The sequence below is a fragment of the Lepisosteus platostomus genome, chromosome 9, assembly GCF_059453375.1.
Source record: "Lepisosteus platostomus isolate fLepPlt1 chromosome 9, fLepPlt1.hap1, whole genome shotgun sequence".
Classification (NCBI taxonomy): Eukaryota; Metazoa; Chordata; class Actinopteri; order Semionotiformes; family Lepisosteidae; genus Lepisosteus; species Lepisosteus platostomus.
The window spans coordinates 18000200-19153632 of record NC_142619.1 but is presented as its reverse complement, the minus strand read 5'-3'; the positions used below and the strand labels follow the sequence as shown (position 1 = coordinate 19153632).

The 1153433-nt window shown below is 37.0% G+C and overlaps 15 protein-coding genes and 1 long non-coding RNA gene across 35 annotated transcripts in view; 9 read left to right on the top strand and 7 right to left on the bottom strand.

Moving 5' to 3' along the window:
- Positions 1-922, top strand: part of LOC148654604 (uncharacterized) — a 7041-nt gene extending 6119 nt beyond the window's left edge. For both annotated transcript variants that reach the window (XM_088647110.1, XM_088647111.1), the window contains one exon: positions 59-922. In XM_088647110.1, the coding sequence (XP_088503236.1) occupies positions 59-196 (138 nt within the window). In that variant the 3' untranslated portion in view covers positions 197-922. The remainder of the gene's footprint in view (positions 1-58) is intronic.
- A 2172-nt stretch (positions 923-3094) lies between these two features.
- Positions 3095-72228, top strand: mapk8ip2 (mitogen-activated protein kinase 8 interacting protein 2). Of its 4 annotated transcripts, none has more exons than XM_088647099.1 (13): positions 3182-4030; positions 32398-32503; positions 49380-49613; positions 50587-50665; positions 55383-55577; positions 55704-58130; positions 60634-60709; positions 65042-65214; positions 66398-66507; positions 67207-67326; positions 68118-68188; positions 69729-69827; positions 70559-72228. In XM_088647099.1, exons 1-13 carry the CDS (start codon positions 3966-3968, stop codon positions 70629-70631), a joined length of 3828 nt encoding a protein of 1275 aa, XP_088503225.1. In that variant the 5' UTR covers positions 3182-3965; the 3' UTR covers positions 70632-72228. The 4 variants fall into 4 exon arrangements, with proteins under 4 accessions (XP_088503223.1, XP_088503225.1, XP_088503226.1 ...); XM_088647100.1 differs by having other exon boundaries at positions 3462-4030; positions 55383-55475; XM_088647097.1 differs by having other exon boundaries at positions 3095-4030; positions 55383-58130.
- Positions 72229-82338: 10110 nt separating this feature from the next.
- arsa (arylsulfatase A) lies at positions 82339-92323 on the bottom strand. The gene is made up of 8 exons (XM_088647090.1): positions 91705-92323; positions 90764-91004; positions 90142-90360; positions 89326-89495; positions 88543-88667; positions 88074-88201; positions 85220-85322; positions 82339-83269 (listed from the first exon to the last, which is right to left on the bottom strand). Exons 1-8 carry the CDS (start codon positions 91935-91937, stop codon positions 82974-82976), a joined length of 1515 nt encoding a protein of 504 aa, XP_088503216.1. The 5' UTR covers positions 91938-92323; the 3' UTR covers positions 82339-82973.
- Positions 92324-237350: 145027 nt separating this feature from the next.
- Positions 237351-903765, top strand: shank3a (SH3 and multiple ankyrin repeat domains 3a). Of its 5 annotated transcripts, XM_088647091.1 has the most exons (27): positions 237351-237511; positions 288688-288819; positions 317258-317342; positions 335023-335075; positions 410656-410939; positions 469370-469573; positions 486780-486851; positions 545857-545965; positions 562426-562577; positions 564618-564785; positions 568965-569081; positions 599725-599802; positions 623346-623412; positions 636478-636802; positions 681905-682083; positions 683115-683135; positions 763909-764022; positions 828160-828235; positions 847886-847968; positions 859047-859171; positions 864836-864971; positions 871876-871956; positions 874860-874883; positions 875186-875313; positions 877448-877553; positions 879383-881762; positions 895077-903765. In XM_088647091.1, the coding sequence occupies exons 5-27, from the start codon at positions 410709-410711 to the stop codon at positions 895636-895638; spliced, it is 5538 nt and encodes a 1845-aa protein (XP_088503217.1). In that variant the 5' UTR covers positions 237351-237511; positions 288688-288819; positions 317258-317342; positions 335023-335075; positions 410656-410708; the 3' UTR covers positions 895639-903765. The 5 variants fall into 5 exon arrangements, with proteins under 5 accessions (XP_088503217.1, XP_088503219.1, XP_088503220.1 ...); XM_088647093.1 differs by lacking the exon at positions 683115-683135; XM_088647094.1 differs by lacking the exons at positions 683115-683135; positions 874860-874883.
- Positions 680382-681322, bottom strand: LOC148654601 (uncharacterized). The gene is made up of 2 exons (XR_015941498.1): positions 681093-681322; positions 680382-680879 (listed from the first exon to the last, which is right to left on the bottom strand). It is a non-coding gene; the product is annotated as an uncharacterized LOC148654601 (long non-coding RNA).
- A 529-nt stretch (positions 903766-904294) lies between the features above and the next one.
- rabl2 (RAB, member of RAS oncogene family-like 2) lies at positions 904295-913662 on the bottom strand. 2 transcript variants are annotated; one of them, XM_088647109.1, is made up of 8 exons: positions 913587-913662; positions 912427-912456; positions 911313-911392; positions 909404-909483; positions 908721-908832; positions 907689-907786; positions 906575-906658; positions 904295-906147 (listed from the first exon to the last, which is right to left on the bottom strand). In XM_088647109.1, exons 2-8 carry the CDS (start codon positions 912450-912452, stop codon positions 906070-906072), a joined length of 558 nt encoding a protein of 185 aa, XP_088503235.1. In that variant the 5' UTR covers positions 912453-912456; positions 913587-913662; the 3' UTR covers positions 904295-906069. The 2 variants fall into 2 exon arrangements, with proteins under 2 accessions (XP_088503235.1, XP_088503234.1); XM_088647108.1 differs by having other exon boundaries at positions 913229-913655.
- Positions 913663-923716: 10054 nt separating this feature from the next.
- On the bottom strand, positions 923717-931377 carry cimap1b (ciliary microtubule associated protein 1B). Its single transcript, XM_088647089.1, has 7 exons — positions 931264-931377; positions 929427-929554; positions 928571-928774; positions 927909-928010; positions 925974-926095; positions 924773-924913; positions 923717-923952 (listed from the first exon to the last, which is right to left on the bottom strand). Exons 2-7 carry the CDS (start codon positions 929533-929535, stop codon positions 923860-923862), a joined length of 771 nt encoding a protein of 256 aa, XP_088503215.1. The 5' UTR covers positions 929536-929554; positions 931264-931377; the 3' UTR covers positions 923717-923859.
- Positions 931378-932790: 1413 nt separating this feature from the next.
- On the top strand, positions 932791-955393 carry tymp (thymidine phosphorylase). 3 transcript variants are annotated; one of them, XM_088647085.1, is made up of 10 exons: positions 932791-932928; positions 933302-933447; positions 942523-942725; positions 943943-944041; positions 945483-945612; positions 947668-947786; positions 947939-948101; positions 949196-949423; positions 951998-952138; positions 952838-955393. In XM_088647085.1, the coding sequence occupies exons 2-10, from the start codon at positions 933324-933326 to the stop codon at positions 952978-952980; spliced, it is 1350 nt and encodes a 449-aa protein (XP_088503211.1). In that variant the 5' UTR covers positions 932791-932928; positions 933302-933323; the 3' UTR covers positions 952981-955393. The 3 variants fall into 3 exon arrangements, with proteins under 3 accessions (XP_088503211.1, XP_088503212.1, XP_088503214.1); XM_088647086.1 differs by having other exon boundaries at positions 932852-932932; XM_088647088.1 differs by lacking the exon at positions 932791-932928 and having other exon boundaries at positions 933031-933447; positions 952838-953026; positions 953627-955393.
- Positions 955394-956155: 762 nt separating this feature from the next.
- Positions 956156-967549, bottom strand: LOC148654596 (protein tyrosine phosphatase domain-containing protein 1). 2 transcript variants are annotated; one of them, XM_088647083.1, is made up of 12 exons: positions 967392-967549; positions 966841-967101; positions 966252-966332; positions 965666-965784; positions 964944-965081; positions 963485-964074; positions 962881-963153; positions 961985-962101; positions 961755-961856; positions 960908-960988; positions 958830-958940; positions 956156-958176 (listed from the first exon to the last, which is right to left on the bottom strand). In XM_088647083.1, the coding sequence occupies exons 2-12, from the start codon at positions 967017-967019 to the stop codon at positions 958063-958065; spliced, it is 1905 nt and encodes a 634-aa protein (XP_088503209.1). In that variant the 5' UTR covers positions 967020-967101; positions 967392-967549; the 3' UTR covers positions 956156-958062. The 2 variants fall into 2 exon arrangements, with proteins under 2 accessions (XP_088503209.1, XP_088503210.1); XM_088647084.1 differs by having other exon boundaries at positions 964944-965054.
- A 2988-nt stretch (positions 967550-970537) lies between these two features.
- lamtor4 (late endosomal/lysosomal adaptor, MAPK and MTOR activator 4) lies at positions 970538-974686 on the top strand. Its single transcript, XM_088647081.1, has 4 exons — positions 970538-970694; positions 971942-972022; positions 972902-973019; positions 973420-974686. Exons 1-4 carry the CDS (start codon positions 970692-970694, stop codon positions 973515-973517), a joined length of 300 nt encoding a protein of 99 aa, XP_088503207.1. The 5' UTR covers positions 970538-970691; the 3' UTR covers positions 973518-974686.
- Positions 974687-979784: 5098 nt separating this feature from the next.
- On the bottom strand, positions 979785-1001109 carry LOC148654594 (ADP-ribosylation factor 4-like). The gene is made up of 8 exons (XM_088647080.1): positions 1000901-1001109; positions 996530-996610; positions 994534-994643; positions 987486-987557; positions 986984-987109; positions 981347-986118; positions 980816-980870; positions 979785-980168 (listed from the first exon to the last, which is right to left on the bottom strand). The coding sequence occupies exons 1-6, from the start codon at positions 1000965-1000967 to the stop codon at positions 986032-986034; spliced, it is 543 nt and encodes a 180-aa protein (XP_088503206.1). The 5' UTR covers positions 1000968-1001109; the 3' UTR covers positions 979785-980168; positions 980816-980870; positions 981347-986031.
- Positions 1001110-1001905: 796 nt separating this feature from the next.
- On the top strand, positions 1001906-1011632 carry gcc1 (GRIP and coiled-coil domain containing 1). The gene is made up of 3 exons (XM_088647079.1): positions 1001906-1002041; positions 1002670-1003778; positions 1006437-1011632. Exons 2-3 carry the CDS (start codon positions 1002717-1002719, stop codon positions 1007748-1007750), a joined length of 2376 nt encoding a protein of 791 aa, XP_088503205.1. The 5' UTR covers positions 1001906-1002041; positions 1002670-1002716; the 3' UTR covers positions 1007751-1011632.
- A 4176-nt stretch (positions 1011633-1015808) lies between these two features.
- On the top strand, positions 1015809-1038162 carry LOC148654592 (uncharacterized). Of its 2 annotated transcripts, XM_088647076.1 has the most exons (13): positions 1016075-1016291; positions 1017672-1017715; positions 1020678-1020741; positions 1023969-1024130; positions 1025234-1025326; positions 1027777-1027835; positions 1028306-1028449; positions 1029309-1029351; positions 1029560-1029631; positions 1031202-1031355; positions 1031459-1031529; positions 1032396-1035345; positions 1036977-1038162. In XM_088647076.1, the coding sequence occupies exons 1-12, from the start codon at positions 1016238-1016240 to the stop codon at positions 1032543-1032545; spliced, it is 1110 nt and encodes a 369-aa protein (XP_088503202.1). In that variant the 5' UTR covers positions 1016075-1016237; the 3' UTR covers positions 1032546-1035345; positions 1036977-1038162. The 2 variants fall into 2 exon arrangements, with proteins under 2 accessions (XP_088503203.1, XP_088503202.1); XM_088647077.1 differs by lacking the exons at positions 1016075-1016291; positions 1036977-1038162 and adding an exon at positions 1015809-1016040 and having other exon boundaries at positions 1032396-1033615.
- Positions 1037132-1057995, bottom strand: dennd6b (DENN/MADD domain containing 6B). Of its 4 annotated transcripts, XM_088647073.1 has the most exons (21): positions 1057285-1057993; positions 1056967-1057188; positions 1056194-1056232; positions 1055447-1055489; positions 1054390-1054502; positions 1053719-1053799; positions 1053315-1053420; positions 1051488-1051567; positions 1051257-1051319; positions 1050860-1050915; positions 1050251-1050373; positions 1049558-1049653; positions 1048387-1048481; positions 1047871-1047936; positions 1046980-1047044; positions 1045411-1045500; positions 1044039-1044092; positions 1043792-1043901; positions 1043244-1043346; positions 1042914-1042988; positions 1037132-1041429 (listed from the first exon to the last, which is right to left on the bottom strand). In XM_088647073.1, exons 2-21 carry the CDS (start codon positions 1057120-1057122, stop codon positions 1041307-1041309), a joined length of 1737 nt encoding a protein of 578 aa, XP_088503199.1. In that variant the 5' UTR covers positions 1057123-1057188; positions 1057285-1057993; the 3' UTR covers positions 1037132-1041306. The 4 variants fall into 4 exon arrangements, with proteins under 4 accessions (XP_088503199.1, XP_088503198.1, XP_088503200.1 ...); XM_088647072.1 differs by having other exon boundaries at positions 1056967-1057993; XM_088647075.1 differs by lacking the exon at positions 1037132-1041429 and adding an exon at positions 1041440-1042362 and having other exon boundaries at positions 1056967-1057995.
- A 63-nt stretch (positions 1057996-1058058) lies between these two features.
- Positions 1058059-1123554, top strand: ppp6r2a (protein phosphatase 6, regulatory subunit 2a). Of its 4 annotated transcripts, XM_088647067.1 has the most exons (26): positions 1058059-1058307; positions 1075146-1075214; positions 1083496-1083654; positions 1087186-1087431; positions 1092333-1092519; positions 1093610-1093747; positions 1099108-1099173; positions 1099474-1099586; positions 1100596-1100709; positions 1100840-1100966; positions 1101524-1101676; positions 1101893-1102084; positions 1102832-1102896; positions 1104475-1104590; positions 1105569-1105654; positions 1105742-1105822; positions 1106676-1106773; positions 1107446-1107503; positions 1108024-1108151; positions 1109946-1110127; positions 1112225-1112396; positions 1113023-1113111; positions 1114000-1114207; positions 1117364-1117387; positions 1119456-1119605; positions 1121227-1123554. In XM_088647067.1, exons 4-26 carry the CDS (start codon positions 1087205-1087207, stop codon positions 1121273-1121275), a joined length of 2823 nt encoding a protein of 940 aa, XP_088503193.1. In that variant the 5' UTR covers positions 1058059-1058307; positions 1075146-1075214; positions 1083496-1083654; positions 1087186-1087204; the 3' UTR covers positions 1121276-1123554. The 4 variants fall into 4 exon arrangements, with proteins under 4 accessions (XP_088503193.1, XP_088503194.1, XP_088503196.1 ...); XM_088647068.1 differs by lacking the exon at positions 1075146-1075214; XM_088647070.1 differs by lacking the exon at positions 1083496-1083654.
- Positions 1123555-1137333: 13779 nt separating this feature from the next.
- Positions 1137334-1146838, top strand: LOC148654589 (MOB kinase activator 2). The gene is made up of 5 exons (XM_088647078.1): positions 1137334-1137941; positions 1142816-1142967; positions 1144189-1144285; positions 1145759-1145883; positions 1146032-1146838. The coding sequence occupies exons 1-5, from the start codon at positions 1137856-1137858 to the stop codon at positions 1146274-1146276; spliced, it is 705 nt and encodes a 234-aa protein (XP_088503204.1). The 5' UTR covers positions 1137334-1137855; the 3' UTR covers positions 1146277-1146838.
- Positions 1146839-1153433: the final 6595 nt, after the last annotated feature.

Genomic DNA, 1153433 nt, shown 5'->3' with positions numbered 1-1153433 from the left:
AGAGATTTAAGTTCTTAAACATAATTTCCGGTATTATGGATTTATGTATCAACCACAGGTGGTGCTGAATGATGGACAAACTGAAGAAGAAGGAGAAGCTATTGCCCACAAGCTTATGGATGAGCTGGGAGTTAAAAAGGAGGACCTCATTGTTGGAGCATACATGGATCTTTTATTAGCCGATAAGAAGTGTTAAATATGAAAATTAGTAAGGCATAAATAAATGCAGTTCATTTTGTAATGCTTTTACAAGCATAATAAATAGATGAAAATACATCTATCTAGCACTTTTTTGTTATAGTGGCTGACTACTGTCGTTATTAATACATCTGTTGAACCATAGGTTTGGCAATATCAGGCTTTATTTACTTCTGACTCAAGCATAAGCCAGTACCAAGTTTAGTAATTCATAGAGAACTGATTTCCACTAAAACCACAGTGGCTGACTGAAACAACCAAAAGGTTACAAAGTTTCAGGCTGCTTGCACACCCACAGTTAAGACATTTCACCTTCATCAACAAGAAGCTCCTTACAAAGGATGACTGAAAGGCAAAACTACTTTTTTAATCAAATCAAAGCATAGAATAATATTGCTCCACTGCATTTTATATCTTCACTACCTTCACCAAAAATGTGCTTGACTTCTATTCACCCTAACCCTGCAGTTAAATATTCCTTAGTTCAGTACAGTGCATATTATTTTTAATCAACACGATGTTGTGCCTATAATTGGGTGTTGGGAAATGTATTGGAGATGTTTATATATTTCAAGTGTAACATCAGAGTTTTAGTACTCTGTAACGTTTATTTTTGCATTCTATCATTTCATTCTGTGCTGTAATATTTATGTTCTAGATGTTTGTTAAGCCTGATGATAGGATTAGTGAAATACTTTCAAGAAATAAATAACTTTGAACGGAATGAGCACATTTCAGTGTACACTTTACTTCTTATAAGAAATATCTCTGATTGGCTTGCCAGTCCTGGTATGAGATGAGTTATGAATGATTCAATCTCATGAAAACATGAGATAAACACACCTGTTCTGCAATAGGTTAATACAATTATGTGACTTTTCTTTAGGATATCCAAAAGATACAGCTCAAACTTTGAATAAGTGTTTAGTAATGAGTGATCTGAGCCTCATTTTGTTACGTGAAAGTCCTGAAAATAATTACAAGTGCTGTGTTAGTGTATATCATACCACACCTTCAAATGCATCTTGGTGTTCTATAAAAAGAAAGCTGTTGAAAATAGATTGCTGAATTTATAATCTACACTGTACTGTCAAAGGATAAATTTGACATTTTAAATCTCAAATCTATTTGGTGAAAATTGTCTATAAAACCACCTTTGAAATAAAAACTTAAGTTACTTACAGTGATTTGATTATATTTTGTTCACAGGAATGGGTCTTTTTATCCTAATTATTCAAATTTCATCTAGCGTCACACTAAAGGATAAATTAATGCTCTTATTATTTTTTGCTTTGTTTCCTAGTACATATTATCTGCTTTATTGCTTCTAAAATAGCTTTTAAAGAAGCAAGATCTTTGTGTTTGTATAGTATACTGTATATAAACTATCCCATTCTGTATTCTTACAAGCATCTCTTTTAATTGGAAAGTAGAACTGCTAATTTCTTATTATTCTATGTGTATTTTAATGTAAAGATCCACAACAATGAAGTCTCAAATAATGTTTGAATAATTGCATATTTTTATTTCTAAAGATTATAGATCGAAGACATTATGAGGAAGACATTGAACTTGAGTAAAAGATCTTTGTGTGGAATACTTTTAGTTGTTTTTTTTATAGGAGTGACAGCACTATGCCTTGTGCAGAAGTTACATTACGTGAATAAGAGTCTCTAAACTGACAGTGTGTACGCAGTAATGGACAGGTTCTCTTTTCTAGGGTGTAATAACCTACCTATCCGTCTTATGGTCCTGACATGCTCTGGGTCACCGTGACACTAGAAATAAGCCGCCATTCGGTAATGGATGGATGGAGTTTGAATTGAGGTAGTACACAATTAAGATAATAGTTAAGTGTTGTAATACCTTATTTCTCCATAGGTGGCTCTCAAATTCCTACACAATTTCAGCACCAAGGGCGATAGAACAGCTCTATGCTTCGACGCATACAACAGATTTTAAAAGTAGGTACTGCGTAGGCTGCAAAGGAACAAGTAAAGGTTTATTCCATGCAAAAAAGGTAAGAAAAGAATCAGCTTTTCGGAGCCTCCACATCCGAAACGATATGTTTCTTTTCTGCGTGGAATAAACCTTTACTTGTTCTTTACAACAGGTTTTGTGCCACTGCGCAGTAGTTTTAGTATGCTTATTTAAAATGCATCTTTTTGAATTCATTGATGTGTATGCCCTTCCTTTGGACTTTGGTGTTCTGTAAAGGAGTGGTTGATTATTGAAAACGCATGCTTGGATGTATCTTTGTAAACTTGTTAGTGTTAGTCAAGACTCGTCACCGGGGTGCGCTTGTTAACGCTTTCATTTAAGGTCAGTATGGTTTATATTCCTACAAGAAATAGTGCTGGCCTCACTAAATCAAGATTGCGGACCATGTTCCCACATTAAGACTGTAAATACTCTTCTGTATTCAAATACAAAATACTGAGAAACTAAAATAAACTCGAGTATTACCTCCATGCTTTTGAAGTCGGTTATTTCCATGGTTTTTAAGTGTTTGGCAATTCTTCAATGCTGCCAAGTGCTAATCTGCCATGACCACATGTCAAGTACTGTTTTAACACTTTACTTCAAATACTATCATAACGAATGCTTAAGGATGTAGTGCTTTTTCTAAAATGTCTGGGATTTCTAAAAAAACGTACATGTCTACATACTGTAATACAACGCGCGCTTAATTAACTCACAAGCTGCTTCTTGAAAGGATAGAAGTTGTTACAGACTCCAACAACTCCCGTTTTCAGTTTAAATGCGCTCCAAAGGAGTGTTTACTTATGTCCTCTGATTTGTGATTCATTGTTGAGTCTGACCAATCGTTTAATTTTCTTTCCACTCCTATAAATGTAGACATACAATATCAACAGAATCGTACACGATGGTTACTGTATCTGGTATAACTTTGACAGAATCCTCAGTTCAGGAGTAAAATGTTACTCCAGGATATATCTGTGGTGCTGCGTCAGTGGTTTTTAGACCAATTGAAGAAGAAAGACATGCATTTATGCTCTGAATAATTGTGAAATGTTTGTCAGCGCATTCCAGTATTACTGTACGTGATGTCCATGTAACACAAAATCTTCTCCACCCACAAACAAATCAATCGCAGTCATAATATTCACAAGCCATCAGCAAAATGCAACCTATTGTACGTTTTTTCGAAATATAGAAAAATGCTATTAAACGCGCATAATCATAACAGAATATGATAATGCTGGATGATACATCTTGGTTTAAATGTGGTCTGTAGTCTTTAGTACGACCATCCGCAGTGCTGTTTCCTGCTTTGCTAGTTCAGTACAGATTTTTACCTCTTGCTGTTTGATATACTGTACATAGTATTGGGGGAGCTTGGTGTGCGTCCTTTGGAAGGGATAGAGGCTGCGCTTGATTTTTTTTTTTACAAGAGCTTGCTGTTGCATTCCATAGCTCTGATTCTGTGAGTACTTAGCGCTAGATCTATGCAGGTGTATGGCAGTGTTTAATCCACGATTATTTAAAACAACCATTTTCCTAATCATCACGCTATTCCTTTCCTTTTTCCCCAAGAGGATTATCTGGATTTTCTGATCGTAGATAAATGTATCCGTGGTACAATTAGTTCATGTTAGTGACATCTGCAGTGTTGCCACAGAAGGGGGCGAAAATTCTTCGCTGATCATCATCCCTTGATCCGGTTTGCCTGCACCCTCTCTGGCTGTGAATGGGCTGTGCTTTGTGATTATCTGCAGTCACTTTTGAGTCATTTCTGGAAGAAGATGGCGGACAGGGCTGAGATGTTTTCTCTCTCCACCTTCCATTCCCTCTCTCCTCCAGGTTGCAGGTAAGACTGCTTCAGCAGCAACATTTTCATTTGCGATAAATCAAGGACAGAACGAAAACTCCCGGGCGCTTTGCTGCAGAGGCCAAGGCTGTCGCGGGAGGAGCAGTAGGAATGTCACTGGGTGATGCTCTCAAGTACCGCTACGACAGGTCTGTTGATACTGGCGCATGGGAGGGTTGGATGGGGGAAAGCCGTACATTAAAATATTAGATTTGTACTTTTGCTTTTATTATTGTTTCGATATTATTGCTTTCTTTCATAACTGTATTTACAGTATATATATCGTAGCGTTGCAAGTTGTTTTATTTACCAATTGCTTCTGTAAAATAACACCACTATTAACATTATATTTAAAAGGAGAGAAATAACCTGAAAGGTTATCAAACGGTTGATTCTTTGTAATTCTTTGCTTTACACACGGTTATTAATTGTATTTATCAGACGTTCGAGGAGTTGCTTCTCAAGAGGCCCACGCCCTACTAGATGCATAGAAGCCTCCATAGTGATGTATTTATTTACAATTATAATTGAAAGAAGGACCCCACCGCTGACATAAACCGATCACTATGTCTGGACTGCTTAATTCTTTTTTCGTCGATTTTAAAAGAGGACTTTGACCCGTGATGTTTATGATTGCTAAAGCTACCTATCCGTAACGTTTGACTTAATGCATATTCACTAGAACGATATCAAACTTTGTTGACAGCGCACCTATACCGCAGAACACAAAAGAGTGAAATGTATAAAGTTGTACATAAAACTAATAAACCATTTCAGCACCTATCTTTCTATATTCTCTCTTACTTGTTATCATGGGATTTAAAAAGACTAGAAGTGGGGTATTGAAGTTGAAATGGGTTGTATGAATGAATGTGAATTACAGTATATATCATTAAAAAAATGCTCATGCTGTTCTGAAAATAACCCTAATAAAATAGTTTAGCATGAACAGTAATTATATTAAAATGTAATTGTTTTTGCTTTTGTAAGGAAAGCATCTTTTGTAGTCATTTGTACTGAGCCATTCCAATTAGGGGTTGTATTCTAACTATTTTGATGAACACAAAAGTCCAGCAAGCTGCGGGATAATCATATTTTTGCACATTGCTCCAACAAATAATTTGTTTTCACCCTACTAGGTAAGCATGTCCTCTTAATATGTATTTATAAACAACTATTTGTATTCATAAATATTGACGCAGGGCAACGATTCTGAAGGATTTACTACTGAAAGCCATCTCTCATTATTTGAGGCATGCTTCTGTGTGTGTGTTTGCACAATCCACATGCCACTCGGTGTCAGGCAGCGAGTGAAATCTCCCTGGCCCTTGGGGTATTGCAGAAAAAATAAGCTTTGGCCACTTCACAGTCTGAAGCAGTATAGTATTACTTTTCCCCCACCTTAACATCAGAAAATCAGTTCTATTGTAATCTTCAGTGAAGGTGTACCTCTAGGATCCATATTCTTAAAAGGCCCACCATTTTGATTTAAACAACGTTGACACTTCCCTTAGGGCCATCAAAAAGCAGCCCATTAAGGAAAGGCTGAAAGGAATGCCTGTAGAATTGGAGCATGATGTTTAGGTGGTGAGGAGGAAGAAAAACAGGATACATAAAATTGGAAGGACAAAAATAAATGCAATAAAGACAGTAAACAATAAATTACCTTCTCTATGCTCTACAGTTTTCATAGAAGAAAATATATATTGTAAGTTCAGATATTACTCTAGCAGGGTTTTTTTTGCTAAAAATAAAAATGAGAATAGATTTTATTGATCCCAAAGGGAAATTGAGGTGTTACAGCAGCCCACCCCAATACAAGCAAAGACAGACATCATAATAGACGAAAAATTAAAATAAGTATAGCCATACAAAATAAATATATAGAGTTAGGTGTGTGCAAAATATGCTCATAGTCTCTGTAAAACAGTAAAATATGTGCAAAATGCACATAGGTACTGTATATACAGATTGAGTGTCCAAAAAGTACAATAGTGCAACATTCTGTCCATAGATGAGCAGATGAAGGGCAACAGTCCTAGCCTAGGGCAGTGTTACACACCCTGACAGCCGCTGAGAGGAAGGACCTGCGGAACCGTTAATATGAGAATATGAGTAGGAGAAGTGTGGTGGGGATTCTTTGATGTTTCTGAAACACTCACTGTTCAATAGAGCCATCACATCTTTTATTTTATAAGATCAACTGCAGTGAAACTGAACAACAACCCAGTCTCAAGTTACATGCTTTCCTCTTACGCACGGGTATCACATATTCGTTTTTGAAACTAAATGAAAAATAAAGTGGTATTTTCAGTTTATCTTACACTTCTGTTTCAGTAGAATATTGGTCAGATTTCAGCAGGTTTTCACAAAATATTGGTCTGTGCAGAGCCACATCAGTGAGACTTTCCAAGCACAACGGTGCAGTCATTCCCAATTATATTTCCCTGTCATTCTGTATTTGTGTTCATGTCATGTCATAGGGAAAACAACCCAATCGGATATAGGTCTGTTTCATGCCAGACAAAAAAAAGCGTTTCTGTAGAAAGAGCAAGGTAACACAATAAACCTTGGCCATGGTAAGTCAAAATAATCAATTAAACCCATGTTTTATGTGTTTGCTTTAGATTGCTAGTTGGTGCAAAGTGAAAGCAAAATGCTACAACTTTTTGCTTCTTGCCCTAACCTCAGTTACAGTACATCAGTGTCTCCTTCCCGTGCAGAAACATTATGACATCATTATAATCGGGGCTTATAGTCACTGAATTAGAAACTCGATAATTATTTGTCTTTCTGTACAGTTCCCACCCAAGCACAGCAGCACAGTTAATGGGCACGACTTTCACTGGGGTGGGGGCAGTGACTCGGTGGTTAGTCTTGCTGCTTCACAGCTCGTGGGTTTTGGGTTTCGTCCTAGACTGGGGTGCTTTGTGTGTGATTTCTATTTTCTCCCTTTGTCTGCATGTTATTTTTCTGGGTGGGTTAGGTTAATTCGTGTCTCTAAAGTGTTCTTGTGCGTGTGCACTATTGCCTTTCAATGGGCAAGTCCTTTCTAGGGTAGTTCCACCTTGTAGTGGGGTAGTGGAGGTAGTTCCACCTTGTACCCTGTGTTTCTGGGTTGTTATATACTGTACCTCACTGGGATTAAGTGACTTTCTAATAATGGTTGGCTGAATAAATCCTACAGTTGCTTATCTCATTATAGTACACTTAGGAAAGTGCACAACATAAGAAGAAACACATATTTCTAATATTATTTTAATTTAAAATAATTAAAAGCCAATTGACCAGTTTTTGCAGATACAGTATTTTTGCCACTCAACTCTAGCTCCTGTTACTTATCTTTTAAAAATGTAACAATTTGGCCTGCAAGCCTCATTCCCAATGCACTATACCTGTACACACAAAAAACAATAACATTTGTTATACTGTATATCATTGTGAAGTGTTATGTGATAACAAATGCAAAGTACTTCACATATGTATAGTTTGTAAAGTCTACTGAATTGTATTACAAAATAAACTGTAGCGGTAAAACCTCTTCTATACAGCTGCACTGACCCATCCATCCCTTTTTGTTTTTTTAACAGGTGAGAATAAAGCTGAGTCTGTTCTCTTAGTTTGGTACTGATTTACATGGATTGATTATATTGATGTGCTGAATATGGTATTTGATGCACTGAGGACAATAAAAAGCGTCTCGGGGCACATATCGTCTAACAAAGCACAGCAGTATCTGGCACTCAGAATAAATACTGAAATTTGCTGAGTAATCTACCTTGAAGTGAACGTGTGAATGTCTGAAAGTAGGTCTTTTCGGAGCATTTATTATTTTGCTTAAAAAGGGTTGGTAAATAAAAAACAATACGGTAGCAACTGTGAGGTGAAGGTGAGCAAGATGTTTTGCACATGGAGTATGTGCAGAATACTAGTATTAAGAAGCAACAGATACATAACAATAGTCCATTAACAAGTTATATATCCAGAATTTTTATTACTGAAATTTTTAACTGGGATAAGCTACAACAAATAACAGAACAGCTCTTTGTTATAGGACTTTGCAACCAAACGATAAGCCATGAAATTTCCCAAATAAATGACAGAACGGCAATTAAAAGAAAAACTATAGTATTTTTTCACCACTATTTTAGAATACTTCTAGTGTTGTGAAATTGATGCCCTGCCGGAAAATAGGAAAGTTAGATGCCTCAATAGCTAAATTCTCAGAAGCAACAGTAATTTAGACCAATTAAGTCAACAGTCAAATCGATTACATTACTAAGAGCTCAAGTGGAATGAAGATCAGAGGCCCCTGTGGTTCTTTTGGATTAGGAGGGGATATCATTAAAATTTGCAGGTGTAATGAAATAAAAAAGCATTAAATACTTGCTTTTGTGCCCTAAGCAGTTAGTTTGAATATTTGCATTCCGTTTCAGGCAAATATGATGCATAAAGAAAGAGACAGCAAACATGCTGTGTTTGATTTTGAGGAGATTGATCTTAATGTTCAAGCTTTGTCCCTGTACACACTGCAAAATACTGCTGATGTGAATCTGCAATGAACTACTTATTTGTCTTCCCTATGAACGCCTCTTGCTTGTGCACAGCTATGGTATATGTTACTGATGGTAACAAAATGTGTTCAAATGAAATAGCAGATGTGTTCAAACAAAATATACATAAAAAGCATAACACAAGATACTCCACCTCCCTCTCTCCCTTAGGAGTAAACTAGCCTGTGTCGCCATGGCATCTTTCCCAACAGGCTGCAGAGAGCCATGGAAACTCACCCACAGAGAACATTCATTGGCTGTTTTGAAGAACAGATTTCAGAGTCCTGCAAAATTTAGTGTTATACAGTATATTCCCTATGTTTTTGTGACTTCTGTGACTTAATTTGGCAATCATTTTATTGTTCATGTTAACTTGTATGTTTAAAGTGTACTGCACTCAATTTGAAGATGTCAAAGTTCAGTGAAAGGTTGTGAATCTGCTGTCTGCTGATGTACAGTATACAGTACTGCTGGTGGAATCCCATGAGCTGTGCACACTACAATCCACTATTGCTCACCCTTTGTTCCAGGGTTTATAGAAGAACAAACATTTTATGTAGCACCTATGAATAGAACACACCCCTGTAAAAAACCTGTAACTCCTTGTGAGCTCATATCTTAAACATCGATGTGTCAGACTTTTAAATTAATGAGTTTAGGACATTTTCAGAATTGATCACAGAGTTGTGATCTTCAACGGACGACTGCATGTTCTAACAATCTGTTGCAACACATATATCGTAGGAAGAAACACAAACCTATTGATATTCTACAAATCCAAGCATCTTTATTTTTCTTTATATCTAATTAAAAGTGTTCATGATAAGATCATTTATAACAGCTATTTTTGTCAAGGTAGCCTGATGAATTGGACTACAGTATATGCTTTGAAAATGAAACCATCTGATTTTAAAATATTACTAGTGGCTTTGCAGAGAGTGCCTCATACATAATGTTAATACGTAGTGAGGGGCTGATGACTCCCTGCAGTCTGCTAGCTGGGCAATCTTTTAATATTAATGGAGCTGCTTAAATTCTATCCTTTGAAGCCAGCTGCCACCTTGAATGTGGGAGTCAGTAATAAGAAGCTTAAATAAAACACAGAATAAAAAGCTTTAAGTAAAATTATGAGTGGTTTATCTTTAGTACATGAAATTACTTGGAATCATTTGACAAATGATTGGTAGGCTTTGCTAAACCTGATACGTTCTGACGACATCAGGTGGTGCCGATAATCTTTTTGTTTATGTTTACTAAGGGAGTTTGGTTAGTATGCCAACCAAATCTGATGCTCAGGTGCACTGACTGTACTAAAGTAAACACAATAAATCATATCAGGTGCATATCTCTATATTCATCGAATTAAATCCCAGAATGTATCATTCAGAATGAAACAGTAAAGACAGACTGGGCTAGGCTTAGGCTAGGGTCTTATTTTCATTTTCACTCTCAGTACAAGAGGTCATTGTACATATGTGAGAATGGTGAATGGATCAAGAAATGTCATTCCTGTAACAATACTTACAGATTATTATAGGAAAAAACATAGATATCAGATAGTGTTTTATAAAAATAGTCTTTTATTAAGTTTATCTAAAAAAACGTTCTCTATTAAAACATTTAGGTAATTTTTAAAGGCCATTATTATTATTATTTTTATTAACTAGCCTTAATTCTTTGTATTATAGGCATAGAAAATACTGTTTATCCTGAGCACATTTTTCATTTTCTTGTGAATAAATAGCTCTTCGCAATTTGACGTGACTTTTCCAGATTTCTCGGTAAAACAACCCATTTCTGTTGTCCCTGGTGCACACAATGGCCGTGTCTGGCCAGGCTCCGACAGTGGAGTGCCTGATGAATGACTGCATGATGTGAAAGGTAATTTATGGTAGAATCATCATTATTAACCAACAATGGAAGAACCGAGTCTGTATCTTAGACCAGACAGTCTCTGATTATAAAATTACCCTTGACAAAAACTTTAAAAAATCATCAGAGCCTGGCAGTGACATGATAATTAAAATGCGAATAAATATGCAAGTAGACAGGTGCAGTTCCACTTTAAAACTAAAGCATGTGGATAGCAATCACAAAATGAAGTATAGGTTATTATCAATGAATGTTATTATCATTGATTACCAATTGAGAATATGTTATTTTTTTCATTCTTTTAAAAATGGACTTTTAGCAGGGCTCCATCACTGAGATCCTAATTTAAATTTGGTAGCATGGCAGATGGATGAAGTACACAGACAATATAATTACAATGTTAAAATCAACTGTTAAAAGACTGGGTGCAAGATCTTTTTTTTTTCCTGAAAAAGAAAATTACAGTGAATTAATTGATGTTAATCTCAAAAATGCAAATTAGGTCACTTTACATTTTATACTTTCCAGGTTATTGTGTGTGTCTGATGCCATAATAGCACATTTTTTGTACGTTAACTGCCTTGGGTTTCTTAGCTAATACATTTCTTCACAATGCTCTAAAGTTTGAAATAGACTACACTACAGTATAGTGTAAATGGCACAGCATTATATTTTACATACGTAATGTATATATTTAGCAAGTGCAAAGTTACAGAGCCAAGCATTGTGCTTGTCGGTGGCTTAGCCCACCCTGAAGTGTGTCATGGTTTGAACTGCACTGCAGCTCCACCTTGGATGGTTTTGGCAATCACACTGATTGTGAGTGGCTGACTTTAGCCACTCTGGAAGATATTGAAAAGGGCCCACTGTTCAGGTAGAAGATAGAAGTTGTGTGTGCAAGAAGTGGGGTCTGTGGTAAAGAAGTGATTTTCTGGTGGATGTTTTCTCCTGCTGGCCCTACTCCCATAGACCAGAGCTGTTTAGTTATAGTACTGTATATAGTTACTCATTGGAATAGCGGTATTAACCATATGGAATGGTTTGATTGAAGGTAGGCTGATGGTGGATTGTGGAGGGTGTGGGTCATGGGTATGGGCAGGTGTGGATTAGAGCTGATCATCTCCAGGAGCTTTCCTGGTTCTCTAATGTAGGAGGGAGCCATGTTGCTCAAGACTGGGACCCAAATGAGGCAAGCTGAGTAGAACAAAGAGTACTTGTCCTGCTTATTGTGGAGTTTCACATCTGTACGTTTAGTATGAATTGATTGGTGCCATTCTGGGGCACAATTTATTAATTATTAGTCAATTAGTCATAAGTTAATGAGTCAGTTGGCAATGTAGTTTTTTTCAGTGACAATTTGACTTGAAGGCTTATGACGTTGTTGCATGAGCAGCGAGAGAAAGAGAAGAACAATTACAAAGTTAATAAGGTAACAGGACATGGCAGTGTTAAAAAGTCCAGTGTCAGGCAGAAAGAATTTATTGAGTCAAACAAACGAAAACACCCTCAGATAAGAATGTGGGTGGCTTTAGGCTTACTCTGCAGATTTTGCCAGTCTTTGGCAGAGGCAAAGAGAAATGTGCCTAAAGTTGAACGTTATTTGCTAGTTAGTTGATAGGATGGTATGGAAAACTGCAATAAACTATTAACATGTGACATATTAACATTTTAACAAAACATATTTATGTTGTATGCAGAGAGGGTGGATCAGTGAGAAAATAAAGATCACAATATTGAATGTATTGAATGTAGAAATAGGTGGCACCAGTGATAAATCTTTTGGCAGATGACAAGAGGTTCTTAGTTTCTTGGTACCTGCTCCGTGTGAGGATCCAATTTGTTGAGGAAATTCTGGCTAGTTTTAATTTTTTCTGCAGTCTTAATCAGTTCTTTGTATTTGACCATTCTGTCAAGGGTGACATCTGCTGTAAGTAAGAGTGTGAATTGTACTTTAGCCATCACTTTGTGATAATATTTGTATTTGCATGGTGGAGGTTAGATGTACATTTTTGCTGTTTGTTTCTTTGTAACTCCTATCTTTGCTTTCTGTGGTCATATTTGTAACATTGTCAAATAGTGAATCTTATAGCTCAGAGGAAATATGTCTCTTTGTCACAGCAGATGTTGTCTTCATAGATAAACTTCAAGGTGTATATTGGGGACAGTTTGTTAAGGAGCAAAGTGAATAGTTTTGGGGATAAGATGGATCCACCCGGGTAGTTTATTCGTCAGCTTCCCTCAGGCCCTGACCTTGCCACTAACAGGCATCCTGAGCCATTAGTCTCAGACTAGCAGTTCAATGGTGTCAGTAACCTTTGGGGGGAGGACTCTTGCTATGTTGACATGAAGACCTGTGAGCCATACTATGCCATATACTTCAGTAAGATCAAATTAAAAAATTTCTTTGAAAACAATCTGATAAAAGGGGTTAATGCCAGAACATGATCACACATGCATTCTATTTGTTGAAAGCTTGCTGTTTTGATATTCAGGAAGTTTTCCATTTCTGATTTTTGTAATTGTTTGATGGTAGGTTTGAAACTTTGCCTGGTTTTTCGGAGGCTGGTGACCTTGGACATTTTTCAGAATTTTGTTTTCCTTCTCAGATGCCCCTTGTTAAAATATGATCCGGCCTGGAGTGGGCACATGGACCAAGCTGTTTTAGGAACTTTGTTAGGAAGTTCTCATAGCTAGCTGCAATTCCTGGCTGGAAGGTTCATTGTACTTTGTGCAGTTACAGGGCAGTGAAGGGCTTATGCTAATTATGGAATTTTTCTGCCTTTGGAAAACTCTGCACAGACTCTGTATTGCTTTCCATTCCATTTTTGAGCATCATATGAAGGAGATGGCTGAAATCTGATTGATATTTGCAGATTGTCAGCAAGGTTGCTGCAAAGTAGTGTAGGAGTCCATCGTGTTTGAAGTTACTCACTTAAGTGAGTGAAGTTTAGGTTCTTTATTGTCTCTTCTGATCTGGTTTGCTGAGCACAGTCCAGAGATTCAATCATATTTTGTTCTAATTCTGCTTATTTACTGTAGTAGCTTATTTACCTTTATCCAGTTAACTTTTGTTGTTGAAATTCGCAGACAGACTCCTTCTCCAGGCAAAGTATATGTACAGGGCTGTAGCTGTGTGGGAGATCTGGTGGCTGATCCGTAGATGGCTCTACACAGATTAATGTGTGCATGATCTATTGGGATAATGCAATCTGATATTGTTATAATACTTTGTTCCATTACCTCAATGTATTTTTTCCAGTTCTGCAGGTTTCACCACATTTTCCTTATCTTATGATGATTGGTAGTTGAAGGCCAATATGGGTTAGAAATGATCTGTACTGGCTGTGTTGCAAATTGTGCAGGAGTGTGTTTTTTTGCAGTGAGTAATGTATAGCTTCATTCTATTTATTCCTGAAGAAGGAGCTGCAGTCTTCTGGTTTAGGATCTTGTGCTTTTTCTAAACTGGATGGCATTAAACTGGCATCTTTTTATCTATCAGAAAGCAACATTTTTATATTCTTTTAAAAAAAACTTTGCCAGTGTTCTGCTAAAAAGGATTAGATATTGGATTTGGAGCTGTTTTAAAACAGTTAAATACTGTGTAACTAGAGTTTGTACATACTCTGATATTGATTATTACACTTCTCTGGTAATTTTTTTTGTAATAGGTGGACATTTAACTTAACAAACAGGAAGCAAACAAAAACTTTGGAAAACTTCAAGACATACTGTAAAGTGAAACAGATTCTGCATGAAATCTACTATAGCTAAATACTCTTGGTCTTTAAGTGATGACTGTGGCCCAGCCTCTTTGGCTTTGCTTCATTTACAAAGTAAAATTCAGTTTTGCTTTAGGACCATAACTCAAGGAAGAAATCGAAGTCTTACTTGGAAATTAAGGTTTCCTTCCAGAATTTCAGATTTAATTGCGACTGGATGCTGTTATTGTCTTTCTCAAGTAAAATTGTTCATGCTGCATCGCCATTCTTAGAAGACCATTCCCATTTAAAAGTTGTCTAACCCAACAAATGGCCACGTGTTTAATGCTTAAGAATACCAAAGCAAAGGAGAACGGACAGGGTTAATGAAGAAGAGGAGAATGTGACCAGTGATCTGAAGTGAAGACTGTGCAGCCTAGACAAGTTTTTTATGAACTGTCTGTCCCATATTGCTGCAAATTTACATTTATCTTTTGAAATCATATAGGGTACACATTTCCTAATTCCTCTGTTCTGTACTTTGTTTACCTACAATATATACAGTACTGTATATGAATTTTTGGAATTGGGGTTGTTAATCTATAGATACTTGATTTATTGTTATGTAAATACTGCTGCAACATCAGAAAAGGACTGTAGAATTTTTGGAAATCAAATTAATCAAACTAACTTGACAAAAGGGATGGTTTTAAATCAAAGTATTTTAATAACTTGGGTTTTTTTTGTTATTATAACTGACACTTTCATATGTTCAAAGAGAAATCTACTGTATCTAGCTACAGTATCTACTATTTACTTGCACAGTTATGAATAGTTAGTATGTCTTTTGCAAATAAGGTTTTATAATGGTTATAATTATAATTAGGCATTGTTAGAAATAGAAAAGCAACAGATTTCAAGATTGCAATTTACAAGCTTGCTTGGTGCTTAACATTGTGAAGTTACAGGATCATGTGTAACTTATAGTAATTAAAAAAACAGCATTATAAACTCTGTTAACTGGAAATATAGACAATAGATGATAATCAGGGTAGATTGATTAAAATAAAAAATATAAGACATCAAAATCACATGCTCTAGTATAACATAATTCTAAGAATGTGAGTGTAAGGGATGGCCAAATATTTGTATGTTAAAATTTAATGTACGGTACAGTGAGCTCAGGATCTCCTTTGTTGAAAGATAAAAGTCATTCAGCTGCTGACCTAGGGATACATAATTGACCTTTCTTTCTGCTATATACAGTTTACAGTAACAAATAAATTGGAGTCCCAGTGTATTCCTTTATTAGAAATACTGGTATGATTAATAATGTATTGGACTTTAACTTACACTGAAAATAGTTCATTAGGATTGTTTTACAGGAAGTCAGGAAGGATTGTCTTATTTTCTCTTGAGGATATAGTATAATTATCATCTGTGTCCTAAGACAAAGCTAATTGTGGCCTTGGAAATTGGTTAATGCTCTTTAAAACCTCCTTTGTTTGTTTGATCCTGGGCTCTGTATTGAACGTGTTTCTGTTGTTCAAGCAGGATTTCTGAGGACAAGGTCAAATTAGGACCAAGACACAAAGTTTTTATTTTGTTGGCAATTGTCCTGAACAGACGCAATCAGAATTTTTAAAGTCACCCTAAGTTATCAGTTTCTGAAGACTTAAAACACATGTACGTTTGTTTAAGAAAAATAGTAATATGGCCAGTCGTGGCCCTTGGGGGTTTCTGGGGGTCAGTCCAAATGACCTCCATTAAGTAATTGTGCACATTGTCTGACTGATCAGCCTGCTGGTGTTCCAAGCCTTTTGAAATCAATCATTTAAGGTGACCTGTGAAGGACTGTTGTTCTCCAGGATCAGGGCTGGTCATCACTGCTCTTTAAAGGTCTGCATAACCTTCCAATGAAAACTGACAGAAATTGATTTTTCTGCTTTACAGTCAAGCATTGTTTGTTTGTGATTATGAGTTTAAAATGAATGATATGTTCACATACATACAGACTTCATCATATTAGAGCAAAAACATACTTTGGGTTCAACCCAGTAATTTCAAGCATCTATACTGTAAGTATAGGGACACAGTCACCTTATGTAATTTTCGGACAGTAAATTATCAGTACAGAAGGTTCCTGATATACGCTGGGGTTAGGGACCAGAGAGACATGGCTTATAATGAAATGACTTACATACATGGGGTGTAAATATAAGGTGAGTCTATATGAGCATAAACTTGCCCATGTAATTTTAACTGGGGAGGAAGAGTTAGGGATGTATATTAAATTAAATGTGTGTTTCACACATACAATCACAACGTTATTTTAAGCAAAATTTTATATAGATTAACCAAACACCCTTTTATATGATCTTACCTTAAAACAATTGGCAAGTTTTGCTGGATCATTAATGCTAATGTTCTTCTTCTTACATTCTCCACCAGCTACACAACATGCAACACTTTTTCTAGATGAAGGCCACATAGTCAAAACCTAATTTTTTAATGTCTCATCACCAATAGCTTAGACATTAGTGCAGGAAAACAAATATCAGAGTGATTTACAGTTTAATGGGGACCCCTTGTGTTTGGTTGCCTTTTGATGCATTACTGTAAGTGCATGAAGGTATAACAGCAGTGTCTAAGAAGGGACTTGAACCTATAACCACCACTTTGAATTCAAAGACTTATCCGCCACACCATAATACTCCCTTGAACTGAATTGACAGTAGTAAAATAATATACATGGGGGCTATACTTATTAGTTATTTTTTTTCATGAGATGATTATTGGAGTTGATAGTGAAAATACTAGTTTAGTCTTCACTGTCCCAATACTTTTGGAAGACACTGTAGCTATTATCTCTATACAATATTCCATAGGAATTTATAGGAGGCTATATCACTTGTAGAATGGCAGTTAGCAATCTAAATTTCTCTTTGCTGTTTTATTGAAGCTTTTCCAGTTGAAGAGGTTGTGTGATTCCTTTTAAGTTAACACAAGTCACTCTTCCACGTTCCATGTCAGATGATCTCTAAATGTGTGTGTGTTATGATTTGTCTTTCCTTTCATTAGATAGAGCAGTCTAGACACAATGCTTTTTAGATGGGATTGACAATGTAAATATGTGCCTCTTTATTTTGCAATTATTTAGTTACGTTTTAAAAGTGCAAATAAATACTGTTTTGACCTCTTCATATTTTTGTTACTGTTAAAAATAGCTGCTGTCTTGCCCAGCAATACATCTGGAATTAAATCACTTAAGGTTTTTATTACATTTTTGGCAGGATCAGCTATTTCAGAGTTGACAGGGAAGGCTGGGTATAGTCCTACCAGCTGTTCTACAGCTGCAATACAGGGTCACATTTTTGTGAATGTGAGTATAATCAGAAACGGCAGTCACTAACATTTTTACTCAGTCAGAAAGGGCCAAGTTTTATCTGTTGGTTATCTTTTTAAAGAAGCCAATATCTTATGTTGCGGTATGAAGTACATACAGCTAATGGATATAGGAACAAAAAAAAGGCATTTACCAACTGTCTTCATATGTCACGGACTCTCAGAAAATAGATATTCATTTGAGGCAAACTCAAATAAATTAATTTATTCATATTCAAAATTTTATCAACTTGTTCAAATTCACTGACTGTCTCCAGTTAGCTGAAAATATAGTCAGACTGACAGAAAAAAATCCTAATAGTTTTAATCAGTAGTCCAGTAACAAGCCAAATAATTTCTTCTTATTTGTGCCTCAAATGAATCAATTTAAAAATATTGACCATGCTCAGTAACAGTAAAAATGACTTAAATCTCAATGTAGTCCTTAGACATTTTCAGAATTTGGTGAAACAATAAAAACCTGTTCTTTTTAAAGAACAGCGGATCTGCTACAAGCCTACGCACACTGTGCTGTGTCAATAAAATCAGTAAATGCATTACAGTATGTGAAGGGTGGGAAAAAGAGCATTCCAGATACCCTCTGCCACTGCCTGCTGTACATCAGTAAATGCTTCCAGCTTTTTTTCACGAGGAGTGCACATTAACACATACTGTACACAAGTGCTGAGGCCAGTGGAATCTTTGCATTGCTGCACTGGTTTTTGCACTTCATTTACAATACCAGGGTGGCATGGTGTCTAGTGATGCTCACAGCTTTTGGGCCTGGTTTTGATTTTGGGCTACGGTACCTTCTGCATGGAGATCATATGGCTTCTCTGTCTTTGTATGGGTTTTCTGACTTCCTGCCATCTCCATAATCATGTCAGTTCTAAATTGTCCCTTTTACTGTGGTCCTGCGATGGACTCACATCCCGATGAAGGGCAGGAGCAGTCGTCAGCTTTCATTCAACCCTTGCCCTTTCCCTGTGGCGCTGTGCTTCTGAGATATGCTCTGTGTTGTAATGGAGGGATTTACAGTAGCTGGAAAAGGAAGATACACTGAGATTGCTTGGTGTAATTGTGTCACACCAACAGATGCTCAAAGAAATCATGAGCTCTGTGGTCTTGGGTTTAGCAGCAGAAATATCTGCTGATTGGTTCCGCCGGGTTGGCTATCAAGACCTGGGCTTTTCATTCTGACAGGTGGTCAGATATTGTAAGGAACTTTGAGTACCCAGTCTTTGGTTTTAGACTTGCAAGTACTATAATGAAATGATAATATATCTGATGGAAATGATGATCCTAAAAGCTGAGCCTTCTCAAAAGTGTTCAAAACATAAGTTCAATGAAGTCGATGACCTAAGAACATGTCATGTTCTCCCAGGATAAACAGGCAGACAACTGAAGCCCTGTTTTCAAGTCTTTCAGAGTAGACGAGTTCAATCTGATAAACAAAAAAGGGCTGTATAACTGTGTGCGAGCAATTTTTAAGCTGAAGCTAAAAGCAAAAAGATTATTAAATTATTACATTTTAATACCCTTTATTTGGTTACATTGTTTATATGTTATTACTGTACAGTTTATGTAAAATGGACACATTCTACAGAGAACACTAGAAATTAGAAACTTAAGAAAATTTATAATGCTGCATTTTTCGAGGAAAATTCTAGGGAACTTAAGTACTTTTGTTTCAGCTGCTATCCCTGTAATCAAGTATGAAGTTATTTAAAAATATTATATGAAGTATTTTCTAGTCATCCTAATTTAATTTAGTTGTGCAGTAAGTAAGTATGTATACATGACTCCTATGGTAATTATTTTACAATTAATGTGGGGGAACACATGATGTATGCTGCACACTAGAAAGCAACAATATTCAGCACCCTGTACATGTGTAGTAGAGGTGCTGACTACTGTGCAGTGCTACAGGAGCAGCAGAGTAATTTAATCACTCACCTCAGCTCGCCTTACATAAAAGACACTGACAATGGCATGTAATTGCAAATCACAGGTTTGTAATTAAATGCACCTGCAGAAATCACCTTGATTCACAATTGCACTGGTTCCAAGAGGGTGATTCTGGAAATCCCTTTGTAGATAATTGCCTGATAATTAATTTGGCTTAGTGTTTTGTACACCAATCTATGCTTGGGACTTGGGTAATAATTACAGGTATTCTCTATTATTTAAACATCAGTATTATACTGGATGTGTTTTATATCTTTTGAACATTAATATTGTAATTGATGTACTACAACATTTTTATTTTCACTTAGATTTTGTTAATATACTTTTTCACATTATTCCTATAGTTGTGAGGATGAATTATTTTATTGGAAGCTGAAACTACCTTATGTATTTAATCAGTGTTCTAATTTATTAAGTAATTTATGTTTTATATATTCTGTGTAGATATGTGTAGAGCTCATTTACTATAACTATGATGAAGTGGCATTTTAAAATAGAATGCACAAGCATCTTTGTATCAGTGGCCTGTCATTAAATCAAAATAAGGTCTTATAAAAAAGTTCATATACCATATAAACCAAATTATGTTTTTTTTTTCAGTTTCAAAAGTAGTACTCACTCTTCATATTATTCAGTACTAGAACAATGATATAGGAACAGGGAAATAAGAAGTGTTTGATACTTAAAAATACTGAAACAATAATGCAACCACTGTATATTTTTCTGGTGCATCTCTGTTTTCATTTTTTAATGTATTTTTTTTTTATAGGAGTATCTATGGATTTGACCATTGTTTCCTGATAGGTCAGTGGGACCAGTGCTTCATGATGTGATGTGTTTGTTGTGATCACTCAGGTATATCGGTCACCTCTACAGAATACAAGGAAAGACTCTCACCACTGGCTGTACAGTATGTTGCATATTAACGAATACAAGACTTTTCTGACCCATATTACCTCTGGACTAATTGCTTGACATTTGGATCAGACACTGTATTTTCATCCAGTCTTGGGTTATTTGTCACTGTGTTTTTTATTTTGCTTGCATATTTGCATATTTGCAGTTTCACACCTTTTGCCTGATGAAATCTCCTTCTTTGTGAACACAGGTTTTTTTTTATCTTGAAATGCTAAAACTTTGCAGTTTGTGTTTCCCACATCTCGATGTCATGGTTCTACTTCAATTTCCTTCAATTTCCAAAAACAGAGAAGAAAGCTAATGTATATTTGTAAGTGTTGTGCTGCGGGTAGAATAATGTAGTGTGTTATAGACAAATGCCTTGTTAGAAATGTGCTGAGAGAACACGGAGCTACTGAGTGCTTGCTTTACGTTTCTCTTAATGCTTTCAGCTGTCATGGAAACAGGGATGCCAGCTGAGGTGATTTTCCGTCATGCTGCATAGATCCCTCCCCCCTCTCTGGTCTTCCTGAAATGTACATAATGGGATTTCTTTGCCTTCAGGTTGGAAATGGCATCTCCCAAGAGACAGACACAGTTAGATGAACTGCCTTTTATTGTGTATGGCGTTTGCTGAGGGTTACAAACCTATTGAAACCCTTACCACCCTTTTTTTTTGCAGAAAACCAAACATGTAAATCACAGTGATACAGTATATCTCGATAGTAACAGGTTATCTAGATTGACTTATAACATCTAGATGAATATTTTTCTTAATCATCAGTTATCTGTTGGTTTTAGTCACTCGAGATCCTGTTTATGTCAATGGACAAATGTGTGCATTAGCAAATGCATTATTCCTGTTTTTTATTTTTAAAAAACATTACAAATTCCCTTTGATTTATGGTATCTTTCTCTCTTTTGGAGGGACTCATTAGTGATTTCACTACAGTTGGATTCACTGTTTTGAAGTCACAAAGTATTGGAGCAAAAATGCAAAAAACATTTTATAATAGGGACAACCTAGCTTACTTTTTTCTGATTAAACTGTTGAAAGTGTTGAAGTTGTGTGTAGAATTATATTCCGATCTTTTTTAAACATTTGAAACATCTTTTGAAAGATACATATAATTCATATAGTGAAAAAATACTGCATTTGCTGCTGCATGTCTTGCCTTGAATTTCTTGCTAAACATTAAATAATTGAACATTGCTTACATTTATGAGACGTTTCACTGGAGGTGGAAAATCTAAGCTCAGTAAAACATAAGATGTGAGAATTATCCTTAGTCAGCACGATACATAGTACCACAATTACATGTACTATAAATGTAATCTTAGACAATGTGCTTCATTTTTTTCCCTGAAGTCATCATGTATTTTACTTTTTATTTTTCTGTTATTTTTATGACCTGACATCTGCCGATACAATTTCTCTTTTTTAGTACAATTGCCAATACTGACATTACATGGCTGTTACTTTACATTTGTCAACCTTTTGTTACTTTATTAAAGCCATGGGAGTGCATGGATGACAGTTACAACAACAACAGTAATAGTGGGACATGACAGTTCTTGGGTTTGATTCTGGCCTGGGGAGCCTTCTGTAGAGAGTCTGCATGCTGTTCAGGTAGCCAGCATGGGTTCCAGAGTCCCAAGACATAATGCCTACTGTAGGTTAATTTGCATCTCTAGATTCTTGGACTGATCATACACTGATCACCACTGAGAGCAGCAGCCTGATTTTATGTAGAGGTCTCCTGCACCAGTACTAACCAGGGTGGTAGCCTGATCAAAGTGGAAAAAAAGTTCATTCACTAGAAAGAATTTGGCATTTGGACATAAAAATGGGAGGTACCCTAAAGCATTTGGCTAGCAGTGTGGAGTGTTGTTTGGACTTTGGACTCGGGATAGTTGTGGGTTCAAATCCTAAGTAAGATACCTAGGGCAGTAATTTTCTCAAATTGCTCCAGTAAATGGCCAACCATCCATTTTCTAAACTGCTTTATCCAATACCTTGGATTGGAGGGGAACAGTAACATATCCCGGTAATCAACAGGTACAAGGCAGGGCCTGACCTGGACAGGGCACCAGTCAATCACAGGATATACACCAATACAAACACACACTCAGGGCCCATTTTCCCAGAATCTAATTAACTTGCCTGTTTGTTGTTGGACTGTGGGAGGAAACTGTAGCTCCAAGAAATGTCTTATGTAAACAGGTATTCCTCAACTCAAATTTATAAATAATTTGTTCTCAGTTGACTTATCATTATTATCATTATTATTATTATTATTATTATTATTATTATTATTATTATTATTATTTGGACATATGTAAAGCATATTATTGAACCAAAATGTATTTATTGAATTTCAGACATAAAATGCAATTTTACAGTACAGTATATATTATTTTTGTTTGAAAATAAAGGCATATATACATGCAAACACATATTTTCTGTTAGTATAAGAGTATGACTGATAAACTTATGTTTTAGGGCTGTATACAAAACAATGAAAGAAATATGCTTTTGCTTTTTCATCTAATCAACATACAGTACATTGAACTGAAAACATTAGGCCGTGGAGCCTTCTTCAGATGTGAGCAGTTTGGGGGATTACATGACTCACACCTGAAGAAGGCTCCAGGGCCAAAACGTGTTTTCTTTCTTCTGTTTTCAGCATGGAATAAACCTATTACTTGTTCCATTATATATGTTTACTTATATTACATATACACACATGTATGTGAAGAACTCACCGCTTCTTCTGCTGTGAAATTACATTCTCTGTTTTAGTTGTGTTATTCAAGTTACTAAAATGGAAGAAACTAACACAGTAATTTCCAACATGTACTGTACTTCTGCTACCACTGGTGAAACGGCTCCTATGACTTAAAGGAGACTAAATTGATCCTCCAGATTACAATACAGTGTCCTTTTCTGGATTCTATACAGTACATAGTTCTGCAGATTTGCATCTCATTTTGATTAATTTGTGGGGTAGCCAGCCCTTGACACACACAGAACAATCTTTCCACTTTAGTAATTTTACATTTAGACTGTCACTGTACGTAACAATCTTGTTATTTGACTGTAGATCAACGTTAAATATGTTAGCTTTGTAGATGTAAATATAATTGGGTATTTGTGTCATCACAAGAAAGATACAAACTTAAATTTGAAATTGTTATTAGAAACATTTATTTAGGTTATTGTGGCTCATTGTGGTACCATGAGGCAGACATGACAGTTATTCAGTTATTATTTATTCAGACATCACAGTATTTAAATACCATCACACTGATAGTTAGGGGGATTGCATGACTTTGGTTGGTTAATGCTGCAGTGAGTAGACCCTTGGCCAACACTGGGGTTACAGTACATTCCCCCAAAGTGGAATTTTAGGCAAATCCACATATTCACAAGAGGAGCTTAACACACAAATGAATGGCCCTACCTATAGGGAATAGTGTCAAATTAATAAAATCAAAAATTAAAAGCTATACTGGTCAATAAAATCACATTTACATTGACATTTACAAATGGCAAATGAAAAAATATGAAATGCTAACTTATCAATTATTTTGTTGCACTTGGAAGTTAAGTGCTTAATTGTTTGAGGCCATTTGACAGTGGTCAAAATTGGCATTCATGATGTCGCTGAAATACTCATGGTAACAGTGTAAACAAACAAAACTGAGAGAGGTTAGTGTATCATGGTGCAGGTGTTGTTGAATGGTGGTATATGAGAGATTACTGTACTTGACCTTGTACTGCACCTCACCATGGATGTTGGTGGACCTCTGATGACCCCCTACAGTCAGGTTTTGGCATTCAACATGTACAATGTTTGTTCCCATTGATATTTCAATCAAATCTACTTTAGACAAACTCCATGGCCTTGAACATGGCCTTTGCTGTATTGTAAGCACATCAGTAAAATACGAGATCTTAAAGCAAAAGACCGTTATGTAAAAGTAAACATTTCATTACAATTAAAAGAGAGCATAATAGTTAAACTATGTGTCACGTAGCCCTAGTATCTTGATAATATATCATCGGAAAACAATCAAAACACATTTATTTGAAACTGATTACCTGAGCTCATTAAAATTGTAATGTTATTAAATAAATACCCGTTACTTCAAGTGACCCCAGAGAAAGATATCTGGCAGACATGTTGTGGAAACTGAGCATTGAACTTTCATGCCAGATGTCAGCTTATAATATGGATGGTAAAAGACATTTCCTGTGTGTGTGGTTTTTTTTCCATATTGGGGTTATACTCAACACCAGTGATGAGGCGATGTTTTGTAGTCTCTGACCTATTGCTGAGTTATAGCACTGGGAGATGTGAAATGCTCAGATTTCCTGAGTGTTCCTTTTTTCCTGCCAAACTTTAAATTTTGAAAGGTTAATTCCACTGACTGGTTCACCATAGATCAGGGTTTCCCATAGATTTTGGGTTTTAAAATCCATCTATTCTACTGTATGTCTCCTTAAGTTATAAACAGTTCTTCTTGTGAGTGTGGTGTACTATTAATGCATTAAATATTTAATTAGGCAAGTGTATTCATGTATTCATTAGTCACTGCTGATTTGAAGATACAGTGAAAACATGATTTATTGTGGATGGAAATCTCTACCATCTATCTTATGTAACTCAGCCTCTGTCAGGATGTTAACTAATACAATCAGTTTCATTTCTTTCTTTCCCATACAGCAATTTGGCCTACTCTGAATTCTGAAGGAGTGCACACATGAAACACCAATGATGCCCAAAAACAATGCCCAAAACAGAGTGTCTTCCATAGAAGACTGCAGCCTTCTCCATGTATATTTGATTTATCTCAGGTCATTTTAAACTGATTAAATACAGTTGAAGGAATTATATCATATGTTATATAACAGTTATATATTATAAGTATTATAGAAAATGCATTTGCGTTCAGTCTATTCCTTTACATTTTACCTGATGGGAAAGAGTTCATATGCTGAATCCCAATGTAAAAAAGAATCAATAAATAAAAAAAAGCATCCTTTTCAGGAGGTTCAGAAATGTCGAGGCTACAATATATTACACCTTTGAACACTATTCAAAATGAATCTGATAAACTACCACACTGCTTGATATCTTATTATTTGGCATTATGCCTGTTTGTCACAGTGATAAAATAATCCACCATTTGTAAGAATTTGTAAAATGTTTGAGTGTTCAGTATTACCCGAGAGACATTTTAAGGCACTGGACTGGGACAGGAAATTATGTTTCCATTTAATGTGTTTCCAGGCTGGAATTTTGAATACTTTATCAGCCAGATGCATAGCTACAGTTCATGTGCCAGCATTGGAATAAAGGGAAATGGCATTCTTCCAGATTATCCACTGAGTCATCTCTCACTGACATCACTGCAAGGTCACATGTGTTCGGCAAATCCAGGGATTCCTACCCACCCATCTCAGCTGTGTACCACTGCTTGGGGAATAACTGGGGAATAGTTGATGAAGAACATACTGTAGCTTGAGCTTGAACCGGTGAAATCTGGACTTGCTGACTCATTTGGGGACCTGTTTTAAGGGAAGACTGAAACTCCTTTACTCCTTGGGAGTAAATGAATATTTAGTAAAACTGGATTCAGAACTGTTAGAATCGTTAAAATCGTTAAAACACTTAAGATGTAAAATTAGAATACCTGTGATTGTAGGACAATAGCCAGATGGGCCGATAAGCTTTTTCTTGTTGTGGATTTCTTATGTTTTTCCATAAGTTACAACCATCTGAGATCCTATGGGAGGAAAAGTGATATATAACAGATATTTATTATATTTATGTATTTATGTATTTATAAACCTTCATTAAACTGTTCCTTACAATTCTTTTACAATTCTTTTACAATTGTTTGTTACCATTTCTGTTTAATTACTTACTGTAAATGTATCTGCTGTGCTTCTTTGTGCTGTATTCAGGCACAGTGAATTATCTTAGCACATGGAAGACATTTCTACACTTGATCTTAGGCAAAAAGCTGAGAAGCAATAATAATTAAGTGATGATAAAATAAAGTGATCGTAAATAGCAGAAAATATTTCTAGCTGAAGTTGCTTTAGAAATAACACTGAAAACCTCTAACAAACACACCACTGTAGGAAAATGTATTTGTTGTCATATTTGGCAAATCTGTGCTTCAGGACATCATGGAAAAATCAAATATACAGTTGCCTGTCGAATAGGTTCATAAACACACCAAACAATATTTTAACCTTATGAAAAAATAATTATGTGTTTCCATGATGTGATTTTGAGATGTTGCACGATAACTGAGGTTTACATTAGCACAGAGTAAAATGTTTTAGAGTTGATATGTCACTATTATCATAATACTATTGTTATATTGCGTTTATTTTAAACACTAAACATCAGCTCAACTTATTTTAGGCACAATGGTGTATTTTGTTACTGTGTTAATTAGTGCCCACTTAAAAAGCAGTAAAAGTAGACCTGTAAACCTGTAACCCTTGGAAGGTAGTGGTTTCAAGCCCTTGTGCTGGGGAATTCTTGTGTCTGTTAATTTTGGTTCCAGCTGTGCTGGTACTCATTGATGCTAACTGATGCCTTTCATTGATCTATTTCACTATGTTTTTCTGCACACAATCTATGGTTCCAAAAATCTTTCAGTTGTTGGTTAATTGAATATTACACTTCAGTTGAAGTGTAATGTTCCAAAGACTCAGAACTTCATGCATTCTCTGGAACAAGGTCTTAATCAGAAGTCACAGGGGAACCCGTGTCTTACATGATGCAAGTATGAAAAAAATTGACTATAAATAAAGATGATTTTTCTTACGTTAATAGATAAGCACTCATAAAAGAAGAAGGACATTTATATATAGCACAGTCTAAATTGTGTAGCACCAAGTACTGTTAGAGCAGTATTCCTAATAGGTACTACATGTAAATAAATCTCAAGTAAACCACAGCTGTGGCTACCTGCCTGTGATTTTGCATTTGTAGGAGATTCTGCCTGGAGGTCTGTATTAATAGGACAGGAAGGTGGGTTGGTGGTAATAAACCAGCAGGATCATGGTAATTTCCAGGTCAGAGAACTAGGACAATAACTCTCAGGCTCAGGAATTAATAATAAAACATACAGTACATACAGTCTCTTTTTTCCTTGCTAAACATCTGGGATATTTAGCATAACCTATATAAGTTTTACACTTTTACACTTATATAGCAGTTTTTCTGGACACTCCACTTACTAAAAAGCACTTTACAGGTAATGGGGACTCCCCTCCACCACCACCAATGTATAGCATCCACCTGGATGATGCGACGGCTGCCATAGTGCTCCAGAACGCTCACCACACATCAGCTATCAGTGGGGAGGAGAGAAGAGTAATGTAGCCCATTCATAGAGGGGGATTATTAGGAGGCCGTGATTGGTAAGGGCCAATGGGAAATGTGGTTACACCCCTACTCTTTTCAAGAAATGCCCTGGGATTTTTAATGACCAAAGAGAGTCAAGACCTCGGTTTTACGTCTCATCCGAAGGACAGCGCCTGTTTACAGTATAGTGTCCCCGTTGCTATACTGGGGCATTAGGACCCACATAGACCGCAGAGTGAGCACCCCCTGCTGGCCCCACTAACAACTCTTCCAGCAGCAACCTTAGTTTTTCCCAGGAGGCTCACACCTGCTTAGCTTCAGTGGGCTGCCAGTTGTGAGTTGCAGGGTGATATAGCTGCTGGCAAATTGGTTTTATCTAAAACTAGAATAATTGATGTATTTTATGTGATGCAGTTAAGTTTTGATGGTGAAAGGAAAATAATATATCCCTTTCAGAGAATGAGACATTTTAATAATTGTTGCAGATATTTTTTAAATATGAATTGTCCACATTGAGCAATTGCCTCATTATAAACAGGAAAGCAGTCATTCCTTTGGGCAATTTAAGTTTTTACCAAAGCTCTTTATTTCTCTTCTCTTTCTGTTCTAGTAATGTTTTTGTAGGTCTTTAGGTTTTTGTAGAGTTAATAATAAAAATAAACAGAGCTATAGTAATTTGTCTCAGAGTCCAGAATCAGTTAATCTCTTATAACTGCTACTCTTTGTAGATAATTATAATTCATATCTTTACTTCTGATATGAATTTAAGGCACAGTTCTTTAAGAATAAAATCTGTGAGGGATTTGAAAAAACAAGTTTTTTTTCTTTTTTTTTTAGCTAAAGTGCTCCATATGTGAGCCACCTAGAAAGAAATTCACAGAAGTAGAGGCTCTGGAATAGGATATATCTCAATCATTTTGAAGTGGCTTTTATGACAAAATAACACGTTAGCAAATTTAACACTGGAAAATGGCCAGTGTGTTCTGATAACTGTCACATACAATGAACATAAGACATCTTAATCAACTTCCCTACCCAAGATAGTATTGTTTATAATAGGATTATATAAATGTGATTGTGTTCTGTCACCCAGGGTATTAAAATGGATTCTAGTGTTTAATTCCACCCGGTCGTAAAAGGGATTATTGACCAGTTACCACACTTATCCATCATCCATTCATGCTCTATGGTGGGGAATGTAAACAAGTGTCCAGATTAACAGAATGTCCATTTTCCCCAAGTCTTAGATGAATATTGTATCTCCATATGAGAGGCTGTCATACTTGCAATGTTCTTTCTATGTAGGTTATACTGAAAGTAAATTCCAGTATATAACACTGAAACAGGTTTCCCTTCCTACTGAAATATTGCTCCTCTGGTAAGAGATAAGGCCTGTAAATAGTACCTGTAATTATGCATTTTATAAGAAAGAGCAGAAAGAGAGATATACTTAAGAATTACTGTAATCCAAACAAATCTATTAGGAACTGAGAACAAGAGATTCAGTAAAATGTTTGTTCTGTCTTAATAATATTTTTTTCACTTACTGAAACTATTATAGTATTTTTTGTATAATTTGTATTATACAGCATGAAATGGATTTAAAAAACTTTAATTAAATTGCAAGTATTATTAACAGTAACTTATCAAACAAGAATTCAACATACTTTATATACAGTAGATGGAGCCATGAACAGCATTACTCTAGCCTGGCCAGGTCTTGACTGGTCCATCCCTTTATAGGCTTATACAGTATATGACGTGTAAGTTTAGGTTTATTACACCTTCATTTTCCTGCTTTTTTCTTGTTGTGTGCCTTGAAATGTGCTTTGTTCTGTTTGTTTTTATAGTTTGCATCTAATTTCAACTAAAGCAGGATAGGGTTCTGATTTAAGTGTGTAGCATCCTCAAAGGCATTGCACTGACAAAGCCAACCCAATGGTCTTCCTCAGACCAGAGTCCAGAAGGGGAAACCATGGGAGAGTGCTTTTAAAACTGCTGACAGGAAGACTTATGGCCATACTTTCATAGGTGATATCCTGGCTTCTTTCAAGAACGACTGGATGAGAGCCTTGGTTCTAGGAGCTTTTTTAAACCTTCCCTATGTTTTTATTAATGAAATTGCCGTCACACTCCACTCTCAGGTTTTGAGAAAATAATTGTTCCATTGAAATGGTCCTGTGAAATCTTTATCCAGAAGCATTTTGTGCTGGAATATCTCTAATAATATTACACGACCAATAAAAAGAAAAGTATTCACCAGAAGTAATTGTGATGCAGATCACTTATTTACACTAAGAGCAAATATGCCACCTTGTGTTAAACATGAATAAATTAATGTTAGAGGCTGAATTAAAAATAAAAACAATTCTATTGAACACTGTGTACAGACTGTTTAATTGGGATGTAAAACAAAGTCTGGTCTCAGACCAGCTGGAGTCCCCTGTATGGTAAATAAATTGATAAAATTCATCACTATTCTCCAGGATTTTAAATTGCACAGTCTAAGCAATATATTAGCCAGTTACACAGTGGAAATATATTAGCCAGTTACATTATGCAAATACATGCATGAATTATGAACCATAGTAATCATAAAGTCTGGAAAGGCATGTTTAGTTTAGCATGCAAGTCTATTTTAATGAAATGTGCCATTTAGCTTATAGTAGTATAGGCAAAAGGTTAATTAGAAAAGAGAATTTGTTCCATAAGGGATCGTGTTAAAGGGATGTGAAGGGATCGTGTTATAACTGTTACAAGGACTGAAACTTAATGAGCATTCATTATGTAAATCTACAAAGCTCTGTTACGATTCCTATACCATCCCCACGAGAATGCCAGAAACACGTTATATGGATTTACCCATCTAAAAAGGCTGTGAATAATGCTGGAATTTGTAGAATGCACTGTTTTGCCTAGATTAGGCGATGTTCCTGTTGACAAGAGCTGTTTTTTAAAAATGCCTTTCAGCTCTTCCAATGGCTCAAGTGGTGACAGTCCCACTGGGTCCAGTGTTTTAGAGACTGAACATTATACTATGAACTGTGTCACTAGCTGACTGTGACTGCTTTTCTGAAATGGAGGTGCACATTTACCTAAGTTATATGAGCATTCATTGTTTGTTTTTGGAAATAATTTACTACGCTGGTTCTCTCTGTGTTCCGATTGGTTTTCCTGAGGTGCTCCGGTTTCCTCCCGCAATTGGCTTTTTGGAAAATTGGTCCTGGTACGGGTGTGTACATGTTTGTGTCTGTGTCTGTGTCTGTGACATTCCGTCCAGGTTGTATTCTGCCTTTCGCCCGTTGCTTGCCAGGATAGGCTTCGGCTCCCCCTGTATTGGATAAAGGGGTTAGAAAATGGATGGATGGATGGGTTTGCAATTACATTTAAAAAATATTTATCCTGTGAATCTGTGTTATCCTGTGAAATCTGTTTGATGAAAAAGTAAATCAAAGGCTGCTTAATGAAAATCTAGTTGGGTAAACTAGTTTGACACTATATTTGCATGGAGTGCAACATGGAGACAAACAGAAACTGAACATGTAAACGTTATTAAAATCCCACTCTCCACAGGGACATTTCATTGTATGTGGGAATGAATTCTGGCTTGAATTCTTTACTCACTCTTCTTGAACACAGTAGTTGTTTTTTTACAGCTTAACATGGCTATTATATTAGAGTAAAGGTGAACTAAGATGTTTGTTTTAAAATACAATATACTAAACTTGAAATAACCAGATGTTATTGTTGCTCATTTGTATAATGTTTTCCAATGTCTTTAGCAAGCACATATCTTCTACAAATATTGAAAGATTTCCTTATTTCCAGAAAGAATGAGGTTCAGTTATGAGTGTGAGACTGACCTTCTCAAAACCTCAACTTGTATCATGTTTATTTAATTCTAAGTACTGGTTAAGCCTCTATTGTAAGCCTTTAGATAGCATACTGACACCCAACCCACTTTACAGTACACATATACTGTATAAACAGCTCTGTGTGAAATGCTATCCAGATCATAAGACCTGCAATGCAGTACTTACACTGTGAATCATAATACTAGTAATTCAGAGGTTATGATGTGTAATCCTGTGAAATCTGTTTTGATGAAAAAGTAAATCGAAGGCTGCTTAATGATACAGCATTGTTTTTTTAAAGAAAGACTTGATTGTATTGGACATGTACCTGATAAAAAATATAATGATGAACATATTTTGATTGTCTAAAATAGACACCATAACAATGTAATTAGCAGTGTTAAATAAAAATTTATTTGCAGAATAAACACTCATTTGCACAGGCTAAGATCTGGGTTCTTTATAGTGACTGACAGTGCGCTGGAGGTGATATCGCAGTTTATTGCTAATTTACTGATCCCAGTTCTATCTCTGTGAAAGTACTTAAATATGCGAACGAGTGTCTATTCATCATTTTTAAACTGGAGCAGACTATCATAGTAGGTGATATTTCAAAATTATTCTTTCAGCAGGCAATATTTCAGAAATCACATGCCAGAACTTTCTGATGCTGTGTGAGTACCAAAACAATTTCCTTTTGAAGAATAAAAATGGGATTATAAGTGTTAATGGCTCCTTTCTTTTCAGGCCGGCACATGATATCAGTCTGGAGGAATTCGATGATGAGGACTTATCAGAAATTACAGATGACTGTGGGATTGGACTGAACTACGACTCGGATCCATATGATAAGGTAAAACATGCTTCAAAACTGTTTATAAAAAGACAGTTGAAACTCCCCTATACAGTAAATCATGCCAAGAAGGTCACTGCTTTGGCTTGGTGGATGGGTATTTAAGCAAATAAATCTCTTTGTGAAGCCAACTTGTCCATATCCCTGTTATTATACCTTAGTGAGCAGATTCCTGGTGAAAATTAGGGTCTCTCTTTCTCCAGAAAGTTTAATTTTGGACCCATTAACATAGGGTTGTGAAATAAACCACCATAACTTTGTATAGAATTCAGGCTCCTGAGTTCATGTAAATGCTTTATTTTTCAGTGTATATGATATTAGTCTGAGGTTTTATTGAGATCTTATGCAAATCACAAATAAGTTTTAACTTTGAGTTCCTGAAGAATTCTCTTGATGGTGTCAGGTATTTCAAATATTCTTCTATCAATGAGGTGTGGGAAATCTTTTGTCCTTTTGTAAAACATCAGTATGCATACTGTATGTAGTTCTGTATTAAAATAGCTTTATACTATTTTGGTATTAGAATGTTCTGGATTGTCAGTGTCTTGATGTTAGAATGTTCTAGGAATTGAAGAATGTAACGTAATTTAGTGTCCATTAGTTTTTGGTTTCAGAACTTTCAAGATGCTATATAGATTCTAGGGGATTCCGGACGAGGTTCTAGACAAATATCTTGTATAATTCAATAAATCGTCTAATACATTTATTTGTGACTGAATAGATCACGGTTACATAAAGTCCTGGCTGCAATGAACAGTTAAAGAATGAAAAACTAAAAGATTCGGAGTCCATCACTCCTCAGTAGGGATAAGTATTAATTTGCTGGAATGATGTGTAGTGTAGATCCTAAGGCTTCACTAACACCTGACTCTCATCACAGATGGCCTCGTTTTCCAGCTGGTTCTTGGATGCTTGTGTGTGCTTGATTACGACAGTCCTTAAAGTGATTGAATATAAGCTACCCTAAAGGATCTTATAATGTTTAGTCATGCATTTCCCCAAATAGATGATTCAACAACCTTGCTATTAAGTAATCTCTCACAGAATTCAGGACTTAGCAAGTACAGTGCTTCTGTGTCCTTTAAGCTCATAGTGCTAACTGTTTATTCAGACCAAAGAACTGTCTGCATTTTCCCCTTCAGTCTTTGCAATGTAAATGTTTTATTACTATGGCATGGTGCCATGCCTGCAGTGGAAGATTTGTGACCCACAGGAGTTACTGCTATGCAGAGTTTAGGTTAGAAACCACAAGCATCTATATGCGAGAACATAACAGACGTATTTCATTGCATTCTGCTCGAAAGAATTGAGGGGTTATTTTTAGAACAGAGACTACATGCCAGCATCTACTGGCTGATTAAGTACTGTATATAAACATGGCTTCACTGTGCATTTTGAGACTATGTCTTAATCCTTAGGAGCTGTACATATTTTTATATAAAAAACCCAGGCTCAGATCTCAGTCAAGGGCACTCTGCGACAAGAGGAGAATCATAACCTGACTCATTGCAGCAAGGAAAATTGCAGTCTCTGTTGTCTTATGCAATCAGGAAGAGCAGAGAGAAAAAAATACATGCAAGCAAAATGCAAATTTCCTTTTCTTTTCACTTGAACATACAGTATCTTTAGGGTTTACAAAGGTTTACATTGTTAACTCTCAAGTAACAGATGACAGTAAACAGAAGACAGAAGAATCTCATTCAGCCCTTCTCACGGAAGAATGATTTTTAGAACTTAGAATCTGAATGATTTTCAGACTTCAGCATGAGACGAATGGGTGAACTGTACTAAGAAATAAAAAGGTGACATTCTGTACAGATGTTTCTCACTATATTGGGGGTGTTTCAGTTGAGTTATCTGCTTTCAGGAGATGGCTTTTCCTGGAAGCAATAATGAGTACAAACTGATCCAGATACAGGCGTTCCTCTATATTCTGGTTTGCAGGTTTAGATTTCACTGTTGTATTAATGCTGTGACTTGGAGTCTAGTCACTAAAGCTGTTATCCATGTTAAGAAATATGTGACTGCCAGCAGGCTCTTTTTACTATAAAATGAGTGGCCATGATCAAGTCCCAGCTGAGAGAGAGCTGGACTCGTCACATTGTTGTCATGACTCAGATTACTGACACTGACGTTTCTGTGGAGGAGAAAGATACATTTGAGGGTGTCACTATATACAGAGAAGACGCAGGATACTATGTTACTAGCACTTGCTTGTATGCATTTTGCAGGTGCAAGCTGTTAATTTAGGAGAATAGATGCCACACTTTACAATTGTTTAATCATGATCATGATGGAATGTGTGATGCTGACAGTGAGGAAATAATATTTAGCAAATAATACACAATATTGAGTTACTTTAGGAATACACTATTGCAAATGCTACAGATTTCAAATTAACAGTACATTATTTTTCTGTACTGTCGGCACTCCTGACATTGAAATACTGTATATACAGGGAGTGATATCTGATAAATCATGCAATTATTATTTTCTTAACACATCCGTTATTATATTGGATATAGCCTTGTCACTGGAGAAAAACACCATGAAATTCTTTAAAAAATACATGAAAACTTGGTAAAAAGCCATCAATATGTAGATTCAACCTCAATGTAATGCTTTGTGTCAGAAAGCATGATTTTAAAGACGTGGCAACATCTTTGAATCTCTGCCAGCAATGTTAAGTCTGACTCAGCCCAGAGATGTTTTTCCTTCCCTTGAGATTATCAGATAGAGACACTAAATAGAATGGATCCCTCTTTGTGTTGCTTGACTAAAAAATCATGTTGATCGTATGTGATGGACTAGCTGAACCATCTAAACATGGGCATATGTATTTGTACTGTGCCAGAAATAGTATTCTGCTTACCTTTTCCTGCTAAAGTATTCTAAAGCATGACATAAAGGAACATGTACTGTGAATGTGAATTGTAAAATGTATATGTTAGTGGTACAGCCAATTACAAAAACACCATATTTATCAACATGACACATTAAAGAATCTGATGTATTCTCAAATATGTAAGGGAAATCTGTCTTCTAATTTTCTGATTTACCCATATTCAGTACAGAATTAGTAGAATTTCATCATGTTAACAAGATGACAAAAAAGTACGACCTTTTTAAATCTCAGGATAAAGGTTAATTGCTGTGTAAGGTTTAACAATATGTTCACAGTGGTTTGAAAGCTGAACCTCTGGGTAATATAATGTGTTTGTTTCCCATTGTAGTGTTAGTATCACAAACCAATTTAAAGAAACCTACAGTAATGTGTGTTTCTATGTATTCACAAGTTTTAGCAAAATACCTTTGCAGTTCACAGCCTCTGCTACCAATTAATAATGCGGTTTAAAAAGAAGCCGGAATACAGTGCCATTTCTCATAATTTAAATTTAAGAATTTTATAATTGTTTGCATTGGGACTATGATGTGAAAATTAAAGTGTCCTACTTTCTGTTCTGCTTTAGGAAAGATGTTTATTCTGCGTGCTTGTTGTTACATTCATTTGTATTTGTCTCAAGCCGAGTTGAGTGTGTGCAGCGTCTAGGCCTGGGGTTAGAATCGTCCGCAAGGCTTGTTGAAAGTCTAAACCACATTGGTAAAAAATGCTTTTGCTTATTAAGGTGAAGGGAAAATAACTCTATCTATGGTATTCTATTGCCTGAGCGTCCATTGCCTGAATTAACGCCTATCTGTGCATTCTCTATCTAGAACCGTGCATCTTTGTTGTTTTTTTTGTTTGGGTTTGTCCATAAATCCAAACATTTGCAGCAAAGCTCACGTGCTGTTCTTCCTAGTCTTAAATCTAGAGTGCCCTCAAAGAAAGTGTTGATGAGCTTTATGTTATGTTATGTTTATGTTATCTTTGTGCATCATACAGGAACACATATAAAATGGCTTTGCATAAATTAGAAGTAGCTGGTGTATTGGATTTATTCCCATTAATGTGAAATCTCAGATTTGACCGAACAATTGAACTGTTTAACATCTATGCGAATTTTTACTCTGTCGTCATTTTCATTCCGGGAAAGATTTCTATGTACAGTAAAATCAGTGCTAAAGGCTGTTAGCCGATATTGATTTTTTCTTTGACTTATGTTTTGATCTAGATGGCACAGTTGCACATGGTTAGCATTGCTGCCTTGCAATGGACTTTGTATGTTCTCCCTGTGTTTGTGTGGGTTTTCTCCATGAGTACCATACTGGTACTGTATGTTAATTGGCTTCTGGGAAAATTTGCCCTGTTATGAGTGAGTGCATGTCTGTTGGTCTGCCCTTCCATGGACTGGCGTACCTTGTGCCTGTTGCTTTCCAGGATAATCTCTCGGTGTTCAGTGATCATGATTTCGATGAAGCAGTTAGAAAATGGATGTAAGGATGTTTTGATCTACTTTGGTGTTGTTTGGAACAGGAAGCTGTTGGGCATAATTCAATATATATAAAATATTCTCCTATTATTTATTGTTCAATATGTTATTATGTTTAACAGTGCCATGCAAAAGTGTTAACATGCTTCAGATGATTTCAAAATTTCAAAATGATCCATACACGTTTTAAACTTCAGAGCTTAGAATTTATGCAAAGGTGGAAGAGTTCTACAGGTAAGATAAGTTTTAATCAGCAAAATCCTAAGGTAAACTTAAATACGTTACTTAATATTCAGACTAGAGAACCCAATATTTCTTTAGTCAACATAGAAGCACCTTTGGCAGCAATTAGAGCCCATGTCTGTTGGAATAAATTTCTACCATATTCAATCATTGTGCAATGTCTTAATAAATTTGCAATGCATTGTATATCTTTTCCTTTTTTTGAAAGTTACTCATGAGTACAATAAATTACAAACCTGAACATATAGTAACACTATAACAAATGAATAGCAATGTTTCAGATTCCTTTAAATGTGGTGTTACATTTAAATGTGATACACTACTAAATATTTTCTCAATTCCACTTTCTTTATAAAAAGCGCCTTGAGTATTTTATATAGTTAACATGTTATTCTCACTATTATTTTGAAGCAGACAATCATACCAGCACTCTATAAAAACCATTTGTGTTTTTTAGCATTCTGTCATAATGGCTGCAGAACCAAGATCATGATACTGATAGCTAGAAAATGACTTTTTCAAAGTCATTGTGTCATTGAAAAGTCACTGTGTCACAGAAAGTGTCTGTGTCTTGGTGTCAGTTTTGCTGCCAACTCAATGGTGTCTCAAGGTCTTTTTTAGAGATGTACAAGTGTACTTCAGTGTGTAAAAATTTGCTCTCCAATGGGTATTAGAGAAAAAAACAGTCAGGTTGATTCCAAACTCTCAAGCTCTGTTATTAGCATATACTACATAGCAAATGTAACCCACAAGACAAACAAATACACCGTTTAAGATAGGCTTGACAATATGCCTTCATAATCGTAACATCATTGTAGTTTGTTGAGCAAAGGCTAAAGATCATAGAAAAACATACTGAATTTTGTATAAGATGTATGGTTTCATGTATGAAGGTCTCCATGTCCATGTCCCTCTATAATATGTATATTACAACTGTTTCCTCTGCTGAAGGTAGCAGACTGGAGTAATATTTTAACATCTGCAAGTTGTTCAGAGCCTCAGGTGTGGTCTGCTGTTTGAAGCCAGAAAAATCATGGGAAGTGTCATGTCATGTCATGGGAAGTACAGCAGTCCAATACAGACAAAAAAGCATAGGTGTGCTCCAGTAGTACTGGAAGACCTTTTCCCTTGTTTGGCCAATTTGGTATCTGCACGTAGACAAGACACAAATCAGTACTATGTAAATTAATTAATAACCAAATGTGAAAATGGGTAAAAATGCCTTTAGTACTTTATATTAACTTAAAATTGAATAAGTTCTTAGTCAGACTAAATCACCCACTCACCGAGCTGCTGTGCATAAGAAAGGCATTTATTTTGGCATTTTATGTTCAGCAAATTCCCCTGTGGCTAAGAAAGTCATGTTTTTGATATTCATATTTTTACCTGCATGTACACTGCATATTCTTGTTGTGTTTTTGATAACCAGGCCTGACAATAGTGTCCTACTCCTGAATAGGCAGGATCATGTTATATGTAGCTATTATTTCACACAGTAAAGCTTTATTGCTGTAAAACTAAGAAAAGTGATTCTGTCTTTGCTTCAGAATAAAATGTAAATAAGCATGCTTGTGGCTGCTGATTTTCAGGTTGCAGAAATATGTAAAATGCATTTATATTTATAGCCACAGATCCAGGGCTTTTCAGCACTGGATCTGTAAAATTCCCATTCGTCACATTCTTAATCTGCAGTGTTTATTTCTGCAACCTATCTTTGTCAAGCTGATTGTGTAGAGTTCACAGTTTAATGCCAGAATACAGAGCTCGGAACAAAAATGAAAATAAAAAGAACTTTGTGTTGGTTACTATTTTGTATTAAAAAAGAAATCATCCTATTTTTGTCTTTGTATTCTCTGCTGAGAACAGTGACCCTGTTTGGATGGGCCACTGGTCACATAAAGTCATGTAATTCCCCTCTAATAACCTACCTACGGTACCACCCAATACACCCCCAAACCTTCAAAAAATAACACACATACACAACTGTTTATCAGAATTGATTCTCATTTTCTGGTATTGTTTCTAAAAAATATTTAGGACATAAAATGCAAAGTATAAATCAATAAATGTTACAGACTATTAGTAAAACATAATCTAGAATAGCATATCCAAATTTGGTCTCTGCGTTCAGAAGAAATTGCTGCTCTAGAAGTCTGTTTAAAGAAGACAGACAGCAGGTTAATTACTGTAATTTAATCAAAGTCCTGCAACAGACAACAGGGTTAAAAGGAACTGAATCACGTAGTATTGAACAGAGAAGAGTATCGTCTCAATACAAGTATTTAAAATCTGAAAGTACTGACTAAGTCACACCGATTTTCTTCAGAGATGGCATGAGGCAAGCACCAGATAACACACATAGAAATGACACTTATTTAAACAAGAGAAAAGGGGAACTTTACACAAAGAGATGCAAGAGTAGGGAAAAAATCTTATCCTGCCCTGTTTTTGGAGCAGATCAGATCACCAATTAGCTACCAGCAACCAAGTGCACAAGATGTTCCCAGTGACTTCATATTGTGTGTAACCCTTCTTATGCTCTTACTGTGTATATAGCAGTGTAGTTACTACCTAGGCATTACATCCACCTTCTTGCTTATCTGACAAGATGTCATCACCTTTTAAATTCTGTCTAGATGCTCATAAATCCAGAATAAACTGTTTTCAGCTATTAACAATTTTTCAAAGTAGACAATAAGACTAAAGGGGGAACGTATAAGACTTTGTAATGTAGCCATTTGTATCCACAGAACAATTAATATGTTTTACGGTATATGTTCATTACACCACTGAGTGCAGTAAAGACGGAAACAAGGAAAGAGACTATTTGATCTCCTCTGTCAGAGGCTTGAGAATTCAGCATTGAGCAATGTGCTGCAGTCATGAATTATTTAACCAGAATGTCCTGCAATTAAAAAAAGAGTGTTGCAATGGTAGCACTTTTTACCCTTTTGACTTGCAGATAAATTAGATAGGAGGTGTGTCTGTATAAAATAGTGGCTATACGAAAAAAAACAGGAAAAGTTTGGAAAATATGTCTAAAACTGATTATATTGATGAATAAATTCATAATAATCCAATTAAAAGTTGGATTAAACAAGAAAAAATTCAAATAGAAATTCAGGGATTTGGCCATACTGAATATTCTTACATCTAGCCTTGAACGTTTTAGAAATAACTTTTTTCTGAATGTTTTGTCTTCTGTTCACTTTGTCTTCATATGCAATTTTTGAATTTTATTATTGATGTGATGTGCTTTATATGTATTGTAAAAACATTTGATATTATTGCCTTTGAAGGTGCTATATACATTTTATTATTAACCTTGGCTTTGCACAGAAAAATATTCATTAGCATCTTTCATCCATCCATTTTTAAACCACTTCATCCAATTCAAGGATATGGGGGAGCTGGAGCCTGGTAAAAAACTAAAAGTTCTATTTGTGACTTTTACCATATTTATACTATCTACTATAAATCAGGTTTCGTAGCCTGACATTTCATTCTGTGATGGTCAATCCTGGGATATGATTACAGCAAAACAACATTTGTACCATCATCTAGCCAACACCTATACACAGTAACATAATTTTTAAATATTCAAAGTATGCTTGTTGACAATTTTTTTGTTAGACCTTTGTAGAGTAGCTCATTTTCATATCTGTGAAATTGATCAATATTGCACTGTGAGCAAACTAGGAAACTGTGAGGTCAATAATATTTAGTTTAGGCATGAATCCTTAAAGAAAACTAACACAGTACGGGCCAGTTTTGGTTTGTCTCAGTCAGAGACACAGGTATATCTAGACATGGCTTTTAATACTTTTGTTTTTGTTTGACTGCTCTAAAACCCGTATAAAAAACAAAAGCTAATTGCAACTACTGTCCTAAAGCAGTGGGGCATATTACTGATCTTCTCTGAGTCTGTTAGTGTTTGTTCCAATTGGGTCCTTAATAACTGGTCCTCAATGGTGCCAGCCTGCTTGTTTAAACTTTTTTCTTCTGTATCCTGGGCTTTGATTCAAAAATTGCCTTAGCTAAGGAATATTTCGAACAGCTGCAGCATGCAGGACTTTATGTAGTCTCTCTTCAACTTACTAAGAATTGGCTCACTTATTTCTGACAAAAGCTTTTAAAAGGTGAATAATTAATGATAAATAGCCACAAGCTGGAATAACACTGTATCAGACACCACAGTTGAGATTTTTTTCTTCTGCTTATTTCCTATAGGTCATGTGTCAGCTACAGTAGCACTCCTGAATGGGTGCAGCTCTGAACAGTCATTGCCAAGAATCGGTTTGATTCCAAGTTACAAAACCCATTCATTTTTAAGAGCTGAAAGCAAAGTAAGCTCAAATGGAAAATTGATATCGATTAGCATTTGATTAAGGACTCAGCTAGAACACAATCCATAAGGCACTGAGGTGGCTCTGGACCAAGATTAAGAATCACTTCCCTGAAGTGCCTTTGGCTAAATTTCTAAGATTCTGCTCATTGTACCTGTTTGAGGACTTTCATATGTGAACAGAATATGTGAACTTCCATCCAGCCAGATCTGGATGGAAGACTAATATTCCAGTAGGTTTCCAGACTTTATTTGGGTGGAAAACAAAAATGTCTTTTGAAGAATAATGCCAAACGCTACAGACAGCACATACCACCTGCTCTCTAACATGCACTAAAAAAAGATCTTTATAATATATTTACACACATTGCTAAGAAACCCCTCTTTATAGAAAGCAAACCCTCAAGCACACCCCACTCTCCGTAATTAACAACCCATGAACTATTTACAACGGGTGAACTACAGACTAATCAGACTAGCTTCCACTTTAGTGAAATTGTGGCTGCTACATACAGTATGTATGAAATATGGAATTCCTGTAAAAAACATCGAATTCAGGATAAGAATTTTATTGCAGGTAGAACAATTGATTTCCTGTGGCAACCCTGGAGTTGGTTCAAAGATTCTGTCAGTCTCCTGAACTCTCAAGTGTTCAAGTGTGTCAAGAAGACAACTAGAATTTTACACATTCATGTACATCAAATACATAATATCGGGTTACATTCTTTAGTCTCACTGTCCTTCTAATGTCTTCATTATGTTTACATACTGTATATTATTTTACATACTTGATAATCTTTTCCTGTGTGAGCCAAGGGTCATCCAAAAATTGTGGTTTAATTCAATCACATGGTAAAATCTTGATTATATCCGTTTACATTTCTCCAAAGTCATTACCATGTAAAACAAGAACCACTGACAATTATTTTCGCCTTCCAGTTGCAAATGTTCACAATGTTCCTGACTTAAACTGCTAAAACAGCACACAGAAATTAAAAAAAAAACAAGAAAAAATCACAGGAACTTCAAAAATATGTATGCAGAATCAGAACAGCAGGATTTGCTAGAGCCTGTGTGATTCAATCTGAAAAACACCCCTAGGGCACAGAGTCAGTTCTGTTAAACCAGTCACCAGATGCACTTACAAATCACTGCCTGTCATTTTCTGCAATGGACCAGCTGATGCCTGCAAAAACCCAATCCACCGATCTCTGCATGTGTTCACTGGACTGTTCAAAAAAGACCTGATTCAATTAAGGCTTCTCATTCGTTTTGACTAATATCTACCTTTTATTCTCTTCTATAACACCTCATTGAAAAAAAAAAATGATAGGCACATTCTATGTGCGAACCTGACTAAATCAAATTTACTATTACGCGAGGACCAATATTATCTCTTGTATCTCTTTATTTTTGTCAGCAGGAGAGATACAGTATACTGTACTTACTTGGCCATGGTTTGAGCCAACAATAATTTCAAAGCTGTATTTAGGGGTGGATGCAGTCTTGAGTATAATAGACATTGAAGAGGTTTTTGGTGGTGTAGGAGACCCTGTTGAAAAAAGGTACAGCATTTTGTTTAGGTATGAGAATTAAAACACTGGTACGCTCTGAAGATAACACAGTTCTGCTCTTGGGCACGTGCTTTGTATTTTCCATTTTACTTTTGTAGAAATCTGATTTTTTTGGTACCATGAACAGCTTTGCATCCCCTAATACCAAATCTGCTTAGCAGTACAGAAATAGATTATAAGTGTATGCGCTCTAGTAAATATGGTTATTAGACAACATAGTTGTAATGATAAGACAATTTAAGATTACACTCCCTTGATATTTTTATTTCACGTTTTACATAGAATAACATTCAAACATCCGGAATCTATGGATTCAAAATCTGTTTCCAGAAAACATGGGTTTGTGGATTTTGTACAGAAATGAGTTGTTATGGTAATGTTGTAGGATTACATTTCCCAGTATGCAATTACATATCCTTGGTAATTCTGTGAATCTATGGTAATTAATCCCAGGCCAAATTTATAGCAGAAGATAACAAGGGCTTTTTTTTACTTAGTAAGCATGTGGAAGTTGTATATGACGTGATCCAATGTTAATGAATCCCTTGGCACCATTAAATTAACCAAGGAAACATACAGTACGGTAGATTTTCCTGTTCATCTTAAATGTCTTTTTTTGGCAAAGATAAATTTGCTGCCCCTGTAGCTTGCTACTACCGTTTACTAGTTTACTGTTTGAAAAATAGCATTGGAGAGTATGTATTCTAACTTCATGGTCTGGTGAATTGGAAGTGATCAACAAAAATCTGTAACAGCACAAATATTTTAAGATAACACTATTGACACTACCAGCACCATTTTGTGTTACTGTGCGAGTTGGGTTTGTATATTTTATGAATGTGCTTATTTCTTTCTACTCCAGTTTTTTCTAAAATAATTTGAATATGTTGGAAGATGACATGTTTTCACAACACAAAAGGAAACTATATATAACTATTTATAATATATATATCAAATAATCTCTTCTCTTGAGATTAGATACTGGATAGAGTACGATGTGCATGACTTTAAATAAGAATAAAATGTGAGTAAAGGCTCCAACAGGAACTTCTGAACATGAGCTACAGTATATTGCTGCATTGCAATCCCTTTATCCACACCTCAGCATTCATGTGTATTGTATTAATTGGATTTACATAGACTTTTAAGCAAACTGGCACCATAGGCTCAGTTGAAAGACAAATGCATTTGCAAAATTGGATACATACTGTAGGCCATTCTGGAACCATTATTTCCCAGTTGACCCTGAAAAGGCAAACCTTATGCACAAGGTTTTGAAAAAAAGTACAGATTTCTTCAGTTACAAGCTGCTATACTGTAAATTTGCCTTTTTTTCCTCTGTGAACAGTTTAGATGTACGTTTTGTCACTTTTTGACATCGATTTTGTGGTACATTAAAATGGTCATCTTTATTTGTTACCACATTGGCAAGTACACTTTGCAGCCATCTTTACTGGTGGATCTGTTAACTAAGTCCAAATTTGTATCTATTTTCTATATTGCATCCAAGACAATTTTGCCTAAAAATGTAAGTGTCACGATTGTAATCCCTTCCCCTTAAGGGCGTTCCGGCTCTTTCGCATGTTACCCGATCTCCTGCACCTGTCTCTCGTTCCAGTCTCCCCTTTAAAAGCCAGAAGCTCCCACTATTCCAGGCTCAGCTTTGGAATATGGACACCACAAGGCTTGCCTATTTTCCAGGTTGTCCCAAGGCAAGCCTTTTCCCCGGCGTCCTGACCATCTGGGTCCGGGGCTTGGAGCGCCTGGCCCCGTTACCCCTTTTTATTCCCCTGACCCTTCGCCGGATCTCACTCTGGCTTTTAACTTTGTTTGCCTTTGTCATGGATAGACCACACAGCTCAGGACATTTGCCTCCCTATGGATTTCTCTATGATCACCCTTCGGACTTCGGACAGAGCACCTTTGTCACGCCCCCCTGTTCATCTACCAGCCCAGTTTCTCGTCTCCTCCCCATGTCTGTTCACTCCCTTCCAGATTGTGCTGTCTGCATAGGGTCCTGAAAGACACTTCGTGACTGTAAGGTCTTTTTATGGACTTTCCTTAAGTTTTAACATTTGTCTTGGCTGTTTTCTGGTTAGTGTGCTCATTTATGACACGAAGTATAAACCTTCTTCAATCTGCACAGAAGTTAATCTTACTGGCCAAAACTTGCAATGTTTGTGACCCCTCTTCCACTTTCCAGTAATCCTGCAGAAACCCAAGATAATATACTGTAGAAACACAGGAACTCTAGAAACCCAAGACTCTCTATTGATTGTTTTTATTCTTTCTGATCTTGGAGTCCCTCTGACATGCCCTTTCTCATGCTGGAGTCCTTCCTGTGAAATATTAATGTGATGAGAGTGAATTTATCAACAAGGAGACAGGCGTTGCTCATCAATTACAAAGACACTGTTAGGTTTAGCAGGCAGGCAAAAAATGTATGCTCTCTTTTGTTTGCTGAGGCTCAAATCACTTTCTCAAGAAGGTTTTATTATATCCTACAGCCCATGTTTGCTTTTACTTACAATGAGTGATTTGCCTGGTACCTGTATAAATATGTACGGTATATGCTTTGTATCTTTTGTGTCACCGATCATATGATTATCAACAAGCGATGCTCTTTTGTGTTCCTTTTGTCTATCTTATACCAATCACCTTGTGTTTACCACATTTAATGGAGGAAATGTAACAGTTCCTCTTCACCTTCAGTTTTCTGTTTGTTTATTTAATTTGTTTTATGAACCTGGTAGTGTCCTCTTTGTTGTGCTGCTTTCACACAATTTGACGATAACTTCATTGCTGACTATCAGGACAGCAGGTTGTAATTGCAAATAGGGTTAATGGTTCAGTGCGGTAGTGCATGGATAGTTTCATACTGACAAAATCATGTGTATCTGTTTTTGTACCTTATCTGTTCTCATACTAGAAGTCATAACTTGTGGTTTAATGGGAAAATATTGAAAATTTAAAAAAACAACAATATATTTGTGTAATATTGTTCTGTTTATTTGTTACCTGGATTAATAATACCTGGATTTGTTTTGTGGATTAATAAGAATATGTGGAGTACTAGTCGCAGCTGTGACTACGACTTTACTACTATATGATGTTCAGACTTGGCTTCCTTTTCATCAGTTCCTTCGGAGATGTGTGATGTAATGGAAACACAGCAGGTCACTAATACATCTTTCTCTAATGAGGAGAAAAGTCTGAATCAGAGTCCCTAAACACTAAAAAGGCCACAATAACCAATTAAATTTACTGTTTGAAAACAGATTCTATATTAATCCCATTAGTTTGGAGACTAAGTAACCTTAAGTGTTTAAGATGTGGTATGCAGTTAAGAAATGCTGGTAGACAAGCATCAGACAGTCTAGTTTTATGCCTTGGTGGGCACTTCTTTAAAGACTCTAAATAGATTAAGCAAAACATCAAGCAAATGGAAATAAAGTGGGTTTTCCTAAGGCACAGCAGCCAATTGTGCCTGAAAACCTGTTTTTATAAATAGCCTACAGACAGCCACCTGAGCCTTACTGTCACACTTTGATGATGGGTAATCCACTTGTTTAAGAACCAGTGCTCAATCTTCAGCATATGTGCTGTAAATGCTTTCTGTGAAGAGGGATATAATGAATTGTGAGAGCAGCATTGCTTTTTATGTTAATGTGAATTTGAAGCTACCTGGGGAGTCTGTAACAGATTATTTTTAATTGTGTTACAAGTGGTGAAAAAGACAGAGAAAAGTGTCCTAGAGATTGCTTGTATCCTTGCCTGGATAATTGTCTATATACTTTCTCAGATGCTATGCAGGCAGAACGAAGATGTGCTTTATCTTGCTTTTGTTGAGAGGACTGGTGAATGCCACCTTGCTGCCAACACTTATACTAGTTTACAGCTTTTCTGTAAATAAAGATTTGAAAAGTTATAAATTCGATAAATAAACCTGCGCTATCAAATAACAGAAGCAATGCATTTTTGTATGACAGAAACCTATGTGATAATTTGTTAAATACACAATTTCATTGCATGTATAGTATATATAGTTATTACTAAGTGTCCTGTATATATTCACACGTGTGTATGTTAAACATGCACCCAAAGAAAACCTAACCATTCATTAAAAAGCTCAACCTTTTTAAAGTCAACTGGGAATTTCATGACATGGGCATTTTTTAAATAAGCCATGTTCTCAACTTCTATTTTGTAAATGTTGCAATGTTTTCCATAAAGGGAGTTCTTAAGGAACATAATCTAAGCAATTATCATGTGAATCACAAAAAAAAAGCATGACTTTAGCCAGATAATGCAAGAGGTTTGAAGGCTTCCAAGCAAGTTCCTATTGATTTACTCTTTACTATTGAGTGCATGTCAAGTAAACTTAAGGGAATCCATCCATTTTCTGCTTCATCCAATTTAGGGTTATGGGAGAGTAGCCTATTTCAGCAAGCATGAGGCACAAGGCAGGATGCATACTGGATGGGACACCAGTCCATCGCAGGGCAGACACAGATACAGACACGAACATACAGTACTCACACCAGGACCACTTTTCCCAGACACCAGTCAACCATCCAGTATGTCTTTGGATATAGAGGAAACTGGAGCACCTGGAAGAAATACATTTGAACAAAGGGAGAACATACAAACTCTACACAGACACCACCCCAGGTCCAGACTTGAACCCAGGGCCCCAGCAGTGTAAGACAGTAATGCTAACCACTCTCCACCATGCCACCCAACCCAATTTCTTTCAAAAATGTGTAGATGTCATTATGGGGCCAAAATACATTTGGAACAGAATGTCATAAATAGGATCAGTAATAGGTGAATTAAACACATAACTCAAAAGGCACACCAAAATAATCCTCAATGAGACTCTTTGACTCCTTCCAGTATATTTCTACCTATAATCAAGCAGATCCTAAGCTACTTACTGGGTCCAAACAAAATTCCTTTGAAAATGCAACAAAACTCTTCCAATCTTTTTCAAAAAGTCAGAAAACTCACAACCTCCACAGTGACATGTTCAGTCACTTCTTTGCCCCTAGAAGGCAGATAGACCAACCAGGAAAGCCTCAGCTACCTGGTTTTTTAACTGTCACCCAATTAATGGTCTTGCACCAGCTGGTCAGGTCAGTGAGGGCAGCAGCTCATTCCCCAAGGCATTCTGGGGAATATGGTTCAGAGAAATATCTCCAAATTGTGGACATAACATTGCTTCAGTCTGGGAGGTACAGGTCTAAAAAAGGCTCTAAATTTTGCAAAAATCTTTTAAGTTTAAAGTCAACCAGTGTAGCAGAGCTCCAGACAATGATCATTTGAATTTCGTGAACAAAACGGTAATCAGGCTGCCAATGTGTTTTATGCAGGCATACTATTTCTCATTTTGTTAAATGTACTGTCATTAGAAAGATATGTTTGACCATGTTTAAACTTCAATCACCAAACAGACCTTCAGCATGACATTGCGTAATAAGTCTCATTTCACCAAACAGTTGTTTTGACTGGCGTGATTGTGGGAAATATTTTGGAATGCCTTTCCATGGATGTTTGCAGATCAGAAGCAGATTTTGTTATTTATTAATTCTGCCACATTTTAGTTGGATTAGTTTTGCAATTCCCAAGACAAAGGCAGTTCAAGGTGTGAGAACAAAATGTTCTGTGATCATCTTGGTGTCTATGACAGTGTATTAGATTTTAATGGGATACTCACTCTAATGGCAGTTACTGTGTTTGGAGTTTGCAAACCTTCCTAATATGATAATCCTACAAAATGCATATCAATAATAAAAATTATTGCATTGAAACACTCATTCTAGGATATATCATCAGTTAATTAACCAAAATGGAGTTAATTGACCAAACTGGTTTTAACAGGGGGCAGCTGTCAGGACTGTCCATGTCTCTCAAAATGGATGTGTCAGGGTAAAATAAAAATGCTTAAGTTGTTGGTGAAATCTGCTAAATTTCAAATCAGTCAGTTTAGTATATCTTAAGGAAAACATTTTGAAAATGGTTTCATATAGGTGTGATAGGCCAACATTGTCTTTGATGCAGAACCCCAGTTTCTGTCACAAATGTAATATCCAATCTGTCCAAGTTCATTGGGTTAGTGTGAAGTTGCTCATCAGCAAAGTCTTTGAACATGAGCAGTTTTAAAACAAAGGAAGGGAAAAAAATCACCATAGTCTTTCACTACTTGAAAAGCATAATCTATTTGGTTAGCAACCTGTACTGGTGGATCTGTCAGTATAGACAGTCGGTCAGAAACAGGAGGCATTTTGGAGTTCTTCTACTCCAGCAGTATCATGTAACCAGATAAATGTGTTTCTTTGTTGTAGGATTGCCTCATCCTTGAGAAGAACGACCTCCATCATCCAGTGTGCTCCTTCCAGGATGACTTCCAGGAATTTGAAATGATTGATGACAATGATGAGGAGGATGATGATGAAGAGGAAGAGGCTGACCCTGAGGCACTGCCCTCCCCGTCTGCCTCTCCTCCTGCCTCTCCATCAATGGGCACCTTACAGAAGAACCGCCCAACGACACTAAACCTCACCCACACAGTGTCACAGGTAACAAGGAAAAGTCACAGTATTATACTATACAATATATTTAGCCAGTACATATCACTGTCCGTACTTTCTGACTTTCTTGTAAGAAACCCTGTGAGATATACAGCTCAGGCATAGCTGTTGTAAAAGAGATATCTAGAACTATAATGTTTAACTCATTCATGTCTTGTATGCCAGGATGACAACATCTATGTAACATCATTATAGGACCTGTGAATGAACATTAGTATGAATGCAGCCTGCTCCTTGGCATCACTAATATTCTCCAATTACAGCAGTCACAATTTTGTCTTCTGTAGAGTGATGGTCCTTATACAAATGCAGTAAGATGAAAAAAAATTACATCCGTAATGTTTTTTAATTAACTGTTTACTGTACTGAGCAAGATTTAGTTCCAATTTTCAATAAGAAAGCAAAAACATCTCAAGAATTCAAACATTAACAAAATATAAACATTTTAAAACTGTTGATAAGAGTTTAAAATAAGGCTTCTTTATATGCCTGATTGTGAAAAAAGCAGCTTAGATGATCACTTTCACATTTTTTGGTTTATTTCTTTAAAAGGATCAATTTTATCTGTTTTTGCATTACATTATAATGTAGGACCAGAAAATAAATGATCTAATGCAATTAAGCAATCGCTTCATGGCTAGCTAATTATACAAGGAATTAAATATATAATTACTTTTGATTTAATTGATTCTTTTGGTTTTTGTCTTTTGCTGTTTATTAATGTAACAGCGTTACAGTATAACGCATTATATATAGTAGAAAGCATTTTGGATCAGATTAGTGTCAGTCAGTATTGCTGCTGCTGCTTCAGATGGAATTCACTATACAGGCACAAATCTCAAACCTTCAATCCCTTCAAAATATTTCACTCCAAAATGCATAAGTTACAAAAAGAAAATCAGGAGTGGAGTGTGCTAGTAATATACAATGGTGTGACAAGGTAAACATTTTCTTTTCATAGGATTCCTTGAATAACAATGGGAGTTTTTCTCCACGCAAAGCCAGCTGGCAGGAATCTCTTCGTCACCCCTCTTCAAATGGTGAGCATAATTCCTGAAGTGACGGTAGTCACTGAGTACTTCCAGTGTTATGTAAGACAGGGATAAAAATGCAATTCAAAGATAAACACACGCCTCTTTGAGAAATCTACATATAAAGCATTCTGCATCTAATCTAATCTGCAAAAAAATCAAATTATATTTTTAAATAGTCATGTACCTAATTTAGTGGTGTCAATACACTAAACTAATTTCATTTGCGGGAGTATGTGCTTTCAACTACTGTTATTTCTCCAAGATCAAACTATGGTTTAGCAAAAGATTTTTTCTATCACTAATAGCCTTGCACTGTGAGGTTCCTAATGAGGGCATGTTTGAAATGGTTGAAACTCTTCAGTACTGCTTGATGGAGAATAATTCCTGGATACTGACTGGCCCCTGTCATTTAAATCTATGCTTTACTGTATATCTAGTTTAGATTGGCCAGTTTGCTGTTTGCCACGAATGCTTGTGAGAGTAAAGTAGATCAGGAAATACCTGCATAATTATGGGTCAGAGAATATCATGGATATAGCACTGGGCTGAATACTTTTTATGGTGGGAGGAGAGAAGAAACAGAAGCAAGAATGAAAGTACAGTAGCTGCAATGGGAATACAATGAATAGACAGGATGTGAATATACTGAGCTGAACTACAGAACTTAAATGCAATTAGAACAATAAAGAGATTGTATCTATGGCTTCAGTAAGGATCTGTTGTTTTACTGTCTACTTGAGGTTAAACTGTTTCTCTTTTAGTTCTATTCACTAAAGATGTCTCTCATTTTGTTATAGAAGGGAAATAGGTTCCCATTTGTTTAATTTCCATTTCAAAGAGAAATTTAATCCCAGGTAGGCTTTATTTGAATAAATCAGGGATTCACACTTTTTCCTTTGGTATTGGTAGCTCAGGTACTGGTAGCATTAGATAGTCTAATGTCTATAGAAGGCAGAGCATTGATTCTCACTGATCTGTACATAATGTTCTGAATGTTCAGAACTGTGATTATGATTGATTTGAAACTGATACTTAATTTCTGATTTTAATCCCCCTATTTTACATTACAAAAGACTAGACTCATTTGACACTATCACTCGCCCTCTAATCTAACCTTTATCTTAATTACTGTACATTTTCTCTGCATTCTTACACTTTTCCATATTCACGCTCTCTCATGTTCACTTACCACTACTCTTCCTTCTTGGCTGATACAATATCTCTCAGTCAGCTACTCTTCTTTTTTTGCTGGTCCTGCTTGGCTTTTCTATATCAAACCCTGGTGTTTGACTCTTTTAAGCTTTAAATCATCTATCTCCTTGCACCTGTTTAGCCACAGAATATTTTAATAATTTCCTCTGTGCTGTCTAGACGCCTTTACTCTCCTTTCTGTAATGAGAAGATGTACTGCTACCTTGCTAGGCAATGTTTCGGTGATGCTCCACATCCCTCCTCTAGAGGGCGCTCCTACCCCTTTCTGTTATGATTAGTTTTTATTATTTCCTGGTGCGTCTTGTCTGGTTAAAAGCCTTGTTTTGGTTAAAAGCCTAGCGTCTCTGCAGTTCTGGGTTCAGTACTGGAAGATGGACGCCAAAAGGTTTGCCTATTCCCCAGGCTTGCGGGTAGCCCGAAGGCAGGCCTTATTCCCCGGCGTCTGAGTCCGGGGTTCAGAGAGCCTGGTCCCCTTAGTTCCTGTTCCTGTTCCGGTTCCGACCCGGTTTCTGTTTTTAACTGTCTTGGATGGATCTCCCGGCCTTTGGACTACAGACTGCGCCCCTACTTCCCTTTTTGGACTTGGTTGTTTCCGCATTTCCCCCAAGCACTTGATCACTACAGTCACCGCCCCCTGTCTTGTCAACCCATCCTAACCACGTTGTACCTTCCTCAGTTGTCATTCTCCAGTAATATCCGGATTATACTGTCTAAATAGGGTCTTTAATAACACACTCCATGGGAGTCAGAACCGGCTCCCGTGACAGTATCAGGTTCTAACCTCCTGTTAACCCAAATCCAGCAAGCCATTCCCCTTCCTCAACATTTCTCACTGTTGGGCCTGGCATCCAGTCAACTCACACAACCTTCCCATCTAGGACCAGTGCTGCACCACAGTGCGGCCTTCACCGTATTTTCCACAGGCTTCCCTGTAACTCACCGAGTCCCACAGGTCCATTAACCAGATCAAGTCAGCTCTAGCCAGAACGTGTCAGTTTATTTGGACTAGAGGAAGCACACCTGTGACACTGTGGCTCAAGATTATCAAGTGTAGATTCGGGTTTCACCCATGGTAAATATATAATCTTGATAAACACTGGACATAAAAAAGACAAATTTGATGTGATTTCTAAATACTGTTGTATTATTGTGATCCTCCCTTTCCATTACGCTGTGTCAGTGAGTGTAGAAGGAGGGAGAGCAGGACAGCAGTGTTGCAAGCTCACAAGGGTTTAATGCCCTTAATTATTAACAGGTATATGTTGGTCACTGCGTGTGGTAGAGAGAGTGAATAAAGAATGCAGCATCCATTAGCAACCCATGAGGTATTGAGGGAGACAGAGGTATCTTTCCCCTCTTTTATGGGTGGGAGACGGAAAGAAAGAAAGCATGCATAATGTGGGGAAAGGGGAAAGGTCAGACTCAGTTCTGGTTGTGCATCACCGTGGCGGATTGCTACAGTACAAATATATTACTTTTCACCACCAATGGTGTGTGCTTACACAACCCATGGGAGGTGGGCTATGCTCTGGTAGAGCTTTTGTAGTTGTCTTTTCTTGTTAATTCCCGCTTAGGGCCCCTTCAGGTTGAAACTCTGGGAGGAGGTACTGTACCACTAATGATAGAGTGGTGGGCAAGAATGTTGTTGTGTTATACTATTTTGTCCTTGTCTTTTTCTGTTTTTGAAATTTTAAACTAATAAAAACTGATTCTGAAAAATACTCACTGCTTTTAATAATAATAATTGCTTACACTTATATAGTGCTTTTCTGGACATTCCACTCAAAGAGCTTTACAGGTAATGGGGACTCCCCTCCACCACCACCAGTGTGCAGCCCCACCTGGATGATGTGACGGCAGCCATAGTGCGCCAGAACGCTCACCACACATCAGCTATCAGTGGGGAGGAGAACAGAGTAATGAAACCAGTTCAGAGATGGGGATTATTAGGAAGCCTTGGTTAGTAAAGGCCAATGGGAAATTTGGCCAGAATGCTGGGGTTACACCCCTTATCTTTTTGAAAAACGCCCTGGGATTTTTAATGACCCCAGAGAGTCAGGACCTCAGTTTTATGTCTTATATGAAGGATGGTGCCTTTTAACAGTTTAGTGATCCTGTCACTATACTGAAGCATTAGTACCTTAGCAACCTTAGTTGTTCCCAGGAGGTCTCCCATCCAGGCACTGACCAGGCTCACAACTCCTGAGCTTGAGTGGGTTGCTAGCTGTGAGTTGCAGGGTGATATGGCTGCTGGCCATACCTACAGTACCTTTCTGTTGACCTGCAGATTTACAAGCAAAGCTTTTTGACTGTATCAGTGCAATTTCCTGTAGTTATTTCAAACCCATTAGGAAAGTTAAAGACAGAAATATCAGTGTACAACAGAAGCTCTTCTTTTCTTTGGCTTGTGTCAAACTGTGCTACTTTGTGAATTGTTGCATGTTAACCTGAGGGAAAGCTTTGTCTGTCTTGTGGTTGTCAAAGATTGTGTTGTTCTGTTTGGATTTTCTCTTTTAATACTTAAGGATGTAAAAATATACTTTATTTACTGATAAATGCAAAAGGTAGGTGCTATAATTAAGATATTTCTGGTTCAAAATAGATTTTTTGTCATTTGCAAACAAGATTGGAATCCCAATGACTGGAATTCCCCAAGTGGTAGCCCAGAGGTGTCCTGGACTGGGTTGGCTTATAACTGGCCAGGATATCCTCTGTTTGCTGTGTGACTATAACTTGTCGTTTGTCAATTTCTGTAACTCGTGAGTTGTTTTTGGATTGAAGCGAGTGGTCTAATTGTGTGTGTTTTGAAGGGTTCATGCGTGTTGCTGTCATCTGTCTTGTGCTGGAGCAAGAGTCATAACAGTGAGCCACGATGACTGACATTAAAACAAACAACATACAGTATAATCATATTGGAAGGAGATAATAGAAAAGTCAATATATCTAACGTACAAATACCCTAATTTATCATTTGAAACAGCTGTTCAACTTCTGCAGTAAAATGAGAATATAATTGGACTGACATTATGATTAGGCAGCTTTCTCATCAATTTGTGTTGTACAATACATAAGAGGAAGCTGAGTACTATCCAGTGCAACCATGATATTAGTGAAATCAAAGAATTGTACTAAAGAAGAAAGAAAAATGTTGTTGTGGTCTGCCAGGGTGTTGTTATTCCATATGCATTATAACCATTTAACAGCTAATGTTATTGAATTGCAGGGCTGTGCTGTAACACCAGATACTCTAATCACAATAGCCTCTCACATATATTATCCCAATGTAAGAGGTATAGAATCTGATGTCTGAAAGTTAATTCTGGATAATTCAATTATATTCAGTTAATTCAAATAGTGGCGGGAAGTGTGCTAAATATCATAACAGGTAATATAAATTAATAAAATTGTTTTTGTTTCTTAAAAATATTTGAATATGTTAGTTTCTTTTAGCACTGCTTATTCCATATAGTATTGCTCTATGTAACAGAAAGGGTTGTGTTCTTATTTTCAGGACGTTTATCTCCATCCCATTCTTGCCTTGAAGATGGTACACATGTGAATGGTCAGTGTGCAGCCGCACCAGGCGCTGGGTCTCAAAGCAAAGGTACAACTCCAAAACAGGCAGGGGACACTGAGCAAACACTGTCACCACTCAAGCCCCTCCTGTACGACTTTGAGGGCAACAGACGGGAAACGCTGGAATACGGTAAAAAAATGTCTGACCCTGCTATGGAAGATTATAATATGAACATGATCTCTTCACCACCATCTCCACTATATTCACCATTCCATGACAGCCGGATCTCTCCTAAACAGTATCTCTCTTCAACAGGGTCTTTTGGTCAACATAAAATGACCACAAGTTCAGATGCTGGAGCGGAGCCCAGTGCTGAGGTTACCAGACCGGGCACAAGCATACCCGTGATAGATGAAGTCTCACAGAGTTCTGATACTGAAGTTGACCATGATCTGGCTTGTGACTATGCCAAAAAGTGGGGGGGCCAATCTAGAAAAAGCAATGATACTTACACTGTCACCTCAGAGTCAGTAGTAGATCCAGAAATAGAAAATGACATAACTTTAGATGGCACCAGTAAATGCCTCTCTTCTACTGCACCAGTACCTAATGATGCTGAGACACCCATATCAGATGATGAGCTTGAAAAAGACTTTGACATTGAGTTTACATGCAAAGAAAGCTATGATTTGAACTTCAAAGAAGCTGGAAGCTCATCTTATGTCGAGTTTCCGCCCATTGAGCCAACTTCTTTCTCCAGTTACGTGTCCTCTGGTAGTCGATCAGATGCCGAACTAGAAGAATCCCATAACCATAATGGTGCGAGTGCACATGGTCATCCATCTTCTTCCTCTAATGATACCAACTCTCCATCTTCTGACCCAGGCATTGAAGCTGACCTCACCAGTAAAAGTTGTAAAAGGTATATACCATCCAGTCATAATATAGATGAACTTAGCTCTCCGGGTTCTGATTCCGACATTGAAGGAGAGTTAGAGGCTGCCTTTGCCTGTGGAGGCCCCTTGGTCAGCAACATGATCTCATCCATTTCGGAGACGGAGCTGGATCTCACTAGTGACAGCAGCAGTGGCCGGTCCTCACACCTCACCAACTCTATCGAAGAAGCAAGCTCTCCTACCTCTGACCAAGAGCTAGAGACTGAACTAGAGGCCGAAAGTGGGATCATAGGTATCAAGGCTTCCTTACTTCTTGGGCAGCCTGAGTCTGATAAAGTTATTTCGCCTACAATTGACATTAAGGCCCCAGTACAGTTTGATGATGGTCAGGCATTAATGGGACTGCAGAATGTTGATGAACTTGCTTGTGAACACACTGCGGATCCAGATGAAACCCTTCCTCCTGCTGACCAAAGTGAAGACAGTCTCTCAAGGCAGCTAGTTCTGAAGATTGAACCTGACCACAGCTTAGAGAGTTTCAAGAGGTCCTTTTACCTGCCCATAGGACCAAAACTCATGCCTGAGATGGATGATTATGAGGGTAACAGTGAGTATGACTCAGAATCAGAGTCAGAGGCAGACTTAAGTGAAGACTCTGATTCCCCCTGGCTTCTGAGTAACCTTGTCAATAAAATGATTTCAGAGGGTTCTTATCCCATCAGCTGCCCAGAGGACTGCTTCAAAAGGTCTGGCTCTATATCTGACACCATTTCACCCACGTCAGATTTGGAGACAGATGCTTTTAATGAGCCTTTAGACAGCCAATCCCAAAAGCTGGAATCAAATGGTGATATGCAGGTACAAAGTTCTGAAGAGAGTTATTTAAATAAAGAAATTAACAAAGAGATGGGTTCAAAGAGGGGTGCAGAGAGCACCGAGGACTCCAGATCTTGTGAACCTAGAAGTGAAGCCAAAGAAAAGAAGAAAAACATAGAATCTAAACTGGATTCAGCTCAGACTGAAGAAACTTCAGGCCTCTGTCTCTATATGAGTAATCCCACAAATGATACAATCTCTCCGGTCTTTGTTGACCGATATAATAGTACTGTCAAAGCACTCAACGCAGCAAGCCAAGTGTCCTATGTGCTGGAATTGGATAAAACCTATGTTTCTGATAATGCTTCTGTTGCAAATGTAACTAAAAACCTTAAAGAAGAAACGATTGAGCCCAATAATGATTTATCAATGGAACCAAATGAACCTGCATCTCCATGCCTTAGTGAGCAACTAGAAAGTGACAAAGATGCAGGCCGTGAGCTCAGTGATGACACGGGCACATTAGATCGCATTAAGGAGGCTAAAAGCAGCCTGACTCTAGATATTCCCACTGCTCAAACTAACAGGTGTTTCAATCTGACCTACTCCACTGACAATGATGAAGATTCTTTTCTTGAAGGCATAAAGAAATCTCCATATCGTGAAAATGTATTGGATTCCTCCTCTGCTGCTGAAGATAATACAGAAGACCTCCCACCCCTAAACTCTTTGACAACCAAGCAGGTTGATGAGTCCTTAGTTTATGACTCAATTAAATACACATTGGTGGTGGATGAAAACACAACCCTGGAGCTTGTCAGCTTAAAGAGATGCACGTCGATCTTGAGCGATGACAGCGAGATCTCTACACTCTGTGACAATTGTGACCTTGAGGTTAACAATGATTTTGAAGTTGATGGGATAGGTCCAGAAATCCTAAGTTCTTCTGAAGATTCATCCCCTGAAGCTGATGTGCAGTTCTCCAAGAAGTTCTTGAACGTCTTTGTGAACAGCACTTCACGGTCATCAAGTAAGTATAAATTGACCATAGCTGTGAAAAGAAAAAAAACATGTCATCAATGACATTGTCTCACAGGAATAATATGTATTGCTTTTTATTTATGGTGATATTTGTAACATAAATTTTATGTTATGGGTGATATAAGTGACTTACACAGGGAAGCTAAGGTAAAGTATAATTTATTATATTCAGAAATATTTTCAGAATACCACTTTCTGGATTTGAAAATTGGATGCAGTTTTGTTTCTATTTGTTTTACAATGTTATTGTATATATTATCTACAATAGGGTGTTTGTTGTTTCAACAATAGGGTGTTTGTTGTTTAATCTGGTACAGACATCCTTTTTGGATGTAATGTCCCACTTAACATACCAAAGAGAAAAGGAGAGGATAGATCTTATTTACATGTGAGAATTATGAAATACAGGGGGAATCCAATCTCATTTTCATATGAAAGCTACAGTATTTCAAGAATACAATGTTTTTAGCAAATTCTGCAAATCCTTTTGTCTTCACCAGTTTTTAACCATGGGGATCTGTAATGTTTTATTTATGTAATGTAATGTTTTAATTATATGACATCAGGTTACAGGTTTTTGATATTGTATTAAATAAATCCTGAAATGAATTAGCTGAAATAGTATTTACTACTAATAACATGCCGCACTGCCAATCGTGTTTGCAAAACATTTTGGGTAAGAGCAGTGAAGCAATATATAAAAAATGAACAGGCAGGAGGAATTCAAAGGGAGCCGTATAACATGAGTATAACATTATGCACTGAACTAAAATAAAGATGGCATTTGACAACTATGGAGGTACTGGTGAGATTCACTCATGCAAATATTCTTTGTGCAATAACTGAATTTTACTATTTGAAAACAATCCAGGAACCCTGTGCACAGTTCATTTGCAAGTCAGCCTTTTCTTTTCCCTGCATTTGCTTATTATTGGGTGAAACATGTCCAACATGTTAAAGGCAAGAATCAGAAGGAAACCCAAACTGATATACTGTAGGACTATTTTTCATTTGTCTCATGCTATACAATTAGTTACTCCTCCCTGTGACATGTACAGTAGCTATCAATACTAACAGAGTAGATCTTAAGCCACTGACTTGACATTACTGTGCATGTCCTGCTGTCTTTAGACTTTAAAAGTTCGTCTAAGTTCATTAAAAGTTAAGTCTTCGTTTCACAAGATTAAATTTAAAAATTTTCAACTAAGTATATTCATAAGCATCTTCATCCCTATTAAACCAGACCACTAACAATATTAAATTAAAATTAAAAATTAAAAAGTCATTTCCTGAAAATATTCTTGATAAGAAATAAAATGTCCTAATAAGATGGAACGTATTGCTAAATGTAAGGTTTGCTTTTAAATACGAATGCTGATTTAATAACCTTTTAAATCAGCACTAATTAAATAATAGATTAACAACTCAATCACACCTTGACGTCTCTGGAAGTGGGAGCTCACTTCGCCTGATCTACTTTGTAGCAGGACTGCTGGTGCAGAATGGCTGCAGTTTGACACCCAGCTGGGCACTGCACTTGTGTGTTGGATGAAGTGGGTCCTATGTGTAAAGTGGTATAAAGTGCTCAAGGATCCTTTGAAATTAAAACTATTGTACAGATTGATGTAATTATAACAATTTTGTATTTATGATAATTTTAAGAGGATTGAGTGATGCAGTGCCACAGTGGTTAGCATTGCTTCCCTTACAGGGCTCTGGGGCCTGGGTTCAATTCCAGGGGTGCTATCTGTGTGGAGCTTCTATGTTTACATGGGTTTCTTCTGGGTGCTCTTGATTCCTCCAACAGTCCAAAGGCATACTCGTAGGGTAATTACAGTAGCTTCCAGGAAAACTGGCCCTGGTTTGACTGTGTGCGAGTTTGTGTCTGTGTGCACCCTGTGATTGACTGACTTCCCTTCCAGGGTGTATCCTGTCTTGTACCCATTACTTGCTGGGATAGGCTCCAGCTTCCCCGGGACCCTGTATTTGATAAAGCTATTCAAAATGGGTGGATGGGTAAACAGAAGAATGCCATTGCACTTTGGATACAAATATTCTATTTTAGTAGCTTCAGGCCTTCAAACTATTGCATGGTGTCTTAAGGCATTTTTAAATTCTTCTTTAATTGTCAATTTTAAAAACAACAACTTATGTTCACATATTATTGATTTTCTTCTTCCCAAAAGGAATGGGAAGGTTTTAGTCAGCAAACCTACCCATTACATCAGAGCATTTTATCACTTTCACTAGGTTTAACATAAATTGGTCCTAGTCTTTATTTCCTTAAAATATTAAGGAAAATTGCTTTGTTGCCTTAATGCAACTTCTTTTTAATATGGATTTGACTAAACTTTCAAAGTTATGTACAATATCACCGTGTTACAGTACATCATAGTTATGGAAAAGCGGGATTTCATAACTGTACTGATTGTTTGTTGTTTATTTCTACTGTTACTTCACCTAACATAGCTTCATTTTTGGCTTTTGAACAGGTACAGAGTCCTTTGGCCTTTTCTCATGTACAATTAACGGAGAGGAAAGAGAACAGACACACAGAGCAGTATTCAGGTGAGCATAATAGTTGTTCATTCCATTTTTTAATTTGTTTCTGTGGTATTATTAATATTTTAAAATGAAAAAAGGGGAATTCACCTGTATTCTTTATTTTAAGACAGGTGTCAGAGACAGCGTATTCAGATTTCACATTAATTATGAACAATACAAGAGTGTTATCTAAAGACGTACAAGAGCATACTGAATGGTATTATTAGAATGTTATGTCGTGGCTGGCTGGAGTGCACTGCCATGGTCAGACTGATTGTGGAGATTTAAATGCAGATTTAATCTGTGGAGATTTAGATGCAGGACCAGATTGATGCAGGTGGACTGACTGGGAAATTGGGTGCAGTGAGGCTGCCTGGAAGCCAGGAGAATAAAGGCAGACAGAGGAGCCTGCTGTGGTGTGACTGACAGGACAGGGAAGCCACAAAATTCAGTGCTGACTGCGTGGAGTGTCTGGAAGTTGAATGAAAAGTGGTGTCTTGGAGAATCACAAAGACAGGTTCCTCAAACATGCAGGGAATTGCATGACCCCACGTACAGTAGCTCAATGTCAGAGCACTGAATCAGTGGGGTTTTGGTCTTTAATGAAGTGATTAATTAGATGGTTGATTGGAAGATTGGGTCGCTGATTGAAAGGGAGGGGAAAGCACAGACAGGCGGCTTGAACTGGTCCTCGTAGGCTGGGTTGGAATGTGAGTGCTTGTGGGAATGCTGTGGTTGCCCGTAGCAACCACAGGCAGTGAGCCACTCCCAGGCTGGGTGTGAAATAATACATTTAAAAAAAATACTTGTGCAGGAGGTGCTAAAGTATTTTAACCTTTTAGTCAGATTTATAGAAATTATGATTAAAAGAATGAAAAACCTTTGAAGTTTAACTATTGTTTATGATTATCACCATACATTTTATGGAATTTCAGTCAAGGAATTTTAAAGGGGTTCAAGGAATCAAGATGTGCATGCATGGCATAAAATAATTTGATGGCAAGTTTAATAGTATAGCAGGAATAAACCCAGTGGCCGTAATTGGATTAAGCTGTTTAAAACAAAAATGAAACATCTGTAGCAATCATTAAAATTTAGAATTGTATCCTTTCTAAAATTTTAAATTTCTGAGTATTGTTAGGAAAGCTTAACACGTGGTCAATAATAAGGAATGTTTAAATTAAATTAATGTACATCTTTTAGCAAATAAAAAATGTAATTAATGTACATGTTCTAGTTTCATTTACTTTATGGTTAAGAATTTGCGTTACATATGGATAAAATCTGTTCATGAAGATAATTTCCTCTAAAACACATAAACCAAAAGATTAAATTTTCCAATATTCTCTTGGGAATAGCTTAAATTGCTGTTTGGTGAACCAAAGAACTGAATTTCAATTTTCTTTTTCGGGCACATTTTGCTCAATCAGTGCTAATCAGTAAAGTACAAACATTTCTGCAGCCTTTACAGTTAATGAGGAAAAAAAACATTCTATAAAATAAGATAGACTCACACAGAATACTAATGGAGAAAGTTGTGAAATTAAAACTATCCAAATTGTTTGTACTTATTTTAATCAGCTCTGTGATTCTGAAGAGGGAAAAACCATATACAGCAAATTTATCATATCATCTTTGTAACTCTCAGAGTTGGTATTTAGTGTCTATCAGTTTACTTATAGAAAGGAAATTAATGTTTTTTTTAATTTAACAATTATACTAAAACCATTTTATGGGGGGGGATTTACTGTATGAATGTGACCAATAAGCTTGAAATAATCTGGACATACAAAATATAAATCAGTACTTTTATTTTGGCAGAAGACAAGTTTCTAAACACTGACTTGAAGTAACATCTTATACTGTATTTGACATTTAATCATTGTAGGCCTACTGTATAATGTCACTTGAATTTCACTGGGTTGAAGTCACAGGCTTCATTGAACAATTACAGATTTGCTACTCCTTCGTTAAAATTCTGATTGAGTAGAAATGGTTTTAATAATAATCAATGATCAGAATGATTTTTGATGGCAGGAATGTTAATTTGTGGCGGTATGCCAGACTGCAAACACATTTCCGTATTCTCTTGTTTAAAACTGGGGAATGTGAGTTTTTTCTTTGAAGCTAGTCAAATCAAATTAAGTATGCTTCATGTAGTAAGAAGCATTCTCATTGTTATTCGGTCACATTAATAAATGTAACTGTTTGAACCCATTGTAAAAAATACAAACAAATGTGAATGAAAAATATTCCCTTTCAAAGTGGGATCACTACAAATAGGGTTAAAATATTTTTAGAAATAAATCACTTAGAAATTGCTTATTTGTTTAGATATTTTAACTAACAGAAAAGGAGACTGTGATAAGTTTGATAGTCTTAAGTGAATGTATGTGATTATGTACAACATTTATACTGTTTGAAAAACCTGAATGTCTCTGGAACATGTTTCAAAACAGCCTGAACATGTTTCAGGATTGTAGTTTTGATGGGAAAAAAGTTAAAACTATTCATTATGTTCACTTAAAAAAAGACAAGAAACAAGAACATTTTATCTGTTGTGTACTTCAGCTCTAACATTAGCATGACTTCCATGACTGTAAAAGTGAAAACAATTATATAAAGAACTATAAAGAAATCTAATAAAAATAGACAACCATGGAGGAAGATGCAGAGAGGAAATGCAAAATAGAAGATGTCAGCAGGTTGCACCTGAAAGCTGAGGGAGAAACTAATAAGATGATAAGTTGTGTGTACCAGATGAGCAATTAAAATTTAATCCCACATCTCATAAATCACTTTCACAGGGTAACACAGGCTCAGAGCTCTGATAAGAATGTGCCAGTGAAACTGAATTTGGCTTGTAGTTTCAGTAATGTATAACCAATGTAGCAGAGAAATGCTATGCAAGTTTCCAATAAAAATAATAAACTGTGGATAATGCCACAAGCCTGCATCTTAAGTACAGTACCTCTGTAGAAGCATGCATGTTTTATTTCTTCAGACTTTTTAAAATGTACATAATATATTATATTTATATTTAAAACAAGTTTATACTTTTGATATTAATAAAATGCCTTTGAGCACCATAAAGCAAAATCAGTCTACATTATTTTTACAGTATATAGCTGGGAGAAGTAGCTTGTCTGTTGTGCTAGTTCAGTGTCTTATTTTTACACACAGTTTTTATGCACAGTGCAGTCCTACCATATGAAAACAGCTTTGGCTGATGCTTTTATGACAAAATGATCACATCTAAATTCTGTGCAGTCTTATAAGTACTGTCATATTCACAAAGTGCAAATAATAGTTTTATAAGTACAAAAAGAATTTCTTATGTACTTATTTGTTATATATGGGAGGCTCAGTGACGCAGTGGTTAGCATTGCTGCCTCGCAGCGCTGGGATCTTGGGTTCAGTTCCTGGGTTTACATGGGTTTCCTCCAGTTGTTTTGGTTTAAAGGTAGGCTAATCAGTTACTGGGGCCCCGACCAGCTCTGTTGGTGGAGCATGAGACTCATGATCTCAGGGTAGTGGGTTCGTATTCAACGTATTCATCGTATTCAACGTCGGGTGCAAGGTTCCCTTATAACCCATACTGGGCAGCAGCAGTATGTGGTGGTGTTGGTGCTGGAGGATCACCTTTCCGTGACAACGGCAACAACACTAGCACTATCTGTGTGGGAGAAATCTACTTCTGTATCTTGCCATGAAAACTCTATGGATAGTGAGCGGGGAACACTGATGGGTCTAAACTGACATGGCGGTAATCATCCGATCCCAACCCCAATCCGCTTTTGGGAAAATTGGCCCTGGTGTGAGTGTGTATTCGTGTGTATGCCCAGCAATGGATTAGTATGCAGGGTATATTTTGCCTAGTGACCGTTGCTAGCTGGGATAGATTAAGGCTCCCCTGTGATCTTGTGTTGGAAAGTTAGAAAATGGATGGATGTTGTACAGTACTGTATATGGTAAATACAAATACTCTTATTCTGACCATACAGAACCCCCCCCCCCCCAAGAAATTTAAACCTATTGTGATGAAACCTGTGAGGTGATCCTTTCTGGCATTTTGCAATTCCCCGTTCTTTCATTACACCATTATGGAAAATGAAGGGAAACTGTATATCAATCTTGATAAACAGAATTCAGATGGGTGAATATTTGGGTGCTGTTGTTCATATTGATTTGTTCTTTTATTTTCTAATACTTTTAAATCTGATTTAGTGTGTTATTAACTTACAGGACATTGGATAAAGTTATTGTTTCAAGTAAATAAATTGGATCTTAGAAGACCTCTTAAGCTTACAGGTTATTTCTGTATGTGTTAATTCCTGGTTTTTCTGTCTGTCTCAGATTCATTCCCAGACATGAGGATGAACTGGAGCTGGATGTTGATGATCCTTTGTTTGTAGAAGTGGAAGAAGATGACTACTGGTACAGAGGGTACAACATGCGCACAGGAGAAAGAGGCATTTTCCCTGCTTACTATGCCCATGAAGTAGTTGGGCAAGTCAAAGAGTTTATTGGTATGCCAATCAGACTGTAAATGTGCAGAGTTCATCCTTTGATATTTAGAGTTTTGTAAACACCAATACATTTTCATTATTTCTTCTAAGTTATCAACAGCCTGTTTTGTTGTGTTCCTTTTCACGTTCTGAACTACATATGAGATTAACTTGTTTTCTGAAGAAGACAACATGTACACCTCTTAGGAGATTCTACATAATCTGCAGCATGGGTCAGACTACAGCCTGTAGTCCACTGATTCTAGCAGATGATAAACTTTCTGAGACAAAGCCAGCTGGCTTCAGGTGTCTGAGAGCATCAGTGCTGCAAACCAAAAGTGGCTGTCTGTAACATAGTCTTGCTCATGGCTGAAGTCATTTTACAGAAGGTCCTTAAGCAACATTCATATTTTCATATTTACAGATCAAAACTGGTTTTCAGAATCTAAAAAAGTGCACATTAATGTAACATCCAGAAACCTACTAAAGAATCTGAAACTTTAATAGTGATTACAGTGTAAAATGTATTTATTTGGAAGCTATAGAGTGGTGTGGTGTCTAGTGTTGCTACAGTACTTCATAGCTCCTGGGTCTTGGTTTGATCCTGAAATAGGCGGCCTTTTGGCATCTTCTCCCTTTGTTTGTGTGTGTTTTTTTCCTGGGTGCTCCAGTTTCTGCCCACCTTCTAAAGACCTACTGGCGGGGTTAGTTGATGTGTCTAAGATTTCCCTGTGTGGTTGTGCTTGTGTGCCTTGTGATATACCTACTGTATATCCTGTTCTGTAGCTATGCCTTGCTTCCCTTACTTCTGGGATAGGCTCTGTACTGATATGACCCTTAACATCGTAGAGCCATGACACAAAGATGACAACATTTCAACAAAAATGAAGCAAAACAACAGATATAAATACTTTTGTATGTGGTCGCTTAGACTCGTACGTCTTGCTGGGTTTTATGTAGATTGTTATACAGAGGCCCTATGTTCAGGTATGAAAGATATGGAAGAATTGTGAGAAAATCTCACAATTGTACAGTAGCGTGTGTGCATGCACTCATTATAATTCTGCTCATTAAATAATCTGGTTGCTATTTTTTCCTTATTTGTGATTCATTTTATGTTGTTTTTAGAACTACAACATGCTTCATTGCATCTCATCTTTCTGTAGAAAACAGATTTTCAGATACTTGGAATTGTGTTTTTTAGGAGTGAAGAGGAACACTGCCTGGGTGGAGAGGTTCAATGTTCAGTTCTTGGGCTCCGTAGAAGTTCCATATCATCAGGGCAATGGAATCTTGTGTGCGGCGATGCAGAAAGTAATTCTTCCTTTGGAAGCATAGAATTAATCTCAAAATATTGTATATGAGCAACAGTGCAGTATCAGTACCCAGGATTAAGTATTACAACAGTACGGGCGAGAGTACAGCACACAGGTTTCAATATTACAACAGTACAGGCGAGAGTACAACACACATGGTTCAGTATCACAACAGTACAGGCAAATCCGCCTGTTAATTGTAAATTTCCCTTTTCAGTTTGTGAACGTACTATACAAAGGTCTAAAAGAGTGGAAACCACTGGCATTAGCTGCATTAGTACTGTGAATATGATCAATGAGATTGGAGTCTGTAAGTTTCTGTGTCATCAAAAGTCACACACAAAACTACATCATTGTGATGTTCCTTCTCAAATTTCTCGTGGGTTTTCAAACCCCACAGCTATGATCCTGTATTTAGGCTAATGGTTTGGTGTTTGCCTTTTACAGTACAGATTAGGTGCTTGGAATTATATCTGTGATAGAACTTGAAGTAGTAAAATCCTACAACAACATTTTCACTTTGTATGACAGAAATTTATTTGGCACATTCTTTATCTAGCGGGGATATAAGTTGAGGTTCTCCATAGAAAGGTTAAAAGACCCATTGCTTTACTGACATCAGTGTGGATGGATTTTGCTCCTTTGAAACACTTTGATGTTTAACAGAAACATAATATTGACATTTTTAATGTTCTAGATTGCAACAACAAGAAAGCAGACAGTCCATCTCAGACCTCCAGCTATTTGCGACCTGGAAATCAGCCTGCAGGGAGTCAAGCTGATCATGACTTTGGATGAATATGGGGGAAATGATGAGGTAAGCCCAGATAAAACATATTTAACTCCAATAGGACTGAAAGCAGTCAATTCCTTCACCAAGCCATATTTACATGCTGTATCACACTTTCAGATTATTGAGGGAGTTAAGAGCACCAGTCACAATGATTTATGGCTATGCATATTAAGTCATGTAATCTTCATTCACACAGAATGCTAAAGGATAGCCTTATCTTATTCTGCCTTTTCTGTCTGCCTTATTCATGTCTAGAGTATTTCCATTTTTTTCATCTGTTCTAATAGTCTGTATTTACTTCTTGTATTGTTTTAATTCATTATTAAAACCTATTAATTGTTAATGTGAGGAAATTCCAATTACTTTCCATTGACTGTTGCAAACTGTTGCATTATGGAAGTGATTTATCCAAACATTTCTCACCAGAGAGCTTTTATGTTGGTTTCATCTAACATGAGTACTTTGAAGCCACCAACAATGTTGGGTGTAGATCATAGAATCCCAATTCATTCCAAAACTGACACTTTGTTCCAGCCATGTTCCTTTTCATTAGCTCTTGGGCAGTTTATTTACTTTCTGCATTTTTTATTCAGTAAGTGCATGCAGTGCTTGGTTTTTGAAAGTCATTTCTTTTAGGAAAAACAAGAACATTATCTCTTTGAAGTACCGTTTGAGACATTGTAATCCACTTTGTTTCTTTTTTTTTCTTTAAAGCAGATACAGTGTTGTCATTTATCAAATGTATTGCTAAAAATGTTATTGTAGCCTATGGCTGATTACCACATGCAGGTAAATTTGACAATTTTTTCATTTAGTTTGACAGATGCAGTCACTTCTTCCAGATGAAGAATATTTCCTTCTGTGGTTGTCATCCTAAAAACAATTGGTATGTGTCACCTGGAAAAGGCAAACATTCAGAATGTCTCTTGTATTTAAATTAGTTTAAACATAAAAAATTATGTTCCACAAATAATTTTATTCTAAAGCTGTAGTAAGTCCATATTAAGATACAGTATATACTGTAGAAACCATTTATTTCTGACAGTTTTGTATCTGTTCAATAACACTGCAGCTATCACCTAAAGAAAAACAGTGCAAGATCAATATCATGTATTTAGTACAGTGTCATGCTGATCAAGCCTTTTGATTCCTTCATGTTTGAAATCTAAAAAAGAGCTGTGTATAACACATTTAATCAAATTGCCTGTACAGCTGAAGGCATGATTATTTGTTCTTAAATGCTTTTGCATTAGGAGGCATGGTAGTCTAGCATTTATGAAAACAGGGTTTATTAACAGGAGGCTCCAGGTACAAGCCTCAGTTCTGTGATTGACTTTCTCTTTTTACTTAATATTATATTCTGTCCTTCGGGTGATCTGCTTAACCAAGGCCCAGTTGTATGGTACCCTGCAGGTAGCAGTTATTCATGCATGGCTGAAGCTTTAGTCTCTTTGTAAGTAATGTTAGATAAAACCATGTAATGTGTGACACATTATTATGCAAAGATAGTGTGTAGATGCCTTTTTACAAGTAATAAAGAAACAATTTGCTAATTTTCCACAAATTATAAAAAAATTGTGAATTCTGTGTTTAAAATCTTCCAAAAAATAATTTTCTAGGATTTCTGTACATTGCTGAAAAAGGGTGGTGTGACTTGTTTCTGGAAGAGAAATTGATTCACTTCTAGTTGTGTGAATCTATTGGGCAGATTTCAGTTTTTAACCAAAAACTGGCAAGTGGAACACTGACACAGCAGTTAGGATGGCTGCTTTGTAGTGCTGGTGTCCTGGGTTTAATTCAGGGCCTGGAACGCTATCTGTCCACAACCCTGATTTGGGAGAGGTTGTTAAAAAAACTATGGATGGTCAAACAGCAATAGTTTTTAAAGTAAATCTATAAAATAAAGCAATCCACCAAAGAATTAATCATTTTAAGTGCTATATTGTTTTATGTTTTTATTGCAAATTCACCACTAGATGGTACCACAAGACTTTTATAATAGCTGACATTTAGACTATTTCTTTTGAATTGCAACATAATTTCAAAGTTGATTAGTATTAAGAAGAACTATAACAGAGCAACATGCAGTGATTGATGTGTGATTAATATCAGTAAAACAGAGCCATTCAATATTTATTTTTTGAATAAAATATAGAATGGTGTATTGTGTAAGAGTGTAATACATTTTAGTTTTAAAAACTCACACTTCATGGCGAAGATACAAAACTTATTAATAACGTGTGAACATAGAAAAGGCATGAACTCTTTAAGAATGATCCATCAGCAAATTTAAAAGTAGTAAAACGGCATTGCTTGTTGTAACCATGTAGTTATTTTTACATCATGAGAAGATTTGTCAAACAATTCCTTCAGGAAAACAAAATCTGTCAGTTCATGTAATGCCTGTTAAAAATGTGTTTGTCCAGCTACTTTGGATTCATCACGAAACACCCAGTACTGAACCGGTTCGCCTGCCACGTCTTTGTATCCCAAGAGTCCATGCGGCCTGTAGCAGAGTGTGTGGGGTACGTTAATCTTAATCACTGACCTGTTCTTTATTTATGAATGTCAGATATAAGGTTGGGTCTTAACTGGGAATCACTTGTGTGAAGTCTTTGATAGCCTTTGTTTAACTAATTATCTGCTCATTATTGAATTTGATTTTTTAATCTATAGAATTCCCAGTAAAAATTCTAACAATTTCAATCAATATTTTTGTAACAGGGAAGAACTAAGCACGGCTTAAGCTTTTACTCATCATCCCCAGTGGGGGTATTTCACATTAGCCCTGCATTACTTGTAAAATACACAGATATCAAGTTCAGTTAAACAAAGGACTTGATAAACACTTTGGGATTAAGCTCTAGCTCTCTCATCTTAAAGACCTTTCTGAAAATTGTTCTAGAAAGCAACTGTTATTAAAGGAGCATTCCGATTGTTATTTATAGGAAGCAAAAGCCTCCTGGGTTGGGATTAACATCATCTGTTAACCTTGCAGATAAGCGGCTCAGGCTAGGAAGTTTATCTACATACTGAATTATATAATCTTTCACTTTTTTTTGCATAGACCAAAGGTTTGAAGGCAGTTAATTGTACACTGTCTTAGTTGTCCTAGCACAACCACACTGTCCTATTTAGTTCATTTATATAACACTAAATCCAGGGTTTTGGTGCATATTATTTTCAACCAAACCTGTATAGTGTAAAGCCCTGGAAGCAACAGTTTAAATCATTTTCCTACAACGTCTTGTTTCAGACGTGCATTTCAGGAGTATTACCAAGAGCATCTGGAATATGCCTGCCCGACAGAAGATATCTACCTGGAGTAGCAAGGCCCAATGGACTCGTCCCCCTGACTCTGTATGTTCTTCAAGCTCTCCAGCAGGGAGCACTTAGTAGCTATTTTCTTTTGTAAAATACGTTCTTTTTGAACTGGGATGCTTCTCTTTTTCCTCTTCCTCTACCTTTCAGATACCCTCTGATGGAACTTCTATTTATTTGGATTGCTTTCTTTTTCTACAAGGTAGTGGTCCAGGGGGCTGAGGAACAGTGCTTTTGAAGATCTTTTTCTTTCTCTTCAGTTTCGAAACAAACAAAAAGGACATTTACTTCTGTACGTTTGAAAATCATGCATGGCTTTAAAGTGATGCACACACATATACACTAAAAAAATGAAGAATTGTCTGTTGACTTCAAATGTAATAATAATTCAGGGGATTGCATACCCTTGATAAAAAGCAGTAGATAAACATAGAACTTCACAGCTGGTTGAACTTGGAGCCTTGAGATGTAAATATAAATTAACTCAAAGCCAAACAAATATGCACTAGATTTCCACAGAGACAGACATTTGGGTGCGGTTGACTGTACAAGGGAGTACAAGCGGGAATATTAATTCCTTAATTACTGGAACCACTGGGGTGGAACCGTAAAAAGGACAGCCAGTGTTCCCAATAAAGCATAGTGTAAATATATGTATAGAGAGAGTAGAAATTAGGGACAGCTCATAAACTCATCATCTTGGTATAATTAGCTTTCACTCTTAACTATCACTAGGTTGTGAGGGTAGTCTGCTTGGTGTTGGTATCTTAATTAAATGGGACTGAATCTTAGTAACTAAATGTGCTGGTCCCAAAATGGAAAACAAGATAAACAGCAGGCGGATGATCGCTATAAATAGAGAATACCTTCTAGTGGTACAGTGTAAGACGTCTGCTAAGGCACATCACTTGTAAATATGACTTACATTCAATATTAGAAAGCACTGATGTTTACCTCCTCATGACGCCACTGAACAGAGACAATGTAAAAGAGCTGCTGATATAACCACAGTCAGGATGCACCAATCGGCAACAGTGATGGAGGTACAGCTCTAGACTACACCCAGGCACAGTGTGTTTGCTCTGTTAGCTGATTCTGCAGGGGTAGGGGGTGGGGGGTGGGGGTAGAATGTGTGTAAACTGATGTATTATTTTCTATCAGTGCTGTTTTCTTAATTGAGGAATACCAGTTAAGATCATGAAAGCAGGTTGTGGTTTTCTAGGCTCTGGTAAAAGGCTCAGGAAGTTTATCCACAGAACATCTTTATTCTGTTACCGGTTTCTCCCTGTCGTCTTGCTATATAAACCAAGTTTTCGTGTCTGTCTGTGCCTGCTACAGGATATACTGTTTTTTTTTTTGTTTTCGTGAGGGGGACTCAAAGGGATCTCTTTACTTTTGCACATCAGCTGGGATAAAAGCGATGATGTAAATGTAATTTGCCACTCTGATGTGTGCTTCTTTGGCCTCAGTGCAGATGCTGTGTGTTGTAGCTTAAAGACAACAGTGAGTGGGATGTGTTCAGATTTGATGAATACTTTTAAATATATTACGGAATTCAGCCTAGTCTTCTCTTGAGTAGCAGACGGAATAAATTAAGCAGGCTCCATTTCTGACCATGTCTCTTCTTTGCTAAAGTGGAAGTGGTTTAACTGACAAAATGCAAAACTGAAAGACGGAAGGGGAACTATTTTGTTATGCGGTATCACTTCATATATTGATGCTCCTTTAGAACTAGAATTACTGCTGCTCATTGCCCAGCGATTCCTGAGTTACGCAGACAGCAGCAAGCTTGTGAAAACAGCATCCAAGCATGACTTTTCCCAGTGAAAACTACTTATGGAATTAAATTTGGCTTTAGAAACTACAATATGCAATTGTTTGCTTTTATTAATTTGTCTGTGAATTTCTTGTTGTATGAACAATATTATCCTACTGTGTAAAACCATACTACACAACTGCATTTTTATAGTATGCTGTAATGGTCTCCGATATTAACATTATCTTTAAAATACTGAAGATTTTTTTTTAGTGTAGAGTTCTTGTAACAATGCTTCTCAACTGTTTCAGTCACTTCACAGATCAGATTTTAATCATAAAACACGACATACGGTATGCAAGGGCAGTCATATCAACTCTAGATAATGCTTACATGAAAAATGGGTATCCTTGCAAACAAAAAGACTTTGAATCTATAAAAGTGTGACCTTAGGCAATATTTAACAATATTACGTAACTGTTTTTTTTAGAACTGAAGAATACAGCCTCCATATTTGCCTTCCTACCATGTAAATGTAAATGAATCTGCTGAACTTCTAGGTCCACTGTGCAGACCTAACATGTAGCATATGAACATTTGCAAAGGGCAAATTTCCAAATTTGTTGCCATCATTGTTTTTGATTAATGGTGTTGTCGACCACCAGTACGGGTAGATGTCCCTGCACATAAAAAGATCCCTGGCTAGACACAGCTTCTTGACTCAACACCATCAGTCCTCTCAAGCAGTCGTTTGTCGGTTGTTTCCCAGTGCCATCCTGTCCTCAGCCAGGCAAGTTAAAGCCAGAGTAAGAAGCGTGCTTTTTTTTTGCTCGGCTCTAGTTTCGTCATTAGTAGAATTTGACCGAACAGCCAAATATGTGAAAAACGTCAACAGCTGAGCTACTGTAAGTTCCAAACTAACCTTCCCCGGTTTAGGATTTATTTTAGTCGGTCCTCCAGAAATTCTCATCTCCCTCTCTGTGGAAGCGTTTCCCACTGAAGCTCTGCTTTCTAGGGTTGGCTTCTGTTTTCTAAGAGAGGACCTCTGTGTGAAAGTCCATGTTTCAGCCTTTACTCTTGCAACAAAATAATTTGTACCAATACCTTCTTTATAGCTCATTTTTTTCATTATCACTTTAGTGAAAGCAGAAAAGGAGAAGAAGGGGTTTTGAAACTACACAGAATTTAATGGCAAAGTACAATAATGTTGTTATCAATAAGGCACATTTTGCTCTTTAAAAAACTTTAACTTTTTTTTTACATAATGATAACATACTTTAACTTACAGGCTTCTTATGTATTTCCTTATAGTTTTTTGTTATCACATATATAAAAATGAAGAAATAAAATAAGTTCTAGATAAAAACACACATCTTTCCTTCTAGCATAGGTCTCCTTGGGAACATTGGAATCAAAGCTAGTGCCCTAAGGATAACCAGGAATGAGTCTTTAATATTAAAAGTTGAATATCAACATCATTGTCATCATCATCACGTGACTTTCAGTAACTGCTTATCCAGTTCTGGTTCGTAGTGGCCTGCAGCTTATCCCAGAAAGCACTGAGGCCAAGGTGGGATACACCCTGGATGGGAAATCAGTCCATAAAAGGGCACACACAGACACCAACATGAACACACTCACACCATGGCCATGTTTTACTAAAGCCAATTAATCTGCCAGGTATGTTTTTGGACTGTGGGAGATAATCGACTCAACCGTGGGGAGAACATACTGTACAAACTCAAAGCAGTGAGCACAGCCATGACAATAAAACGCAACATAAGTTATCATTCTTTGTCAGAACAATAAGCACAACTGTGTTCTGTTTAAGAGCAACCCACCTTTTACCATTAAACTGAACTAATTAGTGCAGTTTTCTTTTCAAATTTACAGCAATTGTTTTCATTCCCACATATGATTTGCATAATATCATCAATGGGACAAGACTAGGTTTTCTGTTCTCCATCTCATAGGCGGGGAATATTTCATTGCAATTATTTGCAATAATTGAATTAATTAAACTATTAATGTTGTCCATACAGGACAAATTATTAATAAATAGTTAGCATCATAATTACATGGCCTGCATTTTTACTACAGTTATAGACCTATACATAGGGAATGTAACCATTCCAATGTGCACTATAGCACAAATAGACTGAAACATTGATAATTAAAATGGCTTTTTTCTTCAACCATGTTATTGAATAAGCTCTGTTAAAGGCAGTTAGTTTTCAAAGCATAAATACAGTAAATCATTCAGATGAAATAAAGAGTTTTCCTTTCAAAGAGAAATCAGATACAGCTATGACCGTTACAGCTCCTTCTTGTTGCTTGACCTCCTGTACATACAAGCATCGACTGCTCAGGTATTATCTCTCCATTGTATGGAGCTTTCATGTACTGTAAGTGATGACAGTACCAGAAGATCTGATGTGCACAGCCGAACATGTGGCATCCAGAATAGAGGGATTTAAAGACTTGAGTCTGTGCGGATTACCTTCAGCTCTGTGTACAGCTCTGATAATTGTAATGTGAGCAGTGTCATGACTCCTTCTGTGTTTTTTGACACACCTGCCCAGCCTTTTCTTGAACTTCGCATTACTATCATTACCACAATACATTGAAAATCAAGATTATATAGTAAGTTCTTTTCTGTTCCTTGTGATAAATCCTCTGGTTTTATACAGTGCCTTTTGTTTTAAGTTGTGTGTGCTCTTGAGTTATATTCCTCCACAGAGGACAATACAATCTGAGAGAATTATAGTACATATCAATCTAATTTTGGTCACTTGAACGTTGGGGCTGTATTGGAATGTACATGTTGGGTTTTTGTTATTAAAAAGCGCTACTGTTGTATGTATTCTTTATTTTTAAGGCTTCAGGCTACTGTCCAGACTAATAACATATTAGTTCGTTATTAATTTCGTTTCCATTTTTAGCAGCATCACCACACTGAATTTGCATTATACTGTATACAGTATATAAAACTATGCTTTCACTGTACTGACTAAATTAAGACAAAAAAATTTAAAATATATTTACCTTTCTAGCCGTTACTGCAGCAGTTAGGCCAAAGAGGAAACCAAACTAACTGTTTTACAGTGATTTTGATATGTAATTGGAGTTTCCATTTTTTTCTGAATTAGACCATGCAAGCACAAAGTTCATATGGTAAATATCTTATTCAATCTAAAATAATTCCAACTCTACGAATTATTGATTGGATTGGAACAGTTAATAAGGGTAACTGTTACATTCATATGTTGTAAAATAAAAATAAGTAAGATATAGTTTTGAGCACAGAATCCATATGAGTTCCCTCTGGTTTTAACTATACTTTCTATTTTACTACTTAATGTTGTCAGGAGGCAAGGTCTACAGTCAGTTTAATAACCACCTGGCTAGGAGTATCCTTACATTTCACTCAGATTTGATCATACACACGATGCCTTGCAAAGGCAAATAAAGGTTTAATTAAATCCCACAGCAAATATTTTTCTGTGTGGTTGCTGTAGATCACTGGAATGGTGTTCTGTGGACCAGTATGTGCCAAGGGGCACTGTGATGTGATGTGTTTCCAATTCAAAGCCAAGCAGTCAAAGCAAAGAATGAATAAGTAAAGATTATTATTTGAATTGACAGTGATCTTAAAGTGCTCTTGTTTGGCTTGTACCTTAAGCATTCGTCTGCAAGGAACTCAAGAGTCATGACAATAAACTGCACTATGTAATAAACTTGGCCATTTACGCACCATTTACAGTAGCCTTTAAAACATACACTGTATCAAGGGAAGCGTTTTCCAGCTGACAATGCAGAAAAAAGTGTCATACTTGAAACAGTATGTGAGCCAATGGCTAGTGAAAACACCTCTTGCCTATTGTGTTGGGAATCTTTTAATATCACTTTAGCATTGACAATGTGGGCTTTTGTTATCATTAAAGAAAACAATGGACCCCAAAGCCTTTTAATATTTTACAGCTTCACAGTATTTGTAGAAAAAGATTGTGAAATGTAAATACATACTTTTAAAAGTTAGGAACCTTTTAAACTGAAAAGTGATACAAGTCCCCCCTTTCCACTGCGTGTTCATGTTTAAGGGAGTTTCCATAGTAACTAATTGTAGACTTGTGGAAGCTAGCTGTGATTGGAATATTAATGGATAAAAAAGGTTAAAAGAATATCACTTGGTATTTGTTGTTAGCTAAATTATTGTAAATCTAGAGTAGAGTGTACATGCTCATGCTGTGTGGTTTGTGTTACTCAAATAAATATGTTATGTAAAAAAACACAAATCTTCACCTTTACAACTGTATCAAAATTGTGACAAGACATTAGGACACTGATATGTGTCCTTTTGAAGGAATATTTACTTATGTAACTGTTGCACACAGAATTTGCTGACTTAACATCAGTTGTCTTCTCGTCTCACCATGTGATGTGCAAGATTGATTTTGCACAGGCGCTCACATTTACTTTGTACGCAGCAGATTGTGGCAATGTGTCTCTTCCACACAATGATAGGATTGTGCAACAGGAGACATGAATGTACTATCTAAACCTAGCATTTGTGTGATCACAGATGTGAATTTGCTAGTTCCAGGGCAGTTGACATCTATTACAGAGCTGCAGAGAAACAACCTGTATCTAAATAAGAACTTGTACAGCATTTGCTATCTTAAAAAAGAACTATTGCATATTGCTAGTCTATTGCAGAAAATTAATCCCTTTCGCTTTATATTTTGTAACCTTGACCTTTCACTTATTTTGATTCAAGAGAGGTTTTCAGCATTTTAAAATCGAAGAGCTACTTCCTTTTGACCCTTCCTCTTTTGGTAGGCACACAAACTCCAGCAGATTCTTTTAGCCTGTATAATCCATAACAATGTAACTTTGAAACTTAAATGAGATTCTTCACTGTATAACTATAACACATCAGTATGTAATAAACAATATGTATCTTGTATCTTTAAAAATGAGGACTTGTAAAAAAAAAAAGGAAAAAAAAGTTAAATTTATTCACACTGCCTTGTCATGGATTTGGTCTTATGAATAAAATATATGCTTGATGTCAGAGAGTGTTTGTATGTTTCTGTGAGTGTGCTTGTGTTTACTCAGTTGTTTCAGTTGCTCCACAACTGGAAGCTATTGCCAGTAACCCGCTGCTTAAAAGCTTGGCAACCTGGTAAGTGAAGTCAGTGGTGTTTTGCAATATAAAAAAAGCATGAAATCTAGCTGCAAGTCCTGCAACAAAATTCAGACTAAAGCTAGGGGTGATTGAGGCCAAGATTCACATATGATTTAAATACATATTAAAATACAGATTGTAGTTTTGAACCTTTAGTTGCACCATTTAAAGTAGACCATGAGGGGATTTTACTGAAATATCATGCAATTATCTAAGGATGTCTCCTTCACTACAATAATATAATATTAACAAATCCTTAGCTTCCTGGTCGAGTCTCTGGTTTCTACAATTTAAAATTTCATCTTTAACAGAACCAGCTATATTGTAATTGCCTCCTTTTGATAATTTTCAGCTTGGAAACTACTGGAAATTCTAGTTTGCTTCATAACACCATGTGTAATTATAAATCCTATGGATTTTAGGAACTGAAAATAATGGGATTTCTAGTAGAGAACAAGCCCAGCCTTTCAAAATTCTACAAAAACTACAGGTACACAGTCTTCTAAATTTTACATTTCTAAGAAGTCTTCGAACATGATAAATAAATAATAAAAGGTAGAGTCTGTATCATGTTTGATATTTATCTTATTGACTTCCATAAATTACGAGGGGAATATGGTTGGATTGAAATTCCAAAATTTGAAAAAAGTCATTGACACTTTCAGGTGAGGGTTAGGGAAATAATCATTGTAATGTCATACAGTGTTGAGAAAAACTGTGAGTCCCAAAGATAAATATGGAAATTTCAAAGTTAAACATAAATATCCAAAAGTGTTTATAGAAGCCAATTACATCTTTTGAAATAAAATTATTTTATGATATGAATTTAATAACACTATGAGTAATTAAGGTACAGGGAACATGAAACTCCTAGTTTCACTAAATCAATTAAAGGGATAAATAGGAGGATCATTTGAAACAGGGGTTTTAAATAGATCTTGGGGGCTAGGTTGGAAGGCCGCCCCACCTTGTATAATGATCAGAAACAGTGTGAATTTTGTCTTCACCATACAGTGTGTGAAAACAAGTCATCCAAGGATTTGCAGACCACTCTCTCTTTGGCTACCATGGCTGTTCATGATATCGGAAAATGACTGAACATTTTAATGGGCCAAAATTCAAAAAAACTGATGTGAGATATTGATTGATGGTTACAGGGAACCTTTAGTCATTCCTGCTCAAATGGGTGGCACCAGTTACGGAATCTAAACATTTGCATATTGCACCATTTGAGGGTAAATAAATGTTGAAAGACTATCATGTTTTATGTCTTTAGTTTCATAACATTAGCTTTATCTGTTATTAGGACGTAAATTGATATCTATTAACATTTTAGGTTTCAATAAGTGTTTCACAAACCTTTTCTTGGCACTGTCAGTATTAGGATACTTATTTTCAGAATGTTAAAGTCAGTATTTTCATATCAATTTGAGTCAACAACTGCATGCAATCTGCAACCCATTGAGTATGTATGTACTGTTTAATATGTGATATTTTCCTGTAGCTACTTTGAGTTCCTGCATATTCTTCGCATGATTGAACTACAATTTTATTTCACCAGCTTGTAAAAAGCATTTGCATTTGGATTTGTTCTGTTCTGTTCCAAAATTATTAGAATTTCCTGGAATTTCCTCAGTGTGTTTCTGAGGTTGCACCCAAATCTGATGCATCTCCTGTTGAGTCTGTAAAGGATCTCTGAAGAAACCAGAACAGGTGCCGCAGTCCGAGTCAGGAGAAGGATACTGATGTAGAAGGAAACAAGTGCTGAGATAGGGAGAGCCAAAAGCAGTCACCCGTGTTGTTTGCAGCAGACCACAGGGATGCGGGTAAATAAGCAAGCAGGCAGAAATGCACAGAGCACTACAGGCAGACATGTACTGTATCTGCGCAGCCAGACCATCACATAGCAGTCGCAGAAATGCAGGCATACTGCTGAAGTGGAAACAAGATAAAGCAACAGGGGGATATCTGAAGGAGGAGTAAACAGGCAAACAGGTTGAAATATTGGATAGGGTTCATAGAGTTAGGCAATCCGGGTCATACAAGGAAAGACAAAAGTGGTGGTGGTTGAGTGCCGTCTAGTCAGTATTGACTCATGGGGACCCTATGGACACTTCCACTGTCACTATCCATAGAGTTTTCATGGCAAAAATACAGAAGTATCTTCTGTATCCCCCCCCACCCCCACCCCATACTGCTGGTTACAGAGCACATGAGTGACTGAGAACCGCTGGAAACAAGGTAAGAGCTGTTAATGATGTGGCGATGCTATAAACAGCCTGCCTGTGATGCCATGGAAACAGGCTGATAGGAAGTTTGATTCGGTGACTGACCACTGGCCATAATGGTGTGGGAGCTGGAAACACTCTGACCTATTTCAACATTGACCAACATTTTTGAGGAGAGGGTTAATGTTTTATATTGATTCTTTAAAAATGTATTAGATGTGAAAGCCTTGGGATCTAATTCAATACCGAAGAAAAAAATTAAGAATTAAGAATTAATTTTAAGAGATTCATTAAGGCAGATGGAGTTTATGAAGCTGTCTTCAGCTCTGCAGTTATCCCATTTGGCCCTCTTTTTCAGTCCTCCAGAAACACTCGCCATAGGTCAAGTTCATCCTCCATCCTCCTTGATTTTCTGGTACACAATTCATTAGCGTTCACAGGCAACTAGTCAACGGATGTGGGCACTTCAGCTGAGCGACCGGCTCTCCTCTTACACAATATTCAAAATTCAAAATCAGCCAGAGATTATTCATTAAAAGAAACTATGAAGAGACATTTCTGTCAAGCACATCCTGTTCTCTACCTCCCAGTTACACTCTCCCTTTCCCTCATAGGATTAATAAAGTATTGATCTAGTTCCTTTCTACCCTCAGTTTGCCATGTACTCCTGTTAACTTTTTCTTTCTTTGTTACTGTGCTTAGTAAAGTTGGACATGTATACATCTCACTTATCCAACATTGCAATATCACCACTTAAACACATTGTGAGAGGTGTTGCTGTGGTCTGTTAATTGAGCCTTCGACAAAAGTTACACTAAGATGCCATAAAGCTGACTTGCTTTAGCAGTCTCAGTGACTTAACGCTACATAATAAAACACAGGAACAACACCCACAAACAGGACAAAGCAGGCCAATGTCTGCTGCATATCAAGGACAGAACCTAGAGCAAGACAGAGTAGAACTAGAAGTAATTACATATCAAAGAACAGGACAAGCACTCAGATCATGAAATAAACTTTATTCTGACTGTATATAGGAGCTGGGAAACCCTTGCAGTTTGTCTGTTCTTTGGGACAGACCCAGTGTGCATTGTTGGACTTATTGAGCTCAATAAAACTGAATCTTTACAAGACTTTGTCCTGCTCCTCTGAAGAAGAATTTCCCACATTAGGTTATGTGATTCAAGGCCAAGTGCTCAGCCTGAACAGCCTGATCTTTTCAGCCTTTTCAGAATAACCAACCAGTGGGGGTAGGAGTCACTACACCATTCATACCATCCCCAAGCATCCGGGGTTGAGGACATGTCAAGGGTGGAAGCCCCTGCCCATCCCTCTCGAAGCACTGCCACACTGCCTGTGTTTGAGAGCTGGGTCTCCTCAATTCAATCAATTCAACTTTATTGTCATTAAACTTACACAGGTGCATAGTATAATGAAAAGTGTTTCTCATTAGTCACTTAGGTGCAGTATATAAATAGGACAGAAGATAAGACAATAGACAGTTACACAATAGCAATAACAGTAACATGTAATAACATAACATAAATAACATGTAATCAAGTAATCAAAACTGTGCAAAATTCCGCAAACAGAGAAAATATAACAGGACAAATACAGTGCAAGGTAATTCTTGGAACAGTGCAAAAATAGTGTGGTTAAAAATAGTATGGTTAATTAATAAATATTAAATATTATTACGACCAGTAAAGTTTTACTGGGCTATCGAGGGGACAGTACAATTTCGGCTTATATGTGTGTGTAGTGGTGTAGGAGTACAGCCATTGTGGGTACAGGAAGACGTTAGGAGAGATCATAATATGGTGGGAGGGAGTGGGGGCGTCACCAACTTGACAGCTCTGGGGAAGAAGCTATTTTGGAGTCTAGTTGTGAGCGACTGGAGTGGCCGGAACCTTCTGCCAGATGGTAGGGGAACAAACAAGTTATGACTGGGGTAAGTGGGGTCAGACATAATTTTGGTGGCTTTTTTCAGACTCCTGGTGTTGTATATTTCCTGGATGGATGGTAAGGCACTGCCGATGATGTGTTGGGCAGTTTTGACCACCCGCTGTAGTGCCTTACGGTCAGATGTGGTGCAGTTGCCGTACCAGACTGTGATGCAGCTGGTCAGTATGCTCTCCACCGTACATCTGTAGAAGTTGGTGAGGATCTGTGGATGTAGGTGTATTTTCTTCAGCCTTCTCAGGAAATACAGCCGCTGTTGTTCTTGATGAGACTGGAGGTGTTCAGTGTAAGGACCTTACCATGTAAGGTCCTTAGAGCTTAGAGCTTAGGTCCATAGAGCTCCTCACTCTTTAGGAGTCCTTTCTCTTCCCTGAAACCTGGCCAAGGATTGTGGAAAAGTCTCAGGTCTCATCTCAACTCCATCCATTGTCACAACTCTTCTGTTATGCAGTTTCTCAAAACAAATCTCTAGGGGAGCACCTCTGTGTTCATCTGACAGGGTTTGCGCCAATATGCAACAAACCCTACCCTAGCCCAGGGTGGTCCCAGGGATGTGCACACATAAGAATTCCACAGTCAAAGCAAGTGCAGGACACTTTATTGCAGGCTTTTTCAAATTTTACAACCAAGTTACAGAGTCTTCAAAGACCCAAAACCACCACTAGCATTGTGTATGTTCTTTATATATATATACACAAAAATATGAATGCCCTGGCTTCTTACAAGCCTTTCTTGTGTTTTAATTTACCCTTTTATTCATTTGGCTGATACATTGGCTAATTGATAATTAATCATTTGGATAATTTGGTTGTAATTCATTTTGAATTAAGCTTGTGCAACTGTGTTTTTTTATACTTTAGTTAGTATGACATTTACAGCATGTCCTGATCTGCTTTCAGCATCATTTATTGAAGCTAGATTATGACAGAAGATGAGAAATTCCTGGCACGACAATAATAGCAGTTAACAAAATCATGTTATTTTCAAATGTAATTCCTGCAGATTATATTTAAATTATTGTTTAATATTAAAGATAAAAAACAACCATTTTTTGTTTTGATTTAAACATTCATTAACTGGATTTTACGAAGACATACAGTATAAAAAGTGTTCCAGGTCAGCAGGTAAAGACAGAGAATTTTAATGATTCCAGTAAGCATATTCTGCTGGAGGCTGAAAAAACAGGAAGTGTCCACATTTGTAATTTCACTTGCTGCTAACTGCAAGCACAGCATGAAGGCTTTGGGATACACTGCGGGTTACAGCAGGGCTGCAGCTCAGGGTCAGACCCCATCCCTATCTGGCTTTCCCCAAACACCATTGTCTTCTCAAACTCCTCCTTTCTAGCTTGTATTTCCTGAAGGACATCTTTATAATCAGGATGGCTGGGCCCAAGGCTGTAGTTCTCAGATGGGTCTGACTCAAGGTCAAAGAGCAGTGGTGGATCATGACGTGTCAGAAACGCATTTAAATGGCAGGCCTGATCAGGAGTTGTATCACTGTGAGAAGCACCTGAAAGCATAATTTAGGGACAAAAAAAAGAAGCCTTCAAATTCAATGGCAAGTGTTAAATGTTGAAAAAACCTGAGAGACGACAAAGTTCAGGTATTTTCTGCAGTGGATCAACCATCAGGCACGATTCTTAATAATCAGAAGATGTTTTTTAATACTAGCAATCAACCACAAATTCAGCAATTCTGGTTTCTCTTCTACTTACCAGAATTGAGATTTCTAGGAAAGCTGACATTTTTTAAGTAACTTTAAACAATCACATACTAGAGAAAATGAACCCATAAAGATGATAAAAACTATGGAACAGGTTTCAATATTGATACCATTGTGGAAATTTCCATGTTCTCTTTTTCCCATTTTTGTTTTTGGGAAGTTACAGCTCTGATGAATTTAGGAATGTAAAAATATGTCTGAACAACTATATGCAAAAGCTGCTCTGCATCAGGAAACACTTAGCAACATATTTTCTGTGACTTGTTTGTCAGTGATGGATAATGACTGACAAATAGAAGTCTTGGAATCACACTCGCAGAGATTGTTCAAAAAAGCAGAAGGTACTATAACTACTGTAGGTAGTCTGGCTCTCTGTAGTGACTTAGTTTTTAGCAGAGTCTGAAATCTATCCAGACGTTACAAGTTCAAACCTTCTAAACTTCATTGACTCATCACTGAAAATACACAATTGGCAATTCTAAATCCTCAGTATAATAACAAAATACATAACTGGCAAATTCTAAATAAAAATGATCAAAAGATATAAAAAGTATTTTCTACCTTTATAAGGTCCCCTACTCTTGCATGTTACAGCTTCTATTAACCAAATCACAGCCCTTTCCTCGCAAAAAACTGACATATTGTTATGCAAAGTTTTGTGCAAGCTTAAAAACTGATCACATCAGTGTGAGGCAGCATCTGATAAAGCATTTTTCCTTAATAAAATGAATAAGTATTAAAAAGTAATAAATAAAATAAGTAAACATAAGAATATAATAATAATATAATAAGAGTTTGCAAAATATATGCTACTGAAAAAATGAGAAAACACCTCAGCAATTAAGAATCACCCAGCTTATTTTCATTTTTAACCAACTATACAACTATGATATGTGATCAGAATCTCGTGAAATAACATTTCTTAAGATCTAAACTTTTAAGATATAATAAAAGGGATTATCATTTACAAAAATAACCATTAAGACTGCCTGTCCTCTTATTGGACAATGATTTGCTTCAGTAAAGACACATCATTATTCTGTCCGTTGTATTTCAAGGTACTGTAAATACAATGAGGCTTGCTCTGTTTTATGTTCTAATTAATCATTTAATTTCAAGCTCCTTACCCTGTACGTGGAACAATATTGAGTTTTATGGACATATAGATTAAGTACATTGTCTACAAATCTAATTTCCATAATATCAAACTTTTTAAACAAACATATGGATGAACATTTTTCTGTACACAGAAGTAGTGAATTACAGATTTTTATAACTTCCCAATTTGGAACTCCCTACTTTTAATCAGCTTTCTGTTATGATCAAAGTACTGTATGAGAAGAATGAAGATCCACACACAGACACTTTGACACCCAGGGGTCAGAGACGTTTGTCATTTGACATGCTGCAGGCTCCACAGTGCCATGCTGGGCTGTTTGCAATGATTGGAAATGAGGCAGCACTGCTTGTCTTCTAGGCAGTCGAGCCCCAGGTGCTGGAGTTGCAATGTGAACCAAGGACACCCTGGTTCACTGAATCCAACCCCAGCATGGTGGAATTTAGCCATCTGCGTTTTGCTGCTGGGGAAATGTCCGTCAGTCGGCAAAGGACACAGTTTGGTGATGTCTGGATTATAGCTCTGAACCTAAGCTCACTACAAGGACATTTGCTGGGTAAGCAATTGCTGATGAGAATTTTTTCAGTTCGTAAAGCAGCTGGCCTTTTCCTCCTTCTTACCCCGTGTGTAGTAATGTGCCTTATACTTCCTAAGCCGCACAGCAAAAACGCCAAGATTCTCACTGGGATCTGTGGGGTAGTAAAACATGACTTCTCTCCTACTCTGAAAAGGAAAAAAAGATAACAAAGGCATTTAATGTAAAAATAAATGCTTTATACTGAGATAAGACAACGCAAACCCAAGCTGAATGTGCAACTAAGACCTAAGGGCAGGACATTACAATGCATTCAGTGTCAAGTTGGCTTTTTTATGAACCACTGCTTTCAAGATGCCTCCTTCTAGTATCCTCCCTGCAACTGCTCTAGGTCAGGCCATTTTAAGCACATCAAAAATAAGCTCAAAGGTTCTAAACAGAAAGGCAAGTCATTTCAGTGAGAACTGAAAGTTGAATTCCATGCCTGGGCCATTATATTACATTAAAGCTCAGAACATTTCCATAAGTGTGGTCTCTACTGCAAATATTGTCAAGCCACTACAGAAAAATGAAAAGAAGAGCAAACATTCACAATCCTTGTAATGGACAGAATAGATGCATTGAATAGATTCACCAGGAAAACAAAAAACAAATCCAGCTTGAAAGAGACATCAACACTTGCAAGCTTCTAACAATTATCTAACACATGAATCCAAGGAGAGAGCAACGTGTAACCCCTATAAAACTATCAATAAGATCATTAAAATATATCATTATTAGTTATAGAACCTTCCCTATAAATTCATCTTTGGTGTTGTATGATTCAAAATGCTTCTAGTAACCTGCGAATGAACTCCAAAATATTCTGGTGTGGAAATCCAAAACTGTGAGAAACCTCTCAAATAATGCAAATTAGGCAAGTAATCTCAAATATATAAAATGATAACAGAGAGACTTTAGCAAAGAGAATAAGGTGTAGGAGTTAATTACTTGGTCGAATCACTAGAAGTCATGCAGCAGCAAGAGGTCTGTTGTCATTCACTTGCTGGGCTGAGGCAGGGTCAGAAATGCCAACATTTTTTAATTTAGTGTTACACATGACTTTATTAATATACTGCATGTGAATATTGTCATGAGGCGTATGCATGAGTGAAATAGCAAATGGAGGAACAGAGCACTATGTCTTCCTACTATATTATTCTTTAACGCCAGACCTTCTCTCCCCGTTCTCCTGCATAACTTCTTAAATCAATATATGTATTGTCATTTATGATAGGCAAAGTACTCAGTCCAAATGTTCATCATATTATGGAGCAGGACATTACTACCACTCCACAGTAAACGTACCATTTTAACAATTCATGACAAATGTCTAATGTCTAAAACTTCAAGGGCACTATCAGCTTGTTTATGGCAAGGACTCAGCCTTGTCCTTCAGTAACACCACTCATGATGCATGTCATCATATTGTCGGTACAACTTGTCTGGAGTTGTCAATCACACAATTCTTATATCCTGTGTGTAGCTTCTGTAATACAAGGCTGTTTAGAATGTTAGCTAAGGATAAAGATTAAAGTGCTGAGCACAGCACCTTGATCATTATGTCACGTGACAAAAATTCTTGATATCAGCAAAGTGAATGTGTCTTCTCCAGTCTTCTGAGCATTTTATATTTCTTAATATAAGATCCAGAACTTGATGAACAGAGAGAAATACATTTACAGGATATACAGTAGTAATACTTACAGAGAAATGCAGAGGTTAGTGTCAAGATATATCATTAAGATGAGCTCTTTAAGGGAACTCATTATCTTTGGGAAATATTTACAAGTATCACAGTACACCACAAGTGCAGATTAGAAATGTAGAAAAAAATAACATACTGTAACACTCTTAGGATTCTTTTATTTATGTATGAACACCTTTGTCCACAATCAGCTTGCATGAGAGTGAGAAAATGAGGCCTCTATGCTACCTATCTTTTGTGAGTTATATGTATTTTGTACTTAAAGCAATGCGCTTCTCTTTCTCACCCAGCCTAAAGACATACTGTACTGTTAGGTTAATTGGCTTCTGGGAAAACTGGCCCTGGTGTGAGTGCATGCTTGTCTCTATTTGTCTGCCCTGTGATGTGCTGTGATATCCTGTTGCGTCCAGGATATACCGCGACCCTAATTTGGACAACCGGTTAGAAAATGGATGGATTAATGAAAACAAGTCAATTTTGAAGTGAAATCTAAAAACATCAGCAGAAGGTGTGTTTACTATGGTCAGTAAGAGTATTCCAAAGATGAGCCTCTGAGAAAGGCTTGGTCACCTAAGTACAGTGTGAATTCGATGTTGAGGAGCTCAGAGCCTACATTTTACTGAATATTCAAGGAGGTGCCATGTTGCTCACTGATTCTATTTTAATTACAGATACAGATATCTATTAACAGAAATCTGCCTATCGCACTGTACCCAGGAGCAAGCAACTCAGAGCCCACAGGGAAGAAGGTGGAACTACACCATAGACAGGATGCTTCTCTACAGCAAGATAAATACACAGTGACAGCTTAGTGATAACATTTAACCTAGCCAGCACATCTTTGGCATGTGTGAGGGTAGTGGATCACTGGCCACAGTCCACACAGACACAGCATGCACACTCAATATAGACCACCTTTTTCCAAAGTCACATGCCTTATTCAATTAATCAAACTCAGGGCCCAGAATCTGTTGGGCAGCAGTGCTAACTATGCCATTCTATTTTGATAAAAATATATAATTTTTTATTAAAAAAACTACAAAACCACAAGTTTTTATCTGCTTGATAAGTTATCTTGATCTACGGATAAGGTCACTCCCATGACTTTTTTTTGTGTAAATGGACAGCTTGCAAAAAAGGGTAAGTATAATTAATGATGTTCCTTCCATGGACAAACACTTGAAAGAATTACCTTTCTATGCTTGAAGAGGATGTCCCTCATGTCATATCCATCAAGCTGTACCTTTGGGAGCTTTGCCTGCACAAGGCCGGCGATGGTTGGGAGAAGGTCCAGAGTGCTTCCCAGCTCATGTGTCACTCCTACAGAGGGGGAATTCAGCAGTGCTTACAATACACATTCGATGGCCAAGAAATTGTCACAAGGACACTAACACAACGCATTCTTTCCCTTAAAAATGAAGAGGAAAAAGAACTTCAGTTAATTGGGAATTAGAGGAGAAAAGTAGAAATGTTGCCTTACATGTTTAACACTGTACATCTGTTCCATCACAGAGATTTGTCTTGCCTAACGATTTGAAACAACCGTGAAAAGTGTATCAACTGAGCTGGAAACGTCAATTTTTCTTCCAAATACAAAAGCCACGATTATTGCTGGTTTACAATGTGAAAACTCTGGATCTTTAACTGCCTTATTACATTACCAGCTTGGATCTTCCCAGGCCAGTGTGCAATAGCTGGCTCTCTCATTCCTCCCTCGTAGGTGGTCCCCTTCCCACACTTCAGGAGGCCTGAATTCCCACCACGGGACATTCGCATTAGCTCAGGCCTTGCAAGGAAACAAAGGGTAGAAAATGCTCATTTTCAGAAAACTGCGAGCATGAGAGGGTTGTGAGCGTAGGAAGTATGGAACAAGCTACCAAGTCCTATTGTTGATGCCTTTGCTTCTTACAACAAAATGGTGGGATAAGATCCTTGAATTAAATACAAACAGACTTGACTGGCCAAATGGCCTCCTCTCACTTGTAACCTTTTAATGTTCTAGGTTTTATACTATTAACAGTCTATTTAAAACTCCAGATTCTTAAGAACTAGGCTTTAACTGTCCAACTGAGTAAAACAATGATCTCAGTTAGGTAATTAAGGGCTCAGGTAGAAAGAAAAACAGAAACCTTTTGGCCATCCTTAGATGGAGTTTTCATCCCTGCACTTAGCAAATAGGGTTAGTCTGCTCTAAACCTATGTATAGTCATGCATCTTACTTGTGATTCGAAACTACATGATCAACATTTTGGCACGGTTCAATTAAAATTGCAATAATCTGTGAATTACATCTGTGAAAAACACAACCTATCTGCACTTAATTGGTTAAACTAAAGTGATAAATTAACATTTGAGATGAAAGAAAACCAGGAACCAGCCTAGCCCAAGCAGGCTCTCCATTTCAGATCCTGAAGGTGAGTTTATTTAAGGGCACCAACACCTACCCATTGTCACTGGTAAAGAACACAAAGGTGTTGTTCTGGGCACCATTGACCTCTAGAGCTGTCATGAGTGCTCCCACTGTTTGATCAAACTCCAGCAGAGCGTCTCCAAAGGGCCCTCGCAGGGACTTCCCTGTTGCACCCTCACCGGCAAACTGGGGATAGTGGGTGTGCTGTGAAGAGAAGAGACTTATTTCTCTGAGGCCCGGTGATGTATATTCTCTTCTGTTTTATTCATCTGGATCTCAGATGGACTGGCTCACTATAGGCCATTCAGTCCTACAGTATATTACACCCTAAGCATTTCTCCTCTGACAACATAAGAAACATGAGAATTACATTCAGAATGAAGAGTGAAACATGAACCAGAGGGCAAAGGTGTAAACTATGTGGACGTATATTAACAACTAAAAACATCTTTACCCAGAGGGTCATAGGAGTGTGAAACAAACTACCCAGCCATAAAACAACATCCAAACAACGTCTGGATAAGATCATTCGGTCAATGGTCATATTACTACTACCATGTGGGCTTGAAAGGCCCTCTCTCATTCTAACGTTACGTTCTTAAAGACAGAAAAATGTATCTCACTTAATGCACAAACATTTATCAATTGAGATATAAAATGTAGAGAAATTAGATAGAAATTAGTTATCTTGTGATTGACTAGTTATGCTTTTGCTTCGTTTAACTTTATCTTTGGTAAACCCAGACAGCACAGCTAAAAGTAGCAGCTATAAGTCACCCAATCCTAAAATAAACATTTAAAAAGGCAAAAGATCTTTTGAAATAGGTCTCTTGAAATAGTGAACACTTACATGAGAAGCATAATAAAGGAAGAATGGCTGCTCTCTTTTGAGTGAAGTCGAGATGAATTCCGTGGCAAATTTATTGTAAAATGCCACAAGATCGGGGAAGTGGACAGGCTGCTGCTTGATTGTGTCATTTAAAAACAGAGGCAGGTACACCACACCCTGGTCACACTTCCCATAACACTTGATGTCCGGAGGGAAGCAAGTCAGGTTCTGGCAAGGACCCTGTCAAAAAAAGAAGAGAAAATCCATAGATTTTAAGTTTTACTGGTACCTTAAAAAACACTTTGAGAATTTCTTAACCCTAACAAATAAGCCGCTAGTGCATCATCCACACCACTAAACACTGATTTCCTAGTCGGCTCCAATAGTCCACAAGAGTGCACCAAGAATGCCTGCTACATTTCAGATATGAACAGTACCAGCTTAAAGGCATTATCTCATTCTAAGACTTTAATTATGTGCATTAATTGTATAACCCGAAACCTACACCGCTAACAAATCCCATACATTTTATTGATGACAATTGTTTTGTATTGACACAAAAAAGTGTCACAATAGCAATTCTTACTAGTGCATGTCAGTCCCTAGGTAAAAAATACATATATTTCTGGGTTTGTCCAGCTACCTGGTCATGGGAGTAAGGCACACCCAAGAAATGGTCAAAGCCCTGGTGGATAGGCAGGTAGGTTCTATTGGGCCCTAAGCCCAGGTGCCACTTTCCAACTATGGCTGTAGTATATCCCAGAGGCTTCAGAACCTCTGCAATGGTGGTCTCATTCAGAGGAAGCCCTCCTTTTGACCCAGGATAAAAGACACCCGGATAGATTCCAGATCGCGTCTGGTACCGACCCGTCAAGAGGGATGCCCTGTGGGTAGAGACAGTTCCTGGAATGAGTTAACAAAACATACCATCAATGCAAAATTCACCATGGGAACAGCAGTGTTGGATGCTTGCGTGGGGACAACTACAGGACTATTCTGTATTATTTTAGTTTATTCAGAGTTATTGCTCTAGATCTTTAATTCCAGTTCTCAGTTATAGCTTTCTAGTTACATCCAAGAGGCGAAGGAAACAATATCTGAATTGAAATTTCCAAACAGGTGTAAAATGAGTCAACCTTTCAGAGAAAGAAAACTGGTCATAGATGGAAAAACGTATTTAAATGCTCTCTACAATTAGAAAACGTGCCGCTCATACAAATGTGTAACTGTCAGCGAAAAGTTAGGATTCCTTTTCTTATCCTTTGATGCCCCACAGTGGCTACGATTCCGCATTGCACCCGTGTCATGAATACTGAGATAATACTGAATACAGCTCAGGTTCGATCATTAAAATTACATTTTGTATGTTAACAAGCCATTTGATACCACCTGTTTCGTGATATTATATAACAGTATATAAGTATGTATATTTCAATCATGATTTAAAATGCCTACACTGATGAAAACATCATCACTGCAAAACAATAAAAACTCACACTGAACACCACTACCTAATAATTTGTAATCATTTAAACACGTGGCGTCATCAACACAACAACAGAAAGTATTAAAAAATAATAATACCTCGAAGGGCTACAGACTGGACTGGTGCTATAGAAGTCAGTGAATCGCAGACCGTGCGCTGCTAATTTATCCAAGTTCGGCGTCTTTGAACTTGGATGTCCATAGCAGCCTAAGTCACCAAAACCCAAATCATCAGCGAATAAAAGAATGATGTTTGGAAGAGAGGAGTTCGAACAGTTGTTAGGCAAAAGTCCCACGAATGCAAGTATAAAAAATAAATAACAATAATGCATTTTTGTCAAGAATAACTAAAGCTGCTGTAGTTTACAAAAACACGAGCAAGCGAATTGGGTTTTCTGAAGAATAATCTTTGTACCACCAACCTGCCAGGTGCATGCAGAAAGAAAGAAAAAGCTAGACCTAAAGAATTTATTTTACTTTTCCTTGCAAACTGTGATTTGAAAATGTAGCCTTATCTTTATTCTTTCATCGAATCAGCCATGCATTAAAATTTGACTCCTTGCTGACGTCGGAAAAAAATCTGATACATTTTTTATATAAATGGTTAAAATTATTTATTTTACTTTTTCGTTTTTAAAAATAAATTATTGTATTAAAGTACTGAACAAAAATATCAGAAAAAAATGGCAGTGAAATCATATGACTAATTGGATGTCAGCTGATCCTCTGTCACATGATCTTACATAAACGCTCTGAATGAATCCCGGGAAATGTAGTTGTGTTTTGTACGCCATGGGATTTAAGGACAACTTGCGCTTATTTTAACGTCTTAGTTACATTCGTCCCATATTAAAAAAAAAAAGAAAAATGAGAGTTTGAGGGCGATTCCTGGTGGCGCAGGACATAAGTACAGCACCTTGTATCGGGATACTAACAGTACTGTTAGTACAGTACCACTCAATACAGTAAAGGATTAATAAACTGTGTACTGTAGCATGTGGCTGGAATGACAACACGTTGTTTAAAATATTTCCTGATAAAGTCTTACTGGCATTTCCTTATAAAGAAATGTGTGTTGAGCATTAAACAACAGCCATGTACAGTTGCAAGAAATAGTTTGTGAAACCTTTGGAATTACCTGGATTTCTGCATTAATTACTCATAAAAATGTGGTCTGATCTTCAATTATGTCACAATAATAGACAAACACAACCTGCTTAAACTAATAACACATAAACAATTGTACTTCTTCTTGTCAATACTGAACACATCTAAACATTCACAGTCTAGGATGGGAAAAGTATGTGAACCTCTAGGCTAATGACTTCTCCAACAGCTAAGTGGAATCAGGTGTTCCAAACAATGAGATGATAATAATGTATATAATAATAAACTTTATTTTATATAGGGCCTTTAAAGGTGGCTTCTCAAAGCACTTTACAGGATGACAATAACAATAAATAAGAAGAGTATAACAATAAATAAGGAGAATACACAAGATAAGACACAATTACAATATATAGAGGAGACCGTGGATGGTGGTACTAAGAAGAGCAGGGGGGTGAAGAATGGAACCAGTTAAGAAAAGGCTTTTCTGAAGAAGAGGGTTTTGAATCTGGATTTGAAGGAGTTTAGAGAAGGTGACTCTCTGATATCCTTGGGCAAAGAGTTCCAGAGCTTGGGGGCATAACAGGAGAAGGCCCTGTCACCCATACAATATAGATGGGCTTGGGGGACAGTAAGGAGGGCAGAATTTGAAGAGTGGAGGTTGCGAGGTGGGGAGTAGGGCAATAATAGTATTGGTGATAATAGGGCGATAAATGTTTATTTGAGTGTCGTCAGCATAAAAATGAAAGCTGAGGCCATGTGATCTTAAAAGCTGACCAAGAGGGAACATGTAAATGCTGAAGAGCAAGGGGCCCAGTATTGAGCCCTGAGGGACACCAGACTTAAAAAGACCAATTTCAGACCTGTACCCATTTAGAGAGACAAAGTGACAGCGATCAGTGAGGTAAGATTTGAACCATTTGAGGGCAGTGTCAGAAACTCCAAACACAGTCTCAAGACGAGAGAGTAAGATGTTATGGTCAACAGTGTCAAAAGCAGCACTGAGATCAAGAAGGATGAGTATAGAAAGAGTACCAGAATCAGAAGCTATTAGAAGATCGTTGGTGACTTTGACCAGGGCCGTTTCTGTGCTGTGAAGTTGACGGAAGCCAGATTGGAGGGGTTCAAAAAGGTTGTTTGTCATGAGATGGTTATGTAACTGAAGTGTGACAGCACGTTCTAGAATTTTAGAAAGAAAGGGTAAGTTGGAGATGGGCGAAAATTGTTAAGATTGTCAAGAGCCATGTTGGGCTTTTTTGGCACGGGGGTAATGGCAGCAGTTTTGAGGACCGTTGGTACAATGCCAGTGCTCATGGATTCATGTAAAATATTGAGGACAATGGGACAGAGAGAAGAGAAACAGGACTGGAATAAAGTGGTGAGAATGGGATCTAAGATAGATGTGGTGGGTTTCATGAGTGTAATTAGTTTGTTGAGGGATGCTGAGTCAAGAAGAGAGAAGCTGGAGAGAAGGGAACCAGAGAATTTGGATGAGGAGGGAGGAGGTATGGAAATGATATGCGTAGTGGAGAGAATGTGATGCCGGATGTTGTCAATCTTAGAACTAAAGAAATCTATGAATGTGTTGCAAAGTTGTGATGAGGCAGTTAATGTGGTAGGGCAGTTTGGCTTGAGCAGTCTGTTGATGGTGGAGAAAAGATGTCTGGGGTTGTTTTGGTGATTTTCAATGATGTGAGAAAAGTAGGTGGATCTAGCAGACTCTATGGTAACCTTATAACCAGATAAGTAATCTCTCCAGGCCTGATAATGTACATTTAGGCCAGAAAGACGCCACCTACGCTCAAGTTTGCGAGAGGCTGCCTTCATGGATCGCAGATGGTCATTGTACCAGGGGGCAGGGCGAGAGAAAGAGATGGTTCGAGTTTTTAAAGGAGCAAAGGTGTCAAGGGTAGATAAAAGAGCACTGTCAAGTAACTGTATTTTGTCCACTAGAAGGTCAGAGGAAGATAAATTGATGACCTTGGGTGATCAATTGATCGCCAGTTGCGGAAATTTATGGAGGAGGTGTTAGAAACAGGTAATTCCAGATTGAAGAGAATGGCTAAGTGGTCAGAGAGGCCTAGATCAAGGGGAGAGCAGTGGGAGACAAAGGAGTCATGTGCAATAATTAGATCTAAGGTGTGTCCTTTGTTATGTGTAGGGGTACAAACAAACTGAGTAAGGTCAAAGCATCCCAAAAGAGAAAGGAAGTCTTTAGCCAGACTGGAAGAGGTTTAATCGATGTGTATATTAAAGTCCCCTAGAATAAGGATCCTTTTAAACTTAAGGCATAAGAATGAAAGAAAATCAGCAAACTCACCTAAGAAGGCTCCACTGGGTTTGGGTGGTCTATAAACTGTGGCAATAATAGTAGATTGGGGGATAGAAACATTTAAAACAAGACACTCAAAAGAAGAGGGAGGAGGTATAGTAATAGGACTTAGACTGTAAAAAACATTGTAAATAACAATAATGCCCCAGCCTCTGCCTGAAAGACGCTAAAGGTCAAGCAAACCATATCCAGGAGGAACTAGTTGGTTGAACAGGAGTCCATTGTTTTGTTTGTGCCAGGTTTCAGTTAAGCACAGAAGGTCAAGTTTTTTTTTTCTTTGATGATGTCACATAAGAGATGAGATTGGAGGTGTGGGTTGGAGGTGCCCTGCCCTATAAAAAAGGCACACAAAGGTTGGTTACTGACAGATTCTGCTCTTCTCAAGAAAGAGCTGTTCATGTGAACCATGCCCTGAAATATCAGAGGACCTTAGAATTGTAGTGATGCATTAAGCTGGAAAAGGCGACAAAAGCATTTCTAAAGGCCTGGGTATTCATCAGTCCACAGTAAGACAGATTGTCTACAAATGGGGGGAAATTCAGAACTGCTGTTACTTTCCCTAGGAGTGGGCGTCCTGCAAAGATCACAGCAAAAGTGCAGTGTGCAATACTGAAGGAGGTGAAAAAGAACCCTAGGGTAATGGCAAAGGACCTGCAGAAATCAAGAATGGTGTTAATGGAAGAACATCATGGAGGAAACCACAGCTCTCCAAAAAAAGTATCAAGTTTGCAAAAGACCACTTGGATGTTCCACGATGCTTCTGGGACAATGTTCTGGGGACAGATGAGACAAAAGTTGAACTCTTTAGCAGAAATGCAGAATGCTGTTTGGTGGGGAAAAAAAACACTGCACACCATCCCAACTATGTATGGTAAACAGAGCATCACGGCCTGGACAGCTTACTATCATAGAGTGAACAATGAATTCAACATTGTATCAGGAAATTTTACAGAAGAATGTCAGGGTAGTGGTCCGTGGTAGTGGACAATGACCTGAAACCCAAATCAACAACAGAATGGCTTAAATCTAAGAATTTGTTATGGAATGGCCAAGTCAGAGTCCAGACCTCAACCCCGTTGAGATGCAGTGGCATGATCTGAAGAGAGCTGTTCACACAAGGAATTCCAGAACTATCAATGAACTGAAACAGTTTTGTAAGGAGGAATGGTCTAAAATTTCTCCTAACTTTTGTGCAAGTCTCATCATCAGCTACTGGAAATGTCTAGTGGAGGTTATTGCTGCTAAAGGAGGTTCTACTACTTACTTAATACAAGGGTTTACATTCTTTTTTCCAGCCTGGAATGGTGAATTTTTAAATGTCTTCAATATTGACAAGAAGTACAATTGTTTGTGTGTTATTAGTTTAAGCAGGTTGTGTTTGTCTATTAGTGTGACTTAGTTGAAGGTCAGACCACATTTTCGAGTAATTAATGCAGAAATCCAGGTAATTCCAAAGGAATTCACAAAGTTTCTTGCAGCTGTATGACAATGATCTTATAAATGCTTATTGAAATATCCAATCTAGATGTGTATGGACATTTTTTACTATTCACTAGTACAGTCTATATAGTAGAGAGGCACTGGTTGTGGTGTGAGAGGGCATTGTATCATTTTAACACCCAATGCATGTAGAAGAATGACAACTGCGTGACTATGCCATTTAACCAAAGACAGCATGATTTTAATGGCAGATACCACAACTCGGGACGTGAGATGCGCACACTGACGCAGCAGTTGAGCTCTACAATGACTGAAAATTTCCCCTAGGAGGAGAAAAAAACACTTCACTAGTCAATGATTTTGTACCAGGAATGGTCTTTCATTCTGCTGACCAGAATCTCCCAGTCTTTCCACGCATATAAATGTTTTTACAATATAAAATATATTCATCTTCAGCCATTAGGAAAAATTAGGGAGATTCAGCATCCTTAACATGATTAGGTATTTTTTTCCCAGACACTTACTACACTCTTTATAAAGAGAATTTCCTAATATATTATCTCCTATTTCTGTCACAAATGGTCTCTTAATTTATGGTAGTGTCCCTGGTGTTTTGTGTCATTGTTGGTTTGGCTTTTTTTCTATCCATTGTGTGGATTTCACAGTTGTAAATCATATTGGATCATTTGTCCTTCGTGATAAGGAATCCTTATCACAATTCTGTAAACTTCTTCCATGGCAATGATATACTGTATGCAAACAATGTGTTGATCAAGATTATACAACACCACAAATTACTGCTAGAATTTATTAATCAGAAGTGATTTAGGATGATAACTAATGTAATTTACCTAATAAGTACTGTATATTAGTTTATTTTGACTTCTTAGAAACAAGTGATTCAAGAAAAAACATAATATTTTAATGTTATTTACATATTTTTAATTGTAAACTGTCAGAAAAAAAACCTGCTAACATATGGAGCCAAAAGGCCTTATATTCAAGTAAGGCACATGACAAGTTGCTGTATACTGTATGTCTAACCCTTATCAACAGAATGAAGACTGATGATCTGAGCTTTTCATTCCACTCTGATAATGGCCTGTAGTATGAGGGCAATGATGTAAAACTGAAGGATGAAAATGGAAAGGGAATTATAGCAGGGTTTCTTTAACATCTTAGTCTTAATATTGATTAGGTAAAGGATCACCTTGAAACAGAGATAACTGTGTGCTTTGGAAAGCCTTGAATGCTAAAACTGGATATGTATATTTAAAAAGTAAGCATCTGCATTCCAATGTCATCATGGACCTGGAGGCCATATTGAACACAATGTAGTTTACACAGACATTATTTACCTGAGATACCTCTAGTTGTACTCCAAATAATGTTTTAAGCACTACTATTTATAGGATGTAAAAAAACACTAACAAGACCTATTACCTGTCACAGTGTTGAATCTGAATGTTCTGTGCTACAGTATGTATTTAGACCTGACACAAAATAGATATGTAGTAAAATCCAATTTAGACCATTGCATTGGTCTAAACTGTAATTGGAATTCCCAAGCCCCAGTACAATTAATTAGTGGTTTGTATTGAATTTGTGTATAAAAAAGCTTTAAAAGTGGTTCTTTTTGTTATCCACTGTCACATTCAGCCTGTGCGACTATGTCCACACTTTGGTTACACAGTCCTGAATACTCAGCTTCAAGAGATCTTTTGATTTGAAATTAAAATAAATTTGAAAGATATGCATTTAAATATAGATATGCATTTAAATATAGTAATACAGTAGGTATTTTATAAAGTTGTTTTGACCAGAGCAATATCTAGTTCTGTCAATCAGTTTCAAGCACAGACCTACTGTAATCTGAACAATGTATGAAGAGACTGAAAAAAGCATAAGGCCTAAATCAGCAGCTGAGATGTGACAGCTCCGTTTCAGGACTCTGCTGGAGACTCCTCACAGAGCAGACTGGAGTGGGAGATAATCACAGAGAAATTATCTGAGGATGTCCTGTTCTACTGTCGTTGGAGACACATGTTTGCTTTTACAGAATACCAATCAGCCCAGGAGTCTAGGGGAGTTCTGCCTTTAATAGCTGATAAACCAAAGATGCAGAAACTTCCATGTCTTGATTGCAGAAAGGTGGATTAAAGAAAGCAGTATATACCTGCAACGGACATGCAATTCCAAAAAGAAGGGGAAAATGATTTTTATAAGAAGTGTGAATAAGTTAGTGACTTAATTAATTTAACCACTTGTGAAATTACACAGTGCACAGATGTAGCTCCGGCATTGAAGAGAATCTGAAATAAGTAGTCAGGTTAAAGTGCATTAAACCTCTGAATCTCATAAATGCTATCAAAGCCCTACATCTGTGATTAGGTATCTTTCCAAGGTGGATGGGTATCCCTGTATTGCTAAAATGTTCTCATCAGTAAAATTGTGGTAAATGGATGCCAGAAATGTAATATACATTACTTTTCTCTTCTTGCCCAAAAAGTATAATATATTTCTAGAAATCACTGTAACACAACAACAATAATAATAACAGCATGGACAGAAATAATATATGGCTTGTTCAAAATCAAACATTTTCGACAGCACTCAGACTAACCAATTGGATCCATTTCAGCTGTTGCAAGGTCAGGATTGGTATTTTCACTGTAATAATGCTTTTAGAGTTAGTGAATGCAATGCATTCTTATTTAGAACAGTGGACCCAAAGATCTCACATTTACATTGTCCCAGATAGTGTGTGTAAATTCAATTCAGATCCGTATTCCAAGTAATCATAGATCTAATGTCTTGCATGATATCTCCAACAGAAAAAAAGAGAAGGCCAGTTCTTATGTTTTGCTTCTGAAAACCAGCAAATTATACAGTTGATGTGTAGACAACCTTGCCCTCCAGGAAACACATACAGGTAGACAGTATATTGCAGAAAAAGAAGACAGCTAGCAAGCACATACTGAGATTCAAAGTCCTGAAACAAATAAAGACCGTCCTCATTAAACTTATCTGCTAGAACTTGAATACCGTTCTCATTCTAAAGCAAAACAGAAAAAAAAGGAAATTGCTTGTAAGTAGTTTATGGATAGAAACATGGACATGCTATGTCTTATGACATTTTACTAATCTTCCTACAACTTACTGTGCTGTAAATGCAGTACATATTTAATTATAGGCTGAAAGCACAAACAACAGGAACACAACCATAAATTAGATATGGATCTTCAAATGGAGAAGTTCTAAATTCTAAAGTTTGGCAGAGCTACAGTAACCCCACCCACACGTCTCCCACTCTAGAATGGAATTATTTGAGCTCACTTCCCTTTTCCTGTATTTCATCCTGTATTCAAAGATCAGATGCAAGATACCCTTTGATAAAATTTGATTGCTGTGCACTAATTTGGGCATACAGTAAGGTAATACAGCCAGTGTGATGGCAATTTAACAAACAGCTTGGTATTGGGAAAAAAATCGAACAGGCACTGCACAAAGTGTGAGATGTATGTCTTTTTCAGTAAAATGGCAGTATTTATTATTACTGTACCTGAAGCAAAAAGTCAAATAAAAAGTCAGCAGGGAGGACACTATTTCCAGGATATTTACCTTGCGTGTCTTAAACTGCCTCGTTTTTTAGCTCAGATTCAGATCTAGGCAGCTTCAGTACAGCTGTTTCTTCGGAAGAAAGACTACACACTTGAAACAACTGCAAAAGCCTTATACACTTTCCCCAATTAAACTGGATGTCTGAACTATATAATTTAGAACACAAGAGGCCAAATGCCCAGTTTAAGATCTGACAATAACACCTCACCTAATGATAGGAATATCTGCCAATTGTTCTTTGCTTTGAAGACCCAAAGCTAATAAGTGGATAGGTTGAGTGCCTTTGAAAGTAATCGTTCTGCCTGGATATATTCTGCACAAGTGGTAGATCTAATTCTGTTCTAACAAGGTTGATTTCTAGTGCAATATCATCAGAAACCTGAGCTGCTGAGTATGCTCTAAAAAATCCAACATGGTTTCCAATTTAGTAATTTTAGTAAGGAAAGTACAGTAATACAGTTTATAAGCAAATACAATATAATTAACTAGAATTAATACGGTAGAAGCAGCACATAATTATATACTATTGGATGTGGAGATTTTTCATGAAACCATGTTAAAAAGAACCCAGAAAGTGCACCAAAATGGAATTAATGTATTTCCTTTTGTGATAATGAAATGTTAATGATAATGAGAGGGAAAAATATGGAAATTTATTTGATGGTACAAATCTAAAGTTGGTACAAATTAATAATACAATCTGGTGCTGATATGTATGGAATAAAGTGGTTAGAAAATTTTAGAAAAGTGATTCCATTAACATGTTCCCACCATCTTTAATTTGCACGTTGATCATAAGCTGATCTGAATGCCATGATATATTTTTTTTCTAATGACTTAGAGAGAAACACACTCAGTTTTTTTTCTTGGCACCCTACACACACACACACATATTATTTGGCTGGTAAAATTGGTAACACTATGAATATAAAAAAATCTACAAAATCCAAATGTTTTGTAGAAAGGCCATAGCAGTTTTTCAGCCTGCCTTTCATTGAAAAAGTACATTGATGTGACAGATATATTGATTTACAAAAGTAAATGTCAAGCAGTCTTGGTGTTTTTTTTTAATTCTTTTTATGGAAGAACATTCGCGTTCTCATCAATTTTTAAAAGAATGTTATGAAGTGAAGGCTTCAAATTTGACACAAAAGACAGAAACTGTGCTGTTATCTCTTCTCACCCTAGATGATTATCTTTGAGAAAGATTAATCCAATGTTATGGGTGTTATTCCTGTATGGAATATTACATTAGAAGAATGAACCTTAAAGTGTGAATTAAAGCAGAAAGTGCAAATTCTCATCTTCTGATGTGCCGAGCTTAAACTCCTTTAGGAGCTGTGTAGCTCACTGTGATGCCCTGAATTTCCAGTGGTAGTGCTCTAACCTTGAATTCTGAATCCAGCATTGCTTGCTTTATATTTGTATTTTATTTAGAACTCTAACCTTTCTGAAGCGTGCTTTCTTCTAAATGTTTGAACAATGTCAGAAGGCCCATGCACTGTAATGATGGAACCTCTGTGCGTAGTGATGTTATCAGTTTGCCCTTGCTTCCTGTAGTGAAGGTTTAATTTGGTATTCAGTAAATTAAATAAACAGGAAACGAAAGAGAGAAGAGTGGCTGTTGCATACTAGGCACCACCTTGAGAAATAAATGTCAGAGTTAATTTAAGGAAAAAAAACAATTCTAGCCTGAGATTTTTTTTCCAGGTTTGCTGCAGCATTGGAGGAGATGTGTTGCATTGGAAATTAAGAGCCCGAGGAACACAGCCAACTTTCCTTTTGCTGCAATATTACATTGCTGAAATAACACTCACTAATACCTTACAAAATGGGAAGTTAATATCATTGCAGTGTTAAATCAAATTAGTTTCTGCTTTTAGGGATGATATTGGGATCAATTAACCCTTGATTGCAATCAACGGAATGGTGTATTAACCAGGCACATGTTTCTTTGACTCTTTCTTCAGATTATCTGAGACTTTTATTCTTTCTGTCTGAAATTGGATGGCATAGAGAATCAAATCAAAAGAAGTTCATTGTGTTGCTGGTCAGCTGTGATGAGTTTTATTAAAACAGAGTTGTGAACAGAGAGATTGAAAATGATAAAGTGAGGAGGGCAACAGTCCTAGCATTTTCTTAGGAGGAAAACAGTCAAAAAAGCAAATTTATTGAAAAGTGTTTTGAGTGTTCAAGCAGCTTCCTACTAGAAACAAATGGAGAATAACATTAAACAATTTAAAATAACCCTAATGACATGTAGCCAATAGTATTCTTTTGCTATTGTATCTTTAAAATGCATGGCAAAAGCTGCATTATTTCTTTAAAGTGTAATGATACGTACTTCAGAAATACAAAAAAAGTGTGTAACCTTTGGCTGAAGGAAACAGATATGGTCCTGTGTCAATCTCATTGACTCTGAAACCAGATGCGTGAAGTCTTGATGTGGCCTGTTTCCTAATGCATCCATTTTCAGGGACCTACTGTATATAACTGACATCAACATTATTTTAGCTCTCTTGTGCTGAAGGGCTGGTGGTATTGCATGACGCAGAACTGAATGTCACTGAGGATACAGCACTGAACTATGGAGCTGCTCATGGAATGTTTGAAAGTTTGTGGTTTAAAGTTAAGAAGTACATAAATCACAGGAAAAAATATCACCCTCCAAACAAATTTGTATAGAATTTTTTATTATGCAGCTTCAATGTTATATTGAGCGCTTGTGATCTAACTGATCTAATGAAAATCTCTAAGCATAAATAGATTGTTTGTACTAGAAATACAATTGTTTGTCATAGAAAAGTTTGTACTTTAATCTCTAATGGTTTGTAAGTACTGTCAATTGTTATGCACGAAAAAATGTGCTTTAATAAGTAATCTCTGGGTGTGTTAGTCTGAAAAACAAATACAACCATGAAATAACATTTTATGCAACATAAATATTTATTTTAATAAAATAACTTAAAACAGCACAACACTACTATCCTAACTGTAGATTGGAAGATTCTGTAATATTAGTAAATGTGGAAAGAACAATTTTATTGCAATTCTTTTTTTGAGAGCTGTTGTCTTAAAAGTACAAGGAGAAAGATTAATGCTATAATATGTTTTTATCTGATACTTTTAATCTTCTCGACAGTACAAATTATATGAACATTATTGATACTCTTTGTCTGTACTTCTTACGTGTACAGATAGCCCAGAGAGAGTAATAGCATGAGATGAACATACTGTATCTCATATATGGTCACTTCTGGAGATAAATGGTCATTTATAAGCCATTTGCTTGTTTTAAAAACCTTTATCCATCTAATGAATAATTGTAATTTTCTGTGCAAACACAGCCTCTAACCAACCACCTACTTTTCTTTTTTATTTTACCCACACAGAGATGTATAGTTAAAGCTTTCCACGAGCATTTTGCGCTAGAGGCTTTCATGTACCCACTGATAGATTGTTTTAATTTGCCATTCACTTCCACTGCTCTCTGTAGGGTTGACCTACATTTTTGTGATTTGGTAGTTTATGAGGGAGAAAGAGAGTAGGGGAGAGAGAAATAAAGATTGTCAAATTGAGAATCCTCTCTGACTTAGATGTACAGGGGCAAAACCCATTTTTATGTATTTGTTCTTATATAAACATAATTTCAACTAGAATTAAAAAGTAACTTAATAAATGCTGAAGAACAGCAAAGAGATTGTTATGAAGATCAGAGAGTAACATTACAAACCAGTGTAGTGTTGGTGTGGTAACAGGCAGTTAACTCTTGGTGAAAGTATAAGATGGATCTTGTTCCATTGGTGACTCTTAGTGCAGACATAAAAGATAAAAGATTTTAAGCAATGGTTCTGTAACAGTATAATGAACTGAAGACTGAAGGTGAAATCTTTTATATTGTAAGAAAACTATCATCAGAAAGATATTCAAAACTTCTGTTGTGTAGTATTATCTTTTTGTCTATAATTTACAGTGGTTTACCTTATTTATGAACTTCATTAATTTACATTTCCCTTGTAATCTGCCTAATATTTTAGAGAAAAAAGTAACATCTGGTTTCAGTTTTGAGGTGAATAACAATTGTGTGCAACTAAAATTATTTTTTTCCATCTGTGATGTGCTACACTGATTGATATCTAAAAATGAATGTTACAAATCAGTATTAAACTGTTTAGACAATTGTTTAGAAATTGGCTGATGATTGGTATAAATCTGAGGTATATACTGTACAGTAATGTACAATACAGTAACAGTGGGACTATTTTGTTCTTGTTGCTGTTTTTGTTCCACTTTTATAGTGCAGCGTCTTTTCCAAGGTATATCTGTCAAACTAAGATGAAAAAAACGTATTTATTGGTACAATATTGCTACCAATATAGTGTTTTAGCACCTGACTATCTTTTTTGAGCTGAGATGTGAGATAAGGATAAAACAGAAAAACAATGCAACAATTGTGACACCGCTTTTAAAGAATGCTGTTGTTTATTTGGAGCTTCTTAAGGACTGAGTGAAATTGTTTGCATGTGTTTCGTTATTCTCAAACTACAGTACTTGTTTCGATTGGAGCTTGTTGCATAAGATATGTGCCTGGAGTAAAAGGCTGTGAAGCAGAATATTGGTAACCACTCATCATTTCCCTAAGCCTCGTGTTAAGCTTGACAAGGTTCAGATGAATAATTTAGCAAGAATTGAAAAAGAGAGAGGGGTAGAACCCCCCCTCCCCTTTCTTGGATAGGGAATGAATGAATTATTTAGATATACTGTTGAGTCTACAGTCTGATATATCTGTGTGCTTTCTGTCCAGATCTGCACATTTAGCATTTTGGACCATAGCACTGGGCTGACTCATATCCAGAGTCAGAAAATGCGAGTATGAAATTACAAGAATCTCAGACCAAAGGATGAAACAAATACGAGGTCTATTTACTGTACCTACCAATTTACAATTTACAACCAATGTCCCCAGACATTTTGTTCTGTAAATCAACAGTAGGTGCACATACTCTCTACTTTTGTAAAAACTGATTTTATTGGATTTCTTTTAAAAAAATGTTTGTTTTTGTAGAATACGTTTTATCTATGAAGTTACAAAGGAAGAGGCGTAAGGAAGAGTGTAAACCCAGTCTTTCTGGATGACTTAACATCCATGAGGTGTTAAATGTATTGCAGTGAATCAGCTATTGCCAAAGATTAACATGGTTCTTTCAACCATAATCATATAAACCCCTAACCCATATTGTTGATAATTCAACAATATATGGTAAACTTGGTTTAACAGACTATTAAAGATCTCCAGTTCTGTCATCTGTTAAATCCAGATTCCCTGCCAGAAAACATAACTCCACCTATCCTTGACTCCTTAGTCCATCAAATACAGCTTTGTCATCATGCCAAATTTGACTAATAGATTCTTGCTGTTAGAAGCAATATTTCTGTTGTCTCTACCTGCACTGGTAGGCTGTATACAGTTAACATACTGCAAAAATCAAAACAGCAATATATCCTTATAACATTTTGCTCTGATTTATTACAGTAAAAGAGTAGAGTAATATGCAATAAAAGAGAGTGAAATCATAGTAAGTCCTAGTAAAACAAAGGGCTAGAATGCATGAGGTCTCACCTCTTCAAACCTGATGGAACCTAAATGTAGGGTTCAGAAATAAGCAAAGAAATGTGTTGCTGTAGTGGTTGTCTAGTTAAGCATCATTACTACTTCAGGAAGAAGTCGATACTTTTTAATGCATTGAAAATATTTTTTCCACTCAATTCATACCACATAAGCAACAATTTAAAGGGGCTAAAATATTTTTTTAAACAAAAATTTATGAGAACTTCAAAAAAGGGGAATATATTGTTTACTGAAATTCCCCTGAGTTAATTCTTACTCTGTAGAAACACCTTTTTACAGCAATTACAACTTGGAGTTTTCTTGGGAAGGTACTGTATGAATCCAGCTTAGTGCATCTGGATTTGGAGATTCTAACCCTTTCTTCCTTGCTCTATCAAATTGGAGGTTAGCATTGGTGAACCATAATCTTCAAGTCTTTCCACAGATTCTGAATGGGATTCAAGCCTTGGCTTTAGCTGGGTCACTCAATGACTTGCACCTTCTTGTTCTGAAGCCTCATGAGTTTGCTTTTTCCCAGTCTAAGGTCTTTTGGTGACTGAAGCAAATTCTCCTCAAGGTTTCGTCTGACCAGAGAATCTTGCCACATACAGTAGTCTCAGGGTCTGCCCCATGCCTTCTTGTAAACTCTGGGTATGCTATTAGCTTTGGTCTAGTCACTCTTCCATAGAAGCTGATTCTGTGGAATACTGCAGAGATTGTTGTCCTTGGACAAGTTCTCACAATTTAGGAATGGAAAGCTGAAGTTCTCTCGGGGAGGTCATTGGGTTCTTGATCACTTCTCTGGCCAAGGTCCTTCTTGCCCAGTTACTCTGGGGAGTTAGTTAGTCTGGGAAGATATCCTGGTTCTATATTTTTTCATTTTCCTAATGATAGATATGACTGTGTTTTTGTGAACACTCAACAGAGGCATTTTATACCCCTCTCCAGATCTATGCCTCCTCATAATTCTACAATGGAGTTGCATAGACAGCACCATAGTCCTTATGATAGAGTTTCTGCTCTGACATGCACTGTCAACTGAGGGACTTTATATAGACAGGTGTATGTTATTTCTTCAAAAAGCATGTTAACCAATTGAACTGACCATAGGTGGACTTCATTCAAGTTTTAGAGTGATCTCACGACAATTAGATGCACCTGGTCTCAATTCGGAGTCAGCAAAGTTAACATACTGTAGCAAGTGAATACTGTACCTTTCCTGTCAAGACATTTCAGTAACATATTAAAACATTCCAGAACTTTAATTCCTCTTTGACATTAAAGAGTAATTTGTGTGGATAAGTGACATAAAATACCATATAAAAGTATTTAAATTTGAGTTTTCAACATAACAAATTACAGAAATCATCCAAACGGAGTGAATTACTTTCTGAAGGCATTGTAGAAACCCTCTTAAGCAGAATGCACTGATTTAGTCATTTGGAAATGCAGATAAAGTTTCCATTAGTTTCAGTACCAAAATAAGGAAAGCAGTACCTCTTTATCTTACCATCATCAGCACCTCAATCATTTATGATTGAGAAAGAATTTACCTAAGAATGGCCTTGGCTGATCAGGACAACAACGACAATAATAGTTTTACAGTTACGGAGTGTCACGCCCTCTGCAGCCAGGGGCACTTCTACTCTGTCCTGTCCCTAGTTTCCTGTGCTTGCTGTCCTTCCGGTGTCTCTCTGTCTGGGGCTATATATTTCAGAGTCACTCATTCCCCTTCGCTCAGCATTGACGTTCGGATTTCCTGAGACCTGCATAGCACCAGGCCGCCGCTTCATCTGTGGCCTGAGGGCATAGGTTTCTATATGACAATTCCTGAACGCATAGGGTTTTTTTCTGTTCTTCTGCCATTCCACGGTCCGTCCCTTCCGACATCCGTGACACAAAGTGACAGACGTGGGTGTAGGGTAGGAGGTTTCAGGTACTATATTGAAGTATGCCTGGAATGACCAGTGTCTTTATCAGAGTTGTTGTGTTTTTGTTACTCCTTGTGTTGGCTTTCCCTTTTAACCAAGCCTTTCTGGTGTAAACAATGGGGCAGTTGGCAATCAACAAAGGGACATGATGTTTTCCCCGACAACACTCAATTACCATACAGTAAGCCTTGACACATGATGTGTGTTGGACCATGCACTGTTACACCTGCTCAGCAACATAAAATCAGTTCACAAAGTATCCCCCTATTTATGAGTTCTGCCTACGCCCACCCTGGGGAGAATGCTATTAGCCATCAAGGAAATATGTTCAGTTCCATCTCTTTTTTTAGTGCGGCAGTAGGAGATGCACCAGGTTACCAGACGGAGCTTATCTGTTAGAGTGGTGCTGTTGGGCTTTTTCTGGAGGGGAACTTTCAGTTTGGGTTACTGGGGACCATTAATATTTGATTTTGTGTGTGTGTCTCTAGTGGATACTTGTTCTGTATGAGGACCTTTTTTATGAGTAAATAATTATATGTTGCAACTGCTAGAGAAATAAAGAGGGTAATTATGAAGGATAAATGTTTTGTGCTGATTGTGGGTGCACAGGGTTTCTGGGAGACACAAAGAACTGGGAGAAAGGTCTAGGCACCCTAAAAATTGCTACAGTAGGTGGCGTAGTCAGCTACTAGTATCTGTAGATGTGGTGGTCACTATATTTGTGTCACCCCTGCTGTATATCTGATATTTAAAAGAGAACATTGGATTTAAAAAAGGATACGGACTAGGAGGGAAAATAACTTACCAAAGTAACAGGGCATACACTTTTGGAAAGTGCAAACCCAACCTCCTCAAAGATATTCTGGGTATTTAACCTTTCAGTCAGTGGCACTTACCACCCACTTTCATTCAGTGTTGGCCTAGTCTACTGCGGCAATAACTGTAAACCACATTTTCATCAGGTGGGGCTGTATCTACAGCTGTATCTCAGGTGTGGTGAGTTTCTTTGTTGGAATATGCATTATCACATTTTTAGATCTACAAAAATAAAGGTAAAGCAATGTTTTTTTTCTATAAAAAGGGTGATCCAGTAATTTTGTTGTCTTCTGAATGCATTTGCAATGCAAAATATAGCTTAATAGGATAACTAAGCTAACAAAATTAAAAAGGCCTTGACATTTGTTATAAGGTGTTAATGAATGCCAGCCATGATGTTTACAGATGATTAATTTAAGACTTAATTTGCCTAGAAATGATCTTAAACATATTGGTTTGTATACATTAAACTCTATGTATTACTGTGTCGATTTGAGAAAACACAGTGGATGTCTGTGGATAATCTTTATAATTAATGTTATACAGATTCAAATATATTGTTTTTAAGAAGTATTATAGACATGACACAGATCAAACACAATTAAAATGAATGAGATTATTACATTTTAAACTGGAATTAGACCAATGTACCAATTAATTAACTTGAAAAAATAATCAAAGTCATTAGCATGTATTTGCCAGGAGAGTATAGTACTTTTAACAGCATGACAGAGAAATTCTTTATTGGTTTCATGCCCTCTTAAAACATAGGATTTTTCCTTACAAATGTATTTGTGAGTTCATAGAGTTTTTCTATTCAGTGATGTACTTAACTGTGCAATGCGTATTGTACATACAAAATGCCTTTTAGTAACAGTATGATAGAGATAACAGAGAAGGCTTCAAAGAACATTATGCATTGATGTTAAACACTGAATTTTACACCACCTTGATGAGGCTGTGGCACTGGATGAAAGCTGGAAACAGGTGTTCACTCTTTAAGCCAACAGAGCAGAGACTTCTCAAGAGTCTCCAGCACATTTTGAGGCCTTCTGTGAAAGTCTGCCTTTTGTAATTGGTATTTCTTTTGAGGATGAGGCTGCATTTTCATCTCTCTCTATATTTGTTTTTTCTTTGCTTGCTGTCATCTATCTCAGACTACAGATGTGCTCTGGTTACTTATGATGCATGTGATATTTTCCCAGTCATACCACTGTATAAGTTTAATACATTTAATACATACAGAGAGATTTGTGTTGAGTTGTTCATTGTTCTAATTGTATTTGGAAAAATATGGAGAGTGAACTTGTTTGATATCAAATAATATCAAATCTACTCAACTCAAACATTCACACTACCACCTCCCAGGTTTTGACATTCTCTTACTTAATTTGTCCCTTCTTCTACCTTTTCAATTTATCCAGCCCCTATATACAGCTTATAAAGTTTAATATATCTAATAAAATATTATAATCAATGTATAAAATATTACAGTTATTATTGTCTATGCCAGGTGTTTTTGACAGTTGTCTCATCTTCCAAAAACATGAAGCTGCTGCTTTCTCCATGACACAATTGTGAACATTTTATCTTCTCTTTTGCTTGTTTTCCTCCCTCTTTGCTCCACTAAAAACGTTTTCTGTATCTCTAGATCATAGATGGAAACCATGATGACTTGTCTTAAAATGTCCTTCAATATTATTTGTTGTGCAGGATAATAATGTAATATATGATCCTTCTCAATAGTATATATATAATGTATATATACTGTATAAATTATTACCATCATATTTTAACTTCCAATTCACATCAGACTCATATTATATTCTGTACAATCAATTTGCATAATGGTGTGTACGATTTTCATGTTTTGATATGTTTTAACAGCTAGATTATTTTTTTTCTGCTGACATGTACACATTTCTTTGTGTACATATTAGTTTACCCAAGCACCGCTACCATGGGGAACACACACAAATGACTGCAGTTACCAGTCAAATATAATGGGAAGGTAAACGGTGACAGCCTTTAGCATGGGCATATTATTGAGACTCTCATAAGAGACATTTATCATGGCCAGATCTTGCAATGTCCTTATTATTTTACTTATTTATAATTAGTTTAAATTATATCTAAAGATTAAAAATGTGCTTACAGTGTAGAATATTCAGAAGAAACCCTCAAAGTTGCCTATGTTTCATCTTGGGAGTTTTTCCTACTCATACTGGACTCAGTCTGTCCAAAATAAATTCCAAACATCGATTGCCTATTGTATTTGTGGCAAGCTTGAATCACATTTTCAATAAGTTTGTTTCAATAGGTTCTGGAAGCTGTGTGCAGCCTTCTAAAATAGAGAAGAGAGGGGGTAATGAATGCGTGTATAGTACAATCTAATACAGTATGTCCCTGAAGAGCTTATATATTCTTCTAAACAACCAGTAGTCTGACCCAATCTCTTCGGCTGTTCTGAAAGTTCCTATTTGATCTCAAAACATTCTGAACTTTACTTGCATAAAAATGAAAACCTATGAAGTATTGGTGCTGATGAGTTTATTCTTGTTTACCAGATCAAATCCTTTTAAGTACAAAAACACTTTTAACTTACAGTAAATATTTTTACATATTGAAGGCATGACATTTCCAAACTATAGACATTTTTACATCAGCAAAACCACAGTCAGTGAGGAGGGTACTTGAGGGGCTCTGATGGACATTTCCGGAAGCTCTTGACATATGAATAGAAACCAAAAGCTCTAAGCTCAAAATCAGAAAAAAATGTTGACAGTCTTTTAAAAATGGTTTATTAAACATTAGCCTAATTTTCCTTTTGATCAATAACAACACACTCATTAGATTTGTGGGCTACAAGGGACGTGGCAAGAATTGAAGACACTGCATGTCCCTAGGCATTGAATGACAGACCAGTTCATGTTTATAGATGGAATCACTAATGAAAATCAAGCTTTGCATTTTTGTCAATACAATATTTTCCATCTCAGCCACCTACTTCCTCATCAGGAAGCTGATCCCTTTAGAGAGAACACATTCTATTTTTCATGCAAAGATGTATTTACCGAAGTAGTGTTTACTAAACCAAGGCTACATTCCACACTGGTTTATTCACATCACAGCCCAGTGATGCACAAAACTGGCTGACAAATGTACCCCCAGCAGGAACTGGACTGATGCACAGAAAGCAATCTGTTCACAAACCCAGAGTAAATGGTTCAAGTTTTATCCCTTACCTTCTAGCTACATGAAAGCAACAATAATAATTTTCCAGAAAGGAAGATGTTTTTACTTGATTCAAAGAATGATTTAGCACTATTGCTCTTTGACATGAATAAAAGTTGCTTTGAAAGACAAAGTAAGCCATTTATGTATATAATACAGTGAATTATATTTAAGTTATGAGTATAATGAACTGTGAATGTTTCATTACTGTCTTAAATTAGGCTTATCTAAATTACATTAATCAGTTATTATTGTTCAAAGTTTAGCTTTAAAACAAGTTATGGACAGCTTGGATATTCTTTGTTGTTATAAAGCTAGAATACACAAGGAAGATAAAATACAGATTTTACTGGAAAGTTGGTCCTTTATAACTACAGTAGATAGCAATAAAATCTACCCATTTACAGAGACTAATTCTCAAATATATACCAATTCCATTTAAAAGCACAATGGGAATTAAATATTAAGGTTAAACATTATGTGCCATGATACATTAAGAACTGGCAAATCACAATAGAAGCCCTGGAAAACCATGGTAAAGTTAACTATGTGTATTTATTTAAGAAAATGTCTAAGTATGAGAAAAACCTGGGACATCTCTGACCATGTAAAATTGAAGTGGTAAACTTCCATAAATGTCCAACATCATATAGCCACAGAGACCTTTGTTTGTGTAGCCCAATCTGGGAAAAAAAGGACTATCTTGCCGTCTGCTGTCCTCCTTTTTCCCTGTCTTGATCTAGTATCTGACCACAAGAGGGAGCACTGTGTCTAATTCAGAGGTTTTGCTTTTCACTAAGGCTCAAGCCACTCACCTGCCTGCAGTTCAGATGTGATTCAGTGCGGTACAGACCAGCAGGCATTACATTGATACAGTATACTAAGATATAGAGGAATTGTAATAGTTGTACTAGTTTGTTCAGTGGCAGCGTTTTAAATATACTGTACCCGATAAATTACATGAGCAATTTGTAAATCTGCAATCATATTTACAGTAATACACAATAATACACAATGCAATGTATTTTTCCAACCTGCTCCCTAAACCTCATGGTCATTAGGACTCCTTAGATGGAAACTTGAACCTTGATCAGAGTAATCCTGAAATATGCATTACTTTAATCAAGGACAAAAAAAATACACACATTAATATTTTAGATGATGTGGAATTTTTAACACAGTTTCAGTTCTCATCCAAAGGACTAATGCACGAGGTGATTAAGCATTGCTTAATGTGTCATGGGTATACACATGTACAGTATACTGTACTGGTATCGTACATGTACAATATACAGTATAAATAGGTAAATAATAAGGTATTTCCATTAACCTGTGGAGCACTTGTCCTCCACACAGATCAGATAACAGAGTAAGTTGACAAACATTTTCAGCGTGTTGGTGTTGTTCAGTGGTTAAACAACTATCTTGGCAAGTGGTGGGTGCAAGGCAGGGTACACCCTGGATGGGACGCGCGTTCATCGCAGCCTAAACATAACCATCCAATTTAATTTTCAAATTTCATTTGGAAATTTCAATTTCAAAATTCTCTGATTTGTGTTAAAAAAGCTCCCAGGACACATGAGCAGACTTTATAGCTGGCATGATCACCTAATTGTGTACATTGTCAAACATCGATCCTTATCACTGGCTGAAAACCAAATTGTGTTGGTACATGAGCTGAAATAGGTACATTACAACAGGGCTAATTGTTTATATTTTGTTTATATGTTTGTATTATAATACAAAGAAAACATATCTCAAGGTGAATTCAGAAATGTTCACAATGTTATCAGCAGTGACGTTTCTTCCAGTGAACATCCAATGAAGAACTGCTGTTGGATTTAATTCAAGGACTGTTATGCAGTATTTAGCTCTGTGTTTTTTTACATTGCAACGATTCTTTCTCTTTTGTACATCCTAGAAGCCTATTATTCATTTAATGTTGTAGAATAAAGGTACTGCATCATATACAGTATGTATAACAGCTATAGTTTTCTGAAGAGTTAGAGATGTTTTAATACATTAATTAATATGTCCTTGTCAATTTATTCGAATTTAATGAAGGGGATTTAGAAAAAGAAAAGAGCCCTATTGATTTTGTGTATAAAGCTTTTGTATGTTATGTCTTGTTATGACAGCTATTTGAATGCTGTAGATGTCCAATGAATCTACCTATTGGCAGAAGATTTTCAGACCAGAGAAATGTTAAAATAAAACCCATCAGTGCCTATCAATCACATTGTTCTTTAATTAGAGTACTCTCTGATCTAAAAAAAAAAATTACAGATGGGGTGCTCCAGAGAGAGTTTGTGCAGCTCACTCATTAACCAAGACATCTGACAAGCAGTTCCAGGTCCCTATCACACTCTTGCAGTGCCAGTCTTGGAAATCTCAATCATTTTTTCAATTGGCTTTTTTAATCTGTTTTTTTATCCCTATTATTCACTGCTGGTAAAATGGAGTTCCATAATAGGAGCACTGATGATGTCTGTGGAGGTTCAAGATATCCTTTAAAGCAGCCTCAGGTGCAAAGACTAACTTGTAACTGAATACACAACAATAACTTGCAATTCTTCAGTTATTCAAACTTCTTGTACCAAAGCAACACTAGGGTTGCCTCTTTGGACAACAAAACAACAAAGGATGCAACTCATACTTTCTGCTCCCCTCTCATCCTGTCCAATTATCAAAAACATAACATATTTCCATGCACAGGCATTCAATTTGCTAGTTCCTCCGTGCTCTATTTTTGATTGCATTATAACAGATTTTATTATTTAACTATGCCATTTCTAATTCATTCTAAACTATTTAGCATATAGTTCAGGTGGGTAGCTGCGTCAGCATGCGTAGTCTGCAAAGGAACAATAGGTTTATTCCATGCTGGAAAGAGAAGAGAGAAAACACAACGTTTTGTTGCATCACCTGCAAATACATATCTAACAATATGCTTATTCAGGGCCCCTCGGTTCAATTCCGGATCACACAGACGACATCCTGTACCTCCAGCAACCTCATTTACTGTATCTCCTGCAAAAAAAGCCCAGCTATCTATGTTGGGGAAACCGGAAGGGGACTAGGAGACCGCTTCAGAGAACATGTTAGGGCTATGAAGATTAAAGGTGTCTCCAAGCCCATAGCTTCTCATTTCACCTCAGACGGCCATGTCTCTCTGTCTCAAAGAAGGGTTTCTCAACTCCCATAGCAGAAAAACAACAGAAACGAAACTCAATGACCGACTTGTTTTCGTGTAATCTTTTCTATTCTCATGCAGGTATTGACTTCACACCTTTCTTCACCCTTCTGCACTTTGCACTTCCTGAGTGGCCTCTCTGCCTCTCTGCCCTTCCTGTCTCCTCCCCTCTCCCAGCTTTTGTTCTTCTGTGCTATTTAATTTTTGCTGTCTGCCCTGTCTTTCTCACACCTGAAGAAGGCTTCACAGCTGAAACATTGTGTTTTCTCTCTTCTCTTTTCTGCATGGAATAAACCTATTACTTGTTCCTATTTTAGTATATGTTTGGCAGGCAAGGAGATTTTAACTATATGTGTGGAAAGCACGAACAAACAAAAGAAAATATGTTGGTATAAATATGAATTTGATGGCCTGTTGGCATTTTCTGTGGTTTTCGTCTGCTATTGCTTAAACAGATATCCTTTTGTAGTCATTGTATGGTATCACATACTGTAAGTTAATAGTAGTCAAGCAAATAAATACAAATTTGGCAGAATTCTGTCAGGTGACCAATTTAATTAAATCATTTTTTTTTCTCTTTAACCACTCTCCCATACAAATAAAAGGAAACACACAAACTTATTTTGTGAACTAAAAACAATTCTATACGAAAATATAGTACATTTTAAATTTCCTTTCATTTTGTCATGTGCTGTCAATAACTGATTATGTCTTTATCCAATTTATATGGAAGTTTTTTTTCTGAAAAAGTAATGAGCTATTGTAGAGCCAAGCTTTAACAATAGAAAAGGAAAGCAATTTTAGTGCTGACATGAACTTCAAAAGGGAGAATAATTCACATACTGTAGCTTGAATACTCAATTATGAATATGAATTTAGATCTCATGCTTATTATGAATATTATAATTACTTTTGCTTCTTGTTAGCACTTTTACTGCCACCTAACTGCTACCTAAACATTTTGTCACATTTGAAAATGAAAACGACAAAATTCTGTATCTCCTGCATATCTGCTGTATCTATTGAGATGTTCCTAAGCGGCTCGCTGCAAAAACAATTCTTTCTAATCAAGTGCAGTTGTAGCTCATGCTAGTATAGCAGAATATTTTTACTATTACAATCTAAAAAAATATCTCAAGGCAAATAAAAAAAAAGTTCATTATGTTATCAGCAACAGCTTTTCTTCCAGGGAACATCCAGTCTCAAGAACAGAACTAACTGAAATTGGGCTGAATCTAATTCAGAAATTGTTCTGCAATATTAAACTCTGCAACCATGGCATTTTTTAAAAGAACTGTTAAAAAAAACCCAACAAGTTGGAATCCATAAAAATCCTGATATAATCTAAACTGTAGCGTAACCCAAATTTGATCAAAGTACTTCCCTATAGCTAAATGGCCAAACAGGAATCACTCTAACATATTTAACACGCCATTAGCCAAAAGGGATGAAGTAGCAAAACATGAGCAGTGTGGAGTAGCAGGCTTGTAATCAGAAGGTTATAGGCTCAAACCTTAAGAATTCAAACTTTACTTTTTTTAGCAGAGAGGCTACAGGGTTTCCTTTCATTTGCAAACTTTCTTATGTCCTTATGTAAAATAAACTAGTTATATGAAAGTGGGAAGATATGATACCAATGACCGATGTAATGGTGCTGCAGGGCTACTGTATCTTCTGGTCTTCATTTCATTTTAGACTCTGAATGGCTCGATTCTAATCTGCTGTTTATTTAATTTGTCTCTATTGCTATTTCAAAGTCTGTACTCATTACGGTTTATATGTTACTTTTCTACCAGAAAGGCTGTGGCCCTTTAGGGACAGGAATGACTATTACTGTGATCCAACTGTCACGGACGTCCAAAGGGACTAAACGTGGGGAGTAGGAGAGCGGAAAAAGACCCATATGCATAGCGGCGAGACGGGAAAAAGGCCCGGGCTCATTAGTGCAAAGAGTTCAGAAATACCGTATAGAAACCTATGCCCTCAGGGAGCAGACGTGGGGCGCCCTGGTGCTAGGCGGGTCTCAGGACATCCGAACGTCAATGCTGAGCGAGGACAGAGTGCAAGACCCGGAAATATATAGCCCAAGGGAAAGAGAGGGACCGGAAGGACAGCAGACCGGAAACAAGGGACAGGACAGAGAAGGCGCGCCCTCTGGCTGCAGAGGGCGTGACACCAACTTAAGGCAAGACAATTTGGGCAGCCGTGTTTCAATTCTGACAGATGACTCACTCCTTGGTGATGAGAAACTTCCCTTTAACAGGCAGCGCTGCCACCACCACGATAGGTTCAGAATAAGGACAGTGTCCTCTGGGTGCTGTACTATGTTGGATTTGTTGCAAAAGTAATGTTTTGCATTTAGGCCAAAAAGATCCATTTTAATTTTGTCAGACCACTAAACTTTTTACCACATTTTTGCATCACTTTGTTGTTGTTTTTCCAGTTATGGATTCTTTCTTGCCATCCTGCCATATAGGCTAGATTTGTGTAGTGCTTGGGATATTGTTGTCACGTGAAAACTTAAATTACCATCTGGGGATGAATAAAGTATTTTGAACTTTAACTCGTCTTGGCCTTAAAAGCTCGTGGCTCTTTCTAAACTTCCATTGGCATCTTGGTAACCTTTCTGATCAGTCCCCTTTGATTTTTTTTCCATCCTGATCTGTGCCTTTCAACATCTTTGTCCCGACTAAATGGTCTCCTCTCATTTGGCAGCTTTCTTCTGACCTTATGCACCTTTGAAAGCTCCTTGGTGCTCAGGGTTGAGTCTTTGCTTTTAAAACTACTACCAATGAGAGGGAAAGCACTGCTGAATTTATCCTGAAATCATATTTCTAAAATGATCATAAATCACTACAATATAACACAGGCTGATTAACTTGGTGTGTGATATTGAATGTAATTGGTTACATCTGAGCTAATTTAGGATTGCTATTACAATAGAGGTGGACACTTAACCAACCAATCTATTTCAGTCTTTTTTTTAAATTATGTTTTAAGAAAATGATATATATATAATTAATATTAATAAAATCTGTATTTTTTTCTGTTTTGGGGTAGGATGTGTAGATAAATGAATAAATCAACAAAAAGATACAATTTTGAAAGGGGGTAGTAGACTTTCTACAGGCACTGTACCAATAAAACAGAGAATAAGCAATTCCTCTCTGACATTCCTCACTGAAGAGTAGAACATAAAAAAATTATTTCACATACCGCACTTTATATTTTACTTTTTATGCATAGTGCACTTTATATTTTACTGTTTATGACTTTGAAAACTGTAAATAGGTCACTGAAAAACAGATTTCTTGTGGTGTTCTGGAAGGAACACACATTATGCTATTAGTATGGTCATTACTGATGCACCTTTGGTGGAATCAGGCATGAAACAAAGTGCCACTCAGCTCCAGATATTAAAGCCTTTTCTGTTTCTTAATACTTCTGAGTAACCGTGCAGATTTATTCTCCTTAGATATGTTTGTAAATACTCTTCTAGTTGCCTTTTCCCTTTCTGTGGGTAAAGAAGGCAATTGTGACTTAGTTCCAGATCTGCACAAGAATTCAGTCCGAGGCAGCAATAAGAACCTCCAGCAGCACACATTAGAAAACTAAGGCTGGAGCAGTCAACCGCATCTGGGCGAAGAGCTTAGGGAGTAGATTTAGCTTACAGTATCTACAGTACTAGTGCTCCTCACAAAAAGCTTCTGAATGTCTTACGTTTTTATAAGTATTGTATGTGAGAAGAAGAAGTCAGGACAATTACATCTGTCTTAACATTCCAAGAAGTGGAAAGTTATACCTGTTGTTTTTCCTACACTGATTAGCATGAGTAATGCAAAACATCACTTGTTGGGTTATTTAACCTGTGCTTAGGCACATTTCCTAATTCAGATATTTATACCTATTGACATACACTTTATAATCTACATTATTTGAACGTCAATTCTAACGTTTTACTTCCATTAAGTAAGATATTAAGTTATTTTGTATATGATGTAATAAATCAGTTAAAAAATATAACTGGAACTCTACAGTACTCAGAACAATGGAAGTGCTTTGTAACTACCTGTCTGGAGACAATATCATTACTAAGTTTGGATAATTCACATTGGCTTACCTACAGTAGTTAATCATACACTTACTATTTGCAATATTTAAACATGAAAGGACACATATTGTATGCTCACAGATACATTTGATTTTCTCAGCTTAATTGTAAAATGTAACTGATATCGTGTTATTATATACTGTATTTTTTTTTTAGAAATTAATCACCCCTTATCAATGCAAGCGGTGGCAAAAAGAAAGCCATGAATTGGTTATTGCTGTTCTTACAAATAAGCATTAATTTGAGTTACAAATTCAGCAGAGGAAGAGTTTATTGATACAGTTCTGTAATTTGCACTACTGAATACTGTTAGTAGTGTTACAGTATGTAACCTCAGTAACTTCAATGATTTTAGAAACAATGGGTTGTGCTCAATGTTGCCTCTAATTTTTAGTGGCTTGTGTGTGCAAAAATTTCAAGTTGTGTATATTTTTTCCCCAGCGACTAAAACTCCTGCACACTAAATTGAGTGTATGTAAAATTCTAAACCTGAAATTAGTTTTTGTTAATAGTCATTCTCATAGGAGCATAGAGATCCAAAAGACCGGGACAGTGATTCAACGAGCCCGGTCATAGAGACTGAGTGTCGAGCGAGCATTAGCAGTGAGGTACGAGACTACGAGAGCATAGATATCGATTATGAAGTAGCAATAATAATGCACATAGCCAAGTTGGGCCTCTCGCAGCCAGTCCCATGTGGTCAATTTATCATTTTTCAATTGATGACTGTGTTTGTTTTATTATTATCATACTTTTTTTTAAATTTATTTTTTGTGTGCAGTTCAATTTTCCATGTACGCTGATTTCATAACCTGTGTGTGCACGCATGCAGTTTATAGGGAATATTGTGCTTACTCAGAGACTGTAGGATCCCTTAAGGTAAGATGTATTGTTCCTCAGAAAAACGTTCCTTCACAGCCTTGTGAATTTCCTGCCAAGGTTTATATTTGTGCTGCAAGGGTGCGAGCTAAAGCTCTAAGACAAAGTGATTCACAGTTATAAACCAGAACATTGATTAAAGCTGTCATTTATAAATTATGGCCAAACTGGTTGTCTGCTCTATTGGATTTAAATAAGATTCTGAATGCTGTACTCTTTCACAGAGACAACAAGACCAAGTAAACAAAACACAGAAAAGGTCACTCTGGGTCCTTTTAATTATTGATCAATTTTCATTAAATGCCAGATCCCCAAAATACTGCAGCAAGAGACTGTGACATTTTTATTTTAAACAGAAGCAAAGATTTGGGCCCAACAAGAACTACAATATTTGTAAAAAAATACATGGACAAAGTGAAGGAAGTACCCTCTAAACATATTTATAAAAGGAAATACTTTTAAAGAATCTATTCATGTGAATACAATAAATAATAAATATTTACAACCTTATGTTAATGTAGCAGCATAATTTATGATGGGGTTGTACTGTATATACTTATTTATGGAAGGGCAAAGCACAATCGTTATATATTTGTTATTATAAAAATGTTTTTTTTCAACTATTTAAGCCTTTGGAACCTTTACATTACATTACATACAGTACATACATAATTTGATGGCTGACCATTCTTAAAGACTCAGCACAAGGACTAGGCAGTAGGGAGATAAAACACTAAAAGATAGGTTTTAAAGATACAGTACATGTATAATTAGATGTACAGTATAATTGTATAAATTAGATAAATTAGATATATGTATAATTCATTTCTAGTATTGTTTTGTGCCTGGGCAAGCCTGGTTTTGTCAAGCTCGTAAACTCCTCGTCTTAAGGACGCTCCAGCCCTTCCTTGTTTTATACTCATCTCCCGCACCTGCCTCCGGTTCCAGCCCCCCGTGCTATAAAAGCAAATCTGGGCTCAGCTTTGGAAGATGGACGCCCGGAAGCCCGCCTACCCACGAGTCCAGGAGCGACTCGACGGCACAGGCTTCATCATGGCTTCCTGACCTTCTGAGTCCAGGATTGGTCCCGTGACCCCCATTTTATTCCCTGTCCCTCTGCCGGATCCCGCTCCGGTTTTTAACTCAGTTTGTCTGTCAGGATGGATTACCCGGTCTTGGACTTTGCTATACTCATGGATTTGCCTCGGACTCCCTTGGACTGTTTGCCTCAGCCACACCTCCCCTGAACACCAGCGCACCATGGACACGCCCCCTGTTTTCCTTCCAGCCCCTTTGCATGCTTTTTTCCCCGTGTTTTCCTCACTCCTCCCCGGATTGTGTTGTCTGCATAGTGTCCTGAAAGAACGCTTCGTGACAGGTTTCCTCTGAAACCAGGCACATTTAGACAAAACTGCAAAGCAAAACTTGCTCAGACAGATTTTCTCATCCTCCTTTCTTCAACTAACAGGTGCCGATTCCATAAAGCCCATGACATTTACATCCTGATCTACCACTGATCTGTTGCTCTGTCATAAAACCTGCGTAATGCTCTCAGCATTGCTAAGCTGCATCTCACAAGGCCACTCAGCCTGAATTCTGAGCTTCTATGTCTGTCTCAAGCTCACTCTGCCTTTCGGTACCACTTGACCTGTGGCATGTTTCTGCACCTCCTGCCTTCTACCCTACAAGGTGGCATAGTCACACCACCTGGATCAGCCTAGTTAGCTGCACTCATCTCCTTTCACTGATCATTCCCATTCTGCCTCGGCTGTCTCTGTCAGCCTTCACTTTCTGTCCTGCTTTGACAATCCCCACCAGGTTTTGTCAGTCTCCAAGCCTTCATTGCGCTCTAGGTATTGGATTCATTAACCCATCACTGATACATAGCTTTCCTCATCTTCTTGCTGTGTCATAACAGTGTTTAGTAAGCATATGATTGTATTCTTTACCCAAATTGATTGTGCAGTATTTCAAACTGCAAATATGATGCTGCGAAGTAAGGATGGTATTGACACTGTGATGTGCTGTGTTGTTTGCACTATGCATTTTGCATTTGGACTGAACTGTTCCAGTTCTAGGTCTTAAAGGCGTTACGAATTCGGCCAAGAGAACCGAAACTAAGAAATGAACCAACTTGCTGGAGCTGAAAAATAACCCTGAAAAAGATATTTTCCGTAATACAAAAACCAAGTCATGAGGGGAAGCCAGTAATCCTCAATCCAGAGAGCACGAATGAGGAGTCAAAGCCGCAATACAAAAAACGTAGTTTAAGGGAAAAAGTAAGTAGTCCGAAACCAGGGAGAGAGTTTTCCGAAGCCAAGCCGTAATACAAAAGCCGTAGTTCAAAGGAAAAAGCCAAGAGTCCTAACCAGGGAGAGTATTTTCCAAAGCGAGGAGGTTAGGGAAAAACTGTGCTGAAGTATGAAATGGGATTGAGGTGTGGTGGTGAATATGTGATCTGATAGGTTGTCTAATTCAACGTGGACTACGCCTTTTTCTGCTAACCGAACTCCATTGCTGGGAAGCGGGGATTGTAACAAAAGAAAGGGTAAGTTCAGCACTATATATAATGTTATACATTGATACAAATTATAATCAACTTATAAAATTGAAATGAAATGTTAAATGTATCCACTCACAACACTAGCCCTAATTAATACTTCACTTTTCCAAATTGCTCATGTGGTAGACTTCCTTTCCCCAGACGTAAGAGAAGTAAATGCCATCAATCTAACAGAGAACCAAAATGATTAAGTATATAGAGCTGGGGTCAATTCCATTTTTTCTATTCAATTCCAACTCTACCCATAAACATTAAATTCCAATTCGAGAGAATTAAATTCCAGTGCATGACATTCTGAAATTGCACAGTTAGTCATAATATCTCACATTTGTTTGATTCATGCAGTAGTTTGTTCTTTTTTGACAACTCTTTATAACACAGAAATACCAACATTTCCATTGATGTCCTGATTATATAGCATGACAATTCAATGGGAGTGCCATAACAGGATCTATTAAATTGGCAGGTCCAGGACAACAGACACATCAAACAAATGCCAAAACAAAACATATGCTCCTGTGTGAGCTCCTGACTATCCTTCTTTATGAAAACCCTGACTATTTAATACCTGACCACTTTCAATAACTGCTTTTCCAATTAATGAGGATGGTGTCTCAGAGCCTACAGTATCTCAGAAAGCACTGGGTGCAAAGTGGGATACACCCTGGATGGGCCACAAGTCCATCACAGAGTGTACACACACACTCTCACCAGAGCCAATTTTCCCCAAAAGCCAATTAACCTACCAGTATGTGTTTGGAGGAAACTGGAGCACCTGGAGGAAACCCATGCGAACACATCTACTATATGTACAGTATGTAGCTAAGAGGCCCCTCTGATAAGTGACATCCTAAAGCTGCACAATCTAATGAAATACTGTATAGTACAGATGGACTCCAGTGAGTCTGTAGTATGTTTCTTCCCAAGACCATGGGTCCAAGGTCACTGTTCATTACCCAAAGGACAGTTGACCAATGTGGGACCTGCAGGGTGGGTATCAGGACTGTATCAGATAACATCCTCTACGAATCACCACCTGTGATGTCGCACTTTAAAATCTTTTTTTGATGGGCTAACTTACTGGTTACTCATCCCTCTCCGATTAAACTGGTAACTCTGACTTTTCTATCCACGTGACAGCAAACGGACCGAGTCAGGACTTAAAGTTTTCTGCCTAGAGAGTGAGTCAGTAAAAAGCAGAACAATTTTTTTGGAAAAGAAGAAATCTTGTGTTTGCAAACCCACTATTATATTCGCCTGATCTATGAAATAAGACAGACTTTTTTCTTTTTGTCAGTGACTTTCTCTCAGCAGTGCTAGGCAAAAGTCTCTCTCCTCTCTTCTGTCTGTCCCTGAGACAATCCCTGCACAGAGCAAACAGCTTCCATGTCTGACCATGGACCAATCCAGCTCCTTCTTCTCCATGGGAAGTTTAAACTCATTAAGAATGTCTGAACAATGAATCTTTGATGATAAATTCACATTATAATTCTTGAGAGTTTAACTATTATTATTATTCCAAATATGTCTGATAGTTAGTAAAGTAGTAAATCCAAATGTATTTGTAACTGAGAATATAAATGTAATGTAATTATATAAGACTGATAAAAACCCTAGAGTACTGTATAACATGTTTTAGTTAATGTATTTTAATTCTGAATTTATTAACTCTTTTTGTAATCCGTGAGTTAATGATCAGCTTTTCAAACGACAGCACATCATTTCACAAATATTGTATTCCATATGTTTGTTAGCCATGTTTTTGATAGTAGGTTCATAATTTGTTTACTGTGGATTTAGAATCCATTCCTAACAGTCTTCAAGAACTCAATTTACTGAAGTTCTAAGTTACTTCCCATTAAGGTCTCAACTTTTGGATGTTCCCAAGTTTGGATATGTTCTGCATGTTCCAGGAAAACTAACTTCATTGTGAAGCAGACCACAGAATTCTTTTTTTTTTGTTTGAGGAACTGTTGTCAACACAAGCTTAAGCTTTTTTATGTGCCCACTGAATATCCTATGTCCCAGAGCCAGGACATCTTCAGCACAAAGCTTGCAGGCTGGACTTGCAGCGAACTGCAGAGTTAAAAACTCTCATCAGAATGGTCTGGCCAAGCATTCTACTTTGGATGAATATACATTTAATGTTCAACTACAACCCTAAAGATGTAAGCTGTTGTTCTGTACATGCATTTGACACAGTTTAATTTGGAAAAAAAAGAATATTAGTTTGTCTGTCAAATGTATGAATGGCGAAGTAATTATACAACACTGATTTCAATTACAAGGTTTTCTACAATAATGATTATTATAATCATGGTATTTTAACCCTATTATTAAATTTTGTATTGTGAGTGATCAGCATTTTGTATCGTAGCAGATTAATTCACATATATTTTGACTCTATTTACTTTTCATTGTGTTTCATTGTTGTATTAATAACATTGGATATTATGTTCTTGAAATCCATGTATATATGTTGCCATTGTCCTGATTTAATAATTCCTGGTAACCGTTAAGCATTCCCCAGGTTTACTGTCCCAGTTTTGACTTGTTCCATCAAAACTCTTCAGAAGACTGGAGTGCTTTTCATGATTTTAAGGAGAAACTGCTTTTGTGCTACAAAAAGGAAATCTCCATTCATTGTGTGCTGCCCATGCTAAAATAATGGATGTGAAACACTGGTCGTCAATCCAAAAATCTATTGCTTTCAGTACAAATTCATTGTGTGCCTTTCATTAATTGCAGAAAGTGTTTGTACAATGTGTGAATAAAAACATTGATCATTCCGAATGTTTTATTAATCAAAATCATTCATACAGTTGTGTAACTGACCCCAGCATTATGTTGATATTTCATTTTCTATTCATCTGTTTAATTGAGAGACCTCAAAGCAGAATTCCTTTGTTTTGTTAAACAGACCTTTTCCTGTCTATGAAAAAATACTGCAATCAATCAAAATGTTTCATTCAAACTATAAAACATTAACATTGCTCTTTTTCTCTAACATCTTATTAAACAAATGACAATTACAGACTGTCAGGACATTAGATTTTGAAATGTTATTTGTTTCTAAAAGCCCAGATCCCATTAACATAATGTAATATGTTATAATTTCACATGATTAAGACATCTGAATAGAAAACAATTTGAAAACATCTAATTAAAAACAATTTTAAAAATGGAAGTTGACTATCAGAACAGTAAAGGAACAAGTAATAGGTTTATTCCATGCTGAAAAAAAGAAGAAAGAGAACACAATGTTTCGGCCGTGTCACACCTGAAGAAGGCTCCACGGCCGAAACGTTGTGTTCTCTTTCTTCTTTTTTTCAGCATGGAATAAACCTATTACTTGTTCCTTTGCAGCCTATGCATGCTGACGCAGCTCCCCACCTGAACTATCAGAACATTAGTCTAAACTATGCATTGAATCCAGGCTTGCCTCTTATTTGAAAAAGATTGAAAAAATTAGGTAAGACTGAAAAAATACTGTAGCATGCCCTTTTATTGTCTTGAAGACATCTAGTGATGAATGGACATTTTATTCACATTCACCAGTACAGTTTATTAGCCAGTATATCTACTAGTCTTTAAGACGGTGATCATTGTTTTCTACTTCAATTTGATTCAGTTTCTTTCAGCATTACATGCCTTTTTTCCAATTACTTCAGATGTGAAAATGTCTAACCTTATTTCACGTATTCAAGACTTTCTGCCCTACAGAAAAGCCCTTCTCAAAATAATCTTTTGAAAGAAAACCATGCTGCTTTGAAAATATTGACCTGTCTTCTGGGCTCAGCCCCTTCAATAGCGTATTTAAGGTATGAAAGTGCTTCACACTGTGCCAGTGACAAGTCACGGCAGCCACTGTTCAAAGGCTTGGATGTTTAATTTAGTTCTAATGCACAGCAAGAGTCAGACGTAGTTTATAGATCTCCAGGCATTTTTCTAATTAAAGAGCTAACAGCTAATGTTTAGTTTAAAGCATTTCATGACAATAATCTCATTACCAACTTTTTTGCTGTTTGTAAAAAACCACTATTTTTATGAGGAATGAAGTCTATAAAAATAAAAATCAATAAATAACAAAAAAATCAGGTAAATCAAATCTGACTCACTGCAACCTTGTATTGGGCTAAATAGTTATTGAAAATTCATAGACAGTTACTGTTATGCCCTGATGAGCTCCAGCACCGCCGCATTAGCTCCACCAATTACCAATGCGCATTCCACACATGCTGGAGACTCACTGGGGCCATCCTCTACAAGATCAGGCCGGGCCTATCAGGCCAATTACGGAACCTCGCACAATATTTAAGCCCTGAGGACTTATTCCTCAGGCCTCAGCCATTGAGTCACTAGCCCTGTCTCTGTCGCTGTTGCCACTGCTCTGCCTGCTTCAGCTATTTCCTCAGTCTCAGCTCTGTTTGTCCTCTTCAGTGCTGTCATTGAATACATTATTTTGATTGCTGCATATCTTGGCTCATTGACTTTTTAAAAATTTTTTTGCTATGCCCGTTACAACACCTTGTTGGGCCCGGAGTAACAGTTACAGCATCAATGGGTTTGTCCAGTTTTCTATGTTGGAATCTGGAGTGTAGAAGAGAATTATGAGCTGGAACTAAACCTTCTTGGAGGAAAACTGTAGAGCATGAAAGTGCATCATTTTTTTAAGAAGTGATAATTATGTGGTGTTGTACAGTAATTGAACTTATTTCACTGTAAGGGCTAGATACAGTATGTTGCAGCTACTATACACTGAAACATAATCTGAAATGGACAGTTTTTATATCTCCAAATAAAATTGGGTTCTAAATTGATATTTTCCTGACCTCTATAAAGAAAACAACACTACCTCAGGAATAGAGGACATTAGACCTTATGAGGATGCAGTGATGTGGTAGAACACACATACTATCAAGCAATCAAAACTCTGTAACAATTGAAGCGCACAAGAAACACATCTAAAAAACCTTGCAAGCACAAAGAATTTGAACTGATGCCAGATATTTTTGGATGATTAATAAAATAGTTCTACTTAAAATCAAGACATTTTAACAGATCGCTCTGTTGTCAGACAAATGAATTTACTTTGTTTTCATTATTATTTGAGTTTATTAAGTCATAGAATGGGTGGCAAGGTAGTGCAGTAGTTAGCAATACTGCCTTGAAGTAGTTGGGGACTGGGGTCAATTGAGGCACTGTCTATGTGGAGCTTGTATGTTCTCACCATTTTTGCATAGGCTTCCTCCAGCTGCTTTGGTTCCCCCCCCACAGTTCAAAGAGAAGCTGGTAAGTTAATTGTCTTCTGGGAAAATTGGCCCTGGTATGAGAGTGTGCATATGGGTGTATCCCCATATGAAAACATGAAAAGAAGACTCCTGTTGACCGATGTTAACCATCTACAAACTCGCTGCAGACAGGAACACCAAGCTCGAAAATAAGCCAAGACCCTGGAAATATATGATGAATATACAGTACTAGCTTCTATGCCACTATCTTTGCTGAAGTTTCACAAACGACTAAAATCCAATAACTCCAAAGACATCAAAGAAAAATGAGAATGCTATCTTTTGCACACATAGCTCTATTTATTTTTTCAGAATGCTGAAAGATACTCTGGAGATTCATATATTAACAAATAGGGTTATCAAATGGGGAGGCAGTGGAGTTCAATCAAACAAATCAAACAAGACAATTCAAAACAAAAACCAACACTAACAGAAAATTATGTTTTAATGACTTTATTGAGAAACACAAATCAGTAGATTCCCATTAATAACTGAGGCACATATAAAACAAACAGACAAAGAAACCCATAAATAGATAAGAGATGGCCAAGAATATTTATCTTTAATGTAGGGGTATGCCTTCTCCTATCAGTGTCAATCCACTTCAGGCTGAAAAGATAAAAGAAAATCCATTTTCATGAACAAGAGGTATTTATTTTGTGTTTTGAAAGATTAATAAAAAAGTTCATAAGCAGTTTTAAATGAACACTGGCAGGAAAATCAATTTAGTAAATGTTAGTGCTCAATTTACAAATTAATGAAGTTAAATTTCATGAAAACTTGAAAATGCTGTTCAGAAAGTGTGCAGGAATTGTGGCGGCAGAGATGTTCAGATCATTGTGAAAATGAGACACTCAGATCCCTGTTAAAAAGATCAGTATATATAAATAACACCATGAACTTAACAATAATACAAGGGAGTGTATAGGGTATTTGAAACTAAGAATAGATGACACTTTCGTGCAGGCAAATTGAACACCTTTATGGGTTAATGCCAACAAAAACTGCAAAGAAAAACTGAAAACTAAAATACGCTGTTAGCATGTACAGTACATTCACCCTCTTGATACATCAATCCTAAATCAGTACTGATGCATACAATTACATTGACAAATTACTCAATTAATTGAATGGCCCCTGTCTGCTTGCAATAATGCTTTACATGATTATAGAATAAATACATGTCTCAGTAGGGTCCCCCAGTCGGGTAGTGAGTTTGAAGCGAAGATTCAGCAATGAAGCCCAGGGAAATTTCAAAACAACTCAGGGATAACAGTAAAAAAGATACAGGATCAGGAAATCAGATCAGGAAAAGGGCATAAAAAGACACTGCATATCCTTCTGAGCACTGTGAACTTAATCATTTAGAACTCTAAGGCACCCACATGCTGCCTAGGTCTGACTGTCCCTGTAAACCTGGCAGCTGGGTATGCTGCCATGAGGCTATCAAGAACTTACAAAGAGCTACAGAGCTTTATGACTGAGATGGGAGAAAAATCCATCAGTCATCAATTTCTCAATCACTCCACAAACGTGACTTGTGTGGCCAAACACATCTCAAATTCCCACATGACGTATGAAACAAAGCATTTAAGTGATACTGCAAACACATGGCAATAGGTTTTGTGGTCACATGAGACAAAGTTGGAATTTTTTGATCAAAATGCAAAGCTTCTGGCATGAATCCAGCATAGTGCATCACCCAACACCATCTGTGACTTCTGTCAGGTATGCACAGCATTATGTTAAGAGGCTGCTTCATCAGCAGGGACTGGGAACCTTATCAAGAATGAGAAGGAGATGGATGGAATAAAATACAGACAAATCTTATAGGAAAACCTGCTTCATTCTCCTAAAGACCTAAAACTGGTATTAGAATTCACCTTTCAGTAGGTCAATGACCCAAAGCCCATGGCTAGAGCCACACTCAAGTGGATTAAGAATAACAAAGTGAAAGTCCTTGAGTGGCCCAGTCAAAGTCGTGACTTGAATCTGATAGAAAAACAGATTTAAAAATTGTTGTCCATCAACTATCTCCAGCTAGCTTGACAGAGCTGAATGCAGAAATTGGTATTAAGTGTACAATATCAGTGTGCATGATTTGTGGAGTGGTGTGGGTGGTCACTGTAGTAAACAATAAAAGGAGGTAACTCATAAAAAATCTTCAGTAGTAGAATGCATTATCAGGGCCAAAGAGATCTTCAAAGACTAGTTGATTAAGAAAAAGAAGGTAATTGCTTTGAGTGGCCCACTCAAAGTCCAACAAATTAATCAGAAACTAATCAGAAACATTGTGGCAAGACTTCATAATTGCTGCCCATCGAATATCTACAACCAACTGTAGCCAACTGTAGGCAACTGGTCAATATTCTCTATAATTTAGACATAAAATGATTTAAGAAATGCTGAAATAATTGCTTTCCATTAAAGTATCCACTATTACAAAAACTAAGGCTACTGGAATAATAATAATAATAATAATAATAATAATAATAATAATAATAATAATAATAATAATAATAATAATAATAATAATAATACATTTTAATTATTGTATCAAGCGCCTTTCCAAACCCAAGGATGCTGTACATCATGAATAAAAAAGATAATAATTTACACTAAAAGTAAATGAAGAAAAAAAAACAAGTGCATACAGATTTTTACAAATTGACTGCAGGCAATCAGACAGAGAAGGTTAGCTTTAAGTTTAGACTTCATGAGAGTTTAAAAACTTTTCTCTTGTAAACTCTGGGGGAAGATCAGTACACATCACTGGAGCAGCAACAGAGAAGGCTTGGTCATCAAATGTCCATGATTTAGTCCTGGGCACAGTGGGTAGGGGACTGGCCTCAACCGAATGGAGCCCACAGGGGGAGTGTGAACATGGAGGAGTTCAGAGATGTATGATGGAGCCAAATTATTTAGAGCCTTGAAAGATCTTGTATTAAAAATCTGACTTTATAGGCATTAAAGAGACTTTAAGAGTGATATGCTGCCAGGGTCTGCTGTGAGTAAGTAGTCTAGCTGCAGAGTTTGAATATATTGCAACTTGTTGAGAAGAGAGTTAGGGACACCATAGAGTAAAGAGTTGGAGAAATCAAGCCTCAATGTTACAAATTCATGGATCCGGAACTCAGAATCAGACATTGATAAACATGGCCTAACGCAAACAATATTTCTAAGATGAAAGAAAGACATTTTAATCAATAGTGGCGGTCATGTAAGGAAAAGGATGTACTGTAAGTCTATCTTTCCAAGACAGGCTATGAGAATAATGGATCGGGAAGTAACCATAAATTCAAAGGCAACAGTTGAAGATAAGGGGAATCATGAATTCCCACCTGTACCAGGACATTTTGACTAAATACATGGTGTCCCCCGTCAAGAACTTCAAGTTTGGCCAAAACTGACCATTCCAGCATGACAGCGATCAAAACATATGCATTCAAACCAAGAAAGAAAGGGTTAAATGCAAATTAAAAATGTAATTGGCTGCCAATTTCAATCTCCAGATCTCAATCCAAATGAACATCTGTGGTTCAAACACATGAAGTTCACAAATGGAAACCAACGGCCTTGAAGGACCTAGAGCAATTCTGCCTGGAGGAAGGTTCACATTTCCCCTCTAAAGTGCCAACACCTTACAGCACACCACAGAAGGCATCTTATCATGCCAGAAGAGCATTTACAAAAATATTAACTTTTGGGGTGTGAATAAATGTGACCCTAGTTGCTGTTTAGATAACTGTATAACAGTTTAACAGTCTTTAAAGCAAGATACAGTTTAGTGCTATTTTTAAATACCAGATAATAGTTTTGAAGTAAACCAATCAAACTTCTCTATAGTAGCTCAGTGCTACTAGTGACAGAACCTGACCACGAGCTTGAAATCCTTGTAATTTAGAGTAGAAGGTGACACTGATCTATACACCTGCTAAGAGCACAATCATATGGAAAACTAAAGCTGCACAATGAAAACCCATACCTATTCATTCACAGTCTCATCTCAACTCCATTGATCAGTTTCTTTGAAAGTGTACGGGTTATTAAGAAAAAAAAGGCTCTTGCAGTACCATTTGTTCTTTATTAACCTGAGGAAACTGGAACATATCCAGATTTCCAGATGGCGGTAGTGACAAATAATCCTTCTTCCATTTCCAAGCGTTGTGTGAATGGAGATCACCTTATTGATGGGGTACAGCCCTGCAGTCATCTGTGACCTCAATTAAACTTACCCTTGTGTTTTAATCTATGGCAAACCTGCTGTATGCTTTTTACAGAGGAAGACATCTTGCTTTCTTAAAATGGATTCCTTATACTTTAATGGTACAGAAGAGTAAGTAATAAAAAAAACAAAATTGCTTTTTGTTTCATGTTTTTTATCTTACATCCTACATAAGGGGAATGAAGAGTGGTTCAAGATGAATGTCAGTGTGTTACCTGTGACCAGTGAGATTAAGAAGAAATCTTTGGGATGAATAGTTTAAAAACTGAAAATGACTTTCAATGGAGATTTTTTTTTCTTTTCACTGACACGGATATCAATCAAATTCTTATGGGTAGAATAATGCCAGCTAACAAAGAACTAAATAAGGACTACCTTTGTCTTTGCAATGATACAGCTGTACAAGATGAGGTGCTTAGTGTATTATAATAGGGTGTTGTTTTCATGTGTTGCGAAGAGATGGTAGCCAGGAAGTGACAGAGCTTGGATTGACACCTGTGCTTCTGCATTAATAATCTCTAAATAAGTCAGTAATCAGTTAGTATTCAATTTTAGTTTGAATACAACAAACCCCAGCAATACTGTACATGTATACAGTGCAATTAATCCAAATCCTGGGATGTATCAGTGCTGAGCTAAAATACCAAAACTCAAAAGCACATGTACCATTTACAGTTGTAAACTAACAAGATCCCTTTCCCCTTTTATTCCTCTAGATTAAGACAGAACCCATGGAATGAGATGTCTTGCAAGAAGTATCAGGAAAGTGAAAATGATCCAGAAGTGGTGCCAAAAATCTAAATTTTAAACTTTTCCCGATTCTGTTAAAGATAAAGTGGAACTAGTCTATTTGGAGAAGTGGTCTGAGAGTCTAACATAGAGCCATAAGCTGTATGGATACGTGAGAACTACGAAGTCACCTGCTAATCAACCTGCAAAGACCAGCTCTTACCCCACCACCAGGATTAAGTATGTGTATACCATGCTTTCTGGTGGCCAAACATTTACAAACATTGGTTTCAGCAATGTTTATCTGTATGAGCTGCTGGATGATGCCTCCAAACCTTATTCCACAATCAGCAGACACAGGGCCTTGTTTCAATGCAATTCACTGGCACTTGGAAGAGAGGTGGTGCAGGACACATTCCAAAGACTAAATGTCACAAGGATCAATGATGAGGAACACCTTTTAAACAAATGTTTTATCTTGATGGTGAAAATTAGGTAAAAAGGACATACAGTATTCTGCAAAGGAACAAGTAATAGGTTTATTCCATGCTGAAAAAAAAAAAGAGAAAACACAACGTTTCAGCCGTGACACCTGATGAAGGCTCCACGGCCTAAACATTGTGTTTTCTCTCTTCTTTTTTTCAGCATGGAATAAACCTATTACTTGTTCCTTTGCAGCCTATGCATGCTGACGCAGTTACCCACCTGAACTCATACAGTATACTGTATGTTTTTCAAACCCTATCTATGTACAGTACTAAAAAGGACAAACAGTTGCTTTGGGCTTGAAAGGAGAGGGTTGTAAAAGAGTCCCAAACAACTAAAGAATATCTCTGACCTGACATCATTCATAGGTTAACTTATGTTTACTTAGGAGTTATAAACATTGTCACAACAAATTTCCTCAGACCTTGCAATAATTCACAATTTGCCGCAGAAACAAACCCAGTGACAGTGCTGCCGGTCAGAACAGAAAAAGGCATAGAAGCAAGGAAAATCGCTGTTATCATAATCAGAAATGCTTGTGCACCAATGTTTGGAAAGATTTTCATATTATATTGTGAGACACAGTATGGTACAGTAGCTGTCCTTGCACACTGGGTGCCGAATAGTTCAGAGGCACCAATAAGCTATTTGAAATGCTACTGTATGTGAATAGAGGAAGAAGTACTAACTTTTGTTATAGAGGTTCTTAAATTCCATTTTTACTTACAGTGCAGACATTTCACAATTCACTCAGATCACAGGTCCCTTCATAGTCTTCTAGATTAACGTAAACTAGTAGAGCCAATGGTTTCAGGTACAATCAAATGCTGGACTTTCATATGAACTGTTTATTATGACATTTTCTAGTAGCTAGAAAATGCCATTAGGGATGCAGATGCACTTAACAGATCAACTTTACAAATGTCCGCTTTTGGCTATGATGCCAATTGACACAATTCTTTTAACAGAATGGCCATTAACAGCAGCAGTGGATGCCACGAAAAATACAACTAATAAGGGCCCAGTTGGGCTACGCTGGACCCTTACTGGGCAAACTGATGTTAAGTAATAGTAATAGTCAATGCTCACTCCAAGTGGTTTGATGTACAGTATCTAATGACCTCCATGACAACTGAAGTGACTATGAATAAGACATATCTTAGACAAATGGAGATACTAAAGCTTTTGAGGAAGGCAAGACCCTATTTTCCAACTATCATACACTAAAACATTAAACATAAACACAGACAGACTTTACTCCTCTTTGATCACTGCTGAGTGGCACTCAACCATCCCCATTCATTCACCATTATTCATTAAACAAAGTGTCACCCCTTTGACCAACTGCATTAAAGCCAAAAACATTCTAGATGCATTTACTAACGCAGGAATTATCTGATGCAGAAAAACTGAATCAGTTGGACTTTAAATTAACTTTTAATTATGTTTGTTTAAATTACAAGTACACATCATTAAGCAACGACCTTGAGGATATTCTTGACACAAACAGCATGTCACTAATGGCACAAGAAGTTCACTTTTTGAAGTAATATGGGTAATTGAATAAAGTGAAGCATGTAAGCTTCAGCTTATCTAATGTGAAAAACCCAGGATGTGATGAAGACCTTCAGTAGAAGCTATAGTATATTGTCTATTTACTACCTCACAATTAAAAGAACATATTTTGATTTTAAGACTTAATACACTATCTCTGTGAGTTTTTATCCGTGTGCTTTTTTCCTGTACTGTGTATATCATTAATCATTAATAAAATTAAGCTCCTGGTTCTAAATATTTTGCATAACATTAACATTTAGAACAGGCAATAAAGCACGCAAGGTTACATTTACAGCTGCACAATTAATTCTTTGAAGTTCGTGTAAGTTATTCCTTAATGTAATGGGTTTGGTAAGCACATTTTCCACATTAAACAGACTAGTCCAGAGCTAAGATTAATTTTTATGTATACAAAAACATCACAATTTGTTACCAAAATGTATGTCTACAGAATTGTACAATATATAAATCTCTCTTAAGAATACACAAGCTTGCTGTAATAAATACAGGAATACAAGCTGGAGAACATTTTAAGGACTTTGGATCTCATGGGATGAAATGTGCAATATAAATGGAAGCAATTCTAATTATTTTAAAATGGCCAGCTCGCTTGTAGCTAGAAGCAGTAAGAAGCCCCAATTTGCTATCCAGGCGCTGCTTATTCCTGCTTATTAATGAAAGCACTGAATAACTTACATTTATAGTTTAACGGCAGATGCTGTAATCCAAAGTGACTTAAAATTACATCTGGTGAAGATGCTAAGGGTGCATCTTAAGTAACTTCACGACTTCACTTACTTTGTGTTGCTAGACAACCGGTGTTGAATTTACGCTAGACGTGCTGTGGCTGCGTCTCAGTAGCCTGTTCTGCTGTGGTGGTTTGGTAATGGAAACTCCACTGTAATTTACTGAGTCACTGCACTCTGGTTGCTCATTCAGCAAGCCACAAGAGATCCCTGACGATGCTGCTTAAACCAGTCTTCCATAAATCATCAACAGCCAAAATAATCTCAGGCTGCATGCCAAATGTTAGCTTCGATTACAAGGACTTACCTCACAGGAACATCTCTTACAGTCAAGAAAAGCTCTATAGATAAAATATTAATAAGGGCCAAAACTGACCTACTGTACCACTGAACAGAGCAAATTGTGTGTGCCAGCCTAATCATGATCTGTGTTTTGTTAACAACACTCATTGATCATGTCTCCTAGAAAGGTAAGAATACCGTAGTATTGTATATCTAAATATAATTATATGTGGGGAAAAAAGGCAAGCGTACAATCAGTGTGTAGCTCATTCATTGAGCTCAGTGTTTATATAAATATTGTTGTCAAACAATTCTTTATATTGTTCCTGTGAAACTGAGTAATGTATGATTCTTACCTTGGTTAACCATTTACTGTATATAGTACATATTTACCACTTCAAACATGAGTGAGAAAAGAGAGCACAAACTGTTCTCATGGTCTGCAAATGAGGTAAAAGGTACAGTAATGGTCTATGATATTCTAGCAATCTTGATTGACAATAATGCCCTTTCCCTATATTTCCCTTTTATTTCCCTAAAATGCCCCCAAGCAATTGTTTCTTGAAACAGCTTATTTGTTACTATGCTCTAAGCAATAATAAACTAAGGATTAAATTAATAACAATACTGAATTGCTTTGTACTGTAAGTAGTGGGACAGTGAAGAGACATTTGATATATTTCTCTCAACTAATGACATTGTTATAACATGTCTAAATGTATATTAAAAATAATACCCAGAAACAAAGCCTCAACTCTTTACAATTGCCTCACATTAATCTTTCGATCTAGAATATAAATTTCATTAGTGTGCAGGAAAAATGACAATCTTTTTTGCAAATGTAAGCATGCCTGCACTTACATTTGTCACCATATAATTTGTATGTATTAAGCTAATTTATATTTTTTATCAAATCTATTATCTCAACTTCTTTTGAAAAGTGAAACACTGCAAAATTCAGTCTAAAGAGCTGTATATGAATACTTCAAACCTTATGTTATAAAAGCCATATACAGTATACAGATACAGCCACCTGAAATGTGCAGGGTGTCAGTAGGTACACCACAATAGGCACAGTCGCAGAGTGCAGTGCATCATTAGTGTTACGGGCACAGCTGGACCTAATTAATTACCAATTAACATTCCGCACATGACCCTCTATGTAAACCCTCATCAACCCACACTTCACTGTATTGAACAGCCTGCTGTTTTCCTGAGCTCTCCTTCCTGAAGACTGTCAGTGAATAAGCCCTTCTTCTGCTCTGGATCCTGACACCTCTTTGGATTTGTTCGCCCTTGTCTGTGGAACTGACCTGTGCAGGGTTCTTCCTGGTGCTCTGTAACAATAACTTTTTTTGGGGGGATTTTTACATAATCTAATACAGGACTGCACTAATCTGTAGAATGTCCAGGTGGTGCAGTGGATCCTTAAAGTAATACAGCTGCATGTGGTTGTCAGACCATTAAATAGAGTATTAAATGTTCATTAACTGATAAGATCTATGGATGAATAGGTTCATATACAGTAGGTGAGAGCTCACGAGAATTAACCTCCTTTGTCAGTTTTCTTTTTTTTTGTGTTTAAAGTATGTGGATGTGTCTCAGTCTGTGACCCTGGTGTTCTTTTTGTACTAGAACATTGATTATGGAATACAACTGTTCCATTGCAGATGATGCTAATGTAGAGAAGGAATTTAGAGAAATTTGAGGATTGACATGTTGAATTTTTTTTTTTTACCCTCAGATACAATGTTAGGAGAGTGAACAATGAAACAAATTCTGTAAGTTTTTCGTAATACTGGTTATGTGGCGGAGCTAGTGTGGTGACGTCAATGCCCTCACTGCGCGTAGCGGGGTCCTCAGCTGCCTGGGCTGTGGGAGGTCTCCTTTAGCTCACGCGGTTGGTGCCCTGTTGCGTTATGCCGGAGACCTGGGTTCGTGCCCCAGGTGTGCGGGACGGAACGGGTGGCGGGGGGGGCATGACCCCGTGCGGAACCGTGACTATCACGGTTAGAAGTGTGATAGAAAAGGAAATTAGCCAGTGGGACAAAACCAAACTGAAAACTATTTTCCAAATCTGAGGTTTCTCTGGGTGATTGTGCAGAGATTATTCCGTTTGTTCTGGCTGTTCTCCCTCACACTCCCTGGCTCCGCAGTGTGTGTACTGTGCCTCAGATTCTGCTCATTCTGCCTCATTCTACTTTTTAATCCCAGTTTATTCCATGCAATGTATTGTAGATATCAGATGAATTTTAATTAAAGTTAGTTGCATACATCTTGTTTGATTATTGGTTGCAGCTAGTTGCAAGGACATTTCTTTCCTGAATTTCAGAAATTATGTTTCACACAGAGACAAACAACAAATGCTTACAATGTTTTGATATTTTGTAAGTGACCACCACACATTAAAGAATTCCATGAAGTAATACCCATACTGTATATCAACCATAATATTACTGCCATTCCTGCACATTTCTTTCATAGAACTTGAACTTTATTGCCATATGTAACTGGTACAATGGAATTCTTACTTCCAGAAAGTCTCTCGATTGTTAATGTTATGACCGTGTTTTTGCAGCGTCTCTTGGCTAGCAGACAGCCTGAGAAAACATCCCATTCTCAAGAGGGCTGACGGTTTCCCAGGGCATGCTGCACAAACCGGATCCCCTTCTGGTGATCTGCTTTCCATTAACAATTATCCAATTCATTACTTTCTCTATTTAATGCTGAGGTGCTGCTTCAACAGTGCTTCGTCATTGTGTATTTCACCCCATTCTGTTGCATGATTTCACCCCGTCCCCTCTACACCAGTATTTCTTGATTTTCTGTTCTCCAGTTCCCTGGGCAAATGCCTCAGGGACTTCTCTGGGTGGTCGTCTAATCCTGGCATCTAGAGCCCGTTTGCGCCCCTATTTGGTTCTTGACATATCCACAGTCAAATTCCTGTTCTCCCTCAGGGCATGGCAGTAGAATCCCATTCCGGGACTGAAATACCTGAGCATTCTTTTTTTTTCCTGGGAGACTGGCACGGGATTCTGCTCTGAAGCTGAGGCTGCCCAATTCCCATCAATGGGCTGATTCACCAGGGTTGAGATTCCTGGGCTGGAAGCTGATTACCCTCACTTTTCACTGCTGAAGCAGTCTTCTCTGACTCCATTCCAGTTTTGAACCACAGCTCCTGAACCTGACTGTATGGCAGGTCCTGGCCTACACCCTGGAATCCTGGCCTCCTTCTCTTGCTGTTCCAGGAGGCAGCTTCTGTCATCAGCCCCCTTTGCTCCTTACCCACAGCCCAGTTTACTTCTGTTGAGTCCTGCCCTCGCACTCACTCTTTCCTCTGTTCCCTTTTCGGCTACCCTTCTAGTTTGTCTTTGGGGTGGCTTCCTCTCTTGATTCGGGGCTCTTTGCTGTTCCTCACTCCTGTCTCTCGGGCTGTCTGGATACTTTTCTTTCTCTTTATTTTTTTCCCCAGTCTCCTTCTAGCATCCTAGCAGAGACTTCTGTTCTTTCCACGGGAGCACGGTATCCTGTTTCTGCTCTCTCTGGAGAGCATCTCTCTCTTAGCTTGAGCTCCCTGAGGATTCCTGAAAAAAAAGAGAAAGAAAAGTACCCAGCCAGCCCAGGCTCTGAGTGGGACTGCTCCCTGCTGACCCTGGGCTCTGAGTTTGGAGAGGGAACAGCGAACACATTCATTGCTTTCTGTCTGCCACAGATGTCTCCCCCAGTTGGTCCAGAGGGCACATGGGTATCTGATTCCGTTCATACCCGGGTACCTCCATGAGATAATGAAAATGGGAGTCCTAGTTGATGGTGTACGCCTGACCAGATCTCCGAGCAGACACCCCCCTCCCCTTAAGGGTGTGTGCTCCTGGGCCCTCTGACTGGACGACAGTGTCACCTCTCCAGTTTGGTGAGACCCCTCCTCCCAGTAAAGCCCCTGGGGCAAAGTTAATTAATTTAATTAGAAAAATGTAACTATATTAATTTAAATACAGTGCAGGCTTTTTTTGTTTATCTGCTTTTCAAGACTATATATTTTTAAAGCCATTATGTATAATAGATTTTTATAAGTAAAATAACTGTTTTCTAATTATTATTTATACACATTTGCTAAGAAATGCATACACTCCATGTAATTAATAATTACACACAGTGTATTATAATTCTATTAGTGTTATACAGTATTGTGACATATCTCATTTGGGGTTGTGGTACAGTAGCAGTGTGGTGCAACATCCTGTCTCAACAGTATAATCATTGTATTCAATGAAATTGTTCTTTTCTATGTGGCAAATGGTGACCAATGGGCCACAATAGACCACTCAGAACAAGCATATCACCAGACTAAGTGTGTGTATTTCGGCAGTCTGTCAATGTTATTGGCTTTTGGAACCCCTCCGGACTCCTGTTGGTACACTTACAAGAGAATCCTGCAGATTTGTCCATTTCTTAGAGGATCTCTTTGCACAGTCTTGTCAGTTTCTCTTCCTCACTTTTTGATTCTATCTTCAGTCTTCAGGTAAGCACCAGGAGGGCTGGAACAAGTGTGTATCCAATTAAAGGTTTGCAAAAACTCTACATTAAAAAAATAATTCACTTCATTATCCTGTCCTGAAAAACCCTGACGCATATAACCTGGTTTTACCCTTTTCAGTCAGGCTTCCCTTTCAACTGGAAGATTCATGATCCATGTCTCCTCAGATACCTTCTGGTGTGCATTAACTGGCTTAGACTTTTTCCACACAGATTCCACCAAAACTACACTAATCACATTTTCTTGGAGGTTCAGGAGCACCAATACTAATTTAAGGAATGTACAGGTAGAATCATTTATAATCCCCCCTGGATCTTTCTGTCACTAATAAAGCAAATCAAAAAAGAAAAACAAATCCTTGCAAGTCTTCCTTTATCCTTCTCAGTATTACAAACCATGACTGCTACTGAGACTGCTGGCTACTCTCCTCATGTAACGGCACAGAAGTCAAATAATTACTGTGATATCTAAACTCACTGCAGTTCTGCCACTACACTCTCTCCCTGAACTACAGGAGCTTAGACTTAGACTCATAACCTATGCACACTTGGCTACTATTATAATCTGACAGTAGGTCCTATGGAATTATCAACTGGACCTATTAAATTAGATCATTTCAGTCACACAGAACACTGAAGAGACAAGTACAGGTATGCCATGTTTTGGTCAAAGCTTAGGTTTGCATACTGTGTGATTAGCATAGGAAAGAACTAATGGGTTAAAAAGAGAATTAATATTTTTAATCTTCAAGAATATACTTCAGTTAAGCCTGAGCGATTCCAGTCATGTTACATAGTAAAGCTTCTATTCGCTAACACACTGTAAAAATTCCCTCCTAACACCAACATTGCAGTCCCCAATAAACACCCTTTCAAGGCAGTTGAAAGATCTCTCCACTCTGGCGTCCTTTTGGGAGCATGCACATTTAACAGTGGTGTGTTTTTTTCCCATAAAAGTGACATCTATCCTCAAAACCCATTGACACATGACTACCGTACTTCTCCACAGTATTTTTATTCTCTATCACTAGCAACCACTGTTGACCTACTGTATAGAGGCACTCCAAAATGACTGTTCACAACTGTTCCCAATCCTCATACAATGTTTCCAAAGGTAGACCACATTCTGGAAGAAACAGTACACCTGTATTCTAACCCTGCAGATATCCTAGTACTGTCTACATTTCGACATTCACAGTTATAACCAATAGTGCCATCCAAATTCCCAAGGCTCACTATACTGGAATTTCAAGACAAAAAACAAGAATCTGTATTAATCAGCTTCTGTCAAATTATTATTTTCTGATTCCCTGTGTTTGAGGATCAGAATTGATTTCAGGACTTAATTTTCTCTTCCCTTCTGCAAACCCACTTTTATTTGGCAGCATTCTCCACAGCCATGTCTTCCACAGTATAGGGGCTGTCTCCTACACTAGAAAGTTGACTCGTTACTAGGTCACTAATCCAATTAACCTTTTGTCTATAAAAATAAACCCACAAAATCTTCTCCTCCTCTGAGCTCTGTTTCATCTGTACTTGACTCAGATTCTTGCTCTGCCCCCTTCTATAGGGAAAAATACAGCTATTTCCTGAATCTCATTCACCTCCACCGGATCTTTTGCCACTTTTTCTTTCTCCATTTTTACCATAGTAGGACTCTTGATCTTTTGTTGCTTTTCACTTTGTTTTACTAATTTAACAAAAGACTGAGGGAAGTTCTTATACAATGTGAATCCTTGCCACAGAGGTTAAATGATCTTCCATTTGGGCATGATTAAAATTCATGCCCAACTTCCATGCACCTTCTAGAAACCACATTTTCTTATTCCTCCACAAAGGCTGTTAGATTGAATTACTGTATATGGCTCAATTTAAGAATGAGTCTTCTTCTACCCCCTCGTAATATGTGGGTAGATTATGTTTCACTCACCCATAGACCAAAGCACCTACTGTACAGTACATGCAATTTTACAAAATTTTACAATTTTAGCACCTTCATCAACTACTCTTACAGGAGTCCTTTTTGCAGAGTAAAACTATTTAGCCATGTAATTGTACTTTCCTTAGCTGTCATTTTGTTCTACAGCTTTCAAACATTTTTTGTCACATTCTCAGACTTGAAATTAGCTTCCATTCTTTCCCACCTGGCAAAAAAAAAATCAGAGAATGAACATCAACAACCTTCATTACATGTCCTTAGCCTTTTGGACTTCTAATGGTTTTGTACTATTCTTTCACATTCCTGTATTCCTGATTCTTCCTATTCTTTTATGAATATTCTGTATTGCTGATCATGAATATTTTCTTTGCTGTTACTTAGTTAGTGATTAGTTACTTGTGGGCTAAACAGAATATCTTTTCAGAATATCTACTCCTTTGAAGTGCATGAGATTATTTTCTTAAAATATTTAGTTTTCTTTTTTTGTGGATTGTTGTACTCTATAACTATATTTATTCCTTTTTCATTATCCATTTAATACCAGAGATCTCATAATCATCGTATTTCATTAAACTGGTGCTGTCACAAAAGAACATTTTAACTCCTGTAATTATTAATACAGGCTGTCATTTTAGAGACTGTAGAGAATTAATGACTGATTCCTAGACATTACATTTTTTTTTCCTGATTGTTAGGATTAGACCTTTCAGAATTCTTTAAATACTCTCGCCTTTGTCATCTTCCAGATTGTATTCAAAGTCTCAGTAGCTGATGCTTGTAATTACATGCATTGCTTTTTGCTTTAAATCCATACATTAATTTTCCATTAATCTGTAGTTTGAATATTTCCTTCATAGGGTAACAACCTTTTCATCTGAGCAATTTTTGCAGTAAAGAATAAATGCACAGAATAATAAAAAAATAACTATTCAAGCAGTGTAGTATTTATGCGGTGGCTCTGTGGCTAAGGAACTGCACCTGTGGCTGGAAGGTTGCTTGGTTCGTAATCCCATGGCCGGCAGAGGAATCCTACTCCGTTGGACACCTGAGCAAGGCCCTTAACCTCAACTGCTCCATGGGCACCGTATAAATGGCTGACCCTGCGCTCTGACCCCAAGCTTCTCTTCCTGTCTGTTTGTCTCATGGAGAGCAAGTTGGGGTATGCGAAAAAAGAAATTACAATAAATTGTATATGGCCAATAAAGTGATCTCTTTCACTCTCTCTCAAAGTCTGTGATAGTATTTCTTTTCAATGATATAATAATGATATAGATTTTATCGTTTTGTTTTACCTTTCATATATTAAACGTAAACAGTGCCTTGCAAAAAATACTCAGATCTTTTTTGGTTTCTCATCTTATGAAACTTACAAAATAATACATACAGTACCTTACTTTTTTATTCCTATTAATTTTTTTTACTGTAAACCGAATACAGTAAATGTAATCAAAAACTAAAGAAAAAAAAATATGTTGATTGCATTAAGAAATTAGTCCCATGTTCGTAACATTTGGTAAGATATAAGGTAAAACCCAGAGAGACAGAAGAGTTACAGTCTTTTGAATGGAAAATAAATAAATTCCTTATTCCAAGCTTCCCGAGGTTAAATTCCAAATTGTATATTAGACATTCCTAATCCAAAGATTTTTTTTCTAAGCTCCTCTGAGCTGCCTACTCCAGAGTCCTTGCAACTCTAGCTCTTAGTTTAACTAGTTTCTACTGACTAACTAGTTTCTACTGACCGTACTACCCTTCCCAAGCAGCCAATCTAGGGAATTGGGGCCATTTGTCTGCCTCGGATCAATTTTAGTCATTGACAACTCTAAGAACAAGAAGGGATATGGTATGTGATAAATAAACTGATGGAAAAAAGAAACGCAATAACTCCTCCTCCACACTCTGGTCCTCCCATCTTCTTGAAACAGGCTGAAGAGTGACTCATTTGTGAAGAGGTCCTGATGCCACTGCTGACGAGTCCATTGCAGCCTCTGTCTGGCCCAAGCCAGTCGGGTGTGATGTCAAGGAGGTGTGAGCAGAGGGCCTCAGAAGCCCAGCAGCATGGAGCCTCACTGTCCTGTCACTGATGCGGGCATTGTGTCTGCCGGCAGTTTCAGCAGCAGTACAGGTGGCAGTTCTGAAATGATCTCTCAGATGGACCAGTCTGATGTGTCAGTCCTTCTCTGGCGTGGTCACTCGAGGGCGACCAGATCTTGGATGGTCATCTGTCCTGCCAGTCTGCTGAAACCTTTTCTGCAGTCTGGACACAGTTGAGCAGCTTACTTCATAGTGTCTGGCAATGCTGGCACATGACATGCCTGCCTGCATCATGCCAATGGCCTCTCCCTTGCTTCTGGTGACATTCGAGGCATTATGGAATGCACAGAAAACTAAGTGTGCCTTTTTCTTGCAGTGACCTAAGCTTTTAATTAATGCCTTTTTAAAGGTGACCTGATCAGGTGTTGTTCCACCTGGACCTCGTTGGGTAAAAGTGCACCTAGCAAGCTTTCGTTTGATTGGCAAAGTTGCAATGCCTCACTGCACAAGCTGTATTGCTGGTCAGAGGGCTTAAAACAAATTGACAACTTTTTGTGAAAATACATAAGCTATAACTATAATATTCTCATTCCAGAAAATGTTGTGTTTCTTTTTTCCACCAGTATACAGTATATATATATATGAATTCAGTTTTGGACTGGAGATGTGCAGTAGCACAGATAGATAGGGAAGGATGATTTTAGAAATACAGGCAATGGAAATAATTTGGGCCTGAGTGAGGTTACACACGCTAATCGGGCATCTTTTAATGAGAGATACTGTATTTTTTGAGTCTAGCATAGTACCAGGTTAAACAGGTTTCAGATTGTATCTTTAATGGCTGTTGAACTCACGTGACACATTTTAGCATTATATTCTATATGCATTGTTTCCTCATTCAAAGTGCAGTTTAAGGAAATATAGCCCACCTTTCTACACTGGAAACACACAGATCTCCCTTCCATCATCAGCTCAGCCTCCATATTGATTAAAAATGACTGGCTTTATTTTAATTATTTCCTTATTATAATCAATGCAATTCTGGTGATAACAGTGTTCACATTATTTTCTCCTTTTAGTACTCTATATTTGTGACTTATCAGTGAAGGATGATCAACGGCGATTTCCAGTTTTACCAAATGTTCATTTAATTAACATCAAAAGTGCTTCACTACTTAATTATGTGCGATAGAAGAGGTGTGAGCACATGTGGTAAAAAAAGACAAAAACAGAAAAGTGAATATTTCAAAACTAATTTCATATGTGATAACAAGTATGAGAAATAATCTGCTAAGAAAACAAATAGTAGTATTTAACTGGAAAAGAAAAAACTTTAATCTTTATATATTTTATCTAATTGTCTTGGGATGGTGTTTCTTGTTTTATCTTTTATTCACTAGGCATCTCTATGACAGTTCATTAATGGCTGAATCCTTAGCTCATTAAGTGCACTGAAGCAGAAAGCCACTGCCTTTTGCTTGTGACCAGATATCACATTTACTGTAATTGTTGAGGACCATTAACCCTGACAGTACTTATAAAAAATTATAAGGTTTTTTCTATTAATGGCAACATCATCAAAAGTGTTTTGAACACTTAAATTCTATCATTAGTGAGAAATTTAAATTAGGGTTTTAGTTTCAGAATATAGCCACAGAGGTTAGCACTGCAGCATTGTAACTCTGGGGCTCTGTGTTCAACTCCTGGGATGCTAGCTACAGTATGTGGAGTTTGTTTGTTCTTCCTGAGTGAACATGGGTTTCCTTTGGATGGCCTGATTTCCTCCAAGTGTCCAAAGGAGGACATACTGGTAGGTTAATTGACTTCTGGGAAAACTGGCCCTGGCGTGAATGTGTGGACGTACATCCTGTCTTGTGTCTATTGCTTACCAGGATACGCTCTGGCAACTTTGTGATTTTGTATTGGATCATATACATGAACAATGTTTCTATCTTATCCTGGAACATATGTTGACTAACCTTAAGTAAATATGTTAACAGTGTAGATTTGCTGTGAAGAACAATAGCTATTGCTATGATTCAAGATCTTATTTGAAACATGTTGGTAGACTGTGTATGTTGGTATGTAACTGTAGAGAACAACACAAAAGGGGTATTAATTATATTGTGAAGGAATTTGAAATTTCAATATTGGAGTCAGTAAACTTGTAAATTACTAGTTTATTGCCTACTAAACCATTAATTTACTTATTTAATAAACTAGGCAATAAACCATTGAGAAATATATATTTTAAAATGAATACGTCACCAAAATAATTGCATTTATTCCAGTTTATGACCCTATGACATTTGAAAAAGATTTTCAAAACTTCTGTCCAAATCCCTGTTGGAACTCTATGACATATGAATGCTTCTTGAATGACATACTTGATAAACCAAAATTGGAAGAGACTCTGGGAGTTGTTGATATATAGTGTGTGTTAAATTCTTCAGACAAAGAATTCACCTTGTGAGCCAGATACAGTATAAATCATACTTAACTAAAAACTCTGCCGTCCAATCTTGGTTTTTGTATGGTACTCACAGCTAAGATCCTACCCATGTCACTATCAGATAACTACAGCTTTTGCAGATTTGTTTAAACTGAAAATTAGGAAGTTAAAAATACCCTTAAATATTTGCATCCTTTCACCAGGAATTTAATAGTTTATTACTGCTAAAAGAGACTGCATTTCTGCAGCAACTGAAGCAAGTAAAACTGGAGGAACTTCTGAATTGTATCCTTGGTTTGGTCAACAACTTCCACATTCTATGGGCAACATTAAAGATAATTCTAGTGGATTGGCCTCACAGTTGCATACTGTAAATCCCCTCTTAGGAAAATTACCGCATTGGAAGCTGAGTTGGCTTTTCCAGAGCACATTCAACAACTCATTTTGTTTCTAAGGTCACTTTAAAGGAAATTAGCCTTATTAGAGAATAATTAATTTCATTGCTTAGACATCTTGCCAAGGTTTTTTATATACAGTATGCATCTTGGCAAAATTACTTTAATGGCAATGGATCTAGCCATGTACAGTACTAACGTCATGACTGTACAGAAATTTGACAGGGTGAAATGCAAAAGATTTCTACAACCTCTTCATTTGTGTAGCTTTTCTCCTGCAGACGCAGCTGTAGTTGGAGTCACCTATACCTCTGTTTGAGCTAAAGGATGTGGTCTAGAACAGTAAAATAAAATAAAAAATCTCCAGGCATCCATGACATTCTTCCTGAATTCTATCTGTCTTACAGCCCCAATTACAGTACAGTATTTTCACTTTTGCTTGACATGATTCTGTACACATGGCAATTGTCTCCTGAAGTCCTAAGAGTGATCAGAGTTCCCCTGGGGTCTTCCACTCACACTTTTTATTTGTTGTTGGTGCTGCATGACCACCACGTGCCTACAGCTGTAGAACTCTTGCGTTAACAGAATGTAGTATGGACCACTGTACTGACCACAGAACAATATGACTTGGAGAACATACTGTATGCAGAACAGTGCAATAACCACTACTTAAAGTCTATTTTTATACTGTACCAACTTGATATTTGATACAATTAATAGTAATAATAATAATAATAATAATTGCTTACACTTATATAGCGCTTTTCTGGACACTCCACTCAAAGCGCTTTACAGGTAATGGGGTCTCCCCTCCACCACCACCAATGTGCAGCATCCACCTGGATGATGCGACGGCAGCCATAGTGCGCCAGAACGCTCACCACACATCAGCTATTAGTGGGGAGGAGAGCAGAGAGTAATGAAGCCAATTCATAGATGGGGATTATTAGGAGGCCATGATTGGTTAAGGCCAATGGGAAATTTGGCCAGGACACCGGGGTTACACCCCTACTCTTTTCGAGGAACGCCCTGGGATTTTTAACGACCACAGAGAGTCAGGACCTCGGTTTTACGTCTCATCCGAAGGACGGCACCTTTTTACAGTATAGTGTCCCCATCACTATACTGGGGCATTAGGACCCACGTGGACCACAGGGTGAGCGCCCCCTGCTGGCCCCACTAACACCTCTTCCAGCAGCAACCTTAGTTTTTCCCAGGAGGTCTCCCATCCAGGTACTGACCAGGCTCACACCTGCTTAGCTTCAGTGGGCTGCCAGTTGTGAGTTGCAGGGTGATATGGCTGCTGGCTATATATAGTAGTAGTAGTAATAGTAGTAATAATACTACTATTAATAAAGTAATAAATAGTAGTAATAAATAGTAGTAATAATACAGTTTTACTCATTTGTGCTTTTCATTCTGCCTTATGGTTTGATGACAAGTGTGTTGAATAAGGCATCAAGAAATCACTGCTACTGCTAGTCATAAAACAAAACAAAAATATACTTTTCAGAGAATTAGAGAATGGATTCTAGTTTGGTTACATAATACATTATATGATCTAAAGCATTGGTTCCTAATCTGGTTTTAGTGATTAGTGAACTCCATTTGACTTCTTAATTACAGACAAACTGATATTAACTACTGTAGCTGAGGTATGTTTTAAATGTACTTTCAGCTCTTAAAAGAGCTGAATGAGATTCTGAATTTGCATTACTCCTGTAGGTGTAAGGTAAGGTGCCCTTATTCCAAGGTTAATAACCAACTGGATCCCTTTAGAAGAGGAAAAAATCTTATACAGTATATGCCATTTGTACCCAATCTGTTTCTTTTCAGTATAAATCCCATTTTAAGATCTGTTTTGACAGAATAAATAAGAGAGACTGCATACATTCTGTAGTTGGAACAATACATGTGAAGAACATACAGTACACTGAAACAAAAAGTTTTAATGCCACACAGATTAAACAGGACTAAAGTCATTCTAGCTTTTTTACTTTGCAGTCTTTAGATTTTTGGCATGCTGCTCAGGTTCAAATGAACAAACTGGCATCACGCCTTTAGACTCCAGCCAGCAAGCACTTCTCAGCAGGTATCTGATTCTGACTGTGCAATCAATTCAGACATACACTCCTTATGCCACAGATATCAATTAGCTTCAAATAAAAACGGCCTCCTAATAAACTCAGGACTTAAAATTTGCTGGAACAATATGTACACTGAAACACATTCTTCATTACGTAAAGAGAACTGTTACCGAACAGGCATTTTAACAAGCTGTAAACAGTGCTCATGTTATCCAAAATGATAATGTCACAACCCACCCAAGAATCTGCAAGGACCTTTCGGCAAGCAACCACTTCTCTGCTTAAAAAACATCTTGCATAACTCAGCCTAATATATAACATTCATCTTCATTTTTCAGCCTCTAATCCTTGCTTCTTTCAAAAACCTCCTGTTTTTCCCTCTGCTGTGATTCCACAATTCCTAGTCACAATGCCATGGGACCCACCCATTGCTTCCCATCCATCCTTTGGATTCCTTTACAACATTAGATCAAACACTATTACAATACTTATGCTGTGATCTTGGGCCCAGCTTCTGCCCCTCCAACTCCTCTTAGCTTTGACATTCACAATTCACACGCAGGGTTCAGATGACAGATATTACATTATTTTGTGCTTCTGGCACACTGTCACCTCTTAGAACAGGAGTGTTCAGTTTTGTTTCTGATGGGCTGTTGTGTTTGCAAGTTTTCTCTGTGTTTTTAAAACAGCTGGACCTGAAAAGCTATTAAATGGGTCAAATTACACTTTGCAATTAATGTAGTCTACCTACTGGGCCTCCTATACTGGGATCTGCTGCTTAAGATCTGTTGTGGTTCACAAAAGTTTTGAAATTTCTCATCAGCCAAAACTATTCCTGTCAGATCCAGTTAGCCCACCACTTTGCTGAAACTCCAGTTTTGTACTAATCTCCTGTCCAAAGTATGCAAGGACCTGCAAGTAAGAGGTATTTTTCACTGCTCTCAGGAACCCAGACTAATTCAAAGTCCTTTCTTCTCTAGTCTTCCTTACTCTTTTCTTGCTCTGTGATAAGGATTCAGCCAATGAAACCGAAACCAAGTAATGAACCCACTTGCGGGAGCTGAAAAAGTTACCCTGAAGGAGATCTATACTGCGAAACAAAACCAAGTCCAAAGGGGAAGCCAGTAATAAAACCAGGGAGAGAGAGACCGAAGCCAAGCAGTAATCCAAAAAGCCGTAGTTGAAGGAGTAAACCAAGAGTCCAGGGGAAGCCATTGATACTAAATTAGGGAGAAAGTTACTGAAGCCAAGCTGTAATCCAAAAGCCGTAGCCAAAGGAGAAAACCAAGAGTCCGTAACCAAAAAGTAGCAACGAGGAATAAGACATAGCGCAACAAAGTATCTCAAACTGAAAACCAATACTGAGCGAGGAGGTAGGTGCTTAAGTACAAAGTAAAACTGTGCTTAAGTACAAGATGAGACGGAGGTGTGGTGGTAAATACGTGCTCCTATAGGTTGTCTAATTGAACTAGGACTATGCCTTCTTCTGCCTCTTCCGTTGCCGGGAAACAGGGATCGTAATACTCTGTCACTGCTGTTCCTTCAATACTCCCTGCTGCTGTGGATGCCATGTCAGCCCTTAGAACATTCATACTGCAGTAGGGGTGTCCAATCTTTACTTTCCTTTTGTTGTCACATTTATATTACATCATACTGCCTTCTGTTTTATCTCCTCTGTTGGCCCCTGGCGGGTGACACTGATGCCATGTGTTAAATCATGGTATCAACAGCAGGTCTCCAAACTTTTCATTACCCTACTACTTGCTTTAACAGAGACATCACACATGCTTAATTTTCCCTTTGCAAAGCATTCATCACAAATATGACAGGTCTATCTACTGTCAGTTCACTGCTCAAGAGTGAACTAAGGTCCATCCTTTTCTGGATAAGCAGATCTCTGTCCCTGCAATGACATACGTACAGATTGCAGCACTAAGACCTTTGCCCTCCAAGATTAAGTGCCTCTTGATTCTTGCATTTACTAAAGCTACAGTACATACATATGCTCAGCTCTCCCCCACTAAATATTTTAACTCTTACCTTTCTGATTTTCTGCTAATTTTCTTGCCTCATTTGCTGTAGCTTGTTTATTGTTTAAACTTGATTATTCTTATTTGGTTGAATCTTGATGGAAGACATTTTCCTTTTTTTTTTCTCCTTTTCCAGAGCAAATCTTTTCTTGTGGATATTCATTTGTCAGACCTCTATTTGACATACTGTAGCTCCTGCAAAGTAGCAATTCAAAACAATACTAAACCCTATGTCTGTCACTCCATTAAGACAAATGTAATTTCCTACCAAATTAGTGATGTTTGCTGTCTCACATGACCTGATCTGCACTCTCCCCCGTCACAAGCCAGATCTTCATAATCATAAATTATTAGATTTTATTAGATCATCTTAATGATTTATAGATATCTCTAAATCAATTTTAAAGAGAAATCTTCAAATTATTTAAATATATCTTTGAATACATGCAGAGATATCTCTAAATGATCATTTGGCTTGCCAGATACCCCTTTTGCCTATGGCTGAAGCTCCCTCTGCTGTCTCAACCCACTTCTACTTCTTTTCTTCTGATGGGTCCATTCACTGTCCAGTCAATTAGAGGTTCAGCAAAGCTGCCTTTCTGCAGCTCAAAACTGGCTATTTCTTGCATGATTCTATCTTCCCAGCCTCAGCTTCAGTCAAAAGCAACAGGAGCTGCATAAAATTTTCACCCATGGGAGGGAAACAGCTACTGTAGCGCTTCTCAATTGCCCCTGGGCATGGTGACATTTTCACGATGACCACATTCATCCCAGGGTTCTCAGGACACACTCGGGCCTTGTTTCCTCTCTCACTACCCTTCATCCCATCAATCTGTCAATCAATCCCTCAATTAAAGTCCATTAATATCCCCGAACCACCACTAGAATGGTGCTCTGACATTGAGCTCCTCCCAGCAGTACTTCAGCCTGAAACCTGGAAACTGAACCAGAAGTCTGAATGCTTAATCCTGATGCTCGAAACCTGGAATCAGACAACCTGCATCCTGACTATTCCCAGGTGCACCAAAGCTCAGAATAGCACAATCACACCATTGGCATCTGCTTCCACAACCTTCCGCCCTTCTGCAGTGACCACTTTCCACACAGCCCGATCCCTTTCCGCCATAACTCCACTTCATCTCCACTCATCCACGGCTGTTTCCGGCAAGTTCCCAGCACCTCCACACTAGGCTTTCTCCGCCAGCTTCCTAAGACTACAAAGTCTCTGAATTTTGATTTTGAATTTTGAACCATTTTCTATAATTATAAATGTAATGGTTTGCATGACTAAAAGAGGGGTGCTGTGGGGATGATATGTTTAATTATATAGGGTTCCAAGGGTCCTTCTAAAAGAAACTAGAGCTGGGTTATACTTTCGCCAGAGGGACACCGATGAGTTAGACAAGTGTATACGTGGAGCAGTTGAGAATTATGAAAATCAGGGAACTGGGGGAATGAAGCTCAAAACAGGTCATTCCTGGAGGAAATGCTCTGCTTGACACTAAAACAAATTTTAGATCAATAACACATCCATTTTTAAATGTGTATACCTTAACACTAAAAACCTGAGGAATAAAATGCATGAACTTGAAACTAATGCATGAACAGAAAACTATGACATTGAACAAATGGCTGAAACACAGTTATGGAAGGATGAATGTAAAATGGGTTTTTCATCATTTAGCAACACCAGCAGGATAAAAGGCAGAGTGGTCTGAGATTATATGTCAAACATAATCTGCAAGATGGAGAATTGAAGCAGGGTGTTTCTCTGGATTAGATTCTTCGGTGGCCTCATCAAGACTAGGTGGGGAAGCAATCAAAATCAAACAGAAAGGTATAATGCAGAAAATTAAATACAGGGAAGTTGTGTTCAAGCTTTACAGTGTACTTGTATAATATTCCTTAGAATACAGTATTGTGGTAAGCTTTTGTCAACATGCCGCAATAAGGATAGTACAGACTATTACAGACAAAGAAGTTAAAGAAGGGCAACAAGTATCTAATTAATATATAACTTTAAATATTCCATGTGGTTCTTCCTAATTACAGTTACATACAAACATTAAATTGTGTATCTCCTTGCATTACAGTTTATGGGCTTAAATGTATACCTTTCTATATGATCTCTCCAATAATTATTTCAAGTGCCAGTTACCAAGGTTACAGTTTCAGGTAAGTCCATACTATTTATACTGTATACTGTAAAAATATGGACCCTCTTAAATTTTACATCATAGACATGGAAGAGAAGATTTTTGCAACAATCAAAGTCATGTAGGTGTTAAATTGCCTCTATGGTAAAACATATAGTTACTGTATAGTTACATTTGTGTCTTATTAGTACAGTTTTAATATTTTAAGATATCTGAGACTGTTGACAAATATCCCAATACAGCCTGATGGTAAGAACAATTACCAGTACAGTATTACAAGCTGAATTCTGCAATGACCTGAGTGGGCTTGCTTAATACAGCTAATAGTAATGTATAGTGTGGTTATAATAGAGACTCAGCTGAATCCTATTTGAATATAATGTCAGAGTTGTAAATCTCCAAAAAAGTGCATTCCCTAGATTTGATTCATTAATCAATGAATAGACATTAAGGTATTGCCCTGATACAGACCACCTGTATTTTCTGAATACCCCTCGCTTCCTGTAATTGAAAGAAGTCCCAAAAGGTTAGTATTTCAAGTACACTGCTTGAGAGGATATCTTTTCATGATATTAGAATGATTCTTGACTTTAGAGGTTTGCCATATCTGGACAGATTTTGGGAGATAAATCTATTCAGTGTAGTATAAAGACGATTGAGTGAATAATTGATCCTCTTGTTTAAATTCCTCAGGAAGGAGTTAGCATGAGCTGGAAAGAAAAAATGGAACACAATTATTGATACAAAATGAACCTGTGATTATCAATAGGGACTTGCCCCGTGGATATTGTGTTTTGGAGGCGTTGGCTGTTTGTTTACATTTGTAGCCGGTAAGCAGCTTAGCTTCCTGTTTGGTTGTTTGTTAGGAATTTAAAACTGAGTCAGTGCTCTGAGGAATATGCAAGGCCTTTGTTTTGTTAGGTTTGGATTTCTACACCTCTGCGACCCTGTCAATTTAAAAGAGCCCCCGACAGTGTGCCACCTTGAGCGGTGTCACAATATATACAATATATACGTATAATATATTTTCTACAGGCACACAACACGTCATGGTGACTCTTTCTCAATGATTAAAAATTCATTTTCCATTTTTCATACTTACTGCCATAATCTAAAGCATCATAATGCAGGACCTAGGGATGTTGAATATTCTTCAAGGGAAATGCTAAACATTGATAAAGTCATGCATCAGTGTAATCCTTGTATTATAGCTTTGTTGATGCAGGGCCAATATTGTTTGTCCATTCACCAAGGTTAATATCCACACGTAAAACATAATGAAAAAAGCTAGCTTTAGTCCCAGCACAAGACAACATTTCCAATTTTAGAAGGGACAGCTGTGAAGCACAGATAGCACAGTTATTATAGTCTCAAACACAATAACAACCTCACACAAGTAAACAATGCTTCGGGAAGGCTATGAAAAAGTGAAACCATTAGCAACACCCAAATGTTTCATTCCATCAGAGAATAAGGACAGACAAGTCGTTTTATAACAGTGATCTCTATAGTTTACTAAAGTAATCTGTTTGCATTAGGATGCTGTCTTTATTGCTAGAAATAACATCAAGTGAATTTAAATGAAGCCAAAAGATCTCCCTCACCATTACAATTGTATTTAAACCATAAGGGTAGGCATCATTTTTAATATACCAGTGTGTTGTGTGTACCTTGCCTCCCTGAGCTTTTGGATGTTTAGAATCAATTACAAACCCAACATCCAGGGACCTCGCTGCTATCTCTATGTGTCTAGATCAATTAAACTAATTCCACCTTCCATTGTCTTCTTAAACTCTTCTTGTCTTTTTCCATTTACCAAGCTGCTCTGCATCCCAGCTCACAATGGATTGCACCAACTAGAGAGAAAGAAAAAAAATATGTCTAGAATCTGAACAAACAGTAGTGTCTAACAAATATAACTACAACATGTACTGTATTGTTTACAAATGCAAGTATTTCATACCTATAGGCATTGCGGTATAATACGGAGTGTGTTTGTCCAGGACACAGAGCTCTCATTAAGGAAGAGACCTCAGTGGCTGGAAGTCTGAGGACTGACTAGCAGTGAGTGGATAAGCCAGTATCTGTCATGAGAGAGTTACAGAAGTTACAGCGCGAGCAGGAGGCTCTGTGAGCTGAAGGAGCAGGAGGCTCAGAGAGAGAGATGTACAACAGAAGATGTAGGAAGCTCTATGTGTTTGGAGAGATTGAGATAGAGGCATCGAGGTGCAGAGAAAACTAGGAATGAGTAGCAGCCTCAGTCATTGCCATGTCAGCCTGCTGGCAAGGTAAAACAAAAACAAAAGAGTGGGTCCGGCTAAATGGGAAGGGTCTTCCACTGCTTCTCCCCAAAAGGGATGCAGAGAGAAGAGAACCAGAGGTGAGGTTCATTGAGCCCAGATATCCACAAGACAAGGGCTCAAAGATATAAATTAGCATTAAGATGATCTTTGAAGAGGTCATGAGGTCATGAAAGGTCTGAGGCCTTTATAGGTAACAGAATCTATGCCCGATAGTCCACTAGCCAAGGGTTAAGAGAAACGTAGCATTAATACACTTTTTTCCTGCTTGCGATGATCAGGTAGCTTCATACAAGGCACTATTCTTGGAGGAGAGTGTGTGTAAAGTGGGGAGGATCATGAACTGTTTCCCCAACAGGCTGTGATGAGCATGTCAGGCTCTATGACTTCTGACAGCATATAAATACAGGTTCCTTGATTTTAGGTTTTGTGCATGGTCTTGCTTTCAACAATGAACATTTTTTACAGACTTGAATTCTAATTCTATGAACTGATGTGATTTTGTTGTACACAGAAACTAGTAAATAAGCTACCACGCTTGCTCAGCAAACTACTGGTCATGCACTTCCAAATTAACATGCAACAGTTCCCTTCCTGGGATGGTGACCTTGTCATGATGGAGAGGCTTGGGTGCTTAGAGCTATGTTGTCAGGAGCTTTGCTGTCCTGATAGGGTTACCCTTGGCAAATTGATCTAACAAGAAAGGCCAGATAAAGAATGATCCAAACTGGTCTCCCATGATGGTTCCATTAAGAATTAAGAGAAATCTGCCCAGGTCAAGGACACCAGGAACCAACCTTGGAACCAGGTCTTAGGGTGGTGCTCGGTGCTGAGTGCCTAGTGACCAGACCTCTAAAATAGCCTGGCTAGGCCTAGTCCAAAATGGCTATGTGGAGCCGTTGTGTGGGCTTATCTCCCACAAGATGAATGATGGGAATAGAGTGCAATGTCAATTGGGTTACGTGCATGAATGAGAGTGATCTGATTGGACTAGACTTAGGGAATGGAAACTGACTCTTGGGATGTAGAAAATCACTTCATTGGTAGAGGTCAAAAAGTACCAAATATATGGATATAGATGGCCTTACCTCTATGCACAGCATTGTCTCTGGAGCTAGAGTTCTCAATCAGGGGTGGTCTCTCTCCTACACCGGAGTTCCTCTGAGTGAGAGGCCAAAGGTGGGTCTGGGGATGCAGTACAGTTGGAGTTTGTGTTGGTGACTACAAGTTGCAGCAAGAAATACATAGGAAGAGTTCAAAGCAGCCATGGATAATGACCATGAAATGACCTTGAATATGTTGTTCTGCCAAACCATTGTACTGTACTGTAGGGATTCAGGGGTGGATGAGTTCCAGCCAGATTGACATTGTTCGGGTGTTGTGGTTAAGACATCTCTTCAATGTTGTGTGGATGGTGGGAACAGCATCTCTGGATTGGCAGACTGGGATGGAGGGTGTTTTCCAACTATAAAGGTATCACACTCCCCAGCCTCCCTGAGAAAACCTATATAATTCACCGAGTGGGTGAACTTCGGATGCAGAAGAAATAACATGGATTCTGTCTTGGATGTTGAACAGTAGAAGAACTCTTTGTCCTTGCATGGATATATCATGGGGCATGGGAGTTTGCCACCCCTGTCTACGTTTGTTTTGTGGACTTGGTAAATTTACGACGTGTACCCTGGGGTATTTGGAGGGACGTGCTGTGGGATTATGGAGTGTCAGAGCTGCTGCTGAGTGCCCTCCTGTTCCTGGGAGTGCCTGGGAGTCCCCCAGGAAGAGCTGGAGAAAAAAGCTTCGGAAAAAGGAAATCTGGTCTTCCCTGTTCAGCTTGTTACCACTGCAACCCTTAGCAGGAGTAAGCAGTTAGAAAGTGGATTGATGGACAAGCAACAGTTCACAGAAGTTTGTGTATAGGTGTAACTATTTGGAACTCTTGAAGTGTGGCATAAATATAAGTGGCAAGTTTTTCATTTTTTTGGGATGTGTGTCTGTAAACTCAGGCGAACCCAAGCTCACAGCCCCTAGTCTCCATGGTGACTGGGCACATTCAAACATCTTAGTCCATCTTTCAAATTGAGCTGCATTACTCTGTCTAATCAACTACATTTATTGATTTTTCATGTTGTTCCTCTGTCAGATAGTGTCAGATAGTGTCTGTCGACAGGAATATATTGGATTTTTGTTTGTTGGTTTTGTGGACAATTTCTTTGTCATTTACCTTTTAAATAGGCTTTTACTTAGTAAAACATTTTAGTAGTGTAACAACAAGATGGGGGGGGGGGGGTGGTCAACATCTAGCTGTTGTCAACATTTGCATTTCTTGGGGTTTCAAAGCAAGATAGGAACTGAGGTGTTTACAGAGATGTTGGGGGTCTGAGACAAAGAAATCTGGTTGACTTTGGCTAATTCAGTTCTTGGTAAATCATTAAACGTTATCAACAATTCAGGAAACCAGAATAAAAAGTCAAAGAGAGAAGGAGACAGGAAGAGAAAAAGAGAAGCACTGGAGGGGAGAGGTCCTGGTTCAAATCAACCATAAAGACCACATTCAAGTTAAGTTGTTTTTGTTTTTAGGAAACTCTGATTTCCTGTATAAAGAATCCCTACCTTAAAAACAGTCTGCACAGTGAATGCATTTTTAGAATAGGCAGATAGTGTTCCATTTGCTTTGTAGCATCTGAAATTATATATTTAGAGAGATTTAACTCTAGGTCATATTCTGTTTTATTTAGAAGGCAAATTGATCTCTCTTATTGACTTGTTGACATGTACTGTAGGTGTTATTTAGGATTTTGAATACTTGGTAGCAGTCTGGGATGACTCTGATTAGGGCATTAGCTTCTGAGATGCCTTGTTTGTAAAAAGAGTTACTTGTATGTTGTATGCTGTGTTTAGTTTGTGTTTTGTCATTATTAATAAATAATAAATTTATCCCAGTTTGTCTACGATTTATTACTCTTTCACCAAAGCTGTGCCAGAAAAAAAGATCTCAAGTTCCTTTAATTAAATCATTATAATTATTTTTAATTTCTGATTATTCTGATTGGTAGTTTCTGGTAATTCTCTATTTTCTTAATCCTCTATTTGCAACAAAAGAAGATGTAAGGAAGATGTGCTTGACAGAGCTCAGAGAGCAGAGCTGGATCACTTCCTTTCTGAATGACATTCTTGTAACACTCTACTGCTCCTCTTTGTGCACTCATGCTGGAACACTGGAAGCCTGGGGCAGGCGGGGGCAAAACTCTTGCAGGCGGTACTAAGTGGGCAGCCAAAGTAACTCACTTGGGAGAGTGTTAACCTAAAGATCTAAAGGTTCCTGGTTCAATCCTGGATTTTGGCATTTTGTTTCATTGTGCCCATTGTTTCTCTCTCCAGAAAGTCATATAAGGAAACAACTAGTCTCCCCACAGAAAACTGATATTTCGGTCTAGCCTCCCCTTTATCAACGATCAGGTCAGGCAGCACTGCTCTGTGAAGCGCTGTTCATTCACATCACTTACAGTACATGGGGCAACACATTAACTGAATGAAACTTTGCAGTATGTGCATAGCATATTTTGCCTTAATTTCTGCAAGTAGTAAAAGTGAGCCAGATTCAAACCAGGGTTGTTGCAGCCACAGTGCAAAGTACTGACCACTATACAATCACGGCGAGCGACTGAGACACACCCAGCAGTCTGGAAATGGCTGTGATCTCATTGTGTGACAAGAATCGGAAAAGTCCTGACTGCATTTCAGTTGAGACCCAGTAAACAGACCCTCCAATGTTCTGAGTGCCAGCTAGCTCTGCACCAAACACACTATGAAGACAGGAATTACACTTTGCACTTATGCAGAGAATGGCATGGCCATGTGCTCCCATATGGTCTAGTGGTTAGGATTTCTGGTTTTCACCCAAGCGGCCTGGGTTTGACTACTGGTATGGGGATGTGTCTCTTTTGCCTTTTGGCTTCCAAAGGATCAGCACGGAGTAGGAAAGAGCATTAAAACACTAACGTGTGCAAAACATGTGAGAAGAGAGTTCACTTGTTTCTGCTTGATTGCAAGCCAAGGACGTTTTGTGTGCGAGGCAAACTGCTACATCCTGCAAGGTGTGTGTGTGAGGGGTGCCTCTGGTAGATAGTGTTGACCTTCTAGAATATGACTCATCTGAGTATTATATTTGCACATTTTGAAGAGGAGATTCTCTCCAGTTCTGTAGCCTGATTTCCTTGATTCCGAGGAGAGAGCTGTAAAATGCAGAGCCACTTTTCCAGCTCTATAGATGATAGGCGTGCTACTCTCAAATGAGGATGGTCATGAATGCACCCGAATAAAGACACTTGAAGCAGTTGAATAGAACTTATGATGCTCTGCATCATCATTTTTTATGCTCTACATAAAAAACGTTTATAGAGCAATAGCTTCTCCATACATTGTGTCTTCCCTTAAGACGGTACCTATCCAGTGGTGTCCAGGAAATTAGGAGAAAAAACAGAAAGAGGAAGAGACAGGAGGAACATACAAGAGAGAAAAAGAGAGACACTGTGGGCAAGAGGGGGCAGAAACACTTTTATCTTTTAGATGCACTGAAAAGAGGGATGGCAGATAACCAATCAGTGTAGGAACAGCACAAATCTTTTTTGTTGGAGAATAGTTTGTGTGCACTTACAATAAATAAGTTAATTATTTACTCAATACTGTCACACCCAGGCGGGCAGAAGCTTGCAGTCCTAGGTTGCCCCGGGACATGGTAACATTCAGACATGCTCACTTGTCAGTACACCCCACACCCTATCAATCTTCCAGTAAGTTAACTTCATTGTCCAATTGATCCCCACTATTTAATACCAGTTACAGCACTCGATCAGTTCTCTGACATTGTGAGTTTTTTAAGGAAGTGGAGTGTCTGTGAAAAGCATCAGACTAAAAGCTAGAAAAAACTCATAATTCTGAAACCTGACCCAGTAACCTGAGACCGGAGCCTGGTCTGTCTGAAGTCCTGCACCAATCCCGTGGTGTCTTCCCACAGCCACCTGCTTTCAGTTAAAAAAAATATTTTCCCTTTTCTCCCATATTCCAGTCACAACCCTGTTGCTGTTCGGCTGTGTCCGATAAGCTCTGAGCTCCTGTGCCTCGGCTTTCTCTGCCAGCTGCTGAGTCCCTGTTCTTGGATGTCTGTCATTCGAAGACTGCGACTGTCAGCATCACTTAGGTGCGGTACAACACATACACAATCTGATTGCAAATAAATGCTATACAAATTATTTTCACAAATTGTTCTAAATTATTTTAGTACTGACTTTGTTTTTAGTTAAAATGACTAACTGACCAATGTTTCCTTGTGCCGGATGGAAAATCTGACAGGCTGGCAATGTGAACAAAGTAAAAATATTCAGATTTGTACACATTCATTAATGTGTATTTAGCTGTAAAATATTCTTAAACCTTTTAAAATCAGCTTTTAAAGTTTTTAAACCTTAAAACTTTTTAAAGGTTCTCTGAAAGGATACAGATATTAAGGTAATTGGTTCATTTAAATCAGCAATGGTCAACTGTGCTCCGTGAGAGCTGCAAAATGTTATTGTGCTTATTTCAGATGATCTTTCAGCTCCTTAATGACACCTCAACTGCTTCAGTGGTAGTAAAAATTCTGATCCAAGTGTTTGCAAGCTGATAATTTAAGGGTTACATAAAGCCTGCTTGACTGTAGCTCTTCCAGAACCAGGTGTGCTCCCTCTGTCATAAGGTAGCACTCCAATGCTAAATTTGTACATCACAAGATACTGGTGCTCATTGAGAATGGGAGAGGGTGGATATACATGGGGTTACAGCGGTAGAGCTTAATTGTGGCATGACTTCAATGTAATACACTTTCAAGGTGTTTTCAAAGCACCACTGTTAATACCAACTGTACGACTGTACGAACATGTTTGAGTGATCTTTCTTCTAGGTATTTAGTATTGTATAATCAGCCTGGTGATAAACACAATTTAACTACTTATCAGTTATTTTTAAAATCAAAGAAAATAACATACAACAATATAGAAGGAATGTCTAATGTTTTACCCAACCTTGAAAGAAAAGCTGGCCAACAAATACCCTCAATTGCAAACACACATTTCATATAAAAAGTATAACCTACCACTAAGCATTTAACTCTTACTAAAATTCATTCCTGGTACATTATGCATTCTTTTAAAATATCATATCAGACTTTCTAGAGAAAACACAGCTGCAATCAATAAAAGTTTATTGTCATCTTTTTCCACAAAATCGCTACTAGTTTTTCAAATAAACAGCTCATTCCCCTTCCAAAAAACAAAAGGCAATATCCCAGTTTTACAAAAAGGAAATACTCAAGTCTGCATTTACAGTAGTACAACGTAAGTATTACCTTTTCATGTATTGGTAAAACAAACCACGTGGCTGGAATTGAATTTCCAAGAAACTACAAACACAGTACAATATTAAATCCTCTTATTTTTGTACAAAGTTTATAGCAGAGACATATCAGGGAGTTTACATACTGTAGCAGACCAACAGATTTATTTTAATAAGAATCTAAATAAGCAACCTTCTAGGAAGTCAGTTCACTCCCAATGTACTGTAGATCATGTACTGTATACAGCACTGATCTTTCTTCAGCATATAGCCTTGAAAACACATGGATCTAAGCAAGGGGTTCCCAATCTTTTCTTGTCAGCTGAACCCCTTCAACCTTAATTATTTGCCTCAAGTACCCCCTTGAGATTTGTTTAACTAAATCAAACCTTTAAATAGATGTAGGGCTAATTCTATCAGAAAATTCTGTTGTTGGTTCTTGCCTATAAAGTCATGGCAAAGGGTTACATTTAATTGTTTTAACGTAATATATTTTACTTTCAAAAATATCTATATATTTTTAAAATTTAATTTAATTTGCAATTGACGTTTCCATCACAATCTCACAAACCCCCTGCATTACCGTCACAACCCCTAGGGGTTCACGAATGCCGGATGGAAACCCTTGATCTTCTAAGCAATTAGAACTGCATTTTCTAAAACATGCTAATCAACGTAAAATCAACACAAATAGTTTGGAGAGAGATGTAGACGATCATTTTCACATTGTTTATTTCACATACTGTATAGCACATACAGGTTTAGTGACTCTGCTCAAGCTGACCAAAGGTGGAGTCACCTTGTTTCCCAGGAATAACAAAATATTTATTACAACAAAGCCCTTTTAAAACTCTGAATCACATTTTTTACCCCTACTTGTAAAAACACAATTGCATTCAATGCCTATACAAACACAAAGAGGGATACAGTACAACAGACAGGATAGCTATTTTCATTGTTTTTCTTTTTAACAAAAATTGGCTTTTAGATTTCGGTAGGATTTCCGATGTCAATTCTTCAGCCAGGGCCATGCTAATTTTAGCAGGAATCTGTGCATAGAAGAACCTATGGTGATGCAAAAAACAATTATGTGCTGTTAAATAGAAATAAAACATGCAATAATCAGGCATATATACTGTATATATCAAAATAATAATACCATGTAAGTGTCATCATGTTATGCTTTAATATTATGGTGCAAAAAATAATAAGCTCTCAGACTGTAATTACTTACTGTTCAATTACAGCTGACTACAACTGACCATTTGACCAGTGCACACTTTTATTAACAAAGCCTCCTGAAGGAAGGTTACAAGGAAGAGGCCATTCGACCTATCCTTGCATTAACAAAATGGAAGGCTACCAGTGAGCACTGATAGTTCTGTAGTCTGCTAAGATCCCTGGTATACAGATGCAGCCATTCAAAATGCGCAGGCGATACCGCATTATTTTCTGGTACGCTGTACGCAGTCTACCGCAAGCTACCGGTAAATACCGCAAGTTACCGGTAAATACCGCTAGTTACCGTAAATTCTCCTATAATACGACAAGCAAAATAATAGTATTACTATTTAATACTGCAACGCGTGTGAAGGCCATAAACGATATTAATTTTGGAACATAAACATACAGTATATGGCTGGTCACGAAACATGGTTTCATTATGACCAGAATCGGTCTTGAGATATTTTTAACTTGATTTACAGTATTTGAGAGGTATGTCTTAACACCGATACTACAGTGCGTAAATACTGCTCACGTATATGTTTCTAGGTTTATATTATGCATTTCATACGGTCAAATTACTTTTGAGCAACTAATAAGAAGCGCGAAACGGTATGCGTTTTAGTTTCGTTTTGTGCTGGGACTCTGCTTTTAACAATGTCGCCGTGGATTGATTAGAGATATCAAGTACATACAAGTCATTTTTTAAATGTAGTTTGTCTTGTAAAAATGTTACGAGTACATCATCTATCAACAATTACACAGGTTCTGTTTCCATATTGCGGATTTTGGTTACGTAATATTATTTTCTAGATTTCACGTTGTGAATATATGATTTGGTCAAACAGAGCCGCAAAGAAGTACATTATGGGTTGTTGTTTTGTTTTTTTTGCAGTTTTATCTAGAACAAGCGATGCTTAAACCTTTGTCTGATTCTTGTGAAACTATCCACACGACAGTTACAGTACCTACTGTAGGAGTTGACTTCAATGATGTCACTGATGGGATGTTTCTAAAAATCCATCCTCTGTAAAACGTCTTCTCTAGTTGTCCTGCATATGTATTCGCTAATGAAGCTGTGTGTTCTGAGCCTGGATCTCTACATTTCTGTATGAACCAGCTTAGAGGGCTAAAGACAGCTTGTGTTTAGATTGAGTTTAAGGTAATTTATGCTTCTAAAGTCATGGTCAGCATTTATTATTGTACTGTGCTGTAAACTTGTTCTGTGCCTAGTCACATTATTTTATATCGTTTTTATAGCGTTATCAAATCTGGTGGCGCTGTGTGTTAGTTTCCTGACTCCCATGTCACATGGTCTGTGATTGAATCCCATGGAACTATGACTTTATTTTTTAACAAACATTTCTTTGAAAAAATGAAACGTTTCTCTTGGTCAAAGATTAAATAAAACCTCACTCGCACCAAACAAATTTATATTTCTAAATATCACAACATGATCGAATATAAGTCTTTTTAATAACAATGAATAGTCACCTATGCGTTACAAAATAAACATTTATATTGATTTGAATCGCGTTTTGATTTAAATCATAAACGCGTGTTTAAATATATGTGTTTAAAGGCGATATACTGTATAAAAGCGCTGATTCTTATGGAGTGTGTTCCGCCGGGGATTCAAAAAAATTATTTTTTTTAATCGCGTATCTAAGGAAAATTGCAGTATAACTTTGTTCATGCACAAACAGTGGCATGTTACATTATAATTTGGGTGTCTCTAAATTGCATTTTGAGTGCGGTTTTTGACTTTTTCTAAATTGCAACCCATAAATAAAGCTGATAAAGCTTAGACTAACTGTATTCTAAACTGTATTACAACAGCACATTGGACAATGCAACGTAAATTGCAAAAATGCACTTGGAATCTGTCCAAGCCCTCCTACGAAAATTATTTAAACTGCGACACTGATCATTCATCTCTAAATAAACTTTGTTTTATATAGCGTTTTAAGCGAATAGGTAATTAGATTAATTAAACCTAATCGCTTTTTTTACATAAACACAGCGTGATTGCTCTCTGAAAATGCTTTTCCTTTATATTTAGGCTCAGATTTCAACTATAGATCGTATTATTATAAACTTTCTTGGAAAAATGTATTTTATGTAAACCATGTTTGCTATTAATTCATTTAGGGCTAAAATACGTTCATTGTCTTCCAATCGAGTCGAGTTGACATTGGAAGCTTGCCACTCCCGGACTGTTAAACCAACGCATTAGCATGTTAAAGCGATTCCATTGAGGAGCCCAGCTACCAGTTAACACTGTACTTCCTACTTTGAAAATACCTGTAAAACCGGTTTAATTAATCACAGCCAGCACTCCGGCAGAGAGGGGGTTGTACTCGTAAAGTAGAAGCAGGCGAGATTTCCAGCGAAAGACACCTCCCCCCCCCCTCAAAAACCCAGTAAGCAGTAATGCTTTATGTTGAAAATTGAGGTGGATTTTGAGGATGATAAAGAGGATAAACTGGGATGGGAGGAGGGTTTGGTTTTGCATAAGGGGCGGGATTATGATAATTGGAGGAATTTGCGAGAGTATAATGGTTTGATATATTTGATTTTGTATTGTGGTCGTTATCTATGTTTTTGGTTGGTATTATGTTTATATGGTTGTTTTTGTTGGTTGGTTGTTATTATGGTTATTAATAATACGATCTATAGTTGAAATCTGAGCCTAAATAAAAAGAAAAAGCAAGTGATTAGGTTTATGAGCAATCTAATTACTTATTCATTTAAAACACTATATAAAATAAAGTTTATTATTAATTTGCTAGACAGAGCGGTGAACATTATTATGCATAAGACAAAGATAACGAAATCTGTGTACGCTGTAAGGTTTTTACTTCTTAAACTTTTAAAATACACGTTTCGAATAGAAAGAAATCCTCTTCCTGGTACAGTACTGTATGTATAGCAAACCAGCACGTCTTTTTTCTCCTATCAGAGGGGTGTCAGAAGGTGTCAGCCAATCACCATTCTGAAGCCCTACCATAATCTCTGGTATGGGGAGACCCCAGAATTCTGTCCCATAGTTTAGACAGATGATAGATACTTTTATTGATCCCGTGAGGGAAATAAAGTAAATCATTTTCATTTTAGGAAATTATTAAACGCTCGGTTAAAAGCAAAGGAGATTGTCTGTTATAGTGGACATAAAAACAAGAGTTCGCTGGCATTATATCCTAGAAGACACAGACCGGCGCCAGACCGGTAAAATGCCTGATGAACTAGGGATTGGACAGTTTCCAAGTGCTTGTACAATCGATGGAAATGTTCAAATAAATGTGCAAAAGAAATAAACAAAATAATCATTTATTTCTTTATCATATTGGCTAGCTAATCTCTTTGCTAGTTAGTGGCTGTGTTTCTGCGTTGGGTAGCAACGGGTGACCGTTCTCAGGCGGAAGATGTAAACAGCTTAATTTTTGTGTTAAATAATTTTTAAAAATTAAAATTCATTCTATACAGCAATCACATATTTGGGTACCGTTTCATAAAACTTTCATGCTTAAAATGTTTAGGGAGAAATGGAAGACTGGTGTGTATTTTTTCTTTAAACTATCAAGACCAGCCATACACAGTACAGTTTATGTACATACAGTAATGTTTATGTTCCTAAATTAATATCGTTTATGACCTTCAGATGCGTTATGCTCCTCTTCTTTTTATGCTCAGCTACTAAAATTTCCCTTTATTCGTAAAATTCCATATAAATATTCAAAACTAAGCGGATTAAAATGTGCACAGTAAAGACATTAAATGATTAAATCTTTTCACTACCAACCAATGCACCACGAGTGCCCCTGTCGGTCATTTTGGCCAGCCAATCACTTACCGCGGTGCCCTCCGGTGCCCTGCGGGTAGGTTACTGTACCGCGGGTTTTTACCGCGCATTTTGAATGGCTGCATCTGTACATGAGAGAAAAACAAAAGTATTTGACTTTGTATCCTGTCAGTGTTGTATAACACAAAATTGCTTCAAATGAATACATCTGCATGCTGCAAAGTCTCAAAGCTTCTTTTTTCTTCTACAGTAAACCCATTGTTCTGGCATCTGGAGGTACGTTGCTTCTCTTCTTAGGGAGACTGATAACATAAATGTTTACATCTTAATAACATTACTAAATGCTCCCTTTAACCTCCTTTGAAATTTGAAAATTGCATAACAATGCAGCTCACATTGCAGCAGTTTTGAACACTTCCATTCTTTCGACTATCCAAGGAGGAATATAAATGATTGATTTTTTATGGAGGAAAACTGATGATTTTGCACAATTTCAGTCTGTCCTCAGACATTAAACACAGGGAGTTCACACCTGTCTTGCTTATTTCCTTAGACCAAAGATAATCTTAAATGATCGAATTAAGGACACAAAACATCTTATGTATTTTTGTGACCCATCTATTTTTGTGACCCAAACAAAATAAATCCACAAATCATACTGCAATACATCTACATCAGTTTATAAATTAAGAGGAATTAAACCTTAAAAAAATAACTTTGAAGTTTCCTGAATTTAGCTTCTTAAACGATAATTACCACCATTTGAGTTCTTGACACAGGTCTCCATTAGTTCCTTGTTTCGTATTTTATAGGTACTGTATTTGGACAGTCCAGATACACACAAGCAGTTTAAGTGGTTTCGTGCAAAGCAGAAAACCCCTTTCTGCAGCAAAAAGGAAATCCAGAACTCAGTGATTGCTTCAAACGTTATAAGATGCTTGCATCTCAGTTAGACTTAAACCCTTGGTTTTACTGTTTCTATACCATTTATTGTGGGGCTTACCTGCTTTAGCAATCCGCAAGCTTGCATTTTTCCACGTTTCCGTTTTTGTTTCAGTGTTTATTTTAAGTATTTATTTCATGCGCATGGGAGAGAAACACAGAGACGCTAGGTGTATTTTTATCAAATTAGAACAGTTCTTAAATATTTTTCTGTTATTTTTCACGCTTTCCTGTGCTCACAAGATTACCAGCATTCGTAGCACTCATTTCTATGCATTCCTGTGTTTGCAACGTTGGCATTGTTCCAAAATCACGCACATTCTCCTTTCTCCCTATTTGCTGGAGATACAGTAGCTTTTTTTAAATACAATTGGTCACTAGCACCCATTCCTATAGAGTGGTATAGAATTACAGAGTATCTCTTGTGTCCACTGAAGTATTAGCACGCACTGTATCGTAGTACGTAGGCTGCGTATTCGACACGTATAAAAATACAAAATATGAAAACCCGTCCCGATTTTTTCAGCGCACACAACACAGTTCCAGGGTCATTTGGCGTACCACCTGGCGGCACGCCACGTACCACTGCCGGTACGCGTACCACAGTTTGAGAACCACTGCTTTAGCAGATCTAGGTCTGGATTATGGAATATTCTTTTCAACAATGAGCAAGTGTATCACAATTATGATAAATAATGCTGAGCAGCACATCCCCAGTAGTACCCCAGTACAAGTACATTACAACTTGTGATGTGTTTGTTTTGTTGAGCTGACCAGAGACTGATAACAGTTTTTCCTTCAGTCATCATGACACCTTGGATTTCCAGGTCATCTGCTACAAGGCTGAATACACAACCCATACAGAGTTGGTTCCAATTTGAAAATAAAAAGTACAAAGCAGATCACTGTAAATATAAAGCATAGAACTTGCAATGCATTTAACAAGAAGGGTGAAAGTACAAGAAGTCTTTTAGTACAGAACACTCATTGCACTTGTCCTTGAAGACTTCAAACCTACCAGGTTATATGGCTTTTGAAATAAATATTTCATTACGTTCCATGAAACTTCAAAATGTGTTAGTAGATACAGTACCATGAAAACAGAAGCAACATTATGGCCATAAGGCATTGCTTTTAGAAATACCCCTTCTTGTCTCATAACAACATACTGTACATTCAGAAATTTAAAGTAGTGTGCAGTGGGTGTTTATCCAAGAGAAAATAAATTTAAGTAAATCTTACTAGTTTAATGTTTTGCAAATTATTTTTTATGTAAATTCCTTCCTCATACTTGTCAATGCACTTTGCATGTTCACTATAAAAATTTAATACTGAAGGACAGAATCTGAAATTTTTGGAAATAACAGTATTGCCTTTTAATAAACATCCAGTACTTATAATGCCCTTTATGACTGAATCTACAGTAGAATGTGACTACTGAAGCATCACAACATCACAGTAACAGAACAGAAATATTCACCGCCTTGTCAGTATGAAGATAAGAAACTAATGAAGTAAATAAAACCATTCACAGCCAAAGAATATTTAAATGTTAAATGTTATTAAAAATGTACATAATGTGACAGCAATTTGTGTATATTCATCTTTTAGTGGTGTATCGGCCAGCACTCTGTCCTTAGTGGTACTTGTATGTTGTTTGATATTGCAGTAATGTTTCAAATATCTCATTCTAAAGTACACTATGAGGTCCCAGTTCCATCTTCTGTGGACACAACAGGATTAATTTCACAGTGAACTTCACAAGAATCTTGTTTCTTGTGAACTATTCTGTATTGCTGTGGCAGCATACTTTGTATCACTGTCATGATGAAGAGGGAAGCCACAAGCTGTTAAAACCTTTCTATTGAAACTGTCTCCATTTCACCTCATTTTTGATGAATTTACCAATGTCCTTTGAATATACTGTATGTATCACCAAACATTTCAAGACCCTTAGCTGTTGTTCATTTTTAGATTTAAGTATGTTGTTGTTTCTCTTTTTAGTTTCTGTTCATTGAGCTCCAAACATTTTAAATTTAGTTTCATATCAAAAGAAGGCTTCCACTTGGTCATGAACTGTGGGATTTGGGTTATAAACTTATGTTCTACTGTCCATGTTCCTGAAAATATAAGAAATTTTAATCTGCCTACAATACACAAAAATGGGGTTTAAGTTTCAGTAATGTAGCCCAGCTTCTTTCAGTCTGTAAAATACTGCAACTGAAGATTCTTTGGTCATCTGAGTTTCATTTTTTCATAAAACTCTTCTGGTTCTCCTCCTAGTAACATTTCAGATATTGGTCTTATAATTTAATATCCTTCCTCAGTTATCAGTTTTGCTTTCTATTCTAAGATTTCAGGCTAATCCAAAGAACTTTAAGACATTTATTTTGGGACAGTTCATCTTACCATACAGGCTGTAGTTCTTTACTAAAACGCCAGTATTTTCACAGTTACTTGAATGCCACCAGATGCCAACACAGCATACTGTAATGGCTTGAAAATACTCAGAATTGTAACAAATTTGCCACTGTAATAATAATAATAATTTTCTATAATAATAATATATTTTAATTTAATAATTATAAAACTATTTAGATGTCACAGTGGCTTGGAAGGGAACAGAGCTTATTCCTATCCTGGAGACCCTTCTGTGTGGAGTATGTATGTTCTCTCATGTTCTCATCAATTTTGTTCTGGTGCTGTAGTTTCCTCACATCTTCAAGATGCCTCTGTATTATTTTGTAGTCTAAACTCTTTATAATTATTCTTGCCACGTTCTAATAGCTAGTTTAATTAATTAAACTAAGAACCATATACAGTACATTGTTTTGCAAAAGTATTAACTTTTCAAACTCATTGCATAGTTTTCACATTTTTTCTGGTTTAAATCTTACAGTCATGATACTTTGAAGTAGTAGTTAATATTTGTTCTATGCACAACCTACTCCATGCATTCAAAGAAAAAAAACAGATATTGAATTAAAATAAATTAAAATTAATAGAAATATTACGATTGAAGTATTCAAACCTATTCCTATGGCAAATCTAAAATGTATTTAAGTGCACAAAATTACCTTATTGAGCCACCTCATCAGCTGAGTAGCCTCTGTCTGTCTGAAATAATAGAGGTTCACATGATTTCAGAATACAGATGCAGCCATTCAAAATGGGTGAGGTATTTCGCGGCATACCCCGGTGGGCGTGTCACAGTATCACGCAGTATCACGCGGTGTCACGTGTGTCACGTGACTAACTATCCGGCGTCGCCTTGTAAAACCGCCAGGGGGAGCTTAACCTCTCATGTACAGCATTTGAGCCTTTAATTTTGAACAGTGTATTACAGCATGTTAATCATCAGTCATTAAAATGTTGGTATATATTATGAAAGCAAGATTGCTCAGTTGGACAGAAGTACACAACCTACCTTTATCAGAAATATTTATGCATCAAAGCCTTTACTGAAGATATTACTAATAGTATTGATAATGGATGACTTTGGACAAGCTGTATACTCAAAGTATAATTTCTTTAGCACATTTGTACAAGCACTTGGAATCTGTCCAAGCCATACTTTGTCAGGCATTTTGTTTTACTTCAACGGGGCATAAAAACTTCCTTGCTTTTAACAGGGCGTTTCATAATTTCTAGCTACGAAAATGATTTAAAATGCGACACCTATCATTCAACTAGAGCTTAAAATATCACAAGGAAAAATACACACCGGTATTCCATTTCTCCCTAAACATTGTAAGCTTCGAAGTCTTTAACTAACGTGATACCGGAGTCAACAAGCATACTTTTAGAATTTGATTAAAAGGGAATATAATATGGAATCGCGTATCTAAAGAATTTAATAACGGTATGATTATATCCGTGTACTGCGGCAGGACTGTGTAAGGCTGTTTCGCCTACCTGATCATGCGAGCTGTCTTGTAGCCTACTGGTCTAGGTGCGTGACTACCAGCTGGCAGGTTGTGTGTTCGAATCCAGCTGGTGTTGGACTTTTATTTTAACAAACATTTCTTCGAAAAACTAGGTAAGCGATATTATGGACAATCAATTGACTTTTATATTTCAAAATATCGCAACATGATCGATATTTGCGATATTTTGAATATATCTTCCCTTCTGACAGCGGTTCCTGCTTCTATTGTGTGTGTGTGTGCAACAGTAAATTTTTATAGAGAAATGGAGGCTGGACAGTATGCGTTACAATATAAACATTTATATTGATTTAAATCGTGTTCTGATTTAAATCGCAAACGCGTGTTTAATTATGTGTTTTTTAATCATGATCAGGCTAATGCATTTCTACATTTTCTGTATGAACCAGCTTAGAGGTTCATACAGAAAGACAGCTTGTGTTTAAATTGAGTGTAAGGTAATTTATGCTTCTAAAGTCATGGTCAGTATTGTTGTACTGTGCTGTACTGTGTCACATTATTTTATAGCGTTTTTATTGCGTTATTAAATCCGGTGGCGCTGTGTTAGTTTCCTGACTCACATTATTTAAACTGCGACACTGATCATTCATCTCTAAATAAACTTTATTTTATATAGCGTTTTAAGCAAATAGGTAATTAGATTGCTCATAAACCTAATCGCTTTCTACATAAACACAGCGTGACTGCTCTCTGAAAATGCTTTTCCTTTATTTTTAAAGTAGGCTCAGATTTCAACTATAGATCGTATTATTATAAACTTTCTTGGAAAAATGTATTTTATGTAAACCATGTTTGCTATTAATCCATTTAGGGCTAAAATACGTTCATTGTCTTCTAATCGAGTCGAGTTGACATTGGAAGCCTGCCACACCCGGACCGTTAAACCAACGCATTAGCACGTCAAAGCCCATTGAGCCAGTATTGGCTTTAGTATCCCCCCCTTCTCCCCTCAATTCAATTCAGTTCAAGGTGTTTTATTTGCATGACAGATGGGTACAAGCAGTGTTGGGTACTGTATGTATATTGTAACGCTTACGGCAGACAGGCACTGTGTAGGAGCCGACGCACCAGAGCAGCGCCTGCAATTTTTATATTTATAACTTAGTTTTTAAAATTAGTCAAGCAATACGAAGCATCTCCTTTTACTTAGTGCCTGAGCATACTGCAACGCGTGTGAAGCCCATAAACGATATTAATTTTGGAACTTAAACATACAGTATATGGCTGGTCTCGGTACTTTAAAGAAAACATACACACCAGTATTCCATTTCTCCCTAAACATTTTAAGCATCGAAGTCTTTAACTAACGCGATACCGGAGTCAACAAGCATACTTTTAGAATTTGATTAAAAGGGAATATAATATGGAATCACGTATCTAAAGAATTTAATAACGATATAATTATATTCATGTTGCAAAAGAACTGCAACGGACATAAAAACTCCCTTGCATGGTTTCATTACGACCAGAATCGGTCTTGAGATATTTTTAACTTGATTTACAGTATTTGAGAGGTATGTCTTAACACCGATACTACAGTGCTTAAGTACTGCTCACGTATATGTTTCTAGGTTTATATTGTGCATTTCATACGGTCAAATTACTTTTGAGCAATAAGAAGCGAGAAACGGTATGCGTTTTACTTTCGTTTTGTGCTGGGACCCGTGGATTGATTAGAGATATCAAGTACATACAAGTCATTTTTTAAATGTTGTAGTTCGTCTTGAAAAAATGTTACGAGTACATCATCTATCAACAATTACACAGGTTCTGTTTCCATATTGCGGATTTTGGTTACGTAATATTATTTTCTAGATTTCACGTTGTGAATATGATGGGATGTCTGATGGGATGTTCCTAAAAATCCATCCTCTGTAAAACGTCTTCTCTAGTTGTCCTGCATATGTATTCGCTAATGAAGCTGTGTGTTCTGAGCCTAGCCAGCTTAGAGGGCTAAAGACAGCTTGTGTTTAAATTGAGTGTAAGGCAATTTATGCTTCTAAAGTCATGGTCAGCATTTATCTTTGTACTGTGTTGTAAACTTGTTCTGTGCCAATCACAAACTCGTTTTCAATAAAATTATTTTATTAATTCAGCAGTTTGTGAGAGGGACATCCAGCAGGGAGACACACACACACCGGTTTTCATTGACAACATTGTTTTTTTTTCAATTCCTCTTGTCTAACAGGAATGTTTTGTTTGTGGACAGACTGTTAGACAAGAGGAAAAGACCGCCTCCTCCTACGAAGCATTTCGTTGATCCGATCACGAATTCTTTTCCAGTCGTACGCAGCAAGGGTTGAGAATCTCCGATTCACCATCGTACTAATGGTTTCCCGGAGATTGGGTTAAAAAAAAACAAAAATATATGATATATATGACTTATATGATAGTCAGACTTAATGTATATTTGAACAATGAAAATATATTTTTACAAGATTTTACATTAAGCACTTAAAATTAATATGGTTAATAATAGTAAACTGTAACATGCTGTAACAAGATCGGTTACAAGAAGAAAATGCTTTCAGAGAAAATGTTTCAACCAAACCTGTTCCCACACACCCCGCCCCCACTACCATTAGAATATACACAAACATTTTAGCGTTTCATTCTGAGCAGAAGACCCTCACACCTGAAGAGTGCTGGCTGTGACGAATCAAACCGGTTTTACAGGTTTCAATCACAGACCATGTGACATGGGACTCAGTAAACTACGGTAACACCGTATTTGATAACGCTTTAAAAACGCTATAAAATAATGTGACTTGGCACAGAACAAGTTTACAACACAGTACAAAGATAAATGCTGACCATGACTTTAGAAGCATAAATTGCCTTACACTCAATTTAAACACAAGCTGTCTTTAGCCCTCTAAGCTGGCTAGGCTCAGAACACACAGCTTCATTAGCGAATACATATGCAGGACAACTAGAGAAGACGTTTTACAGAGGATGGATTTTTAGGAACATCCCATCAGACATCCCATCATATTCACAACGTGAAATCTAGAAAATAATATTACGTAACCAAAATCCGCAATATGGAAACAGAACCTGTGTAATTGTTGATAGATGATGTACTCGTAACATTTTTTCAAGACGAACTACAACATTTAAAAAATGACTTGTATGTACTTGATATCTCTAATCAATCCACGGGTCCCAGCACAAAACGAAAGTAAAACGCATACCGTTTCTCGCTTCTTATTGCTCAAAAGTAATTTGACCGTATGAAATGCATAATATAAACCTAGAAACATATACGTGAGCAGTACTTAAGCACTGTAGTATCGGTGTTAAGACATACCTCTCAAATACTGTAAATCAAGTTAAAAATATCTCAAGACCGATTCTGGTCGTAATGAAACCATGCAAGGGAGTTTTTATGTCCGTTGCAGTTCTTTTGCAACATGAATATAATTATATCGTTATTAAATTCTTTAGATACGCGATTCCATATTATATTCCCTTTTAATCAAATTCTAAAAGTATGCTTGTTGACTCCAGTATCACGTTAGTTAAAGACTTCGAAGCTTACAATGTTTAGGGAGAAATGGAATACCGGTGTGTATTTTTTTCTTTAAAGTACCGAGACCAGCCATATACTGTATGTTTATGTTAAGATTTCCCTTCAGTGGTAAAATTAGATATGAATATTCAATACTTAAACGGGCACAGTTAAGACATTAAATATACATATACATATTGTATACAGTACAGTTTGCATACGGTAATATGTTTATGTTACGCGATTAAAAAATAAATAAATAAAACTGGAAGGTCCAGCACCACCATTATGTTTATATGGTTGTTTTTGTTGGTTGGTTGTTATTATGGTTATTAATAATATGATCTATAGTTGAAATCTGAGCCTAAATAAAAAGAAAAAGCAAGTGATTAGGTTTATGAGCAATCTAATTACTTATTCGTTTAAAACGCTATATAAAATAAAGTTTATTATTAATTTGCTGGACAGAGCGGTGAACATTATTATGCATAAGACAAAGATAACGATCCTGATCAGTTTAGAAATCTGTGTACGCTGTAAGGTTTTTACTTCTTAAACTTTTAAAATACACGTTTTGAATAGAAAGAATTCCTCTTCCTGGTAGTGTGTATAGCACGCCAGCACGTCTTTTTTCTCCAATCAGAGGGGTGTCAGATGGTGTCAGCCAATCACCATTCTGCGTTGGGTAGCAACGGGTGACTGTTCTCAGGCGGAAGATGTAAACAGCTTAATGTTCGTGTTAAATAATTTTTTTTAATTCAATTAAACGGGCACAGTTAAGACATCAAATATACATATACATATACATACTGTATACAGTACAGTTTGCATACGCTAATATGTTTATGTTACGCGATTAAAAAATAAATAAATAAAAATGAAAAGTCCAACACCAGCTGGATTCGAACACACAACCTGCCAGCTGGTAGTCACGCACCTAGACCAGTAGGCTACAAGACAGCTCGCATGATCAGGTAGGCAAAACAGCCTTACACAGTCCTGCCGCAGTACACGGATATAATCATACCGTTATTAAATTCTTTAGATACGCGATTCCATATTATATTCCCTTTTAATCAAATTCTAAAAGTATGCTTGTTGACTCCGGTATCACGTTAGTTAAAGACTTCGAAGCTTACAATGTTTAGGGAGAAATGGAATACTGGTGTGTATTTTTTTCTTTAAAGTACCAAGACCAGCCATATACTGTATGTTTACGTTCCAAAATTAATATCGTTTATGGCCTTCACACGCGTTACAGTATGCTCCTATTCTTTTTATGCTCAGCTACTAAGATTTCCCTTCAGTGGTAAAATTCAATATCTACAACGGGCACAGTAAAGGCGTTTACAGTAAGTCTTTCTACGACAGACCAACGGACCACGAGTGCCCCTGTCGGTCAACCAATCACGCACCGCGGTATCGCGTGTCATCTTACCTGCGGTATCTGTACTGCGGTGTCTGTACCGCGCACTTTGAATGGCTGCATCTGTACATGCACCTTTTCAAGAAAAGATTCAGCCATGAAGACCAAGATGCTATCAAAACACCTAAGTAGTCAAAGAGAGGGCATCCAGATACTACTTAGATCAGACTGTCCATTAATACTATGTCTATAGCATATGTTCCTTCTACCAGTGCGGATCTCTTTGCACTTATTATTGTTGATATTCATTTGCCAAATGTAAATAATTTTTGTGAGATCTTATCTGTTTTTTCTGTGGTAGCTACTCCCCCCATTTTAGTATCATCAGCAAATTAGTTAAATGACAATTATACCAGCAGGTAATTTAGAAATATATACAGTATATATATATTATATATACAGTACATTAGGTATGTGGAATTGGGTGCGATTGTGTTCTGACTTCCTCTCCAATTTTTGTTTAAAGCTCTTTATATTGCAATGACTTTAAAACACTTTAACATGCTTAATACCTGATGTATAAATGTACATTTCTCAGTTATGTTTTGATGGTGTCTAAATAATTAAACTTTGCAGCTTTATCTCTAGAACAAAATGGTGTTTTCAGCCTTTTGTACTGTGCATTAGGTCTTAATATGAATTCTGAACCAGAATTTCAATTACAGTCATCTAGGTTTAATACACTGTATCTAGAGGTCCAGTCTTGCACTTCAGTTATGAAATTCATTTTTTACTTTATCTCAGGATTTCAAGCACAGTGTATCTTTTCAGTCTGATTCAATAACACAGCGATAGCCCTTAACCGTTCTATGACAAGCAATGATAAGGTAAAAAAACTGAATTTAGTGAGATAAAGACACTTAATTATATATTAAAAGATTTTGAAAGTCACCTCAATATGTCACTAGCATTTCATAGTTTAAAGGGCGGTTTCTGTATATAATGTATTCCTCTAACCACACAAGATGCGAGATTCTGGCTATTTAATTAGACCAATGCTAAATTTAAGATTTAAAATTTATTACAATTTTATGTATGTTTTCTTAGCTTATTACTATTTAAAATAGCTTAATATTTGTTGAAAATAGCACACACAGTAAATGGTGACAGACAGGCAGATGGACACAATGAGTCAGTTTTTAGTACCTAATCAGTGACAGATGGACATGCATCTCAACTTGCATTGATTGACAGATAGGGAGAGAGTGAATGTCAGAAAGTGAAGTTTTATCAGGGAATGAACAGGAATGAGAGCTGAGACCACACTTGTGATGCAAAACCACTCAAGAGTAGCCAAGATGTCAACAAAAGAAGTATGAATCCCTGCACAACAGCAGACTGATTCCACTCTGGTGGGATGAGAATAAATTCAATATCTTTCAATTGTTTTTGTTATTTTATAATAACTCCTTGAACCCAAATGAGCCTGAATTAATACAAACTGTAGCAGAGCTACTGAGGTCAGGCTAAACAGTAAGGCACCTTAAAATATACTGGGGGAACAGGAAATTTATGTATGAGAAAGGTTGTTGAGAGGTATGTCCCAAGAGCTGGAACTGAAATGCACAATTTAAATCAAACTTTCCAGCTGGACATTGTAAATACAAGGGTGTTTCGAAATGTGATGGCAATTTGTAAATAAGTGGCCAGTTTAAGTTACCTTAAACTATTCTATGGTTTTGCAGCACGACTCAAATATTCCCCTGTCACTGTCATGTTAGAATGTTTTCTGGTGGCTGTGTGAGCCACAGTTGCATTGTCTTTTGAAAACTGGATGTTGGCAAACCTTCAACCTTGAAGACCATCCTTTAGTAATCCCAGAAATCCACATTGTGCAAACTGTAGTGGTAGACTTTCAAAGTACAGTCTGTCAAGCTTCTTTAATAACCATCTAATTATGGTTAATAAACCCTAATGCCTGGCTTCAGCTGGTCCACTAACTCAGTACTCTTGCTCTGCTGTTTGCTATGTGAGGCAAGCGAGGACCAGTTTCTGGGATTCCACTGGCACTTTGGACTTACAGCACCATCTATAATGAACATCACAAACTATTAACTTGCATGGCTGGTGGAAAATGTGTTCTACATTCTATGTTTTTTTAAACAAATAAAACCCCAAAGTCCACTGAATCTGGAAAGATTCTGTGAATATATAAACACATCAACGCACATCTCACATCAAATCTTAATTGTTCTCAGAAATTATGGTGGTTAGTAAATAACTAGTTAAATAAATAATGATATATATATACAGTATATGTGTATAAAAACATGATCATCATTTACAACTTTCCTCGTTTTTCTTTACACAAGTCCCTTCACTAATATGTTTTTGATTAGGCTTAGGCTGGGAACACTTTGCATTCATTAATTATTCTTAATATTGCTTCTTCTCACAGTCTGTTCTCTAGATGGTTGTTTTCTACCCATTTCTCAGAACAAATATTTTGTCATATTTTGTCAGCTGATAGATGAAACTCAGAAGTCATGTGGGCAAGATATACGATATATGCCATGTACAATACAGGTCACAACAAATCAAGCTGAATCTTGCTCCAAGCTACAGTGTGAAAAAAAAGTGTGAGTATGCTAGTGAAATATAAAGAGTGTCTATGAATGCCCTGCTCCTTTTCAAGACCTTTAAAGCAAATATGTTTAAAAGCAATGAAAGCAGGTCATTTTTAAAATGTTACATTAATATAGAGCAATCATTTTTGTTCTCACCATTTATTCTCCTGAGTTTTCTTTCCCATTTACTCACTCCCTTGCTTACAAGCAAGGATAAATACACAGTGTTCTAACAGCATTGTGAAGGGAAATCAGATAACCTGTCAGAGGAAAAGGATTCTGCCTGTGCATCTCTAGTTGCCATGGAGATGAATATAAAATATGACAACAGAGGGCGCTATTCTACTCAGGATTCTATAGTTCAGTAAAAAAAAAGATATGCTACAATTTTTTAGCAAGTACTTTTAAAATGGGATATCAACAACACAGCCATGATATCTGTGGTGTAATTTTAGTACTATAAATTTTAGCACATGACAGAATTTAAAACCAACAATGAAAAAGTGGACAAGCGATTATTTTACTGAAAAATGTGGAACATGATACAGCATCAGACGATAGCCGGTACTGACAGCATCAGTGTCTTTAAATGCAGCCTTAATCCTTAATCTTTTAATTTGCTCCTGATTTCAAATCAGTTATTATTCATTCTAAAATAGAAAGGATAGTACTTCATTTTAGTGCAGTCATTAATGGTTAAAATGGGGCAGGCGTTTGGAAAATGAAGGACTATTCGATGAACTTAATTATTCAATGTCCTGGGAACAAAATGACTCTGAAAATCCAGTTGTTTGCTTAATGAGACCTTATGCAAAAGGGGGCTAGTAACAGGTCAGGTTTCTTTGATTTACCACTGATTACAAGGGGTTCATAACAGAACAGGAGAACATTCACAGTTATCAGTCAGTTGTCAGTGAAATGTTGCACCAGTGCTTGCAAACATGCAACACTGTAAAGGTTGTCCATAGACTGGAACACTTTCTTGCTTTAAGTAGGCTTTTTATGCTACTACAGTACATGAATCGAACATACTCATCACTGTAAACTCTTTATCCAGCAGTGTAACTGAAAAAAATCTGACAAACAAGCTTGGAAGTAAAACAGATTTTAAAACAGTAAAACAGAAAGCAACCAAGTCCAGGGAAGTCCAAAACGGGAAGTCAGGGCACAGTCCATCATCCAGAGGCCGGGAGATCCATCCAAGACAAATACACTTTCCCTGGGAAGGGAAACCAAGACCGGGAACACAAAGAACTAAAAGCATAAAGGGGCCAGGCGCTCCGAGCCTCGGACCCAGACGGTCAGAACACTGGTGAATGAGGCCTGCCTTCGTGCTACCCGTGAGCACGGGGAATAGGCAAGCCTTGTGGGGTCCATCTTCCAATACTAAGCCAGGAACTGCAGAGACGCTAGGCTTTTAACCATAATACAAACAAGACGCACCAGGGAATAATAAAAACTAATAATAACAGAAAAGGGGTGGAGCGCCCTCTTAAGGAGGGATGTGGAACATAACACCCATCAAGGACTATGATGCTTGGCATCAATGATTTTTGCAGGAAAGCCAGCACTAGCCCAGATTAGGTGAATCATTATAAAATAATATTCAGGTTGGATTCTGAAGAATGGCAAGCATCCCTAGCTACCAACACCCTTACAATTTGACTTTTACATCTCACTTTCTAAGAAATGTCAAACTACTTTTTTAAGTCACAAGTAATAGGTTTATTCCATGCTGAAAAGAGAAGAAAGAAAACACAATGTTTTTGTTGTGTTTTCTTTAGGTGTGAAGTCTTCCCAGCTACCCACCTGAGCTCCTTTTTTAAGTCCTCCAGCTGAATAATGCAAACACAGCAATTGGAAGGGGGTACAAACGTACATCATCGAAACATCGTATTTTAAGATTCCTGGTGATTTTGGAAATCAGATGAGGATCCAGTGAAGCAAAAGGAATGTAGTGAACTGTAAACAAAGGTTAATAGAATGGCCAAGAGTGAATAAGAAAGCAATACTGCAAAGGAAGCTAAAAAATATTTTTCTAATATTGTGTAGTGTGCTCCCTGAAGGCACCAGTTCTGTAGGGTTTGGGCATTTACTGGGACAATTATTAATTGTAGCAGTAAATCACAAAATGATTCTTTTAATGGCCTTAGAATCCAACCATGCGATATAACTCAAACAACGCACACACACAGGTATTAATACACGAGGATACATTTATTAATACATAAAATATGCATGTAAACCTAACAGATCTTATCGAGAGGGTTATCAGAATACAAAATGTATATATTCAATCAGTTACGAAGAGTTACATATATCAAGAGGACATACGTTCAGTATATCATTCATTTAGACCATTTCGTAAATGAACTTGGTTATAACTTCTACATTAGATACTCAAAATAAGTACATAACTCTTAGGAATTAAATTGATATCAACTGGTTGGGATAACAATTGAATTCCCGAGCTGTAATGCAGTGAAGTTGAATACTCATCCAATCTCTGGGGATTCAGATCTCCTGCGGGCTCTCTGGCTCCGTGCCAGGCTGTGCTGTGCGGCTTGCGATGGTGCACTGCTGATGCTCACTGACCGGCTAGTTAGTGTTGGCTTTAACTAGCAAAGTTTGTGCACAGGAGAAAAGATGACTGTGGGTCCCAGCAGGTCAGGAAGAAGACCGGTTCGTTCCTGATGAAGCGCTAGCTCTGAATAGTGATTCAGCTGTCCACAGTTCCGACCTGTTCATGAGGCTTGCTGCTGATGCTAACCTCGGGTGGATCCTCTGGTTACTCTCTGGCAACCTCCGCTCTAGACTCTGGGCCATCCTGCCCTGGAATTGTCCTTTAGAATTCTCCTTAGAAAAGTCTTTAGAATTGTTCTCCTACTGGAATTAGTCCACCCCTCCTGGGAGCTCTGTGTTGCCTGTTTTTACCTTGAGGAACTTCAGCTCATTCATTGGCTGAAAGTTTAATGGGCATCAGAGACCCACGTGGGTTACTCGGCCCTACCAGTCCCTGATTGGTTGATCAAGGTGAGATATGAGTCACTTACTCCTGACACTTAGGAATGCAGTCCAGATGTCCATCTGATACTCCCTAGACAGATAGGCGCCAATGGATGACCATTGATCATGATAGCCAGGCTTAGCTAAGTGCATCCCCATTTGGGAGCTGACCCTTATCAAAAGAAAACATCTTTAAATCAGCCTGCCTGAATAGCTTCTCTGTGGCTGCACCACAGAGATGAAGAGGGAGATGGGGCCTCATCTGGGAAAGCACAGCAACACTTAATTCTGTCTTATTAACAAGCATTGCCGCTACAATTGTGACATCAAAAGAGTGGGAAAGTTTGAAGTCAAGTATCTCTGAGATAAAAATAGGAACCTTCCTAACCAGGCTGTAGTCCTGCCATGTGCCCTGAACATGTGACCCCAGGGGCTTTCTGAACAGGTTGTGGGTAGCTGATACCCTTCCCAGGAGTAACCAGTTTGTGTTAATGGATGAAAGGAAACTTTTCTTACAGTGTCTTTGTGTATACATTTACACACTGGTGTTTAGATCTGGTGTCTATCCTTTGCAGAAATCCAAACTCCGTTATCACTTGTCTGTCACTTGAAAGGGGAAGCTGCCAAACACCTTGATTTGAATGCATTTGTGTCTGAATCCTTGTGTTATTCAATTATCATTGCAATAATACAAATCATGCTATCAGGTCTTTAATCAACCTTTAAAAGCACAAACATACTGTACTGTAAATTTGAACAAAAGTCAGAAAGGATGGTAGGTAAGTTGAAAATATCTGTTAGCGACAGCATATAGAGAAGAAAAGGTACATGCGGAAGAGAAATACATGCACATTAAGAAATTTAACAGAGAAGTGGTTTATACAGTAATAAAAGTGATTGTGACAGCCAGGTCCCACATACTGTACCCCAGGTGGGTGCAATCCTGGATTTCTATATATCACGGTCATTGTATTTCTCCACTAAACTGAACGTCTTCTTTCTGCAGAGTCTGTGAGCCAGTAAGTGTCACGATTGTAATCCCTCCTCTTAAGGGCTCTCTGGCCCTTTTGTATTTTAGTTGGTTTCATGCACCTGCCCCCTGTTTTGTCCATCTTTATTTAAGGTCGGGTGCTCCCGCTATGCCTGGCTCTGCATTGGAAGACGGACGCCCGGAGGCCTGCCTAGCGTCAAGTCGCCCTATGTCTGCGGCTTGAGGGTTAGGCTTCAGATCAGCGTAATGACCTGCTGAGTCTGGGGCTCGAAGGTGCTTGGCCTTGTTACTGTTTTTATCCTCCTGGTTCCCTGTCCCTGTTCCTGTTCCGGATCCCGTTTCCGTTTTAATATTGTCTGTCTAGGATTGGATGTCCTGGCTACCTGGACTTTGGATTGCGCCCTGTTTTTCCCTTTTGGATTCCCATTGGACCTGTTTGCCCGCGCCATGCCCCCTGAGCACCATATCATAGCCGTCACACCCCCCTGTCTGTCATCCCGTCCTGCTTCTTCTGTGTTTTCCAGAAGTCTTTTTCCGGTGACTTCAGGATTATATTGTCTGCACAGGGTCCTATACTACATATCGTGACAGTTTCATGGCTGAGATGGGAATAACAGAGGACATCGATCTCTGCAGCACTACACGGATTTAGCTTCTAAAGGAGTGTAACGGAAGCTGGTCCAGGCTCCGGTGAAGCGAAGTGTAGGACTCTATGCAGACGGTATAATCTGGAAGTAAGTGGAGAAGGACAACAGAGAAAACACGATTAGGATCAGGACGAGATGACAGACAGGGGGTCATGACGACGGTGATCCGGTTCTTGGGGGGCGTGGCGCAGACAAACAAGTCCAAAGAGTCCAAGGGGAAAATCTGGGGCACAGTCCAGGGTCCAGGAATGGAGAATCATCCAAGACAAAGTAAAAATCTGGAATGGGATCCGGAACAGGAACAAGGAGTTAAAAACAGGGTAATGAGGCCAGGTGCTCCAAGATGGTCAGGACACCGTGATGAAGCCTATGCTGTCGGGTCTCTCTTGGACCTGCTGGTAGGTGTGTTTCTTGGCGTCCATCTCCCAGTGCTGAGCGAAGAATAGCGAGAGCGCCAGGCTTAAATAATAACAGGGGGCAGGTGCACATAATAAACGAAAACGTGACAGGGAGAGTGCCTAGCAAGAAAACACTCCAGAATAAAGACCATAGAATAACACTCTTTGCAAGAAGGCAAATGGCAGAGCCTGAGACCATGTACTGCAGCAAAAGATTCTGTGGGTTGATGAAACAACAATTTAATTATTTGGCCTGAATGCAAAGAGAAATGTCTGCATTGACAGTACGCTATCCGTGTAATACCATGCTTGCAATTTAACATGTTATAGTTTAACATAACAAAAAGCAGTTTTTCCCTTTTAAACCAGTGTGCTGTGAATGAAGGGAAAAAATATTTTGATGCATTACAAATTCTGATCATAACTATAATTACAATTGTTCAGAGGGGAGTGAATACTTTCTGAAGGCATTGTACATAGAATTGTGTATACTACAATTCATATTCTAACAGTACCACTGTTTTAGATTGCAGTTAGGTACTATGATGAATTCTTTGACTATATAAATGTGAGATGATGTGTAGACATTTGTGTTTAAGCTGTGTGTAAGAGAAAAAATATATTCCCAAGTGGTGCAAACATGTGAATAGTATAGTAGTGTATGACTTGCAAAAAAGTTTATTTTCCAAATACATTTCTTATCAACAGGGGGTTAAATCCTATTCTGAATAATACATGAGGGTTGAAACACATAGCAGATGTTGCCAAATAGAATGAATAATGAGCAGACTTTGGCAGAATACATGAATTTATGCTGATTAATTTATTATAGTCAATTAATCATTTCAAATTGTAATTAGACTACATGTAACTATACTTGAGACTTTGTGATCCTACTTTAAAAAAAAAACATACAATATTAGTCTTTAAGATAAAGATATATACATTTTATTTCCACCAAATTGTCATGAGCTCATACGTCTGTTAATTACTGTATGTGTGTATCGGATGCCATTGAGCAGAAGTCTTCTTTAGGGTTTTTTAGTATGGGCTCAGGATTCAGCTAGAATCTGATTCAGTCTGAGTCCTAACTTGATAAATCAACAGAGCTGATTCTCTGTTACTGCACTATGACAGGCCGTTTATGCCTGGATTGATAATAATCGATTTGATGGGTGAACTAAAGGCTGCACATACTCTAGTTGAGATGGGGAGAGGCCTCATATACACAAAGCATTTTCTTCAAAAACAGTCAAATTGCAATCAAGTGGTAGTAAACCCCCTTAGATAGTATCTCAGGCTTCCTGTGAAGTTATAATTAGGAATCAGCTTGCTAGCTTCCTTTCAAATTTAAAATCATGAAATGATGCATGCGCTAATCAAGAATTTTCAAAACAGCCTGACTCTTTATAAATGATTCACTTTCTATATATTGTATAGTAGAATGCTACAGGATTTCACATGCACAGATATTTTACAAAAAGAAATGAAAGGCATAGTAAATCATTTTGTTCTCTAGGTAATTGATGTGACCAGTATGGTGGCTGTGTGGTCAGCATTACTGCCTTGCAATACTAAGGCCTTGAGTTCAATTCCAAACCTGGGGTGCTATCTGTGCAGACTTTGAATCTGGAAAAAAAAAACAGTTCCAAAATGTTCCACAGGCAAATTACAAGAAACATAGATGGGATAATCTGCAAAATACAGTATAGAGAGAAAGTGATATGGGTCATAAAACTTATGTCTTCGTTTTGAAAACAAGCTATCTAGCTGCTTTAGTAATACATCTAAAAACATAACTTGTCAGTTCATATATAGTGCTCTTTCAGATGTTCATGTTGTTGCAATCCTAATAATTGAGCAAAGTGCAACAACACAACCACTGCTAAAGCAAACTGAAGAACTTCAAACTATAGGTGAGTTAACATTGAATCTGAACAGGTGCCAAGAGATGTTATTCAAATAGCAAATTAGCAAAATATTTGAGTTAAGCACAGTTCTTTATACACTATATTCTAATTCATAGTTTTAAACTCAGTAGGATTTCCCATTAATTTTGTCTCAGTCTAAGTGTTTTTACAAGATTCACAAGTGGTATACAAACATAAAAATATGACAGCACAGTAGTGCTTTCTTTTCTTTGTCAGACTGCAATGTTAAACTAGTCATTTTAGGAATATAGAAAACTAGAGTTTCATATTTAAACACATACTGTATGAAAGGTTACAAATGAGGGCATTTGAATCATCTAGCCCTTTTGGTAGTACAGTGATAGTGCAAGTAATTGATCCAAGGATCTCATCCAGCTGGTTCTTAATTGAAGCCAGGGCTTCAATGACATGACTGGACAGCTTATTTCACAGTCCCGCAACTCTCTGAGTTAAGAAGTACCCTTGTTTCTCCATGTATGGAACCAATTGTGGTTCATGTTTCGCTGTTTATTTGGCAAAGTGCATTTTGACTTACTTTTGAGGATTTTAAAAATTGTCGGTGGATGACATTCTCTTTAAACCCTGAGATGTGTCTGATTGCCTGTCTTGGGGCTAATTCCAAAACAGCAATATATATTGTATAAGGTGGTTACCAAAATTGTACATAACTCTCTAAACTTTTTAACATACCTGTAACATCCCTTGATTTAAATTTAAATAATACATGATCTGTTAATATAAACACCTAGGTTTTTTCGCTTCTTCTAGCTCAGCATTTCCCATTTTGTAATTATAGTTGTAATTTGTACTACATTAAATGTGTCTACATAAAATGTAATCTACCAGGTGTTTGATTTAATCTAAATTTAAAAAAAAAGGAAAAAAAATTTTGCTGCTTCTACAGTGTTAGGTTATTCTCCTAATTTGGTATCTTCTGCTAGTTTACTAACAATTTTGAAATCTAGTCATTGCTATAAATTAAGAGCAGAGGTCCTAGTAAAGATCCCTAGGTACCTTACTAATTACATCATTTCAATTTGAGTACTGATTCTTTATGTGTATCCTAATAACCTGTTCTCAATCTAAAAACTTGAATTTCCCCGAATGCCTACAGCCTCCAATTTGAGAATTGTTCATCAGCCACTTTACATGAAATAGAAGTCAGACATATTGATCTAAAATTACTTGTTTTAGTTTTATCACCCTTTTCATGGATGGGCAACATATTTAGCAATTCTCCAGTCCCTGGGTACCCCCCCTGTCTTAAACGACTGTGGAAAAGTTGCATCTATGACTTCTGCATAATGCCTCTTGTTTTTTGTGCAAAATTGGTAAGATACCATCGGGCCCCAGGGATGTATCAGTCTTGAATCTAATCCTTTTTTTCTGCTGCTTCAGATCATGACAAAAGCAATCTCTTTGTGATAAAGTTAAAATTACTTTAAAGTAAAATTTAAGTATCAAGATCAAAATACTAAGAAACTACAGATGGAAGCTACAACGACAGCTACATCAGGCCTTCACTCAGAACCAGAATTAGAAGGGCGAACCACCACTAGAAAACCCTCCAGAAACTATGGGGCTGACTTGTATGGAAGTGGAAATATAGTAATTTCATTGCCAGAAGGAAGTCCATTTACCATTGTCTCGTCAGCAGAAGAAGTCCTATCATTCCATAAAGACACAGGACTCACCAAGTTGGTGTTGGGAGGAGACCCAGTGGTGGATGCCGTCCATGATTTACAGTGGTGGGGGGCAAATGTAGCAGTCTGTGCTTGATGACCCACACAGACTTAAGTACTTACTGTAGATCAGCATTAATCAAATCAACTTAAGTTACTTCATATATATATCATTTTATCTGAGAATAATGACTTTATTCTAGTTATTGAAGGTTATGATCTGGAAACAATACATGAAAGAGACTGGGGACAATGCTATTACAATACTGGAACTATTTTCATTGCATTTTCTATAATGTATTTGCATCATTAAACTGCTGTCTCCTTTTCTAAAATGTGCTACAGACATTGATGAGGAATACAGTATGTAATTGTGACAGCAGCCAAATATTCCTTTTATTAGAAAAGCTGTGAAGCTGGAGGGTGTTGTATAATAAATCACATTGTTATATATTTGAATTACTGATTGAATGTTGAGAAACTTCCATTTCGAATGTCTAAAAAGTAATTAGATGAATGTGAGAATGTGCTCAGAGAACCTGAAGAATTTAAAATGCATGAGTTCTGAAACTGATGCATCAGGAAACGTCCTCCACCTGTACAGCTTTCCTTATAAAAACAAAACATAGAAGACTAACATCACATTTAAATATCAATGTCTGTAACATATTATAAAGACGGAGACCCTTATCTCTATAAATGCAAAGCTTTTAGCAAATCTTAGTGTTAAGATTTTTTCTCTCCATCTGTCTCTCTGTGCATGTGATTTCATTTTTTAGTAATGCAAGTAATGCTTGTAAATGTGATATTATTGGTTAGGATGAGTATTTTCCAAGGATTTGTATATGCTTAAATCAATTCAATAAGAGATTTAGTCATTTTTTAGTAAACAGCATTGGAAATAGGTTGCGACTGTGTGGAAAAGGGGAAATTTTTCAATTGGGGTGTTGTAATTTGTGGAGTACCACAGAGATCAGTGTTACAGTAGGAGAGCTGTTCTTCTTAATTTATATAATTAATAATATAAATGGCTTGTGCCCCTTTCAGCCTCAAGATAGATACTGCTTGAGGATAACAGCCCCAAATGGGAGAATCCTGCCTGTCCTCAGAGCCAGTCCCCTCAGATCTGCATTGTGCCCTGGAATGAAGCACAGCTCTAGACCCTAGTAGCTCTCCCTTTCTTACACTTGCTTCCCCTGCACATCTTGCCCGGCTACCAGTATCCCACTCCACTTGCCTGCATCCTGGGCAATTCCGGTGGGCTGTTCACTCCTCCGAACAGCCCTTTCTCTGGAAGCCCAACTGTAGGAATCTGGGACAAACCTGATGAGTTCTAAACCCCATGCGGCCCTTGCTCCTGGATCCTAGCTGCGTGGAATCTGGATGGTATCTGGATGGTATGCCAGCCTGTTTTCCTCACCGTAAGTGCAGTGAGCTGCCCACTCCCCCTCGACTGTAATGCCTTAGGTCTTGAGCCCATAACACCTACAGCACATGACCCTATGCTGAGGGTCAGAGCTGGTTGTGACCGACTCCCATCTGGGGCGGTCATCCTCAAGGCACGGGTGTGAACTTCATCCCCATTGAGCCTGGCAAGCAAGCCACCACACAGCCTGCCTGTACTGGACCTCTGACACCTCTCGGTACCATCGAAGCTCTAGGTTCTCAAGCATCCCTAGTTCATTGTGTCCCAAGAATGCTCCCTCTTTCCAGGCTGGAGCCCAGATACAGACTGAAACCCTTTTCTTCCCAGCTGGTCTTATAAACCTCCTCATTTTCCCAAAGGTGTGATTCATTCCATGCAGACCCTATCCCAACAGCTCCTTTCCCTTACATGGAATTTCTCTCACTCTGAATTCCTTTTAGCAGCTGTGCCTCATTCTACAGGTTATTCCAAATAACAGCCATCCATCTTGGCTCTAAGCCACATAACTGGGCCTGAGGTTTTTCCATCTTTCACTACCTAACAAATATATTTACTATATATTCAGTATATTAGCCTTGAACAGAGTATACTTTGATGGAAGTTCATTCAAATATCCAAATTGTCCAAAGCCACTAACAATGTCAACCCATTTGACTTTTTCAGAGTCAGCAGTTGAACACAAAGCAGAGGATACATGTAAAAAAAACATAGAACAGAATGCCTTTTTTACAGAAAGTGTTGTAGGGGTCTGTAGCAAGCTACCTACAGAACAGATGATATTCAAGTTGATATCCCGATTTCTTTCATAAAATGGCTGGATGAGATCCTCCCTTCCGATCAGTTACGTACTAACAACCAAATGTGTTAGATGTGATATATGGCCTCATCTAATCTGAAACCTTTTTTACACCCATCTGTTCTTACACATTTTGAGCCAAATGCATAAGTAACTATAAATGATTATTATAATGTTACTTTTTAAAAGTAACTGATCCAGCAATGTGTATAGATATGCAAGTTTGTTTATGAAGGGAGAGAAGAAAATGACTCAGCAGCCATATGCATAATTTTAGTCACTTGAAAAAGAATATTAAGAAATGAAACAGAACACCAAAGACACCCTTTGAACCAGACTCCCTTTTCTGCTTTTACCTACAAGATTAAACTATTTTTTAAATGCAGTAGTTGTGATATTGAAGCTCACACACCCTGAAGCAAGGCTCAGCTCATGCACATTCAGTGTGTGGGTGGAGATTTAGCAGTAGAAAGCACAGCCCAGATTTTGGAAGTTTTACTTTGATGCTCTAAGATGCAAAATTACAAACAAGGCCATGAAATGTGTGGAAAGGATTTTTAGCTTTAATTTTTATTTAAGACTTTTCTGGGAGAGAGTGGTATTCAGTTGACCTGCCTGATATTTCAGTCAACCAAGCGAAGCAGATCAGGTGAAATAAAAAGAGTATCTGTTCAATAACTGCTGTTATGGTTGCTAAATTTTTCTATTTTTATCTTAATTAAACCTTAGTAACTAATAATGTACACGTTTAATAACACTGGTAAGTCTTCAGTTTTAACCAGAAACCTTTTGTAAAGGGTACATTATGGCTATACTAACTGCAATGTGAAGTAGGTAGAGGGACGGAGTAGTCAGTTCTCCGATTCCAAACCATACCACAGCTTTAACCATAGAAATGTAAGGGAGAAACTGAAAGTTGCATCTTGGCACCTTAAAATCTTTAGGTGACTATGTCTCCTGATTGCAGTTTATTGGGTCCTATCACAAATGATGTCTTCAGTGACGGCTCTGTCTTTGCAGGGTCTGAACCCACACACTGGAAACCAGAAACAAGTGGAAATGAGAGACCCAGTGATACCAATGTTAAATGACAATATTTAATTATTTGATCTCAAAAGAAAAGAGGGATAAAAAAGAAGACCATCAGGGCAGCAAAATTCACAGAGTCATTTTAAAAAGACTATAATGCTGTATATTACATAACATACTATATACAGTAATAGCATAGTATTAATTTAACATTCCCAAAGTCCCATCGATTTGATACTCTGGATAGCTCTGGTCTGAAGGACATAAGGCTAAGAGTCAAGAAGGTTAATTTCATGTTCTACCTCAAATCACACATAGTGCTTACAGAGCAGATCTCTGCTCTCGACAGACCAATCCATCACAGTTCTTTGCTCACTTCCAGCTCAGCCTACTCTTCAGAGCACTGATAAATTAAATAATCTTGTCTTTCAAGAGCACAAAAGCAAACAGAATAGTTTTTTATAGGAAGCAAAAGATAAAACAGTCCTGTGGCAGGTCCTCCTTAACCAGTAGTGTAATGGAGAAGGATCTACACAAATTAATCACATTTTAGCTGGATCTTTACACTGTTTATGATTTGAAGCAGAATAAAAGTTACTCTCCCCACCTTCAAAACTCCTGATTTCTTCTTTCTTCTTTCTTCTTCTGACACTTAGAATCACATTATTGATTTTTATTTATTACAATATTTATGTCAAGGACGTCCCCTTCATGGGCGGCTCCTGACGCCCAAACAAATAAATGAGCTGCCCAGCACTGGGGGGAGGAAAAACCTCATTTAACTGAAAGGAAACCTCCGGGAGTCCACGGCTGAGAGCTACCCCCTCCTCCGGGGTATTAACCTTTATTGGGTGGAGGAAGGGGGGGTCGAGTAGAGCTCCGGAGACTTAAAACAAAAAAGTACACAAGCACAAACACAACTGGGCGGAGCGGTGGCTCTGTGGCTAAGGATCTGCGCCTGTGACTGGAAGGTTGCCGGTTCAAATCCCGCGGTCGGCAGAGGAATCCTACTCCGTTGGGCCCCTGAGCAAGGCCCTTAACCCTAACTGCTCCAGGGGCGCCGTACAATGGCAGACCCTGCGCTCTGACCCCAAGCTTCTCTCCCTGTCTCTGTGTCTGTGTCTCCATGGAGAAAAGCTGGGGTATGTGAAAAGACGCATTCCTAATGCAAGAAATTGTATAGGGCTAATAAAGAAACATTATTATTATTATTATTACAGACAAAAACCTGGGAAAGACCAGGGAGACAAACCACACAAAACAGATAGGAACCAAAAACAGGTAGGAAAGTTCTGAGACACAGGGAGCAGGGGGGACCAAAAAGGAGGGGAAACCAGGAAGAAAAAAATAAAAAAAAAAGGCAAAAAACCACAAAAACCCCGGGGAAAAATACAGCAGACTGGGCAATGGGCACGTTCACATTCTAATGCTGATATCAGAGTGGACAACCTGAGGAAAGCCAGACCGAAGTCCACTCACAGACACAGATGCCCGGAGTGATATCAAGCGAAAAGAATGGAGGAACGGCAGAACTCACCAAGCTGACGCTGATATCGGAGTGGACAACCCGAGGAAAGCCAGACCGCAGTCCGCTCACAGACGCGGATGCCCGGAGTGATATCCAGCAATCAGGATGGGAGAGCCAGCTCAACATTCAATCACTGATACTGGAGTGATCTACCCGAGGAAAGCCAGGCGCAGGACCCGCTCACAGGCACGGAAGATCGGAGTGATATCCAGCGATTAGAATAGAGGAACCGACTAATAATAATAAAAAAAATGGCCCAGAGCAAAAGAAAAAAAAACTGCTGCAAGACAAAAAGCGCCGCTCGCGGGGTCAGAAGGTGGCTCAGCATTCTGTCAAGGACGTCCAAAGGGACTAACCGTGAGGAGTAGGAGAGAATAAAAAGACCCATATGCGTAGCGGCGAGATGGGAAAAAGTCCCGGGCTCATTAGTGCAAAGAGTTCAGGAATGCTGTATAGAAACCTATGCCCTCAGGGAGCAGACGTGGGGCGCCCTGGTGCTAGGCGGGTCTCAGGACATCCGAACGTCAATGCTGAGCAAGGACAGAGTGCAAGACCCGGAAATATATAGCCCAAGGGAAAGAGAGGGACAGGAAGGACAGCAGACTGGAAACTAGGGACAGGACAGAGAAGGAGCGCCCTCTGGCTGCAGAGGGCGTGACAATTTATATACAATATTGAGGCAGTTAAACTATTGTTTCTTTTTAAATAAGGCGAAAGTATTTTAAACACCACTAAAATATTTTAATGGTGTTTAATACTAGGGGATTTTACATCTCAAAATAAAAGGATACCTTTTACGTGTACAATCTGGTAAAGCACTTGTTTTAAAAAAATATAAATGTAACATTTTCCTCAGATGACTATCAAGTCGTGACTCAAATGATTGAACTGAAGTGAATGTCAACAGATTATTTCATATCGAAATTATTTGCTGCCCAATAATTTAGTGTCATAGAGTGACAGAACATGGAATACGGCAGTGGCTTAGGGCTCAGTTTACTTGTGTTGTGCATATAATAGCCTGGTGCTTTTGCTGGGTTTGATGTGTGGATGTTTTTAGAGTACACTTCTCTCTGTTCCTGCTCCCCTAACGTAATCACAGAAGCAATTTTAAGGGATTAAGAGACAATCAGTCTTTATACTGTGTAGGCATCCTCTCACGAGGCACCAGTAAATGTAGGGGTTTGTGCATAACTGGGACAATTATTAATTGTAGCAGTAAGTCACAAAATAATTCTTTTGATGGTATTAGAATCTAACCTTGCAGGATAACTCAAACAACGCACACACACGTAGACTAATACACGAATATACATTTATTAATACATAAAATGTGCATATAAACATAACAGATCTTATCGTGAGGGTTAGCAGAATACAACAGGTATATATTCAATCACGAAGAGTTACAATTACCAAGAGGGACATATGTTCAGTATATCATTCATTTAGACCGTTTCCTAACTGAACTTGGTTACAACTTCTACACTAGATACTCAAAACAAGTACATCACTCATGGGAATTAAATTGATATCAACTGGTTGAGGTAACAATTGAATTCTCGAGCTGTAATGCAGAATGTTGAATACTCATCCAATCGGGGTGGATTCAGATCTCTTGCAGGCACAAAGATGCAGTGGCAAGCTTGTTGCTGTCCAATCGGCGCTCTCTGGATCTGTACCAGGCAGTGCAGTTGTGGCTTGCACTGCCTGTTTAGGAGTGAGGAGAGATCCCTGCTGCGATGCGCTGCTGATGCTCTCTGAAGACTGGCTAGTTAGTGTTGGCTGAAACTAGCAGAGTTTGTGCACAGGAGAAAAGTGACTGCAGGTCCCAGCAGGTCACGCTCTTTAGGCAGGAAGAAGAAGTTCATTCCTGATGAAGCGCTAGTCCTGAATCCTTAGCTTCAGATTGGGTTTACGAGGCTTGCTGCTGGCTAACCTAGGGTGGATCCTTTGATTACTCGCTGGCAACCTCCGTTCTCGACTCTTAGAACAAAGGAAAGTCCTGTTACTCAGACACACTGGCCGTAACGTGGTGGTCCAGGCTGAGTCTGAGGATGTTCAGGAGGAGCCCTGAGGCTGAATGTCCAACAGACGCGTTGCGAGAATGTCCTGCTCCTGGGAACTGTTCTACAGGCGCATTGTGTTGCCTGTTTTACCTGGAGGAAATGCAGGTCGTTCATTGGTTGAAAGTTTCATGGGCATCAGAGACCCACGTGGGGTTAACCTGCCCTACCAGTTCCTGATTGCCTGATGATGAGTAACCATGCCCTCTGACCTTAGACAACTTTGAATAAGACTCCCTTGGAATCTCCTAGACATTAAGGCACCAGAGATTCCATTTGTTAGGGTGGTTGATGTGTCCCAGCTTTGGAGTGTTGTTCCTTATCAGGACACCCTATCAGCTAGAAAAACACCTTAATTGTGAACCAAATGGAATGGCCTCTCTGTATCAGGCACCACTGAAATGAAGGAGAGAGGGACTGGCAAGGGAGCGGAAACCTCAATTCCTGTACTTTAATAAGCCTCGCCGCTACAACTGTTTGATGTTCATTTATTACCACACAATCAGAGGTGAAGCATAGGTCTGTTGGAATGCTTGCCATGTTTCTTGTAGCACAGGCCAGAGCAAGGGAGATTCTGGGGGACAAGGGAGGTTAAATAGAATATATTGCATCAGGAATATCAGGACAAACAAATGTGGTATCAAGATAATCTAGAGTTTTTTTCTTTTGTATGGCAGTAGGAAACATGCTGGGATGACTAGACTGAGCTAAGTTCTTATTGAGAATACAAAAGACAACAGTGTGAAAGAAAATCTTGGCACAGGTGTTAGAGAGGCAAATTTAGCTGTCTTCAGTGAAACCAACAGTGGTCCTCTTTGAAAGATTCAAGTTTTGTGTTTGTGGTGCTGCAAGGAAACAGAAAGACATGATTGTGCAGGGTGTTTTTTTAGTGCTTGTGGATGTGTCTGTTTTATTCCTTTTTCTAAAAAAGTGGATAGTGAGACCACCATTCTTTGCTTGAGGAATGAAATACAGTAGTAATTATAGCATCTATCACATATCTATGTACTGTAGCGTATCTGATACCTTGTGCATAGATACTCATAGAGAATTTTCAGTATTGTGACATAAACATTACAGGAAAAAAAAAGTGGAATCAACTGAACCTTATAGTGATGAGTTATATTATCTGTAAACCTGTAAAGTCACCAATTGTGTTTGCCTAAAAGTCACTGTTACAGAAAAGTCACTGTTGCTAATCATCTCTTATGTGAATGACTAAAATCAGACTTCCATGTTGAAGCCTTCCTGAACATGTGTCTTCATTTCTTTTATTTTTTTGCTTTTCAGTTTCTCACAGAAATTAAGAAGATATATCCAATGACAGTGTAGACTAGGTGGAGACCTTTGTGATCAAAAGTGTGTCACTTCCTATAGTCATAGCAACAAGAAATTAACAATGTAATTCTAACTGCCAAAAGAGGAGGGGGTTTTGGAGGAGGGAGCAGAGCACAAAGATTTCTGGAGGAGGGAGCATGGAGTTGTTTAGGAGTGAGGAGGATGTCCTTACAATCTTGATGTGAGGCTGGATGGGGTACTGGTGTAATGAATCACCTTCCATCCCTAATTTAGGACATTGCACACTTTACTCGCCAACATCCATATAACCTTGCAAATCACAACTGGCAACCCACTGAAGCTGAGCAGGTGTGAGCCTGGTCAGTACCTGGATGCGAGACCTGGGAAAAACTAAGGTTGCTGCTGGAAGAGGTGTTAGTGGGGCCAGCAGGAGGCGCTCACCCTGCGGTCCATGTGGGTCCTAATGCCCCAGTATAGTGACGGGGACACTATACTGTAAAAAAAAGGCATCATTGTCCTTTGAATGAGATCTAAAACTGAGGTCCTGACTGTCTTTGGTCATTAAAAATCCCAGGGCGTTTCTCGATAAGAGTAGGGGTGTTACTAATTTTCCATTAATCTTTACCAATCATCGCCACCTAATAATCCCCATCTATGAATTGGTTTCATCACTCTGTCCTTTTCTTCACTGATAGCTTGTGTGTGGTGAGAGTATTGGCACACTATGGCTGCTGTCGTATCATCCAGATCTATTCTGCACATTGGGTGTGGTGTAGGGCAATAAAGAAGTGATGCAAGGACTGCTTTTAAATATTCTGATTCTAATAAGGTATGAGATGTGATTAATTACAAAAAGGTGGTAACAATCTTCCACCTGGCCATGTAGGCACAGCAACCGGCTGATTGGCAGGTTGAGTAGATACTCTGCCTGTTGCCATGGTCTTTCTAGCACGTTCTTCAGAGGGGGGAAGTGTGATAAATAGAACATGGAAATAAACTGAGCAATTTTTTTAGAGATGTGTCCCCCTCTTCTGTACAGCACATTGTTTTTGTCCTTTGTTTTTATTTCATATTTTACATGGCAACATGGAAATTTAATCTGTCTTAATTATAAAATGCAAAGTCGCTGATATACAGTATTCATTCATTTTTTACCACCTCAATTTATACAGCTTTTACTAAAATATAATTTGGATGCACAACTCATCTTGTTACACACTATGTTGCTCATCTGAACGGAAAGAACCTCAATAGACTAATAACTTCATGTGTGACATTTTTCAGTTTATGACTCATGCCTAAGAGTCCTAGGGACTAAATGTGATACTTAATGGGTAAGATTCAGTGTCTGTGATGCCTTTTTTACCATACAGTACCTCCATTTATATTTAAATATGACTTGTTTCCCCATAAAACATTATAATAAATCTTTCAAATTTGAATTAAGGTGAGCTGCTTTTCACTTTAACACTAAGTGTTTTGATTCATCAGCCTGTCAAGCAGAGTTTAAGATTAATCCCATAGCCCATTTAACTTGCATTTCTGTCCTGTAGTTTCTCAAGTTAGCCTTAAGTAAAGTACATATACTGTATGTGCGTGTGCATATGTGTACATACTGTATAGAGTTTACATAAATCTTTGTGTATTTGTTTTCACAAATAGTTGAACAAGATGTCTTTTAAACAAAATTAGAGAAATGTAATATACAATAATCACAAATACATCCATAACCTCTTTATGCAGTACGGGCCAGAGACTATGGTATATTAATTTTTTTTCTTTGTCTGAAATCTAATGAAAATCAAGGACCACTGTGATTCTCATCTTTACTGCTACCTATCTGCCAGCATACTGTGCTGTTGAATTGAGGTGATGCTCTTCGAAACTACCTGCAATCCCCGATTTTTTTCAGTCTTCGTTTTGTCCATCCAGATTCCACCATAATGCTTTCACAGCTTTTGGTTGAGTTACCTGAGTGCAGTCAGCAGGTACCCAAGCCCCTCTGCTGGACCAGGAGCAGGGAAGGAAGGTGCCCTCACCCCACCAGTAGACATGCCTCAGCAAAAACTCTTAAAACAGCACAGACCTACCAAATCATCTGAGAACTCTTCGTCGCCTAACAAATGGGAGGGAATCTGCTCCCATTAGCATCAAATAAAAACCAAATCTGCTTTGCAAACTACTATTTTCATCCACTGACAATCCCCCACCCCCAGGAGAAGACAGTTTATATATTTTCGACCTGCTTGTGAGTTGTCAATTGATTATTCCATATCGATTTGTGAGTACAGTAGGTCTTTAAGAAATGCACTTCATGTTTTCAGATCAGAAATTTCATCAGGTTTATGTAAGATACAGGACTTCCAGTATCTTGTACTCTTAAACTCTTTTTTTTATTTTTAAACTTTTGTTTGTGCTAACTCTATCTCCTTTCCTTGCAAACTTTTTCCTGTGTAAAATAAAGGTTTTTTTTTATCCTGGCAAATAGTGGATTCATACAAATATTCACACAGCTAGCATCCCAGATCCAGTATTGAACCCAACTGAACAATCCTAGTGCTCTAAGACAGCAATGCTAACCACTTCATCACATGTAAAATACCTAACAACACTTTGGATCTATATTTTCTGCATTACTTTGACAAAAAATAACATTCCTAAACCCATCCATATATTATAAATATGAATCTTTAAGCCTATGTCAGACATGACAAGATACAAGGTGTGATTGTACAGTACATGTTCACACATACACCCACAGGAAAGATTTAGAACTTAGCCAATTAACCACTTAGCCAGCCCAGTCAGTTCTGAGTCCCCAGTCAGAATTAATCCTGGGACCAAAGAGCTGTGAGACAGCTGTATTAACTGCCATGCCACTTATATTTGAAAAAGTAATATAGAACATGTAAAAAGGCATAGCTTCCAGTATTTAGCATATTACATATTCAATCTTTTAGTGATACTTTACAGCCTAGTGTATAATTTGAAGTTTTAACATTCTGGGGTTCCTGAGACGCTCAACCAGTAAAAACACTCATTTCAATTACCCAGTCTGAAAAAGATTTTGCAAAATTGGGTATGTAGTAATGTGATTATTAATTATCATTTAAAATGAGTCATACAGCTGGAAAACAAACCCTGAAAATGTGGGTTATTTTGAAAAACATTGGGATGTTTTGTATGGAGAGCTGTATAATTAAGAGGATTAAAATTCGGCAATATACTTTGCTTATCACTTCATTTCCTTCATCACCAAATAGTCACATGCATTTAGTTCTAATTAGAAATTATTGAAACATTGATTGCTACTGTCTTAGAAGATGCTTCCCAATAATATTTGAATGATTTCTACTAACTTGCATTAATCTGTTAAAAAAGTCTATTTTTTGTTGTCTATTCCTAGAAGTTTTGCTTCCAATGTCTGATTTAGTTTTATTTATCACATTTTGCAGGCAGCCAAGATTCACTCCTGCCTTCCTCAGTCCATCTTTAATTTGTATTTAATGAAGATCCAGACACTAAACATTTATAAAAATTAAATCTAGTATGTGCAATTATAATCACCAGACAGTTTAAAATACAGATCAAACCAACTGCCTCAGGCACATCCAAACTGGTCCATTACTTTCAAAAAGCTACATGGTTTCTGTTACGCCCAGTACACCTAGAGGGTGCTCTACTTCTGTCCTGTTCCTAGTTCCCTGTGATTATTCATGTCTTTCTGGGGTGTCTTCTTGTGTAGCCTATTTACTTCCTGTGTCTGCCCTGCTCCTGGCTCAGCATTGAGGTTCAGATGTCCTGAGACCCGCCTAGCACCAGGTCGCTCTAATCCATGGCCTGAGGGCAGAGGTTTCTATACGGCATTTAATGAACAGCTGAGCCCGGGCTAACCCCCTTCTCGTCGCTACGCATAGGGTCTTTTTCTCTCTCCTGCCATTCCACGGTTCGTCCCTTCTGACATCTGTGACAGTTTCTTGTTTTGAATCTGTGTTCTCCTAGACTGCTTGTCAGAATGCACCAATCAGTTTTTTTTTATTTTCAACCAAATACAGACAGATTCCCCCCCCCCCCCAAAAAAAATAACCCTCTAACAACACATCCAAAATAATTCACAACATCTAGACAACATTCCCCTATTCCCATCCCAAACTGGATATAGGTCCCCAACATCGCCAATGGCCACCGTCCACAGTCCTGCCCACTATTATTATTACATTATTATAACAAGATCAGATGAACGACTCCGCCACGCGACCACCTAGAGTCAGGTGAATGGGAGGTGATCCCGAGCTCAGTGGTCCCGGTGGCCAACCAACATGGAGCCCACGGGCACCAGGTACAAGATGTGTCTGGCGGAGTGCGGCAGATAACTGCAGAGAGAAGGAACAAAGCCACACCGCCCCCGCAAAAGAGGGGTCATCAGAACAAAACGCATGGCCATTCCTACACTGGCAGAAAGCACCAGCACGAACCCACAGCCCAGCACAGGCGGGGACGGGATGGGCCAACAGTCCACCCCACCCAGCACATACTGGCACCGCTAACAGCTCTTCACCCAGGGGTCTCCACCGCTGCAGGTCAACAGGCTTCTCCAGTGCAGGGACCCGCCGCCAACCCTCCGGGCAGCAGAACAGATCTGCAGTGGGGCCCCCACAATCACACACCACCCTCAATCATTAAAACAGGGGTTGGTCATGAAGACAAATAAACAACTAAACCAAACATACAGGACACAGTGACTAGACAGGTGCCAGACAGGTGCCGGTATCTGTCTGGTGATACATTCTAAAGTAACAATTTAAAAGTTTAAAACAAGTGTGACATTATTTATTATGATCATCCCTTAAAGAATTCTCCTTTCTTTATAGCACTTTGTTGCAGTCTTGAAATAATTGCACTTAGAATCCACTGTCCACAATAATTTAATATATGCAAATACAGTACTGTACTTCTAATTCCGTACCCCATAAACAAACCATTTATTTTCTTGTTAATGTGCATATAGGACTAGTTTTAAGCTGTGGGGTAATTTTAAGGACTGACTTTTTCTCCCAATAGCGCTGAGACAAGGTAACTCAACAGAAAAGGATGTTGAGTGACCAAAAATGGTTTCTTAAGCTTTACAGTTTGTTAGATGCAATTTAAGCATAGCGGCATATCTACTATATTGTTTCCTTCAGCTATATTTAATCAATAACTTACAGCCACACAAGTGACAACTCCATCTGTCTCTGCATGTGCTTATTTCTAAAGGCACTTAAGCTGCCTCTCAGTTATTCATAGTCATCATGCTCAGATATCATCACATGCAATGTTTTTTCTACAATTTCATTCATTATAATGAAGTACTGCATTTACAGAAATCTGCAAATTTACCATATAAGTAAATTAACATTATATATTAGTCAACATGCAAAAACATAAATTACTGAAATTGGGAGGGAGCTTTTTGCAGACACATCTTTTGAGTATTATGTCTATATAATGTTCTTGTTAAATTTGGGATATGTTGCTGTTTTAAATTAGATATTTGACTTCTATTCTATTCATTATGCTTCTTACAGAGCAGCTTTAAACTACAGAAGCAATTGAACGCTTATTAACTGTGAATTTTTCAGGGCCAGAACTGGAGAAAAGATCAGAGTGCACTCAGTCACAAAGCAATCGTGTGCTTACTGGTTTGTGGTGCATAGCATTACAGTAATTATTTAATCCTAACAATGACTTCAATAATAAAATGGTCAGAGTAATTGAATATTGATTTTCAGTGGGTTAGAAACTGTTTTCATGCAGAGCCACATGCATAACATATCTTATAAATTATTAAGGAATATCTTACTTAAGGAAAATAAGTTGTCTTTTTTCCAAGCAGCTGTTTAAGGAACTGTAGGAATAGAAATTCCTTAGGCTAATCTATAAGGTAATAATGGGGATTTTTCTAAACGTTTTCTTTCAGAGTATACTGTGCTCTTAATATGCTGAGAATAACTATGAAAGTATCACCCTGGAGAAAAACAAGTGTTAATTTGTATGAAGAATTTCAGTACTTGAATCTGAGAAAGAAAAAAGTTGCACTAGGGTTGCACAAATGCACATTTGATGCATATAGTGTTATTTTAGTACTGTACATGTACTGTATATTTTTCTAACAGTATTTAGGAATTCCCCTGCATAGATTAAACAGGTGAGGGAGATTAAACCAAGACTGCTTACCAAAAACCAGTGGAGACAGTGTTTTATTGAGCAGGTCTAAATACATATAGTATGTATAGGTGCTAGTAGTGAAATAAACAAGTGCAATGAATTCACAATTACTGCTTCCACACCTAAAAAACAGCATCGGCTGAAGTGAAGCTTTAGAAATGATTGAAAAATGTTTGAAAACAGAATAAACATATTTTAGTATTGAAATAGATCAAGAGGCCTTAGCATTGTTTTTTAGCTGGAATGGGAGAAATGAATGCAAGCATATATTGTGCTGTTGTTGACTGTGCTTGACCTCTGCAATGTGCCCAGTTGATATTAAAGGTGTTTGTTTATAACTGCTATAGTGGAGAAACTAAGTCTGAGACTATAATCAGGATGGAAGCAACATCATTGCTTGAGCGACTAGCTTCTAGTACACCATGTTCCTGTTCAACATTTCATCACTAAGATGTTGACATTATAGTTGTTTACACATTTCTTTGTTTTCTTCTGAAAACTGCCTAAATAATACTATTTTTTTCTGATGTTTTGCCATGGATATAACCATTTTGGTTGTTAAACGAATTCCTAATAATGGAGATATTTGAATAATGGATAATTGAATAATGGAGAGGAGTGAAAGGTGTAGGTGTAAATTCTGCTCTTGTGATGCACATGCTGTCAGTAAAGGGCCTGATAAAACATCCAAGGATGGTGCAAGATCTCTGCCTGGTCAAAACAAATTAGTAAAAACAGACTTAGCAGATATTATCATAATATACAGGAATGTACCAAAAAAATGTAGAAATAAAAAAATAAATATGATGAAAGTAAAATGTAAAATTCATGATTGCATAACCATTGAAACCCTAATTAAATTCTGCTACTAAAATCAAGGAGCTTTCAAAACAACTCAGGGATAAAGTTGTATAAAGGCACAGATCAGGACAAGGGTAGGAAACATTCAAGAACCCATAATATCTGTTTGAGTATGTTGAAGTTGTTCTTTAAGAAGCAGGAAGCAAACTGAATGAGAAACAGGAATGCCACTGTGAGACCAACTGTGACTTTGAAAGAGAGTTCAGCTGCTGAAATGGGTGAAAAGTTCCACTGGCCAACAAAAATGTGGTCACTCCACAAAAGAGGCTTGTGTGGAACTGAAAAACACCCATCTCAAATCCCACATGTGATTTTCAATAAAGCACCTACAGTAGGTGATACCACTAATGTGTGGTAAAATGTTTTGTGGTCAGACAAGACAAATTTGAAACTGAAAAAGGAATCCAAGATGGCACCGGAGATAGGCGACTTCTTGTGTGCAGCTCATCACAGATTTTACTTTATGTTGTGTTATGTGTTGTAATTGTTAACTTTATAGGTACAGACTATCCCTGCAGTAATCTTGTACGACCGACATGCTCTTTTGAACAGTTTCAGACATACTGTAGGTTTTCGTTTTTCAGAGCTTGAACAGCTATCCAGACTACCTTCCTTTGTCTACAGCCCACCTGATTTACTTGACGCTTCAAGACAAAAGCACCGAAACGCGAAATGAATGACGTGGAAGGAGGAAGCGTGGCAGACGCGGAGGCCTCATAGTAAGACTGAATGACCTGCACTGCTTTCGACCTTCAGCCCCCAGCGTACTTCCAGCGAACGTCCAATCGCTGGATGAACTCAGAGTGAGGTTGTTCTATCAACAGGAGATGAGGGACTGCTGTGCGCTTTGTTTCACAGAGACATGGCTCACTGGATCCTGCCATCCACGGCTTTTCCATATATTGTATGGCAGGGGGAAAGGAAGTGGTGTATGCTTTCTGATAAATACTTCATGGTGTTCAGATGTGGTGATCTTCTCACTTCTGTTCCCCTGGAATACCTGATGATGAGATGCCGCAAAGAGGTGCTCCTTCTACCTACCAGGGAAGTTTTCTTCAGTCATCATGACTACATAACACCTCAAGAAGACACCCAACTTGCACTCAACAAACTATACAATGTAATTAACACAAAACTGCAAACCCTGATGCTATCTATATTCATCTTAGACAGGTCAACTTTAAGAAAATACATCACAAATACTACTCTCCTGCCCCACATTAAATGCTAACACTCTCAACCACTGTTACACTACCATCAAGGATGTCTATCCGTTGTAAGAGGACCAGAGGAAGGGTCATCCAGGACAGGTATTTTAGGAACGATCTGCTCACTATACTTGACTTAGACCTGACCAAGATGGCCGCTAAGAGAAACCAGCTGACCCGCAGATGAAAAGGGCTCAGTCTGAAAGACAACGAGACGCAGGTGGGTCTCATCAGGAAACAAAATATATATGCCCCGGAAACAGTGAACAGGTGCGGAAGCCAGTAGGTGAATGCGTTTTGGAGAAGATAGTGGAGTTTGGTTGGAGTGAATAAAGATTTAAGGACAACGGATTTTCGGAATAAATAAAGGATAACGGTATATGGCTTGTGATTTGGACTCAGCGCGGATTTGTTGGATTTTCCGAACTTTTGGAACACGGACTGAACAAGGACAGAGAAAACGGATTGCGGACTGGTTTGGAAGACGGACGAACAAAAGAAAAGGAAGAAACCTCACGAAAATAAAAGAAGAGTTTGTGGTGTGAATACTTTCGTACTTATTACATTTATCTATTCCCCCGGAGACACCACAATTGGTGGAGGATGCGGGCACCCAGTGATCATGACTAAGACTTGTGGAAATAAAAAGTTGACTTATTTTTTTTCTTTCCTTCTCTCGGTTTGGGTAAGAACTCTCGCTAACAACAATGGAACAATTGATACAACAATTTTCCCAGGCCACCCTAACTCAGTTCCAGGCTTTAAAGGCACAACAAGAAGCCATACAGGCACAGCAGGAGGCTAATAAGATTCAAATGGAGACAAATCAACGAATTATAGAAGAGCAGAATTTGGTGAGAGAGGAATTGCAAAGATTAGGAGAAGAAATTAGACGGTCCTCGGTAACAGGGAGAGAACCCCGTAAGATGGAAGAAATCGGGCTTCAAAAGATGTCGGAGCTCAATGAAGTAAGGAGCATATTTAACCACCTTTGAGAGAACAGCTGCCAGGAATGCCTGGCCCAGAGAGCAATGGGCAGGGAGAGTAGTGCCTTATTTAATTGGGGAAGCCCAGAAGGCTTATTACGATTTAAAAGAAGAGGATGCGGAGAACTATGAAACTCTAAAAAAGGAGATTTTGGCGAGATTAGGGGTAACCATGGCGATATGAGCAGTCCCGTTCCATAACTGGAAGTATCAAATGGACAAGCCCACCAGATCTCAGATGTTTGACCTGGTACATCTGGCGAAGAAATGGCTTCAGCCAGAAAAACTAAACTCGGGGCAAGTGGTAGAAAGAGTAGTATTGGACCACTTTGTGAGGAGTCTGCCTGTTCACTTGAAAAGAAAAGTGAGTGATGGGGATCCCCAGACCTTAGACCAGGCCGTTATTTAGTGGAGCGACAGCATGCCACAGAAGCCTTGATTAAGGAAGAGGAGAGGAGGAAACCTGAGAGTTCAGGGAATGGAACGAAGTCACTGAAGTACCGGGACCATCGAGATCCTCCTCAATTTACAACAACTTTTCAGGAAAGATCGGTTCAAAGGCCCTGACCATGGAAAGAGTCCCGTAGGTGTTTTAAGTGCCATGAAGAGGGACATTTGGCCAATAATTGTCCCAACTGGGGTGAACCTATGCAAGTGGACACCAGAGAGGAAGCCAAGTGCAACTACCTCACGGCGAGCGTCCCGTCTTGTGAGGCGCCCCACAACGCTAAAATCAAGATAGGGGAAAAGCCTGTCGAGGCCCTGTTAGACTCTGGAAGTATGGTGACCCTGGTGACCTCTACAGCCCTACCTGAAGGGACCAAGGTCAGACAAGCGGTGGGGATACCTATTACTTGCATTCATGGGGAAACTAAGGTGTATCCATCTGTGAAAGTTTCCATTACTACAGAAATGGGAATGTATAGTTCGACTGTAGGGGTGGTTGAACAATTGCCTTACCCTGTGGTGTTGGGACGTGACTGTCCCCACTTTCTTCAAATTTTGAATACTGTCCAGTTGGCTAGGCAAGAACCACTCCCCTGTCCAGGAGATTCAGATGATAACACAGATTCCCCTGGAGAGGCGGACCAACCAGGAGAAGGCTCGGAACTTGGAGATGAGTTCTTAAATATGGATTTACCAGACTGGGAGCCACCTGAACATCGAGGTAGGTTCGGAACGGCCCAGTTGGAAGATGGGAATTTAAGACATGCATGGGGACATGTGAGAAAAATTGAGGGGGAGTTATGTAATAATAATAGTCCCCTGAATTACCCTTATTTTATGGTAAAAAACAATCTCCTCTATCAGGTCCAGAAGAGAGGACAAGAAGAAGTGGAGCAACTTCTCATTCCCCGAGCCTACCAGTCGAAACTCCTCAGCTTGGCCCATAGCCACCTCTTGGGAGGACACCTGGGCGTGAAGAAAACGGCTGAAAGACTATTTTCTCGATTTTTCTGGCCCGGAATATACAAGGCCATCGAAAGATATTGTCGGGAATGCCCAGCCTGTCAGAAAACATCCCCACAACCTTATTATGAAAACCCTCTGATTCCCCTCCCAATAATAGATACTCCTTTTGAGCGGATTGGTATGGACTTAGTGGGACCCCTAATAAAACTACAAAGGGACATCAGTATATACTGGTGATAGTGGACTATGCCACGAGGTACCCCGAAGCCATTCCTCTGAGGGCAGCTACGGCCAAAAACATAGCTTGAGAGCTAGTGCACATTTTCTCTAGAGTGGAAATCCCTAAGGAAATCTTAACCAATCAAGGGACTCCTTTTATGTTAAAGGTCATGCAAGACCTAAGTAAGCTTTTGGGTATTCATCAAATCAGAACCTCAGTTTATCACCCGCAAACAGACGGACTAGTGGAGCGCTTCAATAAAACCCTGAAAAGCATGCTGAGGAAGGCCATGCAAAAGGATGGCAAAAATTGGGATCAATTGCTCCCTTATCTAATGTTTGCTATCCAAGAAGTACCGCAGGCCTCGACTGGGTTCTCTCCTTTTGAGTTATTATACGCTCGGAGACCACGGGGATTATTAGACCTGGTCAAAGAGTCCTGGGAGCATCAACCTTCACCATTACAGACTGTCATTGAACATGTGGAACAAATGAGGGAAAGAATAAACATTGTTGTTCCCATTGTGAGGGAAAATCTGGAGAAGGCCCAGGCGCAGAAACAGCAGATTTATGATAAGGGAGCTATAGTGCGAGAATTTCAGCCAGGGGACAAAGTATTGCTATTGGTCCCGACCCCGGAATGTAAATTCCTGGCCTGGCAGGGGCCTTATGAGGTGGTGGAAAAAATGGGTCCGGTCACTTATAAAGTTAAGCAACCTGACAAACGACGACAGCATCAAATCTACCATGTGAATTTACTAAAGAGATGGCATGGTGCAGAAGTTTTGCTCACCCACTTCTCCCCTGATCCTTTGGAAGAAGAAACAGGTGCCATCGCTGTGGGGGACCTGGCTCTGGCGCAGAAGCAAGAATTACAAGAGTTCCTGTCGCAAAACAAGGATGTTTTTTCCCAAAGTCCTGGTTGAACCCACCTCATTTAACATAAGATTATCACGGAACCAGGAAAAAGGGTAAGGTTGGCCCCCTATCGAGTACCTGAAGCAAAAAGGAAACTAATTAAGGAAGAAGTAGAAAAAATGTTAAGAATAGGGATAATAGAAGAATCCCATAGCGAGTGGGCTAGTCCCATAGTACTGATACCCAAGCCAGACGGAACTATTAGGTTCTGTAATAACTTCAAAAGATTAAATGAGATCTCGTTGTTTGACGCATACCCTATGCCTCGTATAGATGAGCTAATCGAGCGATTAGGTAACGCCCGATATATCAGTACGCTAGACCTTACGAAGGGATATTGGCAAGTACCCTTAGCTGAAGAAGCTAAAGCCAAGACCGCATTTGCCACCCCGGAGGGGCTATACCAGTATCGGGTCCTTCCGTTTGGTTTACACGGCGCTCCTGCTACGTTTTAGCGATTAATGGACCGAATACTCAGACCTCATCGAGATTTTGCGGCTGCCTACCTAGATGACGTCGTAATTCATAGCACGACTTGGGAACAACACCTACTACACTTGGGAGCAGTAACCGGAGCTTTACGGAAAGCAGGATTAACTGCTAATCCAAGAAAATGTTGTCTAGGGACCCAGGAAGCCAATTATCTCGGTTATACGATTGGGAGTGGAATGATCATGCCACAAGAACAGAAGGTACAATTGATTAGAAACTGGCCTAAACCTTCTACAAAGAAGCAAATAAGAACATTTTTGGGATTAGCAAACTACTATCGTCGATTCATTTCAGGATTTGCCTCCATTGCCGCCCCATTGCACTACTTAACAAAGACGAGTTGCCCTGAAAAAATAAAATGGACAGAAAGGGAAGAGAGGGCCTTTCAAGAACTAAAAATGACTTGGTCATCTCAGCGGGTCTTACAGGTACCTAATTTTAACAAAACATTCATGGTACAAACTGATGCATCGGACACTGGGATTGGAGCCATACTGTCGCAGGAACTTGAAGGATTGGAGCACCCCATTTTGTATATTAGCCGTAAATTAAGCCCTGCGTGAGAAACATTATTCCACAATCGAAAAGGAATGTCTTGCGATAAAATGGTCCCTGGATTATTTAAAATATTATTTATTGGGAAGACGATTCATCTTGTATACTGACCATGCGCCACTAACCTGGTTGTTAAAGAACATGGACAAAAATGATCGGATTACGCGATGGGGCCTTAGTCTCCAGAGGTTTCAGTTCCAAATGGTTTATAGACCAGGAAGAAAACAAGGTAATGTCGATGCCCTCTCCCGAATGCATTGCTTCTTTTCCAGACAGCCCGAGGACGGGGCTGATCTCAGGGGGAGGGTATGTAAGAGGACCAGAGGAAGGGTCATCCAGGACAGGTATTTTAGGAACGATCTGCTCACTATACCTGACTTAGACCTGACCAAGATGGCCGCTAAATGAAACCAGCTGACCCACAAATGGAAAGGGCTCAGTCTGAAAGACAACGAGACGCAGGTGGGTCTCATCAGGAAACAAAATATATATGCCCCGGAAACAGTGAACAGGTGCGGAAGCCAGTAGGTGAATGCGTTTTGGAGAAGATAGCGGAGTTTGGTTGGAGTGAATAAAGATTTAAGGACAACGGATTTTCAGAATAAATAAAGGATAACGGTATATGGCTTGTGATTTGGACTCAGCGCGGATTTGTTGGATTTTACGAACTTTTGGAACACGGACTGAACAAGGACAGAGAAAACGGATTGCTGACTGGTTTGGAAGACGGACGAACGAAAGAAAAGGAAGAAACGTCACGAAAATTAAAGAAGAGTTTGTGGTGTGAGTACTTTCGTACTTATTACATTTATCTATTCCCCCGGAGATACCACACCGCATTTCAGTCAATCAGATCACGTCTTTGCACCTGCTTCCTGTTTACAAGCAGAAACTGAAGTGTGAGAACTCGTTGGTAAGAACAGTGTAATGGTGATCCAAGAAGACAGAGGAAGTACTACAAGACTGCTTTGAGTCTGTGGACTGGACCATGTCCAAAGACAAATGATCCAGCCTGAATGAGTACACAACAGTTGTTACAGACTTTATCAAGAATTGTGTTCACAACTGTGTTCGAAAATAATCTAGGTTTTTCCAAATCAGAAACCATGAATTAACCGCGAAATTCATTGCATGCTACGGACCTGATCTTGGGTTTTTAAATCAGGTGACTTATACCAGGGAATTATACAAGAAAACCAGGTACCATCTCTGGTACCAACAGAAGCCAACAGAAGTGCTAAGAATTAATGAAAGAGCAAGATAGAACTGCAGTCTAACATTTCTAATGCTTTGCTTTCTGTTCACTCATGATTGTGTGGCTAAACACAGCATCAACTCCATCATATAGAATCACGAGAACTCACAAGTGCCTTTACTTCCTCAGGAGACTCAGGAGATTTGCTAAGTCTTCACAAACACTCATAGATTTCTACAGATGCACTGTAGAAAATATTCTCACTGGATGCATTACAGTTTGGTATGGTAATTGCTCAGCTCATGAACATTAAAAAAAACTACAGAAGGTGGTGGAGACAGCTGAGGCCATCACTAATACAGAACTCCATTCCATCCAGACCATCTTCATCACACACATCAGCCTCAGAACAGCAAATAATATAATCAACTTGAATCAAACTTGAACTTGTTAGTCTAAATGCAGAGCAATAATGTTTACCCAACATAGTGAATTGTTCAGTCAACATCAATCCTGTTGTTAAGCTTGGTGGTCACAGCATTATGTTAAAGTTGTGCTTCTTATCGTCTGGTACTGGAAAGACCGTTAGAATTGACTAAAAATGGATGGAGCAAAGTACAGGCAAATACTAGAGGAGAACCTGTTTAAGTCTGTGCAACCCTTATAATTGAGGTGAAAATTCAATTTGCATCAGGACAATAATCTATACCACAAGGCTGAAGCTACAGTGGAGTTGCTTAATAATAAGAACATGAATGCCCTTGAGCACTCCAGTCAAAGTCCTGACTTAAATCCTATTGATAATCTATGGTAAGACTTGACAACTGAAAAACGTTATCAATCCCTAAACAACAAGACAGAATTTAAGGAAATCTGACAAGAAGAATTGTCAGCAAGCTGCTGAGCAAAGTTAAGCTGGTGAGACATACCCAAACAGATTTGGAACTGTAATTCATTGGTTGGAGTTCATTTGAATATTTATGTGTGAGCATATTTAAGAGTTTGCTGACATAAATGTACCTCATCTTACCTTTGGTCATACTCAGTATGAGCTTTCAGGTTCTGAATGTAATTTTATGTTAAAAAATTTGAATGTGAATGCATCAGTTTGTACAGTAACTTCACAATATAGAACACAATAGGAAGCCATTTGCAAGGCAATGTTTGTGCTAAGCAAAGTCTTAACAATGGTGTACTTTTACTTTTTTATAGCAGTTGTTTATGTGGTAAAAATCAGGATCATATTGTATATAATAATCATGTGTACTGTTATGAACCAGTAACAGTGTAAGCATATTGTAATTTGCATATTCATTGCAACAATTTGCAAAGTATACATACTGCCATATGTGCAAAGAAAAAAAATGTTAATAGGAAGAGTTGCAATATGCTCATTTGGTGTCAAAATAGCAAGATCTCATTGATAGAGTCCTGAGGTGTTTTATATAATAAAGAGCTGGAGGCAGTGGTGTATTGTTGCCACTGTCCCCTGAAAGGACTGAGACATTCCAGGTCTTCTCTTCAATCGGAAAGGTGTTAGATGTATAGGGACTGTGCTCGTGCTTGCCTGGACAGTGCAGATACAAAACATGATTTATGTTAAGGATGTAAAGGAATTAGAACTGTAATACTTATGTTTATATACAGTATATATAAAAAATAAACCAATGAAATACAATCCTGATTTGAGGTTTGTTTCATTATCAAAATACATATTTGAAACTTTTTTGTATGTTATTTACAATTCTGTGTAAAAAGATACTGTGTAAAAAGAACAACAATAAAATACTAATACTAATTTCAAGCATTTTCTATCATTAAGTTTTCTGTTGTGCGGGTTAAGTACATTTTGCTTTACAGTATGTTATACTGTATAAGTATTTTTAGATTGAATTAATTGAATATATTGAATTCTGAATTCATAGGAAATTTACAAAATTACCTCCAGTACATTGTATCTCAAACTTTAAAGTAAACACTATTTTTTTCAGATACTTTTTGGACAGTTTTCAAATAACAAACAAGTGTTTATTCAGCACTACTATACCCTTATCAGCACAAGTTGAATGTAAGTTTATTTTTAAAATTCCAGTTAATTTTCCTTAAATCACTGATTTTTGGATTTACAGGTCACCAATGGGACCCAAGCAACAATCTCTACTGTTTGTGCTACTTGGGAGCCATTTCAGATTGTTCATTCATTGATTTTTCAGTTTATCAGAAGAAAAAAACATTTCAGCTGTAGAGCCTTATTCAGGTATGAGACTGCAGGTTTCACAGCTGAAAAGTATTTTTTCTTTTTATATTTCAGTGTTTAAGTTAAAGGCAAGCTCTACCCGTTGCTTATAATAATAAGGTTAAGCAACATATTAAAGCAGCCATCAATAATCTTGTATGACACTTTGAATTAATGTTGTTTCACCTGGTTGTGGTTTTTGGAAATTGTGCTTTACCTTGTAACTTAGATTTACAGATCTTATTCACAAATAAGAGGAAATTACCAAAATATGCACATTTGTTCTGTTTTTCAATATATTGTGATGGGAAGTGGTACAGATAACATTTTATCAACCTCTTTCAGTATAAATAATAAGATGCTATTATTTTTGGCTTCCAATTTCAAGAGGGAAACAAATATAAAATACTGTATGAAATGGAATTAAGTCAAGTGTTCCTTGTTTTAAACAGTGCTATGGAACCTGCTATGCAGATTTCTATATTTAACTACAGATTGCACAGCAATAATAAACCATCATATTATACAGATTTCTTTACTAAATGATTGTTTGCTCAATGATACTTTTAGAAGCAGCCAAAATCCCAGAAGACTTTTCATTATACAGCCTAAAGTGTTGGCCAAGATTTATGAAAAATCATATTAATAGAAAAAATGATGCAATGTTTACTTATATCTACTGTACTTACAGTATATGTATTTATTGTGGAGCTGACACACTTAATCCAACAGTGAAGTGCAGAAATTACATGATCAGGAAGATAAAAATTGATTCATTATTAAGGGGGGACTTCAAACTGGCAAGATTATGCATGGCCTGGGTGGAAATACTTACAAAGATTATTTCTGGGGAAAAAAAGTATTGGGCTACTTTGGATACTGAAAATGTATTAAAACATTTGTGAATGGGAGAAGATCAATTATTTGTTATTTGTTTTAGAACTGTAATGGGTATGTCATCCAAGTCCCCTCTCAGGTTAGTTGTTTTCTCTTAGCCAGCTGTGGATAGTCATTTAATTTTGTTTGGATTTTTAAAATATTTCGTAATACCTGCACATTGCTTCGGTTCATTCCCCATGAAATGAAAGAGTTTTCTCACCAGCTCATGGGTATGCTTGTCACCTCTGGCAACTGCAGCCTTGTCCTTTCGGTTAGATTACCATTCCCTCAACCAGATGAAATTAAGGGCTGTTTACTTTCTGATGTGTTGATCAGGAGACTCAAGATTTCCTGATTTAATCAGTGGAAACTACTGTACCTATTAAACATTGCAGCTCACAAATATCTTGTTCTTGGTGGAATGAAGACACTTGCTATTACAGTATGTTACCCACTATGAGTTAATTTGGGATTTATTTCTATAAAAAAGGTATTCATGGGTATTTCTATAATTAAACATACACTTATATAATTTATATACTGTATACTGATGGAAAAAAAGAAATGCAACACCTCCTGCTCTACACTGTGGCCCTCCCGTCTGTGTGGAACAGGCTGAAGAGTGACTTATCCGTGAAGAGGACCTGATGCCACTGCTGACGAGTCTATCGCAGCCTCTGTCTGGCCCAAGCCAGTCGGGTCTGATGTCTAGGAGGTGTGAGCAGAGGGCCTCTGAGATGTCACCTTGCTCTTAGACCAGCAGCATGGAGCCTCACTGTCCTGTCACTGCGGGCATTGTGTCTGCCGGCAGTTTCAGCAGCAGTACGGCTGGCAGATCTGAAACGATCTCTCAGATGGACCAGTCTGATATGTAAGTCCTGCTCTGGTGTGGTCACTTGAGGGCGACTGGATCTTGGACGGTCATCTGTCCTGCCGGTCTGCTGAAACCTTCTCTGCAGTCTGGACACAGTGGAATGGCTTACTCCATAGTGTTTGGCAACGCTGGCACATGGCATGCCTGCCTGCAGCATGCCAATAGCACTCTGTCTTGTTTCTGGTGACATTTGAGGCATTATGGAATGCACAGAAAACTGACTAAGTGTGGCCTTTTTCTTGTAGTGACCTAAGCTTTGAATTAAGACCTTTTCAAAGGTTACCTGATCAGCCGTTGTTCCACCTGGGCCTCGTTGGGTAAAAGTGCACCTAACGAGCTGTCATGTGATTAGCAAATTGCAATGCCTCACTGCACAAGCTGTATTGCTGCTCAGAGGGCTTAAAACAAATTGACAACTTTTTGTAAAATTACATAAGCTATAACTATAGTATTCTCATTCCAGAAAATGTTGTTTCTTTTTTCCATCAGTATATAATGTACAGTATTTATATAGAATTATACATATATTTTACTACATAGTAGTTCAGGTGGGTAGCTGCGTCAGCATACATAGGCTGTAAAGGAACAAGTAATAGGTTTATTCCATGCTGAAAAAAAGAAGAAAGAAAACACAACGTTTCGGCCGTGGAGCCTTCTTCACACCTGTAATGTTACATTTTGTATGTTTCAGTTTCTTTGTGTTTTAGAGACTTTTCTGTATGCGTATAACTACATACAACATTACCTAAACACATATACTGTAAACCATCTAATAATTTTAGACACTATAACGGGTGCCTGATATATAATCTAAGAATTATTTATAAAATACCATCCTTGCACTTACTTTGCTTAGTAACTAATGCTGTTTTCAAAACCATCATTGCTTGTATCATCCCCCAGCCCTGTGGCTTAAGTCTCTTTGGACCTGTGCCTGTATGCCTGAAATAGCTTTACTGTATGCATTCCAATATAAAACTGAAGACGCACATCTATGAAAAAATAATGATCAGCAAACGAAAAAGAGAGAAAACTCCAGAGATTAACACATTGTGCATTTTAGAGGACAGTCTTTCTTGCACTGAATCCCTTCAGTGGTCATGTACTGTGCACATTATTAATCATAGTTATATGTTATTATCAAGCTCAAATTGCTGCGGGATTATACAGTATGTAAAACATCCAGATGAGTGAATTTCAGATACTATCTCTACCAGTGAATGCTATATCTCATGTCAAATACACAAGTGCATAGAAGGGTATTCAAGTGTAGCCTTGTGAATGTAGCTGGAACCCACTGTGAGACTTTTTCCAAGTGGTAGTCACACTGTCAGTCATGGGAAAATAACAGAAATATAATGTCATGAACTGTAGGGAAGGGTGTGGCTTTTTTTTGCATTTATTCCACCTCAGGAAAAAATGAATTGACACGGAAAAATGGGAGTTTCCTGAGTCTAAAGTTCAAAAAGAGGGTAAAGAGGGTAAAGTTATTTTCAACTTTACCCTCTTCATAACAGAAAAGAAAATATTTTGGACAACATACACCAACGAATGAATCTCTAGTAGGACCATTTATTTCACAGCACCAAGCTCCATTTTGTATGCCTAGTGCCTCTTCTTAATTTCCACCCTGCACATCAAAACATAAAGGTGTTTTTGTTTTACATTTAAAAAAATGAAATGAACTAAAAACTAAAACTATTTCACACTTAGAGGTACACTTTTGTTAAGTAGATTAATTGAATACATGTTTCAGAACCATAAACAAATTAATTAAAAAGAGCAATGTGAAAGTGAGCCTGTCTCTAGATACATTAAATTGCCTCATTGCTTGGAGGAGATAACTTCCATAAAAATTTAACATCCCCCCTTAATCATTTCATTTTTCATTCTAACAGTGCTGTTCAGAATGGTATCCTGTTGAGTGATCAGCAGGAGGGATGCCCACAGGTATGTCTGCTACGATAAAGTGCACAGAAAAACAACACAGATGATACTAATTGGCTTTAACAATGGAGACATTTTATTTTAAAGTAATAAGGTAGTGCAACAGTGAGGACAAACAATTAAAACTTTCAATATTTTGTTACATATTAAGGGGAATGGGAAATAAAAGAATTGAAATAAATACATCAGAATATCCAAATTTAAAAAATAAATATTTGAGTAGTGAGTATAATTTGAGGCCTGTGAGTTTTTCTTATTCTGTGGCACAGCTTTGGCAAGAGCATAATAAAATCAGAGGCAAACATGAATGGACACAAATTTATTTATAAGACAATAACACAACTTCACAACATTGAACAACATGCAACATTCTACTGTCTATATATATATCACTATATACAAAATAAAGAATTTTAGAGGTCTATGTTCTGCAGACTGAGAAACCCAGAACCCAAAATTCTATACAATACTTTGATGGCCAACAAGATAAATAAAATGTGCATGCTCAATAAAAAAACACAACTCTGATCAGAGCAAAGTCCTCTCACAAGCTTAGAGGAAGAGGAGATTGATGGTGTTTCTTATCAGGCTTCTTTCTGTTTCCTTCCTTCATTCTGCATTATATTTAATTTCTTTCTCTCCTTTTCTTTGTCTTTTTATCCTGTACTCTGTTTGTTGAAGGCTATAGTGATTTACCATGAAGTTAAAATTAACCATAGTAAACCACCACCAGAAACTCAGTTTCAATCATCTGTATTTGCCTGTCCTGCAGTGGAGCAAAGACCTTAACCAAAAATCATTCAAATCATTTTTGATTTGAATAAAAAATGACTGTGTTTATATCGCATCTTCAACCTCAACACTCCATTGAAAATAAAAGGCTCTGAGCCCACCATGACATCTGGATTTTTTTCTTTATGGTCTTCTAATGTCAGCAAGCCTTCCTGAAACTGAGCAACTGCTGCCACTGTCCTCATGTCACCTTTGCCCCCACCCTTCCCTCTAATCTCTCCATTCTGGTCAAGTGTCCAACCCACTGTACCTATATCTGCAGTCTATATCCATTGTTTCATCTCTTCCCTTCACCCACATCCTTCTTTTTGCAGTCCACTACAGGAGGCACTAGTCACATACTCTCATTCTCCTGGGGATGTGAGTGCAAGGTTTCAGTCTGCACCACATCTGGGCTTCCCTGTTCAACCTCTCACTGTCCGTAGTGTGGGTCTAGATGGCTACAGTGATGGGTTGCTCCCTTATTAACCCTACCTTTTTTCAGGTGTCCAGCTGGTTAGTACTGACCCTCGGCTCTTTTAGATGTGGACAGGGGCACCTACTAGATAAAGTTCAAATGTTGACCAAGTTGGATCTCTTAAGGTACTTAGATTTCTTCCAACCAGAGGATGTCCATTTTAATTGGGATTTTTAAATTGTCCCCATATGTGTGTATGAATCCCATGTGTTGTCTTGTCTTGTTCCCTAAGCCTTCTGGGTTAAGGTATTGATCACCATGACTCTGTCTGGGTACAGTGGTCGTTGAAAATGGATGGAAGGATGAGTATTCTCTGAAATCCATGTATTTTCATCTGTGCATGCAACTAAAAGTTAATCATGACCAAAATATTGGTGTTATAGTCCAGGCAAAAAAACAAAAAATGCATAATGATAAAATATAAAAGGACATTAGGGTGAACTGGTCCACAAAACATAGACTTAAATACAAATATACATATTTTATATTTAATTTGGCTTATATCTTGATTCCAAGGTGTAAGATTTTAAAGGTTAGATAAAAAAATAGAGGAAGCTAAAAAAGTGCTGAATTGTTATGTACAGATGCAGCCATTCAAAGTGCGTGTACAGACACGTACCGGAGGTAATTGGCTACGGCGTCGCGCATCGTGACGCAAGATGATGCGGGGTACCGCGGTACGTGATTGGTTGACCAACAGGGGCACTCGTAGTCCGTTGGTCTGTCGTAGAAAGATTTACAGTAAACGTCTTTACTGTGCCCGTTGTAGTATTGAATATTCATATGGAATTTTACCACTGAAGGGAAATCTTAGTGCCTGAGCATAAAAAGAATAGGAGCATACTGCAACGCGTGTGAAGGCCATAAACGATATTAATTTTGGAACATAAACATACAGTATATGGCTGGTCTCGGTACTTTAAAGAAAACATACACGAAACATGGTTTCATTATGACCAGAATCGGTCTTGAGATATTTTTAACTTGATTTACAGTATTTGAGAGGTATGTCTTGACACCGATACTACATAAATACTGCTCACGTATATGTTTCTAGGTTTATATTATGCATTTCATACGGTCAAATTACTTTTGAGCAACTAATAAGAAGCGCGAAATGGTATGCCCAGGGCTTTTTAGTTTTCGTTTTGTTTTAATGCAGTGCAGTGGATTGATTAGAGATATCAAGTACATACAAGTCATTTTTTAAATGTTGTAGTTCGTCTTGTAAAAATGTTACAAGTACATCATCTGTCAACAATTACACAGGTTCTGTTTCCATATTGCAGATTTTGGTTACGTAATATTATTTTCTAATTTCACGTTGTGAATATATGATTTGGGCAAACAGAGCCGCAAAGAAGTACATGATGGGTTGTTGGTTTTTTTTGCAGTTTTATCTAGAACAAGCGATGCTAAAACCTTTGTCTGATTCTTGTGAAACTATCCACACGACAGTTACCTAGGAGTTGACTTCAGTAATGTCACTGATGGGATGTTTCTAAAAATCCATCCACTGTAAAACGTCTTCTCCAGTTGTCCTGCATATGTATTCGCTAATGAAGCTGTGTGTTCTGAGCCTGGTTCTCTACATTTCTGTACGAACCAGCTTAGAGGGCTAAAGACAGCTTGTGTTTAAATTGAGTGTAAGGTAATTTATGCTTCTAAAGTCATGGTCAGCATTTATTATTGTACTGTGCTGTAAACTTATTCTGTGCCTAATTACATTATTTTATAGCTTTATCAAATCTGTACATTGTCTGTCGATAATGTTTCTGTAGTGCTTTTTCAGCACTCAGCACGTGACCGCGCCGGTGGGGCTGTGGGTTAGGTTCCTGACTCCCATGTCACACGGTCTGTGTTTGAATCCCATGGAACTATGACTTTATTTTTTAACAAACATTTCTTTGAAAAAATGAAATGTTTCCCTTGGTCAGAGATTAAATAAAACCTCACTCGCACCAAACAAATTTATATTTCTAAATATCACAACATGATCGAATTTAAGTCTTTTTAATAACAATGAATAGTCACCTATGCGTTACAAAATAAACATTTATATTGATTTGAATCGCATTTTGATTTAAATCGTAAATGCGTGTTTAAATATATGTGTTTAAAGGCGATATACTGTATAAAAGCACTGATTCTTATGGAATGTGTTCCGCCGGGGATTCAAAAAAAATTTTTTTTTAATCGCGTATCTAAGGAAAATTGCAGTATAACTTTGTTCAAGCACAAACAGTGGCATGTTACATTATAATTTGGGTGTCTCCTCTTGCCAGAAAGCTCTAAATTGCATTTTCAGTGCGGTTTTTGACTTTTTCTAAATTGCAACCCATAAATAAAGCTGATACAGTTTAGACTTACTGTATTCTAAACTGTATAACAGCAGCACATTTGACAATGCAACGTAAATTGCAAAAATGCACTTGGAATCTGTCCAAGCCCTACTACGAAAATTATTAAGCTGCGACACTTATCATTCATCTTTAAATAAACTTTATTTTATATAGCGTTTTAAGCGAATAGGTAATTAGATTGCTCATAAACCTAATCGCTTTTTCTACATAAACACAGCGTGATTGCTCTCTGAAAATGCTTTTTCTTTATATTTAGCCTCAGATTTCAACTATAGATCGTATTATTATAAACTTTCTTGGAAAAATGTATTTTATGTAAACCATGTTTGCTATTAATTCATTTAGGGCTAGAATACGTTCATTGTCTTCCAATCGAGTCGAGTTGACATTGGAAGATTGCCACGCCCGGACTGTTACACCAACGCATTAGCATGTTAAAGCGATTTCATTGAGGAGCCTAGCTTTCTTAACTAGTTAACACTGTACTTCCTACTTTGAAAATACCTGTGAAACCGGTTTAATTCGTCACAGCCAGCACTCCCGGAGAGAGGGAGGTTGTACTCGTTAATGTCCGATGACATACAGTACAAGTGGAAAGATTACAGATTTTAATCGTCTTTTTTCTGAACCAGGGAAAATCTGATCATGTTTCTCTATAATAATAATAAAAAACTTTATTTTACATTATTTTACATATCCCGCTTACACATCACACAACTTTAATAAATCTATTCTTTATTAATACTAAATAAATAATACTAAAAATACTACAGCAAAGAGGTCACTTGATTTTTGGAATAATTCCAAATAGCACAATGATCCACTGGCATCCCTGAAGTCTGTTTAGTCCATAATCTTCCAAATACAATCACTAAGCAATTATAAGAATTATACCATCCTATTTCTTTGTGATGTCCTGTAAAAACTAAACCTATTTTTATAAGGCTTTTACTCAAAAGATTTCCAAACACACAAAGCATTTGTGAAGTACTATAGTATTTCTAAAGGTTACTGGTACAACATCAATCATTAAAGCTTAACAATAAAGTTTAGATTGCTGACTATGGACTAACTACATTAACTAACTGCAATGCAACAGTATACATTTTACAAGTAAGAATATCTGGTTGAATTCTTGCATTTGTAGCCAATTTAATGCGAGAGATTTTAAGTTTTAACAGGAAGAAAACTACGAATATGAAAACAGCCATAACAACAAAAATTACTGTGCAAATATCAAAAGGCTACTTCAGTAATGAAATAATAATCACAGTAGAAACCAGACACTGTTTACACCATATTGTTAAGAAAGACTCAAGACAGAAATGTTCATGTACAGCTGGAAAAAACAACTTCTAAAACAACAGTGAAGGCTGCAACATTACGCCCATGCTTTTTCATACTTGTTAGGATAACCTTAAAACTTAGGCTGTTGAGTCCAATCAATTAAAGCTGGAGTTCTGCAGGTTGTACAGGCTTAAAAGGTAGATCGGTAGTTTATCTGCAATATAGTCCAGTACTTTAGGTGTTTCTTGGTTTAATTTTCCTGCTTATTAATGCTTACTTTCCTACATTTCCAATGCAGTTCACTATCATTATACACAAAAGCCAAACCATAAACTTTGAAGCTAGCAGACATCAAGAAAACACCTGTTGGTGTTAAATGATGAGGTTTTATTATAATCTAAGGTATGAAAACAAACTAGCTACATTTTTAACACACTTTATAATACACCACTTTTTTTGTTGTATCCCAAGTGATTTGAAGCATTTCTGTTTTAATTGAACTTCTAGAGTTATTTCTCCAATGTTTAGGAGGATATTGCCATAATAAGGGCATGCTTGTCATATGCTAAAAGAATAGCTTATAACAGGAAAGGCAAAGTCTGTTTATTTTAAAAATCTCCTTTAAAGCCTGTGCCCCAGAAGGTCCATTTATGTTGAGATGTGAAAGTGCTTTACAGTAAAAATCTTGTGTAAATGGTTAAAAGCAATGATCCAGGGACCAAAGGTGATTCAGGAGCCTAGAACCAATATTTGTGTGCTCGGTGCAGTCGGATGTTGAAATTTGTTCCCTGTTTTTGAAAAAGTCCCACTGTATGCTGTTCCTTTTATTTACAATAAGAATCTAGGAACCTCTAGGAGACATCAACTGCAAAGTGACATGACTGAGAGCCTCTTGAGTCCTGCAGATACAGGGTACCTCATAATTTTAATGAAATCAAATGTGTACTGTACGTGTAAAACTGAAGCTGACCTAACAACCATCCCCTTTTCTGCAGAGCGTGTTTAATTGTACTGTTTCAGCACATCAGTATTTACTTTGTAACCTGTGGTTTACATCTACTGTATTGTTTTGAGATGCCACTTTTAAAGGTGATATGTAAAATAAAGTTTTTTATTATTGTTATAGAGAAACATGATCAGATTTTCCCTGGTTCAGAAAAAAGACGATTAAAATCTGTAATCTTTGCACTTGTATGTCATCGGAAAATACAATCAGTTTCTGCTTTGTGTAAGGATGGTGTCAAAACGTAATCTAAGTGGTGAGAAAGCTGTGCTCCTCAAAGCACTTTACAGGATAAAAACAATAACAACAATAGTGGCTGGGCAAACAATTTTTTTTAATAGAAATACAAAATGAGATACTGTATAATGATGTGCATGAACAAAGTTATACTGCAATTTTCCTTAGATACGCGATTAAAAAAAAATATTTTTTTTGAATCCCCGGCGGAACACATTCCATAAGAATCAGCGCTTTACTTCGCGCTTTACAACCCTTACTTCGTGCGACTGGAAAAGAATTCATGATCGGATCAATAAAATGCTTCGTAGAAGGAGGCGCTCTTTTCCTCTAGTCTAACAGTCTGTCCACAAACAAAACAGTTAGACAAGAGGAATTGAAAAAAAACAATTTTGTCAATGGAAACCGGTGTGTGTGTCTCTCTCTGCTGGATGTCCCTCTCACTCTCTGCTGAATGAATAAAAGCATTTTATTAAAAATGCGTTTGCGTTTGTCTGGTATTTACTTTGGTCCCTTTTAACTGTTTTTCGATCTACTGTATTGCTTTGAGATGCCACTTTTAAAGGTGATATATAAAATAAAGTTTTTTATTATTGTTATAGAGAAACATGATCAGATTTTCCCTGGTTCAGAAAAAAAGATCTAAAGTGCTACACCTAACTTTCTTAATTCGATGTATTTAAAGCAGTGAACTACTGTAGGTATAACATAACATTCAGAAATACATTCGAGAATAGTTTTGTGGTGTTTGTTTAGATGAAACGTTCCTAAAACGTATAACGTAACAAAATTAAAGACGATTAAAATCTGTAATCTTTCCACTTGTACTGTATGTCATCGGAAAGTTTCTGCTTTGTGTAAGGATGGTATCAAAAAGTAATCTTAAGTGGTGAGAAAGCTGTGCTCAATGTATTTAAGGGACTTAAAAGTAAAAGGAAATGCTTCATATTGCTTGACTAATTTTAAAAACTAAGTTATAAATGCAGACGCTCCCTCGGTGCCGCGCCGGGTGTAAATATCAAAATATACATTCGTCCCGGGCAGAGGCCGAAGAGTGCCCGGCTGGGGTGCGCGGGGAAGAGCAGGACAGGAATGAAAGGCGGGGTATAGGAAGGCGTACAGTCTGGGCAGGTATAGATTACACTTTTCTAAAACGTATTTGAAAAATAAAAACGATTACAATCTAATCCTTCCACGTTTGATCCCAAAATCCCAAGAAATATAAATCTAAACGGGTAGAAAGCTATGCTGAAAGTTTATTTAGATACTAAGAAGACAAAGATACTGTATCAATTTATGTTGCATTAGCCTGATTATGATTAAAAAAACACATATAATTAAACACGCGTTGGCGATTTAAATCAAAACACGATTTAAATCAATATTAATGTTTATATTGTAACGCATACTGTCCAGCCTCCATTTCTCTATAAAATTGTACTCTATTACACACACACACACACAATAGAAGCAGGAAGCAGAAGCAGGGACCGTTGTCAGAAGGGAAGAAGGTGACTTTTCATTGTTATAAAAAATGACTTAGAATCGATTATGTTGTGATATTTTGAAATATAAAAGTCAATTGATTGTCCATAATATTGCTATTCTATTTTTTCGAAGAAATGTTTGTTAAAAGAAAAGTCCAGCACCAGCTGGATTTGAACACACAACCCGTGAGCTGGTAATTGGGCACGTAGACCAGTAGGCTACAAGGGAAGTCGCATGAAGAGTGAGGCGAAACAGCCCTACACAGCCCTGTCGCAGTACACGAATTTAATCATATCGTTATTAAATTCTTTAGATACGCGATTCCATATTATATTAGCAGAAAAGCTTAAAACTACCACTTTTTCACACGCTATTTCACATGCTAGTTAAATACTTTGATGCTTAAAATCGTTAGGGAGAAATGGAATACCGGTGTGTATTTTTCCTTTAAAGTACCGATTCCTGGAATCTGAAGTGGTTCCATAAAATCTGGTATACGGAAAAGAAAGCATTGATAAAAAAGCCTGGATTCTCATGTATCTCATACAAGTATCTTTTAATACAGTCTTTGCTGTGCTCTTGAGGATCCTTGTGATATTTTGAGCTCTAGTTGAATGATAAGTGTCGCATTTTAAATCATTTTCGTAGTTAGAAATTATGAAACGCCCTGTTAAAAGCAAGGGAGTTTTTATGCCCGTTGAAGTAAAACAAAATGCCTGACAAAGTATGGCTTGGACAGATTCCAAGTGCTTGTACAAATGTGCTAAAGAAATTATACTTTGAGTATACAGCTTGTCCAAAGTCATTCATTATTAATACTATTAGTAATATCTTCGGTAAAGGCTTTGATGCATAAATATTTCTGATAAAGGTAGGTTGTGTACTTTTGTCCAACTGAGCAATCTTGCTTTCATAAAATATACCAACATTTTAATGACTGATGATTAACATGCTGTAATACACAGTTCAAAATTAAAAGCTCAAATGCTGTACATGAGAGGTTAAGCTCCCCCTGGCGGTTTTAAAAGGTAACGCTGGATAGTTTCCGGCATGACTTCAAATGACGCGATTAACCGCGTGATACCGCGACACGCCCACCGGGGTATGCCGCGAAATACCCCACCCATTTTGAATGGCTGCATCTGTAGTTCCATGGGATTCAATCACAGACCGTGTGACATGGGAGTCAGGAACCTAGCCCACAGCCCCACCGGCGCGGTCACGTGCTGAGTGCTGAAAAAGCACTACAGAAACATTATCGACAGACAATGTACAGATTTGATAAAGCTATAAAATAATATAATTAAGCACAGAACAAGTTTACAGCACAGTACAATAATAAATGCTGACCATGACTGGTTAAGCTTTTTTAACCGGTATTTACCGGTAACTCGCGGTATTTACAGGTAACTCGCGGTATTTACCGGTAACTCGCGGTAGATTGCGTACAGCGTACCGGAAAATAATGCGGTATCGCCCGCACATTTTGAATGGCTGCATCTGTATGGGGAGGTTCACAGGTTCTTGCTGCATAGAGAGCACCCAACACAGAATTCTGTTGCATATTAGCTCACTCTTAATGTGGCATCTTGGACAAAAGTTTACAGTAATCCCGAACTCAGAAACACAGTAGTTTCAGCCACAAGGTTTTTACGTTAGTTTGTCAAGCTTTGTTTGAGAGCGCAAAGACAATTGGAGCATGTTGTTTAGTACCTTAACACATTCATGGTGAGTGATTGGTTGTGATGTCATGAGGTGTAGTGTTTCTCCACACCCTGCAACTTCCCACTTAGGTGACTGACCAAAGCCTTTGACACATGGTAAAAGGACATTAGTAAAAAGAGTTGCATTTCACTGATACTGGACTGAGAGGACTCCTGTTAGACGATTCAGCATTAAGGGAGGTTGAGAATGGATCCAGTTCAGCAGTGTCCTGGTCTGTGTCACAGACTAAATATTTATAGAGAGACTCATCAGCTACATTATTGCTAGTGTGAATCAACTGTCTATTTTGTATAAGGCCACAGAGAATCCTTCCTAAAATTTGTACCCAACATGTAATTCTTTAGTTTAAACATTGTTGCCACAAGTTAAAATGTACTTTATGAATTTACTGTCCCAATTTCTAATTTCTAAAGTCATTTAAAATGACCAAATGCATTATGATAAGGTGAATGTGCCCATTCCCGAATGGTTTATCAAAGATCTTCATTTTTTCATCACTCCAAGGCTTTATTGCTCACAGCATCAGACAGTTGAGAAATTGCTTTAGAGAAGCTGAGTGAACTGATATGGTGATATGTAATTCGACATTTTGCAGAGGAGATTACATACAGCATTCATTTTTTAAAAGAAGCAATTTGCCCTTTAAGTACTGGATGGTATCAACACTTTGACACATACACAAAATTGCAAATTCCAAACCCAATGTTTAATAGCATTATTCAATTGGATAAATGCAAGAATCCAGTGTCAAACAGAAACCTGATGTCAAGAGAAAGGTTTGAAATATACAACTGACGAATGTGTCACATTTATGATTTAATCCAAACTCAAGCTTTTGAGGATGTCAACTCTTTTCATTTAAAGTTCTGAAAAATTCTGTCAGTTTATCAATGAGCAACTGGCTTTGAAGAGTAGCTCAGCAGAAGAAAAGAGATAATTTTATATAGAATTACTTTAGAATTCTAAAAGAGTTTAATGACATAATGACTTTATGCTTTAATGAACATTCACAATACTGAGAAATGTCCACTTATTATTTCTTTTGGGGAGTGTTAAAAGTAGGTTATTTAAATGCATTTCTGTGTAATCAATGTTTAGTTACCAAAAAGAGAAAAGGCGATTAACAGAAATGGATGATTCATATGAAATACAAAGGTTGCCTACTCAGAATCTACACCTACAATACTTTTAACCATCAATGAAGAATAGGAAATAAAAAAGGAGGAAAAAAATGGAAAGGGGAAAAAACATTCAAGTAGACAGCCTTGAAAAACCCATTTGTGTAAGACAGCTTGCTTCAATAACATCCTAATGAAGAGATTCATGGTGTGTTAAATAATCCGGGCCCCTTTTAGATGGCTGACCCAGGTGATACTGAAAAGGAGAGCTTTCAGGATAATGGTGTACAGTGACTGTATTCTTTTCTCTCTGGCCTCCTTGTATGACTGGGTATTGTTTCAGGTTGTGAAAGACAAGGATTGTTTTACAGGACTCAATTTGAAGTGAGGTAAGCCAGACATCAGGAGATTCCCTTTTTGATGGCAGCTCCAGCAGTTTCTGCCTGCCTGTGTGTTCCCCATGGACTTGGAATAGCTAGGATAGCACAATTTAACAAACTCATTCTGTGACAGAAGACCCAGCTTTCAGCCTTTTGGAATTATTATTTCCTACACATGCTTATGGAATGAACACAGCTGTTCTTCTTTACAACGTATTTACTTTAATTTGGGGATGTATATTATGGACTCTTTGAGCCCAGAAACAGAACAACCACTGTGTCTAACTGAAAAGGTAGGAAAAGATTTAATCTTTAACAAATCTTTGCTGTGTTTTGAGGTTTTATTATCAATCACAATGGCATATTTACTTTACGGTAGATCTTTTTCAAACTAAATCATATATTTTTTATTTCTCTTTTCCCAAGAAAAATCATTTCAGATGGAAGCATTTAAAAACCTTTAGACATTTGTTATTAATTATTCTTTAAATGTCAGAAGCAATACCTTTATTTAAATGTGCAATACTGGGAAATCTTTGTGCATTCTTTTCAGAAATTGATGATTGCAGATACTGTATGCAGCCAAATTATTTCCCAAATATTTCCAAATATACTCCATTTTGAAGTATGAGATTTCCAAAAGCATTCTCTTTTTAAAGTTGTTTTCAATTATATAATATTTAGAAAATAACATTTATAAAGGTAATTGTGCTTTAAATGTTCAAGCTGTGCTCAATTTGTAGTAAATCATGTGAATGCAATAAAACATTTTTTATCTTTATCTTTAGGCTTTATACTAAGATGGTCATAAATGTCTAAAGTGAGTGTTTTGTATGGAACAAAATCAAAACTTTTTGTATATGAACTTTACAAAACTGAAGTTTAGAACATACAAATTTATCATATGCTCATATTACGCTCCAAACATTACAGGAGTTCCACACGGGCAATCTTCAAAACCAGTCTTTTGCAGACTCCTGAGCCATGTGAAAATGCCAGTCACATGTACCAGCATCTGTACTGATGCCACTGGTGTATTAAAATTTCCTTGTGGAACAACCAGCAGTTTCATGAATCACTGGGCAGCAATATTCTGCATTATTTTTAAGGACAATTCCTTCATCTTTAATTGTTAAATAATGTTTATGTATCTTTTTTTGGGGGGAGGAGAGCAGGTATATAAATATGTGAAAAAAATAAGGCTTAATTATATCATTTTCAAACATTACAGAGTGAGTGGATGTGTTATAACAACATACCTTTAACATTATATCCCATTATACAGTTGTACAGTATACAGTAGGTGTAACTGTCATGCAAAAAAGGAAAATAAATAAATATAATCCCTTTCATACTTTGCATACTGAGCAATTGCTATTGTGATGTGTACTACACTGATGTGTCAATTTTGGAATCAAAACAAGTTTGATTTGATCCAGCTTGACATGTTAAAATTACATGAACCATTAATACTTTTATTATTGTCATTTACATTGACAGAGCAGAACAACTTCTAGATACTGTAGCTTGAAAGCTGATTTTAAAGATGAAAACAATATTTAAAATTTCTAAAAGGAGACAAGCTTTTCCACATATTCAAAACAACAGTTACAAACTTTGGTGTATTTAAACAGAAACACAAATATTTCCAAAAATACGAAAATTATTTGTGGTCTGTCTTTTAATCAAATGAACTTGTCTGGCCAGAACTGGTATCGTGAACTGTACAAGATCTGGCCCTTAGCTGTGAACAGATCTTATTCCCCTCTATTTAAGCAGAAAGCACTGTGTTTTCTGGACAAGGAACGTGGTAAAAATTAGCACGCTGCAGATAAACAGTATAACTTGCTTATAAAAATATTTTAACAAATATTTTGTCTGTGTAAATGGTTAGTTGCAGCTCTTCAAACTGAACTTAAAATACAACTCTCCACGTTGGAACCAAGAAATAAAAAATGCAGGCAAAATGGGTTGACTAGCCACTTCTCTTCTTAACCTTTACCATGCTCTAATGAGTATTTGAACTCTTGTGACACTCCCCCTCCATATGTTTATGTTTCTTTAATAGCGGATGCTTCCACTATCACCTTTTTGTACTTTTGGCTTTGATTCCACAGAATTATTGATTCATCTTCATTAGTACTGCTGGGTCTTCTGTCATTTGCACTTTTTTTTGTGGTGCAATTTTAATGCTTCCAACATTGAAACAAGTTGCTAGATGATATTTAGAAATTTATGACAATTTCTCCTCTTGCTTCTATTGATGTAAATTGAGCAAATTAACTGTTATAGCCCTTACAGATGAGGGCCCCTTCCAGGTTTTACGTTTGTGTGCACACATTCCACTTTCAGGTCATGATTGACATGCTGAAATATTGAAATGTTGAGCATCAGAAGAAACTTGTAACTGTACAAATTAACAAGCGTATTGACAGTAAAAAAATTTTAAAAGTTTTTTGTAGCAAGAGGACTAAAATGTAGTTGCTGATCACGTACCTTTACCCTTTATTACCTTTTCATCAACAGTACTGATCAACTGTGGAAGTCACAGCTTTGTTATTATGTTCTGCCACTGTTGGAAGAAATATAAGCTGCTCATTTGTGACATGTTGGCACCAAATTACAGATGCTGTAGTGCTGGGTTCTGTCCCATTTCGTTGTGGATCCTTTTAAGTATGTGCCTGTTTATTGATTTATAAACCACATGCTGTATGATCCCAGCTCATCCCATGAATGTTCAACAAGACTCAGGTTTGGTAAATAAGGCACCCAAAACATAGCTGTCATAACAGCATAAGATTCTTATCTTGTAACAAAGCCACTTTTATGTGAGCAGCACAAGAATGTTTGTTGATATACTGGAATACTGTAATATCATGGTTCAGCCCATGACCTGATCAATACAGTACCATGTAGTCAGGTCACCACTGATCAATTCATGTGAAATTCTGTATTGACTAGATACTTCTAGCCAGACCATCACACTACAACCTCACAAGTTGAGATGTCATGACACATGGCCCATATTGTGACAATCATTGACACACAATGAATGAGTCATAGTATTTTTCTGACAGCAAGTGATCGTGTATTGACTTACTTAACCTCCAAAACATCAATTGCAAAAAAAGTATTGGTCACATGATCAGCAAAGCATTTTGATTGCTTTCTATTTTTCTCTTTCTTGATTTTTACTAGGCTTTGCATTCATAAGATTTAATCCTTTCAACACAGGTGTCCAATCAACTCTCCTCCTAATAATTCGATTTAGTGTTTATGCAAGTTACAGACAGCCAGCCAATTAATCAAAATTACTCCAAAATGTTATGGATATGACGTACATGTGACTAAAGAGTTCTATTAAAAAATAGCAGCACTTGAAAGAATCCAGCATAATATAACAGGTAATTAAATTGACCCTCAAAGGCCCAATTCTCTACAGCATGTAAATTTAAGTGTGATTTTTGTGTGATTTTATATTCAGGCTTAATTACACTGCGTTAATTCCTATGGAAAAAAAAACATTTTTTTACAATGAGTTTGTACTGTATGTAGTTTTTATTACTGAAATCAATTAACTTATTAATTTTCTTAATTAGCCCACAGTGTTGTGCAGTATTTACATCTCACATAGTGAAGCAGTTGCTGATGTGGCATAATTATAATTATAAAAACAGCATATCTGAGAGAGTTGTTTTTACCATATTAGTTATGCCCATATTTCTTCTACAAGTAATACAGTAGGTGAGACATGTTATACTTGTAAGCTAAGATTGCAAACTGTACTGCAAATCAACATAAATCAATACATTAGAATGGAAATTTAGAAAGAACAACAAATATAAGGTTACAAAAATGGTAGGCAATTTAATTTAGGAAGAAAACAAATATTGAGGTTCATGTAATCTTTAACACCACTGTAATAGAGAGGCTTCTTATACCTACTGTAGGATAATTTTTATGTATTCTAATAATTACAGTGAGAATGTTAGTTTGCTAGTAGCATTAAGCAAAATGTTTGCTATAGATATGTTAGCATTAATTAAATATGATAAGATACTAGATTTAGAAGTATTTTGTTTGGGAAAATTTTAGGCTAGGTTTATTTAGCAAGTGTCACGCCCAGTACACCAAGAGGGTGCTCTACTTCTGTCCTGTTCCTAGTTCCCTGTGATTATTCATGTCTTTCTGGTGTGTCTTGTTGTGTAGCCTATTTACTTCCTGTGTCTGCTCTGTTCCTGGCTCGGCATTGAGGGTACAGAGGTCCTGAGACCCGCCTAACACCAGGTCGCTCCTGTCTGTGGCCTGAGGGCATATGTTTCTTACTGACATCTTCTGACCCCCCTGAGCCTGGGCTAACCCCCGTGTTGTCCATTTTACCGTTACACATAGGGTCTTCATTGCTCTTCTTGTCATTCCACAGCTTGCCCTTCCTCCCCCTGTACTTATCCCCAAATGGTGAATGTTTACCCAAATGGTAAATGTTTACACTAAACTCCTGATGACAAAGGAAGGTTTCTATTTCCTTTGGTTACATCAAAGACAGGAGGGGGAGGGAAACGTGTACAGTATATATAAGTTCTGTAGGACCATATCCACTTTGAGCTATGATAGGTACTATAACTATTAAGGTGCTTATTGTAGTTCCTTGTATGCATACAATAAAGCTTGGCTGGATGAACGAACACTTCAGGCTCGAATTTCTTGGTTTCTACAACCGGTAATTACAGAAGTTTAAAAAAACATACTTGCAAGATAAAAATATTTTCAGCTCTTGTGACTCTTAATACAATGGCAAATGTAATTGGAATTCTACTATTTATTGCAAAAGAATAAAGTGTTAGTAAATGTGGCTTTTTTCAAGTTCCTTAATTACAAAACCGCCACTTACTGTATAATGATTTCTCCCTATAACACACTCACACCGGGACCAATTTCCCAGAAACAATCTATAACCTCCCTGTACTGTATGTCTTTGGACTGTGCAGTACTTTTCATTATATCATACTGTGCAGTAATCAACTGCAGCATTATATAATTTATATATACAGTATACTGTATTTTCTTATTACTTTTTACTTAAATTAGCTTTAAGACAAAAATAGATTATTTTATTGTGGATGTACACCTGAAAAAATATTGTGTTCACATCAGCCTATAACAACAAATATATCCAGCTGAGTAATCTTGCTTTGTGAAACAGCTCTACTTTTATTTATAATATAAATTTAACATTTAACATACTTTGCTATATAAAATAAATACAATTGTTAATATAGTATATACTGTAAATTACATTTTACTATGGGACAAAGATTTTCCGTACTGGGCTTGGTATTGGCTAGGATTCAAATCCAGGCATTTAGCATGAAAGCCCAGAATTCATCCACAAGCTACGTTTCACTGCACCACCTGATGGTTTTATAAAGTAGTGCAGACCTGTTTAAGATTATTTGAAAAAATCAAAAGGTTTTGTGTTATAATGCAGTGTAATGAAGTATCTATGAGCAGTATGGCACATTCTGTACAGTCACCAGTTCAAATACAGTAGTTTGAAACTTTCATTTGTTGGGTAGCCAGCCAATAAGAGCTTAAGAGATTGTGGATGTAAAGTGCATGTGAAGTGAATATTTAACAGACTGATATATTAAATTATACCAAAAAATCTATTTTAATGCCTAAGTACAGTAAGCCTAAAAAAGCACATCATGTTCACAACAGGCCATAAAAATAAACATTTTTTTATATATCCCAGCGGAGTAATTTTGTTTTGTGAAACAGCACTACTTTTATACCATACAATGTTAATATGGTATACAAATTAAATGTAATTATTGGAGTAAGATTATTCCCAAAGGGGTCAGCAGTGGCCGGGAATCAAACCCAAGCATTTTGCATGACAGTCCAGAATTCTGCTATTAGACACGCAGCATGTTAAAAGATTCACTGCACTACCTGGCAGTCCTGCATCAGTTTAGTTGAAAAATTAATAAAATGTTGGGTGGTATCTTTCAAGGTACAGCTGCACAACCTTTGTGGCCTGCCACAAAACACCCAAAGATTTCTACGTGGCTGCATCTGTATAGAGATGTGAGCTGTCTATGCTCAATGCAACTAGTGCTAGAATGTGATTGCCTCAGCAATGTTTAAGAATTCAATGGTATTAATTAATTTTTTAATTAATTTTAAATAAAATATTACTGTTGAAAGCTATGTTGCTCTCATGTCAGCTGTTACCTTCCTGTCAAATACGTTGCTTATATGTATTTGTATAAAATAATTCATATTTTAATTACATCTATTTTGGTTTGCTTGTATGACACAAAAAGAGGAATAGTTGTTCAAATTAATGAAAAGTTTAATTTAAAATGTGACCTTTGTGAGAAAAAGGTAGTACCACAACGTTTTTTGTGATTTCAGTCAAACACTGAAGTGCTGTATATCCATGAATTGTTTTTAGTGATCCAAACACACTTCTAAATTATTTGCTGTACAGTATGTTTGTAACAGAGTTGGAAACACATTCTGTTCCTATTCATGATAATAGCAAATAACACAACTTGGATTTCCTGTTATGCTTTACCAAGTACTTTTTCTATAAGTTTGAAATATTTTAGAAAAAATAATGTCTTCTATTTGAACTTTTACATGTTACAAAATGTACTGCAACTGTAAAATCACCAGCAATTCAAGGAGACAGAATTTTCATTATTTACTAATCATTTCCCTGCCCCTACTCAAAGTGTTGTTGGCTATAAGCTGTTTGGCATTAAATTGCATGAGAGGTGTCTTTATCACGTGAACTGGCCCCAAAACTGGATATTCTATTGTCTCTTTCCCTGCCAGGGGAGTCTGATATTTGTATAATTTGCTATCAAGATTGATGTACTATGTTATTCTACCGGTTGTTTGTCAGTATTATACAGTATGGGCAGTGCATGAAATAAGTAACACTATAGTACTTATTTGTCAGTTAACCATACATAACCACAGTTTACTCTTAAGGCAACAATTTCCACCTTTTTCCAGTAGTTGCACACTGTGGCACACACATAAAAAATATTATTATTATTATAAATTATAAAAAAATATTGAAATAACAAAAATGTCCCAGCTGCCAAAAAGAAATATTAAACATTATAATCACTTCATTCATTATGTGATCAAAAAAGCCAATTGTAGTTTAGGACCCTGTGCAGACGGTACAATCCGGAAGTAACTGGAAAAGGGGCTATGGGAAAAACACGGTTAGGAGAGGAATGGAAGGGATGGCGAACAGGGAGAGATGCCGACAGGGAATCCACGTGCAAGGGGGGAATTCTGGCAAACAAGTCCAAGGCGGTCCAAAAGAAAAACCGGGGCCAGTCCATAATCCAAAGCTGGGAGGCCCATCTAAGACAAGGACGATTAAAATCCCTGGCAAGGGGGAACTGGAACAGGAAAATGGAGGTTAAAAATGGAGTGACGAGGCCAGGTGGACTGAGCTTGGTCAGGACACCGATCAGAAGCCTGTGCCTCCAAGTTGCGGACGTAGGGCAACTTGAAGCTAGGCAGGCCTCCAATGCAGGGCCCCGAGCTTTTAGAGCACGGGTTTAAATAAAGGACGGAACAGGTCCCTCTAGAGGAGGGATGAAGATCGTGACACCAATGTTCTAAACATCCTTTAGAGCTTGTGATTTAAATAACAAATTTTAGGATTTTTAAAGTGGTATTTATTAATTTTACAGGTTTAAAATAATTTATTTTATTTTTAAACAACTTTTACACTCACACTTAACTATGACTGACAGTACACTAGTGGTCAGGAAATTTAAGTCTTGGTTATATCACCTGGGAGTGTTACAGAATAGTGGAGTCCTTGGTAAATTCCACAATTGGAAATGTGCCACAGCAGCATGCCTATGGACACCTAGTGTTTTCTAGGATACATCTGTACACTGTAGTGGCTAAACATTTCAAAACTCCTTGAGTGGTCAGTTCAAAGTCCTGACTTGAATCCTATTGAGAATCTTTGGAAAGACCTGAAAACTGCTGTTTGTAAATGATCCCCAAGCAAATTAAGAGACATTTTGCACACCTAACAAGAATTATAAGCAAATATTGCACCAAGCTTGTATGCAATGTTGATAGAATTATACACTATAAAGAGCACTGATACCATCCATCCATTTTCTTCTTCCAATTCAGGGCTACAGGGGATCCAAAGCCTATTCTGGCAAGCAATGAGGAATGAATTGACCTTTACTAATGCATGCTAATTCACTGTAACGGAGCAGTAATACCTGGAGTGTAGATACAGGGTTAGGATACTAGAAAGTGGTGTAAATGCACTCTATAAACTAAAAGAGATAGTTACAGGTACGTCAGGGTTTACATTCCTCACAAGGAAACTAGAGAAATCAGTTTAATCTATCTACAAGGTAATTTCTCACTGTAATTGAGGATCACCTCACAAGGAAGGATGTTTCAGTTTAGCATAGGTCAAGACTGGTAAAGTCTAGGAGTGAGACGGAAATATATTTAAAACATTCATTTTCTAAAGTAAAACTTAGGTTGCTTTTAAGTCTAGAATATTAAATCATCCTATAACATACTTTACCTACATACTGTTGCTGCATCAGGGGCAAAAATATCTAAATACGAGAAAGGTTTAATATCTGTGCCTGGCCTGCTGCATTGACAAAAAGAAACAAATCACATTTAATGTTAAAATATATAATCTATTGTTAAATAACTTGTTTTGCTACGCATTTATAAACAAGCAGCTTCTAACGCTTTATTGTCTCTTCTGGTATTGATTAGTAACACCTGAGGATCAGTGTTGATGCACAATGTGGGATCTATTCAATTTCTTTAGGCCTTCTTTAGTGTAAACACTTTTTCCAATCACATGGAATGTGTAGCAAAGCAGCTTAGTTGGTTTGAGTGACATTTTATCGCACTCAAAGTGCACACCCAGTCTAATTGTATTATGCATGGTCTAATATCAAGTTTTGACTGGTTTTTCAATTTCAAATTCATGACCAATTTTTTAAAAAGGTACAGAAACACTTGGGAATGGATAACATATTATATTACAATAATAATATTTTAATAAATTATTTTCCTTTCTATGTTATGTCATTTCACTACGCTGAGACAGCACATACTGCACAACACCCAGTACATATCATGGTGCTTTTAGTAGACTCTGTAGGCTGCTGTGGTTATAGAAAGTAGGTTGCAATAACAGCCGCATGGACAGAAAGAGATTAGGCAGCTCAACAAGGACTATAATGCACTATAACTTCAATATACTGTTCTTCTGTCTTTTTATTCTAAAGGTTCTTAGGATATTCCTCACACCCTTAATTGAACTAGTAATTTGGTTCATTAAACCTATTAATTTTCTTTCAGCTCTTAAATGCTGGAGATTTCAGTATCTGCAAAAAAATAAAATAAACAGTACATTGAAAACTGCAACCACTTTTGAACTGGAAACAATTAGTTAAACAATGGAAAGCTCTTTTATGAATGAAAACCAAAATACATTTGTCATCCTAAGAAGGAAGAAGATTAGGAAGCTGAGTTCTTGGGTTGGCATGAATAAACATAATCCCAACATTTTATGCACAACACAATTTCCTTTTTTAAAGATAAAAAAGATTAATTGTACAGTTGTGAATTACATGGTCCTGAGGACAACTGCCTACTAATTTTATTTATACACCCACACAGTGTATTGGCATTCCCTCATTTTGTTGTGGCTAGAAGTTGTTATTGACGTGGTCGAAATAACAATAACAGACTCACAATGTTCAAAATGTAATTTCATTAAACTAAACCAAAATGTCTTCAAGATTGGAAAACACCTTCAGTGTCAGCGTAGGTATATCAAAGTGGAATATACTGTATAAATCTACCATTCCTTCCTTCATTACTGTCTGTTATTCTGCTTCTCTGCGAATTTAGTGTCAGCTAAAAATCTGTACATTTTTCTAAATTTGGGAGATATCTCTTTATGAAACAGGAACAAACAGAAGTTGCTGAAAAAAAGGAAATCAAAACACTGAATGGTATTGGACAGGAGTTTAGACCTGTACCCACACAGTGGTGGGATGAGCCTGCAAGCTGTACATGCTTAAGAATTAACCCGCTGTGCTAAATGAGTGGGTCTGGAGGAGGATTTTCAAGCCTGCACAGCGGAAAACTCTATCTGCCAAGAACTGCACACAGTACAGAGAGCAAGCAGTATGTCATTTGTGCCGGGTAAGTGTAGGCAGTGCATTCTTTAAATATCAGGACCTACGGACTGACTAGAAATAACAATACAGGCATTTTCTGATTGAATGGCAAACCTTGGCCTGGAAAAGGAAACTAAAATGGCATGGAATATTTATATCTGAGCTCATTTTTAATGGGGGTAAGTTCATTTTCTTTTTTTTTTAATGGTTTGCAACAATCTTACCTGTTGACAGTTGAGGCTCATAGAATGATATGTACAGTATAGACTATGCACTGGTCCCATGTCCTTGTGGTCTTGACCCTTTTTGGACAATCTCTTTAGTTTATAATTTATATTTCAACTGAAAAAATACTAATATTGCAGATATCCTGATATTCATGAGAGAATATTTCAATATCTTATAATAGTTTATATAAAGTAAAAAGTTAGAGACCGTCTCCAGATACATCCTTATACGTGATTTGAAATGTTTATGGGGGATTACAGAACATTACAGGACATAAAGATTTCATAACCTCTTAAATGTTGCTCCACTTGGACCTAGATGTAATGAATAAAAATATTTTTGTGATAAGGAAAACTAGCGGTTACAATATGATGACAGGTGCTCTAACCCTCAAGTTTATTGCTAACACTTCAGTTCAGTGGGGTAATTCTGTTGCTGTACAGAGGGACTCCAGTTAATGCAGTCAGCACTGGTGCAGAAAGACCTTAATTACTGAACTTCTTGGCTTCCCAGAGATATTTGGGCAATGACTGTGTGAGTTTGCCAAAATGATTACAGGCAATTTTCATAGTTTTTCATAGTATTTGCAGACATACTGTAGATAGACATTTCCCATTGTCTCTTATACTGTATACTCTTTCACTAATACATTTTAAATTATTTTAATTATTGAACTAAGAAAAGGATAAGCAAGGTATTACAGCAGCCAATTATTCAAGTTTAATAAAACCAAGAACTATAAAAAAGCTGAATACAGTATATCTATACTATTATGGCCACTGGAAATGTTTTTTTCATATATTTACTTACTTTTGTTTATTATCAAAGGCTTAAGAAAGGCTATTATAAAGGCTATAATATTAAAAGTCTTAACAAATGAATCAAAAAGCCGTATCCTTCCCTACAGCTGGCAACACCAAAATGCCAATGTAGTTTTTTTTGAGTATTCATTAAATTAAAATTAAAATAACTGAAGCTTATGATCCACTTCACAGAACACTTTGCATCAGACTATTTACAGTATATCATATTTTGCTTTATTAATCCAAATACTGTATATTGTCAAAATGTGTCTCTTTTGCTGCACAAAAATTACAGACTTTTATACAATGCATGAGGTTTCCAGTTCTTTTAAGTATATTTTAACAACTTGCTGAAATCTTCAGAAACTAAATAGTCACATCCAGCATCCAGCATAAATTCTAACAAATTAGTTTGCAATATTTTACACATGATTACCTCACTGCAAGACCCATGTAAAGGTTTTGTGTTGAACGTGCCTTATCAGAAAAATGTTGAATTCTTTGAATTTGTGAATTATTTAAAAGCTCCCATTTGTTCAAGAAAAGTCAGGTATAAGTCATACCAAACTGAGCCACGGGAAATTCTGAAACATTCGTTCCTCAGAGTGTGGGAAAATGTTGGCTAATATACAGTACGTTTGAATACTTTAAATTACGCGTTTTGGTGAAATTCTGTTTTTCTTTTAGTTTTGTGGTGCTTAAATATTGTAAGATATTATACAGATCAATTTATGTAATCTGAGTCAAACTGCAGGTTGTAATATTTCCATGTGACTAAAATTTGCTTCTTCCTCCTAAATAGGCATTATTCAAGTTTGCACAGTATGCAAAATTATTGCATCTGGTGTTAGCTAATAAATAATGCAGAAATGTTTACTAGTGATACATTTGTGTATACAGTATCTACTGTAAACATTCATAAATAAACAAAGTCTTTTAAAATAACTCAAATAAATTAAATGTTTTTAAGTCACAAATGTAAGAAATAACCCACCCACTTTTGAACAAGATTAAGGAACTATAAATGTAATCCCAAATACCTTGTTATCTTTAAAAACATTTGATTTTATTTCTGAACACTTGCTTTCATATGATTGATGCCTTGGTCTGATAAATGTTATTGTTTAAAGTGGTCAGCAGAGCTGTTCATGTCTCACCTCATTAATGGTACTGATAATTTTACCTGAACAAGCCAATCGTTTTTGCTACTGACATTTCTTTTTATTGTATTATTATAAGATTTACAATGACTATGGAACTGTTACGTTTTTTTTCTGATATTCTCATGAGGTATACATCAATGAACACAAGAATGGTTACATCATTGTGGCCATTTTTATTATATTGCATCTTATTGAATTGTAACCTAGTGAGCTGTGACTGAGACAGGCTGCTATTAAAGATGAAATATTGGAATGGTATGTGTATATGTTGATATTGTAGATACAAGACTAGGGTTTTTAACCATTGTAGCAAATCCTTATTTTTTTGGACTAGTTACAGCATTTGTGAGACAGTTATTTGTTGCAGGACATTAATGCTTTCTTTACTTCTTACCACTATGCAGTGAATGGAGTTTATAATGAAAGTTCGGGAGGGATGACAACAACCAAGTTCAATCAGATTTAGCTGTCAGTAATTAGCAATCGCTCTTGACAATCCATTCCTCTCCCTAAACGCTATAAATACCTACGAGATCCCTATCTCTCTCTCTTGCATCCCACCTCCACCCCATCTCCCCCTCTGCAGCTACACCTTGGTCACCTTGCGTGGGGGTCCTGGCCTCCTTGTCCTAAGGCCAGGAAGTCAGCCCTCATCCAAGCTGGTTAAGCCAAAATTTTGCTCAATAATCCTTTCATGATGCTTTAATCTTGGGTGTTGTCATTCCTGGTGAATCTATTTTCTTAACCATTTTGCACTTTACTGAGTCTTTGATTATTTCCTCTTGATGGCTGTGATTGGTTATTTGCTTCTGTTTGGTACCTTTGCATCAACATACAGTACCAAAGACATAATGATGAGCTGCAACTACTTAAACTACTTAAAATGATTCAGGCAAAACTGTCAGTTATTAATGCCATTACTGATCTAGGAATCAAGAGGAGATTTAATTTAGTGTGTGCAATAAATATGTGAGAGGTTCTAGATTCCTGTAACAGTCTATTATCCATTTTCGTAATACATGGATAAGCACTAACAAGCGAGTGAACCAGTATCTGACTGTTAACCCAGACTATCACAAAGACCCCACAAGTAGTCTGCTTATCTATACTAATGAGAGTATGTTAGGAATGCTGGAAAAAAAAAATTATGCTGATGTCTTAGGTATTTCATTTAAAGCAATGAAAAACTTCTTTATTTAAGAAATTTATATTTTTCTTAAAAAAGGTTAAAAACTTCTCTTAACTAAGTTTGAGTTTAAATCCGTATATTTAAACTGTTTGACATTCAGTGCTACTTTCAGGCTATTCAGATATCTGAAGCAATTACTGCTACCTCATTCTGTTAAGTAGGTGGTTGTTCTCAGATTTTAAATCTGCTTTCTTTTCCAAATGATTATCACTGCTCTTTATCTAAGGGTGAAAACCACAGGCATTTTATCTCTGCTTACAAAATAACAAATATGATACAATATATAACATAAATGTGTTGAAATTTAGAAACATTAGGTTTTAAGCCTGGTGATATTTAACCCTGCATTTCAGTTAAACAACTCTGTTGCAACAATGCAAAGATTCACTCTAACCTGGACTAGTAGATACATCACTTCATTGGCCAAGTAAGTTTTCACTTACAAGGAATTTGACTTGCTCATACACTATACACATACAAACATACCATATATACAAAGACATAAATCACAATAAAACACGATATACATTTCAGAAATTAAAGGAAAAAATATATTGTACTTCAAGAATGTGTGAGAACCCTACCAATGTGTGATAATCCATATGCAGATTATAATATTATTTAATGCCGTGGTTGTAAACTAAGTAATCAATATTCAATTTTGATAACACAATTTAAGTAATGTTCAATGATTAATAGGGGTGATTAATAAGAGGCAATGCCTGAGGAAAAAAGCTGTTTTTGTGTCTTGTGGTTCTGGTGCCAATTGACCTAAATCTTTTCCCTGATGGGAGACATTGAAAAATATGATGACCAGGGTGAGAGGAGTCAACAGTGATCCTGCCAGCACGATTCTTAATCCTGGAGATGTAAAGGTCTTGGAGGGTAGGCAGGTCAAAGGCTGTGATCCTCTCAGCTGTCCTAATAACATGTTGGAGTCTGTTTCTGTCCTGTGTGGTAGCAGATCCGATAAGTTCAGAAAAGGTAAGGATGGACTCAGTGATAGCGATATAGAACTGGATCATCCTTTCCTGTGACAGATCTTTTTTTTTAAATTGTCTCAGAAAGTAAATCCTTTGCTGAGCTTTTTTGGTGATGTTGCTAATGCTGACTTCCCATTTGAGATCGTGAGAAATTGTGGTACCCAGGAACCTAAAAGACAGAACCATATGCTCATTGGGAATACATCAAGCTGCACTGATAGAAACGTAAATATAAGGCTACTCTGAAATTCAATAGAACAGGCATTTTACAGTGGTTGGAAAATCATCTGGGAATTCAGACTCAATAGAGGGAAGTTATTAGTCATGCACCAATGATGTTTATTTAGGTACCATGTGAAAAACTTTTCATTTTTGTCATTTTGAATTTCTTCATTAATCCAGACCATTTAAGAATTTAATTAAAAAAAACACGGAAATAAGTAATTGACTGACCATGCATCTTGAATTTTCCATGCTTATTTAGTAAAAAATACATCTGTAGTTATGATATTTATAATTATACAATTTTTGAAAACACTGGAATTACTGTTTAGGAACATAAGAATATCAACTTTGTTTTAAACAGAACAGCAGTTAAATCCAGTAAAATCCAGCTTCAGTAAATACAAATTGGTGTGGAACTTTATATCAATAAACCATTCAGTTGAAGTCTTCGATATATTTATGGTAATTTTGACCTTAGCAATTGTGACAAGTACAGTATGTAAAATAGGGAAAAAGAATTTAAGTAGACTAAAAAGAAATTCAATTATTGTTTTTACTGGACAATTCTTGCAGTTTATTGAGAAAAAAAAATTAGTATTTTTACAAAATCTTGAAAAAACAAAAATAATTTTGTTTGTCAATATTTCTGACTTTCTTTGTCCCAAACTTCCTTTCCCATTGGTCTAGAAATGGGCTTCATGTAAAATAGTTATATATATATTTCTAAATGCAGTTACAATTTAGTAAGGCTTTGTCTGCACAGGAAGTGTGAGTGAGAACTTAAGTCACAATCCAAATAAGTGATTATTCAATATCAAATGGTAGTTATGTAACAAAGTGAGAGAATTGTGCTAAAATTATTCATGGATCTGAGCTCAAAACACTTGAAAGGAGTTTGCAAATGCCTTGTCACCATAAAACTCTTTGTTCTCAACACTTAATGTTACCAGAAATTTTGAGATGTGTACACAATGTTCTTTAGATGTTGAACAATAAACATTGTTTGCATTCCAGTTTGCAAACTAATATGGTAGTTTTAAATTACAGTTTCCAAGTATTTGAAACTGTTTAACTTTTAAGCTGAAACCTGACTTTGTTCCCCTTTAATTGATTTGTAACTTATAGTTAACTTCTATTAAATGGAAATACAAAAATACATTATTAATGCAGTTCATCACATTAATTTTGCAGGGCATATTCCCTGTCTTCTTATGCTTTTCTTAGAATTACAAAATGCATTTGCTTTGCTTTGCTATAATGTCCAATTCTGTTATGCCAGTTCATTACAGTACAGTATATGGTATTTATAATGCATTGGTTTGATTTCATTATAATTAAACATTATAATTAAATGTACACTTTTCAGAACTTTTTTTCATATTATACAATAAAGATAAAGAAAGAGTTGTTCCAGCTCTTTTTTATAACATTTTTAAAAGAGAAATCAGATTCATTTAATACATTTTTTTTGTTTTTTTTATGTTAAGGATGTTGAAGTGCAAGTGCTGTATGTACTGTACAGTACCTTGCAAATGTACTCAGATCTTTCCTATGGTATCACATTTTGTGAAATTACAAAATGATGCATACACATTTTAGTTATTTAAAATTGTATTCAAAGCTTGAATGTTCAAATTGACGTCTTCTACCAGTAAGAAAGTTACAACAAATATCTTCAAGAACTAAAGAGAAAAAAGGTTAATTAAATAAACATTTAGACCCATGAACTCAATATTTAGTGGGACCAATTTTGCATACCACCCTGGTCAAATATTTGCCCATTCATCTAGGCAGATTTCAAGGTGCTTAGGGATTGCTTATGAACAGTGGTTTTCAAGTCCTTCCACAGAATGCCAGTAGGATTCAAGTAAAGACATTTACTGGGCCACTAAAGGACATTCATACTGTATTATTTTTCTTAAGCCACTCCAGTGTAGCTTTGGGCTTCTACTTTGTGTCATTGTCATTTCTGTCATTTTCATTTTTAGGTATAAAGCAGGCTGTCCTCTAAAATATGCCAGTACTTTACTCCATATATGTTTCTTGACAAGCTTCCCAGTCTTGGCTGGTGAGAAGTAAAAGTATAAATTAATTTCCCAACAACATTGCCACCACCATTGCTGACAGTAGGCATGCTGTTAACTGCATGATCCACAATGTGGGGTTTGAGACAAATGTAAACCTTTGCATTTAGATCAGCAAGACCCAGTAGTGTATTGTATGTATGACATTTGATCACGTTTAAAGTATCACTTGAATGTTTTTGTTGCAAACCCCATGGAGGAATTGGGATGTTTTTTTTTCAGTTCCATTCAAGCTGGAGTGACTGGGATATTGTTGACTCATGGACATTTTTCCCATCTCAGTCACTGAGCTATGGAACTCTTTTAATGGAGTTGTTGACCTCACAGTGTCATCAGTAACCCCTTTTATCTTTGCCTCAGTCTGGAAGGACAGCCTGATCTATTTATTGTCTGGGTACCTTGGACTTCTTAATGATTGACTTCACCATGCCCAAAGAGATATTAAGAACCTTTGAAACGTTTTATACCCTTCTCCTGATCTTTGACTTTATACAATTTATGCCTTTTATGTCAAAGTTGTTTTAAATGCTCATTAGACTTCATGGTTGATTCTTTGCTTGATATTCAATACCTGACTTATAGACCACATAGAGATAGGTGATGCCTTCTGAAATCATGGGAACCGCTATTATTGCAAACAGACAGAAGCCACTCAACTAGTTGTGCGGTTTGTTGAGGTAATTTTGTGCAGGTTTGTCACAGCCAAAGGGTTTGCAATACTTGCAATACTTTTCTAATTTTCTTTCATACTAATTATGTATTTATTTTTGTTTCTTGCTTTGAATGTGTGGTATAGGCTTTGCATATAGCAGATTTTAATTACTACATCAAAGTTTTATGATAACAAGGTTTAAAGCAACAAAATGTGAAAATTGTGCAAGGGACAGAATACGTTTGCAAGGCACTTGTCTGTGTAGTCCATGTTACTATACTGACACAATTTAAAGTCAGTTCCCCAAATCAAACTAATGCTTCAGCAAAATGCACATTGGAAAAACATGCTGACAAAATACTGTTATTTCTTTTCTTCTCAAAGTGCATCATGATTTTATTTATTTACTAAGGCTCATATTAACAAGATAAATTCATTTAGAGAATTATTACATACATCAAAAAAGTCTAAGAACACTTACCAATCCCCTTGGGAGAACACTGACATAATTGATCCTAATTAAAAAACACATATTTAAGTCAGGGAATAAGCAGCAATTTAGAATACCATTTTTATTGTCTTATTTAAATCTTTCTGAACATAAAAAACCTTATTATTAAAAGTCTTTCTGAATATTTAATTCTAAGAAATTGACACTTTTTGCATGTGAATAATGAACAGATTGTGTTTTGATACATACATTAGTTGTTTTAATGGTATCATCTGGGGAATTTATTATCATATACAGAAATTAAAAAAGAATGTTTCTGCATCTTTGCCTCTTCTACATATTTATTTAAATATTTTGAAGAATAAACAGTTTCCTCTTAGATACAATTTCATGACTAATCATGAATCAGTAGTGGTGCTATAATTTCATGGTCTAAATTAAGCAAATTTTGCTCATGTTGTTAAGTATTTACTGTGTAAACAAGGTATATTACCCTTTTCTCACATCTTATAAACAGGGAAACTCAGATGGTTTATAGGTACAGTACTTAATTTATGTCTCACTTCTTTAAATTTAATCTTCTTAAAATTAAAGACATTTCAATAATATACAGTATATATGTCACACCCAGTACACCTAGAGGGCACTCTACTTCTCTCCTGTTCCTAGTTCCCTGTGATTATTCATGTATTTCAGGTGTGTCATGTTGTGTAGCCTATTTACTTCCTGCTTCTGCTCGGCTCCTTGCTCGGCATTGAGTTTCGGATGTCCTGAGACCCGCCTAGTACCAGGTCACTCCTGTCCATGGTCTGAGGGCATAGGTTTCTATAATAATAATAATAATAATAATAATAATAATAATAATAATAATAATAATAATAATAATAATAATAATTGCTTACACTTATATAGTGCTTTTCTGGACACTCCACTCAAAGCGTTTTACAGGTAATGGGGACTCCCCTCCACCACCACCACCAATGTGCAGCATCCACCTGGATGATGCGACAGCAGCCATAGTGCACCAGAACACTCACCACACATCAGCTATCAGTGGGGAGGAGAGCAGAGTAATGTAGCCAATTCATAGATGGGGATTATTAGGAGGCCATGATTGGTGAGGGCCAATGGGAAATTTGGCCAGGACGCTGGGGTTACACCACTACTCTTTTCGAGAAACGCCCTGGGATTTTTAATGACCACAGAGAGTCAGGACCTCGGTTTTACGTCTATACAGCATTTCCTGAACAGCTGAGCCTGGGCTAACTCCCGTCTCGCTGCTACACATAGGGTCTATTTTTGCTCTCTTGCCATTCCACAGTTCGTCCTTTCCGACATCCGTGACAATATATCTTTCATGATAAGATACTGTATAGTGCAATGAACTAGTGTCTGATCCAGGGTGTATCCTATTTGATGCTTGCTGGGATAGGTTGTGGCTCTACAACAATCTTGTATTGGATAAAGTGGTTACATAGATGGATGAAATATACAGTACCACATAATAGAATTAAATTAATAAGAGTATGGAAGAGATCAGAAATAAAACACAGAAATGTTCTTAAGATCCCTATGAAGGAATTAGGATGGGTGCACAATGCATCCATGTGCTGTGAAAGATGATCAGGTCCCATACAGTATGTTATCAGCACATGTGTGGTTGTTACCAAAATTAAAGATCCAAAGGTTAAATGGTGTTTGGTGCTCTTGCAACTAGTGTACGTTTTTGTCAAGAAGCATCTGTTTTCATTGAACTTTTGATTTTTGAAAAGCATGGCTAATATTTTTTTGTACACACTTTTATCTAGTGCCCAATCAATGTTAGTCAATGCTAATGGTACAACAATTAATCCTTGGAAACACTGGGCTAAGAACGACAGCTGGCTTCCTCTCATTTTCTCCATGGTTAGTACAGTAATTACATTTCAGAACCTAACACAGTGTCTCTTTTCATTTTCTCCATTTTTAATGAATGAAACATATTTCACACCCCTCATTGGCACATGATTTCTAAATACTGATTATGCTTATTATATCTTAAGGCTTCTAGTATTGTCAAAGATTAACTGTATTGAAAGGAAAGTGATACCAGTTCATAATGTAAAACATTGAAAAATTCAGTGAGGTTTATTTTTATTCTGGCTCAGTTATTTAAGCAAAATCAATAAATCCTATGGAATTACATTTGAAATGTCTGCTCCATACTGATACAGATAAAAGAGTATCATGTTATTCTCCTTGACATAAGAACAAGTAGATTCCAAGAAGCATCTCAATTCTTATTCAGATGTTTAGCTTATTATCGCCACAGGAACTTTAGGTTCCTTTGACTTGCATTTGAAATCTATTTATTTATAGTGGCAATAAGTTTCTATGCAATAATTATTGCCATGAGTCCTTTTTAATGAGCTGTTCCTTTTACAGAATTTGCCCAATAACAATGGACAAATAGCATCTTGAATAAATTAACAATTCATCAGTAGATTGTTTTAGCTTTCAAGTAAATTATTGCAAAGAGACAGCTCTCTTCCTTTGTAGAGAAAGGCATGATGGATGTTTTTAATATGTCACCACAGACTGTGCGTCTTTAATACTCTCTGCACATTATACTAAACAAATCTTAATAGCCTTAGGTATTATTTTTTTCTGTCCTGGGAAACAAAATGGTTTGGATCTGGTATATTGTTACTTTTATTTTCCTTTTAAATAAGAGGCTAGTCAGCATTTGTAAATATGTGAACTCAAATATAAATAGCATTCCACAGAGTCAGTATTCCAAAGGATTCAACATTTGCTAAAGCTTGATTTTCACTTTGTTTTAAAAAATATGTTTCCATAATAGCGTCAAAACATTTGTAATCAAATGCAAGTACTTATCTGGTTTAGATATCTTGTTTTATCAGGGTACAACTATGAAAAATGACACAATTTCTACCACTCTTGTGTTTAGATCGTATTTTATATAGGAATATTTTACTGTTATTTTATACTATATTTAGTCAAGAGATTTGTACTAACTTTTAATTTGATTGTCAAATGTGTGGCTAACTGACAATGTTAAGCCTTTAGAAAATACTTGGTCTCAAAAAAGGAACATTATAAATCATGCAGGATTTCATCACAGGTACTTTGCAAACAGTATACTGTAGATGGTATATCACATATACATTTACTACTGTTTCTGAAATGCCGACCATATATATTGAACTAATTTTGCATGAAACGGTCAAACAGATGAAAAACCCAATGGCTGAGCCAGCTGTTTTATGAATGTTTTTTCTTTATTCTCAAAAGGCCAAAAAAACCTGAAAGGAGGAATGAATGCTTAGCGAAGAATGAGAACTCTAAGTGTGCTACACATTCTAGTGCAAGGACATCAATGAATCAAAGAACATTAAGGTTGCACTGAAAAATTTATGAAGTATATTGTTTTCAGACTTCATTTTCAATGCATGATTCAACAAAAGCTTAAAGTGACAGCTTGACATTAAAGGACTTGTGTCTTCATTTATTATCCCCCCCAAAAAATACATCAGTATGAATTGATCAAATTTAAAATTACACCATACCTGCATTTTAAGACACAGTAAAAATACCTGCACTAATTACTCTGGTTTTAAAATACAAAGAAAATAATGACTTTGATGTATATCTGGCACAAGTTCCAGACCTGCTGGAAAGTGATTTGTGCCTCCTGGTGGTTTGTGGCTCCTGCCTTAAATCATTAGCATGACAAAGCATCCCAAATCAATTTGTTGGTTACTGTTTCCTTGGATGCAGGATTATTTGGAATTCCAAACCATTGGAGTTTGGAGATGCCAGAAGATGTACTGAAGATGCTAGAAGAGTTTCTAATACAGTTTGTTTCCTATTGGTCTTGCAAGGACCAATGTGTTAGCTTAAATAGAGAACATCACCATTGTCCCTTACTCTATATAAATCACAAGGGAGTGGTTTGGGTTCTTACTTTTTCACTCAGAAATGAGGACTCGGCCTCTAAGCTGAGAACTATGTCCTGTGCCTCAGGACAGTCCATCTAATTTCACAATACTGAATGGTTATGTACTTTATGCCATATTGCAACAATTCATCTGGCTTTTTGACACTTTTGGAGACAGAACCACTGGGTTCACCCTCTCTGACTGGGATCATGGATACAATCTGACTCGTGTCTGTGTGCATTAAACCACATCACCTTAGCTTCTAGTCGAAGAAGAGCAAATGTACTAACACTGCTAAGATTAGTGACGTAATTCTTCCCCTATTGCTACAGTATGTTACATGGGAACCAGGCTGTAAAATCAAGCTGATAAAGAGAATATATTGTTTGCATAGAACTAGTGGGAAATTGCAACCATAATACGTTAACTTTTGCTGTTGACTTAAATTGCTAAAGCTCTAGCCTTTGTGGTTGATTGTAAGGGAAAGTGGAAGAACTGCAAAAAGTGGCCTGGGAGCACATGGAGTCAAAGTCAATAGACGATAAATGGTTATACTTCAGGCTCAAAACAATTGAATGGCTAAAACAAGTAAATCAAAGTCCAGGAAAATATGGTCTATATGGTTTAAGGGATAAAATAAGAATAAAAGCAATAAAAGGAAGGGTTCACTCTACAGACTGTAAGCTGGGCAACAATTCAAATTTTAGACGAAGAAATTGCATATTAAGGTAAAGGCACAGATAAGAAAAGAATCACCAAGAGAGATATAGAAAATAATACTGCATTGGAGGCAAATAATGCAAAGCATCTTTTTCAGTACTACAGCAATAAAAAAACTGTAAAAGCTTGTTTGAATTATTTATGAGGTAATGGAGGATTAAGAATACAAAAAGAAAAAGAAAGAATAAACATGGTAATTTAATATTTCACTGGGATTTTTAAAATAAAAATATCAATACTGTGCTCTCTATGTTATAGAAGGAACTCCATTTATAATTGTTAATCAACTTTACAGTACAACAATTGATACTTACATTCCACAAGGAATTGCTTATACCAAGCAATTGCCAGGACCAGGCAGTATTTTTCCAATTGTACATACAGTAAGTAATGTTCTTCATAGATGCCTAGATAGGATACTTCAACTCTCATCTATGATAAGACACCCATAGATTGGAGTAAATGTAACAATTATTTATAATGTGGAAAAACAGAACCAGGAAACTATAGGCTAATCAGTTTCACATCTGTTGCTGGTAAAGTTATAGAAATAATACTTGGAGTCAATTTAGAGGAATGCTTACAGTATACTAACACTTTGAGAAAGTTAAAGATGTACACATCTCAAATAGGAACATTGATGAAAAAACAAGGAAAATTGATGTGCAATGTTAATGTTCAAGTTCATCTATCCATTTTCTAAGTACTTCTTCCAATTCAGGGTCACAGGGGAGTGAGAGTCTATCCTGGCAAGCAACGAGAGCAAAGAGGAGCAGATTTTAATTCCTGCTACAGTACCTGTGTGGAGTTCATAGGTTTGCGTGGGTTTCCTCCTGGTGCTCCGGTTAACCCCCACAGTCCAAAAACATACTGGTAGGTTAATTGGCTGCTGGGAAAATTGGCCCTGGTGTGAGTGTGTTCATCTCTGTGTTTTTATGTCTGAACTGTGATAGACTGGCATCCTGTCTAGGGTGTATGCTGCCTTGAGGCATAGGTTCCAATTCCCCTGCAACACTGTTTTGAATAAAGATTTTAGAAATCCGAAAGATGGTATTGTTAATATTGTAATGACCGCGAGCTTCGGTACAGAATGGAGCAGGCATGGGACTCAGGGAATGGGGTTGAACAACACATTTATTAACTTGAACTGTGGAAAGGTACACACACAGGCACAGGGGTTACAGCGCCGCACCTACACTAACACACACACATGAAGGGAAGAGACCATCTCCCAGCTTCCGTCCCACTATATACAGTCCAGTACTCCTGCCTCCAGGTGCTGTTCTCAGCCTGCCTTGTGTGGGCATGGCTAAAGCACCAATATATTAAGTAACATTTTTGGGTCAGACATATATTTTGAAATGAATTAGTTAAAAAAGTGCTTCACAAGAGATTACAGTAACAGTTGAAGTCCAGCTCTACAGCCTGTGGCATGCACAGCCCCGGTAGGAATCACTTTCCACAGAATCCTCTGGGGAATGAGCTGCTGCTCAGTCACCTGACCACTTACAGGAAGCCAATTGGTCAGGTGACTCTTTAAAAGACAGGAAGTAGAAGCTTCTGGGGGTGGGTTGTCTGTTGCTCAGTCACCTGACCACTTACAGGAAGCCAATTGGTCAGGTGACTCTTTAAAAGACAGGAAGTAGAAGCTTCTGGGGGTGGGTTGTCTGTTGCTGGAAGGGATCAGAAGGCAAACCCCCCCCCCCCCCCCCCCCCTCCCCCTCCCCCTCCTTTAATGTTTTAAACTTTAATGTTGAAAACAGAGGAAAGTCTGAGTGACTCTTGTTGGGCAAAGACTTTGTGGTTTGTTTTGTGGCTGGCAAGCAGTGTATCTGCCTGGCCAGTAGGGTAGGGATCTGAAAGGAGTTTAGGCAGGAGCTCAAAGAAGAGCTAGGTTTTTGTTTTGGGCATTGGATTTGGTGTTTTGTGTTCCCTGCAATGCAAATAAACTGCAATTGGGTATTGTTAAACCTTACAGCTGTGTTTTCCATGTGTTTGTTGATCCAGACCCATATGTGTGCTAAGGTCCTGTTACAATATGGCCAGGGGTATGTCAAAAGCCCTAGAACAAAATAATACAGAACCAGATATTAACCATTCAATGTTCTAGCTATGTTTCTTACATTGCTTTAAAAATCATTTATTGATTCAATACTCATATGTTAATGTGTTCTGTACAGTATATGGAAGTCATACTTTCAGGGAATTACCTGCAAAAACATACATTTGAACATACTGTATACATGGCTAATTAGAATTACTAGCCCCTCAGCTGTTCTCTTTATTTGCATGACTTCTTTAGAAAAGTCTTTCTTCAAAGAAATGAAAATCTCTCCAAAAAATCAAAACAAACACCCACTTATGCGATGGATGTTTTATCAGAGAAAGGAAAGCAAGACAGTGAAGAGAGACCAGATTTAGCAAACCTATTCTGACCAGTTAACTGCCAGTGCAAAAACTTGTAGAACATAAAGTTAAAGAGTGCAAAAAAGGGAATTCTAGATGAGAAAGAACAGTCAATTGACCAGAAAGACCTAGTTGAAGATAAGTGTAAAACAAGAGTCATTTACAATGACTAAGTCCAGAGTCCAACTTTCTCTGTAGTTGGATTGAGAACAAGTTGTGTGAGACCAAAACATTCCAACAAAACAAGACAATCATTAATGAAATTGGAATGCTGTGAATCAATGTGGATATTAAAATCACCCAGAGTAAGGATCTTATTAAATCTGAAACATAGCAGAGATTTTAAAACAGCAAGCTCACTTAAAAAAACAATTTTATGCTTGGGGGGCTTATAAACTGTAGCTGTGATTGTAGACTGAAGAACTGTAGACTGGAGAACAGAGACAAAACAAAACAAGAAATTGCAGAGTACAGATCAGTACAGGCCTGCATACTGTAGATTAATTTGTATTTTATGACAGGAGTTGAAACATTCATTTTCTGATTCATTCTTCAGTATCTGCCTGCTGGATCAACACATAACTCACAAAAGCTTCCATCATCTATATGTGTCAATGTAAAATCTGTAGAGACTGTCCTAAAACACTGTATTTTACATGACCTATTGTTGAAAATAATATGTAAAATTAAAGTCTAGATATTTCAGGGAGTGCAAAAAGTATTTTTGTCCTAATTTGTCACATGTCCATGTGAGTTGACTTGACTTGAACTTTATTGCCATATGTAACCGGTGCTGGTACAATGGAATTCTTACTTACAGAAAGTCTCTCGATTGTAAAACAAGTGTCAAAAAAACAAAACAAAGTGCAAACATTGCATCAAGACAATGTACAAACAAACAATAGACAATGTGCAAGTAAACATGCAGACAGTTTGAATGTAAACAATACAGACGTGTAAACAATGACTGGAGACGTACAATAAATAAATTACAATGAGGTAGATACAGTAGTGATGGTGTAGGTGTGGTCCGAGGGGGATGGCTAAATGTGTTCGCCAGTCTCACTGCTTGTGGATAGAAGCTATTGAAGAATCTAGTGGTAAGTGTCCGTATGCTCTTATATCTCTTGCCTGAGGGCAGTGGGGTGAAGAGCTCATGCCCGGGGTGGTGACTGTCCTCTGTGATGGCCAGAATTCTACCACGGCAGCGGTCCTCATAGAGCTGTTTAATCTCGGTGAGACCGCAGCCGATGATCTTCTGGGCCATATTGACCATTCTCTGCAGTGCCTTTCTTTCTCGCGAAGAGGTGTTGCCATACCACACGGTGATCCCGTTGGTGAGGACGCTCTCGATAGTGCAGCGGTAGAAGTTCACAGACACATGTATTGGCATCCCCCATCGCTTGAGGCACCTCAAGAAATAAAGGCGCTGCTGAGCCTTCTTCATGATAGAGTCAGTGTTCACAGTCCAGGTTAGATCTTTAGAGATGTGAATTCCCCAAAACCTAAAGCTGGTGACTGTTTCCACTTCCGTTCCATCAATACTGAGTGGGCTGTGAGTGTGTGGCCTGTGTCTCCGAAAGTCCACTATTAGCTCTTTCGTTTTCTTTATGTTCAAGTCCAGGTTATTGCTATGACACCACCTAAGCAGCTGTAAAACTTCATCCCTGTAAGTGGACTCGTCATCATCACTGATCAGTCCTATTATAGTGGTGTCATCGGCAAACTTAATGATGCGGTTGTTGCTGTGTCTTGCTGTGCAGTCGTGAGTAAATAGGGAGTACAACCTTGGACTCAGACAGCAGCCTTGTGGGGTTCCAGTGCTCAGGGTGAGTGGTGTTGATGTTTTATTGCCTATCCGCACCACCTGTGGTCTCTAGATAAGAAAGTCCAGCAGCCAGTTGCAGACAGAGTTGCACAGACCTAATCCCCTGAGCTTTGTCACCAGTTGACTGGGTATGATGGAATTGAATGCTGAACTGTAGTCCACAAACAGCACTCTCACATACGAGTTCTTAGTGTCCAGGTGTTCCAAGGCTGTATGCAGAGCCAGGGAGACAGCATCATCCACTGATCTGTTGCTCTGGTAGGCGAACTGCAGGGGGTCCAGGGACTCTGTGATGGAGGAGTTGATGTGTGACAACACCAGCTTCTCCAGGCATTTCATCACCACAGATGTTAATGCTACTGGGCGGTAATCATTCAGGCATGCCACTTTTGTCTTTTTGGGGGTTGGAACAATAGTGGTTTTTTTAAAGCAGGTGGGGACCATGGACCGTGACAGGGAGGAGTTAAAGATGTCTGTAAACACTGTGGTCAGCTGGGCTGCACATGTCCTCAGGACGCGAGGTGGTATCCCATCAGGCCCTGCAGCCTTACAGATTTTCACCCTGCTCAGAGTCTTCTGCACGTCCTGCTCTCAGAGTTTCAGAACAAACTCGCCCTGCACACTTGGGGTCTTCTCAGCATTGCCCGTGTTCAGAGCATCAAAGCGGGCATAGAAGTGGTTCAGCTCGTCAGGCAGGGATGCGTTGTTCGTGTCAATCTCCTGGCTGCAGCCCTTGTAGCCTCTGATTGACTGTAATCCCTGCCACAGCCTCCGGGTGTCAGCGCACTGCGTTTCAAGCCGCACTCTGTACCTCCGTTAGGCGCGTTTTATGGCTTCTTCTAATGCATACCGTGATTTCTTGTACAGCTCTTCGTCCCCCGATTTGAACGCGGTGGATCTATCTTTTATTTTATTGCGTATGTCGTGGTTGAACCACGGTTTCTGATTGGGAAATGACCTAATTTTCATTTCTGGTACACAAACGTCGGTGCAGTATTTAATATAGCTGGTGACCGCGTTGGTATACTCATTTAAATCTGTGTCGGGAGCTCTGAATGCGTCCCAGTCTGTACTATCAAAGCGGTCTATTAACCTGCTTTCCGCCTCCTCAGACCAACAACGCACTGACCTGTTCGCAATGGGGGAGGTCTTCAGGAAGCAACAGGAGAGCGATGTGGTCCGATTTACCGAAACTCGGTTTGGGAAGCGCTTTGTATGCTCCTTTTATTGTTGTGTAGCAGTGGTCTAAAATATTGCCTCCTCTTGTCTGTACAGTGACATGCTGAATGTATTTTTGCAGTTGTGGCTTTTGATGATGTACATACTGTGAAATGTATGAATAAAAAATTCCTTCAGTGGGATTTGGATAATATGTAGATAAACATGTGATAATCAACCATTAAAATTATTATCGTGTTACCTTAATTTTCCTTTAAACTAGAATTATTGTCAGTGGAGTGCAAAATGGACTCAGATGAATTTTAAAGTTTTCCTTGTAATTTAAAGTGTGTAAATAGCATGCAATTCTTATAAGTAGAGATACTGTAACTGGTTGCTTAATCGGTGAGTACAAATGTCACATAATTTACAAAACTTATATTTACACAAACATTCTCTATCGTGGCTGTACAGTAATATTGTATGTATGCACATTTGGAAGATGGAAGGGAATCACACCACCTACACCATAGAAAGTTTGCAATAGGAATTAGTCTTAAATATAATTTTATAGCCTGGTTTTGCATGGTTATTTTTCTCTTTCAAAGAACTGGTAAAAGAAAATGTATACTGTAGCTAATTTTCAGAAGATACTCTTATATTCAGGGGCATAGGGCATTAAATTACTTCCATGGTTTAATTGAAAGAGTAACAATTTTGTGCAGTGCAGTCCTTAAATCAACAAAGATATATGAAATTTCCCCATTAACTGATTTGTTTTAAAATATAGTCTAAAAAAGTGGTCACTGAAAACATTTAATTCAAAGTATTTTAAATACCAAAAACAAACATAGCTTGTTTGTCTGGGGCATTAACTGCTTTGAACATACAGTAGCAGTTAAAATGTCATTTAGGCTTTCAATGCACACTGCATGCATAATATTCAGGCCTCTATTATATATAATCGATATACTGATTAAGAACGTTTATACTTTCACTTTATTAAACATAAACTGTCGAATTTCTTGAATTAAGATGGTATTGTATAGGTAATTGTTATTGTATAAGTTAAAATAGTTTAATAACAGAGGGCAGAAATACTTAATATTTTTAAAGCTTTTTAATGTGTTTAAAGCTTGTGACCTGCTCTTCTGTCATCAGACTCTATTCTCAGTGTTTAAGTTTTTGTCCTTTTGACAAGTTCTAGAAGTCTGCTTTGAATTTGAATTTCCCACATTTGTTAAGTGTTAATTGTAAAATGCTGATCTTATCTAAATCCTCACAGAGTCAATTTGATTTAATCAAAAATGCAAGCTTCAGTGTTGAGAATATGCTAATCCAGCACATCATATAATGCAAAATTAGAGGAACTCAACGTATATCTAAAATCCAGTTTCAGAAAGTTAAAATCTCTTGCATCTGACATGGGCGATAAATAGCACTGCTCTTTGTGCTTATCTAATTCTGTCATGCTCACACACAGTGATAATACATAGTTGAGAAATACAGTACTGCATATGAAGGAACCAAAGTCAACCACTGAAGATTAAATTTCAAGTGATGCACTTGAAAGTACTCTGAACAGAATCCGGCCTTCTTTGAGATAATGTTTCTTTATGTTTACGGCATTTGGTACTTGAGACGCTGTCATCTTTTGGTCACTGTCTTTTTTTATTCATTGAAGTATGTAAAAAAGTGTTGTCTGTAGTCTCATTGTCTTTATAACAAATGGTTATGCAATCATATCTGAAAGCAGTTTTCACATCACTGCCTAGCAAACTCTATGCCAGGGATTTGTTTGTTTTTCTTCTCTGCATTGATACTTTCAAAAAACCTCACATTTTCTGATAAATGCCTTGTCACATGCATTGTTATGTTAGAAATGTATACTTGTAGCAATTTTTAATGGACTTATTCTGCCTATTTTGAAGAAATGAAGATATTTTTTTTTCAATTAAAGTGCATTCATAAAATTAATCACTGCATTACTTGCAGCAGATTTTTGTTTGTTTCATTTACATAACAGCACCCACGAGGATTGACTCATGTTATTTCTTAATGCAACTTCGATGACCCCTTTCCCCAAGGTTCAATTTTGTGTGTTTGAAATTTGAATCAACTTCAGTTAAAACCTTTTAGTGGAAGACAACATGGCCATTTGATGGGGGGGGGGGGGGGTCTGAGTCAACAACAGTAGTTGAAACATGGGTCTACAGCTTGAGGTTGACTGTGATCTACTGTAGATGAAAAGTAGAATGGAGTGAGGTTATAAAATAATATAGATATATTTTTAAAGCAAATAATACAAAAGATATTATTACAGTAATCATCTTTTAATTGAGTTTTTTTTTTTCAAAATTGGCCCACTTTTTTATTTTGATCTTGCTCTTTCCAGGCTTAAAAAAAAAACAAACACCAAATTGCAGCACTACGGCTTCACTGACACCTACTTTAAGAAAATTAAATCCTTTTTTTCTTCACCTGCACCATCTGTAATGATACCACGTTGACATGTAACTCCGTCGAGTTCCTCTCGAAAAATGTTCGTCTGTTTGGAATAACTGAAGTGTGAACACAGCCTTACACACTCCCTCCTACAGATTCTGTTTTTCTGCTTCTGACAACCATGAAAACTTAATATCCATTGCTAGCAAGCACAGTAATAGCAGATTCACAGCAAGACATTGATTGAAGAGATGCCATTTGCATGTTGCAGAGGTGGAAGATTATATTTTACCACATGCCTATAGTTTCCCATTTGGTGTTATAAATAGCTCCTTGTCCCAACTGTATGACAAAAAGGCAGTTCTTTGACAGATTGGAGGCACGTGAGCATAATAAGAATGCATTTTAGAGACATCTGGTTCTGTTGCCCTTATGTTTTAATTGTATGTTGTACTTTGTCAAAAACCTGTCTTAATTATTGGTAACTGCCACAGCAAAAATGGTTAAGTAGTCTGAAGAGACTGTAATCAAGAAGAAATGAATAAACAAACATTCGTACAGTAGATATGCAGGTGCAAATCCTTAAAAACAGACATTAACTAGATTCCTGGAAAATGATTAAAATGTAATTGGAGAAGCTTTACAAATGCATTGACAGTTTACATTATGAAATGTTCCATCAGCAGATTCAATTTAACAGCCTGGTAAAAATAGTCATACTTTATCTTTTCACAATTATGTAATAAAGGTTAATAAAAAAGCCCCATTCACAATAAAGTGCACCTTATTCTATGATAAGCATATGGATAAGGTGCATTTTATCATGTAAGAGACTCTTGAATGAGGCCTTGGAAGGGGTAAGGCTTTAAAGCATAACCTAAATAGGTTAATCCATGCAAGTCTTATATATATTAAAAAACAAGTTACTGTGTTCTAGGGCTTGCTTTGCAAAACATATCAGATGTTTTGCTTTAGTATGTTTTGTACCTTATGTCTGTAAAAAGCCCTATTGACTGAGTTGGTACCAGATGTCCTGACATTCTGCACCACAAATTCACACATTTTATGGACTACAACTGAGAAAGAAGATTGCACCCTTGGGAATAAGCATTTCCTGAGGTGTTTAGTTGCCTTTTCCCATGTGACCCCAATGATTTGCATAGCAAAGGGTAAACTTCAAAAATGAAACTGTTACAGGAAAAAAAATATTTCATGGTAGGATGCAAGATTGTGTTTTTGCTGTCCTTTAGTTTAAACCGAGTAAATAATATTTTTTATTTACCTGTATAAAGTGCCTTACCAATCCCAATGACACTATACAAAGTGAAAAGTATACAAGATACAATATTAAAGAAAAGTATACAAGATAGAATGTAGGACAGTCAGACATGGACCATAGAAAAGAGTTGTGTTTTAAGTGTAGATTTGAAGAGAGTCAATCGGTTGTCTGTAACAGAAAGCACGGCCACTGAAAGTCTGAGATTTATACTAGATACAGTGAGAAAAGGACCTATCTCAACTGATCAGAGCCTACAGGAGTGAGTGTAAACATGGAGGACTTCAGAGATGTATGATGGAGCCAGGTTATTCTCAGCCTTAAAAGTCGGTAACATGACCTTGTATTAAATAAGTGATTTTCTAGGTAACCAATGCAGAGATTGATGTACAGTAGGAGTGATATGCTGCTGTTAACTGGTGTGAGTTAGAAGTCCTAGCTACAGAGTTTTTGACATGTTGCAAATTACTAAGAAGAGTGTTAGGGAGCCCACAGAGTAAAGCCTTGATTTTATAAATCATTGAATTAGACACTCAGCATCAGACACTGATAGAAATTACCTAATGCGGGCAAGATTTCAAAGGTGAAAAAAAGCTGTGTTAATCAAATTTTTCAGTTGGGGCTCAAAGCACAGGAGAGGATCAAGTGTGACTCTTATAGACTCCTAACTACTGTATAGTACAGCTGAGGCATGAATGGGGAAGCCATCTACCATTATTCTTATAATTATGTTTATTAATTATAGTAAACTTTATTTTATACAGCATCTTTAAAGATGGCTTCTCAAATCACTTTACAGAATGACAAACAAATGAAAAAAATACATAAGATATACATAATGAGAGGAGACAGTATATGGGGTACTGAATACTGTAGTAGCAAAGGGGTATATAACAGAAACAGTTTAGTAAAGGCCCTTCTAAAGAAAAGGTTTTGAGTCTAGATTTAAAAGAGTTTAGGGAAGGTGACTCTCTGATATCCTTAGGGATAGAGTTCCAGATCTTTGAGGTATAACAGGAGAAGGCCCTGTCACCTTTAGAGTTTAGAAGGACAGATAGGAGACCAGAGTTAGAGTGAAGTTTGTGAGGTGGGGAGTAGGATGACACAAAATGTGATAGGAAGCCAGTGCAAGGACTCCAGGATTCCAGGTCAGGATTCTTGCTGCCAAATTTTGGACACACTGGAGTTTAGTCAGTGTGAATTTAGAAGCCCCAGTGAGAAGAGTTACAACAGTCAATTTGGGAGAAGACAAATGTGTTGGTCAGCTTTTCAGCAACAGTAAGCAGTAACATAAGACGTAGTCTGGTAATATTTCTGAGGTGAAATAATGATGTTTTGACTATGTTGCACATGTGGGTCAAAAGTCAAGCCTGAATCAAATATCGCCTCCAGGTACCATCCACAGATATGGTTACAGCATTGGCTTTACAAAGTTGAAGGGGGATGCAAATAAGCATGATATCAATGATCATTTTGGCCATGAGATCTTAATAGTTACCCTTTATTGTGAAGCTCTCCTTTTCCAACTGACATTTCCTGCCCAGTGAAATTTTAGTAAGATTTCTGTTTTGTAGCTATTTAGCTTCAGGGAATTTGATGTCAACTGGAGCTTGATGTTGCGCAGAGAGGTGAGGGATCAGAGAGGGAAGAAGTTTTAACATTAATTTGAGTATAATCTGAGTAACAATGAACACTGAAGAACATGTTTGCATATAATCTAACTGAGAGGAAGCATAAATATAATAAAAAGTAATGGTCCCAAGACTGCACCCTGTGGCACACTGTGAAGACCAGTAGATCAGCCCAGACTTCCCTGTCCCCAGCAACAGATTCCAGCTCCTCCTGGGGGATCCCCAGGCACTCCCAAGCCCGTTGAAAGATATACTGTAATCCATCCAGCGTGTTCTCGGTCTGCCACGGGGTCTCCGCCCAGTGGGACGTGCCCGGAACAGCTCCAGCGGAAGCCGACTGGGGGGCATCCTTATGAGGTCCCCAGACCACCTCAACTGGCTCCTCTCCCTCTGGAAATGAGGACCAATGGAAAAAAATGCTGCCTGTTTGTCAAATAAGATCAGAACCTGGTTTAAGTACCATTGATAGACAAGATTGCTTGCAAGCGATTGAGCTTGAAATGAATAATTTACTACATCAAAAGAAACCTTAAGATCAAGGATAAGGATACTTCTAGTCCCCGAGTCAGACATAATAAGTAAATCATTCCCAACCCTGACAAGAAAGTCTCAATGCTATGAGTAGAGTGAAAATTGGAATAGTTCAAACAAATCATTAACTATCATGTGAGCTGGTAATTGATGTCCAACCACACATTAGTGAAGTTCTTACTGTATTTGTAGCAGTATCTGCCTTTGAGTTATTATTTCCAGTTTAACGTTTTACATTTTGTTTTATCCAATGAAAATGCAGTAGTGCATTCAAATTCTAATATTGTTAAAACAAGTAGACATATCAAATAGTATACTTAATACCAGGTTTTAAGAATTCTGGCTGAAGATTTGAATGCTCTCACAACTAACAAAGAATAAACCAGTGAGGTAAACCAAGAGTGCAGCTGAGGTGAAGAGAGGGGGTTAGAGAAACTGCATGCAGAGTTGAGGGTAGCAAAGGAGTATTTATATGTAGGAGAGGTGAAGGGCGAGATTAGAATTTGAATTAAATAACACCACTTTTATCATATTGTTCTACATTCAGAAACAGTTCACCAAATGTTTTCTACTTTACAATTGCTCTTCAATTGTTCTCTAAGAATCAGATGTCAAAATATTTCAGTACAATAGTTGTCTCCTATTTAATAAAATAATGAAAATTAAAATCGCGTAGAAGCAAGAAGAAAACTCTTGTTGAAATTGGTTAAAATGTGTAAAAAATGTACAGAGATAAAAATGCATTAATCATTTTTGCAATTAAAACCTCCAATTGTTACATAAATATACTAATGTAGAGCAGCTCAAGGGGAAAATGTGTGATGTCCTCATAAATTTCAGTTTTATTCACATAACGAAAATATTTATACTTTATGTATGCATTCTTGACATCTATATTTTACCTGGAAATAATCATCTTCATGCAGTAGTAACTGTATAATAGTATCAATGTGTGTAAAATACTGTTTTCAGTGTTTATATCTGAAAACCCTCAGCCCATATAAGGTCTAAGCAGTTCAGGAAACTGCATGATTGAATTGTATGAACATATCTCTTTCAAAATGCTTCCTATGAGCAGTATGGGCTGGAATGTAAAGCAACTGATTGAAGGGAATACAGTAGTTATGCCTACATCTACACCTGTGAATACCAATGTTAGCTGTCACCAGGAATATTTCTTGATCTTAAATATGTGAGGATATATTGTATAGATATTAAATAAAATTCAATGTTATTCTTATACTCTGGAAATTTTCTTTGAAAACAAAGGAAACAGTGGGTGTGAGTGTGAATCAGAGATTTAACGGTCAAAGGGAATATACTGTACCTATTTTGAATAGACTTGAAGAATAGTTACATTAATTAGTGTATTTACACTTTAAATACCTTATACTTATGTGGACTTCAAATTTTAAAATTCAATTCAGTTAGGTTTGTAACGTTGCCATAGCCAAAATGTAATGTAGTGTGCTCTCTGAAGGCACCAGTTCTGTAGGGTTTGGGCATTTACTGGGACAATTATTAATTGTAGCAGTAAATCACAAAGTTGATTCTTTTGATGGCTTTAGAATCCAACCATGCGATTTAACTCAAACAACGCACACACACAGGTACTAATACACGAGGATACATTTATTAATACATAGAATATGCATATAAAACTAACAGATCTTATCGAGAGGGTTATCAGAATACAAAAGGTATATATTCAGTCAGTTACAGTGTTACACATATCAAGAGGACATACGTTCAGTATATCATTCATTTAGACCGTTTCATAAATGAACTTGGTTATAACTTCTACATTAGATACTCAAAACAAGTACATAACTCTTAGGAATTAAATTGATATCAACTGGTTGGGATAACAATTGAATTCTCGAGCTGTAATGCATTGAAGTTGAATACTCATCCAATCTCTGGGGATTCAGATCTCCTGCGGACTCAAAGAAACAGTTGCAGGCTGTTGCTGTCCAATCCGCGCTCTCTGGCTCGGTGCCAGGCTGTGCTGTGCGGCTTGCGACGGTGGTCCTCAGGAAGAGGACCAGTTCGTTCCTGATGAAGCGCTAGTTCTGAATAGTGATTCAGCTGTCCACAGTTCTGACCTGTTCACGAGGCCTGCTGCTGGTGCTAACCTCGGGTGGATCCTCTGGTTACTCTCTGGAAACCTCCGCTCTAGACTCTTAGAACAAAGGACAGTTCTGGCACTCGGACACACTGGCCGTTCCGTGGTTGTCCGGGCTGAGTCTCAGGATGGTCAGGAGGTGCGCTGCGAGAATGTCCTGCCCTTGGGAGCCTTCTGCTCCTGGGCCGTCCTGCCCTGGAATTCTCCTTTGAATTCCCTTTAGAAAAGTCCACAGAATTCTCCTGAATCTCCCAGGCTCTCTGTGTTGCCTGTTTTTACCTGGAGGAACTTCAGCTCATTCATTGGCTGAAAGTTCCATGCGCATCAGAGTCCCACGTGGGTTACTCGGCCCTACCAGTCCCTGATTGGTTGATCAAGGTGAGATATGAGTCACTTACTCCTGACACTTAGGAATGCAGTCCAGATGTCCATCTGGCACTCCCTAGACAGATAGGCGCCAATGGATGACCATTGATCATGATAGCCAGGCTTAGCTAAGTGCATCCCCCTTTGGGAGCTGTCCTAGGAAACCTTATCAAAGTAAACCTTAAATCAGCCTGCATGAATAGTTTCTCTGTGGCTGCACCACAGAGATGAACAGAGAAATGGGGCCTCATTTGGGAAGGCTCAGAACACTTAATTCTTTTTTATTAATAAGCCTTGCCGCTACAGGTTCAATACTTTATTGCAACATCAACAAGGTGGATTGGAATTTGCTCTGGTTCAGCCCTGATGAAAAACAACAAAAACATATTACACTTACACATGCAAGATACTGAGGTTCCCAGAGGCCTCTAGAGAGGTGCTATTTCGGAACCAAGCGATACCACATTTGCCTTTTATTGACCACACGTTTAATAAAACTTCTGTGCAAGTGTGTTATTGACACCAAACTTCCTCAACTATCATAGGAATTGCAGCCTTTGATGGGCTTTCTTCATGATGAGACCCATGTTAACTTCCACTTGAGGGGATTAACTTCCCACTTGAGCCAGCAGTCGTATCACTCTGTAACTCACAACTGGCAACCCACTGAAGCTAAGCAGGTGTGAGCCTGGTCAGTACCTGGATGGGAGACCTCCCGGGAAAAACTAAGGTTGTTGCTGGAAGAGGTGTTAGTGGGGCCAGCAGTGGGCACTCACCCTGCAGTCCACGTGGGTCCGAATGCCCCAGTATAGTGACAGCGACACTATACTGTAAACAGACACCGTCCTTCAGATGAGACATAAAACCGAGGTCCTGACATTAAAAATCCCAGGGCATTTCTCGAAAAGAGTAGGGGTGTAACCCTGGCGTCCTGGCCAAGTTTCCCATTGGCCCTTACCAATCAGGGCCTCCTAATAATCCCCATCTATGAATTGGCTTCATTACTCTGCTCTCCTCCCCACTGTTAGCTGATGTGTGGTGAGAGTTTTGGCGCACTATGGTTACCGTTGCATCATCCAGGTGGATGCTGCACATTGGTGGTGGAGGGTAATCCCCATTACCTGTAAAGTGGAATGTCCAGAAAAGCGCTATATAAGTGTATGCAACTATTATTATTGAGTGAGTGGTAGATGGACTTGAAGAAGCGTGAAGGGGTCCACTCTCTTAATGACAAGTGGTTGTAGATCACCTCCACCCCTATCGGACATCCACCACCAGTTCCTTGGTCTTACCAATGTTAAGCTCTAAATTATTTACATTAAACCACTTGGCCAGTTAACTGACCTCACTTTTATAAGTTGTTTTGTCATTGTTAGTGATTAAACCTACTAATGTGTCATCTGCAAATGTTATTATTTTCACAGAATCCAAAAAATAGACACAGGTGTGTAGGTACAGTAGTAAGGGCCTCATAGTGCTACAGGGTGGAATTAAAGCAAAGAGTAACAGCATCCTCTATGGACCTACAGTGATGTGAAAAAAAGAAAGTTCTTAAGATTTCATGGTTTTACTCATAAAGACACATGTGACCTTCACTTAGTCTTTAAATCCCAACAGCAGATACTGTAAATCTAATCTCATGTGAGAAATAACACACACAAATTTTAAGTTATCATTATGTATTAAACAAAGAGATCAGCTAACATTCAGAAGCCTTGTGTGAAAAAGTACAGTAGTGCACCCTTACTGCCTCCATATCAGTTAAAAAAGGTAATTAGAATCAAGTGCACATTATTACTTTCTCATCAAGAAGTGCTTCCATCCGTATATAAAATCAGAAACTTTGTCAGTTTGGTCTGGAGCATTCAGGTTTGTAGTAACACATCATGCCTAGGTCAAAAGATGTCTGTGATGCTCTCAGAGAAAGAATCATTGTTGCTTATCAGTCTGGGAAGGGTTTTAAAGTCATTTCCAAACAATATGAAGGTCATCTTTCCATAGTGAGAAAGCTAATTTACCTAATAATGTGTCATCAAATGGATAGAGTTCAAGATGGTTGCCAATCTACCCAGTTGTGGGCATCCCAGCAAGTTCACCTCAAAATCAGACCTAATGATGCTAAAAAAAACAACAACCCAAAGTTAGGATCTACAGTACAGACCCCTGTCAATAAATTAAATATTGCAGTTCATACTGTAATTCTACCACTAGGGAAGACAAGACAAGAATGGCTTTCAAGGTAGAGTAACCGGGAGAAAACCCCTTTTCTCCAAAAATAACATTGCTGCATGGCTTAGGTTTGCAAAACAGCACCTGAATGAACCACAAGACTTCTTTAACAATGTTTAATTATATTGTCCTCTGGACAGAAGAGACCAAAGTGAAGTTGTTTAGGCCGTACTGCAAAATGGCATGTTTGGAGAAAACCAAACATTGCGTATCACTCAAGGACCTCATACCAGCCATCTGGAATGGTAGTGAAGGGTAGATGACTTGGACCTGCTTTGCAGCTGCAGGACCTGAATGCCTCATGATCATTGAGTCCACCATGAATTCCTCTCTATACCACTGCATTCAAGAGAAAAATGCTAAACCATCTCTCCAAAACCTAAAGCTTAGCTCAGAGTAGATCATGCAACAGAACAGTGAACCAAAACACACCAGCAAACCTCCAGCTGAATGGTTGAAAAAGAAAAGAATCAGGCATTTTGAAATGGCCAAGTCAAAGTCCAGACCTCAATCCCACTGAGGTGCTGTGGTGGGACTTATAGAGACCTGTGCATGAAGGTGAGCTGAAGCTGACCTGAGCTGAAGCAGTTTTGTAGAATTCCTCCCAGGCTATATGAGAGACTAATAAATTCTTGCAGAAAACACTTATTTGAACTTATTGCCACTAAAGGGGGTTCCAGACATTACTGAATTTGTCAGCACACTTCATTTTTCACTAAAGGCTACTGAATGTTGTCTGATTTTTTTTTAATATAACAAAGTAGAAATTGTGTGTCACATGAGGTTAGATTTATCTGTTGTTAGGACTTGGTGAACACTAGGCAAAGGTCAGATATGTTAATATGCAAAATCATAGAATCGTAACGGGGTGTACTCTTTTTCACTTCACTATATTGGCCCTGTAGGTGAACTGGTAAGGGTCCAGTTCAACACTGGACAGATGGTTACAGACCAGTAGCTTAAAAACTTTCATCATAACCAAGGTCAGGGTCACAAGCATACAGTATAATCATTCAGGAGGTTTACACTGGCTTTCTTAGGCACTGGAATAATCACTGCAGACTTAAAATATGCAGGACATTTGCACTGCTCAAGAGACCTATTAAAAATGTCAGTAAAACAATGTCAAGCTGGTAGCCATAGCACAAATCATTAGTCAAATATTGTAACTGTGTAAGATAAAATGATTAGAAGATGGATGTGCAGTTTATGGTTTTGTTACCTGTATGTAACACTCATCACTTGTCTACTTTAAAAGTCATTTGCCAAGTACTGTACAGTATGTATCCCCTATTGAATTTTGTCTAAGTCATTTGTAATCTTACTATTTTTCTCGCAAAAATGTTCTCTTTAAATATGTCTTGCATCAAAACACGGTAATTCCATAATTCTTTCCACTGTAGCATACAGCATGCAGACAAAAAGCAGCTCACTGACTTCATACTGTAGTTTATGGCTTCATCAAGTTTATTTTTCTGTATTTCTGTGTGATTTCAGTTCAATAAGAATCTTACCAGTGCAATCATGTGATTGATCCTAACAATGCATTGTGTGGTGTATTTCGTATTTGTTTTGCTACATTTAACAGAAACAACATAACGTGCATAGTGCGGTGATTACATCCTCCCAAGCAAGAAACCAATGAAGTTCTTCTTTTTGAGAAATGGTGTGTGTTATGTTGCAGAAAGGTAGAGACAGTAGCAGACGCATTTGACACACATCTACCCTTTATTCACAATATCACAGATCTCCCACAAAATGGCCGTGAGCCATCAAGACTCACTAATGCCATAATGTGGTATCCAAAATATTAGCAAAACAATGTCATAACTACAAATTAAACACTGTGTACCAATATAACATCCACAAAACATATTATATTAACAAACACTGAAAATAATCGAATGGAAAGTACAATCTGTTAAAGGTCATCTACTGTAATTGTTTTTAAAATTGTAAGTTGTGTAAGGTCTGTGTATGTACAGATGTCAGTTTTTTACAGATGTCAGCACAATATGTTCTCATTGACCTGTTTTTATCTATCTGTCTGTCAAATTGTTTTGTATGATATTTCTCAATGGTAATAAATGGATGAGGAATCCCGCATTTAACTACATTAAAGGCACTTCTTCTCCTCTTTCTCTTTTTGAAGTTATTCATACTGTATGAGCTTTTGATATCATGTTCCTAAGCAGCTGTAAAAATCCCAAATTGGTTTAGGGAAGATGTTTCATTTATAGAAGTGTTACAATTGTTTTCTTAATCACTTACAATTCATTTGACATTGCGTTTATGAATGCATGTTATGTTTTAACACTAAAAGACCATGAGAAAGGTTATATATGAGAGGGGGGCATTTGGCTTATCTACCCTGTTTGTATTGCTTCATGAAATTTAAAATCACATTATTTTTCACATAAAGCTTATGGGGTGTTCACTCAATAGTAATTGTTACTACCACAAGATTACTGCAGTGTCAATATAAGAACACTCTTGCTTGTTTATGATAATTGATTCATTGAACTGGCAGTAGTGCAGCAGTTAACGGCAAGTGTTGCACCGTGCAGCTGAAGGAGGAGGAGTCCAACACATTCCAGATGTCACCCCTTGTATTTTTCAATCCTTTCTATTATATTAAAGTTCTACAATTAGGGGCAATGCTTTCTTTTGTCATTACTTTAGTAACACTGAAAACAACATTTTTTTTTTACATTCTGTTAAAAATGAGGAGGATTTGAATCCTCCTGTCACTGATCTGAAATCCTGCCTCCACTTATAAAAGGGTCATTTATTCGTTCTTACCAGCATTCTTAACTTTGCATCCCTCACCACTTCTGTCTCTACTCTCTACACTACTACACTACTCTAACTACTGGCTCCTTTGCTCATTCCAAATGGAGGGTTATCCTTACTGGAAGGATCATGGCGATCAATACTTGAGTCACCTTTGTGGTAACTATGGAAACATGAAATTGTGGATGTATTGCACATGTCTGCTACAAATTATCTGTTAGCACATCATTCTTAGCAAAAAGAAGAATATGTAAATGTATATTACTAATCAAAGGATGGTGATAAGAACAAAATAAGTTTTAATGTTTCACACAAAATCCGATACTTTTCAATGGAGTATGACACTTAGAAAATGCATGTAACTTTCATAATTTATGTTACATTTTGCAGATTAATTATTCCTTCACCAATCCCTTACGAAAAAGTCGCTTATTCCAGGTCAACCCATCCCAGAGGAGTAAGGATCCACACAGTACACACTGCATGGGGTGCCACTCCATCACAGGACATACAAGATTTGCAGACGCACAACTTAAGGACTCCAACTAACTTAGCTGTCCTATACTGGTGAAGTGTAAGGAACCTGGAGCACCCAGCCTAAATCCTTGCAAACACAAGGGTACGGTGCAGATTCCATACAGAAATCCAAAATCCAAGCCAGTACCCTTGAATTGTGAAACAGCAGCACTAATTACCATGCTACTACAATAGTTCATGTACATCTGCATGTTTTTTTTAGGCTTTACATAGGATGCTACTAAAGTAATTTGCAATTTGAGATTAGCTGTTCATACACTTTGAGAGTCTGAATCTGTGGGGTGTAATCTAAATGTTTTTTTTTTCAGCAACAGCTAAAAGTGATCACACATATGAAACTAAATGAAAGGTAAAATATACTGTACTTTTGAAGAGCATTTCAACAATCTAAAGTAAAGTTCCAAATGTCCCAGTAGAATTGAAGATGAATGTATCTGAAATCATTTGCAATAGTCATTTTGTGGCAAAGAAGCTAAAATAAGAGAACTGTTTAAAAACATAGAGAAATATGAAATATTTTACTTAATTGTTAAACCAATTTGGGTCAAATTATGACAATATATATTTTATTACCATACATTGGGCAGGTGTAGAACTATGACAATAACATGCACATGCTTTCGTTCTGACAATTTTGAGGAGAACAGTAGAGTCCACAAAGGAAATGGAAATGGTTTAAATTTTGATTCAAGTAGGGAGCTGCGTCAGCATGCATTGGCTGCAAAGGAAAAAGTAAAGGTTTATTTCATGCTGAAAAGAGAAGAAAAGAAACACAATGTTATAGCTGTGGAGTCTTTGTAAGGTGTAAAGACGGCTGAAGAAGACTCCACAGCCTGAAGAAGGCTCTACAGCTGAAAAGTTGTTTTTCTTTGCTTTCCAGCATGGAATAAACCTTTACTTGTTCCTTTTAAATTTTGATTTTCCACCTATTAAAAATCCTTTAACTGACTGCGACTGAGAGAATAATACTTACAAGTTATGTTCTGCCTTTTGACTTAAAAACACAATTAAATAAAAATGAATGTTACAATATATATATATATTTTTGGAAACATGATTAACACAATCCATGAAATGGAAACAAATAAAACATGATTGTTATATTCACAGGCTTCGTACTGTATATCTATCACTGGTTTCTTCAGTTGATAGTACTGTGATTAATTTATTTCCTTTTATTGGCCAGCTCCCAAAAACCACCTCTCATTTTTTACTGTTCTTTTTTTTAATGGACAAATTTTGTGATGTTTTTATAATAACACGAGGGAGTGTGCTAGCTAGAATGCTTATGTAGCACATTGTACATACATTATTAAGTCAATGCATAAATATGCATACTCTTAAACGTTGTGCCATATATTTACAAAATTTGTCACAAAATTTGTCACTAACCTACAGTAAGTGGCAAAGTTGCAGAATGGTAACTGTTACAGGTCTTGTAAAGAATTTTGAGTGTTTCACCAATGTCATTATTATTGGCAACCTTAAGTAAATTGTGATATGTTACAGCTCTTCAAAGACAGAGATGCAAATAAATTGCATCTTAATTGCACCATGAATATGTTGCACATAGTAAGCTGAATGACTTAGCAGTAATCTCGAACAGATGGAAGACATGCAGGACATCTTTGGTTTCAGTCAGTGAAAATCTAATAATTTAAATGAATCCATCGTCTTAATCATTACATTCTCAAAAGATGACTAAAATTTGGGCAAAACTGTATACAATGTATTTTTATTTCAAATTATTTTAATTTTTATACAGATACAGTCATCTAGATTGTGCATGAAGCAGAAAGCACATGGCAGTGTACTACAGTTTGGTCTGGCATGCTACTACATTCCTGTCTGGCATGCTGCTTTCAGTCCTTCGGTGCTCAAAACAGAGTGTTAAATATTACTGAAATGGTAGCTTCATTTAATCTGTTATTATTCTGAGTTTAATAGTCATATTTCTTGAAAATATAGAATATTTTATATAAGTAAATATATAAAATACAAAGCCTGGTTATCATTAACCGTATTACCTGTATGAATATTTCTGTCACAAAATCAAAAATAACATGCTGCACATGTGTGGTCTATAAATATTTTCTGCATCAAATGTTTTAACCAGGTCGCTTGTTGCTGTTATTTTTTAAAAATTGTATTACTTTTCATTTTAACTACATTTCCCATGAACACTTGCAAGGTGCAAACTAAAAAAAATTAATCAACATGTGATTGGACACACAAGTTATATAAGAAATTATAAACCACGCAGGACCTGCAGGACCCAAGGAAGCAGATCCACAGATGATTGGGAAGTGTAGTCTTTGTGGGTAGTTTAAAGACTGGGTCTTTTCGATTTATGTTTTATTGTTCATTTTTGGAAGCTTACAAGATGTAAAATACCATGGCAGGACTGTCTTGACAAACAGTTACAGTGGCATAGGACACAAGTAAAACTAGTGGGGAATCATATTATATATAAGTTGTATAAGTATTTTAATTCAGTATCTACTGACGTGAATGGAAACAGCAATATGTGAGTATAAACACCTGCTTGCTGATCCAACTTTTTTAGCCATTTCACAAAAGCTATCTAGCTAATTTGTGTATTGTGTGATAATTATGGCCATAGACATGTCTAGTTCACTGCTCATCAAGATATTTTTATTTAATATTTTATTTAACTTTAGGTTAAACTAATTGTATTTCCAGTTTCCTTAAGTAAGGTGAGTGAAGGAACTACTTTGAGTCATTGCAAGGTCGCCATTGGTTTCACTTCATCTTCAAGCAATTATAACATCAGTTGTCTTAATTATTTGTTGTTTATATGTCATGTTTATATATTTGCACTTCCTATCAAATAAAGTTCTTACTTTATTGGTTATTTTTTTATTCGTAGTTTCCAGCATTTCCTTTCAGCTTAATTCTGACGGTAAATGCTGTCATATGACTCTTATATGACTGTATTCCTGTAGTGTCCTGTCAAGTTCAAGTACTATGCAGTATGGAGGCTTTTTACCACAACTGGTTGCACCGTTAACACACTTTAAAACAATAATTTGACGAATGTAATGAAACACAGCCCAGATCAGTAAAAAATCACTTATTTTTCATTGAGAAAATTCAAAAACGATACCTGTTTAATAATACTGTACCCAACGGCATTGCTGGTATAACACAAATGTATGACTCACAATGTTAGGCGATAAGCAGTAGAATTGCAATTATATTTGCCATTGAATTAACAAATACAATTTATTTTGCCACTGAAATATAGATAATGTACAGTAATTACAACAAAACAAAATGACCATTTTTCCATGAATGGTGTTTGGATTTGTCACTGTTGTAGTGAAAAGAAAAATTAATGCAATTTACCTCTGTACACCAAGGTGCCTACCGCATCATGCCTATGGGCATCTTATGTATTCTAGATGGCTGCATCTGTGGTCAACAGATGTCTAATAATTTAAAATCACTAGTTATTAATCACTTTAGCAAATTGCTACAAAATGTATTGGATAAGGGGACAATGAGGACATTGGTGATTATTCTTTTGAGATGCCCCCACTTATAACCATTCATATGGTGTCACGCTGTAAGCTTCACATTTCATGTGGTGTTAAAGTAATTTGCTGTAGTGGGCCAGATATGTTTTAAATATTTCAGGTGAGCTGTACACTACATACTATAAACCATTGAAAAATTTGGCACAACCATTACAGTACCTTCTGATATCTTTAGCCATGACTATTTTAAAATATAATGGTTGTTACTATTCTAAACTCTGTACATCTTTTCTCTGTTGGAAAGAAAATTGTTGGAACATCTTGTTCTATAACTGGCAGAAATAAATGAGTAACTATGAGTAACCATGCCATACGTACATATATTTTGCTGCAATGAAGCGTGTTTTTAATACATGTTTTATTGCTGTACAAAGCTATTTCCGCTTCAGTGAAGGCAGTTCAGGTTCTAGCCATTTCCGTTGTGATTTTTGTGCTTTTTAATCGTTGAGAATTTCAGCAAAAATGCGGCATCATTGTGTCAGGTGTTACAAAAGCAAAGAAAATAAGGACAGCATTTCCCTTGGTGAGAAAACTCGAAGTGAAAGCAAGTTATACCATATTTGTATTGCTACAGTTTAGCTGCTCTATGCCTAGATTTAACAATTTCCAATTTTTACATATTTAATCTTGTTAACTATTGTAGTAAGTTAAATGGGCTAATTATCTTACAGTACAAGCAACAGTGTTCCTATTTTGACAAGTCAGTATTCTTAAAGTAATAATTAATCAAATTGAGCAATTTTCTAGACTTTGTGAAAAAGTTATGGGCTTTTATACTGTATATAAAATAATTGGATTTTTTTTTACAGTTATTAAGGAACAGGTTATAAGGAGGAAATTCTCTTTGGCAACTGAGAATTGTGTGTACACAGTATGCATGCCTTCTCTCCGAAATATTGTACATAGGACTTGACATGCCTAAAATACTAACATAGGTCTCAATATTTTGAAGTTACTGGACGTTTGTTACATACAGTACGTAAAGAGCAAATAGTATGGTAAATTCCTTCTGTGGATGAATAGCGCAAAGTAAAGATAATGTGGTCACAACTGTTTTTAAATTAAACTTTGTTTCACATGTGTGGCAACCCTTACATACAGTATCACCTCACACTTTCTCACTGTAAATAGAGAATAACTGTAATGGAACAAAGGGATCTGGAGTGTAGTTATTAGAAAAGGCATCAAGGGAGCACTCCGGAGACCGAGAAAGATAAATAAGTCAGGGTTCACATTCCTCACAAGAGCATTTGAGAAATTGACTTCAGCTATCAGTAAAATGATTTCTCACTATAAAAGAGACTGTATCAGAGAGTACATACTTAATCCAATAGCTGGGCTAGACTTGTAAAGTCACAGGGTGTGACCTCCAGCAGTGTTTTGCTGTATAGGTTCTGAGATGAAACTCTGAAATTTTGGTAAAAAAAACAAAAGTAAAACTGTCTGTAGGTTCTGAGGAGAAAACGTTATGTTTTTGGCAAAAGCTTAAATTGCCGTACTTTTTGTTCCTATGCGACTGCTGCTGTGTTAGGGGTAGAAGTATTACAGGATTAACACCTGTAATGTCAAATGGAACATAGCAAATAGGGTAATAGCAACAAGGAGAGTAGAAAGGTGTGGACTGAGGAATGAATTTTGGAAGGAAGGCTTGAAACAGCAGGGTTGGTCCAATCTCAGCTGAATACCTACTTTCCCGATTTAAGAAAATAAGGATTTATGAATATTGGTCCTCCAGAACACATTATCCCTGCATCTCAGTCTAAAATGAAGAATATGGAGGTGATATTTGATTCAGCCTTGATGTTTGACCCATACTGTGTGTACAAAATACTATAAAAACATCATACTCCATCTGAGGAAAAATATGACAGACTACGTCCTATATTGTGCCTGACCTTTGCTGAAAATCTAGCCAACACATTTGTGTCCTTCAGAATTGATTACTGCAACATTCTGCTCATTGGAGTATCTAAAACAGTGCTCAACAAATTCACAGCATGTCCAGAATTCATAGCCAGAATGCTGGCCGGGTCTCATGCAAGTGATCACATTACTCCTGTCCTGGAGTCCTTGCACTGGCTTCCTATCAGATTTTGTGTAGACTTCAAAATCCTCATGTTTACCTACAGTAAATGGCTTGGCATCTCAGTACCTGTCTGACTTACTATCGTCTTACTCCCCACCTCACAACCTTCATTTGTCTGATTCAAGTCTCCTGTTTGTCCCCTGAGTTTGTCTACATACTGTACTATGGGTGACAGGACCTTCTCTTTCTGTGACCCAAAGCTCTGTAATTCAATTCCCAAGGATATCAGACAGTCACCTTCCCTGAGTGTGCTTTCAAATCCAGACCCAATACCTTCTTCTTCAGAAAGCCTATAATTAAATTGGAAACCCTTGTTTTTAATTGTACTAATTCTGTTACCTCCTCTTCTTGTACGTTTTCTTACTTTAAAGTGCTTTAAAATCTGCTTTTAAAGGTGCTATATCAAATAAAGTTTATTATTACTCTGAATTTTTATTTGTATTTAATTGCTGATCGGCACAGTTTAGTGTGATTATTATAGAGGTTAATAACACAAGGAGCACTGTGTGAGATACTGTATGCAAGCTCAGATAATGCACAAATTAAGTTCTTGCCGATGGCTCTGACTGCAATTGCCTCACAGGCCTAACAAGTGGACTTAGTGAGCCAGACCCAGCCCACGGTCTGTATGTTGCCTGGCAAGTTCCAGGATTTGCTGGAGCCTGCAACTTAGGGAACACCTTGGTAACTCTTGATGCACAAATGAGAAAACAGTGTAGCAGTTTGCTATGTACGTGATTTGATTATGTTACCTACAGGGAGCTTGTAAGCATTGCTGGAGATGAGCTGAGGAGTTTACATCCCTAACCAGAAGGTTTACTCTTGATTTCCCTGCGAAGAGTCTGTAGAAGGCAGATCTGTTCGCTCACAGACAGACTACAATTAGGCCCTGAGCCAGAATGGCTGTGGTGGGCCTAGCAACTGGGACCAGGTGTGCATTGTTAAGCCAGGCACAGCTAGGTTTTGTAACTGCAGGGAAAGCAGGGCACTAAAGTCAAAGAAAACTGTGAAAAGATACTGTTAACCTGTTGAACTGAAAGATGTTTTGAGTTTCATGCAGTAAAAAGGTCTTCACACACTTCACACAAACTTTAATGGACTTTTTAGTAAGTCTCCAAAAAGGGTACAGGATTTGTTGTTGCAAATAATTGCAAAATTATTTTCTGTCAAGAAAGAGGTTGATATTTACATTGACTTCATGATCATATGACAATATACAACTACACAAAACAGTTCAATGTCTAACGCCATTGTAGTTATGGACTATTTATCCATTTTCCCATTTGAATATGTACATGAAATCAATTAAAGCTAAATAAACAGCAATAAATAAACAGCAATAGTATTATTAATAGATTTCACAGTATACCGTATATGTTTCAACACTCTAACTAATTAAAAGAACCCAATAGTTCTGAGAAATCTGAAAGCACAATTGTCCAGATTGTGTTTCCGGTATTAATTTCTTCATTAAGATTAACTCAATATGGATAAATAAAAGGTAACTGCCCAATTTCATTAAAGGAGTTAATTCCAGACTAATTGTAGTTTGCTTGAATATTGATTAATTGATATCCTTTCTTTAAACTGTGCCCTAAAAGTGGCATAATTAATTCATCCTTTTTAAATAAACTGAATTAAATTTCTGAGGAGAAATAGTCCCTGTTTTTTGCCAAATACTTCATCTCAGTTGTTTGCAGAGCTGTATGTGGATAAGGCTGCAGAGAAAGAAAAATGTATTGAGTGGTTTGCAAATATTAATTTTACATTCAACTGTTGTTAATGCTTCCCCTTCTGTAATTTATTAAAATAGCTGAATACTTATTAATTTTTCATGACTTGCTTGGGGCTTTCATTTAATCTTCAGAATTTTTTTCAATATCTGCTGCAGAAAAAAAAAGATTGAGATCCTTAAAATGTAAATAGTTTAAGTATTAGGAATCAATGCAATTAATCACAGGGATACCTTATTTTATGCCTTTTTATGCATTCATGTCAGATCAGTAAAAAAAATAAAGCTTTTAAAAATGTTTAAAATGTGAACTGCAAATATAGGTATAGTTGTACTATGTGTATTGTGCATTAATGCAGAATTTTATTAAAAATGGTTTGTGATCATTAATGTTTAAGTTATCTTGGAATAACACACCTGGATTAGAATGGAAGCTGTATCCTCAGCATGGGGGATCATATCTGTTGAATCAATCAATTCTGTCCTTCTTTTGCTACAGTACTTGTAAAGTTTTGAAAATGATAGAGCTGCAGTATACTGATAATTTAGTAATTATTGTATTTTAATCATATTGTGCTTTTCATCCTTAAGGATCCTGTCAAAGCACTTCATATATGGGGGACCCTCTTTATCAAATACTATAGGACAGCACCCACTATGAAGAGACACAAATGTCATAATTGAAATTGTTTCATCAATTGAATTAAAAGGAAACTTTAGGTAGGTCTGACTGTTAAAGCTGAGAGGGAAGTTTAGCCATTTTAAGTCTAAGTGTTCCAGGACTAGGTTTGATGTGTCATACTTATAACAACATTTGCTACAATACAGTGTACTCAGTCATCATGCTGATAGTATAGGTTTGGAAATTGTGGTCTGAAGGTAACAGTGGTACAGTGTACCTACTGGTGCTCCAGCACGGATTGCAATAGGATTCCATTATAGACCAAGCTTAGCCTTGCTTAGCTGTAGAAATCTGGCTAGAGCAACCAGCAACACATTAACACTGCAGACCGAAGTAGAAGAACTTTGATAAAATAATAACATTTTAAAATGCACTCAGTATGAAATTTAGTAAGAGGCCTCCAAAGTGAGCACCCATGCAAGGAGTGAACTGGTAAGAGTATGACATGGAGGCCAGCTGTAAATTTGGAAGAGCTGCAGAGTTGACTAGCTATATCCCAGTCACTCCACTAAAAGGTATTGTATGGAAATGAACAAAACGATAACACTTAATAAAAACAGAAAAAAACATCTGAAATCCATGTGTTTGCAACAAAGCGCATAATTAATGTTGCAAACTCGAGGCACAAGGTTTTGTTATACAACACAAAATTGATTTTTTTTTATCTAAATGCAATACGTTGCATTTGATGGAAACCCATCATGATGCATCAGTCAATCAACACTAACTCTGCTGTAAAGCATGATGGTGGCAGCATTATGTTGTCGATCTGCAGAAAAACTATTGTAAACCTAAAAACAAATCACCTTTCAGCAAAACCACAATAATAATAATAATAATAATAATAATAAACTTTATTTTATATAGCGCCTTTAAAGGTGGCTTCTCAAAGCGCTTTACAGGATGACAATAACAATAAATAAGAAGACTACAACAATAAATAAGAAAATTTCACAAGACAGGACACAATTATAATTACAACAATACAACAATAACAATAGAGGAGACCGTGGAAGATGGTATTAAGAAGAGCAGAGGGGTGAAGAATGGAACCAGTTAAGTAAAGGCTTTTCTGAAAAGGAGGGTTTTGAGTCTGGATTTGAAGGAGTTTAGAGAAGGTGACTCTCTAATATCCTTGGGCAAAGAGTTCCAGAGCTTGGGGGCATAGCAGGAGAAGGCCCTGTCGCCCATACAATGTAGACGGGCTTGGGGGACAGTAAGGAGGGCAGAATTTGAAGAGCGGAGGTTGCGAGGTGGGGAGTAGGGCGATAAAAGTTCAGACAGGTATTGAGGTGCCAAGCCATGTAAAGCCTTGTAGGTGAGCATGAGGATTTTAAAGTCTACGCGGAATTTGACCGGAAGCCAGTGCAGGGACTCCAGGATAGGAGTAATGTGAACACTTGCACTAGACCTGGTCAGGATTCTGGCTGCTGAATTTTGGACATACTGCAGCTTGTTCAGAGTAGGTTTAGATACCCCAGGGAGCAGAGCATTGCAGTAGTCAATTCGAGAGAATACAAATATGTTGATCAGCTTTTCAGCCACAGTTAATGATAGCATAGGGCGTAGTCTTGCGATATTTCTAAGGTGGAAAAAAGATGTTTTGACAGTATGCTGTACATGTGGGTCGAATGTTAAGCCAGAATCGAATATAACCCCAAGGTTTTTCAATTTTGATTGGAGCTCAAGTACAGAGCCATCTACAGACAGGGTTACAGGACTGGCTTTACGAAGTTGATGGGGGGTACCAATAAGCATGACTTCAGTCTTGTCACAGTTAAGATGAAGGAAGTTTTGAGTCATCCAAATTTTTATGTCAGAGATGCAATTAGATAGAATAGAGACAGCCACATCAGTGTTGGGTTTGGTATGGATGTATATTTGAGTATCGTCAGCGTAAAAATGAAAGCTGAGGCCATGTGATCTTAAAAGCTGACCAAGTGGGAACATGTAAATGCTGAAGAGCAAGGGGCCCAGTATTGAGCCCTGAGGGACACCAGACTTGACAAGACCAATTTCAGACCTGTACCCATTGAGAGAGACAAAGTGACAGCGATCAGTGAGGTAAGACTTAAACCATTTGAGGGCAGTGTCAGAGACTCCAAACACAGTCTCGAGACGAGAAAGCAAGATGTTATGGTCAACAATCATACATGGACACCAGAACCAAGCAACTATACAATGGAGCATCTTAAGAATAAAAAAAAGAAAAAAAATCCTATTGAGAATCTGTGGAAAGAGATGAAAACCGCTGTTTATGAGCAATCCAAGCAAGTTTAGAGAGCTGAGGCAAATCTGACAAGAAAAATGGCTAACATTGCACTATGCCAGTGTGCAAAGTTGGTAGAGATTTACCCAAAGAAGATGGCAGATGTAATGGATGTAAGTTCAAAGATCTGAATACTTATCATTATACTTATACAGTATTATCCTTAGAAGTCATTGATTTGTGTATTCAGGTGTTGAAATTATTAAATATTAAAATTTAAAATGGTGTTTTCTAATTTCACCAAAAGGGACACCGTAGTAAGGATCTAAATGCTTTTGTATGGCATTGTATAATAAATCGTAAGAGGTGTAGATACTGTAAGTTCAGTCTAATGGGCTGAAAAGATACAGGGTCACAGTTGAAGGCTGAAAGACAATTAATTGAGAACCGAGAGTATTTCTTTACACAGAGAACCCAGCCAGGCAGCTGAGGGTCAGACACGGAGCTCCTTAAAGAAATGGCTGAACAAAGTCATAAATTCTTGTAGCAACTAAACCACAAGGCAAGAAAGTCAGGGCAAATGTTTTCCTCTCATTTGCGGTCTTTAACATATTTCAGACCTAACAGGTGAGATGAAGCAGGCTGATTGTCCACAGGTCCTAGAGAACATTTTTTAGTTTGATAATGTATTTCCTTTGCCAAAACAATAAAGAGGGAGTGAATAAACTTTTTTTGTGACTAACCCAACAGGTGACTTGAATCTTTAAAATTTCAGCATGAAAAAGATAAATATTTTTCTGGTGCCTGTGTAAAACAATATTTAGGTACTGGATGTACTGTAATATTTATAATGTACAGTGAATATTTATACAATTCCTCTGAGTTGGCATGGCTCTAGAATTTTATTTGGTTGATTATATACAGTAAATGCAGAACAGTTCTGCATTTGTAGGTCTGATGAGGGAGCCGTTTTTCTCTCCAATTTTAAAGTTACATCCATCGCATCACAGTGTGTGCTCTTTTGAGGAGTGAATTCAATCCTCCACAGTAAGGGAAAACAATTGCAAATCTATCAAGAAGTGAAGAAGCAGTAGGAGAGGATGCAGCACTAATAAAAGAGATCAATTTCTAAGTACCTCTGAAACTGCAAGGAGATGGTGTCTCCATTATGCTCATACGGAAGAAAAAAAGAGCCCTTAAAGGAGACTACATACACAAGAATTCAATACAGTCTGAAAAGCAAGAATTAATTCAGATTCATGAAAGAAAAAAACACACCTCTCAACAGGGAGAGTGACTTTCATGATAAATATCAAAGGAAAATCTAATCTGTAGCTTGCATAACCTCATAAGCAAACAGGTCCACATTCTTTTTTAAAGCTGTCTTATTATTTTTTTTGGGGGGGGGTGAGGGGGGTGCTTTCCTTGCCCATATGTAATAATATTTAGCAGATGTGAGAGGATTTGACTAATTTTGTCTGTCTTTGTTTTTCAATTTACTAAAGAAGTGGGTAGACTATACTGTACTTGATGTTGATTTTGACAGATTGCCATGTGGACCCAGCTGGACCTCCTTGAACATGGCTGTAGGATAATCAATAAGTGGGACTGAGCACTTGTGCATGAAAGATTGTCTTAACCTAAGACACGGTAAAGTATAGCAATCTGTAATGCAGTCCAGCCCAGAATGGGTTACTCATCTGATACATTTCAGAGATGCTTTAAGGATTTATTGTCAGAAAATCAATAAATCATTTAACAAGTTTTGATTCCAAATTGAAATAGATTTTCCTACGCTACATTACAACCGTAATGAAAGGGGATCTAAGGTAAACAGTTTCGGACAAACACTAAGGGAAGGAGTGCTTCTTAAATCTCAGCACTACCAAAAAAAAAAGAAAAGAAAATTAAAAAGAAATCTACACATTCATCTTAAAAAGCTAAATAGCTATGAAAATAATGTTATGAAAATAATTATTTTTATTGTCTTGCATTGTGAATATCAAACAGAAATAGATTCAACTTTTCATATTATTATTATCATTATTGTCATCGTTTATTTCAAAAGGGGGATGTGTTTCACTGAATAATGGTAAAAACAAAACACACTGGGCACATAAAGAGAACTGAACAAAGAATCCAGGATTGGATTGTTGGTTAATGAAATAAGCAGAGCATCAAGAATGAATTTGGATTTGGTGACCGCAGAACAACCTTCAGCCAGTCATCATCATCTCATCTAATACCCTTATTCCAAGCAGTGTACCTATAAATTTACCTGAATTGCTTTGGCCCTCACTTCAAAATGATCTGTGAAAGCTTGGGCGATGAGTCAATATTTTTTTGAGGGCTAAAATCCTCCAGGAAGAAAATTCGACAGGAAGGAACACTGGTAGTAAATACTAAATCTTTCTTTATTCACAATCCGATAAATAAAAAGGCACTGAAAATTCAAATAAATGGCAAGTGAAGACATGAATAAAACTAACCAGTTTTAACAGCTGACGACTGTACACCTTGGATTTTTCCCCTAATAATAAATGTGAAATATAGAAATAGATTTTATGTGAAGCTGTTGTCTTATATAGAAAAAGAAATATATTAACCACAGTAAATGAAAAAATGCTGTACAGTATGTGAAGGTAAACCTGATCAATCACCAAACATAGGTGTAAAAAGGAGAAGCAGCAAAAATTGTGCTGTTTTGTTGTATCACACTGTGATGCTGATTTATCATACTCTCTATTATTGATCAACATAACAAAAAAGAGAACAATGTTGAAGTATAGGAAACGTAACAGAGATTTAATTTTACCATTTGTTACATTAGACTGTAAGGGGATTTTAAGACTAAGCTACTGTGCAGTACCCTTATAAGGTCAAATGGATAGAGATATTAACCACATACAATAAAACCCTTTCACAGTTAAACTGTTTTAAAGGCAAGTCAGTCTAAATCATGGGATGACTTTTTAGAAGCAAAGCAAAATAAAAAACCTGTTTGGATGGTTCTGTTTAAAGACATGTTATTTTAAAATAAGGAGTTATCACATCAGCCTCTATATTTTGAAAATTGTGCTACCAGTTATTTATAGATACCATTCTGTATGTTTTCCTACTGTATGTTGTTTGAATCAATGAATTGATTCGTGTGATCACTGTTTATTTTATGCACAGAAAACATAACACACTTTTTGTCATCATTTTGCTGGCTATTGTTATTGTGATGTGTCTGCTTCCCTGTCCTTATGAGGCAAAAGGTTTAGAAGACAACTGAGACCTCTATTGGCAGGAGGTGGTATGATAAAATTGCCACCCACCAAGGGATCCAGCCCTTTCAATAGGTTTACATGCTCACTGAAGACGTTGGCAACCCAGGTATTTATCCTTTGTACCCACCTAGAACTAGACGTTCTTATATTACGTGTTCTCACTTCTGTTGTGTTTTTAGTTGTGTTTTTAGTTTATTAACCTTTTGATAAAGGTGAATGTTGGGACACTACCTTGTTCTCCATACCAGAGCGGTGACTGTGTGGCTAAGGATCTGTGCCTGTAGCTGGAAGGTTGCTGGTTCAAATCCTGCAGCTGCCAGAGGAATCCTACTCTGGTGGGCTCCTGAGCAAGGCCAATAACCCCAACTCCTCCAGGGGTGCTGTACAATGGCAGACCCTGCGCTCTGACCCCAGGCTATCTCCCTGTCTGTGTGTCTCATGGAGAGCAAGCTGGGGTATGTGAAAAGATAACTCCTAATGTGAGAAAGTGTTAATAAAGTGATGTTATTCTAATTTTGTATTCATGATGCAAGTAGAAAATGCTAAATCTAATATTTGAAATGATTACACAAGGAATATTATTTTTGTATTACAAACATGCAGATTCCATAGCAAAATATATATCAAGAATATTCAGTATTCTGGATACTACAGTAGATAAATATTATTAGCTATATAAATGCACAGTTTCTGCTTAAGCCAAACTACTTCTTATTGAACTAAACAACTTCCACTTTTATGAAGTAAAATATTGAAGCAATAAGTATTGATCGTGGTAAAGACTGAAATTATGCAAGAGTGCTTCATCAAATTTTAATATTTACTGTAGCAACCAAATGGTTATGTAAGAAACATCTTAGCAGCTTAGAAATATGTGCAGAGTATTTTAAACAGCAGTGTTCAATTCAGTCATGTTTATTCTCTGAATGATTTACTCCATGAGAACTTTTAGCATTATCATGTTTTAAAGTGCTAAAGGAGATTTAAAATGGATGTATCTTTAACAAATAAATGTAAATATGAATGTAAACATACTATTACTCCCTTTCTGGTTTTCATTTCCTCACAAGTGTTCCATAGCTTTTTGACTGCTTCATTTTTACTGCGATTTAATCTGAGGGACGAATTCTACACATACTGTACAATAGCCATTATTAATCACCAAATATTATTGGTTCCGATATTAATTTGTTACATTTTTAATGTCACTGAGTATATTTGGCTATAATTATACGTTTGTTTTATATACAGTACACATGACCTGAAGAGATCAAAATACATTTTTATTTTATTTTATAGAAACAGGTTACCAATGACAAGAAACCCCTTAATACATGCTTGTTCTGTTGCTAGTAGCTAATCGATCCAGGATCTCTCACAGATCTCTTTATTGATAGAAGTCCAGGGAATCTGCTTCAACAGCAAGGTTATTGCCCATGGTGCTCTAATCTGCCACACACTTTTATATATTGACTTCCTCATAAAAACATACCCCATTTACCAATATATAAAGTATAACTTTGATAATTTATACTACTAAAGCTGACACCAGTCTCATGTCACTCAATTAATATTTTCCATACATAGAATTGTATTTTATAGGGATTAAATTATTTTAATATAACATTAATAAATAAAATAAAAAGTAATTCAGAGCAATAGAATTGGTTGGACATTCCTGTTTGATAAAGGTACCATGAATGGACAAAATTAATATGTTTAATAAACAATAATACATCTTGTCTTAGGTAGCCTGCTCCTCCCTCATATTACTGCAGTACTTAGATATTTTTATGATACGTGGTTATCTGTGTTTATGTGTTGAAAGAGTTATCAATTTCCATTAAAGCCTGCAGTCTTGGAATAACATGATATGTAATACTGGGAAAATATACAATATCTGAATATACCTATCACTTTATGTGGAAGTAAACTGTGAATCCATTCATTTATATAAGTAGTCTAATCTAGACTGCTTTACAAATTAGTACAAATTAATTAAGATTTCCAATTTAACTGTATGCTGTAAAGTGATATTGAAAGGTGAAATATTTGAATTAAAAAGTAATATTGAAACATGAAACATTTCTTGTCACAAGACAAGACATGCAGAAAGCTAAAAATACCTCAGCTAAAATTCTATTGTTATCTCAATTTTTAATGCATTTTGTTACATGAATCGGTAAAATAACATTTTATTGGCTATGTTACTATTGATCATAGTGAGGTTAATTAGGCTAAGACCAGCAAGGAAAAGGTTTGACTATCTCCAGTTGCCCTGCTTCCTGAAAAACATCCTGAGGTTTCAGCTTAATCCAATGCCTTACACAAGCAGGAAGTATGACGAAGTCCAGAAAACTATTTGAGTTCTGTTTTTAGAAAACAGGCATAATGGAAATCATTGAGGTTCCTTCAGTGAGGTTCCTAACACAGGAGTGAGGATGCCATAACATGGAAATGCTATTCTTTATATGCATTCTGTCAAATGACTGTGAAATATAATTGAATAATGCTGATAAGTAAAATTTCAATGTCCATCATCTCAATATTTGTGTTAGGCACTGATTGTCACAGATGTCTAATAGAAACAGCAGGGTGATAATCCTTTTTTTTAATGCAATTTTTGGATTTTATACAAAACATCACAATTATATTAGTTATACTAGGTTATTATGAAATTCTTAAATTGTGCATGCATGTTTTTAATTTGACACGAAGTTTAATGGTAATAAACAAGTGACTTTCTGGTGAATGGATTGATTGAACTATGCAATTCTAAATGGTTATTTTGAGTATATAGCATAATGGTGCAGTGGTTAGTATTGCTACTGTACGTCACAGTGTTGGGGTACTGGGCTCATTTGTGGACCTGGGGTGCTATCTGCGTGGACTTTGTATGTTCACCCCATGTTGGGTGGGTATTCAGTCCAAGTGCTTTGTTTTCCTACCACAGTGAAAAGACATAGTGGGAGGTTAATTGGTTTCTGGGAAAATTGGCCCAGGTTTGAATATAAGTGCGTTTGAGTGTGCCCTGCAATGGACTGGCCCACTGCTTTCCAGGAGAGGCTCCAGCTCCTCCATGACCCTGAATTGGATGAAGTTTAGAAAAAAGATAGATTTTAAATATAAGAAATGGTACATATATAACCCAGGGTTTTATTTTTCATTTCTTTTATGTAGACTAGGCAATCATTTATCCAACATTGTTTTTGAATTAAAATGATTTAAATTATATTTTGCAGAAAAGGTTGTATGTTTCCTCCAAAGTCACTATTGAATCAAGAAGATAATACATAATATGATTCCTATTTCATATCATACTTAGTCTATTCAATTACTTGAATATCTATATACCATTATCACCAATAGCTGGAACTATCCATCTGTTCATCTGAAAACTGATTAGTCCGATACAGGATGTAACACCAGTCCATCTCAGTCACACATAAAAAGACACATACATATGGGGATCACTTAAAGATTTAATACAGTCAGCCTTTGGACTGGAGGAAACTGGAGGTCCCACCAAAGAACCATGATGTCATGGTGAGCACATGAAAACTCCAAAAGGACAGTGTCCTAGACTATAACTGATACCACGACCCAGGAAGAAACAGCCTCATCACCTTAACACCCTTTAATTGTCAGAATCACTAAAAAAATCCTTTTTCAGCAGAAGAGAGACTTCTGAACTATCACTAGTCTTTGGGAATTTCAGGAACTGACAGTGAGCTTCAATTAATCATTTTCAAAATCAGCATTATTTTACCGTCAACTATCCTACACTTCTTGGATTTTGCTGAGGATTAGTCTTTGACAGTATATACCCCATGGGCTCTGAAAAGAAAAGAAAGACCTAGGGGCACAAATGAAAGTTTAAAGCAGGAGCATTTAGGACTGAGAACAGAAAGTAACTTCTAGTAAGTGTGGTGGGTGTCTGGAACAAGCTGTCCAACAGCTTTGTTGAAACATATTTTAATCATTGTATTTGGGTGACACTTTTATCCAAACAACATTTTACCTGTATAATGTATACATATATTTTACATACAGTAGCTGGGAATTTAACTAAATCAATCTACATTTACAGCAGAAGAGCACCACTCAGTATTTGAGCCCACAGTCTTCAAGTTACAAAGTAAGTCCATCCATATATTTTCTAACTACTTCATACAATTCAGAGTTGTGAGATAAAGCCAAATCCCAATTACTGCTGATACACAAGCTGATACTCTGGGACCAATTTAAAAAAATGACTGGATAAGATCCTTAAATCAATAAGATACAAACAAGCCTGATAATTATTAATATCTGCCTCCTGCCTTTGATTGACATTAATGCGCAATTTGAATATCACATGTTTTGCTGACTTCTTGTGTGATTAAGGGTACAAACTGCATTACCCATATTTACCTTTTAAAATTAGATTGACATATCCATGGGATCTGTAACACTTGCTTTATTAAAAACAAGGAAGAACTTGAGACAACGTAGATGGCCATGGCTCGCTGTCCAGCAGTTTGAGACTTTGTGGCATTGAGGTACTTGTAAATTTGTAGAAAAGTAACATGTATTTCTTCTGAGGCTGGGATTTGATCCATCAACTTCTTTCATCAGACTCCCTTCATCTACAACCACAAAAAGTTGAGTTTGCACACTTTTCAGCTCCAGAGAGTTCCATCATCATGATAAGCTCACACCGCGAGCATGATGCGAGTATGATTTAGAGCCAAATCTCTACACCATTCCAGGCTGACTTTGTTCCAGATGCTGTGGGGTTCATAATGTAAAAAAGGTACTTGGTCCTCATGTGTTGATATGAGCTTTATAATAAGTGACTCAGTGATTCTACCATGTGGGACTATGAAAAAAATGTGTTTTTGATAAATAAAGAAGAAATGTAAAGGGCTACTGGTATGCTCGAAACTCAATATCATGTTGCTTAGTTATTTAATGTATTCTGTACCATAGTCATCTATGTGTGTCTGACACATACAGTACCACTTGCAGAAGACAACAAGGTGATGCCAAAAATGTCCTAGACCTTTGGGAAGATCATTATATTCAAACTGGGAACAGGAGGCACTTCTTTACACAAGAGTAGTGGCTGCACAAACTGCCCACCCAAGAGATTGAAAGTGATTTCATGGGATCTTTCATGAAATGGCATAAAGAGATCCTTGGATCAATTAGCTGCAGTCAAACGAGTGCAAAAGATGTACTATATTGAATTGATTTATTTTGTTAGTAACTTTATGTCCTTACTGTATGTTATAATCCGAGCAATGTTAGTGTTGGGAAATTATCTTCAAACCCTATCACTGAGTAGGTGTTTTACACACATTAACAAGCGGCTACACAAGGATGGTATAAATTTCAGATTCCCATTCTTTTGCATCCAGCATATGAGACTTACAGACACTTTCAGAAACATTTGTGTTGCAAGACAGAGTACTTTCCTTCCCAAAGTCAAGCAATGACAGCATATTGCTTGCTTCTTCTTTACCAATTATAATTGTCTACCTAAAAACAAAATCCATCTATAAAGAACGAGACAAGGAAGAATAACATCACTTATTAGTTAGAAGAAGTGATAACAGCAAAGCTTAAAAATATTACAATTCTCCAATTCCCTTGTCTACAAAATCAGTCTAATCAAAATGAGTTTTCTTTCAAACCACAGTAATGTATTAATTATTCACTGAAATACAAATGTCAGAGGAGGTCTAAAATAGTTTCAAGAATTTAGTTTTTGTGTTCAAAATCAAATTAAAATCTAATTCAAATTCTGGTGAATTGAATCTGAAATGCCATTCATTTTGGCTTCTTGGCAGCATCTAGAAAGGCAGGCTGTAAATAACTGAACTATTTTTCTGAAGTCAGTCATGGAATAAGCATGAAAGATACAACACCTTTTTCTGTTGTGGAGACCAGCAGGCTTTGTTACTGAATGGGTTCGTAATGTGTTTCGAGTGCATTTCCTTTGGCAGTTTCCTCTTCTCTGGACTTCCAGTTATTAATATGCGTCTGGTGTTTTGCGACTGTTCCAGGCAGGATTCAGAGTTTCCTGGACCTTTTCAAGAGAGGTTCACAGATTGAAGATTGAGCAGTGAGAGAAAACAAGTTTTCCTAATCCACAGGAACAAAGTAACAAGTCTGGGAATGCCTCTTCTAAAAAACTGGTAAGTTAGCTAAATCATAGTTTTAATTCACTGTTACGTTTATGGTATAGTTAATGTAACTGCCGTTTTCAGATATGGAGTCAAATAACTTTAAGGTCCTTATCTTATCTTGTGAAAAAATGAAACCTGTTGAAAATGTTTACTTCCTAAAGAGTTTTTGCTTCAGAATTGTTCCTTAGTCATCTCTGAAACTTTGTCAAAGAGGTAAAAGGGGTTGCAGATTTATTGAAAAGGCAATGTTGATTGCTTTTATTTATTAGAAAGTTTTCTTTAAAAAAGCACACTTAGATCACCTAAATTAATCTGCACATTAAATACCCTGCTAGCATGTCTTTTCTGTGTTTGACTGATGGAGAACAATTTTACATCTCATTTCTTTTGTTGGGTACAGAATGTAACAATTGTTCTAAATGGTACAGACTAAGGCGTTAAAGCATAGCAAAAAGTCAAAGTTACTAAAAAGACCGTTAAATCACATGAGACATCTCACATAATTAAACAATGAGAATAACTACATTAAGGTAAAATAGTGAAGTGCAAATAGTGTGATTTTCCATTGTATTTCCACACTGTTAAAAAACTATACAATTACTAGTTATACTGTACAACTTAAGAGCCTTTTGTCAAAGATGAGATAAAATCTTATGGTTTGTCCTTCTTTTGTTCTAAAATAAACTTTTGATGGTTTCTTTAGGTTGTGTTTGCACTTCTTTCTTAATATTTAAATGGGAGTAAATTAATTCTGCATTCTAATCTTTTTTTATACCCTAACCTGGAGTTTTGATTTGATAACCTATGCCTTATCCTTTGAGTTGTGCTCTGTATCAAGTTTGCCCCTGAAGAAAATGTCAGGGATTTTTAAACTATTTGTTTACATTCAATAAAACAAGGTTGTGTTGTCCATGTGTGAAAAACTTAGTCTTGCTTTTAAGTCACATAGGAAGCAAGCCATAATGTTTGTTTAAATGAACTGCAGGATTAACTCATACATGTGCATACTGTATATTTTATCATCAATGCAGACATTTCAAATAGCTTAATTTATACTGAAAATAAAACTAAAACTAAAACCTGAATGAAAGGTAAATCTACTGCCCATTTCAATTTAAATAAGGAGGCTATGTCAATATCAGTCTGTAGTTAAAAAATTTAATTGTGTAAGAGTATTTCAGTCAGAATGTGTTAGATAAACAATTAATTATATATCCATTTATTCTACAGGATTATAGAATTATAGAAAGGACAGTTCCTTAAATTGTGAGACTATGGATCTTTTGTTCTCAAGGGGGCATGTAGTTTCTTAGCTTCCTGGAAGTGTTTTAAGTGACATCCTTCATGTAATACTACAACATATGTTCTAGTATTCCAACATGTTAGGCTTGTTTGTGAAATAAAAATGCTATCTACTGAGAAAGAATAAAAAAAGAAAGTTAAAGGTACAAAATGGGATTTTATGTTGGTGTTAAAATCAATGTTTCAAGGTAATTCCTAAAATCCAAAAGTAATGTGCTAGCGTGGGGAATTTACTCAGAACAAGTAGATGTGTTTCCTCTGAATGCTTGTTTTTGCGTTACAATCAGACATAAAGACAATACAAGGAATACAGTATCTTACACTTAATCTATCTTCTGTTTTATTGATGCAGAGGAATATAACAATATAACAATTGTATATAAGTGCGTGTTTAAGGCATTGCAATGGTTTTTGTGCATTTGTGTGTAATGCACATACTTCTCTTTTTCTCTTTCATGACTTTTTAACATCCCTGAGTATGAAGCAGCTCTTTAATTTTTCCAATAAAAATACCCTGAAACAATCATGACAAGACACAGGATGTCTTTTGCCATCCGTTTGAACCTGGACAGGGCTACAGGGGAAATGCTCCCATTTTGTGCTGGACAGGAAGAAGCATTTGCATCTTTGTAAAGCCAGGAACCAAAAAATATATATATATTTTTGCAAGACAAACAGGGGGTCCAAGGTGCTTTCTGATAGAAGGTACTAGGCAACACAGATTACAGGTTTGGACCATCTGGAAGCAAATAAGTCTTTTAGTCTGAGATGAAGAATTGAATCAGCTATTTTAGCAGCACCCACATTGTTTGTGAAAATACAGTAATTCTAGAAACCTATGCTACCATAATCTATTGTAAAGTACTTCTATTCTAGTTAATTACTCAAACCCACTACACTTTTAGTATAAGGCAAAAGTAAGCATCAAATATCAAAATGCATATATTTTTTTTTTAAATCATACATCACCAGATCTTTATTCAGTCATATTTTACTGATTAGTCTTACAACATAGTTCCTTGGATTTAAAAACCTTTTTGGGTGAAAGCTTTTCTGAAGCATTTAATATTGATTGTGTCTTGTAAATGAATAAGGCTGAAGGAAATAGCAAAACAACACCAAATATGTTAAATTATGCATGACAGTATATACTGTATTAATTACAAAAGTTAAGCATACATGTAGTTATAACTTAAAACACTCATACATAAAAATATAGGAATCTACCTCTGTACATCCACTGCTATTCTTTATTTGTTGTTAGTGTGACATTCACAATTTTCTATTGAATAAAAGCCTGAACCCAGACATTGATTTAAACAAATGCTTTCTTTTTTCTATTTTTAATTGTATTTATAGATGCACACCATACTGGGCTTAATGTGAACTTGTTTAATGTATTAAGACATTTACAAGCTTAAAAGTTATATTATTTAAGGATAACATTAGTGTTCTATCATTAAGAATTCTCTCATTTGAAGTTCCTATTTTTTCCATTATTTTGATTGCTAAGAAGGCAAAACAGAAGTAACTTTACTTAAAAGTCAACAAATCAGCACAATATATTCTTTATGGGAACAAAAAATATATTCTGGAAACTGAAAAACAGTTTAAAATACTGTGGTATTCTTAAAACTTAACATAAGACCCAGTATTTCACTGTTTAAGGAAAATAAAACATCTCTATATCCTTTCTAGCTCACATTGCTTGATAATATTATATACAATATAATGCTGGTAAAATAATGCAGTTTAAGAAAATGTATAAAATTTATACATTAATTAATCTTTATCTTTCCTTTGAATGTGTTTCCAAAAAGGATTTTGTATAATAGAAGAAACAACTTAATTGACTGTATAATGGACATACATATCTGAGACATGATTGACAAACGTCTCAATTTTTCACAAAAGTCTTTAAAACAGTTCAATCATTTACCCTATCTTACAAAATAAAACAAATCCCAACAGGACCACTTAGTTTAACAAAATTGAAATACTTTTCAGGATATCATATGAATGGGGACTGCAGCAAAAACATTAAGGCAAGCAGCAGGAAGTTTATTATGACCTTGTAAACTTTTTACTTAATAGGATCCCCTGAAACATTTAAAATGTATGCAAAAACGTTTTTGCTTCCATATTTTGTAAACAAATGATTCATCTTGTTAATGAATTTCAGCCCTAATGATAAAGCACATCTAGCTATAGGAAACCTGCTACAAAGTATGCCAGGAAAGGGACATGATATTGTTCCCAGTAGGTTTGACAATTTCCCAGATGCCCTAATACAAACCTGACTTAGTTTTGTAAATTGTCTTTCATTTCTAAATTGTGAGTGGTTTATCCCATAGTATTTACAATATATATATCTGCAAAGTATGGAAGTATGGAAAACTTAGAAATCCAGATAAATTCTTAAAGTTGGGTAGACTGAAAAAATTGGTACATTAAAAGTTCATAACAAAAATAAAACAGTAATATACTGTATACAATATACTAGAAATATACTGTACATTGATAAATTACACTGTACAATGAAATCTTAAAATCTTAAATTTTAAAAAGGAAAACCAGTTTATATGTGGAAAGATTTACATTTCTCTACAGTTTGATAATGGCAGATCCTCAGTTACCTGTGTTTGGATGTAACCACTTTCTGAAGCAGATTCTAACCTGGGATGAATTTGAAATGATTAACTGTGCTATAGCCTGGTGAAAGCACTATTCAGATCTTGATCTTGTCCTTTTGAAAAACTGAGTTATTTTGTATTCACTTTAGAGAAGGACAGGTTTTCTTTTGTCAACTTTTATTGACTGACAAAGTTACATTAACTGTTACTGAAAAGTGCTGCCTTCAGCTGAAAAAAGCTAAAGAATACGTTGTGCCTACTTATAAGCAATTACCTAAGGAATGTCTGGTCTACAGGGTGCAAGAAATGTAACACCTTTGTGTTTTTGCTTGGAGCTAGAGAAAGTTTGCAATGTTATCAAGGGACAAAATAAAGTGCAGTAGGCCTTGGGGACAAAAGTGAAACTGAGTATATTGATTAGTGGAAGTTACCTCAACTCTTTTTTTATATTGTATATTACAGACTAATATATAATGGATGACATATTTCATGCAGGTATAAACAACTGTTGTTCATGTTACAATTCAATATTATAATTTGCTGAATGTTGTGTTTTACTGAAAAAAAAGTGCTTTTTCATGTACTGTATGTGCTGTAATTTCACAAAGGAGAAATGCTATCTGTGGATTTTGTTACCAGAATATAGGCTTTTGTTATGTTAATTGTGATATTGAGGTCATACATTTCCCTTTATTCAATGGTGTCTTTATTGTACATTAGTAACTGTTTACTATTTTTGTAAAAAGGTTCTTCAAAAGAATTTTTTACCACAAAAGACTGAGTCAGCCTAGCAAAAAAGTGTTCCCTGAAATAACAGACAATAGTGGTGCACAAAATAATAATAAAAAAAAACTGTGGTGTAAATGATAGCATGCAATTTTAATTATTGTTTAAATAGGTCACTATCATCATTTACTGTAATGTGATCAGCACTGTGGTCTAGTGATGTGAAAAGCTCACCTTTCCAAAGTAAATTGGATCTATGCTCTTTTAAGTCAGACCGGAGGGCAAGCATAGTGCATAACTAGGACAATATATGGTAACAATGAGGGTGATTACTTTTTTACAGCAGTGCAGTATGTGTGTTTACCTTCCCTTAGGGTATTCCAAACACATAGACAACTAACTACATAATATCAGCAGGCTATGTAAAACAAAGCGTATGGCTTTTGTTTACAGTTAACAGTCTGTTAACAAACCCATGGCCCTGTACAATGGAAAAGTAGCTTACAAGAGACATGAATCTTGTTAAAGCTCTCTAGCAGAACATAGGAAAGGTTACAAATTAGATGAGACAATCTGGCCCATCTTCCGTAGCTTTTATGATTGCTAAAAGCTAAGTACAGTAGTATTTGTTGTTTTTCTGTATAATGTAAATAAGGTGGCACAGTGGATCAGTGTTTTTAGCTTTGCTGCCTTGCAGCGCTGAGGCTCTGGATTCAGTTCTGGACCTGGGGTGCTATCTGTGGGGAGTTAGTACAGTATGTTCTCCCCATGTTTATGTGGATTTCCTCCGGGTGCTCTGGTTTCCTCCCACAGTACACAGATATACTAACAGGTTTGTTGGCTTCTATAAAACTGGGCGCTGGTGCTAGCGTGTGCAAGTCTGTGTTTGTGTCTGTGTGTGCCCAGACATCCAGTCCAGGGTGTACCATTCCTTGCATCTGTTGATGACCAGGATAGGCTCCGGCACACCCGTGACCCTTAATTTGAAGAAGCCATTAGAAAATGGATGAAATATTTAAATATACATAAACATCTGATATATGTGTTATAAAATGCAGTTTACAGCAACGTTAAGAGTAATAGTGAGCTACCATGTCATGTTGTCAAAGCAGACACCCTGACTTCTTTCAAGAAATGGCTTGATGAGTTCTTTACATCACCTGGCTACTAGAAGAAAATGATGGGTAGAATTATGCCTTCCATAAACTTTTCTTTCTCTTATGTAAGATTGATCTTAAGCACCACAATGTGTAAGCATATAACAATAGTTAAGAGTACTTACCAAATAATCCAAAGCAAACTTTTTTTCCCCCTGGAGATAATCTCTCTTTAGTGTCCCTTCCCCCAAAATGAAAGATTGACACCGACATAACAGAAATACCCCCCAAATAAGGCAACAAAATGGAAAAGCACTGCAGAAAGTCTAGGTTAACATCTCAAAGAAACTGTTACAGTAGCATCCATAAGAATGTAAGTCCCTTACATTAATTGAACTATAGGCTTGTATGTATTGAGTTTTTCATTCAATTTGTCAAAACAAAAGTGTTTATAGTTTATGTGTGAAGTTTTACCATTAAGTCCAATCATAGTACTAATACTATAGTAAAGAGTCGACTATACAGTAAATGCTGCATATGGAATTTTGCTTTGCCCTGCAGAGATGGTTATCCAAAAGAGTGGAAAGGATAATCAAAATCAGTGCTTTTTTCACACTCTCATTCCTGCTGTCTTAGTATCATGGAATTGTAAAGAGGCATGCCTTACACAAGAAATTATATCCTAATACAGTCAAGTGCAGTATTATTTGAAATGGTTTAACTTCCTAATTAATTGCATGTTCAGAGAAAGCCAAATGTGCTCATTTTATATAAAAGTCAATTATATGCACACACAGAACAATTGCCTGGCTGATTGCCATCTTAGAGAACTCTGATTGCAGTGAAGAGAGATTCTGAATAAAATTAGAAAGTTATAGTCAAGGCTTCTCTGAGGTTGTAGTGCTGAAAATAGGTCTTTCACCTTCAGCTTTACCAACATATTGATTGTGGTTACAAATTATTTTGGCGTTTGCATTTTAATTCTGTAAATCTTAAAAAAAAAAAAAACATTTCTTCAACTGGCTTAATAATAATTATTTTACCAAGCCTACAGGTCTTTGGAAGGTGGGAGGAAACCAGAGCACCCAGATTAAATTCAACATGTAAACATCAGAACATCTAAATTAAACATAGATGGTTTCCCTCTAGTATATGGTAGTATTTGACCAAAACACTAGACAAGAAACTAGAAAACCAGATTTTATATCTCACTATATCACCTGTGTTGATCTGGAGAAAATCAAAACTGATGCACCATCTGAGCATCAATTCAAAAATAAATGGTTGATGGCACATTAACTGTATATTTGTCCGACTAACAAATAATCACCTAGACTGTTCAGCTCTTAGTGTTTAAAAGTATTTTTCCAGGAAATGGGAGATAACCCCTTATTTCATACCCTACATACCATTCTCTACATAGTAAATGTGTCTATAAGGTAAAAAGAAGAAAAGCAATATTTCAGCTGTGGAGCCTAATTCCACACGCCTGAATTAGGCTCCACAGTGAGAAAGTTGTATTTTTACTTTCAGCATGTTATTAACCTTTGTAAGGTGGTTAATTGACATTACATTTACTTGAAGGAGTGGAGGTGAAAGCTTTGCAGCTTGCACACTGACACAGCTCCTCACTTCAACCTCTTCTGTAACTTCTGCTTTCCTAAACATTTATGTTTAGAATGCTTTTGTTTGACATTTCCAGACACTACAAAAGCCTATTAGGGCATACTGAAAAAAAATATTTAGTTGACTTTCAAAAACTTACAGCACTTCAGGAATCAGTTTTGTATTTTTTAAAAGAAATGTTCTCTTTTCTCTAGATGCTGCAATATGTCGACATGATTCATATTGTATGGAAATAGACATAAAACCTTTTTGAAGTTTAGTTGTTGCTGATAATAAAATACTCCCGTTTCCTTATCTGTCTGTGGAGAGATTTTTGTTGTAGTTGAAGGTAATGTAATTAATGGTAATGAATACATGTGTATGTGTGGCAATATTAGACTAATAATGATAATAATATATAATAATAAACTTTATTTTATATAGCGCCTTTAAAGGTGGCTTCTCAAAGCGCTTTACAGGATGACAATAACAATAAATAAGAAGACTACAACAATAAATACACAAGATAAGACACAATTACAGTTACAACAATACAACAATAACAATAGAGGAGACCGTGGAAGGTGGTACTAAGAAGCCCAGAGGGGTGAAGAATGGAACCACTTAAGTAAAGGCTTTTCTGAAGAAGAAGAGCATAGTGTTAGTAGTGTTTAATGGATTTCAAGTAATCATCTTGCAGTATTTTGATTGCATTTCAACTTGATAGAAAGAAAAGTAATGGTGATATACAGTAAGTATAGATCATGTGTTTTCACACTTGGCTTATCAAAAGTTATTATACTGTAACATTTAGTTAGCTTCCTCATTTTGTACTGTTTTTAAAAAATGATACAGAAAAGAAAAAAAATGGAACTATCTTAGAGATGGAAATACTAAGATACTTTAATGCAGTGATTATCCACATTGGTGATCTGTAATTGGCTGCTTCAATGGTTATACAGATGGCAGCATATCAGTGACAGCAGCTTGTATTTCTGAATATTAATGAAGCTCTGGCTGCACTGCATAAAACAGTGACATTAAAGTGAGTGCTGTCTAGGAAATTATATTAATAGCAGATTTGGACTAATCCAGAACTCACAGTAACAAATCCCAACATACTGTACTTCAGAAAATAATTGGGATTAATAAAAAAAAATCTTACATTGCATTTTAATTGTTATCTTTTCAAATCCTTATGTTTTGTCTGAGTGAGCTGCCTTAAAAATATCTAGTCCTTTTCTTACTGCAGTTTTATTTTATCTTAAAACTCTTAAATTACAGTACAATTATAGTGTTAATTTTACATGCATTTGTTACATTGTGCAGTTGATCTTAGTGCTTCAATATGTTTTGCTGAAATTTCAAAACAGAAAGTAAAAGTGTGATTTTACTTATAGTAAAGTATAGTCCAGTATATCTTCCCCTTATTGTGCGATTATGACTGTAGAGATGTTAAGTATTGCCAGGGTTTTAACAATAAGCAATCCAACTGAAAACCAAATTCTTATTGAGACATGAGATTGCACTCTCAAAGGAATAAATGGCACCATCCAATTCTAAAGTAGACCATATGTCTATCTTGCAGCCACGTACAAACACTCACAGAGTAGGGTGAGTACCCTAGTACTTTCTCGCTCAACTCAAGACACAGAAAAGGGCAAATCACAAGATTGGGAGGCACAAACAGTGGATATAATTACACAAAGCAAAACAGCACACTCTTGCAGGATCAGTTATTACCAGCTGTTTAGGTCCTGATAAATTCAGTTTTATTCAATGTCATGTCATTGTCATGATCCTCCGTGATCTTTGTATTGTCAGGATCACTTCCCATGAGCAGTGGATCCTACTGAACAACAAAATATGCTGTGGTACTCCACTGCAGAGTATTCAGATATGTGGGAGACAAGAGCTGCTCCCATGCTGAGTTACCATGGGATTGCCAGTGGTACAATCCTACTTACATTATGACTTTATTAAATAACGAGTTCCTGTGCTTTAGAACAGAGCAGTATATACTCTAAACCTCCCAGTGAGACTTCCTCTGAGTGTTGTTATAAATGTTTTACAAGTAAATTGATTTTCCCACGAGACATACTCCTGCTGGTGCACTGAAAGCTTTCCAGATTGGTTACAGCAGTATTAGTAGATCAAAAGTGCCAATTTGTTTAAGCTGCAAAATAGCATTTCAGTTTTAAATAAGTATTAGACCTTATTTTCAGTGGTAATGGGAGAATGAAGTAAATGTACAGTGCCCGTTTATGAAGATATAGACTCCTCCATAGTTTTAATTTAAAATATATATATATAAAATAAAAGTCATAGGCAATTATTCCAAAAAACTTGGAGATTCTTAAGTCCACCCAGTTAAAACATATTACACAGGTTGGACACAGATGAGATATACATGTTGTTTGTTTTAACTGACTACTATAGGTTTGGGAATACCTTTGTTTCTTTTATTTTATCAAAGCTGTTTAAATATGACTTTGTACTTTAATTGTCATATAAGAGTAGGATATTTATGTCTTTTAGCTACTCACAATAGTTCTCTGCACTGAACTCTTGACAAATATTGAGGCCCTCCTCTTTTCATCCAATGAAGTGGAGGTTGACAAAAGTTAAAAATATTAGGAAACTACAATAATCAAATCAAAGTTTAACAAATGCACAACAATGCAGCATGGAGCAGTGGTTACTGGCAATGAAATGTCTTTTCTATGAGCTCACCGGGGGGCGGTTGGGTAAAAATCACAAAATTAAAGTTACAAAAGAAGATTACATAATAATACATAATAGTACAATAGAAATTGAATAAAATAAACTCAGACAATACTCAATATGAATAGAGCTGCTATGTGTCCATGTCGTATGCTATATATCATGTCCAAGTAGTGCAGTATGATGAATACAATGAAAACTGTATGTCCAGGTAGCCATTACAGGTGATTTGCTAAAGGAACTGCATGTTGGCTATTTAGAAGTCTTATTGCCTGGAGGTAGAAGCTGTAATCTGTTGGACTTTGACCGAAAGCTTTGGTACCGTTTACCGGATGGTAGGGGGGAAAACAGTTTGTAACTGGGATGACTGGGGTCCTTGAGAATGGACCTGGACTTCCTCAGATATCTAGCTGAGTAGATATCCTGGATGTTTGGTAGCTCACAGCCGGTAATGAGCTGCGCTGACTTCACCACCCTGCAGTACTTTGCAATCCCGGGCAGAGCAGTCCCATACCAGGCAGTGATGCAACCAGGCAGGATGCTCTCAGTAGTGCCCCTGTAGAAGTTGAGCTGGATATGTGATGGCATGCCAAACGTCTTTAGCCTGCAGAGAAAGAATAGATGCTGCCGTGCTGTTTTTACCATGATGTTGGTGTGGTGGGTCCAGGTTAAGTCCTCCGTGATGTTAACTCTCAGGAACTTAAAACTGCTGACCCTCTCCACTGCAGTCCCACTGATATAGATAGGTGTGTGATCTCCTCCCTGGTGTTTCCTATAGTTCACAATCATCTCCTTAGTCTTACTGATGTTCAGAGAGAGGTTGTTCTCTTGGCACCATGCTGCCAGGGTTTCAACCTCCTCCCTGTATGCAGACTCTTCACCATCTGTGATCAGGCCGATGACTGTTGTATCATCCGCAAACTTAATGATGGAGTTTGAGCTATGCCTGGTGACACAATAATGGGTAAATAAGGAGTAGAGGACAGGGGTAAGCACACATCCTTGGGGGGCTCCAGTGTTTAGAGTCAGGGTAGAGGATATGTTGGTGCCCACCCTCACCACCTGCGGACGTTCTGTCAAGGAAATTTCAAACTGTAAAAGGGTACAGTTTGAAATTTACTTTGAAACTATGATTTGAAAAGGCAAAGCTAAAGGAAAGCAGAATGGGACAGGATATACTGTATATGGCATAAGTGAAAAATAAAAGGCAAAAACTTACATAAAGCACATACATATTCATCAACAGATGTATTCTAAAGAAAAGCAATTGTTGAAATAATACTATGTTTTTCAGTATTACAACAGAAAAGGAAAAAGTGTACAGGTACTATAAGCACATAAGATAAATCTCCACTTTGTGATAATATAGTTGTACATATGAACATAATTAATTGCTTATTCATTTATCATTGATAAAGCTCATTCAGTTGTCTCCTGGGGCAGAGGTAGTACTCAGTCAGTGAAACATTTCAAATCCATCTGTAAAAATAGGGTGACAAAACAGAACAAAGTAATATTGGTCCAATAAAGCTTCTATGATGTGTTAAGTTATGAAAAAGAAAACTAAAACTAAAATCAGATGATCATTTATAAATGAAAAAAAAGTGTGAAAATGTGTGTCTTGTTTAACTAACATGCTAGAGTTATTTGAACAAGCAACAACTGTAATGGGTTCCAACAGAGCATATGATTAGGCAGATTTACATTTTCAGTGGGATGTTCATAAGATTGCTCATAAAAGATCCATTTTCTAGCCACTTACTCCTGATGACAGTGCTGATCGTAACAGGCAGGGCAGACAAAACGTCCTATTCCTCAACAACCCCTAGGTGCTCTCAGGCCAGCTGAAAGATACAAGTCCCAGTCCCAGTCCTGGGTCTTCCCCAAGGTCTCTTCAGGTAGTACCAGGTACACATTCAGTGCCCAGGGGGTGTCCTTACCAGATGCCCAAACCACCTCAACTGCTCCTCTCAATTCAGAGGAGCAGCTCCTTTACTCCAAGGTCCTCCTGAGCTCCTTGCCCTCTTAGAGAGTAAGCCCAGCCCAGCTCGCAGTCAGTTGAGGCGAAGGGGACAATATCGTTTGTAAACAGCAGAGAGGCAGCCCTCAGATCCTCAAACAGGATACACACCAAACCTTGGCTGCGGTTTGATATCCTGTCCATGAAGATCACAAACAGGGCAGGAGACAAGACACACCCTTGGTGGAGTCTGACACTCACCTTGAACGGTAAGTTCACTATGCTTAACTTAGCCTCATGCCAAGAATGAGGACACAAGTCTCGTTCTTCAAATACCTCCAACAAGATACTCCAGGTTACACGATCGTAAACCTTCTTCAGGTCCACAAAACAAGTGTAGACAGGGGTGGCAAACCCATGCCCCTCAAATGTCCTACAGTTGCACGGCCAGAACAGAATCTGAATTATTCCTCTTGTATCCCAGGCTCAACTATCGGACAGCGTTTCTTTTCCAGCACTGTAGGCTCCAAGGAAGGCCGAGGAGTGTGATCCATCTGTAGTCGGAACACACCCTCTGGTCCCCCCTTCATAAAATGTGGACAACAATCCCAGTCTGCCAATCCAGATGTACTACCCTCGTCTTTTATATGGGCAGCATTTCGGGCTGGATCTCATCTACCACTGCACCCCTACCACTATGGATCACCATAGTGACTGCAGCCAAAGAAAAGGACTCACCAAAGGCTTCTGGCACTGCCTCCCAAAAGAAGGGTGGGTCCACTGGATTAAAGAATTCCTCAAATTTCCTGAACAAGATTTATCTGGACTCAATGTTCCCAACTTCCGGAAGTGGAAGACATCGGCCAGGCATTCCCAGGACACCCTCACTTAATGTAATGTTCTAGACTGTCAAGCTAATTGAACGTGTATAGTCTTTAATGGAGAATATTATGAAGGAATCGAATGCAAGTATTCAACAACAACAAAAATTGACAACAATGATAAAGACCCAAGGGACTGCATCATACCAGAGGAAACAACTGGAAACTATAGGGAAGTGCATATAAAAGTATGGGCCAGGGCCAGGGCCAGGACATACTTTCTTTACAAAAAGATGATACCCTTTCAAGGAGCAAGAAATTTCAGAAGAAACACGTGTTTCAAATTGCTACTAAAATCCTAATAAGCTGTATGGGCTGAATGATCTCTTCTAGTTTGTAAGCTTATGTTCATAAAACTACAGTGGTGGTCATCGAGGGTTCCAGAGACCACACCGTAAACAAACTGACTTCCTTATTGAACCTAAATGGTCAACTTTTCCATTTGTAACAGATACTAAATTCTTAATTTAGTAATACACAATTTGCATAAACCTATTAAAGCTATTAAACCTATTCAAGACCAGCAAACATTTGGCAGCCACTGCATTGTGTGTATCATTGAAACCACATGTTAAAAAACTGGATTAAGAATGTATAGTAATTCTACAGATTAGAAGCAGTGTATTTGAAATTTTTACGACAGCATTTAATGATGAAAGAGATTGTCCATTATTGAAAACCTATTAAATACTTGTAAAACTGAATGTTATGATGATGTGATGGTTCCTGCAGCACTTTGAAGGTGTGGTGTAAGCAAAATAATAGTTTGTTGTACACATTAACACCTACAGTATGTCTGATGTGGGGATCTGGCTTTTGTAATTAGATGTGTAATCTAGACAAAGGTAGTGTATTGCATGCACATTGTAAAAATGTAAATTATAAATACAAATTTGGAACTGAGCTGGTAGAAACTACTTACGAATACAAGTTTAGTGTTTATGTTGATACATCATTTGCTATACATCTATAGACTAGGAGAATTTAAAATGCAAACAAAATCCAATCATGTATAGTTAAAAGCATGGAATTTAGATCAAGGGGTGTTAAACCTGTGTAACACACCAGTAAGGGTCATTTAGTATGCGGTATACACTTTGGGTCTCTACATTATGTTACAGACAAGAAATTGCTTTGGTATCAGTCCAGAGAAGAGCAATCATCTACATTTCAGGGCTTTAGGGACTGTCCTAAATGACAGGTTGAAAGAACTGAACTTTTTAAGTCTTGAACAGAGAACACTATGAGTGGACTTGATGCAACTATTCAACATCCTTGAAGGCATTGACAAGCTCAAAGTCATTCTTCAGAATGAGCAATGAAACACACTGCAGGGTGCCAGTGGAAACTGTGTGGAAGTGTATTTAGAACTGAGAAAAGGAGGCATTTCTTTAACCGTGAAACAGCTCCCCAACCATGTTGCTGAAGCTGACAACCTGGCTTTTTGCGTGTAAGGGCTGAGTAAGATCCTTGATCAATGAGTTACCATACAAGCTAAGTGGGCCAAATTGCCCACTCTCATTTTTACACTGACACCTAGTTCGTACAACAAAGTTTTAATGCTGCTGAAAGTCACCTTTCATAAATTAATAGGGAAATGTAATTAGGAATATACAGTATGTATTACATTTATATTTACTAATCATATTTGAATAGTGGGTTGGTAATCCCCCCCAAAAAAAGAAAATGAGAAAATGCTGTCAGTTCCAAAATTTTCTTGTTCATATACTGTATATAACTACATTGTAATAAAGAGAGGCAGAATAATGCATGGTTGTCGATTGACTAAAATGTTTCATGTTAATAAAGCAGCCAAAACAAACCCAACACAAACATTTTTGTCAGTAATACAGTATTTTTACATCTGCTTGTTTTAGGATCTATTCCTTTATACAATACCTGATATAAAATGCAGCTTTTTAAATTCTTAGCACTTTTTGCTTCAGTAACAATATTCTTAATCAGGGTTTCTTCCATTTCAGGAATATTCAGTGGTTAAGATATTGATCATTCAGACTAATCCTGTTTTAATTGGTAATTGCCTTGAAAGCAATGATCTGGTTCAGTAACTTAGGAAATCTGGACCTTTTCTATTTTTGAGTCCATATCTAATTTACTTACTTTTATTGATCTATAACACAAGAAGCATGTTGGACTATGCTTTTTGGTGAAGAAAACATAAACCCTAGGACTTTTAAATAATTTTGGGTCCAAATATAACTATGTAGTCATAGCAACCTGATAAAGAACTCATTTAAGTTGCCCAGGGCTGTCACTTAGTTGAACAGGGGTCTATGACGGGTAACCTTGGGGAAGAGCTTGTTTTTCTATGTGACAAGATCCTGAATTGACTTGAGTGGAAACATACTGTTTAGTGTTTGTGAGAGACAGACAAAGGACAATGCTGTTTGAGACTGCATATAATTGCTGAAGAAAAAAAAACTGAGCACTGTGCTCTTTAGAGACTTTCATAGTATCCCTCTCTCCTTGTTTTTTTCAGGCTTTTTTCTTTCAAATTCTTTTACCCTTTGGTGAAACGAATTCTTGGAAACATATAAAGAATATGGGGAATACTAATGCTTTTAACTATTTTTGTGCTAGTATACAAAAAAAGAGGAATCAGTAAAAGAAGAATCAGTGTACAGTACACTGTTGCATTCCTTGGTAGTCCCTTCAGTATTTCTTAAGCTATTCATTGCTCAATGAATTAGTGGATAGAACTAACAAACAGTATAGCATTACACAAATAATGTAATTGTATCATTATCAATATTGGAATTAAACAATACTGTAGGTTTCTGCTGCTGCATCTGTGTTCCAAATAATATTGAGTGTCTAACTTTATGGGTTGTTTCTTGGAAATGACTAGATTTTTTTCATAGCTAATGCAGTTGGCAAGTCAGGGGGAAATGTACCAAGAACCTGCATCACAGCTATACATTTGTGGAGTGCTAACAAGATAGTGCAGCATCATGATGATGATGAAGTAGCACTGCTCTGTATCAACAGACAGCGAATTAATGAGGTCTATGCAACCATATTATAATTAGAATGTGCCGCACAGAGTGAAAGTTTTTGACAATGCAGAGCACTGAGTGACCTTGTGCATTGCCAGTCCAAACTGGAGCCTAGCTTACCCACGAAATAATACTCATCCTGTTGTTTATTTCTTTCGCCACAATGCTGGCCTGTATAAACATTTTAAATATAAGATATAAAAAATATCAAAAATGTCTTTACACTATTTGCTTTTTAGCTGCAGGACTAAGTTGGTGCTCACACTCCATTACCCACTGTTATCACTGTTCCATATTGATGATAGAATGCACTTAGTTTATACAGAGTCTCCACTACTTAGTTAAACTAAGTAACTAAATTCTTCATTGCAACTAAAAACAAAACGTCAGTGCAGGATTGAAAGCTATTAATAATAATCATAATGTCTTGATTGTGACATCCAGTCCCTGTATTCATGAACCAGGAGCTACTGTATGTCCGCATTTTTGGCATTAAGTCGATCTCATTCAAGGTGGGCATTGAACTCCGCTGAGAGTGCATTTTGTCCTCTTTCCTGTTTATGATATTCATGGACAGGATATCAAGATGATGCTGAGGTTTGAACTCTATCGAGTTTGCAACCATCATCACTGCTGTCTGTGGACGATGTTGTCCTCTTTGCCTCATCTGACTGTGATCTCCGATGTGCACTGGAGTATGATGGGATAAGGGTCAGCACAACCAAATCTGAGGTCATGGTTCTATCCCGGGAAAAAAAGTAAATTGCTCTCTCAAGGTGAGGGGGGAAAGCTGCCCCAAGGAGTTTAAGTACCTTGGGGCCTTACCCACAAGTGAGGGTAGAGGGGATTGTGAGACCGACCTTCACATTGGAGCAGCGGCTGTAGTAGTCTCTGTATCGAACCATGGAGGTGAGGCGGGAGCTGAGTTTTCATAGGAAGCATTTGGTTTCAAATCAATTCACCTCCCTATCCTCATTTATGTGTAAGGGCTTTGAGTAGTGACTGAAAGAATGAGATTGTGGGTACAAAAGGTTGAAATGAGGTTTTTCTGTAGAGTTGCGGGACTTAATTTTCATGACACGGGGCGGAGCTCGGCAGTCAGGCAGGAGCTGAAACTTACAGATTAGAGTCACTACTGCTTCAGATCAAGAGGAGCCAGTTGAGGCGGTTCGGGCATCTGGTGAGGATGCCATGCTGGTGTCTCCTGCTGGAGGTGTATCAGGCACGACCCACTGGGAGGAGACCCCAGGGCAAACCTAGGACACGCTTGACGGATTACAGCTCTCAGGTGGCCTTGGAATGCCTGGTAGTCCGTCAGGAGGAGGTGGAGGCTATTGATGGGGAAAGGAAAGTTTGCTTTACTCTGCTTAACCTGTTACCACCATGCCCTTCATCAGGAGTCAGTAGTTCGAAAATGATGATGATGATTAAAATGATGAACAGAAGGCACTCTTTACCCAAAAGGTTGTGGGGGTATGTAACAAGCTACCAACCCAGGCTGTTGAAACTGATACCCTGGCTTCCTTTAAGAAATGGCTGGATTAAATACTTGAATCAATTAGTTACTTATTACCAAAAGGACTAGGTGGGAGAAATAACCACTTCTCATTTTTAATTTTTTAATTTTCTTATGCCTGTGACAAAAATAATTACTAAAAGTTTTGTACACCTCTCCATGGAAGCATTTTTTGTGCATTTTCCCTTTAAACATTTCACAATTTTATCACATCCCAGATAAAAATAAATAAATATATATATATACTGATTTGAATTGTGTGCAGCTCTGGAAAAATAAAATCAAGAGGCAGCAGATATGATGAAAGGTATTTATTTATAATTGGTGTGTTTGTGATTGTCAGTTGATTGCCAGTTACGGAACTGAATATCTTCCCTAAAGTCAGGTCATTAGTTGAATAATAAAATGCCCTGGGAAGCACCCCTCCAGTTCTTAAATAACTTGAAGTGTGCATATAAGAAATCCTCTTGACATTTGCAGCAGAAAAGCATGCATCAAAAAGTGAAATGGGTCAGTGATGAGTATTTTAAAACAATGAGGATGTTGAAATTCCCCTTCAGCTTTTCAAACAGCTAAATCCATAATTGTTCCATTTTGCCTCTCTCACAACTGCTATTAACACCACATTCCTTTAAATATAGGCTAATTCCTTAAGCATGCATGGTTGAGTAATATCAAGGAGACAGTCTGATAAAATGTACTTGGAGAATTAAAGCTGATAAGATTATCTGTCTCACTGACATCCTCTAGTGGGTTTTTCAAAGCATGGTATCTTTATTTGTAGTGCTGAACCAATGTGGATCAAAGTGTTTTCAGAGATTGCATCATTATCAATATGTACAGTAGCATGCTCCTTTCAGATACTCTGTAGCACAATTTATTGATAAAGATCTTGCTTTATCCAATCAAAATCATAACCCAGCTTAATTTTAAAAGAGTCGAAGAGTTTACGTATCTAATTCTAATTCATTCAGAACAGTGACTCAGTTCAATTATTCTAAATAGATTTTATCAGTATTTTAATGCAGGTGTTTCAAAACAGGATTTTCATTTTCAATGACAACATACTCCACCACATTCATCACTTCTGTGGGTTTTTATGTTGTCTCCATTCCAGAGATGCTTTTATATCCATTGACGCACAATGTGGCTTGCTATCAAAGTGAACAAGAAATGTTATTATTAGTCTGATGTGAGCAATAGAATGCAAATATTGATTTTTGTACATCTGTGTAATTATACAGTGTGAACAAAGGTGGTGATTAAGTTTAAAAGTGCAGTTTTTGCTTATGAAGAAATGCATCAACCATTACCATTTTCAAAAGGTGTGAACACTTTATGTCACTGTATTTCAATCAAAAGATGGATCCAAAATGAAAATGACTACAAAGCTTGCTGACTCACTGGTGCTTAACAAACACTCTGCAAAGTTCTACAGTAGAAGCAGGATATAAAAATAGTGGTTTGATAATACAGTACCTTTGATTTAGTCAAGTAGAAATTGGCCTCTGTATACGTACTGTATATGTTTTGTGTACTGTACATTCACAGTGATAACATAGTTATTGAAACATGATTAGATTACGGTGTGGAAATTCAACCTCATTGCTTGAGAAATTAAGCATTTACAGGTTGTGGAAACATTAAAGAAAGGTAGAAAGATCAGTTCTACATGGTTTACTAATAAGCATTTTTTAACACCTGTAAAATCACTATCCATCCATTTTCTAACTACTTTATCAAATGCAGGGGCATGGCGGAGCTGGCAACTATCCTGGCAAACAAAGGTTGCACAGCAGTACGCACTCTGTATGGGACGCCAGTCCATCACAGAGCACAAACACACTCACACCAGGGGCAGTTAACCTACCAGTAGGTCTTTGGACTGTGGGAGGAAACTGGAGCACCCAGAGAAAACCCATATGAACATTGGGAAGAACATACAATACAAACTGTGTGCAGATAGCACCCTGAGATATCCAGATAATCCAGAGCCTCAACATTGTGAGGCAGCAATGCTAACTACTGCACCATAGTGCCACCCTCAAATGAAATACACAATGTTAAATTAAATTTGGAAAGTGTCTGCCCAATCCATTTTTTGTTCTATTTTCTTTGGTAAATGCCTTGAAGCTGCCTCTGTGTTTTCCTCTTCCCCTGTACTTGTAGCATTTGCAAACTTAATTAGTAATATAACAGTATCTAAATCATAGAAATTGAACAGAATGAGTAATGAGCTTAAAATGGTTCCTTATGGTAGAACACTGCTTACACTGGCGTCATTACGTGTTGTTTTCCTTAAAATGACTCACTGCTAACTGTATGTTAACCGGTTCTGAATCCGTGAGCATAGATTACGTTGTTACCCTGGATTACTGTATCTTTTAATTTAAGGATTAATCTATTGTGAGGAATAAAAAGTTTTCTGAAAATTTGTTTCTTGGTATTAGCTGTCCTTGTTGCGTGATCAAAGTAAGATAGTCAATCAAAACCTTCCGTTATAAATCTATGAATGTTATCTCCTAAAATGCCACAATTTTATTTTTTCTAGTTTTGCACTAAACTTCATATCTTTACCTGTAACAATAGTAAGACTAATTAGTTTTTAGTTTACTGTATCAGTATTGTTCCCCTTTTAATGAAACAGTGTTACATCTGCAAATCTCATTTCCTTAAATGTGACTGAGGAAATGACATCAGTCCGTGGTAATTTAAAAGGTTTAAGATATCCAGGTCAAAGTAGTACCTTAATACGGGTGGGAATTAATCATAAAATAACCTCTCATGACAATTGTGACAATCTTAAAACTGAGACATTTAACACAAAAAAATAAATAAAACAGACTGGCAGCTGACTTGAAGTGAATGACAATCTACTGTATATTTCTACTTCTCAGAACACACACATCAGATCCCTAACTTTTCTGCTGTTTGACCAATAATGCATACCACAGCTACACTGAACAGCACAATTGCAAATGGATGTTGTACTCATCACCCTATACCTAAACATTGCCAACTTACTAAAGAATGAAATAAAACTTACAAATTTGTATTTTATAAAATAAATGTGATTAAAAATAAAAACAATCAGAATAAGCATTGACTTTCCGATGTTCTTTTTGAGATTCCGATCAACATATTCTGCCATAATGATATTTGGTTTCAGAAGGTTTCAGACTGAAATATGGAAGGTTTCACACTAATGATAAAATCTATAAAATCTATAATAATAGTTAGGTTTAAATTGTTTAAAAGGTTTAAAAGGTTTAAAAGTTTAGGTTTCAGATACAAATAGTTAAATTATGCAAAGTAGTTAAATTATTCATTCACCATCATAAATATATCAAAGAGAGTTGTCAGTAAATGGTAGATCTTATAAAAATGTAATTCTCTTGTGCTACAATCCTTTTATTGTGCACAATTAAAGGAGCACATCTTTTCATCCCTTCTTGGTATTCACTGACAAAATGAATTACTTTTTCACAGTCTTGATAGTATAATCCCTTGTCAAAATCTATAAACAGTAATGGAGTTCACTTTGAGAATGCCATGTCTTTCAAATCCCAAGAAAATTCACACTTCTAAATATCCTCTTTGATTCAACTATAATTCAGGTGGAGTATCAAATCTCAAATCTTCCATCATAACTTACTAGGTTTATAGTAACAGTGGGCCTACATGCCTTGTGGTGACTTGGCTCACTTTTGGCTCTTTAGAAAATTTCATTTGAAATTCTCCCAGGAAACCAAGCTGAAAAAAATTCTTTATTTCTTGAGAACAGAACTTTAATTTCTACCGTGTCCATCACACTGTCCCAATATTACTCTTGGCAACCTCTGTGCTTCTCCAGTGTTTCAGTGTTCTCAGGCTTTTGAATGGAAACAAATGTGTAACTATTCCAATCTAGCACCTTGTTAGTTCAATTAAGGCTTCAATTAGTTGATGAAGCTCAACTGGAATGAAAACCAGCAGGTGTGTGTTTCGCCAAGCCCAGGATGGGGATCCACTCTACTATAATATTTATTATAAAACAGGGTGTATACAGTATATACCAGACCTGTACCGAACTGCAATGGACCAAGTACAGTATACATGCACCATATGTTGACTAGTAGACAATGTACCCTACCATCTTTCCAGCTGGCTTTATTTCATGTAGTTCAGGTGGGTAGCTGCGTCAGCATGCGTAGGCTGCAAAGGAACAAGTAATAGGCTTATTCCATGCTGAAAAAAACAAGAAAGAGAACACAACGTTTCGGCTGTGGAGCCTTCTTCAGGTGGGGTTGACACCTGAAGAAGGCTCCACGGCCGAAACGTTGTGTTCTCTTTCTTGTTTTTTCCAGCATGGAATAAACCTATTACTTGTTCCTTTATTTCATGTATACATTTGTTTAGTATCTGATCATACATGTTTAATAAAGGCCAATGCAGTAGCTTCAGTGTGCATAGTGAATTGATCAAGGTATGAATTGGGACACGAGAGCTGAGCAAAACCAAAACAGTAGCTTTGAGATTTTCAGTATTATCCAACCACACAGAGCAGTTTCATTAGCACACTGATATCAGTTTAAAAGACGGTCAAATAAGTAATATTCTAGTCTTATTTTGCTTTTTATTTACAATACTTTTTAAAGGATTGACCTTTTTGCACCAAAGTCCGGCAGTGCCATTTCCACCCAGAATGATATCACTTCAAACATTTTTTAATATCTCTGGAAGTATAGACAGTAGAGGCCTGGTTTAAGGGTTAATGTTTTGCTGCACAACGCAATGCTGAGTGAGGAAAAAGGCAATTATTTTTCCCCTGCTTGTTCCACAGCATAGAGCAATCATCTAAAACATACGTCTCTTCCTCCGTTTTATCTCATCATTTTATTATTAACTTATGCTCTTCTTCTGAAACACCTAACATCCCAATTAAAATAATGTTGCAACACCTCTCATCTCAACAGGTTAATAGGATAAATCAATTTATGTTAGTGTTAGCAGCAGGCTACACTGTAGGTTCAACATACATTTGTTCTTTTCTATTATATAAAAAACATGTTCTCATATAAATCATTAATGGTACAGTATAGTGTGGGTCAGCAGCTTCAAGAAGATAAAAGCCTACCCCGAGAGGAATGCATTATTTCGCTTAATTAACTGACCATGATGCAAGGCTTTGCTGTATGAAACAAATTGTTCTCACCATTACACACATTCTGATGCAAAGATTCTCTCCAAATAATTTACAAGTGCCAAAATGTTTCTTTTTCATACAGAACCAGATTATTTGGGCATTAAAGTCCTAATATTAATGTAGAAATAAATGTTTCTTGAATGTGTATTAATAGAGCTGTTTGCTGAGTAGATAACAATTCAAGGAAATACCTGATTAAGAGATGGCAAGAAGGTTCAGGAGCAATGCATGGAAGCAGGTTTAGGATTGCAGAATTATTACTGTTACAAATAAAGGAGGTTAAGAAATTAGAAAATATTAAATGGGATAATCATAACTAAGGCTTCAATAAGTAATCAAGTATATACCTGAGCAGTTGGTATAGTTAGAGACACCTGTCTTGTTTGATTTCAGGCACAGTCCTGGTGAAAGAATAATAAATGAGAGGCAAGCTAGAGTAAACAATTATTTATTAATAATGACAATAACACAAACTTAACAACACACAACCCAAAATACAACATACAAGTGTGGCATAACGCGGGGACGTGCCCAGTGTAGAGGCGGAGCCCTGGAAGAAGGGTAACACCTGGCCTTTGTAGTCACAGCTGTTTCGGGTTCCTAGAAGATGAGCAACAGCTGGGCAGATCCTATAAAGGCACACTGCCCCCCCCCCCCCCCCACGAAGGGACGAGAAGGGCCACCCCCGGAAGGGGAGTATTATTTCACTGGCAGTCCGGGAGGGGAATGTACCTGCATAAGGCGTTATTTTCCTTTTTCTTTTCTTTTTTCTTTTTGTCTGTCCCGTCACTTATCTTCACCGGGGCAGGCACACCTTTTTCACACACTGAAGTTTAGTTTTGTGTTGGCCTTGCGCGCCCTGCTCTTCCTGCCTGGACCCCGCTAAATAGGGGTCAGTCCAGTCTGGTCACCGCTGTCCTTCTTTTTCCCAAGGTCTGGTGGTCGCGATGCACAGCGGTACACCTTTCTTTTTGCCTTTTTGTTTCATTTGTTTACCCCTTTTGTGGTATTTTTGGTCCCTGCTAACCTCACACTGGTGCTTCTGACCCTTAGTTAAGGACATAGATTTTTTAACGGTGCTCGTCGTGGCTCCTTTTGCTCCCACACTGTTACAACAAATTAATCTATTTACAGACAAGGCCTAGATCCTGAGGCCTACATCCCGATCAACCAGAAAACCTAGAGTGCCATCAAGGATTAAAAATCTTTTTCAAATGCCTTAACAGGCTCACAAAGGAGATACATTGGCATCACATCCTACATATAAAACAAATACTGCCCAGAATCTTCTTCTTCTAAATCTTTCTTTTTTGTAAATTTAGATGTTCCAAAGTGAATGGGACTCTATCTCCCTATTCTAAAATTGTGGCCACTGACCAGGAGAAAACCTGGGGATTCTTTATAAAAGAAATCAAGAGCTTAATAAAATAGCAGAATGGAAAATTCTCTTAAACATAAATCAAGCTAGAATCAGGAATCAACAAGCTAGATTCTGGATTTAAGTTTGATTTGAACAAGGTTCTCTTGACTGGCATGCTTCTTCCCTTCTCTCGTTGCCTACCTGTCTTTTATCCTGTGTTCCTGGACTGTTGATGACTCCTAACAATTTACCAGGAACATAATTAACGAAGGTAAACCAGATTATTCCTTTTGATCAAGGTGTCCCAGATCTCCTGCAGCTCAGCAAACTCATCATCTCCCATCCCCTATTTATATATGCTTTGAAACCAGTGAACTGCAAATGTTGAGCCTAGCAAGATGTCTATCTATCTATGTTAACCACCCCCTTCAATCTGCAACAGTATATTTAACAGTAGATAGATGGATTAGATACAGTATATACTGTACAGTAAGTAGGTATGGTTAAAGTTAAAGTTTGCAAATACAAAGGAAACAGGGAGTGCAGTTAACAAAATAAATAAAGCAAAATTTAAGGATAAATCTTAATGTACTGAGCCATTGTGGAAACTATAGTAAAAGTATTATATTTTACCATATATTTTACGTATTACTATAAGCAAAAAAGCAGACTGTGTATGATGTCAGACAGAAAACTGCTACTGTTCATACTACTATAGTTTATCCAGATAGCCCACTTCTTTTGAACGACAAACCTTTCCCCAAAAGTGTGAGAGTGGGAGAATTGAATGTACAGTGAAGCGACATGATTTTTAAATCCCCCCCATCCTGTCAGGCAGAATTTAACCCCTCCAGAAATCAATGTTTTCTAATTTGGGCTGTCTGGTTTAATTCAATATATTGATTAAAAACAGCAGTCATCTATTTTCCATTCAATTCAAACATTTCAGTATTTATGCCTATTCACATGGATCATTTATTTAGAGACAGGAGAAACATGTTTTGTTAAAAAAAAAATATGGAGATGATGTAAATCATTGTTTAAAGGGCCAGCATTTAAAGCAAAATATACTATTCAGCTTGAAACCTGGTGAGTGAATACCGATTTGTCCTTTCAAACAGTTTCCTATATATATTAATTTTGTCATTTAAAATGTATGACACATACAGCATCAATCTTGTCTATTATAATACATTAATTGTAAGATAAGATCTGTTGCTGTTTCAAGTAGTTTCAGTACATTTGTTTTCAATGATTAAATCATTGGAATCTGAAATTCAGAGTTAATCATTATCACATTTTGATCTTACCACGGTAATTCAAATGTATTTGATGATCTAGTCTGAATATGGAGAATGCCTATTTTACAATGAAGATTATTTACTTTATTCATATACACTGTATTCATTTTTTGTAAAGCCATAACAAACAATAAAAATACAAATATAGCAACTTACTGTATTTTAAACCATAGTTGTGGGAGTTATCACAGCTTATATTATGTTTTGTTTAAAAAGTGTTGCAAATCTAGCTATTGAAAAAAGTATAAAATGGGAAGAAACATGATTTAATTCAGGTTGTCAGAAGGCAGTTTACTGTTGATGGAGATTCTAAGTTGTGAATTGAACACAAGCCTAATTGAAAAAGCATTATATCTCCCAAAGCAATTAACTTTTTTATACATATGTGTCCATCTTAAGTGATGCCTGTCAGAGTCAAACAAAGAACAAATTTGGAAATAAGAGGATTAACTCAAAGATTTAAAGAGAAAGTAAAATGTTGTTAATACAAACCCTGCTTCTTAGTTAGAGTAATATTTGTTTTTGTAACCATCTATTGCAATAATCATGCAATCCTTTTCACTCCTGTTTCATCAAGGGTTTTGTTTTGTTTTGAGTAGGTACTCAGTAGTTCAGTAGGTGTTCCTATAAACACATATCCTTAAGAATATATACTGTACTGATAGAAAAAAGAAACGCAACCCCTCCTCCTCCACACTCTGGCATTCCCGTCTGCGTGGAACAGGCTGAAGAGTGACTCATCCGTGAAGAGGACCTGATGCCACTGCTGACGAGTCCATCGCAGCCTCTGTCTGGCCCAAGCCAGTCGGGTGTGACGTCTAGGAGGTGTGAGCAGAGGGCCTCTGACAGGTCGCCTTGCTCTAAGGCCAGCAGCATGGAGCCTCCCTGTCCTCTCACTGATGTGGGCATTGTGTCTGCCGGCAGTTTCAGCAGCAGTACGGGTGGCATTTCTGAAACGATCTCTCAGATGGACCAGTCTGATGTGTTGGTCCTGCTCTGGTGTGGTCACTCGAGGGCAATGATCCCATTCAGGATCACAGATGAGCCAGAGCCTATCCCAGTAATGGGCAATGGGCACAAGGCAGGATACATCAGTCCATCTGATGGTAAACACACAGAGACACGTTTACAGTACATCAGAGCAAATTTTCCCAGAAGCCAATTAACATACCAGTATGGCTTTTGGACTGTGGGAGGAAATTGGAGCACCTGGACGAAACCCACACAAACACAGGGAGAACATACAAACTCCACTCAGAGAGTGGGCCCAGGGCCGCAACGCTACAAGCAATTCTAACCACTGCACCACTGTGTCACTCACATACAGCCCATAGTAACGACAGATGTATTTCTACTATAGCCTCTATAATCACTATGCAAACAGTAAGATACTGTATATTAAGTATTTTTATCCCTTGCATTTTAGGATGGGTGCCATTTAATAAAATCTTCACTGTAATAAAAGTAGACTTGATGGATATAAAACATGATTCGTTCCTTTTAAATTGTCAATACGTGTTAAACCTAAATGTGTCAAATTTTGAATGATAAATCCCGAAGGACTGTACAAAAGGGGGAGTAATCAGTTAAATTGATTTTCCCTTTAACTTTTCATTTGTATCCAACACCATTCAATCTCAAGTGGACTTTTTTGTAAGACCATATCAAACTTGAATTTTTATTTAAAAATAAACACTAAATGAAATAAAAAAATAATAATTTTTCCACAGGAAAAAAAAACTGCACTACCTTGAGGCTTATGATCAAAGCTTGATCTCACTGCCAATGTTTTGATTGCAATGGAATTCTACAGTGAGATGCCTTAATGTATTGGTATCACTGTGTCTTCCTTGTTACATTTTCAGTACTTTGTAGGCCATACCCTTGGCAGGTTAGCCATGGCTGAAGTAAAACTTAAAATAAAATTACTCATGATAAATGGGGAAACTTGCAGAAATGTAGCTGGTTGTGCCAGCATTGTGGCCGAGCAGTTCTATTGTGGCAGATTTCTGTCAGTCTTAAACAAACATTGTTCTTATCTTGGAGAGCTGGGAGGTGTCTCCTCTACAGTAAGTGCTGGGGTTCCTGAGAGATGCCGTGGCTCCAGGTTACTGCTTTGTAAATAAGGGAAGCACATCCAGGCTTTACCAAGGTGTTTCCTGTCTGGCTCTGATAGCATAGACTTCCTTTTATTCTAAGCAGTTCCCATTGTACCCAGCAAAATTAGTTTTAGTGTAAAAATGTAATTTTTTAGCTGTAGAAACATTAATTTGATATTTATCATGAAGCATACTGTAAGTCACTGACCCAAGTAATGTTGTCATGGTGATTTGTCTGTCACAATAAAACCTGACTATGCTCTCAAAGAAACAGATTAAACAATTTAGCAATTTAAATTCCTTGAGGAATTTAAACATGTTGGAGTCAAGAGGCAGCTCTCTCATCTAGGAAAGGGGTCGGTTACAAAAGAAGTCAAGGTCACACTGTAAGATCTTTGGATATGAATCAGCATGGACATTACTGCAGATATCTTTAAATTTAATTTTGAAAATAGACATGTTTCTAAAAATTCTTATTACATATTAAAACTGTTATGCAATGCTCAAACAATTACATTATATATTAGCATCAGATACAAAAGCAAACACTTTGCAACAAAAATGCTCAAATCTGTAGAACTTAAAAATGTTTAAATAATTGCAAAGGAGAGTCATGGAAATATACTGCAATGCTACAAAAGATGGCATATTTTATGCACCAATCTGCAAAATACACGGAAGAAATACAATGAAGAAAATTGTTATATAAATCTTATCTCTTGCTTAAAATCCATTGTGTTTTCTGATCTTCTGTCCATCTCCTACTGTGAGGGACCAGGTCGTGCTATACAGATACAGTACCTTAGTCTTGCTGCATGTTTTGGATTGGATTTTAAACACTTGGCAGAGATCTGAGAGTGTGGGAGTTTCCCTGGTAGCTCCGTAGGTGCTAGGTTCCCTTTTTTTTCTAAATTCCGTTCTTCCCTCGTGGTTCTACATTATAGTTTCCATGGCAACTTCTCAAACTAACATTCTCCCCCTCAGGTTGCAGTGAGTGCTGTGTTAGTCACTTAAATGTATCATTCTTTTTGTACTCTACAGAAATGCACAGAGATAGCAACATTTCCATGGTTACAGCGAGGCCTTGCAATCCTTTATATTTTTAATACATGCATATTTCTATAAGGTAAGTGAAACTGACAGATTTTTTTATTTATTTAATGAAATATGATATTCAGCATGTTTGGGGTCCTCATTAAGTGAGTTTTTTTGTTATATGAAATTACTTTGCATTAAAATACAGGTAAAAGTGTTGCTGATATTTTATTTTAATTCAAAAACGCTGTAAAACTCTCTAACAGTAAGATATAGATAAGTCTAGAGATTACCTAATGCAAAGCGAACCATGAGCAGCACAGTGGTTTAATTGGGGGAAATGTCTGGTTTAAGGTTTAAATAGCTGCTTCAAATTCACTGACCTCTGAGATGCAACTGCAAAAGCTGATAATGAATCTGTACTTAAGTTGAGACAATCGGATGTGTTTACCATTCTGTTCCCTGTGGTGCTCAGTGTATATTTCAGTGACCAATCATGTAATGCATATTCTAAATATGACTGTACATATGCACGTGATACCCCACTCCTTTGAAGATAATAATAATTATATACTGAATGTATTAGAAGCTTGAAAATGTTCCAATTAATTGCTTTGTAGATGCTATATCATAAAAAAAATATCTATGTTTTTTCATATATATTTGAATCATTCATATCTGAGACTGTGCAACAGGAATTCAGGGAAATTTAACCTGAACCTTTACATTAAAGAAAACCTTTGCTGAAAAGTATTGTCTTATATGTATAAGAATAATTGTATTGAGCTGCATAACAGTTGCAGAGTCAGAAGGTATATATTCAAGCTGATTCAGGCATAGATTTGGCATTGGCACAGTTTGAACTGTGACAACACAACACACTTGGTCAAAGGTGGAGTACACAGCTGTTTTGGGTGATCACAGGATGGGTAATTCAAAGTTAAAGCTGTTGTGACATGGCAGCAGGTACCAAAAGGAAAAATAACAGATTTGCCAGCTTAGAAAATACAGCAGTGCTTTAGTGAATCCCCAAGAGTCTCATTTTGTAATATTTATAGTGTTGTCTCGCCAGAAATGCAAATTCTAAGGGTTTGTTATTCAGCATTTGAAAATAACCACTACAGAACTACAAGAATTTTCAAAAGCTTACATTTAAAAAAAATAGTGTTCTTTGGGATTTTTAGAACACAGTGAATGAGGGTACAAAGAGACCATTGGGTAGTACCCTGAGGACAGTTGAGTCAGCTATTCACCAATGAATGCAAACAAGGGTATGGCTTGCTTTTTCATTCTCTTCATAAAGCTTTTTTATCACAATGATCCTCAAGAATAAAATTGTCATTGCTCTGAAAAAAAAAAGATTTTTTGATACTTGTTGTTGAAAGACGAAAAGAGATCTTGAGGGATCCTCGGTAAAACTGCACAAAACTACAGGGTTCAGGGTTTATCACATCTTATAATTAAGTGCCTTCTGTTCTCCTTTCTGAATTTTCTAGTCCAACAATTTTCCATGTTGGTTCTGTGGTAATGCACTGTGAACAAATTAAACAAACACTATTAATCAATTTGTACAATTTACCTATATACTTGTTAACATTTTTTTTGCATCTTATGGCGCGTAATAGAACATGCAGTACCTTTTGAGATGCATTTTGCTTTTAGATTATTTTCAATATTGCACCATACTACATAAAATGCACTACTATGAATTTATTTACACATGTACAATAAATTAATCTTTACTTTAACCCTATGCAGTCTATTTTACACCAATTTCATTTTTATCCTCTTGTTATGCAAGATTCCTCTTCTAGTCAGTCCTGTCCATTACATAAAGACCACAAATGTAGTAAATCAAAACCTCCAATTTCACAATTTGAGGATGTCATTCAACTTCTGTTTTATTAACAAAATGTGTGATTATAGTCTGATTTACCTTTGCATGTATATTTCTATACACACAGTGCCTACAAAAAGTTAACACTCAATTGAACTTTTTTGCATTTTGTTGTGTCAGCACCTCAGAGCTTCATGCATTTCTATCATTATTTTTCCTCTATTATTTATTCATTTTATCTATCACACTTTAAAAAACATGATACAGTATATTAAAAATAGAAAATAGAAATATTATTATCTGGGAAAAAAACTATGCATCTCTGAGTAAATTACTTAGTGGTAGCAGATTTTGGCAATTTTGAGTCTGTTGGGATACTGTAGGTCTCCATGAACATTGAACATCTACTGTAGATTGTGCAATATTTGACAGGTCTTCTTTACAAAACTGTTCAAGCTATGTCTAGTTCCTTGAAGGATGTTGAAAGGCAACAATCTTCAAGTAAGCCACAAAGGTTTGATTGGATATAGGTTGGACCACTGACTAGGCCACTCAAGGACATTTATCTTTTTGATAGTTTTGGCTGTGTGCTTTGGTTCGTTGACATGCTGAAAGTTGAACATCAATTAAGTTTCAGCTTTCTTGCAGGGGGCAGCAAATTTTCCTCAAAGACTGTCCTGTACTACAGTATGCTCCACTCATTGTCCCTTCTATTCTGAAAAGTGCCAAGGCCCTGTCAATGAGACACATCTTTTTTTTCAGTTATGACTTTCTTCTTTCTATCTTGCCATATAAGCTAAATTTGTGTAGTCCTTGGGATACTGTTGTACCTTGCACAATTTGAGCAGTCTTACAAGTACAGTACGTAAAACCTCCTGGAAACATCCAGTCCATTAAATCTTAAAGGTCAGCTGTTTGTAAAAATATGGAAAATCTGTAAGTTATTTATGAATTAAGCAAGTAGAAACTGTTCAATTAAAAGAGCTGTGGACCCTGACAAATGAAGTGTACTCAGAGATCTGAACAGAGAACACAGAATTGAAGTGTACTCAGATCTTGGTCCCCTGGTGATTTTTAAATTGCTTAAACACATCACCTGCCTAATTGATCACAATGAGACTGTTTAATTCTTTTGAAAGTAGTGATTTAGTGTTGACCTAAAATTAAGTCCCTATAGGACTGTGATTTTGGACAACTACTATATCTTTGACTAGAGTAGAACCTGCAATTCTTTTCCAAGTCTGAAAAAGACCTGAGTTTTGGCAAACCCCTTTTAACTTATGTATGTTGGCAGAGAGTCTAAGTGTCAGACTTCCATTAGAAATTGTAACTTGGCTTTACATAAAGTGTTAGGCTCTTCTTTTTGGCTTGTCTAAATGAAAATCATATAATGATAGTTCTACAACCTTCTTTTATCCCCTGAAATTGTCCATATTCCATTGTGCTTCCCTTGGCTTTTATTTGGCACAGGTATAATGTGGAAGGTATCATAACTATTCTGCTCCTTTGTGTATGTACTTAAATTGTCATACAGAAGGGAGTTCTGCATCCTGTGACCCAGGCAGCAAAAATGCCCAATGCCAATCCGCATTGTTTATGCAATCTTTAGAAAGAGTTACCTATATCATCTATACCACCTATATCACCTATACCCATCCTTCGGATGAGACGTAAAACCGAGGTCCTGACTCTCTGTGGTCATTAAAAATCCCAGGGCGCTTCTCGAAAAGAGTAGAGGTGTAACCCCGGCATCCTGGCCAAATTTCCCATTGGCCCTTACCAATCATGGCCTCCTAATAATTCCCCTCTATGAACTGGCTACATTACTCTGCTCTCCTCCCCACTGATAGCTGATGTGTGGTGAGCGTTCTGGCGCACTATGGCTGCTGTCGCATCATCCAGGTGGATGCTGCACATTGGTTGGTGGTGGAGGGGAGTCCCCACTACCTGTAAAGCGCTTTGAGTGGAGTGTCCAGAAAAGCGCTATATAAGTGTAAGCAATTATTATTATTATTATTATTATTATTATTATTATTATCATGGACTAATGTTCTTAGCTGTAGTGGATTACCTTATGAAACATAATCTTACTTTCCTATATAAAGAGTTGTCTGCTTTTGAGTGCATTTAGAATTTGTCAATGTGAGTAATTGTGATTGATTGGATGTAGTTTTTTGGTCTGGCACTTTCTACAACTATACAGATTGTAACTTATTATTATGTTAGGGCAACATGATGGGACAGTGCTTAGCATTTCTGCCTAACAGTGTTGGGGGCCTGGATTCATTCTCAATTCATCCAATCTGCATGAAGCTTGTTTGCTTTCCTGTTTATGTGGGTTTTTGCTAGGTGCTCCAGTTGCCTTCCACTTTTCACAGTCATACTGGAAACTAATTAGCTCCTGGGAAAATTAAGCCTAGTTTGAGTTTGTGTGTGTCTGTGTGTGCCCTGCGATGGACCCTGTACCCTGGCTCCAGCTCCCCTGTGACCCAGGTTTGGATGGTTAGAAAATGGATGGATGGATTATGATGTAGATTTTTTTTATATATGTTTAGTAATTCCTCATTTTATTCAAATGTTGTCTATTTCTAAACCACCAAATTGTTCACAGGGAAATTTATGTTCTTTGACCTCATTCAGAATGATCAAACCTGTATACAGTAGGTGTTATGAACTTTTATAAATTTGTTTTACTCAAGATGGTGGGAAGAATATTTTAGATATTTTCTAATCTATGATTTCCCTGCAAGCATGCACATATCTAGTATAAAAGTCACAATTACACACGATACACATCCTAAAATTGACCATTCATATTTAGAACATTGTGATATAGAGGTTTTAGAAAGTAAGCAGAATAAGGGTAACAAACCCAAGACTTGGGTCTCTGGTTAGTAAAACTCTCAAATCTGCAAACTTTACAAATTTGAAAGTGTCTAATTTCAACAGTGTAAGCAATAAAAGACACCTTACAAACATCCTTGCAAACATTTGGAAAAAAATAGATGTGTTGTTTAATTACAAGATAAAGCACACTGGTAACAACAATATACATTTTAAATACTCAAATAAAAGATGGAATGCACTGTAGATACTGTATTTCAGTTGCTTTATTTTCAGACATACTGGCCTGATGGAAAAGTAATAAAGGCAAATTATACATTAGAGGTCATTTGGCACATCGAAAGTGCAGCCATATCACCCTGCAACTCACAGCTGGCAACCCACTGAAGCTAAGCAGGTGTTAGCCTGGTCAGTACCTGGATGAGAGACCTCCTGGGAAAAACTAAGGTTACTACCTGGAAGAGGTGTTAGTGGGGCCAGCAGGGGCCACTCACCCTGTGATCTATGTGGGTCCTAATGCCCCAGTATAGTGACGGGGACACTATACCGTAAACAAGCACCGTCCTGCGATGAGATGTAAAACCGAGGTCCTCGAAAAGAGTAAGGGTGTAACACTAGCGTCCTGGCCAAATATCCTATTGGCCCTTACTAATCATGGCCTCCTAATAATCTCCATCTATGAATTGGCTTCATTACTCAGCTCTCCTCCCCACTGATAGTGATACTGATGTGTGGTGAGCGTTCTGGCGCACTGTGGCTGCTGTCGCATCATCCAGGTGGATGCTGCACATTGGTGGTGGAGGGAAGTCCCCATTACCTGTAAAGCACTTTGAGTGGAGTTTCCAGAAAAGTGCTATATAACTTTAAGCAATTATTTATTATTAGTTAGTTTCTAATTGATACAAGGATCTCACCCAGCCATTTAAAGAAGTCAGAATATTGGCTTCAACAACATGGATAAAGTGTTCAATACTCACTCAACACTTTGCATAAAATGCCTGTTCTAGGTTTTAAATGTTGTTTTACATTTCTTACATTTCATTACATTTCTTTCTGTATCCTATGGTTCATGTTTAACTTGTTCTGAAAAGTCCACTTGTTTCTTTTGTCTAGGGCCTTGGGGATTTTATGTAGTTGAATCAGTGCCTCTCATAGTCCCTGTTCAGGACTAAAGAGATTGTTTTTTAAGATGTCACTGAAGAATATTGCATTTAAGTCTGGGGATTAACCTGGTTCTTCTTCTCTCTGCTGATTCCAGAGCACCAACACAATTCAAATTGTTTTGAATGGTGACCAAAAATGTGCTCTGTATTCTAAAAGATAAATAAACACCACAGAATGTATGATTAGTAAAATACAGAAATTAATAGAATCAATAGGACAATGCTCTGGTTAATTCTCATTTGGAATACAATTACTATGCCATAAGTGGAACACTGCTGCTCTTGACAATAAACTTCATATTGACCATGTACAGTATTGTAGGTATTTCCTGAATTTCTTGCATTTATTTCTTTAAAAATGATCAAGTCAGTTTATTTTCATAACATTCAGGACAAAACGTGGTAGACATTTTTTTTTTACATTAATTGCCGTGGAAGCCAGGGAAACATTCCATAGACACATCATTACACCCAGACTTAATGGATCCATCTGATGGTTCCCTGCCAAGATGGAAGCTTAATTTAAAATCTCCACACTTGAAACCTGCTTTTTTAATTAAGTTAAATTCTAGATCATGGCTATTTTCATGGCTACACCCATTTTTTCAGGCCCTTAACAAAAATAGCTTGTTTGCACTCCAGGCACTGTCTCCCCCAAAAGCAAGGGGAAGAAAAGCAGCCAGTTTGTTAACTCACACCCTACAACTGTGAACACTGCACTTTCCTTAAGGACCCACTGGGAGACCTACAGTACCTGATGCACAGTTCTGCTTTCTAAAGGAGTTTGATTATTCTGGAAGTCAAAAATTGATTTGATTCTACTGGCAGAATTTAAGAGGGTGGATATTATCAAGGTTGAACCACAGCATGAGTATGTCTGAAGAGGAGATATCCTATCTAGAGAAAGGATTGGAGGAGATAATCTGCCAAATTATCATCTGAATTGTTGACATCTCTCGGGAGACGTTCCAATTATCTTTTCAAACATTTCTTCAAACATTTCTCCCGAAATGTCTGCCCTTGCTGTCCACCACAGTCTCCACTGGGTCTGATTGTTCTGGAACATGGTGGGACAAGTATCATACAACCATCTTTCTCACTCATCAGCACCTTACTCTGCCATAGAATGGGATGCACCACCTCAACATGAGAGCTTTACTGCTATTCTTGTCTTATTTTACTTTTATAGCAAAAATGTTTTGCCCTGATACAGATAACCTTTCACCAGCTTGCAGTATGTAGTTTTATCTGATTGATATGATCATCCATGGTTGCCAAACCTGCATGCCAATACATGAAGGGGAATGATTCATCTCAGTGCTACAGAAAAGCAATGTCTAGTTTACTGTCTGATCCATTGCTTTATTATTAAATATTACAAGTTGGGTCTTTTTCTCTGACACTGTTATGTGTTTGATCCTTTTATAGTGTGTTTGGATTTTTTTTGCAAATTTGACCTGTGTAAGCAACAAATGAGTGGTCTGGTATTCTGGATGTGGGTGGGGTACTCTTATGTCCTACTTTATTGTAATTTTAGATGTTAGGTTTGTACTATACTGTATGTCATAACACCTTTGTTTCAGGATGGCCTGAAAAGTGCATTATTCTGGGATTATATAGGTTTTGTTTCTTGGCTTGTAACCACGCAAGCAATTTGTTTTCATTCAAGCAGTGAGGTTCATAGCAGAGTTGCAGTCTAGCACTTTTTTTTCAGCTAGTCAGCCTAACTGCTTTTTGGAATTATTTGTAATTAGGGTTTAATCAATTAGGAGACTTTTTTTCCCATTGTAGTATATGCTAGGGGTCTAACTGCAAAATAAGTTTATATTCCACAAATCCAGTTCCCTGTCTTCCCACTTTTATAATGGCTAAATCTAAATCATAGAACAATAAACCTACAATGTTCAAGATTAAATCAGTATATTATCCAGGTCACTTACTTAGCAATATTTGGGAAATTTCCTAGAGTCATGAATTTCGTCTGATAGATATTCTAAAAATATTTGATTAAAATAATAGATTGTATTTAAATTGTCAGTCTTTTAATACTACCTATTGAACAACTTTTTTCTTCATAAAGGTGAGGCTTTCTGTAAATCATTTAACTATGTTACAATTTGTTTACCTGAAATAAATCACAGTTCATCAGAGATTATTGCAGGTTCCAGTATTTTTGGTAATATAATTGAATGAGTACAGTCAGCAGTGTCTGAAAAATCACCAAGGGAAAATCAAAGACTGGGAGTTTTAGATTAGTCCATTTTGATTAGTTCTCTTTTGATTAGTCCCTCAATGGTTTTATTTGAAATGCCCGTATTTGTTCTATAATCCACACATTAGTGCAGAATGTGTACCAGAGAAAGGTTATGGGTTGAAACTGCGTCCGAAATGCAGGCCACATACTGTAGAAAGACATTTCTTTGGCATTCACTAAACCAGAGTTTTATTATTTATTTATATATATATTTCTTGAAAATGCAATCATAGTTCAAGGCTAACAATTGTAAGGCCTAAGGTTACACTTTATCTGACCTCTCATTTAAAACTTGAAATGCCAGTTTTGTCATCAGTTTTCAAAGTCATTAAAAAACATAAAAGCTTGTCAACAGAAAAATGTGCCAGGAACAACTATGATTAACATTATCAAAAGATCAGCTGAAATGTCTTAAAATCTTGAAGTGACAACCCAAGTGGCACAAGCAAACAAACTAATGTACTTTAGCACTCAGGTCCACTGTGCTCACAGTAGTTGCTCCTTTTAGGAAAAGAGTAAAACACTGGCCATAAAGCATTTATTTACAAACAGTGGTTCGTGTCTTTATTCCTTTAATAAGTAGGTGCCAAAATGTGGGCAAAACAGCTTTGTATCTATTTATTGCTCTTAAGTTGGTACTTTACATTCTGCTGTATTCTCAGCTAAGTGTTTATAATTTCTTTTGTGATTTCTGCCAGGCTGTACTTTACTGCATGTTCCTGCTGTAATTATCCCCTTTGCCTGTTTACCAGACTAGAACAAGTTATATACCATATTCCTGCCTGCTGTTTTCATCTTTCCATTGGGAATTTTGCCTTCTATAACATGAGGACGGCATTAATGCTGTCCTGTTTCATTGTATAGAAATCCTTGAATATTCACACATTAATTTGAGTGGATTTTTGCAATGACTGCTGTGACGTAAAATGAGTAATCCAATATTTTAGAAACCACAGAAAGCTATCTAATCAAATCTATCTAATGTTTTAATTGCACAAAAAATGTTCAAGTTCTTTGACTTTCATGTATGTTTGTTTTCATTACCATGTATCTATCTGGAAGGGTGCCGCTGTGAAATGTACAGTACAAAAAGCCAGAAACATTTCTTCCATTTCACAAAACACTGAAATCATGTGTTTTTATTATTAAAATTCCTGTGGCTGCCTACTAAGAAACTCAAACACCATTACTTACAGTATGTCTGTTTCATGTTTGGGTGTCATAATCCATGCCACATTATTTTATGTTTGTATAATATATTATATATATATACTGTATGTATAAAATATGTTTTGCTTATAATTTATGTTATATTTTAATCAATTGTACTACTTTATATATTCACTGCGAATTGGTTCACAATGTTAGCATTTTAATGTTAATGAAAGTCCAATGAATTCTTCCAAAAAGTTATTTGTTATATCAGATACCAATCCTGGCAGCGGGCTTTTTGAATGTGCACCTGAAGTACTGGGAGAAGTTCTTATGCTAAAATATTAAAATTAGAAGCAATTTTAGTATTTTAGCAGGTAATGGGGACTCCCCTTCACCACCAACAATGTATAGGACCACATGGATGATGAGAAGGCAGCCATTCTGCACTGGTACACTCGGTACCACACACTAGCTCTCAGTAAACGTAGAAGTGCTGAAGTAGTCCAGTTAAGCTAGTAACCAGCTGGTTAAGAGCATAAAGAGCTGGAAAGAGAACCTGCAGACACACTGGCCTCCCAGAACCAAGACTGGACATCATTCATTGTCTATATTTACTGGAAACCTTTTCTTTTATACTATATAGAGACAGAAACTGCAGAAGAGATGGTGATAGCGGCAATTGTGTTGAATGTGGTATTACTAATTCTAAATTGTGGAACTAGTTGTTAGTTACTAAGACTAGACATTATTTTACAGAATACCCTTTAGACATTTGAACCATACAAACAGATGTCCACATCACTATTCAAGGGATGAGCCTCAGTTGCACATCTTTTTCACTCACAAGCAGCATGATATCACACATTATTTACTGCCTTAAACTGCAGCAATTATTTTGGAATATTATAACAAATCAAAAACTATTGCTTTTAAGACACGTTTGTAGAAATTAATGAAATGATAAAGTACTATATCTAAACATGTTTTATTTTAATATGTTCAAATTCCATAAGCCTTATCTTAGACTAAAAAGACTTACCGATTTTGTCCTTTTGTGATGATATCAATTCCTTTCAACCCAGGCTATGATTAACAGAAGTGAATGATTCGGTAAATATTAGCATGGAGCCTGATTATTTTCTTAATTTTGATTAGCTCTGTACCTGTTCTTTGTTTCTCTGTCCTCTTGGATTTACATCAGCACTTCATGCTTGATTTTGGAAGATTGCCACCACAATTCACCTCCAAAATGTGCCTGAATCTATTTCAGGTCCCCACTCTGGTCTCAGGGCTTTAATTCCTTTGGATTTTATTTTTTGCTACTGTGCAGTATGTGGTGCCTGCAACTACGTCTGATTTAATTATACATTTTAATTTGTGATCGTTGCAAGTGCGACCTGCTCTTTGTGTCTTCTTGGAAGTTAACATCTATCACATGAATCACTCTAATGTGTTCTAAATGCACTTCAAAATGCACTTGTAGTTGCAACCTCTAAAGTGTTACTGTAATTATACATGTATATCATTCCTTACGTGAAAGAATTAATGAAATTTAATTCAAAACGCACTTATTCATAACTAAGAAACGTAAAGTTAGTACAGTAAATATAAAACTTAGAGTCCTGATCATTGGAATTAATAATAAATATCCACATAGGTTTTTAGGTATTTTCTAGGAAATATACTGTAGGTAATTTAGTTTGCAACTTTGGAGAAGTTCGGTGTCACAGGGGCCTATCCTGACAGCCTATCCTGACAAGCAAACAGTGCAAGGCAAGGTACACCCAGAATGGGAAGCTACTCCATCGCAAGGCACACACAGACATGCACATGCTCACACTAAGGCCAGTTATCCCAGAAGTCAAGTAACCTACCATGTATGTCTTTGGACAGGAAACACACAGAGGAAACCCATGTAAACACAAGGAGAACATGCAGACTCCTCACAGATAGCACCTCACTAACTGAACCCAGAGCTCCAGCACTGCAAGGCAGCAATGCAGCCACTGAACCTTGCACGTCATGTGCCACCTTTCACTTTGTCTTTACACAGAACAAAGAAGAAACCCTCAGTCAAACTACATTACAGATTAATGTGTGATGATACTGTACATGTGTGATTGGCTTGAGGAGCAGGAGAATTACCTTTCCCGATGGCAAAAAAAAACCAATTTCAGTCATAATTGCAACTGGTGAAACCAGCAGAATATGCAGATTAATCCAACACTACAAGGTAATCAAAAACTCATCTGAAATTGCTCTGGCCAAAACAGAATGGGGCTACTCATTTTTAAAAGCCGTGTGGGACACATGCTATGTTCTGTTCAGGCTATTTGTATTGCCAGCAGAGTATTGCTAAGCACATTATTCATTAATTAGATTCTCATGTTTTGGCAAGAAAGGGCATACTGTATCACCATGATGTACCAGAGCACTAGACCTTAATTTCTGGACAAGTGAAAATTGTGAAACAAAATATGCAGCACAGCTGTGATCATCTGCATCTCCCTGAAAGCACAATCTCTGACCTGTAACTTAAGTTCAAATTGGAGACAAATTGTTTGGTGTATATTAACTAAATAATTGACCCTGATACTATGTAAGTAAGTGACATACAGTACACCTTAAAAAAATTAACATGGGTGGCAAAGAGCTAATTAAGTAGACGGGAGGAACATCACAAGTACAGTATGTTGAAGAGTCAACAGCACTAGTCGATGCATTTGAATAATTCTGTTCACGTTCTTATTCATTGAGTTGTTCTTGTTTTTTTTTTATAAAAGCTGACTTTTGATTAATTAGCAATGCTGTACTGTATCTGCTTTCAGACTCTGTGGTGGTTTGAAGTATAGTATCCATGCTTTCTGCTGTGCTGTCTTTAACATTATAACTTGTGATGTCATACAGTAACTACAGTAGATGAGTAATATAAAAACTCAATAAATATGCTTTTCCCTTCAACAGATTATAAATCAAATAGGAACTGATGCTCTAAACAAGGATTGTGTTACAGTGTCAGGTTTTATGTTTTATAAAGCTTTATTCTTATATACAATAATGATATATTTTTAATTTTGTCTGAAGTCTAAGAAGATCTTGATAAAATAATCAATGAATATTTTGGTGGAATACCCATTGTCGTGAAGCATATTACCCTTTGTTGCAGAAGATCCTTTATTAAACTCCCCCCACTTCCTACAAATAAAGCTTAACAGGATTATGAAAATGGAAATGGAAAAATAGTGCTGTTTAAGCAAACTTGAAGCAGAGGTGGTGAGTTGACATGCTGTTTTGAATAGTGCCATGGTAAATAATCCATTAATGAGATTTAGACAGCTTAAAATTCCTAAGGAGGGCTTGCAGGCAATAGAATTTCACATTTGATGTTTGCAAATATTGTTTTTTATTGTCTATTTCAAACAGCACCCCAGTTAGACAGACTTCTTTTTCTTAAAAAAATGAGTTGAAACTCTTATAAGGGGAAAAGATGGATAAAATAATTATTTTGGCTGTTTCTTCAAGAATTTATGTTGAAATACAACTTCAAATTTAAAAACTGAAATCAAAACATAAAACATTATAGTTTCTTGTCAGCAACAACAAAAATAACTTGAAGAATTTCGACATGCTGTAAATTTGGCTTCATTATGAAATGGCACCCCTACACTTCTGGACTGACTGTTAATACATGATAACGAAGGTCAAATTTCTGTGGCTCTTAAACATCTGTCAATAACAGACCCTCAAAATAATACATTAAAATATATTTAACATGCTCATTTTTTTCTATGCAATCAACACGAGGCTGATCACTTACTGTAAGATAAATGTGATAGGTACATGAGTTGCTATTTTTAATATTTTGTAAATAGATTGAAGGCCAAATGTTCCCTCTTCCGTTAATTTGTAACATACAGTAGGATATGGAAATCAGTCAGAGAAACAGGAGGCCTAAATGTATTTGTTTTTTATTTCAAATTAGTATATACTAATAGTGTAAAAAAAGCCAAACTTTTTTAGTCTTGAACAGAGAAGCTCACTTGTATCATGGAATCTGAAATACAGATGCAGCCATTCAAAGTGCGCGGTACAGACACGTACCGGAGGTAATTGGCTACGGTGTCCCGCATCGTGACGCAAGATGACGCGGGGTACCGCGGTACGTGATTGGTTGACTGACAGGGGCACTCGTGGTCCGTTGGTCTGTCGTAGAAAGACTTACAGTAAATGTCTTTACTGTGCCCGTTGTAGATATTGAATTTTACCACTGAAGGCAAATCTTAGTAGCTGAGCATAAAAAGAATAGGAGCATACTGTAACGCGTGTGAAGGCCATAAACGGTTTTAATTTTGGAACATAAACATACAGTATATAGCTGGTCTTGGTACTTTAAAGAAAAAATACACACCAGTATTCCATTTTAAGCATCGAAGTCTTTAACTAAAGAGATACCGGAGTCAACAAGCATACTTTTAGAATTTGATCAAAAGGGAATATAATATGGAATCGCGTATCTAAAGAATTTAATAACGATATGATTAAATTCGTGTACTGCGACAGAGCTGTGTAGGGCTGTTTCGCCTCACTCTTCATGCGACTTCCCTTGTAGCCTACTGGTCTATGTGCCTGATTACCAACTCACGGGTTGTGTGTTCAAATCCAGCTGGTGCTGGACTTTTCTTTTAACAAACATTTCTTCGAAAAAATAGAATAGCGATATAATGGACAATCAATTGACTTTTATATTTCAAAATATCACAACATGATCGAAGCTAAGTCATTTTTGATAACAATGAATAGTCACCTTCTTCCCTTCTGACAACGGTCCCTGCTTCTTCTTCCTGCTTCTATTGTGTGTGTGTGTGTAATAGAGTAAATTTTTATAGAGAAATGTATGCGATACAATATAAACATTTATATTGATTTAAATCGTGTTTTGATTTAAATCGCAAACGCGTGTTTAATTATATGTGTTTTTTTTAATCATAATCAGGCTAATGCAACATAAATTGATACAGTATCTTTCTCTTCTAAGTATCTTAATAAACTTTCAGCATAGCTTTCTACCCGTTTAGATTTATATTTCTTGGGATTTTGGGATCAAACGTGGAAGGATTAGATTGTAATCGTTTTTATTTTTCAAATACGTTTTAGAAAAGTGTAATCTATACCTGCCCAGACTGTACGCCTTCCTAAACCCCGCCTTTCACTAGTGTCCTGCTCTTCCCCGCGCACCCCAGCCGGGCGCTCTTCGGCCTCTGCCCGGGACGAATGTATATTTTGATATTTACACCCGGCGCGGCACCAAGGGAGCGTCTGCATTTATAACTTAGTTTTTAAAATTAATCTTTGCACTTGTAATCTTTGCACTTGTATGTCATCGGAAAATACAATCAGTTTCTGCTTTGTGAAAGGATGGTGTCAAAAAGTAATCTAAGTGGTGAGAAAGCTGTGCTCCTCAAAGCGCTTTACAGGACAAAAACAATAACAACAATAGTGGCTGGGCAAACGATTTTTTTTTATATAAATACAAAATGAGATACTGTATAATGATGTGCATGAACAAAGTTATACTGCAATTTTCCTTAGATACGCGATTAAAAAAAATATTTTTTTTTAATCCCTGGCGGAACACATTCCATAAGAATCAGCGCTTTACTTCGCGCTTTACAACCCTTACTTCGTGCGACTGGAAAAGAATTCGTGATCGGATCAACGAAATGCTTCGTAGAAGGAGGCGCTCTTTTCCTCTAGTCTAATAGTCTGTCCACAAACAAAACATTCCTGTTAGACAAGAGGAATTGAAAAAAAACAATTTTGTCAATGGAAACCGGTGTGTGTGTCTCTCTCTGCTGGATGTCCCTCTCACTCTCTTCTGAATGAATAAAAGCATTTTATTAAAAACGCATTTGCGTTTGTCTGGTATTTACTACTGTATTGCTTTGAGATGCCACTTTTAAAGGTGATATGGAAAAATATTTTTTTTTATTATTGTTATAGAGAAACATGATCAGATTTTCCCTGGTTCAGAAAAAAAGATCTAAAGTGCTACACCTAACTTTCTTAATTCGATGTATTTAAAGCAGTGAACTACTGTAGGTGTAACATAACTACATAACATAACTCAGAAATACAATTGAGAATAGTTTTGTGGTGTTTGTTTAGATGAAACGTTCCTAAAACGTATAACGTAACAAAATTAAAGACGATTAAAATCTGTAATCTTTCCACTTGTACTGTATGTCATCGGAAAGTTTCTGCTTTGTGTAAGGATGGTATCAAAAAGTAATCTTAAGTGGTGAGAAAGCTGTGCTCAATGTATTTAAGGGACTTAAAAGTAAAAGGAGATGCTTCATATTGCTTGACTAATTTTAAAAACTAAGTTATAAATGCAGACGCTCCCTCGGTGCCCCTACACAGCCCTACACAGCTCTGTCGCAGTACACGAATTTAATCATATCGTTATTAAATTCTTTAGATACGCAATTCCATATTATATTAGCAGAAAAGCTTAAAACTACCACTTTTTCACACGCTATTTCACATGCTAGTTAAATACTTCGATGCTTAAAATAGTTAGGGAGAAATGGAATAACGGTGTGTATTTTTCCTTAAAGTACCGATTCCTGGAATCTGACTGGCTGACACCCTTCTGAAGTGGTTCCATAAAATCTGGTATACGGAAATGAAAGCGTTGATAAAAAAGCCTGGATTCTCATGTATCTCATACAAGTATCTTTTAATACAGTCTTTGCTGTGCTCTTGAGGATCCTTGTGATATTTTGAGCTCTAGTTGAATGATAAGTGTCGCATTTTAAATCATTTTCGTAGTTAGAAATTATGAAACGCCCTGTTAAAAGCAAGGGAGTTTTTATGCCCGTTGAAGTAAAACAAAATGCCTGACAAAGTATGGCTTGGACAGATTCCAAGTGCTTGTACAAATGTGCTAAAGAAATTATACTTTGAGTATACAGCTTGTCCAAAGTCATTCATTATTAATACTATTAGTAATGTCTTCGGTAAAGGCTTTGATGCATAAATATTTCTGATAAAGGTAGGTTGTGTACTTTTGTCCAACTGAGCAATCTTGCTTTCATAAAATATACCAACATTTTAATGACTGATGATTAACATGCTGTAATACACAGTTCAAAATTAAAAGCTCAAATGCTGTACATGAGAGGTTAAGCTCCCCCTGGCGGTTTTACAAGGTGACGCCGGATAGTTTCCGGCATGACGTCAAATGACGCGATTAACCGCGTGTTACTGCGTGATACCGCGTGATAGCGTGTGATACCGCGACACGCCCACCGGGGTATGCCGCGAAATACCCCACCCATTTTGAATGGCTGCATCTGTAAGTATTAAAAAATAAAAAGTATACCTCTCATTTCTAGCATTATGTTCTATTAATATTAATTGTATTTCTTTATTATGTACAATAATATTGATTAAATTTAGTCATGCTAAATATACCATTGGAAATATTTGTGTAGATGATAATGATTTAATGTCATTTAACAGCAATGTCAGAGCAAATGGAATGCCAGGTAATAGGAATTGAAGTACAGCACTAGATAATTACATAGGTAATGGATCATCATCAGTCAGTGTTAGTTTATGCTTCAAAGCTGCATAGTGTGCACTGGGTTTTGAACTTCATACTGTATGTTAACATTTGGCTCCTTTAATTCCTATTTTCCTGATCTTCAAGCTTTGCTTTAAAATACCTTATCAACTGCCACCTGGCAATATGACAATATAAAATTCATAAATTTAAAAGTTGTATCTGTAATGTTATTCATCTTGATTTCTGTTGAATTACCAACTTATTTTCTTCCTCGCAAATTACGAGGCTGACCTACTTATGGAACTTAAGCGTCCGATGTGAAGCCATGTGGAAAAGATAGACAAAGTGATTTCTTAGTTATAATGGAGGGATATGGTCTTTGATTTTTAATCGCAGTGCCTAAATGGGCTTTCACTTAGCACAATATATGTAACCTTGTGAATCCATCTTTTGTGCATGGTTTGACCTTCATTTCCAGATGTGTAAAACTTAGAATGCATGATATACATGTTAATCTGTGGTTTCTAAGTACAGTGTTTTGGAGAGTATGTCTTTTGAACAAAAAGACATTATGTCAATTTTAGATACTTAATTTCAGTATTTCCTTTGAATTGGTCTTCAAAGGGGAATTAAAAAATCATATTTGCCAACTGGTTGCTTGACTTTGTGTCCTAAGTTTAAGCAAGTTTAAGCTTTGGTTTTTATTTTAGGATTCCTAGTTTTAAACCTTCACATTTCTCCTTTTTTTGATTTCTGCATTCATCCATTTCACATTCTTTTGTCCACGTAACTCTGTATGAAATCTTCAGTTTTTCTGCTATGTTATGAATTGCCTTCATAAATTGCTGAGATCAGAATCTCTTAATGCTGCTATTTATTAATAAACTTAAAGTGCATATCTAGTTACATCTTAAAGTAATTCAACCATCTTAAATTACTTTATTTCAGGTTAAAAAGGAAAGGACAGTTGGATTGTAAATCAATATTCTCTGCTTAATAAGGTAAGAAGTTTGATTAAGCAGTTTTTTTTTATTCACATAGGTCATTTCTCATTTTTGGTCCAGCCAAGTCATGAATTACTGGCTTATTTATTTACTTTTTTCTATTTTTGGCATGCGTTTTAATATTCTTCCAGCATGTAAAAAGTTATGAAGAGTTTGGAATTGATACCAATCCCATGTATCAAAACTCCTGATATTCAGGTGTATTAGCTGGAATGCAATAAATTGGACTTAAGTCAAAGGAAAAGAATACAAATACAAGTGTTTGATGTGTTGCCATTCCCATCTGTGACTGTTCATCACAAATCAATTGCTTACTAATAGATTTAGGAGCCAATTTCTAATTAACAAGTTGAGACAGGACTTTTGAGTTCAGCTGTATATTTTGACACTGTAAAAATTAATACATTAACCAATATATTTTTAAATCAAAGAAAAAGTCTTAACAAGTAAGCAGATCAGCTACAGTACTTGCATCAGTTAACACTGACAATTAAGGGCCAGAAAACCAATAAAGACAGTGGTTCCCCAATACCAATATTAAGAACATCTGATGTAGGTTAGTTAACACAATGCATTATTATTTATATACTATTTAAGACTTAGGTGAAAGGTTAACTTCGTCAGTAGCAGACAAAGCTGTTACTAACGAATTAAATTAACTAAGTGTTAAACATTCTTTAATGATCTATCTACTATACACTGAGGTTATTTAAAATTTTAAAACACTGGATAGACATAGAATACTGATCATACTATAAATCATACAATAAATGGAAGTTCTTAAGTTCAGAAGTCAATATCACCTAGTTGTTCTAAATCATAATCATTACCAAAATCAGCTGCTTTATATGTGTATTGAACACAAATGACTCTTTTCACGTTGGTGTAATGAATCCTTCCTCCACCCTATCTCCACCTTTGCAGTTATTCTTTGGTCACTCCCTGTCTCTGAATGGGTTCAAGCCTCTTTGTCCTATATCCAGAGAACTGTCCCTTACCCAAGCCAGTTATTTCCAAAAATATACAAATATTCATAATGCCTCTGATTTTTGGATTTGTGGATGTATTTATTCCTTTTCGACTTTAATCTTACATGATAAATATAATAAATTAATATCTAAAAAAATGTTGTTAATACTCCGTTAAACTTGATTAGTATAATGATGATTATTAGAATATCTATTTAACTCTTCAGTTCTACAGCTTAATCCAAAGTGTATCCTACTACCATGTTCCTAAGAAAAAAATAAACATGCATTTTTTTAAATTGCAGTGTAAATTGCTTGTATTGATCTGCATTTGTTTAAAATCTGCTTATCAAATGCCTCACATTTCTTAATCTAATGAATCTAATGTCTAAAGCCCCAGTGTAAAGAAAAGTTTACCTAGTTGGCATTAAATTTGTTTTTTGTTTTTTACGTTTCCTGTGAAATGAGATACTGTATTTAGGTAGCAGAGTCTTAAAATTCATCCAAAAATTCATTTTCAATGTACTTTTTGTAGACAAAGTTCAGATTATGGGTAGAAGATTCTTAATCACAATAATTTGCTTAGCCTGTGGTTAAAGTTGCTGGTGCTATCTAATTAGAAATTGGATACATGATACAAGCTAAGCTTGGTGACAAGAAAGGGAATTACTTTGTCTATATTCATCATCAGTAATATCAATGTTTCTTTTTAGCCAACACAGATCCATATAATTAGAGCTGTATTGCTTCTAATTTCCATAGTTCATTGTCTGTCTTGCTTCCAGAAACAAGTTTTGTCCAGTTTCAATTATTTAGCCTTAATGGTGACATTTAATGAGTGTACCAGGATCATAAACATTTAGGAGTTTATATTCTTGAGTGTACAGGTATGTTTATTTAAAATGAGGAGAAAGGAATCTTATTAAATCTAGGTTTATGAGAGTAGTGTTGACAATTTCAGGAATTCCAATCCAGAATTTGTTGATGAATGTTGAATGTTGGTGAAACAATATTTTACATTTGCATTAAGATATACTAATATTTAATCACAATATTAATGTTATGGCATTAATACATCCAGCACATGTTTGAGGCACATTTGACATCTTTGTTGAACTTTATGAGTGGTATTTTACAGCAGAAGGCTCTATTAAGAAGGCTCTATTTAAAAAAAACTGGACTTTGAGTGCACAAATGTTCAAGACCTTTGTTTGAAAAGGACATTTAAACACAATAGAATGATATCAGTGAAAGGAAAAAAAGGACAAAATCAGATTTCTTAAAATACAGAATTGTCATTACCTTTGCTTGCTTTAGAAATCTCCTAAGCTTTGGGAAGCTTCAGATCAAATATAGAACTTCACAAAATTGTATCTGTTTCATCAGTGCTCTTTTATCTTTTAAATTAAATGTGTATGCTTTAATGGAGATATCATTTTTAATGTCTGATTTGAAAATTATTTGATCAGTCCCCTTAAGCTCCTGGATATATTTGTGAATGTTTTAATGTTGAGATACTATATCTAGCAAGAGCTAATGTTTGGAGGTGGTATGCAGTGCACTTAAAGTAATGTATACTTACATGTATAATTACATATACGTATAAAGTAATGTACAGTATACTTACGTGTGCACTTTTCACTCAACTTTTACAGTAGAGGCTGGTCCAAAACCTAAGATATTACATTATTTGTAATGTCAGTAGTTGATTGGCCCCTAAAGCAGCATTAAGCTTTGAAAGATATTTATTGACAAAGTTAACCTTGTAAGTGTTTCTCACCTTGCAGAACATATTTGATTGTACTTTTGGATTGTAGCTACGTTTTGCTGATCTAGCACTTCATGAGCTTCACTTTCTTTGCATTCATTTCATTGAGCAATTGATTCACTAATTGAGCTCTCATAGAATATATTGACTTTAATGGCAGTTGTATTACCTCATTGAGAGAACTGTAGAATACCAACAGGTGCATTTCTGGAGCTAATAAAATTGCCAGTTCCTTCATTCTCTATTGCAGACAATTTTCTTCAATTGTAAACAATGATTCAATAAATTCTATAAATTATTAAAAAAATAAGTTGAGGTTTTAGTGTCGGTTTAGTGCTATGTTGCGAACTTGGTTTGAGAACACTCTTGTGTTGTTTTTTAAATACTGTTTTTTTTTTTAAATTTTCTCCTTCACCATAGAAACAATTTGGCAGCCATTCAAAATAAAAGTGTTTGTGCTTTTTTTTATGTGCCTCTGTTGTTTAGCTCCCCAAGCACACATAATAAGCCAGAGCTTATCTTGTGAGCAAGGCTTCATTTTCTGCCTCTATTTGGAAATTCAGTACTGTACTGTAATTTGAGGGATGTACTGTAGTATACAGTGTTTATGTAAAGATTCTAAAGAAGCAATTTCAGTTGTTCAATCTTATGACAGAAGTTTCCATTTCAGAGAATTTCCTTTATGTGTAATCCAATGTGATGGATTAATATTTGAGGAAGACATCATTCCATCTCCTCCAGGAATGCTGAGGCTTGTTTTTCCTACTGATGCAGCCATCTGGAAAGCACGTCAAAACTCGCATTAGCGGAAAGAAAACTATGGTATAGTACAGTCTGTTCTGGCATGCTGAATTTAGCCCTTCACTGCTTCATTGGTTATTGTGTCATGTTAGATGTTAGGTGTTTTTAATCGAATTATCATATTTCTTGAAAATATAGCATTTTATATTCTAAACAAAACATACTAAATACTGTAAGTGGCTAGCTACCATTTTAAAATGTAATGTGGCTGTACAGTTTTTTTTTCTGAAAAGGGGATTGTATGCCCTGGATCCATCCATTAGATTGAGAGCTCTTGCATTAGATCACTACAGTACAGTATGTATGGTACTTTGAAGTTTGAAATTAATGTACTGGAAGCCTTCTTTAAATCCACATCATATGGAATCCACTTCACGTAATGAAAGGGACATTCTGGCAGATGAAAATAAAACTAGCTAAAGTATAATAACCTTATAATATTATTAACTATCATATGTTTATATAGCTGGTGTAGGAAGATAAGAATAAAAAGTAAGGTACAAGGTACCATTTTCTTCATAAACATTTTCTGCATCAAATTCTTCAACTTGGTCAGTTGTTGTGGTTATTTTGGTAAATTTTTGACATGCACATTTTACCTACATTTCCCATGAACACTTGCAAGGTTCAAAAAACAATAAAAAACATACAGTATGATTGAACAAACTGTATATACTGTAAGTACTTACAGTATAAACTTGATGATTCCACTGATAAGGCTTTTTTATTAAAAATAAAATGTAATCTTGCTTTAATGAGACTGTGACCTCGACCTTTTCTGTATTTGGTAATGCAAATATAGAGTTATCTGTAGAATTATTTGTAATTATAAGTTTAATGCGTGCAGATCTTAATAATGTTTCATCAATTTTGTTCAAAAACATACAGTAAAGTCCATTCTATAGAAAGTATAATTTTGAACTTCTAACCTTTGAAGCAATCTGATACTCATAGTATCGTTTATGTTAAAATAAAATTTACTCTTGTTTAATATAATTTCAAAAGGCCATTTTATCAATTAATAAAGATGATGCTAAATGTTTATAAACTCTTTGAAACTAAAACAACAATGATTAAACATTTTTTAATGTTTCACTTTCTCATAAATTATTTTTTAAATAAATTAAAATTTTGTAACAAATCAAATAGCACTTTGAAAAATATTTTAAAGGGAAGGAGTCACAATTTGAGATTTCCCTTCCAGTGTGCTCTTCTGTTAACAAATGACTGAACTGATGGGTCATTTATTGGATGTCATGCTACAGCTTACCGGTACAGGAAAATAATGGTTTTAGGCATTCTTGCCTTCTGCCATAAGACTGTACAACGCATCCACCTTACATCTGGGCAGAGGCAACATTGACAGTGACCTGTTTCTGAACTGAACGCATCTACACATCTACTGCTACATCTGTTCTCTTTCTTTTCTTTTCCCGTTTACAACCATTTTTTGTGCAATATATGCCAGGGACCCGTGCAATACATTTATATTTATATCTATATATTTACATCTATATTTATATTCATACTGTATGTGTGATGCGATTTTTTTCTGCATACTGTTCTGTTCTAGTTTGTTCTTTGTGTGTCCGGACTGTGAGTAACTCTTTTAGTGCACCCCTCACTGTATTTATTGTATTGTATGTATTGTACTATTATTATTATTGTATCATTCGTTACACTGTGGCTGTGTTGTCTGTGAAAAGCTGCTGTTGCACTGCAATTTCACTCATGGGATCAATAAAGTATCTATCTATCTATAAAGACCAAATAAGCTCTTGAGAGAATTACAAAGCCAAGGCCTTTTTGCACAATGATGTGTACAGTACTTTGTTTCCCAGTATGTTTGCATTATATGGGAAATGAAACTCCACAGCAGAAACGTTGTTTCCTTTCTTCTCTTTTCAGCATAGAATAAACCTTTAACTTGTTCCTACTTATTACATAATGTATGTATATATATGTCTTTCCAACATGTATTCAAATTGGAATTATTTATTGCTCATTTAATTTAATTTTGTCACCATATAAAGAAAGGTACACAAAACTGTAAGTCTTTCATGGGATGGAACCCCTGTTTGATATTAGATAAAAATCCCCCCTTTTTCATGATTTTCAGCCGCTAATGATAGACAGATTTTATCATAGATGGTGTCATATTGTTCAGCTCTATTTAATTAGCATCTGCCTTATTAGCCAGTTCCCCTTCACGTTCATTTCTTGTCTATCATGTTTGCCCATGAAGTCCTCTGTGGAAAAAAAGTTCATTAAATTTCAGTGAGCATATTATCTCTGCTACGCACCATTTATAGATGAGTTATTGTCAAATTAAAACACAGAGGATATGCAAGTAGGAGCTGCTCTCTCAGCATTCAATAGGCACACACAGGTCTGATGAATCAGTGGTATGAGACAGAAATGGTATTCATGTAACTAACTATATGGGAATCAAAAGTATTATTGATTGAACGAGTCCCAGCTTCTAAGTAACTGAATCAAGTCAAATTGAGGTTAGGCAACTGAGAGGATTATGACTAATGTTCTTCCTATTATCCAATTTTCCCATTATAAATTACAGTACTGAAATCACTAGGTCATTGAATCCAGAAGGATGAAGCTTAGCTCACCTCAGGGAAAACAGACAATAAAGGTCCATTGTAGTACTGAGGCACAAACATCTGACATTTCCTGACAAGCCTGCTCCAGCATAGTGCTGAATCTGTGAATGCAAATTATGTTCACTTCAGATTTGCTGTGGCTGCAATCAAAACTTTCCAATTTCCAAAAAGTTATCTGTACATGTCAGCAGGGCACACCAGTTAGAACCATCAAGAAATTTAGAGTGCGGAGAGAAGTAAAATTCTGTATAATCCACTAAAGAGATAGTATACAAACACTAAAATTATAGAAACAGAAGCAGCACTTAAGGACATGTAAGTGTAGATTAAGAGAGCAAGATTTCATCGGCTAAATTCTCAATGCCTGTCTTTGGTTGTAAGTCTGTGGTAGACAGTGAGAAATTAAAATTAGTTGGAGATGTGATAGTTAAGTAAATTCAGATCTTGTTTTTGAATGTATTATTACATTCAATCATATTACGATTTTCTGGCAGTTTTATGGACCAAATGGGTATCCAGAAGAAAAAATGTTTACATTACTACTTTACAGATTAGTTTCAATTTTTGTCACATTTTTTAAAAAAAAATCAGTCTCAACTTTGAAGGATTTACAAATATGAAAATAAATTGGACCATGCATTTTCAGTTAGGGATGCTGTGGCAGTGAATCACACAGGCTCTGTGGCACTATCAGACAAAGCAAACCACTGCAGGAGTGATGTAAATTGGACACTTCTTATACATCTTAGGAGCATGCTGTTGTTAGATTGGTTAAGCCTTTGAAATAGGTATCTTTGTTATTATTCTAAGCAAGATTTCTGCTATCCTTGCTCTCACCTTGTACTCATGTTAAATTTGTTAAATGATAACTCCAATGTTGAACAGGTAAAGGTTTATTCAATGCTGAAAGGAAAAGAAAAGAGACACTATCTTTCAGCTGTGGAGCCTTCCTCAGGTGTGAGGGAGAGAGGGAAGCAGACAGATAATAAAGCGTGGGGGAACAAAAGACGGGGCAGTTAGAAGGGGCGGGGAGCAGGGAAGAGAGAGTTTCGACACTCAGGGATAACAAGAGGAGAGGTGTGAAGTCAAACCTGGAAATGAATAGAGAGGATTAGAAGTAGACAAATCTGTCGCTGTGATCCTAGTTTTCAGGATAATTTTGGTTTCTGACGTCTTTCTGCAATGGGAGTTCCAGAACTCCTCTGTGAGGACGCAGATGGTGAGATCAATAAGATCATGGCTCCTAGAGGTGAAATGGGGAACTATCAGTTTGGAGAGATCTTTGATCCCTACTGCTCACTGAAACAGTCTCCCAGTCTCCTTCCTGTTTTGCCAATGTAAATACTGTAGCTGGGATATTTTGCAAGAGATGCAGTGAATGAGGTTGTTGGAAAAACATGATGTCTTCAGGGTCATCTCTTATGCTTTGATCCATGGTACAAGCGAAGGCACTATTGAGGGTATGAGTGCAGCTATAGCACATAAATCCTCATTGCATGATATGATAAATGAAACTTTTATGGTAGCTATCTGACTTTATTCTTGGAGGGGGGGGGGTATTTTATCCTTATTTGGTTGTTTTTGAAGTATTTCAAATAAAATAGATTCATAAAACTTGAAGTATTTTAGTGTTCTATTGACATAAATTCTCTTCTTTTGAGTGTTGTCATGCCCTCTGCAGCCAGAGGGTGCTCCTCCTCTGTCCTGTCTCTCATTTCCGGTTCTTGCTGTCCTTCCGGTGTTTCTCTCTCTCTGGGGCTATATATTTCCGGGTCTTTCATTCTGCCTTCGCTCGGCATTGACGTTCGGATGTCCTGAAACCTGCCTAGCACCAGGTCGCCCCACGTCCGCTACCTGAAGGGCATAGGTTTCTATACGGCATTTCCTGAATGGCTGAGCCCGGGCTAACCCCTCGCCGCTACACATAGGGTCTTTTCGCTCTCCTGTCATTCCACAGTTCGTCCTTTCCGACATCTGTGACAAGTGTCTTGTTTTAAATGTTTCTATCCCCCAATCTACTATTATTGCCACAGTTTAAAGACCACCCAAACCCAGTGAAGCCTTCTTTGGTGAGTTTGCTGATTTTCTCTCATTTCTATGCCATAAATTTAAAAGGATCCTTATTCTAGGGGACTTTAATATACACATCGATTCAAGGTCTTCCAGTCTGGCTAAAGACTTCCTTTCTCTATTGGGATGCTTTGATCTTACTCAGTTGGTTTGTACCCCTATACATAACAAAAGACACATCTTAGATTTAATTATTGCAAATGACTCCTTTGCCTCCCACTGCTCTCCCCTTGATCTAGGCCTCTCTGACCACTTAGCCATTCTTTTCAATCTGGAATTATCTGTTTCTAACACTTCCCCCACCACTCTTTGTAAATTTCCACAACTGGCGATCAATTGATCACCCAAGGTTTGCAAATTCTGCTCTGTCCTCTTTATCTTGTTTCTCTTCCTCTGACCCTCTAGAGCAGTGGTTCTCAAACTGTGGTACGCGTACCTGCAGTGGTATGTGGCGTGCCGCCAGGTGGTACACCAAATTACCCTGGAACTGTGTTGTGTGCGCTGAAAAAATCGGGACGGGTTTTCATATTTTGTATTTTTATACGTGTCGAATACGCAGCCTACGTACTACGAGGCGGTGCGCGCTAATACTTCAGTGGACACAAGAGATACTCTGTAATTCTATACCACTCTACAGGAATGCGTGCTACAGATGCAAGTGACCAATTGTATTTAAAAAAAGCTACTGTATCTCCAGCAAATAGGGAGAAAAGAGAATGTGCGTGATTTTGGAACAATGCCAACGTTGTAAACACAGGAATGCATAGAAATACGTGCTACGAACGCAGGTAATCTTGTGAGCACACGAAAGCGTGATAACAGAAAAATATTTAAGAACTGTTCTAATTTGAGAAAATTACACCGAGCGTCTCTGTGTTACTCTCCCATGCGCATGAAATAAATACTTAAAATAAAAAAACGGAAACGTGGAAAAATGCACGCTTGCAGATTGCTAAAGCAGGTAAGCCCAACACTATTATGTGTGGAGAAAAAGCTGCTGAACAGCTTGACCTGCTGCCACCCCTGAAAGACACAGTCATTCATAGAATTATTGAAATGAAGGATTATATCAAACGTACGCTGACAGAGCGCGTTAAGATGAGCAGATGTTTTTCACTGCAATTAGATGAGTCTGTAGTCGATTTGGCCAATTTGCTCGTTTACGTTAGATACGAGTTTGAGGGTACGTCCTGTGAGGACTTTCTGTTCTTCAAGCCGCTACCAACAGGAACTACAGGAGAGCATGTATTTCAGCTTCTGAATGAATTTATTGAAGAGAATGGCCTCGACTGGATAAAATGTGTCGGAGTTTGTACAGACGGTGCTAGAGCAATGACAAGCCGACTCAACGGTGTAGTTGCACGAATTAGAGAGGTTGCTCCAGAAATTAATGGTTTCATTGCAACATCCACCGCGAGACCTTTGCCGTCAAGAAAATGCCTGACGATTTAAAATCTGTTAGACTGTTATGAATTGTATCAAGGCTTGAAAAATTAATTCACATCTGCTTTGCTCGACTAAACAGGCTCACCACTTTCACTGAAATGGTGCTTTTTTATTTTTATGTGTTGTTTTTTTTCTGTAAAACACTTTGAGAAGCCACATTTTTATATATCAAACAAAGTTTATTATTATAATATTTATTATATGTATGTGTGAGTGTGTGTGCACATGTGCTCCTGTTGGTCATTGATAATTTCTGGGGTTCCTATGAGATGATGACTTGTAGGTGGTACTTGGATGCTTTGGTTAGATTAGGGGTGGTACTTGGTCCAAAAAGTTTGAGAACCACTGCTCTAGAGGACAAAATACAGTTACTTGACAGTGCTCTTTTATCTACCCTCGACACCTTTGCTCCTTTAAAAACTCGAACCATCTCCTTCTCTCGCCCTGCCCCCTGGTACAATGACCATCTGCGATTCATGAAGGCAGCCTCTCGCAAACTTGAGCACAGGTGGCGTCTATCTGGCCTAAATGTACATTATCAGGCTTGGAGAGATTACTTATCTGAATATAAGATTACTATAGAGTCTGCTAGATCCATCTACTTCTCTCACATCATTGAAAAAAACCCAAACAACCCCAGACATCTTTTCTCCGCTATCAACAGACTGCTCAAGCGAAACTGCCCCACCACATTACCTACTGTACCTCATCACAACTTTGCAACACATTCTTAGATTTCTTTAGTTCCACGATTGACAACATCCGGCATCACATTCTTTCCGCTACACATATCATTTCCATACCTCCTCCCTCCTCATCCAACTTCTCTGGTTCCCTTCTCTCCAGCGTCTCTCTTCTTGACTCAGCATCCCTCAATAAACTAGTTACACACATGAAACTTACCACATCTATTTAAGATCCCATTCCCACCACTTTATTTCAGTCCTGTTTCTCTTCTCTCTGTCCTATTGTCCTCAATATTTTACATGAATCCATGAGCAATGGCATTATACCAACGGTCCTCTAAACTGCTGCCATTACCCCCGTGCCAAAAAAGCCTAACATGGCTCTCGACAATCTTAACAATTTTCTCCCCATCTCCAACTTACCCTTGCTAAAATTCTAGAACGTGCTGTCACACTTTAGTTACATAACCACCTCATGACAAACAACCTTTTCGAATCCCTCCAATCTGGCTTCCGTCAACTTCACAGCACAGAAACTGCCCTGGTCAAAGTCACTAACGATCTTCTAATAGCTTCTGATTCTGGTACTCTTTCTATACTCATCCTTCTTGATCTCAGTGCTGCTTTTGACACTGTTGACCATAACATCTTACTTTCTCGTCTTGAGACTGTGTTTGGAGTTTCTGACACTGCTCTCAAATGGTTCAAATCTTACCTCACTGATCGCTGTCACTTTGTCTCTCTTAATGGGTACAGGTCTGAAATTGGTCTTGTTAAGTCTGGTGTTCCTCAGGGCTCAATACTGGGCCCCTTGCTCTTCAGCATTTACATGTTCCTACTTGGTCAGCTTTTAAGATCACATGGCCTCAGCTTTCATTTTTACGCTAATGATGCTCAAATATACATCCATCCCAAACCTGACATTGATGTGGCTGTCTTTATTCTATCTAATTGCATCTCTGACATAAAAATTTGGATGACTCAAAACTTCCTTGAAACTGCGACAAGACTGAAGTCATGCTTATTGGCACCCCCCATCAACTTCGTAAAGCCAGTCCTGTAACCTTATCTGTAGACTTTAAAATCAACATGCTCACCTATAAGGCTCTGCATGGCTTGGCACCTCAGTACCTGTCTGAACTATTATCGCCCTACTCCCCACGTCGCAACCTTCGCTCTTCTAATTCTGCTCTCCTTAATGTCCCCCAAGCCCGTCTACATTGTATGGGTGACAGGGCCTTCTCCTGTTATGCCCCTAAGCTCTGGAACTCTCTCCCCGAGGATATCAGAGAGTCACCTTCTCTAAACTCCTTCAAATCCAGACTCAAAACTCTCTTCTTCAGAAAACACTTTACTTAACTGGTTCCATTCTTCACCCCTCTACTTTTCTTCGTACCACCATCCACAGTCTCCTTTATATATGGTAATTGTGTTTTATCTTGTGTATTATTCTTAATTATTGTTGTTGTCATCCTGTAAAGTGCTTTGAGAATCCACATTTAAAGGTGCTATATAAAATAAAGTTTATTATTATTATTATTATTATTATTATAAATTAAAATTGGTCAGTAGTATGATTATAGAAAGCACTGGCATTTATTTAGTGATACTAAATCCATTTTAATTGATTCATATCTTAAAACCTTTTCCTTGCTTTGGAATCACATCAAGTTCATTTTTATGCAATTACAGTATATCACATTGTAAATATTAGGTTATATAACTTTACATTAAAACGATACCTGTTGCACTTTCTTAGTCCTGTTTCTTGTTGAGAAGCTTTTCACTGCAAAATCAAAGAATGTTATAAAGTATGAAATGTGTTAATGTTTTAAAATAGTATCATTCTCCTGTTTAAAAGATTCAAAAGAATTTCTTCTGTTGGCAAAAAAAAACAATTGATGGCGATTACCAGTGCTTGATCTACAGTGTAACAAACCACAGAGTCATGTATATAGAATCTTGTTAAAAATCAGAATATTCATTCAGACATGTAATATTTTATTATTGTAAGCCTTATTAAGGAAGTGTTAAAGAAAACCTTACTGAAATGAAGCACCTGGTTCTGGAGTGTTAATGATGGATTAGTATGTTAGAAGGCAGCTAGACTGAGAAAGAAAGTTAAATAAGGTTTGGCATTCTTTACAAGGTTATTGGAGACATCAGCTTCAACTGTCTGCAAGCAGAGTTTTCTCTGTGAAAGATGTAAGCACACAGCAAAGGTTGCCTACTCTCCAGTGATAAGAATAGATCTGCAAAGTCTTGTGTTGAGACATTTCGCTGGTTAAAAAAAAGTACAGTCTCAGAGGTAAGACTGAAATAAGATATGGTTTAGACCAATAAACGAACTTATCGACTACTGGTGTGTAAGCAGTATTAATATCACAAACAAACAGGATCAGCCAGTTAGAATATGGCCTCAGCCTACTTCCATCCTTCCCCATACTAAATGTAAATGGGGTTTATCTACAGTATATAGTCCTCAACATCACACTACCCAATAAGGAAGATCTGCTATACCTACTGTACTATGACCACAATTGCACTAAGACATTTGTGAATTATACTTAAAACCACATAGGCCCATCTTGAATTAATTTCACCTTACTGAATATGGTTCCACATTTGTCCATTATTTTATTTTTTAAACATGTAAATAACCAAACAGAACTGGTTTTATGATAAACAATTATCATTTGACTCAGTACAATGCAACACTGAATATCTGTCATAACAGAATGCATTATGGAAAATTGAAGCAACTACAAACATAATTACAGCTGTCACTGCAGGTCATTTAAATTAAACTTGGCTGCTGTTATGTGCTTCCACATTGATAAGTAAAAAAAAAGAAAAGATTAAATATCCCACTGAACAGCATTGCTAAATGAACTTGACTTAACATGGGACAGCCTTCTTCCCTGTCTCTCAGTCAATTCTGCTAATGCAGAGATGACTCAAGTGAAATAAACCCAAACTACACAGGGTTTCCAATTGCAGTTTTATATCAATCTGCACTAATGCACTGCGTGGGCTTATGCTGTTAAAGAGCTGGATGAAACACAGAAATGGGGGAATCCAAGCTTGTATGTGATACATAACACATTTAAGAAATTAAAGTGGTGCTGCCCGTCACAGTTTCAACACAGTGAAATAGAATAGTGAGTGATTAAGTAAAGCATAGGCTTTAAGGGTGAATAAAGTTTACCTAGAGCTTTCAGTACACCATAATATGGAGCCACTAATATGGCTTGGAAGATCATCTTCAAAGATTTCCTGTTCCAATAATACTGAAAGTATTGTGTGTTCTAAAGTCAGTTTCTTTGATCATCTTTTTAAACGTGAGACTAAGCATAGAAAATAGTCTTCCAACTGCAAGATTCAATCACAGCTCTTGAAAAATGTATTTTCTTGACATGTTGGTGTGAGAATCACACTTGCATGTGGATTTGTGCAAGTACAAATCCTAATTGTTTTGTTGAAACAACTTGCCAAATTGAATGACTTATTAAAACAATAAAATAAACTTAAAATTTACCAACAGTCTACTATAAATCTTGCAAAATATGCATTCTAGTAATCTGTCAAAATCTTAAAATTAAAGAAATGACCAACAAGAAAATACTCTAGTTAAACAAAACTTGTAATATTTTACTAAAAATCACATACATACTGTTTAGTACTATTTTACTGGAATATATTACTGGACCTGTCCTAGAATTCAGATGTATTATGATATTTTATAGATTTATAAAAATAGATATTATTTTGTATGTTTTGGTATCCATGTTCCTACAGGACATAAAGTACACTGAACTATTAGTAATTTCTCAAAGTTTAACTCTACATTGTGTAAAATAGCATGGCTCTAAATACAAAAATGAGCCCATTGAAAAGCACTATGGAATATTATCAGTAATATCTTCCACAAGCAGGTTTCCTGCTCAGCATTTGTTTTCTGTAATGTTCCTGCCCAAGTAAATTGTTCCCTCTGAGATTTGTTTTCTCGTAATTAGTAAAGAGAGGCCACGGTCTCTCTCCATTAAATGATCCAACAGACTTAATGCAAGCATTTTTATAAAAATGTGGATCTGCTTCAGAAGGGCTTCAAGTAACCTTAAAGAAAACAAAAAAGTGTAACTTCTATGACTTTTCAAACTCAAACTCTTGGAACATAAGCTTACTATCTAATTTAATCAATTATTGATTCCATTAACAGCTTGTTCCAGACTGTTTAGAGAAAGAGCTACATTTTGGTAGCCTTATGATTTATATTTCTATTTAAAATATTTGACCCTACACTATAAAAACAATTGCTAAACCTCTTTGAAGAATGTACTGTATGTTATACTAATGGCTGCATGGTGGCACGACAGATTCTGGTTTAGATCAAGAGCTCCATATTCCTTTGTTTATTTACAATGAATGATTCTGGACTCCCAGACATTAGGCACATATGATGTTTGCATCTTCTCCCCAAGATTTAGTTTTTTTGTTGTTGTTTTTTTCTGTTTCACTCACTTCCAAGAGACCTGTTGATGACATCTCTTTGGTATTCTATTCTCTGTTCTACAGTATGTGATTCTGTAATGGCCTGGCAACCTCCAAATGGCTAGAAGATTTCTGTTCTCTTAGTCCCACTTGATGTGCCATGATCCTGGAATAGACTCTATTTCGCCACAGCCCTCACATGGACAAACAGCTTTTTGATAATGGAAGGATGTTGGAATGAAAATATTTGTGTTGAGGTAGAACTCATTCTTACATTCCCTGAGGATCTATTCAATTCAGGTCTTTAAAAGATTAAGGATCTGTGCCTGTGGCTAGGAGGTTGCTGGTTCAAATCCTACTTCGTTGGGCCCCTGAGCTGTAAAAATGGCTGACCCTGCACTCTGACCCCAAGCTTCTCTCCCTGTCTTTGTGTCTCATGGAGCACAAGCTGGGGTATGCAAAAAGACACATTCCTGATGCAAGAAATTGTATATGGCTAATAAAGTTATCTTATCTTATCTTATCTTATCTTATCTTAAAAGGAGTAATACATTCAGAATGTCTGGCTGACATAGGCAAAGTATTCCAGTGTATCTAACTAGGGTGTAGCAGAAAAACTCAGACCTCACTGTCCTTTCTTGCTGCTCAACTAAAGCAGGCTGTGTTTTAAGAATGAAGGCCTGAAGCTGTTGTGTAATAGGCCAAACAACATAAACAAGCTATAGAATGTATTAGCTGACCAAGCATTGAGAAACAAAAAAGTAAAAGTCACCAGATTCTCTTTGTTTTCTAGACAGATAATAATTAAGAGGTTTGACTTCATCATGGGAAAAGATAGCAATAGAAATAAAACAAAAAGGGAAAGGAAAAAGGCTAAATTCCAAGGCATTGAGTGGTGGGGAATGAGCAATAACAGAAAAAATAAAAATAAAGGCATAGACAAAAGTTCATATATTTTCATCTCTGTTTCTTCTTTATTTCTTCTCATTTATTTCTTGATTTATTGCATGTTGTTCAGAAGAGTTACATTGCCTCTTTCAGTTATGAAGCAATTGCCCTTGTATGAAATAATAAAATTTCCTCAATTTTAAAGGCGTTAGCCTGTATTCATATTTAAAGAAAAGAACTAAGAACTTAGAAAAAGTTTACCACAGCCAGGATGCCGTTCAGCCCACCCTAGTTTATTTGGTTGCTAGTTGCTAATTGATCTGGGGCTTTTATCCCGGTGTTTCATGAAAGAAGCCTCCCAGAGGAGTATAGCTCAATGGTATACAGATGTCATTAAAACATAAGAAGAATTTTGTGCTTTGACTCAATATCTTAAATTCCATTTCACAATCTACAAACTAATGCTATTGTATAGAATCAAAACTCCAACTCATGTTTTGTGTGCATAAGAAAGATGTTTATGTCTCTGAATTACGCTATCTATCCAAAAGAAAACAAATGAAGACTGTGGTAAAATCAGTAAAATTGAATGAGCATTTAAAGTACAGCAATGCCTCAATTAACACTGAGGACGCATTTTTGAGAAAGCAGCACAATGGGTATCAGCAATTATACCCTTGGTTCAAAAGGAATGCTTTCCCAGGAGCATTATTTCTTACATACGACCAATGAGAAGGGATTCAGTGGGATATCTGTAACTGCATTACTGATATTTTTTATCACAAACTATAATTAAATTTAGATTTTCTTATGGAAAAGAATTTCTTTGTACTGTAAATTATGGTTACATTAGAATGCATAGACTTTTGGCTATGCACCGATACATTCAGTTGGCACTTGAAGCTTGAATGAGCTTGATCAGATTAACCACTATCTACAGTACCTTCGGTTCTCTAGTTTGGCTGTGGCTCTTCCATGAGAGCTTGAGACTTCTTTCTGATGAGTGGTTACAGACGGCACTGGTCAAACAGTAAACATATGATTATGTCACAGTCTCATTGACTGAAAATAGTAGCTGGATGCACAAGCACAGCCTTCGCTGTGTGTGCTCTAAGTGCTTCCACCTGCCACGTACTGTATGCATGTGACAAACACACAAGCAGACATTCTACTTTTACAAATACAGGCGTATTGGGACTAATTCAAACAATGGCCATAGCACATATCTCTATGGCAAACCAGCACTAACGGAAGCAGCACTCCATGAGACTTTGATGTAGGATTAAATATTGCTCTGAGCTCTTAGGGTTTTAGCCTATGTGAGAGGAAAAACAGTCCTCACTGTACAGTACATCTCCATTAGTCAGATGCATCTTTCTAACATAAACTGGATGATTCAGATCCAGATGGAAGCTAGTTTTACACATCCATTTGATAGGATTATTAAAAACAAGCATAAAGAAATGTGGACAGAACTGACTTTAAGCCTTAACCAGGCCTCATTTTTGTCTGCTCTTCGTGAACTTCACTTTCTCTGGGAAACCCTGGTCCACCAAGAGATATAAAGAAGTACTATTATACTTTTAAATCTCAAATCTGTTACCAAATTATCATAATCAGTTTAAGAATTGTCAGTGATTCCTTTTAGCAGACTAATTTGTGCTTTTAATCTTTTATTTCCTGAAGAAAATATATTATCTATTGTGTCTGCGTGGAATTGTCCTATACATATTGCGATCCATCCTCTACTGTAGGCACACATGCAGCACCAATATTGAGGTACTACTGTACATGTTTCAAGACTGGATAGTCTTTTCCAAATTCCTCATTAAATCCTCTAAAAAGTAGGAATAAACACAATTAAAAGAGACACTTTTTTATTGATGATACATCATATTTACACATTTTCCTGTTTCTAAAATTAGTTTTTTGCTGTTTTTTCATAAGCTTTGACACAGTATCACCTACAGTATTATGCTTTTACATGCAATATTATGATTACATTCAAGGATTCAGCATAAGTGCTGTGGGCAACATAAACCAATAATCTAAATACAAGACACAAAAATAAATATTATAACTTAAATATATGCATTACAATAATATTAATAATAAATATTAAAACCAGATATATTTAACCATGACAAAAAATATTTGACATTGATACAGTCTTAGCCTGTTAAAACAGTGTTTGGGCGTGATAGTTGCAAGGTAATTCTTTAAATGTTTGTGGTAGTCTTAAAGATCAAGAAAAATTAGAGAAACATTTCAAATTCTTATGTATTCTGTGGTGTTGAAATCATTTTTTTTATTTCATTTAATGAGACATACTCTCTGTTTTCTATGTTTTTTGACTGCTCAACATGAAAGAACAGGGTGATGTTCCAGTATTCATATCTGCTCAGAAATACAAAATGGACCAGGAACAGTTCAGTATATCCCTTGCACAAAGTGACAAAAGTGCTGCTTTTTACAAGAATTATATTTTTTACGCTCACATACATTTGTTTCAAATGGTCAGGAAAAACACACGTAAGACAAATATAACATTGCTAACAGGAGAATATTTCAATTCACTTTTAAGGAAAATAGTTTGAAGAACAAATAAGTTTGAAGAACAACAAAAAAAAAAACAATTGGGCGAACCTAGTTGTGGCTGTTCAAAACAGACATTAATAAAAATTCGCACTTAGATTAAATCAAATAAAAAATAAATGAATATAATGCACCTCATTAAATACTACATTAATAACTACAGTATCATCTTATCCACCTTCTTCTACGAAAATGCACACTTCAAAATTCTGCATCTGGGGTTCTCTTGTCTATTGGCAGCAGAAAAGAATAATTATTTACTTCAGAGTCTGACAGGACCTCAACTTCAGGGCAATTATTACTGGTGCCTTTGCTACTTGTATCATGTCGAGGTTTTTTTTTTTCAGTGCATAGCTATGGCTTTACCAGTGGCACAGTATTAACATTAGCTGGTTCTCTATTTTTAGTCTGCAGCTCTTGCAGAGACAGATGGCGACCCATTATCCTATTAGCTTTTACTGATGGAAGGAGCAAATAGTACAGCTGCTGTGCACACCTGAGAAGGGCAGTTGGTGTTCTCATCTGTTTTTGCCCATTCACAAAGGCTGGACCTGCAGGTGTGGTATGTAGTTCTGTCTTTCTCATGGCTTTTGTAAAGAGACTGCAAATGCATGTAGGCCAGCAATGCTTTGTGTGTAAGTAACAAAGGTCTAGGCAGTGAAGAGTGGTGTACTAATTAGCTCTGCATATTAGCTTTGCTCCATTTCAGAGCAGTTATTTATCCAGCCACAGTTTTTCAACATCCATGACCTGTGCCTTAGAAAAGCATGAAATCGCTCATTGCTGTCTGACTCTTGACTTGTTTGACAGTTCTAAATGACTCATTTGGCAGTGCAAAGAGAAGAGATGACTTGAACAATGACTGCTCTTCAAAGTTGATTAGGGAATACAAAGTAAAACAGTCTTATGTTTTACCCTCAAAACTAATTAAACTTTTTTTAAAATGTGATTGATAGTCCTATGCAAACCTCTGTGTCTTAGAAAAGGCTTTTGTCCCATCCATTTTATAGGCCCTAGATTCTCAACTCTTGTTGTGGAGGAGTCTCTGTTTTTCTGTTCTCTCTGGCAACTGTTTCTTAACCAATTAGACTAATTGATCTGATCTGATTAAGACATTTTGTTTCTGTTCACAACAACTTGGCTGGAGGTATTAACTAGTATCAACCCTGAAACAATTCCTCCAATTTATTCTCAACCCTTCTCCTAGAAAACCCCTATATCTTTTGGGATATATACAGCAAATATTTATTATCAAATGGTTTAATGGAACATTAATTGGTTGCAGAGTTTTGTATTGTATTTAAAAGGTATTTAAAAGGCAAGAAAATATATTTTAATGGGTCACAGCAAACTTTAGGATTACTGTATGATTTAAGCATACAGTATAAGACTGTTTTCTTAAGTAAGCAATATTTGAATCCCTTTATAAACTGTACTGTAGATCAAAAGTTTTACTATTCATTTTAGTTGAATCTTATCAAAATGGCATAAAGGGTATTCTTTCTATTTTTAATTCTCACTCTTCTATCTTCAGTTAGCAATCTGCAACTAGAATTGATCTAGAGCCAAAGCCATACAGTATTTGTTTTAATCTTTTAATATAATAAAAAAATAAAACTAGAATTATTCTTCAGTTTTTAATAATATTATTAACCGGTTTCAATGGGTTGGCAATGAACAATAACTTGCTTTTCTCATTTCCTAAAATGCTATAAACATATTATATCACAGGCCTAAGTTATTTTCCCTTCTCCTTTGGTGCATCTGATCTATGCTTCCATGCTCTCAGATGCTAATTATTATTTTTTCTTGTGACTAAAATCCTCTCACAAAAAGTCACTGTGCTCTGACTGAGTTATATGAAATCACTTTTTGTGCGAAATTCTGAAATATTAATTCTATAGTTAAAAAGGTTTTTCCAAACATTGCTCTTCTAGACATTTTTGAAACCTGTGCTCTAAATGTAAACTTTCATTTCAAAACTAACACACTGGACCTGAAATCCCCCAGAAAGCTTTCCCTTTTCATAAAATTAATGTTGGGTAAGTAATTTGACCTAAATATAAGAGTGCCTGTCTGTTTTGAACACAAATATTGATGTTCACTTAAGTTATAGTCTAAAGTTGTTGTTTATAATTTTCATTTGGTTTATGCCTGCCTGATGAGTAAACAAAATCTCATTTAGAAGCCCTGAAGCAGTTAAAGTTTTAAAACTAGGGCCACCAAACAGGTCTAAAACAACTGATAACATTTTCTGTAAATGGATTTAATTTTTTTGATAAAACATTGGTATCATTGTTTTGCTCTGGATAATCTAGTCATAATCTGTAAACAATGTAATACTCTGTTACTGTTAAACTTTGTACAACATGTACTCTACATACAGTATACTTATTCATATATTGATGTTCTTTTTTTTCATTGATCTTTAATAGAAAACTCATTACAATCCTTGATTTTTGCATTTTTTTTCTTTTCTTTGCCTCTAATATCTGTCCTTTGGGTGGATTCTGGAAAGCCCTCAGATGTTAAGTCATGATACACTCTGACTTTAAAAGGGACATAAACAATTTGGACATATTACGTCATTCTGTTAAAGGTATTGCACATTCTAAGGGATTTGCATTTTCAGAATTCATTACTACTGCAATAAATTCAGTACGGTGTTATTGCCAGTATCAAAGGGAGGAAGAAAAGTATTACTATTATGGCCAGCAGCCATATCACCCTGCAACTCACAAATGGCAGCCCACTGAAGCTAAGCAGGTGTGATCCTGGCCAGTCTCGCCTGGATGGGAGACCTCCTGGGTTAAATACTCAAATAAAAGATGGAATGCACTGTAGATACTGTATTTCAGTTGCTTTATTTTCAGACATACTGGCCTGATGGAAAAGTAATAAAGGCAAATTATACATTAGAGGTCATTTGGCACATCGCGAGTGCAGCCATATCACCCTGCAACTCACAACTAGCAACCAACTGAAGCTAAGCAGGTGTGAGCCTGGTCAGTACCTGGATGGGAGACCTCCTGGGAAAAACTAAGGCTGCTGCTGGAAGAGGTGTTAGTGGGGCCAGCAGGGAGCACTCACCCTGCGATCTATGTGGGTCCTAATGCCCCAGTATAATGACAGTGACACTCTGCTGTAAACAGGCGCCGTCCTTCGGATGAGACGTAAAACCAAGGTCCTGACTCTCTGTGGTCATTAAAAATCCCAGGGCGTTTCTCATAAAGAGTAGAGGTGTAACACCGGCGTCCTGGCCAAAACTGGCCCTTATCAATCATGGCCTCCTAATAAACCCCATGAATTGGCTTCATTACTCTGCTCTCCTCCCCACTGATAGCTGATGTGTGGTGAGCATTGTGGCGCACTATGGCTGCCGTTGCATCATCCAGGTGGATGCTGCACATTGGTGATGGTGGAGGGGAGTCCCCATTACCTGTAAAGCGCTTTGAGTGGAGTGTCCACAAAATATAAGTGTAAGCAATTATTATTATTAGGTAATTATTTTTCTTGCTAGTTATTATCAATACTATAGTTCACATGAAAAGAAATTTCACAGATCAAAAAGCAAATCGTAGATAAAATAATAGAAAGGAGGATTCTCAAAAATACTGGATACTTACTGGAAACTCCATTGTTGATTCTAAGCTGATGGCCTGACTTTGCAATATGGAAATCAGTCTTTTAGCCATGGCATTTACAATTAGTGCCCTCCTGTCAGCATTGTGATTATACTCATTACTCAACATACAAAGACAGAATTTGGATCTCCTTTCTCTAGTTAACTCAAGGATGAAAAATAGATTGTGCTGAAACACGTTTCTATGAGAAATAAAAAGGAATTTTGGAGTCAAATGCATGATATTTCAGAATATCACCCCCCAATTGAAGTGATTAAATGGTCAAGTGAAATGATTTGGAATGTACCGTGAGTCTGGTTTAAGGACACTGATCTTCACTCTGTTAATTCTTTATACTGTAACTGTATTGAAATCCCAATACCCACCATGTACTTTATTTTTGTCCATGTTATAACATGCAAGTCTCTGTGGGAGGAGAATTTGCATTTATGTGTAATTAGAGTACTCAGTTTTGCTGTACTAATTATTTGACTTGGAAATAATACAGGCTGTCAAATTTACATGTGGATATTTTATCCTGTATATCAGTCACACCAATTAGCTTGGCAAATTAAGCAGTGGTATACATGGTTATAGACTGCAATGTCTTGTATTTTTATGTGAATTTTAATTTGAGCATATTTATCTTGTCTGTAGCAGGACATGGAAATGAAGCAGTCTGAATTCAAGCATTTCGTCTTTGTCTTCATCTGACTTAAATGAATGGTAGATGTTGGAATATGTTTCAGCAGCCTGCGGCGCAAAGCCTATTCTTCTTATAAGCTAGAGAGAAAAGAAAGTCTTTATCTTCACAAAAAAATCTAAATAGTCCAAGAGAGCTACTGAACAAATAGAAAAACTCCCCATTGTATCTCAGACACTCTTTTGAACTCTGATGGAGAGGCATTGTTTGTGAATTATAATACATTCTGGAAAAACACTGACATGTTTACCTGGTTAGGAAGAATTAGTAAACAAAATCTAGTACGAATCTCAATACAGTATTTATGACTAAATACTGATTACTGTCCTTTATACATTAATACAGTAAATGAAAAAAATATACTGTACTTATACTAATAAGTATTATATAATATACTGTACATGACATAATACATAATTGATATAAATTATTTTACTATAGATAATACGTGATTCAATCTGTATATACAATATGATGAATAAATCATAAACATACCGTACATATGCAATATACTAATACATAAAGTAATGTATTTTGTCTCAAGTGTCCTTTTATGAGTATAAATTGGACAGGTCTGAATATTTTTGTCAAATAAAACATAGGGACATCCTCTTGTGTGTACTGAAACACTAAAATGCTTTTCACAGGCATATTCATAAATAGATGCAGGATGTCAGAATAGCAATTCAAACTGAGCTTACATTATTTCAGTCAACTAATTCAGCAGTCAGTGTTCAATTCAATTGATCATCAATCCCTCCATTATCAGAGAACCACTTGATTTGTAAGGACACAGCCTACACTACAGTAGTTAGGATGGGGCACAAAGAGGGACTGAGAGCAAGTGATAGCTCTAGCTCTGGCTGCAATGTCAGTCTGTAGGTAATAAGCTCATGAATCAAGGGGCAATTTACCTAGCCACCATTCCTTTGAGAGGGGGGAAAACTTGTATCTTCGACAAGGCACCCCAGCCCAGAATCCAATACAAAACCAGAACCAAGAGATACAGTATGAGGCAGAAGTGCTACCTAATGTATTGCCCACTTTGATTATATTCTTTGTTGAACAATTCAGCTGTTTCAAAGCTTTGCTAAATTGTGTCTTAGAAACAAATAATAAATTACAGTAGATGTTGCCAGTAAGCAAGGTATTTTACAGATTACTGAAACAAAATAGGAAAACTTTCATGCAATTTTGGAGATTGTAAATGCAAATGATTCCTGTTTTGATTCACAATAAAGAAAACTTCATCAGGCTAAAAAAAGATTTAAGTAAATCTGAGGCATGTAGTGAAATCTATTATTGTTTTTGCACATTTTCATTTACTGTGTGTTAAGCCAACTTCATGATTTTTGCTGCACTTCAGGAACTATTGGAATTAAAAAATAAGAAACATATTTCTACATATTTCTACATATTTCAACCAAATAGACCCATACATCCCTGAATCTGTCTGTAATAACTATTTCATTATCGTATAAATTGTATATTCACATGTGTTCATAAATCATTGATTGACTGCAAGATTTCACACGGACAGTTTAGACTTAGAATTTAGAATTTCAAGGCAATGATCTTTTTCTCTCTAATGTAGCAAACGTTCTGGGGAAAATGGAAAAGGAAAGATATTTCTTAGACCATATGCAAACTATATTTTTAAGTTTATGTTTCAACTAGGGTAGAAACAAAACATGTCACACTTTCAGTAGCCATTAATTTGGGTTCAGATTCATAGCTCACCTAAATTAGGAAGGTAGAGGCTGCCAAGGCTGATTCTACTGAGAGTTTTGACGTGATATTGATATACTATAGATGTCAGTTTACAAGGAAAGACTTTCCTTACCCGTGCCTTCATCTTGCCAACCTTGTGAATGTTAATGAGATTTTTGTTTCACTAAATCCCAGAGTTGTTAATTAAGAGTATCTGAAGTCCTCTGCATTTAACAGCTGCAGTACAAGGACAAGGATGTTGGGATCAAACTGTGGGATCTGTTCTTTTTCCTAAGGTGTGAGAGGTGGAGTGGAGCAGCTTTATGCAGTCATGAAAAAAAAAATTACAAATCCTAGCAGACAGCTTTCCTTCAAAAGCCAAAGAATACTTTTTTAGATGTGTGTAGTTCAAGTAGGTACAGTAGCTGCGTCAGCATGCGTCGGCTGCAAAGGAACAAGTAAAGGTTTATTCCATGCCGAAAAGGGAAGAAAAGAGACACAACGTTTCGGCAGTGGAGCCTTCTTCTCCACAGCCGAAATGTTGTGTTTCTTTTCTTCACTTTTCAGCATGGAATAAACCTTTACTTTTTCCTTTTTTAGATTACATCTGGTTCCCTTTTTCAGAAAGCAGCCCAAGAACTATTAAGGGCTGTATCTTTAGCTCAAGACCCATGTCACGCCCTCTGCAGCCAGAGGGCGCTCCTTCTCTGTCCTGTCCCTAGTTTCAGGTCTGCTGTCCTTCCGGTCCCTCTCTTTCCCTTGGGCTATATATTTCCAGGTCTTGCACACTGTCCTCGCTCAGCATTGACGTTCGGATGTCCTGAGACCCGCCTAGCACCAGGGCGCCCCACGTCCGCTCCCTGAGGGCATAGGTTTCTATACGGCATTCCTGAACTCTTTGCACTAATGAGCCCGGGCCTTTTTCCCGTCTCGCCGCTACGCATATGGGTCTTTTTCCGCTCTCCTGCTCCCCACGGTTAGTCCCTTTGGACGTCCGTGACAACCCAGACATATCATTGAGGTTGTACTCCAGTACCTTCTATGAATGGATTTTTCCAAACACAATGTTATATAAGTTTTCATCTCCTTTTTTTTACTATTAAATAAAAATGGCTATTCTGTACTTCAAGCACAGAAGTATTTTAAGTCTGAGTGTTGCTTAGTGGATAATCTGCCATGGCCTGACACTAAACCTCATTTAGAATTCAGAGACTTTCCTTAACTTATTCCAGTAAAAAGCTTTCAGTTTTAAACCCACCCTCATATTGTGGATATATGTGTGGATTCCAGGAGTGTACAGCAATGATGTAATCTGGGTTTGCTGATTTTGTACACAATTAGCAAACACATTTCTGTTTCACACTGGGTAAAATATGGCCAAGGATTTAATCATATTATTCATATTTTACCAGTAAGATAGGTAAATTCAGATTAAACATAGTTAAAGTTTTTAAAATATATACAGTATATATACTGTACCTGATCTCATGAGACTTCAAGGGCTAAGCAAGGCTGGACCTGGTCAGTATTAGAAATGAGAGACTACTAAGGAAGTATTCTCCAGTCTTGCTCTTAGAGTCGCCCTGTCTCTTCTTATTTTCATTTCAACTGATCTTTGTTATTTTGACTCAAAGCTCTTATACTGAGTTGTTTTCTTATGTTTTTATTCTTCTTCAGTTCATACACAAAGTCAAGTGCACACAGCATGAATTGTGCCAAATATTGTCTTGCAGCGCAACTCTTACTTAATAGGTGGTATTTACCAACAATAAGAGTTTGACAGTGTTATTTCCATCTATTTGCACATCAAAAATTTATAATAAGAGTCCTTTATAAATATGTGGGGAGCAGTATGTTTTTAACAAGTTAAAGCAGTAAAAAATAAAGTTCCTTAAGTTCCTTAGGCTGTGATATATTTTCAAACTTGTATATTCCTTGACAAGAATATTTGAAAGTCCATGTGGTACATTCAGGTCTGATTCTGCTTTGTACATGATCAACAGCTAATTTACCCTGATTAACCCTTATTGGGCCATTAGAAGAGTTTGCCTAAGTTAAATTAAAGTAATTCCTATCAGCTGGTCCTCCAGTCGGAGTCTTGAGATGGACATGGATGGATAAGGATGAATTAGTGACATTTGCACTATGGTTTGCCTCCAACATTCCCTCTCTCTGTCACATATGGGTCACATTTATGATTTCAGTGTGAAAGCTGTACCTCTGTACCTCTTCTACTTCCAAACACCTTAAGCACACACCAGTTATTAAGCAGGTATTTTTAGGAGGTAATGAGACATGTCCTCAGTAGCATGTACAGTATGCATTCTGACAAGTGTTTCATTACTGCCAGTAACACAGTTAGACATTAGAGCAATCATTTTTAAAAATGTAGCTCAAAGCTTATATGGTATAAAACAAAATAAGAGATTGCATAAAGTGATTTTTATTGTTTCAGACTGTTACTCTGATTTCCTGATGACTAAGAAAATTCAGTTGTTCAGGTGACATAAAATGAGTAATTTCAGCATATGAATAGTAATTCCTATTTCCATAGTAATTCCTCTTTATTAAGCAGTACATTTTCTGAAAATAAAAACAACAGCTTACTACAAACATAAACTTAATAATTTGTGATAAATAATGAAGCCTGAAAATGTCAATAATGAAGCATTATACATTTTGAGGAGAGTAGTTGGAATAGTTTAGAAGAACATTGGGACATTCCTCTGTCCCAGAGCTTTCCCAGAGCTATGACCAGCCTACAAACAGACACAGAAGAGTCGGATTTGGAAGCCTTGGGGCTTTTGCCTTCTACTGCAATTCGCACTTCCAGTGGAGAGGGTCACAGAGCAAGAAAACAAATCATATTTCTTTTTTTTTTTCGTATTGCCACCCACAGTCAATGCAGGCAGCAGAATAAAATTAGAGCATCTAACAAAAATAGTCGCTGGCTTCCTTTTGCCAACTCATAGTTCTGTCAATCTTTTTCTTTCTCCCCCATGGCCACTGCCAATGTTTTAAATCACTCATATACTGTACTCATAGCAAAATCAGCAACTTTTCTGAATCAGTCCAATGTCAAAAGAAAAGTACCTGATATAGTATAGTGCCAGTAGGCCCGTGGCTCCTCAAAGCTTCCAGATCAATTGTATTCTGAAATGTGGTGACATCATCGGGACTCCTCCTCCATATTCCTGCTGCAGCCCTGTCACAAACATAACTACAATTTCTGGGTTATGTGAAATTGAAAATATTTCCAAATAATACTTGTTAGCTTATTATCCACAGACAACCTTGATTGATATTGTAGTGCTCCCGGGTTCACATGGGTATGCACCCTTGCCGCTGGGGACTCAAACTCAGGCCTCTGCTGTCACTCAACAGGGACCCAACCAGTTGAGCTAAAGGGAAGTCTCCTGTCAGCCCGACGGCTGCGGTAGAATAGCTTTACTGCTATTCACAGGGAAGGCCTGTGAAGTAACCGCACTAGTAAGCCGGCTCGCATAATCTGTAATGTCGGCCATATGCGTTACAATATTAATAGCTCCATGCATTAATAACTCTATGCATTTCTAAAAATCAAAATTAAACATAATTGTAAAGATAACAAAAAGTAAAAATCAAATGCACTGTATTATCTGTGACAGAACCTCCTGTTCATTGTTCTCCAAAGTCTACCTTTTACATAACTGTACCCTGGGTAATGACTTATTCTATGACAGAAATTACGGTAAAAACTTTAGGAATAAATATACAAGAAAACCTTGGTGTAAATTGTATGTGATAACTACAAGAACATTTTTTTTTAATTGTGATAATTTTACCCATGGACAATTGAATCAACTGCATCTTTGTAACATAATATATATGTGATAGACTGCAAGGCAGGATTATAGAGAAACTATTTTTGGGCCAAGAGTTTTGAGAGGCGTCTATCTAGACTGTCTATCCCTGACTGCTAAAGCTTGTAGTTTTATCTGTCCTGCTTTCAAGGCAAAACTACATTTTCAGGAGACAAAAGGAACACTGATTAGCTCATTTCTTACATGATAAGGCTTAGCTGTTAGTGATGAGCTTGCCTTTCTGGCTATAAAAGAGCATAGTAAATACAGCCCTTTGTCTTTTGTTTGAAGAACCGGTGAGATACTGGAGTCTAGTTTGGGTTGTGAGGACGAAAACAACATTCTGTACAGCGTACAAAAAATGTTTTGAGATATTGTGGCATGCAGTGGCTGTACTGTAGGTAAATGGTAGAAAACAAAGCTTTATCCAATTAACTTATTAGATAGTAGAAGTTTTTGCAAGTGTACAGAGGTACAAGGGACACAACTCTGTACCTAGAGTTCCAAATGTGGAGCTGCGTTTTTTTTCAGGCCTGCAAATAGCCTGAAACATGATGAGCTATAATTGTCTATAGAAATAAAATATTAGTAGAAAACTATTTGTAAAGCTAGTTGTTTCCCTCCTTATACTAAAGAATACAACCCAAAGGGCTTGACCAGTGGTGATTTGGCACCTCAAGCTGTTATAGTATACCCCCTATAGCACAGATCCTGTTGTACAGTACCTATGAAAAGTGTATTCTCATTGATTGCTTTATTAAGGATTAAGACTAAATGTAGGGCCATTTTTAAAATGTACAATGGTATTTTACAATGCAGATGATAATGAAGGGATTTTTCATTTATAATGTACTAATAAAGTAAGTAAGCCTCATTTAAAAAGTGCAATTATATATAAAGAAAATATTGATGCTCTGGAATCTGTTTATTGGCATGCTCTACACTCAGGCTGAAGGAACTGAATCTATTTTAGTCTTGAACAGAGGTAAATATGAAACTAACATATATTTAAAAAGCTAAAAAAGACACTGACAGTCCGTAAATATCTTCTGATTCAATGGTGATACTGTACAGTATGTAAACCACAGGGCAAAGGAGGAAACTATGTGGAAGTAATTTAAAACCAAAAACAGAAGGCACTGCTTTTTTTCTGTTGTGGGAATATACAATAAACTACTCAGCGTTGTTGATGAAGCTAGTACCCTATCGTCTTTCAAAAAACATTTAGATGAAACATTTGGATCAATTAGTAAGGGGTTAGATGGACAAAATGGTCTCATAGATCACCACAGTCTAGAAGATGGACACTTTCTTGTTGAAGAAAATAAAAAAAAAACAGAACAATGATACGTGGTAATTTTTATAGATTAATTTAGTTTTCTTTAATTTTTTGTGATCCACAATTTTGTCTTGTTTGCATTCTGCACATTTTGCCACTATTTGTACTACCATAGTTGTAAATAGCAGCACGGAAATGACAAACAATGCCATGAAGTAGGCTGACACATGGTGAATGAAATTTAACATTGCAAAGTACAAAGAGAACCACACTGGTAGCAGGAATACAATACTACATTTCAGAGCTGTACATGAAAGGGATTGTTGTGTTTGTGTAGTTTTTTTTTCTATTTTCTCATGAAGACAATATGGGTAAGCAATAAAAAAGTAAACTTTAGTATTTACTTGCATATACTATTACAAAAGCCCTGTGTGATCCTATTGTTTTCTTCTCAGGGAAGATTAAGAGGATGCATTCTGTCTACAGGTCTCCTCACACACAATTTGTGACTTGTTACATTTGCAACTACACACATCTATGCACTAGGCAATAGAGTTTTCCATCTCATTTACCCTGTCTTCACTCACAAATCGCCAGTGCTTTTCCTTACCTCATTTTATCATCAGTTCTTTCACTCATTAATCACCAAGTCGATCACCAAATTGGTTTTATTTGTACTGGAACATTTCTTTAACACAAATACTTGTGTGTTTGACACAGCAGTGCATAAGTTCGTGATTTCTTTACTCTGAGACTACCCTTCTCTCTGCTGCTATTGCTAAAGTACAGGAAGGACTTACAACTCAACCTTAACAGTAGACTCCTCTCGCAGTACTAAGAGAAAGAAGACACATTGCTACCTTACCTTTTCTCTCTCTGGTTTTGTAAGGTTTTTAACGGGCCCAGAAGAGTGGTTTATTCCAAGCAGAGCCTATCCTGACAGCTCCTTTCTCTCCTGTGGAATCTCACTTCCTCTTGTGTGCCAAAGACTCATTATGCAGACTCTTAACCAAGTAGCCATCTTGGCTTAAGGACACACAATTGGCCAGACTTTTTAACAAAGATGGTGGCTTTCTCACAAAACCACTTCTCCCTATATCACAATAACCTTCACGTTTTTCCCAAGCAATTAATTCACATGATTAAAAAGTCAATGATGTCTTTAATTTTAACTTGAAAGCTTGAGTTGTCCACATCCCAAATTGTTCTATTACTATTTAAATGTTGAACAATGCTTTGAAGCAACAGCTGCTTTCTCGTATTGCTCTCTGGTAACATATTTTCTTAAAAGACTTATTTATCATGGTAACTGAAGCAATTGTTCTTAAGCAATTAATTTGGAAAAATAATTAATAGGTTATAACAACAAAATAGATTCAAATGTAAGTGGAAAATTGTTATTTATTTTAAACACATTAACAATTCCAGAGAACTGAAATGCCATAATACATTGTTGTTGTTTTGTTTCTGAACTTTTAAAATTTGTTTTGAAAATGATTCTGAATGTTTGTGAGTATTTTGGTCTTTTTAAAAGGTGTAATGTAAGTATTTCACTGCATTATAGCTTTGATATCCTATGAACAACAAAGCCAAGGGTGTGAGGAAATTTCATAATAATGTTGAATACAGTGGCTCTGAGGCTCTATGGAGTGTTTCTTTGAAGATGTCGTTATTGATAAAGGATTCCCTGTGGGGATTCCATACTCCATGGTGTGTTAACATTTATTTTACACTGTAACAGTTCAATCGATTTGCAAGAGATTGCAAAAATGCACGTGAGCCTGGGATCAATAAAACAAGGAACACTCTCTAATTAAATGGTTCCTAATTAGTCTCAACTGTTGATAGGATTATGTTAGAAATTCAAGATTGGCATTACACTAAGAAGTGCTTGTGCACTAGTCATGTAGATGTGAGATTATAATTTGTCAAGAAAATAATCCTTCCAGACCACTGGTTCAAGCATATTAGGGTTTACTTTTATTAGGGTTTACTTGACACCTGAAGAAAGCTCCACGGCCGAAATGTTGTGTTTTCTTTCTTCTTTTTTTTCACCATGGAATAAACCTATTACTTGTTCATTTACTTTATTATACAGTCAATTTTTCACCTCCAATATAGTTAGGATATTCAGTGCAATAAAAAAATACCGGACATCCCTCTCAATAGTTACAGTAAAAAAATCACAAAGTGTTTTAAAGTGAATTTGGAAGACTATTTTGAGAAACCCTTACTCATACCATCATATGATATCAGAAAAACCCAACTATAAACACATTGTATATATGTATAAAATTCCCTTATATCAATAGCCTCATAATTAAAAGGGCACATCAGTGCAGTTAATCTAAGCCTCACTGAGTTCTTTTTGAGGCCAAACGTATCTTAACACACCCAGCATCCCTCTTTAGATGACAAGCCCCTCTCATCACAACCCATTACATATGATAATAGATCCAATACAAGGATGCATTAATCAACAACATAGAAATAATTATAAAAATGAAGAGAACTCTCAGCAAAATGATCCAAAGGTCTCATCCAGCCATTTCTTGAAAGAAATTAGACTATTCACTCAGCATATTGGCTAGGAAGCTAGTTTCATACTCCCACAAACTTTTGTGTAAAGTGTAAAACTGTTATAAGTTTTAAATCCTCTTCAACATATGGTTCCCATTTGAGTCCTGTGGTTCATTTTTCACTAGTTATTTTGTTAAAGCCCTTGAGCATTTGGAATACTTGAATATGAATACACTTGAATAATGTCTATTCATACTGTAGTTTCTCTGCTCAAGACTAAAAGTTTTTTTTTCCTTCTGTCTTAAACTTTAGTCTTTCCCTTAAGGCCTAGATTGTACCTTGTTCCTGTTCTCGGGACTGATTCCAGAGCAGCAATATATTTTCCTTAACGTGGTAAACACAATTGTTCACAATATACTAAATCAGGATGACCAATACTGTATATTGTACAATTTCCACATAACATTGTGTACAGCTTCCCCACGTTGTTTAGAAGATGTTGCTGTGTCAACAAAAACACCTTAGGATTTCATATGTAGCATCTTCTATCTCAGCATTTCCCATATTTTAGGTCTTATTTTTGTTTGTTTCCTGCTTTAAAAACTCTGTCTTTCATTTGTGGTGATAACATTTGTCAAGTATTTGCCCAGGCTTGAATTATGTCTAAATCTTTGTGCATTTTAACTGCTGCTTCTGAGATGTTTTTTACCATCCTAATCTGGTAGCAGCTTTATATGACTAGTTTACTAACTATACCAGAATCTAGATTATTGATAGAAATGTGGAAGAGCGGTGGTCCTATTACAACTTCCTGTAGTACTCACTAATCATAACACCACAAAGTGTTTCCTGTTTATTAACCAATTCTTGATTCAAACAAACACCGTTCACTGAATATCTTCAGCCTTCATTTTAAGAAATAATCTTTTATGAGGAAAATCATGTGTCCAGTGTTGTTGTTAATTATTCAAAGACCTCTCTGTAGTCCATTAGGCAAAACCTACCTTTTCTAGATTCATAATGACAAGAAATGTCCTAATATCTGGTATCCCTTAAGTTTAGTTTAGTTGTAATACTTGTTTGTTTAATACTTATAATTTAGTTTAATACTTACAGTATATGTATTGAAAGTCAGACTTATCGGTCTATAATTACTTGGTTTAGTTTTGTCGCCCTTCTTATGAATGAATTGGGCATTAAGTTTGGCATTTCATTAGCAATTCCCACTGGGTGGGACTGGGTCATTCCCTGGTTGATGGGTACAACTGAAGAGCTGCATCAAAACTTTCTGAATAATGTCTAATTGCTCAAACACATTTGGTAAGGCCAGCAGCTATATCACCCTGCAGCTCTCAGCTAGCTACCCACTAAAGCTAAGTAGGGTTGAACCTGGTCAGTACCTGGATGAGTGACCCCCTGTGAAGCTATGTTTGCTGCTGGAAGTGGTGTTAATGGGACCAGCAGCGGGGGGCACCCACTTTGCGGTCTGTGTGTGTCCTAATGCCCCGATGTAGTGGTGGGGATACTATACTGTAGTGGGCACTGTCTTTCAGATGAGATGTTAAACAGAGATCCTTCTCTCAGTGGTCATTAAAGATCCCCTGGCATTTCTCGATAAGAGTAGGGAGTTATCACAGTGTCAAGGCAAAATTCCCCCCCGTGGGCTCCAAATTGCCCCCTTGTATGATTGGCTTTCACTTGCCTGTGATGGACTGGCGCCCCATCCAGGGTATGCCCTGCCTTGCGTTCATTGCTTGCTGGGTAGGCGCCGGCTTCCCGCAATACCATATGGTATAAAGCATTTTGGCAAATGAGATTACATTTGGTAAGATATTATCAGGTTCTGGTGATTTATTAATCTTAAGTATTTCTAGTACCTGTAAAAGTATCTTCTATGCTGACGATATTTAATACTGAACATTGTCTTTCTGCTTCATGTTTTGCTCCTTTGTTGAACACCTGAGTGAAATCCTCATTTGATGCATCAACCCTTTCATTTTGTGGAAGTTTAACATCATTGTCCTTGACAGTTCTTTACTTTTATAGTCCTGATAAAACTTTTAATTATTCATTTTAATTTATGTTGTAATATACAGTACCTTTCCTTTTTTCTCTTGTCTTTTCTTTTTACCTGTGCTAGCAAACGCACTTCACTTCTTTTCTGTAACTGGATCCTGTTGTTGTTTTTGTCAGGTATAATGCTTTGCTTTCCCTTATGTTTTTCCTAATTTATTTGTTGCTGTATTTTAAGATTTTGATTTTCCACCTCTTGGGAAAAAATGCTCTGTGCTTCAGGCACAATTTGTTGACATTTATTCGCCGCTGATTTCATAAGCACTTATCCCACTTTACTTCTCTTAAACTTGTTTCATTCATTTATGGTCTGCTTTCTGGAAATTGCAAACATTTTCTTTGGAATCTGGTTTTTCTCACCTCTGTTTGCCTTGATTTTCTTGATTGTTTGAAAAGACAAGATCTATACAAACTTTATACAAACATTATAAGAGGTTCTGACAAACACGGTAAGAAAGAGTCTTTAACCATGTCTACCTTTTATAGTTTTGATGCTGAAATTCCTGTAGGTTTTTCCCAGCTTACAGGTGGGAAAGTTGAAGTCCGCCATAAAACGATGTCATATTTTATACATACATTGTAACTCATTATATAATGTTGAATTACCACCTGCATTTGATGGTCTGTAGCATAGTCCTTATGCTACCAGTCTCAAGCCAAACTGTAGTGAATGGTAGGAAAAGCTGGCAATAGGCATTTGGTGACCATTCGCCACTGTATCACATGACACATCCACCACTATCCTACTATGAAACAAATCTCTATCTTATTTACAGTATCTTTCTTTGCATCTGTATAAATGACCATTGTCCTGGGAAGGCTTCGAGTGGCCTAGACAGCTTTAGACTTCTTCAGCACATTATGTCCTTATCTTTGTTTTGAGTTGATGGATTAACATTTGTAGCTATTCACATTTACCCAGTGTTGGTAAGTTTCTTGAGAAAACCACAAATTTGGCCGTTTTTCATTTGGTCAATAAATTACCTGAACTCTTCAATGGACTTACATCCCATCCAGCATGTGTCCTGCCCAGCACTCATTGCTTGTTGTATTTGGCTCCGATGTTTCCCTCAATCCTGTACTCGATAAAGAATAAATGGATGTTACCTGAACTTGTTAAGGATGGAAACTGTACTGTTTATACCAATGTTGTTTGTGTCCATATAGACGACAACAACTGAGTCATTGCTGGCCAAACTAAGAAACTGTTGGATCTACGGATGATATCAGCTACCTTAACTCAAGAGACATGAGACTTTTGTTGTGTCATGGTCCCTGGTAATATTTCTGTTGCCAAATTCTAGAGAAAGGAGTCTCCAATAACCACTACTTCTCTTTTGGCTTTAATGGTATTACTGGAAGTCATTGTAATTGAAACTGGTGCTTGATTTTTGGGTCACCTATGGAGGTGTCCTGTGAACTGTTGGCTTGATTGATTCTGGGTCTTAATGGGGACCAAATTTGTTTTGTGATTGATCTTGGGTGGTATTATTATTATTATTAATAATAATAATAATAATAATAATAATAATAATAATAATAATAATAATAATAATAATAATAATAATAATAACAACAATTGCTTACACTTATATTTTCTGGACACTCCACTCAAAGCGTTTTAAAGGTAATGGGGACTCCCCTCCACCACCACCAGTGTGCAGCATCCACCTGGATGATGCAACGGCAGCCATAGTGCGCCAGAACGCTCACCACACATCAGCTGTCAGTGGGGAGGAGAGCAGAGTAATGAAGCCAATTCATAGATGGGGATTATTAGGAGGCCATGATTGGTAAAGGCCAATGGGAATTTTGGCCAGGACGCCGGTGTTTCACCCCTACATTGTTCTTCGGTCAGTTTGTCTATATTGTATTTTCTGTCAGTGTGCATGCTTACCTGTCACAGTTTTGCCTTTTCTATTTAATTTGCCTCTTGGAGTTCTGTGAATGCTTTAAGTTCCTTCCCCAGTATGTTTTTTGAGTAGGATCTGAATTCTGTTGCAGTTCAGATACCACTGGTGTACAGAAGTTACCCAATTAATGACAGCTTTCCAGACCTCTGCAGTCTCTTCTCAAGCTCATCGGAGCTCACCTAAGCAGATGATAGTTTCATAAGGAGAACATCAAGAAAGGCAAGATTCCATTCATGCCAGGGGAGGGAATGCAAAAACTACCAATGGAACACCTAGCCTTCTCTCAAAACAATCTGGACAGCATAGATACCAGTTACACACTGGGGGCTTATTCAACATAATGGAATTTGAGTGGAGACCATCAGAATACAGTTCCTGATGTGGTAACTACTCTATATTCTGTCCTTTAACTTAAAGTGAGTCATCTGCTGATTATGGTTTCCTGAAACCTCTGCCTGTTCTTTTCTTAACTGCTTCATCCAATTCTGGGTTGCAAGAGAGCCAGAGCCTATCTCGGCAAGCAACAGGTGCAAGGCAAGATATGCCTTGGACAAAATGCCAAATTATCGCAGGAAACACACAGACACAAGCAGACACTCACTAACACCAGGAAATGAACCCAGTGCCCCAGTGATGTGAGACAGCAATGCCAACCACTGTGCCTCCATGCAGCTTTCCTAAATTATGCACAAATTATTCTAAACAGTGTCACAACACTACACAAGAAGTATTAATTTGTGAGGGGAATGTTTATCTTCCAAACATCACTAATCACCAGTAGTTTATATTAATTTCTGGGCAGATAAAGTAAGTGTAGACTGTGGATATCAGTCCCATTGTTTTGCTCCTACAACATATTGTGTAAAGGGTGAGATACAAGCTCTGTGCCCCAGACAAAATAAAAAACATGCACTTAAGAGTAAGCATGTACATAGAAAAATTGGGTATCTGGTATGTATGTGATGATGTTTGTTTGTTTACATATGTATGTGATGATGTTGTTTCTGTCCGATTTAAATTTGTATTGTATATGTTGAATGTATGTCTTATCTGTGTTCTTTGCTGTACTGAAAGCAAATTCCACCAACTATTGTTGTGTGGCAGTGAAGAATAAACAAAGAAAAGAAATAAGTAAAATGTGATTAGATCATCTGGAATGTCAAAAGGTAGCTGACTTTTCTGCAAGTGGATATGGATTCCAATATTAGATCGTTGGGGAGAAAGCAAAGGGGTGAAACCGCCTTGTGTGTTGCATTATAAATCCTGTACTGAAACCTCAGATGTGACACAGGGCCTATCTACGTTTTATTTTCATTCGTCAATAACAGAAAAAGAACATTTGTTTGAAATGTTAGATTACTTACATACTTATTTTTCAATATTTCTGAAACAAAAAAATGAAAACATTTTTTCCACTTGGAAAATTTAAATTGTCATCCTGAAGAGAGCTTTGATCCATACTGCCAGTATTGCAGTATTGCACAGAAACACACATGCACATGCTCACACCAGGGCCAATCTTCCCAGAAACCAATTAACCTCCCTTTGGACTGTGGAAGGAAACCAGCACAACCTACGGAAACCCATGTAAACACATTGAGAACAAGCAAATTCCACACAGACAGCACCCTAGGTCTGGAATGGCAATGCTAACCACTTGTTAGGAATTAGTAGTGAGGACCCTATGCAGAAAACCAGGGCAAACTCCAAAAAGAGTAGTCGAAAGAACAATCCGAGGTCTGAAAGCAAAGGTAAACTAACCGGTGCAAAAGTACCAAAACCTGAAGCGGATCCATAAAACTGTGAGGAAGCCGAGAATTGAAACCAGAACGAGAGCAAAAGTACCAAAACCAAAGCCAGGAGACGTAGACGGAGAACAAACCAGGGTCAGGAAGCCAAAAACCAAGTAGTAAATATCAATGAGAATGGGAGTAGCTCTAGCCAGGAAAACCCTAATACTGAGCAAAGGGAAGAGTGTGAGGCAACATTAAGTAGGCTGGGGAAAAGGGCTAATTGGGAACTTGATATCATCTGAACTAATTTCTAGTTCACAAATTACTGTGTATCACAATTCAGATATTTTATGTGAATTAAGAAGAGCAGTGGCCCTACTACAGATTCCTGTGTTATTCCACTAATTATATCTTCCCAGCCTGAGAAGTAAATATGAATCTGTTAGGTGTTTATGCAAAAGGACACATTTGTTATACCGACCACCTGCGATTTAAGAATTCATCCTTTACTGGGACTACCTTTTGGAAAATCTAAATATTCCATATGATATTCTGTTTTTGTATCCGCTACATATCTTACTCGTTCAAAGAACCATGACAAATTAGCAAAGCAAGTCAATCTGCATTTTTTAAATCCATGATAGTGCTCCATGTACAGTGATGAAATGATCCTCTAGTTCAGTTCAACTTAATGTCTGCATAACGTTTCATGTAATAGATGTAAGAAAGTAAGACATAGAGAACTAGTCTATAATTACTTACTGTATTCGTAAGAATTAGTGGTTCAGTTTTGCCACTGTTTTTATGCATTGGTTCTACATTGATACATTTCCTTTTGAAGATCTATCCTCTATCCTGTGTGGCTGTTGAGAAACCTTTCCCTTCCTACGAAATTTGTTAATGCAACTTGTTTCCTTAATTACAGCTGCTAAAAAATATCTTTGTACTCTTGTGCTTTCTTAAGTACTTCTGTAGCCTTGATGTTTGCTCCTGCAACATTTCTGTGTTTTCTATGCAAATGCTATTTAATATGGCAAGATACTGTAGTCTTTATTCATCCTGATGTATGGTCATTTCATCATCAGTAAATTAAGTATACTGTATATTATTTTAATATATTAGCCTTTTCTCTTTCATTCAGATATTTCCCTTTGTTATCTTTGTGGCACATTACTTCAACTGTTATTGTTGTTTTGCTAGTGTAATATAACAAATAAACATGTTTAAGCCCAAATTATTCCACTGTAACATTCTTTTACCTGTCTCTTTTAGCCTTCCTTCCTTAAATCCTTCTTTTACCTGATTGCAATTCATTGTTTCTTTATCTGTATTGTGTAATTTTTAAAAAATAAACAGAAAGAAAGTACTTTATAAAATGTTTTTTTTTCCAAATCTTGTATTAAACTATTTTGTCCAGTGTCTTCTGTTTTTTGACTTAATCTTTGGAATACGTCGAAGTCTCTTATCTTATCTCATTTTACTTGCCTTAAGCACTCATTCCTGCATAATGCGCTTTCTGAAACAATCTTTGTTTCAGGCTCTGCCTGTAAAGTTTTAAATAAGATGATAAATAAATCATGCTGATTCTCTCCACTGTTTTATTTACTTGGTCTTGATCATTTAGAAATACCAGATTTATAACGGTATTCAGTAAGTGTCCTGACAAAGTGAGAAAAGAAGCAATCATAAACTGTGTCCACTGTTCCTAATACTCTAGTCAAGATTTTATAGTTAGTTAGGTATACTTTAAATTACCTAGTCCATTGACTTTAGGATACAGTTGGAACTGATAAAACTGAGTTATCCATATTGATGCTATACAAAGATTTTTTTTCAGGACAGTGACAATTAAACACTTGACTGGTTAGAATCATTGAAGTGATTATTGGCTCTGTGTTGTCATTCGAAGTTGTAGTAATGCAGTAAGTTGTTTGTGGCTATGTTTGAATTTCTGTTTCTACTGTTATTGACACGCACTATTACCAATTTTTAAAACACTGCTGCTGAAGTTTATGCACTCCTCCATAAGAGAAATTCAAGATTGTGAATTTCAAGGCCTTTTTATGTGTAGAGACAGCTTTACTGCTAGTGTACAGTGGTCTCCATATGGCTGCAGTACTTGGCATCTTTCCTGCTCTTGTTTTCTTAGATCTGTGAGCTTTATTGTACTCACTGTTCTGTACAGATTTGTGGGATGCATGTTCTGCACAGCTCTGTGGGATGCACTTGGCATGAAGAACACATTTTTAAACATTTAAATTTCTGTTACATTGTATTGTAAATACAAAAAAAATGTGATTAAACCTATATCTTCAACATGCAATTGGTGGTAAGAACGTTGATATGAGGTGTCCTTTTTGATTGGAGGCAAACCTACTGCCACTGAGGAGAAAGCTTTCATTTTTGTAAAGAATTCTCCTGGTATACATGCACCCATACAACTCACCAAACACTGGTGCTTTTACATCCCACAATGCCCAAACCTTAGTCTAGAGGATCTTGAACACATTGCCATGTTCTTGAAGCAAGCTGAATGAGATCCTCACATAAATTAACTGCTAGGAAATAAACAAGATAGATGGGAAGAATTCCCTTATATGTCTTATATTCTTGACAATAGGAGTTTCTTATGCAATTTCTATTATATGCCATGCTATTGTATTGCCAATTTTTGCAATACATGTATATTTGGTTGATGTGCAGTAATTATGTAGCTATTAAGCTGTCTCTCATTTCACTTGAGACTTAAAGATTAATTAACTGTACTGGAACCAACTGGTAAGCAACTTCTGCCATATGTCTGTGAAATAAACAAACCAAGATAAACTACTATGAGCTATAAAAAATGCTTTCTTTTTAAACATGGGAAATGCATTTTTTTTAAATCAGAATACACAAATATACATTGGATCTGATGTTTGATATTGAGAAAAAGAACATTCTTAATTTCAATGCAGACAGAAAAAAGTTATCACCCAAACATAACAATTTCTTTCCTTCTTTCAGTATTATTTACGAGGGTGAACATTTCTGCACATTTTAAATTTTAGCTTGGTGAACAAGCCTGTTGTTATATCTGCACCTGTTTTACCTTATCTAGCACCTAACACTCAGCTGTATTATTTAAGTTAGATCTGTGAGGTTTTGAGGATTTTTGTTAGAATTTGGTCTTTTTTTTTCTTTTGAAGAATCTGCATACTTAAAAACAGCTTGAGAAGTACGATATTACTTTTGATGTTTGTTATTCATGGTATTATTGCAAACACAATTTTAGAATTTCTGTGTAAAAATATATAAGGCTTTGCATGATAGATAGTTAGCTCACAGTTAGATAGATAATTCTATCTGGTTTAAATCGAGTAACAATGTTAATTTGCTAAATAAGTTATCATATCATTAACACATTTTATGTGCTGTATGGGCATATACAGTACTGTATGTACTGTACTTTATATGATTGTATACAATATACAGTACAGATTTTTAACCTGCACACGTTTTCCCATTTGAGTTTTAATTTTGCTTTAGAAAATTAAAACAGTATTGCAATCAGATTTTTCATGTTTATTTTTCAGATATTTCCACCACAATTTTATATTGTATACGGTTCTGTACACTAAATGCCTGCTTGAATCAGTCTGTGTCAGTACAATAAGCATGTCTTAAGGCTGCACTGGCTAAGGTTTTTTTTTTTGGCACATTTAGTGTTTAGAAAAAGCCTATCATGCAATGAACAAGCAGTTTGAACAATAGAGCAGAGTCATATTATTTAATCCAAGCACTGTGCTTATACTGTATTTCTTTTAGTCTGGGTGTATTTTGGCATTATTTTTTAAGACCTTGAAGATTCATTTTACGTAAGAAAAACCCCCCAAAAGTTTTTTTCTATTATGATAGGAGCATCGAGGCAACAAAATTAAAATTTACACATATTGTTTCTTGGAATACTGTATTTTAAGCAAACTGCCTTAAAACATGTTTTAAAAATGTTTCCTCATCCAAAACTATTGCTTTGAGTTTTTAAGAAATGAAATAATTTGTTCTAAAAGGTAAAAAGTGGCATTCTAATTAAACGTGACATGCAGTATAAAGTATGGTAGGATGTTCATGATGGGAGACTAATTTTTCAATTACTGGAACAAAGTGCTGAATTGTTATATTCTTTCTTATTAATGTTTCATTCCAGTGCATTAATTTGCATTGTAGTCCCAGTGGAAGTAGATCAGAGAGCAATCTGTATGGGATTAAGCGCATGTTCCACTTTACAGTGGGCAATCTGATCTTTTTGCCATTTTAATAGTTTCTTTAATAACTTCCAAGTTTAATGTGGTTGTGTTTTTCCCGTTAAAAGCAAATATGCATTATTTACTTATTTTATGTAACTGTAGAATACTCTTTAGAATTAAATACCTCTTAGTTTTGTTATGTTTGTACTAGACACAGTATGTAATAATTATTAACACCCAACAAAAGATGTGTAATCGTAAGTACAGAGAACCTATAACTAATACATTTCTAATGCATAACATGTGAATTATTAGAATGGGTTTTTGGACAGTAGTTAGCTGTTTTTGTTTCACACCAATAGAATTCAATGATTATATTAATTCCTATAATTCATTGAACTTGTACTTATAAAAACCTTAAACCTGAAATATGTTTATTAATAATAATAATTGCTTACATATATATATAGTGCTTTTCTGGACACTCCACTCAAAGTGCTTTACAGGTAATGGGGATCCCCTCCACCACCACCAATGTGCAGCATCCACCTGGATGATGCGACGGCAGCCATAGTGCGCCAGAACGCTTACCACACATCAGCTATCAGTGGGGAGGAGAGCAGAGTAATGTAGCCAATTCATATAGGGGGATTATTAGGAGGCCATGGGAATTTTGGCCAGGATGCCGGGGTTACAACCCTACTCTACTACAGGACCTCAGTTTCACATCTCATCCAAAGGACAGTGCCTGTTTACAGTATAGTGTCCCCATCACCATACTGGGGCATTAGGACCCACATGGACCCCAGGGTGAGCACCCCCTACTGGCACCACTAACACCTCTTCCAGCAGCAACCTTACTTTTTCCCAGGAGGTCTCCCATCCAGGTACTGACCAGGCTCACACCTGCTTAGCTTCAGTGGGCTGCCAGTTGTGAGTTGCAGGGTGATATTGCTGCTGGCATAAAATGCACTATACTTTTCATATTTTACATATTTTTACTAATTTTACTACATAATATAATATTTAATAGCTATAAGCAAGAATGTAGTCATGTATATATTTTAGTAGTCTCTTATTTTGCAGTATTTTTATTTTTTAGTTTGGGTTGTAGTGTCAGAATTATCAACAACAGTGCAAAATGGTATCTAACATTTAGTTTTTAAAATGCTATTTTTTAGAAACATGCTCATTGTTTCAGGAAAAGAAATCCCAACTGTAAATTCAGATTTACCAACTTTATATACTGTATCAATCCATCCATTTTCTAACTTTTCTTCCAATTTGTGGTTATGGGGAGCACAAACGTTATACAGTATATTGCTCATGAAATAAGCTACAAATTTGTCATTTGTTTTTTATTAAACCTAGTCACAACATTTCAACATTCTCTCAATGAGCAAAAAATTCAAGTTACAGTACTTTTAAAACGATTATCCTATCTATAGATAATTGTCTAGATTAATAGATATCGAATTATATATAATTAGCACTCATTTAGTTTGATACCTTTTCCAGTAGTACAGTTATAGTACTTTTACAGTACAGTTACTTATACAATGTATAAGTTACTTACTGTATGTAATGTATGTGTCATCTTAATCTTTTTAAGGTGGGTATCTATTTTAAGTTTTCTAAGGCTTCTGTTTCTTAAATATGTCAAGCTTGTACAGTAGTTGCTAAAGACTACCACATTTGTACTGTAATTAAAAAGATTGATTAAAACTGTTCATAATGGGAATCAGCAGGAGACAGTTGATTGTGATGTACATAGCAACAATTAACAGAACAGTGATATCAAGAGTGAACCACTTCACCTATTCCCTACCAGTAAATTCAATGTTACAGTAAAATATACTGGTCCTGTGGTTTCCATAACAACACTCAAGTAGCTTTGGTTGTCCCTGTGGTATCCCTGTTATATAAGAAGAGGGAGAAAGAAAAATATCTGTTCTTTCTAATATTATTGAATACATTTTGGTGTGCAAAATGTGCCAGTAAATCTATTATTTCTCAGTGTCAACAGCTGCTTATTCATTTGTTTACAGATAATCATATCATGTAAGAGTGCATTATATAACATGTGTAAGACATTCAAATCTGATCTTCCAGAAGGCTTGCAAAAGGCACGCAGTGCAGTGGATGAACAAGCACCGTGGCTGAGCTTTAATGAGTAGTCTCTGCAATTTTTACTCACATGATTCCTCCTTTCTTAAATATTTATATCATCATGAAATACCTCTGTGTGTTTTTCAAGGTACCGATACTGGGTGTATTGTTGCCAGAATAGGCTCTGTGTTGTTACAACCATTACAAGGAATCAGCAGCTTTTTGCTAATGAATGAGTGAATAATTTGTGCACAATATGATTAAATAAAGCAGTAATATAAAGTTTCTAGTGATCCGCTAGTGGGGGCAGGCCAGGAGATCAAGAGTGTTACAACCTAGCAGTAGTGGTCGGTACAATGCAGAATAGACTCTGCATCACAGGGACAAGCGCAGGGAGAAAAACCAGGGACAGGACAGAGCGTGGTCGGTCTGCAACTGTAGTCGGGCAGAACAGAGCACAGGGTTTGATCTGCTTGGAGGTGAGTCAGGTAGCGGGGTGAGCAGAATGCTTGCTCTTCAGTGGGGTCTCTTCCAGAGACCAGGCCAAGCACGTGCTGTCAGGACAAGCAGGGGAGGCGCACCAGGGACCAGGCCGAACAGTGCACCCACTGAGGACCGGATACAGTGCAGAGTCCCAGAGGCAGCCAGGATGTGAGGGGGGGCAAAGAGGCTGGAAAGCCCGGGGCAGTGAGTTGGCTGGCTGGAGCCAGCGGGACTGGAGAACTAGGCTGGAGTATGGGGCTGAAGAGGAAGGGAAGGACCAGCAACGCTGACAGTTGTGCAGAGCAGAGCTCCAGGCTGCAGGACCAAGCCCCGGGCAGGCCACAGCACCATGGCAAGCCTGTCACAGCAGCAGACCACACCGCCTAAACACACACTAAGGGAATCTGAAGTGCCATGCCACTGCAGTATGTGGTGAGCACCGGGGAGGACAGAAGTGTGCACTCAGACTGGGGGCAGTCGCCACACCAAACCCATAGCCACACGCAGGGCTGCCGCTCGGAACAGGCAAGTACAGCAAAGGACGGGTTCCCTGAATGGAGTCAGGAAACAGGCAGGTCACAAGGAAGATCTGTATGCGCAGGGATGAAGTATCAGACAGGCTACAGGAAGAACTCAGGGATCAGGGAAAATCCAGGGAGAACTCCGCTGGGAACACTAGCTGAGTCTTTGAGAGCAGGGCAGGGACTGGTGGCCAAGGAGAAACTGAGCACAGATTAAACAACCTACAACACCTGATGCAGAACGACATCTCATTACAATCAGTTACCATGAGTATCTTGTGTCCTGCAACTGGTGCAAGGCAGGCAGGAGAGTGGAGGTACTGTATGGCTCGTGGGGCGGTAATGACAGCTAATTTATGATTTTTATTTTTTGTAATTTAACTGCTAAATTATTTTGCAACAAATGGAACTGATTAAACTCACCAAAAGGTTAAGACATTTCCCCCTTGAAATCGTTCAGACTACGTTTTGTAGGAAAATTATTTTCTTTAAAGGGTGTTAACTTTTATTTTTCAATTTCAGTATCAAAAGTGTGTTGTTTCTTAACTAAATGCATTATCTTTAAACAATCTGTTATTGTATTAGAAAGTTATCTGTTATTGTATTAGAATAATCCCATCATTTGTAATATATATAAATGATAGGATCAGAAAACATCAGGACAAAAGGGAGAAATCATGTTGCTAATGGAAATGATTTATTGTCACAAAACATATTGTTAACTTTTTATGACAGCTGTAGTATTTTCAGTTATATGCATCAGTATGTTTTGCGCAGGGTTAAAGGTACTGGAAAACATCATTTACAGAGCTATTGCATTGCCTGATATTGTAAAGAAAATGCAACTGTATAGTGCATCAACTATTCTGGACACAAACAGCAAAAGTGTTTTTTTGTAATATTTACTGTAACTATTCTCCAGCAGCCATATCACCCTGCAACTCACAACTGGCAACCCACTGAAGCTAAGCAGGTGTGAGCCTGGTCAGTACCTGGATGGAGACCTCCTGGGAAAAACTAAGGTTGCTGCTGGAAGAGGTGTTAGTGGGGCCAGCAGGGGGCGCTCACCCTGTGGTCCATGTGGGTCCTAATGCCCCAGTATAGTGATGGGGACACTATACTGTAAACAGGCGCTGTCCTTCGGATGAGACGTAAAACCGAGGTCCTGACTCTCTGTGGTCATTAAAAATCCCAGGCCGCTTCTCGAAAAGAGTAGGGGTGTAACCCCGGTGTCCTGGCCAAATTTCCAATTGGCCCTTACCAATCATGGCCTCCTAATAATCCCCTTCTATGAATTGGCTACATTACTCTGCTCTCCTCCCCACTGATAGCTGATGTGTGGTGAGCGTTCTGGCGCACTATGGCTGCCGTTGCATCATCCAGGTGGATGCTGCACATTGGTGGTGGTGGAGGGGAGTCCCCATTACCTGTAAAGCGCTTTGAGTGGAGTGTCCAGAAAAGCGCTATATAAGTGTAAGCAATTATTATTATTATTATTATTAACTAGAATCCCATGTTAATTTCAAGTGTAAGATGACAAAGTAATGCTTTCTCAGAGTAACACCGGTTCATCCTGTCCATTTCATTGGGCTGAATGTTTGCTTTAACAGGCTTAGCAAGCTGTTTTTCCAAGTGCCCAAACCATGTATTTAGTGCATCAATCATTGTTTTAGCCTCATTGAATTCAATCCTGTATCAGCCCCACATGCCCAGTAGATTTTACTCTCCCTAAAACGTAGTGATATTCTTGCTGAGTTCTGTAACTCAAGACTGCCATTTTAAATACATATAAAAGAAAGCAATTGTCAGACTAGATACCACTGGTCAAATTCTCAATCACAAGGGCCAAGGTACCACCACCGGAAGTCTTTCACATTCTTTGTAAACATGAGGAACTTTTACAAAAGCAGCCAGCTACTGAATCCCATATCATGGACTGTGTGGAAAGCTCTGGTGAAATTTGTGTATATGTCATGAAGGTTTTTGTTAACTATTGTACAGTATGAGTGTTCGTTTTATAGGATGCTGGCATTTTTTTTGGAAGTGTAGGCATCTTTCAGACCCCCCTGAGATGCCTTCAGCGGATTGCGGGACTACTTCATGTCATAATGTATTCGGCTTCAAGTTAATAGGATGACAGTTTTCTTCACCTTCTATGTTTGTATGCATTAAATGTCACTGCATACATTTACAACCCTTGTTCACTAAGATTGAAACTTTTTGTGTCAGCATTAGTTCAGGATCTAATTTGACTCTGTTCAATCAAAGGCACTTTCACAGATTACTCCCCAGTGCCCAGGAAATCAGAATACAAAGGCAGGAAGACTCTTCAGCTGAACTATGCTTGCAGTTGGTGAGCTGCAGTGAAAACAAAGATGGTTCATTGTTGTCCTCAGAAGAACATTGGTTCCCATGTATGCCCAATTAAAATAGTAATTAATCAGTCTTTTTTTAGACATTTTTATGCATTTTTGCTAGAAGTAGTGTTCTAGAGAACAATTAACTTTACAGAGGGATTTAAAGAAAAAAAAAGTTGTTAGAGATTGTTTGACAAAAGCCTCTTCCAAAGTTTGACGATTATAAAAGATTTTAGTCTGAATAAAATCAAAAGCAGTTGAGAAATAATAGAAACCATTCCTTGTTCTGCAATTATAGGGCATGTCTCCTTTTTAATGGAGGTGAACTGTTCAAAAAACGACCTCACCGGTTACAAGAGTGTGCTATTTAATCCTGAGAACTGGATCAAATTTGACATGTTCCACAAAAGTATGAATGCAGATATGACAAAGCAATATGAAACAAATATTCATGAATTGCCGGAAGCATTAATAATCTCCATAGAGGAGGTTTGACACTATTTTTGTACCATTGTTTCCTTTGCTGAGAAATGCTTATTACTTTCATCTCTTTTGAGTTACCAAATATATTTGAACATATTTATTCCAAAACCAGACAGCAATTATATATATGTCCCTTCTTAGTTTAAGGAATAATTTCACAGCTACACACTAGCCTTACATACTGTATATATTTGCATATAGTGTGTGCCTTTCACTGTTGCAAATATATTTTAGCTAAATATATTAAAACATATAAACAATATAATGTAATTATTACTGGTTAGGTATCCTTTTTGTACTCCTAATTATTGTACCTCCTCAATTTGATGTATTATAAAGGTATCACAGAGCTAACATCAGACTTTTTAAAGGGAGTGTGTGATACACATAAGCTTACAATGGTAACACCATGACTCACAGGGTTGCACGATTACAGATCAGCCCCCCTGAATGTAATCATTGATAGATGTTTCATGATGGATGTTGGTTACTTGGGGCTGATTTTTTCAGCAACAGAAGTACAAAAGTTGTGGGGAGGCATTATGCCAAGTTTAGACGTCTACATTTTAATGCTCGTCTCTATACAGCAGTGGCCTATTGTAACTCCCTACTTTAATCTGAGATGGGTGTCAGGGACACATCTTTTAGATCACCAGTGGATTGGAAATATGGAGACATATATGTCAATGCCTACCAGTGCTTGCATAATATGCTAGTACAGTAGTTCATTAAAAGGAAGAACTTCTCTGATGATGGAAACACCAGATATACGTAAAGAACATAAGAAAGATCAGAAAGCCATTTGACTAATCTAGATTGTGTGAGTCTGGAAGACTCACACAATCCTATGCAATAAAGCAATGTGCCTCATGTTCTTATTTTTAAATGCACCTCTGAAAACATATTCATGTCTTTTTAGCCTGTCAGTATAGGACAATGTTTGAAGCCCAAAAACATAGCTCAACACACAAATTCTAATTTGTCATGATTTAAAATAGCATCAGCCAGAACTCAAAATATTGTGAAAAAAGTGTGAAAGTGTGATTTTTAATTTTATTCAAAGTAAGTGAACTTGTAGCACTCCCTTTAGCACAATAACTATATTAATCAATAAATTTGCCACCCTACAGTACCACCACTCCCAAGTGCTCCGTGTCATCAACTAATGTTTTCTTGGCTTTTCCCATACCAAGTGTAACCTGTGAAACACACTGGACACCACATTGTTCCTGGATGCTGGGCCATCTGTTGCATAATTAATGGCAGTATAAATTTCTCAACAACATGACAACTATAGTAATTACTTACATTTGCTGTACAGCACTTTCTTCTACACACTCCACTCAAAGCACTTTAATGGTAATATGGACTCCCCTCTACCACTACAGTGTGTAGCCCACTACCTGGATGATGCGATGGCAGGCAAAGTGTGCCAGTATGCTTCCCACACATCAGCTATCATCTGTCAGGGAAGGACAGAGTAATGAAGCCAATTTATAGATGGTGATAATTAGGAGGACATGATTGGTAAAGGACAAGGGAACAATTGGCCAGGATACTGGGGACAGGATACCCTTACTTTTATCAAGAAACACCCAAGTAATGACCACAAAGAGTGTCTTATCCGAAAGATGGAACCTTTTTTTTTAGGGTATACTGTAGTGTCCCCATCACTATACTGAGGCATTAGAACCCACAGAGACCACAGGGTAGCCACTCCCTATTGTGCCACTAACATCTCTTCCAACAGCAACCTTACCTTTCCCAGGAGGTCTCCTATCAAGGTACTGGCCTGCTTAGCTTCAGCTCTATGCCATTCATTCTAATGGGAAAATCCTCCCACTTTAAGTCACATAGACAAAATATAAGGTCTTAGGATCCAGAACCTTCAATGTGTACATTGTTCTTATGGGGAAAAACTCCTCTTTGTGCAGTACATAATTTTTCTATACCTTGCAAACCTGTGGTCCCTAACCCAGACGTACATCAGAGTCCATATGCATTCACTTGATAAGATGTTCTACATTATTCTTTTACTTGACGAATATCAGGCTAATTTAACATTATTCTCACATACTTTAAAAATTATTCAGAACACTAACTTTGTGCAGTGTTTACCTGTTCTTCTTGGCAGATTTGATCGAGCTCTCCCAGGTTGCTGGGGATTGCATATGGACAGCAATTTTCCATTTTTTGCACAGATTCTCAATAGGATTCAAGTAAAGACAGGGTGACACCAGGATATTTATTTTCTTATTCTTAAGCCAACCCCATAACTTTGGCTTTAAACCTTGGATCATTGACTGGCTGAATGGTGACTTCTTATCCCAGTTTGTCTTTGATTGAGAGATGATCAGTGCTGGGTCTGTGCCAAATGTAAAGCTTGACATTTAGATTGAACATTCTAGTGTGGTTTCATCTGACCACAACACCTTTTGCCACAATTTTGCAGGATCAGTTAGGTGCTTTGTTGCAAACTCCATACAAGATAGGAGATTTTCCTACTGTCTCAGATTAACTCTTACAGTATGTTGTTGACTGATGCATATTTTCTTCCATCTGAGCCATTGAATTCTGCAGCTCTTTCAAAAATGATCTTTGCTTGACATTTACTAACTAACCAAGGATCCTTACAAAGACAGGTGTTTTTATTCTGAATTTATGAGAGTTATTATGATTGTACACAGACATAGGTACACTGAGGCCATTAACTGTATGGCCCATTCCCTACATTTTTTCAAGTAGGGAAAAATACTTTGCAAGTTGTCTGTTTTGTTTTATTGCAGGTGTATTAATGAATACAAACTAGCTGTATATACCATACAGGGATAAAAACATTGATAAAATATTGGATTATAGGAACTTATAACATAGGGGTCTATGGGTGTTTTGAGGAGTTTTTTTTTCTTTTTTACTTTGTATTACTTCAGTATTAAGGGGGAGAATGATCCACGAAACCACATAATGTTAGAACTGCATGCATTAGATGAACATATGTAAAAGGAACAATAGGAAAAGGAATCATGATAGAAATGTTTGCACATCATGAGGCCATGCCAAAAAGATAACAATTATATTTTATCTTTCCTTCATTAAAAAATACATTTTAATGGTGATTCATAATAGTCAGTTCTGAACCATTTTCTCCATATGTTTAAGATAACAGCATGTCTGCATAATGGTTAACATGGATTCTGATTTATCTGCTACTGTACCTCACAGCTCTTGAGTCCTGGGTTTGATCTAGAACAAACACACCTGATGTGGGGAGTCTGTATGTTCTCCACTGTCCATTTGGTTTTCCTCCAGATGCATTTGTTTCCCCTCACCTTCCAGACACTTGTTGCCTGGGTTTACTGCCCCCTCTATTATCACAAGTATCCAAGTGCCAAAACAATTGCAACCCTTTTATGATTTCTGATTTGAATATCAAACTCTGTCCACACAAGTTAAAACAGTCCTAATTTAATGAGTCATTCATTTATATAAAACTCAAAACTATTTTTATTTGTTTTTGTTATTGAGAACAGCAATCATTGAAATAGTAAGATAAGATGACGTGTTTGGCCATATACAATTTCTTGTTTTAGGAATTTGTCTTTTCACACACAGGCAGGGAGAGAAGCATGGGGTCAGAGCGCAGGGTCAGCCATTTACTGTATACGCCACCCCTGGAGCAATATATTACTGTATAATATATTTAATTATTTAATTATTAATAATGTCTACACATACCAAAATATTTCTTTTTCTTGAGTCTGCAGGCACCGAACACTCTTTCTCAATATTTCAAAGAATGAACAGTTGTATTTGGAGGATTATATTTACAACTTCAGATTACACGGGTGGCTTCATTTCCACAGATCAACAACATTATGCTCAATAACTTGGAAAAAGAGGAACATGTTTGCAATTTTTTTGTGAATTAATATTCTTTTCCAGTTTTCTCTTAGAAATTCATAATTCTCACCAGGCTGTTGTCTGTAAACAGCTTAATAAATGGATTAGAATGTATTTGATTTATTACAATAGCTTTCTGTGAGTATATTATTTTCTCATCTGAATATTGAGTCATGTTTGATAGTCCTTTACTGTTATTAACTGCTGAAAGCTGAAAATAAAAGGAAGCTTTGAAATTAGGGAAATACAACTACAAAATAATTTTATGCTTGACACTACTATTTTGTTCATTCTGTGATTCTTTATTAATCTTTTCTTAGTATTTATCTGGTGGCACAGTGGTTAGCATTGCTGCCTCGCAATGGGTTCAATTCTGGATTTTCTGTGTGGAGTTTGTACAGTGTATGTTCTCCCACAGTGCTCTGGTTTCCTCCCACAGTCGAAAGTCATACATAGGAAAAATTACCCTGGTGTGAGTGTATACAGTACATGTCTGTGTGTACCCTGCAGTGGATTGAAGTTCCATTCATGGTCCTGCCTTGTGCCCACTGCTTGCTGAGATGGGCTTTAGCTTCCTAATGACTCTGAATTGGAAGCAACAGTTGGGTAATGAATGGATAGTGTTTAAGTTGATATAGTAGTTTTTTGGCTAAACTGTTTTTTGTCTCAGAAAATTGCCAATTACGTTTGTTAGTTGGGTCAGAAACGTTCAGCTCCATTTTTTTAATGTACCAATATTTTAATGTAAAAGTTCATATGAGCATATGGCATTAGTTATTATTTCATTCAGAAAAAAAATATACCCTAATCATTAACTTTAAATTTAACTGACAAATAGGTGGTAATGCCAATGACAAATTTAATTAAATGGTATGTGAGATGGTAAATAAAGCCATTTAAACATTGAACAAAACAATATATATTTGAATAACACATGCACATAAACAAACATACATACTTACTATGTTTATACTGTATCAAGAAGTAATGAATTTTATTCATGTAAGGCCTTGGGGTAAACAGAGTTGCTTTATTCCAAATTTTGACCATTGATCTGAAGTTATCCTCAGTGATGGATTATGCATGTGTTCTTTGATTGTACTGTAGTTGTAGGATACCTTCAGTATTGATCAGGGTGTGATTATTTTTAATTTGATTAGTCTTATAATGGTGACTAGCATTCTATAGATGCTAATTGCGCACAATTGACACCATGACTGAATTACAAAGTTGGTGCGTTCCAGAACATCCTTAAATTGTATGGTGTTACTGAGAAAATGTGTTTTCAAACAAAACATCATTTTCTAATTTCTCCCAAAGGGAGAGGGACAGAACAGTTTTTATTTCATATTTTCAGGGTGATCTCCAACTAGTAATGTGCTGGTTTTAGGTCATTATTTTTTCCTGAGAAAAATGAACACTTCACTACAAGCGCTGCAGGGTATTGATTGTTCTTACAGTTGCTGAAGTGTGATTGGATATTGTTATTGTTCTTTAAGGAAACCCACAATGTCTGTGGGGAGTTAAGAATAGAAGGGTTTATGAGAGAAGAATTGAACAGCACGTTGGAAATTGACCATTTAAAATAACAACTTTACAGGGACATTCCTCATATTGCTACAGTAGCTGCAGTTCCCAGAGAATTGTACAGTAGGTTTGGTTGAAAAAAGTTTTTAGCCTGAATGTTCATACATGTCTGTACTTTTTAGAGTTATGTGATTCTTTTTCAGGACTGGGCCTTTTAAATTTAGTTATAGGTTCCCATTGCAAATGTTTAAAATAAATGTTATTGTTTAGAAAAAATACTTTAGAAAGTATGTGCAGTACACTTCCATTTTTTTAAATTCAGCTCATAAACACTTAACTACTGTATATCAATGATCCCTTTTTTTATTCAGGTCTCTAGATGCCAATGATTAATTTGCATTGGTCTGTCAAAACACTGTACAGTTCCTCTTTCATCAAAATAAAAGTATATCTGCCATCTTCCACAATTACATCCAGACATTTCAGAAACAAGGCTTCACCAGCTTTTCTCCATTCCCTGCACACAAACATCTATCCACATTCTTCTGGCAAACCTGCGTTTTTCCCATCTGATCACATAGCAAACAGCTCATCTCTTTGCTTTGTTCAGTGATGATTTTTTGTCATCCTTTTATTCACATGTGTAAATGTAGCTAATCCTTCACAGTTCTGCCCTTGCTGTAAAACGGTTACATACCTTGAGTAACTTAGCAGTTTTAACCCTAGGAGTTTTTCATGAGCTTCACTATTTGTTTTTTAAACAAATGGCTACTTTATTTAAAGGAACCTTAAAAGAACAAATCAGCCTCTTGCTCTTTGGCTGCAGACAGAATTAGTAAAAAAAAAAGAAAAACAAATACTCTTTTAACAACCATTAACAGTCTGACATTATTCTCCATGCTTCTAATTGTACAAAGTGAATCATTATATGCAGGTATAGCAAGCACTTCACAGAGCTCACAACCTCTTAAAAAAGCTTCAAAGTAAAGAGGCTTCCAAAGAACTTGAAAGAACTCAGATGAATGTTACAATAGTAGTCCTGTAAGAATAAAATGTTTAAGGTTTATTTCTATTATATTGGCAGGTACTGTATACTGTAGTATGTTTCTTATCAGTTATTAAGATCTATTAAGATGGAATTTGATTCCTTTTAGGAATACTCAATTCTTTATCATAATTAGAAGATGCCCTCTACTTAACATTCATTGATACAGAGTGAAAAAGTGAAGTCTGGGGAAATTATACAGACAGTTATTTTAGTCCGCTAGGATAGTATGTACATAGAATTAAAAAACATCCTAACACAAGCATATAAATCCTGAAGTGCGTCTGTTTGATTGAAAAAATGCTCTCCCAATCTTATATGTATTCAAACATTGCATTCCAATCATGGTGAATAATCATGGTTTGTGTACAAAATATTAATAAACAGTAGATATACATACTAGTTCTTAGCATGTCATGGATGTTTAGGCTTTGTCAGAAGGTTTTACCTTTTATCATTAATTAGTATTAAGGCAGTAATGCCAAACATATGCTTTAAAATGTTATGTACAGTATTAGTCATTTACTGTATAACTCTCTAAAAAATACAATACTAGTAAAAAGAACAAATACCTGTACACACCTATACTATACTCTTAAAGGGTTGGTATCTTCGGGTGGTATTCTTTCATTGCATGGTTTTACAGTACATATTTGTAGCAATATTAAAAGCAGCAGCTAAAGTTCTGTAATTTAAAAAAGTAACTAAAGGAAACAAGGACCAAAATATACAGTAAATCAAGTTCACTCTCAATGCACACTTGAAACTCTTTCCTTTTCCATCCGAGACAGAAGATGATATATAGTATACACAGGATGCTAGTCTACACATAAACACTTAAAATGTTTTTCAGAAAACATCATTATGTACAGTATATTATTTTTTTAAAATGCTGCCATCAGTGCCCCAGCTCTGTTATCTTTTAAATAAGTGTATGCTTTAATGGAGGTACAGTAGCATTTTTAATGTCTGGGACTCCATTATTTGGATCAGCCTTCTTAAGCTCCTTTTATGTTTTTTTGTAAGTGTTTTTTAGGTATAGAATCTAGCAAAAGCTGATGTTTGGATGTTGTACACAGTTCACAAGTTATGTGTATGCATTTCACTTAATTTTTGCAGTAGAGGCTGATCCAGATGCAAAATATTTCACGTAGGTTATTGTGCCACATAACAGAATTAATATTTAGAATATCGTTTTTTTGACAAAAGATAACTTTTGAGTTTGCCTTGTGTTTGTCACCGCAGAATAGATTCAATTGTACTTTGGTGTTAATAAACAGGCTTTAATAGCAGTTGTTGTACCTCACTGGGAGAACAATAGTCTAAAGCACTACATTCAAAATGTGTTGATGAAAAGGATGTGGAAGCTCTCTCGTGGACAGAGCTACATTACCCAATAGTTCAGACTGAAGGAACCCTGACATTATAATAGGGGAAACTGAAAAGTCCAGCAGGTTACAGGCCATAACAGGGCTGGGAAAGTTATTTAATTCCACCAGGGTTGGTCCAGTCTCTGCCCCAGTTTCCCCATAGATAAGAGCATTACTGAGCATACAGTAGGTCTTCCTGCATTCATCCATAGTATCAATAGGACTTCTCATAAAATGAAAAATTATACTGCAAAGCCTGGCAGCAAAAACAGTCTCAGAAACAAGAAAAGACTGTGCATATTACATAACCATTCCCATTGCACAATTTTATTGTTTTCTTTTTAAAAAATCTGTGGTTTCTACAACCTCAATCACAGGAGAAACACTGTCAGCAACTCCAGTTAGCTGGGCAGTGATAGAACCGTGTTTTCAAAATGACCCCTTGTCAACTGAAATTCTCAAAAAATTCAATATATACCTGAAGGCAGTACCCTCTCCTTCAATTATTTTAAGTCTTAATTAAACACATTCCTCTTTTTGATCATACTTGAGTAGTCTTCTAAAGAAAATATTTAGCTTTACAAAATGTTTATTTTTAGTATCCAGCTATAGTATGTACTGTACCAATCTCTCTGCTTTACATTTTTTTTTACAAACCAGTTTGGTGCCCGAATTGAGGTGAATAATGTCACATATCTTTTTCTGCAATACATGTAGGTATAGTATGCCCCCTTAAGGACAAAGCTGTTGTTTATTTAGCATGCAGAATTAAATAAACTATACAGCTCATACTTGAATTATTTTTTTCTTATTCCTTCCCTAAAAAGAGAATTGTCAGCTTCTAATTATTTTTAAATCAAGGTAAAAAATATTGTTAGATAAGGTTAAAACGATGCTGAGTTCTCCTGTTATGTTATGCCAGTCTCTGATGACATTAGTAAAAAACGTGGGGATGTTTGAAAACAATCTATATTTGGTCAAATTAGGTTATTCAACAGAAGTTTCCTTGTGTGTTGATTAATTTATTGTGGGCTGATCATTAGTCTGTTTCACAGTCTAAGACAAGTAATCAAAAAGATGTTGATGTATTGTGCCCTTGTACAAATTTATGATACTTAGCTACACATAAACACATTATTCTGCATACTAAAACTAAGGAACACATCAAAAAGCAAAGTGGGAAGTATTGATAAAACTCATTTAATGACTGTGGCCATCTGGTATGATGACACAATTCCTTTCTTGGCTAAAGAGCTATTCCTTTGATTAACTGGTAAAAGTGTCCTTGACTTGCTGCTTTGATCCTTTAAAAGTATTGGTTGGGATATTGAACTTCTTATTGCAGAGTTGCAGCCTTTATTTTTTGTTGTTTGAATCTAGTTTTGGCTGCTGTTTCCTTGTAATAACACATTTATTAAAGGAATAGAGCAGAGGCACTGAACACAGTAACAAGTAGAAACAGCTTTGCCATCTAGCCATTCTGGAGCAATAGCATTACCAAACAGAGCTAGCTAAAGGTTACATAATCATAATAAAGACATTTAAAGCTGCAGTGCCAAAATAAACCTACATTGCGAAGATGTGGGCTTCCAACTCTTTACTCAGGATACTGAACAAAGCATTTTCTGTGTCTTCTTAGGGTATAAATAGATTTATATATATAAAATAAAGATCACTTTATTGGCCATACACAATTTCTTGTATTAAGCAGGGTCAGCAGATCCTTAGCCACAGAGCCACCGCCCCGTCCCCTTCAATTAATTAATGAATTAATAAAAGATTAATTAATAAGGTCTAACTGAACCAATTTATCCTTCCTCCACAACCTTTAGCTGTGCAATTTCCAGACGCAAGTATTGAAGGTCAAGGAGCCCTGGCCTGGGATTTCCCTTGCAGCAAGACCACCAACATCTCATTAGTGATTAATTCACCTAATAAGAATTTCTCTAGCAACTCAAGGCAGCTGTCCCCAAAAGAGAGAGCATAATTTGATTTTGGTTTCACAAACCTCAGAAAGGTATTTAATTACTGGTCTCTGAAGCCAAATGGTTGTGTCTATATTATAGTTAAATAACTCACTAGTGAGGAAACCACCATTGGTGCTCTGAAAGCATTATTTTGGATCATCATAAAAGGAAGCCTATACTCTGTTCTTTTCAAAAGTTGAAAACATTTAACTGGAAGAAGCTGTAATACCCCTCAAGAAAAATTATCCACTGAGACAAAATCCAGAGTGAATGTAGTCAAGAGGCTTTTTGGTGTTTTTCAGGATGTTGTTCCCAAAATCTCAGACCACCAACTCCTGAGTACTGTTCAGGCCATACACTATGCAACACCATACTTTACAGTACATTTCTGACAGTCAAATCTGTCCTGCGTTAGAATTAGTGGTACTCTCAAGTCAATAATAATTAACTCTGTATGCCAGTATTTTCAAATGTCAAAGAGATGTAGCTGAACTCAAAGAACACTACAGGATCCTTGCAAACCCAAACATACCTACCCACCAAGATTTGGAGTCTGTTTACAACAAGTCTGAAAGTTCCAATCTACTTTCATGCACAGTTTCATGACTAGTACCTTATTCTTTCATGTGGGTTTAACTTAATATCTGCTGAAAATATTCTGTGATTTCCTATTGTAGAATATTGTTTTTAAAGACAAGTTATGTTATGTAAGAAAATGTTCACAATTTTTCATGTAATCATGGCAATTCATATTTTATTACAGGACTCCATCATTATTTAATCCACAAGATAATTAACCACAAATATTGTATTTGATTTAATTAAATCAATAAAGTGATTATAAATGGAGTTGATGGCTTCTGTGGTACTGATGAGTTGACTGCTGATAGGTTTTCAAGCTGACAATTTTTCTCCCTGACTTCCTTTTTAATCAGAAGATATTCTTGAATCACATGCTCTAGGTTGCTCACAGAAAAAAAGCAATTTTTTAATTTTTCATTTTTGATTTTGCTTCATTACATTGAGCTGTCACCTAGTGAGACACTGCTGATAAGAAACCCCTGATTCCATTTCTTTAATTACATTTTTGGCAGTCCAATCATTACATACATATCTGTTGTGTTGTGAAGTTCAGTATTTGGAATAAAGGATTGGGAAAAATGAAGATGTAATTAAGTTTCTCCAATGTACCATGACAAGTTGAACAGCAATTAGGCCATGTCAGAACACAATCCCTGGGATAAGGAGCAGACTAGTGTTTTTTATCATTGCTGTGGCTAACTGAAGTGCTTCATGAACCTTTCATACACATCATTCGTCTTTATATCCTTTGGACTTCTCTGGCATTTAAAATCAAACATTTTCCAAATGCAGGTTCTTACCTGCAAAATAATACATCCTTGGCACATCCCAATCAATACAGAATAGCTAGGAGGAATAGTTTTACTGTACTTACATCATATATTGTTCAGATAGTCCAATTACCAGGGATTTATAGTGTAATTTACAGAGAAATTAGGACACCAAAGTCAGGGAGGGACATGTGGATTCATAGAAAACAACTAACAATTTTATAAATACAAAATTAAATGAGAAAAATAAAACAAGAATAAGTATATATGAATCAATCTGTCATGATACAAATAGCCAATCAATCACCTAAGGATTACAAACATATGAAGAACAGGGATAAAATACATTAGTTATAACACTCAGGTTACTGTAGTCAATATAAAACAAATGCTCATTCTTAAACTACTTTAAAGTAGCCATTTACTTTCCTGAACTAACTTTATCAAACACAAACTCGTTAGGAAATATGATTAATTCTCAGGGGTTATGATAAACATTGAATGTATGTGTAGAAGAAGGGAAAGAAGGGGAAGATCTGCTCTCCACACTACATGAGAAAAAACTGAATTATAATTAGTGAGTGTATAAGGTTAAGAATTAATGTACTAATAAACATTATTTCCACCAGATATTTTCAATAGAACAAAAAATTTCATAGTGGAATCTTTTACACCGTCAACATATACTTAATCAGTCATTTGTCATCTGGTTTTATTTATTGGAATTATTGGACCATAATGGATTTATTGAACCATAAATAAAGAACAGGAGAAGAGCATTACACAATATGTTCGACCATAGAGGCTTCCATTCTGGGTTGCCTCAAGGTCAGCCCATGGTTACATAGTAATAAACTCACACTTCTTCTCACAAAACAACAGCCAATAGTAATGCAATAAAGAGAATACCTTTGGCACTGGGCATTTAAAAGAATACATTAACCCTTAATTTCCTAGAAAAACTGGAAGACTGTGTTAGACAGAAAAGTGCCCATAAAGGGGGGTACATATACTCATCTGAATAAGACGCTTAACCAAGTGCAGTATGACTAAGAACTAAGAGCCATGCATGGAGAGAGATAGCTGTTTCCAGTTGCCACCTTCCCAGTCCTTGTCCTGTTAAAGTATAAAGGGGAAAGTGTTCTGTCTTAATGTCATGCTTAGTCGACTTCCACTAGAACAGGCACATAATCCGACTTCCATCTGGCTGGCACCAGAAGTCTTCTCGGCCACATTTTGTAGCTGCTATGCCGAATCTTTGTGGACATTCATATTCAGTGGTGTCGGCAAACGTCCAATGGCATCACCTTTTTGATCAGGCAAAACTACAATCAAAAGCATGTCATAAAGCTCTTGCAGCGGCATTTTGGGGTACAATTTGGTTAATATAAGGTCCCTGAACACAGGAGTTACATTCAGTTACATTTGTTTCAGTTGTGGTTTGGACAGTGGTGGTCACAGTCAAATGATTTTCAAGTTACCAGAGTTTCAGAGATCTTTACAAACTGCCATACAGTGTCTTTTAAGTTGTGTCACCACTGGTGGTGATTAGTCCTGACATCATCAGGTGTAGAAGCTTCCCCATGTGGCACGTTCATTATTGGTGGATCACTCTGGCCCCGTTAGAGGCCGTATAATATGACCTCCAATATTACTGGGGTCTGAGTACAATGTGTGCCCTACTTTTTGTTGTAAATGGAGACGTGATGATTTACAGGTAGATACCCAATTTATGAAAGAAGGCCAGCACATTTGACATTAGAGTTCCATTTCATCAACATTCCTAAGAAGTGGACACAAAGGAGTTAAGCCAAACCAGAGTTTTGTTCATGACAAGAGAAAAATTATTATATTCTTTCTGAGCACCTGATTCTAATAATAATAGCCTTGCTGCTACAACACTACGACTGCCTGAGAACTGCTATAACTCAGTGAGGATAAATTGAGTTTTTAAAAAGAAAGAAAGAAAGATAAGGCGTTACTATCATCATTAAAACATTGAGTTGAAAGAAGTCAACTGTGATATTGGAGAATAAAAGTGAAGCTGCACCTGGAAATAAAGAGTAGAAGGTTGATTTATGGTATAGTGTCTTACTGTTTGCCGAGTTAAAAAGTTTGAAATACAAAAAATGTAATGTCTATGATTGCTAAAAGATTGCTAAAATAGGTCTACTGGAAATACATTTTAAGTAGCATGAGCAGAAACAATTATTCAATGAACTGAACAAGTGTACATTGTTTAGGCTAATATTACTATGCTCTAGTTTATTGACAAGTTCTATTCACAAGCAAAATACTTTATATTAATCCCCAGATTGTTCCTATCTCTCCTGAATCTGTTCCTTGGATTTACTGTTTTGGACAACAGAGGCTATGATTAACATACTCATATAGCAGATTGCTCAGTGGAAGCAAATTGTGCAGTAGAACCATAAACAGGCAATCAAAAAAAGATGTCCTAATTATTTCAGTGCTGTGAATAAGCATGCGTTATGTGTTTGTAGCAACAGCTCCAAGTATCTCTTGGTTATAACACTTGAATACATAAAGCTTTTCTTCTTGATGGAGTACTGTAGTTGTCTTGGGTGGTGGCAATCAGATTCAACTTCTCAGCTCCGAAGATTGACAGGTAACAGGAAAAGAAATAAACTCACCTGGACAATGTTAATTCAGTAGACACGATACGGTGTTCCTTGATATCCTGGATTCAAGCAGTATCTTTGACGGCAGGTTTATACTCTAACTCATAATCAAGATTAAATTTTAATGCTGCCTTTTAAAGAATTATTTGCAGCATCCACCAGGATATGGGCAGCATGGTAGCGTAATAGTTAGGATTGCTGTGTCTTGGCATGGGGTCCCAGCGATCAATTCTTCGCATGCTGTCTGTATGGAGTTTTTATGTTCACCCTGTGATGTGTTTGTTATACACATCTTGTAAAATATGCTGGATGTTTTATTTACTCCACATTACACTGTTTTAACTGTTGTATCTGTCAGTCCGACGGAAAATTTACACTGTATGTGGACAATAAATAATAATAATAATAATAATAATAACATCACTTTATTAACCCTTTACAATTTCTTGCATTAGGAATTGTCTTTTCGCATACCCCAGCTTGCTCTCCATGAGACACACAGATAGGGAGAGAAGCAGGGTCAGAGCGCGTGGTCTACCATTGTACAGCGCCCCTGGAGCAGTTGGGGTTAAGGGCCCTGCTCAGGGGCCCAAAAGAGTAGGCAACCTTCCAGCCACAGGCGCGGCTCCTTAGCCACAGAGCCACCACTCCGCCCAAAGTACAGTAGATCCTGATTCTGATTCACGTTGGTTTCCTCCAGGTGCTCCCGTTCCCTCCCACAGTGCAGAGACATACTGGCAGGTGATCTGGCTTCTGGGAAACTGACTCTGATGTGAGTGTTTGGGTGTGTGTGTCTTTGTCTGCCCTGTGATGGACTGGCATCCCATCCAGTGCCCAGCCTTGACCCCGATGCTTGCCAGGATAGGCTCTAGCTTCCCCCCAACCCCTCATTGGACAAAACAGTTAGAAAATGAATGGATATGCTGTACAAGCAGACCATCAAATCAGTATACTGTACCTAGAATTACTGAGACTTAAATATTAAGCACAGTGAGAATTATGATGTTTATCTTCTGCAGTTTTCATTAGGAACCAATCAAATACATGAAACCAGAACGCTAAGTAAATCAGAAATGAAGGTTGACATATTCTGGTATTTCTGAAATTAAATTCAGAAATATGAAGTTGACATATTTCAAAAGTAAAATCAGAGAAGACAATGGATAAATGATGAGATATAATAATGTACATTGTATTTAAATTGTAAATTTTGTTTAAAAATCCTCTGACACAAATGGAAAAGTCCACCAAGGATCTCATGTAGTGGAGCATTAGTATCAGATGGTAAAATAAAGGACAGAGCTCTACCGATAATGCCCAATCCCTAGCCAGTTAAAGCAACCGCTTCATTACACACCCAATCACATCTGATGCATGGCCAGTTTTCTCTCTTGATGCAGCCTTTCACCAGTCTCAGATGTGGAATACGTTTGGGCTGTTGTTTAAGATATAACCCTCAGTATTTTTCTACTCATGAGCAATCCCATAACTCGCTCCATTGAAGGGGTGAGATAAATCATAAATATTATTTTGTGTATTCATGAAACAAGAAATGAATACTGTAGGTAAACATATTGCATGCTGTCTTCTAGACATATTTGAACAGAAAGTCCTATGCTCTGTTTTTCTTAAAACTACTAACTTTCCAGACCTTTGTTCTAAAGGCTAAGACAGTACAGTCCTCTCATGATTTGCACGAAACATATCTCTTTTGTATATTTGTTTCATTGTTCTAGAGGTATTATTAGTAATTAAAAAATAAGATGGACACAGAAGAAACCACATCCTTATGCAAACATATTGGGTCAGCAGCCACCCTGACCTTACTAATTTATTTGTATTATTTTTATTTTACATTTAGTTGATAGCAAATGTTATGCCTATTCCTTCGTCATTTAAATTACGATATCCTTCAAGATACTGATAAATTTTGAAAAAAAGAATTCCTGAATGTAACTTGAAGGGAAATCCAAGATTTTTTTAACTTAAAATGTTATACAAGCAAACTCAAACACCTTTGTAATGAGGAAAGCAGTTGTGGTATGTTTCTCTATTGACCAACATGGAACAAAGTAAGTGTCTTCTGCTTTTCTGCCTGGTTTTTTTCCCTTGTGACACAGAGATACACCTGTATCATTTCTCCTTTTGACTCAAGAGCTGTGCAATAAATGAAATGCAAAACCTTTCCACCCAGATTAGTAAATTAATTGTGAATGTGTGAGTGTGCACATTTTGCTTCTGCCATCTTTGAAACAGAGATTGACTGATACACTTGCAGACAAAAGTTTTTTCACTTTATGATTTTTGTGCAATAAATGAAGGTAACAGATTAAGCATCAGCATTTGTCTATTTTAATCTATCCATCCATTTCCTAACTGTTCCCCTCAGGGAGACAGGGAGACAGGGCCTATCCCAGCCAGAAAACCACACGAGGCAGAGTACACCCTGGACAGGATGCCAGTTCAACGGAGGACAGACACAAACACAGACCCACGCACGCTCACATTTTCAACCTATCAGTATCTTTCTGTACAGTGGGAGGAAACTAGAGCACCTGGAGGAAACCCCTGGGAACATGTGGGAGAACATACAGTACAAACCCCATGCAGACAGCAACTCCAGAATTGAACCCAGGGCCCCAGTACTGTGAGGAAGCAATGCTAATCACTGTGCTACCACATTGCCTCATTTAACTTACAGTAAATAATTGATCAAATTAAAATACAAGTTAATAGAAATATAATATATGATCATCCAAAAAGCTACCATTTCATTTAATACAGCTCCCCTGTATTAAAACTATCTATTATTATATCTTGAGGTGTTTATGGCTATGCTGAGCCAACACTTCAGCCTGCTGCAAACATATTATATTTTGCGTATTTTGTTAATCATTGACACACAAGACAACATTTGGCTATATCTTGTTCAGACCTGTCCAAAGATTGCCATTGGATTTACATTTGATGATTATCAAGCCCTTTCAGAATATTTATTTGTGACTTCTGCTGAAATCATAGACAACCAAATACTGTAGTTTATGTTACTGTCATGTTGGAAATTAATATTCACTTTCCTAGCCAGCCTATTTTGTTGTAAATGTGTGTGACAGTACATGTTTATTTTTTTATTACACGAATATTTCCAACCCATTCAATGTTGAAGGTTTTTTCTGACCATGGACAACAAAGAAAGCTGTTGTTACGCAAGCAGCTTTAGGACATGCATTGTTTTGCTGGAATGTTATCACATCCCTGCCGAATATATTTACATATTTACTTACATATTAGGGATTTCATCAAATTTTTGTTCATATTGTAAAATACAACAAATATATGTGTAGTCTGCTCTACATTTAATAGGACACAGACTGTGATTCTCCTGCAGATGCCTGCTTTCTGCATAAAAAAACTATAATTAGAACAACTGCGTGCCTTCAGTGCTAGTTGTACCTGAGGTAATGTTTACAGCTTTTTTTAATTAGAATGCTAACCCATGCAACAATAAATTCTCATAATATTGAACAGCCAGCTCAAGATAGTAGAATTAGTGAACATAGTGTATTGGTTCAGATATTTAATCAATAAAGCTTATTTTGTTTTGAATTAAGTTTGGTTTTATTAACAACTGATATAATTTTGTACATTCCTTTTCTTAATGCTACTGAATGCTTCATAGTGACTAATGCAAAATTTCTTCCCCCTTTCTAATACAGTATTTTATTGCTGTTTCACTGCTAATTAAGTTTACATCCTGAAAACATGTTGTTTACTTGGTCTGTTAATAGGAATGACTGACTGATAAAAGCCACACCTTCATACATCCTGAAAACATATTGTTTACTTGGTCTGTTAATAGGAATGACTGACTGATACTTTGTATTTTTTAATATCTTCAAATTGTGATAGAAGTTGAACATGTACTGTACATAATTTCTGCTGAAGACTGAGTTTCTGTAGTATAGTAGGGTCTCGACATTCTCAAGGGTTCGGTGTAGAGAACTGTCACCAATAGCCAAATTCACATATAACCTATATAATATATTACCCACACATAATGTACCATAGTACTGTATACAGTAGTATGTATAGTTATGTATGGTAAGTAACCCTCTATTATATGATAATGAAAGTATAATTGCTTTAGGTTAACATAACCAGCTAAATAGCATTGACTAGCTAAAATAAACAACAGTTATCACAAACTTATAATAACCAGTTATAATAAATAACATGAATACCTCCTCTGCATCCAGTGGATGCCTGCACTCTATTTCTCTGCCTTTACAGTTAATACCCTATTCAATTATTAGCACACCCCACTATAACAAAAAGAGCAATAAAAAAATCAGTGAGCCAGAAAATTCATCTCGAGCCTATTCGATACGCTGCAGACACAGAACTGGGAGCGTTCATTATGTATGTATGTAGCTAGTATGGTGACGTCAGAGCCCTCACTGCGCATAGCAGGGTCCTCAGCTGCCTGGGCTGTGGGAGGTCTCCTTTAGCTCAGACCCAGGTTCGGGCCCCAGGTGTGGGGGCCGGAACGGGCGGCGGGGGGCATGACCCCACATGGGACCGTGACTGTCACAATTACAATACAAGACCAAGTTGAGATGCAAATTCTGGGTAGTGGGTACTTGGGCAGGTAGCAAGGAGAGGCTCACACACTACCTAGTCTTTTGCATGACTAATTTGGAAGTTATACTTACCAACCTTCAGCTTAGTTTCATCCTATTTTGCTCTTCTACCCAAGACCCTGTAGGCCAGACTGAATGATGAATAAGCAAATTCTCAGATTAAATGTGTAGATGTCAAGACCCAACTGTAAAATAGAACAAGAACTGCTTTTACATTAGGGTGAATAGTAAATTTCTAATTAATAGTACCTTTTATTGGAATTCTATTTATCGACGACAAACGTCTGTGGCTTAACAAAGAAAAAGGGTAATGACTCATTATTTTGGTATCTCCTTTTTGATTTCTTTTAAAACAGTGATTTTCAGTTTGTTTTATGTCATTGCACTTGTAAAGTGATCAGTTACAAAAGTTCCAGAATTTGGAAACATTCCTCCAAAAGACAGAACTGATGGCTATGTTGGTGTCTCTTCCTATTCACAACGTCAGCATTAGCTGGAGGAGTGGTGCAGCTCTCATATCAGCTCTCATATCAGGGGCCACTCTTGTGGCGAACCAAGGACACAAGGGAGATTTTTGTGTCTCTGCTTCAGGGACGTCAGTTGAAGTGGGCTAATGAGAAGGCTTCATCATGACCAGACAATGGCTCAGTATTGACCCCAAATGAGTACTTTAACTGCTTGAGGTGGTAAGAAGCCTTTTAATTAGATTGCTTTTGTCAATCAGATATGGACTCAAAATAAACCAACCTGCATTGAGTTCATGCATCTTAATCTCAATATAATCTATTTTTCCTGGACAGGTGGAAATTTAAGTGTCTTATTCCTCTTCCTCTTTTTTTATGAAATCAGGTAATATTTAAAGACCCTTTGAACTAAGACATATTGAACAGAAACAGATGGTTTGTTATTGGTTAACAACTTAATAACAGGATTGTGATTTTAAATAGGTTTGTAAGCTAAATGTACTGCTGTCGACTGGTAGAGAACTACTACTGCTCTGACTGGCAGAGAATACAGTAATGAGATCTGATGGGACATCAGAGCTCTTATTTATGTAAATTACAGTACATTATTAATTTTGGAAATTGTTTCTTCTATGTTTTGTTTTTATTTAATTGTGTTAGACAAACGTAACAGCACACAAAATCTCACACAAAATGTTCTTCTATTTCCCACCATTCAACCCAGGATTCATATTCTTCACTATGTTCCTTCAGCATGAAGATAAACACTTTAAACACAAAAGAGTCTCAGTTAAACTCATAGAACCAAGTAAATCCTAAGGGAAATTGCAGAAAAACTACAAATACACAAGATACATTTTTCTGTTGGCAGATTTACTGTACTTGTTTTATAGTTACATTCACAATATTAAATGGAACGTGAGTTTTGTAAGGGATGGAGTATTTATCTTATTAAAACAGACTGAGCCAGAAGAAATTTTTAACAATGACACATAAAGATTTTTTATATTATTGTTTACTTACTTATATATATATGGTTTTACTTGAATAGTAATGTTATATAGCCTCTTCATGTTTATACTGTAAATGTTCTTGTAATCTTAATCTTAAATTCCAGTATGATCAAAAAGCATACTAATTCTTTGTAATATTAACCATATTTCCGTTATAATATTTTAATGTTAAAGTTCTCATGTATAAAATACTTTTTTATTGTTCTTGTTCACCATCTGTTAATTGTGCCTGCCAAACTATTAATGGAGGTAAAAAGGCAAATATACAGTGCACACAGTATCAGTTGTAACATGTTCTCCCCAAACCAGTCTTTTCAGGGATAATTAGAGGGATTGTTTTCAATTAAGATGGTTTGTTATTATTTAGGTAGTATGAGTTTTTTGTGACTTCAAAAAATTTTTTTTTAATTAAAATTCAACAATATACTAAATACTATATGTTGGGTAAATACTATATGGGTAAATACTATACGTTAAGGTACAGGTATGTTCATACTGCTTGACGACAGTAACACTCAGAATCGGATACAAACATTAACATTGAAAAGTGAGGCAGAGGAGGTCACAATTATAATCAAAAAACAATAATGCATTAAATGCAATAATGTTTATTCTTACAACATTAAACAACTACTGTAAATCTAGAAATTACTTAGAATTGCAAAGCATAAAAAGGTATTTTTACTTATTGCAATACGGCTTAAGTTCGAATCAGTATTTCTTCTCTAAAATCTGCAAAACAAGGTACTTTTTTTTTGTACTGTACTATACAGTACAGTATAATAGAAAATAAATTAAATTAATTATAAATCTTCTGCGTTTTGTAAAATGAGAACGATCAGTTTATTCTGAGGAGAGAAATTGATGCTGTAAGTTAATGTGCAAAAATCATGAAGGCAATAGTTTGGCCTTAGTACTGTATTTGATAATAATGTGTGACAGCACTGTGATGGGTGTCTTTTTATGTCTAAATAATTATGCTGCAAGTGAATTCTGTTTGGAAGCTTTAATTCAGTCAACATCTATGTCAATAACCATCAGTTTAAAGAGATAACATAAACAGAAGAGATGTTATTTTATAATTGCATTGTTGGTTTGTAATGTACTATTTTAATAATAATGGTTTGATATGGGGATACTGCTATAATTCTCACACACCTAGTCAGTCTCAATTCACTCAGCTCAGTGTCATTGTCAAAAGCTTTGGCCTGTTAACTAATAACTGAAGTAAAGCTTTTCCTATGAACACAATCACTGTGCAGCTGATGTGTAAAAAATGAACATCATTTGCCTTTGCCCATTATCTCAAGACATGTTTGACATACTGTATGCCTTCCTTTTCTTTCTGTGTATGAAGGCCATGGTGCTTCTACCTTTTAAACTCCTGCTGAGCTTTGTAGCATTTCATTTTAGATTGCTTCAGACTACACTTTCTGGTGTGGCAGGACAGCAATAATAGATGGAGACCATTTCTAGTCATGAATATCCCTTATTCTGTGGATGCTTTTTGCTATTTGAGGTCAATAAAAGGACACAGGCAAGAAGGGTAAATACTGTATGTTGTACCCAACAATAAGGTACAGGTATGTTCAGTCTGTTTTCAGTTTTTACATTGTAACACATACCATCATTTTATATTTCATTTTCACCTAAAGGGGCAATGTCATAATTGTGATTACAGCTGTTGTTATACAGTACACTGTACACTATATCAGACTATCTTAAAGATTTTTGAGCCATATATAACTTGAAATTTCTCAAATATTTTTTTTACAGAATGAGTTTTGTAGAACTTAATAATGAGGAAAATTAAATCAGGAAATCAGTCATATTTCTCAAAATTATTTACAACGCTTTCTGGACATTCATGCAAATTAAGCAATCTTTCAATTGTGAGATGAAAAAAGTTAAAACTCTGACAAATTTTAATTGGATCATTGAATTGGTTCCTAAAAAGATTATTTTGAAAGAGTTTTGAAATAGGCTGGCCTGGCTACCATCTTGATTATTCAGAACCAAACATTTTATCAGAAATTGAATACATTTCTGTCCCTGCCTACCTGTTGACCATTTGTTTGCTTGGCTGCCCCGTATACATTTGCTTTTTGTAACATGAGCCATTTCAAAACCAGTAAGAAAAGAAAATCACTATAGTTTTTCATTACTTGGAAGTCTAGTGATAAACTACTTTGAAAGTACCCCCTTGAAAATAAGAATTATGTTTTAAGTGTACAAGGAAATGCTTTGCTACAAGGAGCATACTGCTCTAAGAATCCTGACATTCTTGTAAGGGATCCTGATAGGCTGACATTTCATATGCGCATATATCCCATAAATTCCAAATCCTCAGCTTATCTATGAATTATTCACTTTGTTTTATGGACCGAAGCAGAGGCAGAACACAAATCCCCAGGGGTGAACTGCTTTTCATTCCTGGTTGCATTTAGCAGTGGTTGGATAGTGAGGAAGATAGTGACTTCGCTGAAAGGAAATGTAATAGGTGGTTGTCAGCACAGTAGTAACATTCCAAGGCTTCTTCGTTGTCACTGCTCGAGTGAGTAGTCTACAAGGATAGATTGGCACTCACCACCTATTTGGAAAGAACAAATACATTTGCAAATGAAGCAATGAAGAATGTTATGGTGAGTGCAGAATATCTGTGGAGTTTAGAATTCAAAACAAAACTAATAAATTTCTCAAGACTATTTGCCAATAGTTATCTACGGTATATACTGTATATATACTGTATATATGTACTGTATGGGTGGGAGGGGAAGGTGTAGCATACTGTGCTCATAACTGATAAATTATTCATCCCAATTGCTCCATTCCAACCAGTTGTATAAATGGATAACAACATCACTAAGGTTAATCCCTGTGATAGATGAGTGTCCTGTTCAGGGGAGGGAAGTTGCTCCAGGTAGCAACTGCAGGAAAAAAGCACAAGATTATATTATGATTCCAATATTAGTAGAGGAAATCAATATTTTAATACAATTTACTGATTAACATTCTGTCACACGAAACGTTTACATGTAAGCGGGGGATATTAAATCTAAAATTAAGATATTAAAATATAACTTTCAAATAATATACATTAAATTGATTACTATGGCTTTGACATTAATGAAAGCCTTTAAGGTGATGACTTATGTGGAGAAACTATGATTGCAATAGCTTGCGGCAAACCCTGTCGTATTGTGTAAATATATCAGTAAGCAGTCAAGTGGAGTTTTGGCACTGACTCGCCTTGAAGAATGACAGGTAAAATGAGCCAAGGTGCTGCTTTAAAGACAAAGCTGGGGAGGAGAGAAGAATGTAAAGAAATAGACATATTAATAATCCTTACACTTATATAGCAATTTTCTGGACACTCCACTCAAAGCACTTTACAGGTAGTGTGGGCTTCACTCTACTACCACCAATGTGCAGCATTCACCTGGATGATGCGACAGCAGCCATAGTGCGCCAGAACACTCACCACACATCAGCTACCAGTGGGGATGAGAACAGAGTGATGAAGCCAATTCATAGATGGGGATTATTAGGAGGCCATGATTGGCCAGGGTGAAATTTGGCCAGGACACTGGGATTAACACCCCAACTCTTTTTGAGAAATGCCCTAGGATTTTTAATGACCACGAAGAGTCAGGGCCTCAGTTTTACATCTCATCGGTAGGATGGAGCTTTTTGTTTTACAGTATAGTGTTTCCATCACCAAACTGGAGCATTAGAACCCACACAGACCGCAGGGTTAGCACTCATTGCTGTTTCCACTAACACCTGTTCCAGTAGCAATCTTACCTTTCCCAGGAGGTCTCCCATCCAGGTACTGCCCACCTCCAGTAGCTGCTTAGTTTCAGTTGGTTGCCACCCTATGAGTTGCAGGGTGATATAGCTGTGTGCATGCATAAATATTTACAGTACATAAATGCAGGTTACTGTATGTAGAGTATACCGTATATATCTACTTTTTTGGGTGAGGCTGAGAGCTTGTTTTTCACTTTTAAACGTTCGTTCATAGAACTGCAAAAACATAATATTCTTGTATGTTCACACTGAAATTACACTATTAGACATGTGAAATGTTGAGAGGAGAGCACAGGTGCTGCCATCCCAGAGTTAATAGATTTGTGCATGTACTGTCATTCAAAGTCTTTTCAAAGTCAGTAGAAATCAAAGTATATGTGCTTTTTTTCATCTCTACTGTAATGTTTCCATTTATTTAAATTATAATTTAATAAATCCTAACTTTAGTGTTCGCTGTTGTAAAAATCATCAATAATGGAACTTAAATCTTAAAGGAGCATGCTCTTCATGTTCGAAGTGTACTATGCTTCATATAGGATAATATTAATTTGGGTTATTAGTCACTCCCACTAATGAGGTAATAAATCTCATATTGACCATATACTATCCTAGCCACACACAGAAGGGACTCCAAAACATGCTGGGTTGAAATATCTACCAGTGCACCAACTAATTAAACCAAACAAAACTCAAGGGTTTATTCTGAAAATGAGGACATTCATATAATCAGGGATGTCATAATCAGTGGAACAGATACTGAATAACTGTTGTGAGTAGGGAAAAGGGAGTCATGCCTGCAGTGTAAAGCTGCATTGAGCTGTGCATTGAAAATCAGTTTAATTCAAAATAATTTGATTTTAGTGAAGTCTTACAGGAAAAAAAACAACAATTTATTAAAAATTGAGACTCCCCATGGATCAAGGAAGGTACAATGTCAGCAGGGCTTTTCATTCTTGGTACAGTAACTCCCCAGATCTTCATCCCTTCATTCTCTTGTCACGCTTGATGAATCTGACATATTGGCACTATAATTACAGTCCTGTTTTAGAATGTATTATTTGTAAATTTAACACAAATTAACATGAAAAGAGAAAGATTATAAACCACTTTGAACTGAATTACACATTTTTCATGTTCTTCTTATACTTCTTAGTAGCATTTGGTACAGGCAGAGTTAATGACTGTTTAACATGAACAGAGCATATACAATCTCTGGCAGGTTTCAGAAACCCCCAGTAGCCAACACAACCCCTCACAGACATTTTAAAGGCTTTATCTCACTCTGTTAGACAGTTAGACAGCTGGCCTCTGTTTGCCTTTGTAGAAGACATGTATGAAAATGAATAGGTACATTCAAGCAATCACTAAATGTTTAAACAGAGTTATAAGAAGGTAAAGGTCAGTGTTTTTCTATCATGACCCCTTTCCCTGCAGCAGTAGATAAGGTGAAAGCACTTACTGTACTCAGGTCATATAGATTAATGCTGAGTGTTTGTGGTTGTGCAAATGCTATGCAAGTTATTGATATTACCCAAGTCACCGGTTGCGAGGAAATGCCAGATAGACAGTGTGCAGGAATATACTGTAGTTCAATTATATTCAACCAGCACAACTTAGAGTGACCAGCAAACACACAAACAATATAATTGAGATAATTATACTTCATTATGATGACACTTGATTGACAGAACATGGTAGCTCCTGTATTAGTGTTCTGGGAACAGACGTCCTTCAACAAAAAAATATTTTAATTTGGTAAATTAATATAATCCAGATTATAACTGGCATTTACCATTACCATTTAGTATTTACTATAGTATTAAAGCATAGTTTTTGTTTAGCTCCTGATAAATACTGTATGTGATTAATTAATTAAATAAAATAATTAATATCAGGTGAAACTGACATTCACAATAACTTTTTTTTATTTATTTCCAACACATGATAAGGTTTAGTCTCTAACCAATCGAGGCCTAATGGGTATGAAAGAAACAATTCAGTTGGTTTCTCTGTGTTCTTCAGAAGCTTGAAGGTTAACACCCACTGGCCATTACAATTGATTGGACTGTTAAAGTGCTCTGAAATCGCCACATGGTAAAATAAAATGCTGTGCCCTCAGTAAAGGGAACAATGAAAAGATACTGTATAGTGCATACTGTATATACTGTACAGCACAATGACTGATCTGCTGTAGTTTTATTCACTGTAAGATGCAAATACAGTAATGAAAGGGCAATAGGTTAGTAGGCCAATTCACAAGCTGACACTGTGAAAATAGTTTACATTTTGGCTTCAGAATGTGTTCCATTGTTGCTTTAAATATCTGACTATCATTATAGGTATGATATGAAAAAGAATGCATGTAGTGTTTTAATTTTTAACATCATGGTAAAATCATGAGATTCTTGGGGCAGTCCCTCTAAATCTCTTTTCTTTTGATTTATTTGGAAAATACTGTCACCAGCTTACTTCTTTTACCCCCCAGCATGTGTTGTTTTACTTGCAAAACCTGTCAAACTGCTGAAAACAGGCAAATCCCATTTTAAATTACTGAAGATGTTCCACCCTGCAGTTAAATGTCTTGACAATTTCAGAATGTACATTATATAGTACTTGGATTTAAAAAAAAATGTTGTTTGCAAAATGTTGTGCTTCAAAAATAAGTCAGATACATTTATTTAGTACCATGGCCTTTGGTACCTATGTTACTGTTTGCATACATAGGCATTTTTTATTTGTTCCTGTTTAAACAAATCTGTGACACTAACTGCAATCACATGTCAAAGTCCTGTTCTTGCAACATTTTGAAAAGCCACAGAAACTCAGGGTGAACTGGAAATCACAAGGTTGCTAAAATGAATATTTAGCTGTCATTTAGATCAGTATACAGTAGTTCTGGCTTACTCTTGGTGAAACCTTTGAGAAGCTTTTCTTGCGTGTACAGTACCTGCTGACAGGTTTTGGCTTACTTACTGTATACAGAATTGTCTTTTTCTTACAGAGAAAAGCATTTTTTAGACAGTCAGTCTCATTGGTATGACTATAGCTGTAATAGTATGACCTATTAAAATACACATCTACAGCAGAACTGACCACACTATTCTGAATATACAGTAGATTGTGGGAAGCTCATAATCAATTAAACACATAAATAGAGTTGGTTACATACAGTAGCTTTATTTTAGATTTTATTTGAGTAATTACTGGTTTATTTCATTGGGAAAAATAAAATCGTTTTTGAAATGCTTTGTAAGGGTACAGTAAGTAGACTTAATTAAGATCACATGCACAGCAATTAATTTATGAATGACAATTACATTCATGAAGATATTTACAAATGTGGAACACTGTTCATAAAATAACTTTCTGGGGCATTTTGTGCCATTGGTATTGAAAGGGAACTCTGTCATTTGTGTAGAACCAATGCTATGAAAAAGTACATAATATTGATATATTGGTGAATATACAGTATAATAAAGTATCGGTTTGAACTATAAAACTGTTAGATGTGGAGAGTCAATCAAGTTGTTTCTTATCTGTCTTGTTAGTTTTGCGCTTTTCTTGTTTTTCTTTCTCTTTTTATTGCCTTTTATTATTTAATTTGCACCGACCTCTTTTGATTAAAAAATACAATTTTACCAAACAGTACCTTATCTTACCTTATACTGTAGCTCATATGCCTAGTCTTTTTTTATATGAACTTTGTGCTATCTTTTAACTTTCTATTATTCTTTCCTCAAATCATTGCTTTCTTTTTTTACATGCCTTTACTTTTGCCTACCTGTTTCTTTCCTCCACTGCTTCTTCTATACCCTTCTATTCCTTTTTTAAACTTTTTTCCTCATTGCCTCTTACAAATGCTTCTCCTTTGTTTTTTGTCTTCTCACTTCTTTTTATCGTCTCTCTCTCCCCCACCTCCACCCCCCCCGTCCCCCTCCCAGTGATGTGATGCGAGTACTCTGAAGTGCACACAGACAGAACACACTAACAGAGCATGCCTCTGAGTCCGGCAGCCGGCAAACATGAGCCATCCGATCAGCAGCATCAGGAGGAGGTGCAGCAGTGTGCTACCAACGGCAACCAAGGGGACTCGGACAGCTCAAGAGAAGACACCATCTACGACACAATCCGGGCCACCTCCGAGAAATCCCCCACCAGCCCCATGGAGGAACCCCAGGGCAATGCCATCGTCATCCGCATAGGGATCCCGGACCTGCAGCAAACCGTGAGTAATCCCAGTACTCTCTCACTCTCTCCCTCTGTGTAAATCTCTTGCCATGTCATTACAACAGCAGCAGCTGCAGTTGACAAGTGAGCGGGTGCACAGGACTTAGAAAGAGCAGAGCTGTGATTTACTAGCATCTGAATTGAGAGGAGAAAAAGTCTCATTTTAACTCCTTCATAGCTGAAACGTGGCTGCTCCCCCCTCCCCTTTCCTCTGCAATTCTAATAAAGCAATAAGAAAGAACAATACTCAAGTGAGTGTTTGAAACAGTTGGTTGCCTGTTTTCCTGGTTAAACAAGTTGGTGTGGGCAGTTTCATCAAATTGGGGGAATTTGCTGCAGCACTCCTGAAATGCATGAGGTTTTTGTGGAATGCTGCAGAATAATTAGGTGAATTTATAGATATCTCCATGCACACACAAACTTCACTCTTGCTCTCTGCATGGGAGCTCAATGCAGAATCACAGCGCTTATAGACCAAAGGTTTTGAGTGGTTTAATCTAGTTACATCATCTGTAACACCCTTATGCAGTAGGGATAACTGTACAGATCTGAATAAATGATAGGTGGCAAGATAGAGTTATGAAAGGTGTTCAAACAAATTCTAGAATACAATAATCGACTGGACAGTATTGGTATATTAGACTTTGTGTATTACAATAGACCAAGAAGGGGATGTTATTTCAATTCATTTGAAATACTTTTGTCAATGATTCATATGACCTTTTTTCCAAATTTGAGGCATTTGAGGAAACATGTCTTCAATATTAGCATTTACTATGTGCCTAATATTTGTAGGCAATTTTAAGTTTAATTTAAAATAAATATGTTTTTATCTGAATAACCTGAGTGGTATGTACAGTCCATGGTATGGAATACTGATTTAATGAAATTAGAGAGGTAGAATATTGACTTCATGTTTTTCCCCCACAGTTGTTGGAAGGAGGACATTAGAAAACTTTAGACTGAAATTGTAAATAATTGAACCTACATTTTGATGTCAAATTAATTTTATATGTTTTATATATTCCTTGTATGTCTTCATGCTAAAATATTAATTGTTGTTTTAGGTATATAACAGGAGAAACATAGTTGACGTTTAGAATCCTTTGAAAATACTGATGTGAATACTCTATATGAAACACTGAAAGGGATACAGTTATCACAATTATCAAGATGTACATGTATATATATAACACAGTTAATACATAATGTTAGCACTTAACTACAGATATGAAATGTGTTTAAGATCTCTAGCTTTCAAATGCTGGATAGATGTGATTATAAAGGATAGATTTGGACAAGATTTAGAAACAATACAACATTTGGAATCCTTTGTTGGTATATTTTGTGCTGAAGAATTTAGGTTACAATTAAAAAAAAGTGTTTTTAACATACATCAGCGTCACTGTCTTTAACTGAGGCTGAAATAGAAAAAGTATTGCTTTCAATAAGTTTCTCATATTTTTACAGTGATTGTTGTGGCAACAACAATAACATTTGTACTTAAAACGTATAATTATATATAATTGTCTTAATGTGACACCTGCATTGCAACATCAGAGCACAACGCTTAGTGCAATTGATCTGTATAAGTAGTCAAAGAAGGGCCGGTACAACTTTAATAAAAGTTTCCAATAAGTAGTCAGCTTCCATTACTCATGCTTGATGGGATTGCTATGCAGGCTTCCAACATAATTTTTCATCCACAGCACTCTGTCAAAATCCAATGTAGCAGGGTTCTGAATACTTTCTGATGACACTGTCTGTTCTCAGAATAGCAAAATATGTAATATGAAGGATTGAGGCTAGGAACAGGGATATAGTAAACAGACCAAACTAAATCTAGAATGGTCCGATAAATTGAATTACATTTTTTTTTTTATTTTCAGTTATCTTTTTTCCTTTCAGAGATAGAATGAAATAACTATTTTACCGTGCAAAGTGTCTTCTTTTCATGCACAAATGCAAACAAATTCTAATTCAGTTCATAGTTTTGAAAGTGGAATCTTAAGTTTTGACCAGCACTGCTCATCTGTGGCAAACAGCATAGTTGAAGTCTTTCAGGAACGATAAACACAGCAGTGCACACTGGGATGCCAATTTGCATCAAATAGAACAAATACAGTATGCTTCCTAAATTCCCGTGCTGCAGCTAATGGCTGGGAGATGCTCATTTCCCTTCTATTTCTGAGGATCAGTCCTGTGACACTGATAAAGTGCTCTTCCACTAATATGGTGAACACTGAAGTGTGAAACCATCACAAGGGAAAGCCCTCAATAAGTTAGAGCACCCTCATCTGTCAGGTGGCTGAATCTTAAACAGGAGACCCTTCAATCCATTGCAAATTTTTTGGTACAAAATTTTATTTTTAAGAAGGTATGTTGCATGGATTCCATTCTCCTTTCATGCTGTAACAGTCCAGTCATCTGCATTTCATGGCTCTCATGTTTGCCTTTGCAATCTGAGTGTTCATGAGACATTAGAAAGCGTGATGATAATTGTATCCAGACATGTATAATTTGTATCCAGAGAAGATGTAGTAAGTTAAATTTAGAACAGAGTCACTGCAAATACCAGAAACATTAATCAGAATTCAGATATAGTACTCCAATTTAACATTCTTTGAAATGCCTGCAGTAAAGTTGAGCCCCAGCAATTCCCTTTGAAATGAAGTAGCATCAAAGGTTAGCCATTGCTTGAAATAAAAATGTTGTTTCATTAATTCTCTGTGTTCATGTAATCTTTGCACTGCTGTGTAAAAAGTAGATAGTGTTTTATTCTATACCTGTGGAACATTCCATGTTTATTTGCACATTAAACTTGTTCCCCACCTGAATACAGTATAAAGATGGTTTAAGGCATCACAACAATGAATACATTTATACAGCCTATGTCTTTTTCTGTGAATCTTTCTGACTTAACCTGTTACGAGGATACACTGTAGAATTATATTATGACGTATTTGTGGAGTTTGTTCCAGGCCAAGTTAATTTTGGTTTTACTTTAGCACTCTAATGTATCTTTCTGCTGCTGGTTCTGAAAAGGTTTAAAACTTAGAATTACAGAACAAAATATCAAAACAGAATGACAATAGCCTCAACAAAGACTTAAAAAGCTATAGTGCGTTTCTATAAAGTGTATAGTAAATTCCTACAATCTTTCCTTAATTAGCTGCTGAGCCTCTCAGATTGGATATAAGACCTCAGATGGGTGAGGCAGTAGATACAATTTTGTGAAGCATGTGCATGTCACTTTTTTTATTTTTCTGTTACTTAAACTGAGGTGAGCACAGGGTCTGTATCCCGTGTCTTGCTCTATGAAAGATTAAAGGTAATAAAATTCTGATTAAGCATACTTTAAATAAAACAATATAATTCCAAACATCATAACAGTAGAAATACTCCTAGTAATATTAGTGAACCTCTAAAAGCTTCAGGCTTAAAACGTATTTTCGTTCTGAAATGGCAATGTCTTCAGTTACATATTAAGTTCTGATAAATGCCAACTGTAAGCATTTAGCAGTAAATTCCTTTCTCGTTTAAACCCGTGTCACACTTTTTAAAATCATAAATTTCTGTAAATGTAGATTACAGAACAGTTTTCTATCATATTTCTGCCTTTCTGAAGGTTATTGCCCCCTCTTCTGGCACAAGTTTCTTCCAGCTGATAAAGGTAAAGATTCCCTCTCTTTCACTTAACACTGCCATTTATCACCTTGACACTCAATAGGCTTGTCAGACAGGCGGCTCACGAATCCCTGCTCCTTTTAGCTGAGTCAAACCTGCACGAGACAGACCTCGAGTTCTGTGTTCCACGCTGTGGAGAAATAACAATCAATATGAATGCGATGCTAAAAAGGCTAAAAATACTTGGAAGTTAAGCTGACGCTCAACAGGCAGAAGAGATACGGTACAAAGAATGGAAAGCATAAAATGTAATATAAACCTCATTTCACATTAGATACCTTAGCTATTAAACATATACCCTCCTTGTGTGAGGATGCGTTTCATCTTTTATCTTTCTTTGTGTCATGTTCTGTTTGGCTGTGTAGGGACTCTAAAAAGCAAGTTAAGTCTCAGTGGGTTCATGTTGCTAGCAGCAATCATTTCTTCTCCAGCAGGGTCTATTTGATTGTGAATGTAACTGCTCCCCTAGGTAACAGTTTGTGGTTAAGAATTATTTACCTGCTCTCCCGATAGGTAACTTACCTTTCTGATAATTATTCGGTTAGATTGATGACAACATTAAGCCTATTAGATGACACCTACAGAGAATTATGTCATGTAGTACAGTTACAAGTCGGAAGATTAGTTATAATAATGTTACAGTTAAATGTCCTATGGGTTTGGAACACATGAACTAGATTTCTCCAGCTGGACTTCGAAGTGCACAAATGCAAGCAGGCACAACAGAGTACAGGTAGAGAATGCAGAATTTTTCTTTAATTATATAGTGTTTCTCTGGGATGTCTTGGAACAGTTTCTATGGCTTCTCAATCTCTGCATATGTATGTAAGACATTAGCACTTTCTCAACATATTTTCACATTTTTGGTTGTACAGTATAAATGATTGTGCATAGGGTACTGCACACAAGATTAATTAAGTCTCAGTTCCCAAAGCAGCTTGTATTGCTGGCTACTAATCATCCACTGTGAGTTTAAAGTTCCAGAGTCCCTACATATATTAATGCTTCCATTATATTGGAAAAAGGAATAGGTTGTATAGTTGTTTAATGGGAAAAGATTGGTTAAGATTTTTGTTTTCATTTTTGAACACATAAGAAACTAGAAGAGTGGTACAGTAGCTCAGTGGTTAGTATTGTTGCCTTGTAGTGCCTTGTAGAGTCCTGGGTTAAATTCCAGTCCTGGAGTATTATCTATGAGGACTTAGTATGTCTTCCCCTTGTTCATGTCGGTTCATGTTTGCTTTGGTTTCCTCCCACAGTTCAAACACATATTGATAGATTAAGATAGGCTTCTGATAAAATCAGAGTGTGTACATGTTTGTGTCTGCGTGTGCCCTATGATGGAATAGTTTCCCACCCAGGGTGTATCCCTCCTTGTGCACATGGGCTCTGGCTTCTCTGTGACCCGGTATTGGTTAAAGTATTTAGAAAAAAGGATGGATGGATGAAGCTGGAAATCAATCATATGGAGAAGCACTGAATTGCTTGATGTGAGCTACTGTAATCTTCACACAATATAAATCACTGCTGCACCTTTTTCACAACCTAGTTATGAGAGCAGTACTTCATTATTAACAGGTCATACACTGAAATGGCCCTGGTCAGGTCATGTGTTCTTTTGTGCGACCTTAGAAACTACCCACTTAGCAAGCTCCACAGCCTGTTGTTAAAGCAGAACTGGAACATGGGATGGCCTAAAATTAATATATATTGAAGATAGAAAAATTTTTTTTTGACATTTTTCTGCTTTGGAATTCCTTGCCCAAAAATCAAAATGGGAGCAGTGCAGACAAGAACAAACAGATATATCTCGAGGCTTAAGGGAAAGTCCTAGACCAACAGGACTACAGTAAGAAACTGAACATTTTTGGTCTTGAAGAGAGAAGATTAGGAGGGGACCTGATGAATGAACTGAAATTCCTAAATGCATTAACAAAGTCAACACAGTGGATTACTTCAGATGGAACAGAGAAAAGGGAATCAGAAGACACATGTGAAACTATGTTAAATTGCATTTAAAACTGAGAACTGGAGGAACGTCTTTACCTAAAATGTTCTGGCAGTGTGGAACACGCTTCCTAGCCATGTAGTGTACTCCAATACCCTTGCATCTTTCAAAAGAAAGAGGCTGGAAGAGATCCTTTAATCAATTTAATTTTACATACAGTACCAAAGGACCTAGTTCGACTGAATGGCTTCTTCCAGTTTGTAATCATTCTTATGTTGTTACTTTAAAAGAAAATTTGAGTTGGCCAGTCTAGCTGCAACTAATTGACAGTAACTCAACTAAAACCTTTCTTTTAGCGGGAGGTATTAATAGTTGGAAATCTGTGTGAAAGATGCCAAAACATAGCAATGGAACTGCTAGCTAATAAGTAATTTCTGGTCCAGGAGATCATTCATGTACAGTACATACAGTACATTCAGTGATAATGCTGCGTTCATTATTTCTGGAGGCTAAAGTAGTATCACTGTATGAGATTGTGCCATTTTAATAGACCAGACTTCTAAAAGGCTTTGGGCCTACTTTCTATTGGGCAGACACCTACCCTGTAATTTGAACACCAAAGAGACTTAAAATGTAGAGAAGGGGGATGTGTTCTTTAAGTTGTGGATAAAACCAAAACATGTGGTTTCACCAGGCAAATTAAACTTGTTTTTGTAGGTTATTTTGGGGTTTTATTTGTAAGCAAAGAAAAGGCTGTTATGTTCTGGGTAGGTTCTTTTATTTTATTTGAAGAAGCTTTTCATTTTCAATACTAAACTCATAGTCTCATTTTTGTCATGTGCATTGCTGGGAGACTCCAATGGTTAAGTCTTGGTTCTGTAAAAGGAATACACACTGTAAATAATTTATAAATAATAGTTAATGTATTTTGTGTTTTTGTCTACCAGCAATTATAAAGAGATGTGTCTTTGAAATTGTTGCTTGTAAATCTGCTCTTAAACCTTACTGTACTGGGAACAAAGAAGCCGGGTGACCACACTCAAATTTTGACAGAGTAGCACTTTTTTCAAAATTTGCTAGCTAGATAAACTGGTGTCAGGGCCTAATTTTTACTTTAAATGTACCTTATTTATTTAAAATATATATTTATAAAAAAAACTGGTATCTCTCAATTTAAGATCTATAATAATCAGATAAACAGACTTTGAAACAATATTTTAATGGTCACATTACTAGTTCAGTTTTGCGTGATTTTATTAGTTAAGATTAGTTAAAATTGTATTAGTTATAGACTAGGATTCCCCCAGAGATGACACACAACTCGAAGAATGTTGCCAGGATAAGTGTGGTGTTAGTTGGCCAGGACAGTCTTTCAGTGTAACAGCAACTTCTGAGATTTGCATGGAACCTGCAGGCTGCAATGGTATTAGTTGGTGAGAGACAGCACACTAAGCCTAGTTGAACTCTAATTCCCATATGGTTAAGGAAAAAGCAGGGTTAGCTTACCCTTAAGGATTAGAAGGGAGAAGCAACAAATGTCCTTCCTTTTCATTAAGAAATTTGGGAAGGCAAATACAGGTACAGAACCTGGCACATACAGTAAGACAGCGTCTCTTTAAAATTTTGATCTTGTCTTTGAATTGACTATTCAAAAATCCAGAGTTGAGTGTTTCTGTGCTTGTTTATATCTGTCTGTGCCTGGTGATGGACTGGCATCTTGTGTATTGGCTGGTTAGGCTGCTGTTTCCCTAGAGACCCCATACTGGATAAAACAGTTCAGAAGGTGAATTGATACAGGTATATATTCATATAAAGAATATACAGTGCCTTGCAAATCATATATAATTTAGATTAATAACAAGTTTCAGGCTTGCCCGACTGCAGTTTGGAAGGGCAGCTTGATCTAGGTAATGTTTGGTTGGTATGATACACATTCTCTTTCTAAATTATGGATTTCACTGCATTCAAAGGGATAAGTTCTGTAACCCTCTCTTGATATCAGCTTTATCCTTGACTTCTTTCGATAACTCCTGTGTCTTCATAGTTGATTTATTATATCACTTCGTGAATTGTGGCTTGATTATCAACTTCTGAGGAAACTTACAGAGATATTGCATTTTCTCTAAAGTCAAGTCACTTTGATTACTTGTAGACAGACTAGTACACCATTTTTTTTCTTTTACACCAGAACTGTTTTAGGTCTGTCATAAAAAAGGGACTGAATACGAAAGATCTTGCCTGTGCTGATCATTGTGCAGGTTCTAGACAAGTCCTTTTTGAAAATGTCATGATTGCATGCTCAGGCAGCAATAAAAAGGCACTGCATCCATACACGGTAGCGGAAGTTGTTAGTTTGAAATTGTAAATGTTTGTGGGTTAAAATTCCAGTTGGGATGCTGCTGTTGTACCCTTGAGCAAGGTCTTTCAATCTGATTGCTTCAGTAAAATGCCCAGTTGTATATTAGTTCCATATGTGTACTACTCTGCATAAAAGTGTCTGCTTAAAATAAAATAAAAAACACATGACACTATTTAAATTCTGATTTGTAAAAATGTACTTTATATGTGTTTATTACAAACACTTGCATAAATTGTGATACTTGGTTTAAGCAGAAAATGCTTTCATATTTTATATGCCACACCTGTGAAGCACTTTTTACATACTTTATCCCTATAAATCATTCTCCTCAGAATTCCAGCCAATAGGCATCAAAGAGCTTAAGGCATTTTACATTTCTTGCACAATGCACATTTTATTATTTCATTCTCAACCTTGGAATTTGCTATACAGTACATGCTACTAATAAGTCCTACAATTTGGAGTTGGCAGATTCGGGTCGAGTAGATGACCTGCACTACCCCAAAGGCACCTGTGAATCAATGAGGTACAGTACAGCATATTCAAAAAGTCTTTCTTCCATTTACTTTACAGCAATACTATACAGACTCCTGTAACTGCCTGGGTATGTACTAGAAATGATATTGTAAGTGGGAGCTGTTTCCCCCTTTAGTAAGCTGTTCAAGGACTTGCATACACTGCCTACTTTCTCCTGTTTTGTTTTTTCCTGTTTACAGATTGTGTTGTATGCATTATGGGTGATTTTCTGTAACAGGGAAACCAAATTACTGTACTACCACAGAAAACTAAGAATGATCATTGAGCATTGAGATCTCTAGCTGGTGGGATGAGACTTAATTCTTTTGCAATCAGATTTAACTTTTTTTATTCAATTTCCCCAGTTTCATACAATGATAATTTGCTTTCCTAGAACAATTCATTGTATTCTGCTTAAAGTACAGTAGTTTTTTCATATGCTATTTTAAGCTTAAATTGTCCATTCTCATAACAGAATTATACAGAAACACCACAATCAAATCTAATCAAAAGATGTGTAGTTACATGTAAACATGAAATGCACAGCTATACCTAGAAAATACAGAAGATATGCTGTACATGACTCCATAAAGGGCTACCTCTACCATTTCTCACTGTGAATAATGGTCTCTAATGTGACACCAAGTTTAAGTTATCTAGTGTAGTAGTGTGGAGGCTAGGTGCTTTGAAAAAAAGCAAATTTGGCTACAAATGTAAAAAAAAATCTAAAAATTATTTTTAAAAATTATTTTTTAAAGAATATAATTGCAAATGCTTTAAAAACAACCTCTCAGAATGTATTTTATAAATAATCCTAATCATGGAACTTTTGAAATCAAAGAAACTTTTTTTTCAACGAATTCAAGTTCTGCATCATCTCAAGCACTGATTGAATTCAGTCCAACTTGAGAGCACATAAGTACTCTCGTGTTGTCAGTATGTAGAAACAAAAGTATTATTATTATTAGGGGCGGAGCGGTGGCTAAGGATCTGTGCCTGTGGCTGGAAGGTTGCCGGTTCAAATCCTGCAGCTGGTAGAGGAATCCTACTCTGTTGGGCTTCTGAGCAAGGCCCTTAACCCCAACTGCTCCAGGGGTGCCGTACACTGGCAGACCCTGCGCTCTGACCCCATGCTCTCTCCCTATCTGTGTGTCTCATGGAGAGCAAGCTGGGGTATGCCAAAAGATAATTCCTAATGCAAGAAATTGTAAAGGGTTAATAAAGTTACGTTATTATTATTATTATAAATAAATTCATTACCTGAAGAGACCTTAATTTGAAAGGTGTGCATCAAATTAAAGCTTCTGTAACTTCTTACTGAGATCATAGAAATGATATCGTAAGTTTTAGACATAGTAATCAGCACAATTTTTATTTTCTTATCAATGTACTGCCTTGCTGTCAGCTTGATATCAATTACTATAAGTGGAGATCTGTTTCAACTAGGCACTCCTAGCCCAGCATCAAACTTGGACCTCACTGTTAATTGGTCAGCTAGAATGCCATTCCTCACCAATACTGATGAGTCCATGTGAGGTGAAACATTGTTCTTTTGGTAAGCACGGCACATTGATTACTGTATTATTTTACTGCATTTTGTACCAGGCCTGGCATTTAACAGGTTAAATCACATCATAATCTGTACCCAATCACCCTCTCATTAATGAAGTGATTTAGTGCTCATGCAACAGTCAAGGTTACTCAAGTATATCAGACTCTGTGGGTAATGGTTAATTAATCAAAATGACACCAAAACTTTAAATCAATATTCAGAATCCAAATACTTCAATTTTTTTCTAGAAACCCATCTGTACATACCGTTTTAATGTTTCAAGTGTTAAATTCATTGTAATGAGCATAAGGTAGAACCCCCCAAAAAAAGAAAAGACAAACGGATGAGAACGCTTAAAACAGAAGTAACTAAAGCTATATTTTTTTAGTCTATACATGCATGAATAGAGTGATGTTTAACATATTTTAAATAATTAAAATTGAGATGTATTATCTTTTATGGAGTTTGAATTAACTTAAAATAATGTCAGAGGTCAGTTGTTAAAAAAACTTTTTTAAGGTGAAAATGTCTGCTGGGTTTTCAAGAGAGTTTTTAGAATTTCTTTTCCCATTTTTAAACGTCCATTTAATGTGTTCTTGTTGATTTCTTATGCATATTTACGTATTTTCTGAGGTGTTTTGATATTGACTATAAAATATTTTTCATATTATTTTGTGACACATTCTGTTTTGTTTCTGACATTACACACTTGTGAAAACACTATATTGCAAACGAGTTATATTTTACTGTTCCCGTTAGGATCTCTGCATTTTAACTGACAGTATCACCACAGATAATTGACACATTCCTTCCTTGTTAGACTGTGGAGATTTAATCTCAGTTTGTACTAAAAAAGATCTTCCTGTCTTAAAACTGACAAGCTTCAAAGCTTTTGGTCTTTTGAACTAGAATTTTTTTTTCAAACTGTGCCTGTTCTGTTTTTGGAAGATGAATGCATTTTTAAGAAATCTCAACACTTGCTGTGGAAGTAATGTCAAATATTGATTTCTATTAAATAAAGATTGAAATATATTGTGAGGTTCTTCTTATTATCACACTTTGCAAATCAAGTCCATCACGTCCACAGTTTGATTGTGCAGCTATTGTCACATTAAACAATATTCAGTTAAATCAAGACATCCAACTACTGCTTATTCTGTTAGAGGACTATTAATCATTTGCTGGTACAATATAAAAATACATCGTTTTGTCTTTGGCTTCACCCCTCAACATACCCCTGCACTCACTGTAACTCATCAATGTCTAGTGTGCCTGACCATGCAAACAAAGGGCATGGGAGCAAAATGACTGCCACCCTGTTTCTGTCAGTAAAAGACAAAAAAAAGCAGGGGGAGGCTTTGGAGGAGGCAGTGAATTGAAACACAGAAGTTTGAGGTATCTTTGGAAACTCCTTCCTTGACATTCAGCAGTTGTTTACGACTTAGCAAGCAAGTCCCTGCTAACTATGAAAACTGACAAAGTGGTGATGCACCTAACCTGCTGAAATCTAATGCCTAATGAATATGTTTAAATGTTTAAAAAGATTTATTTAATGATTTAAGCCAGTTTTCTGTCAGAACTGTTTGATTCCTTAATGGTTTTTTAATTTGTGATTTCATGCATTGGTAGACATTTAATCTTTGTATTTGATTACATTTATGAATGCCTGTATGATTAGTTTTAGAGCCAGAGTGTTTCATTCGTCAGTAGTACTGCCAGTGATCCCTAGATAACTAATGTTTTTTTCTAAATCTTTAATTTGGAAATGGCCAATCTGTGACCATGACCACTTTCTTGAGGTGTCATTTTAAAAGACATCACACTGTAGGAGCATCTTGAAAAGACACTCACATTTTTTTGGAATCTACTAAATATGGTGGAGTCTGGGGAAAATGTTGGTCCTGATAAACAGATGGCTTCTTAAACTAATCATCTGGCAATAACACTAGAAATGCAGAAGCAAATAAATCTAAGAAAGAATCAGTGGTTCTGATTTTTAAAGAAAAATATCATATTTTTAATAAGAGATCTTTTTTTTTCCTTTTAGAATCTTACTGGTAATGTGTAATGGGGCATTAAAGGCATCATAGGGAATTAACCTCAAAATGTCTGGGACTGGGAGAGAAGGTCACCTCTCTTTATTTTTGAAAGGCTAAAACAGCTTGAGATATAACCTTTGTCACAATTTCAAATGGGTTCTAAAAGCCATTTTCAAAAACAACTTACATAAATGAGATAATGTTCTCCACCGTCCCTGTAGATGACAACCTCTTTCTCATATTTTGGTAATAAAAAACAGTATAGTGTTTGACATCAAGGCAAAGGGCTGGTTTTAAAGCTATTCATTTCAATCAAGGTAGGTATAATACAGTTGGATTTACAGTGCCCTTGAGATGCTAAGTCAGCAACTTGCCACTAAATATTTTAGTAGACTTTTTTCAGTTTTGTGACATACTGCTGAGATGCTAAAACCTTTCATTTTAAAAAAGAAAGCAGTAGCTTTATGTCTATTTTAACATAATTTCCAAATGTTGTAGCGAAGAATAAATGGCTTAAATGGATCACTTATTCAAAGAGTATATTATGGCGAAGGTGATGCTTTCCTGCGTTGTGTGATTTATACAGTAGATAATCACCTCGTGATTTATATATTTGTTTGGTTTTGTTGGCTGTTTGTGATCCATACAAATCAGTGAATATATTACTATTTCTGTTACTTTGTTTAAAGCCTATTGATGAACTGCTTGCATTCCAGATGACTGCTCCAGTGTGCTTCTTCACTTACTGTTTTCTCCTTGTCTTAAAGGACACATAATCACATTGTCATGAAACTTGATAATGAAGTGTCTGTACAGGTTTCAGTGGGATACCTTACTACACTCCCTGCTTTCTCAAACAACTGACTACTGTAGGCATTGTTTTCTGACTGAAAAAATGTAAGAAAAGTTACAAATGAGAGGAGGCCATTTGGTTTCATCTAGCGTTTTTTTTAAAGAAGCCAAGGTATCAGCTTCAACAACATGGCTCAAAAACTTGTTCCATGCTCCCAAAACCCAACCTCTCAGTTTTAAATGCATTTCTATGTACAGTAGTTTTCAACTGCAACTTCTTATTTTGGTTTCACTGTTCATTGTGAAGAAATCCATTGGTTTGATTTTGTCAATGCCTTTGAGAAAGCCCCATACTACAGAAACACAGAAGATATGCAATCATACAGCGATGTATCTTGGTTTTATATGGAAGCAGTTTTGTAGGACGTCCGTGCTATCATTCAGCCATTTCAAATGCATGGGAAAATTTGTGCCAGCAGAAAGCTCACTACAGTACACTACATTCCTGTCAAGAATGCTGCTTTCATCCCTTCACTGCACAAAACATATCTACAGTATAGGCAGCAGTTCTGTTGTGTTAGATGTTAATGAAACAATAGATTCATTTAATCTGTTTTTTATTAGTCTAATAATATTTCTTGAAAAAGTAACATTTTTATATAAATAGATGAAATACATAGCATAATTACCATTTTAAGATGTAACTTGACTGTACAGATAGTTTTTTTTTTCTGAAAAGGATATTTCATGCGTTGAATGGAACTTGGATCCATTATATTGAAAGCTTACGCATCAGACCACTCTACTGTATGGCATTTCGAAGTACAGTACTGTGAAATTCATGTACTGGTAGCCTGCTTCTTTAAATCCACGAAATATGGAATCATGTAACTAAAGAGACATTTTGGTAGGTGAAACTAAAATAACAAAAATATAATGTTATATAACAATATTAATCTATGGATATAAATGTAATATACTTATGTATATATGTAATATACTGTAAAGCTAACATAAAAAAACAAGGTACAAAGCAGTATTCCAGCTTTGAAAAACATTTTTGACTACATTTCCCATGAACACTTACAAAGTTAAAATCAAAAACAATAAACAACTGTAGAAGTTTTGTGAATTTACTGGTACAATTTATTTATTGTAACAGTAAATCAAGAGTTGATTCTTTTTGGCTATTAGGAATCAATTGTCAGAACAATCAGCATAACAAACACATGGGTTCAAATACAAGAAAAACATTTATTAATACATAAAATTGCGAATATAAAAACATATAACAGTCTGCCTGGATACAGATGGCAGGCCTTATTGTGAGGGTTACCAAGATATAGAATATATAACTAGAGATCCAAAACACGAAGAATATGCATTTAGTATACCATTCGCTATACTATCACCTTAATCAGTTTCATGAATACCGATTCTACATAAGATACTCATAAGTAAATACATTACTTATACGAATAAAATTGATATCAACCTGTGTTGAGATACAATTGAATTCTCGATTGGCAGTGTAGAATATTGAATTTACTTATCCAGTACAGATTTATATCTCCCAGCACAAACAGCGAAGAACAGCTGACTGGCTCTGTTGATCCAATTGGTTCTCTGCTGGCTCACGGCCAACCAGTCCCGGTGCAGCTCGGAGTCGTGGGCAGAAGGAGGGAGAACTTTTTGCTGCTTCGCGCCGGCAGTGGTTGCGCTCCAGGAACCAGCTAGTAAGCCTTGAGCTGAACTAGGAAACTCTCTGTGTGCAGAGGGTGACTGCATCATTCAAAGCAAGTCACTCTTTAGGGGGCAGAAACTTGGTTTGCTTCCAATGTAGTGGCTACTTCTGAATAAAACTATTCAGATGTCGACAAAGTTCTAACCGTATGGCTCCGTTGATCAGGTGGATGCACGGTGGTGCTAGGAGTTCACAAAGTTTTTGCTGCAGGCTTGACCTCTGGCAGAATTCCGTCTTTACATACGGGCTTCCTCTGGCTCGGCGCTTGGAACAGTTGCAAGTCCCACTCTCAGACAACAGTGCTGGCAGTGACGTGATTAAGTCGGAGAGAGCACGAGAGTGGACAGAGGAGCAGCCTCTGCTCTGCCTCTGTGCAATGCCTTTTAACTGAAGGACAATACGGTTGGTGATTGGTCAAGAGGTTGCCAGGCAGGTGGGGTTTCCACGCCCTGCAGGTTCCTGATTGGTTGACCATCTTTATGAATGAGTAACCATTACCTCTAACTCAAGGACCATAAACCAGTTGGGATCAGAGTCTCACTCAGGCAATGAGGGGCCAGGAATGGCTGTCCATCATGACTAGTTGGGCCATCATGACTAGTTGGGCACATCCCCATCCTGGGAACTGTTCCTTTTCAGGATGGCAAACGTTCCTGAAACAATACACAGCATTAATCTCTGTGGTTTAGACCACAGAGATGAGAGAGATGTGGGGCCTCAGTGGGAAAAGCATGGCAACACTTAATTCTGTCTTATTAATATGCATTGCCACTACGCAACATATGATTGAAGAAATATAAGTTGTATACAGTAAGTACTTATAAACCACCAAGGCTGTATAGAATCTGCAGGACTCAAAGAAGCTAAATATAACTACAGTACACACCACTTTTCCAGAAGACAAAGATAAGTATAATGTAATTTTAACTACCCACTTCATGATGTGTTCAAGAAAAGATAACATTCTTAATATCAGTTTGAGGTTTAAATTAAGTGAACTGGATTTTAATGATGATTTCTTTTTTTATTGGTACAGTATGTAATAGTCTTAAATGTTTAATATAACTGATTTTCTATTTTTAAAGTTTTTCTTACACACACACTTGACCTAGACTGACAGTGTGACAGTGTGCAGTGGCATGGTTGCTGGGAAATGTAAGTGATCACTGCACCCCCTGGCAGTGTTACCGAGTAGTGCAGTCCTGCATTTGACAGCTGGGGAAAAATAAGTCACCTCTGTACACCACAATGCCTACTGCAGCATAACTACAGATACCTTGTGCATTTAGATGACAACATCTGTGCTGTACTTTTACTGTAATAGTAGTAAAAATGAGTTATAGATTATGAAAAAAGCACTCATGAAAATAGAATCTTGAATGACAGTTATTCTAGTGAGTTGATTTGTTAATGTTTATTCTTTTCTATAAAAAATAGATCTCTAAAATCTGTAAACTCCGGGAAATGGACAGGAGGAAATTGCAGAGAATCGTGATTGCATTTATTGTTTAGCTATAAATCAAGTTATCAGAATTCCATTAACATTATGTGCATATATTCATACACATACATTATCCGCATATGACATTGGAAGAAAAGAAAACAAAATAGGACAACAACAGCTAAAGGGAGTCACTGTATGAATTCATAACTAGTATCATTATTGCAATCATCTATGTTCTTAAATGAATTATTGATACATTATGCATATACAATACTTTGTGTATTTTCTTTTTTACATTAAATGCAAGAATGGCTTATGCATTTCTGTATTGTATATCCCAAGAAATAGTATTTAGTAAACATCCAACTGCACTCCTTTATTATGTTTAGGTATTGGATAAAAAAACTGTCACCTGTACCAGTTTTGTTTTTAATTATGTTATCCAGCTGGTTTCAATCTAGATAGACAAAAAGAAAAGTTTTTCCCACTTACTGTAGTCTTAACCTATGAAAATGTGAAGTCTTAAAAGAGAAGATACTGTATAATAGCTGCCCTTTGTGTCCATTCCTAACCTGCTTGTTTGAAAGACAAAGGATGCTGCATTGTGGTACTGCAAATGAGAGGGTTATAAAAAAATCTTGATAGAAAACGTCTATTAGAGATATCTACAGTAGGTTTCCTCCTATTGAGTGTTAATTGAATCATCCTGGTTGACCAGGAGTACTGTATGAAATGTTTCTAAATTTGTTTCTTGAAAGATGATAAACTTGACCTCTTTTTTGTAAACAAAATGAATGTTTTTTTTGGCAAAGCAAAATAGAACATTTATTCAAATGGTTTTAAGATCTTTCTTTTTGAATGAGTTTTTCTCATCATTTTACCAGATAATATTTTGCATAAATTAGGCTAAGGTATAACAGATTCAATTGTAAATGACAAGAAAACACCTGGAACTGAGTCATCAAATACTGAGTTTTAACACCATATAAGGCTTACCATCAGTTTATGGTTGTAATCTGCAAAGTTGATAGTAAGTGATGCAGGTTTCACAGAAAAGTTTAACATTAATTTTTAGCCAAATGTCAGCCACAGTCAAAAGAAATTAAAGCTTTCAGAAATCCCCCACCCCTTCCCAAGAAACTGTAGGAATTAGAAATATTATTAATTCTTTCTGTAAAAAGGTAGTGTAGCACATCCCACATATTTATGGGAACCAATTAAAAAAACATCTAAATCATAGAACTTTAAGGGTTAGAAATTCAAGATGTTTTATTTTTTATAGAATACAGCGAGCAAACAGTTTTTTTATTTCACATTTTCAAACCATGGTACATTACACAAAGCACCAGTTCATTAACTCCAAAGGAGTTTTACTCTTAAAAATACTTATGTTTTTGGGTTACATACTGAGCATCAAAAGAAACTTATTACATTTTTCGCCATTTTGATTAACAGATCGTTTGTGACTGTGATACACTTTTGAATGTCGCTTCAGCACTAAATCACCTCATTAGTGAGAGGTGATTGAGCACAGGTGATGATACAGTATGTTGTTAGTCTATGCCAAGCCTAGAGAAAATCAAGAAAGAAAAACACTAAAAAAACTGATAGATCTTGCTTATCAGATGAACAATGCCTTTGTATCATTGATGTGAGGAAGGCGGGAATAGCTTACGTGACGTGGGCTTGCAGTTGAGCCAAACTGTCTAAAGTAATAAATCATGATTTTACATAGACAACCCTGATGGACATCAGTGAGCATGGTGCAAACATGCCACATTTGGAATAATGTTAATGATGTTAATTGTAGAGTATAACAAATCAGTCAATGTGCTGGTTCAAATTTGATAGCCTGGGCAGGAGAGTCCAGAGGCTGGGACCTCACTTTATTTGAATTTTTTTAATTTACATCTTTTACAGTTTGATTTTTACAGCTTAAAGATTATGAAAATAAAGATTTTTTGGTATATTTTAAGTACTGTATAACCTGTATATTATATTATTGCTGTCAGTGCCTTGTTCTGTATTTCTGAAGCTTGGCGTTACAATGCCTTCAGCAAGGACTGGACAGCTCCTTTCGAGTGGAGATAATGGACTGCTCATTGCAGACTTTTATTTTATTTAAAATAAAAGTTTATTTTAAATAAACTTTAACTGGTGAAATGAAATCAAGTTTATGGTCCTTGAAATAGTATATAAGTCTTTAGATTTTTTTCTACTAAAATTATAGTAGGCATAGAAAGAATTCTAAATTAACCATGAAGCAAAGTGAAGTGATGACTCCCTGCAACCTGCAAAACCCGATGGTAAAGGCGATGGTAAAAGTGAAAGTTGCGTTGCTACCTGTAGGATGTCTACATTGGCAAGCTTTGTTTTCACTTTGACTTTCAAAGTTACACCTTTTGATTGAAATGGGTTTTATGTGGCAGAAGCCTGTAGTGAAGGCTAGCCCCTAGAGTCCTGTGTCTGCAAAATACTAGTTTTGTATTGGTCTTCTCTTGGTCTAAAGGAAACTTGCAAAGGTTTAGACCATGTTAGTTAAGCCTTTGAGATCATAAGAGTGAATGTTGATTATCCAGGTGCATTTAGATTTTTTGTAAACAGCATGAAGCCTTGACTTGTTTGCTTTCTTGTGTTCATCTTGAGACCTCTGAATGATATAAATACTTATAAATCCCTAGCCCTTAATCTATTTGTGCATCATTTACAGGCCACAAGAAACTGTGAAGAATATTTAAGCATTAAGATAGTGGCTGCTCAATGTAAAATGTTTACTGTTATTTCCGACTGAAGATGCTAGCATATACACTAATATTAGATTATATAGTGTTGTGCTTTTATAATGTAGTTGACGTTACCAATTTATAGTTACAATAAGTTGGAGCTCAAACTTAAATATTAACACAAGTAAATTTGGGCTATTTCAAATACTTTGCAGACATAGAATATGCAGTCTTCTCTTTCAGATTGACCCATTGAATCTTTGTTTTTGCTTTATTTTCTATTGTGATGAAAAGAATACTTTAAGTTTTGTATAAATATGTGATAATTTAGTTAATCCTACTGTATACTAGTACTGTACCATATGCTTCTTTAAAAAAAAATATGCATTAAAGCTTAATGTTCTTAACTTATATTCTTTAGGAATGCATTGTATCAAATTCACTCATCTTATTTTAGCAGCAGGTGAGCTGCTAAAGTTAACAAAGAAAAGAATCAGTCAGGAAGTCAGCCATGCAGTAAACTTCAACATGAAAACTGGCAGCTGTCGTGTGGCCTCTTGCATAAATTGGAATGTGCCTTGTATGAGTCTCATGTCAAATTGTTTCAGGCACAGTAATGTGATAAAGTAATAATAATAATAATAATAATAATAATAATTGCTTACACTTACATAGCGCTGGACACTCCACTCAAAGCGCTTTACAGGTAATGGGATCTCCCCTCCACCACCGATGTGCAGCATCCACCTGGATGATGCGACGGGAGCCATAGTGCATCAGAACGCTCACCGCACACCAGCTATCAATGGGGAGGAGAGCAGAGTAATGAAGCCAATTCATAGAGGGGGATTATTAGGAGGCCATGATTGGTAAGAGCCAATGGGAAATCTGGCCAGGACGCCAGGGTTACACCCTTACTCTTTTCGAGAAACGCTCTGGGATTTTTAATGACCACAGAGAGTCAGGACCTCGGTTCACGTCTCATCCGAAGGATGGCGCCTGTTTACGGTATAGTGTCCCTGTCACTATACTGGGGCATTAGGACCCGCATGGACCGCAGGGTGAGCGCCCCCTGCTGGCCCCACTAATACCTCTTCCAGCAGCAACCTTAGTTTTTCCCAGGAGGTCTCCCATCCAGGTACTGACCAGGCTCACACCTGCTTAGCTTCAGTGGGCTGCAGGGTGATATGGCTGCTGGCGATAAAGTATTAAAACGTATTGAAGGTACTAGAATACATTTCTTCAAGATCTCTGACAAGTGACATAAGTGACATACACACAGGAACGAACTCCCTGGTTCGTTCCTGTGTGGGTCCAATTTTTACTTTTTACTTTAGTTTACAATTTTTTGTTTTACATTAATCTACCCTGCTTTGACCAAAGTATAATTAGTATACATATTATTTTATTTATTCAGAGGGTTATATTACTCTTTTTACATTTTTAAATGTAATTTAAATTTAATTTAAAATGCGCTTTAAAAAATCTTAATCACACTGCATATATATTGTCTTTGTTTATACAGAATACAAATTAATACAAATAAAATCAATATAAATCATCAAGAAAATTAACATACATAAATGTTATTTTAAAAATTAAGATTTTATATATATATATGTAATAGTTCTTTTAATTTCCATTTATCCTCATTAGAACTTAATCCAGGGCAGATTATTTGTGAAATGAAGTAATTTTGTGGTCCTTTGAAATTTAAAGACTGTATGCCTCCACCACTGATTTAATGTGAAAAACTGAATTGTTAAATTAATCACAAATTCAAATTTGCCACAAAGACTTTATAAATTGATGAAATTATAAAACTACTCTTAACCTATAAATCTAACTGGGTTGTAGCTTTCCAGGATAAGGACAGGTGTCTCTAATTGAAATTAGCCGTTGGTGTCTGAAAGCTGCCAGACAGCAGGTTAAATCTGCCTGTTTTCTTGGTAGCAGTGGGCTTAATTAAACTTGATTCTTCTGACTGCCAGACATTGATGTGAAATTTTATTTTCTTTCGTCTGGAGAGGGCTGCAAGTGTTTGCAGACCAGTGTTGCTCGGTGGTTTTCATTCACCAACAGGGAATGCTGGGAGAACTACAGTGAAGAGTGTATCAGCAGTGCGGTGTACTCAGATGTCATATAAATAAAGATGAGGTTCAGATTCAAGGTGGTAAATTAAATTAAAGATTATATGATTTTAAGGGGATTTTGAAAACCACTGAAATTCATTGCAGGTTATTTGATTTAGTAGAAATCACAGGTACTTAACTCACAGTGAGACTGCTTGGAATGTACTGTATGATATCCTCTAATGAAAATTTATTTTTTGTGTATGCACAGTATTATACACAATTCTGGGTATGTTTGAATTATGGATGTATAACTATGTTTGCAGAGTATTAGTGATCCTGTTCATAAGTGTACTGAAATTGTACTTTTTAAAGTATTTCCTTAAGCTTGTGCTTAATTTCTTAATAATGTTTAATTTTTATGATACATTACATTACTGTATATCATGCTGCTGTACAGTAAAGCAACAGATAACATAGACAGATGCATACAAATAAAAGACTGAATTAAAGAGAACAAAGGCTAGACTACTGTAAAATACAAGTGCATTTTCAAAACAAGATGTGAAAGTGTTCATTGACATGTGAGATCTAATTTATGTCTGAGAAATCATTCTGCAGCCTTGGAGTGACAGTAACTGTACTGTACAGTAGAAAAAACACAGTCTCTGTGTTTTTGGAGTCTAATTTTGTGAAGTAAAAGAAGACCAATAAGAGCACAAATGATGTGTGGGTGTAGAAGAATTTAACAATTCACTGATATACTGAAACAATGCAATCAGTAACTGAAGCACCTCTACCTATAGTACTACAAAAAAAAACATTTGATCAAACTCTTCTTAGCTGGATATTATAACAGAAATATTTCTTTTTTTTCAGAGATTGTGGCACCTTTTCTAGAGTTAAAGTACTTAGTTCACCATGGTTAGATTAGTGTAATGTCTTACTTGATTATCTAAGTAAGGTACTAAATAGTCTCCAGCAATACCCAGAATTGTGTGGCTCATGTACAGTACTGACTAAAAGTGTTTTGTGTGTAACTTCTGTCCACTTAAATTTAGCACGGACCTTAAGGTTCTTCTTATCATACAGTATACAGTACATGTATAAGGCACTGAATTGTATAGCTCTAGATTATTTTAAAGAGCTATTGCTTAATGCACTCCAACTTTTAATTTGAGATCTGCTGATTCAGGTCTTCATGCTCTGCCAAAAGACCAGGCTCGAAACAATGTGGTATACCTCAGAGACTAAAAATGTTGACATTTTTAAAATTCCTCCGAAGACATGTCTTTTCTATAGCTTAGTTAAATTGTTGTGCATTTTTTTTATCTGATATGTATATTTTGTGTGCTCTATTGTACAGTGCTTTTTATTTCTCAAAACAAAATCCTAAATAATATTATATTACAGTATAATTTATTTCAACAGGCTAATATTATTAATGATCCTGTAGCTTCAGTATGTAAAGTTTTTAATTCATAGTGTTTTATTCATTGGTTAATATTGGATTCATTTAGCATTTTGTAATCCTATACAAAAACAAATAAAGCTGGAAAATGATTACAAAAGCACATTATTACCTACTGTATCACTTCTTTAAAAAATGACAGTTGCTGGCATTTTAGGCACAAAATTGCATATTAAGTACACTGATCAATGTGATTTCTTAATATATCATTTCATTATTCATTACATTACAAATTGGAACATGTCATTCAAGCATTTCAGAGTAGTAAAGTGAAAGTTTCTGAGATCTGTTATTAACAGACTGGGTTGTTTATGTTTGAAACTCATGAGACTGAATCAGGTGGTAGATTGGTGTGGTGATTAGCATTACTGCCTCATAGCTCCTGGGTCTGGGGTTCTGTTCTGGCCTGGGGTGCCTCCTGTGTATTTACTGTACATGTTTTTCCCATGGCTACATCATCAAACAGTCCAGAGACATCTTATCTAATGTACTGTAAGTTAAGTGGCATCTTTCAATTGTTTCCCATATGTGTGTGTGCCCTGTGATAGACTGGCATGTATTCTGCCTTTCACTCTTTGTCTGCTTGATAAGACTCTGGATCAACATTATAGTGGACTTACCAGTTATTTAAATTGTATTATTATGTTTATTTTTTTATATACTCCACGTTAGCCTTACCACATGCTGGTATTATGAAAGTTCTTACAATAAGCTTTGAATCTTATCATACAGGTCCTTTAACATTGTTTTATACCCCTGGTGAAAGTTCTACAATTTAATAATGATAATACAATTGTAATAGTTCTGCACAAAACAGAGACATATTTGTTACAAAGTCCACAAAACATGAAGACTACACTTGTTCACATCCCAATAGTTAGTATTTTGTAAATCCTCCTCTGGCAAGGATTACACTGGCTTTGTATCTCATGTAGTGTGCTATGAGGTTTTGGCACTTTTTTAACAGTGTTTTTTTTATTTTCAGTTACCATTGCAATATACATGTGTATATATATATTGAGGAACAAGTAATAGGTTTATTCCATGCTGAAAAGAGAACAACAACATTTCAGCTGTGAAACCTTCTTCAGGTGTGAGAAAGGCAGGGGAGAGAGCAAAGATTAAATAGCATAGAAGAACAAAAGCTGGGAGTAGGGAGGAGGTACAGATGCAGCCATTCAAAGTGCGCGGTACAGACACCGCAGTACAGATACCGCAGGTAAGATGACACGCGATTCCGCGGTGCGTGATTGGTTGACCGACAGGGGCACTCGTGGTCCGTTGGTCTGTCGTAGAAAGACTTACTGTAAACGTCTTTACTGTGCCCGTTGTAGATATTGAATTTTACCACTGAAGAGAAATCTTAGTAGCTGAGCATAAAAAGAATAGGAGCATACTGTAATGCGTGTGAAGGCCATAAACGATATTAATTTTGGAACGTAAACATACAGTATATGGCTGGTCTTGGTACTTTAAAGAAAAAAATACACACCGGTATTCCATTTCTCCCTAAACATTGTAAGCTTCGAAGTCTTTAACTAACGTGATACCGGAGTCAACAAGCATACTTTTAGAATTTGATTAAAAGGGAATATAATATGGAATCGCGTATCTCAAGAAATTAATAACGATATAATTATATTCATGTTGCAAAAGAACTGCAACAGACATAAAAACTCCCTTGCATAGTTTCATTACGACCAGAATCGGTCTTGAGATATTTTTAACTTGATTTACAGTATTTGAGAGGTATGTCTTAACACCGATACTACAGTGCTTAAGTACTGCTCACGTATATGTTTCTAGGTTTATATTATGCATTTCATACGGTCAAATTGCTTTTGAGCAATAAGAAGCGAGAAACGGTATGCGTTTTACTTTCGTTTTGTGCTGGGACCCGTGGATTGATTAGAGATATCAAGTACATACAAGTCATTTTTTAAATGTTGTAGTTCGTCTTGAAAAAATCTTACGAGTACATCATCTATCAACAATTACACAGGTTCTGTTTCCATATTGCGGATTTTGGTTACGTAATATTATTTTCTAGATTTCACGTTGTGAATATGATGGGATGTCTGATGGGATGTTTCTAAAAATCCATCCTCTGTAAAACGTCTTCTCTAGTTGTCCTGCATATGTATTCGCTAATGAAGCTGTGTGTTCTGAGCCTAGATCTCTACATTTCTGTATGAACCAGCTTAGAGGTTCATACAGAAAGACAGCTTGTGTTTAAATTGAGTGTAAGGCAATTTATGCTTCTAAAGTCATGGTCAGCATTTATCTTTGTACTGTGTTGTAAACTTGTTCTGTGCCAAGTCACATTATTTTATAGCGTTTTTAAAGCGTTATCAAATACGGTGTTACTGTAGTTTACTGAGTCCCATGTCACATGGTCTGTGATTGAAACCTGTAAAACCGGTTTAATTCGTCACAGCCAGCACTCTTCAGGTGTGAGGGTCTTCTGCTCAGAATGAAACGCTAAAATGTTTGTGTATATTCTAATGGTAGTGGGGGTGGGGTGTGTGGGAACAGGTTTGGTTGAAACATTTTCTCTGAAAGCATTTTCTTCTTGTAACCGATCTTGTTACAGCATGTTACAGTTTACTATTATTAACCATATTAATTTTAAGTGCTTAATGTAAAATCTTGTAAAAATATATTTTCATTGTTTAAATATACATTAAGTCTGACTATCATATAATAAGTTAAATACAAAACTAAAGAAAAAATAGGGTTAAATATAATTCAAAATATTTTGCTAACAATGTTAACTGTTTATGAATAATAAAATGTATTAACTAAGGAGTAGGATGGCACAGTTGTTAGTATGTTTTTTGTTTTTTTTTAACCCAATCTCCGGGAAACCATTAGTACGATGGTGAATTGGAGATTCTCAACCCTTGCTGCGTACGACTGGAAAAGAATTCGTAATCGGATCAACGAAATGCTTCATAGGAGGAGGCGGTCTTTTCCTCTTGTCTAACAGTCTGTCCACAAACAAAACATTCCTGTTAGACAAGAGGAATTGAAAAAAAAAACAATGTTGTCAATGAAAACCGGTGTGTGTGTCTCTCCCTGCTGGATGTCCCTCTCACAAACTGCTGAATGAATAAAATAATTTTATTGAAAACGAGTTTGCGATTGTCTGGTCTTTAAATTCTGGAGATACGCGATTCCATATTATATTCCCTTTTAATCAAATTCTAAAAGTATGCTTGTTGACTCCGGTATCGCGTTAGTTAAAGACTTCGATGCTTAAAATGTTTAGGGAGAAATGGAATACTGGTGTGTATGTTTTCTTTAAAGTACCGAGACCAGCCATATACTGTATGTTTAAGTTCCAAAATTAATATCGTTTATGGGCTTCACACGCGTTGCAGTATGCTCAGGCACTAAGTAAAAGGAGATGCTTCGTATTGCTTGACTAATTTTAAAAACTAAGTTATAAATATAAAAATTGCAGGCGCTGCTCTGGTGCGTCGGCTCCTACACAGTGCCTGTCTGCCGTAAGCGTTACAATATACATACAGTACCCACACTGCTTGTACCCATCTGTCATGCAAATAAAACACCTTGAATTGAATTGAATTGAGGGGAGAAGGGGGGGATACTAAAGCCAATACTGGCTCAATGGGCTTTGACGTGCTAATGCGTTGGTTTAACGGTCCGGGTGTGGCAGGCTTCCAATGTCAACTCGACTCGATTAGAAGACAATGAACGTATTTTAGCCCTAAATGAATTAATAGCAAACATGGTTTACATAAAATATATTTTTCCAAGAAAGTTTATAATAATACGATCTATAGTTGAGCCTACTTTAAAAATAAAGGAAAAGCATTTTCAGAAAGCAATCACGCTGTGTTTATGTAGAAAAAGTGATTAGGTTTATGAGCAATCTAATTACCTATTCGCTTAAAACGCTATATAAAATAAAGTTTATTTAGAGATGAATGATCAGTGTCGCAGTTTAAATAATGTGAGTCAGGAAACTAACACAGCGCCACCGGATTTAATAACGCAATAAAAACGCTATAAAATAATGTGACACAGTACAGCACAGTACAACAATACTGACCATGACTTTAGAAGCATAAATTACCTTACACTCAATTTAAACACAAGCTGTCTTTCTGTATGAACCTCTAAGCTGGTTCATACAGAAAATGTAGAAATGCATTAGCCTGATCATGATTAAAAAACACATAATTAAACAAGCGTTTGCGATTTAAATCAGAACACGATTTAATTCAATATAAATGTTTATATTGTAACGCATACTGTCCAGCCTCCATTTCTCTATAAAAATTTACTGTTGCACACACACACACAATAGAAGCAGGAACCGCTGTCAGAAGGGAAGATATATTCAAAATATCGCAAATATCGATCATGTTGCGATATTTTGAAATATAAAAGTCAATTGATTGTCCATAATATCGCTTACCTATTTTTTCGAAGAAATGTTTGTTAAAATTAAAGTCCAGCACCAGCTGGATTCAAACACACAACCTGCCAGTTGGTAGTCACGCACCTAGACCAGTAGGCTACAAGACAGCTCGCATGATCAGGTAGGCGAAACAGCCTTACACAGTCCTGCCGCAGTACACGGATATAATCATACCGTTATTAAATTCTTTAGATACGCGATTCCATATTATATTCCCTTTTAATCAAATTCTAAAAGTATGCTTGTTGACTCCGGTATCACGTTAGTTAAAGACTTCGAAGCTTACAATGTTTAGGGAGAAATGGAATACCGGTGTGTATTTTTCCTTGTGATATTTTAAGCTCTAGTTGAATGATAGGTGTCGCATTTTAAATCATTTTCGTAGCTAGAAATTATGAAACGCCCTGTTAAAAGCAAGGAAGTTTTTATGCCCCGTTGAAGTAAAACAAAATGCCTGACAAAGTATGGTTTGGACAGATTCCAAGTGCTTGTACAAATGTGCTAAAGAAATTATACTTTGAGTATACAGCTTGTCCAAAGTCATCCATTATTAATACTATTAGTAATATCTTCAGTAAAGGCTTTGATGCATAAATATTTCTGATAAAGGTAGGTTGTGTACTTCTGTCCAACTGAGCAATCTTGCTTTCATAATATATACCAACATTTTAATGACTGATGATTAACATGCTGTAATACACAGTTCAAAATTAAAGGCTCAAATGCTGTACATGAGAGGTTAAGCTCCCCCTGGCGGTTTTACAAGGCGACGCCGGATAGTTAGTCACGTGACACACGTGACACGCGTGATACCGCGTGATACTGCGTGATACTGTGACACGCCCACCGGGGTATGCCGCGAAATACCTCACCCATTTTGAATGGCTGCATCTGTAGGAGGGGCAGAGAGGCAGAGAGGGCACTCAGGAAGTACAAAGTGCAGAAGGGTGAAGAAAGGTGTGAAGTTAAAACCTGCATGAGAATAGAGAAGATTACACAAAAACAAGTCGTTCATTGAAAGAATGGGATGGTGTGAACCCAGTTTCAGGATGAGCTTCGTTTCTGTTGATTTTCTGCTATGGGAGTTGAGAAACCCTTCTTTGAGAACAGAGAGATCAGTGTGATCATGGCCATCTGAGGTGAAATGAGAAACTATGGGCTTGGAGAAATCTTTAATCTTCACAGCCCTAATATGTTCTCTGAAGCGATCAAATAGTCTCCTTCCGGTTTCCCCAGCGTAGATAGCTGGGTATTTTTTGCAGGAGATACAGTAAATGAAGTTGCTGGAGGTACAGGATGTCATCTGTGTGATCCAGAATTGACTTGAGGGGCCCTAAATGAGCGTGTTGTTAAATATGTATTTGCAGGTAATGCAGCGAGTTCTGTTGCAGGGGAAAGTGCCTGGTGGGGATGATGGCTGAGTGCGGTCAAGGGAGCTGTGAACCAGAAGTTTACGTAGATTGTGTGGTCGGCAGTATGAGATGATAGGGTGGTTAGAAAAAAGGGTACTGATGGAGGGATCGCCCTGTAAAATTGAATAGTTGTTAATAATGGTCCTGGGGATAGAAAGTGTGTTAGAGTGTTAGGTAAGCACCAAAGGAACGTGGTCGTGAGACCAGGAGTTCCTGGTTGAGTTGATGAGCCCGGGTGAGGCCCGGGTGAGGGCCCTATTGATAATATGGGTGGGGTATCCTCTGTTGATGAAAAAAGAATACATTTTGAGTGCTTGGTTCTGGAAATCCATTTAGTCACTGCAGAGTCAACGTAGCCTGAGGAACTTTGAAAAAGGGAGAGAGTTTTTGGTGTGAGTGGGATGAAAAGAGCTGTATAGAAGATAGCTGTGTGAATCTGTGGGTTTGTAATAGACCGAGGATAAGAGTTGTAGATGGTTAACAGATACTGTACATTTATTCTAGGAACAGAAGAGTGGTGGAAGATCTGTTAACTGTACGTTTGAGAGACGGGTGAGAGTTAGTGAATTGATGAAGGAAGTGCTCTAGCTGGTCAGTAGAGCATGTAGCAACCCCAATGCAGTCATAGATGTATCGCTTGTAGAGGTCAGGGACAAAACCAGTATAGGAGCATTCTTCTACCCAGCCGACTAAAATATTGGCATAGCTAGGTCCCATCCTGGTGCCCATGGTAACTCCACTAACTTGCTGATAAAAAAGGTTATTAAATGAGAAGGCATTGAGTGTGAGAACCAATTATATATATATAATATTTATATTCATGAACTAATATCATTAATAACATTTGGAAATGTTATACTTTAGTTCTTTTTATTTTCACTTACCAAAATTTCTCTTAGTTATATGATTCCATATTAAATGGATTTAAATAAGCAGGCTTCCAGTATATGAATGTTACAGTACTGTGCTTTTGAAGTGGCACACAAAGTGGTCTTTATATAATTGTTTAATACTGTTTAAGTTATTATGTCCTGTTCATTCTGTGCCTCCAAATGAGACATTACTTGCGTGGTAGTCCAAAGTGAATGGAGTTAGCCAATAAATTGTGCGGTTTTCTTTGTAGCTAGCAGCAAACAACTAGTGACCTGGATCTTGTGGAGCTTTTAGCCCTCTTCACCAGTTGTAGTAAGGTAAATGCTTTTGAGTTTGAGTGTATTTATAAATAAATTACAGCTGCAATCTTATGACATGGATGATCAAATCTAGGAGTGCCAAAATATTTCTAGTTAAATATAAAAATTCTGTTATATTGGAAAATTAAAACTGACCAAAAAGCACATCTAACAGGGCTCCTAAATGTTTGGGTGGATTATGCCTTAAGCCAGTTATGACCATATTAATTCATGCTAGTACTTCATATTTTATGCATATTACCTAAATGTAAACGGAAAACTCTGTATAGTTCCAGGATCTTCCATTACACTGTTTTGGGTTTTTTTTAATAACACTTTGGTATGTGAATAAGTGTAACTCTCTTGTTCTGCATAATTCAACTAATGACAAATATGACTTGTGTACATGTGTATGGTGGCTCTGTGGCTAAGGATCTGCACCTGTGAGTGGAAGGTTGCCGGTTCAAATCCCATGGCTGGCAGAGGAATCCTACTCCGTTGGGCCCCTGAGCAAGGCCCTTAACCCCAGCTGCTCCAGGGGTGCCGTATAATGGCTGACCCTGTGCTCTGACCCCAAGCTTCTCTCCCTGTCTGTGTCTCATGGAGAAAAGCTGGGGTATGTGAAAAGAGGAATTCCTAATGTAAGACATTGTATAGGGCTAATAAAGAATCATTATCATGTCTATAATGATTATAGTATAACTTTTTTAGAGAGACACATTATCCAATCTGTAATGTAACCATACAATATATGCTGTTTTTTTTTTCTTCATTTTCTATATCCATTTAGGACCGTTATACAGTTCAATTTGTCAGGAGAGTTGGAATAATTTATTGCATTTTATAACATGTAGTTAACATGGATCTCCTTCCAAATGTTTCTAAGCTTGCAGAGATAAAATAATAACATTCAGTGAATAATAACATACATGAATAACATCTTAGCAAAACAGTCACAAACAAAAGATAATTTAGTTTTTTATTGATTTAAACACAATAAAATAAAGAAATATATCTTTATAGTGTTCCTAATTAAAATTACTTTCTCTGTGAGTTTCCATTGGAAACATTCCTTCTGCATGGCATCCAAAAACAGATGTTGGGACAGTGCCAAGGAGAGATCATTTTTCTTTTTTGTTTTAATGAAATGTTAAACGTACTGCTGTTAAACGAAATCCATAGCAAATAGCAAATCCACAATTACATCCCAACGTGAACAATTAAATACACCAACTGAAACTGATTGATTTCCATAGAATATATTAACTATTACAGAGTAAATATTTATTATACAATAATAATATAAATAATTATAATATAAATAATATAAATAATAATATATACAGTATATTTATAATAGATTTAAGAAATTCATAATGTTGTTTTTAAACAATAAAATGTTCAAATAACGAGTTAGTTTTTAGTTTCAAATGTACTACTATTAATGCAGTATGGTACGGGCAAAGACCTTTTTCTGTGGACTCAACAAATTAAAAATTTGTGGCCCTGAAGATACTGGTAAGCGACTTGGACATGTCACTAGCCAGCTGTGACTGGGAGTTACCAAGCACTGTCCCCAATTATAAGAGCACTGCTGGGGCAGGAGAAATAATACTTTCCTAGGGTGTTTTCAGATTTCGGAGAATAAGTGCTTCCTATAACTTGTCAGAAACCTGTAAATGTGCAGCCTTGTCACTGGTAGAAGTACTTCTCCTCAGCACTAACACGTTTGTAAAGCACTGTGGTGCCTGCAAGTGTGTCAAAGGATGAAGCTTCTGGCAGGCAGATGTGTCAGAGAAGCACATCTACATGCCCTTACTCTGCAGTGCATGAATTGTAAACTTTAGCCTGTATCCCAGAACAGGTAGAGACTCTATCATCTGTGAAGTCTGACTTTAAAAGGAGATGAAAACAGTGCTGCTGTATTATGGCAACATTAATTTAGTTCTGTGTATCTCCTTTCTGCTGCTTTATCACACAAAAAATAACATCCTTATATCAATCTTGATAAAAGACTTGAAAAAAAGTATTTATATAATTAAAATAGTGCCAGTCTTTTTCTATATTAGACTGCATCCAGTGAATTCCTTTCCATCTATTCAACAAAGGACTTTTCAATGGAGATTTGCCATGTAAAGTAAATTTCAGCTTACTGAATGTATTTAATTTTTTGTGTATTCTTGTGTGAAGAGATTGGCATCCTATTAGGCATAGGGCATACTGAGCTTCTTTTGATATCCTGTTTTTATGCTCTAATCAGCTGATGTTTCAAATCTCTTACAAATCACTCTGCATGCTTTCGGCAGTTGGTCATTGATTATTATGATTCTCTAAAAATATTAGTGTTACTGTCAGGTTTACAGAATTGCTGCATTGATGAGCAAAATGTGTTCCAAAGATTTTTGAGGACCAGAATATTTTTCATTCCTCCTGCCCCACAATTGACAATGAAGAATTAATAAACAGTTTTCCTATCTACAAACATAAATATGTGAGCTAAAGGTCGTCACACCGTCTAGTCCCAGTCTTATAAATTGTCTGTAAGGACAACACAATTTTCAGAGGACTAACAGCTTGTATCCCAAAGATCTCTGACATCTTGAGATATTGATTGCTGCTTTAAAATACTCTTTCCTTGGTCTTGCAGATATCAGTAGCATATAGATTGTTCCTGTTCACCTGTGGTCCCTAAAATACTAACAAATTGAATTTATTTTGAATCATATTAATTGTATTGTTTACAGGAAGGGTTGAATGACCACATGAGTGTATTTTGACCTGAAATGAAATAATCTTTTGATGTTGTGTTCAGCTAGTGCTATTGACAGGTCATATTTTTGCCAAAGTCTTTTAGTAAAATACTGTATGTAGTGTGGTTACTTAAGAGTTCAAACAAAAAGCTACAAAAACATCAGTGTGAGCACTTTACCCTCAATCGTTTGGCATTCTGGGAGAAGGACAATATTTCTAACTGGATGATGAGCAGCAGAAACTGTTTGAATGCTGAGTCACATCACACTGACTTCCTTTGTAGACTTTGGAAGTTGACAGTGTGACATCAAAAAACATCTTCAAATTTCTCAGTGTGCTATCGGACACCTCTGGACACACTAGTGTGAATAAAGTTCCAAGAAGGATTTCTTACCATGGAAATATTGCATGGTAGTTTTTCTTTAAAGATAATGCAGAAGTGTACTTCAGTTTCAACAGTGCTTGAGGGAAATTGTCTCAGTAGTCAATACACAACTACCCCATACATAAGATATTTGTAGACTAAGGCTAGGCCTCTAAGACACAGGAGTAATAAGCTACATTTGGCACGGGACCATACTATTTTCATCTGATGTCAGTGGGCATTGATTTTGTTCAGCAATCAAGCCCAATTTGCAAAGGGCTAAACTAATGAAAGCTTTCATTTTTGCACAGTCAATTTTTGCACAGAGGAAAAGAAGAGAGCTGTATTAAGCATGTTGAGACTTTTGTACATAAACCCTTAAGTGTGTAGAGTGTTATAATTCCTGTTATTGTCAAGTAATAATGCATAAAACCATTATTTACAGTGTAATAAAACAGTCTTTTTTATAATCTCAGTGTTTATCACTAATTTTTACAACTTACTAAGTACAGGCGTGGAAGTGCTGTAGCAAGAAATACAGTACACTCACATGAATTTCCTAGAGAAAGAGAAGTACAGTATGAAGCTGGCAATGTAACTGTGTGGGGGAGAGATGTTCAAGCAACCTTAAGAGAAATCTTATTGTTATGCTGGGCACCAGTGCTGTCATCCCCCTTCTCAGATATAGCAGAGAGCACAATAGGAGAACTTTGTTTTTTATCAGCTCCAAGCTACCAGAGTACCCAAACTATCCAGAGTAGAGCCATTCTCAGGCTGTCTTGATCACATACAGAATTGTTCCATGTTTTTCTTGTTCAAGGTTGCATTTTTTTTTGTTTGCCCAGCCCATTTCTTAATGTCTGTCATGGCTGTAGCTTATAAAGCTCACAGCAGGAATTCGTCTATGTCAGTTTATCAACTTTTATAAAAAAAGTGTTGGATAGCTATTGCTTTGTATCAGTAATTGTATTTTCATACAGTAGGTTGAACATTTCTTATAAGATTAGAAAACATTAAATTGGGGATTTCAATTCCTACTATTTCATAATAACTATGTTGCTCAGTTATTAAATTGTCTTATTTGTCTTTATATTAATTGCAGCAAAATGATTTTCAATTGTGTTGCCTCGTATTCCATTTCTTCTAGCTTGCTATGGTTTATTTAGGTACAGTAACACTGACTTGTCTCAGACAATTCAGCACTTTGTGTTTTTTGAGGAGCACTCATAAAAAAAAACCTCAGTATACTTTTAAACCAGTATTCCTTCCAAAATGGGTTGCCAAGTTTTTTTTTCAGACAATTAACTTGGCTTTCTAGGGGAAGGAATATATTAGTTGGCAGGTGTCCAAATGCTCTACCAAAGGGACATGTAAACAAATATATTAGCAGTGTGTCACTGTGTAAGAGTCTCATAAGCCTATTATCCCACTTTGTAAGAGCCTGTATTTTTGCTGCATATTAAATGTAAAATACAGAAGAGCACATAAAGCAATAAACTGTCTCTGTGTTTAATACAGGGGAAAGATGGAGATTACGCTCAGGCAACAGAGGACAACTTTGATTTGAAAATAGAAAAAAAAAATCTCAATACTGAAGACATGCATGCATTGGTGTGGGTCAGTGTCTTACCCATGCTACCCATCCAGAATAAGAAAGGCATGACAGTAAGGAATCAGGCAGCCTTTTGTGCATATACTATAGGGTGTGTAAATCCAATCATTTTTCATGTTATTATTTTAATCTTGTATCCCTGGCGGTTGTTTTCAATTGGTTACTGGAATGAATGCAAAAACATAAAAATAATATCATACATATCAGGATTGGAAAACACGGGAAGATACAAGTCTTAATGTATGTTTAATATTTATTATTCTAAATAGACTTTTTTTTTTAAATTACACACTTGGTTTTCCTGAATAATTCTTCCCTCATGTTTAAAATAGAATGAACAGCTGATTTCATAAAATCAAAAGGCTGTTTACAGATAAAGGCATCAGTCTAAACATTTGAAGTTCCTACTAGTTATAGTTCTTTTTCACGTTTCATATACTTCTCACACATCACATGAAAGTTATGTGAGTTACACTGGGTAAATTAGGAAGTACATTCTTATGTACTGTATGCACTTAGGGAGATTAGTGCCCTTTACAGTGCTGTAATAGCAACAGTAGTGCTCTCAGTTTTAGTGGAATAGCTGGCTATTGTGACCTAGAGCAAAACCTATTTACATTCTAGGTCACTACTCTTAATAAATATTGTACCCATAGTGCTAGCTACAAGTACAATAATGGAAGTCCTATATGTAAGTATTTCCTTTATCTTGAGATGGACTTGTTATTAAAATAATGTAAATTGTGAATGAAATGGACTGCAATATAGGCCTATTCCTATACAGTACCAAAAATGTTATAAGGTTTTCTGGTACTTCCAATTCCAAGATGGTTAGAGAGATTTCAATTTCCACTTCTAAAGTCACCTCTGGTTTATGTTTTGTCAAACATATTTGATTAATGCTTTCAGCTTTGGGAAAATGTGAGTTTATTTTATGCCTTGTGAAAAAAGTAATACATCTTAGTCTTTGAGCTCTTTAGTTTATGTGGAAACATTGACGTTTATGAAGACTTGTCAGTAATTATGTAATGCAGAGGATTTTTTAGATTAGAAGATACTCTTCAAGAATCAGTTTTGCAAAATGTGGGATTTTTGGTAATATTCTGATTTTGTCTAGATTTAAATTTTCTAGGCTATTTGCTTGAAGAAAATATAGCTTCTGATTTGTTTTGTTTATATGGAATACAGAGAAATGATCAGGAAAAGTGTTGAACAGTGTAGGATTCAATAGATAAAACTTCTCTAATGGGCTACATAACAGCTTGCAACATTGATTTCTCAGTTATTCTCCCTCATAATTATTATGTACAGTGCCCTCCAAAAGTATTGGTAGAACAAAGTCAAAAGTGTTACTAAGCACTTTGTATTTGCACAAAAATACATTATACATTATACTTTCATTTTTATGAAATTTCATTTGATCTGATCTCATTTCAAAATACAGTAGTTCTTTTCTCAATCCTGTGATTTCAAGTGACGATAGGACAGACTCACTGTAACTAAAATTCACAGTGTTAAAGTCAGTATTAAGATGCACAACACTTTGAGACAAAAACTGCATGTACTCTGGAACCCATTGAGAGATGGGTTTACTCAGTGGGAAGATGAATATTGTAGATTATTTTAAAAGAGAGACTTCATTAATTCTAAAAAACACTATTCAGCTATAAAATGAATAAAAAAACTGTAATAAAAAAGTCCTTAAAAGTGCATGTATGGATGTAATTACCGAATCAATATGTATTGTAAGTAAGACCTTGTTTGGTCTATTGTACTATATATGGTGTTAATGAAAAAAAGAGTTTGAACTGGGAAAAAAATAATAAACTTATGACATATTTAAGAAAGGTTACAAATGTGAATAGTCCATTCATCCAGTCTAGATTTTCAGTGAAACATCTCAGATACTGACAAAAAAATCAAAGAATTCAAAGAATCAAAGAATAAAACAAATTCAACTGCCACTGTGTGCTTGAGCTACTGCATTGTACTATCCAAAGGTGTTATACAGTATGTAAGCACAACATTTCTTGAAGAAAATGTATTTAAACTGCACATAGAGATTCACATGTATGGTACAAGTATGTACGCACTGTACAATCTAGAATTTCGTAAGTGCCATGAGGCACTGCTTTTTCTTATTCTTTGTTTTATAGGGGCTCTTTGTACCTTCTTAATGCTTCATTTTCTTTTGTACTTGAATAGTTCTTGGACTGTGAGTAATGTAGAACATGTTATTAGTATCTTCTTGTGTAAACAGCTTTGTAAATTATTCATTAGATACTGTATTTCTTTCTTGTATGTTATAATAGCTACACTGTTGGCTATTATGCACCTATTGTTCCTTCACTGTTCTAGTGGTTTTGAGAAAAAAAAAAGCTGCTTGGAATTATTTTTAGCACCAATTGCAATGTTCTTTTCCATATTCCATTTAGAATTTCTAATGTTTTTGCTGCTGCAAGCAATTCCTTATCTTGCTTTTACTTCTCATGATTCATTTCATGCAAGTGTTAATTTGTCTCGCTTATTAAAATATATTCTTCTTAATTGATTAGATAAGGTCTTACAAATCTTGTTTCGTAGGGTCAATAAGTCTGCAAGATTTTTAGGTGTCTTTAAAGCAGCAGAACCTTGAAGTGCTGGGAAATGTTTGCAAATTGTCCAATAAAAAACTGATTTGGGTCATTAAAAGTGATAAATATATCTTAGAATTGATTTTTTTCAGTACTGTTGATGTATTGTCTGACATTGTTCTGTGTTTCAGTATACATACTGTAGATTATATAAATTCCAACCTTTCTGTTTGCTGGATAAAAGTTATGATTAGAGTATTTTTAGTTAATTAATGACTGCTGTGTTTCAACGAAATCATGGGAAGCCACTGTGGCCTAGAAGAAACACAAAAATAAAACAGTCACAATGCAATGTTTAACATTATGAAATCATTACAATATCAATGGGAACCAAAACTAAAACTATCCATAGATAGCATTGAAATTGATGTTACCAGTTAAAATTGGAGATTCAGCTGAATGTTCGCTGTAATAAAGCATGCATTTTCATATCTGTTTTCTTTAGTTATGTGGAGATTTCTTTCGAAAATAAAACAAAGATGTGACCTTAATAACCAAATGGAAGATGCCATTTTCATATCATGAATTCCTAATACAGGTCCTGTATTTCTATCATTTTTAATATGCTAAACAATGTGGTCCCTTTTACTCCCCCCACAGTCCTCTCCTGTGTCCAGTGGTGCAATGTGTGTTCCCCAAATGTTTCTCTCTCAACTTGCTAGCCCTTACTGTGTGGTAACTGAATGGCATCTCATCAAACAGTGTGTCTTTCAATGCTTGTTGATTGGCACATGCCCCACTATTTCTATTAAAGGACTTTGATTAGAGGGAAAAAACAGACACCAGAAACACTGGTCACTTTATGCAAACATAAAGTCAATATTATAATCCCTGAACCTGTCAATAGTGATAGTGATGTCCTGGCACCTGCCGTGGGACACAAACTCACTACCCTTAGATTAGGAGTCTCATGCTCTATCGACAGAGCTAGTCGGGACTAATAGTGATAGTAGATGCCAATAACTTCAATATCAGTTAATATAAAGGTACAAGATGGGTAAAAAACAACATGGAATTTTTAATTAATTACCTTAATATTTAAGGTAATGTACATGTTTTCAAATAAATAAATTAAGTCTACTCAGTTTTGGGAAAAGAGCATTTTATGCTAAATTCCAATTAATAATGTCACTGTAATATTCCAACAATAAGTCACTGTAATATACAGTACATGTAAAACTTCACTTTGAGCTCACAGTAAATATTCAATATACAGTAAATGAGAACATTCATTTATCCAAGAGAACAAATGCATTCTAATGGAATTTTAAAAATGTAACTTGACTAAATAAAGTCATATTTGTTTCATTTTTCACTCTTCCCCGATGGAGCAGGAGAGAAGCAGTCCTCTTACTCAGTCTGCTGAAGTCCAGAGAAATGCTATGCCATTTAATACATTTTGCACCATTATGTGGTCTAATAGTGTTACGTGTAGCTGTCGTCATTGCTGCATTAAAGAAATTAAGGAAGAAAATGAAATGATGGAATCTAAGTACTTTTATTGCTTTCTTAGAAGTCTTACACGGAAAGGCGAAAGTTGTTTGTGTGGTGTACTGTACTGATGCAGAGTTGACTAAAGTGGACTGCTGCAGGAGAATACAAGTCTGCTCAGTTGTTCAACTCTTTGAAAAGTGTAACGAAGTTGTATTTATTGTTGGGGGGGGGGGGGGTTAAAAGGTATTGCTATGGAATATTACAGAGTACACAGTGTAATCTTAGCCTCCTACTACCTGACTGAGAGTGATCAAGAGAGATTTCTATGCTCTGATCGACCCAATCATACTGTTAGTTTGGTGTTATTCTGTGGAAATTTAAAATGCTGAGATTTCAGTTCTTAATTGTGGTCTACCTTCGATTTTTAATTAGAATTTTAAATCAATTGTTTAATAATTATTTCATCCCAAATCACATTTTACAAAGAAATATATTTTATTGACTTTCTTTGTTGATTGTAGTGACTTGTACCTTGGAAACTAATCTTTAAAAGTATTTTGATGGGAAAGTTAATCATCAGTGCCAGAAATGCACTGCACACTTGAAACCATCAGTAATCAGAAAACACCAGTACCCTAGTATGTGTATTGGGCTGGGAAGTGGCTGAATGAAAATCTGAAAAATTAAAATGACACCATTCATTTTGACATACTGTAAAATGCATTTCGAAATGTCTTTTAAATGTATATCTCAGAATTTTAACATATTCCTTTGAATCTCTTGATTGGAATTGTCTAATTAAGGCCCTTTCTGAAGAATTCTGAAGTCTAATTTAGGCCCTCTCTGCTTTCTGTTCTTTTATCATCAGAATAGGGTCGAGATTTCTTACTACTTACTTTTCATTTGCAATATCTTTCTGTTTTTAATATACTGTATGCCACTTTGGCATGCACAAAAAGAGGAAAGGACTCAAAATACTGATTTACTGATATTTCAAAATAACTTTAAATCATTCTAAAAATATCAAAATGAACTAGACACGTGTCTATTTTTATTTTGCCTAAAAAGCGATATCTTAATATACAGTAAACACATACATTATTGAAGGGCATGCACATTTGTCTTATGGGTTGTCTTAAAGACATTGTCAGATTTGTCTTATGGGTTGCCATAATTCACTTTTGAAATTATTTTTTAATCTAATGACGTAATATTATTTGAAGATAAAGTCTAATCTCCAAAATATATAAGACATCTCTAACAGATAATTTGACTATACATTTCTAGCTTTCTTAACTGTTGCCATAAGAGAATGACTAACACCATACCGTACATACAGTAGTATGACAAGTTAAGACAAGAGCTGCCATCTTGTCTGAACCTGATCTATCACTAATAATTCTCATTACTTGACCCCACTCAATAAAGCAGTGTTTTAGTTCTCCTCAATCCGTTAATATGGGTTTTAAGGCTTTTCATTCTTTGTGACCTTCATATTTCCCTCTTATCTTCTGTCCCAAACTGAAATAGACTGAAAGCAACAGTGCTCAGAGTTAATTTATTATATCTTTATCTCTGCCCTGTATACAGAGAGCTAATCTGTAATATCTGTATCTTTTTATAGATTTGGTTCCTCTATTTGGTTCCTAATAGAGAAACCAAATCTATAAAAAGATACAGAGCCCATTTATGAGCGATGACATCCTTTAGTCTGCTTAACATTGATCTACGTCTTTGGCCATTTCTTTCCATTCTTCTTTGAGAAGCCTAAGTGTTTTGTTTTTTTTCACTGGCAAGTTAATGTGGCACACTGCAATTCTTGCAGAAAGGAAAAAGAGTATTTGCAAGAGATATACTCCTTGTGGTGATTCAACATTTTATACTGGCTTGTCCATCAATATCTGTGCTAATAATCCTGTTATTTATCTCAAAAGAAAATGTAGGAACCTCCTTTATACTGTCATAGAGAAGATGGTTTTCAAGGTTCATTTCCTGAAAGTATGATAATACAATTGCACTCCATGAATTCATGTAAAATGATTGACTGAATGTAATTCAAAATGGTAATACAGAAACTTTGCTTCTGTAAAATTGTATAATGCATGATTTAATTACTTTTGTTCATTTAACCGATCAGCAGGCCAGCCTGTTCCTTTAATGATTCCCTACTGATGCAGTATGTGACTTGGTTTAGAACCCACAGCATACCATATGTTTGGCAACTGCAGGTCCCACACATTCTTTCCAAGGGTAAAGGTACAGTTTAATAAAGACCTGAGTGCATTAGGTGCCAGAGTTGTAGGGGATTGGTGTACAGGAATGACCAAGATTAATTGAGGCAGAGCTTACATAGGGAGCTACTGTACCAGCACAATGCAAGATTCAATAAAAAGCTTTGTTACCAGGCTGTATGATTGAGATAATCTTGAGTTGATTAAATTAGGGGTCCTGGAATATTAAAACCGAGAACAGCATACTGTAGAATGGAGATCTTAAAGAGCTCCCATTGTGCACAAGTTTAGTCTGCTATATTTTTTTAAAATAATCATGGATGATAATTCAGTATACATTGAATCTATGACAAATAATTTAATGTGTAAATCAGTTCACATGAAATTACACTGATGTATTAAATCTTTAGTAGGTATATGATCATATTTTTGGGAACAGTTGCTTGTTATTGTCACGGATGTCGGAAAGGACGAACCGTGGAATGGCAGGAGAGCGTAAAAGCGGTGAGACAGGGGTTAGCTTGGGCTCGGGTATAGAAACCTCAGGTAGCGGACGTGAGGCGACCTGGTTCTAGGCGGGTTTCAGGACATCTGAACATCAATGCTGAGTGAAGGCAAATGAATGACCCAGACAGACCTCGAATCTAGGAAGGAATATAAAGTAAATTGGAAGATTTAGTAAGAGGTAAATTGGAAAAATGAATAATAGAAAGTTAAATAGAATATAGAGTCAAAGTCACCACCAAAGAACAAAATACAGTAACTAGTCAACAGATAAGATCCTAGAATGGATTGAATCCATTATTTAATCAATGAAATTATATCATTTATTTACTGTAGCTATACAAAAAGTGTGCTACAGCTTGTTTAATGGCCTTGTGACCACTAGAAACAATATAAAAGCCCAAGTGAGCAGCTGTGTGGAACTTCAGGGATGCCCATCTTGTAAACAGTATAAGCAAGTATGAGTGCAAGTTCAGTCCTGCAGTTCAGACATTGCTGGCTCAGGTGTGCTATGTAGTAAGTTCTTACCACTGTGTTATGTTACACAAATGGCCAAATATCAGACAGTTGGGACTTGTAGTATTTTCAGTGGTACAGGCATCACTGGTGTTAACTTTTCCACTGGCACAAGTTATGGTGCCATGCAGTAAGTCAGAACTAGAATAAACCTTTCGGAAAACTCAGTCTGCAAGACTGAGTCTTTGCTTGAAATGTTCTTGAGGCGTCTGACTTAAGAACCTTACAGAGACAGGTGTGTTTATTCTGAAGTCATGTGAACCACTATTATCGCACACAGAAAAGGCCTGTTCAACAAATGGTGTGACTTGTGTTCACCCAAACTAATTTAGGTTTGACAAACCAAGGTTTAGCTTTCAACATACAGTAGAAGCAGTATAAACCTGAGCTTGACTACAGGGGAAACTGAGTGAAGTACAGGAAGCCGTCACATACTGTAGAAGAAGCGGCTCCAGATACTATCAAAGTGGAATCAGGACTCAACTTCCCACAGTGCTGCTTTTCTCTTCTGCTCCACCTTAGGTTTGGTCATGTCTTTAGTTTGTGCAGAACTTATTAATTTGGTTGTTTTGTGCTTTGGTTCTTCATGATTGTTGTGGGCCAGCAGCTGTATCACTCTGCAACTCACAATTGGCAACCCACTGAAGCTCAGCAAGTGTGAGCCTGGTTAGTACCTGGATGGGAGAGCTCCTGGGAAAAATTAAGGTTGTTGCTGGAAGTGGTGTTATTGGGGCCAGCAGGGGGCCTGCTCCTTCAGATTAGAGGTAAAACCAAGGTCCTGACTCTCTGCGGTCATGAAAAATACAAGGGTGTGTCTCGAAAAGAGTAGTGGTGAAACCCCAGCATGCTGGCCAAATTTCCCATTGGACTTTACCAATTGTGGCCTCCTAATAATCCCCATCTCTGAATTGACTTCCTCACTCTGTTCTCCTCCTCACTGATAGCTGATGTGTGGTGAGCATCCAGGTGGTGCTGCACATTGGTGGTGGTGGAGGGAAGTCCCCATTACCTGTAAAGCACTTTGAGTGGAGTGTCCAGAAAAGCGCTATATACTGTAAGTGTAAGGAATAATTATTAAATAGCTTTAAGGACAAATTGGTTCAAAATAAAATGAATGACTTGCTTTAGATAGCTAATACAAAAAGATGTGGTTGTGCACATTTTAAGAGTTTCAAGCAATAAACATAAATGTATTGCTTAACTGACAATATTATAATTTTTTTAATACAGCACAGTCATGTGTCAGTTTTACAGATATGAACCTGATTTTATTAATTTATTTATTTTTAAACAGTACAAAGTTTGTAAGCTGCAACAGTAATTTTATTTGTTCTCAAAATTAATGGTACCATATAAAATTGTTACACAATAATTATATTACAATTTTGTGCTAGCAGTACCTCTGCATCCCAAGAAGAAATCCCTTTCAACTTTCTCTGGCTTGATTGAAATATGGGATTGATTGATATCTCATAGTGAGTAGAAGCTAAAACCTTGTTGTGTCTTTAATACTGATATGTCTTGTCCTTTGAGTGCTGTACTAGTTCTACAGCACCATCAAATACTAATTGATTTCCTCTGCTCTCTTTCTTTTAACGGACGTGGTGGAAGCCGAAATCTTCAGGCCAGAAAAAATCCTATTGCACTGGAGGAACACTACTACAATTATATTTCAGCCTTACAAAAGTATTCACCATCTTCCCGTGATTTCCCGTTTTGTTGAATTACAGATTATGTACTGTATACATATTTTTAATTAGATTATTTTTAATAAAAACTTGAAAGTTTCAACAACTGCTTAAAAGCAGTTAAACATTAGTAAAAATCTGCAAAGAAAAATCTGAAAAGATCTGAAATATGCTGTAATTCGACAAACTGGAACATCTTTGGAATGGGGTAAATACTTTTGCAAGACACTGTACAGTATGTACAGTACAGCTGTACTACTTTCAACTGGATACTCTATACAGTATATAATAACACATGTGTATCCATACAATTATTGTTTACATAATCAAATAAGATGAATTGTGCTATCATGTCAAATTATAATACAATACAGTTACTACATTTGTAGATCACAATTCTAAAACAACACAATTTTAGAGTAATTGTACAGTATAAACAATATGAAGTCAGTTCTCATGTATTGTCTCTTTCTTATAATTAGTCTTACTATAGTATATAATCAATTAAGTGGTTATATATGTTCTAGATTAGTAAATAAGACATTTTAAAACGGAAGATCTTTTGCATGATATATTTCCACTTTAATTGTCTTTCACGGTTCTCCATCTAAATCTAGTTGAGGAATCCAGATTTATTTATCATAATGTTACCACTGGGTGTAAATTGCTGTTCTTTGATATGAATGCATTTAAATGTTATTTTTACACTGTACAAATACAAACTGTAGTTCTTGAGTGGGCAAGTATTGATTATCATCTATCTGTGAGGGAAAGAAAAATACAGAGATTCAGAGATCAGTATTCTAATTTATCAGAATTAGATTTGCAAATGATTTGGAAGATTTCCTGCGCTTCTTTCCAGATGATGAAAACACCCCTGGCAGCCTGAAACTGCACAAAATCTTTATGACCGCATATCATTGTAGTTGCACAGATGGAAAAAAAATGCTATGAGACTGGAGATGCCATGAGAAGTGACGTTATATTGCCCATTTAAACAAGCATCATTATGCACTTTGGTAGTTCCATATGCTATAAAAAAGATTAAGGTAATTGTTTCTGAAGATCAAAGGCTGCATTCTGTGTGGTCTTTCTGTTGCTGTAATAGTATGCAATAGCCCATCTTTGAGAAGTAGATAATATCTGACTGACTCTCTTCTATTGCATTGACAAATTATTACTGTTAGCCTTCTTTATTTTGCTCATCCTGATTCCATGATCTCTTTCAGGAGCTGCCAATTTTAGTGTGACTAAATACATGGGCTGTTTTGAGGTACAGATAACCATCCATCCATTTTCTAACCACTTCAGGGGTGTTGGAGCTTATCCCGCCAAGCCACAGGTGCAAAGCAGGGAACTCCCTGGACAGGCTGGCTGTCCATCGCGGGTCACAAGCAGACACACACACACACACACACACACACACACACACACACACACACACACACACACACACACACCAGGGCCAGTTTTCCTAGAAACAAAACTTGACAAGTTTTTTGGACTGTGGGAGGAAACCAGAGCCCTCCAGAGGAAACCCATGCAAACATATTCTTTGCAGATGACACCCCAGGTCCAGAACTGAACCCAAAAGCCCAGTGCTGCAAGAAAGCACTGCTAACCACTGTGCCACTTAGCATCCTAGTACAGATATCAAACAGTTTATTTGCTCTATGATATAATGTCACCTGATAGGATTTCTATCTGTAAGACTGCTCTACTTTCTGGCAACAAAAGAAAAAAATCCAGTCTTACTACAGATTTACTGAAACAATCATTAAAAAGACTACAAGGAATCACCAGCTACAATATGTTTGTACGCGGGATTTCTTTTTCAGATTTTAAATTTTAATATATATACATGATCTGAAAATACATTGCATTTTAGTCAGTTTTAAATGCATTGAATAATTTTGCAATGGTGACATTTTATTAAAATTATCTGTCAGATTTTACAGTGCTCATTAAACAGGATATAAACGTAACATCATTTAGTAATCACAGGTACTTGTTATTCTTCCTAATTTAAAATATTATTTTGTGCAATCTTAAATGTCTTGTTCGTTTTGTTTACCTTGTGTCTTTATTGCCAATTGTTAAACCGGTATGTCACAAATGTGTGAATGATAGTTTTACAGTACAAATGTGTAAACATACCTGTACTGCACTTTATAGTAAATTGATAACACGTGCCTTTTCCATTTCTTGTTTTAGAAATGTCATATGGCAGTGTCTAAGCGAGCACTTTGCATTTATTTATCCCTAAAATCTATATGCAGTACCTCTAATGAGGAAAGAGTTGGTGATTTTTGTGTTTACTGACTCACTCACTCTGCACATCTATGGGAACTTGATCCCAGAAGAAAGGTGAATCCTAACTCTCCCTTCTTTAGGGTTGATCTTCAGTGGTGTTCTGTTATTGCATCAGCTGTTACTTTAAATTCAGTCAAAGTCAGAGTAGAGATAATTTAACAAATAACAAATAGTTTCCCGTTTAGTGGATGTAGATATCTCATCCTTTTAATGTACTGTATGTTGAAATATTTAGAAGCCAACAATTTTGAAGCAGATCTGTTTTAAAATGTCTTTTGTTTTATATCCTCACCCAATTTTGAATGGCCAACAGATTAATGGTACAGCTACATCTCCTACATTGCACAGAGAGGATGAGATGTTTACACATGCTCATCAGACATGCCAACTGTATCTTTTTTTGGTGCTTTTCATTTTTGTAAGCCTCACAGAGCCTTTCTGGAGAGTTAACACTGTGACTGCAAACCTGCAGATACCAAACTGGTCTGAAAAGGATGTTGTTTTGCCAAAAGCTGAGAAGACCCAAGTGTACTTATACCCACCCTATCCCCCTAACCGAGTGGTGTTCTGCTAGTCAACCACAATATTTCAGCAGGCAATAAACAATCATTCATTTGGAAAAACGAACATTAAATGTACTGTAGATACAAAAAACAAATAGGCTATATACACTCATTACATACTCATATACATATATTGCTGTATATATTGGATATTTGGCTGACTATTTTAAACCAAACAATCTACTGTAGATGAGCTGAATTGTCACCTTTCATTTATAAATGCCATTTTGTGAAATGGCATTTGGCACCATGTTCATATTTTACAACTGTCTTTAATGTATTTAAATATAATCTATTTAATATACTGTATAAGTAATCTCTGCTTTCTCTTTATAGTTAAACATTTCTGAATTATGCAAATTTTTATTGTTTTATTGTATTATTTCACGTCATCCACAGTTACCAGTTCTTTTATATTTTGCACCGCTGTAATGTATTAACACTGTATAAAAGCAATTGCTACATTTTATAAATTATTTATATCAAAATCAAAATCCCATCCTTATGGCAATATAAATATGGCTAAATTAATACTAAAAGAAAAGTAATCGCATACATTTAGAATATTATTTCTGTGATGTATATGAATAATTGCAAAAAATAAATTAAAATAAAAAACAGTAAATTAAAATCTTTGTTATTTTTCCTTATTGTATACTGTACCTTAAATGGTCAGACTGAATTCTTGAGAGCCCTGTGAACATTTGTTGTTAGCTGTGGAGGGACTGTTCTCACAAACTGTTTTACCAACTCATTATTAATTTTGCTGCTGCCAATACAACCAACAGAGCATTGTGTAAAGAATGTTCTAAAGGCAAAAACTGACAGCCCAATTAATTTAGTGGAAATGAGAAAATGGGAATTTGAAGCATGATTTAAAAATACTGATAGGGAAAATATGTTTTGAATATGCAAATTAGCAGGTATTGTGAAATATACAGTAAAACCAAATTGTTTAAAAATATACAAACTCTAGAGTACTTAGCTAAGTAAGCTAAGCTAAGTAAAGCTAAGTCAATGTATATCAGCTTCTACTTTTTGAGATTGACCCTGCACTCTGGTTAATTTAAAATGGTAAGAGTACAGTATATATATTTTTTCAAAGTGGTGCAGAACGATAGCCAGTCTCTGTGGAAAAAAGAAAAAAAAAAGAAAGGGTTGTGAATCTGAGTCAATACCGTGTCATATGTATCTACCTTCCAGATTTAAACCTCTTGAGAATATAATGCATACATTGTTCTTCTTTTTGTAAAAATGTAACAAGAATGCCTTTGACCATCAGGCTATTAAATCCCTAGGTAAAGATGGTTAAATTCATGTCTGTCTGGAGAACTTCACTTGCTTGGCTATCTTCGTAGCTCTGTTGTCTCTGGAGGTGGACTGCAGTATCATGTATTCAGAGTTTGAACTCAAGCCTATCAACAAAAGGAGAGAATAATACAGAGTGGCATTTCATGTTTCTCCTTTTAGCTCTCACACTGATTAGCTCCATTGTAAAAGTTGTGTAGATATCCTGAGAGAATTCAAAGCCACTGCTCAGCATGCTAAATTTCACTTTGGAGTTTTATCATACATTTTAATCTATTAAACCCGTAACTTTCCCTGGAGAAAAGAGCTTGGAAAAATTATTAAAGAAATGATACAGTAAGTGCTTAGATTTCTCTTTATACTGTTTCAATTTATTGAGGAAAATCAGAGATTTACTGTATAATTATTTATATTTTAAATAACCCTACACTATATTTTGTTTATTACGGCTTCATGGCTTGTGGACTTCCAGTTTTCAAAAGTTATTAGCTTCTTCCACGCAGTCCATATTATCCTCTAAGATCATAAACATGTTGTTCCCAGGCAAAGATCCTGCTAAAAATACATGCTATATATTCCTTCTCCCTGTAAACGCTTGCTACTTAGGTTACTAGCTATACAATCTAGTGTATCAGATTGTTATTGTAAAGTACTTCTATTTAAGAGGGGCCTGTTGCAGCAGTCTATGGGTTGAAAGATGAATCCTAGTAAATAAATGAGTAGCAAGTGAGCATAGAGAACAGGCAAAGACAGGGTCCAGAATCAAAGTCAGGAAGGAAGTACAGTTCAAACTTGCAGAGACACAGGGAAGGCACAAGTGAATATGTGAAAGCCAAGGTCCAGTGAAGCAATCCAGGTATATACTGTAGCTAAGTAGAACACAAAGGACATCCGAAACCAGAGTCAAGACAAAGCAGGATTGAGAGTCCAAAGTGGAACAGACAGAATGTGGGAACAAGCAATTTCCCAGACCAAACTCTATAACAGAGCACAGAGCAGTGCTAGTTTAGACCAGTCTGCTTCACCGGGAGGAAGTGGATGACGTGATCACTCACTGGTGAACCAGGTTCCTGTCTAATTGCATTTTCTTGGTAAACAATCTGATTGACAGGTGGAAGAATCATGACTGTTTGTCGCAGTAGAACTAGTCGAAATTGCAGCTCTCCGGCAAGAACAGTAGCGCTCCTGCAAGAGCAGGCATAAGAATTGTACCGTTCACACAGTAATTTAAAACAATAGAACACCTTTATTTATTTATTTTAGTTAGAACAATAATATTATAATTGTTATAATAAAAATAAGTATTGTTATAATACAGCAATCAACAAATTAAAAAAATATTTTTCATTTATTACACAAGTGTGTACAACAGTTTTTATCAATATTAAATATAACAGTACCAAGTTACACATTAGTAGTACCTTTGCAACACATGCTTACTGTAACTTTTTAAAAGATAGTATATCATTAGTGCATTAGCAATCATATATAAAAAAAAATCCCCTAAATCCAGAAAACTGTGGATTAACTTGTGCTCTAAACAGAGCTATTCTTGAGTTATCCTTGTATGGTAGGGGTGGGAGTATATTCATAGCTAAATAAGACCTGTGTTTTGGCACATAACACCTCTACATACTGTAGCTACTCATATAACACTCTACTAATTAATATTATTTGGAAAGGGGACATAGTGTACTCTTGGAATAATTCACATTTAATCAATAATAACCAATGGTATTCCTAAAATTGGCTTAACCTCTCAGAGACTCTCGATTATTATTGACTGTACAAAGTACACGTTGTGTAGGAAGCAACAGGGAGTTTTCTTCTTATTTGGTACAGAAGATACTGTACATCATGATACGACTGTTTATGAAAGAGGGTCTGTTTTGATATGTGTATGCTGCAGAAATAAGATGGCTGGCATTACTACTGAAAAAAAATATCCTTGTTGTTTGGGGTCTGGCACATTCTTTCACTTGGTTCGATAGGCCTTTGCCTTTTATGTAGCTGTTCTTATGGGGCTACATGCATCTACAAATCAGGTTCCATGGAGCTGGGAAGGGGGCTGTGTGGTACTGGAAACTAGTGGCAGACGATGTTAAAGCACTATGACGTTCATCATTCTCCTTCATGTTTTGATCACCTTCTCTGTGGGATGGGGCAGGGATGGCACTGGGGGGGGCAAGTTGTTGGGTTTTGGGCGACAAGAGTCATAATATTTTCATAGTTTTTCTTTTCTCCCACATAAACATGTACATTTCGATTCGAAACAAAATTAATAATATCACAGCAGCACTGTTGGGATACGAATACCCCTCCAACTGTGCTGGGTATTCATTTAATGAGATTTCTGAAATGAGCATAGAGTTTTTTGTAATTGATCGGCTGATACAGTATAGGGCTTTTGCTGCAACTGCAAAATAAAACTTAGATTAACCAAACAATGTGTAGCAAACTGTGAATGATAGCAAAAATATGAACTTGCTTTGCGTATTTTCTTTTATGAGATATGAAAACAAAAGCTCTTAGCTTAGACTTACTGTATATTTTAATGATTTAGCAAATTTTGCATTTTTAAATGAGTTACACTTTACTGCTTTTTTACCGAAAACAAAAAGTTCTTATTCATGGTCCTGAAAGTGCCAGGTTCTGCATGAGCCTTTGTGAAGGTGAACAGTGATCATTGTTCTTACTTGAATATTAAACATATTTTTTTTGCTCAGCATGTTTAATGTACAATTTAATACATTATAGTTTCCAGATTATTGCAACAAACAACAAACAACAACAGATGAAAAAAAACATAAAACAAACATCTAGCTGATCTAGTAGCCATAGAAATGGGAGTTAATAAAAAGTGATGAAAGTATGGATTTTTGTTTTTCTGAATTTCTGATATTTTCTCACTGATGAAAGATAAAACCTATGCAGTCAACTATATGCCCATGGGTGAGAATACTTGACAAATGTCTGCTGTAAAGGACCTTTATTGGTGGTACTATATGTGTTTTTTCTTTCTGTTCTAAATTGATTAATATTTATTCAAGCTGGGTCAAGCAATAGGTTCCTTGCCAACAAACAGTGTCTGGGTATGACATGCTCAAGGATAATTGAACTACATTTCACATTTGTATTAATATTTCTTGACACAGTATGGCTTGTGAGACAAAAATGCAGTAGAGTACAGAAAGCGGCCTTCTGAAAGAACCAGAGAAAAGATGATTGCTTTTGCCCTGTGAGGAAATTATGATTTTTGAAAACCCATAGCAATATAAGGTTGGAAATTACCTTTGCTTTTTCAATGAGTTAAGGGTTGAAACCTTTTGAAGCTTGAGCCTGAACCTCACTTTACAAAGTATCACAGAAACATGACAAGCTATAAAAGATGGAAAAATAAATATTTATATATATATATTTAATATAATAACATTACTGTAACATAGTACACACTGTACCAAAGAGACGGGAAAGATAGAAGAGGAGAATATGCAGTACTATATATCAAAGATATTTATGATCAGTAAATCTAAATGTAAAGGAATCAAGAGTCTCTAAATCTATACGGGTCAGAGTCTTCAAAGAAGAGGACTATGTTATAAAAAAATTAAGATGCTGAGTAGAATTAAACACTTTAATGAAGTTAAAATTTAACAGAATGTGCAGGACAACAAATAGATTTTATGGGAGCCTTCAAGTTTCCCCACATACACTGGCAAAGCCCAAAATCAGTGTTAGCAGTGAAAACTGAAATGGTAGTCATCCTTAATGACTGTTTTTTTCCCAGTTAGTTGGAACACGTACAGTATACAAGGGGCTCATCAAATGTCAAACATATAGACCACAGGTCTCACCTGAATTTGAGGTGAAAATGTTATAGAAATGAATATATTGTATAGGTCCTTTCAAACAATCAAGACAAACAGAAATGAAAGAACCAATAGATAAAACTTATTATACAATTTTATAATTTGAAGATTTGATGCCAAATCAAGTTTACAGTTTCACAAAAAACAACTTTGAAGGAATGAGACAAGTAAAAAGGGATAGGCTGTTACGATTGTAGTCCCTCCCCCTTAAGGGCGCTTTGGCTCGTTCACTTTTTAGTTGATTTTGTGCCAGACTCCTGAACCAGCCGAGTCCAGGACCTGGAGCGCCTGGTTCTATTATAAAAAATCATAGTCATAGGGTAGCAACAGGATACACTTTTGATGGTACACCAGTCACAGACACAAATATACATCAGAGCAGATTTCCTCAGAAGCCAATTAACCTACAAGTATGTATTTGGACTGTGAGTGGAAACTAGAGCACATGGCAAAACCCCACACAAACCCAGAGAGAACATGAGAACACACAGTTAACACTCCAGCTCCCTAACTCAAAACAGGGACCCAGCGGTGTGAGGCAGCACTGCAAACCACTGTGCCAACCTGCCCACCCATAATTACACTTACCCAATGAAAATGAAAACAGTCTATGAACCATTATCCAGCTAATTTATTTTTTGTAACCATTTTCTATTATTTGAAAACAGTATGATTTGACAAGTATTATTCATCTTACCACTAGTGGTAACACCCTCCTTTCACAACCCACGAAGGTCCCTGAAAATCTGGATCAAACTCTAAATGGGTTTCATAGCACATTTATGGTGCCCCTTGCTTCTCCTTGGTCCTGCACAGTCCCCTCGCTGGAACAAGGGAGAGCTGAATATGAATATATAGTAAAGGTAAGGCCCCAATAGTGCCAAGAGAGGAAATGCAGATGCCCCAGGCTTGGGTCAACCAATGCTTTAGCAGGCATACTGTAATGCCACCAAGCCTTAACCATTTCTGCTTTATAGCAAAAACAAGTAAAGTAACTTTGCTCAATAAAATGAGTAGCAGAAACTGTCACTAGAGTTGTGCAAAGCTGCTTCCAAAACAGTTACTCCTTATCTTGTCATTTTCTCACCATATGAGAAATTGTGCCTGTTGATCCCTGGATTCACGGTCCTTACAAAGGGGTATATTTGAAACCCTTAAAATGAATTAGCCAGTTTATCATTTTATGTTCTACAGTGATGTTATCTTTTGTAGAAGAACTCTTACAGTGCATACAATCACTATTGAACAAATCCTTCTAATTCTAATGCTAAATTTTGAGTGACTATAAGAATGAAAGCCCTTTATAAGCTATTGCAGAGCTATTGCAAACATGGTAGAATGGTTTTTAATATGGTATATCTGATTTCTGATCAATGGGCAGCATAGTATGCCAGCAGCCATATGACCTTGCAACTCACAACTGTCAACCCACTGAAGCTAAGCAGTACCTGGATGGGAGACCTCCTGGGAAAAACTAAAGTTGCTGCTGAAAGAGGTGTTAGTGAGGCCAGCAGGGGGCGCTCACCCTGTGGTCTGTGTGGGTCCTAATGCCCCAGGATAGTGACGGGGACGCTATGCTGTAAAAAGGTGCCATCCTTCGGATGAGACGTAAAACCAAGGTCCTGAGTCTCTGTGGTCATTAAAAATCCCAGGGCGTTTCTCGAAAAGAGTAGGGGTGCAACCCAGGTGTCCTGGCCAAATTTCTCATTGGCCCTTACCAATCATGGCCTCCTAATAATTTCCATCTATGAATTGGCTTTTTCACTCTTTTCTCCTCCCCATCAATAGCTGATGTGCGGTGAGCGTTCTGGCTCACTATGGTTGCCGTCATATCATCCAGGTGGATGATGCACATTGGTGGTGGTGGAGGGGAGTCCCCATTACCTTAAAGCACTTTGAGTGGAGTGTCCAGAGAAGGGCTATATAACTGTAAGCAATTAGTATAATTAATTATAATTATAATGGCACAGTGATTAGCATTGCTTTGCTGTCTCACAGCATGATAGACCTGGGTTCAATTCCTGTGGTGTTACAGTATCTGTATAGAGCTTGTACTGCATGCTCTCCCCATGTTCATGTGAGCTTCTGGTTTCCTTCCAAAATATAAAGATATACTGGTAGGTTCATTCTGGGAAAATCAGCCCTGGTATATGTGTTTGAGTCTGTGTGTACCCTGCAATGGACTGGCGTTCCTTCCACGGTGTATCCTGATTTGTACAGGCTCCCCCATGACCCTGTACTTGATAAAGCAGTAGAAAAAGGATGTGCACGGTGGCACAGTGGTTAGCATTGCTACCACACAGCACTGGGGCCCTGGGTACAATTAATGGGATGTGATCTGCAAGAACCATGTTCTCCTCATGTTTGTGTTGGTTTCCATAGGTGCTCCAATTTTCTCCCACAGTTCAAAGACTTACTAGTAAGTTAATTCAATTTTAGGAAAATTGGCCCTGGTGTGAGTGTATGAGTGTTTGTTTCTGGTTGTGCCCAGGATGGTTATCCTGTCCAGGGTGTATCCTCCCTTATGCCATTGTTTGCTGGTATAAGCTCTGCCTCCCCCATGACCCAGTATTGAATGAAGAGTTTAAAAATTGAAGGATGTCTGATTAATGCATGATGATAGAAAGTAAATAAATACAAAAGCTTCTGTTTTTTTTGTCTCTGAAATTTTAGTATTTGTGTCATTAAGTGTCAGACACATAGACCACAGGTCTCAACTGAATTTGAGGTGAAATGTTACAGAAATTATTATGTTGTAGAACTAATCTGTCCTTAGAATCAAATAATTTAATTTTAAATGGCTGATTCGCAGTCACTGATGAAATGCACAAATTTAAAAGAAACAGAATGTCCATTTCTGTCTGCTTTTTGCAATTTCTACCATCATCACAGTTCAAAAGGCATGAGACTGCAAAATGTTTTACTGCTGATTGATTGGGGGTAGTAGCAATTTTACACATAACCTCGAAAACCAAACCTTTATTACTGAGATAGATTCACACCTTTGGTAACCATGCTATAAAATAATCACAGCATAAAGCGTGTGTAGTGTGCATATGTATGAGCTTTGTAGCCATGGAAACGCTGGTGTGCCTTGTAGTCTGAAACATAAAAAAGTTGTCAATGAATGTCATGCACTGTAGTTGTGAATAACCAAAATGTTCCAACATTAATGTCCATTGGATACAATTTGCTCCTCAGAAATTGTGGCATATATTGTAAAATTGTCTGTTTATCAGGATGGCTAAGATTTGGTATCTACTGTAGTTCATGATCATTTTCTTGTTGACTTTGATACATTATTTCTTCCTCTTTGGAAGAGGAAGAGCATTGTGCTGCTGATTCTGCAGTCAGTTGTGTGGAAAAGAGTGCTGTACACTGCAGTTACATCCAAACAGATTATTTCAACAGTCTTTATATAAATATAATTTTCAGTGCCATTTTACTCTTGGGGTCACATTTAGAATTGCTAGTCATAAAGAATGATTTACCTTTATCTCATAAACCTGAAAAACTTACTTATTCTTAAAGTTGTGTATTTCTAAATCCAAAATATCTTTAAAAATATATAAAATGCAGCCTATTGAATTGTACATGAAGAAAATAAATAATTGATGAGATGAATGAAAATGTTAGTTTTAGAAATTTTCTTTTAAAGAGATAGATAAGACTTTATTGATCCCCAAGGGAAATAGAGGTGTTACAGCAGCCCAGCCCAAGACAAGCAAAAACAGACATCAGAATAGACTAAAAATTATAATAAGTACAGCAATACAAAATACAATAAATAGAGTAAGGTGTGTGCAAAATATGCTAATAGTCACTGTAAAACAATAAAATATGTGCAAAATACGCCTACAGTAGGTACAGGTATATACAGATTGAATACAGTATATACAGTATATTAATGCAGTGTCCAAAAAGTACATTAGTGCAACATGCTGCCCATAGACGAGCAGATGAAGGGCTAACAGTCCTAGCCTGGGGCAGTGTTATACACCCTGACAGCCGCCAGGAGAAAAGACCTGCGGAAACGTTCCCTTGAACACCGCAGCTGGAGCAGTCTGTTGCTAAAAGTGCTCCGTTGTCTAATAACAGTCCCATGTAGTGGATGAGAGGCGTTGTTCATGATGGCTGTGAGCTTGGTCAGCAGTCTTCTCTCCGCCACCACCTCCAGGGGGGTCAAGGCTCAGCCCCAACACAGAGCCAGCCTTCTTGATGAGTTTATGAGTCTATTTACATCTCTTGCCATGAAGCTGCTGCCCCAGCACACAAGATGGCCGCTGCCACCACTGATTCCTAAAAAATGTGCAGCAGTGTTCCACATACACCTCCTAAGAGCCTCCTAAGAAAATATCTGTCTGCTCTGACCTTCCTTGTACAGAACGTCAGTGTTAACAGTCCACTCCAGCTTATCATCCAGGTATACTCCTAAGTACTTGTAGGACTGCACCACCTCCATGTCCTCACCCTGGATGGAAACAGGGTTCAGCAGAGACTTCCTCTGAAAGTCTATGACCATTTCTTTAGTCTTGCTGATGTTTAGCTGGAGATGGTTAAGATGACAGCACTCCACAAAGCTGGTAATCAAGCTCCTATATTCCTCCTCCCTCCACCCTCCCCCATTAATACACCCCACAATTGCAGAGTCATCCGAAAACTTCTGCAGATGGCATGCCTCAGAGTTGTAAAAAGTGAAGAGGAATGGAGCAAGGACAGACAGCAAGAGACCTTTGTTAATGATTTTTAAAGGGCCTTATCTGCAAAATTTCAGGGGTAGAGGCAATCTGGAGCGTTCTAGCTTTACCCTTTAGCAACTTCTGTTGGCAAATATATGAAGCACAAATGGAAATTAATATGATTATTTCATTTAGTGGGATCACCCTGAGTTTCTTTCATTGTTTAATCTTGCACCAGTCATGGTGCCAGTGTGGTAATTACTTTCCTTTATCACTTTGTATGTAAGGTTCATTCGGGGCTTATTCGCTGCAGAGAATCATTAAAGACTCACTTTGTCCTTCTTATCTTATTTTAGTTGCAGAATGTTCTTAGCTCTGAGGTACAAACACATCATTACAATATTTCTTTCACTTAAAAAACATTTGATTCTCCTACATACAGAAATATAGCATGTTATTTTTTTATTTTGAATATAATATTTAATTCTAATTGATGTGCTGATTTCTGTAAGTCAGTAATCAAATATGTATATATACTGTATCATTCACTACATTATACAGTACAAATCTACAGTATTCACAGCTACTTATTGTCAACTCCAATGTTTTATTTCATCACTAGTAATGTGTTTAAATTTTGGTTTCTTAGCAAGGCAGACTGTAGTTGATGTAGAAATTGTCAGGCATTGTTAAGCTGATTTAAAATGGAAAAGTAGTATGTAATTATTCTGCTACTTTCTTTAGTAGACTGCCAATTTAAATTAATACTATTAAGCTGCCATCACTTGGTCACAAAAACAGGCACACCCTTTCATTAGTCCATCTTCACAGTCTGTTAACCTAAAACCTTTGAAATACTCCTCACGAGGACTGTTTCAAATAATTAAGAAAGTAGTTTGCAGGTGAAAATCTCAGTAACTGTAAGGTATTTGTGAATTTGAATAATCAATGAAAGATCAAAAGAATAAATGTATATACAGACGTTTTTTGGCAATTCTTAACATTGTTTATAGATCAAGTTAGTTTCCCCTGACAATTACAAAGTCTTCTTGATAGCTAGTTCTGGTGGTTGATTAATAGTAATATTCTTTTGTTTTGTCAAACATTTAGCTGCATAACAACAACACATATCATAACAAACCACTTACCCAGCAAAAGTAATAGATTACTTTTTTTGGTGGTATCTGTTTATTGATAGTGCACCACAATAGTACACTACAGCCACTTGATATTGTAGCACAGGCTCCACAATGTGGCTGCAGTGTGCAAGTGCTTTACGATCATCTATGGAAAAACACATTTGCCCTCTTATATTAACAATACAACTTAAGGAACATGTATTGTAATTAGTTTCAAAACAGGGTTCCTAAACTGAATTTCAGAAGTACAACTATGTAGCGGTTAGAATTTAAACAAACTGCACTGCAAAGTCATATATAAGGACAAAGAATTTTTTTTTTTACAGATTACCTCTACAAATGAATTAATGAATGGGTAGGCAGTCATTGACACAGCCGCTAATTATTATTGAAGTGTGTTTTCAAAGCCCAAGATACATGAAAAAAAATGTTTTTGTTGTTTAAGAAATAGAAAGGATTAAAGTTGACCAAAGGAGGTAAAATTAAAACTATGTTGTAGTATTGCTTCTTTTTTTTAAGAATCACTGCACATCAAGATCACTCATGAAGAAGCAATAAAACTTAAATAAATAAATCCTGACCAAGGAAAACCAGGAAGATAATATGCAACAACCCAAAACATATGGCCATTAGAATCTGTTCAGATCTTTTTCTGTAATATTTTTCTTCTCTCAGTCAAGTTTAGCATTTCAAAAGGAAAGGATACCATTTAGATGAAGTGCCAACCTGTCACTTATTTTCATAGCCAATAGTTTAGAGTGCATAAATAACAGGGACAGGCTTTAATAGAAATCTTAACAACTCAAGTGTGCAGTGAAAAAAAAAACAGTTAACACAAGCTGTTTTATTTTGGTAAGACTTTGCCACAGGGATATGCTTAAAAAAGGTTTGGAGGTTTTGTGAAGTAGAAAACTATAGTACAGTTAACTATACCATATATAATATAGTTATATAACAACAACAGGATACCATCATCCATTTTTTAACCTCTTCATCCAACTTGGGGTTACAGGGGAGCCAGAACCTGGCAAGCACAGGCACAAGGCATGGTATAACTGGGACAAAATGGCAGTCCATCACAGGGTAGTCACACAGACACAGACATGCACACACTTACACCAGGGCCAATTTTCCCAGAAGCAAATTAACCTACTGTATCTGTGTGTCTTTGGACTGTGGGAGGAAACTGGAGTAAATCCACAGGAACATGGTGAAAATACAAAAAGTTCACATAGCTTCCCAGGAATTGAAACTGGGTCCCCACAACTGCAAGGCAGCAACGTTACCCATTGTACCACCATGATACCCAACTAGACTAACCATGACTATACTAGCATTGTTAAAATTACAAATAACAAATGCTATTATTCTTACCATCATCACACTGTTGAAATAATTATTCAACTTGGACAATAAATTGCAATCTTTATTTTTCTCTTATAGAAATGTTTGAAGTTCAATGCAGAAGCCCCAGTCTGGTCCTCTAAGCAGCGGATATTATGTACTCTGAATCAGAGTCTGAAGGATGTGCTGAATTATGGACTCTTCCAGCCAGCATACAATGGAAAAGCAGGAAAATTTTTGGATGAAGAACGACTTTTAAAGGAATACCCACTGCCCTCCATCACCCCTGTTCCTTACCTTGAGGTAGGTAACCTTCTATTCTTGTTGGACTCTTCTTGAAACCGTTTCTCAAGAATGGTTTCTTAACTTATTGATGCAGTACATTAGGTGTGGCCATTTTGGACATTTGAACTATCAAAGCTACTTCTCTTTTATGTCATGTGAGTTAACTGATGCATTGAAAAAACACCATGCTGACTGACTAGTCCCTTGTGTGAACATGTTCATTGCTCAGTGCCATCTGCTTGCAATTGAAATAGTCCCTTTAAAATGTTAATTTGTGATGAGTCTTGCCGGTAATTTCTTCATTAGTTCTTTATTGATCTTTCTTGTGAATATAAAGAAAAGTTGGGCCTTTCTCTTCAATTCATGAAATAGTGCATAGCTTGGCAATGAAATATTTTTTTTGCATACACAAAGATAAAACTAAATCAGATGAATAAACTGATCAAATAAACACAAAATACAGTTTATTATACTCTGTTCCCAGGGTATGAAATGTTTGTAAACCTGCCATGACAATAGTAGCTCTGTAGTTCTCAGCTGCAGCTTTTTGCCTGAAAAATACAAGTGCAGGAAAGTATGAAGCTATTGAAGGTCATTAGATGGTTTAATGAAGTTGATTAAGTGCAGCAGTTTTCCATTATTCTTAAGGGCCTGTGTATAAACGAGCATGGCAAACACAAATCCAGTTCTTCTGTTGGAGACCTGGACTGCTATTGTGGAAGGAAGAAAAAGGTGAAAAAGAATTGCAAAAACCCTTTTGCAGTGAAATGTTGCCTTGAGCAGTCAGTGAATTCATTAGGTTATAAAGGACTTTTTCCATTTTCATTTTTGTAAAGAAAACATAATAATAAGCATACTAGGTAAATCAAAAGATGTTAATTCAGATATTATAAATAGCTTTGTCTCAATTATGCAAAGCAAGCCATTTTGGTAAATTTGATAATATTGTAAGAACATCTCTCTCAGAGATTGATCTCATAATTGCTAATCATAACCTCCACAACAGGCTTGTGAAAGTAACCTATTCTTTGAACCCAAAGGGGCTATCATAAGGTTAAACCATAACATGGCTGCAGATAATTGTTCAATTTCATGACATGCATAATGGTCCAGATACTGGTACATTAATCAAATGTTTAGAAGTAGTGTGTTTCACAGTAGTCCTTCAGCAGACAATATATTTAATATAAACATAAGTTTATCTACTGACAAAAGACTTTTGTTTTTATCTAGATGACCCAAGAGGCCTCCTATTGTTTGTAACCTTTTGTTTGTAAGTTCATATCTTTGCACATGATTCAAGTATTGTAGGGTCTTGACATTCTTGAGGGTTCGTTGCAGAGAACCATCGCAAACAGCCAAATTCATATAACAAAAGTCCACCCCTATACCATTGCTTAATGTACTACAGTATATAGTACTGTATGTATGGCTAAAAGATATTGGTAACTCCCCCTTATAAGATAATTAAAAGTACTAATGCATTGGATTTAAGTTAATTTACACTAAATAACAGTGTACAACTAAAAGAAACAACAGCAATCATAAACTTATAATAATCAGTTAAAATAAACAATGAGACAAACAAACAACATTTTCTCTGCACTTTCTCTCTGTGTCTCCATAATTAGCACTCTCCACTGTAATGTAAAGAGCAATGAAACTGTCAGTGAGCCCGTAAAGTCATCTGCAGCCTGTCTTTCCCCATGCTGCTGAGTGTTTGTTACAATACAAAACAAGATCTAGCTGAGATGCTAATGCTGAGAAGTGGGTATTTGAGCAGAGAGTAAGGAAAGGCTCACTCACTAGCTAGATTTATCTCACGATCCTAATCTGTTGTGCTGCTAACATTAAAGTTGCGGTTAACAACCTTCAGCTCAGTTTCATCCCAATCTGCTCTTCTTTCATCGAAAACCCCATTTCCCAGACTGAATCATGAAAAAGTGAATTTGCATTTTGTTTTTAATTTGCAGATGTTAACACCCTACTGCATCACTAAATGATTTCAGAATAGAAATCTTCCAGAGTCTTACTTGGAATGGGGTTTGTGTGGATGCATTTTGAGATGACTAGCCAGATGAAATCATTCATCTGGTTGGAAGGTGGTACAGTAGGTGTCTGTTGTGGGGGCAAACCTCAGGAATTTTTTTCAGGAGCTATAAGAGGCCTCAGTCAAAGCTTGACTGTCAGATGGCCTCAAACTTTCTGACATACTGTACGCACGATGCATAATGTAAGTAGGGAATAGTGGAACTTTTCTCTGGTTGTTCTGATCAACGATAGTGAAAACTGACCTCACTGACCTCAAATCAGGAGATCATTGAAAAGGGGGAGAAGCATTTTGGGTAGCTCCTCAATCTGGTAATATCACTGCTACTGAGATTATTGTAGCAGTTAAATTACTTTCTATTAGATATTAGAGGTTTACCTTGAGAAGTCTAAAGGCCTGCACATGTTGGAGTGCCATTGAAGTCTAGTAAAACACTTTTACAGTACTAGACTAAGGATAATAGTTCTAATTCTTTAGAAAGGGAACCAAGGGGAGTGTTCCAGCTATAGAGCAAATGCACCCTCAGGCCTTTGCCTCTCAGCCAAAGTGCTGGAGAGGATATATTCTTTTTTTGGACCTAGAAGGAGCTATTCATCCTCTGCCCCATCCGTGCCCCATTCGTGTCCCATTCGTTTCCTATGCTCTTTTGCAGATATTTAAGGAGTTGTAAGACTTCACCAGTAAGACTTCACCTTTTCAGTTTGGAGACCTGGGAAGGCATACTGTATATCAGAGTGATCCTTGAGATGTCTGATGATAGTTGCTAATGGAGTATGAGGTGACAAAGTTGTTTCTGTGTGCTTCTTGGTCCCTTTAAGCTCAGAATGAGAGCTGGGCCTCTTTCCTTGGCATTAAGACATGTTGGTTAAAGATAACTGTATGACTTCTTCAAGGGTGGATCTTATCTCCTTCAAAATTGTTCAAAATTTTTCTGAACAGGATTTAAAGGTACAGTCTAGGTATGGAGCATATCTGGCTTTGGGGGAAAAGCTTTATTTAGTTTTGTTTGAATTCTGCACGGCAAAGTCCATTGGGAACCTCAACACAGTGGAATTGTTGGAATTGTAATCTGTTTTTCAATCAAGCCTTTTCATTTTATTTAGTGATTTTTTATTTTTTTATTTTATCCAGATCAATGCCATTCTTGCATTTTGACTTCTTGCTTTCCATTGGGTCAATGGATGTTTTTTTTTTTACACATCCACCATCATGTGTTCTCAAGGCCAAAAATGTACAATGCGTCAAAGATTGATTTACTGACCCTATCCCATTGTACAATTGTAAAAGAATTCCATTTTCTTTCAAGCAAGTTTCAGTTTATACAGTATGTACACTAACTTGCAAAGGGTACAATGTAAAAGAAGGAAAGAAAGATATAATCCATGGTGCCTGCACATTTGTATTGTCATTTACTTGCTCAAGGTAGTTCTGAAGGTACAGTAGATTCTGAAAATTTTCTGGAGGTCAAAGGGTACCTACTGTCGTGTTAACACAGATACAAGTGACGATTATTTCTAACCTTTTCATTTCATTTTTTTAAAAACAAAGTCACAAAAATTAGATTCACTTCTATGAATACATAGCTGATGTTATAGTGAAAGAAAAACACTGTATAATAAAGCACAGTAATGTGGATATTTGTATTACTCTTTAGCTTCAGCATTCATTAGTGTTTATTTTCTTCTTTCGCTTTATTTGCTGATACAACAATGAAGATGTTTTGATGTAAGAACATGCTTCTCCCATAAGTAGATTAAACCAAGTGGTAGAATATTTTATTAGCTATACAGTATGTCAATCATAGGCTATTGACTGGCATCCAATGTTTTTGAGGGACTGAATATAGTCCATTATCTATAGTTATGGTAATGTGGCTAGATTATTAAATTATTTTTAAGTTCTATTTATTACAAATTCTGGCCAGATGTCTGCTCTTACAATTATTGATTTAAAATGTTAATCATATTGTATAAATCAGTTTAATTAATGACCATCAATATTTAATACATTTTTTAAAAGGCTAATAATAAACTTTCTACACTTTTCTAATGAAGGTGTACTGTGAGGAATATTTAGAACTTATTCAAGTAATTTCTTTTTGAGGAGAAGCACTATGTAAAACTATTCCTGAAGATATGAAACTAGAGATCCAGACATTCAGAATTCACTCTGAATAATGCAGCATAATGCAGCATAATGCACCTAACATAATGCATTTCAGTACATCTTTTTAAATAATCAAATGCCAGACTGCACTACTTTCTAAATCCACCAGAAAGTGCAGTGAATGCTTATGTGGTGTGTGCAAGTATATGGGCTATCATGTGAAATGCCTAGGATCGAATTCTGTTTAATGCTCAGCCCCTTAGGGACAATCTTTTTCCAATTATAGAATTTAATTTATATACTGTTTTGACTTTTATTAATGTTATTCTGTATACTACAGTAAGTTAAATATTTAAATAATATTAAAAAGTAGGGCTGTTGCAAAATAATTCAATAATAATAAATTATTATTTTAGCTTGTTGTGATCATGATGTAGTTTTTTTTAGGTTTACATCAACATTAAAATAATCTATATTTGCTTTTATGTTAATTTCAGCAACAATTAATTAGGAAATATTTTTCCTTTAGATTTTGATTATAAAAATACAGTATATTTCACACATACTGTACTGCAGTGGCTTTAAAACCATATGGTATCACACTGCAGTTCATTGACGTGTACACTACTGTTTCGGCATATTTGTGGATGTGACTTAATGCGATTTGCATGTGTCATGTCGGGAATTCTTCTTGTATTCAATTCACCTGGCCGAAGTTTTAAAACCACATTACAAACTGTTACATCACATCCCCACTGATAATTGTGAATGCAAATATGGTGAACTCTGTGACACTACACCCTTTTGGCTGGATATAACAGTCTGTCCTCTGGATGGGGGTTAGGGCAGATGTTGTCTTCCTTCCTCAATTTAGACATCTGAAATGTCTCCAGTACTGCTATGGGCTAAAGAGATCATGAATGTAAAGTGAATATTTAACATACTGTTATATATAAAATTGATTTTATACATAAAAATGTTAATATAGTAAGTGTTAATTAGACATCGTCATTAGATAATTATTAAAACAAAACTTCTGAGCAGTCATTTGAATGAATTTGTCACGTATTTTAACTTGCTTTACAGTATGGTGCATTAGTAACCAGCAGATTAAGACACTGCCAGGAAGAAGTCATGTGAGGCATGAAACACTCCCTCCAGTGCTACATTCGAAAAGTTAAACTGAAATAGGTCCTAGTGCAATTCGGTTGTTCTTGCGTATTTCCATAAACTTTTTCTAACAACTCTGATGAAGCCAAATAATTTTAAAAAACTACTAATATAAAACAAATAGTAGGGCAGCAAAAATGTGTATAAAAACTAAAAGTTGGATTTTAAAATTAAAAATATACATAGTATCATTAAAATGTATGCTTAAAACTAAATGGTGTATACACTTAAAAAACTCAACTGTTTTCTGTTTAAGGACATCTCTAAATTCTTTTGCTCTTTCCAAGCATCCTGGAGTTTGCAGGTTTGGAGGTTCATTCATCTTAATACTTTATTATTAACCACATTTTAATATTTGACGTAATAGCTTTGGTTTCACCGGCAATCAAATCTTACACCTTCTGAATAACAAACAAGCATTTAACCACTGTACCAGCGCGTCACTTGAGTGGTGTGCTATACAATACAAACTATGAGAGTTCTATTGTTGCAACAGTAATGACAGCTAAACATTAGTTAGAATGAACATGTAAAAATGTTTCCAAAATTAATGATGTTCAGAAACTTTTTTTTTTATTTTCTGCTGCCCAAATCTCTTTAGTTACATGATTCCATATTAATATTCAGTATTAATTAGATTTTATAACAGCAAGTAATAAGAAAAGTTTAAAACATTATAGCTTTTTATAAAGAATAAAAACTTTATACAGTTAGAACAAGCTTGAACGTTTCCAAAATAACCAAAGTAAGTGACCAAGTTAAAGATTTGATGCAGAATTTTTTTTGAAGATAGTGGAAAATTTCCCTTTAGTTACAAAATTCCATATTAATATTCCATATTAAGTAGATTTAAGGATGATAAACTGTAAATAATTAGATTAAATAAAGCAATCATTTCATTAACATCTTATGCACCACAAGTGTCAAGTATCGATCAGCTTTGGTAAGTGAATAACACAACATACCACGTTGTGTTACAGGTACCCCATTACTAAGATTTGATGCATGATCTGAGTGGCTGTATCTGTATGGATTCTAACATTCATTTATCACTTTCACTGTCCACAGACAATGCTGTATACAGTAGTGCCTATATAGCAAGCAACTAGTATGTTGATTGGCAATCCTGAAAATAAAGTTTGACGTCTTTATTTAGAGGAAATTAGCAATTATTGCTGAATCGATTTATCATCACATTTTATACATATTTTTGTGTATTATTCACAATATCTTACCTAAATAAAGAGATACAGTAACAATGTTGTCAGCCACTGACAAATATTATCCTCTTGGTTATTTTGATTAAAATATAAATAGTTATAGAGTCATAGAGTTTCCCCTTTTTTCTCTTACAAATATTCTGTTTTATCTAGAGCAGAACATACCCTTAAGCCATTTTAATTAGGTTTAAAATTAGCCTACTTGCACATAGAGTAGTTACAGTAAATTTCTTCAAACTTTAGTGATTAGGCTAAATCACCTGACAAGTCTAGGTGTGGTCACACATGTCACACAATGTACAGTGTAAACAACATGAAAAATATTGCATAAGATGTCCATTTACCTGGTGTTCTTGTGCAATAAAAATATGTCTAAAACAAAGAGACAAAACATTCAACAACAAAAAATCCTACACTAAGTTTTAGAGCATCTGGTTTACACTTACCACAAAAACTTGGACTAGACTAATTGCCACACCATGAGTGCTTGATGGACAGGTATGCCTCCATTTATACCAGAGGTAAGTCACAAAATGGTGGAACAGACAAGACACAAGATAGAAAAGCTGGGAAAAGTTAGAAAACAAAAAAAGGAGACAAGGACAAGACTCACAATAATTAATTAACAATACCTATTTGTAAAACATAAGTATACATTATACAAACATAAGTATAAATAAAAAATACATTTTAGATATAAATACAAAGGTACAGTATACTGCCTTTTGTTTATATATTTCCTGAAATGAAAGGATGAATCAGATAGGTCAATAATGCATAACAAAGCTTGAGTATTCTCTTAATAAGTCACATGTTGAGGGCGTGCAGGCAGCACCTTGTCACAAGTGGTAATAAATTAACAGATAACTACAGTAAAAGCAAGATGAAAGTAATTACAGAATGCTTGACTAGAAGCTGGGCATCATGGTAGCACAGTGCTTAGGATGGCTGCCTTGCAGTGGTGGGGCCCTGGGTTCAGTTCCACTCCTACAGTATTAATATAGATATGGGGTGCTAAGTGCATGAAATTTTCCACCCATATTTGTGTGGGTTCCTCTGGCTGCTCTGGTTTCCTCCCACAGTCCAAAGACATACTGTACTTTGTCATTGCCATACCTGTTGGTCGATTGTTTTTTTGGGAAAACTGGCCCAGGTGTGAGTGCATGTGTGTCTGTGTCTTTGTGCCCTGTGATGGTCTGGCATCTCATCTAGGGTGTGTCCCAGCTTGCTCCCATCACTTGCAGAGAGGCTTTGGCTCCCCTGTGACTCTGAATTGGATGAAGTGCAAAAAAATGGATGGATGGATGCTTGGAATGTGATTCTAGGCATTAAGTACCTCACTTAAATGCATACTGAATACAGGAGTGTACTGTACATTACTTAGAATTTCAATAATTCAGCCTCAGAGAGCATATTTCGCATGGTAGAAACCATATGCTGAGCTTTGTCTGAAAAACCTGCATCAACAAAAATGTGGTCAGGATCTTCAGAAGAGCAGAACAAAATCACTTGTGTTGTAAGTTTGGTGCAAATTGCTTTTTCGTAGACACTGACTACAGTATAAGCCCAAACCAAATTTAAAAATACCAAAACATATGGAAGGCTACAGATATAGAAAGATGCTCAAGCATACACAGATTGTCTGTATTAAAACATGGTGGCTACATTCTTTGTAATGGAAATATTGGTCTTTATTGTGTAATGTTTAATGAGTAATGGTTTAATCAAATTTTGAAGCAGCATTTTTGCTGGCTTGTAGTTTCATATTAATGCATAACCTGTTTAATAAGAACCTGTTAAAAAAAAGGCTTTTTGTATTTTTTAAGTTTGCAAACCTGGCAAACCTTGTTCATGCATCATTTGTATTTAAATGATTTTAGCTAGGATAGAGAAAACATAGCTTTCATTGTTTGTTAAAGCACATTTACTCTTTTCTTCCTTTGTATCCATACTTATTTGAAAAAAGTTACATACTCTACCTGACTCACCTCTACAACCTCTGGCAGTCAGAGAGAGAGAGGTGAGTTATCCTTTAATGTGTTCTTAGAGCTCTCTTAATGTCTTAATGTGTTTCTGCTACATTTCAGTTTTTCAGCCTAGAAAGCCCATAACATACCTTTCATGTATCAGGAACTTCAGACAATTCCCACATTACTGAGTGTTTGAGTGGTTGAGCAACTTGAAATAATGAGTTGGCCATGACCCTGCTTGGCTCAGAGAATGACAGCCTGGCAGTGCTACAAGTGTGGTGACTATGCAGGAAAGAAAGATACAGGCATCTTGCTTTCCCCATCCATCTTCATTGGATGGTCTGGTAGTTGTGAATGCCAAATGATCAACCATGTTGATCAGTTCTGTCTATGAGTCATTCGCCTATCGGCCATCTAAACAGTAGCTAAGTGGAATGGATAAATCCCTTAAGCATGTGTAAATTTAGATAGATACCTGTAACAATGACCTCTCCCTTGGTGTCCTAGTTTAAAGTATTGACCATCCAACTTTAAAGTTAAGTTTTTTTTTGGCAGTTTTTATTCCTAATTTAAAAAAAAACTATAATGAATGTTTCGATTTTTTTCTTCAGAACACTCTTTAAACATGAATGATTAGTCCTACATTGCTACTCTATATAGGGGATGTGAACTGTTCACAAAATGTTTTGCCAAAGAGTGTAGAGTGTGACCTCATTACTTAACAAACCATGCAGATTACAATGAAGATCATGATAATATGTGTCAATGGCTCATTCTGAGTTCACAAATGGCCAGGTGTCAGTATCTGAATTAAGGAGTGGTATGAAAGTTCTGTAGTTGGGGTGTAACATCCTAAGAAAGGCATATTCAGTCTACAAAAGACCAGAGCCTATTGTGGTTAATGGGAACCTTAGAGGCCTGTACTACTTGGACAGTTTCCAGGTATGTATTTTAATTATAATGAACAGTGATACATGTTGAAATGAACTGTTATCGATTTTCATGGGAGTAATACCTCACAATTACATTGTGTATTTTTATGATTATGGGAGTATATATTTGCAGGTTCATTGAAAATAAAACTACAGTTGCTATTTCCTACGTTTTAAGAGAGTAAAAAAGCTTATATTTTAAAGTTGTGTAATTGACAATTATTACACATTTGATGGAAATATATCATAAAATGTTCTTAGCATTTTGTAGATAGTAAATATATGAAGCATATCCTCCATGTTCATCATTTAACTTAGGAGCTGAGTAAATGGCACTGTTAAAGCTAAACTGCTTGTTTTTTGTACAGTACTGTAAATAATCAAATGCACATTGTGTTTTTTCTTCTAAAGAAAAACATGGTCTTACTTAATTTTGTCATATCCTATACAAAGGATTGCTGTGCACATAAAAAATAATGTACTGAAACTAGCTACTGATACAGTCCTTTTTTGGATTTGCAGCAATCAGTTTGAAAATGTCGTGCATGTGAATATTGTTCAGTCACCGGACACAACGGAAAGTATATCTAACGAATTATGGGAAATGCACAAATTAAATTGCTATGACCACTTCACGACACTAGTAACAGAATCCCCAGAAAATACTTTTAATTCTGCACAGGAGCACTGATAAGGATGAAACAGCTGTCTTGATTGCTTGTCTTTGCTAAATAAATGTGAAGCTAATTTAAAAAGTCTTTTTCAAAAGTTATGTGATGGTTCTTGCAATTTAATTTGCATATTTCCCATCATTTAAAGCTCTTTCTTCTTACCTGGACACCTTTAATTCTGAATTCTAAGCATTCTGAGTCAGGGTGTTTCTAAGAACAAACTTAAGCTGCAGTAATCTGTGGGATAGACAAATGTTGTCCATGACATTTTCACTATGTTAGAAGGCACAACTATTTCAAAATATATTTTTACTTCTGCTTTGTCTTTATCAAGTCAGAGTAAGTAATCTGATTAGGGTTCATAGTGATCTATGTGGTATTTCTTTATTATAAATTATGGAGTTAAATTGAATTTATAATATGGAATTAACTTTTATAATATGACCTTTTATTTACCTTTGGGTCCAAATCCCAGAGACAATAAAAAAAAAATCTAGCCATACTCTAGTAAAATGTGGAAAAATGATACTGAGTAGAACTATTGCTTGACCTGCTAAGGAAAAAACTAATTTCTACAAAACACCTACCGGGGATGGTAATACTGTAGGAGGTTAATTGTTAATATGGTTAATATTGATTGTTACGGATAATACCCTGTGGTATCCATAACAATAATTTAGATTGTTTAAAATGATCATTAAAACCCAGACACAATTAAAACTGCAAAAAAAACCTAAACAAACAATAGCACTGATGGAAAATACTACAAGCCCATGGAAGGTTATTGTTGTAACTTAAGAACTAAATAGGAAACCACGTCAAAAAGTAGTAAATAGTTTAGCTATATAGTTTAATTCTAATTATATTAAATAAACCTTTTATGGGTGATGTGGAAGCACGGTGGCTCACAGCCCTTGGATCTCGAGTTTGATTATGAACTCAGGTGCCATCTGTGTGGAGTTTGCATGTTCCCCTGTGCTTCTTTGTATTTTCAAAGGGTGATCAAGTTTTTCTCAACCTCCTAAATACATGCTTGCTACATTAAGTGGTACCCCTGAATTATCTGTGTGTGAATGTGTGTCCTGTGGTGGACTAGAGTCCTGTAACACTGCAGCCCTTATCAGGCATAAGTGACTATCTGACATTGGCTGAATAGGTAATTATTTATCAGTAGAGCTGTTTCTATTATGAAGGGTTTGTGCATTTTGTTAGTTGTCTTTCATTCAAGCGTTCTCTTTTTTATTTAATATCACTCAACATGGTGACTTTACATAATACCAAGGCCTTTTGTTTAGAAAATTATGTATTTATAAACTGGTGTTACTAAAGTTCGATTTCTTTATATGCGGAGGTGATATACCTCTTTCTAAAACAGAATTTGTAAAAGGAATATTTAAAGGCAGGTAGAATTTCTGAAAATAGCTGCAATGAAAATAACCCAATTAGAAGAGTCCTAACCATATTTATGCCATATCTTGCCCAATAACTCCAAAAGAGCAACTAAGCTACCACCCCAAACCTCAGTTTAAATCTATGTACACATCTCTGAATTAATGTACTTATTGCATAATGCACATTACATATACTGAAGTTAGTAAGCGTACTGTGTACAGTACAGAACAGCTGCATAAAGTACATATTGACTCCAGACAATGCAACACTATGCTGTAAAATACAGTATTTGAAAGATTTTACTCAAAACAGAAAATGTATTATTCTTTATGAATTCAGTTGATGTCTGGGTAATTTGCATGTTGCAGTGAACACAATCTATAAATCTAAAAAAGTTAGGTAGTTGGATTTTGGTGTGTGTTGTGAAACGATAAAGAGGCTTTAAAATTGTTTACATCTGAAATTTTACACATCTGACATTCTTAAACCTTCAAAGAAGCAGTTGACAGAGGGAACTACTGAAAATACCATGTTATGCTGTAAACATATTAATGAAGGTTACTCTTCTACACATTTTAGACCCTGGAGACTGAAATCTGCTTCTATAGTAAATCTTCTTGCAAATCAAAGCATACCTTTTGGCTTTTTTTCAAATATATATTTTGTTTTCAGTATAAAACTAAACATTACATAGTACTTTGCACTTTGTAGTCCCTTTGTAGTCCTCCTTAAGGGCGCTCCGGCCCTTAAGGAGGAGGATTAAATTGGATTAAATTCTGTGCACCTGATCTCTGTTCCCAGTCCACCTTAAAAGCCAGGCGCTGACGTTCATCCGGTCTCTGCATCTGATTTCCATATCGTATGAGTATGGGACCTGGAAGAGCCTGGTCCCGTTAAGGTTTTAATCTCTGTTCCCGTTCCCTGTCCGCCGGTTATGACCCGGTTCATGTTTTTAATTCCTTGTTGGATGGATCACCTGGCTATGGACTTATTCTTGTGTTTTTGGATTCCCTCTCTGTATTACTGTTGGATTGTTTGCTTCGGCCACACCTCCCCCGTGCACCAGCGCACTTTGGACATGCCTCCCTGTTTTCATCCCCGTATTCCTGCATGGCTTTTTCCTAGTGTTTCCTCACGATTTTGGATTGTGTCGTTCGCATAGGGTCTGGAAAGAACTGTTCGTTACAGAATTATATTTGATGTAGAAACCTTTGGGCATGGCAGAGTGGTTAGCTTTGCTGCCTTGTAATGTACTAGATATCTACAGCTGGACTTCAAAGTGCACAAATGCAAGCGAACACAAGAGTACAGGTAGAAAGTGTTTCTCTGGAATTTTTTGGAACAGTTTTTATGACTTCTCAAATAAGCACTTTCTCAACCAATTTCCACATTTTTGTTGTGTAAGTGATGCCCTTAAAATTAAGATTAATTAGATCTCAGTTCCCAAAGCAGCTTGTATTGCTGGATAATAATCATCCACTGTGATGTACATATCCAGAGTCCCTACAGATATTTATGCTTATTACATGGGGAAAAAATAATATTCTTTATATTCATTTAATGGGAAAAGATCTGTTTACACTTTTTTTCATTTTGTAACACAAGAAACTGGAAAGGTTGGCATGTCTGTCTGTGTGGAGTTTGTATGTTCTCCCTGCATTCACATGGGTTTTCTCCAGGTGCTCTGGTTTCCTCCCAGCATCCAAAAACATACTGTAGGCTAATTGGCTTCTGGGAAAACTGGTCTTAGTGTGAGTGTGCGTGTCTGCGCCTATGTCTGTGTGTTCACTGAGATGCACCTGCTTCCCTTCCAGGGTGTATCCCACCTTGTATCCATTGCTTGCCAGGGTTCTGGCTTCTCCACAACCTTGAATTGAATGAAGAGGTTAGTAAACGGATGGGTGGGTAGGATATGATGTTAGTAAAGATATATTGGGGGAAACAAATAACACGAGTAGAAAAGATGTAGTCATGATAAAGAATCGGGATCTTTATTTTCAATATGAGACTTAACACAACTTCAGTGTGCTCCAAATCTGTGTAATCATACCTGGAAACAATACACTTCTAATTAAAGTAGGATTTTTGTTGTGTGACAGCATAGTTTAAAACCACCTAAGGAATGACTGAAGACAACTGTCCACAGTACCTATATTTCAGCCTGCTGCAATTTCTGTCACGATTTCTTTTTATCCCATATTACTGTACCTGGCAGCTATCAGCAATAAATACATGTGTAGGGACATATTTAAAAAGCCAGTGTTTAAAACAGATACAATATATTGATATACATACAGTATGCAGAGACTGAAATGTTAGTTACAAGAAACTCAGGCTCTACATGGCCCTTAGCTGTAAATGATTTTATTAAGTGGTGTCTCCCAGATCTGAAATATGCTCAATACTGTTCTCCTTGATATCCTGTACAGCTCATCCTTTCTCCTCTCTACCTCTGTAGCAGAAACCCCCCTCATTTCGCACAGACAGCAGCATACAAACACTTTGCAGCCCCCTTGCCTGCTCTTAAAGATTATTCTTTAATTTTAACACATGCTAAGGCACACAGTAAATTACCCATTGCTGGTAGATATTATTTCAACATTAAACAGGTCATAGCGGTTATTGGTAAATTTACTTTATACTGTACATATGCAAATATTTTTTATATGCTACTGTATGTACCATGTGTCTCTGAATATCATACGTGACCTCTAATGCTAATGCATACGTTGATAATATAATTGTGATATGGTTCTTTTTACCACAAGATGTTTATTGAATGGTGCCCTTAAAATTGCAGTTACATCACCAGCAACGGGAGTCAACATTATGTAGTGTTTTAGGGTTGATACTGTATCTGTCTCCCAAGTTCCAAGCACCCAAGTCCTCTAATGACTGGCCAGGTGTACAGTATACTACACCCAAGAACATCCTGGCCACATCTGGATAGAGGAAAGGCCTGGAATGAAAATACCAACCCCTGGTCTTAGGTCTTAACTGGTGCAGCCCGGCTATTTACTTACTGTAGCTATATGTAAAACAAAACAGTTGAACAATTGAAATGGAAAAGCAAAAATTTGCTCTGGGTTTATCCCTTTACTGACATAGTGATCCAAGTAATTCCTTAAATGATTTCTTAAACCATCATAAAGATTTGTCAATTTCAGGACTGTTGACTGACCTGTTTTGTTCGTCATTATTGATCATTTCTTCCCACTTGTGGTCCATGCCATACTGAATATAGGTTCCTCCAATTTCTAGACGTGTTTGATGCTCTTTCTCTCTCTACTAGTTTAAAGAAGTGCACCCCTTAGACCTTAGACCCCTTTAGACTATAATAACATAATTAAAAATATCTGAGACTTTCTTAGCTAATGAGTGAAAAATCTACAGATTGAAATCTATCTCTCTGAATTTGGGAGGATTTGATTAAAGTAGAAAACATTGGAATCTCCATGTGGTTCTAGTTAATCATTTTTTTTGCAGAATTTTGTCCATTTAATTTCAAATATTTGTTCTTTGTGATCTTAATTGATGGGGTTGCAGAACTGCTTTGGTATTTTTTCTATGCTTATTTTTTATGTTTTTGATTTTTTGGTATAACATATCCCTTAGTACTATTATATTACTATTATATTATTAGTAGTAGTACTATTCAATGTTATCTAACATTATGAATGTTACTTTTATTTTAATGTACTGTACGTGTATCTATCAAAATAGTGACCAAGCAGATTTGTAGAGAACGCATAGTTCTGTGACATGGGGCATTGGCCTGCTTTGAGAGAGTCATCACATGATATGACAGACGAGCAACCGACCTCTATAAAAAAATCAATGTTACGTTGCCCTGGGCTCTGATTAAATGGGAATGGATGTAAACACTCACTCTGTTTAACTCATTGCATTCTACTACTATTGCTTTTCAGTTTTTAAAACCAAGGCATATTGTGATACTTCTATTATAACATTTTTAGCTTTATCTAGACCAAAAACATAGTATTAAGCTCTAAAAATGTGTATTTCAGTATGCAGAACAAACATTACATTTTATTCTTGGTTGCATTATTAACAAGAACTCACCAGCTTATTTGTCTTCCATCCCTCCTGTGTAAAGACAGAATGATTAATTTCCTGGGTGAGCCACAAATACTTAAGAAAGTGTTCTCCATAGATCTCACATTTTATTTCTAAATACAAATGCTTCAAGATACAAACTATTTTGAGAGCATACATATTTTAAAAGCCTATATTTCTTTCCTGTAAAATGCAAATGACAAGCACAGAATTACTAATGTTAGATGTTATGAATTAAACTCAAGATTTTAATTTTACATTTAATATCTAAATACATTTCTGAGAGATCTGACCCTGACTGCCTTCTTGTGGTGTTTATCTGTAATTCTTTTAACCACATTTTGTAAAATCTTTTACTTAAGACAGTTACTGTAGGCATTTGTTATTTAGCAGTATTTAACAGTAACTATTACTTTTTTATTATCAGATACTATTATATTCCCAAAACACTTGTGTTAAATGAAAATTAGAATTTTGGAAATGTTTTTAGTAAATAACCAGAAATATGTATGAATACATGTTTTTTTAACTTATTTATATTATTTTTGAACAGATAGACTGCTCTTTTGAGAATATTACTGTTCATTTAGTGTACAATAAAATGACAGGATTTTCTATAAATGCATCATTTCGACTGCACAAATGTCAGTTTATCAATCAATCTATTCTTGATAAAATGAGCTTTGTATATTAAACTACATGTATAGATTAATTTCTGTATCTCTTATTTTGGTCTGAATTTTCTGGAAATTCTGCTCTAAATTTTATTGAACCACTGGAACATGGAAAGCACTTTCATATTTCTAAAGCTGCAAATTTTTAGTATTAAAATGAATGACAGCCAATCTCTGTTAGTTATTACTAGGTGTATGACTCTTTTACTTTGTTTCAATTGCAAAATAATCATTGTAAATGTGCTTGCTGCAGAGGAGCACTTATATTTTTAAATACATGTTAACATGTCTCAACCTTGGTTAGCAACAAAATAGCATGTGATACACAATATTCTTGTATTCAGCCAAGCTTCTCCAGAGCCACCTTCATTAAGCCAATGGAAACTATTATGCTTAGTACGTTTTAAATTAATGCCCTTATTGTTTTGCTTAAATGGTTAATTCTTTGCTTTCTGTGTTTATGGTGTTTTCTTTTTTTGTTAACACTGAATTAATAGACAGTTTGAGTGCAGTGGATGGTCAGTTTGTGAAACTTTGGAGTCAGATTTCCACAGAAAATTTTTTTCACCTTGACAAAAGGTACGAGTGGAACCATAGTGTAGGTCAGATACTCTCATCAATGTCAGCTGTACAGTAATGATTCAGAAATGCTGGTGTTGTGCGGTATTACTATTTAGCCTAGGGGCTGTAGATTAGTTTTAAAAGGTTCCAGAGGACTGGGCAGTGAGTCTTAATCTCATTTTTTTTTATCTCTAGGCCTGCTCCAAGCCTCACACTCACAGAAGTCAATTGATTTGTTCATCTAAAGTTTCTTGAAATTTTTTTCTTTAAAAAATAGGTGAAAAGAGTAGTAACATCTTCTACTTTTGTCTCTTTACTAGATGATGTAACATGAAATGCTAAGTAAGCTGTAAATGTTAACATGTTAATAATAATTTGTTTGGCCTTCTTTCCTTCCACAGTTCCGTTACAAGAGAAGAGTTTATACTCAGAGCCACCTGGATGACAAGCAGCTGGCCAAGCTTCATACAAAGGTAGGAAATGGGGTTTTCAGAATTTTTTTTCTTTGGTGTAGATATATATATATATTTATAACTTTCAAATTAAATTTCAATTGGTTTACTTTATTCCCACCTCTTCCTCTATCTCATTCTATAATGTTATAGCATAATACTGTAGATAGAAGTTGATATAATTTTCACATAATGCCTCTTAAGTATTATATACTGTACCAGGTTCAAAATATTTTTGACAGGTGCTTTTAACCAGTTCTTAAGATGGTGAAGGAAGAGTTTATTTAAAGACCCAAACATAACTGTGTGCAGACCACAGACCTTTAATGCTCTTAACCCTTTACAGGGAGGACCCATACAAACTCTCCTCTGCTTGTTACTTAGAGTTTCCCTGGCATTCTCAGAGAAACATCCAGTTCTGCTACTAATCTCCCTCCTGAACAGATAGCAACTTCCAGCTCTGTGGTCAGTTGTTCCAGCCCCAAGGTGTCAACCTGCCAAATATCTACTGTAGTATTCCTCACCTATTGTAATTTAACACCTACAGTACATTAAGTTAGAGGTACCATAGAGTAGTACTACATACTGTATGTTCTTTATACTACTCACAATTGAAGGATATTGAACAGTTTCACAAAGTGTTTTCACAAATGTGTAATTATTGTCATTTCTTTTTTAAATGTGATTATGTAGCTTTTTCTTCCACTGACCCATGAGAGACAGCAATTGTTGCTTTCTCAATTGTCATTCAACCACTAAGGAAACACGCAAACCCATAATTGTAAATGTCCGGAATGTCAGTAAATTTTCAGGAGTCAGGAAAGATGGGGAAGGTATTTTTTTTTTTTACTTCTTGTTGATGATCTGTAAACATTCATGGATGGTAGAGAGGTGAATTGTAATCCATGAACAGGAAATGCAATACTGTACATGGTGTGGATTAGCTGCACAATCATTGGGTTTATGATTATGCAGCCAGTGCTGGTCTATAACATTGCCTTTGACCACAACAAGTTCTGTTCTTTGCTCACTGGATATGCCTGCTCAGAACATCACACACCCCAAATGGTTGCCCAACAAGCACTGTCATCAGCAAAATGTTCACCCCAGCATCTCCAAATGCATTGTTACCCATTTTTTTTGGTGCAAGCTAAATTGACTTTCAATAATTAAAAGAAGTGATAAGCACACTGATTTCCTATCCACATCTCATGAGCATGTACCCAATGCAAGTTGTCTTGCTGCGATGGGCAGTACTGTACAGTATGTCTGTCTGGACACAGATGCCCCTCATTTCCCTTGAACATAATAGGAGTTGTGTTGCATGCCTGTATGACCTAATATCGGGGGCATACTGTGTCAAGCACTGGTGATTTGTGCACTTTGAACAGTCATTCCTGGACACTTCCAGTATATTGAGTCTTTTGCAGTGTCCATCGATATAACTGAAATACAAAATGCACTAGCCATTTCAGTTTGCCAATTTCCTGGCTCTGGTTGGGCAACAGCCAGATAATGCTCTTGATGTGTAAGCTGTCATTATGGAGTCAAGTCTGGCACATGACGTAGTGAATGCCCCAGTCTCTCCACACAGCCATTTCTAGACCTTTGCCAGATGGGAGTGTACAAATTAAGGCATGTGACACCAGTCCTTAATTTCAGGTGCTGACATCTACAGTAAGTCAGTAATATTGACTCATTATAAGCACAGAATGAGCTATTGATTCAACAAACCATGCCTTGAGCTGTCAGCTGTTAGGTATTAAGGCTGTTTGAGCATATGATGCACCCTTTTGCAAATGTTTCCTAACCTAAATATTTCAGACTTTTTATGAATTGTGCATATATTCAGGCATAAAATGTTTATGTGCTTGATATTCACAAAAGCTGTCAAATGTATATATTTTTTAGATCATATGGTGGTAATTTACTGGATAATCAGCTACATGTGATAAGTCAGTTATCTGTTTCTGTTGGGTTTTTTTTTTTAAGATTGAATCCAGATTTCTTTAACTTTCTTGTTGGACTGAGTTGCTTTTAGGTGTTGAATATAAAAAGTTTGCTTTAATTATATGTTCATGTATATGCAATGAGAGAAAGAACAATCAAATTGGATTAATTAAAACCGCTCTGTTAAGTTCTGATCATTTTATCTTAGTTGAAATTCTAATCTAGAATGCACCAAATGCACCAAATTCAAATGAAGGAATGCAGTTATGTTTCAAGCAGAAAAAAAAACAACTTTTATATCTATTAGAAAAACATGAGAAGACTTTGAACTACTCTTTACACACTCATCTTTCCCAGACTTTATTGTAACTTGCTTTAGATTGTCTCATGCCAAAATAAATATCAGTAATACTTGGGGTTGAAAATGTCCTAATTACACACTGTTAACAGATTATGCATTAATAAGATGTGTGCAAATGAGAGCAAGATGACATGTTAGAAACAGATAATTTGTCATGAGAGGTCAGTTAGCACAAGGGTATGGACTTTCTATGTTTCATTAATGCTTTTGAGATTACAAAATATAAATTGAATTAGACCTTAATCGAAACTGTTATCAAAAATGTATTGTAATATATCTATAAACGTAATATACTGTATACAGTGCTTGCAGAAGCATTCAGATCCATGCTTAAAGTGACATATTTCATTAAATTAAAGCAAAAAATGAATTTTATAAGCTTAAAAACTTGAAAGCTTAAACTGATTTTTAACATAAATCTAAGTTACAAAAAATATCGTCAAAATCTAAGCATCAAAAAGCCAATACGTCGAAACACACCAATTCAGTATTTGGTGGAAGCACCTTTGGAAGCAATTAACTTCCTGGTGTGTGACTTGCTCAAACTCTCAAGTCTCTTGGCACTAACTTACCAGACAGCAGTTTTCAAGTCGTTTCATATATTTGTCATAGGATTCAAGTGTGGACTTGACTGGGCCACTCAATTATATTAACCTACTTGTTTTTAAGCCACTCTATTCTACTTTAATCTACTAAACCACTTGACCTGTACTTTAGATCATTGTCTTGCTGAAAGGTTTATCTATGCTTCAGTTTTGACCTTTTCCGTCCCTGTTGATGAGAAGCACCACCATTCTTGACAGTAGAGGTGGTGTTGACTGAGTGATGAACTATGTTAGGTTTGCACTAGATTGAGCACTTTGTAATGGAACAAAAAAAATAATAATAATTTGGTTTTTGCTCACCACAAACCCTTTCATCACATTAGCAGTAAGGTGCTTTGGTGCAAACTGTGTATAGCATTTTAGGTGTGTTATTCCATTTCTGCTGATCTCTATAATTCTTTCAAAGTCCCCCTTGGACTCACAGTGGCATCCTTAACCAGTTTTCCCCTTGCCTGCATGCTCAGATTGAAGGGACCATCTGATTAAGCAATATCTTTTCATTGTCTTAATGATCACCTTCACGAAGCTCAGAGATATTAAGAGCCTTTAAAATATGTTATACCCTTCTCTTTATCTGTGCCTTTATACACCTTTATCTCTGAGTTGTTTTGAAAGCTCCTTGGTATTCATGGTTGATTCTTGACTAAGGGAATTTACAAAGATACTGCAGGATAACATGAGGATCTCTAGCACACAAAGATAGGCCACATGGCTTTTTCATTATCTATTTACTTTACTTTCATTATGTATTTACTTCTTTTTGTTTTGTCTTTAAAAATCTGTGGAGTAGGATGGATACATACTGTAATGAATATTAGTTGCTTCTTCAAAGTGTCATGGCTACAAGTTTTAAAACACCTAAATACTTTTGCAAGGCATTGAAAATCTAATTCCTAGATCTTCAAAGTCTTCATATAAATATGTGAAGGCAACTACTGTACTAGCAGCCATATCACCCTGCAACTCACAACTGGCAACCCACTGAAGCTAAGCAGGTGTGAGCCTGGTCAGTACCTGGATGGGAGACCTCCTGGGAAAGACTAAGGTTGCTGCTGGAAGAGGTGTTAGTGGGGCCAGCAGGGGGCGCTCACCCTGTGGTCCATGTGGGTCCTAATGCCCCAGTATAGTGATGGGGACACTATACTGTAAACAGGCGCCGTCCTTCGGATGAGACGTAAAACCGAGGTCCTGACTCTCTGTGGTCATTAAAAATCCCAGGGCGCTTCTCGAAAAGAGTAGGGGTGTACCCCGGTGTCCTGGCCAAATTTCCAATTGGCCCTTACTAATCATGGCCTCCTAATAATCCCCCTCTATGAATTGGCTACATTACTCTGCTCTCCTCCCCACTGATAGCTGATGTGTGGTGAGCGTTCTGGCGCACTATGGCTGCCGTCGCATCATCCAGGTGGATGCTGCACATTGGTGGTGGTGGAGGGGAGTCCCCATTACCTGTAAAGCGCTTTGAGTGGAGTGTCCAGAAAAGCGCTATATAAGTGTAAGCAATTATTATTATTATTATTATGCTGCATTAGACATTTCTCAGATAATTACTGTTTTTAATCTTTAGTTTTAAGAAAGTAATGTAAACTTCATCCTTTTGAGCCACTTGGAATTTTCTTGTTTGAAATACATCCACAAGATTCTGCAGTGCAGCAAATAAGAGCTAGTTGGTTTCAGTTTTGTATTTGATCTTTATAGGGTTAAAGTGAAATAAATAATTCTAAGTACTGTAGGTAAATATTAAATGGTTCATCCAATATAAAACATTCTCCAGAGTAAAGAGTAAGGTAAATAGCCAAGTTATTGTACCTTTTAAATCCAACTGCACTGGGAATATTCATTTGATTGTACAAAATTTGTAAAACCCCAGATGGTATGATTTGGATAGTGTGGGGTTGGCTGTGTGATTCCTGACAACTGTAAATTGAGGCTGAAATCTGTCACTGTCATTGCTGTATCTATCCTGCAATAATTTCCTAGTGCTCAGTTGTTTCACTTACTGACTCTTCATATGAAATGCAATATCCACTGCACAGCAGATACATCAGAGAATTTTATATGCATATCTTCAAACTATAAAGACATTGGTTCATGGCGGGGTGGAATGTATTGTAGGGTTAGTAGTATTAGTGAAGTCTGAAATGGCTTTATTTACTGGTGATTGTTTTTATTAAACTATATAATAAGAGATATTTCTAAAATATTGTGTATCACATATAACATCAACATCTTACTTGTAATCTATATATTGAATGGAATAAGATACTAAAAATCTGTACAAGAAAAACACATTGTACCAATTAACATTTGAACTGCTTTATTGATATGCAACTGCAGTAAAAGTGCTTTAAAAAGCAGTCTGCAGCATGAGGCTTTTTTGTATGTGCTTGGTTTCACTACTTAATCAATAGTAATACCAAATCCAATTTATTTCTAATTTTAAGTAATCTACACTAAATAATGAGAACTAAAGTATGGGCTTCTGAGGAATTATTTAGTGTCACTGCAATAGAGCATGGAATAAGAAGTTATAAAAGGCAATGATACACAGAGACAAGGTGAATTTGAGTCTCACACTGGGGAAAACTGTAGTGCCTAATAAGTGAATTGTGAATTGGGACACATGCTGTTGTACAATAGCTGAACGTGATACCTGTTCTATAGAAAATGTTAGTTGTTTTGCAGGTCTGATATTGGTTCTGCTTAAGTTCTTGCAGGACATACTGTGGTAAAGTAATGCTACTTCAAGGAAGTACAATTTTAACAGCTAACATTCTATATAACAGTATGTTAATTAAGAATAAGCTTTTTTCTTCTATTGCATTCTTGTAACTTTAAGTTATGGTACTGTATGTGGCACGAAAAGTCTGCAGTTATCAAAATGTACCACTGAGCCACTTTGTAATCTGAGTTTTATCTTTTAAATCCAAAATGTGTAACAGGCATGTAGGGTAAATTTTATACCCAGCTTCAGTATTCCACACAGGGAATGTTAAAATCAAACCAAAAAACATGTTTTCACCAAATTTACCTACTTATGCTGCAATTTCCTGACAGGAAAATCAAATCAGCTGCCACTTAAGCAGCACAGTTTAGAAATATAACATTACATGATTTCATCAAAGTCCTGAAAGGTGGAAAAAGTAAAAAACAGATTTTCTAAATCAAAAGGATTTTCAAAAGGTTTTCAAAATTTATGAAAAAGGTTTCTTATTTTCATTTGGAATGATTGGAATTGGAATAATCAATTCATTTGGAATTGATTATTTTCATTTTGCAATGATTATGTAGGTATGTATGCACAATTTTTAAGTTGTTATAAACACTGCACTAATCTAATAATCTGTGAATTACTGTACCTCTCTTCTTACAGAGTAGTTTTTCAAAGCTTTGTGTGATAAAATAGGGAAAACTGAGAAGGATGAGTTGGAATGTAAACTATCATTTACCTAAATGAATAATAAGTATTTTATAGATATGGAAATGACATTTCTACTATACTCTAGATTTAGCCTAGAAAATTGCGTCTAGAATTAAATGTATACTAAATCTCTCTGCACATGCCAATGCATCAGGATAGTGACAAATTAATTCTACTTAATACAAGTCAATGCCATTTTGCTGAGCTAGAGTTGGGCTGAAGCTTCTTTCTGGTGTATTGCTTTCTGACGCACTTCTGTTGTGTGACAAAGCTAGATAAACTGTAGAATGAAAACAACTGACAAAATGCAAATGGTGATATGTGTTGTATTATCAAGAATGGTACAGTAAGTAAACATTTCTGTAAGGTTTAACTCCAGACAATGCTAAATGAATGGCAGTTCCTTTTTAATTCCTTTTTAATTTTAAAGGAACATCACATTGTACAGTACTTGTATTTTTAGTTTTAGCAAACATTTACAACTTACAGGAAATTTAGCAAAAGATGAGATTCTAATTTCCTACTGGGGTGGTGCTTTCTTATTCTCAGTTATTCTCTACCACTGTCTCTCATTGTTCCCATTTTTAAATTTAAAGCAAACGTAGAATAAATTATTTGTTATTTATATTTTTATGGTGCTATTTTTTATGAATACTCCTGGACGTTCAGTAAAGCATCCAGGTGTACTCTGGTATATTGCCAGTATTGGTAATTTAACTTGTTTTTCCTGACAAGGAGGCATTCTTTCTTGATTATGCTTAGACGTGTGTCTTACAGCTAGCAGACATGATATTTGATTTGGTCTGGAAAATACTTTTTCTTTGAATTCCTTCAGTGAATACCTGCTAAGGTTGATGTGTTGCAGTTGACTGACTTCTGACATATTTTCTGGAAAATACTTTTTCTTAGAATTCCTTTAGTGAGCACTTGCTAAGTTTGGTGTGTTGCAGTTGACAGATTTCTGCTGCATTTCCTGTACTTGCAAATGGGCAAAATATTAAATATTCTCTGTATCATTTAAATAATCTGTATCATGTTTGTTTTATTTTTCTGATTGTTAGAATTCTGCATCCTCATAGTATCCAACTATGGATAGTCAGGTTTTGTAATGGAGAAATATAATTATTTTACTGGGCCTGATAAATTATATTATTCATGGCTTCTTTTTAACAGAAAATGGGATTTCATGTATGTGGCGTTAATTTAGTATACAGTAATTTTGGCGACTGGAAAAAGTATTTTAGTTGTTGCAGTAAGGACTAATCACACTTTTATAGCATATAATATGTTGTGTGTGTGGGGGAGGGGGTAAAGTTGAATTTGTAAAAAGGCAGTAATGTTCACTTTGTTTTAATCTGCACAGACTGAGTTTGGACTATAAGAAGCTATTAAAAACCACATATATTTAAATAAATTAGTAATTTCTGAACTGTTTCTCTTTGCATATCAGGTCTAGCCTTTGTAAATGGCTGGCCTATTTCTAAAATTGAAGTCTTAGATGTGGTTTTAATCCAAAGTATTTTAAACTGATCATATATCCTTATTAAAGGCTCTTCTGCTGTAAGTCCTTAGTAATATCAAATATAGTTTTTTCACATGCTGAAAACTAATAGCAAATGGTTAAGTCTTTTTCATTATGTCTAATATTCAGAGCATCTAATTGTTAGATATAATGCATTGTTACTAATGTAGATCAGCATTACACAACCAAAACGTTGTGTAAAGCCATAATAATTTTGGAATAAAAATGAGAAGATTTATAAGAAAAATCACATCAAACATATAAGCTTCCCTGGCCAGACTGATCATACAACTGCCTGAGTTGGTTTAAATCCTCCACCCCCCCCACAAAAAAAGTGTGATTTTAATTGCCAGTTGTTAATTATCACAATTTGGTACCCCAAGTTTCGGTCAGTACTTAATCAGGTGGGACTCCTCTTGGAAAGAAGGTGCCTCTGAGGTTGAGCCATTTGCCATTAGATTTTGGAAAGTGATGTCTGTTAATGATATCACCGCATGCTCACAGAAACCTCATGAATTCCAGCAATACTCACCAAAATACCCACCAGAATCCAACAACACCAGGACAGGTGTGAACTGCCACTTCCTTGTCTTTAGATGGTTATCGGCACACAGGTCAGGACTTGTGCATCTTGTGCTGTACCCTCAGGAGCACTTTATGATAGTTTCTATACCTTGAAAGTGTTGAAGAGAAAAGACAGTGATCTGTTATCTACTGTTTAGGACATCGGTCTGCAACCCTAGTCCTAGGAGGTCCCAGAATCTTTCAATTAAATGATATATTTGCTTGCATCATCATTGTCTTAATTTAACTAAACAAATATTTTCATTACTGTTTAAATACAGTGCAAAAACCACAAGTTTGTGGCAATCAAAGGCAATGGTGTGCTACAGTTCCAGTAGTCCCACTAAGTGTTCATTAATATGATTTTGCTCTGAGAACTGTTGGTAAAATGATTAAATGAAAATAACTCTTTCCTGTGGAACAGCCACAAACAAACAGAAAAAATAACTTTCTTTAGCATCTTTGTGTCAAAGTTCATTTGTCTTGTTCAGGACTTTTTAAATGTCAAATGATTACATGGCGGTCTTTTGATGCAGAATTAACAAGTGCCCAATCTGGATGTTTTTTATGCCTTGGGGGTGGGGTGGGGGGTGGGGGACAGTCTCTCTTTGAGAGCTAATCCTCTTCTCTTATTGACATACTGTTTTTAATTTACTTTATTGACTGCCTTTATTGGGCACACAATTTGCTAACCCCCTTTCAGAAAGCAGAAAGCTCCATTGAATGGCATATGCTCAGATCAAGCATTAGCCTACTTTCATGCTCCACGCCCTACTGCTCTTTAGTGAGGGGAAAATTGATATAGTATGTTTCTGTTTTCCTTTTTTATCTGAAAGGACTGGGGTGGAAAAACTCTGCAAGCGAGTCTCCCCGTGAGATGGAGAACATGTGATCACGTGGTTGAAAAAGGATTTCTTTATTCTGCTCGGACAATGGGTGTACAGTTTGTGAACATCTGATCTTAAGGCAGAAATCAGCCCTTTCTAGTGTATTATGAGCAGCATCTTAGCATCTATCTGTTACCATGGTGGGTTTAATCATAAAGTATATTCAATTAATCTTTAAGCACTGTGAAATATTTGATTTTTTAAAGAAATGAACAAATCCATTTATTTATTTTTTCAGAAAAAGGACATTTCTAACTTCCTGACATACTGAATTGTAAATGCAATAAGTAGCTACAGTACATCTCATTGCAATTGTACACTGTACATTGCTGAAGCAGGCTGTTGAGACTTATTAATGCACTATTTGGTAATGTTGTCGCTTACATCATCTTTTTAACCCTCAGCATTAGATCACTTATTGCTAAAGGGCAGAGCATTTGTATTGGGGAATAATGGCTGAGTATATTTTCACATGCAGAAGACAAAGGAATCTATAATATTCTTCGATACAGCCCACAGATTAAGGGCATGTCATTTGGTGTTAACAATAAAATTAATCTTTTCTTGAATTTGGCTCAGTTGAGGAAGGTTATTTTTGCTTAATTTGGTAGAGTTGCTAGATAGATTAGATTGACCTTGTGAACAAAATCTATAGGCTCAAATGAAGTCGCTGTCTCTCTGCAGTGGCTATGGCTCCAGGTTACTGAATTGTTCACCTGCTTATTCACCATCTCTTCACATTTTTCAGCAGGCAACACTAAGCTAAACTGAATCAAAGGCACATTATACCAATCAACAGCCAGTACGTGATCTGTCTTTGCAATGAAGTGAAAAAATATACTGTGCTCCTTTAAATACAAACGTTATTTACAGTTTTGATACTTTTGTCTAAAACATTTTTTCAGAGGCCTGAAACATGTTTTTTTATTCATTTGAATGATCTCTTACGCATATCTAAGAGTTCAAAACAGTTAAATGCATCACATCTGTAATAAGGTATGAGCAACATTGTTTTGTATCATTTACCTGTAAAAACCCCCAAAATTAAATTCATGCCTGACAATCCTCCTACATACTATACATACCACTGCCTAGATTTTGTTAAAAATTCATCTTAAAAGGTGTGCTGAAATATCTAGATCCTGTGTAAAAGTCATTTGTATGGACTAGTTTCTACCCGTTTTATGTTATTTATAAATGTTAACAGTATATGGTTTTATATTATGCATCAAACATACTGTAAATGGGGTTCAGAACTTAAAACACAGAGAAGGCACAGAATAAACACAAAATATACACAGGACAGAGTTGAACAATTTGCAGATGTGCATTATCATTCTCCTTATTAATCCATCTATATACATTGTAATTCTATATGTGATCATACATTTAGAAGGATTAGATTTGAAGCATTGATACAGCATAAAATGTGATGCCATAAGAATCTGTAACGCTTATCTAAGGATCAGCTCAGTTTTTTTTTCTTTATGCTACTGTACATGATTTGTATGGCAAAGCTTTTTAAATCAATGTCTATCTAAGGAGAATTTATCTGGATTTACAAAATATTTTGGGGGAAATTGGAACTATTATAAAGGCAAATTAAGTGTTAATAATGCATTCCAGCTGCAGCATTCTGTAACTAAACTATTGATGTTTTTTTTCCATTTTTGTGGAGACTGCAACCACCAACAGCAAAGAATATACACAGAGTCTGATTGCCGTTCTCTCTCACTCACACACACACACGCATACATACCTATGAGCTCAGGGAAGTAGAGACACAATGCAGGAACATTCTTGCAAGCGCATTGCTCTAACATTAACAGCCAGTATCTGAAAGCAGCAGTAAAAGAAAAATGTGCAACAACAGCTCTGCCACAAACCTGGCTACACACGGCAACATACAATACTGTGCACATGCAGCAGAAATACACACGAGCGTAGTCAGCCACTTGCGATCCAGCTGTTTTCAGTCATCGGCTGGGGAGCTCCACCTGAATCCCGCCCCCTCTGAGCAGCTGCCAGCCTGCCCCCAGCCAGCAAGCAGAGAACTCAGCCTTTCCCTGTGCGATGGGGTGTGATGCGGAGTGAGTGACAGCCTGAAGAACTCAGCCAGCTGAGTGGAATCTGAATGTTGTCACAGTGTAACGAATGGAAAAAAGGGGGAAACATGCTGCTGCCGCTGCTACTGCTGTTTCTGCTGCTGGCTGGGAAGGGTCTGTGCGTGTGAGCGGTCACTGAGGCGCCCCCCCCCCCTCAGCCCTCGACCCCCTCCTCTCTCCTGCTCTCCATCTTTCTCCTGCAAGCACCCCTCTATCCTCACGCGTGCTGCTGTGGTACAAGACGGGGAGGGGGGGACTCCTTGCCATGTGGACTATGTTTTGGCCCAGGGATTTCTGCGAGCGCCAAGCCTGATCAGAAATGGGTTCTGCTTTAGGAAGGAGAGAAGCTCTGGAAAAAAGAGACAAAAAGGCACGAAAAGACAAGAAGTCCAAAATTAATAGTAAGGTACCCACTTTCTTGTTCCATTTTCGGTTCTTTTTCAGCTGTAAAATGCATTATTTAAACAGCATTTAACATTTACAACAAACTCTACTATAATGAAAATGATGTACAGCTCCTTATCCAGGGTATGAGTTTTTAAAATCTCTTATTGAAGCAGGTTGTCTAGATCTCCATTAACCAGAGTCTGCCGTGTGATTCATTCCTCACAATTCCTTTCCTGTTTTATTATTGTATTTCACAATTGAACTGTGAGGGGTTTTGTAATAACATGCAAAGTAAATGTCAAAGTTGCAGTGCCTGCCAGTGGAGTGACAGATAATGCATCTGTATCTGCAGCCAGGCACTCGGTTTCTAGACAAGGTTTAAGATTGAACAATGCTCTGCCACTTAATAAACAGCATTATTTCCTAGAACATTTTATTTGCTGCCAAAAGATTAAACACGTTTATTTTGTCCTATAAATTATTCATGATATTTTTCTTCTAGAACTGTGTATTTTATTATATCTACGGGCGTGCTGATTTTAATATGACTTAATCATAGCATGTATATATGTGAAAGAAGTAATTAAAATGTAAAGGCATTTATTTATGTGTGTGTTTTAAACATACTGTGAAATTTCCAGAAAGAATCAAATGAAGTAACACTGATTACAGCTAATAGCAAAACTATCGTTATGAGGTTTGATGAAAGTATGCTGGGTATAATATATAACCGTCACCATTTCAGAGAGCTTTTTACAGAATTTTCTACAAGTAGAATTTCATACGGTACATCAGAGTGTTGTACATCGGTATAATTAGAAAGGCATACCGTATTGATTCCCCACATATTGTAAATATCTGTAAGTACTTTCTGCAAAGGTTTTACTGCCCCTTTCTTACAATTTGAATTTCACATTTCTGTGGGACAAAATCTTAAAATAAAATTTTTGCTTCAGTGTAAATTAACAATCTCTGTAATGATCAAATCTGTGATTTACAGAAAATGTTGATATACTGTATAACAACAAACATTATCGCCTCCATCTATGCAGCAAACCTTTAGAATTTACAGCTGTAGTCACTGCTTATATTGACATGACATTTTAATAGAATTCCTGCCAACTCAAAAACTCAAAACCTGCTTGTTCAAAAACTCTACAGGTGAACTAATGTAACTAGTACAAACATTATAACAAAAACAGTTATTTGGAGTTTTTTCAGTGTATGGGGTGATTAGACTTCTTTCATTTGTAGCTCTTCTGATGCACTGATGTTTGGGTTATTGATTTTATTAGTTTGCGTTATATTAGTTTGCAAAGCTAAGACATTAATCTTTTTGATACAGTCCCTTCATTGGCAACGATTCACTAGTAGTAATGTGGATGCGTGGATAATGAGGTTACAGTAAGGTATTGTAAAATTGCACAAAGTGAAATTTATGTTGTCCAATAATACAGCATACCAATATAACTTGTTTTGATTTCATACTGTATAAGTATATACAGTAGCCAAAAAGTCAGGACCCTGAATATTAATAGTTTTTTCCTCACCATCTCCTAATTTATTGTATATGTTGTAATTAGTATATTTCTTATCTCATTCTGATATTAACAATTAAAGACAATGACAACTGGGTTAAGTATTATGGTGCATATGATAACCTGCCTAAATCAGATGGATTATGTGAAATGTCTCCACTTGACATAATAGGATGCCAGCAGAAGGATATTATTGCTAGCATCATGCAGTACTGAGACTGTCCCAGAGAAAGCGGTCTGAACTCCTTTATCAAGGATCTCTTTAGGCAATGTAATTACATTGGTTAATAATGGTATATATATATAGTATAATGGTTTATAATATAAGTGTAAGACACAGATATCCCACCATTCTTTTTTGTTTTTAATACATTACCACCTGATGTAGTGGAATAAAAAGTGTTATTCTCTGTTTTCACTTACAGTTTTGGCTGTAATAGTAAGATAATGATTTTTAACTGCCTTCATACTTATCTTGGCTGAATTTACATTTGCAGGGCAAACCTGGGCGATTATATTGAAATTTCAAGTAATTAGCTGGTGTAATGTACTAGAAAGCTATCTCCATTCTCCAAAAAATGTGCTGGGGATTTAAGACTTTAAGTACAACCTTATTTCCTACTGGATTTGCATGGCATTGCACTGATATCAGTACATTTCAAAGCAACCTCCTGTTAACCCAAATTAAGGCAGTATTTCAAAGTAATATTGGAAGAGAAATTCAGAGAAAGTTTTATTTTTTTAGCAAACTGCAAATTATTCGTAAGGCCACAGATACGAAGACTAGATGGAAGAGCATAATTTAATTTTATATCGAGAAAATGAGGAAGTGCAAAAGTCCTGCGATTCTGTTTTCATTGTTTTCAAAAAGTCTGGATACAGAACAGATTAACATCTAATCATAGTGCCATTAAGAGCTTGAAGACTACTGTATGTTAACTAAATTATTCTGAGAATCAGGTTATCATTTTGCACAATGCTGTTTTTTTTTTGTTAGTGCTATTAGGAAGAATGGAGCAACGACTGATTTAGGAAAAACAAGGATCATCAAAACTGGAGACTTTTTCAAATTCATTTCTGAAAGAATAATGTACATTGTACTTATACAATTTAATAAAAAATTTAATCATCAAATTTAATCATCACCGGTATTATTGTTCATCCATGTTTTTACATTTTCTTTTAGCTACTGTATTTGTTCTAAATGTGTTTATTTCCCTTCAATTGTCTTTTTTCAAAATATGAAATCCATAAAACTACAAAGAAAGTATGCCTGATGTATTTCCATTGTGATAACATCAGAAAACTAACAAGAATAGATAAGGAAATATGGACATTATGCATAAATTGCTGTAAGCAGGGCGAGTGGAGAAAAAATAATAATAAGTTGCCTCAGTGCAGGGTCACATGCTTTGCATTTAAAACATCTTCTCTGTTCTTTGTTCCTGTCAGATTCTTTTTATAAGCCCCATAAAGCTCCCTTCTGAAGTTATTTTGTTGAAGAGTATAAAAAAATTAATACAATACAATGGCTTAGGCATTCTTTAATTGCATTCTTTAATTCTTGTTACTTTCATATGGTGTATAAAATCTAAAACAAATCTATTTGCACATAAAGCACTAATGCCTGCTGTTAAGTTACTATCTACAAATTATAACCATTTTACTGGCATACTGAATTAGTTTAAGTATTACAGTACTTCATATTGTAACACACTTAATTTGTCTTAAATGTATTTCTATTCAGAGGTGTCCTATGAAAATGTGGTGCTGTTTTTAGCTTTTTAAATTGCATTTACTGTATTAACCGTCCCTTCGATGTCTGTTACAAAACCACCGAACACTGGCTTATGTAAAGCCACTGACTGGTGAACAACACTGAGTCCTGCCACTGGTCTTGTTTTGCACATGACTATAACTGATTCAGCTTTTTCCTTTTAATTGCCATGAACTGATTACACCCCACATTCCTGGCATATGATCACAAGACTCTGCAAACACGGTTTCCATACACTTATACAGGGATATATGTTAGTTTCAGGAACATACCGTTGTGTGAAGACATTTATTTCTTTTGATGAAAGGGGTAAAAATACATACAGTACCTAGGTGACATTATTTTCCAGATTTCCAATCCTTCCAGTTGGTTCTGTAGTTTTTATTACTTGAAGTCGTGTGTTCTAGGCTGATGGAGAAAAGTAGAGGGAAAAACATATTTTGCTGAAGCTTTTATAATTTACTAGTATTCAGTCATTGGTTTTCATACCAATGGATCCCAAAGTGCTTCACATTTAGGAGTGGACACACTTCATCCACTAAAATACAGCGCTCCCTTGGGTGATGTGTTGTAACCTTTAAGCCCTACTATACAACAGATCAGGAGGAGAAATTAAAAATAATTTTTGCACTTTAATTAAAAGATCACTTTTGGGAAAACAGAATGTGCAAACCCACAGTAAAAGTAGGTGTGGCCACCAGGGCTAATACTCATACATTTTCAAGTATTGTCTTGTGACATTTAATAGCCAAAAAGTCAGGACCCTGGTTCAAAAAGGATGGCATAACCTGCAGCACACTTTCCCTGGTCACCACTCTAGGACATGGGTTTGGATGTTTTGGTCCAGAAAATAGTGTCAGCTTCTGGTTCACCATCACTACTAATAGGAGTAACCACATTCCCTATAAGGACTCCCATTTTAACAGTGTTCAGGCCCAGCCTTCTTAACTGCTAAGATCTCATTAAATTAGGCTGTAGAGGATCCTGGATACATAAGTGTATATAGTATATATGAACAAGTAATAGGTTTATTCCATGCTGAAAAAAAGAAGAAAGAGAACACAACGTTTCGGCCGTGGAGCCTTCTTCAGGTGATAGTATATATGTATTCCTCAATGTAAAAAAAAAAACTTTGAAATGCAATAGTATGTTTAATGTTTTTTGTAACAACAAATAATTCCTTTTAATTGTAAATCATTTTTGTTCTCCACATTTTGAACAAAATAAAAACAGGGTCAACATGGTACGGTACTTCAAAACTTTGTCAAATAATATAAAACAGTAGAACTTGCCAAGACAGGCTCCGGTTCCCCCATGACCCTGAATTCGATGAGGCAGTAAGAAAATGAATGGATAGATGGATGGATAAAACAGTAGTGAAAGAGGAAATAGGGCAGCAAGTTTAGACTGTGCCTTTTAATTACTTGCTTAACTGCATCAGTGGAACAGTTAGTGACTGGAAGTACTTATGTTTTACCTATTGTAACTGTGGGCACAGCTGAGTTCAGATGGAGTGAAGGATGGTTGCATTTCCCAGCATGTTTACTGTACCTTATTTTGAAGGTTTTATACAATGGATATTTTAGGTGATGGGGGCAGTGCAGTGGCTCTATGGCTAAGGATCTGCGCCTGTGGCTGAGAGGTTGCTGGTTCATATCCTGTGGCCAGCAGAGGAATCCTACTTCATTGGTCAAGGCCCTTAACCCCGACTGCTCCAGGGGTGCTGTATAAATGGCTGACCCTGTGTTGACCCCAAGCTTCTCTCCCTGTCTGTGTGTCTCATGGAGAGTAAGTTGGGGTATGCGAAAACAGACAAATTCCTAATACAAGAAATTGTATATGGCCAATAAAGTGACCTGATCTTTTCTATGTAATTTATTTAACTAACTTTGAGTCTCGTGGAGAAGTAACATGGAGGAAGACACAGATGATAGAAGGATGTTCCTAATAATTTACTCAGGTTAATTAAGCTCATTGAAAATCATTAGGATTACTATATTACTTTCAACCTCATTCTTAGTAAGGTCTATTTTCATTGAGGCTAATCTGAATAGGTCAGAGCCTAAATACAGGAGAGATGAAGAGGGAACTGCTCATCACTCATCATCATCACTCTGTCTTCTGTCCAAACAGTCTTGGAAGCACGTTCTGTCCAGGTAATCTGAGCACAATAAAAGTAAGGAAGTAAACTACTCTGGGCATTAGTAAAAGAGAGCTTTCAGTCTTGTTATTATTTCTGAATTCCTAATTTGTGGAATCCTCAGGCTAAAACCATATATCCTGTTTTTTGTGATACATTGTTAGAATAAGTAAATTGGTCCTCATTCACTTGTGCACATCTCATCTAAAAAGACAGGGAGATTAACACCTGAATAGGATCAATTTGGTTTATTATGCAGTTTTTTTATCTTAAAATGTTTTGTTTCAAATTAGATTACAGAGGCAGAGTTATGGAATTTTCTACGTCTAGAGTAGGATTCTGAAACCCACTGATAGTACATACAGTATCTGTATAGAGTGTGATAGTTGTGATATTTATAGTTAATAAATCTTCATCCTGTCTACATTTGGGCCTATTACGAAAACTGTGCTGGAGAATAAAAGAATACTGTATGTGTGCTACATAATGCTCAGTGTTCTGACTTTAGGGTTTGGAATTACAGTATGAACTTTTATTATTTTCTTGCATAGCAAGCTGGTGTCAGAAGCTGATGTTTTAATATGCCCCGTTTTAAGAATTTATCACACCCTTTATTGCATAACAATGACCAAAAAAATGAAGATCTCTTAATCTTTCAAGAAGCTGCCAGATGTCATGCTTCTTTAATTGTTTTAGACTATATTTTAGTAATAAAGTACAAGCACAGTATTTAGCATTTCTGTGTTGCATGAAGCCTTCTTTCACCAGGGTTTTGTAAAATGTGAGAATTACTGTAAATTCAACCAATGGATCCAAAACTTTGTCAAATAATATAAAACAGTAGAACTTGCCAAGACAGGCTCCGGTTCCCCCATGACCCTGAATTCGATGAGGCAGTAAGAAAATGAATGGATAGATGGATGGATAAAACAGTAGTGAAAGAGGAAATAGGGCAGCAAGTTTAGACTGTGCCTTTTAATTACTTGCTTAACTGCATGTTTTAATATGCCCCGTTTTAAGAATTTATCACACCCTTTATTGCATAACAATGACCAAAAAAATGAAGATCTCTTAATCTTTCAAGAAGCTGCCAGATGTCATGCTTCTTTAATTGTTTTAGACTATATTTTAGTAATAAAGTACAAGCACAGTATTTAGCATTTCTGTGTTGCATGAAGCCTTCTTTCACCAGGGTTTTGTAAAATGTGAGAATTACTGTAAATTCAACCAATGGATCCTACTAAGAACTACAGACTAGTTCTATTGCTGTGTGTCTTTACTATGAGTTTGTTTGACAATGTCTTTCCAATGTGTATCTGCACATGATTATCTGTTGGTAATTGAACAATCATTTTTAACCAGGTTGAAACTTGCTCCCTGTTTATCTCGTAATTAATGCACACAAAGGAGATTATTTCTATGTCCTGAGTGCAAAAAAAAAAGCTAAAAATCAATTGGTTCCATTAAGGATTCAATAAACTAAACCGATTAAAAGCTTAGGTGGAATGAAAACCAGAAGACATTGGGATACTCCAAGACCAGAAGAAAACATTGTCTGAGCAAATTCTCTAATATAGTATGAAAGAAAAAAAGAGGGAGATTTCTAAAAATACTGAGCCATTTGTTGCAGTACTACTTTTTCACATTTTAAATACATTTTAGCAGCATGTAAATCATTACCCTAGGCCACAATGATTTCAACTGAATTAGCAGCAGCCATAATCAACAGCGAGATTGATTAGAAATAAACCAGATTAGGCCAGGTCAGTAATGGAAAACAGTAGACAGTAAAACGGAGGAAGCAGGGTGGAACCAACAGACACCACATTTGAAAAGGAGAACATGATAATGAGAAAATTAACTCCTCTGCATACCTGCCATCAGAGCAAGAGTTTTCTGTGTCTGGAGGTACAGGCTGCAGTCATGAACAGAATACATAACCTTCAATTTTATTATACTGAGCAGGTTCCAGCTGCAATTAGTAATGAATGTGTCCTTTGGGCAGAGTAAGGTATTGCATGATAGGTGAGATTCATCAGTTTTTTATATGAAAAACTATATTTTTGTCCTCAGTGTCAAACTGTGGTTTAAAATAAAAAAGCTAATAGGTTACCTTAGCCCCCAGATAATAAAAATATATTAAAAGGTAGCTAAAAGTTTATATTTATGGCAATACTGCATTAGGTACTTTATATTTGTAAAAATCTAAAAACACTGTCAAAATCTTAAAAAACATACTCATTACACCATTTGAAGGCTTAAAAGCTACAGTAAATGTCTTGGGAGAAATTTTTGACTATTATTTTTGTGGGGGTTTTTTATTTTTATTTTACCAGAAACATCAACTAAGAACAAATTCTGTTTTGCGATTATGACCTTGAGACCCATTTGAATTTAAAATCCGAGGCTAATCATCTCTTAAGCAGAGCTTCAGTTCTTTGTCCAAGAAAACAGAAGAGAGACACCAGAGAGGCTGGTGAGACAAAGCAACCAATGCAGTTGCCTAAAGTGCATACTAAACATAGGAACGTAAGAAAGAATACAAATGAGAGAAGGCCATTCATCCCATCTTGCTCGGTTTATAGTAAATAGCTAAGTGAAACCAAAACATTTTCTAGCTGTTCCTTAAAACTGCCTCAAGTCTAGTCCTCAATCAACCAACCAACCACCTCACTGAGAAATCTCATGCAGATACCCTCAACTCTTTGTGTGAAGAAGTGTTCTTTATTTACCATAAATGTATTTTGTTTCCATTGCCAAGATTCAATCATCTTGATCCATCCTGCTCAAACCCTTCTCCAGATTGACTTAACACCCGACCCCCATTCTTTGTTTTGCGGGTTATGAGCCCACACGACAGATCCACATCACTATTTTGTGCTGAGTCCGGCTGGGTTGCATGCACGGCCTGCCCACCAGGTGCTCACTGGTGAACACCATTCCCAGTCCTGGTTCCATGGATGGGTCCTGGTGTCCCTAAATTAGGCAGGTTTTAGTTGAACCATCATGGGAGTATAGTTTGGAAAATTGGATTGCTTTCTCCAGGTGAGGGGAAACTGCTGCCCCAAATCGTAGAGTTGATGTACTGTACAGTACCTCGGGGTCTTGTTCACGAGTAAGGATAGAGGAGATCGTGAGACTGACCAGAGGAGTGGTGCAGCGGCTGCAGTTATGTGGAGTCGACTCTGAACCGTGGTAGTGAAATACAGTACAGTATGTCCCTATCCTCACCTGAGGTCAGTTCTGGGTAGTGATTGAAAGACTGAGTTTACGGGTACAAGTGGCAGAAATGAGGTTCCTCCGTAAGCTTGCTGGGAGGACCTTGGAGAAAAGTCCTCTCCTCTGGATGAGAGGGGCCAGTTGAGGTGACTCAGGCATCTGGTGAGGATCCCCTCCGGGCATCTCCCACTGGAGGTGCACGAGGCATGACATACTGGGAAGTGGCCCAGAGAAAATAATTATAAAGAAGTTGATGTTCAGTGCCTATAGAAAGTCTACATCCCCCTTGGACTTTTTCACATTTTATTGTGTTACAGCATGGAACCATAATGTATGTAACTGCGAATTTGTGCCACTCATCAACACAAAGTACTCTATAATGTCAAAGTATAAAAAAAATCCAGATATTGTACTAAATTAATTAAAAATAAAAAACAGAAAATAATTATATTCACCCCCTTGCTTTGACACACCTAAATTACCTACTCTCTTCTCCAAGTCACACAATTACTTGACTAGAGTCCACCTGTGTGCAGTTGAGGTGTTTCACATGATTCCAGAATAAATACACCTGTGTCCCTGCTTAGTTAGTGCATTTCCAAGGAAACACTCACCATGAAGACAGGAACATTCCAAGCAGACAAGGTTCTTGAAAAATACCAGTCAGGACAAGGATATAAGAAAATTTCCAAGGCATTGAATATACCTCGAAGCACAGTGAATTCCATCATTAAACTGTGAATCTGCCCAGACCTGGCCGTCCTTCATAACTGAGTGTCCGGGCAAGTAGAGCCATAGTAAGGGAGGCCACCAAGAGGCTTAAGGCTACTCTAAAGGAGTTACAGTCCTCCATGACAGAGATGGGAGAAACTGCGCATGAGACAACAATAGCACACACACTTAATAAATCTGGCTTGTATGGAAGGGTGGCAAGAAGAAAGCCTTTGTTGAAAAAAACTCATATCACATCTCAGCTGGAAATTGCCCAAAGGCATGTGAGAGACTCAACAATTTGGAGGAAGAACTTTGTTTGGGGCAAACTTAACACAGCACATTGCACTGAGAACACCATCCATACAGTGAAGCATGGTGGTGGCAGCATCATGCTTTGGGGATGCTTCTTTCAGTGGCAGGGACTGGAAAACACATTAAGATAAAAGGAAAAATAGATGGTGTTAAGTACAGAAAAATCCTGGAGGAAAACATGCTGAAATCAGCAAGAGTACTGGGACTTGGAAGACGATTCATCTTCCAACAGGACAATGACCCGAAAAATGCAGCAAAAACCACACTGGAGTGACTTAAAACCAAAAAGGTTAACGTCCTGGAGTGGCTCAGTCAAAGCCCAGACCTCAATCCAATTTAAAATCTATGGAATAACTTAAAAATTGCTGTTAACAAATGGTCCTCATCGCACTTAATGGAGCTTCAGCAGTTTTGCCAAGAAGAATGGGCAAAAATTCTAGTGTCAAGATGTGCAACGCTGATAGACTTACCCAGAAAGACTCACAAATTTAATTGCTGCCAAAGGTGGTCTTACCAAGTATTAACTCTGGGCGGGAGATACTTATGCATTCAATTATTTTCTGTTTTTTATTTTTAATTAATTTGGTAAAATGTTAGGATTTTTTTACATTATAGAGTACTTTGTGTTGATGAGTGGCAAAAATACATCATGGTTCTATGCTGTAACACAATAAAATTTGAAGAAGTCCAAGGGGGTTGTAGACTTTCTATAGGCACTGTATTTCTTTTTTTTTCCAACAATAACCGTGTGTTCTTGTTTCACTATTGAATGCAAGGTAGTCTTCTGGAAAACCCTATTTATATTCCTAAGCATCTTAGCAAAAGTGTTGTTCATTTAAACTGTCCATGTATGACAATTCACAGAGTTCAGGAATACGTTTAATTGCTCTTCTTTGAACTAAGGCTATTACTTTTTGAGGTATGTGACCAAAACTGCACTTAAATAATCCTTTGTAAAGCTTAATCATAATATCTGTGGATTTGAATTCCACACTAGAACTATATATCCAAGCATTCCATTTCCCGTTTTATTACTTCCCCTTCATTGTCTTGCTAAAGGCATTGAAGAATCTACATAAACACACTTTGTGTGTAACTTCCTGCAAATCCAAATAATCTATGTGACATGTACTGATGGCAACACCTCCTCCACATTCTGGCCTCCACAACAGGCTAAAGAGTGACTAATCCGTGAAGAGGACCTGATGCCACTGCTAATGAGTCCATCGCAGCCTCTCTCTGGCCCAAGCTAGTCGGGTTTGTTGTCTAGGAGGTGTGAGCAGAGGGCCTCTGACAATTCACCTTGCTCTTAGACCAGCAGCATGGAGCCTCACTGTCCTGTCACTGATGCGGGCATTGTGTCTGCCGGCATTTTCAGCAGCAGTATGGGTGGCAGATCTGAAATGATCTCTCAGATGGACCAGTCTGGTGTGTTGGTCCTGCTCTGGTGTGGTCACTCGAGGGCAACCAGATTTTGGATGGTCGTCTGTCTTGCCAGTCTGCTGAAACCTTCTCTGCAGTCGGGACACAGTGGAGCGGCTTACTCCATAGTGTCTGGCAACGCTGGCACATGACATGCCTGTCTGCAGCATGCCAATGGCCTCTCCCTTGCTTATGGTAACATTCGAGGCATTATGGAATGTACAGAAAACTGACTAAGTGTGGCCTTTTTCTTGCAGTGACCTAAGTTTTGAATGAAGTTCTTTTTAAAGGTGACCTGATCAGGTATTGTTCCACCTGGACCTTGTTGGGTAAAAGTGCACCTAATGAATTTTCATGATTGGCAGGTTGCAGTGCCTCACTGCGCACGCTTTATTGCTGATCAGGGGGCATAAAACAAACTGACAACTTTTTGTGAAAGTATATAAACTATAACTATAATATTCTCATTCCAGAAAATGTTGCGTTTCTTCTTTCCATCAGTATATATATACAGTGCATGTTATTTTTCAATACATGATTTTGTCCATCTCCTTGTGATTTCCTTGCCACTGTTTTCATTTGCCAGTACTCCTTTTTTGGATAATCTGCCAATTGGATTGATATCTATATCAGAATGTTCAGTCATCAACACAGATTAAGAAAATAAATTAGTCCAAATCAGATCCCAGTGGCACATCACCAATAACATCTGCCCAGTTAGAAATCGTGCCTCTTGAGACTACAAGTTGTGAACTGTGTAGCATACTTTTCATCCATTTGCATATATTACCTTGGATTCGTACATCATTTAATTTGAAAATAAAAAGATAATGTAGGATATAATGAAAAGCTTTCTGGAAGTCTTAAAATATCTTGTCATGGTTCAGTTGTATTTACTATGCTTGCTGCTCATCAGTATTCTAGCAAATTAAAGACAAACTCTCTTAAAATGTTTTTTTTGTATTTTCTTTAAATTTAACTTTTTCTGGGCTCAGTTCTAAATCATGGTCTCAGTTATACATTTGTGTTACATCTGTAATTCTTCAATTTGTGAAGTGAACCATAATAACTGGAGTCTTTAGGAGTAAATGACAAAAACAAACTGTGATAACATGCCTTAGACTAACCTACCATAACATGTAAAATGAAGTTTGGAATGGGAAAACCTCCCCAACCTCATGCTTAATTACACTCACTTTAGCAGAAATTAAGCATTAATACCTTAATATCAGATATTTAAATTGTCTTCCCAGTCTTTGTCATTTAATATTCCTCCAATTGTCCTCATCATAATCCTTGCTGCAGCTAAATGAGTCATTCCACCTAGTGTCCAATGTTTCTTTAGTCAAGTGAATTTAGCCAATAAGTCTTATTTAATTGCTACTATCATTACAGTTTAATTATATTTGTATAAACAGCTGAATTCGTAATTGTGTTCAGAAAATTATTTTGTGTATGACTAAAAACTTAAATGCAACATTCAACATTCATTGTAGTTCCCTGTATTATTGCTACATCTGCAGTGCCTCAAACCTGCATCATTTCACACCACCAGTGAACAGAATCATACGTTTTCTTCTAATTCTTAATAATGAATTAAGAAAGCAACATTCTATTTCTATATAACAGTATATATGTTTTATGTAAAAGCCTGTAATGTATTTGTAGGAGCATTGATCTGCTTAAGAAATGGAAATGAAGGAAGAGGAATACTGGAATTCGTTTTTTTTTCCAGGTAAAAAGACATATATCAGTTTTAATGAATGGATATTTCAATAACTCCACAATTGCTTTAATTTTTGTGTTGCTTTCTTTTGCACTGCATCCACCAAAAAATCTTGTTAATTGTAGTGTCTAAAAATCAATGCATACTGTAAGATGACCAGGGGAAGGGTAATTCATAACAGGTATTTTCGGAATGACCTACTTAAAATACTAGATATGGACCTAAGCAAAATGGCTGCCAAAAAGAATCAGCTGACCTGTATATGGAAAGGGTCTACCCTGAGAAACAATGAGACACAGCTGAGCCGCATCAGGAACCGAAATATAAGTGCCCAGGAGTTAGTGAACAGGGTGGAAGCCGATAAGGTGAATGCAGTTTAGAGGAAGAGAGAGGAAAGAGGTTTATGTTAAAGATCGGACTAAGGAATAATGGACTACTGAAAGGAGAAAAAGTTTATGGTTTTTGGATTGCGGATAGTGGATAAGGATACATCGTGGATTGGCTTTATTACGGATTTTTGGAACTCGGATTGGAACAGGATTAACAGAGCGGATTACGGACTGGATTTGGAAGATAATTGGAGGAAGAAATGCCACGAAACTCAGGAAAGAAAAGTGTGGTGTGAGTACTTCTCTTATTTACATAAACTTTCCCCCGGAGGCACCACAATTGGTGGAGGGTGCAGGCAGCTCCCGCTCGGGTTTGAGAATCGAAGAAAGCAAGTTTTTTTGGGTGTGTGGGTGTGGGTTTCGCTTTGTATGTGTGGAGAAAAACAATGGAACAATTAATACAGCAATTGTCCCAGGCCACCCTCACCCAGTTTCAGGCTTTAAAAGAACACCAAAAAGCTATCCAAGTGCAGCGGGAGGTGAATCAAATTCAAAGCGAAACTAACGAATGAATTATAAAGGAGCAAAAATTAGTACAGGAAGAATTGCACAGATTGGGGGAAACAATCCGGCACACCCCGGTAGCGGGGAGAGACACCGTTCAGGCTGAACAAACTGCGCTACAAAAAATGACAGAGCTTGATGATGTGGAAGTGTATTTAACCACCTTTGAAAGAACTGCCTCTCGAAATGCATGGCCCAAAGAGCAATGGGCCGGGAGAGTAGCCCCTTATTTAATTGGAGAAGCCCAGAAAGCTTATTATGACTTAAAAGAAGACGATGCAGAGAATTATGAGACTCTGAAAAAATAGATTTTGGCAAGACTGGGGGTAACAATGGCAATACGAGCGGTCCAGTTTCACAATTGGAGACACCAAATGGACAAGCCTACGAGGTCTCAGGTGTTTGACCTGGTACATCTGGCGAAGAAATGGCTCCAGCCAGAAGAATTAAACCCAGGACAGGTGGTAGAAAGGGTGGTGTTGGATCACTTTGTGAGGAGTCTGCCTGTTCATCTGAAAAGGAAAGTGAGTGATGGGGATCCCCAGACACTGGACCAGGCAAGTGACTTAGTGGACAGACAGCATGCCACTGCGGCCTTGATGGGGGAAGAAAATGGGGAAGTTCAAAAAGAGGAGAGAAGAAACCCCAAGAGTTCGGAAACTGAAATGAAGTATCGGTTACTAAAGTAATTATCAGGGCCCGCCCCAATTTAAGAAATCCCTTCAAGAAAAGTCAGAACCGAGGCCACGGCAAGGGAGAGCAACCTGTCGATGCTATAATTGCTATAAAGAGGGGCATGTTGCCAGCCACTGTCCTAGCTGGTCTGAACCCAGGCAAGAGGACACCAGAGATGAAGCAAGGTGTGACAACCTCACGGCGAACATTCCGACCTGTGAGGAACCCCACGTTACTAAAATTAAGATAGGGGAAGGACCTGTCGAGGCCTTGCTAGACTCGGGAAGTATGGTGACCCTGGTGATCCCTACAGTGCTACCTGAAGAAACGGAAATCAGGGGCATGGAGGGGATCCCTATTACATGCATTCATGGGGACACAAAGAGGTATCCCTCGGCAGAAATTAACATCACTACGGAAAGGGGAACATATAAATCAACGGTCGGGGTGGTGGACCAATTACCTTACCCGGTGGTGTTGGTAAGAGACTGTCCCTACTTCCTCCAAATTTGGAGTAATGTTCAGTCAGCTCCGTGTACTGGAGACCCTGTCAACAACGCTGTAGACACCCCAGGAGAAGCCGACCCACAGGAAGAAGGCCCCGGACTAGGAGAAGAATTCCTGGATATTGATATACCGGACTGGGAGACACCAGAATATCGAGGTAGGTTCGGGACGGCCCAGTTGGAAGATGGAAATTTGAGACATGCATGGGGATATGTGAGGAAAATCGAGGGGATGCCCTTAGTTACCCATATTTCATGGTGAAAAACAACCTCCTATTTCAGGTGCAGAGGAGAGATCAAGAAGAAGTAGAAAAACTTCTGATTCCACGGGCCTACCAGTCGAAACTCCTCAACTTGGCCCATAGCCACCTCCTGGGAGGACACCTGGGGGTGAAAAAGACAACCGAGAGACTGCTCGGTCGCTTCTTTTGGCCAGGTATATATAAGGCCATCGAGAAATATTGTCAGGAATGCCCAGAATATCAGAAAACTGCCCTGCAACCTTATTATAGAAATCCTTTTGATTCCTCTCCCAATTATTCAAACTCCGTTTGAACGGATTGGGATGGATTTGGGGGGACCCCTGATCAGAACCGCCAAAGGACATCAGTATATACAGGTAATAGTGGACTACGCCACAAGGTAACCCAAAGCCATTCCCTTGAGAGCCGCCACTGCAAAAATATAGCTAGGGAGCTAGTACAGGTTTTTTCTAGGGTGGGAATCCCCAAGGAGATCTTAACAGATCAGGGAACTCCTTTTATGTCCAAAGTCATGCGAGACTTAAGTAAACTATTGGGAATTCATCAGGTCAGAACCTCAGTATATCACCCACAAACAGATGGACTGGTGGAGCGTTTTAATAAGACCCTCAAAGGCATGCTGAAGAAAGCCATGCAGAAAGATGGTAAAAATTGGGATCAACTGCTCCCTTATCTAATTTTTGCGATTCAAGAAGTACCGCAGGCCTCGACCGGGTTTTCTCCCTTTGAGTTACTATACGCTCGGAGACCACGAGGCCTATTAGATCTGGTTAAAGAATCTTGGGAGCATCAGCCTTCACCTTTCCAGACGGTCATTGAACATATCGAACAAATGAGAGAAAGAATCAACATTGTTGTGCCCATCGTGAAAGAAAACCTGGAAAAAGCTCAGGCCCAACAAAAGCAGGTTTACAATAGGGGAGCTATTGTACGAGAATTTCAGCCTGGGGACAAAGTTTCAGTATTGGTTCCGACCCCGGAATGTAAATTCCTGGCCTCCTGGCAGGGACCTTATGAGGTGGTTGAAAAGGTGGGTCCGGTAAACTACAAAGTCAAGCAACATGATAAATGGCGTCCGCACCAGATCTACCATGTCAATTTATTTTTAAAATGGCATGGGGCAGAAGTTCTGCTCACCCACTTCTCCCCTGCCCCTTTGGAAGAAGAAACAGGTGCTGTAGCCGCAGGGGACCTGGCTCCACCACAGATTCAGGAATTACAAGAATACCTATCGCAGAACAAATATGTTTTTTCCAGAACACCGGGTCGAACTCACCTCATCCAGCATAAGATTATTACAGAACCAGGGAAAAGGGTAAGATTGCCTCCCTATCGAATACCGGAAGCCAAAAGGAAATTAATTAAAGAAGAGGTAGAAAAAATGTTAAGTATGGGAATAATAGAGGAATCCCATAGCGAGTGGGCTAGTCCTATAGTTTTGATACCCAAGCCGGACGGGACTATTAGATTCTGTAATAATTTCAAAAGGTTAAACGAGATCTCGCTGTTTGATGCATACCCTATGCCTCGTATCGATGAGTTAATTGAGCGAGTAGGTAATGCCCGATATATCAGTACGCTGGATCGGGAAGCCAATTATCTCGGCTATACGATTGGGAGGGAAATGATTATGCCTCAGGATCGAAAGGTACAGTTAATCAAAAACTGGCCTAAGCCGTCTGCGAAAAAGCAGATACGAACATTTTTGGGACTGGTAAGTTATTATCGCTGCTTCATTCCAGGATTTGCCTCCATTGCATGACTTGACAAAAACAAGCTGTCCTGAAAAAGTAAAATGGACAGAAATGGAAGAGAGGGCCTTTCAGGACTTAAAAGCAATGTTATCTTCTCAATCGGTCTTACAGGCGCTGGACTTTAACAAGACATTCATGGTACAAACGGATGCTTCCGATACTGGGGTTGGAGCCATACTGTCACAAGAAATTGATGGACTAGAGCACCCTATTTTATATATTAGCCGTACACCCCGCGGAAAAACATTATTCAATGATATAAAAAGAATGTCTTGCAATAAAATGGGCTCTCGACTATTTAAGATATTATTTGTTGGGAAGACAGTTTGTTCTGTATACCGATCATGCACCATTAACCTGGATGTTGAAAAATATGGACAAAAACGATCGAATCACCCGATGGGTGGGAAGGTAATGTAGATGCCCTCTCCCGAATGCATTGTTTATTTTTTTTAGACAGCCCGAGGACGGGGCTGATCTCAGGGGGAGGGTATGTAAGATGACCAGGGGAAGGGTCATTCATAACAGGTATTTTTCGGAATGACCTACTTAAAATACTAGATATGGACCTAAGCAAAATGGCTGCCAAAAAGAATCAGCTGAACCGTATATGGAAAGGGTCTACCCTAAGAAACAATGAGACACAGCTGAACCGCATCAGGAACCGAAATATAAGTGCCCCGAAGGCAGTGAGCAGGGCGGAAGCCGATAAGGTGAATGCGGTTTGGAGGAAGAGAGAGGAAAGAGGTGTATGTTAAAGATTGGACTAAGGAATAACGGACTACTGAAAGGAGAAAAGGTTTATGGTTTTTGGATTGCGGATAGTGGATAAGGATACATCGCGGATTGGCTTTATTACGGACTTTTGGAACTCGGATCGGAACAGGATTAAGAGAGCGGATTACGGACTGGATTTGGAAGATAATTGGAGGAAGAAATGCCACAAAACTCAGGAAAGAAAAGTGTGGTGTGAGTACTTCTCTCATTTACATAAACTTTCCCCCGGAGGCACCACAATACATTGAAAGAATACCTGTGTAGTACAAGAGCCATGACATTAATTTAGTTGTGTCTCATGTGTTAATGCTTTTTAAGTATTTATTTAAGCCAGAAAGACCAGTCAAGCCAGAATGATGCCACCTACTGTATGTTCTAGTATGTGGAAGACTGCCTTCATTGAATGCAACTGGTTACTATACCATGGGGCACAGTTAGTATAGGAACTAAGGTATCAAGAGTAGTTAGATAACTGTTAGAGGTTTGCACCTTGTTGTTTGGAGTATCTGTAAGAACTGTAGGAAAGCAAGACAATGAATAGAGATTCTATTCTGATTGGTTGCAAAAACTTTTAGAACAGAAAGTTGACGAGTGTGAGACAGTCAAAGAGAACAGCTAAGTGTGAAACAAAAAAGTTATTTCCAATGATTAAGTCCAAGGTGTGAACTTTTTTATTAGTTAGATTTACAACAGGCTGTATGAGAGCAAAGCATTCCAATGTAGCTAAAAATCCTTAGCTAGACTGGAAAGCTGTAAATTACCCAGAATAAGGATTTGATTAAATTTGAAACATACTGTAGTTGAGAGTAAATTTCTAAGCTCACTTAAAAGCATCTTTAAACTTGGGGGTCTATAAACTGTAATGATTGTAGACTAAGGAACAAACACACTTAAAAAAAGACACTCAAAAGGAGAATTCAGAGGTACTGTACAGTGACTGGACTTACTGTATATAGAAAAGTTACAACAATCAGTCCTCCACCACAGCCAGAACAGTGAGATTGCTCAAAGAAGCTATACTCTGGAGGAATAATCTTGTTTAAACAGGAGACCATTATTTTGTCTGTGCCAGATGTCAGTCGAGCACAGAAAGTTGTATTTTTTGGCAATGCTGTAGTCATTTAGTAAGACTGCCTTGTTGCTTGCAGAGTGTGTTGAATAAGGCTTGGTAAGGCAGGTTGTTTGGTGAGAAGCCGTATTCCAGGCACAGAAGGCAGCATAAATTGTTAAGGTGAGCACCAGAATGGGTCGATTTAGGGACCTGGTGCCCCAAAAAGCACAGCAAATCAAAGCAAAGCAAATCGAAGCACAGCTCAAAGAAAATCAAATAGATCATTGCAGATGATCCTTGCCAATTTATTTAGAAATCCTTGTCTGGAGAGAATGTGATATAAAGAGAACATTTTATTTTCCTTCTCCTTTCATTCGTATTTACACCCATTAGATTAAGTCTGTGAGTAGTTCATATCTTTAGTTAAAATCTATACCAACTTCATTTTAAATTTCTGTCCATTTTGAAAATACCATCCTTTTATATTTTTTACAGTTAAAATTTGTAATTATCCAAACATAAAGCTGTGTAGCACATTTCTTATTTTTTTATTATTCATTGCAGAAATTACAAAGTTTGAAGAGGGTTGCTGTAATAGTGATGTGCATTAATAAGACAGAAACCATGAGCAAGGCACATAATTATTTTCACTTATTTGTTTCACATCATTAAAGTAGTAAAAATTGGAATAATTTGACTATCTCACGTACTGGTGTAAATTCACATTTTTCCAGCACATCAGTCTGACTTAAAATGTCTTTTATAGTAGCTCCTTCTTTTTATAATAAAAATAGTTGAACTTGTAGTTATTTACTGCATTTTCATCAAAGTTTGTTGTTTCTTCTCTGCAGAAACGTTAGTTCTTAGCACCTTTTGACATGTACACAGATGCTACAAAAATGTTTTAAATCAGTTGTACAGAAGTTACGTAGTAGACTGTATTTTGTCTGACCGAAACAAAAATGGGAAAAAATACAACCCTTTAAAAAAGTTACATGATCTCAACACCTGCACCTGTTTAATGAGATCATTTAACAAATACGGTTCCTTTTTCTGGTAGATTGACCCATTGTTGGATTGACCAACAGTTCAGTCCTGCCCTAAATCCAGACCTTACTAGCATATGCTTCACAGACACATTTTCGATTAAAATTACTGAAATAATACTGATTCTTTAAATATTCAGGATAAAGCTGAATAAAATCTAGTTGTTTCAGGATTTATATATGTCGTATGTGTAGAACCCAATTTAAAGTACATCATTGATGAGCAGTATAAAATCTGAGTACCATCTTACAGTAATTTAACTTCAGGAATCTTAACTTCCCCAACAAACTTTAAAAAATATGAATATTACATTTAGAGTAACTGGACAGATATTGACAATTATACCTGCAAAAGTAGAATAACACACTTTGTCGTGGCAGACATGAAAATCAGATCACTTAAATCTAAAATAAATTTTTTAAAAAATCCAAATAGACTGAAATGGAGTTATAGATTTGTTGTATAGTTTGGTGTATGCTGTCTTTTGAAAACCCAGTACACATAATATAAATTACAGCCCACACGTGTTTTTATATTGAGAAAGATAAAAAATTCAAGAAATGCTATTAGTTCCACCCTTTACAGCATATCTAATGATGATATGTTTCCCCCTTCTACTGCATCGTAAGTCACTTATATATTAAAAGTTTAAATTTAAAAATATTTTTAATTTATCATTATGTCATTCCAATTTTGGCTTAACTACAACATGATGGAACCAGTAGGATTTGGAAAAAATGCAATTACTGAAAAATCACTTTAGAAACATTACACAGTGTACAGTAGTGAAGTTGGTCATAACACGTTCAGACCTACAATGAATGAAATGAAGTGGTAATTAAAATTATGTCTCAGGAGAATAAACAGCTTGATAAAGTCTTTCATAATTATAAGTCATTTTCCGTTTTTTCTATCAATTCTGCACTTTAATGTAATGAAAGTCTTGATCATTGGATTGTTAAAAACCAAATGAAGCACATGTTTTAAAGATGTCCTTATTTTCCAAATAATACGTCCACAGTTTTCCACATTTTTTAGTAAAAGTCTTAGTGTAATTGTAATTAAACAGTAAATGGTGTACTGTCAGGGATTAAATCCAGATTTACTGGTACTGTAAACAGTACAGTACAGAACCACCCACTCTTGATACTATTAATTTGCTTTTGGGAAATAGATTTACTTGTATCTTATTGTATATTGAATGTCTATCAGATGTTGATACATTTCATCAAATGCTACTGGTTCCAATATTCTAGCTATGACATAAATGTAAAAAAATGTCTTACCTTACCAAGATCACAAATGATTTTGAGATGGTGGTTTATAAAGTGTCCAAGAGTCTTTACAAAAATTATAAATTTCTTTCAACTTTCATATTAAGAAGGCCTTTTAAGTTTCATAGAAAGCCCTGAAATGTTCTTAAACTCTTATCTCTTTTAATCAGTTAAGAATTGTCTTCTTATTCATCAATCAATAGAACAGTGCAGGTGTTTTATTACAAAAGCTTCTCATAAAATATTTCCAATTGTCACTGGTGACAGTGCAAATCCTGTAGGCATTCTGTCACACAGTTTTAGCAGAGTGTTTCTGTATCCTTTTTATAATAATTTCCAATAGCATAGAATATGTGATTCGCACCTAAATAATTAGAGGTTTGGGGATTCAGTGAATGATGTTAGAAAATGAAAGCAAAACAGCAAAGCTAATATTAAAATGAATTTATAAAACCTTGAGCTTCAAAGCAGATATTCACCACTCTACCCACTAAGCCACAGAGACATAGCCGAAAGCTATGAAGATATCTATGCCAGTGTTTTATTCTTTAGTAAGAATTTCCCTAAGGTCAATAGTTGTTTTTATGTTATAGAGGACATAGGGAGGGCTGCAGGACAGTTAAAGCACTTTCAGTTTATATCTATCCCAGGGTAAAAATGTGGGGATAGGACTTCCCCAAAACGATTTCCAAAAGAAGATGGAATTGTTTAAAATCTGATTCCTACTGTACCTTAATAAATACAGATTTCTGATCACGCTTTTTAAAAATAGCTCCACAATGTTAATATGAAAATTAAAAAATGAAAGAAGAAAAGACTTAAAATAGATTTAAAACAAGTAATCCATGCCACACCGACCTCCTCACGTTGCTGGGTTTAAATTGTTTTAATTTGTCTTAGTAATTGCTACATTCCAGTTAGTATGAAGCATCAGTGTCTAAATACGGTGACCATCACATGCATTATCTATATTCATAAATTCTTAAAGGTGCTAGGAACCTTCTCCCTGCAACATGTTCATTGTAACCCCCAGAACCACCATTGCACTCACTGACCAGCACGACACAGTTAGACTAAGTACAGTAATTGCATTTTCTAATTCTTTAGAAATTACAGTTATTTGTCACTCTCTACACCATACAAAGCAAAAAAAAGAGATGGTAACTCCACATAGGCTTTCAGTTACCGTACCTATAGTTTCCTCATTGGTTCGGTCTCAAACAATATATTCCTTTATATTCCCCCTATTCTACTTACAAATACAGGGTAGGGGGGAATAAGCTTTCCTCTCCTGCTGTTGGGTCCTCCCTGTGTCATTCCTTCTGGGCTTGACAAGCCAAACTGGCCAAAGAAACCTTCTCTCTGGCCAGACTTCCATGTGATGATGAAGGGACAGGCAGACCTGTTGATTAGGGGCTAATTAAGGAGGTGACTGTATGGAGTTGACGAGGTGTCCTCCTTTGTCTCTTGTGCTTTCTTTCTGTCCCTTTGTCCAAGCTTCAGACCAGCCTGTTTAGCACCCCCGCCCAATCTAACACTGGTGGTAATTAGCGGGTGTCTAGGCAAACAGAGCGTAGTTCAATCTTTGTTCATTGTCAGCTGCCCTACATTTTGCGCCAGGAAGGCTTGGAGTCCTCGATTAAAAGAGGAACACACCGAATCTTAATAGAAACACTAGCCATTGTGTGTATAGATAACATAAAGGCAGTCCCCCAAGTTATTGCCCGACATCCACTTCTATCACCCCATGACATTAGAACTATAATAGTAATTGAATTGATGATGATAGTTACATTTGTAAAATACCTCAGTTGCAAAATATGAAATAGTACTATATTCTCCATTTAGTAATGATATAAAACCCTAAGTTAAAGCCATATGATAAGGACCAAACCGATTAATGATTAATGTGATGCTGAAGCTGATCAAAAATGTGGAGAAACAGGAACTTGAACCTCAGGTTTAAAATTAACGTCCAGGCTCCATATTATATCTGCATGACATGTTCCCTTATGTGATGCTCACGTGACTTTCTGTTCCAATGCATAATTAATGAAAATTCTGTGCAAGACTTTTACTAGGTAATAGGGTTATGAATAATGGAGGTGTACTTACAAATGAAAAGGAAGATTTTCCCCCTTAAACAGCTGGGTTTATTACAAATGTATAACATTTGACCACATTATCACTTTATTGTTTGCAGAGCAGCTGCAACATATCCAACATCTTTGTGAACTGACTGAGCTTTGAACTTTCCCTTTAAGAGACTATGAAAAAAATGTATATCATATCATGAAGCATCCTACTATAGAAATCTTAGTCTATTTTAGCCTGTGTGACATGCTTTGTGGGGTATGATGGGATAATTCATTAATATTATAGTTGAATTATGAATTATACAACATTAATATTTACCTTAATTGAAATTATGTTAAAAAGAACTATTAATCTTCTATAACAGCTATTCATTTCTTACATTAAGGCTTTCTTATTAATTAATTTACAGTACATGTAGCTCTCTTACAGGTGTTTTTTGAAAATACAATTTTTTTACATAATACAAATTGACCCTCTTAATGATGATAACACAAAATGTGTCATTTTGCTCCTGAAGATCAAAGAAGAGTAGACAAACCAAACCGCTAAGCTTTGAATAATCATGCAAAATAATAAGTTGAGACATTTTTTATTTAGGCCTGGATTTTAATAGTAACCGAATTGGCCTGGGACTGGCCTGATAATGTGATGTTAAGTGTAAATTTTCTTACCCTTTTATGACAATAACATCCAGCATTCCTTAATATAAAATGTATCTGATTTTTACTAAATTGAGTGTTAGGCTTTAAACTTACTTTGTAAATGTGATGCTACTACAGGGTTGTGACATACAGTATGGTACAGTAGGTCTATTTTAACTGGAAAGGTATTTATGGATTATCAAAATGTGACTTAATGTAACTTCAGACTTGTGTTCTAAGACAAGATCTGTACATAAAAAGAGGTGCAAAAATGCACCCCATCAATGTTAAAAATCTAGTAAATAACATTGTGTATAATAAATATTCATATACACGAGTGGGCACTGGTGAAAAAAAGGTAGTTTAAGCACTAGCTCATTTTAACAGGGAATACTAAGCCACGTTAGCACAGTTCATAACAGCTCACATCATATGTGGCATGGTACAATTCATACAGTAGTTTCATAATATTCTGATCATTTTCCAGTGTACTTTATTGTTATTCTGTATGAATAATATTATTAGCTGGAAAAATAGTGGTCTAGATGGCCATCACATCTTGCCTTTTAGCATCTCATGTTAAGCTGACATCAAACATTGAAGTACAGTACTCTTCCACTTTACAAAACGTAACAATGTTCAGTCCATACATGTCACATCCTTGCTTGCTTTTGATGTCCGTATGCTTTTATCCTTGTTTTAGTGGTTTTTATGGCCCAAACTCATTCCCAGCAGTTGGCTGAAGCCATCCTGGATCTACATCACAAGCCATTTTAGGTAGTTCTGGGCTGGGAAGGGACATTGCAGGAGGATTTAATTTGTTGCTGAATCTCCAGCAAAAATTCAGATTAAAGGAATATTCCTCCAGTAGCTGTAAGTAACTTCACTAGTTCACCAACATCAAAAACACATCTAAGCATTGACTGGCAGCTCAGCTCTTGAAAACCAGCGTGGTGGACTGCAACCAAACCTGACAAGATGTTAAATCTAAATTTAAAATATAAATTTAAATATAAATTCATATAAACACCTAAATAGCTGTTTGTTTGAGAATCTAGCTATTCAAATTACCCTGCCGTTGTTGAAACTGTATAAGTACAAATATAGCCTATGTAATCATATAAATCGTTTTTATTTTATAGAAAATTACATTTCAGACTTTAAGTATTAAGTATTAATGATAACACAATTATAATTATTTGTGTTTTTGATTAACCCACAACACCTGTTGTAACTCATACAGTACATAGTGTACCTTAAAGTTTAAATAAAGCCTTGCAGACAGCAGTTGATATACAATTTATTCCCTTTTGGGTTTATTTATGTTCTTTAGTTTTATCTAATTTTATGTTGTTTTAAATATGAGCCCACTTTATACTTAATGGAAAATGTTGACTACACTCTTTTCAGTATTTTTCAATAAGATGTCAAAAGGTCTTAATATTAGGAATTGTAGGCTGCTTTTGTAATACAATTCTGCATTTCTTATGCACTGGTGTAAATGTATTCTTCTTGTCATAAGGCTAGCATCACAGTAATCCAGTATTATTTTCAGCATCTACTTTTATAGATTTAGACATCCCCTTTAGTATTTTTCTTTATTTTTTCCAGAGATCTCACACTCAAGTCAGGGCCTTTCTTCTGACTTTAATTCCAAACTTCCTAGTAGTCAATTAAATAATTAACCTAAATATTGTGTAAGCTGTATGGAAGTGGTCACTTCAATATTCACTTCATTAACTTTACACTTACATATAAAATGCTTTAGAAATAGAAATATGTTACAGTTACGACTATAATTAAAGTATTTAACTAAAAGACTATGTAGAGCAAAAATAGAAAACTGTAGGCCTTCTATGAGCTGTGATGAACAATACTTGTATAATGTTATAATAATAGGTCTCATGTTAAAATGGGGGAAAATACTGTATTTGGAGGTTACATATTATATAATGAAATAAAAAGATAAGATTCAGGTCTTAATTTTAAAATGAAGCTACAGTAAATAAGCTGGGAAAAAAATATTGGTTATTTCCCTGCATTTCCTGTTAAACACTTATTAAAATGTATGTTTTATTTTATGTGTAGCACTGAATGTTTTCCACACAGTAATAATCCATTGAGTTTGGAATCATGAAATTTACTTTTTGAGTGGAAAATTGTGAAGCAGAAGAAAATGCAGGTGGTGTTAAATTTCTTCAGGAAAACATAAATATTTTAACAGAAAATGCTCATTGCTGACACACCAGTTGATATACAGAAATTCACTTTAGGAAAATTAGTAAAAGATTCAAATTAGGGACAGTCAGAAGAGTTAAAAGTACAGTAGGAAAAAGTACCAGAAGGGATGGTGCTGTTTCTTTCTAAACAAGTGAAATGAAATAGAAGTGTAATTGTATGCATAAGTATTCATTAATATTGCTCTATATTTTATCCATTTTATAGTATGAGTTAGGAAATTATTTCCCTCAGGATTTATTTTAGGAAAAGAAATGTGACTGAACAATGTATCCATCTCTTACAATCAGACTGGCACAACAAAATGGGTTTTCATGAGATGTTTCTTTTTCACATGCATGAGGGTAATATGTAATATGATTTTTAAAGGGAGAGCACCTACAGTATGCATTATATAAAGTTACAAAGGAAAATTGTTGTTTTTTTTTTATTTGATTTGGCTTAACTTTACAATGAATTAATGGATTCCTCTCTTACCCTGCCATTTCTTTTATGGTCAAATGGACCATGCTGAAACTGTGAGGCACACATGCACTTCCACATGTTCAGGAAGATTTTCAAATGGCCATGAAATTAATTATAAATGTATCTCTTTCAATTCTGTGTAGATTGTTCTTATCAGACATTCAGCCCACTTAAATGTGGGAAACATGAGCAGGAATATTTAAATATCTAGGAATTCAATTCAGTTCAGATTTAATTGTACAATCATGATTAGAATGAGATTTTGTAAAAAGCTTAATATTAATTTAATAAAATGGAGGGCACAATTCAGAGACAAAAATATTAACTGACTTGCATTTTTTAATATCCAAAGCTTTTCTGAGGACTACATTTCCTGTAGAAACTCAGCTTAAACTTTGAAATATACTTTAATTGCTCATTGTAGCCTTTTTTAAACTATTGTATGTTCTGTTTGTGAGTCTTGCTTCTGTTTTACATTCATCATGTCATACAGTATGTATAATCCACTGTGACAGCTCTTTTGCTGTTGACTTCTAATCTGTGTTGTTTATCTGTTATTATCTTTATTACAGTAAATGAAATATTCTGGACAGTTATGTTTGCTGTGCAAAATATTAAAGTACCCATATGCTGTCCTAACTAATATGTTTTCATAGATGCTGCATGGTATTTTGGCTTGGGAGTAATTGCATTTAATGTAATTTTTATAGAACAAATCAGAATTTCCTCATGCTTCCCAAGCGTTTATTGTAAATGAGCATTTTAGAAAATGTGCATTACAAACACCACCTGTGCTCAGTCAGTTACAGAATCACTACTTTATTCACACTGTGAAGCTTATCATTAGATCACATTGTCCCGTGTACCAAAAATTAAAGCTCTGCAACTCTCTTCTAGGCCAGCACAGTGGTGCAGTGGTTAGTATTACTGTCTTGCAGCACTGAGACCTTGGGTTCAATTCTGGAGGTTCTATCTGAATGGTGTTTGTATGTTAACCCCTTGTTTGTGTGGGTTTCCTCCAGGTGCTATGGCACAGTCCAAGAACATACCTGTAGGTTAATTGGCTTCTGGAAAAATTGGTCCTAGTGTAAGTATGTGCATGTTTGTGTCTGTGTGTGTCCTGCCATAGACTGGTGTCTTGTCCCGGGTGTATCCTGCCTTGAGCCCATTGCTTGCTGGGATAAGTGCCGGCTTCCATGCAACCGTGTAAAGCGATTAGAAACTGGATGGAATGGATGGATGGCTGTATTCTAATATGAAGAAACAGCATTTAATCAAAGATACTTTTTGTAGCTTCCTAAGATATCCTGTCATAGTTTTTGTTGCTATTTTGCATCACCAAGCAATATTCATTAAGAAGACATCAAAAGATTTCCATTAAAAGTGAGGCAAAATCAAAAGTTTGTTTAGATTTATGCTCCTCAATTATGTTTCACCCACCTTTGCTCAATTTTGGCTGGCTAATAAAATTGTTCTGACAGCATAGAACTTCTTTTCACATTCAGAACCCTCCAGGGCAGGGAGCAGACTGAGGCTTTGGGGTAAGAGGATTGATAAACTTCTTACTGACAATGCTACACAATGGGATTGCTGTTGCATGGTAAGGGAATTCTGGTCAACTATCCCAGTAGGGTTTAACCAGCTGTGTGTGGATCTTTGAGAAATTCAAGTCGCACCTGACATACAGTTGCTCAATTTCATTTTGACTATCCCTGGGCCAGGGACACAGCCAGTGCTTTTTCTTAGATCTTTATCAATCAAATAATCTAGGTTTCCCCTCAAAATAACTGCATTTTATTTTCTTTTTATTCATTTTGTTTTAACATACACTGCAACTAAAATATTCTTGGCCATCAATTGCTTCAAATTCAATTCAGACATGGCTGCAACTACTTTATTTCTATCCTAAACCAAACTAAATGGGAAATACCACTTACAGTAAAACAGTGACATGTGTTTTGAGTACAAGTAAGGTTCTGGTTCCTTGTGTAACAATGCTGCTTCATAGCTGCTTTGCTGTAGTTGTGACAGGCTGTGAAACCGAACGATCCGCAGTGAACTGGTAAAGTAGAACAGGCCACAGCAGGTTGGTTCAGGAACTGGCAGTCAGGTAAAGGCAGACTGGAGAGACCATTGTAGTCATGGCTGAAGCAGAAATTTCAACTGGGCGGTAGGAGAGGCTTGCTTCTGACTGGAGTAGAAGCACTGGCAGTTGCAGCAGAGTTTGGCTGCTGACTGGAATAGCAGCTGACACAGTTGCAGCAGATGCTGACAATTAGGTTTGATGACACAGGAAAAGCACTCAATGTCCAAGGCATTGACTGGTTCTGGAATATATAGAGAGACTCCAGTCATGATTGTGGCGATGTCAGCACTGCAACTGGTAGCCAAATAAGCTCAATGATAGAACACACCATCAGTGGTGCTTCAGGAATAAATAGCCGATGAATGAGTGAGTGATAGGTTGCCTGAGTGATAGAGGGAGGAGTGGCCAGAAAGGTGGCCCGACCACTTCCTTTGAGTCATAGGATTCCACATGGGAATGTTCTGGACTCCCAGGGTCTCCACAGATTGTGAACCGCTGCTGGCTTTAGGCATAACGGAGGCGCCTACAGTCTGGAAATCAGCCATTTCATTCAAAGCCATAAAAGCTCAAATTCTAAAACTCCTTGCCAAACAGCTGCCAAATTGCAATGCATGTTTTCTTCACTCACTTTAGATTTAAATGGATACAAGAGTTATTTTCCATTACATTTTGTTTTACAATTGTGAAACCTTCTCATTAAAAGGAATGTGTTGTAAATAATTTACACAGCTGAAGTAAATAAATAAACTCCTCAGAGCTTATTGCAAGCAGAGGAGTATGGTGAAACCTTTTTGAAAGGGTTCGATTGGATTTACTAGATATGACTCTTTTATCAAGCCTACAGGGTTACTTTAAACCTCCCATTTATTAGTAAATCTGAAAACATTCATGGAATTGCATATACAGTATATATACAGGGAATTCTGGAGCATGATTATGCTTTAATATTTATTGTGTCAAAATAACTGTTGCTGCCCTGTAGTTTTTGCTGTTTAAATCTACAGTATCTACCAATTTATAATTATTTTTGTCAGATTTATTGACATTCATCTAATTGTGAGACATAACACACTCTATCTTTCTTCAGTATTTACTTACCATTTATGTTGCTGCTTTTACAGTGCTTTTAAAGTTGAAAGGATATGCAAACAGAACAGTGGAGAAATGAAATCTAATCTACAGTTAAAAAGGAAGTGTGTTGGTAACTGTCTACCTCAGAAATGAACTGTGCAATGCCTGGTGATTCAAGTGCCCTTTGCTACAGTACTGTCATCTGTCAGAATGTGTTCTCCACACTTCCAATTCAATATCTACCATACTGTATTTTATTGTAACTCTGCAGTTTTCATGATGCAGTTACATGAACAAGACAACTAAACATTGCATGAATGAGCCTTTAAATTGTGAAGTACTCAACAGGTGTACCATGAACATTGATCTCCATGATTCTAGAATTGTGTTTTTCACTTGTGTGCATAGTACTAAGTATTAAATGATCAAATGGTCTATGGATACTTTTTTCAACTACATGAATACCAGCCACAGAACTTTTAAAGCCAACTTTTTTGTGAAATACAGTTTTAATTATATGTAATTAAATATATATTACAACTATACATCCTGCTGAATAAATAGATACAGTATATGTATACAGAAGTTTTATTAAAAAACATAAAAGTTAACATTTTTTAAATATGATACTCCTTGCCAAACAGCTGCCAAATTGTGATGCATGTTTTCGTTGTTAAATAATATTTACTTGCTTATACACACTAATTTATACTTCAGTACAAAATAATCTAGGGCTGAATAACCCCTGATAAACAAAGTATTATAACTGTTGCTCACTGTTTTCCCTGTCTAGGCTATTGATGAAATACAGTATGTGGTGTCTCCTCAGTACCTACTGAGCTCACTCTCTGTTTTAGGATATTATAAATAAAGCCATTCTACATACTATGTTTTTAAATTTGCTTAACTGAGCATTTAATTAACATATATTTTTAATCTTCTATATCCACATAGTTTATTTCAACTTTGCTTTTACAGTATTGAGATTCCATTGAAACTTAGCATCATTGACAGATAGCTTTTTGTATCTTTTTTTAAACTTTTCTTGAGTTTTATTTTTTCACTAAATATGTGCACGTGTCAGGTTGAAGCAGTTCGTTTCAAACACTCTGTTCTTTTTTGAATTCATCAAAGCATGTCAACACTGTCAGTTTTATTTTAATCATTTATATGTTGCTATTGGGCATGCGTGTTGCCAAGGTACAGGATCCTTGTGTTGACATTGTGACCCTTATTGATACTGTAGATAGGTGTTTTATTGTTTGGTTGGTCTAAATTAGATTTTTGCTATTGTGGCTTTAGACTTAAATATGGCCAGGAACAATAATGTACACATTTTCCTCTCAGCAGTGTGCCTTTGTAGGAATCATTTGTTTAAATGAAGGTCTGATAAGGGAGGCATGGAGGCATAGAAGTTAGTATTGTTACCTCACAGCACTGAGGCCGTGGGTTTCCAGACTTGGGGTATGATCTGAGTTCTGTCTGTGCTGCAATTTCTTCCTATAGTCCAACGACATACTTGTGGGTTGTTAATAGGCTTTCGGGAAAATTGGCACTGGTGTGAGCGTGTGCATGTCTGTGTGTCTGCCCTGCAATGGATTCTCATCCCGACAGGGTGTATCCTGCTGTGCACCCATTGCTTGCTGGTATAGGCTCCGGCTCCCCTACGACCCTGAATTGGAAGAAGTAGTTAGAAAATGGATGGAGTGTGGACATGCTGATGAATGTGCTTCATTATTCTGGTTCTTCTTGAGTCACATCCACTTGGATCTTATAAGCTTCTTATTTTTGTCTAGTTTTGTCTAGAAAAATCTAGTCTGCCATTTTATTTTATAAAGTGTTTAGTTGATGTTTGCACACTTTGGTAGTAACTAGACATTTACCATTGTGATTATTTTGCCACATATTTCTAGACAAAATAGAAAATGTGATCAGACAACACACAGCAACAGCCAGTGAATGGCAACAGATTTTTTATTTAATTCAGAAAATTTAATTTGGCAGGTCTTGCTGAGATTTATCACTTCTGACACAAAAATTATTAAAACAACTGAACTGGAGAAAAAACACATTAATAAATGCTAATTGAAAATATCCTTGTCCTTTTGTGAAAACAACAGAACACAGACCACAGTTTGCAACACTTATGTATTTTTATGACCAAACAAAAAGGAGATGATTTATAACATAAGACTTAACACATTTGATGAAAAATGTAATGAACAAATTGACTCAGTTAAATTCTTTACAGTGTATCAGATATAAAGTTAAGTAATTTATTTTAGTATTCATTCTGTAAGTAGTATTTTAGGTTTTTATGTGGAATTTAAAATTCAAAAGTTAATTTATTTGTTGTCTAAATTAGTTCTATTTAGGCACACTATAAAACTGAGAATATACAGTACATTGCTGAGTTTGAGCACTAGTTTTAGTATTATTTCCTGTAAGTTTGTTCTTTGAACTTTTTCTTAGGCATAAGTATTTGGAATCTAAGTATAGAAATGTATATGTCGTTTCTGACTGAATATTTTAAACAGCAAAAATGTGTATTTTGAATTACATTATTTTTTTATTGAAAGGTATAGGCATTATATGAGAATGGTGTAAGTTTTACCTTGTTGGAATCATAGCTCTTTGTGGAAGGCAAACCTTTTCTCATTCCAATATACTGGTAGTCTTTATTTTTCTTGCTCAGTTATTGCTTTATCTTGCTGTTCCAGCATCTGTACAGAAGGTTTCACTAACACAAATGGGCCACTCTGGCTATGTTTGTTCTTCTCTTTACCTGTTAGCTGTAGTTCTCTTTTACTCCCTTTGCCTATTAAGGAAATTAGGCGATTTCTGAAAATCATGTACAGTATACAGTAAATCAATACTAACTTCAGAAGAACTGTAGTTACAACACTCATCCCTCCTCAGATGAACACTTTAGTTATGAGTACTAGCTAAAACAAGTGTTACATATGTAGTACAGTATTTTTGTTATATGTGTTAATTTTCTCTGATAATGTGAGCTCCAAGTGTGTACAGAAGCTCATTCTTTCATTTTCTGCTCTCAACCGTTATTGTTTTAAATATCCTTAAGGAAATTGTAAGGTTTTAATAGTAGTAGTGCTGTAAAATAATATTTTTAATGGTTAATTTGTAAAAATAATATTCATTACTGAATTTTAACATTTTATTCAAATAAATGTTTTATTTTAATTATTGCACAATAAACGCACAGTATTGATTTCAAAAGATAGTTTCGTACTCTATACTATATAACTACACAAAATATATTAGCTAAAAATATTTTTTGTTTACTGTAGTAAGACATTTTGATTTGCAGTATAACATTTTGATGTCATTCACCGTGTATTGTTCATATGTACTTTAGTGATCATGAAAATTTTACTTCTTCACATACTGTAACTGCTTCATAATATATTTAAACATAACAGCTTGCATAAAAATGCTGGTAAAACCTACTATTAAAATATATACAGTACTTAACAATTTATGATCCCAAACTATTTCTATACTGTACATCATAAAAGCACCTAAAATCAGCTGGTCCACTTACAAGCACTTGGAACAAATCTGAGACTTTTAATGTATTTTATTGAGAATTTAGTGTTGTTAAAGAGGTTTCACTCACAAGCAGAGATTTTGGAACCAATTGTTTGTGTAGCAAGGGATGAGCTTTATTTGTTTTCTTTGGCAGCAAAAGCATATACTGTAGCAATGCCTGGACTTTTATGTCCTAGTCTATTCTGATCATATCTTTGCAAAATGCTGCGATACTTAACAGTTATTAGCTCATGTGTCATAACACTGTAGGCATGTCATAGATTATTTTTTAAATGAAATGCGTTGCTTACTAAATTCATCTAAATATTTCTGTAATTTTTTAACAATTGGTTTGCAGTTCTGTTTTTAGAAAATATGAAGAATTCTTATTAGAGTGAAAGGAGTAGAAAAATGTAAAGGGATAAATGTAATGGGAATTGGGGCTGTCATTTTCTCAACCAGGTGAGTTAGCTCCAAAGTATTAAGTGGCCAAAAGTTGGAACCATCACACCCCCCCTCACTGATAAGGAATGAACCAGGGAGGACGCTACCAGGGTGCAGTTGGGTTGGAAGAAGGGAATGCTTTAAAATATGTGTGTAGAGTTGTGTGCAGCCATCTCATTATATGTAGCAGAGCCTAATGAGAATTTGACCATGACCTGAACCTTTGCTAAAAAAACACACAATTTTGGAAGTTCAGTCAAATTCTAATTACAGCAAAATTACGTGACAAACATCAAGGGTAGCATACTAAATACTTTTATGGTTGAGACGACAGGAAAGTCACAACTCCCAATAGGATCCCCAAAGCACAGATGTAGATTTTTGTTTCAAACACAGAGCTAGCTGCATGTTGGGTTGGCTGTAAAGTTTTGCAGGACTCAATCAGAGAACATGCACTGCAGCTTGTATTGAATGAGAAGCATTGATGATGTACGGTAGTGTAGGTGTGATATTTGTTTGATCGAGTAGATTCAGATGTGCCATCTTTTGGTTGAACACTGTTAGACAATGAAGTGAATGGAGAGCATCTTCAACTGTAGTGACCCAAAAAGGGTAGTCTATCTTGAACTGTGCTCATGCGGAAGCAAATAATGAGCTATCACTTGCTGAAGTTTGCTAGAACTGAGAAAGGAGAAGAATTGTTCCCTAGCAGAATTCCCAAAAGAAGAAGAAATATCAGCTCCTGTCATGGGTAGGAGGTTTGCTTGATTAAGGAATCGAGAGATGACCCTAACCCCTCTCCATATGGATGAGGGATAAAGTATTGGGGGGAATCCACCTTCAAAGCAGCCTGGGCCTCGACCAGCATTAGCTCAGACCCCAGCTCCGGTATATTATTCTTTTTTAGGTTAGAGATGGAGCATATTCCAATTCTCTTTTCCTGCTGATTCACTGAAAGTGATGTCACTCCAGCCCACTGAAAAGTCTGTCAAAAGTAAGGTTCTGAAAGACAATGAGGGTTACTGGCAACTTATTCACAATAAAGCACTAGAATGTTATAAATAAAAAAGAAAAACCAAAACACATAAGGAATCTTGTTCAGAAGCTGTGATGTTTACACTGTAATGTGACAATGTCATCTTTAATATGTGGTAGTGAATTATTACTTAAACTGCTTTCAAATGAGAATAACTTCTAATAATATGAGGGAAAAAATGTATAACTTTTCTGAAATTAAATTTAGATTGTGGAATACGTTTTTAAAAAATATTGGCCAATAACATATACAGTGCCTTGCGAAAGTATTCGGCCCCCTTGAACTTTTCAACCTTTTGCCACATTTCAGGCTTCAAACATAAAGATATACATTTTTTATTTTATGTGAAGAATCACCAACAAGTGGGACACAATTGTGAAGTGGAACGAAATCTATTGGATTTTTGAAACTTTTTTAACCAATAAAAAAATGAAAAGTGGGGCGTGCAAAATTATTCGGCCCCCTTGCGTTAATACTTTGTAGAGCCACCTTTTGCTGCGATTACAGCTACAAGTCGCTTGGGGTATGTCTCTATCAGTTTTGCACATCGAGAGACTGAAATTCTTGCCCATTCTTCCTTGCAAAACAGCTCGAGCTCAGTGAGGTTGGATGGAGAGCGTTTGTGAACAGCAGTTTTCAGCTCTTTCCACAGATTCTCGATTGGATTCAGGTCTGGACTTTGACTTGGCCATTCAAACACCTGGATACGTTTATTTGTGAACCATTCCTTTGTAGATTTTGCTGTATGTTTGGGATCATTGTCTTGTTGGAAGATAAATCTCCGTCCCAGTTTCAGGTCTTTTGCAGACTCCAACAGGTTTTCATCCAGAATGGTCCTGAATTTGGCTGCATCCATCTTCCCCTCAATTTTAACCATCTTCCCTGTCCCTGCTGAAGAAAAGCAGGCCCAAACCATGATGCTGCCACCACCATGTTTGACAGTGGGGATGGTGTGTTGAGGGTGATGAGCTGTGTTGCTTTTACGCCAAACATATCGTTTTGCATTGTGGCCAAAAAGTTCGATTTTGGTTTCATCTGACCAGAGCACCTTCTTCCACATGTTTGGGGTGTCTCCCAGGTGGCTTGTGGCAAACTTTAGACGAGACTTTTTATGGATATCTTTGAGAAATGGCTTTCTTCTTGCCACTCTTCCATAAAGGCCAGATTTGTGCAGTGTAAGACTGATTGTTGTCCTATGGACAGACTCTCCCACCTCAGCTGTAGTTCTCTGCAGTTCATCCAGAGTGATCATGGGCCTCTTGGCTGCATCTCTGATCAGTCTTCTCCTTGTCTGAGCTGAAAGTTTAGAGGGACGGCCAGGTCTTGGTAGATTTGCAGTGGTCTGATACTCCTTCCATTTCAAGATGATCGCTTGCACAGTGCTCCTTGGGATGTTTGAAGCTTGGGAAATCTTTTTGTATCCAAATCCGGCTTTAAACTTCTCCACAACAGTATTACGGACCTGCCTGGTGTGTTCCTTGGTCTTCATGATGCTCTCTGCGCTTTCAACAGAACCTTGAGACTATCACAGAGCAGGTGCATTTATACAGAGACTTGATTACACACAGGTGGATTCTATTTATCACCATCAGTCATTTAGGACAACATTGGATCATTCAGAGATCCTCGCTGAACTTCTGGAGTGAGTTTGCTGCACTGAAAGTAAAGGGGCCGAATAATTTTGCACGCCCCACTTTTCATTTTTTTATTAGTTAAAAAAGTTTCAAAAATCCAATAGATTTCGTTCCACTTCACAATTGTGTCCCACTTGTTGGTGATTCTTCACATAAAATAAAAAAATTATATCTTTATGTTTGAAGCCTGAAATGTGGCAAAAGGTTGAAAAGTTCAAGGGGGCCGAATACTTTCGCAAGGCACTGTATGTGCATCTAACACATTATGTGATGTAATTGATAAGATAATTGGTCTTCTGTCATTCTAGTATTGTAATTATAATTAATATTATTATCTTAATATCTTATATTGTCTATATTGTAAAAGAAAAGGTAATTTCCTTTTTTTTTAAATGGCATAACAACTAGTTTGCCATTTGAAAAGTGGACAAATAAAGCCAGATGAAAAGGATTGCATTGCTAATTCTCTAGAAAAGGATAATTCCATGCTTTACGAACTAAACAGTGTAACCCTGCTGAAGCAGGCAGACAGGGTTGGCTCATAAAGCATGCCTTACAGTGACAAAGGCCTCTAAAGAAGTCTTTGCCAAAGTGTGTGTACTGCAAAAACAGATTTGTTTATTCATCAAAATTTCCTTTTAACTATGCCTCTCCTGCAGTACATTATCCTCAACATCCCCTACCGAACAAAATGACTTCATGGCCCTCTTTCCATCCCTGCAATCTTTTTGTCACGCCACATACTGCTATTTAGTACATAAAGGACATTAGCAGCCTTAGGTGTAATGTTAAAAAAGACTCCTCAGGGTTTATGATCACTTTGTAATTGCAGTTGCAGAGAAAACACTGCAAAGATGTATTTCAGTAACATGAAAATATCTCTAAATATTTCATTGAGTCAGCTACTCTTACAAACAATTTTCATTTTGGAGCATTTACCATTTGAACCTTTATGGCTATCTCAAGTTGTCCATCACTATGGATGTGTGGGGTGTTCAAACATTGCTTTTGCTATTCTGTTCCTATGAACTGTTTGGTATAATTTCATGTGATGTGACTTGCTGTCTAAGGAGTAATGTTGCAGATGTGTATGGGAGAGTTACATCAGGAATATATGAAATACAGATACCTTATGTCTAGTCATTTTGTTGACAAATATATTTAATTTGAAAAATAGCACAATAAGGCACTGATATATCTTTCATCTTTTGACCCTGTGTCATTTCAAAGTCACTTAATTTAACTTAAGGAGCAAAAGAAAAGAGACACAACGTTTTTTCTGTGGGGCCTTGACACCTAAATAAAGCTCCACAGACAAAATGTTGTGTCTCTTTTCAGCATGGAATAAACCTTTACTTGTTCCTTTGCAGCCTATGCATGCTGACAGATCCCTACTTAAATTCTTTTTACTTGCCCATTATAATACAGTAAATACAGTAAGTGTGTTTCACCTCACATAGTTTTTTCTAAAAGCTTTAAACTTTTAACAAACATTAGCCATTAATGGGAACTGAGAGAAGCACATCACTAAACAATTGTGATGCCGCTGACAAATTGTTGAAGTTTTTGTTTCAGTCATGCAGTTTTATAATATAACAGATATTTGTATTATTGTATTGTGCCTCCAACTTCCTCTTGAGGAATCCTTACAGTATATCATATGGCAACACAGAAGTTACTGTGCACTGACACAGATAAAAACGTATCCTTATATCTGTTTAGGTATTCATTTAACCTCATCAACTGTGTTGGTACAAAATCTTTTAATATTGCTAGTTTTGTGAGGGAATCATTCTTTTCCTTAATCTTAAGTCCTTGGGTTGGACAAGACAGTTGTGCATTTGTTCCTAGTCTTATCTCATGAGTTTTTAGACTACAAAAACTGCAAGGTTTTTTTGATGATATCCAGTATTCCCTCTGTTGTCTTAGATATACTGTAGTAGCCAGAAAGGTGAAAATCTTGTAAATTGTGGTACTGTATGTGCCAAATAGCAAATATGATCCAGATAGTCCAACTGGTCTCAACTTCTCATGTCTTTATCTACTACTTCCTGGAGGAGTAGACTTTTATAAGTTCTATTAAATCGTTCTACAAGTGCATTGATTTGAGAGTGGTACACAGAAGCTCTTAGGTGGTTAATTTGTTGTAATTCACACAGGTCCTCCAGGATTCTAGAAATGAACGGATGTTCTTGATTGGTCAAAGCATCAGTAGGATGTAAAAAAGCTTTCTTGTATTACTTTTAGCAATGTTCCTTAATTTACTTCCAGATATTATGTGCCATAGTATAAAATTGTTGTAATATATTAGTGTATTTTTGCTGATTTTATTAGCAGTCCCATCAGACTCGTCAATCAGTAGTCTGTTAAGACGTCTCAATCATTGGCAATGGGACAAAATAATTTATAAAAAATGTTTAAGTGCTGTTTTTCGGCACTAGGGGCAGCAATGAGAATACTTATTGGTTTCTTTATTAATTCCAAACCAAAAGCTTTGTATAACTTAAAAAAAAATCTCTTTTGAGAAAATATTCCCAGGTGCCCTCTACTAAACCTAGTTCATCACAGTGTCTTCATTCCTCTCTGTATCTTTATTATTGCGTATAGTAGCCTGGTTTTAATTGAAAACTGAGGATAGGGTAAAGAGAGGGTCAATACAATATAATACTTCTCCATCAGTTGTCAGTGGAGAAATTAGTTCTTGCTTTCATCACCTCCAGACTAGATTACTGCAATGTTTTGCTAGCTGGAATCTCAAAGAAATTATGTCAGAAACTACAGAAACTAAACTGTGCTGCTTGATAGCTGACCAAGTCTAAAAAACATAAACAGATTTATCACATGCTTAAAAACCAGCACTGGCTACCAGTCTCTCATAGTACAGACTTTAAAATTCTCTTGTTGATCTACCTGTCTCCAACACAAGAGTGTACTGTCAAGAGTTACGGTCCCCACAAATCCCTGTATACTCACTTCGTTCACCTGGCTCTAGGCTAATCAACATTCCAAGGACTCACGTTGTACATTTGGGGACTTTTCAAGCCTTTTCAGCGTCAGCCCCATATCTTTGGAATGCACTTCCTGATCATATCAAAAATACACCCCCTGCTGATGTTTTTAAATCTTGCCTCAAGACTTGTTCTTGATGGGATTCAATTCCTTACTTACAGTATTTCTTTCTTTTAGTTTCTTATTTTTTACATGTTTTTATTATTACATTTTCTGTTGTTGTACACTATGTTTTATGTACAATTAATGTGAAGTGCCTATGGAATGCTCTGATTAGAATATTTTAAAATTGATTAAATGAATAAAATTGATTGATTGATCTATAATAATAGTAATCTGATTAATCATTTGGATTACCAGGATATCTTTGTAACTGGCAGTGAAAGTTGGATCTCTGTTTTGTAATATAATAATAATAATAATAATAAACTTTATTTTATATAGCGCCTTTAAAGGTGGCTTCTCAAAGCGCTTTACAGGATGACAATAACAATAAATAAGAAGACTACAACAATAAATAAGAAAATTTCACAAGACAGGACACAATTATAGTTACAACAATACAACAATAACAATAGAGGAGACCGTGGAAGATGGTATTAAGAAGAGCAGAGGGGTGAAGAATGGAACCAGTTAAGTAAAGGCTTTTCTGAAGAAGAAGGTTTTGAGTCTGGAATTGAAGGAGTTTAGAGAAGGTGACTCTCTAATATCCTTGGGCAAAGAGTTCCAGAGCTTGGGGGCATAGCAGGAGAAGGCCCTGTCGCCCATACAATGTAGACGGGCTTGGGGGACAGTAAGGAGGGCAGAATTTGAAGAGCGGAGGTTGCGAGGTGGGGAGTAGGGCGATAAAAGTTCAGACAGGTATTGAGGTGCCAAGCCATGTAAAGCCTTGTAGGTGAGCATGAGGATTTTAAAGTCTATGCGGAATTTGACCGGAAGCCAGTGCAAGGACTCCAGGATAGGAGTAATGTGAACACTTGCACTAGACCTGGTCAGGATTCTGGCTGCTGAATTTTGGACATATTGCAGCTTGTTCAGAGTAGATTTAGATACCCCAGGGAGCAGAGCATTGCAGTAGTCAATTCGAGAGAATACAAATATGTTGATCAGCTTTTCAGCCACAGTTAATGATAGCATAGGGCGTAGTCTTGCGATATTTCTAAGGTGAAAAAAAGATGTTTTGACAGTATGCTGTACATGTGGGTCGAATGTTAAGACAGAATCGAATATAACCCCAAGGTTTTTCAATTTTGATTGAAGCTCAAGTACAGAGCCATCTACAGACAGGGTTACAGGACTGGCTTTACGAAGTTGATGGGGGGTACCAATAAGCATGACTTCAGTCTTGTCACAGTTAAGATGAAGGAAGTTTTGAGTCATCCAAATTTTTATGTCAGAGATGCAATTAGATAGAATAGAGACCTACTGTACCTACTGTACCTACTGTAGTTAATCCCTTAGATTTCTTTGGGATTTTTTTTTTGGCTTCTTAGTATCCCTAAGTATTTCCCCTGTCTGTGAAACAATCAATGATCCTCCTTGGTACTGATTTCATTCTGTTGTCTAATCATCTCATCCCCAAAAAATACATTTCATAAATGTATTGTTATTGACCCCTTCTGACCCTTTCATTGTCCTGTGGATTTCTGATTGCAAATGTCCACAAGGGGATGGATATTTGTTCTTCCTTTTTATATATTTGGGATACATATCAGTGATGAGGTATGTCATCACACTTCCTGAATCCCATTCAATTTAGGGCTGCTTCTGGAAGAGGTTTCAGTGGAAACAGCAGGGAGCAATTACCCTGTGGTTTGTGTGGATCCTAATGCTATAATGTATAATAGCATTATGCTGGGGGGCTCAATAGTAAAAAAAAAAGGCGCAGTACTTTGAATGAGATGTAAAACTGTGCTTGACCCTCAGAGCATTTCTCGAAAAGAGAAGGGGTGTTAACCCCTGTGTCCTGGCCAAATTTCTCTCTGGCCCTTATCAGTTATGACCTCCTAATAATCTCCATCTCTGATTTGGCTTCACCACTCTGTTCCCTCCCCACTGATAACTGGTGTGTGGTGAGTGTACTGGCTCACTTTGGCTGCCGTCACACCATCCAGCTGGGGACCACACATTGGTGGTGGTGGAGGCAAGTTCCCAATATCTGTTTTTTTTCCCATTGTCTGTTATTAGCACTTTGGATAGAGTTTCTAGGAATGACTATATTAGTGTAAGGAATTATTACTATTATGTCAGTAGAAAGTCTTTGCTCTTTGAAAGTGAACAGTAAGTAGCTATAAATGCTGACAGGTGTGCCACAGCCAACACAGACCAACTATTTTTGAATGTATAAATGTAGATCCTCGTACTAATGGAATACATTTTCTGTATAATGATTAGCCAGGTCATGGTAGAGATGAAATACCCTGCTGTGGGTTGGAGTTGTGTAGGTGGATGATCAGAGCAAAGGAGTTGGAAATTCTGATTAATCAAGATGTACAAACAGACATTCAGAGAAGCAGAATAAAAATATTTCAAAGAATTTTACCCATTATCTCAAGTGCTCAAACCTAACCTCAGCATAAAAGGAAGAAGAAAATAAGGGTGAATTGACCCCAGATTCATATCTGTATTCAAAAGATTCTGCAGTCCAGTAAAGACTGCAGATGCCTACAGTATGTTGTAGATCATCTGTAACACAAGGTTAATATTTTATAGAAGTTGATACTCTATCTCTTAGTGCCATGAGAGAATATCTCAACCCTGTATTATTTCCCCTAAACGTACACTATGTCGTGTTTCTAAGCAACTTTTGTTTTTCAAGAGTGTATGAGACATTACTGTAGGCACCTTTTGCTAAACATTGCAAAGTTTTGCTCTCAAACTGTAACCATTAATGTCCCAACAGCAATGATCAATAATGTGTTCAACTAAGTGACAGATTTCGTAATGTGAATTGCAAAGTGAGATTCCTAACAGCTAAGAAAGGATTATCATAATGGCCAGTGAAACGGATTAAACAAGAAAGTGATTACCCTTTTTCAAGAGTGTTAAAAAAGATCACATAGGAAAAAAAATCTGCAATTGCTTGATTCCTTCCAGCTCTTTATTACGTTGTGTTCGACAATGCTCTCCCTGCTTATACGGCAGCCAGTTTCTTTTGTATCTGATCACCATAACAACAGCTTCATAGATTTTGAAATCTCAAGTGAATTTCCATCACTCATTTCAGTGCTGTTGAGAGAATAATCCTGTGTACAGTATGCCTTTCTGATATAATACTTCATGGAGGGAAAAAATCAGGGTTTTTTGTTGGCAAAATAGTGAATAATATGATGACTGAGGTGTGGTTTTCCAGACTCAGGATGAAATAAAGCCGCACATGGTAAGTGTAAGATATCTTTTGATCAACAGAGATACATAGATTACTAGAAATTTGAGAGACTCTGTCAGACCAGGGAGTTATGTAACTGCTGTACTATAATGCACAAAACTGGAATGGTGGGAGGATGGAAGTGATAGCATTTCTTTATCTTGATGTATTTTAAAAAAGGAAAGTGTAATTTTCTGGAATAATATGTTTTCTGTAATAATGCTGATAAAAATCTTAAGCATTTGTATTAACATGAATACAAGTTTTTTTTGAAGTATTGTTAGAAATAATATTTATCTTGTTATTGCATTTTTGGATAAGTATTGTGACTGATAGTTTTGGGGATTTCATTGCCTCTTGTGTACGGTTGGATTTCTGTTATAACAGATTCTATTTCATTCTCTTATATGGATATAAATATTTGGAGTGCACATTTGACAAACTAATTTTATGATGATTGATTTGTGTATTTAGTAAATGAATTATTTTGTCATTTTAACTGCCTACATTAGAAATGGAGATGTGTTGCAGTTATACAACATGTACAGTAAATGGAACAGTATTTTGATTGCACTGTAGGCAAGGTTATGGCTTTTTTCTTTGTGCTATAATTTCTGTGTGTTATAAATGAAAATTGATTCATCAATAGACAATGTGCTGAATTTTCTGCAAAAAATAATATTTTAACTGCTATATCCCTATATTGTGGGGCACTAAGCATTCATACTTATCAATTCAGTCATAGGCACCATGAAAGAAAAATGAAAAAGAAAAAAAATCTATTCTTGATTCATTTTTCTCTTAATTCTTTGACTGCATATTGCTATTTTTAATAAAACTACAGAGAAAACACAGACAGGTCTTTAGGGATTACATTACAAAGTTTTATGTTTTATGTAGACATTATTATGCCAGTATTCATTTAGATTTATGCATCTATAATAAAATCATAGCTGTGGTTTGTTCTGCAAGCACCTGCACAAGTACAGGACCAGAAACAATTTAAAAGCAGGGTCAGTAGAAACATTTGATACTTTCATTCACAGTCTAAGCATACAGGGGTTGCAGGAGTTTTCAATCAAGGACCTTGTGTCTACACTGGTCCCCTAGGTGCTCTTGTCAATAAGATATTCTAACAGTGTGGATCCCTGGTGTCATGATTTCTATATAGCCTAATAAATATAAAACATTCAGATGTTCAGAATGTATTACAGTATGTATTTACTAGATTTGATTATCTCACTGATAATTAAGACTGAGGTCTTAAGATCAAGCATGAATTCTGAACATAAAAAGTAACTTTGGGCATTTTACAATGCAAGAAAGTACAGTAGTACCATCCAGACTTCTAATTCTATTTTGGATATACTGTATTAAGTCAAAGCCTGCAACCACAAATTTTATCCACATCGCAAACCAGTGCTATACGGCACTAATTAGCATACGTCCCCATAATTTGTAGTGACTGCTTCTTCTTCAACACACAATAAGCTGAAGGAGTTTCCTTGTAAAATGTATATATACCTTAATTTCACTGGTGAAAGTTAAATACGCTGTGCAAACTAATTCCAATAACATGGAGCTGTCCAATAATAAAAGTCAAAATCAACTTTGACTTTATACAGTATGTGCAAAGGAAACATTAGAAATGTATTTAGACAGTTTTGATTTCAGCAATGTAAAGGTTGGAAAATTGATATTCATTAGTATGATTAATATTTACCAATCAACTTAAATTATTTTACAGTTTTACAGTATATAATTTCCAGTGTAGCTTATTGTCTTCAAATTGTTTTCAGACAGTAAAGTTAACATTATTTTTTAACTGGCCCAATAAAGATCTAGTCAATTTATTGAGGTCTTTCCATTACCCTATCAGCCATCGGTTAGAGTTTGGGGTTGCACCAATGGGCTGAAATTGTCAGAGTGATGGGTTTTCAAAACAATTTGGAAATGCTGTCAGAACATCAGTCAGACCTTGTCAGACTAATGGCCCATCAGACCAGTAAATTGCTGGAAAACTTGGCATAGATGGATTTCTCCCTATTTCACTTTGCACAATTTAAACGTAATTGGCTGCTAAACATTATTTTACACAGACATTTCATACAACAATCTGTCAATATCAATCAATTGATCAATTAAAATTCTCAGACTGGTTGATATTATTTGTTAATTAGTATGTGTAAAGATTTTAGACTGAACAAGTATGAAACAAAGTGCCCTCACTACTGCTGCCTGATTGAAAACAAAAAAAAAAACAGCTTGCTTTGAATTGAAAGAAATTGGCAAAGTGGCAGATTATACCTCTGCCAGAACCTAGTTATGTAATTAAAGTGTAACCCACTTTGAATTAAAATGTTGGTTTAAAGTGAATTTTTAATTTGAACAAACTCAACAGAAAGTGATTAACTGTTAAAAGTCTTCAGTTGTTTTTGTTCTGTAAATGACCCTTCCTTCTGCCTTCTTAAGAGCAGTGCCTGAAAATAAATTGAAAAGGGTTTTACTTTCAATGATCCTGTTTATATACAGTAATTACCCTTTTGACTTTTTACTATTATTATTATCAGAATTAATATGAATATAACACCCTTTTCTCCTTAAAAGCTGCAGTAGATCAAAGTAGATCAATTTTTCTATTTTACCAGAGTTAGAATGTTTACAGTGCTACAGAAAAGATTATGCCCCATGTGCAAGTAATTCCATTTTAAATTAATTTAGAAATGCATTCTTCTTCCTTTCTTTCTTTCTCATTAATCATTGATTTTAAAACTCCCTGCTGCTTTAAATGTACTCTAAGTACACAGTGAAAAGTATGATGGTTCATAGTCTGATGGGCCCTTATCTTAACATAGCAATTTTAAACTGAGAACACGACTGGGTCAGTATTTATTGTTCAGATACACCAGATTACATTTCTGTTATGGATTAAATGACTCATCAGCAAACTATGTATTTATTAAAACACTATTAAATGAACAGCAGAGTACAGATTAAAGATTTTAAAAAGGAAAATTATTCCCTACAATTTAATGTATACTAAGGCACAGTTTAGTACTTTAAAATAAGATCATCTTATACTTTTTTTCCTTTTGATTTTAAGTTTTATTCTTTTTGTCTGTAATACTTTGTTCAAATAGCAGATATTGTGAACACAATTATACTAACGATGTTATTCAGCTTAGAATGTGTTATTCATTCTGGTCAGTTCCAAAACACAATGATAGTATGCTGATGGAAAAAAGAAGCGCAACACCTCCTCCTCCATACTCTGGCCCTCGTGTCTGCATGGAAAAGGCTGAAGAATGACTCATCAATGAAGAGGACCTGATGCCACTGCTTCTGTCTGGCCCAAGCCAGTCGGGTGTGACATCTAGGAGGTGCGAGCAGAGGGCCTATGACAGGTCACCTTGCTCTTAGACCAGCAGCATGGAGCCTCACTGTCCTGTCACTGATGCGGGCATTGTGTCTACTGGCAGTTTCAGCAGCAGTACAGGTGGCAGAACTGAAATGATCTCTCAGATGGACCAGTCTGATGTGTCGGTCCTGCTCTGGTGTGGTCACTGGAGGAAGACCGGATCTTGGATGGTCATCTGTCCTGCCGGTCTGCTGAAACCTTCTCTGCAGCTGGGGCACAGTGGAATGGCTTACTCCATAGTGTCTGGCACTATCAGTGTCTGATTCCTTCAGTATCCCAATGGCCTCTCCCTTGCTTCTGGTGACAATTGAGGCATTATGGAATGTACAGAAAACTGACTAAGTGTGGCCTTTTTCTTGCAGTGACCTAAGCTTTGAATTAAGGCCTTTTTAAAGGTGATCTGATCAGACATTGTTCCACCTGGACCTCGTTGGGTAAAAGTGCACCTAACGAGCTTTTGTGTGATTCACAAATTGCAATTCCTCACTGCACAAGCTGTAATGCTGGTCAGAGGGCTTAAAACAAATTGACAACCTTTTGTGAAAGTACATAAGCTATAATTATAGTATTCTCATTCCAGAAAATGTTGCATTTCTTTTTTCCATCAGTATACTGTGTATGGATTCCTCTGAATATTGATGAAGAAATAGAATTGTAAATTTTTTATTAATATTGCTGCATTTTAGATATGTTGTTTATTTTCTACATAAATCATGCATTTGTGGTGCCGATAGTGTTTTGCCTTTTTAAGACTGTGCTGTGTCAATAGCCAATTTTGACTGGCAATTTGACTGGTGTTCCTCATTTGGGCAATATATCCTTGGCCAGGATGCCCTTAGCAAGATCTGGGATTAGCCCTCCACCCTTTTCTTTGATGTACAATAGATACAATAGATATGTTTATTGAATTTGTCTAATAATGGCGACAGAAATCTTTCTATTAAGGGCATCATGTTTGCAGTTTATGAATAGATTTTATAGACCTATAGATAGATTTCCTCCTGAATTGCTCAAACATTTATAGTACGTTGTTGCTTAATCAATTTCTGTTCACTGTTTTCATTCCTTTTTTAATCAGGCTAACTTGAAGAAGTTTATGGAACATGTCCAGCAAAAGAACATTGAAAAAGTCTCAAAATTTTTGGAGAGAGGGCTTGATCCAAATTTCCATGATCCGGAAACAGGAGGTAAGCGACTTTATCACTTGCCTAATCATGTCTTAAATATCTTTAATTTCACAGAAATGCAATATTTCTAAAGTAGGTATAAGCAATTAATAGAGTAATATCATGTGCAGATCTTTCAGGTACAGCCACCCATTGAAACGGGATTGTACTTGATATTATTAAGATTCCGCTGTTATCAATAACAGCTGTAGAAGATACTGCTCCATAATACGTTAAAATACATTGTTTTTTTACGTAGACAACAGGTTCAGGGTTTGCTAATTACAAAATGAGACCTAGAACACGTGTTTAGCTAAATTGGTTGACTAAAATGAAGTCTATAAAGTTGGCAAACTTGCTTCAAAACCTTGGTGACAGTAGACTGTTGTATGGCATAACAAAACAAAAGCCTTTGTGTTTTGTTCAAGTAATAGCTATCTCAAATGCTGAATATTGACCATCTATAAACTGACATTGTTAGGTATCACATGCAATATAAACTCATTGTTGAGTATGTTGTATTGTTTCATTTTTGTTGTCTTCTGATTTTAAAATTCAGGGAGTTTCAGATTATTGTATTGCACTATCTTGTATTCCTCTGTACATTAGCATTTGCCTTCAGCCTCCAAACGGGATTAAGTGCTTGTGCAATATTTGGTTTGTTAAAGTTGTCATTAACAATTAGCTCAGTAGATACAGACAATACTGCGCAAATTCATTCATCTTTATTTTTATTGAATTACATGTAGTTTATGGATATTTATTACTTTAACCCACTTTGCTGAGGAACAAGAGCATTGTCAGAGAATAAAGTAGTCAGTTCTCTTATGTGAATTGAATCACTGGCCTGTTGCAGAGGCAGAGAATGAGAGGCAAGGAATGCTGGAAAAGAAGGTCTAATACGCCATATGGAATATCAGAAGCTAAGGGCTGTCTTTTCACCTGAACATTCGTCTATACATTCTACAAACGTAGGCCATATTTTTTTATCTTTAGAATAAAATCATCACTACACAGCCATCAAGCAGTCTCATTTGCAAATGAAGCATTATCCACATCTGCTCATTCCCAAGATCACTCTGCAGTGCAGCAGAGAAGTTAGATGTGCCTTACATACACAAGCAGGGAAAATACATTTTATACTGCTTCAAATTTGATTCATATCGATTGATAATAGCATAATTGGCCTTCATTTGTGTCATAATGAAACAATATGATGCTAGATAAGGCAATGTGACTTCTCTCTCAACTTTTTCATCATTGGCATAAATGGATTGAGCTTCTAAATGTCCATGATTGGCCGTTGGCTTCCTCTTGTTTGAAACATTTCTTACATTCTTACGTTTTCAGACATGGTAGAGTCAGGGCTCTTGGTTCAAATCCTGTTGTTGGGCATGGGTGAAATTTATTTTGATAAAATTGATGGATTTGGAAAAGGTGTATATTACTGTGAATGCTGTATAATGGAGGCACGTACGGTAAATACATATTCATCTCATTCCCAAGTTCCACGGTGAACTTGTCATCTGATGTATTGCAGGTGGATGACATGGAAAAGTTATTCTTTGGTTTGACACACTCCTGCATGTACAGTAGTTCGTGTTCTCTGTTTTTACAAAACTTCTATTATGTTTCGAATTCTAATAACCCATGATATCACAGTTACTTAACTAATGTGTTAGAGTACTTTGAACAAATGATAGCAGTAATGGATACAACCAGAACATGTACAGTATACTGCATGTATATTTTCGGAGGGATTTGCAGATGGTATTAACTTAAGGGAATGCTTGAATTTAGATTCAAAACTCATTGAAATATATAAAACAGAGTACAGGTAAGTGGTGTTTACTCAGATAGAGGTGATGTAATCAGTCTAGTACCACAGAGATCTGTATTAAGACCACTGTTCTTCTTAATGTGCTGTATATTGATTACTTTGATTCTGGTATAGTTAGCAGCTGGTTAAGTTTGCCGATGACATACATACATACTGTATACAGGTTTACGATAAAATAGGAGGATTAGCAAAGACTGTAGATGCTGTAGATTACATGATATGTAATGTAGACAACAGCAAAGTGTTACATGGAGGCAGCAAAGCTATAAACTATAATTGTAAAATGGGTAACAGCTTGAAGAGGCTGCTTCTGAAAAGACTTGTGTTTATGTTGACACATAATTTATATCTTCTGTATACAGTATGTGTAGGGAAGCATAAAGTAGTTCAGGAGGGTAGCTGCATCAGCATGCGTAGTCTGCAATGGAACAAGTAATAGGTTTATTCCATGCTGAAAAGAGAAGAGATAAAACACAATGTTTCAGCTGTGAAGCCTTCTTCAGGTGTGAGAAAGACAGGGCAGAGGGCACAGATTAAAGAGCACAGAAAAACAAAAGCTGGGAGAGGGGAGGATACAGGAGGGGCAGAGAGGCCACTCAGGAAATGCAAAATGCAGAAAGGCGAAGAAAGGTGTGAAGTCAAAACCTGCATGAGAATAGAAAAGATTATGCGAAAACAAGTCGGTCACTGAGAGAAGGGGGGTGGTGTGAACCTAGTTTCAGGATGAGTTTAGTTTCTGTTGTTCTTCTGCTATGGGAGTTTAGAAACTATGGCCATGTCTGTCACTGGGATGGAAAAACTCGAAGAAAAACCAGATTGGTACGTTATGTAGTTATGGAAAATCAATAAGTTTAAATCAATATGCCTCTTAAAAAAACAATGAATCTGTATAGGGGATAATGTGCTTTAGCAGGTGTTGTGCTGTAGATGAGAGATTCAGCCAAGTTCTTGTTTTGTTGAATTGTTATGAACCAAAAAGTAACTCCATTAAGGTGTTAACCCCAATGTTCTGAGCAACCCCACACTCGAACAATATGGTATACCCAGTTTTCTCCTACAATTCAAAAGTTGTACAGTAACTTTTTGTTACACTGTACTTGATTTGCATATAGTTGGGTGCTGCACTTCAGTGTTGGTTGAAGTTGGTCCTTTCCTATACAGTATATAAAGAACTTTGGCATGTTTTGGGATAAGTAATGCTATAGGAATTGTATTAAGAATCAATTAAAACAAACAATTCATAATAAAATGTAATTGTATACTGTAAAATATAACTGACAAAAAGATGCCTACAGCTTTTAAACATGATATTTATATAAGAAAACACTTGAAATGTAGTCCTGCAAAATTAAATAAAAGTCAAGCTGCTTTTGCAACTCCAACTGTGGATTGTGTTAGGAATTACATTTTATATTGCTTTAAAAACATCCCCTTAAAATGTAGATTGGTACATAAATAAAAATTCAAGAAGTGAGATATGCAAGTGCTCCAAGTCAATAATGTGTGACATTTGTTCCTGTTAATAGGCAGAAACTGCATTTACATGAGCATTTATGCTGAAAATATGACAGGGTTACCAACCATCCATACAATTATAGATGGTCTGTAAAATTTTAATACTTCCCTATTTTAACTCTCCTGAAATCTATTAAACACAAAAATGTCTGCTTTTTATGAAAAAGGATGGTGCTGTTTTTTAAAAGCCATTGAAGACTTTGTTTTTGTTGCATATAGGAAAATAGGAAAATGAAAAGCCAGCATGCACCAAAATACATTGAAATGCACAGTGAGTGGGCACCCCCATCACATGCTTTTACAATAGGAATAGTGTCCATAAAAAATAATTTGTTCCCATAAATTGGTGGTTTAATGTAGTAAGTCAATAAAAACAAAATGGGTGATTTCAGGGTTAGCAACCCTGGAATGTGCAGGATTGGAGAAAGGGCCTAACAATCCAGAACTCTGTGTGTGTGTTTCTAAAATTGATGTTTCAAAGATATTATTTTGATACATAGCTAAATTAAGATAAATGTAAACTTACACTAACATTGTCAATCAAGGTAAAAACACATGATATCGTTAGTGTTGTAGTTACGTGTATGACGATGTATATATTTCTTTCTGATAAATAATGGTATGAATGTTTTACGTCATTCATTTACCCAATGCTCATGTTTTCTGTGCTTAAATGAAGGAAAATTTATACTATACAGTACGTCAGCCAAACAAAATGAGCAATATAAAGCAGCATAAAACTACATCTTTGCTGTGTAGTATTGAAATTTGTTTTCCAGATCATAAGATAAATGTGACGCAACAATACATAATGCCAGCTTTTATCTCTGTATATTTCTGTGGGTATACTGTGTGATTAGTCATGTTAAAACAATGTCATTTGTTGTGTTTAATCCTCCATTTCATGTCAGCTAGGACAAATTAACTTACTTAAAGTAAACTAGTGTAAAGTTAGTATTTGGTTGCATGGCCCTTTATGCTGTTTGCAACCTGTCAACATTAAATCTTGATTTTAACTGTAGCCACTTTCAGTTATTGCTTGTTTGGGGAGTTATCTGACTTTAGTTTCCTCTTCAACAAGGAAAGTGCATACTCAGTAGGATTCAGAAAAGGAGATTTACTTGGCCAGGTAAAAAAATTCCACTTCTTCTTCAAGCTGAACTCCTTGGTTAAGTATGTTTTGGGGTCATTGTCTTGCTGCAGGATAAATTGCTGTCAAGTGAGTTTTGAGGCATTCTTTTGGATACGGGCAGACAATATGTTTCTCTGCACTTCAGAATTCATTCTGCTGCTGCCATCATCATTTACATCATCAATAAAGACCAGTGAGCCAGTTGCAGAAGCAGCCATGCATGTCCAAGCCGTAACACTACCTCCACTGTGTTTCACAGATGAGGTGCTGTGTTTAAGATCATTTGCAGTTCTTCTCTTTCTCCACTCTTTTATCTTTCCATCATTTTGATAAAGGTAGAGCTTTGTTGCAGAACAGTTCTGACTCATCTTTGTACATCTTCACATAGTCTGATCTGGCCTTTCTCTTTTTAGTGTTGATGAGAGGTTTGCATCTTACCGTGTACCCATCTGCACAGTGAATTGAGAGTCTTTAACCCCTGCACCCTGGAGATTGTCTGAAACCCTATTCTAGAGGTTTTCTTCAAAGCTCTCATTTTTTTATCATCATCTGCTGTCGTCTTCCTCGGACCACCTGGTCTTTCATCGATTGTTTACTCCTCCAATAGTTTCTTTCTTGTTCAAGACATTCCACATTGTAATTTTTTGCAATGTAAAATTTCTCTGCAATGTTTTCTTTGCACTCATCTTCACAATTGTTTGATTTTTCATCTTAAACAACATTTTAGATTTCATCTTGGTTTAAGCCTTGTAACTCAAACGTCAATGCCAAAGGTTGCAACCAAGGCTATACATTCACAGCTCTTTTAGTGTTCACAACTAATGTAACAGAGAACACCTGACCAGTTAGAAACAGCCATTTGTCTGACTTATAATCTCCTACAATATGGGGTTGATTACAACAAATTGTTATAAAAGGGCAGAACACGCATGCAGAATGATACCCAGAAACAAAATCTATATATTATAGTAGTAGTAATAATAATAATAATAATAATAATAATAATAATAATAATAATAATAATAATAATAATAATAATAATAATAACATATTTCCTGGAAACAAACATGAATGTTGCAAGAAGATGAAGAGACTGACTCATAAATGTCACTTGAGAGAAAAATAAGCTCTGAGTAGATGAAGCGGCATGAATTCTGCATCTATTACATTTATATCTAGAGCTTTTCATTTTATTGGCAATATCAGTTAAAGCTATGTTCTGTATGAACTTCTTCTCAATATCATTACAGTAGGGAAAGTCTGCGCTAAATAATTACCAATTGTTGGCTCTCTTTGGCAGTACAGTCAATGTAATTTTCCACCCTACATGTATCTACCTACAGTGCACAGGTTCTGCTATGCTCTTGTTCTTTTGACCTTTCCGCCTGTGCTCTACCCACACAAGGATGCAACCAACAACTAATAAAGGATTTAAAGTGAAAGGCTACAGCCTGTGTTCTGGCACCCAGGCGTTCCAGAAGTGAAAGCATATTGTCTGGTAGCATGTGCCTCCTGGAAGTATTGAGATGTCTGAAGGATTTTTATTGCTGGGTAATTCTACATGCAGCTCTTCTATTTGCTTCCATGTACATATTTAGGGCCCTACACGTCTTTTAAATGGTACTAAAAAGAGCACTTAAACCCCCTATCAGACCCAATACATTTTAGAAAACTAATTTCCTCTGCCATGGAACTGTACAAAATATTCTCTGGTCAGTTGCAGTTACAGGATTTTCTAAATAACTTTTTATGGTTGCATCTTCTAAAAGTGAATTAGTTGTCATTAACTGATTGCTGATTGTTTCTTTCTAGGTGCCTCAGTTCAGTTTATCTAGGCAAAAAAAATGTTTGGTGTGAATTGTAGCTATAATATATTCCTTTTTATTAATATATATTTTAATTGCACAATTTTGGCAGTCCATCACAGGGCACACACACACAAACAATTCAGAGACAACAGTTGACTAGCCACCTTACATTTTTGTAGGGTGAGAGAACATGAGATCACATTATAAAAACACACATGGACACAATCTACAAGAAGGAACCTGTAATCAGGAGTGCTAACTGCCATACTGCAATTCCACCTAGTAAAGGATTCTTAGTGTAATTAAATGAGGATTTGCAATTGAAAGGAGGCCATTTGACCAATCTAGATCATTTAACTACTAGTAGCTTACGTAGCACAAGGATTTCATGCAGTCCTTTGAAAAAAGCCATGGTTTTAGCTTTGACAACATGTTTCATCCAACTTGAACACTGCGTAAAAAAGTTTCTCCTTTAGAAATGCACTTTCCCGAAGTTTCTTTTTGCGTCCTGTGTTTTGTGTTTGACTTTTGATTGGAGATATCGATTGCATTGACTTTGTCAATGTCGTTGAGAATTTTGAATACTGGAATTAAGGCAAGTTATGGTCTTCTCTTTTCAGTACAAGAAAGGTTCAGCTCTTTTAGTTGGTCAGATTAGAAAATGTTATTAAGGCCAGGAAAGTACCAGGTCACTCTCAAGCAGCCACTTTGGACTAATCCCAGAGCAGCAGTATCCCATATACTATGTTATATTTGTATAACGTGATGACCAATTTCAAAGTAAAATAACTTGGTTTAAATTTGGCACTTTTTACAACAGATGCTAACATTATTTTGTTTCATTAACAAGGTCAATTATTCATCCCCTGTGGAAGCTACAGTCAAAACCTTAGCCAGGATTTAGTTTGCACCTTCTATAGTCCACACAACAGGCAGGTTTGCTTGATGTCATGAGAACATAGCCAGAAGCCATATCACCCTGCAACTCACAACTGGCAGCTCACTAAGCTAAGCACGTGTGAGCCTGTCAGTACCTGGATGGGAGACCTCCTGGGAAAGATGTTGCTGGAAGTGGTGTTAAGAGGGGCCACCCTGTAGGGGGTGCTCACCCTGCAGTCTATGTGGGTCCTAATGCCGCAGTATAGTGACAGGGAAATACTGTTAAAAGGTGCCTTCCTTCAGATGAGACATAAAACCGAGCTCCTGACTCTCTGTGGTCATGAAAAATCCCACGATGTTTTTCGAAAAGAGTAGGGATGTTACCCCAGCATTCCCATTGGCCCTTACCGAACTTGGCCTCCTAATAATCCCCATCTATGAATTGGCTTCATTACTCCCCATATGTTCTCCTCCCCATTGATAACTGATGTGTGATGGGCTTACTGGCGCGCTGTGGCTGCCATCGCATAATCTAGGTGTTTTGCACATTGGTGGTGGTGAAGAGGAGTCTCCACTACATACATTACTGTATAAAACGCTTTGAGTGGAGTGTCCAGAAAAGTGCTATATAAATGAAAGGAATTATTTAATATTATTGTAACAGTCTCCCATACCCAGCCTTCTCTGTGGTGTTGTATCTCTTTCCAATGCTGCACTCCTGTTTAATCTTGTCACAGATCTACAGTAGGTTTGACAAGGGTTTGTCTTTGCATGAAAATGGTTAGAATTTGGCACTGCAGGGATCTGTAAATACATTTGTACAGGTACAAGTACCATACAACCTGTATATGTACAAAGTCCTCCTGATCCCAAAAGTCGCCAAGACTTAAACACTATTGATCATTCTGAAATTGTACCTAGTGTTTTTTATGATATCAAAAAGGATATTTTTTAACATAATAGGTCATTATAGTTAAGTCATTAAAGAAAATATTATAAATATAAAATATTCAATCTATTAATACAACAGCAATACATGCACACCCCCATCAACAACAACAATATTAACCTGAATTTACATGTTGTGATACTAATGGGTGAGCATTCATTCAGGAATTACAAATACAGAAATTAATAGCATTGGAGTTGTACTGGGTTTGTCGCAGTGGTCCAATATCCTTCAGCTGTTTTCTTCTGTACTAAAGGTGAGCCTTGGCACACAGAGAGAGAGAGCTTAGTTCTGGATGTTCTTCATTTAAATTTTGTTGAAGAATTGCGTTGTTACAGTATGTGTTATATACAGTTCATACAGTATATGAATTGCTTTGAAAAGTATATTCATAAAGCATATACAGAAAAGTCCTACTATATTGATTTTGTTGATCAAGAGAGATAACATTTGGTTCACAAGACACAAGATTGCTTGTATTGCATAGAAACTTAGAATTTTGTTACATATGAACTCACACTCTTGGTCTGGTATCTTGAACTACAGTTTAAGCTCTGATAAAGACAGCAATAGTTACAGTTATGCAGTTGGAGATGGCAAATTACAAAGGCTTGATGGACAGGGAGGAGATGAACAAACAGTTCCTTTTAAACAAAGAATAGTGGGTGGTGATCGGTTGTGATATTTTTAGGTGTAGTCCTTCTGTCCACCCTTGTGTAAAAAAAAATATTAAACTCTTCTTCAGTATAGTGAAAATGTAGTACAGTATTAAAATTCACATTTTTGCAGTAGCATAAATTAATAAATTAAGGGTTTGTATATAACAAGGAGTAGATATATACTGTGTAGATTAACATCACCTTCACTTCTCTTTGAGAAAGATGCCACAAAATTATTTTAAACAGAACAGAGATGTACTGTACTGTAGTACAAGTAGGTAGCTGCGTCTTCATGACTAGGCTGCACGGGAACAAACACCTGAAGTAGGCTCCACAGATTAAATGTTGTGTTTCTCTTCTTCTCTTTTCAGCATGGGATAAACCATGTTCCTGAACAAAGATATATGTAATGTACAATGTATTTTAAATAATTCAGGTTAATAAGGCTACAAAATATCCTGAAGTAGTTCAGGTGGGTACTGTAGCTGCATCAGCATGCGTAAGCTACAAAAGAACAAGTAACAGGTTTATTCCAAGCTGGAAAGGGAAGAAAGAAAACACAATATTTCACACCAGAAGAAGGCTCCATGGCCAAAACGTTGTGTTTTCTTTCTTCTCTTTTCAGCATGGAATAAACCTATTACTTGTTCCTTTACAAAATATCCTTTACTTGAAAGATAGTGAATAGGTTTTGCTAAATCAGCATCTGGTCATGATACACTGATTACTACTTATTTGGAAAACAATTACAAAAGAGAGAAAAAAACGACAAATAAATAATACTATGTAATTGTACTATAACAGAAAAAGGGGTTGTGAATATCTGAAAAAGGGAGATAAAATAGAAATGACAAAATAATGAACCAGTATTAGTTACCAAGCAGCAAACTTAAAATTGATAAACAATTATTCACAGTAACACAGTTCAGACTATTACTGTTTGTATAAATATGGGCAGCACTGGTGTGCAGTGTATAGCATTGCTTGGTCTTGCAGCCCAGGGGCTCTGGGCTGAACTCTGGATCTGTGGTGCTATCTGAATGGAGTTTGTACAGTATGTTCCCCCTTGTTCATGTGGGTTTACTCTAGGTGATCCAGTTTTCTCCCACAGTCCAAAAACCTACTGGTAGGATAATTGGCTTCTGCAAAAACTGGCACTGGTGAGAGTGAGTGCGTATCTGTGTCTGTGCATGTCCTCTGATGGACTGGCATCCCATCCAGGGTGTATCCTGTCTTGCATCCACCGGCTCTCAAGCGACTCTGAATTGGAGGAAGTGGTTAGAAAATGGAGGGAATGATTGGTGGTTATATATACTGGATATATAGATCCACGATAATCAGAGTTTGCCTTCTACAGACACAGAACATAGAAATTTATTTTATGATGGAATAGCATAAGGAGGAGATGGAACCCATGTACAGTATTACGAAATAAAAAAAAAAGTTCTTCTTAAAATGGATGTAAATACTAGGAAAATGATAACCTACTGTATGTCTCTATTCAATATAAAGCATCATTAAAAATAAGAGATTTCTTTAACACTGGTGAATACCACACATAAGAAATCAGTATTTTCATAAATGCAAACAACAGTTCCTTGCTTGAGGCCTAACGCCAGTCTCTTTAGTATTCAAATTATATGGAGGTTCTGTACTACCTGTCTATGAAAGAAAAAAACTCTCTTTTATTTCTTTTTTTTCCATCACTAAAGACTGTATTGTCTTTTATCCTGCATTCTTTATTAATATTTTTAAAAAGCTGACTTACTGATCTAACTGCCATTGACTTAGATCTACTGTAGTCAAACATGAGTGCAACTGTTTGACCATACAGCTTCAGTGAAAATGCCAGGCTGTGCATACATCCCAAGGCAGCCCAGTGTTTTACTTTTAAAGAACCCAATACTTTAATGGGAAATCCTAATATCCTGATATATATCCTCTTCCTCACATGGCAATACTACAGTGCTGTATGTGCATTATACAATTACTGTATATATGGGTATTGTAATAATATGTATAAAACTAAGAGACAAATAAATAATACTATGTAATGGTTGTGCCTAGCACAATAGTATAATATAGTATGTTCCGCTTGTACAGACAAGTACAGTTTGATCCCCTGGTTCAGTGTAAGGATCACAGTACTCTCATGTATTTTACTTTCACATCTTACACTCTAATTAGCACTTGTGTTATTTGCTTAGCTAAATAAATATCAGGAAGTCCAAGATTAAGGATAATTAGGATCTGTGAAACTACCATATCTGACAATGTTCCAGACATTCACAATTTCACTGAAAAAAAGCTTTTTTGTGTGTGAAGTCTATCAAAACCACATGAGAACCAGGGAAATGCTGAACGCTTGACAGTGATTCACCCAGTACAGTTATAGATATGTTGCTACAGTTAGTACTTTATCTTGCACATTAGCTATAGTCCACATCTTGAACATTGTACCAGTTTAGTCTCCAATGAATAAGCAGCAACGTCTCTTTGGCCCTTCTATAACTCGGACAATCACCCTGAACCTGAACCTTAACCCAAGCCCAAACATAAAGATAATCTAAATGAAACAAAATTAGCCACACTATTATTTCATGCAATAAACACAATCCTTAGTTGTATTAAATCATTAAGCTTTCTTTGATGAAGGACAGAGGTTATGTCAGCATCTCTTAGGAAGCATTCTGTGATGAACTGAGCACCCTGTCTTCTAGGTGGAGAAGGAAGCTAGAGAAATGCTTTGCACATTGTTCAAACCCAGTATCATTCTCTCACAACAGTAGAAAGGGCATGGACTTTTATTGTTTCTGTGTGACTGACGTTTTGTATTCGTTTTCAGTATTCTCAAGTTATGAAATCTTTTTTTCATTTTGTCAGCACAAGGTAGGGAAATGGTAGACAATAATGCCTATAACTCTGTTACTGACTCTCTTCGCCCTACATTGATTTGTAAATATTGATCAAACTGTTTCCGTAAGCTATTTTTCCAAACTGAAAAATGTTAACAGCTTTGTAAATATAATAAATTACATCAGTAATTGTGTTTTTTTAAACACTCTAACATACTGATTTCAACTATATTTCAGTCTATTATACCATATGTCAACTTTTAAATAGCAGTCTTTAGTAGAAGTTAAACTCATAGATATTGATGTGCTCTTTAGTTTTGAGGAGGCTAAGTCGTTTACTGCTTCTGCTTTTTTATTTGTCTGATTCAAGTATACCACGGTTTGCTTTCTTAATTTTTCGAAAGAGACACTTTGAGTGTTAGGACGTACTCCATATGTTTTCTCTAGGCACAGACTAAATAGAAAATAGATTTTTTTTACATGTGTATTCAGTTAAAAAGATAAAATAAATGTACTATTAAAGGACATTTGTTTTTCTTGCAAATGGTGAAATCCCTGAAGTGTCATAAAGGTCACATGAGAGAAAGGGTTTCGTATTTGATCATAGTGGAAATAAATGTTGCATGCCTGAGCATTATGATTTCAGCCCTTCCTTCAACATGGAGTTTTATTTGAGATTTGAGTATTATTTAACTAAATAATATACAGTCTCTCTCATCCTAGCGTTAATCCCGCATCAGCAGGGGCCGCTTGTCAGCACGCCCATCTCCATTTGGTGGTTTGAGCCAAATCTTTGAGCTGACATTGCCATTAAATGCGACCGAGAATACTCCAACCAGCGTGTCGCTCCGCCTGCCGTCGGAGGGTAGGGGGGAGGGAGGAGAACAAAGTAATGTAGCCAATTCATAGAGGGGTATTATTAGGAGGCATGGGAAATTTGGCCAGGGGTTACACCCCTACTCTTTTCGAGAAACACCCTGGGATTTTTAATGACCACAGAGACTCAGGACCTTGGATTTACGTCTCATCCGAAAGACGGCGCTTGTTTACAGTATAGTGTCCCCGTCACTATACTGGGGCATTAGGACCCACGTGGATCACAGGGTGAGCGCCCCCTGCTGGCCTCACTAACACCTCTACCAGCAGCAACCTTAGTTTTTCCCAGGAGGTCTCCCATCCAGGTACTGACCAGGCTCACACCTGCTTATCTTCAGTGAGTTGCCAATTGTAAGTTGCAGGGTGACATGGCTGCTGGCAACTATATATATAGTATATCTACATTTTACAATTGGCAAAAAAATATAGAATAGGTGTTGCTAAAAGAAACATGGTTTGGTTATTTACACAATTGGAAAATACCAAGTGAGAGTGGAGTTATTATAATTTCTGGCATGCAATTAAATCTCATCATCAAACAGTCCTCAAATAAGACATACTGCATAAATGGACATATAAGATTTTAGATCTTATTTATAAAATATGATGCTGATAAACATATTGTTTCAGCTTGAGGTGGCTAGGAAGTGTCTCCAAGAGTTTTAGATCAATTATGTGACTCCTGACAGTGTAACCACCTCCAGTTTCAAAGCAGAGGCGACAATTGCGGAGATGTTGGGGGGGGGGTCCCCTGATCAAAATATTATTGTAAAGTTTACCTTGTTTTGCCTAGTTAATTAAGTTTGGGGTTAATGATTGTTGATGAGCAGTTCAGAATCACACTGCATCACATTAAGATTACAGCGAGAGAGAAAAGAGAAAGGACAAGACCAGGGGAAGCTGGGAAGAAGAGAGAGAAGAGGGAGGAGTCTGGAACTTGAACCTTGTGCCAAGGGCTAACTGGCTAACTTCATGATCACCCAGACAAAAGTTGTTAGGAGCTAAGTGTTTGACCCTTGCTTGAGTGATCTTGTTATTCTGCATTTTTAGGAAACTTGGGTTTCCTTGGTGAAAGATACCTCGGTTAGGGACATCTTTCCTGCTTGTGGGTGCAGTTTTACAATAGGGAGAAAGGATCCCATTTATTTTGTGGCATCCAAGTTTGCAGAGAGAGATATTTAACTGCAGGTTTAATTTCATTAAGAAGGCAGCTTGTATCTTATTATGGTTTTTGTGGGCATTATTTAATAAAGTTCAGTACTTAGTAGCAATCAGAGGTTTTTTGCATGCATAGGATGTTAGGCTTCTGAAACACCCTGTAAATACTTGTGTAAAAAGTTGTGTTGTATGTTGTTGTTGTCTGTAGTATAGTGTTTGTCTTGTCATTGTTAATAAACATTTGTTTAACCAAGTGTGCTTGGATTATCACTCTTTCACCAAAGCTGTGCCAGAGAATAAAGAATTCATGTGCCTCTATACCAACTGCTCGGATATATTCTGGAGAAATCACTTACAAGTTGGGGATAATGAATGATTATCTTAATTATTTACTAAACCATTTGGTCAATTTCCTGATTTTCTGTAACCCCAAATTTGTAACAATATGTGTACTGTATGTATTGCAGACTACTAAACACTTAACAGACATTAGGTTACACAGTAAGAAAGAGCTACAGTATAGTCAGAGTTACATTAGTAATGGTGGACGTTTTACCTGATGGACTGTATGCCACAATCTCTGCCAAATGAATAATTAAACATAATAAGTGTTGTTGAGTGAAACCGGGTTGCAGTATTGATTATAAAATATTAATGAATATTATACTGTACATCTCATTTGACTTTCATGATTTAAGAAAGCCTTTAACCAATCTGAGAACACTAATCTTTTGTTTCGATGACGAAATTGCATTAATTCACGATAATAACTTTCCTGTGTGAGGAGTGTCTGAGGTATGAGAACAGTATTTTATTTGACATGTCAACTACTGTAAATAAGAAACATCGCTTCTGGTCAATACCATGGGAATGAAGATATCCTGTAAGAAACAGATGCCCTTGAAATGCAGATCTTCAGCACAGTTTATTGAGCCAGAAAATTGGTGTAGAGATTTGTTTTGGTTTTCAGTTGCCCAGATTTATTAGATCGTTAATCAATATTGTTTACCCATGGGAAACAGCAATAGAAAGACCTGGAAAAAAGAATTGAAAATGTAAGCATTTTCATTAATGTAGCACTCTTTCCTGGTTTGTTAATTCAAACTAAATTAGGGACTGCCATAATACTTTTAATCTGTTTTCAGATTTAATTAATACAGAATTAAAGAGGTCTCAAAATGTACTGGGGCACTTTCACATCACTGTTATGTCACTTTTATGTCTGTTGCTTTTTCTAAGACAATAAATTTCATTGTGGATAAAGCAGGAAGGCAAACGTAACAAATACATAAAAAGATTAAAAGACTCCATGATTTTTTTTCAATTTTAAAAATGTTTTAGTTTAGTTTTCATCTAAACTGTTTTATTAGAACCTTTTAATTTTTTTTTCATCTAAAACACATGGTCTTTTGCAAATAATTTAGATTATTCACCTCATTCAAATTCAGAAATGTGATTATTCTAAAATGTCAATGTCAAAAGAAAAAAAAATATTGCTTTCCCCTTAACCACATCATTTTTAAAATACCTGCCTGTCTAGGTGAATGACAATATTTGGGAATTGTAGTTTTTCCAAACGAAACAGTAAAAATATGTAATGTTTGTGGAAAATTAGAAAGTGACTGCTGTGAAGTCTTTGTCTTCACATCTATGCCATAGCTAGTTTTAGTAAGTTTGGACAGGTTCCCCTGTTCTTTTCACTCTCATTTTCAGCACTTCTGAAAAAGGAATGTACTATAAGGATCCTTGGATTGTTGCATACAGGGTTAAAGTTTAAAAACAAATATAAACAAAAGTAAATATTAAAATTAAAAGAATGTGTTCCACTCGTAAGTAAAAGATTGGTTCAGTATATCAGTAACAGAGATTTTGTCAGTTTGAGCCAAAGGTGAGAAGCTACCATCTGTGTGACTATGACTGAAGACCTTTTAATCAGAACGTTAATAAAATATTTTTTTTAATCTTGGTTTGTGTGGTTTTGACCCTGGAAATACTCTGTTGAACGTTCACAGCAGATCTGTCAGATTAACTTCGCTTATAATACATGTCTTACAGATGTTGTACTGTGCATAGCTCTTGTCCAAACTAAGGAAGATCAATACTCAAAAACCTTTGTCAGAAAAAACAGGCACAAAACACAAAATCATAGATGATACAGTGCCCAAAAGACAGGTCAAGGAATCATCACCAAGCCAAACTCTTTCCTTAAAAGTTTAGTGTACATTTATGCTATACTGAATTTATTTATGCCTTACCACATTTTGAGAACAACTTCTTTATTTTCCACACGTCACATATTGGATAGTTAAAAGTACTTTTAAATGCTCTGTGGGATATTGGTCACAAATTGAGTAACTGATTTTGAACTCTAAAACAACTTATTTTGTTTGTATGTTGATTTTCTTCCTGTGTCATGCAGCTGATACAACACCTAGAGAAGCCTACTTAGTAGTGCGGGTAGTGTGCTCTTAAGGTTAAATCTTTCGTGCAGTGGGCTTGGTTGGTGTAATTTCTGTGGTTATATTACTTAAAAGAAGGCCTTTATACCAAGCTTCAGTGCACTTCCCTGAGATAGTCCACTTAATTCCCCTGTTTACTCCTGCTGTTCAGTGCTGATACAAGACCTATGCCTGTTCCTTTTTTTTCATTAAATCTCATGCTGGTAGAATGGATGGCAAACCGCAAGACACAGCAATACTGAACAAATTTCTTTATTTCATCACTGTCTACAGTTAGGAGTTTTGTTAGTCTATTTGTAAGGTAATGATGATTTTTCATTGTTGTTTTTATGTTTATTTGTCTGGTAACAGAATGCCCACTGACAATGGCTGCACAGCTTGAGGGATGTGCGGAGGTGATCAAACTGCTGAAAAATGGTGGGGCACATTTAGATTTCAGAACCAGGGATGGCATAACAGCTCTGCACAAGGCGGTGCGGACCAAGAACCACACAGCCCTTATTGTGAGTATACAATGGTCCAACTGCATAAACTTTGGTAAGATAGCAGTCTGCTAAATACAAATTAAGTGTTCACTGGATGATAAGAGGGCAGCACTGTGGCACAATGGTAAGCATCAAATCTAGGTTGTTCTCCATGTGAAGTTTGTACTGTATGTTGTCCTCATGCTCGAATGGGCTTCCTGTGGGTGCTCCAGTTTCCTCCCACAGTCTAAGGACAAACTGGTATGGTAATTGGCTTCTGGGAAAATTAGCTCTGGTGTGAGCTTGTAGGTGATTGTGTCTGTGTTTACCCTGCAATGGATTGGTGTCCTGTCCAGGGTGTATCCTGCCTTATGCCCATTGCTTGCTGGAATAGGCTCCAGCTCCCCCTTAAGGCTGTGTTGGATTAAGTGGTGTAGAAAATGGATGGATAGGTTATAAAAGGTATTGCAGTACATACCTCTCTTCTTTTAAAAAAATGTATGGTCTGGTGCTTTTTAAATATAATAAAAGTAAATCAGAGTTGAATACAAATCTCCAGTCAAAGATTGGGTTACCTGCATTTTAGAAAAGACAGTGTGCATGTGAACGAAATACCTAATCCAAAATTGACAATGTGAAGAGATTGTAGAGTATTTCATCTTCCAAGGTGACACTGCCTTCTGCAACTACTGTAGGAAAGTGAGTCACAATTTGATGTTATTTTCAATTTAGAACAGTCACCCTTCTCTCTTGATTTATGAAAGCAGTTTTTGGACCTCACTGTGCTGTGGTTTTTCACAGGGGGTAAGTTATGTTAGAAGATGTATGGCCTCTTCATGAAGAATGTTGACAGGTTTTTCTGGGGATACAGGACTATTCTTTCTCTTGCACATTGCTTCACATGTGGGTGATTAAAAAAAATCTCAAACAGGGGTGTTTCAACGGTTTGGTCCACTGCTTAACATAAATCGTGTCAGCACTCTGTTTCAAGATTTTACCATGCTGGGAAGTATCTAGAATGTTGACAATGGATACTCTTTGTGTTCTAATTTTTATGCCCTGTGTATCCATTCATCTGTGTAACCACTATCCCATGAGCCTACTGTAGGTTATATGGTACAGATACACAGTATGAAGATGAGCATCAGTTGTAGCATGAAACAAATGTTTTTGAACTGCACTTACATGCAAAACAAATTCCCTGGAGAATAATCAGTGCAGGCAGCTGTAATAAAAGTGCTTTGTCAGTTGCATTTATGAAAGTTGGAGCTTTCATTTATAGCATGGTGTGTACCAAAAATTGATTAAAAATAGTCAATTTTATATTTTTGTGTTATTGTGGCCAGTGTAGGGTGCACTATCTTATACTGCATATACAAGTTCATTTTTGCAAACCTCAAACTTTTACCATTTAATTATTTTAATATATATATAAATATCAGTTTTCAGGAAAAAAGTATTTTGATTATCTACTTTTAAACTGCAAAGATTTAAAAAAATATATCTTCTTCATGATGGTGCCCTGACTGCACTGTGACTGAAAGGCTTTGAAAGCTTTAATTCACTGAAGTTTACTTGCTTCATTCAAGGAAAAATGCTAGCTGTTAGAGCGCCTTCAGCTTCCAGACAGCTTTTCACATTGAAAATAATTACCTCGATGTCTTTCTACGTTAACATGCCAGTAATCAAATAGAATGATGTAGAGTGGCTGTTTCATTTCTTGAAACTCCATGATTTTCTAGAGAAATTCATAAGTGTGTTTTAACCATGTTGTAAATGTAAACATTCTTAATATTATACTGTTACATTTAATATTATACTGTTAAAAATTTGACACATATCTTTAAGAAGTATGTGTTTTTCAATTTACCTCAGTATTATTCAATATCAATATTTCACTTTTTGTTCTGCAATCTTGTATTTTTTTTTCTATTTCTAGCACTTGGTTTGGTGGAATTGCAGGTATCAGATGTTACTTCCTGTTAACATCAGAAACCTACTGTACAGTACATGGCAAAGCATGATATGTATTGTCTAACTGCTTCTGCTGTGGCCTCACCTGTCTCTAATTCTGCACAGACGCTGTTAGACCTGGGCGCGTCTCCTGATTACAAGGACAGCCGGGGTCTCAGTCCACTGTACCACAGTTCCATGGTAGGAGGAGATCCCTACTGCTGTGAGCTGCTCCTCCATGATCACGCAGTGGTGGGCTGTGTGGATGAGAATGGCTGGCAGGAAATTCACCAGGTACAGAATTTTTTTTTCCCATGGACCCCATTCAACTCACTGCCACTAGGGCTTTAGCTCAAGCAAGTACACACCAGTTTCCTCAAAAACAAGACCACTAGCTGTAAATGCCTTCCTGAGATAACAAGAACCAAGGAAACACTCAAAACATGTTATCTGCCAGACCTAGAAAAATAAAGTTCCTTGATATGATATTTTGAACAACATGAACATCAGCTACTGACCTTTTCGGGATCGGGCTCTAGTTCACATAATAAGGTCAAAAATGGTTAACTTCAGCAGATTCTTCTGTTTATTACATTCAATATAATGAAACCCATTGAAATGACATTTTCACCAGCTAAAGTTCTTTCAGAAGGTAATTATAAAGGAAGGAGTCATGAACATGTAAAAGTTATTCTGAAAACAAAATAAAGACCTTTTACTGTACATAGTGAAACCTCTGAGCTCATTTTTAGAAATGTAAGTGTAGATATATTATTAATAGATTTTTTATTTGGTAGTGACCCTGACCCCTGATTTCTGAAGAATAAGAGTTAGATTTTTTTTAATGAAAAAAAAAACATTCATTCCATTTTTGTCATTTTTCTAATTTTATGGTGAAGTGTAGGGGGAGCAAAAATATTTCTGTCCACTAAAGTTTCTTAATATTATATTTTTGATTTGTCAGGTTTTCTAGTGAATCTTTAAATATTAATGTTACTAATCAAGTGACATAAAATAAATATTTATCAGGATTATGAAAGGTGTTAAATTATGGTGTCAAAGATATCACACTTTCTGCAAGAACACTGGTTCATTTTCTTATAAACAACTTGAATTTAACAAGATGATTTGCTGTGCTCTCTGTGCTGTAGGTAAGAGAAATTATATAGAACCAATTTTCAGCAACAGATACAGTATTGATTTTTTTTCCCAGTGGGAGACCCCTGTTTTACATTTTTTGTAAAACAAACTGAACTGGGGGAAAAAGACATTATGTACTGTATATAAACACATTATACATTAAAAAAACATCAGTTTGAAATCGAACAAAATGTTTCTACAGTATATGCAACACGCAATTTTATATCAGAGTGGTCTGTGTCACACTACTTTTCAGTTATGTCTTTTTTAATCATATTTAATCATATTCATAGTCTGAATTCGTCTTTTCATCGAAATGTATTTAATTCTTTGCCCACAACAAATAGACTAGCTGAAAATATTTGGTTACACTACCAGGATAGCAACATAAAGTCATGTTTTGAGTGACATTTATACAATTTGGCTTGGGTTAATCATAAACCAGAGTGTTTGAAGTGCTGTCTTTTGTTTTGGCTCTGTAGTACAGTATATTGTATTCTATTAAAATGTTTCAACTACACAAATTCACTTTGCAGGGGAAGGTATTGCATTTGGACTGCTTTCATAGTAGCAGTTGATTTCATAGTTTGGTTTTAAGGTATTACACTGTACAGGCAAAATATACCTTCTGTAAGATTTGGAAGGTGAAGAGTGACAAAGTGGTTGAGAGAGGTGATTAATCCAAGTGTGTACAAGAAACTCAACTGCTGATCATTTTTCATTGTTGCTGTTCTTAAAGACTTCTTAATTTGTTATTTTGAAGGCTATTATGCAATATAGTTTTGAAGACACATTTGCAATGTGAATGCTTAATAGAGTAATTAAAAATTGAATGAATGACCCTCTGATATGATGTTTAAGAACTTATTAATGCTTTATATACAATATTTTGTCTTTCTCACTTGAATTCACAATAATGTTTGTGAACATTAATAATTAGCATTTGTTGTCAATGCAATGCCATATTTACATAATTTACATAATTTCTGACTGAAAGGAACTTTTAGTAAAAAGCATACATACAGTATAAGGCTATTTTAAGTAATGCACTACTTCAGCAACAACAGGTTTAGTCAAAGTTTAGTAGATAACAGTCAATTGCAGGCGTGCAGCAGCCTTATAATTAGACATTAAAGTGATCCTTGTAACACTAGGGGATACATTAGGATGCTGCATTCTTTCCATTGAAACGTGCACTTTTGAGCCATCCATCATTTTTCATACTTCAAATCTAATGGTGTTTTACAGGGGACTTCAAATGGATAGTGATGCAGCTCTTGCTGACAGCACTACAGGCTCACAAGCACCTGGTCATCCACCAGAGTTTCTGGTACATTATTAACCAGGAATGGTCTTCCCTTTTGAAGGCTTCATAGCCCTGGAGACCAATTGTGACCTGTTGGTTGGGGAGACTTGTTCACTTTTGGCTAATGACATATCCCACATAACAGGAATCAACATTTCTAGAGCCTTTGATGCCTGAGCAATTATGAAAACCATAACGTGAAATAATTTTTGCTGTCCATTTGTAAAAAACAAATATTGGCAAGTGACAGAGTACAATATATTTTTGCTGATATAGATTAATTATGTTGGTGGCATGGTGGTGCAGTAATTAGCTCATACCACTGGGGTGTCAGGTACAATTCTAGGGTGCTATCTGCATAAAGTTTGTTTGTTTTCCCTATGTTTATGTGGGTCTCCTCAGGATACTCCAGTTTCCTCCCACAGTCCAAAGACATCTAAATTGGTCCTGGTGTGAGTGTGTGAATATCTGTGTGTTCCTCGTGACTGATGTTTTGTCCTGCCTTGCGCCCATTGCTTTCTGGGATAGCCTCAAGGGGCCCGCGACCCTGAATTTAATAAAGCGGATTGCAAATGGATAGATGGATTGAGCATGTGTGTTAAAGAAATTCTGTTTGATCATTTACTAAATTAATTGTGTGAAACTTCCCTTTGCATTTTAATGGTACTGAAAATGGTCTTTTTCATGCTAGCCAAGGAGGAGAGAGTGGGCTGGTCGATTTACAAGTAAAATCTCCCACACACAGTACATTTGTGAAAAGAACTAGGGCATTGATAACAGCGCTGACTGGCAAACAAGCACCCAATAATTATCTTCTGCACTTTGAGCCCTACATAGTGTATGTACTTAGCTGGAAAAAAATACTTTTTTAGTTGTGCTCTTCAGTAGATTATTGCAATAAATTAATTAAGGTTAAAAAAACCACATTGCAGTATAGAGAAATTGTCAAACAGCTGGGTAAATTGTTAGATCTGTATTCTCCTTTTAGTTGGCTGCAATGCTCCATTTTCAGAACAGAGACATATTGGAATACGCTGCAAATTTATTTTGGACCCATTAATAAAAATTTTGAGCTACCTGGTGGCAGTTTAATTTTATCTAGATGATACCTACAGAGAATGTGTTGGTGATATAAAAGCCTCAGGTGTTTTACTCTCAGCTTCATGATCATAATTTCTATAGGGGGAGTGCATATTGATTACTTTTTGACACCTCCAGCAGATTATTCAAACATTGATGGAAGTGTAATGTGTCTGACACAGGACACAGGTCACTGACAAGGAGAAAATAAAAAAAAAGTCAATTCACCAGAAAAGATTCACCATTAGAGTTACAGAAATGATCGATGGTTTGTGAAGAAAGAAATCTTTTTAACTTCATTCACAATTGCACCAGAAGCGCATTTTACCAAATGAGCTAGGTTCCAAATGACATCACCTTATTTTCAAACTTTCCTGTGTTATTGTTTTAAAATCTCCGCTTACACTTATTGTTTTAATGATGGATTTTCAGGTGCTCATTTTAGTGTACTTAGAGCTTGAAGTTTTCAGCTTTATTTTTGAGCACCACATCTGTCCCTTGAAATTATAATCTAGCTATAATTAATGTTTTGCAATAAGCATGTGTGTTCTAATTAAGAGAAATACATTCAAAACTGCTTTGTTTTTCAGGTACAGTAGGTGCTTCAGAAAATTTAATACTGGGTAATTTGTGCTGAAATATTTACTCTCATCCATCTTGTGGTGAAATATCCAAATGCCAGAGACTAAATTGTTTTATTGAAATAAAAAGTTACAGCAGTTTGGTTGACTGGCCACATTGATAGGTATGGTGTTTGTCTACAAGCACATAATTCTCATCTGGTGGTGATCTTTTATCACAAATACTGACAGTATCAGTGGGTCTTATTTTATCTGATATTTGGTTTGCAAAAATAAAGTACAAAACCTATTTTTACATTCACATTTCACTATTTGCACACTTCCTGGTAGCATTTAAAGGGTCATTTGATGTCTTCCTGTCTACAGGCCTGTCGCCATGGGCATGTTCAGCACTTGGAGCACCTCCTGTTTTATGGAGCAGATATGAGTGCCCAGAATGCCTCTGGAAACACCGCTCTGCATGTCTGTGCCCTCTACAACCAGGTAAGGGGGAAGAAACTTGGCACTGGGCTTATGCAAAATACATCACAGCATGCGGACCCATCCAGGACAACAGAACAAGACATGGGAAGTTTGGGATCTAAAGTGATCTTCATTTCTGCCATTTTTAAGTATTCACTTGGTATTCTTTGAAGTAAAAAAAGACAGAAGAAACAGCTTCAATCCCCAGACTTTTTACGCTCATTCCAAAATGAGCCCAGCCTTCAGCAACAATGGCCACTCATTTCATTCCTTGCTCTTTCACACAGCTTGCCCCTGATAATCCTGTTTGCCATGCTTACATGTAAATATCATAAAAACATGCTGAAGAAGGCTCCACAGCTGAAACATTGAGTCTCTTTTCTTTTCAGTCTGGAATAAACCTTTACTTGTTCATTTGCATAATAAAAAACATTTCAACTGGGGCGAACTACAGTAGTATTAAAGGTGTATAATATACTGTAATTAAAATACACAAACACAGTAAATAGTTTTTGTATTATAGTGAAACATCATGAAGATTCTGAGAATAAAGTTTGTATCATTGAATAGACTGCCCTTCTTATAAATGTAAATGAACCCAATAAACATACTGTAAGTGTCAAAAGAAAATCTATTTGTGCCTCCAAGGTGTAATTTTCCCAATTGGATATCGTAAGTAACTGCCTATCATTTTGTTGTTACAGTAATTCACTGTGGATACCAAATTGGGCTTCTCACGCTCTCCATATTTGCTCCATTTTTTACTAATCCATGAAATTATACAAACTGGGGTATTTATTTTTCTAATTATAAGAAAAATGTTGGCACACTTTTTGCAACCACAATCATATTTGCAGAAGAGCATATAGAAATATTATGGCAAGGTCAAAAAAAGCTAAAGGTTATTCAGATAAAGAAGGCTGATTATACAATCTTTATAACTTTTAATTTATTTATTGAGTTTTTTAAATTAATAGAAATTAATATAATCATAAACAACCAGTAAGTTTAATAAATAACATAAATTAGTTTAATAAAGTTTAATAAATAATCAATCATAATCAGATAATCAATTGATTGATTTCTTAATTAACCAAATAATTATTGTAAGGCTCAAAGTTTGCACTCTCATTAACTACAACTTGGTATGATGATGGACTTGGAACTTTTAGAAACCCACTCATTTTTCAGTATTGGTATTATTCTATACAAAATCGTTTTTAAAATTTAATTAAGCAAAAATGAAAGATACAGTAACTGGATACAGGAGCGAGGACAAATATGTCAGTGAAGTATCCCGGTGCCACAGTCTGCCTCCTTATGTGAACATTCCAGTAGCAAGGTGAAGAGCTGTGCAGGAAGATGGTGATCATCAATCACACCCTGTATTGTGGGCAGTATAAATCAAAGTTTATTTATCAAATGCACAATAATACAGCATGCAGCAGTAGTTGCTGGCAATGAAATGTCTTTTCTACGAGCTTACCAGGTGTGGGGGGTTGGGTAAAAATCACAAAATTAAAGTTACAAAAGAAGGTTACATAATAATACATAATAGTACAATAGAAATTGAATAAAATAAACTCAGACAATACTCAATATAAATAGAGCTGCTACAGTATGTCTCCAGAACGTATGTAATATATGTCCACGTAGTGCAGTATGATGAATACAGTGAAAACTGTGTGTCCATGTAGCCATTATGGGTGATTTGCTAAAGGAGCTGCAGGTTGGCTGTTTAGCAGTCTTATTGCCTGGAGGTAGAAGCTGTTCTGTAATCTGTTGGACTTGGACTGAATGTTTACCAGACGGTAGGAGGGAAAACAGTTTGTGACTGGGATGACTGGGGTCCTTGAGAATGGACCTGGACTTTTTAAGACTTCTAGCTTAGTAGATATCCTGGATGTTTGGTAGCTCACAGCCGGTAATGAGTTGCACTGACTTCACCACCCTCTGTAGTACTTTGCGATCCTGGGCGGAGCAGTTCCCATACCAGGCAGTGATGCAACCAGTCAGGATGCTCTCAGTAGTGCACCTGTATAATTCGGCCTGGATATGTGATGGCATGGCAAACATCTTTAGCCTGTGGAGAAAGAATAGACGCTGCTGTGCTGTTTTTACCATGATGTTGGTGTGTTGGGTCCAGGTTAAGTCCTCTGTGATGTTAATTCCCAGGAACTTAAAACTGCTGACCCTCTCCACTGCAGTCCCATTGATATAGATAGGTGTGTGATCTCCTCCCTGGTGTTTCCTATAGTTCACAATCATTTCTTTAGTCTTACTGATATTCAGAGAGAGGTTGTTCTCCTGGCACCATGCTGTCAGGGTTTCAACCTCCTCCCTGTACGCAGACTCTTCACCATCTGTGATCAGGCCGATGACTGTTGTATCGTCCGCAAACTTAATGATGGAGTTTGAGTTATGCCTGGCGACATAATCATGGGTAAATAAGGAGTAGAGGATGGGGCTAAGCACACAGCCTTGGGGGGCTCCAGTGTTTAGAGTCAGGGTAGAGGATATGTTGATGCCCACCCTCACCACTTGCGGATGTTCCGTCAAGAAGTCCAGGATCCAATTACAAATGGAGGTGTTCAGTCCCAGGTTCAGCATGATGACAAGTTTTGAGGGCACTATGGTATTGAATGCTGAGCTGTAATAAAAAAAAACAATATTCTCACATACAGTATGTTCCTTTCTTATTCAGGTGTGAGAGGGCAGTATGAAGGACAGAAGCAATAGCATCTTCTGTTGACCTGTTCTGGCGATAAGCAAATTGTAGTGGGTCTAGGGTGTCAGGCAGTGAGGAAGTGATGTATGCTTTGACCAACTGCTCGAAGCACTTCATGATAACTGATGTGAGTGCAACGGGGTGGTAGTCATTCAGGCAGCTGACTCTGGGTTTCTTAGGAACAGGGACAATGGTGGTTTTCTTAAAGCAGGAAGGAACTATAGACTGAGCTAGAGAGAGATTGAATATGTCCGAGAAGACATCTGCCAGCTGGTCTGCACATGCCTTCAGAACACGGCCAGGGATAGCATCAGGGCCAGGAACCTTGTGTGGATTGGTCTTTTTAAAACTTCACACACATCCGATCTAGATATGATCAATGGGTTTCCCTCTTGGATTTCTGGAATCTTCTTGACTGGATCTATGTTACTGACCTAAAACTGAGCATAGAATGAATTTAGCTAATCAGGAAGGGAGGCAGACTCTTGTGCGATATAGCTGGGTTGCGTTTTGTAGTCTGTAATGGTGCGTATACCACTCCACATGTTCCATGTGTTGCAGCCGTGATAATATGACTCTAATTTTACTCTGTAGTTGTATTAAGCTATTTTGATAGCTTTCCTGAAGTCGTATCTGGATTTTTTGTATTTATCCATATCGCCAGAATCGAAAGCAGCTGTCCTAGCGCATATCTCATCTGATTTGGATATGTATGAACAGTAATCCTGGGAACCACATCTTCAGTGCATTTGCCTATGTAGCCAGTAACATAGTCCGTATACAGATTGATATTATTTCTGGCAGCATCAAGGAATATCTGCCAGTCAGTGGTAGCAAAACAGTGATTTAATATAAAATCCGATTCATCTGACCAACGTTGAATGGGTCTTAAATGTGTTTGTTCCGCGCGTCGGGCAGACGATGTGTTGATGTAGATTAGGCATTGTTTTTTTCAAGTTCACACCGTTGAAATCACCCGCTATGATGAATGCCCCTTCAGGATGTGTATTCCAGTATAAAAGACCTCCACCATGGGCAAGGCAGCCTGAGTGATATTTTTACTTTTCATATGTGCCTTCTTTTAAACCAGCAACACTGCTAGGAAGAAAGATAAAGTACTGTAGATAATATTATGTGAAAAGCCTTCAACAAAAAAGGGAAAAGCTCCACTTTTGAGAAAGAGGGAATACACAAAGGTCAACATGTGGTTTTGTTATCAATCATGCATTTAGGCATTCAGTGCAGATCCGTGATCAACCTTCCAATAAGGAATTCTCTCACCAGACACTACAGTAGTTAATGTAGAGCAGTCATGATCTGGCCACAGGGGATCATGCATTGCGCTGAACAATTTCAGTTTTACAGTGTGTGGTGAGAATTTAAACACAAAAGTAAACACACTATAAAGCTGGTACTTTTAATAGTCGAATACATTTGTAAACACATTTATAGCCTTCTTTTAAACTAGACTTTACCATTGAAATCAATACTAGCTCACAAAGACGTCTGCCTGAAGCCAGTCTCAAAGGTGAAGCCTGACTTTTATAGAGATTCAGTAAATGTGTTTGACATGCCTCATCAAAATTAAGTATCAGTACTGTCAAATTGTATTCATTCTTGAATTGATCTGCTGGGATATCCTGAGTTATAATTCTAAGGAACACACACTGTACATACAAAGGAACTAGTAATAGGTATATTCCATGCTGAAAAGAGAAGAAAGCAAACACAACCGTGGAGCCGTGGAGCCTTCTTCATACAAATACACCTTTTGTGTGACTATATTTACAGTATGTACTGTACTTAACAGACTTTACAAACTTCCAAGAAGGATCAGATTAGAATAAATGAATTAATCATATAAAATAGAGTTAAGCCTAACTTTTGAATGGTTTTTTGTCTAATCAATATACTCTGTCCAGCCACAACTATCATGGAAGTGGGGAAAAACTCAATTCTTTCCACACTTACTATAGCTGCTATTACTGAATATACTTTGTTATTCAGGCCTGTTGACAAAAGTCCATGTGTCAAAATTGCATTGATCAGGCTAAATTACATACTACTTGCAGGACTTTTCTTATTGCAGAGAAGGTCTTGGGCAGAATTATGTTTACAAAGGACTCACTCTCCACCTGGTGTTCTTTGAAGTTCAAGTTCACGTTTATTTGTTATTCCAGCCATATACAAGTACACAGTGGAACGAAATATTGTTCCTCCTGGTCCACGGTGCAAATACAGACAGGACACTGACATAGATTTTGTAGACAGGATACACATAGTGCAAAGTGCTGATAGTGCAAATTACAAGGCAGTACATAGTACAACATGCACAACACACTGGGGGGATTTAAACCCTGTTTCTGGACTTGTAGTGGGTGGATGTAGATTCCAGGGTGTTGGGAGCCTGACAGCCTGCGGGAAGAAGCTGTTAGAGAGTCTTGTGGAGCTAGCCCGTACACTGCGATATCTTTTCCCAGATGGTAGGAGGGCAAAGAGTTTATGGGAGGGGTGGGAGGGGTCATCTACTATACTGGAGGCCCTGTGAAAGCAGCGTTTGTGATAGATGACAGAAATGGAATGGAGGGAGGCTCCAATGAACTTTTCAGCTGTTTCCACAATTTGTTGCAGGGTCTTGCGGTCTGAAGCTTTGCAGTTTCCAAACCAAACAGTGATACGGCTGGTCAAGGTGCTCTCAATGGTGCTTCTGTAGGAAGCTACTTGCAGGACAATGGTGGCCACAGTCATGTGTTTGTCAGTTTGCCTGTCAGTTGTCAGTCTCTCTTTGAAGTGAGAAAGAGATTTGAGAGAGTGAGCAAGGCTGCATTGTCTTACAATTCTTTTTTGTCCAGTAATCATGTTTGGATTTTCCTGCGATGTCATCAAGTGTAGTGGTGTTCCCACCTCACAGTTCATCATTGTTTGGGAATATTTTTCCAACTAGAGAATTGAGTGTCAAAATGGACCCAATTTATGATGTACTGTACTAGTTTGTAATAGATTAATCGAACACACATTCTCTTCTTATCAGAGGGGCTCATCACAGACATAATCCTGTAGGCCTGAATTGTTGAAGCTAGGCTATGCCAGAGTTCTTAGCACTTAAATCTTCTAGTAATAATAAGGCTTGCTGGTAGAACTTGTTTACTTTTTATCCTTTTCAGCCAAAGTAAAAGGTTTTAAGTAACCTATAATGTTTAACTATATTATATTGTGCAATAATAGGTCCATTGTTGTGTATCATACATTTATGACAACGTTTCAGTGAACCTTGAAGTAGCAATGCAACTGCTTCCTTCATTAGAATCATGTTCAGTAACCTGGTTCCATAGAATAAAGAACTTCTAAAGCACTTCATGTATATGATGAATTGTGTGCACAGTACAAGCTTTAGTTTGACCTGTACACAAGCCATACTGTCAGACTTGTAGCTTCTTATCACTTTAAGTTCTTATTGTTATAAGAATGATCTTTCATCATCACAGTAAAACCTGCCTACTCAATGCTTACTATAACTAATTGCTAAATCTGCATATAAATGGACATTATTTTTCCCACATCATGCTTGCAAATGAAGTCATGACGTTTTGTTGAAAACAACAGTGTTATGAATTAGATCCTTCCCCTATTTATGTGGTTTAATGAGAAAAGATCACCATCAGTTCTGACCACCTGTTTAAAATTTGCCAAGTTATTTGTCAACTGATTAGCTGAAATTTGTCACAGTATTAAATGCTTTTTTCCAGATCAGTGGCTTAGCCAAATTATTTTGCAATGTGAAAAAGAAGAGCATTAGTTATTGTATTTGCCCTTATATCTTTACCCAGGGTTTCATCTTACGTTTGACAAAAAAAGCAGAAATAAAAGACCTAAAATCTTGTGTAGGAAGTTTCAATTTAAAACTCTGTTGCTTTACAACTTAATATATTGATACATTTAAATATTTGTGCAACAGCATTGAGACAGATAAGAATATAATGTATTAATTATCAATACATGTGTAGTTCTACAGAATTGTTTAACACTACACCAAACTTTGGCACTAATTTAAATTATGAAACAACATACTGTACAGTACCTATTTTAGAACCATTACTCTGGTTCTCGTTACGAATATCGAAAGGGCAAGCCGTGGAATGGCAAGGAGAACAATAAAGACCATGTGTAGCGGTAAAAGGGGGCAACACGGGGGTTAGTCTAGGCTCAGGGGATCAGACGATGTCAGTAAAGAAACCTATGCCCTCAGGCCACGGACGTGGGGCAACCTGGTGCTAGGCGGGTCTCAAGACATCCGTATCCTCAATGCTGAGCCAGGAGCAGAGCAGACACAGGAAGTAAATAGGCTACACCAGTGGTTCTCAAACTTTTTGGACCAAGTACCACCCCTAATCCAACCAAAGCATCCGAGTACCACCTACAAGTCATCATCTCATAGGAACCCCAGAAATTCTCAATGACCAACATGAGCGCGCGTGCACACACACTCACACATACATATAATAAATATTATAATAATAAACTTTATTTGATATAGCACCTTTAAAGGTGGCTTCTCAAAGTGTTTTACAGAAAAAAAAAATATTAACAACAACTTATAAAAAAGCACCATTTCAGTGAGAGGGGTGAGCCTGTTTAGTTGAGCAAAGCAGATGTGAATTAATTTTTTGAGCCTTGATACAATTCACAACAGAGTCTAACATATACCGTTATGTCGGCTTGTCATTGCTCTAGCACCGTCTGTACAAACTCCCACACATTTTATTCAGTCGATGCCATTCTCTTCGATAAATTCATTCAGAGGCTGAAATATGTGCTCTCCTGTAGTTCCTGTTGGTAGCGGTTTAAAGAACAGAAAGTCCTCATGGGACATGCCCTCAAACTCGTATCTAACGTAAACGAGCAAATTGGCCAAATCGACTACAGACTCATCTAATTGCAGTGAAAAACATCTGCTCATTTTAACACGCTCTATCAGTGTACTTTTGATATAATCCTTCATTTCAATAATTCTATGAATGACTGTATCTTTCAGGGGTAGGGGGGCAGCAGGTCGAGCTGTTTAGCAGCTTTTTCTCTCCACATGATACGTTTCAGCTCTTTTGCCAACGGTAAATAAAGTTCTTCAAAAATAGTGAAGCTTACCTGCTTTAGCAATCCGCAAGCTTGCATTTTTCCGCGTTTCCATTATTTCCGTATTTATTTAAAGTTTTATTTCATGCCCATGGGAGCGAAACACAGAGACGCTAGGTGTATTTTTCTCAAATTAGAACAGTTCTAAAATATTTTTCTGTTATCACGCTTACCTGCGTTCGTAGCACGTATTTCTATGCATTCCTGTGTTTACAACGTTGGCATTGTTCCAAAATCACGCACATTCTCCTTTCTCCCTATTTGCTGGAGATACAGTAGCTTTTTTTAAATACAATTGGTCACTTGCATCCGTAGCACGCATTCCTATAGAGTGGTATAGAATTACAGATTATCTCGTGTCCACTGAAGTATTAGCGCGCACTGTATCGTAGTACGTAGGCTGCGTATTCGACACATATTAAAATACAAAATATGAAAACCCGTCCCGATTTTTCAATGCACACAACACAGTTCCAGGGTCATTTGGCGTACCACCTGGCGGCACTCCACGTACCACTGCCGGTACACGTACCACAGTTTGAGAACCACTGGGCTACACAACGAGACACACCAGAAAGACATGAATAATCACAGGGAACTAGGAACAGGACAGAAGTAGAGCGCTCTCTAGGAGTACAGGGCGTGACAGTTCTATTCTTCTAGTCCACAGAAATAAAAACAATTCCAACAGTTGGTTGTTCCTTAAGCTATTATGCAGAAGTATGAATTCTGGTATCTTTGTTTTAAATTAAATTATATTTATGTGATTTTTCTTTCAAGTTATCTAGGTACTTTTTTTTACCTTGAATGTGTGCTGTTGGTTGGTATGTTAAATGCATCTTCAAAGTGTCAAGATCTTTAATCTTTAAAACAATTAAAGCCAGCACCCATATCACCCTGCAACTCACAACTGGTAGCCCATTGAAGCTAAGCAGGTGTGAGCCTGGTCAGTACCTGGATGGGAGACCACCTGGGAAAAACTAAGGTTGCTGCTGGAAGAGGTGTTAGTGGAGCCAGCAGGGGGCGCTCACCCTGTGGTCCACGTGGGTCCTAATGCCCCAGTATAGTGATGGGGACACTATACTGTAACAGGTGCCGTCCTTCGGATGAGATGTAAAACCGAGGTCCTGACTCTCTGTGGTCATTAAAAATCCCAGGGCGTTTCTCGAAAAGAGTAGGGGTGTAACCCCGGTGTCCTGGCCAAATTTCCCATTGGCCCTAACCAATCATGGCCTCCTAATAATCCCCATCTATGAATTGGCTTCATTACTCTCTGCTCTCCTCCCCACTGATATCTGATGTGTGGTGAGCGTTCTGGCGCACTATGGCTGCCGTCGCATCATCCAGGTGGATGCTGCACATTGGTGGTGGTGGAGGGGAGACCCCATTACCTGTAAAGCGCTTTGAGTGGAGTGTCCAGAAAAGTGCTATATAAGTGTAAGCAATTATTATTATTATGATTATTATTATTATTAAAGCAACAATATACTGTATGAAAACTTTGCAAAGGGGTCCAAATATATTTGCAAGGCACTGTATTTCCATTCTCCAAGTATTCTTAGGTAACAGAATGGCTCTTGACTTAATAATAAGAAATAAATAATAAATAACATCACATTATTAACCCTTTACAATTTCTTGCATTAGGAATTATCTTTTCGCATACCCCTAAAAAGAAACAGAAATTATTATATTCAGGATTAATGCATCTCAGGAAGAAGTGATCAGAATTCTTCTAAAAGGAAAGTCATACGCACTCCTCGGTCCTGAGAAAAAGATTAAAAAAGCAATGCATCTTTATATTTGTACTATACAAGTTTTCCACAAATTCAAGTGTAGAACTGAATTGGCTTTCTGGAAGGTGACTAATTGTATCCTGTTCTTTAGCCACACTGTCTAGAAAGTAAATTATCCTGTTTTGTTTCTTGACCTTTCTAGTACTTCCTTGTACTACGGAAAAGGCTGCAGAAATAAAGCAGAAATATACACATTTGGAGTAACAGAACTCCAAAAGGTGGATAAATCTAATTTGTACAAAAATAAACAAACACTTGATTAATATCAGTTACACATGAATCCTGTTTTTATATGTAAGCCTACAAAATATATACTTATGTCATTAATTTAAGAATGCAAGTTTGCATATTCATACAGTCACAATAAAGATATACTTTCAAGTGCTGCAGATACCATCTCAAACGGCACTTTGAAGTTATGCTAACGAACATGAATGATTTCCTAAAGGGGATCTTTTGTGATGCAGCTTTTGTTTTGGCAACGAAAGGTTATACAGAATATATAACTGACTCAAAAAACGTGTGCCTAGGTCTCAGTGTTCATCAGCTTTTCCACAAGAGAACCAATTCTTGTGTTATCTTAATAATGAAACTCTAGAAATGTGGTCTTTTGACTTAGGTTACAAGAAGGGAAACTTTACTTAGTGTAAACACAGATATATTAAACCCATAGAGATGCAGCACAATTTGTTTTCACATTAACTAGTAACAAACATAATAATAAGTACCTGAACTCATAGGTTGCTGTTGTTGAGTGACCAAATTTAACTGTCAGTCATTTGTAGCTTCAACAGTCAGACGTGTGGGACATTCTTTGAAATGCTAATTCTTGGCTTGTTGAAATGAATTTTGATTCAAGAAGTCACAGGTAGCATCTTTATTAATTTTACTGATATATAATTTATTTTTCATTTCTTCCTATCTTCAAAGTTTGCTTGGGGACACATCAGCAGACTAACTCCTTGTCTCTTGGGAGGCTGTGCACCTGCAATGTTGACTTTATAATTCAGAGCCAAATGCAATTTTGTGTTTGATCTTTTCTTGATGTAGGAGAATGGAACCTTTCAGGATATATTCTTGTGCGGTATTTTTGTTGTCATAACGTTTGCCTTTGCACAAACCTGTATTGTGAATTAAAGAATTGTTGTATGGACAAGACAGGGAAAACAGATCACTAAAATATACATTTTAGAGATAAAAAGTGGAAAAACCTTTTTCTGTGCCTTTTATGTGTTTTTTACTTCTATCCAACAAAAAACAAGCTGAAAAATAACAGCATTATGAAAAAATAAAAATTGTTGTGTACAGAATGTACCTAAAAAAATTGACCAGAATAATTATGAGTCTAAAAGAAAAATCTTTAAGTTAAAGAAACTCTAAAACTTTAGTCCTTCGTTTATAGTGGAAAAAGTCAAAATGACAAAGTGCGCCTCACACTGCGGCTAGTCTTCCCAGTAGCCAATTATCCTTCAGGACAGTATGTCTTTAAACTATGAGAGGACACCAGAAGAAGGAAGGAAACATGAGAACATACAAACTCCACACAGATAGTACCCCAGGTCTAGAACTGAGCCCAAGGCCTCAGAAATAAATATCTTCCTCTCACTAAGTCTTTATGCCATTATAGGAGGAGGTAGCTTAGTTTTAAAGTGACAAATACTTGATTGTGGCAAGAGCAGTACTGTAGTTAATGTGATGTACAGTATGTTAATTAAGATCAGGACATATGGTACAGTGTAACACATACTGTATATAACAGGTTACATTTAGGATGTGCAGATCTTGCAGGATCTATGGATCTCTTGATCATGTAGTCAGCATTCCATTGAACTGTAATTCAATTAAATGAATCTAAAAAGAAGGAAGAAGACTGAAAACACTGGGCTAAGAAAGAAAGCTAAATGATCAGATCTTGGAAGCTGCATACAAGACAGGCTGACACCTGAATTGGGCTCATTGTTAAAATAATTAACTATAGAACGCACTGCTGCAGGAGTTCCACTGTTTTATTCAGTGTGAGAAAAGGAGTGAATGTAATTGGGAAACTTGTAGGTGTAAAAGGCTGGGTGACATCTGGAATGAGTCTGACACCATCTGTGTACTGTCAGAGATAGGCATCGTTGGCATTTCTTTATTTTGTTTTTAGTGTTCATCCTGAAAGCTTTATTTAACAGCTTTTACTATGATGCCATGAATGCAAATAGTTTTATTTTATTCTGCTATTCTTTCACCTCTGAAAGGTACTGTAGAAAACACCCTTTAGGTTGGATGGAGGGCACTCTAGCTCTAGCTCCCTAGCTGTCAATCCACCTGAAAACACTGCTTTGGATCTAATTGTTGGCTGTAATGGCAGATGGCACCAATCACTGCACATTTCTAAATGTGGTCTTAGACTATTACAACATACTGAATATACTGCAAAAACACATTTAGTGTTTTCAGAACAAAAAAGATCTTAAAATGACCAGAAGGTAAATTTCAAACTAATCTTTATTGTAAATGGGAAAATCTTGTAATTGCTGTTTGAGGCTAACTTCCAATTACAGAATACTGTACTTTTCACAATTCATGCTGATTAAAATATACAATGCATTACCTCATACAGTACTTTCAAAAGAACTTAAATCTTAATCGTAAGAAATTTAAAATTAAAAACTGGTCCCTTAATATGAAGGTGAAATACAATTATATTCTAGATATCTCCAGGATGTGAAAGTCAAATTTGCAGTACTGGATATAACCTTAACGAAAAGATGACATTGCTTAACATGTACATCTGTTCAAGCAGTTAAAATAAATGGCATTTTAGTTCTAGTTGCAATGCTATATATTTTTCTTTGGAAAGTATTATTCCTTACACTTATATAGTGCCTTTCTGGACACTCCACTCAAAGCTCTTTTAAGTAATGGGGACTCCCCTCCAACACCACCAATGTGTAGCCCCACCTTGATGATAAGACAGTAGCCATAGTGCGCCAGTCCTCTCACCACACACCAGCTATCAGTGGGGAGGAGAGCAGAGTAATGTAGCCAATTCATAGATGGGTAGATGGGGATTATTAGAAGGCCAAGACTGGTAAAAACCAATGAGAAATTTGGCCAGGACACAGGGGTAACACACCTACTCTTTTTGAAAAATTGGATTTTTACAACCACAGAGAGTCAGGACCTCGGTTTTACATCTGTTTTATGGTTTTGTATATTTATGGTGCCAGTCTAAAATTGGCATAAGAGCCATTCTTGAATTCTTGAAGCCATGCTGGTCACTGGTCTGACGGTTCTCAGAATGTTTTCCACCATGTTACATACTGTATGCATTATGATTTTTCTCATTTTTGTAATATTACTTTTTATAATAGAAAAATATTTGCACCATGATATGTATATAGTATATACTGTATATATGGCAGAGGAAAGCTTTTCTCAGTATGCACATACTTTCTTATCCATGGACAGTTCGGTTCATGAACATATACCCTGAGAATAAAGATGACATAAAGAAACATAGTCAGTTGGTTATATTGATGAAGGTGTGGCTTTAGTACCATACAAGTGCAAACAGGGTTTCTTGTGAGTTAGCAGATGGCAGTTCTGTAGTCGTACAAAAAGGTAAACTGATAAATTCCATAAATTATTAGTCATATAAACCATGTATTTAATTATTATTAACATATTATAAATTTAAAATTATAAGCAAAAAAAACAATGAATTAACATGTTGCATTGGATATTATTTCAATTTAAATAAAGACTTAACATAAAAAAAACATTTTCCTCAAAAATTACACTAATACTGTATTCTTCATTGTGCATGTTGCTGAGGTACCAAACATATACACTTCCTTAGAAGTTATTTATTTTTTACTGGGGAATGTGGACAAAATGCTGAAGCATGTACACAGAACTCCACATTCTTCTTTTACTTTAAAATAAATCATTACCTATTACCATTACCTAATAAAGCATTTCCTCATTTTTGTCAATTGGAAAACAGTTTTCAACATTGTTTTTTTTCTGCAATACTAACACAGTGCTGAAAGACCATGTTATGACTAGACCTACAGGAAAAGATGTTTCCACAGAGGTTTTATTGTGTTGAATGTGCCTTACTGGGCATGACTCAATCCATCACAGGTTCAGTGTAGGTACTCTGTGGCCTTTAAGTAATTGTGTTATTCCATTATAATGGACTGTGTTTGATGTTTTCCAGACATTTTACCTCATTACTCGAAGCAACTATGGCATTTTCAGTAAAAGTCTTCCACAAAATCTTTGGTTTGTCGTTTCTGTGTAATATTGCGAGATTATTGAACTACTGTACATGTTTTGTACTTGTACACATTACAAACTCTTTATAAGTATATGAAAAAATATTTTTCCATTGTCAGTCACTGTATGTTGTACACATTCTGAAGAATGCTTAATTAGATATAAAACATATTCTTGTCATGAACCATCTTTCTCTTTTTTAGTTCCTTTGGAACTTAATTTTGATTATTATTCTTTTGTACCATTGTGAAAGGAATGAAATCAGCCTCAGGGATAGCAGTTGTGCTTCTGCATCATATTCAGCTCTCATTACATCCTTCCATTTTCTGATTGCTGAATCCAGTACTGGGAAGTGGGAGCCTAACCTGCCAAATAGTGGGTGCAAGGCAGGATGCAACCTGGACAGGACACCAGTCCATCGCTGAGCACTCACATACTGTACATACACACCAGGGCCAATTTTTCCTACAAGCCAAGGAGCTGATTGTTGATTTCAGAACACTGCAAAACGGACATGCCCCTATCCACATCAACGGGACTGAAGTGGAAAGGGTCAGTAACTTCAAATTCCTTGGCGTCCATATCACCGAGGACCTCACATGGTCTTTCAACCCCACCTGTCTGATCAAGAAAGCGCAACAGCACCTGTACTTCTTAAGACGGTTGAAGAAGGCTAAGATATGTCCCCAGATCCTCACTAACTTTTACAGATGCACTACACACTGATGCACACTGACAGGTTGCATCACAGTGTGGTATGGCAACTGCAGTATTGCTGACCGCAAAGCCCTACAGCGGGTGGTGAAAACTGCCCAGTCCATCACTGGGGTTGCCCTCCGATCCAAACAGGACATTTATGACAGACGGTGCCTGAGGAAAGCTCTAAGCATCATCAAAGACCCCACACACCCCAGCTACAGACTGTATGACCCTCCACCATCTGGCAAATGGTACCGGAGCGTTTGGGCCCGGACTACCAGACTCAGAGACACTTTTTACCCCCGCACTATCATACTATTAAACTCCCAGCCTCTCTCACTTACGATCTGAACTTCACAGTGCCTTCTTTCTTACCAAAAACTCAAACACACATTAAAGTCTACCTCTACATCACATTTCAAGTAGCTCACTCCCCATAATTTTCTATCCTTTATTTCATTCTGTCGATGTATGATTTTGCACATCTGATGTTCTTTTGCACATTACCTGTTACCTGTTGTTGTTTTGCACACTGCCTGTTGTTTCCGTCTTTCTTTTCTTATACAATTGTATTGTTGTTTTTTGTACTACTTATCATCTGAGAGCTAGCTAAATAGCATTTCGTTATACCATATACCTGTATAATGACAGTAAACTTGAACTTGAAGCCAATTAACCTACCAATATGTTTTTTGGACTAGCAGCCATATCACCCTGCATCTCACAACCGGCAACCCACTGCAGCTAAGCAGGTGTTGAGCCTGGTCAGTACCTGGATGGGAGACCTCCTGGGGAAAACTAAGGTTGCTGCTGGATGAGGTGTTAGTGAGGCCAGCAGAGGGCGCTCACCTTGCGGTCTGTATGGATCCTAATGCTCCAGTATAGTGATGGGACACTATACTGTTGCAACGCCCCATGGAAAGATAAGGGCATGACAAGGCACAGAAAGGCGTCATGGCCATCCACTGCAACCAAGGAAGTCTCCAGTCGTGACGATTACTCGTACCTCTGGACCCAGGCTTCTGAGGTCGAGAGAGTGGGACTGCCCCAGTGCAACTGCTTTCCCACTTCAAAAAGCTCTCCCGCACTTTGTGCAGCTCATCTTCCAAACAGATGAGCTGCACAAAGTACCATCGACATCGTTGGACACGATGGACAACTATCATCATGATTTTGGACTGTGGGAAGAAACTAGAGCATCTGGTGGAAACCCTTGGGAACACAAAAAGAATGTAGAGACTCCATACAGAAAGCATGCCAGGAATCGAATCCCCAGCACTGCAATGCAGCAATGCTTACCACCGTTCCACCACACCACCGTCTCAAATTCCCTGAAAGGAAAATTAGACATCTTTTAAGAAATCTCAATGGGTTCGTGAAATGCACAAATTCTAGGCACATGCCTAATTTTTTCTTCTCTTAATGGATGTTTTCCATTCATGGTGAATTAATGTGCACATTTTACATCATACCACAAGGAGAAAATGTTTCTCTTTGCTGTTAAGGGAATTATTTTATGCCATAGTTAGAATGTTTTTAATCATTACTCCCTTTTTCTTTATCAGTCAGGAAAATTTTGTAAAACCTTCTTTATTTTTTTCATAAAATAATGAGTACTGTGAAACAGTCTCATGCCCTTGAGAAAACTTTCATATGATCTATTCTGCCTATTAAGAATGTTTTGAATATCCTTCCATACAAGGAAATTTTGGAGGCTTACCATATCTGTTACACTGGAGACCAGCTAGTTGGAAAGTGATGGACCCTACGTGGGTGAAGGGATCACAAGCAAGCCGTTAACAGGATGATCAGTGAAATCCGAATTTGAAGTCTAAAGACTAGCGAAAAGGTCAAAAGCCAGAAGAGAGACAAATCATATGATACCCAAGACAAGATCTAGAAATCAGGGTCAAAAGACAATCCAAAAGTCCATAAACCAAGAAGCAGATGAGGGAGAATTGCATGGCAGATCAGATGTGTAGCTCAACAAATAAAACTCAAACTCAAAACTCAAGACCAAGGTTGGAACAGAGCGCAGGGTTTAAGTAGGCTGGCGAGGGGAGACGTGGTGATGAAGGAGTACTGGGATTAGCTAATGAAGTGTGGTAGATCTATGCTTCCCTTGAGTAGATAGGGTAGGCCGTGGCGGTATAGGTGCCCTCTGGTGGCTGGATGCCTGTACTGTAACAATGTAATTGTGGGCAGCACAGTGGTGCTGCAGTTAGCATTGCTGCCATGCTCTGGGTTGAATTCTAGACCCAGGGGGTACTGTATCTACTGTACATGAAGTTTGTATGTTCTCCCTGTCTTCATGTGGATTTGTGCTGGGTGCTCAGGTTTCTTACAGTCCCAAGTAAGGTAATTGGCAGTTCATAAAAATTGGCCATACTGTAAGTCTGTGCATGTTTGTATCTGTTTGTGTCCTGCAATTGATTGGCTTCCTGTCCAAATTGTATCCTGCCTTGTGCTCATTGCTTTCCAGGATAGTTTTCTGTATTGGATGGATTATATCATTATTTAAAATAAATTTCATAAGTAGTTATAAATATATGTTTATGATAAATTAATTAATTGCTTACACTTATATAGCGCTTTTCTGGACACTCCACCCAAAGCACTTTACAGGTAATGGGGTCTCCCCTCCACCACCACCAATGTGCAGCGTCCACCTGGATGATGTGACGGCAGCCATAGTGCCCCAGAACACTCACAGGAGGAGAGCAGAGCATAATGAAGCCAATTCATAGTCAGTTTTATGTCTCATCTGAAGGACGGCACCCATTTACAGTATGGTGTCCCCATCACTATACTGGAGCATTAGGATCCATACAGACAGCAGGGTGAGCACCCTCTGCTGGCCTCACTAACACCTCTTCCAGCAGCAACCTTAGTTTTTCCCAGGAGGTCTCCCATCCAGGTACTGACCAGGCTCACACCTGCTTAGCTTCAGTGGGTTGCCCATTGTGAGTTGCAGGGTGATATGGCTGCTGGCTGTAAATTTGATAACTGATGATAACTTTGATATACAGAACATGCAATATTATGAATGTGATATACATAATACACTAATAAACAATACAGTAGGTCACTTTTGAAAAGGTACAGCAGATACAGCAATTGGATTCTAGTACAGTAAATTACATTAAATGTGTAGAATGGATGTTTAAATAATTTTTGAATGTCAACATGCAGTATATCTTTAAATAAATTCAACTGATCAAAAACATTTTCAGATCTACAGTCTTGTGCTCAGATGCTGATTTGCTAGCCTGGAATTTGGAAGTTGAATAGATAATTATTTAAGATGTTTGAAAATATGAATTAATAGGATATTTAATATATTTCACTTGCTTTCTAACTTTACTGGGTGTAAAATGGATGTCTAAATACACCGCATGTATTTAAAATTAGTTGTGTAAAGACTCCCTGGGATCAAGAAACAATCTTAGCTCTGACATAGCTGCTTTTATTTTGCTAAGCCACAGAATTGTGCTGTTGTAGTGTGGTTTTCCACCAAATGCAACAAATACATTAGACTGTGTTTTTTTAATCTTACCTCCCCCCTAAAATCTTACCTACTACTTAAAAGCGTACATTTGGATACTTTTACAGATTATATATAAATTATTGTAGCTGTATTGGTAAAGTTATTTTTACTCTTTCAAATGTTGCTCCGAAGAGAAAACAATTGAGTTTCGGCTTTATATTTGCAAAACACTGCATGGTGTTTGTACGTGTTTCCCATGTTCGTGTGAGTTTTCTCTGGGTGCTCCGGTTTCCTGCTGAAGTAAAAAAAAATATATATTGGTACAGTATATATAGTGTATACAGAAAACTGGCACTGGTTTGAGTGTGTGCATGTCTGTTTTGGTGTATGTTTCCCCTGTGACGGACTGGTGTCCTGTCCAGGCTGTACTCTGCCTTGAGCTCGTTGAATGCTGAGATCACTCCCCCTCAATCCTGAATTGGATGAAGAGCTTAGCAAATGCAAGAACAAATGGATTTACAAAACCATAAAATGGGGAACAATGCAGAAAAACATAAAACTGGCAGGTTTAAGTTCCTATCTATTCATGGAATTAAACTCTTTTCAAGTAGGGGTTCAAAAGGACTATTCACTTGAAAAGATGCCATTGCAAGCTTTAGGGGAAAAAAAAACAAAACAAAACAAAACTCCAACCAAAAATGAAATTTCTGAAGCCTAACTGTCATTACTCACATGAACCCAGATAACAAAAATCAAAAGAGTTGAATGGAGCTACAGTAGTTTGCAAAACGAATGGTACTATAGGTTAAGAAAGCTAGAAATGCATAAAAGAAAACAAAATAACACCTTCAACACAAAAAGAAATAAAAAACGAATAAACTATTCATGGCTCTGCAGTAAAACATAAAAGTGACTATAATTACAATGCACATTTCATCAGAGGCCAGCATGGTGGAACAGTGGCTAGCACGGCATTCTAGACCTGGGGTTCTTTCTGTGTGGCGTTTGTATGTTCTCCAGGGCTTTACATGGGTTTGCTCTGGGTGCTCTGGTTTTCTCCACAGTCCAGAGACATACTGTTGGTTAATTGGCTTCCGAGAAAATTGGACCTCGTGTGAGTGTGTGTTTCTGTGTGTGCCCTGTGAGGACTGGTACCCTGTTTTGTGCACTTTGTATGCTAGGTTACTGTAGGTTCCAGCTCCCCCTTGACCTGAAAGTCCCCTGAGGTGAGAGAAGCAGTTAGCTAATAGATGGATGGATTTCATCAGAGCTTCAAGTATGGACGGATCTACATAACATACAATGCTGTACATACTGTACAGTAACACATCTGTGCATAGCCAAATAAATATGGTTGTTGTGGTCAGTGTACTCTCATAATGTCCCTATTTATACTTTTGAAGAAAAATTCAATTAAAAAATGTTGATGGCTCTAGCTTTTAGAAGATGCCTGACATTCAATCTACAGTATTTTACACATTGCTTAAGATCTCTTGATCTGAGCAGAGTGTCACCATTTCAGTCTGTGACCACTAGAGGATGCTGAAAGTATTCTCCACTTTCAAATTTCTTCCAACAAAAGATCTGTTAATTTTCAATATGAAGCATGATGATGACCTGCGTGGTTTAATTCACACTTTCAACATACAACCTTGTTTTAAGTAAAAAGAGGTATTTTTTTAATTTCTCCTGTATAACAAATAATTAAGGACACTTAATTATATGTTTTTTTTACTTCTTTCTGCTTTCAAGCCTTTCAGCCAGTGCACACACTATCTGCCAAATATCTACATAAGCAGTACCGTATACATACAATACACACTGAAATTCCAAACTCATCATATGAATATTGAAATTTAATTTAAAAAAACTTGGTGTTGATGGTTACAATTTTATTTATGATTTAAATTGTGGTTTTCCACTTAAAACAAACCTACATGTCACCTTTTTGTTAGGGATTCATACATTTTCTGACAATTTATACAGTACGTATTGGTACCTATATCCAATTACAAAAAATCTTATTAGATCCACACAACCATTTGTCATATTGAATGAAACATAAATCTTTTTTTAAAAAAAAAATCCTAATTTAAGAAAAAAAAAACAAGTGTACAATTTATGGGATTCCATACAAATATAAAAATCACATATAAATGGATCAGTAAGAAAAAAACTCTAAAAAAGCTTTATATGGTTCAAGACTAAAAAAAAAAAGGAATTTCCAGTCAAAGGAAGGTAATGGTCAGTGTGTTTCAAAGCAGAATCTGGTACCATTTATCTGAAACATGCCCATTCATTAACTTAGTATAAAAAATACTGTCATTTCTTAAAATACACTCATTTATCAGTGGTAACTCTTCTAAATTTATTGAATAATGAACTATCCTTGCAAATGGCAAGATACAATATTTTAGTTAGTTCTACTACACAATTGAACATTGGGTGTGTAACCATAACACATTTATACTGTATATACTGTACTCCTGCCAGACAATTAAAATTGGCTTTGATTACTCACTGTACTTCAGTAGTAGGTGTTTTTTTAAATCTCTGTGCTATACATTCAATTGATTTTGCTAGCAAATATTATATTGAATGTGCATTTGGTTCCTAGTCTAAAACCCTAGATGTATTACTGGAAAACAGAATGAGAAATAAATTTTGGCAATACATACTGTATTATTGAGAGATGAGCAGAAAATTAAAGCGTACAAAAAGAAAAACTAGAAATCTTTGCCTTTAACACTCAAAATAACGGAGTGGTAATTTAGACAACATACTGTTTAAAATGCACTTTTTTCCTACTCATTTAGTAACTAAGGGCCTGTACAGTTTCAACTATTTCTACAGCTGTGCACTAACCACCTAAAGGCAGCAGCAGTCCCAGGGCTTAATGGAGATTTAATGTGTTGTTCCAAGAAGTGGCCATCTTGACCACTATTGAAAAAACAAGTAATGGTCTGACATTTCATTTCATTGTTTCATTTCATTTCATCATACAAAAAGATAAACTTTATGTGAGTAATGTAACGTGAGTATACATGTTTTACTATACATTAAGAGGCACTGCCATTACCATTACCAAAGCAATCTTTGTTAAAGGTTTGCTTGTTATTGGCAGATAGACTGATTCACTTTATAACAACACACAGTTTGGCAGTTCTATAGATATCTTTAATGAAATCCTCAATGAGCAAAGAACTGGAAAGGCACGGGGTCACCATTGATCATTGAACATTAAAACACCTCAATGTTCACTTAAAATAAAAATAAAAAGTTTAACTTGGACTAACTTTATTTGCCAATAAATATTGTTATTCTCCAGTCTTTCCTTTATATAAAAACAAAGTAGACAACATCTCACATCTCGGTTTAAATAGATGGTATCTTTTATCAAAATAAAATGGCTTTTGTAAATAGGCAATGCTAAACCCTCACTCTCTACAAATCAGAGTAAATTGAAAATTAATGAGTTTTAGTTCCCAAAATGGCATTCTGAGTAAATTAGTACCTTAATGGGAAACACTGGCATTGCTATAATGTGAGGTTGTTGGGAGTTCAGCAGTTGTGATGGCAGAAAATGATTACCTCTGGGGCAAGCAATATGTGTGCCTTGAGAATACTGTACGCAAATCCTATTTCGTTGCAATACATATTGCAGAACAGAAGCATTTGTGTTAACTTCATTTCTAGGAGAAAAACATAGAATGTTATGTGTTAGAATCATTCTTATGTAGGTGAAGCCACATAACTTTAAGAACATTTTTATATATTGGGCTTTTCATAATATCTGATTTTTTTTACCAGTTTAAAAATTTTCACACTGCATATACAACAGGCATCGCTCTATAGTATGTATCATTCAGCGTGTTTGTAGATATTTAGACAGGGACATAACCATATTTCTATGAGAATATTTCTATTTCTATGATAAATATGTAAATAGGCAATGCTAAAAAGGTAATTGAAAATGACCTTGTAACTGAAAATAAAAAATACTGATTCTTCAGAATGGGTACACATCTGAGCTTTAATATCAAATGAAAAAGATTGATATACTGTAGGAAGCACTAATGAATGTACTGGTTATAAAAAGATAGGCATACTGGCAAAAGAATACAAGTAAAGGCAAATAATCTGTACTGTCCACTGTATTATTCACTGTCAAGTCTTCAAGGACACCTTAGCCCTACTCCTGAAAACAACTCACTGCTAGATTTATAATAAACAAGCATGTTTGAACTTAGTGATGGCTTCATCATAAAGATTAACATTTGCTGATTGCTCTGCTGAGACATCCAAAGTGAGAAATGGAGTCAAAGGCTCATGAACTGACCTTCTGAACTTCCTGCTGCAGTTTGTGTAAAATCAATAATTAATTTCACTAACTTACCAGTAGTAACAAAGCTGGTAATTCATCCAAATAAGCAGACGTCGCAGGGTGACAGAAGTGAGAATAGAGCATGGGATTTGGTTGCTATGTTTACTTGAGTTGTGCATACCTGTATAAGGCATGTGTATTTGTTTTGAATGGTGTGTTTTTCTTTTCTTTTTCATGTCCACTTCTCTCTCCTTATGAGTTTTCCTGTCACCATAACATAATCAGCACAGCGGACAGTGATGATCGCAGATTGAGTGACACACTGTTTGCTCAGACATCAATCAATTACCACTCAGAAAGAGGGAACACACAGGCTGTGTGCACGTGGGCTGGTCGGGCACCAGAACTCGGACTGAGGAAAAAGAAAAGAGGAAGGAAGAAGGAATTTTCATAAAGTCATTGTTTCTGGTTGTTGACATCCTCTGATGTTCCTACCCCTAATTCCAAACCTGGAGTTCTAGCTCACGAGTCAAGTGTCTGATCATTGGAGGTTCAGTGCTGAGGCTTTACAGTATGTCCCTTCCTTGCCCAGTTTCTTGTCGCAGACAGCAGGATAGCTGAGGTTTAATGGAACAAGTCATTTGGGACTGTCAGGATGGAGGAATAAGCTAGCAAGACAGCTGAAACTTTCTGCAGAGTTTTTTTTCTCTTACTTTAATAAGGTGGAGGGAAGTGTGCCTGCATTAACTGATTCAGGAAAGATGTGTTTTTTGAAGTATTTTTTGTTGTTTAGAATGTGACAGAGAGATATGGGTTTTTATGGACTCCAAGGAGCATTCACCTCAGGATATTTTTCTCCTATTAATATTTTTGGTTGCTGAGGGTTAAATAGTTTTTTTTTTCCAAGTGTACAGTTATACTTTGTTGTGGTTCCAAGAAGCATATTAGAAACAAAAAACTTAAATTACGTTATCAACTGCCTCTGGGGGATCCTAGAAGAGGGATTCAGAAGGGTCCGAGCACTATTAAAATTTCTAGATCATGTAGGCTGCTGCATCCATCTTCTAATGGTTAAATCCAATTCAGGGTCAGGAGGGAGCTGGAGCCTATCCCTGCCCAGCAAGCAATGGAGCAATGGCGAGATATACAGTGGATGGGGCATGTTCATTCCATATACTTGAACTTGAACTTGAACTTTATTGCCATATGTAACCGGTACTGGTACAATGGAATTCTTACTTACAGAAAGTCTCTCGATTATAAAACAAGTGTAAAAAACAAAACAAAGTGCAAACAGTGCATCAAGACAATGTACAAACAAACAATAGACAATGTGCAAGTAAACATGCAGACAGTTTGAATGTAAACAATACAGACGTGTAAACAATGACTGGAGACGTACAATTAATAAATTACAATGAGGTAGATGGTGATGGTGTAGGTGTGGTCCGAGGGGGATGGCTAAATGTGTTCGCCAGTCTCACTGCTTGTGGATAGAAGCTATTGAAGAATCTAGTGGTAAGTGTCCGTATGCTCTTATATCTCTTGCCTGAGGGCAGTGGGGTGAAGAGCTCATGCCCTGGGTGGTGACTGTCCTCTGTGATGGCCAGAATTCTACCACGGCAGCGGTCCTCATAGAGCTGTTTAATCTCGGTGAGACCGCAGCCGATGATCTTCTGGGCCATATTGACCATTCTCTGCAGTGCCTTTCTTTCTCGCGAAGAGGTGTTGCCATACCACACGGTGATCCCGTTGGTGAGGACGCTCTCGATAGTGCAGCGGTAGAAGTTCACCAACACATGTATTGGCATCCCCCATCGCTTGAGGCACCTCAAGAAATAAAGGCGCTGCTGAGCCTTCTTCATGATAGAGTCAGTGTTCACAGTCCAGGTTAGATCTTTAGAGATGTGAATTCCCAAAAACCTAAAGCTGGTGACTGTTTCCACTTCCGTTCCATCAATACTGAGTGGGCTGTGAGTGTGTGGCCTGTGTCTCCGAAAGTCCACTATTAGCTCTTTCGTTTTCTTTATGTTCAAGTCCAGGTTATTGCTATGACACCACCTAAGCAGCTGTACAACTTCATCCCTGTAAGTGGACTCGTCATCATCACTGATCAGTCCTATTATAGTGGTGTCATCGGCAAACTTGATGATGCAGTTATTGCTGTGTCTTGCTGTGCAGTCGTGAGTAAATAGGGAGTACAACCTTGGACTCAGACAGCAGCCTTGTGGGGTTCCAGTGCTCAGGGTGAGTGGTGTTGATGTTTTATTGCCTATCCGCACCACCTGTGGTCTCTCGATAAGAAAGTCCAGCAGCCAGTTGCAGACAGAGTTGCACAGACCTAATCCCCTGAGCTTTGTCACCAGTTGACAGGGTATGATGGAATTAAATGCTGAACTGTAGTCCACAAACAGCACTCTCACATACGAGTTCTTAGTGTCCAGGTGTTCCAAGGCTGTATGCAGAGCCAGGGAGACAGCATCATCCACTGATCTGTTGTTCTGGTAGGCGAACTGCAGGGGGTCCAGGGACTCTGTGATGGAGGAGTTGATGTGTGACAACACCAGCTTCTCCAGGCATTTCATCACCACAGATGTTAATGCTACTGGGCGGTAATCATTCAGGCATGTCACTTTTGTCTTTTTGGGGGTTGGAACAATAGTGGTTTTTTTAAAGCAGGTGGGGACCATGGACTGTGACAGGGAGGAGTTAAAGATGTCTGTAAACACTGTGGTCAGCTGGGCTGCACATGTCCTCAGGACGCGAGGTGGTATCCCATCAGGCCCTGCAGCCTTACGGATTTTCACCCTGCTCAGAGTCTTCTGCACGTCCTGCTCTCAGAGTTTCAGAACAAACTCGCCCTGCACGCTTGGGGTCTTCTCAGCAGTGCCCGTGTTCAGAGCATCAAAGCGGGCATAGAAGTGGTTCAGCTCGTCAGGCAGGGATGTGTTGTTCGTGTCAATCTCCTGGCTGCAGCCCTTGTAGCCTGTGATTGACTGTAATCCCTGCCACAGCCTCCGGGTGTCAGCAGGGGGATATACCCTTCCCCTGAGATAAAAAAAAATGTTTTGGTTTCTTTTTACTTGTTTCATTTGTACCTTTTACAGATTATTGTCATATACTATAAGTTAAGGAAATTCTGCAATACAACACATTATTGAGATGTGTTTTCAGGTGTCCATACTGTATCTGCTCAATTCTTTCAGTTGGTTTTGAATGAATGACATTCACATTCTTAAATTGTCTCATTTGGCAATTTGTCTCATTGTCCCATTTCTCTTTCCCAGAAACTGATAACAGTGACCTTACATCTGATAAAAAATGTTTTGTTTTTTTTGTGTGTGTGTACCAGAAAGTCTAGATTAATGAAGTATTCATAGACTTACGTACAGTATTTTGACTACTGGTCTAAACTATAATGTTTTCTGGTTTTCATTCCAGTTGAGCTATGAATGACTTGATTAGTTTAAGGTTCTGTTTAGGCAAAATTCCAGTTGAAATTTTGTCAGATTATTTTATCCATCTGCTTTTCAAATAAAAAAAGGAAACTATAATTAGCAGATAAACTCACCTATAGGATAAAAGTACCACAGTCACAAAGCTTCTTGGACTCTTGTATTGTAACTGCTTCTAAAGACGCTCAATTGTACTGTGTCTTAGATTTGTGAGGAAAAATATCATGTGATGAAATATATAGAGATGAGTTAACATTTTTATGGTTTGACCTGAAAGTTACAGTACTGTAGATCACTATAATAGTGGTTTAAATTCCTGCAATCCCTGCACTCCTTTATTAATTGTCAATGTTTGATGTTTTTGCAAATGCAATGTATTACAGTTCTTTACTGTAATGTTGGCAGTGAAAAGGAAATAATTCAAAGATGAGCATTAAAAAGGAACATGGCGAAATGCTTTTCAAAGTTTATTTGACTAAATTGCAAGCAGGGAGAAACTAAAATATGTTAAGTTGTTTGAAGAAACCTTGGTTGTTCCCTCTCGGAAAACTAATTCAGAAATGTAGAAAGTTTTGGCAAAAGTGGCATGTGGACCAGAAATCCAAAGTCAATACAGACCAGCTGGGGATGGCAAGATTAACTCTGATGGAGAAAACCGAGCAGCTACATGCTCTCAAACTATGACTCATGTATGGAAATTGAAAGAAGACTGATAAGAGATCCGTGTGTTTACACAATCAATTTTACATTTGTATTACATTGTAAAATGAACTAATATTTTTTTTTATTAATCCATCTTTACAACATACATTTTAAAGACATGGGAGGGCCAATTTGCTCCTCTTATTTATGTAGTTGCAAAAATAGATTAGCCTTTATAGTCTCATCCTTTCATAACATTTACAGAATATTTACAGAATTTTGTACAGAATAATCGCCAATAACATGGATATTTGAGCCTGATGTTTTATACACAGTACTATATTGACCATATTTGGTCTACAATGTCTAAAACACCTGGTATTTTCAAGCACCTTCATATTCCTTGTGTTGATGCAGACATTAATAGTCCATTTGCTCTATTTTTATGTATGCTTTTCTTACTTTTCAAGCTACTTTTAAAAAGTAGAATTACATTTCATATACACTTTACCGCTCAGCAATGTAACACTAAACATGTGCTTGATTTTGTGAGCTGACTAGTCTTCATAGGTGAAAGAACCGAAGCCTATGAATTAAGACCCCCCTCACTAGCCTAGGTTATGATAGTAATAAGGAAAAAAAACCTCGGTGGTGTGGTGGCACTGTGGCTAAGGATCTGCGCTTGTGGCTGGAAGGTTGCTGGTTTGTATCCCGCGGCCGGCAGAGGAATCCTAATTTGTTGGGCCCCTGAGCAAGGCCCTTAACCCCAACTGCTCCAGGGGCACTGTATAAATGACTGACCCTGTGCTCTGACCCCAACCTTCTCTCCCTGTCTCATGGAGAGCAAGCTGGGGTATGCATAAATTCCTAATACAAGAAATTGTATATGGCCATAAAGTGATGTTATAATGTACATTAATTAAAACAAAATCTCCTTAATGTCATATTTTATCAATATGAGCAACTTCAAGTTGACTTTGTCAAATACTGTATTATATAACTACCTTTTAACAATGTATTGTCTGGTTAATAAGAGCAGATGGTGAAGAAGAAGTGAATGTCTTTACATATGTCAGCTAATGCTTATACAAAATCAGAACACCTGACAATGTTTTCGGGAAATGTTATCTAACTGAAACTGAATTACTAGATCTAATTAAATGTTTGTTGTTAACTTTCAACTCAATCTGCTTGTCCACCTCAGAAAGTGCTCGGTTACAAGTGTGTGTCTTAATCTATACCCTAGTGTGATATATGAGACGTTGTTAGCTATTTATTGAGATGAGGCACTTTCAACATCCCAAATAAACCTGTGGGTAAAATAATTAATATGTAATAGTGACAATAACAGCTACAGGAATGCACTCAGAAGGGTTTCATCTTATTAAAGTAGACAGAAGATAAAGTTTCACTTGCTGGTGATCTGAAGGAATCAGAGCCTAGTTTTCCAAGAATGCAGTCTGAAGAATGGTCTCATAGAAAACTCAGAATAGCACCTCCAATTCACATGCGAGTTGATGGCTGGCAAGATAATTTTTTATATTTTATTAGTTCAATTTCAGAGTGAATATAAAACATGGGAGTCACCATGTGTTATGTAGACACCACATACTGTAGGAGCCTGTGGAGGTCATCATGTCTACATAATTTAATGTCTAAATAATAAAGGGAAAAACATCATCTAGTAACACAACAACCATGTCAAGTTGAGAGTACCCTCTTCAGAAGATCTATTTTTCCAGAATGCCATTAAAAAATGTATTTTTGAAAAACCATCTATCACAGCCCAGAACAGTCTGAGTACATTCTATTCATAAACCTGATTAAACACAAAAAATGTAGTTTGGTATATAAATGATGTAGTCCAAGTGGTTGTGTACTGGGAGATTGATGACCAAAAAAGTAAACATTTTTTCTGGTGCAATATTCTCCTCAATTTTAATGAAAATCACGCTGAGGGGGGCAGGGGGTTTCCTTAATGTCTCTGCTTATCTTCCTACATTCTGTAAGGAAAAATCAAAATGCCACTCATATAATTATCTATATAGTGCTGTTAGGAGATTTGTTTTCTATTGAGGCAAATGTCTGAAGCAAACGTTTTATTTTCATGCATCTTATTTTTCATATAATCACAAGTTTAATAGTGTTTGCTCAACAAACAATGCCTTTCTCTGCCAAGTGGCTCATATTAATTAAGGCCCAGGCAGAGTGTTTTCTTTAGCTGTGCTGAAGAGAGTACCTCTGTTCTGATGCTGAAGATGTATGGAGTTCCAGCAAGAGTCAGCACTTTGGATTTAATTGGTCCCAGCAGAGCCTCTTCCTGTTAATTATGGCAGCCATGACACAAACAGCCAAAATGAGAGACACTCATTAAAGGCACAGGAAGCTGAGTATCAGGAAAACCTTCTGTCTCCTTTTACTTCAAACATGAATTATCCTCCGTTTAAACACACATTTGTCTTTCACATGCAACTTTGGTAATCAAGTTGCTGTCTGAGTCTTTATAAAGAAAAAGAGGATAATACTGACATAGTCCTTAAATCCAGATTCTTTTCTCCAGTGTTTGTAAAGACAAGGGTGATCTAAAGATCCCATTCGTTCTGTTATTGTGACAATAAAACCATTGGAAAAAGAAAGCCTGTTTGATAAATGGTCAGTTCCCTAGTGCAGATGTTAGGTGTTAAGTTATCTTGACATTTTGTAAAACTGATTGTACTTTGTGTGTTTCATTGTGGTTCTATTGGGTAAAGCTGCCAGTTAGACTGATTTGAAAACTGAAATCCTATACTTGCACTGTTTCCTTATGTTATTCAGCACATAGCGGCCCTCTTCCACTGCGCATAATCCATAGACATACTGATTAATAAAATTACAAGGCATTGTAAAGGATCTCAGTTTTTATACTCTAAGGGGAAAATACTCATCACACATTAACTGCTATCTAACAGGTTGCTCCATAGATGAATGTGAACTGCCAAGTGCAACAGCTGTCTGTTATAAAAGGCCATTGGTTCTCCAGCAGAAGTCGAGAGTGTGTGTGGAAAGTGTTTAAGCAGAGAGCTTATAACGGAAGTGAGCAGCTTTTGTGAATGTTCCCCAAAAAAGATACAAAATGTTTACTGAGATGAATGTACTTGAATTGAATAAGTTTATTTTAAAAATTACATAAAAAAGAATATTGTTTTTTTAAGATAATAAAATAAAGGATTGTAGTGTATGGAATCTTAATATGGTGGTAAAACAGAAATAAATTAAATACGATGAGCATTTAAGCAACAGAATCTTACTTTATTGGCATACTTTAGAAAACAATGTGCAGTCACCAATATATCAGCTATTGAATTCTTATCAAGTTGTTTATATTCCATAAATAGTAATACCTATCCAGTGTTTATACCTGAATATTATGGAGTGGGAGGTCACATATAATAGATCTTTTATGTTCTCATTATTTTTCAAAGAGTTATTTTAGTTGACAATATTTGTTATGGTACCAATGGGTAATGCTGAGAGAATGCACTACGTTTCCACCAGAAAATTGCTTAACTTTTTATAATTCCTTTTTATATATATATATGCCATCATGTGTTTAAGTAGGATTTCTAAAAGTTGAATAAAAAACTTGAGTAATTATAAGATGTCACTTTGGAAATGAGCACAGTGGTGTTCTGGAGATGAGATTCACTCTACAGTAATAGAACTATTAGAAATAATCATTCTGCTGTATGAACACAGGCTTTCAGGAAATTCTTGGTGTGTAGTGCAGTCTTGGTCTAAGTAATCAATATGAAGGATGAATAAAGGATGATGTTTTCAGAATAATGTCAACATAAATATTTAGTACAGTGCATTTATAAATATTTAGTACATTTCACTCATTCAGGAGGGGAAAAGAAGACCCATGTCAGGGAATGAGCATTGTCTGTTTTGCATAATGTACAGTATATTGAAGACAGGATAATACTACAAAGCACCATAACATAACACTATCTTTGAGTTCTACCATGTGAAGCAATTATTATCCTTCATTTCATTACAGTAGTGTTTTACAAATTAAATGAACTAAATGGACGTTTATCATTAATTTCAATTTTCTGTTTTTGTTTTTTTATTATTATTTCTGATCTTTTCCAGGATAGCTGTGCAAGGGTTCTTCTGTTTCGTGGTGCGAATAAAGAAATCAAAAACTACAACAGTCAAACAGCATTCCAGGTAGGAGATGGATTTCCATGTCTTTTCTGCTGAGAAGCTCACTTTCTGCGTGTGCATTATTAATGTAGCAACACATTTGTAATACAGTAACTCACTCTTTCGTGATCCATCACCCACATCACCACAGCATAACCTTTTGTACTGATCCCAGAAGGGCCGTATACTTTTCACAAACCTGTGGAGAAGTCCCCAGAGCTGAAACATTGTGCTTCTTGTCTTCTCAATTTTCACTTTTCCGTGTGAAATTAACCTCTTACATGTTCCTTTTTTTTTTCAAGAAAAGGTGTGAGAGGTGCAAATAATGTTAGTTGGCCTGTTTGAACAAATGTATCATGAAAACAATTCACAGTGGAGCAATGAATATGGCACAGCATACAGTAAATGAGACCATAAATCACATGTTCCTGTGGACAACAGAGGTACAGGACATTTACAGAGGGCACTGACATTATCATTGTCCAGCAAAAGATGTATGTGGGCCAACATGGACAGAAACTTCAGCTACAACAAGGCAGTACAGAGCCTTTTCACATTGAGTTTGTCACCCGTGGGGAAATATTCCTTCTAGGCAACATTGTTCATTTCTCAACAATGCAGTTTCCACATTCACAGGGCATGCAGAGGCTCTTCTGAAATCCATTTATTAAAATCTTCAAAAAATCACAAATGGATCAATATACAGTATGTAGACATTTTATTAACAAAAAAAGTAATTTATACAGATACATTACCCATACTTCAACACCATTCTTATTTGAAATGAAAGTGATTTTATTTCACCCCACACATGGATTTGTGTTAACGTTTCCTAGTGATACTGTATGATTGCTGTGTCAAGAACAGTGTAATAAAGTATTTTAATCCTAGGTCTAGAGCAGCCTTACTATCTGTCTCCTGTTATTTGTTGAAGCATTTATATGCAATACAGTGTGTATACTGAATTTCTTATGAATACACTATGGCCCACTGTGAGTAATACTGTTATTGAAGCCTTGCATTTTTAACCTATGAGGTTATTTAATATGGCCATTCTGTCAGGAGAGGTACATGTGCATTAAGATTTTTCAAAAACAAAATAAAGCTAGCAGGGGAAACTATTATATTACAGTACCAAGGGAATATAGAGATTTTCTTTTGCCAGACCCGCAACCCGTGTACAAATTTATAGCATTGAGTGACACATATACAGTAAATACTGTTACAATTTCACTGTCAAGGCAAGGTCACTGCAGGATCATGGTTACATTTGGAATGTATTATATTTATTAATTAGATAGATGGTATCAATAAGTGAAGAATTTTGCTTTGTTATTAATAATGTCACTTGTTTTGTTTAAAGCATGAAGATTAAAAAAAAAAGATATTTTATAGTCTGGGGGTTCCCAAAGTACAGGGTTCTTTTAATGGTGTGAACATTCAAACTCACATGGTTTATTTTTAACAGCCAGCCTTATATCTCAACAAATACAATATATATTACAAGGTGCGTAAGATTGTTCATAGTTACAGTAGCTTCAAACTAAACAAAACTTACATCAGGAGACCTTTGCAGACTCATAAAAATCTTTAACATTAATGTCAGGCAGACAAAACCTGTCAGCAAAAAAACACCTCCCTTTTGGATTTTTGAGCTACTCAACTGAAATCTGTGGTTCTCAAACTTCTTGGACCAAGTACCATTCCCGTTCAAATCAAAGCATCTAAGTACCACCCACAAGTCATCTTCACAGAAAAATCAGAAAATCTCACAGAAAATCTCAATGACCAACATGAACACCCGCACGCATACACATATAAAAAATATAATAATAATAAACTTTATGTGATAAAGCGCCTTTAAAGGTGGCTTCTCAAAGAGCTTTACTGAATGACCACAGGAACAACAACAATTAAAATAAACAATATAAAAGCACCATTTCAGTGAGAGGGGTGAGCCTGTTTAGTCAAGCAAAGCAGATGTCAATTCATTGGTCGAGTCTTAATGCAATTTAAAACAGAGTCTAACAGATTTTACATCCTCAGGATTTTTTTTTGACGGCCAAGGCCTCGTTGTGAACGTTGCAGTACGTCCACTTCATATCTGGAACAACCTCTAATTCATGCAACTCAACTACAGTACACCGCTGTGACGGCTTGTCATCACTCTAGCACCCTCTGTACAAACTCTGATGCATTTTATCCAGTTGATGCCATTCTCTTCGATAAATTCATTCAGAAGCTGAAATATGATTCATTCAGAAGTGAAACACACAAGTGAGACGCTTGGTGTATTTTTCCCAAATTAACCTAGAACAGTCATTAAATATTTTTCTGTTATCTATCACGCTTTCCTGTGCTCACAAGATTGCCAGTGTTCCAAAGCCATGCACATTCTCCTACCTCCCTTTTTGCAGAAGATAACTTTTTTTTTAATACAATTCGTCACTTACGATGTTCCAAAATCACGCACATTCTCCTACTGTACCTCCCTATTTGCTGGAGATAACTTTTTTTAAATACAAATGGTCACTTGCATTTCGTAGGACGCATTCCTATACAATGGTATAGAATTACATAGTAGCTCTTGTGTCCACTCAAGTATTAGCACACGCTGTATCGTTGTACGTAGGCTGCATATTTGACACATAAACTAATTTTATTAAAATAGAAAATATGAAATCCCGTCAACAAATTTCCAGGGTCTGGGGGCACTCTGGGAGCGCTCTGCATACCACAAGTGGTATGTGTACAGTACCATAGTTTGAGAACCACAGTGTTGTGCCAATGTAGTTCATCCCAGAGAATGAAAATATAGCCATGAAATGTGTTAACGAATTTGTCTGTAAAGGTCTGAAAAGACCAAAGTCTACTCTGTATGGCTGCAGTGTTAGCTGCTGTCACAAATTGGTTGATGAGGTGTTTCCACACAGTCAGGAAATTTGATAAGGACAAGAGCAGAGATGTTCTCATTGTTTATGCTAAGTGCCATCAATTGACACAGTCAGGGTTTGACAACTCTGGGGTGTCGACCATACATGGGAATGATAACAGCTAAACAGAGAAAACAAAAAGGCAGAGGAACAGAAAACCACCTCACACAATACCTGCCAATCATGAAACAATACCCTTGTTTCATGATTGTCCTTTGATTATGCAATCTGCATACAGTTGTAGCAAAAGGCTTGACCTGTACAGAGCTATATATGCAGCATTATTTTCCTTTATGACAGTCTTCAAAAAGTAAATCCTCCATAAGAACTTGTAAAGCTTTCTCTTTACCATAGCAGGGGTTATTCTTGTCACCTTCTCGTGTGACAGCAGGATGGGCTTATGACTGTGTGTTGTGAGTGTGCGAATAACACAAGAACACAATATAGATGGAGTCAGCAGTGGTAGTAAAATTATCAGTCAGTGTTTGGCATGAATGGGAAACTCCCATCCTGGGGTTTTGGATAGAAAAAGAAGGGATCTTTTTTTGGAAATGGATCTGTGATCTGCTGTTGTAAAAGACTATTACTGTAAATTTGCTGTGCCATTCATGGTTATTTCTCAGATGCCGTTTAGGAGAGTTTGGCCAGTAGTGATAAAGACGAAAAGGCAACAAATTAGATTCTTGATTTTTTTCACAAGAAAAACTAATAGAGAGCTAAATAACAGTAAATGTGTTTCGTCTGTTCTGGTCCAGTATACATCCCAAGCCAACTCAAAATAGTTCTGGAATGGGTCCTAAATCCCAGATTAATTACATCAGCCCCCAGGAACACACCCCACTAAAATACAGATAAACCACAATGTAATACTTCCTGACATACACGGTCACAATCGTAATCTCATTTTGAAATCGTAGTCTTTCAATTCAAGTTCACAATCATATAATTGTTCTATTACAATATTATCTTATATACAAGTAATTGATTACATAATGACAACATTCAGTTGGTAGTGGTGTTATTTACTAGTATATCTCATTTTATTGTAATTAAATGATAAAAGTTCATTATTATCACATTTTACTTAATGTTTTCAATGTTAAAATAATCTTAATACTCAATTCATACAAAACTAGCACGGTATGTAATCAATGACAGAGGAACAATATTTTAGAGTTATTTCTTATGTTGGTAAGTGATGATACATCAAGTTGTTGATGAGTTATTTGAAATCAATGTAGACCATAGCTGTGCAAGTATGTTCTCACGAAATAGGTTTTTCTGTATTGTGAAATGTGATAAAGTTGATGGATGGATTCTTCCATAAAATGCTATATTTCCTAATTCGCAAGCATGAAATGGGGTACAATCATGTTTTTCGGTATAGTACAGCCAGTATTGAAGGAAGCAGCAGAGGACAACCTCTGGCATCAGACTAGAACACCTGCCACTCAGCTAATTTGTGTGTCATCTCAGCATACTGTAGGTGAGGGACAATGAAAATCAATGAGTACAATGTGAGAAGTGAAATCATTTTACATTAACATGATTACATTTTATGTTGTTGATGTTCACATAATATGTACAGTATATACTGTAGCTACATATTGTGTTACAGACACACAATATACAGTAGAATAGTTACTTTTTACATTATGTGTAGTATTTTTCTCTTCTAAAAATAAGATTTTAAAATTGAAATGTAGTTCTTTTCCTTTCTTATAATTTTGTTATACTTTATTTTTACTGTTCTTTTTTTAACATTTCTTTGCATTAATTAATCTCCCTGTGTTCTCTCTATACTTTGTTGTGCTCCATTATTACATTGTCTATAATAAAAGGATTTACTATGGTAAGGGTTTATAAAGCTATACAGTAGTTCTCATTTCTTAACAAGGCTCCTTATAATCACCGGTAAACACCTGTCATGAAAACAGGCCCATCCTTAACCTGGTATTCTGCACCAAAGACAACATTTTAGTTTAATTTTAGTGGATCATCATACATAATTATAACAAATTATCACTGCATAAAAAGACAAATCAAATGTTATAATTTAAACTTATATTTCAGTGATCTTAAAACAACAAACAAAAAATGTAAAATTCAGCCTTGATATTCAATACAAATAACAACCTACACAGGGACAATTTTTAATGAAATTAGTAAGAAATTAATTCTCTTTTCAGTATTCATTTTATGCTCATTGTACTGTGTACAAGGTGAAACCATTTGCTGATGTGATCCACATTAAAGTTAGTTTTGAGAAATCCTACAAGGCAAGAAAAGAGAGAGACTGAGAGATTCAATAACAAGTTAAAAAAAGTTAAGGTTTGTGTTAATTATCATAAGGAGTAACTGAGAGATGGCTGAAGAAAAATTTATATAATCTTTTATTAGTGGTGGACACTATGGGACTTGTCTGCCTCTTTCCCTGCAGGGTTATATCTTATTGCATCCATTCAGAGAACACTCAACATCTGGAAAGAAGTCAATGCAAGTTGTAAGAGATTATTATATCATGACCTGCAGCTCAGTACCATCTGGCTCATGAAAAAATACTTGCTCTGTAAAAAGTAACACTTAGTATTTAAGTGTGAATGATTAAACCTCATTTGTGCCACACTTTAAAATATAAATATCACTTCTATATAATTGTACCAATGTTTTTATCCTTTTTTTGTGGTTTACATATGTTTACATATTCTATAACAGTGGTTCTCAAACTTTTTGGACCAAGTACCACCCCTAATCCAACCAAAGCATCCAAGTACCACCTACAAGTCATCATCTCATAGGAACCCCAGAAATTCTCAATGACCAACATGAACGCACGTGAACACACACACTCACACATACAGATGCAGCCATTCAAAATGCGTGGGCGATACCGCATTATTTTCCGGTGCGCTTTACGCAGTCTACTGCGAGTTACCGGTAAATACCGCTAGTTACTGTAAATTCTCCTATAATACCGCAAGCAAAATAATAGTATCCGGAATTTCCGCAAGGTGGAGCTAATAAAGCTGAACCTCTCATGTTTGAGCTGTCGCCATCAAAGTCTTTAACGAAGATATTACTAATAGTATTAATAATGAATGACCTTGGACAAGCTGTAAACTCAAAGTATTGCCCTGGTCCACATTATTTTTTTAATTGAATGTCTTTGTAAAAGTAACACCACAGCATTTCGCAATCACGCATTTGTTTCCAATCATGCAAAGTATAGTGATTCACCATGCCTTTCACATGCTCATAAAAGAGATTGATTTAGGAACATAAACATATTACCGTATGAAAACTGCACTGTATACAGTATGTATATGTATATTTAATGTCTTAACTGTGCCCGTTTAAGTATTGAATATTTATATGGAATTTTACCACTGAAGGGAAATCTTAGTACCTGAGCATAAAAAGAATAGGAGCATACTGTAACGCGTGTGAAGGCCATAAACGATATTAATTTTGGAACTTAAACATACAGTATATGGCTGGTCTCTGTACTTTAAAGAAAACATACACACCAGTATTCCATTTCTCCCTAAACATTTTAAGCATCAAAGTCTTTAACTAACGTGATACCGGAGTCAACAAGCATACTTTTAGAATTTGATTAAAAGGGAATATAGTATGGAATAGCATATCTAAAGAAATTAATAACTATATAATTATATTCATGTTGCAAAAAAACTGCAACGGACATAAAAACTCCCTTGCTTTTAACAGAGCGTTTCATAATTTCTAACTACGAAAAGTATTTAAACTGCGACACTTATCATTCATTCCATTCCATTCCATTATCAGTCTTCCATTTCTCCCTAAACATTTTAAGCATGAAAGTTTTATGAAACGGTACCCAAATATGCGATTGCTGTATAGAATGAATTTTAACAGAGCGTTCCATAATTTCTAACTACGAAAATTATTTAAACTGCGACACTTATCATTCAACCAGAGCTCGAAATATCACAAGGATCCTCTAGAGCACAGCAAAGACTGTATTAAAAGTATACTAGTGACAAACTAGTATACTTTAGATATTTTTTTCTGAACCGGGGAAAATCTGATCATGTTTCTCTATAACAATAATAAAAACATTATTTAACATATCACCTTTATGTGATATCACCTTAAGGACAGCACTTACAAGGGTTAATTACACAATGGACCGCGCAAAGAAATTTAAAATAGTCTTCTTTAGGTGTGAGGGCAGGAGTGGATCGCAGAAGGCATAATCAGCAAATTAGGAAAACAAAGAACAGGACAGGTGAGACGTTTATCCAGAGAGTGAGTGATCAGAAAAAGGAACAGCTGTTACGCCCAGGTTTTACGCTCTCTCTCTGCTGAATGAATACAAGCATTTTATTAAAAACGCATTTGCGTTTGTCCGGGTATTTACTTTGTAATCTGTGGTTTAAATCTACTGTATTGCTTTGAGATGCCACTTTTAAAGGTGATATGTAAAATAAAGTTTTTTATTATTGTTATAGAGAAACATGATCAGATTTTCCCTGGTTCAGAAAAAAGATTATTAAAATCTGTAATCTTTCCACTTGTATGTCATCGGAAAATACAAGAAGTTTCTGCTTTGTGTAAGGATGGTATCAAAAAGTAATCTAAGTGGTGAGAAAGCTGTGCTCCTCAAAGCGCTTTACAGGATAAAAACAACAGCAATAGTGTTAAGCTGGGCAAACGATTTTTTTATATAAATACAAAATGAGATATAATGATGTGTTCCGGCTAAGACATTAACGAGTACAACCACCCTCTCTGCGGGAGTGCTGGCTGTGACGAATTAAACCTGTTTCACAGGTATTTTCAAAGTAGAAGGGGGCGAGATTTCCAGCGAAAGACACCTCCCCCCCTCCAAAACCCAGTAAGTACAGTACTTACTAGTTAAGAAAGCTAGGCTCCTCAATGAAATCGCTTTAACATGCTATTGCATTGGTGTAACAGTCCGGGCGTGGCAAGCTTCTAATGTCAACTCGATTCGATTGGAAGACAATGAACATATTCTAGCCCTAAATGAGTTAATAGCAAACATGGTTTACATAAAATACATTTTTCCAAGAAAGTTTATAATAATACGATCTATAGTTGAAATCTGAGCCTAAATAAAAAGAAAAAGCATTTTCAGAGAGCAATCACGCTGTGTTTATATAGAAAAAGCGATTAGGTTTATGAGCAATCTAATTACTTATTCGTTTAAAACGCTATATAAAATAAGGTTTATTATTTATTTGCTGGATAGAGCGGTGAACATTTTTATGGATAAGACAAAGATAAAGATCCTGATCAGTTTAGAAATCTGTGTACGCTGTAAGGTTTTTACTTCTTAAACTTTTAAAATACACGTTTCGAATAGAAAGAAATCATCTTCCTGGTACAGTATGTATAGCAAACCAGCACGTCTTTTTTCTCAAATCAGAGGGGTTAGACGCTCGGGTAAAAGCAAAGGAGATTGTCTGTCATAGTGGACATAAAAACAAATGTTCGCTGGCATTATATCCTAGAAGACACAGATCGGTGCCAGACCAGGAGAATGCCCGTAGCGTAAAAGAAAATGCCTGATGAACTAGGGATTGGACAGTTTCCAAGTGCTTGTACAATCGATGGAAATGTTCAAATAAATGTGCAAAAGAAATAAAATAATCATTTATTTCTTTATCATATTGGTTAGCTAATGTCCTCTCTTTGCTAGTTAGTGGCTGTGTTTCTGCTTTGGGTAGCAACGGGTGACTGTTCTCAGGCGGAAGCGGAACAGCTTAATTTTCATGTTAAATAATTTTAAATAAATTAAAATTCATTCTATACAGCAATCGCATATTTGGGTACCGTTTCATAAAACTTTCATGCTTAAAATGTTTAGGGAGAAATGGATGACTGATAATGGAATGGAATGGAATGAATGATAAGTGTCGCAGTTTAAATACTTTTCGTAGTTAGAAATTATGAAACGCTCTGTTAAAAGCAAGGGAGTTTTTATGTCCGTTGCAGTAAAAGAAAATGCCTGACAAAGTAGGGCTTGGACAGATTCCAAGTGCATTTGTGCAATTTACGGTGCATTGTCCATTGTGCAGTTTAAAATAAGTCTAAACTGTATCAGCTTTTATTTATGGGTTGCAAGTCAAAAACCACACTCAAAATGCAATTTGGAGCAAGAGACACCCAAATTAATAATGTAACATGCCACTGTTTGTGCATGAACAAAGTTATACTGCTATTTCCTTAGATACGCGATTAAAAAAAATATTTTTTTTGAATCCCCAGCGGAACACATTCCATAAGATTCAGCGCTTTTATATATCGCCTTTAAAGGTGGCTTCTCAAAACGCTTTACAGGATAAAAACAACAATAACAGCAACAACAACAATATTGTATTTCATTGCACTTTGAAAACCAAGTAATAACTTAACTATATGTGCAAACATTTTATGATATGTCGCTGTTGTGAATGTCTGTGGAGTGTATCTTATTTGCCTGTCTGTCCTGGCTCTCTCGCTCGCCCTCCCCCCTCTCTCCCTCAATTCAATTCAATTCAAGGTGCTTTATTAGCATGACAGATGGGTACAATCGGTGTTTGGTATTTGCTTTGCTTTGAGATTCCACTTTTAAAGGTGAAATATAAAATCAAGGCTTTAACTTGCTTTAACTCCGCAATGTAAAAATGATTACAATCTAATCTTTCCACGTTTGATCCCAAGATCCCAAGAAAAATAAATCTAAACGGGGAAAAAGCTATGCTGAAAGTTTATTAAGATACTTAGAAGACAAAGATATCAATTTATGTTGCATTTGTCTGATTGTGAATAAAAAAACACATATATTTAAACCCCCATTTGCGATTTAAATCAAAACGTGATTTAAATCAATATAAATGTTTATATTGTAACGCCTAGGTGACTATTCATTGTTATTAAAATGACTTAAATTCGATCATGTTGTGATATTTAGAAATATAAATTTGTTTGGTGCGAGTGAGGTTTTATTTAATCTCTGACCAAGGGAAATGTTTCATTTTTTCAAAGAAATGTTTGTTAAAAAAAAAGTCATGGTTCCACAGTGGGATTCAATCACAGACCGTGTGACGTGGGAGTCAGGAACCTAACCCACAGTGCCACCGGCAAGGTCACATGCAGAGTGCTGAAAAAGCACTACAGAAACATTATCAACAGACAATGTACAGCGTGTACTAATCTTGTGTTGCGGTACATGAATATAATTATATCGTTATTAATTTCTTTAGATACGTGATTCCATATTATATTCCCTTTTAATCAAATTCTAAAAGTATGCTTGTTGACTCCGGTATCTCGTTAGTTAAAGACTTCGATGCTTAAAATGTTTAGGGAGAAATAGAATACTGGTGTGTATTTTTTCTTTAAAGTACCGAGACCAGCGATATACTGTATGTTTATGTTCCAAAATTAATATCGTTTATGGCCTTCACACGTGTTACAGTATGCTCCTATTCTTTTTATGCTCAGCTACTAAGATTTCCCTTCAGTGGTAAAATTCCATATAAATATTCAATACTTAAACGGGCACAGTAAAGACGTTTACTGTAAATCTTTCTACGACAGACCAACGGACCACGAGTGCCCCTGTCGGTCAACCAATCATGTACCGCGGTACCGCGCGTCATCGTGCGTCACAATGCGCGACACCGTAGCCAATTACCTCCGGTACGTGTCTGTACCGCGCACTTTGAATGGCTGCATCTGTACATATAATAAATATTATAATAATAAACTTTATTTGATATAACACCTTTAAAGGTGGCTTCTCAAAGTGTTTTACAGAAAAAAACAGTAACAACAAATAAAAATTATTAAAAAGCACTATTTCAGTGAGAGGGGTGAGCCTGTTTAGTTGAGCAAAACGATGTGAATTGATTTTTCAAGCCTTGATACAATTCACAACAGAGTCTAACAGATTTTAAATCGTCAGGCATTTTCTTGACTGCAAAAGTCTCGCAGTGGGTGTTGCAATGCGTCCATTAATTTCTGCAGCAACCTCTCTAATTTGTGCAACTACACCGCTGTGTCGGCTTGTCATCGCTCTAGCACCGTCTGTACAAACTCCAACACATTTTATCCAGTCGATGCCATTCTCTTTGATAAATTCATTCAGAAGTTGAAATCTGCTCTCCTGTAGTTCCTGTTGGTAGCGGCTTACAGAGCAGAAAGTCCTCATGGGACATGCCCTCAAACTCGTATCTAACTGTAAATAAGGTTCTTCAAAAATAGTGTCTTACCTGCTTTAGCAATCTGCAAGCTTGCATTTTTCCGCGTTTCCGTTTTTATTTCCGTATTTATTTTAAGTTTTAATTTCATGCACATGGGTGCGAAACACAGAGACGCTCTATGTATTTTTCTCAAATTAACTTAGAACAGTTCTTAAATATTTTTCTGTTATCTATCACGCTTTCCCTGTGCTTACAAGATTACCAGCATTCGTAGCACGTATTTCTATGCATTCCTGTGCTTACAACATTGGCATTGTTCCAAAATCACGCACATTCTCTTACCTCCCTATTTGCTGGAGATACAGTAGCTTTTTTTTAAATACAATTGGTCACGCATTCCTATAGAGTGGTATAGAATTACAGAATATCTCTTGTGTCCACTGAAGTATTAGCACGCACTGTATCATAGTACGTAGGCTGCATATTCGGCACGTATTAAAATACAAAATATGAAAACCCGTCCTAATTTTTCAGCGCACACAACACAGTTCCAGGATCATTTGGCGTACCACCTGGCGACACTCCGCTTACCACTGCAGGTACGCATACCACAGTTTGAGAACCACTGTTCTATAACATTCTATAATGTTGTCCATTGTGAAAGTGGAACTTGTATACAAGAAATTGACAGACCTGAATACCACTAGACTGCCTCAAATCATTCATTTTTAGGGTATTAAATTTGTTAGTGGACATGCTTAGGTGTCCAGATGAAGCCCTATATTACATCACTAGATCAAGTTTGGGTTATGTCAGTAGCTGACTGTTGCCAGCTGTTGCCACATAACCTGGAAGGGTTTGAGTCAGTCATCATTTGACAGGCTTTGCAAAGCTTTTATTCTAGTTGTTTTGAGTTCTCTCTTCTAAAATTTTACCTTGTAAAATGCATGCTGAATGAGATTTAAATCTGGAGATGGCCAAACCAATCTGAATGGTGAAGCATTGTCTAATAAGTATGGAAGCATTTTCTTCAACATAAACATAACTAAAATGATTTTATTAAAAATAAAATATTATAGTTTTATATTTTCTACACAGTAGTATAATATGGTATAATCTAATACTAGAGAATGATACTAATATTTGAGTTCATAGTGAATTCTCAGTTTAGACTTTACTATCCCGATACATATACTATACAAGAGATAAACACATATGTACAGTATATATATCATGATTATGAGTATTAATTACACTCATAATCATGCTATATATAATATTGAGCCATCTTGTGATTTCTCATTCCCCTTTTGTATATATATAAAGCCAAAATATGCAGCCACAGGCAACGGTTTCACTAGTATTAGGGTCTTCTGTATTTTAACATATCATATTTGTGTCTTATGGAGAACACCAAAGCTTAATGATATGGCAAAAGTTAATTCATTTCCATACCGTATTCATCATTCAAAGTGACTTTTAAAGAGCCACTGTAGCCCTGCATGGTGCTGTCTGTAATGCAAAGTTTATAGATTTGTTTTTTTTAATGTACTTATTGGATAGTTTTGCCTTTCACGTACATCAGGATGCTGTGTTCTTAAAACAATTTTGACTTCTGGTTTGTATTTGCGAGTTCCTGATCAGATCAGCACTCTGCCTTGGAGAAAGGGACAGGGACAGGAGGTATTGTCATCTATGAACAGTAAAGCTAACAATCAGATGCAGTACATACAGCACACAGACACACTGATCGCACTGCCGGCTCACTGCCACTTAAAGTTTTGGGTTTGACAAGTTTTTCATTGGGATCCTAACAGTAGGAATCCTGCCTGATTTTAATACTGCCAACCCCTGGCCAAGCTTGACCAGTTGCGCAACACAGCTTATAGAAACCGATTCCTGGACAGTTTTAATAATATTGACAAGTTATTTAAAGAATATAAGGCTTCTACCTGAAATCCAAGCAGAGGCTGTCATTGGCTGAACCACTTTAGAGGCTTTTACTTTTTCTAATGTGAGGTAAAGGTTAGAGAATGAGGACAAGACCTGTGATGATGATTGGTATTATCCCTACTACTACAACCTCTAGAACTATGGTAATATTAATTAATGTACACATTACTAGTGCAATAATATTAATCATTGCATGACTTCTTAACAATAACATGCAGAAGACTCATTAAAATGTATTGATAGGTTTTGCTTGTTAGTGATTAGGGAGCCTTGATGGACAGATAAGAGCATTATAATCATTATACATGATGATCAAAGCCAAGAGAAACAGAAATGAAAAACACCAAGGTCAGCAATTCATGCCTCTCAACCTGTCACTTGAACTGCTACGCTGACAGCATGAAGTACCACGTTTGTCTTGTTAACTTAAACAATTTTTTGCAAGCCTCAAGGGCATTCATTCTTTTTGAAATCTCATTTGATATTATAAGCTTGATTTATTCCTTTAGTTTAACAGTTTCTTGAACATTAGGACGACGAGGAATTTCAAAAACATATGGTCAAGGGACTCTCAGAAAAGACTGTTATGCTGAGTCTATGCTGCATAAAGTCTCAGAAATCCCAAACTAGTTGAGCAGGTTATTATACAATCGATTCCCAAAAGTCACAGCCTGGAAAACATTTGTTCTCTTATTTTAGCTCATTCATTATGTCATCCATATTTTTGTGACCCGATCTAAGTTGTTTGCTCACATGCAATTTTTACAAGAAAAATCAAACAAAACTTCAATAGTTCCCTTTTCTCATGTGTAATATACTGTATAACACATTGTCAGCTTCTAAGAGCTGGTGTCTGATTTTGGAAAGTATGGGTCACAAACATCTCTTTTCACATATTTCATAATTTAATTATCAATAACATACCTGGGACAGAACTGGGTTCTTCACATTTCTGAGCTACAGTATGTGCCACATCAAAATTAAATATCTCTTTATTCTACTTAATTAGAAGATAATTAAGGGAAATGTTGCCATAGGATATCCATTCATTATTTGACCACTTCATCCAACTCAGCATTGTGGGGGAACCAGAGCCTACACTCACACTCACAATCACACCAGGGCCAGTTTTCCCAGGTGTCAATTAACCTGCTTGTACATCTTTGGATTGTGTGAGGGCACTGGAGCGCCCAGAGTAAACCCACACGAACACAGGGAGAACATACACGCAAATAGCATCTCAGGATTTGAAACTAGGGTCCCAGCTCTGCAAGGCAGCAAAGCTAATCACTGTGCTACCATGTTGGGTGCCATTGGATATTTCAGAATACGTTCTGTTTTGCCTAATGGCTGAGATAGTTTGTAAAACACCATTGCTTCTTAGCATTTATTAATAACTAATTAATCTTAATTTTATTTCATTCTTTTTATTAAAAATATCTTGAAATCCTTTCACTATTGTTATTTTATTTATTCACTGTTTAACCATCACTGTCATGTTCAGGATGTGTGATACTCATACTGTATGTTGTTGCTAGTGGTATTAGAAAATAAGCACAGACTATAAAGACATATACCTCTATGGTAGGCCCAAATACTGAGAAAGACAAATTTGAGCCAAATCCATATTAAAAAAATAATTTATTTATGCACAAGGCATAAGAGCTTGACACCTTAAAGAAAGAGAAATATCCTTTACCATCAGGCAAGCAGTATAAGTGTTTGTCTATTGAAGAAATGCTAATTTGTCAAAATGTGATAATTACTGTACCTTTAGTACAGCAGAGGCATAAAGAATGAAATATTTTTATTCCCCACAAACTAAGAACAAATTTAAAATAGTTTTTGGTCCGTATAGTTAGCTTTTCATTTCTGAGTTATCTGTGGATGTAGGTTTGTTAGATCTCACACTGAAAGTACTAAAAGAACAAGTATGGTCGTGTCTTTCAAATGTAACACAGAAAATTCCATTTATAAATTCTTTATAACGTGTGATATGTTGTAACAGCATGAAAATTACAATTAACTGCTACTTTAGCTTTTATTACTTGCATATTGATTAACAAAAGTCAGATTGTTCACATACTGGATATATGATATAGATGTCTTCTTCTGTGTTATTACTGGGAAAACCAACAATTTGTTTGGAATACAGTATATTAAGAAGAAGAAAAAGCTCTAAAAATACTGTTTTTGTTATTTTGTAAATTACAAAAGCTCCTAGCCTGAAGATAAAATGGCATAAATGTATCATGTATCATGTATCATAAATGTATCAGCATACACTGTGACAAAAACCAAGAACATTTTTTTTTACTATTGTGCCCTAATGTGAGGCAAAAATCCTTTTTAGAACAATAACATTTTGTTAATTCTTCTCCAATAACTGTGGAAATACTTCTACATTTGCATTGTGTTTCAGTATGGGGTGAACTCCCCAGATGAGATTCACTGAGATGAAAGCTACACTGTATAAACAGGAGCTTCTGTTGTATGGCTCAGAAAGCCTTCATTCTTTGAGAAGAAATGACATTTCCAGCACTGAGTCAGATAATCCCATCCCACCGCCTACAGTATACAGTAAATATAAGGATGTACCATTCCAGCTGCTCATCTGAAAAATTTGCCAAATATGCTATGTATGTTTATCACAAAGACCAAAAAGGAACTGCTAATTCACCCTGAATGAGCAGATGATTTATAGCTAAAAATGTATAGGATTCAGGTATATTTTATTGTAAAATCATCCATTCTATTTGTATTATTGCATCTTATAATCTTTTTAACAAAACATTTTTTCCGTATTTCACAGCAAGATTAGAAAAGGAGTCATTCTCCCAAATTACCAGTAGTACTGTTAAAGGATAATAAAAAAAATATGTACTGTAGCTGTCACCCCGGAGCCAATTGTTTTAAATTGTTTTAAAAAAAAAGTCATATATTAATAATGGGGAAAAATTAGGATGCAGGTATGCATTTGTATAATAGAGTCTTGAAAAACACCAGGTCCAGCTATTGAGCCTATAAGTAAGTAGCTTTCAATTGCCTTGATGTTTCAAAATATAATTTTAAAAATCTGTAACTAATAACAAAGTTATACTGGCAGTTCTCTGCCCACCACCACAAAGCTATTACTGTAACTGGAAATACACTATACTCATGTATGCCTGTAAAATTCAGAACAAAACAAACAGAACATTGCAAGCCTACAGTATGTACAATATATAAGTAGGGAAATATGTAGACAGAAATTTCTCAAGTTTGATGATTGGATTTGCACTGCGTCATGCATTAAATTGATTAAAACATTAAGACACAAGGATTGTGTTTGCCAACTTTTATTTAATTGCTACAATATTTCCTCACTTTTTTTCGTACGCTAATTATGTTCCCACCCTTTGGCTTCTGTTTGCTAAATAGCAGCTTTTGCCAGATGTCTAATTACTTTCATTTTTGTGCTGCAAGTCAAATTTAATTTTCTGTCATCAGTGTCACGGCATCACTGAGAAAAAAAAATGTTCAGTAGTAGATAAAATCAGCTGCAAGCAGATTAGGAAACCACTATTTCTGTGCATTAAACATCTTCAATTTAATGAGAATCAGTTTTCATTTCCTATTATAAACCACCCCAGAACCTACAGTAAATACTAACCCTTTCAATTGCTTTGGCTGTCTCCTTCAGTAAACTCCACGCTAAAATGTGCTTAAATCAGCTTCTTGTGAAAGATCCCAACTCTTGTGGCAATGTGTCTCAGGAGCTTCATGCATGATACTTTGAATTTTGACATTGAATAAGCCCTTTCCAGAAGTATGATTGTGGTCATCGGTCCCTCTCCAGGAACTCCAATCTTTTGTGGATAGTCTTTCTTTTTACTGGATCTACAGAGCAGACTTTCTTAGTCTGTCTTCTTGCTGTCTTCTCGTTTCCTGAATCACATGTCTATGCTCTGCCATTTTTTAATGTATGCCTGTGATATTGTTTAGATGTAAGATCTCACTTTCTGCCACTCAAACCAAATTTGATTTTCTATTTGAGTTGCTCTTTCACCATGAAAGTGTCTTAACTCAGACATAGGAAATCTATGTGTGGAATTTATAATAGTTAATTATTTTGTCTAGTCTTTTTATTAATGTAAATATATGTGTTACACCATTGAATATTAAAATAAATAATAGATAATAAACACAGAAGTGTAGAAGATCCGCTGTAAAGACATTAGTATCTTACTTTACATTTACTGTAGTTATATTTAATTATGTGATTAAAAATAATTTTGCCTTAGCAAAAACAGTATATTATAATGCAGCATACATACAGTATTATGCACATTTAAACAACCCACTGATATATATATAGACGGAAATTATATTACTTCCTAACAGTTAAGAATAACATTTTAGTTTGGAGATTGCAAATAACTCTGCATAAATAAATAACATACTGTTAATACCTAATTATAGTTAATAGAAATATTCTGTATTTATATTTTGCTATATTTTTTAAGAAACATAGGGTACCCTAATTATATTTCTGTATAATCTGTCTCTTTTCTAATATAAATGTAGTATTCTAGAGTTCTAGTATTTAGTATTCTTATACAACTTATTGTGAATTATTTTGAGGGTGCTTACTATCAGAAGATACTATTTGTATTTGCTCAGATTGTCAGATAGATAGGGTCAAACATTCTGATTCTCCCCAGTGAAGGCTTTTCACTTCATGCAGGTTTGTTTTGAAGCATCCTTTTTAATGTTTAGCATCAAAGTGAGTGTCTTGGAAAGTCAGTGTTGTGATCCATTGTGTATGAAAGCTACAATATACAAAAATGATAAGGAATAACAGTAGGATGTAAAAGACCATTTTGATTTTGATTTTTAATGTATACTGTCACAGGAAAATATGCTAGCTGAGGGTGGTGTCACTGTAAAAAAGGTGCTTATCTTTAAAGGCATCAGTAACACTTGAACAGTTCAAGGAAAAGTGTTTTTATAAAAGGAAACAGAACTGAAAAACAGCAACAGTGCAGTGCAACGTGTTACAGAGAAAGAGAAGCAATTACAGAGGAAATGAAGGGCATTCTGCTCTGTCTAGAAATTCACTGGGTGAGGAAACTGGAAGTACAGCTGAGCACAGAACCCAGGAAATGGTCATGTGAAAAATGTAAATTGTAAATTTAGTTGTAAATTACCATATATCTGATAGAACAATTTTTAGTATTCTATTTACTGTAGATACTGTACATGTCTGTAAAGCCTGCAATATATACTATATGTACAGTATCGTTCTGCATAAGAGTGGAATATGCAGATTTTAATGAGCACCAACACATAATAATTTAAGAAAAAAAAGCTCAACATTCCGTTTTTGTGACAAAATCTCTGAAAACCCTAGAATTATGAAAAAAGTTGGCAATTGCTTTGCATAAACAAATAACAAAATAGTTTAATACCAGATGGCCCTGTACTGTATTGCCAAGTTGAAGCTGCTGTATGATCTTCATTGTGAAATATAATAGTATATTTATTATCACTTTACTTCTTAAGTACTTAGCTTTCTAAACTTCTAAACTAAGTTTTTCTTACCGACCTGAGTTGCAACTGAAATCAAATTTTCTACCTTCCAGCTAGGACTATCACAAAATTCAGAAAGGGGTCATTTGATGGCAGTTTGAGTCGTGCCAGAAACTATCCACTTTAACACTGTAAATTGGATATAATGCAATTTAGTTTTTTACTGCCACTATTTTTTCCAAAGTGAATGTGAGGTTGTCGTAATGCAATCAAGTATAAGGTAACTAAATATTACCTACATAATATTTTTTTAACCTGTATGTTCTTCTTTTTTTAGTTCTTCATCCTTTTTTTGTCTTTTCTTTATCACTATGTACAACATTCTTGTGTCTGAAAAAGTGGAAAGGTATGTTATGAACAGTATGTATTATACAGTATATTTTACAACCAGCGCCACCCTCCAGGAAATGAGGCGGCACTGTAGGTGTTACAGACCCAAGAGTAAGGGCTTGACAGTCCAGAGGGTGTGGCCAGGTCACTTCATCTTGGATGGAGAGAACAGGCTTGACACAACACAGTGCTAGCCTGAAGCGAAACTGTCCACTGAAGTCCGCCGAACAGACTCTAGGAGCAAGCACCACTGCGGTGTCCTTCTCATCAGCTTCGGATTGGATTCCTGCAGCTGGGCTCCTGGGAAATACTGGAAATCCAGCTGGAGTAACCTGGGGTGCAGACAGATGGACCGAGAGTGGAGCAAAAACAGGGACTCAGAGTGTAGGACAGGGATGAGCCACCAAAGTCCAGAGCTGTGCTTAATCCTGTAGCCATCTCAGCAGAGAGGGGTCCACTTCCAGACTGGGCAGGAAACTCCAGTTTGAGGCATCAGACCGGAAGGCACCAGAAGCCTGCAGCTTCAAGTCACATGTCCTCGGGGGGGGGGGGGGGGTCTCCTCCACAGATTAGGCCAGATGTGGAGACATCTGTTGAGGTTGGATCCCTTCTCTCAGCTGTTGGCAGAGCTCCCAGGCGGAGCCCTAGAGAACTGGAAACGAGGAACAAGAAAGGCCTACGCTTGGACACAACGTGGGGTAGAGTCCTTATTGCTGGATCGCAAACAAGAGACAGCAAAGGATTTAAATAGCCTCAGAGCACCTGCTACTGTGAGAGATTTCACCAAATCCGGGTGCTCTGTATTATCTGGCACCTCGGAGATCTGGAGGCGTGATTACCGGCCACTGCAGCTTCTATACACCCCATTATAACAGAGCGAGGTAGACCTTGTGCCTCCCTGCTGATCCAGACAGGGCGAGTGTACCATGTGTATTGTATTTTTTTTATGTTTTACATGTACACTTTTGGTTGACTGAAAAGCTGGTGTTAGTTTTTTCTTGCTACCAGTATATAACTGAGTTATTTCTTTTTACTAGAATAGACTTCTTGTACAGTAGTTGCAGTTTTTGCTGTTTCTGATCTTCTTTAGTAATAAAAAATACCGTTTTTTATTACTTTCATATAATCCCAGAAAACCTTGCTTCATGATTCATTTTCATGGTGTTCACATATGGACTATGAGGTGCCCATTCCAATTTTATATTTGTAACTATTGCCAGTGTTGACTACAAATGTCATATTTCTTTACTGTTGTACAGTATTTCAGCGGTAATGTATTTTCTTCCTGGAAAAAGATACCACCACATATATGTTTGCTTTTACATTTATTTCTGTTCTGTTTATTCTCACAGGTTGTTCAGCTTTGTGAGCCTCATAACCGAGCCCTTGTTTTGCATTGTCAGCATTCATTTGCACTGCTCTCTAGTTTTCTTTATTCAGACTGCTGTTGCTTGCATCTGGTTGTTACAAAATTGGATTAATCAGCCCTGAATTTGTTTTCATTCTTCTTTTGCCCAGTTTAAGTGATGTGAGGTAATGTTTTTTTGTTTTTTTTGTTTTTGCAACTCTTCCATGTAATCTTACTTTTATAATGCATTCCACATACACAACATTTAGTGATACTAAAATTCTAGTTTGGAACCATTGGAACCTAAAAAATAAACCATGTCATAATTTTTTCGGATATTATTCTTGCTTAGTTGATTATCCTTGTAATGCCTGTTCACTGGCTTCTGGTCAAATTCCGCGTAGACTTTAAAATCCTCATGCTCACCTATAAGGCTCTGCATGGCTTGGCACCTCAACACCTGTCTGAACTACTATCGCCCTACTCCCCTCCTCGCAACCTCCGCTCTTCAAATTCTGCCCTCCTTACTGTCCCCCAATCCCGTCTACACTCTATGAGTGACAGGGCCTGCTCCTGTTATGCCCCCAAGCTCTGGAACTCTTTGCCCAAGGATATCAGAGAGTCACCTTCTCTAAACTCCTTCAAATCCAGACTCAAAACCTTCTTCTTCAGAAAAGCCTTTACTTAACTGGTTCCATTATTCACCCCTCTGCTCTTCTTAGTACCACCTTTCACGGTCTCCTCTATTGTTATTATTGTATTGTTGTAATTGTAATTGTGTCTTATCTTGTGTATTCTTCTTATTTATTAATGTATTATTCTTATTTATTGTTATTGTCATCCTGTAAAGCGCTTTGAGAAGCCACCTTTAAAGGTGCTATATAAAATAAAGTTTTATTATTATTATTATTATTATTATTATTATTATTATTATTATTATTATTATTATTATTATTATTATTATACTGTAGATTAGTTTCAAAATTCCTTCACAAAGAAAGAATGCCTCCTAGGAAAAGAGGTACAGTAAAGGTAAAATAATTGTGTCATACAGTACTTATCATTCTTTACATTGTATGTGTAGAAAAGATAAAGATTATGATCAATATATTTCATCATCTTAAACATAAACTTAACATCACTACTAACCATAAAGGTGTTGTGTAGTCTTGGTTTTAAAATTCAAATATTTTCCTAACTCAAACACTGCGAAATGATATTAAATATTAGATGTTGCCAGTGGATCATATCAGCAGAAGTCAGCACAATTTGACTTGGGCCGCATAATGGGTTTTCTGGAATCACAAGGAACTGTTAAAATCTGCCACAGAATACCAGCCATAGACTTGCTATGTGACAGTCACAATGTTCAGCTTTGATTACCATCTATAGTCAAGTTAGGAAATTTCAGTGAATGTATTTGAAATATTCTTCTGTATAAATGTTTCTTTATTCTTCCCTGTGTGCTTTTAACAGCATGAAACCTTTTAGGATGCTTTTGCTTACACAAGATTTACATAAACTTCCCTGATCATCAAGGAACTCCATGTAATTGTTATTTCTTTGACACTTATCTATCTGAGTACACTTGAAATCATAGGAAACATTGCCTCTCTTTGAAGGTGTCTGGTTGTTAAAATTCTTGACATCCTGGAGGGATGAAAATATATTCTTATGGTCTAAGACATTACACATTTCTTAAGTCAAGCATGCATCGTATGTGATAAAACCAAATAACTGGCTACTTGTGATACATCTGTAATACTTCAGATTTTAAACCTCTCTCCCTTAGCAGCCTGTGGAAGATGTTTAGTGTTTCATATACTTAAGAAAAGTAATAAATTAACATTTAAACTTTGCATAAGAAATAGAGTACCAAACACATTTTTAAGAAGGCTAATCAGTGTGTATTTTTATCAGGAAACTAAAAGGGTTTAGGTGAGTCAAAACATGTTCAAGAGGGTTTATAGAATGTTAGTAGAAAGTATCTTTACTTTTGGTCTCACAGTTTGGTACAGTAGCCTGAGTACTAAGACTAAAAGGAAATTAGCCAGAATTCTTAATCGTGTTAGTAAAATAATTGGTCAACCACAGAAACAGCTGAAAGAGTTGTATTAGATGATTGTATTGCAGTTCAAATGAAAGCTCAGTTTATCCTTGACAACCCCTCCAAACCTACAGTATTCATTCCCATTTCTAGCTGCCATCGTTAAGGAGGTGTTTTAAACCACTTGTTGCCAAGAAATCTGTATACAAGAATTATTTGGTTCCCTGTGCAATAGGTATGTTAAAAATAGCTAAGTGACTATTTCTAGAATGGAGCTATTAGATTATGTATAATTGTAGTGTAATATGGGCAAAGAAAAATGTGTATATTTGTATTCTTGCATGTCTGGAAGTATTGTTTGTTTTAACAAGTTTATTTTATGTTGTGTTATTTGTTTTTGTAGTTTTTATGGTGACACTAAAGACAGAAGTTGACCCTTTTAAATGAACAATAAAGTTATATCTTATTTTAAGTTACAGTGGAATTACACACTTAAAGAAAAGGGTTATCGAAATATTGTTTAAGAACATATGGTAACTGTTAAATAATAATGTAAAGTACATGATTAAGACGGCAATATTGGTGTTGGCAATTTAGAAATGTTGGTGAGAAAATCTAAAATAAACTTGAGGTTCTCTGTTTTTTAGGTTTAAAAGAATGAGTTCATTGATTTTCTCATCTGAACATTTCCTTACATCCCAAAAAGATTCCACACTACCAAAAAAAAAAACTTAAAATTAGAATTTCAATTATATTTTACAAACTTTATTACATTTATTAGGTCTCTCTTTGTTTTGTATCTGATTGTCTTTGCTGAGCTTGCAAACATATTATCCAAATGATTAAAATACAGTTTAAACTGTAGCATTAATATTATTATTTTTAAAAATCTGATCTACTGCTCTTACTGTATGTCGTACATTTTATTAACTAAACATGACAAACTTCCCAAAGCCTGTTGGTTTGCTCATCCTCTTATCAGTACTGTATCTTCACAAGTTCCAGTTCCATACTTGTTGGTTAGATGTACTCTCTATCCATTTGAGTAGTGCACAAATTACAGTGCAATAAAGCAAAAGACTGTTTGATCCCAAAAGTGTTCTAACAAAAAAACACATTACTAGATTGCTAATGCAATATTGATGTACATCCTTCTAACTTTTCCTCCAATTCTTTGTTTGTGTTTTATTCAGGTGGCTATTATTGCTGGGAATTTCGATCTGGCTGAAATTATTAAAAATCACAAAGAAACTGATGTTGGTAAGTGCAGTGTTATATCCAATATAATTCTCTGTTCTACCAGTAATAGATGTCTAGTGAGATAAGCTTTTGTTTCCTTACTAGCAAAGATTTTAAAAGTATTTCAGGGAACAAAGGAAGGACATACTTGCAGTGACTCTAAATTGGGTCACATCACACTTTGAAATTGTACAGGAAAGAATGCATTTTTCCTTTAAGTGACTGGAAAAAATATTTTAAATACCACTAAAACACCTAGTAATAATAACTGAACTAGTGAAGAACAATTATCTGAATCTATATGAATGATCAGCACATTTTCTGCTTATTCACTTTCTTGTATCTCAAATTATTTTTTAGGATGTTTTCATTCAAGAGGTTACACTTCCTAACCCCTCACTGACTCCCCTCCCCACCCAATGTTGCATGTATATATAGCTAGAGACTGCAACTCTCTGATATGGTCTTTCTTCCTGAGACCATGATGTTTCTGGAGCAGATGGCTGCTGGTATACAGTACATGGTGGCTTGGGAAAATTAGCTATCAATTTAAAGATGATCTCTTCAATGTGAGTAAACTTTTCCAAGGAACCCAACCGCAGAAGAATTTAAAATCAACTCATCAAGCTTTTGGGAAGTACACTGGTATTTTTTTAGGAATTAAAGTTATGGTAGGTTATATGTCCAATCCTAGACTGATGCTGAATTCACAAATGTAAAATAATACATTTGAATAATCACAATGGATCCAGTGAAATACTGTATATGACTTAAACTATATTTAGTACTGAATTAAATTGTCTTCCGTGCCCCTTTTTGCCCCTTTATATTGTTCGAAATTATATTAATCTTTAAGTTTTGTTTTTTTACTCTGTGGACCTTCCTCATTGTAAGACTTTGTACTGTATTGTCAAGGTGTCTTTAATGAGCCAGGCTCTAGTTTCTGTTCTTCCAGAAATACCAGACGTCTCAAAGACATCTCATGATCCAAAAAACAATAATCCTAACTTGCTGTATAGAGGGGACACAATGGCTGACGACTGAAGCCAAAGTTGCAGCATTCTTCTCATGCCATCCATCAATCCATTCTCTAATCACTTTATTCAAATTCAGGGTTGCAGGGGGCATGGGGCCTACCCTGGCAAGCAACGGGTGCAAGTCAGAATACACCTGCACACCTGTCCATCGCAGAGCACACATAGACACACATACACACACCAGGGCCATTTTTCCCAGAAGCAAACTAACCTATCAGTCTTTGGACTGTGGAAGAAAACCCACAAAAATACGAGGCAAGCATACAAACTCCATGTTAATAGCACACCAGGTCTGGAATTGAACCCGAGGGGGCCCTAGCAAGGCAGCAATACTAACCACTGAGCCACTGTGCCGCCACTCTTTCCATACCATTTCTTGCAAATCAATTCTGAAATTCCAGTACTGCACAAGCAATTTCAGTGTAAGGGAAATGCTTTATTTTTTTGAGAACATGAAAAACTATGTACAGTATGCAAGCAAATGCAAGAATGCAAGCTTACACTTTCTCTGCAAGTATGCAGCAGAATACAATAAGTATTCTATTGCAAAGAAGTATTATTGTATGCTTGGCCCGTACCATCATAAACTTATTTAATGCCACATCATAAGACATACTGTATAGGGAGTTATATACTGAATGTTACACATATAGTATACGTTCAACTAAGGTTTGACATGCTAATAATATCAGTAATAATCTTGATGTACATTATGCATAATAAATCAAGTGAAACCCAATTAATTGCCAATGCTAATTTTTCATATAATGTCTTTTTGAATCCAGGATGTAAGTTCTCACTCATTTTTCAGTCTCCCTAAAATGTGAACCACAGATAATCCTAGGTAATTATCATCTTATTTTTAACTCTGCTTGAAAGAATTTGTGTTTAAAAATATTTTACTTAAGCAATGTAAATATCAAGATGTTAGTGAGCGACCCTTGATTGATTGGTTAATTGATTGCTTGATTACAACAGAGTTCTTTGCAAATGTTTACCTAATAAAACTGATTTCTGTTTCAGTCAAGCACACCAGATGAGTGAAGAGGGAATAGTTTTACAATAAAGCACATCAACTAGAATTTTTTGTCAGTGCAATTTCTAGACCCTTTGTCTTGGGATGAGAATTTAGAGAGAAAGATTTTGCTGAGCTCTATATATTTCATATTTGGTTTCAAAGGAAGCCAGTCCTCTTTAAACAATTTGTTTTACTCAGTCTAATTTTCTTTTGAGTTGATTTTGAGTTGAAAAAAAAAACCTTCAGCCATTTTAATTTTGGTGTAAGTGATATAAGGAAGGATAATAGGTATTTTACTCTGAAAATGATTCAATCCCACCACCCCTGTTTACATCCTGAGACTAGTTTTCTGTCAAAACAGTCTCATAAACACAGCATGAATTATATTTAATTTCTCTGCTGTGTACAGGCTTTAAGTTTTCATTGAAGCTGAAATGTGTAGAGGATGCATACAGGAGAATATTAAAACCCTTATATTCATATTAAAATGGTTGTTATGTAACAAACAATGAACCACTTGCAATATGTCTGAGCTCAGAAATACATAACTGTATATAAAATAGAATGATAAATTGCGTTGAAATTCAGAGGAGCAAAGTAAAAATAGGCAAGCCATTCTAAAATTTCTAGGAAAAAGCTCTTGTGATTAGTAGCACATTAACCAGATAGAATGAGTAAAATTACTAAAAACATAGATTGACATTTTACATAAACCGAATGCAGAATAAACCTGCTTTTTTCCTGTGGAGTTTGTTCCTTAAACAGCTCTCCTTTTCATCCTAAGATCAGAATTCATGAAAAATTAAATGGACAAAGGAAGATATTGCACAGTAGTAGTCATAGACAGGTTGCTTTATCTTTCTGGATTTACCTAATAATAGAGTTTTGAAATACCCAGGCTTCCTTGAATGCTCTAAATATCAAATATTACTGGTACTAAATACCATCCATGACTTCATAAATACACTCACAAGAGCAGTTGAACTTCAGTATAATTTCATGTTGTAGAAAAAGAAGAGACAGATACTCTGTCGAGTCACTTATTTACCAATTATAGTACAGTAGTGGCACACAATACCCACAGTACCTAGGCTCAGTCTGCTTTTAGAGTAATGTATTTACTCATTACATATTATGTCTGCTTTTCTTAATTATTAAATTTTGAATTAAAAGTGATTTTTCTTATCAGGTGGCATGGTGGTGCAGTGCTTAGCTTTACTGAGACATACTGTACTGGTACAGTAGGTTAATTGGCTTCTGGGAAAAGTGGCCCTAGTGAGAGTATGTGTCTGTCTTCCCTGCGATACACTGGCGTCCTGTCCAGAGTGTATTCTGCCTTGTACCCATTGCTTGCAGAAAGAGGCTCTGGTTCCCCCATGACACTGTATTGGATAAAGCAGTTAGAAAATGGATGGATGTGTGTATAAAACAGAAATCTGAAAAATACAATCTGAACACTGAAAAATGCAATCTACATTTACAAATTATTTTCTGTTTTTTGCAATACAAAGCTTAGGTATTTCATACCATCGAATGAATGTGATTCAACAGTAAATAATTCAAGAATGAAACATCAACATGTGTTTACTTAAACTTCACTTCCGGGTTTGGTATATGGTTAAGTCACACTTTTCTTCTCATATGTTTTCCCTTTTTTTCCCTTTTGATTTGGGGTATCTGTTATATTTCCACCAACTTTTTGCTCAAACTCCAAATATTGCATTTGGTGGAATCTCTGAAAACAAGAAGTACTTGAACTGATAATCAGATCAATATGTACAATACTGTATATCTTAAGACTTAGACCATTTCACTGTCTAACTCTTAAGACTTAGACCAACTAACTCATATAGCTTAAGATTTGCTTCCTTGTGAGTTATTCTGTTAATAAATTTCAGGATGGTGAAATCATGATTACATGTATATCATTTCTAATTCTGTGTAATAAGATAATGTAGACTAATTTAAGTAACACTGAGTAAAACTCTAACATGAACTCAAAGTTTTTGTTTTCATTGCAGTATTAGAGTAGTACTTTACAATTACAGTACATAAATATACTTTCTGATACAGATATTTACAAAGAAAGTGGAATATGGTAATACTACCAGCTATATAAATATATTATATTTAGATCCTCAAATTGTTATTAATTTCTTTAGTTATGCGATGCCGAACTAATATTCCCTATTAAGCAGATTCTAAAAAGCACATTTTTTACTGCAATAATGACAGATAGTATTCATAGAAACAGATAAAACATTATAGCTTTCTTAAAATATATAAACTAAATATAGTCAGAACAAGCACATCAAAATGTTTCCAAAATAACCACAGTATGTGACAGTAAAGACTTTGATGTATAAAATGTTTATGAAGAAGGTGGAATACTGTTGTGTATTTTTTAAATTTCAGCTACCACTGCCAGCCATATACAGTATGTGTAATATATTTATATTCCTAAATGAATATAGTTTATGATGTTCAGCTCCTGTTAATGACGTTATGCTCCTGTTATTGTTTTGCTGAGCTACCAAAATTTCCCTTTAGTTGTAAAATTCCATATTAATATTCCATATTAAGTGGATTTAAACATTTACAATTGAGAGATTAAATGAAGCAATTGTTTCATTAACTTCTAATACACCTCAAGTTCCGTCTATCGAACATCTTTGACCAGTGAGTTACATACCGCAAGGCTACGCAATACGTGACTTTTGCCTTTTTAATACTTTTAATACTGTGAATTCTGTGTGGCTACATCGGTATGTGACAAATCTTTGATGCTTAATATGTACAATATTCTCTATGTACCCTGTAATAGTCTTTAATTAAGGTTATTGATTTGTTCCAAAGAATAATTTTAACTTAATCAATGTTTAAAATTAGAACTCCTTACAGACTGAAATAATGTAATGAATTATTGGCTAATAAATGGGTCATGCTAACAAAAGCATTAGTGTATCTCAGAGCCATGTTTTTTCTTGTTATTAGGAAACAGTTTTCAATGTTGCAGAACCAAGAAATAATTCATGCTGTGCATGATTTCTTGTAACAAAAGCATGTTTTCAGAGATCAGAGATGTTTTGCAGAGGACAAAATGTGCAATGTACATTGCCAATTGCTTATGCAGATGAAGGCAAAAATAAAACATGGAACCATGACATTAAAACCTTAAATTTTTGTCACATGCAATATTTTGGAAGACTGACTTATTACTGAAATTAGTGGATTATAATATTTTGGAAATTATGTTAATGGCCTCTAAAGATACATTCAACAATTGAATAAAAAAGTAAATCTCTGACTGCTTGCAGTAATTCATTGTAAATGTGTTTACGATAACTTTATAACATAGTGTATCTGAGTAACATGATTTTGAGAGATACTGTAGCATAATAACAATAGTTATTAGCTATCAATCTGAAAAAAACAGCTAAACCTTATATGGTTGGCCCTCAGGCAAACAGGGTTAAATCTCTAAATATGTTTTTTTATTGGGGAATGTTATTTGTGATTTTTTTTAACCTAGTTTTAATATGTCCACCTTGGTTGACTTAATGTTTTGTTTTAGAGTTAATATCTGAATCCAGGTGGTTCTTTTGTTGGTGCTGTTGGCAATCACTGTGCAACCATCTAGGACTTAAAGTATGCATTTCTGTTTCTGAAGGCCTGTTCTATATTCTTGTTTTCATTCCATCTCAGCTCTTAGCAACCTAAATTAGTTCATTTTATATAATGCCTTTAAAGGTGGCTTCTCAAAGCACTTTATAGAACAGCAACAACAGTACAAAATACATAAGATATACACAATAAATACAATGAAGATATACACAATGGTAAATTGGCAAGAAAAAAGGGGTATATAACAGAACCAGTTAAGTAAAGACCATTCTAAAAAAGAAGGTTTTCAGTCTAGATCTGAAAGAGTTTAGGGAAGGTGACTCTCTGATGTCCTTCGGGATAGCATTCCAGACCTTTAGGGCATAACAGGAGAAGGCCCTGTCACCTATAGAGTGTAGACAGGCTTATAGGACAGATAGGAAGAGTGAAAGTTGCGAGGTGGGGAGTGAGACGATAGTAGCTCCGGCAGGTACTGAAGTGCCAAGCCATGCAGAACCTTATAGGTGAGCATGAGGATTTTGAAGTCAACACAATACCTGACAGGAAGCCAGTGTAAGGACTCTAGGATAGGAGCAATAGGATCACTAGAAAACCTAGCAGAGTAGCAGAGAGTCAAACTGTAGCCATATGGTGCAGCTTTGCAGAAGATGAATCATAATGTTTCAGATGTAGAGCTTGTTTTTGGCTTTGCTTTTTTGGCTGTCCCTCAGGAATAATAAATTCTGAGGGATGGTATTATTCACTTTCATTTAATAAAAATGTTTAAGATAAAGTTGCCTAATTGTAGTGCTTCCAGCATTGCAGTTACGGTATGTATGGTATCTATAATAAGTAACTATACAGAGATATCACTGTGATATACAAATCAAGAAAACAAAAACTTTTCCTGGTGTTTATTATTCTAAAGATATTTCAGGAGTGTTATTTTTTTGTCTGAAAAACACATCTTCTACCTACAGACGTGTTTAGTGAACAGCTTTAGGGCTGATAAAAAGGATCAAAGCTTCCCTTATCAAACACTGAGGACAGTGAAATTTTACAGAGTATCTTGGATGTTATCAAACCTGTGAGTGCAGTGGCGGATACAAAACAATACTAAGTCCTTTTTGTCTATAATATTTATAATCTTTTATAAGCTGTTGTAAGAAACTGTCAGAAGTTCTTATCGAGCTGAGACACATATAATCCATATTTCATATTATAGATGGAAAGATATTCCAGGTTAGGTAAACAAAAGAAAGGGTGTGTGACTTCAGTATTCCAGTTACCCTGTGGATTTACTTATGTGTTTAATGGCAAAATACAGTTGAAACTAACTTTTACTTTTAGATGACATGGTTAAGTTCTGTTATAATAAAAGTTATATAAAAGATCTTTTAAAATAAAAAGATATGAAATAATAATGCAAACAAAATACTATTAAAACTAGCGGGTTTTTTTAAGATTTTGTTCTACTATTGTATTTTCAAAATATTGTTTTATCTTTTAAGTGCTTCAAATTTCCATTAAATTATAACCGGGTGTGGCTGCATTAGAATTCTTGCCAATTACAGATGCTCTCAGGAACCATGTGTTAAAATAATTTACTTAATTTTCTCCTGTTTGTACATTCTTGATTCACCATTTAAAACCTTATTTGGAGTATTAAAGGCTCCTGCAAAACCTAAACATCTCTACACATCTCTACACATTAGTCGAACCTGAATGTAACCTTACTAAGTTAATTACTGACACCAAATAACACAGATGGTAATGTACAGGTGGAGTGTAACTGCAGGGTCTGTGAATATTCACATGCTTCTGGATAGTTTTCAAGTACTGTACACTATTTTAAAGTTGCATTGTTTTTCTCATATAATTCATATAATTTGTTTTATTTATTCCTTGTTTTCATTTCAGTTATAATGTGTTCTCAGTCATTGTTTGAAAAATAAGAAGATTATTTTTTGCTTTGCTTACCTTATAGCCTCTCATTCCTACAAATACTGTAAAAACAATCACTACCGAAAATGTTATTAAAATGAGCACGTCAAAATGTTTCCTTAATAACCACAAATTACCAACTTAAATTAAATTAAATTCAGATGTTTATAAAGAAAATGGAATACCCTTCAGCACCCAGATTAATAAATATATTATATTTATATTTGTAAATTAAGATTGTTAATGACTTTCAGAAACATTTTCATTTTCAGTTATCTTAATTTCTCTTTAGTTAAGTGATTACATATTAATATTCCATATTAAGTGGATTAAAAAAAAATATTACAGCTTTTGTTGAAGGAAGTTAATGTTTTCATTAACATCTAATGCACCACAACTGCCACTTATAGATCGTCTTTTGGCCACTAAATCAGATATTCGAACTATACCACAGTATAGCGAGGCAAAGTGCAGCTAGTTCACCTTGGCACTGAGTTCTTATGCACATTCTGAATAGCTGCATCTTACGAACAAGAGGAGCCTATTCAACCTGTCTAGAATGTTAGTATGCTAGTAAGTAAACAATTCAGGAATCTATCCAGCCACTTCATGAAAGAGCTGGATAGTTTGTTCCTTGCTCATAAAATATGAGATGACAAAAAGAGATGAGCTGGGAGGGAGAGGGATCTAGGGCTTCATAGACAGTTCTTCTCAGAGTCATATTGATCTGGCTAACATGCCTGTGGAATTCAGCAACCCATATGGTAGCTTGAGAAGATATAGCAAAGGATATGCTGTACCAATTGAGTTCACAGGATCAATGGTGTAGAAGGGAGTTCCTGATGAGCACGAACAGAATGGCCTGCTTTAGCAGGGCAGACTGGAGGTGTCAGACGGAAATGTGGCCTCAGTGTTTGAAAGAAGTAAAAGGGCGAGAATTTCCTAAGTGAGATGAACAATAACGAATTAGCAAGGTACCACAGAGTAAATCATAACACATACCTTTATGCTTAGTGGAAAAGGGTATTTTCTGAAAAAAACTTTAAAGAAACCACAGAAAGAAAGCTGGGTGTTACAGACTAAGTCAGAATAGATACTCCTTTGCCTGGTGTTGTAAAAGACATTCTGTGGGAAGAACTAATGTGTTAAAGATCAAAAAAGTGTGACGAATTAAAAAGGGAGAGTACTGTGTGTGCAAGAGAGATAACAGCTTGAGGAAAAGTGTTTTGAGAATACTGGAAAGAAAAAATATCCATTATTTTTTCCAGAAAGAGACTCTGGAATGGGGTGTTGTATTGTACTGTACTGTACAGTACATAGGATCATTGATATGTAGGTTAAGGCAAAACAAACAAATCATAATCACAGTCAGAGAGAATCATAAGGCAAAAGGAAACTGTTATTTTATTTACAGTTTGTAGGTAACATACTCAAAACAAACAAAGCAAAACCAAAAGCCTGAGTTCAACTTTGGATTTCTGCTTAGATTTCAGCACAGTCCACTGTACAGAACAGCTGAGCAGCTAAGCTGCTTGCCAGCTCCAAACCAATGTTAATTTATTAAAGCTCACATGTCTACAATACCGTTCGCTTTCGACAGGGTAAGAGACAGCAGAAAGAAACAGGTCCTGAAAAAAGTTCATGTTCAATTAGTACAGTCTAGCCATAGAAACTCTGTGACACAGGCAGACCTGTATGCCCAGAGAGGACAGGCTGTGTTTTCAATTGCAGCAGGGAGATGCAGAGACAGAGATGATTTTCTGCTGCACTGTGAGAAATACAAACAATTCTAATCCCAGAATTCCCACACCTGCCAAAATCAAAACAGCTTCTGATTCTACTAGGGATAGCTCAGTAGAACTCAACAGAACTAGCAGCCCAGTATTTGATCTCCTGTCACAGCTTGAGAAACACAGAGTGAGCCTGTCTCACAATATTGTTTATGCGATGTACTGTATGTACTCTAAATGTCCAATAATATGTTTGTACTGTAAATGTCTGTAAATGTGTGTTAAATGTGTGTACATCTGTGTTTATTGTATCTGCTCTGGCATCACTGCAATTCATTGGTCATTCCAATAAATCTCTTTGAATTTGAATTTGATAGGCTGAGGTTTAGCATTCTCACGTTAAGAAAAGGTGGGCCTGGTGAGTACCAGGATGGAAGACGTCCAAGAGCTCCAATTTGCTGTTGTCAACTGGAGAAACCATTTATTAATTCTCTACCTGATTGGTTGTGATGAGCGTCATACATATAAGATTTTTGGGGATACATTTTGGGTGTAAGTCAGATATATACAATTCAAGGAATTATTAATTATTATGCATTGGTATAACCTAATCATTTTAATAACCATTTTTTGCTAAATATTTGATGTGTACTGTGTTATATTAAGTTACACATCATAGTCTATATACTTTTTTTCCCCCTGGAGTCAGGACAGTATTTACATTATTTAAGTCTGTTTTGTGGTACAAAACAAACAAACCATTTCATATGTTGGATTAGAATCTATCATATTTGGACTGGAACAATGGAATTTATTAAAATGCAACATCTGAACATCATGAGAAGTTACAAAAATCCAGAACAAAAGCTTATTTACACCAGTGAAATTAACAAAGTGTTCAGTTTGGTGAAACTCTAAATATGCACATAGATACAAATGCTATTTTTTATACAAAAAAATATATTTTTATGGTTGTTAATGTAATATGCAATCATTTGAATAATTACCTTTTCTAGTATTTAAATCTTATATTGTTTTGTACTGACTAAATTGTTTCATAACCTTTAGTTTTTTCATGTTTGCTTATTGTCAAGTGCTATGTATTAGGGTATATATGATTTATCAAGCTCCTATTTTGTGTAATTTATGTATTTTCAATGGTAAAAAGTTCTGTTTCTAACAAGTTACCAAAATATTTCAGAACCATAGCTCTGAATGTTTCTTTAGCCTTTTTCCCTGGGCTCTACAGACTGCTTCGAAAGTCTGACTAATTACCTCAGAGAAAATGCACTACCTTTTGGCATTGGGAGAGGTGTCATTCCTCTGAATATTTACAGTCTGAGGATTGAGGAAGGATACCTAATCAGTTCCTCTTCTTTGGAGCAAAACAATCTGATGCTGTAGGTTAGCTTGTATATTGACACTTTCCCTCAGAACTCCTCTATTTTTTTTTTACAATAGAATCACAATGTGTGTGCAATAAGAGGTTGTGTTTGTAAAACAGTGTTCTATTTTCATCCAAAAGATTTGTTAACAAGCCCTGGTAAATAACTATTGCTTCGGGAGGATAAGCATTAACTTGAATTTTTAAATCTTATTGTTAAGCTGCACTGCCTCCCAGAAAAGTAAGAAGCTGCAGGACGTGACTTAACACATATTTGCTTTTTTAGTAGCATATACTGTACCCAACCAATGATGATCAGTCATCTATACTCGAATGGTTTTGCTCATTCTTAATCCCTTAAAATGTCAAATAATTCCATTTACATTTCCTCTAACTTGTAAATACCACTCTCACAAGAATCTTGTGAAACTTAAATGTGTTAATCATGGTTTCTCCAGCCTAACAACATGGCTGTCAGGGCACTTCAAAAGGTTCTGTACAATTTAGCAAACCCTGGCCAAATTCTGAACCTCTGGGCAGTTTATTCATTCACCTTGTCAAAAGAAGGATGATTCGGAATATTCATATTATAGTCCTAAAGTATAATGTTATCTAGAGCATAAGAATATAAAAGAAGTTACAAACTCAACCATGACGTCTGTCTTTGTATAGTGTAGTATGTACTGTAGCTTGCAATTTATTGATCTGACAATCTCACCCAGACTTTTTGTCCTTTGAAAGATCCAAGTGGATCAATGTCGAAAATAAGGTTGGGCAGCTTGTTACAGACACCAACCATGATATAAGAGTATGTCCTATTTTAATTTCTAAATACCCTTAATTTGGGCCTTTCTTGATTTTCTCTTCATCTGTGAGTTGAAGTAGTGGGAAAGGTCAAATACCCAGAACAAGGTATAATATGATGTTCTGCCATGATATGTTTTTTTTTAAACATAGCTGAACTGCCATACAATAGCAGAATTTGAGCTGTTCAACTACTGCTTACAAAAGCCTTATGCTTATCATCTATGTTAGATGTTTGTCCGAATTCACTGCTAAAACCTGTTGCTGCAGATAAATTTGAAAGAAGGACTCAGTATTAGATTGATTGAAATAACTAACAACAAGCAGGGCTAAAAGGAAAGCACAGGACTTGTTTTTTACAGACAATGTGTTTTGCCTGACAAGCTATTTGCTAATGGGTTTTATACCAGTTTGGTTACACATGAAAATTAAGCAAGTAAATACAAAATAGCAGGTTGTTCTCAACCTTACATAGTACATTAAAGCTATTAACCCTGAATCTGTGGTCTTGCTATAAATTCTACAGCTTATATTTCTCTGAATCTTGCATCTGGGTTTTCAGGAATCTTCTTCTAGCAGGTGGTGAATTACAGATGTCATAGGTGTAGTGTTTATGGACATTGAAACATCTAACTTTCAAGTCGAGAGTAAAATTATTCCAATGTATCTAGCAAACCAATGCATTGACCCATGACTATTTTCTATTATTTAAATGACTGCAGTCCACTGGTTTAAACTTATTGTTACCATCTCTTCTGTGGCAAGTTCATATTAATAATGACATTTGCATATTAAGGTTGGAAATATTTAACTTAACCATTGTTCAATAAACATATTTGGATCTGGACGTCTTTTCTTCTGGTACAGCATGTCTCAACCACTGAGTCAAAGACCAAGCAAAGATGAATGTACCCAGTTTGCTAAATGAAGAATGTAATATACATCGTGTCAGGGGGTCAATGTCCTGTTGGGTATACAGTATGTTGGACAGGTTAAGAATGAACATTCTGCTAGTTAGCTGTAAATTTAAAAAAGAGTTTTGCTTATTTTTAGGATATGAAAATATCCTAATAGGCTAGATGTCTTAAAAAGGCCAGGTCCATTCTCAAAGACCCCAATCATCCCAGTCACAAACTGTTTTCTCTCCTAACATCCGGTAAACGGTACCAAAGCATTCGGTCAAAGTCCAACAGATTACGGAACAGCTTCTACGTCCAGGCAATAAGACTGCTAAACAGCCAATCTGCAGCTCCTGTAATGGCTACATGGACATACAGTTTTCATTGTATTCAGCATACTGCACTACTTGGACATGATATATTGCATACACCATGGACACATAGCAGCTCTATTCATATTGAGTTTTATTTGATTTCTATTACATTATTATCTATTATCACGTAACCTTATTTTCGTAACTTTAATTTTGTGATTTTTGTGAGCTCGCAAAAGAGACATTTAATTGCCAGCAACTACTGCTGCAAACTTTGATTTGATTTGATGAGATGAACAGTGGAAGAGTGTACAAGGCCTTCTCTCATAATCTTGTCTGCATGTGTGTCTCAGTGCCTTTCAGGGAAACCCCCACTTACACCAACCGGCGGCGAGTCACAGGAAGCGGCACCCTCTCATCCCCGCGCACCTTACTGCGCTCCGCCAGCGACAACAACATCAATGTGGAGGGCCGGCCCTCGCACTCGCCCGTCCCCTCGCTCAGGAGCTTACCCCCTCAGCTGGCCGGGCAGCAGGCCCCCGAGGTGGCCGACAGCAGCCTGCAGAGCACCGCCAGCTCCCGCAGCTCCCACTCGCGCTCGCCCTCCCTGCAATGTGTCCAGGAGGAGAAGGAGACAGAGAACCTCACCCTCAGGAGACACAGTCGGGGACGTCTCAGGTAAAGGCCTCCTTCTAATGTCTGTCCTGGGCTGCTCACACAGCCTCCCTGTCTGTTGCGCTTTTTCAAAGAAATGATACCTCCTTGTGGAAACTTTGACTGGTCAATTATACAGTAGGTTCGTGGTTTTCTGGAGCCAAATGTCTCAGCAGAAACCTTACATATCACCTTTGGATAAATTGACGTTTACAAAGTTATTTTTTTTAATAACTCTGCTGTGCCAAGGCACAATAGGACCATCTTTTCATTATTGTTGAAAATGAGGGGATTAAAAAAATTACACAGATATGAAGAACAAAAACGTGGACGGAGAACTTGTTTCTTACAGCCCTTTTTCCTGACAGAGAAATGACAGGGGAAATGGTTTTAATAAAAAGTTGTAAGCCCTGTATATGGTGACCAATCTTACATACAGTACAGTAAAATTTCCCATTAGATATTATAATACAGGAAATGGTCAATAAATCAAATAAGTTAATATGTAATTTCTTTGGGACTTGTAAATGAGTTATTAGCTATATAATTTGTGAATTCAAAATGCTGCTGTGAAGTACCAAAGTGCTTTTTTATTCTTGTGCCGCTTGAAGGTGGAATAGCTTCAATGCCAAGCTTAAAAAAAGACACGTTCTACCAAATTGTCAAGCCATTTGTTCAGTTTGGGGTTATCTGTGTGTTGGTAGCATCACTCAGGGAGATGTGTGAAGGAAACATTCTGTTAATCCAACAAACAACATGTCCCTGAAGCAGAAGATCGTGTAGGCCAGATGGGCACTACTAATAATGATCACCGTGGAAACCTTGAGAACATGCTGGCAGAAACACCTAGGAGCGATGTGCTGCAATCCAGAAAGTAGCTTTCAGTAATTGGCAACAGAGAGGCGATAGTATTACAATTATGTTTTGCACGTGGTTGCACATCAAAATTCTTTACATTATTACACATATTTTATGTTATTACAAATTAATCTTTTAATAGGTTGTGACTAAGAACATAATTGCGTTAATTTTTTTTTAATTTCACTTCCTGATGGTGTAAGATTCCTATAATAACCTCCGTTGGTTTATAAAGATATAAATGTTAATGGAATCGTGTCATTCCATTGGCCCAGTGGCATAATAGACTCTTTTCCAAGTGGGAACCTAGACAGATACAGGAGTGACAGCATTAAATAAGAAAGCCAATGCTGGCCAAACAAAGGAGTAGTAGTACAATTTAAGCTGTTTTGTATAGGCCTGCTAAAAATAGGCAGAATGGATCACACTAGGCCCCTTGCATGCAATCCGTGCTGTAAAACAGAGAAATGTGTACTGTATGTGGCAGCTTCCCTTTCCAGATGAATTCAAAACTTCTATTATGTAATCTATTGCAGAACTTATTATGGAGGGTTGTTTTTAGCACACATTTTAGATCATTTGCAGCATTTACTCACTTAGAGATGTTATTGAAATTGTTTAATGTGATGGCGTGCACAGACACATCTCAATACAAAGGTGTCTGCAACATTTGAACAGCTACACTGTCTATTGCAAAATTTTCCAGCATGGATGCAGACATGGAACAATTAAGTTTAAGTCGGACACAAACACTAATTCAAAAATAATCCAAATATTTTGCAGAAGAAAAGGGACTTTAGAGACATTATCTGCATATAGGTACATTTCATAGAGTGACATGCAATGTTAGGTATTGGCATAGGGGTAGATATTAATAGTAGAATGAGGAAGCGGTTGCCCTAATTTTGCTAAACTAAGTTTAAGAAAAAATGACTAAAATCTGTAACCAGTTAAACCTTGTTGCTTCTCTTCTTCTGTTGTTGGTAACTCTTGTTGGTATTATTTGTTCATTTTGGAATTAACATATCCATACAGTAACTAAGCTACATATTCAGGGATTATGTTGCCAAGATAAATTTGTTTCCCTGAAAAGGCACAATTGATTGTACTGTATCTTGTGACTGGACTGCTTCCTTTGTATGCAAGTCACTGTTAAGACTTGTTGATGCAGTGCTTAGAATTATGTTCTTATTATGAAGTGATGCAGAAAGATTTGTCATTTGACTTACATTTGATATTTGTTATGCATCTTGGTTACATGTACTTTATTCTGTATTCCCCATGTTCTCTCGATGAAAAAAATATTGTTAACAATTAGATATCTAAGACCATATTAGAGTTCTGCTAAACTTATTTTTTTTGTAATATGGCTCAGGTTTAGTACAAAATTAGTCCATTCATAATAAGTAAATATTAACATTGTTTGTTTTCAGCTTTGGAAAAATTACTCATAGTTCAGAATTCCTGAATAGAAACATACTTCCACTCTAATGCTTAATCTAAGTTTTACAAAGTAAATTAATGAGGTCGAGAGTACTGTATAAAGCAAAACATATAAGTAAGTACATTCATTCTACTTCTTGATTATGCTAAGAATGATAACTGAATACTAACATTAGATAAATTGAGCACAAATTAATATAGTGTTTTATTAATACTGTATATGAGCATAAGTTTAATGTCCTTTTGTGGAAAAAAAATTTAGTTTCGGACTGTTGACTTTAATTCACTATCATACAATAAAAATGTAAATGAATTTCCAGTATTTAATATAATTTGAATGAGAGAATGTATGAGGCATTATTAAATCAAATTCGATATGCCATTCGGGAACTACCGAAAGTCCCAGGGGCTCAGTTGTAGTACAGTATACTTCAATGTGGCACAAAGCAGTTCCAGAATATTGTAAAGCCTGCAGGTACAGGTAGAAGTCCAAGGGTGGAAAGTATTGAGAAAAGAGAATTCTGTATGAAGAATGTGCAATCTTTGGTTGGTGGCAGCAATATACAGTATTTGGTTCACCGTTAATCACACAAGACAATACAAAAATAAGACTGGCACTAGTTTAAAGAAGTGTAGAAAAGTATTGGCATGGTACAAAATGTTTATTCTTTGTAACAGTCAAAGAAATAGGAGAGTGAGTTACCCAGACCCAAAAATGCCACTCAGTGCATCTGTACAATGGAGAATATACAAACTCAACACAGATAGCACCCTAAATCAAGAATTCTGTCCTAGGCCCCAACTCTGCTAGGTAACAATACTAAACATTGAATTATTATCATTTGTTCTATACTCTGAAATAGAAGTGGATTAATACTTGTATTTATATCAATGAAGCTTGCCTTTGATTAAGATTAACAAAGAGTTCTACTTGGGTTTTTTTTTCATGTACAGGAGAACCTCTGTAATGTTGACGTCTCATTTCATATAATGGTTGCATTAGGTATTGACACTATGGCTCAATAAACAGTTAAGAAATACTACAAAGAGTGAAGGGACCAGATTATTTGAAAACAGTGATACTTTATTTTTCTAGACAAGAATTTCATAGACTTACTCTATCCTGGTCTGATATCGTTCCTGTTCAGTTTTAGTTTTGTCCCCCCTGTGCTAAAAACAATTATCCAAAATCAAATCTATCGACCTGCTAAACGGCCAACCTCACAGTAAGTTTTGGTCCATGAAATTTTAAGATTGCCATTTTGTTGGCAAGTGAGTGGATCTACAGTTCACTTCTACAGTCCAGGTGCCATGAGTGCAAGCGAACGTCTACAATTAGTACAAACACTATCATACACATTCTATCTGTTGAACCAAACATGAACATCCTCAGTGAATAATAAAAATACATTTACTGTAAATAATAATGTTACAATTTCACCTTACTAAAATCATATAAGATCTACATTACTTGGAAAAGTGTGGCTTTTTATTAGCCTGTATGTAGATGTATATCTATCTATAAAAAAAAAAATCATCAATTTCCCTACGGGATTAATAAAGTATTATCTATCTATTTCTCCTTCTCCTTCTTAGAATTTTCTTGTTTAGTTTTCTTCTCGTTTTGCTTATGCACTATCCCTGAATGACTTCGTGTCAGAGTTTTTCTTCACCCATTAAGTTTTACTGTGGAACATATTGTGGTGATGTGTCCTTTTCTCTTTCACAACCTGCACGCGCACTGAAGAAATGTCCTTTTCACTTCACATTTGTGTTCCAGTTTGAACTTGTCATCTGTTCCAGCATCCATACTCCTGACAGCATTCAAAGATATTAAAACCACCTTCATATGACCTGTCACCATGTCAATGCTTTTAAAATGTTTAGCTCCCAAAGGACTTATATAATAATGATGGGATACACAGGGAATATTTGGAAGATCAGTCTTCTCTGTCAACGTTCCTCATATTTTTGTATCTACAGAGAAACACTAAATGCTTTGCAATGTAGAGGTATTTGTCATTGTCACAAGGCAGATTCGAGAGGCTCGTTGTTTAAGGACTGTCTTTTTACAACTAGGCACTACAGTATAACAAGAAAACAGTAATGTATACTATACTATGCACCTTTATTTATTGCTCTAAACACAGGTTTTGTTTCCCACAAGTTGATATTTATTTACTACGTTAAAATGATTCATATTTTTCATTAATTAATGTAGCCAACTAAAATAATAATATATTAATAATATATATAATATATTTTTAAAATGAACAATTAAAAAAAACAATGGTTTTAGAAGAGTTGACATCTGGTGTATCTGGTGTATACTTCCAATACATTTAAAAAATGCTCACCAGTGAAGCATTGCGGTGCATCTGTGGTGGTGTCATATTGAAATGTAGGTGCAGAATTAAATAAAATCAATTTAATCACTAAATGAACTTTGCACCAAAATAACCACTACACTGCCAATGTTCAGTAGGTTTTAGCACGTCACACCTTTTGGGTTGTTTGTAGCTGTGAACTTACTGTGTGCTTGATGTTACCTGCTACTTTTGCTTGTCTACCAGTAATACAGCACTTGTCTGCTTCCTAAAAAATGAAATCTACTCCTGTAGTACTAGTACATTTGGTTTGAAAATTTGGGTTCAGAGGAAAGAATAGTACTGTATTATAAAAAGAATAATAATAAGAAGAATTCCTTACAATTATATATTTTCAAAGCACTTTACAGGTAATGGGGACTCCCCTCCACCACCACCAATGTGCAGCATCCACCTGGATGATGCGCCAGTGCACTCACCACACATCAGCTATCAGTGGAGAGGAGAGCAGAGTGATGAAGCCAATTCATAGATGGGGATTATTAGGAGGCCCTGATTGGTAAAGGCCAATGGGAAATTTGGGCAGGATGCTGGATTAACACCCCTACCCTTTTTGAGAAACACCTAGGGATTTTTAATGATCACAGAGAGTCAGGACCTCGGTTTTATATCTAATCCAAAGGACAGCACCTTTTTACAGTGTAGTGTCCCCGTCACTCTACTGTACTAGGGCATTAGGACCCACACAGACCACAGGGTGAGCTGGCCCCACTAATACCACTTCCAGCAGTGGGATGTCAGTTGTAAGTTGCAGGGTGATATGGCTGCTGACATATAAGACCCCCAACAGCAACCTGATACCCCTCAGATACAGTATACAGTACCATCTTACAGTATGTGTTACCAGTTTGAAGCCTTCTTTAGCTTTAGATAAATTACAACATATGACTTGAAGGTAACATGTTTAATTCAACCAAACAATAGCACACTCTAGCTAATGTGGAGAAATTTAAACAGTGTTTGTCTCACATTCCAGCCTTCTACCCTCCTACCATTATTTCTTTTCTGAAACATTTACTCTATGTGAGGATTACAAATTCCTGACTAATGACTGAGGAGGCACTGTAGTGTTTTATTGTTATTTAGGTTCTCAAAATTAAATGCGAATAAAAATGTTCATAGGCTATGTGTAAAACCAAGGCCATGATGACAATTAACACAATTCCTCTTAAATGAGGGCAACAGCATGTGAACATAATGTAAAATAAGAATTTAATTTATTTGAAATTCAAATTTAATGGCCCTCTTTTCAGCCATATACTGCATTAATGAGGGTCACAAAGGCTGCTACACGTTGGAATAGAATTAGTAAAGGACAATATTTTTCAACGAACAGTCATGTGTCTGATGTGATTAACCGAGTCCCAGGTGCTGTGGTTCCTGTGACTTTATTGCAAAGCCTAAAGGGAAAATAATTATTTGATGTTTGACAAGCAGATTGCATTTGGGATGTGGTGCAGTAATTTTTCCCTTTTCTCAATGCACCTGTGTCATTGAAGTTCATCCTTCAAACGGAGTACAGAGTCTTCAGCCTTTCTCGTTGAAATATAACACAAATTTGTCAAATCAAGCCCTTCTGTCCTTTCCTAGCTGTTTTGCATGAGGTTGTTCTGCCCTATCTCATCAAGTAAATGCCCTTTACTTGATGGTCTTAAGGTACTGTATTTATAGCTCACTGTTCACTAAGGTTGTTCAACATCCTGTAATTCATATTGAGATACAGTATACTGGGTACTGTATGAAATTAAAAGAGCATATTACAGTACTGTACAGAAAAAAAAGTTTAATTATTTAAAAGTGTTTAACAATTAGAAAATAGAATTCTTCATCAGATGTATGCAAAGAAATGCATTCTGAACCTTGTGTACTACAAAAAAAACATTTCATCTGAAGTAATTTTGTACAGCAGTTCAACCCCCTCTAAAAACTTTTAACATTAGAAAATGATATATTATACAGGACCCATTCTGTGGAGAGTAGTGGAGCTGGCCCCAATATCCTGAGGACTTTATTGGACCAGCCCCTTTTCTCAATGTGAATTGCTAAGGGGAATAAAGGATATTCTAAATGCTTTCACATGAGGCATGGTTTTTATGCACATGTCTCTAATGCATCAATGAACATACTGTACTGTAACTGCAGACTTGGCTAATACTGTATTTTAATTCAGATGGCCTCAGGGTTTTGCGGCCATTGGTACATGAAAACACAAACTATCAGCACATTTCAGAAAGCAAGAAGCTACTGAACCAAACGGACAGATGGCAGATGGCACTGAGCGGTTCAGTATCTCCATGGACATCTGTGAACCTCTAGTGGAACTGAAGCCATAATTTGTTACAGCTGTAGTAATCAATGGAGGTGGACTGACCAACACATTTTCTCAATTTTAGTTATTAAATATCTAAAAGACTGAAACAGGAGGCCATCCAACATATCAAACTTGTTTGATTGCCAACAGCTGAGTGATCTGAGGACCTTATCTTGTCATTTCTTGAAAGAAGCCGATATGCAGTATTTGCTTCAAAATGCAGGAAAGTTATTTTAGACCCACAAATTTTTGTGTAAAAGTTCTATCAGTTGTGTCCTTTCTATTTGTGCCATCTGGTTCATGTTTCAATGCTGATTCTGAAGTCCATTAGGCTGACTTTGTCAGTGCCTTTGAAGTTTTTCCCTGCTTGAATCAGCTCCTGTTATAGTTTTCTCTGTTTGAATACTAAAACGATTCTGTTTTTAGCCTGTAAGTATAGGGCAGCATAGGAATTAACTGCATAATTTTAGGATAATATTCATTGATTTAAATTCTACACTTTTGTGTATAATGTACTGTATATCCTCAAACTGTTATTGGTTCCCCACATTGTATGGAAGATCAAAATGTGTCACCATAGACACCAAAGTCTTTTTTATAGATGGTGTATTCAAACTTAGTTGTTTCCTGTCTCTATGTATCCACATTAAACCATCTTCTAAGGTGTTTAGCCAGTCATAGGTAAAATTTAACTGTTAGCATTTATCAATGCCTTATTTTATAATAAACAAATAAACTGAATTTCTTTCTATTCATAGTAAGAACCAGTCCATATTCTGCATGCAGTATGTCAAGTTTTAATCAAAAACTCCACCTTATTTTTTTACTCCTGTTGTTTTCACAGCAATGTACGTTTATTCGGTACATTCCTGTTTTTTTTTTCTTCTTACTGCAAGCTGAGATGATGAGGTACAATGATGTCTAGTACTAGCTTAATTTGTACTACTGGTATTTGGGATTTGTGTTGGCTTCTTCAGGTCTTATGTTTTCAGTAGAAAAATGTTTTATTTTTTTTATTTATTTTTTTTACATTTGTAAGCATTCCTTTAACTCATGCTGTATTTCAAAACTAAAACTATTATTCATTTACAACAAAGAGATGAATTAGTAATAAATTGCTTTATTTATTTTGTAATTTAAACATTTAAGTGGCAAAGGTCATACAGTGTTGGATATTCTACATTGCTTTGCAAAGTATTCACACCATTCAAATTATGTCAATTTTGTTACTGTATATTACGAATGATGAATACACATTTTTTAAAGTAAATTTCAGTACTTAGTGGAAGCATCTATGACAGAAATTAAGGTTAGGGTCAGTAATGAGTCTTTACCAACTGGGATGGTGCACTTTCCCACATTTGTTTTTGCAAATCTTCTCAAGATCTCTCAGGTTGGTTAAGATTTGAGGGACGGCAATTTTCAAATCTTGCAGCTAATTATTTTGTCAGATTCAACTCAGGACTGGGCTACTTAAGAATATTATTTTCATTCTTTCTAAGCCACTCCATTGTAGCTTTGATCTTGTTTGTTACGCTATTCTGTTGTCTTAAGCTGAATTTCTGCCATAATTTTAGGGCTTTAGCAGACTGAAGAAGGAGTACTGGTACGATTTGCCTATACTTTGCTCTATCCATGAAAAATGAACTCTGTAGCTCTTTGAAAGTTGCCTTTGGGCTCATAACGGCATTACTAACCCGTTCCCTCCTTGTTCAGCATCGGGGAACATCCTGCTCTATGCAGTCTCTATGTGGTACAATATACAGTACCTTCCACTTCTTAATGACCAACTCCATCATGCTCAAAGGGACATTCATCATCTTTGATATTTTTGTATCCTTTTCCTGATCTGTGCCTTTCTATACCTTTTGTTGTTGAGATGTTTTGAAAGCTCCTCGGTCTTCAAGGATGAATCTTTGCTTTAAATTCACTACCTGATTATGGGATCTTACAGACAGACAAGTGCAGATATTCTGAAATCAGGTGAACCTCTGTTCTTGCACTCACTAACTGTCATTTTGCGCTCCTGAGCTAATTTCGGTTTGTCACAGAAAAGGAAGTGAATACTTATGCAATTAGCATTTTAGTTTGTGATTTTTCTTTGCAGGTTTGCTGAAATTTAACTAATTTATCTATTAAAGTATTTAGTTTGAGGATTAAAGTCATATGGGCTGAGTATATATTGGTGCACTAAGAAAAAAATAAAAGTATTTATTTGTATATGGTATAGTATCACCTCCTGTTCTGTCCAGTTCAGCAGATATCAGCATCCCATGTTTGATATTTGTTCACGTTTCCCTGCATAAGGTGAACAAACTTAAAGGACCCCAATTAATATTGTAACGCAACGGGGGCTCAGGCGGGCGCCCTTGCCGCATCTGGTCGGCCCCATCCCGACTGGAGGCTCGAACCCGGGACTTCCGCGTCTCTCTGCAGCGACCTAGCCCCGTGAGCCAAAGAGAGATCTCTCCACAGCCCAGTAGCTGTGGTCCTGCTATCACAGGGAAGGGCGGTGACGTCACCCGCTCTGGTACGCCGGCTCTTACACACACTGCTTGTCGGCCGTAAGCGTTACAATATATACTGTCATAAAATGATGAAAGACTTCAGATTTTCATATATAATATCATGATTTTATATTTTAATTTCCATGAATACACAGGCATCCTGAATGAGCTTCAAGAGTATAATTTACAATTTGTGCAGCATCCTGCTGCCGATCCACTCTCATGTTCAAAAGACACGTCTGCTTTAGTTGCGCATTTGAATTACCATTTATTACAGGCTAAGGACCCTCTTATCAAATGGCATAAAAAACTGACCCTGGAATCTGCTTTTCTTTGCCATCTGCACAGGTTGTTGTGGGCAGTTGCTGAAATGGCTTAAAATTCTTCTGTATCTCCTTGGAGCAGCTGGGCAGTTTACTAAATATCCAGGTGTTCTGGCAAATTCTCAACTTGGGTTATTGTTCATAACATTTCTTGAAGATGTGTAGTTCCTTTAAGAAATACTGAAATACAATCCATTTTGTACGTGTGTTGTAGGCGCATATGCAGAGCATTTCTCTAATTCAGAATATCATTGTATCATTTATGTGCTCTGTCTGTTTACTTTAGCTCATTGATGTTTAGTGTTTAAAGACTGGTGGTGGGGTTTTATAGAGAGAGTACAGAACCCATTAAGCACATTTTCAAATTCAGCATTCTTGGTTTTCATGTTCTTTTGATTACGCCTGTGGATATAATTAAAGTGCTTGCGATTGGCAGGTCGCCCAAATGACCTTTGCCTGTTTCTTCTCATGGCATCCTAATGGGCAGAGGAACAGAAGACTGCAGGCTTGAGATCTCCTGCAACAAGCTGTGACCAACTGTCCTGTTTGTATTGGAACTAGGGGAGTGTGAAATTAGCTCTGTTGGTGATTTCTGGTGCCTGCTCTATAACTTCCTGCCTGTGTCATGCATGAGGGAATTTCAGTATGTTAACAGGTTTCCAGATTCCATTCTGGGGAAGGGAATCTGTGTAAGCAGAAAGCAGGCTGTCTTTGGAATGCAGCCCTATGTTTATCAAAATTAGGATTTATGGATAAAAAATCAATTGACTTTTTTCACTCTTATCCAATTCTAATGTGAAGCTATTGCTTATTTAGGTCTATACATTTGGGTTCCAGAAGTTACATTTTGTAAAAATACAGAATGCATAATGCTACCAGAAAACAGAGAAGCATGTAATAGTACTGTAAATAACTGTATAATACTGTATACTGTAAAAAATTACTGGAGGAGTAAACTTTTAACTATTCATATAGAAAGTACTCTGGTTAAACATAAAGTGCTGAGCTTTACATTTTAGCAGGTGTTTAAGGATAGTCAAGTTCCAACACTAATAAATCAACAGAGGGTGTAAGTACACCCAAAACTAATCAGGAAATCAGGTCCTTATACCAGCTTCCGCAGCAAGCATATTTATAATATTATGGAAAGACATTATCTTTTTCTGATAATGAGGAAAAGGATAGCATGGACACTTCGCACCTTTTTTCCCAGTACAGCCTGGTTTCTTAGCAGATACACATGGATTATTGTTTAAAAAAATATGTATGATAAGTATGGGTATAGCAGGCCTAGCCTTTTACAAAACCAAGACGATTTAGTGTACCAACAGACCATAAAATTGTCCCAATAAAAGAACAATTTAAATACTCTGTACTAACAAACATGAATTGAACAAAGAGGTTTCTCTTTCATAAGATCACATCTTTTTTCTCTAAATTAAAAGTCAGTATCTTCAGATCTCAATTACCTGGTCAGTTTTCTCACTGTCTGAAAAACATCCAGAACACTGGAAGTGTAGCCTGTAAAAGACTGTGCCCACTGATGATAATTCTGCTTTCAATGTCAGGGATAAAAAGAAAGTGATGTTAGCCTAACCTCTGCTATACTCAGTATATTTTCTGAACCTGTCATTCATCTCTTGGGACAGTGATTTCCTTACCGCATTAGGGCATCTTTTCTGCAAGTCTCTTATACATTAATCTGCCTAATTGTACCCTCCATTCAAAGAAGGATTTACTGTATGTGTCCAGTTGTACCATCACTTCTACTTCTTCTGTCTAGGCCTGACTAAAAACTAGCCTGTAATTGATTTGAGTGGTAAACTAGTTAGTTATAAGCTGACCCATATACAGTACTTACTGTAATACCTCCGTGTATGGAGCTGTGTATGTACAGTATGATCGCCATGTACTGTGTGAAAGCTAAGAGGAAGCGTCTTCAGCTTGAGTAAAAGAAATGTAACTTTTTTTTACCTCAGACATTCATTCACAACAAACTTGCTATTTCACGTTCGCAGTTTTAGAGGAAAGTAGCAGTTTAACACATGGAAATCTAAGCATTTTCCATGTGTATTTTCCTAAGAACACATATAAAGATTATGTACAATTATGAATGTTATGATGATCTCAATATGATATGTCAATGTATGGCTAAAGGTCATTGTGCATTTCAATTAATCTCTCAAGGGGACCCAAACCAACAAGGCAGCAAGGAGACAAAATTTGAGTTTGGGCCCACAGTGGCAGTTTAAGCAAGTATCAGCTGCTCAACAGGCTCATGTGGGACTGAACATATTGGAATAATATTTCAACTTTCTAGAGTTATAATGTGAATAAAGAAATTTTATACTCAGAGATCTATTGGCTCAATGTCCATGATGAGTTTAAACTTTCTACTGAGAAGACAGAGTTGGACGGGGTGGACATTGGTCTGACATGGCAGACGTGTGTCTCATCTGTGCACAGAGGAAAGAGAGAGCTTTTCTAAGCATTGCTAAGGACAGCTCCTTAAAATCAGTCTGTGCACAATTGTCTTCTTGGGTTTGGCTCTATGAAACAAGTGGAGAAGTCAGTACTGATTCATCCCTGTATTGATTTAGTATGGAATATGCTCAGATATCAACAAAAGGAGTCCAACCTGTCTTATTTTGTTGATTGGGTGAAAATAACAGTAGATTCACAAACAAGATTTTTCCTCTTTCAGAAAGAATATGTTGAGCAGAATTCTGCTTTTCACTGACTCACTCTCTTGGTCTTGCCTCAAGCAGAAAAGTCCTGATTCAAAATGCTTGCAGTCACGTAGTCGGAAAACGGTGCTAATTTAAGTCAGAGAGATGAGGAGCCAGTGAGTTAAGCAACTAAAAATGAGTTGGGTGCTAGCTTTTAAAGTGCGACATCACAGCTGGTAATTGGTTGAGGGTGTTGTCAGGTATAGTTCTCGTACCTATCCTACAGATCCCTCATTGTTGCATTTTCCTTAGGTGATGAACAATGACTTTGATCTTGGGAAGAAACTATAGATTTGATCGAGCAAATCTGCTCTATACTGTACTGTATATCATTAGTTGGTTTGACATTGGATAAAGCTTAATATTGTCTATTTTCAGTGGGACCTCTTCGCCACATTTCTGTGCATTTACACAGAGACTTAGCCTGCATTATCTAGGCAATAATCATAAAGATTATTCGAAATTTTAAAAAATAATTCTAAGTGAAATAATATGCCTTGCCGCTACACGACTACCTTGGTTAACACACGACCCCAATTTTTTCACCAGCTGTTTTTTATTTATTTTATTTTTTGTTCTTTTTTTATTTGTACTTACCAAGTATGTGACTTACATATCTAGGCTCAGCGCTCTGATTCCTTCATCCACTTCCCTTCCCACCATTGAGGCACTCATTTTTTACATCAGTTTGTGTAGACAGCCCAGAGTGGAAGGGGTTACAAGGGTCACTGTCACTGTCTCACTGGGTGCCGAGAGAGCCCTAGCTAATAATCATATCTGCAGCAGAGCTCTAACAACTACAGTATGCACCATTTGGAAAATCCTGTTTCCAATAAGCTAGTGAAATGACCCACGTTCGAATCATGTAAGCAGAATCATAGAAGTCAACCTGTATTCAGGTGAAGACCTTTACTGATTGAATCATTTGGTTGCCTGTGGAACCCAATTTGTGACACAAATATAAAGGATCTTCTTTCCCAGTAAACCAGGATAGAATGAAGTTACTCTGCTGCCTATTCTTCAAATGTGACCAATTTAAAGTGGGGAGAACTCAAAGCAGAAAACGTAAGCAGATTTGAAGGCAAGCAAGTTTCAGTCTACTTAGTATAGGACCAATTTTAGTTATTATTATTATTATAGTTGCACTTCACCAAGAGGTGATTGCCCAGTGTCTGCATTAGTATCTTTGCTACACATGATGAGTTGAAAGTCTAAAGTTGGTTTATAGGATTTTAATAAATAAATCTACCCAAGACTTTGAATTTTGAAGTATTGAAAAATCAAATATTCAGACAGCTGCCTTAGTTTACACAGGAAACAGCTTACAACTTTTATATTGCAATACTACGAAATGATACCTATCAAGTTGGAGTTAATTGGCCAAGCAGTCCTTGAACAAAAGTAGATTACGTAAAAGGCCACATTTCACCAAGCAGTTGATGACACAGTGTGGGTGGGAAAATTGCACAGTAGCTTATGCGGTGCCATTCAGAAGCAGATTTGGTTGTTCATGAAACTGGCTGTAATTCAATCCAATAGGTCACATTTCTCAAAAGTTTATGATCCACTGTAAGCATAAAAGTTACCATAGCAACTTTTCAGTTGGAAACTTGAAAATGGTTGTTGATGAAATCTGCCAAGTTTAAACTCAATTAGTGCAGCAGGTTTGGGGGAATTTCAGATCCATAGCACAGATAGACATCATCTTGTTTCATACAGAAGCCCAGATATTGTCACATATCTAATTGCTATTTAATCTATCTATCCCAGTGAGACTGCAAAGTAATAAACAGCTTGGATCCCCAGATTTTAACGCAAGCAGTTTCAAAAGTGAGAGGTGAGAGGAATAAATGAAAATCCTTCCTATTACTTTACACTTCCATACATCTGAATCCATGAAACAAAGATATCATAAATATATTTCAATTGCTGTAAATGAAAAATTCCTCCACCAGAATGGTTTAAGGCCTTTGTTTTCAGTACTGTATACAGTATGTTGCCGTAGTTTCCACTATTGTTCTCTGCTACATGTTTCTATGTTGATTCTGAGAAAGTCCAGAGGGTTGACTTTATCAATGTCTGTGAGGGTTTTGAATACTTTACTGGGGTCAACTCATCAGCTTCTTTAAGTCTAAAACAGTGCATTTCTTTTAGCCTGTCAGTATAAGAGCTGCCTTTGAGCTAAATAACGTTTCTATAGTGGCAAGATCTTTTTCAGAATGTGGTAACCAAAATTGTATACCTTTGAAATGTTACTAATACAAATTTTTGTAAATTTTCTAATCTAATCTAAATTTTTAACATAACATTCTTTAATTTGAATTATGCACTTCCAAGTACTGTACATAACATTCTTCTTACCATTTCAGCATTTTACAACAGCATTAAAAATATGAGAAATCTATATCTATGTACTGCAAAAAGTACATACATTTTTCTCATAAATATCCTTTTCAAGCTGTATTTTCAATTTTATGTTGAGTTATGTGTTTTAAATGTTTCCGTCAGGTATTTCCCCAGTCCTTAATTTGGTTTATGTTTTTCTTTTCATTATCTTCAGTGTTTGACTATGCTTATATTTTGGTATCTGCAAACTTGACTGATTTGCTAACTATATCTGATATATTAAATGAAACACAATACAGTATATCATATTAAATGTGAGTAGTTATTTAAAAAAGCAGTAGCACATCACAATTTGAGCATTTAGCCCATGTTTGTCCCTTCTGTTTTCAGTTCTAATATAAATCCAAATACATACATTAACTCAAAGGCCTAGTGCCTACAATTTAAGAAGGAATCTATTATGAGTATTTTAGCAAAAGAATTCTGTAATTCTAAACATTCCATTCAATGTTATATGTGGATCTATTATTGCTTTAATGTGTTCAAAGAAGTCTAGTAAGAAAATCAAATTTTCAAAAAAAATGTTGACTTTCTCCTAGAAACATATTGCTGTATAGATGGTTTTCTAAACTAGTTCTAATTGTTTCCATAATCAGGTATTTACAGTAACTGAACTAATACTTATTGATTGCTTCAGTTTCATCACTCTATTTATGGATTTGCGCTGCATTAGCAATTTTCCAGTCAGTGGGTATTGCGCCTTTCTCTCGGGGAAGAGAGGGATTGCACAAAATGTTTTGTTAATCTCCTATCAATCTCATCTCTTATTTCCTTGAATATACTTGATAGAACACAATTGCACTTTGGAGATTTACTCATCTTAAGTGGTTCAAGTAAATGTAACACTTCTAAATGATTACACAGATACAGGGTGAGAGGGATCTTTAATAAACTGTAGAAGGAACTACTTATAACAAGATGGATTTCATGTTGACACTTCATTTATATCATGACAATTTGAAGAAGAGAACAAAATACAAGGATATACAGTACAGTCAAAAGCACTGAATTGAAATAAAGAGACGGTGTGTCAAAATCGTATAACACCCTAATAAGACCTCATTTAAAGTAAAGTGTACAATTCTGGTCACCACATTATGGAAAATTTCTTGCAGTTCTGCTCTGAAATCATTCCAAAAAAAGAGCAACCAGACATTCCAAAGCTTAAGGGACTGTCCTATATAGACAGGCTGAAGGAACAGATTTTTTTTTAAATCATGAACAGAGTACACTATGAGGTGACCTGAAAAAGTATTCAGAATCCTCAAAGGCATTGACAAAGTCAAGGCAGTGGTCTTTTTTAGAATAAACATTGAAACTTGAACCATAAAACAAGTGTAAAAATTGCATTTAAAGCTGAGACTTGGAGCCATTTATTTGCCCAAGGGGCTGTGGGAGTATATAAAAACTATGTTGTTGATTCCAGTACCCAGGCTTCTTTCAAAAATCAACTGGATTAGATTCTTTAGTCATTTCAAATGCGCTAGATGTGTTGAATAGCCTCCTCTAGTTTCTATTTTCTAGCTTGTCTTGTTCTTATGCTAACATAGGACAGTGTATTGTATCAGCCTGAGGAATGTTTTTTATATTCCCTTGCTAAACACTGAAATACTTGTTCAATATGTCAGCCATTTCCTGTTTCACTTACCAGTTTCCCACTAAATTCTTCTATCGTACATGTAACATAAGAATTACGGTACAAAATCCGGAAAACACTAAACAATCATTAAATATAAAGTTGGATTCTGTGAGACCACCTTTAATAATAATAATTGGATGTATATACAAACATCCATGAAAATAAATAGAAATTGAAATTATGGTCCAAAAAAACACTTCTGAAGTAGTAGAGATATCACAGTACACAGTATATTCCGTAATCCATAATGTTCTAAAAAGTAGTAGTAGACCTGGTATTTCCTCAGTCTGGAATTAAAGTGTTAAAGTGTTATGTACTCTAAATAACCTCACAGGAGATGTGATTGTTGGTTACATGTCAGTGTTCAGCGTAGCAAATCTGGCAATTAGATATATTAAGACAATATACAGTTATACAGTATGTACATACACAACACATACAGTATATACACGCAAACAAAAAAGATTTTACTCATATACTGTAGATCAAGTCGCTGGTTTTAAAGTTGCTGGCAACCAAACATGAAGGAATAAAAAGGATACCATCAGCACACATTCCATTGACTGACACACAGACAATTGTATGCATGTCACATCTGCAAATACTGTTTAGAATTTCATTGTAATTGTTTGTTGTGTTACTGGCCATTACATTGTATTGTCTGTGTTTAAGTGTCCTGTGATCTCTCCTCCTCTGCTGTGTACAATTCACTGCTGCATCTATTAAGTCTCCTCCATTAATGGCCTTAATGGATGGAATTCTTGTCTGATATCATTGGCATGTGTTTTATGAAATGGGTGGAACTCAGGATTTGAAAGAGTGCACAGATGGCTAAATTAGAACTTGGTCCTACGAGAAAGAGCAAGGAGAACAGTCCTTTGGAATAAACTACAATAAATGTTTCGTTTAGAGAGTGTTGTGAATGTCTAGTAACTTGTCAATTTTGAGTAAGGGGTGAACTGTATATTGTTTTTGTTTACGTATTTACCTCTTTCTGTATCATACCTTCCTTCAGTTCTCTGCTAGGTATTGTTGTAAATAAAGCTTCACATTAATTTTTTCTATAACTCAATCCCAGAAATCAGCCCGTTTTGGATTTTCTTTTTCTTCCCACTCCAAGAACATTCACTGATGGCTATCCCCTAATGTTTTGGTAGCACATTATAGAAACTAATTTCATAAAGCCATGCTACACTTCAGAAAGACAAAATGTGTACCGTGGTTTGCAATTGTTTTTACATGCCAGAAATACTGTATAGCAAAAGCACATACCATATTTATAATAATCCTAAACTTTATTTTATATTGCGCCTTTAAAGGGGCTTTCTTAAAGCCCTTTACAGAATGAAAACAACAATAATAAAAAATACGCTAGATATGCACAATGAGAATACACAGTTAGAGGAAACAGTAGATAGTGGTACTAAATACAGTAGGAGCAGAGGGGTAAAGAACAGAACCAGTTAAGTAAAGGCTCTTCAAAAGAAGAAGGTTTTGAGTCTGGATTTGAAGAAGTTACGAGAAGGTGACTCTCTGATCTCTTCGGGGATAGAGTTCCAGAGCTTTGGGGCATAACAGGAGAAGGCCCCATCACCCATTGAGTGTAGATGGACTTAGGAGACAGATAGGAGACCAGAATTAGAAGAACAAAGGTTGTGAGGTGGGGAGTAGGGCGATAATAGCTCAGACAGGTACTGAGGTGCCAAGCCATGCAGAGCCTTATAAGTGAGCATGAAGTCAACACAAAACTTGACAGGAAGCCATTGCAAGGACTACGGGATAGGAGTAATGTGATCAATTGCACTTGACATGGTCAGGATTCTGGCTGTTGAATTTTGGACATACTGGAGTTTTTTCAATGTGGATTTAGAAACCCTAGTGAGTAGAGCATAGCAGTAGTTGATTCGGAGAAGACAGAAGAAGATATGTTGATTAGCGTAGTCTAGGAATATTTCGGCGGTTAAAGAAAGATGTTTTGACACTATGCTGCACATGTGGGTTGAATGTCAAGCCTAAATCAAATTATCATCCCCAAGTTTTTCAATTTAGACTGAAGCTCAAGTACAGTGCCATCCACAGATAAGGTTACAGCATTGGCTTTACAAAGTATATGGGGGGTTCCAATAAGCATGACTTCAGTATTGTCACAGTTTAGATTAAGGAAATTTTGAGTCATCCATGTTTTTATGTCGGAGATGCAATTAGATAGAATAGAGACAGCCAGATCAGTGTCAGGTTTGGTAAGGATGTATATTTGAGTATCATCAGCATAGAGATGATAGTTGAAGCAATGTGATCTTAAAAGCTGACCAAGTGGAAACATGTAAATGCTAAAATGTAAGGGGCCCAGTATCGAGCCCTGAGGAACACCAGACTTAAAGAGTCCAATTTCAGACCTAAATCGACCAAGAGAGACAAAATGACAGCGATCAGTGAGGTAAGACTTGAACCATTTGAGAGCAGTGTCAGAAAGTCCAAACACAGTCTCAAGATGAAGAAGTAAGATATCATGGTTAACAGTGTCGAAAGCAGCACTGAGATCAAGAAGAATGAGGATAGAAAGAGAAACAAAATCAGAAGCTATTAGAAGACCGTCAGTGACTTTGACCGGGGCAGTTTCTGTGCTGTGAAGTTGCCAGATTGGAGGGGGTCAAAAAGGTTATTTGCAATGAGGTGGTTATATAACTGAATTGTAACAGCATGTTCTAGAATTTGTGCAAGAAAGGGTAAGTTGAAGATGGGGCGAAAAGTTTTTAGATTGTCCAGAGCCATGTTAGTCTTTTTTCGCACGGGGGTAATTGCAGGCTATTGGTATGACAACAGTGCTCAATGATTCAGTTATTATATTGAGAACAATGGTGCAGATAGAAGTGAAACAGGACTGAAATGAAGTGGTGATGCCATCTAATATAGAGGTGGTGGATTTCATATGTGAAATCAGTTTACTGATGGATGGAGATTCAAGAAGGGAGAAGTTGGACAGAAGGGAGCCAGTAAGTTTGGGCAAGCAGGGAGGAGGTGTGGAAATTATATGAGTTGTGGAGAGAATGTAATGCCAGATGTTGTCAATCTTGGAGTTAAAGAAATCTAAGAATGTGTTGCAAAGTTGAGTCAGGTACTGTATTGTGGTGGGGCAGTTTGGCTTTAGCAGTCTGTTGATGGTGGAGAAAAGATGTCTTGGGTTGTTATGGTTATTTACAATGATGTGAGAGAAGTACAGTAAGTGGATCTAGCAGACTCTGTTGTAGCCTTATACAGTATTCAGACAAGTAATCTTTCCAAGCCTGCTAATGTAGGTTTAGGCCTGAAAGACGCCATCTACGCTCAAGTTTCCGCGAGAGAGGGCGAGAAAAAGAGATGGTTCAAGTTTTTAGAGGAGCAAAAGTGTTTAGGGTAGATAAAAGAGTGCTATTAAGCAAATGTATTTTGTCCTCTAAAGGGTCAGAGGAAGAGAAACAAGATAAGGATAGAACAGAATTTGTGAACCTAGGCTAATCAACCTGATCAACTGATCGCCAGTTACCAAAATTTACAGAGAGTGATGGAGAAGTGTTAGAAACAGGTAATTCCAGATTGAAAAGAATAGCTAAGTGGTCAGAGAATGCGGAGTTCAAGGGAAGAGAAGTGGGAAACAAAAGAGTCATTTGCAATGATTAAATGTAGGCTGTGTCCTTTGTTACTGTATGTGTTGGGCTAAGAACAAACTGAGTTCAATCAAAGCATCCCAATAGAGCTAGAAAATCCTTAGCCAAATTGGAAGACCTTGAGTCAATATATATATATATTAAAGTCCCCAAGAATAAGGATCCTCTTAACTCCGAGGCATAAAAATGAAAGTAAATCAGCAAACTTACTTAAAAGGGCTTCATTAGGTTTGGGTGGTCTATAAACTGTGGCAATGATGGTTCAAACATTTAAAACAAGACATTCAAAAGAAAAGAGAAGAGGTACAGTAACAGGACTTAAATTGTAAAGAAGATTGTAAATAACAATGATGCCCCCTCCTCTGCCTGGAAGACGAGGAAGTTCAAACAAGCCGTACCAAGACCTATTTTTGAGGTCGGTGCCGGTGCGGGATGGTCTTGCAGCCTTGCGCCAAGAGGCAGCAATAGAGACTCCGCAGGTAGACAAAGGAAAGAAACGGCGTTCTGTGCTGCGACGAATGTAACGCATTGGTCGTAGGATCCCAATATTACGACAATAATCAAATGGGGTTTTTACCAAGCAATACTGTAATTCCATTTCAGTTGCAGTAGTTGCAGTGAGGTGTTAGAAGTGTTAGAAGCACGTGCGTAAAATCTGCGACGATGCAACAATAAAATGGGAAGGAAATCCTGAATCAAGGGAGTAGCAGGTGGTTAAGAGTCCTCAGTTGAACAATTCCATCGGGGAATAGTCGGCAGTAGAAGCAGCAGTCATAATGGAAACTGGAAGTCGCATTTGTACTGTCAATTGCAAAGTGGAGTGGCTAAAAATAAATAGAAATGAGGGTGGCAGAGAAAGAAAAAATTAAATAAAAAGTATATAAAAAATAAAAACTGGTGAGAGAAGCAGCAGCCAAACATGCCAGCATTCCCTCTCAGCAGGAACCGGAAGTCAGCACCCACATTTGCATGTCAGAAAATTGTAAAGTGAATACAGTAATATCGCACGTAAATAATACTTTGAAATACATTTCCATATTAATTTCAAATCACCTTGGTTTGACTGTTTACAAAAGCTTTTTTCCCAGCCTCATCTACACTTCGAAAAACCAGGGAGATAGTGGATAACCCGACTTATTTAGTCTTATAATGAGTTTTTGCAGCTATCTCTGGGGACTAAGTGCTTGATAGATTACACTGATAACATAACAAAACGACGTTAATTCCACCTTTAGCATTGACAGTACACTGTACTTACATTTGTAATGCAAATTCCAGCAAATACAAGGTGCTATTATGGTACTTGATGAATAATTGCTGCACTTATTAGTTGCACTCATTTGGCAATTAAGTAATGATTATGCATGGATTCCTACCTCAGGCAAAAGGCCACATGTTTCTAAGCTATGTGAACTGGAAGACCTGCAAATGAAAGCAGAGAAAAGAGCCACCATTGATTGCTATTGATTGTAATTTGCTCTTTGGTAGACTGCTTAAATATGGACCCTTACAAGCCTATTTTTTGATTGTCAATAGAACCTTATAGTATGATATGCACAAGTTTTCTTCCCTTAATGTTTGTAAATGATTGTTAATGATTATTGGTCAAGAGATAAAGAGATACATGTAAATTGAATTGTGAAGTACAGACAACCTAATGCAAGTATGCGTTAAACAGGATGGCTTCAGTTTTCATTGTCATCCTGTGCTCACTGAACTTTATATGACATGGTGACCAATGGGAAGGTTTCCCAGCCTTCTTACAAAATTGTACAGGAAAGGATTATTGCAACTAATGCAGAACAAACTACCTACTGGCGCAAGGACACACCTCCCGAGTCCTGTACCACCACCATGTCTCCTGGTTACACATGTAAGCACATTCTGCATAGTCCTGCAAATTTCCATGAATGGTCCTGAGAGAAACATAATTATGAATCCCATCATCCTGTTTTTGTGCTTAACATTATGGTTGACGATTTTTAAAACACCATATTCATCTTACTTGTATGTGTTAAACACATTTACAGCCATTGTATAGAAGCTCTTTCAAAGTTGTTTTTGGCCTCACAGTGGTATCCCTCACCGGTTTCCTCTTTGACCATCTGTCTGTTTGTGGGGATGGCCTGGACAAGGCAGAGCACTGTATATGTGTTCTATAATGCACCTTTCATTTCCTAATTATTACAGTAAGCAGACTGAGACATTGTGCTTTGCGATATTAGAGACTGTGCTATTTTTGTACACTTCTCCTGACCTTTGGGTTTAATGACTTTGTCCCTGACTTGCTTTGAAAGCCCCCCAGTATTCATGGTTGAACCCTTGCTTGAAATTCACTACCTGACATTGACATTCACAGAGACCCATGTTTTTTATTATTTTTAAAGAATTTAAATAATAAAGATATAATAATATTCTTGAGGACAACTGCCATTGTAAACAGTGGCCACTCAGCTACAGTAATTCTGTGGCTTGTTAAGATCATTTTGTGCATCTCAATTAATTTAGATATTCAACCTCAAAGGGTTTGTATACGTAATCATGAATTTTCCATATAGATTTCAGATTATCTCTTCAGTTCCTTTCGAGTTTTTTTGAGTTTATAAATACAGTCTAAGAAATATTTAACAACATTAATATTATTACTCTATAACATCAAGCTTTAAAGGAACAAAAAGTGAAAACTCTGCAAGGGGAATGCTTTTGTAAGACACTGTACAGTATGTACCAGCAGCCAACCTGAAGATCAGTTGGAAAAAGTGAGAAGTTGCTTCACCATCACCAGTTGACTTAACACCTCTAGTGCTATCTACAGTGCTAGGGACCTTTAATAACCCAGTACTCAGGGCTGTGGATTGTATGTTCTAAAGGATGGAACTGTACCTCCTAGAACATGATGTTCCTAGTCACTGAACTAGGGCATTGGTTTGGACTTATTTGACCAGATGAAAGAGTTCATTCTACCGCTCCACCACATACAGCAACAACCTGCTTTGCTGTGGCTCCTTAAGAAAGCATCAGTACTCTTATGAAGCTAGGAAATGCACACCTGCAAATATCCTAACACTACAATGCACAATAAAGAGATTATACTAAAGCATAGGCAATCAATTAATTAAATTGTAGTCTATAATTACTATGGATGAACTAGCATAGAAATTCAATATTGAAAGGATACAATTCTTTCAGTATTATTACCTAGTCATCTTTTATCCTGTTTCCTTAATTAATATTATAGAAAGTGATGCTTGTTTTATATCACATATGTAACAGGTAATCTTACACAATATTGTCCATATTTATGGATTTATGTATAGTGTCACGGTAGGAAATGAAAACCTAGTTTCCTGAGGAAGCGGTATACAATACACCCTTGACACTCAAATCTATGATTTAATTACGACTGTATAAATAGCACAGAACACTGGAATTAAAACATTTTTCCTATGCTTGTGCAGAGAAAAAACAGTATTATGGGCAGAAACAATATTGTATTCATATTATCACAGTTTATTGGTGTTGATTCTGGACACATTTGGGAACCAAACAAAAAGACATAAGATTATCTTAAGTTTCTTCGTAATTAATTACTTTCAAGGAGAAATTCTAAGAACAAAAGCATTGAGAGAACTCGTGTAATCACTGATAATAAGCAACCAAAGTTAAATGCTGCTTTATTAAATTGGTTACATTTCTTTTGCAATTAAACCAAACCTGCTTTTTATTATAATCCTATTTACTATAATTACATAATTATGTGAGGGAGATTTAGAGCTAACAGGCCAACTTTGAATGGCCAAAACATTGTATTGTATTTTCCTAACCAAAGATGCTTAATATACTGTTACATATGGGGGGTTACGAAACTGGTGAAAATAAGGATCTGACTGAGAGGTTTAGTCAATAATTATTTATATCCCCCAATTTATAAGTCATTTCTAGCAATATACCCAAATGGTTGGTATAATTGGATGCACATTAATGCACTGCTTTGTTGAGAGTAATAATCCAGGCACACTTGGTTAAACAAGTATTTATTACAATGAAAAAACACAAACTACACTACACACAAGTTACTCTATGTACAGTATTTACAAACAAGGCGTTTCAGAGGCCTAACATTCTGGTCACCAAAGAAAACCTCAGATGCTACTAAGCATTAAACTACCTTCTAACTAAATACAATGCAACCTACAGTTAAATCTATCTCTCTGCACCGTGGATGCCACAAAATAAATGGGAGCCTTTATCCCTATCCATAAAATTGCACCCTAAGCAGGAAAGACATTTCTAACTAAGGTTTCTGTTACCCAGGAAACTCAAGTTCCCTTATAACACAGAAAAGCATGCTCTCTCTAATAAGGTTCAAATACTTAGCTCCTGTCAGGTTTTATTTGGATGTTCATGAAGTAGGGGATCTCACCTGGTACAATCTTCAAGTCCCAACTCCTCTGGACTACTCTCTTTTCTCCTTGTTGCCTGCTTCTTGTTTCTTCCTTTTCTCTTGTGCTCTTAATGTGATCTTATATAGTCTGTTTCTGTCCTGCTACTTTGCAATCATTAACCCACAAATTACCTAGGTACTGTATAAGCAGATGAAGGTTACAATTGTTTTTGCTCAAGGGACCCCCAGACCTCAGCAAACATTCTCTCTCCTTTGAAGTGTTTACCCTTCCAAGTGTCACAAACTTTATCTGAAATCTAAGAGACACTTCTCAGTCCTCTAAAACTGTAGCAATACTTTCTTAATGACTAATAACTGTGAAAGAGGATGATTTAAAATATAGAACTTTCTTATCCCTTTTTATACATTTATCATTTTAGGTGTACTGTATTTTCTTCAGGTAAAACAACATTGAAAACAGATTCTATCCCTGCTATGTTCTACTGAGTTTTTGCAATAAATTTACAGTTGAAGATGACTAAACAGTAGATCCGTTATTTTCATTGTATTGTTTTATTCATGTTTCTGTATCCCCATGGAGAACAGGCCTTCCCATTTGTTTTACTACTGACTCACTGAAATATAAAACTGCAGCAGTCTTGCTCTTATTATGGTACATACAGTATAAACAGTCTTGTTTCCACAAACAAGAAGCAATTAAGAATAGCCTGATGCCAGATTGTTTCCTGAAATAGGCACGAGCCCATTGGCCTGCTGCATTACCAGTATAATTTATAGATGCTATAAACATGAGTGCTGTACAGACCTGGCTTGGTCAATGGACTATAGCTTATTTCTGCTCGTGTAGAATCAATTTTAGCTGTCTTTTACCTAGCCTTGCAAACATATGGAAGGTGGCTTGGGGAGGTTGGGAATGGCGTAGGGTCTGACCAAAATAGCTAATGTATACGTCTTCTAATGTATTTATAATTTGCTTCAACAATTTCTTTGAGGTTTTGTGGGGTTTTGGGATCTTAGCATATCACATGAAGATTAAGTCACGCATGCTTCTTCTGTTTCAGACATTAAAGAGATAAATGGCAAATGAAATAGAGCCCTCACTAAACTCTGGTTAAATAAGAAATTCTAACATGTATCATTGCACATGGGTTCACGTACAGTAACTACTTGTCACTCAATTTGTTCAATATCAATCTCAAATAGAAAATAGAAATCAACAGAAAGCAAGAGAGAAAAGCTTCCATCCCCAAACAAAAAGCCTTTTTTGAAGCTATAAATACAGGAGCCATTGTACCTATTTCCTCAGGTCTCACTGATACAGTATGTTGATAGAAGCTCCATGTCGATGCAGTTGTATGGGATTGGCTGCCTGGGATGTGCACATTCCATTTTGGATTGTAGATTTTTCCTTGGTATGTAAATCCTGTCCAACTGTTGGGACAACCAAATTTAAATTTAGTAGTTTTTCTCCTTAACAGGAGATCGTTCAGTCTTATTATTTTGGAACATTTCATCAATCCAAGATGGCCAACATGAGCCAACTAAAATCTAACATCCAAAAAGTTGCACAGATTCTCCTGAAACCTCAGATATGAAATAACTATGGGGACCTGTACCCAAGAACATTTTGCATGATTTATGGAAGTTTTTAAAAATTCTCCGTTTTGGGACCAGTACTGTGTACACACAAGAGCGAAGTCATAGGCATGATGACTTTTTATACTTTATCTCATAAACACTATTTATAACATTTACTGTACATCTGCCTGTACTCTGCACATTAAAGATGGCAACATGCTAAATATGTAAGAAAGGGATGTCCATGTCTTTGACCTTAAAAGATTCTAGGCAACAACAGTGAAAGGACTGGGTCTTTCTGCATTGTGTGGAGATTTGGGCTAGAGTATCTGATCTGTTAAACAGTTATCTGCTGTGGCCATGGCCTCATTTTACTAAACTATTTTGAACTGTTTTGCCTCAATGAAAGAGTTTTTGCAATTCCCTTACAAATTCTGATTCCATTTCTAACCCAAAATGTAATAAAATGTATGCAATTTTACTGCATTATTTTTTTTTTTAGTTTTGGGTTCGAAAAATACTTTACAACTTTTCTTTTTTTCTGCTTTTTAGTGTGGAATTAACCTTTACTTGCTTGCAGTTAACAAAATGTTCCATTTTTGTTATAAGGCTTTCCATTTTAATAACCCTGCACCCATACTTTGTAATCCTATAAAGCTGTTTTTCTTACCACTTCTTCCAATTAAAGCTTAAGGAGGAGAGCATGTCCAAGCTACACCTTGGACAAGGTGCCAGTCCGTCTCAGGACAGACAGACACAAGGCCTCCCACTCCCCCTAAGGCCAATTTTTCCAGAAGCCAATTTTTGGACTCTGGGAAGAAACTAGGGCACCCTGAGGAAACTCAAGCGAACATTGGGAGAACATATAAACCCACGTAGATAGCATCCCAGGTCCGGAAATGAGCCCATAGCCCCAGTGCGCCCATCCAGATATTAATGTATTTTAAAATATTAGTAATTGCGTCATGGCGTATTAGTATGTTGTCCGGTGTAAAACGGACCACAATGGTTTTATTGTAATGGATATCTGAGTCTTTCAGCCAAGAGAAAGGTGTGAAGGAAACTGTCCAAGACTGTGCTAGGCTCATATTTGCACTGTCAGAGATTCAGTATTTTGTGTGCATCGTTTGAGGACTATATGAGGACAATATTTTCTCATTTCTGAAATCATCTACTGAAAACCAAGCACTGTACAGTACATAGTTTTAGACTATGTGCATAGTTAAGAAAATTATGCCTCTCAAAATACAGTGTGATTGTCTTTGTTGCAGTAGGACTAGTTGTAATTAGTAATAGAAGTGGTAACAGAATAAAAAATTGTTTTGTAACAGTAATAGTACCAGAAGCTTATTTTTACTTTTTAATATTTTAACAATCCAATAATTGATTCAAGAATACTGATAATTTGTATCATAATACTGAAATCTTTTAACTTTTTATGATCAGTCCAGTACTTAGTAAAGATGTATTACTAGAGCTGATATTAAAATATGTCAATAGGTGAAGTAGACAGCATCCTCAAACATCATGCCATGTCAGCAGATGCTGGACAACCACCCACACACCCATGTCATCAGTAACAAGTTTGTGAAAAATATGAGTTGCTTGTTGCTTGGTAAATCTTATTTTAAATAGATGAGAGACCTGTCTGCAGTACATTTTATTCTGAAAAGGGATTGAGACAGTGGGCAGTTTCTTTTATTTTTTTTTGTTCTGCCAAGGACAAATTGTTTAAATAAACATTAGTTTAAAGAACCAATTAATTTTTTTTTTGCAATATACAGTAGCAAGTATTTCACTCCCCATACAATTGGGTACACACTAGTCAGTATGTAAATTGCTTCAGATAAACAAGTCAACCAATTAAATTGATAAATATCATTTTAACACTCCAGAAGCAGCAATAGTATAAGATATATTTCTAGCGTTATGTCTACTGTCCTGAAATATCAGCAAGTTAAAAAGAGGTGAGGGGTCATTTTCAGACAGGAAGTAAAATATTATAGTTTGTCTATTCTGGAAAAGACGTCTACTTAATAACAAATAGAATTATTGACAACTAAGGGAAGGAATCTATATGTTTTCACCTCCTAATGTGTGACATTTTGTCAAGCAAGACAGGACTTGTATTTTGGTTTCCTGGTCAACAATGCTGCATGGTAAGCAAGGGACATCATGCAATGATAATTGATGCTGTATATCGCACCCCACATCAGAGAAACTTCTCTTCAGTTTCTCATGTCTCCAGTGTGTGCAAGTAAATTGGGTGAGTTCTATAGCCAATGTAACATTACAGGATCTTAAAGAAAAATAAAAGAGGACATAAGTCACTGCTGCACTGTCAGGAAACCAATTGGTAGAATAGGAGGATCCTTATGCAGAACCATGAATCCCACAGAATGCACAATAGAACAGGCACAATCCAAAAGACAAAATCCAGGGGCTTGATCAATTAGGGATGCAATGAGTCCAGTAACCAGGGAAATCCAAAAGACAATCCAAAGACAAGATCCAGAAGGCGTGGTCAGAAGGCAGGAGCAAAGATTTGGTACCAGCAGATCAATCAAAAGGCTTAGGAACACACACAAGAGAATTCTACAGAAGACTTCTCAATAGTGAGCATGAGGTGGTGTGTGAGGGAACTTTAAATACTGAAGGAAAAGGGATGTGGTTGGATAATTGATCTGGGAGTAAGAATTTGAGGAATCTGGTGCATGTGGGAATGTGATGGGTTCAATTAGGAATGAGATTGTGAAACAGTGGGAATGCAAGGGCGTTTGTGAGGGAGAGTGTGGGGTATGACATGCACAACCTTCAAAGCACCTTTCCTGTAGGTAATCTTGGTGAAATCTCTTCAGGGTCTTGCTCTTTTATTTTCAAAGATGAATCTTCCATGAATCAGAAAAAGAAAGTTAATATTTTATCTATGCAAATAAGATTACTCTTCTACTACAGAGCTAACTTATTATTTTCAGTAGCGATTTTTAATATTTAGTTATTTGGAACCAGGCATAGGTAATAACTGACTATATCTGACTCAATGTTTTAAAAATTATTCTACCATGAAAAAGCCAGAAACCTTTCTGGCTTAGTTTAATCCTAAACTATAATGCTTTGAAATTTGCCATGACTAGAGAGAAAATTCAAAAGTAGCCCCATGTGAACAGCAGAAGCGGACCAGTTAGAAATTAATAAGACACAAGGGCTTTGTGTCATATACCATGTTTAAAAGCCCTATGCAGACCACTAGAAATCAATATTTCCCTCCAAACACAACACAATCAAGATCTTTGGAGAAGGAGCATTATTATCTAGGGCAATTGATTGTTTCTTTTTTTATTTTTGAATGGTAGATAGTAATTTACTTCTCAGTTAAATCATGTCTTTAAGATGTCTAAGAAACAAAAAAAATCAACACGTTTTACACTGATAGAAAATTGTTTTTGTAAGACACTAACATGACAGAAAGTTTTGTTCTTTTTTTGTGGATTGTGCTGCAGTTATTAAAATATATACAGAAAGGAAAATGATTAATGTCGTAATTAAACTACACTATACAATCATATTTATAATACTAGCTGTATACTGAAATGTGCTATGTCTACAATATACTGTATACAGTAAAACTGTCTATAGCTTCTTTCCTTCAACAAGGAGCTAAAACTGCTTCAGAAAGGAAATACCTATAAAGTACATAGTTAATTAATGCTTATGAATTCAGCAAAAAGTGAGGCTTGTTACAACTTTCATTTGCAACAAATTAAAATTTAAAAATTGTTTTTATAAAACACTAACATGGCAGAAGATGTTTTCATACTATTAGAACAGTATAACAAAAAGTAGTCTTTCCTTTTCTTTGAGAGACAAGGTTGGCCACTGTCAAACAGACCTCATTGCACTTTGCACATTGGCAGTTAACATTTCAGCTAAATAGTCTAATACATAGCTAATATGTACTGGTATTTCAAATGTATAGAGTTTGAAAATAATTCCTATAATGTTTTGAAAACCAATGCAGTGAGACAGACAGGAGTAATACTGTATGTGACCCTTTCTTTCTTTGCTGAAACCCTAGTTTCTGCATTTTACACAGGCTGTAGATATGACAGATTACACTGCAAGAAATCAGAATATTGCTGTAGTCCAATTTAGATTTAATAAAGAAGTTAACTAATTTCTCTACATCCCTCAAGGAGAAAAATGATGCAATTTTAGAAATTAGATACTAAAAGGACACTTCAGTAATTTGTTCATTTTTAAGATGATTTATTAAAATGTCATAGTCCACAGAAATCAGCACTCAGTTTTTAAAGGACGAAATTACAGTATGTTTAATACATATTAAAATGTAATAATATATAATCTGCACACATATGTACAGTACATCACGTACCACCTCAGCCAACTCACTGCTAGAATTGAAACAAAACCCTGGATCTCCAAAACAATATTCCTGTCTCAGGAAGTATCAATAACTTAAATTCTACCATTTCAAGAACTTTTGACTAAAATATGAACGATTGAAATACAGGTAGGTGTTCAATTACTCAGTTCAGATTTAAACTAAATTAAATCTGATTTTCAGAAGTAAGGCCTTTGCCAGTGCAGTTTCAAAGACATCTGAAACTTTTCATTTCTGACAGAACTATTTTGATAAGACATCCTTTAAAACCTCATTGGATGCAAAGAACAAGAAGCAAATTACATCTGTTGTATTAATGTATTTATATCTTGTCACTAATCTGTCATTGACCTGAGTAAAATTAATCCATTACTGATCCAATTCTTTTTGACATACATTTTTTAATTTAAAATAATACTGAGCTCCGTGAAGTTGGCCCACCTATAGATAGCACAAATGATGAAACCCACCTCATTCGATAGTGCTACATTTGCATGGGTTTGTGCCGTTGAAAGTAGCGTTTCTGCTGCTTTCGTTTCTGAGATATAGCACCTTGTTTTTTCGGGGTCATGACACCACTTAGCCCCCCTACAACACCGAAGGGGAACTGGACCGGCCTCATTCATTAGTACTACGTTTGTGCCTTTGAAAGTAACTTCTCAGCTTCTTTCTTTCCCGAGATATAGCGCCTTCTTTTTTGGGGGTGTGACGTCACTCAGCCCCCCTACAATGTTGTAGGGGAACCGGACCAGTCTCATTCGTTAGTGCTACATGTGTGCCGGTTTGTGCCGTTGAAAGTAACTTCCAAGCTGCGTTCGTTCCTGAGATATAACGTCTTCTTTTTCAGGAGATGACCTTGCCCGGTCCACCTACAACGTCATAGGGGAACTGGACCAGTCTCATTCGTTAGTATTGTGTTTGTGCAGGTTTCTGACATTGAAAGCAGCGTTTGTGCTGTTTTCATTCACGAGATATAGCGCCTTGTTTTTCCGGTGATCACATGACCATGCACGGTGACTTTGACCTCCAGTGAATCCGGCTGCCAAGTTCATGCGCTCTGTTACCAGTGCGAGAGTAACAATTTTGTTTCTCTGTTTGCCCGGGTGATTTTGATTTTGATTTTAATACCATTATCTTATCTGCGTTTGGCTGAACAGGAAAATTAAAATTGTCACCAATATCATACCTTAAAAACCCTGTGGATATGGCCTTAAAAGTGAACATTAGCAAGCAACTGCGTGTTCTTACAAAGAGGCTTTATCTAGCACATCTCAGTATTTTGTAGCTGTGTCCTTTTTTTTAAAATCTGAAGAAGTAATCCGTTTCTCATTGTGTCATTTTTAAATAAATATGTAAATCAAGGACCGTTTAAAGATTTGACCCATCTTTCGAGCCCTGTATTTGAAAAAAGTTAGGATTAGAAACTTCCTGTATCACAAGACCATTGTTTTTATATATTTCTTATGCAAAAAAAATTGTAAATGTGAAACCTAACCAGGATTTTTAAAGGGAGTACTATGCACTAAGTTGACGCAGGTAGTTTATAATGCAACTGCAAGCAATTTCGTGATTTTTGGTAATCACATAACTGTCTACAAGAAAGTTTAAAGGTATCAACACACTCTGTACTTTTAATTGCTCAATGTGATGAAAACTACGGGTGCAGTTTGTTTCGGTGCAATCTTCTTCTCACAAATTGCAATTGTAATCTATATTCACAACTGTAACAATATTTTTGTTTGCCCCACCCGGGCAAACAGAGAAACAAAATTTCAGAATTTTTTAACAGAGCTTGTGAACTCGGCAGATGGGGTCACTGGAGGTCAAAGTCACTGTGCATGGTCAAATGATCACCGAAAAAACAAGGCACTATATCTCAGGAAAGAAAGCAGCACAAATGCTACTTTCAACGTCAGAAACCGGCACAAACACAGCACTAACGAATGAGGTGGGTTTCATTGTTTGTGCTGTCTGAAGGGGGGCCAACTTCACAGAGCTATAAAACTGAAATGAATCAAACTAAAGAATGTGGAATTAAATATTTGATCTATTCCAGGGAGAAAAGAACCCTAGAATGACCTCAATAATATTACAAAATAAGTGACCTTAAAGCTTTGTTATATTTCAAAACAGTCTCTTTCAAAATACCATAATGGATTTTGGTATTTGGCAACTTTCCATTTACCTTCTGCCTTGCAATTGGTTCTTTTCATTGGACGGATGGTATTTTTAACCCAAGGTGCCATATGCTTTGAAGGAACCATTCTAGTTCTAACTGTAGCAGTATGCTATCAAAAGCAGCTGCTACATGAAACTTAAATCTATGAAGTCTTTAGTAGCTAGAGGGGTATCAGGGGGGAGTGATGATAAATCTGTTATGTAACTTAGATCTTTAACAGTTGAAGAAGTAAAAACATGTTTTTGACAGTACGTGACTTTCTAGTTAAAGGCAAAGTGACTGTCATGGCTAAATGAACTGCAATATTTGTGACTTGTTGAAATTTAGTAATGACAACTTTCTCAGACTCCTTAAGAGTAAGTTCTTGCACTGAGGTAACTGCATAAACCATAACTGAAAAAATCATATATGACATATTCTATCAATGTAATAGCTTGCTTATTAAGAGTTTCTATCCCTTTAACACCAATTGAAGGGGAGACTCTTTAACTTTCAGAAAAATCTTTTAAAATGTCAGTTTCAATATATGTGTATCATGTATGTCCTTGTCAGGTGATAGTTTATGCTGAGACATTCAGTTTAATAATATACATTAAACTTAAATTACTCTATCTGAAGAAAGAACTCCCAGCATTTTAACATTTATTGAATATTCACAATCTCATACCACTTTCAGAAGAAAATCAAGTGTACCTGTACATCATTGAGTTAACATGGAATCAAGCATAAACACAGAAAATAACTGTTTTGATCCATTTACTGTAACTACTGAATATCAAGCAGGCCATTGGCCTCCTCTCTTAAATGTTTTTCGGTCTGATGGTCTTTGAGGTTAATTCTCAAGATTTACTTTTAGATTTTTTTTTCTCTTAGTAAGTCACCTTGGAAGTCTGGCTTTGCTCCTGCAGAGTTACAAAAACATTGGTAATGACTTGAGTCTGTAGTATGTGTAAAGAACATACTGTATGTATATGAAGCACAGTACATTTAACATAAAACTAAATTCCCATAGGATGTCTTGATTTAAAATCACTTCATTTGAATCTGCTGTTTAGATGATTCTAATTTTTCATCAAAGTGCCCTAAAATGTAAAAAACTACAACCTAAATCACAAGCATGAACTGGGTGCCTTTGAAACTTTCCTATTCATCTCAGTATCCTTTTATATTGTATATAATATACAAAACATTATCAATACATGTACAGTAGAGAACTCAAATGTATGCTTTCAAATGGGCACATTTTACAATTAAAAAAGAGTGCTAAAGACCAAGCAGAATCTTACACTTACACTCATCCTGTGGGAATGATTTGATCCATGAAAATGTTCTTTATTTGACAGCATATTCATAATTTTGTTGTTGTTGTTGTTGTTTGTTGTTGTTGTTGTTGTGGTTATTGATCCTTGGTCGTTTGTTGCTTTTTGGATGTTTTGTGCTCAGCTTTTAAGAGAAGGTGTGCAAAAGGATGGGAACACTCAAGGCATGCGCATGCATTGGAAAATAATAAGTAAGTCAGTGTACTGGCTGCTTAGCTGTAAATTCAATTGTATGTTTCCTTCTGTTGCTGTCAATGGAGATCTACTTTCTTTAATAAAATAATACTATATATATAAAAAAATATTACCCCTACATACAACAGGAAATGCATAAATCATGCAGAAGAAAAGTATCAGGCAGGAGCTATGTGATGTACAGTTCTTCCACTAGAGGGCGTTTCAGCCTGGTTGCCTAAATGTCCTCATTAGCGGTGGAAGGGCATGTTTCCAATACATTAATTCAATAGCCAACACATACATTTTATATACTAAAGAGAATAATTGGATGCGTCTCTGACAGTGCTTCTACAACAAAGCAGGCTATACCATTGAATAGATCGCTACAGATATCCACCCCCACTTTCTATGACTGATCACTGGAAAACACTTTTAAGGTGGATTACCACATTATCATATTAAAATCATAATAGATGCTGGACAGAATTTATTCTAAAATAATAGTTGAATTCCAAAAATGTGTGTTTTCCTAGGTAGTATCCATTCATTTAATTAAAAGTAATTAACAACTAAACTTTAACACATCAAATGCTATAGCTAAAATAACTTAAATAATGGCACCTAGATTTAAGAAGCACCATAAGGGTTGTCTAATGCTGTTTTGTTTCAAATCATAGGAATCATAAGAAGCTGTTTATGAAGTCTTTCAAGTGTTGCAAGTCAGATGTTTTTTTTTTCTCATGACTAACCTCATGAATAGCAGGCAATCTGTGTGTACTGCTAAACTTCAAGACTTGACAATAGGCAGATGTACAGGATACTCTATGTTATCTTCAGGTATTGTTACCAATTGTAGTACTTCACATATACAGTGGTTCTGAATATGACAACCCAATGGAAAAACTATGGCAAAGTACAGTAAAATCAAAACTGAGAATCAGAGGATAGAAGGTTGTAGGATTCATGAATGAGGAACCTAGTTTTTTTTTTAAGCTGATGCTATCTCTTTCAAGCAATGGCTTGTGTACTAAAATTCAAATGCACAAGATGGGCCTCTGGTTTACCACCTTCTTACTTTAGACTAGACTTGCAGACAAAATGATAATAGTTTGAAGAGCCAATCATTATGGAATAAGTTAGTTTAAGCAATAAACGAACATGCCTTTTTTTCTGCTAGAAGACTGAGTTTTTATTTTTCATACTTATCAGAGAAGAATATGTGGCAAAAATCAGGTACAGTATGTGAACGAGGGAAAGAAACTACCAATGTGACAGATGGCATCACCCTCTCAGTAGAGGATATTTTTTATTCTCAATGGGACTGTGTACATCCAGAGCTTGTATCATTGGTTTCAAGGAAGCTCCCACAAGAACTAAGTTAGTTCTCATGTCACATCAAAGTAACTCATTTATGGTCTACATAGAATGTTAAACTTTTATGACTGCAGCATCTTAGAATTTTGTTAAGCAGAGTAACGTTTCACTGCACCTTGATTACCTTTCACTTGCTAAAATATATCATGTGATACTGTACATGAGAATCCAATAATCCTTGGCTCCTTATAGACATTTCTTATGGTACTTAAAGAGCACATTGCCAGAGTAATAGATACAGTAGGTAGATAGGGTTGCTTCTGATGACCTCCGCCATCTCTCGAACTTACAAGACATTTATATTTTTCCCTCTAGGGACACTTGAAATCATGGGTTTACAGCTGCAAACCCCATGACCCTAAAGAGATTAGACAATCAATTTCCACTGAGACAGCTCTGATTGATTCTATGTCATTGCAGAGTGTCGAGATGCACTGATGAATTGATTACAATGAATTGATGAATATCTGACACAAGTGAGAGTCATTCTATGCATGGTGTTGTAATTTAAATGCTGAAAAAGCATTTTGCACTGCCTTCAATTTATTTAAATTATCGTAATATACGTAACACAATTTCCATTTCTCTTAAATTTTATTTGGAGAGATATTGTCCTGCAGATTTGTGCTTTCTATATTTCTTATTCCAGATTACTGTTTTTGCCCAGATGTTTCAGCAGGGTTATGCAACACATGAACTGTCACATCACTGACATCAGATAAATGGATCATTTTATCATGGTTTCCACAATTTGCATTAATTCAGATGCATTAAATTTGCATTTTTCACTAATTTATAAAATACCTCAACACTGTTTTTTTTTATACTGAGTGTTGTATTTGTTTTTATTTAAATACAGAACCAGCATTGTCATATGTTTATGAGTTCAAAACACATAGCCTGCTGAAAATGTAAAAAGTTGATAATGTATAAATTGACACACACTGACTGCTAATTTATTTCAGTGCATTTGTGCATCTGATTTTATGTTTTAATTTATGTAGTTATTTTAATGTTTTTCTGCATTATGAGCATTTTGTTCACTTACTGTATTTTAAAGTTCACAATTTTCCTATCTGAAAATGTCTGACCAGATAGAGTATCTCAAATGAGAGTTTTCAACTCGTTTTTTTCAATTGTACAATAAGAATATATAAAGTAAGTACTTTAGAAGACAAAGTGCAGATCTGAACACAGATTATATTCCTAAATGTGATATCTGTAATTCTCACATTAAGTTAGGCATAATGTCTGAAAAGACTTGTGAGGCATGTTATGAATACTTCTTCACACTCTTATCAGCTTAAAACACTGCTTTTCCAAGCAGACTCAAAACAGATTTCTACACAAGTTAACTGTGGTGGTTCCTGTAAGTGAATGACACATTAATCACAGGAATTAACTTAAATGAAAAGCTTTCTAAAACTAAGTACATGATAAGTGATGTATGGCGTCATTGTAATCTAAGGACCTCTATGAACAAGGTGTTCTAAAGTATAATTTACTCAGTTATGTTAATGTACAGTATGTACTCAAAACCATTAAGTAATGTCCTTTTTCAGATAATTAATTCTTATATCTTGTTTACTGATACATTTCCCCTTTACATAGAATAAGAATATCTAGATTCCCGTTGACACTAATATGTTTCTTAATAATCTACTTAAAATATTTCTGAGAATGTGTTTGCTTATTGTTTGCAGATGCAGTCTATAAAGTTAAGCAATGGTTAAAATGACAGTCAATTTGAAGAATGAGGGTAGATTCAGTGAAGATTTACCACACACTTACAAATATTTGGTTTATATTTTTAACACATTCACTTAGCCTTTGCTTATGGATTTTTAATATTCAAAGTTACCTAAGTTGCCATTGCCAAATAAGTGCCCTGGGAAAAGACATTCATACACTCTCCACCTATATATACAGTATATATGCAGTTTGATGTATTTCTTTGACAGCCAAAAGGACTTTTTAGTAACAACTAAAATTCATATATAAGCATTCATCCAGATATTTTCTAACGTCTTTATCCAATATACTGTCATGGGGGAGTAGAGCCTATACCAGCAAGCAACGGACACAAGGCAGAGTACACCCTGGATGGGATGCCTGTCCATCACAGGGCACACACAGACACACTCACTCACACCAGGGTCACTCACCCAGAAAGCAATTAACCTACCAGTACAATATGTCTTTGGACTGTCAAAGGAAACCCATTCAAACATGGGAAGAACATTCAGATTCAACACAGATGGCATCTCGTGTCTGGAAATGAACTCAGGGCTCCAGAGTTGTGAGGAACAACTACTGTACCACCGTGTCACCCATACGCAAATACAGCATGAATACAATTTATTATTTTCATCCCAAAGGATCCCAAAGCACTTTCCATATGGAAGGGACCCAATTCATCTGTCATTGAATTACAGCACCCACCTGGGTGATGTATGGCAGCCATTATGTGCATGCAGCCCCACCACATAGCAAATCAGTAAAAAAATACTTTATAAATCAATTCACCAATAATATGTGGATATATGGATTTATTTAAATGATTTGTTTAACCGTTTGTTTAGCTTGTTCTTAGTTTTGTGTCATCTGTATCAGCTTTCCTAAGTGAAAGATTGGCATTTACTTCAGTGTTTATGATACAATGTCTACATTACATACAAGACTTGCAAACAAGATACAAGGGAAGGTACTAGTTTTGTTTGTATTGTATTCTTTTTATATTTCTGGAAATGTAAACTCAAATGACTTTTGACGTTTTTGTGAGGTTTCACTTTTACTAGCCGTGTTACAGAAAGATAAAACCTTAACATTATCTGGAAGAAATGAATTACGTTGCGATTTTGTGGAGAATGCAAGGGGGTTAAAATTAGTTATTAATTAGACATAACTGAATTAGGAAATCTGGCTTCTGGGTATTTTTTTTCTCCAAAGAACGTATTAGCACATGCCTCCAGTACAGCATTACCAGACAAGGCTGTTAGGAGTGCATTTTGAGTCATTTTGGGGAGTGTTCAGACAACTCCTTTCCACTTAAGAGGCAGAAGGGCTGTAGTGGTAAGAGAAGATGATGACTAATGATTGGGAGAGCAAAATATACTGTACAAGCAATACAATGATGCAGGCTATTGTACCTCAGATGTCAGTGTTTCATTGTTTTGTGTACTGTATCCTTTCAGTACTATATACAGAATTACATTATAAACAATATTTTAGGTACTGTAATTTTGAAATATCCACTTCTTTGCTCTTGCGTTTTGTATCTGTATTTGGAGGGTAGATATGGTATTTCATAGGAACAAGTAATAGGTTTATTCCATGCTGAAAAAAAGAAGAAAGAAAACACAACGTTTCGGCCGTGGAGCCGAGTCGAGGTGTGACCACCTGAAGAAGGCTCCTCGGCCGAAACGTTGTGTTTTCTTTCTTCTTTTTTTCAGGATGGAATAAACCTATTACTTGTTCCTTTGCAGCCTACGCATGCTGACGCAGCTACCCACCTGAACTACTATGGTATTTCATATCTTGGTTTAATTGATGTTAATTTAATTTGATATTAACACTGTTTCTGTGACCAGGCTAATACTCTGCAACAAATCTTCAACAGTTGCTTTAATTATGGAATGTTTGTGCTAAAGGAATTCGTGGTTGGATTGTTTAGTGAGGAATAGTAGGATTTGCTGTTGGATGAGTGAAACTCGTTAATAGGATAAACAAGATGTTTTGTTAATCTTAATCCAAATACAGATTTGAGAGTGTCTTGTTACAGTTGGAATTACTGGGTGATAGCAGGGCATCTTAAATACTTTTCTACTTATCTGTATCAAATTCATTATTAAAATTCAGCATGTTGGTTGTAAAACTGATTTCTTGTTCTATGACTTTATAGTAAATTGTTTTTATATCTTCATTAAAGTGATACTGTAGGTGCAGTAGTGATTATAGGAAATATGCAATATTAATAGCCTTATTATTATAATAATCTTAAACAGTAATTTTATTTAGTGATTGATAGATTTATTGATAGGTTAAATAAATGGTGTTAATAATGCTGCGTTCTACACAGTTTTGTATCTGGTCATGGAATATTATCACTTACTAGGTTGTTTTATCAATACTGCTTAGGAACATGCACAGTATATGCACGGAAATTGCTTGAAAAAAGAAAACAGATACTCTTAGGTGTAAGCAAATCATTAGAAGGGTCTTTTGAAAAAAACATCACCTTGTTGTTAAGTGTGTAAGTAATTATTTCCATTGGCAGACTTTCCTCAGATGGGTTGACTGTTTCATAGAAGTAAATGGGAAAATTCTTATTTGTAAAAATCTAAACAGAAGAAAAAAATGAATGTTTCTCCATGAGAGTTATATTTAACCATTAAATAATAGTAAAATCTAAAAGTAAAATACACATTCTAAAAACTATATTTCAGTGTTCTTTCAGCATAGCCACATTTTTTGCTACTCAACTACATTGAATCTGGGTAAGTCCTAGACCACTCAGCAGAGTATTTGAGCCGGGTAGTCCTTTTGTACAATTTCATGTCAGGTACGACTAAGCCACCAATATTTAGAAGGGAAATGTAATGCACACTGCTTTAGTTTTACCTTTTTCCCCTTCAAATAAATTGTGTGAGCATTTTGTTCAATGAGAAAAAAAATGACTGATGAATACATTAGGCAACAGTTGGGTGTAACAGCCTATGAAGCACATCCATTTTTAAAATACTTACTCATCCTGGTAGATGCAAATGTGTCCCGCCTTTCCAACTCAGTTTTAATTTTCATAAATTGGGTTAAGGTTCTGTTTAATCTAAATTACAACAAAACCATTCTGCTTAACCAACTGATAGAAAAAGGGGGAAATAAATATCCAGATATACTGTATTATCAAATCTAAAATATTCCCAAGAGCACTTGAACAGGACATCAATAGGAGATTTAGAAAATTACCTTGTATCCAAACAGTGATCTGTAATGGTTTTTTAAATGTGAACAAGGGCATTTACTTATTTTTTTCCTTTTAATTTTCATTTTTTAGTGTGTCATCAGCATGCAAAGAAATGTTGTTCTTTGTTATTGATTCATTTATAATAATAAATACATTGATTTTTTTAAAAAAAACAAAGGATGTCTGCTGCAATCCTGAAAACTAGGACATTTAGTTGTATTCTGTTCAGATGTGCTTAATGACCACCCTGTGGTTAACATTTTGCAGCCATTGCTTCCCTAAGAATGCCCTTCCTTGTAAAGAGCTTTGAAAGTTCAAGTCATTATAAGTAGTTATCTGCTGTTGAGTGAACAAAAATAAATGCCAAGAAATACACAGATGAAAACCTGTCAGTAGGAAAAAGGATTATGTATGAACTATGAATAAAATGGAGTATTTAATGCAATAACTAAGCATGCACCATGGCAAATTCAAAGATTTAAACTGTGCTTAATGAACAGAATGTGTTCAATATTAAAGCATAGAGGAAAGTACAAGATCTGAGAGGATGTTACTTTGAAGAAATGTCTCATTAAAAAAAGGAGAGAATAGGCCACGGAAAATTAGCATTCTGCATGACAATAAGAAGAACCTTGTCCATTTACACATTGTTGTGAATGATTGGTCTAAGGCTGTTCTCATAGATCTAGTGCATGAAATTGGCATTAGCCAGCATCTATCTTGACCAGGCATTAGTGGTCAAGATAGATGCTGGGAGCCTTCATAGAGGACTACTTGTATTTTCAAGTTTTAAAGACATGGTTACACACAACATAAGACGACCACTGTGTGGTCATCACAAAAAAAGATCGTTGGATGACTGGAATTAAAAAAGAAAACTTTTAACAACCTCTGAAAGTCACTTTTCAATGAAAACAGAACAGGTAAAACATGTTTCATGTCTGTGGTAGATGAATGGTTATTACTATCTTTTTGTAGATGAGGTGTGCTGTGTGGTCTGTGAACTTAGATGTAGAGCAATAAAGCTTACTTCTCTTTGCCAGTAAGGCACAGCAATGTGTGCCAAGGAGGTTCTGGTACATAATTTCAGCCTCTGGCCACTGAATCAGAAATTTCAAAGCAGACAAGTATAGTTTTAATGAGGAGTAATTGTTTCACTGATTTTTTATATATTTGACTTATGTTTTGAAAATGGAATAGCGTTCTTCTGTCCATCAACTGCAGCTCCTCAGAAAAGAAGGTTTCACAGTGTGGATTGTTTGGTTGCCTGATCTTAACCTCATTTGACCTATATTAGATTCAATTTTGATTTAATCTAAAACATAAAGAATGATAAAGATTGCATTTTGACAACACTTTCCTTTGTAACTAGTCAGTGACATTGAAGGTGAAGGGATATCCTATCAGCTGTACAATGGACAGCTTATTATGTAATTGTCAGGCTTTTGCTGTAGCACAGGATAATTTATAAAAACAAATTGAGGTGTTTTCTCATATATACAGTACAGTATGTCAGAAAGTCATGCTCCTCTTTAGTCCAGACTTGGGTGATGTACAGTACTGTACATCTCTTGTTTTAAAAGAACAGTTTTCCTTGGGTTATTGGCATGCATTCTTTTACATTTTTCATAATATTCACTCAGAAGTTTTCTTTTTCTGAAATGTGTTTTGTTAGATTTGATCATTTATGTAATGTGCTGGGAAGACCAAAATATTTCGACTTGTGTGTTTATTTCGTTGTATACTACAGTACATATATAAAAGAAACAACTCGCTAAAACAGAACATTTTTGGGGAATTTGAATGCTGTATTCAGACACCTGAAAATGAAGCAACACTATTAACCTAGATGGCCATATTTCAAGTACGTCTAGGAGAAAAGGACCCAGATGAGAATTTGGGACAAGGTGTATTTTGGACCTAAGATGAGAATATTCTTTTCACATAGAGCTGAAGCCTTCATTAAGGTTAATACATGGAAATGTCTCAAGAAGTAGAATGTTAATAAGGTACTAGCAATTAAATGATCATGGTTAACTTAAGGGCCTTTTTTTTCAGACTTTGTGTTTTACAGGAATTTTTTTCTGTACTATTGTACAAAAAATTTAGACATATAATAGAGATTGAGTTTCTTGCTGAAGCATTTTGCTTAAGAAATTGTTGAAACTGGCTTTGGATATCTGTGTTCATTCAACCATTCGGCCCTCTTTATTTTTTTCTCACTGCACACAAAGCTACTGTACATAAGCTAAGATTTGACTGCAATTTTTATGACCAATAGCATCCCACATTACCACCATAATGTGGTGGTATTTTCTTTCTGCAGAAAATAAAGCAATTTTAGATTTTTTATATTTCTTATTTCTCTTGTGTTAGTCACATTGTCAGTCAATTAAGATTTCATTTAAGATGTATAAGAGTATGATGTATTCCACAGAGAAAAACACAGCATTTTTTAAACGTTTACTAAAATGTGTCTAAAAACAATTTCTGGACATTTCTTTCTAAAAGGTCTGTCTGGAGAAAAACCACAGGTGACCCCATGAGCAACCTGGTTGTCATTTAAAGAGACTGAATTTAATATTTTTTACTTGCCTTTGGTTAATAAAATAAAGTGCAACATGACAATAATTGTGTACAGTATTATGTGCTAGTATCAAAACATGTATTTATGATCTAACTGTTTATTATAGATGTTATTTCATATCTCCCTGTTCAGACACTACTGATTTTAACCAGTTAAGTGCATAGCTTGAGCAATAGATTTATTTATAAAGCCAGAATATGTTGAATGAGAATAATAAGGATGGTGCAGTGCTAGAAAATACTTATATAACTGGTTTCGATTTAACCATTAAAGTCCTTGATATTAATAGCAATTATAAAAAAAGCACACCTTGAAGTAATTTAGGAGAATGGTCTTCTAGATGAGGTGAATAAAGTACATCATACCCATGTGTATACTAATACATTTTATTAGAAAGCTTGAATTACATAATAAACTCTGAGAACTAAAAAACACATGCAATTGAAGGGAAGTACAGTGTTTTGAAATATACTCATTGATTGCTTTTGATTAATTAAAAAGCAGGTTGCCACATACATTCAATACTATGAGTAAGCAGACTTAAATTTCCAATAAATACTGTACCTGTTCATCATTAAGCAGTAACGGAAAAGATGGGTTTCAGGGTTTATCTGTTTTTTTTTTTATCATGGTCTGAGCCGTGCAGATCCAAAAGCGAGCAGGCGTAGTCTGTCTGCCTATGCTCCATGTCAGCTGTCTGCATTACGGTCCATGTCCTATTGTGCTGCTGGTGTTGCCAATGGGCTTGTTTTCCTTCTTTTCTCAGTCTGTTTCTGTATACATGCTGTCCTGAGCTGAGGCATTAATATGCGGCTGCCATTCCAGCCCTGTCTCCCTGCAGTAATTGAAAAGCCGACACGGAGCCTGGAGCTGAAAGAGAGAGAGAGATAGAAAGAAAGAACGAGAGTTTGATTCGATTGATCAAGCTGCTGAAGGGAGGGGTTGGGAAAACCCTGACTCACAATAAAAGGAAGCAAAAATAACAATAAATAAATAAGGAAAAAACAAAACAGCACCAGCAACCGAATTGCATAATTACATATCCAGGCATAAACACACAATCAAAATAATTGTCATCATTACCTGGACTATTCAAAAAAGCTACTACTGAAAACACAGTTTTTGGAAATCCATAGCTAATTAACATTAGGGTGCCAGAATTAAAAAATAAAACCGATGCAAAAAAGAAGCCTGTGAGCTTTCAGCTGTGGCTGATGAACCTGGACGCAGCAGAAGTGATAAATGGGGGATCTGTAGAGCAGGAGCTATAGAGGCAGCAGCTCAATTAGAATTCTTGGCCTGTCTCTTTCAGGGGTGGGGGGTTAGGGGGGATGGGGGTGGAGCGGAGTGGCAATTAAGCAAACGGGATGGTGGTTTATGCCCTGCACTCCCCGAAGACTTGTTTTAGGGAGCCGAGTGCAGGCACAAATCAATCTACTCCTTTCGGCAGCCGCGTCCACGGTATAATGTGCAGAGAGGGGTGGGAGAGAGAGACGGGGAGGGTAGTGGCAGCGCGCAGTTGTGTCAGTGTTTCCGAAGGGTGGATGGGAGCAGCAGAGGGAGAGAGAGCAGGAGCGCAGTGGGGAACACTCACCCTCCCAGGAGGGGAAGAAAGCTGTGACTCCGGACATGTGTGACTCTGAGGTGTGCCCCGGCGGAATCCGAAACACGCCTGCACCACGCATCATGACCGGCTCCTGGCTCCACTAGGAAGAGAAAGTGGGGGGTGTGCAAGGAGGGAGGGGGTTGGGCACACCACACCGAGTGACCTTACGGCGAATGAGGGCACTGGGTTGGGAACGCTGAAACGCAGGTCACGGGATGATGTCGGTGACCACTGGATTTAGCTACCAGCTGCCGGGAATCACCACGGTAACCTATGTTTTCGTTTACAGCCCCAGCACGGTTACCCCCGAGCCGAGCCCCCCTCCACAGCCACCAGCCCTTACTGGGCATCGTGGGCCCAAAAGGAAACTCTACAGTGCAGTTCCTGGGCGTACTTTCATCGTGGTGAAACCCTACACACCCCAAGGAGAAGGCGAGATCCAACTGAACCGAGGAGAAAGGGTTAAGGGTAAGTTGAGTGGATACAACCTGTTGTCTTTTAATGCTGTGAGGAATGTTTAAACTCTAGTACCTGTGTGGAAGGAAGAGTTAAATCTAGAACTTCTGACTTCTCAAACCAGTATTGAGTCATTCAACTAAAATTGTTCTTCCACAATCTACAGAAACTTTCAAAATCCTGGGTGCAGCACTTCTGTTTCTGACAATAAATTGTTATGAGAATTGATGACTAATGCTTTATTTAACTTTGAAAATGATGAAAGAAAGTGACAGAATGTGTGCAGAACAATTTATTGCTTATAGCTGTCACTTTCTGATGTGTGGCGCACATTGTAGTTCAGTTGTGTGCTGATTCACTTGATATCAGACCTCATAATTAAGAAATGTATCTGTACAAACAAGTGTATGATGAATAGTTTAAAAATGTATCTAGCTTTTTGTTGATAACTGCTTACTAAGAGTTTCTGTATTAGTAAGCATGTGTGGATGTGCTATGTATGCAGTTAGATTTGATCTTATTGAACTTGAGGGCAATCTTGGCAGAATCCTGTGGCATTTTGGATTTTGACGTAAAAAGAACATTAAACAGACTCTTCTGATAGAATGTCACAGCCTGCTCGGTCTTGATTTTTTTCTCATAATGTTACAGGCGCTCAAGGTAAATCTTAAACACGAAGCAGGTTTATTGGGGTAAAAAAAACTGCAAAAGATGACCATAGAAGAATGTACAAAGTTTTGAAAGATGAAATGCCTAACATAGCTCCTGGTTTGCTTTTTGTGCTGCTGTGTTAAAACTAAGGAAATCTTAGAAATATTAAAATGCACACTAATGACATCATGTTACCTCTAGAGTGTTACTAGTGCTGCACTGGCTGCCTTCACACACTTTAGCCTTTTCAAATCATTAAGTATGTCATTAAGAAATAGAGAGAAATCCATAGGCTGAATTCAGCAATACATTGCCTTTTTTCTCCGGTGCCATTGATTGGCTTCTCTTTCATGTGTTTGTCTGTTCTTATCTTCATCCATGCCTCATGCAAGACGCTCAATCTAATGAAATAGGTAAACTTGAGAACATTTTGTTACTCCTCCTGTTTCCCCTGGTTTTAGTCTAGAATTTGTCCTGTAGTAGAATCTTATCACTTTCCCCCCTGTGTGCTTGTGTTTAAAAGGTTTTAGATGGCTAGATCTCAGTTGTTTATGCATGGCAAGCTATGCATATACCGTCCATATGCATACGTTTTTAACACCTTCCAGTACTATTGTGGTTTATACCTTTTTTTCCTAGCTGCATGCATAATGTATGTATACAGTACTATTACTGTGCAGTGCACACAGACATGTTGCACATAGTGTACCTATGTTCCTGGTTATGAGTTTAAGTTTCTACACTATTTTCTTCTGTAATGACTTCCCAATCTTCATTTTCTGAAAGCTCCTGCAGGCTTTTAATAAAAAATGATTGCAACAAATCACTGCACCCTTTTTAGAATGGTCACTGCTGCTTGAAATATACAGTATAATGTCCTCCCTTTGAAACGTTTGTTCGAAAATGTTACTACAGAAATGTTCAAATTTTATAACTAAGGTATTATTTGAGGATGTTAAAAGTGGATTTCTTTTATAACATGTAAAGTGTTTGACATTTGAGTAAGCTGTGAGTAAGTGTGCCTCACAAAAAAAAGACACTTTTATTACTGCTGACCTGTCTTTGTCTTATTCAAAAATGTATTAACATGATGAAGCTCTTTCTATATATACTATCTCTATATATTTATGTATTGGGCATCTTTTTTTCTATATTATGTTTGTGTATTACCTTTTTGTTTGACGGTAGAATGTCTACTTTTTGGAAATCACAGATGTCATTTCAATGTTATCTTTGTGTTTGTGGTATTGCAATATCAATAACCTTCTAGAATACTGGGCAGTCTTAAAACCTTAAATTCTTCTTTTACATGTTTAAGTGCCTTGCAAAGATTCTGAGAAGTTTATGGTGAAAGAGGTTCCCTTAACCAAATGTGCTGACAAAAGCAACATAAAGCTCAATGAAATTAAATAAGATAACATGCTATTTTTTCTTTACTTACCCCACTTCTCCTGTTTTTAACCTAGAAACTATTCTATATCTAAACACTTCCTCCCTGTGTGCACCAGAATAATATGCATAGAAGGAGTATAAGTGAAAAAATGACATACTGTATTGCCCATTTTAATACCTGATAGTATTATGTTGCTTTCCTAAGTCAGTAAATAAGTAAATATTTCATCTGAAGCATCTATATTTGTAACATCTGTACATTTCACAGGAAGCAATTTTCCATAATACCGTAATGCATTGCAATCCAGTTTTGTTTTGTAACAACCATAAAAAGTGCAATCTTTTTAAATGTTTTCTTAATGTATTTAGCTGAATGATAAAACATAATGTGTTGTCTGGGGTTGTTTTATTATCTTCCTTCTTAATATATAGAAACACATGTTCTTTATTTTAATATTCAATTTTCATAATGCAGTGTTTTCTGTCCTGTTGTCTGCTGGTTTTGTCCATACAAACTAGAATAAAAAAAAGATGATAAAAGTTTACATTGAGAACTTAGGTCTCATATTTACTAGTAACAACAGAAATTGATTTACCAAAGTAAAAATGCAGAATGTAATTTCTAACTACATTTCTGAGTCAATTTTAAGATATTTTACTGTATTGAGGCTTACTCACCTAAAATTTAAACAATGACTGTAGATGCATATAAAATACATATACAGTAGTTCTGTAGGTAATTAAATTTAGGGTATATAACAGGAGAAGAAAACACAAGAAAGCAACCTTGGTTTTGTGTTTTAAGCCATGTAAAAGGAATGAGATTGTGGCTATTTCTATCATGGAAAGTGTGTTGGTGTTCAGGTCAGAGGTGTACTTCACTTTTCACAATTCATGTTGAAATGTACTGTAACAGCAGTGGATTAAATCGAACAGAATTTAAGAAATTTAAGCTTGTGAAATGAAAAATGTCCTAATTTATTATGCAGCAATGTCCAATAACAAAGTCTGATTATTATTATTTGCTGGATATTGAGTTTCTTCCTGTTATTCTGTTATTCCTGTTCATCACACATTTGTAAGAATATAACAGGCTGTATTTAAGTACTGGGAAATATTCTGCAAAAGGTATATTTATGTTGAATTACATTTTTTTAAATTAAATAAGATCTATGTGCAGAGTCTGTAAAACCTGGGTTTGTGTATTCAGATTACCTGGAGATCTAAGTATTTTTTGTGTTTTCATTTTTTGGGGTTGTTTTCAAAGATCGAATGTAAGGTAGCTTCTCATTAAAATATTGCAATTTAAGCAATATAAATCTAGTAGAATTGGAATGTTTGGTACTCTGGTACAATGAGTTGTTTCTGAAAGACTCAACCAAGGGTAGAGAAATGCAGCTCATTCCTTCTGGAATCTTTGTTACAGCTGAATAGTTCAGACACATAAATAAGCATAACAAGCCAACATGCTCTGCTACAGATATAAGAAAATTAAAACATGAAGCAAAAAAAATGTAGGTATTTGCTTTAAAGTCCTATTTCCTGAAGTTGGGTACTTTCTTCCATTTTTTCACATTCTAGCTATGAAAAACTCTAGCTCATACTGTAGCGTTTTTACGTCTGTGTGCTAAACAATGTGGTTGACTTATATTGCCTTTTTCATTCATCCTATACTGTATGGATTTCACCTACAGTATACTGCTTAATCGTATTCATGCATGGACTTTAATCATGTAAGTAGCCCTCCATCACATGATGAAAGTTGATGTTCATTGCTTTTCAATAAGAGACAGGGTGGTGGGCATGTTAATAAATATTGCCGAATTGCTATTGTCAATGCAGGTGAAATGTTCTGGTTGCAGTTTGCCTGGGCAAATCGAGCCCAGTATAAAGACAAGGTTCATCAAGAGAAATAGCTTTTGCAAGCAACATTAGGTTTTATTTCGGGAACTGACTACTCACTTTAAAACCTAAAGACTTCATTCATACCTCTTTTGTAGTGGCAGTCTAATTCCTGGCTGTGTGACTCCTTGTAAACCTGATCATATACTCTATATGTAGGAATATTTCATCTTTATAAGGGCATGTTAAAAATGAGAAAATAAGTACCAACGCAAAGTGTCCAATAATATGTTTAAGAAACAGAATCTTTTAAGTTTCAGAAAACAGTCTAAATCTAGATTTATACAGACCATGTAGGTAGTATTTCAGGACATGTTGTATAATCAAGATTTTGTTGATATAGATTTACAATGTGATCGGAAAGGTGTACTTGGCCACTATTTGAACTTTTAAAAATTCTGTGCACATTTAAGTAGTTTGACCATCAATCATGTTTGTGAATTTCTAATCTCTATTATTAGTGCCATTTTCATTCACAGGATGCAGCTTTAAAATCTCTCTTAAAAATTAATGTTAACAGTATTATATAAATGATGAAATGGCACAATTTTGTATTTTTTTTCTACAAAGAAATATAGATTAAGATTTACTATGATTTAGAGAGTAGCATGAGGGTTTGTAGAAACTACACATAAGGATGCTGCAGCTGAATAGCTCTATATTCTACAGTATGTGATAGAATTTCAAGCTAATTATAAACAATGCTGTAGTAAGTTATAGAAGTCCTAGTTCCCCATCCAAGGAAAGTTTGGTTTATTCTGTTGTGCTGGTGGACCAGTAGGAGGTACTGTACTCTTCTCTCTGGACACCATACTGTAGGTCATGCTCTTGCAGAATGGAGGGTAAAATGCCTCATCGCTCTTTGGTCATTAAACATGTTAATCCTTGTGTCCTGGCCAACTTCCACTTTGGATCTTTGCTACTTACAGTAATTCCTCATTAATTCATCAATTTCTCACTTCTTCACCTGATCTGCTGCATAAAAGGGCTACAAGAGCATAATGGCTGCTGCCCGTCATCTAGCTCACTGCTGCACGTCAGTGATGGATGAAGCGTCTCCCCTCCTATACTGTATGTCAAGTGTTTTGGGATCCTTCAGAAGTTATCATTACAACAAAATATCATTATTAACAGCACCCTAATAAGCTATACTGTAAGTGTCCTGCATTATCACAGACAACACTGAAAAATTGGACACCCTTCAATGTAATAAGTGCCAAATTGATGCAGTATTTCAGTTTTGATGTACAGTACTGCAGATGTCATACAACGTACCATTCATGAATCTGTTAATTCAGTGACAAATGGTCTGATCTCTGATCTATTTCTCTTAAAGCACAGATGCTCCTTCTATGACTCAAATAGTACAATTTTTAGTTTAAAAGTAGATTTCACTAAGCATATTTATCTAATATGCAGTTACTGAATAGTCATGTACTATGCTGTCGTCCTGAGATTTCCGGAGTGAAGGACTGTCACATTAACCTTATGAATGCTACTAAGTGTTCAGTTTGTTCTAAACACTTTTGGAGAGTGTGTTCTAGGTTACAAAATGCATCTAAATAGAACTGTACTGTATATGTCCATCCTGTCCTGAGTCTTGTTTTTACACCTGCTTGAGGAATCAAACCAAATGAAGAGACTTTTCCTTCTAGATATGGTACAAGTGGTTAATGTAATACACGTGCAGATCTGAAACCCTTATTACACCTTCACTGCAGGCTTGTCCTTCTGTGAGTATTATTCTAATTGAGGTCAGTCTTATTAAGTTCTTTTCCCACCAACAACTAAGATGTTTTAATTATTTTCCCAATTAACTTCACTGCATTGACATGTACTGTATATTCTCGGCACAGCCTTAAATAATGTTTGTGCTTAAGAATAGCTACTGTAGGCTCCTGCAGTAACATGCTGTTTCTCTAACCATTTTAGAAGAATGTTTTATACAGAGAAAGAAGAATCTTTTACAGAGTAACACGTGTCTTTAAATCAGCTCCTGCTTCCATAGCAGGATCTTGCATTTAATTATGTTTTGCATAGAAATGAAAGATGGGTGTGCCAGTATTTCTTGACAGATTTATATCGTAAAATTCCCTAATCATAATTTGCTAATGAGCATAATATCCCACAAATTTCTGAAATACTTTTACTCTTATACTCAGGGATATTAGGAGAATCCTGAGTGGTGTTCCTTGACAAATTCCATTTCAGTGGCCAAGCTACTGTATCTGTGTCACTACAATGAACTTTTTAAGAGATTGACAGCTATGCATGGCTGCTAACTATATGTTTATACACATAAACCCTGTTTTACGCATTTGTACCTTCTAACGTTGTGAAATGGACAGCACTAATTAATATACACTATTCAATAATTCACTGTGCTTGATCTTAAAATCACTCAAACCTGAAGAGTGTTGTTTGAGTGGGGCGATGTGCCAGCATGCATTGGCTGCCCAGGAAGAAAAGCAGAAACCTTTCAGTGGGGAATTAAATGTTATTACTTCCTTTGTGTATTTAACAATGTGCTAAATCGTTTGCCTTTTTACATATGGGGTCATTTTGGAGATTTTGCTTGAAGTATTATCTGTTCACTGTTTTACAGTATATTGTTCTCAACTGTCATCATGTTTGGCTTGCAAAACGTCAGGAATATTTAACAAAATTGCGAAATTCGCGTTTTGCTTTCATCTGCGCTTCAAAATCAGAAAGGTTTTCCTAGGTATTTGACATTGCAAGTGTATACAGTATGTAAATTATTGTGGATTTCATTACTTGAATGTGGCTCTGTTTCTCTGCAAATACACCCTCACATTACACAGTTTTACAGCTGTAAAATTACAGTCTCATCATCTGAGGATCATTCCTGATAATATTATTTGCAGACCTGCTTATTTATAATCAAGCCTGATATTATACACTATTTTTTTTGTTCAAGGGGCTCATTAAATATTATTGCAAGGCTTTGTATCTGATACTCTTTTTTGTTTAAACTTCAGTCTCCTTATTTGGACTCAATTTAGAGTCAATTAGGTAACAAACTATTGAAAAGGAATGCAAAGAAATTATAAGAATCCGTTTGTTTCGTGTTGGAGGGGTGAAGATTTTACTTTGGAATATAATAACTTCCTATTTATTCCTGTCTGTCTTTTCTCAGTTGAAGGAATACTCTTAGTTGTAATCCTGTTAATCAGAATTAATATACAGTACCACATACTCTGAAGTAGATTCAAGAGAGGGAAGGCTGTAAATGAAATGGACTCTCACTGTCCATCATTCATTGACAGTTATGAACTGAGAAATGAGTAAAAATTAGATAAAGGAAAGATCAGTCTTTTCTTAACACTTTGGAATAATCAATTATTTCTTTATTGTATATCAATCCAATGTGGAACCACCAATTCTTTTAGGTCATGTCTATCAATGACTCTTGTACTGACAGAAGATCATGTGACTTGACAAACTCTAAAGCATTTGGCACGAGAGTTACCAGTGTTTGGAGGACTGGTATGTCTCATACTGATGAGAGTGAGTAGTGAGTTACCTCATAAACTATTTTTATTAAAACTGCCATTCCACCTATCACATACCATACAAAAAGGATCTCAGGAAAGCTATAAAATCTATAAGTTTTCAGAAAGCCTGCCTTTGTGAATGATGTCCCTATTAATAAAACTAACCTTTTTTCTATTTTGAGAAGTTGTGTTTTTTTAAACCTAGATTTCCCAAAAGAAAGCAAGTCTTATTTAGAATCCATGATTGACATAGTGAAGTGACTCACTATAGGAAATCTAATTTGGTCAGACTTTCTTGAACAAATTCAAATATATTGTAAGGTATTTGAAATTAAAACTGGTTTTCTTTTAACATAATCCCTTAATAACTCTTACGGTGGTCAGTCAACAAATTTTACACGTTCTTTTGGGTAATAGCTGTAGGAAATGCTGCTGTAATACAGTATGTTTCAAAGTAGATATTCTCCATTTCTGCAAGTCTTAGCATTCATGTCAATATTTTCACCTTATAAAAATACATTTAAAAACTAAATAGTTTAATATCGGGGGACACAGACAATGTCTCCTCAGCCTAAAGGTTTTTGCAATAACTTGTGACAGTGTTATCCAACTGGAGTGCGGAGCAACTACATGACTAAAATGTGAGGCAGTGAGAAGCACTGAGATGTACAGAGGGAGCTGAAGGGCAGCTGTAAGGTTGCAAGGGTACTGACAGTGCTGCTAGAAAGATTACAATCTGCTATAGAAGGCAGGAACCCACATAAGAGCTTTGAGCTTGGGCTATCTTTAGTCCTCAGATTTTACTTAAATCTCTATTTAAATTTTCAGAATAAGATGAACACCACTTAGGTGAGTGTAAAGTATTGGGCTTTTAAAGAAGTGCATTCATATTATTTATGTTAATATTTAATTCAGTTTCTATAATTATTCATAAATGCCTATATGCCTATATGCAATACATGCATATACTGGAAGATCTGGGAAAGTTAAAGAAAAAATAACTGGAAACATGTTCTAGTTAAAAAATACCCCAATATCTGAATATATACAGTAGGTCAAAGGCAAAACATTATTGGGAGAAGGTTTTGGTGGATGTTGAAAGGTGAGTTTTATAGCAGAATTACCTGTGTCATTATACAATATAATATTTATATGCTACATTACGAATCACTTAAGGTGAGTCTAAAAGAAGAATGTTTGGAAAAGATTAGGATAAAACAGAAAAATTGAAAATTGTATTTGCTGCCAAACTGAAAACCATTATGGAAATTGTGAGTTACAATGTGTATGTATATATACAGTAGTTGGAGCATTCCCCTGTCAGAATATGACATAGACTTCATATGAAGTTCAAGAATGATTTGACACACCTGTCTCGGAAAACTGTTCAGCATGACCAATACTGTTCTTTATTGCACTGAGTGTTTACGTAGTCAAAGGGCCACATGACACTTCTGGAAGAGCTGGCATGACTCCACTAAAAATCCACCTCTTGAGTGGATTTTTTAATGTAAATGAATAGCTTTAAGGGATTCCTTTTATAGTTTGATTTGTCATACTTTTCTGCAGAGACCAATTGTGATCCAATTCATGGCTCTTAGACAATAAACCAACACCCCAGGGAATCTCTCAGAAAATTAAGCACTTCTGTGTAATACTGGAGTCCAGTCACCTTTGTTATCACTTTATAAAACAGCATAGAATTATCATGATAAACAGAGAGTTGTTAATCCACTAAAGGTTTAAAAACTGGTGTAGGAAAAATATGATACAATAAGGCATAATAATGTGGGACTATCAGTTTATTTTGCTTCCTGTGTGGCTTTGTACTTAATTTCTATTGGACCCAAGGGCTGCATACATACTTATTTGTGTTTCTTGTACACAAAGACAATACATAATAAAATATAGAAAATTAAGTCAAAGCAAACTCCTGTTTTTAAACTATTACAGAATTATAATTTTTGGTTCATGGGATGAAACGTGTGGTGTCTGTGGTCTAAAACATTTTATAAGTAGGAATAAAATAGCAGCAATTTAAATTTTAAGCTAGAAAAATTAAGGTCTTACTTTAGTCAATTTATGAATTGGCTGGTTATGTTAAAATTAGAGGTATTATCAATTTTGACAGATTTAAAATGAAAGAAATATGGTTTTCAGGTTTTTTCTAGAGCAGTATTTTTATTTTATTTACTCTTGTGCCACAGACAGATCCAACAAATTTTATAAGATCTGAACTGTCTCAGGTTTCCATCTTCAATTAATTTATTATGTACTTATTTTCTGTTCAGGGCTTTTAGTTATTTTTAGGCTTCTGGAAAGCTGCAGGGTATTCCAGTTTACCTTCTAACTGTGCACTCATTTACTCAAGGGTGAATACAGTATATTGTCTTCAACACAGAAGATAACAACTGGACCTTAGATAAACCTAGGATTTTGTCATGCTTAGCAATGAATGAGACACAGACTCAAAGGGATAATGTGAATTTTCAAGAAAGTACATTTACTGTAGGACCGAAAACAAGTGGCAGTTCTTTACAAAAAGCTATGTGGATGTCCCGAACAAGATGCCCATACATTTCGAAGATGCTGACTCCCTGGGAATTCCCTTTATTCCCTTTTAAGCCACTGACTGAATACGGCTGCAGGACAAAGCCTGAAGGGTGGGGGCTCTCTAAGAACAGAGTGGGAACCTACTGTACAGTACTACCTTGCAAGTAGTGGAAAAGATAGCAGACCTCCTTATTGTAATTTGGTTAAGTAGTGTTTTATTAGGAAGATTTCTGTGTTCCTTATTGAGTTAAAATCATTACACAAAGTGTTATAGTTTTGTTATTGATTGGGGAAAAATGAGTTATCATTTGTCTTATGTACCCTTGCTTTTGTGGTTAAACATAGCAGCAAAAGCATGAGTAATGGTGTTCTACATAATTGATTTCCTTTACAGTCAATTCTGACCTGAATTATCTGCCATGAAACCAAAGATAAAATGTTCAGCTTAGGCCTTCAAGTTAATTTGTCACAATTCAGAGTTCCAGAATTGTTCAAGTTTATATTGGTGCTGGAAATACAAGAAAAAGAAACATCTGTTTCTGCTTTTCACATTTTTCAGCTGGTGTCTTTATTGTGACTGAATTGGTTCCCACCTACTGTATTTCAGTCCTGTGTTAACCCATTTTCTAGTCTACTGTACATCTTTTTTTCCAAGATTGATTTTCTTTTTAAAAATATATAGTTGTACGGTTTCTACTTCTCATTTTGATTAAGCTTCTTCCTTTAAACTGAGAGTAATGCTATTCTTCTCCAAAAAGTGGCTCAGGTCCCAAGTGGAGTCATCACCTTTAATCATCAGTTCCTTCCTCTCAGCCTGTGGCTTTGAATTGATCCCAATATTAGGACTGTCAGGTTTCTAGGTCATAGATGAGATCTGTCTCTCCCAAGGCAGCAGGATTCTGTATTTTTTTTCCATGAACTCTTTTTGAGTAACGTCTCAAAGGATAATTTCTACATTTGTGTGTTCTTAATATAAATTAACCTGTGCCACTAACTGGTCAATGATCTTGTAAGGATCTAGCACACAGGGTTGGATTTGTTTTATAAAGATGCTACAGAGATGATATATTTGTCGGTTCTCCTGCCAGTGTTTGTACTGTACTTCCAGTACACAGTGTTGGAGAAATGTACTTTTCAAAAGTGAAAAACAAAATAAACAAAACAAAAGTTAATTGTTATTGTTTTAGTACTTTTTAAAACTAACAAAATTTTTTCTTTAACACAGAGTATGTTTTATTTGTGATCATGAGATTAATACAAATGATAGGTAGGTCACTTGAACATATTAAAATAAAAACATACTTTGTGTTCAACTCAGTGATTTCAAATGACCATAAACATTGGGAGTCATTCACAGTAAATTTCAGAGCGTAAAAGTTTGTATTTGGGAATAAATAAAGTCTGTGACTCACCATTGAGCTCACCTACTGGAACTCTTTGTGTGCTTATTTTAGATGTTTTTTTAGCCTTTGCTGCAGCCAGCTTGGGTATTTGCCTGTTCTTGAGATTTACGAATTCAACTAAGCAAGTGTTCTTTAAATGTCATGTGTTAGGTACGTGTCTGGTCTTGAATTTGATCTTAAATATCTGAGATTTCATTTACTGGTTTCAAAGTGTTTGCTAAACCTCCTATTTTGGCATTGTCTGCAAACTGTCTAGTTTATTAACTACACCATAATTTAGATCATTTATATCAATTAGGAAGATCAGTGGTCCTTTTACATTTCCTTGTACCATTCCTCTAATTACAACACCCCACCATTCACTCCTAATCTGTACTTTCTATTTTTTATGCATTAACCATTTCTCAATCCAAGCACGATTCATCGAATTCCTACCGCCTGTAATTTAAGAATTAATCTTTTATGAGGAACTCTATAAAATGGCTTCTGAAAATATAAATATACTATATCGTAGTTCAGGTGGGTATCTGTGTCAGCATGTGTAGGCTGCAAAGGAACAAGTAATAGGTTTATTCCATGCTGAAAAGAGAAGTAAGAAAACACAATATTTCGGCCGTGGTGCTTTCTTCAGGTGTGAGAAAGACAGGGCAGTAAGCAAAGGTAGTGTAGCATAGGAGAACAAAAGCTGGGAGAGAGGAGGAGCGATAGGTGGGAACAGGGGACAGACAAAGTGGCCATTCAGTTAGTGTGAAGTCAGGATAGGTGAAGAGAGGTGTGAATTAAAACCTACAATGTGTAGAGAAAATTTAGAAGACAATTAGTCTGTTGTTGAGAGAAGGGAAAAGGTATGATTGCAGGTGATACAGCGAGCTCTGTTGCAAGGGAAAGTGCCTGGTGTGGATGGTTGCTGAGAGTAGTCAAGGGAGCTGTGAACAAGGTTATGCAGATTAGGTGATTGGTGATATGAGATGATGGGGCGGTCAGAAAAGAGGGCCCCAATGGAGGGATCATCCTGTAGGATGGAAAAGTTGTCGCTAATAGTCTTGGGGATAGAAAGTGTGTTGGGGTGGTGGGGAAGTACCAAAGGAATGCGGTTGTTACAGCAGGAGTTCCTCCTCGAGTTGGTGGTCCGAGGGGTGTTTTTGGCTTGGGCAAGGGTCCTGTCAATAACACTGCTAGGGTATCCTCTGTTGATGAAAATAGAGTATGTTTAGAGGGCTTGGTTCTGGAAATCGATGCCGTCGATGCAGAATCGTTGGAGCCAAAGGAACTGAAAAAGGGAGAGAGTTTTTAGTGTTTTGGGAGCTACAGTATACAGGAGATACTGTAGTTGTGTGAATCAGTGGGTTTGTAATAGAATACCATATTGTACTGTATCTGTCTGTTAATGTTGCTTGTTAAAAAAAATTAACAAATTAAGCAAGTCCCTTTTGCATCTCATTTGCAGTACATTAATATACATTTAGTACATCAGCCATTTCCCTTTCATTGTCTAGAATGTTTTTTTACATTATTCAGGGTTTTACTTAATCCTTTACGGTTTTGCTCCAATATTGAAAGAACCTTTTTTGTTGTAATATTAGCATTTGATGCAATATTCCCTTATATAATTTAAGAGTCCTAATATCATGTTTATTTATAAAAGTAGTTTTTATCAATAAATTTGATTCATAAGTGGCAAACCAATTATTGATTTAAGTTTTTCATTGTCATTTATATTCTCAGTTCAGAAAATGTTTGAATAGGTTATGTTTTAACAAAAATGATAATCTTTTATTCTCTTTTTACTGTCTTCTTTTGTACATTTTTTTTCTGTTGTAATCATGTAATAGCATTTACAGTATAAACAGATTCATGGGTTATCAAACTTAGAGCTGGCTTAAATTTTAAATAATTTAAAATTTAACACTTTTGAAATTTGCTAAATCTAAAACTGAATTTTGAATGTTTTGAACTTGAATCTGTTCACAAACAGTTGTATTCAGTTTTATTTTGTCTGCTTTAAGAATATTTTTGTAGTTCTGTTCAATTGCACATGAATCATAGATAAATTATTAAAGCTAATATTGTTAAGAAATTGGGAAGTACACCACCATAAAAATGTAATATTGAATTATGAAACTAAGAAGGAAAGAAAGAAGAAAGATTTAAGATGTGTAACGTTGGTAAGAATAATTAAAATTGATTTTTACTAGGATGGTTGTAGTTGAAGAGAGTATGTCTTTACTTGGATTATGGAGCAGATTTATTTGAATGGAGCTAATCAAATGTTCAAAATTAAAGGGGTGATTACTTTCAATTTAGACTAGCTAGATCAATGATTGCTAGTATCCATCAAATTAAACAAATTATTTAAACTTTTTAATTGTTTAAATACTTCGGAAATAAAAAAGCTCTCTAATTTTGATAACCACCTTGCATTTGCAAAGCAATAAAAATATGTAAATTTTCTATGAACAGTATAGCAACAAGTGCTACAGTAGCTCATTCTGACGCCTATAAAATGTGTAAAGAGTCAAGTGCCAGTTCAAAAGATCATGCAGATCTTTCAGTGCAATGAAGGAGCATGTATGTTTAGCAGCCTAAAGTGATCCAGCCTGAGTGATGGAATTAAGTAAAACGCTGTCCTTGTCCGACTATGCTGTCAGGGATTATTTGCAGTTCAGAGGAAAGCACCATAAATTCTCATCAGTAACTTGTCAGAATTTTCCATAGCAAGAGAAATAGGTATCCACCGTTCGTGCAAGAATGACCTTGAAAAGATGAGAGCTGTCTTTAGATGTTTTAGACCAGAGTGACCCTATTATAGAGTTATATTTTAAAGAATCGTTGGACCAAAGATTCCAGGACACTTGCCTTTATTCAATTAATTCATTTCTTTACTGCATCTCCAAAATTGTCATCATCTGTAAGTAAACTGACATCCATCCCATTCAAAAAATTACTAAATTACTAATTACTAAAATTATCCCATTGACTGCACATTTTACTTATTTGCTATTGGGTGATTTCAGAATTGAATGACTTACAATGTGTTTCTCTGTAGTCAGTTGTAATAGAATTAACGCAGATGTATCTAAGGAGTTTGAAAATGAATTGTGATGACATTTTATCATGTTACGATCTACAATGAAGCGCTGCTATTCCATTCCCTTTCCACCCCAAGCACACCACTGAGGCTGACCCAATTTTGGTTTCGTAGCATTATTTATTTCAAGGTTAACACAAACCGCATGGGGGTTATTACCTTGCTCAGAGAAAGTGCCCTGGAGGTGTAATGTAATGCTGACCACCTGTGGGTTCAATCAGGCCTCACAGCAAGAAATGGAGGAACTACTGTACTGTATGTCCTCACTAAGGCCAGCAGCCCACTGACTCAGCCACCTGGCATATTCTAAACATGCACCACCCATCATTACAATTCAAGCTGCTTGTACTATGCTGCACACCTACGTCCTGATGTGCAAACATTGGATACAAATGTATTAATGAACAAAACCATTTTGAGTTACAGTGCTTTATCAATTTATGCAGTTGGATAAATGTGCAGTTATATAAATTCAAATGGTTTGTTTTATTCAAGCGTTATGTAAATGTTATCGAATCACAGTGCAGTAAGTGTGAGACTTGTTGCCGTAAGATGTAAGATACTACATTTGAGAATAACTCTTCTTTTTATACCAATGTCTCTCCATACATGTTTAAATACTAATTTGGAGACATTTTTTTAGTAAAACTGGTTTAGTGAGCAGTTCGTTTTTGCTGGCATTTGATTTTTTGTTTCCTTTATTTAATTTTACCAGTGTTTTAATATCTTGTATAAAACCCAAAACAAAATAATATTACAAACAGAGCACACAACATGTTTCTGCAAAAAAAACTTTACTGCAGTGACAGCCATAATCTAAAAGACAGTTTTTAAAGATTTATACTGTATATATATTCTTAAGAGGCTATGTACACTTTTGAATTGGTGCTCATGAAATCTTTGAAAGCTGATCCATTTGCCAAAAGCGTATCTAAACAGTTGAAGTCTTTACTAGGAAATGCAATTTTAACAAGTCTTTGTGCCAAACTCTTTAAATCAAGATTGAAGGTCTTTTACTGCAAACCTGTTGGCTGGATTTGCATCAGACATCCATCCATTCATTTTCTATCCACTTCATCGAATTGAGGATAGCGGGGGAGCCGGAGCCTATCCCAGCAGCCACCAGCCAGAGCAAGGAAGGGCACACCTTGGACTGGACGCCAGTTCATCACAGGCTACACACAGTGTACAAACATGCATAATCTCACACCAGAGCCAGATTTCCAGAAAGCAATTAATCTACCAATATGTCTTGAGACTCTGAGAGGAAACCGAAGCACCCTGTGAAAACCTCACAACTCAAATCAGTACTTGTTAGAAGCACCTATAGCTCCTATGCCATGAAGCTTTTAGGATAGATGTCTGCCAGCTTTGCAAAGTAGGATGGTATTATCTATTCTTCCATGTAATCTATCCAGTTCTGACAAGTTGTTTCTGGGGATCATTGCTGGATTGCAGGCTTCAAGACTCCATACATTTTCAATTGGATTCAAGTAAGCTCTTTGTGCCATTCAAGGATGTGCCATTTTTCATTGCAAAAACTTTTTCAGTAATGGTTTATTCCTTGACACTTGCCCATACAGACCAGCTTTGTAAATGGGCTTAGATATTATCAGTGTATGAACATTGACTCCTACAGTATCTAAGTCATTCTTGCCTTCACAGTGGCATGCTTAACCCGTTTTGTAAAGTTCTGAAGGGAGTCCAGATCTCGGTTGCGTCTGTATTTCGTACCTTCCACTTCTTAATGATTTTCATTAGATATAAAATGTTTTACTGTGCTTCTCAAGAGCTTCTTTGTCTTCAAGATTTGTTAAAACACCGTGTGAGATTTGCTCCAAAGTCAAGTTAAGCCTCTTTGAGTTCACACATGCTGAGATCAGTACATCAATTATTTGACTTTTCAAAGTAATCTTCTGGACACAAACTGATTGATGGCTACTATAGCAAAAGGGTCGAGAATTGAATGCCCTTGAAAATCGTCTAATTTTCTTTGAAAATCTTACTTATTTCTAAGGTAATTGGTGTTTAATGATTTATCATTTTGAAGTAGATTCTGTGTATTTAATTTTCAGAATCTCACAACAATAGACTTGGTATTCTTAAATATCTTACAAAGTTTTATTTTTTTGTAATCTTTGATTACTTATAATATTCTACAATGTTTTAGAACTTTTGTGCTTTCATTGTTCACTAGGCATACAGCTCAAATGAAATCATATTTATTTCTGTCTATTAACGTAGTACGTCAAATATCAGAATTTAAAAGAAACAAATGACAGCAAAAAGGTTTTTTTTTCAAATGCTTAGAATGATTAATATTTTCTGGGTCATGCATGAGGTGTAGTTTTGCATCTGTAATTCTTTGCATATTTGCTGTAGTATTTTATGAGAAAGTGGCAAGGATTTGCTTCTACAAGAACTGCATTTATCTCCAGTGCCAGCATATACTGTAGATACATTTTGTAGATAGAGAGCTGCATAAACCTTATCTTATGCACACAGACATTAAATCATATTTGCAGATGAAGAGTAAACAGTTCCATGGCATAATTAAATAATAAAATGTCTCCATGTATTCAACAATCCCTTTTTAAAGAAAGGAGGTATTGTTAGGACTGAGATTTGCTACAGTATGTACTGTATGAATTGTCCAATGGATAAATTGCTAATACATTTTACTTGATTGAAGAAACTTTATTTTTTGTGTAGCATACTGTCTGTAAAGATTTTCACAATAAATCAACTAAAATATAATTACCATGTTTTATTGTAAAGAGAGTTTAGCAATGATCACATAATCACCCCTTTAACATGTAACAAGCCAGTGCAGAGATAAAGTGCTTTGACAGTATATGAAAAGTCAACTGCAGATGTGAATATTTACAAGAGGCAAATGAACTGCAGTCAGGCTCAGGTTATCCCAGACGCAATACAACTACAGCCTGAAAAAGATTTCCTTTCAAGAGCTGTCAAAAAATAGCAGACATTCTTCTGCAGGATCCCTGAAATCTTTGCATAGAACTGTCAGGCTTTTCTTTGTACACAGTGAGCACTGCGGTGAGTTTTCCTTGGGCTTGGATAATTTGGCCACACTGATGAAAGCCACAAGTTCCAATAAGGAATGTGAAGTCTGGTGCTGTAGTAACAGGAGTGACTGAGAACATGTACCCATAAAAATACATTTTCAAAAATATTTTGTTACTTCAAGCAAAAATGACAGGGGCATATGGAAATGAGCAGAAGTAGTCAAACGTGTCTTGGAATAAGGGGAATATACTGTAGCCCCAGCAGCTGTAGAGCAGTTGTGAAAAGTTTGCTGTGTCATGCCATGGCAGTCTCACCACATATTAGTGCGTTATGACACGGACCTGTTCATACATGTAGCTTCCAGATACATAATTAACAATAAAACATGACATTTAGCCAGCAGCCATATCACTCTGCAACTCACAACTGGCAACCCACTGAAGCTAAGCTGGTGTGAGCCTGGTCAGTACCTGGATGTGAGACCTCCTGGGAAAAACTAAGGTTGCTGCTGGAAGAGGTGTTAGTGGGGCCAGCAGGCTCTACCTGCGGTCCATTTGGGTCCTAATGCCCCAGTATAGTGATGTGGACACTGTACTGTAAATAGGCGCCGTCCTGCGATGAGACGTAAAACCAAGGTCCTGACTCTCTGTGGTCATTAAAAATCCCAGGGCATTTCTCGAAAAGAGTAGGGGTGTAACCCCGGCGTCCTGGCCGAATTTCCCATTGGCCCTTACCAATCATGGCCTCCTAATGATCTCCATCTATGAATTGGCTTCATCCCTCTGTTCTCCTCCCCACTGATAGCTGATGTGTGGTGAGCGTTCTGGTGCACTATGGCTGCCGTCACATCATCCAGGTGGATGCTGCACATTGGTGGTAGTGGAGGGGAGTCCCCATTACCTGAGAAGTGCTTTGAGTGGAGTGTCCAGAAAAAGCGCTATATAAGTGTAAGCAATTTTTATTATTATTATTATTATTATTATTATTATTATTATTATTATTATTATTATTATTTTACATATATTATAGCAGAATGGCAGCTACAAGGAAAGCAGAGATAAGTACTGAAAACCAACATGAATTAGTGAGCAATCCAAAAGACTATATTGAAATAGCAGAAAAAATAAAATATATTATGGCTCCATTATTCAGCTAGGTTTGAAGAGGGGTTTAATATCAATGTGGATCCTGGTATTAACCCAGTATCAACATCATATTCAAACACCTCTAATCTAGTCACTTTACATTAGTTTGTCCCAGACACAATCTCCAATCACATTGTTTTGGGTTTGTAACAGTATCATTTAATGGCGCATTAATTTCAGCGGATGTCGGTCCGGACTCACTATAATATGTGTGGTTGTTTTCTTGTCAATTAATCCAACTGTAAATTAAAAATATCTTGGGTGTTTTTCGTTATGCTATTAAACTAACTGCCATTATGTACTATCACAATTTCCGGTACAGCGTTTTTTTCATTTCACGATTTATTGTGAAGTTCTTACATACAGTCCACGGTAGGATCATAGTCCCCCAGTTAAAAATGAAAAATGAAGATGTGAGGGTTCTCCTTGAGATCAATTGCCATGTCATTGGTTTTAGAAACATTCAACTTCAAATAGTTTTGTTCTATCTACTGTACAACTGGCTCATGGCCCCTCTCATCTGCTGGCGACAACCTAACAATAACAGAGTTGTCTGCAAATTTAATTATGTGTCTTAAGTGGTGATAACATTTACAATCATTCGTATACAGGATAAAGAATAAGGGGGTACACATCTTTGGGGGGAAGAAGTGATAGAATACAGTTTGTTAGACAAAACATTGTTTACTCTTACCCTCTTGGTTCTATGAGAAAGGAAATCAGTAACTCATCTGACAAGATTAAGATCAAGACCAAAATTAGACAATATCAGTTGCCAGTAAATAATTTGAATACAATTAAATGCTGAAGAAAAATCTAAGAGAGAGCAGCCTAGCACGTGTCTTATTTTCCTTATGATGCTGGAGGATGAGATTAAGAATATTAGGAATATTCCAAACTCCTACCTGCTTTATAAGCAAACTGAAATGTGCCTAACTGATCTTGTGCCTTTGCCACAATCTTGTTTTTCTGCTTAAATGTTTTCATAACCAGTGAGGTGCGGCTACTGATCAATAATCATTAAGTCAACTAGGAAACATGACCTTTGCCACTGGGACCACAACTCATTCTCTGCAGATCCTAGGAAGCTTTTTCTGATTAAATGACATTTGGAAAACAAAGGAAAAAATGCCACACAACTGTCTAGCCCACCTTCTCAATACTCTGTATGTATCTAAGTCACCACCTGTGTTAATGCTCCTGCCCCCATTCTTATACTGTACATTCCCAGCATTGACTTCATAATAATAATTATTTCTTAAACTTACTGTATATACTGTAGCGCTTTTCTGGGCACTCCACATGAAGTGCTCCCGTACAAAACCAATGTGCAGTCCCACCTGGATAATGTGATGGCAGGCATAATGCGCCAGTACGCTCACCACACATCAGTGAGGATGAGAACAGAGTGATGAAGCCAGTTCATAGATGGTGATTATTAGGAGGCCATGACTGGTAAGGGCCAATGGGAATTTTGGCCAGGACACCGGGGTTACAAACCTACTCTTTTCGAGAAACGCCCTGGGATTTTTAATGACCACAGACAGTCAGGACCTCAGTTTTTTACGTCTCATCTGAAGGACGGCGCCTGTTTGCAGTATAGTGTCCCCATCACTATACAGGGGCATTAGGACCCACATGGACCGCAGGGTGAGCGCCCCCTGCTGGCCCCACTAACACCTCTTCCAGCAGCAACCTTAGTTTTTCCCAGGAGGTCTCCCATCCAGGTACTGACCAGGCTCATACCTGTTTGGCTTCAGTGGGTTACCCGTTGTGAGCTACAGGGTGATATGGCTGCTGCCTTAATACCCTCGAAAAGGAAATGCTTTGTTTAAATGTATATAAGCATGTACTCATGTATCTAAAAAATGATGCAGTGCAATGCCTTTATACCAAGTTATGGTGCTCAGAAATTTCATTTAAAAATATATGACCTACAGCAGGTGAAAGGTGTGTTGAATTTAAAGGAGTTTAAACTGGCACAAAACATTATACAGTATACTATACCTGAAATAGACAGAGATACAGAAAAAGAGATTTTCTTTAACAATGTACCCTTTAAACTCATTTTTTTAAATGCTGAAGGTAAAACATATCCAAAAACGTGAATCAAAAATCTATGCTTAACTTACACATTAACAATTAGGGGTTTATTCCAATACATACAGTAATTTGTCAATATTTTGTGTTGCAATGCACTGTAACAGTGTTAAAAATGTATTCCGAGATCAATATTGTAAGGCGTACGGCCACCATTGCAGGTTGTGAGAGCCGGCTTACCAGCGCGGTGACGTCACCGCCCTTCCCTGTGAATAGCCGCCGGGCAGATGGGAGATTTCCCTTTAGCTCAACTGGCTGGTTCCCTGTTGAGTGATGCCGGAGGCCTGGGTTTGAGTCCCCAGCGGTGGGGGGCTGACCTGAGGCGACAGCGGCGAGGGCGCATACCCACGTGAACCCCGGAGCGTTACATTGGTGCCAGAGGTGGGGTGGAATAGCCCTTCGCCGAGGACGGCGAATTAAGCGGGGAAGAGTGTAACGCATACGGCCACCATTATAGGTTGTGAGAGCTGGTTTACCAGTGCGGTGACGTCACCGCTCTTCCCTGTGTATAGCAGGGACCGCAGCCACCGGGCTGACGGAAGATTTCCATTTGGCTCAAGTGGCTGGGTCCCTGTTGAGTGACGCCGGAGGCCTGGGTTCGAGTCCCCAATGGTGGGGGGCCGACCTGAGGCGGCAGTGGTGAGGGCCACGTGAACCCCAGAGTGTTACAATAGTTTGCTTCAGCATGAACACAGATTTATTTATGTTAGCGCAGTGGACCCTTAAATTGTAATAAAACCACTCCTCAATGTTATGTCTGAATTGTCACCAATTGTTACATATTAATTTAAAAATGACACAATGAGAAACTGATTACTTCTTCAGATTTTTAAAAAAGGACACAGCTACGAAATATTGAGATGTGTTAGTTAAGGCCTCTTTATAAGAACATGCAGTTGCTTGCTAATGTTCGCCTTTTAAGGCTACATCCTCAACTCATTTGATTAGGGTATGATATTGGTGACAATTTAAATTTCCCTGTTTACACAAGTGCACAGAAGATATTAAAAATGGTATTAAAAGCAAAATCAACCACCACCCCTCACCCGGGCAAACAGAGAAACAAAATTGCAGAATCGTTACACTCGCACCAGTAACAGAGCACTTGAACTTGGCAGACTGGGTCACTGGAGGTCAAAGTCACTGTGCATGATCACGTGATCACCCAAAAAACAAGGCGCTATATCTCGGGAACGAAAGCAGCACAAACACTACTTTCAATGGTACAAAAACAGAACTAACAAATGAGAAAGGTCCAGTTCCCCTGTGACGTTGCAGGGGGGCTGAGTGACGTCACACCTTCAAAAAAGAAGGCACTATATCTCGGGAAAGAAAGAAGCTGGGAAGTTACTTTCAATGGCACAAACAGGCACAAACGTAGCACTAACGAATGAGGTGGTTTTCATTGTTTGTGCTGTCTGTAGGGGGGCTAACTTCACGGAGCTGTTTGTGTCTGCAGCTTTCAGCTCCAAACAGAGTTGCAAGTGATATAATCTGATTTGAATTTGGAAATGTGTGATTACTATATAAGGGAGATTTAGTTAGAAATTCCATTTACAGTACAATTTAGGGAAATCGTTTTCTTGGAGTACTTTGATTATCACCTTAAAACCTAGTCTACAGCAGATACAGCAGCTATTCAGCCCGAGGCCTGTTCAATTCATTCGACTGGAGAACTTTGTTACTGTATTTGTTATTTGTGTTTCCTTAATTTTTCAATTAATAATTACTAGGGGCACTTTTAACAATAAGTTCCTAATGTAAGGGGTCTATGCACATTCAAAATCCTTAGCACTGGTCTATATGCAAGATTAAGTATGTCACTGTACAGTACAGAAGTATCTCTTCATTTCCCACCAATCAGTTAAACAAAGAAGAACTCAAATCATTAACTTGGGTATCTTTACAAAATAATATATGGTAGATTGGTTTGTAGTTGTGCAAATGTGGATGTTACTGAGGTGATGTTTATGAGTTACTATATCTATGACCATGGGTCCAAAAAGTCACTTAATGCTAGGACTGCCTGAAGGTAAAAGGAAAATAGCTATTAGGATGCTGAGGGTAGGATTGTCAATGTACAAGTTGGTGAGATACTTTGGTCTGCATTGGTTGACAACTCATCATCTCATCTCATTGCCTTACATTGACAGTTTAACTCCTAACTGACAGCAGCAAGGGCCACACTGTCATAACTGACAGCAGCCCCACATCACCACTCCTGTGTAAGATTAGTAGATGCAGTACATTCAAAAATATAATTCATCCCTGATTTCCTCATAGAAAACTATTACTGTTACTCCTATTCAAAGACTACTAGTTTTCTCTATAGTGTGTACAATTTCACACTTTATGTATCACACCTTGTGGTATAATATCAACGTGGGTAGCATCAAGCCAAGGTTATACCTCAGCTTTTGAAAGTGAAAAGAGCGTGAGACTGTGCAGCTGTTAGAGTGCTACAGGATGAGCTGTCCTGTGTGGGAGACTGTGATGTAATGGTATCCTTGAGAGCTGATTTAAACATGTTGACTTAAACATATTGGCATGTCTGTCATTTAACTCAGAATCCCAGGGTGTTTTAACTTTGCTGACAACTTGTCTCTGAACTAGATGATAATAATTTAATGCATGCTCAAACTGAAGACAATGGTGAAGATGCCGATGTACCATTCAGCAGTTGCTTGGTGTAGGCATACTGTAGCCTTTCCTACCTTAAATGGTTTAAATAAGCAATAAGATTTGTAATACAGTTCAAAGTACCAAAATTCTGTTAAAATTTAAGGTTAATGTACATTGGTATATTAATAAAAATACAATGCATTCAGGGTTTGCAACAGATCAAAATTAGTATAATATACCGTATGTCCACACAATTACATGATTTATTTCTGCAAAGAGCCCTGTGATAGACTGTCGTCCCGTCCCATCCAGTGTGTATCCTGCATTGCTTGCAGAGATTCTGATTTCCTGCAACTCTATATAAAGCAGTTAGAAAATGAATGGATGGATTTCTGCAAACACTGAGTATGTATGGATGAGAATATTCATTGACGCAAATTACCTAATTAATTGCTGATGAAGGATCGTAGAGACTGCAAGCCAAGAATAGTCTCTGAATAGCAAGCTACAGTACCATTATTTTTTCTTTTAGTTATTGAAGATTTTTAGCCCATGCCCTGTTTTGTAGAATTTTGTTTAAAGATTTTGTTTAAAGAATTTTGATTACATTGCATACAATATGCGCAATATACACTGGGAATGCAGAATATGTGAGAATTTGAAGATGCCCAACATCACTGTAGGTCACCAGGATTAACACTGGAAAGTTCAGTTTTTAGATGAACACTAACAGTCTCATCTGAATCTTCTGACTATAATGAGCACAGTTCTTTCCTTTTCTACTAAACTATGTCTTCTTTGTTATTCAAAGATGGGCACAATGTACTTGTAAAAATCTCATAGTTTTAAGTTTGTGCAATCAAACAATTTTCATATGCCTCATTTCTAGGAAAATGTAATTTACAATCTATGGTTTATCCTTCCATCATCATTACAGTAATTGGCTACAGTACTGTACAGTTTATGAACGTAAGAGAAATTTAGCAGGAGCACATGAACAGAGGAACAGGAAGAGGAGATTTGTTTCATTTAGCTAATTATTTTCTAGTACCTGAACTATTGCTAATATTCTAATTTTAATATTTACAGACTAAAGATTAGATACATTTGATACTTACAAAAAGCTAAATGATAAGTACTGCCCACTGCCATAGCTAGAGACTTTTAATCAAAATTAATTTATATAACCCTTATTATCTAGTTTTTACATGTGAACTTGCAAAAAAATAATGTTGTGGACAGGTACAGTACATCACATCACCTTGTTCAGCATTTTATACTTATTAGCACCACAGAGGGGACATTTCAGTATTAAATGATACACAGTATTGGTTTTGCTTTATTTAAATCCACAATTCAGAAGGGAATTTCCAAGAGAATTTGAGACTTTTTATAAACCACTTTCCTGCTCTGCCCCTCATGTTTCCAGCCAAGAGATTTACCGAGTCTTTACACTGCAAAGTTTCTGTCCTAGTTTTTAAAATTTTAATACTGGGGCACATTTTGAATGCATGAAAAGTAAAAGTACTTAAAACTCAGCCTCCTGCCTTGGGAGATAGCTCATTAGCATTGAGATAAGCCACGTTTGTCCTTCTATGATCCTTTGAATTTAATATTATGAATGTGTATGTTAGAAAATAAACAGATATGTGTTCTTACATGCAAAATACCTTTTGAGAATATCCATTTAGATATATCTTAAATATTTATTTGGTATTTTGATGATCCATCATGATACAAACATTAAAAATATTATTTCTTAATATATTTATTCTCACTGTTTTTAGGAACCATTCATTGAGTTGGTGTATTCTTTTAGATTTTTTAATTAAAGTTTAATAATGCTGGAGAAGATTTTCCATCTATTTGCTTATTTTCGGGGGTTTGGGGAGTTTAATTATAAACCTGAGCATTATAATTGCAATGAGAAATGTGACAGAAGTGGTGTGTTTGAACAAATTATTAAATGAATGGTAATTTGATGTCTTGTAATTCACAACATTGAGGAGAAAGCTGAAAAATATTTAAATTTCTGGTAAAACATAGGATTTATCCATTGGTTTAACCTCATAATACTTTTAAATACACACAAAAGGAGTAGCTAATGACACAAATGTTATATTTCCTTTGATACATGTTTTCTGTTGTATATCATTTTATATTATTAAACCCCCCCAAAAATCCATCAAAATGTCAAAATGTAATACATTCACTCTCTTTATACTGCAACATTATGGACAGGCAATGGAATTGGGTTGCAGAAAATGTATTTGAGGTATCTTATAAAACCTTCACTTGTGCCAAACACATAAAGATAATTGATCGTGATAGAGCAGTGAACAAAGAAGTTGCTCATTTCACAGCATTGCAGATAATTGAATAGCTACTGTAGGCATACATTATAAATATGTTTCGCAATGAAATTCCTGGAAAATGAAATTAGAAAGTCATGCAAATTCTTGTCTAAATTAATTATTTGTATTATTTTAAAGAATTTCTAAAAGAAATAATAAAAGCAAAAAATTGCTCAATTGAACTCAGAATTAATTTCTTGAGAACATCTTCACAAAGAATTGATTTTTTTCAAGAGTCAAACGGGTCTCAATGACATTAACTCTTTATCAGTGAATGGATTACATGAAAGGAGAGACCCTTGTTTTATACAACTGAGAACGTGTTTTCTAGTGTTTATCTTTGCATGGTTGTTATAAACGTCAGCATTGAGTTTTGCAGGTGTTGTACAGTAAGTGTGCTTCCCATGATAATACTGTATTTCACTTCATTTTCTTTTAAGAGACACAATGCATCCAAGCATTTTTTTTCACCATGCAGTCATTGTGGTTATTATGAACAGAATATCCAGTAAATATCCATATACTGTATAAGATATACTGTAATTTACTGCAAATTCCCTCCTTCTCGACTGACGCACATTCCATGACCCATCTTTCCAGACCAATTTATACTGAATATACAGTATTAATCTGAGTATATTCAGATTTACCAGCAGATACTCCACGATGAAAAACTGTCAAGCTGCATTGTCCTATTTTTGTAATGGCATGGAAAAAACTGACATCACTTTTTTGGCATTTGCTGAGCTAACTTAAAAGGAGAATCAAAACTTGAAGACAACAAGAATGATAAAAAATGCCAAAAGAAAAATAGGTTTGAAGACAAGCCTGTTAAATGTGAAGTGTGCACTAATACAACAGTAATTCAATCATGTCTGCAATGTCTGCAAGGATAATATGATTTGTGTAAATGCAACTATTTAGCGTCAAGCCTCCATAACAAGGTCATATATTTCATTCTTTGCTCTAATAACTGGGCTAAGGTCCAAACAAGATGTGCAACAAGTTTTTAGATCTTTATTTTGATAAACACACATCTTTAGGCTTCATTATATTAGTAGGAGATGAGACATACAGTAAAATTAAACCAGGGTGCCTGCAGTCAATCTACAGTATATGGCTATCCTAAAAGCAGGGGCCAAGGAATAAAACAGATTTGAAAACACTACAGGAAACTACTGGATAATTAATTTTCCCTTTTATGTTTGCTCAGTACCATGTGTTGCTATGTCTGTTATCTTATATAAAGGTAACCCTTGTACTGTATATAATGTTTCAGTTGTTGTTGTTTTTTTCTTCCCTCAAGTTATGAGACAGAGATTGTGAACTAATCTGCATGTGTCTTAGACTGTCACAGTATTAGAGGTATTTTGTGTTTATTATTTTAATAAATGGGTTGTAAGTATAGGGGGATCACACTCCTCAGCCTCCCTGGGAAAGCCTATGCCTGGAATGGAGACTCTGCCCGTTAGTTGAGCCTCAGATCCAGGAGGAACAATGTGGATTCCATCCTGGCTGCGGAACAGTGGACCAACTCTTCTCCCTGGTGCTTAAGAGTGCACAGGAGTATGCTAATCTAGTCTACATGTGTTTTGGGGATTTGGAGAAGGCATATGACCGCATCCCTCGGCATGTGATGTGGGAGGTACTGCAGGCATATGGGGTATCGGGACCGCTTTTATGTGCTATTCAATCCCTTTATGAACACTGAGAGCTGTGTCTGAAATCATCTAAATGTGACCTTCTGTGCACACTTGAGCGATTCGCTGCCGAGTGTGAAGCAGTTGGGGATGAGAAGTAGCACCTCCAAGACTGAGGTCATGGTTCTTTCCCGGAAAAGAGTGGATTGCTTTCTCCAGGTGGGGGGGAGGGGAATTAGTGGAGGAGTTTAGGTATCTTGGGATCTTGTTCACGAGCGATGGAAGAGGGGAGCGTGAGATCGACAAGTGGATCGGGGCAGCGTTAGCTGTTCTGCTGACACTGTGTCGGTCTGTGGAGGTGAGGTGGAAGCTGAGTTTGAAGACGAAGCTCTCGGTTTACCAGTTGATCTACGTCCCTGTCCTCACCTATGGTCATGATCTGTGGGTAATGATCAAAAGAACGAGATCGCAGATACAAGCAGCAGAAATGAGGTTTCTCCGCAGTGCCACTGGGCTGACTCTCAGTGACAGGGTGAGGAGCTCGGCAATCCGGGAGAGCCTCAGAGTAGATTCGCTGCTCCTCCAGATCGAGAGGAGCCAGTTGAGGTGGTTTGGGCATCTTATAAGGATGCCCCTCGGTCGGGCACGTCCCTCTAGGCAGAAACTCCGTGGCAGACCCAGGACACGCTAGAAGGATTATATCTCTCGGCTAGCTTGGGATCGTCTGGGGATCTCCCGGTAGGAGCAGGAATCTGTTGCTGGGGACTGGGAAGTCTGGGCTGATTGACTGGCCTGCTGCAACCGCAACCCTCACCAGAAAAAGCTGAGTGAAAATGGATGGATGGATAGATGGATGGGTTGTAAGTAGGTTTGGGTTGGAGGCTTATGATAGTCTAACAATATTTCTCTAGTTGCCAGTTTCTTCATAGCTTGTTAATGTTAAAGCCAGTGTATTTCTTTAAGCCTATCTGTGCATTCACAATGATTAGATTAATCACCTACTACAATGTACTACCTGCTAGCAAGAGACAGCCATTTTTATGTGAAACCAACTGTTTTTATTGTAAACAACTGCAACAACAAAGAATAGAAAGGAAACTTTTACTCTAGATTGCATTGCTACAGGTATATATAGAAATATAAATTATCAGATGGGGAATGTTGAAGAATGATCCCAATGTGCTTAAAAGCAACACAATTTTGGAAAACTTAGAGGTTGTTGGTTTGCTTTTGTGGGTTTATCTCTTTTCACGTAAAGAAACATTTCAGTTTCTTGATCATTTTAAGTGTTAAAACCAAACAGAAAATGATTTCTTTTCCAATATAAAGGAGCAACAAAGACTCATTATTCAAATGGTCACATTCTTAATTTCCAAATGTACTGTAACATCTACTTTCTTGTTTTCCTAATCATACTCCTTGTTGCCTACTGTATTACTTATGTCCCTCTTGTCTGTGTTATTGTTTTCACTTAAAGCATTCAACATTGCTGATATCCATAGAAAGAATCTTCAGTTCAATTAGCACATCACCATTCTTCCTACTTCTTTTGTTCCTCATAACTCAGTTTTGAGAAGTCCTGTCTGTGACTACATTTTATGGTACGGTTAGCTAGGATGAGTATTGTTAATGCAATTAATTAGTTTTCTAATGTGGGTGTTTGTTTTGCTATACTTAACAGTATATCTTATGTTACAGTCATTAGGTATTCCTCCAGCAAATGAGGTAATACAGGACCCACAGTGAAGTGACAATCACTCAGTACTCAAACCTGGATTACCATTTTCACATCTCAAAGATGGTAATTAGAAAACTGATGTCAGTAAGGGAAACTGTAGTCCTGCACTTCATTTTTCTATTGTTATAGAGTAACTGGCAAGTCCAGATCCCTCAGTCTGTAACTGAAGCAGAAAACAGTTTATGCAAACTCTGATGCAATTATTGTGCACAGTAATTTTCTGTATTTATTTTTTTATTTCTTTATCATAAACCATAGCAGTTATAGTTATTGTGTATGATATCACTCTTATCTCTGCTATTGTAGTGTGTAAAACTATTTTAAATCTTTTTAACTAAGAATAAAATGTGTGTGGGTAGAAGGTCGCTGATTGTAAAACTGCAATTTGCATTAAATAGCATTAAACAAGACGACAGTTTTCACAATTACGCATTTTGCATTATTCCTAAAAAAACCTAACAATTATAGCTCATTATGAGATGTTATTCATTATTTTTAAATATTGTCTTAAAAGCCTTTTTTTATGAATGATGCTTTGACAGTAGTGTGTAAAATGTTTGTTTTTTTACAAATCCAGTGGAATTGCCTTGAATGTATTGAAAACATCAGCTTCTTGGTTTATTCAGGATTATGCTACTGTTGGACTGTTTTCTTTGGTGAACTGAGAACTCCATCTGAGGCCTGAATCTGTTGTATGCATAGTGCTGAAAATAAAAGCAATTAAGATCGATTATTTGGTCAGCAGCGCAATCAACATTTTTCTTTTAGATTTTATTTTTATGAGAAAAACATGGTTTTCTAGGTTCCTAAGTTTTTTTTTTTTTTGTGGCAGTGATCTAAATTCTAAGTATCTGTATCTGATCACCTTGCTTTGAATAAATTTCCAGAAGATTTAATGCCGTGTTAGGACAGTGCAATCAGATGTGGTAGTGCTGGAAGAAGTGAAGAATTGTAGTTAGATTTGTAGAATTGTAGACGGATATGAGTTACAGGAAGATTAAGCATTAAAATTGAGAAAGATCAGAAGAGTCAGAATTGAGGTTGGGTCTACCTGGTTAGGATTTAGGCATTCAGTGTACCTGTAGTTAGGATAAAGATTTGAGGTAATAAGATGAGATACTGTATATTGTTATAGGGTTGTGTTTACAAAATTGATATGGTTAGGGACTAAAATTAAGGTTGGTTTAGTCTTACAATCTGCAATGTGGTAAAAAAGTACATTAATTTCCTGGAATCTCAATATGCTGCTGAATGTCATCTGTTAAAGCAGATTTGAAAGTCCAGCTCTTAGATTCATGGTAGCTAATGATATTTAGTTTTGGTCTTTTCAAGTTATTACATCTGTCATTCAAAATTTCACATTCCAAATCCTACCTGCCTTTTTATTCAGTAGCACAAATGGTCTCTTTTTTATACCGGTTGTATGCTCTCTGCCCAAACTTAAGCTAAGCATAATTCATTCTTCTTCTACTTGTTCCTGGGAAAGAGTCTTGAGTAAAACATATTTAAATCATGTATGTCTTGCAAGACACAAGTCATGTAACTATGATTTTTAAATTATGTGTGAAGATAGCACATAACTTTTAAAGGCATTTTAATGATGCATTGTGACTGTAGTGTTGCACAAAGTATGTAAATGTCAGTAGAAACTCATGATATCACTTAATTTACTATAGGTTATGTTTCATTAAACATTCAATTAAATGTTGTGTCTCTCTAAATGTAGTTTGTGACTACATCACTATTCTAGGAATGAGTTCAGAACACTATTTCAGAATTACTTGTTTTATGTCGTCTTGATCTATAGTTTTATTTAATATTGAAATTCAGCATGTATTATTTATATTAAATGAATGATGTATATGGTTTAATTAAATATTATGTGCATTAATAAATCACCATTCGCAGACCTGGTAAAAGGACATTTTAAATTAATAGACTGTAAGGCCTGAGATAGGAAAATATCCATAGAAAAACATTACAGTATTTTCATTTGAAACCATGCACTGCAAATCTTTATCATTACTTAAAGGAATACTGACTTCCAGAGCTTTTCGGGTGAAGCATTGTAGAAGCCAGTTCCAGCGGCAGTAGTAAACATGATTACCAATGGGCAAATTAATCTTCTCAGGGCATGATCTGGTCAGTACATGGATGGGAAAACTATACATTTGGCTTTTACTGTAAGTGGTGTTGGTACCTTCTTACTCATACTCTTCCCCCTAGATAAGGATTTCCAGAGAAGTACCCAGGTACAGTATGTTGGGATACAGCAGAGAGACATTCAAGATCCATGGTATTGTTTGATTTCAACCTAGGCCACCTGATTAAATTGTATTTCACATTTTGAACCTTGTCTCCCTACATTCCTGCCTTAATTCAGTCATTTACTGTAAATAAAGTCCCATCTGATCTGCAGATTGTCTGCTATTCATCACCCAGGTGCATATTATGATTCAGTAGTGACAAAAGTCTGAATATCCTGTGTGTTCAATCTTTTAAAACATGATAAAACACCCTTTAAAACATCAAATACAGTACTAATATCAACGCATTAAAAAGTATCAAAAACTTGTTAGAAAAATTAACTTTTCATAGGCGCTCAAGTGACAAGGGGCTCAAGTGTAATAATATTACTTGCACTTTAACCTGTTAAAAGTAAAGACCAATATAAGTGTTGTTTTCTTCTTATTATTGCTCCTCTTTTAATGATTAAATTGCAACATCAAGTTCTAAGTCTGCTTCAGCCTCGGCTGAAAAGAACAAAGACCTGAAGGAATAAGTGGTGAATGAACTGGGGCCCTTCTTTATGTAGTGTGCTTTGTGATCCTTCATGATGAAAAGCTTTGTAAAAATGCAAGGAATTATTGTAATTTAATTAGTGAACACTGCAGTCTAACCTAAGGCCTATGCTTAAAATTTGTAACATGTACTGGACCTAGTTACACCTACTGTAATAAGTCATGAAGGCAAAGTACACTATGTTAAATTAGAAATAGTCTCCTTCAAAGGCATTTCTAATCATTGTTATATCTTCTCCAGACCATCAAATATTTTGCTAATTTCCTCACATATTGCTTATGAAGACTAATACAATGCACTGCTCAGTCTCATCTCAGCCTCCTTTGTTGGAATGCAAGGTACTGTATTGCACTTTATAGTACATACTGCGGTACAGTATACTGTATAATCAGCTGAACACAAAAAAGTTAATGAAACAATTCATTGAACCTAACATATTAGACAGTGGCTGTCATTTGTCATTTTAAAGAATGACTCTAGAGATATTTGCATGAGGTTCATTCCAGAATAGTTCAGCTGGATATATTTTTTTTTTCAGTATAAATTTCTCTGAGTCCTCAGATTGACAGCGAAATTGACAATACATCCCCAACTGGCAAGTTTAGTTGTCAAAACAATTCTTTCCACTGACCAATAAGTTGAAAGAGAAGACCACTGCTCTGCTTACAGCAGCTCAGTTGGCAGTTCTCTACTATTTCAGCATTGTATCTTGTATCTTTTAAATAAATGTTTCCATAAATTGGACAGTTACGGTAATATGAGCTCATGAGTACACAGTGCAATTGATCTATTTTAAGATTAAGCAATATTGTATTCATTTTAAATGTGTAAAGACTTCTAAAAAGTGTGAATGTAAGTCATTAGAAAATGTTTCCAGTAAAACTATCTGCGTAGGGAAAAGAAAAACTGAAGCTGTCTTATGACACTGTATACTACTGTACATCCTTGTTTATGGTACAGCAGCTTTCATGTTCACACAGTTTTCATTGTTTTCTGATTGCTTACAGTTGCTGAAATGTTTTCTCTACAAACTGGTGCCATCTTCAAATCATTTCAAATAATTGGCAGTTTCGCTGTGTGTGGGGGCCCATTTAGTAAGGGCGATTCATTTGTCAGTTTTTTGTTGCCAACTCAAATTGACAATAAAATGTGTTGTGTACAGTATCTCCATTGCCTGTTAGATGACAGATTTACTTTAGCTCAATAGCTTTTCCCAGCCTACTTTAGTACTTTCTGCAGGTCTTTAAATATTATGAATTATTTCCATGAAAAGAATAAAGCCTTGCTATGCAATTGTAATGGTAATCATATTGTACATCAGATTACCACAAAAACTGGCCTACTAGAGTTTGTTTCTTTCAATTTAAATACAAATTCCCTAGACAAGAAAAAATCCTGTCTAGGGGAAATTAAGCAATTTGTTTGTTTTTTTAATAAAGCCACTGTTCCTTTTGCTCATATTAAGATATAGTTAAAACAGTGTCTAAAAAAGAAACAATTTACCATTAGTTCTTTAAATTTCTATTATTTAAAATAAATGTCTGAGGAGTTGTAGATGTAAACACTGGTAGCTTCTGTCCAAACTATCAGGAATCGTTCTTGGATGAGTTAGCTACTAACTATTAAAGTAGTTGTTTGCAGAATGGTATCCTCTCTTTAATAACCTTATTAAATAACCTAATGCTTCTTAAGTCATTGAAACACCTGGAATCTCTAACATTGCACTACGGCAAGTGAATGTTTAATGATATTGTTTGTGAATTAGTATAGGTGAATTAATAATGCTTTAAAGGGAATGAATATTTTAAATGTGATGTACTGGTATCCTAATAAGAGAATATTTTTTACAATGTACAATTTACTCACTATTATTATTTTTAGGACTAGAATCTGAAGAATACTAATACTAATACTATGAGGGATGTTATGTTTATAGTAGAATCAGAATTACCTTTACTCTGGTGTACTTGGTGCTGCAAAAATGTTCTACATATACTGTACTGTACCATACAGTGCACACACAAGACTATACACATCATTTGTGCAGTGTACATATAACTGCAAATTCTGGCAAAGCCACAAGAGAGCCATAGGAAAAAAGCTGTTCAAATAGTGGGTAGGAGGGGTCATTGGGAATCTTTCCTGTCTGCTTCTTTGCTCTGGAATTCTACAGTACAAATCACCAAACTCAGAGCAGATGACAGCCAAGGACTCTCTCCACAGAGCAAAAAAAACACTGCAGTTTGCCTTTGGAGTGGGCAGCCGCATTAACAAACCAAACGGTTACAGAATGCTCTCAATAATGACTCTCTAAAACTGTATTAGAATTGGCTGGTGATATTAATGTCCCATTTTAGATGTATCTGTCATTGAGAAATACAGCATTTATTTATATGTAACTGATTAAAAATGGCTGGGGACCTTCAAGTTCATAACAGGCAGAGTGTCCAGAAGGTGTACAGTAGCTCACATACAGTAGGTAGAAAGAAGCAGAGGGTTTCATTCACTGTATTGAAATACAGTGTATTGGACAGCTAGATCAGGCACATAATCAAGGCCCACACATGGGAGCCCTGGTAGGATGGGAAATGTCTCAGTCTAAAATAACACTTGTAACCAAAGCAAAGGCTACTGCACTAGTTTGGTAGTAGTTATAATTCCAGCAGCATGATTTTGTGGATGTTGTTGGAGCCTGATAGAAATCCAGTAGGTTAGATATTGTAGTTGTTCAGGTGGAAGGAGCAAATGGTGTAATGGAGAAACTTGGAATCTCCCAGAACGATTGAGAGAAGCAAAAGGGTTTGTTTGAGGGGAGGGACGCTACCCTAATATCTGATGCCATGAGACGTTTAATGCCTCCAGATGATGGCAGCACCTGACAACTTGATATTGTGATTTGTATCTTTTCAATAGTGTGCTGCTAAAAATAATTCCATCATCTTCTATGTAAAACATTAATTTTATACTTTTTATTCATCTACAAATGTTTTAGTGGGCATAGTTTAAAATCTGTTCATTCTTATTTCAAATGTTTTCAGTGAGTCTGCACTATAGAATTTAGAAGCTCTGGTTAGCATTACAATTTCACCAATGGAGAGAACTGACTAAATATTCCATTCACAAACGCTGGGAAGAGTTTATTCACTAAAATCTTAGGAAGCTCTTTGTATTGCATGTATTGTTTCTAAAAAAGCAATGCTTTATGATGATTAACTAGCTTTTCATTATATATAGTTTTAATATGTTTAGGTAAAAATAACATACTGTACACGTCAAAATAAAAGAGAAAAATATAGTTATGCATAAGTGAGTAAGTGTGGTATTATACAAAAAGGCAAACTAGGTCAGAATATTGTTTTACTTTTTTTGATTGGGTACAACATTTATTTTTTAACTCAAATCTAACAAAGGATTTATGCTAAAACTATTTCTAGTATTACAGTACACAGTGCACCGCTTTCTAATCTGTGATAATTTGGATAAGGTCACTCGAACAGGCCTGTGACTGAGGCTTGATTAAGAAATGCTGAAATGCTCAGGCATAACTGTACAATAATTCACCTGGTTTGTCATCAAGCAAGGGTAACATGAGCCCTGGGGTGCTGTACTGTCAGCCATTGTCTTGTCTTGACACTTTCCAAAATACATTTCACTCAGATTACATTCATCCACTGTCAGCCACAAATCAAACATGCAGTACATCTTTGAAGAGGGTCAATTGTAAGCCGACTGGAAGTGTCATGTTACCTCTAAAAAGTAAGTTCAGCCAAAACATTCTTCTGTGCAAATAGTGTTAAATTATTGTTGATGTACCGCTGTGAAGAACGGTGTACTATGATGATCGATGGACAGTTAGATAAATGAAATTTCAAACGTACAGTTCCAAAAGAGAAAAACTATTTTTGCTATAAGAAAATAAGAACATAAAGAGGAATTCAAAATGAGAACATACCCTAAGGTCCATAAGAGCTTGGTTGTATCCTTTCATCTTAGAGATCTTAGTGCATCATCGAGCTGTTTGGTCAAGTATACTAGTCTGCTACACTACATGACATGTAGTGATGAGTCATTCCAAGCATTATTACTTTTTTCCCATTTACTTCATAAAATTCTGTTTTACTAAGCAAATATACCTTAACAATTTTGGGCAAAATAAATTTAGGCTGGAGCAAACTTTTTCTTATTACATTTACTCCAATTTAGATGGCACAAATGGTCAAATTAATCAACCCCTTGTCATCCATGAAAGTGAAAGGTTCAGTTTTCCACCTTTAAGCACTTGAATCACACTGTATGACAGTTATTGTTTGACTTTTTTTGAATATATAAACATTGAATAAAATTCCTGTAAATTCTAGAATAGAGATTCCAGTCTCCTTGCAATATTTAGTCCCAGCAGAACTGTAAGCGATGTGACACGAGTCTTTAACCAACAATTTGTTATCTCATAATTAACTGTTAATATACAGTATGCATTTTTATTTTAAGATATAAAACTGCTGAAGACTGAGTCCCTCATAGAGAGACTTACAAATTTGTGATTTTATATAGGCAAACACAATTTTTTAAATCTCAAATAGATAAATAATTACTTAAGTTAGTGAATTAGTTATTCTTTATTTATGAATAGAATGCATGCCATGGAAGATCATCACATTGGGATGGCCTTTCAATGAAACTATAAAATTTAAAAATCCACACACACACAAATGCAATCGAGTTCCACTACTGCCAGTTTTCCTGGTTTTATTAAAGGTTGAATTAAATTATTTCTCAGATGAAAATACTACTCTAGACTGACAAGCATAGAGTAACTACCACTTCCTATAGTCAACAAACCATACTCTTATCACAGCTAACCCTTGAGTGAGACAAAAATGTTTATCTACAGTACATGTGACCTGCTGGTTACTCCAGCTGACTGTTAACAGAACCTACTGTATGTACAAATTCAAAGATGCGCTCCACTTCATGTTCCTTTAACATGGTTCATTTAACTGATGGAAAAAAGAAATGCACCACCTCCTCCTCTACACTCTGTCCCTCCTGTCTGTGTGGAACAGGCTGAAGAGTGACTCATCCGTGAAGAGGACCTGATGCCACTGCTGATGAGTCCATCGCAGCCTCTGTCTGGCCCAAGCCAGTCGGGTGTGACATCCAGGAGGTGTGAGCGGAGGGCCTCTGACAGGTCACCTTGCTCTAAGGCCAGCAGCATGGAGCCTCACTCTCCTGTCACTGATGTCGGCATTGTGTCTGCCGGCAGTTTCAGCAGCAGTACAGGTGGCAGATCTGAAACGATGTCTCAGATGGACCAGTCTGATGTGTCGGTCCTGATCTGGTGTGGTCACTCGAGGGCGACCGGATCTTGGACGATCATCTGTCCTGCCGGTCTTCTGAAATCTTCTCTGCAGTCAGGACACAGTGGAGCGGCTTACTCCATAGTGTCTGGCAACGCTGGCACATGACATGCCTCGCTGCAGCATTCTGGTATTCTTGTATAGAGTATTCTCATTCCAGAAAATGTTATGTTTCTTTTTTCCATCAGTATACAATATATACAACAAATAGACTATTCACAAAGGTTTTCCCAGTTGGTTCAGTGTTGACCTCTAGTGGCTTTGCAATTGTCACTGTAACATCACCCCACAGGCACAATTCATTATAGACCAAAAGCTGCTACATTTTGTGTAAACTAAAGATTCCAGGAGAAATTACATAGAAGTTGTGAGGGTGGTGAGGTAGCACATACTGTGCAGTCTGTGAAGTCCATTAAACTGCATCTCATTCTCACTTTATCCTATTCAAACTGTGAAATAAACTTACATATTTATCTATCTGACTTATGTAATTTAAGGTAGAAAAAAATAATAGACTGTCAAGGTGCATATACTGACATTCTTAACATTGAAAATGAATATTGAGAATGCAATATACTCAAAAGTAAAATGTCTAGTATTAAAATAAAGATTGCACACAATATTTTTGGAATCCTTCTTCTAGTGAGTTAAAAACATGATATATATTTGGAACATATCTGTGTTTCAATCACTTCTGGTAGAAAGCAGTCTCCGCTCTGGACGAGAATTTCCAAGCCGGTATGGTGTCATAGCATGGTGAGCCATCCTTCAGATATATTAAATCAAGCAAATGACTACTTGATCATTAAAAGATCCTTTGGCACTGTTTGTTAGAGTTGGGGTGTTAAAAGGGTGTCCTGGACTTGCATAGTCTAGCTGCCCTAGAATTCCACCTTAATTTAATTGTTGTCATTTCTCCACCTGATTTTCTGTGCAGTGGAGCTGCCTCAGGTGGCTCAGGTGGGTGATGAAGTGGGTCCCCTCCTACAGTAAGTGTTCTTTGAGATAAAAAGTGCCAGGAATTCCAGGAATTAACTGATATCATAAATCATATGACACATTATGTAATGACAATCACCAGTTCAGTTCTTGATGTCTGGATGGTAGTCTGGATGGTAGTAGCTTATTGACATAAGATCTCATCCAGCTGGTTCTCAAATGATCCCAGGGAATCTCCTTAAACAGTCTAGCTGGGGTGTTTATTGTAGACATGTATATCACTTTATATAAAGTAATACCTTGTGTCATTTCTTGTTTTTTTAAATACACATTTTCACTTTTAAACCAATTTTGATAAATACTGTATAAAACAAGGATAAAGGATTTTTAATCTGTGAATCTACTCATAATAATAGTTTGAGAAATAGATTTGAAAAGTTACTGTAGATTAACATGTCCTGCAGTTATAGTATAAGGCCTATATTGTTTTATGGTTTCTTGGTTAAAATTAAATATCGAACTACCGCAATGTAAACCATTGGCTCATAGTCTCATAGAGAATTCTGACACATGCAGATTGCAGTATAGAATGAGCAATTATAATGCGCAGGTAGAACCCGATAGCTGGGGTGGGAGATGAGGAGGGGGAGTGCTAGAGTTGTGTGCTATGAAGTGTAACAGCCAGCATTAGTCATCAGGAGATGCTATGGATGCAGTCAAGCTACTACAGGAGAAGAGTTCTTAAATCAGGAGTAAAATGATACCGGACAGAAACAGTAGGAATATACAGATGCAGCCATTCAAAATGCGCGGTAAAAACCCGCGGTACGGTAACCTACCCACAAGCCACCGCGGGGCACCGGAGCATACCGCAGGGCAAGTGATTGGCTGGCCAAAATGACCGACAGGGGCACTCGTGGTGCATTGGTTGGTAGTGCAAAGATTGAATCATTTAATGTCTTTACTGTGCACATTTTAATCCGCTTAGTTTTGAATATTTATATGGATTTTACCACTAAAGGGAAATTTTAGTAGCTGAGCATAAAAAGAAGAGGAGCATAACGCATCTGAAGGTCATAAACGATATTAATTTAAAACATTACTGTATGTATGTAAACTGTACTGTGTATGGCTGGTCTTGGTAGTTTAAAGAAAAAATACACACCAGTCTTCCATTTCTCCCTAAACATTTTAAGCATGAAAGTTTTATGAAACGGTACCCAAATATGCGATTGCTGTATAGAATGAATTTTAATTAAAAAAAAATATTTAACACGAACATTAAGCTGTTTACATCTTCCGCCTGAGAACAGTCACCCGTTGCTACCCAACGCAGAATGGTGATTGGCTGACACCATCTGACACCCCTCTGATTGGAGAAAAAAGACGTGCTGGCGTGCTATACCAGGAAGAGGATTCTTTCCATTCAAAACGTGTATTTTAAAAGTTTAAGAAGTAAAAACCTTACAGCGTACACAGATTTCTAAACTGATCAGGATCGTTATCTTTGTCTTATGCATAATAATGTTCACCGCTCTGTCCAGCAAATTAATAATAAACTTTATTTTATATAGCGTTTTAAACGAATAAGTAATTAGATTGCTCATAAACCTAATCACTTGCTTTTTCTTTTTATTTAGGCTCAGATTACAACTATAGATCGAATTATTAATAACCATAATAACAACCAACCAACAAAAACAACCATATAAACATAATGGTGGTGCTGGACCTTCCAGTTTTATTTATTTATTTTTTAATCGCGTAACATAAACATATTACCGTATGCAAACTGTACTGTATACAATATGTATATGTATATTTAATGTCTTAACTGTGCCCGTTTAAGTATTGAATATTCATATCTAATTTTACCACTGAAGGGAAATCTTAACATAAACATACAGTATATGGCTGGTCTCGGTACTTTAAAGAAAAAAATACACACCGGTATTCCATTTCTCCCTAAACATTGTAAGCTTCGAAGTCTTTAACTAACGTGATACCGGAGTCAACAAGCATACTTTTAGAATTTGATTAAAAGGGAATATAATATGGAATCGCGTATCTCAAGAAATTAATAACGATATAATTATATTCATGTTGCAAAAGAACTGCAACGGACATAAAAACTCCCTTGCATGGTTTCATTACGACCAGAATCGGTCTTGAGATATTTTTAACTTGATTTACAGTATTTGAGAGGTATGTCTTAACACCGATACTACAGTGCTTAAGTACTGCTCACGTATATGTTTCTAGGTTTATATTATGCATTTCATACGGTCAAATTACTTTTGAGCAATAAGAAGCCAGAAACGGTATGCGTTTTACTTTCGTTTTGTGCTGGGACCCGTGGATTGATTAGAGATATCAAGTACATACAAGTCATTTTTTAAATGTTGTAGTTCGTCTTGAAAAAATGTTACGAGTACATCATCTATCAACAATTACACAGGTTCTGTTTCCATATTGCGGATTTTGGTTACGTAATATTATTTTCTAGATTTCACGTTGTGAATATGATGGGATGTCTGATGGGATGTTTCTAAAAATCCATCCTCTGTAAAACGTCTTCTCCAGTTGTCCTGCATATGTATTCGCTAATGAAGCTGTGTGTTCTGAGCCTAGATCTCTACATTTCTGTATGAACCAGCTTAGAGGGCTAAAGACAGCTTGTGTTTAAATTGAGTGTAAGGCAATTTATGCTTCTAAAGTCATGGTCAGCATTTATCTTTGTACTGTGTTGTAAACTTGTTCTGTGCCAAGTCACATTATTTTATAGCGTTTTTAAAGCGTTATCAAATACGGTGTTACTGTAGTTTACTGAGTCCCATGTCACATGGTCTGTGATTGAAACCTGTAAAACCGGTTTAATTCGTCACAGCCAGCACTCTTCAGGTGTGAGAGTCTTCTGCTCAGAATGAAACGCTAAAATGTTTGTGTATATTCTAATGGTAGTGGGGGCGGGGTGTGTGGGAATAAGTTTGGTTGAAACATTTTCTCTGAAAGCATTTTCTTCTTGTAACCGATCTTGTTACAGCATGTTACAGTTTACTATTATTAACCATATTAATTTTAAGTGCTTAATGTAAAATCTTGTAAAAATATATTTTCATTGTTCAAATATACATTAAGTCTGACTATCATATAATAAGTTAAATACAAAACTAAAGAAAAAATAGGGTTAAATATAATTCAAAATATTTTGCTAACAATGTTAACTGTTTATGAATAATAAAATGTATTAACTAAGGAGTAGGATGGCACAGTTGTTAGTATGTTTTTTGTTTTTTTTTAACCCAATCTCCGGGAAACCATTAGTACGATGGTGAATCGGAGATTCTCAACCCTTGCTGCGTACGACTGGAAAAGAATTCGTGATCGGATCAACGAAATGCTTCGTAGGAGGAGGCAGTCTTTTCCTCTTGTCTAACAGTCTGTCCACAAACAAAACATTCCTGTTAGACAAGAGGAATTGAAAAAAAAACAATGTTGTCAATGAAAACCGGTGTGTGTGTCTCTCCCTGCTGGATGTCCCTCTCACAAACTGCTGAATGAATAAAATAATTTTATTGAAAACGAGTTTGCGATTGTCTGGTCTTTAAATTCTGTAGATACGCGATTCCATATTATATTCCCTTTTAATCAAATTCTAAAAGTATGCTTGTTGACTCCGGTATCGCGTTAGTTAAAGACTTCGATGCTTAAAATGTTTAGGGAGAAATGGAATACTGGTGTGTATGTTTTCTTTAAAGTACCGAGACCAGCCATATACTGTATGTTTAAGTTCCAAAATTAATATCGTTTATGGGCTTCACACGCGTTGCAGTATGCTCAGGCACTAAGTAAAAGGAGATGCTTCGTATTGCTTGACTAATTTTAAAAACTAAGTTATAAATATAAAAATTGCAGGCGCTGCTCTGGTGCGTCGGCTCCTACACAGTGCCTGTCTGCCGTAAGCGTTACAATATACATACAGTACCCAACACTGCTTGTACCCATCTGTCATGTAAATAAAACACCTTGAATTGAATTGAATTGAGGGGAGAAGGGGGGGATACTAAAGCCAATACTGGCTCAATGGGCTTTGACGTGCTAATGCGTTAACGGTCCGGGTGTGGCAGGCTTCCAATGTCAACTCGACTCGATTAGAAGACAATGAACGTATTTTAGCCCTAAATGAATTAATAGTGTTGTAACAGAAGAAACAAGGTTCTTGATCCCGAGATGAAGTGAAACAGATGAGTTTATTGCATGCAAGGAACAATAAAGCCGAAGTCTTGTTTCCCGCAAGAAACAACAAAACCGAAGTATTGTTCGCCGTATTGTTACAAACTTTTGGGTTATATACAGTTTTCTTCTCCGTTTCTGACGTCACTCGGTCTGATGGTAAAGAGGGGGGTTCATGGTATTTGGCCAGTTTATGATGTTCTGGGCAAATGGTCAGTTTAACATTACACCCAGGGGGGTTCCTAGCTGGCATCTGCACTCCTTATCAGTTAACCCCCTTTCCTGCCATAAACCCCTGCTTGTGACTTGGAAGTCTAAACCCCCTACAGAAAAGATTAAATACAAACCCCCGTCTTCACATCTTTCTTCATTCCCCCCTTATAAAATATGGCATACGTCAGTGTAGCCTATTTTTATACATACAATGTCAGGGCAGATCTTTCCTTTCTTGGCGAACAGGTATGTATTGCCATGACATTGTTCGTTCCACGGTTATGGCAAGATGTGATACATGTTTTTGTGCACGTGATGATTACAATTACACATATAAACAATACTATTCCTACAAATAAACACTGTAAAAAAGTTCCGCCCCAGGCCCCAAACACAGACTTTACCCAAGATCCAATTCCCCAATTTTCAGTATAATAGTCCTGATATTTCTGTCCCTCATTGTAAATGTGTTGGGCCAGATCTGAGATGTGCTCAGAATTATCAGGGATATATGTGCAGCATTCAGTGCCAATTACTGCACAAGTTCCTCCTTGGGCCGCCAGTACATAATCTAAAGCTAGTCGGTTCTGCATGGCCACTGTTCTGAGGGCTACCATCTCATCATTAACAGCCTTCAGACTAGATGAGGTAGAATTTGCTAATTCTTCTAAAGTCGAAGCCATTTGAATTAACTCTCGACTCAGAAAGTTCATGCCGGCTTGTGGAAATATTATACCTAAATAATATTCCCAATCAGCCAATTTTCTTTGTGGTCTGTGGTTAGGTCCGAAGGGGGTGTGGGTTTGAACACGGATATGAGGAACCACATATCCTAAATAACATGAGCCCGACCACTGGGCTGGCAACCATGGGTAGGCTCGTTTTCCACAAATGAAATATGTTCCGTTTGGCGCTCCCCATGCCTCTGAAAATAAGAAACTTATACCGAATTGTGGGGTGTGCCGATCCCATCCTGGAATTTGGAAGGTAGAGGTGGATATATTTGCAGCGATGGTAAGGTTGCAACGACTCCATCCAACCAAGTGCAGACCATTAGTGTGCTGAAAGCATATGTTTCCCTCACGTTCCTTATTTAGAGTCAGGTATGGTGGTGTATGGCTTCTGTTATATTTAGGAGCGTAAGAGCCTGTGAAACTCGTGGGCTCTAAGCCTCGCTCCTGTAGATACTGTAATGTTGTGCAGGTTAAAGTCGTGTTATGGCAACCCCCATAGTTTGTCATATTAAAATCTCCTAAATTATCCCTCCAAATGATCATGCCTATGACTTCCTCGAGACGCCAAGGAATGGCCCCCATAGGAAGTCCTCCCTGTACATATTTGGGTAATGCGGCACACACCCAGCAGGCACTTTGGTTGGTTTTCTTAGCTGTCAGATAGGAGAGGCCTAAAAAGGAATTAATTCCATGTTCTCCTTTGTGGGAGAGATGATCATTAATCCCTGCGGAACATAGTTCTACAGCAACAATTATCATTATTGACAGAAATGTTTTCATTCTGGGTCCGGGGATGAGGCTCGTCGGCAGTGTGACGCGTGGATCCAGCGATCTTTTCCTTCCACTCGAACCGCAGACTCGGTTGTCAACAGGATCTGGTAGGGTCCGTCCCACCTGGGCTGGAGAACCTGTGAAGGAAATTTCCTGATCCACACCCACTCTCCTGGGATGAGGTCGTGCCCTCCTTCAGGTGGTGGTCCCCACGCCTCCAGGACCTGCTCACGGGCTCCTTGGGTGGCCTCTGTCAGCAACTTGCAATACTGTAACAGAGAATCAGTTAGTATACTCAAGCCTACTCTGTCATGTCCTGGAGAGTCACTCAGTCTCATGGGACGCCCCGTGATCACCTCAAACGGGCTCAGCCCCACTATTCGATTTGTCCCAGCCCGGATGCTGCACAGTACGGCGGGCAATGCATCCACCCAGGGGATCCCTCCCAAGTGGTACTTTGTCAATTTAGCTTTCAAAGTCCGGTTCACCCGTTCCACCATGCCGGAGGACTGCGGGTGATGAGGGCAATGCAAGTCCCATTTGATCCCTAGTAGGTCTGCCACCACCTGACACACTTTTCCAGTAAAATGTGTGCCCTGGTCTGAGTCTATGCGACACGGGAGTCCCCATCGGGGAATTACTTCTGTCACGAGATATTTGGCAGTTGTCTGCGCAGTCTCTCGTTTGACAGGGACAGCCTCCACCCATCTAGAAAACTGGTCCACCATCACTAGGAGGCCTGTTTTCCCTTTACAGGGTGGCAGTGAACAATAGTCTATTTGCCAGTGTCTAAAGGGCCCCTCGGGTGCAGGACGTCGAAGATTAGGAGCCCGAACCGGCGGTGCTCCAGAGGCTTTTTGGCACTCTCCACAGCGTTGTACCACATCAGCTGCGAAGGGTGTGAAGCCTGTGCCCACCCAGCTCTGAGCAAAGCGTCGAGTCATTTGGCTAACGCCTGGGTGCCCTGTGGAGTGTATTTGTTGTGCCAGGTAGGGCATTAGTTGCTTGGGACAGGCGGGTCTGCCCGTACGCTGGCACCTCCAGGTCCCATCCTTCTGCAGCCCCACATTGCGTTCCATCCAGGTCCATTTCTCAATCCTTGGAGCCTGGGCCTGGAGCTCGCTGAGCTGTTCCGTCCGGAGTGCCTGTATGTTCACTGTGCAAACTGAAATAATCTGAAGAGGTTTTTCTATAGCCCACTCCTCCCATTGCCCCAGGGCAGCTTGACGTGCTGTCCAGTCTGCTAGCTTATTGCCCCTGTCCTTCTGAGGATCATAGCGGCAGTCAGGGGGGAGATACCATAAGTATCTTTTAATTCCTGAAGCGCACTCCAGGTTCGCTGCATCCCTAATTTTGGGTGCGGTACTTCTCTAGCCCACCGGTCAATATCCTCCGGTTTTGGATTTGATCGTATTGGGGGTTCAGGGAAGGTAGGTGCGAGAACTGACCCCCTCGGCGGGGTGCGAGACGGAGTTAGAGTGGCGCTGTCATCAACGGCACCAGCCCCTGCTACATCAAGTCCTTTCCCACTTCGAGTGAGAGTACAGACCTGCGGGCGCCCTCCCTCTAACAGGGGAGACCCTGATCCGTCTTTATCACACTCATACCAAGTGTTATCCCAATCAGACCCCCCTTCTCCATATGGCCACTGAGGGAATTGATCCCAATTATTTTCGTTTCCTGCCTGTTTGTTCCCCTGTGGGAGAGCAGGATATAACTTAGTCGCCGGCTGTAGCACATTAACCAGTGCAGCGTGACCAGGAGTTAATTCCTTTTTTAATTTCTCATTCTCCTGTACTGCCCCTTTTAGTTTTTTTTCTAGTACCTCTTTTGCCGCGAATAAATTATCTTTCCTCTCATTTAACGCTTTTATTTTTTCTGTGAACTCCTTCTCTTTTCTATCCCATTCTGATTTCTCCTTCATGCTAATCTGCCACCTCAGGTGTCGGCCGATCACCAGGGCTGCAGCTAAATCTTTGTTTTTGTTCCAATGTTCGTACGCTTTTTTACAGGCATCTTCGCCCCAAACTCCTTCTGACAGACTCAGCTTCTTCCTATATTTCTCTTCCCTTTCAGTCAATTTACACTTTTCTGATATGTAATCAGATACTTCCACCACTTTCTCAAACACCCAATTAGCACACATGTTTGGTTTCTTTAAGATTTACTTTTGTCGTGTGTGAGGTAACAGCTCATTCAGTAGGGGGATGTTTTCACTTGGAAAAACCTGTGCATTACTGCACTCATTCAGCTAAGGGCGTCTGTTACCTCCAGATCTAAATACCTCTCAGAGACTTTAGAGAGGATTTACACCGCACTGTTCACAGGTAAGAAACGAGACCTCGAAAACCCCCTTTCTTGATCAGTAATTCACCATCCCCAGAACGCCAGCATCGCTGCTTTTGCCCCGGGGTGGACTTACGCACTGAGCTCAATCAGGGCGATTCTCGGGTCTCAACGTCCTTTAAATCCTGCTACTTAATGCTTTGCTCTTTTATTATGAGGTGTGTTTATGTTAGTGTCGTGCGTGTGTATATGTATTTCACAAACAAGGAAAACACCAAAAACATACATACATATATCTCTTCTACTCCTGTTTCCTTTAAAACAAAAAAAAACCACGCCACGCCAATCTGTGCACGATCAAGGCGTAGCTAATCTCAGGACCCCGGGCGTAATTAAAGCCCACACCAATCCTGGATTATACGTGCATTTAATACACCACTCAGCTCCAGAACCCCGGGCGCAATTAAGGCCCACACCGATCCCGAGCCACAGAACTCCGGGTGCAATTAAGACCCACACCAGTCCTGACCTTCAGAACTCCGGGTGCAACTAAGACCCACACCAGTCCTGAACTACGTGCATTTAATGCACCACTTGCTCTAGAACCCCGGGCGCAATCAAGGCCCACACCGATTCAGAGCATCAGAACTCCGGGTGCAACTAAGACCCAAACCAGTTCTGACCCTCAGAACTCCGGGTGCAATTAAGACCCACACCAGTCCTGACTTCACGGTAAGGGTCCAAAACCCGTTCAAAACTCCACGCGCAATTAAGGCATACACCAGCTTCGAACGCCTGTACACAATACCGCGGAACCCCTGCCAGACCAAATTCTGGGCTTACAGCAAACAACCCATTACATACACCGGTGCCTTCCCCGGGCCAGAGGAATTCAGAAACTCACGTTTACTCCGTCATCTCGGGCGATTCTCGCAGGGAGCAGAGATTTCCCAATCGGTCAGAGAGAGTCGGGACTTTTAAATAAAAGAGGAGTCCTTACCTCTTAGTTATGTGCGCGCTGACCGTCTCTCCTGCCGATGGGAAGTTCTGCGCCTTCTGGAGCATCCGCCGACTACGCCAAATTTGTTGTAACAGAAGAAACAAGGTTCTTGATCCCGAGATGAAGTGAAACAGATGAGTTTATTGCATGCAAGGAACAATAAAGCCGAAGTCTTGTTTCCCGCAAGAAACAACAAAACCGAAGTATTGTTCGCCGTATTGTTACAAACTTTTGGGTTATATACAGTTTTCTTCTCCGTTTCTGACGTCACTCGGTCTGATGGTAAAGAGGGGGGTTCATGGTATTTGGCCAGTTTATGATGTTCTGGGCAAATGGTCAGTTTAACATTACACCCAGGGGGGTTCCTAGCTGGCATCTGCACTCCTTATCAGTTAACCCCCTTTCCTGCCATAAACCCCTGCTTGTGACTTGGAAGTCTAAACCCCCTACAGAAAAGATTAAATACAAACCCCCGTCTTCACATCTTTCTTCAATAGCAAACATGGTTTACATAAAATACATTTTTCCAAGAAAGTTTATAATAATACGATCTATAGTTGAAATCTGAGCCTACTTTAAAAATAAAGGAAAAGCATTTTCAAAGAGCAATCACGCTGTGTTTATGAAGAAAAAGTGATTAGGTTTATGAGCAATCTAATTACCTATTCGCTTAAAATGCTATATAAAATAAAGTTTATTTAGAGATGAATGATCAGTGTCGCAGTTTAAATAATGTGAGTCAGGAAACTAACACAGCGCCACCGGATTTAATAACGCAATAAAAACGCTATAAAATAATGTGACACAGTACAGCACAGTACAACAATACTGACCATGACTTTAGAAGCATAAATTACCTTACACTCAATTTAAACACAAGCTGTCTTTCTGTATGAACCTCTAAGCTGGTTCATACAGAAAATGTAGAAATGCATTAGCCTGATCATGATTAAAAAACACATAATTAAACACGCGTTTGCGATTTAAATCAGAACACGATTTAAATCAATATAAATGTTTATATTGTAACGCATACTGTCCCGCCTCCATTTCTCTATAACAATTTACTGTTGCACACACACACACAATAGAAGCAGGAACCACTGTCAGAAGGGAAGATATATTCAAAATATCGCAAATATCGATCATGTTGCGATATTTTGAAATATAAAAGTCAATTGATTGTCCATAATATCGCTTACCTATTTTTTCGAAGAAATGTTTGTTAAAATAAAAGTCCAGCACCAGCTGGATTCGAACACACAACCTACCAGTTGGAAGTCACGCACCTAGACCAGTAGGCTACAAGACAGCTCGCATGTTCAGGTAGGCGAAACAGCCTTACACAGTCCTGCCGCAGTACACGGATATAATCATACCGTTATTAAATTCTTTAGATACGCGATTCCATATTATATTCCCTTTTAATCAAATTCTAAAAGTATGCTTGTTGACTCCGGTATCACGTTAGTTAAAGACTTCGAAGCTTACAATGTTTAGGGAGAAATGGAATACCGGTGTGTATTTTTCCTTGTGATATTTTAAGCTCTAGTTGAATGATAGGTGTCGCATTTTAAATCATTTTCGTAGCTAGAAATTATGAAACGCCCTGTTAAAAGCAAGGAAGTTTTTATGCCCCGTTGAAGTAAAACAAAATGCCTGACAAAGTATGGCTTGGACAGATTCCAAGTGCTTGTACAAATGTGCTAAAGAAATTATACTTTGAGTATACAGCTTGTCCAAAGTCATCCATTATTAATACTATTAGTAATATCTTCAGTAAAGGCTTTGATGCATAAATATTTCTGATAAAGGTAGGTTGTGTACTTCTGTCCAACTGAGCAATCTTGCTTTCATAATATATACCAACATTTTAATGACTGATGATTAACATGCTGTAATACACAGTTCAAAATTAAAGGCTCAAATGCTGTACATGAGAGGTTAAGCTCCCCCTGGCGGTTTTACAAGGCGACGCCGGATAGTTAGTCACGTGACACACGTGAAATGCGTGATACCGCGTGATACTGTGACACGCCCACCGGGGTATGCCGCGAAATACCTCACCCATTTTGAATGGCTGCATCTGTAAGGTGTGTCTGAACACAAAGTCTTGAAAGAAAGACATGGAGGTAGATAAGGTCTGAATAACCATTTTAAAGCTTCTGTTACCACAGTACACACAGGAAATTCATCATTAATGTGCCCACACAGTACAGTATATACTGTATAAGGACCGAGAACACTTGACACTTACAAAGCATATGTGATGCAGTAGATAGAAGCAACAACACTTTTCATTTACAAAACAATAAAAAGATTACAGTAGCTAGGCAAATGATGAACATAAGTGTGTAAAAAATGTCTTTCAGGTTGGCCAGACATGTATAGAGCACTTCAAAAACAAAGGCAAGATCTCCTACCTTACAGATCATTCACTTTGTTAAGATCATTTTCACGCTCCTTCTTATGATTCTTACAATGTTGCATCTACCACAGGGACGTTGACTGTTATATACAGTATGTCATGTGAAAACATCGAAGTAAAGCACTTTGCAAACTGCCCAGCCACTGCAGGCAGAAGCCGATCTGTCACTGAAAAATATATTGCTTCAGTTTCTACCCAGGCAATGAGATAGATCCTGAAGAAACAAATACTGTGCTGTCCATTTCTCAACACCACACTGACCCAGAAGCAGTTAAAAAACTATAGCTTACAGCCTTTGAGCAACAATTGCTTGCAAGAGAAGTACTGCACTGATTATGGTTTTAGCATTCCCATTTACTTCCTTTCCTGTTTTGCATGAGGATATTAACAACAGTATCACAAAAGCTATTTACCTGGCAATTACAGCAGTATCTAAGCCCTATCTGTGGCAACCTGGAGCCTGTCCTGTCTCTGAATCATTACCTCTGACTTTGGATAATGATTCCTAAGTACTGTAGCTATAGATACTATATTTTAGGAAGTTCCTGGTCAGACACAAAGTTCAATAAGATAAAATGAATTTCTCTTCTGTTCACAATTGCTGTTTGGTTTCCAAGTTGGCCAGCCATTTTGTGAAGTGTCCAACTTCAACATTGGCCCATAAAATCTGTATCTGTTTCAATTCCTAATTTTAGCAAATGGACTTCAGAGATCTGCTAATGGAGTTCAATGTATTGTTCTTCAATTGACCTTCATCAGATTCAACTTGTGTATACTTTATGATCTGATAAAAATATATAGAGATGTTAATATTTTAATTTAAAGTATTTTGCACTTAATTATTTTGACTGTATATTTGACATCTCATCATAATGTGTAAATCCATAGCTTGGTTAAAGGTAACCAAGAAGCATTGCAAAATAAAAAAAATAAACAAGTTGAGCTATTGAGAGTTATTCCTACATATAAAGGATTAGATTTATAGATACATTTTTAATGTCAGGGACTACCAAACAGTGCTTGCAGAAAGCATAAGATATACAAAGTTTGGGTTCACTGATAAACAAGTTGTCTTAAATTCTACAATATCCTGTTTTAGGTGCTGTTAGGGTTTAGAAAACGAGATGAAACAGAATCAGATGTGTTGGAATCCTTGACAGGATAAAATTAAGACAAGAGACAGAGGGATTCCTATGAGTCATCCTACCAGCATCCCTGCCTGTAACGCTGTCATTCATAAATAAGGCACTTGCCTCTGGTACTACAGCCACTGAATGCCGATGAGGGTAGTACTGCACCATCAGCAGACTCTTCAATGAGACTTTAAATTATTGTTTTAGGAACCGTGACTTTTTAAAATGCACTTGCTTATTAGCTTTCCTGGCCAGTAAAGGCTCTGTTACACCGTTGCCTGCTCTAAATGCAGCGATACGTCTCTTTAAGGTAAGAGCCTTCAAACCGAAAATAGTCCTGAATTTAGAGATAATTTCAGTTCAAGGACACTCAAGATTGTTCAGACATTCTGGTCTTCCACGACTCTTTACAAATTCTATTAACAGCAGCCATGAGTAATGATTTAGGAGAAATTTAGCTAGTCTTATTGAGCCCAGCTGATGTCAATAAGTATTGTTCCATTGTAGCATCAGCACAGATTTTAAAGAAGGGAAGAGTCATTAAGAGAACCGGTCCCCCAATGGGTGTTTTTTCTTATGTTTTCTGTGGATAAAATATAGCAGGATATTAAGAATTGTATGCATTTTGACAAATGTAGAGTGCTGGTGTTCTTTTCAGAGCAGCAGTGTTTAGTACAGCTTAGAGATTTGGACTGGAAGTATTTGGGGTACTGTACCCTTGAGCAAGCTATTTCAATCAGATTGCTTCAGTAAAATGCCCAGCTATCAAGTAAGCCCACTGTCCAGCAACCTATACAGGCAATCTTATCTGACTCTAATTAAGACATTTGTGGTAAAATGCTGTGTTTTTTTACATAATTTATCCAATAAGGCACTTTAAAAAAAAAGAGAAGCCTTAGGGAGTAGCTCCCTAATATGCATCTTAATAGTTTGTCACTCTGTGTCCAATCACAGAGTTTACTGGTCTTTTAATTGTGCGCCGCATGCCTCTCTTTTCTTCATTCTAGGATCAAGTACTTACAAATATGCCATTTAAATTACTTCAGAAGGTATAATAGACATAGTCATTACAGAGCATTTCAAATTCTCCCAAACTGCTTTGAATCGCAGCTGGGATAGCTGTGTGATACTGCATCAAGGAGAAATAAAAAGAATGAAAATGTACAGGGCTCTCTGCCAGGATGTTGCTCTTTCTGTGTGGTCAATGAAGCAATCTGTGACAGATGAAAATTGGGGTTGCCCTGTCTTTGAGCAAGATTGCTTTTTAAATTAAGGTGTGCTCATTTTTAGATAACACAAACAGTTTTATCATAGAGTAGGGAAAAATGCTGAAGACCTCTGGACAAAATGTTAATAAAACCCTTATTCTGTTGTTACTCTTCCTAAGCAGTGCTATAAAACTACTGCCAGTTATGCTCTATGAAATACTCTTCAGTAGTACAGTAGAGCATGTATTCAATCCACGCATACTCATGATGTGTTAGCGTTTTAAATTTTTATAGTGATGCCTGCAGAGCCAAGTATATTAGGTAGTATTGAGCTGTGCTGGACTGATATTGCATATGGTAATAGGATTTAATAAAAACACCCATATACTGTAGATATTGAAAAGTAGTGACAAGTCCTATTCAGCATTTTCCTCGCATGACTTAACAACACAGTATGAACTGAGATTATTAAAAGAAAAGAAGTACATCAGAAAACAGACGTTATTTTGTGAGAAGTGACAAAACCAACCATAGAATACAATATGTTTTGTTGGAAGGGAGGGTATGGATTGTTAAATATCCTTCTGAAGCTCTTCATTTAAAAGTAAAACTTTCCATTCCTATTTGTCAAAGTGGATTAGATATAAAATTTAAATTCATATATATAAGGATATAAAAAATAGATAAATACATTAATGAGCACTTGACTTGCTTCCAACAGTCAATAAACAAAATATTTCCAAGATTAAGTCTTCTCCATTTCAGACATAAAAATATGAAAAAACAACAATTTTTAAATAGCATTATTTTAAAAGGAGCTGCCTGATAGCCCTTCCATAGTAATGGGTAAGGGGTGTCTTTACCTTTGCTGCAGGGGTAAGCATCAAATATACAGTATACTGTATGTAATTATACTTTTTTATAAGGGCATTGGATGTTGTCTATTATTGAATTGTATGACTCTTAATGATATTAACATAATGTGCCAAACCTTCCCTGCAATGCTGCTTTTACAGACAAAACAGCTTAAACATAAGCAATCACAGAGTTTAAAAACTGAAGAAAGCTCTCAGGTACCCAGAGATCGTCCGTCTGTGGTTTTTGACTTTCAAACACATTGCCTCCTGCTGAGAAAATTAATACAGGACAATAAAATGTAGAGGAAATGTCTTTTAACTGCAGATTTTCTTTTATATTAAATGATCGTCCAATTTAAATGTCTTTAATTGCCTTCTTATTTATTGTGTACTGAAGGGCATCACATGATTACATAGCTCCAGTACTATATTTGACAATGAGGTCTCAGTGAAATTGCTTTTTCATCTCATTAACCTTCTTGAACTTCTCCATTTAAAACCAAGAGTCATTCCTATGTCACTTTGTTAAATGTCTTGTGTTACGTATTTCCAGTCGGCATTTTTCCCTGCTTCTTAAAGTTCATAAATTATTATTTTTCTTTATGTATGTATAGAGAAGCCTATTTTAAACAGACAAATATGCTCATTTTCTTCATTTTTTTATTTCCCAGAAATAATACCTCTGTCTCACCCATCCTCTCTTTTTATTAAAAGTATTTGTATATTTTTTATCAGGACACAATGCTATTACATTTATTAAAGTGTTTCATAATTTTTCTGCATTTTTTCTCAGTTCTATTCCATAAATAACAGTAATTGTTAACTTATACTGTACCTGTTGGCCTACTGCTTATTTGTGAGTAGTCAAATAACTTTTTTCCTAATTACCAATGGCAACTCCTTGAAAAGTCATTGTAGGGCATATACTATAAAATAGCTCCCCCAATTTAAGAATGACTTGTTTTGCAGCAGGACATTATTGGATGTATTAATTATACTGACACTAAAGTGACTACTTTTCTGTTCTTACTGTATAATAATAATAATTGCTTACACTTACATAGCGCTTTTCTGGACACTCCACTCAAAGCGCTTTACAGGTAATGGGAACTCCATCACCACCAATGTGCAGCCCCACCATGATGATGTGACATAGTGCACCAGAACGCTCAGCACACATCAGCTATCAATGAGGAGGAGAGCAGAGTAATGAAGCTAATTCATAGATGGGGATTATTAGGAGGCCATGTTTGGTAAGGGCCAATAGGCAATTTGGCCAGGATGCCGGGGTTACACCCTTACTCTCTTCGATAAATGCCCTGGGATTTTTAATGACCACAGAGAGTCAGGACCTTGGTTTTTTACATCTCATCCGAAGGACGGCACCTGTTTACAGCATAGTGTCCCCATCACTATACAGGGGCATTAGGACCCACATGGAACACCTCTTCCCCTGCTGGCCTCACTAACACCTCTTCAAGCAGCAACCTTAGTTTTTCCTGGGAGGTCTCCCATTCAGGTACTGACCAGGCTCACACCTGCTTAGCTTCAGTGGGTTGCCAGTTGTGAGTTGTGAGTTGAAGATATGGCTGCTGGCAAAGCATATTGCAGAAAAATTAACAAATTCTTCATTTCACACTGATTGAAAATCAGCCTGGCTTGGCATTGTTAGCCATTATAAATGTGTCCGTTTCACTACCATACAAGGCTTATACTGTATGATTATTCCCAACTGTTCTTATGGTTAAGAGACATTCACAGATCTTTTTTTTAAGTGTACTTTATGGAGAAATTGCCAAACACAGTATACCGACATGAACATTTTCCCTATTCTAGATACTACAGAGATAAATGTAGAAAATTTGGAAGAAAAAATATGATATTTTTTTATTCCTGGTGGCTGGTAGACATTGACACTGAGATATTTAGATAAAATGCTACAAAGGTCTTAGTGACAATAGACGAGGAATGCAAAGGAACAAGTAATAAATTATTCCATGCTGAAAAGAGAAGAAAGAAAACACAATGTTTCAGCCATGGAGCCTTCCTCAATTCCAAGGCTCCATGGCAGAAATGTTGTGTTTTCTTTCTTCTCCTTTCAGCATGGAATAAACCTATTACTTGTTCCTTTGCAGCCTACGCATGCTGACGCAGCTACCCACCTGAACTACATAGGGGAGGAATGGAGAGTTATATTTTAACTTATATTAATTACTTTATGGGTTTTTTTAAATGCAAACTCTAACCAGTCTTGTACCTCTCATTTGTTCATCTGATTTGTTTCTATATACTAATGCTAAGGAGTTGCTCCAGAGGCTGTAAGATTCACTGCCTACAGAATTTGCAGAATCTGCCTACAGGTTTGGGCTGATTGCACAGGTCATTTTCCTTTTCCTTCTCTTTTATTTTTTGTAGTCACTTGTTCTCCATACCTAACCACTACATACAAGATTACTAGAGAGTAAAAAATGAAATCCATGCTATTGATAATGCTAATTGATCAAATAGATTCTAGTTGTATCAGACAGTTCAAAGACTGCAGTGCACAATTTATTGAGTGCAATAGGCCAAATGAGTGCAGCTGTTTTAAAAGCAAATTATATTGTGTGCATCAATATTATGCTCAGTCTGTGCTCTGGAGAGCTTTCCTCCGTTATATACTGTACTATAGTGGATGGACAAAAGCCAATGTGAAGGTCATTGCTACCAAACTCCATCATGAAAGTGCTTCCTACAAAAAAGTATGAACCAAAATAAAGCTAGATAAATATGTATACATGAAAATTATTTACACATAGCTCAAAGTAGTGTACAAATATGTTTTATGCATTTGTTTTTTTAATTTCTTTTTAGTTTAAGGTTTTACTCCATCTTCCTTTTGAAGCCTTTATTGTAGTTTGCTCATCATGCATTCGTTTACTAATCACAAAAGGATCAACACCCAGCTACAGTCTAGACAAAAGAGTTCGTCTCAACACAGGATCTCACAACACTGAATGGTCTCATCTACTGATGTTTTTGTGCAACAAATACAGCTTGAGCATCCCAAGGAAGCAGATTGCTTGGGACATGGGATCTTATGGAATGAGATGAATGAAATTACTTGTAAAGATGTTTTTTTCTTATTTCAGAGCAGAGACTATCTGCAGTATGCTTACTTCCTGAGACTTTGGTTTCAGAGTACTTAATTGTTTTGTTTTGTTTTGTTTTTTTTGCTTTCCTCCAGTCTTCCTTAACATCACGTTTGAGATGTTCTAAAGCATTTTTATTCTGTGTGCATGTTACAAAAGACCAACAAGTCTTAAGTATAAAAAGCTGAATTATGAACAACTTCTGAAAAACGATCTGAAATAAAGTAGGAATGAAAAAATGAAAAATGCTGATCAAATACATTTCACCTTTAAAATACCACATTTTTCTCTGCCTAGACATCCACCAAAATACAAATACAAAATTCTAATAATTTGTTAACGAATTAAATAGCAACCATTTTAACAAGAGCAATGATGGACAATACAAATAAAAAAATATACGGTATTTACAGTATATACACAATTTATGTGCTGTCTTTTATCTTTCTAAAATATTCTTAAATAAGATAAAGTACAGTACAAAGCACTTCCTATGATTTCCCATTTTAGAAATTCAAACTGATGCATACATTTTTTAACTTCATTTTCATAACATGTTTTAAACATGATGTCTTATTCAAAATATGAATGCTTAAACTGAAGACATCAAAGGCTACGATGTGTTACAGATAATGTCGTCAAAAACTAAGAAAAAAATGCAATATACTGAAATGTTCAGTTCCATTAACTACTGTAAATATTTGGTAGATAAACTTTCAGCAGCAATTACAGCCACATCTTTTGGGAAGTCTCTACCAATTTTACCTGCAGGCCTGATGCAATTTTACCTACAGTACAGTATTATTCTTGGAAGATTTCCTCATGCTCTATCAAGTTGCTGGGGGATTACTTATGGAAAGCAGTTTTCAAATCTTTCCACAGATTCTCAATCGGATTCAAGCTAGGACTTTGACTGGGCAGCTCAAGCACATTCATTTTCACATTCTTAAGCTGCTCCAGCTGAGCTTTGACCTTGTGCTTTGTATCATTGTCCTGCTGGAAGGTGAAATTTTATCTCAGTATAATTCCGGAAGAAGGTTTTTCTCTAAAATTTGGCAGTACTTTTCTCCATTGACAGTATGCCCCCATGAGTCTTGACAAGCTTCCCCGTCCCTGCTGATGAGAGGCAGAACTATAACATGATGCTGCCACCACCATTCTAAGCTGGGTTCCCATCAGATTGATTTACTTTGAATTGAGACCAGAAAGGTCCGGTTTTGTTTTGTCTAACCGCACAGGTTTAACCACATGTTTGCAGTGTCACTTACAGTAGGAAATTTGTGCAAATCCCATGTGTGAGATTTTTTTTTCCAGTTTTGTACAAGCAATCTTCGTGGAGTGACCAGAATATTATCGACTCGTGGAAATGTTCTCCCATCTCAGCCACTGAACTCGAATTCTTTCAAAGTCACTGTTGGCTGCATGGTGGCATCCCTAACCAGTTTCCTATTTGTCCGGCTGCAAAATAGGCAGTGTCTTGGTGTCTTCCATTTTTAACGATTGACTTCACCATGATCAAAGAGAAATTATGGGCCTTTCACATATTTATTTAAACTCTTCTTCTAATTTGTGCCTTCATGCAACTATTTCCCCATGTTCTTTTTTAAATCTCCTTGTTCATGACTGTTGAATCTTTGCAAGGAATACACTACCTGACTGAGGGACTTTTACTCTTTTTACTTTGTATTTGTTTTATCATTGATGATTTATCAATGATTTGTGAATCATTATTTCATGAAGACAAAAAGCCCCTCTACTAAATGTGTTGCTCATTAAGGTAATTTTTGTGCACCTAACATAGGTTTGCCACAGCATAGGGTCTGAATACTTACTGTATGCAAGTATTTATGCATGGCTTGTTCATTTATCTGTCCCATTAATTATCTATTTAATTCTTCTTTTTTTTTTGCTTTTAATCTGTGGAGGTTGTGAACATACCATTCATCACTTTTTAACAAAGATGGAAGACATTCACATTCAAGTTCACAGTAAAACATTTTAATTTGGTAGTCAAACTTAAACACTTAAAGTAACTGCTTTTTACTTAATGGTCTGCTGACTTTCCCAAAACAACAATTTATCACTAATAAAGAAATAATGATATACTTCTACAAAATGTTAGAGATGCATGGTTATTTATACAATACTTTTGCAAAATGGTGAATTGTACGCAAAAATTGCTTTTTTTAACTAATAGGTGACAGATCAAACCTGATTGGTTAAATCAATGGCTCTTTCTTTGTTTACAGTAAGTCATGGGTTAGCACTTGAAATTAATAAATGGTGTCACATACCTTTGTACATGCTTTGTACAATTGTGGCTGACTAGGATCTACAGTATACATCCCTGTGAGGGCACATTAGGGCATTCAGTATGCCATGTGTTTACCATGGCCCAGAAAAATCACTTTATAGATGATGAGTATGACTGTATATACTGTATATCTATTGCCATAAGAGACAGGAAATAGACGGACTGAAATTACTAATGAGCTTGACCTAGCACAGAAGTTTACCGGTAGACTCTACAGAAGGCTAAGATTTTGCTACAATCAGAAAGGACCACATGGAGGAATTAGAATAATAGATTTCAGTGAAAATACCCTTAGTCTTAAAGCATAATATGTTAAAGTTACTTTGTATTATAACGTAGTATGCAATTAAGGTTACTGACCATAAAGTAGAAAGAGAGAACATTTTCTGTAATAATAAAACTTATTTTATTGGTCAAATTGTATGCTTTATGCAACATTGTTTACTGCTATATCACACATTATAAATGGAACATACTCCCCCTTTATAATTTTTTAAAGGTGCAAGAAATTGATGGGACAAATGCAGATCACAAAAATTGCATTATGCGCAACAGAAAAAGCAATATCAATGTAAATTACCTTGTTCACAGTGTATTATGAGGATGTAGTTTTACTTGGTAGCAGTTCTATTATGTACCATATTTTACGTCATGTGCTGTACTGTAATCCTCAGTTGCAGTAAGCAATTGTTAGTAGTTTACCATTTTTTTTCAGATGAATGTTTTTCCTTGATAATATTGTGCTTTCTAATAGTTTGTCTTAATTTCGTTTAGTGTTTCTCATGACAAAAAAAAATTATCTCTGTGAATGATTGTCTCTTTCTTCACTCAGCTGGATTTCTGTGGCTGAAGATGGGGGGGTTTCTGGCAGTTGAAATAAGCAAAGTCAAAACTTATTTTTGCTTCACAGTCAAGCAATTTTCTTTCGTGATCATGGGATTAATATGAATAAAAAGCACACCTTCCCATCAGTCCAGGAGAGGGGCCCATTCCACACAGAGCCTGAACTATAATATCTGTTCTTCCTCTTTCGGGCTCTTACTCCCTCTAGGAGTCGATTACTAAGTCAGACTAGGAGTGTCTCATTTTAACGTGACTTTTCTCCTAAAAAGGTACAGTAGGTTTCTCACAAAGCCACCTCTCACTACCTCACAATCTCAAATGAACAAAGTTTGATGAGCTCAATGGGCCACAGTTGTCATGCTGTTAGTGTCTAAAAGGGATATGTAGCCAAATACTGACTTCTACAATACAGCATGTGCCAGTCCCCTGATATTTCCTGTCACTCGAAATAACGGGGTTGAACACAAAGCACGTTTTTTCTTCTAATATGTTCAAATGTATGCATTGAATTACTAACAAACAAAATATATATTGTGCTTAATCACTCATATTAATCTCATAAATACTTCAAATTGCTTAACTAAGGGAAAAATAACAGTTTTGACTGACTGTATTCCCTATACTTTTGGTGGGCAATGTGTTTCCATTTTCATTTTTTTCATTTCAGTGTGTTGTTCGTTTGAGAATTTAAAAATCTGAGAACAGAGAATCAACTATTCTCCTTTACCATCATACTGTGAATGTACATAATTTGACATAATGCTGTAGCACTTCACCAAATGATAAAATGTAAGTGAAAAAAGAGTGTTTATTCAGTATTCTAGGGATTACAATGGTGCTTTAGAGATAACTAACCCTGCTTGACTGTCAGCTCTGGACCTATAGATTAAATTTTGAGATGGGAGGAATCAAGCAGAAAAAGGTTTTGCCTCCCTTAGTGTTCGCACCTGGCCTTGCCTGTGGCAGCTCTTGAGATTTTATTGTCCTCTGAAGGTGAATGTATTTATCCATAATTACACTTGACAGATAATCCCGTCTCTCTTTTATCCAAGATTAAATATAGATTTCAAAGACTAATGCTTAAAAAGGATAAAATGCAGAAATAATTACAGTTTATTTTACGCATGTATTGCATTTTTCAAAAAAATAACAAGGAAAAGTGAAAAAATACCACCAGAAAATCAATCAAAAATCACCAGAGTAACATGAACATTTATAACATTATTCCCATAAACCTTTGCATATTCCAACCGAGCTGCAAACACAGAGTTTTATTTCACAGACTTTGAAATAATTATTAGATAATTGATTTAATGTATTAATGAATTTTTACGTCGCTCCTATCCTGCCATGTGCACACAAACTCTGCCTTCTAACTCTGTTTTTGCTTTGGTTTGTGTGCTAAACACACAATGTATATGACATTAGCCTTGTTTCTTAAGAGGGCTCTATGCATACAAAGTAGTAATATAACTTGCTCTACTGCTGTTTCTCTGATTATGCAAAAAATGCATATTTTAAAAAACAAATACCCAAAGAGGTATAACATTTTTTAACCTACATTATTAGTTAGATGCTTAAAAGTGTTTATAATGTTATCATAATAAAGCTGAGTAAAACCTCTTTTTCAGCAAATGTGGTTTGGAAAATACAGTTACTTTCAGGACTGAAAACAGAATTCCACTGCCGTTAAAGCTTCACACAGCTGTCAGAAATACTGACATGTAGAAAAAGCTCAAATCTATTGACTTGTCTAGCTCTGTGTATCTAAAGATGCCATTGAAATGAAAAACTGTCACCATTGTCTGAGCTTTTATCTCTTTATGTGATATTATTTAAGAATTCCTACATGTGCAGGACGTTTTTACCAAATAAGACAAAATTCTTTTACCTGGTGCTGTAATTTCTTAATAGAGTTATAAATATTATATCAACTTGCTTACCTATCCCTGACAGTTTAGTGGACCTCTGCAGGTGGTCCTTTCTAACTTGTACAGTTTGGAATGTGTGTGATCTTTGCACAGAACTGAAACTGTCATGCTTTTGTTTTAATACCATCCATTAAATAAATGCTATTATTTTTTTAATACCACAGGTCTGGTATTTTGTCCTGTATTTCGATAGAACTCAAATCTTCTGGCTCGTGGAGTAGTTACATAAAGTCTATCTTTAGCTCTGCTAAAAAAAAAATCAAGACTTTATTTTAGTTCTACTTTTTTTTTCTTTGGAACAAGTCTGTGCTCGTGTAAAACGGCTTGGTGGCATTGAACATGGGATATTACTGCCCTTAAAGTGTAGAGTAGATGTAGATTTAAATATAAAAGACAGGACAGGGCATGGAATTTGAAGAAGCTAGAAGTACTCTGAAATGATTTCTAATAACATTATATAACATTTTTTTGTTTTAAAATCGGTATATTTAGAATTAAACATGGAAAAAATAGAAAGCCATTTTCATGTAATGAGAAGACATTTTCATACACAGTATGTACAGTATATACAGTATATATTACATATAGTTGCAGAAAATACCAGTAAGGAGAAAATAAAACAAAGAAAATCTATTAAATTGCTTTACGGCTGTGAGTTTCTGTGAGAATTACAAAATGTGCATCCCCCTATGTTATACAAGTTTTTTCTTTCATGTAAAACATGTTTTTGGTTTGACTGTGATAGTGATATACTGTAGTAATTGTTAGTTTATTCAAGGGTATTTAAATGTGCCAGTGTCTATACTAGCTTCAGAAGGGAACATAAGAAATAGACCCATGTTTTGATTGAAGGCTCAGCAGGAGACTGAAAAATTGTGGTGAGAGGTGAGAAGTAACATGTCTATTTTCTAACAGTTACCCACGTAAGAAAGACAGAGCTTGTAATAAATGAGAGACAAGTAACATTTACAGCGGGGTAAATCACTGTATTTACTTTTGTTTCTCTGTCAAGAAGAGTCACAGTATTCTCTACTAGTCCACTCTTTGTCTTTTGGCTGCTGAATTCTTTCAAGAGATACTGTACAAAAGGCAGTATCTATTCACAGCAGTCAAATATCGACCAAGCTATTTTGACAGCAACATTGTTCTTAATATTTGACTGCATTGACTTAAAAGGCTTTCTTTTTAGGATACTGGATGTTTTTACTGTTAAGCTAATTTTTTTGTAGTATTGTTGCATGTCTCTTGCAATCTAGGTTCTTCTCAGGGGATACAGAGGCTGTGAGATGCTCCTCATGTTCATGCTCAGGTTTTACTCATGCGTGATTTAAGTGCTCTAGTATACAAGCTGCTTCTTGGCGAGACTACGGCCAGACTAAAACAACTATAATAAAAATCTGAACAGATACTGTGAGTCTGATCTATCATCTCTAAAAATCACAGTCATGATCTTTCAGTGGGATGTAATGTCCCCATCAATTCCTGACTCAAGCTTGGAAATACTAACACAGTATACTAACACTCTTAATAATTGAACATTAGTAATAATTGAATAACAGTGTATTCATGTACTGTATACATAGATAACATGATAACATTTTAGTCACAGGAGCAACAATTGTTTAACAACTAAAAACAGTTCCAGCATGGCTTAATTTAATTACCAATTCATTAGTGAACAATTACAATAGCTCAGGTTCCCAAAGCACTTCACATGTACAGTACATTAAGAGTGGACTCATTGCATTCTTCTTTAAAGTGAAGGCCCCACTTGACTTTTAAACTCAGGTATCAACCAAAAATAAAAAAATAACGATCCTTTCTAAATGAGATGCAACTTTCTACCATATTTAACAACTGATGAATGTGTTTTCTTTTCTTATTTTCTTTATATGCTTTAACATATTACACAAAATTATTTTATTCATTTCCGTAAAGCTGTCACATGTAAACACAAAGTGATTTGTACTGTATATATTGTATATATTTATATATGATTTATATTGAATACTGTTTTCTATTACTGCTAATATTTTCCCTTGGGTTACAAACATATTATTCTGTGGCAGAATGCATTGTGTAGTTCTACATTAGATGATGAAAGACAAGTATTTGCTTCACCTATACTACTATAATAGCTTTTTCAAGAAGTAAAAATCTGGTTTTCTAAAAAAAGTAAAGTGAAATGTGGGATATACAGATGCAGCCATTCAAAATGCACGGTACAAACCCGAGGTACGGGAAAGCCACTGCAGGGCACCGCGGTAAGTGATTGGCTGGCCAAAATGACCGACAGGGGCACTCGTGGTGCATTGGTCGGTAGTGAAAAGATGTAATCATTTAATCTCTTTACTGTGCACATTTTAATCTGCTTAGTATTGAATATTTATAGGAAATTTTACCACTAAAGGGAAATTTTAGTAGCTGAGCATAAAAAGAAGAGGAGCAGAACACATCTGCAGGTCAAAAACGATATTAATTTAGGAACATAAACATTACTGTACTGTTACTGTACTATACACACCAGTCTTCCATTTCTCCCTAAACATTTTAAGAATGAAAGTTTTATGAAATGGTACCCAAATATGCGATTGCTGTATAGAATGAATTTTAATTTGAAAAAATTATTTAACACGAAAATTACGCTGTTTACATCTTCCGCCTGAGAACATAGTCACCCGTTGCTACCCAACGCAGAAACACAGCCACTAACTAGCAAAGAGAGGACATAAGCTAGCCAATATGATAAAGAAATAAATGATTATTTTGTTTATTTCTTTTGCACATTTATTTGAACATTTCCATCGATTTTACAAGCACTTGGAAACGCCCATTTTCCATGTAAATAGTTCCCTGGTTCCGCACCCCGCACCAAACAAATTTATATTTCTAAATATCACAACATGATCGAATTTAAGTCATTTTAATAACAATGAATAGTCACCTGTGCGTTACAATACAAACATTTATATTGATTTAAATCGCATTTAAATCGCCTTTATTTAAAACCCATAAATAAAGCTGATACTGTTTATACTTTTAATTATTTAAAACTCTATTACAGCAGCACAATGCACAATGCAACGTAAATCGCTATCTTTGTCTTCTGCGTAATAATGTTCATTGCTCTGTCCAGCAAATTAACAATAATAATAATAATGAACTTTACTGTATATGGCGCCTTTAAAAGTGGCTCATCAAAGCGCTTTACAGGATAAAAACAATAACAACAATAGTGTTAGGCTGGGCAAACGATTTTTTTTTAATAGAAATACAAAATGAGATATAATGATGTGTTCCGGCTTAGACATTAACGAAGAGCATAACACGTGGGCGGCGTAGCGGTCGGCTCTGGCTTTCCCATCTATACCGATGCACTGCAAGTACAACCCCCCTCTCTGCGGGAGTGCTGGCTGTGACGAATTAAACCGGTTTCACAGGTATTTTCAAAGTAGAAGGGGGCGAGATTTCCAGTGAAAGACACCTCCCCCCCTCCAAAACCACCCAGTAAGTACTGTACTTACTAGTTAAGAAAGCTAGGCTCCTCAATGAAATCGCTTTAACATGCTAATGCATTGGTGTAACAGTCTGAGCATGGCAAACTTCTAATGTCAACCCGACTACGGCAAAAGGAACCCTTCTTTTATTGGAAGACAATGAACATATTCTAGCCCTAAATGAATTAATAGGAAACATGGTTTACATAAAAGACATTTTTCCAAGAAAGTTTAGCCTTTGTCACTAATGAAACCACTAAATAAAGACATAAATATAGAAATCTTAAGATCTTTAAAATACATGACTTTGCTAAAAAAAAAATAATAATAAAAACGATTACAAACGCCAGCGGAGAGAGAGAAAGGGGGAGGGGTGTTTGTTTTGCATAAGGGGCGGGGCTATGGAAATGAGGTCTGTTTGGGAATGTGGAGTTACATGTTCTGGCTGTTTGTGAATTATCGTTGTTGAGTATGGAGTGTTGAGGTATTGATTTTGTGTAATGCTTTATGTTGAAAATTGAGGTGGATTTTGTTTATGATAAAGAGGATAAACTGGGATGGGAGGAGGGTTTGGTTTTGCATAAGGGGCGGGATTATGATAATTGGAGGAATTTGAGAGAGTTTGTGGGCTATTTTTGGTCTGTATTACGAATAATTCGTACAAGATATTGAGATTTGTTGTTGTTTTGTTGAGATTTAACTCCGCAAGTCTGAGTTCTTGTGTCCGTCCTATCCGAGCCCGAAAGTATTACAATATGTATCTTTATAGCAGGTGGTGTACAGCTTTTTAGTATTGATTATACTTTTCTTAAATGTATTAAAAAAATAAAAACGATTACAATCTAATTTTTCCACGTTTGATCCCAAGATCCCAAGAAAAATAAATCTAAACGGGGAGAAAGCTATGCTGAAAGTTTATTAAGATACTTAGAAGACAAAGATATCAATTTATGTTGCATTTGTCTGATCGTGAATAAAAAAACACATATTTAAACACGCGTTTGCGATTTAAATCAAAACGTGATTTAAATCAATATAAATGTTTATATTGTAACGCATAGGTGACTATTCATTGTTATTAAAATGACTTAAATTGGATCATGTTGTGATATTTAGAAATATAAAAGTAAATTAATTGTACATAATATTGCTATTCTATTTTTTCAAAGAAATGTCGCAGTATACGAATATAATCATATCATTATTAATTTCTTTAGATACGCGATTCCATATTATATTAGCAGAAAAGCTTAAAACTACCACTTTTTACATGCTATTTCACATGTTATTTAAAGACTTCAATGCTTTAAGTGTTTAGGGAGAAATGGAATACCGGTGTGTATTTTTTCTTTAAAGTACCGATTCCTGGAATCTGACTGGCTGACACCCTTCTGAAGTGGTTCCATAATATCTGGTATACGGAAAAGAAAGCGTTGATTTTATGAAAACTAAAGGATGAAATTATGAAACGCTCTGTTAAAAGCAAGGGAGTTTTTATGTCCATTGCAGTAAGGAAAATGCCTGACAAAGTAGGGCTTGAACAGATTCCAAGTGCTTGTACAAATGTGCTAAAGAAATTAGCAAAAAAAGTAATTCCTTTATCATTCCTTTATCGTATTGGCTAGCTAATGTCCTGTTTGTCAAAGAAAAAACTAAAAGTATTTTCGTTTAAAATGACGGTTAGAAAGAATGTGGACCAGCGTAATACTTTGAGTTTACAGCTTGTCCAAAGTCATTCATTATTAATACTATTAGTAATATCTTCGGTAAAGGCTTTGATGCATAAATATTTCTGATAAAGGTAGGTTGTGTACTTTTGTCCAACTGAGCAATCTTGCTTTCATAAAATATACCAACTTTTTAATGACTGATGATTAACATGCTGTAATACACAGTTTAAATTTAAAAGCTCAAATGCTGTACATGAGAGGTTAAGCTTTATTGGCTCCTCCTGGCAGTTTTACAAGGTGATTCCGGATACTTTCCGGCATGACATCAAATGACGCGATATACCGCGTGATACTGCGTTTTGATGCGACACGCCCACCGGAGTATACCGCGAAATACCCCACCCATTTTGAATAATTTTAACCATCCGTGAAAAGGCATGGCTTACGTTTTGTGCTATGAATTATAAAAGCTGCTATTAAAAATTATAAATAAATTTAGCATGTAATGCCTTATGTTTGTACAAATGTACAAAGTCTAATCTTTTTGTATCCTGCACAAATTTAATTTCACATGGTTCATTTTAGAGCAAACAACCTATTCTTGTATTGACACTACTGAAAGTAACGAATACCGCAATCAATTTATCAGCAAAAAGAATTCTTCAAAAACATAAAACATCTCTTACTTGAATTAAAGAAACTTGCGCACATATTTGTTTCCAAATACCAAATTCAGAAACCAGGTAAACCAGGTAATAACCAGGTAGACCTGTTTATTAAATCAGGTAGGTAGCTGCATCAGCATGCGTAGGCTGCAAAGGAACAAGTAATAGGTTTATTCTATGCTGAAAAGAGAAGAAAGAAAACACAATGTTTCGGCCGTGGAGCCTTCTTCGGGTGTGAGAGAGACAAGGCAGTAGGCAAAGGTAATGTAGCAGGAGAACAAAGGGTAGGAGAGAGGAGGGGTGAGAGGTGGGAGCAGGGGACAGAAAGAGAGGTCAATCAAGAGGTGTGAAGTCAGAATATGTGTAGAGAGATGTGAAATGAAACTTCCAATGAATGGAGAAAATGTAGAAGAAAAGTAGTAGACTAATAGAAAAGTGGTAGAGGCCAATCAAGAGGTGTGAAGTCAGAATAGGTGTAGAGAGGTGTGAAATGAAACTTCCAATGAATGGAGAAACTTTAGAAGAAAAGTAGTTTCTAGAAAAGTAGACCTGTCCCCTGCTCCCGCCTCTCACCCCTCCCCTCTCCCAGCCTTTGTTCTCCTGCTACATTACCTTTGCCTACTGCCTTGTCTTTCTCACACCTGAAGAAGGCTCCACAGCTGAAACGTTGTGTTTTCTTTCTTCTTTTTTTTTCAGCATGGAATAAACTTATTACACGTTCCTTTGCTGTTTATTAAATGTTTACCAAGGTCTTTCAAATAGTTTCAAAAGGAAAGTGTGACATCAATGCCAGTTGTCTCAATATAAGCAACCACTGGGTCTTCATCTACTCTTGCTAGGAGTTTGTCTATTCACAAACATTCACAAATCCACACTGATTCCAAGGAGACACCAAACTCTTGTGATTTTCGAAACATGTCTGCATACAGTATCTCAGTGGCAGTATTCCTGAGAGTGTCTTTAATTACCACCAATTCTCTTTTTTCCTGTGTAATTCCTGGCACTGATTGAAAAGGTTGTGACTAATACTGTATGTATATTAGTAGTGTCTTGATAGACCTGATGGGTCCTAGTTAGTGTGGATTAATTAGTTTGGCGATATCATTATAGGTATAGCAGTATCAGGAAATATATATCCTTTAATTTTTGATAACTTGAGATCAGCTCCTCTCTAACAGCTTTTTTTTTGTTGGGTCTCTGTTGATTTGGAGTTCATATTAGTATAAATTTGGAATTTGCTGTTTCACAAATGTTTAATCTGTGAATTCTAGAGTATTCCACCTGTGGAGCATGGAGTGAAAAGCATTGCAGACTGGGATGAATCCTGCTTTGTCTTTTGGAAGGAATCTTGAATGCACATTGCTGAGGACATTAACATCCATTCTAACATCTATTCAGGAGACTGGTTCAAGCAAGGGCTTCTTTTTACCAGCTTGAATCAATTGAAGACAAAAACAGCAAAAATTCCTTTATCCTGTGAAGACCTTACTGTCACAGAATGCATGCATCCATTTTCTAGTCACTTTACCCAATTCAAGGTCACAGGGGAGCCAGAATCTATACTGTCAAGCAACAGATGCAAGGTGGGATACACCCTGGACGGGACACCAGTCCATAGCAGTTACAGCATGCGGTGCTTTAAAAGTAATCATATTTTCCCACCAAACTGAGGGAGCAGCATCTTTATGTGGCATGTATTTCTATGTATACATAAAGTACAGTATACAATAAATTCAGACATAACCATTTTCAACGCTATAAATTGTGTTATGCTCCGTCATGACCAAATCAAATTGAGTAACTGATCTTCTCAAAAGACAAATTTAAGTCAGTTCATTAGGTCAGGTGTCCACAATGTAATTTTGTTTACATGAGAGAAATGTGTTTTTGAAGAACAAAAGCTTACAGTATGTTGCTGAGGAGAGGAAATCCCAGCTTCTTCAATAACTTATCCGTGACTTTTTTGCAGTTATTTCATTTTGTCAATTTGTCAGAACAAAATTACTTTTTATACCCTGACCAATTCAGATTGTCTGAAGGAAATCAAGCATAACAGTGTAGTTCCCAATGAATCTTATAGCTTTTTGAGTGCTTTGATAATTGTCCACTCATTATTTCATTATTACGCAATTTGCTGGTGAACTGCATTTTGGCAAAATGTAAAAGGGGAAATGAAAATAAATCAGTCAAAAAACAAGTAAGACCATTGAATACACGGTTAAAAAAATGACAATAAATATAAATTATAAGATATGGTCTGTGTGATAGAAATATGCTACTGAAGAGATTTTAAGAAATAATCGTGAAATATTTTACTTATATATAATAATAGCAATGAAAAACTGGAATAACTTTATATGATACATACTGTATACGATTTTGTTTTGCATTATCTCACATTTAATTAAACCTTTTTATAAACCCCACCTAAAATAACACATTCCAGACCTTGATTTCCTTTAAGTAGGCAGAAAAAAATAACCTGTAAAAATAGAATAACACTTTCAAGTGAAAATTTGCATGATTTCATGCATTTAGAATGTTATGATGTATAAGAAATAACAGTAGATGATTAGTCAAAATTTTAATTTGTCCACTGATATCTGTTGAAATTTTAATACATATCTACTGTAGTAAAGTAGTTTTCATAGAATACAAATGTTTTGAAAAAGGACCAGTGAAAGTCAAGGAAAAAAGATTAAACCTCTGGGATCTTACATTATCTTTCATCACCATTGCCTTTAATTAAATTTTGGTGAAGGGGAAATTCAAAATTTGTCACTTTATATAATATTTTCTCTACTTAGAATGATGCATGGAATAAGATACTGCATATATGGACTTTGCATCAGTGCTTTTCTTAGATTGTAATTATAAATAATATATGTACTTTAAAATGCAGAAAAAATGCAGTAAAGAATTGGACACACAATACAGTTCGTTGGCATTGAGCCTTACTCTGGGAACACCTAAAAAGTGTTCTCACAACAGTTTCTAATAAAGTCTATCATAGACCTTTTCAGGAGATTTTTTACTAGAGAAGCACTGAAGCCTGTACTTTTTAAGTGTGACAAACCTCAATGTGAGCAGACAGGCAGGAGTAAGAAGGGACACAATGACTTTAAGGAATGATAAACAAGGTTCCAGATTGCCCTTACTGCATTTACACCCTTGCAAAATATGTTTGATTTCCCAGAGGAGTTCCCACACCTGTGGCAACAGTTAGTGTTTTACACAGAATGGGTCTCCTTACCCATTACCTCACAACTGGCAACCCACTGAAGCTAAGCAGGTGTGAGCCTGGTCAGTACCTGGGTGGGAGACCTCCTGGGAAAAACTAAGGTTGCTGCTGGAAGAGGTGTTAGTGGGGCAAGCAGGGAGCGCTCACCCTGCAGTCCATGTGGGTCCTAATGCCCCAGTATAGTGACGGGGACACTATACTGTAAACAGGCGCCGTCCTTCGGATGAGACGTAAAACCGAGGTCCTGACTCTCTGTGGTCATTAAAAATCCCAGGGCGTTTCTCGAAAAGAGTAGGGGTGTAACCCCGGTGTCCTGGCCAAATTTCCCGTTGGCCCTTACCAATCATGGCCTCCTAATAATCCCCCTCTATGAATTGGTTACATTACTCTGCTCTCCTCCCCACTGATATCTGATGTGTGGTGAGCGTTCTGGCGCACTATGGCTGCCGTCACATCATCCAGGTGGATGCTGCACATTGGTGGTGGTGGAGCTTATTACCTGTATAGCGCTTTGAGTGGAGTGTCCAGAAAAGCGCTATATAAGTGTAAGGAATTATTCTTTTAAAAATTATTCTTTTAAAAATCACCTTTAGTAATTTTGTAATTATTCTGTATGGACTCCCTCAGAAATCAGTACAGTGTATTATAACAACAAAGGCTTTTACAATATACAGTAACTTGTCTCAAAGCACATGTTGGTGCTAAAATGTCACAGGTTTGGACATAATGAAATGGAGTTGTTGCATTAAGAAACAAGAAAGACACTTGTTAAAACAAAGAAATCTGAAAATTCCTGTGCTTTCCCATTTATCTTCAAAACATTAACATTATAAAAAGTCTTCAAAACATGACGACAGTGTATCCAGTATGTCCGCACCCATTGTCATTACCAGTAGTATGTGTATTTACATCATGGTATTGTAAATTGCCTGAAGTCCTTTTTATACTGTACATTTTGTAACTGCCCATTCTTAAATCCATTTCATAAAATATTTTTTTGGGGGGGGAGTTAACTGTCCTTGCATGACTGACACAGCTGTATGTTTAATCTCTCCCTTTCTGAGCTGCTTGCCGTCAAACAGCTGCTACACCCTTAGTCACAGATGAATGGCAGTTTGCACTTGAAATCTGAAGACTTACAATGCCTTATCAAATTCCCTGTAGACCTCTGGTTCATTTTGTGGGTGTACTGTAGCATTTTTCTTTTTGCAAGAAGTGGGAAAGAGAGAGCAAAGTGCTTTACTGGGTCATGTTCACTTATGGTTAGTGATTTTTCTTGTTTTTTATGGTTGCAGATAATTTTTGGTTTCAATAAATAAAGTTTAGAAAGTGGTAGTTAGATATTATTTTGTCCCTGTCAGTATTTCATAAATTCGCCTTCAACAACAAATGTCCTTAAGTGCCTGTAACCTTACAGTTGTGTAATCCTTAATTTGGTATTGTTGACAGTGTCAAAAGGCTTATTGACAGTCCTTAGCCCACTCTGTGATACCCTTCTTGGTGGGTGGGTGACAGCAATAAGAAAAGATACATAACAGTTTCTGACAAGGAAAGAATAAAATAAAAAGTTTGGCAACACCATTTAAAGAAAAACAACAATTAGTCAGTTTATGTAAGTAATTTGTTATCATGATATACCAGTCTCTTCTTAGTCTTCCACATGGTGTTCACAATAAAGGACTACGTTCCTGCTGGCTGTAAAATAATTTTAAGAAGGATACATCACATTTCCACATTGATCTACATTGCAAGAAAGAGCTGGTTCATGCAAAACCATACAGTCGAGTAAAAAGCATTCTCTCTGAATGTGCTCAAAGCAGGCAGATATACAGTACTGAATACTGTATAGCTACTATTGTATATTCTGTTGCAAAGGAACAAGTACTGTAATAGGTTTATTCCATGCTGAAAAGAGAAGAAAGGAAACACAAAGTTTCGGCTGTGGAGCCTTCTTCGGGTGTGAGGACTCACATTGTTGTGTGTTTTCTTTCTTCTCTTTTCAGCATGGAATAAACCTATTACTTGTTCCTTTGCAGCCTATGCATGCTTTTGCAGCTACCCACCTGAATTTCTTTGTATATATTGTTGCCATATTAGGCCAACTACTGTACATGTAGCTATTACTGTATATGAACAGTCTTGTTATCCTGGTCATAGCAGATATGTGTAGTAAGCCATGGCTCTGTGATCTGGCTGGTTGAAATGAGTTGGTGCTCATACTGTATCTACGGATCCTAGGGGAATCACAAAACTCTTAGTTCCCATGGGATACAAAGATAAAAATGTTTAAAATCGTTTTGCCACTGTGACTCTCATTGAGAAGAAGCCTTCTTGTGCCAAGCAGGCCTTGCCAAGAATGATGCGTCTCTTTCCTGGGCACAATGGTTGGGTAGAGTCCAGTGAAATAAGTCCCATCCAAACAGATGGTCAGATTAGAGAATGCTCAGTGGTCTTCACTCATACACAATTATTATTGAGTTTATGCTTAAATGTATTGCAAATGTTGAGGTGATACTTAAACTGAAATCATTTTAATGGATAAATTCAATCCATTACCAATCGATTACACACCATTTGATAATTATGAAAATGTTTTTTAAAGTTAAAATTTTAAAATTACAACATCTTATACTACACACAGTTGAAATAATATAATATTCATATTATATAAAATATAATTATCACTGTATGTTTTAGCGTTGTCTGATATCTTTGTTCAAAACAATGTAAAATTAATAATACATTTGCATATACTGTATAGAGAGGGACACTGAACAGCTTCATCTAGCCCTACCATGTCCTACCACCTACAGTGTATATAGACTGTTGGATTCAAACAGTGGTCACATTGAACCAATAAAATTTCCTCTAGGGGAATAACACAAATTTCTTTGTTTTATTAATTTTCTATGTATACCAAAAACACTTCATTGATCTAGGGTAAACAGTGGTTGAGTAAATAGTTAACTGTGTAACCCTGTTTACAGCACTGTTATGCTCACACAGGTGAAAAAGCTACAGTATAGTGAGTACGTAGAACATTCTAAGGCTTTGCGGAATACACCGTAGATCTAGTACAGTAAGATATGTTGTAAAGTAGTGAATAATATAGAAGTATTATCAAAGAAGGGAAGTACCTGTGACCCCTAGGTAATTGTGCTTGAGTTCCACAAGGATGCTGTCAAAAGCTGCATTTAAAGTCAGGAGCAAAGCCAGAGTTAGAAGCCATTGGCAAATAATTAACTACCTTAGTAATTTCTGTTTCCACAGTACTTTGTTAAAATCCCAACTGGATGAGTACTCATTAGATACAAGATGAGACTGCAACAATTTGTTCAAGAAAAGACAAATTGTAAATAGAATGGAAAGCGCCAAGTAACTGAGGATCTAGGCCAGATATTTTCTTAACATTGGAGTCTAGACATACAGTACAAAACCAGATTAAGGGACTTTTAGAATTGAGCAGGGGACTTGGAGTAGGGTCCTGAACTCAGGAAATACGTGTAAGTCTTCTTTTAGCTACCGGCTCTGTCACTGAAATAGCATCTCCAGCAGTAAAAAGAAACTCAAATGTGTGACATTTAGGCTATGATTTATTTTAATTTCATATTAAGTTCTATGGCTAACAACAGTAGTTTGAGTAGAATGCTCTTTTGTAGTAGGGTATTATACCAATATGTTTTTTCGAGAAAACAAATGGCTCTTTTTATTTCAGTCCTAAAAAAATTATTTTGATTAAAAACATGTATAGAGTTGTGTAGTTTATATGAACGTCCATGTACAGTTAATGATATTTGGGTTTTCTGTTGTAGAAATGTTCCATCTATGCAGTAGTTAGTGACCTTTCCATAGGTACCAGTCTTGCATGATGAAAGATTTGGTTTAATCTGAGCCCTAGGTTTCCAATGCTTTACTATTGTTTCTCACATACTTTAAATGGCCTTGCAATGCATGTAAATATCATTCTATTTCTATCTTCATCTTTTTTCATTTGCATTATGTCTCATGGGATTGTTGGCAATCTGTACTGCTGCATTGCTTAACATTGAACAACATAATGCTTTACTGTAGAGTCATTAAATCAGTATGAATTGCAAATTATTTCATTAGCACAGGACAGGACCTTGAAATTCAAAATGAATTTAAAGTTTTTGTATACTGAATAGGCAGTGGAAAGCATAAGGTATCACCATGTGGTGGGTGATCAGGGTAATTCACAGTGCTTAAGGAGTGTTGACCTATGATAGCTTTGACCTAAGGGAGCCACTGTCATTACAGCTGAAGTCTGTACTCACACCTTAGTGTTAAAATCTTGAAAATGAGAAGCAATGAGATTTAAAAGCAAAATAGGTTTTGGGTGGGTTTGAGTTATGGACTGTTGGCACAAGAACAGGAGGAGCACAGGCTCTCATTTACCCTAGAATCAGAGAACACCGTTAGTAAAAATAGAAGAAATCTGTCAAAAATATTAATATTAGGAATATTGGTTAAAATGTTTTTTCTATGTATTACAGTATAATTTAGGACTTAAAAATAGCAAGCATGCATTGTTGTGTTACTAGAGACATATTTATAAATGAGATTATAATGACCGGGGTCACATGTCGGAGAAATGAGATCCTGATTTCTTCAAACCCAAAGTTTTCAAATTATGATGCATTATTCATTAAATATTTCTGTCCTAAACTGGTAGCTCAGTAAGAACCACTTGAAACACTACATTTCTGAGTTAAAAAACAGATAATGTTGGTTAACTTGTGCATTACCTCCTAATATTTATCGTAATGATGCCTGCAGGCTATCCATCTACCCATCCATTTTCTAACTGCTTCTTCCAATTCAGTTTCTAGGGGGAGCCAGAGCCTATCCTGGCAAACAATGGATGCAAGGCAGGGTATACCCAGAACAGGACACCATTCTATTGAAGGACAGACACGAACACAAACACACACTCTCACACTAGGGCCATTTCTTGTCAAAAGCCAAAAAATTAACCTACTAGTATGTTTTTGGACTGGGGGAAGAAACCCCCACAAACACAAGGAGACCGTACAAACTCCACAGTAGGCCCTAGGATACCAGTACAGGGAGGCAGTGATGCTAACCACTGTGCTACTTGTTACGATGCATAGTACTGGACCCTACGCAGGCGGTATAATCCAGAAGTGAGTGGAGCAGGACAATGGGGAGGAGACATCGAGGATCAGGGCAGGTTGACGAACAGGGGGCGTGACGACAGGGAACTGGTGTTCGGGGGGCGTGACCATGGCAAACAAGTCCAAGGGAGTCCAGGGGGAAATCCGGGGCGAAGTCCAGGGTCCAAATCCAGTAGATCCAATCTGTGACACAAACAAGATACAGTAAAAAGCCAGAACTGGATCCAGTACAGGGACGGGGAATAAAAACAGGATCACGAGGCCAGGCACTCTAAACCCCGGACTCAGCAGGGTCAGGACACCGATAGGAGGCCAATGGCCTCAAGCTGCAGGCGAAGGGCGACTTGGTGGTAGGCGGGCCTCCCGGCATGGTGAGAGCGTCCACCTTAAATTAGGAGGGGCAGGATTGGAGGCAGATGCATATAATCAACTAAAATGTGAAAGAGCCAGAGCACCCTTAAGAGGAGGGATTACAATCGTGGCACTTCTGTGCTGTCTTACCAGCAGAGTAATTAAAATAAAAAACTTTCCTTAACGAGTAATGGTTTTAATTTGAAAGAAATGTGAGATAAGGGATGCAGATTTCCCTTTTGTAGGATAAGCCTGGCAGCAAAAATGTCACAGTGATAATAAGAATTAAGAAAACGGCATTACATTCTAGAGATGATTCAATTATTATACACAATGTCATATCATTTCACATGATATTACATGATGGATCACATGAATACCACAATGATTCTTTTGAATTGTAACATCTACAATTGCTCGTTTGAGAGAAAAGTAAAACGGTAAACAGTAAAGTCCATACTGGAGCCAGAGCATCTCATTGGGCCAGAGCTCATCCTGGTTTCTGTGGCATTTAGCAAAGTAAATCAGCACCTGGATGCACCACTGGTCCATTGCAGGGATTTCCCCCTAGTGATGCTGGCCCCCGTTTATACAGCTGTGTGTACTGGGCTAATGCACCTCACTCAAGGACACAACAACAGTGGCTACAGTGAGACTTGAACCCACAGTGTGTCAATTGGGGTCCAAATGCTTCCCTCTTTTTCTGCATTTCCCCCTGGGAGAAAAGTAAGTTGAGAAAATTCTGGAATGAAATCCAAGCCACAGATCTTAGCAATTGTCTCATTAGTGTATGTTTTTCCAGAGTCACCTGATGACTCAATCTGTCAGTTTTGTTCTCTACCTTGTTACGACAACGTGGTGCTGTTTAGCACACATGCGGCGCCGTTCATTCAAAGACTCGTTGTTCTTCTTTCAGAAGCAGCATAAGGGAGTTGCATGTGAACGTTTATTCTTTGTGTAAGGAAATATACGAGAATGCAGCCAAAGCATACCATTTCAAGGCATCCTCCCGACATTCCCACGTGAATCCCATTACCCAAAGAATACTTAAAACACTCAAGGACAAGCAGTCAGTCCAGTCCAGATCACATTGTAAAGGCAAGTGACTGAAAACCCGCCTATTAAACAAACATGCAATGAAGGTGATGGTAGCTAAGTGTGAAACCTACTACTGTAGGTGCACAGCCTGTCTCTGATGAAAGAAGTTTTGTCAGACTAACCTTTGTTCTAATGGGACTTGGAAAAGTATTTAGCTGGTGAGTAGGATGGAAGCTTTCTGTAGTTTACTCAGTCATCCAAAGACATTGAGGTCTTTCTAACAGGCAAGCCACTAACATGTCATCATCAGACTAAATTCGAATTTAGCATCTAGGCTACCCAGATTAAGGGGAATGTGCAGCAGACATGGTCCTACTGGTGGTTTTTTATCCTTAGAACCCTAAGTGAACGACATTGTTTTTTTACCAAACCAGACAATGAGAATGTTTAATTAACATTTTGAGCAGTATATTAATTGTACCTCACAGTACAATAAACATCTATTCATATTAATTTCTGAGCATGTATTAGCTTGTTGTTGTTCATCATTCTGAAATTCATTTAAATCTGCCATAGTTAGAGCTGATTCTGAAGCTAGAAAAGAGCTCAGTGTTATGACAAATAACAGCTGTTATTTGTTTAGTCAAAACTGTTAATGAGCTCAAATGTTTTCATTATTGGTATGATTAATATTTTAATATATCGGCAGCATTTAACGTATTTTCAACATATCCTCAATTTGTGGTACTGTATCTCTAAATTTGTCTCACATTGGCATTGGTCAATCAAGCAAGCAATCAATCAATCCATTGTATTTTTTATAGCACCCTTCAATCCAAAACATTCTTAAAGCACTTTATATAACTTACACATAGAAAAACTTACAGTAAACAAAAAATAAAGTAAAACCAAATATGTTTTAAGGCAAGATTTAAAGACATCAACATACTGTACTGTTGGCTGCATTTTTAAAAGGTCAGGGCGAGTATTCTAAATACGAGGGGTTACCAGAAAAGGCTCAGTACCTTAATGTACATTTTGAAGTCCTTGGAATGTTTTGAGGAGCCTTGAACCAGCAGAACAAAGTGAGTGAACTGGGATGTGGGAATAATAAATCTCGAATTTAGCCAGTGCATGGTTTTCAGCACAGCATAAATATATTCAGATTCTTTTTAGTATTGTCAGCGCTCAAGCTGCTCAGTTCTGGAAATACTGTAGTTTCTAAAGTAATTTCTTGCATGAACCATCTAACACATCATTGCAGTAATCTTACCATGAGGAGATAAAAGCAACAAAAAATTATCATCCTCATTCAGAGAAATTACTGATCTTAAATAAGATGTGTTTTACACACAGAAGAAAGATTATTTGTTCAGGTAAATTGAAAGATAAGGAAAACGTCATCTCTATTTTTTTAACAAAATATGAGGGAACGATTTCTGTATTACCAAATGTGAGATTTAGACTGGATGGGAAGAGCTAATTAAAATCATCTCAGTCTTATTGTTGTTTAATAGGAGGTAATTGTGACCTATCCACCACTGTATGTCTTTAAGATATGTGCCTAGTGTTAAATAAGCAACTTGACGATTCAGTGTATGCAAATATATTTAAATTTAATCAGAATAACAGTGGAAGCCACCATATTTTCCAATAATCTGACTTGATGGCAACCTGAGGTCACTAATCAATTCTAAATCCAAGTTATCAATCTTTTGTCAGAAATGTTATCAAAGCCTTCTTAAAATCATTATGTCATATCTGCACTCTTTTCGTCAAACATGAGTGCTTGTTTAAAGCATTCTAATATGTTAAATTAAGAAAAAGACTAATTGCATATTCTAAATACACATACATATTTAGCAATGATTTTTCTGTATTGTACAGTATACTACAGTGGTCACTAGTTATACAGGGGTACCTTATCTGAGTCCTGTATTAGTACACAGTTAAATTGTATTTATCACATAAAATATATTTCAGAGTGACCTCTATTCAACACGTCTTTTCATGACGTTTGCGCTTTAAAATGACATGCTACAAAATCAGGGGCAAAAGCTCCATTGCAGTTCCATCACAAACTTATATACAGTAGAACATAATTAAAACTATTCATTAGTATTACTAATATCATATTCTTTTGGTAACAAGAACCATTTTGCAGCTACATATATATCTGTTAGAATGCTTGCTGTTCTTTTTTTTCACAGTCAGGTTCAACAATGGTGTCAGTGCTTGGTTGTATCCATGACAACAGCAGAAAAATTTGGTTGCAGATATTTATGTTAGAACTTGCCATTATAAATGCAAGTTGTAAATTTACTGAATACATATGTCAGCTTTTCTAAATCTTAACACTGCAGTTTCTGGATTTTTCATACAGATATGTATGTAGGCTTTACAAACTGTTTTTTTTTTTCCTGCTTGTCACAAATGTGCATCATTAGTGATATTGTCTTATTTTGGCAGTACTTCCTGTGATGTCAAGAAAGGGTCCTTCCTGAACTGACTAAGATTTCTTTGCTTCAGCAGCTCTGACATGACTACAATGACTGCAAAATGAGTATGGATTTTAATTTGTTAATATTGCTCTAGGGTGTGAATGCTTGCATTTGTTAAGCGTATATGAATGTTACCTACAGTATTTAGAAATATTTTGCAGAGGGCTTCATTGTGAGCTGTTCTGTGCTGCATTGGTGGTTTCATAAAACGTCACTTCACGGGTTCCATTAGGATGCCACATTTTTACTACAGTTAAATGGATTTTTTTCTGGTGGAATTAAAAATATCCAAAATGTTTCCAAGGACTAATTTTATTTATCTGAAACAAAGGGATTATTTGGTCTACTTTCTGCCTTAAACGCCAACATTTTAAAATGTTTAAGACAGAAGATGAAGATGTGGCTCTAAACATCTATGGTTTGAAGTATTTAGAAAGCCTGCATACTTATCAGGAATCAGTTCTGTCTGTGAGGAGCTGGTTGGTTTTGTTTTAAACTCATGTGGATAAGAAAACACCTCTGTGGGGCAGCATGCTGGAAGAATGCTGAACAGAAGTGAAGCGTTTTATGTAATGACTCCTTGGACTATTCCTGGCTTTGGGAGTCTAAACCAGGATCAACTCACACTCACGTGAGGCTTTGCTGCTGGGATGGATATGAAGACCAACAAGATAACATGCTTCATTCTTTCCAATGTGAAAGTGATCTAAAAGCACCTGGATGTTCTGTGATTTGGCGACATTATATGACCTGGAGTTGGGGTTTGTTTGACGGAGCATGGGGCTTATGGGCATGGATACCACCAAACAAGTCTTTTGACTTTATTTTTCTTCCATCTTATTATCACTAAATTAATGTTTTATTTCTTTATATGCTAAACTTTATATCTTTAACTCCAGCCTGGAATAAAAATTTAACTGCTGATCACATTAGCACAGTATTAGTAGATAAGATCTGAGCAGTATACAAACTGAGGTGCATGCACACAGTATTTCATATCTTGCTAGTATTAAATTAAGCAGTACAAAAAGTATAAAAACAAGTCTGTTAAATGTTCCTGAGACCTACACCTGTTGATTTCCTATTTTGTAAGAAAAAGAACTCAAATGAAAACAAAAACAAATGTGAATTTATTTTTGAGGAACCTGTTTCTTTAATATTGTACTGTATATTTCCTTGCTTTCCTAGATAGACAAATAACCTGGCAGTGTGGTTTCCTAGCAACCGCAGGGTGATAAAACTTCGCTGCAACAGTGAGGAAGAGCATCTCTTCCCATTTAAGATGAGGAAGTGCGACCTGTGACATAATAAACCCCATACATCAATGTGTGACCATATACGTAGTATATACAGTACCAGTCTGAAACCAATTGTATTAGGTGAAGTTTTCCAGCTGGATGGATTTTCCTTGTGACTTTTTGGTTTTAAGTCTTTTGGACTGTGGTTTATTTTGTGAGCCTGTTTTAAAGTTTATATAAAGCATATTACTGATTGTAGATTATCTCACCTTTAACAATGAACTGTTAAAGTGTCATACAAGCATATTTCAATACAGATCTCTTTTTTTTGTTGTTGTTTATTGCTTATCTTGGGAGAAACAATATTGTTTTGTTGTGGGTTTCACTGACAGGCCTTAACTTACACTTGTTAATGAATAACTGGTGCCCTTGTTTGAAACTAAGTTTAGCTTTGCGCAACTCATCCATCTTCACACAAGATTTACACAAAGCATAATTTGGGCTGTGCCCTGAGTAAAGGCAAATATTGTACAGAATGGGTGTTTGTGTGTGAATGATATAAATGTAATTACCTTACATATTCTCATGGTTTAATGATATAAAATCACTGTATTTCACTGTACATGTTTTACCAGCATGATTTAATCTATTCTTAAGTCTATTAGGTATCCCGTAACAGCTCAGTTAATCAGCCTGACCTGGAATCTTGTGGTTGTGATGATTCCTTTCATTTTATACTGAAATATTGAGAATCGAAAGTGTCCTCGCCATGATAACATTTTTCTTTCCAAAGCATATTCTGGAGACTTAACAATGTATCATTGATTTGATCCATCAGAATAGCTTTTTTAAATTTTGATATAATTTGATAATGCCTGTTACGACTTCTATGACAATTTTCACATTAAGTTGTAGACAATAGCATGACCTAAAACTCAGTAGATCTTTTTTTCTATTTTTTCCCCTTTGAAACTGTTGAGAGTTTGTACTAAACTTTTCAATGTTACACTAAAACATGATGTTCTTTACTTTTATAAATGTTTTATATTTATTGTATTCTTTGTCCCTCCGTTCTTTTATTATAACTCATTTCCCTGTGTATTCCTCTTAAAGAAATTCTTAGTTAAAAAAATGTTGTCACTAATGGTACATTTCTCTCTCCAACAGTACTGAGTATCGGAGAAGGGGGATTCTGGGAAGGAACAGTGAAAGGGCGTACGGGCTGGTTCCCTGCAGAATGTGTGGAAGAGGTTCAAATGAGGCAATATGACCCACGGCAAGGTAGGGATTGGGGTTGCTTTTTGGAAAACATTCACGTGTGCTGCTGTCTTCCTTCTTTTCAGTAGTTTGGTCAAATTCTAAAAATGACTAAACAAGCTAGCTAAAGAGATCGGGTACTTATCTAATACTTTGCTGCTAATTCACCTGGTTGAGGAATGAACCAGAGAGGCAGATTCAGGGGTGGAGCTGGGATGGAAGGAGTGATTTTAGAAAAGATGTGTGCTGAGTTGTGGGCAGTCAGGGAGTATTTACACATCAAATAACAAAAGTGCAACATTAGAATTTGTTCTACTCTAGAACCACTGTTAAATAAATACCATTTAGTACAAACCCATTTCTCTTTGGCTGAGTCCTGGTTATATACTGTAGATCATTAGTTTTATAAGAAAATAATTAGAAAGAGGTGGCATCTCTCCTTTAATCAGCATTGATCCTACTGTATAGTGCCAAAGAGCTTGTAGAATGTCAAAAATGCATGGCTCAGTGGTTGAACAGGTCAGAAAGCCTTTTTGCAGTTCTTTATTCTTCCCTTGCTGGTACAGCTCTCGTTGCTGTGAAATGAGAACAATAAAAGAAACAATCTGTGATACCAGATTTGGTAGCTGTAAAAAATAATTAGCTAGTGTTTTTTTTAAAAGCTCAGTGTTATAAAATAAATATTGTTTTTCTAATGTCACAAACAAATATTTTAATAACATTGCTGTATATTTTTTTTGTCTTAGACTGCATTCTATTTTTCCAGCAGATGTTCAATTCAGCCACATCTTTGATCCAGCCCATTTCATGGCTTTTTTAAAAGTAACTCAATAAGTTTTCCACTGTTAATTAATCTGCTTAGTTGAGTGAATATGGGTAGAATATGGATTGAATGAGTGAATATGGGTATGGATAGCTCAGTTGAGTGGGTTTTTGTTGCAGTGCTTGATATACGTAATTATTGCTTATTACATTACTACTTAATGGTAATGGATTTTTTATAGTAAAGAACAATTGTTATGCTTGTTTCTGATCTCCATATATTGGTAACACCAGAACATTGTTCATAGAAGACGTAGGAGGTGTGATAATGTGCTCCAGATAAGTTATTAAACAAAGTTTTTAGAGGTTGTAGCAGCGTGTGGTGGTTTTATAAGAAAACTTGATAAATGCCTGCTTTAGATGTATGCTGAGTCCCTCCAGCCAACTTTCAGCTCAGATATCGACAATGAGTGAAGATTACCCCAGCCTAGGAGCAAGCCAACTAAATATCCTATTTAAATGCATTGTGAGATTGTCATTGAGACAGATGAAAAACTTCACACTTAAGGACAGGAATGGAGAGTCTAAATCCTGCGTCAAAGGGCCTACAATTTTGTCAGTTTTGTCAGGTCAGCTGCTACAGTATGTTTCTTAAATAGAATATACAGTGTGTGCCCCTAAAAATGAAAATATTGGCACCATACTGTATTTATGAAACAAGGCAGTCCTACAATTAAATATAATAAATATTGTCACTCTATAATGTTTTTGTGATACCGCTTCTCACATTATTGAATGCTTGTTGAATTAGTATTAGTATACTGTACACTATAATGCACATAAACTGAAATAATCGATTTACACAATGAAGCTTTATGATTTCAAAGGTAGGGCAACTAATAAAGATCTAATGACACAAGTAATACATCAGATATAGTAATAATAAATATAGTACATAAAGCTGATAATTTCGTTAAACATTTAAGAAAAAAAGTAATGATTATCCTAACTTAAAAATTCACTGTAAATCATTATTTTATTGATGGGTGCCTGTCAGTATGATTTCTAAAAATGAACTGAGGATTTCAACATGAGCACCTGTAATGAACAAAAGGCACAATCTGAAAAGTTTATATTGGGAGTAATTAAAATTGGTTAAATTATGCATTTTTTACAGCAGTAGGCTATAAGACTAAAATATTTTAGAACTTGGTGGCATTTGAAGGCACCTAGCAATGTGTAGAGTCCATTGTGGATTATTATGTGTTTCTTGATTAAGCATTGTTGTATTAGGCTTTTTTCTGTTGCTGAACATACTTAGCAATACTAGCTGTCATACAATGGCCTGAGGAAGGCCAAAGTAGGTCTGTTTTATAAAAGAATGGCTCTGCCACAAAGCACTCAAGTAAAAAAATTCAGTTTATTTACAGTGCTCCCAGTCCCCCTACACCAGAAAAATGAAAACCCAAAAAGGAACAAAAATAATTCTTCAAATAAAGATATATCCTCCATTTCTTATTGCTTTCTTTCTGTTTTAAGTCACACTACCTGACTCACCAACCAACAACAACAACCCTCTTAAACTGAGGAGCCAGTTTAAATAGCATGTAAGCCCCTCCCCCTCTGGAAAAAAACATTTCTCCAATTCATATGCATGTGGTTTTTCCCATCTCCATAAATAAACCTTGAGAACTGGGGTTAGGTTTGGCCTTCTGAGGCCACCATAGGCTGACCCACCCTGGAAGTACCAACACCGAACAAACAGTGAGTATCATCCATTTTGAGAGCACTCTCCATTCACACCACAATACTCACTCATATCTGTGTTTAAGTATGTGTTTTATGTACGTGAACGTATATGAAATTAAGTAATAGCAGTTACTGGTCAAGCCCTGAGTGTGCACCCTCAGGAACTTATCTAGCAACCGCTCAACGGAAGGTGTATGAATAGTGTATTTCTCGTGCTATCTGTACCTCGTGACAGGCTCCTCTGTCACACCAGCTTTCAAGAACTGGATAAAGCTTGCAACAGGCTATTCTACTAATAACACTGGAAACATCCTAATTGAAAAGTAAACAAATTGAGTAAGCAGGCTGGAGTTAGCAAGAAAGAAAGTTAAATTAATTTCATTTGACAGCTTCTTCTATTTCAGCTTCTATCTGGCAGTTTGTATCTTTGTTTCCAGGCCTTTGTTTGTCCATTACATTTAATTTTATTTACACAGAAAAATCTTATTTTATGACAGATATGTCTTTCATTTATTTCATTATACAAATATGCACAGAAAGGATCAAGGGAAATTATACTTTTACTTTGATGTTGACGGTGACAAAGAAGCATCGTTGCTTCAGCTTGTGTTGCTGGGTCATGGAAGGATTCTCTACTATACCTTAAAGCACTTAATTATCCTGTGGTGAATTAGCTGTAGTGTTAGTCTCAGACAAAATGAAATCATTTTTCCTCGTCTGGTCACTTTTGTTTCTGGCTGAGTTAACCCCTCAGTCACTCCTTATTGATTTGGTGTTGGTCTGGATATCAGCTGATTATCTGAAGTTGGATGTTTAGTCTGGCCACTAGACTTGGAGGTAAAATGGTCAGCTTGGATTACTGATCTGCATTCTTACCATTACTTTCATTATTATTACTTATTTAACAGTCAGAGTTAAAATTGTTAAAAGCTTTAGGCAATCATTTAAAGTTTGGATACATCATTTTTTTATTGATTGATGTATAAGATAGACAGTAACATTAACTACTGTATAACTTCATTTTTTGTACAATTAGTTCAATATGCTACAGCAGTTTATCAGATAGCCGTGAACTCATTTAGCTTCCTGAGTGTCCTTGAGTATGCAGTACTGTATGTCTCGCAGTGATGTGGGCTTTCTGTACATTTTACTTAAGTTTTGTTAAGTTAAAAAAGGTTATAAATCATCAACATTAAAAAACGAATACTAAGAGGTACTTTTAATAGGTGTTGAATGCGTGCCAGGGCAGCACAGTGGGGAAGTGGTTAGCATTGCTACCTCACAGCACTGGCACCCTGGGTTGAATTCTGTACCTGAGCTGCTATCTGCATGGAGTTCCTGTCTTCTCCAAAATGAACATATCGGTTTTCTTGAGTTGCTCCAGTTTCCTCTCGCAGTCCAAAGATATACTGGTAGATTAATAGGTTTCTGGGACAATTGGTCCTGGCTTGAGTGTGTGCGTGGTTGTGTTTGTGTCTGCCTGTGCTGCAATGGACTGACATACCCCGCCTTTGCTCCCGTTGCTTGCTGGGATAGGCTCCAGATCCCATGCGGCCCTGTATCGGATATAGCGGTTAGAAAATAGGTGGTTGAAATCCATGCCTCGGCTCATGTCACAACTAAAATGTGCTCTTTGTAAAAAAAAAAAGAGTGTTTGGCAGAGGGATTGAATTTATACTATATTGCTTCAGATGTTTATTTTGGAGATAACAGATGAGGTTCTGCTCACAGGGAAAGCAATATGTTGCAGTCTACTGAAGCAAGGAAGAAGGCACTGTCTATGGCTAACACACGCTAACAGTTCTTTTTACAGTAAGGTTTGTCTGTGTGGATTGAAATAAATGTACACACCTGGGCATTATGCTCCCTTCAAGAAGTCAACTTTATTTCATACTGCACAGTGATATCCCCTTGCAATCTGTTAACTGTCAGTTTATGTGCTCTTTTTATGGGGTTCTTCTCAGAGCAACAGGACTGTTAACGTTTGTGTAATGTTGAGTAAGATTTCAGTTTGATTTAATATTTTTTCTTTAAAATCCACTGAAGCCTTCAAAGAAAAAAAATTGCTTTAAAATCAAGTCTTTGAGAAATTTGATTGACTGCTCTGCACAGAACTGGAGAAAAATCTCCATATCAACATATCTTAAGCACCTATTGCATTATATTTCGAAACACCTTTTATTTTTTGAGTTCAGAAAACATCACTATTTTGCCTAAATGAAATAAGTTCTGCTTGTTTCTCATCATTGTAGGAAAACAGATTGTGAAAGGGTTAAGAATAATCATGTTGTCTTCAGCTCCTTCAGCTGTTTCTCATAGTTATCGAATTTCTGTAAATGTTTTGGAAAACTCTAAATTCAGGGACATTGTGAAAAACACTGCAGAGCAATACAATTTTGTGAAATGCTGTCCATGGACATGGAGAGCAAACCAGAGGTCTCTGCATCAGCTCAGTGTGAATGCCGTTGTGTCCATGATGCTTGCAAGGATATGGTACATGGCTGCATAGGTGCTGCTTCTGTTTAGGAAAAGTTTCCCCACATACACAAGACTTTAACTATACCATTGTTTGAATATGCTGTCCAGCATTTTAAGCACTCAGTACATGGCTTGTTGATAAGACCCTGTTTCCCCTTTCTGGTTGTTCCCCTTTACTACTGGAGCTGAGAAGATGATCTGTAGATCTCTGAGTCCTAGTTTGTCAGCTGGCACAGATGAAGACAGATTGAACTTAATTTCCATCTGAAAGGATTTTCTAGACTGCCTTTTCCACGCATGTAAATCCAAATCTCCTTTTGACATTTGTAAAGCATAAAGTGTATTACAGTGTACATTGTGTGCTTTTACTGACAATGGTGAGTGCCTCCTACATGAAAAATCAGAGCAGAAATAAACTGATGAATTAAAATACTATACCAGCAAATATTACTGTGCTGTTCTTTTTTAACTCCTGCTATTTATTGAATTTGTATGTAGATTTACGCCAGTACAAATCTTTTTAAAAGACTTTGCCGAGATTTGACATGCATTCAATCTGGGCGGAAGGTAAATCCTTCTTTGATTACAAAAAGACCAGCTGAAGCAGGAACTTAAGTGATGTGCTTTCAGCCAACCAACACTGGTATAAAAGACAATTTCAGAAATCCAAATTAAAGTTTCTAGCTCTATTGTGCCAATTGTCTAAAAACGGAGTAAGTGAGGTTGGACTGAGGCTAATATTTGATGATGAACTTGAAAAAAAATGAAAGTAGATACCATGGGTAAGACTTAAAATGCTAATGTTGAATGTCCACCTTACTATTTTCCAAGAAGAGATGCAGACACATCAGTTTAATCCATTATCCTCAGAGAAACAGGTATTGATTGAATTCACTAAAGCTTCTGTAAGTACTGCAGTAAAATGCTAAATACTGTTGCTTCTCTGAGTATTAATATCCCAGATTGACTGGAGTGCAGTTCTTTCTCATCTCATCCCCAACCGCTTCAGTGCAAATACAGAACAGAATGAGCAGCCAGGAGAGGAGAGAGTGTGAGGCTGCTGGCCTTGAGCCAGATTTTTTCACTGGAGGCTAATGAGTGTGCAGGAACGAAATGGGCACACCAAGAAGATCCAGTCCCCTGTAAAAAAAAAAAACGAACACATTAATACAAAGGCTTTAAAAGGGAGCAACACATTTCATTTGACGGACTCAATGTGGAAGGCAGTGCACTGGGGAGTAAGAGTGGGGGCAGTAAATGCTTGGCAGAATAATTAATGTACTCATCACATTACTGTGCTTGTTAGCCACTGATAATGAGTGGTTTTTACCAACCCACTGTCATATACAGTTGTTGATTCCAGTAATGTGCATATTGTTGGTGAGCTTATTAACATTTTCATTTGTCAACAGTACATTCCAATTCTGCGTTGATGAAAAACCCTTCTGATGAAGAATGCAAACTAAAGAAGGTTAGCATTAGTTTCAGCACCAGCAGTGGTAATAGATGTGGGAGAAGCAGTTTTAAAACATGTTACAATTTACTATAAGAGCCTGTCTCCTCATTACCTTTTAACAGATGTCCTGCTAACTTGCATTGACTCTATACGTTTCACATTGTTGAATAATAGCACAAGTTCAGATCAAACTTATTTGGACAGCTGCTCTCCTGAGTCACACTTCCTTGCCACGAGTTCAGCATTCACTCAGGTTTAAAAGTATCCTGCCGTAAACTTTACATTTCCTTTCCAAACTTAATTTCAGTTTTAGTTTTCACAATCACTGAGGCCCCTATAACATATTATAGAATGTAGAAATAACATAAGACATACTAGTAGTAAGGCTGTAGTAGTTCAGGTGGGTAGCTGCGTCAGCATGCGTAGGCTGCAAAGGAACAAGTAATAGGTTTATTCCATGCTGAAAAAAGGAAGAAAGAAAACACAACGTTTCGGCCGTGGAGCCTTCCTCAGGTGTGTCTACTTCACACCTGAAGAAGGCTCCAAGGGCGAAACGTTGTGTTTTCTTTCTTCTTTTTTTCAGCATGGAATAAACCTATTACTTGTTCCTAGTATTAAGGCTTTAACCCTTAAAGGGTCCAAAGGGTAAGTGTCAGCCCCTAGTGGCTGTTCCTACTGCCTTTATTGAGTGGGAATGGCTAGGCCAGTAATCTCAAACTCAGTTCCTAGAGTGTGCATTGTTTTCTAGTTTTTGGTCCACCAGAGCAGAAAAGATCAATGTAACAGCTGATTATTTAACAAGATAATTAAATGGGCAATTGATTTAATTAATTTTGATGTTTTAGAGGCAACCATACCTTTAATGAAGTGAATGTTTTGAGTAATCAACTGGAAAAGACTGATCTGAAAATATCAGCAATTACTTGTTGCTTTACAAGTCCTAGATGTTCAATACTGCTATTTTTAGGAGAGTGTTAATAGAGGGTAAATTAAAGTCAGTCCTCGTACCAGCTTGCAAGTTAGATAGATACTTTTTTGCTGTGGAAATTTGTCTTTGGGTGGTCTTATAGAAGTAAAAAACACACAAGGAAAACATAAGGGTCACATAAGATTACAACAACAATATGTGTAAATCTCTTCTTCTTCGCATTTTTCCCACTTATGTGGGGTCTGCTAGTTTGCACCGATTTTTCCACTTCGTACGGTCTGCGGCATCTCGGCAGGTGACTTTTGCGAGGCGCATGTCGTCTTTCAGCCGGTCCAGCCAGCGCGTAAATGGTCGTCCACGGGGCTGGCGGCCTTCCACATTCAATTCGAGGGCAGTCTTTGCCATTGATGTGTCATTGCTGCGGAGCACGTGTCCATACTATCGCAGGCGCGATTCCCCCATTTTCTCAGTGGTTGGGGCGACTTTGAATGTTTTTCACACCTCTTCAGTCATGATGTGGTCTAGTTTTGTCAAGCCAAGGGTCCGCCATAGACGGTCCTAAGCCTGTTTGCGAACGGAGGAGGGACTTCAGCGACAGGCCGTGCATCAAGCCAGCTGAAGAAAAATTCCTTGTTGCATCAAAATGCAATATGCAATAGGTGTAAATGTAAATGATAAATAGGTAGTGGAGGGACCACATTAACATACTGTATATTCATTGAGTAGTTGCAGAAGGGACAAAGGACTTCTTATGAATGTTTTTAATTAATGTTTTAATTTGGCACCCTAAACTGTCTTCCTGATGTGAGCATTACAGTATGAATTGAGAATGGAATGGGTCTGTGAAATCAGCTGTGAGGTTCCTTGCCATTCTGAGAACTTTATTATGATATAAATCCCAGAGTTGGGGCTGCTGTTTCCCCCATTATTTTTCCTGCCATTTTCACAATTCTTGTGCTTTTTAACCCCAGGTTTCCCTACCAAACTGTCCTGTTAAATGCCAGAATGCTCTCAAAAAAGATTTTGATATGCCATCTGTAGGACATTTTGACTAATATTACAGTTTTTGAGACTTTGAATTAAAAACAGCCTCTGAAATTAAAACAATCCTTGTGAAATTATATATACTGTAAAACAAGCCTTATGAAATTAAAACGAATACCAAGCAAGGTCATATTTCTGGCTTAATAGGTGGTTAAGAAATAGGTAATAAACAGACAATTTATTAAACAAAAAAACAAAGACTAAATAACCACAAACAAATATTTCCAACCTGCTATGTACAAGTGAGTCCAAACATCCAACGTTTGCTCACAGTAGCAACCCCTAATAAACTCTGCTAAACTGCTGTATAAATCTTTATCTGTAAAATTAAGAAAATTCACTTCTTAACTGAGAAGAATTAATAACACATTCAGATCTTACAACAAATAGTGCCTGTTCAAAAATACATTTGGGTAAGGGAATTAAAGAATTCCACAAATATTTTCCTGAACTTAATCTGATTCCCTTCAGTGGCTAATGATGATTGTAAGTCATCATTGAGGCATCCAAGTGGTGAAGATTGTTTATAGTGCAAAGAACACGTTCATTCTTATAGGAGGTAATTAATGTGGTCTTTTTGTTCTGTTCTCCTCCTTGTTGCCTATCTTTTTAAACATTTTTAGCAATAAGTTAGCCAGCTAGTCTATACCAGAAAGTGCCTGACTCAAAAATCATCTAGTTGTCTGATGTCTCTGATCAACTGGGGAAGATCAGATCACCCAGAGCTGTGTAAGATCAGCATAGCCTGATCTTAGCTCCCACATTCTAACACGAATAAATACAGACACTCAACAATTACCCAACACATAACAATACAAAGATGTTCCATTGTGTATTTCTGACAGAGCATAAAAAATAACGCCATTATAACTCTTAGGTTTTTTCATATAGACTATTGGTGATGATGAGCTCTCTGATAATGGAGAAAATGATGCCTGGAAAAAAGTCCCACTAGTTTATAAAGATCCTAGCAATAAGCCATTTTGATATCAGCAAAATCAGCATTTTTTTTTTAATCCAGTGGAGATAGCAAACCAGATTGTGGAATTTGTGTGTCTTGAAGCTGGATTTCATGGGAAATAAAAAATGAGATTATTATGTTAATTAAAAAGCACTAATTGTGATGTTCAATTTATTCTTCACTACTGTATTAGAAATTTCTTCCATATATAGAGCCAAGAATAAAGACTCACCAGGCATCAAAAATAGAATAAATAATAACAGTAGGATACATAAATAATAATAATTAAAATAATAATAGAATACATACATCATCCAGGTGGATGCTGCACATTGGTGGTGGTGGAGGGGAGACCCCATTACCTGTAAAGTGCTTTGAGTGGAGTGTCCAGAAAAATGATGTATAAGTATAAGCAATTATTATTATTATAATGTATTACAGAGTAAACACATCTGAGAAAAATAGAACAATACCACATAGGGAATGAGAAACAATTTAGTTATTACACCCTTCTTGCAGATTATGTTTTGTAAATTATATTTTTGTATTTGTGGGGTTTGCATTTTGTGCTTTGCATTTTGCAGTTTATGATTTATTATTCATTTTAGTAATTTAAAATATGAATAATGATTAAATAAGCGAACAAATGTTAAGGAAAAGAAAACTTCATACTTTGCTGTTCCCTTTCCTGGCTAAGGAAATAACAGCACAGGCTAAAGTGCTTATGAGGAATGAATCAGGGAGACAGCTGCAAGGTCTTATGAGGAATGAACAAGAGAGTCAGTTGAGGTGGGGAGAAAAGGGCTAGATGTGCTAGAGATGTACACAGACTCGCTGGCAGCTAAAGATTATTTACATGCAGTAGAGTAGAACTCTGAATTTGGGATCCTCCAAAACTTCTGTCAAAAATATTATTGTGTGTAATGTTTTATTTGCTCTTGATTCAGACTTTTTTGGAATGCTCTAATAGTTCTGTATTTTTAAGTTGATTTGCTATGTACAGATGTAAATTGTTCTTTTTCATTTAGGTTTTGTGTTTTGTGTATTCATGGCAAACAACAGGGTACAGCATTAGACCACACAAACAAGCACGCACAAAGAAATATTTTAAAACACTCCCATGAGTGTTCAGAGCACTGCAGGTGGGAATGGAGGCTGTTGGAGAGTGACAGCTCTAAGGGCAGCTTGTCACCCAGCTTGGTGTTTAATGATTAGTGGGATCCTCTGTAGACTTGGAGAGTAGCATTTATTAAAGCTGAAATTCTATGATGAAGAACTAGATACATGATTATGTATCTGTATATAGTGAATTAATCTGTGTGTATATACTTTTGTCAAATTCAATATAATTGTTTTTTAAAATATGTTTTGTTGTTTTCAAAGATATTGTTTGTTTGTTAGTGATTCTGCACCATGACCAGCAGAATTGAATTTATATTTTATATAGTATATAATGTTCATAATATAGTTTCGATTCTAAAAATCATTCTAAAGTTTTAGAATCTATCTTGCAAATTGCATGAAAAGGTATTCTTTGAGGAAATTATTAATGTGGAAAACAAGCTCTTTTTTTTCCTCATGCTTAACAAAAATGTGGCGTAGGCATTTTTTGATAATTGCAAATCATGTTTTTATATATATATATTAATTTTGTGTGAACAAAAGCACAGGGGGATGCGAGAGCAGAGGAGGGTTATGGCTTGACCCACTTAAGGTATTTGCCTCATTTGACTGATAAATGTTTCCTTTATGCTTAGTATACTGTTCCCAGACAGAATTACTATGGAAACAGTGAAAATCATTGCAATCAAGGCATTAATGGAAAGGCTCAATCAGCACATCATTTTCTGCAAACTAATCTTATGATGTACATTGATTATTACACAAAGTATCAGAGGAGACACAGGAGACCAGTATTAAATTTGATTGCAAAGACCATATTGATTTTTAATTTCTTAATGGAGAATATGATCATATTTAAAACAGAACACTCATTTTGTATAGGATATGTATTTAAATACTGCTTTGAGGTGATGTGTAAAAGGTGCTAATGTCACTGATGGTGAACCCTCGATACAGAATAATTTTAAACTTTGTAGCCATCTACACCACCTAGCAATTTTAAGGGTTCTAGGACACTTTTTTCCCCTTCAATGGGTACTTTATATCACCCAGAGCCACCAGTGCCACCCACAGACCAGACAAGACAGCCATCCTACATAATTGTACTTTTTATTACAGTACATTACAAAAGTACAATCTACCCAATACACAGCGCACAATTTCTATAACTGCATACCCAAAACGCATAACACAACCTATCCACCAGAGGCACTTACAGTACTCACAGAACAGTGCAAGAAAGATGGATCTCAGTTAACAAAACCAATGTCACAAAGGAAAAGTCCAGCAGCATTATTCTCCTGAAATCCAGAGATCCAGAGATTTGGTATTCTTCTTTAAGCCATCTTCTTTGTCCTGGCTGTCCTGGACAATGTGGCCCCTTATGGGCCCCCGTTCTTATCCTGTATTTCTCAGAGTCCAGCTTTGGATAGAGGGGGGTGGAAAACAGTGCAAGGACCTTCCTCCGCTGCTCTCTGCAGAGACTCTGGTGTCCTAATCCTCTCCTGAATCCAATCTACAATAATAATAATACAATAATTGCTTACACTTATATAGTGCTTTTCTGGACACTCCACTCAAAGTACTTTACAGGAAATGGGGACTCCCCTCCACCACCACCAGTGTGCAGCATCTACCTGGATGATGTGACAGCAGCTGTAGTGCATCAGAATGCTCACCACACACCAGCTATCAGAGGGGAGGAGAACAGAGTGATGAAGCTAATTCATAGATGGGGATTATTAGGAGGCCATGATTGGTAAAGGCCAGAGGGAAATTTGGCCAGGATGCCAGGGTAACATCCCTACTCTTTTCAAGAAATGCCCTGGGATTTTAATAACCACAGAGAGTCAGGACCTTGGTTTTACTTCTCATCCAAAAGACGGCATCTATTTTACAGTATAGTGTCCCCATCACTATACTGGGGCATGAAGACCCACACAGACCCCATGGTGAGCATCCCCTACTGGCCCCACTACCACCCCGTCCAGCAGCAACCTTAGTTTTTCCCAGGAGGTCTCCCATCCAGGTACTGACCAGGCTCATACCTGTTTGGCTTCAGTGGGTTGCCCGTTGTGAGCTGCAAGGTGATATGACTGCTGGCTGTGTGGGACACAATCTGTGTCCCCCTCAATTCTTCCCTATCTAATCCTCCTCCGAATGCTCCTGACTGAGGCTTTTGAAACCCTAACACCCAGGACTCGAGGCTCATTCTCTTGGGCTCCCCCAATATCCGTTTGATGTAGGCAGAGCTCATTGGTCAACTGGCTGTATGCCGATGGCCAGGTGTAATAATAGTTTGTGTATTTGTACCCTGTTACTCCTGTTCCAGAGTCCCCCTCTCAATCTGAGGCCGTTAGACATGTCCTGCAATCCCATATGTCACCTCTGGACTGTATGGTTATTAACTGTGTCTGTGCAAGGAGGACCTTTGATTAATGGGAAGCTCAAACACCAAGGAGAGAAACGCATCCACCCTTTGGCAATTTTATGCAAACATAAAGTCGATATGGTTTCTGACACCTGTGGCTTCAACCTCCTTTTTTCACTCAGTGACACTACCCACAGGAGACTTTTTCTGTAATAAACTTCATGCAATGCGCTATCCCGTAGCCTAGAAATTTCCAATACTATGCTTCTTCCCGTAGTTTCAAATTTATTTAAAGGGTGTTAGTAAGACATTCATTTTTTATATGCTTTTACAGTACATCAGCAGAGAAGTAGAAAGGCTCTTTTCCAATAGAAAGATGTATTACATTGCATAATCTGTGAAAAACTTGGTAATGGTGTGCAGTCTTTCAAAGTGTAATGCAGTGTAATGTAATCCACAGGGTTTACAACAGATATCAGGTACCTCTATAATGAAAGCATTAATCAAAATAATATAAACTATTAGCTTTCTGGTCTCTTTACACCTTGAATTATGCTTTCTTTGCTTAGTCTGTATGTACAGTATTAAATTATCCTTAAAGCTTCTTTTTAAAAGATTCACCATTATCCCGATATACTGTGGTGAAGTATGGAGGGAAAAATAACCTCTAATCCTCTCAAGAGGAATTGAGAAGCAGAAACCATTGTAATCATTTGGTGTCAAGGCCATAATAAAAATAAAGGTATTAGTATCATACTGTACTTTTGAACCATTCTATAGGTGGAAAAAACATTTGAAAAAAAATTTAACCCATATTTAAATACATTATTAAGATTTTTCTCCTTCACAAATCAAGAAAGATTTTAACATTTATGTAATTTAGTTTTAGCATATTTCTGTCTTTCACACTGTTATTCAGACTTTGGCTTCATTCTGTTTGATGAGATCAAGGATAATAAAAAAGGACCAGACATATGATAAACACACCCCAACCTGCATTGCCTTGTTAGAAATAAAACACATTAGTGCAAAGATGATTTGCTATAACCCAGACCAACGGTAGGCAGTGATTCATTCCTCAGGAGTTAAGAAAAGTAAATCCCCACTTCATTACAGTAGAATCGATAGAAAGTCCACACAAACAAATCAGTACACAGTTGTTTGTGCTGGTGGGGGGTGAGTGGGTGTTTTTGCAGGAGCTAGGTGGGTGTATGAAAGATGAGAGATGCAATACTGTAACAATGCTGATGCAATACTCTGGCACCACGCCAGCCAAATAAACAAATTCGGCACCAGGACTCTGAATAAATCTGCAGGGTATTGTTTTGGTTAGCAAGCAAAAGCCTGGATATTGGAATATCCAGAAAAGCTCAGTTTGCGTTTCTGGTAACATCCGGTTGTCCTACATGACTTCTCAGTGGGAATACTGGTATCATTGTCACTGATTTGAAACTATGCAGTGTATGGGGGGGGGGGGGGGACAGTGCCCTGGCAGTGAGTCTTGCTCCTTCTCTGGTCTTGGATTCCTAGGTTTGATTCTGGGCTGAAGCAACTTTTGTGTGGAGTTCACATGGTCCTGTTATGTTCAGGTACATCACTGTCCTTCTACCTTCCAAACACACACTGGGTAGTTCAGTTGGTATCTCTAAATTGTCTGTGTGTGTGTTCTTCAACAGGCTCTCATCCATCCTCGGTGTAGTCCTACTGTACATTGCACCCATGCCTCCAGGGTGAGCTCCAAGTTATAAGGGACTTTCCCAGGAACAAGCAGTTTTCTGATAATGGATGGTTGGGTGAATTGCAATGCTTGGTGCTGAAATTGAAATTTCAATGAAATTGATTGCAGTTTCAATGCACCCAATTAAGTGGTATATTGATACATTTGAAAGAGCTATTATTTGGAAAAATGCGTACAATGCTGCAGGTATCCTTTTGTCACTGTGTTGCTAGATGTGCTACAATCTGTTATCCAGGTGGATGCTGCACATTGATGGCGGTGGAGGGGAGTCCCCATTAATGCCAAGTGGCATTAAGAAAAGAAAATGAGGTATTAACCTTTATGCTGTATATAACCACATGCTGAAAAGCATTTGTATGAAGGCATAATATAAAGGCTTAACTTAATTTGTGAACTGGGGCTTATGTACTGTATATTGACTTAAATATTTAACTTAAGCTTACCAATTCTGATAAGACCCACTGTAAACATATGCAGCAAAGTCATAGGATAATTGTCTAGCAGGTTTCTTTGTCCGGTTTACAGACATTTTAGAACATATTTCTGGTGTCACTGTATGGACAGACCTCTTGTGGAAATTGTGTTGTTGGGGATGCAGCACTCTCTTCTGGTAGGTAAAGGAACTGAATGTATTGTAAAAAGATACATGCAAAGGCTCTTTCCATGTAGAATTGTGATTATGGCTATTCAATATTAGAAAGAGTTCGTTTTCTTAAAATATTCTGATTCAATTACATTATTGTTATAAAGTAAATACCCTAAGAAAAATGTCTATTTTTCTATTATACGATTCTGTTTGTACCCGTCCTTTGCTAAAGAAGCCATAAAATTCTTCTTTTTCCACATTATTTAGTGTTCATAAAGATAATGCCATAAAAATATAGAGAAACATCTATTTTAGGAGAGCTGTGTTGTAAGATTGATTTATGAATTATAGCTGTGCAATATCTCACTATAGATTTCTGTAGAGAATATGACAGAATGTTTAAAAAGAAGAATATCTACATCAATCAGTGTACAGTATTTTTCATCACAAAATGAAGATTTTCGTAGCTTTGGATAAGGCTTTCCAGTATTTCCTCAGAGCTCATAAGACCCTGGAGAGTCCTGTTGGACAGCACAACACCTTACTGTAAATGTTGATCCAGGTAATCACTGAGTTTTTGTTAGTGCAACAAAGCAGTGTTGTGGTTTGAAGTGTTTTGATACAATAAATTGTCAGCTTGTAGCTGCAGGATGAAAGTTGATATAATTGTTCTTTTTTTCAAACCAAAAGGTTTCGCTCAGAGCCCATGGTGTGTCATGTTCTTGCTTTTAGACAGAGTTAAAAAAACACTTCCTTTCTTTCAAACCTTATCTTGAAGATCCCCTTAGAGATCCCCTTGCTTACGAATGAATCTCCATGGAAACAAATCCAAAAAGTTCCAAACGAAGCCCTGCTGAACATATCTATTAAATACACCATAAAGGATTTGCTGTTGGAGATGGATATTTTCATCATCCATGTAATTGTTCTAACACTACAAGTGCAACGCAAAGTACAAGTGCTCCTGTGTGGTGCTGCATATTCATGAGTGTTAATTAAAAAGGCTTAATGACTGAAATTTTGCATGTCAGTCAAATGATACTCCTTGTTCACTATAAGCTAAAAGTAATGTCTCTTCAGCTTCCAGTAACAACTTCTCTTACCAGAGTTGTCTGTTAGCACATAGGCCTTTTTTTTCAAATTCTGTATGATTGCAGTTGGGCTGTACAGTGGACTGAAGATTAGCTCTACTGAGTCCTGGGTACGAGTCCGATTCTGGCACAGCATGTCTGTGTGGTGTTTGTATACTGCCCTCACATTCCTGTTTTCTCTAGGTACTCCGGTTTCCCCCCAAACCTTCTAAAGACAGTGTTTAGGACACTTTTGTGTCTTGTGCTTCCAGGATTGATTCCGGTTTGTCATGACTCAGTATCATAAAAGCCATAAGCGGATTTATGATAATAAAGTACTGTCCAAAGAGTCCGTGATTGTGCACTGTGATGGACTGGCATCCTGTACAGGATAGATCCTGTCTTGCTCCCATTGTCTGGCAGGTTAGGCTATAACAGGAACTGGTCCTGACTCCCGTGAAGTGTGCAGTTTAGGACTCTGTGCAGATGGTATAATTGGGTGAAGTGACTGGAGAAGGGCTACAGGGAAAACAGTGAGGAATGGAAGGGATGGCGAACAGGGGGCGGTGCCAACAGTGATCCAATGCTGATGCAATACTCTGGCACCACGCCAGCCAAATAAACAAATTCGGCACCAGGACTCTCTGAATAAATCTGCAGGGTATTGTTTTGGTTAGCAAGCAAAAGCCTGGATATTGGATATTATCAGCAATTGAATAAAAATAGTTTAAATATGAAGGAAAGCAGAAGGAATTCCACTTTGCATTGACAATTTTCATCCCATTTTAAATGATACGTAATTGTCCCAAAATGTTCAAAACTCCCTACTACAGTACCGGCCATTGGCATTGTTGGCAATGTTAAAACACCTCAGAGTGCGGACCCTGTGCACCAAAACACTAAGCTTGAAGGAAACCAGTGCTCAAGACTGGAGTATGACGACTTTCTGGTTTTTAACCTGGTTAAAAAAAGGTATCGCAGCATATATTCTGCCATACTGAAGGGTGAACTCTTCAATCAGGATCAACGGGCCAAAGCTTCCCTCCCTATCCTGAAGGTTTTCATCTTCACAGTGATGTGCTAGCTCAAGAACCATAATTCAAATTTGGAGCTTCAACAGATAGGATTTTACACTCATCCTTCATGAGAACAGTTCCTTTTGGTGTAGGCAAATCATTTTTTTTCTCTGCTCCTGAGAGGTATTTTCTATATTTTTTTAAATCACATTCTAAATTTCTTACAATTGTACTAAGTCACAGTACCTCTAGTTTCAGAATTTGGCATCTGTGGTCACAATATCTGGCAAGAAATTTACTAGACTTTCTGGTATTTCTGTTACATTTAATCTGAATGTAAAAAATCCAGCAGCACAGGTATACAAAGGTATTTTTTCTCCATGCTGTTCCAGGTCTCCTTTAATAGTGGAGCTACAGATGGAAAGGTGAGTTTTTGCTTAAACAGAATTTACAGTGCATATTGCTACAGTACCAAGCTAGCTACCCAGCCATGTTGTCAAATCCTGGCTTCCTGACATCTTTCGAGAAATAGCTGGATAAGATCCTGGGATCAATTAGCTACTACCCACTAAGCAAGCTAGATGGGCCAATGGCCTCCTCTTGTTAGTAAATGTTCTAATGTTTTTCAACACCTGCAAAAATAGGTGAGACTGATTCGTGGAAAATTAAAAGTTATTGTAGTTTTAACGGCTATAATACAAGAACTATACTGTACTTTATATTTAGATACATTTTAGGGGGCATAATACTCTTTCTTTTCTCCCATACCAAGTTATTTCAGAGACAGGCTTTGTCTAAATCAAAATGTCAATCTGCCAATTGCTTATTCCTATCCTGCTACCTGATAGCAACTTTCAATTGCCCAGACACAACAAGCCTTAGGCAAACAGAAAGCCACAATCAAGTGACACATTTGGAATTTGCTATTGACAAATGGATCGGCATTTTGATGTTATCTTGCTCAGCGCATCCAAAGCATCATTCCAGTCAGGCATTATCCCAGCAAGCGAATATTTTGAGGTTTAATGCCAGTGTCCTTCAGTAACACATTAGGGAAAACAAAACATGATAAAAAATCTATTTAAAAAAATCTGTGTTGCTTACGTTTACTTGCAAAACAAACTGAATCTACAAGTATTACCCAGGCTCATTGTTTGAGCTTCTGTATCAACAGATGTCCTTCATCAGAGGGTTCTCCACTGGGACACTCTATGCTTCTGACCTTAAGCTGCTGGAAAAGACGAGCAGAGCAAAATAATCTTTGAAATACCCAACTTGGTAAGGGTAGCACACTTGATCCTACTTGTAGATTGCAGTTTTTCGGGAGGTATTTACAGCCTTCTGTATAACTGGAGTTAGAATCAGAGTCAGAAGGCTTGCATGGATATACATATCACAGAGGACCATTCAGAATTAAATATTTTAACAGCTGGCTTCGAATTATGTATTCTTTACATTCAGCGGTGGTCTATTCTCTGTGACAGCTGCTGTGGGATAAGAAAATCAGTCATCTTCAGTACATCAATGGCATGCATCCTCTGATGCAGGTCCCAAGGCATATCATCTTAATCACTCTTTCTCTTCACCACAGTGTCAGATGATTCACACTGCTGGCAATCAGAAACACTGTTCAGTACATACATACACTTTAAGGAAAACATTAAGGAGAGGTCATGTTATTCTGGTTGTCTATGTTTTATGACTGATATTTTCAGGTCCTTGTCTTCTCAGCTGTACGTCTCCCAGGGCAAAACATCGTCTAGTTTATTTTCCCCTGAACAGAGAAGCCAGAGTTTAAAGAGCTTAATGCGATTGCTCATTTCTGTTGTCTGATAAGGGACTCCATAATGTGGAACTTGGAACATGCTGTACATAGAATTTGTTTTAGCACACTTTTATTTGCACTTCAGTTAACATTTTTAGAGGCATACAAGAAGCTATGATCTGTATACCAGAATTATAGTACAGCAAAAATACAATTAATTGTGTATTTATAATGTTCATCAAGCAGATATTTTTGGAATGAACTGCATCAAATTTCTAGGATCCCCTTAGCAACATTTGAAATGTTATGTTAATGCACCACTGGAGAAAACAGGCTGTTCTTGAAAATGCAGTGGCCTTTAAATACCTAAAAATAATTTAAGTCAATGGAAAGAGATTGAAAAAAACCTATTCATCCAAGATTCATGCCTGACTCAGTCTTTGCCCCAGCATCTTAAGTGCTATCTGTTCTATCATTAACATAATGATTTATATATCTACAACGCTGGCTGCATCACAGACTTGCATTGGGATAGATTGGAAGATCCTGCATTTGATTATCCCTGCATTAGGGCTTAGTTTTCATCTGTCAGGGTTAACTCCATTTGGATCCTACCCAGTTCTTGTTGGAAGTCTGTTTATTGGATTTCAGAGTGGACTGGAGTAAATATGTTAATTTTGAGACCTAAGAGAATTTAAGGGAAGGCTTCCAGTTACCCATAGGGCAGCAAAACCATAATTTGCATTGCAAAGTGAAACTAATTTGTCTTGTCAGAGAACTACATAGACGTCTGCAATGCAGTTGTCAACATCTAAACACATGGGGCCTGCAGTCTCTCTCCTACCATAGCACAAGTTAATTTGGACCAGAACTTGGGGGAATCACTTATTTTATATTTTAGCATTTATTTTAGAAAATTGCACTGCAGTCTTCTGATTTAGATTGCATAATGTGCCAATCATAACATTTTACAATAAAACCAATAATGCTGTTGTTGCTCTGAGTAATTTAATCCAGACCTGTTTCAAATACAAAAAGTCTACTTTTGCTGTAAGTAAAAAAAGGCAGGATGTATGACTCAAATTATAAAGGCTAAGTCAAAAGTACTGGGTTTTACTGCAATTTCTTCAGAATTACTGTACATTATGAAAGAAATGTATCCTCTGTGATGCAGTCATACAGTTTTTGCCCCCAATTTAATGCATTTTAAAGTTGGTGTTATACATTAGTTTCTTCAGACTTTCTGAACTATTTTCTCATATCACTTCAGGTCACTAAACTTCAGAACCATTGTTAAGCAGAGATATAATAAAAAAGCCACGTACAGGCAAATTGTTAATCTCTTCAAAATTATAACTGTGAATTATGAAATGGGAAGGTGTTCACTGGTATTTTTCGATGGCAATTATTATGCCTGTGATTTTCCAGTTAATGTTTCCTTATTTTATCTATAAAAGCAATTTCCAATATTTGCATGAATAAATGAACAACAGATACATAGGTTTGTTTGAAGGTTGTTAAACATTAAAAGTGATAAATTGTTTGATTATCTCATTTTCTAGCCAATTGATTTGTTTCTGGAGGAAACGTTAAGATTTCATTGAAATATGGAGTCATTATTCTATATTCTAAATCTACTATACTCCAAAATAGTTCAAGTAGGTACCGCAGCTGCATCAGCTGAAAAGAGAAGAAAGGAAACACTACGTTTCGGCTGTGGAGCCTTCTTTAGGTGTGAGGGTGTTTGAGGATGCTCTACCTTCTTTAGGCAGAGGATGCTCACACCCGAAGAAGGCTCCACAGCCTGTTTCCTTTCTTCTCTTTTCAGCATGGAATAAACCTTTAACTTGTTCCTTTACTACAAAATACTGTTTTGGTCACTTATGCCTAAGAGAAAAGAGTTCGCCTAATGATTATGTACTGAAGTAGAAGAGAAATTGTGATTAATAATAATCACAATTTTCCAATTTTACACTATTTTTAATTGTAGAATCTGCAACAATTCCCTGTTGGAAACCAAATCTGTAATACTTTTGTATGATTAGATACCTAAATAATAAAGACCACCTTACTAGAAACCACAGTATCGATGTCTTAAAGGCATTACGCCAGGGGTGATAGAGGTACTGTCACGCCCTCTGCAGCCAGAGGGCGCTCCTTCTCTGTCCTGTCCCTGGTTTCCGGTCTGCTGTCCTTCCGGTTCCTCTCTTTCCCTTGGGCTTTATATTTCCGGGTCTTGCACTCTGTCCGCGCTCAGGATTGACGTTCGGATGTCCTGAGACCCGCCTAGCACCAGGGCGCCCCACGTCCGCTCCCTGAGGGAATAGGTTTCTATACAGTATTCCTGAACTCTTTGCACTAATGAGCCCGGGCCTTTTTCCCGTCTCGCCGCTACGCATATGGGTCTTTTTCCGCTCTCCTGCTCCCCACGGTTAGTCCCTTTGGATGTCCGTGACAGATATACTAGCTTTATTAACGAGAAAAGCGTGAATCTTCTCAGAATCAGCTTTGAACAGTGTCGGTCACATGATAAATAACAGTAGAAATGATTAATAACACTTTTAGGAAAGATTGTTTCTTCTCTAGGCCCACACGCTCTTCAGGATCTTTCCTCTTCTTATATTGCTCATGACTCACCATCTTGCACTCATGGAGCTATCCACCAACGAGACCTCAGCTTTCCAGAGCCGGACTGCTCTTTCCCCCCCCCTCTCTCTGACACTGCCCTCCCGTTTTTTTCCCCTCCCGTTCCCCTTCTTCCCCTATAACCACTGCCTCTAGCAGGTGGAGTTGTTGTTTCATCACTTAAAATGTTAAACATCTGATGATATAAAAAGTGTTGCTCTTTTCTGCATCGCTTCATCACAACTTTAAGCAAGACTGTAGCATAGTATCATACCATAGTACTGTAGTACCATACCAGCCATTCAATAAATGGCATATGGAACTCCTTCTAAAAATGTTCAGAACAAAGAGTTTGTTGTATTGAGTATTTTATGTGCTACAATGCCACTTTAATGTCAAATTCTTTCTGGGAATAAATAGATACTTTAGAGATGCAATATTCCAAAGTCTAGTATTTCTGGGTATTTGTGTATTGCATTATACTTCATTTCAAATTTTGGATTTTAATAAAGAAAACACTTGATATCAATGAGCAGAGGTGACAGCCCGGTGTACAATTCAGAAAAGTAAATGCACAGTTTACAGTACCAGCTGTCTTCAGCTGGGCGCACAATCTGGTCGCATTTACTTCCCCTGGGCTGAAGCACAGCGAGCACTGTTCCAATGAAAAAAAAACTACTTTGTTTTATTGGAGAGACAGAGATGCACTTTCTGTACCACTAAAAAAAAAAGAAATACTCCAGGATTAGACATCCTTGCCTAAAATGACAAACTGAATCCCAGAATTCCCACAGCTGCCAGAATCAGAACAGCTACAGTATGGATCTTACAGGGGCAGGGGGAAGGTAACTATCAATAGATCTGGTCAAGCACATAATCTCCTGTTACAACCTGAGGAACAGAGAGAGAGCCTTTTCAAATGTGTTACTGCCGTAAACGTTTGTAAATGTTTTGCTAATTAATTATTATTTTGGCAACACTTATCCATTGGTCATGCCAAAAAAGCTCTTTGAATTTGAGTATAAATTGCAAGCATGCTTCGCAAATAAAATCTCAGCACCTCCTATATTTTACTCACTATACAGTAAGTCCTTGATGCAGCTTTGACGTCTATATGAAGGTGAAAAGATTACATTTTTTCAGGGTCATGGTGGGCTTCAAACTCCAGTTATTCTTGTCTTTTTATAGACTCCATTATTTGCAGAGAGTTTAAAACCAGAGACACAGATCTCTGTTTTGATAGTAAGAGATAAAATGTACAGTATATCTTTTATTTGACAAAAAATGCTTTGTCATTTAATCCTCTCATTGTTACATGTAATCTGTCTCACGTTGTGGTGTCAAGCATGTTGTCCATGCTTGGAATCTTTGTGATTCCAAACTGTTCAAATAGCAGCATCAATTCCAAATTTTTATATGTTTCAGATCTGTGTTTCTATCGATGTGTACAGTATGTGCAATAAGATGGCACCTCTTCATCAACACAGCCTGACTGATACCCATCAGTGCTTTCATATAGAAATATGTCAGTCAATGTCAGCAGTGAAACACATACAATGAAAAATTGAAAAATTGTAATCATTTCATTGAAGGGTTTCTCCTTCTAGTTCTTTGTTTTCATTTTTTTATCCCCCACCTTATTTTGGAGCTTAGATCCTAGTGCCAAATATATCAACAAAATGAAAAATAAGCATTTCACCTGACAAGTAATGTACAGTACACACAACTGTGTTATGAAATGTTGCACTGCAAAGCAGCAACTTTTACTGCAATACTGAATGGATCATTTGGACACAATGTTTCACATACTTTAATGACATATTTAATGACATGATAAGGCCAAGTAACTTTCTAATCACAGTTTATTTCCAGTATATGTTGACAACTTCATACGGTATATACTCGTGGAAGCATAGTCACTTAAATTCCTGTCATTTTCCAAGTCTTTGCTTTTAGTAACAGTAAGCACTGACGTGACATTTATTAATATACAGCCATTAGAACTGTAATACTTTAATGAAATGTACAAGTGATTATACGTAAAATCAGATATACTGTACAAGTATTCTGGAATATAATGTCAGGAGACTGTCAAAACTGATTTATTTCACTTATGTTTTCCACATATGAATAATCATGCTTTTATGGATTTTTTATAATGGATCCAAATTGCTTTATTAATGCAATCAAGTCTTTCTATGTCAGCATTTGTGTTTCTCAGCAGTTTTCCTTGTGTTGACCTGTAAAGCAAAGGTCAAACGATTATTGATGACAAGTATTTACATTAAATGTTTTGCATATTGGCTGGACTGTTTACATTCTGTTAAATTTCTGATAAGCAGTGTGCGTATCGCAAACAGTGACTGTGTAAAAAAAATAAATGCGTTATTCAAAAATCTATTTGGAGTTTTTGTAAATTCAGTATTCCTCAGAGTATTTGATCCGTTGATATGGATTTAATCAAATTATGTGTGTTTCATGCATCCTGCTTCTTTGTATTACATAAAACAAATTCAAAGTTGTTTGGTGAGCTGTAGTGATGATAATTTAAAATAGGAAATGTACACATTTCAGGTTATACAGGAAATTACTTGCATTATAATAACTTTTTTTTGTAAATCACTAAACCCAAGGGATTAGACATGTAGTAGAAGATGAAATGGACAGACACAGACACCAATTACATGAAAGCCATTTTGATGAAGAAAGTTTTGAGTCAGGGTTTGAATGCACTCAGGCTTGGTGAATCTCTGATATCATTGGGAATAGGATTCCAGAGCTTTGGGGCATTGGGGTATAGCAAGAGTAGGCCCTGTCACCCATTGAGTGTAAGGGAGCTTTGGGTACAAACAGGAGACCGAAATCAGGCATTCAAAGATTGCAAGGTTGAATAGGAAGATAATGGTAATACTGATAATTCAGTAATACTAATACTTCAGTATTTACTGAAGTACCAAGCTGTGAATAGCTTTAAAGGTGAGCATGAGGATTTTAAAGTCGAAATTACTGTAAACCTGATAGGAAGCCAGTGCAACTGGTAATGTGAATAGTCCGGATTCTGGCTGCCATATTCTAGATGTAGTGAAGTTTGATTAGTGTAGATTTAGTTACCCCAGCATGTAGGGCAGTAATCAATTCTGAGAAAGGTAATATGTTGACCAGCTTTTCTGCTACATTCTAGACAACACAGAAAATAGTCTGGCAATATTTCTGAGATGGAAGAATGATGATTATAAAATATTTTGCACATGAGTGTCAAAGATTAAGCCTGCATCAAATACAGTATCATCCCCATTTTTTTTTTATTTAGTAGTGTCAGTCTCAGATAGGGTTTCTGCATTGCCTTTAGATAGGTGATGAGAGGTGCCAGGAAGCATGACGTCAGGTCATTCATAGTTTAAATGAAGGAAATATTGAGTCATCCACGATTTTATGTCAACGGTGCAATTAGTGCAGAAACAGTAACCTTGGTGTCAGGTTTCTTATAGACAATGATTTGAGTATCATCTGAACAGAAATGATAATTCAGATCATATGAGTTTAATACCTGACCGCTTGGGACGATTTAAAAACTAAATTATAAGGGGCCCAGTATTGAGCCTTGAGGAACAGAAGACTTAACAAACCTAACCGCAACAGAACTGAAACTGCCACAGGAGACAAAGTGTAGGCAGTTGGTAAAGTAAAGATTTAAACCATTTGAGAGCATTTAAGAGCAGTGTCAAAAACTCCAAACAGTCTCAAGAGGAGAAAGTAAGATGTCATGATTAACAGTGTCGAGTGCAGCACTGAGGTCAAGGAGAATAAAGATAGACAGAGAACTGGAAGCCATAAAAGCCATACAAAAGTTCATTAGTAACTTGTACTAGGGCAGTTTCAGTGCTGTGTAATTGTCTGAAGCCAGACTGAAGGTGTTCAAAAAGGTCATTTGCAAAGAGATGGCTGTTTAATTGAACTGCAAGGCATGTCTGAAATTGTTTGCAAAAAAATGGTAGGTTGGATAAAGAGTAGAAGTTGTTTCAATTGTCCAGTGCCACAGGCACAGGGGTAACTGCAGCTGTTTTAAAGCCCAATGGACCCATTCCAGTGCTCAAGGACACATTTATTATGTTGAGAATGATGGGGCATAAGGCAGAAAAATAAGAAAATGTAGAATAAACAAAAATGTATATGACTCTGGAAAATATACGTATACAGCATACAATAAATCATAGCTCTCAGTTAAAACACCTAGAAAGGAATTCATTTCACAGCAACATAAACACATTTCTTTTAGACAAGCACATCTAGGTTTTAGTCACTGCTTTCTGGTGAGACATTAGTTGAGTCTGTGAAACCTGTGTGACCTTAATAAATGGGTCATCACATATAGCGGATTTGATCTGACAGATAAGTCTCGAGAGGGCAGCTTGATCTCCACCAACTGGAACGTACCTCTCTTCTTTTCTGTAACCTCCGTGACATCAGAAAAACATTGCTTATGGTTTTGTTTCACTGATTCACTGTTTTGAGGTTAAAAGGTTAAGTTTCAACTATGAGGGTAAAAAAACTGTTGTCACTTCTCCTATGGTGCACGTGGGAAGTTCATATGATTTTCCTGACACAAAGAAGACTGTGTATGCAAAGTGAAAAAATATACATCAGAAGTGCAAACAACAAAAGTCTTTAAAAGATCAGGAGGAAAATGAGGATTTATGAGCATTTTCCGAGGATTTTTATAAATGCGAAAATGGGATGATTTAATTATTCATATACGTTACAGGTTTTGCAAAGGTTTATTTCTTTACAACAAAATCACTTCTAAAATTAGTAGCTATTCTCAAAAGTCTGGCAGTGACATTCAATAATAAATGTGCTTTCCAGACATATTCAGCATCTTAGCTTGTTCACTGCAGCATTTAAAGTACTTTCAAGCAAGATATTCAGTCAGGCTGAACCTCTGTTATTGTGAGAAGCTCCAGTTGCTCTTGCTCTCTGGGACCTGAGCTAGCAGGATGTGAATTGACCATGACGTGTTGAAAAGCTGTCAATTCAGAATACGGTGGGATATAGCTGTCTGAACCTACAAAACACTAAACCAATACTAGGAAAATGTGCAGAGAATTTTTTTCAAGAAATGATCGGTCACATCAAAGATCAAATATTTGTAGTGAAGTATATCACTCATCTGGAATTAAGTCAGTACACACAAGGCTGGGTTGTTGAGTTTCTTGAAATGTACAGTATGTGTCACACAACAATATAAATATGGTACAAACATTACACATTGTGGATTGTGAAAAGTGAAAATTGTTCCATGTATTTCTCTGTTTAAATTCATGTTTAGAACACATTTAATTCATTTCTAATTTATGAATCTGTGATAACACCTATCATTTGTTTTCTTTAATTAAAAATGTTTTGCAGCTATTACTTTTGGATTATGCCTATCAAGTCACAAGAGAAAGGCTTTTTTTGTTTCATCAAATAGTTTAATGATAATCCATGGCTAAATGGTCTCTTGGAGTCACTGAATGAATAGTAAAAGGAACATTTGTAAGGCTAAATGTACTGTACGTACAGTATAACTTGTAAAATTTGTACCTGTAAAGTTGTACTGTGTATTTTATAGGCTTGCTCTCACCCTGTGAGAGATGTTCGATTTCTCTAGTAATGTACTGTATATGCATTACTTGAAAGTTTGGTTTCTTTGGTTTCTAACTTCTTCATTGTCAGGACCTGAACATACTGTATGTTAAGAATCTGAATATACATATTTCTATATACTGTATACTGCATATTTAAATATACATACAAACATATCTTAATGTAATCTACAAATACTGTATATGGAATTAAGCAAATAGCTAACCAAAACCATCTAACCAAAAAACATAAGAAAGTACAGTAATGCCTAATTACAGACCATGGCTGGAACAATGTTGGGAACAAATCTAAAATGTATACAATAGTTTATATAGTCTGGATCTCATTAGAGCTGAAGAATTCGAGAAAGGAACATCAACAAATTAGGGATTATCGTTGTTTACTTTTTCTCTATTTTTCATATTTTAATTAGTGATTCTCAAGTTTCTTTAAAAAAAGAAAAAATAAGTTTACAATGTACTGGATCTTTTGTTCGCATTATTTTATATTGAGTTTCAGAATCCTTCAGGAGCATGCTGAATAATTAAAGCTCTTTCTGTCAAAAACAAAGACTGCAGGTTGGCATTTGATTTCCATTTCTAATGAATACTGTGCAGTATAATTGTTCGTGAGTGTTTTTGTACACCTTATTGGTGACTGATCAGAAAGGACAAAAGCGCTGAATCTGTATCTGTGCTGTCATTTTCACAAAGAGAGCTTAAAGCAATTTATTTAAAATAACGAGTGGTACTGAACACCTAAGGGATTTCCAAGGGCTTCTTTTTATAAAGTTCCACACATTATAAAATTTTCACTACTTGAAAGCTTAGACACTGTCTTTCTTGGATACTTGCATTCATTGGGCCTTTAAAGAAGGAACCATAATGGAATGCTGTCCTGCATTACTAAAAGGCTTGATTATTTTTTATAAGGATAAGTGCAGGGTTTGCTCTAGTCCAGAGTGCTCAGCGATTCACAATTTGTCAGCAAAAAAAAACAGGTAAGTGACATTGATGTTGCTGGATATGTACTGTACATTTTTCACAAAACATAGTTTAATGTGCTTTTCTGCTGGGTTTTACCATTGTGGTTTGTAACATTTTAGTAAGTCCAAAAAATACCAATTGCACACGTTGGCTTGGGAAATTGCAAGTATGCATTTTATCTGACATTGCAAAGCCTCATTTCATTTGACCGACTGACAGATGTGTCTCAATTGTTAAGTTAAATTCTATTGTGAATGTATTCCACCTATTATCACTGGAAACTGCCGAGAAATAAATCAGTAAAGACTGGCAATATTGAATTCAATTTTAAAACTTGAAAATAAGTCTGACTAAGTGAATGATCAGCAAGCTTTCTATCACCAGACGTTCTGTGCACGGTCATAATGGCCGTCTGTTATCGTAATGGCCTAAGGCAAGGGGTCACAGGTGATCAAGTGAGTTAACAAGGTAAAACACACATTGTCTTGTCTTTGTCTCTTGCATGGTAATCCTTGGCATTTCATAGACCCATAGGTGGTACTCCTTCCCTTGGAACAGAAATAATACCTCAGATGCCCTAGTATACAGAAGAAGTCCACCCATCCATTTTTTAACTGCTTACTACTGGTATGGGTTGTGGTGAAGAAATCCATTTTATTAAAATAACTTTAAAACAATACACTCAATAATTAAAACACCAAGAAAGAAACTTCATCTTGTTGTTTCTAGAAATGCACACTGTAATCTGCACCTCCATTGTCCATTTCTCCATAAAAACACAATGTTTTCCACCTCTCACAGAGTATCGCTGTTAGAATTTTTTTTATCTAGATGCTGAGCAGACGCAGTGTTTGTTTTGTTTGACGCAATCAATTTTAGGGCTTCATTTTCGAATCGGATATTTTTTATGTTGAACGTCAAGCAATGGTGTCAACAGCATTTTGCATTTGCATCTTTTGTCTAACACGTATTGGAATGATCATCCATCAAAACCAATAGTCAGTGCAGTTAGTGTTATTTAAGTATAATAAATTCTCATGAAACTATCACACATATGTTTGAAAAAGAGTGAGATATTGTTTAATTGCTCCAACTCTCTTGTACCTGGGTTTTGTTTATCCCTAAAGAGGTTGGAGGCAGCAGACTGGCAAGATAATTTGGCTCAGTCAGCTGTATATTAAGGAAAATGTAATTACTGTCTTTTTCAATAAAGACTCAACACACCTACTGTAAGTAAATGTACAGATAATAATTAATAGCAGTTGAGAAAGGGGATGTGTATTTGGTTGATTTTTTCTTTCAATTTATCAGTTTCTGCATGTTGTTTTGCAGGGTAAATGGTTAAAATGCTACAGAGTGACAAGGATAGACAGCAGCTGAAAGAAAATCTCATGCCTTACATCATTTTTCTCACCTGTGCAAAAAGCAAAAGTAAAATTTAATTTTAAATGGTGGCTGCCAGTATAACTGAAAGAATTTTATATGGCTCTAAATCAGTTTAAAGGATTTTAAAGCTGACTATGTTATGTTCTTATATAAAACCTGATTGTTTTATGTTGTTAAATTAAGAATATAATAAATATTATGAATGGTGAAAAATAAGATTAGTATTCTAAAATACTACAGTTCTTATGCCATGTTTTGGACAGTTTTTGATGATTTGAATTAGAACAAAACAAAATAGACGTATTTTGATGGAAAATTGAAATGATAAAATGAGAAGAAAACATTATATAAATTAATACATAAATTTCAAATATTAAAATTTGAAATAAAGTATTGTGTTATTAGACCTAAAAACAAAGGTTAAGTGGCATATTCTACAAAGAGCCGATTATCATTTATTATTTTTTAAAATAAATTATGAATTTGATCAAAATTGCCACACACGCTTTTTTAATTGCAAGAGTTTTTAGACGTAAGACTTGGTAACTTTCAAAATAAAATATCAATGCCACACGGTCATGTAAATCATTTGATAAATGCTTGCACACAATGAACCTAGCTTCCTGTGTTGTAGATCGTGTTGTCAATGACTGACAAAGGGCAAGAGTTTCCCCCAAAACCTTTAGGAAGACTATTTATGTGCACACATTGTTAAGTAGCCATGCCTCTGGATGTCACATGTGTAGATTTGGTTTTAAAATGTTTGCACACCTTCTACCTAGCCCAGATTTCATATATTCAAGTGAAGCATACAAGGCTTCTATATCAGTCTTGACAAGGAAAGGTGCTTTACATGTGAAAAGCAAGGTTTAAATTTTTTAGGACTGTCTCTGTAATTAGTTCTCTTAGCACTGCCAGGTAATTATGACTCAATCTCACTTATCGCAGTATGACACATTGTGCTTTTCTTTGGGATTTGAGTATGTAATTCATTCTTCTGGCAGTGCTAAATAAAGGTACCATAATGGAAGTCAAAGCTAAGTTTTACATCTTATGGAGAACTGAGAAATGCCTTTTTAAAAAAACAGAAGTGTTATTCTTACTGTTAAGTTGAAAACAAGAAGATTGCCTTCAAAGAAATTAAGAAAAAAGCTTTGCAGAGTTCTTGCCTATAAGGAAAAAGTGTGACTCATCATAATCTGGTTCTCCAGCATATCATGAATGGCCTCAGTATCAAGGGCAGATACACACAGTTAAAGTGTTGTTAAGACCTGAGCAGGGGACACATTAAAAGGGCTGTGATCTGAAACGTGCAGTGCTGTTTCAGCACAGTCTTATGTAGTGGACTTCAATGTACTTCATTGGTTATAACAAGCTGTTAGGGTACAACAGCTTGGAAAAGTGGTTAGTGCTGCTGTACTCTATCTCTAGTATCCTGGGTTCAATAGAAGACTGAGGTGACTTCTGTGTGGAGTTTATTTTCCCTCCATTTTCTGCTGAGTTTTTTCTGGTATCTCCCCTTTTTAAGGGTGTCTATAAGGACAACTATTAACCAGTGCTGTATGCATGTACTGTATGTACAGGTAGCTAAAATTAATCATATTTTTGTCAAAACAGAAAAGTAGAGCTGCACTACTGATTGTAAGCATTTTTACAATGAGTTCATATAAAGATTTTATTTCTGGTCATTCAATTAATCACATTACAAAACAAACATTAGTTGGGACTACATGAACATTCCTGCATTGCCAACCATCACTGAGGCACTTGTGAGAAAGAAACAGAAGATAAAAATGATATGCCGCTCATGATTATTGTATATGAACATGGCCTGTTCAATTCTTGTTGTACCCAGTATCACTCATTTGTATGCTAATTGTGACACCTTATAAAGAATTACCTAAATGAAGTGTCATAGCAGACGTGCAGTTCAGTATTATGTATTCATTTTGTCGGTCTTCAACAAATAGATTAGTTTTTGATCATAGAAAGACTTTAACATTATTCTTTTTTGTGTGTTCACTGCTATCTCAAAGAGAAATATATGCTTGCCTCTTGCCATTTCTTTCTTTTAATGGTTCTAATTATAATTCAAATATTTGACAAATGTGACTGCTTATAGCATCATCAGAAGTGATTTTTCTCATACACTGCAGAAATAGTTCATACTGTTCGATAGAGCTAATTTACATTTTGTGAAGACTCCGTAGGCAAAGCATTTTTCATTGTTTCCTTCCATAATTAGAATAGGATATTTATGTGTTAATCATTTATGTAATTAATCATCACTAGTTTAGAAGCTGACACCTTTCTCTTAGGTGATACTACATAAAACTATGACCTAAAGGAGTTAACAAAATTAAAACATAAAGCTAAATTACAGATTACACTAGCTGAAATCAATGTAGTGTAAAACACAGCACTTCCCATGACAAAACACACACTATAAAGATCTTGGTTAAATAAATGGGCCTTGAGTTGGTGCCGGAAGTGGTTGGAGATGGAATCATGAGGTTAATTGTTAAATGGTTCCAGAGATGGTTAGATGGAAAGAGACTAAATGAAAATGCGAGACAGGAGTGTGAAGAACTGCACAAACAAGAACGGTCTACAAACATGTCATTAAATCACTTAGGATTAAGTGTCTTAGTATTGCTAGTATTACTGAAAGGAACCTCGGCAGCACAGCAACAGGTAGTTAGCACTGCTGCTTCATATTTCTTGGGTACTGGGTTCGATTCAAGGCTTCCATGTGTTCCCCTGTGTTCATGTGGGGATTTGCCAGATGCTACAATTTAATTCCAGTTTTCCAAGATGTGCTGCATGGTTAGTTAGTATTTCTAAGGTGTCCCTGAGCATTTATTTGTGTGAGTGTGAGATGCCATGGACTAGAGACCCATCCAGTGTTATTACTTGTGCTTCCAGGATAGGCTGTGGGTTGTTCTAAGTTTTCCTTATCAGAAATAAGCAACTTACTGATAATGATTGGCTTTAAAATACCTTAGAAATTAGTCCTTTGACCTACCTACAGAATATTATTTTTGTGCCATCTTGTAAAGACAATTAATTTATTGGTTTATAGTAAAGAGACCAGTAACTAGATTTTTGAGTAATACAGAATAAATATTTAAATATCCTTATATAAGGACTAGAATAAATGATTAATTACATTGTTACTTATGTAACTTCTGTGCATACTGTACTAATGTGGAATACTTCCCAAACATTTAACTTCAGCAATACAGTTAGATCCTAATGAATGTAATAGAGAGACAAGTGGGTATAAAGTATTTGGTGTGACTCACCTGGTGAAAGGAATGACAGCTTATCTGAGGCTGAATCAGCTGCCCAAACACCTACACGCAACTGGATTCACTGTGCCACTTTGCAGTTTTAGAGTAGTGCATCAGAATATTTGAAAAAATAAAAGCGGCAAGATGTGGTGGTGTTCCTTATGTCACGTCACAATTTAAATTGCTGCTTCTATAGTTCTAACCATCTTAAAGTATTTTTATCACTAACAGGTGATTCAGTAATTGGACATGGCTTGGCTAGTAAGAGGTTTTCTCTGAAGGTCTGCAAGAACATTTCTGCTGTCTGTGTGCAGATGGAAAAATGAAAGACGACCTGCCCCAAAGAACCTCTACTCTTTTCCATGAGGCTAGTGAACCTAATTGACAATGTTTGTTGAGGCAAAGGCTATTTTTAGTGGATCCTGTTCCCTTTAATTCCCTAAAAATGCTTGATGCTGCAAAAACATTTTATATACAGTATACTCTACACAAACAAGACTAACAGATATCATTAAGACAGTGCACAATAGGAATTCTGGTTAAGCAAAAGCAAACCCTAGTAAAGAAGCTATTCAAATAAAGAGTGGTTCTGGTTTTAGTAGACTAGTAGTGTCTTCCTCAGGAACGTTAATTAAACAAATATAAATGAAACAAAATTAATTAAATGATTTTTAATAACAATTGATAGAAATTCCCTTTGCCCCCATGAAACTTGAGATGGTGACAAACAATGAGAATATGTTAAGATTTTTTTCATTATTATTATTTGTCACAAGGGTAATGTAACATTTTTTGCACAGCTTTTGGTTTAATTATAAAATCAGTGCCTAAAAAGCTTTGAGATCTCATCTTATCCAGTTACAATGAAAAGGAGAGAGGAACAAGTACTTCAGAGATATTGTTTGAATGAGAATGTCAGCAGTACCATCTCTTATTTTGTTCAAGCTCCATAAACAACAGCTGAGTGACATCTGAAATACAATATGCAGTAGCTCGAAGGATTCATTTTAGAAGACACTGCCTTTGATGTTGAACAAAAAAGCATTCAATTACAGTATGTATTTCATTATGTTTTTCTGTTTGTTGTGGGATATACTGTATGACTATCAATTAACTTTGACCGTTTCACACCATTAGAAAGCAAAACCAGACTTGTAATTTGTTCTTTTTTTATTTTATTTAACCAAAGAAAGCAATCACAGACAGCTACTTCACCCTTTTTAGAGCTCTTCGGTGTGATAGAGCTTTACTTTGACCAGCAGAGGTCCCAGCATATGGACCCAGCAGAGGTCACCATTCAGGAATATGGCATTTTTAGGAGCAGAAGTAATTGTAAATTACATAATATACAGTATAAACATTAATGGGCAATACAGTGGTCTTGTGGCTTGGATTGCTGCCTTGCAGCTCTGGGTCCCTGGGTGGAGTTGATATGTTCTCTCTGCGTTTACGTGGGTTTCCTCCAGGTGCTACAATTTTCTCCCACAGTCCAAAGACATACTGGTAGGTTAACTGGCTTCTGTAAAATTGGCCCTGGTGTGGTTGTGTGTGTTTGTCTGTGTGTGCTCTGTGAGGGATTGGAGTTGGCTTGATCACGAATGGCGATGAGATTGCGTACAGGGAGGAGGTTGAAACCCTGGCTGCATGGTGCCAGGGCTACATCCTCTTTCTGAACACCAGTAAGACTAAGGTGTTAATTGTGGACAACTGAAAACATCAGAGAACAGACCACGTACCCATTTACATCAGCGGAGAGGAAGAGCAGTTTTAAGTTCCTAGGTGTTTGTCACTACGCGTTTTTCAGGACCCTGTGCAGACGATAGAATCCGGAAGGGTGTGCAACAAACACAGGGAAAGAAGACTAGGAACGGGGCTGGTAGATGAACAGGGGGGCGTGTCGCCGGTGCACTGGAGCGCAGGGGGGCGTGGTCCAGGCAAACAGTCCAAGGGAATCCGATAGGTAATCCAGAATGAGCAAAAGTCCAAAGCTGGGTGATCCATCCATGACAGACATGACAGAAGTTAAAAGCCGGAGTGGGATCCGGCAAAGGGTCAGGGGAATAAAAAAGGGGTAACGGGGCCAGGCGCTCCAAGCCCCGGACCCAGATGGTCAGGACGCCGTTGCGAAGCCTATGCCGTCGAGCCACTCCTGGACTCGCTGGTAGGCGGGCTTCCGGGTGTCCATCTTCCAAAGCTGAGCCTGGAATGGTGGGAGTGTCTGGCTTTTGTAGGGAGGGCTGGAACATGAGGCAGGTGCCAAAAATTGAGACCAACGAGGAAGAGCCGGAGAGTCCTTAAGAGGAGGTGCTTCCGATCGTGACAGTGTTAACATCACAGAAGACCTAACCTGGTCCCACCATACCAACCACGTAGCCAAGACAGCACGGCAGTGCCAATTCTTTCTTTGCAGACTAAAGAAGTTCGGCATGCCATCCCATATCCTGACCAACTTCTATAGGTGCACCACTGAAAGCATCCTAACTGTCTGCATCACTGGCTGGTATCGGAGCTGCTCCGCCCTAGAACCTATACCGAAGCATACAAAGACCTACAGGTTTTAAAATAGCTTTTTGCCAGAGGCAATAAGACTGCTAAGCAGCCAGCCACAACAGCCACCAGCAATTACCCAAATGACCACTGATAAATAGGCCACTTGAAACTGATAAGCTGCACCCATGTCTTTCCTGATGCTTCGCATTCTCAGGATGTAAATGACTGTCACAATTGTAGTCCCTCATCCATAAATGCGCTCCGGCTCTTCCTCGTTTGCCCTATTCCCCACACCCTGCCCCTTGTTCCAGTCTCCTTCCTGTTTCCCTTTAAAAGCCAGACTCAGTCGCCAATCGAGGCTCTGCATCTGATTTCCACATCGTGCGAGCCCGGGACCTGGTTGCGCCTGGCTCCGTTATGCTTTTAGCTTCCTGTTTCTGTTACGCCCGCCGTTCCCGATCCGGCACCTGTTTTTAATCCCTTGTTTTGGATGGATTACCCGGCCATGGACTTTTGCTTTTTACTTTTTGGATTCTCCCTTGGACTTATTCTTTGGATTGTTTGCCTTGGCCACACCTCCCAGGATCACCAGCACTGCATGGACACGCCCCCCCTGTTCATCCCCGTATTCCTGCATGACGTTTTCCCCAGTGTTTTCTCACAATTCTGGATTGTGTCGTCCACATAGGGTCCAGAAAGAACTGTTCGTTACAATGACAGGTCCTCCTATCTCTACCATATCTCCTTGTGCTATTTATTGCTTAAATCTTGTAAGTTGTAAATTGTAATTTGTTGTATTCTACTCCGTAACCTTAATTCTATCAACTTCTGTCCTATTTCTCCTTGGCGAGCTTGCATGAAAAGCATTTCATTGCCAACAACCACCACTGTATGCTGTATCGTTGTGCATTGATAAATAAACCTTGATTGATTGATTGCTGTCCAATGTGTATTGTGCCTTGCACCTGTTGCTTGCCGGGATAGACTCTAGTTCCCCCACAACCCTGTACTGGATACAGCAGGTTAGAAAATGGATGGATGTCTAATTAACTAAATTAATTAGCTCACATTTTTTTCACATTAGGAAATCAAAATCAAAAGTTTTTTTTAAGTTTGGTCTTGACAACATCCACGTCACTTTGTTCCAGGTGTTCCTTGCAAGATTCATTTGCACCATCTTTATAAGCTCTATTGATTGATTTAATATGAAGTACAAAAGACTGTCAAAATATTTAATATAAATGTTACTAAGGTTACATTTTTTATCTACAATTACTGCAAGAGTTTTCTCATCAAATTTTCCTTATAATTATAATAATAATTGCTTACACTTATATAGCGCTTTTTCTGGACACTCCGCTCAAAGCGCTTTACAGGTAATGGGGTCTCCCCTCCACCACCACCAATGTGCAGCATCCACCTGGATGATGCGACGGCAGCCATAGTGCGCCAGAACGCTTACCACACATCAGCTATCAGTGGGGAGGAGAACAGAGGGATGAAGCCAGTTCATAGAGGGGGATTGTTAGGAGGCCATGATTGATAAAGGCCAATGGGGAAATTTGGCCAGGATACCAGGGTTACACCCCTACTCTTTTCGAGAAACACCCTGGGATTTTTAATGACCACAGAGAGTCAGGACCTCAGTTTTACGTCTCATCCGAAGGACGGCGCCTGTTTACAGTATAGTGTCCCTGTCACTACACTGGGGCATTAGGACCCACATGAGCCACAGGGTGAGCGCCCCCTGCTGGCCCCACTAACACCTCTTCCAGCAGCAACCTTAGTTTTTCCCAGGAGGTCACCCATCCAGGTACTGACCAGGCTCACACCTGCTTAGCTTCAGTGGGTTGCCAGTTGTGAGTTGCAGGGTGATATGGCTGCTGGCTCTAATAGACAATTTCTCTTCATTTTCTAATACAAATTGAATAGTGTGTGGCAATATAACACTTACAAACGAGGGGAGCATTCAGAAAGCATTTAACTAGGCAGTTCTGCTCAAAATATATTAGTCTGTTAAACTGGAAGCCATAATAAAATCAGCTTGACAGCCTGCTGTTGCTTCACAAAATAGAGACATTGTGAACATTCCACAGCCTCAGAGGAGCTGTTTTGTTATTTTTAGGTCTGTCACGCTACACCTTTTTATTTCAGACCAGGATGTAGTATGCTGGGACTCTTTTAAACAGACAGCGTTGACTGACACTTTGTTTATCTACTCCTATTGATTTCTGAAGCAATGTCAAGGTTGTTACACTTTAGTTGCCATCACAGTGAAAAGGGGGACTGTGGGAATAGTACATTTATATGCTGGCCTCCAGGCATGTTTGTCCCCACTCACGGTGACACTGGCAGGGCAGCACTCTGTTGCGTCAGCTGCTAGCTTCTGAATGGAAATGGATTATTTTTCACATGGGACACAAATACAGCACGCAGTAAAGAATGGAAGTGGAACTTAACTTTTAATGAATCATACAATGAATGGACTTTGCCGGAAACGCGAGAAATGTCATCAGCAGCTTTAAAGTTAAAACAAATATTTTGTTGTCCTGGCACAATTATTATAACATTAATAAAATCAGTTAGACTAATATCAATATTAAAGCAGTTTAATTAGTAAGGCAAATAGTATAATTCCTCATAAAATAGTTGCACAAAACCTTGGCTTAAGCCAATTCTGCTGGGGCTTACAATGGATATGTCTAAGAGTCTTAGATGTCTTAAACATAATCAGGAGTTACTATATAGAATAAATATAACAGCCATCAATAATTTGGGCAAATAATTGTCTTCCACCAGTTCTTTCTAGTCATAGAGTGTTTTTTGAAACGAGTACACCTTAGCTTGAATAGGAAGACGTCAAGCTTGTCATTTACTGTACCATTCTTTAATCAACATTAATCAGAATCTTCAAGAATCTGATTACAGCACCTCAAGGCAAACTACATATAAAAAGGCAATGTGAAGTTTTGTAATAGCTAATATATCACATTTACAAATCATCTCATTTTCTCATTGCTTGATGTTTTTCTCAACACATCTGCAAATCCATAAAGCCAGAGGGCAATTTTCTGCCCAACAAAATACAGATTTATCAGGATTAACTGTTAGGTTCAAACAAAATGAGGCAAATTAAAGTAGAATAGTTTCTGCATAACAGATCGTATTTCACACAACAGTTTCGATTTGGACTAATGAGTTTTTCTGCTCTTAAAAGTAGAACTTATTACTTTTCAAATTAACACGTCAACACTGCTATAGTTACAGGAGTTTTGTAATTCTGTAATCATGAGTTTTGAGCCTTTGTAAAACAGACATTGTTCTTATACTCAAAAGAATACAATAGAAGGTCATAATTTAAGGTACTGTATGTGTCTTCGTGGGTACTATGTGCCTGTAAATATGTCTGATCATGTGATCAAAGCAAACTGGCTTCATGGTAGCCCTTTTATTGCTCATTGTTTATGAATGGAGAATTTCAAGCAGTATTTGTTGTCAGACAAAAGCATAAAACTGCAAGGCAGGGTTCCAGATAGACTGGAAATAGGCCTGATAAGCTGTGAGAGTACTTGAAAGGTGTAACATGTTGTTCTTCAGTGTGGTGATTTCTAATGGTTGAATAAAGTTTAGGTAAATTCCTTATATTAACAACTTCAATGTGCTACAATGTGGTACAATAATTATGGAAATATCATCTAAAACAACAAGATTATATTGTCTTAGAGCAATACACAACTTATGTTATCTTCCCTTATTAATTATTGAGAAAGCTCAATGAGAAGTGACTCAAAGAAAGCATCTTCTGCAACAGTCATGGATAGATTATAGCCTTGCGACAGGATAAAATACGACACATTTAACTAATGCGAAGACCACATATATTGTATAAACTGTCCTCTGGACATCCTAACAGTGCAAATAAGCTCTCCACAAAGTTTAAAATAGCCTTTAGTAAATAGTGCTTAAATGTTAAAAACTGTGAAATAAAAGGCTGTGTATTCTGATATATTTATTTCAGAGCCCCTAAACCTTAGTCATACTTCGTGTTTTTTTCACAACCAGCTGACATCTCAAAATAATGCCCTTGCTTTATTCTTTAATAAAAAGAGATTGTGGAGGGATTCAATTTAAGTATCCATAATCCTCAAAGCAGTGACAAAATCATCTCAAGGGATGTTTTTGCTCAGTGCTGTTAAACATTCTCAGGAATGAAAGGATTAGTTTAGATGATAAGGAAGGTTCTTGACCCTTTTACTCCTGGTGCCTTGGTTCACAGGTGCAGTCAGAAATCAATACTCTCTCATCAGTCTCAGAAGTGTACTGATGTCAAGTAGAATGCTGGTGTGAAAAGGTCCCTAAACAGCTGTTGAGATACAGTGAAAAGTCTCCAACCTGCTAAAAATTCTAATTTACAAACCAACTTCACTCACACCAAGAGCTTGGTTTTAAAATTAGGTTCAGTTCACAGACACTTCACAGTTGTTGTTTCCATGTTGCGCAGCGGGAATCTCTTACATGAATTAAAGATGTTCTCTTGAGGACTGATGGTCATTAAACGGTTAGTTGTTCATTCTCGGTACCTAACAGCAGAGTACGTTTCTGTTTTACTTAGGAGCAAGACACACAACCATTGTGTGTGACCTGTGAGTGGACTACTGAGTTGCTCAATCTGTAAGGTGTTGTGGCTCTTTAGTACAGAAATCTCCAGATTAAGATTGGGCTATGTATAATTAGCTGATTAAAATTGCTGGGAAAACATTTGAAAAATGTATTAGTTAAGTACATCAGAGTTGTCCGGTCTTTCCTCAATTAGCTACATAAAAGCCCCCCAGACTTTGAAGTTATCTCTAAGCTTGCAGTAAAGTTACAGATACAATTAGACTATAATTTAATGTAAGACACAGTAGAGCGTTTCATGCTAAATAGTGACCAACTAAGAGAACCATGCTGCTCCAGAAGATGTACGGGTGAACTGAATTGATCAATAACTGGTGATTCCAATTTTAAGAGATATAAAATAAAGTCTGTAATTGGAGAAAAAAACTGCACAGAAGGTTGTTGTTTACAGAGGGCTCAAATGACTACAACATAAGAATTTGGTTTCAAATGGTCGGTTTAGTTTGGTCACTTTGTTCTGAAGGTCATACTCCCTCTTTACAATATATCCTCAGACAGTTAGATATCAGACTGAGCCAAAGTTGTGCATGAGTTCCTAAGGGATATTGTGAAGAGTATCTTCTAGACTCTCCACACAATCAGCTTAGTTTTAACTCTGAAGTAATAACAATCGGCATCTCAGCCATTTACTAAACTTAACAAGACTTTGACTCTGCTATTTACCAGGGATTTACTTAAAACAAATAATTATTCGTTTCAAAGTTTAGGTTGGAATTTAGAACAATTGTGGCCAGGAAGTGCGATATTCATTTTATGGACGTAAGAAAGGTTTTCAATAAGCGGAGGCTGTTATTTACTCATCCTTACTCATTTAGCTGCTCAGCAGCCAATCAGTCAGAATCACAGCCTGATGTTTGGAGTGCCAAGAGATTTGCTGGGTAGCTGGTTCCAGATACCTGGGAAAATAAGGTAATCGGTTAATTGGTTACAGCTTTCTGGCCTCTTGTGATTGCTGATCGTGAAGTGGTCAGTACCTCCAAGGATTTCAAATATTTGTCACTTTCGTTTGGAACCTCCTTGTTCAAAACTAAAAGATATCAAATCCCTTTCGCCTGTCCAAGTAAAGTATGGCATTACTTTGACTTGGTTGCTTTTTTTCACTCCCTACCCAGCAGTTACACAGATGGTACCTGTTATAAGTATGACCATGTACAGTATGTGTCTTCATGCACTTACCCCATTGATTTTTTGTGATCAGGATTTAAGAATTCCCCTCTACTAAGTACCCTGGATGCAAACCTAAAATGATCACGAGTAGCATAAAAAGTGGCCATTCCTAAATTATATTTGCTTGCATGTATACTACAGTATGTACTGTAACTACAATATGGGGAGACAGAACATACATTACAGGTACTATATGTTCCATGTATTGTATTTGTTTATGTTCTCTGTCTTTATTAGTGAGTGTTTCAGGTGCTGGGTGTAAGTGAAAGTAAATCAGCATTATGCTAGAGATAAAAACAGATGTGTTAAAATGAGTGCAGTAAGGTGAACATCCATTTCTGGTTGACAAGTCTGGGTTTTTTTTATTGTGTCCTATGGATAAATCCTCCTTATCCAACAGGGGCAAATTTTCATTAAGACTTATTTACATTGTTTCTTACAGAAAAAAAAAATCCCAGTTAGTTTCATTACTTTGTAGTCCATATTAAGGACTTATAACTGAGACCATCGGGACATTTTTTTTCTTGTAATGGGATTTCTAAAGGGTAGATACAGTGTTACAAGTGAGGTTTTAGGCCCAGTGATTAAAGTTTTTTTTCCTTTAAATTATTCACTTTTCAAAATTCTGGCTTTTCTTATATTTGTAAATGTTGCTACACAGATGCAGTCTAATTGTTTTCTACAGCTGCTGATATTGCATCAGGATGCCATAAGTTTCATGTTGCGGAAGCTAGTTGGAGAAGAATTTATTTAACTATAAAGTTCCTTTTTATAGTTCATAATAATAATAACACGCAGTTCCCTTTTTTGGAACTGTGTGTTATTATTAAACCGTATTGTGATTGAACACCATGAAATAATGAGGTAAAATCCATTGTTTGTATATCCATGCATTTTACTCTGAATACTGTACCTAAATGAATAGTTTTTTAAATATTGATTGGCACGCATTTATGTTTTTATTCTTCCTCCTGTGTTTAAAACATGCTTCTATTAGGTGCTTCCTATAGATTTAATAAATTTCACCACTAAACTCTAATTAAACTAATTCTTCATATGTTGTAACAGAGCAACAGTGCCTCACATCCATCTGTGACAGTTAATGCAGCATCAGTGCAGGGATTTGCACAAGGTGGAAATATCTACTGTAGCAGTTTGATTAGCATTCGAACTATAAAGGACACCTAAACCTAACCAACCCATCATATGGTAGACCAGTTAAAGGATTATAATTAGACCAGTGAAAATAATTAATAATATCCCCATAGGTTTAAAGGGAGAAGAGGTATTGCTCTTATATACATTAAAAGGAAAATATATGGTCAGTTTTTCCTTAACGTTATAGTTGGAAGGGAGAAACAGCACTTTTCTCCCTTCATTTAGAATTAGGGTTACAGGGGACTCAAGTGAGGCAAAAGTAGTCTGTGGACCAAGTCAGAGTGGAAGGTTCCAGTCTTAGCCACAGTTTTATATTCCCCACTGCTTATAGTGACCGCTTTATAAAGGTTACAGCAAATAGGGTGCAGGAGCCATGTGACAGGGGGTTTGTGAGTGTGGGTCCTTCGCATCATGGCACCAGGTTAAGAGGGACCTGACACATACAGTATGGGTATTCAGCAAAGTCAGGTTTAGGCTGTACCTTAAAAAGCACTTCAGAGTAACATCAGAGAAAACGACTACAGTGTGAGTCTTATGCCTGATGTGTGGGCTTCCTTTCATTTCTTGTTAATGAATGTCATTCACTTTTTCCCACACTGGTGTTCTATTTATAGATGATGATTCTGGAATTCAGTAAGAAACCGAACAGCTTATAAACGTACATAGTAATAACTAATACAGCATTTAGACATTTTCAATGAGTGGAATTTACACAAGATCTCAAGATAAAACAACCTACTGTACCTTCTAAACAATGGTGAGATTCAGTCTGTGATTAAGAAATCACCCTGAAATGTCCCTTATCAAATTTCAGAAATCATATTTTATATTTTATGTACTGTAAATTTTAATAGTCTCCTTCTGCAAAGTGTGATTACTGGCTTCTGTAATTGCTTGCATTTTATGCATGAAGTAAAATAATAAAGGTACTAATTTTAAATTCCAGTCCGGATTAATGGAGCAGGGTTTAGGGAGTGGCAACCACAATTTAATTGTTCCCTAATTGATCATCAGGGGATGGATTAATAACTGTGTCGAGTGGGCTATTCATCCATCACTAAGTTCAGCTCAGTCTATTCACATGCAGAAGGTGAGAGAAGGCTACTTTGTGTCCTTCAGGCAAGGGCGGTCTGGCACTAACGCCGCAGAATGGGACCTGCAGAGAAGTAGGAAATGTGAAGTATGTGCCATGCATATGAATATATAATCACTCTGGACCAAGATCCTCTAGATAGATTGGAATGAGTTCCCTGTGTCAGTGCTTTAGAGTATAAGCCAATAAAATGCTACTGAATGCTGTCACTCAAAATGAAGATTCATTTAGAGTAATGACAAACCTAACAGCAAATTTCTAATAAGCTTAGGAATGAATTGTCTTTTTCAAAAACAGAAGTGCTAATGATGCCAAGAGACCATACCTATTAAACTGACTCTTAAGTCAAACAACAACAAAATCTGATCACAATGGATGTCATGTGTGCATTAGTTTACTTTTTAAATCTAAATTAATATGCTCTATCTAGACCAAAGCTCAATTTCAAAACAGAGGGTTCACAGATCCCTTCTAATACATTGCAGATTTCTAGCTCACAGAAAATATCATAGCTGTTTTCTATGTGCTACTTTTCACACTATAAAATTTAAAAATCAAATGCTGTACCTTTTCATATGACATTGCTTTTTTCTAATATATGTGAACCTGACATTGATGACTGCTGCTGCTGTATCTGATTTTCTGTACCATTACATTGGTTGTTGTTTGCTATTCAAAACATAGATGTATAATATTATGAATTACAAAGAAAATACAGGAAGAATGTGTGGACTGAAGAATTATTTAATCTATTAGCATTGTTTTTATTTCATTCCAAATATAAGCTACTGTAACCCTTTTTTATCAGAATGGGGTGATAGTACTAACACTTGTACTGTGCGGTCTGATGTGCCCCCTTTGCATGCCTCTGAGTCAACCAGGGATGTCAGCATTAAAGTTAAAAACAGAGGTTCTATGATTTTCCAATTCTGACAGTGAAAACATTACCTGCCTATCCTGCCCTAACATAAGCTTTAGTTTACATCATAGTTGTCACCCAAAACTTTATATTTTATTCAGTACTGTATATTGAGTGACATTTTATCTAAACAGCTGAAAAAATTCTATATCATTTGAACCTTGTAACCAACACAAAATATTTCTTAAATTAATTTGTACACTGCAGTTCAACTTTCTTTAAAACATACAGTATACATATACAGTACATCAACATACACATCAATGTAGAGTACGCTCGACAAAATGGGACATCACTGGACATGGGTGAATATGTTTGCAAGGCACTGGATATATTATTTTTCATTTTAATGGAGATATACTGTATGTTGTTGTTTTAATATTAAGGCACTGTACTGTATATCTCTGTATCCTGTAGCACAACAGCCCAAATATCTCAATGACTGTAAAAAAATATAATATCTGTGGTAGAAATTGTTTGAAATTGCTGCCAAGAAAAGAAAATTTATTAATTTCCATTTTAAAAATAAATTGCTTAACACTTTATTACATTGAAAGTGAAATCAATTTGTAATGTTTTTTTTGTGTTTTTAATTAGATTTGATTGTGAGGTCAATATAGATCTGATCTAAACATTCAGAGCTGCAAAAGGAAAAGACTGATCCAGCAAAGTCCCTGTAGCAAAATGTGTTGTTGCTTATGACACCATACTATGTTAGTTTCCCATATTCCCTGGGGCTGCAGAAAGGATTAGGCTGAATTAAATTTATCCTTGGAAACTGACTCAAAGGGGGTATCTGTGAGGTGTCACCCTCTGTGGCCTTTTTTCCCAGAACTGCTATTGGCTTTTTTGCACCACAGAAGCCAAATGCCAGATAAGTAAAGAAAAGATTAGCATTTTCCAGAGGCGAGCCAGTGAGCATGCTTACACATCTCAATTGCTGCCAAGGTGGCATTTTCCCAATCGTAATGAGGGATTCCAAGTTCAAGGAGCAAAATAAATTGAGAAATTGATCTTTTCGACAAGCTAAAGTGGCTAGCACAAATAATAATTGGGGCACTACCTCCACAGGTCAATTTTGTCAGTAGGCATCTGTACATCTATAGTCTTTTGTTTGAACAGTTTCTTAAAATTAGTACTGTGTTTTTCAAATTCTACAACTCTCAAGATTCTTATAAGCTTTCATTGTAAAAAAAGAAGGTCCTTTTATCTGCAAAGAAGTATTGACTAGGATGTGTCATTAGTAGGTAGGAAAGTACTGTAGTACTGTTTTTTTTCCAGAAATGATAAAGCTTCAGATAAAAATGGAAATATGTATTGTGATTGCCCTCATTTTTCTAAATACAGTACCTTTTAGGTACCCGAATCCAAGATTCCTTGCCACCTCTTCTTTTTCTTGTTTTTTCAGTGTACTCTTCTTTCCATAGCTTTCCTATTGCTGATCATCTAGATTATGGGTTTCATGACCACACTATACTACAGCTTCCCCAGTATCACAGGTAGAATATACAGAAACATCTGAAAATGTTGCTTTGTCTTTTCTAAAGAATCCCTAACCATTAATCAATCATTAATCAGTAATGATCAAAAGTTCTAAAACGTCAGATTTTGTTTCCCTCTGGCCAATCCCATGAAGGTTACACAAGATTATATACTGTACCTCCACAGTGTCCTATTTTACACAACACCGAAGACATCTGTAGGCATCTTAATTTGTCATATTTATAGTCATTTTATGTGAAGGAACATTTAAGTGATAAATTGCTGAGAATTTTTTATTATCTTTACTATTGCCAGTTGTTCCTTCAGATGAGCATGATGCTGGATTTGAGCTGCTAAGAACATTACTGTACTCCTGTACCTTTTTTAAGTTCTTAAACCTGTTTTTATGATGATATATTGGCAGGCCTTCAATTGACAATTAATTGAAATAAATAACATTTTCTTGCCGCCAACCTTTAGAGACTAAGATCTTGCGCGTCCAATTTTAATGGAGTATCATTTTAAAAGGGACTTGTCCTTCAAAGCTACAGTAAGTGTAAATTGAGCTGAAATTGTTACCATCAATAGGAAACAAGAAGGTAGTTCACAGTTAATTATACTTGAATATAAACAACAAATTCTTAAAATAAAGGTCCTGTGAGTGAGATGTGAAAGGAATCAGTAAAACAGGCACTCACAGGGAGCTGGCTCTTGCTTGGAAAGATTGGTAATGCTATCAAGACCTCAAATCTTTTAATGAGTCAGTTTAAACAGACTTTTAAACACGTAATTCATTAAAATGTAAATGAGTAATTTAATTGCTTCATTTAGGACCATGATTGAGAGCATAAATGCTGGAGTTAGTTCTGTTGGAAGGTGTGAGGGGTATCAGGCTTTACAAGGAATTGGTAGTACAATCTCAAAAGCTTTTGTCCTGCAGACATTAGATTCATGTCAGCCTCGAGTCAATAAATTATAACTTCAATTATTCTTCACTTGTGTTTGTGTTGCACAAGCACAAATGTTGTCTGGTTACTAAAGTGATGTAATAGTATACTACTTTATGTGGGTTATTTAGACTAAAAGTAAAAAACAAAATATCAAGTTCAGTTGTCTGTAATGTGGTCATGTACAGTAGCAAACCCTTAGCTAAACAAAGGCTATTCCAGTTATTCTTAGTCTCGCAGTGTTTCATTTGTCCTCTGCAAAGGTACGGTGTATTTGCATATTCCTTTGCAAAACCAGCTATGAAATAATTCAGTCTTTTACTTTGGGTTAGTGACTGATTTTTTTTTGTTGGCAGGCTTGTTTTTGTTTTGCTTTGCTTACTTAATCTGTCCATGTGTGCTGTAAATGGGTTTGCAAGGTATTCATACACTCACCTTGTTCAGTTGTGCTTTTCGCTGTACCTCAATGTACAAGAGCAGAAACTACTGAAACATTTAGTAAATCCCACAAAACATCACATCAGATGCATACTGTATGCATGACACTGGATAGTAGTACAGTAGCTGTATTGACATCAAGGTTACCAATGATACAGTAAATCTTTAATGAAAAGCAATTTTTAAAGTCCACACATACAGTAGGACACCAAATGGAAGAATTCTATTTACCCTTCTCTTAAAAGAGCCTAATTCCACCACATCACTATGGAATTTGAATAAAAGAACATTTTCCATATTAGAAATATCAATGAAAATAACTTATGCTGCCTTTAAACTAATTCAATGTTGTTTCAGATTACAAGGGAAGGCTGGGAAACTGATAAAAGACTTAAGAAGTGCAGAGATGGCATAATAGAATTGAGACACCAGAGGAAATGCTTTTTCTACTGATTAAGTCAGTGTAGTCTAAAACTGCAGACCACGCCTGTCTTGTTTTTTCCAAATAGTTACAGTCCAGCACAGTGTTGAATTAAGGGTTTCAATTTTGTAATTTTGTATTGTAAAATAGTTTTTTAGCTTAATAGAGCATATCTTACTGTAAGACAATTGTTATTAAAACATTGATAGCACAACCAGTAAATCAGCTGTAACCGTGTTTAAAACTTCTGGAGTTAGGGCCACGTTAATTATTTTGATAGCATTAGGAAAATAAATCTGTTTGGGGGCGGAGCTTATATAGTATATAGAGTATATAAAATAAAGTGCAAATCTGAGGGAAATGGATCCCACACACATTGTATGGGCCGCACTGGGGCACACTGGTTAGCATTGCTGCTTTGTAGTGCTGGGGTCTTGGGTTCAATTCTGGACCTTGGGTGTTATTTGCATAATATCTATACTGCATGTTCTTCCCCATCTTGCTGTTGCTATTTTGCTATCCAGTGACTGAAAGTGTACTCTTAGAGAACCTGTGTATTTTGCCATAGCTTTGATGTTCCACCTAAAACTAACAAATTCCTGCTTAAAGTGGTGTTCTTTGTTGTTCTGACCTTAACAAAGAGAATTATAAGGGAAAGATTGCATGCATTCACTCATGTCTGTATACTTACAGTATGTTAAGTCAAACTTCAAAATCAAGACACAAAAAGCCAAACCTATGAAAAAGGGACTACATCACTACAGTAGGTAGAGTAATATAAATAGAAGAAAAGGGTATCCCCACCTAGGACCCAAGTGATTTGCTTTGTTTATTTCTTACCTTGTGGCAATTCTTTGCCATAGCTTAAAATAAATTAATGTGAAGATTTTTGAAGGAACATCAATTCCATATTTTCTCACACATTTAGCAAGTGTAAATCTGCTCTTACCTTAAGCCAATTATCGTCTGTCTCTCCTTGCTTAAATGTTAAGGACTCAAATAAGAGTATATCGCCATATCTTTGTTCACTACATGGAGCATTTCATCTCTTCTGAAGGTATCATAACCCTGAGAACCTATAGAGATTTTTGTTCACAAAATACATTCTCGTATTCTTCCTCTGGCCTATTTTTCCATTTTAAGTATTTTTAAGGGGGATTTGGAGCAGAAACTCAAGTCTCTTTGCAGCTCAGCCATCACGCTGTAGATTGGGCTCCAGTGGTACGCAGATTGCTATGCTATGTCTCTAGCCCACTATGACTGATATTCTCTTAACTACAGGAGTTGGGTGGGTTCGGAATCAGCCGGGATTTCGTGCTGTGCCGCACTAGGGAAATTTCAGTGGCTCTTCAGGTCCCTTTGTCCTTGCAGTGTTATTAGGAAGTACAATATCAGTCAACCATTTGACAGTTAAATCTGTTACATGCTCTGTGGGCTTACAATGTGAAAAAAGGAGAGTGATGGCATCAGAGGACACGTCTCATAGATTGCATCTCTAATGTGCTGTTCTTAGATCTGGAGCAGTTGAAATGATTAAAAGTGGCTGATCCCAAAATTGGAGACAATGGCAAAAAAATGACAATGTTAAATCTTACATCAAACACATCTAACTCGGCAAAAGGAAGCTCCAAACTAAAGAGCTTAAAAAATTAGTTTGCAGATGGAAAGATTTTTAAAGTTTTGCAGATTTAGCCGGTATCTTAAGCATTTAACGATGACCTTTAAAACTAGCCCAGTTGTACTTGTGCCACGCGTACATTCCCAATAACATCTCAGGGAATGAAAGCACTGAGCTGTCACAAAAAAAAATGAGCATTCAAAATTTAAATCAGAAACACTCAGCCTGTGGCCCTTCCAGCCCATTACATTGCTCTGTTTTGTTACAACCAGCTCCTTAATTGCTCTATTGATCCTGCTAATCATCAATTGAATAGTTAAGCAACAGATTCCAGGAACAAAATTTGCAATGAAGTGGACTGAAGGAGCCAGAAATTTCAGTAGCTGAAGTTTAAATGCCATTTTTCAAGGGGGTTCGTGTGATTTGAGTACAGTGTTGAAACCTCCAGGATGTGTGGTTCAACCCCTGTGCAGTCCCAGTGAGAGAGAACTGGACAACCCACCTCATGTCTTGCACATGAGAATGGGGCCTGCAGCATCTTTCTCCTCTGTGACTGGAACTGGCTATAGAACTACAACACATAGTGTGCGTTTTTATTGTGCACACATACTGTATAAGCACACATACACACTAACTCACTCTGAGGAAGGTGTCGAAGTGTGTCTTTTACTCTTTCTTTTTACTTTCAAGTACAGAATTTGCATATAGTTGCACACTCACCCTGTATATTTACAGTAAGCATGTATGTTGTTTCTGATCATCTGGAGAGAGGGCAAACACTTCCGTGTTTAATTTGTGGTCCACTGAAAGGTTATGTGTTGCAACTCTTACCTTTTTGGGAAAAAATGACAAGTTTTAAAGTTAATATTCTTCCTCTTATTCAAGACTTTTCAACTTTTGATGGAAATCTTTTATCTTTTGGGCTTTCTTGTTTTCTCCACCAATTTGACACAGGGTTCTGGTTTTGAATCTGGCCTATGATGCCTTCTTTTTGCTCTGTGTACTGTATGTTCCCTCATGGCTGTGTGAATCTTCACCGGCAGGGTTAGAGTCCATTCAGAATTTGTTCAGTTCACTGGAATTGGAAATGAAAACCTTCAGGATACAATTTGAAATTGATTTAAAGGAGCTGGAATTTAATTCCGAGACATTCGAAAAAAGTGTACGCATTCTTAAAACATGAACGTCTCCTTTATTGTGACAGATGTGTTTCAGCTAAACTGCAAGTGCATCTGCAATTTATCACTGTAAACAATGCTGTATGAATGTAATGTCATTCATACACATTAGCGTATCCCCTTTCAAACACTACTTAATCATACTATAGTGTAGTCCTGCAAGTATATCATTTTTTTAATAATCTTTTACACGTTTTAATTATGTAAATCACACACAATTCTACAAATAATACTATTACTATAAATATTACTAACAACTCCAAGATTTTAAATATATTTTTGTATATTTTGATACGCATAACTTATTCAGGCCTGTCGATCTCCTGATCATAATTTCCCTTGTCATTTAAATAACATCTTTCTGGCATGAATGACTTTCCTGTCACACTGGAGATTTGCTCTACACAGGCAGATGAAACAGGTATGGTAAGGTACTTCCAAATACATTTCACCCAGTAAGAAAAGCTACTTTGGTTTTCTTTCCAGTGGCCAGTGTGATAGCATCCTCTGAAAAGCATGGTAAAATAAAGATGTGGGGTCTCATCTGAAGCTGGATGGGATTGTGGACTGACTTGGGACTATTTCAATTCCTGTTTAAAGATCTAACTGAAGTCTAACATCAGTTTCACATTCAGAATTGATCCCAAACCATGGATAGGTGGATGGATGAATGAATGATGTAAAGCCTATCGGAAATTCTGTACCTGAACATTTTATATTTCATAATATTAGGAAAACGAATATATTTGTATTCACATCATTTAGACCACGTGTACTGACTGTCTTACTTTTCTAAGCTCTGAGGTATACAGGACTACTTCTTTAATTGAGTGCCACACAAGATGTGAGTGCTGTAAATGAAAATATTTTGTGGATGTGGAGAAGTTATTTTTAAATTTAAATCAATTTCTAAATATTTCCCTTATTTTTTGTCTTTGCTTTGTTGAAGTATAGTCATTGTTCTGATTAGGTGAAGCTGGGTGCCTGGCAGCTGTGTAAATAACGTTGCCTTGACATCATATTTACCAAGCAGCTCTGAGATAATTGTTTGGCACAGTTTGCATTTGTCAAACAGTATCAAGAGTTATGAACATCTTACTGTTTTCAGGGACTTTCAGGCTGGTTCTACACGTAAAGGACCAATTTATTTTCTTACACTTGAAAATATTGCTAATTAACTGTTAGCCTTTTCACATTTAACTTGTTATTTAACATTTTAAATGGTACTAAGAATTTGCTCAGAAACAAATAGGACTCTGTACTGAGCAAGATTTGGATATTAATTAACTCACAAACTGAAATTACATTGAATAATTTGAAAACCTACTTTACATTAAAAATGCTGGTGACAGTGTATTTGTACAGTATGTCTCTGTCATTTGATGAATGATCTCAATTGATTGTCCTGCTGTCTTTAACTTCTCAAAATTAGATTTAGGGGGGTCTGGATTTTCACACTATTATCTTATGAACCGTCTTATCGGGTGTTGAGAAATTGCTTTACCAATCAATTGTTCAAGTGGTTATTACAATATAATTTATTTAAAGGGAAAAGGTGAAAGAAGTGAATGCCATTATGTAATTACAAAAGGGAGAAAGCATTTTTGAAAGACGTTTCTATATAATAACTCATTAGCTCAGAAATGTCATCAGTGGTGATCTAATGGACTCCTTAAAATGTTTTAAGGTTTAACTTTACTTATGTGAGATACTGTAGATGTTCTTATTCATTTTTCCTCTAACAAAGAAACTTCTAGGCAGATAAACCCTCTTTGGTATTTGAAAATGCTGTACTATTATTACCAAACTACTGTAGAAGTTATTTTATATGTGTTTATATTATATTTATTTTCTTTTAATTTTAGTTGGTTGTGGACAGTAGTGTATACAGTACATTGTTTTATGTGACTGGTCTTGTACAGGTATAAGGAGCAATCTGTTCACTTCACAATGAACACACATTCACAGTGAACTGTTCATTTTACAGTGCGAACAGAGTAGAAGAGTACATTCACCGTACTGTACAAATCACAAGACAATTTAACATTAAAAATGGAACTGTTACTCATCTGGAGCAAGAAGCTTTGGAATAATCATTGTTGAGCATTTGGAAAAGAATTAGCATATTGATACATTGTCTAATATGGAAAATATGCAGGTGTGTGCTTTTTTTAATCGTAAGAGCACTGTCAGAGCTGGTGTTGAGGGTGGGAGGCTACACCTCAAGCTTTGCTGAACCTAGGAAATATAATGTACAGTACAGTTTTGGGGCTCACAATGACTCCTTCTCTGATGTCCCTGGACTTTCACTTTGACAGAATTCAACTGGTTGCCTGTGAGAGAAGAGCACTTAAACTATGTGTGGGTGGGAGAGTTGAGTTGGTGAGAAAGCAAAGATTGTATGAGCAACAGAAACATTCTATCCAACCTTAGTTCCGACAAAAAGATTAAATCCTCATTGCAAGCATCTTCAGACAATTAAGAAAAATAGAAAGATAATTATCTGTCTTACCTTCTAAAGCAATTGGTAAAAAAAAATATGAGAAAGAAAGATTGGTTTACTTTTGTTTTTTTTACTTCTGATGTCTCTCAAGTGCATCAAAAGAGCAGGAAAACTGGAGTGATTCTTTCAGCACTGCCTATTTATTTTCAGAAAGTGCTCACACTGTACCCCAACAATTATAACATTCTTTTGATTAAAGTGAACATGACTGGGTTTTCTGTCTTCACCAAAGGATTGAATTTGGGATTTAGACTTTGGGATAGGAAGTACAGTAGCTTCTTATAAACCAAAAGCCAGATTTGTAACTGACAAGACATCTAAAGTGTAATGTGTTCTGTAGGTGAGTAAGCTTTCCATCGATTTTAGGATCTTTCAGAGTTCAAGTTCTGGCTAGAGTAACACCTTTGCTCTGTTAAACATTAGATGTAGACATTCCCTCTTGAGAATATTTCATTCTTAAATTTTTTAGTCAGATTATATTATGCATTGGTAATTGGAATTTAAACACTGTATTCACTCCTTATTTACATTATGGAAGGAGGTATATCTGTACAGATATGCTGTATTTAATGTCTTATAGAAATTTAAGTTTGTTTTTTTTAATTTTAAGGAATTGCAAAATGTAAAAAAAACGCAATATGATTTAACAATTAGGAGAAAAATGATTGAAAGATGTGGAGGTCTGCAATCAGAGCATATCAAGCTGAAATCTTTGTAATCTTGGTCAGATAGGAACGATATAACTGAACTTTTTGTGATTCATTATGATTCATATTGAGCTTGTAAGAACTTCAAAGCAATTTCTTCAAAACATGTTTTGCTACAGTAAACCAAGTGCTGGAAAACAGAAGTTACTTTAGACTCTGAACTTTTTCTTCCTTGATTTGTGGACGATGTTTTAATTCCCAGTTAATACTGTACATAACTGATAATACACAAGTTCTGTTTATTGGGCCACAACAGAGGATAATAAATAGTTTTGCCTCGCTTTATATCATAAGAGTTATAACAGAGTTTAAACATTAAACATAGTCAAAGTATTGTATAATGCAGTAGTTCTTAGTGTTGGTCCTGGAGTATCTATAATATGTGTCTGGGCCCTTAATCACCCGTGCTAATTGGTGTGTGTAACTGACATGCATGTTGGTTTAGACTTTAATTTCAGCACTCAGTCCTTGGTCTCAAAAATACCCTATTTAAAGACCATTATTTCAAATACCTTCACACACATCATCGTCACCTTCCTATTTAGGAAATTGTGATGTGTCCAACAATGAGTCAAAGTTTCCCCTTCTACATACAGCACATCCAATTGGTTATATTTCAGCCAGCACGCTGATTCCCACTGAATTGGGTTCATACCAATTACAAATCTGATTTAGCTTTTTAAGAGCTAAAAGCAAGTCTAAAATAAGGCCTTAAATAGAAAATTTTAAATAAATTAGCTAGTGATCAAGAACTCTCAGCTGGAACAAAACCAGAGGACTTACTCAGGACCAGGACTGAGAACCACTATACTTGGGTAATTCTGAAAAAAGGGCCTAAGAGCAGTGGGGGGAAAATGCCTAATCAAGCACGCAGATGAATTGCTGGCAGCAATTAGCTCTGGTGCTTAAGGGCCAGGCTGGAACGAAAACCAGCAGAATCATAGGCACTCTGGGATCAAAACTGAGAACCAATCATATGCAATAGAGTAATGATGTGAGTGCAAAATATTACACAATCACTAGATTTACAGGAGAACAACAGTGTTCTATTCCTGAAAAGGACATACAGTATGCATACAATTTGAATGTTTAATGACTTTACTGTTTAGTAGTTTTAATTTCAAAAATCCTTTCATAAAAGAAATAGCAGTGGTGCATTAGAATAAATCTAATATGTCTTTAATAAAGCAGGGCCACAGATGGGAGGTATGAAAATGACATACAGTAGTCGATATTGAAAACTCTGAGGCACAATATCCAGTAAGGACTCAAATTATGCTTCTGAGCAGAATTTGCTAATTGTATTACTAAAATGTTATAACTAAATTTATTAATAGTGTATAAATAGAGCATTTCTAACTTGGTAGTAACTGTTAGTTGCATGTTATTGAAAACAAAGTATGTTTTTAACCCATGTAAATACTTTGTAATTGTAATACAATTTAGTGATAAATTACAGTTTATGCATCCGTAATTCCTAAACCATTGCCACATTGATTTTTTTATGAAAGTTAACTGTAAGTACAGTTGCTCCTCTTGGATTACCCCAGCTTTTTGTTAGGCAGAATGGCTGACGTTAGACTGCGAGCACCTAAAACAGAGAGAAAGTTTATGGATAATCAGCTGATTCCTGTGCATTAATTCTACACAGTCTTTCTCCATGGAAAGGAGTACAGTGAAGGAATACAATGCATTTTCATCTTAGCTCGAATAAGCAAACAAAGTGCTCCTGACCCTCTCGATCTATTAAAATCAATGAGTGTTGACAAGAGATTCATTCAGGGGCGAGGAACAGTCAAGTCTGGGATTACTGTGCAGTGACTCCAGCAAAGGCTGGTACCCACACATCTGCTGACACATCAGTGAAGCTTTTCTCTGCCCTTTTTGACCATTCGTTTTCTGTTTTTGTATTATTATTATTATTATTATTATTATTATTATTATTATTATTATTATTATTATTATTATTATTATTGGTCTTAGTTGTAGTATCTAAAACAACATTCTGGGCATTCCAGCAGTAGTTTAAGAAAACCATGTAGAACCCACTGTTTTGGATGAATAGGAATAACAGTTTATGGTTTACACTGTGTAAACAAATAATTTTTTGTTGGGATACAAAAATAGAAGAAGGCTTTTGGGAAGGTTGTTTTGTGGAGAATTCTGTTAAGAAATAATGAACATAATTTTTGTTTGCAAAAAAGAGGTGGACATTAAGCCCATCAAGCTTGTTTGGTTTTTAGTAGCCAATTGATCTAATGAATCTCATCCAGCCACTTCCTGAAACAAGCCACGGTATCAAGTACAACAAGGAGGATGGGTAGCTTGTCCTATACAGTACATGGAACACATCTCTTTGTGAGAAGAAGTGCGTCCTGTTCTCAGTTTTAAATGCATTTCCTCATAACTGCTTCTTGTGTCCTCTGATTTCAGTTTCCCTGCTGAGTTTGTTGAAATTAAAGAAATCCATTGGCTTTGTCAAAACCCTTAAGGATTTGAATACGGTCCCCCTGTAAGCATCTGAAAACTAGAAAGATTTAGGGCTTTTAGCCTATCAATGTGGTACATCCCTTTGATTCTGAGAATGTATCTGGTCACTCTTCTTTGGTCTTAGTGGACTTAAAAAGTATACACCTTATTTTAATATATACACAGTAACAAGGCATTGTACAATTTTAACATAACATCCCCTAATTTAAATTCTATAGTTTTAACTACTGTTTATACCCCCAACAATCTGTTAGCCTTTTTTAATTGCTACCTCACTCTGGAAAAGAAACATTCTGTCTGTACAAATAAGTCATTCTCATAATTCCTTTTTTAAACTCATAGTTCATGCTTTTGCTATGTGCATAAAACACTCCATGTTTGTACCTGTATACCTGTACCTACACAGCATGGTTTAGTTTTGTCATCCTTTTTATGCATGAGTACTACATTTGCAGTTTTCCAATAAATGAGTATTACCCCTACCTTGTGAGAGACTTTTGTTAATGGCCCATGAATAACCCGTCCCCTTTGGTACAATTGGTAGAATACCATTAAGCCCTGTAGATGTTTGTTTAACTTAGTGCTTCTAGCACCTTTTCTATGCTAATATACAATGAAGAACTTTGTGTTTGATCAGCTTTGGCATTGTTATATATTTCTTCCTATGTAAATACCTAACTGAAATATTTATTAATTGCTTTGGCCATTTCATTTTAATTTCAAGATGTATCCCATCAGGAGGCTGGTTAACTCAGTTAGTTAGAGCGTGGTTCTAATGATGCTAAGGTTGTGGGTTCAATCCCCATATGGGCTAGACAAACTCCTTCTCTTTGGGCAGTGTGGTGGCTCTGTGGCTGAGGCTGGAAGATTGCCAGTTTGTGTCCCTTAGCCAGCAGAGGAATCCTACTCTGTTGGGCCCCTGAGCAAGGCCCTTAACCCCAACTGTTCTGGGGGTGCTGTATAAATGGCTGACCCTGCGCTCTAACCCCAAGCTTCTCTCCCTGTCTGTGAGTCTCATGGAGAACAAGTTGGGGTATGCGGAAAGACAAATTCCTAAGACAAGATATTGTATATGGCCAATAAAGTAATCTTTTATTTCTAATACACTTTACTTCATGCTTTACTGTTTGTTTGGTTTTGTAATACTGAAAAATCCCTTATTGCTTATATTAGCCATCACTGTGATATTGTCTATTGTCTCTTAATCTAATATTATTTTTTATCCATGCTTTCAGTTCATTATATTTTGTGTTTTAAATAGCTTAAAATTTTGCACATAAAGGATTCCCATGATGGAACTCTCTGCCTAGCAGTAGTGTGTAAATTGCATCACAATCTGCTTTGAAAAGGAAATGGAAATGAATATGTGAATTGCTGCACTATATGATTGTAATACCGTCTGTTCTCCATGGACAGCAAATGGATCTTATTAAATAGCTGTAAATTGTATACTCCAGTCATCTAACAAAGATCAAAAATAAATTCACACAGATCTTTAGATATTGATTTACAAGATGGAGTCTCTAAATTAAAACTAGTAGCTAGGATTAAATATTTGACTTGTCAATTGAAAATTGTTTGAGCTTCTTCTGATAACATTTTAGCAAATTGAGTTTCTCTCAGCAAGAAAAAAATAATATAATATGAGAAAGAAAAATGTGCAGTGTACTGTATTGCTTCCAGTCATTATTTTTTTATGACAGAAACACATCTGTGACTTCAATATCCTTGATAACAGCATTGCATACTAAAACCAAAGTATCTAAGATGCCACCTTTTAAGATAATGATGCATTCTTTTCTAAACGTAAATGTTTATCAGCTAAATAAAGTTATGATTCTGTATTATAAAAATATTAAATACAATTACAGCATATGGTTTTCAGTACTGTTCACTGAAAAATGAGTGTTTGGAGGATGAGTCTGTAGTTTGATACAATCCAAAATTGTGTATGTATTAAAATGTTTCATTTTTATGAAAACAATCACCTTTTTTAGTTATTAAATTATACTAGTATTTTGTGAGTACTTTTTAACATGTATTACCGCTGTATTCTTGCTATTATTTATTGTCTTCTCATTATAATCACTACACTCAAAGCCTTAGTATTTGCCTTTGTATTAGTGTTTTAATCTTGGTTACCTAGAACAGTAAACTTTTCATGGGATCAAAATGATGCTATTTTAAGAACTATACCAAGCCTCATCCATCTTTTGGATGAGACGTTAAACCGAGGTCCTGACTCTCAGTGGTCAATAAAAATCCCCCGGGCATTTTTCGGTAAGATTAGGGAGTTATCATGGTGTCTGGGCCAAATTTTCTCCCTCAGCCTTTACCCATGTACTGTATGATTGGCTTACACTTGCCCTGCGATGGACTGGCGCCCTTTCCAGGGTGTACCCTGCCTTGTGCTCGTTGCTTGTTGGCTAGGCTTCGACTTCCCGTGACACCGTATGGTATAAAGCGGTTTGGTAAATGACATGACATGACCAAGCCTCATTTAATAACACAGGGTTCAATGGTGAATAACATTTATAGTAAATAAAAAATTGTCTATGTGCAATGTTTTCATAAATGTCCACAAAAGTAAATTGAGTGTCAATGTATTAACACGAGCACAGACATGTACCACAATTGTGACAGGAAAAACCCATTGATGACAAATGTTCTCCCTAAAGGAACTTAATAAAAAGTAATACCAACCTTCCACAGTAGAAGTGCAATAAAGGATACATTAACTGATTTCAACATTCTTACTATAGAGGGCTCTAGAGTCAACAATGCCTTTTGAATTCATTTTTAACATTTTGTTATAGATCACGAATCCGTGGAAGCTTATTGAGCATTATTTAACATTTGAATGATTGCAAACAATTGCTATATTAAACTGTAACAGGAGGCCCTCTGTCTCAAACAGGAGAAGATTAGAGCAGTACACTCCACACATTTCTTTTGAGACACCTGTGCAAAGAATAAGAATGTGTTCTCTCTGGACATTCTGTCACAAAGCTCAAGCACTCCAAGAAATTAAAAAATATTGAGTATAGTTTTAGAGGCTCAGTAGGGAAAGGAAGTTCCACTTTAATGATGTGTGGGTGTTCGAAATCGAGACCTTTAAATACTGATTAAAAACACTTCTCCCCAGATAGAATGTGTAGTGAGGAATCATGTCTTTTAAGAAAAAGTGGGGGGGCGGCTCAGCAAGTTTCCAGCTTTTCCCTTCACCAGTAATGCATAAACCTTGCACAAAAACATGAGATAATCAGCAGTAAATATTTTCCTGGCTTTTTTCATTATCAGACTGATTGCCATATAGTAAGGTCAGAAACTAATTTCCCAGCTTCAAATGAGGCACATTCTTCATCTTCTTGAGAACTGTCTAATTTCAGAAAGAAATGCGTTTGTAAAAAATCACCTAAAGCTAGGTAAGCGTGATGAGGGAGTTAATACAAATAAAACAGTGCTTTCTTTTGGGGTTTTTTCCCTTTGAAATAGACATGCTTTTAAGAGTTGTTTTAGGAAACTTTATACTGTACAGCTGCAATATAGTTATGGGAAACTTAGATCTTTAGATCTTTTATTTTGATCTATTTTTTTCTGTATTTTACCCCTCCGTCTTGTGGTCTTTCCTAAGTTGTTTTTTGTTTGGAAAGTGGTGTTTTGGGCTGTTCTGTCACTAACAGAAATGTTGGGAGTTTAAGAATCATGTGGAGGTCAGACACTGGACAAATTGAATCCAGTGCGACCAGCAGGCATACCATAGGATCATGTCATCAGTTCTATGGAATAGGGGTGTCCAACTTTGTCATTGGAGAGCCACAACCTAAGAGGTCTTATGGATCTCGCTTAAATCATTTAACACTTGGACTAATTTTGTTGGCAGAAGTTGAATGAAATTATTTTAGCAATTAAGTACATCAATTTCAGATGCTGTGAAATGTAAATATCAATAGTCTGTAACTTTCAAGAACCACTTCTTGCCATTCCAACATACTGTACTAAATTGGTCAAGAGTATAATATTCAGAGACTTTATGAATTGATGATTACATGTACGAATTGATGAATAAGTAGATTACTTAGGGTTTAAGTAGGGTAAAGGCTTTGTGTTTTTTCTGGGACGTTTTCTTACACAGAACTTTGTCCTGTCCTTTGTGAACTTTGTTAACATGTTTGAAATGCATGTAGATATTCCATGCTTTCTTTAAATGGCAATGCATTTTTTTTTATTTTGCCACTATTTTTAATGGCAAAATATAACCTCCCATAGTAGATGGAAAATGGAAAAATGTTAGAACCCAGTGCAGATTTGCTTACTTACTGTACTGTATGTATACTGTACAAATTCACATTAAACTGCCTTTTATAGAAGATGATCAAAGCTTGAAGATATCAGTATTTCACAGAATATTCACAATAAAGCATCAATTCTAAACAATAAAGAGAGCAAATACTTCCATTCTATAAAACACTGCACTATTTCCCTTTGGGTAGTATTTTCCTGGGTATTATTAAATAGAGTAAATTACTGGCCAGCTCACTTGATCGCAATTCAGTTATTCAAATATAAGAAATCTTATCTTGATTAGCCTAAACGTGTGCTTACACATGATAAATGACTGTATTCTAGAATAAGAATAAGTACAATGAGTTCCAGTTCTAACAGAAAATTAGTTGAAACCTTAAAAATATATTGCAGTACAGCAACTCTAACACTGCGGTACGTTTCCCCAGGCATTATTTTGTGCAAACCATCAAAATCAGGAAATGAACAGAGTACATCATATCCTCAACTTGATTTTACTCAATCTGGGGATTGGCAATTGCTCACATTGATCCTGAGGTGGCAGAATCTGATATAATGCACACATTCCATTCTGTACTTCAATTTTGCATTTGAAACAAGGTGATTTACTAAAACAACTTAACCTCTGCATTGTATCATTTCACTGACGAAGAACGGCATGTAATTATGTAATGTGCTACACCTGTACTCTATTAACTTACCATATGAATTCAACTGACTGAACTGGCCTTTCTAAACATTGAGAAAAACAAATAATCTCTATGTACTTAACTGTTGAATAGCCATTGAAGATCTATCCCTGTAATTATTTTTAATATCTTCAGGGGTGGAACAGTACAGTATGTGTTTTGATAAATATGTACCTGCAGAAATTATGTTTGAATATGTTTACATGGCAAATTTGAGCAACAGTTGTACATTTACATAATGTTTCTGTCTAATGTACCATGATGAAAATTAATTTTCAGCGAATGACTGTTCACCACAACAATGAGAACGAGAGCTCTGACTGATGAAGCCAAAAACTTTTAAACAGATTTCATCTTTCCTCTTTAGCACATTTTCTCAAAAAGTGTTGGACATTGCACTTTTTCACGACACATCAAGACTAATTACCTAAACAGTTAATTAAATAATATGTTTGTATTGTACACATATGGCAATTTATGCAAGATAGTACATACATTAATTTAGGAATTTAATTCCTACATTATTGTTCTTTATACAATAATTAAACAAATACTGTATAAACTTAGATGTAAACCTGTGGGTTATTTTAAAATCAGGAAAGTGGTGTCATTGTGGGCCCATGTCACACCTATGAAAGTGAACCATGTGAACATGTGAAGCGAAATGATTGCTTTTTATTTGGATATTTCAATGAATAGTCTAATTACTACTGATATTATTTTAATTATGGTGCTGTTGCCAATGATATATTTGAGTTACAATCAGCGGGAAAATTTGTCATAAATGGTTCCCTGTCTAGTTTCAATGAGGTAATGGACAGAAGATTCATGATTGTTGTATCAGGTTTGATGTACATGTTTGAATTCTGTCCATTTTACATCAGGTTTTTAAAGGGGCTGCATGGTGGAGTATCAGTGTGTTTTTGTCAGTGTGGTTGTTTGTATCAAGGTGATGCTGTTTGCATAAATTGTTGAGGTGAAAGGTACAGTTCATGAGGTTTGTGTGGTATGTAATCATGTAACCATACTGCCTTAACAGTACCATCTTATGTTGGCAGTTGAAAGAGTAGTAAGGTTGTGGGACACCTTAGATACATCACATTTTTTCTTTACCTGTTTTACTACATTTTATTTCATGTTTTGTTTGAAGTTTCTTGAACTGGAGGTTTTTAAATCTCTTCAAAGCTAGACAAATCAAAGACATAATCAAGAGATAAAAGAACATGGGTTCCACAGTGGTGCAGTGATTATCATTGCTGCTTTCACAGCGCTCGAACCTTGGGTTCAACTGGGTTCAACTGCTGGGGTGCTATCTGTGAGGCGTTTGCATGTTCTCCCTGTGTTTGCATTTATTTCTTTCAGTTGCTCCAGTTTCCTCCCACAATCGAAAGACACGCTGTTAGTGAATTGGCTTCTGGGAAAATTGGCCTGGTGTGTGTATTTGTGTTTGTGTCTTGGTTTGCTCTGCGATTGACTGGCTTCCCTTCCAGTGTGTACCCCCCTTTGCGATGGTTGATTGCCAGGATGGGCTTCAGCTCCCCTGAGACCCTAAATTGGATGAAGCAATTGGAAAATGGATGGATAGATCTTAAACGAATGTCAGAATTTACAGCAGAATTCGAAATTTTGGGGGGACTTTTTGAAAAAACGTAGTACATAAGCAAGGCTTGCTCTAGAAAGTGCTAGGATGTGTGAGACCTCTGAGGAAAACATTGGCTGCTGTAAGTGGTGTTGGTGAACCAGTAGGTGGCAGGATTTCCAAACTAATGCCTCAGTATGGTGACTGGGGAAACTGTGCTTTAAGAGATGCTGTCTTTTGGATGAGACTTCAAACTGAGACCCATATGACTTGATCATTAAATATCCTATTGCATATACTGCAGTTTTTGAAAGAGTAGGAACATTAACCCCAGTGTCTAGCCTTAAATCACTCTGGCCTTTCACAATCAAGTCTTCCTTAATTTTCCTCCTTAATTCATCTGGTGAAGCAATTGTTCACATCTCCATCTGATCTCCTTTTAGTGGGGCTGCTGATACTGTACATAATGGCTCTCAAATCACCCAACTACTGTACTGCACTTCACTGGTGGAGGAAGTAGGTCCTCTTCTACATGTTTCCTCAGAATGAAAAGCTTATAAATTTGAAGAATCCTTATTCTTACTAACCCTTCCTCTCCACCTTGATCATCCTGCCAGTAGAATTTTCTCCTGAGCTGTTTGGTACTGATGCATAGTTGTCCCCTTTTACAAAGACTGCCTTACAAAGTGCCCCTCCAGTAGTTACCCTTGGGTTATATTTAGCAGTCTAACTATTTTGACCAAAGCATTTGTATTGGTGGCCTCTTGCACACTGCAGCCCAAATCTGTCAAAAATTGTATCACACAAATACTATAAGCTAAATAGGATCGTTTTCAGAATCCATAACCTAGATTTTGAGCTCTGGAAGTTATACATGAAAATTTACAGAACTTCAGTTTTATGCAAGCCTACTAGGAGTGTGCATGAACATAGATGATAGCTGTCAAGAAATTACTTTATTGTATAAGGAAGCTGGGCCATCCAGTGTCATATCTCAATTATTATAGGTTTACAAAGTCTTTGAACCAACCAATGTTCTGGGTCAGTTTAATGAAAATGGATTTTCATGCCCATAGATTACCAAGGGCAATTAAATCAGCTTTGCATGTTCTGTTTTGCTTTCTAATTTAAAACCATTAGAACTTAACAACCTCTCTAATTGTCAAGATAAAATTATCCCCAAAGCCTTAAAACAGACATATTTAAACCCTGGTCTTATCCGGGCTAGCAAAACAAAAAGAATAGTTTGTCAATGTCTTTCTGCTTATTGTGAGATATTTTTGTGACTTCCTGTAACAGCTTTACAAGAATTTATTTAGTTGTTTGTTTCTGTTTTTAGAAACCCGGGAGGACCGAACAAAGAGGCTGTTCAGGCACTACACTGTTGGCTCCTATGATAACTTTACATCATACAGGTATGTCTTCCATCAAGTCAGAAGATGTTTATCCTTTAAAAACGTTTATTCATTTTCTTGTCTTGAATTCACAGCCTAAAAATGTCCCTATCTGCTCCAATGCAAATCTTTTATTCCATCTTTATCATTCAACTACTGTACAATATGTAACTGAGCTAATAAGAAATCAATTGCATAATCAACAAGCTGTTTGTGATATCATCTCTGAGTCAAATGTTCTGTGTTTTGGAATCCAGGTTATGAATAGAAACCTTAGTCCTGATTTTATTTTTCAGTAGTTCGACGGTCCATTCAGTTGCCTTATCTAATGTTTTAAAGCATCTCTACAACTTTCAAAGTGTAATCAAAATGAGAAACTAATTTTAAAGGGAAGCACACTCACATTCAAAGCATATTAGTTTTATGCTTTAAACCTGAAATGCTATTTCAGAACCTGGTTTAGAAACATCAATTTAATTGCATCTTATTTTGCATTTAATTTATCTTGTTCTTTCAGCTCTGGTTCTAATTGTACTCTTGCAATCAAATCTGTTAAAGTCCTAGTTTTTAAATATTTTTACAATCCTACTAGCAAATAGAAAAATTAATCATTTCTTCTAGTCACATAAATCCAGGCCTATGATGTTGTATATGACATACTCCCTGATGAAGCATATCTATATTGTGTTTTGTGTTTTTTCTGCTTTGTGTTCATTGTTTTCTAAAGATCCAACTTAAATATAACCAGTCAACTAAACAAACAAAACAAAAACTATTGCTTTGCCAGCTTTAGATAGCTGCAAAGTATCTGGTTGGTGTCATTTCAACTGTTTTTATCTCGTTTTTATACAACAGCACAAACCTGTTTTGAGTGTTTCATGCTTCATAGTTGCTCAGATTCATCGCCAAAGCCAAAACATTGAAAAGGCAACATCTGTTGGCAGAGGAAATCAAAATATTCAATGTCAGTTACCTGACGAGTACAACAAATTCTGTGTCAGCCCAGCTTTGCAAAATGCTTCTTAAATTGGTTGCCCTGGGCTACCAAGCTGTTCGCTTGTGATGACCGATCCTCTTGTCTTTCGGAAAAGTGTTCTGTGGTGTTTGGAAGCCTGATGATGACACAAAAATGTAGGTTAGGTAGCCTGGTATAGCCTGTGCTGTTGCTCTACTGCCATCTTCTGGTCAGTCTCCGTGCAGCTTCCTTTGGGCCACCAAGAGTCAAGGCTATGCTTTCTGCAGGTGGGAGAATGGATTTCACACTGAAAAGACTCCTGCAGCTCTTGAGACATGAGACCTCTGTACAGTCCCACTGGAGGGATCAGAAGAATAGAATAATAGGATTTTAAGCTTGTGTATCAAGCCATGCTCAAAATTGCTTTCAACAGCATAAGTGTATAGTCAGTCCATGGCTTACCGAAATACCCCTTCATGCTCTCTATTCATCTCAATTGAATATGAGGCTCTTTAGCTGCATCTAAGGTATTTTATCTGTTGGGTTCTACATCGTTTTTTCTACTCATCTTCCAGCAATGATCACTAAATCATTCACCATTGCACCATCTAAGAGCATAACAAAAGGAAACGTGCTACACCTCTTCTTCTGATTGACCTGTTAAAGACAATCCACATGAGCCACTTATCGGACTCGCAACCTTGTAAAACACAATGCTATGAGGGCACTGCTAGGCAAAGAAATAAGATCCATTCTGCCCACTTTTCCTTGTTATCCGCCCACCTGGATATTTTCAGTGTACACTGTCCACGTGTAATGCATGTAAGACAGGAAGGTTTAAAGATTTTAAAATAATACTGTCGATATACACCTACATTAAAAGAGTAGCTTTACATAATGATGTAGATGATGCTTAAGAAGAGCAGGTTAATGCATAAATTTACAGTTAATGATCTCAGCTTTCTTCATATCTTAAATGCATTTCAATAATTTTTTATCTAATGTTTTATTTACTATTTAATGGTTACTGTTAATTGTACTAAGAAGAATGAAGAGGCACAGGAGGCTGATGATAAAGGAGTAGGTGAACAGTGGAGATGTCCGGAGTGTGGCGTGCATTTTCCCCGCGGCCCACTAAATCTGTAACTGACAGGCCCACATTGCAGCTTTTTCTGGGAGAGTAGCCTTCAAGTTCTAGAAAACCTTGTAGCCAATGAGGGTTTTGCATTTTCTATGATTTAATTTAACTCTTTGAGAAATTATACAAATCTGAAAAAGGAAAAACACACAGATGTATGTATTCAATTACAATAAATATTTATTTAAGTAAAAGCAAATTGAAGCCACAATGGTCATTCCATTATATTTAGAGTATTTCAGTAGTTCTATAGAATCATTGAAGACATTTAACAGCTTCAGGCCGATTGTGCATTAATTAGGATTTACCAGTGCAGTCCAGTGTAACTTGAATTGTGAATAGGATCACCTTTGTGGTTTCAGATTATCGTCGTCTTTATTTGTAAAAAATGTTATTGTTGTCATCTTTAGCTATGGTCAATTTATCAATTTAATTGTATGTACCTTGGTGTCCTTCTGACTATTTACAGTACACTCCTTTTCGAACAGTTTATCATTTTTTATCAAATATTTTTTATTAATTCTATGTTAAATCACTGTACTTTTCGCACTTTAGTTTGTTGCAAATCATATTTGTCACAATTTTAAGAGTAGAATTGTCAGATGCTGAAATTGGGTAGCTTCTCAAGCCTCATAACACTAGGGCCCTGGGTTTAATTCCTAGGGTGTTATCTGTGTGGCATTTGTATGGCCTCCCTGTGTTTTTGTGGGTTTCGTCCGGATGCTCCAGTTTCCTCCCCCAGTTCATACTGACATACTGTACTGGAAGCTTAACTGGCTTCTGGTAAAAATGTCCCTGTTGCGAGTGTGTGCATATTTGTGTTTGTACAGTACGTGCACTGCGATGGGTGTTTCCTGCCTTGCTCCTGTTGCTTACTGGGATAGGCTCCAGCTCCCCCACAACCCTGTGTTGATAAAGTGATTAAAAAATGTATTCTTTATGTGTATACAACAAAATCATTCCCCCTCTTTTGCTGTGAAAAACATTTGCAGTTTAATAACCAGGAAGACATGTATACTTGGTAAAGCAAATCATATCTGTAATGTATAAAAACACAATGTTGGACTACACTTAGGACAGGATGCTTGAATGACCACAAATAGAAACAATTAAAAGACAGTTGTTATATTTTTTTTTGTCTGACACTTACAGTGGCAGATTTTGTAGTACTATACCTGAACATGCACAACACAAAATATACATTCACCTTGGTGTATATGATGCCATGTACAGCTTATTTTTACTTCTTTTTACTATTTTTACTTAGTTTATTCACAAATATAAAAATATTAAAACTTCCAACAAAATGTAAATCAGTCTGAGAAGGACAATAACCCCTTATGTCAGTAATTCCAGTATGTCTTCAGCAGAGGGTGCCAGTTCTGTTAAAATAAAATCTGAAACATGTAATCCCATAATAAAACAGCAGCTTCATCTAAAAGACTCTTGGTTTAGCCATCCAGTTCTGTCCATTTATCATAAAAAGGGTTGCAACAACACACTTAATATAAGAGAAAATAACGAGTAGTGATTTATTTCAGTGAGGCTCATTAACATGGTTATTAGTCCTACTGTCTCACATCTCCTGGATTCAATGATGCCTGAAACACTTTCCGTGTGAAGTTTGCATGTTCTGTATATTTTGTCTTGGTGTGAATTGCCACTCACCTCTCATTGGCATGCTAACGAGACATCTCTAAATGGTCCTTTAATGTGTGTGTGTTCCCTACAGTGTCCTGGGGTCATATCCAGAGCATAGTCTTCCCTTTCTTCTTATGCTTTCAGGGTTGGCTCCAGGCTGCAAGCTGTCCCCTCGTTGAATAAGCACATTTCTATTAATAGACAGATGAATGGCTTATTAGCACAGTTATGTTGTGTCAGCTCGTCTCTGGTCTGATTAGAGGTTGTTAAGATCTAACAAAGTGTCTGAACTACTTTCATCAGATGAACTCCTGGAAGGTCTTTGTTCGGTCTTTCCCTGAAAAGATATTAAATGACTGTAGTTTGGACACTGCCTTTTGTAAGTGTCACTGTAAAAACTAGTTTTTGTGGTGTATGAAGATGCAACAGAGATAAAAACATTTCTACAATATGGAACTGAGAACTCTGTCATCTGATAAAAGGAGAATTACTTGACTTTATCTGTGGTGTAGCCCCTGGTGAAACACCATTCGCATTCCATAATTTCCTGAAGATTCTAATAATATTTCCTATACTGTAATCACCTCATAAGAAACTCATTTATCATTTCAAAGCCCAAGGATGAAGATAAGATACTTAGAATTTCTTTCCACTCTTTTTCTCTCATTGTTTTTTTTCACACAAATTCCAGTATTTTGGGAGCTTTATGTTTCACAGTATAGTGTACACTAGCTGTGTCTAAAGTGCCCAGATCACAGTGGCAGGAAAAAATAATATTTTTCACCCATAACAACTCAAGCTTTAGCAGACAAGATATATATGAATGCAGAATATGAAGGATGTTGTTTATGGTACTGTATACTGTAAGTAATGCCATCTTAATGATGGGCTCATTAGCCAACTCTGGCTGGTATATAGTCAGCCTCAGCAAAAAAAGATATTTTGGCACACATCCCATCGCAATTAAACAGAAAATACTTCTGATACTGTAAAGCATGTCTTTATTTGTGACCAAATACAGTACAGTAGGTACAGTAGAGTACCTATACAAAGTAAAGTATGTCTATCCTGATGATCAATTACCCACTAACTACCAAACATGCTAGACAGATGAAACAACACCACTTGTTTAAAACCACTTTTTTTTGCAGGACTATGGGACTTAAACAGCATAAACAGTGATGATAATGAATATGTTGGCAGTACACTTGGATAGTCATCATCTCACCTTTGCTGGGATGAGATAAAGATAAAAAGAATAACAGTTGGTTCTGTATCAGAGTGGGGGTGGTCTAAAAGAAGAGTTACTGACAATAACAGTCAATTACAAATTTAAATATGCTACATAAAGCAGAATTAATGTTTTTTTCTCAGCAGAAAAACTTAATGATCTGTGATGCATTCAATGATCCAGCTTTTATTCGAACGTAATTCTGAAGTACTGCATTTCTGTAGTTTTCAGGCAGGCTTGAAAAGGCTGTACCGCATGCCAGCAGATTTGTTTTGTTTCCCTTAGATAATTCATTGTAACTAATATTTCTATTATTTCTCATTTCTATTTCTAATTATTGAATGTAAATATCTAGTATTCACATTACTGAAGATAAAAAATAATGGCAGGACGATCAACTGTCTGCAATCCATGTTTCAATAAAAATTATACTTCTACATTGCTCATGTAAAGTCAATAGTTGTTACTTAAGAACTGCAATTAGCTTCTCTGAAATTCCACCAGGGACTTGAACATTCCTGTGTGGTCCATTTGAGAGGGTAACACAAGGTACATCCACACTTATCTGTGAGGAAAGGGAAATACAGTACATGGAGGATGAGGGGTAAAGAGGACTGTGGGAATAAGATGTACAGTAGTTGAAAATCCTCAGTTTCACATTTACCAGTGTAAATGGTCACAGCTTGGGTGTCTGCTAGACTGCATGCTATAAGTGGGAGTTGTGATGTTTCTCATTTGCCACTTAAACAATACCCCATGAATTTACACTGCATAAAGAGCCAATCAGCTTAACATAAGACTTTATACTGTAGGTTGTGGTGCTGATTTGGGGTTTTAAAATTGGATGTTGCCTGGGTTTTAAAAAAATGTGAACCAATCAATCACTCCAAACAGGAAAATATATGGTGACTGCACTGCAGGGAATCTTAAAGGAACCAACAGCTTGTCTGCATACAGTGCCACTAAGAATCTCTTCCTTATTTCCTGCTGTTTTCCTTTTTAGGAGTGTGTTAAAACTCATTGGAAAGCACCTCAGAACAACATGTTGAGAAGTGTCACAGGGTGCGTCAGGGTTCTTATCAAAGTTCCAGTTTGACATATGCCTTTATGATTTATATCAAACTGTTAAAAAACAAGAGGAAAAGAATAACTTAATTTACCATACACTTTACAGCCTAACACTTTGATGTGCACTGAAAAGGTGCATCTACCTTTATGAGCTTCCTTTTCAATCAGCAGCTCCTAGAGCATAGATCCAGGATGAGCCTGCTCATACGTTTTTTGACATCGGCTCTCATCATGACTGTCCTCTTTTTCTCTCCTTCATGTTGTCAAGAACTGTCCTTTTGGCAAACAGATACAATGAGAAGTTAATTCACACATACAGCTTCATCTTTTTCTTTTCCCTTGGATTTTTCAGAGCACATGAAGAGTCTAGTTCTTTTATTAATTAACTACAAAGACGCCAAATCAAAAGTCTATAGTTTTGCTCTGTGTGCAAACAGTTGTGGGACAACATGCAAACATACATTAGCTAATTGGGTGGGCTGCTTTACCACTGGGAAAAAAAATATAATGGTACAGTTTTATTGATGAGTGTTTTTCAAGATTTTTTTTTATAAAACATGATATATTAAAAAATCTTGAAAAACAAGATAGAAGCAAAAAGAAAATGAAAGAACCAATGCCAAGTCAAAAGAAAAATAAGCCTAAATTAATTACAAATTAAATGCTTTTAAGCAAGTTTTAAAAATGTAAACAGTCAGTGATGTAAAATACTTTTAGTGAGCAATGTGAGCATTCTGAAGTCTTCTTAGTGCCTTAGAGGACATTCAAGTAAGCAAGACATTACTGTAGTCTAATCTTGATTAAATGAATGCTTGTAGCAATAACAACAATAATATTTCATGCTTAAATAAGCAATTTATACATTTCTTAAATCTTGAACACAAAAGCCATCTTGGGGGAGATTTAACCAAAGAATTGAAAATCCTAAAGGGGCTTCATAAAATAAACTTCCCACACTACATCAAGCACAGCACAGACACCAATCCCAAAGGACATACTGTAGCTGGAAATCTAACTGGAATTAAATCCAGGAATTTAGAAATCACTAAATGCAACTAAATTAAGTGTATACGTTACACTTTTTGTTGTAACTTTTTGGGAATACTCAATTAGGGTTATATTTCAAGACATCACTTGGCCTGTATGACATAATGTGTAATTATCTCCTGCATAGTACTGTAGATCTTGCAGGATACTAGATCTCCAGGTATTGATTAGCACTATCAAATTCGGTTTTAAAACTCACATTTATACTCTAGATTTTCTAATATTTCTGTTTAATGACCTCTTCAATTCCCACTGCTTTTTTATTGTAATTTGCCTTGAGATGAAGTATGTGCTGAAGAGGTGCTATATGAATTAATAAGCATTTATGATGAGGTGTTACACCTGAAGAAGGCTCCACAGCCAAAATGCGTCTTTTCCTTTCAGCCTGTAATAAACCTCTTCCTGTTCTTTGCATGCTGATGCAGCTGCAGTACCTACTAGAACTGTAGTTAAACACGTAGACTTTAAATCAAGGCACTTCAAAATTGCACAATGCATTAGCAAGATCTCATTTAGAATGTTGTGTATAATTGTGGTCACCACATTAGAAAAATGTGTTGCTGCTCTGAAACCAGTCCAGAAGAGATAAACCAGATACATTCCCAGACCTAAAGGAGTGCCCTACACTAATTGGCTAGAAAAATGAATCCTTTTAATCCTGCAAGAAACGGCAAGAAGGGAGAAGGGAACTTCATAATATCATAACAGTGATATTCCATTGTATTTCTTCAGACTCAGTAGTGAAACTACTTAAGAAAATTGCTGGATGAAATCCTCACATCAATTAGCTTCTTAAAACCATACGGTTTTGGTTGTAACCAATCTTATATACTTCTAACTAACATGTTGGTTAAGAATATAATTTCTGTCACAATTCACACACACTTGGCAGCTGCTGTATAAGCATTATCTGTACAAGACATTATTTATTCCTCTTTGACATTGCATTTGGTCTCTAAGACTCATGACTAATTTCACTGTTTTGTTCTGAAACGTACAGTATGTGGGCTAAATTCTCTTACCAAATGTGTCTATATTTGTTACAAAGAAGAAAATAGGTGTTGCCAAGATACAGCCATTTCATCTGGAAACACAAGAAGTTTTTTTTTTAACATTTGCTAGTAAGCATTACTATGTGGCAGCCTCCTCTTCTACAGGGAGCAACACACAGGGAGCCTTAATTGTATGGTGAGGAAATTTGCGAATGTCTGTTAGAAGGTGATGAATTACAGCGATTCCATGTTTGAAAACAAATATTTCCTGAAAAAATATTGCTTTTGTTTCAGTTGCCCCTACGCTCCTATGATGTTCAGACCAGATTTTTTTAATCTCCTGACCAATACCTGCTGGAGCTCCCAGTGTTTAATATTATTCTTGGTGCAGATATGAATGCTGTCATAAATCTTGTACTTGACAGATCGAAATCGAAGGAGATGAATGCCCAGTTTCTGCTATCTACAGCTTTGAGAAATTGTCTGATCTGGGTATGGGAGATGTATGGTGCATATTTAACCCCTCAGCCAATTAATTTACTTTTTTTGTTTTACTAGACATAAATCATACTCCAGGGTTTCTTATATTTTCACCCCCAGGCTATTTTTTCAGTGGTACACAATGCTGGGATACTACCCAGGCTGCTATCAGCTCAATATGCAAATTTCTGTGATATATACTAACTGATAAATTTTCATGGGCCTCCTGCTGGAATTTTAATACCATATTATTACGAAATGAGACATTTCAGATGCTGTTTCAGGCTAAATTGGAGGAGGTTTTTTTTTAATTGTAACCATGGCTAGGTTAATGACCCCTTCATTCTATGGTATTCACTTTGTTAAATATTTATGACTGCATTTTCTTCACAACTACATAAATATTACCAAAATGAAAAAGTTACTTTTCTAAAACAGTTCTCAACAACTTTATTACAGTGTATAGCCATTGTATAGAAAATCAATCTTGTTACAATTCATTTATTTGTTGCTTAAACATTAGACGAAAACTAAGCCATTTTCTAGCCTTGATCCTCAGTAAGAAAGTATTACTTTTAAACACAATTTAAAATATTATCTTAAATTATACACCCAATTATTTGTTATAATCAGGAAAAGTGTATAAGATTTTGCCACTCTTTATCCTGAAGATATACTGGGGGTGCCAACGGTACATCCCTGCCTGAGCTGTTCAGGACATGACAAAGGACAAGAATCCATGGAATTCAGGCATACCCTCCTGAATTTTTGCAATTATTGTACATTATTTTTTATTATCCTGTTATTCTGCCAGACTAAGGTGCTATTGTGTAAGCAGGAAATGAGTGTGAGACCAAATTCTTACACCTTGAAAAGACAGATTTTATTGAAGTGATAACCTCCACCTCCCCTTACAGACACTGCCTCCCCTCTTACACCAAGACATTGAAGTTTTTGAATCTATGTCTGGTGTTAGATGATGGTGGATTTGGATTTTTCCCACTTTTGTAGTTTCAGAAAGGCACTCACCCAAGTTGCCAGCTTCAAATCTCTTTGTTTGGCTTGTGTTTGGAGCCATTACCTCAGGCTGTCAGTCAGTATACTCTAACCTGTTTCTGTCAGCAAAGCTCAACACGGTACATAACTCTGTGTATATTTTTTATGTAGACAATGTCTGCCAGTCCTTGTCTCCTAACTATTTTTTTGTTTGGCGCTCTATGAAGGTGCAGAATAATTCCAAATGATCTAAGTCAGCTTTGCTGCCTTTTAAATTACCTTTACCTTTTATTTTGTTTCCGGTTAAACATTTCAAATAACTTGATATTCCTTTTTACATTCTTACACAGTAAATAACTTTAATAACATTTTTAAATGGCAAATTCACACTTGAACAAATTGATATGTTTTCCCAATTTTCTACAAGCTCAGATTTCCATGATAAATATGACTATAACCTTTTTGCTTCTATTTTTCTTTCTCCTCCTGTAGCATAGGGGTTCATAACCTTGATCTCGGGTTCCTGCTGCAGCTAAGGGGTCTATTGCTTGCAGTTCTTAAAGGGGAACTGCAACACTATTTTTATATTTCAGGGTTAGAAAGACAGCATTGATGAGTGCATTTAAAACCTCAATGAAAGTAAAATGTACACAGTAACATGTAAAACCTAATTTAAGACACAAAACAGACTTAAAATCTTACAGATTTTCAGGTATGCACAGTGCCATGTGCTGTGATTCAGAATGAGGTAACAAAATATCCGGTGACGTTAAGCGGCCTTATTACATTGTAAACAAGGCTTGTGAATACTGTACATCGTTTTTAATCCAATAGAAATATTGCTCTCGTCTTTAAGACAGTTTTACTGACAAATACTACTTACTTGTTACTCTGCATGCAGATCATGTTGACACATTTCAGTGGTGAAATGTATGCTGCACAACCTGTACTTATTCGCCTTAATATCACATTACATTAGTCATTACAGTGACTAGTGAGCAGGAAGGGCCATTTCACATTGCAATTTGCGCCAACTGTTGCTCTCACCCATGGCGAGACCATCGGTTTGCGACAGCATGGCAACCATACAGTACTTTCACAAAGTTCCATATTTTGTGCTTAATGTGGAATTTGTACAATTTTGCGATTCCGGCAATTAATTTATTTTGTTACCAGAATTTAATAACCAGTCTGAGAAATTGGGACAGCAGCTCTTCTTTAAAATAGCAAATGAGATTGGTAACTGGTACCAAACCTTTAATAATATCTGAGTTTCAGAACTCACCTCATTCAAGTGTTGTAGCCTTAAATGTAACTAATTGCACCGCAGAACAGATGTATTGTCATTCCTCTGTGTATATTATTTACAAATTGTTCACTAATTCATCCCAGTTTAGTTTGAAATAAAGGTAAGTTGAGGAGAGATTGATTGTTGTAGAGAGCAATATGTCAGATGTTGAGTATTCGTGAAGCTCAAGACTAAGTGCAGATAGAAGTAAACCAAAGATCCAGACAAGCAAGCAGATCAATTAAATGCACTAGAAACATCATGTTCAGTTGGAATTAAAATCCAGCAGACAAAGTGGATCGACAGGACCAGGTTTGGAAAGCCCTACTTTAGATTGCATACGCGACATTCCAAATTCATTAGGAAAGGAAATTGTCTGTGTATTCAATTTCCAAAAAGAAATGCAAAATCTGCTAGGATGTAGCTCTGCCAAACTTTATTTTGCAGGCATTGCCTATTTCATTCAAACCTAACACTCCTACGTATTTATAGGTGTCTACAACTCCGTAGACTTCAAGATTTCATTTATTTCAGGGCTCTCCTCAAATATTGTAGATTACATTTTACCTCCATTATTACACCATTAATTGCGACTTAGCATTTAGTGGAAATAGTCATGAAGTCCCAGAAAACATGGCATGCCCATTCTCCTATTTCCCATAATCATGAGCTCCTTACAGGTTATTTGCCTTTCTCTGCTTCACTTTGGAGTGATAATGGGATTCACATTCTAACAGATGTTTTTAATGAGGACAATCTTCACACTTCCCAGGACTTGCAATCTCAATATGAGCTACTTTGCTCCTCTTTCTTCTTGCCTTTCCATTCTGCAACATGTGCCTAAGACATTCACTGAGGAAGAGTTTATCAGCAACAGGCAGTTTCTTCAGAATGTCAGGCCCAGTGTGATAAAACTTTTAAAGGATGTTAACTGGAGTTCATATCTTGAAATTGCCAGTACCGTGGCAGAGCTAGGACATAGTGTCTGCATTTACTTTTGTGTTACATGGAATATATGAAGCAGGGGCACAGTCTACCATAAAATAATACCTTTCAGACAAACATTTGTACAGACCGATGATTCCCTCAATAGAATCATGACACATGAAGCAGAAATTACACTTAACCCTGCAGACTATCAACATTTATGCTGAATTGCTCCCCATATACTGTAGGTCATATGATACAGATGAATGTAGGATTTCAGTGTGAATGCCCAGTACCACACCCATACACAGACACTGTTGCAAAGACTTACAAAACAATGTTGTACTGAAATGCAGTAGTTGGGGAACTTTATTCCCCTTTGTCAACAACAATTGACATTATAAGCTGTAGTTTGTACTTGTCCTTTATACTTTCAAGCATCTACAGTGTGTATCCTGAGACTGTACTGTATTAGTGAATTTCATAATGTCTATCTGCCTGTCTGCAAATAGAGTTCAGTTCACTGCTGTGGACTTACTATTGTACCTTGAGCGAGGTACTTTACCCTAATTGCTCAAGCCCATAGAGCAGTACAAACAGCATTGTTAGAGATCGTACCTTTAGCCAGTATACTGTCCAGGGGTGCCATGGAAACCAGGCTGAACTTTGGCCTAATGTAGTAATTTCAGATGCGGAAATTGCCTACCTTGTTGTTTATATTTCTATTTTGCCATTCATTTCTGTGTACATCCTTATGCTGAGAAAAGTGTATTTAGAAAAATATTTTATTGCTGAATCATAATTTAACTCAAGGTCTCTCCAGATAAATATGGAAGAAGATAGAATATTTCTAAAGTTGTTTCAGGAGTTCTGAGAGATAATTTATAAAAATGTCCATAATTACAATAATACCATATGACCGCCATCTCACTTGTGGCAAAATTGCTCACATATTATATATAGTAAATAACTCTGGTGCTTGACAGTTCAGTGCCTTTTTATAATCTTCTCATAAGGGAGAATCACAATTGCATCATTTTTCCTCTTATAAAGAGCTTTTCCATTGAGTTATGAAGGAGCAATGTCTGCTATGTAAAAGCCCCAACGAAAAGAGTATTATCTTAAGAGCTTCTTAAAAGATGTTTTCTTTGGCAAAAATAGCAAAGGTACAGTCAGCTGTACCTTTGCTATTTAAAATAATGACTACTTAATTTCACAGTCTAGATTTTTCAGTTTCATTGTGGTTTACCTCTGAAACTGTACAGGTTTCTGCATTTATTTAATGGGAATTATAGTGGGCATACACGGCATTCATGCACTACATGGACATACCCTGTACTTCTGTTTATTGTACTGTATTTGCAGCACAAGCAAAAACTGCTTCTTCTTTCCCTTGTTCATCCTGGTTCAGATATAAAGCACATAACAAGGTTTCAAACTCCAGCTGTGTCAGACGCAATTACTTCTAGTTCCTCCTATGTCATCCCACTGTATTCCACCTAAAAGTCACTTTGACCAGGAATTTGAATTAGGCCATTCTGTCACATCAGGCAATCCTCATGATCGTAGTCTTTTCTTTCTAACCAGACCATACTTTTTGCCCTTAGAGTGTAAAACCAACAAGGCTTTCCATACAGTTGCAGTATCGACTGCAAAAACTTTCAAACCTTGCCTAAGGCTTGTCTTTTTTTACCAGAATACCATAGACCCAGTCTACCAGAATATCAATGGGAATGCTGGCCAAATACATCAGACCAGTTGGAGTCTCCCCCATTGATCCATACTCAATGGGTTGTTTTTGCATATTGAATCTTGATGTTGTCAGTATTCAGGGGTATCTCACATTCTTTCAGGATTCTTCAAACCGATGGTCGGTACACACTGTCAAATGCTACTGTCAAAAGCCACAAAGTATGCTATTGATTTGAGTTCTGTACAATTTTATTGTAGCAAAAATATTTGATCAATATAAGATCTTTTTCTGAATCCTGCTTGATTCCCCCTCTGTCTTTCATCTATTGTTGATTTCACTCTGTTTGGTATTGCCTTGCTGAACACTTTGCCAGGCATCGATAGCAGTCTTATAGACCCCCTTTTGCCAATTCTGAGGAAGTTTCTCACTTGACCCGATCAGAAAACCAGTTTTATAGTTTTATGTAGTTGGTCAGTCAGTAGTCGATGGCTACTGAGCCATCTCTCTAGCTTTAAGTAATTCCACAAATATATTGTCAATGCCTGGACTTAATTTCTTAATTTGTCTGATCACCATTTAAACCTCCTCCACATAGAGGTGTCTAACCCGTAACATTCCCTCTGTGTTGTAGCTGTCTCAAGAAAACCCAGCAGACCAAAAAACACTCTAGAAAATCTGAGTGAGACTCAGATCACATTATGTACTGTAGTATAGGGTGGCACAGTGGCAAAACAGTTAGCATTGGGTTCAGTTTTGGACTGTGGGTGTTATATGTGTAGTTTTTATGTTCTTCTGGTGTTTGTGTGGGTTTGCTCTCGGTTCTCCAATTTCCTCCCAGAGTCCAAAGACATACAGTACTGTAGGATAATTGCTTCTAGAAAAATGTATGTCTGTGTGCGTACTGCGATAGACTGGTGTCCCATCCAGGGTGTAATCTGCCTTGCTCCCAGTGCTTGTCAAAACAGGCACTAGCTCCCCTATAACCACTGCAAATTGAAAGAAGCCATTATAAATGGATGGATAGATCGATAATGCAATCTAATATACACATTTTTCACATAGAAAGTAGATACTGTAAATATCTGGTTGCAGCCAATTTATTTGGAAAATGTGACAATTTGTCTTTGTACTCAGAACCATGCAGTCTAGTTTAGGCTATCAATTAGAAATGTGACATCTACTAACGCAAATACTTTGAAAACCAACAAGGAAAAGGAGGTGGAAGTGATGAAATGGAATTTTATGAGTGGTGAACTCAATGGAAAGTCTGTAAAATGTAGTCTATGTTTAGCCAGTAAAGCCTGTTTAATTCAGACTACAGTCTACCATAAGAACACCAGCAAGCACAGATTAGATTGTAAAGAGACCATTTTAAATAGAGTGAAGCTAATGAAAAATAATCAGACAGTACCTTCCAAGTCCAGGAAGATCATGTTTGGGACCTCTAAGAATTATTTTTCTAAATAAATAAGTCAAAGCAAGCTTATTTGAAAAGAAAATATTTGATTTATTTAAATTTCTTGCAAATTAAGTATGGTGCACCTGAGTGTAACCTTGAGCATTCAAAACCATGTAATATAAAAATATTTTAAAAAATAGATTTGAAAGAGGATTCAAAGAAATATTCTTTTCTCATCAGCTTCATGGTATAAATAATTGTATAATGGTATAATTAATTGTATAACCGTACACTTGGAAAAGGTAAATATTTTAATTGATTTTTTTCCTGTTTTTTCTTGATCTGTCTTGTAGTGACTCCTAAGGGAGAAGGATTAGATGTAATTTTGTAAGGTATTGTACCATGTCACTTACATTGGTTTTGTAAATAAAAACTGTTATGCCTGATACAGTCCTAGGTCTTAATAAGTAAATAGTAAATTTATATTCATTATAGATATTATTAGCATTATACAGTATGTTCTCCATTTTTAGATTTAACACACTCAAACTACAATAGATGCATTCAAACTATATGATGAATAATTACAGATTTACTTAATTGTATTTACACAGAATAATGTCAGGGAAACTACTTTCTCAATGTTGTGTGGTAACTGTGGGTAGGTGGCAGAGATGTCTTAATATTGTCAGACAGAAAGATTAAATTACAGTATCTCTGTCATTATACCAACTGATACTTACAGTGCTAGTTGAGCCTGATGAACTGCATTGTCAGCACTGCATTATGTTGGATAAATCAGCATATAGAAATAGTATGGAGATAATTGAATGACTGAATTTTTAATGCTATTTTTATATGTCCAGAGCTACTGCACTGTTACTTGTAATTTCTGTTTCATATACCATGACTGTGCGGAAGGCACAGTAGAGGTAGAGGGAATGCAATTGCATTCCCTTTTTAATCATGTTTTATTTACCTTGATTGTTTTAAGCAATTAATACAATTTTAAGGTGGTGCACATACTGTAGATAAACAAAAGAGGAATCAGTGCATTTCATTCCAGGCTTACAGTAAATGTTCCCTAATAATTACCCTTTAAGAGGTATTTAAAATGAATGTTGTTGGCAAAGATAGAAGCATGATCTTATCTTGTTATTTTATCTTATCAACATGTTTCCCTTAATAGAGTAGGTTACTAAAGTTTTTGTAATATACAGCCAATGTGTTCCCTGCTTCCTGATGAGGTGCTCTGTGGTTTGGCACTGGCAGATGCCAGTCAGATCCTGGTGAGGATGAGCTGTGGATGCTATAATACCACAGTGCAGCAGGCCAGCTGTTATAAGGATTGTAGTTACAGCTGACCCGCTACTCCAGGCCATCAAGGCCTCTAATTAAGAAAATAGTCTCACCTGTGGTGAATTACTCAATGAATAGTTCATTGTTAAAGGGGTAGGAATAACAAATGTGCACATTGGTGTAAATTACAATTAGTATGTTCAAGATATTAAAGGGTGTGCACAATTTTTATTAGTGTTAATTTACTGAAGAGCAGTCTTGTGTTTAACTGAGAAGAGTTTTATTTTACTAAAGACTTGTTTTCTTGCAGTGTTTGACCCATTGTGAGTTTTAATGTGCTCTGGCCTCAAAAGCCACCTTAGAGGAATGCCTGTCACACACAGTTAATTTACAATAGTTAATATGTATCAAATCTTTTTTTGTATAAATAATGTTTTGTAATTATATTTTGTATGATAAAGAAGTGTAAGCTATGTGACACATAAAAGGTTTCAGCCATGTATTGCACAGTGGCGCATCAGAATATTCATAGAAGTTCTCTTTGATATCCAACTAACATTCTGCCACTTCTATTTTTGCTCTGTACTTGAAAGGCAGAAAAACAAAAATTGTGATTTAAAAAAAAAGATCAAAAAGGTAAATGAGATTCCTTGTTTTATCATGTGAGCAGCAGCAGGTATTGCGATATTTGAGAAGCTTTTCGAGCAGTAGTATTTTCCTCTTCCACATCTTCATGCCAGCTGAGAGCTGCCAGTGTGTTGACACTAGTGTTCCATATGTTTTCCACTGTGGTTTTAATACATCTTGTCGTCCAACTTTGTCAGATCTCAGAACTTATGCGAGGCAGGACCTGGTCAATGCTGGGAAGGGAGATTTCTGATGAAAGCCTGTTGATTGGTGCTGTAAGTTTGGCTTGTGGATCAATAGTTAGTGTCCCCGCTGGTCACAAATTTCTAACTATGAGAGGAGACACCATGTTGTATAATAGGAGGTGTGAGATCATGACTCTTGAGTCATTAACAATCCCAAGGCACTATTCTCAAGAGTTGTTAACCCCAGTATCCTAACTAAAATCCACTTTGGTTTACGCGTTCTGGCCACCTCCTTTAATACAACTAGTAGTAAGTGGTATGATACACCACCTTCCATTTCTAAATGAGTGAATTCACCATGCTAAAGAGTAAAGTATATTTACTGCCTTTTCCTGATCTGTGACTTTCTACAACCTTATCCCTGAGTTGTTTCAAAAGCTTCTTGTTGCCTTCATGGTTGAATCTGCTTGAAATTAACTGCTTCACTGGGGAACCTTACACAGAAAATGCTATTTATTTTGAAGTCATTCATCCATCCGATTTCTAAGCACTTCATCCAATACATGGGGTCATGGGAGAACCAGAGCCTGTCATGGCAAGCAATGGGCAAAGGACAGAATATCCCCAAGACATGCACACACTCTCACCAGGGCCAGTTTCACAGAAGTCATACCTACCAGTATGTTTTTGGACTGTGGGAGGAAACTAGAGTACCCAGGGGAAACATGGGGAGACCATACAAACTCCACACAGATAGCACCCCAGGAATTCAACCCAGAGTTTACCCAAGGCATGACTTATGTTCTTAATTTTATCATTTTACTGTAAGTTTAGAATTTGTTTTCTTTCATTCTTTCATTGTAGCCTTTACTGATATTTTACTTCGTCCACCCATAAAAGTGTTCATTTTCAGCAACCAAATTGCAATTAAAAACGTTCACATCAAAAATCATTTTAATTGAAAAAAAACATTTTGGACATCAATGGATGACCGTGAATACCTTTTCAAGACACTGAATATGTAAGTCCATGTGTGTTTAAAAAAAACAAGAATCTCATGGACAGAGTCACAAAAGGTGATCAGCAATATGGTAGAAATCAAACTTTCTATTGAATGCTTAATTATTAATACCCTGCTTACTGTGGTAAGCAGCTGATATGTAATTTAGTTCTGGATCTTCCTGTTGCATTTCTTTCTTTGTATGTCAGTAAAAACACCAAGTGCAATTGTGCATTGATTATCATCATCACACTAAGCTGTAAATCATCACTGAAGAACATAAATATAGCAGATTCAGTATATAGAATCAATAAAACTGATACAATGAATTTGATTTAAGGTTGTGTGTCTGTGTCAGTGTGTGCCGTCATAAACTGCCATCCCATTCAGTCTCTGTCCCGCCTTGCGCCTATTGCTTGCCAGGATAGGCCCCGGCTCCTCCACAGCCCTGAATTTGACAAAGCTGTTAGAATATTGATAGATGGATTAAATCTACATAGTAACAGAGGCTTAATAGTTTTATTTCAGGCATAGATTGACATTTATTTTCAGTTTGCAAGTTATTAAAAGGCCTTCGTCATTCTGCCTGTCATAATCCCTGCATCCTTACTAATCCTTGTGTTTTATTTCACTGTCTGCCTTTCTATTTCTGTTGCTCCCCAGTCCGTTTTGTACTTATTCCTGCATTCCCCCCTTCTTACTTGCATCGGCCGTATTTCCATCTCTCTCTCTTTCCATCCAGCTTTCCCCTAATCTCTCCTGCTTCTCCGCAGCTTCCTCTGTCTCCCCCTGCTTGTCAGACCCTCGCTCTCACTCACTCCCTCTGCCCCTTAGTGAGTCATTCCTTTTGTGTGTACAGCTCCTCGGCTTAGCCTGCCTATAAAACTTCAGCAGATGGTTTGTGTTGGGAGGAGGGGAGAGGGGGGAGAATAAAACCGAAAAAGAAAAAAAAAGGTGGCTAAGTTGCGATGCCGTGTATCCTTCTTTCTGTTAAGGGGCAGGAAGAGATGCTTTTGATGAGCCCTCAGCCGTCTCTGCTCCAGTGGGGTAGAGGGTGTGTGTGTGAGTGTACAGTGTGAGCCTGTCTGCATGTCTGTTGTATGTGTACCTCAGCATGTCTCTCGCTCTTCATGTTACTATACCAGCCAGGGTCCGTTTGCTTTAGGTTGCCGCACAGTTCAAAGCATCTGCTTTGTCGAGTGCGTGTGTGGACAGAGAGGCTTTGTTTTCAAGCGAAGCGTTTTCTGCGAGAAGAGATCGGGGGCTTTTGATTTTTTTTTTAACAAAACCTGCTAGATGACTTGAGATGATTTTTTGATGCATTTACTTGCAAGTACAGTAAGGAAAAGAGACCATGCCTTTTCTTTTTTAAATAAGGAAAGCCTCATCATACTTCATTCATTTGTCAATTGCCTTCTGGTGGAGTTCAGTGGCTGGATGGAGGAAAAGCTGGTCTCCTAACATGCCAGATTGCTAAACACATCCTCTGTTCAAAGACTCTTTTTTTTTTTTAGGACTGCAATGTTGTTCAGCTTTTCTTAGAAAAGGGAGGCTGGATTGTAAGTGGCTGCTCTTGCTTATCCACCAATGCTCTGTTTGTTCACTATGCCCAAGTGATTGTCTTGGATCATACGGACGGACATTGGGTGTCTCACAGGATGGTGCTGAACTCTGACCTGGTGGCCCTGTTCTCTTTTCTCCCCAGTGATTACATCATTGAGGAGAAGGATGCAATCCTGCAGAAGAAAGAGAATGAAGGCTTTGGATTTGTGTTGCGTGGAGCTAAAGGTAAGAAATATTAGTTGTGCTACATTATTTTGTCAAACAAAAGCTTCAACCAGAGCTTTTTGTGTTTGAAGATATAGTAGTCTAATAAATCAATGTGAAAAATCATACTAATGTTTTATATTAAGGGGTGCAAAGACATTTATAAAATATTTTTTTGCCTGTAATATATTGGAGCACATAAAGAGAACAGGTTAATTGTAATTTTCCTGTTATTAACAGCTCTTTTCTACTGATTAAATGTATGTTATTAACAAAGGTCACATTGTATATTTTGAATATAAAGACTTTTGTAGCAACCAATGACCTTGTCATGTACTTACAATTTATCTTATGCAACTTATTTTGGTAAGAAAGAAGAGGAGAAAATTTAATGTAATGTTTGAATTCCCCCTCTCCCTTCATGTGATATGGAAAGTTGAACAAGTGTACTAGTCTTCAATGCAGTGTGTGGGACTCTGAGATGTGAACACCTGAGTTCCTTAGTGTAATGCATCAGAAGAATCTTTTCTTTTTTATATAGTGAAAGTTTTTATCTGCTAGACAATACTACAGTTATCTAATTCATTAGCTGAAATTACAGAACACCAATAAGATAGTGAAGGCTCCTATAGAATATCTGAGATTTTTGAGAAGGTCTTTTGAGTGTGCAACCTGCTTAGCCTGGATCTGGACAGGCACCAGCTTACCAGCTTGGTATGTGACATGTGGCTTCATCCTGTGAATGACATATCATCTCACATTCCCATCTGCTCTCCACTCTGTACAGCTCTTACTAGACTTAAAGAGAAGAGTGCTGGTTTAAAACCCTCACTGCAGACACTAAGAAACAATTGTTTTGGAAAGTTCCTTCATTCGCTCAGGGCACAGCTTTTCAGTGAAAAGTGTACTATTTTGGAATACCACTCAAAATATAATATATTTATCAATTCAGTGCAGCAGGCTACTCTGGGTGTTTAAATATTGTTTATATATAATCTCATAAAAAAAGCAAATATTGACCACACTGAGACTACAGTTCCTGGTTCAAGTTTCTGGTTCAAATGAGCAAAGATACGAAGTTTCAATAGGACAATATTATATGGCTTGACTTTGGTTAATACAGCAGCTTTTGTGTTTGACTTATTTCTGACCACATATACTGTATGTACTTTGTAATTTTGCATTGTTGAGTGCTGGACCTGGAGTTACAGTATGAGGCCATTAGTGCTGCCCAAAGGTCCTACAGTAGGTTTGATTCTGGCCTAGGGCATCTGACTATTTTCTCTGTAGCCCTGGGATGGACTGGTATCCTGTCCTGCAGGAGATTAGTTGTGTTTATTCAAACCTACTGCTCTTCTCTGACAGAATGAGCCTCACCAGGGTACATGGCTTGCTGACCAAAGGTAGAATGGATGGATGCTAGCGGAGGGACTTTGGTTCTTGTTGTTGTAATTATAGATACAGTATTTGTACTTGTGCTCATTTCTAGCCCTGACCTTGTTCATCTCCTGAGTCTGTATGTAGTATATGTCATTTCATACCATTGGTGTTTGTTCTCAGTTGTCTCTGAGTCTCTTTGCTCTGTACTCCCTTCTCCGTTATTAACCCTTGGAGTGTCTGTAGACGTTTTTGGCCATTACAGTCGTCATCTTAATGTTTTATGACTAAAAATGTTATGGCTCCTCCAGACAAAGTCATGTTGACTGCAGGATTGGCCATAGAGATGTCAAACTCTGCCTACAGTTTATTGTGGCTAGGAGCTTCAGAGGTGCTGCTCAGTTAGGCTAGTGCACTAGAGTTGTCAGCTGAGCTCTCCTCCAGCTTAGACGACATGAGACTGATTGGGGCCTGCAAATTTTCCACCTGCTGAAATTCTTCCTGACGTTTCTTGAATTTACAGATCTCAGTTTTGACAATTGACTCAGTAACAAATGAATACTAATAATAAGTGAGTTTGAGTGCAGTTCTGCCTAAACCTAACCTTATTTTAATGATCATATTTACATGATTTTACTGTTAAATGTACATTATCTAACAGAATGGCAACATACCTGGACTCCAACTGGTTTTGACATTTTCAATAGTTCATACTGTATCTTTGTTTTTGTACACTATAAATTAGGTATTGTGACTTTCTGGTGAGATCTCTATCATAAACTCTTATTTATGAATTAACTTTTCGAGATGCAGAGTGTTGTCTCCTCTCTGCACCACCATTTTGTGTTGGGTTACAGAATCTACTGTAACTCACCTTTGGTTCAAATGTAGTCTTACCTGTCCATCAAGAGGAGTTGGGTGTGGAGCTGAGAGTATTTAACCTGATACTCATAGTGTAGCAAATAGTCTAGTATTGTCTTAATATTTGTGATGACAGCATCTGTATCTGTACCCATATGCTGTTGCTATGCATGGAGTTATAGTTTGCCAGCCTTGAAAATTGTCAGTAGGAAGTTCTCTGGAGAAGCTGCAGTTTATTATCTTTATTAAATGCTTTGACTTTTCTACCCTGAACATAGTTTTCCCTTGCACAAGAGCACTTAGCAAACAGACTCTTTTTGCAGTTCATTTTTGTTCCTGGCCTGCATTATTATGTGTCACGACTATAGTCCCCCCTCCTTAAGGGTGCTCCAGCCCTTTCACTAAAGACTTCATTCCATGCACCTGCGCCCTATTCCCTGCCCACCTTATAAGCCAGGCGCTGACGCTCTTCCGGGCTCTGCATCTGATTTCCGTATCGTGCGAGTCCGGGACCAGGAAGCGCCTGGTCCCGTTAAGGTTTTAATCTCGGTTCCCGTTCCTGTTCCCCGTCCGCCGGTTCCGACCCGGCCTTCGTGGTTTTTAATTCCTTCGTCGGATGGATCTCCTGGTTTTGGATACTCTATGGATTACTCTTGGATCGTTCGCCTCGGCCACACCTCCTCCGTGCACCAGCGCACCTTGGACACGCCCCCTGTCTTCTGCCCCGTTTTCCTGCATGACATTTCCCTAGTGTTTCCCCACTCCGTCGGACTGTCTCGTCCGGAAAGAACTGTTCGTTACATTATGATTCCCATGACCACACCTGGACTAGCTGTCAGTTTGTTTAGACACTAGCTGTATGCATAAAATTAGCAATATACTGTATATTTGCAATTAAATTACATTAATCACAATTGGTAGAGCAACAAGCAATTTCTTAGAGAAATTAACCAATTACAGCTAAAACACAGAATATGTTTTGGAAACCCTCTGCTTTTTTCTTAAGCAAAAACAAGTATCTAAAGATGGACACACAAATGTCCCAAAACAGTGAGATCTGGCCACTATGAATAATATTAGTGTCCATCCTCCATGTCATCAAAGGCCATGCCTGCTTGTTACACTACAAGAATACAGAGTTAAGAACACAGACTATGATGCACATTGCACAATATTTTTGAGAAACAACTTGTACGTCTTACTGGAAATAAAACAGGAAAATGATTGCTAATTGTAAAATTAGAAAGAAAGTTAATGTGATGTTTTGGCTGTCCTTGCAATACGGTAGCTCATTATGCTGGTACATGTTTCAAGCGCACCCACCTACCCAACTTCAGGTCCTGAATTCCAGAGCAGCACTGAGGCTTGAGAGAGGTCTCAGAACTTCCCAGCCATATTCCAAAATTCTCACCTTTACTTGTATATATTGATAATCATTTTCAATGCAGCCCCACAATGTTAAAACAAGAACGTTTGGTACACAGTATTACACAGACAGATGATGTGAAAATGAACAAAGACACAACAGTGAAATGTATTCATTCTTTATTTATTGGAAGTTACAAAGCTTCTTAAAACATGCTATATGGACAGAACACATTGCATTAATATCAAGCTAAATTTAGCTTCCTAAACTGCCTCCTTTTTTTAGACTTTACTGCAGGTCTGCTGTCAGTTAGTGGTACAAAAATCCATCCATGCAGCACTGCTTTGGAATTAAATAAATATAAGGAATGCAGGGATTGAAAGCAGTAGGAAACACCTCATGAGCTGATCGATGTGAAATTGAGACAGCTTGATTATGTGATAAAGCATGTCTTCTGTAATGTTTAGAATTGTTATTGATTTAACCGCAGAGGGATACAAATGAATTATGAATTAGTTCTGTTTATTAAAACCAAAATGCTGTACAATTCAGTCCAAGCATGGAAAGCTACTGTAACTCTTTCTAAGTAGTAGTTCTGCTGTATTTTGTGGGATGATAAACTTTCAGCACTTATTCAATCTTTGAAAATTCAAAAGAAAATAATTTTGTCCGAGAGATAAGAACATCACATTTTTTCCTCAGTCTTTTTAAGCAACATTTTGACATTTTGTGTACTGCATGTCTTATTTCTTGATTAAACATAATTGAAGTATAAATAATATCCCCAAATCTCATCATTAATTTTCTGCACTGTATTTGTGTTGTAAATTGAATAATTAATTTAAGAAAATGAAAAATATTTGACATTAATAAAGGAAATAAGCATCATTGTTTGTCACTAATCTATATACTCTATAAGCATCTGTATTTCAGTGACTGCTTATAGGTAAGCAGCAATAATGCTGTATCAGGAACATCAAGGTGCCTCAACTAATGAACATTCTGTACTGTTTGTGAGAAGAATCTGAGCATTATAGACCAGAAGTTGTGATCCAGGTCTTGGTTATGTCATGCTGACTGTGGGATTTGCCTAGCAATAGCAGTCTCTTTTCCAAAGCAGAAAACATATGTGGCAAATGAAAGAAAGTCCTTTAGTCATCTAGTTTGTTTGATTTTTAGTAACTAATTTGAGAGTCTCGTTCAGCCATTCCCTAAAAAAAAGCCATGAAATTGACTTCAGCAGTTTGTTCCCAATATCCACTACCCTTTGAGTAAAGACTTACCCCCCCCTCCCCTATTTTAAATGCCCTTTCCCCTAGGTTTTAGTTGTGCACTCTGGTTCATGTTGCAATGTGATTCTGGGGAAGTCTGTTGGATTGACTTTGCTGGTGCTTTTAAACATTCGGAATACTTCTCATAGTCATTTCTGTTAGGCTAAAAAGATTCAGTTCACTTAACCTGTCAGGGTAGGGCATCTCTTTGAGCCCCATTGCACCTCTCTGGTCTGATTGCAGAGTAGCAATTACTTTTTTCCATTATTATACAAAACGAACAAGGTGTGTAGTACAGATATTGAATTCATCATTTGAAAATGTGGTAAATTTGCCTGGTCTAGGCAGTTTTATAGTGAAAAATGTATTTAGCCCTGAAGCAATAATAAGGGCATGTGCACTGCCTCAGCTGTGTTCAAAATTAAAAATCTATTAAAATTTGGTAAACAACATTTTACAGCTACTGGCAATTAACAGCTTGATTATTTGTTTAACACAATTTGTTAATCTTCATATCACCTGATGACCCCACGTTTTTCTGTATAAATCAAAAATAAATATGATGTGTTTTTCATAAAAAAAAAACAATAATTTATAATTGGCCTTATGTACTGTATACCTGTTGCTAGAAATGTTATTAGGCCCTCAATTTGCATTGATGTTGTGAAAACAAGTATATATATATATAAAAAGATATTCCTGGGATAATTATTTTTGTATAGAAATCCTGCAGGATTTGCAGCATGTCATTGATATGATTAAAACTTACTTTACCTATGCCTTTAAAACTTCTGAAATCTTAAATTCTGGTTTATTTTAGATCCATTTCGTTTGGAGTTATCGGCCTCCTTTTTGGCTGATAATGACATTCTTAAGAGTTATTGAATCCATAAATAAGGATTGAAAGGACAGTGTAAAATCTGAAGTGACTGACATTTTGTGCTGGCAAGAATGTCCAACCTTGATCCTGGAGAGATGGTGTGACCACAGCTTTTCTGGATCTCTTCAAAGCACCAGCCCCGGACTTGAACCAACTGGGAGACGTTGTTACAGTATATATACTGTATATAGGTCCCACTAAATCATTAGTGAGCTGATGGAGGTTGATAAGAGCTGAGATGGAATAAATCCTATTGAATACCTATTTCACTTGTTGAAGAAGAACATAAAATAAGAAAAGACAACCCCACAAATAAGCAACAACCAAACGTGGCTTCAGTTAAGGCTTGGCAAAGCACATCTGAAAGGAGAATACTGTATCACTGTACTGTCTGGCCACAGGGAATGTCAGTGTGTCGCAGACTTGAAGCAGTCGTTACATGTAAAGGGTATAAGTACACTTTCACTAGGTTCATTACTTTAAGTTAATTTGTCTCTATACTTATTCTGAGCTGTAACTGGAGGGGGATTTAAATATTTTAATAAAAAATGTACAAATAGAAATAAAATATGACATTCCGTACTTTTTACTCATTTATCTTTTGGTCTTAAATACAAATTTCATTAGTACACAGCACAAATGACAAATTCCGCTTCACTGCCCCAATATGTATGCTTTCACTTGAGATATATATTAAATTTAAATATCAGATACGTGTTTCAGTCTTGTTTCTGTGCTCTGAATGTGGGGAAAAATAACTTCCAACAGAAAAATGGTGCCTTTGGAGATTTAACATGGCAAGGATTTATTTTGCAGTGACCTGGTAAGTGCTTCCATTGTGTATCGAGTCAGTGGGAGAATGGCTTAGCTTAAGCTTGGAAGATAAACTGTGGAGCTTGCTGCAGCTGCCATGTTAATGGTCGTCTCTTGCTCCTCAGTGCATCGCAGTCATGTGGAAGTGTAAATCTGCTCTGACTGCATGAGGTGTTCATGGTACAACGCAAACCCTTACAGTCTTTAAGAAGGTTCCTTGTGAATAATCCAAAGATAATAAATAAATCAGGCTAAACACTTAAACCATTTGATTGCAGCATTTAAAGACAGGTATAACTTGCATTAACGGTGAAATACTGCATCTGTGCCCTCACATGCTCAGTGGTGTAATAGTTGCCCAGCCACAATTTCCATGCTGTCAGGAAGGTACCGCTGTGTCATTTGTGACAAACATCCCTTAACCATTTCAGTATTCCATATAGGCAGAAGGCACCTATCCAAGTAACAGCAGAGATTAACATTCATGGAAAACAAAGAAATTACAACTATCATTTTGTTTAATCATTGTGAAGACGTTTTTTTAATGACTATTGGTGTTATTTAATTGTCTTACTCATGAATGTAGTGTACTGTATCTTTCCCTCTGTTTCTGTAACAAAAGTAACCCAAGACAGACTTTACAAGGAGTTTGCAATACACTGGGTATTAGAGACCATAGCAGCTGGTCCACATTTTGAAGGTTTCCTGTAGATAAGTGGCTGAGATAAACATACAGTATGTAATCCTCAGACCTTTGTCTTTGCTCTTGAAACTGCTTTAACATTTGGGACACTCAAAGTGCAGTAATGTTAGAAGTAACATCAATTCTGTTATTGTTCTTTTTCCTTAATAATCGCTGAAGTGCTGATGAACAAATGGCTACAGTCAGTCACAGAGCAAGTAGCCACTGAAACAGAGCTTCCTAACCAGGCTTTCTTGGCACAACTCCAACCTGTTCTGAGCCCACCATGTCCACCCACGCTTGACTTCCACCAGTGGGCTTTGCCAAATGGAGCCATACTGTCCTGTACTATTAAATGGGAGAACCATAAATTAGACCACAACCAGCAAAAGTTGGAACATTAAAATTAGTCAAAGAGATTATGGATATGTTTTCTGAAATGACCCATTTTTAGTGCCCTGAAAATGTCCACTACGAATCCTTAGACATTATTTTGCTATTTAATTATGTCCAAGGGCTCTTGATTCAGCTACTGAATTATACATTATTTTGCTTTTTTACACTGTTATTGCTTAGATATTTCCTCTAGCTGTTCCAATGTTGTATTACATATGATAGCATACAGTATATAATAAGTATAACATTCTGAATAATCAGTCAGTATTGATAGTGGTCTGATAGTCAGACGATAGACTGAGCTGAAAGACAGAATGAAACAAATTCCAAAGTCACTTCAGCATATCTGAACAGTGTTAAAGCTTAAATTTATTATGCAATTTAATGCTTTACATTTAAGGTCGAAGAAACTTGTGTGTACTTTTTTTGTCACTCTACATGGGAAACTGGTATGCAGTAAGCAACCAGTTTAAAAAACAGAATATATTAATGGAGAGAGATAGTATAGTTTGTCATCCATTTCATAGGTACAAAACACTTCTTATTTCTTCTTTTTTCTGTGTGCATCAAGCTTCCTGTTTGATAAATATGCATTACATTAAAAAAACTTTGTATTGATTAAAAATTAAATTACAGTAAAATAATTCACAGATTGCTTTAACCTCGTAACATTCTTATTACGCTTTTAGAACAACATGCATGGTCCAGACCCCATACAGATATTGACAACAGTGTTTTTAACCTGGCCCCATACTATGATACCAGTACAGGTGTACTCTATATGCAGAAACTAGAATATCAACACGCCCATCTTGTGATGAGCCTGGCAGGAAGGAAGTGTGGTCAGAGTGGCCTCTGCTGGAATGAAATGGTAGCGTATGAACTGTAAGTGATCTAAAAGGAGAAAAGGATGAAATACACACATCAGAGAGGAGTGTGACCCTTTTGCGAAGGAGAAGCATGGTCAGTTTCAATGCTAGAAGCCGGAGTTCAAATTCCACTACCTCTGGAACCTTTTGTTCTGGAAAGCTCTCAAAAGAAAGCAGTCGTGTCTATTTTTCACTTGCATAACCAGCATGTATTTTAAGAAAATGGAAAATACAGTGTCTTAGCTTCACTTTTTATATTTCAACCAGTGTTGTTTCTTTATTAGTCTAACTGTATAAGTAATTGTACAGAATTGATGCTGACTGACACAACTGGTAGAAACTATTATTATATAGAGTCAAAACCAGAAGATGCTATAACCCTTTAGGTCCACAGTTGAAGTTCCTGCTCGCAAGTTCGATTAGGAAATAGTGGAATTAGCTAGTCATTTAGAATGTGAAAGCTGTGTCCTATGAAATATCATCACTCATAGTACTTCTTTGTGACCTAATCACAATTCAAATAGATATTTATACATTCAAGCTAGGTTACTAGTATGAGCTAACTTATCACTTTTTATAACTTGATAGCTATTGTACTTTGCTCTTACCTCATATAAAGCTTGCTCTTCAATAGCAGCCTGCTGTAAAAAAGTTCAGTTTCTTCCCCACATTCCATCAGATATTCTCCCGCTTATCTGTAACTGTTATCACAATATAAATCTTCCTGTCAATATTTGCTAACCAACAAAGACTTGTAATGAAGGTCAAATACATTTTTTTTCTGAGTGTAGTATTTACAGTAGGAGTCTCTGCTTGTCTGGTGACTTGTCTGGTTGCCCTATGTGAACATAGAGTGAATACTGAATATTATATCTCAGTCTCTCCTTTATCCATAGCATGCATGGCAGAATTAATTTGGGTTACTTTAACGAAGTCAAAAAATTCTATATCCTATGCTTCATAAAGTTTTGTGTTTTGCTCAATTACATCATTGCTAAATCTTTAAAGATAAAGATATCGGTGGGAAAGCAGTGCACTTATTTCAAAATCTTCTAAGGAGACTATGATGTTTGTTTTGTATCAAGAGACAATCCTAACTTGCAGTGCTGATTGCTTAAGGTATTTTTTCCACTCTCCCCCTTATATTTGGAAATTATATTTGGAAATCAATTACAAAATAAATACTACGCCCTGTGTACAAAAGCCCCCAATTCCCCCAATCCAAAGAAGCATATTTATCTATCCTTCAGCTTTTGCCATTAAATCCTCAAATTTACAGTATTCGATATCAAAAGTACAGTATGATCATTTGGGAAACTTGTTAATACTTGTTATGATGTTATGGTGTGATAAAAAGATGATTAGAACTTAAAATACTCTTACACCTCCTTCTTTCCAGTTGGTCTCCTACTCTCTTTGTGTATTTCTGCCTGTGGTGATCTTAAGCTCCATTTCTTTATTTAACTCAGATTCATCCACTATGTGAAATAAAACTGACTTGCTCTTCAGAAGAAAAATGTACGTTGAAAACCAGATACTGGTAATCTATTTGTTTCAGCGGAAAGCAATGTCACATTATATATTCCACAGTTGTTACTTTTTTTAAATCTTGGTAAAACATAATGAAAGCAAATTAAGTTCTCACTTACTTGTAGGCCTAGATAAAATTAAAATTGCGCTCAAATTCCATGTCTTATTGTATGTTTCATTTTAATATTTGAGTTGTGCATGCTAAGCCCTTGCAAATATTCTTTATTAATCCCATTTTCAAATCCAACATGTGTGATGTGGGATCAGAGGAAACCACTGCTTGTATTTTATTTTGAAGGCAATGGATCTTTAACAATGCATTGCATCACTATATCAATCAAGCAACAGAACTGTGTGACTATTTTGTATTCGTGCAGCTTCACAAATATTGTATGTTATATGGACAGGGACACAGGTTACCTACAGTATGTCAAAAATGCTTATTTCCCACTCCAAGGCATACAGTAGTACAATACGCACACATAATGTAATCAAACGTGTGATGTGGAATCAAACAGAAGCCTTAAACCACATTGTACCATTTTGTTTTTTACCAATTTACCATTTTACCATTTTTACCAAATGGTTTACAATTTTTTACCATTATAAACCATGGCAAATTGTAGGAAGCACAGTAAATTATTCCAAACATGATACAGGTGTATGGTAAGCAATAGAAATCACGGCCAAAAATATAAACATGAAAAAACTGAAACTATGAAAATTTACCATGGGAAACTAGGGTTTATTTACTTAATTTTAATTGTTTATACTTAATTTTATTTATTTTATTTAACTAGATGGGGAAACCCCAACTAGAGTCCACAAGTCTAACAGTAAACAGAAACTATTTCATTTAAGTTTTTGTTTTGTTTTGCATCTGTCTAATCCAGAATGTTCTCCAGAATGGTTAATTTGAAAATGAGTTAATTTGGCCGAGGCGTCTTCTGAGCACCATGCCTTTAAAAAGCCGTCATTATGAAGGCAGTGCTGTACAGGCACAGAACACCCAGGCAGCGTTGTGAAGTGAGTGGTTTGTGTGCTTCATTTGCAGCCGAGACACCCATTGAGGAGTTCACCCCCACACCAGCATTCCCAGCGCTACAGTACCTGGAGTCTGTGGATGTGGAAGGAGTGGCCTGGAGGGCAGGACTGAGGACAGGAGACTTTCTCATCGAGGTAAAGAGAAATGTCCACCAGGGCAGAAAGCAGAGACACTAGGGAGGATAAATCATGTAGATGAATGGGTGCTTCATTTTATATTGATGTTGCACTTGAATTGATTCAGTTAAATTGAATTATTTCCGTAAATTAATTAAGAGTTGAGGCGAACCAAAAAACACCACTCTGGTGGTCTAAGAGCTCAGGAGTTGACCACCACTATAACGGAGCATTTCGGTTTTTATCTTCATTAAAGGTTGAAAATGCAGAACAGGAAGCAACTGTACAGAGCAATAAAAGATAAATGAGCTGAACATAGCTGAGCTCATGCACTATTAATGGAGCAGGGGATTGGATGGTGTTTGGACATAGCCCTTGAAATCTGACATACAATCAGCTTTAGTATTATAAGAGAAGTTATTAGGTAATTTAATCTGTGCCCTGAAAATGTCAAATATTTGTCTAAAAAAGGAGCCATCATAAACATAATGGCATTTGCACACTCACACGGGATAGTTATAGGTGTATGACTTTCAGGGAAAGTAGTGATATATTTTATTCATTCTTTTTTGTCCTGATGATTTATTTTAAGGGAACGATTACAACAATAAATATAAAAACACCAGTAATCATTTCAATCTGCTGCATGTCTGCTTCATTGGTGTCCATAGATGCAGAGCGGATGTTGTCAGTAGACAAATGTAACTTTTTTTTTACCAGGAATTAAGCAGATTGAACAATACATACAGTTTCTCTCTCACAACCTTTGATGAAGTAAAAGTAATAATTTTTTCAACACAAAGTCTTACAATCTGGTAAGGAGAGGGGTTATTGAAAACTGTAAAACGTAAAAATTCATTTTACATTTTTATTTAAACAAGATCAAGTACTTAAAACCTCAATAGTACATAACTGATTTGCATTTTTTAAAGTCTGTAAAGCAATTAGATAGAATTTGCATGAATTTGCTATTTGATCGAAACCAACTCTAAAATAAAATAGAGCTCACCAAATTGAAAGAGAAAAACATCTGTATATTCAGTTCCTTACTGGTAGACATCTATTTACTTGCTCACATGAAGATGTTTATCAACAACATTTACATGCTTTCTTAATTTCAGGTTAACTTCATCAAGTTAAACAAAAATAATTGAAATTCTTTCAGACAAATGTTTTTTTTTTCTGTGCAGTGCATTGTCTACTTAAAAATATAGGATCTCTTCACTTCACAGTGTGATGCCAACAACAAGTCTCCTAATAATACAGTAAGCATTTGAGGCAACAACTGATTCCCCTCTCTCCTCTCTGTACAACATCTTATGCGAATTTCAGGGAAAGTTAATTGCTGGTTTGTTGCTACTTTCATTACAAATTGTTTCGTTAGCATTGCATTGCTAAATAAGACAGTTTTTCCTGCTGTGAAGACTTAAAAAGGCCTTGCTTTATGTATTCATTTAGGTCAAATTAATTTCATACACTTTAAAATAGAATTTCATTTACAATTACAATGCAGCATTTGGCTACTGCATAAGAAATACCGTATAAGCATGATCCATTTAAGACAGCAGCATAACAAAAAACTCATGCACAGTGTCAAGGTTTCTGAGAAAAAGTCATGTTTCAGATATACCATATTTACCCAAATATAAGACACATTTTTTCCCCAGATTTCAGGGTTGTACAATTGGCCTGCAGCGTATATTTGAATAAAACTCAGCAGTCAATCAGTTTGTTGACACCACCACCAGTGTGCTGTACAGTGTTGAACTGTTTGGACCACCATTTTGCTTGGTTCCAGCATGTTGCTGCAAATGAGTGATAAAAACTTTAATAATAATTTGTAGTTATCCAAAATAATAATAATAATAATAATAAACTTTATTTCATATAGCGCCTTTAAAGGTGGCTTCTCAAAGCTCTTTACAGGATGACAACAACAATAAATAAAAAGAATACACAAGATAAAACACAATTACAATATACAGAGGAGACATGGATGGTGGTACTAAGAAAAGCAGAGGGGTGAAGAATGGAACCAGTTAAGTAAAGGCTTTTCTGAAGAAGAGAGTTTTGAGTCTGGATTTGAAGGAGTTTAGAGAATGTGACTCTCTGATATCCTTGGGGAGAGAGTTCCAGAGCTTGGGGGCATAACTGGAGAAGGCGCTGTCACCCATACAATGTAGATGGGCTTGGGGGACAGTAAGGAGAGCAGAATTAGAAGAGAGACGGTTGCGAGGCGGGGAGTAGGGCAATAATAGTTCAGACAGGTACTGAGGTGCCAAGCCATGCAGAGCCTTATGTAGGTGAGCATGAGGATTTCAAAGTCTACATGGAATGTGACCGGAAGCCAGTGCAAGGACTCCAGGATAGGAGTAATGTGAACACTTGCACTAGACCTGGTCAGGATTCTGGCTGCTGAATTTTGGAAACAAGAGATCATGGATAGTACATTTTACTTTCAAGAATGGGGGTGATCCTGTGTGCTGAACAGCATCAGGATCGACAGGCTGATAGGCGGTTTGAAGTGAAATCATAGTCGCAAAAGATGATATGATAAAGTTTAAAGCCCTCAAGGCAGCTACATAGATAAGCATTCCAGTTAAAGAATTCAGACCGGCCCATGTCTGAATTTCATGAGGGGAAGTGGATTTTATCATTCTGGTATTGTCCTAATCATTTTGCTTTTGGGTAGGCATCATTGCATATCAGTTTGCTTTCATCTCATTTACTCGAAAAAAATCTTGTATTCAGAACCACTCCCCCAGTTTCTGCTGGATTTACTTTATTATTTGCATTTTGTCCTTTAAACTTCTCCCCATTTTCCTTTATTTATTTAAAATCAAGAGAACTTTTTCATTTCAACCATTTCGAGCCAGAAAGGTAACCTGTGCTTTGTAAAGCGTTTTTCAAATTCTAGTCCACATTTCTGTGGGGCTTATAATCAGGCCAATACGGTAATACAAAATCATGAAATGCTTAATCTCCCTGGTTTTGATATCTGTTATATTTACAAAATACATATGCAAATGAATGTCCATTGACAAATCAATTGATTCAGGACCACATTAATGTCAGCGTAATATTTCAGTGTCTGTATTTTATTAAAATATTCTTTTAAATATGATTTAATCAATTATAACCTTCTGCTTATTTATTAATGCAATCATTTAATTCGAGATGTGTTTTGATATGCTTCCTGTGGAGTCAATGAAAAACAAGACAACTAACCATATCTTATACTACCTGTCACCATGACAACATTCTAAACTGTAGACTGTGAACAGACTGGACAGATTACCTTTTCTGCATGTTGTCTGTTATTTGTGTACTGCCATCCACAGGCTACAGACCTTTTTATTGTTGTTGTAAACTAGAAACCAACATTGATCACCAATGACACCAGTACAGTTTGTATTTACCATCTCTTTACATCAGTAGCGGTTTTAAATTTGACAGAGAAAAAGTTGAATTGATACAGTATGTCTAAGGCTGAGCTGGTCAGGCAAGGACCATCAGGTGCTTGGAATTTTTTTTTATATAATTTATTTTAACTAATGCTTTTAAGAACTAAATAAAGGTTACAAATCAGAGAAGGCCTTTAAGCCCATCTCGCCTGTTTAATAGTAGTTAATTGATCCAAGAACCTCATCCATCTGTTTCTTGAAAGATGCCAGGGTATCAGTTTTAACAAAATGCCAGGATAGCAAATCGGCATATCTTTTGCTGGTAAAATACCAAAAGAATATTTAATTACTTGCTATAGCCGCCATTATAATATTCCTTTTAATTTTTGTCCTGGCCTTTCTAATAGTCTTTTTTACTGTCTTTACTGCTGCTTGACATCAATTATAATTTTATCCTTACAAATTTTATTCTTATTAAAATTCTAAAATATTAAAGCAATTGCAAGCAGGTGCACATTTTATCCTCCTAAAGAATAAATTGGCTTTATAATATTATTCTATTAGTAATATCCTACCAAAACACTGGAGTGGCAACTCTTTTGATAGCAGAATGTAAAATAATATGTTTATGATCAAGAAGATTAATTTGGATTTATTTTAAACCTTTGCCCACTTTTTTGAGAACAGTGCGAGTCCACTTAGAAATGTGTTTATTGTAAATTGGAAATGTGTACGTTTCATGGAAATTTCTTCTTCAGGAAAGTACTGTAACTTTACAAAGCTACAGAAAATAACATAAATAGTACAGTATATGAATATTAAAAAATACAGTAGGTTATACTATGCCTAGAGTGGAAAATAAGCATTGTTGGGGTAGCGTGTGTCCCTGTCAATATAACACATGTGTAGAGCTTCATGAATACAAAATAGTCACATAGTTGTGTTGCTTGGTTGACTGCACATAGTGATGTATTGTGTTGTTAAAAATCCATTGCCTTCAAAATAAAATACTGTTTAGGCAGTGGTTTCCTCCATGTCTGCACAAACTAGACAGGTGACAGCTTCTGACACTAATTTGCTGTTATGCAACTGGTAACAGCTGTTAATTCCAAGAGACACCTGTTTTTATTTTTGTTCTCTTTATCTAGAAGGGTAAAAAAAATGCTCAGCCAAGTCAGCAGCTAACAGAATTGGCCACTTGTTAAATTAAAATTATTGAAAAATGTCGTCTTATCACACCAGCTGGAAACTGAGCTCTGTGAATGACACAAAAGGTGAGGGACCAACTGTGGCATTTCAAATGGATTAGCAGAAAAAAAATGAAACAGATTTGTTGGTTGGAAAATTACAATTCTGGGTGTGCACTGTGAAGCCAAGTCAGCAGCCCAGGGAATTATGCACAGAGAAAATAGAAATTCTGATAGCAGGAAATTATAGTTATGCAAAACAACATTCTTTCATTGTTTTATTACAATATAAATGATGAATAGCACCATTTGCGGTTTTCTTAGAAGGATACAAAGGATTGTTTCCAGTAATTCTGTATCTGTAAGTACAGTATACATTGTTGCATTATTCCCCAAGGTGTTCAAACAAAGAACTATTTACCAAAATGTTGTTGGCCTCTTTTATATTCAGTGGTGATTTGCTGTTACTGGGTGTTCAGGATATATAGGTCCTCAGCTTGCTATAATAAAACTCCTGATAAACAGCTGCTGTCTACTCATCCCAGCAAAGTAATTTCCCGTCTTTCAGATCTTAAATGCATAACGTATTTAAATCTCGGAATTTGAAAGGATAATCAAAGAAACTGCTAACTGGCAATGCAATGGTGTTTATCCCAAATATAACGGCCTGGGCTGTTTAGTCCTCAAATTCTTGATTACTTGTACACTTCCTCCAGTCTTCATCTTTTTGGCAGTCTCTTCTAAGGAACTAAAAATACTGCAGTTCTGACCTGATTAAGTCACTCTCACCACAGCCATCACAACCTTCTCCGTTTGTCTGTGGGGCAGCCATATTTTGTTTTCTATCACTCTTCCTTCTTTTTCAATTTTTTAACTGTTCTCCAGATGGAGAGATATGGAGACAGCTGTTGTTTTTGCAGTGCAACACAAATACTCAACTCCAGACATCTGGGTGAATTTTTAAGTTGCCAAGGGCACCTTAAATGCATTTCACCCTCTTAGAGACAAGCCAAGCACTTGTCGAATGGAGCCTGCTGCAGTGACTTGGGTGTGTCTTGCTCACAGCCAGTCTACCCTCTTGTCTCCTCTAGGTCAATGGAGTGAACGTGGTTAAAGTTGGGCACAAGCAGGTGGTGTCCTTGATCCGACAGGGTGGGAATCGTCTCCTCATGAAGGTAGTGTCAGTGAGCCGCAAGCCAGAGTCGGAGGAAGTTGTCCGGAAGAAAGGTAAGAACCTTTCTAGCTAGAGATACTATTAGGGTTTCACATTTAGTGACAGCATGTACTGTTCATTGCCAGAAAGATATCATTCTGATTCAAAGAAAATTTAATTTAAGTGACCCTTATTGTGCCACAATTATTATTTTCCAGCAGTAATTGATTTAGAATACAGTAATTCTCCAGGTGAAAACTTCCTGACAAACTCTTTTTCCTCTTAGCCCACACGTGCATCTTTGTCCCTATAGTCATCTATCTTTGGTTGAGAAAAGTCATGCTTTATGAGCACCCTGTACATCCAGTGTCCACTCATTGCATTCTATTTTGTTTCCCATTTCCTGATTAAAAGTGTTGATGACATAGTTTATGTATTCTGCCTTTTCAGGATAGCATAATATCATACTTGTTTAAAGTACCATTTTTCTTTTCTGTCACGATTTTCTGCTGCTGTTTTTGATTAGACTGTGACTTGTCTTTGATAATAATGTGAAAACAAATTGCTTCTGAATCAGGTTCTGCAAGGTGGTCGTGAATGTGATACCAGCTCTAAATCTGGGACAATGCTTTCCCAGTGGGCATCAAACCGTTGTGTACAACTAATTTGTTTCGTTTCCGTACTTCCGGGCAATCATTTGCAATGCGTTTCAAGGAGTTATTTTATGTTTATTACGGTATGCATAGATTAAATGAGTTTTTAATTAAACCATGTTATTGTTTTCTTGATGCTGTTTTAGAAAAAAACTGCTTAACAGCAGTTATGTTTTTCATATTTTGAGTTTGGTTTCTTTTAGGTTTTGTCATTTTTTAACAGAAGGTCTGTGGGGTTATTGCCATGGTCTGAAGTAGTAATGCATAGTGAATTCATACCAAAACCATAATAAAAGTCTGATAAATTGTATGTTTGCTTCATTAGGTCATTTCATTCCTAGACTACCTTAAGAGAAAAGGAATAGCATACACAATAAGCATTTTATTTGTAAACTAGCTGTTTACTATTATGTAGACAAGATTCATGTTTTGTGGATATTATTTTTATAATATTGAGTGTCCGTAAAGGATGTTACAGAGAGGGGTAAATTAATGGAACTTGATGGAACTTTTACAGTACTTTAGACTCAGACACCAATTAGGCAGCTATTTAAATTAATTGCAAAAAGCATTTTTGAGCAATGTAAGTCACATATTTCCATTTCTCCTGTTGGATAATTAGATAAGAGACTGACAATATCTTCCATAATAATTCAATATTTTTATTTTTAGACACTCAATCAATCTTGTTACATTTTTACTCTTTTGAAACACTAATGCTTTTGGTGAGTAAAAAACTGCTTCTTTTTTAATTATCCACTGGGTTAAATAGGGTTTAATATCAAATCCAGATCATTAGCAGTCTGGAGTTTCTCTCATATGTCCTCAAAAAGTAAACAAGAAAGTGAGAAAATGCTTCCTTTCAGTAAATATACAGTACTTTGTTTTTTAATTCCAACAAGACGTCTCTGTGTTGTCTCTAGAATGATGAGAACTGTGAAAACACAATGCAAGACTATGTTCTTCTTTGAAGAACTGATCAGACATACTGAAGAGTTCAGTTTTAAAACTATCTAAAATTAGGTCAGTAGTTTTACTGTTTTATAGCAATAGTGCTAATTTATCAGTTATTAAAAGTAGAGTTGGGCTACACTTAGCAGATACCTTTGGGTTCAATATGAAAACTGATCAGTTTCCAAAGTAAATGTTGTAAAACACCATCAAAGGAACTACTAAAAAACTCTTATCTACAGTGAGATGGATAAGGCTATCATTTGGCTATAATGTTCAAACAGTGGGTGTAATATGTTCCTTTGAACAAAGACTTGTCACAGAATTGCACTGAAACAGTAGGTTGTTATTTAAGAAGGTTTGTTATTCTTAGATTCTTACACTCGGAGTTAAATCATCATTTTATTAACACTCTTGTTTCATTCTTTACCATCATAAGCCATTCTCAGGAATGTGAAAGAATTGGTATTTTGCATGATGGAGATATTTGCTCAGAATAATTTCTTTGATCTCTTTGCTGTGTTGCTTCGCTTCGCTTGCCTTGTCTTGTTTGATCTTTTACGTGATCTCCTTAATTTCACTAAGATAGTGTCACGGATTCCTGTATTTGATCCATCAACAACAACTCTTGTGACTTGTTTTGCGTTCGCCTCAAGTAACACATGATGATGCTTTTACCAGCACATAAGAGCATAAGAAGGTTTACCAATGACTGGAGGTCACTCTGCCCATCAAACACATGTGGTGGTTCGAAGCCAATTGATCCCGGGATCTCATCCAGCCTTTTTTTTATATGGAAACCAGAGAATCAGCTTCAACACCATGACAGGATTGCACCAGATTCCCACAACCTGGCACTGCTTTCCTTTCTGTATAGTTACAACACAGACCACAGCCGTCATAACAGGGTACATTGAAATGTAGGATTAGCCTGGTAGAATGATACAACTCTCTAGAATTCCCACTGTGACTGGCTTCTTCCATGACAGGAGGTCAATTTTCTGGTGTAGTGGAATTCACCACTGAAGGAGCAGGATGAGCAGCTCTGTGCCTGGGAATATGCCCGAGAATGGACTAATAAACTCTGACCAGGATAGATACAATACAGTATATACAAAAGACATAGTCCAACATAATATTTTTTATAGAAACTTTTTACAAAAACCTACAGCAAACTTTATAACAGTGCAGCGGTAAGCTCCTTTTGAAATTTACCCAAACATGATGCAAATTCACAAAGAATATCAACACCCAAGAATTAGATGCATCTGAGGGTGTTTAGCAAGTATTTAGGTATAGCGAAATTTGGCTTTACTCACTCACCAGAGGCAGAAAGATCCATGCAGAGTGAGGAGTTAACGAATGGGTAGCTACAAAGGTGGGGATGGAGTGGAGGAGCGTGGAGAGGGATTTGGGGGATTATATGGAAAGCTTGGAAAAGAGATAAGCAAAAGGCTTGTTTTCTCATCCCTCCCAACTAACTTCCATGAAACCGTATGCACTCTTTTGACTCACTGCAAACACTCCATGTTAGGTGCTGATGTCAGTGGTGCACCCAAGGCAAATTGAAGTACAGTGGAATTTCATACAGATATCACAGCTGAAAAAGAGCAAATGTGTGAAAATATTCTTTCATTGTCGGAGGACTTGAAAGAGGCCTGCAGATGAGAAACCTTTCAAGAACTGGCTGTATAAGCAGAAGCTTTTACCTACCAGAGTGTAGATTTTCAGTTTTGTTTATATGCTCAAAGTGTTTTGAGGCTGTAAATGACAGACTTTGGTGAAAAGCGAACATGACATATGAAAATTAATTTTCCCTATTTATATAACTGTTGAGGAAATATTATTTTTTATTTTCTTTAACCCTTTGGCTAAGCCATTGAACTTAATCTCTAATGTTAAGGCAGTATTTTACCTGTGCTGTTTGAATGCCATGGAAGCAAGTTCTCCAAATACAGATTGCAAGTAGACTGTGAAATCTCTAGAACAGCCTGTTTTTATTTTTAAGATATTGCTTTTATGAGTACAGATCACCCTTACAGCTTGGGTTGCTTTGAGTTTAAGCTAGTGTGGGACAAAAAAGTGAACCCATTAAGCAAACTTTTAATTGGTATGGTAAAGGAAGAAAATAAAGTGAATCAAAGGGACGCTAACTTGAAAGTAGTTGTATATTTGCAAAGGAGATGTTTTTGTTTGCTGTTGTTACAGTATGTCTTTTTCTACAACTGTGAACTGCTCTCATATTCCTAACCCAGTAATAATCTGTAATATGAAAATATAAATTGCTTTCATTTTAACCACACTATAGTGTTGTTCTCTTACATATTCTGATCTCTTTCAACCATACAAGAATAAACATAAGGTATCGATAAAATGTGAGAAAAATCTACCCTGTGTAACTTCGTAATCCCCTGAAAAACATGTTGAATAAGAATGTTAGGGTTTCTGTCTTTAATGATTAGTAAACTGTCTCTGTCAATTAGTAACCAGAACAGCCTCAACAACCTCCAACCTGAATCACCCAAAGGGAGGAGAGAGAGAGTGAGGGAGAGAGAGCAGGAGTGGGAGAAGGTTATAACGTGATGTACATTCACAGAAAATAAGTCTGTGAGCGAGAAGTTTCCGCCAAGCTATGCAAAAAAAATTAACAGGCAGCATTGGGTGGGTGGAATATTCATTTGGATAACTGGGCGGAAAACTAACTGAATTCAGTATGGAGAAGACATCAGATTGCTTTCCGTCGTACTAAAGATTTTGCTTTCTCTCTCCTTGCAAGAACAAGCTGTGCGCAGGGACAGCTTTCAGATTGATTAACTTTCAAAAGCTAATAGAATTCACCTATTTATGTTAAAAAATAGGTTGAAAATATCCCTAGCATGTACCTCAGTACCTGCTCTGATCATAGTGGAGCAGCATAAGAGAGCTTTGAAAGCAGAAATGGAGATGAAGGGTGATTATTATACCTGGATTTGAAGGATTTCATGAAGGAATTACAGCTATGAGGATTATTGTTTCTGTGAGACACTGGACATAACGAAAAGGAAGAGATGAATGGAACAGATCATTTTAATTGCAGTTGACAAACTCACTGGCAAGGAACCAATTGTTTCTTTTGCTGGCCCAGCATGTTTTTTGTCCTATCATGGATCAGTTCATTTCTACCTGGAATAACAATGACCTGGGGTTAAGTACAAGAAAATACCCAAATTTCAAAACGCTAAGCTTTGTTTGGAAATTTGGAAATTTTTCATTTGAAATTTTGTATTTTTACTCGCCCTGCTTGCAAGTGCTCAGCAGTATGGTGGAGGTCAGTGGATACTTTGACCAGATTGACTTTAAATGCTGTGCTAAGAATCCCTGGTGAAAGAGAAAAGCATCGCATAAGGCTCTCAGCCGTAGGTAAAGGTATCTTGCTGTGTTTGAGGTCAAAAAACACCAGGCACAGCCTGCTGTTCTCACTCTTCTCTAAGTGGAATAGAGCCTTTAAGTGCAACTTTCAAAAAAGACATCCGCATTGTGACAGTAAGACATTTGGAAACCTCTGTCGAAACCACCCAGCTGCCGCAAAGCAATTGATTTGCTTGAATGTGTAACCATAGTTTACCATGGGTTTATAGACGGAAAGGGCCACATTTTCTGGCCACCAGACATTTGCCATCATAGCTGTCTCAGGATACCTACTATCACAGCTCTCTCAATAAACTTTGTGGAGGCTGGCCAACAAACAGTAGGAACGTTGTGGATTTATTCCTTTAAAGATTAAAGCCTAGCAGTATGTACCAAGCTGCTCGCTTTGATGACCGTGCCAGATGGATGAATATGGGAGTTTGCTTTAACCCAGAGAACACATCAGAGTGCTGCTATACTGGATGGAGCTGACCTGCCTTTAATGAATTGTGACCAAGGGAATTTGATATTCATTTAAGGCTTAATCATTCAGCTGATCGGTGGATTTGCTGCATTTTGTTTCTTCCATTTTGAGACATGCAGTTTGTTCAGGAATGCTGGAAAGGAAAACCTATAAAAAACATTAGTATCCAAATGCCTGAAATATTAGGCTCTTTTGCCAAAGATGTCGACTTTCATACCATCTGACTGATGAGTCATTTTTCTTTCATAATGTAATATAGTCTGAATTAACTCATAGAAGAATTTAAAGCCACAATATATGTATATACTATATAATAGTACATTCAATTGCTTGTAAAAGAGTTTTAGTGGCATTTCTAGGACTGGGAAATCAATGTAGTGATTAAATCCCAAAGCATACTCAGTACAAATGTACATTCTATGTTTTCCATACAAATATTTCATGTTTAGTCCTCGCATTTGTACACCCACTACACTGCACAAGGACTGAAGTATTCTACTCCCTCTAACAGTGTGCTTGTAGTGAGGTGGTCCAACCCAGGCCTCCCTGCTGCCCTGGTTTCCATGGTTACCACAATGAATGTTTGAATTCAGCATTGTATTAGGGCCTGGGAATTTCTGTCTCTCTATTTCTTTGAGTCCTCTCTCACTCTTACTCAATTTCTCTTGCTCTCTATACATTTCAGTACCTTAGGTTACTGGCTTATTCTATTCTATAGTAATATTCCATTAAGAGAATCTGATTTAAAACATACTGTATAGCGCACCGTGGTCCTGACATGTTAATTTTGATTTGCCAGAGTCATCATTCACAATACTTCCTTTCAAACACATGAGAGGATTGCTGTGGAGTGAGTGCTTGAGTGAAAGAAATATCATATCAAAATTAAAGCATGGACAAAGACCGCTGTTATTTTTCTCTATGGCATTCACACGGATTGCAAAACTGATTTACCCATGTCAGGCTGAACTCTCCTGCTCTGGCACATGTATGGATGCTGAATAAGTTTTGAGTAGACACGATGCCTCCTGTCTTTCTGGTGCCTTACTTATTTTTTAATGGGTAGGCTGACTTTTTTTTCCTCCAGAGAATGTGCTACAGTTTTTTTTTACAGAAAACCCAAGAAATGGAACTGTGTGTTCTTTTTGAACGCCAGCTCTCCCCTACATCTTTAAGAGAATGCTTCTTTTTTTTTTGAGCACCACACACAACAGAAATGGACTGTGATGTCGCCTTGTCAGGTCTCTTGATATCCTGGAGGTTTGGGGTGTTTGTTTTCATTGCTCTCGAAGTCATCTCTTGACCAGGATGCGTTAGGAATATCAACCATGAAAAAATTTGCCTCAAACCGGAGCCTGAACAAGCTGCTGCAGCAGTGCGAGTCCTCCAGCTCCCCGGAGTATGACGAGATCAAGGCCGTGGAGAAGAAGTGGCACCTCCACGTAGGTGGCGCTCGCAAAATCCTGGGCAGGAAATCCAAAGTCTCTTCACTTTTCATTGCAGCTCCCCCGCCCCCGAAGAGGGCGCCCAGCACCACCCTCACCCTGCGCTCCAAGTCCATGACAGCCGAGCTGGAGGAGCTCGGTAAGCGTTTCTCTTCTTTGTCCTATTTCCTTTGTAGTTGTGAATAACTCTCCTCCAGTTAGTGGTAAGGCAAATTTCTCATGTGCACTTTGGATGAGGTGAGGCACGTCAAGAGTGTCTCCTTGTACTAGCATGGACACAGTCATTGACATACACCTGCAGAATTCTTATTTTGGCCTCTGTCTTTCACCTAGCCTTACTGAACTCAGAATATGGAAATCTTTCTTAGAGTCAGGGATTAGGCTGTTTTTAAGTGGTTATATATGAAAGAAACATAAAGGCCATCAGCCTGTCTGACTCATTTGGTTGTCAGTAGCTTATCCTTACCAGTCATTACTGTGTGCATTCTTGGGAAGCAGCTTAAAAACCTGCCTAGGTGTTTTGTTACAGATACATATTCTAGGGGTCAAATGGGTGCCTCCTGTTTCCAGTCTTGATGGGCCTGTACTTCACTGTACTTGAACCTTTGTCTTATTTCATATAATACTATAGTGCTTTAGTCGGGCTTTCTTGGTATATCATGGGTTGTTGAATACTTGCATATCCCCTTACATACTCAAAACTAAACTTTGTTCAAGACTAAAAGTTCAAGACTATATGTGTTTTAATTTCTTGGCTGTGTAAAACACAATTCCCTAAGCTTTACAAAGGTTTAGTCTGTTTCTGTTGCAAAACACGAACCTTGGGATTCGAGGTGCAATTCTAGGATGGAGGATTTAAAACCTTAATTTGTTTGTGAACATTTATGTTCATTTTAAGTTTTCCAGAAACAGAAAAAAAATATATCTATACCCTCACCTACCTTGCCATCAGTGGTACAGTACTGAGAATGAGAATGCTCCATATACGTAAATAATGTCATGAGAGAACAGATATCCAGTGGTTCCAGGGAAGAGAATGAAGAGCTCCCAAATTAAAAATATTTTTAGCTGCTGTGAAGTTAACCAACCTCTTTGGCTCTCTATGAGAGATAAAACCAGAGATATAATTTAGCAAGAGGAAGAAGGGGGAAGAAGAACCCTATTTACAATTCTTAATTATATCTGCACACTCCCAAAACATGTAAAATGTTGCCCATAACACATTGAAGTAAAGGTTTCTTATGACAGCTAGTTGCGTACACTCTGTAGGAACCTAAGCAACATATTTAGTGTTGTTTTTTCTGTGAGGATATACATTTCTCCTTGTGATAGGTTTTTAAAAGAAAGGGTGTAAATTTGAAAATCTATTTCTAAATCTTTACTGCAAAATGCAGACACAGCTGTAATATGTTTTTAATGATGTTCAAAATTACATTCACATCTACAATATTATTTTCGAAGCTGGCAGCTATGAAAGCATCAGTAAAATTAACATTCTTTTTGGAGAAGAGTTCCTTTCTCCTACCCTAACTTACAGTCCCTGCCAAGGAATTTAAGCATCCTAATGACAAGGATGAAAACTTCAGATTTCCTTGTAATTTTTTTCCAGATCTTGGATGAAAATGGCCACTTGAGAAGTATTTGTTAATGATGAAAAGTAAAAATGTCATTCTATTTATTACTACTCATAGACTATATCATCTCCACTGCTACTATTTCATTCTTTTCTCCTGTTTCTGCTTAGAATATCAGTTGTCATGGTAACTCCAGTAAAATAACATAAACCACCACAAACTGTTTGCCAGGAAGAGGCATCAGTCAGTGTCACACAAATCTGAAAGCTCCATTGGAGAGAATTAAGATCCCTGGCCAACAAATACTACCTGTCCTCTTCAGAGGCTCGAAGAACTTTAGCCTATAGAAAACCATGAAACCCATCCATCTTTTTTTCTGTTAAATACTTCGTCAATTAAAGAATAACAAATAATACACCAACTACTTGATTGTTATATTTTGTGATTTGTGAATGTTGAGACATTTGCCTTGAGAAAGACTGTTTCAATGGCATTGACCCATACCAGAAATCATATACATACCGCAGCCTGGGCAAATTAATTTTCATTATGTGAAGATTAATATTCTTCTAGAATAGCCACATGACCGCTGTAGTAAATATTCAGGATTTACACAACAGTCCCAAGTGCGGTGTGGATGCAAACTAGACTAATGTAATGTATTTTCTTTATTGACAAGATTAAAAGATTGCTTGAAAGAAGGTGTGTTTTTATATGAGATAATATCTGATAGTAAGGAATATGGAACACATAACAGTTTTTGTTTGTCAAAGACATGTGGGGTTTGAAAATACAATGTGACTAATGCATTTTGTCATACTGTGAAAAAGAGAATTGTTTTTAGTCAAGTCAAGCTGTTTATTAAAAAGTGTATCCATGGTAACTGTTATTGAACGCCACTTAAATTCAGTTCATATTTGACCATCAGTATCAATAATTCAACAAAACACTATATAACAAATATGGTGGAGGTGTGTCACAAGGGAAAGAATTTAATTGGCTTGCTTCATCTATGGCACAACATGATTGGCTCTTGATTTATACTGTAGCATCCTATGCTAAAAAGGTAGATTTCAATATGGTGTTATTTAATAGAACATGGTTGCCTTTAGTTTTACATATATTGGCATCAAAATCTATATCATATTTCAAGAGCAATTTGGCAAAGTCTTGTCCACTATTCATGCAGTTTGTGGTTAAAGTTTGGATTTTTTTAAAATAGCACTCATCTGGTTTTGCAGTTAAATTCTACTTATGACATTAGCACCATAGGATTAGCTGCTACAGTATATGCTTACCACAGTGTATCACTGTATTATAGTGTAACAATGTCTACTGTTTTCTCTATTGATGTAAGAATAATTTCTCTCTGACGGTGAGATTTGAACAATGACTTTCTCTAGTCCGTTTTCTTGAGTTCTTAAAATGTAATGCTGCAGCTTTTCTTTCCCAATTTATTTCCCACAAGCATCCGCAAGGAGGAGACGAGGGGGTGAGTTGTGTAAAGACACTTACGTCATCTTCAGTATTGGCACCCTAAGCTAATCTTCAAACCTGTTAATAATTTAATCAGTGTTGATTGGGGCAGGAAGATCCGTAGCTATGCACCTTAAGAAAAAATGCAACCTCTTTGCAATTAATGTTGCACATTTTTGAAGCATCTCACATAGTCTGTGATTTTAAAATGTGGATGCTGTCTGTCATGTTTTACAGCAAAGAGTTTGCGGGTCACAGACCTTTTTTTCATCCTCGTATCACATCCCAGCTTCTCTTCTTCTTTGTCCACACATGCAGAAAAACTGGATGAAATGCTAGCTGCACAAGAACCAACCCTGAGACCTGAAATTGCAGAAGCAGACTACAGGGCAGCCACGGTGAAGCAGCGTCCAACAAGCAGGAGAATCACACCAGCAGAGATCAGTGTAAGTCAATGCCCAACTCCAACCATACCAAGATGAAGCAAGGCGATGTCTGGAGATAAAAACAGGTTCCGTTCACCCAGATAAATCAGTTCAGCAGTTTGTAACACAGAAACAGAAAGTTCACTTTTAGCTCCTTTGTGTTTGTGCAATGTAATAAAAGAATATTCTGCCCTAATGATGGAACAGAAAACCGTTTCTTTGATCAATGCGTAATATTGGGTTTGTACTTGGCTCACAAGGTAATACGGATATCAAGGTTAGAATTACTGAGATCATATCTCAGTTATATAAAATAAGTTATGAACACAAAACGTTTTACTCTGGTGAATTAACATGATGAGAAATGTGACCAGATTTAATTTTCAGAAAAAGTTTAACTGTCACCCAAACGCTTTCAGAAAAAAGGCCTCCATTCAGATTGCAGTTTGGCTGCTGTACTGCAGCTACAGACCAACGAATTCACGTTTTGGTTGTGTTATGACCAGCTTTACCCAAGCTGCGGCATACAATTAGCCCAGCTCCACCAGCGTTTCCTTGCCTTGGAGGGTGATTCAATGTGAATTTGTTGGTGTCTGTGAGCTTGCAGTAAGAGAGAAATCAGGCACTCCATGAGGTGCTTCAACTATTCTGTTTGATATTGGAAGATTCATATCAATTGACCTTCCCTTTCCTGTTCTGGTAAACAGGATATAGCAGTGAACTGGACTGATGAAAAATTGCCCATTCTAAATTGGGAGTGGTCTAAAAATCTGAAATTCCAGAGGCAAATCTGCTCCTAAAACTGCCAAGATAAAAGCAATGAAGGCAATGTAACACTATTGTAGATGGAAAGGGGCAAATTTGTTATTAATAAGACGTCATTTTAAACAACAATGACAACAGTTTTCTTCTCTGGAACTATGTAATATACAACATTTTTATACAATACTCAGCTGTAAAGCAGCTGTCAGATTACAGCAAGTTCTCAGAGTTTGTTACTCCTTGGCATAAATTGCACTGCAGCACTCCTTGAAGTCTGAAGTCAATGTTGTACTTTAAAATAAAGCAAATTTAGCTTTTTTTGGCTGTGATGCAAATGTGCAGCCACACAGCCAGAGATGATGCCACATATTTAATAACACTTTTTCTGTTAAGACTAATTTACAGTCAATAGGAAGTGCAAAATTCATTCTTGATTAGCAGTGGAAGTGTAATTTGTCTTCACCAGGAACTGTTCAGCCTGTCATCCCTCTAGATTCCATTACTCTTCTTAAAACCGAGAAACATACATTTTTTTTTATTTTTTTCTAATTTTCTCTGGCATGCCTACTCCATCCAAATGTTACTGCATGAGAGTTCTATCTTCCATACCACAAAAAGCCATTTATGAAGCTATTCATCTCTGAAAAACGAACAAAAAATAGATCGAATGTATCAGCCTCACCTTTTAATCACACACCCCTATTGTCAAGGATACCAGTCATGTAAGACTGTGATAGATTGGATGTTGCTGTCTTTAATTCATAGACTATGGAGAGTACAAGAATGGTGCATTGAAAGATTTAAGGTGGCCAGGTGAGGATGGCCCAATAAGATTCATCAATAAACTTTCAGTGTTTGCACAAACAAACAGATGTCTCTGTAGCAATGGCAAGAGACAATGACGTGTTGTGAGACATATCATGGGCTATCCATTTTCTGTGAGTTTCTTCATTACCATGTCATGAAACTTCTGTTCAATGTGGAGTTTAAGAAAGTACATGCTGATGCACAAAAGAATCAAGTCTAATGGATTTTTTTTGAATGAGGAAAATGTGATATAAATATTTGAAAATGGTGATGCACATGGATCAGATGGTTGAGACAGTCCTGTGATGGTCTGGCAAAATTGTCTTCAAGGACATGGCCTATTCCTCATATAGGGACTAGTCTGCTTAATGTTTGAGCAAATAATATCATTTGTCAGGCACCTTCTCTCACAGTTTAATCATCCTGATCAAACTGGAGATCCTCAAAATTTAAGTAAAGCATGGACATGTCTCTCACCATTCTTGCATTAATTAAAATAAACTTTTTGAATGTATTGTTCTTGTTTTGAATCTCTTCTTCAGATATTATATTTCACATTTTACGTTTCAATTTTTATTTTATGTAGTCACTGTTTGAGCGTCAGGGAATGCCTGTACACTCTGGACTTCCTCCAGGGGTGGAGAAATCCCACATCCCTTTGCCAAAAGGAATGCCCAGAACTAAATCCGTAGGTAAGGTTTTTGTAATTCCATATTTTGCTTTTCAGTATTTTATTTTCTCATCACTGTAATACTTTATAAAGCCTAGTGGATTGCTATCAGGAAAAGAAAACAGTACATATCTCTTGGTTGTTGTGCACTGTGCAGCCCACGTACTTTTTTGTTTGTATTGTTTGCACATCCTGCATCAAAATTAAGAACACAATGAGACATTCATGAAATCAAAAAGAATAAACATACCAGCTAGCTATAATCTTCCAGCACAAATTTAAAAAATGAGTGTAACCCTAGAAGATCTTTGCAATTAAACAGCTGCCACCATTCTGTAGAGGGTTTGTTAAGGTAAGTACTGAAATCATTGTTCACTGTAATATCAGTCAGATGACAAACAATGATTAGCATTTGAAATGATTCTCAGAAAAAAGTTTACTTCCAGTTTCAAGTTTCTTACAGGCAATGACTTCTAATGACGCATCTCCGTGTACAGTATCTATATGAATTTTACTATTCTTTCAGGGTTTTTTTTTTCAAAAGATAAAAGCTTACACTCATTTAGTCTAATAGCTTCTGTTCACTTAATAAAGTTATATTTTCTTTGTATTGTCTGCAACCCATCCATCCAACAGTTACACAGCAATGTATAAAACATTAAAATTTGTATTATTTTGCTTTTTGTTAAGGGAAATTAATATTATTGTTGTTTTCTCCAGTCATAACACTATGACTTAACAAAAGGCTAAATAATATCCTTGATCATGATTCATTTCATCTGCTACTCTTAACTCCAACCAAACCTGGGAAGGAGGTGTTGCTAATATCTTTTGAAGTTATTTAGTAAGTCCTGGAAGGATTCTCAGATTTGGCTACTTGAACACTTTCCAGATGCCCCCCACCACTTTACCATCTCAGATAATATTCATATGGAAGCTTTCCTCTTCAAACCCTTCCAGTTAGCATAAACTGGCTTTGTGAAGTACTTTAAGAGCACACTTATGGAAAAAACACCAAGAAATTTGATTGACTGATTGAGTGGTCCTGGGACAAGAAATAAATTTAGACATTTCGTTTAATTAAAGAAAACAGAAGACAGGATGACATGGTGAGGCAGTGATTAACATTGCTGCCTCACTTCACTGGGGCCCTGGGCTCAATTCACATCCTGAGGTGCTATTTGCGTGGGGATTGATTGTTCACCTGTGTCTCTGAGGGTTTCCTTCAGTTGCTCCGGTTTCTTCCCACAGTCCAAAGACACCGTGGTAGGTTATTTGGCTTCTGGGAAAATTGGCCCTGGTGCGAGTGTTTGCATGTCTGTGTCTATGTGTACCCTGTCATGGACTGACGTCCCATCTAGAATGTATTTTGCATCCATTGCTTGCTGGGAAGTGAATCCATCAGTTGCTTACTATAGGTGTATAGAGTCTCTTTTATTCAAAAATGGACTTTTTTATCAAAGTCCTACCAGCTTAGAAGTAAAATGAGAAGAAATATTGTTTGTGTTCCCTGTGGCTCTCTTTTTGTAACTAGAACAACATGATATATTTTGCAAAAAACAAATGCTGCTGTAATTCAAAGGCATTCCATAACTTTTCTTATTTCTACTCAACAGCTTCACATTTTTGAAGTTTTTTTCTGTTATGTCATGCAATACAGTTCTTTGTAATGGACATAACAGTAATTAAAAACAACAAAAAACAATGACATACAGTAGAGAAGTTGTAAGGCAACTTTATTTTGAATAACTTCATTTTTCTTTCTTGTTCGTTTTCTGTGGTCTAAGAAGATAAAGATAGCTGTTATTCTCCTTGTTCTTCTACTCTAATGCAAGTATTGTCTAACTATAGGGGCGTCTGAAGAAGACCGATTGTCAGCTTCTACAGGGGAACCCCGGTTTCCCAGGAGTTCATCAATGACAGATAGCCTTAGAGACAGCCACAGTATCCCTCCGCCTCCCCAGACTGCCCCTCCTCCTCCCCCATCTCCCTATTATCTGGACACTGGTCCACCTCCAGCCTTCTGTCCCCCACCTCCCCCAGGACGGATTCATGATCAAACACGCTCTAGTTTTAAACCGGGATCAGAGGCGAAAATCCATGGGCTGCCACAGGTAGTGACTACTGCTGAGATCTATGAACCTCCCCGACCTTCAGCCGCTCATGCTGAGCGCCAGAAAAAAGCCCGTTCCATGATCATCTTGCAGGACTCCTCGCACCTTCCTGTGGAGCCCACAGACATCCCACGACCGGGACCTTCTGCCACGCCTCCAGAGAAAATTAAGAGGAAAGGGAGGGTTATTGACAACCCTTATGCTAATGTTGGCCAGTTTAGCATTGGGTTATATGCTCCCACCAAACCCCAGCGCAAAAAGAGCCCTTTGGTTAAACAACTGCAGGTAGAGGATGCTCAAGAAAGAGCGTCCTTGGCCATGGCTTCTGCTCATGCCAGGGAGCACTCACCAACAGGGAGACTATCTCATATTAGCAGGGCAGAGTACCAACATCAGCTTATCCAGGAGAAAGTTAGAGCCCAAATCGAAGGAAAAGGCCCTTTTGCTGCTGCTATTGCCGGAGCTGTGAAAGACAGAGAGAAGCGATTGGAAGAGAGGAGGAAATCCACAGTCTTCCTATCTGTGGGCGCCATTGAAGGTAGCACTACGGTCCCGGAGCCCCCATCCCTGACCCAGTCTAGGTCTATTGATGAGCGACTACTGGGCAGCAGGGACCAGCTGGGCCAGCTACCTCCCCCAGCCCCTGCTCTCAGGCCTTCACCGGGCGGAACCACATTCATCCACCCTCTCACTGGAAAGCCCCTTGACCCAAACTCACCACTGGCACTTGCGCTGGCCGCAAGAGAACGGGCACTGACTTCCCAGGCTCAGTCACCATCTAGCAGCCCAGAACCTAGGACTAAAATGGATAAAACAGGGCCTTTGTTTGTGGACACCCAGACCAAAGAGGCAGAGCGATCAGATACAGAGGGTGGGGGATTGATATCTCCCCCTTTCTCCCCAGGAACTAAAGGAGGATATGGACCCAGTCTAGGCACAACAACCCCCACTAAGAGCCAATGGGGGACTCCATCAACTCTCCGCAGAGAGATTGAGACAAGGACTGACAAGGCAGAGGAAAGAAAACCAGAAGACAAGAAAAGTATGATTATCAGTATCTTGGATACATCCCAGCAGAAGACGGCTGGCCTGATCATGGTTCACGCAACAAGTAATGGGCAAGCAGTAGGACTGGATTTGGAGGAACCTTCCATAGCTTCTAAAGGTGCCCTGCCTGAGCCCTCCAAGCCCTCCCCAGTTGAAGCGAAGCTCATACAACCACCCAGCCCTGCTGCCACGACCGCTCAACCACCAGCCATCTCGTCAACTGAAAAAACACTGGCTCAAGGCAGTTCCGAAGAGGAAGTAGAGCCCTACACCGTCACCCTCCCACCTGCCCAGTTGTCCTCCAGCGATGAAGAGACAAGGGAAGAACTTGCAAAGATTGGGCTCGTGCCACCGCCGGATGAGTTTGCCAATGGTGTCCTGGTGAAGGTCCCAGGGACACCTATACCGCAGCAGACCAAGCCTATTGCACCTTCCGCCTCAACCCAAGCAGCAACAGCAGCAGCAGCAGCAGCACTTCCTACTGCTGGTGGAACACCCTCAGGGAAGCCCTCAGACACCCCCTTGGTGCCTGAGTCTGCAGCCGACTCAGGTGTGGAAGAAATAGACACCCGGAGTTCCAGTGACCACCACCTGGAGACAACAAGTACCATCTCCACCGTCTCAAGCATGTCCACCCTGTCGTCGGAAAGCGGCGAGCCCACCGATACTTACACCTCCTTTGCCGACGGGCAGACTTTTATACTCGAGAAGCCGCCAGTGCCTCCAAAGCCAAAACTCAAGTCCCAGCTCAGCAAGGGGCCGGTGACCTTCAGGGACCCTCTATTGAAGCAGTCTTCGGATAGCGAGCTCCTCTCCCAGCAACATGCGGCCGCGCTGGCTGCAGCCGCCGGCACTGGCCGACCCCGCTACCTCTTCCAGAGAAGGTCCAAGCTTTGGGGGGATCCCGTGGAGATGCGGCCAATCCCTGGGGCCGAGGATGGCAAGCCCACTGTGATCAGTGAACTGAGCTCCAGGCTACAGCAGCTGAATAAGGACACACGGTCCCTCGGGGAAGAGCCAACTGGAGCTACACTGGATCCTGGAAAAAAGTCCCCTGTGGTGGGTGCAAGGTAAGGGGCCACTACTGTAAAGAACATGGTTTCTTAAAACTGTGATTGTCTTGATCACTGGGGATCAATGTGCGGTTAAATGAAAGCATCACTGACATTCCAGGGTTATGCATGACACTGCTGCTTTGATAAACTTTGCACGTTTAATAAACTTAATTTAACAAAATTATGTTTTTAATATTCCTATGATAGACCCCCAATCACTTTGCTACTTTGCTACTGATTGTAGTAGCCCATTAGTAACTTAAAATATATACTGTATATATTCCTTTCATTTAGCTTTGAGACAAAACTGTAGAATACTGCCAATTTAGTACAAAAAACACTTTTGTAGAAAATACAAAGTACAAACAGTGAATAGAATGCTCAAGTAGATTGTAAATTTCAAAAAGGCATTGATCAAATATTGAACAAAGTGAAACATGATTATAGACCTTCTCTCTACAGTCAAATGCTTAATATCATAACTTAGTTCTTAATTCCTTGGAAGCTAAGTCATTATCGTATTTCACATAACTTTGCAAATTTGTTGTGTTTATAGACACACCTTTAATTACTTTACAAAAGCTTAAATGCGTTTAAGCTGGAGACTGATGTATTGAGCAATGTTTTTACTGTGAAATGTCAGTGACGTTCCTAGATTTTCTCCAGTCTTTCTTGACTGAGGTGAGTGTGAGGAAATGGTGCTCTATCGATGCTTCATCATATTGTAAACAACACCCCTTGTCCTGAAAGATTCCTCTCCATTCAATAAAGAAACTAAATGCAGTTTCATTCAAACAATGCCACTGTCCTATATTAAACAATGTTTTTTTTTTATCATAACCAAGATTCTCTTGATAATTTCAGTAATTAATTCATAAGTTATACTGACATTTCAGCAAGTTTTAACTGAATGTCTGTCAGAAATACTTTTACAGTTAAAGTATACTTTATATTGAAACATCCAAAACAGTTTATGTAATAGGGTGTCCATTGTTGTAAGTATCACTTCTGGATGAAAACGAAGTCAACTCTAGCATCATTCTAAGCAGTGCAGTTTGCTATTTGAAAATTTAATGAGTGACATTTCCAGTAGCAGAAAACTCTTTAGTCTCATTCTAAACTCCTTTGAAGAAGACGCATTTAATATATTCAGCGTGTTGACCCATTTATTAATGGCCCTGGGTATTTTAGCTAATAAATTATTTTTCTTTCCATTAAAAAGTACGGAAACACAGCAATATCTTCAATCCAGCATTCTGCAGTGGTAAGTAATGTACAGCATAAAATATTAATATTGATATTCCATTACAAATATCCTATTAGATCCCTAAACCAAAACCTCATCTGGAGTTCCCTCCTTTACTGGTAGATAACAGTGTTTTCATCCTTAATTTCAGGGCACCAGTTTGTGTGCTGTTTGTTCTGAATAATGCATCATAATGGCCATCAACAAACTACAAAGTGTCAGATAAAATATCAAATATATTAAAAAATAGATGTGACTTAAATTACATTTTAGCTGGAAATGGATTTACGTATTGAATGTGCCATTTTCTTCTTTCAGGAATGACTTGGGATTTTTTTTTTAATGAGTGTTTATCTAGCATTAAATATTACTATTGGTGAACTGTTTTCAAGTGTATAAAACCAACTTTGTTTTCTTTGAAAATGCAATGTCTCTTGACTTGAAAGTACAATAAAGTCCTTTGTATTCCTACAGATGTGACAAGGAAAATGAAGAAAAGTAAAGCTTAGGGTGTTAGCTCCTAGGGTAAACATGAACTTAAATGTATAAATGTTTTGAACTAATCCCTTCTTAACACAATAACTTTAGTTCTGTTGTTATTCTCACCAAGTCATATGTTACCTTGTCTGCTATTTTAACTCTTGGGAAAAGCACAGGTTCTCATACCACTACTCCAGCTTTTCAGAGTACACCTTCAGGAGTGTTTAACAAGTTGTGGAGTTCTGAAAAGTACAGCATTGTCAATTACTACGTGTTGCCACAATTGTGCTGAGTAACATACCTGTGATTTTTCTTTTCATTGTTTGCATCCTGACGAGTCCAGTACAAGCACTTTTGAGGATATCAGCCTCCATTCAGTACAGCAGGGTTATGTTCTTCAGGCTGCTCCTTGTCTGGCGTCTCTCAGCTGCAACAGAAATGCCTTTCTCCCAGCCTTCATGCACTGGAACGACCTGTAGTTGATGTTTCACTGCCAGTTGCAAACGATGTCACTCAGCTGCAGAACACAATCCTGGTGGACTGAATGTAAGCCGCACTGGACTTCTGCTATAGCTTATAAGCAGTGTATTTATCTTCATAATTCTGTGAATTAGGGAATTTCTCGGTGAGCTCTGGAAGTTCTAGTACATCACATTAGCAAATTTAGTCTTAAACATTGTTTTTTTCAAGTACAACTGAGGTGTTGTGCTCTAATTCCTGGACGTGAAGCACAGTGTTAAAAAATGTATTGATGATAATTTCATCAGCCATAACCTACAAACCTTTCTGACTAGCTTTGAAGTTTAAGGCTTCAGTATCTGTTCATTAATCAAATACAGTTGATCTATCTAATGGACTGTTCCTCTAGGACACTTTAGACCTGTCTTATACAGGGTTCTATACACTGTAGGTTTTCTTGGTTTGTTCTTATGTGAAAATCCTCAATACAAAATATTAAAGTTACTTAGAAGTCAGGCTCCATTTTTGGATATGCTCTTGCAAAATTTGTATATTGTTCACAATTCTGAATGAGTTTGAAATATGCAAATGTGCCCATCTTTACCACTGTACTATCACATTTGAGCCAAATCAATTATTCAAACCAGACTCATGTTTCTCTTTTGTATCTTCTCAGCAAAGTGGCAAAAATAGAACAGTATACTGCACCTACCACATATGTTAAAATTAAAATAAATTATAAAATCACTTAAGTCTCAAATACTCACATGGAGAGTATCCAATTTTAACCTCATGTTATTATTGTTTTTATTTTGGTTGCAGACAATGAGATACATGCATTTATCATTCAAAGTCTTACTCAAGAGCACAAAATATAGCAAGGGTTGCCCTCACAAAGAGAGAGCATGATGCACAAAGGACTGTATGATTCCTTTTAATATTTTGTTTTGGGGAAAACATAAGAACACTTTTTTATGCAGAAAAGTGAAGAGGTATAATTTGAATAAGCACTTTTAGCAAATTATTCATTTTGTATTGTGGAATGGAAAATTCTACCTTTTACAGATACCGAGAGTAATCAAGTCAGGGACTTTACATTCTGTTTAACAGGCATAAATAGTATCTGCTCTGTCTACAATGGAATATTTTACTTTCCCTGCTTTGAGACATACCTTTTATGGAGAGTAGTGTATCTCATTCTGTAGACTTGTGTGCCTTAAATGTATCAGGAGGTGCAAACAAGGTAACAGAGGACTTGGGATTATTAATACACTAGCATGTGCCACATCATTGCAGCTCATTTAGATCTTAGATCACTTCATCTTTCACACATTTACTCCTGCATTAGACTCTTCTACCTGTCGCATTCCTATACTGTAATGGTGTGCAAGCAGAGAGGACAGGTCAACTTAACTCATTAAAAAAATACATATTTTTTACAGTTTGCTGTAATCAATCATCAGAATCTAAAGGTGTCATTTTCTTTGTATTTCACATGAGTATTTTAAATAGAATGTTGAAGCTCTCAAGATACAGTACCTTGTATTTAAACCACTGTGTATTTAAACCACTGTTTAAAATGAAAATACTCAGTTTTTACAAAGTAATACTCGATTTAGCGATTTATGTGAAACAAAACTCTGTATATTTGGCAGCTAGCAGTTTTACACCAGGTCCTTGAGCAAAACTGAATAAAATATACTGTATGTAGGGACAGGAGGTGTTAGTTGTTGCAGGCAATAGAAATGTAATATTTTTTACGTTCCAGAACAGGTGATGTACTACAGTATGCAATGCATAAAACATCTATGTGGCAAACAGCATTTCTAGACAAATAGGACCAGATTCTGGGAAATATTATTTTTATTTTTCTACAAAGCAGAAGCAGCAATAGTTGCTACAGTCCAAGCTCCTCAACACTTTTCCCTGTTCTGCTCAATCCTATTCTGGAGGTGCAGCCCTCTTCCAGAGATGAGAAGGTGTTTACACTTTCTCAAGGCAGTTAATTGGGTCACTTACTCACAGGCTGTCCACATCACCAAGCTGTGCAAGAGTTTTGTGATCTGGAAAGAAATCATTGTGAAGCTGAAAACTATAATAAACAATAAAGTCAATGTCATTGTTAGAATTAATAGCCTTGACACAGTGATTACACGCATGAGGCACAGCACCAAGCACAATATAGAGCACACTTTTTACATGATTCACAGCCTTACAGAGATACTTATGCAAAGGCCTAACGTGTATGCTGCAGGTACCAAAATATTGTGTCAAATGGGGCAAATATACATTTCTCATCTTAATATGGTTTGGTTCTGTATATTGAATCAAATGACAAGAAAAGTATTTTAGCATTGAAAAGCCATCATAAAGAAATCGTAATAAAAGCCAGTGATGGCATACAGTAGAAACAAACAGTTTTATGTACTTCTAGCTTCCAAATTGCTTGCAGTTCAAATAGTCCATTTCATTAAGCAATTTGAAAGCTGTGGTGGTTAGGGTTAGGGTCAGGTTCATTGGGGAATTTATATCTGAGTATCTCACCAAAACTATTCTGATCTGGGAACAGTTTCTGTTGGGTTTCAATGCCCTTAGCAGTCTTTGTTTCCATTTAACAAGGTAACAGGAAAGAGAGGAAATCATTCAAACATTTTATCATCTTTCAGAGCTTTGAAGAGCTGTAATTAACACCATTAAGAAAAAAATTCTTCAGAAACAAATCCACTTTTTAATTTAAGCGATACACAACTTCCTCTATTTCATCATGACAGTGTGAGATTCCTTTTGCAATACAATTAAAAAATGCAGTGCAATCCAGCAAATATATGTACATAACCACATTATGTAATACATAAAACATCAATGTAGCAAACAGCATTTCTAGACAAATAGGAGCAGATTCTGGGAAATATTTGTACACTGTCTATAAAAGGTACAATACTTCTGCATTCTGCATACCTTCCACTTTCTCAAACAAGACATCTGTCCATCATCTGATAGTGCAGAGAGCAACCTGCGACATTCCTGATTACTTGTCATCAACCTGTCCTTGCAGAGGAGTCTTCTTCCCTGGGTGAGCTGTATGCTTTGAGTGGTATTCAGTTATCTCTGGTACACATCAAAAGGGATTCTTTGAGGGGGGGGGGGGGGGGGGTCACAAGGACTTTGTGATGTAGTTTTCTCCATTCATGAATTCTATAATTTGGTCACATCAACCTTAAAATACTTTATCTGCAGAATCCAATTCTCCAATATTAGAACTATTTTAATCATATCCAATGAATTTTGAGTATGTCATTAATTTGCACACCATTACTGTCTTCATTTATCTACTTTGCAGTATTGGCAATCATTTTTCACTTTCATTTAAGCCTAATGAAGAAGGTACAACACACACAATGTTCTTTTTTGATAAAAATGCTTTTTTATTGATTTTTTTAAAAAGTGATTCATGCTCAAAAGTTTCATCGGTCTGACTCTCCATTTTGACCAAATCATATAGGAGGATTGTTTCATAGCTTTGGCTGTCTTTTGAAAACTGTGGTTTGCATTTTCTTTTTGTTTGTTGTTCTGTTCTTTTCTGTTTTGCCAAAATATGTGTGGTGAAAATTAAGCCTGTTCCCAGATTTAACTCCTGTTCACAATGCTCATATAACAAAAACCAAAACATCCATGATGTGTTCAATTAATGGAAATGATCCAATTTGTCCCATTATAATTAACATTGAAGCCACTCATGAATCTCCTACTGCCTTACAAACAAAGGAAAGTGTCATTCTATCACAGTCACTTATTTCACAAAAAAATCTAATTTAATTAATGCATCACTGGATAAGTACATTAAAATTTGGATTTCTGCGGCTGAACTCAGTTACCACCCTTGACACCTTGACCTAAGTTAAATCAAAACATTTGCCACCAAATTCACAAGAATTGTGTGGCAGTGAAATTGTGTGGCAGTGAAAAAAGCAACCTCAGTACTTGGTTTGTAATGTGCCACTGGCAGGTGGTTCAAAGTCTTCATTGAATCTGAGCCCTTGCCTAAAATATCTTGGTCTAGCTATTAAACTGGAAAATGTTCTCAGTGAGAAGCCTGATCTGTGAAGAAAAGTACGCTTTTTTAAGTGGTGCATTTGAAGTGAACTGCACCTCCTGGAAGTACCCATAGGTGGAGATAAAAATCTGGGAACACTTGTCCTTTTTGTTTTACCCTTTTTTATTGTGTTAAGATATGAATTGTGTGCTCATTTTTTTATTTTCATGGATTGATGCTAACATTCTTCTCATTGCCTCTCTTTCTGCTCACTTTGCATGCCTGCGCTGCTCTGTCTAGAACTGAATCTGGCCCCAGGAGGGTGGGAAAACTGTGTAAGTGCGCATGTTCATCTCATTTCAATCCTCATTGTTTCAGTTCCTTTATCTCTCCCCTTTCCCAGAGTTGACTTCTCTCTCCTGCTCTGTTTTTTGATGTTGTTTGTCTTTTACTTCTGGTACTCATCTTTGTCACGTGGCTGCGCTTTTATTTAAAGTCCCCCCTCCCCGTCCCCCCCCCACACACACCTCAGCTTTCCAGATGCCGAGAATTGGTTCTCCCTGCCATGTTCTAACGTCAGCCAGAGCGGAGAAAAACAATTTTTCTCCCTTACAGAAATGAAGTTCATTCAATTAACTAATATTGAATTTTAGAAGCGCAGCAAAAGCTTTCACTTAGAAATGGATGAAGAGGTTTTTTTTTCTAAAGAAGCAATTATACCTGAGTATTTCTTAAACTGATATTGCTTCAGAGAATTGTGATGCTGTTCGGAAGAGGCACTCAAGGATATTCCATTCCGAGAATTTTTGTTTTTCCAGGAAAGCTCATTGAGAATAAATTCTCGGCAGTGTGAAGGTCAACTGTGCTTTATATCTTTGAAAACTGGAGTTGTTTTTTTTTATTTGCATTATTTAGCACACTTATAGCATGCCTTGCACACTTTTCAATACTACACCTGATGCCTTGCAACACCAAACAAAATGTTTTGTTAAAAAAATATTGCCAGATTTTGGCAGATGGTATAGATTTCTGGAGACATTTTGTAACATCTAGCTGCATAAATATACAAATGTCAGCTAAATATATATTCTACTACATAGAATATATATACAGTACATAAGCTATTAACGCCATACTGTCTTTTAAAGTTGACTTTACCAAGTTTTGTGGACAATTATATTGTATTTTAAGAGGTATAAGAACCTTAGAAAATATTTTTTTTCTAAATATAAATATTTTTTCAGTGAATAGTTTTTAAAACAATTGAAGCAGAGGTGCTACAGTACATTGCATTTGTATTGTATAGTTAAATGGACATTGTGAGAGTAACTAGAACTTTATAGTAGATATCACATAGATACAAAAGAGCAACATCAAGCTCAGTTCCTGGGGTGTTGATTTCCTGTGTTCCTTAGGGTACAGTGATGTTCTTCCCAGGTCCTCACTTACTTAATTCATCCAACAATTTGATTATCCGAAAAATCTGAATACTGTCCCGGCCTGAAAAATAATTGAGAAATACAATACCAAGATCCAGGTGTGTCTTTGGATTTTATTAAAAGTTTATTAAATATGACCAGTAAGCCAATAAATGGATAATTTAGGGTGACAGTTCCAGAGGACACTCAATCTCTCCAGTAACTGGGCTTGGACAGGCATGGGTTAGAGACACATTGTTTAATATAATGGAAAATTGAATGCATTTTAGTCCACTTCCTTTTTATTTTTATTTGATGCCTTTTCCTTTGACAAATTTTGCTTTACACTAAATATCTTTTGCCTAAAGTCTTAGCAAAACTGAGCCAGCTTGTAAAGACTGGAGAAAAAAAAAACTATTATTTTTTGCCAAATGTCCTTATGTAGAAATACAGTAGCCTTTTTTAATGGTTATGCCCTGCAAGTAAAGGGAAAATAGGTCTTGCTAATGTTTGCAGTTGTTAAAGGTACGTACTGTACAAGAGCATCCTTGATCTGGTAAAAATCCTACTGCAGGAGACGGGGTGGATGTTGTTTCAAGAAGAATTTACTTTGGATTCAGAGCGAGTAGCAAAATGAGTTCACAACTTGCGCTTCTATAGCTTGTTTGTCTTTCCTGAGTCTTTCTAATTCAGATTGACCTGGAAGGCAGCAGAGAATACACTTTGTATCTGTAGCACTTAGAGTCTGCATTAACATTTTATGTTACTACTGTAACTCATTCCACCGTGGATAGCAGCATTTCCCAACACTGGTCCTGGAGAAAGTCTCTGCTGGTTTCTATTCCAGCTGAGCTCTAGTGTACATCTCCATTGCTTGGAACAGGCACCTCTAGATAAATCGTGAGGGTACCCATTATATCAACAAGCAAGTGTTATACAATGCCAAAAACTGCCCCACATGTCTGCAGACTATCCCTGCTCCATTCATGGCTCATTCCCTGTTGTAGAAGCAGGGTGGATGGTAAAGGGAAATTTAAATCCATTTTTGATTGGAATTTCAGTCCCCAACAGTACTTAGATTAGCTGCACTATTTGGTTTATATTGATGTTGCCCATGTGTGCAGCCTGACTACTAAATCTGATTTTCATACACAGTCACTGTGGTTAGCTTAAGCTTCTGTGGCAGGGAGAGCACCAGCATAGATTAATATACCGTGCTAAGTACCGGTCTTTGTGTGAAAACATCAAGTGAACTTGTATGCCCTATAAATCTAAGAAATAAATTCAAAATGACATTGTTTCATTATACATAAAATGAATGGAAATTAAGTACTTGCTCTTGGTCTATCCAAATGCATTGGTGCATCGAGCTTCAAAAATCAAATCACAAATATCAGACAATTTTAAAAATGTCACTCTCTATCAGAATATCCCAAACAAATTTATTTTCATAGAATTAATTAAATATGACATTATTTTAACAAACTGTTGAAAAAATAAATGATCTGGATCTATTTAAGGGGAGTTTTGTGGAATTGCTTCTATTTTATATCCTATCTGCATGGAACTGAAGATTGTTACTTATCTTTGGAAAAAAACAATGTTTTGGCTATTGAACCTTCTACAAGAGAAGTTTCTTGAGGTTTTGACTCAATTGTTGAAACATTAGACTCAACTGTCAAAATGTTGTGTTTATTTGTGCTTTAGAGCATGGAATTAACCTCTGTTTGTTTCTTTTGCTGCCTGCACGTTGACTCTGTTCCCCACTCGAACCTCTATAAAAACAGTTTTCCCCAGCACTGCTCTGAGACGTTTGCTGTTTAGAACTGCTCTCCATTTGGCTTGTGGCGAGTTGCTCTGTAGATCATCTACAGTCAGTACCTGCTAGAGAAACAAGGCCACTATCAGAGTACCCTGGAAAAGCCACAGGAGTCACTGTTGCACAGCAAAAGTCAGGGTGCCATAACTGATTCAAGTCCACCCAACCTCCAACGGTGTTTTATTAAATGTTATAAATTCATTAAAATGTCCCATTGCATCATACATTATACACCAACAAAAACTTAGTCTTGTTGTTTTCTATTATTATTATTGATGATGATAATAATAATAATTCCTCACACTTACAGTTTTATGCAAAAGTTTGGGCACCCCTGGCTAAATTACATGTTTTGTTGAAGTTCTAATTGAAAAGAAGTTAACACAACCTCTGCAGCGAACAAATTTAAACTTGGCATGTTTCTGCAAAAATTAATGCACAGTTACTATTTATTTGCTAAATTTAACAGATTGAAAAATATAAAACAGTAAATGTGGCAAGTGCAAAAGTTTGGACACCCTTCCAGTTGACATGCTAGTGTTATTTTTTTGTAAGGTCTCAGAACTTAATTGACTCGTTAGGCCTTAATCCAAGTCAGGTGATGACAGTTCCAGAGCTTCATAAATTCTCTGACTTTTCGAACCTTTCAGGGTGTTGTGCTAACACTCATCAACCATGGGCTCCGCTCCTCTAAGCAGCTGACAGAGGATCAGAAAATAAAGATAATTGACTCTTACAAAGCAGGGGAAGGCTATAAAAAGATATCTAAACGCTTCCTGCTTGCAATTTCCACTGTCCAAAATGTCATTAAGAAAAGGAAGTTAAGGGGAACTGTTGAAGTCAAGACAAGATCTGGAAAACCAAGAACAATCTCCGATAGAACTGCTCGTAGACTGGTCGGGAATGCAAAGCAAAACCCCATATCACTGCAAAGGACCTGCAGGAAGGTTTAGCTGGCACAGGAGTAGTGCTGCACTGGTCCACTATGCAGCACTGCTTGCACAAACATGATCTACATGGAAGAGTCACCAGAAGGAAACCTTGCCTGCGATCTCATCACAAAATTCAACGTCTGAAGTATGCAACACAACACGTACAGTAGATAAGCCAGAGGCGTTTTGGAACCAAGTGCTGTGGTCTGATGAAGTAGAAATTGAACTATTTGGATACAATCACCAAAGGTACATTTGGAGAAAAAAAGGAGAAGCATTTGAAGAAAAGAACACCTTGCCAACTGTTAAGCATGGGGGTGGATCTAGTATGCTTTGGGGTTGTGTAGCAGCCAGTGGCACAGGAAATATTGTGCAGGTAGAGGGAAGAATGGATTCTACTAAGTATCAACAAATCCTGGAAGCTAATGTCCCACAGTCGGTGAAGAAACTGAAGCTGAAAAGAGGTTAGATTTTACAACATCTAAGACAATGATCCAAAACATACCTCATAATCAGCCATGAACTACTTCAAGAAATGAAAAATTAAGGTTTTGGAAAGGCCTTCACAGTCCCCAGACTTGAATATTATTGAAAATCTGTGGTTAGATCTCAAACATGCAGTGCATGCAAGACGACCTAAGAATATTTCTGAACTAGAAGTGTTTTGCAAGGAAGAGTGGGGGGAAAAAAATCCTAAAGCAAGAATAGAAAGACTGTTAGCTGTTAGTTTGGAGGCTGTGATTTCTGCCAAAGGGAGTGTCACTAAGTACTGACTTTTGCACATTTACAGTTTAATTTTTTTTCAATCTCTTAAATTCAGCAAATAAATGGTTACTGTGCATTAAAATTAGTAGAAATATGTCAAGTTTAAGTTTGTTCGCTGAAGAAGGTTGTATTAACTTCTTTTCATCAACAAAACGTAATTTGGCCAGGGGTGCCCAACGTTTTGCATACTCCTGTATATAGCACTTTTCTGGACACCCCAATCAGCACTTTGTAGGTAATGGACTCCCCTCCACCACCATAAATGTGCAGCCCCACCTGAATGACAGCCATAGTGACCACAGTACGCTCTCCACTCACCATTCATAGATGGGGATTATTAGGAGGCCAAGATTGATAAAGGCCAATAGGAAAATTGGCCAGGATGCCGGAGTAACACCCCTACTCCTTATTTGAGAATCGCCCTGGAGTTTTTGTTTACCAAAGAGAGTCAGGACCTCAGTTTTACATCTCATCTGAAGGACAGAGTCTTTTTACAGTATAGTGTCCCCATCAGTATATTGGGGCAGTAGGACACACAAGGACTACAGGGTGAGCACCCATTACTGGTCCCACTAACACCACTTCCAGCAACAACCTTTTTTTCCTAGGAGGTCTCTCATCCAGGTACTGACCAGGCTCACACCTTCTTAATTTCAGGGGATTGCCAGTTGTGAATTGTAAGAACATATGGCTTCTTCAAAAGACTGCGCACAAATCTGATTTAATCAAACACAATATCCAGATATTGCTGTACTGTGGGGCACTTTTATGCATCAGATCTGTTACTCAGTCCCTTGAGAATTCCTCAGTTGATGAAGGTGGCAGCTACTGATACAGTATACTGTCACCCATTTGGTAGTTTAACCTGCTAAGGGTCATTGCTATACCTGTTGACAGTGTAAAAAATACCAAATAAATTAACCATAAATTAATTGTAAGAAAATACTGACATTCATTCTGCCATCTGATTGATTCCACAAGGAGTAAGATTTGAAAGTAGAAAAATTACATTTCTGTTATGAACTTAGAATACAAAATGATAGATTGTTGCACCATTGAAGATATTTTCAGTTACTTTTGCTCCTCAGACATTTCTGTCCAGATTGTATTGACTTTTTTTTGCTGTTTGGAAAATAATACTTAAGTTCATTGGGAAACCAGGATTATGGGATTTCTGTCTTCTTCTTTAAGCACATTTACAAACTATTTTTTTCATAGAAGGAAAAATACACTATTACATACAGTACCTGATCTAAGCAGAGCTAAAGTGAAAGTAATAATTATGTATTTCTTATTCAGTTTTAGAACTAAGTAAAGTTGCAGTTCACACCAGGAAATTAATTCAACTACTTAACAGCTGTGAGTAATTGAAGAAGATGAAAATTCTGACAGTGAAATGTGGACAAACTTGTTTTTTTTTCTGGTAATGGCGTTTTGTGCTTTGCACTTTGGTCAGCTGGTCTGCAAAACTATTTATACAAATATATAGTAAGAATGTTGTTCTTGCTGCTGAGCTAAAGGATAACACTACACCTAGCTAGAGCTGAGAAATTTCTCAAGAGGTTCTACTCTGTTTCACTCTTCTCAAGGCGGTTTAGGTATAAGAGCAGGGCAAAATGAAGACAGCAGAAGATAATGAGAGGTTGGCATAAACACAGCATAACAGGGCCAAGAGTAACAAGACTAAGGCAAGGGAGACTGGAAAGTGCTGCAGCACAACTGAGCAGTGACATACAGTGTCTGGACATGACAGAGAATGAACTCTCTTTAGAAGTCTGTTATACTGAGAAAAAGAGTGATGACCTTCACTTAAATTGATTGCTTCTACAAAGTAGCAATGACTTGCCTGTTAATATCCATTAGATTTTCCAGGAGTAAGTGCACTCAGACCTGATATAGTACACACCCAACTAAATGTGCTTCCTGAGTGAGTGGAGTTGGGGGAATACACAATATATATATACTGAACACAAAATATAAATCCACTGATGCAAGTTTTTGCTTTGTTCCTGCAAGATCCCTTTCTCAAATGCTTCACATTTCATTGGAGTCTTTAAAGGCCAGTAAATGTTGTGCGGCACTTTGCAGTATCTATGACCGATATATTGAATAAGTGTTTAATTAAAATTATTTCTTTGTTTTTCTCTTCCCACACTCCTACTCCCGCTATACTGTAGACTTTTCAGTAGTTTAGGAGAGCTCCACACCATTTCCCAGAGAAGCTACGGAACGACGTACACAATCAGACCAGGCAGCCGCTACCCTGTGACCCGCCGGACTCCGAGCCCAGGCAAAGTCCCCGCGGCCACGGACAGGACAGACCCTCTGGGCCCCCCTCGGCCCTACGCCCACTCCACATCCCCCACCACCCCTCCCACCATCCTCAAGTCATCGAGCCTCAGCATCCCTCACGAGCCCAAGGAAGTGCGCTTCGTCATGCGGAGCGCCAGCGCCCGGAGCCGCTCCCCCTCGCCATCCCCCTCTCCCACCCTGGGCTCCCCTCTGCACCCCCTGCGACCCTTCATCCAGAAGCCCCTTCACCTGTGGAACAAGTACGACGTGGGGGACTGGCTGGAGAGCATCAACCTGGGGGAGCACCGCGAAAGGTTCCAGGACAACGAAATCGAGGGCTCGCACCTGCCTGCCCTGACCAAGGACGACTTTGCTGAGCTGGGAGTTACTCGTGTAGGCCACCGGATGAACATCGAACGAGCTTTGAAACAGTTACTAGAGAGTTGACCTCCACAAGCCCTTCTAGTCTGTCGAAGCTTTTTTTTAATTTTTCCCCTCCTTTTTTTAAAAACAGATATGATATTTATACTCTACTCACTGCATTGCACTGAATGGAAGACAGAAGAATAAACGCCTTCCTATACAGCCTCCCCACTCCATCTCCACTCACCCATGCAATCAGCCGGCCAGCCAGTCTGTCTGTGTGGAGTGACGTCCTTCTTTGCAAAAGTGAATGTTGCATGACCTCCACCAGAATGTCCCGTTTTTGATGAATGCTTGGTGTGGCTCCCCAACCCCAACCCAATCCTCTGCCCCCCCCCCCCCTCCTTCCCAGGACTCTCATCGTTTCAGCCTCTGAAGTTTTTTTTTCTTTTCCAGCTTGAAATGAACAGGAGAGTCTCGATCTGAAAGGAAAATTCAGTTGCCTTTCGAAGTATTCACAAATCAACATTGACAAACAGAAAACTGACACACACAAAAAGACTTTGTTTTCCTCCGTGAGGGAATTTCAGCTGCCTCACACATTTGGAATTCTTTTTAATTCAGCATTTGGCATTTATTTTAGGGAGGGTGGGGGGGGGGAGTAAGATCAGACAGTTGCATTGGAACAAAGTTTGTTAATCTGAGATCCTTTTACTGACTGTGGTATCTATTATATTAGGAGAATGTTTAACCGACACTAGTGGCTTTTTTTCATAATCAAGGTTTTGCTTTGGGAAGACTTATTTTCCAAAGGGAATATTACATAGATAAGATATAAGTATTTAGATGACAGCTTTAAAAAAATAATCAAGCACCTGTCTCCTACTGCTATTATGAGGATATAGAAGTTTAAATATTCCACTAGTAATTTACTTGTGTTTTTACCAATTCTATATATATATTTGAAAGCAAAAAAAGTATATATATAATTTTTTGTTATAATTTTACTAAAACTATATATGGTATTATATAAAATCCACTGTTGAAAATGAATCTTCCTTATATTGGCCCTTTTTTTAAACATTGCTTGGAAAGACGTTGCTTCACTTTGTCACCATCTGTTCAAGGTTTTAAAAGAAATTATGTTAACACTTCTGCGCAACATGTCTTCCGTCTACAATGAGGGTATTCTAAAGCGAAGAAATTTGCATATTTCCGTACCCCTTGCACAGTTTGTAATTGCACGTGGACAAATGAAAGTGCCCTTTTACAGACTAGTGAGGATGCCTGTTTTCAGAGAGCCATGCTGTACTGATTTAGAATTATAATTTTAACGAGAGTCCACATCATCATTATCTAGCCCCTTAAGGTAATACTTTTTTTTAAACCATAACTCATTTCATTAGGTTTCTGTAATTAACAGTTTCCCTTTTGGTTACAGTTGCTCCAGGTATCTTTAGGGCATGCATGGCCTAATTCATGAGCTTGGCTTCCTCCAGGAGAGCATTTTTGACCTCGGAGTTGAGTTAACTTGTTCTGTGCCACCTCAGCACCCACGCACAGTGAAGTTTTAGAATCTGCCAGAGACTTCACTTACATTTTGCTGCACAGTAGCCATTCTGACCATTAAGACTTGTATTCAAGTCTGGTTTTAATGCTTGAGATGTTTATGGCTCAACACGATGCAAGTTAAGGGGACAACAATATGAAAATTAATCTAGCATCTGCTTAGATTGCCTTCCCTCTCAGCACAGAAGTTCACAGTTTTTTGTATCAGCAATGGCAGAACAGGTATCAAGCAAGGCCATGTGTTGTAATTGCCAGAAGGCAATGTTGTAGTGGGAGTACATTTCGGCAATAACAAGGCTGGTAGGATGTTCCATTTATGTATCTACTTTCCCGCTTTTACTGCCTTTCTCTCTTCACTTTACAAAAACACACACGCACAGTATAAAATAATACATCTGTTGGTTTTTTTTCAGAGCAAAATTGTGAAAATCTGAAAAATATAAGGCTTATTATATTATATTATACAATTATTTTGTACTGTCACCCTACAGTCCTTCCTGTTCCTTCGCTGACAGAAGACATTTACAAAATAAGGTTTTAAATAATCCTTTAAAGGATCTTAACTTTCATATTGTTGATTTATTGATCGGGACTTTGTTTGAGTTTTTATCCTTGTTGGTTTTGTAGCTTGTAGAATTTGATGCTTAAAAGCTGGACATTTTTTGTAATAATTTGCAGACTAAAGTTTTTGAGAGGAATTAAAGACAATGTATTAAAAATGAGCTTATTTAGGTCCATGAAAGCTCCTTAAAATGTAAATATTGAGAAATATTTAAAATAATTGCTTTTTATATCAATAACAAATGTGTAAATTATATTAGTTTTCATAGACATTTTTAAAAGAAAAAAAATGAATGTTTGGCATATATATGCAGAGTATACCACCTGTCGAAGAGGGTGACGAAGAACTTTTATATTATAGCTGAACTGGGGATGCTTTGCACAACACCAGGTGCTAACCTGAAGCCATCCATCTGAAATGAGCATGGCATCACTCGGATTAATGCAACACACACTCTTTTTGGCCGGTTTAGATGCATCTTAGACAAAACAGTGGTCATTCTCTTGCATCCTGCTTCCCCAGATTCAGGTACACAGTAGAACACAAAGACACACCCTTGAGCCATAATGTTGGAGAGCAATGATGTTTTTTTGTGCTTCTGCACACTATCCTGGATGTGTGCAGGGTTTGATTTTCTTGAGCTGGTATTGCTTCTGCACAGATGAAACTGTGGTTCAATGGAGACGGCACAGAATGGTTTCAGGTGCACCTCCTTCATTCTCAAGTCACACCTTGTCCAGTACCTGAGAGTTAATCATACTTGGCCTTAATACTGGCTAACAACTAATGTGCCTCCAGATGACAGAGTCCCGATTATGAATGACAGACGACGGCTATTTCACAGGACCATGTTATGAAACTTTTCGTTAGTCGGTTAAAGACCTCCTGTTTGGCCCCTGTATACTGCCCCTGAATTGGATTGTGTTTCCAGAAGGTTTGCAGTGTGTCCTAAAAGTATCACTGCCCTCCCCTGACCGACTCCATCGCATTCTTCCAAAGCCACATTTTTAGAGCCAGCTTCAGTACAATAACGCAGCATGTTAACACTGAGAACTGTTTAGAGAAAACTAATTTGCTGAAAGAGATAGATCTCATTTTAGGCATGGAAAGTAAGTCACGTAAGAGTTTGTGTCTCTTTATCAGATAGTACCTTTACATGGGTGACAGTATGTATCCTTACCATATACACAAACAGTAAGAAAAAAATCTGGCTTTGTAGTTATCGTATTCTGTTACACAGTTAAGAGGAACTTGGAAGCAAAGAAGCAATTTCCGTGGGATATTGGTAAGAATTCAATCTACTTTGAACTGATGTTCTACTAGTGTTCCTAGACCATATGAAGTCAACTTTGTCAAGTTTGGCTAAATCAATTTACTTTGGACAGTCTGTCATTTCTGGGGGGTCAGAATACTAGGACACTGCAGTTTCTTACTGCAAAACTACTGTATAACTGAAATAAAATTTAATCTCAGTTAGGCAATTAGTTGTTCCATGATGAGTCACATAGCCCTCCAAACAAGAATTCTGTTGTTCCTCATTATTTTGGGCATACCCATTCCTGGAGCTGCTATATAAGATCACCTAGCATGAGCAGTGAAGTCCTAACACTAAAATTTCTGCTCTGCTTCTTAGCATTACTAGGCCCTCTGCATTTAATAAATTTGAGAGTGGTTTTCTCAGAAGTATCCATTGTTCCAGAGCCTTGGTACAATTTAATGCGGTGTGCACAAAATGTCAATGAGTGCACCAAGAACTACCAAGAAAGACTAATGACGTACCGGACTCTGAAAATACTGGGATGTGCTTTCATCCACCTGTGATTTCAGCAGGGTGGATTTCTACTGGCAGTTGCTTTTTGTGTATTTTGGTTTGCTTTCTTCTATTATTTGATGGTCAAATGTAATGGAGTGATAAGTTTGTGTTTAAAAAGAAGAAAAAAATAGTGCCAAAAAGTATTGAACTGTTTTCTCTTATCTTTAAAAGATTTTACTTGTAAAACTGAGCTGACTCAGCTCTATGGTGCCATCTCCTGGAAATCTTGAGTATTACTGACATCTGGTAAGAATATATACTGTATTTATAAAATCATTTTTGGTGGAAAAACATTTTTTATGTTTTGTTTTTTTTTCTTTTTGTAATCAAATATATACACACATTTTGGGGAGTATCCACTGAAATTTTTATTCATATTTTGAGATAAGTGTTGAGTTTCTTTTGTTTGAACAATATTGATGGCTTAAGACAGTCTCTCTGCATCTTCAATGCTAAAGTGAATTTTGTTCCTGCCTCCACCTTCATCCCTGAAGTTACATTACATGTAGTGATAACGTGAAATGCAGTTCAAAATAGTGTTGCTTTTCTGGATTTAGGGATTATTAAGAAATTATTTACTCCTTGTTTGTACATCTGTGTTATTATATACAAATATAATGAAAAGAAAAAAACATTTAATAAACACGTCATTCACGTAAAACAGATTTTGTAGGGTCCTACATTGTCCATCTTCTCTCAAAAAAAAACAAAGCACAACAAAATGGTCTGAGTCCCAGAGAAATGCAGATAAATCCTTCCGCAAGGATTTACAAGGCTTTAGATTAAAGAATCTTCAGTCTGAGATAAGTGGTGATTTCCATGATAGAGGGCCTTTCTTTTCTTGCACTGTGAGTCAAGATGCTGGAACTTGTCTTGTTAAACTTATGTACGTCCTTTGCCTTTCAGACAAGAACCATGTATCGATCTTGCCTTCGTTGCACTCTGCTCTCATTGCAAATCTAAAGCGACAGGAAACCGCTTAAATAGGCTTGGTCTTTTTCAGCGATCAAATACTGTTTTACAGCAGTTATTAAACCAACTTGAAGTACCACAGATTTGCAATTCCTTACATTTGTAAATTACAATCTAAAGGCAGCATCTCTCGCATTACCAATTAATACTTTTCACACTTACATTTTAAAACGTTTTTAAAAACAGATTTTGACCTTATCAAGTTCAGCGAAAACGAATGCAAACAATGTGTGCCACTTTCTCTTAGTAATAAAAAGGTTTCGATTTGATTCCTCTTTTCACTTGTGGGAGTTCTAGTTTCTGGACATGTTAACTGTCTTTGGAAAACAACTGCAATACCGGCTATGAGTTTTTAGCATCCTGTCACATTGTTTTGGTTGTCTCAATCAGCCCATCACTTACTAGCAAGCAGTTTTGCAAATAAATCCAATAATAAGGTGATATTACATCTTGTCAGTTTTTGGATTGCAGCTTTTTTTATTTTCTTGTTTGCTATTTGGAGCAGTAAGCCATTTTATCAGAGAGGAACACCATTTCAGATAGTTCCTCTTACAAGTAGAACTTCTACTAAGATCAATTCATGATTGTTTTTTTTTTATGGGGGCACAAACTGATGGTATTTTAGCATAGCCTTTTTTACACTCTGTGTTAAATTTAATAAACAAGAAGTTCAGTACTGCATTGGAGTGGCATTCCAGTAGCCCAAGTAGTCCTGCCTTACACTTTCGCTTCTGGGATAGGTGCTGGGTTGCTGCAACATTTGCAAAATTAAGTGGCTTTCTGACAACAGCTGAAAATCTAACAAGGTCAAAATAAAGGGGCATAGGAATTTTTCCAATAAATCTCTTCAAATAGCAGTTATATATACATTTTCATTTAAGTCAGATACTGTAGTGCATTTCAAATCTAAAAAATAGACAGAGTGTAATTCTACATTCTACATATAGGACTTGAACATATGCACACCTATGTGGAAAGATATAAATGGTATTGAGTTTGATGTGTTGTGAATTTGAAATGGTAAGAGTTTTGTGAGCTTTTGTTTTTTTTTTTATACAGAGATAGCACGAAACACCTTTGGAAATTGTTTTAATGTGTTCTGTGGCATTTTAATCACACACAGATCTGACCATTTGAATGACAAATCTGAATAACTTTGTGGGGACATGAGCCCACAGATCTGCAACGCTGGTCCTAAAGAGTTGTTGTATATTGAAATGCTTGATTGGCCAAATATGTTGCTTAGTTAATTACAGGTAAAAAATGTCTTCAGATGTCTTTCAAATGTAATTCAGATGTCTTTTTCATCACTATTAAAATCATAATACAAATCCTACAGGACTCTAGCTCCTCAGGAACAGGGTGACAGACCTTTGCTCTATAACTATTTCAATTAATGAATTGTACAACGTGACAATTTTATATCAGGTTGCCAAAGCATCTGGATTAATACAATGCTTGTAGAGTATTTACAGTAGGAGTAATGGAATGCTACATGAAAATAGTTAGAACAAAGGTTTTATAATCTGACATTTATAATTGCCAAAACTTTTAAGGTCACCATCACAAACTACAAATACAAACCCAAGATTATACAGTTAAATGAAGAATTTACTCCATAACAATCATCATGGGATTTGTTTCTAAATTGAACATCATTCCTATTGACTGTATACCACAAGAGTAGAGATTGCCCCCAGGAAGCACACCATTAGTGCAAAGTGATAGACATAGTTACTGAAAGCCCATCATATGTGAACTGCTTATCTACAGAAAGATATCAGTACTCTACACAGAACACAATCAATTTCAGCTGCCTGTGTACTTTTCTTCTTTATGATAGTATGTACAGTATTTTGACAATGTTGTTTTAACTTGATGTTAAGCATATTTTTATATGAACATCTGCTGTATCATTTTTCTCATAACTTTTCATAGTAGAACCATCAGTACACAAATTATGCCCATCTATAGTCAGAGACTAAGACCTACAATGTAAGAATACAAATGGCTTCTCGAATACTAAAGCCAAAAAATAATACTGTAAAACACTTTAAACCAAACTGGAGACAACATTTGTTATCTATTACAGCTCATTTCTTTAAAAATAAACAGCCATCAACACCAGATGAGCTATGAAGTCTAGTGGCAATAAACCAGAGAGCGCTGCTATTAAAATGTATATATTAGAAAGAATTTCAAGCACTAAACTGCTGCTTTACCTATCTGAATCGACATTAAATAAGCTAGGAATGTATTTTTAATAAGAACATTTAATTAAATGTAACTGGGATTAAATTTCATATACTATTGGGATTACTGCTTTATTATGCTGCCATTATCATTATCAAGCCAAGAGACTTGATAAACATTTTATATAGAGAAAAAAATCAAAGGCCAGAAAAAAAAGAAATGTCTGGGATTAAACAGCATAATGTCAAATGTCACCTGAAAGACAAATGCAAAGTCAGACAAACCGTGATCCAGGAAAAATAAAAAAGCACTCAGCCAAATGGCAAAAGAATATCAGATAAAAAAAGGTACAAGACCACTGCTTCTCTACTTCAGTTCAATTTGAACTTTGATTAATGTCAATTAATCTAGATCAGAAAAGGGGAAAACATGAGTGAACAACATCCAGGATTGCAATTACTTATGATAGGATATTTCTTATTAACCTTTTCTTCAAAATTTTCCAAGTGTAATTATAGAACAGACACAAAGGTATACATAGTTTAAATACAGTGCAGTTATTTGAAAAGGGTAGCTCGTTTCATAGAGAAATGTCATTGCATTCAGTGTCAAGTAAATGCTTTTGTAAAAAAAAATCTTACAAAAAATCGTCTAACCTCTTTTTCACTTTTACTTTTAAAAAATAAATTTAATATATGCTCATCAAAGTTTAGGGGATATTAAATCAAACAGCATTGTGTTGTCTTTTTCATGATCTATAACAGATATGTCAACGCATTAGGTTTGGTTTAATGCTCTCCCTGCGTACAGGTGGCCTGTGTAGTTTTATTACAGATGACGTCTGATGAACATTTCCTTTCTGTCCGCATTCTGCTTCACCTGTTCAAAAGAGGAGATCTGCAGAATGGGCACATGCACAGTTATCCACCGAGTGCTTCTCTTTTTAACAAAAGATGCTTCTCACCTTTTTGTAAGAGATATTTAAAAAATGAATTTGGAGTGTAAGTCAAACCCTCTAACCTTGTTGTTGTGATACAGTACTTACACCACAGAGATCTATGTTTGTTATATTATGTAATAAATTTATAATTAAACTTTATAATCTTTCCTGGGTCTAGTTTTATTGTCTCCCTAAATGCTTTCTTTGGGTTACATACCAGGATCATAAAATTGTGTTCATGTTTATATTTACACAATTAATACCTTCCCCTGCAACCTCACAAAAAAGGGACATTTTTTTTTTGGTAACTGATGTTGCTGTCACTGCCTAATGTATATTGCTTCACACTAGAGAATGGTAACCTCTCAAATAACTTGCTTGGCTATTTAAAATAATTACAGATTGTGCAGTTCTTTAACTTTCTTATTTTTGCATTGAATGCATGGCATGATAAGGTATGTTAAGATCTGTAGTTAGTAAATAAATACTCCCCTTTTTTATTTGTGATCAACTTAGATCAGGACTACTCTTATCTAAAGCACAAAATACTGGGGACAATGGATTATACTGGCGCAACTATGCTATTAAGTTTTAAACCTAATCATGTTTATTAGCATAAAAGAGAATAATTCAAGTAAAAGTTATCATGGTTTAGATGTAACCTACTGCATGTGAGCAACAGTGGATTACATAATCAATCATAAAAGTAGTTTAATTGAATAAATTCCAAATTTAGCTGTTACAGTATGTTCAAGCAAAACATATTTAGATTTTTTTGTCTTTTCATAAGTCTCTTTCTATTTTCCGGAGGAAAGGTAGTTTTAAATGTGCCACCAATTTTAAACTGCATATTTATACACATGTAACCAAACTGATAATGAAGACTTTAAAAAAAGATAAATCACTGAACACACAAAGCCATCTGTAGTTAAATCCCAATGTGAACATGACAGGACCGTGTATGGGCATGGGAATGGGCAATTCAATTTAACCTTGCATCCTTATTAAATTACAATTAGTACAAGTACAATCTTACTGCACAATAAGCTCACAAATGACTATTTTTTGTAATAGGGCATGAGGAATAGATATAAAATAAATTCCCTGTGATTCCCAAATAACACATATTATCAGCAAAGATAATAATAAAGCATTACTGCACACAAATGTAGCTATATACTGTATATACGAAACTGAAAGAACCAAAATGACTTTAAGTTTCTTATAGCCACCATGATACAGCATTCAATAAAGACATACAACATGCTAGCACAAATACTATACAGAATAAGTAATAATATAAAAATACAGCTTTAAAAGTACATACAATCATGGGCTTTCACAGTAATTAGGAAACAGACTATAGAACATCAACCGTTTATAGATTTTGCGCTACTTAGGGCGAGACAGGTTGAATAATTTCAAACAGTGCACATCTTCCTCATTTAGTTTTGTATACCCTGGTCGAAATTAAAACAAACCATTGATTTCTGCAATCCAGGCCTTTAAAAACCCTGATGTTGGCATCCATTTTTTTTTCCAAAACAATTTCAAAGATGATTTATAGAAGGCCAATGTGACCATTGTTGCTTTTCACAGTTCAGGCTACAGGAAATTGTAATTGAAAATCAGTTTCATGAATCAATAAATGACTAGATATTTAACCAAATATAATTCAGTTTCTACAAGTCTCCCTTTTTATAGCATATGGTCTACACCTTCTGACTTTAATGAATGCAAGTTTTTATTGTTAAAACTAAAGTAAAAATTAAAATAAGTTTAATCCTGCTTGATTAATGAACAGATTGCGATTCCTTTGCACACTGGCCAAATATATTAGCAGGCACCGAAGAACAAAAGAAGTACAAAAATTAAATTATACTTCAAGAAAATATAACCATGCACAAGAAAGAAATATTTTGAGCATATTAAATTAAATATTGCACAATTCATTCAAATTGAGGATGATGTGTTCATGCACTGTACATTCTTGATAAATAAAGATCCCCTATCAAAACAGTATGAAAACTAACGCAAGCATTTGTTTTCGATTCTAGTACAATTACTGGAGATCCAATCTGTCAGAAAATACAATGCTGTATTATGCTGTTTACTTAATCTCCTCCGGATAAACGAGGAATGACAAACAGAATTTGTTGAGAAGCAACTATGATCTATTAAATCAATTAAATGAAAACAAAGCTGATTCTATCCTTATTTAAATGTTATTTAACAGATAGAGTCTTTGTATACATAAAACATACCTCTTATTTGAAACCATGTATCGTGCACACACATTAAAATCAGCATTCTACCCATAAAAGCTTTGTATGCCTTTAAAATAACATTTTCAGCATGGACTGTTTTTATAACTGTTTTTTCCGTCCTATTGGTACCAAGAATAGTACCAGAAGAAGGATCCCTCAAGTAAAACCCTGGAATTCTGCAGAGTCATCACAATACTGGTCATGCTGACTTGGATTTATCTTCCTTGGAGACGTTATCTTTATCAGTAGTGTCATCTTTTCTTTCCAGTTCAAAATTCTGCAGGGGAAAAACAAGGAATTGTTCCTGAAACCACAGGTCATTGAAAAGAAATGTGATGTGGCGCATCCAGTAAAAAAAAATTGAAGGAACTGAAGGAACAATGGATACTCTCCAGAAAACAAGATAATTCGTGTAGTACGTGGCGGATAAATGTATTGTGAATATGGCAAAGTATGCTAATATAACAGACTTCCTAGCCTGAACCATTCATTTTCTTGATATCAAATTTATACAATTTGAAAACATGAAATGCCCACAAAAGCACCAATCAAAGCCTAATTTTAAAATGTCAATGAAATGTATACCTTGATGTGTATTCTCCTATACTTAAGGAGAATGTTACACATTATGTTAAATAAAATCCAAAGTTTCAACTGCGTTAGAATATGCTGAACACATAATCATCTCGCCAGAAAAGGTTTACCTCAAGTTCTCGCATTACTTCATCCATGAAATCGCTTGAATTTTGTTTGTAGGACATTGCCAGTTTAATTGCATCTCTGAACAACTGTCGAATGAACAAAAACCAAAACACGTTGCAGTTGCAGCTTTAATAAAGACTATGAAAACATAAGCATATACTGTAAGTACATTAGTTGGTGACATCCCATATCTTTTTTTGGAGCCATGCATTAGAAGGGCAGATTGAAAAAGAGGACAGTGATGAAAGCCTCATTTACAAAAACAAAAAGGAGGAAGACAGGAGATATGGGGGCCAGTTAGAACCTTACTGATATTGAGAAGCAACTCCCCAATGCGCTTGAAGGAAGAAAAGCCGTTCAGAAATTAAGACTCTAGAAATAATTTAATAGACAGACTTCAATATAAAATGCTCCTAACCCTGTAGGTTCTGACATCCGTGATAAGTTAAAATCATTTGTACCCATTAAATGTGAAAATTGAAGCTTTACATATTTGTAGCATTACATATTTGAATTTCAAACTCAAAATATAAGAAATTGTATACAGGGAGTACTTGCAAAATATGTTTAGAAATATTTAAAATATCAATGTGATAAATAAATAGAGAAATAAATATAGTAATTTTAAGAAATACAATGGACAAGGACTATAACACTTTGTGACGGTCACCTAAATTTGGTAGCATTGTGATTGCTGATGTAAAGTCCAAACAAAATAACACTTCAAAAATGTACTAAAACTAATATATGAAGGACTGATCATTAGCAAAAAAAATATATTTATCAAGGGTAACAATATTGTGGGAAAACATAAACATACAGAATGCAAGAACTGTTTAAAAAATCTAGCTAGTGCTAATTATTGTAAATCTTTATATGCAGTTGTACAGTTACAACTTTTAATGAAATGTAAATAGTGTAAATATATTCATGTAATACTTTAAGTGAAAATACATTAAAACAACATTATGAAACTAAACTCTTATGAGATGGAGAAATACAGTCCACACAGCACAAAACAAACAACACATTTCCACAGATACGTGGCTCTTTATCATTGTGAGTTACACCTAGCAGTTCACCTCCTTGTTCAACATAATAAAACGGAGTTCTCACCTTTACTACATTAGTCCCATCAGCTGCAGATACAAAATACAATGGCAGTCCTTGTTTTTTAGCAAAGTTAAAATTTCTTTGGGTCACCTTCATATCAGCTAAAACGCAGAATAATAAAAATACAGAAAGATAGTTCAGGAGAGGTGCAAGAAAAGGCTTTTCAATTTTCCAAATCTACACATACTAATTATTATGTATATTTGTGTGTCTATAATCTTAAAAATATATAAGCATGAATTTCATTTGCTTTCTTTTATGTAAATAGTTTGTGTGAATTAACAACAAATGTGGCAGGCAGTTGAAAAGGCACTGCTAATATACCAACAGCAAAAAAATAAATGATACATTAACATCAAAGCTTGACAATACCAAAAAACTCTCATCAGCTACAACAAACCACGTATGCAATACTGACAAAACTGTAACTGATATGCAAATTGAACTTACTTATAAAGTGAAGATCTTGTTCAATTAATTGTAATATGGAAATTGAGGACTGTGGCGTCATAACATTTGTTACAAGTACAAAGGCACAATAGTATCTATTATTTTTTTAATAAAGCATTGGAAATGCAGGGCCTTTGCCAGGGGCAAATTTTCCCAAATTAAAATCGTAGTTGTTGAAAAACATGAAATGTATGGTTTGGGGGCAGCAAATTGCATTTTGCAGCATTACACATAGTATCTTTCACATTTAATGCCAGTATTCTGCTGCCCTTTTAAATCAAGTGGCATGCTTGGCAAAGTTGAAAAATCTAGATAATTGAGAACATTGCTAAAAATATTGTAAAACCTAAATCTGTCTATCATAATTCAAATAATGCCTAGACCTTTAAAACTACTTATGAATGTCATTCTGCACTAAAATAATGTGTATCAAAATAATTATTATAAACCCTTTTTCACACAGTAAAATTCAGCTTAGAGCAGTTACTAGTCACATTAATGTATTTCCAAATATGAGGTTATTTTCAAAACCTTAGCAATTAGGTTTGTCCTTTATACAAAGCTTTGTTTTGGGGGAAGACTCACCATCTATTTTATTTGCAACTACTATGCAGGGAATCTCTGGGCGATACTCCCTTAGTTCCATATACCAGTTAGAAAGATTTTTATACGTGATCTTTCTCTGAACATCAAATACCTACAGAAAAAGACATAGTATATAAAGTATCATAGTCATTGCATACACACCCTATCAATTTGTATGCCCACCTCATACATATGAGCAATCAAAGGTTAAACTAAAATTCTTAATATGCGGTAAGAATGCAGTTTAGAATAACATTTTAACATTTAAGTTTATCTGAAACTTCTATCTACCTTTGTGTGCTCATTCTAATAATGACCACTAACTAAGTTTTATCTACAAAAATATAATTGTTGTTATACTGTTTGGTTATTGTAAATCTCTTCCAAAGTAATTGAACAAGTCAAAACAAACAAGTATAGGCTATGTGTTATTGATGGTAGATTATTTATAAAACAATCCAGATGTTTGAAGAAAAACATTAACTGGAAAATATGGCCAGTTTATTCTACATGTCTATGATTAGCAAAAAGTGCATAATAAATACAACTGCTCTTCAATTTCCACCTTTACCCCCAAGTCTTTTCCCTCTTCAATTGGCTCACTAAGTCAGAACTGAAAACAGTTGAAATTACAACAACTAGGTGTTTCTCAGGTCTACAGTTTGCCTGGCCTTCTTGCTTACCATGATACAAGCATGAGCCTTATGATAATAAGAGGGGTGCATGCTCTGAAATCTCTCCTGCCCTGCTGTGTCCCAAAAGTCTAAAAGGGAAAGATTAGGAATTTACTGACAGTCAATTTTTTTTGTTGATTGTTCAAATAACATTCACAAAAATAATACTGCACTCTGTGTCAGGCTAGGAAGCTTTTATCATACAGTGCTACAGAAATTATAGATTCCGTTTTTACTTTTAGATTAACATTTAAAGCAGCTCTCTAGGACACTTTGCATGTCAGTATAGCAAACATTGGTTAGAATTATGAAACAAATGTTCCACACTCGACTTGAAGTGAAAACATCTATAATGTACTGTATAACCCAAGTCAAGTTAGCTGCAGAACACTGTATTCACTGAAAGCTACAGAAACTTATCAGCTTCAACAGTGGACCAAGAAACTGAGAAACAACTGAAAACTTTTCCCCTTTAAATTCATTATCTATTGATTCAAGATAAAATAACTGATCTCTATCTTAAACTATAGTGCAATATACACGTATTGGAACATTATGAATTTATTTGTTTTTTCTTCTAAAATGTTTTGACTAAAAAGCTGCTCAACAAAAGAAACCATAAAGGTGAACAAACATGTTTTTAATGCAATACTGTTCACATACACATTGCAATTAATTGGCATTTGCAGCAGTTTATTTACAACATGTGCAATTAATGTGGTCTACAGTCAGCTGAAATCACTTACAACTTTGGTTAACTTTTTTCAGGTTGTTATAAGATGTGAACACAGGAAAGAAGACTAAGACTAGTGCTTAATTTTGCCACTGTGATGCCACAGTAATCAGAGGCTGATAAGAATAAAATCCCAGGATTTCTACAAGCTGGCGGCATGGTGCCGCAGTGGTTAGCATTGCTACCTCACAGAGCAGGGCCCTGTAATCAACTCTGCACCTGGGGTGCTGTCTACGTGGAGTTTGCATGTTCTCCCCCTGCTCACAGGGGTTTCCTCCAGGTACTGTGGTTCCCTCCCACTGCCCAAAGACATAATGGTAGGTTAAGTCCCTTCTGGGACAATTGGCCCTGGTGTGAGCATGTATGTGTCTGTGTGTGTGGCCTGCCATGGACTGGCATCCCCATCCAGGGTACCTGGCACAGTGCCTGCTGTTTGCTAGGATAGGCTCTGGCTGCCCCATGACCCTGAATTGGATGAAGCAGTTAGAAAATAGATGCATGGAATTATAAGAAGGCTCCTCAGTTTAGTATATTCCAAGACTTTTTACAGGAGAGGATGAAAGAGAATGGCTGGCAACTAAACCTAATAAACCTATACCTCGTCACATCTGGGCAGCCAAGACTTATGCCCTGAACTCTTCATCTGAATCCATCTTTGCTGTCACTTGCAAAGAGCTCATAAACTGCTGAAGCTTCCAGGACATTACGGGATCAGTAGAGCTAGGCCTGATCTGAGTCAGCTATGTGAAACCGTAATCCATGCTTGTTACTTGCTCAACAGCCACATCTTTACTTAGTTTAACCTAAAGAAATTAGCTAAAATATCCTTATTAATTGGATTCAACCAGTTAACATGCTTCTGTCTGATGAATCAAGATTTCCATATCATCAAACATCATTGGAACATAACTCAGGTTCATACTGTTTTGGCATTCCCAAATCTAGCAATTCATTGCAATTTATTAGAGCACAGTCAAAGGCAGACCTGAACCCTGACAACGTCAAGCAGGCATTGCTGGAATGTAGTCATTGCTGCAAGAAGGTGGGACTACCCTGCTTGAAACTTTGTCACCTAAGTATCTAAAAAAGAGGGCTTTAAACAGCCAGGGTAGTATTTAATATATTTACATAATATCATTATTACATTACCCTGTGCATTTCAGTATAAATTAACTTTATACATACCTACTAACACTGTTTTGTCATCAATTGTCGTTGTGTATTTATATAGTGTCAGCGCATACGTAGACAGTTGCTGAGGACGGCTGAAGTAGATGTTAAGAACTGAAATACGGAAATAAACTGGAAGGTTTCTGCCAAATACTCCATGAAACAGGACTTTAGGTAACATCTGTTCATCTGTCACAATCACTCTGATCTTAAAGGCAATAAAATCTTAAAATCCAGCCATCATTTAAGAAATTCAATACAATAACTTATAAAAAATGTTTTTCTAAAAATGATTTGAGGAGAAACTTCATTTCTCTTTATACTCTTCACTAATTAACTGGCAAAAGAAATAAAATACACTGTGTGGGACATTTTGAAAAGGAACATATCTTACCTATCCATCTATATAATATATATCCATGTAATATATAAATATTATATATATATATCATATCTATATAAGGAACAAGTAATAGGTTTATTCCATGCTAAAAAAAAAGAAGAAAGAAAACACAACTTTTCGGCCGTGGAGCCTTCTTCACCTGAACCTACGCATGCTGACGCAGCTACCCACCTGAACTACTAATATCTATATAATACCCATTAGTAATTAGGACCAGTGCTAAGAAAACAGATAACTCTCAATGGAGCTGTCCATAACTAATATGTCTGTATACGATACAAAATCATTAAATCCCACCTCTGTGTCTTTTTAGACACCTCTGTGTCACCTGAAGAAGGCTCCACGGCCAAAACGTTGTGTTTTCTTTCTTCTTTTTTTCAGCATGGAATAAACCTATTACTTGTTCCTTTGCAACCTACGCATGCTGACGCAGCTACCCACCTGAACTACTAATATCTATATAATCCCCATAAGTAATTAGGACCAGTGCTAAGAAAACAGAGAACTCTCAATGGAGCTGCTCATAACTAATATGTCTGTATACGATACAAAATCATTAAATCCCACCTCTGTGTCTTTTTAGAATCCAACATTACATTATGTTTGTGATGCCATCTCACATACAATGATCTAAATCATGCAATTAGAAAAAAATCAGAGAGCAACAAAAGCAAAAAACACAGTATAAATGGTACGTGAAGAAAGTTATTAGACATCAAAGGATACTAGCCATCCATTAGGAATCTTTCCATTAACCTGAAAGACAAACAAAGGTAGGTTAATTGGAACTAAGATTAACATAGCAGGATAATTTCGGTCATAGATACTTATACGCTTTTAGAATTTAAATCATTTACAAATAGATTAGAAAATGTCGCTTACAGAATAATTGTAACTGTTCAAAATAATAAATACTCTTTGCTAGTTTACAATGATTGTCTTCTTTTGTGATTCGAATCTAAAAATCATTCGGACTTTAAGATAAATTAACGAGGTCTGTGGCTCTAAATGGCCCAGATCGTGGCATCAATTACATCAAAATAACATTCATATCCAAGTTACACCAATGAAATGTTTGATGAAGTACAAGCATATAAATATCGAAGCTTCTTTCCGATTGTTTTCACAGAGCCGCGAGTCAAGGTGGAATAACTACCCACTTTGTTAAGAAAGAAGCATGTTATGGTACTTAGTTATTCGATGAGAAATTGAGATTTAAGATTCCTTCCTGTGGTAAAAAGTTTAAGTAATAGTATTATAAATGTAAAGAACTGTGATATGGCCAATGTGTCCTGGAATTACTCTATATGAATGCGTTTTACAGCGCAACCTTTAATGGGCAAATTACACTTCAATAGCATCTTCCAAAGAGCCCCATAATAAATGCAAAAATTCTAATAACTGCTATACAGTGCCCATGATTCTCTTTCACGTAAATCCACTGCAAAAGCAAGCTGACTGTAGCTATAAACCTCGCAACAATGACATTACATGGCTTTGCTATAGCCAGAGATTGTGATTTACTCACTTGGATTTTCCAACAGCACTGTCACCTAAACAAATTATCTTGACTTGTTCGTCTGCATCGTATTTCTCTTGATCCAGGTCAGGAAGGGACGCGATATCTCCAGCCATGTCTCAAAACTAGCAAGAGTTCTCACAGAGTAAGCAGAGCTCTGATTACTGTCACTTCATGTAGAAAATATATTGGATTAGTGCATCGTCGACATGTTTAATATCTGGATCAAAGTGAAACAAGTCTCTAAAGATATTAAATACTTTTCAGGTCCTCGAAGGCATCCAGTAACCTACTGATATCAGTAAATCGATACTATATCTATAGATATTACAAAAGCCCTTTCATTCTCTGCTGCAGAAAACCTTACTTTCAAATCGGACTCATTCAGACGAAACCGTACTATCAGCAGTAACCACGCAACACAAAGACGCTACCAGAGGACTTCCGCCGGAAGTGTATTCTAATGGCCCCAATGAGAAGTTTAACTTATGCCTGAATTTTAGCCGTTTACTGTATCGTTTGTATAATATTAAAGACAATAAAATGAATAACAATAACAATAATTGATTACGATACTTTTTTACTTAACCTTATTTATTTACGTAAGCTGCAACTGCAGACACGTTTTGTTAGGGTTTGTATAGTTAGCTTAATAGACCAATTTAAATTCAAAAGTAAAGTGGCCGTTTAGATATACGTCATTTAGTTAATTTTATAACAGAAAAATTGCTTTGAAATCAATTTATATAGTCTTCAAAATTATATATTTTACATTGTTCTACTTTTGTGTGATTATATAGCGTGTCTAATAAATAATTGAGAAATATCATTAGATTCTGTCTCAGTTGGTGACCCTTAAATGCAAGAACTGGTTTTGTATCTCACTATATCACCTTGCAATTATATGGGTGCTAAGAACCTTTCTCCCCTATATCCTTTTTTTTCTCTTCCAAAACAACAAATGCCCCCCAGAGACCAGAAAAGACTTGTTATCCTACATATTTTTTTATTACAGTACATTAATCAATATACCCATCTCACAGGACCCATGGTAACATTTTCTATAACTGCTTAATTGACACAGAGAAGACATAACACAACTTATCACAGAGAGGCACTTACTCACAGAACATACAAGAGCCATAATGTCTCAAAGGAGCATTCCAGCATCTCTGTCCTCTAAAACCAGGTTCAGTTGATGACCTGATGTACAGAAAAGAAACTGTAGTTTTAGACATCTTCTTCAGTCTCAGCCATCCTAAACAATATGGTTCTTCATGTACAGCACCCCAGTGAGTCCACCTCCAAGGGAGGGAGAAAGACAAGACTGGAGCTTTCCTCTGGTGCTCTCTACAGTCTCTAGTGTCCGAGTCCTCTCCTGGGTTCTGGGGTGCAATGACTGGGGTTTTTGTTTTGGGTATGGGCAGAGCTAAGGGCTTTGGCTTGGGTCAACTAGCTGTATGCACATGTCCAGGTGTAACAATGCATTGTGTTTTCGAACCCTGTTACAGAGTCCCACCCCCCCAGTCCAAAGTCCAGTTAGACATGTCTCACTATCCCACGTCACCTCTGAACTGCCTCATAATTAATGAGTGTCTGTGCCAGGAGGATGTGAAGCTCAAACGACAAACAGAGAACCACATCAGCTCTTAAGGAGACCATGCCCATTCTGTTCAAACTTAAAATCAATATGACACCTGTGGCCTCACACCTGTTTTTTCACTTTGTGATGACACTGACAGGAAAATCTTAAACGTTTTGGACATAATTGCTTGACTATTAATGTGAATGGTGGACATTCACATGCTTATCCCCACATTGATTTTAATGTGGGGATAAATATGAGCCCACAAAGACAATGGTACCTCCTGAAAACAAGCCATAAGGATGTCCTCGCAAAGTAAATGATTTAAACTAAGTGTCATCTCGTAAAATCCGTAAAGTGCCGATATTAATCTTTTTTTTTTCATTTTAGCTACATCTCAGTATATGATGAATACATGTAGTTCAATAAAAATAGATTGAGAGTCAATGTGAAGATAAAAAGGTGGCAATAATGTGTGTGTTTGTGTCAATGTCACAGAGAGATAAAAGTACTTGTAGGACAGTTTGTTTGGGGTTTCGGGGGACTATGTTTAGTTTCCATACAGTTTACAGGTAGTCCTCCACTTATAACTCAAAAATCGCAATCACGTGTATTACGGTACTACACGAACCATACGGATGCATTAAGAATTAACATGCATAAATGCTACATTGTGTATTACGGCTTTGTTATATTTTTTCACTAATTTTACTTTAGCCTGTATGACTAGAAGGCTTAAAGGCATACGCTTTTGGATCTGATCTTCCATCCAAGTCACTAATAATTTGTCCGTTTCATGAATAGGACCTGGTCTTTTTTTCGTTATTATTGTAGCTTTCATAGGTGGTGATCCTTTCACTGCTTCACAAATTCTTTCCTTGTCCTTTGATATTGTGGATATTAATGAGAAAAGCCCAAGTCTTGTGTGACTGTCGATACCGATTTTCCATTTTCATGCTGCACTATTGTGTTCACTTTCATTTCTAAATCTATTGTCTTTTGCTTTCATTTTTTCCTATCTGTGCCACCAGAACACTCACTTTTGTGCTTGCTAGACATTTGCTTGCTGACCACCCAAACAATAACATGCGCCAGCATGATGTCATCAATGTTAGACATTACAACCAAATGCGGTGACACGAATATAATATACCATACTGTACAGTAATACGATTAAGGGGACAGCCGTCGTAAGTGCAAGTGGTCGTAAATCGCATACGTTATAAGTCAAGGAACACCAGAGTTGGCATGTTTTTTTTCCACATTGTGTCTGTTTTCTTCTTTGCATCAAGGTCTCCAAACTTTCCCGGCACAAACAGTAGAACAGGTGCTAATCAACAAAGATCGAAGGACACACTGTTTGCCTAGACACCCATACAGTCAGTGGTGACACATTAGATTGTGTGGGGGGTGTAGAACAGGCTGAAACAGACATGGAACAAGAACAGAAGAGGCTGGGACAATGCACCATGATAACTGGTCAACTGCATACAGCCAGTTCCTTAATGAGCTCCCACTTGTTAGATCTGCCTCCCCCCTGTGATCACCTGTACACTCTTGCACCTCCTTCAAATACTGGAGTTCTGGTTAGAAAGAGGGAATCACTACAGGCTGAGGAAGGCGACAATGGAGGTGTCTAAGAATGCAGATAAAGTGCGTGACACCTGGCAGCGTAAATATTTCCAGCCTCAAAGCAGAGGGCATGTTTGCTGAGATGTAGTGGGTCCAGAGTCTGTGATCCAAGCAACCAAGCAAAGTTTGCAGAGGAGTAGCTTAGTTAATTAAGGCCTGGGTAAATGAATAAGAGTCAATCAACAGTCCACACCATATAAAATCAGATAAGAAGGAGGAAAGAAGAGAGAAAGGGGGAAAAGAAGGTCAGACCACACCAGAGAGAGGAGAAAGAAACAGATGCAACTTAACTGGTGCCAGGCAAGAGTCTTTTCTTCATGATCATCTGAAAAAATCCAATTGGAGCTACGTATCTGAGTCTTGGTAAGAGAACTTGCTATTCTGTAGCTTGCAGGGAACTTGGAGTTACTGAGTGAAGGGTCCTTTGGTTTAAAACTGCCTCTCATGCTTGGTGGGTACATTTTAGAATAGGCTCCCATTTTGTGGTGTCCGGTTTAGACAAAGAGCGATTAAATCATAGGTTGTATTCTATTTAGTTTAGAAGGCAGCTTATCTCTGCTTTGGCCTCTGAAGGCATTATTTAAGATTCAAGAACTTGGTAGCAGCCTGAGGTTTTCTGGGTGTCCTAGATGTAGGTCTTTGAATCACCTTGCCAGTAAACTTGTAAATACAGTAACTTGTGTGTTATATGTTTCTGTTGTCTGTAGTGTAGTGTGTGTTACTGTCATTGTTAATAAATATTTGTTTAACCTAAGTGTACCTAAATTATTACTCTTTCCATAAAAGTTGTGCCAGAGAACAGAAAATGTGTGTGCCTCTAAATATACCAACCACTTGAGTATATTCTTGGCAGAAATCTTTGTAGGTTATGATCATTTATTTTACTTGACTAATCTACTTAGTCGGTTACTGAATTTCTCCATTTTCACAACCCACATTTGTAACAGTATTTAGCCCTTGGTTAAAAAAATAAGGCTGGAAGACTTGACACAGGAAAGGTCTCAGAGGAAAAAAGGGGGAACTCGGACAGAGCTTGGTGTAGAAGAGGTCTTCCTTCCCCTACCCTGGATATATTGTGGAGAACAGAGTAGAGAGAGTATAATAGACCATGTTGTTTGGGACTGACTAACTGAACAGTAGACTTAGCCTATCAAAGGATTATGCATAGTTTTGTTCTTTCTACAGTGCAGTGGAAAGACGCATGCCAGGATACCTGTGTTGGTTACTGAGAACTACTGTATGAATTTAATATCAGATTGCAACAGGGGTGTAAAAAGAATAGTGACAAATGTGGGGTTATAAAAATACAAACTACTGATTGACCAAGAGGGATAATCAATAACCAATAAAATAACAAATAATAAAAGTAAAATAAATTATCATAACCCCCAAATTGTAAAAGATATGCTAGGAATATACCTGAGTAGTTAGTATAGTTAGAGAGACTTGAGATCTTTGTTCTCTGGCCCAGCTCTGGAAAAGGTGTAATAAATCAGAGGCAAACTGAGATAAACAAAATTTATTAACAACAACATACAACATGCCCCACAACATACCCTATTTACAAAACAAGACGTCTCAGAGGCCTACATCCCGACTGACCAGGAAAACCCAAACCACTACCCAGTATTCAAAAATTCTGTGCAATGCCTAATAGGCCAGAAAGAGTGATAAACCTGCCTCCTAAATAAAGCAAAATACCACCCAGAACTTATTCTCTCTTCCTATAAATTTAAATCTCCAAAGTGAATGGGACCCTATCTCCCTATACAAAAATTGTATCCACTAACCAGGAGATAATATTTTTAACCTGGGGATACTTTATAAAGAAAATCAGTTTCCTAAAATAACAGAAGGCAAGCTCTCTTCAACAAAGCACAAATACTTAACTATAATCTGATCTTTTAAAGTTGATCCAAACAAGGTCCTCTTTCCTGGCACGTGCTTTTTCCTCTCTTTGCCTCTTCCTTCTCTCTTGTTGTCACGATCGTTGTCCCTCCTCTTAAGGGCCCTCCGACCCTTTCATATTTCAGTTTATTACGTGTACCTCCTCCTGTTTTGCCTGTTATTATTTAAGCCTGGCACTCCCGCTATTCCTGGCTCAGCACTGGAAGATGGACGCCCGGAAGCAGGAAGTCCAGGAAAGACCCGACGGCATAGGCTTCAGAATGGAGTCCAGGGCTCAGAGCGCCTGGCCTCGTTATCCTGTTTTTAACACCCTGTTCCTGTTAGATGGTTCTCCCGGCACCTTGGCCTTTGGACTGCACCCCGGTTTTCCTTTTTGGACTGTTTGGACTTGTTCACCTGTGCCACGCCCCCCGAGCAACGGATCCCCATGGTCACGCCCCCCTGTCTGTCATCGCGTCCTGATCCTCATCGTGTTTTCCCTTTTGTCCTTCTCCAGTTACTTCTGGATTATACAGTCTGCACAGGGTCCTACTGTAACTACGCACTTCACTTCACCCCTTATACTCGTCTCCTGCTTACCTGGGTTACTGATAAAGACTCTGATTTACTAAGAACTGAATTAACTAAGGTAGATCCCCTGCAGCTCAGCACACACCTGGTCATCCTAGTCCTTGCTTTGAAGTCGAGATTTGCAAATACTGACCCTCGTGATTCTGAGACACTGCGAATAGCCAGGCTGTCACAGTATTTACTGTAGATATGTTACCTGTTTCTGAAAAAAAAGTTTATTCCAAAAATGAGTAACTCAATAGAAATAAAAGGCACCTTCCAGAAAGCTACGCAAGCGAAAGTACAAAGATATCATCCGTTACTCAAGTATTAGAAAGTAAAAAGTAGGTTTCCTTTCTGCTGTTACCCTGACGTTCTCCAGTTCTATTTCTCAGCAGCATTACTACATTATGCACAAATAAAATTTCAATTTAAATCTCACTTCAAGAATTTAAACAATAGTCATATCCATTATCCATGAATAAAACAATAAATGAAAAAGTTCTAGGATCTTCTAGGATAGTTCTAGGAAATGTTAAAATTATGAAATCCTATTTTGAAACAGCTTATAGTTTCCTATTACTTTTCTAAACTACTAAAGGTGTCAGAACAAGAGCAACCCACAATAAACACAGATGAGTCAGGTTATTTGCATTTTTATTGTTTTTACACTAAAGGGCTAGGTTTAGTAACAGTTGGATTTCCAAATACTCAGAGCCCAGTCTTGTTCTCCTTTGGCTAAATAAAAGTCCAGCAGCACTGAAAAGCCTCTCGCAGGCAGTGGAAGCAGGCAGAGGGGTGATTCCCAATCAGAATTCTAGCCCATGTAAAAAACTCACTTTATGGGAAAGGACCTGAGCAGATCAATGTTGCCTACTGAGAAGATCAAATGTCTTTCCAGCTATTTTCTACATGAAGACATCATAGAAGCAAAAAAGTCCTGTTCGGCTGAGGAGCTGCTTTGTGGCTCAGTGGTACACATGGTACAGCATGGTATAAGCCTCACCGATTGCCTGTGATAAAGATAGATTCACTCTTATTCATGATAGATCATTCTTATTCAAGCTGTCTTGAACTTGGCAGCAAGATAGCAGATGAGATCAACTCTGGGTCCTAAATCATATTGCCAGAACGCCACTTAATGGCCCCCTGATGTCACGCCCTTTGCAGCCAGAGGGTGCTCCTTCTCTGTCCTGTCTGTTGTTTCCGGTGCTTTGCTGTCCTTCCAGTGTTTCTCTCTCTCTGGGACTATATATTTCTAGGTCTTTCATTACGCTCTCCTGCCATTCCACGGTTCGTCCTTTCCGACATCTGTGACACCTGAGGGCATCTGCCAGTGGACAGCTTGATCCTTTCCAATTTGGAGTCTCAAACACAATTTCTTCATCTACTCCTTCCTCTCGTTCTCAGCATTGTGTTGTCTGCTGGATGAGCCTTTTCAGAAAACAACATGGTTTGTGGTTGGGCTTCAAAACAGTACGTCACGAAAGCAAGCGGACACTTTGTGAATGCACATCTGATTGACCCAATCAGAATCCTAGCCCATGGAAATACCAAGAATAGATTCTAATTAAGGAATGAGGAATGGAAATGCTTCTGGAAAATGTAGTGGAGTAAAAATACTATTTTTTCTAAACCAAAGTGTTTGAGTAAAAGTATCCTAAAGATAAAATAACTAAAGTATGGATCAGGGACAGTAGTACGTAGGTACTGTAGTGTAGCAAAGTATTTCTGCTATATTTCATCATAGCCTTGGTTTGTGAGAATGTTCCTTGTGTGATATTTTTTTCTTGTATGTTGACAGTGATGTCTCATGGTAGCTGCCCGAGGAATAAAAGGCCATTTTTAATAATTCTCATTGTCTTGCAGGTGCACTAGTGGTTCTGTGAGATGCAAAAACCTATTGCAGGGAGAAGGGTCGTAGCACCTTACAATTTGCCTGGTGGAGGCTAGTTGGCTACAGTTCCTGCATATTGGGGTCACTACTGTGACATCAGTAATACAATTTTTCTGTGCCCTACAAGAGCAGTAACTTGACATTTGTACTTGAACACCCTGATAGTCTTTTTTGATAACTGGTACATACAGGTTTAAGACTCAAAAGAATGTTCTTTTGAGAGAGAAATATGTCCTGTAGGACATTATATTGTCACATTATGGGAATCTATGGGATATGTCACTCTCCATCTGGAAAGTGCAATAATGACAAACGTAGCAAACAGGACAGATTAATTTCCCTAAACAATAAAATCCGTCCTGAAATTATATTTAAATGTTTAAAATCTTTTTTACCAAAATTACCAAAACAAAAATATCAAGCAATAACATTTTTCATAGTCAGGTGGAATGGAATTAAGCTCTACAGGTAACAAGTCAACACAGCTTCACACAAAAGCCAATAACCACTTAAAAATGTACCATTCTGATTTGCTATTTAGAAGATGTGAACTCATCTGATGTCAATGAGATGATATGAGACAATGAAATGGATGAGACAATAAAATCTGAGCAATGTTAAATATATTATGTTGCAACATGTAGAGTGATGACACTTACCGTATAATGTTGCCTAAGAGAGAGAAGTTTATTGCAATAGTTCTGTTTAAACATTTCCACAGAACGCCTATTGCCCAGCATTGACGTAGAGTGGTATTACTGCGTTTTGATACAGCTCATATGTCATATTCTTTTCAATTGACCTTCAATGAGTTCAAGCGTTTAACTTTTTTATTAAAAAGCAATCTTGAAAGAATATTTTTATTTATTTTTTATTATTTCTGAATGGAGATGCATTATCATAACAAGTTAAGTGGGGAGAAATTGAAAAAGAAACATTTAAAGAGAATTTATACAATAGATAAATTTCATTTAATCCCCAAGTGTTAGAGAAAAATGAAGGAAAAAACATAAATATCGACTATAGGATTGAGCTACTGATGTCGTACATTTTTGCTGCAGTTCTCATCTACATGTGATATACTTTCAAATTTTTAGCTCAAATTGTGGGTTAGCTTATATGAGGAATGTAACAGTTGAACCATATCTCCAAACTCAATTTAAGCCAATACTGTAACAGTTGTATTGTTTTCACTTACAGCCATGGCATATGGGTAATATTGATAAAAAGTTTTGTCAAAAGTTTATCGGTACACTTGACATGACCAGCACAGTAATTCTCATCAACATGAGAAATTAAAAATACCAGCAAGAGAAAGTTTTTTCCTTACATTTCTGTCCATCCAATACCAGAACACCATTTAGTCTCAGCAAGGCTCACATGAGTCTGGAGCTCATCTCTGAATCATAGGGCACAAGGCGGAACTGTACGCTGAGTGGGATGGACATCAGTCCATTTTAGGGCGTGCACATAAGCACAAGCACACAAAGTCAATTAAAAGACACCAATAAGCCAAACCAGCATGTATTTTAGGAAGGCAGATTCCTGTACATCCATTGAAAATAAATGCTTACAGTTATATAGCGCTTTTCTGGACACTCCACTCAAAGCACTTTACAGGTAATGGGGACTCTCCTCCACCATCACCAATGTGCAGCATCCACCTGGATGATGCGACGGCAGCCATAGTGTGCCAGAACGCTCCCCACACATCAGCTATGAGTGGGGAGGAGAGCAGAGTAATGTAGCCAATTCATTAGAATTATTAGGAGGCCATGATTGGTAAAGGCCAATGGGAAATCCACAACAACATGGGGATATACAGTATGCAAAACATTGGGGCAGACACCCCAGTATGGACGCAGGACCCTGGAGCTTAGTGACAGCAGCACTAACACCCACACCACCACTACCATTGTGCTGGCCTTGCTCCTCCTCCTTTAGTTAATTTTAAAAATGTAAAGGTGCCAATTAAGGTATAGAAAATGTAGGTATGGAAAACTTTGCACTTAAGGATGGTTTGGGGTTTGCTCATTTTGGAACAAGAAAAATCGCGGGAGAATCTCAACGGGCACAAGGCAGGGTACACCCTGGATAGACATCAGACCAACCCCCAGCACACACAGACAAAAACACACTCACACCAGGATCAATTTTCCCTGAAGCTAATTAACCTGCTGTACTAGTATGTTTTTGGATTTCGGGATTGTGGGAAACTGGAGCAACAGGAGTAAACCCACTTGAACACAGTTAGAACATTAAAACTCCAGACAGAGCCCCAGGTCCCCAGGATGTCATTGTGAAGATTTGAATTTGTCCAGTCCTGGCTCAGAAATGTGCTCTAAAGACCTTCTGCTTACATACAACAAACACTAGTTCTGAAAAAAAGAGCTCCAGTAACTGCATGTCAAAGGCCTGTTTTGTCAGCAAGATTGTGGTACAGAGTGTTTTGAATTCATTGCATTCAAAATAATAACCGTGGCCGTATATTGTTATTACCAAAAGAGAAGTCATTAAATGGACTTATTAAGGTTATTATAAATGGAAAGAAAATCTAATTGTTTTAGTGTGATAAGTATTTCATCTTCTGCAATGAAGCAAAGGGTAGGTACCCCAATATGTCTGTGTCTTTGTTTACCAAGTTTTATATAGCTGGGCAGCCTCACAGTACATATTATTGACAGGGAACCCTGGAGTTCCAAACATGGATGTGTACCCAGGATAAAATGAAACTCTAGATGTCTTAAAAATGTGGATTGAGGATGAAACATAATGTTTTTGCAGGTTATATAATAAACTATAGCAATACTATTTTGGCATTTTACTATTTTGGCCTTCACTGTGTTGTGACGTCCTGGAATCACAAACTAAGTATGCTTTTCCCCTTTCCCATAAGTGACTTAATCACACCACAAAAAGTCAGCTATGGAGATTAAACATGAGATATTTCAGAAGGATGTGCACATTATTTGGTTTGCCTTGCAATTTTACAGTGTCCAAAGTTCCAGAGTCTTGAATCCCAAAAGATCCTGGTGTGAAGCCAGCAGGGAGATTGGCAAAAAATGCACTTTAATCAGCTACATCCACGACGAGAGGAGCCACGTACTCTGAGTGTCGGACTCCAAACGAGAAACTGGGAGGTTTGTTTCTCGTAAATGTTACCTGTGAAGGCAAATTCAAATAAATTGTATAAGTTATACATTACATTAACGCATTCAGACTAAACAAAGCAAATTTTCATCATCAATGAAAGCACATCATCTTGACCATTCTGTGTTCATTCTTTACATTTCTCATTTTGTGTACACATGATCATACTGTATGCCCTTACTGATACTGCTTAGATGTGTAAGGCTTGTTTTGCTTGGAGTCTTTCGCAAAAGTACTTTTTGGTTCATTAACTATTTCTGTTAATTTGTTTACCTGCTATTTATGATTTATGATTTATTTATGATCTCATTAAATAGTATCTGTTATTAGTTGACTGTTTTCACAGGCAGTGTTATAGACTTGGCAAAACACTGTGAGGATGAAGAGCGCTTTCATTGGCTGGGCTACTCTTACCTTTCCTGGCAACAGTGACCACATGGGATGTACAGTCACTGCACGTTTGCAGTGTTGTCTGTGAGAGAGACAACACTACAGCAACCGGTTCTAACTTTCAGGTACTGTCGATTTCAAACTGTGGCTCAGACAGCTGGGCTTGTCACAGGAGTGTGTGTACAGCCCTTCTTTTTACGTGCAGGATTGTAGCAGAAAGCCTAACTGATTACCACTGGCTGATTCTAAATGGGGATAGGGTAACTGACACTATCAACTGACAATTCCAAATGTTAAGAAGCAAAGACAAAAAAAATTTGAAAAAGAGCTACTTCACATTGAACTTCAGCATTATTTTTAACTTCCAAATAAACAAATGGGACCAGCTTTTCACTGTAACACAGTTATGCAGGCTTGCATTAACAGTATTATTGTCATTCACCTGTTCAGGACAATGAGCGCCAGGTCCTGGTTTCTGGGTGGTGTCCCCGGGCATACTGTTGCGTCCCGTCATGCTGTATTGAGGAGGTTTGTACTTGTACATGCAGGGCTCTACGATTTTGTAGGTCCCTGGCCCAGGAGTCTGAATGAGAAAGTGTTCATTGTCTAGTCATATATAATTGCTATCAAACTCCAAAAACATTTCAAACTCTGATTATGTTCCCTAATGAGAGAGCACCTGTCTCTTGTACACAATTACTAGCATAAACAGGTTGCATATCAGATATTCATATATATGATGATATACATCAAAAGAAACTTAAAACTAACACCTGTGATCAATTCACAAAGGAAGAAGGTGCACATTATATTGAACTGATGCAAATAAATTCATTGTGCTGATTAAAAATTGGTCATCATCAGAGGTGATCAACACGGGTATCCTGTGAAACCCAATGACTAAGTAATGTATGGCCACCAATGGAAGCAATACGAATATAATGATTACAAAAGAGACGGGGTTGTATGTACAGAATGAGCTGTACATCTACAATGATTGCTTTGCACCAGGTTGCAGGTTACTATCTTGTAAGATTCTGTCCTATTCCTCTTTTAAAACCTGGACAAGTACATGTCTGTGCACTAGTCTCTGACCCCTAGATGTCACTTGTCAGCCCAGATCATCCTACAGATAACTAATGGGGCTCAAGATCAGAATTTAATCAGTATACAAAATGTACAAATTCTTAAACTTCTAAAAGCATATATGCATACGTGATGTTTCATCTGATAATTTTTTATACTAATCTTAAAAATACATACTATAGATAAGTCATTGCTTTCTGTTTGTCATTGATGGGGCTAGTAAATTGAACTTTGGAAAACAGATGTGGTGGCAAAAATGTGGACTGAAGTAATATTTTATTTGTATAGATCTTTGCATATCATGGAATTACCATGCTGTTCTTCCTGCCCAATACATCAATGTTCTTCAAAAACATGTTATATTTTATTAGTCACCTGTCCAATGTATTTTAATGGAAGATAGTGTTCTCTCACTCCAGGTTTCCTAATCTCATCCACACAAAGTATAACTGCATTTCTTGATGAGCTGAACTATAGCCTTAACTACATCCCTGAATATTTCTTTTATTTCAGAAGCCATTAAAAAACATCTGGAAAATGAAATTCATAATTTTAACCTTTTGAAGATCCTCATGAAAGCTGCCAATCTTGCTCCTGCCAGTCAGGGAGAAGTTGGGAGCTGATGTTTTGTTCACTGTCTTAGGGCCCAACACAGGTGGAAGCATATAGGCCGCAGGTCCTGAACGGTAGAACAAACAATATTAGGAACATCTTTGTATTTCACACATTTTTTTATAATGCTGTACTAAATATTTACATTTTTTCATGAGATTAAGAGTTAAATACAATTTCATATATGCTGAATCCAGCCCCTGATTCAATACAGGCATTCAGCTGTGTAACGGTGAGTCTGTTCTGTAGGTTTTGGCTGTGTTATTATTTCACCATTTTTCATCAACATGGATGCTATACCCCAAACACAGGAAAAACAGTGACACTAAAAAATCAGATAAGACTAAAACTAGAAAAACAACATATGGGGAATGATAATAAGCTTATAAATATACAGTATATATCATTTACTTATGTATTTATTACTGAGCACATGATCAATTCTATTTGACACTGTAGAATGCAAATACAATTTAAATTTAATTAAATTTACAAATGGTGTGTATCAAATGGAGCATTAATATAATACCCAGACTCTCGTTCTCTCGTTTCAAACACTAATAAACTAGATAGCATGGGATGGAGTGATACAGAAACTGAGTGAACAAAAATCACAGCAGTATACCCTATTCAATATTTTAATTAATTACCAGGTCAATGATGACAGTTGGTGGCAATTGATGATGAACTGCAGGTCTACCCTGTTCTCAAACAAATGCTCAATAATTTATAATAGGGGACCCAAGATGATGTTGATTCTCATTTTGACACAGAAAGTATTGAGCGCTTCTTAATATGTGGGGTTTTTACATTATCATGTTTAAATTATACAGACTTTTGTTGATGGTGTTCCAATGTAACAATGAACAGAGCACAGATGGTCAAAATAACACTAGATAGAATGCCATACACATCAAGCTGACTTTACTCTTCAGCCTCTAATACCGTTTCATTCTATTTCATAATTAATCGTTTGTGGTGTGTTTTGTCTGGTACACTCATGCAATACCAATTACGAAATGAGACACAGATTAGAAATGGGTGTATCAGAGAATGCCTCCCTTCCCTAATATTCAAGTGGTTGATGTCATAGTGACACAAAAGCTGCAGTTGTGCAACCTGATGAATGTGACTCTAAATATTCCAAATATACTGTAGAGGTACAGTCCTGTATGATAATAATCAGGTTTATGAGTAGGCTGTGATGGCCTAGTTGTGCTAGGAGTCATAATGTATCCATGAAGTGACCCTTTAAGTGCAATAACCATGTTGTTGAGTTGTTGCATATGGTTCACTAAGTGTGGATTAATCATTTATTGTCTGTTGGTGGTGCTACACGGGTCTAATAGTGGACGAATGAACTTTGAACCTCTAGCAACTTCATGTCACAATGTTCATAGGAGTAGCTTTCCCATATTTCTTTAAGCCTGGTGTGAGTGTGTGTGCATTTGTGTATGTTTGTCTGCCCTACGATGGACTGGCATCCCACCCAGGGTGTGTCCTGCCTTGTGCCTGTTGCTTGCCAGGATAGGCTCCAGCTCCCATAGGACACTGAATTGGATGAAGTCGTTAGAGAATGGATAGATAAAAATGGATGGATTGTGAGTCCGTGTAAGGATGTGCACATGACCTTTTCCAAACTCAAAATCTCAAGCATGCATGCCTTGTCAATAACGGGTTTTATAAATCTTGTCATTTCTTCCCTCCTTAGCTCATTAGGATGGCAAATACTAGAAAATACTACAAGTTTCTACAAGCATGTTACATCTTCTCATAACAGGCGAATCAAGTTGGCAGTGTATTTAATACGAGTGAAAATTCTGTGCTATGCAGTATTTCTGAAGTGTTTAGCCCAGACTCTGTATATGTACAATAGCAACCTGGTGTTTGGTCATTGCGGAATCCCTTGGTTCGGGCTGAGAGAGAGTAGGCAGGAGCAGAATAATATGCAGATTTTCCTGACCTTTCTGGAGAGTAACGGCCTGAAAACAGAAATCAGAAATGTTAACTCTTTTTTTACAAACATGATCATACAATTGATGGGTATTAGGATTCCAACAATGTTCTCCTAAGCTAAGTCATTGTTTTAAAGACACATCTCATTAGATGTAGCACCTTATGTTTACCATATGTCAACTTACCTAGCAATTCAACAATCAGGTCATTATAGCAAAGTGAATGGGAATATCTGTGTACCATTTTAAAAGTTTTGCTTCTGTTAGCAACAGAACGTGGCCTGACTTGGAGTTGCATACAGCCTTTGAGGCGCAGTTGAGTAATATCTTTGAATTGGTTGGAATATGGTTGGACATCAAGTAAAAAAAAGTCAGTAAAAAAGAACAATCATTCTAAACATTTGTTTTCGCTGACTCTGTTTTAAGAATTAATGGAACGAATTTACAGTTACCAATGCAATGATATTGTCATACTGTATATAAGTAAAGTATTAAACTTAAACTAATTTTACAAAGAATAACATCCATTCCGGTGGTTTGAACAGGCCACCATCCCTGGGTTAATATTGTGGAATAAGGGAAAATACCTGGCCCTGGGGTCTGGAAGAGTACTAGATCTCTGGGACGCCCATAGACTGAATATGCTGGCGTGCCATCCCTTCCTATCCTAGTGATGTTAGGTGGGACTAGGTATCCAGGCCCAGGAGAGCAGTCATTGGAAAACTGACAATGACGAGAACCGAAGCTGAAGGCAGGTGCCTTGTACTTTCTCGGATCGTGATACACAGTTCCTGGAAAAAAAACATGAAAAACAGGAGCCTTATTACAGTAAACACACATGTACAGTATATAAAGACAAACTTATTTAGACAACTCCAGTAAGTTCACAAAGAGATACTGGCATCTTCTGGTGGTAAGCACTGCTGAAAAATGAATGGCATTAATGCTTAAAAACTGAGTGGGTGGCATTGGCATTTAGCATTTTTGGGATTGTAGCATTGCAGAGAATTTATATGTGAGAGTCCTGGGAAGCTGGCTTTTAGGACTCTTTCGCTGGTCAAGACATCAGTGGGGTTCATTTTCAACGATCGACTGAGTGCTCCTTCAGAGAGGGATGAATTCCTCACTGCTTTCTGTCCTTGTGTTCCTCATAGAGATTTTGTTCCAGACATTGAGTGGACTGCTGCTCTTACCCACATAGAAAGCTAACTCTTAAATCCACCTCTCTTTGTTTTGGTGAAGTTAATTGCACTGATTTTTTTTTTTCATGGATGAAACCATGGTGACATCCCAAGAAGAAATAGGAGTGTCTTGTTTTGGTAGACAAAATCTCTATAAAGGCTTGGACTGAGGACAGAGGTTCCTTTGTTTCTTAAATGAATAAATGACTAAATTTGGAGTCTGTCAGCTTTCTGAAGACTTTTGAAAAGTCTGTTTTCTTACCTGTAGTGCCTGGAAGGGCATATTTTGGACCAGGACTGCTGTATAATGCTGCAATGGGTCCTCTTGGCCTGTGAGGTCTCCAGGGTCCTACCCACACATCTGTTGACATTTCTTTCTATACAGAGTATCTAAACAAAACACAAAGGTGTGTTGTGTTGCTTTCTTTATACATTTACAGTTGAAAATGTGTTCCTTTCAGTCACAATGAAATACACCATATTACAGAAGGAAAGTACAGTATATGGATATGTTGGGTAGTAAATGTTAAAAAATACTGATACACCTCTTACACAGCAGAAAATTGAAACTAGTGAATTTTCCCAACATGTTAGGAGGAAATTTCCCAGATGTTAGAAGGAAAAACCATGTTGTATCAGTGCAAAAACAGCTGTTTCAGACAAGCATAAAAGGTTAGTTTTCTTTATTGAATGACCAAGCAGGTTCTCTATGGGGGCAATGGACTGAGGCAGAGTTTACATTTGGAAGCAGGATATCTGTTTCAACAGATGAAAAGCTCGTCTAGCACTTTCACACTGCTTTCACTTCAAAACTCTCACACATTAGTGCCACTTGCAAATAATTGTGCAAATGCATTGTGCAGCAAAGGTTTCTTAGCAACGCCCCTGCTGTGTACCAATACAAATGGTGTAAAACTCAAACAAGCCCCTGGCCAACCTAGAACTACATTTATGGAAGCTAAGTAGGTTTTTATAATTTTGAAACCTTCATAAATATATCACGGAATCAAGGAAAACTTTACTTTGCTATAGCAGTTATACCAACATTATACCAACATTCATGTGAAAAAAGCCACTATAGATAACTTGATAGATAAATGATATTATTATAATTACAATCATTCTTTTGAAGATAACAGAAGATGTGGCGATGTTTGTTTTTAGTTATATTGCTGAAATCATGTCTACTGCTTTATATGCATTTTTGTGTTTGATTTCTTGTATAGCAAAATATTTTCTATAATAACCCAGCTATTGCATCATTAAGATGCACTACAATACAGTGTGTGCACATTTCTTCACTGTCCAATTTTCAAGATAGTTTTTATTATTATTTTTTAAAATCTCTTTCCCTCCTGTTTTTCAATGGATTTAGAATTCAGCCCTGGAAAATGTTTTGTATCTGTTCTTTGTTTGTGGTTTCCTTGGCAATGGCTGACACTAATCTTGGGAATTAATTTAAGCCACAAGTGTTTTCAAACTTACCATCCTTTTCAGTCTAATTGTTACACAGAATTTCTTTCACATCCATATTTTGAGCAGTATGGGAGCAGACATACTGTATTAGGACTGTATACTGTATATGTACATTATATAAGCAAACTTTCTTTTGGAGAAATGAAAAAAACGTTTTTCATCATGTAAAGGTATTTTTGAAATATTTTGCATTACCTGTAGTCTTTCAGTCACAAAGTGCAAAAGTAGGTCTATAGTTTTATAATAAGACGTTTCCTGAGACCAGCAACTTTTAAGCCTGTCCTTTTATTTAATTTATACTGCATCTGCTATTTAATGTGCAACCCAATGCACATGTATATTTTTTATATTTTAGATATATGTATAGTTTGTTAACACTTTTATAGCTTATATAGCAGTACTTGGTGCAATCTGTCAAATATTTATTTGCCTTAAATAAAATGTATTTATAAAATGAATATCATTTTTCTTTAATTATTATCTCCCTTACTAAAATGCCGATATTTCCTTTTCCACCTGGGTAGAAAGCACCCTTGGGATCCGTAATTGCATAACATTAAAAACACAGTTCATGATGAAATATTGCGCATTCTAATCTGATTAAAATATTTGAAGTCGCAAACCTGTCCTTCTGTGTGGATCTCTGCAGCACAGCTCTGCAGGCCGTCAGCTCAGCAGCACGTGGACTGTTCTAACACAAGTAACTGATTGTTTATATATCCCGTCTCTAGGCAATGATACTCAGGTTCACTATGACAACGTTGTCATAGTAACATAAACTTTTTGTCATATGTGAAGTTATTAATGGGAGTTATTATCATTTTTGTTCTTGTCACCGTCCTAATCATCGCCCCTACCATACAAAAAATAAAGATTTCCCCCATTTATCGTGCGTGGTGCCAGCTATCCAGTATCGTAAATAAAAGTGCATATCTAAATAGTATAAAGTAGACCTACTTTCCGAAATTAATGTAGTCGTTTTTATTATTTTTATTTTCAAAGTGGGACGTCTAATGTATCTTCTATCCTTTTACAATTTTAAAAATACAAAATGTGATATAAACGTATTGCTCCCTAAAGAATGCGGCAGGGGGCATTGTGCTACAGAGATACTGTATACTTACTACTACTATTATTAATAATAATAATAATAATAATAATAATAATAATAATAATAATACGCAGTCATTTGTGTAGCTGAGCACTCTTCTGATGAGTGCGTAAAATCATTAAAGAAGAAGGTGACAGCTGTTAAAGCACCGATTATAACACACTCTGTATTACCATCTCCACTGGTTAATATACAGTAAGACTTGGAAGATTTCCCTAAATTCTCATAAATTACGATCTTATCTTTCTTGGTTAAAGATAAACTTTTTAATGAGGAAATAAAAACAGTTTTGCACCTTGAAGGCAGTAAAATTGGATAAGTACTGTATGCACTGGATCGCCGACCACACCAGTTCTCTGTTTTCACCAGTACCTTAGTTCTCATTGGCAGAAAATATTGATTGCCTGAAGGTTTGCTATTATTCATGACGTCTAAAAAGTAATTACTAAAAGTACTTCATGCAAATATTTGGTGCCTTCTCGCAGAGCATATTGAAACGATAAGCAGCTAAGAATTATTTTTGAGCAACATGCTATACATGTATACTGGGCAACATGTCCGATTCTGCTTACGTACAGCCCTGCTATATACTGTTAATATACAGTACAGTACTGTTAATACTTGGATTGGCTTAACAGTACTATTATACTCATTTAAAACAACTGATTTCAGATGTTTCAATTGGGTTTCAGATGTACGCCCCGTGTCTTTTTACGGTCTTCGGAGGTGGTTGGTACATGACTGCTATTTAAAAAAAGAGCAAAAACTAAATAACACTAAATATGTTCTAGGTAAAGAATGTCATTATACATCTTACTATGTAAATTATTCATAAATGGTAATACACCAGTTTGGGTCAAAATGAAATAAATTCATCGATAAAAAAATGAAAAGTAAAGTGATGAAATATTAGCTAGGGGTAAATTAGTTTTTTCTGAGGACGAAGCTAGCTGGGCGTACTGTATGACTAACCTTTGATATTCGTTCAGTATACGAATAACATGCTAGTTTTGAATTACAGGACTCCGCAGTAATCTTTCACAACAGCTACAGCTGTCAAAACAACTCTGATGTACAGTACAGGGGGCAAACTGAATTATTTCACACTATTCACTTATCAAGACCCGAAAACTCCCATCACAAGCTTCCATCACCGTTCCTGATTTTCACTATAGTGGTTGGTAATGTGGACGAAATTTACGTTGTTGTTTTTTTATTTATACAGGGTACGTAATGCGCACGCAGGTTCTGAGGGGTGGAAAAGTAAAAAAGTGTTGCAACCTCCGAACACTACAACTTTGCCAAGGACAGTGCGCCCATTCCGAGGGTGGGGAAGGCATTTCAACAAGTTCGCTCTCGGGAACAGAGTCCTCAATTGCCCTCTGAAAAAAAAAATTCTCAACGTTTTACTGGGAACAATAAATTGCGCAGGAAATAAATTAATTTAAAGAAATATACAGGATTACCTCCACCACGGACAAAGTTACCATCTCTATGTGGATTGTCGTTAAATAATATTGTTTTGTTGTTTTTTTGTATTCTTCTTTAAGTAATTTTGTTCATATCGTCACGATGCCTGAAGTGAATATTCCCGAGATTATCAAGAAGAAGAGGGACGGGGAAAAACTGAGCAACGAGGAGATACGCATGTTTGTGCGCTCTGTCACTGACCGCACTATACAGGAAAGCCAGATAGGTACTTGTCGTCTTTTACTAGCATTAATGAACGTTCTGAGAGTGCAGACTCAAAAGTTATTATTGTGTTGTACGGTGTGCTGCTCAAATCTGATGTGGTAAATGTTAACCTGCTTTCCTGCTTTAATGTGATTTTCTATGATTTGCTAGCTCTTACTATTCCACTAAACTATACGGTGATACACAGATTCATTATATGTTCATAAGGTCAACATCCCACAAGCCTAGCGAAGTTTTGTTGTGGTAAATCTGGAGCAGTCTCGACAGCAGTCTTTTGCGGACAGTTCTACGTTTTGTGGTCAGGTGCTGCTCTCACTATGATATCTAAATTCTGTTCCTGTAGAAAATAATAAAGAATACAGAGTATTCAAGGTGTAGCAATTCTGACAGCCTTTTGACAAAATATCTGTGGTCTTTTACAAAGTACTGATATAACCTGAATATTTATTATATCTTAAATGATTTCTACGCGCCTCCATTCAGTTAGTGCCTTATGAATTGAAACTTAAACATCTCGTTTAAGTTCTAGTGAAATATGGTCATACAAAGTATCCACTGATAAATGCAATGGGAGATCAGGAAGTCTGTGTTATACCGTGGCACACATGAGGGCAACCTGCAGCAACAGGTTACTGGTAACCACATAGTCACTCTAGGAGGAATGTTTTGGACCTATGTTTCAAACTGAATGGGAGCAAGGGTGGAGATAGAAACAGCATCGAAAAAGCGCTGACCGAGTCAGCCGTCTGTCTCCAAAACAGCTGTCAAAGCCAATGATGCAATACCAACCCCACCAAAAGAATGTAAGAAGCGTTCATGAACCAGACAAGTAGTTCTTGGATGTAACTAACCTTCACTGTGAAGTAAATGTGAGTTACAGTATGCTTAACTACAGAATTATCAAGAATATTAAGTCATGCAGTGGAATTCACACCGAATTGGAATTTGATTCCATAGAATTAGGAATTAGGAGGTCTCAGTTTTGTAATGAAACTAGCTGACTTACAGCCTGTAAGGCTCTGTGAGTGTAGGATAACAGATGCGTGCTGAAATGATGGAGAAGTGGCTGTTAGGTATTTTGCCAGGCTCAATGGGATTGTAATGTGTGTCACCCGGTGTGTCTTGTTGTCTGGGGCTATATATTTCCGGATCTCCCTATCCCCCTGGCACGGCATTGGGATCAGATGTCATGAGACTTGCCTCACCAGGTCGCCCCACGTCCGGTGCCTGAGGGCTCTCATCTCTTTTCCCTAACTCCACCTGATACCTCGAGCCCGGAGCAAACCCCTTTGTGTCACGACCACCAGCCAGCTGAGATCAACACGTAAGCGAGCCAATCAGCACCAGCAGCGGATTACTACTAACAAGCGCCGCCGCACGAGTTAACACACCTGCAATTTCTCTACCGTGCGGCACGCCGGGTTATTTATACCATTCGTACCTGATTCCCGTTGCTCGGTATTGAGTTCTCTACTTGTTGCTCAGCCTAGCGTTATTACCCCTCTTTTGCCTTCCTGGAATTCTGCCTGCACCTTTTGCCTTCGGACTTCGGATCTCGTCTAGCCCCTTGGATTGTTTGCTATCATTGCCTGTTTTGGAATTGACCCTGTAGCTCTCTTTTCGACTACGATTCTGTCTCACGTTTTGGATTGTTCGCCACCAGTGCCTTTACCGGATCTCGACTTACCTTCGCCTTCGGACTACGACTCAGCTCCTGGATTTGCTCGGAACGTTTACTTACCTCCCTGCGACTCCTGCATCTGCATCGGATCCTTTTCACCTCTACAGAGCAGCGTTACAGAATACCGAGCCAGCTTATGGATCCCGCAGACGCACAGACCCTTCGTTCCCTTCTCCCGCAGCAATCCCAAACCATCGCCCAGCTTCAATCTTCTCTCCAACTGCTCACTAACCAAGTCGCCTGGCTTTTTTCTTCCCCTGTTTCGCCGGCTCCCGCACGGATTCCTACAACGCCTTTTTTACAAACACCTGCTCCAACCACCGCGGCCCCGCCCACCACTCCCTCAACTTTACCATTTGTACTCCCGGAGAAGTATGACGGCAATCCTGCAGGCTGCAGGGGCTTTATTGCCCAGTGCTCCCTGGCTTTTCAGCTGCAGCCTGAGCGTTTTTCTACTTCTCGACAGAGGATCGGATTCGCACTTTCCTTGCTCACAGGCAAAGCATTGGATTGGGCTGCAGTATTGCTTGCTAGAGGAGATCAGCTGTTCTCTGACTTTCAGCTTTTTGCTGACCGTCTCCAGGCGCGTTTTTCTCAAAGCAACCCGGATTTGACTTGCCTTCGGCTTTCCTCTCTTCGCCAGGGCGACAGACCACTGCAAGATTATGTGGCTGAATTCCAAGCCCTCGCCACGGAGTCTGCCTGGAACCCGGAAGCTTTGGTTTGCCTCTTCGCTAAGGGTCTCTCGGAGGATCTAAAGGACCACCTGGTGCTCATGTCCTTACCAACCTGGTCTCTAGAGGCGGCTATCGCTGCGGTAGTTGAATTGGACACTCGCATTCGGCTGCGGAGAGCGGAGAGACACCCAGGAAGCAGACCTGTGCGCCCCATGGGTCCTCCCCTTGTGGCGCCCACCCTGCCACATGCACCCCTGTCCTTGGAGGAAAAGGAAAGGCGCCGTCAGGAGGGGCTGTGTCTGTACTGCTCTGCGTCTGGTCACCTGCTCGCTACTTGTCCTTTGAGACCCCCACATCCACCTCGAGCTCCCCCACTGCCTACGGTTAGTGTCAGTAGTGCTGTTTTTTCACAATCCTCTTCAGGGCCTTTATTCCCAGCTGAGATTTCCTGGATGGACACGCACCTTCCCCTTTCGGTTTTGGTGGATTCAGGGGCAGCTGGGAATTTAATGGATGCCTCTTTTGCTAAGAAGTGGGATATTCCTCTTGCTCCGCTTTCACCCCCTATCTGCATTCAAACGTTGGATGGGTCACCGATCGCTCCTGGACGTATTTCCTGGCAGACCATTCCCCTATCCCTTACTGTTGGTGCCACTCACGTGGAGGACATTTCACTCCTTCTCCTGGACTCCCCTGCTTACCCTGTGATCCTGGGCCTTCCCTGGCTCAAAAAGCATGATCCCCACATCTCCTGGGCCAAGAATGAGATCATTGCCTGGAGCCATGCCTGTCGTGACAACTGTTGTCGTCCTCCACTCAAGGTTGCTGCTTCAGTAAACCTCTTGGAAGAACACTCTATTATTCCCCCCCAATATGCACATTTGAAGCAAGCCTTTGACAAACAGAAAGCTCTATCGCTCCCCCCTCACCGCACCTATGACTGTGCAATAGATTTGCTTCCAGGAGCACTCCCACCCAAAGGACGGATCTACCCGTTCACTCAGACAGAGAATGAAGCCCTGCAGGATTATATCAAGGAGGCCCTGAATTCTGGTTTTATTCGTCCCTCCTTGTCCCCAGCCTGTGCTGGGTTCTTCTTCATAGGGAAGAAGGACGGCTCCTTGAGGCCGTGTATTGATTACAGAGGCCTGAACTCCATTACAGTCAAACATCCCTACCCCTTCCCTTTAATCCCAGCCGCTCTGGAGTCCCTACGTGGAGCCTCCATTTTCTCAAAACTAGATCTACGGGGGGCTTATAATTTAATCAGGATCCGTGAAGGGGATGAGTGGAAGACGGCCTTTATGACCACGCACAGCCACTATGAATATCAGGTGATGCCTTTTGGACTCGCTGATGCCCCGGCAGTCTTCCAATCCTTCATAAATGACATCTTTAGGGACATTATTGGAAAATTTATCTTGGTATACTTGGATGACATCCTCATTTTTTCCACCGACCCTCAGGAACATGTCCATCACGTCCAGGAGGTCTTGTCCAGACTCATCGACAACCAGCTCTACGCCAAGCTTGAGAAATGCATTTTTCATGCTTCTAAGATTCACTTTCTGGGCTACATTATTTCTCCTCTTGGAGTCGAGATGGACTCAGCCAAGGTGGCAGCTATCAATGATTGGCCTGTGCCACGTAATTTGAAGCAAATCCAACGCTTTCTAGGTTTTGCCAACTTCTACAGGCGATTCATCCGGAACTTTAGCTCTGTTGTGGCGCCCATTACGGCTCTGACCCGCAACCGTCCTAGTCGGGGTAAATGGAATCCGGAGGCTAACCAGGCATTCCTGCGCTTGAAACGTCTCTTCAGCTCCGCTCCTCTCCTACGGCATCCGGATCCCTCCCGGCCTTTCATTGTTGAAGTTGACGCCTCTGCCCATGGGGTTGGTGCAGTCCTCTCCCAGCGCCTCGAAGAGGATCGCCTCCCTCATCCATGTGCTTTCTTTTCCAAGAAGCTCTCTCCTGCTGAGGTTAACTATGATGTGGGCAATCGGGAACTCCTAGCTATCAAGCTGGCCCTCGAGGAATGGAGACACTGGCTGGAGGGGGCTCAGCACCCCTTTGTCATTATCACGGACCATAAGAACCTGTCCTATATTCAATCTGCCAAGCGCCTCAACTCGCGTCAGGCCCGTTGGTCACTTTTCTTTTCTCATTTCAATTTTGTTATCACTTACACTCCTGGCTCCAAGAATGGGAGGGCTGATGCACTCTCTCGGCTCCATGACCCCCCAGACCTGGACGACACACCTGAACCAATCATCTCTCCTAACAGAATTGTGGCAGCGATTCATTGCTCCATTGAAGATCAGGTCAGGCGTGCCCTCAACGGAACTACAGTTCCTCTGTGCTGCCCCCCGGATAAGCTTTTCGTCCCGAACAACTTACGTTCTGCGGTTTTGCAGTGGGGACATGATTCCCGGTTTGCCGGCCACCCGGGATGCAGACGCACTCTGGACCTCCTCACCAGGGACTTTTGGTGGCCTTCCATGCGATCTGATGCAGCAGAGTACGTCCGGGCTTGCCCGGTCTGTGCCAGGAGCAAGACTCCGCGCTCTAGGAAGGCTGGCCTCCTTCACCCCCTTCCAATCCCACACCGCCCTTGGTCCCACATAGCTGTTGACTTCATTACGGACCTTCCTAACAGTCAGGGTCATATGGTAATCATGGTGGTCTCCGATCGTTTTTCCAAAGCAGCCCATTTTGTCCCCCTCCCAGCATTGCCCACAGCCCAGGAAATGGCATCTTTGTTTGTACAACAGGTCTTTAGGATACATGGTTTGCCTGATGACGTTGTCTCGGACAGGGGACCTCAATTTATCTCGGCCTTTTGGAAGGCTTTCTGTCAAACTCTAGGGACTCATGTATCTTTGACTTCTGGTTATCATACTGAGGCCAATGGTCAGGTGGAAAGGACCAATCAAAGCCTCCTGACCTTTTTGAGAGCCTTCACCTCCAGCTCCCAGGATGATTGGTCATCACTACTTCCCTAGGTGGAATATGCCCACAATTCTCTTACCTCCTCCTCCACAGGTCTCTCTCCCTTCCTTTGTTCTTTAGGTTATCAGCCCACTCTCATCCCTGTCACACCTCCACTCACGGCAGTGCCATCCGTGCAACAATATATTGCCAAACTGCGAAGGACCTGGAAAATGGCGAGGACAGCTCTTATTAAGTCAACCCAGCGCCACGCCAAATTCGCCAACCGACACCGCAGACCAGCCCCTCGTTTTCGGAAAGGACAGTTTGTTTGGTTATCTACACGGAACCTACCTATACATCAGCCTTCCAAAAAGCTTGGGCCTAGATATATTGGTCCCTTCCGGATTCGTTCCCGGATCACCCCGGTTACCTTCCGCCTTGCTCTCCCCCCTACCTGTTTACCGCTCGCCCCTTGCGGCTCCCCAACATCGCCCGCCACCTCCTCGTCGCATTCAGGGGCACCCGGCTTATACGGTCCACAAGATCATTGACTCCAGATGGAACCGTGGTACCCTTCAGTATTTAGTCGACTGGGAGGGTTTTGGTGCCGAGGAGAGATCTTGGGTTCCAGAGAAGGATATTTTGGACCCTACACTAATCAGTGACTTTCACAGGGACTATCCTAATCGGCCGTCTCGGGCGTCGGGAGCCGCCCGTGAAGGGGGGGGTACTGTCACGACCACCAGCCAGCTGATATTAACACGTAAGCGAGCCAATCAGCACCAGCAGCGGATTACTACTAACAAGCGCCGCCGCACGAGTTAACACACCTGCAATTGCTCTACCGTGCGGCACGCCGGGTTATTTATACCATTCGTACCTGATTCCCGTTGCTCGGTATTGAGTTCTCTACTTGTTGCTCAGCCTAGCGTTATTACCCCTCTTTTGCCTTCCTGGAATTCTGCCTGCACCTTTTGCCTTCGGACTTCGGATCTCGTCTCGCCCCTTGGATTGTTTGCTATCATTGCCTGTTTTGGAATTGACCCTGTAGCTCTCTTTTCGACTACGATTCTGTCTCACGTTTTGGATTGTTCGCCACCAGTGCCTTTACCGGATCTCGACTTACCTTCGCCTTCGGACTACGACTCAGCTCCTGGATTTGCTCGGAACGTTTACTTACCTCCCTGCGACTCCTGCATCTGCATCGGATCCTTTTCACCTCTACAGAGCAGCGTTACACTTTGTTTGCGCCTTTCCTGCCGCTATACATAGGATCTTCCTGTTCTGCCGGTCTTCCTCTGGCTTCCGTGACAATGTTCTGTAGAGGATCAGGGTGGACAAGCTGGACCAGGGCTGATAGGGGTGCCAGATGGAGTTTGGCCAACTGGTCAGTATAGAAGCATGCTTTCTCCTTATTGATGTGAGATGGGAGACTAGATGGCACAGGTGGAGTCTTAAGCACTTCCTGGCTTTAATATCAGACAGACAAGTGACCGTGGATTGTAATTGAAGAGAAAGCATCAAACTAGCTCCTACTGTGTCAGAGTTGAAGCTTTCATTTTTTTAAAGAGCACTGAGTCACGGGAGCCGGTCCTGACTCCTGAGTAGTGCGTATTCTGGACCCTATGCAGACGATATAATCCTGAAGTGACTGGAATAAGACTTCAAGGGAAACACAGCAGGAGGAGGAGGGGATGACAGACAGGGGGGCATGACGGCTGCGATCTCGTGCTCAGGGGGCGTGGCACAGGCAAACAAGTCCTAAGGTAGTCCAAAGGGGAAACCGGGGCGCAGTCGTGGAGCCAGGAGATCCAATCTGAGACAGACAAGATTAAAACCGGAATGGGAACAGGAACCGGAACAGGGACAGGGAACCAGGAGGATAAAAACAGTAATGAGGCCAGGCGCTCCGAGCCCCGGACTCAGCAGGTCAGGATGCTGTGATGAAGCCTATGCCGTCGGGTCTCTCCTGGACCCCCTGGTAGTCGGGCTTCCGGGTGTCCGTCTTCCAATGCAGAATAGCAGGAGCGCCAAGCTTTAAATAATAACAAGGGAAACCAGGGACAGGTGCACAGTACTTACATAATCATTTACAGAACATAACTGATCACAACCCATCAGGAAATGTTATACTGAGTTTGGAACATACTAGGCAAATACATTTATAACGCTGATAATTAAAACGCTATCCAATGCACGCTTTAGTTTGTAAAGAGTATGATGTCTCTCTAAAGAGTGTATGTCTTTTGTATCAGCTAATTTACAGTGCACTTCTGCTTGTTGTTTACTATGTACAGTATTTCGCACTGATGATTTGTATTTCACCCATGCAGATACATTTGCCACTATTAAGCAAGCATCAGATATATACAGCATCTGAAATAATACCTTACTCATTTATCATACAGTACTTCCACTTTCTCATGGCTTCTTACTATTCAGGGTTGCAGGGGAGCCAGAGCCTATCCCAGCAAGCAAGAGGCAGAAGGCGAGACACACCATGAACAGGATGCCAGTCAATTGCAGGGCACACACAGACACCAACATGCACACACTCACAACCTATTTTCCTAAAAGCCAGTTAATCTACCAGTATGTCTTTGGACCGTAGGAAGAATCCAAAGCACCTGGATCAAACTCATGCAAACATGAGGAGAACATACAAATTCCACACAGATAGCACCCCAGGTACGGAGATGAAACCAGGTCCCCATCACTGTGAAGCAACAATGCTAACACCTGCACCACTGTGCCGCTCTTATCCATTTATTTTATTTACATATTTATTGCTTAACACACACCCATCTCTTGGGTGGTTTGCAATCCACATCTAAAATTTGCATTTGGCAAATCGTGCATGTGCAACAACACAGCTAGCAAAATAAGGTTAGAGCAAAGCTGGATGTGCAATGCATGTGTTGTTCTAGTTACTTTTTAAAAAAGAATGCAGATAGATTGGATACCAAACAGTCATGGTGGCGCAGGATGTATTCCATTTGTGTATTTACAGTGGAAAAGAGTATTCAGTACATGACATTGTCAGATTGTAATACTTTTTGTCAATGAGGAGCAAGGGTGGAGAATGGCCAGGTTCCAGGAGTGGGAGGGTGGAGTGTGGAAACAGAAATTCTTGCAGAAGAGGAAGAGCAGAGAGCGGAAGGGGGGTGTAGGGAGAGATTTGGAGCTGAAGATGGACAGTGTGACACCACTGAGGACATAGTGGTTTAGCAATTTCTAATAGGCAGCTCTCAGGGAAACAGACACACAGACAGCAATTTGGTAAACAAAAAAACTGTGCTCTTTATTCACAGTGCCATTAAACTCCATCCAAAACCCCTTGCTCTCACTACCCTTTTCTCCAATAGTCCTCTCCATCAATAGCTGGGCAGATCTATACAAGCTCTATGGGTTCCATGTTCGGTTGGTCACTTCCTCCTCTTTCTGTCTTGTTCATCACATAAGATAGAAACTGATCCCTTGCTTACACATCAGAAAAAGACGAACAACAAGCCTCCACTTCATGGTTTTCCACTTTTCTTTGTAACTTTATTCTTGCTTTTAAATTAATACCAGTGTGCAGTAGGCCTGTCATCCAGGACCTGTGATCTGTAGTTCCGTGTCCATTTTTTTAATTTTGTTTGAGCTGAATTCAGGAATTCTCTGATTTACAATACATCGTTCACTAGTCGTCTGCTGCCAGTGGTTGATGTCTGACCAGAGGGAGACGTCCCCACAATGGAGTGGAAAATACACCCTAATGAGCTATTGTCACGGGTGTTGTTAGGTGCCATGCTGATGGCAATATGGCAAAAGGGCATGACGCATGAGGAGACCATGGCTCTGACTCGGGAGATGACCCACTCTGGACAGGTGCTTCAGTGGCCTGCCGAATGGCGGAACCTAGTGGTGGACAAGCACTCTACTGGAGGTGTGGGAGACAAGGTTAGCCTGCCCTTGGTGCCTGCATTGGCAGCCTGTGGCTGTAAGGTAAGGAGACCCATAAGTGTGGAAACAGCATTTCAACTGTTGTCTGTAGTGATCTCTGCTGTTCACTCGGGAGAAATCATGTCATTTGTTGCCAATCTAGATGCAAGATTTTCAAGAGACTACATAAAGGAATAGATACTGTAAACCCTATTACTACTGTAATTACACCTCAATTATTTACACCTAAATAAGAACTTACTTCTAGGCTATTTTAGGCATTATGGGCTGTGTAGGTGGTAATGTGCCCTGTTAAAACTCCATACCTGCTGATGTCCAGTATGGAGGACTTTCTTGGTTTTATTATTCAGTACGCCCAAAAGAATGTTCTTTTCCATTATTTGAATGTGATTTTTAAGTGTATTAAGTAACTTTTTAAGTAACTGCAAGCTTGTGAGTTTTGGAACAAAAATGTGAACAACATTATTAATTAAATCACAGCACAGATACTTCTAGTAATCATTTATTACTTTTGAATAAGTATTTTATTAATTGGTTAATATAAAGTGGCTCTCCACATTCCTATGGTGCAAATAAGAAGTTAATACCCTCTTCATAGCCAGTGGAATTGGGGGAAATAATTCTATTGAAACATGCCACAATAAAATGATTTCACACAAGACACTGGAGCCACATAAAGATCAAAAAGTACTATCTGATAGCTGTTGGGTATCATAGAAACCTGACCTAAATGGGTAAATACTGTAAGTGTTGTGTGCCCGACTGTACGTTTTCCATTACGTACAGAGGAGATTCGGAGATTCAGATCTTTACCCTGTGATAAATAAATTGTGATCCCGATATGAGTACCTTCCTATAAACTTTGTCTGATTTCTCAGAATTTTTTTTTTGCTTCCAATCAAATGTTTTACTCACACAAAGACCTACAAAAACATACAAACAGCACAAATATACATTACACTAAAAGTATAACATTACATAAAAGACATTAACCATTACATAGTTATTACATACCACTCATACTGGAATCCACAGATTACAGATCCTCCCACAAGGCCCTATTATTACACAATACAATTAGATGTATTAATGTGTGGATTCTTGTTGTTCCAAGAAACAAATCAACATGGAGTGTAAATTCATTGAAAAAGTATTTTTCAAGCCCTGTCATGTCAAGATGCAGTGTTCCCATATGAAGCGTCTCTTCCCATAGAAATTCTCTTTGAGCTAAACTGTGATTCTTTGTCAACATGGGGCAGGTACCCATGATCAGTGGGCGAGGCCTAGCCCATACTGGAGGAACTCTGGACAAGCTCGAGTCTCTCCCTGGTTTTAACATTCACCAAACACCAGCACAGGTAGGTGGAATTGTGTCCATAACTGCGTAAAAGAAAAACAGTATCTATCAGAAGCCATTCACTTGTTTGTGCTTTCTTATTTAGACAATGTGATTATTTACAATTGCTTTCAAAATGTATCCAGGGTTGTTTTGAATTGGCTGTGTGTGAAAACCCCATATGGATATCACCAGAATGGAAAATGTAGGCACTCACACTTACAGTATATTGCTAAGATTTCACAAACAGTAACAAAATGGTTAATGTGATAGAAAAGACATTCTCAGTCTTCTCTCTGTTTTTTTTTTACCCCGAAGTATATTTTCAACAATGTCAGTTAACTCCCTTATTTCTGACCACAAACTCTTAGTAGGCAATTTATTTATGACGACCAGAGACAGGTGTGAATCCTAATGTATCAATCACTGCCAAACTAAGAGTTTCCCCTTCTTCTCAAATCCACTTTGTTACAGTACAGCTACCACACCTTCATGAGAGGATTTTAGAAACACAGAAATTGGCACAAGGCTGATACAGTACCAGTTACATACCCCATATAACATCTTAAAAGCCAGATGAAAAATGAAAAAACATACCCACATTAGAAAAAATGAAATCTTGGAGAAATTTAGAAGAGACCATAGACCCTCCAGGACAAAGATTGAGAACCACTGTACTGGACAGAGAGGCAATGTAGTGTAGAACTAAGGTGAACTGGTCAGATGTATGAAGATATATGTTATATATACTGTATAACATATAAGCATCATTATAGGCATGTCACAATTTGTCAGGAAACCATAAGTGCCAAAGAAATGGTCTTGAACGTTTGTAGAGGGAAGTAGAAAATGTCCCTTCATCTCAAAAAAGCATAAAGCACAACTGGAATGTGAAAATGTGGATGGACAACTGTTGCCACACAAAAAAGATGGAGGCTTGAGCATTTCGGGTAATAGTCTCACTGCCACAGCAATGACATGACCTCTCTGCATGAGATGATTCAGGTCATTGTTAAGATCAGCATTACCAGTTCCTAATATGGTCTTCACATAATTGGTAGAGGGTAATGAAGATAGAAAATAGTCTTTTTCTCCTCCTTTGGCTCACTCCTTGCTGAAATCTGATCTCCTTTCAATTACAGCCCGCTGCGGTTTTCTCACACTACCTTGAACGGTTTTGCAGCTTGCAGGCTTACAACATGCATTCCAATCTTTCGCACAGTCTTTCATACAGTCATTGTAGGGCAGAAGACACTCCCTTGAACAGGGTAGAGTTTACAGTGACATAATGATCAACATTATAGATGTCATCAATAGAGGTGGACAGTATTCACTGATGTGTTGGATACATTGCAGAGACTTTGATACATGACCATTATTCACATCTCTTAGACTGTTAAGGGTGTGTGACAGGATCCATTAAGTACAGCATTGGGCTAATTTAGCCTTTGTTGTCTATTTAGCTGCAGAGGATATTAGATGAAGTTGGATGCTGCATTGTTGGGCAGACAGAAAACATTGTGCCCGCTGACAAGGTGCTGTATGCACTGAGAGATGCCACCTCCACAGTTGACAGTCTGCCACTCATTGCAGGTGAGTGGAAACCAGAACATTCTCATTTAATATATTAAACAAATATTCACATTTTAAAAGCATAAATGATATTATGACATATGACAAAATGTATTTTCTATGTTTTTTTCCTGGGTAGAAGGTTACACACTCACTTCTGCCAAATTAGTCCTCATTATTTTCTGCTTAAATAGGCACACCTACAGTAAGTATATGCAGCATCATGCCAAGGGGTGGGGTGCCACCATGTAGTCTGGAAATAAGATGGTCTCAGGGAAAACAGATAAGAAAGCTGCTGTCAGGCAGAAAAAACAGTCACGCCCTCTATTCACCGCATTCTCACACGGAAACGCACCCGCACTAATTACACCCCAGCCCTGAGCACTTCTGCCAAACGACACTGCCCCTGCAAATCAGCCAACCACGACACTTCCTCAATCAACGCACCTTCTTCTTCACACAGTACTTAAACCCCTCTGAACCCTCTGCTCTTTGCCTGGTATTGGTTGTACTTTAGTTCACCTGCATTGCCTTTGTATCTCTTTGCCCTCTGATTCCTTGTTACCTACCATGGACCTCTACCTCTACCTCTACCTCTACCTCTACCTCTACCTCTACCTCTACCTCTACCTCGCCTGCTGTCTTGCCCCACGGATTTGGAAACCCACTCGTTGTTATCCTCCTTCTGACCTCTGGATCTGCCTACTCGACTTTGACCCCAGCCTTGCCCTTCTCTGGTTTGGGTACCTTCTCTCTTGCCTTTTTCCTCACAGACCTCGGAACCCGACTCGGACTCCGCCTCTCGTTTTACTCCTTAGGTACCGCAATAGGGACCATCCTCCCGTTACCTTAGCGGGTCTTCCTTGACAAACAGTCCTCTTTACAGTGCAGAGAAATAATCAAATCAACAAAAACAAAAGCTATTTGAGCTTCGAGCTAGAACTTCATTTACATCTTTCCCCTGGTTCGAGACCCTTCGAGTTTCCAAGGAATTCACATTGTACAGTATGTTAGAGAACTGAGCTGTTTCGGAGGTAGCCCCTCATCTTTGGAATACTATTCTCGGCCTTTTTAAATCTCACCTCAAAACGTACTTGTTTTCAGTGGCCTTCAGTTTTTAATTTGTTTCTTTCACATTTGCAGTATATGTGGTTTTATAGTGTTTTTGTTCACCCTACTTTTTAAATTTTGAAACAAAATAAATAAAATGTACATTTATTTTAAAGTGTCTTGAAAAGGCTCTGGGTTGAAAGGAGCTCTAGAAGTTCGTAGGAGCTCTTCTTAAGTCCTTCTTTAAATTTAACTGGGCATCTAAGCTTCTTACCAGTGTCCAAGACTGTTCTCAACACTTTTCAAACTCTCACCCCCAAAAAATCACAAAACTCACATCTATAGGTCCCCCTACACTTCAGTACACTTTCTCCAGAGATCAGTTGCCAAACACTTGAAACCTCAACTTCCTGGTTCTTTAAATCATTATTCCAAAGTTTGTCTTCCGCGTTCTACAGGAATGTATCTTAGTTAGCAGCTTCCATCTTATCTTAACCTGCTATCCTTTCACAGTGCTTACTAAATTATTTCAAAAGCAACAACTGCCCCTCCCCAAATATAAACTGAAATTAGTTTTGTATTCATTTCTTTTTATTAATAACATTCATGAAATAATCCTTGTGGAGAAATAACAGCTCTGCATTATTTTGTGGATGCCACAGAACCCAACTATCTTCATACTACAACCCTGTAATCTTTTAAAGGTATTTATAGTTTCACTTTGTAACTGCTTAATTCAAGCTTTATTGTCACATGGGGGAAACTGATTTATAGCAGTTTAATACAAACATTACCAACAGAGAAGGCTGTACAATAATGTTACAGGCGATAAGAGGGAAGATCTTATCTATCACATCTATTAGAGTGTTTGCTCTTCCAATCGTGAGTGTACAAAATGCACAGTAGGGGGGACAAGATACAGCTATTGGGTGATTCAATTGGACTGTATTAGAAAACAGTTTCCACTGAAATTGGTTTTGGTGTAAAATAAGTCTTACCGTGCCGTAACAATTTGTTTTGTTACAGGTTCAATTCTTTCAAAGAAAGCAGCTGAGTCATTGTTTGCTCTGGTTCTTGATGTGAAATATGGAAAAGCAGCACTCTATAAGGATATTAACAGCGCCAGGTCATTAGCACAGTTGCTGGTAATGTCAATGAAAACCCATCTTTCACATTCTTTAAAGTTTCTTTCTTTTAAACTGTGTCGAACATTGTATTTTGTTCTCACATTTTTTTATAACGAAAATGGAATGAAATCAATACAGATACAAGAAGCACAATATGGATTTTCCTGTAGGTGACAGTGGGGAACACTCTGGGGATTCACACAGGAGCTGTGCTAAGCAGGATGGACAATCCTATTGGACGGTGCATCGGAAACTCCCTGGAGGTGATCGAGGCCTTTGAGTGCCTGAAAGGTCGAGGTCCACCTGACCTGAAAGAGCTTGTCGTGTGTCTGGGTGAGGAGTGACATGGAACCTGAATTAAATATAGACCTTTTGAACATTTACTGTAATGCTAGAAATGACTAATTTAATACATTGAATTAAGGTGATTTACAGGGGTTACTGAAGCCACCACGATCTTGACAACCATTACACATCTTAGCAATGATGTTTGTCATACAGTACTTGCTCAATGCTCAATAATGATGCTATTGCCATACTGCAGACTGACTGGTTTCATTATTTGCCATTCCTAGTACAGTCATTTGTACTATAACATGTACATAACTCAGACTGGCTATAACACTTTTTCTATAGCACAGGTGCATGTTGGCTTTTAATGTGTTTCAAGTAGAACTAGTCACATGCTTGGAGTACAAATGGTTGGACATATTCTTTCACGCATCAGCGTCTGACGTGTCAGTTCTTTCAAAGAAAGCTGATTCACATCAGTCTTTTTCTGTATATGCAACAAAGTTGTGTATCTCAGTTATTTTTATTTTCATTCTTCAGAAACATAAATGTTGTTACATTACAAGGGCATAACATGTTGTGCTTTAAGTTATAAAGTCTTCTTAGAGAAACAGAAGAACACGTGATAGGATTCACACAACCGAGCTTAGTGGTGTGTATTGTTAACGTTTTTAAAGTTTTTTAACACATTTGTGTTAAATATATTTGTTTTTTTATGAAAATGTTGTTTCACCCTCCTTCACTGCAGAATTATTCATCACAGCAATATAAATACTAATGCATGTTGTGCCTTATACATTTTTTAGCTGTTTTCAAAGTAATAAAAAAAACATATTATGCAGAAGTAATACATTCAAACTACTTTTATGACTCCATGACTATGAGATAATTGAAAAAACTATGTTTGTCATTGTGAATCCAAACTCTATACCCCCTGTCCCTTTAATTCACATTGAAACAATGGTTTCTATAAGGTAATTTTCTATAATATGCTGTTTTCCTAGAACACAACTATCGCATCGTAGCAGAAATGTCTATACTTGAAACATGTGCATTGTTGAATGTTATTTTTTATCTTTTTTCATGTATGTTTTCCCTGTTTTTCCTGGGGATTCTGTACACTTGCCTTCCCTCAGGTGGGTATCTGCTATGGATGGTTGGGAAGTCAGACACACTGGACTCTGGGAAGAAGACCATTGCAAGCAATCTGGATAACGGAGAGGCTTTGCGGATATTCCAGGCTATGCTGGTGGCCCAAGGGGTACCATCTGAAACAGCTGCTTCTTTGTGCTCTGAAAACCAGGATTACTTCCAGTTCATCAGGAGGGCTCAGAATCAAATAGAGCTTGTGGTGGAGACCGAAGGTAATTTGCTCTTCACTTTTTTTTCTAATGCTTATGTTCCTCTGTTAAAGCAGCTGCAATATTTCTCAAAATTCTTTCTCAATGATTTCTTATTGTGCACCTCAAATTTGCTGTATACATTTATATTTATTTATAGTCATATTGTGCAATATGACTTTTTTGTGTACTGTTCTGTTCTGGTTTTGTTGTGTTCTTTGTGTGTTCTGGACTGCGAGTAACTCTTCTACTGATTGTATTGTATGTATTGTATTATTATTATTATTATTGTATCATTCGTTACACTGTGTCTGTGTTGTCTGTGTTAAGCTGCTGTTGCACTGCAATTTCCCTCACGGGATCAGTAAAGTATCTATCTGTCTATAACGCATAATACACTTGATCACATGTTAATTTAACCCAAAACTTACCAAAAAACATTCCATATTGTAATAGACATTCTTGTGTGTATCTTGTGTCCAGAGGTGTGTATTTCATGTGGTAGCATTCATAGCTATACCTGTTGCTAACTGGCCACTAGAAAGTGACTTTACAGGTGCATGTTCTTGAGGATTAGATTAGAGTCTAGGGGACAACTCTTTGTCATCTACTGATTCTTTGCTCCCTCAGGGGGGTATTATTAGATGTTTATAGGAAATACTGAGGTGACAATGAAAGTATCTGTTAACAGTTATCTGTTATCTAGCACAATCGGGGTATGGAGAGGTCACTAAATGTTATTTAATGCAAAGCTACCAAATGATAAGCAGCTATTGCTTCAGGTCACAGATGGCGGAGTGCAGGGCTAGAGATCCACAGTTCTGCATATTTTCTGATTTAACATCTCGATTGTTAAAAACAACTACAAGGCATCGGAGGGGAGAGATGTAGGACCGGTCAACCAGAGACAGAACTTTCCTGCAAACAGATTAAGCTGGTGACAGACAATTTTAGACCTCAAGATGGAGGAACAATATTTCCATATGCTATTGGATGTTTGGTGGCCAAGAGAACTATTAGAGGACTTTGCTGGACATTGAATCACATAGGTCATCACTGCTTTAGGCAGTCTCAGAAATGTGTCCAACCCATCATTCATAGCTGTATTATAAGAAAATGGCCTCCAAATTGTAAAGGAGCATTAAAGCTAAAAGCAAAAATGGTTTTTACACCATTTTAAACTACCAGATAACATGCCCCTTCACCAGCAGCCATATCACCCCACAGCTCTCAGCTGGCTACCCACTGAAGCTAAGCAGGGTTGAGCCTGGTCAGTACCTGGATGAGAGACCCCCTGGGGAGCTATGGTTGCTGCTAGAAGTGGTGTTAGTGGGACCAGTGGGGGGTGCCCACCCTGTGGTCTGTGTGGGTCCTAATGCTATACTATACTGTTGTGGGCGCCGTCTTTCGGATGAGTTGTTAAACTGAGGTCCTGGCGCTCAGTGGTCATTAAAGATCCCCTGGGCATTTCTCGATAAGAGTAGGGATTTATCCCAGTGTCTGGGCCAAATTTCCCCCCTGGGCCTTAAACCATGACCTCCAAATTGTCCCCATGTATGATTGGCTTGTTCTTGAAACATAAACAACAAACAGCTCTGTGCCCCTAAATTTACTTTAGGTCTCTTTTATGTTTAGAAATCCCCATTACATTTCACGGTATTGGACTCTTAGGTCACACCAGTGTTCAAGTGTTCAAAAAGAACCATATGTATCATATAGAATTAAATAAAATGCAACATCATTGCAAAGAAGTGAAGAAGTGAAGGCACAGTTTTAAAACTATTAACAGTTATTAAGTAACACAGGCAAAACTATGTATCTTTTACCTATGTAATTACAAATACTACAAATACATCTCTGTCTTTCTTTTTCATTGTTACTTAAGTGATTCAGCTTGATAAATAAAACTATTTAAAAGAAAAAATAGATGATTAATTGGCAGTTATCGCTTTAATTAAACCCACCAGTTACTTTCTGGTCACACTGATAAAGCAAGTAATTAGCAGTTATAAAATAAATAACTAAGAATAGTCTTACAGGATAGCTGTCCATACCATAATAGATCTACCATAATGTTTAACAGCTGGGAACAGGCAGAGTGAGTTGAAGGCTCCATTTGGCTTTTTCCAAGCATAAACCCATCTAGATGTGGGAAAAAGACAACTTATCAGACCATATTACTTTCTAAAACGTAAACTATAAAACACTAAATAAAAGTTATTAAAATGTGCTATTAGGTTATTTTATTCAGAGTTGGTAGTGATACAACAAGGCAGGTGTTGTCAAAAGAGGAGAGGTGTCTAAAAATAACTATTAAAGGAGAAAATGTTTTGTCAATGCAAGCAATTTATACTAACTTACTTACCCTCTGAATTCCTCTCACGACCGGTGGAAATGTAAATTATATGCTCTGTCGCACTAATACAGCAACTGAAGAAAACCCTGGAACTAAAACATGACAGGTGAAGATTTGAAAGGGGGCAAAATCTATACTGTAATTCCTGTTAATTAGCGTGTACCTCGCCCAGTGATTAGAACAATTATGAGAGAGCCAGGGTTTTTCTGTCTTAACACGTGCAACTTGGGGTGTCGTTCCAGGTACAGTCACAGAAATAAATGCAATGATCCTGGCTGAAGTTGTACATACCTTAGGAGCAGGACGAACAAAGGCTGGAGACCCAGTCAATCACAGTGTTGGAGCGGAGCTGCTGGTGTCTGTGGGTCAGCATGTAAAGAAAGGTAGGCCAAATGCAGAATTATTTTTTATTACAAATACTTAAAAAGCAAAGGCTCCTTATGAAGTATTTTTCATTACTGATATACATTTAATTAACATTTGACAATGTGGAAACATATTTTTCCAGATTATACAAAAACTGCTGTATTATAAAATAATTCCCTCCTTACAATGACATCTCAAGGACATTATTTGTCCTCTGCATTGTATTTTATCTTTTATCACCTATATTTTAGGTATCTTTTACCCACTGGGCCAGCATTGACCCAACTCAAATGACACAGTATATCATGAATTCCAACATAAGACTATGTTGGACCACTACTGACACAATGAACAAAATATTGGATACTCCTGGTGATATCATACCAACTTTAGTCATGAGTGTGTAACGTACATGTGTCTTCATAACTGCCTACTAACAGGAACACAAAACGGAAACTGTCAATAAGAAAAGTGAGCCATCAAAGGCAAGGATCAGAGGGCCTTTCTGAAAAATGATTTGTACATACTGTTTTATTCTAAGATTCATTTTATTCTTGGTATAAAAATGAACTCTGGTAACAAACGATAAAGTCTTGTTGCTCATATCCCTGAATTTTTTTAGTTACCACAACACCAAAGCAAGTAATAAAATATCTTGTTACTGTTGGAAATGAAGCTTGTTAACGGGATTTCTGTTGTGATTCTTGATTCCGCAGGAGATCCATGGATCAGAATTCACTTTGAGACTCCAGTTCTGAGGGAGGATCAGAATGTCTATCTGCAAAGTGCACTTGTCATTGGCAGCAAAGCCCAAATCGATGACACACCTCTCATTTCAGAGTTCATTCTGCCTAAGTGAATCACAACAACACCAAGACTGTGTATTAAGATATTTCATATTTAAGGTGTGTCTTAAAGACATTTCATTATTCACACTGCAATATTTTTAGTATATTATATATACTAGTATATTATATATATACTAGATATATTTGTGTTTCCTTTCAAATTTTACAAGTTATGAATAATATTAGGAATTTATAATAATATTATGCAATTAAAGGTTGCATTTAAGAAGTATGAAATAAAAAAATAGAAATACATTCAAGGCACTTAAGGTTCACGTACAGGGGGTGGACAAAATAATGGGAACACCTAACAAAAAAGGTCTACAATTTTGAAGTAAATAAATCACAATTAAAAATGATTCCACACTTGTGTTTCATGTGAATTGCAATACTAATTGCCAGTATATTTCCATTGTAAAAGGTATTTTAAAATCAACACAGATTTTGCTAGAGGTCAGATAGGTGGTGCCCAAATTGCAGGTTTGTCAGTTATAGAAATGGCAAAATCATTTAATGTGTCCAAGGGAACATTGTTGAAACTAATAACAATGTCCATGATACTGGGCTGACATCTTTGTCCTCTCCTCCTTTTCCTGACTTTTATCATATTGTAACGCTTCGGGGTTCACGTGGGTGCCCTCACTGCTGCTGCATCAGGTCAGCACCTCACCATCGGGGACTCAAACCCAGGCCTCCAGCATCACTCAACAGTGACCCAGCCTCTTGAGCCAAAGGGAAATCTCCTGTCCGCCTGGCAGTTGCGGTCCCTGCTATCCACAGGGAAGGGCGGTGACGTCACCGCTCTGGTAAGCCGGCTCTCACAAGCAATGGAGGCCGTATGCGTTACAATATTATTATAACAGCATATGCCAATAAAGAGAAAACAGCAGCAGGAAAGAGGAACAGAGGTCACAAGTTAAAGCTCATTGACAGGGAGAGATGCATTAACTGGATAGTAGCTGAAAACCAATGACCTCAAAGATACCACCAAACTGAATCTACGCCTACAGGTATGTCACCCAGTCTCAACAAAAACTGGACTGTATGCCTTGTGTTTTACAAAGCTGATATTTATGATAAAGCTGCCATTTGGAAACCACTTATAACCAAGGGCAATGTGCAGCAATGCATAAACTGATATGAGCACAAAACCTAGACTTCTCAGCAGTGGAAGATAGTATTATAGCCTGATGAGTTGTTTTTTTATTCTTTTTTGCTGCATCTGGATGGGTTTATGTTTGGAGACAGACAAAGGAAGACTGTAAAACATGGTGTTGGATCTGTTATGGTCTGGGCAGTAATTTAATTGAAGTCATTGGGTCTTATTACTTTGCATGGTAGATTTACAGCCGAGAAAGACAAAGCTATTTTAGCCATACAGGTATACTCTATGGTGCAAACATTATTTCTTCAAATTACCCCATATTCCAACATAATAATGCCCCCATACACACTGCTAAATGGATTGGTTTCATGAACACCAAGACAAAGTCAAACACCTCCAACGGTCTCCCCAGTTACCAGATTTAAACATCATGGAACCTTTATGGAAGTTCTGGAATGTACAGTTGAGCTTAGAGTAGATTTCCACCTCCTTCATCTCTCAAAGAACTGGAGGCTTTCCTTCTTGATGAATGGTCCAATATCCCTCTAGAAACAGTTCAAAACTTGTTTAACAGTTATATTATTCCAAGAAGGACTGAAATTGTTCCTAAGGCAAAGGGTGTCCCAACAGTTCATACAGTATAGAGTGTATCTTAGTGTTTCCATTATTTTGTCGATCCAATGTATGTCTCCATATTAACAGCTATTGTCTACACTGTTCTCATAGTTTGTTTTTTTTGTAACATATAGATGGAATTAATATTAGTTTTATATTACCCCAAACCTCTGAAAGACAAGGTCAATGTGGAAGAATGCATCCAACACAGATTTAATTTTTTACATATGTAATATGGTCTCTACAGCTAAGTCTGGCATGTAGGTAAATCTATTCTTCCTGTATTAACTTTATTACACTGTTACCTTGTTATGAAGTGGAAGATGGGGTCCATATCTTTCTTTATTTTGCATTAAAAGGATTAGTGGCGGTTTGTTTCTGAAATTATATACAGTACAGTGCCCCCAAGTCAAAATAAGAGTATGCGATTTATGTACCACTCAGCCTACCACACTTTCATTAGTTGAAGCTGATAATGCTCGTGGTTTGACAGAACTCATCAAATGTACTGTATACCTCACTTCAATGTCTAGCTTATTTTACAAATCATAATGTAATTCTGCATTATTTCCATGTACAAAAGAATCCCAGTGGACTGATAACGAGTGAACTCTGAATGAGGCTGACGACACTATTTGCATTTGACTTAATTCTGCAAGGATTGTACTGTTGCTTATATATTAAAAATGCTTCAAGTTTAACAAGATTACTTCACCTTATTTACTGTAGTTTTTACCTCTATTTCAAAAAGTGGTTGTGAAGTTCGATTTATGAAACTATTGTTATTACTGGCAACAAATCACACTGACATACCGTAGCATTGAAATAATGTCAGTGTAATTTGTTTAGATGGTGCTGTTTGTGTTTTTTTAACCGGTATGCAGGTGAATGCCCTAAAGTATCTTGAACAAAGTGTATTAGGGTGACAGAATTTGTTAAATATTGCCATAACCTGACATTACACCAAGGTCAGTGTTTTTTTTCATTTCAATCTTTAAAATGAAAAGCTTCTTTTAATGCACAAGTTCGTCATGCTGCTTAACTTTTTTTAGAAAAATATCTTTGTTACTAGAAAAGTAAGACTGTGTTAAGTGAATGTGTTGCTCATAGATAAGTTACAGTGTACAGGATATGGATCAGGTCACATTACATTAGTTTTATCTGGGACACCTTTGGTTCAAAAACATGTTGTACTTTTTCTGGATTTTGAACAATTTCTAGAAAGATGTGACTACAAGTGGTGTGTAAACCCTGAAGCACTGGATATGTCGGAACAAGTCAACATAAAGAGATGTAATTTAATTTTAATCAGTATCTCTGAGGGCCTCTATTGTTAGCTGTTTTTAAAAACAATCTTTGGTAAGACCAAGGTCATCTTGATAATAAAGCAGGATAAAATCTAAATGATCTAAGTGAATATATATGATTTGTTTGTATAATGAAGTAGTCCAGCAGCAGAGACAAAAGAGGGTTCAGGTTCTTTAATGGAGTTTATTTAACTAAAATTCGGGAGGGATGACAACAACCAAGCCCAATCATTCCCAGCCATCAGTGATTAGCAATCACTCCCTTTGCCCTTCCTACACCAAATGCTATAAATACCAATTGCGATATCTCTCTCCCTCGCGTGCAACTTTTGCATCCCACCTCCACCCCAACTCCACCTCTGCAGCTACCCCTTGGTTACCTTGTAGGGGGGTCCTGGCCTTCTCGTCTTACGGCCAGGAGGTCGACCCTCAGCCAAGCGGGTTAAGCCAAACATTCACTCCACAATAGTTCATTACGCTTCGATTTTGGGGCGTTGTCATTCCTCGTGAAATTACATCATAAAGGGCTCTGAAGCCATGTTGAGTGGTCAACTATACAACAAGGAGCTACAGAGTTTGATTTTTCTTAATGTCTGGCAGATAAATGACATACAGTCATAGATGGTGTTAAAAAGAAACGGAACGAAAGGTAGGGAGGGGAGAAAAGAGTGTTCTGGAATGAGGGACAGAATAGGTCTTGTTCGTACAAGCAGTTTTGTATGTCAGCCAGCAGAATTGTTCTTCAGGGAAAGATGGGAGATGGACTGGCCTGTTGTGTCCTTTGGAGGCATGTTTATTTTTTTTTCCTTTATAACTAAAACAATTAAATGCCCCTCTGATCCAACAGATGTGATTTATTGTATTCTTCATATTTAGTTATCAATGAGCCATAATCTTGTACATTTTGCAAGTCAGTGTATTATTAGTCAGTGTATTACGTTTTTTTTTGTTAGTAGCAGCAGCATGTAGCACTCACACTTAGCAATATAAGCAAAGATCGAACATTCATCTTTTTCAGGACCAAGGTAATGAAGTTGAATGCCTTTTCACTGTCTCCAGAATCTTTGAACAAACAAATCTTAGGTGTTTATTTTATGTTCACTTAGTGATTTGAACCTGAGAAAAAGTTAAATAACCGTGAGTGTTTAATCAACTCAGTTACACATTTGAGACCTAAAGTGAAATGAAAATCCTGTGATTGTGGAGGACCTCATTTAAAGAAGACTGAATTCCAGATATACAGAGTGACTTCAGCAATTGTGGCACAATAATTCATATATATATATATATCCTAAGGATGAATATAAAATCAGATTAAATGTCCATCCACAACTGCTGTATCATATTGATGATTAGAGGCAGGAGCCTGACCTTTGCAGAGCAAGGGAGCGATTTGGGACTACACTCTGGACAGGATGCCAGTCCATTGCAGGGTGCAAATACAAAAAGCAAAACATTCAGAGACACCTAATAATTTAACCAGCATATCTTTGGAACAAAGCCAGAACAAATGGAGAAATTATCTGAAATGTTAACACCAAGGTCAGAATGAATGTCATCCAATATGTGAACCACATAGAAAGAACAAGTTTGTCCTTTTCCACCAAATCAAGTCCTGTGATCCTTTTTGGACATAAATTTAATTATGTGTTGCAGGTTTTGTTTTTATCCTTGTAATCAATTCATTTCTCAGAGATTGTGCAGGCAAGATGTGAACCAAATGGTGGATATACTGATAAGACATTTGTGTTAACAAAGCATGCTCTTTATTGCATTTTTAAGACAATTTATCATATGAATCAATAATTTGGGCAGATGTTTTCCTTTTCAATTGTGTTTTAATGAGATTAACCAGATGATCGTATGATTTTTCATATCACATACATTTCTTAATAAATGATAATAAAAAGTGTCTCTATGTGGTGGATGAATCACTTTCATATATAGGTAGACCAACTTTAAACCTCTTACACAGATACTAAATACTTCAAGTTGGCAGTAATTTTTTTTTCCTTTGAAAGTCCTGTGGAGAACGTAACTGTTTTTTGTTGCAGATTTTGAGTTTGCTACTGTACGTTTTCAATTGCTCTTGTAAACAAATTTGTGTAACGCATTTCTTTTACAATGGCCTTGAAGATATTCATCTGTCGTGCATAGCTTTTCACTTCTTCCTCCGAGCACTGCAGGGAAGAGTAAGAAAGAGCGCAATGTAAATGTGTTTGTTAATATATCTATCCATACGTTCATTTTCTAATTTTCATGGGGGAACCAGAGCCTATCCCAACAACTAATGGGTGCTGGTCTAGTCCATCACAGGACACATTGGGACACAGACACACTCCAACTCACACAAGGGCCAATTTTCCCAGAAGCCAATTAACCTACCAGTATGTCTTTGGACTGTGGGTGGAAACTGGAGCACCTAGTGGAAAACCACACAAATACTGGGAGAATATACTGTACAGTACAAACTCCATGCAGATGGCACCCCATCTCTGGACTTTAACCCGGGGCCCCAGCTCTGCAAAACAGCAATGCTAACCACTGTGCAGCCGTGCCCATAGTTTGCAAAGCATGGGATTCTATCTATTCATGTAGAGGTAACTCTCATGCAGGTGATCTTTAATGACAATGAAACTAACAGTTAGTCCTTCTTCAACTAAACATCTCTCACAGTAGAATTACTGTAGTAAGATTTCAGAAGTGGGCTAACCCAGAAGTGGTTTTTTTTTGTCCTTGTTTAATATGTCATCCATGTACTGTAGATACACTTGCAATGAACTACAGGTCAATGATGAATCTGGGCTGATCTAAACTCCTTGAGTGGTCTTACTCTGGTCACAGCTCGCATGAGTCGTCTCAGAACAGCGTCTTCCATGTGTGGGCTGAAACTGGTTACCTCACTGACGCAGTCAAGGAGGCAGGAGATGGTCTGGTCTTGGTGCTGGTAAGACCCAAGACAAAAAAGACAAATTGAAATCTAATTAAACATGGAAGACTAATAAATGCTTTAAACTGTACGGTGTGGAGTTTAAAACAAAAGTGAATGGGCGTGTGGGCACCAAGTGTCGAGGGTTGTATACAATCGATGTGAATTGCCTTGATGGGCCAGTGACACCTTAGTGATGACTGCATTTCCTGCCCTGATCAACAGCCCTCTTAACATAAGCACACTTGCCAACACTGTTCAAGGGTAATGTGTGGGGCTGCAAACAGATTGGGCTGGACCTGTAATTGAGAGAGGGACCTGAGAACAAGAAGAGACAGAACAGTGCATCAGCACACTTCGCCATATTTGGACACTTCCTGGAAGAGCCCTGGGCAGGTGGCTCAGCCCACACAAAGCTTCCCACCCACTGCGGGAAGAGTCAGGAACCTAGGAAGCCCCAGTCAGGGGAGAACTGGGACCTTTGGAAGAAGGATGTTTTGCAGGACAGATTGCAGTAGGACCAACGAGAGGGCTCAGATACCAGGGACTGGGAGATGTGAAGGAAGACCTCAGCATCGTCTTTCTCCCCCCTCTGCCCCATACTGGACTCGGGGACAAACAGGGTAGAGAGGGGAACACCAGGGACACATTGTTCAGGACAGCCAGGGCCACAGAAGATACCCAAGGATCTTCAAAGAGCACAGAACTGCCAGACTGTATTATTTTGGGACACTTGTTGGGTGACTGGGGTCCAATGGGGTGTTTGTGGGTGTCCTTTAGAGTTGGTTTTGTTATAATGAACCCTCTGTGTTGAGTGGATAGCGTTGAATGTTCTTAAACACCAGAAAATAAAAAGGGCTCTTTAGCCATACCAGTGTCTGTTGTTGGTCGATGGATATACTGGTGATTCTGGGAGATTAATAGAGCCTGTGGCAAGGAAATAAGGGGCCTAGCACTCTTTATAACTGCTGAGTGGCATAGTCACATACAAGGCAGGAATAATTCTTGTTTAAGGAGTCACCTAACAGTATACAGTATTGTCATATTATTTCCAATTTGATATCAATCCATCCATTTTCTAACTGCTTCCTTCAGTTCAGGGTCATAGCAGAGCAGGAGCTCATCCCAGTAAGTAACAGGTGCAAGGCAAGGTACACCCTGGATGGGATGCCAGTCCATCAAAGGGCAGACGGACACAGACAGAGATACAGACATGCGCACACAGGTCAATTTTCCCAGCAGTCAATTAACCTACTAGTATGTCTTTTTGACTGTGGGAGGAAACCTGAGCATCCAGAGGGGAGAATATACAAACTTCAAGCAGATAACAGGTCCAGCAATGGTAACCACTGCACCACTGTGATATGATTATCTTAATAAAAATAACAGGCGTACATCACCATCTTTGTTTTGTTTTATGTCTTATTATATGAATACATATAAACAGAGGCATGACTAATAACTACTACAGGTGTAATGTAATTCTAACTGTTTTGTTGTTTTGATGCCTTTCCTCAAAGTAAAAATAAAATAATATACATATACTTTTAGAATATAAAAATATACATTTCATAGAATGAACATTCCTCCTTAAAACACGTTGAACCTTTCTAAAATATCTTTGCTGATGCTACAGTTATCACCTTTGAAAATGTCATCATTCACTCATGCAGTATGTATCTCCATGAATATTCACACACAGCATCAATGTTGTTCTAGTGTTACTAACACTGTGTATGATAAAGCTCTGTTTACAGGTAGTAAACATTTTGTGGACAATGTAGGCTGAATGTACCATTGTGTTATGTAGGTTTTGATATTTGCATTCTATCTTTTTTCTGAATATGCATGAACCTATTAAATTCCAGGTAGTGATTGAACTGGCCACATTCGCGTTTCATTGCAAAATGCTATTCAAAAAGTGTAATGAACTGCAGCAGCAAAATTCAGGAAGCTACTGCTGTGCTTCTCGGCTCATTTACCTTGTGCAGTACTTTGAGACCTTTCTTATCATGTGTGCTTGAAACCAGCAATTCTAGGTCGGCAGATTTCAGAACAGGTTCCTACAGACAGAAGAATGGCTGTGATTAGTGAGAAGAAGATATTTGCTTAGGTTTATTAGTTATTAGACCAGTAATTAAATTATAGACCACATGTCTTTGGACTGTGAAAGGGAACAGGAGCACCTAGAGGAAACCTACATGAACACAGGGAGACAATATAAACCACATGCCGATAGCACCCCAGCAATTGAAGTCAGGGCCCCAGCACTGCAAGGCAGCAATGCTAACCACTGCACCACTGTGCTGCCCTATACCTAGAAATCATCATCACCGATAAACAAGTGTCAGTTATAAGAAAAACTATGGCAGTGACTATGACTTATAATTGATGTAGATGGAAAAAAGAAAGCCGCAAAAACTAAGATAAGTATCAACTGCAAAAGCTTTCCACTAGGACGTCTGTGAAATTTAAAATTACATATCTAAGATATTATACAGTGCCTAAAATTTGAAATCCTTCACACAGAAATAAGAAAAAAAACAGTTGTATTAATATTGGATCCCTCTTTAACTTAAAAATGTACAAATATGGAAGTCTAATGTGCAATTTTACTATTAAATAAATATTTAAAATCTGATATACTGTATGATACTTATTCCTTTCATGTACTGTATGTATGAACTAAAAACGTATTTTTCACCAAAATTAACAACTGTTTCCAATTCTTACATTTGCACATGTGACCCAAAAATGAAAAAGGTGTTTCATTGACATTTTTATAAGTAATTACGCAGCTTTCTGCGGATTTCCACTCTAATCACTGACCTTTAACTGTTCCAGCCAGCACCATAACAAATAACTGAGGACTCTGGGGTCTGGTTCCACAGCCAGCATTGCCCAGGCTCCCTCATTGCCATTCAGTTCACCCTAAGGGGTAAATGGCAGACAACCACACTCTTATTTTACTCCGATTAGAAGTATCATTCCGTCTGTTGTTTTCACATTTCTAGAGTTCTCAATTAGGAGATTTGTGCAGAGAAAACAGCACGTCTTACCTGCAGGAGAGCTGCTCTTCTCAAGATGTCATTTCCAACGGGCTCTGTTTCTGACATTGCCTTGGCAACAGTCTGGGAGACCGATGCTATTCCAGGCTGATTCTGAGTTCTGTTTAGCTGGAGTAAAAAGTAATGTCTGTAACTTTAATTTACAAATACTTTTATTTCATGAAACATTTGGCCATGCCAGCACAACTGAAATGTAAACAGACAAGAAAGACAAGCCAGGCGCTAGGAGCCAAACAAACCATTGTTTAGAATTCAAAGTCATATTGTACGAACCCTTTACCTGCAGATAGCACTTTAAAGCTGCCTACCATAAATGTGTGTATTGCTTCTGCTTCATCCAATAAACAGATTTTTGTTTTTTTCAAATATATGGATTATTGCAGTCAACAACAATGTTGTTGTTGGTTTAGGATAAAAGTACCATGAAAAGAAACCCAAAGATATACCAATATAGTGTATGCTGATGATCTACACATATAGAGAGATAACTATATTTTTCTGCCATTTATGTCAGAATTGCAATTTCATTTTCATTCCCAAAAAATAATGTTATTAGTTTTATGTTTAAGAAAATATTAATTTAGGAAATATTTATGTTAAATTTCTCACCCTCAAATAAAAATGGTGATTACTTTTTGCATGGGAATAATTAGTAAAAGGAAATGCGTGCAAGGTCAATGTCATTTGATTATCCCTATAAACCAGAATTCAATTCAGGTCTTACCTCTCATTGAGAAAGTGAGTGGCAAAAAGATACACTGCAGAACAATTAGGCTTAACTGGCTTAACTTTTAAATGGCTTCCCCAGTCCTCTGATGCAGAAAACATCCGTGTACACTGTACAGTACACCTGTGTATGTGTCTGTGGTGCTGTGTCTTGTATTTACCTCCACAGTTGTAATAAACCTCCCGAGTGCCGGAGTTTTCTTCTTCTTCCACTTGCCATTGCTCAGAGCTCTGTGTGCCTGCAAATCTCTTGCTATGGCATCACAGTTGTTCAGGGATTCACCTCTGGTCCTGAGTATTGAAGAGCCAATGTTCTTATCGGGAGGTTCTCTTCTGGGGGCTGCTGGGTCTTCATTAGCTGGTTTGTCTTCTAGCTTTGGACAGTCCGAGCAAATCCTCACTAATGAGGGAGGGAGCTGCACAAATTCTAGGTCCTAAAACAAATCAATTGAAAATGTCATAATTGATGAACAGAGGTAGCCTTCAGCTGGAACAGTTTTGTTAATTCATTATTATGGCACAACTGCCCAATTTTTACTACTTCTGGCTCTTTCTACTCACAGTTAATGTATCAAAATGAGTTTGAAACTTTCCTTTGTTGTGTATGTTATTTTAGTTCAATGTTGTTACAAAAAGCCAAATGCAACATAGTTAAAATGTATATTTTGTCTGCAAAAAGCAACATAAAAACATTTTAGTACTGACTCAAATTCAAATCTTTTTTGTCGCTCTTGATGCGTTGTCCACCGAGATAGCGCGACTTGCCTTTTCCAGCAGTGCAATCCTGCTGAGATCTGAGTCGCTGTAGCTTCTCTTGTTCTGTAGAAGCTCTCTCTTTCTCTCCTGAAATCTCTCCTTTTCCTCCCAGGAGGTGACAGACTGAATTGGAGGGTTTAACGCATTATCAGGATCCAGCAGCACTGGTGTGACAGCGTCGCGCGGAAACTTCTGCTTGATAAGCGTCTCTCTTACAAGCACAGTTAGGTCAAACACAGTGGCTTCTCTTTCCACCTCAGCGTGCAGGCTGCTGCCATCGGCTTTGTTTAAAGCTATTAGTGTCAGTCTCCTGCAGATGAAGTCCACGATTTTAGGCACATGTTTCAAATTCCGGGCCTCATAACCATGGAGCAGGTTTTTCTGCCTGTTCAGATACTGCTGGAGGGTGAAACTGTTGTGTCTGGTGCTAACGCTGGCGTACAGGATGAGGTGAGGAGCGAGGAAACGAGCAAAGTCAAAGACCAGGTTAATCTGTGCTCTGGTCTGTATGGAGCAGGGCCGTTTGATACGGACATAATGGATGGCCTCACTTGGACTCACACGTGTGATGTAAATTAAGTAACAGGCAACGAGGACTCCTGTGGAAAACAGGCATAACATAGAATTCATGAAACTGGGATACCACTCCCCCAATGTACATTAGTTGTGACCTATACACTACACTGATGTGCCCCATGGTCTACTGACCAGTTATGCTCAATCAAGGCAGTCTCCTGCACACTAGAACATAGGTGGCGTCTTTCTAGCTTGAATGTACATCTTCCGTCTTGGAAGGAGCACTTGACCGAATACAAGGATTCAGCAGAGTCTGCTAGATCCAGCTACTTCTCCCTTATCATGGAGAATATCCACAACAATCCTAGAGACCTGTTCTCCACCATCAACAGACTGCTTAAGCCAAACTAACCCACTACGTTACCTGCCTCATCCCAACTTTGCAACACTTTTTCAGGGTTCTTTAGTTCCAAGATTGACACCTGGCATCACATTCTCTCAACAGCTAACGCTACAGTACCTACTACTCCTTTGTGGGAGCAAACATGTGTGATAGAACACAGCAGAAAAATACAAGCTCTTTGCTGTTTAACCATAAGAACTTGTTCCATAATATTCAGCCCATGTAGCCTGTTTGGAAGCTAGTAGTTAAATAATCCAATGATCAATGATCTCATCCAGCCATTTCTTGAAAGAATCCAGGGTATCAGCCCCAACAAAATGGCAGTGTAGCTTGTTTCATACTCCCACAGACCTTTGGATAAAGACGTTCCTCCTGTTCTTGTTTTTAAATTAGGTTCTACTTAGTTCCCATTTGTGCCCTATGGTTCCTGATTCACTGTTCATTCTGAAACTATCAATCCATGATCATTTAACGAAACACTCCCTTGAGATTTTCTGTCTGGACTGTTGATTATAAACCATAATTTTTTTTAACAACTGAAAACTTCACCTGTTCTTCCCAGTCCTGCATGGCAATGTACAGCAACCTTGCCCTCCTTCACAGCAAATGCCAGCACTTTCACACCATCCAGTATTCGAATCAGGGAGGATACTCCGAAATCTGGCATACCGAAGTTAAAGAAATAGACTTGGGAGAGAAACAAAATAAGTGAAACTTTTTCACTAAACGTGCTGCATATCCTTTTGACAGCTTGTCATTTTTGGGCATATCTCTTATTGCCACAGAATTTGTTTAAAACTTGTTTTAAATGCATGTGCCTGCATGCAAAATTGTAACCTGGATTGCATGCAAAAGAACCCAAAACTGAAAACTGGCAATTTAATTACTTATTCTATAGCATAGTTACTGTACCAAAAAGACAGTCAAACTATTTCCTTAATAACAAATACCCCACTATTTTCTATTATAGACTTGTCAGAATAAATATGTTATAATAAATAAAGCTTCATATTCATTGTACTTGTATCTTAAGACATATCCTAATGTATGGAACATTCTGAACACATACAAAAATTCACACTGAGCATGAAAGAAAAATAAGTATTTCTAAATTAGACATATATTTATTCATCCTGATGGTTTGTAAATTTTGATGAACTTGCTTGAGAAAAACATTACAAAAATTGCAGAACAGAAATTCAAGGTGTTTTTCTTTTAGATCAAATTGCCTATCCACTTCTTACAAGCCATCCGAAACTGCATTGACTTACTTCCATTATCCATGAAGACTTGGGGTAAATAAGAGAAGCCACTCTCTCGTTCCAAGGGTGATCCACAGTGAGCATGCTCCCCTGCCACCTGCATATTGATGATGGATCTTATGTTCAACCTAATGGGAATAGCAATACCAAAAGAGCAGATTTAATGCCAGAGACTGGAAAAACCATTAAAGATGGCCTTCGTTTTCTTCATTATAAACTACGGATGCTCAGACTCGGGTTCTCATTGCATCTGTAACAATTCTCTGTTTTTCCGCCCTTGCTGCTCCTGCCCTGCCAGATCATCCCTCACTGCCTAGGCGCAAACCCGGGTCCAGCGTCACACAACAGGGAACTTGCCGGCTGAGCTAAAGGAGACCTCCCTCAACCTGGCTGGCTGAGATCCCTGTAATATGCAGGGGTGTATTCGTTACACATCCAAAATTAAATGTGACAGTCTGCTACCTGTGTTATCTGTTTTTTTTTAACTAGTTTGAAGAAAGCTTGATGAGCTAATGTAAAAAAAGAAACTTCGCACAATATTCAGCGACATGCTTAACAAGGCAAATTAAAATTCTTCAATATTATGATAACTTACTTGTGGAATTGATCTATAATGTAATACTTCTTAATTAGAGCCGTAGAAGGTCTTGCCATGGCTAGAATATCATCTGTCACCCTAAAGGCAAACAGAAACCACATTCCATGACTACTATACAACAGAGGTCTTTTTAGATCATTTTGTAATGCTTATTTCAGTGTTCCAAGGTTATACAAATAGTAACAAGCAAAATCAATATTTATTTGTCCATCGTAAAAGGATGATAGCTGTACTGAAATAAGTAATGCCAGCTGTTTCTTAAAATAATAGAGAAAGGCACTGTACAGCTGAAATTACTCACTCAGACATGTGCCTTGAACATCTTGCTGTTCCTCAGAGACTTTAATGAGGAAGCAAATCAATGAAATGTGATTCTCCCCTATTGATTTATATGCATAGTACCCAGCAGGGCACAAGTTTGGCGTCACTAACACAGTTGTCTACATTTACGATGAACTCAACAAAACTGCAAAGCACTGTTTACCATTATACTACACAAACGTTTCTACAGTGAAAGGCCAGTTAATTATTACAAATCAGGTGGATACTGATCATAAAGAAGGAAAATAAGCATATTGAATTCTACCATGTGGAAAAGACACCCCGTATGGCCTGCTGTCTCAACGTCCAGGTTGCTGGTCCCTCATAACGACAATCTTTTCCTCTGCAGGTCAGAGCGCAGATAAGATTTGGGGGCATGGTTTTGACAAGGTTCTCTCGGGCCTGGGAATAGGAGGGCCGGGGCCCAGGAATACACAGAGCCATTCCTGGTGTGCAGGCGGACGTGAATGGACAGGCTTTGTCTGAACAGCAATTACGGCGGAGTGCAGCCAACCGAAAAGTTCGTCTGGTAATGAACATATTAAAGAAATGTAGAATTAGGTATATGCCCAGGACAGCAAACAGCAACATTAAGCAGGAGAGTTGTGACAATAAAGTGTATAAATCCTGAAATACATAAAGACCATCTTAGAAAAAAGATTCTAAGCAAAAGTATTACATTAAATTAAGTTAAAATATTAATTGATGTCTTTAAAGTCTTGTTTCTAGTGCAGACAAGATCATGAATCTTCACACTAAGGTGAATATTGACAATCTTTATGACTGTTAAAATGATATAAAAATTGCATCACTTACCATTATTGCGTCACATTTTGAAATAATTAAAGCAACATAAAAATCAAATCTGTTCAAATCCCCAATAGGCTCTAGTGTATTAGAACTAGAAATGTACATAGGGCTGCTTCTCTCACTGCCTTTGTGGTTGCTTATTCTGACCTACATCCACTAATCCCTGTTATTAATTCCATAAACACATTAAGACACAGAGGACCGGGGCTTGTAATATTCTTTGTTATATAACTGGGCTCCAGACCAAACACACCTTTATTCTAAATTGAGCCATGACTGAAAAGTTCAGAAACACTCTAAATTAGACAAATTGTCCTTCGGGATCAATAAAGACTTATCTTATCTTATCTTATCTTATCTTAAATTGCCAGACAGTGTGCAACAAATATTTTATTTAGGAAATCAGTGCCGAATTATAGACACTCTTGATAAACAGGACCATATTAATTCCTTTCTGTGTTTTTCTTGGTTTTCACTATGTCAGGCTTGACATTCAATAGGATAAATAATTTCATCACCTGTCACCACTCAACTTTCTCTGCTGATGCAACAAAGTCATCAGCATTATAGTCATGAATGATCAATTAATCAAATTTCAGAAATCCATGTTTTATTTTTATTAAAAATATACATGCATAATTAGTGTGATGTTATGCTTGCTGCTTAATATATAATACTTCGCCTTTGTATATGAGGAATCTATGAGCACACACATAATGATACAATTCCCACTTGCATTTATAACCTGGACTGTTTTAGTACATGACTGATTACATTGATGCACACAGTACAGTGAGGTATGAAGATAACAACAGGACCCATTGTTGAGCACGGACAGGGTTGTAAATATGGTAGCTGCTGTCAACATCCATCCATTTCCTAATCCCTTCTTTCAGTTCAGGGTCGGAGGGGAGCCAGAGCCTATCCTGGCAATAAAAAGGGCGCAGGCAGGATAGATCTTGGACAGGACACCAGAGCATCACAGGGCTGACAAAAACAGACACAGACACGCACACACTCACTCCAGGACCAAGTTTCCCAGGAACGAATTAACCTACAAGTTCATCTAAGGACTCTTCAAGGAAACCCACACAAACACAGAGAGGTGTTCCCCATGTAGATAGCACCCCAGATATGATATATTTAATCTTTTATTCTTACAGGTAAGGGAAATGAGAACAAATACATATTTGCAGCGATGTCTTGAGCACTCATTTATACAGCAGTACGTATACTAGAGTAATTTAATGGAAGTATCTTGCTCATGGACACAACAGCAGTGTCTGGACAGGAGATGTCCATGATGTCCATGTCCATGAAGAAAAACAAACAGTTCTGAATACAAGATATCTGCAAAGTTCAAACACTGGATGAAAAGGCTTGACCCATTTGGCCGATACACTGAATCACCTATGCATGCCAAACCGGTCAGCATATACAGTACTATAGCTGTCAAGGAATGTTTGATCAGTAAGGCTGAATTCATCTCTGAACATCTACAGTATGTGAGCCTACAGAAAACTTCAGCATAAGGTTCACCAGCCATAGCCTTTAAATGTGTCCCATAGCCCTGAACCCAACATCACAGTGACCCACTTTACAGTACAGACAACACAGCAACAGGACTGCTTGCCTCTAAACTCTGGAGTGGTGCAGTCTTCTTTCTACCTTACTGCAGTAAAGATGGAAAATGTCTTTAACCTCATATAAAAGACATGACTTTTAAGACATTGTGAGATGCAATAGGATATGATTCAGGTCATTTTGGATTGCGATATGTATTAAAGATAAACGTATTTTACAGTGTTGTATTATTAGTACTAATAAATGTGAGTCTCGAAATGTAATAAATGTAATGGTGCATAGACTGTCAATGTGATGACAAAGTGTTTTGTGTTCTGATGTGTAGCAGTGAAGATGATGAGATGAAGTGCATTTATATTAAGTGTACACTAAAATATGTATCTGTTATAATTGTATTTAATGTTATGTATATAGTTGCTTGAAAGACATCAGTTCAATACTAAAACATAAAATTCTTAATCTCTACTCATATTTGTACTCAATCCTGCTACTGTACTTAATGAAGTAATTGTACTTGTGCTTCAGTATCAGTTCCAAGTATGGTCCCAGGACGTCTCTGTAATCTACTGCAATCAATGCACTTTACTGCTTTGTGAGTTTTTATTAAAGCAATAAAAATACAAATAATGAAAAAAAAAAATGTGCGCTTTGTGTCCACTGGAGGTCAGCAGAGATTTAGTAGTACTGTAAAGCAGCACACATAAAGGTAAAAACGTGCTGGTTAATATCACAGATTGTATTAAAAATTAGCTATATGGGCTAAGTGAGAGGCTTTAAATAAAATTCTTAAAATTCTAACTATTGGACTGGATTTCCCAAAAGGAGTTTTATTAAGTGTAGTTACTATGGTGCATTATTATTAATAATAATAATAATAATAATAATAATAATAATAATAATAATAATTCTGGACACTCAGTGGGGATGAGAAAAGAGTGACGCAAACAATGAACGGTCAGCACAGGGTGTTCTCTCAGATTTTAAAATTGAAAGGCATCAGTGCGCCAGGATAATCTCTCGTTCAGGATACCGCAATCCAGTTTAAGGCTTTCCTTGATATTATTAGCATTAGAGGTTGTGCCAGTAGTATTAACCCACCAACTCATGTTTCTAAATGCTTCGATATTAGTCTCAACTTTCTGGAGTTGAGACCAGTTACATTCAACCAGAACTCTTTCAGAACAAGATGTTTGATTTTTAAGAACTGAAAACAAGACGTTCATCTTTATTGACGTTAGTGTCTGGAACACTGTTAACCGTCCGTTCTAAGAATAGAATTTACTGCATGATCCTGTATCTTCGAATCAGTAAGAGCAGCCTGATGGACAGTTATAAGAGGCGCAAGTTGTAAAGCCAGTTCTGTTAACACTGTCGCCAAAGTCTGATTGAATACAGACTAAAACTCTGCATTTCTGGAAAAAGTGCATTATAAATTTGGAGAGGTCGGAACAGCGGCACTCTTGAACACGGGTATTTCTATTGCTCATTTTCGTGGAGTTATACGGTCAAGTTTAATGGCCGCGTTGAGAGGACTGGCCGTAGAATTGACCAATAAAAAATAAGACCTGCGGCTCAATGCTCAATGTGGATTGACAGCAAAGTTGTCCAATGAACATTACAAATTCAGGAAGTACCGTTTTTCGAGTCAGACGACACGTGACAAGATCATATGATCATTATCACAGCGGAGTCGAGCTGTGAATGTTTTTCTTTTGATTGAACATGGTGAGTATTCCTTTAAAACAAGAAAATTAATAGGAATGAATACTCAAAAGAATATAAATATTTTGCGTTTCTGTACTATTTTGTGTTGATAACAAACGAACAAGATACCAAATATATAATAAGAAAAAATGAAATATCAGACTTTTATTAAAAAATACTGTCCGAAGAAGATAAACATAGTCATTATTGCAAATGCGATTATATATGACAATTAGTATCCACTCTGGTCTGGTTAAACGAAAGTACGTGCTTTAACTTTGGGGGCTGTTATCTCATGATCATAGGCCTGTTTAGCTGAAGACAGAATGAATTGGTTAAGGATCGTGCATCAGAATGATCAGACCCTTAATCTTTTGTAAAGTCTTTTCTTAAGGATAGTATTTTTTAAAAAAACGAAATATTCACTTCTGAGATATTTTTGTGTTTATAGATACATTGCGTTAGGGCTACACACTACTTTCCTCCCGAAGGCTTTGTAACCTACTTTGATTCCTACGCCTTTAAAGTAACTACCCTCTTTTTTCCCCGGTAGTTAATGCCATTGAGTTTTCAGGAGTCCAGGAAGATGGGCGGGACGCCATCACATGCACATAGTTAAAGAACAACATATTTAACCTAGGAAATTATTAAAATCGTAGTTTTTTTGTGTAAGTGCATCTGATCATAGCACGTAAGCTTCTTGCCTGTAAAGTAACAGGTGTGATTCGTAAGCTTTACAACAGGATTCAAGTTTCCCAAACCATTATGTCTGCATAGATTTAACTTTAAAATTTAAGAAAATGAAGAAAGTTAAGAATTTTCGTAACAACAATGTTAAAAATCTTCCCGAACGTGGGTCTTTTTTATTTTGAAAGAGTCACGTGGTCATGCCCTCTCTCTCTGCGGGACATAATGTGACTAAATATCGTTCGTAGAGTAACGTTTAATCAAAGAAAAACGGTTTTATTTTGTAGGTAGTTTTCCCTAACTTGTGGTACACGGTAAAGACGTTTCTAGGAAACCATTTTTGTTTTCGACAGGGAATGAGATTTATGTTGAGCTCCAGATAGATTTAATTGAACTGTCCCCCACAGTGTCCGTGGTATTCTACTAAGAACGTAATGCTTTGTAAAAATGTGAAAAGAAGTTGTTACAAGACTATTTTTGTTATGGCGAGGACAGCCTCCTGTATTAACATTGAAGGGTCAAGTTCTCCTTTTCCCTGTTATCACAATACTGACAGGAAAGATGTCTCTGCTGTGTTTCAGACAACAGCTTTGACTCAAGGGCTGGAGAGAATCCCAGACCAGCTGGGCTACCTGGTCATCAGTGAAGATGGAGTCCTTGCTGTGAGTAAACACCATACTTTTACAATAAAGAGGGTGGCTGGGATTTAGACAGGAAGGACAGGAGGTGCAGGAAGGAGTGAGCTATGGAGACAAAGGAGCGTCTCCTTCATCATAATAATCATTCCAATAGTTTCTGGAGAAGCCCAGAATTGAATTGAGTTTATAACAAAAATTCTGGAGGGATGACGACAACTGAGGTCAATCAGACTTACTCTCTTACTCTCTGACATCACTTACTCTCCTGAAACACTGTAAGGGGCGGAGTGGTGGCACTGTGGCTAAGGATCTGCGCTTGTGTCCAGAAGGTTGCTGGTTCAAATCCTGTAGCCGGGAGGCCCTTAAACCCAACTGCTCCAGGGGCACTGTACAATGGCTGACCCCAAGCTTCTCTCCCTGTCTGTGTGTCTCATGGAGAGCAAGCTGGAGTATGCAAATATACAAGAATACACAATTTAATAATGCAAGAAATTGTATATGTATAATAAAGTGATCTTATCTTACCTTAAATACTGTATGTGATCTTGCTCATATCTTTTGCATCCCACCTCCACCTCGTCTCCACCTCTGCAGCTGCCCCTTGGTCACTCCTCTCTCTGTGTGGGGTCCCAGCCTCCTCTTCCTATGGATAAGAGGTCAGCCCTCAGCCAGACCGGTTAAACCAAATTCTGACTGAACACTCCATAATCCTTTATTCTTGGGCGTTGTTACTGCTAGTGCACTGGGACCTAAACATACATCGTTGTGTTGTCTGGTTGAGCTTGCCATTCCTTTTGCCCACTTCCTCCACTAGTGTGGGGCAAAGCTGCCACAGGTTGGTTTGTCTCCTTCAGTAACCTCCTACAAGCACCGTATGGCTAATTAAGACTTTCTCCCCCCTAGTCTGCCGGTGAGATGGAGAACGACGAGCATGCGGCGGGGGTGATCATGCAGATGGTGCAGACAGCCTGCAAGTTCAAGCTGCAGGGCAGCACAGAGCCCCCCTTCAAGCGCATATCAGGTCAGTTTAGACGTGCTCTACCTCTTAACCGGCGCTGGTAAACACTGAGCGTCCATTTCAGCTTGTGTCAGGTTTAGCGTTATACTCACTCGTCTTTTTCATTGAGCTGGGCGGCTTTGCCTCGAATGTTAGAATTTTTTTTCCCTCCCGCAGGTATTTGCCAATTAACAGGCATTAAGAAACGATCCTGCCTATCATTTCTCCCAGAAAACAGTACAGCAGATTTGATAGTAATGCTAATGGATAGAACAGTACACAGGGTTACCAGAGGTTTAGTACAGAATAGGAATCCCACACAGTGAAGTTTGTTGATACAAACAGCAGGTGGGGACATGTGTTTAGGAGTTGTAGATATGTCTTGTCTTGTTTTTACCTTTTCTCCTCTCCTGTCTTTATCTAGTGGTGTTTGAGGATCATGTCTTCATGGTGACCGTGTCTGGGCAGAAGGTCTTTGTGGTGAAACGGCAGAACAACCAGCGAGAGCCAGTTAACGTCTAGAGGTGTGAGGGTGGACCCGACGCTGCCCAGAGATGCCTTTTCTCCAAGCAGTAGTGGAATGAGGCACACCGGGAGCCAAACAGAACTGGGGGATTTTGTGGCACAAGCATATCCACTCTTGTGAAAGAGGATCGGAGACCTGGAAGGGGGGGGTTTCCACATGCTCCTGTGTCACAGTACAGCAGTCCGTTGAAGCTTTTGATATCACCTTTTGGTCTTGTAATGAATTCAGCAGTGTCAGCAATAAATTGATTTCTGGGCGTGGGCAATAATGTTAGCTTAATAATGCCTGCTGTGAAAAGGTTAAAGGAAATATTAGTAAGTCTCATTTGCTCCATCACCTATTTGTGACCTGCACAGAATGTGCTGTGTGTATCTTAACTAATCCCATGCTGTTAAGTAACAGTGCTGCAACCCATTATATAAGCAGTAAAGCTTTATACTTTGTTCCAGTTTGTGCTTTTTTCCCTCAAGAAATATCCTGCATTTTTAATATTATCTGTTCATCCCATAACCATTGGAGACATCTCTCTTTCTCAACAGCTCCCGTCCTTGTGGGTTTATGTGTATCCCTATATTATAAAGGGTGGAAGATTAGCAGTGTATATTTTGACCAGTTGAGTAAATACGTAAGTCAAAACATTCAGGTTTAGTCCTGAATACTCGGATAATGAATCTCAAAGAAAAGTCACAAGTACTGGACCTTACAATTTAAAAAGCTGTACCGCTTTTGCACAGTCAGCTGTTTAACTGTCTGCTTAATTATTGAACTAGGTTTTAAAATTAAGGAGCTAGTTTTACCAAAATTATGTGAGGATAGTTTGGAAGAGGTTCTGTCTGTTTACCCCAACCAAATGCTGAAGAGACATACAGGACCAGTGATATAAATCATGTTCTCATTCTCTTTTTGTGATAAGTCCTCTGTGGGCAGAATCACTTTAGCAGAATTATTTATTATTGTAGTTTAACTTTGTAATTGAGTATATTATTTGTCTGTTAAGGTTTGATCTTCAGCATAACTAAAGAATAAAGACATTGCTCTTTCAGCTTTTGTCTTTGTGTAATATATTCACCAAAATCATAGTGTGTGCAGCCCTTTCACGGATTGTATGTTTTGTTTTGTGTGGAAAGCAAGTGTTGTTCAAGTAAAATGAATTCAGATAATGGCACTGGAAGCATTTCGCACAAAGTTATTTACAAACTAAAGTCATCTCCAGTACCAGGGTTTCTTAAACATTGGATTAATAATGACAGCAGAGTGCCAGGGGAAATGGAAAAGCTAATAATAGTTTTGAAACTATCACAACAGGTAAGCATGCCAAGAATCAGGCCAAAATGTAATGTCTCAAACATAAATTCCAGTTGTTTGAGCGCCAGAGGGTCTTTTAGCTTTCATACATACTCATTTGATTAGTAATTCACTGAACTAAACCAATGTAATTATCTCACCTCTAAACCAGCCAGTGATTTCAAGAGACCAATATGTGCTGGGCGGTGGCTCTTAGGAACAGAGGTCAAGAACAAAATAAAATGGGTCTCAAACCCAGATCTTCTGTTTATTGTTCCAACCTGTATAGTCCACTAAACAACCTAATTTAGAAAATAATTAAGCATGTATAGGTAAAGATTTTTCTTAAGGTATTTTACAGTTGATTGCACAAGACATTCACTTCATTAAAGGCACAGGTACCTATAAATCATCATAGAGCCTGGTTAAAATTAATAACTTCAGAACTGTATTACATAATTAGACCAATTGAAGGCATGGCTGGAACAAAGCAGTATAAAACTAGGAATTGAGTATAAAAACCCTGCTATAAAGCTAAAAGCATTGTTTAAATCCATCCATTTTCTATCAACATCTGTGCATCTGCCCATGATGCCTCCCTGCCTAACGAGTTCAACACATTTTATGCTTGGTTTGAAGCCAGCAACACAGAACCAGTCAACAGAGCTGCACCCTCCGCAGCTGACCAGGTGCTCTCGTTGTCTGCAGATGAGGTGAGGAGATCTCTGCTAAAAGTGAACACACGCAAGGCTGCAGGACCTGACGGCATATCCAGTCACATCCTCACAGCCTGCGCAAATCAACTGGCAGGTGTATTTATTCACTGACATTTTCAACATGTCTCTGGCCCAAGCTGTCCCCACCTGCTTCAAGACAACCACCATCATCCGAATACCGAAGAAAACCACAGTGACATGCCTTAATCACTACCGCCCGGTGGCACTAACCCCTGTTATCATGAAGTGTGTCAAGAGGGTGGTCATGGGGCACATAAAGGACACGATTCTAGACACACTGGACCCGTACCAGTGTGCCTACCGGCCCAACAGATCCACAGATGACGCAATCTCCATTGCCATACACACTGCCCTATCCCATCTTGATAAAAAGAACACATACGCAAGACTACTATTCATCGACTTCAGCTCAGCTTTTAACACTATCATTCCAGAGAAACTAGTCAAGAAACTCAGTACACTGGGTCTCAACACCACCCTCTGCAACTGGATTCAGGACTTTCTGACAGGCTTGGAAACCACAGCTCTGGCACACTAACTCTGAGCACCGGGGTCCCCCAGGGGTTTGTGCTTAGTCCATTGCTCTACTCCCTCTACATGCACGACTGTAAGGCCAAACATAACACAAACTCCATCATCAAGTTTGCCGATGTCACCACAGTTGGAGGTCTGATCACAGACAATGATGAGAGGGCCTACAGGGAGGAGGTCAATCTCCTTACAACATGGTGTGAAGACAACAGCCTCACCCTCAACATCACCAAAACAAAGGAGCTGATCGTTGATTTCAGAAATCTGCAAAACGGTCATACCCTATCCACATCAACAGGGCTGAAGTGGAAAGGGTCAGTAACCAGAAACTTCAAATTCCTTGGCGTCCATATCACCAAGGACCTCACATGCTCTCTCAACGCCATTTGTCTGATTAAGAAAGCACAACAGGACCAGACTTCTGAGAGCTAGCTAAATAGCATTTCGTTTTAACATATACCTGTGTATGAGTATAATGACAATAAACTTGAACTTGAACTTGACCTCTATCCAATAGGGCGTGAGGGAGCCAGAGCCTATCCCAGCAAGCAACGGGTCAAATAAGGATACACCCTGGACGAGACGCCAGTCAATCGCAGGGCAGACAGAGATACTGATACACACGGCAAGCCAAGTTTCGCAGAATCCAATTAACCTACCAGTATTTTTTTGGGCTATGGGAAGAAATCGGAGAACTCAGAGGAAACTCACATGAACACTGGGAGAGCATAGAAACTCCACAAAGATAGCATCCCATCCCATGAATTGCTACCCGCTGCCACCATGCCAACCTAATTTAAAAATGCCTTTTTTAATGTTCTGAAATTTGTAATTCTTCCAATTTTGGTGAGAATTACAAAACAAAAGTTTTTAAAAAGGATGCTGCAATGGATCAGAGTAGGATACACCGGCCAGCAAAACACAACTAAGCCCTAAATATTAACAAAGTTCACATTTATTTTAATGTCAATTTTTCAGCAATGAAACAATTTCTAGAGCTACAACAGAGCTGTATGAAAGAATCCTGTTGGGTTGGATGTTAACGGGAGGCTTATACAATGGATTAAGGATTTTCTAACAGATCTCCCTCGGGAGGTTCTTATGAACAATACATTTTCAAATGAAATTGTTTAAAATACTGATGTTCCCTAGGTCTGTTTTGTGACCGTTACTATTTTAAATCTATACAAATTAAATTAATATGCAGAGAATTTAATTGGTCTACTACATCCTACTAGATGGCCCTTGTTTAATGGGGATGATACAGAAGGAGTAGAGAATTAATGTGAACAGACATGTAAACTAGAAAGATGGTGTCAAGTGAACCATGCTTCATGTCAATGTTGATAAAACCAAAGAACTGGCTACTTGTGATAGTAATATGTCAGATTTTTAATTTCTCTCCCTTACTAATCAGCCTGTGGAGGCTGTTTAGTTTTTAGTGTTTCAAATACTTAGGAACAGTAATAGATGAACGTTTATGCTTTGCAAAGAATACGAATGACATTTTTAAGAAGTCAGGATATATTTTTGATCAGGAAGCTGAAAGAGTATAGGGTGAGTCAAAATTCTAAAAGAAGGTTTATAGAATGTTGGTAGAAAGCATCGTTACTTTTGGTATCACTGTATGAAAGCTGGAGGATTAAGAGCAAGGGAAAATTGGCCAGATTTGTTAATATTGCTAGTAAAATTATTGGTCAGCCACAGAAACAGCTTAAAGATCTGTATTATACTACAGTTCCAAAAAAAAGTCAAGTTATGCTTGAGGAGACCTCCTTCATTCCTATTTCCAATTGCTAACTTCAGGGAGGTTTTTGAATGCCTGTGGCCAAGAAATATGTATACAAAAAATCCTTTATGCACTGTGCAATCTCTATATTAAACACAGCTAAGTGACTGTTTCCTGAAAGAAGCTATCAGATTACTGGTAGTGTAAGATGGGCAGAGAGATGTGTTGTTTGTTGTCTACAACTATTGTTTGTTTTTAAACGGTATTTGTTATGCTGAGTGTTATTTGTTGTTTTTTTGTAGTTTTGTATAATCCTGCGAAGACAAATTTACACCCTTTTGGAAGGACAATTACACTAAGTTACATCTTACCGATCAGAATAAGTGAGGAATCCATCATAGCTGAAACTCATTAAAGAAAAAAAAAATAGCAATACTATTACAATTATTACTAATACTAATACATTACCATTACTATGGTAATGGAGTGCTCAGTATAGAACAAATTTATGTGGAACAAGGTAATGGGTAATCAGCTAAAGCCCCTTTATCACCCACTGCTAGGATGTTTTAGAACATCTCTGTCATGAAGACGTCTCTGACACGGCCAGCATGAATTGGGGCGACGATGTAGGTGTAACAGACCAGGGGGAGTGGCTGGCTCACAGCACCTCGAGCGTAAGAGAGGCTAGAACAGATCAGCGCAAGTCTGGGGCAAACCGACCACTTCCTTCTGCCAAGCAGAGTCCGGGAGCAAGGGGCCTCCAGGGTGTTGAAGCCTCCAGGCCTCCATTTTTTTCCCGTAGGAACGACAACAACGTTTAATGCACAATAAAAACTAAAGAACCATAATTCCACGGGTCTTATCCAGTGTTGTTATGACAATTCAACATTGATTGTCTGTAATAGATCTTTACTTATTTCGACAAAAAATAAAAAACAAAAAGTTGTAATAAAAATTAACAAAATAGAAATCTGGTCAATAAAAAAGACATGTAAAGTTTGATATGTTTAATTTGAAAACTCGCTTTAAAACTTCATAATAGAATCCATTATTATTCTGATTATTGTTATCATGCTCAAATAAAATACTGTATTTTTCTGAATTAAAATTAAGGGGGTTATGACTCTTCTAAAAATTCTTCTTTTGGTTAGTGGAGTAGTAACCCCTTTTATTTTAATTCAGAAAATGACAGTATTATACCCGAGCATGAATTTGTAAGCACAGTGCTGACAAAAAGATTAACAAGGTGAAACATACTGTACTCAAAAAATTCCTCTGGAATATCACTCTGCCGAACAGAGTTCAGACTAACACAAATCACAAATTGAGATGCAATATGTTGGCATAGATCCCTTGTAACTAAGAGATCCCTCTTCTTAATTTACCTTTCTCTCTCTGACTCACTTTCAGTTTCGTTTCTCCTCATCTCCACCATAGGGCCTAGCTGAATTGATTATTCAATTACTATCGCTCTTTCTTAGTCTGGCTAAAAAATACTGAACTTTAGGTCTTTATTCAAAGTGTGTTCTGATTAAACCCTAGACTCTAGTTTTCTAACCAGTCTCAGCTCGGAACCTCAAACCTTTAAAGATCTTTGAATTGGCTGCTTTGATCCAGGACTGAGAATTACAGTATACATCCTAAGTATGCAAGGGTCTGTGATTCTATTTTTTATGTCCTTTCTGAAAATCAATTTTCGTGCTCTTACATTTGCAACTGTGTGATGCACTTTTATTAACTTTATTCATGAAATATATAAAATAAAGATTATTTTAATGTCACCCTATTAGAATTACTATTTCTCAGAGATGAGAAAGTGTGGTTAACTAAAATACAAGAAATTGATGTACTAAACAAAACCATAAAAAACTGAGTTAACAAATCTCCAGAAGTAACATATATTCTAGCTTCTTAGTATTCTGAATGGATGACATTCAAAGGATAACACCTACTACGGAAATAAAACACACATTACACTGTTTTATTTCTGTTTCACAATTTTCTCTTTTTATTTTTATTTTTCATTTATAAGGAAACCATGCGTCAAGCCTTGCTGAATAACAGTGAAAGGGAAATTTTTACAGGCAGGTTTCCCTCGACCCACCGAACCAAGCAACGCAGACAACCAGAAGCTGGCCTCCGTAGCCCATTTTTTATGGGTTAGGCTACGAAAACCTAGGGGCAAGGAGAGTTTAGTTTTTTTGTCGTTTCTGGGGGTTTGCTTCTTTGTCTGGCACGTTGATACGCTGCTTCGAGGTCAGTGCTCATGGGATGGAATGTCAACATGGCACTGGATCTGCACACCAGGGTCCCCATACGGGAACGCTGGTCCTGCCCTTGGCAGCAGACCACTCCAGCTCCTCCTGCAGATACACAAACAGCACCTGGTCAATGCGCAGTCAGCAGCAAACACCCACTTTCCCCATTTCTTTCCCAACCAGTGTTAAAAGCATCAGCCTCCTGCATGATAAACAAGTTCCCAGACGCAAATGAGGTTTTGTCTGACCTATCCTGTGTGAGACGCTTTGTCACAGTTGTAAAAGCTCACCACTGTAATATTGCCAAAAAGAGTTTTTTGGCATATGTACACCTACATTGGAATTCTTAATACTGTGCAGAAGCTCTAGTTTACATCATCACTGAGCATCTCTGGCAAAGCCCACTATATCCCGGGGGCTCAGTACATTAAATAAAGTTTAAATGACATCCCTGTGTTTGGTTGCTGACAAAAGCTGATTTCTACAAATGATTACTCTTTGTACCGCAAACAAGAGAGCTGCGAAAAGGTATACTATTTAGAAAATCATATTTCACAGCCAGAATTGCAGGTGTGTTTCTATACGAAAGACCTCAACACCACTGTAGGATCTCTGTTCGACTATCGGCTTGATAAAGACCATCCATGTTTTGAGTTACATAATGGTTTTTTCAGCAAAAATACAATCTGGAATTCCCCAAAAGTGAATTTAATGAAAACAACTGATGTTAGAGCTGCAAAAAGCTTCCTTACCTCCGAAAAGCGCTAAGCAAGCAGAAAGGGTGGGGGCTCCATCGGGACTGGCACCCTGTAAAAGAAAACAGCACGAACCTGTTAGACTACAAAACAAAGAAGGAACACTACACGGAACAGGTAAATAAAAACATGCTCTTGTAGATTTTAAGGCGAATCCTAAGCGGTCTTTACATCTACTTTACATCACAAGTCAAATAAAAAAATAAATTTTAATGCACAACGTTTCTAAATTCGAAAATGTTTCTTGTTGTTTTCGAAGCACAGACGAGTATTTTGCACTAAAGGCAAAAATAGTATCGACTATATTATCGATTAACGCTTTTTTAAAAAGCATTAAAGGTCTCCTTCATAACGTATGCTTTAGTAAAAATGATATATGAACTCAATCTATAAAATAAAAATGTCACTTTTTTATTGATATTAGATGTCAAATACGCATTTACAGAACATGAATCTAACGAAATCACAGTATTGCTGACACCGATTTAGGAAGTAGTAAAAAGATTTTCTAGATCATGTCAAACTTACCCCATCAGCCGTTCCGCAGATTACTCTGCAGGACGAAAGGAGCGAACGAATCCAAGTTATTGATTTTATACCAAAACTGTCTCAACGTCATGAACAGTCTCCACCTACACTAGAAGATTCTGTTTCTATGCGGAAATCCACCGTTTAGTATTGATGACCAATTTTAACACAACAACGGAGGTGCTAAAAGTTTTGTAAACCTAAGATTTGTTGATAATGTTGATAATAATTTAGGAAAGGAACTAAAGTATATCCAGTATTTGGGTGACCATAAATAATTTAAATGACACATACAGTATGACCCACCCTCTTAAGTTTCAATTCTCTTACCGACTCTTAACTTTCGTTTCTCTCTTGTCTCCACCCAAAGGCACAGCCTTCTATTATTATTATTATTATTATTATTATTATTATTATTATTATTATTGCAGACACTTTAAAAAGGGACTTTTATATTTTTTGCCTTGCTTAAAACAATTTTGTAAAGTGATTTAGATGCGAACGCTTAATTCAATGGGAAAAGTGCCTTTGGTTACCACTGCCAAAATAACTTTAAAAACGTAATTATTTGTAAAGGAAGGACATTTTTTCTTAAATGTCCTCTTGAAATGTCTATTAAGTAAACTTTTTTCAGATTTAAAATTCATAATTGCAAATGCAAAATTATTTGCGAACCATGCAGTTCACACGATTAAATTACAGAAGTTTATATCTGTTAAGACGAATAATAACTACATACAGTATACATACAGAACCTGTCAGTTATTCTTCCATAAGCCTTCAAGCTATAGACAGTTATGACAGACATTTAATTTAGTGTTGTGTCATGCTTTTGCAGAGTTAATTTTATGCTTATCGACCAAATTAATGAAACCTTCTTAAATCATACATAACGCCACTAATTGAACATTCGATTATCGACCTGACAGTAAACCTCTCTTTAAGATGAGCGTTACGTGAGATATGGCATAATGCAAGGTTTGTACTTGTCGCCTCTTGTTTTCCTTAACAAACTCAAGCTATTTCTCTAATACCAATGAAAAACTGCACGATGAAATTGGTGAGTCTAATACAAATGTATTAACTTTAACAAAAAACTATACATGAAGCCATTTTAGTCCAAATGTCATGGTGAGGGTTGGAGCAGAAGATCAGAATCCTGGAAATGTTTACTGCAGAGCTCAGAAATGTCGTGATTCAAACCATGCAAACAGCTTGGAACGCCTAGTGTTTAAACACAGGAAAACATCCCATTAAGAACTTACAAACGAAATCAGCTTATTATAATCAGCTGGGCCACCACCTTAAATAGCAACCTCACTGGCAGCCTGTATTTCTTTCATCCAAAACTCTGATGCAAAATAATTATCTGTGAGACTTAGAATTGATATTTCCAGGTGGTGAAAGCTGACGTTTGTTTCTCTGAAGAAGTAGTTCACATTTTAAGCAGGCTTAAAATGGAAAAACAACAACACTATGACTAAATGTAAGGTAGGTATGTTAAGAATTGGAAGAGTTTCAGGCAGACAGCCTCAATCTACAAATTGAACTTAAAAGAGTAATCATGAGTACTTAAAGAGTAATCAAAGAGACAGAGACTGACAGAGCTTTCCTTAATTGTGGACTATAAGAATAGCACCTGTGTTTGGTCAACTCCTACGCAGAGAAACATTAATTCACAATGAACATAGTTCAAAAAAAAGTTCAGTGAAGATGACAACTCCCAGCTCACTTCCTGCAAAAATAATGATTCCTTCCTTCCCAGCAACCTTTGCTGTGCACTCCTCTGTCAGCCCTATTACTATCAACAGTACCTTGATTGTCTGCATGTGAGGCTCTGACTCCTTCATCTTGAGAGCCAGTTTTAGCCCTCTGGGTTCACATCAAAGAATACTCCAATATCTTACATAACCACAGAAATCCATCAAGTTGTGGAGATTTTCTTGAAAACGTATTAATACTTGAACTTCTTTTAAACGCCCTACAGATAGGCGTTAACATCTGGAGGGAATTTCCTTTAAGCCTAAACAAAATCCTATTAGACTCCTCAAATAAGTGCGGTCTGTATGGCAGCGATGGGATGGACAGCTTTGCTAGTCTTGAAGATGATATGTCCCATTTTATTTCCAAAAGCAAAACATGCATGGACACAAATTATTCAACACTGTCCTCCACCTCAATATTTCTTCCAAGGTGCCATCAAGGACAAAATTACGAAAATGTTCATTTTACTGAATGACCACAAGTGCAAGGCATGAAGTGTATTTCTATTTAGCAAGGAAATTTACAGTATTTTAATCAACTAGATTAAGGGAAAAAACACCTTCTATTACAGTTTGGTACAAAGACATTTTTTAAGTACTTCCACTTGAAAGGCTTAATACAGTTCGGAAGGGGAATGACAGATCTTTCCTTAAACAGTGGTCGGCTGCTGTAGAATAACTACCAGCGGAGGTAACAGAATTGTCGCTAGAAGAGCTAGGAGGCATTGGAAGATTGGAGATTTCTTTGTATCTCGAACTTTATATTGTATATTATTTCCTTTCATAGTGTTTTTTTGTTCTCTTCATCGTATTTTTCGTTATTAATGGATGGTGTTTGAACATCATTGAAAATTATTGTAAAAATCTCTATTTTTGTGAAATCAAACAGCTGAAGTTGCACTCTGTCAAGGGTTCATTTGAGCCCACAGATTCTCAATCATCTTTTAGAGCCTGGTTAATCACTAACCAGCCATCAGTAACTGCATACTTCGTTTTAGCAGTCGTGCACCTTACTAAAAGCTCCTACAGAGAGGAGCATTTCAGATGTACTGATAGCTGACCAGATATTTTAATGGTCAGATATCTACAACGGTGTACAGTATTATCGACCATCTGTTTATATCACAGTTTTTTAAACAAACCAAACAGGAAGAAAAAAATGAACAACACAAAGCTCCTAACAGCATGACAGGAAATTAAGTTGCAAAGTGTGGTTAACGGAAACAAGTTTACACAATTCATAAGTAGGTGACATTTTAATCAGCTTGGCAGGACACCTAAGAAAATCATAAGGCTTACTCAGTTCAGAGTGTAAGAAAAGCAGTCTCTCATTTTCATAATTTAGTCTGAATATTCACCTAAAGGGCAATGACTACAAAGAAAAGAAAACAAATGTTTGTGGCAAATAGTTTAACTTGAATGTGTTCATGAAAAGGATGTATAAAAACATAGTTCCTGCATAGTAAAGACTGTCTAAAGGTGACTTTTTACACCCAGTTCTGTTAAAGTTTTATTGATCACTGAACTCAGTTAAATTAAGTACATCCTAGTTTTAATGTATAATTGGAGACAAGGCTAGTACTGGACTACCTTTTAATGAGCTGATGTAAAAATACATAATGAAATATTTATTAGGCAATCAGCACAAATTTGTATTGGTTCTCCTGCTTCAGAGCACTCACTACATGTCTTCCCTGACCTTCAGACAACTATACACCATAACCTTTTCAAGCAACACTAAACGTAAATGTAAAAAAAGAATCATGCACAGTACAATTTTCCCACTTTTTAATAACTTGCACCTTTAAAAAAACAAAACCAAAAACATGGACATGTTGAGCTAACATTCAAAAAGGAACATTGTAATGGTCATCTCTGATCAATAGCCTTGCTGTGGTGGTTTATGCTAAAGGTCTGTAACCAAGGTTATTTTTTGTTTATGGTCTTGTTTTTGTACAACAAAAGGAATCACTATGGTTTGTACTCTGTTTGCTTCATGCGTGTTTAGGAATAGGGCACCGTGGAAAGGTACTTTTTCAGAAACAGAGGGTAAAATTACAATAGGACCCACAGCACTAGCCTGCAAGCTCTGTCCCCGTTTTCCTTCTTGCACCACGAGCAAAAGCTGCAATTATCAAAGCACTGTACAAAACTCAATAATGCAACATCATGTACCGGCACTGAAGATACAGTTTAAAATGAGAGAAGTGGGGGGGGGAGTAAAGATGTATTCCTTTGCAAGTGTAGTCCTGAATAAGGCTGATCAATCTTTCTCCATTAGATCATAAAGGATACAAAACATAACTGGGTAATAGGGAAATGCAACTGGTATTGATGGAAATAAATGGCCTGTGAAATTACTTTAGCAGTGGGCCTGTCTTATTTTATTTTGATTCCTGTGACCTCCCTTTACTGCATGAACACCCAACTCTGGCCAATTGATTTCTGCTGAAATTCAACAGAATTGCAGGGGAGTGCTGTCACAAGGAAGGCCATTAAGCTGAAATGATAAACATATTACTTTTGTGGCATGTGTCAGAAGTGTTGCACTCCAGAGACGCAAGACAGGATGTAGCACTGTCTCACCCAGTCTCGCCTATTGTCCACTCTACTTTCTGCTGTACCAACTTTCTCAAACGGTCTGGAAATTGCTTTTTTTGTCATTTAAAAACATGCAACTTAAACTTTTCAGAGAAGGGGCTAGGGTAAAAAAAAACAAAAAACAAGACTAATTAACATTGGGAATAACAAGATAAAAGAAAAAAAGAGTTTACAACAGGAACTGATTGCAAAGTCCATAACTTCAAGTTCTACCAGACAGACACACTGATAATTTAGACAAATTTCTCTGTAAAATATCATTTCACGCTCTCGCGCACACTTTCTCTCTTGTTCGCTTCAGTTCTTGCTTCTTTTGCCTCTTTAGCGCTTCGACAATTCATTGGATAACCAGTCGAGTCCTTCGTATAAACCAGTGCCTTGTGTGGCACAGGTGGCCTGGACATACCACTGCAGAACAAGGGGAAAGAAAGCAAAAACGTTACCATAAGAGGCTATAACTCTGTAAGACATTTATTGTACAGCAAGCTCACCTTGTAGCTCATGTTTGTTCTACAACTCCCAAAACAGAACTGACTACTACTGATGTTGTGTACAGCTTTTTTTGTAAAAAAAAAAAACATGTTATTTTTGCAGAGTGTACAACCAGGAGTAATTTGGGCTGTATAGTGTGCTGTAGATTAAGCATGTTTCTCACCTGCTTACAGTGGTTTTATTTTTATTCCAATGACGAATGGTTTTCTGACTTAACAGTGAGCAAGGACTATACTGCATACAAAAAATATTTGTAGCAGCACTCGGTACTCATTAGACTCCTGCGTGTGACATACCTCATCCTCTGCTGGAATGGAATTTTTCCTTTGATTAAATATACTTATCCTGTCTGTTTTATTGAGTTGTCACTGAAAAATTAAAATTTGCTAGTCAAAGTGGCACACAATATATACATTACTGGTCAATTCACATTGGCTGTATCACGCAACTGATTTCCAATATAGTCCAGTACAACCATTAAATAAAGGTTTTTATAAAAGCAGAAAGAAGTTTTCAAATTAAAAATGACACTCTTGCAAATAATGTGTGATTATCTAGCATTGTAACCTGGGGTGGACAATTCTAGAGTGGCATTTGAATGAATTACATTCCAAGAGAAAAATACATTGTTCTATAGGCAGATCAGTATTATAGACATAAAGTAGCCTGAACCCACCAGAGGATGTAAGCTGACAGTTCTAAAGGTCTGGTACATGTCTCGTCAAAACAGAATTCTACGACTAAGGGAAAGGTTTAAAAAGTGCACCGAGTGTCTACGTACAGTTCTGTTGCGGAGGTTCTGTAAGCCAAGCTTGTCTGTCAGGTCGCTCACTATCATGGCATTTGGTAAATCCTGCTTGTTTGCAAACACTAGTAGAACCGCGTCTCGGAGCTCATCCTCTTGCAGCTGGAAAGAAAGGTCAGTCAGTTCTGAAAAACAAGTCATTTCCCCTCGATGACGGCTGCAGAGAAACACTTATAATCCTCAAACTCTACTCTAGGTGGACACAGATAACAATGGACATGTGAAATAAAAAGCTAAGTGGAATCTAGCTCTCTGCAATAACTTCTTCATGCTCCACCCTTGTGATAAAAATGAAGTCCTCCATGGTTTCCCAAGTTTCCATTCTGAAAGTGATATGAGAGACAAAATATTGGTCTTGCTACAGTGCAGAGAACGGGAACAAATTGTTCAATTTCTGTTCTAGAACAAAAACATTTTTTAAGCAAAGGTGGATGGCAGGTTAAGAGCTATTAATACCCTTTGCCACACAAATACATACCATCTTCTGAAGCTCCTCTGCAGACTCTGTCACTCTCTCTCTGTCATTGCTGTCTACTACGAAGATAAGGCCCTGAAAGATCACATTTCAGAGTAAGCAATGAGCACTTATTTTGGTTGCTGGTGGACTCTTCTTTGGAAATTTGGAAAGTTAAAAAAAGCAGAAGAGAAAATTGCAATAGGAGCTAAAATAAGATTTTGATTTAGTATTTCAACAGCAAAAGATGAAGTATCTCGGGAGTAAGAAGAAGAAACATTTACACAGTGAAATGGAAATGGCTGTTTTCACTTGAATGTTTACCAAGTGAAAAAAAACATGCTTCAGGGTGAGAAAGGACAAACTTTTATTAAATATTATTACCACAAAAATGGGCAGAAATGCTACAGGTACTAGAAACACTAAGATAAATCTCCAGGGTCTGATGGTGTTTTACCAACTTAAGGAAAGAAGAAATGTTATTCATAGGCAGGTAGGAAAATTGTTCTATTCCTCAAAACAGGAGTAATACCTCCTGACTTTGAAACTGCTGGAAATGTTATTCTCGTACACAAAAAGTGATAAAAAATGAATCATTTCATTACAGATCAATAGATCTTATCTTATTTCTACTACATGTAGGGTTATGGAACTGATAATTAGAAGTAAACTGTAAGAGGATGATGTATGGAGATAAGATTTTAGATAGAGGATATTCATCATGAATTTAGAAAATGTGTAGTAAGAATTCCAAAAGAAATTTATGATAACATTTTGCAATAATGACTAATTCTTAAATTCCAGATCGTGGGATTTCTAGGAAGTGCATGTCTACAAATTGAGCTGCAGTTAAAGGATAAAAAAATGCTACAGATGAGAGATGAATATTCAAACTTGGATAATGTACTTCAGTTATCACTATTGTTCTTGTATAACAATGTCTATGATAATGTCTATCAATAATCTAGAAACTGTTAGTACTTAGTAAAATAGTCAGATTTATAAGAAATACCAAGCTAGGAGGATTAGCAAACATTTTAGGAACTGCAAAGGGAATTCCAAAAGACTTCAAGACTGGATAAAACACAATGACTTCTAATTTTATGAAGGTGCAAGTTATTAATTTTATGGTTGTATATTAATTCCATTTTCATTTATATAGTGCCTTTCAAATGTACTCTGACCATTTCTATGCCGTCCCAATTTATGAGTTTACAAATTGATGCCTACATTTTTTATACTTAATACTTTATACAAAACCAGAATGCCCAGACTGATGTCTTCTTAAGATAACCAAAGTATGTATTAGGAAGTTTAATATGTTGAATGAGTAAGTATTCATACCCATGAACTCAATATTGGGTAGAAGCATCACAGACAGCATGGCTGGTGCAAATTTTGTTTAGATTTTTGGGGATAACCCATAAACATTTGCTTCAAGTCTTTCCACAGATTCTCAAGGATATAAGTCAGGACAGTGCCATACAAAACTTTCTGATTCTTAAGCCTCTCCAGTGTAGCTTTAAATCACTGTCCTGCTGAAAGGTGAATTTACAGTCTTTAGAAGAATGAAAAAGGTTTTTCACTAGTATCTGTCTATACATTGTTCTTTCCATTTATACTTCCATCCAGACGAGATCTCCAGTCCCCGCTGAGAAACATCAACATAGCAGGATGCTGCTAGCACTGCCAGCTGCAGGGGTGATGTTGACAGGGAGATGTACAGTCTGGCACAGCCAAACATTTTACATTTAGACCAAAAAGTCCAAATTCGGTCTCATAGGGTGTTCAAAACGCTTTGTTGAAAACGTTATACAGGCTTTAAGATGGCTTGTTTTTAGTTGTGTCTTCCTTCTTGCCACCATGCCATACAGGCTAGTTTTACTGCTGACTGATACACATTTGCTCCCATCTCTGCTACTGAACTCTTTAGCTCTTTCTAATATATTATTAACATCAAAGTATTCCTTGCCAGTTTCCTTGGCAGTGTCTGGGTGGTTAGATGCACTTTCCATTTCCTTACTGAGCAGATTGTGCTCACAGGAAATTCACACTTTTTTTACTCTTCTCCTTATCTGTGCTTTTCAATTACTTTATAGATAGATACTTTATTGATCCCGTGAGGGAAATTGCAGTGAAAATTTCCTTAATTATCCCTGACTTGCTTTGAAGGTTTCAAATTCTTCATATTTCCCTCTGTGCTTGGAATTTACTACCTGACCATGAACCCAAAGAGTTATTATTCTGAAATAGAGAACTACTATTAATGCATGCTGACAGAAGCCACGCAAACTATTGTGTAAGGTAATTTTCTGCAATTTAAATTTTTCCAACAGAAAAGAATTTGAATACTTATGCTAAAACTTTTCCATTTTGCTTCAATATGATTTTCTTTTTCTCCTTTAAATAGATGGAGTACAGTATGTCGTATATAAAACTATATATATTTCAAAGTGTCATGACTGAGAACTATATAGCAACAAAATGTACAATTTGTTCAAGGGTATGAATACTTCTGCCAGGCTCTCTACATAATATATGCAATTACTGACTGAAAAAAAAAATCAAAATCTTGACCATAATACTTTGTACAGTACAAGTGTTACAATTGTCTTTTATGCAAGACAGAAATTATACTGCCAGTTTCCCTTTCAACATGTTCACTGTTACTTCCTGTTTAACGACTGATCTGCACTTTTTTTCTCATTTTAAATTAGGCTGCAGATTTTTAAATAAATTAGCAACTCAAGTTTAATTAAGGTGAAGTTTGCACCCTTGAGAAAACAAAAACAGGTGTTGATATTAGGTCTCTGCTTTGTTTGAAGCAGGAAACCATTGGGAAATAAAAGCCTCTCGAGTTTGCAATTTGCAACTGCAAAGTATAATGACATTCTAGTTCCCTCTATGTCTTTCTCTTACAGTGTGGATTTTCCACCTCCAATATTCTGGCCAGAATATTAGTCTAATCTAAGTAGGCAGACAATTTCAAAGCCAAAAGTCATCAACAAAGAAGGGACAAGGTTTCAGAATGGCTCAGAGCCTGAAAAATGTTAAAAGGTGTTGACTTCAGCACTTCAGTACTATTTGTCTAAACAAACCCAAAGCTCCACCTCCTTTGTCATAACCAAACCACAGCACATGAAAAAAACTCTTCTCCTGTATCTTTAATAAGACCGACTCCACCGCAAGTTATAGATATTAAGCTAATATACTGAGACAGCTCATTCTGCACTTCATTTTGCAAAGCACCTCAGTTCTCCAAGACTTTGCCAAAGGATTAAACATTCTTTCCACATGATAAATACATTAATTGCACTCAAACTGGCTTGCATTACACTGGTTTGAAAGCAGATAAATTCATATATCTGGTAGCTGTATTTTATAACAGTTATAAAAAGATCCCACAACTATCAAAATAAACAGCATAACAACTAGTCTTTTTATATACATTACTTTTACAAGTTAACTTAACTGCTGGGATTGATAACATATTCTTATGTCTTACAAATAGGAGGTTATGAATTAGAGAATTACAGGAAATACCTGTAATAATCATAATCCAGAAACTGTAAATATATACCAAGAATATCCCCCAGCATTTAGTATAAATAGAAGCAACCGAGTTCATTGTTCCCTGGCACAGCTTTTGTGAAAAGAGTAATTAATCAGGCACACCGTGTTAAACAGATTTATTAACAATGACATTGATACACACTAAACAACACAACATACAAGTTGCTCTATTTACACACACAAGGTGGCTCAGGGGCCTGACTCCTGACCAAACACAAAAAAACCCACAATGCAACCAAGCATTCATAACATAAGAACATAACACCTAGAGGCCAACGAGAGAGAGAGAAACCTGCCTTCTAAACTAAAGAGAATATGACAGTTAAATCTCTCTCTATAAATCTGGATGCTACAAAGTGAATGGGAAACCTGTCTGCCCATTCTAAAGATTCATCCACTAACCAGGAGATACCGTTTTTTACCTAAGGATTATCTATGAAGGTTCCCAAAAACACTAGAATGGAAAGCTCCCATAAAGTTCAAATACTCAACTAGAATCTGGTTTGATGTGGTCTAGATGGCTGACCTGAGCAAGTGCCTCTCGCCTGGCATACACTTTCTTCTCTCTCCTTGTATCTTTCTGTATGTCCCATGTTGTTCCTTTTTTATTAACTGTTCCTCGACTATTGATCACTCTTAATCATATATACAGACCCTAATTAATTAACCAAGATAAACCGATGGATTCTGTTGATTAGTGTCTCAGACCCACTTCCACTCAGCTAACACCTCAGCTCCTTTCTTGCTATGAAGCTCCCAAGAACTGCAAATGTTGACACTAGTTGGCAGTTTAACCATTGTCTCTAAAGTCATAGGCAATATCATTGATGTAGTATCAGGTTGATTTTCTGCTTTAACATTTTTTAAATATCTTTATGCTTCAAAGAATAGCCACAGTGAGCTGGTTTCGGGGCAGTCAAGTCCATGTGCTGTTTTTGGAGCTTGTATTCATTTAATATAATTGACTGGAATAGATAATCTTATCCCAATATACTCAGTTCATTCAGCACTTGCAAAGCACCTATTCTCCAAGACTAAAGGAATAAACATTGCTCTGATAAATCATGTTGCGAGAGATAAAAGACATTGAAGCAGATGGGGAAAATTAGTTTTGTGGTATTTTATCCTCTTTGAACACACAAGTCTCAAGTTATCAATTTCAATGCTGTATAAGGAGACATTGTTGCCTTTAAAACTACACCATTCCCCAGTTAGAAAAGCCAGCAAACCTCAGCACAATGGGCTTCATTACTACTAGAATTCCCCACAAATTGTGGTTTTTAGAAGCACTAAGTCCTGTTACTTTGCAATTAAGCAATATTATTTTTTTTTAGACCAAGAGGGTGTACCATTGCACTGAAGGCTTTGAATTCGTATTTCCTTTTTAATATTGATATAATTAATTTGAAAATCTTGTATGGTCAGGAAAAAAAGGCATTTACATTCAGGTCATTGCACAAAAGTGCCTTTACTGACTGCAGCTCTGCATTTATATTCTGCTGACTTTTAAAAAAAAATTAAAACTAGGCCATGTCTGGGAAGTTCAAGATCTCTTTTGCTTTAGATCTCTGGTTTTTAGCCCCAGAGAAAGCTGGGCTCTAGATGGGTCTTATATCCTACAAGGGATCAGACAGGAGAAAGCCAAGGCCAATATAAATGTGATAATAAAGAGAGAATGAAGACAAAGAATCATAAGGTCAATTGCAGATCTGTTTCGTTCCTTTTTTTAAATAGAATTAGTCCTTTTTTAGATTTAGTCCTGCACAGAGATCTCAGCAAAAATGTGCAAAATTAGAGGAATTTTAAAACATTTGCAAAACAGATCTCCAAATATCATGCATAAATACACTGATCATCAAAAGAAAATCAAGGAAAGTACAAACTATATTGAACAGACATGAGACAAGGTACTGTACAGATACAGAAAAGGCGGATCTTTATCTACTCTGAAAGCCACAGCAGGCTGGTAACTTGTGGGGCCACCATTGGAAACAAGACAAGATGAACATCTGCAGCATGTCTTTATCGATATTATCATATTGGGTTTGATCTCATTCCTCTTGTAGAGCCAGGACACTGTTCTCAGTGCCCTAGATGTCACAATTCATTTCAGATTATCCCACAAATGTTCAATGGGAATGGGGTCCCAGTTCTCTCACTTGGGGGTGATTTAGTGCTTTAAGCATAAGTCAGTTACCCGTCACCTACCATGACATGTTGTGATCAAATAGAATGATGCCAAAGAGATTTAATCTAATATTAAAATCCATATATTTTATTTTCTTAAAACAGAGTGAAAATGTGTGTTTGATTTTCAGTCAATATTACCTGTAAGTTCCTTGTTCTAGTCTTGTTAACAGTTGGAAAGGCCATTCGAACAATCAACATTTATTTTGGTGCTAAGTGATCCTAACTCATGTGAAAAATTCTTGAAAGGACCAAGGTGTCTAGACTTAAAGCAATGACTTCACATTTACCACTACATGTATTTCCTATTTATAAAAAACAGACACCTCCTTATATCAGATCCTTATTTAAGAGATTCCCAGAATAACTGCTGCTTCTGATATCTATACTTTTCAATAAACATGATAAAAAAAGAAAAGTCTCTCTCATCATTTCCTGCTGAGACTAAAAAAAGTCTAGTTCTTTTAAGGCATCAACTCAAGCCCTGCAGCAACAAATTGTCTGCTGTTCTCTGTGTAATAGAAGTAACAGTGACCAATCCTAAATACAGTGTTCCACATGAGGCCTTACCAGAGCAAATTTAGAGTTTCATCATAAATTCTCTGAACTTTGTTTTTACAATCTTAAGACACATAAATAGGTACTATTTTATTTTACAGGACTACAGACTGCACTGGAAGTGAGTGGTTTCACATCCCAGATGGAGCCTGAGGTTAAACCCCTGAGCAGAGTACTTCACTCAAACGGCTCTAAAATGTAAAAAGGTACAAATGTAATTTGTTTTGGATAAAATCCCAAAAAGAAGTAACAATAGAAAAAGAAATTCTCAGGTACTTTCCACTTCCATTTTTATTATCATTAAAACCTCTTTAAGTGTACCCAACAAGCAACAATATTGCCTTAGTAAAACAGACTTGACCTATTACTCTACATTGTGCTTATCCGATTGAATTTCCATAGCAGCTTCAAGATGGGTTACTTATATTTTGTAGCATCTAATTTAAACGCTATTAAGAGATTAAGATGAAAAACAAGAATGTTCACAGATGTGCAGATTCCAGTGGGGCTTATAACATCCAGAAAAGACAATACTCCCAACAAGATCACTGTGGCATGTAATATAGCCAGTTCTATATCTATCTCCACAAGGCACCATCAGCACCTGTTAAATGCCCTAGGATGCCCTAAATACACACATTTGTCCCCAAAATGAGGGACCAAGGGTGTTAAAGGGGGAGACCAGAGACTGCTTCGCCTGCCAGCAGTGAAGCAGAGAAGCAGCCTGGCTTTTCACACTGTGTCAGTGCTATACCTGCGTGTTCTGGAAGTAATGTCTCCACAAGGGGCGAATTTTGTCCTGGCCACCCACATCCCATACTGTGAAACAGATGTTCTTGTATTCCACCGTTTCCACATTAAAACCTGGAAAAATCAAAGCACTTTTTTAAAACAATGAATTCATCAGCAGAAAACTTAAAAAATAAACCACTGTGCTTGTTTTTAAGATTATTTTTCTCCTAGTGGCAGTAAAAAGTAGTTTTAAAACAGTTAATAAAATAATCACAGCGCACTGATGCGGTTACCATTGAAACTTACTCTTTGGGTCTCACATGCTTTTTATATTTTGAAGGTGCTTTTCTGCATGTACTTGGCCCTTAATTGAAAGATACAGAGTACTTAAAATGGACATGGTTTGAAGAGTTTTTTTCTTACAGTTGAGACCGTAGGAAGCCGGTCCAACAAATCAAGAACAGAATATTCTAGAACACTGTTGCAGTCTGATCTCACCTGATCAGCTGTGGAAACAACACTTTCTCTGTAACAGAGGTCGCCCAGATATTACAGGTTTCACTTCACCCAATATCCCTGCATGTAGCCACGTTCATGTTCGACAAAAACTGTAAAACTGTGAGTTGCAGCCAAGTGGAATTAAATAAGTTGGAAGAATTGTGTACTACAAGGAGAGTCCCAAATGTAAATAATTTACATTAATAAGTAGTATTATATTGTTTTAAACCACTCTGAAAAAAACATGAAAACTAGGTGTGTAATCCCGGCATCCTGGCCAAATTTCCCATTGGCCCATACCAATCATGGCCTCCTAATAATCCCCATCTATGAATTGGCTTAATTACTCTGCTCTCCTCCCCACTGATAGCTGATGTGTGGTGAGTGTTCTGGTGCACTATGGCTGCTGTCGCATCATCCAGGTGGATGCTGAACATTGGTGGTGGTGGAGGGGAGTCCCCAATACCTGTAAAGCGCTTTGAGTGGAGTGTCCAGAAAAGCGCTATATAAGTGTAAGCAATAATTAATTATTATTAACTAGAGAGATGAGTGTGAACCATCAAATGCTTTTACTGAGAACAAAGTGTACTAATCTAGCACAAAGCTTTGGCTCCTATGAGCCAGAACTTTAAGACATAAAACTGTGAGGAACTGGTATTCTGCTGAGCATGCACACTTCTTTTTGAGGGGACAAAACCTTGTAATCTTCACTTGAAAGAGTGCTTCGTCACTGAACAAGCTGTTATCCGAGGTATTGTTTGACAAGAAATGGACGCGAATAATGGTTGTCCTAAAACAGGAAGGAGTGGACAAACCAGTGCTGCTCTGGAGCAGATCAGCAAGATAAAAGGACACACCCACACAATGATTCACAGACCAAGATGATTTTCATTATTGCGTTTCTTGTATTACACAATTCACAATCCCTTGACGGGTAGTTATCAGGCTCAATAAGACCAGATTCCAGTCCAAAGAGAAGAGGTGGATGAGAGTTCAATCCCCTACCGGGTTATAAGAGGAAAAGATGAACTATTTGCCATACCAGTCGTGCATGGAAAATGTAAAATATATCCACATAGGGCAGAATAGCACATAACAAAACAGGCAAATTGTTTCAGCCCAGCAGCTCACAGAGGCTTCTTAATTGTTCTAAAACAGTCCTTCCCTAGATTTGTACTATTATAGAATGACATGACCTTTTCTTGCCAAAGTATTGCTGCTAAAGACACACAAACTGTAAAACAAGCCCATTTTTGAAGTGACGCGTGTTGTCCAGCTGTCTAACATATGCAAAGATGTGGCTAACGAATTTGCACATACAATAACTTCTGCATTTATATACATTTCAAGTCATTGAGTGTGTGCATAAAGATTAAAAGTATCTGACAAGAATATAAAAGGCCTGGTCATTTAGCATAATTTTAGGATATGTTTTCATATCCATAACATAACTGCCCTAAATCCAAAAGAACTTCACATCAAATATTTTGGGGTTTAGACATTTTAAGCAAAGGCCTTACCAATGGTTGGAATGGTAGTAACGATTTCTCCCAGCTTCAGTTTGTATAAAATAGTGGTTTTCCCAGCTGCATCCAGACCAACTGCAAAAAAAACATTAAAGCAGCACAAATTAATTGACAAAATTATAAATAAGATGTGCTGTCAAATGCTTAAAGAAAGTATGAAAACAAGTTACACCAGTGGCTCTCAATCCTGGTCTTGACGGTCCTGTATGCTGTTTTTTGTTACAGTCAGGCCCTTAACCCCTGGTGCCCCTTGGGGTTAGGAACTGATTCTTTGATACTTAGTGCCTTATTACTCACCACAAAGCTCTTAGTTACTTATGATGAATAGCTGGGAATGACAAGCATGATGAAAAGCAAACACTGTGGGATTGACTTGATTCAATGTGTACAGTTGGACACAGTTCAGGTCCCACACCTGAATAAGGGAAGCTAAGAAACTCAGTAATTAAAGGGGTGTAAATGGAAGGTTGGGTGGCTCGGTGGAGTAACTACCATTGCTGCCTCACAGTGCGCTGGGACCATGGGTTCAATTCCTGGGGTGCTTTCAGCATGGAGTCTGTATGTTCTCCCTGTGTTCCTGTGGGTTCCCTCTAAGCTCTTCAGTTTCTTCACGTAGTCCAAAGACAAACTGGTAGGTTAATTGGCTTCTGGGGAAAACTGGCTTTGGTTTGAGTGTGCCTCCCCCCCCAGTGGACTAGAGTCTTGTCTAGAGTGTAGCCTGCCTTGTGCCTATTGCTTGCCAGGATAGGCTTCAGCTCCCCAACAGCCCTGAATTGGATAAAGGGGTTAGAAAATGGATGGATAGATGGACAAGGGTGATTCCACATTCAAAATGCATTCAACTTTACAAAATGAAGGTGGAAAGCTGAAAACATGTTTAAAACTAGGGCTCAAATTGAAATGAATTGATCGGTTTCTGACAAAACAGCTGGAGCAGAACCAGAAAGGACAGGGAGCTCCAAGACCAAGATTGAGAATCACTGCATTACAAGATGTAACCCTCAGGAACAGTGCAGAAAAAAAAGTTGCAAAGTTCACTCTTCAATTTCAATGATAACATTACAAAACAAGAAAATTGGACCCCAATTTCAAGATCTGTCTGCAAAATCAACATCAGCTGTTTTAAAGAAATTGGGGAAGTCTTAACATATGCAGATTTAGTGTTGCAACACTTCCAATAAAGACATGGTGCAATGACTTTCACATAAAAACACACACTTTAGAATGAAAGCAAAAGAAAACAGAAAAAAAAATCTTAAAATAGCAGCTCATTAAATGTGCACAATCCAATCCTCTTAATTTCAGTTCCATGTCATCCCAATTTAATTTGTCTAATCTATAGGAGCGCGCAGACATGCTCATTGCAAAACTGGACAGTGAAGAAAGCTGAAACACCAGACAAAATACTGAGACACAACAGCACAGGAACTAGTGCCTCACATATTTCTTCAAACGACAGGAAGACATTCAGTGACAGGGAAACAAATCTGAATATATTTTAGGAAAATTAACCAAAAATAACTGAAATACCTTAACAGTAAATGTGATCCTTTTTTTATTGTAAACAGATGAACACCACAATTTTAAGTACATCTTGGCCAGCGTCACAAAACACACAAAATGTTGGGAGATGAACCCTTCAGCAGAAACGACTGGATCTCGCCTTGATTTGAGAATGATTTTTTTCCACAATTTTCATCTGGCTCATTTTCCCACACATCCGTTAACCTTCCAGCGTGTCTTTGAACTGTGGGAGGAAACTGGAGTACCCAGCAAAACCCTACGTGAATATGGGGAGAACATAAAAAATCCACACAGATAGCAACCCAGGTCTTGAACTGAGCCCAGTACCCCAGTCCTGCGAGGCAGTAATGCTGAACACTGTCACCCATCTATGGAGCAATTAGCTACAAACTACAAACATCGTTAGATGGGTCAAATGGCTTCCTTTCATTGGTAACATTTCTTAAATTCTTACCAAACTGAGATTACTGCATTAAAAAAGAGAGATGAGTTGAAGTTGAGTATTGGTGCAGCAGGTGGACATCAGGCCATGAGTGTCAACACTAAGTATTTGCCACTGGCAAATAAACACAATAGGGAATCTTCAGAATCTGATGCAACGTGTTTTGGAGTCAGAAATACAGTATTATCCTTGCCATGAAGTTGCAGACAGAACCAGTTAACTTCCATACCGCTTCAAGGTGAAAAACTCTTACTAAACTTCATTTCTACACCATTATAGGAAGATAATCAAAAGCTGCCGTCACGGCCCCCCTCACCAACTCTTGGTGTACTTTATCTTAAGCTACTGAATAGCACCTCAAGAGAAAAGCAACCCCAAAAACAGAAATCTATTTTACAAACTGGTCAAACAAAAAGCATTAGATTGAACTATAAACTCAAACGATTTTTGACTGGACACTTAAATCCCACGTATTTCAATTTTCTTCATTTTTTTTAGTTCATGTTGCTTAATTCCCATATTGGTGGATGGACATGCTCTATCCTGCCGAAGTTCTTTCTAAGGAAGCCTTTTATTCTGTTGTACAGTTCTACAGATCATTAGTGAAGTATTTCTGACTGTCTAGGCATAACCGCTTAAAGGAACCTGAAAGATCCAACAAAAGGCACCAAAACTTTTATATAAACAATGCAAAGTAGGGGTTAAACTACAATACATTTAACACGACACATTCTGACATTTATTTTTTAACTTTTAACTTTTTCATTAGCATTTACAGTACTTGTTGAGGTTCGCAACAGTTTAAAATGTCTGATGCTGTGCATTCTTAAAGCAGAGAAAAACGTTCAGAAGAGACATTGTTTCATCTAGTTTGGTATTGGTAAGAAAAACGAAGTAAACACAGGACAAAATGGAAGAGCCGTGAAAAGAAGTGCACTTTTTTGCACAAAAATGAAAACATTCAATTTAAACTTTGAAGTAGGAGTGACAGTTGAGGTTCCAGTTGTTTGTTCTTGTTTGACTGGAGCCTCAGTGATCAAGATCAAGAGGTTTCACGAGCAACAGCATCAGTGTGCAATGACAGCAAGATGTCATCACCAATGGTGAACAGTGGACACAAGTGCACACGCGAGGGTCATGACAGCCGTGCATTAATTCGAAGAGCAGGGCAAGACAAGCGAGCAACTGCATATTTCAGCCTGCGGCACAAGCTGCCAGTTTGATCCGAAACAATCCGCAGAGAACTCCGCAGAGTGGGATACCACTGTTGGTCTGAAGTGCACAAAGCACTCATCACATTGGGCGGTACATGTTTTAGAGCCCAGTGGTGCAAAGTGCACAAGCAATGGAATACTGAGCATTAGAGAAATGTGATTCAGTCAGATGAAACATCTTTCACCATGTTCCTGACAAATGCTTGAGTGCACCTAAAGCCCAAAAGACTTAGTTTCAACGATGAAGGGTGTTGGGGGTTCCGCAATATGTGGGGAACATTTTCCTAGCGTGGTTTGGGTACACTTATTTACTTAAAAGGCAAATCCATGCTAATGGCTGTTGTTCTGAATTGTTCTGAATTGTGTACCACTCCTCCATATTTGGAGCACTAGTTTTTCCCCAAGGTGAGTTTGTACTACAGTGCGATGACACTCAACACTTCTACCTACAAAAGAAAAAAAATGTTCTGCCTACTTATATGATGTTTTAATCACACAGCAACATACAATATTACAGATAATGAAAATTCTAAATACAAAATAATCTCAGATGTATAACTGGCGACGGTATGACAAGACCATGGCTAGCTCACTTTGGTGCTATACAGTATCTTTGCCAATGTTGCATCACTAAGTGTTCCTTTTACATCCTTAAAAAAGATGGACACAACACTGAAGGCCTAAATAGAGGACTCATATTCAGAACAAACAAGAAATGGAAGAAAATAATGTTTATGTTTTCGCCTTCGAGTTATAATTCCTAACAGTCCATAACCAGTTCCAGTATAGGTTACTTCCCAAAAACAAAACGTTACCATTTTCTAAAACGTGCAGTAACTACATTTAAAACGCACAGACACCGGATTTCTTGCATAATGCAGGAAAGGCATTTCCTAACTGCATTATTTCACAAAAAACGTTGCTAAACGAAATGGAGAAAAGGAATAGGCATTTCGATATCCATCACTATTGTTATTTCCACTCTTTCAACCTCAATGAGCAACAATAGAATTAAATACCTCTCGTAGTGTTATCGTGACTTATTCGGTACTGTTATTAACAAATCGTGCCGTCCCCTTTGTCGCTATGTACAGAATGTAACCACAGAGGCCCCATCTTTTCCTCCTCGTCTCTGGGGCAGCTCTAACAATACCCTCCCTCTGCCTCCGTATTGTCAATGCTTACCCATAAGTATCCTCATTTGTTTCTTGCCAAAAAGCTTGGAGAAAAGCGACGAGATAGTGAGGCCCATGTTGTGCGAGAGTACCCCCCCTTTAACACTTCGAGTGATGTCTACAGTTAGAAACAGAAAACGTTTAAACAGCCCCTATAGAAAATGGGAGTCTCTCTACTGCCTCCTCCTCTGATGCAGGTGCCACGTCCAGGCCAACGCGGAAGAAATTACGTCACCGCTTTCATGAAACTTTATTAGCAATCATAGGGTGTCTCATTTCCAAAACTGCTGTAATAAACCCAATCTGCCCCCAAACGATTCTGTGAGCAACGCTCAGAAAAATGTTCCCGTCTTTGTAAGCTTTATTTTGGGATGTTTGGTAGATGTATGCAGTATAACACACATGCATTACCTTTGCAAGTACAGACGTAATCTGCTAAAATGGAAATGACAAGTCACATTTTATCCGTCCATGAACACAAAGCCGCTTATTCCTGGCAATGGCCAGAATAACCCGGTGTCCTGTCCGAGAAGCATAAGGCACATACAGGAGCATGCCCCGGGCAGGACACTATATTTTAATATTTTCGTTAATATTGTACCTCGAACAACCTGCAGTGTCCGCCGTATGCGTTACAATATCAACACCCTGTAAAAGGTATTCACAACTAATGATCGCTGTACTAAAGCATTATAATAAGATCTTTAAAATAAGACCCCGCGTTTTTCGTTTGTTCTGCTTATTCAATTTGAACATACATTTATCTCGTCTATTGTCTAGATATCTCAGGTTGTTAATTAAAAAAAAAACAGCCAGGAGATCAACCCGGTGGGGAGCAACAATTATTTTACGATACGTCGTAATTTTGTTTGTTTATTCTGAAACAAATATAAAGTAAAGAGACAAGCATTCAAAATAATAAAACTATTCTCTGAATGCTACAATTTTTCACAGACTAATTATTTCCGACCTTACTAAGATGGCCCCCATAAATTTGTTGTAAAAACTTTATTGCTTAACAAATCCAATATACATGAAAACTCAGCCGTTACTAAAAGGACCCTTTCCAGGAAGTACGAGTTACGGACACGTAAGCTGTGTACAAGATAGCAAGCTTAAACGACTAATCGAGGACAGAGAGAAAAAAACAAGTACGTTTGCAGCTTTTTGATTAGTTCAAAATACGAAATGTAGAGTTAGTAGATGTTCTGTATTCGAGACATTTCTCCATGTGACTGTCAGCTTTGTTAGGCCTCCAGGAAAAATCCAGATATCACAACATTGCACTTTGTTTTTATTTTTTATTATTTATTCATAATGGAATTATTAACTTTATGGCAGCCGTTGCTGAAAGATGAAAACTAAAGCTGAGAATTACATCTTAAATTAGATATTCTTGAGTAGAGGTTTGCTTGCATAATTTTATTAACTCTTATTTTGAGTAGAACTGGTCTTTTTAGCCACTCAGAATTGCACTGCTTTTTCCTTCAGTTTTTAAATCGGAGATTCTCTTGGTTAGCAGATTACATTTTGAAGTGAAAGGACGACAGCTGAACTCGTTTCTATGCATATCTAGTTCTCCTTTGTTGCGAGAATTGAATTACAAATGCTCGGTTTTATACGGTGGTTTGCTGTGTTTTATTGCATATGCGAAATGATCATCCCCACCGTCTTTGTACGTGTATTTGTTTCACGTTTATTTTTTTTACTTAATTGTTACGGGGATTTCAAATTTCATGTTAAGTTTTTGTCTGATTCATTTTTCTTTTTATTTCATAGTGCCTCGGGACATGACGTGTATGATTGTTTAGCTGAAACCAGCAAACATGGAGAAGTTTGGAATGAATTTTGGGGGTGGCCCCAGTAAGAAGGAGCTGCTGGAAACTATAGAAAGTCTGAAAAAACAGCTGGTTCAGTACCAGACCCGTTTTAAAGACGTTGTCAGGGCTTACAAAAGCCTTCTGAAGGAAAAGGAAGCTTTGGAGGCAAGCTTGAAAGTTCTGACTGTATCCCAGGAAGCTGACCTGAGCTATTCGAATGAAACGCCTTCTGGGGCCTCTGGCCTGGAGCGGCGTTCTTCGGACCTTGGAGACGACAAGTGTTCGTTGCACAGCGAAGACAGCGCGGACACAGCGGCCAGTGTGGACACCGCTAATAGCGTGGCCAGCAGCAGCACCAAGGGAGAGGTGACCGAAGAAGAAAAGAGCCTTGGTGAGCACGGGCCAGCTGTGTCCGCTTTGCAAAGGGCTGAAGACAATAATGGCTCGGAGAGTGGCGTCAGCTCCAGCAGTGGGGAGCAGCAGGTGGCTGGGGAGGCTGACAGGAGAGTCCTGCAGCTGAAAGCCCAGCTGTCCACCCTGACCAGCTCCTTGGCCACTGTGACGCAGGAGAAGTCAAGGATGGAGGCCTCCTTCCAGGCGGACAAGAAGAAGGTGAAGCAGGACCTCGAGGATCTGTGCAAAAGCCTGGAGGAGGAGAGGAGTCATCATGAAGCGGAAGTGAGAAGCCTGCAGGAGCAGCTTGCAGAGGCCAAAGCCCGGGTCATCACCCAGCAGCACGAGCGGGCACAGGAGCAAGGAGACCACGCGCTGATGCTCCGTGAGCTCCAGAAGCTGCTGCAGGAGGAGCGGGCCGCCAGGCAAGATGTAGAGCTTAAGCTGGAGGAGACCAGAGAAGCTCTGGTAGAGAAAATGACAACCGCCGACCGCGTGGGAGACTACGAAGCCCAGGTTAGGGTGCTTTCCACGGAGCTGGAGGAAATGAGGAAAACTCTCGAGGAGGCCGAGAGAGAGAAGTGCAAACCCGACCCCCGCATGGAAGAACTACAGCGGGAGATTGAAGATCTCAAAGCACACTTCCAGCTACAAATCCAACAGGAGATGAGAAAGGTAATTTTGGTTCTCTTTCATACAGTATGTACTTTAGCTCTTGTGGGTAGTTCATTCAGCAAAGAAGCTTGAATAGAGTGGAGGTTGAGTATTGCAATCCAAGAGTCACAAGTTCAAACGTAGATGAGATTTCATAGGTTCCCCAAAAGGCAGCACAAAATCAGCTGAGCACTGCTGAAATTGATTTCCCCTGCCTGCTGCACAACAGCAAGCCTTAGAATCGACCAGGTGCTCGTGAGCCTGCGGTGGTTTCTGTGAGAGACGCACCATTGCTCCTGAGAGTGCTATCTCTCCTGTGAGGCACAGTGGAGCTCACTGAGTGTTAAATGATAGACAGTGTGGCAGGTGTGCACGCGCATACAGTGCAGCCTGTAAGTATTTGGACAGTGTATTTGTTTTGGCTCTGTATTCCAGCACATTGGATTTGAAATAAAACAATATCCATGAGGTTAAAGTGCAGAATGTCAAGGTTAATTCGAAGGTATTTATGTCTATATTGGGTGAACCATATAGGAATCACAGCCCTTTTTACACATAGTCCCCCCATTTCAGGGGACCAATAGTAATTGGACACATTAACATAATCTTAAATAAAATAGTCATGTTTAGTACTTGGTAGCAAATCCTTTGCAGTCGATGACTGCCTGAAGTCTGCGACCCATAGACATCACCAGACGCTGGGTATCTTCCCTGGTGATGCTCTGCCAGGCCTGTAATGCAGCCGTTTTCAGGTCCTGCTTATTTCGGCGGCTTTTTACCTTCAGTCTTGTCTTCAGTAAGTGAAGTGCATGCTCAGTGGGATTCAAGTCGGGTGATTGACCTGGCCAAGAAAATTCCACTTTTTGGCCCTGAAAAACTCCATAGTTGCTTTAGCAGTATGTTTGGGGTTAAGGCTCTGCATGGCTTGGCACCTCAGTACCTGTCTGAACTATTATCGCCCTACTCCCCACCTCGCAACCTTCGCTCTTCTAATTCTGGTCTCCTTACTGTCCCCCAAGCCCGTCTACATTGTATGGGTGACAGGGCCTTCTCCTGTTATGCCCCCAAGGTCTGGAACTCTCTGCCCAAGGATATCAGAGAGTCACATTCTCTAAACTCCTTCAAATCCAGACTCAAAACCCTCTGCTTCAGAAAAGCCTTTTCTTAACTGGTTCCATTCTTCACCCCTCTGCTCTTCTTAGTCCCACCATCCACGGTCTCCTCTATATATTGTAATTGTGTTTTATCTTGTGTATCCTTCTTATTTATTGTTATTGTCATCCTGTAAAGTGCTTTGAAAAGCCACCTTTAAAGGTGCTATATAAAATAGTTTATTATTATTATTATTGTTTTGCTGCAAGGTGAAGAACCGTCCTATGTGTTTTAAAGGCATTAAATTGGATCTGAGCAGAGAAGATGCTTATGTCCACTTTAGAATTCTTCCTGTTGCTACCATCTGCAGTCACATCATCAATAAAGACAAGTGAGCCAGTTCCACTGGCAGCCATACACGCCCAAGACATAACACTACCTCCACCATGTTTCACAGATGAGGTGATATTCTTTGGATCATGAGCAGTTCCTTTTTTTCTCCACACTTTGCTCTTTCCATCACTCTGGTACAGGTTAATCTTCATCTCATCTGTCCCAGAACTCTACAGGCTTTTTATGTACTTTTTTGGCAAACTGTAACCTAACCTTTCTGTTCTTGAGGCTTACCAGTGGTTTGCATCTTGTGGTGAACCCTCTGAGATTATGCTGGTGTATTCTTCTCTTTATGGTAGGCTTTGACACATCTATGCCTACATCCTGGACAGTGTTTCTGATCTTTTCAACAATTGAAAAGGGTTTTTTCTTCACGATTGAAAGTATTCTTCGGTCATCCACTACTGTGGTCTTCCGTGGTCTACAAGGTCGTTTGCTATTGCTAAGCTCACCAGAGTGTTCTTGCTTCTTAGCAATGTACCAGTTGATTTTGACACATCTAATGTTTTGGCCCTGATTTGATTTATTCTGATTTTTGATGGCCCGCTTTACTGGCATTGACACTTCTTTGGTCCTCATGTTGAGAGACAACAGCAACAGACTCCAGATGCAAATGCCACATCTAGAATCAACTCTAGACCTTTTGTTAGCTCTCTTGTGCATGAACTTAACGATGCAACAACACACAGCTGGCCAAGAAACAGCTGAGTAGCCAATTGTCCAATTACTTTTGGTCCCCTAAAATGGGAGGACTATGTATTAAAAGGGCTGTGATTTCTATGTAGTTCACCCAATACAGACATAAATACCCTCGAATTGAAGCTGACATTCTGCACTTTAACTTTATAATCATTGTTTCATTTTATAATCGAATGAGCTAGAGTAAAGAGCCAAAACAACAAAAATTGTGTCACTGTCCAAATACTTATGGACTGCACTGTATCTCCAAGTGGTACTGGCCTTGTAGGTGCTATTTTGGTGCTAAGTTAATTTCAGAAAACAATTAGCACGTCCAAATTGGATGCATAAAAACATTTTAGGATCCTCCCCATTTTTATAAAATCTCGGTGCTAAAATGTTCACATTTTCTTAACTCATGAAATGTTCAAAAGTGTATTATAAAGGTAGAGAGCTAATTTGCTATACCATTCGCCAACCACTCCTTAATTGTTCGTTCTGTTTCGGTGTGCACAGGCAGGTCAAGCAGAGGAACGGCTCCGAGAGCAGTCCCAGCTGGAAGAAAGCCGTTTGGCCAGCCTTGAAGAACGAGTCTCTGAGCTGTCTGAGCTCCTAGGGACATACGAGAAAGCCAAGCAGAAGGACCAGTTAATGCTTCAGAAGTTCAAGGACCGCATAATGCAGCTGGATATGGAAAACAAGACTTTGGCTTTTGCTGCCTCTGCTAGGACATCAGTAGACCTTACTATTGATGAGACAAACTTAGATGTGAATGTGCTGAAGGAAAAAATGGTAAAGATGCGAAAACTGCTGCTCTTGGCTACCCAGAAATCACCGCAGCCGTTAGAAATCGAGACACTGTGTGATGCGGAGACTGCCATTAACAGTGAGCATTCCGACGGAGAAAAGGCTTCTGTTGTTTATTATCAGCAGGAGCTGAAGCAGCTGAAGGACGAGTTTGAGCGGTACAAGATGAGAGCGCAGGTTGTACTAAAAAATAAAACGGTAAAGGATGGGAATCTGGCGAAGGAGCTGGAGGAGGTGCGCGACCAGCTGTCTGAGCTCAAGGAAAAGTATATTTCTCTCCGTCTTTCTTGTGACGAAATGGAGAACAAGCACAAACAAGAGCTGGAGTCTAGGCAGCAGTACATTTGTAGTCTCCAACAAAGCCACAAACAGGAGCTGGAGAGGTTGGAAGCTGAGTACCGTGAGAGATTTCTCAAGTTAGAAGAGGAACTACACAAGCAAAGAGACCGTACCCTTTCCCTCTTGACAGAAAAGGATCAAGAGTTGGAGAGGTTTCGGTCTATGTCTCTGGGGTACGGTTTAGGAGGACACAAAAAGTACAGTGACAATAACCCAACAGAAACGGAAATGAACAATGCTGGTGACACTGAAGATGATTCTACTCAAGATGTGATTGCCCAGGCTCTTAAAATGGCAGGACCCACTGAGCCTACTCTGCTTCTCTATGCCGAGCAGTTGGCCCGTAAAGAAGTCGAGATCAGCGCACTGCGGAAGCAGAAACATCGCCTGGAGGGAGAGATTCATCAGCTGCAAGACACGCTCCTCACCAAAGAGGAGGGCCACAGCGAGGAGGTGGCTGCGCTCCGAGAGCAGATTGAGAAATACACAAGAGACCAGAGCCGGGAAGGGGCCAACCTGGAGTATCTGAAAAATATCATATACCGGTTCTTAACTTTGCAGGACTCCCGTGGCCGACAGCAGACACTTACTGCCATTCTGACGATATTGCACTTTAGTCCACAGGAAAAACAAGCTGTTGTTAAACAGCAGGTTCATAGTTGGTGGAACACCGGGATGAGGTAGCGGGGACAGGAGTGTAAGAAATTGGGTTATAAAAAAAATGTGAAACATATTTCTGATTCCTGAGGTGTTGTTTCTTTAATAGGTTTGCATTCTTTCGGTTAAGATCTGAATGCCTCTAGATCATGTAATATTCAGTTTCATGAAGTATGCTTTTTTTGTTTGAATGCGTTAAATCCATTCAGAATGAGGTAATTCAGAATCTAGTTATTTTGTGTTTTGGTGTCACACAGTGTGTATTCTTTTTTATGCGTTATCTGTGGCATTTTTGTTCATGGTTACTGTTTCTAGCAGACCTTGTTTAAATTGTGTAGTGTCAAAGTAAACCGAAAGATTATGGTGTGACAGTTAGAATATTCTTTTCGTTCTTGAACTACCATGTAGTTCCTCTAGAGGTCAACAAACTACAACAAATGTTGGCACTAAATTGAGTGATGCGTATACAAGAAGACAATACTGAAGTGACACCAAAATAGAATCTAATTGATGTTATGGGGACCATTTATATATAATCACATTTGTAACATTTTTACATTTTTAGTTTTGTAAATGCTTATAAAAATATTTAAGAAAACCCTATGGTCATACAAAACTGTGTGGAGCTTCATAATTTATATATTTAGAAGGCAGTCCTTTTAAAGGTGTCCTTTTGTTTCATAGCTGCATTGTTTTCAAAATGTAATTTCATAACTTTCTATAATTTCTCTTCTTTGTTAGGCCTTGTCGAAAGCCCTATATTGTCCATGATAATAGGCTTTCAGATTTGGACTGATAATGGTACAGCTAGGAATTGTACACTTAAATAACTATAATGTCAAAGTATGGTAATGGGTATTTCTTTAAATTAATCACTTTTCTGATATGCGAAACATTACTGAGAAATACTTCTAATTTATAAGTTCAGATCTGGCACATTTATTATTTTGATATATAGTTCCACACCCTGTTGTCTGTGCAGTCCAAATAGAAATGGGACTTATCTGACCACCAGTCATCAAAGTCTGTTTTTTGGGGGTCCAAACTACCTCTTGAATACAGTCCTTCACTGCTTAGATCAGTCAGCCCACAACCTGTCATATTTTCCAACATATTTACTTTAGTAATCAATGTTACATCTGGAGTATCATCTGGTATTGTGATGTTACATCTGTAAACTTCACTCTTAAGTAAGATACGTAAAGGCAATGAACACATCAGACTTTTTTGTTGTGATGTGGAGCCATCTTTCCGTCCATGATCTCTTTCAAGTGTAAAGGATATTTTTAACACTGCCTAAAGAGAAAGGTACTGACTTGTCATCTGTCAGCATGGGAACTGTAGGAGGAGTGGATTCATTTTCTTGAAGAATTTTTTAAAAATGGATTGCATTCTGGGAAAGAGACACATTTGGTTCTGAACAGATAGACAGAGATAGATAACTGTACAATGGAGAATGTAATACGTACATGTAGCGCCACATTACAGAGTCACGTTGTAGGACAGTAAAAAATGGTCAAAAGTGTCGCTGTCAGTAGCAACAAGCTCTGAAAACCAGCAATGTTCAAATATTTTACTACAGCTATAAAGCTGTGAGTCATACTCTGTGACTATGGGAAACATTTTGTAAAGGGGAGGTCAGAAATTAACAAAGGGTCCTGTAGACTGGGGTCTGATGTTTTGTTTAAAACAAAAAAGATGATAAGGACTTGAGTGATCGAAATTGGATACTAGTATTTGGAGATAAATGATTTAATCTCTTTATGTGCCTGCTCCTGGCAGTTCAGACATTTTTGATATGAGGTGTTCTAAAATTTGTTTAGGACATTATTTGTGTTATGCATTGCACGCTGCTATCTCCTTTCCTCCCAACCTGTGTTTCTGTGAGCAACAGTTGAAGAGCTTGTGCAAAGGGTGGAACCTGGACTTAAACTAATGAAAGAAGCATTTCCTCATAAAGTAGTCATTTTCATATAGGAAACTCTAAACTACTTTTTTGTTAATTTGATGTCAATGTGCAGAGACAACAATAGTTAACTATAAGAAGATTTGCTTTAAGAGTCGAGTCTTTTCATTTGTTAAATAAATATTGTGAATATGATGATTATACAGTGCCTTGAATTTGCCCCCTTCCTGATTTCCTATATTATTACATCTTTGTCACACTGGATGTTTTCAGATCTTTTGACAAAATCTAGTACCTGAGGTAACAAATAACACTTTATTATTCTTCTTATTATTATTATTACTATTTCATTTATTTAATAAGTTAATCAATACCCATATCCCCTGTGTGAAAAAGTAATTGCTCTTAATTACACTTAATAATTGGTTGCGCCACCTTTAGCTGTAATGACTGCAACCAAAAGCTTCCTATAATTCTTTCACATCACTGTGGATAAATTTTAGCCCACTCTTTCTCACAGAAATGCTTTAATTCAGAAACATTGGTACGTCTTCAAGCATTAACTGCTCATTTCAGGTCCTGCTACAGCATCTCTTGGGTTTAGGTCTGGACTTTGACTAGGCCACTCCAAAAAAATTAATTTTTCTTCTTTCCAGCCTTTCTGATGTGGACTTGCTTTTGTGTTTTGGATCAATGTCTTGCTGCATGACCCAACTGCTCTTCAGCTTCAGCTCACTGGCAGACTAGACATTCTCTGATTCAGAATTTTCTGATACAGAGCAGAATTCATGGTTCCTTTAATTATGGCCAGTCATCCAGGTCGTGGGGCAGCAAAGCATCCCCACACCATCACACTACCACCACCATGTTTGACTGTTAGTATGATGTTCTTACTGTGGAATGCTGTGTTTGCTTTACTCCAGACATAATCGGACCCATGTTGTCCAAAAAGTTCAATTTTTGACTCATCTGTCCATAGAACATTCTCCCACAAGGCTTGGGGATCATCCAGGTGCTTCTTGGCAAATGATAGACAAGCATTTATGTTCTTCTTGGTTAGCAGTGGTTTCTGCCTTGCTACTCTCCCATGAAACCCATTTTTACCCAGTCTCTTCTGATTGTGGAGTCATGAACACTGACCTAAGCTGAGGCAAGTGAAGCCTGCAGTTCTTTGGATGTTTTTTTAGAATCATTTGTGACTTCCTGGATGATTTTACACTGCGCCTTTGGAGAAATTTTGGCAGCCCGGCACTCCTGGGAAGGTTCACTACTGTTCCAAGTGTTCTCCGTTTGGAGATTATGGCTCTCACTGTGGTTCGGTGGAGTCCCCAGAGCCTTAGAAATATCTTTGTAACCCTTCCAGACTGATAGCTATCAACAAATTTGTTCTGATCTCTTCAGGAATTTCCTTTGATCGTGGCATAATGTGCTTGTTGAATCTTTGTGCTGGCAACTTGACTGATGGTAAGGGTCAAAATAAGTGAGGTTTATATTGAGCAGGGCTGGCTGAAATCAAGCCTGGCTGTGTTCAATCAGGTGACTCTAAATTATCCTTTTAATTGCACAGTTACTTTTTCACACAGTGCCAGTTGGTTTTGGATAATGTTGTTCATTAAATAGATTAAATAAGTAAAACAAAATTATTTGTGTTATTTGTTCACTCAGGTTCCCTTTATCTAATATTAGATTTTGGTTGAGGACCTAAAAACATTCAGTATAAAAATTTGCAATAATTCAGGAAATCAGTAAGGGGAAAAAAACATTTTCACGGCACTGTAATTATGCTAAAGGACAATACGTACCTCATCTTCCCTTGTATTTTTGTATATAATTGTATAATATGTTATTTCTGTCCTCAGATATTTTTAACTTAACAAAAACATCCCTTTATAATACAGTAAACATTTATGATTATTAATGTTAGCGGGTGAAACTGTATTAATTCTGAAACTTTTAGAAATTAATTTTATTCCTAAAACTAATAAAGATGCTTTTCTTGATGACTCTAGTTTTAACTTCCCTTCATATGTGCTCTGTAGCAGTATGTTACGTTTACAGTGCTGTAAAAGACATGTATCAAATATAATAATAAATAATAATAATGTCTTACACTTATATAGCACTTTTCTGGACACTCCACTCAAAGCGCTTTACAGGTAATGGGGAGTCCCCTCCACCACCACTAATGTGCAGCATCCACCTGGACGATGTGACAGCAGCCGTAGTGCACCAGAAACGCTCACCACACATCAGCTATCAGTGGGGAGGAGAACAGAGTGATGAAGCCAATTCATAGATGGGGATTATTAGGAGACCATGATTCATAAAAGCCAATGGGAAATTTGGCCAGGATGCTGGAGTAACATCCCTATTCTTTTCGAGAAACACCCTGGGATTTTTAATGACCACAGAGAGTCAGGACCTCGGTTTTACATCTCATCCAAAGGACAGCACCTTTTTACAGTATAGTGTCCCTGTCACTATACTGGGGCATTAGGACCCATATAGACTGCAGGGTGAGGGCCCCCTGCTGGTCCCACTAACACCTCTTCCAGCGGCAACCTTAGTTTTTCCCAGGAGGTCTTGCATCCTGGTACTGACCAGGCTCACACCTGCTTAGCTGCAGCTGGTTGCCAGTTGCGAGTTGCACGGTGATATGGCTGCAGGCCGTATCACCCTGTAATATATTAAAATGTGGTTTCTTAATTATACCTACAGTAATATATACAATATATGTTATACCTATAACATCCATCCACTTTATGGTTACCACTTTATCCAATACAGGGTTACGTGGAAGACAGAACCTATCCCAGACAGCAAGGGGCACAAGGTGGAAAACTTTCCTTGTCAGGAACCAGGAAATCACAGAACACACTCACACTCACACCAGGACTAGTTTTCACAGAAGCTCATTAACCTCCCAATAGGAATCAGGTAGTCCAGTAGCAAAAATGCTTGAGCATTCTTATTGCAGTGGAAGGAAACCATGTGAACATGAGGAGAACACACAAACTCCACACAGATAGTATTCCAGGTCTGGAATTGAACCCAGGGCCCTACTGCTGCAAATCGGCAACCATGCTAGCCACCTATCCTATAGCTTATTATTGTGAATTACTTCATTGCATTCTTAATGTACATTTCATGTAACTTATGAAACCTTTTTTTAACAGAGACGATACAACCATTACTAAAAATCAACAATTTGTATTTCTCTATGGTGTATCTCTCCCTTTCAATTACAGTTACCTTTCTATTTAAAGCCAAACCTGAATTTAGATTTGAATCTTTTTAATAGGTTGCACTTTAATCAAATAAGTTAATGAGTTAATGATTAATTGCTAATGTATAATATTAAAATAGTTAAACTGTAGGCAAAGCAATACTGCAGGCCTCATGGCCTCTTATTAACTGTTGACAGACCTCATCAAACACTACAAGGGTCTTCTGTTTTACTTTACAGTGAATTCATGGGGGTATCCCTTTTATTGCTGAATAAAGAAATGTTGTTACACTCGTATTCTCCCAACTTGACTACTGTAATGTTCTACTCGGTGGAGTATCTAAATCTATTCTGAACAGACTGCAGTATGTCCAAAATACGGTAGCCAGAATCCTGACCAGGTCTACTGCAAGTGATCACATTACTCCTATCCTGGAGTTCTTGCACTGGCTTCCATTCAGCTTTCATGTCGACTTCAAAATCTTCATGCTCACCTATAAGGCTTTACATGGCTTTAGTACCTCAGTATCTGTCTGAGCTACTATTGTCCTACTCCCCACTTCACAGCCTTCTTTCCTTAAATTCTGGTCCCCTATCCATCCCCCAAGCCCGTCTGCACTCTATGGGTGACTATGCCCCAAAGCTTTGGAACTCTATCCCGAAGGGCATCAAAGAGTCGCCTTCCCTGAACTGTTTCAAATCAAGACTCAAAACCTTTTATAGAAGAGCTTTTACTTAACTGATTCTTTGTGCCCCATTGGTCCTACTGTATTCCGTACCATCTTCTACTACATTATCTCACTTGTATATTACCTATATTCAGTGCTGGATTTGCCATTAGGCACTGTAGGCACAATGCCTAGGGCCTATGAAATTGTTAGGGCCTACGAACTAGTGACCAATGAAAAACAAGCTGAAACACGCTTGCGATCAACTCTAGGTCCAAATCAATAATCATATGCTATCTAGAAGCTGTTCTAGAAACTAGAAGTATGGAAGTGATGGTCCATCAATCACTTGGTTTAGCATTAGAATGGTTTAAAGTATATAATGCCAAATGACGTAATTCAATTGGCGTTTACCCCTCTTTCTGCAAATTTTGGAATGAAAGAGCCTAGGGCTTACAAACACCAAATTCCAGTCCTGCCTATATTTCATGTATTTTTCTTTTGTTTTGTTTAAAGCACTTTTACAAGCCACTTTTAAAGGCACTATTTAAAAATAACATTTATCTATTCATATTATTTACTTGCTGTCAAGTGGAAGTTAACAGATGTAGCCAATAGCAGGAATGTAATATCACTATTCACGTACTAAAAAAAGTTCAGATATATGCAGACAAAAACTTTGACCCTGTTAAAATTAAACGTACACAAATAAAACTTGATATCACCAAAAATGCATTGTTCATTTGATGTTTTCAATACATTTTGTGCATTTCCGTTTTGTGGATTTCATAACACTAGGGTTATTTGGCTTTTCATTTATTCCTGGAATTTCTAAATACTAAAAAAAACTGCAAAGTGCGTTTTCTATTCTTGTAGTATGTGTTGCAGTTATCAGCAAGCAGCAACATGGTAATGGAAGAACCAGGAAGGCCAGTATCAAAACTATTTGAGCATTGTCATTGCGTTATCTCAGTTATAAAATATTTCCACATTACCAGTAAAAGGCACATTTAAACAATACTCAATACAAAGTGTTGCTAAATGCATGAGCCCAAAGTTTAAAAATAGCACTTTATCAATAGTCATTGTGGTTACAACTCTGTACTGCCAAAGCAGTCTGCTAAGGAGTAAGAGGTACAGTGGGCAACAATGGAAATTGCCAGAGCATTCTAGAAACTTATCATTGACATAATATTGTCGCTTTGAAATAGTTCAAAGCATCTGTCATTGAGACACACTGTAATATTAATCTGAAAATGGCAGTCCAACTACAGTACTTTAATGTTATATAACTAATAATCTCTTGAATTAATAATAAAGGTGTCATCACTATTGCAACTACTGTACTTGTGCACCTGTAGTATGCAATATTAAATTTTGAGATATATATTAAGAGAGAATTAAATTGAAAAGGTTAATACATTTAAGTGGGAGTTAACTCTTTAGAGTGTCCTGTTACATCTGGGTGTCACTGGAGCCAATTAGTTATGTGTTTTATTTAAGTTTCTTCGTTGTCAAAACAGCTGGTTTGTTGAAAATCTGTCAATAGCAAAGTTGTGTAGGACACAGTGTCACAATGATGCTCATGGTAGACAGACCAGGTGAGAGACAAGAAATACATTACTTTAAAATTCTGAAGTCTCTTCCAAAGTAGGTTCTTACTTTTTTATGTTTCTTCTTTTCCTGCAACTCCAATGGTTGTGGGATTGTACTCTGACACTGTTCTTCGAAAGTCTATATCATATATTCAGATCTTTTTTTATCAAACCCAATGAATTAAGCATGCAAAGATCAATAATAAATGGTTGGAATTTGGGGTGATTGGACCATTCTTACACTGTAACAGACTGTTTTCAAGTACTATACCAGTAACACCTCTGTCCCAGAATTACTCACAAGTAATGACAATTCAATGATTCAAATAAAAAGATCTGTGTGTGAAGACAGTAAAATTTGTTGCAAAAATTTGGAGACCCGTGCCCTCAGATGGAGTATATAAAGTTATCTATAAGTAATAACATCCACTATGATATCACGTGCATCCATAAATAAATGCATATAATTGTGACAAATTAGGTAAACTTGTAGTCTTCCATTGTCAGATAAAATGTTGGCTTACTGGTACAAATCATTTAAATGTTCTAATTCAGAGTCACCAACAGTTTCAGTTTGGTGGAACAACTGCAATACAGAACTAAACCGTTAAATTAGACTAAGGATGTGAAGTACAGTATGTGACCTCTTGAATACAATTAAAGCCAAAGAGATTTACACTAACTAGTTTGGATTGAACACGAAAGAAAATTAAGTAGTTCTTAATAAATGTCAAAGGAAACCAGACCAGTTGATGAACAATAGCAATCGGGAGTTTCAAATCACAGAATCCGGGGTCCCAGACTCAATCTTCACACAGTTCACCGGACCCAGTTTCCTAAGATCCCGCTGCCTGACGCAGACATCTAAACAGTGACACAGGATTTTTCTTTCCTGGTTTTGCGTCTCCTTTCACTGTAGCAGGTAAGACTACACGTGATACAATTAAGTGTTACTGTATATGTGGAGGGCGGAGGTGCGGTTTATAAGACACGCCAGCTTGAAGGACAGTACCATTACAGTCCAGGAAAACTATTTTCACTTCTGCGACATCAGACTTAAAGAGGACTTGTAATTTTGAGTTCCTTTGGAACATCTTATTTATTCCCGCATACTTCACAATGACTCCACAAAAAACGTTTGCATCCAGCAATTGCACGTTGGCTGATTCCCAGGTAAGACAAATGCAACGTAGACGGCTGCAGAAATATATTTTAATGTTTGGTGACGAAGGAACACCTTCGATGGTAGGTCCATACCCCACATAATAATTTAATACAAAGAGGTAAGATAATGTGTGGAGTGAAGACAGGCGCACGTCGTTCAAATGTTTTAGTCTTCACTTGGGAAGCAAATTCTTTTCTAGTTACTGATAAGATTATAATATCTGTGCGAGATTTATTTGAACTAGCACTGATACAGGAGTCGTTCCTATCAGTCGGTTATCCGTCTATATATTATAATAGAAATGCCACTTGCGCTACTTCTACTGCTATTTATATAGAAATCGTATACATTATTACTTTTATTGAAACTATATATATATATTCTTCTGCATAACGTATTTGCAGGTTATGAAAGAAGGCTCAATTCACAAAACTAAATGAGATCGCTAGTTCCCGTTTCCACAGAAGGAAGCGTAGCATGCAGTGCTGGTTATCATAACAGTATGTTATGATAAGAGTTGGAAAATTGTGTAGTGACCCGTAGTTCAAACAATGGACTGTTTCTATCGATAATGGAGGCTTACTGTAATATAGTTATACATCACTTGTTACCTAGGACGTGTTAGTGCGTGGTGCCTAAATTGTTTTTAGACTGCGCTTTTCAGTGGGGAAAAGTCAGAGTTTTCACTTTTTGTAAATTTGAAAATATTTTCGTTTAGTTTGTGATTAGTTTTCAGTTACAGTAAAGATAAATTACGATTGCTAGACTACGTGTTTCGGTGTACCTTTGTGAAGATCACGAATGTCTTATAAAATTGCATTTAAAGATACATTTACGTACAGTAAATGCTAATAGATATCCTAGCAGATAGTATTCATCATGATGCGTGTTAAAACACTCCACTCTGTATTAACATACCCTCCCATAACGTGTTCTGAATTTAGAAATAATTCAAATTACGCTAACCCAGAGTTTTGTCATGAGAAAATGAAATCTGACTTCTCCATAGTTAAAGGGCCAGATTAAATAATAGTTTTCATTCTCATTCCAGAGATTTTAAACCCGGTATTTAATTGAGCCCTCTTATATTTCTCCAATAATAATAATAATAATAATAATAATAATAATAATAATAATAATAATAAAAACTACCATCAACTTTTGATTGGATTTGGTGAAAACCAAGTGGGTTGTAGTTTCAAGCAATTCAGGTCAAAGTTTAATTATAGTTTCAAAATAATGTATATTGTAAGATTAAATCACACAAAAGAAGATAATCCCTTCTACAATTGTTACTATTCAACTTTTTTCACTTGATTCCTATTAAATATTAATCTTGTAATTTACATTTTGTACACTCTGTCATTGCACCTTTATCTTTATTTTAGATATGGACCCTTTCTGAAGTTTATATATCATCATTATCATTAAGGTAAGCCCGTTCTTGGTATCTTTTTTTGTTTATTTGGTCAAATCTGATTCCATCCTTTACAGTTTGTCTTATATAATGTACAGCAAGGCATTGAGAAAGAAACATGCTATTGGCTTCAATGCTCATTTGTTGCTTTTTTAGTGCTTCTCATTATTTTTGTTTTGTTTGTTCACTCTGTTCAGCTGTTTAGCCCCTTCTGCTAAACCGTTCATTACAAGACCTCATGAAACATGTTTGTAATGCTTTGTCTTACCATTGGCACTTACTGTAGGGGCTTTGAGGTACATGTGTCTTTGCTTCAGTAGCTCTTATTATAACAGGTGAGTCTAACCTGAGGAACAAGCATGTTATGTGACATTAGACCATTCCACTGTCTGTGAGTCGAAGTGATGAGGACCAGAGCTCAGCAGCTACTCTTCCTCTGAGGCTGTTCATTATGAGAAACGCTTGTCATACTGAATCAGACAAGTGCATCTTGCCGAACACCGGAGAATGTTTGTGACATACGGGTTACTTATCACTGGTTTAATTCAGTAGAATACAATAATGGGCAATTGAAGAAATCCATTCAATGCTGCAGACTTGCCTGGTCTTATACAATTGTGTGAGCTGTCATGCATCACAATGTAATGCACTTTGTCTTACTTCAGGAAAAAAGGGGAAGAAAGTCCATAGTATCCAAGAATATAAAAGATTTTAATTATTGCATATGAGTAGATCAATAAAATGTATTCATAAGTGATACATTACTAACAGTATTACTATTTAATATTCTGCAAGTCACTTAGGCATGATCTATACAAATTTAAATTACTTTTGGGATGGTTTTTGTAACATATGAAACAAAGTCTGTGAGCTGTTTTAGAAGTAACTTTCTACTGTACCAAGAGTGTCACCTCTCTACCTTGTACATGACTTTCTTGGCCAGGATATCACTGTGCTGAGGTGTGGACGATGTGTGGTTGGGGGTCTCGGAGGTGGCATATCTGCTGTTAGCAATTGTCATTCTTGCCTCATCTGACTGTGCTCGAAGATGTGTTTGAGATATCAAGCCAGGATGAGAATCAAACCTGAGTTCAAGGTTCTCTCCCAGAAAAAAAAAGTTGAGGACTCGACTCCTGATGAAGAGGGGGTCTGTCCTAATGTAGGAGGTCTTGTACCCCTGGGGTCTTGTTCACAACCCCGGCGTCCTGGCCAAATTTCCCATTGGCCCTTACCAATCATGGGTTCCTAATAATCCCCATCTATGAATTGGCTCATTACTCTGCTCTCCTCCCCACTGATAGCTGGTGTATGTGAGCGTTCTGGCGCACTATGGCTGCCGTCGCATCATCCAGGTGGATGCTGCACATTGGTGGTGGTGGAGGGGAGTCCCCATTACCTGTAAAGTGCTTTGAGTGGAATGTCCAGAAAAGTGCTATATAAGTGTAAGCAATTATTAATTATTATTATTATTATTATTATTATTATTATTATTATTATTATTATTATTATTATTATTATTATTATTATTACAAGTGATTGGTTGGAGCATGAGGCTTGGCTGACTGAATAGTCAGGAATGATCAGTGTTGTCGGTGCTGTGCCAATCTGTGGCATTAGAGCAGGAGATGTGTTCTCTGTGAAGCCCTCAGTTTAAAGGTCAATCTACAGTTTGTCCCCGTCTGTCGTCATCAGGGCTGAGTATGACTACAAGCGGAGAAAACCAGGCTTCTTTATGGGGCTGTTTAGCTTACAACAGGGTCAGAAACCGAGTCCGGGTGTGACAAACATCTTGGTGAGCCTTGGATTAGAGTCGCAGCTTCTCTGGAATAAGAGGAACAAACTGAGGTGGTTTGGGAGCCCGGTACAGAGACACAGTGGGACGTATCCATTGGAAGTGTCCTTGGCAGTACTACTAGGTGGAGACCTCTAAGATGATGCATGACACACTGGAGAGACTGTTTCTGAGCTGGCCTGAGAACACACAGGAACAATATGCTCATGCAGCCACCATGAGCCTCACTAGAACAAGGAATCTGAAGATGAAAGAATGGTTTCTTTAGCAATCCTGGAGGCCTGAGATATCAAATAAGACAAGGAGCCAAGTCAGATATTTTACACCAATTAAAGCTGCACTAATGTCGATAACAGTTTACATTGCCTTTTTTTACAGTATTGTGAATATCACAGATCTATTGTGTGGTTTATGAAAATGTACTGTAAGTGAAATGTATGAATAATGATTTTATTTCTTTTGCAACATATTATTTTACAACATGAACTCAGCCACTGACAGATACTGATACTAATTCTTCTGATGCTGCTTCTAAATGTGCATTAACAACTGTTATGAATATTTACTCAATCTTGCATTCTCAATCCCCATTGAACAATAAATAGCATGGGGAGTTCCCCTGTCCCAATGGCCATTAGCACTGATTATTCTGTTGGTCTCTTTAAATTGTAACCCCCCATGATCTGTGTCATGGCATGACAAAGACGTAAAACAGCAGCAGACAGCAGAATGACTACACATGCCAAGTCTAGATTTGCAATAAGTTTTTCTTTATCATACTTCTTATCTTTTTAGAGCACTTTTATAACTGTCAGTGATTAGATAGTCACATTATAAATGTGTTTTACGTAAAAATAAAAAAATTATTTGCACTGCTTCTATACACGTAAAATTTACTAGTAAAATGCAGTTTTGACTAAGGTGACCTTTCAGTAACAGGGTTATTTATTTAGATCTAAGAGGACTACCTCTGTGTGAAGACTAACTTAATTGTTGTTTGACCAATAAAAGGCAGTCAGTTACATACTTTAATTCGGTATTTCATAATTACATAATAAAGTGAACCTTCAGCTGGCAGACATTATGTAGCATCAATATTACCACAATAAGGGTCATATTATGCTTATCCTTTAGACACATGCAGAAGAAAATAAAACAACTTGAACTTTTCTATTTCTTTTACAGCTTGCTAGGTAGTGGTTCTGTAATAGTTGTTTCAATGGTGAAGAAGAGACATCTGGATGGTCAGGTGGGTTACAAAGCGCCATGAAAAATATAAGAGGAGAAAGTGCCTGTCCACTTTGTGTGATGTTCATTTCTTGTGAGCATTTTCAGCTACAGTGGTTACCACATATTAAACAAACGACCACTGTGCATATGCCACCATTGTTGGCTAAATCCACTGCACAGTGAAAGTACTGATCCAACTGCAGGGCTTCGCCAGCTCATCTTAAGACTCTGAAACCATCATCCTCAGTGATTCAGTAGTGCACCTCTCTGGTTGCCATCTGGGCTCGACTACATGAATGACTGAATGACAGTAACTGCTTTAGCACTAGCACACAATTTTCTGAGCAAGAGGTGTTTGTTTGAAATTGGTCAGGGTATCCTCAGGTTATTCCCCTCTTGTGGCTTGTCAGGCACCTCCTTGTCCGTTATCAGTGAAGAGCTGTGACATTGCACTGTTCCATGCTAACCTCTGCTGCTTGTGTAGTGTGTTTAAAGAAGCAGATGACAGTGCAGGTTTACACAGTGTGTTTCACCTGTGTTTGCAATGACGTTTGTAGCAGTGATGAGACTAACACAGTTCCAAAAACTGGACAGATGTGTTGGTGGTTTATTGAATAAACGGAAAATCATTGGGGATTCCAAGTGTATAAGAGGAAATATTTCTGAAAAATGCGTCTTCCTTTTTTAATATAACACAAAAAGTGAGTTTTGAAATATCCAATGAAATGTGGGGAAAACTGAATTTCCCGATTTTCCCTGTGAGGAAACCTCAAGAGCTCTACTGCTGTTTAACGGAGGAACTACCAGCAGTCACTTGAGGTGAAAGAGAAAAAGTTAAAAGACTAACTTGTTCCTTATATTGTTCCTTACATACTGTATCTAGGCTTACCCACAATCAGAAAGCTGTGTGGTTAAATTGAACCTTCCCTTAAAACATTGCAGTATGGAAAGGAAAATACTTTTTAGTTATCATTAAAATAAGATCAGATCACTTTATTAGCCATATACAGTTTCTTCCATTAGCAATTTCTTTTCACATACCCCAGCTTGCTCTCCATGAGATACACAGGCACACAGACAGGGAGAGAAGCTTGGGGTCAGAACACAGGGTCAGCCATTTATTTAGCACCCCTGGAGAAGTTGGGGTTAAGGGCCTTGCTCAGGGGCCCAATGGAGCAGGATTGCTCTGCTAGCCATGGGATTTGAACTGGCAACCTTCCAGCCACAGGTACAGATCCTTAGCCACAGTGCCACTGCTCCACTCCGAATAATTGCCTGCAAACATTAGACAGAATCCCGTGCATTAGGTGACTGTTTAAGGGAAATAAAATATAAACAAAGGATAGCTTGTCTAAACTTAATAAACTGTCTCTTGATGCTCATCTTGGCTGCAATAGCTACAGTATATGTTTTGGGTCATTATCACACTGCATTATGAAGTACTGTACCACTCAATAAATATCATGCAGTTACTGCTTCAATGGGATATGCAGCCAAATCCTGTCCTTTTCGCTCTGAAATGTACATGAAGTTAATGTGTCCATGTGCTCATGTTCACATTAAATCACTGGTGGCATTTTCTCGTTTTATTATGATCAAATGTGTGCATGGCCATAGTCAAAATGTAAATTGTATACAGGTATTATATTGTACTTATTATTCATATTGCTCTCATGATCACAGATGCAATTTGCTTGATTAAGTCTTTTGCTTGAATAAAGCTAAAAAAGCAGTTTTGAATTTGAAGTTCCTATAACTTTGGAGGTAATTTATATTAAATACATCACTTGGAAAGTGAAAGTATTTCTTAAATCTCAGAGACAGTTTTTTTACTTTATGCACTAACTGAAGAGTAATGAAAGTTACTCATTATTTTGCAGTACAAACTTATTAAGCTTGAGCAAGGGGTTGTTTGTTTTCAGGGTTTGTTGGCTGGTTGGAATTGCAGCGAGTTGTTGTTTTGCCAGACTAATGTTGAAAATTTACTTTTTGTTTTGGACAGTTGTTATTTACCTAGACTGTTCATACAAGGCCTGGACCACCACAATATAGGCTTATTAATGGCTTATTAATAGGAGGACTTTTTAAACCACCAGCTACACTAGCTAACAATGATTGATACAGTATACAGTATATAGTATCTATTAATTCCATTACATTTCCTTTTGAAATGCAATTTGGAACTGTTTAAATCTTTGTGTCTTTAAGTGAGAAATAAGTTATTGTTCCAATAGACAACACTAGAAGTAGAGTGCTTGTATTCAGACCCTTACTACTGTGCCACATCTTGTGAAGACATTTTGTGTACATTACATTGGTGCATGTACATTTTTAAAATTAAGATTTTATTCAAGACTTCTAAGGTCAAGGTAGGTTACAGTAAATGTCAGCAGAAGAGAAAAAGCTGAAATATGGTGATTGCATAAGTATTAAGACTTCTGAACTTGATATTTAATGGAAGCATCACTGGCAGTAATCACAGCCCCAGGTCATTTTGGATAAATCTCTTCCAACATTGCACACACTGCAAGTATTAATTGCTACTTTGAAGTGTCATGGCTGCAAGGTTTAAAGCAACAAAATGTGAAACATGCAAGGGTCTGAATACTTTTGCAAGTCACTGTATAAGGATACTAGCAGAAAGTAATAAGCTATTTTGTAATTTTGTATGAACTTGGGAGGATCAAGGTTAAAGAGACCCTTTAATTGCACTTTTCCATTGTTATCTCCATTGTGTCATAAAGATGTCTTCGATTGATGGCCTGTATTTTTAGAGATTAATATTTTCTTACTGAAAACATTGCAACACATTCTTTTTCGGCCCCTGAACACAAAACAATACAGCGGGTGGACAATTGTCTCATTCCAACAACATGTCTGTGTTGTAAATGTACAGAAGATGTCAGTCAGCACAAAAGAAACAATCGCAGGCATGCTGAGTGTTAGATAATGCATCAAGTGCTAAGCCAGCAGATTTTATAGAAGATAAATGTCATTTTTGTGCCAAACCTGCAATGATAGTTTCAATACCTTTCTGTGGGTGACTCATCTTTGGCTTTTAAATATCTGGTATGTTAAATACTTTGGAAAAACAGTGTCATAAGTAGTAGCACGTGAGATATTCTACATCTCAATCTAAGAATTCTTTGTCTTCCTGCCACGGTCATTGCCAGCAGACAAACCTGTTTTGCAGCAGTAGATGTTCTAATCACAGGGACTAATATTGGGTTCTACATATACTTGCAGGTCCGACCACTCTTCCAGCTTGCATTAGCAGATTTTTTGGCTGCTGCGGTGCTGCTGTCTATGAGCGTAATAAATATTCTCACAGGTGTCACAGATCCTGACCAGACTAGCACAGTCTTGTCAATTTACAATGTTTGTGAATATGGAATACCTCTAGCATTGGTAAGTACCCAGTAATAATGCTTCACTTTTCAATATTAGTTATTTATGAAATAGTTGTGAAATGATTTACTTTTAATGAATGGTTCTTGTCTCTGTCTCTTTCAATATTATTTATACTTTTAATATAAAATATGGGAGAGAATCATGAAGATTTTATGTGTGTTTATGTGTGAAATGGGCCAGAAAGCTTGTCAATAAGTGGGATAGTGTATTTTCAAGGATTCCAAACCAGTCAGCTGAGGTTAATGTGCAGTGCTGGCAGTCATAAAGTCTTCAGCTTTGAGATTAACTTTTGCTCTTTGGCTAAAGTTTTGCAATGTGTAAAAACAGTAATTCACATGCTTTTCTTTTTTACTGCAGTGCCACGGTTTTTAGATGCTAGAAATCTAGTTCTTGGGCACTGACACTGTCAATTTCAAATATTGCCAAACATTCCGATGCTTGTAAAGCTATTCAGGAGCCACCGACAAACAATTGGCACAAGAATGTACAAAACAGTTTTTTCCCCACACAATAAATGTCATAAGAAATGCAGGGCACAGAGTCTTGTCTGTCCTTCACATATTGTAACGAGACAGTTGGATATGTTGGATATGCAGTTGGATAGTGTTATTTTATTGCCATTGGTAAACTAAATAGCCGCAATTCACAGTAAAAGATTTGTAGTTTACTTGGTTTTAGAATTAAGCATTTCTGGCATTTTATATGGCATTGTTTTGATGAGCAAGTTGGTCTCTTAAAGGTGAGGAAGTCACTGTATTAACAATCAAAGGGAACATTTGTAAAGTCAAAGTGAGAAAGGGGTTGTTTATTCATTTTGGAGATCAGTTCCTATTTTTATTCTGTAAACGCAGTCACATCATGACACAGAAGGATCAAAATATACTGAGGTAAAAACATCTTTTTCAGATGAATTCCCCTGGAGTTTTGACCAATAAAGATGGGGATGTATAGTTCTGTAAGGAGTTTAATATCTCTAGAGCAGATATCCTTCCATCTTGACTGTTTTTTTTTCACACTGCTTTTTCGTGTCTACGGATCAGGTAATAAAACAATGTTATGCAAAAGCAGGCTGAATCATAAGTCTGCCTTTTCTTTTACAGTCCTTTTATGGCACAACGTTTCTGCTGGTTATGGTTTATGCATATGAGGCCAAACAGGCAGTAGGAGGATGGAGGGAATCTTCTGATGGACAGGTAAAACATTTTCTTTTTATGTCATGTGACTTGGGAAAGGAGTTTTCTTTTTGCTCTGCTGTTGTCCTCATTTCTATTTCAACAGTCCCTTAGTTTCACATGCTGAAGTGTTGACAAGCAAAACAAAAAATGCTTTATTATGAACACCTCTCAGTAATATCAGTTTTAGCTAGTGATTGTTATACAGTATGTGGTTGTTATGTCATCATTAATACATTTGAATTGCAATGTCTTGTACTAAAATATTTAGAAAGAGAGAAATAACTACATTTGCTAGGGCCAGATGTTTAAGATGTTCTTTGAAATTACCACCTTACCAAAACAAAGACATCTTAAATTCCTCTTCTTCCAATAATACAGAAAACAAGGAAAGATTTTACTCAGAATTTACTATTTGTATTTAAAAACAAATATCAATCACAAAACAGGATAAATCTAACAATAAGAAGCCCAACAGTAACATTTTAAATAGAAAGCATATTTCATGTACAGTATGTGACTTACGCTCATGTACAGTAAGCCCTGATAATTTTGTTGGCTTATAGATTCAGTGTCATCAAATAGAGGTTTTCAAGAGAAGTTAAGAATTAATTAAAAAATTCTAGTCTTGATGCACCTCTTTGCTCATCTTTTGTCACACTCGCTATTTGCTCTGGCAAGAAATAGACCTTACTTTCCAATACTCCATCTCTAAATTCTTCCTCCATCGTTTTTTTGTATCCTACTACTCACCATGTCCATTTTGCTGTTCCCATAGCTGTTGGCACTGTAACACTATTTTTCCTGTCTTCTTCTTGCAATCCAGCAGTCCAACCACTATTCACCTTCATCAAGCTGGGGTGGGGACTCACCTTCTCCCTACACCTCAAACATGCAGCTCTCCAACCTCAAATTCCCTGTGCTTTGTGGAATAAAAATAAGATAAGATCACTTTATTGGCCATATACAATTTCTTGCATTAAGAATTTGTCTCTTCACATACCCCAGCTTGTTCTCCATGAGACACACAGGCAGGGAGAGAGAAGCTTGGGGTCAGAGCACAGGGTCAGCCATTTATTTAGCACCCCTGGAGAAGTTGGGGTTTAGGGCCTTACTCAGGGGCCCAATGGAGCAGGATTGCTCTGCCAGCCATGGGATTTGAACTGGCAACCTTCCAGCCACAGCTGCAGATCCTTAGCCACAGTGCCACTGCTCTGCCCGAATGGCTCCCCGCAGTCACCAAGATGTCTGCTCTTCTTTTCCGCAATGTCGTTGCCCTTCCCCAGACCTCCAGCACATCAGTGCCTTCTTCCCCTCAGTCCAATTCTGGTTCCCCCCTCCTTCTCCTCACTTGCGTGATCCAGTTCAGTCCATCCCTCCCGCTTCCCTTTCTGCCATGTTTTATGGCATCCAGCCCACTACAACTTCAGCCCCAACCAATCTGCGGTATTTAGATCTCTCCTCCTTCCCAGCAGGCATGAGCGCACAGCATCAGTCTGTGGCAGGATCCGACTCCTTGTTCACCACCCTCGCCCCATTGCAAGTGGCCCAGGCAGCAGTGGTGATGGGTGTTGTCTTCCCTCCACCCCAGGCTCTTCCACCCTTGGCCACTTTGAAGCCCCTTTGAAGCATACTGGACTTCTACTTGCTCTCAGATACCATCTCTTTAGCTGCTGTATTTTGGGGATTCAACTAGAGAAAATCATCCTCATTCATTCAGACTAAGCAAATAGGCAAAGGAGCCATATAATGTACTTCAGGCTCGATATGCTATCAGCCTTACAATTCTCTTATTCTTATTACTCCCTTTGTTTATCTAAGGGAGAATATCCTCAGACCCTGAGCTTCACGTACCACTAGTTCCTACACCATCTCCAGGTCAGGCTAACCACACCTTACCTCGGTGCTATTAGCTTTCGAGTCACTCATTCTGGGTGGGTGTTGCATCTTCCACATAATCCCAACTTCTACCTTCATGCGCTAGGTCAGTGGTCCTCTGAATGGACCTCTGTGCCTATCTGAATATGGACCTGATTAAACACAAAATTTTGCACCATTATTTTTGTCTTGAAGAACTTCGCATTGGGGTTATGGGGTTCCTTCGGTCTCTTTTGAGGTCCTGTCATCCTCATCCTTACAGTCACGTTGCCATTTTGTCTCTGTCTGGAAAGCTACACAAACTGGCAGCTGCTGTGTCAGAAACATAGGTCTTTGCTACAAAGAGGTATCCCTGGCCAAACAAAATCAGTCAGGAATGAGTTAGTAAAGCTCTGATGCTTGTGAAGAGTGAGAGTGAAGAGATGAGTAACACAGGAAGAATAAAAAAATCCAGTTTGAATTGTAACAATGTAGTATCCTTTTATTAATATAATAGGTAGAATGAAAATACACTTTATTGAAGTTTTCTTGTCAGGGTGTTAAGTGTCTGAACAGGAATGGAAGTCTCACTTCTTTCTCACTTGTTTTTCTAGGAACACTCACACAGAAGGTCAAGGAAGCACACACTTTACTTGCTGTATTTTCTTGCATGGTAAGTGCCTTGTTTAGAAATGCTGTTTTCTAAGCATGTTTATTTAATCTAATCAGGAATAGTGCCTAAGAATCAGTAGTGAACAAAAACAAACTGAAAGTAGGCAAATGTCTCCTTGCCAAGCCTGAAGGAGAGATGTAATTCCACTCAACAAATATCCCACCATTTCACTGGTGCTATTTTATATATCCCAGCATTCAAACGATGGCTATTTCCATCAAAGAAATATACCCTTAACCCTTTAACTTTATATTTGTTTTCTGGCTTACCTCTGCTTTTCCTACATAACTGGTTTACTTTGCTATGGTTTGCATTTACTTCACCACACTTATCCATCCTTTACAATGCTTTTCCCATGGGTTCACTTTACCAGAGTAGAATTCGTATTCTAAACTTTTACAAGGGCACTTCAATCTTTGGCTGTATTTTGGACTAATATTATCATAACTGTCTTCATTCTGTTCCCCCAGGTGTGTTCCAGGGTTGTGCTTTCTCACACAGGTGGTGGCCTTAAGGAATTCCCCAGCTGAATTATTCCCATCTCATCCAACCACAAACCTTATCACTTTCGCAAGTGACACTAGACGCAATGATTACCATTTTTACTGTTGCAGGTGAGGTAATGTTTGTAGTTAAAGTTTAAACTGACTAGGATTTCATTGTTAGGGTTGGGCTAGGATTATAGTTATGATCAGTTTAAGACTGGTCAAGGTTATAGTTGGGTTAGGCATAAGGTTTGGGTTGAAGATGAGGAGACAGAGGTGGCTTTGCGATTAGGGTTATGATTGATTAGGGTTATGAAGGAGGTTATAGGATGAGAGTTGCACTAAAGGGACTGTGGGTTTTGGAGTGTCACTGGCAGGGGTAGACTACCGTGGCCTTGACTGCTGAGTTTGCCGGTTTCCATTCTGTCTTAGACCTTAATGACTTATTTATCCAATTAAGTGTATTAGATGCCCAGTCAGATGTATTGATTAGGGCTTAATCAGGTGTTAATGGAAAAATGCCTTTGAAACACGCAGGAATATGGTACATGAGGATCAGGGATGCCTATAGTTGGGTTGCTTGTATGATTGATCTAAAGTAGAACTACTCAACCTGTTACACTATGTTACAGAATTTACCACAAACCAAGTCCTTACTTATTAAATTAGTAGGATCAGTGTTGGAATGACAAAGCCTGTTGTACCTATAGTAATGTGTACTATGATACTGTAAGGATACCCAGGTTTAAGGCAAGGCACTGGGTAGGGAACATTTTGTAATAGGTTTTTTATTGTGCCACTGTCAGACAGGCTTTTACTTCAGGGCACTGGAAGAACTTGAGGGTCTTTGAGCCCCAGTGCAAATATTTTTATGGGCCTCCATCTCTTTCTCCTCTCCAAAGATCAGACACTGGCAACACTAATAAATGAATTGATCGCTATCCAAATGCAACACTAAATTGATTTATTTTTCTTTATTTTGGTGCAGCTGTATTTTACTGGTGTATAAGGAGAATGATAGCAGTCTCAAAGTAAGTAAAGCTTTTGTAAAATTTATTATTTTTAGCACAAGGCTTAGGGTTACCTTTACCTTATTTAACTTTATTATCATTACTTAATCTTAAGTACTACAACTACAGCAAAAAACATATTTCTTAAGCATTTCCAATTTCCATCTGACTGGTACATTTTGAGGTAATTTGCACTTTGATTTGATGAGAACTGTGCTTTATTTTACAGCCTGAATGGTATACATACTTGATGAAAGTGTTCTTCCTTGCATATGTACTGGTGGTGATAACCTGCTGCATTGTGAGTAAACTTTTTCTTTGTGAATTTTTAGTATAATTCTTGTGCACTAATATGCAAACTGAATGCTTTCAATGAACCTTTTTTTTCACTTTAATGAAACAATCAGAATAGCTTCAGTGGTTAATTGCTAAAGTGGGATCTAAAGTTCTCTGAGTAACAGAAAATCTTATTTTTACTGCAGCTGTGCTCTGAATGATTTAAGTGGACTACGTATGTGCATGCTCACGACACATTCATATTTTATTATTTATAAATTGTTACCAATTTATAACTGGTGATTATGATAGAAGATGGCTTTTAGCATACAGCAGGTAAGATTAATAATGACAACAATAGCCTAATGATTAAAAGAATTGAAGAACAGTTGCAAACTAGAGGAATAGAAGAGCATTCGGCTTATCTAGTCCATTTGGTAGTTGACTCCCATGATCCTTGAATAAAGGAGTGCCTCCTGTTCCCATGTTTAAATGCACGTCCTTGAGTCTCCGATTCATTTTTCATTCTGAAGAAGTCCACTGAGTTAACTATCAATGCCCTTAAAGATTTTTCGAATACTTGTATCAGGTTCCCTTGCAATTTTCAGTCTTGACCACAGAAAAGTTCAGTTCCTTCAGCCTGTCAGTGTAGGACATTCCCTTAAGCCCTATCTGGTTGCTCTTCTCTGGACAAATTCCAGAACAGCAATGGCTTTTTTATAATGTAAGCAGAATTGCTCACAATATTCTAAATATGTTACTAGTGTGTAGACATTTAACATAACATCCTTTGATTTAAATTCTACACTTCTAACCATGTATCTTTAACACTTTTTGCCTTTTTGCTTCCCCACATTGTCTAGAAGATAACGTAATAAATAATGTCAATATAAATAATTCAGTTGTCTTCGTAAGTAGCCCCTTCGAGCTCCGTGTTTCCCATTTGGTATTTTTTGTTTTTGCTGCCTGTATGTAAAACCCCCAGCACTTGACTACATTTATCTTTTTCCAAGTGTTGGCCTACTCTTGAATTTGATCTGAATCCTTTTTGAATTTCAATAATAATGTTTAAAAACATTTTGAAATTATTTGGAAATTCTTATTGAAACCACAATTTCAAACTTCAGACGGTAATGATCTTGATAATGATACGAGAGAAAACGCTGCTTGTGTACTGTGTGTACAATCAACAGGGCAGATGAATCCCACAGCACTGCAGACCCCTAAACACAGACAACAAAGCAGTACCAAAAAGCTATTTGATGCATCACTGTAATTTGTTGCAGTTCTGCTTCTTATCAACTGGTACTGACAAGTTTGTCAAGACTTGGAACATAGATGGAGAAAAGAAATGGCAAATGTTAGAGGAAAACCCACATCAGATCCAAGACTAACAGAAATTCACCTTTGGGCAGGAGAATGACCCAAAGCACAAGGCCACAGCTCTAATGAACAGGCCCAGTTTATTGAATGAATGAACCTTTTTTGTTTCTTTCTTACTGCATGTTAGCATCTACCCTGTAAACCTCTGCCTCATACCTTTTTGAAGGCCCTCTTCTTTCCAGCTGCCTGCAGCGCTGTGTCTCTCTTCACAGGTCGTGTACTACAGAGTGAACAAGTGGTGTCAGGACCGTCAGGGGGAGTGTATGTTCCTGGTGGAGGGAGATGGATTCAGCAGGAGGAACATGAGAGGGATCTATTGCACAGCCCGGTCTGTTGTGCTTGTCATGGTCGTCTGCTGGACACCAGGTCTGTGATCACCACAGCACCACACATAATTTCTCACCTGTGTTGATTTTAGTGTTTGTTATTCCAGTGCATATTCACTGTGTTTTTTTGTGTTTTTCAACAGCTTTTTTTCTAGTCCTACTTTCACTTCTCATTCCAAAGCAGGAGAGCCTTTTCCCCCTTTATGTTTTACAGGTAGGAAAGTTTTTGAAGAGTCTTATGTGTTCAACGTTTTTGGGCTTTTCAGGAGTATTTTTAAGCAATTGTCCTCTTGTGGGCTGAGTGGTTCAGGCGCTGTGAGATGTGTGAAATGGCAGTGCTGCATGTTTTTGGAGTGGTGTTCAAACCTGGATTAAACACATTGATGTCTATCAATGTCGAGTTGAGAGGGGCAGCAGGCAACAGGACTCTTAATGTAATATGAACCTGTTCCAGTGATATTCGTCCCTTTTCAGTCTCACAGGTCCTTTATGTTAAGAGCCTTACATTTGGCACAGAAAGCTAGACAATAATTTGGGCTATGCAGATTGTGCCCCTCTGATATATAAATATATATAACTCAATATAGTACACACAAATCTGATTTATTTGTGGATTTGATTCAGTTATGTGCTGGTGTATAGAGGGTGTTTGATAACATTAGTATATTGAAACAAATGCATCATGAAAGCCTCTCCATCTTGTCGGAACCTAATGCCCTCATAAATATGTAAATACCAAATTTTAATATTATAGTTGTTTGAATAAGCCGACTCAATAACCGTATATTCACCCTGCTGAAAAAAGAAAAGAAACAACGTTTTGGCCGTGGGGCCTTCTTCGGGACACCGAAATGTTGTGTTTCCTTTCTTCTCTTTTCAGCATGTAATAAACCTTTACTTTTTCCTACGCATGCTGACGCAGCTACCTACATGAACTACTTATATTCACCCTTACAGCTTTTCACCTACTGACATCTAAAGTGTAGTACGAAAACTGTTTGAACTAGTAAATGGGGGGGGGGGGGGGGAATCATTTGATAAGCATGAAATCTCAAGAATTGTTGTGGGGTTTTTTTCCAGGCCATAACTGTTTCTCTTCAAGGATTCTTAAACAGCATAGCATACGGATGGTTACGCCGTAATTTCCGAGAAGCTGCCCTGGGAGAGAGGCTTGCTCTATTGGCACAGAACCCCCGCGCTTTCTACGACGAGTCCCTGACAAGAACATAAAGGCCCAGAGACAAGGAACACAAGGTGCTTTAACAGGAAAGGAAAGGACATGCACAACAAACCACGTTTGAGGGCATTTTTCCTCTCTTCTGCACATGTTGAATAGACTTTGTGAACAGCTGGGGAGAGGATGCAAAGCAGTAGACCTTGAATTATTTACTTTTTTTTCTGGATTGCACCCGAAAAGCCTTACTTGAAGAACAGAGTCCTGTATGTTGAAGATGGGATTTTAGGTTAGGTAATTGTAGAAATGTTATTTATTATCTGTTTCTAATCTGTAATATTTAATTTATAAAGTGATCAGGATTTATTGCTACTTAAATTTTTTAAAGAAGAACTACATTTTTTGTTGTTTTAAATGATAGTTTTATTGCTAGCTTTATTGGACATTCACGGTCTTGTCAGGAAATTTAGTGTCTTGCAAGAGTTTTCACTTCCTTGCAATTTTCAATTTTTCTTGCTTTAAAGTTTACAGGCATAACATTTTAAAATAGTGATTATTATCTGTTAAAGGCACAGCTAATTCCACATGTTCAGAGCAAAAACAAAGACGTAAAACAAAAGAAGTAGATAGGTAATAATGGGAAAAAAAGTCATGATTACATGAGTATTCAGACCCTTAGCTGTGGCAAACCTAAATTAATTTCGGTACTCAAAATTACTTTAATTAGACAGAGAATTACTTCTGTGGCCTCCATGTGCAATAATAGTGATTCATAGGATTTCAGAATAAATACACCTCTCTCTTTAAGGTAATAAGATCCCTCAGTCTCTCAATTATAAGCCAAGATTCAGTCACGAAGGCACAGGACCTTTCAAAACAACAGAGCTGTTGTATAAAGGCACAAATAAAAAAAAGGACATAAAAATGTTTCAAACCCTTAGGATCTCTTTGAGCTTGGCAAAGTTGATCAGTAAGAAGTGGAAGGCACCCAGACCATGCCTAGATCAGACTGTTCCTCCAAATTGAACAGCCAGGAAAGGAGAGAAAGAATTAGGGATGTTGGGATGCAGTGAGATAGGAGAGTATGTCCATGAGTTAGCAAAGGAACTGTAACTTCGCAAAGGAAGCTAATAGTGAAATGAAAAATAAAAACATCTCAAATTTTGCAAGGACTTTGCAACACAGCACCTAAGTGATACAGAAATGTGACGGAAGGTTTTAAGATCAGACAATTCAGCATTGGTGATCTGTGGTATAACTGCAAAATGTTACCTGTGACACAAACCCAGTACAAGCATGGCAACCCTACTGTAGTTAAGCATGGCAGTAGCAACATTACAGTATGTTGTACTTCTGCTTCTTATCAATCATACTAAGAAGCTTGTTAAGACTAATGAGAACATGAATGGAGCAAAGAAATGGCAAATCTTAGAGGTAAACCTGCTTGAGATCTAAAACTGGGATGGAAATTCACCTTTCTGCAGCAGAATGACCCAAAGCACAAGGCCAAAGTTACAACGAACAGACCCAGTCACAGTCCTGACTTGAATCTGTTGAAAGATTCGAAATACACTGTCCACATGCAGTGCTTAAGCAATCTCAGTAACTATACCAAGAAGAATGGGCAAAAATCGCATTAAGCCAGTGTGCAAACTTGGTAGAGACCTACCCAAAAAGAACTGAGGCTGTAAATGCTTCCAGGTTGCTTCCACCTAAAATGGAGTTCACAGATCTGAATACTTCTGTAATCAACAGTTCATTTCAGTTTGTTGTCCGATGTTTTGCTTTTACTGAAACCTCTTACCCTTAGAAGTCTTTGAGAATTCAGATTTTGAAATAGAACATTAAGTTTAAAAAAATGTGTGCATCATTTTCATAAAATGGGACACCAAAGGAAGATTGAATACTTTTGCACGGTCCTGTAAAAAGAGAGTGACTGGCTGACAACAGGAAAATATCACTCATGAATGAACCTGTATTAAAATCTTTTAAAGCCTTTTGAAAGCAACCAACCCAAAAAACTTATATTTATTAAAAACAGTGTCAGTCTGAAGTGGGCAAGAGGCATGAGTCCACTCATTTCCCAGAAGTACTATGTGTAAAAAAAATAGGCTGCTCCTTCAGTTATAATTGAAAAGTCAATTTAAGTAAAATAAATAAAAAAATGCACTTAGCTGTAAGTATGTATGTGTTGAAAACAGTATTTACTTACCATGGCACTGACTTAAAATATTCTAATGAAAAGCACTTTAGAAACCACAAGATGTACATGGAAAATTGAATTTGTAAAGGAAATTGTGTAAATTGAACAAACTACCACAACAAGCACTGATGATAATTTAAATTGTGTCAAGTTAATCCACAAGGAAATCCAGAAGGAAATAATTTGGAACATGTTAGAATTCACATACTGTAACTTTAGAGATGGTGTGTTTATTCAAATACCTATGGTTCTTCTGGAGCATTCAAATTTCTGATTGGATCTAAACTGTTCCTTTCCTTCATTTATGCATTCACTATATACCAAAAGTGGAAAGATAAATTTGCAAACAATGCCTTAAATTTAAAAAGCACCTTATGATCAGAGCAATTTGCTAGAGATCATTGACTACTTTTACAGCATTCAAAAAGCCCCTTGTAAACACTTTATGGTATGGACGTTCTTGCACTTCAAATCAATAAGAGATATATCTCGCACTGGAATGACTTGACTTTTATATGAGATATTACATTTCAAATGACATCCTGGAAGAGGGTTGTGCATTCAGACAAGATGGCCACAAAACACTGGAGAATAAACTGCAATCCTTCTCTCTGGTGACAGTTAAATCCAGGAAGCACAGGTTTCCTGTATCAGTCCATACAGTGCCTTGCGAAAGTATTCGGCCCCCTTGAACTTTTCAACCTTTTGCCACATTTCAGGCTTCAAACATAAAGATATAATTTTTTTATTTTATGTGAAGAATCACCAACAAGTGGGACACAATTGTGAAGTGGAACGAAATCTATTGGATTTTTGAAACTTTTTTAACTAATAAAAAAATGAAAAGTGGGGCGTGCAAAATTATTCGGCCCCTTTACTTTCAGTGCAGCAAACTCACTCCAGAAGTTCAGCGAGGATCTCTGAATGATCCAATGTTGTCCTAAATGACTGATGGTGATAAATAGAATCCACCTGTGTGTAATCAAGTCTCTGTATAAATGCACCTGCTCTGTGATAGTCTCAAGGTTCTGTTGAAAGCGCAGAGAGCATCATGAAGACCAAGGAACACACCAGGCAGGTCCGTAATACTGTTGTGGAGAAGTTTAAAGCCGGATTTGGATACAAAAAGATTTCCCAAGCTTCAAACATCCCAAGGAGCACTGTGCAAGCGATCATCTTGAAATGGAAGGAGTATCAGACCACTGCAAATCTACCAAGACCTGGCCGTCCCTCTAAACTTTCAGCTCAGACAAGGAGAAGACTGATCAGAGATGCAGCCAAGAGGCCCATGATCACTCTGGATGAACTGCAGAGAACTACAGCTGAGGTGGGAGAGTCTGTCCATAGGACAACAATCAGTCTTACACTGCACAAATCTGGCCTTTATGGAAGAGTGGCAAGAAGAAAGCCATTTCTCAAAGATATCCATAAAAAGTCTCGTCTAAAGTTTGCCACAAGCCACCTGGGAGACACCCCAAACATGTGGAAGAAGGTGCTCTGGTCAGATGAAACCAAAATCGAACTTTTTGGCCACAATGCAAAACGATATGTTTGGCGTAAAAGCAACACAGCTCATCACCCTCAACACACCATCCCCACTGTCAAACATGGTGGTGGCAGCATCATGGTTTGGGCCTGCTTTTCTTCAGCAGGGACAGGGAAGATGGTTAAAATTGAGGGGAAGATGGATGCAGCCAAATACAGGACCATTCTGGATGAAAACCTGTTGGAGTCTGCAAAAGACCTGAAACTGGGACGGAGATTTATCTTCCAACAAGACAATGATCCCAAACATACAGCAAAATCTACAAAGGAATGGTTCACAAATAAACGTATCCAGGTGTTTGAATGGCCAAGTCAAAGTCCAGACCTGAATCCAATCGAGAATCTGTGGAAAGAGCTGAAAACAGCTGTTCACAAACGCTCTCCATCCAACCTCACTGAGCTCGAGCTGTTTTGCAAGGAAGAATGGGCAAGAATTTCAGTCTCTCGATGTGCAAAACTGATAGAGACATACCCCAAGCGACTTGCAGCTGTAATCGCAGCAAAAGGTGGCTCTACAAAGTATTAACGCAAGGGGGCCGAATAATTTTGCACGCCCCACTTTTCATTTTTTTATTAGTTAAAAAAGTTTCAAAAATCCAATAGATTTCGTTCCACTTCACAATTGTGTCCCACTTGTTGGTGATTCTTCACATAAAATAAAAAATTTATATCTTTATGTTTGAAGCCTGAAATGTGGCAAAAGGTTGAAAAGTTCAAGGGGGCCGAATACTTTCGCAAGGCACTGTATATGATACAGTATCTTCTTCTAGATATAACGGGGGGCACTGCCTCTATAGGCCCCTGTTTTTCTGCTACCATTGTCTCATTGTTCTGCCTTTTAGTTGAGAAAGGCAGGAAAAGTCAAAACAGTTTGTAAATAGGAAGATAGACGCATTATTCAGGTTTTCAGGTTTTTATTAGCAAGACGTTTGTTCACATTCTTAGGTACCTACAATACCAATTCAGGTTAAAATGAGCAACCAATTTCACAGAAATTTACTAGAGCAAAAAACAAGCTGTTGCCACTACTCTACATGTTCAACACTGTTTAAGTATACAGTCTAGTCCTGTAAGGGAGGACACTGTGGTCAGTGTTTCCAGTTCTAATGAAATACTCCACTCCAGCTCTAGTCTCACTTTTTTCGATCCTTCACTAACAGAGCACATCTGTAGCAGCAGCAGCCCTATAATCAGACAGACTCACTGCTACACTAGTCTCATAAAAAGCAGTGCACAGTCAGGAAAGACTTTACACACCAATACAATGAACAAGCAACCTACTCAGCTTTTATACTCAACAGAATGAACACAAGAAATTCTTTACTACAAATAAATTCCACCCCCTTCATTAACTGAAGAACATAAATCTACATATAAAATATATACAGGAAGAGGGGTGCGCAGTGTGCATTTTCTTTGTTTTAAAAATTTCCGTATGTGTTGCTTTAATCAGACTTGTGTAAAGCGATTTTGTCTCAGATCCAGACTATGGAAAGTTGCCAGGTACCACACTTGGGATTTGTCATTAGCAGGTGGATCTCACTTCTGATTTAATCTGGGCCTTGATTTTACAGGAAATAAACATCAATTAACCAGGGAACGTCAGGGCATTTCCCCCAAGGGTTAGGTTATTCCAATTATGAAATCTAGCAAAATTTATGAAACGATATGTGTCTACTCAATGTTGAATGTTTTGCATCTGAAAACAAATACAAAACTCAAATCTCAAAATATGTAGTGTAGATTTTCATTCCTCTGAGCTTATTCCATCCATTCCTAAAAATTGCTGATTAAATCAATATAAAGTTCTGTCGTTTTCAATCACATCCTTCTGTATCATTCCAGTACTCTCCAAAAAAGTTTTTTTTTCCCCATGCAGTTTTGTTTTAAATTGAGTTTACAAATAAAGAAACAGCTATTGATTTTTAACAAATGTTTGTTTTCTGTTGTTCATCCCAATGGTAAGAGCTTCAAATGGACCCTGTGACTTTGGTTGAATACTGCACAAACTATTCCACTGCACACCCCTGCAGATTGTGTTGCATTGCATATGCCTTTGGAACATTCATAATTGCACAGAGTACTTACAATATTTGTAAAAAGAGAAGTCTACAATGGTATTACTTCAGTAATATATACACTGGTAAAGAATTTATTCCCAGTATTTAAACTAAGACAAGCATGCTAACACACACTGCTTTGTGCTTGTTGACTAGACATGTAGTGTAAGATTTAATTAATTTAAAAAAAACAGGAAAACAGATGAACCCTGGTGGCATTAGTTTTTTACAAAATCTATAAAATAGAAAAAATGAGGATGTTTTTTTTTTCCCACCAGAGCATCCAAAATATTTAATTGCTGCCCTAAAATAGGGATGTTAAATTTAAAATATTGTTACTAATGGCATATCTGAAGAATTCAACAGGCAAAGGCATGAGACGAGAACTACAGGTCTCAGCCTCATCTACAAATTTAACCAGCGTCACTCCTTCCATTTAACACAAGCATATACTCAGACAGTATAGGCCAAAGCAGAAGTGATACCGGGTGTCCAAATGTATAAATTCTTCAAAACTGCTGCCTAGGATACAGTACTTTGTATAAGATACAGGGTACAAAATACATATGAAAATTGACAGAAAAGTGTAAAAAAAACTTTCCAGTGAGCAGATACTCAACTAATGAATCTTGGCCATTTGACAAGGGTCACTAGTTATTACAGTGACATTTTTTGTAACCGTATAAGAAAATTGTGGCTAGCACATTTAAGGATTTTCTTCATCATTCCTGATAAGTCCACTTCCTTATACTAGCATCAAAATTTTCTCTTTAAGTTCCTACAAGAATTGCCAACATCCAATCACTTAAATCAAGTGAAATTTTACTTTTAATTTTTTGCTAATGCACTTGGCATAGAAGCAAGTCGTACATTTGGATATCAACTCTTCATATAAAAGTGCAAACTAAAATATTTAAATTGGTTTCCATATAAAAATATTCTTTAACTCAAGTACGACATTCTTAATTTACTGGGTATAAATCCTTTGTAATCTTAGGTAAAACACATGGCTGCTTGATATCCCACATGCTATACTGTCACTATACTGGCAGGGTGTATTTTAAATTCAAGTACTGCGAGTAAGAATACTGTGCAATGTGTAAATATCTGAAATTAAACGATGTCCAACAGATAATGAACTCCACATCGAAGTTGCTGGTACTGTATGTAGAACAGATATTCAATGCATTACTGACATCAGTCATAATTAGTTGCAAATGTTACAATATTTTATCCCCTGTGGAGTGTGTTAAATATCATCTAGCTTTGTCAGGACAGTGAGGTATCATCCTGAATTTTCCTTCACCAAGTTACAAAAACTTGAGCAGAACATCAAGGCAAAATGATAAAAATGGTATTGCACAATGTGGCACCATTTTTGTTAGTTTGTGGTTTAGATACAAATGCAGGTTTGCATGCTTTTTTATGCGTAAACTCCACTACGGAAAAAAGCAAGAAGGTCTTCATTTTGGAAGTAAGAAATATGTTACAATCGCTTACAGTAAGCCCCCGGTTTAGTGGACTAATAAAGGTAAGGGGTGTCTGTTATTGCTGAATGTCTTTTACATTACAAGTGACATTTTTTCAGCCCCAAAACACACTACTGTAAGATAAATATACAGAATATACCATATACAGTATATGCTTTTTTCCTTATTTTATAATAACTGTAACCAACATTACAGTTAATGACAATTGTTCCTGTGGCTTTTTTAATCATAAATATACAAATTCTATATTTCATGTGTATGAAATATACTGTATCAAACGCACTGAAATATGAAAAACAAAAACACTCATCATAAGCAACTGACCTTCCTATACAGGACACTATTGACATTCCTGAATTTAAACCTACATGGTATTTATTTTTACTGTCTTTTATTATTTTTGCAAGGTCAGGTATTTCTGATTTCACCGACAAAATTCCCATTTAGCAGATTTTGTCCATGAAATCTGAAGTCTGTTAAACCAAGGGTTTACTGTAATGCTGTTCTAAATACATTTCCATTGAAACCTAAACTGTTATTTTGTTCTAGTGGTGTTACGAAATGTTTTATGCCTACCTTCACTGTAGTGATACCTGTTTACTGAATCTAGAGAAACCTTGCTTTGTATTCCCTTGAAAAATTAACTTCATTTGCAGTATTATGGCATATTAATTTTAGACCTGGAAAATAATGAATACCAAAGCGAACTGATTTAAAACAGTGTTCCTTGTTTCCAGCACAAAAGTCAGAGATTTATAGTAACTTCTAATATGCAAAACTTGTAATATGATCTAAGGCAACCTAGTTCATTTTTTTTTTACTATTTATACAGTACAACACGCTAGTGTATTCATACACAGTAGGCGAAAATCGCTAAAATCAATTATGTGGTGGAGAGCAATATTTAATAATAACTATAACTGTCTTTAAATTTCACACTCGCAATAATATCGGATGGAAACTACAATTTTTTATTTAACTTTCTCCCTAAACCAAGAACTGAATACATTACTAGTGTTATTTTACAAAGCACATGTCATAAATTAGTTTCATGAGGTATATAACTGCTCATGGCTGTCAGTAAATGACTCTGGTAAACGAACTCACATAGCACTAAGTAAGGAAAGAGTTTTTCCTTAGAATATTCAACCCTTTAATAATTTAAGATACAAAACTACAGCACCTGTTCAACTACCAATGCTAATCCTACCTAGCTTCAACCTTTTATTAAATCATATCAAAATGATTAAAAACTTTTTACTTTGATCTCTTGCTACATTCTAAAGCCCTAATATTCTTTTAATTTAGGGGGTGCCCCTCTAGTTCTAAACACGTTCCATGTTATCTAAATATTAAAAAATGAAATAAAAAAAATGAATGGTTAGTATAACGGCGTGGGTGGAATTTGCACTTTAAAGACCTTGGGAGTATACGGCACTAAAAAAAGAGGGAGGAGGGCTGATACTTGTGGAACACAGGCAAACTGTTGGAGGATCCAGTAAAGCTCAGCCGCATCTGGTCAGTGGCGCCGGAGGACGGCCTGTAAGTCCTCTGGAAGGGAGCTGATGATGGTCTGGATGTAGAGCTCCAGTCTCTGCAGCATCTCCTCCTTGACTGGCAGCTGCTGGCGGTGGGCTCTCATCTAGTAGAAAAAGAAAACAGCAAGGACCTGACTCTGGTCCGAGCGTGGCTTTCTGGGGCACAGCATGGAAATGCAAAGCAATTTCAAAGACTCAGGAGTTTTATTTTTAAATTCAAAATCAGCGTGTGTTCCTGAATGGCCAGTGAGTTGGGCTATGTCAGTAGTCTACTGAAGGTGACATTGCCCAGGCAGTGCCACAGAGATGCCAGGCCTGGTTTGACTTCAGCTGGATAGGCCACCCCCAGCCTTGGAACAGTGACTCCTGGGAAGTAACATCACCAAGAGACATCTTGCCCCTCTATTCAGCGCAAGCTCTCCTCTAAGGCACTGTGGAGTTTGCAATGTGTCAGATGAGGAATGGCTCAGCTGTTACAGCTGGGCTGGACGAGTCTTTTGACAGGCCCTTACTCTTTCTGTGTGATGCAAGGATTGTAGCCACCATGCCAGGCAGTCCAAATTTGGAAGGAATTAAATAATGGTCTTTTCCAAATTTAAAAATGTGTTCATCAACTCTGCTCAAGAAAGATAAAACTGTGGGCCTAGAATGTATCCACAGCCCAGGGCTTCACCAGCTGAGACACTCAAAAGCAAACATTGACAGAAAACATCAATTTTTACATTTCTCAGCTAGATGAGCAAGATGTTCTCAGACTTCCTAAAGGTATGCTTTCCAGGGCCCTAGAAGGTGAACTTAATCATAAGGAAATATCAATATAACAGGATGAGGCAAGACGTTTACCCGCTCCACAGACAGATAAGTATCAGACGTTCCTCACCTATGGGTCCAAATAACCATCAGACACAATCTTTCTTGTACCGTTAGGTTTTCTGGTTTAAAACAAATGATTTTCAACACAGTGTGGGACCTCCTACTGTATTACACTTCAGCCAATGTATACAGCTTTAACATGCAGTGAGCTTCAGTGTGACCTGCTGTGTGCAGAAGAGAAACAGTGTGTAGGAGCTTTTTACTTAAGAGTTTGCCAAGAGTCCTTCCTAGCTACCAATCAGCTGAGGTGTCGCTGTGCATTTCCATGACAAAAGACTCAAATCAAATGACTTACAGCATGTCCGAAACTTCCTAGAATTTGTTTTGATATACTTTGGTCAATACTATCTACCCTAGTCCAGTAACTGCTTCATCCTTACAGGAACAGGATGATCCATAGCCTAACCTGACAGGAACAGATTGCAAGGCGTGACTTCACCCTAGATGGGATGCCAGTCCATTGCAGGACACATACATACTTCTGGCAATTTATAGAAACTAAATAAGCTGAACAGCATGTTTTGAGACTGCAGAAGGAAATTTGTAATATGTAACATAAGCGTTGTCATACATTTAAGTTACTATTAGTTCAAAATGCCAGAGGTCTAATTGTGGAAAACAGCCACACTTCATTTCCTTATAGAGACTATGGACTGAATGTCTAAGTGCATGCATGTTGTAGAATGTTTTATTCCATTATAAAGGATATAATTACCAGCTTTTCTCGCAGTTTCAGGATTAAGTCCACGATCTCTACTTCGGATTTATCTTTAATCCAAGCCAGCAAGTCCTGTACACAAAAAGATTATTTTAAAAACTGTCAAAATGATAAAGTAGGTCAAATGATTTAAGAAGATAAAATAAGAAAAAATTATATCAAGAAAATATTAAGAAAATATATAAAATATTAAGAAAAAAATTAAATAAATAAAAAAATCAATCAACCAAAAAGCAGCTGGTTAAACAAATAAACGAACAAGGCATTTCAGTTCAGGTCCTAGAGAATTTCTTTTGGAGTTGACTATATTGGCTGTCTGTTACGTACGGCCTCGCAGATAACCTCCAAGTGAAGACACTCCAGTTTTTGGGTCATTTCTTTGTGTCGAAGGCGATACCAGCCATCAAAATTTGGGGACCTGAAAAATCTCCTGAAAAAAAAAAAGAAAAACAAAAAAGGAATTGAGCGTATCTTCTAATGAACAAGAATGTGTTCGAGATGCATGGTAAAAAAGAAGTCTCAAAATAAACATAAATATTATGCCATTTACATTTTCTCTCACAGTGTGAGCAGTGCGAGTTGGGTCTAATGTGTCATTTTTTACTGCTTCTAACTACCAGTTCCACAGATCACAAACTATGTCTGACCGAGGCTTCAGCAAACTTCTCCCTCCGAGGTCATTATTATAATCAATTCAACATGGTATAATGCATTTCAGTCAGACAAATCAATTCTTTCAAGTGCTTTTAAGATAAGCATGATTAAAGTGTGACCATAGAATTTCCATACAGATTTCAATGTTGTGATTTAGTGTGAGGTATAAGGAATGAAAGGATGCCTGGCCTGGCTCTCCTAGTGGGACTAAATGCAGTTACCGATACAGGCCCAGCCAGTCTCCCTTCAGCACAGAAGTGAGCTGAGGTCCTGCGTGCTCCAGCGTCTTCATGAACTCCTCCTGGTTGAAGGACCGGATTTGAGGAGGGTTCTGCAAGAGGCACTTAATTAATATACTAATCAAGGCCAGAGAAACACTAAACATGTATATCTACCGGCTTATGATAAATACGTTTCCAAAACAATACATTTGGCACAGTGCAAAAGACATCAAAATTAAGAACATACTTTCCAAGGCGTCACAGCTCTCTGGAGGGGCATCAGGCTTGCTACATAACGCTCCTGTGAAGAAATTGAGGATGATGATGTCTGCCCCTGAAAACTGCTTTACTCATACATTATATATAAACTGAATGATTGAAAAAATATCCTCAACTACTGTTTTCACAGCTTAAAGCCTACTGACTTTCACTATTACTAAATTCAAATCCCTTTAAAATTAATTAAATTATTAATATAAATTATTAATTAAATGGCAAATTAAAAGAATTCAAGTTGGTGCTTTTGATACAACAATGTTCTTTCAATTGAATCAGATCCATAAGCAAAAATGTGCAGTTAACCTGTAGACCTGTTAACATTCAAAAATGGCTCTTCAATTATTTTTGTTCTTAAACTCACATAATGCAGAATTTGGTTCTGAAATTGCAAAACCAATCATGCTGCTAAAGCTGATACCCTGGCTTCTTTCAAGAAACATCTGGATGAAACAGTTTGGATCAATTAATTACTACCACATGAGTTAGACAGGACAAATAACCTCCTCATTTGTAACCCTTATTATGTCTTTTATCAACACTAGTTAATTTTCTTGAAAACATGAAAAATGAAGCTGTCAACAGAATGGAGCTTAAGCATGCCTAGGTTTTTTTTCTGACATACTGCAATTTTTAAAGGTGACATCACTTGCTCTCATGATTACAATTAGATTAGTTATATCAACAGTTTGGGAACAAAATAGACCAAACAGTGCCTTGTTTACAGCATTCCAATTTGAAGCAGCAGAATTTCACATGTCATTTACCTACATTTAGTCAGGATATGCTGTTATTTGTAACAGAATATACTTCAGATGACAGTACCGAAAACACAGATGATTATGCCTGCAAACAGTTTTAAATACATTCACAGAGGTAATGAACTCTTAAAATAAATGATGACATCATACATTAACCTCTTTAAAAAATTGCAAAATAGTCCACATTTATTCAATATTTGTACAAACTAGTTCAGTTTGGACAACTCTGAAACTCTACATTCCACTAAAGCAGAAAAGACTAACAGATAATCAAACATTTTCTGAACAAACATTTGTCAGGAACAAACCTTATGTCAACTATTGGCACTAATATGGCCACAAAAGAGGCCACATAGAGCTATTATGTAGCAAGGACTTTTGGATTAGCTGAAAGCATATAACAATGTATCTGTTATGTTGTAATAGCTGATAAAAATAACTAAGAATAATTTTAAGTACTATCCCCGTGGTAACAAACATTTCATATTAAAATAACAGAATACATTTTGCAAGTCATACCTCTATATCTGTCCTGTTATTTGATTTGTGATTATACATACATTCACAGTAGGCCCCACTTACCAGTGGAATAATGAAGCTCTGTGTGAGCTCTAGGAAATGGCGCCTCAGAATTGCACTCTGTACCTCTGATGGTCTCTTCCTTTGAATTCCCTAAAAAAGAAAATTGAAAACAAACCAGCTTGTATAAGAACATAAGCTATGGATTCCTAGCAGACCCATATAGACATAACCAGGAAACTGAACCACACTTCCAATGTTTAGCCTCTCCTGTCCGGAAATGAAATGAAACTTTGGGCACAGCATTGTCTCTCAAGCGTAAGAACATTTATAGCTTAAAAGCTCATGGTGAAGCACTGGTGAAGGTTCTGGTGTCACCAGCAGTTGTGCATCACTTGAAATGTTCCAAAAATGCAATATGTGAAGTACAGGAAAACTCCAGTCAAAGCTGTAATTTGAATGTGCCGTGACAGTATCTGGCTTTATTTCCAGTGGTTTTACAAAAAGAGGGTCATCCTCCAAAGAAAGTCTTCTCTCAGCTCAAGAAAAATTGGAGAGAGGTTACTACCATTTATCCAGCCTACACAGCTCCAAACTCTCACAGGTCAATCAACCCACACTTACTTACAGAGTGTAAATAGTGTATGTACTGTTTGTGTAAACCCCCCAATCCAACAGTATCAATATACAATATAAGTGAACACAAGAGAAATTTCAAGTTTATCTTTTAGGCTGTCTCCTTGAAGATAGACAAGGAGTCTTATTCTAAGTAATATTACAATGAAAATATTACTATATAAACAATTTTACAACAAACATAGTAACTTAACATTGTGAAGTCTTTATTTGAACATAGCTACAAGTATATTAATAAGTCAGGGTACATATTACCAAACTAATTAAAACTTGTGCCCATTGTGCTATCAAAGCATCAAATCAAATATAGTAGGAAGCCTTATATAGTTCACCATCAGGTGAAAATTATTCACTTGATATGTGCTTCCTTAAGTTACCAAAGAGCTGAAAATCGCTGGATACCATATCAGGACTTTAATACAGGTGGTCCAGCACCTCCCACTAGTAACACTGGATGCATTCACAGGTGTTTGGTAATAAACTGCCTCATGAAACCAGGTCAGCCGTGATAGTAGCACTCAGCATTTACCCACCATGTGTCACAATGTCACCCTGGCAGAGGAAATCAATTATTTGGGACAGACTCCATCTATCTTTCTTCTCACTGTATTCAATAAAGGGTCACAGGGAAGCTGGAGCCTATCCCAGCAAGCAATGGGTGCAAGGCAGGATCACAGGACACATGCACAGACATGGCTCACAAGCACTCAGACCACGGCCAATTTTCTCAGAAGCCAATTATCCAACCAGTATGTCTTTGCACTGCGGGACGAGACCTATGTTTTACAATTCAGAAACATGAGCTGAATCATTCCCAAATGACAGCAATTTTGTTCACACTTTTTAGTGATCTCATTCTCAACAAAATGTCAATGAAACGACATTTGAAATTAATGTTGAAAGATTACTTGTATAGGTTCCGTTTAAGACATTGTTTGGTTCAATAAGAAAAAGACAAAAGAATCACAGTTTATTTGGATTTAGTTTTCTACTTACTTTTAAGAGTCTTTTAATTAGGGCCTTGTCTTTGTGAAGAAATGTTTTGTAAGCTGTATAAATACCTATGGAGAATATGGAGAAAAAAAAACACAGGAACTGAAAAAATGTTGTACTGTGTGTAAAAAATAAAAACACTGATGTGTTACTACATTACATCATGAATAAACTCATGTACCCACTTCCTGCAAGTGCAGGTTTTGGTTAAATAATATTCAGTACGAGCAGGCAAACATGTAAACTGCCCTCTTTACAGCATCTGACATTAGCTGGATAATCGGGCTCGCTGTGTTAAAAGACCAGAACAGAAACCTGCTAAAGTTGTAAAAGAGGATCCAAACAGCTCAATGGTTAGGAAGTGCATGTAGTTTACAGAAACCTCCACTAGAGGTCCCTGTGGAAATAAAACTTCAGGCTGAATATTTTGCAGCATTTAAACCCCAGGTGTCCAGTCCAGGTCCTGAAGTTCTGGAGTGTCTAAAGGCTTTCATTCCAGCTCACCTCTTAATGTATTTCAGCTGGTAACTGGCTTAACTGGACGTACGTGTCCACTTCTTCCTGGTCCTACAGGCAATCAGCCCTCCGGGACCAGGACTGGACCCTGACTGACACATTTAACACTACTGCAAACCTGGCGAGAGCAATATGTATTTTCTGTTTTACAATAATTTCTGAACCACGCTCACTGCAAACTTTGGATTTCTGTGCGGCAGCTTTGTTACTCTTCTTTGTAATTTCATTAATTTGTATTCTGTTTTACATAAATCAATAGTTTGTGCCGATTCTCGTCAGTTGAACGTCACTAAGACTGTCCAGGTGAACAAATAATTTGGCAGACAAATGCAAATTAGATATACAGTAGACAGATAAGACTAGAATGAAAAGGCTCACCTGGCTTTGTATCTAGTGTCTTTAGTTTTGCCAGTTTCTTCACTTTCACTTGTTTTGGCAAATCCCCTTTACAGGAAGGAGACAAGTTGTAACATACAAAATTAAAACCAAAACGAAACAAGCTAAGAAGCGACAGCACTGTTTTACATGGTAAAACCTGTGCAACTTTATAATGAATTCATGGCTAGTATTTAAAAGATAGGTGATAACATTTCAATGAAATGGCTGGAAAAATGGATTGTGCCATATTTTACTTTTAGCCATGAATCACACTAGCTGCTCAACTGTGAACAGTATTACACCAGTGTTCACACTTGGCACACATAATATAGAGGCCTCGTCAACAAGAAGAAATGAGAACGATCTGCTTTACACCCCAATATGAGATGGCAATAAAATTACTCACCACAGATCCACTACTCTTTTCACACTTAACCATGGATTTGTGAACACTGATATTTCAAAAAGAGGAGGTTCTCTAAAAGCCTTCCAAAATGCGGGCTTTTCATCACCAACCTGACATCTTGAGATCTCCTAAGCGAATGATGTGAGGCCAGTACTGGAAGGTCTTGATGAAAAAGGGGTTTGTAACTCCCAGGATCACATTTGGTCTATTGAAAATACACAAAGTATTAATACTGGAGATTTTTAAGACAGTTTCATGTTGCTACAATACAATAAAAAAAAATAAAAATGCATTTGTGCCTGTATATACATATACAAGTACATATACTGACTATTATAAAGGAACATTATTATGCAGGCTCAGTTCCGCCTCCTGCATCACTATTATTTGGTTAGAGATAATTAAATTTCATACCCGCAATTGGGATTGCATGATTTTTAACACACAGCCTAACCTGGAAGGGTGATCCCTATAATACGTTTATACATCTATGTTAGTGGTCAAAATGAACCATGTAACTCTGAGGAGCCCTAGTAAGAGCGGAACAGCTGTCTCGTTGCTAAGTTTTACTTTAGAGAGGCAAAAGGGCAGAGGGAGAAGTTGCAAGATACTTCTGACTCCTGTAACATTGAGACTAGATGGGAGCTAATTAATATGTGGTGTGGCTGCATGACCTTAACATACACCCTAACATGGAGGAGGGGTGTCCCTAGTAAAATACTTATTGTGGTTGTTAATATTATTTGACTCTTTCCAAACCCTCTATGCTTTGTGAAATGTGTAAATGTCTATTTTTAATATACAATTATATCTTAACCCAATGTGTTATCTCCTACTTTTAACCTGCAAAGCTCAATACTATTGGTTTTGCTCCCACACAGGAGAAACAAAATCATCAGACATATACTTGGAAACATGCAGAAGGCCATGTGTTTCTTTTCGTACTGTAAGCCCACAGCAACAACAAATGAGTGAAGACAGTCCAGCTCTGACTGAAAACTGAAACGCTTGACATAAAGAGAGATGTTCCTGGCAAACTTTTGAACCAATCACCCCCAGAAGCACTTGGCCAGTTGTGCGCTGCCGCCAATCAGTTAGGACGCAGCCCAGCTTTGAAACAATGATATTTAGACTTTAGGGGCCATCCTATACTCTAAACAGAGACCTTCACTTGTTGAGCTCCTCGGGGAGATTACATTTTTGGCAAAGACAGCCTAATGAAAATGCTGCTGCTTGCTGCCAAGAGTACAGTTTCAAAACAGAAAAAAACATCCTACTTACGGAGCCTGAGTCCTGGTTGTGTACTCTTTAAATTCGCTGTCATGAATTGTGAAGTAAGGTCGAAAGTCACAGCAGTATTTTAGCGGAGTCACACAGCTAGAGAAGGATGCCAGAAAATGCATTAATCTGTGTGACACATTTATTCTGTTTTTAATGATTTTTCTGTATGAAAAACCAAACTGATAAAAAATGTCAGTGAAAGTACAATGACACATCAGATAATGAAATAGTGTAAAAAACATTAAGAAGCACTTCATGCAACAGCATTTTGCTTTACTTGCATTTGCTCTTTCTTTGATGTACTATTGTTCCGTTATAAATTCACAATATGACTTTCAAACCATTTTTGCTTTCAAACCATATTAAAATAAACTGACTTAACAAAAAGTTACATAAAAAAAAATTACCTCCCTTCTCCATCCTGGTGTCTATTGTCTCCTGCATGTCTATATGCATTTATACACTTTCATAAAATGGGAAGCAAAGTTTTCCAAAGCATTCCATTTATGGTAAATCCTAACATTTTCTTAAAGTGCAGCCTAATATTGCCGGACGGAATAATATCTTAGATGGAATAAAGAACACCATATTCCTAAAAACAATCAAAGGATCACTTAAATTTATATAAAGAAATAAGATCTTTCTAGTCTTTTGCTATGCAAAAAAGTGGTACATCAACTTTATTAACAGTACCTGATAAGGGCCAGTACAGTTTCTGAGGAAACTGTTGGGGATGATGCCATGACAACAACAGGCTCTCCTAGTAACATCAGCTCCCAGAGCATCTGACTGTGAATCAGGATTGACTGGAAACACCTTTAAAAGAATACGTTACTTTTCGAGACATAACAAACAACTTAAGCAAGAAGAGTATACTACACGACAAAACATTTCTAGCCCTTGATGACAACTAGATCTTTTAACAATGCCATGTTACTAAAACAAAATGCAGCAGGTAAGAAAACCTAAGACAGGAGAAATGTCTATACACCTTTTCCTAATGTGATACTTATTACAAAAAATGCTCTTTTTTCCCCCCATGTGATCATTTATGTGCAAAGGAGAACAGCACCTTCTGAGGATTTGTTATGAACTGGTCAGTATTAATACCCAAAACTGATTTTACTGCTACCTATGAGCAATGAGGTGGCCAAGTTCACGGACAACATATTTGACAAAAACATGGAAGGTGACACGACTGAACTTGAGATTAATGAACCATGAAAAACAGGATATACGGTGTATTAGTACAACAAATTACATACAAAAAGTATGTTCATAAAAACAGCAAACAGTACTTACTTGAATACGTCTAGCTCATGGACTGTAGGTAGGACCATGGGAGCTGGAAGAAGGTTCTAGATGTAAAAAGGAATATAATATCCAGTTAATATAATATACATAACTACACTTTGCCATGTGGCAGGAGTATCTAGTCCTGATGTATCATCAGGTATTCTATTTAAAGCAGTAACATCTGAAAAGCTGAGAGTCACAGTTAATGTGGTCTGATTAAGTCAGTCACTCGTTGATTTAGCTTAAGAGCTGAGCTCCACTTTATATATTATTACATATTACCCTTCAAGTTGGCTTTCCCTAACATTTCATTTGCATTTTCTTATTTTGTGGTCAGTTCTGACACATCCAAACAGTAGCTGGATGTGGACGACTTGTCTCAGAAGAGGCTTTGTTAACGCACCTCCTTGTACGACTGCTTCAGAGGACTGGCCCCAGGCTTGTCATTCCTCGAAGGGATCCTGACCTGCAAAAGCCACCAGAGGCCTTTTTTCATAGCCACGTCTGATCACTGGCTTCTAAAAATCTACTGACTTAAGAACCAGAAACTAAAAAAAGCACACACAATATACGAGACAAAGCCATTTAAAGAGCAGTAATATTGAATGTAGCCTTGATTCATAAATAAATGTACCTGCAATACTACTCCCATCACTGGCAGATTCAGTGTCTGTCCTGGCACTGGAGAAGGCCACTGATCAATCTCATTGCACACTACAGCCCAGAGATGAAGCAAATTGTAAAATACAGAATGAAACAAAATAGTATGAAGTATTTTACTTGAAAAACATTCAGGTCCACGGTAACATGGCTAGCTCAGACCTCCCGATACCCAGTTAAAAGTTCTGGGTGACATTACCATCAATTCTGAATCACATCAATATGACATAAATCACCCTTGGAGGCATTACATTAAAAACAATAACAAACACTTCAGCGAACTCAGACGCCAGTATTGGCTACAAGCCTATATTTGTTCTAATAAATTACAAACTGCAATCACTCATGTTTTAGTAAGTCAGTTTTAAAGCCTGGAGAAATGACCTTTCCTGGAGGAACAGTAAGTAAGAAACATCACTGATTGAAAAAGAATAGACTAACCGCAGATCGACTAGGTTGGTGGAAACAACATCTAACAATTATTTGGGGGAAAAAAATAATTAGAGCAGGGTCCCTCTAATTCCCCACATTTCAAACGTTTGCAGCTATCAACTCAACTAATTAGCGGATGTAAAATAAGTAGTATCAATATAGCTAGTTATAGTAAGTTAGTACAATAGAGCAGACTGGAAGCAGCTCTGCATTAGAGGAAGATGTCAACCGATAACATACACAATGTGCTTCTGGAAAAAAATGAAATCAGCTCTGACAAAAGGATTTTCTGTATGAGTTTTATTTATAAAGGATATTTCCTTTACTTATGCTTCCTACTAGTTCCTACTCGGAATACGTTCTGAGCCCCCTCAGATAGCACTTACACAGAGTTTAATATCTGTCTTTGCAAATTACAATATAATGTAATATATTACTATAATATGTCATATATTTTACATATTATAATAAAATGGGGGAATACACTGTCCAATCAAAGTCTGATTCTGCCCAATAAAACTAAGATACATTCTAGAAAAATGACATGCCACTTCCTTCCTGCAGTCATGAAAGCTTTGTCCAAAAACGGCTATGCACAGCCAAGCTGACGTGTTAGAAATGCTGATTAGCAAATGCAAATTCAAAGACTTGAACCAATTTCAACAAGAAAACCAATGGAACTACTGTCCAAAGATCAGTTTTGTTTCAAAGCCAACTTGACAAACCAGCAGCACAGAAGCTTGACAGGATGAAACGTAAGCATGCGTAACACCCAAAATTCAATTCTATTTTGTATTCATTGTGTGGACAAGACAAAACCTGATTCCAATTCTAAACTCTTCCTTATAAACTGAAATCCATGCTACATTTAGGCTAGTTCAGGCAACACTATAAATCTGAAGATACATTTAATGAATGGTCAAAACACAAGATTAGAACTATATAACCAGACTTATTTTTAACTTGGAACCACTACTTATTTTTCTGCTTTTGACTCCTGTTTCTGTTTTAGCAGAGCTCATTCTGTTTGTGCTCTCCTCCAACATGCCCATCCAATGTCAGTGCCATTCGCCACGCCGACAGCGCCATAGCGCACTACAGGAGAGCTAGTTCCAGAGCTAGTGCCACCTGGAAGACGCTACAGAAGCAAGTTCCCAGCAATCGCTGTTGCATGGCACCCCAAGGAAACTGTGGTCAACAGGAGTCCATCTACCTGCCACCTCTGACTCTTGCCATGCCAGAACAACCAAATCCTGGAGCACTGGGCTAAGTCTTACTCTGACATAACGTCTCCTATTCTCTCGGCCCCCTGGAACTCCTGGGGTAAGAAAACTGAAGGTGGCAAAAATATACAAAAATGGTTTCCCACCTGCCTCCAGGCAGGGCTCTAGTTTCTCAAAGTATTCCGGAGCAATCAGCTGCAACAGAGACTGGAAGAGATTGATATAGGGCAGCCTGGAAACCAGAACCAGAGACTGGAAAGAAAATAAACATGTTAAAAAAGAGGCTTTTTAAAACATAGAATTATACTGTACAGAGAACATAAATTAGTAACCTGACCTAAGAATTAAAAAAGAAAACAGCGACTTTTTAATTGCAGGGTTCTGCGCTGTTGTTTCTCATGAAAGGCTTAAACTGGACTCTTCCCAGATCTAATTGAGAACATATTTCCGTCACCACGCTGGGCACTATAACTACAGATCATTTTGTGTGTGGAGGGAATTAAACGAGCGAATTACATTAAGAGTTTGAAGTTTGCTCGACTAGACCTACCTTTTGGAAATATCCTCTCTTCACAGACACATCCTTAACTTGTCTGAAATATACATAGCCATAGTAATGTGCCAGTTCTCTCTGCAAGATAAAGACTCACGTTTGAGGCCTGTCAGCCTTACTCTTCAGTGCATTAACAACAAGCAAGCGAATCTACCTTAATTTTGTGAGTAAAGCAACCATGAAATAGATTTTAATTGGCCAGAAAATAGGCTTCTGGTAAATTTTTTACTTGAATTATTACACACAGCTTTTACATACATTAAAATTATTGATTATTCACAGTTCTCAAATATGTTGACGAAAATTGATGCATTCAGTACAAACATCTTTTAGCTTAAGGATTTAAAAATATGTAACATTAAATTGTGTATCTCTATGTCTTACGGCTGTTGCAGTGATGTGTATGCAAGATTCCTGTTCAAAGTTCACATCCTCAGAAGGTTTAACCTTGCATGAATGAATGTGGCCTATGCAATCACTTCCAACTCAGTCTGATGTCTCTTGCAGCCGCTGAAGAAATACCAGGCCAAGAAATCCACGTTTTGGGAAAAAAGGCATCTGTGAGTTACATCTAAAGACCAGCTACTTTGATATCATGCCTTGTTGCTATGAAGTTAATTTCAGATTGTATTCATCTTGATTAAAGACGATGATCTTTTATTTTGTACCTGTAGCGTCACGGGTGCATCTCTGTTGTAAGCATCCTCATCTCGAAACCATGATGTCTTCTGTCCCACTGACTGACGCACTCTAAAGCTGAACTGGGTGTCTCCAAGACAACCTAATAATCGTTAAATAGAGGAAGTTTCGGTTTGGAACTATTAAAAATATTCTCTAGTATTCTCTAGTTTCTAAGCTATAAAAAACTACCAAGAACACTCATTTGCCATTCAACGGGGTCAGATTAAAGTTTTTTTTTTTTCTGTGGTTCGGTAACAAAAGCCATGGACATTGTGCCATTCAGCAAATTGACACCTAAGCATAAGTGGAAGTATGCCAAGGGTAAATCTCAACTCACTGAGGCACAGCATTTTAAAAGCAAGTTCCTGCTCACAAAAGAGTAACAATGTTAATTGATGCATAAAAAAATATTAAACCGATAAGTGTTATGAGTGCAACAGCAACTGTCAGAAATGGGATTGAGCTGCTTCAGTTGTAGAGAGCTTTCCAATGGTAAGTTCAAGGAAAACCTAATAAAATAATAGAGATATCAATCTCACAGCTGAAGTGCTGATGTCCACAGGATAGTGTCATTACCCAAGTGTTTGTCTTCTGTTAAGTCGAAGCTGCCAAACAGTAGCTCTTATTCCTGAGAAAAGTGCTTCTATAACCCAATACTCTTGATCTGAGTCTAGCTGAGTGTTTTAAATACTTAATTAATGCCTTTACTTAGGCACTAATTTAAACTAGAATTACTACATTTTTAGCTCTTAAAGAGCCATATTTTAAGCTACTGCATCCACTCTTGTTATACAAAAAAGCCTCTTACTCTTTGTAAGAGTCACTGCAACCTGAAGGCTAGGAAGGACTGTAACCTAGACAGGACACACACAAGCAAAGAAATATGTTTTTGAGATGTCAGTTAACAGAGCCAACATGTTTTTAGAACGTGAGAGAAAACCAGAACACCCATTGAAAACCAACACAAGAAGACAAACATATTATAATTAATATTAAAATGCTGATCACAAAATACTCGTTGAAAATCAATTGGCTCCACCTTACCTGAATAGGAATCTGGAAAGGACAAGTAGCAAATGCTTGTTTTCTGAGAAACAGAGACAGGAAGGATCCAACATGAAACCAACCCCACCATTAGTAGAATAAATTAGACAACTTCAAGATTCAAAAGTCAAGTACAATCAAATCAAAGTTTGTTTATCAAATGCACAACAATACAGCATGCAGCAGCAGTTGCTGGCAATGAAATGTCTTGTTGAAAAGTGACAAAATGTAAGAACACACAGATTCCTGCATCTTTCTTTCAGTTTTCTTTTCCAATATCATCAACAGTGAAATACGTTTATAACAAAGTTTTAAAACCACTTAAGAAACATATCTTTTCTTTCCCAACAACACAGGCACAGAAGGAGCTGATACTTGCAACATTTTTCTATAAGTTGTAGAAATGAAATTATCTTTTAAAAATCAATTAGAAATACAAAAAGCTCCTGAACCTTTTGTATGATTTCTTTAGTGTGTTCGTACTTCATGCATTATAAATGGTATCTTATGAAATATATTTAGAAGCACCAGCGTTCCTCAGCAGGATATCTTTGAAATAAGGCTGGAAACAGGCACACCCACTGGAAACCCTCATGGACACAACAAGAACATGCAAAGCCTGTACAAAATGATCTTCCGTTCAGTTATGAACCCAGGAAGCAAGAAATGTGAAGAAATGTCACAGCATGTCCTCCCTTTTACATTCCATTAATTAATGCATAATGATATAAAAAAAGGAAAACTCACTTCTTTCTCTGTTAGTTTAACATCATGGGGATACACAAGCTGAAAAAGAGGAAATAAAATACAAAAAAACAAACTGAGTGTACATACTGTGCACATATCTCTCTGGCAGTTTTATTTAATCCAGTGCCAGGCCTGTCAGGAATGCAGGGCTTCTGGTAATTTAAGAAAGCCCTGCAAACGCAAACTACAGACAATATGAGGCGACCTCACAGGCAAGCAGAACAGTATGTAAGCATGTCCTTTCCACACCTTGCAGGTATAAAAAAAACAAGGAGAGAACTGTATTTTATTGTCAAATTAACGGAACACGCCATTTCAGTGGCCACTAGAGCTTCTTCACACACGATAGACCACTTTAAACTACAGTACGTGGTCTCACTTTAAAAGCTTGGCAATGATACCTTCTTTTAGAAAGGGTCCATTTACGTGGATCCATGGCAACTCACACCCGCGGATGTTTAAGAATTAGTAAAGCAGCCCTCCGGACGTGTCATTACAGCAACGCAATGAAAATGACAATAGCCAGCGTGTTAATTATCTTTAAAGCAAAGAATGAGACGGCCACCCCAACAGTCCCACTATATTTTTATTCACCCTGGATTTTCTTTTGAACGGCAACAGTCGGTCTTTAACTATATATTAGCCTGAAGACCTCAGTTATTCCGATAGTTTTTTTTCCATTGTACTCTTTATCTCCCGTCTTGGCTCTGTAGTGTCATGCTGCGAACCCCGCATCACTGCCCACCCGGTCCGGCCCAGGGATGCTGCGGTACCTCAATGGCCTGCCCGAGCTCCAGGTCGAAGGTGACAACGCACACGCACTCCAGCCAAGAGGAGAAGCGGGCCCACGGCACCCGGCTGGCCACCACCTCAGCGCCTCTCTCCGCTTTCCCATAGCTGCGACTTTCGCCGCTTTCGAAAAGGTCCATCACGGCTCAGCAAGCCATTTCCTCATCGTCCTGGATGCTGTGCGAACTGCACGGCAACCAATCGCGCTGCGCGAAGACAAACAGGAACAGCGCCCTCAGCCGAGGAGGACTCCCAGCCTCACTGCAGGACTGCTCGTTTATTTTTTTCCTTGCCGACCTCACCTGTTGCTTGTGCTTTGCACGGCTGTTTTGAAGTTGTCTGCGCCTCTTACATTACTTTCCCTCCTCTGCTGGCTCTCCGTGATGTTCGACCTTGCATTTAGTGTAACGTGGTAAAACTTAAAAGGTTAACTCCACGCTCAAACTCAAAGGTAGAAAGAAAAAACAACGTTTCAGCTGCCGATATCTTGTATTTCTTCTGTTTTTCAGCGCGGAATTAACGATTATTAGTTCATTTGCAGATAACGCAGCTCCCCCCGAACCTCACAGCAATACTTTATATTACGCCCATATACGTCTCAATAGATGTTGATTTAAGTAACAGAAAACAATTATATTACTTTTATAAGTTGTAGAAAGGTTTGACGATTAAGAAATCGGGTTTCCTTTGCTCTAGCTGCTACCTCCTGTGATATTTGGGATACTATCGATAAATGTAGCAGCAGACCCTAATATTAGCAAAAGACCAGCCATGCTCTCCTAAAAACAAAAATGTATATTTCCAGCAAAGATGTTCGTTGATTTATTCGATGCATCGTGTAGCCTTGTATGAAGCAACCTCGGATAAATTACCAACCAAAAGGAAACAAGTTTCCGAGATGAAGATGGTGTAAAAGACGTATACCGTCTTGCCTGAGACTGAAATCAGAAACAGCTGTAGATGTTGATGGTGTTTAAAGGGCCACCTTCATTCCCAGCTGCAGAATTAAGGAAGGAAGGGAAAAAAATATCACAATGCGCGTCCCCGGTGTGTGCGACTGTGTTCTCGACTGCGCGCTCCCGCGGCAATGTCCGCCATTTTGATCAGAACATATGACAATTTTTTTTCCTGCCTTAGCCTGCGTGAGGCTGGCGCTTGGATTTTAAGCCTATTCGGTGCAGAAATAAAGACAAATACATCCAAATAAGCTGGTGCAGAGCCATCCGTAATCATTGCACGATCACATAGATCTAAGGACGTCGGCGGACCAACATACGGTTCCTCGGATGTTTACATGATAAATATTTCCTTGCCTCTCTCATAAGGTAAGTTCCTTTATGATTTTTAAAAAGCCAGAGCTAGCTACATTTTTGTTATCATGAATCTACGCCAGTGGTGCTTCCTAGTTTAGTGCATGAGCTACTTTGTTTACTGCGTGCCAGGAATGCTTCATAATTCAGTGTTGTTTTGGTAAACAGACAGCGTGTAAAATGGCACAGTCGAGCCTGAATTACATTCAGTTGTTAAACTGCAAACCCTTTCGGAAAAGTGTGTTCGCACAGCGCTTCAGGGGGCACGGTGTTTTGTTTTGTGAAGGGCCTGGGTGAATGCCTGCAGGAGATTGATTGGGTTTCATGGAGTGGGAGGAGGGGTAGGGACCCGACCACGGTACATCTGCACCCCTCAGTGTTGCGGGGTGTCGGTATCCGGGTGTTTGGGAGGAGCTGTCAGGTTTGTGCTGCTGCTGGGGGGTGTTTTTAGCGTACATGTCCCACACGTGTCTGTTTTGGGAAATTTTCGTTTCACGTATGGTTGGTAGTCAAGGCTTTTTTTTTGTAGCGAGATTAGTTTAACTTGGAGACAGAAGTAGCAAAAGATGTCTGTGGTGCTGGCTGGCTGGTGACAGTCCTGACTGTATAAGCGAGGGCCCGAGGATCAGCTTTTTGATTTTATTTTAATTAAAAACTGTAAATAATGTCAACCGGTCTCCCATGCATTGCTAACCAATAGGTATATCTATCTTGGCCAAATAGGTAATTGACAAATTTAATTAGAGGTAACCGGAACGCCGGCATGTTACTTTGGCCTACTACCGAGAAAGGAGTTCACACTGGCACTTTTAATAACACATTTTAAATCAGAATATATGATAAATCGGTGTAGTGTAGACATTCTTCGTTAGATTTTTTTCAAGAGTTTGCAACACGCCTTTAATTTATTGAACCACAAGTCGAGAAGTGGACGTTTTTCTTTGAACTCAATTTTTTTTAAGTTATGCCGTTGAAACAGAATTGCTAGCAAGTTGGCAGATTCTGTTGCCACCCGCGATCACCTGCCTAGCAAATCCCCTCCCCCCCACTTCTCTTAAGGGGTGTCTGGTGCGAAGTCTGATGTTAAAGGCCTGAAGACGTTTCACTGTAGTGCGAATAAGATCTGTTAGGTGAACTAATCTTACACTGGGGTAACCTTCTCCCCATGAGACGGTGGCTTTTATTTGAGTTGAATGATTTGTTGCAGAACTGTTTCAGGAATTAATGTTTCTGAGAACAAGAAGAAACTCATGAAAGCAGATACTACACGGTCTGTTTCACTGACCAGTAAATTCAATCTGTCCTTCTGTAAGGGTGCAAAGCCAATGCAGCTCTCATGACGTTATTTATAGAGCATTTTAAAGAATCTTTTATAGTGTTTTTGGAAACAAAATGCTTCCATCCTTCTTGCAGCCCCTGAAATGTGTGCTCTTGAATACACCACTTGGATTTTCTATAAATAGTTGTCCTTTTTCAGGGCTATACTGCTATACTTCAGTATCTGCTGTGCTAAGCAGTGCGTTTCATTACAATGCTTTCTTTGAAGCTTGCTTCTAAAACTTTCTTTTAACTGTTCTCGAGATGATTGATGCCGTGTAGGGGGTCCAGCGGGGCTCAGTTGATGAAGCACAGACTAGATCTTGTACAAAACAACTGTTTTCAAGTTGTTGTTTTTTTAAACAAGGGATGGGACGTTTCCTCAGAATGTCTCTCTTTGTCAGAAGAAAGCAGAACTTGGCTTGGGCATTATTCTGTTTTCTTTACTTGCGCTGGTTTCCACCGAGTTGCTTTTTCTCTCTATACAAAAGAGAAGTTGAACATCAGCATGATCTGAGCAAGGCAGAGGCAGGTTGTACACAAATAGTCTAAAAATACCTTGCTAAGGTAGACCGCTTGTGTTGCCTATAAATCAAGTAATACAAGTCCGATTTGTTACAGCAGCGTATCTCACAGTGACCTCTGGTTGTCATTCCTTGTGAGCTTTTGGACTGCTTCCCTGCCTCGGTCCTGTTTGTCCATAGCTATGAAATGTGGAGTGCTCTTCTTCCTAGAGCAGAACACTGTTCCATACGTGTTAGCAGGAAGCCACTGATAAGTGCTAGACTGTTTTGGGGGTAAATGAGGAAGACGCTGCTGTGCAGTTTTTTTTAGAAGGAAGTTCATGGGTGTTTTGTGTCAATGACAATCCATTTTGTTTAACCTGAAAGAGATTGTAATGTAAATTACTCCTAGTAGTATACAGAACTACTATTCTGTCTTTTGGAAGACACCCCGTTTCATACTGAAAATAAAATTCTGTAGTTCTCTGCTCTTGTTCCCCTTTCCTTTTCAATACTCCTGTTTTTACTACTTTTAATTTTTTTATATGGAAGCCTCAAAACTTGTAGGCCTTGGCTTGGCCCTCCCTGTTTTCTGCAGAGGCACAGTTAAAGTTGACTTTATGGAAGGTTCTAGAGAAATATTAAAGACTTCATAACCACTCCTTGTTGGAAATGGACCACTGGTTAAAACTAAGGCTAAGAAAGAGCCAGTACAATCTAATAATTCAGACCGAAGGTGGGAAAAAAAGGAGTGATTGAATAAATTCTAAATGTCACGTGCGTAAGTCAGCGAGTTTGTATTATGAAAATATGATTTACTGTTGTTGTGATATTGCAGATATATTCACTCTTAGTATTCCAAGAGGGGAAGGGCTTACATGATTTTATTTTAAGTAGCTGAGCATACAACATCACATGAATGGATTGAAAATCACATAATATTGGAGATAGTATTAACTGCTGTGCTGAAAGCAATGACTACATTTATTTATTTGTATATGAAATCTATTTCCGTATTATCTTTGGATTTGTGTCTGAAAACAGGCATTGGCTTCCTGCATCCATTAGATTATTTTGTTCAATTTTATGTTTTGACATCCTATCTTGATGAATGTCAAGATCTTAATCTGTTCATGACTAAAAATGATTTTGCCACACCAGATACTAGTTTTGAGAATTTGCGTATTGGTCTGTTAGATGCTTTAATTTCCAGTGCTTCACGGAAATGAACGAAGAAATATATTCCAATATATATTTGCCTTTCTCGTAAAGCAGAGCAGAAAAACTTGTGGCCAAAATAAAACGGTTTGCTGTTTGTGGCTTTGAGTATTAAAGTAATCTAAGCAATCTGAACAATTTGTACACGGAGTATAGAGCATTGCTCATGCCTAGTTCGGCTGTTATGGTAGGTTTAGTTTCTAGCTAAGACCCAGATCGCTTCTCTGGTTAAGGGCGTGAGGTTCTCTGGTTGCGCTAGGTCCCTGTGCCCCAGACAAACAAGACTTGGGAAAGAAACAGTCCAAAATCTCACCTGGAATGACACACGGACACTTACTCACCTACCTCACACTGCTGAACTGCTTTCTTAGACTGAACAGGCTTATCAGTCCTCAGTTGGATCTTGGGAGCACTCTTTCAAACCAGGAGGATGTCTCGGGCCGTGTCTTAGAACATTACGGGACCTTAGCTGTTTTCTTTTAATAGGCCCAGGTAAATACCATCTAAATACCCTCAAGGGTTATTGCTATTGATCTTCTACACCCCCTTGCGGAGAAAGTAGGAGCTCTTCCTCTTTCCCCTAAACTCCTTTCATCTGCTCCTTGACCTCTGTCACGGCTACGTTGACCTTTGGAAAGAAACCCTTTTGACTCTTCACAGCTAGTTAGTTCCTCTTCTATCCCAGCTACATCGGCGGCGGGACTGAAAGTCACCCCCTTGGTCCGTCGCTTAGGGTTGCTCTACGACGTTTTCTGGCTGAGGTCGGGAGCTGTTCTGCTCACTCAGGGTGGGTTTTATATGCCCAGAGAGGAGGCCTTCAGTGCTGTTCATTGAGATTCCATGTGCAGCTTTCCTTTTATACCTAACTTATGTTGAATCCCAACGTAAACTATTGAGGCTTGTTGATAAGAGTTTATCCGCCTCTTTGGCTACTGCCCTTCCCTCCTTATCGACGTACCACACCTTTAATATTGGTTCTTTTTATCAACTCGGGTGAATTATGTTGCGGAAGACCGATGCCAACAAATTAAAATGGATTCTTATTTGAAGTGAATGGGCGCGGCACTCTGGCACAGTGGTTAACGTAGCTGGCTTGCAATGCCGAGGCCCCGTGTTCAGTTGTTGACCTGGGGTGCCATCTGTGTGGAGTTTGTGTGTTTGCCCTGTGTTAGTGTCTGTTTCCTCCCACAGTCTAGAGGCCTACTGGTAGGTTAAGTGGCCCTGGTGTGTGTGGGTGCATGTCTGTGTCTGTGTGTGCTCTGAGGTGGACTGGCCCATTTCTTGCCAAGACAGGCTCTGGCTCCCCTCCGACCCTGAATTGGGTGAAGTGGTTAAAAAGCGGATGGATGGGTTAAAGTAAATGCTTAAAAACAATTAGAATGTGCGCTGTTCTTTGACATTAACATAAAACAACTGTCAACCGTGGTCACTTCCATTTTAAAAATAATACTGCACATTTGAAAAATGATCAAATGCAACAACAAGCAGCCGGCTCAGGGGAGAGGAAATGGAGGACAATTGTCACACCTTAAAGTCCCATAAAGCATATTGCTCTTCAGCTCAAAGATAACATAACTTGCATTAGACCACAGTGAGGTTTATTCTGCCGCCTTCTTATTTCCTTATGTTCTCACTCCTCAGCTGATAATACAGGGATTTATCATGAAATGTAGGAGTGTCGTTCAAATTGAAAGTGTTTTTTTTAAGAAGTGAATGAAATGTAGTAAAATAGTGAAAAGAAGTAATAGAGGATTGAGGACTAGTGTTACAAATAGTCTACATAATTGTGTTCGGAAATGAGGTAGTGTGTCTTATTGTACCTCATTTTGGTGATGCAGGAATGATTTTAAACAGATACTTTTACCCTTAAATATATTTTCAGACAACTTTTTAGAATCCTAATTAAAAATGATCTGTACAATAAGTTCTACGAAAAAGGTGTTTGTGGACAGAGTTCCATCCCTTCTGTATTTCTAAGTCTATCCATTTACTCTGAATGCAGGGGAACCCCCCTCCTCATACTACCCCATCCCCCCAAAGTAGAGGCGTCAATGTTGTAAAGTGTTGCACGTGGGTTTGACTTGTGCAGCTGTGCATTGAGGGAAAAGGTCTTTTCTATGAATAAATGTACGGTAAGAATGTAAGGAACAAGAAATGGGTAATTTCCTTTAGACTAGCCTGACTGTGAGTGCCAGTAAGAACTGGAGTAAACATCTTGGCACATAGTTACGTCAGGAGTCCGTGCCAGCCCATCTTTAAAATGCTTATTTTAAACCAATAATTTGCTTAAAGTTTTAGATCTAATTATTTACGTACTAAAATAGATAGCCTCTAGGCTGTAATCAACTGCAATTCAAGAGTTACTTACAGTACAAAGACTGCAAGATAACAGTCCCTGCAGAGCTGAGATGATTACTACTGAAGTACTTCTGGTGTCATTGGTAGTACCAATTAAATTTAAAAAGTGCCTAAATCACAGCGTATCTCATGTCACCACTTAGTGAAAGGTAGAAATCTGTTGTCTAAACAGACACCTGCAAACTTTTACAATGTTTCTTTTCTGTGTGATAGTTGGAAAATTAGGAGGGGTGTCTCTACGTTTTAAAAAAATCTCCTTATAGCGTGGAATATTAGTCCTGCATTAGAGCTACAGCCTGTTTTCTATTATAACCATTTATTAAATGGTTATTATATGTCCATTTCGGTAGCATTATTTCTGAAAAGCTCTTAGCCTGTTCCACACTGAAATCAAGGAGAGCAGGACGGTTTTTGGGTTGAGTGAGTGAAAGACCAGCTCGGGCTTGTGCACAGATGTCACTCTGTCTGTCTGTGGATAGTCTGCTTGGAGGAACTGTCTGGCTAACCGTATGCAGGCAAGCAGACATTTAGCTGCAAGAGTGTGAGGCACATCGGCAGAAACGGTTTTGTAAGTTGATCAGTGATGGTGCATCTCAACAAAGTGTCCTCTTTTAGTAGGTATAGAGGTTGGTCAGAATAGTTCCTGAAACAATTTGAATTTTCCTGTCAGTTATATAAACAAACCGAAGACTCTGCCAGTATAGCCATGGTGGAGCAACATTCTGTTGTCATTTTGTTTCCTTTTACTGTGGTTGCTGGAGCGATAAACTTCATGTAGGAACCTCTTTAGACAAAAGTAGCTCTGATCTAATATATAAAGTGGAACAGAGAGAGACTCTTTTATTTATGCATGGGGATTCCATGGGACCAGTGTGTTGAATGGCCTCCTCTTACAGCCAGGGGAAGGTCAAGAGCTCTGTGGTCCAGAGGTAGCTCATATACAGGGTGCACAGCCTCAAGAATGTCCGGTGCACTTTGGATTTTGATTGTGCGCGAGAGCACGGTGGAAATTAATGCTCACAGGCCAAGCCCTAAAGTTGTTAAAATAGAAGGATTTTGACAACAGTAAGGTCATTTATGAACCCTGGACTCGCATTTTGCAGAAGCATATTCCTATTTTGCAACTGGGTGAAATAGGTTTCATTAAAGGGATTTATTTTACTTTTGTCAGTAAATAAGATCATTTTTTGAAGCTGCCAGCCTTACGGACAGGGGGAGACCATGGACACCCCCTCTTCCCATAGACGGAGCCGCTGACCCTGGAAGAGAAACTGTAATGTACCTCACGGCAGCAGTGTGCCACACACACCTCTCCCCCACTCCCCCACCATGCAAAATACCCCTTTGCGAAACCAAACAGGTACATGGATTCACCAACAGCACCTTTGCATGTTTGTTTTTTTAAAGACTTGGTGATGCTGCAGATGTTGCCTTATGGCAGCATCACAGAGCGGTATCTGGGTGGAACTAGAATTTCCAACATTTTTCTAATCAACTCCAGATTTTTGGATCCAGAATTGTCACCATTGAGGTCAACCTGGCAACGCTGGGCAACACAGCGCCTATCATTTTATGATTATGCCTGTCAGCTACTCGTACAGCAGTGATTTTGTAGAAGTGGACAGCGTACTTTTCTTTGTATTATTATGCATTTGTTAGTGTCGGCCTCATCAGTTAAATTGTTGAAAGAAGATTGGCAGAAGAAAAGAATGAAGATATTGGGTAATCCGGGACATGAGGCCTGCTTGATGGTGAGGTATTCCATGAGATTTGCTCCAGTGAGTCCTGTTCTGAAAGAGAAGCAGATGACAGTTTAGCACAGGTTCCGATACCCTATGTTTGCTTGTGTGAAATGCTTGGACTGCTGCTGGCTCTTCACTTGGATGATGGCACATATGATAACGGCAGTAATAATTCCTTGCATTTTGTCGATGCTTGTCATCTCAAAGGATCCTCAGACTTAAGAGGGGACCCACTTCATCTGCTGCTCGGCGATGCACAGCAGCCAGCAGCCCCACTATGCTACAGATCAGGCAGTCAAGTGCGAAACTGCTTCGCCCATTCAGTTGGAAATGTTAGAAAGGCCAGATTGTGGAATTTAGCCAGGACACCTGGGTTAACTATTGTAAGACTCCACTAAACTACTTCTACTGTTTGACCACAAGGAAACATTGCTTTGTTCTTCAAGCAGGTAAAAATATTATTGATATGTAGACATCAATATGGTGACTCAAGACTTTAGAAATTGCTTTACATTGTCTTGTTTTTTATGTTGGTTTTCATTTAAGAGTTTTGAAATGCGGATTTGATTTTTACTCCTGCATATATACAGTGCCATGCAAAATAATTTTCCCCCTTCCAAAGAGGTCCCATTTTGTTGAATTATAGATGATGCCTACACATTTTTAAGTGACTCTTTTGAATCAAGAAACTAAATGAGTATACATTGTAGTTATACATACTGTATATCATTTGTAGTTCAATAAAGTGGTACAATATTAGTACGGAGTGAATACATTTGTAAGACGCAAAGGAACAAGTAATAGGTTTATTCCATGCTGAAAAAAGGAAGATGGAAAACAAAACGTTTTGACTGTGGAGCCTTCTTCAAGTGTGAGAAAGACAGGGCAGTAAACAAAGGTAATGTAGTATATATACCTTTGCTTACTGCCCTGTCTTTCTCACACCTGAAGAAGGCTCCACTGCCAAAATATTGTTTTCTTTCTTCTCTTTACAGCATGGAATAAACCTATTACTTGTTCCTTTATAGCCTGCACATGCTGACGCAGCTACCCACCTGAACTACTTTTGTAAGACACTGTACTCTTCTAAACAAACTTTAAAAAAATTACTTTTCTTAGCGTATAAAGAGTGAAAACATGTACAGGATTATCAGAGGAATTAATTATTTATAGCTCTTTCAATCATAGGCTATGCATTTATAGGTGTTAAATAAAAATTGTGTAGTTTCTTTTCAAATAAATGTGCTAACAAACTCAGGAGCAGCTTTTTTATACTGAGTTTCAAAGCAAGAACTTTTAGTTGTTCTTGAACAACAGTCTTGTTTAATTTTCCAGTATTGATTTTTCAATTAATATGAAACCTAAATCACTAAATGCAAGGTGGATCCGAAAATTTAATTATTTATGGGATGAGGTCTAATTATAGAAGTTCAGTAAGATAAAGCTTTTAGTTTGATGCTGTTGATAGGATTTTTGCCATCAGAAAAGGGTCAGGTAGTGACAAGTATTTGTGTTAATGCTTAAAAAATCAATTTCTTGTACTGTGGGTACAGTGGTTTGCTGTTATGTGACGTCTCAAAACAATTATGAATACAACACATCAACTATTTTTAAAGGTCTTTGAAATAACTTTTTGTTGTTGTTAAACATGCGGCACAGATGTGTGCTGAAAAAGACTGTCACCTGTTGTTTCAGCAGAAATCCAGAGATAACATTTTAGGATAAATCTGTCAATATGATTAAAAACAAATGTCCTGGCACGCTACTACAACTACGCACCCTGCTCTGTGTGATTCTGTGATAAAGATGCATTGTCGGAGAAAAACCTTGTGCAATTGCCAAGTGTTCTCCCTTTGAAAAAGGAAACATACTGTAGCATCGACATCATTTAGGAAAAAAAAGTTGTTTACCTCATTGGTTATAGCTCAGTTCTTAAAATCTAGCTTTGTGGAGTTGATTACTTGTGTAACTGCACTGCATGAACAGCAATGAATGTTTTTCATTATGTTGCTTGCACGAGGGGTAATGAATGAAAGACAAGTTAAGGTCACTGGAAGAGGAAATGTTTTTTAGGGACAGTGGAGAAAACTACAGCTGCCCCGTCTCAGTCTCAATTGAAATGCAAGCGTGGGTGGCGATATGCGATAATGACAAAGAAAAATGATTTAACAGATTTAAAATTGCTGTTTAAGTAGACAGATGTCTCCCCCTGCTAGAGAGACACCAGTATTATTACGGTATGCAGTAGGTCTTTATTTAGCAGCTGAATTCATCTTGGCATTCAGATAGTATACTGCATACAGCTTGGAGGAGCTGCTGTGTATTAGCCACACCAGAGCTCAAGCACCCCTTGCAAGAAAACAGCAGGAGCTGAGGCTGCAGGCAGTGCAAATCATTTTCTCAGACGAAAGGGGTGCATGCTATGTTGAACCATCTTTAGGGAGTTTTGTTTTGAAACATGTCTGCAGAAAAATATAGTCTGTTGTTAATCCCATGAGGAAAATAAGGTCACCTTGTCAGCAAAAAAGTTCAACAGTGTAAAGGAGCTTGAAAGCTAGGCAGTTGGAACAAGATTCTAGACCGATGTCCTCAAAAGCCCTAATATACCGAGCACAGATGCAGCGATGGCAAAGGCATGGCAAAACGATGGTCAAGAAACCCAAATACTGGAATTTGACAAACGCTGTTGGAGTGCCCAGTTTGAAAGGTACGTGGTGCCCCTAAGGGCCAGCACAGAAACAGTGTGGTATCTCAGCTGTGACAGGAGGGTAAGATGCCTGAGATGGGAAGAAGTGATAAAAGATGATTCATGATGGCACAGCAATGTCTGAAACCAATCATATGTAGTTAGCAGAGCAGAAAAATATTATTTAAAGGATACTGAAGGAAAAACCTTGCTTTGGTCAACCTGACAGTTTGATGTACTGTCTTTAGGGAAAAGCAAAATACAAATTATGGCACTATGGAAGCTGCCAGCCATGATTAATGGTAGGCTGAGTCTCTCATCACTGAGATCGATATATAGCCACCATCCTCTTCATCAGTTGATTCTTGTTAGTTGGTTAGTTGTTATCCAAACTATTTCCGGGTACTAATTGAAATGCCAAAATACCGCGTTGCTAGGTTGGCCAGCTTGTGTGAAGATGCCCACTGTATCCTAACTCCACTTCAATTTTGAACTTATCGATCATATCTTTAAAGTATCCGCATTATGAACTCAAAGAATAATTATCTGCCGCAAACTCTCTTGAATCATACGCAGTACAGTATATGAAAGGCAAGATGCAGTGCGATTAATTGCTTGTTCGTGTCTGTGGTAAAGGCCAATCGTGTAGGTCTCAAAGAGAGGAAGTCACATATTTTATTGAAACTCAGGGGGAGCTAGTTAATATTAAAATATTTGTATAAATAGAGCCTTTGACCTTAAGAGCCTAAAGTGAGTGCTGTTTACACCTTTCTTTCAATAAGCACAGCAGTAATTTGTTAAAAGTTTAAAGGAATGAACTAGCTCACAAGAGGGTATTTTTATTGAGAAACTCTGGAATCTGTATTGTTTACAGTTGCATTAGCTTATTTTACCCTGCGTGCTGCACGACAAGCATAAAACTAGTCAGGGTTTACTTCAGCAAGTTGTGGTAAATTGGATAGCTATAGTTTCAACCTATTTAGGGCAAATGTTTAGAGTTGATCTTTTGGGACACAAACAGTATAACAGACAACAGCACACAATGTAGACAACAGGAACAATAAATATATTGTGGAAAAATAAAAGAAATATGCATTAGTGAAACTGAGAGGGGAATAAAAAGAGTAGACTATGTACAAAGTGCAGAGTGCAGAGTGCAGATGTATATTGAGTCTGAGGACCTGCAGTTAGCTGTTGAGGATACGCACTGCAGTGGGATAAAAGCTGTTCTTGAGTCTAGTTTTTAAATCTTTTTATTGCATCGCCTTTTAGTATAGTGGGTAAGCCTTTGAATTGTGGGTTATTGGTTCAAATCCTATACACCTATACCCCAGTCCATCCAGCTGTATAGGTGGGCACCTGCACTGCTTGTGGTGGTCCCTGTGATGAGCCGGTGTCCTGTCCAGGCAGGAGTCATTGGCTCTGGCCCAGTGAGTCACCGTTTCTCTGGTATGGACTTTGCATTGCACTCCTGTCACAACTCATGAACAACTAGTTTATGGTACTGTGGAATGTTTTCTTGTGCATTTGAGTGAGAGCTATTAACATATATACTGTACACTTATTTACGTTATCCTAAAACTCCATTGTGTAAACAGTATTTATATATTTAGCCCCTGTAATTAGCAGATCAACATTTTGATAACCAGAGATTTAGCTTTTCACCATGTTCTTGATTGTTTACAAATGTACAGGACATGCTTATTTTGCAAAATCATTGGTTGACAAAATATACATTGTTGTCTTGCTATTTCTGTTGCGCTGTCTTCTGTTGTGTCAACACGGACATTTGAATAATTGCTGTGTGATCACTTTTCGCTATAGGGCAGAATTGCACCATACTGTACTCCCTTTTCTTGTTTTAATTATGTGGACGAATGTTTGAGGTTGATGGTATATGTCACCATGATGCTTACTTCCTGTTTGTTTTTGCATTGGGCTTGTGCAGTAGTTCGGCTAGTTGTGCCTGCAAATGTATGCTGTAAATTTAATTTCTGTGGGTGACATGCAAGCCCCATCCATTTATTTTGTATTTTTAATCTTATGTATGAAAATAATGGCTAAAGCAAAATACCTCTCAGTAGGGAGTAAAACTGCGTGAGCTGTAGTTATTATTTGATGGTTTAAAAGGCATCCTATTCTTAGTAGTTCAGAGTGTTATATTGAAAGAGATTAAATGGAACATATACACTATGTGCTTTCTTTGCCAAATAACTAAATGAATATTTATTTAAGAAATATATTTTATGTAAGGTTTATTGATGAATTTTTATATTTGTCCAGTAGCATGCATTACATTGTTTAGGTACATCTTGCCATCCATTAAAATGGAACCCTTAGCAGTATAACCACATTTTGCATTGTTGTCAATCTTTTGCCCTTCTTTAAGATTATTCTGAGTTCAGTTTAATGAGCAAAGTGGATGGAGATCTGCATAACAGCCTTCCTTTCCTCCAGTATTTGCTGTTGCATTTTTGCTGGTAAAGATGCTACAGCATTGCTGCCATATTTCTGGGCAACTCTTCAGTCTTGCTTCCTGCCTCAGTACAAACCACTGTATTTCTGAGAGGTATATTATTTTCTTATGTATTGGAGAAACCAGAACTGGTTTCCTTCTGGCACTGTCTCAGTGTCTTTATTACTTTGAGTAATACGTTTCTTTCCTCTTTTTCTCTAAAGGCTGTAGATTCTTTCTTAATAAGACCAGACCCACGGACATTTAGCTCAAAGACATGAAGTAAAATCCAAGTAATAACTGGAAGAAGTGTGTACCGAAATAGGCTTTTGTGTTGACAGTAGTAGATCTTCATGTTTCCATGCTCTGAACATGGCTTATTTTGTTGTTTAAAATCATTGCGTCATGTGCCTGAGGCTTCAGCTGCCATTTGTGTTTCCTCAGCATTAGGTCTTCACACGCACTATAAATATCATGAGCGAACAGTAAAAAGCTGCCATGAAACTCACCGTGATGCCTGGAGCATTTCCTCTTCCTTGCTGAACTTTACCAGAAGTAGGGGCAGCTCTGGCATTATTTTTAATACACACACACTGAAAAGACTCAACAGCTTTCACTTCCACTGTCATCAAACAAATTTGCCTAGCCTTGGGAATATATTACTTAATATTTCATGTCCTCAGCTGGTTAACTGAGTAATTGAATAAGACTGCTTGAAAGAAACAGGCGGACTATTATGGAAGATCTCATTGGCCATGCCTTTAATAGGAGCAGTGTTTCTGTGATAGCACCAAGGGGGCCTGCAGGACGTCCATTACTTATCTGACATTCACTGATGTTTAGCTCATACATCCTTGTAGAAAAGTAGAGTAATATTATTTATTAATAATATTCATTATTTTGAACTTGGAAACACTTTCAAGCAACAGGGCATTTTGAATGAAATAATCTGAGTTGAATGATTTTAAAGTTGTATGTCAACAATGGCTGTTCTTACTCTTGTTGTAACAAGAAATTGCTTTTGTGTGTGTATGTACATATATACAGTATATACCAATTATGTTTATGATTATTTCTGGAAGCGAGAAAGTGACATGAATCAATGTCGTATTTTGAAAAGGAATGGAATTTAGTTGGTAACAATTGTAAGCCTTAAGAATTTTTGCACTAGGCGCATCAAAACAGAATTCATTATATCCCATCAGTCACTCCTGAAAAATTTAATTTTCATGTAGCTATTGATTTTGGCAGGCAGGCAGTACTGCCTGGGTGTGTTTGGAATAAACTGTGTTCTTTAAACCTCCCATGACATTGTGAAAAAGTAACTGTGCTTATAAAGGTTGAAACTTTGGAAATGGGTGTTCCAGGGTGTGATAGTTGTTGACTACAGAGTATTGTTTATCATACCTTGGTGTAAGAAATTACTGAGCTCCCAAATCATGATTTTTATAAAGGTCTTTGGTGTTTGATTTGAGATAAAATTGCCAAAATTGAGTTGATGATTCTATACCCATTCAAAAAGATAAAACTTTTAACACAACAGCATTGAAAGATCAGATTCTGTATATTAGGAAATAATGAAGATTGCCTTGTTGCTATTGGCGTGATATAAAATGGCCTGTTTTGGTGAGATGTTGCTTCAACAATCAGCAGAATAATCCTGAGAAACCAGGTCAATGCCTCTTTGAGGGATAGGTCACATCCAGGAAGGCAGAGAGTCACAACACTTGCCCGGAATAGTCACATTTATCTGACTCAGGTGCGTAATCACGTGCAGACTACAATTTCTATAGCACAACACTAGGAGGAGGCCGAATGATGGTATCCTGTCATCTTCACAACAGTTTTGTGTTGTTGAAGTCAACCTTTGCAGTGGTAACAAGTGTAAAACAAGAATAACTTTGCAGCAGATCGACGGAAGTCTTGTTTAGCTTAGCGATATGTTAACAAAGTCCCTTTGGGAACAACTTGTCAGTGCCTACAGCATTCATTTTTGATCAACTTGTCAGTGTCATCAACTGGAGACTGTTAACAAGCGCGACTGGCCAGCCTCTGCCAGCTGGTTGGTAGACAACACGATGAATATCCAGTTGTCTAACATGGGGCTGTTTATGACTCTGTGTAAACCCTGCCAGGATTATTTTAATAATCAGTATTAACCTTGTGATAGTTTCCATTATGAAAGGGTTTTGAGTTTCATACGGACAACTTTTTTTCAGTATTTTTACATTTTCTGTGGGTTTGCTTATTATTTAAGTTGATAAGATTGGCAGTTCTTTACTCGCTATCATAACTACTTTGTAAACACTGCACAAAATAATCAAACCGTATGCATTAAAATCAATCTGCAGAATCTCACATAAACATTCTAGGACCACTTCCATCTGCATCTGTTCCATCTGACCTCTCAGGTCATTAATGGTATCTTTCATCATTTTCACCTTGCTTATTTCTACTTGGAGTTATGCTCCAAAAGCGTGTCTTGTTATGAACATTTACAAAAACATGAGTGCCTGTGATATCATTTGCACACAAATGGTTGCAAGAGATTGTGATCTGTTATTGTTTAGTGGAAGAGATATGATGGTGTTTTTAGCTTCGTTCAAGTAAAATGTTCCCAAAATATTTGGTAAAAGCCACATGTTGGCATTTATTGGAATATCAGTATGTCCAGAACTCTTCAGTCTCGGACCGCTACATTTCTGAAGTTTAATATCTTCTGTGATAATTTGGACTGGATCAGAAGTACAACAGTGGATGTAAGGAGGGTGTTTAAGCAAGTCCTACATTTTATGTTGGTATGGTATGTGTGCAGCTGTACGAAGTATGTTGTATTCCTCATGCTGTAGTTCCCAAGATATAAAAAAGCAGTTATCTTCTAAAGAGGACAGAAGTTAGAGCTCCTAAATTTAATTTTCCTTTTTAATTAACAAGCATATTGTTCCTGAAAGTCAATATGAGTGGTGGTAGTGATAAAGCTGTGCACAAATTTCAGAGAGACCGTTCACAGTTTATAATTTAGTATTGTAGAATTTTAGTAATTTAGTAAAGTGTTCAGTACTCTCTAATAACACCTGGAAACTTAATTTTCTGAAGAGAGGCCTTTTCATTAGCAGCAGATGCAGAGAGCTTCGTTTGACTCGCTCCACACATATTCAGCATCACCCAAATCAGACAGATTACATTAGTCTGAGGAACTGACTAATACTCCAGTCAAAATAACACTATTTACAGGTAAAAACAAACATGTTTTTAAAGGAATGCAGTGAAGATTTTTTTTTGTCTAAGGTAATAAGACACTTGAACCAATTTTTGTTTTGTGTGTACGCTTTGATGTTATATTTTCTACCATGGATCATTAGAAAAAAGGTTATGAACTGCAGTAGATTTTCAAACAGTCTCACTTGCATAGTTCTGTCATTTCAAGCCTGCCCATAAGACTTATGCTAATACCCTGCTGTGTGTCTCACTTGCCAACATTGGCACATTATTAAGAAATGAGACCAGTGTAAAAAACCCTGAGAGGTGTGGTTACCACAAATGCATTGAGCATGTTTGTTCTGTCAGTCAGGCAGACTTCCTCTAAAGGAAGAAGTGTTTAAATGTCTTTGCACAGTGCAGCCTAGATGTAACTGCTGTACTACATGTAGGATACAGGTTGAGTATAAAGTTAGTCAGCCTATTCTGACAGCTGTATTGTGGAGCTGGTGCCCCACAAAGCAATGAAATGGGAAAAAAATACAAAAAGAACATTGAGTTAAACATTGCTTGACAATGGACAATGGTGGAGCAGTGAGCACTATATCAGCTCAATTTGGTTCTGATCGTCAGTCTGCAAGGAAGACCATGGCACACAGCTGCGTGAAACTGTCCACTCTCAGCATCCGTGGGAATCTTGTCCATGTTCCCACTTTTCACAGTACTGTTTCTGGGACACTCTTTATATTATTTTCAAATTGGTTATTGTGGTTTTGTTAATTACTGTTGAACAGGGCTGAAACTCAACAACAGCACAGGGTACAAACTCTACAACAGCGCAGGAGGAATGAAGTCAATGTATACAATATAAGTGCCAGTTGTCAGTAGACCTCCCTGGAGCTGGCACAGCAGAGCCTCATCCTTCAGAGGAGACATAAAACAGAGGTCCTGACGCTCTGTGGTCATTATAAATCCCAGAGCGTTTCTCGATAATTTCCCTCTGGCCTTTACCAACCATGGCCTCCTAATAATCCCCATCTCTAAACGGGCTTCATCACTCTGTTCTCCTCCCCACTGATAGCTGATGTGTGGTGAGCGTTCTAGTGCACTATTGCTGCCATCGCATCATCCAGGTGGAGCACTTTGAGTGGAGTGTCCAGATAAGCGCTATAATATTGTCAGGGTTATTATTATTATTGAATATAGAGACCGATGCTCCTCGCATTTGCAACACCACAGACTCGCACTTGCCCAGTCCTTGGGAAGCTTATGACTCTGTTAATTGAAAAAAATAAACATAATCCTTTAATCTTTCAACACAGACATGCTTGTTTCCGCTTGGCAAGGCTCATCATAGGCTTTGTTCTTGCGTCTAGGTTTGGACTCTTGCTGGCCTGTCGCACTGCTGCCCCCGTACCCTGCTGAGCAGCTGTGGAGCCTTATAGGTAAACGTCAGCTTCAGCCATCGCTAAGAACGGTTGATCTGCCAGAGACTTTGCAGGTTGAATGGCGGAACGACCTGTTGTCCCTGGGCAAGGTGTCTTGAGTCCGCACCGTGCTGCTTACACTGTTGTGCTTGACACAGTTAGCATTGGGCACTAAGAGGTATCCTGAATTGCCATACACATTTTTAAGCTTCTTGTTTCTGAAGTTTAAACTTATATAATTAAAATATATTTTATTATATCTTCATTTGGCCTTTACTTAAATATTAAGACTGCACAGTCCAAGAAATGTTGTTCATTTGTGCCACTAATAAATATGCACCATATTATAATATTCTAATTATATAATCCAACATAAAATTCAGAAGCTAGTTTGTCAGTCTTTTTAGAAACTCTCATTCTAGAACTGTAAATGTGTCAAGGTGCATACAGTGCATTAGTAGCCAATGAAGCAAGCTTCCTCATAATACTGTCTTTGTAAATTTCCATCTGTGCTTAAGTATAAATTGGAATTTGTTAACTTAGTTTTACTCCTCTAAACATCATTATGGATTTGTTCTATTATCGCATCTGTTATAGCACAACTGTTGTGTGAATGATCTGTTTGGTTTTTGTTTTATACCTGAACAGAAGAAAGCTTATAAATGAGAGGAGGAAATCCTCTCGCATTCTGGTATTGCCTGAATAGTGGCAGAGAGTTAGATTGCTGCACTATTCGTTGCTTGAATGACCATCCCCAGTTTTCAATTCAAGCTCTTTATTTCCCCCTTTTGACTCTGGGTCCTCAGAGTCCTTTGAGAACTTTGCAAATTTAAATCAAATCTGTATGTAAGCTTTTTTTTTCCTAAGACTAGAGATTAACTTCCATTAACCAGTCTCGCCTTGTCTGTTTTTTTGTTGTTGTTATTTCTCAGCACCAACAGTGTTTGCAACCCTTATTCTTCTGTAGTCCATCAATTATTATACCTCAGTTTGAGGTTTTCTCCATTGTTTGTGTTCTGTGTTTTATTCATGTTGACCAATGCTTGATCAATGTGCTTATGTGTATCCATCCATTTTCCAACCACTTCATCCAATTCGGGGTTGTGGGGTCCACCCTGGACTGGATGCCAGTCCCTCACAGTCACAATCATACACACACTCGCACCAGGGCCGATTTTCCCAGAAGCCAGTTAGCCTACCAGTATGTCTTTGGACTGTGAGAGGAAACTGGAGCAAGTGTAATCCCAGGTAAAAATGGGGAGGTCCAGATTTGAACCCAGGGCACCAGTGTTGTGAGGCAGCAGTGTTAACCACTGCGACATTGTGCCACCCCGTGCGCACAGAGTTGCCTTCAAATTGATTTATGTCAACTGTTCCTTAATTTATAGTTATTTTTGAAATTTCTGGAAAGTTCCCAAAGTTACTAATTGCTTGGCAGTTGTCTTGCCCTTTATCAGTTGCTAAAGCTGGCGTCACACTACAGGACTCGACTTGACTTCTAGTCAGAGAGCATATCAAATTAAATGACTGCAGTTGCTGAATCTCACTGCCTTTTCTGTCCTAGAGGGTGTCAAATTATACGACTAGGAATCGCAGGGGTTGTCTAATTACATGATTCTGTCACGGCTTTTCATCATGGTTCCAAATCTCGTATTACGCTGCGAAAGTAACGCAAGGTCGCCTCATTTTGGAAGCCAATCAACGTGGAGCACACCGCAATAAGAGGAGGAGCTCCGCACGAAAGTAAACAAGCGACAAACATGAAACATCGAGGAGACCTCTGTGCTGGCTCCAAAGTTTGCCTCTCCTCTCCATTTGCACAGTCCAAAACACTTGCTTTCCTTCTTTCCTTGAAGCCGCATTGTATGCATTGGACTTCCTGTTGAGCACTCATTGGCTGTTGACTGTCACAGACACAAGAGCTCACCCCAAGGACTTGCCCGTTTGTCAAACCCGTTTGATTTTATAGTAGAGAGTCGTAGGGGCTATTAAGTGCGCTATAACTGAGTCGCTGGGGGTGTCGCACTACACAACTGACAGTAACGGCAGCGCACTACAACTACTGTGATTTTCTTACAATTATGTAAATGAAGGCTACGACTGAAAATCCTAGGAAAAGTCGTGTAGTGTGATGCCAGCTAGCTAGAATGTTGTCTGATTGATCATAATGCATGACAATCCCTGTTTGGTTTTCAAGGATTAGCTGTTTACCTCCCAGGCATCACACCTCTTGCCATACAATGCAGGCAAAGGTCTGTGAAGTAGTGTCATTTTATGGATCTTGGATGGGCACCTCCAGTCCTTGAGAGACTTGAGAGTCCTGCAGGTTTTCATTTAACGGCTGCTTAAGATCCGAAAACCAGGTGTTTTGCCCTAATAATCCACATATATAATTTAGTTATGTAATTAAGATTAGAAGGTGCAGTGTCCCTAAGACCTGGAGTTACCTGTCCACAATTAAATGATTTTTAGGTTTAGCTTTTATTAATATTTCAATAGCATTATTACATAATGGAAGTGAGACAGATTGGTCAGTCAGTAACTGGTTTTATTTTCATTGATAGATATTATACTTGTAATTTTCCATTCCCTTTGTACAGACACTTCAAATTTTCAGATTAGAAGGGATAAACATATTAAAAAATTATTTTAATTCCTTTGCCCTACCTCCTTATTAATACAGAGCTGAAATAAACAGTTATTTAGTTTCAAAGTTAAATCAGAGATTTCCAGCTGTTTTTAGCAATAAACTAATGTAAATTAATTTAGTCGCATGTAGTATGGCTGTAGTTTAAAAGTTCTAACTATCTTCTCTTGCTTTTCTTTTTTAAAATTATACTTTTTCATCATGTGGGAAAAAAATGAACCTCCCTTTGTTTTTACAGATGTAATCAATGATTCAGCTTCCTTGGCTTCTCAGAGACAATGTTGGACTATCACGTTTTAAGAGGACATAGGCCTAGTTAATGGGTGGAATTGTACTCTGCACAGTGTTGGATAGTTGAACGAAATCATTAAATAAGTTATGAAATTAAATATGTTTTTCTATCTACACTAATTAAAGCTAGGAGAGCCTGCAGACTTAGATTTTAAAACAAACATTTGTTTTAAAAGTGAGTATAGCAATGAAAATTGAAAGCTAAAAACTCATGTCCTTTTTTTCTACCTATGTTTTAATCAAAGGAGAAGTTGTCAGCGCATGGACTCTATTATCAGTCAGGGTCTTGTGGTTTTGCTCTCTTTCCTAAGTTGTATGTATGAAATGACTGAAAGGGATTCGGAAAGGTAAAGATCAATCTGGCATCGCTATAGACAGAATTGGCATGGTCTCTGAATGTTGGTTCAGTCAACAAGATGGTCTCTGCCATCAAGTAAGTCTGGTTTTACATTGTAGTATTCTAAGAATATTCTTATAGCCTTGGACATGAACTCAAGAACTGTTGAAGGCAGTCATTGTGGTTAGATTTTTCCTGCTGAGGTGCATTCTGTATTGTTGCTTCTAGAAGCCAAATAAAGCCACAGCTGAGTTGTTTTTATCAAAATGATTGGTTTGCCTATGTGTGCATCCTAGTTCCTTACTGTATATGGGACTCTGATCTCCACATTTCAGCACTTCTTCTTTGATGACCACCTGCAGTCTGCATAAAATAATAGCCTACCTTTTCAATGGTATATTGAGCCACAAGGTCCTTTCATCTTTTTGTTTGCAGCAAGAACTGTTCTCTGTTCTGTTTGACCTCGTGGTCCCTTTTGCTGCTGTGCTACAGTATCCTAGCTCATTTAAGGTACAGAGTAAAATGAAAAACTTACTGCATTACATCCTGTAGATATCAGGCCTCCGATTGAAAGGACACAGAAGGCTTCAAAGGGTTGAGTCATATGAACGGTTTCCAAAATAGGGCTCAAAATTAACCGAGTATGCAGCTTTCACCAGTGTGTATAGGCTGATGTGACTTTCATAGTAGACAAATATGCTTCATTAATATCCAGATCTGTTCAACAAGCTAGCATTCGTGTTAGTGATGCACTTCAGCAAGTGTGTTATTTGGCCTGTGATTTTCATTGTCTTCACAATAGAAACAGGCGAGGACATTTTCAAATATTTTTTCGTTGATGAAGGTACATACCCAGAAATGAAAAGAACAGATAACTAAAAAACATTTTTTTTTAATTTCTAGCAGACTTAACATTCATGTCTGTTGTCCTAGATGGCTACCAATTTTGTAATTTCCATTAGGATGGACGTAATTTCATCGTTTCAAGTTCAGATAGTTCAGTCAGATAGTTCAATTCAGATAGTTAAATTTGCTGGTGTGTTTTTTTGGTGGTTCATCATCTTGCACTTAATTGAGAGTTGTCTTTCCTGATGTGAGCTGTGCATTTATTACCTTACTTGACTCTAAGGTAATGAGGAGCAAATGAGACAGCTTAGTACTGCTTGTTTGGACAGGTTGTGGCAGTTGAATGTGGTTGTTAGAATTTAATGTGGTTTCTTTGGAAAAGCTACATCATGGTATGTTGCAAGTGGTTGTTGCATAACTTGAAGTATGTCTGTTTGCTAGTGACTTTGCCAACTGATAGACGTTTGTTCATTTCAGATTAATACTTCCCTCTAGCTTGCTCTTTCTGTTTTTTTTTTAGTTTTTTAGGGTTCTTAATCAATATCAGAAACTGCAAGTTTTCTAGGAAGCATAGACTTGTTGCCTTGATATTCATTGGTCAAATAACAAAACCCAAGCCTGTTGAAACAGTCACAAGTCATAAGGTAGTTAACACTTGGGAACTGATAAATGAAAATTGTACTTGTATTAATTGAATAGAAATGGAGGCTACGTTTACATGTAAAACATTTACATATTCCAGAATGAATTACATTTTTGAAAAATTAAGATATTGAAACTTTCACAGGTAACCACCATTAAACAAATTACTCAGTATTTCTGTTCGGTAACTTCCTTTGACGTTAACTTCCTTTCGCTTCTACAAATTGTATTTAAATGTTTTAATTCCAAGTGCTTTCATCTAGCTTCAGTTCATACACTTTCTTATTGGTGATTAAGTGTCTTTAGTGGTCTGAATATGTCATTGTTTTATCTCATTTTGTTTTATGATGCAATCCTGAAATGAAAAGTCTTTGAAGACGTATCCTGTCTTATTTGGAATTTAACACTTTTTAATAGGTTTGTGCCCAGTTTAAGTGAGCGATGCAGAGTCTGATACAAGTAAATTGTGCGTGGCTTGTGTTTTCCACATTTTTCATTCATGGCTGCCTCAAGCTCAGGATTGCTGCTTGAATTATGGCATAGAAATCCACAAGTGAGGGCCTCCGACGCATTTCTTTCTGGCTCCACTGCACACATGCACTTCTTGTGAAGTAAACTGATGTCATTAACCAACTCTTCAAGTGATGTACATATCAGCAGCTGCTGTCACTCGTGTAGACAAATCTGGGGGTTGATACTGTGTAGGAATGCTCAGATGAGCTGTGACCAGAATTGGACCTTGAGATTGACCATTTTTCTGTCATCTCCAAGTGGAGTTTTTTCTCCTGTGGACTGCCTATTTTGAAGCAGCAGACTATCCCCTGCTGAGACCGTGTAGGCAGGAGCGAAGCCGCGTAGGCAGTTGCCAGCCTTAAATATGGCTTTGCCACCCTGTTTTAGGCATCACCTAAAATCCCATATTGTCTTAAATTTACCAACAATAGAAAGCATAACGTCAGAAACAATTCCGACCCATCTTAATTGTTTTTTTAAGAGTGTACTTGCAATCTATATTGTAAGTGGTCAGCATCTGCAAATATGCAGCAGATGATTGTAGATTGTTCCCATACAGAGAAGTGAAAGTTGCACGGGATTTTGGCTTTGGCTTGCAGTTCACTTCCATCTTACCTGCAGTTAAAAACCAGGTTACCAGTAAAACCAGTGCAGAGAAGAATAGTAGGACGCCTTTTAGTAGTACATCGCAAATAATATCATTTCGTGGATGTAGGTAGAATCTCCAACACTTTAACTAACAGGCTCACATGTCACCCTTTGTCATACTCTGCTGTGTCACATACATCTGTTCTGCTGAAGAAGAGCAGTCTTCATGTTCTCCTTCAAGCCATTTTCTATATATGCCATCTGGGCAAGCACCTGATAACAGGTTATTCATCATCTTCTTTACCCTGTAGAATGTCTTTGAGAGTTGGTGTAATTTTCTGTAAGATCATTCTTTCCAAGACTACAAGCCTACCAACAGGGAGGTAGGGTAGTAACTGGCAATAAGATGTGGGTACTTTCTTAGCTTCAGGAGGGTAATGACTTCACCAGGATTTTTGGAGTGTTATGGTTATGAATTATGTAGGTTAACTGGTCTAACAGTGAAGAAGCAAGAGGATGAAGATGTGTGAGAAATAGTGGGGAAATATTGTCCAGAGTTATTCCAGGGATCTTTTAAATTTCAGGCAGGTAGGGGTCTGGGTGCATTCTTGGATCTGGTATTTGGCATAATTGGTGCTTTTTGTCATGAGCTTAAATCCTTTCCTGTTTGGATTTAAGAGGCTTTGTCCATTTTCACCAGGTCACTGGCCATTTGGTTGGTGATTAATAGTTTCTAAAGAGGTTGCCACACAAATGTGTGAAATGAAGTCTACTAGTGGTTATCTCCCATCATTCTTATTTGATTTTGTTGAGTGACTCTGTCAGGTACTCTGATAGGTTGGGGTGTCATTGGGGTTTAATGATGGATTAAAAAAGTCTAGAAACCTGCTGAAATCCTTAAGAATGGACAGTATTGATGACCACCATTAGTAAAGATGGAAATTTCTGGGACAGTGACAATGCTGAGACCCACTACGCCTTGATTTGCAAACGTTGTTCACTACAGGTACCTGAATGTCAATGTGACCTGCACTGGCTGAGAGGAAAATTCTGCAGGACAGTGCTGTCCCAGCAAGAATGGTCTGTTTGTCTTCCGGTAGACAACAACGATTAAGTGTAAAACCTCAAGTGTAGGACTAAAGGCTAAGAAGTCTTTGTGCTGTGGATTGATGTGTCACTATTATTTGGGTTAAAACTGTGAATGCCCAGCTTGAATTTGATCTATTAGTGAGTCACAAGCTTCAGTGTAAATGTAATTTTCAGGGGTGCAGTTCATGCTATTGATTTTGTTGACTACAGATCGTGTTAAGATAAACTGCTTCTCAACTTGCTGCTTTGTTGCAAAAAGTTATTGCAAGTCTTTTTTTTCATTTTCCAATGCAGGCTTCATAATGTAGAAATAAATGGCTGATTACTTTAGGTTCTGTAGAGTGCCACAGTTCAGTGCAAGTTTATCTTTCACTAATGATAAATTGTTTGCTCAGTTGATTGCAGTCTGAAGTAGTGTGCAGCTAGAGTTTTAATTCCCTTACATTAAAGTAAAATCCGTATTTTTGGTGAAGTGAATTTGTATCATACTGTAATTTGCCAAGAGACAGAAACAGCTGTTACAGAAAAGGCAGTGTTCAGATTGTCTAAGTCAACAGTCCTGACATTTAACGTTTTGATGGGTTCACCCAGCAGCTTACTGGCATTTTAATCAAAGGTGAAGCACACATTTGTGATGAATCACATTTCATTAAACACCTTCTCAGAAAGTTGATACATTTAAAGGTGAATGCATATATGATTAAAAAATGAATAGGAATCAACTATCTGCTGGTACTTTCAGTAAGTCACTAGATGATTCAATTCATTTTCTCTGATTTGACTTGGGGTTTTGTTGTCTGAAAATTAATACAAAAACAAATTTACATATAATGCTAAAGACTTTTCTCATTTGAATTTTTTGAATATGTTCAGGCAATCTGCTAAGTATTGTTTGCTTCGTAAACTGTTTTCTGCATGCATGAAATCTGTACATAGGGATTTAGATTTTTGTTTTTCAAATGCATAATTGATTTCAGTTTTCTAATACCTTACTCAAATAACTCACAGTGTGTTTTGTAGAATTATCCATAAATTGTTAATTATATGGAAAAATATTCAAAACGAACCAGGGGCCATTGAAAATGAAAGAGGTTGTTAAAAGATTGATTTTAACTTAGGCTTTTGATTTATGATTTAACGGTGTGTGACAGGACACATCTGTCTGTTGCCTGGAGGCAGATTTGTTCCATGTTCTAATATTATGTGAATACATTTCTATCATTTCTTGAGTTGGGTTATGCAAAAGGACATAGTTGCACTTTCGTATTTCTGTATTTTCGTAGTTGTATTTTGAGATGTATTTCTGGTTGTCTTAAGCACTGATGTGTAACCTATTGTTTTGACAGGTTAACAACAATATCTCAGCTGAGGTGGAGCAAAAGGAGAAGTTCCATGCTGGTTAATGAAAGGATTTTTACCATTCTGTGCACTCTGCAATCTGCAAGACAAATGTTCGCCTGCCTGTGGAAGAGGTTTAATTAAGGATACAGACATTTTATTGACAGGTATTGTTTTTTATTGTGAAGTGAGGGAAACAGTATTTAAAGGTTTAATATAGTGCCTTCCATACGTTAAGGGACAGTGATGTCAAAAGTGCTGTTTTTGCTGTATACTCAAGAAATTCAGATTTGAGATCAAAATATGAATAGGGGAAAAATTGCAGAATTTCACCTTTTATTTTTGGGTATTTCTGTGCTTACATGTTGTCCCACTTTAGAATAATAACACTTTTTGTATTCAATCCCCTCATTTTAGGTGACCATATTATGACAAATTAATTTAAAGTCAATTAAAGTAGTATAAAACTTCTGGAGGGCACAGCAGAACAGTGCCCTTTTAAACATACAATCTCAGAAACTGCTTCTTCCTATGACCCTGGATTATACCGAGCAGCAATTATTGTAATTAACTTTCCTGTAACCGTTGTCTCTCACAAAGGTGTGGAGGAATTTTGGCCCATTCCTTCTTCAGATCCCGTCACGTTTCGATAGGATTAACTTTGACTAAACCATTATAAAACACAGAATTTCTTCTTGGGCAGCCACTCTTTTGTAGATCTGCTTGTATGTCAATGTCAATTGCACTTTGGGCTCAGCTTTAGGTCACAGTCAGAAGACATGACATTCTCCATTAGAATCTTCTGATGTGGAATTCACAGCTGCCTCAGCAATCCAGTACCCGAGGCAGCAAAGCAGAGTCCCAAACCATCACACCCCCACCACTACCTTTCACTCACCAATCTAGGCATCATTGTTCCAGATGCCTTGTGAATCATATATGTGCTCTTTGTTGAACTTCCGATGGGCAGCAATGTTCTTGATGGTGAGCAGTGGTTTTCTCCTTGCTATCCTTCCATGAGCACCATTCTTGTTCAGTCATTTTCTGATAGTTGAATTGTGAACAGTCATAGTCAACAGGGTGAAAGTGACCTGTAGTTCCTTCTATGTTACTCTGGGGATCTTTGTAACTTCCTTGAACATCTTCTGGTTTGTTCTTGGAGAGATTGTGGGTAGAGTGACTGGTCTTAAAAAAAAATTCATTTGTAGACTATCTGCCTGTGGATTGGTGGAATCCTAAATCGTTTAGTATGGTTTTCTAACCCTTTCTGAAATGATGAGCATCAACAACTCTTTTTATGAGATCCTCAGAGATTTCCTTAAATTGTGGCTTAACCTCTTTTAACACCCCTGTCTGGTGAAGGACAAACTCAGTGTTTCAGATAATTATCTAAGGTGGAGCCTTCTGTCCCTAAGATCCACCTAATTACTTAAACAGCAGTTTCAAATTATCCCCTTAATTGAGCTGATGATGTTCACTTACTTTTTCACATACCTTGTATCTTAATTAGTCATTGCCTGTTTTATTCATACATAACCAATTCCATGTCCCTTGAAAGAAAGTTACTATAAACCCTGTTGGATATTTACATAAAGTGTTTTGGATTCAACAAGGCTATTATGGTAAAATTGAGAAATTTCTGTATTTATCTTTGGGGTTCAAACTTTTTTTTAGCAATGCACACAAGAGAAGGCTCTATTGCTCATAGTGTAGAGCCTGGTTTTTGGCAGAGACCCACAAGATAATGTCTTGTAGTGTATCCAGGTAAAAAGCTTATGATAACCTGGAATTTGACTATTAGTGCCTCATAAATGAACAGGAGAACATTTCCACTCTAAATGTCACTGGGCATTAATGTATTTTGTGGAAGATGGGAGTTGAGTACTGCAGTGTATTCATGTCAAGACATGAACTGCAGAATTCTGGTCAATGTTTAGTACCTTAAAATGTGATACCAAGGATGCCAACATTTAATAATGAAGGCTGAGAAAAGATCTTAAACAGTATTTTGCAGGTGAGGCAAAAATACCCTTGATATGTTCAATTTATTGTCATATGTACATGAGTATAATGAAAAGCTTACTTGCATGTTTTCTTCACATTCCTAACATTAACTTCAAAATATAGCACCAAGTTTTCCTACTTTCCTTAAGGGTTTGATTTTAGCACTGTCAATAATACTAGTCACTGACTTTTGCAGGGTGATTTTAGGTTATGTTTATAGACTTCTAGTCTTGAAACCATTTGTTAGGTCCTTGAAAGTTAGTTCAGATCCAGATGTTAGTATTGAACAGACACCTATTAATTACAGAAGCTCCTGCGGTAGTATCTGATTTGGTCTGTAAATTTAAGTTTCTCAGCACAGCAAGTGAAATCAGTGATGGGGAATGATCAGACCAAGAAAAAAATAATGTAAATAATGAAATGGTTAAGTTCCCAATATAGAACCCAGAACACCCCCAAAATGTGAGCCAACACTTTAAAACAGTTAAGGTTTACAAACCGGTTCCAGCTAATTGCAACCTCACTTTTATGGTGTTTTAAACAGCTCATTGCCACAAACGTAAGTATTAAAAATATGCTTATTCAAAGCAGTTTATCACGGTCTTATTTTTTTTTTACTGTAACAAACATCCACAAGTAGCTGTGTGCTAACTCCTACAATAGCTAAAGGTTTGTCATTCATCCAGCTCTGCACACAAAAATGTATTTACCACAGAATTGAGTACGACACCAATTCAATACTAAAACAAAACCTTCTTTGAAGTGCATTTGGGGTCGTTATACACTGAATACTTGTAGTTGATTTCAGTCTGCCTTTGTAGTTTAATCTTGAGCTATTGCTGAACTGAAAACTAACTTTCGAGAGAGACATTACAATAATGTTAATTTATACAATTGCCAGATCCAATAGCCTGGGTTTGATTACCCCTGTCTCTGGTTTTGGGAGCCTTCGTTGTTCCATATTCATTTTGGAGTGTAGGGTTATATTTTAACAAACATAGTTGAGCTAAAAGGCTTGTGTCAAATTTAAAAAAATGTCAAATTAAAGTCAATAAACTGTAGGTACTTTTTGCCATTTTCTGTTTTAATCTTCATTTTCAGTTTTGCTTAACCCAGACCCCTACATAATACCATACTTTACTGTTTTCAGACTGAGACAGCACTTGTAATATTGTACCTAAATGATCAGATAGATTCTTAAATATGATTCCTGAAGTCATTTTTTTTTCTCAGAAACTGTACTGTATATTAAGCTTTTTCATTTTTGAAAGTGATTTTGTTTGAATGAGTTGTACAGGTAAATGTCTTCATTCTTCTGCAGTTGGAAATCTGAAACAAAAGCTTTAAAGCTTTTAAGATAGTCATATACATAACACTACTTGTTTTTGCAGTAAACCTAATGTTATCCAGGCAGTATTGTTTAGATTGTTTATTGGCTCAATGCTTTTTTGGTCAGTGTCACCTCACATCGTAAAACAAACACTCCCAAGGGGTCTAGAGCAGCAGTATCCTCTTGCGTCAGCCCAAGTGGGCATTGCATACCAATGCTTTAGCTCCATTTTTTGTCTCATTAATCGGGATGAAAGCAAAGAACAAAGAATCCTTGTCCCAAAGGCACATTTACTTAATCCAGGCCTACATCTGGTTTATTACGCCTTAACTGGCCTCATCAGTAATCGTCGTATCGTCTGTAGATCTGTGTGCCTGATCACGATGTTCTGGAAGTTCGACCTGCACACCACCTCCCACATCGACAAGCTGCTGGACAAGGAGGATGTGACGCTGCGGGAGCTCATGGATGAAGATGACATCCTGCAGGAGTGTAAGGCCCAGAACCGGCGGCTGCTCCTCTTCCTCAGCCAGGACCACTGCATGGAGGAGCTGGTCACTCTCATCACTCAGGAGCCTCCACAGGACATGGACGAGAAGATCCGCTTCAAGTAAGCCCGCTGACTGCCTCGGTGTGTGTGGGGGTCCGAGGTTGTGGGCCAGGGGTATTGCTAATTTTCCCATTACTCTGATCAGAAGTGATTTGAAGGTATTTTTTTACTTCTTTGTGAATAAAAAAATAACACTTTATCCCTTTTAAGTGAAACATTTTCTTGGAGGCAACCTAAATAATGCAAAATGTGGGATCGGGATTGTTCACTCTTGAGAAATTTTGAGTTGTGCTTAAATTGAATAAATACATCCGATCTTCAGTCGGAGATCTCAAGCATGCAGTGCATGCAAGAAGAACTAAGAATATTTCTGGAGCTAAAAGAGTTCTGCAAAGAAGAGTGGGGTGTGGGTGGGGGGGGGGGGGATTTGAAAGCATAGATAGAAAGACTCTTATCTGCCGAAGGGAAATGTTTGGAAGCTGTGATTTCTACCGATGGAGGTGTTTCTAAGTATTGACTGACAGAGTGCCCAAACTTTTGCTTGTGCCATATTTACTGTTTTATTATTTTGATTATCTATGAAACTGTAAATAAATACTAATTGTACATTAAAAATTTGAGGAAAGATGTGATGTTTAAGTTTGTACCACACAGAGGTTGTGTCAGATTGTTTTCACTTGCAGTTTCAGCTGTGAATCAACAAACAATTTACCCAAGGGTTCCTAAACGTTTGAACACAATTGTAGGTACTCATAAAAGGAGTTCAGAAATGCCCTCGGTGACTTCTTTAAACCAAGTTTAAAGAACACTCCCTCCTTGACTATAAAGATGTAAGTGTTTTATATGTCCATAACACACGACATCCTTCCATAAAAATGTATCCCTTGCTGCCAACATGCTAACATATTGTATTATTGAAAGCCACTTATTTTTTGTTTTAACTCTTTTTTTTAGCTTATTTTATAGCATGATTTCTGACAAACTGCATTTCAAACATATTGTGATCTCTTTACTATGGGTTGGCACAGTGAGTGATATCTACCAGTGGAAAATTAATATTCAGCACATAGTCTTTAGCTCAGTCTCCTGTCACCTTGTGATTTTTTTTCTCGTTTCATCCAAGCAGAAAGATGATCAAGATGCATGGGTATTCCTGTCCCCTTTTCTAAAACGCTCCGTGATTCAGATTCATGTGTATGTTTTGATAGCTTGGTTGTGTTCCTATGGCAACAATGCTTGACTCTAAAAATAAAAATAGAACCACAGCTGCTGTTCCTCAAACCATGATGGTTCAAAAGGAAATGCACCTTACCTGTCTCTGTATCTTCAGAAAACAAATGTTTGAAAGTCCAAATGTTCTTTTGGTGTGCAGTGACCCCAGGGGTCCTGTGCCATGTCACTAGCTTTTTGACCTGCAGTTGTATTCTGTTTGCCTCAGTGTTGATGTTAATGGGTTCTTTTTGCAGCTTAAAGCTGCTTTGTATCATGCAAGTAGTCTTATTTTGTTAAAACCATACGAGAAAGAAAAATTAAGCACTTCCCTTCTGGTGAAAATATGTGATGGAAGTTGCTATTTCAAAGTGATTCTGCATGAATGCAACCAATAATTTGCAGTTTGTCATAGCTTTGAATTGTTGGTTGATTACCTAAAGAAAATGCTCTCCATATTTTTTGTACATTATACATGTACATATATGTATTTTTTCAAATGATGTAGCTGTTAAGCATATCAGTGAAATATAACTGGGGAAAAACTATTAGCCTACACTCACATCTGAAGTTTTTCAACTTAATGAAATTATTAGAGTATATACGTTCCAAAGAAAGCATCATGGAAAGATGTTTTTTTAAGATTGTTACCTAAACAGCCTGCTTCCTTCTTGTTACTGATACAGTTCTTTCACAGCAGTTATTTTGCGTAATCTATGAGGTCAGCAGCACACAATTCTCCAGTCCATCTCAAAGTTCTATGACATCATTGTAATTCATATAGGCAGAGCCCAGATTACCATGCTTCTGATTCCAAGGTGTTAATCAGTGTGAAATTAGACATGGTTTGGTCACTTGCAATTAATTTCTTTCCGTCCAGATTATATGGGTAGATTGCCACATGAACACTGAAATGATTAAAAAATAAAATAACATGGAACATGTTGACGTAGTTTGGAAACAGACCCTCTTGGGGTTTATTTTAAGTGCATTTTCCTTTTTTGAGCTAAGAACAGTTATGCAGTTACTGAAGAAGCAAATTCCATTTTTGAAGACGTTTATTTATTTGCAGTTAGACTTCAGCCCTTGATGACGCAAAGTGTTTGTTTAATATTTGGTTTCTGAATGATTGCTTTAAACCATGATCCAAAATGACTGTAAAATGAAATTTCTACCAGTGGTTTGGACATTCTCTTCATGCATTTTTTTTAAAATCCTTTGAAATGAATGCAGTTTGCCAGTAGTCTTGTGTCTATTTGATTGTAATGGTTTTCTGTTACTTGAATGATACAGAGAACGAAAGAGATCTTAATTTTCTAGAATATTATATAAAATAACAGTGGGAATGCTTCACTTAAATGCGGTAAAAAAACACATAACTTCTGCATAAGTGCTACACAACATGATTTAACAACATATATAATTATTTTGCAAACATTTGTGCAAAAGACATTACAGGCACGTTTTGGTAGCAGTTAATGAAGAAACATGGTTTCACTTGAAAGCTAAAACCTCAGATCAGAATGATCGAACTATTAAGGACTTGGGAGCAGATAGTGTACAGTTCAGCAACAGTGGTCCTGGTATGTTAGCCTGAACTTTTATTTTTCTATATACTGTATGCTTATCGGTGGTGTTTTATGTTAAATAAGACAAACCAAGTGTTTTCAAAGGAGTTATGTAAATTGTTTTTGCCATATCAGTGATAAATTGCCATACCAATCACTATTAATACTGTTTCACCTCTTGGCTAGTTAAAAGCAGTTGTAAGATTGTGCATTGCTTCCTGGCCAAAGTGTTTGTATCCAAATTGACACAGGCAGTTAGTAGCTGCCTATGTTATTTGATTTTCTTCCTAGGAATGTAAAAAAAAACAACTTTAATGCCTTGCCACCCGTTTTGCTTGCAGGTATTACGTAGTTTACTAATTTCCCCTTTGGTTGGGAGTCTGAATCTTGGAACTTAATGTGCTTGGTGGCTTAGTGTGCATTGGTACAGTCAGGTTCTTACCCTTATAAGTCATTATGTCTCCTTTGTATATTTTGATGGCATGGCTTAAAATATGAATGCTTACTCCAGTCAGTGAAAGATCAATCAGGACCCAACAATACAGGCTTTTTGATAGGTTTGTATGTTTGTGAGAATAGCAATGACATTCACACTTACTGTATCTGTTTGATTCTGAGATAATGTCATTTTCTGCTGCTTCACATTTCCACTATGTCCTGAGATCAGAATGCAGTCTCTTATTCCACTCCCTTCTGGGTATAAACAGAAACTGTGCACTGCATCAGCATTTCCTGCAGAGTAGTGTTTTCTAGTTTTGCAGATCTAGCCTTTTTCTCCTTTGGGTCAAGTGTTCCGTTTCCTGTAGAGATTTCATTGAGCCGGCACCTGGCAGAATATCTGCCTTTTGCACTGTTACTCTGCTTCGGAACTGTTTCTTTGATGGTCACTTTGTCTTCCATGATAGATTTCGTGGCAAGATTTTAATGTTTTTGTGATGGGAGCTGTAACGCATTGAAACAGGCTGATCTTTGCTGTCATACCCAAGATCAGGTATTTCCTTTGTTAAAAGGAAGAAACTGTTTTAAAGTAAAGTTTCTAACTGGGGCTTCATTTATAGTCCAGTTACTCTGCAGTCCAACATACTGTATAGGTCTTTCACTTATTTAGTGGTTTTTATGGTTTCATTAATATAATGGTGGTATTCCTGGGAGAAAAAAAAAATAGAAAAAATAGTTCAAGTAGGCTGCGTCAGCATGCGTAGGCTGCAAAGGAACAAGTTAAAGGTTTATTCCATGCTGGAAAGAGACCAGTACACACCCGAAGAAGGCTCCACAGCCGAAATGTTCTGTTTCCTTTCTTCTCTTCTCAGCATGAAAGAAAAAAATATAATCGTGCTGCATTTTAGAAATGATGCTAAACTGAGCTTCTGACTTGTATTCTTTTTCTCCACAATCCTGAGCCAGCAACTTAACAAGTGGCTGATAAAGTTTATGCCCACACCATTAGCAAGTGGGACTGATTAAACTGCTTCTATATTTTGGTTGTAATGCTGAAATGTACTGTTAATCTGTGCATTTTACACTTAGCTTTGATCAATATGTGTGTACAATTTTAAGCACCGATGCTTGATTCTAAAGGCACATGATCCTGAAATTAAGATTGTGAACTGTTGTACTGTATGGAAACAGTAGTAAATGCAATTATACAATGATATATTGTTGTTAAAAGTGCTTTGTATGAAGCTAAAATTGTTAGTTTAGAAAATATTTTGAGGACTGTAAATTATAAACAATTGTAAAACGTACAATGTCCTTCCTGTCATTTCTGGAATAGGTAAAACTCATTATAGAAATGAAGTATTTGTAAATCTTTTTCATGCAAAATTTTTGCAAAGATCTTGCAAAGACATAAAGTGCTTGAAAACTCTCAGCTAGTTTACACTGCTCAGAATTTAATGTGATTATAATAAAAACAGGCAAATTTGGATCAACAACATTGATTACCTGTGTTCTTGAGCTTTAGCATGTATTGAATATCCTTTTTCTTTTTTTTACACATTGCTTTTGATATCAGGCTGCATTTTTAAGATCAGTGTCCTTCCTTATAGAATCTGTGTTTCTTTCAAAATTATTTGTTGTCAGAAAGAGGGTAAAAAAAGTTAGCCCTACAGTGAAATATTTAAATTGCAAAGTATTATGTTTTTTTCATTAACCCTTACAATTTTCATCTGTTAATGTCCTCAGGTATCCAAACATTGCCTGTGAGCTGCTGACATCAGATGTGACCCACATCAACGATAAGCTTGGAGGGGATGAGTCGTTGCTTGAAATACTGTACTGCTTCCTGGAGCAGCCATCTCCCCTTAATCCTCTTCTGGCCAGCTTTTTCAGTAAAACTATCGGCAACCTCATTGCTAGAAAAACAGAACAGGTATAATAATTAAAAATAAGCAATGTTTTCTTTGTGGGGTGTTATTTAGGCCCAATGCTTCTACAAGAACAGGAATATTCATTGAATTTGCAGTTGACAGAGAAATGTTGATCACTGTTTTATTTATTATCTCAAATGGATATTGTTGAACATAGTAGGAAGGGATTTGTAATTACATTATTAAAGAAAAGAAAAATAAACATTTCAAAAGCAGTGGAGAAGTGTATTTGTAGAAGTTAAGGTAGTTAATAGTAGTAGTTGTAGAAGGGATTTTTTGCTGTTTTATAGTGCTGATATCTAGCAGATAAAGCTTTGTATCTTTTGTGGGGGTTTTGACAATACCTTAAGCCAAGATTTTTTGTGATTGTTATTCCCAGTTGAAACACTAGAAGTCTGCTAAGAATGAAACAAGTCAAGCTGCTTCTGACTCATCACTGGCATTGTTTTAGTTTAGTTCTTTAGTTAAGTTCAGCACAGTGCAAATACTTTTAAACCGCCTTTTTAGTCCTTTCTTTTGCTTGGTTTTACAGTCAGGGGAAATGCTGCACTTATTTTCTTTTATTTTGTAATACCTGAAGCATATTTTGCCAACATGATGTTGAAAATAAGGAGGATGTTGAACTATATAAATCACTAAGTAAACAAACTCACAAGAGAAAATCCTGTGATGGGAAGCTTCATTGTAGTGGAAATGTCTTCCTACAGTAAAAAATAGATGTTAAAATATGCTTAAATGTAAAAAAAATTAATAAATCCTGTATTAGTATGTCAAGGGAAGTTGATGTCCCAACAATATTGTTTTCAACAGACATAGTGTACAAATACACAATAGTTGTATGTAAATTGTGAGTAGTATTTCGGTCATTATGATACGAATTAAGTTCACTTGAGCTTGACACTTCTGGTCTTGGTTTAAAAGGCAAAGTTTACAAAACAGTGAGATGTTGCCTTTAGTTAGAATAGTTAAAAAATCTTTTTTTTTTAAATTGAACATGCTGACATATCAATTATTTTAGAGGCACATATGGTGCCAACTAAATGAGATTAAAATGCTGCTCCTTATCTACAGTAAATCACTTTCTTCCTGCAGGTCATTGCCTTTTTGAGGAAGAAAGATGGGTTCATCAGTTTAGTACTGAAACACATAGACACTTCAGCCATGATGGATCTGCTGCTGCGACTCATCAGCTGTGTGGAGCCGGCTCCATTAAGGCAAGACGTGTTGAATGTAAGCCATCTGCATTTGTTTTTACTCTGAACTGCGGTCATTAATAGGTGACAGAATGAGTTCTGTGTCATCTTCATTAGCTGTACTGGTCTGCATGTATAGAAATGTCAATGATAAACAAAGAAAAAACAGAGTTAGAAGGAATACCAAAAAGATATTGGATACTTTGTTGCATATAATAATAAGAAGAATAATGTGTGTGTAATAGGTTTATACCTTAACATTTGTGTGGAAACAGATGCTTAATATGTACGTCAAATATGAAATTGTACGTTTCTTTATTCAGTTTCTGGTATTATAGCACCTTTTACACCATTACTGTTTAAAAAGACATTTATCAAAATCCCTTTATTTACTTTTTGTGGGTTTGTCACATCTGTTATGAATGTTTTGCAAAAACATTAACTGTAATTTATTGCATTTGGTTTAATCACAGTAATAAAATGACTTGGGAGAAAAAAGGGTTCTCACAACCCTCCTGTGATGTTCCCAATAGGTGAAAATTGCACCATTTTCAGTGTGCAATGTTGGTACAGATTTATTCCAAAAGACTTGCAGCTGTAGTTGCTGTCAAATGTACTTCCACCAAGTACTGACTTAGAAGGCTGAATACTTAAGCAATCAACATATTTTAGTTTTGATTTTTTCTTGCATTTTGTACTGACATACTGTATACCTTTTTTCATTAAATTCTTCAGTTTAAGAATTCAAATTTAGATTAAAAATATTCCCTTGGAAAAAATGGTTATTTCATTTGTAAATCAAATTCTGCAAGGCTTTGTACCTTTATAAAGCAGAGGTTTTTGAGTAAAAGTAAAAAATAAAGTATCAAGTATTTTAAGTATAAAAGTAAATAAAAATAAGTATGAAAGTATAAGTAAATATCATTTTTTCATGTACTGTGTGACTTTTTTTACAATTAAAATGTTTCTTAACTAGAAATAGTAAAAAGTTTCACACCTAATGACTTGCACACCGCTTCTCACTTCCATCATCTCCTTAACTATTAAGTTAAAAAAACCTACTGAAGACTCGTTCCATTTTTGTCTCGAAGATGTGTTCTAAATAACTTTCCTCATGTTGCACCCATTTTTTATCTGCAAAGTATGAAAGTATACATTATGTCTATAGTTGCTGTATGTTGATTTGAACATTACTTCACAGGCTTCCTGAACTGAGACATGGAACTATGTCTAGCAAAAATGGAGAACAGTGTGCCATGAACACTGCTTTTATAGACAACTTTAAAGGTGACTAGAACCGTTCATTTTATGGAATGTGTTGAAGGAGGTCACTTTTAATCATGATCTTTATATAACATTAGCAATCATTAGCAGATCTTAATTTATGATATGGCTTATAGAAACTGAGCATATCAAATAATTCAACTGTATTTGTCATTATACTTGCACGGGTGCATAGTATAGTGAAAAGTGTTTCTCATTAGTCTCTCAGGTGCAGTATATAAATAGAACAGCAGACAAGACAATAGACAGAAATATAATATGTATATATTATATGAAATATAGTAACAGTGTAATTAACAGTATTGTGCCAGTGCAAAATTGTCAAAAACTGTGCAAATACACAGAGAAAAGTATACAAACCGGACAAGAAAAGTGCAAAAGTAATATGGCAAACAATGCAAAAATAATACGGCGATTATTAAAGAGTACAACTAGAACAGTTTTAAGTACAATTTCTGCTTACATTCAGTTGTCGTGTATGTAGTGGTGTAGGAGCACAGTCATTGTGGGTACAGGAAGAAGTGAGGAGAGATCATAGTGTGATGGGAGGGAGTGGGGGCTTCACCAGCTTGACAGCTCTGGGGAAGAAGCTATTTTGGAGTCTAGTTGTGTGCGACTTGAGCGACCTGAACCTTCTACCAGATGCTAGGGGGACAAACAAGTTATGACTGGGGTGAGTGGGGTCAGACATAATTTTGGTGGCTTTTTTCAGACTCCTGGTGTTGTAGATTTCTTGGATGGATGGTGAGGCACTGCTGATGATGTGTTGGGCAGTTTTGACCACCCGCTGCAGTGCCTTACGGTCGGATGCGGTGCTGTTGCCGTACTAGACATGCAGCTGGTCAGTATGCTCTCCACTGTACATCTGTAGAAGTTGGTGATCATCCGTGGATGCAGGCGTATTTTCATCAGCCTTCTCAGGAAGCACAGCCGCTGTTGTGCCTTCTTGATGAGACTGGAGGTGTTCAGTGCCTATGTGAGGTCCTTAGAGATGTGAACATCTAGGAATTGGAAGTTTTTCACCATCTCCACCGCAGTCCCTTCCAAGTAGATGGGGGTGTGGGCTTTTGTCTCCTGAAGTCAACGATCAGCTCTTTGGTTTTGCTGATGTTGAGACATAGGTTGTCATCAGTTAATCATGTACCATATCATTCAGTACTTAATGCAAATAAACATTTTAATATGAAGTCTAGAGTGCACTGGCAGCAAGTTCTGTCAATAACAGAAAGAATATTATACTCTCAACAATATTATGCAAAAGAAAGAAGGACATTAAGTTATTAATTAAGCAACAAGGCACGAGAGGCTGTGCACATTAATTTGAACATTTCCATTGATCGTACAAGCTTTTAAAATCTGTCCAATCCCTAGTTTATCTGGCATTTTCTTTTTCGCTGGGAGAGCGCTCCTACTGCTGCTGGTCTCAGTGCCTACCAGAGTATCACTCCAGTGCTTTATGCCATTAAAATTGGGTTTCCAATTACCGCTTAGTGAAGTCTCGTTTTTATGTTCACTAACAGACATAATCTCCCTTGCTTCTACCCGAGCGGTTTTTATCATTTCTGCACCATTGTGCTACGAAGGCAGTGGTTGGTGTAAATTTTTGTTCTAGCTGCTCTACATATTCTTGCCAACACTGTTGCAAGATAATGTCGGTTCCTTCGTGTACCTACAAAAATAGAATAGGCTATTAGGAGGTTTACTGAGCTATTCAATTTAACAATCATTAATCTTAACAGGTGTAATTACTGTACCGTGGTCCGTCATCATTCATGTTTATCCTCTTCGGGTGTAAGTGAATGCAGGGTGGTTGCTTGGTAGTAGAGATAAGTATTTTTCTGCAGATGCAACGGAAAAGCTTGGATTCCCAGGTATTTAAAACATGTATCCTCTTTCTTATCTATGCTGAGAAGTACTCTTTAAAAGCCTATGCAATTGATTTGATTGACCGTCAGCGCATTGATATTTCTTTATCACATGGTAAAAAGCCAAAATTCCTTCCGGGGTGTGCATATATCCGAGATTACAGCACGGCTTTGATCACATGTCAGCCAGTCAGCTTTCAGGACCGGAACTATCCATTTCATCATATACAATATGTGATTCAGAGTATTGTGTACAATTAAATATCCTTTTTAGATTTCCTCCGTTGAGATTTAACTTGATTTTAAAAAAACAAGGCTGGCTTTTACATTCTGTCTGTTACTGTGAAGCAATTAGCATAACTTGCCTTTCTTGATTTATTTGTAAGACAAATCAAACTTCAGACTTCTATTATCAGCAAGATACTTAAAACATTGATAGCAGAATGTAAAATTTGAAACTTTGAATCATCTGCTTAGTTGTGAATGCTCATGCCATATTTCTGATTAATTTTATCAAGCAGGAGCATGCATAGAAAAATAATGAAGGGTCCAAAATGGATCCCTGTGGAACACTACATCCTTAATTATCCAGATCCATCCATATTCCTCCAAGGCAACATTGTATTAGCAAGTATTGTATAATTGTTAAACAGGATCTAGATGGGCAATAAATAACTTATGATGAGTACAGAATTAAATCTATTTAATATTAAAAGGAAAAACTAAAAAGATAGTCACTGAATACTTTTGTAACATTATCATCATCATTATTATTATTATTTTTATTATTTTGACTATGTACAATGATCTCCAGAGAACAGTCTATCTGAATTTTCACTAAACCATCTGAATTTTAATAATAGGATGAGATACAGATTCATCTACATGGTCAATATTTAAATATATATAATGTTTTAAGCTAACTGATAAAGATTTTACCTGGCAAAATGTCTGTTGACAGTATTTTTTGAAGAAATTATCACATTTTATATGTTCAGTTAAGATGTACTAAACACCTAGCATTCAGTGATTTTTTTTATTGTTATACAGAAGAAGTGGATAAGAAGTTTTCATAATTCACTTATACACATACCTGCTTGACCTCTGCCTTATCACATGCTTGTTGACATCGTGCAGTCTCCTGCCATTAATCATTTTTGAAATAACATAAATATATTGAAATAAATGTAGTCAAACAGACAGGCTTGGATTTGGTCACAATTTCCCACAAGCCACAAATCAGATGCCCAGTATTTGATGGTTGAATTTCCTTGAAGATGAAATAAGTCTCTTGCAGTCTAAAAGGCATCAGCTGTGTTGTTTGTAATTCAGTGGGTCGAAATTTTGATTACATTCAGGGACAAAAAGTGCAAGCACATCATGCTTAAATATGAATTAAATAATAAATATATTCAGTTCTGTTTGTCTGTTTCCTATTTTCTGTAAGACTTTTTGTTTTAGACAAGTATACACGTATTAGTGGGTGTTTATTATAAGAAGGATTTTCTACTTTTTCCAGTCATTTTTCTGTCTGGTGTAGGTCAGCAGCCTGCTTGGGATCAGCATCTCTGACAACAGGCAGCACTGCATTATGCTGCTGACGTTGTATTAAGTAATATGAAAGCAGTTCTCATATGCTTTCTGAAACTTAGTATGGTATTCTAAAACCCTCATGTTGTTCTTTGGCACTTTTAAGATCAATTTATGTAAGGATATAGACAACATCTTTCTAAATCAAGTAGCAGGTGCAACAAAGAGAATATAATAAATAGATGTCTTGTTGGAAAACTCAGGTGAAACTTGACTATAGTAACCAGCTAATGTTTTTTCATCCCTGATTTCATTGCCATTGATGGCCTGATATTTCTCATTTATTCACTTCAAGAGAAAGGGTGTTTATAAACAAATGTATTCACTTTTTGTGGATATAATTTCTGTGGAAGCAGAAAATGTTATTACCACCATAAAAAGTAATCAGTTGGTATTATAATTTAGGCTTGAGTGTCATTGCAATTATTATTAAACCTTGTGCTTGTTATTTTGTTAATGAAATTGCTTTCTTTTGTTGGAAATGATGATAGCCTGAAAAATGTTTTTTTTTTTTTTATAAATGAAGCATTGTTATTCCCAATGTAGAGTTAGGAGGTTTGGAGTTTGGAGATTTTTGGGAAATGGTGTGACTGGAGATATTCTATAGAATACTGTGGAACTTGAAATTGATGGTTTTAATTTTCTTTTTTTTCTCCAGTGGCTAAATGAAGAGAAGCTGATCCAGAGACTTATAGAGCTTATTTGCACAGGAGCAGAGGAGGAGGTTAGTTGGGATTCAAAATCTTATTATTTGGACAGATTTGAGACAACGGTGGACTTTTTCAATATTGTTTTTGTTGCCAACACCTTCAACCATCTGATAGCATAAATATAGGATTCATGTTGTCTGAAATAGAATATGGTGTTTTTCAGAAGAGTTTGCTGTTAGCTGTCTATTTTACTGTCTGTGAAAAAATATCAACTAAGTACACAGTAGTTGCTTTTTGTGTGAATGTTCATCAGTTGGTATTTACACAAGCTCTCGGGAAATCACTTCATTAAGAGGGATTATTTTTATTTTTAGAAACAGTCCAATTCTTCTCAAACCCTGTGTGATATAATTCGACTGAGCAGAGACCAGGCAACACAGCTGCAAGACACCACAGAACCTGACCCACTGCTCACTGTGCTGGAGTTGTAAGTGTCTGCTTATTTCATTGTCCTGCACACTCACTCGTACTGTCTGTGAAAAATGAAAGGAACCCATACGCCTGTTTGGTCATGGAAAAAGCTAGAAAATAACACATAACTAAAGAGATGACATTACCACTGAATGACCCTTATGGTTTTCTGTTCTTCAGCTGGATAAACTCTGAAATGTAGAACAATAAAAAGGCTGCTTGCTTCACTTATGTAAAATACACATTAATGTACATTTACATTTTTTTGCAACTTTAAGAATATATCAGCATTTAAAATCTATTTTTAGTAGCCTCTCTTTTCTGTGTACTCTAAAACAGCTGAAGCACAGCCATATTGGGTTCTCTTTAAATGAAATGGCACTTTGTTCTCATGCTTCCTGTAGAAAATGTTTTGATTTTAGAGTGGAACTCTGAAAACTGTCTGTTAAATAAATTACTGTAAGTTTGGTAAAAATAAGCTTTAACATTTCATTATTGGTTTTAGTCAAGAAAGAACACACATTTTTCATAAGAATTATGTATTCATAGTGCCTTTACCATATTGAAGTGCGAAAGAGCTGTGCTAAAGCATTCCTAGCTTTAAGATTTTGTAGTGTCTGGTATTTTAAGCGTTATAAAAACCTGCCCTTATACTAAGTGATGCTAAATTAGTTCATCTTTTTAATTGAGGCTAAAAATACGTTCCCATGCCAGTGCAAATAAACTCAAGGTATTTCTACTCTCTTTTTAATTTAAAAGGTTTCTCAAAGTACTGAGCTTTAAAACTGATCAATAACCTTGCACAGTTTCAGTTCATCCTCTGTAAAGACCCACCTCTTGTAAACGTCTCGTCTTTTCATATCAGTGTAGTGTAACAGAATTACAACTTATATTTGTTTTATGAATGTCTATTTTTAATCATGAAACTCAAATGAACAACTCAAAGGAACTAAAATTATTTTAAAAAACTTTGTGACTTCATTGTGAAGAAAAAACTCAACATTTCATGTACTTTGCTTTGGCAGGCAGGAAAGTGTTGAACAGCTGTTGAAAAACATGTTTGAAGGAGATCACAGCGAGAGCTGCATAGTCAATGGAACGCAAGTGCTACTTACATTACTAGAAACCAGGAGACCAGTGTAAGCACTATTTTTCTTTGTGTTCTTCTCATTCCTTCTGCAGTTGCTGTAATTGATGTTTAAGAGCTGACAATGTTGGAGATCATACCTTTCCACTAGCTTACTTGTGTCCGTTTGCCTTTCTGCTCAGGGTCGAAGGGCTGATGGATTTGTGCTCTCAGGGATACGAAAGGTCTTACACTGTCAATAGCAGCATATTACATGGTATTGAGCCTCATTTAAAGGATTTTCACCAGCTCCTTCTTGAACCTCCTAAGGTAATCCTAAGGTGTTTGGTATTCTTTGTTAGCTTCTACATAGTTCCTACAGGAAGTTGTCATCATAGAGAACCACTCGGAATGGATGATTTACATGTGGACAGGAGATGTGAATAAGCGGATAATTAATAATTCAGTTTGAGTTTTAACACACGCTTGATTTGGTTGAATTTATTTTTTTCCAGACTGATGGCAGGCTTTACCCCAGGAAATGGAACATTAACATTTCAGTTTCCAGAATACATTAAAGTTCATAGGTACAGTTTAGTGTTAGAAAAGATGTGGAATTAATGACTGACAAAATGCATTCATCCTTAGAGTGGTGACTAGGAGGTCTGTTAAAACTGCTTTGATGAAACTTGCCCTCCACCGACATGTGAACATTAGTAGTATCCTCTGGTCCCCAACTTGTGTGCAGCCTTACGCTGACTGAAGTTTCTGGAGCGAATTCTGGATAGATGAATTTTTTAAAAGGATTAGTTTAGGAAAGCTTGAATAAAAGCCAATTCATTGTGGAATGTGGTCGTTTTAGATTATGCTTTTTATATTTCAAACAGAAATGTGCAATATTGACCACGATTGGAGTGCTTGAAGAGCCACTGGGCAATGCTCGTCTTCATGTAGCCAGACTCATTGCCTCCCTGCTACAGACCAACATGCCCAGCATTACCGAGGAGCTTTGCAGGCTGAATACCATGGACCTTCTACTTGTGAGTTTTTTGTTCCTAGAAATACTGTCAAAGTTTTTATCTTTTGCTAATGAATTTCTACAGTACATCATTCAATTTATTTTTGTACGTCTTTGCACTGGTTTAAACAATAACTGAAGCTAAAAACTATCATGCTCTTTACAGAGCTGAAATATTGACTAAGGCACCAGATGTCATTATAGATCTTCAATAACATGTTGCTTTTTCTGTGCCTAGGATTTATTTTTTAAGTACACCTGGAATAATTTTTTGCACTTCCAAGTGGAGCTGTGCGTGGCAGCAATTCTGAACCACTCTGCCCACGAAGAGAAAGCTACAGGGAGTCCAGGCAATAAGGAAGAGGGGCAGAGCCCCACTGCCGACTCTGAGACTAACGACAGCTCATCTCGGAACATCCTTGTGGCTCACGTATGGTTTGCTTCTTTTCCATCTTTCTTACTTGATAATTTTCCTTGGGAAAACCTACCCAATTCTTTTATAAGAATACAAATTTAGTGTATTACTAACAGCGCATCATTTCTGTTTTTTGCATTTTCTGATTACTTATTTACAAGATATTTAACTACTCAATAGTTCAATAACCACAAAATGCAAAGCCTTTTAAAAATTTAGTTGAAAATTAACAATCATCTGGCATGTTTTAATAACTGTATAGCGAAAACTGACACACATTTGATCTACATGCATCAGAGACAGTGGTGAACATATCCAAAAAACAGGGGTCTCAATCAATGTTGTACCTCTAGGTCAATAAACAGGTGGATGATTTGTTTGGGTCATTTTAAGACTAGAAAGCAAATGTTTAGATGGGACTTATAGTCTAGTCTTAAGTTTTTATGTTCTTATGTTCTTTATATTCTTATGTCTTATTGCTGTTGTCCGTGGGACCATTTCCCATTGTCCCATTTGTACTACTGTAAATCATATTGACTGTCATGTAAATTTTGCACAATGTGGTTGTTTTAATAAAAAATGTTTTACAAGCAGGCTGCATATACTGTAAATGCAGTATAAATTTGTCAAAAATGCCCCATGCTTTTCACTGTCCAAGGGATTAAGCCATTAAAACAAGGTACTTGTTGGATGACCTCTACAGTATTCAAATGCAGTCTTTCTTCATTCTGTTATGTTTTATTGTATGTTCTTTCTCAAAAGCTTTTTCAGAAGTGCCGGTTGGTGCAGAGGATATTAGATGCCTGGGAAGCCAATGACAAAATACAGTAAGGATTTCTATGAGGGCTGACAAAGCCAGTGTGAGAACTAATAACTCTGTCACATTTGCAATAACCTAACAGAGAGAATGTTATCCCCAAAGGGCAATTTGTCTTAAGGAAATAGACAATATAAAGAAAATACACAAACAGTACACATACATGTGCACAGGAGAATAATCTGTTAAGCAAGGTTATATATATATAACCTGTTTGTTTTTAAATTGGGAAATCTGTATCTGTGTTCTGGGAGAAGTAATTGGAATTAATTAAACAAAAAGTGTGAGGGATCCTGGAGAACAGAGTATCCTTTACACAATACTCATAACTGATAGATGTGGTATCGGGCCTAAAAACTAGCTCCAATTACTTTCTGATATAGTTTGACAATACTCCCCAGTTTGTTCCTCAGATTCAGTTTCCCAAATCAACAAATCAGGGTAAACGTTAAAGCAGATTCAATAAAAGACTGATCAAACATGTTTATCACCCTTAAACAATTAAACAATTTATCACCCTTAAAATAGTTTTGTTCCTACCAAGTGGTAAACTCATCTACAGCTGGTCCATTGACCCACTCCTCTACTTGCAACAAAACTAACAGTAACAGTGTCTCCCACAAATTTAATTTTGTGTCTGGAGCGGTGATAACTCTTTCAATTATTTTGTATTCTACAAATGATAGCACATGTATACAACAAATGATTTATATAGAACAAAGCAGCCAGTAGGTAAGGTTGAGTACATTTAAATGCTGAAGAAAATCCACAAATAGCAACCTAGCATGAGTCTTATTTTTCTCAAGATGCTGGAGGGCAAGATTAAGAACACATACTGTAGCATCTTCCACATCCCTACGTGCCTTATAAGCAAAATGAAATGGGTCTAACTGATCTTGTGCCTTTGCCACAATCTTGATTTTCACAATCTATTCAAAAGTTTTCATAACCAGTGAGGTGGGGGCTACTGGTCTCTAATCATTAAGTGAACTAGGAGATACGAGCTTTGCCACTAGGACCTCAGCTGATTCTTTCCAGATCCTAGGAACCTTTCGCTGACTTAATGACATTTGGAAAATAAAGAGAGAAAAAAAAGCCACACAGCTGTTTGGCACACCTGAGGAATCGGAGGAAACCAGGATTTAAATGTCTTGTTACAAATCAAGTGAGGAATCCAGTTTCAGGTTAATCCAGAATTAAACCATCGCGAAACTGGCATAGTTACTGGCAGCTCTGTGGGTCAGAACAGAAGCTGTCTGAATCTAAAAATAGATGGCTAGAGACCAACAGCCTACATGCTGATTCACCTTCACTGATGCCGAGGACATTGTACAGCAGCACATAAAAGGAAAAAAAATAACTTTCTGAGAGCATTACTAAACACAGTGGTTTAAAATTACAAAGAAAACGTTTAAAAAATATGAAAAAAAGACTTGTCAGTACTTTGTATGTATTACAGTGGTTTAAGGTGTGATTGAAGCATAAGGTCTGCAGTTTTGTTTAGTCTTCCAAATGACAAACACCATTCAGAGGTTTTAGATGTGACTTTCATAACTCGCATATTATGCTAACCATGCTTCTGTTGCAGGGCAGAAGGGGGGATGAGAAGAGGCAATATGGGACACCTCACAAGAATAGCCAATACTGTGGTACAAAACATGGAGAAAGGGCCTGTCCAGGCTCAAATCGTTGACCTCATCAAAGGTATTCATGTAGCGTGCTCTTCACACCACTGTCCTGTGAATGTATTCGTAACAACGATAACATTGTTCACTATGTGTCAGAAAAGAGAATAACAAATGACTGTTTATTACTAATTAACTTTATTATTCTCCTTTAGCAGAATAAGTAGAAATTACATAAAAGTTAAGAATTTAATTATATTCCCCTGCTACACTGCATACCACAGTTACACAAAAGTATCACCCTTAATATGATTACATTGCCATAGGGAACAGAGTACCTAAACTCCATTTCTTACAAATCAAACAAGAACACAATCTTTATTCAATACTTTAGACAACTATACTATTAAACACACGTGTGTTCTTAAGCACTGTATCCTTGTGTACATATGTGCTGTAATTATCACACAAATACCCTGAACCGATTTATAACACAACACACATTCCCTGTTCAGTTATCCAGCTGTCCCTGGCTTTGTGTTTGCACCTGTTCCATGATGCAAAAATAAGAGTAAACCTGTGGATCCCAGGGCATCACATAGGGGACAACAGGCCCTGTTTGTACTGCCATGCAGCCTGGTCTTATGGGAAACAGGACTCTATAAAGGTCTTGGCTTTTTTTATGGAAAGCAAAGGATTTTCTGGTAAGCCTGCCCATGCCTCACGCAAGGAGCGTTTAATATGCTGCTGGAAACTCTTGGACAGTCGATGATTGGACCGGCATTGATTTGAACTGCCAGCAGGTCACTGTGTGAAATACCAGCCAAGTCTATCTGGATGAGGCACTTGAGAGTCACGAGAGCACAGCATTCCCTTTTTACTCTTTTCGCAATAACGGTAAAATCCACCCTGAAAAGCGACATACTTGTTTCCTTATAACGAAACTGGTACACTTTTCACTGCTTAAATTGTGGTTCTCTGGATCATTTTTGGTTTTATCCTTAATACGGAAGTACCAGCCAGAATGTGTAATGTGTATCGTGCTGTGGTCTTGCAGAGCTACCTGAGGATTGCCGAGGACGGTGGGACAGTTTTGTAGAGGAGACGCTGACAGAAACCAACAGGAGAAACACAGTAGATCTGGTGAGGGCATGGAAGTGCGCTTTTCTTTTATCTCGATTCGACTGGCAAACCTAGAGACAGGCTTAATATAATGTTTCTGTTTTTCAGGTGACTACACACAATCTACATTCTTCCAGTGAGGATGATGATATAGAAAGCCCGTTCCCCAATGAGCTGTCACTTCAGCAAGTAAGATTGCCTTCTTTTAATATTTACATGGGTGTGAAACACAGGGTTGAGAAAATTAAGTTGCTCTGGGTATTAGTCACTCTCATGAACGAGCATCAAAAGTGCACTATAGGGCAAGTGGTAGACCGTAGAGGTAATACTGACAAAAGTTTGAAGATTCTCACTTGCTTCTTTTTGTTGTCGTCAGTCTTCACCCAGCCTGCAGACATATTTAAGATGTTGTATCTGTGCTTGAGCTATTACATTTTTCTAGTAGTTTGGAACATTATTGATTTGAATGCTCTGTTGTAACATAATTTTGTAAAGAAGTGTAAAGTCAAGACTCAGGATAATAGAAGAAACTGAAATTCTTCTCAGCTTGTGGACAGAAAGCCAAATTAAGCCGTAATCTGCTGCTGTTTTTTTTACTGTAAAGGAATATTATCTTAATTAAAATACATATAATTTGTATTGCTCAATATTTTCTTACAGAAAGCTTGTCTCTCAAGTTTCTCCATCAAAGGTTTTTATTGATGAGTGATGAAAACTAACACGTATTTTGTAACATGTTCCTCATTTTTCATTCTTTTATGTCTTCATAATATTCACATAACACTGTTATTATGCATTGGTTGTATATCAAATCCTATAGTAAAATCCCATCCATTGTGGTGACTCTATGAACTCTCTACCCTCTAACCCAAATTCAGATGCCATTTAATCAATGGTTACTATTACCTAGTTTTTGCCGACGGTGTTTTTTAGGAATTTATGAGGAAATTGGCTGTATTTAGTAACTGTATCTGTCCATTTTAGTCTTTGATGCCTTTTCAGATTTAAATATTTCAACCCCATTTGTTTCTGACTTTCCTAGGCTTTCTCAGACTATCAGATCCAGCAGATGACAGCCAACTTCGTTGATCAGTTTGGTTTTAATGATGAGGAATTTGCCGAACATGATGACAACATCAAGTCAGATTTTAAACTTATTTTTTTTAAAACATGTCATTTGCACCATTGTACCATTTAAAATATTTATATCTAAATTTGTAGTAACTACTTTGAATTTTTTTTTGCTTATATACATTTTTGCTTATAACATTTACAGTACTTTTAAAAATACATACACTAAACAGTAAGTCTTTAAATTGTGCTTCTGAAAAGTAATATTGTAGATATTTAGCAAATGCTTGTATTTTTTTGTTGAATTGTAAAAATATTTGGGTGTTTGAACATTTTGTTCAAACCAAAGCGAAAGAAGTTTCTATGTAACAAATTGAAATTTATGGTGTATGTCAAACACAACCAAATGGTGTTCCTTTTGTTATCTTGAATTTTCTAACTTTTAAGAGGGTATATAATATACTAAGTAACAAGTAATAGGTTTATTCCATGCTGAAAAGAGCAGAAAGGAAACACAAACTTCTTCCAGTGTGAGCCGAAACGTTGTGTTTCCATTCTTGTCTTCTCAGCATGGAATAAACCTATTACTTGTTCCTTTGCAGCCTACACATGCTGATGCAGCTACCCTCCTGAACTACAATGTACAAAACCATAATTCAGACTTTCAAAATGTTTTTTTTAATTTCATTCTTTCTTCAAAGCTTCAGTTTTTTCAATGCAGTTTATTTTTTCTCTTTTTAGTGCCACGTTTGATAGGATTGCAGAAATAAATTTCAACCTAGATGCTGATGATGACAGTGTAAGTTATTTTATTACAGTGCCTAATATAATTTATTGGCTAATTTTGAGGTTATACCTCCAAAACCTTGTTAGAAACGGTAGATGACAAGTACATATAACATTCACAGGGTTTCTTTTCATCTTCCTCAAGAGACAATAATTCTATTCACATTTTCAAGGTTATGATTATGAAGTTGTAACTACAGCAGAAAAGTGATAGAATCCTTTTTCACTGCATAGTAAAAAATAGTTTCCATGTTTTCCATTTTCAGATGAAGAGCTCCATTTTTCGTTTTGTCTGTAGCAGAGTATGTGGTATTGCTTTCCAGAAAAAGCTTTATGATAAAACTGAGCAATGAATAATCAGAGAAATGCTACATGTTTATTTTCATTAAATCACTGAATTATATGGAACTGTAGTGATGGTAAACTAAAATGTGCAGTATATGTTGTTTGCACCACACTTCGGTAAGAGCCTAGTAATAAGGCTTTCTATAGAGAGGCTCTTCTAGTAAGCAGTCTTGTCTTTTTTCATTCAGGCAAATGCAGCAGTTTTCGAGGCTTGCTGTAAAGAGAAAATACAGCAGTTTGACGATAACGAAGATGAAGAGGATATCTGGGAGGAGAAAGAAATAAACTATGCAACACAAGTCAAGTCAAGAACACGGTAAATGATCTTATGCATTTTATTCACTTAGCATAACTAAAATAAAACAAAATGTGTTAAAAATGTTCTGATCAATCTAGCTCTGGTCACCAAACTGAAGGACTGTATATGTACTGTGTTAATTAATTAAATTGAATGGACAAAATTCATACATACAATATTAAAATACTGTAATTTATTGATGTTCCTTTCTTGTTTGTTTTTTTAACTACGAAGTGCCCTGATTTTTGCCATCCGATCTAAACACCATTAACTCTCAAACAAGTAAACTCAGAAGCAGCTGTAGATATTAGTAGTGACTTGTGATTCTTTTTCAGATGAATTTTCTAAGTACTTGCAAAGACTAAACAGAATAATATTTTGTGATATTGGAGAATAAACATTATCAATGGGGGTGCTTATGTAAGCACAAATGATGCTTTACAGTAAGCAAATTTGCATTAAACAGTTTATAAAGCACTTCATAGGGATTGATTCACAATAAAACTCAATAGGCTGTGTTGTGTATTTAAATTATATGTATACACATATTATTGAAAAATGCCTGTTGATAATTATAAAGTTTTTTTTGTCCACCTCTGGCATAGCTCTCAAATTAGGAATTTGTCTTTCCGCATACCCCAACTCTCCATGAGACACACAGACAGGGAGAGAAGCTCGGGGTCAGAGCGCAGGGTCAGCCATTTATACGGTGCCCCTGGAGCAGCTGGGGTTAAGGGCCTTGCTCAGGGGCCCAACAGAGTAGGTTTCCTCTGCCGGCTGCAGGATACAAACCGGCAACCTTCCAGCCACGGGCACAGATCCTTGGCTACAGTGCCACCACACCGCATTGCATAAAGCATTTTGGAATCTTCTTTAGTGAAAAAGAGCACTATATATATAGTTTTAGTTTTGGCACAGGGTTTGAATGTGTTCAGAATGTTTTGATCTGTTCAATTAAAAAATAATTGCTATACCAGGGCACTGTTCCTTGTCCATATTTACAACACAAAAACATTGTCATACAACCAGGTTTGGAGTATATGGTAATTTGCCATCTGCAAGTAATACCCAAGACAAAGCTTAAAATATGACCAAACAGGGAGTGATGATGCATGGATAATCCTATGAATATCATTACAGACGGATAGGTACTGCTTGCCCGCGGGTGATTTTAATTATGCCAGCTTGTGCCTCAATTCTGCCCTCTTACAAAACACTTTCATTGAAATGTCACCCTTCTAAATGTCATTTGGAAAATTTTCTGTCAGTGCTGTGACAGATATTGATGATTTTTCTACCTTAAATATTTATTCTAAATTAAAATGCAAGTTCAAGGGCACCCCCAACCTGTTGCTTTAAAACTCTTTGATAAGAGTAGTTAATCTTATTTGAAGATTCGTTTTTGAAGTAGCAAGTCATTTTGTTCTATAGTTTTAGTTTGATAAAAACTCAAATCACCCTTTTGTCCTTTTCATTACCAAAAACATTAGCTACGCTGGATCAGATCTTTATTTTTTCTAATTTGATGTCCTGAGCCACGCTTAACCTGTTATTTAGAAGAGAGTCAGACTGTTGTGCAAACAGTTATGCAGGACGAAGGCCGGCACTGAATTTCTGTTTTCAGAAACAGACTTGCTTCCTGTGCAGAAATGAATTACAGATTCATCACAGTTCTGCCCACAAAGCTAAGCAGTCGCCAAGCACTTTATATACTGCCAATGCAAGCAGCACAGGAACACTGGCTGAGGTAATCAGTTTACACTGTCCTGTCATGACTCGTATATTACTGTGTGCAATCCCCATTTGTTCCAGGTTTGGAGTTTCCCGTACATCTGAAAGCTCTTCCAAGAGCGATGTGGAGAATGGAGAGCAGGATAGAAGCATCAATTCGGACGAAGAGGAAGAGGAGCCGGAGACGAAAGAGGCCATTACTGACCAAGAAAACAGCAGGAACAAAAGCCAGACTGATGCCAAAGAGGCACATTCACCAGAAAGTAAGGATTCAGTTCCTTTCTTTCTTTCTTTTCTTCTCAGGGTTCTGCACCACAGTGCCGTTTACCTTATTGTGACAGCAATATCAGGGATTTAAGTCACCCTATTTGAGCTGCTTTGTACTGTTGTCTTGCTCCTTTCAAAATGTATTTTTAGGGCATTTTAAATGTAGCTTATCGTAACAAGATCATAACAGTGGCAAAGCCTTATCATTCACCCAGTCAGATCACATTTAGAATGCTGTATTCATTTTTGGACCCAGCCAGTCAGTAATGGCCAAATATCCCATGCCTCCTAATAATCCCCCTCTATGAATTGGCTACATTACTTTGTCGTCGTCCCCCTCCCCCAGGCTGAGGGACGCACTGGTTGGAGTATTCTCAGTCGCATTTAATGGCAAGGTCAGCTCAAAGATTTGGTTCAAACCACCAAATGGAGACGGGAGTGCCGACAAGCAGACCCTGCTGATCCGGGATTAACGCTAGGATGAGAGATATTCATTTTTGGAACCCGTTATACAAAAAAGAATTGCTGCAGTAAAAATTGAATGAAGTGCGAGCAATATAATTCCAGGATCTGGAAAGTGTGACAAACACTAAAAGAGAGGTTAGAGTTAGTCTCTTAAGTCGTGCACAAAGTCCTCTTGGAGATTCTGCTAGATTCTGCTTCTGTAGTCCAGTACTCAAAATCTTGAAAAACAGAATTTACCAAAAATGGGCACTAGAATCTGAAGACACAAATGGAAGGTAAGTCTTAGTGTATTTAAAGCAAGAAGTGGGTGTAATAAAATACACTCCATGACTGTAATACGCAAAGTTTATGTATTGCTGTGTTAACTTTTGAAGTGTTTAACCCACGCAGTGCTGTTCAAAATCCAAATCCATATAAATCTTTTTTTTCTTAAACATGATTTTTGTTTTAAACATTACAAAAGGCTTGTAGTTCAAATTAAATCAAGTTTATTAAATCAAGAATGCAGTTAGTGAGACTCAAGTTATCTTTATCCTAGTTCCCAAAATAATTTTAGGGATTACAGAACAGCTTTAGAAGGGGGATTCTTCTTTATTTTGTTTATATGTAATTTGAATTGGTTGTATTTTATGGCCAGCAGTCATATCACTCTGCAACTCACAACTGGCAACCCACTGAAGCTAAGCAGGTGTGAGCCTGGTCAGTACCTGGATGGAGACCTCCTGGGAAAAACTAACGTTGCTGCTGGAAGAGTGTTAGTGGGACCAGCAGGGGGCGCTCACCCTGCGGTCCATGTGGATCCTAATACCCCAGTATAGTGACAGGGACACCATCAGATGAGACATAAAACCGAGGTCCTGACTCTCTGTGGTCATTAAAAATCCCAGGGCATTTCTTGGAAAGAGTAAGGGTGTAACCCCGGCGTCCTGGCCAAATTTCCCATTGGCCCTTACCAATCATGGCCTCCTAATAATCCCCATCTCTGAATTGGCTTCATTACTCCTCCCCACTGATAGCTGATGTGTGGTGAGCGTTCTGGCGCACTATGGCTGCCGTTGCATCATCCAGGTGGATGCTGCACATTGGTGGGTGTGGAGGGGAGTCCCCATTACCTGTAAAGCGCTTTGAGTGGAGTGTCCAGAAAAGTGCTATATAAGTGTAAGCAATTATTAATTATTGCTATTGTTTTTTGTAATACCAAAATATAGAGTGCATACAAGAACTTCCAAAAATATTAATAAATACATTATGTACTCAAGATGTGTTCTTTGCACAGGTGTACTAAGTTACTAAGTTATTAAGTTAAGAGTTTTTTGGTTCTAAATCTGAAAATCAATATAGACTACATTTTGTAATGGTTTTTCAAAAAAGTTTTCTTGTGGTTCACTTCTGTTCATCCAACAGCTGTCACAACAGTATCTGACAAATATTTTCAAAGATATTCTTGTACTTTAACTCTTAATAACCTACCAATGAAGTTCTTCAACTAAATCCTATCTGACACTACAGGCAAGTTAATGCCATTTCTTAACTAAATATAAGTCAGTATCTTATTAGTTATGGTTTCAGCATGTTGTTCAGTGTTTACTGCCTTCAGATTTGGTGGATCTTGCTTTTTGTTTTCAAAGGCCCTGGATGGACAGCTGACTTTGAAGACATGGTGAATTCGAAGCCTCCGGCCCCCTGTGTGGCTGTAGATGTAGGTTCCAGTGTTTGGGACTCGGCTGTTGCCCCTCAAAACACCAGTGAAACTGAGGAGAAAGGATGGGCAAAGTTCACCGATTTCCAGCCTTTCTGTTGGTGAGTGTAGGTCTTGAGCACATAGAACACATAAAACTTTTTACAAGTGCACATAAATAACTTTTTATTGTGAGTATATTTAGAACTGAAGAAATGTTTTATAGAAGAAATTAAAAAAATTTCCCCCTTTTGGGGACCTGTGAAAGTGTGAAATGGGGGTCACTTTTCTGATGTGAGCTTTTGAGTTCTGTAGGGGAAATTAAAGATGTTTTTATTCTCCAACTGTTTTATCAGCAAATTTAAGCAATTGTTGAGCTGACGCCATTGTTCATGTTAGCTCTCTTCATTGAAAAAATGTAATTAAGATAAACATGTTAATTATATAAGGATGTATATTACAAATCCAATTGTTTCCTCATCAATAATGACAAATCTGAACACTAACTGAACTATAATGAAACTAAAATAATAAAAAGTGTTAAGTAAAAGGAGCTTTAACTTATATGGAAGTATTTAGGTTTATTGCTTGACATGTGAGCCTTTAGTTTTTGTGCTGAACTACTCCTATCTCCGTGGCAGACTGTGCCTGATGTTTTTTATAGCTCCTCACTTTCTTCTTTTACATTTGATGGTACATATGAAGTTCCTTTATTGTAGGTTTTTATTTGTAAATGCTGTTTTTGCAGCTCAGAGTCTGGCCCCAGATGTAGCTCCCCTGTTGACTCAGACAGTAATGATTCTGAAGGACATCCCAAACAAAATCAGGATAAAAACTGTAAGTATACGAGCAGCATTGCTTGGCAGACGTGCTCTCATGTGTCTTGGATGTGTTATTTCTGCGGTTTCTAGGAATTGGGACTACATTTCCTGTACTATAAGCAGCTGAAACCTATATACACCACTATCTCTTTTTATGAATGTTATTTTTATGAAAATTCAATACTACAAAGCATGTGAATAGTTACCCATTTAGTTACCTATAGTTATAATAGTAACTAATAACTATAATGGAATATTTACCCAATCTGGGATTCGAAACGGATTTAATTGAAATGTAATCTAATGGAAATGTTTTTTTTTCTTTTTACGAATTTTCTCTGTACGACAAGGTTTTTGGTCAACAAATAGTTGGTAAAAAGAAGTATAGGTGTGTTTTTTTTCAGTTTGGAAACTTTTCTGTGGGTTTATAACTTGTTTAAATGCACTGCAACACCACCTTGTGGCAGTTGAGATGTACTGTTAAGTACACGAAAATCCATGCTTTCTGAAACAGAATTTTTGAATAATACCACTATTAAGTAAATACTTTACTTCAACCTATTTAGGTTTGTTTGCATTTCTGTATTTTTTTTTTCTGCATGGGTCCTATTTTCTGAAGTAAAACAGATCGATTTTGTTGATATACAAGAGGAATATTTAAGTTTTTCTGTGTTGTGATCAACAGATTTCTTTAATATAACTGAAAATGGATATTCCTTAGAAACATTAATAAGGCAAATGAAGAAAGAAACACTTATGCTGGCAACTCTCTCAAGACAGTGAAACAGTAACAGGGCCTTTGTCATTTCCTTAGAGTCTTACCTTTAAGTGACTTGCAAGGGTCTGTCAGTGCACACTGCAGCAGATGTAGAGACACTGATGTATCGCTGTGTGACTGTTGCAGTCATCAGCTCCTCTCCCTGCGTGTGGAATGTGTGTGTGGCGCGGAAGGCACCTCTTGTGGCATCAGACAGCAGCTCCTCAGGGGGATCTGACAGCGAGGAGGACGAAGACAAAGCAGACATCGTCACAGAAACCATAACAACAGGCTCGGGCCACGAAACCATCAAACTCACCATGGATGCCAAAAATGAGAAAGCAGTCTTCACAAGGTGCGGTACAAAACAAAACTGTGACAGTTAGTTTATTTTTCTTTAGTTCGTTAATAACAGGTAATGTTCGATGCAGATTCCCATGTTCAGTAAACCTGGAGATTTTAACAAAGTTATTTTGTGTTTACCTCTCACTGATCTCTAAGGAAATTAACTCATCTGTTCTCATGTCTTTCATGTAACTCTGCCTCATGTTGGCCATGTTACATTTTAAGGCAGTAGCACGTGGTTTCCTGTGGAGTCTGTTCTTTCTTAGAGTAAACTTTTGGTCACTTAGAGAAGAGCTTAGAGGTCTTAAGTTAACTTATCCTTTAATACCACAATATCATTTAATTGCAAAGCCATCATTATTCAGTGAGCATGAGACAAAGATTAGTTGTTTTTTATTAAAGATTTTTTAGAAAACTCAGAGTTATTTAAAGCTTAATACAGGTTTAGGTTTTGAATATTTCTCTAAAACAGACTTTTGTTATGAAACGCAAGCACTGCAGGGCATGATATCCCAGCTGGGATATGATTTCCCTGTGTGATGTTGTCACGCAGTAAAGGATACCTCATGCTATGTTCATACACTGAGCTTGGTTTCCTTAATAAGAAGATAGTGTCAACCCACGGAAAGTATGTTTCTGTTCATTTGTATAAATTCAAATATATTTGCTTAAATTTTACATGGTTATGTGTTCTGGAAACACGTGCAGAGTGTAATTTTAAGACTGCATTTGTAGTCTTGGAGATTCATAGAGTTGTTCAATTTAAAATCTCTAGCTATACACTGCCTTATCCTGTGACAATTATAGAACTCAGTGACAGCCGCATAAAAAAAGTCTAATTGGATTTTCTTGCTGCAGTGTGGGATGATTGTTTCTAGCATGAATGTTGAATCTTTAGAATGTGAAATCACGGGAAAATAATTTCCTTCATGCTCTGTATGGGTTCTGAAAAATTGTCTCCCCCCTCCCCCACAGGTTGGTTTAGAACATTGCTTTACTCGGATAAACGTCCTTCTGTTAACTCTCAGGATCTCTGTTCTCTATCAAGTGATTGCAGTCAGCTTCAAAGAAAATATGTAATTACTAAATATTGCATTTGACCCCCTAGATTTTCAGAATGTATTCAAATCAGTCGCTGGGCTCTTTTATGGCTTTTCCTGATTCTGCTGAATGTCACATACTGCCTTAATAGTCTTAAGGGGTTATCTATATTTATCTAGTGGGATACCTTAGCCATTCCTTCATATCTAAAGCTGTCTTGAGAATGTTTTTATGACTGTTTTATTATTTACTCTGTTCATTAATTTCTGGCATCATCCTTGGGCATGGCAACTAGAGCAAAGGACCCGCACAGGTACAAATCAGTATAGAACTGTTCTTTTATTTGTGACCCGTGATGCACATACGGCCCAATCCCTACATCAGTACATGTACTTTGAAGCGCACAGATGCTTTAGATTACTTTTCAAATGCTCACTATCCCATTGTCTTAAAGTGCTTTTTTTCACCTTGACCTCTTCTTTTTGGGATATTTGGTGGGGAAATTGGGGAAAACATGACCCTCTATTTTCTGTCATCTGACATTTTGAAAACAGAGACCTCATCAGCATTAAGACATCAAATGTACAGTATTTTGTGGCTCATTTAAGCCTTCCTTTCTTACACTTAAAAGACAAGGGGATACTGTATTGGCCTTTTTATTTCATTGTTGTTGTTTTTTCTGATTCAGAAACTGAAAGTAAAGGCGTGTTGCTCTCTACCATTCAGGTAATAGCCAGCGATGAAGCCTTTTACTTTACAGTAAAGCACCACTTACTGTACTTGTGTCACATGTTAGTTGGAGAGTAATGGGAAGGGGTGACCAAGACATCTTACTATAGAGGTTTCTGTGACCAAGTAGATGCAACAACAGTAACTCTCGGTGCGAACTGCAGAACAGGAATCTGGTATATTTGCATATAGTTTTTTTTTTTTGGGGGGGGGTATTTACAGAATACGTTCACAAGTAATCCATTAACAAGGCAAGAGATGGGTATCACACTACAGTGCCTTGCAAAAGTATTCAGACCCTTGACCAATATTCTCATTTTACTGAATTACAGCATATTATAGCATATTTCACTTTTTCTGCCTTGACAAGTTTATATAGTAAAATATATGTATTTATAAGATACTTAGATCTAAAGAAAAGCAATATCTTAAATATGAAATATGATATACTCCCCAGACTATCTTAAAGTCAGTGAATCCTGAAATTGTATACTGTGTAATCTTGTATTCTATTTTATGATTAATTCGATGCTGAAGTGCAAATGTTAATCTAACATTTTTTTTAAATGTTAGATTAAAGCTACAGCAAAACATTAATGCCACAGTAGTTATTGGTAAATGAAACAATATTCTCTTGAATTCTCAACCAAGACATGTGAATGTACAACTTGAAAACAACTGCAGTTGATATGAGCTGACAATACTGAAATGTGAAGATTTTTTTCCCCATGCAAAAAGTCAGAACAGGTTTTATAAAAGTGGTTTTGAAGAACCCTAAAACAAAGAAAGAAAAATACTTTAAAAGGTGGTTTGATCATTTTATTAAGTATGTTTGATACACATTTAAATTAAAGCAGTGAACATTTCATGATCTCACTTAAGTTCCATAATATTTCTATATTTTTTAATTAAAATGAGGCTTACATTATAAAGCCTGATTGAAGAATCTAGGAGATTACCACAGATTCATCTTGCTATGTATTTTTTCTTAAGTAACTTGCGTGAAAATATTTTAATTCCATTCGTCTGTAAATAGAGTATCAGTGTACACTAAATACATGGAAATAATGATTTTAATCATTTAATAATCTAGTTTTAAATTAGAAGTAAAATAGGACAATTTCTTAATTCCTAAAACACTCCTTTCCAACCTCCTCTCACTCTATATAAAAGCATATGTGCTGCACAGGTATGACAACAGCACCTTTTTGTTTCTGCTTTTCATAAAGTCAAAGTAGGCAAAGTACGTGGGGTCGCACTTAGGGCTTTAACTCTGTTGTGTAATGACTGGTGCTTTACTGTACATGCTATGCCTTTGATGTCTGCTGTTCTTATAGTGGTTTCTCTCTTTCTCCTTTTCTCTTTTTCTCCCTCTCTCCCTGCTGCTGCGGCTCAGAATATTTAGGCCTGCAGTTAGAGGGTATGTAGCAAATGCTATACAGTGAGTCTGAAATATCCACATAGCACTTGACCCTTTCTTTGTAGAAGACAAATGCCTTTGTAGGAATATATTAACCTTGTAATTTCAATTTTGTTAAGAGGTTTGAAAGCTAACAAAACATCCTCAAAGATGGTATTTTTTTTAATCTGTTCTGATCCAAAAACACTCATAGACACGTGGAAGATTTTTCTTTTTAAAAAGAGATTAATCATTGAAAGCATGCATTTTTCATCAAGATAGGTCCTTTCTGTTTTTTAACTATTTTTGGATTTGGACTGTAGATTAAATGCAGGCAACTCCACTGAATCAGTTAAGAGAACCAGGAAACAATAAAACAAAATTCCTGAGTAAATTACACAGGGGAAAAAGAGCTTCCATGCAAGGGTATTCACTTCTGAAATCCATGATGTCCTTTTTGTGTTTTTAAATTATCTTTGCATCATTAATACTATATATACTGTGTGATCGTTATACTATATATATATGAAGTGAAAACCAAGTCAAAGTTATTATAACGGTTAAAAAATTTGAAAGGATCATCAAACAGCATGAATTTGCACTTAATAGGCCATGTACATAAAATCACACTAACCTTGTTGAATAAAAGTTTTCTCTTCTTTAGGCTAACAAGATTTCTTTATAAAATTCCTTTCTCTACCTGCAGCATGCCAGTGCCTTTCACTCTAATGACTGAAATCTTTCATGTCAGACTTAGAGTCCCATTTTTCAAAGTTTCCTCCAAAGGGTCATGTTTTCTGTGTGGATATACAGTACATATTGGTGACACACTGTTGGGAGTTTTTTTTGTCCATGCTCCATTCCCCTCTGCAAGCTGTGCACCATTTTCACTGGAGATAGAGAATTCACCCGCTAGCATCGTTGTGTTATTGAAGTAGAATGTGGTTGTATTATCTGATGCAGGGATGGGTGTTATCATGCACATTGTTTAGGTGGTAAATCTGAATGCTGCATGTTACTAAATGCATTATCTATTGTAACAGGTCCCACTGTGAAAGAAAAGCAGTCCCTTTTGTAATGTTGACTTTTCTACCTCTGCGTTTCAGATCATTTCACTGCTATGATGCTGCTGTTTAATTTTCTCGGTGTTTTTTTAAGGGACATCAGTAAATGTTCTCACAGTTAACGCCACAGCCAGTAGTTATAAAAGTAAACGTTATTTTCCATTCATCATTACACTGAGTGACAGAAGCTTTTGAGCTCTTATAAATCTGGAAGACGAATCTAAACTGCTCATGATTGGGGATGTGACTAAGTGAAGCAGGTTTGAAGAGATGAAGAATGTGTGTACCATTTAATGACTATTGATTGGTTTCTAAATCAGAAGCAGCCTCTTCATCTGTCGTAGAAAGTGATGCAATATGTTCTTGCAAGCTTGAAATGTTTGAATAAATTGGACTCCTTTATTGTGGACTGTGACAGTGACTCAAAAGCTAACTTCATGCTGCTGCTGAATTCAAACACATAACAGTCATGTTTAATGTACTGCAGCCGTATTGAGGTTGTGCGTAGGTGTGACTTTTATAAAAAAAAAAATATTTGTTTGAACTAGCTGTTCTGCCTCCAGTTATTTCCTAATATTTTCTCTACTGACATTCCTCAACTCGGTCTTAAGCCACATCTTGAAGAAGTTATAGTTTCTCAAAAGTTATTCTAATGTATTTCTATTAGTAATAAAAATATAGTTTATTTATATTTTTGAAAAATGTGGTGTGTCTAGCAGTTGCTGTCTCTTTGTTTGATTCACAATAGAGCTAGTGTCTACTGTATGTAGAGTTTTTTGGTGAAGCATGCCCGTAAATTTATTCACTAACAATCTGGAGAGTCTGACCAGTGTTTAGTAAGGGACTCTCAGCCTTGAATTGCTTGCAGGTTTTCCTTCTTATCAGGGTGTGCCTGAGACATGTTCTAGTTGTAAACAAAATCAAGTTTACCGTAAAGTCATTAATTTGCAAAAGCAGAATTTCATTTCCATTCGGAGTAGAACAATCCTTAATTCCTAATTTGTATCTTTGTCTTTCTTCTACAGTGATGCCGACTCCATGCTAATAGACAAGCTCACTCTCACAGACGGGCCTCAGAGGGTCTCTGAGTCTCCAAACAGAACTGAGGTGCCTACAGACCCACTTAGTTCTGCGGCCACAGATAACTCTGCAACAGACCTCACTGTGAAAGACAAGTAAGTTCATTTAGCGCCAGACTTACTCTTAAACATGTGCTGATTCAGTGTAGAGGTAGTAGGACAAAACGTGTAATCCAGAAATAAATTGCAGAATAGAGATAGAGTAGCTCATTTTTACAAAAGATCATTCCTTATCCATGCACTGGAATTTTACTTGAATCTTCTTGGGATGGTGGAGGGCATATAGTGCTTGTTAATGTGTGTTCGCAAAGGGAAGATGGGAAGTTGAAGTACATGACCACCCTCTGACCCTCAAAACTGTTAGCTATTTCTTCATTGTTCTTTTTTCTAGAGCTGTTAGTTATTTTTATTGTATGAACCAGTTTTGAATAGTTATTTCGGCTTATGGCAATAACCCCTATATACACACAGGAAGGTAAGGAAGTACAGACAGGCTTCTTTACCTGGCTCACCTAACCTTTGAGCTGTTCTTCTTTTGACCCATAGCTTCAGGCTACAGTGATGCCACTCAGGGAATTTTCAGGAGTAATTTTTTGGGGTTATTGCGGTCACACCAATGACAAGACCTCATAGAACTCAGAGTTTTCTGATTATGCCGCTTGGGTTTTTTAATAAAATAGTTAAATTACTTAATATAGGTGGGCAGCACAGTGGAACAGTGGTTATCATTGTTGCAGTAAGCCTTCTGGTCGTATGCAATGGTCTGGGTGGAGTTTGCATGTTTTTTCTGTGTTCATGAGGGTCTACACCCCATGAAAACATTGCAGACAGTATATAAGAAATTTAGGGAGAGCATACTCCTTTAATGACACAGGAAACATCTAGCAGTGAATGTGCTTTTATTTGTTATGCAAGATCATAGGACAAAGTAGAGGTTTGTGTTCATTTACTTTTTTTTGCCTACTGTGGGTGATTGTTATGGGACATGGAATTAAATTGATTTGTACTTTCGAGTCTGGGTTCAAATTAAAAAATGTATGGTGAACCAATGGCTGAAGTAAGCTACTGTATCTTTCAGGATCAGAGTGTGTCACTTTTCCCAAAACACTGGTACTGTGGTCTTCATGTTGAAGGACCCGTGGGCTGAGCCTGGTGTTGGTCCCAGAGATGTCAGGGTCCCAGTCATGGTCAGGGTATCAGGCAATCACTTTTGCAGTTCAGTCTTGTCACATTCCTTACAGAAATATCCAGTCAGGTCAGGGCTGAAAGTACAAGACCACGCTCATTCCTGCCAGAATACACATCTACAGATTAAACAATTCAACTCTGTACCCCATCAAAACCCTGCCTTGACAGACATCATCTGGGAGTTTAATTATCTGGAGTCCATTCATAACCTTAAAGTTCAGTAATCTGTAAAGAGATATATATATATTTTTTTATAAAGCCTTGTTTATTTTTAATAACAGTTAGCATATCCAGTTGCTTTGGATAGGACATATTGGAAACTCTTCATACAAGTAACACTGGCAACCTTTTTTTAAATGTTTTTTTTTTTAGTGTTTGTTAAGACCTAAAAATAAATATGGTTTTATTATAGACTAAAACTGGCAAAGATTCATCACTTTGTGTACTTTAATAATGTTGAAATTCAGCTGGTCTGTATTTTCTCGTGGCATTATGTTATTTTGAAACTCCTTTCTGTGAACTCTTGCAGAGAAGAGGCAGCCCCTTCATCAGAAGCGATTCTCAATGGGCCGGCTTGATCACACCCGGATAGGGGCAGGTCGGAGACACTCTGGGCCACTTCCATTTTACTCCAAAAACCTCTTGATGCAACTTTGTGTTTCAGAAAATGCTGCGATGTTATTGGATCCTGCTAGTCAGGACCAGTAAATGGGGGAGGGGCTAAAAAAATCTTACAGAAACTTTTTTTTAGCTGATGTTGAAATTGTACTGTTTAAATGTAGCAGTGAACTTATGATTATGGTTTCAAAGGATTCAACATTTTCTTCATTTCCTGGAAGACCGACTATGGCTGTTTCCTTTTATTTGAATTTGTTTTTAGCTGTAAACAGTATTGGGTTGTGTGACAGGAAGTGCTTTGGGATAAGAAACAGCTACCACGTCCTAAAGATGCGGCCTCACAATCTCATTCCTAAATAGTTGAATTGCACTTGAACCACTTTTTAGACTAGCCCAGGGATGCCACATTGTAACAATTTTGGTCAAGAAGTCAAAGACGCTTCCGTCACAGACCGCCTCTGTGATGTCTTCATGTTCCAAGCTGCAGTTTTACATGGAGTTTGACGTTTCTTTTAAACCGGTTTGAAAAATATTTTTGTATCAGGCCTATGTCAAAGTCAATGGAGTCCAATCTGTTTGAAACGTAAACATGTATTTAGCATAAACCACTCTGTCACAAGAACATAGTAGAATTTCTATGGAGAAAGTCCAAGAGCAGAAGTGTATCTCTGTACTCAGTAATTTCAAAATGTGGTGGCCTTTCCCCTTAAAACTGGGATTCAGCCACTATAATCACAAAAAGAAAAGGGTTCATTGCATGTTACTGTTTTGGCTGTTACTGTTAATTGTTCTCATTTCCAGAGTTCCCTTTTTCTATTATGTAAGCAGGTGTTTCATGGAGAAGTGAAAGTCACTGATATGTCAGGGGATGTCACAGTGCTCAGAAATGGTGGAAATAAACCATGAATCCCTGCCTTTTTGCTCCAATAAATGTTTCCCCGTTTAATAAAAAAAAGCCTTAATAGGAAGTACATGATTGTGGATGGCAAGTGGTTAGAGGAAGTCAGACACAAAAACTGTGCACACTGCAGTGAGAAATGTGACCCAGTTTAAACATGTCCCCTACTTTCAGTGGTTTTACAAGAATTTAATTTTAAAATTAAGCAAAGGTATTTTTCTTGTTACTAACCAGATTTCTGAATGTTTGAATGTTTATTGACGATGTATTTATTGACAATGTAAGCAAATTAAATGGTACAATGATCCGTTTTTTCTGCCATTAGGTATTATTGGGGAATTAAAATGGTGTTTTTAGGGTCTTAATCAAGTGTCAGTTTTCCACAAGATGCCAGCTAAAACACATGACAATCACCAACACTGTGCTCTGTGACATCTTTGAAGTGTATTTCTGTGTGGTAAGATCTGGGCTGCAAATGTAAAAGATGTAGGGGAAAAGGGTAGATTCGTGAAAAGAGGGAAACAAGGTCTTCATAGGGTTTCTGACAACCCACTAAGCTTGTCACACTTATTTCTTAACGCATATCAAAACTGTGACAAAATTTGCCGTGTTATTATGGCATGCCACTAATCCTCTGGAATGCAGGTATAGCAATTAACGTCTGTATACTCAACAGCAAAGCTTAGCATAGTGTGTGGGTATCTTTTCTGTTCATTGAAGTTTACTTTCCTTCAGGTTGACTTCTTTCATGTTTCCACACCCAGATACTGAACCAAATTGACTGGCTCTAACAGTTGAGCAATCCTTGTGATACTTTGCACTTCAAAATCCTTATAGGATTTCAACACTGTTTGACCACAGTATTTTTTATGTCACGATTCAAAAGCAAATGCTTTTAATGTATATTAGGTTATTGTTTTCTGTAATTGCACTTCTCCAGTGACATTGAGTATAATATTGAACAAAGCGAACATTTCAGAGTTCCGAGCTTTTACATGCCTTTAAACTTCCCTCAACCCATGGCAAGATTAATTTGTCCATTTTTGTTACAAGTGAATGTTCAGATCTGTTTTTGAAGTTAAAAAGTGCAGGGGGTTTGAAAAGTTCTTAATGAACATTTTCTCTACCTTTTTAAAGCCAAATTGTGTGGCCTCTTTTTAATGTTGCTAGATACAAGTTGCTTTTCGTTTAACCAAATGATTTTGTGTAATAATACATGTCGCGTAAAAGTTCCGAACTCACTTCCTAAAAATGTCCCCATTGCCATACTTGGGTGATTTTCACCAAAATGATGCTGTTTTTAGTTTCTGTGTGTAAAAATTAGAAACTAATTTTCCAGAATATTTTTAAAAAAATATAAAAGAAAATAATATACACATTTCCCCCTTTTTAAAAAAAAAAACTTTATTACCAGTTCATTACTGTAAGAGAGAGGATTTTTTTTTACCAAGGAAGATTGTTTTTTTTTTACCAAGCTTATAAAATTAAAAGTATGAAGTCAGTCCTGAAAGGTACAGTGTAATTTCAAAAGAAGAAAGTCCTTACATTTGGTAGTGTCTGTGGATTTGCATACATACTGGAGGAATTGCCATCTCATATCAGCTGTAATTGTTGTCATGTAAGAACTTTGCTGCTGTTGCTAGGATCAGTCAATAACCGTTTGTATTGTCTTACTGTTATCATGACTGGGAGTTTCCATCCATTAATATTACTTTTTTACAGTAATAATAATCTGATTGACATAATAAAAGTAACCACAATGAGAAGGTCAGTTTTGATTCAGCATTTATTAGCACGTACACAGGACCCTAAAAGTTCTTTTAAAATACCTTTTAAGTGTTATTGGATTATGTGAAAATTAGTATTTAGTATAATCTGTAAATAAGGGTATTGAGATCACCCATTTTAATGATTAGGAGATTACAGCATCTACAATGCTTTTCGCAAGGGTACAGAGTTACTGGTGTCTGTTGTGAGTCTATGGATTTCTATTTCATGATTCTTGGTCAATCCAAAAGTTATTGAAGTATTTCTTGAATTCTCCATGAAACTAGGAGAAGTGTTACACACTGAAAGGAACAATGTATTTGGACATGATTCAGATTCTAAAAACAAAATCAGAAATTGTTAAATATTTTTACAATCAATTTAAATTCCCGATTTAAATGTATTTAGTTTATAGAAAGGTCTACAGAAACTGAAAGGAACTGGAGAAATTACAGTAATGATATATTGAAAAGAAAACATTTTCCTGTGTACAATGATAATTGTATAGATTATTTTCTAAAATAATAAGGTTATATCCAGCCATCCTGCTGGGTCCCTAGTCATTTGGTGAAAATCACCCACATTGTGAACAAATCAGTGCAACTGAGATGTTAACTACAAGGGAATTATAGTTTGCTTATAAAGCAGACTCTATTGATCTTTGGGGAAGCCTTTAGACTTCTTTAGTCTATAATATTTGTTTAAATATGCTTGCTAAGATTAAGTGAATGTTCCTGCTATACTTTTTTTTATTGGATTTTTTTTTACCTTATTAATTTACCGTTTATCTGCTTGCATAGAAATGTACTGTTCAGAAAATCTCAGATCTGATTATTAATCATACTGGACCTAAAAGAACAGTATAATCTGCATTAACCTGGATTTGATTATCGGTAAACTTTTACGGTGGACTTCTAAGACTAAAAACTATTGCTGAACTTGATGTAACCTTAACGCTCCAATCATTACTATGATGGCTTGAAAATGAAGTCTATTTTATTAGGAGCCCAAATCTGCTTCTTTGCACTTCCTACAAATTCTAAAAGTTGCATTCAGAATTCCACTGGATTAATAGTGAAACGGAAAGCACCAATCAAGAAAATGACCTATGTAACAGCCTATTCCCTGCCAACGGACAAGCAGAGAAGTATGAAAAACACTGTTTTGAGAGAAATATTTATATGATTTCTGGGTTTTGTCTGAAAATGACTTTGTGCATGAATTACTGGAAAGACAATACATTAGAGATGGTTCACTTTACCCCGATAGTATCAGAGTATGACACACATGCGGTGTATGTTGATATGTACTTTATGCTGTAAATATTATAAAGATATATTTGGCTGTAGCTTTTCTCCTTGGCAAAACGTAAACATAATATATTTTTGATGAAAGCCTAGTTTATCAGCACCTCAGAAAAAAATGTTCTTTCACAGGTTTCACTGTAACAAAGCTAAACAAAGGCAATAATATTTTATTTTTGTTCACCCCAGCATCAGTTACCTGTGAAACATACTTCCTTTAACGTTTCCTTTCTTCCCAAAAGTGCTTAAATGCATTGTGGTGCATTAATGCACATCACACTTCATAGTTGCATGTAGTTCACGCTATCAAACAGGATAAGTTTAGAATGTTATTTGAAAATTGAAATTAAATATGCACATCTTTTACTAGCTGCAGTTTTAAAATTGATTCTGATTTTTATAAGAACATTACCCAAGTTTGAATTGGGCAAGTTGTTTCCAGTTTGATACAGTTTGTTGTGGTAAGGAGGGGTTGCAGGAGCTTTTCATAAATTGTAGGTTAGACCTTCAGGCTTTTTTTAAAAGAAAAAAAAATCTCTCAATTTTGTTTTCTGAGCACCTCACAGAACTGTTCCAAATGATTTATTTTTTTAGGATTTTGAATAAATGGCCTACGTTTTATTATACAGATTGTTTTTCATGACTGTTGTTGCTGAGTTAGTGATCATGCAAGTAAATGTGCTTCTTTCACTTTCTTCTAGTTTATTGAACCAGATAGTGTTCCAGATAATCTGGAGAATACTCTAGACTAATGCTGTGAAGTGCCATGCAATTAAATTTGTGCACTGAAAGCATTGTTTTTCCTTTAGTTTTTAATGGCAAAAAGTAACTGTTTTATAAAGGATTATCAAATCTTGTCAGCTTCTACATTCTATCAATTAACAACTTCATCAGGCTTCTGTTTTTTTTTCCCTAAAAACATTGTGTTCCTTTGCCTTACTGACTGTGCTGTTAATATGTTCATAAGTTAAACACAGTACCCCAGCAGCTTTCTGATGCTGGAAGAGAAGTTAGTCTTCCATACAGAATGTATTTAAAAAAGGCTAGTGTTCAGACTGTGTGTATGATTTTATTTTCTGTCTTACAAAATTCTGCAATTGTTATTTGTGCATTGGATTGATTTGTCATTTCATTATTTTTAGGAATTCTTAGAACATTAAAAACTGAAGCCAAAGTGTTTCTCTGCTGCTCAGGCACTTTTTCTTGTGGCGCTTAATCTTAGTTTTATTTAAGCACTTGATTCTTCTTGTTCCAAACAGTATTTGATTCACCAGTATAAATCCATTATTCACAACAAGATAGTGTTTTCTTTTAAGGGAAGGAATCCAAAAGTAAAAATCAGGGATTGGGAATGTAGGGCAGCCACAGGGCTTGGTCCTCACCAGCAACTTATGAGACCAGGAAGCTCATAAAACACTGCCAATGACGATGGTGAGGACGTTATATTTTAAGGCATGTCTGTTGTCATTCATCTGTTGATCCAGTCTTCGGTTCATTTGCTGTTCCTAGTCCTCTTCCTATTTGCCTTGATGGCTTTTTTTCCCCTTGTGTGTCAAATGCAGCAAATGAAAACATTTCATTCTGGTTACGTCTGGAAACTCTTAACACTGGTGGTTTGAAATTCTGAACGAATCATGCTCACTGTTATCAACTTATGCATTTTGCAACAACATGTAGCAGTTTTTTTTAGACAGTAGAGTGTTTAGAGACCTCTAGAGGAGAAGTCGTTTTTCTCCCTCGAATTGTGAAATGAAATGACCTAAAACTTTTCATGGCTGGGAAAAGTCAATATATAGATCAGTTGAAATGACCAGAGGGTGGGAAAAGATGGTGCCAAAAGACAAAAAAAAAATAAGCTTGGGAGAAGACAAGCTCAAGTAAGACTCCCAATACTTGGTTAAGCCACGTCTCCTTAGCAGTTGCTGCTGTGTCCCACAAGCTGAGCCAGATGAAGGACTTTTGCCATTGTTCTTAACATTACTGTAGTGCCTCTCTCGGTTTCTAAACCTAGAGTTGTCAAATACGTTTTTAGTAACAACTTCAAATTGTTACAGCTACAGTATATCTGCATTCAACATTTGCGCTGAGTATTCTAATTTGAGCATGCCGCTTCCAATGGAAAAAACAAGCGACTGTATTAGCGGTTTTTGCGGCTCAGAATGGATAAGGTTTTCACCTGGAGAGTTCATCTGTGCACCTCTTTCCTGATGAATCATTTTTTAAGAAATGATTTTGAGTCCAGGTACAGATAATGACAATGTGTTGTGAGAGTGCCATTAATTATCTTGTTTCTGTGTTCTTGGTTCAGCAATATAGTAATAATGATGTTGTCCCTCACCACAAATAAGTGCTAGCAGACCAGAAGTAATAAAATAATGTTGGTGTCAGTGGAGTTCAGTTCTGTTCTTCCTTCTTCCCATTTACATGCAGTTAATGCCCGTTAGTTATGGCATTGTCAGTAAAATACCTCAAATTTGAAAGAGAAAATGTGACATTTATAATAAAAAAATTAATCAGAAGAAAAATGTAAGCACCACCTAATAAATTTAATTTAACATAAGTTACCTAATAATAAACCTAATAATTAAAGAAGCATGCTGTATTGTATGGTCAAATACAGTCCAATTTCAGGCATATCAAATTAAAATGCATTAAAATAGAAGAAAAATACAGTGTAATCTTTTCTTACTTGTTTAAGTAAAACAGTTAACAGACTTTTCCTTGAGGGATTTCTGGATTTCCGTCCATGGAAATAAAAACGTCTGTTGCTGATGTAGTTTTAAATGTTATTTTCTGACCTGTAACGATTAATTGATTGTGGAATAAGACAGCATTGCTTGAACTTGGAATTACAGAGGCATGAAGCTACTTTTAATTGGTCCAGAATGGTATTGCAATAGACAGAACTATTAATTTCACACAGAATTAGAGACAGGGATATGATGTGTCAATAAGTGAGGGAACTCGGTTAAATTAAATTGCCATTTGCAAATTTATATTGCACAGGCTTAGCTGCTGATAGTGGTCAAATGATAAATGTCAAGGATATGTAATCATTCTAGCTTTAAAATTCTTAAAAAGGTAAAAATCACTGTTGTACAAATAAGAGTTACAAAGCAAGACCTTCCTTAATATTTATAACCTGTTCTGAAATCAGCAAATTCGCTTAGTTTATTTAAAACTGGGGGAAAAAACACTTGGTTGAAGTTTAATTTTTATTTTAACTTTTTTTTATCATATCCTCCATATTATATAATATGATGAGCTTTTATAGTCTCAGACGTAAGTATTGTCACCCTCCTACTCTTGACAGCATTTTTCATTGATGTATTAAGTGTAAGCTTCTATGGTGCTACACAAATACATTTTCACATCCCATGTCTTAAATGCAGTTTCATCAGAAATCTTAACTTCCACTGTATCAACTTAATAAATTGGTAAATAATATTGCTGGAGAGTACCAGCACATCTTTATGCAAATGACAGTATTAGATTTTGAGTAGAATGGTCCTCCAGTACCTAGTTTATCTCCTTTGGCAAAACACGGACGGATTGTGAAAAAAACTGCTGTTATTTACTGTTGTGAATTTTTAAAGATTTGTCTTAACATCTTTGTAACAGCTTCCAGAACAGCTGTAGGTTTTTGTAACCACTCCGTTCCATTTCTTTGAGACTCAGTATGAGCAGTAGCATGTTGTAGTGGCTAGGGCTGTAGCCTTTGGACCTGAGGGTTGTGGGTTCAAATGCCCCACTGTATTATGGGTCTGCACATTGTTCTTGTAAATGAATGCCTCTCAAACTGTTTGTGTGGTAAAATAAAGGAGAATGAAGAGTGTGGTTTGAATCTCTGCATAATTATTATTCCCAGAAGGGTGTCTTAACTACTCTGGAACCACTTGACGTGGAGTTTTCCTTATGCGTTTGTTAGAAGATGACATACACTGGGTAACCCCAGAAAAAACGCTTTTTTTCTTTGGTCAGAAAAGATGTACGAAGACGTTCTGTCTACATGGCTGCATTTTCAGAATATTCATTGGTGCTTAAGAGAATCCTGATTAATTCTATCCAGACATAAAGAAAATAGTATAATGTTTAATACATTATAATGTGTATATACACACACATTATATTATAAATCTAAAGGACAATTATCTTTGTTTCTTTATTATTCTACGGCTTATTAAAAGATCAGTGCAGTTGAAGGTGGGTGTGAAGGACTTGATTACAAGGAACGTGTGGTATTAGACATGTTTTTAACTCGGATGGGTGCTAGTAGGAATACAGTAGATGTCAAAGTCGGTATTGAATGTGAAAAGGGTTACAAACTAGTTTGAGCCCATCTTGCTCATTTGTTTCTTATAGTTGCGGTTTCTTGAAATGCCAACAAACTGGCTTTAACAACAGAGTTAGAAACCACAGATTGGAATAGAAAATTACAAATAAAATAACAGTCTATATAATTCCTCAAAACCATCTCACTGTTGTGTTTTTTTTAAATACCATAACCAGAAATCTCATTCTTGTTCACAGATCAGAATAAAACTCTACATGGCCAAAGGTGTTCTAAACCTACCAGTTTTAAAATATTGCAAAAGAAAATTGTTTGGTTTTATCCTTCCTTATGTTCACTATAATATCTTACATGCATTTGCTCCATATCTTTTCACAACTTAATATGTGGCTTTTGCATTAAATTGTATCGATTCTTGGTCACAAAGAAAAGTAAGGTAAGCCCTTGAAGATTGGAAGGATTTGCTTAAACTGCATAGTACTTTTAGAGTGTGTCATATTTTATCTTTGTAAGTATTGTATGTATGTATTTATGTATATGAGGTACAAAAAAAATCTCAAAAATAAATCAAAAAAATTCTGTACTGCCTTCAAAGTCTGTGCATTTTATTACTTCTGAATAAACGGTCTCTGTTACTTAGTCAAAAGCCTTTTTGTATTGTCAAACTGATGCTGGTGGTTTCCTTTATTTTTTGTATAAATACAAGACTGTATCTCTTCTCTGTTGTCAAATTTAGGCTGTAAATTCAAAATATTAAACAAATAAATATTTCAAACATTTAAGTTTGCATATTGGAATTTATCATGACTCTCAACCAACTCAACCAAGTTTTTTGAGATTTTGTTTTAGCTGAGTATTGTCCACATGTTTGTTTTCATTGTCAGGAAATGCCTTTAGAAATGGGGAGATGTGCATCTTTGAAGTTGGATCCTGTATCTTAAAGCAGGAAAGGGCAGAAATACACTGGTGGGGATCCTTACCAAAGAAGAACTGATGATGTCAGCACATATTAATGCAGTTCTGTTTCTCTAGCCATTAAATTGATTTCTTAAGACTTTCAGTGACTAAGATTCAGTTCTCAACACAACACATCAAACCTGTCCGAGTGGAAGAAAGTGAAAGGGCAGCACATCCATATGAATCCTGTTCATGCAGTTGATGCATGAAAACCTGGTGGAATTGAAATGGTAACTCTTAGAGGCAAATCCTGAAATGTCTGAAATTAAAATAAAAAGATTTCTAGACTCAAAAATAGTATTCTTCATATTGTGAAATTAATTAAAGACAACCTGGCTGTTTCCTAAACTGTTGACATTATTACCCATGTTTTAATAATATTGTGAGAGAAAAGGATTTATACCCTCATATGTTTTTATTCCAAACCTAGCTTTAAAGTCTAGTGCATTTTATGGTGTATTCTAATACATATACTAGCCATGTAGAAACTGGGAGTGTTTCACTATTCCTGTGGCTTGCATTGATGTAGGAAAACTATTAAACGTTTTCATGCCAAGCTAAGTACGTCTCAAAGATCTGTGAAGGAGTGACTTCTCTGTATGCTTGTATACATTATGTGCAGCAGTTGAAAAGAAGACTTGGGCACCAAGGACAGTGGTGTGGGAGCAAACCCCATCCCTAACTAAAGGAAGCATGAGGTTCGTCAAAGCCTCCTTTTTAATTAGATTTGCCTGAGTATTACCTTCTTTACCTGAAGGTGAAAGTGTACAGGCTCTCATCTGCACCTTTGATTTTGCCATGAATTGAGTTTTGAGATTTAAGACATACAGTCTGCAGCCCAGTATTTAGTCAAATGGAAAGTTGCACATTTCCAATTATCTACATTTTGGTTGATAAAAACAACACAAACATGGCAATTATTAAGAAACTGTTTGGGATAGGGGAGTATTCCAACAATTGCCCACATTCTCAAATAAACAAGGAAATAAAATGAAGTACTTACTTTGACACCACCCTGAGTTGGAGCAAACCAGACCAAATACGTTGGAACACTGGCCACATCAAGGCATCTGTGGGCGATAGATGCATAGTTTATGTTGTCCTTTGTAAAGAACCAAAACCAATGTCCTATAAATGTGTATCCGCGGTGGTTTAGTTCTTGCTTCTTTGTTGTCCTGTTTACACAGGACACTTTTTACGGCACACTACTCTTATGCTACCAAATAGCAAACTACATATTTAATCAACTAAATATACAGCACATGGAAAGCATGCATTAAACCTTTAGTGAGATGAAAATTAAATGACCCAAAAGAAACTACAGATTTGACCATAAATGTAGGACAAGGTTTTACTGAATTAAAACTCAGGAAACACAAGGCTAATCTTCTACTAACCTTCTATGATCAAGGACACTTGCATTTTAAACACAAAGGAGCCTGGAAATAACATCACAGCAGTGCCTGGAATAGACTTGCAATTATGTATCATCTTTCAATAAAAAAGGCATGGTAATAAATGGTCTCTGATTGGACGACCTTGTAATTAAAAAGGGCATCAAACAAAATCTGGAATTTGAGTCAACTTCAGAACATGGTTCCATGTAGATTTCCATGAATAAAAAAGGATTCAATTTGAATCTTTTAGGTCAGTCCACTCATGAAGCATTAAATTACAACGTTCATCGTTTTTATAGCTAATGCCAAAATATTTCCAGAACAAACCACAGCTAAACAGATTTGGGAGACTCTTCAAAATGTTGTAAACTTGAGATGCAATGACAAATCCTGAAAGGATTCCCAACTCTTATGGGCAAATAGAGAGATTAAAACCTTTCCTAGTTTTATTGTAAGGAGTCAATAAGTAAGATACGGTTCAGCAATCAAAGATAAAAGAACAAGAAAAGTTACAAATAAGAGGAAATTATTTCACCCGTGTTTGGTATTAGCTTATTGACCTGAGAATCTCATCCAGCCGTTTCACCAAAGAAGCCAAGCATGGTAAAGAAGTTCAGGTGGGTAGCTGCGTCAGCATGCGTAGGCTGCAAAGGAACAAGTAATAGGTTTATTCCATGCTGGAAAAAAAGAAGAAAGAAAACACAACGTTTCGGCCTTGGAGCCTTCTTCAGGTGTGAGAGAGACAAGGCAGTAAGCAAAGGTAATGTAGCGGGAGAACAAAGGCTGGGAGGCCAAACCAAAGACGATTTTCCGAACTCATACATCAGAAAGACTACCCAAACCAAACTTATCCTGCAGCTAGGATCACACGTTCCCCCTTCTCTTAACGACAGACTACTCTTCTTTTAAATTTTCTCCATTCAATGAAGTTTCATTTCACACCTCTTTCTTTCTGTCCCCTGCTCCCGCCTCTCACCCCTCCTCCCTCCCAGCCTTTGTTCTCCCGCTACATTACCTTTTCCTACTGCCTTGTCGTTCTCACACCTGAAGAAGGCTCCACTACCGAAACGTTGTGTTTTCTTTCTTCTTTTTTTTTAGCATGGAATAAACCTATTACTTGTTCGTTTGCCTGGTAAAGAAATACCTCATGTGCTCAGATTTAAATGCAGTCCCACTTCCATTTGTGACCGCTTATAAAAGAGTTGCCAAGCGCATTGCATGGCTCTATCAAGAGGTTTTGGTAGCTTTAAGAATTACATTTCCATGTGGTTTTAATTTATTGAATTGAGGAACTGCGCTGTGCAAAACATACATTTAAGGGGGACGTGGCTGACCTGGATTTATAGTAGAAACTAATGAAACACATGACTGGTGATTAGAGATTGCTTTTGATAAATGCTTAACTGAAGTGGTGATTATACCTTCTAGGTGTTAACCCCTGACTGAATTCCTAAAATCAGTTATTTTAAGTTCAGAGGCTAATAACACATTTCATTTTTGTCACATGAAATATTAACATGCAGCTTTGCAGGCTACGAGGGACACATTACATTTTTCCAAAAAGATGAAAAGGACTGAAGGGCAGGGACAAGAAGAATTTTGAAAATTAACATTCAGCTAAAAAGGAATAACTTATGTTTGTGCTCGGAAGGGCAACCCTGCCGACTGTGGTGATTAACAAACAGCTACTGGAGAACTATTTACCGTCACCCTAGCTGCAGCCTTCGAGTTAATTTGTAACACTAACCTGAATTCCTGGTTGTAAACCTGATTCAAGCCCAACCCCTGATTTAAAGGGGAACTGCAACACAAGATGAGTGCATTTCAACCACAATAAAAGTAAATTGTTGCTTGTATAACCTCCAATTTACATCCCAAAATAGATTACATTTCTAGGTATGCGCAGCGCCGTGTTTTCAGAACATGGCAGTAAAACTTGTGATTTTTTGCGGCATTTAATACATTTTAAAGAAGTGGGCTTTTGAATACATCTCTTTTAATCCAACAGAAATATTGCCCTCGACTTCGAGAAGGTTTTGCTGACAAATATCACTTGTGAACTCACGTTGGAATCGTGATCACGTTGGATCATTTAAGCATTGAAATGTGTGCTGCACAACCTGTACTTACTTGCAAGTCATTCCGGCGACTAGTGAGCAGGGAGGGCTGTATCACATCCCAATTAGTGGGAACTCGAATGTGAGTTTGCAACAACATGGCGACTTACTGTACGTTCACAAAGTTCATTGTGTGCTTCATTTTTTCTCTATAACGCCAATTAATATATTTTGTTACCAAGATTTAAAAACTGGTCTGAGAAACTGGGACTGCAGTTCCCCTTGAACTGCATGCCTTATTCTTAATTTCAGTGTGTCCCTGGCCCTATCAGTCTCTTACCTAAACGTAAAATCTAATGTCAAAAATACTAACTGTAGTCCATAAACTTAATCTCAACATTTACAGCAGCTTAAAAGCATATAAACCAGACTTTAAAATCTTATAGTTAACATCAATGCATAGTAGATGAAAGCAGTCCTACACCCTTAATGATAACACTGACATGAGCCTTAGCCATAAAATCATATTGTCTCTCTGGCATTTAATTACCATGGAAGCTAATACCCTGTCCTTGTCTTTCATGCACAGATGCACTCCTCCTGGCTAAGTGCTGAAGTGGAAACACTCATCATAAAGGATGTGCTTCCATTCCCTCAGCATGCACCAGCAGCATCGTGGAATCAAATTTTTTATATAGATACTCAATAATACTTCTAGGCGTAATTACCAAGAGGGATATTTTTTTCAAATACATTTTGAGCTGCAATTATAATGCACAGTATGACACCAATTAAAAAAGTCATTTGACTACTTTATCCAAGTTCATGTTATTGTTGATTAAATGGTAAGCCATTATCTTCCCTTCCATTTTCTAACTGCTTTATCCAGTACAAGGCCACAGGGACGGCAGTCCATCGCAGGGCACACACAGCCAATATACACACACCAGGGACCCAGGCAAACTATGAACATCCACTTAAAGTGGGACTTTGAAGTGTGCCAAAATTTAGTGCTGAATTGTCTTTTGTAAAGCAAATTAGAAACCACTTACTATAGAGTCATTTCCATTAATGTCCATTAGATTTAATTTTAATCTTTTTCTCCGTATATGGAAATGTTGGATTATCAATGCAAAGAGACACCTTAATATACCGAGCCTTTGCTTCAGTCCAGGAGGATAGTGCTGAGCAAAAAAATAAGAAAACCAAATTGTAATTTAATTTAATTGTAAGGGCTGGCTTTTCAAACAGAAAGATCTTATTTGTAGTAAATGTACTGTTTGGGGGCCAGTAGTACTGTACAGTAGATGTGAGCAACACTTTTAGATTTTTTCATAGTAGTTACATGACAGTTAAACCTTTATTTGTCCAGAGATGTAGACTGCAGAATGGAGAGTTATGGATTACCTGTGACGATAAATATCTTTACTGGCCTGCTGAATGACAATGTTGCAGTACCTACAGTAGACTGTGTTTCATCTTGTCAATGCCCGATAACATTCAGCCTACATCCTTCCTTCTTTCCTCACTATTTTAAACTGTGTAACTGTTAAATTCCTCTCCGAATTTATAGAGTGTGGCCTACCTAGAGCTCCACCTACAGTAAATTCAAGTTTCTGAAGCATCTTTTTGCGGAGTTTGGGGCTGCTTGCACACCACCCAGAGGATTGCAATGCTTCAGTGCTGGATACAAAAGAAGGTTGAAGTGCTTTTGGATTCCTTTGATTAAAGATAAGAACACACTATGTCACAACACTATCCACACTATGTATCATGTGGATAATAGCCACTGTTTCATTTGCTTCTTTAGAAACCAGTAATAAACTACAGTATATGTCAACAGATATTTCTCTTATTTCTTCCACTTAGCTCTTAATGATACTACACACTGTTGTGTACTGTGCTGGCTTACCTGTCCTATCCTGATTCCTAAAGGACCATTTTCTCTTCAGGCTTTCATTTTAACTGTAACTTCTTTGATAAGAATAGGAGTGGGTTGAGAGTCCAACTGACCGTGAATTACAAACCCAAAACTATCAATATATTGGCTAAATTTTAATGCAAGATTGTTCATTGTGCAAACTAAGCTTTAGCACGTTCTCTCTACATATAGTGTATATACTATTATGCAAAGGTTTGGCTGAATTAGTGGTTTGTTGTGGAAGAAAGAATTTCTAAACAGTTAAATGACTTTGGGATATAACTCAGTGGTGTGCAAGTACTTGCTTGTGCCTTTCTTTTAGCATGTCTTCTGTAATTACAACTTTTCGGATTCCAGCAACCGAGACACATCCAGACAGCCTCAGCTTGGCTCCTGCATTTTGCAGTTGGCCATAGATATTCTGCATTATAGCTTTCACCAACTCTTGTTGCACAAATGCAAATTTTAATTTGTCCTGTTATACCATATTCCATCTTCCAGTTTTTGTACTTTTTAATCCCGTTTAATTTACAGTAATTGATGTCCTGACTGGATTCCATGCAGTGTTCGCTCTACTAATGAAACTGGATAAGTGTTCTACTACTGCTGAAAGAGCTATTAACATGAACAAATTGACTATTGACTCAACAAATGAACAGCTGATGATGCATTATGGGAAAAAATTGAAATGTTCTATAATCAAAATCAGTAGCAAGATTTTAAGATGAGAAATAAGTAAGTCCAAAGGAATTCTTTGGTTTTCTTTGGTTTGTTGTATTATGACACCAAAAATGGAGGACAGTTAGCTAACACTGTTGTTAGGATAAAACATCAGGACAGACCTAAGAGACATACCGGGAGTATATAGGTTTTTCTGCCTCATTTGGCTTCTTTAAAGCATTTCTGCCTCTAGTGGTGTCAAACTTCATACATTCAACAATGAACGGTTTAATTCACAAATGCATTTTAACATAATGGCTGCTATGGCCTGTCCAGCCATTTTCGTTTTCAAATTTTATAGAAACTATGCCAAGATAATACTAAAGACTATACAGGGGGTTCTAATAACTACATCTACAGCCTCCAGGTGTCTGTGGGTTTTCAGTTACAGTATACTGTATGTATTTGCAACACTAGTCTGAAATCAGTTTCAGACTTCGAAGTTTTATCTATATACATGATCAGTATTATACTGTATACTCTAAACATTATGTATGAGTATACTCTCCCCAACAAACATTTCAATTTTATTAAAGATGACTGTGTCTCCTGAAACAATCATTATTACAGGGTACTTTGCTTCTCTAGACCACACTGCATCAGCACAACAGTTAGACATTCGCCACACCTACACAGTTTTAACAGGTTCTGGTCTATCCAAGTAGAAAAAGGACTCCTGTAGGCACTCACCTGCCACACTGAGAAAGCCCTGCAGCGAGAGAGTGAGAGGTGGCTGGGCTGCCAGTGGGGGTGGGAGTTTCATTTGAGTAAGCAAGCATCATATGAAAGGCAAATATGTCGAGTTAACCTACTGGTTCAACTCGCCTTGCAGCTTTTGCCTTGTGGAGAGTGACAGAGCATTGGCCTGACGATCCCTTGCATGTCAGTGGCTGTGGCGTATCTCCCCCCCCACCACGCCTCACTGAAAGGAAAACAAGAAACCAGCAGCCAGAGTGGAAAAAAAAACAACACATGCACTCTCTGGAAGGGAAAGATCTGGGCATCTTCAGCTAACTTTCTGCAAACACTCACGGGAGGACTGACAGACTCCAGGGCTGAATGTGCCTCTTCTAACCCCACCGAGTTTGCAGGCACAGCACATCGAGTTTTCTGTGGTTCCAGCAGGTCAGCAGCTTTCAGCCTATGCTACTGACTTGTTGTTGTGAGCCAGCCTGCCCCACATGGGGAGAGAAGACATTCTGCGCCTGGGTTGCCTTTTACTCTGGTCATGGGTGGATGTCACAGCTACGGCAAAGGGGATGTAGAAACACACGACCAAAACTTGGAATTTTCCAATATCCCCGTCCAAAAACTGTGAGTATTTGGGTTTTTATACAGCTGCAATAATGTTTTTTTGAAAGCATAGCTTGCCACGTCGGCACTTAAAAGTTGTTTTGAGAAACACATAAGATCAGAAACTGCTCTAAATCTAACAGGCTGAGGTCCTGGCTTTTAGCGACTGTTGGAAGCAACAACAGGTTGGCGTTTGAGATGGGAAACGTAGCTGCTTTCATCTTGTCGAGCCACAAAACATGCTGCTTTTAAAAGGGATTGTGCTAGCTGTTTTTTTTTCTGTGTGGTTGCCAAGTTAAATACGCATGGGGGCCTCTTACCTCAAATGTTATGTTACACAACTAGAAAGAGATTCCTTTCTGTTGCAATTGCCTCTGCCTGCCAAGGCACATATTGTCTTTATTGTTTAGTGCAGGTGAGCGAAGGAAATAGCCAGTGTTACAGACATTGGAGTAAACAACATTAACTCATGGCTCACATTTTTATCTCTCCTCTTGGATCCTACTTTAACAAAAAAAAAAATCACATGGTAACTTGAATAAACAATTCTTGGTGAGTCAGGGACAATGTGTGCTAACTTCATGTGCTAAGTGAAGGACACATATTTGTGGAATAGCATCAGCTTCCTGAAAGTCTTTTGTTTGCTCTTTACTAAGCAGCAAGAAGTGAGGCAGCCTTTTAGCAGGCTTTAGCCTTTACGCTGAAAATCCTCATTACTCTTCTTGTAGAGTTCATGAAGGCGGCCATGTACAAAAACAAAAATGGGGATGAGAAGAGGCACGAATCCTAATCTCTCTCACCATGTGCAGCAGTTTATGAGAGCAGCCAGCCCAGGGACTGCGTTTGTGCGCTTGAGTGAGAGCTGGCGGCAGGCAGCCCTCAGAAGACAAAGACTGTACCGTAAGCCAGAGAGACTGCCTCTAGGCAACATGTAGCTAACTCTCTCCCAGTGGAAACTACCTCAGAAAAGAGCGGTGGGTTCATTTGGAGAAACAGATATGCCACGTGACATGGCTGACATTGTTTTATCAATAGCAACGAGGTTTTATACTGTCAAGTTCACAGTTGCATGCCAGACATTTTCCAGGAGGGCTTTCATTTGTAGAAATCATTACCATCTGTTTGTAAATTTTGACACCCAGGATCTTCCATTGGTAGTAAATCTGCCATTAAGGCTATCAGAAGATCGTAGGATGTTTCACAGGTCTTGGAGAGCTAAAGGTCAAACTAAACTAAAGTGAAATCAGACCAGGGAGTAAATCTATAGAATAGCTACAGTCTATTGAATTTTGTCATAGGAACAATCACTTCCATGCAATCGTTTCCCTAATAGCAAGAGAACACTAAAACATGGACAATTTAGAGATGCCAATTAAACTAGCCAGTACTTCTCTGGGAGGTGTAGATAACTCCCATGGGGATGTGGAGACATTCTTCACGGAAGTTGCCTCAGTCCAAAATCGGACGCAAAGGCTTTGGGGAGCAGCACTAGCTGTCACACCACCATGCGGCCCTTACTTGCTCATTTGTCTCTAAAACGTTTCATAAATTTCAGCCTAGGCAACCAGTGGTATAAAACCTAAAATGTTCTTACAGGAATACAACTGGGCTTAGAAGCTAGGGCATTTCCAGGTGCACATGAATCAAAGGTATTGGAATACGTAACTAGCAGGTTCACAGTCTGAGAACTGAGAACTTTATCCTTCCAACCATTTTCTAACCGCTTTATCCAAAACAGGGTAACAGGGGAGCCAGACCCTATCCTGGCCAGAAACAAATGCAAAACAGGCTACACTCTGGACAGGACACTAGTCCATCACAGTGCAGACACAGACAACAGGGCCAATGTTCCCAGAAGTCAATTAACCTACCAATATGGTTTTGGACTGAAAAACCCCACACAAATGTAGACACAACATACAAACTCCACACAGATAGCACCCCCAGATCCAGAATTGAATCCAGGGCCACCATGCTGCCCCAACTATTTTATCATGACAAACAAAATGTGTACGACAGCATTAACTATAAATTGCATGTCTCTCCTGCACTGGTGATAGATAATAATAACAACAACATTGAAGAAATGTATCTCACACCATCAATTATTGTGCAAAATCTTGACTGATTGAAGAGACACTAGACATTTTGCTATACTCTACTTAACTGAAGTACTCAAATATCCACCTGCCAAATTATATCATTTGTTAATTACAAAGTAAACAACAAGTAATCAACATTCACTAGATGTAGTGGAACCAAATTCCCACAATGGAGTGAATGCAAAAGAAGGATGATTCTGGACTTAAAATGACTTTACTGCAGTTTACTGATACAGTACCTGGACTTTACTGCATGCTCATACTGTACAGTAAAGATTTTTTACTCTGCAGCCTTGTTTGGTAGGTTACCAAGTACCTCTAGGTGGAACACAGTTGGCATCAGCCCTCAATCATAATCTAAAGTGCAATAGAATTATGTTTCTAGCTATACAAAAATTGTGGTGGATACAGAGAGGGCAAATTAATTAAAACTTTAAACAGAGGTTAATACTGTATCTAAAAATCAGACTCACTGGGAAACCAGTGTTTGCTTGTAAATATGTTAAAGATATGGAAAATCAAAAGACAGCTTTTAGCCTTATTTGTGGGTTTAAAAAAATGAATACAAGTTTCAGGCGCTGGAATACGAAGAGCAGGCTTGACCCACAAAACAAGGGTCACTTGAAACGCCTGTATAACAAGCGAATCTTAATCACTGTTTTACAATAGGCAGTTTGCCTGCACTCTACCTCCTAGTAATAGATGTCATGTGTAAAGCCTGCCTTGGGGCACGGGGGAGGACAACCATTAACTTGAACAGGTGCAGAACCCAACTGGGCAGCAGCAAGAGTCTGTATGAAGCCAGGTCACAAATTCCTTTTACCCCACACTTGTTACTGCTGTGGGAGAACCCACGTCACTCAGACGTGCAGGCACTAACACCCACAATGAACTTCAATGAACTTTTTTCCAGTTTTTGTTTCCAATCATGTCTGTACAAGGGGAGCTAATTCATTAGTGATTATTACTGTTAGAATAAACGAATCAGGTTCTAGTAACGGATTGTGGTAGGTACAACGTGTTTACAGATTATGGGTAACCGCGTATAATGTTGATACCTATTTACTATGTAATTACCTTCCTATTGTGTAATTTTGGACATCAAAAACATCATTCATTACAATTTGTAACAAAAGAAACTAGTCATTGACACAACATAAAAAAACTGAACTGTAATTGTAAACAAAATGTGTGTGGGGAGGGGGCATAAAGTCAAAAAGATTTTTAAAAATATATTAAACTCTTAACCATTCTGAAAAGAGTAATATTTTTGATGTAGCTGTATCTCACAGTAAATCATTAGATCAGCAGTGCAGTGAAGTTTACAGGACCACACTGCTCTCACAGACTATTATGGGTTATTTTGCTTTATCTGGTTACCAAACAATGACTGCAGATGCAAATCATTGGGGTCTTTACCCCTGTGTGAATCAAAACTCGTTACTTGAAAATCTTGTAAAAATATTTCTTTCTGACCCAGGGTGCAAAATAACCCAAAGAGAAATGCCAAGAATACAAACTTACATGCAGTTTTAGTTATTGTTTTTAAATCTAAAGTACTAAAGTTGATTCTAATGATATCAGTGATACAACCTTCAATATCTTAAGCATGTGCGAACTGTTCAGAAATATTGATAAGGGCAAATGATTTCTTCATAAAATGTTTTTTTATTTCTTCTTACAAAAAATAGCCATTGTTATCAAAACGTTTATTTAAAACTTTCTCAATAGCTCATTTACCATAAGCTGCTCTTTGTATAAGAACAATGTGAAAAATAGAAATCATAGAAAGTTCAAAACGCTCAAAGTTGTCATGGTTATATTTTCATGATTCAGTAATACCCCATTTGGAAAAGACCATGTTGATTCAGCATGTAGGGAGGTACTGTTCAGAATGCAAATATTTCCATTACTCTTGAAAGACCCAATCATTTATTAACAATATTATAGGGACATAGAAACATCAAAAATAAATACAGAATTTTCAAACCTCAAACATTTAAGTTCAAGTTTTAATTCCAAACATGGCGGCTAATTTAATATAGATAATAAATTAAACATGGAATATTGGCCATCGGTAAATCTGGATTTTGAATTTTGCAAGTAGAAGGATTTCCTAATCGAAAAAGAAAACACAAACTGCACTTCAAAAATGAATATTTGTTTTCTAAAAAATGCAGGCTGGTACATGCTTCTCACTTTTTAGGCTGACTGGTGGAATGTTTTATCTTAAGATTTTGCTTTCTATTCACACAACCCTCTGTCCTCTCATTTGTACAAATGTCTTGATATTTTTCTCTGCTGCCACCTCGCGTTCGGAGAAAAATGCCCTTTTGATTTTTGTGTAGCAATTCCTATAGCAACTTTGTTTCATATGGAATGCTCATATCAATTAATCTTTTAAATTTAATGGGATAATTAATTTGACTTGGATTTTTGGGCTGGAATAGATGACAATTAACCCCTACTTTTTACTGGAAACCATACAAAAGCACCTGAATCGAAAAGCACTGTACAAGAGTGGATTATATTACATTGTATATATTTTTCTAGGGTGACTTTCATCGCAGATTTCTGTTGTGTAACTAGACCTTTTATTTAGTCTCATTCACACACTGTTTCTGCACCTTAGGGTCACTGTAGCCCACAGTTTTCCCTGAAACTTCCTGAAATCTCACTTGAAAGCCACATGTTGTTTCGTGGTTCAAAGCCTGCCACTGTACAACAAGGAAGAGTTTCCAGCTGTTCGGCATCTCAATATCAGATACAACATCTGCTTTTCATTCATTTCAGAAAGAACAACAACACCAAAGCTGCGCCGTCTCTGGAAGAAAAGCCCTACCTACTTTCAGTTTATGTTTCAGAACGGATCACAGACATGGATATGAAGACACTGTCTTCGCTACCTGATGGGTTTGACAAAGCCGAGTGGATGGCCACTCACAGTATGTGCCTATGTGTTGTTGTTTTTTCTGCTAGTTGTATTAGTGGCAATCCCAGAGCATTTCAGGGTTCCCCTTCATTTCTGTTTCGGATATAAACACTTTGCCTGGTTCGTTCTCAAAGTCCTTACCAGAGCCATGGTAGCTCATTCAGAGTTCATCCTGGTTGTAGCATTAAGCAAAGTGACTCCCCCTGTAGTTAGGACACCAGTCTATCACAGGGATCTCCCCCAGCAATACGGGTCCCCATTTGTACAGCTAGGTGGGCTGGAGCAACTGTGCTAAAATACAGTATCTCGTTCAAGGGTACAACAGCAATATCTACAGCAGAACTTGAACCCACAACTTGTCCATTATGAGTGCAGAGGCTTACCCATTATGTTATGCTAGAGTGTCATGACAGTTTTATGTTTTAAATGAATGGAATGTTTGCCTTGAAAGGCTGCTTTTCAAGTTGGCTCTGATTAAATCACAGTCTGCCAATCACAAATGTCAAGTATTTTGATGGTATCTTCCTGTTTTCAAACGTTTCTTTTTACCCAATGGAATGCATCCAACAAGAAAACTTTGTCTGAAACTTTCACACAGAGGGACTTCCTTTTGCTTGCCTTGTGAGCATTTTACTGAAGTCATTTGAGACTGCTTCTTCACTCACAAAATAAGGAAAACCTTTATTTTTCAAGTGTAGTTCCAAGTATGTGTTTGATTATAAAACACAAGGTCTTCCTTCTCTTCTTTGTCCCTACCAGAAGCAGTAGAATGAATTAAGATTAGGATTAAAGTAGGCCAACTGTTTTTGTTTCTTCTTGATATTACTAGACTGTTACCAACCAAATTAGTAATCAACCTATGTAACAATTAAAAAAAATGTTTGCAGTTTTGCATTTTGTTCTTAGTGGAATTCTGTTTTAACATGTTAAATTATATTATATACAGTTATCTGAAATTAAGGAAATTACAATAGCTGTATGACAGAGTCATAGTGAGTATGCTGGATGTTAATACTCAATGTGAGCTCAGGCTATGCTACAAACCCATTTTTTGTGTTTTTAAAAATCTACACAATGTATAAATATTTTCTTTTTCAGATTGACAACATTCAATAGCGACAGTCAATCTTTAGTTTAGGTTTTGCCACAAACAATATGAATTGTTAATCATATAAAAATTGATAATGGGATGAGTGGAAAATGAGTAAACTCTCCTGTCTGTTTCTTTTTCCAGCCATTGCCTTCTTCAAACACATTAACCTGTTTTCCAGCGCTCTTTCGGAATTCTGCACCACCAAAACTTGCCCAACCACAGCTGCTCCTGGCAACACGTGAGTGATCCTAGAACTCAGTTTTAGTCCGCCCTCAGCTTAGCTCTCAATGCTCCAGCTGGGCCATCCCACAGAGAAAATAAGCCCTTCTTTGCCACGTTAATGGGCCACAGTGGCAAAGGGGGGCATAGTGATAGGGGACTGTAGTCACTGCTCCCTCCCAGTTCCTGTCTTCATTTTTAACATCTGTCTCTACGGTTGTATGCTTTCCCCATGTTCACGTGGGTTTTTGCCAAGTACTCCATTTTGTCTCCTTCTTCTGAATGTGTGTACATGTAGGTTAGCTTTGATTGGCTACTCTAGACTGGCCATGTCCAGTGGGGTTTGTTCCCAATATGGTCAGTATTGGTTAACAAATTAATTACATACCAGTACAATTTGGGATCAATCACCAGGTATTTTGAGATTCGGAAAAAAGCTTTAATGCACAGGTCCTGCACAGAGAGAATGAGGACCAGCAAGCATGTTGCTTTGACACACCCAACCCTCAGAGCCAGTCGTGTCCTGACCCTTTGCAAGTCCACAGAACCTGACAGGGGGGTTAGTGCTATTTTTAGGACCTGAATGTCTCTTGCTGTATCAGAGAAGGTGACAGGTGTAGCTCTTTATACCACACATACTGAATTAAGATCAATTCTAGGATAACATTCATGAAGAGAATAGAAGCGATATTAAATCAGGAGAAATCAATATATATTAATAGTGAAAATTACATAAGATATATGGGTGATGTGACCACATATAAGAGCTATTAATTAATGCCTTTCAGTACTGTATATAAGTGGCAAATTTCCACAATAGAAGTGGTAATGAAATGTATGCAGTTGTATTAGTTAGACAGCTCTGCAATGTAACCCTCTATCTATTCATTAGAAAAAGGGTAAAGTCAGGAATATGTTACTCTTGAAACCAGCCTCCTTAACACCCTAGCTGTGGTACAGAAATACTGGTACACCCATTCAGCCAGCAGTCATTTACCATGCTTTCACTATTTGTTTATAGTTAATCAGTACTATTAAATTGCTCTGCTATTAATGTATGATTTTTTTCATATGTTTGTCGAATACTGGTTCATCAGTGATTTAGTGAATGAGATTAAGTTTCAGACAGGGTGGATCACACTTAATTATTGAAAAACAAGTGCAAAAAGGACTTACTATATGAAATTATGATCCAATGGAAAAAGATTACGTACTGGCCTATAAAACAATTTTGGAATAGTTTAAGATATTTAAATATATTTTAAAATATGTTTTCTTTGTGATTCAGTTAATCTGCCTTCACAAAACAAAAAAGAGTTTGCTTTTGCCTCAGAGTGGCACATACTGTATTCATTTGTGCCCTAGAATCTTTATTTTCAATCAAGAAAATAACATCACACAAGCAAACGCAGTATGAAAGAAACCATTATAATTCTGCTTTGAGATATTTTCTAGGAAACCTTACCTTTTTTTATTAAACGTGTTTCAACAGGACTTACTACTGGCAGTTCGATCATAATAAGAAGGAGAAGTGTTCGGCTCCACTTTACATCGACTATGCAATGTCCTACATACAGGAACTCCTAACGGATGAAAATGTTTTTCCAACTAGCACAGGTGAGCAAAAACTCTTCGAGAATTTTCTTTACGTATTTCAGTAGATTTTGCAATGGTAAATGTGAAATAAACTGTTTTCTTTCTCAAAAACGAAGCACAATACTAAAATAAAAAAAGCAGTCATTTATTTCCCTTGGTTCACCCTCAGGGTCCCGATTCCCCAACGGATTCCCCTTCCTGGTGCAGAAGATCTTCCTCTACCTCTTCCGGACCCTGACTCACCTCTACTGGGCCCACTTCCGAGAGATAGTGAAAATGGAGATGCACCCTCACCTGAACACTCTCTACATCCACTTCATGACTTTCAGCAAGGAGTTCGACCTCCTGGAACCAATGGAGACCGCCATCATGGACGACCTGACGGAGGCTTTGCATCGATACAACAATGTCTGACGAGCCCACGCAAAGCTCTGCCCAAAGCCGAGAGCTGCTGAAACCACAAACAGCGGGGGCTCTCGGCTTACCTGTGGAATGAAATTTGTACCTCTTCAGGAGCCGAAATTGAGGGACACCTGTCTGGAAACATGAACAGACAGACATTATATAGAGCCTGCAATCTGATTTTGGACCATGGACCACAGCATCTCATTTTGCAGAGGGAGGAAAACAAAGGTTTCTATCAAGAAAACCATAATTTTCATAAAGATGATTAACAGAGAGGGACACATCCTACAAATAATTCATGAGTATAGATTTAATACTAATTTAAGACTAAGGCATGGTGATTTCTGGATAGTATTGACTTGTTTCTTGAGAATTTATTTTAAGTTTGACATTTTACATTTGTTAGCGAAAGGTACTGAAGTGTATATGGACAGAACCACAAATCTTTTCATAATCTTTTCAACAGAGACTGATCTGATTTAGAGCAACGCAGTGCTGTTGACGACAAGGACAGTATAGTCGGTGATGATTGTTTATTAATGTTGTTAAAATAGAAACATTTTTGGAGAAATCACCTATTGCAAATCTGTGTCCAGCAGCAATAGAGATGTGGAAAAAAGCCCCATCCTGAGCTTTTTTCTTGTTTGAGACTTTATGGAAAATATTCAGTATGTTACATACTTCAGGGAATCCATTCTCTCAAAGGAAAGGAACTACGCTTCCACATGAAATACATACTCTTCCACTGGAATTTGCTTTATAACAGGTACTTTGTCTTCGTAACTACAGCTGTAGATTATGTTAAAAATTAAAAGACACAGACCACCCACACACATTACATGCACTGTCATTGCATTTCAGCTGTTTTTAAAAACCACAGAAAAGACTTACGAGTGGTAGCTCTCTCATCAGTATCCTGTGGTTCCATTGGAGCTTCCCTGGTATAAATGACATTTAAGGTGCATTTTATCTTTCCATATCTTTTGTTTCTTCACTAATCTTGCAGAATCGGTAGAGCTGCACAGACAAAAAACAGGACAATTCCTAAAATAACAGTTAACAGGGAAAAAATAGAGAAGCTGCTATCCCTTTAAGTTTTGGATTTAATTCTGGTCGTGTTTGTACTTTTCCCAATTAAAAATTTGGGAACTTATGTTACTTAAGTTACATTGTCTGTGCAATAGCTAAAATGGAACTTTGAACATGTTTAAGAGCTGAAAACAGTCAAACAGTTCAAATTTATCCTAGTATACATTTACAGTTAAGAGTTCTGTTGGGTAACAGACATTGGTTGGGAAAAACACTGCAGGTATGTGATCCTAACTGTCCTAAAAAATGAGTGGACATTAATCACGGTTATAAAATCAAGATGCAGTCAGAAGCTTACAACTGTTGAATAAATAAGACATTGTACTGTTACCCATTCAATTTAAAATTTTAAGTTTTTATCAGCTAAATATGAACTATGAAAATAAAATGTAAGTATAGTTGCCAAAGAAGCATTAAATGTCGTTGTGAGCAATATTTTGATATAGTTCAGGAGGGGAGCTGCGTCAGTATGCGTAGGCTGCAAAGGAACGAGTAATAGGTTTATTCCATGCTGAGAAGAGAAGAAAGAAAACACAATGTTTCGGCCGTGGAGCCTTCTTCAGGTGTGAGTAATATTTTGATGTGTCTTTGTAGTTTTTGTTTTGCCAAACATGACCAGTTTTCAAAATGAACCAAAGGTCTTCAAAAGTCCTACAAACATAGGACTTTTCTGAGCACAGAATCTGGTCCTTGCTGCTGTCCTCAATGAGATTGAAAATGCAAGTGTGACAGGCAGTCAGCTACAGTAATTACCATCTGAGAGGATGCAGCTGTGTACTTTCTGTATGGTGGCAATATCTAATCACCACGATTCTCGCCATAAAGATGTCTGCTCCTTATGTGCAATCCTCTCTGTAAAAGTGTCTAGTACAGTAGGTGTGTGAGGTAGTTGGAAAAGACCAGAGGCACCACATACCAAGGCCAGACCATATAGACAGACTGAACCTCTGAGATGAAAGAGCCAGAAGACGTTACCGCTTTGTGAAGCAGCCTGTGGGATTAACAGCTGTAAGAGAGAGGCCGAGCGACAAGTGAACTACTGAACTTGTGCAGCAAATGCGCCTGAAGGAAGAATGTTTTTTTATTCACGAAAGCACTCCAAATGTCCGAGGTTCTATAAAGAAAGGGTTCTATAAATCTGCATTGCCTGAGGGATTATCTCTCCAGACCGTAAAAGCGTAGTTCTTAGATACACACGTCTCTGCCTCTTAAAGAAGAAAACAGTTTACCATTTATTAGAGATTTCCAGCCTAATGTCAGTAAGCAGTTTATAAATAGTTATAATTTCTTCTTTTTAACTAAACTTCCCTCTGTTTGTCAGTTTTCAATCTACTCTTCTAAATGCAATTAAATCTTCCAAACTGAATAAATGAAGAAGGTATTTACAAACATTGTTAATTTTGCTGACATTTTAACTGTCTTGCAAATTAGGTGGTTATCATCAGAAGGCTAATCACCCTGTCTGATTATGTACTGTACATTTGGAAAAAATTCTGTTTAGCTACTCCAGTTCACTTTTTCTGGAAAGAAAAAAAGGATTTATGTATTTTCATTTAAGAAAGTCACAAATGAAAGGAGGCCACATATACTATATTGTTATACCGTACCTAACTGATCCAAGGAGCCCATCCTGCTATTTCTTGACAGAAGACAGGTATAAACTTCAACAACATAACACCACATCCCATTGGGTAAAGAACTGATTCCTATTCTTAGTTTTAAATATTTACACATAGTTTCCATTTATGTCTTCTGGTTCATATTTCATTGTTCATTATAAAGAAGTCCACTGGGTGCCTTGAAGTTTACCTACAGTACATTGTTTTGAATTTCATTTGCTACTTCTATAGTATATTGTTCACTAATTCTTCTAATGTGAATGCTCTAGTAGCTGATGATTATCACAGACTTAAACTGAAGAGTTTAAGTCACTGGACATAACTGAATGCTAGCATCAGCTGCGAATTGTCAAGGGAAATTCATAAAAAGCAACCAAGAGGGAAGTGGACCAATGTGTTAGACCTAGGATACTGCAGGGGACCTGAAAAACAAAAGTGAGACACTGGCAGTGTTGGTCATCTGGTGTGAAGTCTGCTGGAGTTGTCATATCATGACTTATTAATAACTGGGCTGCGACTAATACATAGTATTACAATCTCCTTCATAAGGCAGGTAAATCAATTAAAGGAAGGCTTGGCTGTTTTTTCAAAATTGATGTTGCCACTCCTTTTGTATTTTTCTACAGTTTAGAAGGGCCAATTATTTATTTCAGCATCTCAACACTCTTCCCTGAAAACATCTACAATTTTCCCTTTATCCCTTAGGCTTTAAATAGTGTGTCTGACAGCCTTTTCAATGCAGGTGCTTGCACAAGTGTTTCAGTTAGAAATGTGTAACAAGGTGCACAGAAAAGCTTAATGCTAATAAATAAGTAATTCTATGACTTCTGGTGAAAGAGAACAGACAGAATCCTTATCCTTAACATACTTTATGACAGTTTTATTTACGGATGTGGCCACAAACAAAAAAGGAAAGCAGTACTCTTTATAGATTTTGTTAAATTTGAATTTTCTTGGCACAATTCAGGAACACTACGATAAAAGATTACATAACTTAAATACTGTTTCAACATTCTTCACTTGCTCAGATGTTTTCCTGTAATGTTAACTAAAGTCTGGGAAAAAAAATAACGCAAACATTAAATATATAGAATCTTTTTCGATACAATTATATATTGGTCTATGGTATTACAGAATACATCCCTATTAAAACCAGTAAAAACAAAAATTAGAGAATGTGACTATATTTGGCAAGTCTAAAGATAAAATCATGTTTTTGATTCAACCAGTATGAAAAGTGGACACTGGACACTTGTTCTATGGTGGGTTAGTGCAGTGAAAACAAGACTCCAAGCTGTCATGAAGAGGAACCACCTGCAGAAATGGGTGTCCTGACCACAGGGTAAAGACAAACCTGAAGACCACTCACGGAGCTGGCACTGTTGCGTCCTTAACTGGGAAAGAAGATCAGAAATCAAGAAAAAAAAACGTGGCTGAAATCAATTAAAAATATTAGATTCTCACTGACATATAAATGCATTCAAAATAATATTTTATACTTGATCCATATTTCTGACGCATTTCCTATACTGGAAGTGCAGTGCAGAGTTCACAATATTTTGTTTTTGCATTTGTACAGGGCTTTTCACCCCCAGAGGATCCCAAAGTACTTTACGAATTGGAGTAAGGAGGAGCACATAGCTCAGCACCCAGCTAGGTAATGTGTGGAAGCTATTGTGTGTCACCAGCCCCATCTCACAGCAGGTCTGATGCAAAAGTGAGAAACTATTTATTTTGGAGTATTAAGGAACTTTAAGCAGACAAGACTGTGCAAGCCCAAGCTAGAAAATATCCAGGACAAGAGGGCTAACACTACTTCTCTTAAGAATGGTGTCATACAGTGTAAGATCAATATAGTGCAGTATTGTATTGGATCATCTTGAACATGAAGAAGTGTTGTTGGTAGACCAACGGGTCTACCAGCACTACTCACAGCAGCAACCTGATTTTTCTTAAGACGTCTTCCATTCCAGTACTGTCCAGGGCCAGCCCTGCTTAACGTCTGAGATACAAAGAGACAAACTGGAACTGTAAGGTAATGTTTACACAAGCACTATTGCCATTAGTATTGCTGACACATGAAACACCAAAGATACTTCCAAGATCGGTTTCTAAAGCAACCCTACAAATCAAGAATCGAAGCAAAGAGTTTGCATCCATTTTGCAGTGAGTCGTAAAATAGAAACCTAATCCAAATAAGACATAACATTCAGCTTTGGACTAAAATGTCACAATGCATTTTGCAGGTAACTAACAGTCTTTATGTTCTATTTTTAAATAACTGTTCACATCTTAGTTCTTCTTATTATTTATCTAAGGTATTTGAAGATTCTGGATATTTGTGGCCAAAAAACAAGCTACACATTTTAATTTAAAACAGAATTTTCAACCCCTTTCATAGGAACTAAGATAAATATTAGCATTCCATAAACTTTCTGTAACACACAGAAGGTATGGCAGAATATTTGTATGAGCCCTGGTAGTAGCACTATGGACTTCATTTAATAAAATGCAAAAAGTTTTTAACATAAACCTAATAACTGTGCATTATCAATCCACAAATTTCACTACAGGTTCCAACTTTAATTTATTGTTATTACTGTAGGTCAGAAATAAAATCACTTAAGACAAAATGACAAGTTTTAGTACCAGTATTTAGTCCTACAGTTACCTTTCTTGTGAGGTAGGCGATAATGGAGGTGTCCAATAATCCAGATAAAGTGTGTAACACTTGTCAGTGTAAACATTTCCAGCTCCGAAGCAGAGTGGGCGTTTCCAGAGATGTAGGGATCCAGAGTCTGTGATCCAAGCAATCATACCTTGGTTTACCTTAATTAAGTTCTGGGTAAATGATTAAGTGTCAATCAGCAGTCCAGAAAGACACAATATAAGATCAGATCAGGAGGGGAGAAAGGAAGAAAAGAAGGTCAGTGAGAAAGGAGAAGAGGAAAAGAAACTTAAAGCTTGTGCCAGGCGAGAGTCCCTACTTCATGATCATCTGAAAAAAACAAACAGATTAGAGCTACTGTGCTTCTAGTGGGTGCACTGTAGAAAAGGGAGATAGGATCGCATTTATTCTGTGGCATACGACTCAGAGAGAGGTTTAATCGGAGGTTGTATTCTATTTAGTTTAGAAAGCAGTGTATCTCTTCTTTGGCCTCTGAAGGCATTATTTAAGAGTCAAGTACTTGGTAGCAGCCTGAGGTTTTCTGGGTGTTCTAGACATAAGTCTCTGACTTTTCTTGTCTGTAAACTTGTAAATACAGTAACTTGTGTGTTGTATGTTTCTGTTGTGTGTAGTGTAGTGTGTGCCACTGTCATTGTTAATAAATATTTAAGTGTGCCTGAATTATTACTGAATTTTCACCAAAGCTGTGCCAGATAATTCATGTGCCTCTAGCTACACCAACTAAATCCTTACAAGGTGGAGGTTATGAATATTTATTTTATTATTGACTAATACACTTGGTCAGTTCCTGATTTTCTCCATTTTTGTAACCCCTCCTTTATAACAATATACCGAAGAATATTTGCATCTTCCCAAGCCAATCATATAGCACATTCTAATTTAGAAGGGTTAGTGCACATTTCTTGGAGGTACTTTTGGAGTCCAGGCTTCCTCAGTATATACAAATGCTTTGCATCTCTGTTATCAGTCAAGCCTAAATTGGTTTAAGTCCATGTTCCCAATGCAAACAGTGCAATACTGCTGGCAAGCTATGTAGATATGCAAGTGTCTGCTTCCCTCTTAAAGGGGAACTGCAGTCCCAACTTATCAGAGCGGTTATGAAATTTTGGTGGTAAAATAAATTGCACTGCAAAATTTTACAAATTCTGAATTTAGACCAAAATCATGGACTTTGTGAAAGTACTGTATAGTCGCCATGTTAAAGTGAACTGCTGGTCTTACCACCTAGCAAGAGCAAGAGTTCATGCACATTTTGACAAAGCATCCCTTCCTGCTCACTAGTCCCTGTAAGCAAAAAGCAGAAACTTGGTCTCCAAAATAAAAAAGACCCTTTTTTGACTCTCAACTCATGTATACATTTCAAATGATGTCTCTGTCAAGCAGAACATAGTGGTCGCAAATAAAACAGAGGATTGGCTCAGAAGTTAAACTGTTTCCTTTTTCAAAGGTTATTCAATTAGCCAGGAGATAGGTAATAAACATGGACACTGATATTGGACCCACTAACAAGTTTCCCAACGAGTATGAATGAATACCTAAGACTATGCAGCAGAGATTTCAGTGTAGAAAAGTTCCAAAGTAATCTGCATGCAGAGTAACAAGTAGTATTTGTCGATAATACCATCTTGAAGTTAACAGCATTCAATTGCACAAATTGGCAGTCTAAAGATCTACAAAAACATGTTGCCTTGAATGTGTTTAATAAAATTAGATATAAATTAATACAGTACCAAATTCAATATATTCAAAGATTGTCAGTTTGGGATAGG

Coding starts and splice junctions, on each gene's coding strand:
- LOC148654589 (XM_088647078.1), top strand. CDS start 1,137,856: ATGGGTGGATGTCACAGCTACGGCAAAGGGGATGTAGAAACACACGAC. Junction 1,142,968..1,144,188: donor CGAGTGGATGGCCACTCACA/GTATGTGCCTAT, acceptor TTCTTTTTCCAG/CCATTGCCTTCTTCAAACAC. Junction 1,145,884..1,146,031: donor TGTTTTTCCAACTAGCACAG/GTGAGCAAAAAC, acceptor GTTCACCCTCAG/GGTCCCGATTCCCCAACGGA.
- LOC148654596 (XM_088647083.1), bottom strand. CDS start 967,019: ATGGCTCTGTGTATTCCTGGGCCCCGGCCCTCCTATTCCCAGGCCCGA. Junction 966,333..966,840: donor CGGGGTGTCTTTTCCACATG/GTAGAATTCAAT, acceptor GTTTGCCTTTAG/GGTGACAGATGATATTCTAG. Junction 958,941..960,907: donor GTCTCAAAGTACTGCACAAG/GTAAATGAGCCG, acceptor GGGTCTTACCAG/CACCAAGACCAGACCATCTC.
- rabl2 (XM_088647108.1), bottom strand. CDS start 913,335: ATGGCTGGAGATATCGCGTCCCTTCCTGACCTGGATCAAGAGAAATAC. Junction 909,484..911,312: donor TGACAAAACAGTGTTAGTAG/GTATGTATAAAG, acceptor TTTCCCTTTTAG/ACTTTTGGGACACAGCAGGG. Junction 906,148..906,574: donor AAGTAATGCGAGAACTTGAG/GTAAACCTTTTC, acceptor TTTCCCCTGCAG/AATTTTGAACTGGAAAGAAA.
- gcc1 (XM_088647079.1), top strand. CDS start 1,002,717: ATGGAGAAGTTTGGAATGAATTTTGGGGGTGGCCCCAGTAAGAAGGAG. Junction 1,003,779..1,006,436: donor TCCAACAGGAGATGAGAAAG/GTAATTTTGGTT, acceptor CGGTGTGCACAG/GCAGGTCAAGCAGAGGAACG.
- LOC148654594 (XM_088647080.1), bottom strand. CDS start 1,000,967: ATGGGCCTCACTATCTCGTCGCTTTTCTCCAAGCTTTTTGGCAAGAAA. Junction 996,611..1,000,900: donor ACAAATGAGGATACTTATGG/GTAAGCATTGAC, acceptor TTTTTTTTGCAG/TTGGTCTGGATGCAGCTGGG. Junction 987,558..994,533: donor ATTACTTCCAGAACACGCAG/GTATAGCACTGA, acceptor GTGATCTTTCAG/GGCCTTATCTTCGTAGTAGA.
- shank3a (XM_088647091.1), top strand. CDS start 410,709: ATGCCTCTGAGTCCGGCAGCCGGCAAACATGAGCCATCCGATCAGCAG. Junction 569,082..599,724: donor TCTGTGCCCTCTACAACCAG/GTAAGGGGGAAG, acceptor GATCTTTTCCAG/GATAGCTGTGCAAGGGTTCT. Junction 859,172..864,835: donor CAGGAGACTTTCTCATCGAG/GTAAAGAGAAAT, acceptor TGTCTCCTCTAG/GTCAATGGAGTGAACGTGGT.
- cimap1b (XM_088647089.1), bottom strand. CDS start 929,535: ATGTCAACAGATGTGTGGGTAGGACCCTGGAGACCTCACAGGCCAAGA. Junction 928,011..928,570: donor CTTCCAGACCCCAGGGCCAG/GTATTTTCCCTT, acceptor TTCTGTTTTCAG/GCCGTTACTCTCCAGAAAGG. Junction 924,914..925,973: donor TTCATGAGGATCTTCAAAAG/GTTAAAATTATG, acceptor TTTCTCATTCAG/ACTCCTGGGCCAGGGACCTA.
- tymp (XM_088647085.1), top strand. CDS start 933,324: ATGCCTGAAGTGAATATTCCCGAGATTATCAAGAAGAAGAGGGACGGG. Junction 942,726..943,942: donor TGGCAGCCTGTGGCTGTAAG/GTAAGGAGACCC, acceptor AACATGGGGCAG/GTACCCATGATCAGTGGGCG. Junction 944,042..945,482: donor TTCACCAAACACCAGCACAG/GTAGGTGGAATT, acceptor TTGTCTATTTAG/CTGCAGAGGATATTAGATGA.
- LOC148654592 (XM_088647076.1), top strand. CDS start 1,016,238: ATGACTCCACAAAAAACGTTTGCATCCAGCAATTGCACGTTGGCTGAT. Junction 1,027,836..1,028,305: donor TTGCTGTATTTTCTTGCATG/GTAAGTGCCTTG, acceptor CTGTTCCCCCAG/GTGTGTTCCAGGGTTGTGCT. Junction 1,031,356..1,031,458: donor GGTCGTCTGCTGGACACCAG/GTCTGTGATCAC, acceptor GTTTTTCAACAG/CTTTTTTTCTAGTCCTACTT.
- mapk8ip2 (XM_088647097.1), top strand. CDS start 3,966: ATGGCGGACAGGGCTGAGATGTTTTCTCTCTCCACCTTCCATTCCCTC. Junction 4,031..32,397: donor CTCTCTCCTCCAGGTTGCAG/GTAAGACTGCTT, acceptor CTTTCTTTTCAG/GCCGGCACATGATATCAGTC. Junction 50,666..55,382: donor TCGTCACCCCTCTTCAAATG/GTGAGCATAATT, acceptor TCTTATTTTCAG/GACGTTTATCTCCATCCCAT.
- dennd6b (XM_088647072.1), bottom strand. CDS start 1,057,122: ATGGACCTTTTCGAAAGCGGCGAAAGTCGCAGCTATGGGAAAGCGGAG. Junction 1,050,374..1,050,859: donor CATGAGCTAGACGTATTCAA/GTAAGTACTGTT, acceptor ATTCTTTTAAAG/GTGTTTCCAGTCAATCCTGA. Junction 1,045,501..1,046,979: donor TAATTAAAAGACTCTTAAAA/GTAAGTAGAAAA, acceptor TTTCTTTTTTAG/GGAATTCAAAGGAAGAGACC.
- arsa (XM_088647090.1), bottom strand. CDS start 91,937: ATGCATTATTGTTATTTATTTTTTATACTTGCATTCGTGGGACTTTTG. Junction 90,361..90,763: donor TGCCTTACTCCCATGACCAG/GTAGCTGGACAA, acceptor TTTTTTTGACAG/GGTCCTTGCCAGAACCTGAC. Junction 85,323..88,073: donor TCCTCTTCAAGCATAGAAAG/GTAATTCTTTCA, acceptor TTTCCTTTTCAG/AGTAGGAGAGAAGTCATGTT.
- lamtor4 (XM_088647081.1), top strand. Junction 972,023..972,901: donor GTGAAGATGGAGTCCTTGCT/GTGAGTAAACAC, acceptor TCTCCCCCCTAG/TCTGCCGGTGAGATGGAGAA. Junction 973,020..973,419: donor CCCCTTCAAGCGCATATCAG/GTCAGTTTAGAC, acceptor GTCTTTATCTAG/TGGTGTTTGAGGATCATGTC.
- ppp6r2a (XM_088647068.1), top strand. CDS start 1,087,205: ATGTTCTGGAAGTTCGACCTGCACACCACCTCCCACATCGACAAGCTG. Junction 1,102,897..1,104,474: donor GAAGCCAATGACAAAATACA/GTAAGGATTTCT, acceptor CTTCTGTTGCAG/GGCAGAAGGGGGGATGAGAA. Junction 1,110,128..1,112,224: donor AGAGGCACATTCACCAGAAA/GTAAGGATTCAG, acceptor TTGTTTTCAAAG/GCCCTGGATGGACAGCTGAC.